Source organism: Neodiprion virginianus, chromosome 4 (genome assembly GCF_021901495.1).
Source record: "Neodiprion virginianus isolate iyNeoVirg1 chromosome 4, iyNeoVirg1.1, whole genome shotgun sequence".
Taxonomy (NCBI): Eukaryota; Metazoa; Arthropoda; class Insecta; order Hymenoptera; family Diprionidae; genus Neodiprion; species Neodiprion virginianus.
Genome location: NC_060880.1, coordinates 12,130,555 through 13,199,781, shown reverse-complemented (window position 1 = coordinate 13,199,781; position 1,069,227 = coordinate 12,130,555). Strand labels below are relative to the sequence as shown.

General features: G+C 39.0%; 16 protein-coding genes, 3 long non-coding RNA genes and 2 pseudogenes across 46 annotated transcripts; 9 read left to right on the top strand and 12 right to left on the bottom strand.

Annotated features, from left to right (window-relative positions):
- Nucleotides 1-42,835: 42,835 nt before the first annotated feature.
- On the bottom strand, nt 42,836-44,389 carry LOC124302818 (uncharacterized). Its single transcript, XR_006907788.1, has 3 exons — nt 44,294-44,389; nt 43,215-43,390; nt 42,836-42,952 (listed from the first exon to the last, which is right to left on the bottom strand). It is a non-coding gene; the product is annotated as an uncharacterized LOC124302818 (long non-coding RNA).
- A 26,957-nt stretch (nt 44,390-71,346) lies between these two features.
- Nucleotides 71,347-78,842, bottom strand: LOC124302827 (uncharacterized). The gene is made up of 5 exons (XM_046759394.1): nt 78,182-78,842; nt 76,299-76,499; nt 75,757-76,254; nt 73,739-75,655; nt 71,347-73,652 (listed from the first exon to the last, which is right to left on the bottom strand). The coding sequence occupies exons 1-5, from the start codon at nt 78,840-78,842 to the stop codon at nt 71,347-71,349; spliced, it is 5,583 nt and encodes a 1,860-aa protein (XP_046615350.1).
- A 77,374-nt stretch (nt 78,843-156,216) lies between these two features.
- On the bottom strand, nt 156,217-654,687 carry LOC124303006 (transmembrane protein 8B-like). Of its 4 annotated transcripts, XM_046759670.1 has the most exons (5): nt 654,243-654,687; nt 512,005-512,113; nt 456,795-457,033; nt 298,072-298,349; nt 156,217-161,922 (listed from the first exon to the last, which is right to left on the bottom strand). In XM_046759670.1, exons 3-5 carry the CDS (start codon nt 456,977-456,979, stop codon nt 160,250-160,252), a joined length of 2,136 nt encoding a protein of 711 aa, XP_046615626.1. In that variant the 5' UTR covers nt 456,980-457,033; nt 512,005-512,113; nt 654,243-654,687; the 3' UTR covers nt 156,217-160,249. The 4 variants fall into 4 exon arrangements, with proteins under 4 accessions (XP_046615626.1, XP_046615625.1, XP_046615627.1 ...); XM_046759669.1 differs by lacking the exon at nt 512,005-512,113; XM_046759671.1 differs by lacking the exons at nt 512,005-512,113; nt 654,243-654,687 and adding an exon at nt 654,032-654,123.
- On the bottom strand, nt 258,773-275,372 carry LOC124303011 (uncharacterized). Its single transcript, XM_046759679.1, has 2 exons — nt 274,500-275,372; nt 258,773-258,783 (listed from the first exon to the last, which is right to left on the bottom strand). Exons 1-2 carry the CDS (start codon nt 275,345-275,347, stop codon nt 258,780-258,782), a joined length of 852 nt encoding a protein of 283 aa, XP_046615635.1. The 5' UTR covers nt 275,348-275,372; the 3' UTR covers nt 258,773-258,779.
- On the top strand, nt 486,560-488,443 carry LOC124303008 (protein ANTAGONIST OF LIKE HETEROCHROMATIN PROTEIN 1-like). Of its 2 annotated transcripts, XM_046759673.1 has the most exons (4): nt 486,617-486,688; nt 486,769-486,805; nt 487,017-487,326; nt 487,427-488,443. In XM_046759673.1, exons 3-4 carry the CDS (start codon nt 487,019-487,021, stop codon nt 488,307-488,309), a joined length of 1,191 nt encoding a protein of 396 aa, XP_046615629.1. In that variant the 5' UTR covers nt 486,617-486,688; nt 486,769-486,805; nt 487,017-487,018; the 3' UTR covers nt 488,310-488,443. The 2 variants fall into 2 exon arrangements, with proteins under 2 accessions (XP_046615631.1, XP_046615629.1); XM_046759675.1 differs by lacking the exon at nt 486,769-486,805 and having other exon boundaries at nt 486,560-486,688.
- LOC124303009 (transcription factor Adf-1-like) lies at nt 488,338-490,787 on the bottom strand. 2 transcript variants are annotated; one of them, XM_046759677.1, is made up of 4 exons: nt 490,606-490,787; nt 490,099-490,365; nt 489,594-489,756; nt 488,338-489,495 (listed from the first exon to the last, which is right to left on the bottom strand). In XM_046759677.1, exons 2-4 carry the CDS (start codon nt 490,346-490,348, stop codon nt 488,847-488,849), a joined length of 1,062 nt encoding a protein of 353 aa, XP_046615633.1. In that variant the 5' UTR covers nt 490,349-490,365; nt 490,606-490,787; the 3' UTR covers nt 488,338-488,846. The 2 variants fall into 2 exon arrangements, with proteins under 2 accessions (XP_046615633.1, XP_046615632.1); XM_046759676.1 differs by having other exon boundaries at nt 490,099-490,350.
- LOC124302826 (lysine-rich arabinogalactan protein 19-like) lies at nt 518,546-519,001 on the top strand. Its single transcript, XM_046759392.1, has one exon. It carries the CDS (start codon nt 518,546-518,548, stop codon nt 518,999-519,001), a length of 456 nt encoding a protein of 151 aa, XP_046615348.1.
- Nucleotides 551,105-553,266, top strand: LOC124302825 (uncharacterized protein F54H12.2-like). The gene is made up of 4 exons (XM_046759391.1): nt 551,105-551,260; nt 551,307-551,558; nt 552,006-552,824; nt 552,922-553,266. The coding sequence occupies exons 1-4, from the start codon at nt 551,105-551,107 to the stop codon at nt 553,264-553,266; spliced, it is 1,572 nt and encodes a 523-aa protein (XP_046615347.1).
- Nucleotides 654,688-655,682: 995 nt separating the features above from the next.
- Nucleotides 655,683-674,743, bottom strand: LOC124303005 (protein O-mannosyl-transferase 2). Of its 13 annotated transcripts, XR_006907808.1 has the most exons (17): nt 674,549-674,743; nt 674,163-674,293; nt 673,638-673,721; nt 673,474-673,558; nt 670,307-670,411; nt 670,112-670,220; nt 669,211-669,479; nt 666,212-666,318; nt 665,823-666,015; nt 664,836-665,039; nt 664,216-664,367; nt 664,037-664,125; nt 663,679-663,827; nt 659,901-659,921; nt 659,069-659,478; nt 658,325-658,494; nt 655,683-657,845 (listed from the first exon to the last, which is right to left on the bottom strand). XR_006907808.1 is itself a non-coding variant. In XM_046759656.1 (16 exons), exons 1-16 carry the CDS (start codon nt 674,741-674,743, stop codon nt 657,740-657,742), a joined length of 2,427 nt encoding a protein of 808 aa, XP_046615612.1. In that variant the 3' UTR covers nt 655,683-657,739. The 13 variants fall into 13 exon arrangements, 12 of the variants coding, with proteins under 12 accessions (XP_046615612.1, XP_046615613.1, XP_046615619.1 ...); XM_046759656.1 differs by lacking the exon at nt 658,325-658,494 and having other exon boundaries at nt 655,683-657,863; XM_046759657.1 differs by lacking the exon at nt 658,325-658,494.
- Nucleotides 674,744-676,035: 1,292 nt separating this feature from the next.
- LOC124303015 (uncharacterized) lies at nt 676,036-683,378 on the top strand. 7 transcript variants are annotated; one of them, XR_006907812.1, is made up of 13 exons: nt 676,036-676,281; nt 676,594-676,680; nt 676,924-677,139; nt 677,529-677,892; nt 677,981-678,108; nt 678,220-678,423; nt 678,522-678,870; nt 679,613-679,781; nt 679,854-680,030; nt 680,475-681,430; nt 681,953-682,788; nt 682,903-683,032; nt 683,271-683,378. It is a non-coding gene; the product is annotated as an uncharacterized LOC124303015 (long non-coding RNA). The 7 variants fall into 7 exon arrangements; XR_006907815.1 differs by having other exon boundaries at nt 676,039-676,281; nt 677,529-677,757; nt 683,216-683,378; XR_006907814.1 differs by having other exon boundaries at nt 676,040-676,225; nt 677,529-677,757.
- Nucleotides 683,379-691,995: 8,617 nt separating this feature from the next.
- LOC124303012 (N-alpha-acetyltransferase 80) lies at nt 691,996-694,835 on the top strand. Of its 5 annotated transcripts, none has more exons than XM_046759681.1 (4): nt 691,996-692,138; nt 692,583-692,696; nt 693,899-694,029; nt 694,390-694,835. In XM_046759681.1, exons 1-4 carry the CDS (start codon nt 692,128-692,130, stop codon nt 694,716-694,718), a joined length of 585 nt encoding a protein of 194 aa, XP_046615637.1. In that variant the 5' UTR covers nt 691,996-692,127; the 3' UTR covers nt 694,719-694,835. The 5 variants fall into 5 exon arrangements, 3 of the variants coding, with proteins under 3 accessions (XP_046615637.1, XP_046615636.1, XP_046615638.1); XM_046759680.1 differs by having other exon boundaries at nt 692,022-692,143; XR_006907810.1 differs by lacking the exon at nt 693,899-694,029 and adding an exon at nt 693,435-693,600 and having other exon boundaries at nt 692,028-692,296; nt 694,390-694,516.
- Nucleotides 694,836-699,466: 4,631 nt separating this feature from the next.
- Nucleotides 699,467-701,105, top strand: LOC124303014 (THAP domain-containing protein 1-like). Its single transcript, XM_046759683.1, has 6 exons — nt 699,467-699,506; nt 699,626-699,707; nt 699,924-700,166; nt 700,234-700,409; nt 700,613-700,723; nt 700,949-701,105. Exons 2-5 carry the CDS (start codon nt 699,646-699,648, stop codon nt 700,708-700,710), a joined length of 579 nt encoding a protein of 192 aa, XP_046615639.1. The 5' UTR covers nt 699,467-699,506; nt 699,626-699,645; the 3' UTR covers nt 700,711-700,723; nt 700,949-701,105.
- Nucleotides 701,106-804,175: 103,070 nt separating this feature from the next.
- LOC124303016 (uncharacterized) lies at nt 804,176-805,855 on the bottom strand. Its single transcript, XR_006907818.1, has 2 exons — nt 805,817-805,855; nt 804,176-804,303 (listed from the first exon to the last, which is right to left on the bottom strand). It is a non-coding gene; the product is annotated as an uncharacterized LOC124303016 (long non-coding RNA).
- Nucleotides 805,856-857,960: 52,105 nt separating this feature from the next.
- On the bottom strand, nt 857,961-858,707 carry LOC124302824 (secreted RxLR effector protein 161-like). The gene has a single exon (XM_046759389.1). The coding sequence runs from the start codon at nt 858,705-858,707 to the stop codon at nt 857,961-857,963; it is 747 nt and encodes a 248-aa protein (XP_046615345.1).
- A 17,710-nt stretch (nt 858,708-876,417) lies between these two features.
- LOC124303010 (uncharacterized) lies at nt 876,418-878,283 on the top strand. The gene is made up of 2 exons (XM_046759678.1): nt 876,418-877,944; nt 878,230-878,283. Exon 1 carries the CDS (start codon nt 876,712-876,714, stop codon nt 877,744-877,746), a length of 1,035 nt encoding a protein of 344 aa, XP_046615634.1. The 5' UTR covers nt 876,418-876,711; the 3' UTR covers nt 877,747-877,944; nt 878,230-878,283.
- Nucleotides 878,284-976,273: 97,990 nt separating this feature from the next.
- Nucleotides 976,274-977,377, bottom strand: LOC124302823 (uncharacterized). The gene has a single exon (XM_046759388.1). It carries the CDS (start codon nt 977,375-977,377, stop codon nt 976,274-976,276), a length of 1,104 nt encoding a protein of 367 aa, XP_046615344.1.
- Nucleotides 977,378-987,696: 10,319 nt separating this feature from the next.
- Nucleotides 987,697-991,318, top strand: LOC124302822 (serine/threonine-protein kinase tousled-like 2; the record flags this gene model as incomplete). Its single annotated transcript, XM_046759387.1, is given in 9 exon segments — nt 987,697-987,863; nt 988,722-988,814; nt 989,003-989,309; nt 989,312-989,463; nt 989,655-989,858; nt 990,060-990,151; nt 990,274-990,421; nt 990,526-990,637; nt 991,263-991,318. Coding segments are annotated over 9 exon segments (1,257 nt in total), but the record flags the coding sequence as incomplete, so codon positions are not given.
- A 5,429-nt stretch (nt 991,319-996,747) lies between these two features.
- Nucleotides 996,748-1,000,968, bottom strand: LOC124302821 (uncharacterized). The gene has a single exon (XM_046759386.1). The coding sequence runs from the start codon at nt 1,000,966-1,000,968 to the stop codon at nt 996,748-996,750; it is 4,221 nt and encodes a 1,406-aa protein (XP_046615342.1).
- Nucleotides 999,491-1,024,083, bottom strand: LOC124302624 (cytochrome b-like; annotated as a pseudogene).
- LOC124302820 (uncharacterized) lies at nt 1,008,175-1,012,395 on the top strand. The gene has a single exon (XM_046759384.1). The coding sequence runs from the start codon at nt 1,008,175-1,008,177 to the stop codon at nt 1,012,393-1,012,395; it is 4,221 nt and encodes a 1,406-aa protein (XP_046615340.1).
- LOC124302819 (uncharacterized) lies at nt 1,023,918-1,024,544 on the bottom strand (annotated as a pseudogene).
- Between the last annotated feature and the right edge of the window lie 44,683 nt (nt 1,024,545-1,069,227).

Sequence of the window (1,069,227 nt, the reverse complement as noted above, 5' to 3'; positions counted from 1 at the left end):
GTTGGCGCGCGAAGCGCATATGTATTTCACCAACTTTTCCATTACGTTTTATATTATTATAAAAATAAGAAACTTTTTTTTTTTGTACTACATTCTTATAAAATAATAATGCAGCACTAACTTTTACATTGCATCTTATGTGACTAGTGATAAACTTTTGTATATATTTCTTCAAAAATAATAGTGTAGTACGATAACTTTGATTTCATCCAATATCAATATTGAATTTTTTGTGGTAATGATTTCTTGTAGAGTTATTATATGGCAGCGCGACTTTCTCATTGCATCTCATATTATTATTAATAAACTTCTTCTTGCATATATATTTCTCATAAAATAATACTGAAAGTGAAGTATTATAGAATCCAGTAATATAGTCTTTGGCAAATGACTAAGCATGCATGTTTTATCGACACAACTGATATTATAATAGGAAAATCACAGACTAGCTTTCTTAATGCCAATGATTGATAACGTAATTGGCTTCTTGAACTCCAACGGATAACAAGATTATAAAAATGATCAAACTTTCAACATGACATCAATAATCTTGCAACTAGATCTACTACAACTTCAATTACAACTATAAAACGCATCTTCGTCGTCACCGTGAAATTCGTTATTACCAAATTCGTAATCCTTTAGCTCGCTGTCAGAATTCATTTCGGCCTCCGAATCTTCCAAATTTTCAAGTCGTTTTAATACACTCATTATTTCATCAGCGCTGAGATTATTAAAATTATACTGTACTTCTCCATCGATGTATTCGTTTTCTCGTTGATAATTGGAATGTTTTTTGTTTTTTACGTTACTTTTCTTTCGTTTCAGCAACTTCTTTTGAGAATTGCGATATCTTTTTCTTATGCACCGGAGAACGTCTATCGTCTCATTTTCGAACTCATTCTTGTCTCTAGGGCCAATAAAGCAGAGACAATCTTTTGCAGCCACTGAAATAAAAGAAACTGTTAGTGTTTCAAATACTATATATATATATATCGTAATGACAAAATTAGCCGAGAATGGATTTTCGTTCAATTTGAAGAAATGTAAGTTCTTGAAAACTGAGATTGATTATCTGGGGTACACTGTGTCGCATGGAGAGCTGAGGCCCAACCTTCGAAAAATCGAAGCTCTGGTACAATCGCCCATCCCCCGAACGCAGACCCAGGTAAGGCAATTGTTAGGATTAGCATCTTATTTTCGTAGGTTTATACCAAGATTCTCGCAGGTAGCAGCTCCTCTTTATAAACTTACTGCAGGTAGCACCAAGATGATAACGTGGACAGACGAACACACCGACGCTAGAAACAAGCTCGTTGAACATTTAACATCAGAACCGTTGCTGCGAATATTCGACCCTAATCTTCCGATCGAACTGCATACTGACGCTAGCGCCCTTAGGTATGGCGCTGTATTACTCCAACGCATTGACAAAGAAAAACATCCGGTCGCTTATTATAGCAAACGTACCATAGACGCTGAAACTCGTTATCATTCGTATGAACTCGAGACCCTTGCAGTTGTAAATGCAATAAAGCACTTTAGACAGTACCTAGTTGGACGCAAATTTCTAGTTGTGACGGATTGTAACTCACTGAAGGCTGCGAGCCTTAAAAAATATTTAACGCCACGAGTTTACCGTTGGTGGGCATTTTTGCAATCGTTTGAATTTGAAATAGAATATCGCGCGGGTGAACGTATGAAGCACGCCGATTTTGTATCTAGAAATCCACTTGGAGAGAAGAATGTACTGAAAGTAGTCAAAGACGACGTGAATAAAATGATAGAATTAGCTGATGACTGGTTGATCGTAGCACAGCAGAAGGACGAGGAAATAAAAACTTTGTATCGCGAGGTAATGGAAGGGGCGGAAACCGCAAAGACATACTCAATTAAGGACAAAATCTTGATGCGAACGATAGAAAGAAAATCTAAGCAAATCACGTTACCTGTAGTGCCAAGGCTGATGGTACCCGTGTAGAAATTTGACTGGGCTTGCCCACTATTAGACTAGCCCCCGAACGGGCGGATCCAAAGATCGCCCTACTGTTGGGGCGCTAGACAATGAATATACAGTTTGTCTGTGAATAATTTTATTTGGGCGGGCTGTATAGCACCTCATGTTGAAAGTTATTAATCTTCCCTGTAATAGTTTCTACAACAAAACTGGCATGGGCCTGGACTGGGAAATCCCTGACTTATATTTTTAATCCTCATAATTATATCATTGTTTGATTCCTTGACTCAACAATCGATAAAAAAACGTTTTCACGTGTAAGTACATATTTGCAATCGGACGAATTTGTTCTTCAATTATTTCACGACTTTAAGTGGACATATTTTTACATTTTTTCTTATTGGAACACTATTATATACATGTCGCATCGCAGTCGAAGACGAAGTCCGGACGCCGCACTCGACCTTTTTTTATGACGTTTATGGAGGGTCAAATGTCGAACATCGAGTGACCAGATGTCGTCAGGATGTTGAGGAAATACTTAGCCTGTTGGGGGTGCGTGGTGCATGTACCACGAGTGGGTTGTATCGCGTAGAGGCCTAGGACAAAAAGAATAAAGAAGGGCGAAGGCTTTTGGGAAATGCATTTTGGGGACTCTCTCTCTCAGGTCATCGAGTCACAAAGAGCATATTTGAAAAGGCTCTGCGCGATACACTCCGCTAGCACCACCATCGAGAGATCTCTTTATAACGTTTATTCTGCATCTTTTAATCTATGTATCAAATCATCTAATAAATTCTGTACGCTGTGTCACTGCGGCCGTCAGCGAGATATTTATTGTGTCTTGAGAGCACACTCTTGCTCTCTCTATTTTATTTTTAACACACATTATTTGTGTATTTCTGACATACATATATGCTTCATTTGGAATTCAAACCTTATTGTTGGTATCGTTTTTAAAGTTCCTCGATTTTTAGTAATCATTCGATTTTCTTCTTCACCACGAAGACGTGTCAAATGTGATACAAATGTGTTATCATCGGATAAAGCAACTACTTCCGGTGAGTAATTATTTTCCGCAGTTGTACGTATGACAGCTAATTTTTTACACACTACCCTCCTTTTTTTCTTGCAGATTATTCAAAGTCAAAAATGAAAAAAATCCTAAATACGCAGCTTGATAAAACATTGTTGACGGATAAATCTGTACAACCAAGCAAGTTTAGCCGAAAAGGTATCAGAATCAAAATTTTTATTCCATCATTTCCTTTTCTTTTCTCGAATCTGTTTATTTAAGACTTTTTTTTTCAAGAGATATAACCAACTTCGGAAGTGAAGGAGATGATTTACTGTCTGACATTCAAGGTTAGTTAGCCGAACTAAATCAATTTTATTTATTTCGATTATTCATATCTATGTTTTTTACACAAGTTTATCAAACGATCACAGACTCGAATATAGCTCATAGATGTAGATCTGAAGGTCATTCTCCACGTATACCTAAAGAAATTGATACTGAAAGCCACCCATCAACTTCTGTGCATCATTTCACACCACGTGCAGCAAAAATACCTCTGTGTAGCTCTGACACACAGTTTTCAAAAAATTCAAAATCCGTTTATACTCGAAGTTGTATAGACGCTGCATACCAGAAAACACCAGTATCAACAAAAACTTCGTGTAAGTAGTTTAATGTTCAAATTTTTTCTTGAATAAGTATCTTGTTCTCTTGCTAGATGATTCAGGGAAAAAATGTCTTGTTCGCAAAACAAAGTTTCTTTGTATATTAACTGGCTCTTATACAAAGAAGTTGGAGTTATTCTCTTTATTTTAGTTGAATATAAGTACTTATGGGATAAAAATCAATTTTTTCAACCTGAAATTTATTTGAAAAACTTTTTTTTCACCTCTCTTAACTTTTCCATCAGATTCAAACAGTCGTACTGTTTTTGAAGATGGTGTGTCACAGACATTTCTTCATCAGAACTTTAACAGCAAAGGTACCTCCATTGTCCACTCACTCACGAGTTCTAATAATAATGTATCAGTATTTTATAGGTTTACTCATAATTCACTTTTAATCATTTTCATGTTTTCAGCTGCTTTAACAAGCTTGCAAAACAATGTTTCAATCGTGCAACAGGATGTAAAGGGAATTAAAATCGGAATGAATATTATGAAAAACGATATTGCAGAAATAAAAAATATTCTAAAAAAAGTTTTACGAAAAGCACCGGGGGGGATTCAAAATCCGAGTTTTCAAGAAACTTATAATTTAAAACTTCCATTGCCCACTATGAATGATTTCGAAGCATTCAACTCAGAATTAATAAATAATGACAGTTTTCGTTCTGATTTTGTAAGTTTAATTTGAAAAAAAAATTCAATCAATATTTGTAATCTATACCGTAATAACTGTTCATATATTTTAGGCTCTATCACTATTATTTATAATAGATTCGTCCGACAGCCTATCAAGGAACGTTACTAACATAATGAAAAAGTTCATATCCAGGGTTGTGGCAATGGAATATACAGCTTGTAAGTCCATTGCTAACAAAAAAATTTTAAAAGGAACACCTTTTTGTAACTGCTTCATAGGTAAGACTAGTACCTAAATAAAAGTATCTTAAAAATGAACTTGATTTTTGAGGTGTTCATAATAGATAAATATCCTAAAATATGATTCCAGAGGCATTTAAAACTAAATCCGAAAATGATCAGGCTATGTGCCGGATTTCCGAAAAATCTGTCCTCGATAAAGTAGGTCAAGTTCTTGCGAACGCGCGAGACTGGGATGGCTATAGAAGCCATCGCAAGGCAAAAGAACCTCAAGATAACAATTGACTTCACAACAAATGAAGATGTTACCGACTTCAAGTACAATCTTATGAATATTTTGCTGTTATAATGACGAGACTGAAGCTTCAGCTTCATGTGATAATGTACTGTCAACAGATTTATTAAATAATATGTTGAATATTAAAAAAAAGTGATTTGTTTATGTATAGTATATGAAACCCATTGAATTGAATGGGAGCGGATCGGGCGCTGCATAGCCAGCCCCATATAATGTCCAATATTAGTAGGGAATGTCAGACAGAGCCCAGCTAGTCTAACTAGATTTGGGCTATACAGCTCAGCGTTACACGCCTTGTCCGGCGCTAGAGAGTCTGCACAGATAGCCCCCGTCCAGTGTATAACCAAACTAAATATCGCCCACCTAGCGCCCGGACCGAATTTCCGCACGGGTATGGTCACTCATACACCACGTACACGCGAATATCTGCCATTTAGGCTGGGAAAACACTCTAGATAAAGTGTATGAACTTTACTGGTTTCCTCATACGTCAAAGTGGGTTAAGAAATTTGTAGAAAATTGCATTTTATGTCAAACTTGCAAATCAGGATCGAGACCAATGCAAGCGCAGTTGCATCCAATAGAAAAAGATAATGTTCCGTGGTATACGATTCACATAGATGTATCGGGTGAACTATCAGGTCCTTCGGAAAAGAAAGAATACGCTTTCGTGATCACAGATGGATTCACAAAATTTGTGACATTAAATTGGATAAACCGTCTGGATACAGAAACAGCAATTAGTCAGATAGAGAAGCACTCGTTTATTTTTGGGGTTTCAAATCGAATTATTTGTGACCAAGGTTCAGGGTTTACAAATGCGCGATTTAAGAAATTTTGTGAGGAAAAGAATATCGTGTTACATCTAATAGCTTCAGGGACGCCGAGAGCTAACGGTCAGGTTGAGAGGGTCATGTCGACCATGAGGAATATGCTATCGGTAAGCAAGGCCCAGGGAAAGAGATGGCCAAATGAGTTGGCAGAGTGCAGCTTGCGATAAATTCGACTGTTCACAAAACAACAGGGAAGAGTCCCGCTGAGATTTTATTTGGTACAAAAGTGAATGCAATTGAGATTGAACGCGTGAAGCATGGTAGCGTGGAAACCGATAACGATAATTTGAATGAACTTAGGGCAGAGGCTGCAAGTAGCATGACAGCAGAAGCCACGAAGGAGAAAGAGAGGTTCGATAGAAAGAACAAACCGATTAAGCCGTTCAAAATTGGAGATTTTGTAATGGTGAGAAACAATGACAGGATAAAGACGAAGTTGGACGCGAAATATCGCGGTCCCGTAGAAGTCGTTGCGGTGCTTCCGAACGATAGGTATCTGGTTCAAAAAATTGGCTCTGGGTTGAGAGGACGCAGTAACATTAAGGTATCTCATGATAAACTGATCGCAGCTCCAGGGGATAAGACGAGTCAGGACAGCTGTGTCGCAGAAAGTGAAGAAGACGACCACAGAATCGTGTAGCGATTCGTGGGTTTTTGTAAAATTGTGGCGGCACCAAAAGTTGTGCTCATGAGCGCAAACATGGGGTTTGCAGAGAGATTGTGCCCACGTAGATCGGTACAATAAGTGGTCGTGCATTTTTTTTGATTCTGTTGGTTTTCGAATTCTGCTGAGAATTCGGAGAGAACATGTGGTTCTGGTTGAATCGGATTTATGTGTAGAAATCCGAAAAAGAGCAGGGCACTCTGTGGGTTATCGTTGTTTCAATTCGAGAGTGCAACTTTGGCTTTTGATGCTCGCTGAACTTGATCACCCAGAATCCTCGAACCCAAAGCCTAAATGTAACTTGAGAATGATTCAGCATGTCGCAATAGTTAGAAATTGTACGGATGCACAAAGCATGCCTGCAGAGCTATTGTAAGTGAAGGCAGTAGTTGGAACATGTGAGGATGCTTAGAGCATGCCTGCAGAGCTATTGTAAGTGAAGGCAGTAGTTGGAACATGTGAGGATGCTTAGAGCATGCCTGCAAAGCTATTGTAAGTGAAGACAGTAGTTGGAACATGTGAGGATGCTTGGAGCATGCCTGCAGAGCTATTGTAAGTGTAGGGCAATGGTTGGAAATTGTACGGATGCGAACAACGCATGCCTACAGAGCCATTGGCGCCTTGGATATGGAATTTTTGGACTTCCGTTTGAGATTTGGCCAAAAAAGGATGGCAGACTTGAATGGTCAGGAAAGCCGAACGTGAACCAATGTTAGTTCGTTCGATGTCTGTTTTATTGTTTCAGAAGTAAATCGGACAAATGAATATTTGGCACTCGGGACGCGTTCTAGTCAGTAATGCCGTGTCGCATCGCCAAGGAGTTCGAGATTTTCAAGCGACGCTGCGTCCAAACAGTGTTCTCGATTCCCAGCCGATGCTTATGCAAACCCAAGTGCGAGGCGCCAAGGGATCGGGCTCTATGGCTGCAGAACAGGTTGCGCCTTATGCGTGCATTCTGGGAACAGACTCACCCCCTTACGGGTGGTGTGGAGGGTAAAAACAACGAATAGCTTGCGTGACGGAGGGACGGCGATTTTTGGAAGTGGAAACAAAGGAGGCTTTGGACACTTCTTTTGGGACCACGACCGAGAGAAGACGTTCTAGATCAGTACACCGATATCTGAATATTGTATCATTGACCTGCATATGCAATAAAACTGTATTTAACCGTGTCACTGCGGCAGTCAGTGAGTCAAATTTCGTGTGATCTGACATATATTGTAACGTGGCATTTCCGATGCGCGTTCCAAACGGCTCCCCGAATCCTAGATGAGACTCGAAATTAGGGATCACGCGGGTCAGACCGCTAATCATTTCGAAAAAGAGCGCCAGGACAAAGGTCACGCATCCGAGACTCTGAGAGGGGACCATTTTCGGTCTAGCGAATACGATTTTTTCAGGATTTTTGTTAATTTTTTTTGGTTTCGAGTAAATGCGACATCATGCACGGGATCGGCGGCAAATTCGAACAGCATTATCGGATCACAGTCGCGACGGGTCGCGACGAAAGGAGGGCCTCACACGAGGCTACGGAGAGATCGTCAACGTAGAGCTCTGCCGCGAGGGAACCCAAGGCGGACGAAATTCCCGTTGGTGGCCGGCAGGCCGTAGCCTCCCCTCACCACGCTGACATCAGGCAACCTCGCGAAGTCGTCACCACGCCACTGTCAAACTACGGGATATCGGAGACTGGACAGCCAATCAGCACCCCGCCACAGCGGGAGCCAACTATAGCGATAAGTTGGGCTACAAGAATTTCGGAAAGAAAACACCAATGAGAGCGGAAGAGTTTTTCACGACGGATAGCGCCTATGTTCAAGGCATGTTCGAAATGCGGCTCCGATTAGCGGAGCCCGACACTTGAGTCCTAGCGACAGTTCGCGGTGGTCAAAGTTTGCAAAGAAATCAAAAGTTAATTAATTGTGTGCGTCATGGCCGAGACAGGTGTAGGCGACTTCCTGGTGTGGCTACGAAGCGGTAGGCACTATTAATTCCTTGCGAACGCATTTCGAGTGCAATTTAGATCGGCGCACCGGTCAACGGTTGGCCAGTTCCTTGTTGAGTTAAAGTAGCACTCGAACTTTGTTTGCCGATCTCCTTGTTGATGGCCGTAGCCTGAGTTCTCGCGATAACGCGGAAAGTCGCTTTTGTTTTAAACTGAGTGCAGCCAAACTCTGCTGCATGGGTTCAAGTCGAGTCAGCTTAGGTAAAAGTGTCACCTCTCGTGTAGGTCACGTATCATCGTGCGTGGACGCTCGGATTAGCGGAGCGATTTGTAAACTTTCGGGAGTTGCAAGTGCGAATTGAGTTAGGATGCGTTTCGTCATAGCCATACGATTACCGTGGGTACCGGCGTACTTAAAAATAACGTCTAGAGATGCGATTAGCGTGTCGCATCAGGATTGGCTTTAGTGACTGCTTTTGTGAATGAGCATTACAGTCTGGCGATTAACGCTTCATTTAGTAGAGGACGAAAGCAGATAGCGCATCGAGTATGATTTCGGTCCTAATTTTTTTGACCTAGTGGTTTACTGTTGAGCGGCGATTACCGCTGTGAATAGGGGAGGACGGTCGCGGTTAGCGCGTCGGGTCAAATTCTGTTTTCGGTTTTTGAGTTACTGTCTATTGTTAAGGCAGCGACTAGCGCACGTCGACATTAGAAGTCATCTGGATTTAGTCATTTCTTTTTTCTTTCTGTTTTATTGATTTTATGTTGGTGAATAAGATATCACAGTTCTGAATCAAAAAATACCTATGATATTGCTACCGGCGGTTAACATACGTGACGTCACCAGTATAATCGCTCGATTTTGCCGTGTGACGAGCGGCCATTTCGATTTTTTATCATCAGACAGTTTGATAATGTGATTTTTCGCTATGACGTCACCAGTATAATCGCCCGATTTTGCCGTCTGACGAGCAGCCATTTTGATTTTTTACCGTCAGACAGTTTGATAATGTGATTTTTCGCTATGACGTCACCAGTATAATCGCCCAGTTTTGCCGTCAGACGAGCAGCCATTCAGAGAGCAGCCATTTTGATTTTTGCCTAGCCGGATGAGCAGCCATTTTGATTTTTGCTTCGCCGGATGATCAGCCATTTTGATTTTTTATCGTCGGACAGTTGGATAATGTGATTTTCGCTATAACGTCACCAGTATAATCGCTTGATTTTGCCGTCTGACGAACAGCTATTCTGATAGCAGCCATTTTGATTTTTGCTCGGTCGAATGAGCAGCCATTTTGATTTTTTATCGTCAGACAGTTTGATAATGTGATTTTTTGCTTGGCCGGTTGAGCAGACATTTTGATTTTTTTACCGTCACCCGTAAACTTTCATGCTAATATGATGAATAAGAATTCTCGACCTCGTATGTAATATATTATAGGGTCTTGGTGATCGGTCAATTAAGAAAACGTAATTTTAGTTAACGTTTCGACCCGGATATGGGCCCTCCTCAGAACGATCCTCAGATCCTCAGAACCAAATATTTATTGTTTTTTCTGTATAATGTTTATAATATGTTCACCTTCACTCTGGATTATTGTGTTTTCCCCCATCAGTCGTTATTCACCTGTTGACCTAATTGGTTTAACCAACAATATTTCGTTAGACATGTAGAATTTAATTATAAAGAGCTTACCTCCACCTAATTGACACCTGTGAATTAATTTCATTGCTAATTGACTTTTTTCAATAACCTTTTAACACTATGACATATTGACTGTGAAAAAACATAGTTCTTTAATCTTTTAAATAAATGACTACCAACCTTTAACTCCTACAAAAAAACAACTGGAAGAGTGACATTGTCTACCGTCACTAAAAAGAACACTGTTTCCGCCAATTGTTATTGTGAAATCGACTACATCTTATCACACCTACTTAACTCAAAAGGTAAATAACATCAAAAAACATCCTTATCATAATTATTCATAAGGTTCTTACTATCAACAATGTTTATTGTCTCTGAGAATGTTACATCTGCAATATTTATGTCCGATTACTATTAGTACCATTGTTAATTTTTTTAAGTCCTATTTTCCTTTTGTTTGTTTTTTTGACAGTTTTTAAATAAATCGTTCTGAGGAGGGCCCATATCCGGGTCGAAACGTTAACTAAAATTACGTTTTCTTAATTGACCGATCACCAAGACCCTATAATATATTTTCATGCTAATAGTTTTTCACCACCAGGGCGAAAAATAATATTTTCGACAGCAGCCATTTTGATTTTTTATCGTCAGACAGTCTGATACTGTGATTTTTTGCTCGGCCGGATGAGCAGACATTTTGATTTTTTCACCGTCACCCGTAAACTTTCACGCTAATAGTTTTTCACCCCCAGGGCGAAAAATAATATTTTCGACATACTTCGAATGCATTCTTTTGTGTTAATCGACCGGATGGCGAAACCGCAATCAGATAGGCTGGGGATGTTGTTGACGATCCGTAAACTTTCACGCTAATAGTCTTTCACCTCCAGGCTTATTTCCCATTCGATGGGATGAGCGGTATATAAAACGTGCGCCTATTCCGATGATCACACTGTTCGCATCGTCTCTTCGCGTCATGAACTGCTCTTATTCGTGAAACAGCAAGAAACTGATTGAAACGCGATGGATCTAACAAAAGTTAACCTCGTCAGCCGTCTGGACAATACGGCAACCAAGAAAATGTCGGAACTTGAAATTAGAGAGGTGTACAACATCACCGGGTTACGACTGATTGAAACGAAATTTGGGGTACGTGTTCTAGCGATGATCGATGGAGAATACAACGTCTTCTTACCACCGAGAATCGCAAGAGTTCTACAAGAAGATTCCAATCAGCTGGCTGAAATGTGCAACATGGCCGGGGAAAATCATCTACAAATGAAATACCTTGGTGAGGAATTCAATAAGTTTGAATTTTCATGCAGTTATGTGCCATAAATTAACTATGCAATCTCCCCCGCCGCCTCTACAAAAATTCAGCCGCGAGGGGATAAAAGCAGGTGTGCTGAAGATCGAATAGCCAGTCTTTTCTACCCGCCGCCTGTCAGTAAAATCCAGCGCAACACACCTACTCCTCAACATGGCAATGATCCTAGACGTGCAATGTTTTATTGGCCATAGCATCAAGTTTATACCCAAGGAAGTCGCAGTCATCAGCGTCGACGGGTAGGATCTGGATTATATCATTTTCAGGCCGCCCTACGATTTGGCAAGCTTGAATGCAGAGCTACTAATGTCTGGTTGACGCACAATCACCACGGAATATCATGAAATGCTGGCAAAAAATCTCACGAGGATGTGCCGAAGATTGTGAGAAAAATGGTGGGGAATGCGTGCTACGTGTACGTCAAAGGAGTCGAGAAGAAAACATGGTTGACGGAGATTCTCAACGGTACGCCGCAAGTTATTAATATGGAAGATTTGCACATCACATCCCCTGCACTAGAAAAATTGCGGTATATGGAAGCGACATCCCGGTGTGACTCGAACCATGGATACTTCCCATCGAATAACCTCCAGCAGGCAGCAGCGCCAGGCTCGATTTGGTATGATGACAGCCCTGAATACATCCCGGCATACAACTGCGCCTTTAAAAATGTGCAGCGGCTAAGGAGTGGGTATTTGAAGGAGTGTATCAGCTCCCTCGAGAAATCATTCCGTCTGTACAAAGAATTGGACGGTTTAAGGGCGATGATGTCCGAGGATATAGCTTTTTTACCAAAAGAATTTATCTACGCGTTCGCATCAAACGCCATCGATGATGCGTCGGATAAACTGTCTGAGAATATGAAAATGGATGACAAGATCGCCAGTTGCCGCAGATGCCTCCTACATTATACACCGGGACCCGATGGCGATATAGCGGATGGGCTGAATCCCTGAGTAAAAGACTGTCTGGAATGCAACAGTCTGCATAAAAAATGCTCGCAATATGCGCAAGAATATCAGTAGAATTCATTACAATTATATTATAGTTTACGCATAGAATTAAAATGGAATGTTCAATAAAATTATTTACCAATCTAGGAAATAGAATCTATTACAATACATATCCCAGCTTATAAATAGCATGTATCTTTGTAAGTTTTATCCGTTCTTTTTATATAAATTTATCTGGTGGAAAAATGTAAGGATATTACAAATTTTATTTGTTGTAAAATACACGATGAATAATTTTAAATTTTATTCTTCAATATAATCCCCATTATCATACACATTCTATAAAGTACTCACAAAAGTAGAAACTCATTGAAGTCTACGGGTTTGTGTTAATTGACCGGATTGGTACACCGCAATTAGATAGGCTGGGGATGTTGTTGATGATCCGTAAACTTTTACGCTAATCGTTTTTCACGTCCAGGACGAAAATAATATTTTCCAGATACTTCGAATACATTCTTTTGCGTTAATCGACCGGATTGCGACGCCGCAGTTAGATAGGCTCATGATGTTGTTGATGATCCGTGAACTTTCACGCTGATAGTTTTTTTCCTCCAGGGCGAAAATAATTTTTTCCACACACATCGAATACATTTTGTTGTGTTAATGGGCTGAATGGCGAGAGAGGTACAAAGTTTGGACCTGTCACTACCACGCCCCAAGATTCTTGCGATCTATCGATACATATTAACTCAGCGCATCCGATGCAGACTCATCAGTCTTACACGATACGTGCAAGTCAAAAGTTCAACAAAGTTTTGCTCATATCAATGTTAAAGTCATGGCCGCTGAAACATGATCAAATCTCGTCAAAACGATGGAGAATGCTTACAATTTATTGGACGAGCTGTATCTCGAGCATGAGAATGACGACATCTTCCAGCACTGGATTGACGTTGGAATGGAAAATCTCCAATTGCTGCGTGATATTTTCAAGCGCCCAAAAATGAGCATAGGTGCGAAACTGCAAATTCAGCACGCAATCACGCTCGTACAATCCTGGATAGCAATGATTCGGCAGCAGCTGCGGCAGCGACAGCAGCAGCGGCAGCAGCGGCAACACGCCGTGGTGATGGGTGCTAACATCGGCAGTCCTGCGAACGTGCAGTAGGACGAAATCGATAGTGCTTTCGCCAACCGGATCCGAACAGGAGTTGTCACAAATCTCGGGCATAAGAATTTTCAAGCCTTTTTCGACGATGCGCAGCGGATCATCGTTGAGTGATTGAGGGTAGTACTGCGCGAGGAGGGTAATGTGAGGGTTAACCTCACATTATCGTGCAAATTCAAAAACATAAAGCACGAGGGGAATGCGGAAGAAGTTAGAAGCTTCAACATTTCCAACATTGCAATCCTTCCCTCGAGCGATAAAGACGGTTGGTTTACGCACGCGAGAAACGATCTTTTTGTGAAGCTTCAGGATTTTGAACAACGCGATTCTGGGTGAAGCCTGATCGAGATCCTCAATACTGCCTCAATAATCAACCGGTACCAGCCTCTCGCTGCGGGGCTTTTGACATTCCTTGAGCTGCCCAAGGATATTCAGCGGAAGAGGGCGATGGTGAACGTGAAAAACAAAGATGAAAGATGTCTTCTCTCGTCCATCACTGCTGCCCGCCACCCAGTCAACACCAACACCGATAGGACTCTTAATTATCGCCGCTATATTTCCGAGTTCGACTATACAGGTATCAAATTCCCTGCTACTCTACATGATGTAAAAAAGCTTGAGAGATTAAATGATTTGCGAATGAATGTATGTGGGATAGAATCTCAAACTTTTTCAGATCATGCAAAATCGAATAACAGCGTCATCGTGCCAATTTATTTCAGCGATCATTTTAGTACCGCAAACTTTGACACAATTCATCTTCTGATGGTTGAGAGTAACCCGGAAAATGATATGGCTCGCGAATTAACACCAAGATTCCACTTTGCTTGGATTGAAGATCTTTCACGATTGGTGAGCAAACAATTGTCCGATCATAATGGTCAACTGTTTTCATGCGACAGATGTTTGTGTCACTTCAGTGTGAAACATGCCTACGACAATCATCGGCAAGATTGTATTATGCTAAATAAAGTACGCATGGAATTTACCGAGTCCAAAGATTGAGCATTTTCTAATTTTCAAAACAAGGGTACCGTGCCGTTTGTCGTTTACGCCGATCTCGGATGTATATTAGAGTCTATATCGGTTGATCAATTCCAAAACCACGTCCCAACCCGTAAAACACGTGAATTTCAAAAGCATATCCCACACAGTGTAGCGTACTATGTACATTGCGCGTACGATAAGACTTTATCGGAGTTCCACAGTAAACGCGGCGTTGATTGCATAGATTGTTTCATGCAGTAGCTTGAAGATTCATCGATTAAAGTAGAGTCACGCGTCAAAAACATAATTCCGATGGAGTCTCTTACCCAAGTGCAACGCGATCGTCACATGTGCGCCAAGAATTGGTATATTTGCGAAAAGCCGTTTACCCCCGAGGAGAAAAAGTGTCACGACCACTGTCACTTCACGGGTGAATATCGTGGTCCTGCTCATAATCGGTGTAATTTCAATTTCAGAGAGACGCATACAGTTCCAATAGTTTTCCACAATTTGTCCCGTTACGTTTCTCCCTCTTTAATAAAATCCCCCGCGTCAACTTTTCCCGGTGAAATCACCCTGCCACCCATAAATAAGGAAAACTTTTTCCCTTTGATTAACACGTGAAAAAAGTTTTCAGAAAATAAAAAAAAGTTTTCTGAAAATGAAAAAATGGTTTTCCAAAAAATAAAATGTGGTATAATCGTATGGAAAAATTGCAGATCATTATTATTTTAATTTTTTTCCGAGGAGTTGCGGAATTCAAGTAACGGATTCACGCCAGTCATACGGGCTAGCGCGGATGTGGGACTCCAGGATGGCCTACCCACTAAACCGCCACCTCCTGTGCAACGCCCCCAGCCAGGGACTATGGTGATATTACTTCTAGCTGAAGGCTCTGTCGCTGTAAGTCTTGTCAGTCTATCCGTCCGTCCGTCCAGTGCGGCCGTCCGTCAGTTACGTTGCACAGCACGGGCACAGCATCATACGGACTGTATTATTTCAAATCAGGGAATCAGGATTTGTTAGGCTATAGCAATGCTAGCTATAATCAAAGTCCGCAAGATCCAAGACCAGTCGTGGCTTATGTTTTTATTATGCAAAGAGGCGCAGTCAGCTGGCGTTCCGCAAGAAAAACTTTAACCAGTATTTCGTCGGAAGAAGCAGAATTTGTAGCAATGTCAGATGCAACCCAAGAAATCATTTGGTTGAGAGAATTGACCATTGAATTAAACATCATATCAAATAGTCCTATCCATTCAAAATCTGATTGTCGACCAGCGATTGATCATATCAAAAACGTGAATTATAGTTGTAAAACTAAACACATAAATGTAAGAATGTCTTTTGTCAGAGATCATGTACTTCAAAAAACTATCACATTAGATTTTGTCCCAACGAACGAAATGGTAGCTGATGCGATAACGAAAGCTGTAAGAATTATCAAATTACATTTTTTCACCACCCATACAGGTTTATGTTAAAAAAAAAAAAAAAAATTTTCAACTTTTCATGCGAATACATTTTTTTTTGTAATATATATAAATATATTTGTTCTTGTAAGTAGAGTTCAATTTAGGGGCAAGTCTTGAAATATAAATTGAACGTCGATATTAGTTATATATATATTCTGTTTATGTCCATAGGTAAGAGGAGGTATAGTACGTATGTGTGTGTGTGTGTGTAGGCTGAGCAGTAGCGTACCGGCAGGTAGATCGGCTCAGTGCGTATTGCGAGTTAGCTCTGAACGCAGCGTTTGCTGGATAGCCAGCATTTGTACTTAAAATAATATTAGTAAAGATCCGGGTCCTAATTAAATGAACTGCAGTATAAATAAATAAATATCCTGTGTACATTTTTCATTTTACTTCCACAACCTATATCATGGTGACACTTGACGTTAAGAACGCCTTCAACTCGGCCAGGTGGGTGGATATCCTAGGGTCGCTGAGAGGCGACTTCGGGATCCCGCCTTACTTGCTCCGGGTTGTTGAAGACTACCTTCGGAACAGACGGCTGAAGTACGAAACAACTGAAGGTCAAGTGACGTGACAGATCACTGCGGGGGTCGCCCAAGGTTCCATACTGGGATCTGACTTCTGGAACGGGATCTATGACAGCCTGCTCAGACTGGAGCTCCCGCTCGGCGTTCGCCTGGTCGCTTACGCTGACGACGTGGCAGCAGTGATAGTCGAGCGCACTCCACATCTCGCACAATACGCACTGAATCAGTTAATGAGACGAGTCGGACGGTGGATGACTGACCACGGACTGCAACTCGCGACGGAAAAGACAGAACTGGTGCTTCTCACCAGAAGACGAATACCGACCACACTACGCATGACGGTCGGGACGGACGAGATCAAGACCAAAGGTGAAGTCAAGAACCTGGGGGTGACCCTGGACACGAAGATGACCTTCTGGCCTCACACACGACGAACGGCTCAGAAGGCGGCTGAAAGGATAGCATTCCTAAGCCGCCTGATGGCAAACACAAACGGACCGAGACCGGGGAGAAGGAGACTTTTGATATCGACGGTGAACTCGATCCTCCTCTACGGTGCTGAGACCTGGGCAGACTCCCTGAAGACTGAGAAGTACTGTCACGCAATGACGACGGTACAGAAACGAAGCGCGTTGAGGATCGCTTGTTCCTATCGGACGGTCTCAGTACAGGCCGTTCTGGTGGTGGCGGGCGTAATTCCCGTATACCTTCTCGCGGTCGAGCGCAAGAGGGTCTACGGAAGAGACGCGGACGTGACCCGTCGGGACGCGGCAACGACGGAAAGAGACGCGACGATACAGACGTGGCAAGAACGGTGGACGGAAGAAACGACAGGAAATTGGACGAGACGACTCATTAAGGACCTGAGACCGTGGATCCAGAGGGGGTTTGGGGATGTGAATTTTCACGTCACCCAGCTCCTGACGGGCCACGGTTATTTTAGACGGTACTTATACAACTTGGACCGAGTACGGACGCCCAACTATACGTACTGAGGACACGAACGAGACGACGCGGAACACACGTTCTTCGAATGTGACCGCTGGACAGAACTGAGACAGAGACTGGAGACAGTCGTGGGAGGCATCACTCCCGACAACATTGTCAGGGTGATGCTCCATAGTACAGAAAGGTGGCAACAGAGACAATCCTACGACGTGAGAACGCGGACGGCTGCCTGACGTAACGTAACTGACGGACAGCCTGCACTTGACGGACGGACCGACAGAGCCCCCAGCTAGAAGTAATATCACCATAGTCCCTGGCTGGGTGCGTTGCACAGGAGGTGGCGGTTTAGTGGGTAGACCATTCTGGAATCCCACATCCGCGCTAGCCCGTATGACTGGCGTGAATCCGTAACTTGGATTCCGCAACTCCACGGAAAAAAAAAAAAAAACAATAATAATAATAATAATAATAGTCATGGTAACGGTTATGATAAGGGTAACGGTAACGGTAATAGTAATAGTAATAGTGATAGTGATAGTGATAGTGATAGTGATAGTGACAGTGGCAGTGATAGTGACAGTGACAGTGACAGTGACAGTGACAGTGACAGTGACAGTGACAGTGACAGTGACAGCGACAGTGACAGCGACAGTGACAGTGACAGTGATAGTGATAGTAATAGTAATAGTAATAGTAATAGTAACAATAATAATAATGACAATGATAATAGTCATAGTCATAATTATCTATAATTTTTCGATACGATTAATGCTCATTTTATTTTTTGGTGAACTTTTTTTCATTTTCGGAAATTTTTCTTCGTTTTCTGGAAACTTTTTCTACCTGTTAATTAAATGGAAAAAATGTTTTCGGAAAACTTTCTTTCATTTTCTGAAAACTTTTTTTCGTTTTCTGGAAACTTTTTTCCATTTTCTGAAAACTTTTCTCGTGGTAAACGAATAAATATGAATAATTGTTCAATATATTAATAATAAATGAATAAATAATTGATGAATACATGAATTTACATGGTATTCGAATTTTAAAACTTCGATCTGCTCAATATCGTATTGCTGGCGAAACGTCTCTACGTCATGAAGTATCGCCCTGGGTGTCAAACGCATATATTTACAACGGTTCTATGCCCTTAGTTCCAGTCTACGGCTAGTTTATTGCGGGGTTGCAGCACACCCTCCAAGTTCTGGTGCCTGTTTGCCCAGGTATCGGTTGCATATTACCGTCTTGTCAACTCATGATCAATTTTTCAATACATTGGGGCTAACCTCGCGTTTTTTACTACGTATTAAACACTGTGGGGTTGATCAACTCTTGGTAAGCCCCTCAGACGGTTCTTATAATCATTAAACGTGATGTTATTTATCGTTGCAGTTTTCGCATCCCTTGACACGTTTGCTCCCTTTGATAATGTTGATATGTATCGTTTCGTCTTCAACCGTGGTGGTAAATGTGTATAGTTTCGCACGGATCTATGGTATTGTTGAAGAACTATCTCTGTTTGATGATGGGGTTGTCCTTACAGCAGCTCTATGCCCTCAGTTCTATCCTATGGTCAGTTTATTGTGGGGGTGGTGGTAAACCCCTCAAGGTATTGCGTCTGTTTGTCCAGGTACCAGTTGCATATTACAGACTTGCCAACTCAACGTCAATTTTTCAGTACAATGGGACTAACTTCATGTTTTTCACTACGTTTTAGGCATTGTGGTATGGACCAACTCTTTGTAAGCCTCCCCATGTGATGCTTATAATCGTTAAACGTGACGGTTTTCAACGTTGCACTTTCGGCATCCTTGACACGTTTGCTCACTTTGATGGTAAATGTGCTCAGTTTTACGTGAATCCCCAATGAATTCGGTCATGATTTTTCCATTGTTCCCATCCTTCTTTAGAACCCGAGGTGTGAAATGCTCGAGACAGAAGAATTAAAATCCTTATGATTCTTGTGAAGCTCTATAGGATATTCGGATATCCATCGGTTCAGGATGTAACCGATCGGTGGATCGTCCGAGTGAGTTGATATGTATATCGATAAGATTATGCCACTACTCGAACGAACCGTATAGATTGTTTACGTCAAAATACATGAGATACGATTCCACGTTACTAGGATCAAAATCTTTCCCCATAAACCTGTTATTGGCCCGAGCGTGTCGATCAGAATATTGTAAATTTACTCCCCGTGTATTTGAGCATTGCATCGAAAGCAAGTCCCGGCACTGTGTAGTAGTGCAACGGATGTAAATCATATGTTCTGAGACATCTAGTCAGATCACCGTTTTGCATTTATCAATCTCTATAGTTCTCCATTGGCTCTAAATGGAATTCTTCTCAAACATTTTTAGCATGCTTGTAATCGTCGTTCGAAATATTTGCATCACATAGGTTTGAGTAGAAATGATTCTTTGCAGATAGCTGAGTTTCATCGAGCTTCTCCTAGCAATCAACGTATTCATGGGGAAAACGTCGTTGCCAGTCATCAAACTGAACTGAGTCTGCTGATTGCAGAATTTACGCGCTGCACAGTGGTCCGAAAGCCCGAATTCCTGGCCAAAACCCCCAAAACCGAAAGTTATCATCCGCGGTAAAGCTTCACATATCTGTCAATAGAAAGCATTAGAGCTTTGAAATCCAAAAGGACAGATGTTTATATTCATTCTATGGCCTGTGGTAAACCCTCGAAAGTGACCTTTGTCAAGACTCGCGCGGGACTGTGGTGTGTGCACGCTTTCGAGCGCGGGATAAAAAAGGCTATAGTTTTTTCAATTTGCATCAAAATCGAGTCAACCAAAATGGATATTATTCCTCAAGGTAAGTGAATTACATAAATTTTGTGAAAGAACCAAGTTTCGGAATTTATGGCGATGATATTAATGATGCAATACGAGTGCTGCAAAATAACCTATTTCATTGAATTGCATTACTATCTGTAGAGAATTAGTTATGATCCCCGGAGATCCTGCGGAGATCTCAACGATTCCTAGTGTGAAAAAGTATAGAGAATGTGAAACCGTTGGCATCGCCTGCTCGTTTTTGCTCCATTGGTCAAAAATAAGCATTCTTTGAAGCAGTGTTTTGTCGACTCGGTCGGAGCCTCGTGTCCCGCCTCGTGGGATTAGTGTAGCGCGGCGATGCAGACTTTTTCTTTTGTTTACATATACCTGAGGACTGTTACAAATGTATCTGATGTAATGTACATAGTGTCCAATTTGAATTTCATTGGACTCGCACTACTGAATATTATCGCGAAAGTGAATAATTCTATGATATGAAGGTCACAACTCAAAACACTTTTTATCGTGTTGACGTTTCGGCCCTGGTGGGGGGCCTCCTCAGAACAATTTTATTTAAATATCTGTCACGAACAAAATAAAAATGATATACAATGATATCCTTTTAAGAATAATCGCATTCCAACCAACAAGCTCATATCGGATTTCGAATCAAAGATCTCTTGCATCCCTTCTACTTCTCGCAATACGGCTCGGCAAGATTTCACCAATACAATAAAAAAGTTCATTAACACTCCTGCTCCCTTTGACGCCGATAAGAATGTCCTTCACAAAAAAATCAAAGAAACCAAGATCTTCCAAAACAACAATAAGGACTTGCTTTTCTTGAAAGCGGATAAGGGAAATAAGACTGTTGTTATGAACAAACTAATGTACGAGGCCAAAATGTTGCAACAACTATCTAACAATAATTCTTATAAAGTTGTTAGATATGATCTCACTTCTACTTTGCAACAAGAAGTAAAAAAACTAACAACCGATTGGGTCAATAGCAAATTCATCTCTAATCAACTAAGACGTCAAATTGCTAAAACGGACTGCCTACCACCTAGAGCTTATGGACTACCGAAAATCCATAAACCTGATACACCGGTACGAATCATTGTGTCCTTCACTGATAGTCCGACGATCAATTTGGCTCGTTTTCTTAGTAAATGGATAGGTAATAACATCATACCACCTTTGTCACGGATAAGAGATAGTTTTGCGTTGGTGAATGCTATTAGGGACCTTCGTCTTCCAGCTGATTATATTTTAGTTTCACTGGATGTTATATCCTTATTCACTAATGTACCACAAGATCTGGCAATCAACGCCATCAAACAGCGCTGGCATCAGCTGGAGGACAAAATTCCGGTCCCATGTAATGAACTCTTAAAAGCATTACAAATATGTTTTAAGGCTGCCATATTTAAATTTAACCATAACATATATGCCCAAACGTTTGGCTTACCTATGGGCTCACCGCTCTCTCCAATTTTGTCTGATTTGGTTTTGGATGACCTTGAACAACACTGTCTTAATAAACTAGACTTCAAGCCTTCATTCTTTTTCAGATATGTAGACGACATAATTACAGCTGTCCCTTCGCATAAAATCGCCGATATGCTTTCAGTTTTTAATAGTTTCCATCCGAGACTACAATTTACATCCGAATTAGAGTCTAATCGCCAAATCAGCTTTTTAGATGTACTGATTATCAATGACAATCAGCTCATTAAAACTGATTGGTTCCACAAGGCTACTTGGTCACAAAGGTATTTAAATTACCATTCTCACCATCCCAAATCATACAAAATTGGAACGATCAATTGTTTAGTTGACAGAGCGATCCGACTCTCAAGCATGGAATTTCACAATAAAAATCTGTCCTTGATTCAGCAGGTACTATTTAAGAACGACTATCCTTCTCGCCTGCTTAACAAACATATAAAGTTCAAATATGATTCCATCTTGGCATCTACCAGCCCTAACAACAATCTCGATGCAACTACTACACAGACCATTCAAAAAAACTATATTTCCATCCCTTATGTAGCGGGTCTGTTTGAGTCTCTTAATAGAACATTCTCCAAATACAAAATTCAATTTGTGGGCAAATGTGCACATGATATATCCTCGATGTTCGATTCGGGTAAAGACCCCTTACCCCTGGTCAATCGCTCGGGTGTAGTTTACAAAATACCTTGCAATCATTGCAACAAGGCTTACATAGGTCAAACTAGTAGACAACTACACACCAGGATAACCGAACATAGACGCAACATCCACGAACACGAGGATAATTATACTGCATTGACGAGACATGCCATCGATTTCGACCACTCTTTTAATTATTCTCAAGCTAGTATTATTGATGTCGAACCTTTGTATTATAATAGGCTTCTGTTGGAAATGTGCAATATAGTAGCACATCCTAATTCTGTCAACCGTAAACAAGACATAGAACACCTAAGCAATATTTACACCTCTGTGATACGACCATCGTAATTTTGTCCATTACCGACTGAGCTTGCTCTCGATTTTACCTTCTTAACATTAAAAAAAATTTTTTGTTTTTCTGTCTAACCCGTTGACTCTGCGTTGCTCGGATAACTATTGAGATCGACCTCTTCCCACTACACATTAGACGTTCCACTGTGCTTATGTGCTCTGACTCAACCATAACGGCTGTGCATTTTAATTCTTTTAACTAACCAACTATAAATATGAATTCGTGGGAGTTACGTGTCGCGAACGCAGTGTGTTTCGTTTTCTGTCGTTTTTGCCTATTTGTTCTATTTATTTTTAATTATCAACACGCATTAATTAATTGGAAGTGCTATCACATATGAGGTAATCTCTCTTTTATACTTCTTCAACACCTTGCATATCAGTTACATCAATATGTCTTACTTTGTCAAACCTATTTGTATATCATTTTTATTTTGTTCGTGACAGATATTTAAATAAAATTGTTCTGAGGAGGGCCCCCACCAGGGCCGAAACGTCAACACGATAAAAAGTGTTTTGAGTTGTGACCTTCATATCCAAGAATTACTTTAATCAACAAATCTCCAAGGTCAAGATAAATCTTCTTCGTGAATAATTCTAATTTATAAATTATTAAAAGTAAGTAAAATATTTGCATTTTCAATGATAGGATCCAAGATGGAGGTTGTGCAGTGGACACGACAGCAACTGTTTGATGCCGTGCATGAGGAATGGGACGAAAATCTCGATGACCTTATCGAAAATTTGGGCGTTAAACTGCTCAATAAAGCACCACATTTTTTTCGCATCGAAGATCGTTCGCGACAGGTGTTAAAAAAAGTTATTTGCAATTTCAAAATAAAATGGCAAAATGCTTGCCGCATTAAGGATCGTTTTCTGAAAAATAACAAAAGCTGGTTGGATCAGTCGATAAGCGTTACGGTAAATATTGATTATATACAAAGTAATGTACCTAAGTGTAACAGCATATGAAGTAACTAATTTAATTATTCACAAAAATAGGTCATCTTTCTGGATCAAGAAGCAACTGCAAATGAAAGTGGGGTTTCTACAAAACCAAGACACAGTGGTGGGCGTCCGCAAATTTCTTTTTCCGAATCGAGCGACCGTTCCAAACGGAGGAAAACGCAGAAATTGCGTGAGAGTTACAGCGCGGGCGAGCTCTCCTACGCTGCCAAAATGAGTCTTCGCGAATCTGGAGCTGTCTCAGCAGCTAGAGTCATCGACGATGTAACCTCCAAATCTCCCACGCGAGCAGTAAAGTACATATCTGCCATGCAAAAGGCCTCTAAAACGAAAAAACAAATGTCCCCAAACACTGCTTTAGCCCTCGTTCTTGATTCAAATTTAACTAAGTCGCAGTACATGAATATCAGGCATACCACACAATTATGCAATAGTAGAGTTTTTCCAAGTTACAATTCCGTTTTGGAGGTCAAAAAACTTTGTTATCCACCAGATATTTCTATTTCTGAAATCTGCGCTGAAGTTAAATTACAATCTCTTCTCCACCACACAAGCAAACGAATTTTGGAACTTGAAAACGATGTTTCGGATTTAATGAGCGGCAGGGTATTGCAAAATTTGATACTCGTTGTTAAGTGGGGGTTCGACGGAAGTTCTGGACAAAAGGAATACAAACAAAAATTTTCGGACGAAGGTAGCTCCGATTCGATTGTTCTCCTGACTTCCCTCGTTCCCTCACAACTTATTGGCCACGACGGAGATGAAAATTCAGAAATTGTAATTTGGAAAAACCCTAGGCCTTCTTCTCCATGGTATTGTCGACCGATTAGGCTTCAATTCAAACCCGAAACGGAAAAATCAATAATCGAGGAAAAGCGCGTCATTGACGATCAAATTGCAACACTTAAACCTTTGCAGACGACAATTGACGGCAAAGATTGGAAAGTGAGTTGCAAATTAACTTTTACGATGATTGATGGAAAGGTTTGCAATACTGTAACTGGTACGAAGTCCTCAATGAGATGTTACATTTGCAATGCAACGTCGAAACATTTTAACGACCTGCAGGCTATGCGACAAATAAGAGTCGATGATTCGAAATTGATACACGGAATATCAACTTTGCATTGTTGGATACGATTTTTCGAATGTTTACTGCATGTTGGATATAAACTAAAAACCGAAAAATGGCAGTCTCGTGGTAAAGAAGCTAAAAATGCTTTGAAAGAACGTAAAAATTCCATCCAGAAAGCATTCAAAGACGAACTGCACCTCCTCATAGATCAACCAAAGCAAGGCATGGGCAACTCAAATGACGGCAATACGACTCGGCGTTTTTTTGAAAACACTGAAACGTCTGCTCGCATTCTTGGGGTCGATGCTGAGTTAGTGAAAAGATTTCACGTAATTTTGCAAGTTATTTCATGCGGGTTTAACGTCAAAGTAGATTCGTTTGAAAAATATTGCAACGAGACTGCTGATCGATTCGTTGAATTATACCCATGGTATCGTATGTCCACAACTGTACATAAGGTACTTATGCATGGCCCACGGATTGTCGAATTAGCCATTTTGCCAATAGGACAGCTCTCTGAAGAAGCTCAGGAGTCGCGAAATAAAGACGTACGGAATTACCGCGAACGTTACTCACGAAAATGCTCGAGAGAAAAAAATATTGAAGATATATTTCTCCGACTTCTAGCTTCTTCAGACCCGCTTATTTCGAGTTTGCGAAAGGCACATCCCAAAATGGGAAAAAGTTTGTTTCCTGAAGCGATCACGCTTCTAAGTTATGAAAAGTCTAGTTTTGAAGAAGGCGACGCAGACAACGTCATTCATCAAAACGACGTCGATGATGAGTATTCAGATAGCGATTAGTATGTATGTTTAAAAATTATGTTATTTTGTTTTATAAGAAAAAAATCTGTAAGAATTAAAGAAATTAATTTACAAAATATCACTTTTAACAAAGTTGTATCATTTTTCACGGAATATTCCCGCCATTTTCGGTCCATCATTTTTAATTTCGCATTTTTGCATTCGTTTTCGGAATCAGCGACCCCAAAAACATTACTAGTATGAATTTCAGCGAATTGGTATCATTTTTCGCGAAAAACATCCGCCATTTTGGGGCCGCCATTTTGAATTTCGCATTTTTGCATTCATTTTCGAAACCAGCAAGCCAAAAAACTATAGGTATAGTAATACTAGCAATTTTCACTGAGAAATATTTGAGTTATTAGTTTTGGCCAAGAATTCGGGCTTTCGGACCACTGTGCGCTGTATGATTATCTGCATCATTCAAATACGTGGAAAGTTTATGGAAAGGATGCTACTAGCCATAAAAATCAAAACGAATCGATGAATCTCAAGCACATTATTGTTCCATCAACGCATTCGTGAATGAGATATATTTTTCCTTATTTATTGGCAGTAGCGTAATTTTATGGGGAAAAGTTGATGCTAGGGATTTTAATAAAAATTGCGTATCCAATAGGGTTGATGAATTGTGTAAAACTGATGGAATTGTGAATCGTGTTAATGTTTATAACGGCCAGGAATATGAATATTTTTGCATACGTTAATTCTAAATTAATCTGTCTTGAAAGACATGTCAGAAATCAAATTATTGCTTTACATAATGTCATCGTACTACAACAATGCGGATTGGAAAATGTTGTGATGCATACCGCACTCTCGACAGCTCCGCTAGAATCTACTGAATTTGTATTTTCAAACATGAATAAGCCCGGTTACATTACCTATATTGCATGAGAAGTAGTACGTGTAACAAAATGAGAACCAGTAGATGACAGAATAAGTAAAATGAGCGAATGTTACCAAGAGCTTTCCCGTGTATAGAGGAAACGGAAGTATTTTCATGTTACAGGGAAACGTGCAAAAGATTAAGTTATATTAGGTTGGCTAGGTTGTACAGTCTCGAGTTGGGATAGGTTATATTAGGTTGGGTTGTAGTGTCTTGGGTCAAGTTAGGTTATGTTAAGTTGGAGTAGCCTTGACGTAGGTCAGGTTGTAGAAACCTCGAGGCCATCGCGCCAACCGCGAATTGCTCAAGAATCATTGAACTATCGAAGCTAGCGATCAAGCTTGATCGAATAAATCATTTCAGAAAGTATTTTATCAATTTAGGTTAGGTTGGGCAGTCTTGGATTAGGATAGGTTATATTAGATTGGGTTGTAGTCTCTTGGATCAAGTTAGGTTACGTTGGGTCAAATCCTACCGTCTCAGGTCAGGTTAGCTTTCACTCCGCTGGGTTAGGACGGGTTAGAGCTATGGATGATATAGGCAGGGAGGACTGTCTCCGCGTACAGAAAGTGTGCGTAAAGCCGAGGCAAAGAAATTGAGATCGTGTCGCTGCGTGAAAAATTGTACCCATTTTTCAAACTTCACTGAGTTGACGAATTATAAAAGTACATAGTTAGAAAAGAAAAAAAAGTGCTTCTCGAATTAGAGAAGATTTCTGTAATTACCAAGTTTCATCATCTTGCTCATTATAAATGTTTTTATCGTAACATGTTTAAGAGTTTTTGAATCGTTTAATTATTTGTGTTTATATGTGCTGTAACCAATATTTTTATATATTTGAGGGTAAAAACGATATAACGATAATTGGTTACCCTACGGCGCAGTCGCTAACCTAAATAATTAGATAGAGAGAGAGATACTAAGGGAGAAAGATACGATTGTTGGGCGCCAGACGCACATGCGTCAAAAATAGATAATTAGAGAAAAAGACAAAGGTAAAGGTAAAGGTAATAGATAAAGGTAAGGTCAGGTTCTACGACGGTTTTGCACAGTTCGCTCAGAGAGACAAGATAATGGTAGAGGGGCGGAGTCGAATCCAATAGATAAAATAAGAAACAGGTGAAGCAGGAATAATATCAAATATATTAAACAAGAAGCGATAAGTTTACTGACAAGCAAGTAGCTGAAGAGTTTGCGATACAAGTACGATATATGCGATAATTAACAATAGTTACAGCCAGAGAAAGGTTAAGCGAGAGAGTTAACAATTAACGGAACGTTTTCCGAATAAGCGGGAAATATGTGCAAGCTCGCGATACTAAAAGGTAATGATTAACACGGTTTTATGGTAGATAGGCAGAACAGAAAGAGATATACTGTACTTAAATTAAGCGGTAAGCAAATAAATCATAAAATATGAGAAGCGATTATAAACACATGCGAAATACAACAATTGTAATAGTTATCACATTACCAGAATAATCAGAAATAGGCAGACAGGGAATTATGAATTACAAGGTAAATTCAAGCGACAGGTCAAATAGAAAATTAGCATAAAATATAGAGAATAAAAGATAATACGTAGTCTATAGTTTGCGGTAAGTGCGAGAGAAAGATAGATAATATTCGGTACGATAAAAGGCAATTCAAGATAAGACAAACAATATTCAAGATAATTAATAGGCAACGTACGGCAAACCAAATAGACTACGGAAAACTACGATCAGCGATATTAGCGAAGAAAATAGTGAAAAAGATGTTATGCGATACGGCACAATACTCCAATGTCAAATGAACGACGAACGGGACCGCGCAGCGATATAAGATCGCTCCCGCGGTACACTCACTAAGATACGATAATCAACGATAATAGGTAAAGAGACAGATAGAAACTAATCAGAGAAAATATAACAAAATAGCAATGCTCAATAGCTAAGATAAAAATCGATCCTTCAACGGAACGCGCTGCTAGACAGCGATATTAGACATTCAAATATTCTAAAAGAGAAAGATAATAAGATAAACAATAGTCACTACAATGCGTAAGTAGTAATCAACCAGTCGCGAAGTTACTTGCAATAAGACAGAGAAAGGGACAAGATAAGAGATAATAAGGTACGAGCCTAGGTGGCTCAAGCAGACCAACTGCAAGGTAAAGAGAAAAGATACGAGCCCAATTGGCTCAAGCAGACCAACTGCAAGGTAAAGAGAGAAAGAGATAAAGGTAAAGGTACGATATATTGCAAGTAATCTCGTGGCTTCACAAAATAGAAAAGGAACCTCACTTACGTAAAAGAAGATCTAACAGGTGCGAGAGAATGCGATACGATAGCGGTAATCAAAGCGATAGCGTGAACACTGGTACAATTAACAAAAGCTGAAGGTCGGATTAATAAAGGCGCTATTAACGAAACTGGAAGTCGAGTTACAAAAAGGCACGTCTGCTATGATTGGTAACTGAACGTAGAGTGACGAGATGAGCGATGATCCTGATTTTCGTCGAGCTGCTGTCGCGTGATTCTTCCTAAAATTTGCGGTATTCTAATTGGACCAGCAGGTCGCGTGGCCTGGTCTACGGGTAGGCGGCGATAATCCCTCGCCGCTTGTTTTTCTTTTCCCTCGACGACAGGTATCGAGGTATCGGGACGTCGGAAGGTGGTTAGATATGTTTTCCTTCAGCTATGCGGTATCGTTGGTGAGAGGGGGGGGTCGTACTGCTCAGGTATTGCGATATTGAGGTGTGCGGCAATGTTACGTCACCGGTCTCCTGGACTTGCGACAGACTGTAACTCACTCCTTGCTTTACTGGTACTCCCCGTTGTAGCTATTTCGTCGGCGCTGCATCCTGGCCCTCGCTCATCGAAGCCCTCATGCCGGAACGATCTGGTGGTGATGGCCCTCAACCCGGATCCCCACACTAGATCCACCAGATCCACGTGGTCAGCATATCATTAGCCTATTCCACGCCGCAGTCCTTCGATAAGACGGTTCGTGAAGAGAAAACCGTCTTCTATTGGATAGTCAACGACTTAGTAGATGTTAGGGTCGGTTCAGCTCCAGGCTGATAAGTATCGTCGACGGGAGGCTTCGTTGTGTTTTTGACGCACAGCCCTGTACGCCGCCTGACGATGCATCCGAGCGGTAGAAGCATTCGTTCGTGGTTCGGCTCCTGGCCGATAAGTCTCAAATAGTTGGAGGTGCTGTTGTGCATCACGCACGACCCTTTTCGACAACTAGATAGGCATCCATCGGGAGTGGTTTCAGCGGTATTCGTTCGTCTGTAGTCGGTGGTGTTGATGTTGAGCTGGTACGTGACCCCTGTCAGGCAGTGTCCTGGTGTCTTGACGTGAAGGTCTCGCGGATGGTTCTCGAAGAGCATTACAGAATTAGAAAATAGCATACAATTAGCTTAGTAAAGAGAAATCAACTTAAAGATAATTAGACGTTCATTTTTGGAGTATTGGCCTCAGACGTGCTTTTGTTATTTTTAGCGATATCTACACCTAGGGGAATGCGATAATTAAACAAAGTGACGGGGTACGAAATACCACGTCACAGTGCAAAGAAAAAGTATTCAAATTTTGGGAATTCTTCATTTTGATTTATTGTTCATTGTTCATGATAGTGTTCTGCGGCACATGGTTTTCGCTCTTGTTATTCGAAGTGTTTGTGTAACATTTTAATTCAAATTTGGTTGTTTATCCTTGTTCACAGTATCTGCTGAGGACTCTACAGTCCCTAGGGTGGGTCAGTATAAAGGATTTTAAGAAACGTCGCCAAGGTAGGGCGGAAATTCGAAGCAAAATTGCATATTTTCGAGGGCTAGCTGACGACTGCCGATGGTAGGGTGACGATTTCATAGACTTCTTCGGCATCAGATGGTTGATCGATGGGTGGTGAGGGCAACGCTGCCCCTTCGAGGATTGGGATCACCCGGTGTGGCACGCGCCGGAAGCATTGTGGGTGGTTCACCACCCGAATTACTAAACATTTCCCCCAATGTCTCTGTTTTTAAATGCTTCAAAATAAAAACAAAGGGTTATATATCGATCGTTATATATCATATTAGATTGTGTCTATGAATTAAAACTCATTTTCTCTCCAAATAACTTGTCAGTTAGTCATAGATTATTTTCAGGTTTGGCTGTGAATTTTTTTAAGTATAGCGTCGTTTATCTTGGTTACATAACGTTGGTAAAATTTGGTTCGATGTTGTGTCGTGATCTTTTTGTTTGGGGATTCTACTGAGAAATTTTTAATGGTGTTTGGATTTACTAAAACGTTGGTGCTATTCGTAATACCGTTTATTGTTTGCACTTCCACGTCTTGATTTTGATCTAGTGCTCGTCTAATATCGTTTGATTGACTCGGTATTTTTGCCAGATCGTTATCTATGCATGTACGGAGATTTAATTATTGCTGTTGTTGTTGTAGTTGTTATTGTTATTATTATTATTGTTATTATTATTATTATTGATGATGATATGTTACACCTGTATGCATAAGGGAAGAGAATGTGGAGATATTTTGTATAATTGAATATTTTATTGTAATTCTTGGACGATTCACAGTTTCCGCAGAAAAAAATGTGCATGCATCGGGTTGCAAGCCGGTGTGTTTACCGATTCAGGATTGTGAGTGGGGAGAGGTTGTGAAATTGATCAATATGGCTGTTCATGTGGCTAAGCAAAAATCAAATACCTGCACACCCCCAACCACCGTTGGGTCATGTGATGGGGAAAAAAATCAGTCAACAAAAAAGCAGGTAGTGGGCAGCGCGCAGTGGTGACTGGGTGGAGGGCTGCAGTGGTGGACTACCGCAGCCATCGAGAATAAAAAAAGTTTATGACAAACAAGTCTGAGTCTGCACACCCCAACCCTTATCAGCGTGGGGCATGTGATGGGAAAAATCGGTCAACGGAAAGCAGGTAGCGAGCAGTGTTTGACGTGAGAAAAACCTTGTCTTGTCGACTCTTGACCGGATGCTTTGTGCACATACAGTTTTGGGATTTATGACACTTTATAGCGAACAAGTCCGAGCCTGCACACCCCCAACCATATTAGCGTGGAGCATGTGATGGGAAAAATTGATCATCAAAAAAGCAGGTAGCGATCTCTTGAGAAAATTTTCCCAGCTTATACTGTTGTCGCGTTACATTTTTGCCTATATGTCACGAGGCGTACACCCCATGAACGATTGGCTGATGGGTTTTTGCTCGGTGGAGGGTGGGCGTGTCTCCTTTCATACAAATCCGAATAGCTGTATGAAACTTCTCTAGCATTTTGAAAAATCTCTCGTGCAGGTGTTTGGCAAAGTGAGTGGTGAAAAAAGGTGTTTATTCGCAAACCCGAAGACTTCAACGAGTTTATACTTTTGTGTGTACTTTATAGAATATATAGTGCTACACCAATCTTCTTACGATACTGCAAATGCCGATTGAATTTCCGTAATGATTATCACATTTGATTAGTATGTTAACGAAGTTTTTCGATTTGTTTCAATTTTTCAGTATTCAGCATCATTCCCTCCCTTCCTCTCTCTCTCTCTCTCTCTCTCTCTCTCTCTCTTTCTATCTATTCATTTATTGATTGTATTTATTTTATTCATTTCATTTATTATATTTATTTTATTTATTTTATTTATTTTATTTCATTGATTTAGGTTATTTCATTTATTTCATTCATTTCATTAATTTGATTTATTCTATTTATTTTATTGATTTGATTAATTTTATTTATTTTATTCATCTATTTTATATGTTTTATTTGTTTTATTTATTTTATTTATTTCATTTATTTTATTTATTCAATTTATTTTATTTATTTCATTTATTTTTTTTATTTTATTCATTTTATTCATTTTACTTCGAAAATCCAGCTACTCAACTACATCGCCAAGGATCCGGCCATATCCATGAGTTTTCGTTCTTGGGAAACGTACGTGTATCCCATGCTTCCATTAACAACGCGGCATATATGGTCAGTCAAGACATCGACGCAGCTTGAGAAGCCGAGATATGTCGTTATAGGATTTCAAACTGCAAGGAGAAACGAGTCGCTGAGAAATGCCAGCGTATTTGATCATTGTCGGATCAGAGATGTAAAACTCTTCCTCAACTCACAGTGCTATCCCTATGGAAATATGAATCTTGATATATACAATAATCAATACGCCATTCTCTATGATATGTATGTTCGGTTTCAAGTGACCTACTACAACAAAGAAGCTGAGCCTTTGCTATCGGAGCGTGACTTTATAAACCGAGCCCCCCTTATCGCCATCGATTGCTCCAAGCAGAACGAATCATTGAAAACTGGACCTGTGGACATTCGGCTGGAATTTGAATCCAGCATTACGTTCCCACCACACACTTCTGCCTAGTGCATGATCTTGCATGACCGCATTGTTGAATATAATCCGATTAGTGGTACTGTAGAAAAATTGGTATAAGTACATTTTGGAATAATAATATGTTTAATTAATATGGATATTGAAAATAATATGTATAATTTTACTCGTTAAAATTTAGAATAAGATAATTTAGAATAGAATAAGAAAACTAAATGTAATTGATGTTAAATAAAAAAATTGTTAAAAGCATTCAAAACGCCATTTTGAACCTTCCTTCTGGGGTCATTTCCTGGAAATATTTCAATAGATCTAGCAGGTTTTTATCCTATCCGATTTATGCGCGGCTTTCCGGCGCCAAACAAGTCTCGACAGGAATTAGGTTTTCACCCTCTCCCCCTCCCCCACTCCGCGAACCCACCGCCGCCTATGACGGATGCCCACCCGGGTATAAAAATCTGTGCAAATGCTGTGAGTAGAGTAGCGATGTATAGTTTCCCAAGCATGTAATGGAAATCCGTCAACGAAAAGCAGGTAGTGGGCGGTGCAGGTATAAAAAATCGGGGCCCAGACCCCTTGCCCCGAATATCTACGTTTATGACGTTCGGCGGAAAAAAAGTCTCGACAGGAATTATTTTGTGTGTGTGTGTGTGTGTGTGCGTGTGTGCGTGTGTGCGTGCGTGTGTGCGTACGTGCGTGCGTGTGTGAGGAGAATAAACGTAAAAATAGTCATTTCGCGGCAAACCGCCAAAATGATCAAAGAACTGTAACAGAACTGTGAATCTTTTTTTTTCTCGCGAATAGTTCAAAAAAATTTACAAATAGTCGATAGTCAACGTATTTTTTTCGATCAATAAATTATTGCTACCACTATTTTAAATTTTCGAATGATTATCAGAATTCATTTCGCGAATCTTCAATCATGTTCGATTAAATAAATGACGTGAACCTAATACTCAAATTGAAAATTCAAGTCATATTAGATTGATTAAAATGATGTCTGTATTTCATGTTCGTGCGGTTCTAAACAAAGAAAATCTAATCGGAAGCGTAGAACTCAGGAACGTAGATCACATCCTGTGACACAAGTTGAAAATCAACTTTCTCAAAATGCGCGTGAACGTCACAATTTGCTTCAAGGACAATCATGTTTTAGAGTAATGTCAGAACATTATTACGAGGATATTGACTTATCGGATTCAGGATTGTGTCCCTTGTTCCATCAAAATGAATGAATATCCAATTTTTAACGAAGTTTATGAAGATTTTTCTTCAAATAATGTAATCCGATACAATATCTTGTTCATAGTCCTCCGAACATCACCTTGTAACAAGGATATTTGGAAAGAGTCCCTTTGTTGCAGAAACCATTATGAAAATCTTGGTTTTTAATTCGTGCTACTGGATAACTCTGTGTTTCAGGTTCCATTTTCAATCTTAAAATGGGCCCTAAAATCTAATTGAGGACTTGAAAAACTATTTATCTGAATTTAATGCCAAAGAGAGTAAAAGTGAGCTTCAAAATAAGCTACCAAATTAAATGGTATAAAGCCAGCATTATTGACGTTGAACCATTGTATTACAATAGCTTACTGTTATAAATGTGCAATATTGTTGCACATCCCAATTCTGTCAATCGAAGACAAGATTCTGAACATCTGGGTTCTATTTACACCTCTGTGATACACCCATCGTAACTATCTATTACCGACTGAGCTTGGTCTCGATTTTACTTTCTTAACAAATTCTTGTTTCTATTTAACCCGTTGACTCTGTGTTTGCTCTGATACTGATTGCTATCGGTCTCCCCCCACTACACACTGGACGTTCCACATGTTCAAAAGTGCTCCAGACTCAAAACCTAAAACGGTCGCTGTGTGTCTTTATTAAATTAATAATGAGAATGAATGCTTGGGAGTTTCGTATCGCTGTCGTAGTGTTTTTTTTTGGTTTTTTTTTTTTTTTTTTTAAAATGAACTTTTGTTCTTATTCGATTAGTCCAACACGCATTCACTACATACTAGTGGTTCCTTTGCTTCGGTAATTAAAAGTGTCAGTTCATACTAGGTAATTCCGCTCATTTACAATTGCATAAACATTCCTGCTTATTACCTAAACCTTTCATATTTAATTTTGTTATAACTGAGTTGTACATTATTTTATTATTTCTGTTCGTGACAGATGTTTTAAATAAATTGTTCTGAGAAGGGCCTCCATCAGGGCTGAAACGTTAACACAAAAAAAGTGTTTTGATGTCCACGATCTTCATATCCAAGAATAATACTATTCAACAATCTACCAAGGTCAAGAAAAAATCGTCTTCATAAATGGTATAAAGTTTGAAAAACAATGCGGGTCAATAATAATGCTTGAATTACAATGGTGTATAGAATGATTCCTTGGTAGAATAAATTGGCAGCAACGGTTAAGTAACAAACTTATCGCTATTGGCTCGATCAAAGTAAAATGATGGGATATTCAGCCATTATGATCTGTAGTATATCCCGCTCTTCAATTTTGCCTCAACTGATGTTAAGAAGGTGGCGATGGCCTGATGAGATTCACTCTGGCACCTGATGTCTGACGGAACAACCAGGTTCGATGGTTATAATGATTGCACCGCTCGAGAAACCAAGATCCTTGCCACCTCAACGTTTTGACCATCAGGTGAGGCATAATTTTCCTCGTGTTAATCAAAGTTTCAGCTTCGAGCCTGCTGAAAAAAAACGAATTTTATCATTGAATCCATGTTAAAATATTGTAATAGTCAAAGATCACGTAATTCGAAATTTACCTACATGCTTCCATGCTTGACAAGTTTAGTCCCGCTTTGACAATGAATTATTTCGTACCTGAAAATATTAGAAACTATTATTATCAGACAGGACGTTTTGGTATTTTTGGATACCACTGATTTCCAATAAAATGCACAAAACATAAATCGTTAATGAGACGCATTGCCACCAGACATTACCTGGCTTAATGCTCGAAAATCACAATCACAAATCACTGATTGTTAGATATCGATTGACGTATCGCTTTTGTGAATACCATTTTTTGAATTTGTAATGTGGATTTTTTTCATAGTCCATGTTTTCCCGAAATCAAAAAAATTCTTCGAATAGCATATTCACAATATGATCGTGAATGTCACGGTATGATCGCGAGGTTACTGAAATTCGTTTACTTGAACCGCTGAATACGAGGTGAATAAACATCGCCGATCACATCGCGGAACTTTTTCCTTATTTTCCTACGTAATGGTAAAGCGGGACATCGATTTCTAGAATTGAAACTCAGAGACAGATCACCACGTGGTATTTAACCAGATAGTACGTATCCTAATTCTGTGCATACCGGCGACACTGCGAGGGTGCGAAAACCACGATTCTGGTAATACCAGAATTTGATTGGATGAGGGCAACGATCGCGACTGGTATCAGCCAATACAATCATCTTTCTCTAGAGTTTCGTAACTTTCCCACGCGTGAATATAAACGACCTCGCCCGCGTAAATTGACCACTTTGCAAAAAGATCGCGCGTCTTTAATCGCGTGTCTGGCAATTACCTAGATCCTTTTGTGAATTCTTTAATCGTGTTCATTAGATCAAAAATGCCTAATTACAAATTTTTTGTGCAGGAAAAAGTGGAGTTGGTGAAACATCATTACCAGGGCTTGTCTTATCGGGAAAATCAGGACCATTTCGCCGTCACACACTCGAATCGACCAACACCCTCGTTAGCGACCATCAGGAATCTGGTCCTTAAATTTGAAAAATCGGGTAGTGTCGACGAGAGGACCAGGAAAATCTCTCAACCAAACCATCAGCTAAACTGGGATACCAAGCCGGACATCTGCTTGACCGTCGAAGAGGATCTATTCAAGCCGATCAGCCGCATCGCCCAGGATTTAGAAATATCCAACGCGTCGGTCAGAACAGTATTGTGTGAAGCTAAGTACAGATCGTACAAATTTCAAGTCCATCAAGAACTCTTGGCTGGTGATAACGATAGTCGCCTTCGCTTCAGCCAAGAGATGATAGAACGTCTGAACGCAGACGAGGGCTTGTTGAGTCGCATTTGTTTCTCTGATGAAAGTACGGTGATACTTGTCGGGAAACCGAACAGGCAGAACACCAGAGCCTGGTGTCGAAACAACCCTCGTCTGTTCATTCAGGCGGGCACGCAGTACCCGTTGAAGCTCGACGTCTGGCTTGGCGCGATTGGCAATCGGCTCATTGGGCCATTTTTTATTGATGGAAACCTCAACGGTGAGAAATACCTCTGGCTGCTGAGAGAGAGGATCATACCGGCTCTTAGGCTGATTGAAGAAGAAATCGTGAATGTATTTTATCATGTCGAGCTGGCGTTATTATTAGCAGAGTGCGTCTGATTTTAAAATGAATAATTTTATGCTTACTACAAGTAACGTATCATTTTCTGTGTTTGGGGCGAACCTGTTTGGTTTCAGCAGGATGGAGCCCCACCGCACTTCACACGTGCGGTGAGTTATTACCTCGACCAACAATTCCCTGGACGCTGGATTGGTAGGGCAAGCTCGGAGGTCGAGTGGCCAGCCCGTTCACCTGATCTCACTCCCGTTGACTACGGCTTGTGGGGCCATTTGAAAAATGTCCTGTATGCCCAAGATAGGATTGAAGACCTTGCCGCACTGCAAGCTAGGATCTTGGACATCCTGCAGAACCTATCTCCGGATATCATATCCAACACGACAAATGCCTTCTACGCTGAGAGAAATTGAGTTCGATTTTCGGGTATTGTAAGCCCGAAATCTAGGTTTTCATTACCCAAATTTGTATGGCAGTTGAGGGACACATAAATATTCTGGTAACATATGACATACACGCGCAGCCATATTTCCATCAAGGTTTTTAGCGGATTGTCCTTATATGTATGGCAAACGATGCATTGCAAGACATCAGACATCACTTGAATGAGTATCTGAAAGTGTACAATGCGTACTTTACCGAGATGTAGAACTGTGAAGGAATGGTAACATATTTGATTAGCATCATTCACTGGTTTGATAGGATAAACTTCGCAGTAGTGTATGTCATTACACAGTATATAAGTATGTGACTTAATACGTCTCTCACTTGCAGCAATTGCCTTCCAATGGTGAACTATTCGTACCCACACCTTGTGACTATACTTTACGTTGCATGGCAATATCTACGTCAATAATATATGAGACAACACATTTCTGGTGATAGTAAGATTTGCTATATGTATGTGGAGTAGTTCCTCATATACGTAGAGTGATGATTGATATTCTTCGAATAGATATTATTAATCGGTCTAGTAATTACCATTTTTCACTATTCATATTATCCAAAATTTAGTCATCCAAGTCTAAACAAATATTCGATCGATGTATATTCCATAATTATCAGAAGTTTCAATTGAAACATATATCAGCAAATATTTAGTTAGAAAATTTATTTCTTGACGTGTTTCCAATCGCAAGCGTTATCGTTGTAGACAAAAACAAAACTTGTATTAACATATGCTTAAGAATGTTATATTTTCTCTTATATAAATTTGAGGAAGTGAAGGCAGAGATCAAAATACAATTTTTTTGGCGTAGGGTTTATTTACAAAAAAGTCCGATGCGTCCAAAATAGAACCATTATCTATTGAACAAGCTGTATATGTGTATATACTATGCAGGTACGTGTTTGCAATACTTATACTATTTTTAAAAACTAATACCAGTTCTTTATAACATAGGAACTGCTGTTATTTGTCGCAACTATATGCGATATTCGAAATGCATACCGAAACTGTGACTATGTAGTACAACACCATGAATCTTCATCTGTAGGTATAACCTTATAGGCTTGATAATGTACATCGAAAAAGCATTGTTCTAAAGTTTTAGCCACCAGAACAACTTGATTTTCTTTTTCCAGGAAAATAGTTTTAATAATAAAAAATTTCGGACCAGTTTTGGAAGCGCTCACTAATACCGAATTAGTCTTTAACCGTTGGCCTGAAAATTCTATCCATTCGGTAACATTCACATCTTGACTGATATTTAATGGCAATGCGGGACAAAAATCTGCATAGTTAGGTAACTTGGTCAAAAGGACATTCCGCGTCAGGCCATGGGCATATTCAGCGTAGGGAACATAATTCATTAACCGATGATTTAGTTGAAGTTGATGTTTAATAGCTATGGTTCTACAAACATTAACCCGACTGATCGAAACGTGAGATGTGATTTTTCCCTCTCTATGCTTACTTTCGTACCGCATTGAAGCCAGTTTCCATAATGGACCCATTTGAGCATTAATCCGAGGGTAATGAAGTAGGAAGTGGTGTTTTGGTGTCAGAGAATTCGGAAACAATTCGGAAACTAGTGTCAAATATTCAGTGATCAATGTTTCCAAATAATCATGTGTTGTCGGTTGGTGTGCTTTGCTCAAAATAATTTCAATTATGGCTTTTAATTGTATGATTATTTGCCAGTGTATATTTCCTTCCGGAACTAAATCACCGATAATAAGTGGTAAATTTCGAACAAAGATGAACATTTCTGAAGAACTCATCGACAAAGAACCGCTCTTCAAACGTGCGAGAGTGATTTCAGGTGGTTTGTTTGATTTGTCGTGAAAACTATAATGGAATCCATTAATTCTCGAATTGAGTTCTTCCAAGGTAAATAATTTGACAACACATACGAAGTAATGTAATACCTTTGAAACGTCACGTGGACATATACCTTCACCAAGATCATGCATTGGATCTACAGATCTGTTGCGAGTTGAATGAAAATTACCTAGTTCGTGAAAAACACATTCCTCCACGATTCCTGTACGACTTACATCATTTAATGTCAAACCATAGTCATAAATACAAATATCTCGCAAGGCGCAGGATCGTTCATCAAAAGTGCTGTTGATTTGATCTCTATGAACCAAACAAAACCTACACGGAAAGTTCGCTCGGAAGCACTCCACGAAGCCCAACATCCCATGCATACCAAGATTGTCACCTAATATTAATGCCAATTCAAAGTACATGTGTATATTTCCAATTGGAGTAGACACCGTTATACCCTGTGCTCTAAGAAATTTAAGTTCATCAATAGCTCGAGAAAAAATTATTTTGTTTTTGAACACTTTTCTGTCAATGGTATTGAATAGAATGAATAAGAAAATATTTTCAAGTTTCGATTGATATTCAGCTGGCAAACAAGGTATACTCAGATACACAGCACCACACTTTCCTATTCCAGCATGGCTCCCGAGAGGATTGTTATTTTCATAATCATCAAAGTATAAGAACAGAGGTAAAACAATTTTATTTTCAAATGCTGACATTTTCTCTTTCCAAAATGAGCCTTGCACAAAATTTGAAATTATGTCCGAATTTTCGTGAAGACGTTGAAGGTAATTCATCGTGTCCCGAAACACGTTTGGCATCTCAAAAAACTTTTTGAATACTTGGCGAATGGGTACGAACTTGGCAGTGACAGGAATATGTATCAATTTTTGTACACCGTTCTCTTCTCTATATTCATTTCTTTGACCAAGTAGAACTTGTTCCGGTAGAATTAAGTTTCCAGATGAAATAAAGTATTTGAAACGAAAGTACTCAGTTTCGAAATTTTTGAATGGATTTGCGAGTTTATCGAACAAAGCAGTTATTTCGGATAAATTTTCAGGATTTTCATTCAGAGCTTTCAAACGACTTAGTACATGGTCTCGTACCACACATGCAGCACTTCCATTGGCTAGGCTAGTGACTTCCTCTACTATGAACTGTACTCTCTTTCTTGGTAAATCGGACAAATTGTATAACTTGCTTACGAAATGACTTGCTTGTTCCATTAAATATTTACATAATTTCTCTGTGAGTGTGTCCGTAGATATACTAGGAGTGACAGAATTTGAAGGTACTATCAAATCGGGTTCTTCATCATCAGACGTTCTGGATGAACAGTCTGAATTGTCTAACGCATGCAATACCTCCGCAATACTATCATCATCTAATTCGTTCGACGCACACTGTGACTGGAAGTCGAAATTTTTTGAATCAATCTTTGATGTGGAATTTGAATCGTTATATTGATCGATCGTACCTTCTAGGCTACTGACTGAAGGAAAGTTATTGGGCACTGTTAAAGACGAGGAAGGCGTACTTGCCAAAAAATGTGTTCTATGTCTGTGTTTACGGAATGAATTAAATAAAGAAAAACCACGCCGACAAGAATCTTCGTTACATCTAAATACAGTGGACGCTGGATGTGAAAGTCTTATGTGCCGAAGTAGTTCGGAGTTACTAGGAAATATACACTGGCACACAAAGCACGACATTACGGTATGTTAATCTAGAGGGCTTGATTATAAGAGAGCACTTCTCCAATGAGGGTATTTATATTGGTACCAAATTTGTCACCCGTGTTTGTGATGTCATATGCTACCTTCTGAATGAAGAGCCAAATGTGAAACGCATGGATTGGATACTGGCAATCGGTAGCGTAAAATGTTTTAAAGGTAAGATCTAGTGCCCTCAGCGGAGACGTCGTCGTGTACCTGACATCATCTACCACTACGTAGCTGGCTTGAATATTATCCAGCGGTCCGACAAGCACTATGTGGGGTTGCGCCGTTAGTCCTTGCTGTAGTAGCTGTGGCTTTTTATTAGCTATTGCCGGCTCCACGGACGCAGCATTCTGTAACCCGTTATAAATGAAAATTAATAATCAAAGTAATCATTAGTTATAAATGACATGTAAAAATCAACTGCCTCAAATTTGTGAGTTACACACACATTATAGCCAAATTCATAAGAAGCACTCGTGTGTAAATTCAGTAACATTCCGTGTCCCGGTAAACGTCACAAATGCTTGTGCCATGACGTTGGAATGTACCCTTTCGTGCGCAGCAATATACTTACATAAACATGTAAAACAAATGCTTCCTGTGACTCCAAGGTTGACGGTTTTTTGTTTCGTCCTTTTCCTACGCTGTTGCAACTGCTTTCTGAATCCGCGATTTTTCGTTTCTTGGTCACTGGCTGGTATTTAATTTGTGTCGCTTTAACCAATGTTGGTAGAAGGTATAATATCAGGGCATCTTGATTCTCTGCAAATATTTCTAATAATATGCTATTTGGCGAATTCCACGCTAAATCGACCTTCCAAATTGAAAAAGAAAATTCAGACGAACACCAAAATACGTATCTAATGGTTTTATATTATATATTTCATGTAAAAAAGAGTGTGAATCGATATAAGAGACATACCAAGTCATTTCTTCGACGATTTGAAGTGAAATTCCCCGCTTATTATACCTATGTATGTGTATACACCTGCATCGTATAGTGATTCTATACAGACTTTTAATTCCACACTTGACTAATTTTACTGTCCACGTACCATTTAGATACATTACTTACCAGGACTCAACGTTTTCAGTTTATTAACCAGCAGTTCGTTATCCAAACCTTTCGGTTTGCGGGGACCCTGTAATAATTCAGAAAGCCGTGTGCGAATAGCATCCCATCTGTTGAGCAGCGAATCACTTTTTCCAGGATAAAGTTTTTCAAAATCACGATGTATCTGAAAATTCATTCGATATTTATAGTTGTTATGTGTGCAGTTCATATATATATATATATATATAGCTAAAATATAGGTGTATATATATATATAGATCTTCGCGTAATATAATAGATATAGATCGGATTAACGTTTTGGCTTTCCAATTGATCCATACCAATTCAGCTCCCAGCTCTTGCCGCAAGCAGCAGTACGTTTTTATATAATCCGCAACGGATGTATTATCTTTGATTAAATTGCGTCTTCTGATGTGATAAGTTCTGTCCCAATATTCCACCATGTGACCCCACGGTTCAATATAAGTTTTCAGCCAGCTAAGTTTATCATTATCCTCATCTACAACAATTTATAAAATACATCTAGACGTATCACTCACCCAGAAAAATTATGTCAGTAATGGTGCAAAAAATTAATCATTATTTAAATCAAAGCACCTGTAATTTCGCATGTTTCTTCGACGTTTACTTCCGGCTTGGTGTATTTATCTTTGCGCTTATTGCGTAACAGGCCACTCTTATGCAATAAAGTTTTGGTGTAGTGGAAATGTTCTCAGAGCTTTCCGGATGCACAGATACGCTGTCCTTGTACTTTTGCATAAGGGATGTAATACGTTGCTATGGATTCAGTAGGAAAAACTTCGTGGATTTCTTTTGCCCAGCTTTTAAATTCATCTGTTGTAATTCTGTCAATATAGAATTGTATTTATATGGATTTGCCCAGATCAGTCTTTTCGTACGTCATGTAGCCTGTATAAACACGTGAAAATCCCTCATCTCCGCAAAATGCCATACAAGAAATCTAGAGTAATGCACGTTTTAGACTGCTCAATCTATAGGAGAATCGGTATACAAGAATTCGTTTCAGGAGTGGTGGACTACCCCATATACCTACATTGCAATGACACCCGAATTAAAAAATATACCGTGGTTAACAATTCAATGTACCTGAACTCAGGAAGTACTTCACCAATCGAAATATCTTCAAAGGCTTCGTCTTGTTTGCATTTAATTATTTTTTGAACCAAGAGATTTCGAAGGCGTGATGTTAAATATCCTGTTTTACGGTACACCATTAAAATAGCTTTTCCATCGCTGTCCTTTTGCAATAATGTTTGTAGATCCTATAAAAATTGGTATGTAAAGCAGACTGTAACAATTCCAAAATTAAATTTAAAACCATCTATGAACGGCGTACAATTGTTGTACGAATATCGATTCCGTAGGACGTAATAATTTCGGCATATTCGAGGTAAATACCATAACGTTATATAAGGGGAATATTGATTGATAAATATAAAGCGTCCAGCGTCTCCCTTTAGAAAGGTGAACATTATTCTGCAATTGTAGATACCTAATTGGATATTTTTGATAAGGTCTGTGAAAACATACCAATCTTTTGACCGGGTCGGAATTTGACGTCGATTGTGCCGAATCAGTAGCTGCGATACTTATTGTGCCGCTTGTACAGGGTATTTGTTTTTCACGCTGTTCAACTGATTTTAGTTCCAGAAGAGTGGGAGATTTACTGGTAGTCTTTTGCGATAACTCTAGACCTTCAGAATTGGGTACTGCATTCGTTGCAATATTTTCCTGCATTACAATAGTGGGCTCTAGCCCTGTACATATTAACTCGCTTAAGTCTACATAGAAAAAAAAACAATATCAAGTATCTCGAAATCAACCCGAAAAATAATGTGGATCTGCAGCTATCTATCTCAACTAAACAGGGTGATTCCGAATTCTTGACGAATCTTTCACAGGCTCACTTGTTGTCAAAATTGAGATAAAAAAAAAACAATTCCTCTGAAAGGCGACTATTTTTTTAATTGAAAAAAAAACAATACCAATCATAATAATTTTTCTCAATTTTTTTCCAATCCTCATCAAAATTAAGATCCAAAATTCCGTTTCAATTTCTTCATTTCATCATTTTCAACTTCAAGGATTGACATTGTGAAACGTTCGTCGCGAATTCTGAATCACAGTGTATCATATATATAAAAATATGAGCATGACTCGTGTACCTGGCAGTGTATCAAAATTCTGCGGGTCTATTATTGAGTCGGTTAACGAACAATTTTCAAAATGAAAGGATGGAAGGCTTCCAGCGCTCCACTTTGCCAGCCTCTGGTTAATCTGACAATAATATGAATAACACACTCAAATAAATGCACCTTCAATTAAGTACATTATCTTATTCTGTGGAACATCAATTATTCGTACAGCATGACGTATGCAAATATTACGACGATGGATATGCCACCTCACATGCAATGAACATTCAGTGCGTTTTTATATTTTTTACAATTATACCTAAGTATATAGACGTATGAAATGATAAAATCACCTATTTATAGGATAACTCAGCAACGACAGTAAGGAGTAGCGTATAAAAGTATGAGAGGATAAGGAGGATTAGTAGTACCTGCGGTTCTGAATTAATCTTACGCCACCCTTCTAGTTTTTCGAAGAAGTATACGAAATCGTTGACATTCGTTAAAACGTGTTTGAGGTCGTCGAATTTTAGGGTCGGGAAATCGGATAGGGATATTCCCGCAGCTGAATTGGAAAATAACACAAGCAATTGAAAGTAAATAAGAAATTGACAAAATCATGCAGATAATGACTGATAAATATGAAAACAAAAGTGTAATTTCAAGACAATGTATGAAAACTATACGTCGATCAAATAGTATTCGCAAAGTATTCACATAACAAACAGAGGCAAAAGAATCAACATGCAAAGAGGCCAGCAAACTGGAAACACCAATATTCATTACATTCCGCGAATGAGCTATGTATATACAAATATACGAAAAATATACAATCAGTGAATTTTACGATTCATACAGGAAAAAATCGATAGTTAAGAAAAAATCGGACGATTATTTTGTATAATTGTATTGTACATTGTATATTTTTCGCGCAGCATACGATAATATAAATGCACATGTTTTACTATACTGAAAATGTACATATGTATACATTATTTTACAAACTTACCCGTGGAAAGCTCAATTGAATATACTAACAAAGAAATTGGCACAGCTTTGTGTTTGTACCTATAATATGTGTACAGCAAAGTGAAGAGATCTATAGATCCTACTCTAATAGAACTGCATATATACGTATACATAGGTATATGAGACTTGTATATCCTATTAGGGTGCACATATGAATAATGGTACGTCTATTAGGGATTCAAGATAGCTGCACGAATTAGTGAGTTAATATGCTTGTGGAAATATAATGAATGTTGTGTTCGAGGTGTACGGTGAATAAGAAAAAAAAAACTTTTAAACTATAAATTTTAAACTAGGAACTGCGGATCGTATTCGAAAAAGGAAATACGAAATTAAGCACTTGCGTACCTTGATAATTGATGATAAAATAATAACAGTGCTGTGCTCACCTTTGAGAAGGGATACGATGTGTTCCAAGCCCCACTCAGCTAACAAGTGATCCATTTTGATGCTCTTCTTCACACTGTTCCCACAAGAATGAGAAATACTTGTATTTCGACCGTTAGAGAATGAAATCGAACTGGCACTGCTAGCCTTTTATTTGGCACGCGATACTATTCGCTTAGCAATTAGTACCCATATGAATGGGAAGAATCGCCATAAAGCTCAGCAGCAGACGCTTTTCGTCCGGGAAAAAAGACGTCGCGCGTTAGCTTGATTCGACCAATAGCGTGGCAACGCGAGCCACATTCGATTGACAACGTTTAGTCTAGTCAACAAGCACCTTTTTTTACGACTTTCAGTTACAGTTTTTCTAAAAATATGGTTGAGGTGTCATTCGAATCGGAATCGCGTCTAGGTACTTTTTTAGAAAATTCAAGATCCGCAACAAAAAATTACAAATGGTATAAAGAATTAAGTAACAAAAAAGGGTTTTCGTTTTTCGCGAATATCACGAAAACTATTTCAGATATCGCAAATATAAAAAAAGATTCATAAAGAGCAGGAAATTTCCTACGGGAAAATCCCAACTCCCGGAATTCTACCACCAATACTTATAATTTTAATCTGGAGGTAAAAATAGGGCTGAAAACGGATGATATGACGACCGTGCGCTCGGCACGATTCGTTCATATTTACAACAAAAAATCTTTTAACCCATTAAGTATGAATATGCAGGAACGAAAAAATTCAGGTACCATTTAGACATATAAATGAACACTGATCCTTAAAAAAATAATTTTCCCCAATTTTTCAATTAATCATGCTCTTGTTAATCAAGTCGTTTCTATAATTTGTGAATCAACATAAAAACTCCTGTCATTTTCAAACTAAGAACCTGAAGGAGATCCCCATTTGTAAACTTTTTGAATACTCACTACACTTCATTTAATACTTGGTATCTGAAAGTTATGGTTAGCTTGAAAAAAATGGCTACCTCGAGGACATGAGAATATTTGAAATGATGTAAAAAATGGGAAAAAAGTATTTTCATCAAAAAGTTGTGCAGGGTTGTTTTCGTGTTTTTTGGTAGTACATGAAGAAAAATATAGTACGGATGTTCATTTGTTTATAACAGATTGTTTATTAAATGAACAATAAGGATATGGACAAGAAATCGTTTTTTGTCAGAATATGAAAGAGCACTGATAATAATGATTTTTAAAGAAATAATGGTTTCTTAGCATTAATTTTCAGCGACGAAAAAAAGGTGTTAGTTAAAAAATGCGTTTTAAAATTATAGGGAATTAGTTTTATGAAAGGATTTTTTTCCTAAAAATCATTGCTTTTATCGACTATCTATTCGTCAAAAACAAATTTTCGATAATCTCATAAACAATGCACTTGTTTATAACAATATTTTAAAGAATCAAAGTAAAAAAAAATTTTTATTATTTTTGTATATTTTTCAATGATTAGAAACTGAAATAATCGAAACATTTTGAAAAAAAGTTTTTTGGTAGCTCTGTTTGATTTTTAAAAATTTTCATTCTTTAAATTTTTGATTAAAACATGAAAAATCGAAATTGAAAAAGTTTACAAATGGGGATCTCCTTCAAACCCTTTGAAGAAAGAATTCCAAAAGTTAAAAAAATTTCTGGTCTTAGTTGGAATATGACAGGGGTTTTTATGTTGATTCACAAATTATAAAAACGACTTGATTAACAAGAGCATGATTAATTGAAAAATCACGGAAAATTGTTTTTTTACGGATTATTGTTCATTCATGTGTCTAAATGGTACCTGAATTTTTTTCGTCCCTGCATATTCATATTTAATGGGTTAAAAGATTTTTTGTTGTAAATATGAGCGAATCGTGCCGAGCGCACGGTCATCACACCGTCCGTTTTCAGCGCTATTTTTACCTCCAGATTAAAATTATAAATATTGGTGGTAGAGTTCCGGAAGTTTAGACTTTCCTGTAGGAAATTACTTGCTCCTTATGAATCTTTGTTTACATTTGCGATATCTGCAATAGTTTTCGTGATATTCACGAAAAACAAAAACCCTTTTTTGTTACTCAATTGCTTACAACCTTTGTAATTTTTTGTTGCGGATCTTAAATTTTCTCAAAAAGTTACTTGATGCGATTCTGAATCGAATGACACCTCAACCATATTTTTAGGAGAACTGTAATTGAAAATCGTAAAAAAGGTGCTTATTGACTAGACTGGTTCGCTACTTTAGTACTAATTACTACCCTGCGAACAGCAGAAATTGCCATGCAGCGTTGTAGCAGACGCCTAGTGACGATTAACAATGCTTGTATCACTTGGGCATTAAAATGGCCTTATACATGTATCACGCAATCTAAGAAGATAGTCAAGGATTGCCATACAGTATCGTAATCAGTGCTTCACACTGGCCAAATATACTATTCACTATCGGTTACCTCTCGCCATGTATACCAGAATCGTACCTATACCAGCATAGAATCTGATACGTGTCATAAAGGAGCACATAATGGGATTCCGAGTTTTGAAAATTATGATTGCTAATGGAAAATATGCCACAATCAGTAGCAAAACTAATTAATGCGTAAAACATCAGTTACTATTCGACTTGTTAGTATTTTCTACCATACTAGATTAGGTTTCAAACAGTGCAAAGAATGGTACACCTTCCGAGTGTTACATTATGTGATGCCAAACGTGACTAGCGATTTATGTCATTTATAAATATTGCCATACTAAAATCATTATTCTCTATTTTTTTTGTACGAAGTCATATGCGTAAAGGGTATGTCGATAGAATTTAGCATTAGGTACCAGAATTCTGAAATATACGACCAGCTAGGTTACTGCGCTGCAGCTGCTGGAGGGCATTTTGAACACTTTTTGAAAGGCAACCAATGGCCAGACGAGGGGCGATCAGAAGAGTGGAGATTGGTCTCCCAGTGTTATCGGACGATTGTCTTGTAAGTTATTGTTTTGTTTCCTAATTTTTCTTCAATAGCATGAGTTAGACTGTAATATTAACTGTCGTTTTTTTTTTTTCTTTTCATTCTTGGATATCTGGTGAACCCTCTTTGTCAACGGAACATTGATTGTTGTACAATGGAGCTGTAAAAACTTTGTCAACTAATTAATGATGTCGGCGAGGGTTTTTGTGAGTATTGCGTCGGGTACGTTTTCCGTTAATTGCTACTCTTTGTCCTCCTCAGCTTCTTGTTTAAGATGAATGATTTCTTTATTCCTTGTTACTCATTTCTTTTATTTATTTCATGTTCATCGGCACTGATTACTGACTTCTGAAACACTGCACCGTAACGAATCTACTCTGGAAATACCTTATACTGGGTCTCAACCATTCATCTATTTTTAATCTTATGTAAATAAAGAATTTGTTTACAATAAACATTGTTTTTACTTACCTACCTCTGTTTGTCCAGACTCCCACTTGTTAATGACATTTCACATTGAACTTCAGATTTCTTCTTTCAATAAATAACACCCGATTTCTGTATCATTTGATATTTGCTTTTTCGTTCAATTCTTTGTTACGTCAATTGAATATCTTTCCATATCGACCACGGTATTGCTGAACGATACTATTCTTCTTAGACAATTCACGCTACGTAAAAATAAACAGCAGCATAACCTCAATCCACGGCTTTACGCGCGAGAGATTTACAGCTTTTGTTTCATTTTGTGTACGTTGGCGCCCTGCTCAGCAGACGAAAACATCGCCGCGGGGCGATTTCACCGACCAATGAGATTAAATTATTTGGCGCATGCGCGTTGTATGTATAGTTTCAAGAGATTGTCCCGGAATATGTATGTATGTATATATATATACGTTTATGTATCGTTCTATATTATATAAAAATATCGCCGCCGCCGCCGCCGCTGCTGTCGTGTCAAAAATCTATGTATATATGGGCTATTCCGCGTCAACCGGATCAGTCATCTCTCAGATATTTGTTTAATTTGGCATGTGAATTGTGTAGGGGGAGTTAGATTTTTGTGCCTAAGCGCGGATCTCATAATGCAAAATTCAATTTTTTATTGACAATAACAAATTAGACTCCCATTTTTTTCAAAAATTCATAACTTTGGCAAAAAATTAGAAACAATATATTTTTTTTTTCAAATTACGCGGAAAGCTCCATAGAGTTTTAAAAAAAATACGAAATGTTAAAAAAAAGTTGTTATCAATTGTTTATTTAACAATTAATTTTTCAAAGATTTTTAAAACAGTGACTGACACGGTCAAAAAATTTTTTTTAAATTCTGACATGTTCCTTGAACTGTACTACAACCTGTGAATTACCCCAGAGGGGTGTTTTTCTTCGTTTTCGAGTAAAAAATCTTTAAAGGTGTCGATGCGCATGAAATTGCGGCGCGCCGAGTCTCTACGTAATGGCGGGCGGCCGGTTGCCGTCCACCGCTACCCGCGGTGGCGTCGCAGCGTTATTTTAGAATCATTTTCACGATGTAGGACATAATTGGAGAATATGAAAAAAATACTGTACCTTCACAAGGCCTGCTCAAAGCGATAAGTGAAGTTTCAAGAATGTGTTTTTCACCGTTTTTTTATTACAGAGATTCAAAATAACGGTTACACACCATGAGAGTGCACATAAATGATAATAATTACATAACTTGCTACTTATTTCAAAATAAAAACACATTCTTGAAACTTCACTTATCGCTTTGAGCAGGCCTTGTGAAGGTACAGTATTTTTTTCATATTCTCCAATTATGTCCTACATCGTGAAAATGATTCTAAAATAACGCTGCGACGCCACCGCGGGTAGCGGTGGACGGCAACCGGCCGCCCGCCATTACGTAGAGACTCGGCGCGCCGCAATTTCATGCGCATCGACACCTTTAAAGATTTTTTACTCGAAAACGAAGAAAAACACCCCTCTGGGGTAATTCACAGGTTGTAGTACAGTTCAAGGAACATGTCAGAATTTAAAAAAAATTTTTTGACCGTGTCAGTCACTGTTTTAAAAATCTTTGAAAAATTAATTGTTAAATAAACAATTGATAACAACTTTTTTTTAACATTTCGTATTTTTTTTTAAATTCTATGGAGCTTTTCGCTTAATTTGAAAAAAAAATATATTGTATCTAATTTTTTGCCAAAGTTATGAATTTTTGAAAAAAATGGGAGTCTAATTTGTTATTGTTAATAAAAAATTGAATTTTGCATTATGAGATTCACGCTTTCGCACAAAAATCTAACTCCCCCTACACAATCCACATGCCAAATTAAAAAAATATCTGAGAGATGACTGATCCGGTTGACGCGGGATAGCCCATATACATCAGAGTAGGCCAAAAAAATCGTTTTTTTTTTTTTTCACTACGTACTCCGAAAACTTGGTTGGTAGAGACCTCAAAAACATTCTCTCTAAGTATGAGCTCTCAATTTTAATAGGAAGGTCTTTCGCCTCGCAGTTTTCTATTTTTTCTTTGGTGACCCGGGAAAAAATGATTTTGCCTAATCATATATAAATATATATGATTATATATAATAAGTTATATGTAATTAGATCTGAAAATTGGCCAGGTCTAATTATATATAATCATATATAAGTTATATATAATCATATATAACGTATATATAAATATATATGATCAGACCTGGCCAATTTTCAGGTCTAATTATATATAAGATCATATATAAGTTATATATAATCATATATAACGTATATATAAATATATATGATCAGACCTGGCCAATTTTCAGGTCTAATTATATATAAGATCATATATATTATATATTCATGTATATCATATCCGAATATTTTGAGTGGTTTTATTTTTTTAATTGTATATACACATCTGCAAATAATTGTAGGTGATTAAACTTTTATAAAAATATGATACAAAATATAATTAACTGTTACACTACGTTTTTTCATTTGATATTTATGGAATTTTAAAAGTCAATGACACTCTAATTTTATGATAGCAGTATATATTCATAGATCTCTCAAGAAATTATACATAAGCTCATATAATAATTATTAAAAATTAACTTAATGGTCTAACAGTTAATTTTGTCTCTAAAATGTAATCAAATAATTAAACTTTCAGTACGTAAAAGCATAGATCGTTTGAGTTTTTTAAGCTTATTAAGTACAGTAATATTTGTTACTTTTATAAGTATATTTAACACTCATCGAATTTTAAAATTAAATGCCACTTCAAGAATTCGAAAAAAAAAAAAATACAAAACAGTTTCACATATTCATAGAGATCTCTTAAATAGTAAACGTAAGGTTATATAGTAATTATTGCAAATCAACTTAACGGTCTAACAATTTCGTTGCTAAAATATTCTTAAATAATAAACATTCAAGTAATATTTAAATAGAAGTAATTACTATTTTTATAAGTATATTTGGTAACATTCTTTTACGTTAATTATATGTGAGATCTTAATTATCAGATAACACGAAAGCTTTACTTAAAAAATAATATAATTTCAGAAGAATAATACGAAGAAATATTTAAGTAAAATAATATCCGTTTAAGATGTAGCTTCTTTCTTAGCTAATAATAAGTGAGTTCTCTTCAGCTCCCCAATTCGTTGAGACATCACACTTGCTAGCTGCTCTCTAGTTTGCGGTACTCCTTTCGGAATTACCCACTTTTTTGCCTTAGCTAAAGCCATAGCGAAGTCTGAAAATCAAAAAATTGTTCAATAGATTGTTCAATTGAAAATATATAAAAACACATGCAAACATTCCAACAACATATATATATTTGAATATTAATCAAAAGCTAAATATTGAAAATATAAAAAAAAAAAAATTATTCAAAACTAATATATTCCAGGAACAATACAATTATAAACTTCTAAATTTATACTTATATAACAAAAAAAAAGTTCCTCATTTTCATTACCGATAATCCCATCTTTTGCTGCAGCATTTAATGCTTTCACTCGAGCTGGTTTCCCCTCTTTAATATGAGCTCTTGGAGCTTGTCCAGTTAACGTAGCATCCAAATAACCACTTGGTTTAAAAACCCCTGTGATTAATCTCCTGACGACATGGGAAGCTTGGCTGCACAGTGTTTTGCAAATTTTATATTCGGACTCTTTACAGTAGATTTTGTTGATCAACTCTATCATCTGACATAGAAAAATAATAATTATAAATAAATATAACCAGCAACAGAAGAAAAAATGATGTTTTCTAGTTATTTTTTAATAATAATAAAGCATAGAATTAAAAATACATACGTTTTCTTCGGGCCAATCTTTTCCGTAAAGATCAGGGTCATGACAACTGTCAATAATAATATTCTCTGGGATCACCTTTTGTGGACTCGACTTATTGACTGCAGAGTTTAAAGATTTGTTTTCCTTGTCATTATCTTCGTCACCGATTAATATTTTTGATTCCTCAAGACTCTGATTCTAGCCACTACTATCTAGTGAGTCAGTAATGTCACCGGTTTTCAGTGTACTAACATTAGAGTCACTGTCAGTAGCAGAATTGTCATTGCCCTGATCAGTTTTATTTTTCTTCAAGGGAATGGTATGAGAAGTGGATGCCATTATGTCGTCCAATTGTCCTGTTGTCATATAACAATAAAAAAACTATTAATATTTTTTATAATGAAATAAAAATGCTAAAAATAATTTTATTTAAAATTTTTTTAAAATGCCAAAAAATTTTTTTCAATTAAAATCGAAATTTAAAATAAAAAAAAAGTTCACATGATGAAAAATATCTTACCAGCCGATTTTTTAACTTGCTCTTGTAATTTTGCTAATTGTTTCTTCAAATCATCTTTTGTTGGACTATGTTCATTGTCCTTAGATTTATTAAGATTCTTTTGTTTCTGAATAATTTCTTTCTCAATTTGTGACTGCCTTATTTTATCACCTTTTTTTTTTGTTGTCATCCTTATTTTCCTGTAAAATTTTACAGTTATTTTATAGTTTAGTAAATTATATATTCCACCAAATTTCTTTAATCCTTCGATAGCATTGTTTAATTATATAAAATTAGTTACATTAGATTCAGATGCTTTAACGAAACGAACTTAAAAAAATTAATTTTATCTTCATACAATATTCAATAACCTATTAGTTAATTTAAGAGAACACTAAGCATGCTTGTGTGGTATCCAAAAAATATTTATAAATATATACATACTCGTTTTTTGGCTTGCTCTACTTTAACAGGTTTATTAGATGACTTCAAAAGATTATTCAAGCTGTTCTCAAACGACACTGAATTATATTTTGAATTTAATCTTCTTGATCTTTTTGAAGGAATGGGTGAATCATTTTTTCCTTCTGGAGACGAGCTTACACGTGCTCTTTTGGTCAATATACTTTTCTTTATTGCCTCAAACTTAGTATTTATCTGTTTTTTATTGTCTAGAAAAATTACATCAAAATATATTACTTCATTAGAACTCTGATGAGTATGATTAGATTTTGGTACAAAAGATTTGAGCAAAGCACAGTAATCATACATTAATAACTTATGCATTAACGTAAAAATTACCCGATAGAAATTCTTATTAATATTTTACTAATATTTAAAGATAGTTTATTAATATATATTAATTAACGATTCTTTGACTTACCAGATATCATAATAACTTCGCCAAATTCTTCTTTGCCATTGTAGTGGAATTTCACGAATTCACTTTCCTTTGGCGGGCTATCTTTATCAAAGATAACCTCACTGTCTTTAACTTTGCAAATAGATTCATTTCTTTGACATTTTAAAATGAACATTGTATTTGTTTTTTACTTTAGCCTAATTCTGATCACTAAAGTTAATGAATTTTATTTTATTCAATTTATTATTACTAAATAGAATTTTTTTAACAGTAGAAGACGCAAACCGACGCACGCTATAACAATGGCTACGACTCGGTGTTTTGCATATGCAAGAGGCTTATTGTGTTTTATCGTTTAGCTACTAGAAGCGCCATGACGCTCTGGGGATACATGTATATATTATACTCCACACATTCTAATATACAGTACATTCGCACACTTTTTTCGCACACTTATGTACATTCTACGATACATGAAGTATAAAAATTATAACTATTGTGAGCAAAAATTTTTTTTTACTTTCTACAGAAAAAAATGTAAGTAAAAATTTTTTAATAAATTTGTGAAAATAACTATATAATCAATCGATTGTCTCGTCAATTAATTGGACAATTATAAAATCCTACCTTGTTTATGAATTGATCATCAGTATATATGCATGTTGTATAAAATTATAGAGTTTTTAGTTTTAAATTATTTTATTTTCATTATTTTATTTATAGGTTAACTCCTGAATAAATTTAAATTAAAGCTTTAAACTTAATCAATAGTTGAAACGTTTAATAAAGTTATAATTGCATTATATGACGTATTATTGTTTAATCACTTCTAATCATATTATTAAATTACAAAATAAATTTTTTTTTTTTTTTTCTTTAAATTTAAAAGTAAAGGTATGATAATAAAAATTTCTTACTACTATAAATAATATCTTTTGCTTTTTTTTCTAGATAGGACGGATTACAAAAAAATCGTCTAGTTCTTATAATCTATTTCAAAAAATTTCATCAAAAATGATGTCTGATGATGACGAATATTCATCTCACTCACCAACTCCTAGAGAAAGGTATAAACGATACAAATCAGATTCGACAGTTCCGGTAAATATTTTATAAATAATTTATATTTACGAGTAATGTACTGTAGTGATTCTTGAAAATCTATTATTTATTTTCTTTATCTCAGTGAAATTGACAGACATGATTATTATTAAAAAAAAAAAAAATAAAATAAAGAATTTTTTTTTTTCATTCTAATAAATTGTGAAAAAAATATTCATCAAAAAATTTCACTTCTATACTTATTTAGAATTTTTCATGTCAAATTTTTTAAATAATTTCTTTTGTAAATTTTGTAATTTATTCATTTGGAAAATTTTAAAATTGGAGATAGTTTGAGTATAGAGTTTTATTTTTTTTTCATATTTTAGATTCCATTGAGGACACTAAATCGATGGCGAAGCAATGGCTTTTTCTCTAGCGATGATAATAATCGAAATGACAGTCATGTTGTAGCATCAAGTATTATTGAAGATAATTGTGCTACAGATATTGGTAACCTGATAAATGATCCCAATATTTCACTAAATGATGTGTCAGATATTGATAGCGTTTCAAGCATGAGCACAGATGAAGATGAATGGAATGAAAGTCCGGAATCAACTAGCGAACGTGATGATGATGATGAAGAAACAAATGACAATGATGGTGAATATCCTGTTAATCTCGAAGATGACGATAATATCAAATGTGACTATGATAATGATAATATAGACGATATACAAGAAATCACAACAGAAAATACAGCTGAAAGTAATATGCTTTTTCCTTACAGTACGGTAACCGTAGACAAATGTGTATTAGATTTATTAAACTTATATGTTAAACATAATATTACTAAAGCTGCATTGAAAGACATTTTAGAAATGCAGCTTAAATTTTTGCCAGATGATAATGAAATGCCAAAAAAATTATATAAACTTTTTCAGTACGCTAAAGATATTGCTCCTCCATGCAAATTTATTAAGAATTATTATTGTAAAAAATGTTTATTCAACGTTGATGTGAAAATTATCGGTAAAAAGCAAGTAAAAAAATGTTCTTTGTGTAAGACAGATCGATCATCGGATATTGGATTTTTTCACGAATTCGACGTTTCAGACCAAATAAAATTTCTCTTTGAACATAATAATCTAGCTGAAAAATTAAAACGTACTCGATCACAAAATAATGGATGTATTTCAGACATAACGGATGGGACGGAATATATTAGAGTAAATACTCGGGATAATAAAGGTACATATGATTTAACACTTATACTTAATACTGATGGTTTATCTCTAGTGAAGAGTGCAAAAAGTCACTGCTGGCCTGTTATGTTTGCAATCGCAGAACTCCCTGAGAATATAAGAGACAAATTTATTATAATAATCGGATTGTGGTATGATGACAGCTGTAAGCCATCCATGAATCTTTTTCTCAAGCCAATTTTTGATCAACTGAAAAAATGCTTCGTCACTGGTGTCAACTGGGTAAATCCCAAAACAGGTGAACCAACAAACTCCAAAATTGTTGCTCCGTTAATTATAGCGGATGCACCAGCTAGAGCCCAAATTCAAAATATCTTGTCTTTCAATGGTCGTTACGGGTGTAATATTTGTGAGATTCGGACGGTAAAAGGTAAAAGTATTGCTGGGTTGAAAACTCCGCGCATTTTTCCATATAAAATTGACTGCAAAATAAGGACTGGGAAGAGAATGGAAGCTCTAGCTAAACAACTACTTAGAAAGAATACTAGAGATCAGATTCGAGGAGTAAAAGGATATTCTGCTGTATCTTGTCTTCCTTTAATTGACCTTGGAACATGTGTTCTACCCGAATTCATGCATTCAGTTTTACTTGGTGTGATCAAACAAATAATTGGTCTTTGGTTCAGTAGCAAAAAGCCTTAGAGTTTAAAAAACAGAAGCGACGAAATTGATGAATTTATGTTAAGAATACGACCGCCGCAGTCATTTTCTAGATTACCCAGAAAATTGTCACAGTATACATTATTCAAAGCATCTGAATATTACAATTTTTTGTTATTTTACTCCATTCCATTGCTTACTGCCTATTCACCAGAGATATATGTTCAGCATTGGTTGTTGCTAGTGAAAGCAATTTTCAACTTAGTCAAATCTACTGTAACACAAGCTGACCTTGAGGAGGCGGATGACTTATTAAAAATATTTGTATCTCAAATCGAAGAGTTGTATGGTGATCGACAATTGAGTTACAATGTACATCAGCTTCTTCATTTAGCGTTATGTGTAAAAAGATGGGGGCCTCTACCAGGAACTTCCGCTTTTTCATTTGAAAATTATAACGGCTACATAGCGAAATGTGCGCATGGTAGTAAACATTTTGGACAAGAAATCGTTAATAATTTACAAGTATTACAAGGAGCACAACTTATCGAAAATCGCATTAATGAATGGTCAGCTAATACGGTCACTACTAATAGGTCAAGAAATTATGAACTCTTGGGAAAAATAATTAAAGATGTAAAATTTAATGATGCGGAGCACTATTTATTGGTATCTAAACACATTGAATTAGAAAATATATCTATGTATGCACGTGTCAAAATAAACAATGAGATATATACATCGGAGATGTATAAAATGACAAAAACAAATAGTCACACCGTACAGATAGATCTTGGTGAAACTTTAATTAATGGATCGCTTAATTACTTTTTTAAATTTCAGGAGGATTTATATATCATCGTGAACCAGTTCACTGTTGAGCATACTAAAATTTTTTATCACATCAAAACTAAAACTACTATTGAGCATGTCATTCCTATAAAAGAAAATGATACTAGAATGTTGATTAAGTATTCTATTGTTAAAATGATCACACAACTCATAAGAGTTGAAAATTGTGTATGCAAAAAACCGAACACTTTAAAAACTGTTTGTTAACAACGTATTATTCACTATAAGTGAAGTTGTTTAAACGACTGAAATATATTATGTAACATTTAGTAAATGTTCTATGTAATTTGTAGTAAAAATGTATTATTTCTAGTTATACACCAAATGTATAATTAATTTAGTGTAGATTTACAAGTATAATCATAATAACAATGTCAAATAAAGTATAAAAGTATAATTTAAGATGTTATTAACTATAATGTGCATATTATAGCTGTATATCTATCGTACATAAAAATAATTCTAAAATATATATATGCTAAAATCACTAATTTTCATTTATATTCCCTTAGATCTGATTATATAAAAATCTATACATAACTATATACGAGCCTATATAAGTCAGGTATGATGAGATCTAATTATATATAGAACTATACATAACTAGATATGAGCCTATGTTAATCAGGTCTGACCAAATCTAATTATATATAGATTCATATATAACTATATATGGATCTATATAAGTCAGGTCTGATCAGATCTAATGATATATAGACCTATGCATAATGTTCACAACAACGTTGTGAACACAACTCGTTGGTCGCGCGCCTTCCAACTCACGCGAGGCAACCAGCCTCAAGTGCTTTCCAATCACGCGACCCAGAAGAAAGTGTGACGTCACGCACGCTGCTCACGCCACCCACGCAGCCGAGCGCGTTACGTAATCACCGAACGTGGTCTCCCGCTACCAAAGATCAACCGAGGCTGGAATAAGAGACGGCCGATCAGACCGATCGGTAGGACACTTCGGGTTCAACTCCTCTAAAGCACCCAACTGACTCTGACGCTTCAACGACGCCGTTCCAGCCCATCGACGCTACAACGACTGCGACTGACTCTGCGACAGCTTACTGACTCCACGACAGACCTGACTACACAACATTGTATGACGGACCCTTTTTTCTGGCTTCGGCCAGTGAACACCACAGAACAACTGCATCCAACCCACCTGTCCCTTGGACTCTACATCGCATAGACGTTCCCTCACGACCACTGACGAGACCACCAGCCGTACTTCTTTCCTTATGGGATGTACGCCGAGCACGCTTAACCTCTCCGAGTTATTACCGGCGCATCCCAGCTCCCGTATCACCGTTTCCTGAGCCGCAGCGTTCTTTTGCGACAATTGCCACCCAGACGACAGACAGCGAGTGGGAGTCTCCGGTGAAAGCAGCTGAGAACCGCCGTCCCCCAACGCCTCCCAGTTCACCAGAGAGCCGATACACTCCTCCACCCAGGACTGTAACCGAACCCCTTAGACGACCGACATCTGCACTGAAGCCTCCACCACATTGTATTATCACTAAAACTACCCCATGTATTACTTGGCAACCATTCCAATAAATGTACATATGTAAATAAAATAAATTATAAGTATAAAATAAACTCAACACCACAACTCATCTTTGATTTCAAGCGACTTCCACGCGGTTCGGTCGAACTACAAGCTCCCAAAGAGCGAACACATAACTATATATGAGCCTATGTCAATTAGTACAGATCAGATCTAATTATATATAGATCCATATAAGATTATGTATGGCTATATATATGATTATATATGGAGTCGTATTAGTCAAGTATTACTAGGTCTGGTTATATATAAATCTATATATGATTATATATACTTATATATAGGTCTATATATAACCATATATAATTATGTTTAATAGCATGTATAATTATATATACTCCATATATAATCATATATATTTATATATGATTAGGCAAAATCATTTTTTCCCGGGGAGGAAGAAAAATACATACAAGACCTTTTTTGTAGAGAATTCAATTTCCTATGAAAATGTGAGTTGCGCGTATTATAATGACTTTTTGTTGAAGAGTTATAAAATTCATAAGAAAAAAAGACATCTACCTTAAAATGATCAAACTTTAACCTTCAATAACTTCTGAACGGTGAGGTATATAAAAAAATTGTAAGAGACCTTTTTTGTAGAGAATTCAATTTCCTATGAAAATGTGAGTTGCGCGTATTATAATGACTTTTTGTTGAAGAGTTATAAAATTCATAAGAAAAAAAGACATCTACCTTAAAATGATCAAACTTTAACCTTCAATAACTTCTGAACGGTGAGGTATACAAAAAAATTGTAGGAGATCTTTTTTGTAGAGAATTCAATTTCCTACAAAAATATGATATCCTTTTTTTATATAAATAGTAGATATCGAGATATGTATTTTTCTTCCTCACCATAAGAAAAAAATAGAAAACTGCGAGGCAGAGGACCTTCCCATTAAAATTGAGAGCTCATACTTGGAGAGAAGGTTTTTGAGGTCTCTACCAACCAAGTTTTCGGAGTACAAAGTGAAAAAAAAATAGTCGATTTTTTTGGCCCACCCTAATATACATATATATATATACAGGGTGTCCCTAAATTGAGGGACACGGACCAGCCGGCATGATACCTGACTGAAATGCAACCGAGAATTTCTTTACCGGAAGGTCGTCCGACGCATAGTTTTTGAATTATAAGCGATAGTGTTAGGCCAATCAGAATGCACCATTTCATCTGGATTTGCCGCCACGGAAATTGCTGTTTTGTTCGTCTGGGTAAATTATTATTATTCGGTTACAAAGTAAATATCGGCACCTCCCCTCACTCGCTGTTGTACCCCTTCTCGAGCGCTGACCTCGGTATTGTTGCCGCGGCACACGCTGCCGGCCGCACACCCACAGACGCACACTCGTGTGTGTGAAAATAAGCGAATGCCCAGCTACACAATACTACGAAACACACATCTACGAGTGAAAATAAAAATAAATCTCGAAATTAATCAGCGGATTTAAGATTTAATGTTATAAAACACTTCCAATCATCGATGTATGCATAAAAGTAGAGATTTTAGATGATTGATATGCCGTTAGGGTTCATAATTAGTCATTCAATCAATCTGAATTATGCTTTCCGAACATTTTCTGTGTCTTTGTAGCATAACTTTTCCACTAGTTTGAAATTCATCATTGACATACGATTCTTCAATAATGCGAGGAAACAACAACTCGCTGAATTGACGTGTCAATAGGTTTGTGAATCAATTACAATTCACCTGAGTTAACACAAAATAACTGAATAAATGAGAATTCACTGAATCACTAAAAATGATAACTGAAATCCTGAGAATTATTTGAGATATAACTGAATTAGGAAGAGTTGTAATGAGTCAAGTTACTTTGAATAACTTTGGATTCGTGCCAAAATTTTATGTTTAGAGAGAAAAATAATTAAATTCAAATAAAAAAGTAATTTTAAATCAAGAAGAAAAAAATTTCCAAATACTTGAATTCAAATGAAGCAATTTGAATTCAATAAATCTATCCGAATTTGAGAAAAAATAACAATTATTATTTGGACTAGAAAAATGAAGTCGAATTACATGAATAAATTCAATTAATTCAACTCAAAAAAATATTGTGTCATTCAAATTCCCAGTTATTTCCTCGTCGATTCAATGTGGGTCTGGAGTGGAAAGTAACGTTCAAATTGTTGAGATCAATGCTAGTGATGGCCACTTATCTGAGAATAATCGATGTATCGATTAATCGATTTCAACAAAATAATCGGACACGGCTCGATTGAATTGGTAAAAATTAATCGATTTGGTGAATTTCTGCGTGTAGTCTTAATATCAGCAGAGATATTTTGATAATTCATAGTTTTATTCAAAATATTTTGGTCCAAATAAGAATTATTATTTTTCCTTAAATTCGGATAGATTTATTAAATTCAAATTGCTTCATTTGAATTCAGGTATTTGGAAATTTTCTTCTTCTTGATTTAAAATTACTTTTTTATTTGAATTTAATTATTTTTCTCTCTAAACATAAAATTTTGGCACGAATCTAATGTTTTTCAAAGTAACTTGACTTATTACAACTCTTCCCAATTCAGTTATATCTCAAATAATTCTCAGGATTTCAGTTATCATTTTTAGTGATTCAGTGAATTCTCATTTATTCAGTTATTTTGTGTCAACTCAGGTGAATTGTAATTGATTCACATACCTATTGACACGTCAATTCAGCGAGTTGTTGTTTCCTCGCATTATTGAAGAATCGTATGTCAATGATGAATTTCAAACTAGTGGAAAAGTTATGCTACAAAGACACAGAAAATGTTCGGAAAGCATAATTCAGATTGATTGAATGACTAATTATGAACCCTAACGGCATATCAACCATCTAAAATCTCTACTTTTATGCATACATCGATGATTGGAAGTGTTTTATAACATTAAATCTTAAATCCGCTGATTAATTTCGAGATTTATTTTTATTTTCACTCGTAGATGTGTGTTTCGTAGTATTGTGTAGCTGGGCATTCGCTTATTTTCACACACACGAGTGTGCGTCTGTGGGTGTGCGGCCGGCAGCGTGTGCCGCGGCAACAATACCGAGGTCAGCGCTCGAGAAGGGGTACAACAGCGAGTGAGGGGAGGTGCCGATATTTACTTTGTAACCGAATAATAATAATTCACCCAGACGAACAAAACAGCAATTTCCGTGGCGGCAAATCCAGATGAAATGGTGCACTCTGATTGGCCTAACGCTATCGCTCATAATTCAAAAACTATGCGTCGGACGTGCTTCCGGTGAAGAAATTCTCGGTTGCATTTCAGTCAGGTATCACGCTCGCTTGTCCGTGTCCCTTAATTTAGGGACACCCTGTATATGTGTGTGATATTCGGCAAATTCTGGATTATATTTAATATATATATATATATATATATATGTATATGCACACACACACTCAACACCGTGTAGTCCGAGCATGTACAGTTCGAATTCAATTATGCATATCGATAAAATTGCGGAATTCTGTCAAGAAGAAACATTTAGTGACTGAAATAAAATGACGAGGTAGCAATATGGACAAGTTTTTAATTTGCATGCTTTCGTTTCGCATAAATCGTTATGCGAGTACGGCAATTTTTCCTTTTGTAATGGAATACTCTTCGTTACGAATTACTTTTCTTTCATTTGTAATTTGTAATGGTTCATTCATCGACTACACGTTACTTTTTTTAATTTTTGATGGAACACTCATCCATTACACATTACTTTCGTAATTTATAATGGAGAACTTATCCAATACACATTTTTTAAAGTAATGAGTAATGCATTACTTTCACATCACTATTTTCACAACTCTGCATACAATAGCAGGTCTATCTATCTATCTGTCTTCCGATCGTTCATCAAATGATAGCAAATATTGAAAAGTGACAATTCGAAAATTTGGTGATTGCGAAAAATTATCGACGGAGTCAGGAACCTGGCGTCTAGAGATGCTTAACCAGAGCCCTACTCCACTGGACCACCTAGCCGCCCTGACTCTGTTGTCGTTAATTTCTCTCATCACCAGTGAGTTCGAATTTGTTTTTTCGTATGCCTGGTATGAATGTGTAAGAATTTTCGTCTCTTCAAGCACAGTGTATATATAGGAATGTAATGTGTAGATGATGTGTTTACCCTTTTGAATCCTTGCTTCTGATGAGAAACCACGCAAGACGGGCAAAGCCGTCTGATAAATTATATGCGGATCTGCAAATCATTAATTACGAGAAGAATATTGTTAAAAATTGACAATTCGAATTTAATCAACAAATTTTCGTTTTCATGAAATTAACTGACAGATATTCAAATGAAGTATTACTATTTTAGATTTACCTCAATCTATTTTTTGAGTAACATAATTTTTATCCAAAACTACTAATCTTTCTCAAAATATTTTGTGAACTGAAAAAATAAAGTTACTTTCGCAAATTCTCATATTTATGGGATTTGTGGGAAATTTCTTAACGATGGCACTTTCTTGTGGCTAGTGTATCAGGTCATATATTATACTGTTTTTCTCGTACCTATTATACCGTAAACCAAGTACCATTATTCATTATTGATTGAAATATATGTATGAATCTTATTATGCACTAATGACCTCCGCAGAAAGTATAGAATTTGACAAAAATATTACGTTAACGAGATTCCACAAGCTTTGGAAAAAATACTTTTGTTTGATTTGAAATTATCCGTACTTTTTACTTGGATTGTATAATTTTATCAGTTAAATATACGTGCGGTAAAGCTTGCGTGAAATTCACACACGTATTATATGAAATCTACTTGCTACAAAGAGATGCCGCCTTTGTCGGCACTGGCATGGGCAAAATTCAAAATTATAAACAGAGGCATCGTAGGCGCTGCTATCTCGCGGCTTTGTAACGTTTTATTAAGCAGTTCCATTTAGTGATCTGTGGCAGCAGGTATCACAAGTGATCGGCTGAGAGCTCGACTAAATATTATGTCGCCCTTTTACATTATTTATTGAATTAAATTATCATGACTCCAACGCGAGGTCCCGGTAAGCCTCGTACTGTTTGTAAAGAAAATGTGAAAAATGCAGTATTGAAACACAAAAATGACATTGATTGAATTAGGTATAAAGCCTACCAGCCTACACTCATACGTCGTTAATGATCGATACGATTTAAGAAAAGTTCTATTGGGTGACAAACTCAACGACTCCTTGCAAAATTCGACAATAAATACAACTGCATCTTCTGTCGACACAAATTCAATAGCGAACACAAGTTTAGATTGTCTCGATTGTTTTACATTTGCGATACCTAAGACAGAAATTCAGGATCTAATCACTGAAGTAGTACACAAAACTACTACAAAGAAGGGGAAAAAAATTAAACGCATTCGAACAGTACTGCGACCTAAAGTATGGGCGGAAAAGATATCGGCGCATTCATGGAATTCGTTACAACTCAAGCATGGATTCCAGTTTCCGAACCATCATTTGACCAGATCAACTAAGTCAGGAAATATGAAAGGTAAGATATTATAAGTTTCAAATTATTGATTCAAAAAATTTCATCATAATTTTCTTTTTATATTTTCAACTGAAAAAGTTGTGTGACGAAAGCTTAAGTTTTCATTTTTTAATGATATCAACATTTTCACAGTGCTTTGAAGAAGTTTTCTGGAAGTTTTCAGCTTCTTAGCTCTCATTGTTTAAGGTGCCGCTAACCTGGCATGTCCTATATATATTTCGTGACGTCGAAAGCGGGGAAATCGCCCGCACAAATCCAGAGAAAACGGGGGTACAAATCTGACTGGGAAAATTTTCAGAAGATAGCTTGAACAAAATTGTACGTCTGTATCTCAGTCACTACTATCTCAGATCACTGATAACGTCTAATAAAAATAATGATGAACTCAATAAAATCACGTCGCGTCAAACATGGCCGATCGGGCTAGCGACTTGTTGAATATTCACCGCTTGTACGATATCAGAATTTCTTTCACTTTTGCCAGGGAGATACCGACGTACAAAAACACACACGTAATCCGGGAAAACTTATAGCACCAGTCAGTTTTCTGTAAATATGACACGATTTGTGCGGGCGATTTTCAGGTGACAGGAGCCCATTCTGATGCACGAGAAGTCTGTAATTTAGTTCAACGTTGAACCTCCAGAAGCGCTGTAGTCGACCAGATGGTAAAACGACATGGTAATACGCACACGTCCTATGTTTCTGCTAAAGCAACAATCTGCAGTGCCGACGAGAGCATGGGCTTTTAGGTGGATACGAAAAAATGTACAACTCATTCAGAATAACCATTAGATTTTTAAATTCGTGCATATTATGAGGCATCGTTTGGAAATGGTAACATCAGTTCACAATCGCGGTAACTATTCGTAATCGCACGTAGCCCGACTGTACGTGAACGCGGCATTCCATGCGAAACCGACCAACCCGTGACCGCGACCAATTTTGATTCTATTGAAAATTTTACACTTTCTTGTACCTGCCAAAAGCAGTCTTTCTGAAATATTTTAGATGTTTGTCTCGACCCATCCAAAAACCATAAATTTATCAAAATATCGCACAATTTTTTATTAAATGCTCATGGCTTTTCCAAAACCCGATATTAAAATAACATACTGTTTCTTTTCTCGTTTTGAGTCGTAGTTCTGCAAAGAAAATTATTTTTTTTTATTTTATTGAAGGGTTTTGGGGCATTCTACCTCGAGTACGCACCACTTAAATCTTTTCATCGATTTGGTAGAAAATCATTAACAAAAACGAAAATACCAATCCAATACTTCCTGTTCGTCAAAAAGCCAGATACAAATGGCGAATAATTGACATAGAATACCCCATATACGCTCCGGATATCCTCATCTAATAGTAGCATCGATGTCCGCAAAATTGTCATACTTACAGATTATTGACCGAAAGATTAGATGCGGCAGTAAAATAAATACCGAAATTGCAGGAAACACGCAAGTATAGGCGTGAGGGTTTAGGGTTGAGATAAAAAATTGTGCTCTTGAACAGACCAATATTTATTTATTTATAGCAAATTTGTGGAGGGGGGGGGGTGGGGGGTGGGCCGGTTGCCAATCGTCCGAGCCTGTTTTAAAGATTACCCTAATACATACGCGAAATTGTTTCTGAACCGGATGTGTTTAACAATACTAGAAATACATCCCGCAAAAAATCTATGTCATTGTACATACATACAATTACTGCATACCACGGTTCAAGATTCGTGGCAAATATTTTACAGGGCCGATCCTTGTTAAAATTCTGATGAATATTTGCTTGCCAATTTTTTCTGTTTTTCATTCTCAACAAATAAGGATTTCATACTTTATTTGCTTCGTTTCATTTGTGAATTACGCCTAGTTCTGAATGATGCTACCAAAATTTTTTTTTACGTTAGTCGAACTACCTGAAAGTTACTCATCAAGTGGAAATCGTTATAAAACTACATACCGTGACTTCCCGTAGATGGTGTACGCTACGGATACGCTAGCGAGTTTTGGGTTGGTTTCCGCATCGTATACGACCTACGAAAAGTCAGGGTATGTGTTACTGCTGTACATCAAAGTCCGGCACAATCCTATAATATTTCACAGAAATTTGGACTCTCGAAGGAATCAACTTCTTCGGATTCCAAGTACTATCCCTCACACGCCACTGTCCCTACTATCCGCGCGGCCGTCACTTCTGCGTTTCCTCGCGTACCGTCCACATCCACTTTCCGCGGAGAACGAAGCAAACACGAGTGTTTTGGTAATTTGCCGTGTCACAAGTTCTAATCACATGCAAATTTTCACGCGGCTAGTGTGTATACATATATTTGTTACAAACAACAATAATCTTGTGAGTGCAACAATGGATGAGTTACCTCGCACGGCTGAACCGAAAAAGGTTAAATTTGACGCGCCGACGAACGAATCGTTCATTGCAATGGTAAGTGTTTTATACTGCAAATTTCTGTTATGCAATTATAGATATCATTAACAAGAATCCTGCCAATTCTGCACTTGCTATGCAGGGTGATTCGTAATTCACAGCAAGTACTTGACAGGGCGAATCCTTGTCAAAATTGGAGTCGAAAGTTCCTAAGAAATTTTTTGGGAAAACGCCTTTTTTCATTCAAAGAAATGGAAATTTAATTTTTTCGGATTTCTTTTTCGATCAACCTTTTAATTTCTTGGATCATCGTCAGAATTGATATCGAAATTCTCCGGTTAATTTGTAAATAATGTGTACGAGAAAGTTATCCCTCGCGGAAAAAAGCCTCAACTTGGTGTAAATTCGTACCCCCGACTTAGATAATCCTGAATTTTCATTAAAAAAAATTGTGGGTACGAATTTACACCCATGTTGAGGCTTTTGTCCGTGAGGGATTTCCAAGAAATATTCGAGAAATTATTCATGAAGAAATAATTTGTACTATGTATGTAATCTTTATTGTTCCCCTTGGGGTTACAGGGACTTCCCTTTTCCTCTTCCGTTACAATATTTTTTTACATGTTTTCTTAACCTATTCTTACCCTAATTCTTACTTCCTACCTTATCCTTACTTAATTTCTAATTGCCTGTGTCCTGTGCCATTGCCTTGCCATTCCCTTACTTTCCCTCTTATACTTTTCTTACTTTTTATCCTTATCTTTACTTAACCTTATCCTATTTTACCTTATTCTATTCCCTAATTCGTCCTTATCCTAATCGACTTCCATTTCCCATTCATCTCTCACTCTTTCATTCTCTTGTACATCCCTGATCCTTTCCAATTCTCTCATCCAGACTTCTCCCCCCCCCCCCCCCCCTCCTCACCTAACATCTCCCTCACCACCTCCTGCCAGCTTTCCTCCCTTCTATCCCAGCCTACGCACCTTTCCCATACGTGCTCCCATGTTTCCTCCTCCCCCACGCACACCCTACACCTTCTCTTTTCCTCTTCTTCCCAGTACCTTGCCTCCTTCATCTCGCTTCCTAACCTAAATCTTGCCACCCTTATCCACCTGCTTTCTCCCCATCCCTTTCCCAGATATCCTGGTATCCCTTCTCCTTTCACTAGCCTGTACCATCTGTTGTACCTCGATTCCCTTATTTTCTCCCACCTCTCTTTTCTCTGTTCTTCCCTCTCTCTCTCCTCTATTTCCCTAAACTCCATCTCGCCCCTCTCCCTTCTCGCGACTACCTCTCTACTCTCTGCTCCCCTTTCCGCAAATAAACTTTCCCTTTCTCTTTCCCACCTCGATCCCTGCCTCCCAGCTTCTGCCTTGTCCCTTATCTCTTCCCAGCATCTCCTAGCTAACTCGCTACCCTCCCCTCTCTCCAGCTTCCTTTCAAAATTCCATGCCCTTCTCCCTGCCCTAATCCTTAGTTTCTCCCTCTGTAGTTCCTCCCTTACTAGATATCCCGGTGTTCTCCCATCCACTCCTAATGTCCATCTCAAAAATCTATCCTGTACCGCCTCGACGGCCCTCTACTCCCTCCACCCCCATATCTCCGATGCATACTCTATTACCGTCCATACTAGCCTGTCAAATAATCAAATCCTTTTTTCCCAATCCCTCCCAAACCTTCTTTTTCCTATTCCCCATACCTGCCTCATTACTACCCCTGCCTTCCGTACTCTCTCTTTCACCTGTGCTTCCTGTCCCCCATTGCACTTTACTCTATACCCTAAATAGCTGAACTCTTTCACCTCCTCTATCCTTTTCCCTTTCCATCTCCAATCTATGTTTTTCCTTCTACCGCCTCCTTTCCTAAATCTCATAATCTTTGATTTCCCTACATTTACCGTCAGCCTTTTCCTATCCATATATCTTTCTAACTTCCTAATCATTACCTCCATTTCCTCTTCACTTTCCGCTAGTAACACTAAATCATCCGCATAAGCTAACGTGCATACCCTGCCGCCGGCTAACTCTACCCCCCCAACCCTTCTCCCTCTCCCCATTTCCTCTTCTAAGTCCGCCAGCAGCAGGTTGAACACATGCGGACTGAGCGGACATCCCTGCCTTATCCCCCTCGCCGTCCAAAACGCCTCTCCTAGCTTTCCCCCGCTCCTTACTCGACTCTTTGTTTCCTTGTAAATTTCCTCTATCCTTACCCTTAGCCCTTCCCTCACCCCTCTCCTTTCCATAGTCTCCCACAGCACCTTCTTGTTCACTGAATAAAAAGCAGCTTTCAGGTCCACAAAAAACGCCACCATCTTTCCCTTATCCTTTCCCACCTGCCTATTGATTAAATAATTAAGTGCATATATATTGTCAATGGTGCCCATGCCTTTTCTGAAACCCGTTTGGTTTTGTGGTATCAAGCCCTTTTCTTCTACCTCTCTTTCTAACCTATCCGCTAATGCCATCGCATACACCTTATATAGAGTTGGCATCAAAGTCACCCCCTTATACTCTTCTAGCCTTTTCCCCTCCCCCTTCTTAACTATCGGCGCTATCAATCCCTCCCTCCAATCCTCTGGCCAGCCCTCCCCCACCCAAACTCTGTTACATGTTTTCCATATCCACTGCTCCATTTCTTCCCCCCCATACCTCCATACCTCGCTAACTATTCCATCCCCCCCTGGTGCCTTTCCATCCCTCAGCTTTCCTATCACCTTTTAATCTCTTCCCTCTGCAGCTCCCCTTCCCCGTCCCCCTTCCTATTTACCGACTCCCCGCCTTCTGTTACCTTGCTTCTACCCCGCCTAATAATCCCATGAAATACTCCCTCCACTCCTGATCTCCTATTTCTTCATTCACCCTCTTCCACTTCTTTCTTTCCCTATTAACTATCTCCCATACCTTTCTGTCTTTGCTTCCGCTGCTTCTTTTATGAATCCCTCATTTTCTTTCTTTTTTCTCTTCTCGCATAGCCTATTATATTCCCTTCTTCCCTTTCTATACGCGTCCCCTTCCCCCTCCCCCTTTCTCCATTTCCTTAGACTCTGCCTAACTTCCGCTTTTTTTCGCCTACATTCCTCATCCCACCATCCTTTTTTCGCTTCCCTCCCCCTCCCTCCTACATCTAAGGCTCGTCTAAACTCCCTTATTCTTTTCTCTATCTCTTTCCCTACATCCACTTCTCCTATCCCCTCCCATTTGACTTCTGTTCTAAACCTCATCCTACCCTCCTCCGTCCAGTCTCCTCTACTAGTTCCCCCTACTCTTTTTCCCTTCCTTGTCCTAGCCACTGCCCCCCTCAACCACACTATTACCGGGTGATGATCCGACTCAACCCTATCCCCAATCTCTATCCTTTTGACCCTATCCCTCACCTCGATGTCTCCTATAGCGTAGTCTATCACTGTCACCCCTGCCCCTCCTACATACGTGAATTCTCCCTCCTCATCCCCCTCTATGTTCCCGTTCATTATTGCCCATTGTTTAGAGAAAAACTGCGAACTCTTAATTCGAGAATGACGCGAGAGAAAAGTGACGGGATGCTTGGGAATGTTGCAACAAATTATAACTGAATACTTGACACGTAAAATAATGCTTCATTTATTAATACATGTTCCTCGATTGAGATATAGGTTCGGACTAAACGTGGTCATCGCGACAGCTCCGTTGCTGGGCGAAGCACACGCAAACATATCGTAATAAACATGAGAATAGAAAAAGAAAAACAAAATAAGTGTGGTAGAATAGAATCGGCGAATTTTGGCGTTGAAGCGATACTTTGCCATAACATTCCGTCCGCCTTGACAAGCTTGAGGAAGATTGATAATGATGTAGAACAGGCAGAGTATCGATTAGTCCGCAGAAGTGTCCTTCGGTTTGTCAGTGTCAGGACTCTGTAGAAGGCATAGCTTGACGATTGGTCGTTTATACGTCGAATGCTGAGTACGGACACTCACAACGCGAACAAGATCATCTTTTCCAGGGTGCAGTTCGACGACTTGGCCAAGGGCCCATTTGATTGGTGGATATCGCTCGTCCTTGATGAGAACGAGAGAATTAATTTTCAATGCGTTCGTGCGGTAATGCCATTTTGCACGCAGTTGCATCTGTTGCAAATATTCCGAACTCCAACGGGACCAAAAATGCTCCAGCATTTGTCTCAACAACTGCCATCGGGATAACCGAGAGGTTGGAAGATGGCCGAGAGATGGTTCCGGAATGGCATTAAGAGCGGAACCGATCAGAAAATGTCCCGGAGTGAGCGCATAAAGGTCTGATGGGTCGTCTGAAAGTGCACATAGCGGGCGAGAGTTCAAAACTCCCTCTATCTGTGCGAGTAGCGTAGCGTACTCTTCGTACGAGAGTCGTGAGTCGCCAATGACTCTTTTGAGATGGAATTTCACGGATTTTACGGCGGCTTCCCACTTTCCCCCAAAATGAGGGGCAGAAGGGGGGTTGAATTTCCATAAAGTTCCATCGTTTGCTAGAGAGGTAGCGATAGTAGAGAATTCTTTGGACGTTGCCTGGAAGAGTCTTCGCAATTCCGCGTCTGCGCCGACGAGGTTTGTCTCGCAGTCACTCGTTAAGGTTTCGCAAATCCCTCGGCGGCTCGTAAACCTCTTATATGCTGCTATGAATCCCTCTGAGGAGTAATCTGTAGCCATTTCTAAATGAATTGCGGAAGTCGAGAAGCAAACAAAGACGACTATGTATCCTTTGTACGTTCTGGCACCGCGACCACGAAATGTCCGTAAGAAGATCGGACCGGCGTAATCAACTCCGGAGTTGATGAACGGGCGCACTTGACTGAATCGCGAGGGCGGTAATTGCCCCATCAGTTGATACCCGAGCATTGCGCGATTCCGTATACACGTAATGCATCGTCGTATGAAGCTACGGACTGGTACGCGGCCTCCAACTACCCAGTATTGGCTTCGGAGTGTGACGAGGGTAACTTGAGTACCCCCATGGAGAGTTTTTCGATGAGCTTGGTCTATGACAAGTGTAGTAAGGGAAGCTTCTTGCGGTAGTATTAATGGGTGCTTTTCGTCATAGTTGCATGGAGAGTTGTGAAGACGGCCGCCAACTCGCAGCAAACCGTTGGAGTCGACAAACGGGGCCAGTCGCAGAAGACGGTTGGATCGCGGAAGTTGTTTTTCTTCTGAGAGAAGTTGTATCTCTGCGTTAAAATACGCTGACTGGGTCGCCTTGACCCAAAAAAGACGCGCATGCTCAAGTTCGGCCGGCGTGAGAGGATTCTCTCTGCTGGGGGCGTCCTGCCTCTGTAGAAATTTTCGAAATGTTCGGAAACACCAAGCGGAAACGTGTAAGAGCTTTGTAAGGCTGGAATAGCGTTGTACGAGGTCCCATATGATGGTGCGATCGTCGGTGTTGACAATGTGTGCGTGTAATTTGCGGAGCTCAAGGGCGACGTCTGGATGGACTGGTGGATGCAATGAGGGCCACGATGATATATGCTGCGACAACCAAACGGGCCCATTCCACCAGAGGCTGTCTTCTTGTAACTGCCGCGGGCTAATGCCTCTTGACGCGCAATCGGCTGGATTTTCCTTGCCCGAGACATGGTGCCATTGAGATTGGTCAATTTCTCGAATTTCATTAACGCGGTTGCGGACATATTCCGTCCAACGAGACGGATCTCCACTGATGTAGGCCAGCGCAACGGTGGAATCCGTCCAGAGGTGAATCGTGGCGTTTTCGAGTTCGAGTACTTTTCGAAGGTGCGAGACGAGCCGAACTAGCAGCACGGCTGCAGATAGTTCCAGCCGCGGAATTGTAACTTTTTTTAACGGGGCTACCCTTGTTTTCGCCGCAACAAGTGATACTCGGATGTCGTTGCTTCCCGTAAGCAGGCGAAGAAAAACTACTGCACTCAAGGCACTTTGTGATGCGTCTGAAAAACCGTGCAGTTCGACGGACTGCGACGCTGCAAGGTTTGCTCGACTACCGAAATAACGTGGCACCGAGATAAGAGCAATATCCTTGAGTTCTTCTTCATAGATTCTCCAGCGAGTTGCAAGAATTTTGGGAAGCGGATCGTCCCAATTTAGACCAGCTGACCACAGCTCTTGAATGAAAATTTTTCCACGAACGACAACTGGGGCGATCCAACCGAGAGGGTCAAAGATCTGAGCAACTCGTGAGAGAACATTACGTTTAGTGGGTTGAGAGTGTTGTTGCTGACGAGGCGAGGAGAATTTGAAGGAATCGGAATTTGCATGCCATAGGAGCCCGAGCGCTCGCACTGGATTGTTATCTTCAATGGAAACGAGCTGCGATATGTCCCTCTTTTTTGCGGTATCTTTTCGAGTAATTCCTCGCAATTTGAGGTCCATTTTTGTAAGTTGAAGCAGCCACTGGCGAGGCACTCGTTGATTTGGCGAATTTTTTCTGTTGCTCCTTCAACGTCGTCGGCTCCTGATAGAACGTCGTCGACGTAGATTTCTCGTTCGATGATGTTCACTGCGAGGGAAAATCGGGATTTTTCGTCAGCTGCGAGCTGTCGGAGTACGCGTAAGGCCAGATACGGGGCGCTTTTAAGTCCATAAGTTACCGTGCACAGTTGATATGTTGATACAGGATCCTGTGGATTTTTTCTCCATAGAATTCGCTGCAGATCCCAGTCATCGGGATGTACTCCGATTTGACGGTACATCTTCTCGATGTCTGCTGTGAAAACATACGCGTATCGACGCCATCGAGTGATTACATCTGCGAGATCATTCTGAAGCTTGGCCCCAGCGTACTGTAAGCTGTTGATTGAGATTTTGCGTGTCGTAAGTGCAGATCCATTAAAAACGACTCGAATTTTCGTAGTTGTACTGTTGTCACGCACCACTGCATGATGCGGTAGATAAAAAACCCGTCCCGAAGCTTGGTACGGATTAGGCACTAGAGTCATGTGTCCAAGATTCTCGTACTCCGCGAGAAAGTCTGAATAGGCGGTTTTTCTTGCCGGATCTGCCTCGAATTGTTTTTCTTGACGCGATAACGCGAAGAGCGCAGATCTCCGAGAGTCCCCAGGATTGTCTGGGAGTTGTTTAAGAGGAATACGTACGATGTACCGGCCTTCCGGTGAACGAGAGTGAGTCTCGACAAAATGCTGCTCGCATTGCGAGTCTTCTTCGGAGAGTAAAGTTTCGCTATTTGAGGTTGTTTCTTCTTGCAGCCAGAAACGTTGAAGAAGGCTGAGGAGTTCATGATCTGCGGAACATTGAAATCCGTATGCTGACCCCCTTTTTTGAGGGGGGTCCTGTGACGGAATTGAACCCGATAGGATCCAGCCAAGGGCGGTTTGCTGAGCTATGGGGCTTTGTTGATCTCCTTTACGTAATCCTTCCTCGAGAATCACGCTATAGGCCTCTGCTCCAAGAAGAAGATCAATTGCTCGTGTTGAGGATGAGTCTGGATCGGCAAGTTCTAGATTTTCTAGATGAGGCCAGTTATTTTTGAGTACTCGACAAGGGGGAACGTAAGACGTCAGTTTTGCAAGTATGTATGCATTTACGGGAAGCGAAAACGTTCTGATGCGAGACTGGATATTGAGATTGACGAGTCCGCGCGCGTTGACGGTGCGCTTGCCACCGATTCCGCGTATAGGCAGCGAGGTATTCATTCTTGGCAATGCTAAGCGTTGGGCGAGTGATTCTGTGACGAATGACACCTCCGATGCTTGATCGAGTAACGCTCTAATTATGAGTTCTTCCCCGGTACGAGAGGTGACCTTCACGAGCGCGGTTGCAAGCAGTACCGGTTTGTATTGGATCGTACTTGTAAGTGCAACGTTTGTTGAGACGGAGGTGCTAGGCTGATCATCGCGACCCGGGATCGCCGCACCGTTAGTTTGTTTGCTAGGCTCAGGTGTTTCCGATGGCGACGTGGCGCTGGAACCGGGAGCTCGTTGCTCCACGGCTTTCGAACGATGTATCGTGGTGTGATGTGGGCCAGTGCACACTTGAACCGCTTTGCTGTCCGACAGTTTCTGAATTGGTGCGCCCCGAGACAATTGAAACACAGATTTCGCTGTACGAGAAGCTCGCGCCGCTGATCCGGTGTTTTGTTGCGATACTCGGGACACGTTGAAATATAATGCGACTTTGTGCATAAGGCACAATTTAGCCCTGAGGGTACGGCCGTGGACTGTTTTGATTCGTTCTCGTTCGCTCGGTTGATATTTGTTTGATGTACTTTCGCGCTGCGTTGAGGATTGGCTTTGGCGATTGGGTTAGAATGCGCCTTACGAGAGGTCGATACTCGATCGACGGCTTCCAGAGCACGTACACGGCTGAACAGGAATTGTTCGAGGTCATCGAATGACGCGGGGTCTGTTTGTGCTCCGATGTTAATTTCCCACGCCTTAAGTGACTCGAAGTCTAGTTTTCGCGCTGTCATGTACACGAGAATATGATCCCAATATTCAATTGGACTACCGAGGGATTTAAGCGCCCCGAGAGCGTCTTTCGTGTCGTTCAAAAGCTGCTTTAAGTCGACAGCTGACTCGTTATTTACACGGCGCGTCGAGAATAATATCGCGAGATAGGCGTCGATCAGAACGCGTTTATTTTGGTACCGATTAACAAGAGTTTCCCAGGCGCGCCCAAAGTTGTCCCCAGCGACGGAAATATTTTTTAAGAGCAAGGACGCGTCTCCTGTCAGGCTCATTTTTAAATACTGCAGTTTTTCCACATTGGAAATGTCCTGATTCTGACCGACCATTACTTGGAATAAATCGTGAAATTCTGTCCATTCATAAACGACCCGGAAAATTTCGGTAAATTTATACGCGGTAGTTGTCGGGAAGTAAGGGCATTCCCCGGCGCTCCGTCGTGAGCAAGGGGCTCCGGGCCTCTCCACGATTTGATAATCACGAGCATGTCTGCCTTATTAGTGAGAAATGCTTCCTCGCATGTAGCATAGAGATCATCTGAATAGTACGGAAGCTCTGCCCTTTTTTCGGGCTCGATCGTTGTCAGCTGTTCGTGAGCTGTTTGGAATTTTTTCCAATTGTTTTCAAGAGCCTCTATTCGTGTTTGACAGTGTATGGGTGTTCGCTTCTTCGATTCGAGCTTCTCGAGATTTATGACAGCTCGACTTATATACCCAAACAAATCGTGTTGTGTTGCGATTAGTGAACTCGCCGTGACGGGCATCGTTTTTGCTGGAATCTCTTTCGCGGAATGTTACCTTGACTGTAGTCTCGAGTGTTGACAGTGCCGAGAATCCGGCAGCGATGAGGTAGCACAAGTAACTATCACTAGAATATTCGTTACAGTTTTAATTTATACCACATTTTGCACTGTTCAATAGTTCAAACGTCCGATTCTGTTTCCTCTTTCCCGGTTTTCTCCGGCAGACACTGATTGGAGTATACAGACACGCGTAAAACGAAACGAACCAAAGACAAACGGGGAGGATTGAGTTCTTGGCGCTTACGATGCACTTCACTTTTCAGAACCGCGCCTTTTCCGCTGTTGCGATTTCTATGCGAGACCGAACCGAAAATGCAACCTTCCAAGACCCTTCCAATGCGCGCGCCCTCTCGAATCCGGCTCGAAGGACCAGAATATGTTTAGAGAAAAACTGCGAACTCTTAATTCGAGAATGACGCGAGGGAGAAGTGACGGGATGCTTGGGAATGTTGCAACAAATTATAACTGAATACTCGACACGTGAAATAATGCTTCATTTATTAATACATGTTCCTCGATTGAGATATAGGTTCGGACTAAACGTGGTCATCGCGACAGCTCCGTTGCTGGGCGAAGCACACGCAAACATATCGTAATAAACTTGAGGATAGAAAAAGAAAAACAAAATAAGTGTGGTAGAATAGAATCGGCGAATTTTGGCGTTGAAGCGATACTTTGCCATAACACCCATCCTGTCTCCTCTAAAAATTGCACCAGCTGCCTACCTTCCGAGTTTATTTTCCTGTCTTTTGATTTCCTACTCCTACTCTTCTCCTCTCCTTCTCCCCAGCATCCTCCCCCCTCCTGCCCTGTCCTGGCATTAAAATCACCCCCCACTAACACTTTTACCCCTCCCTCTATCTCGTCTGCCCGCTCCTTCAATTCCCCTATCTTCTCTTTTAGGTCCCCATTTACGTATATTCCTACTACTACCCATTTCCCCCCCCCCCTACACTTATTTTCCTTGCTATCATGCTCTCTTTTACCTCTTCCCTCCCTCCCTTCCCACTTACTATCTCCCTTCTTACCCCTGACAGCATTCCGCCTATTGCTCTTCCCTTCCTATTTTTTCGAACCGCATACTGCACTTCCCATTTATACCCTACTGGCAACTTATTTCTAATCCTTTCCCACCCCTTCTTTTCTATCCATTTCTCCATTAGAAATATTACATCCCACTCCCCTAGCCTCCTCCAGAAATCTTCATCCTTTCTCGCGAGCCCCGCCACATTCCAAAAAGCTACTTTCCACCCCTCCCTTCTGTCTCGCCTACTCCCCTCTCTCTCCTCCTTATCTCCCTCCCCACCTGCCTCTGTCCCCCCCACTACCCATTCCCCCGACTGCCTTTCCCTACGTACCCTTCCCTGTGCTTCTATACTTCCCTCTTGTCTTTCCTTGCTTGCTGACCTTTCCCTAACGCTTTCCCCTACTTTTCCCCTCCCCTCCCTTTGCCCCCCTTCCCACGCTCTCCCTGTACCGTCCCTAAGCAGCTCTCCTATCTCATCCCACTTCCACATTTTCCCTTCTATCCAGATCTTTGCATACCCTATTCTTACTCTGTTTCCCCTTCTCTCCTCAATAGCTGCTATCTCCCTCAACTTCCATTTCATTCTTCTCTCTGCCCAGGTGAGATCCTCGCCTATTCTCTCCTCCCTCCCTTTGAGTAGGCTTTTTCTTCCCATTACCTGCCTCTTTTGCTCCCTATTTCCTAGTCTTGCTATCCATATCCCCTTTTCTCCCCCCTTTTTCGCGCCTACCTCCCACATATCCTTTACCTCGACCTCTACCCCTATCAGCTGCAAAATCTTTTTCAACTCTTCCTTTTCTCTTCCCTTCTCAAGTCTCGCTCCTCTCACTACTATATTTCCCCTTCTTTTTTCCCTTTCTTTCCTCTCTATGGCCCACTCCATCTCTTTTAATCTATCTATTGTTACCTGCGCCACTTCCGCATTCCCCTGTACCTGCCTTTCTCCCCCTCCTTCTGCACTCTTCTTTTCTAATTCTATCAGCCTCTTCTTTACCCTTTCCATCTCCCCTCCTCTCCGCTCTTCTACCTCTTCTAGTCTTTTACCTAGATCCCTTATCATTTCCTTCATCTCCCCCCTCTCTACTTCCCAATGCTCTTCCCTTCTAGTCATTTCGCCTTTAATCTTTTACGTTTCTTCCCTGATCCCCCTTTCCTGCCCTTTGACCTCCTCTATACCTATCTTTAGCTCTTCTCTAATCAACCTTAGCATATCTTGTATACCCCCTCCCTCTGCCTTCCCTTCCTCCCCTGTCTTACCCTCCGGCGACCGGTGCACTTTCCTACTTTTCCCAAATACACTTTCTCTTTCCTGCAACTCGTCTACCTCCTCCTCCCCTTTTTCCCCTTCCTCCTCCCGCTTTCTCTTCCATAAGTCTAGCACCGTCGCCGTCGATCCCAGGCTATGCCTCCTATCCCTCCCTAACGCTGCTACTGCCCCCGGCCTACCTTTCTTTTTCTCCTCCTCTTCCCTGTTCGCCCCTTCTTTTTGGCCACCCGCATACTCTTTCTCTCCTTCACCGCTCCCTACCTTATCTATCCGCCGCCTACCTGTCTACTCTATCCCCCTTCTTACTCCCTAGGTGTCACTGCCTATTCCTATCTTATCCGAATCGTTGCCGTCCGCCTGCTCTTTCTGCCTAACCTCAAAACTCTCCCCCTTCTTTCTTTTTCACCCACCCTTCCCTTCTATCCCTGCCTCCCTATTCCCTTCACCCGACCTCCCGTCTATGTCTTCCCCGCTCCTTCTCTGCCCTATCTCCTTTTCTCCTCACCTTTGCTATCCTGCTAAATTCTCGCCTTTTCACTCGCACTCTTTCGCACACCTGTCACTCACATTCAAAACGGAAACGGAAGTCCATATAATTTGTACTACAATTTGTGAAAAAATTAACCAGCGAATTTTGTTCTCAATTCTGATAATGATGCAGAAAAATTTATGAAAATTAAAACGAAACTGATAATATTCGATTGAATTTCAATTATTTTTTATGAAGAACGTCGTTTTTTCGAATAATTAATCAGCAACTTTCGACTTTGATTTTGACAAGGAAACCCTATAATATATTCGTCCAGAATCCGGAATCAACTTGTAGTCCCGTTATGTTGTTTATTTCCGGACGTAAGCAGCGAAATTATTATTGTAATTATCTTTGTGACGACTGACGATATTTTGACACAGCACTAGTCAGATAAAGTGAAATTTGTGAATATCTTCAGCATTTCGGTATCAACAATGCAAGTACGTTTCACTCCGAACGACGTATCGTACAAGAGAATAACATATAGTTATACTACTTTGTATCAGGCAACGTTCACGGAGTAGACTTCCCACTGGCAAGCCGTTTTACTTTTCAAATACATAAACAATATGTGGCATAATAAAAAAAACAAAGTACGAAATTAATTCGTTTACGAAAAAATCAGATCCTCATACTGAATACAGATAACGTGCCAAGATAATAAAGATTCCACAAATTAAAATTGTTTCAATACAAAACGTACCGTACAGTAATTATTTTGTCTTTACAGTGAATTAAAATTGAGTCGAAGCACAATGGGAATTTGATGAATTATTCTTATGTCACAGCATAATGATGACCGCGACACGCGCTCGTAGAAAAATTAACAATGCTCCAGATAGTCCAGTCATTATAGGCATAAAACCGACCGAACCCACGAATAATTATTTAGTGAATTTTTTTTTCACAGCTGTCTCGGGGGGGTCACTGGGAGTGTAAATTCGAAATGGCGACCAAATCATGCTTATGCGTATATTCGAAAAATGGTTTTTTAGGTCAAGATGGTTTTTCTTGAATAACTCAGCCGGTTTTGATTTTAAAGAAAAACAATTACAACAAAAGCTGTATAAATTTTTATTCTCTACAAGTTTAGATTTCACAGTTTTTCTTCTAGGATTAAGATTTTTGGAATTAAACCTGAAAAAAGTAACAAATTCGAAATATTTCCATTATCTCGTTTATTTTCAACTTAATGGCATAAATGAATACCAACAAACTTGTTGAGAATCAAGTTCTGAACAATTTCGGTTCCCACCTTTTTTTCCAAAAACCAATATTTTCGGAATTTAACCCGAAAAGGAAGGATTCTTCGTCAACTCGGCTACTTTTTTTTCGACCATCTCAGATCTGCCCCATAATTGGTTGCATCAAAGTACGACTAAAAGGTACTCTGTGTGAATTTTTTTAGATTTTTTAATTAATTATTTGAGAAATTGCCGTTTTTTTCAAATGAATATACACTACCGTTCATAAGTATGGAAACACTCGCCCCAGAGTGTTCTCATTGTACTCATGATGCTCATTGTATTTCTACGAAAATGTATACCGATAAGGAGTGGGGAGGGACTTCCAGCATTTTCATAGTGTAGAAAAAAAATGTAAAAAACAAATCGTCTTGTTTACTTTTGCTTCGAAAGAGTGGCGTTCGAAAGATCGTCGATTTGTTGACATTTGTTTCGAACGTCGTTTTGTTATACATTTTTTAAAATATTGAGTAATCAAATTGTATACGTATTTCAAATTTTTTTTCTCTGTTCTCTTCATATATAATCATTTTAATTTTTCGTTAGGAGTGTAGAGAACATAAGAATTGCTGAATGCTTCGTTGCGAATACTACAATCTTATCGGAGCCTAGATTCGAATGCTCGGAGAGTTCAATTATTATAATCGTACGGTAATTTTTTTTTCCGATAATTGGAGAAATTTACACCTGTTGACATATACCCTAAGTACGATGCAAATATGCGAGAAATTTCAAATCTTGCGGAAAATAAATATTACGACTGTTATTATTTCATCATATAAACCATAAAAAGTCAGTTGGGACGAAATTTAGGTTCTTGAGTCAGAAAAATCATTCTGACAAAAAGTGACCGCGTATTTTCCAAAACAATGAAAGCTTTTTCGAAGTGATATGTGAGCATAAAAAGTCAAAACCTATTTCTACGATTTTTTTTCCGGAAGCGCCGAGTCATTCAATTTTGTTGCAAAATGAGCGCGCAGTAAACTTGAAGAATTAATATCTCATCTCCGGTTCTATTTGACGAAGAAAAATTATTCACAGCACATTCGCGAGCAGAGAGGATAAGCTTTCGTAAAAACTTTGGTTTATCCGTAAACATTGAACAGTGTAATTGTTATTAACGAACGAATTGTTTAATGGTACCATTTTTTGGCGAGACTTCTACCCTTTTATACATTAAATGAAAAATCTTTCCCATTACAAATAATCCGTCGGGTTTGACGAGGAATTTCCCATTCATATTCATTCCGAATGACCTACATTAGATATCTGCTATCGGTAGTAAAATATTGAACACGGTGAAATTTAGAGTGATTCGTAAAAAATGAATATCTTAATTTCAAAAAAATTATCTCAACTTTTCGGATTATTCAAGATGATCAAAATTTTGAATGACGCTATTCCATTTCATCAGATTCGACCATTCACTTTCAACATTTTTGGGTATAGTGAGATGGCGCCGACACATGGTTGTAAGAAAACAGAAAAGGACCCATGTACGAGTATTTGTATGAGTCTTTATATGATAGGGAAGGGAGGGCTTGAATTGTGTGCCAAAGTATATTTTTATCGACAAGTACTAATCATGTTATGGATTCTGCGTTGAAAAGGCGAAACAACCAAATGAGCACGCTTATATTGTACAGGATAATCCATCGTAACCGTTGGACGGTCGCAATGTCACATGCAGATCGACATGCCGCGAGGATATCTTCATGGAGTGGTGAACTATGTTCAAATTACATTACTTCGCAAAGGATGTTAAAAACTCCCATCAACCGGGAGAAGGAACTGTTTCGCACAACCCGCAGCTTCATAGTTACCTCGAATCTCGGATACTATTTCCTTGTATTTAATATTTCAGAGGGTATAAAAATAATCCTCAACGTCGATGTCAACAATTGTTTTATACATCCATACTAACATCAATAAAGTGTTACAATATTATAAATAATCATTTTTTGAAACCCTTTTCATTAGTAAAATAGCTTCGAACACAAAATTATTTCATTATTGTCAGTAGAGTTGTGTGTAACAAGCGATGTACAATTTCAGAATGAATCCGATACAGTAATACCCCGAAGTTATGCTATGGGTCGTTCCGGCATTAACGGCGTAAGTCGCAAAAAACGCAAGTCGGGGTGCACGTTTTATACAACTGTATAATGTATATATATATATATATGTCGGAGAAGAATAAAGAGGATGCATCATCAAGTGAATTCGGAACTTGAACTTTGAATGAGTCCGCCGTATCAAGCATCAAGCGTTATTCAACATGCTTTGAATATAGAACAAAGAAATGGTTTGTTTAGAAAAACGCTTGGATGAAATCGACAGTCACGGAAAAGCATTGCGCTTTTTACAATGAGAAATCCACAAAATGGAAATCCTACACCCTCTCCGCCTTTCCGAGGCTTCACCCCGACATATACATATATGTATAAATACTCACCATAGATAATCATGTATGTACCTCACAGAAAACCTCTGAAGAAGAGTGAGAAATACTCTTTATTTTCGAAATACAAAATGTTCGAGCACAGTCGTCTGACGACATAAAGTTTTTTTTTTGTCGCGCACAGTCACTATCCGTAGACTGAGCGAATAATCGAATACAATGTAATGCACGGACGGAAAATAAACATGTCCATTCAAGTTTGCGACAAGGAGAAGCGACGTTGGGGGGGGGGGGGGGGGGGGGGCGACCGATGGCGTAACTTCATAAAACGAAACCACAACGATTCGTACCCGTTTTGTTTCAATCCTATTTTTCAAACAGATTTCCAAATATCTACAAATGGTGAATGGTGATATTTATGAAATCATTTTGAAAATACTTCGTGCTGTGTAAAACTAATATTGCGCGATATGTTTTAATGTATACGGGACATTCTTTTACAACCGAACACCTTTGTGACCGACACATTTTTGATTCAGCTAAAATTTTTTTTGACGGGTTCTATACCGAAAAAATAGGGATACGTATTCGAGGATTTTTTTTTCACATATTTCATAAAATAGAGGGGATCGAAAATTTGATAATTTGGTGGTTTTTGGCTAGGAAGACTCACTTTCAAAATTTCGTAACGCCGGTTCTATTTGAGCTGGAAAGTTCGTTTTTTTCATCTCAAAGCTAATAAAATGAATTTTATTACAACAATTTTTTCATTCACGATTATTCCGATGTTTATACTGTTATAAACAATTATTATGTTTCAATCGATTTTTATCAATTGCCTCAACCTCGTAGCGAGTTCTTAGCACAACCATCGTATTCTACGTCAAATATTTTAACCATAACGTATTTTCAATTGATGGAGAAATCATTATTACTGGAGGAAAAGAATTTATCTAGGGCGGCACGTCACATCGGCGCGCGGGTTCCATTGCACGCCTCATAATCTTGCCTCGTATCGTTTTACTCTGTAATATAAATGATTACTCTATATTTTTAATTGAATAATATTATTTATTAGCATATAAGACTTTATAAAACATTTACCAAAAAAATAATAAAATAAAAAATATTATTGTGGCAAATAAAAAATTAATTTACCAAGATTTTGATACATTATTATTAGTTAATAAACACCTCGTTCTGCATCACGTCTCACAATGTTTACATTCAATTTTAATATGTATAGCATTTTTCGTTTAAAAATTTGTACAACCGTTTTTTTCTTTTGACACAATTAGAATTGCTTTGCTTCTAATTCTTCAGGAGAGGTTGGAATCATACAAATTTTCAAGAATAAATGTAAATATTGTACGACGTACTGCAGGACGAGGTACTTATTAACTAAAAATAATGTATTGAAATCTTAATAAATTGATTTTTTATTTAACACAATAATATTTTGTATTTGATTGTTTTTTTGTTGCATTTTTCATAAAGTTTTACTTGCTATTGAATATTATTATTCAATTGAGAATATACAGTAATCATTTATATTACAAAAGAAAACGATACGAAGCAAGATGATGAGGCGTGCAATGGAACCCGCGCGCCGATGTGATGTGCCGCGCTGGATAAATTAATTTTTTCCTCCAGTAATAATAATTTCTCCATCACATAAAAACGCGTTATTGATAGATAATTTGACGTAGAATACGATGGTCGTGCTGAGAACTCGCTACGTGGTGAAGGCAATTGCTCAAAATTGATTTAAACATATTAATTATTTATAACAACATAAATTTTGGAATAACCGAAAATGAAACAATTGTTGCATTAAAATTCATTTTATTAGCTTTGGGTTGAAAAAACGAACTTTTCAGCTTAAACAGAACCGGCGTTATGAATTTTTGAAAATGAGTTCTCCATGCCAGAAAACACGAAATTATCAAATTTTCGATCTCCTCTATGTTACGAAATATGTAAAATAGAAAAAATCCTCGAATACGTATCCCTATTTTTTCGATATAAAACCCGTGAAAAAATTTTAAGCTACATCAAAATTGTGTCGGTCGATTTTTATCTAAATCTGTCCGATTCGTCAAAGAATGTCCCATATTCAAGGGTGTTTCACGGAACAATAAATTGAATTTGCTATATTCACCGTAAAACTATCAAAATAATCAGTTCGGTCGTGATGCAATCGCTACACGCATGACGTCATCATTTGCATGCAAAATTCGAGTCAATCCTGTTGGTATGGTTACCGACTCAGATTCAGGCCTGTTACCGACCGCGTTTTGTCTAACATTGTGTTGCGCTACTCCCCGGTGGAGAGTACCACCTTCGAATGGTTTGGAACCGAGGAAACTTACGCAGAAGGCGCTTCGATCGATTACAACTTTTAGACCCAGGTCAGCGGCACCTTAGAGCCCAATTTTTCTTCGAGCGCGTGTCGCGCTCGCGTTCTGGTGCGTGCTGCTAAATGCTCAAACGGCTGAAACGTAACAAAGAAATATGTAGGATGTTTCCAATAGTAAAAATGATTGTAAATGATATTACTGTTTCAATGATATCGTAATAATAGCTTTTATCATGGTTAAATAAATTATATAAATATTCAAACTATCGACTCCAAATGCTTATTTACAAAAAATTGGAATATCTTAGAGCTTGCAATAAGTATCATTTACAAAATTTTAACGAGTGATAATAAATTGTTTATTGATGCAGCCATCTTTCTCTATGCATTAAAACGTTCCTGTTTTTTGCTAGTCGAAAAAAAAAATCGAGAAATTCAGAAAAGGTTCATTTATACACTGAGAAAAAAAAGTTGTTGGATTTAATAAAATTTGCTTAAACTAATATCAAAACCTGTCTTGTGAAACAAATTCTTGTTTCAACATATTACACATTTCTTTGATCATAGTTATCATTATGTCGAAGACTCATCACATTTATCCAAATTTGCTATCCGGCAATAACGTTAATATTTCAGCAAGCGTAGGATTATTATTCTCAATGTCTCTGTGCTTTTTCTTTAACGAATTAAATGAGGTTTGTTGATTTAAGCGAAATTTTTGTTACGAAATTTCCAGTTTAATCCTACGAAATACATATGTACGTATTTGAAATACATTAAACTCGCAGCTTATGGAATTCAAATCAATGCATCAATACTTTTGTTTCAACTAAAAAGTGGTTGTTCTGAGTGAGGAATTGTTCGAACTAAATAAACTCAAAAAAATTAGTTGTTTGGTTCGATAACTTTTTTTTCTCGGTGTATAAGAAGGCCTCATATTCGCATTTCAATACTTGAAAGCTGACACTTATGTTAGAACGTTACAAAAATGCCAGTGAAGTACATTACACACTGATAAAATTAACCATAATTAACGTTCTTCATAAGATTAGCCAATTTTAATGTATATTAAGTTGAAAAAAAAAATCATTCGATTAAACTCAAAATTTATACTATCAGTTGAATGTCGAAAATATCATTGTATCAAAAATTAACAAAATACTTGTATACTCATTTTTATAATACAATAACATATGAAAAGCGTAAACAAAACCATGTGACCGATGTTGAAAATTTTTTCTTGAGTCAAAATGCCCGATAAGTACATTGGCAGAATAATTTTTGAAAAAAACCTGAACACATAAAAATAGTACAATAGAAAAAAAGCAATTTTTGACTAATAATGTGAGCCATTCCAGAAAAGCGTCAGTGTCGAATTTAATCTTGAAATTCGTCATGTTACTTTGCTATTCCAAGGCTGTGGTGTTACTATTGTACAAGCTGAGAGAACAAATCGATGGCTCGTAGGTAGAAAATCGTTTCTGCCAGCTTTACTCTATAAAGTCTTATCTTGTAAAATCAAAATATCAAGTGGTAAAATTGCAGAACATAAAGTCATTGTACTTTCAAAAATTTAATTGTAAAACCGTATCTCCATTCAAAATCGAAATCAGTATAATGAATTTTGTCTATGTCAGACGCTTTAGAGCCAGGGTGTCTAACCCGTGCTCATCGCAAGTATACTTGTGTTCCTAAGCCTATTACCCGTCCAGTGATAAAAGATTAAATCTTGGCAACCTTGACTGCGGAGTGGACCGGGATTGCATAGAACAATAGTTTCTTCTCCTACCCACCCAATTATGTGCTACTCCCACGGGATCTTGTGCTCGAAAAATATCGAACTTGGCCGCCCCTGCTTTAGATGTAATTTATCAATGAAGCTATACTCTTTCTCATAAGTTTGTAGGAAATCCAATTTTCCAATCCAAACGTATCTGTCATGAAAAAATTTAACAAAATAGGATACGATTTCCTATCTACGAGCTACCGAATTGTGCTATATCTTTGTCATATTGTATATTACTACTTTTGGTTAAAAATATTTCAGGTATAAAATTATTATATTTTTTCGGTTGTTAATCTTTTGCTTCAAGGTTTTTGCAAGTGTGGTGCTGTAATAAAATGTACGATTGATAATGAGTCGGACAATCTGAATACAAAATTTGAGTTTCGTATAATCAAAGCAGGAGAGGGCAAAGACTCTGGCAAGCGTCAGCTTCGTGGTATAAAAAGGCGACAAATAGCTGCTGAGCTTTGTCATAAGTCGGTCGATGTATTTAGATCAGAGCAAAGCAAAAAATTACAACGACGTAGGGAGCCAGATCCAGCGCCCTTATATTCAGATTCAGTGCTCAGAACAGTCAAACACCAGTATACTGCATCCTAGTATTTACACGAAAACCCCATAAACGCCCTGAAAATAATGAAGAGAACAGCAGTTGAAAAAAATGTAATTCAGAGTATAGGAAACGATCCGTTTTTTATTCATATTTTTTTCAACCATCAATTACGATTGTGGAATCAATATTCGGAAAAAGTGCCTCTTATAATTGATGCGACCTCAGGAATAGCATCCAAGATTCTACACACTCCTGAAGAAAAGTCGCATTCACTTTTTTTACATCTAGCTGTAATAAACTGTGAGTTGGGGTAGTTTTCCATAACTGAAGCTATCACAGAGAGGCAAGACTCGGTTACGATTGAACATTGGCTAAAAAGAATTATTCAGTCAGGGGCCAATTATCCGAAACAAGTGGTGCGTAAATGCATTTTCAGCCATGTTTTTAAATACCTCAAGTAATGTACCATACGTAACATATTACTATAGGCACAATTGATCTACATTGTTTCAAAAGGTTCTGTAATTATCGTTCAAAAAGCCTGAATATCTTATTGATTCATGTTTTAGACCCTATGGAAATTTTTGAAAAATGTCATTAAACAATTTTGTACAAACAAAACTCATTTAATTGATACAAATACAAAATGTTTCAAGTGATGTTTTCGCAAAAGATCAAATTACCTACCTTATGTTTATCAAGTAGTTATATAGATTCTGTTCAAAAACTCCGAGCGTGTAAATAAATAAACAATTTAGTTTTGGATGAAGTACTACATTAAGGCAGAACTGTTATCATATTGGCACCTAAGCAAAATATCATCCTGTTTCAAATTGCGAATAAAATCTATCCTATCTCAAAATGCCTTCGGAATCTATCTTATCTCGAATCTTGATTGCAAAGTATTTTATAACAAAATACGTTTGCAAATCATTTGTTTGCTCCAAAATCAAGTTGGCAGCACTACGACGCTCTTTGCATGTAGATTAAAAAATTTGTATATTCACTGAAACTTCGATGATACAAACCTGCAATGAATAATTTTTTTCTTCTTTTGCGATTCTTTCGCTGAAATACATTTACGTCTTCTAATGTCGCAAGTATTCGATGATTCTAATGCATGGTGATTTAAAGCCCTTTTTCATCTCCTCAGATTTCGAATTGTCGAATTCTTGTTGAGCTGTCATGCGCTAAAAACCATCAAGGAAATCCGGAGGTTCTTAAAAAAAAAAAAAATATTGGAGTATCTTGATTAGAGAGTTGTATATACGGGGGGTTAATTTTTCACTATTGAAATTGATACGAATTTTGTATCCAAATTAATATGAGTATATGAATATAGAGACCGCCGCGCCGTAGTGGTATCAAATTTCAATTTCGTAGATGTTACGGGGTAGATTGCGTAGGCTCCGATGAGCGGTAATCGGAGCTTACTCCACGCCCAGCCAAGGTGTTATTTGGCTATTGTAGGGTCCGTTCACATCGACTATGCACTCGCGTGCTACTACTCCCAATGCAGGAAGGGAATGGAATAGAAAGGGATCGGTATTAATGGAAGGTAAACGATTTAAAGTATATCATTGTTTATTAGTGGTCAATGCAACGGAGTCGGTCAAGGGAAAAAGGGTATGGTCTTGGTTTAGAGGGATAAGTGTCTTGCTTGAGTGCTGGGATGGATCTGCCTGGTTTTGCGGAATGTAGCAGGCAAGCTAGCCGCGAGTTACAGGAGATCCTGCTGACTCGCGAACGATAAGAGTAGATTACAGAGCGTAGGTAACTAAGAGCGTGGGAAAGGAATATGAAGTCTGGAGGACGTAACACGCCCCCCCTTGGGGAAGAACATTCGGTGAGGGTACGAAATGGGATGTTCGGAAGAAGCGAAATGCCATGAAACGTAGTGACTCACTTACAGAATATTACAAAGAAAGGTCTTAAAATATAGCGCCTAGATGTTAGTGCGCGTTTAAGTGGGTTAGTATACATTTGAATAAAAAAGAAAAAATTTCTAAATGACATCTTATCGTACTGAATCACTTACAGAATATTACAAAGAAGAGTATTAAAATATAGTGCCTAGATGTTAGTGCGCGTTTGAGTGGGTTAGTATACATTTGAATAAAAAAAAATTTCTAAATGACATCTTATAAATGTGGCGGTATATATGATAGATATTGTGTATGTTATAAACGAAACTTATGCAACGTGCTGATGATTATATTATGGCTGCAGATTATTATGGGCAGAATAAGGCAATGAAAGAATATAATTGCTAATAGCGGAGGGCTTAGCGCCAGACTTCGAGTGGTTCGGAGCTATCGTTAAGGCTTTGCTCGGGGAGCAATTTACGCGGCTTAGGTATGCCTAGTTCCGTCATTTCAATTTCCGGTTGGGTCCGGAGCAGCGACGAAGAGCGAGTAGGCAGGTCATCGGGAAATGATATTATTTCTAGGTGCGGGTGGTGGATGGCATGGCGCGTAGGAATTTGGGGTTTTGTACGACGCGGGTGAGGGATATGTTTGAGGCTGGAAATAATTTGTTCTGGTGATAGAATTTTAGGCTGGACGATACCTTTTTGGGCTAAGGGGATAGCGTCTACTAAAGTGGACAGGTCAAGTTCGTATTCGTTCAAGCGCCGGTTAAGTGTGCCAATTTCAATTTATTGAAATGGACGATTTTAGTTTTTCAGGGGGTAATCCAAATTTCAGCGTTAATATTGTCAATTATACGTTTGATCGTATACACTCCTTTATAGTGGTCGTCGAATTTGGATCGGGTTTCATTCAGTAGATAGACCTTTTGACCTGCTTCGAAATTTTGGCTGTTGACATTACGGTCGTAATACGTCTTGGAACGATGCTTTGCTTATTGTAGGTTGGACGCGGCGTATTTTCGTATGCTGGATAGATTAGCGATTAAGTCTAGAAGGAAGGAATCGTAGGAACGAGTATACGCGCTGGCAGGGTTCGCATCTGTTGGGAGTCTGGCTTAAGAGCCAAAAATTAGTTGGTGGGGGGTGAAGTTAGTACCTTCGTGCTTCGCGGTGTTATAACAAAAAATTGCAAAGCGGATGTAATCGTCCCAGTCTTTACCAGCATCCGTGTAGTGTTTGATGTGCTCAGTGAGAACAAGGTGACTGCGTTCTAGCGATCCGTTAGACTGTGGGCGGTAAGCTGTGGTTCGTATTTGCTTAATTTTGACAAGTTTACAAAGTTGTTTGATGACTGTGCTCATAAAATTCTGTCCTTGGTCTGTAAGTATTGCTCGAGGAGTACCGTAACGTGTAATGTATTCTTTTGCGAATGCTGCGCCTATAGTTTTGGCGGTGGCATCAGGTAAAGGGATGGCGTCCAGGAATTTTGTCAAATTGCATTGTATCGTCAAAAGATATTTGTTGTTCGATTTAGTAAGGGGTAGAGGTCCAACAATATCTAATGGCACTTTGTCGAATGCATCGGCAGGCGTGTCTGTTATCATCATTGGCAATTTGGTTTTGACTCTGACCAATTTTTTCCTTTGGCAACTCTCGCAAGTTCTTATGGAATCTTGGATTTGTTCTTTCATACGGGGCCAAAAATACTTTTGTCTATTGCGGTTATGTATTTTAGTGACACCTTGATGACCGCCGATCAACGATTCGTGGCATTCTCTAATTATTTCTTTTCGTAAACATTCGTCTGGGATGACAGTCGTGTTTCGACAAAGGATGATTTGAATTTCTAAGTCTGCGAAAATATAGGATAGAAGTTTTCGGATAACGCGAGGATCGAGAGCGTCTAAACTGTCATCGGTTATCGGGAGGGCAAGAGACTTTAGGTTTGAATCGGCTAAAGCCGTTTTCAGTTTGGACAATAGCTTGAAGATATCGTATAGATTGCTTTTATCTGAGCCTTTTGTTTTCAATACTAGGGTGAAAATACGTCGACTATTGTGCTTAGATTCAATGATATCAAATTTTCGCGGACGAGGCCTCATTACTATTTTTGGGTCAACCATATTCTCGCCGGCAAGTTGGGCTGGTATACCCTTGATCCAAGCGCAGTCTGTCGATATGAAGTGCGCATAGTTGGTTTTGAGCATCAAAAGTCCATCATTGGTATCTTTGACATTGTCCGATACTGGTATGTCGTCCAAGTTGTCAATAAAATATGCGAAACCGTGAGGGTCATTAATTTGATCATCGTCAGTGTTGAGAGCACTGTCATGGTGATGGTCAGTAATTTCCATATGAGAGTCGAATTGTTGAGTGCACGTATAGTATTCAGCGTCCGTGAGCAAGCCGGAACTGTCGTCGTATTCAGAGGTGGGCGGGAGGGGCGAGGGGGGAGGGGAACAGGGGTGTAAGGAAGGGTTCGTCGGCCTGGAAGTAGCGGGGGATATCTCCTAGCGCGACGCGGCGGCCCGACAGGGGGGGGGGGGGCATGATGACGTCAGTGGGTGAGGGTGGAGGTGGAATCGGACGAGGTGCTGCAGGTTTAGTCGGACGTTCCGATTCCTTTCGCAGATGGCGGCGGGGGGGTAATCCAGATGTGGAAGGGACAGGGTCAGGGAGGTCAGTATAAACGCGTGGGGGTGTAATGCAGGGGCGCGCGGTGGCAGGAAGCGGAAAGTCGAGGCGGCAAACGGTGATTCTTATTTTAGAATTTTTAAAAACATAATGGATCATTCTGCGTACCGCGCTCCATTCTAATTTGTCGAGTCCGCAACTTATCAATGGTATCGAGACGGATGTTACGCCATCTTCTTGCAAGGTTTTCCTAAAGTTAACCAAGGTGTCAAAAAAAACGTGGGGCAAAGGTTTGTCACTGTATTTGGGCCTTGTAACTAGGTTATAGATTTTCCGGTTTCCATGTACCACAGAAACAACGTCAGTCACAGTCGGGTAGAATTCTGTAAGTTGTTCGCGATTTATGAATTTACGTTTTGTCAGTTCTGAAGCGATTCCTTTTGACATTTGGCAGTCAGCCGATATGCAATGAGCCAAGTTATCCTTTTGCTGTAATAGGTCGGCTTTTATTTCTTTGATACGTCTATTACGCATGAGAGGAAAAGTTTCGCTTTCTATGAGGAAATCGCCATAATAAGGGCCCGGTAAATCGGTGGCTGGACAAAAGTCATCGGTTCCTGATTCAGTTTCTGGGGTCTGTAAGTCATCCGAGCTAAGGGAAGAATCTGAAAAATAGCTCAGGTATGGTCTTTTATGAGGCCCAGGATTTGTTGAAGAATTTGTTTCGCGATGGCGTTTAGGTTGGCGATGTACTGGGATCGGTGCCGGGGTAACGAGGGGGGGTTTGAGCAACGGAGTTTCTTTATCGCTGAACTCATCGTCGGAGAGATCAGAGGAATCAGAGGAGTATATCATCTTACAGGGTTGTGAGATTTTAGGGTGTTTCAGCGGAGCTGGGTTGGTGGACTCGTCTGTGGTCTGTCGAGGGCGTCTGGGGTACTGATGAGTCTTTTTAGTACGTTTTTTTGGTTCATCGCTAGAAGCTTCAGTCGTTGGACGGGGGCGTTTTGCATCTATAGGAAGAATTTGAGCGGTGTCGGGCGGTGCGTTCCTGAATAGAGCATCAGCGTTGGTATTAGATTTTCCGGACTTGTATTTCGTATGGAAGTCGTACTCTGCCAGTTCTAAGCTCCATCGTAATAAACGGGAATGAGGTTTCTTGACGCTTTTTACCCATTTGAGTGGCTCGTGGTCTGTTATTAAAGTGAACTTCTGACCATAGATGTACGGGCGGAAGTGATTCATACTCCAGTAGGCGGCTAAGAATTCTTTATCAGGTACCGAGTAGTTTAATTCAGCGGGCTTGAGGGCTCGGGATGCGTATGCTACCGGTAGGTCGGCACCGTCCTTATCTTGACTTTATCGCGAATTTTGACGCGTCTGTAGTGAGCGTAAATGGTTTGTTGAAGTCCGGGTGTTGTAGAATTGGTTCTTTGCATAAACAATCGCGTAAGGTTTCAAAGGCAGACTGGTGTTCGGACGTCCAGATGAAAGGGGTATCCTTCTTCGTTAAATTGTTAAGGCATTTAGCAATTTTTCCAAAATTTGGAACAAATCTTCGCTAATAACCTAAAAGGCCAAGGAACTGTCTAACATTTTTGGGACTTTTGGGGACAGGATACTCTTCTACAGCTATTAATTTATTAGGGTCAGGTTTTACTTCTGATTCAGTTATGAGGTGTCCGAGGTAAACGACTTCCTTTCGCAAGAATTCGCACTTTTCTGGCTGTAGAGTTAAACCAGCAGCGGTTAGTTGCTTCATTAGTTTCCGAAATTTAATTTCATGTTCTTGCAAGTAAATATACGAACATCTCGTTGCCTTGTAGACCTAGGAGGACTTGGTCCATGAGCCTTTGAAACGTGGCGGGGGCGTTCTTTAGTCCGAAGGGCATACGAGAAAATTCATAATGACCTCTAGGTGTCGAAAGTGCAGTTTTAGTGCTGTGATCCGGATGCATGGGAATTTGGTGGAACCCGGAAGCAAGGTCGAATGTGGAAAAGTATTTAGCTGAGCCAAGCTGGTCAAGGATTTCCGTGATATCGGACATGGGGTATGTGTCGCCGACTGTTTTTTCGTTAAGTTTTCTGTAGTCGATTACCATACGCCATCGTTTATTGCCGTCACGATCCGGTTTTTTTGGAACGATCCACACCGGAGAATTATACGGAGATGAGGAATATTTAATAAGATTTTGCTTGAGTAGTTTATCAACTTGGGATTCGATTTCGTCTTTGTGAATTTTGGGAAAACGGTATTGTTTGGTATGAATAGGCGTATTGTCCGTCGTGGGGATAGTGTGATGAGATAAATTGGTGTGGCCTAATTTATCACCTGGGAGATAAAAGAGATGGTTAAATTCCGTTACGAGGTTAAATATAGATTGTTTTTCGGTCTCATTGAAATGATCAAGATGTAAGCTGCTCTTTAGGACGTCCAATGTTTTTGACCTACTGTCAGTCAAGAGCACTGTTGCGGCACCGGGACAGGGTGTACTGTCGTCAGGGATAGGAGGATCGGATTGCAGTTGCGCGAGGTTAGTGGACTGGATGGGGCAGGAGGGGGGATTATTAGTTGGTCGCGATGTACGCTTGGCGGCAGAAAGAATTAATGAGTTGCTGAGGAGAGGGCCTGGGTGCGAAACGAGGGTTTTGGTGCGGGCATCGCTGTGGTGGTGGTTACTCAATGCAGTGGGCGTAGCGTTGGGCATGACTGTACTCAGTGGCTCGTCGAACTCGTCTAGGGTTACTGTTGGGGGTCTTATCTCTACGGCAGATTCGTTACAATTGAACGCGTACGAGTAAACGATGCCGTTCTGGTTTTCAACTAACGCTTCACCGCATAGAACATTGTTGCCTAAATCGATGCGATTAAGGTAACCTACTTTAGTGTCTGGGTTCGCAACTATTAGTGGGATGGCTTTCACGGTACGGGCCTGTATTGTAATTACGCGCGTTTTTTCGGGTGCGGACGAGGGTTCCTCGAATTTACTAAAGTGTATTGGCAATGAGGATCCAAGCATCACCGAGTTTGAGTTGAAAGAAATGGTTGCTTTCTCTTTTCGTGAGAAGGGCTGGCCTAAGATGCCGTCGTGCGGAATCGGAAACGAGTCAGGGACCAAGTGAAAGGTGTGGGATTTATTATTAAAACGTATTTCCGTTTTTGCGATAGTTTGCGTCTTTTTGTCTGTTATACCAGTCAACGTCAAACGTTCGTCGGTTGTTCGTCGTACGAAGGGCCTAACGAAACTTTCTTTGACTAAGTTGACGTCTGCACCGGTGTCAATAATAAATGTAGATATTTTTATTAGCTCGGGGGTGTCGATCGAAATTAGTAGAGGGTCAGCTGAAGCTGTTATGAGGATATGACTTAAAGATCGGAACGCTAGTTGTTTGCATTGCCCGCGGGCGCGTTCTCCCCGCGGGCGATGTTCCCGTTTAAATGTTTATTTGAGCCTGCATTGCCTTGGTTATTACGCGGAAAGGATCTACATCGGTCTACTGTGTGGCCTCTGCGATTACAATTGTCGCAGTGTAGTTTTTGGTTTATGTTGCATTCATTGTGGAAGTGGCCCATTCTGCGACATTTGGTACAATATCTTTTACTTTGCAGACGGTGACATTCCGTGATGGAGTGACCCTGGTGGTTGCAAAATTGACAACTGCTGGGCAGAGCATTAACGTGGCCAGCAGAGCTGGTGTTCGGATGGAGCGCTTGGGGGTAGGTTCCGGGTTCGGTACGAGGCACTGGTTGATGAACGTAACCACGTGTGGGCAATGACATCAGGGGCGGGGGGGGATAGAGGAGGCCGCGGTGGGCACCTGAGACGGAGGAGCAGTATGGGGGGGTAACGGCAGACACATGGGTGTAGAGGGGGTAAAATAATGTGCAGAGAATTGCATCTGACGGTTAATTAGCTCGGCTTCTTCACCTTCGGCGATGCTGACGGCAGTTTCGAAGGTTGGTAATGGTCTGATAGTAGCGATTCTCCACTCTAATTCTGGCCGAAGCCCTCTAATAAACGATCTAGAGGTATCCTTCTTCAGATCGTTTAGTAGTAGCGTTGCTAAGTCTGGTGGGTGTTTGGCTATGATCGCTGTGCTTATTTCTTTTGATATTGCTCTTATACTGCACGAGTAATCTATGATGCGCTCATATGGTTGTTGTGTAATTCTATCTAATTGAGCGGATAACTGGCGTATGGGGATATCCGGGCGGTATGCTCGGCTAAGGGCAGTTATGAGGTCCTCGACGTCATTACAGTTAATGCCTATTAAATATTGAGAAGCGGGGCCTGTAACCTTTGATTGTGCAAATTTGGCCAAAGTCATTTCATCCGAAGCTTTTATAAGAGTCTCTACGTGACGTAATTGTTCTTCAAATGAGTCAAAGGGCATGTTGTGGCCGTCGAAAGGGGGGATTGTCGGCAAGACATCTCTTACTGACCAAAAATTTGAACCGGTTTCGTTAGTTGGTGCCATGTCGATTTAAGCAGGGTATTGCAAGTACAGGAATAAAAATATCAACTCAATACTAAGACTTAGAATAGACTTACAGGGCGAAGGTAAACGCAAAAACAGAGTACAGCATGGTTCTAGGCAGCTGGACGCAGGTGAAACTTAAAGAGGCGATACACGTCATGCGTCGGCACGAGGAGGGTATAGATGAGGTACTCCGTGGCGTGTTGATAAATAAGTGTGGTAATCCAGGTCTTAGGGCGATGTCACTTCCGGGTCCAGATTCTCGTCTTAACAGGGTTGCAGGAGTCCGAATGAGTGGGAAGGGTCCATTCAATATTTGTCGGTTCGAAGGGTGATGTGTTCAGATGCGGTGTGCGGCTTAACTTGGCTATCGCACTGTATTTCCACTCGCTACACAGTTATTCGACGTCGTACGTATCGATGAATTTCAATAGTACAAAATGTGACGGAGTTATTGAAATTGGGGACTGTTTGCAGAGCCTGTGTCCGTGGCGAGTTGAATAGGTTCTGCATGCCTGTCACAGTACTTTGTGGGCCGGAGTTCGTTCGTAACACGGCTATCACTGATTGATACGGCGTTAGAAATTTTGAGCACTGAATACTTTCGTAGAAAACATGCAGCACTGCACTGACGGGTAGGTCGACGGGCAAAACCGCTGCCACCAAAATGTTACGGGGTAGATCGCGTAGGCTCCGATGAGCGGTAATCGGAGCTTACTCCACGCCCAGTCAAGGTGTTATTTGGCTATTGTAGGGTCCGTTCACGTCGACTATGCACTCGCGTGCTACTACTCCCAATGCAGGAAGGGAATGGAATAGAAAGAGGTCGGTGTTAAGGGAAGGTAAACGATTTAAAGTATATGATTGTTTATTAGTGGTCAATGGAACGGAGTCGGTCAAGGGAAAAAGGGTATGGTCTGGGTTTAGAGGGATAGGTGTATTGCTTGAGTGCTGGGATGGATCTGCCTGGTTTTGCGGGATGTAGCAGGCAAGCTAGCCGCGAGTTACAGGAGATCCTGCTGACTCGCGAACGATAAGAGTAGATTACAGAGCGTAGGTAACTAAGAGCGTGGGAAAGGAATATGAAGTCTGGAGGACGTAACATAGAAAACAAATGTATTCTGGATATAGGATGCTTTTCAAACACGTGATAGTATAGTTCTCACTTACAATTTGAGACAGGATAATACTGTGCTGAGGCATCGATATATTGCACAAATTTATCATATCGGTTTATTGAAAAAATATAGGTTCAACTATTGGAGCATTCAAAAATTTGATGAAAATAATAGATAGATATTGCAATATGACAAGTTCATATCGTACATTAGCCCCAGAATACTGCAACGGGGTACAAACGCACCTCAACAAAACATCATAGTGTTGAACCCATTTTTGCATCTTTTTTTCCGCTACACTTTCCGTTCAAATAATTTTTTCACCAAGTTTGAGTTCAACGAAATTAAGGTTTATATACACTAAGCTCTTCCTTATTAGAACACAAAAAAAATCATCTATAAGTTTCATTCCCGGGTGTAAAGATCATTTCACGCTTGAAACAAAGAACTCGTGATCGTTTGGACCACATGACAGCGTTGGAAAGTGAAACAAAAAAATGATAAGAGCGAACTAGGGTTAATTCAGTTTATCATTTGCAGATTTGTGACTCTTCAAGGGCCTTGCTAACTGCATGCATATCTGCATTCACAAATTTTTTGACAATCGAAGAATATTGCGATGCGATTAAAACTGACCCTTTATTAATGGACAATAAAACGTTAATTTCCATGGACGTAGCTCATTATATAAAACTGAGGGCTGATTTTTTGAAAACTAAAAATTAACGGATCAAAGTTTTTTATTTAGCAAGTATCGGTCAATTAATTTTGAGTTCAAACGAAGAAGAAGCGAGAGACTTAATAACAATGCTCTTAACAGTAGCTTTGAGCGAAACAGATGGCAAATTAACTCAAGGTTACCGAGTGACATTATGTGAAAAACATAAAGAACGTTTACGAAACATTATAACTGGTCAGTTGCATGAGGACGAAAATTTATGTAATGAGGTAGAGCCTGAAGCCAAAGCGGTGAATCTGAAGCTGATGGGGATTTGGATGATGAGGATAATAATAATGAGAAACAAAAAATGGATAGACCAAAGAACTCAAAGAAAAAGAATATGTACTCAAAAGAATGGGAGCAATGGGCTACTGAAATTGAGTTAGGAGTAAGGACGAAAATAAAAAATGAAATTGGCGATCGTGATAACGCAAATTTTTATTTAAGAATAGCTCAAAGATTGCTGAGAGAAATTAGGCATTTACCAATGTGGTCGAATCTTTATAATAAGAAATTTAATGTTGAGAATATACGCCCAAGCTCCAGTGCTGCTGTCGAACGTGAAATTAAGAAAATCAAACACGGCGTATTGGCTAAAAAGGGAAAGTACTCGAGAGTAGATGGAACTGTCTGAAAAATTATCAAATATTATGATGGGAAATTGGGGATTCTATCCGCAAATGACGAGATCACATCGGATGAAATTGACAGAAGTGATACTCTTGAAGAAACCGATAAGCCTAGAATGCTTCAAACAGAAACCGAAAATGACTCCAACTCAACAATACACAATATGGAATTCGAGGGCTCTGGTTATACGGATAGCGAAAAGCCATCACTACATATTGAAGACACAGCGTCACATTATAGATTTTCTTCTATCAAAATAGGACGATACTAGCCTTGTCTCTCAGCTCTTAATGCCAACGCGCGACCCAGAAGTACATTATCTGTCGGTAAGAGCATTCAAATGGAATATTTTGTCTAATTGCCTTGAAGTAATAATTGATAATTATTTTCGAAATTCTTGTGATAATCTTGTGCTTATGACACGTTTAACATTATTCGTTACATTGAGCTGAATATAACCATAAGTATGCTTACTACTTGCTGGGTGCGTCTTTGTCGTCTCTGCGTATTCAACTTGTACTGAAACTCTTCCACCACATTCAATTTGAATATTCATTTTATTATATTCAAATGTAACGTTGCAGTATAAAGGAGAATCAGCAGTAACTGGTCAAAAATCTCTATTGAAAGAGCTGACTAACAATATGCAACAATGTGTAGCTTGCTTTCGAGGTGATCAACCTGAAGGAACGCATTCCTGCAGGATATACACATAAATACAAAATGGCCTTAACGGAAACAGAAAATCACAAAGGCTTAGCCTTAAAGGATTTGAAAAGTAGTAACGAAAGCGTTACAAGAAAAAACAGATATCTTGGCCAAAGTAAAGAAAAAATTTGTGACATGCTGTTATACCATTCAAATAATAAAGAAAATTTACCAATCTTAAAAAATGGCAATGCTTTGAAAATGAATTTTGTATCTATAAATGTTGCAAAATATTCATTTAAACATACGTGTGCAGTAGATAGCTTTTACCAAATTATTCTAGCAGCCAGTATAGATTATGCACACTTCCAACAATACGTATTAACTGCAGCCGGAAGTAATCTGTTATTTGGAATCGCTTCTGACACATTAGAAAAAGGGATTACAGCGAATACGTATAGATTAAGAGGTCGTTTAAGCGCGTTGCCTAGCTAGAAAGCGCGGGCTACTCCGCTTCCCGCGTTAACTGTGGCGAGAGAGAGAGAGTAAAGAAACAAGTGAGACGAAGCAACCGAGCTGTCGCCGGAGTGGGGCGGGTGACGCGGGCTAGCCTCCACCACCCCTCACGGGTATTCGGTTTCAAATACTTTTAAACAGCCCAGTGTGCCGCGCTCGGCACGACGCACCTGATGAATAATCTCTCTATCTAATAAAAAAGTTTCAAACAAATGAACAGGTAGAAAAAGATTATAATAACAATAGTAAAAAAAGACTATAATAACAACAGTATAAAAAAGATTATAATAACAAGAGTATATGCATGAAGTTGGCGGTGGGGTGAGATCCCGAAAACAAAACAAAAAGCATCTAGCAAACCCTTTGACAGCTGTCATCGGCTGTTTATGACAGTCTTTGACAAATATCTTTATGGGTATCTGTTTCTGACGCGCGAAAAATGAACATGCAAACGAAAATTATCAAGATGATTCCCGACGGGAATTGTCTTTTTCGCACGTTGGCGTATTGTGTATACGGCACTCAAGATCGACACGCAGAGGTGAGACTGAGTATCGTTTCAAATATAGTGGATAATTGGTCTACATTTGCGGGTTTTATTACAGGTAATAAGTCAAACGGTGCTGTGATTAGGTCACCTGGTGATTACAAATCACATATGAATAAAAATTGAATATACGGGGGAGAAGCAGAATTAGCTGCAGCTTCGGACATTTTTAAGATATGTTTAATCGTGTATCGCGAAGAACAAATTCATCCACACCGGATCGGATCACAAAATGGAACACAATTCTCGCTACTCTTCACCGGCGACGGAGACAGTGGACACTTTGATGTCTTGCAGAACCAAAATAAAATTCAAATAGTGAGTAATAAGTATGGAAAGTAACAATCAAATAATAGTAAATCTAAATATATCACCAAACAGTCAAAAGGACAGCCAGGATTTACGATGAAAATGGAGAAAGGAGGAGTTTCAATCAGCAGACAAGGCGATGAAGATGGTGGATGGTCGGAAGTATCACAAAAGAAAGAGGAAAATAAAATTGTAAGTGCGAAGAACCAAATAAGCCATAGAATAATATCCATCAAATATTCGTATAACCAGGTAAGAGGACGACCAGGATCGGTGTTGACCACAAGAGAAAGAGGTGTTTTGCGGAATGAACAGCAACGCAAATATACAGAAAAAAATAATATAAAGAAGGTGATTTTGGAGAATAACCGGCAGAGCGGTAGTAAAAATAATTCAACGAAGGGTGTCGAAGAATTAGAAGAATCGATTGTGATTATTGATTTGGAAAATAAATCAAGAGGACGACCAACCATTGTGATGGACATAGAAGAGCGAAAAATTAGACGACGAGAACAGCAGCGAAAATATAGGGAAGCGAACAAAAAATATCATACTGGCTTTTCAACCAACGAACAGAAAAGAGGAGTTTCAACCAGAAGACAAGGCGATGGAGACGGTGGATGGTCGGACGTATCACAAAAGAAAAAGGAAAATAAAATTGTAAGTGCGAATAACCAAATAAGCCAGAGAATAATAATAAACAAATATTCCTATAACCAGGCAAGAGGACGACCAGGATCTATGTTAACCACAAGAGAAAGAGGTGTTTTGCGGAGTGAACAGCAACACAAATATAGAGAAAAAAATAATATAAAGAAGGTGATTTTGGACAATAACGGGCAGAGCGGTAGCAAAAATAATTCAGCAAGTCAAGGAGATAGATTGATATCAATAGAGAAGGAACACCAATTTTCAACCAACGAATGGACGCTTAGATTGATGAAAAAAAGAAAAGTAAGCACAGAAGGAATTGAAGTGGACAGCAAGTGCAGACCTGTCATCAAATCAACATGAAGGAATTCGCCTGTCTACTAGACAATGCGTAAGGAAATAGTGAGGCGCGAAGCGCCGAACAACGAGGCGCGCGAAGTGCGCAAGGGCGAAGCCCCTAGTAGAAAAAAAAATAGACTCCGTTCAGATTCCACTTGAAAAATTTACTAGTAATACAGAATTTAATAAGGAACCCGAAACTATTTTTTTATAATTTAAAAACTTATCATTAATGAGGTAAAAATCGTCAAACATTTGAATCGTTTATAAAAATTGGGGTTTTCGATAATGTTTAACTTTACATTTTTTTTATGAAAGCTTATTCGTTCACCTTCCGAATGCACTGTAAACGATGTCTTCACGTCGAATAGAACCGGATATATGCGCGCTCTTTTTGCATCAAAATTGAATGATTGTCTTGTAACTTTCGAAAACAAACATAATTCGGACGAACACCAAAATGCGTATCGATTCTTTTTACCTTATACAATATGACTAGCAAATTTTTAGCATAGTAATACATATAACTAACTAAACATAAATCACAGAAGTATTACACGTAAGCTATATACAAAGCTATTGTATTTATGTACATATGTACTGTAACCAATATAATTGTGAGGGTAAAAACGATAGAACGATAATTGGTTACCCTACGGCGCAGTCGCTAACTTAATAATTAGATAGAGAGAGATACTAAGGGAGAAAGATACGATTGTTGGGCGCCAGACGCACCTGCGTCAAAAATAGATAATTAGAGAAAAAGACAAAGGTAAAGGTAAAGGTAATAGATAAAGGTAAGGTCAGGTTCTACGACGGTTTTGCACAGTTCGCTCAGAGAGACAAGATAATGGTAGAGGGGCGGAGTCGAATCCAATAGATAAAATAAGAAACAGGTGAAGCAGGAATAATATCAAATATATTAAACAAGAAGCGATAAGTTTACTGACAAGTAAGTAGCTGAAGAGATTGCGAAACAAGTACGATAAACGCGATAATTAACAATATTTACAGCCAGAGAAAGGTTGGGTGAGAGAGTTAACAAATAACGGAACGTTTTCCGAATAAGCGGGAAATATGCGCAAGCTCGCGATACTAAAGGTAACGATTAACACGGTTTTATGATAGATAGGCAGAACAGAAAAAGATATACTGTACTTAAATTAAGCGGTAAGCAAATAAATCATAAAATATGAGAAGCGATTATGAACACATGCGAAATACAACAATTGTAATAGTTATCACATTACCAGAATAATCAGAAATAGGCAGACAGGGAATTATGAATTACAAGGTAAATTCAAGTGACAGGTCAAATAGAAAATTATCATAAAACATAGAGAATAACGGATAATACGTAGTCTATAGTTTGCGGTAAGTGCGAGAGAAAGAGAGATAATATTCGGTACGATAAAAGGCAATTCAAGATAAGACAAACAATATTCAAGATAATTAATATGCAACGTACGGCAAACCAAATAGACTACGGACAACTACGATCAGCGATATTAGCGAAGAAAATAAGGAAAAAGATGTCATGCGATATGGCACAATACTCCAATGTCAAATGAACGACGAGCGGGACCGCGCAGCGATATAAGATCGCTCCCGCGGTACTCTCACTAAGATACGATAATCAACGGTAATAGGTAAAGAGACAGATAGAAACTAATCAGAGAAAATATAACAAAATAGCAATGCTCAGTAGCTAAGATAAAAATTGATCCTTTAACGGAACGCGCTGCTAGACAGCGATATTAGACATCCAAATATTCCAGAAGAGAAAGATAATAAAATAAAGCAATAGTCACTACAATGCGTAAGTAATAATCAACCAGTCGCGAAGTTACTTGCAATAAGACAGAGAAAGGGACAAGATAAGAGATAAGAGAGAATAAGGTACGAGCCCAGGTGGCTCAAGCAGACCAACTGCAAGATAAAGAGAGAAAGAGATAAAGGTAAATGTACGATATATTGCAAGTAATCTCGTGGCTTCACAAAATAGAAAAGGAACCTCACTTACGTAAAAGAAGATATAACAGGTGCGAGAGAATGCGATAAGGTAGCGGTAGTTAGCGATGACAAGAACACTAGTACGATTCACGAAAGCTGAATGTAAGATTAATCAAATGCAAAACTGGCAGTAGAGTTACTAAAAGGGCGGTTACTAAAAGAGCGGTCACTAAAAGCACGTCTGCTGTTATCAGTAACTGAACGTAGAGTGACGAGATGAGCGATGATCCTGATTTTCGTCGAGCTGCTGTCACGTGATTCTTCCTAAAATTTGCGGTATTTTAATTGGACCAGCAGGTCGCGTGGCCTGGTCCACGGATAGGCGGCGATACCCCCTCGCCGCTTGTTTTTCTTTTCCCTCGACGACAGGTATCGAGGTATCGGGACGTCGGAAGGTGGTTAGAGATGTTTTCCTGCAGCTATGCGGTATCGTTGGTGAGAGGGGGTGGGGGGGGGGGGGGGGTCGTACTGCTCATGTATTGCGATATTGAGGTGTGCGGCAATGTTACGTCACCGGTCTCCTGGACTTGCGACAGACTGTAACTCACTCCTTGCTTTACTGGTACTCCCCGTTGTAGCTATTTCGTCGGCGCTGCATCCCGGCCCTCGCTCATCGAAGCCCTCATGCCGGAACGATCTGGTGGTGATGGCCCTCAACCCGGATCCCCACACTAGATCCACCAGATCCACGTGGTCAGCATATCATTAGCCTATTCCACGCCGCAGTCCTTCGATAAGACGGTTTGTGAAGAGAAAACCGTCTTCTATTGGATAGTCAACGACTTAGTAGATGTTAGGGTCGGTTCAGCTCCAGGCTGATAAGTATCGTCGACGGGAGACTTTGTTGTGTTTTTACGCACAGCCCTGTACGCCGCCTGACGATGCATCCGAGCGGTAGAAGCATTCGTTCGTGGTTCGGCTCCTGGCCGATAAGTCTCAAATAGTTGGAGGTGCTGTTTGTGCATCACGCACGGCCCTTTTCGACAACTAGATAGGCATCCATCGGGAGTGGTTTCAGCGGTATTCGTTCGTCTGTAGTCGGTGGTGGTCGATGTTGAGCTGGTACGTGACCCCTGTCAGGCAGTGTCCTGGTATCCTGACGCGAAGGTCTCGCAGATGGTTCTCGAAGAGCATTACAGAATTAGAAAATAGCATACAATTAGCTTAGTAAAGAGAATTCAACTTAAAGATAATTAGTCGTTCATTTTTGGAGTATTGGCCTCAGACGTGCTTTCGTTATTTTTAGCGATATCTGCACCTAGGGGAATGCGATAATCAAACAAAGTGACGGGGTACGAAATACCACGTCACAGTACATATATTTATATTACAGTTTTTTGTCGTCTGTCAGTCGTGAATTTACTGTTTCTTACGCGCGGCCTTCTGGGCTTCGATGATTTGAGGGGGGGTTCGCGGATTGAGAGTTGTCGGGCGCGTCTAGAATCTACGATCTCGGGTAAGAAACAAAAGTGAAATAAATCTGATGATTTATTCTCCATTTTTTCGGTCCAGAATTTATCGTCACGTTTTATTTTATCAAAAATCAATCCCTTTGGCGTCCAAACTATAAAATAGCACCACTTCCTATTCGTAATGTGTAGAAGACCTTGGACCTGATACATGTAATTATGAGAAAGCTCTAACTTGGCGTTTCCACCGATTATTTCCGTCTCAAATATTCATTTTGTATCCCAAAAATCTATCGAGCGAGCGTAGCGAGTGAACAAAATTTTTAAATGTTCAAGCGAAATCCTACAAGAAGTACTGATATCCCCAAAAAGCACTTCTGGTGCAAAAACCTTTCGCCAAGTATATTAATGTGACAGCTACCCATAAAACAGCCACCTACAAAACTGTCATCAAATCATATACTACTGCCAAGTACAATTTATTTAGAAACTAATGATGATTTCGATATACTATAACTAATGATGACAAAAAAAAAAAAAATTGAAATCAAAATTGAAATTGAAAAAAACAATAAATTTCGTTGAAAAAAAAAAAAAATTGGAGGTAGTGGTACTTGGCGGGCCTTTTTAAAACAAGCACAAGAAAATACAAGTCGAGCTATATCAATGTTGCAATGGCAATATAAACATGGGCCCGCCAAGTACCACGTACTTCAATTTTTTTTTTTAATCATATTTTTTTTTTTTTTTGCATTTTCAATTGTGATTTCAATTTTTTTTTTTTTTTGTCATCATTAGTTATAGTATATCAAAATCATCATGAGTTTCTAAATAAATCATACTTGGTAGTAGTATCTGATTTGATGACAGTTTTGTAGGTGGCTGATTTGTAAGTAATGTGTGCATGTATGATTACCCCAGAATCACGTCAAGTTTATTTCTAAAAAAGCACGCGCGTATTTTAGTGGCCTAATACGTACGCGCCGTATTCACTTTGTATGGTAAATTTTGCCAGATACCTTGTAACTTTACCTTGGATACTTAGGTAGTCACAATAAGTGATAAGAATATTCCTTATGATCGACAAAGTGTAAACACTAATGCAAATTGCCGAATAGTGATTTCGATCATTTAACCTGAACACGTAACAAATTGATGACATATTTTAGCGACTAATGCAAACCGGGCTAGTACCACACGTCACAATGCATTCCAGTTTATATTTTCGTATGTATAAAAGACTTTAGAATGAATTTATACTGCTACTATGAACAGCAATATCGGCTCTTGAAAGTACCTTCTTACAATTAGATTAAAGCCCTGCGATTGTTCGTACTCAAGTGTTTGAATCTCGAAGTCGGAGAGAATGCGACATCAATCTGTTGGTAACAATGTAATAGGTGTATGTTCTTTTCATTTTTATTTTTCTATGCTGGTAACCCTGCGAGTACTGCTCTTATAAAAGTGGTGTGCGTTGCCTGTGTAGGCCTATTAAAATACTTATCTTTAATAAAAGTCTTCGTGCAATTAACCATTGTTTTTACTTATAATCCAAAAGGTTATGGGCCCAGCTTATATAAACCTAAGAAAAAGTAAAAAGCAACTGTTTCGTCAAGGAAATTTTTTTTCGCCGAGTGCGTGGCATTGAGGTTAGAAAACGAAAATACTTGCGAGCGAGTAAGCAACAAGCAAGGTCGGGACGAACAGGAAGATGGAAGACGACAATAGTTTTAGACTCCAGACGAACACAAGGCTCGAAGGAGCATCTAACTGGAATATTTGGAAGTTTCAAACCGTCGTTTTACTACGGGGTCAAGGTTTGCTAGAGGTCGCAGACGGGAGAAGTGTGAAACCAGCGGCGGCGGGTGAGAAAGCTGCATGGGAAAAGAAAGACGCGAAGGCTCAATCATGGCTTGTTACAAGGATGTCGGAAAGCGTGATGATGCATATCATAACTTGTACTACGTCAGCGGAAATGTGGCGAAAACTTGCGAGTGTGTATGAGCAAAAATCTGAAACAAGTGTCCATATAGTTCAAAACGTTTCTTTCAATAAAAGTACGAGGAGGGCACCGCGATGTCTACATTCTTATCTAAAATAGAAGAATTAAGAAACCAGCTCAAACAGATGGGAGAAGACATTTCAGAAAGGTTCGTCATAACAAAAGTGCTAATGTCACTTCCAGATGCGTATAAGCATTTTGTGTCGGCGTGGGAGTCCGCGCCGGACGAGAAACAAACGCTAGATAATCTCGTCGCGAGATTATTGATAGAAGAGGAACGAATAAACGAAAAGGAGCCTCAAAACTCATCAGCGTCGGCGTTTGTAGCGAAGAAAAACATTAAGTGTTATAAATGCAATAAGCTGGGACATTATCAAAGTGAGTGTAATCAAAACAAGGGTTCGGGACACGACAATAGACCGGTAAAAAGGTGTTATTACTGCAATAAAGTGGGACATACTAAAAGTGAGTGCTATTTCAAGAAGAATCGGGAAAAAGACAGTAAAAGTAACGCATTTATGGTGATGAATGTAAATAGACACGTCCAACAATCTCAGTGGTTAGTGGACTCGGGCGCTAGTCAACATATGTGCCGTGATCGCAACTTATTTACAATATATTCATCGTCGAACAATAAAACAGTGATCATTGGAAATGGCGAGGAAATTAGTGCACTCGGATTCGGACAGGTGGCGCTAGAGGTATTTAATGGCCGCGAATGGGTGAACACAACCATAGACAATGTACTCTTCGTTCCGGAATTAAAAACAAACCTGTTTTCTGTCAAATGCGCGACAGAAAGAGGTTATGTTGTGAAAGTGGACAATAACTTGTGTAAATTTTACAAGAAAAATACTGTGTGTGCCGTAGCGTGTCGTAACGGAGATATGTACTATATGGACGTGCGTTATAAGTGTGAGATAGCAAATGCGACTGAAGTGAAATCGGGACTTAAAGAGTGGCACGAAAAACTTGCTCATCAAAACCTGCAGTATGTGAGAACAGTGCTTAAAAACAACAACATTAAAGTAAAAGACGCGGACTTTAAGTGTGAAGATTGCTTGGAGGGCAAAATACATCGTTTGCCTTTCAGTGCCAGTGAAAATAAAACGAGTAAGCCATGTGAGTTGATACATGCAGACACTTGCGGACCCATGGAGGTACCATCCGTGGGAGGCTCCAGATATTTTGTTATCCTTAAAGATGACTACTCAAACTACAGATCAGTGTACTTTGTAAAAGGCAAAGATGAAGTGAGAAAGTGTATTGAGAATTTTTTGTACAAGGCCGAAAATGTAACCAAAAACAAAGTACTGTGCTTTAGAAGCGATAATGGATTAGAGTTTGTGAACAAAGAACTGCAAAACCTGTTCGAGAAACGCGGAATAACTCATCAAACCACAGTGCCATATACACCTGAACAAAATGGCAAGGCAGAGAGAGAGAATCGAACTCTAATAGAATCAGCACGTACAATGTTGTGTGCAGCAGGTTTGCCCAAGAAGCTGTGGGCAGAAGCTGTCCATACTGCAGCATATGTGATAAATAGAACAAGTAAAAGCAACGAAACAGGAAAAACCCCATATGAAACGTGGACAGGCAAACAATTTGATATAACGGGTCTTAAAATTTTCGGAAATCCTGTGTATGTCCATGTTCCAAAGGAGAAGAGGAGAAAATGGGACCCTAAAGGAGAGAAAGGAGTCATGGTTGGGTATGGCGAAGATGTCAAGGGCTACAGAATATTCTTCTCGGAAAAGAATAGCGTTGAAGTAAAAAGAGACATTGTATTTCTGGAAAAAGGGATGAAACAGAAGGAGCAATTAGTCATGCTGGATAATACTGTGGAGAAGAAGGAAGAGACAAGTCAAAGGCATACTAAAGAAAGAGAAGAGAAGAATGAAGATGAAGAAAAAAGGATGGAAAATGAGAATGAAGTACCGCCTGTACTGGAAGAGGAAACCTTCAACGTATCTAGTGAAGGTGACTGTGTCTATGTACCATGTTCCAGTGATGAAGAATCCAGCTATGATGATAATGAAGAAAGACCGACCCGTGAGAACAGTACTAGAATAAGGAAACAGACGTCATTTTACAAATGTCATCACGTCTATGTCGAAGGAAATGAACCAAAGACTTACCAAGATGCCATGCAACGAAGAGACGCAAATAAGTGGCAAGAAGCAGTTCAAAGAGAATTAAAAACTTTGAAAGAAAACAACACTTGGGCTGTTTGTGAAGAACCTGTTACTGAAAGGACAGTAGGTGGTAAGTGGGTATTTAAAATCAAAAACTCGAATAATAATGTAGAGTATAAAGCTAGATTAGTGGCGAGAGGTTTTGAGCAGTGTGATACAATGGACTTATGTGATATATATGCACCAGTAGCTAAATTGTCAACTTTCAGATTATTCGTTTGTATAGCAGCAAAGCTAAATTTACCGATTAGTCAAATGGATGTTACAGGAGCCTTCCTATATGGAGATATTGATGAAAAAGTGTATTTAGAATTACCAGAAGGTGCATATTGCGACAATAAAAGGATTGTTAAGTTAAATAAATCTCTGTATGGGTTAAAAAAATCACCAAAATACTGGAATGATAAATTTAATTCAGTAATTATGAAACAAGGTTTTATAAAATCAAAAAGTGATCCTTGTCTGTACACAAAATGTGAAGGTAATGCAAAAATATATGTTTTACTGTATGTAGATGATTTACTAATGTTTGGTAATAATGAAAAACAAATATGTAATCTTAAGTCACTATTGAATAATGAATTTAAAATGAAGGATTTAGGGTTAGTTTCAAACTTCTTAGGTATTCATGTAAAACAAGATTTAGATACAGGAATTACTGAATTAAATCAAAAGGAATATTTGGAAAATGTATTGCAAAAATTTGATATGCAAAATTGTAAAGAAATATGTACACCAATGGATTTGAACTTTAACACTAAAATATTAGAAGAAAGAAACGAGTCTGTAATTGATAAAAACATTGAAAAAAAATGTAGACAAATTATAGGTTGCTTGTCTTATGCAGTGTCAGGGACAAGGCCTGATTTGTGTGTTGTTATGTCAATGTTAAGCAGGTACCAAAATAATGCAAATAATGCATTATTAACTGCATTAAAGAGAGTATTAAGATATGTAAAATATACTACTAATTACAAACTTGTTTACCAATGTAATAGCGACTCATTAGTGGGATATTGTGATGCAAATTGGGGAGGAGATTTGAAGGATAGAAGGTCGACAACTGGCTATTGTTTCATGTTTGCAGATTGTCTAATTTCTTGGTCTTCAAAAAAACAGGCCAGTGTCAGTCTGTCTTCTACCGAGTCAGAATACATAGCCATCAGTATGGCTGCTAGTGAGGCGTGCTGGCTAATTAACTTGCTTAAAGATTTCAATATTGTAAAAGTGTGTCCTGTCACAATGTTTTGTGACAATCAGAGTGCGATAATGGTAGCGAACACTGAGAGTGTTAAAAGATTAAAACATATTGATATAAGATTTCATTTTGTAAAGGAGTTGATCAAAAGCGGAAAAATAATTTTAAAATATATTAAAACTGAAAATCAAACCGCAGATATGTTCACAAAAGCGTTAAATAAAAATTTACTAACAAGGTTTATTAAAAACTGTGGTCTGTATGAATAAGTTTATAAATAAATATCTATTGTAAGGGTATATTACATTGAGGGGGGGTGTTGGTAACAATGTAATAGGTGTATGTTCTTTTCATTTTTATTTTTCTATGCTGGTAACCCTGCGAGTACTGCTCTTATAAAAGTGGTGTGCGTTGCCTGTGTAGGCCTATTAAAATACTTATCTTTAATAAAAGTCTTCGTGCAATTAACCATTGTTTTTACTTATAATCCAAAACAATCATGTAAATAATTCGATTTACCTCATTTTTTCCTGAAATTTAGCCAAAATCTTTATGCCAGGTTGTTTCTTCTTCTTCAAAGACAGGTGCCTTCTCTTCTTAGCCATCGCGGGAATAAATACTAGCTCGAAAGAATAAAAAACACGATAGAAAAACACAAGCAAAAATAAAAGCGCGGAATACTATCCACGTGCCGAGCGACGAGGATTCGAACGAGGGGAATTGTAGTGGGGGGGTTTGAGTCTACGCTCCTCGCCTGTAATTCGCATGGTCGCCGGCCAACGCGGTCGTGGCGCTAGCAGCCGCCCGCCGTTGACGCGAAAAATTTGCTGTTCTATACTTCGTGATTTTCCTTCTCATTTCCTCATTTTTGAAGATAATTAGGTTCTTAGGGAATCATTTTGAAGATAAGGAATAGATCTGTGTTGCCTCCTGCGCCGAATTCCGAAAAAAAATGCACTGTCCGCTGTGTCTCACATCCAACATAACGTACTTTCAAGTTCGTTTTCGCAAATCTGAGAGCGAAATAAAAAATTCGGCAAAAGAGGCGACACAGATCTATTCTTTATCTTCAAAATGACCCCCTAAGAACCTAATTATCTTCAAAAATTGGGAAATGAGAAGGGAAATCGTGAGTCTCTGTTCGCGCGCGCTCGTCGAGGCATAGGCAACGCCCTTAATGCTCAACTTTAAGGGCATTGAAACTCAGGATAAAATGTTCAAAATTGTGGAGGGTGATTCGGCTATCAACGATCTCATCAATTATATTTTGCAAAATTAGCCGAGTATTGAACAAATAATAAAATGCATAAACGGTCGCAATGAAATTATAAATAAAGAGTATTCTGCCGTACTCCAAATAAATCATTTGAAAAATAATAAAAACTTTTCCGACATAATAAAAGAAAACATGACCAGAAAAAGACGTTGCGTAAATTGCCAAAGAAAAGTAGACATTGAAATGACTACCGGTGAGCCAGCTGCTATTCACTCGGTTATCCATAATTGTCTCTCTGGGCACTACCACTTTTCAGCACCTATCTATTTTGCTAGGTGTGCAGGGTCACCGGAAACCCGATACATATAGTGCCCATAGAGGTAAAAGACCTGACTTCATATTGTTACACAGCGGAAAACTAAGAGAGGAAAATGATTTATTTTGTGACGAAGCTCTCCTTTTAAAGTCTCGAGATAGACTGTTTTTACAATAATGTTGGTTGACGCAGCAACCTTATTCTTTTGAAAGACATAAGAGGTTTATAAACGTCTTTTATCTATGATGACTACTAGATCATTAAGAAGGGGATAAAACGGGTGATTTCACTCTTTGTAACAATATTCTTAAATAATATCAATGTATTTCAGGTAAAATGATATGCATCGAGATCTATGGGTTAATCGAAAAGGAGCTGCATATCGAGTTGAGTATGATACCAAAGAAGTTTAAAGATGGTATCGATGAGTTTAAACTAATTGGTCTGATTGATTACTACGGCTCAGAGATACAAAAAAAAAAAGATGAAATAGGCCACTACACTGGAATATCGTTCAGAGGAACGTGGCTACAGTATGACGACTGTCAATGAAAGCCGAAGGTGTTGAAAGATACACACAAAACGAAGCCGAAAATTCTCGGCTATATTAGAGACAATATAAATTAATTGGAAAAAATCATGGGGTTCCAGTTCATCGAGTGTTCGAAATGAGCACTGTACCCTGAAGAACGTGTGGCACAAACAATCATCCCATACAAATTAAAATACCTATTGTACCAAGTAGTTAAGAAATAAATGGCAGTAGTATTTCGATTTAAAATTTTCGAGTCTCCGTCACGGAGATATGGTCTTATTTTTTTCGATCACGTGCTTTTCCAAGCGTCGTTCACGTATCACGGTAGCTATATGTATATATATATATATATATATGCGGCTGCTCGATTTTGAAACCTAGTAGGAGCTCAATTTTCGAAAATGGTCTTTTTCGATTCTTCGCACTTTTGGAGTTCTACAAAGACACGGATCCTTTTCTTTTCTCAGAATTTCTTTATCTGCGGTTACCGTGTCTGCAAATCCTGCGGACATATGTTTCTGTGATTCAGAAGAAACGTCTTCTCTATAATATTCGACATTGAACTCGTATTGTTCGTTTCCAAGGTATGGGACTGGTATTGCAAAGTCAGGAACCAATTTAATTGAAAAAGACCAGAATGAATAATTTTTTAATGATTTCTATTTACCATTTTATTTATACACCTTTGATTTATTTATTCGTTACGTTAATCCTGAGAGTGAATGGATAAATGCAAATGAGTTTTTTTTTTTAAACAATTTATTTTCACATCCCTCATTTATTTATTCATTCGATACAAGAACGAATGTGTCTTATATAGTTGATCGTGCTCATGATTTGTATTGAGATTGACGATTTGCTATTGAGAATATAAAAGTCAATAGTTCATCCAACGTAGCTGTAAATTGTAATAATAAAAAAACTAATCGTCACAATATATATATTATATTCTCTTCAGTTTTTGGAGTCACGCTCGGCTTCCGGCAAGGAAAAGCAAAATATGAGTTCAATTATTATCTGTCTGGGGGTGCGCTAACTTTTCATTTTTTTTTTATAATCAAGCGGGACAAAAAAGAAAGTTTAACGATTAATTTGTGGCTTATTTACGGCAAATTATCAACCAAATCAGAATTACGCATGATGCTCGCTGTGCGTTTTTTTGATAGATGGCGCCCTAAATTTTTGAAAAGTTGGCACGCCATCCGCTTTTTTTTGAAAATTGAGTGCGAAAAAAAAGTCGCGCGACTAATTTACGGATAATTCTCGGCAAATTATGCTATAATCCGAATTCACATTCTCGACAATTGGCGAGCCAAGTTCATGTACGTGTTATTTCCATTTCAGCAATAATTTTTAAAAGTGGTAAAAAGTATTCGTTAAATATACACACAGTAATAAAATTAGCAGTTTGAATGGTGTGAGTTTCAGCATGGATATGCTTGGGTGAGAAAGTCCAAATAAGTGAATTCGAAGATTCGTTATTATTCTGTATTTCTGAGCCCAAGCTTTTATAAGCTTATTAGCAAGCTTTCTCAAGATAAACCTTCATGTATTGGCTTGGTTACACCTAAAACTTTGTAAGTTGAAGGAGGATTTTCATGTTTACAGTCATCTAAAGTACCTTCAGCCTCAGCGTTCCGCCACCTGCCCCAGTTTGATGATCCCGGTGGACAAAATTGGTGTCGTTTATTCGTATCCATAGAACTTTTATGATAGTATGTCGCCCATATCTCGTTTCTCATATCTTCAGCAAATTCAGGATTCCTCTAAATAGCTAAGCCATAACATACATTAAGTTCATCAATAAGTTTGCCAGTCAATTTTCCAGGACATTTACTACCAATGCCTGTATTGTTGTTCTTAGCTTTTCGTAAACGAAATCCCATTCGTTTCTGCACGTGATCAACACACTCTTTTTTTATCACTCACCATCACCATCATGTGGGTTCATGTCCAGGATATCTTTAAATGTTTTCGAATCATCGTCTCTAATGTATTTTGCGTACTTGAGTCTATGTTTTTCCACCGACCGATTAAACATTTCAACCACAGCACCGACTTCATTTTCCGGAACATCCTTTATGATTTCCTGTACACGAATCTTCACGCTTTTAGTACCAATCGTTATAAGCTTCAATGTCCGACTTCTTTTTAGTTTTCCATAAATTACATGCTTGGCAAAAACTATATTTTACAACAGTATCAACAACTTTTTTGCTGTATTTACCAACAAGTGTAGTTATTCTAAACAGTGAGTTGGAATCGCATTTTTTCCACGTGCCATCACCAAACATTGTAAAATGTGTGGGATCGGTGTCAGGTTCAGATGCTTGCGTTAATTCTTTCTCCTCGTCAATGAGTTTTAAAATAACATAATCATAAACTGAAGATACAACCTTATGCACATGTTTCAAACAAGTGTAATACATACTAATTGACAGTCCTTGGCAAATATCCATCATGCTGCAATAGTTATTTATGCTACATGTAGGATAAGTAGCAAATAATCGGACAGTCGTGTTGTTGCGACATGAGCGTAAGGTTTATGGGGCATTCGTATGAAGACGAGTGTGGTAGATGTCGTGTAGATGGTGACATCCACACGAGTATTCATACGAATGTCTCATAAACCTCACAGCGAATGTCGTAATCACGACTGTCATATTTGCTACTTATCCCACACGTAGAATACAATATTTTTTGAAAAAACTGATCTGGTAGTCGAATTTGAGAGGAATATAATAATTTTAAAACTTAAATTACTATAGGGGCATCAGATGGCGTTTGAGTAGTTTTTAGTAAAGTGAAAAAGATAGAGTGAATTTAATACAGACTGTACTCGTGTGGTTATATTTCTATAGTAGTATAGTTTAGGTGCAATCTGTGCAGTTAGCTGATACTTAACCGAACATGTGCGGTTATGAAACACATATAGTCAAGTATGCGATTATTGTGTATTTCGGAGATGACATACAGCGCTCGAAAAGTCAACTTCCAGAGCAGGTGTTGTGAAAAATATATTTATGCCTTCTCTTCGTACACATAAAATTCTCATGGCTACAACTATTCTACGATTAATTTCAAAACCTTTGTTGATAAAGGGTGATGAATTGATATACTGTATGTTGTCGCAACTGTACTTCAATGCAATTCTGAATCCCAACCCACGTGCAGCAGTTCGTGAAAATTTTATGCTTCACTTGCATGTAGCACACAATTATTCAAGGCAAAGTAGCAGAAACTGAAAAAAAATCTGAGATACAATATCCCTAAGCATTTTCAATTATAATATCTTCGTCTGTCGACTTATGTAGTTTAGCTGCTGAGGCACTCACAAAACTTGTATCCAACTTCTCAGAATACCGATTGCATGGAGGTTTTCTTTTTCTAGGTCTATCTGCACGAAGAGTAGTACTTCCACCATATTTGATATCTATTTTGCACGAACAAATTAAATTTTACACTGGAAACATTTTATTTCTTCACTCAACATGAGAATATTTCAACAAACTACGTTACAATGAACTTCTACGTAGTCAATTTCTAAGAAGATATTGAGTACAAAAGACCTTTTATAACATGTGTTCCCCTCAGGTAGTTGGAGTTTGTCTACTGTCTATTATTCATTCGTTCCGGCCGGATCGCCAACTGGTTTAGTCGGCGCTTCACAAAAGTAGCTGTAGATTCCAAAATAATGAGAATTTAAAAAAAATCACCTTAGGGACATATTCTCAAAGGTCAAAACTTTGAAAGTAGGCGAAAATAGCAATGATTTTTTCGAATTTCTGAACTAGAATACCTCCGAAAACAATTGCGACGTTAAGGAGCGAATGTAACGCTCGGATTACTAACATTGATTACAAACGATCATATTAGCTGTTTTTTGTGTATGCTGTTTCTGTATGTGTATGTTGCTGTTTGATCGATGTGACTGTCACGATAGCTCAGTACTTCCGAATCGTGCGAGAGTGAAGATCGGAAAAATGAGTGATTCTGAGTGTGACGATACAGTGCCAATTAAACTCCTTGAAGCGGCAAAAACTATATCTATAAACTTATTGCCGGAAAAATCGCAGAGACATTACACGGCTAGTTATAATGAGTTTAAAGTATAGCGGAAACAAAAAATACCAGGCTGAATATTCGATGATGAAAGCGTGTAAATGCATACGATGACATCTACATTTCTATTTATGCAAAATTACTTGCTTTTTTTAAAACCAGAGTGCTGGTTACGAACCAAAGAAATCTAAAGTGTTTACTGCTGCCGATGTCGCCAAATTTATTAACGAAGCATCTTACAGTGAATATTCAGTTCTCAAAGTGAATGAAATAAAACGTGTATCCCTTTTCAAAATCAATCAATTTCCAAAATGACGTTTACGTTATCATATCGTCACAGGTTATTTTCATTTTCGGAATCACAAGAGCTTTAAGACGCGAGGAACTCACAAATTTAACTGTAAAAGATATAAGAGATCATGATACAATGACTTTAATTCGCATTCCAAAAACGAGAACAAGGATTGAAAAGTCGTTCACTATCGTCGAGAACTTTTATAGCGCCTGCAAAAAATACATGGGAATTCGGTTGAATAACAAATCAAACGATCGATGTTTTTTTGAAGATGTTTAAAGGGAAGTGTACGAACCAACCAATTGGTTTAAATAAAATTGGCCGAAAAACATAGCGACATTTTTAGGATTGGCAGAGCTTAAACCATAAACCGGGCATCATTATGTGGAACCTCGGCAACACTATTGGTAGACGGTGGAGTTGATATTACGATATTAAAACGTCATGGTGGGTGGAAATCTAATAGTATTGCTGAAGGCTATATTGTAGATTTGCTTCAAATGAAATAAAAAATTTGCGACACAATAACGAGTTCGATAACTCCATCAATTTTGGCAAAAGGCCATTCGTCGATAGTATATTCAATCCAATGCCATCGACATCAACAGCCCACGCAGAACTAGTTTTTCAGAGATCTAAAAAATTAAAAATCTCTGAAGGCAATGAAAAAACAGATGTTGAGAATAACAACAACATATCTATTCAAAGAAAAAGTAATATAGTTGATTCTTCTAGTGATGATATTGTTACAAAGGGTGAAATCACCCATCTTACCCCCTTTTTAATGATCTAGTGATCATCATAGATAGAAGAAGTTTATAATCCTCTTATGTCTTTAAAAAAAATAAGGTTGCTGCGTCAACCAACATTATTATAGAAACAGTCTTGTTTCAGATTTTAAACTAGAAACACGTTCTCTGCTATTAAAGCTTTCCCGTAACATTTTAATTGCGCCTTTAATTGACTCACTAAATAAGCTCGCAAATCTATATTTATTTTGCAACGTATTAAAACGTTACACTGGTGTCAGAAGTGAGATATTGAGTTTTTCTTACGTGAGTCAATTCAGTGCGTGATCTAATTATGAGCAGTAGCCGTTCGAGACGCTCTCGTCGAAGGCAAAGTTGCGGAGATGGTCCTTTTCCCATGGAAAATCCGCAAGTCCCCGATATAATATCTACAGCTCCAACGGCCCCTGTTCCTGTACTTTCGGGGATCTCACTCACACAGAATGATCTGCTGAAGATCATCAATCAACATCAAGAAGCCGCCGAACGTCACCAACAACAGCTTCTTGAAGCGGCTAACCGGCAACAACAACAACTTCCCAGCTGCTTCAAGACCAACAAGAACACCGAAAAGGAGAACTTGGCACTTAACAAGAACAGCCAAAAAGAGAACTCGCCACTCAACAAGAACAGCGAGAAAGAGAACTTGCCGCTCAACAAGAACAGCGGAGACTAGATAGAGAGGCTCAGGAACGTTCGGAAACCAGTTTGCATGACCTATTGCGGAAAACTGTTGCGGCTCTCCAATCAGTTTATCAGAAAAGCCGCTATCGAGAACCGGCCGTCACTCCACGAATTTCTGTAGTTGCAACTTCAGTTCCTTCTCCTGTTCCTCCTCCTGCTGATCAGGAAGTCTAATACCCAGGTCTTCCCCAAGATGTTAACGACACAAGGTCTGTTCCTTTTATTAGGGAAACAGAGAATTTCCCTATTTGTAGATCAAGGGTAGCAAACGAGATTGGCTTTTCCGAGCCTCCGTCTCACATTCAGCCACGTTTCTCTCGTTTGAATCAATTGAGTAATTCGAGATTTCCCGGGATTTCCTTTTGAATATTCAAGAAAGCTGAGTAGGGTAGGGAGGCCGATTATAACTTTTAAAATGGCGGTGTACTGGCAGAGTAGCCCCGATTCCTATCTTATCGAAAGTCGGTATGTTACCACCGCGATGGTGGCCTTACCCACGACATTGTTACCGACTGTTGACACGGATGGCGCCATAAGTATCTTCTTCCGATTTTACCAACAAACAGTTTGACAATGGATTATTTGCTTATTCAGATGAGCAGACATTTCAAATTTTTTTATTGTTAGATGGTAAACATTTTACCGACGAAATTGTTATCTCCGATCTTACCGACAGTTGGTGTTACCGGGTGTTGCCGCAGGTTTGTCGCATGTGGCGCCCCCACCGCATTATCGATCAATCGATATTCCGCCGATCGACTCTGCGTGATGTTTCCAATGCTCGCCGCAAGATAGTAACTTTTTCATGTATCATGTGGTTGAGTGAACGTTTTAGAAAATAATGGTTTGATGCTTTGAATAGATCGTAAAATTTTTCTCACAAAATGCAGGTCGAGACCTGTGAAATAGGGGGTTTTTATTAGGTGAAATAAAACGTTCCAAAATAGCGGTTGAATGCTTTGATTATGTCGTAAATTTTTTTTACCCGCGAAACACCAGATGGTATTGTCAATAAATCAGTCTTGGGGCAAGGAGGGTGGGTCCATAAAAATTCTTCCAACAAAATGCGTTTCGAGACTTGTCTGATGGAAAATTGTAGTGGGGATGTGTGGTATATAAAACGTGAGCTTATTCCGATGATCACTCTGTTCTCATCACCTCTTCGCGTCGTGAACTGTTCTTACTTGTGAAAAAAACAAGAAACTGATTGAAACGCAATGGATCTAACCAAAGTTAACCACGTCAGCCGCCTGGAGAATTTGCCTACCATGAAGATCTCGGAACTCAAAATTGGTGTGGTATATGACGTCACTCGGTTACGACTGGTCAAAACGAAATTTGGGTTACGTGTTCTGGCGATGATCGATGGAAAATACAACGTCTTACCACCGAGAATCGCAAGGGTTCTACAAAAAGATGCTGATCAGCCGACTGAAATGTGTAACATGGCTGGGGAAAATCGTCTGCAAATGAAATACTATGGTGGGGAATTCAACAAGTTTGAATTTTCATGCAGCTATGTACCAATGAAAACGGATGACAAGATTGCCAGTTGCTGCAGGTGTCTTCTGCATTATACACCGGGACTCGATGTCGATATAGTGGATGGGCCGAATCCTCTAGTAAAAGACTATCTGGAATACGACCATCTGTTTAAAAAATGCTCATAATATGCGCACAAATACCAGTAAAATTCTTTACAATTATATTATAGTTCACACATAGAATTATGATGGAATATTCAATAAAATTATTTACCTCTCTAGGAAATATAATTTATTAGAATGTATATCCCAGCTTATACATAGAATTTAGTACAATTATGCGTATATCTTTATAAGTTTCATGTGTTCTTTTCATATGAATTTATTTGGTGGGAAAATTTAAAAATATTATAAATTTTATTTGCAGTAAAATAGACGATGAGTAATTGTAAATTTTATTGAATAATATTATTCTTGGATATGAAGGTCGTGGACATCAAAACACTTTTTTATTGTGTTAACGTTTCAGCTCTGATGGGAGCCCTCCTCAGAACAATTTATTTAAAACTTCTGTCACGAACAGAAATAATAAAATAATGTACAACTCAGTTATAACAAAATTAAATATGAAAGGTTTAGGTAATAAGCAGGAATGTTTATGCAAATATAAATGAGAGGAATTACCTGGTGTGGACTGACACTTTCAATTACCGAAGAAATGGAACCACTAGTATGTAGTGAATGCGTGTTCGAATAATCGAATAAGAACAAAAGTTCATTTAAAAAAAAAAAACTAAAAAACACTACGATCGCGATACGAAACTCCCAAGCATTCATCCTTATTGTTAATTCAATAAAAACACACAGCGACCGTTTTAGGTTTAGGAGCACTTTTGAACATGCGGAACGTCCAGTGTGTAGTGGGGGGAGATCGATATCAATCATTATCAGAGCAAGCACAGAGTCAACGGGTTAAATGGAAACCAGAATTTGTTAAGAAGGTAAAATCGAGAGCAAGCTCAGTCGGTAATAGATAGTTACGTTGGGTGTATGACAGAGGTGTAGATAGTACTCAGATGTTCAATATCTTGTCTTCGATTGACAGAATTGGGATGTGCAACAATATTGCACATTTCTAACAATAACCTTTTGTATTTTTATTTTTTGTACTTTCTGTAAATTTTATTCTTCAAAACAATCATGCCGCATGCTAATATGGTTGGGGGTGTGAAGGCTCAGACCTGTTCGTCATGAAGAGTCATAAACCTCAAAAACTGTATGTGCACAAGCTATCTGGTCAAGAGTTGGCAAGACAAGATTCTTCTCCTGTTAAACATTGCTCGCTACCTGCATTTTTTGTTGACCGATTTTTTTCTCATCGCATGCCCCACGCTAATATGGTTGGGGGTGTGCAGGCTCAGACCTGTTCGCTATAAAGAGTGATAAACCCCAAAAACAGTATGTGCACAAACCATCTGGTCAAGAGTTGGCAAGACAAGATTTGTCTCCCGCCAAACACTGCTCACTACCTGCTTTTCGTTGACCGATTTTTTCTATCACATGGCCCACGCTGATTAGGGATGGAGTGTGCAGGCTCAGACTTGCTTGTCATAAAATTTTTTCATTCTTTGATGGCGGCGGTGGTACAGAGCTTTGACCCCCCACCACGACACCCAAATTATTGCGATCTATCGATATATATTAACTCAACGCTTCCGATGCAGACTCGTCAGTCTTACACAATACGTGCAAGTCAGAAGTTCTATAAAGTTCTGCTTATATCAACAGTAAAGTCATGGCCGCCGAAACATACTCGAATCTCGTCAGGATGAGGGAGAATGCACACAATTTGTTGGGTGAGCTGCATCCTGAGCGGGAGAATGACGATATCTTCAAGCACTGGATTGACGTTGGAGCGGAAAATCTCCAATGGCTGCGCTGCGTGGTGTTTCCAAGCGTCCGAGAACGAGCATAGGTATGAAACTGCAAATTCAACATGCAATCCCGCTCTAACAATCCTGGGTGGCGAAGATTCAGCAACAGCTGCGACAGCGACGGTAGCAGCAGCATGCTGTGGTGATGGGCGCTAATATAGGCACTCCTGCGGGTGTAAAATGGGACGACGTCGACAGCGCGTTTACTAGCTGGATTCTCACCGGCGTTATCACTAACCTTGGTTATAAAAATGTGGACGCCTTTCTGGACGATGTGCAGCGCGTCGTCACCGAGAAGTTGGAGCTGATACTGCATCAGGAGGGAAATGTGAAGGTCAACCTCATATTATCGTGCAAATTCGAAAATGTCAAACACGAAGAGATCTCCACTGAAGTTAAGAGCTTCAATACATCCAACGTGGCGATTCTTCTCCCATCGAGCGATATAGATGGCTGGTTTACACGTGCACGAGCTGATCTGCTGTCGAAGGTTGAAGATTTCGAACAACGCGATTCTGGGTAGAGCATGACCGAGATCCTCAGTACTGCCGTAAACATCAACAGGTACCATCAGCCTCTCGCTGCGGGGCTTTTGACATTCGTTGAGCTGCCCAAGGATATTCAGCGGAAGAGAGCGATGGTGAACGTGAAAAACAATGACGAAAGATGCCTTCTCTGGTCCATCACAGCAGCCCTCTACCCAGTCAACACCAACACCGATAGGACTCGCCATTATCGTCGGTATATTTCCGAGTTGGAATGTACATCAGGTATCAATTTTCCCACTACTCTGCGCGATGTTAAAAAGTTTGAAAAATTAAATAATTTGCCAATCAATGTATACGGGATAGAATCTCAAACCTTTTCAGCCCATCCTAGAGCTAAGAAAAGTGTCATCGTGCCAATTTATTTGAGTGATCATTTGAGTACAGCGAACATTGACACGATTCATCTTCTGATAGTTGAGAGTAATCCGGAAGACGATATGACTGGCGAGTTTGCACCGAGATTTCACTTTGTTTGGATCAAGAATCTTTCGCGTTTCGTGAGTGAAAATTGTCCGTTCATGAACATAAAACGTTTTTATGTGATAGATGCTTACGCCACTTCAACAAAGAATCATCGTACAACGCTCATCGTCGAGATAGTGTTCTGTTGAATGAAGCGCGTACGACTTTTGCCGAAAATTCAAATTTAGAGTTTACGAATTTCAAGAACAACGATGCTGTTCCATTTGCTGTCTGCGCCGATCTCGAGTGTATAATAATCCCCGAACCCGTAGATGAATTTGAAACTCGTAAGACTTATGAAATTCAAAAGCCTATCCCGCACAGTGTGGCGTACTACGTACATTGTTCGTACGACGAGACTTTATCAGAGTTCCACGGTAGACGCGGTGCCGATTGTATAGATTGGTTTGTCTGACGGCTTAAAGATCTAGCTTCACAAGTACAGGACGGTTTAGATTATCCAGTTCCGGTAGAGCTTCTTACCCAAGCACAACGCGATCGTCATATGCCTGCCAAAACTTGTCATGTATGCGACAAAAAGTTTTCCAAAAATGAAAACAAAATACGCGATCACTGTCACCTCACTGGTAAATATCGCGGCCCGGCTCAAAATGGATGCAATTTAAATTTCAAAGTCAACACAACGATTCCCATAGTTTCTCACAATTAAACCGGTTACGATTCTCAGTTTTTAATGAAATCTTTCGCTTCAACTTTTAAAGGCAAGACTGATCTGCTACCTATAAATAAGAAGCAATGTATATCCTTCATGAAGCGGATCGAAGGGTCGATGATGAGCTTGAGATTTATCGATTCCTTTCGTTTCATGGCCAGCAGTCTTGATAAACTCTCGTCATGTTTGACCAATGCCGATAAGCATATAACGGGCGAATTCTACAACAATCTGACTCAGTTCAGTTTGATGACTCGCGAAGGCGTTTCTCCCTATGAATTAGGGGTGTGCGAATATCGTTCGAATCGAATCGAATCGAATATTACTATTCGATTCGAAATTCGAATCGAATAACTCGAATTTTTCGAATTATTCGAAACTTTTCGAATTATTCGAAATTTTTCGAATTATTCGGGAACTTTCGAATAATTCGAATTTTCGAATTATTCGATTCGAGTTTCGAATCGAATATTAATATTCGATTCGGAACGAATAATTCATAAGTTCGAATTATTCGCACACCCCTAGTGGCGACAAGAAAAAAATAAATATCCCCGATTATCACTTATGGCGAGAAGATATTTAGGAGTACCTTGTACTTCTGCTGAGAGTGAAAGATTATTTTCCACTGCTGGTGATATTGTATCTGATAAACGAACTTCATTATCACCAGATTCAGTATCGTATTTATTATTTTTGAACAAAAATTTGTAGCAAATTTTCATACCAATTGTTCTATTTGTGTAATTATATTTAATAGTTTAAATAAAATGTATATTAATTGTTAATTTCTTATTTGAATATTGAACATAACAAACTCCGAATTCAAAATATTCGAAAATTTGCTAATTATATAATAATTCGCGAATAATTCGGAAAAAATTCGAATTATTCGAAATTTTTCGAATTATTCGAAACTTTTCGAATTATCTGAAATTTTTTGAATTATTCGGGAACTTTCGAATAATTCGAATTTTCGAATTATTCGATTCGAGTTTCGAATCGAATATTAATATTCGATTCGGAACGAATAATTCGTAAGTTCGAATTATTCGCACACCCCTACTATGAATATGTCGATTGTTGGGAGAAGCTCGATGAAACTCGGCTACCTGCAAAGAAGCATTTCTACTCTCAACTCACCAATTCGAATATTAGGGACGCCGATTATCAGCACGCGAAAACTGTTTGGGATGAATTTAATTTACAGACATTAGTCGCGTATTCGGATTTATAATTGAAGACGGATGTTTTTTTGCTCGCAGATATTTTCGAAAATTTCCGCACTAGCTGCTTCAAAACATATGATTTAGATCCGTTGCACTACTACACAGCGCCGTGACTTGCTTTCGACGCTATGCTCAAATACACGGGAGTAAATTTGCAACTTTTAGACGACACAGAAATGATATTATTCATTGAAAGAGCCATTCGAGGCGGTGTAGCGCAGTGCTCTAACTGCTATGCTCAGGCCAATAATAGATTCATGGGTGAAGATTTTTATCCAAACAAAGAGGAGTCATACCTCATGTATTTTGACGTGAATAATCTGTACGGTGCAGCTATGAGCGTGCATTTACCAGTCGGCTCGTTCGAGTGGGAGTATCAGCATGTCGATATAACAAACCATCCAAACTCCATGAGGATCACAAAGACTTACCTCTCTGTCCCGAGCATTTCACACCACCAGGTAGTAAAATCGCCAAACTCGCGACTACCCTTCACCCCAAAACAAAATATGTCCTACATTAGAGAAATTTGAAGCAATGTTTAAGTTTAGGCATGAAATTAACGAAAGTACAAAGAGTTTTAAAGTTTGAACAAACTCCATGGCTCGAGCCGTATATCACGCTCAACACCAACATGCGAAAACAATCTAGAAACGAGTTTGAGAAAAACTTCTACAACCTCATGAACAACGCGGTGTTTGGTAAGACTATGGAGAATGTACGAAATCGCACAGATGTTAGATTGGTTACAACATACGATAAACTAGGTGGTGCGAGAACGCTCATTGCCAGACCAAACTTTCGCAGCTGGACCGTATTTGACGAAGATATAGTTATCAAAGAATTGGATCGTGTCAAAGTTCGCTTCGATAAACCTATTGACGTCGGTGCATCAATTCTAGATCCATCAAATATCATTCTCTATAATTTCCACTACAAGTATGTGAAATCCAACTTTTCAATCAGCGGGTCAAATTGTTGTATACCGACACAGACAGCCTTATTTATCAATTTAACGTATCGAACATCTACGATATCATCTAACCTGATGTGGATGCAATGTTTGATACCTCTGACTACCCGCCCGACAATGTGTATGGTATTCCTCTCAAAAACAAGAAACGAATAGGGCTAATGAAGGATGAAAATAACGGTAAAATTATGACCGAGTTTGTGGGACTACGAGCAAAGCTGTAAACATTTACTACGATGGTTGAGGATGGGAAAAAATATGACACTGGCGTTAAAGTGAGTAAGCGTGCCAAGAGTGTAAAAAATTCAACAGTAAATAGCATCACGTTTGATGATTATAAGAACTGTCTGATGGCTTACCAATAGTTGACCCTTCCCCAGTGTTTAATACGTAGTAAAAAACACGAAGTAACCAAGATCGTACTAAAAAAAAAGGACGGGTTGCACTCCGGGAGTGCCGGAGAAGTGAAAACTTAAACATCAACGTTGTGCATTTTTGAATATGTTGGAATGGTTAGGGAATAATTTGGCACGAATTGTTTTATTTATCAGTATAAAAGTACCATCATTTATATGGTAAAATAGAATATTCATTAATTGCGATATCGTAGACAAACATGACAATTTATATCACATGAATAATATGCCCTTTGGTTTTCACGATGTCTTTTTCTTTTTTCTCTTTCTTTTTCTTCCTTCGAATCTTTTTTTCCCATTTTTTCTACGCTGACGCCATGCACATTGATAGTTCCGATTTTTATTCCTTTTTTATTTTGTTTTTCTGAAAAACGAAAATTATTTATTATTATTTTGTTTCATTTATTTTCATTTGAAATTATTTGTTTGATATCGTATTTTTTTATGATTTTATACGTGATACACGTTTTTACACTTGATTAGCAAAGCACTGGATAAGCTAATGTGGTCAGTATCACAATTGATACTCCTAATATCAAGAACCAATGAGTCACGCGCGCATTGCTTTAATGTATTATTGAAAAAGAAACGATTTCCCTCAAATATGTCGCTAAAATTTGTCGCGCGTATATGTAGGTTAACGCTATAAAGTATTAACATATAACAAATATTACATCTATAATGTGTGGGTACATATGTATATTTTTATAAAGTACTCATTTATTTTCTTTCGATATTTCTTCGTCCCTTTTTTCGTTATTAAATGCACTTTCTTCCATTTCCATCTTTTAAGCACTTCATATACACGAATTTCACAAGTATACAAACGATTGACACATCAGCAGTCACCATTTGTGGATGTGCGTAGCAGGCTGTAGTACAAACACACACGTGCAGGCGCCCAGCACCACTTGAACGAGACAGACGGAGCAGGCATACATTTTCGCCGTACGGTAGAAAGAGAGGGGAATATTACCCCCTCTTCATCCATATTACGGTTTTTCGATCAGGCTACGGATCTGACGCGCTATGAATCTGACGCTAGTTTAACATTTTGTACCCATGTACAAAAGTGCTAAGCGCCGCGAAAGAAGTTTTCACTTCAAAAATTGGCTCTGAGTAGGCAGCACGACATGCGGCAGTTGATACCTGGGCAGACCGACACAGTACCTTGGGGGTTTGTCACCCCAAACCAATAAAATAGTTATAGAACTTACCGAACCTCTGTAAATATCTATGTTCAGCATCTGAGACGATCTGAGAAGTTTTTTGAAAACTTTTTTCGCATATGATTAACATGTTACGGGGTAAAATGCGTAGGCTCCGATAAGCGGTAATCGGAGCTTACTCCACGCCCAGCCAAGGTGTTATTTAGCTATTATAGGGTCCGTTTACATCGACCATGCACTCGCGTGCCACTACTCACAATGCAGGAAGTGAATGGAATAGGAAGGGATCGGTTTTTAAGGGAAGTTAAACGATTTAAAGTGTATGATTGTTTATTATCATCAAGTAGTTAACGCAAAGGAGTCGGTCAAGGGAAAAAGGTGTGGTCTTAGTTTAGAGGGATAGGTGTCTTACTTGAGCGCTAAGATGGATCTGCTGAGTTTAACGGGATGTAGGAGGCAAGCTAGCCGCGACTTACACGAGGATCTGCTGATTCGCCGATGATAAGAGTAGACTACAGAGGTGAGGTAACTAAGAGTGTGGGAAAGGAATATGAAGTCTGGAGGACGTAACAAACATGTAAAAAATGTTTTCAGGAAATTGAAAAAAGTTTTCCAAAGAATAAAATGTGTATTAATCGTATGGAAAAATTGCAGATTATCATTATCATTATCGTCATCGTCATCGTCGTCATCGTTATCGCCATCGTCATCGTCACCACTGTTACGTGGGGGTGAGAGTGTACTGAGCGGCGGTGGTTAATGATTAATTGAATAATCAAGCTTCCACGTAACGACAATGAATAAATATTAAAACTAAGAAAAGACCTACCTTTCGATAAGCCGGTAATTTGTAGGATCGTGTTACTATAGTCCTGTACGGGTCTGTGAGGTTTGTTTAAATTGTTGAGGCAATTTTATAATAATGAAAATAGGAAAAAGGTCGTTCAAAATAAATGGTTTATTATGATTTAACTGGTTAAAGATGAAGTATATTCTGTATGATTTGGTGATTGAAATGTCTGATAACAATGAATGATGATAATGACATAAAAGTCGAAAGTAACAATTTATAAAGCGTTTGAGTTTATATGTATAACGATCCACGCCGACGGACGAATTTATATTCAAATGCAGAGAAGCTGCAGAATCACTAAATTTGACCGTTTGCGGGTTTTGGCAAATTATCTGTTATTCTACTTTAAAGGATATTATTATTTGGTACCAGGAACATCTACTCTGAACGATGGTTATAACTAACTGGTCGTGATTATTCCATATTGTATCTCTTTTTTTAGATTATCTTAAATCAATGATATATCCTGTTGTTAATTCTTGTTGGTTAAATCTTGGGAACAGTAAGTATGATTTAATTGGGGGTAGTGAAGCTAGCCACCAATTCTAGACTTGCTTTCAAATGAATATTACTGAAGTAAATTTTGATTATAAAGGTGAAACAAGAATTCGTTCAATTGCGAAGATTAACACCCGGATTGACTTATCTTTAGGTGAATCGGTCGATGAGATTGAGAGCCGTGGGATCGTGTCGGTCTGCGTCAGTAGAATTCAGGACCAGGGCCTCACCTCAAGTTCGGATGAGTTGATGAATCGAACGATGTTGAACGTCGGTCATTTAGTCTTTGTAGATTTAGAATGATATCTTACTATCGAAAGCTTTAGTTGAAAGTGTCAATTTGCTGATTTTGATATATGTTAAAAATGATTCCAAAGATTATTTATTAAAAACGCTAATGTAGTTATTATTATTAGCACTTAAAATTACCTGATTCGGTTGAATCAGGGCCAACCTCAATTTAATTACGGAAAATGGAATGGCATAAAAATGTCTATTCTCGAAATGATGAGATTTAGTAAAGCACAGAAAAGATGAAAACGTAGAAGATAGTGAGTCTTTTGCAGCTAACAGAATAACTGAATGCTCGAATTTGACGAATTAGCGCGAGACTTTAGGCCGGTCACAACTAAGATTTTCCGAACGCTACTATTGCTCAAGAAGGGCTAATACGGGTTCACGTCCACGCACCTCGCGACTTGACAGACGAAAGACGCGGCTTTTTGGGCCCGAGGGTCCAAGGAGCTGCAGTTGTAATAAGTTACAACGGTAATTAACCAATGAGGTGCGAGGGTGACCTCCTGGCGCCCAAATCCACATTGTCAGCGTTACTTCACGCTCTTCGACGGTGTTCCGACGATTCTCAATCTCGTCGGTGACACATTGAAAATATGAACAAAAGATATTTACATGCAATGTTCACACATTCATTCATACATCCTAATAAGTAATCTATTTTAATTTGGTAGTTCCAAAGGTAGTGGTTTATCCTAGTTATTGGTTATAGTTTTAACTTAAAGAGAGGGATATTTCCAGACTGAGCGCTACTGATGCTAATTCAGTAGTCCCTTATCTCCGTTCTTGGTACCAGTTAAATAGAAGAAAGTCGAACCTTATACTAGGGATGATTGTTGGTCTCTACGTGACTTTTGCCGGGAGGGGTGGAACTCGCCGTTATTAGAATATGAGATTTTGATGAAATAATATCTGTGACTTGAAGAAATTAAAGAAATGAAATGAAATGGAATTTTGAAAAAGGTACGCCAAGGCGGTACGTCGGGGCGTAACACCACCACCACCACCACCACCACCACCACCATCCCCATCCTCCATTGAATTCCGACCATCCATATCCTCATCCGCCTCATCATTATTATCATCCTCGGTACTCTCATTATCCTTTTTCACTTCTTTTCAATTGTAACATCCGGTAGTTGCGTTTTAATTTCTTCTTCAATATGCTGCTGCTGCTGCTGCTTTGAGGTAATCATCAATTCTTGCAACGGTGTTCTGAAGGCTTGAATACCTCCCCCATAACCTGTTTGGTCGTTTCCTTGTCTAACTTGATCATCTTGTGCTCCTGACGTATGACATCGCATGCCTTTGATATTTCACTCAATGTATCGCTATGCCTACGAATCTTGGTACTCTCCATGTTGCCGGCTCGATTGTTGTAATGAAACTGTGCAAGTTCATGTTAGTTTATGCTTATGAAGCAGTCAAACCCCTTTCTATATATCCCCCATCGATTTCGCTATCCCTGTCAATTACGGTAAAACTGTAATTACCGTCATTCCAGCATGCCGAGCACAAGTTTTTAAATAGCTGTCGTTGGTGAGCGTGCTGGTCGGACCAGGGCCAGGAGCAGTTGCCGAAACTGAACGGCAGTGATATTATGGTTGTGATGGTAAGAATTTGTCGCACCGCGATTGTATCAATCGACCACCAGAGGGCGGGTCCTCTGTGTGTGCCCATCGCGTGAGTCCAAGAAAGTTTCAGTTGGTTTCGGAACGTCGTCAGAGTTAGTCGGAACAGCGGCAGAGTTTTCGAGCAACAATAATAACAGGGTAGGCATTGAGGAGGGCTGTCGACTGTCGCGTTGCACGAGGATCATAAACTAACGAGTCTACGGGCACGCAAATGCAAGGGAGAAAGAGCGAGCGCGTGCGGGCACGGGCGTTAGGCGAGTGCCTTTCGGTGAGAACCTCTGTTTGGGACGTTTGGGCAAACAGCAATCGAGAATAGAAGCATTATCGCAGTTTATCCGTCGTCTCGTGATCAGTGGGCGGTCAACCGAGCCGTGGGGTTTCCGAGGCTGGCCATCCCAAAGAGATGGTTTCCCCCTGGGAAGGCTTACGAGGAGCCGCGGCCAGGGTGGATGTCAGTGCTCGCGAGATAGCGGCTGAGCGTGAAGGTCGATACAAGGTCGCACCACGCTTCAGCCCACGCCTCGATTGGTCGGTGGAAATTATCGTCTGTGGCTTCCCTGAGGTCGAACGAGCCGAAAACGGCTTGTTTCAGGGCAACGGAGGGTGGGTCGGTCTCGAAATGAAGCGACGCGGATTGACGAAATGATCGATTAGTGCAATCACGTATATATTGTCGAGATTGTCAAAGAACTAGAGTTATCAACGAAATGAAATCAATCAACTCCTCTGGCCAGAAATCAATGTTTTCGATTCGATCATTTCAATATCCAGGATACCCCTTTCCCTGATTAGAGTCCCTGACGGCGTCAGCAACAGCTGATATGTCATGTCTGTGTTTACATGATCGTTGTAGATATGTTTCAGATTAATTTCATCCTGCCGAAATAGCAGCAATAAGTTTGCATTGTAAAGCACCAGGTGTTTTGGAATGCACGCATACATTTGACTCACAAGGAAACGTTTTCAGGTGTCCCCCTCCGATTTCGATAGAACTCTGGTATGTTTTAGGGGGTCAAAATCGATGACATACGTATTTTTTTTTATCGGCCCAAACTCATTTTAAACGGGTGAAACACCCCTCCAAAGTTGACCACCTTCCAAGATGATTTTTCTGTTTGGCATACAAGGAGGGGATTTTGATAACTAATAATAATAGTAATAAATACCTTGTCAAAAGTGATGAAAAACACACTTCGAATTTTCTCAAGAACTCTTTATTTCAGGGGTTAACTTGTATATACGAAGTTCATTTTTTACATTAGAAACAAGATGTTCATCAGAGCTCAATGAATCCAACAGCACTGTGAAGAGCATGCAAGAATACAGAATACGTGCTTTCGATTTTTTCCCAAAAACTGAATTCTTATCGACTTTTTTCCCAATATTGCGGATTATGTCTAGTATTTAGCCATGAATCATTGAATAACATTGTTTGAGGCTCGCATTTATTCTGGCATCGCTCTCTTATCATTTTACTGTCTTATCATTTTTTTTCAAGAAACGTCAATATTTTTCATTTCAAGCAGACTATCAACTACTCGAAAATTCGATGTGTGTCATATGTAAACAAGTCATATCTCTACTTGAATTAATTCTATGACACAGATAATCAAGGGGTAAGGGCTGGGAAAAAGATAAACAAAAAAAAAGTAGTGATTAATAGCCATTTTAGCTTGAAAAAGTGAATGAGGAATTTTTTTTTGTTACTCTGATTCATACACTAAATACACCTGTGAATAGTTTTGTAAATAAATTACGTTTTATATAATACAAAATTGTTGAATATGCACATCATTCTACTTCGTCTACCGTGGCCACACCTTTTAAACAAAAACAAGTTCCAAGTTTATCTATAAATCGCTTTATGGATGATAGTCGGTACAATAATGATATTCATCAAAAAAATGCTGTAGGCTAAGTGATTTGTTACAGCAAGAACATCTGATTACTGCGTCATTGGTGCAACCTTCGATTTCACAATTCGGATGAGATGACTGCCCAAATGCAAAATCGACGGGGTTAACAAATTCATCAGGTTTCTTTGCAATGAACCCGCTTTTATGCTACGCATAACGAAATAAATTATGATATCGCGGAGATGACAGTTGGTTGTGAACTAAAGACTGTAATTTTATTATATTATTCCTTAAATGTAAATTTAAATCATAATCAAGAAGAACTACAGTATCTGAAAAATGACGAATATAAGTTTTCCATATACGGAAGCCGAAAACATCGAGAGGTTGAATTTTTCCAGTGGTTCCTTTCGGTATCAATAAAGTCGTCAACTTTTTGTCTGGGGGTGTTGTCTCTTGCACAACTCTAGAACAATGCCCACTCCAAGAATCAATTAGAAGTAGACTCTTTAGTCCCACTTTTGGGATGAACACTTCTTCTAACCACATCTTGAAATGCTCTGTAATGCATCATTGTGATTAATACCGTTTGAATATATGCAGCGCGAAACAAGAATTATCATGCCTGAAGTAATTTTTCCTGATTTGGAAGCTCTGATGAAAACATTTGGCGGTCTGAATAAATGTTGTTCAACTATAGGTCCGAACGTTCCGGATGGTTCTTCTAAAACAATAAATGAAGGAGATAATAATTTTCCATCCGCTGGAATTGTAGGCTGTATAGTATAACTGTGCGTTGTTGAAGTTACTGATTGTACTATGCACGACACTTGTTTAGTTCCTTCTTCCGTAAACGTTCGTCCAGAATGAATCTCTATTTGGAAACCACTCTGATCAGAATTATACATATTTTGTAATCCATATTCGGAAATATAAGGTTCAACTCTTTTCAAAAATTCTTCAGCACTCTTGTGTAAATATTCACTATTTTCCACTGATTTTCGCGTGACGAATTTATTGATTTTTCTGCTAGTAATGCGATGGATCTCCTTGAAGTAAAATAACCACGTTGGCGATGCTCTAAATCGAAAATCCTTATGACTGATAAGTCCTTGGGCCTGTAAAGCCCATCTTCGCAGATCTGTATCATGAACAATCAAGCCTGCGTCAATGGCATTTTTCATATTCTGCAATGTATACTCTGATATGCGAGCCAATTTTTCCATGTATGTCCCTCCCTGGTTGATTTGGTGTGCCCAACGACGCAATTGTACTGATTTGACTTTTTTATACCTATGACGAACCGTATCAATTGAGCAATTTTTTTTTGTCTTTGCACTTTTCCAATATTCAAGAGCTCTTCTTTTATAATCGAAACTTGAAGGTTTGTCATCTTCGGAACAGCTATCTTCAGGTCCTTCGGAAGGCACCTGAAAATCTGCATCTTCCACTGCGAACGTTTCAAGATTTTTGTAGAGCTCTTCAAAGTCAAGAGAATTTTCCTCAATCATTTCCACACTATCATATTCTGTCATGCTTTGTAATAAAATGTTTTCGAAGTTCGATACTATTTAACGTTCATCATTTGTTAACGGGGACCCGGGTATATTCATTACTTTAAATGCTGCCCACAGAAGTTTGATAACGTTTATTGGATTCACTTTCATTGTAAACGTGAGAAGAAATTCAATAACTGCTCGAAGTTCTGTTATTAACGTATTAACAAGCACTGAACGGTCTCACGACTTTTCATATTGAAAATATCCGACCGATACGTGTAATCGTTAAAAAAAAACATCTGTGTCATAGAATTAATTCAAGTAGAGATATGACTTGTTTACATATGACACACATCGAATTTTCGAGTAGTTGATAGTCTGCTTGAAATGAAAAATATTGACGTTTCTTGAAAAAAAATGATAAGACAGTAAAATGATAAGAGAGCGATGCCAGAATAAATGCGAGCCTCAAACAATGTTATTCAATGATTCATGGCTAAATACTAGACATAATCCGCAATATTGGGAAAAAAGTCGATAAGAATTCAGTTTTTGGGAAAAAATCGAAAGCACGTATTCTGTATTCTTGCATGCTCTTCACAGTGCTGTTGGATTCATTGAGCTCTGATGAACATCTTGTTTCTAATGTAAAAAATGAACTTCGTATATACAAGTTAACCCCTGAAATAAAGAGTTCTTGAGAAAATTCGAAGTGTGTTTTTCATCACTTTTGACAAGGTATTTATTACTATTATTATTAGTTATCAAAATCCCCTCCTTGTATGCCAAACAGAAAAATCATCTTGGAAGGTGGTCAACTTTGGAGGGGTGTTTCACCCGTTTAAAATGAGTTTGGGCCGATAAAAAAAAATACGTATGTCATCGATTTTGACCCTCTAAAACGTACCAGAGTTTCATCGAAATCGGAGGGGGACACCTAAAAACGTTTCCTTGTAAGCATCGCTCCTACCGCATAATTTGAAGCGTCGGTTGTTGGGACGAAGGGATTTTTGGAGTCGGGATACTGCAGTATCGGTTCTCGACACAAACTATCGCGTGGAGTTTCAAATGCAAATTGATGTTCTGCTGTCCATAGAAAAGGGCTATTCTTTTGTAGCAAATTATTAATAGGTCTAGCAATTTTTGAAAGGTTAGGAATGAATCTTCGGTAGTAGCCTATCAAACCTAAAAATTGTTCAATCTGTTTAGGATTCTTCGGAACTGTGTAGTTTTTTATTGCTGATATCTTCTCCGGACTAGGTTTCGATCCATTTTGAGTGATGATGTGACCTAGGAATGCTACTTCTTTACGCAGAAATTCACATTTATCTGGCTGCAGGGTTAGTCCTGCATCAGACAATCTCTTCATGAGTTTCCGAAATTTGGTTTCGTGCTCCTCCAAGGATCGGGAGTAAATGACTATATCATCCAAATAGACAAACATATCTGTACCCTGTAATCCCGATAGAACCTGATCCATTAGACGTTGAAAGGTGAGTGGGGCATTTTTTAAGCCAAATGGCATTCTAGTATATTCGAAATGGCCGTGGGGAGTCGAAAAAGCGGTCTTTGCGCTGTGATCGGGATCCATTGGAATTTGGTGGAACCCAGAAGCCAGGTCGAACGTTGAGAAATATTTTGCGGAACCTAGCTGATCTAGGATATCGACGATATTTGGTAGCGGGTAAGCGTCGCCAATGGTTTTTTCGTTTAGTTTCCGGAAGTCAATGACCATTCGCCACTTCTTTTCGCCGCTAGCATCTGATTTCTTGGGGATGATCCAGACCGGAGAATTGTAAGGAGATGAAGAATGTGTGATAATGTTCTGATCAAGGAGTTTGGTCACTTGTTTTTGTATTTCGTCTTTGTGTACTCTTGGGTGTCTGTATTGTTTGGTATGAATTGGTGCGTCATTGGTAGTAGGGATCGTATGGCTGACTAAGTTTGTATGTCCCAGGGTGTCACCCGGGAGGAAAAATAAATGGTTGAATTCGATAGCAAGATTAACTATTAATTGTTTTTCTTCGTCGTTCAAATGATCCAATCGTAAGTTTTCTTTCAAAATCTCAAGGCGTCTCGAATCGTAATTTGGGGACGTGGGAAGAACGCGATTCTCGATCTTTTTTTGTTTTCCGTGTAAGACCTGTGCTAGTAAGACCTGTCCGCTGCTTGCAGTACTTGTATGCGTTAGGTGTGTTTTTGCACTGAGCGTGGCGGTGCTCGCGAGTTCATCGACTTCTTCTAGTGTTACGACTGGTCTTCTTATTTCCACAGCTGATTTATTGGAATTTATTGCATAAACGTAAGCAAACCCTTGTTGGTTGGTAACCAGGGCCTGTCCCAGGAATATGTTAGCGCCTACTTCCAACTGTTCTATGAATCCCGTTTTTACAGAGGGATTCGAAATTTTTAGTGCAATCACCTGGGCCGTTCGTGGTGGTATCAATATGTAGTCTTCGTTTAGGAGTTTGAATGGTTTGCTAGTATTGTTCGGTATTATTTTTTCTGTATCGAAAGATATCGTTGCATTTTCGTTCCGTAAAAATATCGATCCTAAGATTCCGTCTTCTTGTATCGGAAACAGATCGTCGACTATATGGAATATATGAAGGTTGTCACCGATTCGAATGCTAGTTGTTCCTACTACTTTTATTGGCTCATGTATAGCACTGGTAACGTGGATCTGATCTTCGAGTAATTTACACGGAACATGCGGATGTATTGCTCCGAGTTTAATTATGTTTACATCAGCACCGGTGTCAACTATAAATGTGCTGGGTTGTCGTGTGAGTTCACCGGTGGTTATTCGAACCTTCGGTGTTTGTGTGACAGATGTTATGAGGATACGCGGTGGTGTTTTTGTTTTGGTTCTATGATTGTTAAAGGGAATAACGCCGGTTTTGCGAGAGATAAGGTAGTTGTTTTTGAAACAGATAGTCGCCTTTTCCGAACGTAAAAAGTCTGCACTCAGTATACCGTCTTCGATGATAGGGAAGGAGTTATCCACAAGATGGAATTCGTGGCGTGTATTAGCTAACTCGATGTAGAGACTTCCTATTGTTCTGATGGATTCTTCCGTTATCCCTGAAATCTGCCTAATGTCCGTCTTTGTGACGTGGACTCTTGGGTCGATTTTATCGATTTTTAACAAATTAATATTAGCGCCAGTATCTATTATTAGTGTCACGTACCCATTCAAAGACTGCGGGCATTGTGTTCAAATCTGTGGAGGGCCAGATTCTAATTGTACGGAGCTGACGTTTGGTTTGGACGCTGCTCCGGTTTGAGGGAGGTCGATGCGTCCGCGCGGCCGTCCCTGAACTCGTTTAAATGTTTCGCGTTGCCTGAATATTCGCGATGTTGCTTTGCTTCGTATGAAACTTCCGGGTGGATGCCTGTATCGCAATTCTCGTTCGAGTAGTCTTGTGTTACGAAATTGACCCTGAAGTTCGATCGTGAAGGATTTGGTGTGTTATACTGTTGTGAGCGTTGACTGTCATTTCGCGTCTGGTCTAAAGGTTGGTTTGTCGGGTCTCTTGCTCGATATTGGGTGTTGGGATTGTTCTGTTGTTGACGATTAGTGTTATTTTGGAAAACTCTTGAATTTTGGTAGAATTTTGGATTCTGGGGATATTGGGAACGATTTGAGCGGCAATTATCGTTTGAGTGGCTTTTGCCACCACACTGCGTGCAAGTTGTGTTGTTGCGCTGCCTCGTTCTGCACTCTTCTATACTATGACCTGCCTTCTTGCAGTATCTACACACTACTAATAGGGAAGGTTGTTCAGGACAATATTTATCGATGTGATCGGTTAATTTACATATACTACATTTTATATGGTATTGTGTTTCGTAGTTAGTATCACGGTATGAGGCTAGTTTAAGTCTATCTGATAATAGTTTTTCAGTCTTGGTGGCCGTGTCTATAGCCATTTGTAGGGTTTGTGGATTCTCATGAGCTACTCTTATTTCTAATTCGTCTAGTAATCCTTTGATAAATCTTAGTCTTGCGGTCTCTTTGATATTTTTCTTGAGCACTTGAGCATCACTGATAGATTCTGAGGCATCTATTGATTCGCACGCTTGTCTTAACAGATGTTTTATTCTAGCACCGTAATCTAGAACACTCTCGTTTCGCCTCTGTGCCGATTGTGCCAGGTCTAGCTGGATATCTGGGAGGTGTTGTTTAGACGCGTAGGCCTGTTTTAGGCAGTATAGCAAATCTCGAAGAGAATCCGGATTATTTGACTCTATATATTTACTCGCGTCGCCTTCGATTTTCGTGCGAATGAGTGTGGAGAATAAATTCAGTTCTCTGGCTCAGACAGCTTGTTTTGCGCATTCTACTTTAGTCATGAATTCGGATACGGGCATATTAGTGCCATTGAACGTGGGAATCAGAGCTAATGCATCTTTAAGAGGCAGGTGCGGAAAAGTGCCTTCGGTAGCCATGTCGTAAATTTTAATCTAGGATTTTTCGACTTACAAAGTGAAGATGAAGAGGAGGAACGGAATAAAATGTTGCATTCTTCCGTGAGGATGTTGGTCCAGCGATTTCGTGTCTGTAGCCGGTGATGACGTCGGTGTGCGTTGTGTCGTACTAGAAGTCGTGAAGAATGAAGATGTCGTCGTAGTAGCAGCAGGAGATAGTCTTTCAGCAATATCGATTTGGAGATACGGATTTGTCTGTGACGTTCGTGTGAATCAGAGATCGTTGATTGCGTTAACGTAGAATATGGCTTTCAGAGTGTCTTCAACACTATCACACAGTGGTATTACTTTTTATTAACATCACTGAGCTTGCACACTTCAGAACCGGTCTATCAGATGGCACCTCATGCGTAGCACACACGTAAAATTGTATCACTGGATTTCCGGAAAGCGAAGGCCACCGCTGCCACCAATGTTACGTCCGTGGGTAGAGTTTACTCCTGAGCGAAAGGAGTAACCTGGTTGGCTTCGCTTTTACGTTTCAGGTCAACCCGAAATCAGGATGGGATTGAATAAACTGGAGTATGTTGATATGTCGATTATAAGTTTATTCCGTAGAACATGAGATAGCGGTAGGAATGAGTTGTGTGTTGCGAAAATATATATATGAAGGCTAGATGTGGAATTGTCGAGTGTCAGAATAGGAGTGTACCTCGAGACGTGAAACGGACGGGTGCAGAAAAGGTGTGACAGTGCTAGGAGTAGGGAATGGAATTTGAGGAGTAAGCGTGATAGTGAATAGCGTGAGACTACGTAGAGATAAGAGGACAGCACAGAGACCATGAGATTAATGTAAGAACTGTGGGAGAGTTAGCGAGTAGGAAAAATAGAGAGAAGTGGTATGCTGGACGTAACAATTTTGTCAATTTAAGATATAGCGTCTGAAGTATAAAGAAGTATGTATACAATGTATAAAACAAGTGCACTGATATAGCCCAGCATGTTTTATATTGGCATACATTTCTAAGAAAATGATTTTTAGGGGGATCGCGGAGGTAAGTTGAACTTGATGTAAACATTCAGTTTTTGTTTTTAAAAATCGTTGTGGAGTGGTTAGTACTTCGCTGAGTTTCGTCAAGTGCAGATCGTTTGTCCGCGTATTGAAATACTTGCTCTGCATTTATTTTACCTTTCTGTTCTATGATTAAAAATTGTGATGAGTGACAATATCGATTTGTATCAGCGGTTTTACAAATCGTACAAAATTGCGTTTCCAAGTATTAGCGCGCAAGTGCTACAAAAGAACGCTAATGCAGAATAGAAAGAATCGAAGTCTAGTTTTGAAGATAAAAAAGAGTTTGATAATTATATACAACAACGAATCAATGTTTATAATCTCAAAACTGCAAAGAAGAAAGTAACTTTGATGAGTTACTTTGCAAATGCTAACAAAGTAAGTATGACTCTAGTAAGATTTCATCAGTTTTATTTAGTGTCCAGCCTATTTTTACTCAATAAATAATCTAATTTGATAACGATTTATTGATTAGTTTACAAGTAATTCCGACAATAACACAAATATACTTGAAGATGACTCTGATAAAACATCAAGTAGCGGCACTTCCATATCTGTTAATCTTTCACAAACTGAAAAATCAGACGCTTCAACCAGTAGCCAGAATTCGTTTACTACATCGACAGCTTTGCAATCTTTGAAACGTTCTGCTCCTACGCCAGCTCAACAAGCAGTAAAAAATAAAATTCAAGCTTTGGAAAGTCAATTCAATACTCAGCTCCTTTTAAGAAATAGTAATTTGGGTACCATATCTAAGAAAGATGTAGACAAAACAAAAAAGGAGTTAGATACTACGAAACGTTTACTTAAATCGAAAGAGTCTAACGCCGAATACCAAAAAAAGTTTCGAGCATCTCATAAAAAAAAAGTTGAATCCATCTGCTCAGCGAATGAAGGTGCCGCGTCAATTTTACGAGTCCGCAAAATGGTTGGTAGACCGCGTATAGAAGATAAATCGGAGCTTTGTAAAGCTATAGTCGACATCGCGACTTTTGGAGGAGCTGCGCATGATCGCCGTGGCACAGAAGAAATTCGTTCTTGTAAAACTCTTGACTATCTTCACAACAGACTTCTAGAAATGGGATTCGAAATTTCGAGAAGTGCCACGTATTTACGTCTTATACCTAAAAATTCTATTTCATCAGAAGGAAAACGACACGTGTCTACCGTACCAGTGAGACTGTGTATAGCTCAAAATGATAGCCATAAAGATCATGCAGATGGTCGCTTTTGTACAGCTTCAATCCGTTATTTAGAATCCTTGGCATCATTATTAGGTCCAAAACAGGTATGTTTTTTATTTCAAGATGATAAAGCTCGAGTTCCTATTGGATTGAAAGCAGCGCAAAAGCAGTCACCAATGCTCATGCACGTTGAATATAAAGTGACTTTACCTGATCAGGATTGGGTTATAGCAGAGCGACACAAGTTAATATCTTCCGTATATGCCGGTATAGTTATCAAGCCAATGAGTTTAGGAGCTCCTGAAGCGGTGACATACTCAGGCCCTACTTATATATCAATAAGAAGCGGAAAACATGATTCTTCAACAGCTGAAACACATGCGGATGGTTTTAGACGTTTGTTAGAACTAGAAAATTTTGAAGCTTTCGTTTAAACTGGAAATCAGATTAAATCTATAATTATTATAAGCGCTGATGGTGGACCGGATGAAAATCCCAGGTGCGTATTGCTTTTCTAAAATATAAAATAAAATTTATAATTTCTGCAATAATTGAAAATTAGTATTTTTTCTGATATGATCCTATCATTATAATTTGAAGTTATTTTAGCTAGGCAAATAATTAATAAAAATAAAATATATTTCAATGCATTAATTTATTGTGTAAACATAATCCGGATATAAAATATATTGCATAATTCTGTTTTAGATATCCAAAAGTCATCGCATCTGCGATAAAACATTTTAAGGAATACGATTTAGATGCTATATTTATTGCAACAAACGCACCTGGGCGAAGTACATTTAACAGAGTTGAGAGAAGAATGGCACCTCTAAGTAGACATCTATCGGGATTAATTTTACGCTACGATACTTCTGGTACTCATCTCGATTCTAACGGCAAGACAATGGACGATGAACTTGAGCAAAAAAACTTTGCTGGCGCAGGAGAGGCACTAGCTAATATTTGGAATGAGGTGGTAATTGATGGTTATCCAGTATTTGCTGAATTCAGGCAGCCTACAAGTAAACTCGCCAATTTAACATTAGATGTTGATGAACAGTGGTATTCCATTCGTGTGCGCGAATCGCAATATTTTTTACAGGTTATTATTTGCACAGAGTTTTTAATATTTTTTCATACATAAAAAAAAATTTCTGTAAGCAGAGTTTTTATTTATCTTACAGATTTCCAAGTGTACTAACATTGACTGTTGCGGGCAGCACAGAAGCGAATTGCGCTCTATTCTACCGACAGGCTTTTTTCTACCTCCATATTTAGTGAAACAAGATGAAGAAACGGGTTTCCTAGTTGCTGCACAAGAGAAGACTGAAGATGCGAAATTTTTACCATTATTTCAACGATTGGCATTTAAAACGTCCAATAATCCTCAGTTTGAAGGTTTCGCAGAAATGCCCTACGACTTTTTTTGTCCTACTGTTCAATCTCAGCTTCATAACAGAATTTGTTCAACGTGTGGTATGAGCATCAAATATTATTGGGAAGAATAATGATAATGAGTCGGAGCCTTAGCTCCGACTGACGACGAGAGAGAGGCAATTTGACGAATGCGAGCGAAATGACGAGGGAGTTCGATGACAGGCCCCGTGCTGTAAACCTCGCCTAATAAAGTATCGATCATCTCTGACAAGAAATCTATTATTTCAAGCCCATCCTATCAACTCACAAATAAAATAAACCCCATAGTCTTAACCTTACAATCTCAGAAGTGGGATATAGTATCCAAAGTGGCCTACAACGAAAAAATACACTAAAACAGCCGGGATTCTGGAGGAAACTCGTTAGACTCGTGGCGTCGAAAATTTTGAAAAAGTCGTTTAGAATTACGTTACTGTTGAGTGTGCGCGCGTTCGCGAATATCATAACGATACAAGCCCAACGGTGTCGTATGATCGTATATGATTTCGGAGCGAACTATCGTAATTATTAAAACGTTACCTTTTAATTTTCGGGCAATCGAGTGTCGGGAAAATTCAGGGTCGACGGTAAAGTGGCCCGGAAAAAGTGAAGAAATTTTTGGAAGATACAAAACAGGGTATAATGCGAGTCCAGGGTCGACGGTAAAGTGGCCTGGTGAAAGTGAAAATTAGAAAGATTTAGCTTTCGAAAATCGGAGTCGACGGTTGAGTGCTCTGTAAGAAAAACGGGGATGAAAGTTTGAATAATACCAGATCGGGTATTGAGAACGGACGAATTCAAAATCACGTGATCTGTGGCGTGGTTAGGTGACGCCATAGTGGTGCTGTTAACGTATTTCGAAAAGGTCCAAATATTTCAGAATATTACTCCGAACGAGAAATATTGAGGTAGAATAAACAGAAATATCGGTGATGACCTCGCGAACTGTGAAAAGAGTGTTGACCGTGTATATGATCACTCAGGCTTGCGTCGAACTTGTTTTTATGTGTTGACTATAAGATATTTCCATGATAGGTATTGTTTGAACGTTAAATTATTCGTGGAGTGTTTACGTATATATATTCACGTACAAAAGTGTCTCGAGTTAATACAGAAGAGAAAAGTGAGAGACCCTAGGGCAATGATGCGAAAACCACAGCAATTCACAGTGGCCCAATTAAAAACAAAACTGCTTGAGCGGGATTTACCGGCAGCAGGTTCAAAAAGCGAACTGATTGCACGATTAGACGAAGCAGATCCGAACGGCGACTGGAGAAAAGAATCAGACATCGTTGAATTGACGCAGAGCGGTTCCTCCCGGACCACCCCCGCGGAAAATGAGATGCAGAGAGAACTAGACCTGTTAAGACGCGAACGAGATCTCACGCACCGCGAACTAGCCTTAGCACAGAGAGAACTAGAGGTAGCGCGTGCGAGCGCTTCTCCATCGAACGTCGAGGTGCAGCCCAAGGGCAACATAAGAGCTTTAACCGAACTATTAAGCGATTTCAATGGAAACCAAGATATTTTCACAGACTGGGAAAAACAATTGCATTTAATAAAATCGTCATACAATTTAGACGACGATCTATGTCGGATATTGGCTGGATCGAAACTCAAAGGAAAAGCTCTCGATTGGTTTCATTCGAAACCTGAGCACATAGAGATGAGCCTCGATCAATTCCTCCAAGAAATGCGAATTATGTTTGACCACCGTCCAAACAAAGTTACACTCCGTCGTCAGTTTGAAAACAGACAGTGGAAAAACGGAGAAACATTCAACGATTATCATAGAATAGAAGAGTAGAAAAATCTTTGAAACTGCTGGTTGTCCCAGATTATACAATGGTATCCTGCGTAATTTTGGGTCGAGGTATGATAAAACGATTCGGTCTTGGACTAAAAGAATTGGAAAACGAATACGACATGGAGATTATGAATATAGCTAACATTGTTAACATTGTAATAGAATTGTTCTTTGTAAAAATTGTGACGTACCTGTAAAATAGGCAAAAATAAAAATTTTATACATACATGTATATCGAAGCGAAACGTCCGAGACGGACTTTTGTCAGGAAAGGCCAAACTGTGAGCATGAAATATTATTGGGAAGAATAATGATGATGAGTCGGAGCCTTAGCTCTGACTGACGACAAGAGAGAGGGAATTTGACGAATGCGAGCGAAATGACGAGGGAGTTCGACGACAGGCCCCGTGCTGTAAACCTCGCCTGATAAAGTATCGATCATCTCTGACAATAAATCTATTATTTCAAACCCACCCTATCAACTCACAAATAAAATAAACCCCATAGTTTTCACCTTACAATCGTTCATATTTTGCAACAAAGAAAGCAGCATTGTCTCACATGAAAGCTTTAAAGCACAAATTAAGTGCCAAAGAAAAAAAAACAAGAAAACTTGTTTCCATTGAAGTGCAACGTCAAGAAGAAATTTCGTGCGTATTTCAAGAAGAAAATACAGGTTGCAAGCATTCTGATTGGTGTTCAGAAAGTGAGATTGGAATAGAGGACGTGCAAAATTTCGTTGATCGCCGAAATGATACTTGCAAAACAGATTCATTTACGCCAGTAATTGAATCAGTGGAAGAATGGCTAAAAAATCCATGGTCAACTGATTGATTAATATTATGTTGTATTTTTCATTTATATTTATATTTGAATAAACATATTAATAACAATCGAAAAACGTGCGATATTTTCTTCTTAATAAAAATTACGTAATATAGACGGGTGGGGAGGGGTTGTGAAAAATCTTACGATTCCTTACAGGGGGGAGGGGAGGGGTCGAAAATTGGATGAAAATGTCTTAGGTAATTTATGAATAGCCCTTATGCGTTAGGTGTGTTTATGCGCTGAGAGTGGCGGTGCTCGCAAGTTCATCGACTTCTTCTAGTGTTACGGCTGGTCTTCTTATTTCGACAGCTGATTCGTTGGAATTTATTGCATAAACGTAAGCAAACCCTTGTTGGCTGGTAGCCAGGGCCTGTACCAGAAATATATCAGCACCTACTTCCAACTGTTCTATGAATCCCGTTTTTACCGAGGGATCAGAAATTTCTAGAGCAATGACCTGAGCCGTTCGCGGTGGTAAAAATATGTCGCCTTCGTCTGGGGGTTTGACAGGTTTGATGGTATTGTTCGGTATCATTTTTCCTGTATCGAAAGATATCGTTGCATTTTCGTTCCGCAAAAACATTAATCCTGAGATTTCGTCTTCTTGTATCGAGAACAGATCGTCGACTATATGGAATATATGAAGGTGTCACCGATTCGAATGCTAGTTGTTCCTTATACTGTAATTGGCTTCTGTATAGCACTGGTAACGTGCATCTGATCTTCGAGTAATTTACACGGAACATGCGGATGTATTGCTCCGAGTTTAATTATGTTTACATCACCACTGGTGTCGACTATAAATGTGCTGGGTTGTCGTGTGAGTTCATCGGTGGTTATTCGAACCTTCGGTGTTCGTGTGACAGATGTTGTGAGGATACGCGGTGGTGTTTTTGTGTTGGTTTTATGCCTGTAACGGGAATAACGCCTGTTTCGCGAGAGATAAGGTAGTTGTTTTTGAAAATGATAGTCGCCTTTTCCGAACGTGAAGAGTCTGAACTCAGTATGCCGTCTTCGATGATAGGGAAGGAGTTATCGATAAGATGGAATTCGTGGCGTGTATTAGCTAACTCGACGTAAAGACTTCCTATTGTTCTGATGGATTCTTCCGTTATCCCTGAAATCTGCCGAACGTCTGTCTTTGTGACATGGACTCTTCGGTCGATTTTATGGATTTTTAACAAATCAATATTAGCGCTAGTATCTATCATTAGTGTCACGTACCCATTCAAAGACTGCGGGCATTGTGTTCAAATCTGTGAAGGTCCAGATTCTATTAGTTCGCGGAGTTGTACGGAGCTGACGTTTGGTTTAGACGCTGCCCCGGTTTGGAGGAGGTCGATGCGTCCGTGGGGCCGTCCTTGAACTCGTTTAAATGGCTCGCGTTACCTGAATATTCGCGATGTTGCTCTGCTTCGAATGAAACTTCCAGGTGGACGGCTGAATCGCAATCATCGTTCAAGTAATCTCGTGTTACCTAATTAACCCTGAAATTTGATTCTGAAGAATTTGGTGTGTTATACTGTTGTGAGTGTTGTTTGGTGACTGAAGGTCGTTGGATATTGCGCCATCATAGTCTCTCGAGATCGCCGCGCTTTATTGACTCGTTGTAGCACTGGTGTCTGATTTTCGCTGATAAGTGAGCAGACGCGCGCGCGAATTTGTATCAGTCGTCAGAACGACTCGCTTCGGAAAACACATTCACGATAAGGCCTCAGGCCATTACAAATCCAACCTAACGAGGTTGACGAAAAAATTTCTTGTCATAGAGATCGAGAGAACGGCAACAGCTCAAGATTTTCCGATCCTTTGACAATGAACTTCTGACCAAGGGGACGGCAACGACTCAAGATCGCCCGGTACAAGTACACGGAAATAATGCAAAACCCAACGTAACCTATATGCGAGGTTGCGATGGTGTGAGTCAAACGGGCGACGTACGTTTCATTAAGCCGATCTGATATCATGTAATGATAGGATGTACACGTAACGATAATACATATGAAATAAGATCGTTACAACGTCATGGGTTTCTATGTCTCAGGCTCTTCCGACATGAGCTAATAGATGATATTACGATTCGACAGCTCAATCATTGTGAGTTATCGTTCAAAATCATAATAGACCTAGAACTCCAATCCCAGATCATTGAAACCAATACGAAAATCCGAAGTAACTTTGAATTGAAGATGCTTCGACCATACAAAATGGTGTCAGAAGTGGGATCCAATTCTGGGGGCTCAGCCGGCTTATGAGATAGTTTCTACATCTTGCCGATATAAGCTGTTTGATTGTTTATAACATTCGCCCGACTTACTCCATCCAATTTTCGGGTCAACGTCCGCCTTGTGCACCTAGTGTGACATACGAACAAACACACACAGTCACACACACAGATCATACGCTGTCTCGCTGTGCGAGCGTTTAAAGGGAGCAGTTTACGTCACACACCGTAGGTGTCGAGAGCTAAATCAACCAAGTTTTAGTTTCGTTCTGACGCTTCGTGTTCACGCAGCCGGTTATAGTTCAAAAGTGCCATTATATTATATGAAGTACAATCTTGCTTCATTAGAAGATTTCACGAAGCTAGATCAGAACTCAGTAAGAATGAACGATCGCGTCAAAAATATAAATCAGAAGCGCATAACGTTGAAGGCGCAGTTAACCAAGATCGAAAAAACTGCGGAAGATGCGAATTTAGAACCCGCCAATGTGAAAATGCGTCTGGATGGCCTAAAAGAACAATTTCGCTTGTATGAAGAATTTCACGACGAACTCGCGTTGTTGGTTGAACCCGATAACGAGCAGCTAGGCGTATTCGACGCATTACAAGATCGATTCTACAAAATTGTAACGAAGATTGAAACAATCTTTCCTCCAGTAACGCCTGGACCTGTCAGTGGATTCAACACGACCTGTCCACTGATTGGCGGCACGCGTAATCTCAAATCACCCGTCGTTGACCTCCCAAAATTCGATGGTGATCTCGAGAAGTTGTCCTTTAAAACCACGTTTTTGACTATGATCAACTCTCGCGAAGACGTGACGAATATGCAGAAGTTTATATACTTGAAAAATTGCCTTGGAGGCGATGCATTAAATAAAACCTGTATTTATAACGTAAGTGAAGAGAATTACGAGACGGCCTGGAAGTTACTCCTGGAATCGTATGATAAGATTCTTATTTTGATGGTTAAACATCTTGACACGATTCTTGAACCACCGGTTCAAACAAAGGTCACGCACTAGGGGTTGTCGAGGCTCGTCGACGGTATGCGTCAACACATCAACATGGTCGCATACATCAACGTGAAACCGGACGAGCATTTGTTAGTTCGAATTATGGAACGCGCGTTAGCCGGCAACATTCGGACTAAATAAAAGGAAACCCTCAGTTTGGACATCTTGCTGATGCTAGAACAAATATACAAATTTATTTCAGAAACATCGTTCCGGTTTTTTACGATCGAACAAGATACGTCGCATTCGAAGCAAGAGGTTACTGACAAGCGACCGTTTTTCGCGAAGGAGTAAAAGCGGCGCGCGTACGCTAATGACTGGTGCCTCCTCGAATTGCTTGGTATGCAAAGGAGAAAAACATTTCATGAATCAGTGTCGTGAGTTTCGAAAAATGACGGTACAGCAGCGATGGAATTTTGTAAAATACTCGAACTTGTGCAAAAACTGTTTGCGTTTACACGGTGGCAGGTGCAACTCATCGCATTCCAAGCTTTGCCCAAAATTTCATAACACTCTTCTACACGGCGAGTCGTGCACAGCTGGCGCAAACCACGATTCAACAGAACCGAGTGATGTAAGGGTGAATTCTAGAATATTCGTACGTCACAAAACATAGAAAAGGGATAGCGAACTCCAACGCAGACGCACTTTCCAGAAATCCACTTGTCGACTCTTTCCAAATTCTGCCTATTACCTCAAAACGGCCACGACCTGATACAGAATGCTCATGTCCTGATGCCCACAAACGCGCCAAAGTAGCTCACCAACATCCAACACGTGCTCGCGAAACAGATACGCTACCTTCGTCTGCCAGTGCTCACAAGCGCACGAAAATAGCTTACCAACACCCAACACGTGCTCGCGAACCGGATACGCTATCATTATCTACCGGCGTTCACAAGCGAATGAAACATTTGGACCAGCACGCAATACGAGCGCGTGGATCTGCACACAAATCCACCAGCCCTTCCCCAAGACGACGAACCAAAGCATCATTAGACACCTCGGCTTGTGCCGTTACCTCTGACTCAAGTGCCAATATGACTGACAATAGCAGCGCAACGGAGTCATCGATGGTGAGCGATAAAACAATCAAGCAAACTACGGAACGAGTTCAACCACTCACCTCATCTAGATCAAACCAAAGCTCCTGTAAGCCCCACGGTTGTAGTATTTAAACATGTGAAAAATATTCCGACACACTGAATCAGCCGACATCCGAAGCCACTACCAGCAAAAGACGGAATTACGCCCCTCAATTCGACGGAATTCGTAACAGACCTTAACCATCTACTATAAACGCATGGTAAATTTATTCAAGAAATACGCGCTAATCTCCTCGACAGATAAAATAACTTAGCTCACTGGATCTTGGCAGACTGCAAGAGATCACGAGGAGTCGCGGGACGACTAGTCAATAGGAAAATAATCTCCCGAGATCAACTACAACAGCTAGACCCTGAAGTACCGAACGTATTGACACTGCCACATGGCAACCGCCTCATTTACAATCTAGTAACCAAAATACTTCTCTTTAGTACTCCACTACCAAAAAACAAATGAATGAATACTGTTCAAGGCCCTAGTAAACCTAAAGAATCGCTTAGAACAAAACAAAGACGAATTGCTCTCGATTCCAAGACTAGGCTGCGGCTTAGATAAGTTGAACTGGAACCTTGTTAATCGAATGATTCATCACATATTTAAAGACTCCGACATAACGATCACCATTTGTGATTGTCAAAACCCGAGTTATGACTCGACATGTTCTGAATCTGAAGCAGAAGCATCAATACCCAGAATCCCTCCTTTCCCTCTAAATCGTCGGCCTACGCGTCGGACCGGCACTAGGTCAGCTCCAAGACATGCTTCGGTTTCTGCTCCCTCGCGCTACCTAACTGATATCTCGGAGAGTGACTCTGTGACACATGATCCGGAGTTAGCTGTTGAAGACACGGAAAGCGATGCCTCCATTGTACCTATGGCAACGCTACCACCCTCATGCTCACAACGTCGCGACAATCCCGAAGAGCGAAATCCGGACCGCCCCCATATTGACAAGGATAACTTTTGTTGCTTAGATTACTTCATACAAAATCAAAATGACATATTACCAATACCTAACGTAACCGAAACTAATGACGGACTTTTCATCTTGTGCGACATTACTCTCATTTCGTATCAGCTAATTGTCGTTGGACAGAAGGACTATAAAAACAGTTAATAGACGGAAATCTGATAAGCATGGAATCCTTTCAAAACCAGAATCCAGAAATATCTGATGTAATTGAAACTCGGTTGAAAAACAATAAATACATCTTTACCTTCGTAGTGAAACCACGCCAATCAGACCCGGGCAGACTTGCCGACATTTTCTACACGTTAGTTAACTTGAGGATTATCTTGTCCGGACTAGACATTCCATCCATTTCTTTCCCCATGTCAGGACCAGGAGTAGATGATATTCTATGATCTATCTTCAAACAACTTATTCATGACATTTTTGCGGATTCAGACATTCGAGTAACACTTTGTAGAAATACTACAATTATACCAGACGAACGATTACGCGAAGATATGATCAAAGAGTACCACGAGTCACTGATTGTAGGACACCAAGGCGTTACAAAAACTTTCAATAAAATAAGAGAAAAATATTTTTATCCAAATATGAAAAAGCAAATTCAAAATATGATGAGATCTTGCGGCAGTTGCCAGAGGAAAAAACTAGTCAGGATCAAAAAATATGCAGGTTCTTCAAAATTAAACAACTACGAACAACCGCCGATAGACCGCAATCATACGGCTCATTTAGAAGAAGTCACCTTGTAATTACCGAATACATCAAACATTATACCAACGCAGGTAAAGATTGGGATAAATTCATACGTTTCACCATTTTCTGCTATTATACAGCGAAACACGACAGTACGCATTATTCACCTCACCAGTTAATCTACGGCTCGGAAGCTTAACTACCGACAGATACGATACTAGGCAACACATCCACGCATACATACGATACGTTTTTCCTCGATCTAATAGCAAATCTCACAGACGTTCGTAAATGCGCCGCGTTGAACCTGAAACAAGCTAAACAGACAAGTAAAGAACACTACGACACAACGATTAACCCACAACGGTTTGAAGTAGGACAAACTGTCTACCTATTGAACGAAACAAGGTCAAAATTCCGAGATCATCAGAAAGGCCAGTATGTAATCAAACGCATAATAGATGACGTTAACGCCGAAATATACCTCACGCTAAACAAAACTAAAATAGTCCATATTAATAAACTGAAAATGGCACATACATTGTAAAATCCCACACTTACCTCTTCAATAGCAAACTCAGTAGAATATGTCTATCATTACAGGGCCAGTGTAGAAAAAACCTACCACAATGAAACCACAAATTTATCCTCAATTGCAATTCCTCCACTTCCTTCAAACTCACCAGTACTTAAAACCTTACGAAAACCTCATTACAAATAGGCAACTACCATATTCCTACCAAGATATGCTGTTGCGCTACCGCACAGACATAAGTAAAATATATGCTTGTGTACACTATCGCATTAAAATGATTGTAATCACGATCTTATACCCTTAGTTTACAATTAGCCCAAAATATACTTACATTCATGTTGATGTATGTACTATACATTTATATTGTACACACATATATCTATACTGTGTATTGTAACTGACATTGACGAAACAGAATTCAACCTACACGTATGTATCCTAATACCGAGTGAGTGTGTGAGAACCAAGAGTGTTTTTCTGTACAGAGTCGAGTTCAGTCGAAAACAAGATCGCAGGCAAAGCGCCACGAATGTCTGGTATTGTCCTAAATAATCAATTATTAACTCTTAATGTATTTCTATACAATAAATGTAGCAACAGAATTATTGGAGCCTCATTTTTCCCAACCATTCTAACAATTTATAACCGATATCATTGTACGAATAGGTCAAACTCTGTATCTCAAAAAAAAAAAAAAAATTGAAATACTTACAACTCAGCGAATAAAAGAAAACATTGTTGATTAATCTTAAGCATACTGACCCGCTTCCATGCGCATCAACCCTAGGCGCTTAGCTTCAAACAATATTCTGTAACCATACTATTATAACTATATGCCTCACGCTCATACGCAATCCAGAATCTGAACCATACTATCTCAAACATAAACTTACTATCGCAAACACTTATCCTCAAATATCCAACTAATGTTGCTAAACGCATCAATTCATATTCAAACTACATTCATACTGCGACTACATACTTGCAAAGACACACCAATTATTTTTTTCATATATACCCACAACATATTATATTCAGATTATAAATACCATACACTCCCTATAATAAGTAAAATTGTAAAACTAATTTCAGGCACATACTTTGAAATCATGTTCCACTACTGTATATTAGACTGGGCCAAAAAAATTGACTATTTTTTTTTTTGAAAAATATATTGAGAATATCATTCAGTATGGCAAAAAAAAATTTCATGAAATTTTAAGCCCTTAATATTAACTTTAAGAGGTCTATCATCGCTATTTTTGATTTTTAGTAATAATTTGATGTTTTACGTCAGAACTGTCAAAATATTGAAGTGAAAAAATTTATGTTCACTTATCCCTTTATAAAATTAAATTCCCTACAAAAAAGGTCTGATTATAGATTTTTGTCAGACAAGCCGTTTCCGAGTAATTAAGCTTAATAAATTGATATAATTTATAGAGAATTAATCGAGAATTAATCGAGAATTAATCGAGAAATTATATCAATTTATTAAGCTTAATTACTCGGAAACGGCTTGTCTGACAAAAATCTATAATCAGACCTTTTTTGTAGGGAATTTAATTTTATAAAGGGATAAGTGAACATAAATTTTTTCACTTCAATATTTCGACAGTTCTGACGTAAAACATCAAATTATTACTAAAAATCAAAAATAGCGATGATAGACCTCTTAAAGTTAATATTAAGGGCTAAAAATTTCATGAAATTTTTTTTTTGCCATACTAAATGATATTCTCAATATATTTTTCAAAAAAAAAAATAGTTAATTTTTTTGGCCCAGTCTACTGTATATGACATTTCCACTTTCTTGCTTTCCATATTCGGGACCGTATCTACCGCTATGCTCCCTCCGACGGCGGGGGGTGGGGTGTTACATCCAGCATGCCACTTCTCTCTAATTTTTCCTACTCGGTAACTTTCCCACAGTTCTTACATGAATCTCATGGTCTCCGTCCTGTCCTCTTATCTCTACGTAGTCTTACGCTATTCACTATCGCGCTTACTCATCAAATTTTATTCCCAACCTTTAGCATCTTCACACCTTTTCTGCACCCGTACGTTTCAAGTCTCTAGCGACACTCCTATTCTAACTCTCGACAACTCCACATCTGGACTTCTTATATATCTTTCGCACAACACAATTCATTCCTACTGGTTCTCAACTTCTACGCAATAAACATATAATCGATTTATCAAACATACTCCAGTTTTTTTAATCCTCATCCTGATTGCGGTTGACCTGGAACGTAAAAGCGAAGCCAACCAGTTCACTCCTCCCACTCAGGAGTAAACTCTACTCACGGACATAACAATAGTTCATTTTTTCATACGACTGTCGTTCTGGCGTTTATTTGAGTTTCTTTGGTGATTTTCGAAATCGTTGAGATATGGTCGGAAAGGAATTTCGAGGGTGTCGGCGCAATCGTGTGGTATTTGCGAAACGGTGAGCGTTGTTTTATTTCTTGCAATCGAATTTCAAGAGACAATTAATAACGGCTTGCCGAAGTAACAGATGACCATTTTCGAAATACAATGAAGACGTACTCGAGATTCGTTTGCCGTTCTCTGTACTTGATTACCATACTCTGAGTTACGTGTTCGTGATTTGATCTGAATTCATTTACGAAAAATTACGATTAGAATTCTGATTTTGTATTACGTTCGTTTTGTTGTGGATTACGTACAACTAAACTTTCGTTATACGGGGTCAAGTCACGTTTGCAGATTTTGTAGTGTAATTTTCTAGATATTGTAACGGATAATCATGTGTAAGAATTTGGAATAGCGTCTGCGTTATTTCCGATAATACGTTACATTGTGAATTTCGGATATGTTGCGGATACAATTAGTTGGCGTTTAATTAAGTTAAGTTACGATGCGAATTACGATTACGATTCCGATTTGTCAGTCCGACTTTTGAATTGGATTACCCTTTGTTGGATATGGCGATTATCGCCTCTAGTACGATGATTACCATGAGATTCTGTTTCACGACCTGTGAAACTCAGTAAAATCAACTAGATTTGGTATTAGTTACATGTGGTTGTGCTGTAATTTGTGAATCGTATGACGAGTTGCGTTTAAGTTTTGTTGAGTTAGTTAGCGTTGCTTTAAAAACGCGAATTGATTAGATTAATTACGATAAGTTAGATGTCGATTCTGTTTTGCGAGCGATCACGCCCAGTTAAAACTAATTCTGTTAATTCCTTTGATGATTGCCGCAGCGTTATAAAATCTAATTTTTTTATTATTTTTCTTCTCTGTAACGCTAATACTAGAGAATATACTAATTTTGTTTGATTTTGTTGAATTAGTTGGTCAGGTCGAGTGTCTCTCTCTCTCTCTATTCTGAAATTACCCATCCCTGCTGCACAATACTGAACGAGCCTAGGCGTAGCGATACGACGGAGTAAGATAAGGTTCAAGTAAAAATCGGTGTGGTAATACACCTGATACCCAACTGAAATTGATTGCGTTCGAACATCCGATCAGGGATAATCGCGGGTGCCAAATTATTATACGTATGGATTCGAGGTTGCCGGGTTCTTCACATCAGTAATTGGGCAATAAAATCTAGATCACAACTTATGGCTGATCGCAGTGCAGTCTAGATTCAATTCACTCTAATCTGCAACCCGCTGTGGATACACTTGCGAATAATAACATGAAAGACGCAAGGGGTGGGCACCACCCCACACAGAAAATCAGATGTCATTCAGAGTCAATTGAATATATATTTTCGTATCAAGAGCGTAACGTTTCACACTCTAGTGCGATCCGTTACAGCATTTATTATTATTTATCGAATCGATATTGAAGCAAGGTTCATGGAATTTGAATTTCAGCTTATGTAATCGAATTCGTTTGTAGAAAAGGTGATAAGAAATGGTTCAGAGAAAAATGAAAAAAGTTTTTCTCTGTGTTTGTTTTGACGTCGTCAGTTATATGGACGACGGGGTTTAATTTAATATGCAATATACGAATGTCACAGCAAACAATTCTGTTGGTTCATTTTGGAACGTTGCCTGTCAAAAAATATCAGATTACAGCTTGAAAACATCCGTTCCTTATTTTTCTCACATCAGAAATTGTGGGGAAACATGTCCTAAAAATTTTTGTAACGTATTACTGATTTACAAATATAACTATGCATTCTTCTGAAATATGCTCGCAGGAACTCCTGATAAATTATTTTGGAATGTATTTGAAGTCCAGAAAAATCGATTGTTTAACATAACACACATCGGACTAACATAGATTGTAGGTGCATAGGTATATAGGTAGGAAGATAGTAAGGTTTAGAAAAATAACATATTTCAAAATAATGTAAATAACGATTATCATTTGTAAATAGCTGTATATTTACATACCTATTATACATATTAGAACGTTTAATTTTTACAATACGGTAAGATAAGGTGAGGACCATTAATCCGTTACTATATGATGTAGGGTAGTTTCGGCAAAAGATAAGGTAATGTTGGGCGCCAGACGCAACTGTGCCAATTTTTAGGAAAGAAAAAAACACAATGGAAACAATATAACAAACCCTGTGGCGGTTTTGCACAACTAACAATTAAATAGGATAATAGTCGATGGACGGGGGGGCGGGGGGCACGAGAACACGAACGAAACGTAAGTATTACATTAATAGTATCGAATATATTGATAAATTAGCAATAACTAGCGAAAAAAAAGGTGAACAATTTAACAAGGTATATTGATACGATAAACAAAAAAGCAGATATTAGTGCCGTATGTAATACAATTATTCGATAGTCAACCATCAGCAAGTTGAGAATAATCAGGAATGAATGACTAGCATCCAATAACAATCTAAGATATTATTTGCCATAGTAAAGTTAATACAATAAGCGATAATTAGCAAAGGGGCAATATTTACGGTATTCGCGTACAATAATTATGTGAACGAATTAACGGAACCTAATAACAGGTGAGATAGGTGATTGAGTCAAGCTTGAATAATATATGTTGGTATATAAGAATTCTATAATCAGCAAACGCAGTACGTATTATTGCGACAGTTTAGTCAGATATTGTTGGAGAAAGTTATCGGTATCGACGAGCATTCATGAATTTTGTGCTGCATGAATTGCGAGACTAATTGTAAGAGTTGGAAATTTATGGGAAACTTCATTATTAACAATAACTTATTTTACGTAGAAGTCTAGGTTGCGGTACGTTGGTAATAGAGATGAGTACAATTTTGAAATTTTCAGGTGAGTTGAAAAATTAACGACGGAGCCAGCAATCGGACCTGGTGTCTAGAGATGCTTTACCGGAGACTTACTCCACTAGACCACCTAGCCGCCCTGACTACAGTGTCATTAATTTCTCTCATCACCTGTATTTCGAAAATTGTTTTGTTTTCGTGTGCCGTTGAATATATTTACATTTGAAATTCGTCGCGAAGAGACACATTTTTGACTTGTGTGTGAAGCTTGTTGATATGTGCACACATGTGCTGTATGTGGCTATTAATGTGAATTACATTCACTTAGCCATTTTTGAATGGCGGGCTGTTAATTTTCGCTGATATTAAATACACATATCAAATTTTTTAGCGAGAAAAATTTGCTAGAGAAGATTACACAATGAACTATAGAGAAAGGAATTAACGATAGATTAGCAAATGAGCTATCATAAGATTATTAGCTACGATAGTATTGATGATACTACAAACTAGATTGATCTACGATCAATGTTGCGATATATAGGGTTTTCGAGGTTCCACGGATAACCAAGTCACTCATGTAGAAAAAATATTAACGATAAATCAAGGGATTTACATCAAATATGGTATGATAAAGGTAATTATAAAACACAAAAAGATGCGACGCAAGCGTAAGTGTAAGCAATGTAAGCAAGAAAATCGTAAGCGTGATACACGTTACGGGAAATTAAGGTATTAGACAGTGTGATGCGATATTAAGTAAGGAATTGAAATATTAGATAGAAAAAGATTCACAAATGAAGTATGAGAAATGCGATATAGATAACAAAATATAAATGAGGCAAGAGAAAACCACAAGACTGAGTGCTAAAAATGCGAAAGGAATATAAGAAAAATGAGGTCACAATTCTTACTTAAATTAGAGAATCAACTACACTTCAAGTCCAAATATATTAGAATTGCGTTAAAAATCAAAGAAAGCTGGCCAGTCACGGTGTAACGATCTATTTTTATGTGAGTAAATGCGAAGCCGTAAAGAAAGGAGAGAATTACAATTTAAATGGGGATATGGGTTGACGAAATGGAATTCTGAACACACGACCTTATTATATGCATCTGACTAATGAGATTCATCGATTTATTTTTAAAAAAATCTGATGATACACACTAAGGTGTGCGTTAGATAACCCTAGTAACAGGTTCTAACAAAAATTGTTACAATATATTGTTACGTGTGCGAGCTGTTCCCGGAGTCAATGCTTGTGGGAACGTAGTGTTATTGTGAATGTCTTTGTCTCAGATGCTGTAATGAGTAAGAATTAATTAAATGAATAGTACACACTTTGATAGGCTAAGCGTAGGATCAATCTCTAAGAGCTGTTGCAGACTTGGGAATAACCAGAGCTGCTTTGATTGTAGACAAGCGTTTGTCACTGTTGCTCGCTTCAGAAAACAAGGGCTTGAGGCCATTGCTCTCTCTCTCAGAGACAAGGGTTTCTAACCGTTGTTACCTAGTCGGAGACACGATCACAAGCCAGTGCTCCCTTCTATATCGTGGACTCGGGAAAATTGGAGCCACCTCCGTGCTCAGACTTTGGCACAGAAGCCAGAGCTGACAACCTCTGATTAACTAAATACGATAGCTAAACTGCAGACCAAGACGGTAGCCATGGCTGCCGGTCAGGCTGCGTTTTGCCAGGTATTGGTCCCGAACACGGTTTTCACAGTGCCGTCCAACCACCGTGATGAATGCACGCCATCTGTTAATTCTATCCAATATCAACTCTAACCGATAGTGATAACGAACTGAAGTACAGATGTGATGAAATTTTCTAAGAACGAGTCAATTAATCAAAGATTACATTCAGAGAAAATGATACAAAAAAAAAGAATCTTCAGAAGAAAAATCATACAAACATTAAAGTAAAATAAAAATAATACAGGATTCGTAGATTCTGCTCCTGTGATCTCAATGTTAAATTTTCCCTAACTCTTCTACCTTTCCATACTCTGCAATTCCAGCTCATTTAAAATTCCGTGCTGTCGTGGACTCTATCGGTTCAAGATTAAAATTTAATTAAAGAATCTAAGCGCTATGCTTGAATACTCATACGGATACTATTTGATTCTAAGTTCTTGAACATGTTCTAGATGAACAACGTCCCGTAGCAAAATAAAACAGCGCGGCGCTCTGCCTGAGATCTGCTGGCGAGTACCCCTGGTGCACCGTCGCGGTCAGTCTCGCGATTCCATGTCCGTGTCTAGCGAGTCTGCCTCTGCTTCCCGTCTGTATCTTCTAACTCCGTGTGAGTTACGTTCACTAACCTCGATTGTCCTCGGTGTCTGCCGTGCCTTCACCATGTCCGTGTTCCGCAAGTCCGCTGCATTCTGTCAGTGGCCTCTGAATTCGGGTGACGTCGGCTAATCTCGGTGGTTGTCGGTGCCCGTCGTATCTTTACTATGTAGCTAACAGTTATGGGTACTGCTCATAGCTGATCGTTACAACATACGTAGTAATATTTCGATACATGCTTGGCTATGCTCATGTTCATTACTGAGGTGTAATCTAACACTTTTGTATACGATATAAGGCGAATGTTTGGACTACTAGCCTATATTTTATACTTCAATACGTCTAAATGAATGCAACTGCCTGTAAATTGAATGGCATTTAACATTGGATCAGAATGATCCACGATTCGGTTTAAGATCAAATATCTTACCACCTTTAACAAACATTTCATCAAAACTTATTCTAAATAATGGATATCCACTGATAGTGAAGAGATATTACATTGCGTAACAACATTCCCCTCTAGTTGAGATTCTCTTCCCTGTACAATTTGTGCACATAACTTAATGTATTTGCCTCGTCAGTGACCCGAATTTTTGGTATATTTGATATTTTGAAAGTCTTCGGAACACTTTGAGTTACTTCCAAGTCTAATTCCTTGGTTACTGAAAGTTGGTTCGTTATCCTTCATCCCGATACTTTATTATTTAACCTAAATTTGTAATTCGGAAGTGTATTTATTTGTAAAACTGTTGACTTGGGGTGTAGAAAAACACCCAAGAGTTGAATTCTTTGTTTTGGTTAGACAATATATGTTGCGGTGGTATTCCTCACAGAATTGTAGGAGATACATAAAGCAAATAATGAAATTCTGAATAAAATTTCGTCTCATTTTAAGTGCTTGCGATTAGGCAGCAGTAGCATTACACCGCCAGCCACTGCCATATGCCAAAAGCTGTGCACTAGACTGTAATTCATCTGAGTTTGCAGAAAGGCGTAGCAAATAAGTCCCAAGGTGACCAAACCGATTCCTGCTGGGAAATAGTAATATTGGTAGCACTTGGCCGGATAGTGAATCGTGTTTCTTGCCCGACAGCGTTTAATCCAAAAAAAAGCCACTAAGCATGAACCTGTGATCGTGGGCGTCATGAAAACCCAAAGTGCTGTTCTATTGAGTTCCGCACATGTAGCTAGGACGACGGCACCTCCAAGGTCCAAGATGGCCGTTGACCGGGGGGTCAAACCGACCATGGCGACAAGGGTGACCCAGAAGGCAAGGAGCGCTGTGAAGAAGTCACAGAACTGGAGGACGGCAACTCGCATTATGCAGAAGTTGTAAACGCTCTCGCCGGACTCGCAGGCGTGGTAAAAGGTGGAAAAAAACATGACCGCGAAATAAATCAATGCCTCTGCATAATAGGCTCTATGAAGAGCAAAATAGATGGATCCCACGAAGACCAGGTTGCTCAAGGTAAGCATTAGCAGACCTATGAGTACTGATGAATCGTTTTGAACGTACTGATCATCAGTGCAGTCAAACCCTCTATAATCCCGTAGGCAGTGGCATCCAGAAAACACAAAACCTCCATTCATGTAGTGAATACAGCGTCCATGCATTCCGCAGTTTCCTTCTATACATGGCGAAGAGGCCACGCTCATTTCAACTGTACCGGAAGCAGGGATCAGGCAAGGACACATTGTAGAGTTTTCTTGACAGGTCTCGGGACAGGTGCAGTTCATAGAACGCAAAAAAGCTCTCAGGCTTAGGTACCATAAGCCAGGTTCCGGAAAGGGTATATGGACGTAGATAGGGCCGGGATCAGTCTTTGAGGTTACAAGGACTGGAAGCTTGGACTCCATAATATTCGAAAAACAGCGTCCAGTCTCCGGAGAGATGTCCTGTAATGTTCCAAGGTGGACACAACCGAAGACTGTAAAATTTTCTGGCTCAGACTTTCCTTTGTCCTTTAGCCTAAGAGCGACGGTTAGAGTTCCACCGGTATCACTGATCGAATTTATCTCGAAGGAGAAAACACTGGTTGAAGTCGTAGTCAGCTGCACGGATGAGGATTTCGTCTGGTTGTCTACAAGGTATTCGTAGTCAAATAGGAAAAAATCTGGGTACGATTTTCTGGTCAATCTGACCACGGTAGCATCAGAAAAACGTTGGACACTGTTGTTGAGAACGACAGAGACGTCAGTGGAAGAACCAGATAGAAGACGGACTGTGATGTAGTGAAAGGCGTTTGTCCAAACCTTGAAGGGAACTGACACCGCCGTTGATGAATTCAAAGTTGTTTGAGCGAGCTCAGTGCCTTTAGATGAAATATAGGAGTTGGCCGTTACGTTTACCTCGACTTCCGAAGATACCCCAGATGAGGAAAAAATAGTGATACTTGACTCAATTACGTTGTTTGGCATTAGAAATCGCACTCTCGATAAATCCCCGATGCTTGCTAAGCGTATATTTGGTTGCCTGGCATTCACAGCCAGCTGTAGGCTTGCTTCACGCTCCACATCGACTTCCGCGTCGAGAATAGTCTCACAGGACGCGCTGATCCCTGGAATCAAATATTGTTTACGTCAGTACACGATACATGGTTACTAAAAACTTATGTTGGGTAGACTAGGGTCAATTGTAACCGGGGTCAGTAGTGGTGATTCAGATCTAGCAGTTGGCATTACTCGCAGCCTTTCTCGTCCCCCGTCCCCCCGCACCTCCCCCCCTCCGTTCTCTCACTCTTTCTCTCTTTCTCTCTTGTGATAGCCGTAATTGTCAATCAGTTGACTGTAATGAAATAGTAATTATTCGATGTAATGAATAGAAGAAAGACTACCTCTGCAATTGAGGGAAGGAAGGTTTAGGTTTAGGTTCTGGTTAACCAAAGAAGCCCTGTGCTACTATGTTGAGCGAATTTTCACGGATTTGGTCTTACTCGGAGATTTTGAAGTACCGTCACTGCGTATACCGTGTCTCACGGCCTGAGGCAGTTTTTAATTACCGTTGCCGTCTTCGTACTATAGAGTGGGGCGTATGCTTTGCCAAGCGTGTCATGCCCGTTATTGTTTTGAATGCGATATCTCCCTATCTTCTACCAGGGGTTTCAACCATGGCTGTCCATCAAACTCGGGATCCTCAAATATCAGTAATAATACAGTGCCACACACCTAATTTGTCTCACTCTTGCTGAGATCTGTTCTAATTGAGTCGATTTGTAGCTGCGTCAGATAAGAAAACAAACACTTTACAAAAAATAAGGTGCATACCGTATATCAAATGTTTTATAACAAACAGAATAATTCATGACTTTCGACTTATAAAAATGATCAATATAAGGAAAAAGAATAAAAAACTAAGAACTATGAAGAATTAATTTCTAAGTTGAAACTCATTTCATTTTTCTTTCCATTGGATTTGGTTTAACGCTTATTCACTGCTATTAGGTAACTACGAAATCAATTTGAATAAATTCTGAGAAAAGGGTGTTTGAACACAGTTTCTTCATCTTTTGAGTTTTATCTAATTGATTAATGAATTAACATTATCGAACTTCTAATTTCTCCTTCGATTCAATATGGCATTTTGCTCAAATTGATCCTCAACTATCGCATAATTCAGGTCCGCTCTATGCCATGACACTACAGCTAATTGCAAGCCAGCCAGCCTTATATAGTCGAAATCCCGATTGAACCGGAACGTGTTGACGCGTTGCGTACCTCGTCGGACGTATGTACGGGATTATCTTATGGTCAAGTTAGATCTTCAGCCGCATCTCTGTCCGTGTACCAGGCTGTCTTCGTCGTATATGTGTGCTGATCGCACTAGTACGTTACAGTACAATCTCTAAGCAGGAGTATTTTACATGTTGCAACTGACCCCTGTCAAAGCTGACCCCGGTCCACCCTATCCATCTAAAACTTAGTAACTGCGCTAATGGGTATGGGTTCAATGACAATTTTAGACTTTGAATGTTACTTCAATCTTTATTTAATAACGCGTCGTCCAGATATGGTGAGGCTCAGCCAGTTCGACAATACACACTGGAGAGCCATGCGCACGCATGCGCCTCACTGCGTGGTCTTACAAGTAGAAACTATATCACAATTCTTCCCTTTTAGGTAAAGAAACATATTTCGCGTTTGTCATAACTCAACTGGAGAAGAAAAAATCTAAAACAGGAATCCTTTGGTGAACATAGTGTGACAGGTACATGACGACACCTGCCAGAATAAAGGCCAAGCCAAAACAAATATGACAACCACGAGAGATACTTGACCAATTTCCGGAGAGTCCCCAGAAAGGACTCCCCGAGAAGACGCCGAGGCGATGAGTCACCATAAATAAATACCTCGTGGCCACGTGCCTTGTTTAAATTTTCCAAATTCAATTTACGTACTAAGTTTCAATTATCATTGTCTATGTGACCTCGAATTAATTAACTAAGGAACAAATCTTCATATAACATCTGTGAAGTCTGTAGACACATTAAATATCAACGACGAAAAAGCCAATCTACGGAGCGTGTGGCCAATCATCGAGGATCTCTATCTGCCTTTTTTACGAACGGTAGTCGTACTGTGTCACCGTTCGTAATGATTATCAGCGTTTTGAAGTTAAGTAAACCATTGTAAAATAACTTCACACTTCATTTTGATGTACTGGAAAATTCTGTTAATTTCGCTTCACACCTTTTGTTTAATTTCGAATCACTTCAACAGAGTTTCCACCTAGTAGTTTTTTTCGAGTCACCTATTTCATACCTTCTATGTAAAACAACACAAGCGACGTAATCAACTTGGGGGCCTATTGGCGTATTTTAACGTGTCTGTATAAATGGATGAGTGAATGAGTAGTTGAAAATAGGTATCCGGCATCATTAAGAGATCATCTTCTTGGATAGTGAAACATGATCGAAATAAAAAAAAAATAAAAATTGTAACACTCAGTAAAATGTGCCTGGTATTCTTTTTGTGAAAAGAAATTTCATCTTCACTTGTAGTGTAAATTTCCAATTATTCGCCCTTCAATTATTAAAATATTAACATGGCCACTTGGCATTAAAGAAACCGTTACAATAGTTTTTTTCATAAGAAATCTTGAGCTTACTTTAAACCGTTAGGTTTGGTGGATCGAATGAAGCTCAATATCTCGGATGAATAAACTCTGTTTCATCTGCATTCGTGGCACGTTGTTAAGGTGGTCACATTTTATACGAGGAGTGAGAAAGAGAACGGGTACTGTACGTATGTAAGTACTGCGTAACGCAACACGTATCGTTTTCAACATCAACAAACTAAAAGAATTTTTGCCCTTCTTCCAGTGCTTGATAAATCTCTCGCGACTAGAAACTGTAAGATAATGATTTGAGTTTACTTCTCTGTCCCCCCTTTTTTCTTAAATCATGTTTTCATCAAACGCTTGGACCTCCGCACTGTCGAGGGCGGCTGTACGCACATAATTTGCTTTAGGTTTTTCGGAGAGTTTACAGCTACCTTAATTCGTATGATCTGATCCAGATACCTTTTCCAAATTTTTCCAGGGAAAATTTCTACTTTGACAATAAGCGTGACTGGAGACAGCTGTTTCATTATTATTGCTTGTACTCGCTTTTCGCTACGTACCTGATGATCGTTGATCCAATTGTATTGCCTGTTTCTATATCTACAGCATGTGACCCTGAATCATGTTGTTTTCGCGTCGCTTGGTTTATTTAACCATGTCTTGAATGTTGGGTCTCAGTAAATCGATTCGTATCCTCAATTTGCGTCTGAACATAAGCCAAGGTTATGGACCGTACGCTGTGGTACAATGTGGTGTTGTTCGGCGGTCGGTCAGAAACAGATGAATCGCTTGCAACAGAGTCCTACCGTGCTTCGTTATTTTCTTAACTTCCGCTTTGAAGGTGACGACAAAATTTTCAGCAGCACAATTTATTGCGAAATGATAAGCTGGTGAAAAAATGGGCTTAATTGCATTTGATTTAGTGTAAGTATACTGCAAACTCCTCACTAGCATACTGTGGACCATTGTCCGTAACGAGATATTTAGATCACATGAAACGCGCGAAATAATTTATCATTTCAGACGATTTTGTATTTGCACTGATATCCGCAGCTCCTACGCACTTCGAGTGAATGTCCATCACTGTTATGAACGTATAGCTGTCGAATGACAGAACATTGCTATTTTATCTTAATCAAGGCTGCTTAGGCCACGGCCAAGGAGTCAAAGGCATCTTTGCAAGTTTTTGCCAACCCACGAAGCATATTTAGCATGTACTTCCTGTCACTTTGATATCTCAGTCTTTTGTGGGCCAACATACGTAGGACGTAGCTGCCTTTTTCATTTTTGTCGTACCCATATGCGATGCGTGAAATTGTCGTGAAATTGATTCTCCTAACTTTTCTGGTACTACTGGTCGGCAACCTCTGAACAATCCATACTTGTCTATTGAAAGGTCGGTCTTTATTCCACAACACGCTTTTTCGAATTCGGCAGTTTTTTTTCGAATTTGGATTGAAGCTGCGGTGGCCAACCTTTCTTCACATACGGGAGTATATTGCAGATTTGCCGATCTTTCTTTGATAGTTTCACAAGGACTGGAAAATTGACCGTGTCAAGCTCGTTGTTATATGATACATCGGCGTAAGCTTGTTTTCAAACTCTCTCTCTCTCTCTCTCTCTCTCTCTCTCTCTCTCTCTCTCTCCCCCTCCCGCCCTCCATCCCTCCCACCCTCCCGCCCTCCTTCCTCCCTCTGTTTACTGTAAGTAGGAACAGACGCCTAATTAAATTGCTCCTGTCATTTGGGCTTCATTCTGCTGCGCTCTGCCTTCGGGCGTTTTTGTTTCAGTACAAAAGCACGCTAAATTTTGCTTTTTATCAACTGAGACAATAATCCAATTGGGATATAACTGATAAAAAGCAGATAATCAGTAAAAGATTCGGTGATTTTTCCCTGTCACGTTCGCGATCTTCTTTCCTCGCCGAGCCATTGCTTGTCTTCGTGAATTTTAGTTTACTGCACATGCGCACCAGATCACACAAAGGAACATAGGGGCCGCACGCACGCATTTAAAAATACATTTTTGACAATGATCGACTCTCGCGAAGACATAACGAAATTACAAAAATTCTTATATCTAAAAAATTGCCTAGAGGGTGACGCGTTAAACAAAATTCTCCTTTACAACGTGAGCGAAGAAAATTACGGGACGGCATGGAAGTTACTTCTAGATTCGTATGACAAGACTCGAATTTTGATCGTAAAACATCTCGACGCGATCCTCGAGATGCCTGCGGTAAAAAGGGCGACGCATAAAGATTTAGCGCGACTCGTCGACGACATGCGCCAACACGTGAACATGCTCGCGTCATTGGACGTGACACCAGATGAACACTTGTTAGTCCGGATAATCGAACGCGCGTTACCCAACAATATTCGAGTCAAGTGGGAAGAGACGCTTGTGACGGGTTTTGAGTCCGCACGAATAATATGGGTGGGGAAGACAATTAGAGACGGGGCGGATATAATCGGTAAAACTTGATGTGTATATTTGTGACGGGGGGGGTGTACAGGTGTTGCGATCGGGGGAATGAGTCGACTTAAACTAGGAAAGGTACAAAAGGGTTGTAGACGTTAGCTGTGGCTGATCACGCCTCAGCCCTTAGCGTTCCTTAATACTAACTTACAGATACGCGCGCGGGGGAGGAGGAGTGTGAGGTGCCGGGGAATGTGAGGTAGGGAGGGTTGATATTGCCAGGGGACGGGGAATGTCGTGTGACGGGGAGTGTGAGGTCGAAAGGGTTGGTGTTGCGAGGGGAGGAGCAGATCGGCTGTAGGATGCAGGCTAACCTGGTGTCGTCAACGTGTGTGTGTGTGTATCGAGGTGTGGTGGAGTGTAGTTGGGCCTCTCCGGTTCCCTCTCCTGGAGTCGTCGGCGTGCGTGTAGCGGGGTTGTGTCGGTGTGTGTGTATTTGTGCTTCACTCTCTTTCTTTCTCTCTCTCTCTCTCTCTCTCTCTTTCGCTCGTATCCTTGGCGTCGACGGTGTTGCTGCGTTTACGGCCGTGATCGTACTGCTTCTCGCGCTCGGCTCTGCCGAGCGTCGGGGGGCTTCGGTGATGTTCGGGTCTTTCCCGACGGGACAGGGCTCACCCGTTCGGCTCTTCCCCGCGGGTTTGGGGTTTGTTGTGACTTGCACTCTAGGTGCAACGTCACAACTCCCCCCTCCCCACGCGGGGCGAGGCCTATAGGGTGAGCCGGTTTCGGTGACGGATTTTGTGGTCCTTTCGTCTGTGTATTCTCCTTTTGTTATTTTTGTTGTCTTTGTGTTGTCTGCTCCGATCTGTCGGGGTTAAGGGATGGAGGTTGGGTTGTATTTGCGGGGTGTGTGTTTGGTGTGGGTTGTGGGTCGTCTTATATCTACTTATTCTACTTAGTCTCTTTTTTTCTTATATAAACTTATTCTATTCTTATATTATTTTGTACTTGAATTTTTGGTTTTGGTACGGTGGCTCTCGTCGGTGTGGGTCTTGGTGAGTTTTTGCGTTGTTCTTTGTACCTCGTGGCTCGTGGTTTCTTCTCCCTTCTCTTCTCTCTTTTTGGGTTGTGTTCTGTTTCTTTGGCCTCCGTCTGTCGTTGTTCGTCCGTCGGTTTGGTGTTGTTAGTGTATTTGGTGTTTTCTGTTTTGTCCCTTTTTTTTTTTTTTTTTTTTTTTTTTTTTTTTTTTTTTTTTTTTTTTTGTATCGTATTGCGTCCCGTGTTGTGTGTGCGTCGTTGTTCGTCCGTCCGTTTGGTGTTGTCAGTTTGTCTAGTGTTTCCTGTTTTGTTCGTTTTTCTGTTTCCGTATTGATTTTCGTTTTTTGTATCGTTTTGAGTCCCGTGTGGTGTGTGTGGCTGGTTGGGGTGTTTGTGTATGTTCGACTGTGTCCGTGAGTGAGGTGGTGTCGGTGTTACTGTCTGTGTCGTTGTCCGTCGTTTGTGTTTGTAGTGTGCCTGTGTGTGTGGTTTCGATGTGTATGACTGTCTCTGCGGTGGAGGTGGTGGAATCTGTGTCGCTGTCGGTGTCTGGTGTGTTGTGGGGTTGTGTTTTGTGTGGTGCTGTTTGATGTGTGGTGTGTGGTTGGTGTGTTGAGGTGCTGGCTTCTGTTTCGTCAGTGTCTGTGCGTTCGTGTGCGCGTCTAGTCAAGTATCTTTCTTTATGTGCTCGTAATTCGTCGTGTAGGGTGCTTGCTGGTACTAAACTTGCGATTATGGCTATTATCTCGGGGGGTGGTCCTGTGTATTGTTTGCATGTTTGTTTTGTCTGTGTCGATTCTGTGTGTCTGTCCATGTTAGCGAATGTCTGTAAGATCCTGTCCTCTGTCTTCTGTGGTGGTCTCGCGAATCTGGTGTGTGTCCATTGGGGGGTCGGTGTGGGGGGTGGTGTGTACCGTGGTGTTGGTGTGGGTGTGGGGCGTGTGGTTGTATGGGGTGTTTGTTTCTTGGTGGGTGGGTGTGTAGTCGTGTGTGTGGCCGTGGTTCGTGTGGTGTGGATAACTGTTGGTGGGTGTGTGATAGTTTGTGGTGGGTGTGGTGTGTCTGTGTTAGTTTGTGTGCATGTTTGTATGTGTTCTGTGTATTTGGTGCCCCGGACCAGCCCGTTGCACTTCGGGCATTGCCTTGGTCCGGAGGGTGTAATTGTGTGTGTGGTCATCGTTGTGTGTGTTTGTGAGTGTCTCTGTGCGGTTGTGGGTGCAATGGTTGTTGTGTGTGTTACTGTCGTGGCGGTCTTTGTTACCTGTGTGTGTGTAGTGGGTGTCGGTAGTAGAGTTCGTCGGGTCTCTGTCTGGTGTGTGCCGTCGCGTCCGTATCTGTGTGAGTGTGGGGCCTGTCCTGGTGTTTGTAGTAGTGGTGTTCTCTCTGTGTTTGTTGTTATTGTCGTCGGTCTCGTCAGTCGTAGTGTCATTAGGGCCGGTATTCTTGGTTGTTTATTTTCCATGTTGTGTTTCTGTGGAGTGAATACACATGTTAGTTTATTTTCGGGGTGTGTTATTTGATTATGTATATAATTTTAGGTCTTCTATATGACATTTTCCTATATTTCTACCGCTCTCTGTTGTTAATTCGTATATTGTGGGTGAGATTTTTCTAGTGATTATGTATGGGCCTATGAATTTTTTATTTAACTTAGCTGTCGTTCGTTCTGGTCCGGATGAGAGTGTGTGATTCTTTTTTAGTACCCTGTCTCCTTCCTTGAATTGAATGTCTCGTCTTCGTAGGTTGTAGTAGTGTGCTTGTTTTTCGTTTGCTTCTATCAAGTGCCTCTGTACTTCGTCTCTAAGTATTTGTAGTCGTCTTAAGTGGTCTGTCCATCTGTCTGTGTCTTGTAATTCTACTTCGTCGTGGTTCTCTAACTGATTTCTTAGACATTGTGTGGAATTTAATTCCCTTCCTAGGTTTAAAAAGGCTGGTGTGTGTTTAGTTGATGTGTGTGTACATGTATTGATTGCAAATTGTAAGTCTTGTAAGTGTATGTCCCATTCTGTGTGGTCGTTGTTTACGTAGGCTTGGATCATTGTTTTAGCGGTTCTGTTGACTCGCTCTACGGGGTTGGCTTGTGCGTGGTATGGGGGGATTGTTGCGTGTCTTATGTTGAATTTTTGTGTCAGTTCACGTATGAGTTTGTTTATGTATGGTGTGCCGTTGTCTGTCAGTAGTATGCGTGGTGTACCCCATCGTGATATTACGTGTGAGTGGAATGTCTGTTCTACTGTTTTGGCGTTTGCTTTGCGTGTGGGTATGATTTCCACCCATTTAGTGTATAGGTCTTCGAACACTATGATGTATTGGTTTCCCTTTTTTGATCGTGGGAGTGGGCCCATGATGTCGGAAGCTACTACTGTCCATGGTTCTTCAATAATTCTCATGCCCATTAGTCCTGCTGGTCGCGCTTGTATTGTTTTTGTTCTTTGGCATGTGTCACATTTTTTTATGTAGTTTACTGTGTCTCTGTACATCCCTGGCCAATAATATGTTTTTGCTACTCGTTGGTATGTTTTTTCGATCCCTAAGTGTCCTGCTTGTGTTACGTCGTGGTTTTCGTGTAGTATGTGTGTTATTTTGTCTTTGGGTATGACTAGTTTCCATGGGTTTGTGTCTGGTAGGAGGTTTGAGTGTAGGGGGTTCGGGCGGTGGAAGTATAGTTGACTGTTTCTGATTCGCCACGACTCGTTTTTCTCTGGGCGTGTTTGTACTTGTGTTTTTTTGTATGTGTACCACTTGTCTGTCGTGTCTACTATTGTGTGTATGTGTTCTTCGTCTTCGTGTCGTCTTGAAAGTGCGTCTGGCACGTCGTGCATTGTACCTTTTCTGTGTGTAATGTCAAAGTCGTATTCTAATAGTTCTAGTGCCCATCGTGCAAGTCGGCCTGTGGGGTTTTTTAATTGTCTAAGCCACTTCAGTGCGTGGTGATCTGTAATGACTTTAAAATGGTAACCTTCGACGTAGGGTCTGAATTTTTTGATGGACCAGAGTACCGCCAAACACTCTCTCTCAGTTGTTGAGTATTTGCGTTCTGCCTCGCTTAGCGCACGGCTAGCGTAGGCTATGACATGCTCTTCGTCATCGAGAGATTGTGTTAGTACGGCACCTATCCCTGTTCCGCTAGCGTCTGTTTGTAGTGTGAATGTTTGTGTGTAGTCTGGGCATGCGAGTGTGGGTGGTGATGTGAGTGCGTGTTTGATTGTGTTCATTGCGTTTTCTTGTTCTTCCCCCCAGTGCCATTTCTGGTCTTTTTTCAGTAGTCGTGTTAGTGGTTCTGTAATGTGTGCGAAGTTGGGTATGAAGCGTCTGTACCATGATGCCATGCCAATTAGTCTCCGTAATTGTTTTATTGTTTTTGGGCTTGGGTAGTTTTCTATGGGTTGTGTTTTGTCGGGGTCTATGTGTAGTCCGTGTCTGTCTACTATGTATCCGAGATATTTTACTTGTGCGCATCCGAACTCGCACTTCTCTGGGTTTATTGTCAGTCCTGCGTCTGTAATTCTTTTTAGTATTTGCTCTAGTCTTTGTAAGTGTTCGTCGAATGTTTGTGTTACTATTATGATGTCGTCTAGGTATGCGAATGCATATGGTTCGCATTCTGGGCCTATGAGTCTGTCTAGTAGTCTTTGGAATGTCGCTGGTGCGCCTGTCAGTCCGTATGGCATTCTTTTAAATTGAAATAAGCCCATTCCCGGGACTGTAAAGGCTGTTATGTGTTTGCTGTCTTTGTCGAGTGGTATTTGGAAGTATGCTTGGCTTAAGTCGATTTTTGATATGTACTGTGCTGTCCGTAGTTTGTCTAATATTGCTGTCATGTATGGTAGTGGGTATGCGTCTTTTTTTGATACTGAGTTAACCTTCCTAAAGTCTAGACAGAAGCGATATGTGTTATTTGGTTTTCTTATCATGACAATTGGGCTCGACCATTCGCTTTCTGATGGTTCTATCACGTCTTCTCTCAGCATTTTGTGTATTTCTGTGTGGATGGCTTCTCTAATTTTTGGTGATACCATATAGTATCTTTGTTTTATGGGTGCGTGTCCTTGTGTGTCTATTTTGTGTTTAATTAGGTGTGTTAGCCCGAGTTGGCCTGGTAGTGTTGAGATTTTCTGCTGTATTGTCGTCTGTAGTTGTGTGTGTTGTGATTGTGTGAGTTCTTGTATTCCTGCGCATATCTGTGGTTCGGTTTCTTTGTCGGTTTGTGTGTCGTCTGTTGTTTGTGCGTTTGTGGGTATGATTTTTTGATTTGTGATTTGTGTGTTCTGTGGGTTGTCTTTTTGGGGGGTGTTTTCCGGTGGTGTCTTTGTGTTGGGTAGTGTTGGTGTTAGTGGTTTTTGTTTTATGGTTGTTTTTTTTTTTGTGTTTTCATGTCTTTCTGTTGTTTTCGGCTTTGTTTGTTGTTTCGTTGCTTCTAATTTTTCTGCTGCTTTTGCTTGTTTTGTGTGTGTTTGTGTTGATTGGTGTCGTGATTCTCGTGTTTGATGTATTTGTGTGTATTCTTTGAGTGGTGTTGGTAGTTCTTGTGGTCTAGTTTGCATGTGGTAGTGTGTCTGTGGGTCGTCTATCAGTGACCATGTGTTTTTTCCATAATTTATTAATATTCCAAATCTTATTAAGTCGCTGTTACCAATGATACATTGCGAGCCTAAGTTTGATATTAATCCGAACTTAATTTCTTTTGTTATGTTGCCGAGGCGTATTGGGAGTGTTACTGCTCCTTCTATCGTCACCTGTGTTCCGTTTCCCATTGTGGCTGTTCTGTCGGGTGTGTTGTTTATTTGTGTGTTTGTGTTGTGTAGTATTTGTATTACTTCTGCGCCTAGGTATGAGTGTGTTGCGCCTGTGTCTATTAGTGCGTTAAATTCGTGACCGTGTATTTCGATTCTGATGTGGAATCTACTTTCCGTTATGTTGTTGTCTGTCGTAGGTGCTACTGTTTCGGGTGTGTTTGTGTTGTTTGTGGGGTTGCCCTCCACCCTTGCTGGGTCAACCCTTACTCGTTTCCCTGGTTCTGTGTCTGTGTGCCTTGCCATCTGAAGTGTCCGGGTTGGTTGCAGTTGAAGCATCTACGTGGTGTTGTGCCTGTGTTTGGGTTCGTTTGTGTTTGTTGCTGAGTGTAGTGTGGTGAGTTATACGTGATTGCGGGGTATCGAGTCTGTTGCGTGTTTTGGTTTGTTTGGTTTCGTCGTATGTTGTATGTGAGTGCCGGTGGTATATTTGGTGTTGGGAGTATTGCTGGGCGGGGTTGTGTTTGTGTGTACTTGTATGGGATGTATTGTGTGTGGTGTGTTTGGTGTGTGTAGGTTTCTCGCGGGTGTGTGTAGTTGTTTAATATTGTTTGTCTCGTGTTTTCCCATTCGATATTTGCTTCCCATTCTTTTGCGGCCATTTCCAGTTGGTCGAAATTCGCGAAATCGTATGGTTTTATGTATGCCTTGTATTCTATTTTCATGTTTCTGTATGCCAGGTCTAATTGTGTTCGTGGGTGGTATGGTGGTTTTAGTTGTGATAGTAGTGTTCTAAATTGTATTAGGAATTGTGTGATTTTTTGTGTTGGTCCTTGTACGTAGTTTCTGATTTTTTGTTCCAGTCTGTCCCTATGTTGTATGTCTTGAAATGCGTGTGTAATATCTCTCTCGAATTCTTCCAGTGTTCGCCATTTGCCTCTATTTAATCTGTACCAGTTTTTTGCGTCACCTTCGAGTATCGGGCTGAGGTTGTTGATTAATTGTGTATCGTGTATTTCATAACCCGTTTGGTAGTCGCGGAGATTTTGTAAAAATTCGTCTATGTCTTCGTTTGTGTCTCCTGAGTATTTTATGTTCCATGTTTGTATTGTTTTCATTGCCATTGCTGGCTGATTCCAGTATGTACTGTTTGGGTTTGATGTGTGGTTTGTGTTTGTGGGGTGTATTGACTGTGTGCTGTATATGTGTGGATCTTCGTATACGTTTCTGTCGCTTGGTGATGCTCCGAGGTCTATTAGGTTTTGTATAAGTCGTGTGTTACGTGTGTTGGTGGCTAAAAATGTGTCTGTTCCTGTGAAGTGTCGGTTCGTTTGATTGGTTGTTACCGTGTTAGTTTGCGTGTGTGTAGGTGTGGGGATTGTATTGTATGTTTGTGTGTGATTTGTTGGTTCTGGGCTTTCTTGGTGTTGAATTTGTGTACTGTGTAAATTGTGTGTATTCTCTATGATAGCTGCATCGATTCTATTTATTGTGTTTGGTGAATTTATCGTGCCTCGTCTATCTATTTCCTGCGGTTGGGTCGGCGTTTGTTGATCTCGTGTCGCGCGCGGCCCGCTCTGTGTCGAGTTGTTTTGGTTGCGTTCGGGTGTGTGTATGTCCATGTGTTCGCGCGCTAGGCCTTGCGGTTCCCTGTGTCCTTGGTCTGCCATTGTGTGTATCGTGTTTGGTAGTGTGTGTGTTCAACTGTCGTTATTTGAATTTTCGTGACTGTGTAGTTTTGTTTCGTGAGTCTATGTGTATTTTGTTAGCGTTTATTCCTGTGTTTTGTCTCTTAATTGTTTGGATTTGGGGTAAAAATGTGGGTAATTTACGTTGGGCGCCAATTTGTGACGGGTTTTGAGTCCGCACGAATAATATGGGTGGGGAAGACAATTAGAGACGGGGCGGATATAATCGGTAAAACTTGATGTGTATATTTGTGACGGGGGGGGTGTACAGGTGTTGCGATCGGGGGAATGAGTCGACTTAAACTAGGAAAGGTACAAAAGGGTTGTAGACGTTAGCTGTGGCTGATCACGCCTCAGCCCTTAGCGTTCCTTAATACTAACTTACAGATACGCGCGCGGGGGAGGAGGAGTGTGAGGTGCCGGGGAATGTGAGGTAGGGAGGGTTGATATTGCCAGGGGACGGGGAATGTCGTGTGACGGGGAGTGTGAGGTCGAAAGGGTTGGTGTTGCGAGGGGAGGAGCAGATCGGCTGTAGGATGCAGGCTAACCTGGTGTCGTCAACGTGTGTGTGTGTGTATCGAGGTGTGGTGGAGTGTAGTTGGGCCTCTCCGGTTCCCTCTCCTGGAGTCGTCGGCGTGCGTGTAGCGGGGTTGTGTCGGTGTGTGTGTATTTGTGCTTCACTCTCTTTCTTTCTCTCTCTCTCTCTCTCTCTCTCTTTCGCTCGTATCCTTGGCGTCGACGGTGTTGCTGCGTTTACGGCCGTGATCGTACTGCTTCTCGCGCTCGGCTCTGCCGAGCGTCGGGGGGCTTCGGTGATGTTCGGGTCTTTCCCGACGGGACAGGGCTCACCCGTTCGGCTCTTCCCCGCGGGTTTGGGGTTTGTTGTGACTTGCACTCTAGGTGCAACGTCACACGCTCAATCTCGACACCTCGCTAACGCTCGAGCAAATTTACAAATTCGTCTCCGAGACCGCGTTTCGTTTATATACGCTCGAACAAGATGTATCGCGTTCCAAAACAGGGACCAATTACAAACGACCGCTTCCGAATTATAAAGATCAGAGCGGAGTCAAGACTCGACGCGGAGAAAATGGCGCGCGTGCGTTAGCGATAGGCACGTCAGCAAAGTGCGTAGTGTGTAAACGGGAGAGTCATCCCACATACCAGTGTCGCGAATTTCAAAAAATGACGGTTCACCAACGGTGGAATTTCGTCAAGGGTTCATCGCTGTGTAAAAATTGCCTGCGCTCGCACCGCGGAAAATGCACTTCGACGCATTGCAAAAACTGCTCCAGGTTTCACCACACTCTTTTGCACAACGAATCTCCTGCTGCATCCACCCACGCGACCCAAGAAACGATACAATCGGATACACCTAAGTCGACAACAAAGGTAAATTTAACATGTAGCAAAATGATTACACACAGCTTCACGTCAAGGGCGTTACAGTCGCAGTTAATGCTGAGCGCTCAAATACGCGTCAAAGACTCACGCGGTCAATACCTAAAACGTCGCGCTTTATTAGACACTTGTGCGACAGCGCATTTTATCACGGAGGATCTTGTGAGAGAATTAAAACTACCGATACGCGCGTGCACGATCACGGTAGGAATGATCGACGACGCAAATACAATTTCTAAAGGCGCGGTCGAATGTACATTTTATTCGATACACGATAATTTCAACAAAACTCTCCCGTTTCTGGTCATACCGAAAATAGCTGATAACGTACCAAACGAAATCTTTCCTCGCGAATCAATCGGCTTACCGCGGAATGTAAAATTGGCCGATCCGCAATTCCATTTGCCTGGAAGGATCGACATCCTCATCGGGTCAGGGACAACGTTGTCATTATTATCGATCGGACAATGTGATTTGTCCCGCGACGGCTGCGATCTCGTCTTACAGAAAACTCAGCTCGGCTGGGCCGTTGCCGGCGGAAAATCAAACACCACGGTCGGGAAACGAACGTCGTGCCAACTGACCGAATTAAAGGAAACAATAGAAAAATTCTGGTTGCTCGATGATGCAAACGCTAGTCAAAGAAAATTATCGGAAAATACAAGCTGTGAAACTCATTTCATTCGAAACGTCACTCGCGAACCGTCGGGACGGTACGTCGTTCGTCTGCCGTTCCGCAGCGCCGATCGAGACCTCGGTGATTCGCGATCTATGGCTTTGCGACGATTTGCTGGCTTGCAAAAAAGGCTTAACGCGGACCCGGTCCTTAAAGCGGAATATCATCGCGTTATGAATGAGTACATAGAACTAGGCCATATGTCACTCGTTGTCGACGAATCACTACCCGGTTATTATCTCCCACACCACGCGGTCATAAAGGCGACAAGGGCTACGACGCAGACCCGAGTTGTCTTCGACGCGTCCGCCAAAACAAGCATGGGAGTGTCGCTTAACGATACGCTGATGGTCGGCCCGACTATTCAATTGAAACTAATCGAGCATCTTTTACGATTTCGCAGTTATAAATTTGTGATTACCGCAGACATCGCGAAAATGTACCGACAAATTTGGATCGCCCCTAGCGATCGTCGGTACCAACGAGTTTTTTGGCTCCAACAGGAAAGAATTCGCGTATTCGAACTAAACACCGTAACGTTCGGCGTGTCGTCAGCTCCGTTTCTTGCGATACGAACCGTACAAAAACTTGCAAGCGATGAGAGCGCGGATTATCCTAAGGGGGCCGAGGTTTTAACGCGCGACTTATACGTCGACGATTTGTTATCAGGGTCAAACACCTTTGAGGAAATCGTACAAATTCGGGACGAAGTGATCGAAATATTGAAGCGTGGTGGATTCGACATTCGACAATGGGCGTCAAATCACCCGCAGGCCCTAAATAATTTGAGCAAAAAAACCGCAGATATCGATTTTCTGACAGACGAAAGTCCTGTGCACAAAACACTCGGTATATCATGGAACGCGCGGAATGACGACTTCCTTTATACGGTGAAATGTATCGAGCCCTCCGAGAAGGTCACAAAACGATATATCTTATCAGAAATTGCGAAAATTTTCGACCCCCTCGGTTTACTCGGTCCGGTGATTCTCACCTCGAAAGTGATTATGCAACGATGCTGGAAAGCAAAAACTACATGGGACGAGTCTGTACCCAGCGCGTTAGATTCCGCGTGGCGATCGTTGGCGGAACAACTGTCATTAATCAACAATTTAAAAATTGACCGATACGTTTCGACAAATAACCCAATCGATATCCAGATTCACGGATTTTGCGACGCGAGTCAGACAGGTTACGGAGCTTGTATATACGTGCGCTCTTGCGAGCAGGACGGCGAAATTCGCGTAAGACTTTTCTGTTCAAAGGGACGGGTGGCTCCGCTAAAAGATCAAACCATCCCTCGACTCGAACTCAGCGGCGCTTTGACACTTGCTCGCTTATATCGCGAAGTCCTCGAGGCAACGAGTTTTCGCGTGTACAAGACAATTTTCTGGTCAGACTCAACAATAGTTTTACAATGGCTAAACAAACATCCGAGCGTCCTAAAGGTGTTTGAAGCACATCGCGTCGCAGAGATACAGGAAGTCAGTAAAGACGCGGAGTGGCGGCACATCCGGACTGATCAGAATCCGGCAGACGCGTTGTCGCGAGGTCAATTTCCACGGGAATTTTTAAATAACGACTCGTGGTTTCGGGGGCCTGCGTGACTAGCTCAGCCCGAATCCGTTTGGCCGCAAGTCGCGGTAACGCCTCAGAAGGATTTACCGGGGATTAAAAAATCATTGTGCATGTTCTCGCAATCGCAATCGGAAGAAATTTTCAAAAATTTCTCGTCATACACACGATTGATTCGTGTCGTCGCGTACTGCTTACGTTTCTCACCCAACAATAATGTCAAGGGCGCTTTGACAATCAAGGAAATTGAGGAGGCCGAGTATCGCGTTATTCGATTAATCCAACAAGCGCACTTTCAAGACGAAATCGATCGTCTTTTATCCGAAGAAAGGGTGAAATGCGCAAAACTCGGATCTCTGAATCCGCGGGTCGACGAGAGAGGCTTGATTCGCGTCGGTGGTCGTATAAATAAGGCCGATATCTCGCTCGATCAAAGAAATCCGATCCTTCTTCCGTCGCGACATCACGTAACCGACCTTTTGATTCGTCACATGCACGAAAAATTCTTTCACACTGGGATCCAATCGACATTATATAGTATCCGGCAAAGATTCTGGATACTAGACGGCAGAAATCAAATACGTAAAGTCGTGCGACGTTGCGTGCGATGCATCCGGTTTCGGGCTAAACCAGAGACGTACAAGATGGCCGACTTGCCAAAATCTAGAGTAGACAATGCACCACCGTTCTACCACACGGGAGTAGATTATTTCGGTCCGATACTCGCAAAAGAAAAGAAACATCGGAATCGGAGCAGCATTAAAGTCTACGGCTGCGTATTTATTTGCATGTCGACTAAAGCTATTCATATCGAGATCGCAAGCGATCTGTCAACAAACGCGTTCATAACGGCTTTACGACGATTCGTCAGTCGTCGGGGCATTCCGGGCCATATCTATTCGGACAATGGGACGAATTTCGTCGGCGCGAACAGTCAACTTCGTGAATTTTACGCTGTCAGAGAGTCCGAAGACTTCCGTTCTCAACTGTACGAATTTGCGTCGACCAGAAAAATTGAGTGGCATTTCAATCCGCCCCTCTCACCTCATTTCGGGGGTATATGGGAGGCGGCTGTAAAATCGTGTAAACACCATCTTAAACGCGTCATGTGCGATCTTTTGTTTACGTACGAAGAATTGACTACTCTAGCAATCGAGATTGAGGGCATTCTCAATTCGCGCCCAGTGTGCCCTATTTCCACAGATCCAAACGATCCAATTGCTCTAACCCCCGCGCACTTTCTTGTTGGAAGACCGCTCACAATGCTGCCGGAAAATGATCTTTCGCTTGTTCCAGACAACCGAATATCCTCGTGGCAACTGATCACTAAGACACGACAAGAATTCTGGCGCCGGTGGCAACTCGAATATTTGAGCGAGTTACAAAAGAGACAGAAATGGATAAATCCGACCGAAAATATCGCACTGGACACGGTAGTCCTATTGAGTGACAAGAACCAACCATGTATGCAGTGGCGACTGGGTCGAGTGGTGGAACTACATCCTGGAGGCGATGGCGTAGTCAGGGTGGTCACCGTAAAAACGACTCGAGGACTCTACAAACGCAACACGAGATCGATTTGCGCTTTGCCCATAAGCGCTTGAGATTATCGGGAGAATTCAACGAAAACGATAATTTTCGAACTCTTCTTAGTTGAAATTTACAATTAATTCTTTCTAATTTTCAAATTCGAGTTTTCGATTCATACTTACGCAAGATTCAGTCAATATACTATGTAGATGTAAGCCAAGGATACTTCTTCAAGGTCATATTCCAATTAATTATTTACTCTTTATGCATAAAATACCAACTTTAGACTTAAGGTAATCGCTGTAAAAGGATCAATTATAATAAGGTTAATGACATGTACTACTGTTTGCATAATTTTGTTCGTTAGCACTCCCAATGGGGGGAGGGTGTTCAGTGCCTGAGCGTCGTTTTGTGCCCGTGTCATTGCGATCTCCGTGCGAGCCGCGCTCGAACGATTCATCTCCGCAGGGATGCCAAATCTCGCGTAGATGAGGAGGCGAGCGCGCATCACGCATTTTTTAAAACAGTCAAGTTAAGTCGTCCGTCTAGTGACGATCGTGAGTGACGCCGTGCGTTCTCTTGTACCACAACCAAAAGACGAGAGGCCCAAATATACTCTCGTATACGTTCGCTCTACGGAGTAAGGTAGATGAGTACGGCCCGAGTGTCTCTCATTCTACACGGGACCGAGTGCCCATACACACATACCAAGGGTCTTGCACCCTTTCATCATACAACGAGCCCGAGCGCTCTTGGTGTACTACCAACACCAATCATACTCTCATATACGTTCGCTCCTCGGAGTAAGGCAAACGCAAATCATACGAAATTCGATCGAATCAAATAAAACAAAAATCGCAATACGAAACGCACTCGAGATCGCGGTGGCATGAGCCAAACGGGCTGTAACCGGCATATACACATTCATATACACAATCGACACATTCACGTGTGCGACACATGCTTTTATACGTTTACAAATACACGTTCATACTTCGTGGGTTTTTATGCCGCAAGGCTTTTCCCACAAGAGCCAATAAACATTCATAATTCGATGGCTCAAACGCGAGAGTTTTTTTATTCAAGAAACCTCAACCTCTATCCTTCATAATAATAAAAAAGGTTCGATTCAAAACTACGAGGCAACTTCGCCTATGAAGAAGCTTCGACTATACATGCTTCAATTGCAAAGTTCTAGCAATGCAACGACCGGACAGCTTGCGTTAATTCAAGGCACACTTACTGGTGTCGAGCATGATATTGCAGAAATTCGGGCTAACGTTTCAGATTTGACTGCCTTACACGAAACCATGTTAAGCCGCATAAATAATCTCTAAGTGAATGTTGATCTTGCAAGCGCTGAATCTGCCACGATTCGTAAAGAAAATGAAGAATTAAAGAGTCAAATCACACAGTTATCGAATTGTTTATCAGCGATTCAATCACAAAATACGACAGCAGAAATAACATTAAATGGCATTCCCTGCACTGTTATGGATTCGCCGAGGGAGATAGTACAAAAAGTATTTACAGCTCTTGGAATTCCCGAGTTAATAGGCGATGTACTAGATATTCGTAATCTTATCAAAAAGGGCAATAACGCAACAGTGAATGGACAAGATCCGTCAAATGCTAATTTACAAGATCGAAAAACACTTATAATCACTCTCAAATCACAAATGGTGAGAGAACATGTTATTAACAAGAGGCGCGAAAAAAAGAATTTAACGATTAACGAAGTCTTTTCTTTGGACACAGAGGGTAACATCTTTGTAAATGAGTTTTTACCGGCCCATGTGTACAATCTTTTCCGTCGCACCAAAGTCAAAGCCGCCGAATGTGGATACAAACACGTATGAGACACATCAGGTGTTATTAACGTTCGTAAGTCAGACGGTTCACCAATTGTGAATATCAGATCGGAATCAGATTTTTCGAAAATGATCTGACTTCCGCGTGTACAGCCTGATACTCATCATGCTTTTAACGCACTTCAAGCTATTCTACGTAACGAGCATAACATAAAAATAGCTCAATTCAACGCAAACTCTTTGTTGGGGCACATCGATCTAGTCAGAGCTCATATAAAAATGCATTTTTATCATATTATTGCTATATCCGAAACGTAGCTTCACGCAGGAAAATCGGACGACCTAGTGCGTTTAGATAATTATTTTCTCGCTCGGAAAGATAGAGAGGGAAAAATAGGAGGGGGCATTGCGTGCTATGTACACGAGTCTCTCAGAGTTAAGGTTCTAGCGTCTTCGCCAAGTCAATTTACGAATGCGCCAGAGTATTTGATTTTAGAAATATTATGTCCGAACGCGGAATCATTACTGTTTACCACACTGTACAGAAGACCGAAAGGACTTTTTTTTATGATTTTTTCAATGCTCTCGACAGCTTCTCTTTTGTCTACAAAAACATTGTAATTAGTGGAGATCTTAATTGTAACTTACTTAGTTCTAATTTTGAAGCCAAATGTCTTCGCGAAATTGTCTCATCTCGCGCACTTCATGTAATGCAGTCTGATGCAACGTATCACGTAGCCAATGCCGACTCTTGGCTCGACATATTCATTATTGATTCTCCTGAAAAAATGATTACTTACTCAAAATCGAATGCACCATTCACAGCATCTCACGGTCGCATTGAAATAACGTATGCCGTTGATATTTCACCCATTGTGGAACGAACGATTGATCGACGAAACTTCAAGCAATTCAATAATTTAGCATGTCTAGCAACGCTTTTATCCACAGCTGAGGCAAGCAACCTGCTGACATACAGCAACTATACCTCGTCTACCGACGTAGATTCATTCACAGATTGTATCATCAACATTGTTATGTCGACACTAAACCATCATTCTCCGTTGCAATCGTTTCGAGTAGGTAAACTACGAGCGCCTTGGTTTACCGAGGACCTTAAAATACGTATTAAAAAAAGAAATCGTCTTTATGAGCAAGCGAAGCGTTCGGGTACTCTGCTGGGATTTACAATATATAGACAGTTTAGAGACGAGATTGCATCGGATTTAAAACAGACCAAATATGATTATTATGCACGGAAGCTTAAGGGCGTAACCGATATGGCAAGATTGTGGAGGGAATTGGGTAATCTGGGACTAGTCAAATCAAATCAGCCGTCACCATTCAATTTTTTTACCCCAAACGAGCTAAGCTCCTTTTTCGCGAATATTTCCAACTCCGTCCCGGCATGTGAGTGGCAGGATGTCAAGAATGCCATTACTGACATACCAGTAGCACAGCTTTTTGATTTTTCATTGGTTACTCCGGAGAATGTTTCCTTACTAGTACGTACCAAGACTTTTCGGTCTCATGCAGCTGGACCAGACGGCATATCGCTCTTCTCGATTCACAAGTCTCTTCCTCAAATGAGCAGTGCATTTGCGACTCTTTTTAATCATAGTTTGAGATTAGTTCGCTTTCCCACTATATGGAAACGAGCATTTTTACGGCCATTATTAAAGAGCAGCCCTCTGCACACACCGTCTGACACCAGACCGATAGCCAATCTATGTGAACTTTCGAAGATTTTTGAAAGAATTGTTCATAATCAAATCACGCTCTTCATCGACACGAATATACTGGATCAGCGGCAGTCTGGTTTTAGGAGAGGCTTCAGCACACAAACTGCTTTATTGCGAATATGTGAGGACGTTAGACGCGGTGTAGACAAGGGGCATTTAACGATCTTAGTCTTGTTCGACTTCAGCAAAGCGTTTGACACAGTGATCCATCTTAACTTACTCATCGAACTTCGGAAAATTGGCTTCTCGATCGACGTTATCAAATGGATATTTTCTTATTTAACAGGTAGAACTCAAGCAGTAATAGATAATAAGGGTGGAAATTCCGACTGGCTATCCACGTCAATGGGAGTACCACAGGGCTCGGTGTTTGAGCCCCTTCTGTTTTCTCTATTTATAAATGACATTGGCGTGGATCTTCCTTACTCTAATTATATAATTTTTGCCGACGATACGCAAATGTATTTACAATGCCCACCCTCTGAACTAGACGCGGGTATCGCTCAAATCACACATGATGTTGCTGTCGTTGCTGAATATGCTAATAGAAACGGTCTTAAACTTAATCTCAACAAATCGAAGGTGCTCATTCAAGGTAGTAACGCACTTATTAGTCAAATAAATTTCAACAGCCTCGCGCTCATCACAGTAGATGGTACAACATTGCCGGATGTCCATGAAGTGCGTAACCTTAGAGTTATAATGACATCTAATCTCTCTTGGAGAAACCATGTTTTCTCAACCTCGAAGAAAGTTCACTTCTCACTTTTTAAATTAAAATTTCATCGAACTGCTCTGTCACAAGAACTAAGAGCTACTTTAACAGTGTCTCTCATTTTCCCGTTGGTTGATTATTGCTGTTTGGTTTATAATGACGTAACAGGAGAGCAAAATGCCATGCTTCAGAGGCTTGTAAATTGCGCTATCAGATTCATATTTAATCTACGGAGAGATGAACATATATCCCAGTATCGCAAGCAGCTTGGCTGGCTCACGTTAGACTCACGTAGGAAATATTTTCTGGGGGTCACCACCTACAATATTCTACACAGCAATGCACCGGCCTACCTCCTGGAACTCTTCACTCGTCCTCCACCGGCCCTACGACCCTTCCGCCAACAGGTTCCATTCGTTATTCATATTCCTATTCACAGAACGTCTACCTATCGTAACTCCTTTTCCTTAGCAGCCATTTATTTTTGGCATTCATTACCGCGGAGGTGACTGCGTCCTCAACCATTGGCATCCTAAAATCTCGATTGTACGAATATCTGTTCGCTAGGGATAATTCTGTCTGAGTTTGTCAGTTGCCGGCTCGGTCCTTGCTGGTCGTGCGCTTGGGGGTCGTAGTTTCTATGTGATTCAATACAATGAAACTATACCTCATATCAATTTTTGTAAGTCCATTCCGATTCATATATACTGTCGTTGCACATAATTGTCATTCATATAGTTAACTCTCAGTAAAATTACAAATTTATATGATACAAAACTTGTAACTAGTATTGACAATTCTCATATTTTAGTTTTAAAATCAATACTTATAATTAGTTTTAAGAAATCATCATCATCTCTGTTCAACTAATGTTTGCCTAAAGGTCACACCAAGGCATAAATACACGAATCAATCAATCAATCTCTCTCTCTCTCTCTCTCTTACTCTCTCTCCAGAAAATAGGCTTGCTCTTAATGTTGTGAAAACCACGGCAATGATCGTCAGTAGCGCCAGGTTCATTAACAACATCGATCTTGAACTTGTCTCTAAAATATCTTTACTTGGGCATGATATATCGTACTGTACGTCTGTAAAGTACCTAGGCGTTGTCAATAGTATAGCAAAGGGGATTCTGGATACAAACACCTACCTTACCGGCAAAGCTCTCCTCAGACGCAAACCCTTGAAGATTACCACCACCCTCGTCAGATAAAATGCGCTCTACGTCAGCATCGTTACTATCGTGTTAAATCTATAATTTTTCAATGAGTAATAGTTTGAATTCTGTTGTCGGATGTACGAGAGTGGGTTGGTTGTGGGATTTTGAATGTGGAAACTCGGAGCACTCCGATAAACGACGCTCACAGTTTTATAATAGAAATACATATCAATCAGTACTTTATTGAGACGATGACACACTTAATAACGATTAAAGAAAACGCACGGTTACGCTCGCACAATTACAGATCATGGACGATTACTTACGATATTTACGTATTTACGCGAAAGAGTACCGCTCGCGCCCAAGCGCCGGACGAGAGAGCCCGAGTCCCCGAAAGTTTTCTCTCAGCTCGTTTCACGAGCGCTTCACTCCCACTTATGTGCCTGACTATCTACGGCCTCTAACACGGCCATCCTGGGGTATATCGTCCTCGATCTACTGATTTTCGAATTTTATCCACAAAGCGAGATTCGAGAGTGATCTTTTAAAAATAGTCTCTGATAAATCACCCCAAATCGTTGGTAACTCCGAAAATCAAAAGAAACAAAAAAAAATATTTTTTTGGGCGCAGTCACTCGCGAGTTTCTTCATATAATTAACTTCTACTATTTATTGTGTTAGTACCCTTTTCTAATCTGCTTCTTTTAATGACTCGGCGGCACTATCAATCAATTGTTCGTCAAATTCGTCGTTGGGTGGTTTCCACAATTTAAGTTGTTGCGTGTGTGCCGTGGTTACGTAACGCTTTTTGCTGTTTTCTGCGCTCAGTTGTACAATTTTGTATGTATCACCGTCTAGACACTTGGTTACCAATAACGGATTTTTACTCTTATATTGTAATTTTGTTGAATCGCCTGTAGGTATTGGATTCACTTTAAAAAATACTAAATCGCCCTCACGGTATTTTACATTTTTCGCACGGTTAATATCATAACGTGATTTCATTTGCTGCTGTACCTGTAAAATTTTACCATTTATTTGTGCGTGTCGCTCTTTATGCTCGGCATTGTAATTATCTTCTAGTCCGGAAAATTGCCGCAATAAACCTTCGTCGTGACTGGGAATGTAGCCGTACAGCGCCTCAAATGGACTTTGACCTGTGGTTGCATTTTGTGCTTCGTTTAAATCGCGTTGAATTTTATGTAGGTGAACATCCCAGTCCTTACAATTTGCTTTAACAATCGCGGCTTGCGTAATAGAAACTAACGTAGCGTTAACGCGCTCTGTCTGACCATTTGCTTAAGGGTGTCCAGGGGATGTAAGAACGCGATTTATTCCATGTTTCTTACGAAATTCATCAAATAATTCAGAAGTGAAACACGTTCCTCTATCCCATATAATACGTTTCGGGGCACCGAAATCACAAATAAAATTCTCTAAGCTTTTAATTACGTTCGTCGCCTTTGTGTCACGCATGGCTGTAAGTATCACGTACTTCATAAGATTATCTATCAAAATAAACACATATTTATTCCTACGACTAGAAGTTACAAATGGACCTACGTGATCAATATTAACGGTTTTAAAAGGACGTTTACCAGGGGGTATAGGATAAAGTTCTCCCGCCTGTCTGCCCGGTCGCATTTTTGCTGCTAAACATTGAAAACATGAGTAAATATGTTGCCTTGCGTATCGGCGCATTCCGCAGAAATAATACCGACGCGACATCAATTCGGCCGTTCGTTCTAAGCCCTGATGTCCGTTACAATCATGATATCGAACTAATAATCCTTTACGCATACATTGAGGTACCACGTAACACTTTTTTCCATTGACAGGTTTATATAAAATTCCTCCGACACGTTCGAAATCTCGCACTTGTTCTTTTTCTGATTTAGTTCGCGCGCTTGCAGATTTATTTAAAATTTTACGTTTTGCATCTATATTCTCATCTTGAAATTGAAAAGCGAGAACTTCATCAGTTTCGTCGATTAGAGAAAATACCCCGTGTTCCATTTTTGCATGGTTAACATTCGTACTTACATTCAATATTTTTACAGTATTTACATACATTACATCACGAATTTCTTCAAGACTAGGCGCTATGCTTTCGGGCTCGTCGGTTGGCGCACGGCTGAGGGCGTCAACAATCAACATAGGCCAATGTTATACCGTCGCGATGAATTATTTCATAATCAAATTCGGATAGTAAATGATGCCATCTAACAATCTGTGCATTTTTTGCGCGATGCGTATTTAAGTAAACAAGGGCTTGACAATCAGTAACAATCGTGAATCGAATATTTATTAACAGTTGAGGCAATCGCGATACAGCCCAAATTATAGCCAGTAACTCGAGCTTACTAGAATTGTTTCGCCTCGTTAGTGCGTCGACTGATTGCGTATACAATGTGCATTTTACCATCGGCTGCCTGTTGTAACAACATCGCAGCTAAACCGCGCGCGCTGGCATCCGTATGCAGCTCGGTATGACGCTTCGGATTAAATGGTTGTATTACTGGGCGCTCTATGAGTGAATTTCGCAAACGTTCAAACGCGTCATTCGTACACTGATCCCATACTGGTTGATTCGCTTTTAATAGTTGATAAAGTGGAGCCGCGATCTCCGCAAACTTCGGAACAAAAGGTCTAAAGAACCCGCTCAGTCCCAAAAACCTTCGTACTTCGTGCACATTTTTCGGAGCAGGGAATTGTTTTATCGCGTTTGTTTTATATTCACCCGGTCTAATACCATCGCTTGATACTTCGAAACTCAGATAACTGACTTTACGTTTTGGAAACTGACACTTTCTTAAATTAATGGTGAGACCTGCGTTTCGCAATGCTCTCAATATTTCAATCAATTTTTCTCGCAAATCCTGCCACGACTCGCCCGCTATAAATATATCATCCAGGAAAAATAAAACCAATTGCTTACTTGACGGATAAAGAACTCGAGCCATGTATTTCGAAAAATATGCGGGACCATTGGTTAAACCGAAAACTAACCGCGTAAACTCGGCCGTCTCATCGGGCGTGATTATAGCCGTTTTATGCATAGATTTTTCCGCGATTGGAATTTGTAAGTAGCCGTAAAATAAATCAAGCGTTATAAATTCTTTATTATCACCGATTAACGCCAGATGCTCTTCGGTATCCGGCAAAAGAAAATGCAAACGCTGCGTTTGTTGATTAAGTTTCCGAAAATCCACCACCAGACGCGAATCTTCATTTTTCTTTTGTACTAACATTACCGGACTCGCGTAAGGAGATGTTGTTTCCCGGACAATTCCGGCTTCGCGCCACCCAGCTAAGATTTTGCGCATTTTCTCTCGCTCGACATTACTCGCACGGTACGGTTTGCAATTAATCGGTTTTGATTCCGCTGTTTCGACAATATCTATTTCAACGTCTCGCGCACATCCAAGTTCGGAAATGTTCATCGCTACGCAATCGCGGTATTCGTTGATCACGGTGAGAAGATCTTCACGTACGCTCGCTGGTTGGTGATCGCCGATGTCCAAATCCTCCACGGTGATGGGTGTTGGGGACTTGCCGATGTTCATAACTGGTAGTGGTTCGATGATGCCCTTGAGAACCGTAGTACCTTTTTTCCACGTGAGCGATTCTCCAGTCGGATTTAATACTGGTAAAACATGATTTTTGTGATTCATACATACCTCAATCATGTTTACGGTCATCGGAGAAACTTTTGACACAGATGTTACCTTAATACCGAAATTAGTTGCCTCCGAAGTTGAAACTAGGTCCGATTTGACGCGATTGCTGAAAACCAGCACGTCTCCCTCTCTTTTATAGATTATTGCATCATCATCGGTGAACGGTCGGCCAATCAGTACGTTCGTGGATAGCACGTCATCTGCTACTACATACAACTTGATATTTTTCACCGTCGCCTCATCAACCTTGACAGAAGCCTCGACGTATCCAGGTGATTCTATCCGATAGGAATCCGGTCCGAAACTTCAATTCGATAGATTCGTATATAATTTTCAAGCGATTACACACCACCGCACTTGCGGTTATGATGCATGCTGAACTTCCCATATCTATAAAAGAATTCATCTCGATGCCATCAATCAAAGCCGGTTTCAGGTACCTACTCACTGTCGATGAATTTTGGCCCTCGATCATCTTCACCGCCTCAGCTTGCTGGGTGCAACTACGTTGAAGGTGACCATTTTCTTTGCAGCGAACGCAATACAGTGGTTTTCGAGGTTGCGTGCAATTTCTTTAGAAATGCCCAAACGCTTAGCAGTTAAAGCACCTCGGCTCGCCTTTATCGTTACTTGTCGGTGGAGCACCACTGCGACGCTGGACCGTTGTATTCGTTACTGTACCTGCGCTTTCATGCGGCTTTTTGTTGTTGATTGGAGCTGGATTACCTTGTGTGCGTGTTCTCTCAATTCGTTAGCTAGTCATATGATCGTACTCCCAAATATCATGTAACAATGCATCGGTCGTCGCATGCACTCGCGCTGACATTGCGTTAAAGAGATCTCTTGACCATAACCCCACTATAATTTGTTCCTTTATTGAAACGACATCAAGATCCAAGTCAGTGCAAAGTTTCACTTTATTATGAAAATACTGCTGTAGATGTTTGCCTTTCTGTTGCACTCGCTCGGTCATCCTTTTCTATCTTGACGTAGCGCTGTCCTGTCGAATGTAAGTCGCTCGAAACAATTGTTGAAATGCTGGCCAAGAATTGAATAAACCTCTTTTTGCGTTAAACCAGTTGCACGCTCCCGCCTTCAAGTGCATACGAGCCGTCTCCAAGGCGAATGCATCAGGCCAGCGATGCAAAAGTATACTCGCATACGCATACTCTCTATATTTGTAATCCATTCTCGGGGTATACTTCCGTTTAGCCCATACCTCCGATCGATCTGAAACTTGGTGTCCTAATGTATTTCGATGCGCTGATTAAGAATATGGTATTCAAAATTGGCACAAGTTTTATTTTCGATGTCAAATCGATGAAAACTAGGTTTTCGATTTTTTTTTGCGTTTATTGCGATAAATATGGGAAGTGGAGGAAAATGTTTCAAATAAAAGTTGTAGATCATGACAAAATTAACATTTCATCTCTCCTACGTTTTTTATGTAGAACCGGTAATTTGGGAGAGAAATACAAAAATCATCGGAATTTTTTGTTTTTTCGCCAAAACTACTTCGATTCCAATACAATACAATACAATGCTGATGCAGATTTCCTGTATCGTGTCCCGCGCCAACCGAGCTATGTTTCACACACCATCCGAGATACCCCGCACCAACCCCACTATTTCCCACCCACCATCCGAGATGCCTCGCACCCACCCCACTATGTCCCACACGCCATCCGAGATGCCCCGCGCCCAACTTACAATTCCTCCAACCCTTTTTTTCGTGGTATATACCCGGGATGCTCTATGCCTTGAGATACATAGGACCTGCTGGAATACTTGCTTTTACTACTGCATGTCCATTTTGGGGCGAAAAAGCATTTAGGATAAATTCCATTTCGTTTGAGATTACTTTTTGTCCCACCTCAACTTCGGCGATTTCACTTGCTATTTGACACCTTTGTACTCAGTATTATTGAGGTTACGATGGATCGATACAATTTTTTTAGTTTGAGCGGTATTTTACGAAATCGCGAAACTACTCTTGAGTGGTTGCGCGATATCAGACTGATTCCGCGAGAACGATACTGCAGAAAGCACAAAAAAAATATGGCTCTGCATGAATCACGTTTGGAATGTGGAGAATTTATTTGCCAAAAAAAAGGAACATATAATCATTCCGCAACCGTGGCTGAAGACACGTGGTTCGAAAGGTGTCACCTTTCCCCTGCTGGTGTTATGCTCATGACATATTGTTTTGCCGTTGATTTAACTTTTCAACAAACCATACGTGAATGTAGCATCGTGGAGGGCCAGTAGTTGTCGCCAGAAACTGTTGCCGATCGTTTTTCCTTCTGCCGAGAGGTCTGTATGGTTGCTCTTGACCATGAATTTGAGAGCCAAGGTAAAATAGGAGGCGTCGGCGAAATTGTAGAAATCGATGAATGTAAGATCAGCTGTCGCAAGTAAGAGAGAGGGCGCGTTGTCGAAGGATCATGAATCCTAGGCATGATCCACCGGGACCATCCGGAAAGTTACCGCCTCGAAATATGTCCCGAGAACAAAAGAGACGTTGCGACGTTGCTCTCGTACATTTCGAAACACGTTGTGGTTGGGACAGAAATTCATACGGGTTGCTGGAAAGATTATAGCAGTTTAGAGAGTCATGGATATCCTCATAAAACCGTGAATCATTCCGTAGAATTTGTTGATTCCGATACCGGGGCACATACTTAAAATATTGAGTCTTCGTGGCGTTGGATGCGGAGGTCTCTCGCACGAGGGGGCGTTCGTACTGAGAATTCGGCAGACCACCTTTGCGAATTTCTGTGGCGCCGTCGTGTTAAAAAAATGAATATCGACCCTTTCACGCAATTAATTAGCGATATCAAGATCTGCTATCCCGGCAAAAATCATTGAGTTGTCAGGTATGTGTGTGCGTGTGCGCGCTCGTGATTTCTTGTGGACAAAAAAATTTGAACAAGTTTAAACTGAAAAAAAATTACATACATTTCAAAATAAAAAACATTATAAAAATTTTAAGACCAACAAAAATAAAGAAATGAAAAAAAAATAAAAAACCAAAAAAATGCACTTGCAAGACCTGAAAAAAATTACACATATTTCAAAACAAAAAACATTATAAAAATATTAAGACCAAAAAAAATGAAGAAATGAAAAAAAAATAAAAAACCAAAAAAAATGCACTTGCAAGACCTGAAAAAAATTACATACATTTCAAAACAAAAAACATTATGAAAATTTGAAGACCAAAAAAAATAAAAAAATTAAAAAAAAAATTAAAAACCAAAAAAAAATGCACTTGCAAGACCAAACTCCAACCTTCCCGTGGTAAGTGCGTGAGTAGCTTGTCATATCGAAACTAATGGAGTTTTGGCAAAAATACGAATTTCCGATGATTTTTCCATTTCTTTCCCAAATTACTGGTTCTACATGAAAAAACGTAAGAGACATAAAATTTTGATCCTTTTATGGTCTACAACTTTTACTTGAAATATTTTTCTCCACTGTCCATATTTATCGCAATAAACGCAAAAAAAACTTTAAAAAACGACTTTTCTTCGATATGACATCGAAAATAAAATTTGCACCAATTTTGAATATCATATTCTTAATCAGCGCATCGAAATATCTAAGTATACCAAGTTTCAGATCAAATGGAGGTATGGGCTGAACGGAAGTTTATCTGTCTTTTTTTCAAATTTGCTTTAATATAGCTATGAAAGTTTTGAGTACAAACACATTATTTACCGACCGAGCCGCTCCGCGCACCCCAGGCGCAAACCCTTGAAGGTTACCCCCACTCTCGTCAGATGAAACGTGCTCTGCCGTACTGACTTGAGGTCAAAAACGTGCAACCTCACCGACAACTCCTATCGATCGAGGGTCAAAATCGTGCTGTTTTACCGACAATCTTACGGACCGAAGGTCAAAGTCTGTAGTGCTCGACTGCCAACGGTGGAGGGCGCAGCGGGGACGAGAACTTTTTTACCGTCCCGCATTCCTTTCCCACGATAGGACTGCTGATGTGTAACATTAACCACTCCAAATTCCTTTCCCACGGTGGGACTGCTGATGTGTAACATCAACAATCCCTATATTCTTTTCCCACGTTATCAACCTCGTGACATTCCAAAATTAATAGTTCCGAGACTTGTTTTTTATTCACTCAACTATCGCTCATGTGTAACATCAACCGCCTCACATTCCTTTCCGGCGTTATCAATCACGCGACATTCCAAAATCAATGGTTCTGAAAATTGTTTTACACTTACTCGGATGTCGGTTTGATATCAACACCGTGACATTTTTTTGGCTTGTAACTGTCATGTGAACTCAACGATGAATTCTGAATGGGTTCAGTCAAGACCAGAGTGCAAGGTCGACTGATAGCCGTGAACCATGGATCAGCGGTGTTGGGTTACTATCGCACTGGGAATGCTAAAAGGTGCGCGCGCATACACAAACATACGTACAGCTGCCCTATAAAAAGGACGCTCGTCAATGCAAACGATCATTAGGTCACAACTTGTCAAGTATACGTGAGAAAAAGCTCAAGATGAAATCCGCGAAGTGTTTGAGATTGATCGATATTATGGAATCGGCGTACAAAATCTTGGACGAATCATCATCAACAGCAGGGATTCAGAAACGGATAAAATTTGGAAGTCAAAATATTCGGCTTCTGAACAAAATTTTGCGAAAGGCTTCATCGATTGGAGAAAAGACGAAAATTATCACAACGATCGGACTCTTGAAAGCGCTCGCGAAAAAATTCAAACGTCTTCAGAAAACGGGTGGAGGTACGCGGAAAGTAAGAAGAAGCGATCGAGTTCACCGGGAAAATTTGGAATCAGCTTTCGAGTGGTGAATTCGAACTGGATCCATCGTCAATTGAAAGCTTAAAGATGTGGAGAGATTTCTAGAAGACGCAAAGGTACTAGCTGTGACAGACTTGAAAACGCTTTGACGAAAGACAGGAGCTTGAAAGCCAACGTTATCCTGGCTTGTAAATTTGAAGTTAGAAAAGATGATCGCACGGTGAAAGAGATCAAATTTTTGATTACGAGAAAAGAAATCATCCTCCAGGCAGCGGATATCAACGGATAGTTCATCGAAAACGCGACGGAGCGTTTGTTGAAAAAGGTGGAAGATTTCCAAGAAAATGATTCAGGCTGGTCGCTGACTGAAATAATCAATTTGACTGTGAATATCAACAAGTACTTGCCACTACGAGGCGGTGTGTTCACATACACCCCGTTACCGAAGCATATCAGTGATAAGAAGGCTGTGATAAACATCAGAAACAACGACTCTTACTTCTTTCTTTGATCGTCACCGCAGCTCTGTTCCCAGCCGACAACAACAATCCCAACGCGACCAGCTCGTACCCGCATTTCAGCTCAGTGCTACGGTATGATGGTATAAAGTTTCCTATGTCTCTAGACAAAAACACCATTTCAAAATTTGAGAAGCTTAACGGTCTTTCAATAAATGTTCATAGTATAGACCAAGGTGATCGGAAAAAAAGTGAAATGGTACCGATTCACCTGAGTCGGAATGAGTCTGATAAACCTGTAATTCATCTTTTAGCGATAGAAACTGAAATCATTGACGATGACGATGATGATGTTGATATGGAAAATTATGAAAAAAATAGAATCTTTTATTTTACTTGTGTTCGAAATCTGTCTTGATTAACGAGTTCTCAAATTTCTAAACGTAATGGTCGTACTTGGTTGTGCGATAGATGTTTGACTTACTTTTATTCTGGAAGATGTTCAACAAAGCACAATGTAGATTGCATAAATTTAAACAAAACCAAAGTTATTCTACCTATAGATGAGGAAAAAATACTGAAATTCAAAAATTTCAAGCACAAAGAAACCGTTCCATTCTGCATTTACGCGGATCTCGAATGTTTACTGGAACCTACGCTCAAAAAGATGGGTACAAGGACAATTTATCAGAAGCATCTTCTGTATAGTATAGCTTACTATCCACATTGTGCGTTTGACGATTCGCTCTCAAAATTCAAAATTAATCATGGAGAGACTTGCATTCAATGGTTTGTGAATGAGTTAGCGGAATTGGCACATTCGTGAGAAGTTTATTTCAAAACTGTTGTACCGATGGAAGCGCTCAATCTCAATCAAATCAACGAATTTCATTCAACAACAGTGTGTCACATTTATGAAAAACCGTTTACACTCACAGACGTAAAACATCGTGATCACTGCCATTTCACGCGAAAGTACCGTAGTGCTGCTCATCGAGATTGCAATCTAAATTACCAAAATTCGCACACTATCCCAGTGATATTCCACAATCTGTCGGATTACGATTCACATTTTCTGATCAAAGCACTGGCTACATAGTTCGAGGGCACAATTGAGCTTCTACCCGTGAACAAAGAAAAGTACATTTCTCTTACAAAATATGTCAAGAGGACAGATATAAAGTTTAGATTCGTAGATTCGCACCGTTTCATGCACAGTAGTCTTGAGAAATTAGCAACGGATCTCGGTGATGATCAGAAATCAATCACACAAAAATTTTATCGTAGCTCGGATGAATTTCAGTTATTGACCAGAAAAGGAGTGTTCCTGTACGAATACACAGACAGTTGGGAGAAGCTCCAGGACAGACGGCTACCATCCAAACAACAATTTTACTCAAAATTAAATGGTCGGGATATATCAGACGACGACTATGCACATGCATGTAAAGTTTGGCAAACTTTTAACGTTCAAAGTTTGGGAGAGTATTCGGACTTGTATTTACAGACGGACGTGTTTTTACTAGCCGACGTTTTTCAAAACTTTCGACAGAGCTGTTGCACAACGTACAACCTGGACCCGTCACATTATTACACCGCGCCCGGTCTGTCGTTTGATGCGATGTTAAAGTGTACCGAAATCGAGCTCGAGCTTCTAACCGACATAGATATGGTTATGTTTATCGAAAAAGGTATTCGTGGTGGTGTGTCACAGTGTTCGAACAGATACGCAAAGGCTAACAACAGGTACATGGGAGTGGAATTCGATCCTGAGGTCGAAGAATCTTATCTCATGTACTTTGACATTGATAATTTGCACGGTGCTGCTATGGGCTTTGCTCTGCCATATAGTTCCTTTGAATGGTTATCAGACTTCGAAAAATGCGACGTTCTTACCATCTCGGACGATGCGGAGTTTGGTTACATACTAGAGGTGGATTTGGAATATCCTGAGGAACTGCATGAAATTCATAAGGATTTACCACTGTGTCCGGAGCACTATATACCTCCGATCTCGAATAGTAAGCAACCAAAATTGACGCCCACGCTACTTTCCAAGAAAAACTACATTGTTTACTATAGCGTTTTGAAAAAATGCTTACAATTAAGCTTAAAATTACTCAAAATTCACAGAGTTCTCAAATTCAGACAAACCCCGTGGCTCAAAAAAGACATGGATTCGATTACCGATTTGCGCAAGAAATCTCACAACGAATTCGAGAAAAATTTTTACAAACTGATGAACAACGCAGTTTTTGGCAAAATAATGGAAAATGTTAAGAAGTATAGAGATGTCAGGCTGATCACGAGATGGGATGGAAGATACGGTGCTAGGGCTACTATAGCCAAACCCAATTTTCACAACTGCACCGTTTCCGACAATGATATAATTATCGTTGAAATTAGTAAGACGGAAGTCAAATTGAATAAACCATTGTGTGCAGGTTTCTCCATCATGGATCTGGCTAAAACATATATCTACGATTTTCATCATAATTATATTAGGCAGAAATTCGGCAATCGAGCAAAATTAATGTTTACGGATACCGACAGTTTGATTTACAATTTTACCGGCCCCGACATATACGAACATATGAAGGAGGACTTGCACGAATTCGATACGTCTGATTATCCGCTTGACAACGTTTATGAAATGCCTGTAGCGAACAAAAAAGTTCTCGGCTCGATGAAAGATGAGAATAACGGAAAAATAATGCTGCAATTTGTAGGATCAAGAGCTCGATTGTACGCATTCCGAGTCTTGGGAGATGAGAAAGACAATAAATGTGCCAAAAGTCTCAAGGGATCAGCGTTGAGAAAAATAACTTTCAACGATTATTTGGAATGTGTTTTGAACCGTGAAAATTTGTCTACAAATCAGTATTTGATATTAAGTCGAAAGCACGAGGTATACACCGTGGAACAGCAGAAAGTGGCAGTGACCTGGAATGACGACAAGCGGATCGTGTTTCAAAACACAACCGACACGCTTCCGTGGGGCTACAACCCTACACCTTAGCTTTGTAATTCATAAATGTACCACGATGTATAAAATATTATTATGTAGGATAGTGAATAAAAACGCTCCGAAATATGAAAAATTGTACAGAGATGCATATGTCTGTCGATTGTCTCAAAAATAAAGAGGCACATACGTTTTTACAAAAAATTCATTTATTCAAATGTTACATGTCCGATTCGTTCATCCAACTGTTGTGTGTATTGTCAGAACCTGACCATTTAACGTATATGTTTCTTCCACGTTTCTTGAGCACGTTCTCCACCAGATAGATATCCGGATGTTCAACCTTGTGGAGCTTTCGTTCGTAGAAACCACCAGCGATGGGTTGATCTCGGTAGTCTTTGAGCTTGTACGTCACAGGATGAGTATTTTCCACTCGACTTATCGTGGATATTTCAGTCGTCCAATTGGAAGTGTAATCTTTTTTCGGAGACATTTTTGAATTTGTTGATTCGAACTTTGTCGCCGGATTTGAGTTTTTTCGGCTTGAGCCACCGTCGATGACGGACGCATTCGCGAGCAAGCCTACAGTTCTTACATTTAGTCGGAGAATTCTTATACAAGTATCTAGTGTAGTGTACCAGTGGCAGGAAAGCTCAACCTCAAGTGAAGTGATTCCAACCACCACGTAACCGCATGAGCGGAAACGATATGAGTGACGGAGACAGCGAACGCGAAATGGAATTCGATCTCGATGATAATCCTCCAGGGAATGGATTATCAAATAACCCAACGCATAACCCACGAATGAGTCGATCTCTTGGAACCGATCCCCTCCTGAATGAAACACACAATCCTCCCGGCGCAACGCTGGGAGCAAGCAACCACCACGACCTAAGAATAGTTCTATCCAGAAACTCAGATGCACCTACCGGACGCAATGCATCGCCAAAATGGCAAGTGATCCCGAGGAAAAGACGTAGGCGCTCGAGCACGGAAAACGCTGGTGGAGAGACTTCACACATACAGTGCGAAAACAGATACACCGCTCTCAGCAACGAAAACCAGCCAGAGCGTATCGATCAAAACATAAGCCAAGGCAATAACAACAATTCTGAAGCAAACGTAAGAATCCCGACACCGCCGCCGATATTCGTGTCAAACGTTGAATCCATGACTGACCTAGTGAAGTGCCTTGAAATAGCTGCCAATACTAACGAGTACACACACAAAACCCTCAACATAGACGGACAAATAAAAATAATGGCCCAAAATGCTGCAGCATTTCGGAAAATTGTACATGTTCTCGAAGCAGGAAATGCATCGTTCCATAAGTATCAGCTGAAGCAACAGCGTACATACAGGGTCGTCTTAAGGTCACTACACCCTTCAACCCTTCCAGAGGATATAAAAAGTGCCATTGAAGAACTAGGACACCAGGTACGTAACGTAATAAACATGCGAAGTAACAGAACCAAAGAACCACTGCCTCTTTTCTTCGTGGACTTGGAACCCGGCCTGAACAACAAGGACATCTACAAAATTGACCTCTTGCTAAACGCAAAAATCACGGTGGAGCCTCCACAAAAAAACTCAACAATAGTGCAGTGCACTCGGTGCCAAAGATTTGGCCATACTAAGACCTACCGCCGCCGGCAGTTCAGGTGTGTGAAATGCGGCTGCGACCACAGCACATCGTCGTGTCAAAAGACGAGAGAAACGCCTGCAAAATGTGTACACTGCGAAGGAAACCACCCAGCAAACTACAGAGGCTGTCGTGTATACCAGGAAATCTTAGAGAAAAGAAATTCTACAGTCCAAAGACCCCACTGGCACAGATCGGGCCTACGAGAAGAAAACAACGCCAGAGAAGAACAAAATATTCAGCCATGGCATAACAATAACTACAACAATCCCACTGAAACACGGACACAAAAACAGACCCACGCCCAAATGGCTGGAGCAAACACAAATACCCACCAAAATACGCACTACGAAAATCAAGAAATATCCAATATTATTGAGAAATCATTCAACGAACTCAAGATAGCACTCACACAACAGAACGAGCTCTTGAACACAATGCTAAAACTCCTAACAACGGTATTGACAAAGTTCACAGAAAAATAGTTAATTCCTATCGAATAACACTATGGAACGCCAACGGCCTGGCTCAACACCGCCAGGAATTAACTGCCTTCTTGAACACGAACAAAATCGACATCATGATAATCGCTGAAACGCATTTCACTGACAAAAACCACATTAAAATCCCTGGCTATAACTTCTTCAGCACCGAATACCCCGATGGTACTGCACATGGAGGAACGGCAATCTTCGTAAAAACATCGATAAAACACTACGTATTAAGACCTTTTGACAAAGACTACCTACAAGCAACGAGTATAGTAGTCGAAGACGTGACATCTGGGCCCATCGTGGTTGCCGCAGTGTATTGTCCCCCTAGACACACCATAAAAAAGGACAAATTCACGGACTTCTTCCAAATACTGAGACATCGATTCTTCGCCGGCGGTGATTACAACGCCAAACACCCACTCTGGGGCTCAAGACTAACAACAACCAGAGGACGCTAGCTATGGAAAACGATAACCTCTCTAAACTGTGACCAACTCTCAGTAGGGCAACCAACCTACTGGCCAACAGACAGGAACAAAGTCCCAGATGTACTGGACTTCTACGTGACAAAAGGTATAACAAAACGCTACACGAACATAAAAACCAGCCTTGATTTGTCCTCCGATCACACACCGGTAACGATAACGTACAGCAGCGTAATTTTCGAAATAAACAAACGACCGTCAATCCATAACAGACACACGAACTGGACAGTGTGATGTATTCAACTAATACGGTTAATGAGTGAAACACTTAGGTTAAATGATAAGAGATAATGGTTTATTATATTAATAGAAGTATTACAGATTCGTAGTATGTACAAAGGGTACTCGATATGTTTGCCTAAGCCGTGGCGTGCGGTAACGCAACTAGCACAAGAGTGAGTCTCTTCTATATCGGAGCACGGCGTGCTCCGACACACACATACGCACACACATACTCCATCACTCATCATACCAACTTAGCTGTGTGTGTATTATACATGACAGCTTGTTCGCTCCGCGTGCCGCTCTCATACGTACTACGATACACTACACTTTCCGTTTTTTTTTTTTTAAGATTCGTTTAGACGTGGAGACCGACGCATTGGTACATTACTTTTCTTTTGTTTAACAATTTGGTCGATGTGTCTCTTAGCTAACGCATGATCAGAGTCTCTAATAACATATGTAGACGGAGATACTTTTTTTATTACTTCTCCAGTTACTCTTTTCTCACCTCGAACGCGATGGTTATCAAACAATACGGTGTCTCCCACAATCACATCATTTTGTCTTGTACCCGGTTTCGCCATTATTTGCGCTCGCTGTTTTTTCTCTACGTGCGCTGCTACATTGGTTCTCAGAAGGTCAAAACGAGTGCGCAAGTCTCTGTTATACATGAGTTGTGCAGGGCTTTTCCCTGTAGTACAATGTGCTATGTTTCTATAATCGAATAAGAATAAGTTTACAGCCGATTCTGGCGTCTCTCCCCCCTTGATGATTTTCGTGACTTTATTTTTAAAAGTGCCAACGAAATTTTCTGCCGCGCCGTTCGTCGCTGGGTGATACGGCGGTGCAAAACTATGGTTAACTCCATTGCCCCGTAGAAAATCTAAGAATATATCTGCTCGGAATTGCGGTCCCCCGTCTGTTACCATATGCAGTGGTAACCCGTATTTAGCGAATATGCTTTTTAGTACATTTATTAGTTTAATAGCTGTGGTATTATTTTTGAAGTTTATTACTTCTGGCCACTTTGAATACGCATCGATTATAACTAGATACATGTCACCATAAAAAGGTCCTAAGAAATCTAAATGCAAACGATGCCATACGCGGTCAGGCCAGGGCCATGTAGTCAACGGTGTTTGTTGCGGTTTTTTTTGTTCAATCAAACACGTTGTGCAGTTATTTACAAAATCTTCAATATTCTTATCAATTCCTGGCCACCACACGTATGATCGCGCGAGCATTTTGATTTTTACAATTCCCATGTGAGATGCGTGTAGTTCTTTTAGTACTCGCGTGCGCATTGACTCTGGGATAATCGCTCGCAATCCCCAAAACAAGCATTCTTTATCCGTGCTTAATTCTACCCGTTTATTAAAATATAGTTTTTCATCTTCGCTTAAATCTTTGACATTTGGCCAACCGTTTATTGTAAATTTAATTATATTGTTAATTGTTTTGTCTAACTTGCTTTCGTACGCAAGCGTCTTCCCATCCATTAGGTCTATGCTATTTTCTAGGAAATAAACCGGCGAAAAGCTCTCTTCCGGAATTTCTGTGTCGTCTTTTATAGGTAACCGCGATAACGCGTCGCAATTTGCGTTTGCTTTTGATTTAATGTATTCAATTTTATAACGGAAACCCGACAAATAATACGCATAGCGTTGCAATCTGGCATTCGCGGTTGCAGGTATCCCTTTTCTCGGTCCTAGTATTAGTTGTAGCGGCTGATTATCAGTTCGCAATATGATTTCTTTACCGAATACGAATTGAAAAAATCGTTTAAATCCGAACACGATCGCCATTGCTTCTTTATCAAGGATTGTTCTGTTTAATTCTTTCTTTGCGATTTTTTTCGACGCGTATGCAATCGGTCTTTCCGTACCGTCCTTATATTTATGCGATAAAATCGCTGATAAGCCGTATGCTGACGCGTCACACGCCAACACTAATTGTTCATTAGGATCATAATTAGCTAGTACTCGCGGCGATATCAATACGTTTTTCACCCATGCGAATGCTTTGTTACAGCTTTCGTTCCATTTAAATTCACTCGCATTTGCGCAATCGTATAATGGTTTCAAGTGATTCGATCTATCCTTCAAGAACCGCGCGTAAAAATTTATTAATCCTAAGAATGAGTTTAATTCCTTGAAGTTACTTGGTTGCGGCGCGTTAACCATCGCTTCTACTTTTGATTTCGCTTTGTGTAAGCCATCTTTGTCAATGACAAAGCCAAGTACTTCAATGCTGTCTTTTAAAAATTTACATTTTTTATTTAACTTTAATCCACTTTCTATCAAACGTTCACATACATTTTTGGTTCTTTCAATGTTTTCCTCAACTGTGCGACCCATTATATAAATGTTGTCTATATACGCTATTACGCCGTCGATCCCCCTTAAACATTCGTCCATTTTTTTCTGCACGTCTGCAGGTGCCGGTGATACCCCTTCGGGAATTTTCTTATATCTAAACAAGCCTCTGTGTGTTACAATTGTAAGTAGGTCTAAACAATCTTCATGCACTGGAAATTGCATATAGCAATGAAACATACCGAGTTCCGTAAAGTAGCGACCGCCTTGCATACATGCGAAAATATCGTCTATAGAGTGTAACGGGTATTTGTCAATGATAATGTTGGGATTTAATGTAATCTTAAAATCTCCACATATTCTTAAGTTGCCGTTGCTTTTAAACGTAGGGACAATAGGCGTCGCCCACTCGCTAATCTCAACCGGCTCTAAATGTCCCAATGAAACTAATCTTTCTAATTCTTGTTCAATCAATGGTTTTAATGCATGCGCGACGGTTCTGCATTTCATTGCGATCGCCCTGCATCTTCCTTTAAATAAATCTTAGTTTTACTTTTATTATATAAACCTGGTTGCTCATCAAAAAGATTACTGTATTTTTCAAAAAAATGCTTATCTATCTCATCTATTTTTATCTTATTTATCGCGGTATTTGTATTTTCCTTTTGTATTGCTAATGGCCAGCATCCAAACGCTGCAAGCCATTGCCTGCCAATCAAAATTGGACCATTGCCTGGCAGCACATAACAATATAATGTGCATTTCTTCCCATTGAATTCAGCTTTTAAGTTTTTTATTAGGCCCGACGCGTGTAAGACTTTATTGTCGTATGTATGCAATTTGACATTTGTTTCCGTTAATACCTCGTCACGAAAATATTTTTCTTTTTCGGTTTCTGAAATCACGGTCGCGTACGTGCCCGTGTCAATTTCCATATTTATTTCTTTACCGTTGATTGTAACATTTACGTACATCGGCTCGGCGCGCGCGCTTTCATTGCCCATACTCATACTCGCATACATACTCTTGTCGTCGGTCTTGAGGCAGAAGAACTCGTTGGTGTGCGACGGCTCCTCTTCCTCCTCCTCCTCCGGTAGTTCACCGTCGTCCCCTACCAGCTTGTTTACGCCGCCCCTCGTTGTTCCGTGCTTCTTGAGGCATACCTTCTCTAAATGCCCCTTCCCTTTGCAGTAGCCGCAGCATTCATGTTTATGGTGGCATTTGGCGCGCACGTGATTGCGACCGCCGCAGCACCAACACTTGATGTCCGGCCTGTTATGATTTTGGGTATCGTCTCTTTTGTCTGCTCCAAAATGCGGCTTGCTTGGTGACCTTCTGCTGTTATATGGGTTCGCCGTCTTGCTTTCTTGCTTCAATGCAAACATATCTCGTTGTGTGTTTCTCTTTTCGAGCGCGTTTGCTACACTTGACGCGTTTTTCACCGCTGCTTCTCTTGCGATTGCTTCTTTTAATGCAGCGTCAAACGTGAGTTTACTCGTTTTAAACAGTTCAACTCGCGTTGTATCATCGCGCATTCCAACGACGAACTGATCTCGCAGTGAGGTTTGCAGGTCGCTAAATTCGCAATTTAGCGCTAATTTCTTTAGCCTTGCCGCGAATTCGGCTATTGATTCGTTCATGTTCTGCTTGGCTTGGTTGAAAGTGCATCTTTCCATCAACTCGGAAGGCTTCGGCGTAAGATGATTTGTCATCATTTCAACTAAATCCGCGTAGCTTTTATTTGCTGCTTTTTCCGGCGCGCATAAGCTCTTTATTAGTTTATATGCGTCGTCGTCGAGACGCGAGAGTAACTCTCCCGCCTTGTCTTCTTCTTTTATTTTCTTCGTACTAATTCGAATATCTAAGCGTTCTACGAATATTTCCCAGTCACTTGTATCCAAACAAAACTCTAACCTTGCCTGGTTATTCGACATGTTGCTGTCTGTATCAGAGTCGGACACCGAAAAGAAAGACGCGTCGTCACCCGATGTATCGTCTTGTTGATTGTTTTGATTCGTGGTCTTATTCGATTCTATTTCCGCGTTCGTGGTTGTAGGCTGTTTCGCGCTTGTCGCCGAAATTTCGTCTTTGACGATAGCTACCACCTTTTTTCGGAGGTTCTCGAACAATTCGGTGTCGTTGTATGGGATGCCACGTGTCTTTAACTCGTTTTTTAATTGTTCCGCGTTTAAATTATATACCCATCCAACTTTCTTTTTCTCTTCTGTATCCTTGTTATCACTCATTTAAAGGTTAAGTCCCTTATAAGTATTATCTTGTTCACTGCATTCACACTTAAACGTGATGAAAACTTTATTCTTAACCTCAAAGTTTTCGTTATATGTGTGCCTCGTAAGTCTGCACATGCATTCGGTTTTTTTTTTTTTCCTTTTGACTCTGTATTGCGCACCGTTTGTTCTTTTGTACAACCTGTTTTCGTGCACTTTCTTATCACTTGCACGCGCGTTTTCCAACATCAGACATCCTCGTCGCCAATTGTGATGTATTCAACTAATACGGTTAATGAGTGAAACACTTAGGTTAAATGATAAGAGATAATGGTTTATTATATTAATAGAAGTATTACAGATTCGTAGTATGTACAAAGGGTACTCGATAGGTTTGCCTAAGCCGTGGCGTGCGGTAACGCAACTAGCACAAGAGTGAGTCTCTTCTATATCGGAGCACGGCGTGCTCCGACACACACATACGCACACACATACTCCATCACTCATCATACCAACTTAGCTGTGTGTGTATTATACATGACAGCTTGTTCGCTCCGCGTGCCGCTCTCATACGTACTACGATACACTACAGACAGTATTTCAAGATATAATCGAGGAAAAGATAAATCCAAGTGTTACCCTGAAAAACGAGATGAATATAGACGACGCCACGGAATATTTTACTCAATTAATTCAGGATGCAGGATGGGAGGCCACACCAGAAATAACAGCTAGGCAACCCACGAACAGCTACCCCGACCAAATAAAACAACAAATCGCCGTAAAAAGACGTATCAGGAGACGATGGCAGCTGAGTAGGAGCCCACTAGACAAGACCGAATTAAACAAAGCGACCCGACAGCTTAAAAAACTTATTTCCGAACACAATAACCACAACTTTGAGCAATAGATATCAAACCTGAGCAATACGGCCAACACCGATTACTCAATCTGAAAGGCAACCAAAAGGATCAACCGGGCACAAAACTACAACGCACCTATCAGGAAAACCAATGGAGACTGGGCCCAAAGTGACAAGGAAAAATCAGAAGTCTTCGCCGAACATCTCGCGCAAGTATTCACTCCCTTCGAAACGCAACAAAACGACGAGAACATACACGAATTCCTTGAATCCCCACTGCCGATGGAATTGCCGATCAGTTACTTCTCACCAGAAGAAGTTGGGCACGCAATCCGCAAACAACTGAACCCAAAAAAATCACCCAGCTACGACCTAGTCACTGGCACAATCCTTAAACACTACGAAAAAAAGGAATTGTTTACTTGACCAACCTCTTTAACAGGATCATTCGCACAACCTGCATACCTAGCCAATGGAAAGTTGCCCAAATTATCATGATCCCAAAACCTGGCAAACCCCCAAACTCCGTCACTTCCTATAGACCCATAAGCCTACTCCCGATAATGTGCAAGCTATTCGAAAAAATCCTTCTCGTACGAATAAAAGAACCAATTAACGAGGGTAAGATCATCCCTGGACACCAATTCGGGTTCAGAACGAACCACTCAACGGTAGAACTAGTCAACAGAGTCTCCAACACCATAGCCAACGCTTTCGAAGAAAAAAAATACTGCTCTGCAGTATTCCTGGATATAAAGCAAGCCTTCGACAGAGTTTGGCACCCCGGCCTGCTATACAAAATCAAAGCACTCATACCACAATATTACTTGCTGTTGAAATCATATCTGAGCAACCGGAAATTCCAGGTCAAGCACGGATCAGAACAATCTCGATTCTTCCCAATAAAATTGGGAGTCCCACAAGGAAGTGTCCTAGGCCCTGTTCTCTACACTATCTTCACAGCTGACCTTCCCGTGTACAACAACACCACCATCGCAACATTCGCCGACGACACAGCCATTCTATCCAACCACGAGGACCCCAATACAGCATCAGAAATACTCCAAAGAGGACTAAACGAAGTACAAGGATGGCTGGAGAGATGGAGGATCAAGGCCAGCGAAACAAAATCCGTCCACATAACATTCACGATGAGGACAAAGGACTGTCCAACAGTACTTCTGAATGGCCAACCTCTCCCAGTTGTCAACGAAGTGAAATACCTGGGCATGCACCTCGACCGAAGGCTAACCTGGACCAGCCACATAAAAAACAAAAGGAGACAGCTCGACCTCCACCTACGGAAAATGTATTGGCTAATAGGCAAGAGATCGAAATTATCTCTCCACAACAAACTACTAATCTACAAAACGATACTCAAACCTATATGGACCTACGGGATACAACTTTGGGGAACTGCAAGTAATTCGAACATTGAAATACTACAACGATTCCAAGCTAAGGCTCTTCGCGCCATCACTAATACCCCGTGGTACGTCAGCAACGCCAGGCTGCACAAGGAACTTGGTATAGACACCATAAGAAAAGTGGCAAACGAACAATGCACACGCTACGAAACTCGACTCGCCAACCACCCAAACCTGCTTGCATCAAATCTCCTTGACCGGAGAACGATCTCGCGAAGACTCAGGAAGCACAAACCACTAGACCTGCGAAAAAGATTTCGGGCCGAATAAACGCAAGCGACAAGCGATAAATAAGCGAGAAGAAAATGAATCGAACAAGCAAAACTAGTGCAGTGTGCATCGCTGGATGCAACCGCTAACGACAAAACCATTGTCCACAATATACCTTTGAACATCACAACTATTCATTGTCACTTTATGTAACAGATTATAGTTCTCTAATAAACGACAAAAAAAAGGGATTTGAATTTCACCGATATGGTAGGTATCGCTCGAAGCTCTCCGTACGCCTGACGTAATGACAGCCTCTCGGTTGCAACGGTGACATCCGCCGGTTTCATTCTTATGGTTCGGTGTTTGAGGTTGTTGTAAGCCAAAACCATATCAGATAAGATATCGAGCCGCTTGTAGCTTCCTTGCATGCTGAACCGTTTCCACATTTTACCTTTCAGCGTCCGATTGAAACGTTCACGGATCGAAGCCTTCAAATTACTGTACGTGGAGTAAAGGTTGATTCCGTAACGTGTCATAAGCGATTCAAATTCCGAGTTGTAAAATTCCGTTCCTCTGTCGACGTGTAAATTTTTCGGCACCCGTCCTTGAACAAGCACAGATTCCATTGCCTTCGTAACATCATCTCTAGACTTGCTCTTTATTGGTACGGCCCACGCATACTTTGAAAAACTATCAATGACTGTGAGCATGTACTTGTAGCCTTTGTTTTGTCGAGCGTATGACGTCATATCAACAAGATCCGCCTGCCAGGTCTCTTCGATGCCGCGTACGCTTACACGTCGACGCGGGTAATTCCGGCGTGCAGGCTTATGCAATTCCGTCACCAGTGCTTGCTTTTCCTCGTTCATATTCCAACGCTCTTAGTCGGGTGTCCAATTGAGAAATGTTATCAGCGTTTAGAATCGACAGGTCTCTGCCTGTTTTAAAGTCTGTGTAAGAGGTATCCAAGGCTTTCTCCGTGGTGAACTCTTGAGCTTTGATCATTTGAGCGAGGTTGTCGATTTGTTTTTGCAGCACGTTAAATTTCCGTCTCGAGATTTTTAAAGTTACAGCATTGTTCGGCTCTGCGGGATCTGCGACTTTGGACAGTCTCTTGTTCCGTATATCGTCATGCCCATCCGCTGTTATTTAAATCCGAGCTCCGGAGGACCGCGAGTGCTCGCGGCTGTGTTTTTATCCAGATGACGTCCAAAAACGTCGACGCTCATCTCGGTAATGAGTGCAAAAACGATGGGAGCTGCTTAATAAATGATTCCTGCTTCGCATAGCTCTTCGATAATGGAGATTATTTCGTTATTGTGACTCGGATTTCCCGCTGCCTAAGATGCCAGGAGTCAACGAAGACGCTCCACTAACTCGTTTGGATCATCCCAGAAAACGTATTCCGTTTCAACACCTTGTCGAGTGATCATAGCTTGCGGAAGTAGACCTTTACCCTTTCGGTGAGGTGATGAGGAATAATCCATTAATTCGGCAATGACATTTTTGAATTTGTAACTGTTATCGTTTCGAACAGCCCCATCGGATGAGTAATAGTTTTTATGCGCGTTCGTTGTGAGGATTATGTTTTTAAAATTTTCCCGATCTCCGGCGCTCACAGAAGAACCGTCAGGCTTCTTTTTGAACAAAAGTTCCAGCAAACCCTTCGTTTTCGGGTAACGCGTATCGCCGATACGAATGTAGTCACTCTCAAAAGATATCAACGAATCACCAATCATTAGTCCGTCTGAGAGGTTGCGTACACCGTACACGTTGTCCAACTCGCCTTTTGTCTTTGCATCTCTCATCAGTGCAAAATACTCATCCTCGATTCTCTCGACCGGTGTTTCTACGATCTTTCCATCTCCTGCCGAAGCAAAGGAATCGTCCATTTCCGAGACAGTTTTATTTTTCGTTTCATTTTTCATCTGCTTTATTTCTTCTTTAATTTCTTCCACCTCTTGTTTTACAGGTTCAGTATCTTTTGTAACATTCACCAGTTCTTGCAACGGAGTCACTGCTGGTTTGAGAATGTCACTCGATTTCTGAGTCGTAGATTCCTTGCCCGACTTGAGCAATCTGTGTTTTCGACGGGTCGCAGCACTTGCTTGAGCGATCTGATGTAGGACATCTTTTTGCTTGGAAATTTCAGAGCGCTGCATGTTGACGCTACTGATTCTGCAACGCTACTGCGTCTCTCGCTCGAAAACGTTAAATTTCATTTCTTTTTCAGGCTAACAAAAGAATCGAATCCTCTCCTGTATCGTCCTTCGTTGAGCTCACTGTCTTTGTCGATCACCAGAAACCCGTACTTCTCACCGTTCCAGCACGCAGAGCACACACTTTTAAACTCTGTGTGAGACATATCGGTGTTTACATGATCGTTGTATATGTGTCTCAGGTTCATATCGTCTTGTTTGAATAACATAAGTAAGTTTAAGTTGTCGCGCACGAGATGTTTGGAAATACGCGCGTACGTTTGACAGAGATAGAAACAGTCAACGTCGTGATGTCTACCCATGCAAAAGTAGGCTCTAATATTGGCCTGCTTCTCGCACGCTACATCGTCAAATATGATTATTGAGTTGAGCCGTGCTTCTTCCGGTGTAATCACTTGCTCACGCTTAGTGAACGCAAAATACTCCGTATTCTCAACATGGTCCAAAAATTGCTTCAACAATTGGTATTCAGGTTGGTTGAGAGATTTCGAGTAGATGTAGATATTTTTTAATCTGAGTCCGTTGGGAAGGGTTATAAGTGTGAGCAACGCATTAGTTTTACCACAATTCGACGGTCCACAGAATATTGCACGTACACTATTCGGGTGTAATTCACCGTGCCATTTGTGCCTTTCGACATTTTGCTCCGAAAGTTTGTCAAAATTCATCACGGGAAAATTAGTTGGTTGTTTCTCAAACAACATCTCGGACATGACTGATCGCATTTGCTAGAAATACCCCGTTCCAAAGCACTTTTCTTCAGTCAACGCACGAACATGATCGCGTACAGAGGTGAACGAAGCAGCAGGCGGCAAGATCGTGGCAAAGGTCTAGTGAATAAGATCATCAACAGCCTTCCAGTCGAATTGCATGTACCTGGTTATCAGTACTGTGGGCCTGGTACAAAATTAACAAAGCGACTCGCACGGGGCGATCCGGGAATCAATCTTCTCGACGCAGCTTGCAAGGACCACGACATTGCTTACTCGCAGAACCGTGAAAATCTTGAAGTTAGAAACGAGGCTGATAGAGTGTTGGATGAGAAAGCTTGGAAACGGGTTCTCGCAAAGGACGCAAATTTGGGTGAGAAGGAAACCGTTTGGGCAATAGCTAATACAATGAAAGTAAAATCAAAACTCGGAATGGGAATTCGAAAGTCAAAACATGTGACCGTGAGAAAAATTATAAATGCCGCAAAACGTTCTATGGTTCCAAGCAACGATGCAAAAGTGGCTATCGAATCTGCGCTGAAGGGAGCTGAGAACGCCGTTAAAAAAGCGGGTGGTAAATGTAAAGTGCGAACACCTCGCGTCCTACCATAACCTTCAAAAGTCGGTGGTTTTCTACCGTTTCTGATTCCTATTTTCGCTGGACTTAGTGCTACACGCGCGTTAGTCGGTGGTGCGGCAAGTATAGCAAAAGCTGTGCACGATGCAAGTTCTGCTAGACAAGAACTGGGAGAGAGCAAATGACACAACAAAACTATGGAAGCTATCGCGTTGGGCAAAGGGCTTCATATAAAACCGGACAATACAGGTCTTAGTCTCCATCTTTCGAAAAACTAGATGCGATGCTACGACGTCCAGCGTTGACTGATTGGGACTTGTTGAAATATGCAAAAATCTTCAAGGTTCCGCATTTCCACGGTGTTCTCATGCGCAATAAAATGCCCGAAAACGGTCCACGAAAAAGCGAGTTAGCTATGATTCACCTTGACGACAAAGACGGTCCGGGAACACACTGGGTTGCATGCATGAAACGCGACAATAATATCGATTACTTTGACAGTTTCGGCAACCTTCAACCACCCTCAGACCTCATAAAATACCTTGGCGTGGGTAGCGTCAAATACAATCATGAAAGGTACCACGATTATGATACATTTGAATGCGGACACTTGTGTCTGAAATTTCTAAGTGGTGAGCTATATAAACATGGTGCGTGTTTCATCAAAGTCAGTCTTCCACTCGCAGTCATGGATAATTCGTTAACGTTAACGATTTCGGGAACCTCTTCGATTCTCGAGGCACAATATTTCCCACCAATTGAACTTGCTCGTGATAAAAGTTATGCCATTTGCTTGGTAGAATTGTTAACTTTTAATTCGATTCCCAACATTAATGTCGTTCACAACAAAATTGACGTAGCTGATCAAGCGATCACCATACCTACCGGCAGCTACGAGATCAAGGACATAAAGAAGTATTTTCAAAACGTGCTAAGAAAAACAGATATTAGGCTCGCCATCAAACCTAACAATAATACATTACGCAGCGACATCACATGCAACCACACGATTACCTTTGAGCCGAATGATTCCATCGCTCAACTTTTGGGATTCACACCACGTGTATTGGAGGTTAATAAAACTGACGAATCAGACGTACCTGTCACTATACTCAAGGTCAACGCGTTGCGAGTCGAGTGTAGCATTACAACGGGCGCCTACGTCAATGGACACAAAGTACACACTATTCACGAGTTTTTCCCGACTGTTCAACCAGGATATAAGTTCGTAGAAGTACCATCGCACGTCATTCATCATCCGATCACCATCAGGACCATATATCACGTTCAGCTCCGGTAAATGGATCAAGAGGGAGACCTGGTTAATTTTCGTGGAGAAGTTATTACTGTAGGACTACATATCAAATCGCAATAAACAATGGGAATAGTATACATATAACAGACTGTCAAAGAGTGGGTATATCAGTAAGTCGGTATGTCACGATCAAGTCAGTCATCGATCGATTCTCGAACCGTTAACACCTTGAAACGTGGAGTTCCTGATAGCTCTGGGTCTAAAATGGACCACTTTTGGAAGAGGAAGTTCCGACAGCGAAAAATCCGATTTTGCTGTTTCATTATCTGCTACGTACCATGCAGGAAGAAATCTTGAACATTTAAACTTCAGTCGTCTTTAACGAATCCGTTGCGCATTACAAGATTCACGCTCACAAACCTTACGCCTCGTCAACTTTCAACAACAGCGATGAAATTCGAATCACCGTTCGGCATCAGGATTCATGCATATTACCCAGCAAACGTTCCATACATATCCATTGACGATTCCTCGAACCTTATGGTACAGCTGCTGTGAACACACAGCTCGTAAACAACGCGATCTGTCATTTGTTCCGAGAAATTCGCTACGAAATTGATGCACTTGAGATTTATAGGCTTGACAAGTCTCATGAAGGGTTATGCTTCCCTGCACCCTGGTCAGACTTGGCTGATGGAGAACGCTGGATGGCTTGGTGTAGAAGAGAGGAAAAAATTAACCGATGCCGAGGGTATTTTTGATGTACTGATACCGCTCAGCATGATATTGCGTTTCGCTGAAGACTACCGCAAGATCGTTGTCAACGCTAAACATGAGTTAATTTTGACGAGATCAAAAACTGACGTCAACGCTATTATGCAGACTCAAGAGGATGAATTCAAAATCACGATCAATGCAGTAAAATGGCTAATACCGTATTTGAAACTCGCGGATCAGAAAAAAGTTGACCTACTAAATTTCATTCAGAGAGATCCGCCTATTTCGATGAGCTTTCGCAGTTGGGAAGTGTACCAATATCCCTTACTTCCCACGACATCGAAACACGTTTGGACTGTGAAAACTTCCGCTCAGCTTGAAAAACCTTGTTACGTCATTTTGGGTTTCCAAACAAGTCGAACGAACAAGACGGGCAAGAACCCAAGTCATTTCGATCATTGCAATATCACGGACGTCAAGCTATGTTTAAACTCTCAATCTTATCCGTACGGTAACCTGAACCTCAACATAAGTCGTAATATGTACGCTCTCCTGTACGAGATGTACGCAAACTTCCGAACTACCTACTACGACAAGAACCCCGAGCCGTTGCTGACAAAGAGTGAATTCCTTTGAGACATCCCCTCATCCGTTATCGAGTGTTCAAAACAAAACGAATCTTTGAAGTACGGACCTGTCGACATCCGTCTTAAATATGAACCTGAAGCCAACTCTCCCGCTGAAACATCGACGTACTGCTTGATTGTTCACGATCGTATTGTCGAATACAACCCGCTCGGTGGTGGGTTCAAAAAGTTAGTATAAAAGCTGACCCGTTCCCACCATCTCGCACAGTTCAAAGATCGAGCTTATCATTGACATACAAGGCTCTCGTAGACCTTTCAACAATACCTTCACATTGAAAGAATTGGCTATAATTTCAATCTACTCGGAAGCATCTCCATCAATGTTTATCTTCAAGCCACCTTACGAATGGGATTGTCTGGACGTCAAATGAAAAAGCCAAAATTCTTGGTTAGAACGCGATTTTCACGGTTTACCTTGGAGCTGTGGAACCATACCGTTTGAGGAAGTTAAGTGGGCTATTAAAGACAGGCTGTGCAAAGCTGAAACCGTGTACGTGAAAGGAGAAGAAAAACGAGATTGGTTGCTCAAAATTGTGCCAAAAGTTCAAATCATCGATATGCTGGACTTTGACTGTCCGTCGCTTCAAATCTTGCAAAAAATTTCAGCTGTGTCTCTAAAATGCGACGTTCATACAATTCCCAACGCAATCTGTGCAGCCCAAAACGTTTTGATACTTCAAAATTGGCTACAAAATCATCATACTGTTCGGATGGCGAGGGTGTACGATTTGTGTTACTGCGCAGAAGCGTCTACACGAACGGTCCCGCATTTCTAGCGAATATATGATCTTGGTTATGATACTGTTGAATAGAATTATTGTACTATCGTTGTGAAGTAATTGTCAACCGTACTCTAAAAATTGTACTCAATAAAACTGTATTTTAAAGAATATTCATGAAATAATTTTATACCTTTACCTTCACCTTAGCTCTTAAGAGAGAATTTTTTTCAATGCAAAGCTTATGTAAGATTCAACCTTGCTCTCCATCCTTGACCGAGCTGTACTCAAACCGAGTTATGTTTTGCATTCCTAGAGCGATAGTAACCCAACACCGCAGATCCTTGGCTCTGAATACATGCTACCGCAGCTATCGGTCGACTTTGCACTCCGGTCTTGTCTGAACCCGTCCAAAATTCATCGCAGAGTTCACATTACAGTTACAAGACGCAAACGCAGCTCGAAACCCTCTACCGTTACTTAGTGGTGTTCGAAGTAGCATTTCCTTAGATTTCAAGACTCACTTGTAGATACAATTACAGGGTACAAAACGTACGTAGGATTAAAGGTATACAAGATGGTTGGACGATAAATGAAAAAATATTCGTAATTTGAACTTTTTTTTTGTTTATTTAACGTAAGACTTCCACAGGACAATGAATATTTGAATGTGATACTCAGATTATATGTGTACGAATTCAAATTGACCATACGGTCCGCCAAGATAGCGTAGATGCAACCGTCTCTCGTTACTGGCTGTCGTCACCTTCTGGAACAAATCTTCATTTTCTGGGAGGGCCTTGGTCAGTCGGTACGGTAGAAAAATCGTAAAAGAGTCCTCCGAATCCAGAACGATTTCATCACCAAATTCCGTTTTAACCCGACGAACGCCACTGACTCGGTATTCGAAGTATAATTCGAGGTCCGAAAGCTTTTTCAAGGGCAGAAGTGTCTCCAGGCGAGCGACTTCGTTCAATTTTGAGAAGTCCATGATCGTTACTGTCGAATTGTTTGTGCTCAAAACCTCTTGTGAGTTGATTGAGGTCAGATCTGATTTTCAGCAGATGTTTTACTTCTCCAATATTCTTGATGAGCACTTCTAGTCGTTTCTTCAATTCACGTTGTTGTTTCAAAGCACTTCTCATTTGCAAGAAGAAGAACAGCTTCAGACTGACGATAAAGTTTTCACTTTTGACTTATATAACGTCCCCCCCCCCCCCCCATATAATTTGAAATTTGGTGGAGGGTAAGGAATGTCACGTGGTTGATATTAAATACGTATGTTTGTGTATGCGCGCGCATCTTTCAGCATTCTTAGAGCGATAGTAACCCAACACCGCAGATCCATGGATCTGAATGTACCGCGGCTATCGGTCGACCTTGAATATCAAACCGACATCCGAGTAAGTGAAAAACAAATCTTAGAACCATTAATTTTGGAATGTCGCGTGGTAGATAACGTGGAAAAGGAATGTGAGGTCGTTGATGTTACACATCAGCGATATCCGAGTGGATAAAAAACAATTCTCGGAACTATTAATTTTGGAATGTCACGAGGTTGATAACGTGGGAAAAGAATATAGGGATTGTTGATGTTACACATCAGCAGTCCTACCATGGGAAAGAATTTGTAGTGGTTAATCTTAAACATCAGCAGTCCTATCGTGGGAAAAGAATGCGGGATGGTAAAAAAGTTCTCGCCCCCGCTGCACCCTCCACCGTTGGCAGACGAGCACTACAGACTTTGACCTTTAATCGGTAAGATTGTCGGTAAAACAGCATGATTTTGACCCTCGATCGATAAGAATTGTCGGTAAGGTAGTGCGATTTGCCACCGTCGACCGATACAACTGTCGGTAAGGTCGCACGTTCTTGACCTCGAGTCGGTACGGCAGAGCACGTTTTATCTGACGAGAGTGGGGGTAACCTTCAAGGATTTGCGTCTGGGGTGCGTGGAGCGGCTCGGTCGGTAAAGAAGGTGTTTTTACTCTGAACTCTCATATCTATAGTACTCCCTCGCCAAACATCGTTGGGAATTTCTTTGCCATCTGAGTGCCGATTTCTATTTGGTCTACCTTGTGGCATTGAAGTGTGTCCCTCAATTCGCAAACACTTGAGGAAAGGGGTCACAGGTCAAACGTCTGCAACCATTTCCTGCCTACTAGCCGGCTTATTACCGGAGACGACCGCGCAGTCTAGTAGTTTGCTCATGTTTTGATATTGAACCTTGACCTTTCGCAAAATTCCCAATGGGTTAATTTTTGAGTTATAGCATCTGAACGCCAAACTAGCTAGACTTCAGTGGCATTTGCTTTTTCTAAGATGGAAATAATAATGCATTTGAGAACTTTTATTGTTGAAACTATCCGGTTGATTAAATCAGAGCTTTGCACGTGTATTTGTTATGTATTCAGGTAATTACAACATTTTTTTCAATTAGTTTCTTTACAGAAAGTCGCCTGCTACCCTCTCTTGAAGATAACGTCGCTCCGACGCTGTTTGACATGTTTTCTTCAGCTCAAGTGTTCTGAAACAAAAAAGATCAAACGACGTCAGACTTTGTATATATGTAGCTATAGCTATAGCTTACTATAGTCAGACCTAGCATATAAGCGATACATTGTGTACTTATTTTTTTATTGCAAATAAATTTGCCCAAATTTGTGCAAAATTGACAATTTCATTTTGAAAGTTGCTATTTCGTAAATTATTTTTCATTCTTCTCGTAGGTCATGTTATAGCTATATGTACATGACGTGAAACGCTGTCTGATTTCTTTGTTTCAGATCACTTGAACTGAAGAAAACATGCCAACGAGCGACAGAGCGACGTCATGGTCGAGGACGGGTAGCAGACGTTTTTCTGCAAAAGAATTATTGAAAGAAATTGTGAAATCATACGAATATAAATAAAATTCAAGAGCAAAGCTTTAAAGTAATCGACCGGATAGTTTCGGCAATAAAAATTCTCAAATAAAGCATTATTTTCAGCTTAGAAAAAGCAAGTCAGCCCTTAATTCGGTTTCCTTCAATTTGTTCTTCCATATTTCTTCTGATATTATCGAAATTCGTAAATTATGACATTTTGGCGTTGTGAGAAATAATTGTATGACACGGTAACGTAAGCTTGATCTGGGATCACTATACAACCGAGCAAAACTAATCCGTGTGCGAGGAAATGGCAAGGCTCGCTAGTCAAGCAGGTCAGCAGTCAGTCGGGCGCAAGCCATATTGAGAAGCAAACCACATCTCTATGCCGTTTTGCTAATTTTACACTAAATGAATGGCCGTGCAGGCACTGTCGCTTTAACCCTTATATGCGCACCCGGGTACCCGGGTGCCCACCTCGTCACATTCTTACTTGTGATTTAAAAAAAAAAAAATTTTCCGATCTGAGCCTCCGGATCTAGGAAGTTCAACTCTTCACGAAGAGATTCCCATAGCTTTATCCCGAAAAAAAAATTTTTTGCAATGAAAAAATTAACTAAAATTACGCTTAGTCCCAGGGAGCAGCCAGGGTACCCAGGTACTCACAAGAGAAAAATTTGATATTTCATTTTACATATTCATCTGTAAATCAATGTTAATGTTAATGAATATTCCTAACTGAGCAAATGCGTCACTGCTGGGCCCTTGTATAGTTGAAAAGGGATCTAACTATCCAACGGCTACTTCCACAAATATTTGTAACATCTGCTGCTCGATAAAGCCAATAGTTTATTGTGGAGCACTTGAGATCTCCTCCTTCGATCTCTCTTTGTGGCAACTACATGCTACTTCTAAATGTAAATGTAGCTTCATTACTTTTCAATTATGTTTACTCAATTAAGTAAATCGATTCATAATGATTCTGTTCACATCTGAACTCAACAAGTAATTAGAACTGGAGGTGGGTACCCGGGTACTCCGGGTGCGCATCAACGTAGAAAAAGTTGGGTGCGCACATGAGGGTAAAGGGGGTCGTCTAGTGTGAAGGCTGTTTCTTTATTGCCTTTTTGGGGAATTTTCTTAACCAACCATTAAAATAAAATAATTTATAAATTGTGTATCATTTTTATTAATATTTAAATAAACTTTACGAATTTTTTCAAGTCAATATATTGAATATAGTCGGAGATACACCGCCCAACAGGAACACATACAAAAAAAAAGGCGCTCCACTGCTGCCATGATTCCGGCCGTTCTGCTTATCTGAAATCAAGAAACCAAACGCTATTTTAATTGCGACACTTGAGGGTCTGCATGGTACCAAAACAAGGTTAGAATTCTAAGAAATATTTTCTTTTTGCGCTTTAGAAAAAAAATGCAATTCTTCGCATTTTTTTGGGGGTCTATCTAACTGGTAAAAAGTAAACTAACAAAACAATCTTAATTATTTTAGTTAAACTTGTAGTTATACGTGTACTAAAGATGCTGTATAAATTTGAGCAGAATCAATTAACCAGTTTTTGAGAAATCATGGCTGGAGTTTGAAAAGATCGTGTTTTGAGAAAAAAGCATTTGAAAATTATTATATGGTATATAATTCGTAATAAAAAAATGGTCTTACCATCAATCTGTTATGCCTGGACTATGGAGTACAGGTTCTTTTTCTTCAAATAAGTCATGCGAGGCCTTTTTCTCTTCTCTGAGAATATTCGATGCGAAAGCCAGTGCTGCCTCGCTCCGCTGAGCGGGCCCCGCGCGCTCCGTATACCTGCTCGGGTTTACGGCTGTAACTTTTCAACGGCTTTAAATTTCGAAAAATCCTTTTACCCACGTCTTCTGCTCATGTTTTAGATGTGATTTATGAAAAAAAAAATCGATTCTTTTTACCTGACACACTAGACGACCCCCTTAAACCCACGAATCCCGTTCCCATAAAGTTGCAGTGTCCCCAGATATAACAAGTGGATTTGGGCTGACTGTGAGCCAGCCTTTGAACTTCCCGTTATTTGTGCTCGAAACTAGTATATTTCAATACAAGATGTCAAACGAGCGTTTTTTCACGAATTTTGAATCTGCCATTATGCATTTCGCGAATCCGACTTCACATTCGTGATCAGCGAACCAAAGAACACGAATTGTTTAATTTTTATCAAACTCCAAATGTGTTATTTATTTTCGAGCATATTTACTACGAGAAATATTTATTTTGCAATTGTGACTTCAGATATGTGATCAGCGACCCCAAACACCTTCGGATACCAATTTTCATGCAAATCCGTTTATCCGTTGCGAAGATAACACCATTTTTATTTTATTTTTGTGAATTTGGTTTTTTAAATTATTCAAAAACTACTGAACCAATCACAGCCAAAATCTAATCAGGTCCAAGTCTGAAAGATGTACGTCGATTAAGACCAAATTCATCAAAATCTAACTACTCATTCTCGAGATATCGTCGGACAAAAAATTGATCACGCACGTACATACATACATACATACATACATACACACACGCAGACGTCCATTTGAAAATGATTTTCCGAACCTCAAAACGTGGAGATCTAGTGAGAACTCAACTTTTCATTTTCGGGTTGATTACAATAACTTCCTATTTTCTCTGAAATCAGAGAAACGGGAAGTTAAAAAGACCATCGTAACCGCTATGGAGGAAGTGGGACCAGGCCACACGAGAAACACCCCCAGTATTCCCATAGATTTATATTGTTTTGTGCTGTTCTATCGTTACTTATTTTTTGTCATTTCTTTTATCTTCACATATCGCCTTTTCACTGTAAAATTAACGGATTGTCTATTGACACTGAGCATTATTTCTATGTCTCGCTTTTTAATTTATATGTTTTTGGGCGCTGGGTTATTTTTGTAAGCTTTTTATTCATATTTCCAAACCTGTTATGTTTTACTGTCATATACAGGGTGTCCCTAAATTGAGGGACTCGGACCAGCAAGCGTGATACCTGATTGAAATGCAACCGAGAATTTCTTTACCGGAAGCTCGTCCGACGCATAGTTTTTGAATTATAAGCGATAGCGTTAGGCCAATCAGAGTGCACCACTTCATCTGGATTTGCCGCCACGGAAATTGCTGTTTTGTTCGTCTGGGTGAATTATTATTATTCGGTTACAAAGTAAATATCGGCACCTCCCCTCACTCGCTGTTGTACCCCTTCTCGAGCGCTGACCTCGGTATTGTTGCCGCGGCAAACGCTGCCGGCCGCACACCCGCGGACGCACATTCGTGTGTGTGTGAAAATAAGCGAATGCCCAGCTCCACAATACTACGAAACACACATACACGAGTGAAAATTAAAATGAATCCCCAAATAAAACAGCGGATTTAAGATTTAATGTTATAAAACACTTCCAATCATCGATGTATGCATAAAACTAGAGATTTTAGACGATTGATATGCCGTTGGGGTTCATAATTAGTCATTCAATCAATCTGAATTATGCTTTCCGAACATTTTTTTTTTCTTTGCAACATAACTTTTCCACTAGTTTGAAATTCATCATTGACATCCGATTTTTCAATAATGCGAGGGAACAACAACTCGCTGAATTGACGTGTCAATAGGTTTGTAAATCAATTACAATTCACCTGAGTTAACACAAAGTAACCGAATAAATGAGAATTCACTGAATCACTGAAAATGATAACTGAAATCATGAGAATTATTTGAGATATAACTGAATTGGAAAGAGTTGTAATTAGTCAAGTTACGTTGAATTACTTTAGATTCGTGTAAAAATTTTATGTTTAGAGAGAAAAATAATCAAATTCAAATAAAAAAGTAATTTTAAATCAAGAAGAAGAAAATTCCCAAATAACTGAATTCAAATGAAGCAATTTCAATTTAATAAATCTATCTGAATTTGAGGAAAAATGATAATTATTATTTGGAATAGAAAACTGAGGTCGAATTACATGAATAAATTTAATGAATTCAGCTCAAAAAAATATGGTGTCATTCAAATTCCCAGTTATTTCCTCGTCGGTTCAATGTGGGTCTGGAGTGGCAAGTAATGTTGAAATCGTTGAGATCAATGCTAGTGATGGCCACTTATCTGAGAATAATCGATGTATTGATTAATCGATTTCAACAAAATAATCGGACACGGCTCGATTGAATTGGTAAAGATTAATCGATTTGGTAAATTTCTGCGTGTAGTCTTAATATCAGAAGAGATATTCTGATAATTCATAGTCTTATTCAAAATATTTTTAAGTTTCATAAATTTAGAGTAATTGATACTTAAATCACATACATCGATACTGTATTGCGTCGTTCGAGTAAACAAGTAAACAAGCGGCTCCAGACACACATTGAATCGACGAGGAAATAACTGGGAATTTGAATGACACCATATTTTTTTGAGCTGAATTAATTAAATTTATTCATGTAATTCGACCTCAGTTTTCTATTCCAAATGATAATTATTATTTTTCCTCAAATTCAGATAGATTTATTAAATTGAAATTGCTTCATTTGAATTCAGTTATTTGGGAATTTTCTTCTTCTTGATTTAAAATTACTTTTTTATTTGAATTTGATTATTTTTCTCTCTAAACATAAAATTTTTACACGAATCTAAAGTAATTCAATGTAACTTGACTAATTACAACTCTTTCCAATTCAGTTATATCTCAAATAATTCTCATGATTTCAGTTATCATTTTTAGTGATTCAGTGAATTCTCATTTATTCAGTTATTTTGTGTTAACTCAGGTGAATTGTAATTGATTTACAAACCTATTGACACGTCAATTCAGCGAGTTGTTGTTCCCTCGCATTATTGAAAAATCGGATGTCAATGATGAATTTCAAACTAGTGGAAAAGTTATGTTGCAAAGAAAAAAAAAATGTTCGGAAAGCATAATTCAGATTGATTGAATGACTAATTATGAACCCTAACGGCATATCAATCGTCTAAAATCTCTAGTTTTATGCATACATCGATGATTGGAAGTGTTTTATAACATTAAATCTTAAATCCGCTGTTTTATTTGGGGATTCATTTTAATTTTCACTCGTGTATGTGTGTTTCGTAGTATTGTGGAGCTGGGCATTCGCTTATTTTCACACACACACGAGTGTGCGTCCGTGGGTGTGCGGCCGGCAGCGTGTGCCGCGGCAACAATACCGAGGTCAGCGCTCGAGAAGGGGTACAACAGCGAGTGAGGGGAGGTGCCGATATTTACTTTGTAACCGAATAATAATAATTCACCCAGACGAACAAAACAGCAATTTCCGTGGCGGCAAATCCAGATGAAGTGGTGCACTCTGATTGGCCTAACGCTATCGCTTATAATTCAAAAACTATGCGTCGGACGAGCTTCCGGTAAAGAAATTCTCGGTTGCATTTCAATCAGGTATCACGCTCGCTGGTCCGTGTCCCTCAATTTAGGGACACCCTGTATATCGTAACGCGGTTTTCCTAGAGACGATATTTCAAGAAAATTCGACGATGCAAAATCTAGTCGCCTACGGCGTAGGCATTGATCTGATCAATAACGGTAACTAACAATGAAGATAGTGCTGTTGGGCGCCATGCGAAGTACCATCGATTTTTATATAATTGAAACAAAGAAAACAAAATGAAATATATGATCAGATTCTACGATGGTTTGCACGGTTCATTCAGTATAGACAAGATAATGGTAAAGGGAAGGCACCGTATCTAATAAATAAGAGACAAGGAAGCAGGTAATAATGGAATAGTATTAAGTGTATTAACAAAATGCAAGGAACTTAAGTACAGTCATGAATTCAAGAAAACTAATTACATCTAGAGAAAAAGGTAAGAGTGAGAACTAACAAATTAGCAAGGCAGGTGCTGTGTGAGAAGCAAGAGATAGATAAGTGTGTGCTGGCGATACTATTAATCTGAGTAACAATCAGTGAGGTTTCCACTAATTGATTATTGGTAGGCTAGCATGTAACGCACAATCTAAGGTCACTTAAAGTAAACGTCGTAATTCATGTGAAAGCAATGTTACGTATCAAGATAATAGTACTATTAAAGTAAACAAAAGCAGTCAAGATAATTTGCAGGTAAAATAGTAATATATTATAAGCGGTATCGAAAAGTAAAAAATAGAACAAGTCAATCATGTAGTATCGGAATTGGAGCAAAATGTTACAGAAGCAAAGTAATCAAAGAAATAAGTAGGAAATAAATAAAAATTGCGATGTGTGCCGTTGTTCTGATTTTTGATCTTTAAGGTCGCTGATTATGTTGTTTGAATTTGTGGAAACGGTAGACAAATGATGTTCGTGGACACGCACGTGAATTAACAAAGAACAGTAAATGATCTATTCTCAAGTTACAGTTTACGTTTGTGTCATATACGGACAAAGAGAGGTTCGGAAAACGGCCAAGAGATCTCGTGTGACGAGATGAGTGCAGTCTCGTCCGAACGGGCGAGCGTGCGGTGTGTAAATTCCCCCCAAATAAAGGAGCGATTATTGTATAACGAACTCTGTGTTCTTATTTCGATATCTTACAATGGCGACGATGATTAAAAAAGAACAACGCGTGTGAGAAAAATAAATACGAAAAAAAATAACATGACTAAAAGTGTGGAAGATATCGATGATGCAATGAAGTCGGGAAAAACCTCCTGGATCTACGATCTAACGAGAAAAGTGATTGTAGACACGTGCGTGTATCTTAGGCTCGCAGTGCACGAAGAATTGAGCCTTGACGAATCACGTGCGATACTAGCGGAGTACGTAAAAACGGGCGCTATAGAGTCCACTAAAAAAAGGTAAATCGGAAAAAACAAAAAAAAGTGATTTGGGAAATTCGAGTAAGGAATTACTATTAAAAAGAATCGCGATGCCGGCGATTGGTAAATTAACTAAATTTAATCCAGAAAAACAATTCTGGGAAGATTATATTGAAGAACTGGAATTCTACTTAGATGCAAACGATATAACGGAGGAGTCGAAGAAACGATCTACGCTCCTGACAGCAATAGGTACAGCAAACTACGCCACAACAAAATCGCTCTGCTCGCCTGAGCTGCCTAAGAACGTCTCGTACAATAATATTTTGAAAAAATGTCAACAACTTTTTGTGAAGCGCGTGAACAAGTTGTTGGGAAGGACACGATTTCATAAAAGGAATCAGATGGATGACGAAACGCTGCAAGAATTTACGCGTGAAATTAGAAAATTAGCCTTGGATTGTAAGTTCGGGGGCGTTGCAGAAAAGTTGTCAATAGAGATAATGCTGCGCAATAGATTTGTAGCAGCAATAAAAAACGATGAATCACAAAGATATTTATGTGGACGGCACGAGGAAGCAGTAACTGACACGAACAAAGAAGGATTATCTTTAGAGAAAGCAATCGAAATTGCCTGTAACGCTGAGGCAGCAGAACAACAACAAAAGTGTAGAAAGGAATCCGAAACGATAGCGATTCACAACAGTGCAGAAAAGAATCGTACGGGAAAACAAAATAATCGCTACGAGGCGACAGGCCGAAAAGCATGCTATCGGTGCGGTTACACAAATCATATGGCAGATAAATGTTTTCAGAAAAATGAAACCGGCAGCTTTTGTAATAAAACCGGGCACATTAGCGAGCTTGCTTGAGTAAATAACGATCGCAACAAAAACAAACTAAAAATACAGATAGAGCACAAAACTCAAAAACACACCAAGTAAAAGAAGAGTCAAACGAAGACTCGGACGATAGCGAGGATTTATTTGCGAATCCGGGTATACAAACGCCGCGGGAAGGAAAAAGCAACTACGATTACGTCGTGGAGATAAAATAAATGCGAAATCGGTAAAATTTGAATTCGATAACGGAGCGCATCTGACATTAATAAATAAAATGACCTACCAGGTACTGTGGCCTACACAACAACCAAAATAGATCGGGAAAACACAGAGACTCTATGGCCACGGAAAAAATCCACTCGATGTTATCGGAGCGACAAACGTCTCCGTAAAGCTAAAAAATATAAAAACAGTCCCACCATTAGTTGTAGTTAATGAAAACGGACAAAACCTAATCGGACGAAAGTAGTGTATATACCCCCCCCGCGACTCGCGGCGCACCCTCCCCCCCCCTGCGACTCGCGGCGCACCCCCCGCGACTCACGGCGCACCACCCCCCCCCCGGTCATTTTCGGCGGCTATTTCCATAGGATTTGACACACACACGCACACACACCCACACACACACACACAAAATAATTCCTGTCGAGACTTGTTTGGCGCCGGAAAGCCGCACATAAATCAGATAGGGTAAGAATCCGCTAGATCTATTGAAAAATTCCATGAAATGACCCCTGAAGGAAGGTTTAAAATGGCGTTTTGAATGCTTTCAACAATTTTTTTATTTAACATCAATTACATTTAGTTTTCTTATTGTATTCTGAATTATCTTATTCTAAATTTTAACGAGTAAAATTATACATATTATTTTCAATATCCATATTAATTAAACATATCATTATTTCAAAATTGACTTATACCAATTTTTTAACAGTACCACTCATCGGATTATATTCAACAATGTGATCATGCAAGATCATGCAGTAGGCAGAAGTGTGTGGCGGGAACGTTATGCTACAGTCAAATTCCAATCGAATGTCCACAGGTTCAGTTTTCAATGTTTCGTTCTGCTTGGAGCAATCGATGACGATAAGGGGAGCTTGGTTTATAAATTCACGCCTCGATAGCAAAGGCTCAGCTTCTTTGTTATAGTAGCTCATTGAAACCGAACATACATATCATAGAGAATGGCGGGGGATGTGCAGGCTCGGACTTGTTCGCTATAAAGAGTCGTAAAACCCAAAACTGTGTGTACACATACCATCCGGTGAAGAGCAGGCAAGATAAGATTTTTCTTACACCAAACACTGTTCGCCACTCGCTTTTCGTTGACCGATTTTTCCCACCACATGGCCCACGCTGCTTAACGACTCATAAAACTCAAAAACTACATAAGGCGGCGGCGGGTTCGTGGAGAAGGGGGAGGGGGTGAGAACCTGTTCCAACACGCTTTAAGGCAAGATGCAGCTGCGGAACTGGGTGACTTCAAACTGGCAGATAAACCGCAAAAATTTAGGGATGGTGGGGGCGGGGACTGCGGACCCCAGCCGTCTTTAGCGTCATTTTTTACATGAATTTCATCATCTCTGCAGAGTCGGGAGGGCAATAAAACCCCAAAAATTTAGGGATGGCGGGTCGGATAAAGGGGGGGCCCAGTCGTCTCTGACGTCATTTTTCCCTCCGAGATGCGCAGAACGCAGTGCGCACCGCATCTCTTACGTCATTTTACCCTCCGATATGCGCAGAACGCAGCGCGCGCCGCATCTCTGACGCCATTTTACTCTCCGATATGCGCAGAACGCAGTGCGCACCGCATCTCTGACGTCATTTTACCCTCCGATATGCGCATAACGCAGTGCGCACAGTTCCCAAATTCTTGCGATCTATCGGTCTACATACATATAAGCTCAATGCATCCGATGCAGACTCGTCAGTCTTACACGATACGTGCAAGTCAAAAAAGTTATACAAAGTTCAGCTTATATCAACGTCATGGCAGTCGAAGCGTATATGGGACTTGCGGAGCAGATGGAGAGGACGTACAATTTGCTGAGAGAGCAACCACCCGGAGAAGAGCATGACACCGTCATCAATCATTGGGCTGATATTGGAATTGCGAATATCCAAGTTCTGCGCGATATTTCCATGCAACGAGGAACAACCGTTGGTGCGAAAATACGGATCCAACATACGATCGCACTCCTGCAATCTTGGGTGACGAAGATCAAGCAGTTGCAGCAGCGCACAGTGGTGACGGGTGGAAATATCGGTACTCCTGCGGGTGTACAATGGGACGACGTGGATAGCGCTTTTGCCAGCCGAATCAGAACGGGGGTTGTCACAAATCTCCGTCATAAAAATTTGGACGCCTTTCTGGACGATGTACAGCGCGTCGTCACCGAGAAGTTGGAGCTGATACTGCGCGAGGAGGGAAATGTAAAGGTTAACCTCATATTATCGTGCAAATTCGAAAATGCCAAGCACGAAGAGATCTCCACCGAAGTTAAGAGTTTCAACACCTCCAACGTGGCGATTCTCCTCCCATCGAGCGATATAAATGGTTGGTTTATACGTGCACGGGGTGATCTGCAGTCAAAGGTGGAAGATTTCGAGCTACGCGATTCCGGCTAGAGTATGATTGAGATCCTTAACGTCGCGGTAAATATCAATCGCTATCAGCCTCTCGCCGCCGGGGCTTCAACATTCGTCGACCTGCCCCAAGACATTCGACATAAAAAGGCTGTGATTAACGTGAGGAACGAGGACGAAAGATGCCTTCTCTGGTCCGTCACAGCAGCCCTCCACCCGGTCAACACCCATACCGATAGGACTAGCCGTTATCATCGATATATTTCCGAGTTGGACTGTACAGGTATCAATTTCCCTGCTACTCTACATGATGTGAAAAAGCTTAAGAGATTGAATAATTTGCGTATCAATGTATATGGTATAGAATCTCAAACTTTTTCGCATCATGCAAAATCAAATAAAAGCGTCATCGTGCCAATTTATTTGAGTAAAAATTTGCATAGCGTAAACATTGACACGATCCATCTTCTAATGGTTGAGAGTAATCTGGAAGACGATATGACTGGTGAGTTTGCACCGAGATTCCACTTTGCTTGGATTAAAGATCTTTCCCGATTGGTGAGCAAACAATTGTCTGATCATAATGGCCAGCTGTTTTTATGTGACAGATGTTTGTGCCACTTTAGCGTGAAACACGCCTACGACAATCATCGACAAGATTGTATTACGCTAAATAAAGTACGCATGGAGTTTCCCAAGTGTAAAGATTTAGTATTTTCCAATTTTCAAAACAAAGGCACCGTTCCATTTGTCGTATACGCCGATCTCGAATGTATATTAATCCCTGAACCTATAGATGAATTTGAAACTCGTAAGACTTGTGAAATTCAAAAGCATATCCCGCACAGTGTAGCGTACTATGTACATTGCGCGTACGATGAGACTTTATCGGAGTTTCACGGTAAACGCGGTGTCGATTGCATAGATTGGTTTATGAAACAGCTTACAGATTTATCAATTCAAGTAGAGTCACGCATCAAAAACATAATTCCGATGGAGTCTCTTACCCAAGAGCAACGCGATCATCACATGCGCGCAAAGAATTGTTATATTTGTGAAAAACCGTTTACCCCTGAGGAGAAAAAGTGTTACGATCACTGTCACTTCACGGGTAAATATCGTGGTCCTGCTCATAATCGGTGTAATTTGAATTTCAGAGAGTCGCACACAATTCCAATAGTTTTCCACAATTTGTCCGGTTACGATTCTCATTTTTTAATAAAATCTCTCGCGTCAACTTTTCCCGGTAAAATTACACTGCTACCCATAAATAAGGAAAAATACATATCCTTCACGAAACGCGTCGATGGAACAATGATGCACTTGAGATTCATCGATTCGTTCCGATTTATGGCTAGCAGCATCGATAAACTTTCCAAATATTTGACTGATACCGATAAACACATAACACGCAAATTTTATAATAACCCGACTCAGTTCAGTTTGATGACCCGCAAAGGCGTTTTTCCCTATGAATACGTCGATTGTTGGGGGAAACTCGATGAACCGCGATTACCTGCAAAGAAGCAGTTCTACTCGCACCTCTGCGATGCAAATATTTCAGACACCGATTACGAGCACGCGAAAACTGTTTGGAGGGAATTCCATTTAGAGTCATTGGGGGGCTACTCAGATTTATATTTAAAGACCGATGTTCTTTTGCTTGCCGATATTTTCGAAAATTTCCGCGCTAGCTGCTTCAAAACATACAATTTAGATCCGTTGCACTACTACACTGCACCGGGGCTTGCTTTTGACGCGATGCTCAAGCATACTGCTAAATAATGCTAAGTAAGTTACTGCTAAGTAAATTTGCAACTTTTAGACAACCCTGAAATGGTATTATTTATTGAAAGAGCCATTCGAGGCGGCGTAGCGCAATGTTCTAATCGACACGCTCGGGCCAATAATAGATTCATGGGAACAGATTTTGATCCAAACAAAGCGGAATCGTATCTCATGTATTTTGACGTGAATAACCTGTACGGTGCAGCTATGAGCGTGCATTTACCAATCGGTTCGTTCGAGTGGGAGTATCAGCACATCGATATAACGAACCATCCGGACGATTCGCCGATCGGTTACTTTCTGGAGGTAGATTTGGACTACCCTGTAGAACTCCACGAGGATCACAAAGACTTACCTCTTTGTCCCGAACATTTTACTCCTCCAGGTAGTAAAAATGCCAAACTCGCGACCACCCTTCACCCCAAAACAAAGTATATATTGCACTATAGAAATTTGAAACAGTGTCTGAGTTTAGGATTGAAATTAACGAAAGTGCATAGAATTTTGAAGTTTGCGCAATCTCCATGGCTCGAGCCTTACATCACGCTCAATACAGACATGCGTAAGCAATCTAGGAATGAATTTGAGAAAAACTTTTACAAACTCGTGAATAACGCTGTGTTCGGCAAGACTATGGAGAATGTGCGAAATCATAAAGATGTTAAATTGGTTACAAAATGGGAGGGAAAAGGTGGTGCGAGAACGCTTATTGCCCGAGCAAACTTTCACAGCTGCACCGTATTTGACACTGATATGGTTATCATTGAAATGAATCGTGTCAAAGTTCACTTCGCCAAACCTATTTACGTCGGCGCATCAATTCTAGATCTGTCAAAAATCTTTCTCTACGACTTCCACTATAATTATATTAAAACCAACTTTTTGAATAAACAGGCTAAATTGATGTATACCGACACAGACAGCCTTATTTATCAATTCAATGTGCCTAATACCTACGATATCATCAAACGTGATGTAGATACAATGTTTGACACCTCTGACTATCCGCCCGACAATGTGTATGGTATTCCCCTTAAAAACAAAAAACAACTAGGGCTAATAAAGGATGAAAATAATGGTAAAATTATGACAGAGTTTGTGGGACTGCGAGCAAAGCTGTACACATTTACTACGATGGGTGAGGATGGGGAAAAATATGACGGTGGCGTAAAAGTGAGTTAGCGTGCCAAGGGTGTAAGAAATTCATCGATAAATAGCATCACGTTTGATGATTATAAGCGCTGTCTGACGGCTTACCGAGAGTTGACTCTTCCACAGTGTTTAATACGCAGCAAAAAACACGAAGTAAGCACGATCGTACAAAAAAAATTGGCACTGAGTTGGCAGGATGACAAGCGGCAATTGCTACCTGGACAGACTGACACCGTACCTTGGGGGTTTGTCCCAGCCCCCCAATAGCTATAGGATAAACTGTAGACATAGAATTGATGTAAATATTTGATGTTTGACACCTCGAACGATCCACCATCGGGCGGAAACGTTCCACGATCAATACGATAATTTAATGGATTTGAAGTTTCAAAATGCGAATTCATATACTCAACAATTGTTTATTTATTTATTATTGATATATCAAGCAATTATTCATATTTATTCGTTTACCACGAGAAAATTTTTCAGAAAATGAAAAAAATTTTCAGGAAACGAATACGAAACGGATGGTTCGTTATATCGATGTGCTGATACTCCCACTCGAACGAACTGATTGGTAAATGCACGCTCATAGCTGCACCGTACAGGTTATTCACGTCAAAATACATGAGATACGATTCCGCTTTGTTTGGATCAAAATCTGTTCCCATGAATCTATTATTGGCCCGAGCGTGTCGATTACAACATTACAACGATTACAGCAAATTTACATTAGTATGCTTGAGCATCGCGTCAAAAGCAAGTCCCGGTGCAGTGTAGTAGTGCAACGGATCTAAATTGTATGTTTTGAAGCAGCTAGCGCGGAAATTTTCGAAAATATCGGCAAGCAAAAGAACATCGGTCTTTAAATATAAATCTGAGTAGCCCCCCAATGACTCTAAATGGAATTCCCTCCAAACAGTTTTCGCGTGCTCGTAATCGGTGTCTGAAATATTTGCATCGCAGAGGTGCGAGTAGAAATGCTTCTTTGCAGGTGATCGCGGTTCATCGAGTTTCCCCCAACAATCGACGTATTCATAGGGAAAAACGCCTTTGCGGGTCATCAAACTGAACTGAGTCGGGTTATTATAAAATTTGCGTGTTATGTGTTTATCGGTATCGGTCAAATATTTGGAAAGTTTATCGATACTGCTAGCCATAAATCGAAACGAATCGATGAATCTCAAGTGCATCATTGTTCCATCGACGCGTTTCGTGAAGGATATGTATTTTTCCTTATTTATGGGTAGCAGTGTAATTTTACCGGGAAAAGTTGACGCGAGAGATTTTATTAAAAAGTGAGAATCGTAACCGGACAAATTGTGGAAAACTATTGGAATTGTGTGCGACTCTCTGAAATTCAAATTACACCGATTATGAGCAGGACCACGATATTTACCCGTGAAGTGACAGTGATCGTAACACTTTTTCTCCTCAGGGGTAAACGGTTTTTCACAAATATAACAATTCTTTGCGCGCATGTGATGATCGCGTTGCACTTGGGTAAGAGACTCCATCGGAATTATGTTTTTGATGCGTGACTCTACTTGAATTGATAAATCTTTAAGCTGTTTCATAAACCAATCTATGCAATCGACACCGCGTTTACCGTGAAACTCCGATAAAGTCTCATCGTACGCGCAATGTACATAGTACGCTACACTGTGCGGGATATGCTTTTGAATTTCACAAGTCTTACGAGTTTCAAATTCATCTATAGGTTCAGGGATTAATATACATTCGAGATCGGCGTATACGACGAATGGAACGGTGCCTTTGTTTTGAAAATTGGAAAATACTAAATCTTTACACTTGGGAAATTCCATGCGTACTTTATTCAGCATGATACAATCTTGCCGATGATTGTCGTAGGCGTGTTTCACGCTTAAGTGGCACAAACATCTGTCACATAAAAACAGCTGGCCATTATGATCAGACAATTGTTTGCTCACCAATCGGGAAAGATCTTCAATCCAAGCAAAGTGGAATCTCGGTGCAAACTCACCAGTCATATCGTCTTCCGGATTACTCTCAACCATTAGAAGATGGATCGCGTCAATGTTTACGCTATGCAAATTTTTACTCAAATAAATTGGCACGATGACGCTTTTATTTGATTTTGCATGATGCGAAAAAGTTTGAGATTCTATACCATATACATTGATGCGCAAATTATTCAATCTCTCAAGCTTTTTCACATCATGTAGAGTAGCAGGGAAATTGATACCTGTACAGTCCAACTCGGAAATATATCGATGATAACGGCTAGTCCTATCGGTGTGGGTGTTGACCGGGTGGAGGGCTGCTGTGACGGACCAGAGAAGGCATCTTTCGTCCTCGTTCCTCACGTTAATCACAGCCTTTTTATGTCGAATGTCTTGGGGCAGGTCGACGAATGTTGAAGCCCCGGCGGCGAGAGGCTGATAGCGATTGATATTTACCGCGACGTTAAGGATCTCAATCATACTCTAGCCGGAATCGCGTAGCTCGAAATCTTCCACCTTTGACTGCAGATCACCCCGTGCACGTATAAACCAACCATTTATATCGCTCGATGGGAGGAGAATCGCCACGTTGGAGGTGTTGAAACTCTTAACTTCGGTGGAGATCTCTTCGTGCTTGGCATTTTCGAATTTGCACGATAATATGAGGTTAACCTTTACATTTCCCTCCTCGCGCAGTATCAGCTCCAACTTCTCGGTGACGACGCGCTGTACATCGTCCAGAAAGGCGTCCAAATTTTTATGACGGAGATTTGTGACAACCCCCGTTCTGATTCGGCTGGCAAAAGCGCTATCCACGTCGTCCCATTGTACACCCGCAGGAGTACCGATATTTCCACCCGTCACCACTGTGCGCTGCTGCAACTGCTTGATCTTCGTCACCCAAGATTGCAGGAGTGCGATCGTATGTTGGATCCGTATTTTCGCACCAACGGTTGTTCCTCGTTGCATGGAAATATCGCGCAGAACTTGGATATTCGCAATTCCAATATCAGCCCAATGATTGATGACGGTGTCATGCTCTTCTCCGGGTGGTTGCTCTCTCAGCAAATTGTACGTCCTCTCCATCTGCTCCGCAAGTCCCATATACGCTTCGACTGCCATGACGTTGATATAAGCTGAACTTTGTATAACTTTTTTGACTTGCACGTATCGTGTAAGACTGACGAGTCTGCATCGGATGCATTGAGCTTATATGTATGTAGACCGATAGATCGCTAGAATTTGGGAACTGTGCGCACTGCGTTCTGCGCATATCGGAGGGTAAAATGACGTCAGAGATGCGGTGCGCACTGCGTTCTGCGCATATCGGAGAGTAAAATGACGTCAGAGATGCGGTGCGCACTGCGTTCTGCGCATATTGGAGAGTAAAATGACGTCAGAGATGCGGTGCGCACTGCGTTCTGCGCATATCGGAGAGTAAAATGACGTCAGAGATGCGGCGCGCGCTGCGTTCTGCGCATATCGGAGGGTAAAATGACGTCAGAGATGCGGTGCGCACTGCGTTCTGCGCATCTCGGAGGGAAAAATGACGTCAGAGACGACTGGGCCCACCCTTTATCCGACCCGCCATCCCTAAACTTTTGGGTTTTATGAGTCGTTAAGCAGCGTGAGCCATGTGGTGGGGAAAATCGGTCAACGAAAAGCGAGTGGCGAACAGTGTTTGGTGTCAGAAAAATCTCATCTTGCCCGCTCTTCATCACCCTCCCGACTCTGCAGAGAAGATGAAATTCATGTAAAAAATGGCGTCAGAGGCGGCGGGGTCCGCAGTCCCCCTCCCACCATCCCTAAATTTTTGGGTTTTATGAGTCGTTAAGCAGCGTGAGCCATGTGGTGGGGAAAAATCGGTCAACGAAAAGCGAGTGGCGAACAGTGTTTGGTGTCAGAAAAATCTCATCTTGCCTGCTCTTCATCACCCTCCCGACTCTGCAGAGAAGATGAAATTCATGTAAAAAATGGCGTCAGAGGCGGCGGGGTCCGCAGTCCCCCTCCCACCATCCCTAAATTTTTGGGTTTTATGAGTCGTTAAGCAGCGTGAGCCATGTGGTGGGGAAAAATCGGTCAACGAAAAGCGAGTGGCGAACAGTGTTTGGTGTCAGAAAAATCTCATCTTGCCTGCTCTTCATCACCCTCCCGACTCTGCAGAGAAGATGAAATTCATGTAAAAAATGGCGTCAGAGGCGACGGGGTCCGCAGTCCCCCTCCCACCATCCCTAAATTTTTGGGTTTTATGAGTCGTTAAGCAGCGTGAGCCATGTGGTGGGAAAAATCGGTCAACGAAAAGCGAGTGGCGAACAGTGTTTGGTGTCAGAAAAATCTTATCGTGCCCGCTCTTCACCGGATGGTATGTGCACATGCAGTTTTGGGGTTTTACGACTCTTGATAGCGAGCAAGTCCGAGCCTGCACATCCCCAACCATATTAGCGTGGGGTATGCAATTTACGACTCTTGATAGCGAGCAAGTCCGAGCCTGCACATCCCCAACCATATTAGCGTGGGGTATGCAATGGAAAGCTGGCGAGCTCTTGAGAAAATTTTCTCCTAGCTTATACCGCCTCCCCCGCGTCACTCTTTCGTCTCTATGTCACGTGATGCGTGCTCTACGAATGATTGGCCGGCTGGGTTTTGCTCGGTGGGGGGCGGGTGCGAGTCCTTTAGTATTTATTCGAACAGTGGTTTGAAAACTTGTCTAGTAATTTTGAAAAATCCTTCGTGTCAAAACAGACGTTTTTGATAAAGTGAGCTGTGAGAAAGAAAAAAATCGGTGTTCATTGGAAAAATCTCGAGACTTCAACGAGTTTATATTTTTTGTGAGTACTTTATAGAATACACATATATATGTATATGGTGCTACGCCAATCCTCTTACGATACTGTGAATGTTGATTTGAATTCCGTAATGATTATCGCATTTGATTAGTATGTTAACAAAAGTTTTTTTCGATTTGTTTTAACTTTTCTGTATTCCGTATCATCGTATCCATAAAAATTCTGGAAAAATTTTAGAATCATATCGAAAAAATATGAACGGACAGAAAAGGGGGCCATCAGACTCCCCACCCCATTCACCACCACGATCGCCGACATATAAGCGGGTGTGCAGAGGGGCGGCTTATTATGAGGAGGATGATGAGGATGAATTGACTGATAGTGATGCTGATAGGCTAATTATCGACCCCGAGCGATGTGTTGACGATAGTGTTGGTGATGATCATCGTGAGGTTGAACATAATTTGGCTCGCGAGCATCATCTCGAATCATCATCATCATCGAGTGATGTGGAGGATGAGGAGGAGGAGGAGAGGGAGGAGGAGGAGGAGGAGGAAGCAGAGGTGGAGGGTGTTTGGAATGGTGGTGATGATAATGACGCACGCTTTCAATTCGGTTTACTTCTGGATCAGATTGATGAAATCCGTGAAATCCTGGGAGACATAGATAGGGCTAACGATGATGGTTATTTTTCGGACGAGGATTAGTGAGTAGCACTACATTAAAATAAAAATTCTAGTATCTTCCACACCTTCTCCGTATCACTCATTTTGAATAGGTGGAAACTTTTTTGAATTGGAGATTTATCATGCATATAAATGATGAGTGCAGCAGCATCAACTTTTCTATTTCGGCTTGCTCTTTTTACAGATTTTTCATTGCGAATCAATTTTGGAAAGAAAAAAATGTCATCTCATTCGAGTGATGATAACGACGAGTGGTCGAGCATTGATTGGGGCGAGGATGAGGAGGCTGAGGAAGAGATAATTATAGGCTTTTCCGAAGCAACACGCGAGTTCTCGTTGGAGGAGCTTCGGGATCTCGTTGAGGATGCGCGAGCTGCTCGAGTAAGACCAAACAGCCAATATTATATAAATTACGGTGATACATGTATGCAAATAATTGTAGAAAAATGGGCGAATGAAACTATTGTAATAATTATAGATGTTGAAAATAGCGATGATGATGATAATGTTAGCGAACAGGATAGCGATAATGATTTTATGGATTATTTCGAGGAATAAACCACGCTAAATTCATAATTATTGATTATATATTTTTCACAAGTAAAAATTCATAACATTTACATTTTGTATGAGGAGAATGGGTAAAAGTTATAAAGATATATATTTGTAATGTATCCTATTTCTAGATTATAATTTTATTGAATAGTAAATTTTTTTAATTCCATGTACAAGCTATGATATAATTGAGATTAATTCTATCGAATATTCTACATATAAACGCGAATATAATTGTATATATCGTAATAAATTCTATTGTTATTTTGGTGAATATTGTCCATATTATCTATACACGCGATTGCAAGCTAAACAGTCTTTAATTAGAGGATTCGGTTCATCCACGATATCGCCATCGGGTCCTGGTGTGTAATGTATGCTACATCTGCGGAACCTTGCGACCGCGTGGTCCATTTTCATATTCTCTGGTAGTTTACCCCACGCATCATTGATGGAGTTTGATGCGAACGTGCAGATAAATTCTTTTGGTAAAAAAGCTATATCCTCGGACATCATTCCCCTTAAACCGTCCAATTCTTTGTACAGACGGAAGGATTTCTCGAGGGAGCTGGTACACTCCTTCGAAAACCCAGTCCTTAGTCGCTGCACATTTTCAAAGGCACAATTGTATGCCGGGATGTATTCAGAGTTGTCATCATACCAAATTGAGCCTGGCGCTGCTGCTTGCTGGAGGTTATTCGCTGGAAAGTATCCATGGTTCGCGTCGTGCCACGATGCCGCTTCCATATACCTCAATTTTTCCAGTGCAGGGGGTATGATATGCAAATCTTCCATATTGATAACCCTCGTTGTAGCAGCGACGATCTCCGTCAACCATGCTTTCTTCTCCGCCCCTTTGACGTATACGTAACACGCATTTTGAACCAATTTTCTCACAATCTTCGTCACATCCTCGTGAGATTTGTCGCCTGCGTTCCATGATATTCCATGGTGATTGTGCGTCAACCATACATTGGTAGCTCTACATTCAAGTGGTAGGCTTGCTAAATCATAGGGCGGCTTGAAAGTGATGTAATCCAGACCCGACCCGTTTACATTCACGACTGCGACTTCCTTGGGTACAAACTTCATGTTATGACCGATAAAACATTGCACGTCTAGGATCATCGCCATGTTGAGGAGTGGGAATGTTGCGCTCGATTATATACTGACGGATTGTATGTGGAAGACTGACTATTCCATCTCCAGCACACCCGCTTTTACCCCCTCGTGGATGAATTTTGTGGAAGTAGAGGGGGATCGCATAGTTCATTTAAGGCGCATAACTGCATGAAAATTCGAACTTGTTGAATTCTCCACCAAGGTATTTCATTTGCAGACGATTTTCTCCGGCCATGCTACACATTTCAGTCAGCTGACTGGAATCTTCTTGTAGAACTCTTGCGATTCTCGGTGGTAAGAAGACGTTGTATTCTCCATCGATTGTCGCCAGAACACGTACCCCGAATTTTGTTTTGACCAGTCGTAACCCGATGACGTCATACACTCCCCCAATTTCGAGTTCCGACATCTTCTTGGTTGGCAGATTCTCCAGGCGGCTGACGCGGTTAACTTTTGCTAGATCCATCGCGTTTCGAGGTTATTTCACGAGCGAGAACAGTTCACAATGAGAATACGATGAGAACAGAGTGACGATCACGATAGACGTACGCTTTATATACCACCCACCCCCACTACAATTTTTCCATTGGACAAGTCTCGACACGCATATTGTGCGAGGAATTTTTATGGGGACCACTCCCCCACTATCCCAGATTGGTTTAAGTGCATTGTCGGCACTATCTCAAAGAGCAATTTCCTGGAATTTTTTCAATAGATCTAGCAAGTTTTTACCCTATCTGATTTATGTGCGGCTTTCCGACGCCAAACAAGTCTCGACAGGAATTATTTTGTGTGTGTGTGTGTGTGTGTGTGTGTGTGTGTGTGTGTGTGTGTGTGTGTGTGTGTGTGTGTGTGTGTGTGTGTGTGTGTGGGTGTGTGGGTGGGTGGGTGTGTGTGTCAGATCCTATGGAAATAGCCGCCGAAAATGGCCGGGGGGGGGGGCTGGGAGAGCGTGCGCCGTGAGTCGGGGGGGGGGGGCTAGGGGGGACCTAGGGGGGAGCTAGGGGGGTTGGTGGTCCAGAACTCTCATATACGAGTATACACTACTGACGAAATTGGTTCGAAGCCCTAGGAATCGGCATAACGGGAATTAATAACGTACATTAACAAAAACAAAAAACGGGAGAAGAGTAAAATACCGTAAGAGCAAATTACTCAGACACTTCAATGACAGACTACCAATTTTTCTATTGGCAGATGCTACACTGATGGAACCGGCGCTGTACTGGCTCATCAAATGGAAGATGGAAAAGAAAAATCAGTCGCTTTCTCATCGAAAACATTGAATAAAACCCAACGCCAGTATGCACAATTAGACCGCAAAGCTCTCGCACTCGTTCAAGCCGTTAAACATTTCCATCAATACATATCGGGGCGACGATTCACACGAATTACGGACCACAAACCACTGCTCGGTATATTCGACAACAGAAGAAAGAACCCAGACATATTATCACCAAAAATGAACCGATATTAAATCACGCTTTCGGCTTACGCGTACGAATTAATCTATTGGCTGGCGAAAACTCACAGTAACGCGGATTTCCTTACATGGTTTCCAATGAAAGAAGAAGCAACAGAAGATGAGAAAGTTGGTGATATCCTGATGCTAGAGGGAGTAACGCGAAATCCCATCAGAATAAGCGAAATAGCTAACGAAACGAATAAAAATGAGAGACTGCGACAAGTGAAAACATGTCATCAGATAGAATGGTGCAACAAAATCGAAAAATAATTTTCAGTATTCTGGCAAAAAAGAAACGAAATGTCGATCATCGATGACTGTTTAATCTGGGGAACACGCGCAGTGGTACGACCGGTTTTCCAACCAAAAATTCTTAACTATTTGCACGCAAATTATCCAGGCATCGTAGCGACAAAAGCATGTGCTCGGTCTTACGTATGGTGGCCCGGTATAAATAACGACATAGAGTTGAAAATAAAAAATTGTGATTAGTGTCAGGAAGTACGAAACAATCCACCAAGAGCACTAATTCAAAAGTGGGAAACTCCGGAGGAACCTTGGACACGACTGTACGTCGACTTTGCGGGACCTTTCCAAGGGCAAACATGTCTTATAGTCGTTGATGCTTTTACAAAGTGGACGGAAGTGCGACGCGTTCCATCGACAACGTCGAGTAACGTTATCCGAGAACTCAGAAAATTATTTGCAACCTTCGGAGTTCCGAAGATGATAGTTTCGGATAACGACACATCTTTGCGATCTAAAGAGATGGAAACTTTCTATGAGAAAAACGGCATAAAATTCGAATTTGTCGCTCCATACCACCCTTCATCGAATGGTCAAGCAGAGAGAGTTGTTCAATAAACAAAAAAGTAACTAAAAACTTTAAAAGAAAGGGACCGGGAGACAAAAATTAGTCGATACCTTCTTAAGCAACACTCGACGCCAGCCGCCGCGACGGTTCTGCCACTCGCAGAGCTAATGCTCAGACGAAAAATACGCTTACCACTGGACAAAATATTACCAAGAGGGATTAACTCAAAGCCACGTGAGAACGAAACGCCAAAGGGGGCTCGAGAATTACAATGGCATGACAAAGTGCAAATGAAGACACACAAATCAAGAGGACCCAAATGGATGAAAGCCACGGTATTACGGAAAACAGGACCATGATCATACGAAATTCAAGAAGATACAACCGGAATAAATCATAAAATGCACATCGACGAGCTACGAAAAATTCAAAACTAAAGAAATAATAATAATATTATTAATAATAAGAAAAAGAAGAAGAAGAAGAAGAATAAATAAATAAATAAATATAAATGTCAAACTAAAAATAATACAGAAATTGAGATTGCGACAACCAGAGGGGAGGGGTGTCATATACGGATGAAGAGAGATTCGGAAAACGGCCAAGAGATCTCGTGTTACGAGAAGAGGGCAGTCTCGTCCGAACGGGCGAGCGTGCGGTGTGTAAATTCCCCCCAAATAAAGGAGCGGTTATTGTATAACGAACTCTGCGTTCTTATTTCAATATCTTACAGTTTGGTTGAATGTATAGTCAATTGATGTGATCGAAAATGAGTGGAGCTGCACAGAAATGTATTATTTGCTGTGAGGTATGAGGTGGTCACCTAATGGCTGTAGGCCGTTCATACGAGGCCGGCACGCCGCGAGGAGAGAATATGTTTTTAGATGAGTATGTTCCTAAATTTAAGCAGATTGTGCTCCGATGGTACAATCGCTACTTGACTACCGTGTACTTGTTTTCCCAAAGTACCCCAAAAACAACATCAATAATTATGTCACTGATCAAAAAATCCGGGAGACCATGATTTTTAAAAAAAATAACCCTGAAATTATGATTTTAAAAGCTGACAAAGGTAATACGTCGGTTGCTATGTATAGAGACACGTATAATAAAAAAATGAGACAGCAGCTTTCTGACACCAGTACTTATAGAATTACTAGATATGATTTGTGTAACTCCCTACAAACTAGGGTGAATAAGCTCACTTTTAATTGGTTTACCTCTAAACTTATAACCAAAAATCTACATAGAAGCATTTCTACGTACAATAGTGTCCCTCCACGCGCATATGGGCTTCCAAAAATTCACAAAGAGGATGTCCCTTTAAGAATAATAGTCTCATTTGTCAATAGCCCGACCTATACCTTAGCCAAAACAATCAATTCATGGCTCACCACCAATATCACACCTCCCATCTCGAGAGTTAAGGATAGTTTTTTCTTAGTTGATAAAATTAAAACATTGATTATCCCGGACAATTACACGTTAATATCTTTAGATGTAATTTCACTCTTTACCAACGTTCCTACAGATCTCGCATTGCGTGCAATAAACAACCGGTGAGCTTCTTTGGAAAATAAGATCCCAATTCCCCTTAGTGAACTTGAAAAAGCCTTAAAAATATGTTTTGACTCCGCAATATTTAAATTTAATAACGATACTTATGCACAACAGTTTGGTTTGCCTATGGGATCACCTCTCTCCCCAATCCTGTCAGACCTCGTCATGGAAGACTTGGAAACGTCTTGCATTAACGATCTTGGTTTTTATTTACCGTTCTATTTTCGATACGTGGATGATATTCTTACTGCCGTTCCAAATGAAAAAATACATCACACTCTTAATATTTTTAACCGGTACCATCCTAGATTACAATTTACTATCGAAACAGAAGAAAATAACGCCATCAGTTTCTTAGACGTATTGTTGATACACAACAATAATAATATCAAGACAGATTGGTTTCACAAAAAAACCTGGTCACAAAGATACCTGAATTTTAACTCTCACCATCCTTTGTCCTTCGAAATAGGCACCATCTTTAACCTAGTTGACAAAGCTATCAAACTAGCTAGTACAGAGTTCCAGGAAAAAAACCTGTCGCTCATATAAAATGTACTAAGATGGAATGATTACCCTCATGGCCTATTACACCAACAAATTAATAAGAGACGCACCTACATCAACAACATACCTGACAATAATATTGACTCTGCTCCCGCTGAAGATAGCAATAGACCCGCTACTACATATATCCCCATCCCATATGTATCCGGCCTCTTTGAGTCACTTAACCGCTTATTCGCCAAATATAATGTCAAGTTTGTTGGAAAAAATTCAAAAGATTTACAACTAGTTTTTGATACAGGCAAAGACAAGATCCCCATGGGCAAACGATCTAATGTCGTGTATAAAATACCATGCAATGACTGCAATCAAGTCTACATAGGTCAAACTGGTCGACATCTCAACACTAGAATTAGGGAACACCAACGCAACATACATGAGATTGAAGAACGTCACACAGCTCTAACGAAACATAGTATCGATAAACAACACACTTTTAATTACGACAACACAAACATCCTTTGTGAAGAACACAATTATTATAGAAGACTGTTATTAGAAATGTGCAACATTGTAGGTCATACCAATTCTGTTAATCTTAGACAAGATGTTGAACATTTAAGTAATATTTACAAACCTCTAATCTCCGCCCACACAACAAATATTGTTTAACCTTAACTACATACAAACAAATTTTTTGTCCCCATTATACAGTCCTTTCTACATAACTTTTCTTACAAAATATTTATCGTTTTTCTGTACAATTGTTTATAATAGGTTCACCTTCACTCTGGATTACATTGTTTTCTCCCATCAGTCGTTATTCACCTGTTGACTCAATTGGTTCAACCAACAATATTTCGTTAGACATGTAGAACTTAATTATAAAGAGCCTACCTCCACTTCATTGACACCTGTGAATTAAATTCATTGCTAAAAAGACCTTCTTTAATAACCTTTTAACACAATGACATACTGACTGTGAAGAAACGTAGTTCTTTAATCTTTTTAATTAATGACTACCAACTATTAACTCCCACATATAAAATAACTTGAAGATTGACATTGTCTACCGTCACTCAAAAGAACACTGTTTCCACCAATTGTAATTGTGAATTCGACTACATCTTAGTCCACTTACTTAATTCAAAAGGTAAATAACACTCAAAAACATCCTTATTTCAATTAATCATAAGGTTCTTACTATCAACAACATATAATAGCTCTAAGAGTATTACATCTACAATATTTAAGTCTGATTACTTCTAGTACTATTATTTATTTTACAAAAATCTTTTTGTTATTTTTGACAGTTTAAAAAAATAAATCGTTCTGAGGAGGGCCCATATCCGGGTCGAAACGTTAACTAAAAATACGTTTTCTTAATTGACCGATCACCAAGACTCTATAATAGATAGAGTTCAAATTACTCTATGTGGGGTAAAGTTTGTTTCCATAACGTGACATAAGAGATACAAATTTCGAGTTGTTAAATTCCGTTTCTCTGTCGACGTGTGAATTTTTTGGTACCCGTCCTTGGACGAGCACAGATTCCATTGCCTTTGTAAGATCATCTCCAGACTTAACATCTATTGTTATAGCTCAGGCGTACTTTACAAAGGTATCAATAACTGTAAGAATGTACGTGTAGCCTTTGTTTTGTCCTGCGTATGGCATCATATCAACAAGATCCGCCTGCCAGGACTCGTCGATGCCGTAAACGTCGACACGTCGACGCAGGTAATTCCGGCGTGCAGGCTTATGCAGTTCCGTCACCAGTGTTTGCTTTTCTCGTTCATATTCCAAAGCTCTTAGTCTGGTGCCCAATTGAGAAATGATTTCAGCGTTTCCAATCGATAGGTCTCTGCCTGTTTTAAAGTCTGTATAGAAGGTATCCAAGGCTTTTTCCGTGGTAAGCTCCAATGCTTGGATCATTTGATCGAGGTTGTCGATTTGTTTTTGCAACTCGCTGAATTTTCGTCTTAAGATTTTTGAAGTTACAGCATTGTTCGGCTCTGCGGGATCTGCGACGTTGCACAGTCTCTTGTTCTGTATATCGTATGCCCGTCCGCTATTATATGGAATCCAACACCCGGAAAACCGAGAGTGCTCGCAGCCGTTTTTTTATCTAGATGCCGTCCAAACACGTCGACGCTCATTTCGGTAATCAATGCAAAAACGATGGGAGCTGCTTAATAGATGATTCCTGCTTGGCGTAGTTCTTCGATAATGGAGATTAATTCGTTATCGTGACTCGGATTTCCCACTGCCTGAGATGCCGGGAGTAGACGAAGACGCTCCACTAACTCGTTTGGATCATCCCAGGAAACGTATACCGTTTCAACACCCTGTCGAGTGATCATAACTTGCGGAAGTAGACTTTTACCCTCTCGCCGAGGTGATAGGGTAAAAGTCTATACATCCATTCGGCAATGACATTTTTGAATTTGTAACTGTTATCCTTTTGAACAGCCCCATCAGATGAGTGATTTTTCTTCATGCGCGTTTCTTGCAAGGATTATGTTTTTGAAATTTTCCCGATCTCCGGCGCTCACATAAGAACCGTCTGGCTTCTTTTTCAACAAAATTTCCAACAAACCCTTTGTTTTCGGGTGAGGCGTATTGACAATACGGATGTAGTCACTCTCAAAAGATATCAAAAATCACCAATCATTGGTCCGTTTGAGAGGTTGAGTACACCGTACACGTTATCCGAATCACATTTCGTCTTCGCATCTCTTATCAGTGCAAAATACTCATCCTTGATTTCCTCGACCGGGGTATGTACGATTGTTTTATCTTCTACTGAAGCAAAGGAATCGTCCATTTCCGAGACAGTTACATTTTTCGTTCCGTTTTTCATCTGCTTTATTTCTTCTTTAATTTATTTCACCTCTTGTTTTACAGGTTCAGTATCTTTTGTAACATTCACCAGTTCTTGCAGTGGAGTCACTACTGGTTTGAAAACGTCACTTAATTTCTGAGCCGTAGATTCCAATCTGTGCTTTCGACTGATCGCAGCACTTGCTTGAGTTATCTGATGTAGGACATCTTTTCGCTTGGAAATTTTAGACCGCTGCATGTTGACGCACCTGAGCCTGCAACGCTACAGCATCTCTCGCTTGAAGACGTTAGATTTTATGTTGCTTCAACGCTAAGAAAAGAATTGAATCCGTTCCAGTATCGTCCTTCGTTGAGCTCACTGTCTTTGTCGATCTCCAGAAACCCGTACTTCTCACCGTTCCAGCATACAAAGCACACACTTCCAAACTCTGTGTAAGACATATCGATGTTTACATGGTCGTTGTATACGTGTCTCATGTTTATGTCGTCTTGTTTGAATAACACGAGTAAGTTTACGTTGTCGCGCACAAGATGTTTGGAAATACGCGCGTACGTCTGACAGAAATAGATCTAATCAACGTCGGGATGTCTATACATGCAAAAGTAGGCTCTAAAATTATCCTCCTTCTCGCATGCTACATCGTCAAACAAGATTATTGAGTTGGGTCATGCTTCTTCCGGTGAAATCACTTGCTCACGCTCGGAAAATGCAGAATACTCCATTTCCTCAACATTGTCCAACAACTGCTTCAACAGTTGATATTTCGTTTGGTTGAGAGATTTTGAGTAGATATATATATTTCGAAATCAAAGTCCGTCGGGACGGGTAATAAGTGTGAGCGTCGAATTAGTTTCACCACAATTCGACGCTCCACAGACTATTGGACGTACACTGTTCGGGAGTAATTCAGCGTACCGTTTGTGCGTTTTGACATGCTGCTCTGAAAGTTCGTCAAAATTAATTACGGGAAGCTTATAAGGTTGTTTCTCAAACCGCGTCTCGGACATGACTGATTGAATTTGCTATGAATATCCCGTTTTGAAGCCCTTTCCTTCAGTAGACGCACGAACATGATCGTGTACAGAGGTCAAAGAAGCAGCAGACGGCAACATTGTGGCAAGGGTCCGGTGAATAAAATGATCAACAGCCTACCAATTGAATTGCATGTACCTGGTGATCAGTACTGTGGGCCTGGTACAAAATTGACGAAGAGACTCGCGCGGGATGATCCGGGAATCAATCTTCTCGACGCAGCTTGCAAGGACCACGACATCGCTTACTCGCAGAATCGTAAAAAATCTTAAAGTTAAAAACGAAGGTGATAGGGTGTTGGCTGAGAAAGCTTGGAAACGGGTTTTCGCAATGGACCCAAATTTGGGTGAGAAGGCAGCCGTTCGGGCAAAAGCTAATACAATGAACGTAAAATCAGAACTCGGAATGGGAATTCGAAAGTCAAAAAATGTGACCTTGAGAAAAATTATAAATGCTGCAAAACTTTCTATGGTTACAAGCAACGATGCAAAATTAGCTATCGAATCAGCGCTGAAGGGAGCTGACAACGCCGTTAAAAAAAGCGGGTGGTCAATGTAGAGTGCGAAAACCTCGCGTTTCACCAGTACCTTCAAAAGTCGGTAGTTTTCGACCGTTTCTGATTCCTATTTTCTCTGGACTCAGTGTTACAGGCGTGTCAGCTGGTGGTGCGGCCGGTACGGCAAAAGCTGTGAACGAAGCAAGTGCTGCTAAACAAGAACTGGAAGAGAGCAAACGACGCAACAAAACTATGGAAGCTATCACGTTGGGCAAAGAGCTTCATATGAAATCGTATAAAACAGGTCTTGATCTTCATATTTTAAAAAACTAGATGCGATAATACCACGTCGAGCGTTAACTGATTGTGACTTGTTGAAATATGCAAAAATCTTCACGGTTCCTCATTTCCGTGGTGTTTTCATGCCAAACGAAATGCCCAAAAACGGTCCACGAGAAAAATCGAGTCAGCTATAATCAACTTTGACGACAAAGACGGTCCGGGAACACACTGGGTTGCATACAAGCAACGCGACAATGATATTGATTACTTTGACAGTTTCGGCAACCTTCAACCACCCTTATTCCTCATAAAATATCTTGGCGTTGGTAATGTTAAATACAATCATGAAAGGTACCAGGATTATGATACATTCGAATGCGAATACTTGTGTCTGAAATTTCTGAGTGGTGAGCTATATGAACAAGGTGCATGACTCATCAAAGTCAGCCCGGCACTCGCAGTCATGGATAATTCGTTGACGTTAACGATTTCGGGAACCTCTTCGATTTTCGAAGTACAATATTTCTCACCGATCGAATTTGATTGCGATAAAAGTTATGCTCTTGGCTTGGTAGAATTGTTAACCAAACGTTAATGTTGGTCACAATAAAATTTACGTAGCTGATAAAGTGTTCACCATACCTACCGGCAGCTAGGAGATCGAGGACATAGAGAAATATCTCCAAAACATGTTAAGAAATACAGATATTAGGCTCGGCATCAAATCCAACAATAATACATTACGCAGCGAAATCACATGCATCCATTTGATCAACTTTGAGTCGAACGATTCCAGTGCTCAACTTTCGGGATTCACGCCACGTGTATTGGGGGTTGATAAAACTCACAAATCAGACGTGCCTGTAACCATACTCAAGATCCACACGTAGCGAGTTAAGTGCAGCATTACAACGGTCGTCTACGTCAATGGACGTAAAGTACACACTATTCACGAGTTTTTCCCGACTGTCTCACCAGGATATAAGTTCGTAGAAGTACCGTCGCACGTCATTCATCATCCGATCACCATTAGGACCATATATCACGTTCAGCTCCGATAAATGGATCAAGACAGAGACCTGGTTAATGTTCGTAAAGAAGTTATTACTGTGAGACTACATATCATATCGCAATAAACGATGGGAATTTTATATAACAGACTGTCAAAGAGTAGGTATATCAGTAAGTCGGTATGCCCCGATCAGGTCAGTCATTAATCGATTCTCGAACCGTTAACACCTCGAAAAGTGGAGTTCCTGATAGCTCCGGGTCTGAAACTGACAGCTTTCGAAGAGGAATTTCCGACAACTAAAAATCCGATTTTGCTGTTTTATCATCTGCTACGTACCATGGAGGAAGAAATCTTGAACATTTAAACACCAGTCGTCTTCGACAAATCCGTTGCGCATTACGAGCGATGAAATTCGAATTACCGTTCAGCATCAAGATTCATGCATATTAACCAACAAAATTTCGGCACATATCCATGAACGACTCCTTCAAACCTGATGGTACAGACACTGTGAACACACAGCTCGTAAACAACGCCATCTGTCATTTGTTCGAAGAAATTCGCTATGAAATTAATGCAGTTGAGATTGAAAGAAGCAAGAACGTTGGCCTGACAAGTCTCATGAAGGGTTACACTTCCCTGCACCCTGGTCAGACTTGGCTGATGGAGAACGCTGGATTGCTTGATGTAAAAGAAAACAAATAATTAACCGATGTCGAGGGTAATTTTGACGTATAGATACCGCTCAGCATGAGTATGGATTTCGCTGTAAACTACCGCAAGATCGTTGTCAACGCTAAACATGAGTTAATTTTGACGAAATCAAAAACTGACGTCAACGCAATCATGCAGACTCAAGAGAAGGAATTCAAAATCATGATCAATGCAGCGGAATGGCTAATACCGTATTCGAAACTCGGGGATCAGAAAAAAGTTGACCTACTAAATTTCAATTAAAAAGATCTGCCTATTTCGATGTGCTTCCGCAGTTGGGAATTGTACACGTTTGGACTGTGAAAACCTCCACTCAGCTTGAAAAACCTTGATACGTCATTTTGGGTTTCCAAACAAGTCGAAAGAACAAGACCGGCAAGAACGCAAGTCATTTCGATCATTGCAGTATCACGGACGTCAAGCTATTCCTAAACTTTCAATATTATCCGTACATTAACCTGAACCTCAACATGCGTCATAATCTGTCCGCGCTCCTGTACGAGATGTACGCAAATTTCCAAGCTACCTACTACGACAAGATCCCCGAGCCGTTGTTGACAAAGAGTGAATTCCTTCGAGACGTCCCCATATGCGTTATCGACTAATCAAAACGAAACGAATCTTTGAAGTACGGACCTGTCGACATCGGTCTTGAATTTGAAGCTAAAGCCAACTTATCCGCTGAAACATCGTCGTATTGCTTGATTGTTCACGATGGTATTGTTGGATACAACTCACTCAGTGGTAGAGTGAAAGAGTTGGTATAAAAGATGACCCGTTCCTATCATCTCGCACAATTCAAAGATGGAGCTCATCGTTGGCATACAAGCCTTACAACAATAGTTACGATACTGTTGAATAAAATTGCTGTACTATCGTTGTGAAGTGATTTTCAACTGTAGGGTGAGAATTGTACTCAATAAAACTGTTTTTTAAAGGATATTCATGAATTAATTTCACATCTTCATCTTAGCTCTTGAGAGAAAATTTTTTTCAATACGAAGCTGATGTAGCATTCAAAAAGTTTAATGCAGGAGTATATGCTTTAATGTACGTTAGCGAAAATCTTTTCAAGCAGGTTTTTTCGAAAGAAAATTTTGAATTTTGAATAACCCTAAAACCCAATAACCCAACAATCAAATTTGACAAACCTATGTTTCACGGTGCTCTGAGGACGTGAATAATATAATTTTACACAAGGCGAATGGCGAAGGATTCCACATTCCACCACTAGATGGCGAATACAAACGTGCAATTAAAATTAACTCTTGAATACTTATAACTAAAGCTATTGTCGCACAGGACTTTGTCGTTTTTTCAGTGTTTTCCATCTGAGTGGAAAAATGAGAGATCATTAAGAACAAAAAGTAAAAAAAAAGAGACAAAACAAAAAAGAAACTAGTTTTTTCTGACATCCACATAGTCAGTTCTGGGTCACGTCGAGAGGGAGAAGAAGTGCCATATTTCATTTTTTATTTAGGACTTTGAAAATAATAGTCGATATCTTGGATCTACAATCTTGAATGTTACTAATCTGATGTCAGATTCGTGATCAGCGACTCCAAAAACCCCTCAAACATCAAATTTGGCATAAATCAGATGATTTAAAACAATGTTGGTCGCCATCTTGGATCCGCCATCTCCAATTTCGCAAATCTAACCTCAGACTCATAATCAGCGGCTCCAAAAACCCCGGTATATCAAATTTGGTATAGGTTGGTTGTTTTTAAAAATTTCGTCTGCTATCCTAGATCCGCCATCTTCAATTTTGTAAATCCAACCTCAGATTCGTAACCAGTGACCGCAAAAATACCTTGAACCATTTTGACTTTGATGACTGGTTTTTTTTCAAACGTGTCCCTCAAAGGGTTAACTAGTTTTAGAAGAAATTTGTTAAAAAATCTCACAATGCAAATGGATGAAGTAGATTGTCTGGGTGGCTAAGCTGCTCACCTTATGCCTTGTCAGTGCCGAATATTTTAACCAATTTTCCATGTCCCTATACGGCCACACATTCTCTACAACTGTAAGTAAAATTTTGAATGCGAATTAAGTCAGATGTACTTACAGTACTGATAAAGTATTTAGGACATGCACAGATATATCGTGAAAAACATTTCTCGGTGAAGAATATATGTCAGCTAAAAGACAATGTATAATCTTGATGAACACATTATTTGACTTCTTTCCGATGGTACATATTGTATACCATTTGTATTTCTGTATTATAATTTTGATTGTAACTATGACCTAATTACCATTGCCTGTTTGAGTTGAAAACTATTACGTCATCTTTATCTTACTAATTTGTATTTCATATTCACTTGAAGCGGACATTTTCATTTCTGGACTACAAACGGACCAGGATTTCTGCTTTTTGCTTTTTTTTTTAAAAAGTCAGTTGTACTTTATTCATCAATGAATGAACTATTTGAAAATCCCAAGTATTGATTGTATTTATATGAAGTGATATAGAATACACATGATTGTAAATCAGATTGGCCTAAAAAATTAGTAAAACTGACTACATCACTTGTATTCTCAGCCCATGATTTATTTAAATACGTTCAATCAGAGATTTGAAGGCTTTCTCCTCCTGCGTAGTCGTATTTTGAAATATCGATCCGTCTATCGATATGTAGAGCTTTCGCGGATAGCTGCTTCGCACTACGCATGAGAGGGAAAAAGGTACCCCTCACGGTACTGTGGTATCGATATTGAAAAGGTACAGATCCTTCTCCGATTCCTTGCTATGCTAGTATTCTCTGTGCCAACTATTTATACGGTGGTGCAGCTCGGATTTGCTTTCTAACATCCTCCTACTAAGGCGTTCTGGTAGAGATGGTTCTTATCCCGGGTCCCTATGCCGAGTGCACCAGGCTGACGTAATCCACCACTTACAAACTCTGAACATGTTCTCACGCTACATCCCTTCGATAAAACGTGTGCATCGGGCAAGCACGCCCGTGGTTGATGGTTAATTGAATGGTAGGCTGGTTTATGGTTGGTTCAGCCACAGGCTGACAAGTGTCGTTGTTGGACGACCGGCACCATCGGCGACGCATCCAAGCGGCGATGGCAGTATTCCATGATTCAGATTTTAACTGAGAAGTCTACGTAATTGGAGGTTTGTCTTTCACACCACGCACGTACGACTGTGTTCGCAATTTTGGCAGGCATCCATGTAGAATCGGAGTGGCAGTATTCTATCCTCGTGATTGACGGTACGCCACTGTTGATGTGGTCCGTGAACCCTACCATACGATATCCAGTTCTCCGAAGAGATTTTCTTGTAGATAGCTCTCGTAGTGCAATAAAAAATTGAAAAATAGGCAAATATTAGCTTGATGAATTAACCTCACTCAAAATTAGCTAATCGTTTCTTCGGAGCATTGGCCTCAGACTTCGTCACATTCATCACTATTCTGTGGAGTGAAGGAGTGTTGCATTTCAACTCATGTGACACAGCATAAAATACCACGTCATAATGTATTGGCCTTTTCAAATTTTCAAATTTATTCAGTGTAACTTATCATGTGTTCTCTTTTGGGCTTTTATATTTACAAACTTGAGGTATTAGATTTAGGCAGATAATAGTTATTTCGTGTAGTCGGTATTTACAAAGTATTCTGTTTTCCTTTTTTATAAACCCACGCCAGGTGCTACAGCTTATGTGAGCATCGTAGATTTGTTGAAAGAATGAATAAGTAATGAATTTTAGAGAATAAGGAAATATTTGTTACAACAATTCTTCTGTGAGTTCCGCGTTGGCGCTTGCCCTCTCCGAAGCGCATGCTATCTTCTACGCTGAACCTTATGCAAGTGCCTTCTTCTTAAAGAGTTCAGAAATCGTATCTTCACTTCTCAATTCACAAACTAGTTGATCTCCAGAAGCTTCTTTGAGGTTGCTAAAATTCTGCGACGCTTTCTATGAAAGTTTGCTGAGGTTGTTGTATTTGTACCTCTTCATCTTTTCCGAGGGCTTAGCGTACAAGTGCTCTTTAATTAATGTTTTAAATTATGCGAAGATTTTCACCTTCGGTTCTACTGGTGTACAAAAGTTTTAAATGAGTTTATATGTTTCTGGAATTACCTTGGTGAGCAGTATGGCAACTGCTTTCTCGTTACCGACATCATTCGCTAAGTTATATAAATCCAGTTGATTGATAAATGTTTCTCCGTCGTCCTGACCGAGTTGAAAATATAAATTTGGCACATTGTCTACCATTTTCTCTCTTGTTGGTACCAGATTCAGAATTTCGTCCGTTTCTTGCCGTTGATTCACTTCTGGCTGATTTGGCTCCGTTTGCTGCGAGCTCTGTGCTTCCGTTGTATTACGCAATAAATCGACAAGATGTTTTCTCAACGCATCGCTGTTTGTATCTGGTGCCTTCGTAACCCCTCGTTTCTGTAGTTTCTCGAAGATTTATGGTTTATTTAATCCATAAACCAAACCCACCTTAACCTTTGGTTCAACATACTTCCTCGATTCTGTTACAGTAATCTGCTCCGAATCGCTATTCTCGGACATTCGACAGTCGTATGGTCAATTTGACATTATGTCTCGTTCTTTAGATTCTCATTTATCCACTTCGTTATTTTGTCCATCTTCGCAGAGATAATTTTCGTCGTGGCCAAAATTATGAATACGGGTCCGGGTTCGTTACCAATTTTACACTTTTGATGTTACTTCATTCTTTATTTGATAATGCCTCGTCCCGAAATGGTGAGGCTCAATCGGTCCAACGATACATACGGGAGAGCCACGAAGCGAGGTCTTACAAGTAGAAACTATATCACAGGAACACCAGATGAATGGCCATTAAAGAATGACTTTCAAAGCTAACTTATTTTTAAGAACAGGTTCTCCAGTGTAATTACTCTACTGTTCTGGTCAGGGTTGAGTACTGCGACGTACTGGCGATATACGCACACAGCAACGAGACAGAGCATAGGTGATACAGACGACCGGACTGACTAACTTGGTCTAAAGATTACCTCGTCTACGCGGAACAGCGACAAGTCCACATAGTCCGGTTATATCCAGATCATTGCTATAAAAAAACGCACTGCTTCAGCCAGAGCAAGAGTATATGAGCAAAGGAGCCTACCCGACTCACGTTGAACGATAGGGAGCAGTCGTGGCAAAGCGCTCGTCTGATTCGAGAGAGATGAAAACTTTATTTGGTTCTAACAAAACTGATCATTTCAAATTTAATAGAAAAAAGTAAATAGAAAATACAGAAGACAGGTAGAATTTAAGTTACAGAAGCCGTATAAATGTCGAATAATGTAGTTTTCACAGAAAAAATTAATCGATAATTTTACTCATACTTAAAACGAGCAGCAAAGTATTGAGGAGACAAACATTCTAGTAAACAAGAATAGCTTCGTGTTCATTAGGTTTTATTTTATTTTTATAAACTGTTTTTGTTATTCTCTTTTTTTTTGTGAAATACACCTTATTTAATTGTCAACTATGAAAGTGAATTTATTGTGCGCATTCATTTGTTTAGCCCCGGATTGATTCCTCATCTGACTAGGCAGGTAAGCATAGCATAGTTTTCAGCAAAGGTGAAACGAACTGGGTATAACGTATTGGACGATTGGTGAGGCCCAGGGACTAGACGATGGTTCAATCACATCGTTCTTTAGCATGTCTTCCACAAGCTTCTTTACCTCTTCTCGGGCGTTGAGAGCGAGTCTTCGAGGAGCTTGTTTAATTGGTGAACTCTCTCCGACGTCGATCTTGTGCTTGACAGAAGTACATCGGCCCTTATCACCACTATCTTTGGCGAAAGAATCTATAAACTCTAGCAAAAGAGATTTAAACGATTCTACCTGAGCTGATTTTAACGAAATCGAAGATTTCTCAACAAGGCTCCGTAAATGAAGAGGAAAATGTTGTTGCAAATCATCCTCTGAAAGTTCTATTTCTCGAATTCTAGGAGGGGTCCAATAAATTCCATTCCTATTCGTACAAAGAGTTATTTCGCGATTGTTTGAAGCTAGTGAATTTCTCTTAGTCGAGATAACACAGTTATGAGCTGTAAGAAAGTCTATTCCCAAAATACCTTCATCCTCTATATCTGCTATAAAAACCTTATGTGGAGAGTCGATACACCCAAAAAGGTTAATTTGGACAGTAGCCTGTCTCAAAACCGGGGTCGTCTCTCCAGTGGCTGTTCGCAGAGAAAAAGAGGGAACAATCTGGTCATCGGATTTAAAGAGATCCGATCGAACTACGGTTACTTCCGCGCCCGTGTCTATTACCCATAGACAATCGACGCCATTTACAGTACCGCGCGCGTAAAGACCAGACTGTCGTAGACTTCTAATTAAAAACTGTTCTCTAAGAGGGCTTTCACTACTAACAATCTGCGATGATTTTCGCCCCGACAAATCATCTGGAATTAGTTTTTTGAGTGAGTTCCTGTTGAAGAACTCGATTGAGGATCTGCTTCCCCCATTTCTATATTTTTCTTACGCCAATTATAAGAATTTGGATTCGAGCCTTGCATCGGTTTTCCACTAATTTTTTTAATTAGAAAACAATGATTGGCGTCGTGACCTGTTTTTTTACAAAATATACAAGTCAAGCTAGTTTGACTTGTCACGACCACGTTTTTATTTATACGCTGGTTTTGTTGGTTTTGAAAAGAACCTCGATTTCTTGATTTAAAATTGTTACCGTTATTTCTATTTTTATAATTTTGAGGTTTTGACTCCTCCGAGTATTCAAAACTTCGCCTTTTTGAGGCGTTTTCAGACACCTCAATCCGACGAAGCTTGTTCAGCCCAAAATATTGCTTTCTCATTGCCTCCACCTCGAGGGCTTTGGCCGTTGCCTCCCGCAGAGAAGTGAGGCCCGACGTTCCAACGGCCATTTTAATCTCTGGATCATTAATCGCATTCAAAAAAGCTTGCGTTGCTAATAAATTACGAGACGGCTCGTGATCTGGCAAAGCTATACGAGAAAGCCGTTCGATATCTTGACTAAGAGACGCGAGGTCTTCGTCTCGTCCCTGTCTTCTTGTCTGTAATTGTGCCGTATACAGTTTCGTCAAGTGGTCATTTCCATATCTTAATTTGAGTGCAGAACTAAGTTTCTCATAATCGGAAATTTCTTCCTCAGATAATGCCATTAAAACATTCAAAGCCGGCGTTCGAAGACAAGAGGCAAGACTGTGGGCCCTCATGGCGGAGTCCCACTGATTATGTTCAGCAATCGTATTAAACTGACGTTCATAATCCGCCCATGGAATCTTTCCGTCAAAAATTGGCGGTTTTAAAGGATAAAGAGGTTTCTGGTTAATCTGAGAAGCAACCTCAGGAAGTCTCGAATTATTTAATTGATTAAAATGAGAACATTGAGGCCGAACCTGAGTCAAAGACTCGGAAAAACCAGCCTCATTATTTACTCTCGTTCTACTAATTGGAGATTCATCTACTCTCCTAATAAAAGGCACAGACCTTGATTCAGGAACATCCTGGAATCGACCTGGATGTTGAATCTCTTGAACAACGGGAACAGGAACAGGCGAGGGAACAGGAGAGGGAACAGGAGTAGCGACTCTAGAACCCTGTGGTGTTACAGCCGGTTCTCCAGTGCCACTCATTTGATGAACGGACTGAAGAGCTGCCACAGTCGTCCGAAGAAGGTCTTGAAGATTATTTTCTGAACGCTCTCGAGCCTCTCCAGTCGTCCGAAGAAGGTCCTGAAGATTAGCTTCTGAACGCTCTCGAGCCTCCGCTTCTCGCCTCCGACGTTCTTGTTGTTCTTGAAGCAGCTGGATTAGTTGTTGTTGATGTTGTGTAGCAGCTTCTTGTTGTTGTCTTGCCGCTTCTTGTTGTTGTGTTAAGATCTTTAACAGATCAATTTGAGAGATTGTCGAAGGAATTGAAAGAGGGTCCACTGAAGGTGATGGAATCGTTTCAGGGACTCGCGGATTCTCCATAACGAAAGGTTCTTCTCCGCTACTTTCTCTTCGACGTGAGCGCGTCAAACGACTGCTACTCATAATTAAAGTTCCCGCACTGAATTGACTCAATTAATAAGAACTCAAGATCCCGCTTCTGACACCAATGTAACGTTTTGGGCGTTACGTTAATAAAATATGGATCCGTGAGTTTACTTATTATCGAATCAAAAGAAATCAAGAGCGTGAACAATATATATCGTGAAAAATGCTTTTAATGCAAGATACGTGTTTCTAGTTTAAAGTCTGAAACAAGACTGTTTTTACAATAATATCGGTTGGCGCAGCAACCTTATTCTTTTTAAAGACATAAGAGGTTTATAAACGTCTTTTATCTATGCCGACTACTAGATCATTAAAGAGGGGGCAAAAGGGGTGATTTCACCCTTTGTAACAGTATTATTATTTCGTCGCAATAAAAGAGGAACCCGGCATTTTTTCTCGCATTTTTTCTCGATAATAATTAATATGACTTCTTCATATAGTATTAAGAACGGCCAGGTCCGCTCTAATAAGGATAACAAGTTGTGTATTATACGCGCTTTAACATGCCATATATATTGTAACCATAAAATTTTTCGCGAGGGTTAAACGAAGTGAGATAATTGGTTACCCTACGGCGCAATCACTAACCCGAATAATTAGATATAAAGAGATAAGAAAAGGGAAAAATATGATTGTTGGGCGCAAGACGCACATACGTCAGAAAATAGATAATTAGAGAAAAAGATAAAGGTAAAGGTAAAGGTAATAGATAAAGGTAAGGTCAGGTTCTACGACGGTTTTGCACAGCTTGCTCAGTATAGACAAGATAATGGTAGAGGGGCGGGGTCGAACCCAATAGATAAAATAAGAAACAGGTGAAGCAGAAATAGTATCGAATATATTGATTGAGAAGCGATAAATTTTGATAACAAGCAAACAACTGCAGAGATTGAGATACAATTAAGATAGATGCGATAATTAATTTACAGCCAGAGAAAAGTTAAGCGAGAGATTTAATAAATAACAGAACGTTTTCTGAATAAGCGAGAGATATGTGTAGGCTCGCGATACTATGATTCGCGATAATAACTAACACGGTTTTATAATAAATAGGCAGAACAGAAAAAGATATACGGTACTTAAATTAAGCATCGATCAAGTTAACCGTAAGATATGAGAAGCGATTATAAAATACATGCGAGATACAAAAATTGTAATAGTTATCACATTACCAGAATTATCAGAAGTATACAAAGACAGGGAATTATGAATTACAAGGTAAATTCAAGGCAACAGGTCAAGTAGAAAATTATTATAAAATATAGGTACTAACAGATAATGCGTAGTCTCTAGTTTGCGGTAAGTGCGAGAAGAAAGAAAGGTAATATTCGGTACGATAAAAGATAATTTAAGATAAGGCAAATAATATTCAAGAGAATTAATATGCAACATACGACAAGCCAAAGAGCCTACGGACAGCTACGATCAGCGATATTAGCGAAGAAAATAATAAAAAAGATGTTATGCGATACGGCACAATACTCCAATGTCGAATGAACGACGAGCGGGACCCCGCGGCGATGTAAGATCGCTCACGCGGTACACTCACTAAGATAAATCAATCAAAGGTAATAGGTAAAGAAACAGATATGAACTAATCCGAGAAAATATAGCGAAATAGCAATGCTCAACAGCTAAGATAAATATTGATCATTTAACGGAACGCGCTGCTATAGAGCGATATTAGACATTTAGATATTCTAGAAGAGAAAGATGACAAAATAGAGCAATAGTCACTAACAATGAGTAAGTAACAGTTAACCAGTCGCGAAGTTACTTGCAATAAGGAATAGAAAGGGACAAGATAAGAGATAATAGAGAATAAGGTACGAGCCCAAGTGGGTCACGCAGACCAACTGCAAGATAGAGATAAAGAGAGAGAGATAAAGATAAAGATACGATATATTGCAAGTAATTTCGTGGCTTCAGAAAATAGAAAAGGAACCTCACTCACGTAAAAGAAGATAGAGAAGGCACCGAAGATGCGGTAACAAAAGCGAGAACTGAATTTACGATACGAGAGATACAAGAGATAATAATAGCGGAACGATATAGCGATAGCAGTAGTATGGCTATGAGAGTTCTGCGTAGAAACACCTTCTTTACCGACCGAGCCGACCAGTCCGCCTATACATTCTCCCCAGACTCAAACCCTTTTCCGCTCCGCGCAGCCCAGACTCAAACCCTTTTTCGCGATGACGTCACAGTCTGCCGTACCGAAGGTCAAAACCGTGCAACCTTACCGACAGTTGTATCGATCGAGGGTCAAAATCGTGCTGTTTTACCGACAATCTTACCGACCGAAGGTCTGTAGTGCTCGCCTGCCAACGGTAGAGGGCGCAGCGGGAGCGAGAACTTTTTTACCGTCTCGCATTCTTCTCCCCCGATAGGACTGCTGATGTGTAACATGAACCACTCCGAATTCCTTTCCCACGGTAGGACTGCTGATGTGTAACATCAACCACCTCACATTCCTTTCCCACCTTATCAATCACGCGACATTCCAAAATTAATAGTTCCGAGACTTGTTTTTTATCCACTCGGATATCGCTGACGTGTAACATCAACCACCTCACATTCCTTTCCCACGTTATCAACCACGTGACATTCCAAAATTAATGGTTCCGAGAATTGTTTTTCACTTACTCGGATGTCGGTTTGATATCCAAGGTCGACCGATAGTCGCGGTACATTCAAAGCCATGGATCTGCGGTGTCGGGTTACTATCGCTCTTGGAATGCCAAAAGGTGCGCGCGCATACACAAACATACGTATTTGATATCAGCCCCGTGACATTCCTTACCCTCCATCAAATTATGTGCTGGGGGAACGTTATATAAGCGAAAAGTGAAAACTTCATCGCCAGTGTGAAGCTGTTCTTCTTGCAAATGAGAAGTGCTCTGGAACAACAACGTAAATTGAAGAAACGACTAGAACTGCTCCTCAAGAATATTGGAGAAGTAAAACATCTGCTGAAAATCAGATCTGACCTCAATCAACTCACAAGAGATTTCGAGCACCTACAACTGGACCGTAACGATCATGGACTTTTCAAAATTGAACGAAGTCGCTCGCCTGGAGACATTTCTGCCGTTGAAAAAACTCTCGGACCTCAAAGTCTACTTCGAATACCGGGTCAGTGGCGTTCGTCGGGTTGAAACGAAATTTGGAGACAAAATCGTTCTGGACTTGGATGACTCTTTCACGATTTTTCTGCCCAACCGACTGACCAAGGCCCTCCACGAAAATGAAGATTTGTTCCAGAAGGTGACGACAGCCAGTAAGGAGATACGGTTGCATCTACGCTATCTTGGCGGACCGTACGGTCAACTTGAATTTGTATACGTATAATCTGAGTATCGCATTCAAATATCCAATGTTCTGTGTAAGTCTTACGTTCAATAAACAAAAAAAAGATTGAAATTATGAATATTTTTTCATTTATCCATCTTGTATACCTTTAATCCTACGTACGTTTTGTACCTTGTAATTGTATCTAGAATTAAGTCTAAAAATCTAAGAAAATGCTACTCCGAACACCACTAAGCAACGACGGAGGGTTTTGAGCTGCGTCACGTAATGTGAACTCTACGATGAGTATTTGGACGGGTTCAGACCGGAGTGCAAGGTCGGCCGATAGCTGCGGTACAGAGCCAAGGATCTGCGGTGTTGGGTTACTATCGCTCTAGGAATGCAAAACATAACTCGGTTTGAGTACAGCTCGGTCAAGGATGGAGAGCAAGGTCGAATCTTACATAAGCTTCGTATTGAAAAAAATTCTCTTCTAAGAGCTAAGGTGAAGGTATAAAATTATTTCATGAATATTCCTTAAAAAAACAGTTTTATTGAGTACAATTTTTAGAGTACGGTTGACAATTACTTCACAAAAATAGTACAATAATTCTATTCAACAGTATCATGACCAGGGTGATATATTCGCCAGGAATGCGGGACCGTTCTTGTAGACGCTTCTGCGCAGTAACACAAATCGTACAGCCTCGCCATCCGGACAGTACAATGATTTTGTAGCCAATTCTGAAGTATGCAAACGTTTCGTGCTGCACAGATTGCGTTGGGTATTGTGTGAAGGTCGCATCTCAGAGACACAGCTGAAGTTTTTTGCAGGGTTTCAAGCGACGGGCAGTCAAAGTCCAACATATCGATGATTTGAACTTTCGGAACGATTTTGAGCAACCAATCTCGTTTTTCTTCTCCTTTTACGTACACGGCTTGAGCTTTGCACAGCCTGTCTTGAATGGTCCGCTCAACTTCCTCAAAAGGTATGGTTCCACAGCTCCAACGTAAGCCGTGAAAATCGCGTTCTAACCAAGAATTTTGGCTTTTGTATTTGACGTCCAGTAAATTCCATTTGTAAGGTGGCTTGAATAAAAACACTGATGGAGATGCTTCCGAGTAGATTGAAATTATAGCCAATTCTTTTAATGTAAAGGTGTTGTTGAAAGGTCTACGAAAGCCTTGTATGTCAACGATGAGCTCCATCTTTGAACTGTGCGAGATGGTGGGAACGGGTCAGCTTTTATACCAACTTTTTCACCCCACCACTGAGCGGGTTGTATTCGACAATACGATCGTGAACGATCAAGCAGTACGCCGATGTTTCAGCGGGAAAGTTGGCTTTAGCTTCAAATTCAAGACCGATGTCGACAGGTCCGTACTTCAAAGATTCGTTGTGTTTCGAACAGTCGATAACGAATAAGGGGACGTCTCGAAGGAATTCACTCTTTGTCAGCAACGGCTCGGGGTTCTTGTCGTAGTAGGTAGCTTGGAAGTTTGCGTATATCTCGTACAGGAGCGCGTAGAGATTACGACTTATGTTGAGGTTCAGGTTACCGTACGGATAAGATTGAGAGTTTAAAAATAGCTTGACGTCCGTGATATTGCAATGATCGAAATGACTTGCGTTCTTGCCGGTCTTGTTCTTTCTACTTGTTTGGAAACTCAAAATGACGTACCGAGGTTTTTCAAGCTGAGTGGAAGTTTTCACAGTCCAAACGTGTTTCGACGTTGTGGGAAGTAAGGGATATTCGTACAATTCCCAACTGCGGAAGCTCGTCGAAATAGGCGGATCTCTCTGAATGAAATTTAGTATGTTACGTCCAACACACCACTTCTTTCTATTTTTCCTACTCGCTAACTCTCCCACAGTTCTGTCCTGTCCTCTTATCTCTACGTAGTCTCACGCTATTCACTATCATGCTTACTCTTCACATTCCATTCCCTACTCCTAGCATGTCACACCTTTTCTGCACCCGTACGTTTCACGTCTCGAGGTACACTCCTATTCTGACACTCGACAATTCCACATCTACCCTTCATATATATCTTTTCGCAACACACAACTCATTCCTACTGCTATCTCATGTTTTACGGAATAAACTTATAATCGACATATCAATATACTCCAGTTTATTCAATCCCATCCTGGGTTCCGGTTGACTTGAAACGTAAAAGCGAAGCCAACCAGGTTACTCATTCCGCTCAGGAGTAAACTCCACCCACGAACGTAACATTGGTGGCAGCGGCGGCCTTCGCTTTCCGGAAATCCAGTGATACAATTTTACGTGTGTGCTACGCATGAAGTGCCATCTGATAGACCGGTTCTGAAGTGTGCAAGCTCAGTGATGTTAATAAAAAAGTAATACCACTGTGTGATAGTGTTGAAGACACTCTGAAAGCCATATTCTACGTTAACGCAATCAACGATCTCTGATTCACACGAACGTCACAGACAAATCCGTATCTCCAAATCGATATTGCTGAAAGACTATCTCCTGCTGCTACTACGACGACATCTTCATTCTTCACGACTTCTAGTACGACACAACGCACACCGACGTCATCACCGGCTACAGACACGAAATCGCTGGACCAACATCCTTACGGAAGAATGCAACATTTTATTCCGTTCCTCCTCTTCATCTTCACTTTGTAAGTCGACAAATCCTAGATTAAAATTTACAGCATGGCTACCGAAGGCACTTTTCCGCACCTGCCTCTTAAAGATGCATTAGCTCTGATTCCCACGTTCAATGGCACTAATATGCCCGTATCCGAATTCATAACTGAAGTAGAATGCGCAAAACAAGCTGTCTGAGCCAGAGAACTGAATTTATTCTCCACACTCATTCGCACGAAAATCGAAGGCGACGCGAGTAAATATATAGGGTCAGATAATCCGGATTCTCTTCGAGATTTGCTATACTGCCTAAAACAGGCCTACGCGTCTAAACAACACCTCCCAGATATCCAGCTAGACCTGGCACAATCGGCACAGAGGCGAAACGAGAGTGTTCTAGATTACGGTGCTAGAATAAAACATCTGTTAAGACAAGCGTGCGAATCAATAGATGCCTCAGAATCTATCAGTGATGCTCAAGTGCTCAAGAAAAATATCAAAGAGACCGCAAGACTAAGATTTATCAAAGGATTACTAGACGAATTAGAAATAAGAGTAGCTCACGAGAATCCACAAACCCTACAAATGGCTATAGACACGGCCACCAAGACTGAAAAACTATTATCAGATGGACTTAAACTAGCCTCATACCGTGATACTAACTACGAAACACAAAACCATATAAAATGTAGTATATGTAAATTAACCGATCACATAGACAAATATTGTCCTGAACAACCTTCCCTATTAGTAGTGTGTAGATACTGCAAGAAGGCAGGTCATAGTATAGAAGAGTGCAGAACGAGACAGCGCAACAACACAACTTGCACGCAGTGTGGTCGCAAAGGCCACTCAAACGATAAGTGCCGCTCAAATCGGTCCCAATATCCCCATAATCCAAAATTCCAACAAGATTCAAGAGTTTTCCAAAATAACACTAATCGTCAACAACAGAACAATCCCAATACCCAATATCGAGCAAGAGACCCGACAAACCAACCTTTAGACCAGACGCGAAATGACAGTCAACGCTCACAACAGTATAACACACCAAATCCTTCACGATCGAACTTCAGGGTTAATTACGTAACACAAGACTACTCGAACGAGAATTGCGATACAGGCGTCCACCCGGAGGTTTCATACGAAGCAAAGCAACATCGCGAATATTCAGGCAACGCGAGCCATTTAAACGAGTTCAGGGACGGCCGCGCGGACGCATCGACCGCCCTCAAACCGGAGCAGCGTCCAAACCAAACGTCAGCTCCGTACAATTAGAATCTGGCCCTCCACAGATTCGAACACAATGCCCGCAGTCTTTGAATGGGTACGTGACACTAATAATAGATACTGGCGCTAATATTAATTTGTTAAAAATCGATAAAATCGACCCAAGAGTCCACGTCACAAAGACGGACATTAGGCAGATTTCAGGGATAACGGAAGAATCCATCAGAACAATAGGAAGTCTCTACATCGAGTTAGCTAATACGCGCCACGAATTCCATCTTGTCGATAACTCCTTCCCTATCATCGAAGACGGTATACTGAGTGCAGACTTTTTACGTTCGGAAAAGGCGACTATCTGTTTCAAAAACAACTACCTTATCTCTCGCGAAACCGGCGTTATTCCCTTTAACAGGCATACAACCAACACAAAAACACCACCGCGTATCCTCATAACATCTGTCACACAAACACCGAAGGTTCGAATAACCGCCGGTGAACTCATACGACAACCCAGCACATTTATAGTTGACACCGGTGCTGATGTAAACATAATTAAACTCGGAGCAATACATCCGCATGTTCCGTGTAAATTACTCAAAGGTCAGATCCACGTTACCAGTGCTATACATGAGCCAATAAAAGTAGTAGGAACAACTAGCATTCGAATTGGTGACAACCTTCATATATTCCATATAGTCGACGATCTGTTTCCGATACAAGAAGACGAAATCTTAGGATCGATATTTTTACGGAACGAAAATGCAACGATATCTTTCGATACAGAAAAAATAATACCGAGCAATACTAGCAAACCATTCAAACTCCTAAACGAAGACTACATATTGATACCACCACGAACGGCTCAGGTGATTGCACTAAAAATTTCGAATCCCTCTGTAAAAACGGGATTCATAGAACAGTTGGAAGTAGGCGCTGACATATTCCTGGGACAGGCCCTGGTTACCAACCAACAAGGGTTTGCTTACGTTTATGCAATAAATTCCAACGAATCAGCTGTGGAAATAAGAAGACCAGTCGTAACACTAGAAGAAGTCGATGAACTCGCAAGCACCGCCACGCTCAGTGCAAAAACACACCTAACGCATACAAGCACTGCAAGCAGCGGACAGGTCTTACTAGCACAGGTCTTACACGAAAAACAAAAAAGAATCGAGAATCGCGTTCTTCCCACATCCCCAAATTACGATTCGAGACGCCTTGAGATTTTGAAAAAAAACTTACGATTGGATCATTTGAACGACGAAGAAAAACAATTAATAGTTAATCTTGCTATCGAATTCAACCATTTATTTTTCCCCCCGGGTGACACCCTGGGACATACAAACTTAGTCAGCCATACGATCCCTACTACCAATGACGCACCAATTCATACCAAACAATACAGACACCCAAGAGTACACAAAGACGAAATACAAAAACAAGTGACCAAACTCCTTGATCAGAACATTATCACACATTCTTCATCTCCTTACAATTCTCCGGTCTGGATCATCCCCAAGAAATCAGATGCTAGCGGCGAAAAGAAGTGGCGAATGGTCATTGACTTCCGGAAACTAAATGAAAAAACCATTGGCGACGCTTACCCGCTACCAAATATCGTCGATATCCTAGATCAGCTAGGTTCCGCAAAATATTTCTCAACGTTCGACCTGGCTTCTGGGTTCCACCAAATTCCAATGGATCCCGATCACAGCGCAAAGACCGCTTTTTCGACTCCTCACGGCTATTTCGAATATACTAGAATGCCATTTGGCTTAAAAAATGCCCCATCCACCTTTCAACGTCTAATGGATCAGGTTCTATCGGGATTACAGGGTACAGATATGTTTGTCTATTTGGATGATATAGTCATTTACTCCCGATCCTTGGAGGAACACGAAACCAAATTTCGGAAACTCATGAAGAGATTGTCTGATGCAGGACTAACCCTGCAGCCAGATAAATGTGAATTTCTGCGTAAAGAAGTAGCATACCTAGGTCACGTCATCACTCAAAATGGATTGAAACCTAATCCGGAGAAGATATCAGCAATAAAAAACTACCCAGTTCCCAAGAATCCTAAACAGATCAAACAATTTTTAGGCTTGATAGGCTACTACCGAAGATTCATTCCTAACCTTTCAAAAATTGCTAGACCTATTAATAATTTGCTAAAGAAGAATAGCCCTTTCCTATGGACAGCAGAACATCAATTTGCGTTCGAAACACGACGCGATGGTCTGTGTCGAGAACCGATACTGCAGTATCCAGACTTCGAAAAACCCTTCGTTCTAACAACCGACGCTTCAAAGTGTGCAATAGGAGCAATACTTAGTCAAGACAAAGATGGCGAGGATTTACCAATCGCGTATGCATCTAGGGTGTTACAAAAGGCCGAAATCAATTACTCGGTGTCCGAAAAAGAATTCTTAGCAGTTGTTTACGCCGTCAAACATTTTCGTCCTTATCTTTACGGTAGAACCTTTACTCTGGTAACAGACCACGAACCACTAAAGTGGATCAAAAACGTACGGGACCCGACTTCTCGTTTAATGCACTGGAGACTAAAGTTGGAAGAATATTCGTACGTCACAAAACATAAAAAAGGAATAGCGAACTCTAACGCAGACGCGCTTTCCAGAAATCCACCTGTCAACTCTTTCCGAATTCTACCTATTACCTCAAAACGGCCACGACCCGATACAGAATGCTCATCTACTGACGCCCACAAGCGCGCCAAAGTAGCTCACCAACACCCAACGCGTGCTCGCGAACCAGATACGCTGTCTTCGTCTACCAGCGCTCACAAACGCACCAAAATAGCTCACCAACACCCAACACGTGCTCGCGAACCGGATACGCTATCTTCATCTACCGGCGCTCACAAGCGAATGAAACATGTAGACCAGCACCCAATACGAGCGCATAAATCTGCACATGAATCCACCAACCCTTCCCCACGAAGACGAAACAAAGCATTACAAGACACTTCGACTTCTACTGGTACCTCTGACTCAAATGCCAGTATGACTGACAATAGCAGCGCAACGGAGGCACCGATCGTAGTCGATAAAACGATCAAGCAAACTACGGAACGAATTCAACCACTCACCTCATCTGAATCAAACCAAAACTCCGGTAAGCCCCAAGGTCGTAGTGTTAAAATACGTGAAGAACAGTCCGACACACTGAATAAGCCGACAACCGAAGCCACTACCAGTAAAGGACGAAATTACGCCCCTCGATTCACGGAATTCGTAACAGATCTTAACCACCTACCATTAACGCATAGTAAATTTATTCAAGAGATACGCGCCAATCTCCTCGACAGACAAGATAACCTAGCCCACTGCATCTCGGCAGACTGCAAGACATCACGAGGAGTCGCGGGACAACTAATCAATTGGAAAATAATCACCCGAGATCAACTACAACAACTAGACCCTGAAGTAACGACCGTATTGACACTGCCACATGGTAACCGCCTCATTTACAATCTAGTAACCAAAAAATACCACTACCAAAAACCAACTGAACAGACACTGTTCAACACCCTAGTAAATCTAAAGAATTGCTTAGAACAAGACAAAGTCAAATCGCTTTCGATTCCAAGACTAGGCTGCGGCTTAGATAAGTTAGACTGGAACCTTGTTAATCGGATGATCCATTACATATTTAAAGACTCCGACATAACGATCACCATTTGTAATTATCAAAACCCGACTTATGACTCGACATCTTCTGAATCTGAAGCAGACGCATCAACACCCAGAATCCCTGCTCCCCCTTTAACTCGTCGGCCAATGCGTCGGACCGGCACTAGGTCAGCTCCAAGACATGCCCCGGTTTCTACTCTCTCGCGCTACCCAACTGATATCTCGGTGAGTGACTCCGTGACACATGATCCGGAGTCAGCTGTTGAAGACATGGATAGCGATGCCTCCGTTGTACCTACGGCAACGCTACCACCTTTAGGCTCACAACGTCGCGACAATCCCGAAGAGCGAAAACCTGACCGCCCCCATATTGACAATGACAACTTTTGTTGCTTAGATTACTTCATACAAAATCAAAATGACATATTACCAACACCCAACGTAACCGAAACTAATGACGGACTTCTCATGTTGTGCGACAATTACGCTCATTTCGTATCAGCTAATTGTGGTTGGACAGAAGGACTGGAAAAACAGTTGATAGACGGAAATCTAATAAGCATGGAATCCTTTCAAAACCAGAATCCAGAAATATCCGACGTCATTAAAACTCGGTTGAAAAACAACAAATACATATTTACCCTCGTAGTGAAACCACGTCAATCAGACCCGGGCAGACTTGACGACATTTTCTACACGTTAGTTAACTTGAGGATTATCTTGTCCGGACTAGACATTCGGTCCATATTATTCCCCATGTCAGGACCAGGAGTTGATGATATTCTACGATCTATCTTTAAAAAACTCATTCATCACATTTTTGCGGATTCAGACATTCGAGTAACACTTTGTAGAAATACTACAATTATACCAGACGAACGATTACGCGAAGACATGATCAAAGAGTACCACGAGTCACTGATCGGAGGACACCAAGGCGTTACAAAAATCTTCAATAAAATAAGAGAAAAATATTTTTGGCCAAATATGAAAAAGCAAATTCAAAATATGATGAGATCTTGCGGCAGTTGCCAGAGGAAAAAACTAGTCAGGATCAAAACAAAATTACCCATGGCAATCACTGACACGCCCGCAGAAGCCTTTGACAAAGTGGCATTAGATATTGTTGGACCTCTACCCCTTACTAAATCGAACAACAAATATCTCTTGACGATACAATGCAATTTGACAAAATTCCTGGACGCCATCCCTTTACCTGATGCCACCGCCAAAACTATAGGCGCAGCATTCGCAAAAGAATACATTACACGTTACGGTGCTCCTCGAGCAATACTTACAGACCAAGGACAGAATTTTATGAGCACAGTTATCAAACAGCTTTGTAAACTCTTCAAAATTAAACAACTACGAACAACCGCCTATAGACCGCAATCAAACGGCTCATTAGAAAGAAGTCACCTTGTAATTACCGAATACATCAAACATTACACCAACGAAGGTAAAGACTGGGATGAATTCATACGTTTCGCCATTTTCTGATATAATACAGCAAAACACGACAGTACACATTATTCACCTCACCAGCTGATCTTCGGCTCGGAAGCTAAACTACCGACAGACGCGATACTAAGCAACACATCCACGCATACATACGATACATTCCTCCTCGATCTAATAGCGAATCTCACAGACATCCGTAAACGCGCCGCGTTGAACCTGAAACAAGCTAAACAGAAAAGTAAAGAACACTACGACAGAACAATTAACCCACAACGATTTGAAGTAGGACAAACTGTCTACCTATTGAACGAAACAAGGTCAAAATTCCAAGATCATTATAAAGGCCCGTATGTAATCAAACGAATAATAGATGACGTTAACGCCGAAATATACCTCACGCTAAACAAAACTAAAATAGTTCATCTCAATAAACTGAAAATCGCACATACATAGTAAAATCCCACATTAACCCCTTCAATAGCTACTACAGTACAACCGACAATAGCATGCTACCATATTGCCTGCGATCGCGTTACATTACGTCTCATACTCTTGCATATCGTTGCAGGTGCAGTGCTCTCGACAGCACGACAGACGATTCGACTAACGTCGCGATTAAGCAACTGAATCAGAACCCGGGAATCTTCTTCGAACAATTGCAAGACCTACGTACATATAACAAAGAATGGACTTTGCTGAACTACATAGACCTCCAATATTTATTCGACCGACTTGACCAAGCATCAGATTTCTTAACCATAATAGAAGGTAAATGCTCTGTCGCCAAAAACTACTGTTACACCGGCGACCATATTCAAATGTTGGCTGATAGAATAAAAACCATGAAACTATACCAAAACCGAATAGAATATTTAGTTGGCCATCGCACAGGCGAATCCACTCACTCCGAACTTGCTAAATTAGCCCACCATCGCGGAAGACGAGGCGCGATTGATTTCATTGGTAGCGTATCAAAATCCTCATTCGGCACGCTAGACGTAAAAGACGGAGAATATTTTAACCAACAAATTGACAACTTGTACAACGACAGTAGACACTTAGCATCCCTGCTTAACAAACAGACAAATATCGTACAGTCAACGTTGGGCGTCTACGGGAAAGAAATCGACAGCATGATAAGCCACGACCGCGAACAACATAAATTACTCACGGCCCTCTCGACTAATGCAGCTATTTCAAAAGCCTTAATCGCCAACAATACCTTCAGAACGACTTTACTTAACCGACTAATTGACCTGGACCGACACTTGAATGAATATGAACTTGACCTGTCCAGCTTAGTAAACGCTATCCTCTTCGCTCAAAAAGGTATCGTCCACCCTAAAATTCTATCACCACAACAAATTATTTCCAGTCTTAAACATATCCAGTCACTCAGACCACAAATAGAGTTTCCTATTCCAATGGATCCAAATTACGCTGAAGAACTGATTCGAATCTCTAAAATCGACATAGCGTATTACGAACCCAGACTGCTTTATGTGATATCTATTCCGTTGCTCAACTCCGAGGCTTTTGACCTGTACCGACTGCTTCCCGTCCCCGTTAGACAGACATACGACTCTGCAAATAACAAATTCGCTTACATTTAACCTGGCAGCGACTACATAGCTATAGCACTTAACCGAGCGTCGTACTTTCAAATCTCGGAATCCAAATTTAGTAAATGCATTTTATCCTTAGGAAAATTCATATGTAAGTTGACACAACCGCTTTTCCGACCGTCGACTCACAAACTCTGCGAGGTAGACCTTTTTCTGAACCCGTCCAGAAAAATTTCAAAACAATGTGATATCAGATTGACCGCATTCGATGGAACCTACTGGACGGAATTATCAACACCTAATTCTTGGATTTTCTCAGCTTCCACTCCTGAGACTCCTCATACTCTCTGCCCAAATGACCAGACCTCTCGTGTCACACTTTCCGGTTCAGGCATTATCACCCTAGACGACCTATGTACGGCTAGTACTTCTGAGGTCACTCTCAAAACTTCGAAACGCTCACAATCTACCGAGATCCTCTCCTACGTCCCCAAAGTTACCTTGGATCTAAGTCAAGTATCCCTCAGTCTTGATTTTAATATTTCCACCGACTTATCCTTAATTGCAATCCCCCCACTCCACAAAACCTCGCACATAGATATACATGCCTTGGCCAATACCGGACTATCGCTGCAGGATATCGCAAAACAAGCTACCGATATCAGCACACACCACCGCACACAGCGCTATATGTTGCACATCAAAGACACTCTTACTTACAGCGGTGTTAGTTTGCTATCTCTCGCAACCCTATACTTATTCTACCGTCACTCATGCCTCGGCAAGGTCATTACTCTGTGCACACATTGCAAAACAAAAAAGACGAACCAGACATTTAGAGCCATACAAACAGGGTATGACAATCCAATCGAGCTGAATATTATTCACCCACCTACTTCTTCTGTCCTACCCATTCCCAACGAAGTAGAAACCCATCATGCAGTTTCTCACACACCACCTCCGCTTTCTTTAAACCCACCCACCTTACGAAAACCTTATTACAAATAGGCAATTACTATATTGCTATCAAGATCTGCTGTTGCGCTGTCAAACAGACATAAATAAAATAAATACTTGTGTACACTACTGCACTAAAATAATTGTAGTGACGATCTTATACCCTTAGTTTAAAATTAGCCCAAAATATATCTACACTCATAACCGATATCATTGTACAAATAGGTCAAACTCTGTATCTCGACATATAAAAAAAAAAAAAAAAATTGTTGTTTAGGCTTAAGTGTACTAACCCGCTTCCATGCGCATTAACCCTAGGCGCCTAGCTTTAAACAACATTATGTAACCATAGTATTATAACTATATGCCTTACGCTCATACGTAATCCAGAATATAAACCATACACTACCTATAATAAGAATAATTGTAAAACTAATTTTAAGCACATACTTTAAAATCATGTTTCACATTTCCACCTTCTTGCTTCCCATATTCGGGACCATACCTACCGCTATGCTCTTTCTGACGGGGGGGGGGGGGGGGGGGTGTTACGTCCAACACACCACTTCTTTCTATTTTTCCTACTCGCTAACTCTCCCACAGTTCTGTCCTGTCCTCTTATCTCTACGTAGTCTCACGCTATTCACTATCATGCTTACTCTTCAAATTCCATTCCCTACTCCTAGCATGTCACACCTTTTCTGCACCCGTACGTTTCACGTCTCGAGGTACACTCCTATTCTGACACTCGACAATTCCACATCTACCCTTCATATATATCTTTTCGCAACACACAACTCATTCCTACTGCTATCTCATGTTTTACGGAATAAACTTATAATCGACATATCAATATACTCCAGTTTATTCAATCCCATCCTGCTTTCCGGTTGACTTGAAACGTAAAAGCGAAGCCAACCAGGTTACTCCTTCCGCTCAGGAGTAAACTCTACCCACGGACGTAACAAGTAGGTCAACTTTTGTCTGATCCGCGAGTTTCAAATACGGTATTAGCCATTCCACTGCATTGATCGTGATTTTGAATTCCTCCTCCTGAGTCTGCATGATTGCGTTGACGTCAGTTTTTGATCTCGTCAAAATTAACTCATGTTTAGCGTTGACAACGATCTTGCGGTAGTCTTCGGCGAAACCCAATATCATGCTGAGCGGTATCAGTACGTCAAAGTTACCATCGGCATCGGTTAATTTTTTCTTCTCTTCTACATCGAGCCATCCAGCGTTCTCCATCAGCCAAGTCTGACCAGGGTGCAGGGAAGCGTAACCCTTCATGAGACTTGTCAAGCCAACGTTCTTGCTTCTATCAACCTCAACTACGTTAATTTCGTAGCGAATTTCTTCAAACAGATGACAGATGGCGTTGTTTACGAGCTGTGTGTTCACAGTAGCTGTACCATCAGGTTTGAGGAGTCGTCCGTGGATATGTACCGAACTTTTGCTGGGTAATATGCATAAATCCTGATGCTGCACGGTGATTCGAATTTCATCGCTGTTGTTGAGAGTTGACGAGGCGTAAGGTTTGTGAGCGTGAATCTCGTAATGCGCAACGGATTCGTCAAAGACGACTGGTGTTTGAATGCTCAAGATTTCCTCCTCCATGGTACGTAGCAGATGATAAAAAAGCAAAATCGGATTTTTATTTGTCGGAAATTCCTCTTCCAAAAGGTGTCAGTTTCAGACCCAGAGCTATCAGGAACTCCACGTTTCGAGGTGTTAGCGGTTTGGGAATCGATCGACGACTGACTTGATCGGGGCATGTCGACTTACTGATATACCTACTCTTTGACAGTCTGTTATATACAATTCCCATCGTTTATTGCGATTTGATGTGTAGTCTCACAGTAATAACTTCTCCACGAAAATTAACCAGGTCTCCGTCTTGATCCACTAACCGGAGCTGAACGTGATCTATGGTCTTGACGGTGATCGGAAGGTAAATGACGTGCGACGGTACTTCCACGATCTCATATCCTGGTGGGACGGTCGGGAAAAACTCGTGAATAGTGTGTACTTTGTGTCCATTGACGTAGGCGCCCGTTGTAATGCTACACTTGACTCGCAACGCGTTGACCTTGAGTATAGCTACAGGCACGTCTGATTCGTGAGTTTTATCAACCTCCAATACACGTGGTGTGAATCCCAAAAGTTGAGCAATGGAATCATTCGGCTCAAAGTTATTCGTGTGGTTGCATGTGATTTCGCTGCGTAATGTATTATTGTTGGGTTTGATGGCGAGCCTGATATCTGTATTTCTTAGCACGTTTTGAAGATACTTCTCTTTGTCCTCGATCTCGTAGCTGCCGGTAGGTATGGTGATCACTTTGTCAGCTACGTAAATTTTATTGTGACCGACATCAACGTTGGGAATCGAATTAAAGGTTACCAATTCTACCAAGCCAAGAGCATAACTTTTATCACGAGCAAGTTCTATCGGTGGGAAATATTGTGCCTCGAGTATCGAAGAGGTTCCCGAAATCGTTAACGTTAACGAATCATCCATGACTGCGAGTGGTAGACTGACTTTGACGAATCACGCACCATGTTTATATAGCTCACCACTTAGAAATTTCAGACACAAGTGTCGGCATTCAAATGTATCATAATCCTGGTACCTCTCATGATTGTATTTGACGCTGCCAACGCTGAGGTATTTTATGAGGTCTGAGGGTGGTTGAAGGTTGCCGAAACTGTCAAAGTAATCGATATTATTGTCGCGTTTCTTGTATGCAACCCAGTGTGTTCCCGGACCGTCTTTATCGTCAAGGTTGATTATAGCTGACTCGTTTTTACAACGCGTGAGTCTGGGAAATTCTATCGAATGAGAATAAAACTATGGTAACATAGAGAGTACATCTAGGGAATTTTATTTGATGAGAGTAAAACTATAGTAACGTGGAGAAGGGGGGATAATCCCCAAGAATCGAACATTCTAGAAAAAGGTTTATGTCTGGGCCGAGTACGTGTGCGAATTCTACATGCGCGGATCTCAAATTTCCCACCGTTGCGCATACGTAGAAGGTCGATTTGCGGATTTAAACATTTTTTGGTGACCCAAAACACGCTTAGCATATCTACTATCATATCTAAGATGATTAAAAAACAATTATAATTATGTTACGTTCTGGGAGAAAGTCTGCGAGATATCTTCACAAATCAGATTCACAAATCTTGCGATGTCCATACGTGTGAACTTTGTTGTTCGGTTCGGTCACGTTTTTTGTTCAGCTCTTCACGATATGTGAATTCGATCACTTTATGTCGTACCAACTATCACTATGCGTGATTGGAATAATTCTCTGTACACAGACACTTTCATTCGAAATACACATTTATAAACATATAGAAAGTTCTTTTCGATCAATTGTCAATGTTAGCTTTTAGCAATGTCTCATTAACTCGTAAGGTTGTTTAATTACAGTTGCAAGAACAATACTTGAGTTTAAAGTTCTGAATCGAAGAGTTTGTTTGATTTCAGTTCACTTGGCCTGTACCTGAATTTGGTATTGATTCTGAGTTTAATTTAATTCTGTACTTTTCGATATTAATTTATGTTCTGTTATCGAGAATGGTTCTTCACTGTCGGATGCCTAATTATGTTCTTTACTCTTTGATGTTGAATTGCGTTCTGTTTTATGATTGTTGAAATTTTTGAAAAGATGGATAAAGTGTGACGATAAAACCTGACTCTGATAGTGCGCGCCATAACACGATATGAGGTCGGTGGTAGTAGTAGTAGTAGTAATCTTTATTGTTCCCCTTGGGGTTACAAGGACTTCCCTTTTCCTCTTCCTTTACAATATTTTTTTTTTTTACATGTTTTCTTAACCTATTCTTACCCTAATTCTTACTTCCTACCTTATCCTTACTTAATTTACTTAATTTCTAATTGCCTGTGTCCTGTGCCATTGCCTTGCCATTCCCTTACTTTCCCTCTTATCCTTTTCTTACTTTTCATCCTTATCTTTACTTAACCTTATCCTATTTTACCTTATTCTATTCCCTAATTCGTCCTTATCCTAATCGACTTCCATTTCCCATTCATCTCTCACTCTTTCATTCTCTTGTACATCCCTGATCCTTTCCAATTCTCTCATCCAGACTTCTCCCACCCCCTCCTCACCTAACATCTCCCTCACCACCTCCTGCCAGCTTTCCTCCCTTCTATCCCAGCCTACGCACCTTTCCCATACGTGCTCCCATGTTTCCTCCTCCCCCCCGCACACCCTACACCTTCTCTTTTCCTCTTCTTCCCAGTACCTTGCCTCCTTCATCTCGCTTCCTAACCTAAATCTTGCCACCCTTATCCACCTGCTTTCTCCCCATCCCTTTCCCAGATATCCTGGTATCCCTTCTCCTTTCACTAGCCTGTACCATCTGTTGTACCTCGATTCCCTTATTTTCTCCCACCTCTCTTTTCTCTGTTCTTCCCTCTCTCTCTCCTCTATTTCCCTAAACTCCATCTCGCCCCTCTCCCTTCTCGCGACTACCTCTCTACTCTCTACTCCCCTTTCCGCAAAGAAACTTTCCCTTTCTCTTTCCCACCTCGATCCCTGCCTCCCAGCTTCTGCCTTGTCCCTTATCTCTTCCCAGCATCTCCTAGCTAACTCGCTACCCTCCCCTCGCTCCAGCTTCCTTTCAAAATTCCATGCCCTTCTCCCTGCCCTAATCCTTAGTTTCTCCCTCTGTAGTTCCTCCCTTACTAGATATCCCGGTGTTCTCCCATCCACTCCTAATGTCCATCTCAAAAATCTATCCTGTACCGCCTCGACCGCCCTCCACTCCCTCCACCCCCATATCTCCGATGCATACTCTATTACCGTCCATACTAGCCTGTCAAATAACCAAATCCTTTTTTCCCAATCCCTCCCAAACCTTCTTTTTCCTATTCCCCATACCTGCCTCATTACTACCCCTGCCTTCCGTACTCTCTCTTTCACCTGTGCTTCCTGTCCCCCATTGCACTTTACTCTATACCCTAAATAGCTGAACTCTTTCACCTCCTCTATCCTTTTCCCTTTCCATCTCCAATCTATGTTTTTCCTTCTACCGCCTCCTTTCCTAAATCTCATAATCTTTGATTTCCCTACATTTACCGTCAGCGTTTTCCTATCCATATACCTTTCTAACTTCCTAATCATTACCTCCATTTCCTCTTCACTTTCCGCTAGTAACACTATATCATCTGCATAGGCTAAAGTGCATACCCTGCCGCCGGCTAACTCCACCCCCCCAACCCTTCTCCCTCTCCCCATTTCCTCTTCTAAGTCCGCCAGCAGCAGGTTGAACACAAGCGGACTGAGCGGACATCCCTGCCTTACCCCCCTCGCTGTCCAAAACGCCTCTCCTAGCTTTCCCCCGCTCCTTACTCGACTCTTTGTTTCCTTGTAAATTTCCTCTATCCTTACCCTTAGCCCTTCCCTCACCCCTCTCCTTTCCATAGTCTCCCACAGCACCTTCCTGTTCACTGAATCAAAAGCAGCTTTCAGGTCCACAAAAAACGCCACCATCTTTCCCTTATCCTTTCCCACCTGCCTATTGATTAAATAATTCAGTACGTATATATTGTCAATGGTGCCCATGCCTTTTCTGAAACCCGTTTGGTTTTGTGGTATCAAGCCCTTTTCTTCTACCTCTCTTTCTAACCTATCCGCTAATGCCATCGCATACACCTTGTATAGAGTTGGCATCAAAGTCACCCCCCTATACTCTTCTACCCTTTTCCCCTCCCCCTTCTTAACTATCGGCGCTATCAATCCCTCCCTCCAATCCTCTGGCCAGCCCTCCCCCACCCAAACTCTGTTACATGTTTTCCATATCCACTGCTCCATTTCTTCCCCCCCATACCTCCATACCTCGCTAACTATTCCATCCCCCCCTGGTGCCTTTCCATCCCTCAGCTTTCCTATCACCTTTCTAATCTCTTCCCTCTGCAGCTCCCCTTCCCCGTCCCCCTTCCTATTTACCGACTCCCCGCCTTCTGTTACCTTGCTTTCTACCCCGCCTAATAATCCCATGAAATACTCCCTCCACTCCTGATCTCCTATTTCTTCATTCACCCTCTTCCACTTCTTTCTTTCCCTATTAACTATCTCCCATACCTTGCTTTCTGTCTTTGCTTCCGCTGCTTCTTTTATGAATCCCTCATTTTCTTTCTTTTTTCTCTCCTCGCATAGCCTATTATATTCCCTTCTTCCCTTTCCATACGCGTCCCCTTCTCCCTCCCCCTTTCTCCATTTCCTTAGACTCTGCCTAACTTCCGCTTTTTTTCGCCTACATTCCTCATCCCACCATCCCTTTTTCGCTTCCCTCCCCCTCCCTCCAACATCTAAGGCTCGTCTAAACTCCCTTATTCTTTTCTCCATCTCTTTCCCTACATCCACTTCTCCTATCCCCTCCCATTTGACTTCTGTTTTAAACCTCATCCTACCCTCCTCCGTCCAGTCTCCTCTACTAGTTCCCCCTACTCTTTTTCCCTTCCTTGTCCTAGCCACTGCCCCCCTCAACCACACTATTACCGGGTGATGATCCGAGTCAACCCTATCCCCAATCTCTATCCTTTTGACCCTATCCCTCACCTCGATGTCTCCTATAGCGTAGTCTATCACTGTCACCCCTGCCCCTCCTACATACGTAAATTCCCCCTCCTCATCCCCCTCTATGTTCCCGTTCATTATTGCCCATCCTGTCTCCTCTAAAAATTGCACCAGCTGCCTACCTTCCGAGTTTATTTTCCTGTCCTTTGATTTCCTACTCCTACTCTCCTCCTCTCCTTCTCCCCAGCATCCTCCCCCCTCCTGCCCTGTCCTGGCATTAAAATCACCCCCCACTAACACTTTTACCCCTCCCTCTATCTCTTCTGCCCGCTCCTTCAATTCCCCTATCTTCTCTTTTAGGTCCCCATTTATGTATATTCCTACTACTACCCATTTTTCCCCCCCTACACTTATTTTCCTTGCTATCATGCCCTCTTTTACCTCTTCCCTCCCTCCCTCCCCACTTACTATCTCCCTTCTTACCCCTGACAGCATTCCGCCTATTGCTCTTCCCTTCCTATTTTTTCGCACCGCATACTGCACTTCCCATTCATACCCTACTGGCAACTTATTTCTAATCATTTCCCACCCCTTCTTTTCTATCCATGTCTCCATTAGAAATATTACATCCCACTCCCCTAGCCCCCTCCAGAAATCTTCATCCTTTCTCGCGAGCCCCGCCACATTCCAAAAAGCTACTTTCCACCCCTCCCTTACTGTCTCGCCTACTCCCCTCTCTCTCCTCCTTATCTCCCGCCCCACCTGCCTCTGTCCCCCCCCACTACCCATTCCCCCGACTGCCTTTCACTACGTACCCTTCCCTGTGCTTCTGTACTTCCCTCTTGTCTTTCCTCGCTTGCTGACCTTTCCCTATCGCTTTCTCCTACTTTTCCCCTCCCCTCCCTTTGCCCCCCTTCCCTCGCTCTCCCTGTACCATCTCTAAGCACCTCTCCTATCTCATCCCACTTCCACATTTTCCCTTCTATCCAGATCCTTGCATACCCTATTCTTACTCTGTTTCCCCTTCTCTCCTCACTAGCTGCTATCTCCCTCAACTTCCATTTCATTCTTCTCTCTGCCCAGGTGAGATCCTCGTCTATTCTCTCCTCCCTCCCTTTGAGTAGGCTTTTTCTTCCCATTACCTGCTTCTTTTGCTCCCTATTTCCTAGTCTTGCTATCCATATCCCCTTTTCTCCCCCCTTTTTCGCGCCTACCTCCCACATATCCTTTACCTCGACCTCTACCCCTATCAGCTGCAAAATCTTTTTCAACTCTTCCTTTTCTCTTCCCTTCTCAAGTCTCGCTCCTCTCACTACTATATTTCCCCTTCTTTCTTCCCTTTCTTTCCTCTCTATGGCCCACTCCATCTCTTTTAATCTATCTATTGCTACCTGCGCCACTTCCGCATTCCCCTGTACCTGCCTTTCTCCCCCTCCTTCTGCACTCTTCTTTTCTAATCCTAACAGCCTCTCCTTTACCCTTTCCATCTCCCCCCCTCTCCGCTCTTCTACCTCTTCTAGTCTTTTACCTAGATCCCTTATCATTTCCTTCATCTCCCCCCTCTCTACTTCCCACTGCTCTTCCCTTCTAGTCATTTCGCCTTTAATCTTTTCCATTTCTTCCCTGATCCCCCTTCCCTGCCCTTTGACCTCCTCTAGACCTATCTTTAGCTCTTCCCTAATCAACCTTAGCATATCTTGTATACCCCCTCCCTCTGCCTTCCCTTCCTCCCCTGTCTTACCCTCCGGCGACCGGTGCACTTTCCTGCTTTTCCCAAATACTCTTTCTCTTTCCTGCAACCCGTCTACCTCCTCCTCCCCTTTTTCCCCTTCCTCCTCCCGCTTTCTCTTCCATAAGTCTAGCACCGTCACCGATCCCAGGCTATGCCTCCTATCCCTCCCTAACGCTGCTACTGCCCCCGGCCTACCTTTCTTTTTCTCCTCCTCTTCGCTGTTCGCCCCTTCTTTTTGGCCACCCGCGTTACTCATACTCTTTCTCTCCTTCACCGCTCCCTACCTTATCTATCCGCCGCCTACCTGTCTACTCTATCCCCCTTCTTACTCCCTAGGTGTCACTGCCTCTTCCTATCTTATCCGAATCGTTGCCGTCCGCCAGCTCTTTCTGCCTAACCTCAAAACTCTCCCCCTTCTTTCTTTTTCACCCGCCCTTCCCTTCTATCCCTGCCTCCCTATTCCCTTCACCCGACCTCCCGTCTATGTCTTTCCCGCTCCTTCTCTGCCCTATTTCCTTTTCTCCTCACCTTTGCTATCCTGCTAAATTCTCGCCTTTTCTCTCGCACTCTTTCGCACACCTGTCACTCACATTAAAACAGAAACGGAAGTCCATGAGGTCGGTGGTATAAATTGTGAATTTGACTCATTACCTCATTACCTCATAGCCACCACGATCCCGGTGAAAGGCGGAAGCGAAGACACTCTACGGAAAGATGCCAAACCTACCGATCACCCATTCCTCGTAACGTCACGTAATCTTTCTATTTTTTTTAACCTCATTTCCCGCACTTGAAATATTAATTTTACCGTAATCATTCCCCAGTTGATAATAACGTGTCATCGAATGGTAAGCCCAAAGTCATGCAGTCGACTTAATTGTAAATTTTACAATCTGTGGCATCGCTGAACCGCCACGTGCATGACATGAAATAACATGGTTGTCTTCATCCCGAATCTTCGAGAGCGATATCAAAAATCATCTGATGCATCGGAAGGCCAACAACTAGTGTATCAAATGGTGAAACTGCCACTATATTTGGAACAAAGGGATGAGATGTTTCTGATTTATTTTCAACTGTTCAACTATTACCGATGTCATAAAAGACGAGCTAATATTTCGATATGTGTTTTTCCCTGATCTACCGAATTTAGTTACCGATTACGTAATTTGTGACAAAAGTAACTTATATTTCGGCGTATTTTAACGTGTGTGTGATAAATGAATGTAAAAATATATATTTTTAACCTTAATTAATATGAACGGTTGAATTACCGTATTAATCTGGTATTACGTAATGCAACTTGTACCGAATTTTTAAAGGAAATAATTCTTACACACTCGAGACTTTTTTTTTTTGCTCGTGAAACAATATATATATATGTAAGCCAATAATTATATTGTTAGGTAGGAATGAAGATTAGGGTGATAATCCACATATGTAAGATGCAGTTAACAACTGTAATATTAAAAATATGTACAAGTTAGTGAAATACAGAGATATTACCATTTACTAATAATCTTATAGCTAACCTGAATCTATACAATTGCCGATAGCAAACCCTTGTATACATCAATATAATGACATTGATGCTAACAGCTCGGAGTCTTGTTACATACTGACTCTCACACGCGTGTCAATAAGCGACGCAGCCAAGCTTGATTACGCACAAGCTTACATATATATATATATATATATATTGTAACGTGGCAGTTCGGCTAGGCCTGCCCGTTGCAAGAGACTCCCTGAACCCTGGGCGAGATCCCGGAATCGGGGTTTAGAAAATCGAGTCGCGAAATAATCCTAGAGAGCGCCAGAACTGGAGTCACGCACCCGAGCTTCGACAGGGACGAAATAGCGCATTGCGACCAAGATATTTCAGGCTTTTGTTCTTTTTATTTTTTTTTTGAGTGCACCGGCTACCCTCCAGCGACCAACTCCGACGCCGAACATCTTTCGAGGCAAGGCGAAACCACGGAGATCTCGCGGGAAGGACACCGAGGCTGCGGAGGGGGAGGCAACGCAGAACCCTGCAGCGCGGGAATCCAAGGCGGACGCGATTCCCGCTGGCGGCCGGCGCGCCGCAGCCTCGGTGTCCTTCCCGCGAGATCTCGTCATGATGACGTCACGAAAAATTAGCGTGACGAGATCAGCGTTGCGACCAGTGCTGCCAGAAAGCGGGTAAAAAGTACCCCTTCCCTTAGCTGTGTTGTGTGTGTGCGCTCTCTTCATTGCTTGGTAGGGGAACATTTCCCCTCGATTTGTCAGCTGACTCGGCATCGTTCGGCTTCCGTCGCCATCCCGACACACCGACGTGCACCGTTGACGTTGTGTGAGATGCGCGCAAGCTGCTAGGGAAGGGGTACTTTTTACCCGCCTTCTGGCAGCACTGGTTGCGACCATCCGAGATCACTCGAGTTCTGGCGACCAACTAAGGTGAACGGGTGTTGCGAGGTAGATTCGTGTTCGAGTTTTTAAAAAAAAGAAAAGTAATCGTTGCGAGGAATAATGGCGAGCGTGAAGCACGAGGGAGTCGGGTCCTTCGTTTCTTGGATGTGGAGCGGTAAGCGCTGTTAACCTTCTTGCGAGAGAATCTCGAGAGATCATTAGTAAAGGCTTGCCGAGGACGGATAGCCAGTGAGGATTGGCGTTAGCAACTGTACTCGAGATTCTTTAGCCGATACATTTGCTTGGTGACCGTAGCCTGAGTTGCGCGTAAGGGAGTAGCGTCAATTTCGGGGGATCCAGGAAATCGAGTCGAGTCACGGGTTGAGCCGAGACATTATTGCCTCGAGTTTGAGTGTAACCGAAATCCGTTACACGGGGTCATTTTACTTCGTCCGATACACCCTCCGTTCTCGTGTAGGTCGCGAGCAGTCTCACGGGGAGCATTCGAATTCGCGACTGCGTCCCGCCGTCGCAGAGAAAGTAAAGCTCGGGTGCGCGCCAATAAAAATATGCGTTCCTAGAGGAGGGTCGTGGGTGCCGCGACGAGCCTCGCCTCAGTTTAGTTTTTTTTTTTTGGCATAATCAGTTAGTATTAAGGTGGCGATTAGCGCCGTTTTGTAGAGGACGATCGCGAGCAGCGCGTCGCGTCCGATTTTGCTTTTGGTTTCTTTTAGTGTGTAAATTAGCGGTCACGAGTAGTATAGTGACTAGCGCACGTAGGCCGTAGAGGTCTTCGGGATCCCTTCATATTTTGTTTTCTCTTTTTTTTTCTTCTTGATTGATTATTTTGTTTGCTCGTTCTTTTTTTTTGTAAGCTAAGCGCTTGCGTTTGGGATCGCGAGGACAAGCTTCCGCAGTATTGTTATTATTTTTAATTTTTTTTTGTATTATCGCTATTTTGAAATATATTGTTTAACTTTCTTGCGGCTTTGTGAAATAACTTGTCAACGTACGTGTGGCGTATCTCTCTCTACCCAAAAATTACCCCTCCCCTCTCCGCGGTACTGAGCTACCGAGCATATGGTCGCGGTATATCGTATTACCGATTTCGAGGCGTGTTGACCACGCCAGGCGCCCAACAAATTTCGCGGTCTTATTGCAGGTTCAGGGGACATCGTGGACGTCAAATTATTGTGCACGCGGTAAGTTCTCGGTCATTTTCTCCGAGTGACCGAGGTGCAGAAAAATCCACGTCACAATATATATCTATTTTATTTAGAGGGGCTTACTTTCGGAGTTGGCTAGGATAAGGGCTTGACTTTACAATGATATAAATATAAATTATATTAACGCTGAGCGTACAATACTTGATTCTCGTTGGGATATTCGCGATTTATCCACGCGACACCCAATCCATGCAGGGTCCACGGCCATGGACTTCCGCCGAACCCTGATTTTATTTTTCCCGCAATAATCGATTGCTCTCGCGACTCTCGTTCCAAACGCTCGCTTATCACTCTCACATCTCACTCTCTCCTCCTCGCTCGTTTCGCGCATATATATATAGCTCCTCCCTCGGTTTCTCGAACCTTCTGGAGACTTCTAGACTATTCTAGCTTTACACATGGCCGCTTCCGCTTCCGGCTCCCTCACGCCGTCTCTCGTACATACGTTTCACAACCTTCGCACGGCAAATTCGATTTCGATTCAATTTTTCTTCAACATTCGGCCATCCGACAGTTTGCTCGTCCTCGAGCTTCACGCTCATACATTCTCACACAACGCCAATATCAAATACTACGCTCTCACATTTCATCACGCACACTCTTAGTTTACATTTACATTTCGTAGTCTCGTAAGTGAGACGGAACACGTTTTGCACGTTTCGGTCGCGCACTCACACTCATCACTTTGTCTCGGTCGATTTCAGCTGATTTATCAGGTGGTTTCGCTTTCGTCGGTTCCACTTCTTCGCTCGGCGATGTTTCTTCCTCGTCGTCGCTTTCACCGCTGGACTCTTCGTTCGACGGTTTCCACAACTTCAGTTGACTAGCGTGCGCTGTTGACGCATAACGTTTTCCCTGTGCACTGTCGTTTAAATCTGTCACATGATACGTATCTCCAGGCCACTTTTTCACAATAACCAACGGACCACGGTATTTCGGCTGGAGTTTTGTCGATTCGCTTGTAGCATTTGGTGCCGTTTTCATGTACACGATGCTACCTTCGTTGAACTCTGTACTTTTAATTCGTGATTTATTGTGACGACACTTTATCTTTTCCTGGGCGACGCGAATGCTCTGTCGCGCTTCTTCTTGCAATTCGGTTGGATCTCGATACATTTCACCTTCCTCGTACGAACATTTCCGAACTTCTCCTTCGTCTCGACGCGGTACATAACCATAAACGAGTTCAAAGAGGCTCTTACCGGTCGTAGCATTTTTCATCTCGTTTATATCACTTTGAATCTTTCGTATGTTTTTGTCCCAAGTTCGTCCTTCATCTTCTTCCAGATTACCACGAATCGCAGGTACAAGTGTGGCATTCAAACGTTCCACTTGCCCGTTTGCTTCCGGATGTCTCGGCGAGTTCAAAGTGTGTCTAACACCATGCTGACGACAAAATTCTTCGAATGTATTCGAGGTGAAACACGTTCCTCGGTCGCTGACAATTTTCATCGGAGCACCATACTCCCGTACAAACTCTTCCAAAATTCGTATCACCGTTACTGTCTTTGTGTCTTTGACTGCCCTAATACACGAAAATTTTGTTAAATTATCCACAATCACGAACACATACTTGTTTCCTCGGAAACTCATGACAAACGGGCCCAAATGATCCATGTGTATTACCGTGAATGGTCGGTTTCCGGGGGGAATGGGATGTAGTTCGCCTTCTTATCGACCAGGTTTTGACTTCGCGACTATACACTGTAAGCATGCTCGAATGTGACGCTTCACGTACGCTCTGCTCCAAAATTCTTGACACCGTTCGCTCGACACCAGGGTGACTCTTCATATCGTGAAATCGTACAACAATACGTTTCCTCATACTTCTTGACACAACATACAACAATTTCTCTCCTTTTCGTTTGTACAAAATTCCGTTATGCAACTCATAACCATCCACACATCCTTTTTCGTAACGTGTTCTTTTTGCTAACGCTTTAGACAAAATTTCTTTCTTTAACTTCAAACTTTCATCGATACTTTGGTACAATAATACTGTATCTTCTTCGGTACTCACTGACAATACGTTCACTCGTTTTAACATCTCGGGTGATTCGACTGGCGCTCTACTCAACGCATCCACATGTGCTAACTTTTCACCAGGTCGATGGATAATACGATAGTCGTACTCGCTCAACAAATCGTTCCAACGAATAATTTGGGGATTCAACGTTTTATGAGTACTCAAATGACATAAGGCCTGACAATCCGTGACTGCCGTAAATGCAATATTCGCCAACATTGTTCTCAAACGTGTAACTGCCCCAACTATGGCTAACAATCCTAATTTCGAACTGTGGTAACGACTCTCTGTCTCACTCGTTCTTCGGCTAATTGTATAGACCAAACGTAATTTACCGGTGTTGTCTTTCTGCATTAACATTCCTGCTAAACCCGCTGAGCTCGCGTCCGCATGCAATTCTGTTTCTGCCTTCGGGTCGTACGTTTGCAAAATCGGTTGTTCAGTTAAATTGGTTTTTAATACTTCAAACGCTCGTTGCTGAGACTCTTTCCATTCAAATCGTACATCACTTTTCAAGAGATTCGTCAACGGTGCCGCAAACTGCAAAACGAGGTACAAATTTTCGGAAGTAGCTCGTCAAACCTAAGTAACGACGCACTTCATGTACATTCTTTGGTACTGGAAATTCTTTAATCGCTAGAACCTTGTGTTGACCCGGTTCAATTCCTCCGGCTGATATTTCGTGCCCCAAATACGCGACTTTCGGATACAAAAAACGACATTTCGACAATTTAATCGTGAGACCCGATTTTCTCAACGCTTCTAACACCAGTCGTATTTCGATATCAAATCTCCCCAGCTGTTTCCCGGTATCAGAATATCATCCAAATAAAATAACGCTACTTCGTCCCGTAATGGACTAAGAGCTTTGTGCATTGCCTTGCTGAAATAGGCGGGCCATTCATTAAACCAAAAATCATACGGGTAAATTCTACAGTCTCTTCTGGTGTTATTATTGCCGTTTTCTCCCTCGCGTTTTCTGTCAATGGTATTTGCAAATAACCATGGGCCAAATCTAGTACAATAAATACCGAACTATTTCGAATTTGTGCGAAATCATCATCAATATTAGACAGTGGAAAATGAACTCTTTCTGTGATGGAATTTAATTTTCGAAAATCTACACACAGTCTCGATTCGCCCGTTTTCTTTTTAACTGATAATACTGGGCTAGCATAAGACGATTCGGTTTCTGTTACAATACCTGCTTTCTTCCACTCGCTCACAAACTCACGAATTTCCTCTCGCTCACGGATCGTAGCTCGATACGGTTTACACTGTACTGGCAACGCGTTTTCTTTGACCTTAATGTCCATAAAAACTTCTTTCGCACACCCTAAATCATGCAATCCAGTCGACACACAATCTCTAAATTCGTTGAGTAACTCTTTCACTTGTCGACGCACAGCTTCCGGTTGGTCTTCTCCGATGTTGATCTCTTCCACGGAAATTTCTTCGATGTCTCGCGATGGTCGTTCCACAAACTGAACATTCGATATTTCACCGTTTACTGTCACACGTCCTTTTGGAATTTTTCGTTCACCAATTCCCCAATTTGACACTGGCACAGAATAATTTTCTGCACAATCCGCGACGTTAATTAACGAAATTGAATTTGGCGGTAGCACAATGTTCTCAACCGTCGCTAACCTCGTAAACGTTGACGGTTCACACTTGATAGGCAATTCGTGTTTTCGATACACAGTAAACTTGTTGCCACTTTTATTAAACGCGACACCCGGCGACTTGGTATAATTACGACCGATCAACACATCCACGGCTTGTGTATTATCCGGCACTACATTCATCGTCGTGTCGTTTACTTCAACTCCGTCGATAACAATCGTTGCGACGATTTTACCGAGGCTTTCCACGACGAACTCCGGCTCCAGGACCAAACGGCTTCAAATTACTTCTTACCGGTAAAATATCGAACCGTTCTTGCAATGCCCGTGTTGCCCGAATAGTACACTCCGCACTACCTGTATCTATGAATGCTGGTACTTCGCGTCCGTTCACTATTGCCATTTTCAAATACTTTTCCGCTGTACTGTCACTTTTATCGCCGATCGTTTGAACTGTCCGATTCTCACTATTCACTACGTTATCGCTGTTACTATTATTTCCTTCTCCGCTGCGACAAAATCGACTAATGTGACCTCTTTTATTACACTTGTAACACGTCGGCCCTCGCCGTTCCTCCGGACATTCTCTCATCAAATGCCCCGTCTTTTTACAATTGAAACACACACGTTCACTACTCGACCTTTCGTTTTTCGATGGGTTTGTATTCCGCGTGTCACTTGTCGCTCTGTTCTCTCGCGCTCGATTCGGTTCACTAGTGCTCCGCTGATTTCGTTGTCTCGACGTTACCGGATCGCGATTGTTACGATGAAATCCTTTTTGTTTTGTTAGCGTTTTGTCATAATACAAAATATCGTGTAGCAATTCGTCTTGCGTCCCTTGATACGCTGGCATCACTAAATTAAACAATTCACGCGACCACAACCCACTGAGTATTTCCAGTTTCTCATCTCGGAACGTCAGTCCGAGGGGCGCGCACAATTTTGCTTTTGAATGAAAATAGCTAGTTAACGACTCGTTCCGTTCTTGGCGACGCGCTTCCATGCGTACCCACTTCGATGATTTATCTTCGCGCACAATAAACGTTTCAGACAAAGCTTTGCGGAAATCGTCCCAAATCTGAAGTTCTCTCACTCGCGCTCGTGCCCAATCTCGCGCACCTGCCTTAAGATGCATTCGTACTGCTGTTAACAGGTATCCGTCGGGCCATTAATGCGGTCGTTGCATCGACTCCAAGTTGTCTATCCATTCTCGTGCACTGAGACCATCGTCCTCACCAGTGAAATCCTCGATATTCTTCGACAAATCAGGGATCACATGATAACTGGGTATTGAGCTCGCGACCTGCTGTACCGGTTGTGACTGTTGTTGCTGAGTTACCAGCAGTCCCGCTACCAATTGCGCAACTGCCTCGTGACTTTCGGTCGATAATATAGTACGCAGTGCGTTGACCAGTGCTGGCACTACCGGTTGCTCCGTTACCGACGATTGTCCTCTCGGGGGATCTCGATTTACCGACTGTTCGCTGCTTCCATGGGACTCATTTGACCCGAGCGGTGGTCGTCCCGCTCCTTGACGCTGGCTCGTCAATGTTGCTGGCAAGAAGGGATCTCGTCCCGCCTGTTCGCCATTTTGATTATTTTCCAAGACGACATGTGCCAACGATCTCGCTTCGACGCCATGTTGCTCATTTCTACCCGGGGTGACATTTTCTCTCGATGATGCACGTTGTCCTGCGTAGCCCCGTCCAAATGATCGTCCCAGCATCATTTCTTGGCCCTCCCGCTACACAAAATTTTCAAATTCTCGCTCGTCCACCATTCACACGACTCTTGCACTCGGCGCACGCGCGATTCACTTTTTTTTTATACGCGTCGTATATCTATATTTTACTAAAACACGTATGCATATATATAGCACATACAAATATATACATATATATACCGGTATCGTTTTCTTTTTGGCGCGCACTATCCCCACTTTCAGAGTTTTACTTTTTTGAAGGGTTAAAAGATAAGTATCCCACTTCTGATATTTTAAAGGAAATAATTCTTACACACTCGAGACTTTTTTTTTTTTTTGCTCGTGAAACAATGTATATATATATATTGTGACGTGGTGTTTCGTACCCCGTCACTTTGTTTAATTATCGCATTCCCCTAGGTACAAATATCGCTAATAATAACTAAAGCGCGTCTGAGGCCAATACTCCAAAAATGAACGACTAATTATCTTTAAGTTGAATTCTCTTTATTATGCTAATTTTATTTTATTTTCTAATTCTGTAATGCTCTGCGAGAACCATCTACGAGACCTTTGCGTCAAGAAACCAGAATACTGCCTGACAGGGGTCACGTACCAGCTCAACATCGACCACCACCGACTACAGACGAACGAATACCGCTGAAACCACTCCCGATGGATGCCTATCTAGTTGTCGAACAGGGTCGTGCGTGATGCACAAACAGTACCTACGACTATTTAAGACTTATCGGCCAGGAGCCGAACCACGAATGAATGCTTCTACCGCTCGGATGAATCGTCAGGCGGCGTACAGGGCTGTGCGTCAAAAACACAACAAAGCCTCCCGTCGACGATACTTGTCAGCCTGGAGCTGAACCGACCCTAACACCTACTAAGTCGTTGCCTATCAAATAGAGGACGGTTTTCTCTTCACGAACCGTCCTATCGAAGGACTGCGGCGTGGAATAGGCTAGACTATGCTGACCACGTGGATCTGGTGAATATAGTGTGGGGATCCGGGTTGAGGGCCATCACCACCAGATCGTTCCGGCATAAGGGCTTCAATGAGCAAGGGCCGGGAGTACCAGTAAAGCAAGGAATGAGTTACAGTCGGTCGCAAGTCCAAAGGACCGGTGACGTAATATTGCCGCACACCTCAATATCGCAACATATGAGCAGTACGACCTCCCCTCTCACCAACGATACCGCACAGCTGAGGGAAAACATCTCCGTCCACCTTCCGACGTCCCGATGCCTCGATACCTGTAGTCGCAGAAGAAGAAAAACTAGCGGCGAGGGATTATCGCCGCCTATCCGTAGACCAGACCTACGCGACCTGCTGACCAATTAGAATACCGCAAATTTGAGGAAAAATCACGTGACAGCAGCGCGACGAGGATCAGGATCATCGCTCGTCTCGACACTCTACGATCAGTTCTCGAATAATAAAGACGTGCTTTTGTTAAGCTCTACGATCAGTTCTCGAAAAATAAAGACGTGCTTTCCTTTTATTAACACTACGTTCAGTTATCGCTAATAGCAGACGTGCTTTTCTTTTGTTAACTCTACCTTCAGTTTTCGTTAATTGCAAACGTGTTCTTGTTATCGCTACGCAAGTCGCCGTAACGCTATCGTATCGCATTCTCTAGCACCTGTTAGATCTTCTTTTACGTAAGTGAGGTTCCTTTTCTATTTTGTGAAGCCACGAGAGTACTTGCAATATATCGTACCTTTACCTTTATCTCTCTTTCTCTTTATCTTGCAGTTGGTCTGCTTGAACCAATTGGGCTCGTACTCTTTCCCTTTATCTTGCAGTTGGTCTGCTTGAGCCAATTGGGCTCGTACCCTTTCTCTTTATCTTGCAGTTGGTCTGCTTGAGCGACCTGAGCTCGTACCTTATTCTCTCTTATCTCTTATCTTGTCCCTTTCTCTTTCTTATTGCAAGTAGCCTCGCGACTGGTTAACTATTACTTACGCATTGTTAGTGACTATTGCTTTATTTCCTTATCTTTCTCTTCTAGAATATCTAAATGTCTAATATCGCTGTATAGCAGCGCGTTCTGTTAAATGATCAATTTTTATCTTAGCTATTAAGCATTGATATTTCGCTATATTTTCTCTGATTAGTTCATATCTGGCTCTTTACCTATTACCGTTGATTATCGTATCTTAGTGAGTGTACCGCGTGAGCGATCTTACATCGCTGCGTGGTCCCGCTCGTCGTTCATTTGACATTGGAGTATTGTGCCGTATCGCATAACATCTTTTTCATTATTTTCGTCGCTAATATCGCTGATCGTAGTTGTCCGTAGTCTCTTTGGTTTGTCGTATGTTGCATATTAACTTTCTTGAATATTATTTGCCTTATCTTGAATTATCTTTTATCGTACCGCGTATTATCTTTCTTTCTTCTCGCGCTTACCGCAAACTAGAGACTACGCATTATCTGTTAGTACCTATATTTTATAATAATTTTCTACTTGACCTGTTGCCTTGAATTTATCTTGTAATTCATAAGTCCCTGTCTTTGCATATTTCTGATAATTCTGGTAATGTGATAACTATTACAATTTTTGTATCTCGCATGTGTTTTATAATCGCTTCGCATATTTTATGGTTTACCTGCTTAATGCTTAATTTAAGTACCGTATATCTTTTCTGTTCTGCATATTCATTATAAAACCGTATTAATCATTACCTTGAATCATAGTATCGCGAGCTTACGCATATTTCCCGCTTATTCGGAAAACGTTCCGTTATTTGTTAAATCTCTCGCTTAACTTTCCTCTGGCTGTACATATTGTTAATTATCGCATTTATCGTAATTGTATCTCAATCTCTTCAGCTACTTGCTGGTTATTAAATTTATCGCTTCTTAATCAATGTATTCGATACTATTTCTGCTTTACCTGTTTCTTATTTTGTCTATTGGATTCGACCCCTTCCCTCTACCATTATCTTGTCTATACTGAGCAAGCTGTGCAAAACCGTCGTAGAACCTGACCTTACCTTTACCTATTACCTATTACCTTCACCCTTACCTTATCTTTTTCTCTAAATATCTATTCTCTTTGACGCATGTGCGTCTGGCGCCCAACAATCATATCTTTCTTTTATCGTATCTCTTTCTATGTCTAATTATTCAGGTTAGTGACTGCGCCGTAGGGTGACCAATTATCTCATTTGTTCGTTCAACCCTCGCGAGAAATTTTATCGTGTTACAAAATGGCGCCCAAAGTGGGGCCACGATAGTAACGAAAATAATTGTCGGTCACAATATATATCTATTTTATTTAGAGGGGTTTACTTTCGGAGTTGGCTAGGGTAAGGGTTTGACTTTACAATGATATAAATATAAATTACATTAACGCTGGGCGTAAAATACTTGATTCTCGTAGGGATATTCGCGATTTACCCACGCGACATCCAATCCATGCAGGGTCCACGGCCATGGACTTCCGCCGAACCCTGACTTTCTCTTTCCCGCAATAATCGATTGCTCTCGCGACTCTCGTTTCAAACGCTCGCTTATCACTCTCACATCTCACTCTCTCCTCCTCGCTCGTTTCGCGCATATATATAGTATAACTCCTCCCTCGGTTTCCCGAACCTTCTAGAGACTTCTAGACTATTCTAGCTTTACACATGGCCGCTTCCGCTTCCGGCTCCCTCACGCCGTCTCTCGTACATACGTTTCACAACCTTCGCGTGGCAAATTCGGTTTCGATTCAATTTTTCTTTAACAGAATATTCCCGGTAGGTATCGCTAACCGAAAAATAATCAAATAAATATCCTGATAATGTACTCATGACTCATAAGAGATAAAGAATTGATATTCAATCGAATCACTAATTAAAAGTTTGACTTTTTCTTTATATTCAATTTCTTTAATTCATTTCCGAATTCAACATACGTATTCATTACTATTTATGTGTTTTGTCTTTCCGTTCATTACCTTGTTATATTACCGACTTAAATTCAGATCATATTCTCCTATATTCATACGTTTATGTAAAATGGAAATCTACAGTAGGGGGAGCTCTTCGTTTGTAAGCTAGGTTTCAAGGTAAGTTAACGCAAGACAATTGGTCTATGAGGGCCAATCTGTGGGTGCTGACAGGACGTTTTGTCTATTCACATTCTATGAGTGGAGGATGTTGAGGAATGCTTACAAATTTCTTGTCTCACGTTCTCCGTGTTTGGTATGCATATGAACCTTTTCAAATTATTGTCTAAAATGTGTTGCCGGAGTTCATCATTTCGAATATGACATTCAGTATCCTGTATACAAGGTAATGTGAAAATACATGCCGTTCAAATATATGTACGCTGCTTAGAATTGCGTAGCTGCGAGTTGGTTTTGCTTGTTAACTGATGGCATGATGCATGAGAATTATAAATGTAGTCATGCTGTACAGTATGATGGTAACTGCAGGGTTGATATAGATCTAAGAACTTATGGTAAACCATGTAAGACGCTGTTACGGTGATTGCACGTCGGTAATTAGTGGCGCGGAAAAGATGCAGCTGCGATTACAGGCTGAAACCTAACAAACCTACGTTCTGTGGCCAAAAAAAGGATTAAATCGAAAAAAGCAAATATATGAAAAAAGAAGAATAATGCACATCAGGAAAAAAACAAAAATTAAAAAAAGCAAAAATTTGAAAAAAAAATGTAAAAAAGTAGTTACCAAAACTTTCCACATCCATGTCGTTAGCTCTGGTTAAATCTAAAGGAAAGTCTCGAAAATTCTCATACGGGTTCAGTATTTTATATCCGCTTGAATGGGTCGAGTAGAAAGCTGCTAATTCGTCCTCTCTCTTGAAAAGAGGCACCATGTAATCTTGGCCCGGGGCGCCAGTTGTGCTAAATCCAGCACTTATCCTATTTGCGCGTTTGTTAAGTTTTATTAGAATCGGAGACAGATATCTGGGTATCTTTTTTTCTGAGTGAAGTCCCAATATTGATAATTGCTTTTTATTCAATTTGTCTACCCATTTTCATTCAATAGACCTATCGGAATTGGACTGACCATTGTTACGTGGGGGTGAGGGTGTACTGAGCGGTGGTAGTTAATGATTAATTGAATAATCAAGCTCCCACGTAACGACAATGAATAATTATTAAAACTAAGAGAAGACCTACCTTTCGATAAGCCGGTAATTTGTAGGATCGTGTTGCTACAGTCCTGTACAGGTCTGTGAGGTTTATTTAAATTGTTGAGGCAATTTTATAATAAAGAAAGTGGGAAGAAGGTCGTTCAAAATAAATGTTTAATATGATTTAACTGGTAAAAGATGAAGTATATTCTGTTTCTATTTGGTTATTGAAATGTCTGGTAACAATCAATGGTGATGATGATATATGAGCCGAAAATAACAATTTATAAAGTGTTCAAGTTCATACAAATCGTGTGTTATAATATTCTAAAGGATATTATTATTTGGTACCAGGAACATCTTCTCTGAACGATGGTTAACTAGCTGGTCGTGATTATTGGATTGTATCTCTCTTTTTAGATTATCTTGAATCAATATATATATATATATTATGGTTAAGTCTTATTCGTTAATTCTTGGAAACAATAAGTACGATTTAATTAGGGGTAGTGAAGCTAGCCACCAATTCTAGACTTGATTTTGAATGAAAATTACTGAAGTAGATTTTGATTATAAAGGTGAAACAAGAGTTCGTTTAATTTCGAAGATTAACACTCGGATTGACTTAGCTTTAGGTGAATCGGTCGACGAGATTGAGAGCCGTCGGATCGTGTCGGTCTGCGTCGGTAGAATGCTGGACCAGGGGCCTCACCTCAAGTTTGGAAGAGTTGATCAATCGAACGGTGTTGAACGTCGGTCACTTAGTCTTTTAGATTTGGAATTATATTTAAGATTACCTGATTCGATTGAATCAGGGCCGAACTCAATTTAATTATGGAAAATGGAATATCATAAAAATGTCTATTCACAGAAAAGATGTAAACGTAGAAGAAAGTGAGTCTCTTGCAGCTAATAGAATAACTGAATGCTCGAATTTGACGAATTAGCGCGAGACTTTAGGCCGGTCACAACTAAGATTTTCCGAACGCTACTATTGCTCGAGAGGGCTAATCCGGGTTTACGTCCACGCACTTCGCGACTTGACAGACGTAAGACATGGCTGCTTGGGCCAGAGGGTATTAATAGGGAAAAATCTGCAGTTGCAACAAGTTGCAACAGTAATTAGCCAATTAAGTGCGGGGGCGACCTCCCGGTGTCCAAATCTACACGGTCAGCGTTAGTTCGCGCCATTCGACGGTGTTCCGACGATTCTCAATTTCGTAACTTATACGTACAAGATGTTAACAGAAGGTATCTTAAGATAATTCTCACGCATTCATCCACACATCTTAACAAATAATCTATTTTAATTTGGTGGTTCCAAAGGTAGTGGTTTATCCTAATTATTGATGATAATTTTGACTTAAAAAGAGAGATATTCCCGGGCTGAGCGCCGCTGTTACTAGGTCAGTAATTTTATAGCGCAATTCCTGGTGTCAGCAAATAAGATACAATGTCAGCGGATGCCGAGGACTGTACGTGACCTTATTAGAATATGAGATTGTAATGAAATAATTAAAGAAATGAAATGAAATGGAATTTTGAAAAAGGTACGCCAAGGCAGTACGTCGGGGCGTAACACCATCAAGGGGTAATAGACATTGCTTAGACGAAATCAAGGGTCACTTTCTCCAATATTTTTTAAGAAAAAAATTAATATTTTGTAATTCTGTTTTTCAGACATGTTAATATAAGTCTTAAATTACAAGAATTTTTTTTCAAACATTTCAAAACAAAATAGCGCTGGAGTGGCTGACGAGAGAAGACTTTTTTTTCTTCAATCATCTCCACGGGAGAAAATCATTTTAAAGGAAGATGCCAAAATCTAGCGAAGTGTGTAGGATTTCAGAAATATTAATTTTCACAGAAACCGCGTTCGTTTTGAAAGGAAAAGTTTTTTTCTTATGAAAAATATCGGTCATAAATCAATCCTAAAATCGTTAAATTTCGAAGAATCGAAAAAAATATCCCACGTACTTCATTAAGAAATGTCATTGTGAAGCTTCAGTTGGAGTCGATCAGTCAACAATTCAAGGTGCTAGTTGGTCGCCCACCTTGAAAAACATAGTTTTGGGAAAGACAGTTTTGAAGTTTTGAGTACTAAAATGTTAAGGAAATTTATTGTTTACTTTTTAGGATGTACTGACTACACATTCTCAACCAAAAGTGAATCTAATCGACAGTATTGAATACTTTATGGTAAGATAAAAATCAGAAAAACATCAACAATCAGAAAGACGATAAAAAAATCAAATTTGAATAAGAATAATGTCCGAAAGGTATTAATAAATTATTTAAATGAAACGTTGCTCAACAAATTTTTAGAAAATGTTTTTTTTTTTCACGAATTCGTTAATTTTTCTGAGTACACACAAATTTCTAAAGAATTTTCTCATCATCTTGAATTTTTAAATTTTGAAAAATGGAGGAAAAATCGCGAATTTTGGATACGTTCCCGTAAAAACGTTGTACATTACAATCAAGAAGTTTCCAGGGCACTGAACAAATAGTTTCGTAAAAACAGCCTTTACAAATAATAATTTTTTCACCCAGTATTCAATATTGTTGACGAGACGCATTTTTGGTTGAGAATATATAACCAGTACATCCTTAATCTGCAATGTCTGGGCCATATCAATTGGCCTTCCGAACAGACATTTTTCTGTTCCTCATCCTCTCTTGATGAAATAGTTTCTCTACGGGCTTCTCTTGACTCTTCAGTGAGGGAGCGCTCAGATTGCGCAATACGCGTGGCGTCAGCTTCATAGTAAAAGTTACAACAGTGAAATCCAATTGTTGTACCAAGTTGACTCATGACTTATATTATTCCCTTATAATTATCATTGAAATGAATGACTGTAAGGCCCACAGCAATATCGATGACAGTTTTGCCACTGGAAACAGCTTTTGAAGCCATTGACTATATCATCAGTATAAAACTTTCGTTCGAGTTCTGAGTAAACTTCGTAAATTGGCTGCGTTTCCTGCTTCAAAAGCTTCATTCGGCATTGCTGGATCATCCTCGTAATTAATTTTCTCTCCTCCGATTGCCTTTCGCACTTGCCAAGCACACCATGATCTTGGGCCCTCTAGGCATAGATGGTGTTGAGGCTTCTCATTACTTGGAATTTTATGATAAAGCGTAGTGCAAATAGCTTTTTTTATCTTCATTATAATAACAGTTTCTACGTATAGCCAATCCGTACTAAATAGTCAGTTCATCAATCATCTTGCCTATTAATTTACCTCTGCCTTTCAATTTTTTATTCTTCGCTACATTTCGGAGCAGAGTGCTATTCTTTTCTGAACTTGATCAGTACACTCTTTTTTTATTTATACTTGGATTTTTCTCAACAACAGCTTTAAAGGTCCTATACCGCCACCATCCCCCACATAATTGAGATCAGTAACGCAATTTTTTTCACTTACACGAAGAAACATCTCGAATCCACTGGCAACTGCCGACTTTACAGCCGACTCCTCATGATTCGCTTCGTAAAATGTTTCATGGAATTTCTAGAATTGAATATACGTAGCTGTATCTTGCAACACGAATTGGCAAAAACGCGACAGCAAAACACGAGATCGTAATTCGGATAAATGGGTGCCTATCTACCTCACTAAATTCTAAGAATTATCATTACGTATACTCGTATTATTGGGCACCAGGAACATTATTTTCTATTTTACCACCTTACCTTGGCCACGTGACCGGATAGCTCGCGGTATATATCGGCACTGGGGCATGATGATCGTTCAAGACTTCCGGCAATTGAAGTTGAGCAAATTTCTTTGGAAGAGGATCGGGGTGGACTTGGATGAAATCACACAGAATGTAAATTGTCACCGTACCTTGTTTATTATTTTAATCTTTGGTCCTCCAAACTTCCCCACTCTCACACTCTACGCTTCTTTCCACTTTCTTTCTTTTGCACTCAGCACGTGATTTTCACTACTATACTGTAGGACGAAGACTGCCCTGCTGCCGCGCCGTGGACACAGATCGGCGCGGCGTGTCAACAGCTCAGCTACGCGAATCCTTGCCTGTCATGGCTGTTCGGCGCGCGTATTTAAAGCCAGATTGAGCTCGACTAGGTTCTTAAAACTCTATGAAGAGGCAAGTCAAGTTGACCTCGCCAAAATCTTTCACACTTTTCCGGATCATGCATGCTTTAGAGGATTCACTTTTAACCAAAACATCAACCACTTTTTCAGTGTACCACCCTATAAGAGAAACAATCTCAAAAAGTGATGAAAATCCTCTTTTGCGCCAGAACCTATCAACTGAGTGATCCCGTTGTTTTGACCTTTCTTAACAGACACTCTCTTTGCGTTCGCAGCAGCATTTTTCATCAAGAAAGGACACACAGATTCAGACGCCTTGCAAGTAGTTTTGATAATTTCATCGTAGCTTGTTTTGAAATACTGGTGATGGTAAATCCACGATTGCGCAAAATTGTTTTTATCCCAAATATGTATACCAATGCCCAACAAACGCATTAGAAAAATTGTTCGTCTGTTTATTTTATAAGCCCTGTTATTAATTTATTGACAGCTGTTTATGTATACAGGAGTAAAATCATCACAATTTGCAAAAATTTTGAAGCCTAAGCCTTGTATACTTTCTTCAGTAAATTTTACTGATTTGTGGCACACTAAAACAGCAGATAATGCGGAGCAAACTATTGAAAAGCTCAGTATGCGATAGTCAAAAGTACTATAGTAATCAACGTCATAAGTTTTTTTCGATACCTTCAATTTGTTTGACGCCGTGCTGACGCTCGACGCTCTAGCGTATATCGATTTTGAACATTGCAGCCTTGAATAGTTTTTTTAGAGACTTTATTTTTACCGTCTCTCATTCCTTTGCGTGACTGATATTGAATTCCACTCATTTCAATAACAAATTATGATACAAACACTAACGAAATCACTACACTACGATTGACTACTTTAGAAAAATAATACTCTCGGGCAGTCAATAACTCGTTATTAGCCGCCAGATAAACACAAAATTTGAAGAACGAACATTTGATGTTCGCTCTCAAGTTACCGGCAAATTGGCATCGCACCCTCATTCGAAAAATCAACTTTTTGGAAACTTAAAAAATTTCACCTCACACACAGACTTTTGGGTATCAATTTAAATAATTAATAAATCATTTAAGTCAATAATAAAAAGGTAGAAAAAGTAAATAATAATACAAGGTCGTAAGAAGAACTAAACTAGCAAATTAAACTAGTCACAATTTCTTTTTTATCCAACGAACTTTCTACAATAACTTCAAATTGACAAGTACTAATAGCCATACCCCAATACATATATAATACGTGTAGACCGCATGTGATTGCATCATGTATACATATAACAGACTTGGATTGACCGTGTAAAAAGTGGGATATACACATGGCAGGAAAATTTTTCTGATTTGACCAAAAATTGAAGTCGAAAAATCTTACCTTGTTGTTCAATCTTGCCGTCATTAGGGTCAGACCAAGAGCGAAACGCAATCGCAAACCAATCTCCGGGCACGGGTGCGGTGATGTTCTGCACCTGTTGTGTTCCATCGCTCGTAAAGAACAAGCTATGATGAGGAAATCGCGCCTCCAGGAGATTCTCCGGAACTTTGGATTTGTCAGGATTTACGAACGGAATGCTGCCAGGCTTGATGTGGACAGTAATGTTCTGGGGTGTGCATCGGAAAATGCCACCAGTCTTGACTTCATTCGCATGAAACCTGACGAGCAAACCACCGGAAACAGTTATTAGAATTGCATATACAAATTGATACAGCTTATGAGCTTATTTAACTCAGGGCCGTTGACTACAACTACACCAGCTGAAGTATTGAATTGCCAACTAGTGTTTAAGATCGTTTCGGTGGATATGTGAAATTGACACTTCAAATTAAAAATACACAAAAAATTGTAAGTGTGCTTACTCATCCCGAACGAGTTTGGAAGTGCTCCACTATTTTCAAAAATAGTCCAGTCGAATCAATACTGAAAAATCTATTCCAATAGTTTAAGGGGGGGGGGGGGGCAACCTTACTAAGCGTCTCATTTCGGAAAACAATTCACTGCTGATGTTTTAGCCGATAGTTCTGAAACTGAAGATGAAAAAAACCGCATCTTAAAAGTACGAACGCCATATTCTCCACGACACGAATTCCTTTTGTAACTACATACTTAGGACTAATAGTTCTGTGTCGATAGTTATTTAGTCGCCGAAATTTGCAGTATGTTGCACACATGATACTCCCTGGTATTTGTATTTTGTTGCCGTCACAAATGTGAAAAAATAATGTGCCGACTCCAGAATCCAGAATGCTACACCCAGAGTTTGTTACTGTAGCAATGCACCGAAGTTCGTGGGCAGGTACCATCCAATTATTGGTGAAAAAATTTAAAACTCTTGTGGGTAACCACCCCGGTATAGCTATCAGAGCGATACACACGGCTATGCGAGCCACACGAGTAACTGACCTTACTATAGTTTTCAGTTATAGGCGCAGAAACCAGCAACTTTGACCGGCGTCCAGAAATTGTCAAGTCAATTCCCGTATATTGATTGGAAAATGTGTTATTGATTGGAAATATTTCAGTGGGTGAAAGGAAAATTTTCAGAATGGATTTTAGAGAAATGGGAAGGCTTCTTTGAATGTAAGTCACGTAATTATAAATCGCCGTTGCATTAAATCGAAGTCAGTTGTCGGACCTAATCTGTAACTCTTGACACAACCGGTGTCACTCTATCCCATTGCCTTCGGCACCCCCGACTTCATCTTGTGCATGATCATCTGACCCTCGGTAGAAATTGCCTATTTCCGCCCATTGTTGCACCATGTACAATTACATATCGATGAATGTTAACACTTGCTTCAATAATGCATTCACTGAGTCGTACTGAATATGGCATAGATGCTATAGGAATCCGTCGTTCAGCTTCCATACCCATACCGCATCGTTCGTGCAAGTGGACAACGTCAAGCTCTGATATTCCGCTCTTGTAGCAGCACAACAGTACTGTTGTAAACAAAGACCCGATCATAGCTAGACGAACTAGAAATCTGGCAGTCACAAGCACTCCTTTATCTTAGTGTAATAATTTAGTTGGGAAAACCAAGCATTATTATTATTATACAATCGATAGGGTGGTTACAATTTTTATCTAATAAACTTTCCCAAAATTTATCTGACTTTTCCTGCCAAAAGATTCAGAATTACTTGACCTTTTTACAGGTAATGTGGAGCCGTTTTTACAACTTCATAAAATTTATAGAAATTATACACCTCTAATACATAAATTTGGATTCAAGAACAAATAATATTGCTTCGTTTTACAAAAATATTCATTGCCATAACATAATGTTGATTTTAATATTGCCGCAGATAATACATAAAAGTCAAAACACAACAACTTGTACTTTGTCCACTACTTTGCATATTAAACAATGAACATGTCATGCATATATATATATATATATTAAAGTAACGAAATCACAAGAAGAAACACTACAGACTAAATAAGTATAATAACTTAACACTGCCCAGCAAACACATCTTGGACCATTGTCAAAACGTGTATACGGATAATTGACAAAATGATTTTACATTGATACAACGTCACAATCTTATAATTTTTTGTACTCAGCATAGCCAAGATAAACTCATTGTATATTATAAATATATGTTTTTCACAGTAAGAGTACCTGAACTTATTATGTTAAGTATAATGTTAATATCATATTCTCAGAATATTTTCATGTCTGACGCCGCTAGGATGTACCCAGCACGACTCATCAATACGTATCCGTTACGATTTGAGTTATCAAAACTGTTATGTAAAAGTAGTTTTGGATTTTTAACTTCTTGACATGTGATGACAATGTCATGTAAAATTATTCATATTATGGATACATTATTTATTCTTTCAAAATTCGCAGACTTCGTGACATAATGGCTAGGGAAACCAAATGATATGCGATGAGTGTAATGCCAATACGAAAAAGTAATATATGGTTGTTTGAGTTTGATCTTGCCGATTTACGCAAATTTTACACGTAAATTTCACTGGACATGTAGTGAACATTCTCGCAGCCTTTCGAATACACATCGGATTATAAAATCGTTCAATCGGAATACGTTGGTACAGCTTCATTTATACTTCAGAACGATTTTAAATTATTATTAGTGAAAATTTAAATGATAAATGATCTCACACGAACTGGTAGAGTGGCGGTATTCAAGGCAGCTAACGATAATTGAAGTATTGAAGAAATAAAGGATAAAATCAAGTCAGGGAAAATTAACAGCTCAATCAGTCGATTATACCGGGACAATCTCTTGAAACTATACATATAATGCGCATGCGCGAGTTTTATCGGCTGCTCGGGCAGGCTGGCCACTCCGAGTTTCAGCTGTCAAACTCTGTTTCTGGCGGCGTTGTAGTTCATACGAATTTTTGAGGTTAGAATCTTAAACAGTCGAGGTAGTGACTCGGAAAGTTGATGCTAATGCTCTTTGAAAATTGGCTTTATTCGACTAAAATGAGAAATCTGTTTAAATGTTGGGTGCTTGGAAGAAACGCAGCAGGTAGGTGCGAACACTTTATTTCATCATTTTTATTATTTCGTACATTAGAAATAACAATGGAATTTTTATCTATCAACAGGTAATACGGCCAAAATAATTACATCTCTGATATTCACTGTTATCTGCCCATTCAATTTGTCAGACGTACAAAGATCATCGCCACTTTCAAGCAACTAGGCAACTTTCTCACTTTTTTGTGATTTCAGGCGGTAATATTGAATTTTATCACTTTCGAAAATGAGACATTAAACCGAGCGTTCAAGAAATTTGAATATCTCACTATCTGTAACGGAACTGTGAATCTTTTTTTTCCTGAAAATCATTCAACAAAATTTACGAATAGTCGATAGTCAATGTATTTTTTCCGATTAACAAATTATTGCTACTACTATTTAAAATTTCTGAATGATTATCAGAATTTATTTCGCAAATTTTCAATGATGTTCGATTAAATAAATGAAGGGAACCTAATACTCAAATTGAAAATTCAAGTAATATTAGATTTATTAAAATGATTTCTGTATTTCATGTTAGTGCGGTTCGAAACAAAGAAGATCTGATCGAAAGCGTAAAACTCAGGAATGTAGATCATATCCTGTGACACAAGTTGAAAATCAACTTTCTCAAGACGGGCGTTAACGTCACAATTAGCTTCAAGGACAATCATGTTTTAGAGTAATGTCAATTTTAAAGTAATGTAAAGATAGTGTCCCTTGTTCCATCAAAATAAATGAATATCTAATTGTAAACGAAGTTTATGAAGATTTTTTTCCAAATAATGTAATTCGATACAATATCTTGTTCATAGTTCTTCTAACATCAACTTCCAACAAGGATATTGGAAAGAGTCCCTTTGTTGCTGAAACCATTATAAAATTCTTGGTTTTCAATTCGTGCTATTGAATAACTCAGTGTTTCAGGTTCCATTTTCAATCTCAAAATGGGATTTTTTTTGCTCCAGATAATGCTAACATGAAATGCAGAAATAATTGCGGTACATGGAGATTCACAAGCTTTCAGTCTTAGCGTAGGACCCTATAAAGAGTGTAAAATTGAATTTGGTTTCAAGTTATCGTGCAACTAGCTAGCCAGATGACACCGTCAACTAGGTTAAATTTAAAGACATTTTTAACTGAACTTATTTAACAGTTCTAGATTTAGATTGATTCAGTTTCCCTAGCAAAATTCAACCCTACAATCTAATTGAGGACTTGAAAAACTATTTATCTGAATTCAATGCCAAAGAGAGTAAAAGTAAGCTTCAAAATAAGATACCAAATCAAATAGTATAAAGTTTGAAAAACAATGCTGATCAATAATAATGCTTAAATTACAATGGTGCACAGAATGATTCCTCGGTAGAATGAATTGGCAGCAACGGTTAAGTAACAAACTTATCGCTATTGGCTCGATCAAAGAAAATGATGGGATATTCAGCCATTATGATCTGTAGTATATCCCGCTCTTCAATTTTGCCTCAACTGATGTTAAGAAGGTGGCGATGGCCTGATAAAATTGACTCTGGCACCTGATGTCTGACGGAACAACCAGGTTCGATGGTTCTAATGATTGCACCGCTCGAGAAACCAGGATCCTTGCCACCTAAACATTTTGACCATCAGGTAAGGCATAATTTTCCTCGTGTTAATTAAAGTTTAAACTTCGAGCCTGCTGAAAAAAAAACAAATTTTATTATTGAATCCATGTTAAAATATTGTCATTGTCAAAGATCACGTAATTGGAAATTTACTTACATGCTTCCATGCCTGACAAATTTGGTCCCGCTTTGACAATGAATTATTTCGTACCTGAAAATATTAGAAACTATTATTATCAAACAGGATCTTCCGGTATTTTTGAAAGCAAAAAAAAGGCAGCACTTTTTGAAAGGCAACCAATGGCCAGACGAGGGGTGATCAGAAGAGTGGAGATTGGTCTCCCAGTGTTATCGGACGATTGTCTTGTAAGTTATTGTTTTGTTTCCTAATTTTTCATTAATAGCATGATTTACACTTTAATATTAACTGTTGTTCTTTTCCTCTTTTTATTCTTGGATATCTGGTGAACCCTCTTTGTTAACGGAACATTGATTGTTGTACAATGGAGCTGCAAAAACTTTGTCAACTAATCGATGATGTCGGCGAGGGTTTTTGTGAGTATTGCGTCGGGTACGTTTTCTGTTAATTGCTACTCTTTGTCCTCCTAAGATTCGTGTTTAAGATGAATAATTTCTTTATTCCTTGTTACTCATTTCTTTTATTTATTTCATGTTCATCGGCACTAATTACTGACTTCTGGAGCACTGCACCGTAACGAATCTACTCTGGAAATACCTTCTACTGGGTCTCAACCATTCATTTATTTTTAATTTTATGTAAATAAAAAATCTGTTCACAGTAAACATTGTTTTTACTTACCTACCTCCGTTTGTCCAGACTCCCACTTGTTAATGACATTTCACGTTGAATTTCAGATTTCTTCTTTCAATAAATAACACCCAATTTCTGTATCATTTGATATTTGCTTTTCCGTTAAATTCTTTATTGTGTCGGTTGAATATCTTCCGAAATCAACCACGGTATTGCTGAACGATACTATTCTTCTTAGACAATTCACGCTACGTAAAAATAAACAGCAGCATAACCTCAATCCATGGCTTTACGGGCGAGAGAATTACAGCTTTTGTTTCATTTTGTGTACGTTGGCGCCTTGCTCAGCAGATGAAAACATCACCGCGGCGCGATTTCACCGACCAATGAGATTAAATTATTTGGCGCATGCGCGTTATATGTATAGTTTCAAGAGATTGTCCCGGTATGTATTGTAACGTTGTTCGGATCGTTCGATCTATGACAAGACAGTGGACGAACGAAGACTTGGTTGACGTGACAACGATCGATAGATTGATTGAACAGTTGAGTTTGGGAGATGAAAGAGGCGTGACGTTTGAGTCTAGAATCGGATTTTTAAATAAATATTCTACCGCCCACTTTTCTCAGTCTCTTTTCTTTAAAACGTTACATTTAGTGTCAAATGTGTTACAACGAACTCTTTATTTTTTTTCATTATTAAGTGGTGTTTAAAAAATTTGGATCATTTGTGATTACTTTTAATCATGTCTTATCGTAAGACACGAGCTTCGTCCGAGAACCAGAAAGCGATGAACCTGACCGTATTCACCACTTCGAGAAGAACTCCGAAAAATGATTGAGGACAATTCTGTTCATTGGAAACGGAATTGAATCGATTCAGAGAATCAGCAATTGCGGCGGCTTTAGAAGCAGCTTCAACTACAGCTCGAGAAATTACAACTCAAGCTGCTCAAGAAATTGCAATAATTGCGTCAAGAGAAGCTGCAAAAGAAACTGCTCATCGCATCCTGGCAGAGATTAATTCATCAAGGACTCAAACTGCAGATATTGTTTCTTCTATTAATCTTAATTCTCCTATCACTCCGAATCCTTCTGCTTCTCAGGTAACTTGTCAAACTATTATTCATGATGAGAGCAATTCTGCTGCTCCTGTTTTACCTCTCTCAAACGCAGTTTCCTCTGATCAATCGAGTTCGGGCTCTCGTCAATCATCAAACTATCTTAAACCCGATACTTTTGATGGAAATAGCTTGTGGGATCAATATTTTAAACAATTCGATATGATTGCAATTTTCAATAAATTTTCTATTGAAGAAAATGCTATGGTTCTTGCATCCTCACTCAGAGGTTCCGCTCGAACTGTTCTGGACAGCCTTGATTCAAAAGAATTAAAAGATTTTCTGAAGTTGAAGAAAGCTCTCGATTTCAGTTTTGGTGCTATCCAATTTTCAAATCTGTCTTTTAACGAATTTAGCGCAAGAAAACAGAAATTTGACAAGGATCTCGAAATTTTTGCGACCGATTTGAAACGTTTAGTTCTTCTGGCTTTTCCTGAATCGAACAACGAAACTCGTGACAAAATTGCTTGCGTTCATTTCATTTCCGGGATCGCAAATTTCAGCACTCGTCGAATTCTCAAGAATTGAGAATAATTCTTCTCTTAAAGTTGCTCTGATTCGAGCATAGGAAATACAAGCGATTAATCTCCTTGAAAAAAATTCATATTTCGAATCGAAAAACAAAGAGTTTTCCCAGAATTACTTGGAAAAAAATTCTCACAAAACGAACTCTGATCTCAATGTTTCCAACACTTCGAACGAAACCAACGACGTTAATTTTTCATCTTATCGAAATGCAAGGAAACGAAATCCTCCTGAGTGTTGGTTTTGTGGCAAAATTCGCCATTTTAAACGTTGTTGTAGAAACGTTCCTTCTTCTTCCCAGATTACTAGAAATAACTCTCAAATTATTATCTCAAAAAACTAGAGAAAGGCGAGTCGAAAAACGTATCGACTCGACTAATACAAACTCAAGAAGTTTTCTCCTGTATCAACGAATCTAATTTAAATTTAAATTTGACTTTGTCCGGAAGAATTGCAAACAAATCGTGTGAGATGATAATAGATACTGGTTCGGAGATCACGATCGCTAATGTGGACATTTTTGCAAATTTGTTTCACTTATTTAGAAAAGTACCCAAGCGGTTAAAAATATTAACTGTTTCTCGGGAAAGTTTTCCTTACGAAACCATTCGCTCTACGAAAATTCAAGTCGGAAACCTTTCAGTCGAATTAGATGTTGTTTTCACTAAGATTAAAGGAGATTGTCTTCTTAGATTAGATTTTCTTCAAAAATCTGATTGGCTGGATGGATTTAAAATGTCTGTTGAAACAAAAGTTTTTTCATGGAGATTTTGAACGTATTCTGTCAGTGCAACAAACCTTCTCTAGTAATATCCTTGACAAAGATAAAATTCCCGAACATCTCTTAACAATTTTCGAAGCTTCTCTGAATTTTTTTTCCAGAGAAAAAATTGCTCAGTTTCGAGACTTTATCATTTCTTTCAAATCTAGTTGCGCAAGGGATTCAAAAGATTTAGGACGTTGCAGTATTATCAAACATAAAATTGATATCGGAGAAGCTAAACCTTTCAAATTGTCACCTCATCGTATTCCGACTCAATATCGAGAATCAGCTGTCAAACTATTGGGAGAAATGATCGAACAAGGTGTAACGGAACCCAGCAATATTCCTTTTTCTTCCCCTCCCGTATTCATCCCAAAGAAAGACAAATCTATTTGATTTTTTATCGATTATCGTTTCCTCAACAATATTACGAAGAAAGATTGTTACCCAGTACCTTGAATTGACGAAATTCTTGATACGGTAGCTGGTGCTGTCTGGTTTTCAGTCGTTGATTTAAAAAGTGGATATTGGCAGGTCGAAATTGAAGATTCAGATAAAGAAAAAACTGCTTTTACCTTTGGAAACGAATTGTGGCAATTCAGGGTTTTGCCTTTCGGTCTGTGCAACACTCCTTCTAATTTTGTCCGATTAATGAATATTGTCCTCAAAGATTTAACTTGGAAAAGACCGTAGACCGATAAGTATATCGAATCGGCCCCAGAAGGGTATAAGGTTCATTATTTCAGGGAATGTTGGTACTATCGAGGTACTTTTATTCTGCAAGTTTCGGAGCTCTATCCATTACTGTTTCTGAATAAATCGAAAAATACTGAAAATCAGGAAAAATTGTTATTCTCAGAAACTTATGAATCGATTGATCTGAATACCGGATATGTTTTGGGGGGCGATAGTAGCTTCTGGAAAAAAAAAATAAGAGCTATATCGGTTTATAGGATCCTTAAAAAAAAACTAGTTTTTTTCTTTAATTTTCATTTTTAACCATGCTACGATTACGGTACATTCATGAAACTATTTTTTCTGAATTACTCATTCAATTTTCGATGAAATTATGACTGTTTCGAGTTTTTTAGAAACGGTACGCCATATTGAAATAAATAAAAATTCGATTTTTCATTAAAAAATCGATTTTCTCAAATATTTTCACCCTCGAAATCACAAAAAACGGAGCTTATTCAATTACTGTACTAGTGCAAACAACAGGAAACATTAGAAACACTCCTGAGAAATCAACTGTTCTTTATTTAATGACTACAATATTGATATTCAATTATAAACCATAATCAAATATATTAATTATATTAGTCTGTAGATGGTAAAAGTCTATTTCTGAACCCGTGACCAGTCCTCCTCGCTATCTTCATCAATTACGGTAGTAATATTGTCTTTATTGAATAACGTATTAAGTATCGAAGCTGGTCTAGGTATTTTAGCCAAATATCGTCCGTGCGCTAAGTAAAAAATTATTGCAGCAACGTGTGAACAGCAACCGATTGTCCTTAGTCCATTAGCACATTCACAGCAATATCTTGATATTCCACTCCATCCAATTGTATTTGGTTTATATTCAACAAAACATCTGTAAACCTTTCTTCCAATATGACGTGATCATACTTGAGCCTTCAATATATTGGTTTTATCTCTGACAAACTGAATAGTTATGTTATCTGATTCATCCATCATCTCTGCTAAGTATGATATTGCTTGTTTATATTGATAAGAATCCGTAAATAAAAATTTCAAGTCTTTTTCGGTCATTTCTGGAAAATCTATTAAATCACAGGATAGAATTGTCTCAAATGGAAGTTTTTTTCGCTGCCAACCATTTTTATCTACTTCATCAGCTAATGTATTATCAGTGTGATTTCGAGATTTGATCATTTCAACAATTTCATCTGAATTCTCTACATCAGAAGTAACACGTTTGTTGAACTAATCGTGAAGAAATGATGCGATTCTATAAAAAATAACCGACTCTAGGTAATATTTTGTTGTCGAATTTTTGGTCGAGTAGATGATATTTTTGTTTCAGCTTTCCATGTGTTGCTTCGACTACCCAATGAATTTTTGTGACATATCTTGACGCATTAGATTCAGTAGTTGTTAAACGATTTCGTTTGCCTTTTAACGCCGGCATCAACACTTGATAACCTTTTTCTTCCAAGTGCGCCTGAACGTCACGAAATCCTCGATCAACAACAAAAACCTCACCAGGTTCCAATAAATTGCAAATACTATTAGAAGTATCGATAATGTCTTTCATTATAATGGCGTCACGCATGTTGGCGTGATAGGGCCCCAACATATCTACTATGTATCCATTTGTTGTACAAATAGTATATGGTTTACATAACGCTACTTTTTTCTGTCCAGAGAAAGACTTTCTTTGATATGTGTTATTTGAGCTCTTTTGATGACGCGCATATGTCCCATCGCAAATCAAAAAGAGCTTATCACTGAGATCGGCGTACAAACTTTTTAATAGTGGTGATGAATTATTTTCAATGAGATCATTTCGGGACATAGATCGATAACCAAAGTAACGAGGTAATAAATCTTTTTCGAATGATTGTTTCACTTGTTCACAATACTTTGAAACCAACTTTTCATTTTCCAATTGTAAAGTCGCTGACATCAATCAGTTTGAGTTTCCAGTACGTAGCTTAAATAAAAATACAATGAGAGCTTGAGTGACCGTACGAGAATCTGTATTCCTCATACTTATTAATAAATCACGCAACTCGATTATGTTTTCGCGTCTTAATCCAGTAAATATGGAGAGTTGTTCATCGGGTATACGAAAATCACCCATTTTATCAATCAGTGTAGAGTCACATTCAACAGCCAAGCCATTTATCATTTTTGTTAACTCTGGCGATCTTAAAATACTTCAATTAGAATAAACTTGCAATAAATGCAAATTCTCAGTATGAAAGCGTTGTTTTATAAGATGATCGCTGCAGCATCGATTTCCGTCCGGAATGAAAGTTCTTTTCTTGATAAAGCATTGAATACGAGCATTTTGAGGAACGACTACTAGATTTTTATTTGAAGCAGAACATACAAAACAATATCTGTGAGTCACAACAGTTCTTTCTAACAACTCACTCGAATCTGAAGGTAACTCATCTTCCAAAAATGTTTTCGGTTCCTCGTCGTCAAGTTTCGTTTTCTTATATTTTTTTACCCGGCAATAAAAACACAAAACATCACCAACTACAACCGGACGCTCGAACATAGTTGAAAACTCTTCAGCATCTTCATCGGATTGTACATATTTTGGAGCACCCGGTACTTTTTTTTATGAATTTTAAGCAAATGCAACACTTTGGATTATTAGTTTTAGATGTAGACGTGTTTTCACTTAAATAATAATATCGTTGAATGGATTTTATTATTAAGTACAGTAAAAAGTATAAACAATACTTGCTTAGAATGTCAATAGTAAATAATTTTGAGTTTAGATACAGATCTAGTGGATTTTCATCAAAACAAAAAACAGTGTTACCAATTGATTACAGTGCCATCTTATGAATGCTAAATGAACTGATAGATGAGCGGGAACGTTTGAATTCTTTAAAACGTAATCAAATTATATAAAGGATAGTACTTGATACTGATTTATTCATCACAGTGTAAATAAGGTTTACAATAAAGGTTAAGTTCATTAAATAAAGAACAATTGATTTCTTATGAGTGTTTCTAATGTTTCCTGTTGTTTGCACCAGTACAGTAATCGAACAAGCTCCGTTTTTTGTCATTTCAAGGGTGAAAATATTTGAGAAAATCGAATTTTTAATGAAAAATCGAATTTTTATTTATTTCAATATGGCGTACCGTTTTTAATTACCAAAGGAGAGCTCCAAACTTTCAATGTTGGTTGCCCTTTAGAACGAATTGCTATAGATATCCTTGGACCTCTTCCTAAATCAACCAATGGAAACAAATATCTTCTCGTCGTCGTGGATTATTTTACCAAATGACCTGAAGCGATTCCTTTACCCAACTTTCAAGCCACTACGGTCGCAGAAGCTCTCATCAGTCACGTTATTTCTGGTATTGGTGTTCCTCTGGAAATACATTCAGACCAGGGTAGAAATTTTGAATCAGACGTTTTTTAAGAAACATTAAAACTCTTAGGAATCAAAAAGACCAGAACAACTCCTTTACATCCGCAATTAAATGGTTTAGTTGAACGTTTGAACAGCACTATCCTTTAATATTTGTCGAAATTTGTTTCGGATAACCAAAAGGATCGGGATAGATGGATCCCTGTTTTCCTTTTGGTATATCGTTTATCTAAACACCAAACAACTGAATTCTCTCCAGCGATGATGATGTTGGGAAGAAAACTCAAACTTCCTCTAAATTTTTTTTTCGGAAATTCTCCATCGAACAATGAGACTCACAATATTCCTGGGTTCTTCGTTCAGCTTAAAAATGAAATGAATTCGGTACATGAGAAGGTTCGAAATAATTTAATTTTGAAAAGTGACAAAGCCAAAGCAAGATTCGATTGGAAATCATACATGATTTCTTTCTCTTATGGACAAAAGTTCGGCTTTATTGTCCCCGTAAAATCATAGGCAAATGCCTGAAATTACAATCGAACTGGGAAGGGCTATTCATTGTGAGAACAAAAATAAACGATTTCGTCTTTCGTATTCAGAAAGGTTCCCGAGGAAAATTTAAGAGCGTTCATATCGATCGGTTCATTCCATATGAGGAATAGTTTGAAATTTTGAATTTGAGAAGAAAGAAATACTGTGGTGCCAGTTCAGTGAGCATTGATGCCGGAAAGTGATGGAAGATTGCTTGGCTGGAGTCTTGAACACTAATTCGGAATACACTGGGGAGGTGTAGAATTAGCGTTCTGAAAGGATTTCCGGAGAATCTGAAAGTGGATGCCGTTTAGCTTATCAGGCCTGATAAGAGTTCGGTAATTGCTTGAAGGTGGCTGTCTTGGAAATGCGGGTAGTCTATTCCTTTAATCCAAAAAAAAAACATGTTTTATTATAATTAATTCTGATTGAAGGAATATTCTAAAATCCTGGAAAAGAGCCCGAAAAATTAAAAAAAAAAAATTTTTGAAAATAAAAAGAAAAAAAAATCTTTCCTTGAGGGCATCGATGTCGGATTACTTCGGGTTAACTGATTCTCGTTTTGGTGTGGTTATTTGCGTTGACTCAAAAAAAAAAAAAAAAAATTGAAAGGTTTGTGAAAGGATATTTATGAAAGGATAAAAAAAAACATTGTTTGGTTCTCAGGTTATCTGTGTGCCCTGAAAGACCCCCTTCTTTTCCTGATCCCTGCCAATAAAGGATGATCTTCATTTCTGTTTGTTAAACCAACAAGGACGATTCTTGGATGAGGAGTGGTGCTGCATCGCTTTGAAGAGGAAAAGAAGAGAACACTGATGAATTTTCATGTTTTTGAATGAAATATTTGAGCATGGACTTGAGACATAGACTGTACATTTTAGAGTAGGAATTCGTTTTGTTTTAATTAGCTTTTGAAATGTACACACTGTCCTTCCTAGGTTTTTTAGTCATGCAATGGTTTTCCCTCGGGACTTGGGTGAATGCCAGGACAGTGTAACGAGGTCGGGTTTAAACTTGGATGGACCATGACAATTACATCCCGGTGTTTCTTTAGATAGTTGCCAGGGCGGTAACTTAAAGTGGTGGGGGGTAGTGTAACGTTGTTCGGATCGTTCGATCTATGATAAGACAGTAGACGAACGAAGACTTGGTTGACGTGACAGTGATCGACAAATTGATTGAACAGTTGAGTTTGGAAGATGAAAGAGGCGTGACGTTTAAATCTAGAACCGGATTTTTAAATAAATATTCTACCGCCCACTTTTCTCAGTCTCTTTTCTTTAAAACGATACAATATATTAACTTTTTGATGAAAAAAAAAAAATATATGTATATATATATATATATATATATATTCGGATGTATACTCCGTTCAGGGGTTCTCCAATATACGTTACGATATATATTCATTAGGGTGTTTCAAAAAAAGACGATTTTTTTTTCTTATGGTGTCCAAAAATTGATAGTATACCTGACAACAAAAATTTTGGCGCCAATATGAGCTCTTAATATCAATAGTAAGGTTTGCCTCTATCCATTTCTTTATTTTCCATTTAAATGACACGGAAAAATTTTTTTTTTATTTTCGAATTTTTATCACTTTGGAACGGTTCATCGTAACAACAATCTGAAAAAAGAGATTTGTAAGAAATTTCACGCTCTACAAAAAACGTCTGAAGATCAAAGTTCCCCAGATCAACCGTTTTAAAGATATTGTAAGATTATTTAAAAATTAAAAATTAGGCTAAATCAATATTAAAAATCTTTTATCAAACTATGAGGAGTAGAGTGAAACTTTTAATTTATTTATAAATATAACCACACATGAGCCGTCATTATGTTTAAAATACATTCATTCATCCATTCATTCATTCCAGGTGTATATAGTTAAAACGGTGTATATTGTTAAAATTGGCGGATATCGTTGAAATTATAAATCATTGTCAATCACTGTTTTTCGTCGAGGCACTATATTTTCTGATATCACGTTAATGTTCTTAGTTTTATCGTCTCTTTTTAAATTTGGGCTTGGGTTTGGAGTGTTTAATTTTTGATTTTAATAGGTCCGTCCTCGTCGTTTAGATTTACTTTTTATTCTCAGTTAGTCGACTATTTCAGAGAGGAACACCTCCGCACCTCCTTCCTCCTGGAGAGACGTAGAACCAGCCTCTTAATTTCAAATTTGTGACCAGGTTCCCCACTCCCTGGGTCTAACCTAATCCACTCGTGCCGTGTTCATTGCGCGGTTATATTTGAATCATTACAATATCAGCGATCAAAAATAACACTAATCAAAAATTTCAAATATTTTCCAATGAAACTACAAAAAAATATCATATGCCATATTTATATAATTTTTTATGTAAAATTACTTTAATTCTGTTGACCTGAAGACTGTAAACTTTTTTTTCTGCTAATTAATTCAATGCTTATCTCACAAAAAGCGCTAATACATAAATATAAAGGTTAAAAATATCACATGAATGATTTTTGGGTCTGTTTTATAACAAATTATTTTTTTTTTTTTTTTTACTAAGTACTAAGAAATTTTATTGAACAATCAATTCTTTATAACAAACAACAATATAAACAACTTGTTATCAAAATTTTTTAACTTCGAAAAATAAAAAAAGAAATTTTCCGTGTTATTTAAATGGAAAATAAAGAAATGGATAGAGACAAACCTTACTATTGATATTAAGAGCTCATATTGGCGCCAAAATTTCTATTTTTAGGTATACTATCAAATTTGGACACCATAGGAGAAAAAAAAATTCGTCTTTTTTTGAAACACCCTAATATACATAAATATATATGTATATATATATTGATACGAATTTGAACAACTGCCCTTTACAATATATATATATATTATATAACACCAACAGTGCCCGTGACATATACAAAACATGTCAACAATTGACACAGACAGCTGATCGAGACGACCATCGACAGCGACTGTGACCTGCTAGCATCCAAAATAGTAAACAAAAACGACGGACGCTAACCAACGCATACCAGGACGACGACCCACAATAGGACACACGAATAGGGAAATGACGTCGACAGGATCATCCAACAACAGTTCCGGGAGAGTATGAAACTGGAGGACCACGAAGAGCAGTCACCAGTTGTCCGGCATGTAACAGTTGAATTTAGCCGCCAGAGAGACTACGGAACTCAGTGATAGGTAGGTCCGTAGGGAGGGGGGCTTTCACCTAAGCGGTGATACGACGGGGGAGAATCGATCGAGAAGTGGAAGAGAGAGGACGGTGGAGAATCCATCGAGCGGGAAGCGGGAGACGACGGATGAGGGGATCGTCAGCAGAGTGTGCTCGCAATAAAGAATCATCACGAAAGAAGAAAGACAACCGACGAAACAGTAAACGCATTCGGATTCCCGATTGAGGAAAGCCCACCAAGAATGACGGACGAGGGAATTCGAATTGGCCGGGCACGGAATTAGGGATCTGAGGATATCCCAATAACGCTGATGATAAGTTTTATCTACGTTCTGACCTGTCCTATTTTATTTGTAATTTTATGAGTATGACTTTTATGAAATTGTTGTCGTCCTAGATGTCCGCCGTCCCCATTTTATTTATACATTTATTTATTCTTTTCGTTGATATTTATTCGCTTCGCTTATTCGATTCTAATTTTATCCATACATGTCCTTGAGTCATACCAACGTCCGAAATTTCGTTTAAAATAAAACAATAAAAAACAATAAAAGAAATTTGATAACGGGAGATTTTCGTTAATTGCGAGGGGCTCCGCAATTGGAGTGAATCCTAGTCTACAAAAACCGCGAAAACGAAAAGACCGTTACAGGCAAAGCGCCGAACTGCGTCACACGGTTAGGGGACCAGTTGTCCGGCACAGCGCCGAGCTGCGTCATATTGTAATAAGGCGTTTCTCATCTAGAAAGCGTTATCGAATTTAGCTTCACGAGGTTTATAGAGGAAATTCAAGCATAGAGCTTATTCCGAATTATAGCAAAGAGTATCAAAGTTAGAGTTCACGATAGCCCGGGAGCCGCGTATTTAACGTTTGACTGTAGGGATATTTAGGAGCAGAACCGACGAATTCTGTTAGATTTATTATTCCTTTAGTTTTATTTTTTTATTTCAGTTCTCTACGGTTATATTTTGTTAAATCTTATTTTTGTCTACAGACAAAGACCATTGTACTTGGATTAATCGCTATTAAACATGTGTTATAGTTAAACATACACTCGTTTGTCTCGCTGTAAACGCATTCCTCGAATATATAACTTTATCTTGAAAAAGGGGAAATAAAACCAACAGCCAGCCAAGGATTTCCCCGGTCTGAAAGGTTAGCGGTGTTTTGGGTCAATAACCCATATCAAAATATAGGCAGGCGACTCTGTTTACTCCAAGTTCGCGATTAGAAGGGAGTACTGGGAAACCCCTATCTCCGACTAGGTGACATACGCTTCCTACACTTGTCTTTGGTTTATGCAACGGCCTATAAGCCCTTGTCTTACTGAAGGGAGCAGCGGGCCGAGGTGCTTGTTCACATATTCAAGGCGGCTTTGGTGATACCTAAGTCCGTGCAGTTCGATCATCGGATGGCTTGGGTTGATAACCCATAACAAAATATAGGCAGGCGACTCTGTTTACTCTGAGTTCGCAATTAGGAGGGAGTACTGGTTAGCCCGTATCTCCGAACAGGTGTCATATGCCTCTCTCACTTGTCTCTAGCTGAAAGCAACGGCCGAAAAAGCCCTTGTCTTTCCAGAGGGAGCAACGGCGGAGGTACTTGTTCACATTCCTAGGCGGCTTTGGTGATACCTAAGTCCGTATAGTTCGACTATCAAGGGTTTTTGGGTCTGATAAGCTGATCCGGCTTTTATCCATCGGAGGGGGTTCCTTATAAATCTATTAAATTTGACAAAGAACATACTAATAACTGGTTTATCACGTAGGCTGTGGCCCAAGATCAGCCGCACCCGTTACAATATAAGTCCGGAAATATTGATCGTGGAGTAAAAAAAGTGTGAGAACCAAAATTGAAGGAAATACAATTCCACCCATTACGATTTTTTTGATAAACTTGATAGTATAACTCTGCAAATGTTGATCCTACCGTAAAAATGATAATAACTAAACTTGTGGGAAATTAAATTTTCAATAATTTTTGGATCTAACTATTTTTGCTCTAAAGTTGTAAATTAACGAGTTATTTCAGAAAATCGAAAAAATTGAAATTTAAATCAAGATAGCGGCGAACGCAATGGCGGGATTTTGCCGAAAATCGAGATTTAGACTTCCAAAAAAAAATTGCTTCCCCTAATTATTTCCATTTGAATATCTAACTCGACTGGACTAATTCTTTTCTATTTCTTATCGCAAGTAACTTCGTGACTGGTTGGCTCTTACTTACGCAGTCGGTAGTGACTATTGTTTTATTTAACCAGGGGCTTCGCCCCTGCGCGCTTCGCGCGCCAACCTCACCGCGGCACTACGCATCTCGGACACTCGGCGCTACGCGCCTCACTATTTTCTTATACAGTGTCTGTTAGACAGGTGAATTTATTTATGCTGATTTGATGACAGGTGCAAACTGTTGATTGGTTGTTTCCGATCAACCCGACATTGCTATTGACTCCCTATGCAGATCTGCTCAGATTGTTTTCGTCAACGAATCCACTCACATGTACAAAAACCCCGATGCCATGCATCCCCAATTGCATTTGGCGACGTATTTTGCTATAGTTATTATTTTCCCCATAGTAGAAGAAATTCATAGCTTTGCTATAAGTAGAATTTCTAAGGCTTCAGACAAATTAAAAACTCGTTATGATATTCGAGCCAGGGATATAAAATTTAATCCCGGAGATTCTGTCTGGCTCTTTCAACCTCGAAGACAGAAAGGACGATGTCCGAAACTACAAAGAAACTGGCAAGGCCCTTACTTAGTGATTAACCGGATCAAGAATTTACAGGATCCGAAAAAACCTAATTCTTCTCTGATGTGACTCTCCTCGAGCTCTGTTTCATTACTTCTGCTAACATGTTTGCCAGTATGATATATTTGAAACGATACTCAGTCTCACCTCTGCGTGTCGATCTTGAGTGCCGTATACACGATACGCCAGCGCGCGAAAAAGACAATTCTCGTTGGGAATCCTCTTGATAATTTTCGTTTGCATGTTCATTTTTTGCGTGTCAGAAACAGATACCTATAAAGATATTTGTCAAAGACTGTCATAAACAGCCGATGACAGCTGTGAAAGGAAGTTTTGTTGGCTAGATGCTGTTTGTTTTGTTTTCGGCATCTCACCCCACTGCAAACTTCATGCGTATACTATTGTTATTATAATCTTTTTTATACTATTGTTATTATAATCTTTTTCAACTGTTGCTACTTCTTTTTCATTTGTTCAGAACTTTTTTTATTAGATAGAGATTATCTCTCTCTTCTAGAATACCCTAAATATCTAATATCGCTATATAGCAGCAATGTAACATTTGTCACTTATACCGAATTAAAAAAAAAAAAGACAATTGAGCGCTTGATACCGCTTAGCTTATTTTGAGAAGTAATTATTTATTTATCTTTGAAACTACCAGTACCTGGTAATTTATCAATTCTCACCTCAGCTACTGAGCATTACTATTTCTTTATACTTTTTCCGATTAACTAATAACTGTTTCTTCACTTATTATCTCTGAATAATTAATTGTAGTAAGTGTACCGCGTGAGCGATTTTATATCGCTGCGCGGCATCACGTGTCGTTCTTTTGACTTTGGGGTATTGCGCCGTATTGAATAACACCTTTTTCATTATTTTCTTCGCTAATACCGCTGATCGTAGTTGTCCGTAGTCTCTCTGGATTGTTGTATGCTGCGCATCAATTCTCTTGAGTATTACTTTTTTTAATCACGAAATTATCTTTTGCTGTTCTGAATATTATTACTCTTCGTCTCGCACTGACCGCAAACTAGAGACTACGTATTATCTGTTAATTTCTATAACAATAATTATCTACCTGCTTATTTGGCTAGTTATATCAACCGACCTCATCCCGCTGTGATTCAAATAATAATTCACCTGACCTTTTCCCTTGAAGTTACCCCGTAATCAATACAGTCCCTGCACCTGTTATATTTCTGATAACTCTGGTAATGCGATCACTATCACAATTTTTGTACTTCGCATGTGTCTTATAATTCTCGCCGTTTTCATAATTTCTCACCCTTCGAGTGCCTATTTACCGTCTCGCTTCTTATATTTTACGGCTTGCGTTATTAATGCTTAATTTAAATACCTTAGATGGTGGATTATATATTTCTCTGTTCTGCTCAATTCTTGTAAAACCGTATTAATTATTACCTATAGAATAATAGTATCGCGAGCCTACGCACATCTCTCGCTTATTCTAGAAACATCCTGTTTATTTGCTAAGTCTCTCGCTTAACTTTTCTCTGGCTGTAAATTAATTGTTTCACATAACTTAACTGTATCTAAATCTCTTCAGTTATTCGCTTGTTATTAAGGTGCCGCTGACCTGGATCTAAAAGTTGTAATCGATCGAAGCGCCCTCTGCATAGGTTTCCTCGGTTCCAAACCATTCGAAGGTGGTACTCTCCACCGGGGAGTAGCGCAACACAATATTAGACAAAACGCGGTCGGTAAAAGGCCTGAATCTGAGTCGGTAACAATACCACCAGAATTGACCCGAATTTTGCATGCAAATGATGACGTCATGTGTGTAGCGATTGCATCACGACCGAACTGATTATTTTGATAGTTTTACGGTGAATATAGCAAATTCAATTTATTGTTCCGTGAAACACCCTTGAATATGGGACATTCTTTGACGAATCGGAGAGATTTAGATAAAAATCGACCGACACAAGTTTGATGTAGCTTAAAATTGTTTCACGGGTTCTATATCGAAAAAATAGGGATACGTATTCGAGGATTTTTTTATTTTACATATTTCGTAACATAGAGGGGATCGAAAATTTGATAATTTGGTGTTTTCTGGCACGGAGAACTCATTTTCAAAAATTCATAACGCCGGCTCTGTTTGAGCTGAAAAGTTCGTTTTTTCAACCCAAAGCTAATAAAATAAATTTTAATGCAACAATTGTTTCATTTACGATTATTCCGAAATTTATATTGTTATAAATAATTAATATGTTTAAATCGATTTTTAGCAATAGCCTTCACCTCGTAGCGAGTTCTCAGCACGACCATCGTATTCTCCATCAATTCAAAATACGTTGTGGATGAAAAATTTGACGTAGAATACGATGGTTATGCTAAGAACTCGCTACGAGGTTGGGGCAATTGTTAAAGATCGGTTAAAACATATTAATTGTTTATAACAGTATAAATTTCGGAATAATCGTTAATGAAAGAATTGTTGTAATAAAATTCATTTCATTAGCTTTGAGATGAAAAAAACGAACTTTCCAGCTCAAATAAAATCGGCGTTATGAATTTTTGAAAGTGAGTCTTCCAAGCCAAAAAACACCAAATTATCAAATTTTCGATCCCCTCAATTTTACGAAATATGTGAAATAAAAAATCCTCGAATACGCATCCCTATTTTTTCGGTATAGAACTCGTCAAGAAAAATTTCAGCTGAATCAAAAATGTGTCGGTCACAAAGGTGTTTGGTTGTAAAAGAATGTCCCATATACATTAAAACATATCGCGCAATATTAATTTTACACAGCACGAAGTATTTTCAAAATGATTTCATAAATATCACCATTCACCATTTGTAAATATTTGGAAATATGTTCGAAAAATACGATTGAAAGAAAACGGGTACGAATCGTTGTGGTCTCGTTTTATGAAGTTACGCCATCGGTCCCCCCCCCCCCCCCCCCCCTCGCCCAACTCCGTCTCTCCTTGTCGGCAAACTTGAATGGTCATGTTTATTTTCCGTCCGTGCATTACATTGTATTCGATTATTCGTTCAGTCTACGGATAGTGACTGTGCGCGAGAAAAAAAAATCTTTGTGTCGGCAGACGACTGTGGTCGAACATTTTATAATTGCAAAATAAAGAGTATTTCTCATTCTTCTTCAGAGGTTTTCTATGAGGTACATACATGATTATCTCTGGTGAGTATTTATACATATATATATATATATATATATATATATGTACATTATACAGTTGTATAAAACGTGCACCCCGACTTACGTTTTTTTCGACTTACGCCGTCAATGCCGGAACGACCCATAGCGTAACTTCGGGGTATTACTGTATTGGAATCATTCTGGAATTGTACATCGCTTGTTACACACAACTCTACTGACAATAATGAAATAATTTTATGTTCGAAGCTATTTTACTAGTGAAAAGGGTTTCAAAAAATGATTATATATAATATTGTAACACTTTATTCATGTTACTATGGATATATGAAACAATTGTTGACATCGACGTTGAGGATTATTTTTATACCCTCTGAGATATTAAATGCAAGGAAATAGTATCTGAGATTCGAGGTAACTATGAAGCTGCGGGTTGTGCGAAACAGTTCCTTCTCCCGGTTGTTGGGAGTTTCTAACATCCTTTGCGAAGTAATGTAATTCGAACATAGTTCACCACTCCATGAAGATATCCTCGCGGCATGTGACATTGCGTCCGTCTAACGGTTACGACGGATTAACCTGTAAAATATAAGCGTGTTCATTTGGTTGTTTCGCTTTTTCAATGCAGAATCCATAACATGATTAGTACTTGTTGATAAAAATATACTTTGGCAGAGAATTCGTGCTCTCCCCTCCTTATCATATAAAGACACATACAAATACATGGGTCCTCTTCTGTTCTCTTACAGCCATGTGTCGGCGCCATCTCACTATACCCAAAAATGTTAAAAGTGAATGGTCGAATCTGACGAAATGGAATAGTGTGATTAAAAATTTTGATCATCTTGAATAATCCGAAAAGTTGAGATAATTCTTTTGAAATTAAGATATTCATTTTTTACGAATCACTCTAAATTTCACCGTATTCAATATTTTACTACCGATAGCAGATATCTAATGTATGGTCATTTGGAATGAATATGAATGGGAAATTCCTCGTCAAACCCGACGGATTATTTGTAATCGGAAAGATTTTTTACAGAATGTATAAAATGGTAGAAGCCTCACCAAAAAATGGTACCATTAAACAATTCGTTCGTTAATAACAATTACAATGTTCAATGTTTCCGGATAAACCAAAGTTTTTTACGAAAGCTTATCCTCTCTGCTCGCGAATGTGCTGTGAATAATTTTTCTACGTCAAGTAGAACCGGAGATAAGATATTTATTCTTCAAGTTTGCTGCGCGCTCATTTTGCAACAAAATTGAATGACTCGGTGCTTTCGGAAAAAAAAATCGTAGAAATAGGTTTTGACTTTTTATGCTCACATATCACTTCGAAAAAGCTTTCATTGTTTTGGAAAATACGCGGTCACATTTTGTCAGAATGATATTTCTGACTCAAGAACCTAAATTTCGTCCCAACTGACTTTTTATGGTTTACATGATGAAATAATAACAGTCGTAATATTTATTTTCCTTAAGATTTGAAATTTCTCGCATATTTGCATCGTACTTAGGGTATATGTCAACACGTGTAAATTTCTCCAATTATCGGAAAAGAAAATTACCGTACGATTATAATAATTGAACTCTCCGAGCATTCGAATCTAGGCTCCGATAAAATTGTGGTATTCGCAACGAAGCATTCAGCAATTCTCATGTTCTGCACACTCCTAACGAAAAATCAAAATGATTATATATGAAGAGAACAGAGAAAAGAAAATTTGAAACACGTATACAATTTGGTTACTCAATATTTTGAAAAATGTATAACAGAACGATGATCGAAACAAATGTCAACAAAACGACGATCTTTCGAACGCCACGCTTTCGAAGACAAGACGATTTGTTTTCTACATTTTTTTTTCTATACTATGAAAATGCTGGAAGTCCCTCCCCACTCCTCAACGGTGTACATTTTCGTAGAAATACAATGAGCATCATGGGTACAGTGAGAACAATCTGGGGCGAGTGTTTCCATACTTATGAACGGTAGTGTATATTCATTTGAAGAAAAAAACGGCAATTTCTCAAATAATGAATTGAAAAATCTGAAAAAATTCACGCAGAGTACCTTTTAGTAGTACTGCGATGTAACCAATTATGGGGCAGATCTGAGATGGTCGAAAAAACGTGGCCGAGTTGACGGAGAATCCTTCCTTTTCGGGTTAAATTCCGAAAATATCGATTTTTGGAAAAAAAGGTGGGAACCAAAGTTGTTCAGAATTTGATTATCAACAAGTTTGTTGCTATTCATTTATGCCATTAAGTTGAAAATAAACGAGATAATGGAAATATTTCGAATTTGTCGCTTTTTTCAGGTTGAATTCCAAAAATCTTGATCCTGGAAGAAAAACTGTAACAACTAGACTTGTAGAGAATCAAAATTGATACAACTTTTGTTCCGACGGTTTTTCTGTAAAATCAAAACCGGCCGAGTTATTCAAGAAAAACCATTTTAACCTAAAAAAAACCATTTTTCGAATAAACGCATAAGCATGATTTGGTCGCCATTCTGAATTTACACTCCCAGTGACCCCCCCGAGACAGCTGTGAAAGAAAAATTTTCGTAGAAATTATTTACAAATTAGCCGGGGAATTTCGATATCAATTCTGACGATGACCCAAGAAATTAAAAGGTTGATCGAAACAGAAATCCGAAAAAATTAAATTTCCATTTCTTTGAATGAAAAAAGACGTTTTCCCGAAAAATTTCTTAGGAACTGTCGACTCCAATTTTGACAAGGATTCGCCCTGTCAAGTATTTGCTGTGAATTACGAATCACCCTGCATAGCAAGTGCAGATTTGACAGGATTCTTGTAAATGATATGTATAATTGCATAACAGAAATTTGCAGTATAAAACACTTACCATTGCAACGAACGATTCGTTCGTCGGCGCGTCAAATTCAACCTTTTTTCGGTTCAGCCGTGCGACGTAACTCATCCATTGTTGCACTCACAAGATTATTGTTGTTTGTAACAAATATATGTATACACACTGGCCGCGTGAAAATTTGCACGTGATTAGAACTTGTGACACGGCAAATTACCAAAACACTCGCGTTTGCTTCGTTCGCCGCGAAAAGTGAATGTGGACGGTACGCGAGGAAACGCAGAAGTGACGGCCGCTCGGATAGTGGGGACAGTGGGGTGTGAGGGATAGTACTCGGAATCCGAAGAAGTTGATTCCTTCGAGAGTTCCAAATTTCTGTGAAATCTTATAGGATTGTGCCGGATTTGATGTACAACAGTAACACATACCCTGACTTTTCGTAGGTCGTATACGATGCAGAAACCAACCCAAAACTCGCTAGCGTATCCGTAGCGTATACCATCTACGAGAAGTCACGGTATGTAGTTTTATAACGATTTTCACCAAATGAGTAACATTCAGGTAGTTCGTCTAATGTAAAAAAAAATTTTGGTAGCATCATTCAGAACTAGGCGTAATTGACAAATGAAACGACGCAAATAAAGTATGAAATCCTTATTTGTTGAGAATTAAAAACAGAAAAAATTGGCAAGCAGATTCTTCATCAGAATTTTAACAAGGATCGGCCCTGTAAAATATTTGCCACGAATCTTGAACCGTTGTATGCAGTAATTGTATGTATGTACAATGACATAGATTTTTTGCGGGATGTATTTCTAGTATTGTTAAACACATCCGGTTCAGAAACAATTTCGCGTATGTATCAGGGTAATCTTTAAAACAGGCTCGGACGATTATCAACCGGCTCCCCCCCCCCCCAAATTTGCTATAAATAAATAAATGGTCTGTTCAAGAGTATAATTTTTTATCTCAACCCTAAACCCTCACGCCTATACTTGCGTGTTTCCTGCAATTTCGGTATTTATTTTACTGCCGCATCTAATCTTTCGGTCAATAATCTGTAAGTATAACAATTTTGCGGACATTGATGCTACTATTAGATGAGGATATCCGGAGCGTATATGGGGCATTCTATGTCAATTATTCGCCATTTACATCTGCCTTTTCGACGAACAGGAATTCAAGGATAGGTATTTTCGTTTTTGTTAATGATTTTCTATCAAATCGATGAAAAAAGGTAGATTTAAGTGGTGCGTACTCGATGTAGAATGCCCCAAAACCCTTCAATAAAATAAAAAAGAATAATTTTCTTTGCGGAACTACGACTCAAAACGAGAAAAGAAACAGTATGTTATTTTAATATCGGGTTTTGGAAAAGCCATGAGCATTTAAAAAAAAAATTGTGCGATATTTTGATAAATTTATGGTGTTTGGGTGGGTTGAGACAAACATCTAAAATATTTCAGAAAGACTGCTTTTGGCAGGTACAAAAAAGTGTAAAATTTTCAGTAGAATAAAAATTCGTCGAGGTCACGGGTTGGTCGGTTTCGCATGGAATGCCCCGTTCACGTATAGTCGGGCCACGTGTGATTACGAATAGTTACCGCGATTGTGAACTGATATTACCATTTCCCAACGATGCCTTATAATATGCACGAATTTCTAAATCTAACGGTTATTCTGAGTGAGTTGTACATTTTTTCGTATCCACCTAAAAGCCTATGCTCTCGTCGGCACTGCAGATTGTTGCTTTAGCAGAAACATAGGACGTGTGCGTATTACCATGTCGTTTTATCATCTGGTACCGCTTCGGTCGACTACAGCGCTTCTGGAGGTTCAACGTTGAACTAAATTACAGACTTCTCGTGCATCAGAACGGGCTCCTGTCACCTGAAAATCGCCCGCACAAATCGTGTCATATTTACAGCAAACTGACTGGTGCTATAGGTTTTCCCGGATTACGTGTGTGTTTTTGTACGTCTGTATCTCCCTGGCAAAAGTGAAAGAAATTCTGATATCGTACAAACGGTGAATATTCAACAAGTCGCTAGCCCGATCGGCCATCTTTGACGCGACGTGATTTTATTGAGTTTATCATTATTTTTATTAGACGTTATCAGTGATCTGCGATAGTAGTGACTGAGATACAGACGTACAATTTTATTCAAGCTATCTTTTAAAAAATTTCCCAGTCAGATTCATACCCCCGTTTTATCAGGATTTGTGCGGGCGATTTCCCCGCTTCTGACGTCACGAAATATATATAGGACATGCCAGGTCAGCGGGACCTTAATATTTCTCGCTTCTTGGTCAATATATCTGATACCATTTCTGCTTCACCTGTTTCTTATTTTATCTATTGGATTCAACCCCCCCTATCATTATCTTGTCTATACTGAGCAAGCTGTGCAAAACCGTCGTAGAACCTGATCTTGTCTTTAGCTATATCTTTTCTTTTGATTATCTATTTTCTGACGCACCTGCATCTGGCGCCCAACAATCATATTTTTCTCTCTAATTATATCTCAATAACTAATGTGTTCGCGCAACTTTATTATTATTACGTTAGTTTGTAAATTCATAACAGTAAATATTTTAGTTTCGTTATATTCGTATGTTGTACCTAATTACCACGTATAAGGTGAATAAAGGGTCACAACAACAGATTTACTTTCTTATTTCACATTACAATTAGTTCAGCGTTATAGTGATTCAAGTTACGTACGTTCGCTTGGCCGGTGAGGGCGCAGCGCAAGTCAGTTAGTCTCGAGCGCTCGAATAGGTAGGACGTGTTAGGTTTTCCTTTACCCGCGCGTGTCTATTATTCTGTTTCGCGTAGTTTTAAGATTTATGCGTTTAAGTTGGTCTGGGGAGATGCGGTTCACCCTCCGGTTGGACCGGAGGTGCCCGTCTCCGGGGTGACCGTCATCGCGGCGACATACATTGTCACCCGAGCACTTCAGCGTTGGTTTCCCGAAATGTCGGGACCGCTGTTTGCATGGCATGGGGCCACCCTGACGCTTCCCCTTACCCGCTTCCACGTTAGCGTTGAAGGTTGCGGTTCACGGTTTTCTCATGGAGGTTTCAGAAGTTGGCGATCATCGAATGATCATTCAATCTAGTTGACTAGGAACGCACCAGCGACTGTATCATCCTGTATTATGATAATCTGATTTGGAGTTAATAAACATTTGTGTTGCTTCGGCTTCTCCCTCTGCACCGTGAGAGTTTTTATGCGGAAGCAAGCGTCTTGTCTTTCCCGCGAAATCGTGTTATTTATTAATTCACCCTCTCACTCACTCATCCCATCCCGATCGAAGTTAGAGAAGAACTCTGGTCAAACGACCTAAACATAATGATTCAGGTCAGTAACTGCGCCGTAGGGTAACCGTCTTTAGCCCTTGCAATTATCGTCAAGATAAAGTTAAATAAATAAAAATAATTGGTTACAATATTTATATTAGGATGATTCAGAAAAAAAAATTTTTTTTCTTTTTTTCCAAACAGGTTCAAAAGTTTCATTCAGGTATACAAAGACACCAGTTAAAATTTAAGATTTTATTATTAATATTAAGGGATGGGTCATTACACTTTTCGATTTTCCATAAGAATAACATAGGATGAATGTTGTTTGCTTCTTCTAGTTTTTATAAGTAGCTAACGAAGCGTCGTACAAAAACTTTGAGGACAAAGTTTTGTATAAAATTGAATGCTCTACAAAAAAGCTTCATTGTCAAAATTTCGTAAAACTAACTGTGTCAAAGTTACAGCTTGTCAAAAGTTAAGTTACTTATAATTTGACCTTTTTTGAATATTATAGAGTAACTACCGATCTTATGAAAAAGTGTACATGAATTTTTTTTGTAAAGCATACACTCGACCTTAAATAGATGATAACTGATAATTCATTTTTACAACAATGAAAAAAACCTATCTTGTACCATTAAAAAAAATAAAATAAAACGAGGAAAACAATTTCAGAGCAAATTTCTGCTAAAAATTTTTTTAAAGAGTATAATTTTTTCATTGTTGCAAAAAGTAATTAACATATATACGCTTCGCGGGCCAACCCCCCTAGCGATTTGGGCAAGTTCGGGTCAGTTCTGAATAGGTTAGGTTAAGTTCGGGTATTTTTATTATCATTTCCACACCACTATAAAGGATTGTGGTAGATAAATCAGCGCGTTTTTTTTTCTTCACGTGGTATCCCCATTAGGCCTAATCCACTGTTATTGCTGTATTGTAAATTTGAAATAGGATTTGGAACAAATTCCAGGACCAAGTAGTACAAGAATAATAAAATAAATATGTGTGAGTATCATACTATATATCATACTCATACTATGTATCATACTCATACCGTGTAGAGTAAATATTCACAAAATGTCTTTCCAAACAATATTTTGTATATTTGTGTATTCATCGGAATCAATTTCTACAAACAATTTTTCTGGGTTTTGACATCAGTAGTGTATATATAACAATTCTGGACCACACAATGGGGCGCTCCCCCCTAGCCCCCCCCTCCCCCCTAGCTCCCTCCTCCCCCCCTGCCCCTAAATCCCCCCAGCCCTAAATTCGCGGCGGTACCCTCCTCTCCCCCCGTTGATCATTTTCGCGGTTTGCCACAAGATGGCTATTTTCATAGGATTTGACACACACACACACACACACAAAATAAGTCCTGTCGAGACTTGTTTGGCGCCGGAAAGCCGCGCATAAGTTGGATAGGATAAAAACCTGCTAGATCTATTGAAAAAATTCCAGGAAATTGCTCTTTGAGATGGTGCCGACAATGAACTTTGCTGGTGGTAATGCACTTAAATCAATCTGGGGCAGTGGGAGTGGTCCCATAAAAATTCCTCGCACAATATGCGTGTCGAGACTTGTCCAATAGAAAATTGTAGTGGGGGTGGGTGGTATATAGAACGTACATCTATCGTGATCGTCATTCTGTTCTCATCGTATTCTCATTGTGAACTGTTCTCGCTTGTGAAATAACCTCGAAACGCGATGGATCTAGCAAAAGTTAACCACGTCAGCCGCCTGGAGAATCTGCCAACCAAGAAGATGTCGGAACTCGAAATTGGGGGAGTGTATGACGTTATCGGGTTACGACTGGTCAAAACAAAATTCGGGGTGCGTGTTCTGGCGACGATCGAAGGAGAATACAACGTCTCCTTACTACCGAGAATCGTAAGAGTTCTACAAAAAGATTCCAGTCAGCTGACTGAAATGTGTAGCATGGCCAGGGAATATCATCTGCCAATGAAATACCTTGGTGAAGAATTCAACAAGTTTGAATTTTCATGCGTTTATGTGCCATAAATGAACTATGCGACCCCCCTCTACTTCCACAAAATTCATCCACGAGGGGATAAAAGCGGGTGTGCTGGATTGAATTGTCAGTCTTCCACATACCATCCGTCAGTATATAATCGGGCGCAACATTCCCACTCCTCAACATGGCGATGATCCTAGAGGTGTAATGTTTTATTGGTCATAACATGAAGTTTGTACCAAAGGAAGTCGCAGTCATGAATGTAAACGGATCGGGTCTGGATTACATCATTTTCAAGCCGCCCTATGATTTGGCAAGCTTACCACTTGAATGTACAGCTACCAATGTATGGTTGACACACAATCACCACGGAATATCATGGAATGCGGGCAACAAATCTCACGAGGATGTGACGAAGATTGTGAGTAAAATGGTTGGACATGCGCGTTACGTATACGTCAAAGGGGCGGAGAAGGAAGCATGGCTCACGGAGATCGTCGATGGTACAACGAGGGTTATTAATATGGAAGATTTGCATATCATACCCCCTGCAATGGAAAAATTGAGGTATATGGAAGCGGCACCGTGGCATGACGTGAACCATGGATACTCTCCAGCGAATAACCTCCAGCAAGCAGCAGCGCCAGGCTCAATTTGGTATGATGACAACTCTGAATACATCCCGGTATACAATCGTGCCTTTGAAAATGTGCAGCGACTAAGAAGTTGGTATTCGAAGGAGTGTACCAGCTCCCTCGAGAAATCCTTCCATCTGTACAAAGAATTGGACGGTTTAAGGGCAATGATGTCCGAGGATATAGCTTTTTTAATAAAGAACTTATTCGCACGTTCGCATCAAACTCCATCAATGATGCGTGGGATAAACTACCAGAGAATATGAAAATGGACTACGTCATCGCAAGTTTCCGCAGATGTAGCATACATTACACACCAGGACCCGATGGCGATATCGTGGATGGACCGAATCCTCTAATTAAAGACTGTCTAGGTTGCAATGGTGTGTATAAATAATATGGACAATATTTACCAAAATAACAATAGAATTTATTACAATATATACAATTATATTCGGGTTTATAGTAGAATATTCAATAGAATCAATCTCAATTATATCATAGCTTATACATAGAATTAAAAAAATTTACTATTCGATAAAATTAAAATCTAGAAATAGGATACATTACAAATATATATCTTTATAACTTTTACCCATTCTCGTGCTAAAAAATGTAAATGTTATGAATTTTTACTTGTGAAAAATATATAATCAATAATTGTGAATTTAGCGTGGTTTATTCCTTAAAATAATCCATAAAATCATTATCGTTATCCTGTTCGCTAACATTATCATCATCATCATCATCATCATCGCTATGTTCGACATCTACAATTATTACGATAGTTTCATTCGCCCATTTTTCTACAATTATTTCCATACATATATCAAACTGCATGTGCACATACCATCCGGTCAAGGGTTGGCAAGACAAGATTTTTCTCACGCCAAACACTGCGTACTACCAGCTTTTCGTTTGCCGATTTTTTTCTCGTTGCATACCCCACGCTAATATGGTTGGGGATGTGCAGGCTCCAAATTGTTCGCTATGAAGAGTGGTCAAACCCAAAACTGTGTGTACACATACCAGCCGGTCAAGAGCGGGCAAGACAAGATTTTTCTCACGCCAAACACTGTTCGCTACCTGCTTTTCGTTGACCAATTTTTCCTATATAAACTCAACGCAACCGATGCAGACTCATCAGTCTTACACGATACATGCAAGTCTGAAGTTATACAGAGTTCAGCTTATATCAACGTCAAAGTCATGGTCGTCGAAGCGTATATGGGACTTGCAGAGCAGATAGGGGGGACGTACAATTTGCTGAGAGAGCAACCACCCGGAGAAGAGAATGACGCTGTCATCAATCATTGGACTGATATTGGAATTGCGAATATCCAAGTTCTGCGCAATATTTCCATGCAACGAAGAACAAACGTTGGTGCGAAAATACGGATCCAACATACGATCACACTCCTACAATCTTGGGTGACAAAGATCAGGCAGTTGCAGCAATGCACGGTGGTGACGGGTGGAAATATCGGTACTCCTCCGGGTGTACAGTGGGACGACGTGGATAGTGCTTTTGCCAGCCGAATCAGAACGGGGGTTGTCACAAATCTCCGTCATAAAAATTTGGACGCCTTTCTGCACAATGTGCAGCGCGTCGTCACCGAGAAGTTAGAGCTGATACTGCGCGAGGAGGGAAATGTGGAGGTTGACCTCGTATTATCGTGCAAATTCGAAAATGCCAAACAACACGAGATCTCCACCGAAGTTGAGAGCTTCAACACATCCAACGTGGCGATCCTTCTCCCATCGAGCGATATAAATGGCTGGTTTACACGTAAACGGGGTGATCTGCTATCAAAGGTGGAAGATTTCGAGCAACGCGATTCCGGCTGGAGTATGATTGAGATCCTTAACATCGCTGTAAATATCAATCGCTACCAGCCTCTCGCCGCGGGGGCTTCAACATTCGTCGAGCTGCCCCAAGACATTCAACGGAAGAGAGCGGTGGTGAACGTGAGGAACGAGGACGAAAGATGCATTCTCTGGTCCGTCATAGCAGCCCTCCACCCGGTCAAGATCAACACCTAGTAGGAACACATGATAGGACTCACAACTATCGTCGCTATATTTCCGAGTTGGACTGTACAGGTATCAAATTCCCTGCTACTCTACATGATGTGAAAAAGCTTGAGAGATTGAATAATTTGCGAATCAACGTATATGGGTTAGAATCTCAAACTTTTTCACATCATGCAAAATCAAATAAAAAAGTCATCGTGCCAATTTATTTGAGTAAAAATTTGCATAACGTAAACATTGACACGATCCATCTTCTAATGGTTGAGAGTAACCCGGAAGACGATATGACTGGTGAGTTTGCACCGAGATTCCACTTTGCTTGGATTAAAGATCTTTCCCGATTGGTGAGCAACCAATTGTCTAATCATGATGGTCGACTGTTTTTATGTGACAGATGTTTGTGCCACTTTAGCGTGAAACATGCCTACGACAATCATCGACAAGATTGTATTATGCTAAATAAAGTACGCATGGATTTTGCCAAGTGGAAAGATTTAGTATTTTCCAATTTTCAAAACAAAGGCACCGTTCAGTTTGTCGTATACGCCGATCTCGAATGTATATTAATCCCCGAACCCGTAGATGAGTTTGAAACTCGTGAGACATGTAAAGTTCAAAAGCATGTCCCGCACAGTGTGGGGTACTACGTACATTGCGCGTACGATGAGACATTATCGGAGTTCCACGGTAAACGCGGTGTCGATTGCATAGATTGGTTTATGAAACAGATTAAAGATTTATCAATTCAAGTAGAGTCACGCATCAAAAACATAATTCCGATGAAGGCTCTTACCCAAGTGCAACGCGATCGTCACATGCGCGCAAAGAATTGTTATATTCGTGAAAAACCGTTTACCCCTAAGGAGAAGAAGTGTTACGATCACTGTCACTTCACGGGTAAATATCGTGGTCTTGCTCATAATCGGTGTAATTTGAATTTCAGAGAGTCGCACACAATTCCAATAGTTTTCCACAATTTGTCCGGTTACGATTGTCACTTTTTGATAAAATCCCTAGCGTCAACTTTCCCCGGTAAAATTACACTGCTACCCATAAACAAGGAAAAATATACATCCTTCACGAAACCCGTCAATGGAACAATGATGCACTTGAGATTCATCGATTCTTTTCGATTTATGGCTAGCAGCATTGATAAACTTTCCACATATTTGATCGATACCGATAAACGCATAACACGCAAATTTTATAATAACTCAGTTCAGTTTGATGACCCGCAGAGGCGTTTTTCCCTATGAATACGTCGATTGTTGGGGGAAACTCGATGAACCGCGATTACCTGCAAAGAAGCATTTCTACTCGCACCTCTGCGATGCAAATATTTCAGACACCGATTACGAGCACGCGAAAACTGTTTGGGAGGAATTCCATTTAGAGTCATTGGGAGGCTATTCAGATTTATATTTAAAGACCGATGTTCTTTTGCTTGCCGATATTTTCGAAAATTTCCGCGCTAGCTGCTTCAAAACATACGATTTAGATCCGTTGCACTACTACACTGCACCGGAACTTGCTTTTGACGCGATGCTCAAACATACTTATGTAAATTTGCAACTTTCAGACAACCCTGAAATGGTGTTATTCATTGAAAGAGACATTCCAGGCGGCGCAGCACAATCTTCTAATCGACACGCTCGGGCCAATAATAGATTCATGGAAGATTTTGATCCTAGTAACGTGGAATCATATCTCGCGTATTTTGACGTGAATAATCTGTACGATGCAGCTATGAGCGTGCATTTACCAATCGGTTCGTTTGAGTAGGAGTATCAGCACATCGATATAACAAACCATCCGGACGATTCGCCGATCGGTTACTTTCTGGAGGCAGATTTGGACTACTCTGTGGAACTCCACGACGATCACAAAGACTTACCTCTTTGGCTCGAACATTTTACCCCTCCAGGTAGTAAAAATGCCAAACTCGCGACCACCCTTCACCCCAAGACAAAGTATACATTGAACTATAGAAATTTGAAACCGTGTTTGAGTTGAGGATTGAAATTAACGAAATTGCATAGAATTTTGAAGTTTGCACAATCTCCATGACTCGAGCCGTACATCACTCTCAACACAGACATGCGTAAGCAGTCTAGGAATGAATTTGAGAAAAACTTGTATAAACTAATGAACAACGTTGTGTTCGGCAAGACTATGGAGAATGTTCAAAATCATAAAGATGTTAAATTGGTCACAAAATGGGTGGGAAGAGGTGGTGCGAGAACGCTTATTGTCCGAGCAAACTTTCAGAGCTGCACCGTATTTGGCACTGATATGGTTATTATTGAAATGAATCGTGTCAAAGTTCACTTCGCCAAACCTATCTACGTCGGCGCATCAATTCTCGATCTGTTAAAAATCTTTCTCCACGATTTCCACTATAATTATATTGAAACCAACTTCTCGAACAAACAAGCTAAATTGATGTATACCGACACAGACAGCCTTATTTATCAATTCAATGTGCCTAATACCTACGATATCATCAAACGTGATGTAGATACAATGTTTGATACCTCTCACTATCCGCCCGACAATGTGTATGGTATTCCCCTTAAAAACAAAAAACAACTAGGGCTAATGAAGGATGAAAATAATGGTAGAATTATGACAGAGTTTGTGGGACTGCGAGCAAAGCTGTACACATTTACTACTATGGGTGAGGATGGGGAAAAATATGACAGTGGCGTAAAAGTGAGTAAGCGTGCGAAGGGTGTGAAAAATTCATCGATAAATAGCTTCACGTTTGATGATTATAAGCGCTGTCTGACGGCTTACCAAGAGTCGACTCTTCCACAGTGTTTAATACGCAGCAAAGAACACGAAGTAGGCACGATCGTGAAAAAAAAATTGGCTCTGAGTTGGCCGGATGACAAGCGGCAATTGATACCTGGACAGACCGACACCGTACCTTGGGGGCTTGTCCCAGCCCCCCAATAGCTATAGGATAAAACTGTAGACGTAAAATTGATGTAAATATTTGATGTTTGACGCCTTGGACGATCCACCATCGGGCGAAAACGTTTCACCATCAATACGATATTGAATGGATTTAAAAATGTGAATTCATATACTTAACAATTATTTATTTATTATCACTAACATATCGAGAAATTATTCATATTTATTCGTTGACCACAAGCAAATTTTTCAGAAAATGAAAAAAAATTTTCGGGAAACGAAAAAAAGTTTCCAGAGAATGAAAAAAAGTTTTCGAAAAATGAAAAAAAGTTGCCAGAAAACTGTTACGTCCTCCAGACTTCATATTCCTTCCCCACGCTCTTAGTTACCTTACGCTCTGTAGTCTACCCTTATCGTTCGCGAGTCAGCAGGTTCTCCTGTAACTCGCGGCTAGCTTGCCTGCTACATCCCGCAAAACCAGGCAGATCCATCCCAGCACTCAAGCAAGACACCTATCCCTCTAAACCAAGACCATACCCTTTTTCCCTTGACCGACTCCGTTGCATTGACCACCAATGAACAATCATATACTTTGAATCGTTTACCTTCCCTTGATACCGATCCCTTTCTATTCCATTCCCTTCCTGCATTGGGAGTAGTAGCACGCGAGTGCATAGTCGACGTGAACGGACCCTACAATAGCCAAATAACACCTTGGCTGGGCGTGGAGTAAGCTCCGATTGCCGCTCATCGGAGCCTACGCAATCTACCCCGTAACATTTTGGTGGCAGTGGTTTTGCCCGTCGACCTACCCGTCAGTGCAGTGCTGCATGTTTTCTACGAAAGTGTTCAGTGCTCAAAATTTCTAACGCCATACCAATCAGTGATAGCCGTGTTACGAACGAACTCCGGCCCACAAAGTACTGTGACAGGCATGCAGAACCTATTCAACTCGCCACGGATACAGGCTCTGCAAACAGTCCCCAATTTCAATAACTCCGTCACATTTTGGTACTATTGAAATTCATCGATACGTACAACGTCGAATAACTGTGTAGCGAGTGGAAATTCAGTGCGATAGCCAAGTTAAGCCGCACACCGCATCTGAACACATCACCTTTGGAACCGACAGATATGGAATGGACCCTTCCCGCTCATTCGGACTCCTTCAACCCTGCTAAGACGAGAATCTGGACCCGAAAGTGACATCGCCCTAAGACCTGGATTACCACACTTATTTATCAACACGCCACGGAATACCTCATCTATACCCTCCTCGTGCCGACGCATGACGTGTATCGCCTCTTTAAGTTTCACCTGCGTCCAGCTGCCTAGAACCATGCTGTACTCTGTTTTTGCGTTTACCTTCGCCCTGTGAGTCTATTCTAAGTCTTAGTGTTAAGTTGATATTTTTATTCCTGTACTTGCAATACCCTGCTTAAATCAACATGGCACCAACTAACGAAACCGGTTCAAATTTTTGGTCAGTAAAAGATGTCTTGCTTACAATCCCCCCATTCGACGGCCACAACATGCCCTTTGACTCATTTGTAGAACAATTACGTCACGTAGAGACTCTTATAAAAGCTTCGGATAAAATGACTTCCGCCAAATTTGCGCAATCAAAGGTTACAGGCCCCGCTTCTCAATATTAATTAGGCATTAACTGTAATGACGTCGAGGACCTCATAACTGCCCTTAGCCGAGCATACCGCCCGGATATCCCCATACGCCAGTTATCTGCTCAATTAGATAGAATTACACAACAACCATATCAGCGCATCATAGATTACTCGTGCAGAATAAGAGCAATATCAAAAGAAATAAGCACAGCGATCATATCCAAGCACCCACCAGACTTAGCAACGCTTCTACTGAATGATCCAAAGAAGGATACCTCTAGATCGTTTATTAGAGGGCTTCGGCCAGAATTGGAGTGGAGAATCGCTACTATCAGACCATTACCGACCTTCGAAACTGCCGTCATTATCGCCGAAGGCGAAGAAGCCGAGCTAATTAACCGTCAGATGCAATTCTCTGCACAATATTTCACCCCCGCTACACCCATGTGCCTGCCGTTACCCCCCCATACTGCTCCTCCGTCTCAGGTGCCCGCCACGGCCTCCTTTATCCCCCCCCTGATGTCATTGCCAACACCTGGTTACGCTCATCAACCAGCGCCTCGTACCGAGCCCAGACCTTACGCCCAAGCGCTCGATCCGAACACCGGTTCTGCTGGCCACGTTAATGCTCTGCCCAGCAGTTGTCAATTTTGTAACCACCAGGGTCACTCCATCACGGAATGTTACCGTCTGCAAAGTAAAAGATATTGTACCAAATGTCGCAGAATGGGCCACTTCCACAATGAATGCAACATAAACCAAGAACTACACTGCGACAATTGTAATCGCAGAGGCCACACAGTAGACCGATGTAGATCCTTTCCGCGTAATAACCAAGGCAATGCAGGCTCAAATAAACATTTGAACGGGAACATCGCCCGCGGGGAGAACGCGCCCGCGAGCAATGCAAACAACTAGCGTTCCGATTTTCAAGTCATATCCTCATAACAGCTTCAGCTGACCCTCCACTAATTTCGATCGACACCCCCGAGCTAATGAAAATATCTACATTTATTATTGACACCGGTGCAGACGTCAACTTGGTCAAAGAAAGTTCCATTAGGCCCCTCGTACGACGAACAACCGACGAACGTTTGACGCTGACTGGTATAACAGACAAAAAGACGCAAACTATCGTGAAAACGGAAATACGTTTTAATAATAAATCCCACACCTTTCACTTGGTCCCTGACTCGTTTCCGATTCCGCACGACGGCATCTTAGGCCAGCCCTTCTCACGGAAAGAGAAAGCAACTATTTCTTTCAACTCAAACTCGGTGATGCTTGGATCCTCATTGCCAATACACTTTAGGCAATTCGAGGAACCCTCGTCCGCACCCGAAAAAACGCGCGTAATTACAATACAGGCCCGTACCGTGAAAGCCATCCCACTAATAGTTGCGAACCCAGACACTAAAGTAGGTTACCTTAATCGCATCGATTTAGGCAACAATGTTCTATGCGGTGAAGCGTTAGTTGAAAACCAGAACGGCATCGCTTACTCGTACGCGTTCAATTGTAACGAATCTGCCGTAGAGATAAGACCCCCAACAGTAACCCTAGACGAGTTCGACGAGCCACTGAGTACAGTCATGCCCAACGCTACGCCCACTGCATTGAGTAACCACCACAGCGATGCCCGCACCAAAACCCTCGTTTCGCACCCAGGCCCTCTCCTCAGCAACTCATTAATTCTTTCTGCCGCCAAGCGTACATCGCGACCAACTAATAATCCCCCCTCCTGCCCCATCCAGTCCACTAACCTCGCGCAACTGCAATCCGATCCTCCTATCCCTGACGACAGTACACCCTGTCCCGGTGCCGCAAAAGTGCTCTTGACTGACAGTAGGTCAAAAACATTGGACGTCCTAAAGAGCAGCTTACATCTTGATCATTTCAATGAGACCGAAAAACAATCTATATTTAACCTCGTAACAGAATTTAACCATCTCTTTTATCTCCTAGGTGATAAATTAGGCCACACCAATTTATCTCATCACACTATCTCCACGACGGACAATACGCCTATTAATACCAAACAATACCGTTTTCCCAAAATTCACAAAGACGAAATCGAATCCCAAGTTGATAAACTACTCAAGCAAAATCTTATTAAATATTCCTTATCTCCGTATAATTCCCCGGTGTGGATCGTTCCAAAAAAACCGGATCGTGACGGCAATAAACGATGGCGTATGGTAGTCGACTACAAAAAACTTAACGAAAAAACAGTCGGCGACGCATACCCCATGTCCGATATCACGGAAATCCTTGACCAGCTTGGCTCAGCTAAATAATTTTCCACATTCGACCTTGCTTCCGGGTTCCACCAAATTCCCATGCATCCGGATCACAGCACGAAAACTGCATTTTCGACACCTAAAGGCCATTATGATTTCTCTCGTATGCCCTTCGGACTAAAGAACGCCCCCGCCACGTTTCAAAGGCTCATGGACCAAGTCCTCCTAGGTCTACAAGGCAACGAAATGTTCGTATATTCAGATGACATAGTTATTTACGCTCGAAACTTGCAAGAACATGAAATTAAATTTCGGAAACTAATGAAGCGACTAACCGCTGCTGGTTTAACTCTACAGCCAGACAAGTGCGAATTCTTGCGCAAGGAAGTCGTTTACCTCGGACACCTCATAACTGAGTCAGGAGTAAAACCTGACCCTGGTAAATTAATAGCTGTAAAAGAGTATCCTGTCCCCAAAAGTCCCAAAAATGTTAGACAGTCCCTTGGCCTTTTAGGTTATTACCGCAGATTTGTTCCAAATTTTGGAAAAATTGCTAAATGCCTTAACAATTTAACGAAGAAGGACACCTTTTATCTGGACGTCCGAACACCAGTCTGCCTTTGAAACCTCACGTGATTGTTTATGCAAAGAACCAATTCTACAACACTCGGACTTCAACAAACCATTTACGCTCACTACAGACGCGTCAAAATTCGCGATAGGTGCAGTTCTCAGTCAAGATGAAGACGGTGCCGACCTACCGGTAGCATACGCATCCCGAGCCCTCAAGCCCGCTGAATTAAACTACTCGGTACCTGATAAAGAATTCTTAGCCGCCTACTGGAGTATGAATCACTTCCGCCCGTACATCTATGGTCAGAAGTTCACTTCAATAACAGACCACGAGCCACTCAAATGGGTAAAAAGCGTCAAGAAACCTAATTCCCGTTTATTACGATGGAGCTTAGAACTGGCAGAGTACGACTTCGATACGAAATACAAGTCCGGAAAATCTAATACCAACGCTAATGCTCTGTCCAGGAACGCACCGCCCGACACCGCTCAAATTCTTCCTATAGATGCAAAACGCCCCCGTCCAACGACTGAAGCCTCTAGCGATAAACCAAAAAAACGCTCTAAAAAGACTCATCAGTACCCCAGACGCCCTCGACAGACCACAGACAAGTCCACCAACCCAGCTTCGCTGAAACACCCTAAAATCTCACAACCCTGTAAGATGATATACTCCTCTGATTCCTCTGATTCCTCTGATCTCTCCGACGATGAGTTCAGCGATAAAGAAGCTCCGTTGCTCAAACCCCCCCTCGTTACCCCGGCACCGATCCCAGTACATCGCCAACCTAAACGCCATCGCCAAACAAATTCTTCAACAAATCCTGGGCCTCATAAAAGACCATACCTGAGCTATTTTTCAGATTTTTTCCTTAGCTCGGATGACTTACAGACCCCAGAAACTGAATCAGGAACCGATGACTTTTGTCTAACCACCGATTTACCGGGCCCTTCTTATAGCGATTTCCTCATAGAAAGCGAAACTTTTCCTCTCATGCGTAATAGACGTATCAAAGAAATAAAAGCTGACCTATTACAGCAAAAGGATAACTTGGCTCATTGCATATCGGCTGACTGCCAAATGTCAAAAGGAATCGCTTCAGAACTGACAAAACATAAATTCATAAATCGCGAACAACTTAGAGAATTCGACCCGACTGTAACTGACGTTATTTCTGTGGTACATGGAAACCGGAAAATCTATAACCTAGTTACAAAGCCCAAATACAGTGACAAACCTTTGCCCCACGTTTTTTTTGACACCATGGTTAACTTTAGGAAAACCTTGCAAGAAGATCGCGTAACATCCGTCTCGATACCAGTGATAGGTTGCGGACTCGACAAATTAGAATGGGGCGCGGTACGCAGAATGATCCATTATGTTTTTAAAAATTCGAAAATAAGAATCACCGTTTGCCGCCTCGACTCTCCGCTTCCTGCCACCGCGCGCCCCTGCATTACATCCCCACCCGTTTATACTAACCTCCCTGACCCTGTCCCTTTCACATCTGGATTACCCCCACGCCGCTATCTGCGAAAGGAATCGGAACGTCCGACTAAACCTGCAGCACCTCGTCCGATTCCACCTCCACCCCCACCCACTGACGTCATCATGCCCCCCCCCCCCCCTGTCGTGCCTCCGCGTCCCGCTAGGAGATACCCCCCCGCTACTTCCAGGCCGACGAACCCTTCCTTACACTCCTGTTCCCCTCCCCCCTCGCCCCTCCCGCCCACCTTTGATAACGACGACAGTTCCGACTTGCTCACGGACGCTGAATACTATACGTGCACTCAACAATGCGACTCCCATATGGAAATTACTGACCATAACCATGACAGTGCTCTCAACACTAACGATGATCAAATTAATGACCCTCACGGTTCCGCATATTTTATTGACAACTTGGATGACATACCAGTATCGGACAATGTCAAAGATACCAATGATGGACTTTTGATGCTCAAAACCAACTATGCGCACTTCATATCGACAGACTGCGCTTGGATCAAGGGTATACCAGCCCAACTTGCCGGCGAGAATATGGTTGACCCAAAAATAGTAATGAGGCCTCGTCCGCGAAAATTTGATATCATTGAATCTAAGCACAATAGTCGACGTATTTTCACCCTAGTATTGAAAACAAATGCTCAGATAAAAGCAATCTATACGATATCTTCAAGCTATTGTCCAAACTGAAAACGGCTTTAGCCGATTCAAACCTAAAGTCTCTTGCCCTCCCGATAACCGATGACAGTTTAGACGCTCTCTATCCTCGCGTTATCCGAAAACTTCTATCCTATATTTTCGCAGACTTAGAAATTCAAATCATCCTTCGTCGAAACACGACTGTCATCCCAGACGAATGTTTACGAAAAGAAATAATTAGAGAATGCCACGAATCGTTGATCGGCGGTCATCAAGGTGTCACTAAAATATATAACCGCATTAGACAAAAGTATTTTTGGCCCCGTATGAAAGAACAAATCCAAGATTCCATAAGAACTTGCGAGAGTTGCCAAAGGAAAAAATTGGTCAGAGTCAAAACCAAATTGCCAATGATGATAACGGACACGCCTGCCGATGCATTCGACAAAGTGGCATTAGATATTGTTGGACCTCTACCCCTTACTAAATCGAACAACAAATATCTTTTGACGATACAATGCAATTCGACAAAATTCCTGGATGCCATCCCTTTACCTGATGCCACCGCCAAAACTATAGGCGCAGCATTCGCAAAAGAATACATTACACGTTACGGTACTCCTCGAGCAATACTTACAGACCAAGGACAGAATTTTATGAGCACAGTCATCAAACAACTTTGTAAACTTGTCAAAATTTAGCAAATACGAACCACAGCTTACCGCCCACAGTCTAACGGATCGCTAGAACGCAGTCACCTTGTTCTCACAGAGCACATCAAACACTACACGGATGCTGGTAAAGACTGGGACGATCACATCCGCTTTGCAATTTTTTGTTATAACACCGCGAAGCACGAAGGTACTAACTTCACCCCCCACCAACTAATTCTTGGCTCTCAAGCCAGACTCCCCACAGATGCGAACCCTGCCAGCGCGTATACTCGTTCCTACGATTCCTTCCTTCTAGACTTAATCGCTAATCTATCCAGCATACGAAAACACGCCGCGTCCAACCTACAACAAGCAAAGCATCGTTCCAAGACGTATTACGACCGTAATGTCAACAGCCAAAATTTCGAAGCAGGTCAAAAGGTCTATCTACTGAATGAAACCCGATCCAAATTCGACGACCACTATAAAGGAGTGTATACGATCAAACGTATAATTGACAATATTAACGCTGAAATTTGGATTACCCCCCGAAAAACTAAAATCGTCCATTTCAATAAATTGAAATTGGCACACTTAACCGACGCTTGAACGAATACGAACTTGACCTGTCCACTTTAGTAGACGCTATCCCCTTAGCCCAAAAAGGTATCGTCCAGCCTAAAATTCTGTCACTAGAACAAATTATTTCCAGCCTTAAACATATCCCTCACCCGCGTCGTACAAACCCCAAATTCCTACGCGCCATGCCATCCACCACCCGCACCTAGAAATAATACCATTTCCCGATGACCTGCCTACTCGCTCTTCGTCGCTGCTCCGGACCCAATCGGAAATTGACATGACGGAACCGGGCATACCTAAGCCGCGTAAATTGCTCCCCGAGCAAAGCCTCAACGATAGCTCCGAACCACTCGAAGTCTGGCGCTAAGCCCTCCGCTATTAACAATTATATTCTTTCATTGCCTTATTCTGCCCATAATAATCTGCAGCCATAATATAATCATCAGCACGTTGCATAAGTTTCGTTTATAACATACACAATATCTATCATATATACAATATCTATCATATATACCACCACATTCATAAGATGTCATTTAGAAATTTTTTTTTATTCAAATGTATACTAACCCACTCAAACGCGCACTAACATCTAGGCGCTATATTTTAAGACTCTGCTTTGTAATATTCTGTAAGTGATTCAGTACGATAAGATGTCATTTAGAAATTTTTTCTTTTTTATTCAAATGTATACTTACCCACTTAAACGCGCACTTACATCCAGGCGCTCTATTTTAAGACCTTTCTTTGTAATATTCTGAAGCGATTGAGTACGATAAGATGTCATTTATAAATTTTTTTTTTTTTCATTCAAATGTACACTAACCCACTTAAACGTGCAGTAACATCTAGACGATAGATTTTAAGACCTTTCTTTGTAATATTCTGTAAGTGAGTCACTACGTCTCATGGCATTTCGCTTCCTTCCGAACATCCCATTTCGTACCCTCACCGAATGTTCTTCCCCAAGGGGGGGCGTGTTACGTCCTCCAGAATTCATATTCCTTTCCCACGCTCTTAGTTACCTACGCTCTGTAATTTACTCTTATCGTTCGCGAGTCAGCAGGATCTCCTGTAACTCGCGGCTAGCTTGCCTGCTACATCCCGCAAAACCAGGCAGATCCATCCCAGCACTCAAGCAAGACACCTATCCCTCTAAACCAAGACCATACCCTTTTTCCCTTGACCGACTCCGTTGCATTGACCACTAATAAACAATCATATACTTTAAATCGTTCACTTTCCCTTAATACCGATCCCTTTCTATTCCATTCCCTTCCTGCATTGGGAGTAGTAGCACGCGAGTGCATAGTCGACGTGAGCGGACCCTACAATAGCCAAATAACACCTTGGCTGGGCGTGGAGTAAGCTCCGATTACCGCTCATCGGAGCCTACGCAATCTACCCCGTAACAAAACGAAAAAAAGTTTTCAGAAAATGAGAAAAAAGTTTTACGAAATATAAAATGTGTAATAATCGTATGGAAAAATTGCATACTATCATTATTATTATTATTGTTGTTGTTGCTGTTGTTGTTGTTGTTGTTGTTGTTGTTGTTGTTGTTGTTGTTGTTGTTGTCGTTGTCGTTGTCGTTGTCGTTGTCGTTGTCGTTGTCGTTGTCGTTGTCGTTGTCGTTGTCGTTGTCGTTGTCGTTGTCGTTGTCGTTGTCGTTGTCGTTGTCGTTGTCGTTGTCGTTGTCGTTGTCGTTGTCGTTGTCGTTGTCGTTGTCGTTGTTGTTGTTGTTGTTGTTTTCATAGTACAGAGTATGGCACATGTGCGTACAAAGGAGATAAAATGTGGAAATATTTGTATATTCAAAATCTTTTATTGTAATTCGGAAAATACATACAAATTATGTTACATGTCTGTTTTATTTATCACATTATTGTGCGAATTATCAAAACCCAACCACTTCACATAGAACAGATTCCCCCGTTTGCGTAATACTTTCTCCACAAGGTAGCTGTCGGGATATTTCACTTTGTTGAGGTCTTCCTCGTGGAGGCCTCCCTCGATGGAATGATTTTGATAATCGGTAAGTTTGTAGGTAGGCGAATTGGTATTTTTCACCTCACTCACGGTGAATATTTCTGTCGTCCAATTGGGTGTATAGCCTTTTTCGAATACATTCTTGTACTTGCTGATTCGAACTCGATCACCTACACTGAATTTCCGCGCTCGATCACTTCGTTTGATTTGCCGAGGCTTGTACACGCTACGATACAGCTGTTTTTCATTCTCCGTGCTAACATCCACCGGTTCCATCCGAATCGTGCGATGTTTGGTGTTGTTGTAGGACTTCATTGAATCATCCAAAATATTAATCCACCCGTACGATCCTTGGAGAGTAAACCGCTTCCACATTTTATTTTTCAATGTTCGATTAAAACGTTCGCATATCGACGCCTTTAAGTTGCTAAATGTCGAAGACATGTTGACATTGTGATGCTTTACGAGGGCTTGGAATTCGCTGTTGTAAAATTCTTTGCCTCGATCAATGTCCATATGTGTAGGTATACGGCTCTGGATCAGTACAGATTTCATGGCAGCAGTAACATCTCTCCCACTCTTGGACTTTATCGGCACGGTCCACGCGTACTTGGAAAATATATCGATGATTGTTAGTAGGTATTTGTATCCCTTGCTGCACGAGCTGTGTGCGGTCATATCGAAGAGATCAGCTTGCCAGTTCTCATCCAGTCCGCGTACATCTATGAATCGGCGTGGATAGTTGCGTCGAGCCTGTCTCCGAAAATCGGCAGCTATTACAGTCTTCAATGTTTCCAACTCTTCACCTATCAATTTTTCGAATTGCCGTCCAACCACTCTGGTTCCTTAATCGATACTAATTCCCTGCTGGTCTGTCCCGGCGTCGGTGTTGCTTGCTCCCCAATATGTTTGATGCGACTTAACGTGTTTTCTATGATTTTGTTATTTATGTGCAGCTGTTTCAACTCCTCGTTGTGATTATGCGCAAAACTCTCAAAATTTGATTGAAAAGTATCCACAATATCCACAGCCATACACTGTAAAGCAGTATTTAGAACTTTTAAGGAAACGGCATCGTTTTCCATCTGCGGATCAGCGATATAACACAATAGTTTGCTGTCTATATCGTAGTGGTTATCGGCGGTGGTTTTGAATCCAACACCCAGAGGCCCTTGAATAAATTTTTTACCCCCACCACGCTCTGAGTGTCGTCCAAATATGTCTATACTCATCACTGGACGGTCACTGAACGAATGATGATTCGATGTTCATCCGCCGCTAATAAACGATTCCAGCCTCGCGCAACTCCTCAATAATGGAAACTATTTCGTTGAAATGGCTGGTATTGCCTGTAGCCTGTGACGCCATAAGCAGCCGGAGACGATCTACAATTTCATTTGGATCATCCCAGTAGACGTAATCAACATCTTGCCCCGCCTTTCGCGCAATCTTATAGTCGGGTAAGCCTTTACCTGATTTTTTCGGCGAGCCAACGTGTTGTGCAATGAAATTTCTATACTTTGCGCTTTTTAAATCATCTGGAAGGCTTCCATCGGCTTGGTAACGTTTTCGATGCGCATTTGTCGTCGTTACAATTTTTATATAATTATTCTTGTCCGCGTCATTTACAACTGATGCACCGGGTAATTTTTTAAACAGTAATTCGAGGAATTCAATTGTTCTCTCATAACTTTTATCCCCCACATTGACCAGATTATCAGTGAAATTGATCGGTGTATCACCAATCATCATACCGTTTGTCAACTTTCGAACACCGTATGTGGTATCCAAATCCCTCTTTTTGCTTGTGCTGAACATTTTCAAATATCGCGCCATGGAATCCGTTGTATTCTTCACCGGCGTACTTGTAGTAGAAATTTCACCAAACTCCAGTGTTTCATCATTTGCATCCATGAAATTCCCATCGTCCGTATCCTCATTCTCCTCATCATCATTATCATCATCATCCCCGGTACCCTAGACATCTTTTTCTTCTTCTTCTTTTTTCATTGTAACATCCGGTAGTTCCGTTTTAATTTCATGTTTAATATGCTGTTGCTGCTGCTGTCTTGAGGTATCAACCAATTCTTGCAATGGTGTTACTAAAGGCTTGAATACCTCTCCCATAACCTGTTCGGTCGTGTCCTTGTTGAACTTGAGCATGTTATGCTTCCGCCGTATGACATCGGATGCTTTCGATATTTCACTCAATGTATCGCTATGCTTACGAATCTTGGCACTCTTCATGTTGCCAGCTCGATTGTTGCAACGAAACTGTGCAACTTTATGTAAGTTTATGCTTATAAAGCAGTCAAACCCCTTCCCATATCGCCCCCATTGATTTCGCTATCCTTGTCAATTACGGTCAAACTGTAACTTTCATCATTCCAGCATGCCGAGCACAAGTCTTGAAATTGCTGATACGTCATGTCCGTCTTTACATGATCGTTATAGATATGTTTCAGATTCATATCATCCTGCCGAAATAGCACCAATAAGTTTGCATTGTCACGCACTAGGTGTTTTGCATCGCGCGCATACGTTTGACTTAGATAAAGGCTATCGATATCGCGATGCCTGCCCACGCTGAAGTATGCTCTGATATTATCCAGTTTTTCACAAGCCACATCGTCGAAAATCATAACAGAGTTGGGGCGAGCATCTTCCGGGTTTACAACCTCATCGTTCTCGCGGAACGGGAAATAACCCACTCCCTGCACGGGTTCTAGTAACTTTTGCAAAAATTGATATTTTGGCTGGAAGAGAGATTTCGAATAGACGTAGACATTTTCGAATCGCAATCCATTGCCGTGGCCGATGAGTGCGAAAAGAGCGTTAGTTTTACCGCAATTGGATGGCCGGCAAAAAATTGCTCTCGCGGTATTTGGCAGCAATTTTCCATGTCGTTTTCCTATCTTCCTCTTACCACGTCGAACCATTTTATCAAAATTTGCGATAGGTAGTTTATCGGGCTGATCTTGAAATCTCATGATGCTTCGTTAGCATGACAACGAGTACTGAGATAACGGTATATGAATTCCTCCTTTTATGGAAGTCACGTTAGTTGTTGCCCGACTATGAGGACGTGCACATGGAAGAAGCGCGGTGGTGGTTTGATAAATAAAATCATCAACCATCTCCCATTTGAATTGCATGTGCCAGGATATTAGTACTGCGGACCTGGAACGAAATTGGCCAAGAGGTTGCTCGTGGAGATTTGGGGATCAATTCGCTGAATGCCGCGTGTAAAGACCACGACATTGCATACGTGAAGAATCGCGATATCGCAGCGACAAATCTTGCCGACAAAGCGCTCGCTGAAAAGGCGTGGAATCGCGTCTTGGCCAAGGACGCTAGTGTGGGTAAAAAGGCTGTAGCCTGGGGAGTCACCAACACCATGAAAGCTAAATCTAAACTCGGAATGGGTTTAGGTGCGAAGCGGTCGAAACTTGGAGCGGCTGCGAAGAAGAAATCTAGAACTGGCGGGAAGAGTAAACAGCGGAAGAGAACTGTGAATCTTAAATACATCATCACAGCAGCAAAGGTCGCCATGCGACCGGGTTATAACGCCGTCGAGTCGGCGTTGGCGGGTGCACGCGCGGCCGCGCGTGGGACTGGGAAGAATGTTCGTACGCCTCGCGTTATACCTGTGCCTGATGGAATTGGCGGCACCCTGCCGTTTCTCATTCTAATTCTGGCCGGCCTAAGCGCTACTAGGGCTCTTGAGGGTGGTGCTGCGGGTGAAGCTAAAGCTGTCAACGAAGCTAGTGTCAACAAACATCGGTTGAACAAGGCCAAACGGCACAATACAACAATGGAGGTGATTGCTTTGGGCAAGGGATTATACCTGCGACCCTACCGCAGCCGAATGGACCTGTACTCACGTCCGGCAAAAAAATAATGAAGCTACCACACCGAGCTCTCACCAACATTGATTCACGCGTCTATGCTGAAAATATGAAAATTTCACATATTCGTGGTGTTTTCATGCGGTATGATCTGCCGAAATCAGGACCAAAAATGCTGGAATCTGCAATTATTAATCTTGACGATTAAAACGGTCCAGGGACACATTAGGTTACATACAAGAAAAATAGTGACCATGTTGTGTATTTCGATAGTTTTGGTGATTTGAAGCCGCCCAAAGACTTGATGAGGTATCTCGGTGTTGGTAGCGTTGATTACAATCGTAAGAAGTATCAGGAATATGATACTGTGATTTGCGGCCACTTGTGTCTCAAATTTCTCAGCGAACAACTATAAAAAGACAAGTGTTACATGAGCAAGCATTAGTCATGTCGGAATCGTTGACGTTACCACTGTTAGGCACATCCTCCGTGCTGGAGACTCAATATTTTCCCCCAATCGAGTTATCACCGGAAAAGAACTATGTTCTCGGTCTCGTCGCGTTCCTGACATTTAATTCAATACCCGATATTCACGAGACATGTAATAAATTTTACCTGAAACGAGTGGAGAACAGTAGAGAGAGCATCACGATACCCATTGGAAGCTATGAAATTGAGGATATTGAAAATTTTCTGCGTAAGGAGCTACCCTCCGACATCACCCTTAGTCTGAAAGCTAACAACAACGAGCTGAACAGTGAAGTCACGTGCAATCATGTGGTAGACTTTAAGCCGAAAGATTCCATCGGCCGATTGTTGGGACTAAACGCGATTGAGCTATCACGAAACGTTACTCATAAATCTGAATTACCCGTAGCCATACTAAAGGTTATTACTTAACGCGTTGAGTGTAGCATAACCACAGGGGCGTACATAAACGAGCATCGAGCTCACACGATTCACGAATTTTTCCCAACCGTTCCATCGGGATATAAGATTGTCGAGGTGCCTACCAGCGACATTCACCTGCCAATCGCCGTACAGTCAATACATCATTCACAGCTGAGAATAGTCGATCAAGACGACGAGCCGATTCATTTACGCGGCGAAACGATCACTGTACATTTACACGTGAAATCACTCAAATAATGGGAATTGTGTTTGAGACGAGAAAGTTGGGCAAAAGTTATAAAAAAGTCAAACGTCATGGTCAAAAATCATCAGTCGCCCGACACCTGTGACAACGTTCACACCGGCTACGAGACTGACACCTCTGAACGTTCGGTTTCTCCAGAGCCTGGGTCATCGATTACGTGGAAATTTTGGAAAATAAGAATTCGTGTTCGCTGCATCCTGTGAGTGTGTTACCATGGAAGAAATAATACGAATACAGAAACCTGTGGTATTAGACGAATCGATCGCGCACTCTGAGATTCATGCTCATCAGCCGTTTGCATCATCCAGCTTCCAGAACAACGATGAAATCCATATTGTTGTTCAACATCAAGATTTGTGTCTACTGCCCAGTAAAAGCTGTCTACACATTCATGGAAAAATCACAAAGGATGATGGTGTGGCTGCGGTGACGGTTACGAAATTGATCAATACGGCCGTTTGTCATTTGTTTGAGGAAGTTTGCTATGAGTTGAACGGTGTAGAGATTGATCGGAATAAAAATGTTGGCATCACCAGCACTATGAAGGGTTACATATCCGTGACTCCAGGCCAGCAATATAGTCTGGAGAATACCGGGTGGTTGAGTGGGGATAACGAACTAACCGATGCCGCTGGAAATTTCGATGTTGTTTTACCGTTAAATTATGTGCTAGGCTTCGCCGAAGATTATCGACGAGTCATCGTCAATGCTAAACATGAGTTAATTCTCACATGTTCCAACACTGATTTGAATGCCGTGATTCAGGCCTCGATCACGGAAAACTTCAGAATCACCCTAAATAAAATCGAGTGGTTGTTGCCCAACATCAAACTGGCAGATAAACCGAAAATCCAGCTACTCAACTACATCGACAAGGATCCGGTCATATCCATGAGTTTTCGTTCTTGGGAAACGTACGTGTATCCGATGCACCCATCAACAACGCGGCATATATGGTCAGTCAAGACATCGACGCAGCTTGAGAAGCCGAGATATGTCGTTCTAGGATTTCAAACTGCAAGTAGAAACGAGCCGCTGAGAAATGCTGGCGTATTTGATCATTGTCGGATCAGAGATGTAAAACTCTTCCTCAACTCACAGTGCTATCCCTATGGAAATATGAATCTTGATATATACAATAATCAATACGCCATTATCTATGATATGTATGTTCGGTTTCAAGTGACCTACTATAACAAAGAAGCTGAGCCTTTGCTATCGAAGCGTGAATTCGTAAACCAAGCTCCCCTTATCGTCATCGATTGCTCCAAGCAGAACGAAACATTGAAAACTGGACCTGTGAACATTCGATTGGAATTTGACTCTAGCATTACGTTCCCACCACACACTTCTGCCTACTGCATGATCTTGCATGACCGCATTGTTGAATATAATCCGATTAGTGATACTGTAAAAAAATTGGTATAGGTCAATTTTGGAATAATAATATGTTTAATTAATATGGATATTGAAAATAACATGTATAATTTTACTCGTTAAAATTTAGAATAAGATAATTTAGAATAGAATAAGAAAACTAAATGTAATTGATGTTAAATAAAAAAATCGTCAAGAGATTCAAAACGCCATTTTGAACCTTCCTTCAGGGGTCATTTCCTGGAATTTTTTCAATAGATCTAGCGAGTTTTTATGCTATCCGATTTATGTGCGGCATTCCGGCGCCAAACAAGTCTCGACAGGAATTATTGTGTGTGTGTGTGTGTGTGCGTGCGTGCGTGCGTGCGTGTATGTGTGTGTGTGTGTGTGTGTCAAATCCCATGAAAATAGCTATCTTGCGGCAAACCGCGAAAATGATCAACGGGGGAGGGGGGTACCGTCGCGAATTTAGGGAGGGTGGAGGGTGGGTAGGGGGTAGGGGGGATCTGGGGGGCTGGGAGGGGCTAGAGGGGAGCTAGGGGGAACTAGGGGGGAGCGCCCCATAGTGTGGTCCAGAACTGTCATGTATACACTACTGACATTGTGAAAGAGCTACGTATAATTGGCCGTGTGAAAATAATGGTTTCCGAAAATATATTCCAATACTTTCGAAACTTTGACCTTTTGATTTATTCATGGTCATAGCGAATGCTGACATAATTGGGAATTGCTTACGATATAACGTGAAAGGTAATGACGAATACTCCCCAGTGTCTAACGTGATTCTAGGAATAAATGCAGTATTGCCTTTTTGATGTCCAGTTAGAATTAATGCTTGTATATTAAATTTATAGAGTGCTAAAATTCTCAGTATAGTGCCATTGCACAATCCGTCACTAATACTCACGTTCCTAATAAGCATTATAATAGCCCCAACCTTCAGAATTAATTTGTGAACCGATAATCCAGGAAATTTCAACGAACTTAAATAACCTATCGGGTAATTCAATTGTACGTCTTCATCGGACTGATCCATACCTTTAGCCCTCGCACAGTTTATACTGGAGTAAAATTTCGTTTCAGTTTCAAGTCTACTCAGAATTTTGTCATTTAATCCAGACACATCTTCGTTGTGGCATGCCAAAATTGTTCCAGTCGAGAAATCAGTTTTTTCGTTCAACTCCGAACCAAAAATTTTAGAGCAAACATCATTCGTTTTCCAATTATCCTGGAATTTTATAACTGAATTGTTCCCTCTCCTATTTGCAATAAGAACTTCGAAAATTCTTTGTTGCAGGATCGTTTTTTTTTTTTCTAATTTTAAAATCTTTAAGTTGTGCCACAAATGGGAAGACTTTATGGTTTCGTGAACTATTGAGAACCTACAACCATTCTTTAATACTGGTAAAATTTGTCTGAAGTCTCCACCTAGTACTACTAATTTTCCCGCGAATAGTATGTTGTCAAGATTGCAACAATCTCTCAACGTTTTCTCAACTATTTCTATAGCTTTTTTTGGTATCATAGACGCCTCATCCCAAATCAAAATGTCACATTCACGTAATTTTTTCTTATCAGTTTGTAATTTCAAAAATGTCGTCTCTATATTTGATAAATCTAAAGGCAACCTGAAAGTTCGATGACTTGTCATGCCCCCTGGCAGCAATATCGAAGCAATACCCGTCCAAGCCATCAATAGAACTTTTTTTCCAATACCAAGAAAGTAATGTATTAAGGTTTTATAAAGGAATGTCTTACCGGTTCGCCGGGGTCATCAATGAAAATCAAGCCTTCTTTAATAGCAGTTATTTGATCAAAAATATAGAATTGATCTTCATTTAGTTGATTAATCGTTACCCGGAATATAGCTGTATTATTTTTTTTGATTTTCTCTTTATCGTCTGTGTCATTTTCAGTTTCTAAATCTAATGGTAAAGGTAATCCAAAATCCTTACGCGATAAATTTTTCTTCTCTAAAACGTCATTTATATAATTTAAAGCCCATGTCTCATGATTGTCCCGAAAACCTTCACAAAAATTATGTTCAAACTTTTTCCAAATTTCACAAGATCAAGGTGTGGTATCAGCCATCAGAAACCAAACAAAAAATTTTCTTTATTGTTTTGGCATCATTATAGAACAGGCTTCTTCAAAAATTTTGTAAACTTCGTCGTCACTTTCTACTAATTCCATTGCCAAAGCAGTTTATTTAAATATTTTATACTGTAGGTTTTCGTAGAATTTCAAATGATCAAAAGAAGTTACCCCTACAACTCCGTTTAAAATTAACTTCAAGTAAAATCTTTCAATGTCTTTTAGACTAATACTATTTACGCGACCAATTGTGTTTAAGAATTTTTTTCGTTTGCTCCAAATTTTTTTGAATGTGTCGAAAGAGTAGTATTTCGGTATAATACGATACTTAATTTTTGTCGCAAAATCATCAGTTTCATTTAATTTAAACCACGCCGTTAAAGTCGTCTCAGTTCCCTTTTTAGTGCCTCCTCTTCTTTGTATTCTTCAACCAAAATCTGTTGCTGGTTCTTCGTATCGATCGCTAAACGGGTAACAGGATGTGACCTGCGGGAAATCAGTAATTCTTCTACCTCCAAGCAGCTTCCGCAAGGCTTACGTATCGGGCATGAATAAATTTTGTGATTTCGTCATGCGTGTCTCCTGGCTTGGAATTTTTTTCTACTTTTGTGTCCGCTTTATTGATTTTTAAATATGCTCTATCATGGCCTTGATGTAAGTATTTGAAAAGATATTTAATGCTATGGATAGAAGCACAATAATGTACGCAAATATGACGTTCATATGTCAATAGCAGTATATCGTTGTACAGGATAACCATAGAATTGTCTACTTTAACGAATTTATTTTTTACCTTTGCATTATACACGTAGCGCTTAACCCTATTATTCGTGTGTCTGTATTTCGGAGATCCATTCGTTTCAAACTCGGTGGGATCACAAAATTCTTTTGGATATTTTTTTAAACAAATTTGTTTATCAGCCTCCCAACACCGAGAGTTTCCAGTATGGGGACCATGTCACATGTGTTTCATGACCAATGATCTCAATTTATCGTTGTTGACGGGGATTTCTGCTTTAATGTGTTCATCAATATCATCCGGATTCATTAATTTGTTGTTGCAATGCAATACAAATACTATATATGCATGAGGCAACCCTCTTTTTTGGAATTTAATTGTATACACATAAGATAAGATTTTTCCAATGATTTTTCCACTCATTATATAAGCAATAATTCCACGCAATTTTAGATAGAATAATCGCACAGTTATGTTCGGAATATCATTACATATTGTTCCCGGAGGAAATTTGTCTAATATTCTTTTGAATTCTGGCCAATTAGGGTTACAAGTAACTGTGACAAACAGATCTTGTCTACCAATTTCACGTACCATAGCCATGGCATCCTGATAATTTTGATGCATACGCCTTGGCCTTCCGATATACGTCGATGGTAAGATAAACAAATTCCCTAAACGTTCTCTATTTTGAAAATCCCTAGGATCATTCGATGCACTACATGCAACATGATCCATTAAACCCTGATAACATTATATTCGTAAATTTTTTTGGTTATATCGGAAGTAGTTTAGTCTATTACTCTCTATTATTATGAAAGCCTGAATAACATATTGTTGTGTTAAACGACCACAAATGAAATTGGGTTTAATTTATCTTTGGGTCTATATGCTAACCAATATGAGTAATACTGTAAAGCACTTAACCGTCTAGTGCTTTTTGTATTGTGTTTTATTGACGGACTCCAACCTAAATCTCCAGAAGGAAAAATAATAGGGAAGGTAATTGGATCCAAATGACATGAGAATTTGCTTAATACTTCTACACCGGTATCATTTTCTGAAATATTTTTCGGATATATACTGTGACGTGGATTTTTCCCGCTCTTCGGTCACTCGGAGAAAATGACCGAGAACTTACCGCGTGCACAATAATTTGGCGTCCACGATGTACCCTGGATCTAAAACAATATCGCAAAGTTTTTGTTGGGCGCCTGGCGTAATTAACACGCCTCGAAATCATTAATACGCTATTCCTCGGGCATATGCTCGATAGCTCAGTACCGCGGAGAGGGGAGGGGTAATTTTTGGGAGAGAGAGAGAGACACTCGAAATACACCCGCTATTTAACAAAAGTAAAATAAAATCTTATATTTCACAATAGCGGTGATACAAAACAAAAAAAAATATAATTCAAAAATCGCTCATCGCGAGTCTAAAACTAAACATAGAATTACACGTAACCTACTCTATTTCTTACTTTAAGGAGCTCGCGGCTCCCTAACTAAAACGTCACTCAACGATCACAAAATCCTCATACGCAATTCTCAAAACGTCACTCGACGATCGCAACATCCTCATACGCAATTCTCAATTCGCAAATTCGCCATTTGTTCTCCATGGCGATGATTGCTCGAAACGAAACTAAAACTAATTATTCGACGGTGCGCCGTCAGGTCTCGCAACTTAAAACACCATGCTCAAACTTCTCGTCTCAACTGCTGCGCAACGCAACGGCAATTTCGACTATACATCGCCTAACCTCGACTAAACACTATCTTAACTAAACGTAAACTTAACTAAGCGCAAGCACCACTACATTTAACTTCAACTATACACAAGCTCAAAGTAACTCAACTCAACCTACATTATCTTAACTAACGAGTACGGAACTCAATGCAGGCGCAACTAAACGTAACCTAAACTATACGCAATCGCAACGCATCCGAACGTAATTCTTTTCAAAATTCTCCAAAACGTTACCCGCTAATCCGAGCACTCCAATTCGGTGCTTCCCGACCTACTCGAGAGGTGACACAAAAAGAAAACGATAACGCGGCTCGACCCGGCACGGCGAAATTCGGCTATTCTTGATTTCACTAACGAGAAAGATTCAACTAAAACCCGTGACTCTACTCAACTTTTTCAGAAACTCAAAATTTACTTTACTCTAACTCGCGTACTCAGGCTACGGTCATCAAGCAAGAGAATCGGCAAAAGAATTTCGAGTACTTTTCTACAACGCAAATCCAAAACGGCTATCCGTTACTCGGCAAGCCTTTTCACAATTATGCTCGAAATTCAATCGCGGGGATAGAAGCAGCGCTTACCTTCTACATCCCTGCAACCCCCTTTCCATTCCCCTCGCGATTTTTGGGCGACTCCATTGCTTCGCGGAACTCCCCCCAAAACGTGACTACTAATCACGACCGCCAGAACTAGAGTGGTTTCAAAAACCTACCACCTGCCGCAACACGGATCTCGATACGCCATCCCACACGTGACGTCATACCCCCAAGAATACGCAATAATCAATCCGTCATCGATTTTATCGATCGCGCAACTCGACGCGCACCTTCGCTCGCATCGCTGCGCAGAACTTAAAGCTAGCTCGCAATCTCGTCCTCCGCGCAGCTCCATGACGTCTTGGCGGTGAGCGTGGTGCTCCCTCGTCGCTATTCGGTCCGTCGCAAGTTCGCTGGTCAATTGTTGGCGGGGTGAAGGGGAAGAGGCTGCGGCGCGCCGGCCGCCAGCGGGAATCGCGTCCACCTTGGATTCCCGCGATGCGGGGATCTGCGTCGGCTCCCCCTCCGCAGCCTCGACATCCTTCCTTCGCAATTGTTGCTAGTCCGCCATTTCGCACTTTCCTCGAATTCGGTGTCGACTTCTTGCCTGATGCCGTTGTAGCTCAAAAAATAAAAAAACAAAAAAAACTGAAATATCTTACGCTGGTCGCTAAAGTGTCCCCTCTCGTAGTTTCGGATGCATGACTCTAGTCCTGGCGCTCTTTTCCAAAAACTTCGCGACTCAATTTCGGAAATTCCTAAATTTTTAGTTCCGCCCAGGGTTCAAAGAGCCCCTTGTAACGGGCATCAAAAATGCCACGTTACAATACATAAATGAAAATTATATGGAATTTTACCGTCCTTCGATACTATCAATGCAGCACATTTTGCGGTTATTATACAAATGTTTGTTTAGAGATGGATGCCGAGTAAAATATAAGAAACACTCTGGAACCGTCTTCTCTTTAGATAATTCGTGTAAATTTTTGTACTTTATAGCATACGGATTACGATTTAGTACCGGTGTTGTAATGTCGATATGTCCTTTTATTAAATTTTCGTTACTTTTTAGTCTCTCCTGCGTCGCTCTACAGTCATCATAAATATAAATCTGTCCACAATAGGGATTATCACCTTTCCTTACACGTATCGTTGTTGGAATAGTGTGACATACTTGGCCTTGAATTTTTAAGTTGTATATACCGCGATTAGGGTTGGATATAAATTTAGCATTGAAAGTTGTAAAGGAAAATCCACTATCATAATAACGAATCAGTTCTCGGTGTTTTCTGTCATGAAGTAAAATTTTCAAATCATTGTCACAATCGTGTAATGGAGGGAGTTCGATTGATCTACCATGACAACAACTTTTCTTCGAAAATTCGTGGGTCCAAAAGTACGCTGAACAATGACTGCAAACATAATCCATTTCACCAATATCTGAATAATTTACGTTGGTTGAAATTAGCTTATTGATCCTTTGAATCATGCGTTTTTTATTTACTCGATCTTCATCCATATGATGTACTAAATCTTTTTGTGTTTTTTTGATTAAACGTTCTTGATCCATACGATCTACCAGGTTCTTTTCTCTCTTCTTCATCAGCCGTTCTACGTCCATACGATCTAACAGATCCTCCTCTCTCTTCTTCATCAGCCGTTCTTCGTCCATACGATCTACCAGATCCTCCTCTCTCTTCTTCATCAGCCGTTCTTCGTCCATACGATCTACCAGATCCTTTTTTCTTTTCTTCATCAGCCGTTCTTCGTCCATACGGTCTACCAGATCCTTTTTTCGTTTCTTCATCAGACGGTCCTCATCCATTTGACTTGCTAGATCCCCTCTCCTTTTTTTTAATAATCGTTCTTGATTTGTTTCCCACCCGATTTTTTTTCTTTCTTTTCTCCATACGTTCCTTGCTCATATTAATTGTTTTATCTGAATTTCGTTTTTTTGACAACGTCTGTACGCAAAGATTTTTTACACGTCGCCGTTCATTAATTGATTCTCCATTTCTCAAATAATATGATTGATTATATGCCTGTTGTGGATTGGCTCCTGTGAATTTAGTGTTTGAACAATCTAGTATATCGTAATGGGCTCTGTCGGTGATTCCTGATAAATAGAGTATCAATTTATCGTCACTATCGCTAGATCCAAATATTCTAGGAACATGAAATGCATTTTGATAAACTACTACTTGTACAGTATACATGTTTACAAATGAGTAAATCTCGACTTCCCCACCGTCAACACCATCTCTGGACATATGTGATGTATAACAATTTTGATCAGATATATTAACGCTGTACGATTCATCCCCGATTATGAAAGGTTCATAAAAAGACCAATTATTATACACGTTCGAGACAATTCTTAATCTGACATCCCTATGTTTCTTTTGGTCGTGAAACAAAAAATAAGCAAAAGATCTAAATAGACAATTCCCATCCCCTTTAATTCGTACTTCAATATTATGTTCAGTCATGACACGAAAAATCAAGAAAAGTTGAATTATTTGTTAGTGGAATGTTTTCCCTCGGAAACTCACCAGTTATGTGGAGAATCACCTAAATATTGATTGCAAATAGCGCTTGCACAGTTAATTGTCACAGGTTAGCGTATAGGTCTGTATTGCCTGTTGGTTCTGGTCACAAATGTTAAAATCATTCAAAGGGCATAGCCGGATAAGCAGGTCGAATCGGCCCCCGCTGAATTTTTTGTCGGTACTCCAGGGATCAATTTGGACCCAAATGAAAATAATTCAGTGAAAATTTCAGCTATTAATCTTAAACGGTTTCCGAGAAATTGAAAAAAAACCTATTTTTTAGTATTTATTTTTTTTTTAATAGTAAAATTAAAAATTTTTTTTTGCTGATTTTTTTTTAAATACTTACGAGTAAAAGCTGTGAAAAAATTTTTTTTTATGATTTCTAGACTAATAGCCGATTTTTAAACTAAAAAACAAAATTACAATTATTTTTTTTATGCCTATTTTAAAACATGCAATCACCAAATTTGGACAGAATACGTCTTTTATACCCCTCTGTACTCAGGAATTTTTTCAATTTTCTTGGTTTGGTGCAACGTCATGAAAAAAATTAAAAACCAATTTTTTGTTAATTATTTTATATTTCAACTGCTTAGAACACTACTTACAACTAATTATAGAATGTATTTATTCATAAAAATATTCATCAAAAACGTAAGTGGTCATCAAAATATTTGTTAATATTTTCGTCAATCTTCATCACTGTCTTCATTAATAACTACACAGCGCCCGGTATTATTGAAAATGCGACTTAATTGCATATTTTACTGACAGGATCATACCAGCTTTCTCAAGCAGTGTCATACTTAGCTGAGATGGTGGATGAAGATAATAATATAAGCCTTCAGTACGTAAGATCGGCTGAAAACATTTTTAGATTTCAAGTAAGATCTCGGCATATTAATGCAAAAACATATCGCTGCTTCATTGAGTATCATCGTGGCAAAAATGGAGTTGACGGAATTTCTCGATATTGCTGTGATTGTGCCAACGGTCGGCGTACAGTTGGTTGTTGTTCGCATGCAGCAGCTGTTATTTATTACCTATCACATGCTAGATATTTATCGAGAATTGTAAGACCAGCAGAAATTTTAAGTCGCATTTTCAATAATACCGGGCGCTGTGTAGTTATTAATGAAGACAGTGATGAAGATTGACGAAAATATTAACAAATATTTTGATGACCACTTACGTTTTTGATGAATATTTTTATAAATAAATACATTTTATAATTAGTTGTAAGTAGTGTTCTAAGCGGTTGAAATATAAAATAATTAACAAAAAATTGGTTTTTAATTTTTTTCATGACGTTGCACCAAACGAAAAAAATTTAAAAAATTCCTGAGTACAGAGGGGTATAAAAGACGTATTCTGTCCAAATTTGGTGATTGCATGTTTTGAAATAGGCATAAAAAAAAATAATTGTAATTTTGTTTTTTAGTTTAAAAATCGGCTATTAGTCTAGAAATCATAAAAAAAAAATTTTTTCACAGCTTTTACTCGTAAGTATTTAAAAAAAAATCAGCAAAAAAAAATTTTTAATTTTACTATTAAAAAAAAAATAAATACTAAAAAATAGGTTTTTTTTCAATTACTCGGAAACCGTTTAAGATTAATAGCTGAAATTTTTACTGAATTATTTTCATTTGGGTCCAAATTGATCCCTGAAGTACCGACAAAAAATTCAGCGGGGGCCGATTCGACCTGCTTATCCGGCTATGCCCTTTGAACCGACCGTCACAATATCACTGTGCCAACAACTAACAAATGGTACTCGAAACGATAAACATCGATGTATCGATTAAAAAAAAAAAACTAATCGTGGCATCTATACTGTCAATTTCGGCGTAGAAATTTCTGCGTGAAAAATTTCAAGTAATCTACTTACGATTATCAGTATGTCGTCCCGTAAAACTTCTCTGTCGTGTACCGAAGATTCAAGCTCTTCGAGTAATGGTGATTTAAACTATGAACCAGCGGCAAAAAAGTCTAAGATTGCCCATGAACCATCGACTACGCTTCCGAAGCCTAACATCACCCGTGAATCTTTGACTATGCTTCCGTTCACAAAAACTGATTTTTTGAACAATGAAGTTCACGTTGGAGATCACTTTGTGTGAGTCACGGATATATTGCTTATGCCATTCGTATGCAATCTTGTATCTAATTTTCTTAGTATAGAATTATTAATTAATCATTTCAGGTCAGTGACCGGTTACGTCGATGATATATTTATCCCAAAGTCCATTAATGCAAAAGAATCAAACAGAAGTTTGGAGTTGTTCAAATTTATTATCAAAAACAACGAAGGCATAAGAATATCGTGCTGTGCTTTCAATACAGATGGTGCGATCTTCTCAGCAAAAATAAAATTAAATCAAGTAAAGAGTTTTTGAGGAAATGATCATTTTACATGAGAATATCTGGAAAATTTCATTTTGCTTTGTGTTCACAACAACATTGTGAACGCAACTCGTTGGTCGCGCGCCTTCCAACCCACGCGAGGCAACAAGCCTTTCACACTTTCTAGTCACGCGACCCAGAAGAAAGTGTTACGTCACGCGCGCCGCTCACGCCACCCACGCAGCCGAGCGCGTTGCGTAATCAGTCAACGTGGTCTCCCGCTGCCAAAGACCAACCGAGGCTGCGATAAGAGACGACCGATCGGACCGATCGGCAGGACACTGCAGATTCACCTCGACTTGACCGACTCTACTGACGCTGACGCTACAACGCCACGCCTTGCCTTCACTTCAACGCCACGCTGACGTTACGCTACTACGACATTTTACTGACGCTACGACGCCACGTTCTAAGACAGACCGGACAGCAGCCTTCTTGCATGACGGATCCTGTTTATCTGGCTGCGGCCAGCCCACATCAAAACACAGCAGCTTCGAACCCTCCAGCTCCTTGGGTATTGCACCCTATAGATATCCCGTCGCGGCCTCTCACCAGACCCCCGGCTGTACTACTTTCCTTGTGGGACGTAAGGAGAGCTCGACTAACATCACCGAGCAACTGCAGACGCATCCCAGCTCCAGTTTCCCCGTTTCCTGAGCCGCAGCGCTCATTCGTTTCGACTGCCACCCAGACGACCCAGTCGGAGAGTGAGTGGGAGTCTCCAATAAAGAAGACCGAGAATCGCCGTCCCCCGACACCACCGAGCTCTCCAGAGAGCCGGTATACGCCACCACCAAGGACCGAGACCGACCCCCCTCGACGCCCAACATCCTCTCTACAGCCTCCACCACAGTTCAAGAAGACAAAGACCTCTCCTTCTCTCACGTGGCAACCATTACGCTAACTTTGCATATATGTAAATAAAATAACTAATAAATAAGATGTAAAATAAACTCAAAAAAAAAAAACAAACTCATCTTTGACTTCAGCGACCCACACCTTCCACGCGGTTCGGTCGAACTACTAGCTATCAAATAGCGAACACTTTGTTCGAATTATGGTATATTGATAATTTATGTATTACTATATGACAAGTAGATCCTATTGATTCGAAACGCCACGGCCACTGAAGGCTCATCCTATAATAAAAGAAATGTGGCTTTTGAACTACAACTGAAGTATTACACTGAAATTAATGAATTAGGCTTTTTTTATATTTTAAAAACTTATGGAAGTATAGAAAAAATTAATTTGGACCAAATCTCAGAAAAAAATGGACACATAAGTAAGTAGGAAATTTATACTTCGGAGAGAAATACCATGTAATCTGGATTATTCGTCATTACAAATAACCAATGTTTCAAAGAACCGAGGGATATGTACGTGACCAGTTTGTGTTGACCAACATGCGTAGATCCAATAAATATTCTGGAACGATCACTGATGGTAACTTCAAGCTTGAAGTGGTCATCTCAAACGTCATGGAAGCAATTAAGATCAACAAAGGTCAAAATATTCAGGTCGTAGGAGAGGTTCAAGAACACGGTAATCGATTTTTTTACAATCTTGAATAAGAAGATACGCTACATAGGCAGCTTTTTCAGCCGCCTGTTCATTTCAGAAAACGGAATTATCTACTTAAAAATTCAAAGTATAAAACAAATAAAAAGCATCCAGGCTGATGTCATTGAGTAGGCTCATTTTGGCAGGCAAAATTCTTCGTCGGAAACCAGAGGGATGACAGGTTCGTGAGTGAAATTTAGAATTATTTTTTTTTGAATATTTGGAATCTTCATTGTAATGTAATATTATTTATAGCGACCAGTGGATTAGGCCGACTGGGGATACCACCGAACAAAAACGCGCTGACTTATCTAATACACTGACATGTGTACATGCTGCACATATAGTGGTGTGAAAACGATAATAGCTTGTTAAAAATCCTGTTCTGTCTCTCAACATGTAGATACCTTAGTTGTAGATACCTTAGTATAATTCAATGGCGAGGGGCGGGGGGCGGAAAGCGGTGTGTGTGTGTGTTGGGGGGGGGGGTTGGATTCGGGTAACTTCGGGGTGGTGTGAGTGTGTGTGTGTGGAGGAGCGAAGAGGGGGGGAGGGGGGGGTATTTCCGGATAGGTTCGGGTAACTTCGAATAGATTCGGGCAAGTTCGGGATTCTTGACACGGCAGCGGCGGAGGCAAATCTTTATATAATATAGAACGATATATGTATATGTATGTCGAGGTGAAGCCTCGGAAAGGCGGAGAGGATGAAAGATTGGCATGTCCAGGATTGCTCATTGTAAAAGCACGATGATCTTAACACGTTCAGTCAATTCGCCCGATTGACCGTGACTGTCGATTTCATCCAAGCGTTGTTGTAAACAAACCATTTGTTTGTTCTATATTCATAGCATGCTGAATAACGCTTGACGCTTGATACGGCGGACTCATTCAAAGTTCAAGTTTCGAATTCACTTGATGATATATCCTCTTTATTTTTCTCCGACACGGCCATCCTGACAAATCACATGTCCCCATGTGAACTGATATACATGAAATTTAATTCTTCAGCAGTAAAAGTTCGTTTTTAATGAATTCAATTTCACTTTAATTATATATATCGAACAGAAAACTTAAATTTCAGTTCCAATCCCACATTTATTGACAAAGCAATTAATTTCGATACATGTGGGTAACTTTTGAAGACTAGATACATGTTTCTTTAACTTCTCCTTCACTTCCCCCGAGTGACCAACATTTTCTACCACTTCTCTTGAGTGGAAAATGTTCTTAACCATTTCCCTTGAGTGATTTCTCTGACACGACTTTTATATGAAGCTGCCCACCACACATTCACGGTTTCATTCAAGAAATTCCGATTTCGACCGAGTTACGGCTACAAACTTGCATGTAAACAATTTTCCAAAAGAAAATATGTATTTAGTTTATATTTCAAATATTTTAACACGTTTTAAATATTACATTTTTTTCAAAATTTTCTTTATTCATTTCCAATTCTTCCGAAATGTTACCCTCTGGCATTTTTCGCATCCGGTCATGTGCATATTCAAATATACGATTGGAATTCAAAGCTTTCAAAAGATATCTGTTGCCCTCTAACACTTCAATAATTTTATACGGGCCTTTGTATTTTGCATCCAATTTTGTTTGATTTCTCTCTTCATATTTTAAAAGAACAAATTCGTTTAACACGTTGATTGCCATGTCACCCGTATTCGGGTGACAGCAAAAGTTCTCATCAGGTCACGTCACCCGTATTCAGGTGACAGCAAGAGTTCTCATCGGACCGTTTCCCCCTTACTTCCGTAACTCCTTCCAAAGGATTTCCGAACATATTTGCATAAGTATTCAGCAGGAGATAATAATACTGTTGAATTTTTTAAAAACCGTTTATTAACAAAATTATATACAGTGCAAAATATTGAAGCATTCACTGCAAAGTTGCGGTTGACCAGGGCAGCTTGGACAAAAAGTAGTAGGTTTTCTGAGATTTGCTCGTACCTTTGATCGTTCCAGTTCTTCTCTTTTATTTGCGTAACACCGTTTGCATGCGCGTCTAAGGCTTTTCCCCAAATTATTTCTGCGAACGGTGATGCAATGCGTATTCAGTCGAACAGAAGGCACGGTTAAATCTTCACTCACAATAAGTCCTAGTAACTTTGCAGCAATCAGTTCTCTGAATCGTGTAATATTTACAGTTTTTGTTGTCGCAATATTGTAAACGACCAAAGCGTTTACAATTGACGTCCCCAGCAGAAGTTCAACACCAAGCTTTACCACTTGATTCCTTTCCTCATCATCGTGGAATAGGAAACCATTTGGTCTGAATAATCTATACCACATTTACCCTTATATTCGAGGACAGCCGGAGGTTTGAGTCTTGCGGATGGCTGCTGACTTAAAAAAGTAGCACGAATGTTTTTTGTGCTTTGTGTCATGATAGGAGCGTGTTTCGTAGATAGTATTCTCACGTCACGTATATCTCTCCATTTGAGTATCACAATCCCGTTATAATCCTCTTTGGCTACCATTTCTTCCCTTCTTAGTTTGCAATTAACATCTTTTAGGATAGATTTCTTATTATATCTAAGTGTTCCAACTACATGAGTCTTGCGTCTTAGGCATGATATAGCTAACGCATAGCTTCTATAAAAATTGTCAATTTACAATGTTCTTCCTTGATCGAAAAGTTTTTCTGCCAGTTGTAGACACACATTGTGTGCCACTCCGGTTTCTCTAATACCTTCTGCTGATTTACCAGAGTAAATTTTCATTGCCCATTTGTATCCTTCTCTTGAACATAATTTGAATAATTTGATTCCATACTTGGGTGCTTTATTTGGAATGTATTGTTTGAAGATGAGTCTTCCACGCCACGGAATCAACGTTTCATCGATAAAAATGTCTTCTCCAGGCGTGTAAGCTTCCTGATACTTTCCTTGCAATTTGTTGAAAAATGGAAGTATTTTACCAAGCCGGTCATCACGGGCAATAGACATATTATCGACAATATGAAAGTTGCACAATAATAGTTCAAATCTGTTTCGTGACATAATTCGACGAGGTAGCCGGAAATTGTACAATTCGTTTTTTACTCAATAATTAGCTATAGGGCTCACTTTTACAGATCCCATCCACAACCTGGAGTCAGCCTCGATTCATTTAGTTTTTGTTGTGCATATCTATTAGTTTCTAATACCAGCAAGTTTATGATTTCATCATCGACGAACAACGTAATCACATCATACAGATTTATATTGTCAGATAATTACTTATTCAGACCGCCTGTTTCTTGATAAGAAAATGATTTTTGCCGACCACTAAATTCACTCCATTCACTTTGTTGAATTGGAACTTCCTCAGTATCATCAACGTTGTTTCTTTCTTCCACGACCAAATCTCGTAACATCTCGTCAATAGTATCTTCATAACATTCATTATCAATAAGATTGCATTTATCCGTATCCATATCAGAATCTGACGATATTATTCGATTTACTTTTCTTCTTTTGGGCAATCTGATCACTTCCTCATCGCTGCTATCCAAATTTGAGCAACTAGCGTGACTAGTTTTCCTTTCACTGCCATGTGAATCACTGCACACTGACTTTTTCATCTTTCTCTTCGCTATTGAAAAATTATGGACAAAGATTTTAAATAGTACTATTCAGTACACGGCAAAGATTAGAAGTGCTCGTGCAGAATAATAACGTGATAAGTGAAGATCGTAGCAGATATCAGGGTGAGAGTACCGAAAGAAATGTAACCAGACATGCGGTAGCAGAGCATGCATCTTACAGTGGCACGGGTGGCCTGACGGGGATTTCGCTGTAAACACGCGTGGCAGTCAACGTGTTGAAGAAAATTTGATTTCTTTTGCCTTTGTTCGGTCAAACTTTTCCTTTTCATATTCTGCATTTTTGTTAATATTCTCGACAGCATGTGTTCTAATTTCAGATAAGTCCTCCAAATACTCTTCCTCAGAAACAAACATGAGCTCAAGAGGTCTGGCGATTTTTCCTATCATTAATTCGAGAGGACTAGATTTTGTGACTCGGTTGATCGTGCGATTTAGTGCTAATTGTACATCAGGCAATGCGTCCTGCCAAGACCGGTCGCCGGTTATTTCTACAGTAGTTAGCATGTTCTTTAGAGTGCTCATTACTCGCTCCACTTGTCCATTTGAGCGTGAGCTTCCAGTTGCAATCAAGTGCAAGTTAATATTGTGGCCCAAACAGAATTCTCGAATATCACTATTCGCGAAACAACGACCCTGGTCCGCAATTACGCGAGTAGGTAAGCCAAATAGAGAAATACAAGATTTCAATGCTTTGATGCTATTGCTAGTATTTATATGCAACGTATGACAAAGGAGAACTAATTTGGTGAATGAATAAATTAAAACGAAAACGTACTCTTCCTTATCATTTTTACCACTCAATTTTCCAGTTGCGTCGATGTGAATGGTATTCCAAGGAATTGCGACTTTAGGAATGGGATGTAATTCATCCCAGATCTTTTCCGAATTTGTTTTGGAAATTTCGCATGTCAAGCAAATTTCAACGAATTTTCGAACATTTCTTGACATTCCGTCAAACCAGAATGAATCATAAATTTTCTCAAGGGTCTTTTCCCATCCGAAATGTACCAATGCTTCGGGGGTAGCGTTGATAACTGATCATCTGTACGCGCGTGGCAAGATAGGTAGAGACCGCGTTTTCTCGTGTCTTTGTATTTTGCGATAAAGAATTCCAGGGCGTAATTCGTAAGTTTCTGCTAATTCGTCATTCAAATTTTCTTCAGTTAAATTTTTAATCAATTTTGAAATTTCTTCATCTCGTTGCTATTCAGCTAAGAGCCATGTATTTGAAAGATTCGTTAAATTGACCTCTTTGTGCTCGGGTTTATTATAATTTTCTTTTATTGAATCTGGTGACGGATTTCTCGAAAAGAAGTCCGCATGACTCATTTTCTTTCGATTTCGGTATGCTATATCGGAATCGAATGCTTGAAGAAAAACCCACAATCTATGCACTATTAGGGTAAGATCTATTTTTTTCTCGAAGATTGCAGAGAGTTGCAATCTGTGACGATAAGGAATTTGTGTTCGTATAAAAAGTGTCGAAAATTTTTAACAGCGTTAACAACAGCAAGTGTTTCCAACTCATACGAATAGTATTTCGATTCAGCTGGTAAAGTGCGTTTACTAAAGTAAGCAATCACGCGCAATATATTCTCTTTTTTTTGCATTAGTATTGCCCCATAGCCTATTGAACTTGCATCAGTATGTAATTCAGTATGACAATTCAGGTCGAATATTGTCAGTGCTGGCTCAATGGTAAGTACTGAAATTATTTGTGTTCTAATATTCTCGTGTAATTCTTCCCATTCAATGTTTCCTTTTCTTGCGAAAGTTAGCGCGTATGAAGGAGCCGCAATTTGAGAGAACCTTGGAATAAATTGACGGAAGTAAGATGCTAAACCAATGAATTGCCGTAATTGTGTTATCGTTTTAGGGGAGGGTGAAGATATTAAACTTGAAATTTTCTTCTTATTTGGTCGGATTTCTCCATTGCTAACTTCATAAACAAGATACTCTACTTTTTGTTTTAAGAAAGAGCATTTTTTGATGTTGAAAGTAAAGCCGATATCTATCAAAACTTTTAATACGAGCTTCAACCTCTCCAGGGCTTCGTCCTCATTGATTGCAACAATAAGAATATCATCCATGTAAATAATGACAAAAGTATTCGCCAATTCTCCCAAAGCCTTGCAAACGGCCCTCTGGAAAACAGATAGTGCATTTTGAAGCCCGAATGGCATGGACAGATATTCATACTGTCCATTGTGGGTGATGAAAGCTGTATATTCGATTGAATTTTCATGGATAGGCATCTGATGGAATCCGGATGCCATATCCAAGCTAGAAAAGTATTTCTCCCCATGTAACCTATTTACTTGGTCAGAAATTAGTGGCAATGGGAATCTGTCAGGTACAGTATTATCGTTTAATTATCGATAATCCACATACATTCTGTCTGATCCGTCCTTTTTTTTCACGAGCAGGATAGGGCTAGCGAATGGAGATGAGCTTGGGCGGATTACGTTTGCAGCAAGTAACTCTTTGATTTTATTTTGAACTATTTTTTTTTTATCGTGGCTCAATCTATATGGACGTCTACATACCGTCTTATTTGGATCTTTTAGGCGAATTCACATGAGTAGTATGGCAATGGGGGTTCTACACGCAGATTCCTGTTACCGACACTTACCGATATTCTCCCTAGACTCAAAGCCTTTTCCACGATGACGTCACAGTCTGCGGTACCGACTTGAGGTCAAAACCGTGCAACCTTACCGATAGTCGTATTGGTCGACGGTAAAAATCGCACTGCCTTACCAACAATTCTTATCGGTCAAAGGTCAACATCGTGCTGTTTTACCGACAATCTTACCGACCGAAGGTCAAAGTCTTTATGCAGTGCTCGTCTGCCAACGGTAGAGGGTGCAGCGGGGGTGAGAACTTTTTCACCGTCCCGCATTTTTTTCCCACGATAGGACTGCTGATGTGTAATATTAAGCACTCCAAATTCCTTTCCCACGGTAGGACTGCTGATGTGTAACATCAACCACCCCCACATTCCTTTCCCACGTTATCAACCACGTGACATTCCAAAATTAATAGTTCCGAGATTTGTTTTTTATCCACTCGGATATCGCTGATGTGTAACATCAACCACCTCACATTCCTTTCCCACGTTATCAACCACGCGAAATTCCAAAATTAATGGTTCTGAGAATTGTTTTTGCACTTACTCGGATGCCGGTTTGATATCAACCACGTGACATCCTTTTTGGCTTGTAACTGTCATGTGAACTCAACGATGAATTTTGAACGGGTTCAGTCAAGACCAGAGTGCAAGGTCGACCGATAGCCGCGGTACATTCAGAGCCATGGATCAGCGGTGTTAGGTTACTATCGCACTAAGAATGCTAAAAGGTACGCGCGCATACACAAACGTAAATCTGTAACATCTAATCAGGTCCACCGTCTGTATAAAGTAGGTTAGCACATGAAACTTGTACATCAGTCAGACTGCTATTTTTGTGAGACGAAAACCTTAAAATCGTCATAATACGTAATAACGAATTTACCGACGAAGAAGTAATTATCGGATTTAGCAACGCGACGTCAGAGTTTTCGCTACAAGATCTTCGGTGGCTCGTTGAGTGTGTCCGGAGAGCTCGTGTGCAGCCGCACAGACTACACAAGATATATTTTCAGGACAAAACGTTGATCCTGACTTTTCAAAAATGGCAAAACGAAGTAATTGCAGTATTATCGGACATCGAACCAGATGACGATGAACGCGAAGCCAATTTCATCGAGTGTCGTCAGATCAACGAGGGGTAAGAAAGAAACCGAATCGTACACATTTCTTGTGAGACGAAAACCTTAAAATCGTCAAGATACTTAATTACGAATTTACCGACGAAGAAATAATTATCGGATTCAGCAACGCTACGTCAGAGTTTTCGCTACAAGATCTTCAGTGACGCGTTGAGTGTGTCCGGAGAGCTCGTGTGCAACCGCACAGACTAAAAAAGATATATTTTCAGGACAGAACGTTAATCCTGACTTTTCAAAAATGGCAAAACGAAGAATTACTTCGAGTCTCGTCAGATCAACGAGGAGTAAGAAAAAAGCCAAACCGTACACATCTAATATTACCCACACAATCGAAGACACATCATTTCGGTAGCTTCTAGAAGTTTTTCAAGGCTTCTGTGTGGGAAGAATACGGCTATAAAAGTCTGAATTTCAGGTCAGAAAGACAGTCTTGCATCTTCAGCTCTCATGAGGAGAACTCCAAATAAAGCAGAACTAAAACAGCGTATCGATCTGTTCTTAAAAAATATTCAGGACTTGAAAACCGTTATTAACCAGAAGTCAGAACTCAACAAAATGACAAAAAAGTTAGTAAATCTAAATTTATCAAGAAACACATAACTACTGAACATTAAAGAAACAGAATGAATTTCACGAAACTCAACAGAGTTGCAAGCATGAACGAATTTCTGTCGACGAAGAAATTGACGGAGCTGGAAATTTTTCAAAATCTACAAAGTCACCAACATTCGATGAGTCCAAACGAGGTTTGGGCAGCGTGTCGTCACTGACCTGAACACCGAATTCAACGTGTTCTTACCGGCAAGGATTGTGCGACTGCTGAACGAGGACGAGACCCAATATCAGAAATTGGTGCAGACTATGGAGGAGGAGCGGTTGCTCTTGCAGTATCTGGACAGTCAGTACGGTCAAATTGAATTCAAAGATGCGTCGACTCTCGCCTCATTTGTACACCGTACCTGGACAACGTGCGCAGCGTCTCCAATTATTCTACGTTGCATAGACTTTAAGAAAATTGTATACATTTTTTGACAAAGCTTTTTATTTTATACCATTTAATAGTACGACGTTCAATATTGAATGAAAAAATTTCTGAAAAATATATGTATTAGTCACTCAGCGCTAAACCATCCTGTCCACCTTAAACTCAATAAATTGTTGGTAACAGCAATTCGAATCGACTTTTGCAATCTGAGAAAGTGCTATTTTGAACACCGATGAGCGAAGACGAAGGTTTTCTCAGCTACGTTTTGAACCTCGTAACTGTAACGTGAACTGTACGATGAGATTTCAGCGGATTCAGTCAAGGATAGAGTGCAAGGTTGACCAACATCTGAGTTAGCGTACTTTCAAAGCCGCAGGTCCTACGGAGTTAGGTTACAATCGCTCTTAGAATGCAAAACATGATGACGTTGGTGTACAAAGTAGTCCAGAATGAGATGCAGGGTTGAGGCGCAGTTAAGATTTCGTTTGACAAGTTTTTATTAATTTCATAAAAAAAAGTATTAAATATAATATATAAATATATTCGATTTCTTAACAAAATTTTGCGAAAGGTTTCAACGATTGGAGAAGAGACGAGAATTATCACAACAATCGGACTCTTGAAAGCGCTCGCGGAAAAATTCAAACGTCTTCTGAAAACGAAAAGAGGTACGCGGTCGACGAAAATAATACTTGGAATCGTCGAGTTTTGACTTGACGTTGATTTCAGTTATTGACCAGAAAAGGAGTGTTCCCGTACGAATACACAGACAGTTGGGAAAAGCTCGAGGACAGACGGCTACCATCCAAACAACAATTTTACTCAAAATTAAATGATCGAGATATATCTGACGACGACTATGTACATGCATGTGAAGTTTGGCAAACTTTTAACGTTCAAATTTTGGGAGAGTATTCGGACTAGTATTTACAGACGGACGTGTTTTTACTAGCCGACGTTTTTCAAAACTTTCGACAGAGCTGTTGGACAACGTACAACCTGAACCCGTTACATTATTACACCGCGCCCGGTCTGTCGATTGATGCGATGTTGAAGTATACCGACATCGAGCTCGAGCTTCTCACCGACATAGACATGGTTATGTTTATCGAAAAAGGTATTCGTAGTGGTGTGTCACAGAGCTCGAAAAGATACGCAAAGGCTAGCAACAGGTACATGGGAGAGGAATTTGATTCTGAGGTCGAAGAATCTTATCTCATGTACTTTGACGTTAATAATTTGTACGGTGCTGCTATGAGCTTTGCTCTGCCATACAGTTCGTTCGAATGGGTATCAGACTTCGGACAATGCAACGTTCTCACCACCTCAGACGATGCGGAGCTTGGTTACATACTGGACGTGAATTTGGAATATCCTGAGGAACTGCATGAAATACATAAGGATTTACCACTATGTCGGGAGCACTATACTATACCTCCGATCTCGAATAGTAAGCGAGCGAAATTGACGCCCACGCTACTTTCCAGGAAAAACTACGTTGTTCACTAAAGCGTTTTCAAACAATGCTTACAATTCGGCCTCAAAGTACTCAAAATTCACAGAGTTTTCAAATTCAGACAAACCCCGTGGCTCAAAAAATACATAGATTTGAATACCGATTTGCGCAAAAAATCTCGGAACGAATTCGAGAAAAATTTTTACAAACTGATGAACAACGCAGTTTTTGGCAAAACAATGGAAAATTTTAGGAAGTATAGAGATGTCAGGCTGATCACGAAATGGGATGGAAAATACTGTACTAGAGCTACTATAGCCAAACCCAATTTTCACAGCTGCACCGTTTCCGACAATGATATAATTATCGTTGAAATGAGTAAGACGGAAGTCAAATTAAATGAACCATTGTGTGCAGGTTTCTCCATCATGGATCTGGCTAAAACATACATCTACGATTTTCATCATAATTATATTAAACGGAAATTCGGCAACTGAGCAGAATCAATGTATACGGATACCGACAGTTTGATTTACAATTTTACCGTCCCCGACATATACGAACATATAAAGGAGAACTTGCATAAATTCAATACGTCTGATCATCCGCTTGACAACGTTTATGGAATTCCTCTAGCAAACAAAAAAGTTCTCGGCTTGATGAAAGATGAGAATAATGGAAAAATAATGCTGGAATTTGTAGGATTAAGAGCTAAATTGTATGCATTCCGAGTCTTGGGAGATGAGAAAGACAATAAATGTGCCAAAGGTGTCAAAGGATCAGCGTTGAGGAAAATAACTTTCAACGATTATTTGGAATGTGTTTTGGACCGTGAAAATTTGTCTACAAATCAGAATTTGATATTGAGTCGAAAGCACGAGATATACACCGTAGAACAGCAGAAAGTGGCACTGAGCTGGAATGACGACAAGCGGATCGTGTTTTAAAACACAACCAACACGCTTTCGTGGGGCTATAAGCCTACACCTAAGCTTTGTAATTCATAACTGTACCATGATGTATAAAATATTATTATGTAGGATAGTGAAGAAGAACGCTCCGAAATATAAAAAATTGTACAACGATGCATATGTTCTGAGATCGATTGTCTGAGAAATAAAGATGCATACTTGTTATGTGTCGGGTATAAAATAAAGGGGCACGTACGTTTTTACGAAGAATTCATTTATGCAAATGTTACATATCCGATTCGTTCATCCAACTGTTGTTCGTAGCTCTTGTTCGTAGAAACCACCAGCGATAGGTTGATCTCGGTAGTCTTTGAGCTTGTACGTCACAGGATGAGTATTTTCCACTCGACTTATCGTGAATATTTCAGTCGTTCAATTGGGAGTGTAACCTTTCTCGAAGACATTTTTGAATTTGCTGATTTGAACTTTATGGCCGGATTTAAATTTTGCCGATGTGGTAGGTATCGCTCGAAGCCCTCCGTACACCTGACGTGATAACAGCCTCTCTTTTGCAACGGTGACATCCGACGGTTTCATTCTTTTGGTTTGGTGTTTGACGTTGCTGTAAGCCGAAACTAAATCAGATAAGATATCGAGCCACTTGTAGCTTCCTTGCATGCTGAATCGTTTCCACATTATACCTTTCAGCGTGCGATTGAAACGTTCACATATCGAAGCCTACAAATTACGGTACGTCGAGTGAAGTTTGATTCCGTAACGTGTCATAAGCGATTCAAATTTCGAGTTGCAAAATTCCGTTCCTCTGTCGACGTGTGAATTTTTCGGGACCCGTCCTTGAACAAGCACAGATTCCATTGCCTTCGTCACATCATCTCCAGACTTGCTCTTTATCGGTACAGCCCAAGCTTACTTTGAAAAAATATCAATGACTGTGAGCATGTACTTGTAGCCTTTGTTTTGTCCAGCGTACGACGTCATATCAACAAGGTCCGCCTGCCAGGTATCGTCGATGCCGCGCACGTCTACGCGTCGACGCGGGTAATTCCGGCGTGCAGGCTTATGCAGTTCCGTCACCAGTGCTTGCTTTTTCTGGTTTCTGGTGTCCAATTGAGAAATGTTATCAGCGTTTCGAATCTACAGGTCTCTGCCTGTTTCAAAGTCTGTGTAAAAGGTATCCAAGGCTTTCTCCGTGGTGAGCTCTAAAGCTTTGATCATTTGATCGAGGTTGTCGATTTGTTTTTGCAGCATGTCGAATTTTCGTCTCAAGATTTTCAAAGTTACAGCATTGTTCGGCTCTGCGGGATCTGCGACGTTGCACAGTCTCTTGTTCCTTATGTCGTAATTCCCGTCTGCTGTCATTTGAAATCCGACACCCGGAGGAGCGCGAGTGCTCGCGACCGTGTTTTTATCCAGATGCCATCCAAACACGTCGGCGCTCATCTCGGTCATGAATGCAAAAACGATAGGAGCTGCTTAATAAATGATTCCTGCTTCGCGAAGCTCTGCGATAATGGAGATTATTTCGTTATTGTGACTCGGATTTCCCGCTGCCTGACATACCAGGAACAAACGAAGACGCTCCACTAACTCGTTTGGATTATTCCAGAAAACGTATTCCGTTTCAACAACTTGTCGAGTGATCATAGCTTGCGGAAGTAGACCTTCAGCCTCTCGGCTAGGTGATGGGAAATAATCCATCAATTCGGCAATGACATTTTTGAATTTGTAACTGTTATCGTTTCGAACAGCTCCATCGGATGAGTAATACTTTTTATGCGCGTTCGTTGCGAAGATTATGTTTTTCAAATTTTCCCGATCTCCGGCGCTCACAGAAGAACCGTCAGGCTTCTTTTTGAACAAAAGTTCCAACAAACCCTTCGTTTCTTGGTGAAGCGTATCGCCAATACGAATGTAGTCACTCTGGAAAGATATCAACGAATCACCAATCATTAGTCCGTTTGAGAGATTGCGTACACCGTACACGTTGTCCAATTCGCCTTTTGTCTTTGCATCTCTCATCAGTGCAAAATACTCATCCTCGATTCTCTCGACCGGTGTTTCTACGATCGTTCCATCTCCTGCCGAAGCAAAGGAATCGTCCATTTCCGAGACAGTTTCATTTTTCGTTTCATTTTTCATCTGCTTTATTTCTTCTTTAATTTCTTCCACCTCTTGTTTTACAGGTTCAGTATCTTTTGTAACATTCACCAGTTCTTGCAACGGAGTCACTGCTGGTTTGAAAATGTCACTCGATTTCTGAGTCGTAGATTCCTTGCCCGACTTGAGCAATCTGTGTTTTCGATGGATCGCAGCACTTCCTTGAGCGATCCGATGTAGGACATCTTTTTGCTTGAAAATTTCAGAGCTCTGCCTGTTGAGGCAATTGCGTCTGCAACGCTACTGCGTCTCTCGCTCGAAAACGTTTGTTAAATGTTTACTTATTTATAACTTTTCTCTTTTTTTTTGACAAGACGATCGTGAAGGGCCATACTCTCGCTACCTTGGCCCGGGCAGGAAAGACTGATTGAAGGGACAGGACGAATAAATGGTTCAGAGACCGATGACGTATGCTCGGGGTTATATTCACTCTATTAATGCAAAAAAAAGGATGATAGGCCTGAGGGCCTTAATAATCATAATCAAAGTAATAGCTCGAGTTCTAAACGTAACGACTTTTGACCGACTTGACTCGCCACGCGACACACACACAGGCACAGAGAATAGAGAGAGAGAGCACCACGTCTGGCCTCTTCTCGTCCTCGTGTTCAACTCATTAGCAAACGCCGGTAAGCCAAGATGGCTGAATACTCGGCGTAACGTTCTAGATCGTTCAGGTGGGCGTATCGTGGCGCCACCTAGGCCTTCTTTGTATGACCGGGAAGTTCTCTCTCTCTCTCTTCCTTTTCTGTCTCTAACTCGTTGAATTTTATTCCTTTTTCAGGCTGACAAATGAATCGAATCCCCTCCTGTATCGTCCTTCGTTGAGCTCACTGTCTTTGTCGATCACCAGAAACTCGTCCTTCTCACCGTTCCAGCATGCAGAGGCCACACTTTTAAACTCTGTGTAAGACATATCGGTGTTTACATGGTCGTTGTATACGTGTCTCAGGTTCATATCGTCTTGTTTGTATAACACGAGTAAGTTTACGTTGTCGCGCACAAGATGTTTGGGAATACGCGCGTACGTCTGACAGAGATAGAAACAGTCAACGTCATGATGTCTACCCATGCAAAAGTAGGCTTCAATATTGTCCTGCTTCTCGCACGCTACATCGTCAAATATGATTATTGAGTAGGGGCCGTGCTTCGTCCGGTGTAATCACTTGCTCACGCTCGGTTAACGCAAAATACTCCGTATTCTCAACATGGTCCAAAAATTGCTTCAACAATTGGTATTGAGGTTGGTTGAGAGATTTCGACTAGATGTAAATATTTTCTAATCTGAGTCCGTTGGGATGGGTTATAAGTGTGAGCAACGCATTAGTTTTACCACAATTCGACGGTCTACAGAATATTAAACATACACTATTCGGGAGTATTTTACCGTGCCGTTTGTACCTTTTGACATTTTGTTCCGAAAGTTTGTCAAAATTCATCAAGGGAAGCTTAGTAGGTTGTTTCTCAAACCGCATCTCGGACATGACTGATCGGATTTGTTATAAATACCCCGTTTTAAAGCACTTTTCTTCAGTCAACGCACGAACATGATCGCGTACAGAGGTAAACGAAGCAGCAGGCGGCAACATCGTGGCAAGGGTCTGGTGAATAAAATCATCAACAGCCTTTCGGTCGAATTGCATGTACCTGGTTATCAGTACTGTGGGCCTGGTACAAAATTAACAAAGAGACTCGCGAGAGATGATCCGGGAATCAATCTTCTCGACACGGCTTGCAAGGACCACGACATTGCTTGCTCGCAGAATCGTGAAAAATCTTGAAGTTAAAAACGAGGCTGATAGGGTGTTGGCTGAGAAAGCTTGAAAACGGGTTTTCGCAAAGGACGCTAATTTGGGTGAGAAGGCAGCTGCTTGAGCAAAAGCTAATGCAATGAAAGTAAAATCAAAACTCGAAATGGAAATTCGAAAGTCAAAAAATGTGACCTTGAGAAAAATTGTAAATGCTGCAAAACGTTCTATGGTTCCAAGCAACGATGCAAAAGTAGCTATCAAATCAGCGCTGAAGGGAGCTGAGAACGCCGTTAAGACAGCGGGTGGAAAATGTAAAGTGCGAACACCTCGCATCCTACCGGTACCTTCAAAAGTCGGTGGTTTTCTACCGTTTCTGATTCCTATTTTCACTAGACTCACAAGAAAACGTTTTAAGGTGTCCCCCTCCGATTTCGATGAAACTCTGGTATGTTATAGAGGGTCAAAATCGATGACATATGTATTTTTTTTATCGGCCCAAACTCATTTTAAAGGGGTGAAACACCCCTCCAAAGTTGACCACCTCCCAAGATGATTTTTCTGTTTTGCATACAAGGAGGGGATTTTGACAACTAATAATGATAGTAATAAATACCTTGTCAAAAGTGATAAAAAACACACTTCGAACATTCTCAAAAACTCTTTATTTTAGGGGTTAACTTGTATATACAAAGTTCATTTCTCACACTAGAAACAAGATGTTCATCAGAGCTCAATGAATCCAACAGCACTGTGAAGAGCATGCAAGAATACAGAATACGTGCTTTCGATTTTTTCCCAAAAACTGAATTCTTATCGACTTTTTTCCCAATCTTGCGGATTATGTCTAGTATTTAGCCATGAATCATTGAATAACATTGTTTGAGGCTCGCATTCATTCTGGCATCGCTCTCTTATCATTTTACTGTTTTATCATTTTTTTTCAAGAAACGTAAATATTTTTCATTTCAAGCAGACTATCAACTCGAAAATCCGATGTGTTTCATATGTAAACAAGTCATATCTCTACTTGGATTAATTCTATGGCACAGATATTTGAGGGGTAAGGGCTGGGAAAAAGATAAACAAAAAACAAGTAGTGATTAATAGCCATTTTGCATTGAAAAAATGAATATGGAAATTTTTTTTTGTTACTTTGATTCACACACTAAATACGCCTGTGAATAGTTTTGTAAATAAATTACGTTTTTATATAATACAAAATTGTTGAATATTCACATGATTCTACTTCGTCTACCGTGGCCAGACCCTTTAAACAAAAACAAGTTCAAAGTTTATCTATAAATCGCTTTATGGATGATAGTCGGTACAATAATGATATTCATCAAAAAATGCTGTAGGCTAAGTGATTTTTTACAGCAAGAACATCTGATTACTGCGACATGCGTGCAACCTTCGATTTCACAATTCGTAGGAGATGACTGTCCAAATGCAAAATCGACGGGGTTATCAAATTCATCAGGTTTCTTTGCAATGAACCCGCTTTTATGCCACGCATAACGAAACAAATTATGATATTTCGGCGATGACAGTTGGTTGTGAACTAAAGACTGTAATTTTATTATATTATTCCTTGAATGTAAATTTAAATCATAATCAAGAAGAACTACGGTGTCTGAAAAATGACGAATATAATTTTTTCATATACGGAAGCCGAAAACATCGAGAGGTTGAATTCTTCCAGTGGTTCCTTTCAGTATCAATAAAGTCGTCAACTTTTTTTCTGGGGGTGTTGTCTCTTGCACAACTCTAGAACAATGCCCACTCCAAGAATCAATTAGAAGTAGACTCTTCGGTCTCACTTTTGGGATGAACACTTCTTCTAACCACATCTTGAAATGCTCTGTAATGAATCATTGTGATTAATACCGTTAGAATATATGCAGCGTGAAACAAGAATTATTATACCTGAAGTAAGTTTTTCTAATTTGGAAGCTCTAATGAAAACATTTGGCGGTCTAAATGAATGTTGTTCAACTATAGGTCCGAACGTTCTGGATGGTTCTCTTGAAACAATAAATGGAGGAGATAATAATTTTCCGTCCACTGAAATTGTAGGCTGTATAGTATAACTGTGCGTTGCTGAAGTTACTGATTGTGCTATGCACGACACTTGTTTAGTTCCTTCTTCCGTTAACGTTCGTCCAGAATGAATCTCTATTTGAAAACCACTCTGATCAGAATTATATATATTTTGTAATCCATATTCGGAAATGTAAGGTTCAACTCTTTTAAAAAATTCTTCAGCACTCTTGTGTAAATATTCACTATTTTCCACTGATTTTCGCGTGACGAATTTATTGATTTTTCTGCTAGTAATGCGGTGGATCTTTTTAAAGTGAAGTAACCACGTTGGCGATGCTTTAAATCGAAAATCCTTATGACTGATAAGTCCTTGGGCCTGTAAAGCCCATCTTCGCAGATCCGTATCATGAACAATCAAACCTGCGTCAATGGCATTTTTCATATTTTGCAATGTTTACTCTGATATGCGAGCCAATTTTTCCACGTATGTCCCTCCCTGGTTGATTTCGTGTGCCCAACGACGCAATTGTACTGATTTGACTTTTTTATACCTATGACGAACCGTATCAATTAAGCAATTTTTTTTCGTCTTTGCACTTCTCCAATATTCAACAGCTCTTCTTTTATAATCAAAACTTGAAGGTTTCTCATCTTCGGAACAGCTATATTCAGGTCCTTCGGAAGGCACCGGAAAATCTGCATCTTCCACTGCGAACGTTTCAAGATTTATGTAGGGCTCTTCAAAGTCAAGAGAATTTTCCTTAATCATTCCCACACTATTATGTTCTGTCATGCTTTGTAATAAAATGTTTTCGAAGTTCGATACTATTTCACGCTCATCATTTGTTAACGGGGACCCGGGTATATTCATTACTTCAAATGCTGCCCACAGAAGTTTAATAACGTTTATTGGATTCACTTTCATTGTAAACGTGAGAAGAAATTCAATAACTGCTCGAAGTTCTGTTATTAACGTATCAACAAGCACCGAACGGTCTCACGACTTTTCATATTGAAAATATCCGAAAGATACGTGTAATCGTTGAAAAAAATATCTGTGCCATGGAATTAATTCAAGTAGAGATATGACTTGTTTACATATGACACACATCGAATTTTCGAGTTGATAGTCTGCTTGAAATGAAAAATATTTACGTTTCTTGAAAAAAAATGATAAAACAGTAAAATGATAAGAGAGCGATGCCAGAATGAATGCGAGCCTCAAACAATGTTATTCAATGATTCATGGCTAAATACTAGACATAATCCGCAAGATTGGGAAAAAAGTCGATAAGAATTCAGTTTTTGGGAAAAAATCGAAAGCACGTATTCTGTATTCTTGCATGCTCTTCACAGTGCTGTTGGATTCATTGAGCTCTGATGAACATCTTGTTTCTAGTGTGAGAAATGAACTTTGTATATACAAGTTAACCCCTAAAATAAAGAGTTTTTGAGAATGTTCGAAGTGTGTTTTTTATCACTTTTGACAAGGTATTTATTACTATCATTATTAGTTGTCAAAATTCCCTCCTTGTATGCAAAACAGAAAAATCATCTTGGGAGGTGGTCAACTTTGGAGGGGTGTTTCACCCCTTTAAAATGAGTTTGGGCCGATAAAAAAAATACTTATGTCATCGATTTTGACCCTCTATAACATACCAGAGTTTCATCGAAATCGGAGGGGGACACCTGAAAACGTTTCCTTGTTAGTGCTAGAGGCGCGTTAGCCGGTGATGCGGCAGATATAGCAAAAGCTGTGAACGATGCAAGTGACACAACAAAACTAAGGAAGCTATCGCGTTGGGCGAAGGGCTTCATATGAAACCGTACAAAACAGGTCTTGGTCTCCATCTTTCAAAAAACTAGATGCGATGCTACCACGTCCAGCGTTGACTGATTGGGACTTGTTGAAATATGCGAAAATCTTCAAGGTTTCGCATTTCCGCGGTGTTTTCTTGCGAAACGAAATGCTCGAAAACGGTCCACGAAAAAACGAGTCAGCTATGATCAACCGTGACGACAAAGACGGTCCGGGAACACACTGGGTTGCATTCTAGAAACGCGACAATAATATCGATTACTTTGACAGTTTCGGCAACCTTCAACCACCCTCGGACCTCATAAAATACCTCGGCGTTGTTAGTGTTAAATACAATCATGAAAGGTACCAGGATTATGATACATTCAAATGCGGACACTCGTGTCTGAAATTTCTAAGTGGTGAGCTATATAAACATGGTGCGTGATTTATCAAAATCAGTCTACCAGTCGCAGTAATGGATGATTCTTCGACGTTAACGATTTCGGGAATCTCTTCGATACACGAGGCACAATATTTCCCACCGATCTAACTTGCTCGTGATAAAAGTTATGCTCTTGGCTTGGCGGAATTGTTAACCTTTAATTCGATTTCCACCGTTGATGTTGGTCACAATAAAATTTACGTAGCTGATAAAGTGATCACCATACCTACCGGCAGCTACGAGATCGAGGACATAGAGAAGTATCTTCAAAACGTGCTAAGAAATAGAGACATCAGACTCGCCATCAAACCCAACAATAATACATTAAGCAGCGAAATCACATGCAACTACACGATTAACCCTTTCGCTACGGACGCATTCTACGTCGCGCCGTCCCCGCTGATCGAGCGGTCGCGTGAGGTGTCCGTACTTGCAGAACAACTGCAAGCACCCGTCAGACGCACAATACCACGCTATCTTACGCAGAGCGAGTGCAGTCGCTCGTAAAAAAAATGCTTAAAAAATTATAACATAATGTTGGGTTACCATGGTCACCGTTCGTACATAACGAGCGTCAAATGTTGGGTTACCATGGTCACCGCTCGTACAAAGGGAGCGTCAGGCGTTGGGTGACTATAGTCACCGCTCGTACAGAGCGAGCGTCGGGCGTTGGGTGACTATAGTCACCGCTCGGACAGAGCGAGCGTCGGGCGTTGGGTGACTACAGTCACCGATAGGGCCGAAAGGGTTAACTTTGAGCCGAATGATTCCATTGGTCGACTTTCAGGATTCGCACCACGTGTATTGGAGGTTGATAAAACTCACGAATCAGACGTGCCTGTAACTATACTCAAGGTCAACGCGTTGCGAGTCGAGTGCAGCATTGCAACGGGCGCCTACTTCAATAGAAACAAAGTACACACTATTCACGAGTTTTTCCCGACTGTCCCACCAGGATATAAGATCGTGAAAGTACCGTCGCACGTCATTTACCTTCCAATCACCGTCAGGACCATACATCCATTCAGCTCCGGTTAGTGGATCCAGACGGAGACCTGGTTAATTTTCGTAAAGAAGTTATTACTCTAAGACTACATAACAAATCGCAATAAACGATGAAAATTGTATGTAACAGACTGTCAAAGAGTAGGTATATCAGTAAGTCGGAATGCCCCGATCAAGTCAGTCATCGATCGATTCTCGAACCACAAACACGTCGAAACGTGGAGTTCCTGATAGCTCTGGGTCTGAACTGACACCTTTTGGAAGAGGAATTTCCGCCAACTAAGACTCCGATTTAGCTGTTTTGTCATCTGCTACGTACCATGGATGAAGAAATCTTAAACATTCAGACACCAGTCGTCTTTGACGAATCAATCGCCCACCAAGAAATACACGCTCACAAACCTTACGCCTCGTCAACTTTCAACAACAGCGATGAAATTCGAATCACCGTTCAGCATGAGGATTCATGCATGTTACCCAGCAAAAGTTCGGTACATATCCATGGACGACTCCTCAAACCGGATGGTACAGCTACTGTGAACGCAGAGCTCGTAAACAACGCGATCTGTCATCTGTTCGAAGACATTCGCTACGAAATTAATGCAGTTGAGATTGATAGAAGCAAGAACGTTGGCTTGAAAAGTCTCATGAAGGGTTACGCTTCCCTGCACCCTGGTCAGACTTGGCTGATGGAGAACGCTGGGTGGCTTGATGTAGAAGAGAAGAAAAAATCAACCGATGCCGAGGGTAATTTTGACGTACTGATATTGCTCAGCATGATATTGGGTTCCGCCGAAGACTACCGCAAGATCGTTGTCAACGCTAAACACGAGTTAATTTTGACGAGATCAACAGCTGACGTCAACGCTATCATGCAGACTCAAGAGGAGGAATTCGAAAACTCGATCAATGCAGTGGAATGGCCAATACCGTATTTGAAACTCGCGGATCAGAAAAAAGTTGACCTACTAAATTTCATTCAGAGAGATCCGCCTATTTCGATGAGCTTCCGAACTTGGGAAGTGTACGAATATCCCCTACTTACCACAACATCGAAACACGTTTGGACTGTGAAAACTTCCACTCTGCTTGAAGAACCTCGTTACGTCATTTAGGGTTTCCAAACAAGTAGAAAGAACAAGACCGGCAAGAACGCAAGTCATTTCGATCATTGCAATATCACGGACGTCAAGCTATGTTTAAACTCTCAATCTTATCCGTACGGTAACCTGAACCTCAGCATGAGTCGTTATCTGTACGCGCTCCTGTACGAGATGTACGCAAACTTCCTAGCTATCTACTACGACAAGAACCCCGAGCCGTTGCTGACAAAGAGTGAATTCCTTCGAGACGTCCCCTTATTCGCTATCGGCTGTTCAAAACAAAACGAATCTATGAAGTACGGACCTGTCGACATCCGTCTTGAATTTGAAGCTGAAGCCAACTTTCCCGCTAAAACATCGGCGTACTGCTCGATTGTTCGCAATCGTATTGTCGAATACAAACCGCTCAGTGGTTGAGTGAAAAATTTGGTATAAAAGCTGACCCGTTCCCACCATCTCGCACAGTTCAAAGATGGAGCTTATCGTTGACATACAAGGCTTTCGTAGACCTTTCAACAATACCTTTACGTTGAAAGAATTGGCCATAATTTCAATCTATTTGGAAGCATCCCCATCAATGTTTTTCTTCAAGCCATCTTACGATTGGGATTGTCTGGACGTCAAATGAAAAAGCCAAAATTCTTGGTTAGAACGCGATTTTCACGGTTTACCTTGGAGCTGTGGAACCACATCGTTTGAGGAAGTTGAGTGGACCATTGAAGACAGGCTGTGCAAAGCTGAAACCGTGTACGTGAAAGGAGAAGAAAAACGAGATGGGTTGCTGAAATTTGTCCCGAAAGTTCAAATCATCGATGTGCTGGACTTTGACTGTCTGTCGCTTCAAACCTTGCAAAAAAACTTCAGCTGCGTCTCTAAGGTGCGACGTTCATACAATACCCAACGCAATCCTACAGCACAAAACGTTTTGATACTTCAAAATTGGCTCCAAAATCATCATACTGTTCGGATGGCGAGGGTGTACGATTTGTGTTACTGCGCAGAAGCGTCTACAAGAACAGTCCCGCATTCCTGGCGAATATATCATCCTGGTTATGATACTGTAGAATAAAATTATTGTACTATCGTTGTGAAGTAATTGTCAACTGTACCCTAAAAATTGTACTCAATAAAACTGTTTTTTAAAGAATATTCATGACATTATTTCACACCTTCACCTTCACCTTAGCTCTTAAAAGGAAATTTTCTTCCAATACGAAGCTCATGTATGATTCAACCTTGCTCTCCATCCTTGACCGAGCTGTACTCAAACCAAGTTATGTTTGCATTCCTAGAGCCATAGTAACCCAACACCGCAGATCCTTGGCTCTAAATGTATACTACCGCAGTTATCGGTCGACCTTGCACTCTGGTCTTGACTGAACCTGTTTAAAATTCATCGTTGAGTTTACATGACAATGACAAGCCAAAAAGAATGTCACGTGGTTGATATCAAACCGGCATCCGAGTCAGTGCAAAACAATTCTCAGAACCATTAATTTTGGAATTTCGCGTGGTTGATAACGTGGGAAAGGAATGTGAGGTGGTTGATGTTACACATCAGCGATATCCGAGTTGATAAAAAACAATTCTCGGAACTATTAATTTTGGAATGTCACGTGGTTGATAACGTGGGAAAAGAATGTGGGGGTGGTTGATGTTACACATCAGCAGTCCTACCGTGGGAAAGGAATTTGGAGTGATTAATATTACACATCAGCAGTCCCATCGTGGGAAAAGAATGCAGGACTGTAAAAAAGTTCTCGCCCCCGCTGCACCCTCTACCGTTGGCAGACGAGTACTACATAAAGACTTTGACCTTCGGTCGGTAAGATTGTCGGTAAAATAGCACGATTTTGATCTTTGACCGATAAGAATTGTTGGTAAAGCAGTGCGATTTTTACCGTCGAACGATACAACTTTCGGTAAGGTTGCACGGTTTTGACCTCAAGTCGGTACGACAGACTGTGACGTCATCGCGGAAAAGGGTTTGAGTCTGGGGAGAATGTCGGTAAGTGTCGGTAACAGGAATCTGCGTGTGGAACCCCCATTGCTATACTACTTGCATGGGTTCCGTTTTAGCAGGTTTCTTTGGTGTGCAAGTTATAAAATACATCCCAAATCCTTGCAAAACTGAGCGCAACCGTTCTTTCGACTCGAAAGGAATGTCAGTTTCAATTTTGTCGAAATTTACTTCAATTGATTCCCCAATTTTGCAACCATCGACACGGATTTCAGGCTTTAATTTTAATTCGTTACAAAATACGAGCTCGTTCAAACCCTGGCTCAAAACTTCACGACCAATCGAAATATCACTACTCCACTAATGACTTGGCAGAACATGAAAAAAAATTTCTAGGGCAATGTTGTCAATGTTTACTGTGGTAAGAATTTGCAAAGTACTATGGACACTTGTTAGTCCAGTTCTAGGCATAGTGACGATATTATCGAGTCTTTTCGACTTTGACGACACTGATTCTTTCATTGAAGAACATTAGGCTCCGGAATCAAAATCAAATAAAAACTGCTTACCTAAATGCCTCAAAATCCCAGAAGGTGAATTCACTCCGCAAATATCCATTCGTTGTTTCATATCCGATCCGTTGGAGCATCCTGACGATGACTTCTTATTTATTCCAGGACATTGCAAAGAATAATGCCCAGGTTCCTTGCACTTGAAGCAGGTTATAGGCTTCCTCGTGTCACTGCTTGTGGATGCTTCTCTCTGTCACGCATTTGGTGCTGCATTTTTCTCGAAATTTTCTTCTTTTCTAAGATAGAACACAGATGATTTATGCCCGATCTTCCCACAAGTGAAACATTTCACATGGATGGTAGCCGATTTTTCGTTTAATCGTTTGGCTTCGGTCTGTCGTTGTTCTGTGTGAAGTTCCGAGTTTTGCCTCTTTAGGTAATATACTGCCTTAAATTGTTTTTGCAATTTATTCCTTGTCTCAATTTCTAATAAGCGGCGATACATTCTCCTTCCTTTGTCCTTCCTTGACTGAGATTCATTAAGAAAGCAGCGAGAGTTTCCGGGCATTCAAATCTTTGGAAGAATATTTCTTCGAACTCGTTCCAATTTATTCCGGCAAATACGTTTTGGGTCAGCCAAGATAATGCCTCTCCTTTCATCGTACGGCTCAAGGCGTTCATGAGCGACGCTCTTTTCAGCGGATGTTTTGACATACACATGTCAGCCGTTCGAATCCATGCTCGAGTATGGATCACCTTTTCTGGGTCGAATTCAGGTAATTCGATTTTCGTCTCAGTAGGTTTCTTCATTGCCTCGATAATAAGCATGGAATTGTTTTGCTGCTGTTGCAAAAGCAATTGCCATTTTTCGTCGTCACGCTCCTCTTCTCGGTGGGAAGCAGATTCTGATCTCACTTTTGATGTCGGGGTGAAGCCTCGGAAAGGCGGAGAGGATGAAGGATTGGCATGTCAAGGATTCCTCATTGTAAAAGCGCGATGATCTCATCAGGTTCGGTCAATTCGCCCGCTTGACCGTGACTGTTGATTTCATCCAAGCGTTGTTATAAACAAACCATTTGTTTGTTCTATATTCATAGCATGATGAATAACGCTTGACGCTCGATACAGCGAACTCATTCAAAGTTCAAGTTTCGAATTCACTAAATGATATATCCTCTTTATTCTTCTCCGACATATATGTATGGGCTATTCCGCGTCAACCGGATCAGTCATCTCTCAGATATTTTTTTTAATTTGGCATGTAGATTGTGTGGGAGAAGTTAGATTTTTGTGCCAAAGCGCGAATCTCATAATGCAAAATTCGATTTTTTATTAACAATAACAAATTAGACTCCCATTTTTTTCAAAAATTCATAACTTTGGCAAAAAATTAGATACAATATATTTTTTTTTTTTCAAATTACGCGGAAAGCTCCATAGAATTTAAAAAAAAATACGAAATGTTAAAAAAAAGTTGTTATCAATTGTTTATTTAACAATTAATTTTTCAAAGATTTTTAAAACAGTGACTGACACGATCAAAAAATTTTCTTAAAATTCTGACATGTTCCTTGAACTGTACTACAATCTGTGAATCAATTCCAGAAGGGTGTTTTTCTTCGTTTTCGAGTCAAAAATCATTAAAGGTGTCGATGCGCATGAAATTGCGGCGCGCCGAGTCTCTACGTAATGGCGGGCGGCCGGTTGCCGTCCACCGCTACACCGCGGTGGCGTCGCAGGGTTATTTCAGTCATTTTCACGACGTAGGACACGATTGGAGAATCTGAAAAAAATACTGTACCTTCACAAGGCCTGCTCAAAGCGATAAGTGAAGTTTCAAGAATGTGTTTTTATTTTAAAATAAGTAGCAAGTTATGTAATTAATATCATTTATGCGCCCTTTCATGGTGTGTAACCGTTATTTTGAATCTCTGTAATAAAAAAACGGTGAAAACACATTCCTGAAACTTCACTTATCGCTTTAAGCAGGCCTTGTGAAGGTACAGTATTTTTTTCAGATTCTTCAATCATGTCCTACATCGTGAAAATGAGACTAAAATAACGCTGCGACGCCACCGTGGGGTAGCGGTGGACGGCAACCGGCCGCCCACCATTACGTAGAGACTCGGCGCGCCGCAATTTCATGCGCATCGACACATTTAATGATTTTTAACTCGAAAACGAAGAAAAACACCCCTCTGGAATTGATTCACAGGTTGAAGTACAGTTTGATGAACATGTCAGAATTTTAAAAAAATTTTTTGATCGTGTCAGTCACTGTTTTAAAAATCTTTGAAAAATTAATTGTTAAATAAACAATTGATAACAACTTTTTTTTAACATTTCGTATTTTTTTTTTAATTCTATGAAGCTTTCCGCGTAATTTGAAGAAAAAAAATATATTGTATCAAATTTTTTGCCAAAGTTATGAATTTTTAAAAAAAAAGGGAGTCTAATTTTTTATTGTTAATAAAAAATCGAATTTTGCATTATGAGATTCACGCTTTGGCACAAAAATCTAACTCCTCCCACACAATCCACATGCCAAATTAAAAAAATATCTGAGAGATGACTGATCCGGTTGACGCGGAATAGCCCGTATACCGGGACAATCTTTTGAAACTATACATACAATGCGCATGCGCGAGTTTTATCGGCTGCTCGGGCAGGCTGGCCACTCCGAGTTTCAGCTGTCAAACTCTGTTCCCGGCGGCGATGTAGTTCATACGAATTTTTGAGGTTAGAATCTCAAACAGTCGAGGTAGTGACTCGGAAAGTTCATGCTAATGCTCTTTAAAAATTGGCTTTATTCGACTGAAAGAAGAAATATGTTCAGATGTTGGGTGCTTGGAAGAAACGCAGCAGGTAGGTGCGAACACTTTATTTGATGACTTTTATTATTAGAAATAACAACGAAATTTTTTTCTATCAACAGGTGATACGGCCGAAATAATTACATATCTAATATTCACTGTTATCTGCTTATTCAATTTATCACACGTACAAAGATCGTCGTCATTTCCGAGCAACTAAGCAACTTTCTCACTCTCTTGTCATTTCAGGCTATAATATTAAATTTCATCACTTTTGAAAATGAGACATTAAACCGAGAGATCAAGAAATTTAAATATCTCACTATCTGTAATAGAACAGTGAATCTTTTTTTTTCTCGAAAATAGTTCAACAAAATTCACAAATAGTCGATAGTCGATGTATTTTTTCCGATCAATAAATTATTGGTACTACTATTAAAAATTTTCTAATAATTATCAGAGTTCATTTCGCAAATTTTCAATGATGTTTTATTAAATAAATGAAGGGAACCTGATATCCAAATTAAAAATTCAAGTAATATCAGAGTTATCAAAATAATTGATGTATTTCATGTTAGTGTGGTTCGAAATAAAGGAAATCTAATCGGAAGCGTGGAACTCAGGAACGTAGATCACATCCTGTGATACAACTTAAAGATTAACTCTCTCAGAATGCGCCTCAACGTCACAATTAGCTTCAAGGACAATCATGTTTTGGAGTGATGTCAGAACATTATTACGAGGACATTTACTTATCGGATTCAAGATTGTGTCCCTTGTTCCATCAAAATAAATGAATATCTAATTTTCAACGAAGTTCATTAAGATTTTTTTCCAAATAATGTAATCAGATACAATATCTTGTTCATAGTCCTCTGAACATCTCCTTGTAACAAGGATATTTGGGAAGAGTCCCTTTGTTGCAGGAACCATTATAAAATTCTTGGTTTTCAATTTGTGCTACTGAATAACTTCTGCGTTTCAGGTTTCATTTCCAATCTCAAAATGAGATTTTTTTTCGCTCCAGACAATGCTAACATGAAATGCAGAAATAATTGCGGTGAATGGCGATTCACAAGCTTTCAGTCCTAGCGTAGGACCTTATAAAGAGTGTAAAATTGAACTTGGTTTTGATTTATCGTGCAACTAGCTAACCAGATGACACCATCAACTGAGATTGAATTTAAAGACATTTTCAACGGAAGTTATTTAACAATTCTAGATTTAGATTAATTCAGTTTGCCTAGCAAAATTCAAACCCACAATCCAATTAAGGACTTGAAAAACTATTCATCTGAATTCAGATGCGAAAGAGAGTGAAAGTAAGCGTCAAAATAAGATACCAAATTGAATGGTATGAAGTTTGAAAAACAATGCTGGTCAATAATAATGCTCGAATTACAATGGGGCACAGAATGATTCCTCGGTAGAATGGATTGGCAGCAACGGTTGAGTAACAAACTTATCGCTATTGGCTCGATCAAAGAAAATGATGGGATATTCAGCCATTATGATCTGTAGTATATCCCGCTCTTCAATTTTGCCTCAACTGATGTTAAGAAGGTGGCGATGGCCTGGTAAAATTGACTCTGGCACCTGATGTCTGACGGAACAACCAGGTTCGATGGATCTAATGATTGCACCGCTCGAGAAACCAGGATCCTTGCCACCTAAACATTTTGACCATCAGGTAAGGCATAATTTTCCTCGTGTTATCAAAGTTTAAACTTTGAGCCTGCTGAAAAAGAAAACGAATTTTATCATTGAATCCATGTTAAAATATTGTAATTGTCAAAGATCACGTAATTAGAAATTTACCTACATGCTTCCGTGCCTGACAAATTTAGTCCCGCTTTGACAATGAATTATTTCGTACCTGAAAATACTAAAAGCTATTATTATCAGACAGGATCTTTTGGTATTTTTGGATACAACTAATATCCAATAAAATGCATAAAACATAAATCGTTAATGAGACCCATTTTCAATTTTATGTAAATAAAGAATCTGTTCACAATAAACGTTGTTTTTACTCACCTACCTCTGTTTGTCCAGACTCCCACTTGTTAATGACATTTCACGTTGAATTTCAGATTTTTTCTTTCAATAAATAACACCCAATTTCTGTGTCATTTGATATTTGTTTTTTTCGTTGAATTCTTTATTGCGTCGGTTGAATGTCTTCCGATATCGACCACGGTATCACTGAAGGATACTATTCTTCTGAGACAATTCACGCTACTTAAAAATAAACAGCAGCATAACCTCAATCCACGGCTTTACGCGGGAGAGACTTACAGCTTTTGTTTCATTTCGTGTACGTTGGCGCCCTGCTCAGCAGACGAAAACATCGTCGAGGGGCGATTTCACTAACCAATGAAATTGACTTATTTGGCGCATGTGCATTGTATAGTTTCAAGAGATTGTCCCGGTATAAGATGTAAGTAAAGAATGTTCTACGAATATATATCTGTGGAATAAAAGATGCACATTTATTTTTTTTTCCTCAATTTTCATTTATTTCAATCCACTATATCACATATTAGATTTATCTGTCCAATTGTTGTGTGTACTGTCAAACCTAACCATTTCACATACCGGAACAATCTCTAGAAACTATACAGTCAATGCGCATGCGCCAAAGACTGCAATCTCATTGGTTGGTGAAATCGCTCCTCGACGATGTTTTCGTCTGCTGAGCAGAGTGCCAACGTACACGAAATAAAACAAAAGCTGTAAATCTCTCCCGCGTAAAGCCGTGGATTGAGGTTATGTATGTATGTATGTAATCTTTATTGTTCCCCTTGGGGTTACAAGGACTTCCCTTTTCCTCTTCCTTTACAATATTTTTTTTTATTACATGTTTTCTTAACCTATTCTTACCCTAATTCTTACTTCCTACCTTATCCTTACTCAATTTCTAATTGCCTGTGTCCTGTGCCATTGCCTTGCCATTCCCTTACTTTCCCTCTTATCCTTTTCTTACTTTTTATCCTTATCTTTACCTAACCTTATCCTATTTTACCTTATTCTATTCCCTAATTCGTCCTTATCCTAATCGACTTCCATTTCCCATTCATCTCTCACTCTTTCATTCTCTTGTACATCCCTGATCCTTTCCAATTCTCTCATCCAGACTTCTCCCCCCCCCCTCCTCACCTAACATCTCCCTCACCACCTCCAGCCAGCTTTCCTCCCTTCTATCCCAGCCTACGCACCTTTCCCATACGTGCTCCCATGTTTCCTCCTCCCCCCCGCACACCCTACACCTTCTCTTTTCCTCTTCTTCCCAGTACCTTGCCTCCTTCATCTCGCTTCCCAACCTAAATCTTGCCACCCTTATCCACCTGCTTTCTCCCCATCCCTTTCCCAGATATCCTGGTATCTCTTCTCCTTTCACTAGCCTGTACCATCTGTTGTACCTCGATTCCCTTATTTTCTCCCACCTCTCTTTTCTCTGTTCTTCCCTCTCTCTCTCCTCTATTTCCCTAAACTCCATCTCGCCCCTCTCCCTTCTCGCGACTACCTCTCTACTCTCTGCTCCCCTTTCCGCAAAGAAACTTTCCCTTTCTCTTTCCCACCTCGATCCCTGCCACCCAGCTTCTGCCTTGTCCCTTATCTCTTCCCAGCATCTCCTAGCTAACTCGCTACCCTCCCCTCTCTCCAGCTTCCTTTCAAAATTCCATGCCCTTCTCCCTGCCCTAATCCTTAGTTTCTCCCTCTGTAGTTCCTCCCTTACTAGATATCCCGGTGTTCTCCCATCCACTCCTAATGTCCATCTCAAAAATCTATCCTGTACCGCCTCGACCGCCCTCCACTCCCACCGCCCCATATCTCCGATGCATACTCTATTACAGTCCATACTAGCCTGTCAAATAACCAAATCCTTTTTTCCCAATCCCTCCCAAACCTTCTTTTTCCTATTCCCCATACCTGCCTCATTACTACCCCTGCCTTCCGTACTCTCTCTTTCACCTGTGCTTCCTGTCCCCCATTGCACTTTACTCTATACCCTAAATACCTGAACTCCTTCACCTCCTCTATCCTTTTCCCTTTCCATCTCCAATCCATGTTTTTCCTTCTACCGCCTCCTTTCCTAAATCTTATAATCTTTGATTTCCCTACATTCACCGTCAGCCTTTTCCTATCCATATACCTTTCTAACTTCCTAATCATGACCTCCATTTCCTCTTCACTTTCCGCTAGTAACACTATATCATCCGCATAAGCTAAAGTGCATACCCTGCCGCCGGCTAACTCCACCCCCCCAACCCTTCTCCCTCTCCCCATTTCCTCTTCTAAGTCCGCCAGCAGCAGGTTGAACACATGCGGACTGAGCGGACATCCCTGCCTTACCCCCCTCGCTGTCCAAAACGCCTCTCCTAGCTTTCCCCCGCTCCTTACTCGACTCTTTGTTTCCTTGTGAATTTCCTCTATCCTTACCCTTAGCCCTTCCCTCACCCCTCTCCTTTCCATAGTCTCCCAGAGCACCTTCCTGTTCACTGAATCGAAAGCCGCTTTCAGGTCCACAAAGAACGCCACCATCTTTCCCTTATCCTTTCCCACCTGCCTATTGATCAAATAATTCAGTACATATATATTGTCAATGGTGCCTATGCCTTTTCTGAAACCCGTTTGGTTTTGTGGTATCAAGCCCTTTTCTTCTACCTCTCTTTCTAACCTATCCGCTAATGCCATCGCATACACCTTATATAGAGTTGGCATCAAAGTCACCCCCCTATACTCTTCTACCCTTTTCCCCTCCCCCTTCTTAACTATCGGCGCTATCAATCCCTCCCTCCAATCCTCTGGCCAGCCCTCCCCCACCCAAACTCTGTTACATGTTTTCCATATCCACTGCTCCATTTCTTCCCCCCCATACCTCCATACCTCGCTAACTATTCCATCATCCCCTGGTGCCTTTCCATCCCTCAGCATTCCTATCACCTTTTTAATCTCTTCCCTCTGCAGCTCCCCTTCCCCGTCCCCCTTCCTATTTACCGACTCCCCGCCTTCTGTTACCTTGCTTTCTACCCCGCCTAATAATCCCATGAAATACTCCCTCCACTCCTGATCTCCTATTTCTTCATTCACCCTCTTCCACTTCTTTCTTTCCCTATTAACTATCTCCCATATCTTGCTTTCTGTCTTTGCTTCCGCTGCTTCTTTTATGAATCCCTCATTTTCTTTCTTATTTCTCTCCTCGCATAGCCTATTATATTCCCTTCTTCCCTTTCTATACGCGTCCCCTTTCCCCTCCCCCTTTCTCCATTTCCTTAGACTCTGCCTAACTTCCGCTTTTTTTCGCCTACATTCCTCATCCCACCATCCCTTTTTCGCTTCCCTCCCCCTCCCTTCTACATCTAAGGCTCGTCTAAACTCCCTTATTCTTTTCTCTATCTCTTTCCCTACATCCACTTCTCCTATCCCCTCCCATTTGACTTCTGTTCTAAACCTCATCCTACCCTCCTCCGTCCAGTCTCCTCTACTAGTTCCCCCTACTCTTTTTTCCTTCCTTGTCCTAGCCACTGCCCCCCTTAACCACACTATTACCGGGTGATGATCCGAGTCAACCCTATCCCCGATCTCCATCTTTTTGACCCTATCCCTCACCTCGATGTCTCCTATAGCGTAGTCTATCACTGTCACCCCTGCCCCTCCTACATACGTAAATTCCCCCTCCTCATCCCCCTCTATGTTCCCGTTCATTATTGCCCATCCTGTCTCCTCTAAAAATTGCACCATCTGCCTACCTTCCGAGTTTATTTTCCTGTCCTTTGATTTCCTACTCCTACTCTCCTCCTCTCCTTCTCCCCAGCATCCTCCCCCCTCCTGCCCTGTCCTGGCATTAAAATCACCCCCCACTAACACTTTTACCCCTCCCTCTATCTCTTCTGCCCGCTCCTTCCATTCCCCTATCTTCTCTTTTAGGTCCCCATTTACGTATATTCCTACTACTACCCATTTTTCCCCCCCTACACTTATTTTCCTTGCTATCATGCCCTCTTTTACCTCTTCCCTCCCTCCCTCCCCACTTACTATCTCCCTTCTTACCCCTGACAGCATTCCGCCTATTGCTCTTCCCTTCCTATTTTTTCTAACCGCATACTGCACTTCCCATTTATACCCTACTGGTAGCTTATTTCTAATCCTTTCCCACCCCTTCTTTTCTATCCATGTCTCCATTAGAAATATTACATCCCACTCCCCTAGCCCCCTCCAGAAATCTTCATCCTTTCTCGCGAGCCCCGCCACATTCCAAAAAGCTACTTTCCACCCCTCCCTTTCTGTCTCGCCTACTCCCCTTTCTCTCCTCCTTATCTCCCTCCCCACCTGCCTCTGTCCCCCCCCACTACCCATTCCCCCGACTGCCTTTCCCTACGTACCCTTTCCTGTGCTTCTATACTTTCCTCTTGTCTTTCCTCGCTTGCTGACCTTTCCCTATCGCTTTCCCCTGCTTTTCCCCTCCCCTCCCTTTGCCACCCTTCCCTCGCTCTCCCTGTACCGTCCCTAAGCACCTCTCCTATCTCATCCCACTTCCACATTTTCTCTTCTATCCAGATCTTTGCATATCCTATTCTTACTCTGTTTCCCCTCCTCTCCTCAATAGCTGCCATCTCCCTCAACTTCCATTTCATTCTTCTCTCTGCCCAGGTGAGATCCTCGTCTATTCTCTCCTCCCTCCCTTTGAGTAGGCTTTTTCTTCCCATTACCTGCCTCTTTTGCTCCCTATTTCCTAGTCTTGCTATACATATCCCCTTTTCTTCCTCCTTTTTCGCGCCTATCTCCCACATATCCTTTACCTCGACCTCTACCCCTATCAGCTGCAAAATCTTTTTTAACTCTTCCTTCTCTCTTCCCTTCTCAAGTCTCGCTCCTCTCACTACTATATTTCCCCTTCTTTCTTCCCTTTCTTTCCTCTCTATGGCCCACTCCATCTCTTTTAATCTATCTATTGTTACCTGCGCCACTTCCGCATTCCCCTGTACCTGCCTTTCTCCTTCTCCTTCTGCACTCTTCTTTTCTAATTCTAACAGCCTCTCCTTTACCCTTTCCATCTCCCCCCCTCTCCGCTCTTCTACCTCTTCTAGTCTTTGACCTAGATCCCTTATCATTTCCTTCATCTCCCCCCTCTCTACTTCCCACTGCTCTTCCCTTCTAGTCATTTCGCCTTTAATCTTTTCCATTTCTTCCCTGATCCCCCTTCCCTGCCCTTTGACCTCCTCTAGCCCTATCTTTAGCTCTTCCCCAATCAACCTTAGCATATCTTGTATACCCCCTCCCTCTGCCTTCCCTTCCTCCCCTGTCTTACCCTCCGGCGACCGGTGCACTTTCCTGCTTTTCCCAAATACTCTTTCTCTTTCCTGCAACTCGTCCACCTCCTCCCCCCCTTTTTCCCCTTCCTCCTCCCGCTTTCTCTTCCATAAGTCTAGCACCGTCGCCGATCCTAGGCTATGCCTCCTATCCCTCACTAACGCTGCTACTGCCCCCGACCTACCTTTCTTTTTCTCCTCCTCTTCCTTGTTCGCCCCTTCTTTTTGGCCACCCGCGTTACTCATACTCTTTCTCTCCTTCACCGCTCCCTGCCTTATCTATCCGCCGCCTACCTGTCTACTCTATCCCCCTTCTTACTCCCTAGGTGTCACTGCCTATTCCTATCTTACCCGAATCGTTGCCGTCCGCCTGCTCTTTCTGCCTAACCTCAAAACTCTCCCCCTTCTTTCTTTTTCACCCGCCCTTCCCTTCTATCCCTGCCTCCCTATTCCCTTCACCCGACCTCCCGTCTATGTCTTCCACGCTCCTTCTCTGCCCTATTTCCTTTTCTCCTCACCTTTGCTATCCTGCTAAATTCTCGCCTAGTCTCTCGCACTCTTTCGCACACCTGTCACTCACATTCAAAACGGAAACGGAAGTCGTGGATTGAGGTTATGTTGCTGCTTATTTTTACGTAGCGTGAATTGTCTCAGAAGAATAGTATCTTTCAGCAATACCGTGGTAGATATCGGAAGACATTCAACCCACGCAATAAAGAATTCAACGAAAAAAAAAATATCAAATGACACAGAAATTGAATGTTATTTATTGAAAGAAGAAATCTGAAATTCAACGTGAAATGTCATTAACCCTTTTGGCCCTATCGGTGACTGTAGTCACCCAACGCCTGACGCTCGCTCTGTACGAGCGGTGACCATGGTAACTCAACATTTGACGCTTGTTATGTACGAACGGTGACCTTGGTAACCCAACATTATGTAATAAATTTTTAAGCATTTTTTTCACGAGCGACTGCACTCGCTCTGCGTAAGATAGCGTGGTATTGTGCGTCTGACGGGCGCTTGCAGTTGTTCCGCAAGTACGGACGTACGAGGTAGAATGCGTTCGTACCGAAAGGGTTAACAAGTGGGAGTCTGGACAAACAGAGGTAGGTAAGTGAAAACAACGTTTATTGAGAGCAGATTCTTCATTTATATAAAATTAAAAATGCGTCTCACCAACGATTTATGTTTTGTGCATTTCATTGGAAATTAGTTGTATCCAAAAATACCAAAAGATCCTGTCTGATAATAATAGTTTTTAATATTTTCAGGTACTAAATAATTTATTGTCAAAGCGGGACTAAATTTGTCAGGCATGGAAGCATGTAGGTAAATTTCTAATTACATGATCTTTGACAATTACAATATTTTAACATGGATTCAATGATAAAATTAGTTTTTTTTTTAGCAGGTTCGAAGTTTAAACTTTGAATAACATGAGGAGGATCATGCCTCACCTGATGGTCAAAACGTTTAGGTGGCAAGGATCATGGTTTCTCGAGCGGTGCAACCATTACAACCATCAAACCTGGTTGTTCTGTCAGACATCAGGTGCCAGAGTGAATTTCATCAGGCCATCGCCACCTTCTCAACATCAGTTAAGGCAGAATTGAAGAGCGGGATACACTACAGATCATAGTGGCTGAATATCCCATCATTCTGCTTCGATTGAGCCAATAGCGATAAGTTTGTTACATAACCGTTGCTGCCAATTCATTCTACCGAGGAATCACTCTGTGCACCATTGTAATTCAAGCATTATCAGTGACCAGCATTATTTTTTCAAATTTTATACCATTTAATTTGGTACCTCATTCTGAGGCTTACTTTTACTCTCCTTGGCATTAAATATAGATAAATAGTCTTTCAAGTTCTCGATTAGATTGTAGGGTTGAATTTTGCTAGGCAAACTAAACCGATCCAAATCTAGAAATGTTCAATAACTTCAGTTAAAAATGTATTCAAAGTTAATCTTAGTTGACGGTGTCATCTGGCTAGCTTGATGCAGTTATCACCCTTGCTTCGGTCTCGTGGATACCCAGTCAAGTGTGAATAATGCATTCGCTTACTAGTACACGTTACTTTGCAAATAATCACTTGGTCTGCTATAGGATTTACTCATTCGCCAACTCTTTTATTACAATGCAATTTATCGATAGGTGACCACCAAATTCAATTTCACATATTTTACAGGGTCCTACGCTGAGACTGAAAGCTTGTGAATCTCCATTCACCGCAATTATTTCTCCATTTTATGTTAGGATTGTCTAGAACAAAAAAAATGTCATCCTAAGATTGGAAATGGATCTGAAACGCCGAAGTTATTCAGTGGCACGAATTGAAAACCAGGAATTTTATAATGGTTTCTGCAACACAGGGACTCTTTCCAAATATCCTTGTTACAAGGTGATGTTCGGAGGACTATGATCAAGATATTGTATCGGCTTACATTATTTGGAAAAAAATTTTCATGAACTTCGTTGAAAATCAGATATTTATTTATTTCGATGGAACAAGGGACACAATCTTGAATCCGATAAGTCAATATCATCGTATTAATGTTCTGACATTACTCTAAAACATGATTGTCCTTGAAGCTAATTGTGACGTTAAGGCCCGTTTTGAGAAAGTTGATTTTCAACTTGTGTCACAGGATATGATCTACGTTCCTGAGTTTTACGCATTCGATCAGATCTTCTTTGTTTCGAACCGTACTAACATGAAATACAGAAATCATTTCAATAACTCAGATATTACTTGAATTTTCAATTTGAGTATTAGGTTCCCTTTATTCATTCAATCGAATTTCATTGGACATTTGCGAAATGAACTCTGATAATCATTGGAAAACTTTTCATAGTAGTAGCAATAATTTATTGATCGGAAAAAATACATTGACTATCGACTATTGGTGAATTATGTTGAACTATTTTTGAAACAAAAAGATTCACAGGTCTATTACAGATAGTAAGATATTTAATTTTCTTGAACGCTCGGTTTAATGTCTAATTTTCAAAAGTGATAAAATTCAATATTACCACCTGAAATTACAAGAGAGTGAGAAAGTTGCTTAGTTGCTTGAAAGTGGCGATGATCTTTGTACGTGTGATAAATTGAATAGGCAGATAAAAGTGAATATCAGAGATGTGATTATTTTGACCGTATCACCTGTTGATAGAAAAACATTTCATTGTTATTTCTAATGTACGAAATAATAAAAACTATCAAATAAGGTGTTCGCACCTACCTGATGCGTTTTTTCCAAGCACCCAATATTCAAACAGTTTTTTTATTTCAGTCAACTAAAGCCAATCTTCAAAGAACATTAGCATCAAATTCCGACCGTTCTTTGAAGAATCAACTTTCCGAGTCACTACCTCGACTGTTTGACATTCTAACCTCAAAAATTCGTATGAACTACACCGCCGCCACAAACAGAGTATGACAACTGAAACTCAGATTGCCCAGCCTGCCCGATCAGCCGATGAAACTCGCGCATGCGCATTGACTGTATAGTTTCTAGAGATTGTCCTGGTATATTTTTTTTCTACACTTCTTGACCACCGTCTCCACCATATAGACGTCCGGGTATTTCACCTTGAGGAGCTCCTGTTCGTAAAAGTTGCCAGCGATTGGTTGATTTCGATAGTCTTTGAGCTTCTACGTTACCGGGGTGGTATTTTCTATTTGACTGCTTGTGAATATCTCCGTCGTCCAATTGAGAGTGTAACCTCTCACGAAGATGTTTTTGAATTGGCTGATTCGAACTTTGTCAACAGTTTTGAACTTTGGTGGATTGGTAGGTACTGCTCGATGCCCAACGTATGCTCGACGCAATAATAGCCTTTCGTTCTCAACGGTGACATCCTTTAGCTTCATTCATATGGTTCGGTGTTGGGTGTTGATGTAAGCTAATATCAAGTAAGATAAGATGTCCAACCATTTATAGCTTCCTTACAGGCTCAATTGCCTCCACGTTTTGCTTTTTAGCGTACGATTAAAGCGTTCACAGATCGAAGCCTTCAAATTACTGTACATGGAGTGAAATTCAATTTCATAGCGTTTTATCACAGAATCAAATTTTGAGTTATCAAATTCCGTTCCTCTGTCCACGTGTCATTTTTTCGGACCACGTCCTTGGACGAGCACAGAACTACATTGCCTTTGTAATATCATCTGCGGCCTTGCACTTTATCAGTACAGTCCACGCATACTTTGCAAAGATATCTATGACTGTAAGCATGTACTTACAAGCTTTATTTTGCGCTGCATATGACGTCATAGTAACAAAATAATCTTCTCAGGTCCCATCGATGCTGCTAATGTCTACACGAAGACGTTGGTAATTTCGTCGTGCTGGCTTATGTAGCTCTGTTATCAGCGCTAGCATTTCCTCGTTCATTTTGCAATGCTGTTAATCTTCTATCCAACGTGGAGATGATTTCGGTGTTGCGTATCAACCGATTCCTGTTTATTTTCAAGACAATTTGCAAGGTATCCAACGCTTTCTCCGTGGTAGTCTGCAAAACTTTGAATAATTGACCAAGGGTAACGATTTGGTTTTGCAAAAAATTCAATTTCTCTAGTAAAAATTTTAGATTCACAGCGTTGTTCTCTTCTACAGGGTCAGCTATATTGCACAGTCTTTTGTCTTGTATATCATAATGCCCCTCAAAAGTTATTTGAAATCCAACACCTGGCAGACCGCAAGTGCTTGCAGCGGTGTTTTATTCAGCTGCCGTCCAAACACGTCGACGCCATCTCGGAAATGATCGAAAAAGCCATGAGAGTTGGTTAATAAATGATTCCTGCTTCTCGTAATTCTTCGAAAATAGTCATTATTTCGTTGTTGTGACTTGTATTCTGAGCCGCTTGAGATGCTATAAACAAGCGGAGACGTTCCACCGCGGCACCGACTCGTTAGCATCGTCCCAGAAAATGGAATCTGTTTTAACACCTTGTCGAGTAATCCAAGCCTGAGGTAGCGGAACACCTTTGTCCGTACGCTTCAACGACTGTGACGATATATCTTTGCCCATCGTAGAAATGTTGAGCAGCTCTGCAATTACATACTTGAATTTTACATCGCGAGCATGTCGAATAAGCTTTTTCGCGTTATAGTATTTTCTATGAGCGTTTGTTGCAAGGGCGATATTATTGTATTTCTCCTTGTTGACAGAGATAACGTGAGCGATGTTTGGCATCTTTTTAAACAACAACTCCAACAACCCCTTAGTTTTTGGATACCGCATATCACCTATGCGAATGTATTCATGCTCGGAGCGTATTGGCAAGTCACCAACCATCAGTCCGACAGTCGAAAGGTTCCACAACCCGTGAACAGTATCCAAATCGTTCTGTTTTTGTTGATCGTCAAACATCTTAAGACGCCTCTTGGATATCATGGCGAAACGACGGCAACGCTATCTGTCAGTTAACGGCGGCAACTCGAGGACGTTGTTTTCATACCAGTAAACATATGATTCACATATAAATCGGCACGTTTTAAATTATTGTTTCATTTAGTGCAATACGAAATTAAAAGTGATATTATGAGCCACACTATCATCAAATGTGGATTTCAGAATATCCATGCAGAATTTATTTGCGGAAAATCTGTGTCGAAAGGTAAGTAAATGCACGAAACATATGAGATATTCTTTCAAATTCACTGTGATGTTTACTACGTATTTATTTTTAGGATTATCGTATTACTAACAATACGATGATCAATTAATTAAACATTTATAGGGTATAAACTATTCCAAAGCCATCATGTTCAGTAGGTCGTCGAAATTGATGATGAAGCTAGTGGAGAACGAATCGTCGGTGGAAAAGTAATACCACAGACGAGAGTACATAATCCGCCGTACGAAGTGAAATTAGAAGTATGTATTAATTATGAGATAAATGAATAGTTCAATAATAATGTAAAAAAATATATTTTCAGGAACTTTGCATCTATACATGCAAAACACAAATGGAAAATGTAGATGTATCTCCTTATGTTAGACTGCTTGCCACCAATAAAATGAGCACTGCAGATCCGAGTGTTCTTATTCGGCTGCCACGGCTTGTTATCTGGTGTACTATAAAAATAAAACATTTAAGAAAATCTGACGTTTGTATATTTTCAATACGTTAATTCTTCATATCAAATTGTTATAATATTACTTACATTCTTTTGACAGCTTTTATCCACTCATTTCTCTTGCTAATTTCCCAATTTCGTCTCGGAAACGAATAAAAAGTTAACTCTGGATTTTTCGATTGGGTATTTTTGCAATCCACGACACAACAGTACCTCGTACCACCCATTTTTTGTTTATTTCGGAGAGCACTTTTTAATTAAATTGATACGTAAACCGTACAGCTGACCGCACTCGCACGTCCACGTGTTGCCTGAATCTGCCACCGATCCGCGCCACTAGAGTTATCCAAGAGGCGTATTCATCCTCTAATTCTATGGATGACTCTACAACAGTTTCATCCTCTTCGTCTTCTCCCGCAGTTTCATGAGCGACTGCTGTAGTACAGGCAATAGGGAATTTTTTCCTGCACTAATCTTTTTTGTTCAATAACTTTTTTTGTACCACTAACTATTAACAACTTATACGACTGCCAAAATTCATTTATTGACTTTTTGATCAATATCTCCCCGAATAATTGTTTAAACAACCAAATGCTATCAATCTAACTTTCAGATCAACAAATTTCCTACAACTTATACTGGAAACTTTTTTTTTTCATATTAATATTTTCAAAGTTATAACGCTTTCTATGTTGCACTATCGGGTGGAAGGTTAATAAAAACGCGGGATGCATAGAATAATGATGAAAATTCTTCAAATATGTGCAAAAAATATTGATGAAGTGACAAATAGCAATAAATAATTTACTTTTTTATCTGCAAAAAAACAGCAACTACCTGATGGAATTTTTTTCAAATTTATATTATATTTTATGCAATTCACCCTTCGGTTCGAATTGCGAATTACTTTTGTAAAGAACGAATGCATCGTGACCTTGAGTATCAATGATGGAAACTTCTTCGCCGTGTTTTTCTCGTAAATATTTTTTGATGGTACGAATATCAAGCACGTCTTCAGAATTAATTTTCTTCACAATTTTCGGAAGCTTGCATTGGCAATCGTCACTCGCAGACATAACATCGATGAGGCCCTGGATAATGACATCAATTTTCTCATATTTCCGTCCGCGTTTTCCTTGGCAAGGTATAGAATTTTTGAAATTAACGCATTATAACTTTGAAAATATCAATATGACAAAAAAAAGTTTCCAGTATAAGTTGTAGGAAATTTGTGGATCTAAAAGTTAGATTATTAGCATTTCGTTATTTAAACAATTATTCGGGGAGATATTGATCAAAAAGTCAATAAATGAATTTTGGCAGTCGTATAAGTTGTTAATAGTTAGTGATACAAAAAAAGTTACTCAATAAAAAAGATAGGAAATATCATTATCTACAATAAAGGTTATTATTATGTTGGGCCTAGAGTGCACGGTTAAGGAGATATAGGCCAAAACGGTTTTTCTCAAAATAGTGGCACTTTCGCCCTTAAATTTTCTAAGGATTTTGTGTATTTACATTCAGTACGTCATACTGAACCTATTTATGAAGAAAAATAACTCCTGTAATTTAGTGCATTATGGACAAGAGTAACGGGTCCCCTATAGCCTGTACTACTGCTTCAGATTCGGTATCGTTCTTCTGCTCACCCTTTATTTCATCTTTCACTTCTTCTTTCATTTCTTTTTTTACTGGTTTCACACCTCGAGTAACCTTTACTAATTTCTGCAGTGGAGTTACCACAGCTTTGAAGACATCCTTAATTTTCTCCTGCATTGAGTCTTTTCCCATCTTGAGCAGTCTATGCTTATGACGAATTCCATTAATTGCTTGAGCAATCTGACGCAAGACTTTTTTTCCCTCGCGAATTTCCTGCATGTTCATACGACTAGCTCTGCAACGATACTGTTTTTTTCTCCTTGAATGACGTTGTATTTTATTCCGTTCTCATGTTCATAAAATTGTCAAATCCCTTCCTGTATCGACCACTGTCGAGCTCTCTATCCTTGTCGATGACTAAAAATCCATACTTGTCACCGTTCCAGCATGTAATGCACAAGTCTTTAAACTGTTTGTACAGCATATCAGTGTACACATGATCGTTCCGAACTTGCCTCAGATTTACCTCGTCTTGTTTGAATAACACCAGCAAGTTGGTGTTATTATGCACGAGATGCTTGGGGATTAGAGCGTATGTCTGGCAAAGATAAAAACAGTCTACGTCATGATGTCTACCCATTCAGAAATATGCACGTATGTTGTCTTGCTTCTCGCACGCTGCGTCATCGAATACCATGATGGAGTTAGATTACGCCTCGTGCAGTGCAATGACTTGCTCATGCTTATTAAAGGGGAAGTACTTTATACCATTGACACTTTCGAGCACTAATCTAAGAGACATGTATTTTGGCTGATTGAGAGATTTTGAGTAAATGTACACGTTTTCAAATCTCAAACCGTTTGGGTGGGTTATAACCATAAATAGAGCATGGGTTTTATCACAGTTTGATGGTCCGCAAAATACCGCACGTACCCTGCTCGGTAAAAGTCCACCATGACAGTTATTACGTTTTGGTTAGTTGAAATTCCTGGATATGCAGGTCGATGAAAAACGTAGAAGAAACGAAGATATTTTCCAACGATTCGGCCCTTACTGTGGCCCTCCTCAGGGTAACATTTATTCTATATGATAAACAAATTTTTGAGATGATATAGGAAATACATACAATTGGCGTATATTCGACTGGATCAAAATTTAAATACTAACCATAAAAATTGCGTGAGTCAAATATATGTAGCAGGTAAACCAGAGATCGTCTCTATATAGACTTCATAACAATCTATCTTATATACAAAGATCAATGCCATCAGAAACGTTGACAGCAAAAGTAAAACCAAAAATAAAGAAAAGGAGCAGAAACTTGGAAATTTCAGTACCGAATTTCATAAACCGTATGGCCTATTTTGGCATAGTATTTTTAAACTCGAGGAAACAGAAATAATTCAAAAATATACCTCAGTTGAGAAATACGATTTAACGCAACAATGTTATGTGGACAAGCGATAACTAACCTTGGAGAAAAAAATTCAATTTTTGTGTGGCACGTTTGCATAGTATAGATAATTTTTTTATCAAGTTATTCTGAAGTTGCTGCATCGTTGAATTCAATTTGATTTTATTGACCATCCAGATACTTCAACGGCAACCGCTTCTGTTCCATCGTCTGTATTAAGTTTTGGAATTGGCTCTCATCGTCGTTGAGTAGTCTCGCAATCCGTGTTGGTAAGAAGACGCTGAATGCGTCGTCGAGATTTGTGACCACTCGTTGACAGAACCTTGTGGATGCCTGTCACTTTGTACGTTCTGAAGATTTCTAGGTCTATTAGTTTCTTTGTTGAGAGAAATTCTTTCATATTTCCAACTTTGTTAATTTTAGTGAAATCCATTTTTGAACTTTTTGAAATCTTTTGTTATATTTCTTGAAAATTTAAACGTCCTCACTTCTTTATCACTCAGTTCAGCTTAGACTTTTGGTTGACAACTTCTTTCAATTCATGAATATTTTTCAAGAAGACGTAAATTCGCTCTCATAATTATGCTTTATTTGAGTGTCTCTTCATAAGAGGTGGAGGATCGATGCGAGACTAACATTCTAAATTGAATTTTTAATTTTGAAAGTCATATTTGTCCCCATCATGCATATGTTATGATTTTTCAACGCACATAAATTTGTTCAGTATCAAAACAGAACCTTCCAGAGTTCAACGTGTTGCTGATCGACGCGGGTAGCTCGATGTCATATTGATATTCGTCAAACGATGTCGAGAACTGTTTGTTTTCATAAATTCCGAGAATTCGTTCAGGGTTGCAGTAGGCGTGGTTCTAGAACCTTCGACGTTTTGCCGATCGACGCGAGCCGTTTGATGTCATGTCACAATTTGTGAAACGACCCGTTTGTTTTCTGCTGATCCAGCATCTATGCAGGTGTAGATCCAGAACCTACAACGTTTTGTTGATCGACGCGGGCCTCTCAACGTTGTGTCGCAACTTATCTGACGATTCCAAGAACCGTTTACCTTCCAAAATTCCGCGAATTTGTCATTGCTAACCTCCCAATGTCACTCTCCAGTCGAACTGCGTGAGTCGAGTCTACGTCTAGATTTTTCTCGATGCATGTTGGTAACTGTAGAGCGTGAGATTTTTACCGATGATGATGAAAACAACGTATGCTGATAATGGTAACTTTACGATATTAAGGGTAGAATACCTCATTTTTTACCGATAAGGGTAAAAAAGTAACTCGAATTTACATAATTTTATCATCAACAATGGTAACGCAGAGCGCTAAAGAAATGATTTTTTCCAATGATCGATATGATGGTAACGCAGAGCGCAGTACAGATGAAGGTTGATAACGTTAAACTCGGTGGGGATGACCCCCCTCCCTCAAAAAAGTTTGACGACCGGGCTGTGTCGGTAAAGTAGGGATTTCTACGCAGAATCCCTCTTGTATACCTAGTCATTACCGACCTTCGATACTGCTGTCAGCATCACCGAAGGTGAGGAGACCGAGCTGATTAACCGTCAGATGCAATTTTGTGCACAGTATTTTACTCCCCCTACACCTATGTATCCCCCAATGCCCCCCAATAACACTCCTCCACCTCAAGCACACATGGCTCGCTCCTTTATTCCCCCCCTGATGTCACTGTCCTCACCTGGCTGCGCTTATCAGTCAGCGTTCCGTACCGAACCTAAGTCCTACGCTCAAGCGCTTGATCCGAACGCTCATCCTGCTGACCATGCGAATGTTTTGCCCATTGTTTGCCAATTTTGCCACCAGCGAGGTCACTCCGTTACGGAATGCTAACGTGACCAAAATAAAACATATTGTACGAAATGTTGAAGAATGGGCCACTTTCACAAGGAGTGTAACCGAACCAATGTACCCTGCAGAAATCAACAGCTGTACTGCGATAACTGTAATCGCAGAGGCCATCCAATAGAGCAATGTGAATCCCCTCCACGCAATAATCAAGGCCACATAAGTTCAAATCAACATTTAAATGACAACACTGCTCGCGGGGAGAACGCGCCCGTGAGCAATGCAAACTACTAGCGTTCCAATCCTCAAACCACATCCTGATAACAGCTTCAACTAATCCCCCCCCTAATTTCGATCAATACCCCCGAGTTGACAAGAACTTCTACATTTATTATTGACACCGGTGTAGACGTAAATTTGATCAAAAAAAGCTCTGTTAGGCCCCTCGTACGACGCGCAACCGACGAACGTTTGACATTGACTGGTATAACAGATAGAAAGACAAAAACCATCGCAAGAACTGAAATACGTTTTAATAATAAGTCGCATACCTTTCACTTGGTCCCCGACTCGTTCCCAAATCCACATGACGGTATTTTAGGCCAGCCCTTTTCACGGAAGGAGAAAGCAACTATTTCGTTTAACTCAAATTTAGTAATGCTTGGATCCTCATTACCAATTCACTACGGCAAATTTGAACGGTCCTCCCCCGAAAATACCCGCGTAATTATAATACAAGCCCGTACCGCTCAAGCCATCTCATCAATAGTTGCAAACCCAGACACCCAAGTAGGCAACCTTAAACGCATTGACTTAAGCAACAGCGTTCTTTGTGGCGAAGCATTAGTTGAAAATCAGAACAGCATCGCTTATTCCTACGCATTTATTTCGAATAAATCTGCCGTAGAGATAACACCTCCAACGGTAACTCTAGACGACTTCGGCGATCCACTGGTACACTCATGTCCAACATCACGTTTAATTCACCGCTTCGTTGCAACGACGCTCGCCGAAAAACACCGCCTTCGCATCAACGCTCTCTCGTAACAGTTCATCAACTCTCTTCACACCGTGGCCGATTACCAATACTCCCCCCCCCTCCCCCTCTTCCCCCTCCAGTCCACTGACCTCGCGCAACGGCAATCTGAACCTCCTGTACCTGATAACAGTACACCTTGTCTTGGTGCCGCAACAGTGCTCTTAACTGATAGTAGGTCAGAAAGATTAGACGTCCTGAAAAATTGCCTGCATCTTGACTACTTGAATGACCCTGAAAAACAATCTATATCCAACCTCGTAACGGAATTTAACCATCTTTTCTATCTCCCAGGTGATAAATTAGGGCACACCCATTCAACTCATCACACTATCCCCACGACGCACAATACGCCCATTCATACCAAACAATACCGATTTCCCAAGACGCACAAAGACGAAATCGAATCCCAGGTTGATAAACAGTAGCAATGCAAGAAGAGTTCTACTTACAGATTCCTGTTACTGACTCTCACCGACATCCTCCCCAGACGCAAACCCTTCTCCGCGATGACGTCACAGTCTGCCGTACCGACTTGAGGTCAAAGAGGTGCAACCTTACCGCCATTCTTATCGGTCGAAGGTCAAAATCGTGCGGCTTTACTGATAATCTAAACGACCGACGGTGTAAGTCTCCATGTTGTGCTCGTCTGCCAACAGTAAAGGGTGCAGCGGGGGACGTGAACTTTTTTATCGACCTGGATGTCGGTTACCCGTCCCATACTCTTTTCCCACTATAGGACTGCTGATGTGTAACATCAACCACCTCGCATTCTTTTCCCATGTTACCAACCACGCGATATTCCAAAATTAATGGTTCTGAGAATTGTTTTTTACTTACTCGGATGCCAGGGTGATATTAACTACCCCACATTCTTTTTTCACGATATGAACCACGTGACATTCCAAAATTAATTCACTCACCCGGATGCCGGTTTGATATCAACCTCGTGACATTTTTTTCCCGGCCAAATTTCAAATTTATGTGGTAGGGGAACGTTATAAAAGTCAAAAGTGAAAACTTCAATGCCGGTCTGAAGCTATTCTCCCTGCAAATGAGAAGTGCGTCTGTCCCGTACTGAAGTTATACAAATTATAATTTTTCTTGTTTTAACATAAACTCTTATGGGAAACTGTTGAGGTGATGGATGTAATAACAATAATAGTATAGAAGGAGTAATGTCAGCTGACTCAAAATTTGAACGTGTTGTAATAGTACAATCAGACAGCTGTATGAAATACTTCAATGTTATTCCCTATCTCGTTCAGAAAAAATTAAAACAAAACTGCGAGTAAATGTAGCCGCTGGGTGACGGGCGCTTATTCGACACCTCAATAGCAGCAACACTGTAATTCAATAGCGGTCAACAATTTTTTGGGGCCCATGCCCTAATTTTTTGTTATTTTTTTTATCACAGATATAATCCAGGACGATCGAGGATGATTGATTCACATGACTTTTTGAAGATTTCTTGAATAATGAGTAGATGCAATGTATGTTACATACTAATATGTGGCATGCTTCAGATCGGCTGTGAAGCTCATTGTTCATAAAAGCGATTTCAGAATCAATTAAAAATGCATTGTTACCTGTCAACGATTATTGGGGTTTGAAAATGAATGACACAATTGTAAGTTTCCAGTAGACTCATACTTTTATACGTTATTTAGTGTTTTCTAAAATTGCACTTTTGAAAACAAAATTATGAAAACTCGAAAATATAATTACTTATCTCAATAAATAATATGTTTCGATAATTTTTTTGTATCAAACAAAGCTTAGGTGTAATAATTTGGCTTAATGTCTTTCGACTCGTCTTTCTCGTTTATTCGATTCTTTGTGAGCCACTCGACAATTTGCATGACCGAGGGCCTGTTAGCAGTGACTATCGCCTTGCCATTTATTTTCTGGCTGAGCAGCCGTATGATACCAGATGATCCCGACGCTTCATAGGAATCTTTGAGCTGCTCAATGGTTATTGAGGCCTGTGCCATTTTTTTTCTCTAATAACGCCACCTATCGTACCTTTCAATGGATCAAAACTTGGAAAAAAGTCTTTCATACGTTTATCATCATCCCATTTTTGAAATTGTTCTGAGTAAGTCCTTGCGTCAGATACAAGTACGTTATATGAAATTTTTGCTTTTCGTAATATCTTATACAAAATTTCTGCGTCACACATTGCATTATGTGCACCTGCACTTGAGACGTTTAACCATTCTGATAAACCTGTAATAGTATACGCCCCTTTACCCTTGCGACCATTGTGTTGCCTGATAACCTGTAAGGTGTCCAGGAAACTTCATTGAAATCACCACGCAAAGAGCAAGAGTTGATCCCATCATAAAGTCTGGGACCATCGAAACTGAAGTTGTGAGTGGCGGTGGAGAGAGATGTAACATGTTTTGTCGAAGGATTTTAACCAATGATGGAAATTTCCCAAAGCAACCCTTAGTGGAACTGACGTAACTTTTCTTCCATGGAACATTAGATCTCCATAAGAATTTGTCTGTTTTTCAATGTTTCATTATTATTTGATTCCTTAGAAATATGCTTTTATGTACAATTTTGCTTTTGAACATAGGTTCACAAGGGTTTGAGATTAGCGTGAACACAAATCAATCTCAAACCCTCATGAATCTATGTTGAGAGGCGAAATTGTAAATAATAACATATTTAGCGTGTTCTTTATTTACAGTAATTTTTCAATGTTTTCAACATTCTGCAGTGAGATCTCGTTCCAATGCAGCAGCATTTTCACAGCTTTCTTTGGCTACAGTTTCCATAGATAGTTCAACTTCTCACTCGTAGCGCTTGTACGTCTTGAAATCGATAGTGGAAATATTCAAACACGCTAATAGTTTATTGAGATGAGTCCATCCTAATCGACCATGAAGATCACTTTGAGAATAAACAATAGGAATTATGATATCTAAGATTGATAATTATGAGACTGCAGACTAACAACGGACCAAGGCAACGTGATATCGAATTTGGTTGGCTATTGAATAAACTGACTGGAATATATAGGAAAGAGTAGGAACAGAACTCACTCTTCGCTGCTTTAGAATTGACATCGAATCGAGCAATATTTCCTCGTACCAATGAATGTCGTTTGCCTGTGGTAACACTGTTGAAAATCAGACACTTGTGGCATCTCACTGTCAATATTGAGCGCAAGCCCCTGCTTTTTTCAGCTTCAATATTTTCTAGCGAAAGCAGTTCTTTGCATGCTGAGCACGATAACTGCTTTACGAGAACAGAAATTCGACGATACGACGCCCTGACATGTAGTCAATGAATTGCTCTGGTTCATTTTCGACATCGTCCTCTACGTTGATTGACGCTTCGACCTTGTTTGGATCTTTTTTCTTGGCTAAGCCAACTGCAGCTTGTGCGACTCTTTGTTTATATACAGCTTCAGACACCAACTTGCCTTTCCAACGGTATTTATTGCATTTTGGCATAACTTTAATTGTAAGTACGACGCGTCACTAACCTCCAACCGTCAAACAACTACTTCCACAGCATTACGAAAGGCACAGCAGTTCTGCCAACGTAAACAGACGCGCTTGGTACGGTGCAATGTTGCCGCGTCTTCGGGTTGAAGTTATTGGTCTGATTTATACTATTCATGCGACTCAAAATGGATAAAATTAAGAAAATATGATATCAAACCCAATATTTTCATGCACTTAATTGTTAATTAGTATATCAGGGCCATATAATAGTGATAATATTTACTATATAGTTGTAATTTGAAAGTTGGATTGAGGTAGGATTCCCAGCCAAAAGTTTTGTTCCGAGTATCAGGAATATTCGTGAATTACTTGAAAGATTCACTAAAAGTACCGGAAAACGTATTTTCAAACAATATTCAAGACTTTTACACAGTACAAATCTCTTTCTTAATCGTCTAAGTGTACATAAAGTTATGATATTTGTGAAATTCCGAATTTTCTCTGATTTTTTTGGGATTGTATAGCCAATACGTTCTTAACAGTAACGATCATGGACTTCTCAAAACTGAACAAAATCGCGTGCCTGGAGACGTTTCTGCCGTTGAAAAAAGTTTCGGACCTTGGGGCCTACTTCAAATACAGAGTCAGCGGTGTTCGTCGGGTTAAAATGAAATTTGGTGATAAAATCATTCTGGATTTGGAGGAATTGTTTAAGATTTTTCTATCAAATCGACTGACGAAAGCTCTCCAAGAAGATGAAGATATATTCCAGAAGATGGTGACAGCAAGTAACGACACTCGGTTGAGTCTACGTTATCTAGGTGAACCATATAATCAACTCGAATTTGTTTATGTGTAATCTAAGTATCACATACATATATTTTATACCATTTAATAGTACGACGTTCAATATTAAATAAAAAATATCATAAATTATATGTATTTGTCACTCAGCATCAAGCCATCCTGTCCACCTTCAACCCAACAAATTTTTATAATAGTAATTCGAATCGAGTTTTACAATCTAAGAAAGTGCTATTCTAAACACCAATAAGCAAAGACGGAGGTTTTTAAGCTGCATTTGAACCTCGTAACTGTAACGTGAACTCTACGATGAGGTTTTAGCGGACTCAAGAGGGGAGCCTGCTTTAGAGGCTTCAAAAAATCTATTTTTTTTTTTTGCATAAATGTCTTCCCAAACTATCCAAGAATGTGTGCCTAAAATTTCAGACGCAAATTCGAAATATTTTCGGAGTTACAGAAGCAATAGTGAGCAAGCGTCGAGCAGGTATACGAGCGGTTTTTTTAAGTTTTCAACCAGTTTTTTGAAGAGTCTGAACCAGTTTTTTGAAGTTTTGAACCAGTTTTTTGAAGAGTCTGAAGGGTAACTCTATGGACCAGGAATCGCTGATTAGCATATTAATGCGATAAGTTCAAGAAAATTACGATTTTTTATGTACGAAAACTTTGACGCACGATTTCTCCGTTTTTCATTTTTACGCTTTTTCCTAATTGGCCGGAAAGATAGGGAAAAAACTAAACGTCCTATCGAAACGAGACAAATTGCATTGTACTTGGGATGAAATTTTCTTGTAGTTAAACCTAAAAAACCTTTAGGAAGTTAAGATTAACCCACTTTTTAAACAATCTAAAGTGAATTCTTTTCCAAAGAAAAATGATTTTTTTTTTTTAATTTGCGAAAAATTGTTGAATTTTTCACTTTTTGTGGAATTTTCTTGGTTGAACTAGAATCTATACTATTGAGAAGTGAAAATTTTTTTGGTTTCTTTGGTTCAGATGGAAATTGCGACCTGCACCTTTCCCGCCGCACGACAAATGCATACTCGAGATGCTTCTGTGAAATGCTTGTACCAGGCATAATATGACATGTATCCTGATGAAAAAATTCGAGAAGACTGTTGAAATACATAACAATAAACCCTAAAAGTTTCGTTTTAAACGGATATTTCTTTCCATCCCAAAAAAATCCTCGAAAAAACCAATTTTTTGAAGCCTCTAAAGCAGGCTCCCCCCTTAATCAAAGATAGAGTGCTAGGTCGACCAACATCTGAGTAAGCGTACGTTTAAAGCCGCAGGTTCTACGGAGTTGGGTTACTATCACTCTTGGAATGCAAAATATGATTACGTTGCTGTACAGATTAGTCAAGGATGAGATGCAAGGTTAAGACGCTGTTGAGGTTTCATTTGACAAGTTTTTATTTATTTTATATCATGTGACTATTCCAGTGCGTGCCGCTCCACGCGCACGGACAGCTTCGCGCGCACACACACACACATGAGTACAGCTGCCCTATAAAAAGGAGGCTCATCACTGCAAACGGTCATTCAGTATCAAGTTGTCAAGTATACGTGAGGAAAAAACTGAATGGAATCCACGAAGTGTTTGAGATTAATCGATATTATAGAATCGGCGCAAAAAATCTTGGGGGAATCATCATTAACATCGAAAATTAAAAAATGGATAAAAGTCGGAAGTTAAAATATTCAGCATCTCAACAAAATTTTGTGAAAGGCTTTATCGATTGAAGGAAAGACGAGAATCATCACAACGATCCGACTCTTAAAAGCGCTCGCGGAAAAATTCAAACGTTTTCAGAAAACGGGTGGAGGTACGCGGAAAAAAAGAAGAAGCGATCGAGTTCACTGAAAAGATTTCGAATCAGCTTTCAAGGGCAGAATTCGAACTGGATCCATCGTCAGATTAAAGCATAAAGATGTGGAGAGATTTCTAGAAGACGCAAAGGTACTAGTTGTGACAAGGCGAAAAGCCGCTTTCAAGAAAGACAGGAGCTTGAAAGTAAACGTTATCCTGGCTCGTAGATTTGAAGTTGTAAAAGATTCTCACACGGTGAAAGTGTTCAAATTTTTTAATACGCAAAATGAAATGATCCTCCAGACAACGGATATCAACGAATGGTTAATCGAAAACGTGACAGAGCGTTTGTTGAAAAAGGTGAAAGATTTCCAGGAAAAGGATTCAGGCTGGTCGTTACTTAAAATTATAAATCTTGCCGTCAACATTAATAAGTATACACCACTATGAGGCAGTCTGTATACCCACACCCCGTTACCTAAGCATATCAGTGATAAGAAGGCTGTGGTAAACATCAGAAACAACGACTCTTTCTGCTTTGTTTGGTCGGTCACCGCAGCTCTATTCCCAGCCGACAACAACAATCCCAACGCGACCAGCTCGTACCGGCATTTCAGCTCAGTGCTACGGTATGATGGTATAAAGTTTCCTATGTCTCTAGATGAAAACACCATTTCAAAATTTGAGAAACTTAATGGACTTTCCATCAACGTTTATGGTATAGACCAAGGTGATCGGAAAAAAGTGAAATAGTACCGATTCACCTGAGTCAAAATGAGTCTGATGAACCTGTAATTCAACTTTTAGCGAAAGAAACTGAAATCACCGACGATAACAATGATGTTGAAATGAAAAATTATGAAAAAAATATAATCTTTCATTTTACTTGTATTCGAAATCTGTCTCGATTAATAAGTACTTAAATTTCTAACCGTAATGGTCGTACTTGGTAAATGTGATACATGTTTAACTCACTTTCAATCTGAAAGATGTTTACCAAAGCAGCAGGTTTATTGCATGAATTTGAACGAGACCAAAGTTGAATTACCCACAGAGCAGGAAAAAATACTGAAATTCAAAAAGTTCAAACACAAACAAACCGTTCCATTCTGCATTTACGCGGATCTTCGATGTTTGCTGCAACCTACCCATATTCAAGTGTCAGAAAATAGAACAATTTACCCGAATCATGTTCCATACAGCATAGTATATTACCTCCATTGCGCCTTTGACGATTCCATTTCAACGTTCAAAATTAACCGTGGAGAGACTCGCATCCAATGGCTTGTGAATGAGTTGGAGAAATTGGCACATTCGTTACAAGCATATTTCACAACTGTTGTACCCATAGAACCGCTCAATTACAATCAGCTTAACGAATTTAAGTTATCAACGGTGTGTCACCACCGCGAAAAACCGTTTACGCTTAAAGACGTCAAACATCGTTGTTCAATCCTGCATGCCCGAATGTTCTATTCTATAGTTTTATTGTCGGTCAAATAATTTCCTGACTCTTGAAATTTCCCAAACTATGAGGGGAGGCAATCCCAGGCCAGGTTAAACCCACGGGTTTTCACGTGCTGTAAAGAACGCACATCAATTGTCCAAGAAATAACCATGCCTGGAGAGGTAGCAGAGACAAGGTCAGAATACAGCCAATGAATTTGGGAACACGGACTTTCCCGTTTACCGCGTCCATGTGGTCACCATATGCGTTGCCATGGGCTGCCCGCTAAGGGTCCTACGCCTAGGGTCTCGCGAATGTGACGTAGGCGTCTCTGGGTTTTTTCCAAGGGTTCTTCCAACCTATACCGAACCACGCATGGAGGTACCTGACATTGTCTCCCACCCTTACGGATTCAGTCTTTACCGCCTAAGGCATAATTTTCATCTATAAATAAAAACTAGTTACACGCGAACCATCATTGAGTGCACTACACTTCTCCGGTTCCCTATCGTAATTCCCTCAGACGTACTTCAGTCTGCTGTAGAATATTCAGTTAGAGTCCAGTCAAATAATATTAGGCACTTTAACTGTAACCGATACGTGTAGATTGTATTTCCGAATAAATTATTTGTTTGTTTAAATGTGATTTACTATTCACGATAAGAAAATAATACGCCCCCGGGACACTTATCCTAGGGTACGAACAATCGTGATCACAATCATTTCACTGGAACGTACCGTGGTGCTGCTCACCGAGGCTGTAATCTGAATTATCAGAACTCGCATACTATCCCGGTGATATTCCATTATCTGTCAGGTTACAATTCGCATTTCCTGATTCAAGTATTGGCGACAAGTTGTAAGGGTACTATTCAACTTCTACCCATTAATAAAAATAAGTATATTTCGTTTACAAAATATTCTTTTTCGTTTTGTAAAAGGAACGGACCTACAGTTCAGATTTATAGATTCGTATCGTTTTATGCCCAGCAGCCTCGAAAAATTGCTAACGTATTTGAATGATAACCAGAAGACAATCACACGTAAATTTTACACTAGCTCCGACAAACTTGAGTTATTAACCAGGAAAGGTGTTTTCCCGTATGAGTAGATGAATGGTTGAGAGATGCTTGAGGACGTTCAGTTACCGCCCAAGGAAAAATTTTATTCAAAATTGAACAACCAAGATATTTCGGATGAAGATCACGGGCACGCATGCAAAGTTTGGCACGCTTTCAGAATTAAAACGTTATGGGAGTACTCAGACTTATATTTGCAAACTGACATTTGCTATTGGCAGACGTTTTTGAAAACTTTCGGCAGAGTTGTTGAGCCACGTATAACCTGGACCCGTTACATTATTAAACCACGCCCGGGCTGTCGTTTGACGCAATGCTAAAATGTACCGACATCGATCTTGAGTTTCTCACCGACGTAGATATGACTATGTTCTGTAACGCTAAATTCTGTTACCCTCAGATGAGGACTTACCGTTGACATTTTGGCGCGATTTCCCACTTATTCCGAATATTAAACTATAACAAAAATTATGTTGGGCGCCAGACGCGTTATCGTCGATTTTCAAACAATAATACGAATCAACAAAAATAACACGAAACCGTACGAAAAATAAATAGAGAATCCGTTGTATGGCTGGCTAGGCTCAGGTATTCACACGAACTGGTAGAGTGGCGGTATTCGAGGCAGCTAACAATAATTACAGAATTAACGAAAATAATGAAATAAAGAATAAACTCAAGTCAAGAAAAATGAACAGGTCAATCGATCATATATTGTCGAGAAGGTTACAGGGTTGAGACAGGCAAATGAAATGGTATCGACAGCGGTAGTTAATAAAGTAAGCAATAATTGTTCACAAACATTTCGGTAGAATAGAATTAAACGGTAGCTTTGAAACGAGAGACGGTAGTTAACAGAGAAAAATGAGCGTAGGTCGGGAGAAGCGATATAATGCAAGAATTTATTTAAAACTAAACGTCACTGGGTGACGTGATCGTACCCAAGTTGCAAATGATGCTACGAAAATGATTATTCTGTTGATTAAAGAACGAAAGTGAGAACTTTATTGCAATCGGTAGAAAACAAGGCAACGATAGCTCGGGAGATAATAACGGGGGAATACGACGAATTTACCATAGATTCTAACCAGTACGAAACATTGACATTCATTAACAATTTACAAAAATCGGTAGCGTGAACGGTCGACTAGATTTACGGTCAAGTACGATAGATAATTTTCGGTAGAGTTATTCATAAACGATAGAATCAATAATTTACAATAATTACGGATCCGAAGAATCAAACAATGAATTCTTAAACATAACTTTCGAGAAAATACAAAATTACCAGAGAATACAAAATTATGAGAGAGTGAGAATTCGGAGAGTTCACAAAATAAAGAAATACACTAAATACACCGCAGTACAAACGAATCAAGAACATACGAAAATTATTAATTACTGAAATCATGCAGTCATACGGCGGCTTACCGCAACTCTAAGCCGTGGACCATAATTTACACAAATACGCAGAACTTAAATTAACAAGATGCAGAGAAAAGAATAACAAGCAAAAATATTATAAAGGATTGCGAATAGCAATAGAAAAAGGTGCGGTAGTATTTAGAGGCTGATTGTACGCTCGGTTGTACTCCAAGGAACTCGATATATGATACAATAGGCAGAAAATAAATATATTAGGCAATAACAGAAATAAAATATTAGGCACACTACTATTACAATAAAGTATGGAATGAAAGGTAAAGCCAATAGGGCCCAAAATACGATAAAAACTACAGAAGCAGACTAATAGAAATTCATAAATAATCAGAAAATTCATAAATACAAGAAAATTAATTATTCGGCAGTTACGAGGTCACTCAGGCTCGAAAATTATAGTTCAGTCAAATTAGCTTTAATAATAGGTCGATCTTGTTGTTGACTTACCACACTTGGGGGCCAAGTACTTTTAATGTGAAAAAATGCGCTGATTTCGAAAATCCTAGTCCCCGTGCGCACAAAGTGGCGGAACATGGTTTTAAAAATCAAAAACTGAAAAATTACCAAAAAAAGTCGCATTTTTTTGCATTCATCGTCGAATATCTCGGAAAGTATAGCCCTGAGGGAAAAAATGTACAAAGGTAAATCTGTTGAGAATTACATTTTCCAAAAGATGCACTTGGTCTTGAATGTGAATTTTTAAAATTTAATTTTTTCAAAACAAAATACGAAAAAAAAAAATTTCAAAATTGAGTACTTATTATCCCCCCTAAAAATTCATTCAACCTCCTTGATGATCTGTAATTAGTTACCTCTTTTGGTTGCAAAACAGCGAGTGGAACCCGATAGTTATTGCATAATTGAGCAACAAAGAAAAAGTAATGCCTTCTGTAGCCTTTGCTATAACATCCACACTGGTCCTGATTTTTTTACACATATTCAACACCCCCAAAAACAATGTCCAATGGTTTTTTAATTTTTTTTTTTTTGCAATTTGACAGACTACAGAATTAAAAAAAAGAAATCACTTTTTTTTCCTAATAACAAATGGAATAACTTTCAACTTATGCTATAAAGTGTCACTTTATAGTGCACTGTTAGAAAGCTGTTTTCGAGACGCACAATTTCGAGTTATACAAGTACGTGTATAGAAGCATGGATGAATCGTTGCTCCTATGGAAGACTAGCACATTTGAAAATGTAGCGAAGAAAAACTCATTTGAAATATTGAAATGTGCTAGTCTTCCATAGGAGCAACGATTTATCCATGCTTCTATACACGTACTTGTATAACTCTTACAAATATTATCGTTTTTACTAACTGAAACAATTGCAATATACTGTACTGTACTACAGTTTCCTGTAATATCTTGTGACCTGTTATGAATTTGGGATAACGATTATGTTCATTACATTCCTTGACTCAAAACATTCAAATTATTAAGAAAAGTCATCCATTTCGGTCGAATAGAAGCCGAGATATTCGCAATGAAAGAGCGCGCCGAGAAAATTTTTTTTGCAAAGACGGCTGCGCTCTTCCCCCACTACCGCCGCGCACGCTGCACGGGAGCCGCGCACGCTGGAATTTCGCGCGACGGCGTTCACTCTCTCCTGCATTCTAAATGCAAATGCGTACTATAATATTTTCAACAACTTGCACGTGGATAGTAGTTGGTTTACCGGACCGATCGGCGTTCTGCAGATTGTGCTTGCATTTATAGTTGTGTCAAAAACGAGCTCTAAAGTTGAAGGCCATTATCTCGGGATCTACTTATTGAATTTCAACTTTTTTTTTTTAAATTGTGCGACTTGAAAACAGCTTTCTAACCGTGTACTATGAAGTAACACTTTATAGTATAGGTTAGAAGTTATTCCATTTGTTGTTAGGAAAAAAAGTGGTTTTTTTTTTAATTCTGTAGGCCGTCAAATTGCAAAAAAAAAAAATTAAAAAATTATTGGACATTGTTTTTGGGGGTGTCTAATATGTGTCAAAAAATCAGGACCAGTGTGGGTGTTATAGCAAAGGCTACAGAAGGCATTACTTTTTTTTTGTTGCTTGATTATGCAATAACTATTCAACTCACAGGAATCGAGTTCCACTCACTGTTTTGCAGCCAGAAGGGGTAACTAATTACGGATCATCAAAGAGGTTGGATGAAGTTTAAGGGGGGATAATGAGTACTCAATTTTGCAAATTTGTTTTTTCATATTTTGCATAAAAAAAATCAAATTTTGAAAATTCACATTCAAGAGCAAATGCATCTTGTGGAAAATCTAAATCTACACAGATTTACCGGGGTCGTTTTTTGCCTCAGAGCCATACTTTTCGAGATATTCGACGATGAATGCAAAAAAATGCGACTAGGGCATAACTTTTATCACGAGCAAGTTCGATCGGTGGGAAATATTGTGCCTCGAGTATCGAAGAGGTTCCCGAAATCGTTAACGTCGAAGAATCATCCATTACTCCGACTGGTAGACTGATTTTGATAAATCACGCACCATGTTTATATAGCTCACCACTTAGAAATTTCAGACACAATTGTCCGCATTCAAATGTATCATAATCCTGGTACCTTTCATGATGGTATTTGACGCGACCAACGCCGAGGTATTTTATGAGGTCTGAGGGTATTCGAAGGTTGCCGAAACTGTCGAAGTAATCAATATTATTGTCGCGTTTCTTGTATGCGACCCAGTGTGTTCCCGGACCGTCTTTGTCGTTACGGTTGATCATAGCTGACTCGTTTTTTCGTGGACCGTTTTCGAGCATTTCGTTTCGCAAGAAAACACCGAGGAAATGCGAAACCTTAAAGATTTTCGCATATTTCAACAAGTCCCAATCAGTTAACGCTGGACGTGGTAGCATCGCATCTAGTTTTTTGAAAGATGGAGACCAAGACCTGTTTTGTACGGTTTCATATGAAGCCCTTTGCCGTACACGATAGCTTCCATGGTTTTGTTGTGTCGTTTGCTCTCTCCCAGTTCTCGTCTAGCAGCACTTGCATCGTTCACAGCTTTTGCTATACCTGCCGCACCACCGGCTAACGCGCCTGTAGCACTGAGTCCGGCGAAAATAGGAATCAGAAACGGTAGAAAACCACCGACTTTTGAAGGTACCGGTAGGATGCGAGGTGTTCGCACTTTACGTTTACCACCCGCTTTTTTAACAGCGTTCTCAGCTCCCTTCAGCGCAGATTCGATAGCTACTTTTGCATCGTTGCTTGGAACCATAGAACGTTTTGCAGCATTTACAATTTTTCTCAAGGTCGCATTTTTTGACTTTCGAATTCATATCCCGAGTTTTGATTTTACTTTCATTGTATTAGCTATTGCCCAAGCTGCTGCCTTTTCACTCAAATTTGCGTCCTTTGCGAGAACCAGTTTCCAAGCTTTCTCAGCCAACACCCTATCAGCCTCGTTTCTAACTTCAAGATTTTTTACGATTCTGCGAGCAAGCAATGTCGTGGTCCTTGCAAGCCTTGTCGAGAAGATTGATTCCCGGATCACCCCGCGCGAGTCGCTTTGTTAATTTTGTACCAGGCCCACAGTACTAATAACCAGGTACATGCAATTCGACTGGAAGGCTGTTGATGATTTTATTCACCAGACCCTTGCCACGATGTTGCCGCCTGCTGCTGTTTCGTTTACCTCTGAAAGCAATCATGTTCGTGCGTTGACTGAAGAAAAGTGCTTTGAAACGGGGTATTTATAGCAAATCCGATCAGTCATGTCCGAGATGCGGTTTGAGAAACAACCTACTAAGCTTTCCTTGATGAATTTTGACAAACTTTCGGAGCAAAATGTCAAAAGGCACAAACGGCACGGTGAATTACTCCCGAATAGTGTACGAGCAATATTCTATGGACCGTCGAATTGTGGTAAAACTACTGCGTTGCTCACACTTATAACCCATCCCAACGGACTCAGATTTAAAAATATCTACATCTACTTGAAATCTCTCAACCAACCTGAATACCAATTGTTGAAGCAATTCCTGGACCATGTTGAGAATACGGAGTATTTTGCGTTGACCGAGCGTGAGCAAGTGATTACACCGGAAGAAGCACGGCCCAACTCAATGATCATATTCAACGATGTAGCGTGCGAGGAGCAGGACAATATTGGAGCCTACTTTTGCATGGGTAGACATCACGACGTTGACTGTTTCTATCTCTGTCAGACGTACGCGCGTATTCTCAAACATCTCGTGCGCGACAACGTCAACTTACTCGTGTTATTTAAACAAGACGATATGAACCTGAGACACGTATACAACGACCATGTAAACACCGATATGTCTGACACAGAGTTTGAAAGTGTGTGCTCTGCATGCTGGAACGGTGAGAAGTACAGGTTTCTGGTGATCGACAAAGACAGTGAGCTCAAAGAAGGACGATACAGGAGGGGATTCGATTCTTTTGTTAGCCTGGAAATAGAATAAAATCTAACGCTTTTGAGCGAGAGACGCAGTACCGTTGCAGACTCAGTTGCGTAAACATGCAGAGCTTTAAAATTTCCAAGCAAAAAGATGTCCCATATCAGATCGCTCAAGCAAGTGCTGCGATCCGTCGAAAACACAGATTGCTCAACTCGGGCAAGGAATCTACGACTCAGAAATCGAGTGACATTTTCAAACCAGCAGTGACTCCGTTGCAAGAACTGGTGAATGTTACAAAAGATACTGAACCTGTAAAACAAGAGGTGGAAGAAATTGAAGAAGAAATAAAGCAGATGAAAAATGAAACGAAAAATGAAACTGTCTCGGAAATGGACGATTCCTTTGCTTCGGCAGGAGATGGAACGATCGTAGTAACACCGGTCGAGAGAATCGAGGATGAGTATTTTGCACTGATGAGAGATGAAAAGACAAAAGGCGAATTGGACAACGTGTACGGTGTACGCAACCTCTCAGACGGACTAATGATTGGTGATTCGTTGATATCTTTTGAAAGTGACTACATTCGTATTGGCGATACGCGTTACCCGAAAACGAAGGGTTTGCTGGAACTTTTGTTCAAAAAGAAGCCTGACGGTTCTTCTGTGAGCGCCGGAGATCGGGAAAATTTTGAAAACATAATCCTCGCAACGAACGCGCATAAAAAGTATTACTCATCCGATGGAGCTGTTCGAAACGATAACAGTTACATATTCAAAAATGTCATCGCCGAATTGATGTATTTTTTCCCATCACCTCGCCGAAAGGGTAAAGGTCTACTTCCGCAAGCTATGATCACTCGACAAGGTGTTGAAACGGAATACAATTTCTGGGATGATCCAAACGAGTTAGTGAAGCGTCTTCGTTTACTCCTGGTATCTCAGGCAGCGGGAAATCCGAGTCACAACAACGAAATAATAACCATTATCGAAGAGCTTCGCGAAGCAGGAATCATTTATTAAGCAGCTCCCATCGTTTTTGCATTGATGACCGAGATAAGCGTCGACGTGTTTGGACGGCATCTGGATAAAAACACGGCCGCGAGCACTCGCGGTCCTCTGGGTGTCGGATTTCGAATAACAGCGGACGGGCATTACGATGTACGGAACAAGAGACTGTGCAATGTCGCAGATCCCGCGGAGCCGAACAATGCTGTAACCTTAGAAATCTTGAGACGAAAATTCAACATGCTGCAAAAACAAATCGACAACCTCGATCAAATGATCAAAGCTTCGGAGCTCACCACGGAGAAAGCCTTGGATACCTTTTACACAGACTTTAAAACAGGCAGAGACCTGTCGGTTCGAAACGCTAATGACATTTCTCAATTGGACACTGGACTAAGAGCGTTGGAATATGAACGAGGAAAATCAAGCACTGGTGACGGAACTGCATAAGCCTGCACGCCGGAATCACCCGCGTCGACGTGTAGACGTGCGCGGCATCGACGAAACCTGGCAGGCGGATCTTGTTGATATGACGTCATGCGCTGGATAAAACACAGGCTACAAGTACATGCTCAAAGTCATTGATATTTGTTCAAAGTGTGCGTGGGCTGTACCGATAAGGAGCAAGTCTGGAGATGATGTTACGAAGGCAATGGAATCTGTGCTTGTTTAAGGACGGGTGCCGAAAAAATTACACGTCGACAGAGGAACGGAATTTTACAACTCGAAATTTGAATCACTTATGACACGCTACGGAATCAAACTTTACTTCACGTACAGTAATTTAAAGGCTTCGATTTGTGAACGTTTCAATCGCACGCTAAAAGGTAAAATGTGGACACAGTGCAGCATGCAAGGAAGCTACAAGTGGCTCGATATCTTATCTGATTTGGTTTCGGCTTACAACAATGCCAAACACCGAACCATAAGAATGAAACCGTCGGATGTCACCGTAGCAAACGAAAGGCTGTTATTACGTCAGGCGTACGGAGGGCTTCGAGCGATACCTACCATATCGGCAAAATTCAAATCTGGCGACAAAGTTCGAATCAGCAAATTCAAAAATGTCTCTGACAAAGGTTACACTCCCAATTGGACGACTGAAATATTCACGATAGGTCGAGTGGAAAATACTCATTCTGTGACGTACAAGCTCAAAGACTACCGAGATCAACCCATCGCTGGTGGTTTCTACGAACAAGCGCTTCTCAAGGTTAAACATGCGGATATGTATCTGGTGGAGAAGGTGCTCAAAAAGCGTGAAAAAAAAATATGCGTTAAATGGTAAGGTTTTGACAATACACAAAACAGTCGGATAAACGAATCGGATATGTAACATTTGAACAAATTAGATTTTTGTAAAAACGTATGTGCCTATTTATTTTATACCCGACACATAACAAGTATGCATCTTTATTTTTTAGACAATCGACGGACATTTGTATCGTTGTCCAATTTCTTATATTTCGGAGCGTTCTTATCCACTATCCTACATAATAATATTTTATACATCATGGTACAGTTATGAATTACAAAGCTTAGGTGTAGGCTTAAAGCCCCACGGAAACGTGTCGGTTGTGTTTTGAAACACGATCCGCTTGTCGTCATTCCAGCTTAGTGCCACTTTCTGCTGTTCTACGGTGTATACCTCGTGCTTTCGACTCCATATCAAATGCCGATTTGTAGACAAATCTTCACGGTCCAAAACACATTCCAAATAATCGTTGAAAGTTATTTTTCTCAACGCTGATCCTTTGACACCTTTGGCACGTTTATTGTCTTTCTCATCTCCCAAGACTCGGAATGCGTACAATTTAGCTCTTAATCCTACAAATTCCAGCATTATTTTTCCGTTATTCTCATCTTTCATCAAGCCAAGAACTTTTTCGTTCGCTAGAGGGATTCCGTAAACGTTGTCAAGCGGATAATCAGACGTATCGAATTTGTGCAAGTCCGCCTCCATATGTTCGTATATGTCGTGGACGGTAAAATTGTCAATCAAACTGTCGGTATCCGTATAGAGTAATTTTGCTCGGTTGCCGAATTTCTGCTTAATATAATTATATTGAAAATCGTAGATATATGTTTCAGCCAGATCCATGATAGAGATACCTGCATACAATGGTTTATTCAACTTGACTTTCGTCTGACTCATTTCAACGATGATTATATCTTTGTCGAAACCGGTGCAGCTGTAAAAATTGGGTTTGGCTATAGTAGCTCTAGCACCGTATCTTCCATCCCATTTCGTGATCAGCCTGACATCTCTATACTTCCCAACATTTTCCATTGTTTTGCCAAAAACTGTGTTGTTCATCAGTTTGTAAAAATCTTTCTTGAATTTGTTGTAAGATTTTTTGCGTAAATCGGTATTCAAATCTATGTATTTTTTGAGCCACGGGGTTTGTCTGAATTTGAGAACTCTGTGAATTTTGAGTACTTTGAGGCCTAATTGCAAGCATTGTTTCAAAACGCTACAGTAAACAACGTAGTTTTTCTTGGAAAGTAGCGTGGGCGTTAATTTCGGTTGCTTACTATTCGAGATCGAAGGTATATAGTGCTCCGGACACAGTGGTAAATCCTTATGAATTTCATGCAGTTCCTCAGGATATTCCAAATCCACCTCCAGTATGTGACCAAACTCCGCATCGTCCGAGATGGTAAGAACGTCGCATTGTCCGAAGTCTGATAACCATTCGAAGGAACTGTATGGCGGAGCAAAGCTCATAGCAGCACCGTACAAATTATTAACGTCAAAGTACATGAGATAAGATTCTTCGACCTCAGGATCGAATTCCTCTTCCATGTACCTGTATGTTAGCCTTAGCATATCTGTTCGAGCACTGTGACACACCACCACGGATAGCTTTTTCGATAAACATGACCATACCTATGTCGGTGAGAAGCTCGAGCTCGATGTCGGTACACTTTAACATAGCATCAAACGACAGACCGGGCGCGGTGTAATAATGTAACGGGTCCAGGTTGTACGTTGTCCAACAGCTCTGTCGAATGTTTTGAAAAACGTCGGCTAGTAAAAACACGTCCGTCTGTAAATACAAGTCCGAATACTCTCCCAAAGTTTGAACGTTAAAAGTTTGCCAAACTTTACATGCATGTTCATAGTCGTCATCTGATATATCCCGATCATTCAATTCTGAGTAAAATTGTTGTTTGGATTGTAGCCGTCTGTGCTCGAGCTTCTCTCAACTGTCTATGTATTCGTACGGGAACACTTCTTTTCTGGTCAATAACTGAAATTCATCTGAGTTACGATAAAATTTTCGTGTGATTGATTTTTCATCATCACCGAGATACGTTGCTAATTTCTCAAGACTACTGGGCATGAAACGGTACGAATCTACGAATCTAAACTTTATATCTGTCCCCTCGACATATTTTGCAAAAGAAATGTAGTTTTCTTTGTTTACGGGTAGAAGCTCAATTGTGCCCTCGAACGATGTAGCCGGTGCTTTGATCAGAAAATGTAAATCGTAACCCGACAGATTGTGGAATATCACTGGGAGAGTGTGCGAATTTTGGTAATTTAGATTGCAAACTCGGTGAGCAGCACCACGGTACTTTCCCGTGAAATGGCAGTGATCACGATGTTTTACGTCTGTGAGTGTAAACGGTTTTCCACAAATGTCATTCACAAACCATTGAACGCAAGTCTCTCCACGATTAATTTTGAATTTTGAAAGCGAATCGTCAAACGCACAATGTAGATAGTAAGCTATACTATACGGAAGATGCTTTTGATAAATTGTTCTTGTACCCATCTTTTTGAGCGTAGGTTCCAGTAAACATTTGAGATCCGCGTAAATGCAGAATGGAACGGTTTCTTTGTGCTTGAAATTTTTGAATTTTAGTATCTTTTCCTCCTCTGTAGGTAGAATAACTTTGGTTTTGTTTAAATTCATGCAATCTACATTGTGCTTTGTCAAACATCTTTCAGATTGAAAGTGAGTCAAACATCTATCGCACAACCAAATACGACCATTACGTTTGAAAATTTGAGAACTTGGTAATCGAGACAGATTTTGAATACAAGTAAAATGAAAGATTCTATTTTTTCTCAGAATTAACCATATCAACATCATCGTCATCGTCAGTGATTTCAGTTTCTATCGCTAAAAGATGAATTACAGGTTTGTCAGACTTGTTTCGGCTCAAATAAATGGGTACGATTTCACTGCGCCTCTGTTTTTCCGTACTATCTATACCATAAACGTTGATTGAAAGTTTGTTAAGTTTCTCAAATTTTGGAATCTGGTCTAAAGACATTGGAAAATGCAAACCTTCGTATTGTAGCACTGAGCTGAAATGTGGATATGAAGTAATTTTACTGGGATTGTTGTTGTCGGCTGGGAACAGAGCTGCGGTGACCGACCAAAGCAAGCAATACGAGTCGCTGTTGCGGATGTTGACGACAGCCTTCTTATCTTGAATATCTTTGGGTAGTGGTGTGTATGTGAAGACACCGCCTCGTAGTGGCACGCACTTGTTGATGTTGACGGTAAGATTCATAATTTCAAGTAACGACCAGCCTAAATCCTTTTCCTGGAAATATTCCACCACCCACAAACGCTCCGTTGCGTTTTCGATGAACCATTCGTTGATATCCGTTGTCTGGAGGATGATTTCATATCTCGTATTAAAAAATTTGATCTCTTTCACCGTGCGATCATCTTTTCTAACTTTAAATTTACAAGCCAGGATAACGTTGGCTTTCAAGCTCCTGTCTTTCTTCGGAGCGTTTTTTAGTCTCGTCACAGCTAGTACCTTTGCGTCTTCTAGAAATCTCTCTACATCTTTATGCTTTAAATTGACGATGGATCCAGTTCGAATTCTCCCCTCGAAAGCTGATTCCACATCATCCCAGTGAACTCGATCGCTTCTTCTTACTTTCCGCGTACCTCCACCCGTTTTCTGAAGATGTTTGAATTTTTCCGCGAGCGCTTTCAAGAGTCTGATCGTTGTCATAATTCTCATCTTTTCTACAATCGATGAAGCCTTTCGCAAAATTTTGTTCAGAAGCCGAATATTTTGACTTCCAAATTTTAACCATTTCTGAATCTCTGCTGTTGATGATGATTTGTCCAAGATTTTGTACGCCGATTCCATAATATCGATCAATCTCAAACACTTTGCGGATTCCATCTTGAGCTTTTTCCTTACGTATACTTGACAAGTTGTGACTTAATGATCGTTCGCAGTGATGAGCGTCCTTTTTATAGGGCAACTGTACGTATGTTTGTGTATGCGCGCGCACCTTTTAGCATTCCCTGAGCGATACTAACCCAACACCGCAGATTCATGGTTTTGAATGTACCGCGGCTATCGGTCGACCTTGCACTCTGGTCTTGACTGAACCCGTTCAAAATTCATCGTTGAGTTCACGTGACAGTTACAAGCCAAAGAAATGTCACGTGGTTGATACCAAACCGACATCCGAATGAGTGAAAAACAAATTTCAGAACCATCAATTTTGGAATGTCGCGTGGTTGATAACGTGGAAAAGGAATGTGAGGTGGTTCATGTTACACTTTAGCGATATCCGAGTGGATAAAAAACAATTTTCGGAACTATTAATTTTGGAATGTTACGTGGTTGATAACGTGGGAAGAGAATGTGGGGGTTGTTGATGTTACACATCAGCAGTCCTACCGTGGGAAAGGAATTCGGAGTGGTTAATGTTACACATCAGCAGTCCTATCATGGGAAAAGAATGCGGGACGGTAAAAAAGTTCTCGCCCCTGCTGCGCCCTCTACCGTTGGCAGGCGAGCACTACAGACTTTGACCTCCGGTCGGTCAGATTGTCGGTAAAACAGCACGATTTTGACCTTCGACCGATACAACTGTCGGTAAGGTTGCACGGTTTTGACCTCAAGCCGGTACGGCAGACTGTGACGTCATCGCGGAAAAGGGTTTGAGTCTGGGGTGCGCGGAGCACCTTGGCCGGTAAAGAAGGTGTTTGTACTCAGGACCCCCCTTGCTATACTACTGACAATGTTTACGGAATGCCTTTAGTTAACAAAAAAGTCTTCTTGACTTGATGAAAGACGAGTGGACCGGAAAAATAATGACGGAACTTATTGGCTTGAGGGCGAAATTGTATTCGTTCAGAGTGATGGGAAAGGACGACGACAAAAAACGAGCTAAGGATGTGAAAAGATCTGTTATGTTTCCATGAAGTAGGGAAGATGTAGGTGAGGTTTATGAATAATAAAAGGTGCATTCACTTCATCTTCACAGGATTTATTAAGATACGTTCACTATGTACGAACGACTTGTTGGTCGTGTTGCTGCCATATTCGTTCTGCCCTCACGGCTGCGCAGCTCTAGCCCGCCGCATACGCTTCACTCCCTCACACATACACACACACTTACATACGGATATACACACGCGTGGGAGCACCGTGTAATATATATGTATATAACACTTCCCCCTGTGAAACAGAAAAGCTCCGCTTCGGTATATCGAACAGGGCTCTTAACTTCACGCTCGGGCCTCTGATTAGAATCAGAGTCGCTAGTGCCCACAGACGAGCTTACTACAGTTTTCGGAACGCTCGCGTTGGCGTTTTCAGCCAGCCCTCTCTGAATTTCAACAGACGCATCAGCGATATTTTGGGCAGGCGCATTCACTATAATAGATTCACATTTAGCAATAAAATACTCATTGTTAACTGAAATAGTTTCATTTACGTCTTTAATGGCGGATATTTGATCCGCATGCCTGCTCCAAATACTTCCGTTGTCCAGTAATATCTGGTATAGCAAATTTCCTTTGACTTTGATTATTTTACCTAACTTCCATTTTGTATCACTAGCATAGTCACGGACTAATACCCTTTGGTTCAAGGCAAACTTTTTTGGTACATTAATCTTAGGAAGAAAGTTTTTGGGGTCGACTACTTTAAGTAAGTCTGAATTTCCCCTAATCTTACGCCCAAAAAAGGTTTCCGACGGCGATTCGCCAGTCATACAGTGTGGCATATTTCTATATTGCATCAAGATTTTTTTCATCTCACAAGGCAGATTCTTTTTATCATTACATTTTTTTAGCGCAAGCTTAATAATTTGGAGGAACCTTTCAGCCTGACTACTGGGAGCTGGGTGGTAAGGAGCCGAGAATGTATGTAAAATGCCAAGTTGCGAAAGAAGAGAGTCGAATTCGCAAGAAATTAACGTTCTGCCGTTATCCGATACTAATAGTTCGGGGAAACCGAATTGCATGAAAATATCGTTGCAGATGTCAATAGTAGTATTCGCGAGCATGTTTTGCACTATTTTTATTTCTGGCTATTTTGAGTAAGCATCGACTAGAATAAAAAGAATTACACCTATAAAAGGGCCAGCAAAATCTACATGGACTCGTTCGAATGGTCTGGTCGCAGATTCCCAAGGGTGTACAATAGTTTTCGGAGGATTCTCGCGATTCAACAAACAAGATTCGCAGGTATTAACGATGTTCATAATATCCTCATCAATAGAATGCCACCAGCAATGGCTACGAGCCAGACTTTTCATTTCAACGACACCGAAATGACCAACATGCAGTTCGTTGAGAATTTTCTGTTGAAGTTTGGAAAGTACAACGATTCGATCAGATTCAAATAAAAAATTATTTTCTACAGAAACTTCTCTCGGATCTACCCAAGTGTCTTTTGGAGACAGTTTCTTTCCAGTTGACAAACTTATGATTATGAACTGCATTTTAGCATCCGTATTTACAAGTTCGCACATATTGTAAACATCGATTGACATGATATTTAGAGTATTTAAATGAAATACATCTACAACATCAAGAGTAATCGAATTTTAACCTCACAGGCCAAAGGCAGTCTCGAAAGGCAATCCGCATTACTATTAAATTCCGATCTACGATACTTAATATCATCAGTGAAAGCTCGTAGAAAGATAGCACAATGCTGCATGCGCATCGCGCTGTAAGCTGATAGAGCTTTGTTAGAATTAAAAATCTGAACTCACGGCCGATTGTCACAAATTAAGGTAAATTTGTGGCCGTATAAATATTGGTGAAATTTCATAACAGCGAAAATTATAGCAAAAGCCTCTGTATCAATTTGGCTATACTTTTGTTGGATTTTATTTGACTTTAAAGCCGCGAATTGGATAGGCTTTTCAGCACCGTCTTCGAGTGTGAAAAATTACAGCGCCAACCCCAACTGGGCTAGCGTTAGTTGCCAGTAACAAAGGCTTCTTAGGGTCGAAAAATGTCAAACACGTATTTTTAGTAGAGGCAACTTTAGCAGATTCAAACGCAGTTTCACATTCTTTGGTCCAATTGAATTTAACATTATTTTGCAGACGTTTATACAATGGACTTAATAAAGTGCTCGCATTATTAATGAAACGAGAATAATACATAACCATACCAATAAAAGTGCGATGTTCCGAGACGGTCTGAGGTTGAGGCATCTTTACAACGGCTTCAAATTTGGCCCGATCTTTGAAAATACCTAGAGCATTGATGACATGACCACAATAACAAATTTCATGTTCACAAAAAAAAAATTTCGTTAAATTGATCTTAATGTGATGGTCAACAACAATTTTCAAAACTGTGTGTATTAAAGTAATGAGTTCAGCAAAAGTTTTAGCAGCTCACCTCAAATCGTCTTGGAAGACACAAACACCTTTTATGTTGCGAAACAGAAAATGCATACGCTCCTGCCATATTGCAGGCGCAGCCGCAATACCAAACAACATTCTATCTACTTTGTACAAACCGCGAGGCGTATTAATAGTCATCAGGTTCGCAGTATTTTCATCCACTGGCATATGTATGTATGCTCACACATAATCAATACTCGCAAAACACTTACACCAGGCCAGATCTATGAAGAGTTCATCCGTTGTAGGTATAGGGAATTCATTTACCGCTAACTGCGGGTTCAGAGTGACGCTGTAATCGCCACAAATTCGCACGGAGCCATCATTTTTGAGTATTGGCACGATAGGCGTGGCGTATAGGGATGTTCCCACAGGCTCTAGGACTTTCTTGGACTCCCAGAGGTCAAGAGCGTCATCCACTGTTTTCATGAGACGAAATGGAATGGTTCTGGCCTTTTAGAACACCGGTTGCACATCCGGTTTTAACCTTAGCGAGACAAGTCCCTAATTTACCATAGGTGCGAAGTCTTGCAGCATTACGTTCTTAAATTTTTGGGATAAATTTTTAACAAACGCATCTTTGTCAAAATTCGCACGACATTCGGTTTCAACAGAGAGCATGGAATTAAATAGGTTATGCGCACCTTTACATTTAATGAATTTATGTAACCATTCGCGGCCGCATAACGGTGAACGATCAACATCAGTTTAATACAAATCAAGTGAGAACTTCGTCTTTACGAAAGTAACAATAACATTTATAACGCCGCGAATATTGATATGATTTTTACAGTACGTTACCAATTTGATTGACGACCGCTGGAGGATAGCTTTTAGATAAAGCTTTTTGGCGTCTTGAAACCACATCAGAGACACTGCAGCACCGCCGTCCAACTTGAATTCAACCTGCTTGTCGTTGACATCAAAGACCTTCAAGAATTTTTCCCGGGCTGCTAGGCTGTTGACTTCGACAATGTCCAACTTGCAGATGTCAGCAATTTCTACACCATATGTGTAATCTTCGTCCTCAGCATCGATGTCGTGGACATTTTGAGTGGATCTGCAGACTTTGATCACATGGCCTTTCTTTTGGCATAAGTTACATGTAGTGGTTTTTGGTAACTTGCAGGAATTTGCCTTGTGGTTGGAGTCACCACAGCGAAAGCAGTGTGGTTTAGAGCGATCAATTGTAGACGGTTTTGAGGCAGGCGCATTCGGGGATCTCTTTGGTTTATTGGATCTCTTCTTCAAAGAATTTAAATAATTGACTGAAGCTGTACTGTCCTGAAAATCTGAAGTTTCTTTTTCGCATGTTTCCATGCTGCCAGCTGTGTTGACAGCAGACGCGAAAGTGAGTTCTTTGGTTTCGATAAGCCTGTGCTGGATTCGCTTACTTAGACAACGTACACGAACTAATTACGAAGCACATTTTGAGTGTGTCCTCCGAAACCACAATAAGCACTTCATTTTTGTAGGGCCGTAGCGAATTCTTGATTGGTTTCGCCCGGTAATTGTTAGCGGCAGTTGAATTTGAAATTTTCAGCAATTTCCAGGATTGGCGGGTCGTATAATTCCTTTGCAGTGAGGACATCGAAATTTTTGGCTGTAATCTTCGCATCGCCAAAAGTGTCACACAGCGCATTGTAGGCTGCATCACCGACGTATTGTAGCAAATATTGTTGCTTTTCCGCATCTTTATCTTTTATCAACCTTAACGCGCCTACAAACTTGTTCACCCAGCGGGTCCAAGTCATATCCCCCGGAGAGAAACAAGTAATATTAAGTAAACCTGGAGTATTCTTCGGTGTCATGATCGTTGTTGTTTCCGTGTCGGTTGGCGCTGTGAGATCAGAAGCTTGATTCAACTCGCCAGTGTTTGGAATTTCTTCACTGGTAACAACGTTATCTTCGTCGTGTTTCTCGAGAAGGCCTTTAAAAAACTCAATTTTGAAGCAGCCACAAAAAAAAAAAAACGGAAAACTAGTAACTCGATACACGCATTATGTATGAAAGGTAAAGCGAAATGTTCAAACCGGATGTACACACACGGTGAAAACGCGAGTATATATGAGAATCTTTCGTAACTGAAATGTTTCTGTGCATGTCAGCACCACGGCAATATGTAGGAAGTCTTTGTGCGTTTAGCACGAGAACCGCACTGGGTATATAACGTATGTAATGCGCGAAAATGGCATTGAAGAAATAATCTCGTTTATTCAATGTTACATATCAGATTTATTTATGCAACTGTTGTGTGTATTGTCAAAACTAACCACTTAACGTATCATTTTTTTCCACGCTTCATGAGCACATTCCCCACGAGATAAATGTCCGGATGTTCAACCTTGAGAAGCTCCTGTTCGTGGAAACCACCAGCGATGGGTTAATCTTGATAGTCTTTGAGCTTGTACGTCAGAGGATGAATATTTTCCACTTGGCTTATTGTGAATATCTCCGTCGTCCAATTGGGAGCGTATCCTTTCTCAAAGACGTTTTTGAATTTGCTAATTCAAACTTTGTCACCAGTTTTAGACTTTGCCAGTTTGGTAGGTTTCGCTCGAAGCCCTCCGTACGCCTGACGTAATACCAAACTTCCGTTCTCAACGGTGACATCAGTTGGTTTCATTCGTATGGTTCGGTGTTGAGCGTTGTTGTAAGCCGAAACCAAATCAGATAAGATATCGAACCACTTGTAGCTCCCTCGCATACTGAACCGTTTCCACATTTGACTTTTGAGCGTGCGATTGAAGCGTTCGCAGATCGAAGCCATCGAATTACTGTATATGGAGTAAAGTACGATTCCATAGCGTGACATAAGAGATTCAAATTTCGAGTTGTGAAATTCCGTTCCCCTGTCGACGTGTAATTTTTTTGGTACCCGTCCTTAAACAAGCACAGATTCCATTGCCTTTGTAACATTATCTCCAGACTTGCTCTTTATCGGTATAGCCCACGCGTACTTTCAAGAGATATTATTAACTCTAAGCATGTACTTGTAGCCTTTGTATCGTCCAGTGTATGACATCATATCAACAAGATCTGCCTGCCAGGTCTCGTCGATGCCGCGAACGTCCACACGTCAACGCGTGTAATTCCAGCGTGCGTGCTTGTGCAGTTTCGTCACCAGTGTTTGCTTTTTCTCGTTCATATTCCAACGCTCTTAGTCTGGTGTCCAATTTGGAAATGATTTTAGCGTTTCGAATCTACAGGTCTCTGCCTGTTTTAAAGACAGTGTGAAAGGTGTCCAAGGCTTTCTCCGTGGTGATCTCCAAAGCTTTGATCATTTGATCAAGGTTGTTGATTTGTTTTTGCACCACGTTGAATTTTTGTCTCGAGATTTTTGAAGTTACATCAAAGTTCGGCTCTGCGGGATCTGCGACATTGCACAGTCTCTTGTTCTGTATATCGTGATGCCCGTCCGCTATTATTTGAAATCCGACACCCGGAGGACCACGAGTGCTCGTAGCCGTCTTTTCATCCAGATGCCGTCCAAACACGTCGACGCTCATCTCGGTAATCAATGCAAAAACGATGGGTGCTGCTTAATAGATGATTCCTGCTTCGCGTAGTTCTTCGATAATGGAGATTATTTCGTTATCGTGACTCGGATTTTCCACTGCCTGAGATGCCAGGAGTAAACAAAGACACTCTACTAACTCGTTTGGATCATCCGAGGAAACGTATTCCGTTTCAACAACTTGTCGAGTGATCATAACTTGCGGAAGTGGACCTTCACCATTTCACCGAGGTGGTGGGGAATAATCCATCAATTCGGCAATGACATTTTTGAATTTGTAACTGTTATCGTTTTGTACAACCCCATCAGATAGGTAATACTTTTCATACGCGTTCGTTGCGAGGATTATGTTTTCAAAATTTTCCTGATCTCCGACGCTCACATAAGACCCGTCAGGCTTATTTTTGAACAAAAGTTCCAGCAAACCCTTCGTTTTCGGGTGAAGCGTATCGCCAATACGGATCTCGTCACTCTCAATAGATATCAACGAATCACCAATCATTGGTCCCTTTGAGAGGTTGCGTACACCGTACACGTTGTCTAATTCAGTTTACGTCTTTGCATTTCTGATCAGTGCAAAATATTCATCCTCAATTTTCTCAACAGATGGTTCTATGATTGTTTCATCTTCTGCCGAAGCAAAGGAATCGTCCAATTCCAAGATAGTTTCATTTCTCGTTTCATTTTTCATCTGCTTTATTTCTTCTTTAATTTCTTCCACCTCTTGTTTTACAGGTTCAGTATCTTTTGTAACATTCACCAGTTCTTGTAACGGAGTCACTACCGGTTTGAAAACGTCACTCAATTTCTGAGTCGTAGATTCCCTGCCCGACTTGAGCAATCTGTGTTTTCGACGGATCGCAGCACTTGCTTGAGCGATCTGATGTAGGACATCTTTTCACTTGGAAATTTCAGAGCTCTGCATGTTGAGGCAACTTATTCTGCAACGCTACTGCGTCTCGCGCTTGAAAACGTTAGATTTTATTTTTTTTCCAGTCCAACAAAAAATCCCTTTCTGTATCGTCCTTCGTTGAGCTCACTGTCTTTGTCGATCACCAGAAACCTGTACTTCTCACCGTTCCAGCACGCAGAGCACACACTTTTAAACTCTGTGTGAGACATATCGGTGTTTACATGATCGTTGTATATGTGTCTCAGGTTCATGTCGTCTCGTTTAAATAACACGAGTAAGTTTACGTTGTTGCGCACGAGATGTCTGGGAATACGCGCGTACGTCCGACAGAGATAGAAACAGTCAACGTCACGATGACCACCCATGCAAAAGTAGGCTCTAATATGGTCCCAATTCTCGCACGCTACCTCGTCAAATACGATTATTGAGTTGGGCCGTGCTTCTTCCGGTGTAATCACTTGCTCACGCTCGGTGAACGGAAAATACTCCATATTCTCAACATTGTCCAATAATTGCTTCCACAATTGATATATCGGTTGGGTGAGAGATTTTGAGTGGATATGGATATTTTCAAATCTGAGTCCGTTCGTATGGGTTATAAGTGTGAGCAACGCATTAGTTTTACCACAATTCGACGGTCCACAGAATATTGCACGTACACTGTTCGGGAGTAATTCACCTTGCGGTTTGTGCGTTTTAACATTTTGCTCTGAAAGTTTGTCAAAATTCATAACGGGAAGCTTAGTAGGTTGTTCCTCAAACCGCATCTCGAACATGACTGATCGGATTTGCTATAAATATCCCGTTCTGAAACTTTTTTCTTCAGTCAACGCACGAACATGATCGTGTACAGAGATAAACGAAGTAGCAGGCGGCAACATGGTGGCAAGGGTCTGGTGAATAAATCATCAACAGCCTCTCACTCGAATTGCATGTACCTGGTTATCAGTACTGCGGGCCTGGTACAAAATTAACAAAGAGACTTGCGCGGGGTGATCCGGGAATCAATCTTTTCGATGCAGCTTGCAAGGACCACGGCATTGCTTACTCGCAGAATCGTGAAAATCTTGAAGTTAGAAACGAGGCTGAGAGGGTGACGGCTGAGAAGGCTTGGAAACAGGTTTTTGCGCCGGATGCCAATTTGGGTGAAAAAGCAGCGACTTGGGCAATAGCTAATACAATGAAGGTGAATTCAAAACTTCGAATGGGAATTCGAAAATCAAAAAATGTGACCTTGAGAAAGATTATGAATGCTGCTAAACGTTCTATGGTTCCAAGCAACGATGCAAAAGTAGCTATCGAATCTGCGCTGAAGGGAGCCGAAAACGCCAATAAAAAAGCGGGTGATAAATGTAAAGTGCGAACACCTCGCGTTCTACTAGTACCTTCAAAAGTCGGTGGTTTTCTACCGTTTTTGATTCCTATTTTCGCTGGTGATGCGGCAAGTATAGCAAAAGCTGTGAGCGATGCAAGTGCTGCTAAACGAGAACTGGAAGAGAGCAAACGACACAACAAAACTATGGAAGCTATCGCGTTGGACAAAGGGCTTCATATGAGATCGTTTAAAACAGATCTTGGTCTCCATCTTTTAAAAAACTAGATGCGTTACTACCATGTCGAGCGTCGACTGATTCGGACTTGTTGAAATATGCAAAAATATTCAAGGTTCCGCATTTCCGCGGTGTTTTCATGCGAAACGAAATGACCTATGGGAAGTTGGCAACCCACTAAACGGAAAGGCATTTTTTCGTATGTTGATCGATTGTACTCAATGTGTACCTGATTGTACCATTCCAAATTTCATTTGTACCTTAGGGGGAAAAAAATATAAGGGGAAGAAAAATTGGTCCGCAACTCATGTTAAGTTGAATATTTTGCGTTGATGGTATTGTAAAAAGCATCGTTTGTACTCATTTGTACCAATGTTATTTGAAAAAAAAAAAATTTCTCGATTTTTTTTTCCCTCAATTTTCCTGATTCATTTTAATTTTTTTCCCCCAATTCATTTCCTTGATATATAAATAAATCAATACGATCGTTGGTACGAATGGGTAAACCCGATTTCTTGGTGGTACAATGAGGTACAAACGATATAATCGTTAGTACAAATGGGTACAAACGATTTCTTGGTTAAACAATGAGGTACAAACAATATAATCGTTACTATAAACGGGTACAAACAATTTCTTGGTGGTACAATGAGGTACAAACAATATAATTGTTGCTACAAACGAGTACAAACGATTTCTCGGTGGTACAATGAGGTACAAATGATATAATCCTCCGTACCAATGGGTACGAACGATTTCTCGGTTGAACAATGAGGTACAAAAGATATAACCCTCGGTACAAACTAGTACATACGATTACTCGTTGGTAAAATCAGGTACAAACGATTTAATCGTGGATACAAACAGGTACAAGGGATTTCTCAGTTGTACGAACAGGTACATGTGATAAAATTGTCAGGGCAATTGACTACCAACGATATACTCATGGATAAATATGAGGACAAAAAAAGGATATATATATATATATATATATATTGTAACGGACAGCTGACAGGGGAAAAAAATTGAAATAAATTAGGGAAATTGAGGAAAAAAAATTGAAAAAAATCAAATTTTTTTTTCCAAAATAACATCGGTACATAAGACTACAAACGATGGTTTTTACAATATCATTAACGCAAAATATTCAGCCTCACATGAGTTGCGGACCAATTTTTCTTTTCCTCATATTTTTTTCCCCCTTAAAATACAAACGAAATTTAAGGTGGTACAATCAGGAATACACGGAGTGAAATCGATCAAGATATAAAAAATGCCTTTTCGTTTAGTGGGTTGCTAACTTCACATAGGTCCAAGAACCGTGAAGATACCGTGGACACTTTTAAAGAGCATATATTTATGCGCAAATCCAGCCTATTCACGAAGCGATAGCATAAGATGCAGCCGAGTAACATATAAATGAACATGAAGACGGAAAACTTACATGTTATTCAAATGTAAAAACTTTGGCCGCCGTGGGACAAGCTTTAAGATCGCAATTGAGGGCTGACAATTTTTTGTGATTTTTTTTGATCGATATGGAAGTTCGGAGCATAGAAATTCGGAAATAATCTTTTTAAGGACCACCCTAATGGGCAGCTAGTTTTTTTTCAAATATGAACGAATCAAACGCAGGATCGAACATCAGCAGCGAGGGAACATTCACTTGAGAAATTAGTTCTAAATCACTAGACATCACTGGAATTCGAGTTGTACGTTAGTATTGAACATTACATGGAAATCGGTAATATGCTGAACATCTTGAAACGTTTATGGGATTTATAGATTCTATGCCTTGTCGTAAGTAATAGAGTGTGAAATAAGTATTTCACCAGTAAGCGCCGCTCTGCCCAAGAGCGAGAGACGAAAGTTACTCGTCAGTTGTGTGGGAAATCCATGCTACTTTTCAATCTCAGTATTAAATCATTGATTTTATGCCTTGTCGTACATAATAGATTAGATGGAGAAGTTAGTTATTTCTCACCAGTAAGCACCGCTCTGCCCAAGAGCAAGAGATGAATGTTACTCGTCAGTTACATGGGTGATCTATACTACTTTTCAATCTCCGTATTGATTTATAGATTCTATGCCTTGTCATAAGTAATCGAGTGTAAATAAGTATTTCACCAGTAATCAATGCTCTATCCAAGAGTGAGAGACGGAAGTTTCGTCAGTTGTCTGGGGAACGTTTCTCCTACAAAAAAGTCGATATTTTACTAATGAAATCAAAGTTTGACTTCTCGTCAACTTAACATTCGTCGAATGCAGAATTAACGTACATTTATGAACGTAAATAATTTCCGTCATCGGATCATGATTTTATGCAATCGATTGCATACATTGCGATGCTGATGAGCATTGTTGTGAAAGATTCTCAAATTTTCACAATGCAGCGGGCGTGTTCTATGCAGGTTTTTACTATTGAACCTGGTTGGAAGATGCGCCCTGCGCCATATAGCGGTGTGCGGCGGTAATTTCATACTCTGCTCTGCATTACCGCGCTGGAAGGGGGCCGCATCGGAGTTTTGACGCGTCTTTAAAAGCACCTTAATTCGCCGTGTGGCATGGTTTCAGTAATTAATTAATTTCGTAGCTTTGAACGAACTCATAACTACCGAATAAGTATTATTTTTTTTTGCTATACTTTTCGTTGTATTTTTCTGCAGTACCGCATTTATTTGTTAATTTGAGCTCTGCGTATTATCCCTGATTTTATTATAATAAGGTGTATTCATAATGTTTCTTTATTTCGCAAACCCTTCTTTGAATATCTCACTCTCTCATAATTTTGTATTCTCTCAAAAGTTATATTTCAAGATTTCTTTGTGAAATTTCTCGGTTTTATGAATATTGTAAACCATTAATTCTATCGTCTGTGAATGTCTCTCGTACTTTACAATCATTCCTATCCTCTTGTCTAGGCTACCGATTTCGTAAATTATCAAATAATGTCGATCTTTTTTATCATTTAAAATCTGTGGTAACGTCTGTCTTATTCTTTAGTTATTATTTCCTGAGCTATTGGCATGTTGTTATCTATCGATTTGCCATGAAGTTCTCACTGTCGCTTTAAATTAATTTAATTTGATAATACATAAAAAAAGTGTCTGAACTCGACATGCAAAACATGTTTTCTTACGTACTTTTTACCGCTGAATCCGAATCTGAAGTCAGAATGGGGGGTCTTCCAGGTCGATATTCAGTAATGGCTGCTGAAAGTAAGAAAATAGTGATACACGGGCGTATGAGTTTTCAAAATGACAATCTTTATAACTAGACGTTTCCGGAGTCGCTGAATCCGAATCTGGGGAATTTAAATCGGCCTGGAAGACCCCCCATTCTGACTTGAGATTCGGATTCAGCGATAAAAAGTACGTAAGAAAACATGTTTCGCATGCCGAGTTCAGACACTTTTTTTGTGGTCCTGTGTTATTTAGCACTTACATAACTCGACATTCCTTAACACTTGCGATGTTCATTGCACGGTGTTCGAGAAGAAAGTGAATACCAATTTAACTATACTAACCGAACTGTTCTATAACTAATAATTATTAGTCTATCATTTTCATTCAACAATTTTCCTAACTATGTAATTATCAATTCAATGGAACGATCAAGTGAACATTTGAAAATATCGAACAATAACTACTTCGGAGAGTAAATCGAATGAATTCTAAATTGATAACCACCGCGTGGTTGAACACTATCATAATCAAATTCCAGTCAACTACCTATACGAATCCGAGGTGAGTCTACTCCAGAATACCATCGACAGAGACCAACGCGATTTAACGGGTCTCGATGTCGTCCAACTGTACAAGTACATCTAAAGACAAGTCAATTCGAGCAGTATTCTCCAACATTGAATAAATTGTTTTCATCATTTTGCTAGAATTTACTTTTTACCAATCTCAATTGGAATGGAAATAGAGTTATTGGCGAGCTCTTCTATCCGCCATTTTAGTATATGCAAAACAAATCACAAATTTTACATAAGAAATTTACGGTGTTTACAAATTTACTAATGCACATGAATGCCACTGCTTATTGTTTAATCTTATTATTGAAAATACTGTGAAAAATTAAATTATTCAAAACTTACATACCGGGACAATCTCTAGAAACTATACAGTCAATGCGCATGTGCGAGTTTTATCGGCTGTTCGGCCAAGCTGACCTTTCCGAGTTTCAGCAGTCAAACTCTGTTTCTGGCGACAATGTAGTTCACACGAATTTTTCAGGTAAGAATCTCAAACAGTCGAGATAGTGACTCGGTAGGCATTTGTTATTAAGTCGGGAAGTTAATTCTTCAAAGAACGGTCGAAACTTGATGCTAATGCTCTTTGAAAATTTATCACTCTCTTGTGATTTCAGGTGGTTATATTAAATTTTATTACTTTTGAAAATGAGACATTAAACCGAGCGTTCAAGAAATTTAAATATCTCATTATCTGCAAAAGAACTGAATCTTTCATTTCTCGAAAAAAGTTCAACAAAATTTACCAATAGTCGATAGTCAATGTATTTTTTCCGAACAATAAAGTATTGCGACTACTATTGAAAATTTTCCAATGATTATCAGAGTTTATTTCGCAAATTTTCAATGATGCTTGATTGAATTAATGAAGGACCTAATACTCAAATTGGAAATTCAAGTAATATTAGATTTATTGAAACGATTTCTATATTTCGTGTTAGTACAGTTCGAACCAAAGAAAATCTAATCGGAAGCGTAGAACTCAGGAACGTAAATCATATCCTGTGACACAAGTTCAAAATCAACTTTCGGAAAATGCGCCTTAACGTCACAATTAGCTTCAAGGACAATCGTGTTTTAGAGTAATGTGAAAACATCATTACGAGGATATTGACTTATCGGATTCAAAATTGTGCCCCTTATTCCATCAAAATAAATGAATATCCAATTTTTAACGAAGTTCACGAAAATTTTTTTCCAAATAATGTGATCAGATACAATATCTTGTTCATAGTCCTCCGAACATCACCTTGTAACAAAGATATTTGGAAAGAGTCCCTTTGTTGTAGGAACCATTATAAAATTCTTGGTTTTCAATTCGTGGTACTGAATAACTTCTGCGTTTCAGGTTCCATTTCCAATCTCAAAATGAGATTTTTTTTGCTCCAGACAATCCTAATATGAAGTGCAGAAAAAATTGCGCTGAATGGAGATTCACAAGCTTTCAGTCTCAGCGTAGGACCCTATAAAGAGTGTAAAATTGAATTGTTTTTCAAGTTATCGTGCAACTAGCTAGCTAGATGACACCGTCAACTAAAATTAAATTTACAGACATTTTTAACTGAAGTTATTTTACAATTCTAGATTCAGATTGATTCAGTTTGCCTAGCAAAATTCAACCCCACAATCTAATTGAGGACTTGAAAAACTATTTATCTGAATTTAATGCCAAAGAGAGTAAAAGTAAGCTTCGAAATAAGATACCAAATTAAATGGCATAAAGTTTGAAAAACAATGCTGGTCAATAATAATGCTTGAATTACAATGGTGCACAGAATGATTCCTCGGTAGAACGAATTAGCGGCAACGGTTAAGTAACAAGCTTATCGCTATTGGCTCGATCAAAGTAAAATGATGGGATATTCAGCCACCATCATCTGTAGTATATCCCGCTCTTTAATTTTTCCTCAACTAATGTTAAGAAGGTGGCGATGGCCTGATGAGATTCACTCTGGCACCTGATGTCTGACGGAACAACCAGGTTCGATGGTTATAATGATTGCACCGCTCGAGAAACCAGGATCCTTGCCACCTAAACGTTTTGACCATCAGGTAAGGCATAATTTTCCTCGTGTTAATCAAAGTTTGAACTGCAAGCCTGCTGAAAAAAAACGAATTTTATCATTGAATCCATGTTAAAATATTGTAATTGTCAAAGATCACGTAATTAGAAATTTACCTACATGCTTCCATGCCTGACGAATTTAGTCCCGCTTTGACAATGAATTATTTCGTACCTGAAAATATTAAAAGCTATCATTATCAGACTGGATCTTTTGGTATTTTTGGATACAACTAATTTCCGAGAAAATGCACAAAACATAAATCGTTAATGAGACGCATTTTTAATTTTATGTAAATAAAGAATCTGTTTACAATAAACGTTGTTTTTACTCACCTACCTCTGCTTGTCCAGACTCCCACTTGTTAATGACATTTCACATTGAATTTCAGATTTTTTCTTTCAATAAATAACATACAATTTCTGTATCATTTGATATTTGCGTCGGTTGAATATTTTCCGATATCGACCACGGTATTGCTAAACGATAGTATTCTTAGACAATTCACGCTACGTAAAAATAAACAGCAACATAACTCCAATCCGCGGTTTTATGCACGAGAGATTTACAGCTTTTGAGTCTTGTCTCATTTTGTGTACGTTGGCCCTCTGCTCAGCAGATGACAACATCGCCGCGGGGCGATTTCGCCGACCAATGAGATTGAATTATTTGGCGCATGCGCATTGTATGTATAGTTTCAAGAGATTGTCCCAGTATACCACATCAAAATCAACAACACACAATCAGCCGGAATACCCATGCGGACAATCCAAATATGGAAAATAACTTACTTTGATCGTCCAAACGAAAACACATACAAATTTATTGAAAACCTCATGGAATCACAAACAGGATACGAATTAACAGATAAATAATTAATGAAACACTTAGGCCTGATTTTAGAAGGCAACGCGAAAAACTGCTACCGCCTAAACCGCGGTAAATGGAGAACACGCGCAGAATTTGAAGCTGCTTCACTATATACGTCTCAAGAACTGCAATACAGAGACAGACACGAAAACAGAATAGGGAACATGCAGGGACATTTCCTAAAAGTCATACTATACCTCATTACACTGTGATTATTATCCAAATCTTGGTTCTCATCCATGTTAAATGTAATAAATACTAAATTTTCTTGGGAACTTGGACAGAATTGATAAGATTCAACTTATCAAAATTTGCAACGTTTCGTTGGTTCCATTTATTTTCCAACTTCATCAGGCAAGCTGTAACAGATGTACATAAACTTTAAAATTAAGTTGCATAAAACAATAGACATGATACATGTAAGCTACAAATTCAGAAATAATAAACTAAACAAAATCACAAAATATTTACTTTTGAGGTTAAATCCTCGTTAAAATCCTTTGGTCCATAACATCAAGTCAAAAATATGTTTAAATAAGACTAGACAGATATATACATTTTTTAATAAAATTATTCTGCCAATAAACTAATTTAAATAAAATAAAATGGACAAATATAAACAATGATGGACAAATACACATGTCAAACGTAGTGACTCTTAAATCACAGACTGTACTACTCTCACACAGTGTGATAGTACGTGTGGAGCTCGCATTATCTGTATTGTCAACATGACTCTGTTGTCCATGACTAGTACTATTCATATTGCGCGCGAAAGTTCAAACTCTAAGTAAAATAAAAATAATTACTATGACTTCACTATTGAATTCTTAACATCATTTATCAGGTCACTGTAAATTGTACTGAGGTTTTGCGTGTCGGATCTAAAATTGACACAATTCATCGCCTTAATAAAAATCATTTCACTTAGATTTCTCTTCATGTAATTTTTCTCCAGATCTAAAATCTCAACATCCTCGAACTGAAAGTTATGACCATCCTCAACAAAGTGATGTTCCGCTAATGCTGTTTTGTTGTTTTTTATGGACTTCTCAGGTCTGCAGTCAAGTTTATGTTGTCTCACTCTGGCTTTTAATTTTTACCTTCAGAAGGAAGGATGTGCTATGGGGAGTCCAGCAAGTCCTTCAATTGCCATCATTGCAGTAGATTATGTTGTTTCAATGGCGTTGACTCACCTTGACTTTGAAATTCCGATTATTAAGTCGTATGTTGATGATCTCTTCGCAGTGGTTCCAAAGGATAAAGTAGACAGCATCTTGGATGTGTTTAATAGTGTTGACAAGGACATCCAGTTTACCTTGGAAGTTGAGAATAACGGGAAGTTGCCTTTTTTGGACATACTAATAGAAAGATCAGAAGATGGTGATCTTATAACTTCTTGGTTCAAGAAACCGTACAGCTCAGGAAGAATTTTGAATTTTAATTGCAATCATCCATTGAGCCAGAAATTGGGGGTTGTAAAAGGGTTTTTGAACAGAGCCATGCGCTTGAGTCATGTGAACAAGACCAAGGAAAGTATTCGCATGGTTAGAAGATTACTGTCATCTAACAATTATCCAAACACGGTCATCAGCAAGTGTGAGAAAATTGTGTCCGAGAGGATTAAAAACAACATCAGGAGCAACAATGTCAACAGGAATTGGTCGTTTAGCAGATTTCCTTACATAGTAGGCTTGTCACCAAGACTGGGATCTTTATTTAAGTACACCAACTGCAAGTTGGTATTCTATAATGTATTCAAGGTTAAGGATCTATTTTCCCGGCTGAAAGACAAAGTGGAGAAAGAAGATAGATCTGGCCTGGTATACAGGATTCCGTGCTCGTGTGGGAAATGGTACGTTGGACAGACCAGGCAAAAATTAAAAGCCAGAGTGAGACAACATAAACTTGACTGCAGACCTGAGAAGTCCATAAAAAACAACAAAACAGCATTAGCGGAACATCACTTTGTTGAGGATGGTCATAACTTTCAGTTCGAGGATGTTGAGATTTTAGATCTGGAGAAAAATTACATGAAGAGAAATCTAAGTGAAATGATTTTTATTAAGGCGATGAATTGTGTCAATTTTAGATCCGACACGCAAAACCTCAGCACAATTTACAGTGACCTGATAAATGATGTTAAGAATTCAATAGTGAAGTCATAGTAATTATTTTTATTTTACTAAGAGTTTGAACTTTCGCGCGCAATATGAATAGTACTAGTCATGGACAACAGAGTCATGTTGACAATATAGATAATGCGAGCTCCACACGTACTATCACACTGTGTGAGAGTAGTACAGTCTGTGATTTAAGAGTCACTACGTTTGACATGTGTATTTGTCCATCATTGTTTATATTTGTCCATTTTATTTTATTTGAATTAATTTATTGGCAGAATAGTTTTATTAAAAAATGTATATATCTGTCTAGTCTTATTTAAACACATTTTTGACTTGATGTTATGGACCAAAGGATTTTAACGAGGATTTAACCTCAAAAGTAAATATTTTGTAATTTTGTTTAGTTCATTATTTCTGAATTTGTAACTTACATGTATCATGTCTATTGTTTTATGCAACTTAATTTTAAAGTTTATGTACATCTGTTACAGCTTGCCTGATGAAGTTGGAAAATAAATGAAACCAACGAAACGTTGCAAATTTTGATAAGTTGAATCTTATCAATTCTGTCCAAGTTCCCAAGAAAATTTAGTATTTATGTGATTATTATTCTCACAACTCACCCCACCATACCCAGTACACGAATAATTGGATATAGCATACAGAAACATTAGAATGGAATATGAAATGTTCATAAAACCATACGAATTCGCAAACTTCGAACAGTTAGAAAACATAGTGAAATCTTGGAACAAAAACATGGAATGGAAAAAAACCAGACAACGAACTATCACAACACAAACACAAACTATTACAACGCTCGTCAACAAAAAAATAACAGTACGACACCGACTATAACAGCAAACACACAAACACCAACCCGCCCGGCACTACTACCAACCTCAAATGTACCACCAACATTAACATACCGGGACAATCTCTAGGAACTATACAGTCAATGCGCCTGCGCCAAATCATTCAATCTCGTTGGTCGATGAAATCGCCCCACGACGATGTTTTCGTCTGCTGAGCAGGGGGCCAACGTACACAAAATGAGACAAGAGCTGTAAATCTCTCGCGCGTAAAACCGCAGATTGAGGTTATGTTGCTGTTTATTTTTACGTAGCGTGAATTGTCTAAGAAGAATCGTATCGTTGAGCAATACCGTGGTCGATATCGAAAGATACTCAACTGACGCAATAAAGAATTCCATGGAAAAGCTAATATCAAACGATACAGATATTGGGTGTTATTTATTGAAAGAAGAAATCTCAAATTCGATGTGAAATGTCATTAACAAGTGGGAGTCTAGACAAACAGAGGTAGGTAAGTAAAAACAACGTTAATTTCAAACAGATTCTTTATTTATATAAAATTAAAAATGCGTACCACTCACGATTTATGTTTTGTGCATTTTATTGGAAAGTAGTTGTATCGAAAATTTCGAAAGCTCCTGTCTGATAATAATAGCTTCTAATATTTTCAGGTACGTAATAATTATTCGTCAAAGCAGGACTAAAGTTGTCAGGCATGGAAGCATGTAAGTAAATTTTTTATTCCGTAGTCTTTGACTATTACAATATTTTAACATGGATTCAATGATAAAATTTATTTTTATTCAGCAGGCTCGAAGTTCAAACTTTGATTAACACGAGGAAAATTATGCCTTACCTGATGGTCAAAACGTGGCAAGGATCCTGGTTTCTCGAGCAGTGCAATCATTACAACCATCAAACCTGGTTGTTCCGTCAGACATCAAGTGCCAGAGTGAATTTCATCAGGGCATCGCCACTTTCTAAACATCAGTTGAGAAGTTTTGAAGATCGGGATTCACTACAGATCATAGCGGCTGAATATCCCATTATTTCACTTTGATCGAGCCAATAGCAATACGTTTGTTACTTAACCGTTGCTGCCAATTTATTATACCGAGGAATCACTCTGTACACCATTGTGATTTAAGCATTATTGTTGAGGAGTGGAATGATTATTGAGGAAAAATGGTAATCGGAAATATATATAGAGTGAAGAAAACGTGTTGATTATGCTTAGAGATCGTTTAATATTGACGTATAAAAGCGAGAGAAGTTACAGTAGAGAATATTCGAGATATTCCCCCTCTTGCGTGGTGATGATCACGAGTTATTCGCACGCGCTATAGATCACATACAGAGAGGTGAGACGCGCGAAAACTTAATCCGCAACACTCCCACCGTTTGAGAGCGTCGATGTTTTTCTTAATCCTATACTATCGCACAAGAATTCAAATTGTCCCTTTTGTAACGCTTTTGTGAAAATGTCTACTTTTTGCGTGTTCGTTGGTATATATATAAAGAAAATGACATCTCTCATTTACTTCAATTTGAATCTGCCGCCATTACCACCAGTGTTATAGAGGGAGTTGCCTATCGTCATCATACATTATAACATACTCTGTGATTACTGATTCTATGGGCTCTGTGATATTGAAAATTCTAACCTAATAAGTACGTGAATTTACGACTACAATAATTGTGCATTTTATTAAGGATATTATTAAAACTTGAACAAACTACTGTACATCACCTGGAGTAAAAACTTTTAATGTTGTTTTCTGTTTTTATTTCAGGTAAGTAACATTGTATTGATATCTTAGCTAACTGTAGAAGTTGTGATTGTAATACTAAAATAAACTGTTTTTATTTCAGAATCCAACTTGAGTTTTTATTTTAAAAGTGGAGTAGAAGTACAATTATTAAGATTATTACATATATTGCACTGTTATTTCGCCATTTTACCTTTTTTCTCTGACAGAACGATATTTTATGTCTATGTGTTTCGTACGGCGACGCAGTTCGGGATTTTTAACAATTTTAATTGAACTTTGATTATCTACATGTATAACCGTTGCACTTTTTTGTGGATAACCTAAATCATACAATAATCTTCACAGCCAAACTGCCTCTCTGACAGTTTCTGCTGCCGCTTTGTACTCAGACTCGGTAGTGCTGAGCGATACCGTACTTTGTCGTCACGACAACCAAGACACCGGTCCATTCGCAAAACTAAACATATATCCCAGTAGTGGACATACGCGTATCTATATCACTTGCAAGGTCAGCGTCCGAGTACCCTTCGAGAATTGCCGACCTCCCACCGCTTGCATATACAATTCCGACGTCCACTGTACCGACTAGATATATGAAAATTGTTTTTATTGCTTGCCAGTGGGTTTAATTATAATTATCGGAGTTTCGGCTTACTATATTCACTGCATATGCTAAATCCGGCCTCGACACACCAGTTAAAAATATTAGGGATCCGACGGCTTCCCTATACGGAACTTTTTCAATGTTTTTTTCGCAATTATCATTATTCGGAATTAATCTCGCACTCGGATCCGCAGGTGTTGACATTTCTTTGGCTTCACTCATGTTAAATTTATTCAGAATACGCGTGGCATACGCCTTTTGGTGTAAAAATATTAATTTATTTTTCCTATCTCTCTTGATTTGTACTCCCACAAAAATATGGGCATCCCCGAGGGTAATTTCGAAAACTTCTTTCAACGAGTTTATAATTGATTCCAGAACACGACGCGATTTGGCAGCGATCAACCCGTCATCAACGAATAGCGCTAGATACACGATTTTACCGTCAACACGCCCGAGAAACGCACATTTGTCCGCATCGGACTCACAAAAATTGAATTTTTTTAGGAAACCGCAAAATATCTCGTTCCAACATCGTGTGGCTTGCTTTGTGACGGGTTTTGAGTCCGCACTAAATATGTGGAAGGGAGGAACAATTAGAGACGGGGCGAAAAAGTCAAGACTGAGTGAATAGGTAAAACTTTGTGTATGTATTTTTGAGGAGTGTAAACGTATTGAGATCGGGGGGGGGGGGGGGGGGGGGGGTTGACTTAAAACTATAAAAGATCTGTACGAAGGGGTTGTAGACGTTAGCGGTGGCTGATCACGCCTGAACCCTTAGCGTCACTTAATTCTAACTTGAAGGTACGCGCGCGAGGGGGGGGGGGGGGGGCGGTGTAGGGCGACGGGGAGTGTGAGGTAGGAATGGTCGGTATTGCGGTGGGAGGAATGCGAGGAGGTGCAGATCGGCTGTAGATCGCAGGCTGACCTGGTGTCGTCGGTGTGGCTGGGTGGCGGTGTTGAGGGGGGCGTCCTGCTTGTCTCTTCGTGTCTCTTCGCTGTGTCTCGTCTCTCTCTCTCTCTCTCTCTCTCTCTCTCTCTCTCTCTCTCTCTCTCTCTCTCTCTCTCTCTCTCTCTCTCTCTCTCTCTCTCTCTCTCTCTCTCTCCCCCTCCCCCCCCTCCCCCCCCCTCCCTCCCTCCCTCCCTCCCTCCCTCCCACCCTCCCTCCATCCCTCCCTCCCTCTCTCCCTCCCTCCCTCCCTCCCTCCCTCCCTCCCTCCCACCCTCTCTCTCTCTCTCTCTCTCTCTCTCTCTCTCTCTCTCTCTCTCTCTCTCTCTCTCTCTCTCTCTCTCTCTCTCTCTCTCTCTCTCTCTCTCTCTCTCTCTCTCTCTCTCTCTCTCTCTCTCTCTCTCTCTCTATCTCTCTCTCTCTCTCTCTTTCTTTTTTTTGGGGCTCGGGTCGTGTTACGTCGGTCTTCGATGCGAGACGCAGTCGTGCTGCTGGCTGGCGCTCGGCTCAGCCGAGCGTCGGTGGGCTTCGGTTAGCTTCGGGTGTTTCCCGACAGGCCGGGACTCACCCGTTCGGCTCTTCCCCGCGAATTTGGGGTTTGTTGTGACTTGCACTCTAGGTGCAACGTCACAGCTTTAATCCGTATAAGGATTTCTCGAGTTTGCAAACGACATCTTGTTTTATATCTTCGTTGGTGAATCCCTGCAGTAACTCCATGTATATAATATCTTCGCGTAGCTCAGCATAGAGGAATGCCGTTTTTATATCGAATTGGATAAGTTCTAAATCTTCCTTGGCCCCGATGGCTAATATGACCCAGAGGGAGTCATATCGTATGAACGGCGAAAAAGTTTCTGTGTGGTCAACTCCTTCTCTCTGGAGAAAACCTCGCGCACAAAGCCTTGCTTTGTATCCTTGCACGCTTCCGCATGTATCCTGTATTTCCTTGAACACCCATTTTGAGTCGATGGGCTTTTGTTTTGTGGTTTTTGGAACAATTTTCCATGTTTTGTTTATTCTAAGAGCCTCAAGCTCTTCTTTTACTGCTTGTGACCATTTTTCGGAATCTGGACCGTTCATTGCATCCTGAAAGCTCGATGGAGAATTATACTGGGACAATCTCTTGAAACTATACATACTGTTACAAAGGGTGAAATCACCCGTTTTGTCCCCTTTTAAATGATCTAGTAGTCATCATAGATAAAAGACGTTTATAAACCTCTTATGTCTTTAAAAAGAATAAGGTTGCTGCGTCAACCGATATTATTGAAAAAAACAGTCAGTCTCTAGACTTTAAAAAGAGAGCTTGTGTCCAAATACATCTATTTTCTTTCTAAATATTCCTTGTTCGTGAGACTTCTTTGGCTCGGCGTTCGCTTGAATCGCACAGAGAACTCTTTGATTCTCTTAGATCTTTCGTAATTTCCCCCCGTTGTAACAATACAATGCGCATGCGCCAAATAATTCAATCTCATTGGTCGGCGAAATCGCCCCGCGGCGATGTTGTCATCTGCTGAGCAGAGGGCCAACGTACACAAAATGAGACAAGACTCAAAAGCTGTAAATCTCTCGTGCATAAAACCGCGGATTGGAGTTATGTTGCTGTTTATTTTTACGTAGCGTGAATTGTCTAAGAATACTATCGTTTAGCAATACCGTGGTCGATATCGGAAAATATTCAACCGACGCAAATATCAAATGATACAGAAATTGTATGTTATTTATTGAAAGAAAAAATCTGAAATTCAATGTGAAATGTCATTAACAAGTGGGAGTCTGGACAAGCAGAGGTAGGTGAGTAAAAACAACGTTTATTGTAAACAGATTCTTTATTTACATAAAATTAAAAATGCGTCTCATTAACGATTTATGTTTTGTGCATTTTCTCGGAAATTAGTTGTATCCAAAAATACCAAAAGATCCAGTCTGATAATGATAGCTTTTAATATTTTCAGGTACGAAATAATTCATTGTCAAAGCGGGACTAAATTCGTCAGGCATGGAAGCATGTAGGTAAATTTCTAATTACGTGATCTTTGACAATTACAATATTTTAACATGGATTCAATGATAAAATTCGTTTTTTTTCAGCAGGCTTGCAGTTCAAACTTTGATTAACACGAGGAAAATTATGCCTTACCTGATGGTCAAAACGTTTAGGTGGCAAGGATCCTGGTTTCTCGAGCGGTGCAATCATTATAACCATCGAACCTGGTTGTTCCGTCAGACATCAGGTGCCAGAGTGAATCTCATCAGGCCATCGCCACCTTCTTAACATTAGTTGAGGAAAAATTAAAGAGCGGGATATACTACAGATGATGGTGGCTGAATATCCCATCATTTTACTTTGATCGAGCCAATAGCGATAAGCTTGTTACTTAACCGTTGCCGCCAATTCGTTCTACCGAGGAATCATTCTGTGCACCATTGTAATTCAAGCATTATTATTGACCAGCATTGTTTTTCAAACTTTATGCCATTTAATTTGGTATCTTATTTCGAAGCTTACTTTTACTCACTTTGGCATTAAATTCAGATAAATAGTTTTTCAAGTCCTCAATTAGCTTGTGGGGTTGAATTTTGCTAGGCAAACTGAATCAATCTGAATCTAGAATTGTAAAATAACTTCAGTTAAAAATGTCTGTAAATTTAATTTTAGTTGACGATGTCATCTAGCTAGCTAGTTGCACGATAACTTGAAAAACAATTCAATTTTACACTCTTTATAGGGTCCTACGCTGAGACTGAAAGCTTGTGAATCTCCATTCAGCGCAATTTTTTCTACACTTCATATTAGGATTGTCAGAAGCAAAAAAAATCTCATTTTGAGATTGGAAATGGAACCTGAAACGCAGAAGTTATTCAGTACCACGAATTGAAAACCAAGAATTTTATAATGGTTCCTACAACAAAGGGACTCTTTCCAAATATCTTTGTTACAAGGTGATGTTCGGAGGACTATGAACAAGATATTGTATCGGATCACATTATTTGGAAAAAAATTTTCGTGAACTTCGTTAAAAATTGGATATTCATTTATTTTGATGGAATAAGGGGCACAATTTTGAATCCGATAAGTCAATATCCTCGTAATGATGTTTTCACATTACTCTAAAACATGATTGTCCTTGAAGCTAATTGTGACGTTAAGGCGCATTTTCCGAAAGTTGATTTTGAACTTGTGTCACAGGATATGATTTACGTTCCTGAGTTCTATGCTTCCGATTAGATTTTCTTTGTTTCGAACCGCACTAACATGAAATATTGAAATCGTTTCAATAAATCTAATATTACTCGAATTTTCAATTTGAGTATTAGGTTCCCTTCATTTATTTAATTGAACATCATTAAAAATACATTGACTATTGTTCGCTATTTGTTGTTAGCTATTCGACCGAGCCGCGTGGAAGGAGTAGATCGCTGTAGTTTCAAAGATGAGTTATTTGATTTATTGTTGTATATACACCTTATTTATCTACAGTATTTAATCCATATATACAAGGCAGTTAATTCATTGGTTGCCACGCGAGGGAAGGAGTAGTCCTACTCCTGTAGCACCGCGGTGGAGGCTGCAGCGATGAAGTGCAGCGATGCATTGGTGCGGTCCTTGATGGCGGCGTATATCGGCTTTCCGGAGAGCTAGGCCGTGTTGGAGGGCGGCGATTTTCCGGTCCGGTCGCTCGTTGTGGAGACTCCCACTCGCTGTCAGACGGTGTCGTCTGAGTGGCCGTTGACACGTAGGTGGGTTGAGACTCTGGAAACGGAGAGACCGCTGCCGGAATGCTGCGGTAGTAACTGGGAGACGTTACTCTTGCTCTTCTGACGCCCTACAGCGAAAGTAGGATCGCTGGTGGCCTAGTCAGAGGCCTGAATGGGAGGTCCACACGGTGAAGCACCCACGGAGCTGGTGGGTTTTGGGAACTCGTCCTTTTGGTTGAGCTGGCTGTTGCCAGTTGAACAGAGTCCGTCATGCAGTTGTCAAAAGTCTGCGTGCTGGTCTGTGATCGTAGCGTAGCGTGGAGTTGCGTGGCGTAGCGTGACGTAGCGTAACGTAGCGTAGCGTAGCAGTGTAGTTCGTTTGTTTGGTCAGTTTCAGCGAGTCCGAAGTGTCCTGCCGATCGGTGAGATCGGTGGTCTCTTATCGCAGCCTCGGTTGGTCTTCAGCAGCAGGAAACAACGTTGGCTGATTGCGCGACGCGCTCGGCTGCGTCGGTGGCGTAAGCGGCGCGTGTGACGCAATACTTTCTTCTGTGGCGCGTGACTAGAAAGCGTGAAACGCTTGTTGCGGTGCGTGAGTTGTAAGGCGCGCGACCGACTAGTTGACTTTACAAGGTTGTTGTGAACAACTATCAACTATTTGTAAATTTTGTTGAACTATTTTTGAGAAAAAAAAGATTCACAGTTCTGTTACAGATAGTGTGATATTTAAATTTCTTGAAAACTCGGTTTAATGTCCCATTTTCAAAAGTGATAAAATTCAATATTACCGCCTGAAATCACAAGAGAGTGAAAAAGTTGCTTAGTTGCTTGAAAGTGGCGACGATCTTTGTACGTATAATAAATTCAATAGGCATATAACAGTAAATATTAGAGACGCAATTATTTTGGCCGTATCACCTGTTGACAGAAAACAATTTCATTGTTACTTCTAGTGTACAAAATAATAAAAGTGATCAAATAAAGTGTTCCCACCTACCTGCTGCGTTTCTTTCAAGTACCCAACATTCAAACAGATTTCTCATTTCAGTCGAATAAAGCCAATTTTCAAAGAGCATTGGCATCAACTTTCCGAGTCACTATCTCGACTGTTTGAGATTCTAACCTTAAAAATTCGTGTGAACTACATCGACGCCAGAAACAGAGTTTGACAGCTGAAACTCGGAGTGGCCAGCCTGCCCGTGCAGCCGATAAAACTCGCGCATGATCATTGTATGTATAGTTTCAAGAGATTGTCCCGGTATGTTCAGTGGGAGTTCATTGTGTGCGGGGTATATTGTTTGTGTGTCGTATATACGTGGTTCTTGAATTCGTGTGTTTCTTTGCTTAGTTCCTCAGAGTCTATCAGAATTCGTATTTCTTCTAGGTTTCGATTATTCGTGCCTATGTATGTGTCTGCTTCTATTGTTGGTAAGGCTGATGTATTTTGTGAAAACATGTGTGTGTGCCTTTGTTCATGTATTGGTGTAATGTTTAGTGTGTGCGTGATCTCTACTGGTTCCATTGTCCTAGGTTGTATATGTGTGCTGTGTAATGATTCGCGATTCGGTTCTGCTATGGGTGCGTCTAATAGCCTGGGTTCGTTATTGATCATATTTCTGTCATCTCGAAATGGCTCGTGTATTCCCATCCGCCGATAGTATCCGTGTGTGTTTTATACTTAGTTTGTATTGTGTGACCCGCGCGCGTTACCAAGCGCTGTATTGTTTTGATTTTGCGCTCTATTATGTGTGCCTGTGTGTTCTGTTCACGAGCCGTGCAGCCAACTGTGTCTTCTGTCTGGCATTGTTTCGGGTCGTGTACCTGTGTCGTATGTGTATGTGATTTTAACCGAACCTGTTTTAAATTTCTAGAGTGTTTGAATTTGTATAAATTGTCTCTGTTTTATGTATTCAATTGACTCTTGTCGGGATTAATGGGGAAAAATGTGGGTTTTTACATTGGGCACCAATTTGTGGGAGGGGGGGTGAGAGACAGGGAGAGAATGTAGCCCGCGAAGTCGAAGGTAAAACTTTGTGCTTATATTTGTTTGCGATTGAAGCTTACAACTAATTGACAAAGGAGTTGGGTCCCGCGATGCAGCTGGACTCCCCCCGACTGATTGTGAGTGGAATGTACTTAATATTACCTGAGTCGAACTTATTACTAAGCGTGAGTGTGTGGGTGTGTGTGGGTATGCGTGTGTGGGTGCGTGGGTTAGCGTGTGTTGGGGTCGTGAGTGAGTGCGTGTGAGTCGGTGGGGTGGGTTGAGGGTGAATGAGGCGTCAAGATTAGGGGGCGAGGGCTCTTGAATCTCCGGCATACTTGTTATGCGCTTCTCTTTTCGGCAGCTGCGGGGCTATTTTCCATTCCCCAGGGCTCGTGGCGGACTGGCTGCGCGTGTACACGTTGCGTACGTTCAGCCTTACTCGGCCGCTCTCGGGCCTGTTCGGCTCTGGTCCGCGGGTTTGGGGTTTATTGTGACGTGCATGTGGTGGTGTAACGTCACAAGTTTTTTCGATCTTGGGTTGCAGAACTATCGGTGAAACTTGTGAAGCATTATAACACTTTGACGGAACTGTCAATCAATCTAATGAATAGTGGTTTTTTCCCGAAATGGGTTGCTTTATGAATTTGGCATCTCTGAAAGCTGAAAGTGATTTTGCAGTATTCATTCCACAGAACTATTCTCAAAAATAGTTGAAAACTCCAGGATTATTTCAAAAAGAGTCAGCACACATAATTTTCAGTGAATTTTGAATTTGGGGTGCCAATTCACGTATCCGGTTTGTTCAGTTATAATCTCACCGAATCTCAAACTTTAACATTAGAATGGAATTCCTAAAATAATCTATATTCATTCGGTTCTATCAATGTGGCACGATGCACTGCACTTGTCTTCTGAGAAATTTGTATTTTTATGCTCGCCCAAGGATTGGATAAATTAACTTCCTGCAAAACATATTAGAAAAAGTATAACAGGCAAGTAATTGCGATTTCGAAAAATGATTACCACTCTCAATATTCCGCTCTGCTCATTTCAAGTCACTTCTTACCTATTTCGTAATCTGTATACTTCAACTCCACCTTCCACACGGAATTCTTCACAATAAACATGAAGCTGATAATCTAACTATACCCACATTTAGTCAAGTTTACTCCTCGATTTTTCAGTTATATCCGTAATGTAAAAGCGGATAAACGAACCCAAGATCGTCAGCTATCACAGATGAGTAAAAAAAAAATCAATTGAATCAAATGTTTGTACTCACTTCCATCTTGCTAGTGCAATGTCCAGTGGTATTTTGAAGTAAATGATAGACACGTGCCTATACGCATAAAATTTGACTAAAGTCGTGGCTGGGAGCTGCCCAATTTTTTCGAGTTCGCTACTACTTATGTGCAAAAATGCCAGCACCATGATAACTAGCAAGCAAGTTAGCGTCTGGACCTCCATGTTAAGACTTTGTGAATATACAACAAAGTAGATCTGCAAGCGGCGATTCTTTATCTGCAAAAAAGAAATGGTTGATTACTTTATGATTTTCAACCTTTTCGTGATACATTTCAATTTTTTTTTCAAGTAGATATGGATTCAGAGTTAGCTGTGATGGTGTCTACCGCAGAAATAGTAACAGTATAACTTCGATCAGCACTCAAACTCAGACTCAGCAAACAAAAGTTTGTATCCGTGTAGTATAATTGGTTTCACCATATTTCTAGGAAAATCACTGTTCCATCATGCAAACTGCGAATGATCTCTACAGAAATTATACAGTGTCCACCATAGGCTGCTTTGACTGATATACATATATAACTCACAGATTTGAGTTACGGCATAGAGATGTGACAAATATACAAATGCATGTAAGATCAATGAATCAGATATGTTGGACTGACGTAACAACATATCATAGATTTCACTAGAATAAAATTGTATTGTTAATTATGAATAACGCACCTAGATTTGATACATCTGTACCCAAACTGACTCAAATATTTACGAAAAACGCACGCTTGCTGGGGGATTTGGATACACAACCGGTACACGACCTACCTATCCACAGTCTGGTAAGCTATCTGCGATATCACGACACCGACAGCATGATCGAGGGTTGTGAAAATATGTAGAAACGCGCTCATAATTTTGGAATTGATATACGCATTCAAGTTGAACTGAATTCATCGTGATGTCGTTACATGGGGGTGTATGTGTTCGAGCGGTGCTTGTAAATGATTGAAAATAGGGAATACTCCCACGTAACAACAATAAATAAAAATGAAGAAGAAGATCCAGCTTTCGATAAATCGGTAAGTGGGATCGTGTTGCTATAGCTCCAAACGGAACTGTGAGAGTTGTTCTCATGGTGAGGTGAAATTTACATCAATAAAGGATAGCAGATTTTTCAGAAATCAATGGTTATAATGAATTAATCTTATGAAAGATGAAATATATTGTTCAAAAATTGTAGAATGAAAGTACGCGTGTTTAAGTGATTAACAATAATAATCAAATAAACTCAGATTTTATTAATCACAATGATTAGATGAGTGAGGTGTGGACGCGTGAATTATGTTCATGTAAAACTGACTGCAAAATAGGTATTGTAACATAACATTTTTAATACACGTTACAAACGGCCTGCCAAACCCTGGGCGAAACCCAAAAGTGAGGATTTCGCGATAATAATCGTCGATAATTTCGGAAACAGCACCAAAACAAGAGACATGTATCCAAAACTCTTTATAGGCTAGCGAATGAAATATTTCAAGATTTTTGTTTATTTTTGTTTTCGAGTATATGCGACATGAAGTAGAGGATCGGCGCCGAATTGAGCGACATCATCTGGTGACAACAACGCGGGAGTTCTCAGGGAGATGATCGACGAGTGCGAGGCGCCCAACAAAATCTCGTGATATCTTTTGTCAGATAAATTTTTCTAGCTTTCATCGCGGGTCGCCAAATTATTGTAAACCCGGTGTGTTCCTGGTAAACTTCTTCGGATGAGCTAGAAGTAGCCAAAGATCGGCGTCACAGTATGAGCGATATATTCTCAGACTAAATCGTATACACATATATTTTGCTTGGAAGGTGGTGGGGGCCAACACAAAGTAATGTTTTAATATTTGCATACTGCGGCCTATGACATGAGCTCTAATGACTAGAGTGTATCGTTTTCTTAGAATATCAATTTTATAAGTAGTCCGTATACATATATTTACGTAAAGAAAGAAATTCGTGATGAGACAAAGTAACGAACGGCCACGGGAATCGAACCCGGGACGAACGGAAGCTTATCCGTGTAACAAAAAATTTACAAGAGCTCAAAATCTTTAGCAAGACTCTTTACGATGCATCTTTCTACCACAGACGAATATTGTATGGCTATCAATATCACTGCATTACGTGTTTGGAAAATTCTTACACAAGTTTTTAACTCCGTTTACAATATTGAATGTCCTACATCGTAATATTCCATGTTACATGCCTCGTATTTTTAATTTGGCCACAGCTAATATTACAAACTATATTGTATTTTCAGTGCTCTGTTGGTTAAGAACAGGTTAATACATGTACAAATATTATAATTTTCAGTAAAAAATGTATCATAACAATGCGTGATTGGGAAATTTTTCAGCTGGTTTTGATATTCACTATCACGTATGATAAATTTTGCATCAATATATGAAAATTGATTTGCGAGTATGAATTTAGCCATACAGGGGTATAAATGGTGATTTCATATGCCTAGTTTGAAAATGTCATATGACTTTGCATTGTGAATTTGTTGCAAATTTCAGATTCTTTTTAACAGTGTGGACTTATACTTACTAGCCACCAAGCGTCCTCGCCGTTGTCACGTCAATCCTTCTCATCTGGTCAATTCGTTTATGTTATTGTTTGCGTAGTTATAGTATTTAAAAAAAAATACTATCAATATGCACAACATTAACAGAGACGAATTGGCTAGATAAAAAGGATTGACATGACGATGGCGAGGCCGCTTGGTGCTCCAGTCGGTACAAGTCCACGGATAGGCTTTCGCTGGTCCCGGTGCCATGCGAATCTTTCAAAAACGTCCGTACAAAGATTTGAACACTATATACTCTTTATTTGAACCAGAAATACAAATGCGAGTTTGTTCCGAAACGAAAATATACAATTCGAGTTTACAATTAGTCAACAACATAGTCTGAAAACAAACAAATTCGCGTATGGTGATGCGAGAAATTAGAGACATGGTAGTCAGGACGGCTAGGTACTGTTATTGTTTTGTTGACGAGCGTTGTAATAGTTTGTGTTGTGATAGTTCGTTGTCTGGTTTTTTCCCATTCCATGTTTTTGTTCCAAGATTTCACTATGTTTTCTAACTGTTCGAAGTTTGCGAATTCGTATGGTTTTATGAACATTTCATATTCCATTCTCATGTTTCTGTATGCTATATCCAATTATTCGTGTACTGAGTATGGTGGGGTGAGTTGTGAGAATAATAATCACAGTGTAATGAGGTATAGTATGACTTTTTGGAAATGTCCCTGCATGTTCCCTATTCTGTTTTCGTGTCTGTCTCTGTATTGCGGTTCTTGAGACGTATATAGTGAAGCAGCTTCAAATTCTGCGCGTGTTCTCCATTTACCGCGGTTTAGGCGGTAGCAGTTTTTCGCGTTGCCTTCTAAAATCAGGCCTAAGTGTTTCATTAATTATTTATCTGGTCATTCGTATTACACAATTCGAGTTTACAATTAGTCAACAACACAGTCTGAAAACAAACAAATTGTCGTATGGTGATGCGAGAAATTAGAGACATGGTAGTCAGGACGGCTAGGTGGTCTAGTAGAGTAAGTCTCCGGCAAAGCATCTCCAAATACCAGGTTCGATTCCTGGTTCCGTCATTAATTTTTCAATTCACCAAAGACATGTTCGAATTCACTTCTCTATAGTTGGTTAATAAATTTATGGTTGCATCTCTCTTTCTAGACGAGCAATAGATGCATAGTATATGGGGCAGTCCATGACATCTCCATCAAGATTCTACGTCGATGTTTCAGATTGGCGTCGTCATTTTTTGTATGAAAGTACATTACGAAAAACGTAATCGCAATTGTTTCAGAAATTCTCGACTGAACGTATCTGAAGTAAGATTTAAGAACTCGAAAGCAAAAACCGCTTTATAAAATCTGCAAAATTCGGATAAATCTTATAAAATGTAACAAAATTTTTTTGTCACCTAGAAGAAGATGATGATTTTATAACTTCCAAAGATAAACAAAAGAAATAAAAAAATTATTATTATTGAATTGCATTTTGACATAAGAATGAATATAAAAGCTCATTACAATATCTCTAAATAGATATTTTTCGGCCCGTAATATAATGAGCTTCCGTGTTCATTTATACGGCAAAAATGCAATACAATAATAATTTTTTATTGATTTTTATTATTTACCTTTCGAAATGATGATATCTCCATCTTCAAATAAGTATCAAAAATTTTTGTATGTTTTGTAAGATTTATTTGATTTTTTTCAGATCTTACAAAGTGGGATTTTCTCAGTTTTCAAATCATACTACAGATACACTGAGTCGAAAAATTCTAACAAAAATTGCGATTAGGTTTTTCGACACGTAATTTCATATAAAAAATTATGAAGCCAATCGAAGATATCGACGTAAGATCTTGATCGGGATGTTATGGAATGCCCCATATATTTTCACGATCACTGGTGTAGTGCACAGACCCACAGCCACTAAGTATGTATATGAAGAACAATTATTATTCGGGAGCATATGTTTCCGTGTAAATAGAGGAAATATTTTTTATTCACTTTTTAACAACTATTATTTACAGCTCTTTACACTTTTATCTGTAAACAAAGAACGACCATTTAAGTTTAATATTATCACTTCTCTATTTACCCTACTAATTTTGTTCACAATATGTCTTCCTTATTATCAATTTTCTTTCTCTGTAGTTGGCACGTGTGCTCTATTGCGCATTATATTCTGTATCCGTGTTTCTCCTCAATTCGTATACTAATCGTCACTGCATCTGATGGTGATCAAATGAAGGGCGCGTGGAGCATGAGAAGCGCAGCATCTTCAAAACTAAGGAACGTATACTTTCCTCACATACGAGTACATAGAGCATTCCACGCCAAATCGACCACTTTTGAACCCGATCCTTTTTGATTTGGCTGAAAGTTTTTTATTCATTTCCACCCTATAAAAAACGATTCTCAGAAATTTTTAAAATTTGTTTATCAAACCAAAAAAAAGTTGTGAACTTTTGAAAAAATGGCTCATTTTTTTGGAAATAGCTATAACTTTTTCAACATTTGAGTTATCGGGACGTTTTTTTTATTAGAAATTTTTGTTAACTCCGGCGTATAGCCACACGTCTCCATCATCTCGTCATTCTCCCACGATTCTTACAGTAATCCTATCATCTCATTCTTCTCCTCCTATATCCGTTCTGGCTCACGCCACTCGCTCTTTGCTGACTTTGCTACTTCTATTCCCCACCATTTTGCACACCTCACGTCTGATCCTCTTTACCTCATGGCATTCCTATTCCAACGTTCGACACGAACAATTCTTTTTCCAACACTCAACAACCTTACGTATAACTTTTCTCACCAATTGTGAACTACACACTCCGTTCGAAACTACTCCACAAATTATTCAACCAAATATATATTGCATACCTCAACCACCAAATATATATTGCATACCTCAACCACCTAAACGGTTATTCAAGCCTATCATAAATTCTGGTTGTCTCCGGACGCAAAGGCGAAGGCGAACCCGTTTGTTCCTTACCGCTCGGGAATAAACGACGTCCACGGACGTAACAGTTTGATGAAAAAATTCTGAGAAACGTTTTTCATAGGGTAGAAAAGGGTAAAAAAAACTTTCAGTTAAATCAAAAGGGATCAGGTTCATATAAGTGGCCGATTTGGCGTGGAATGCCCCATATATAATACGCTCACGGATATGGACGATCAGGCAAGTAGAAGGGGGGACATCCTACCTTTCCTCACGAATGACACTAGACAGACTAACGTTGAAACGGAAGGGAGATACGCCTTACTTCCACCGATAACGAACTCGACCGAACGACAAACAACGATCGACGCGTCGCGACGCTGCGAAAATCCGGTTCGAAATGGATTCTAATTATAAATCAGGTAACGTTAGTCAGCACAGCAGCAAATTTGTTGGAAAGCGCACAGCTGACACGTTTGTTACATGGCCATTCTCGTCTCGAGGCAGACATGAACTTATTGTTAGGATTATCTAACTATATGATTAGGAGTATTGAAACTTAGAAAAGGGCATAGTCAGATAAACATGCCGCGAGCACCCTCTCTCGAGTTGGATTCTGCTAGTGACCAACGCTTTCTGTTGGTAAATGACAGACTCATACCAAACTTTAGCCTTCTAACTCCATTTTGCTGAAGGTTATCGCATAAAACGTGATTTTCAGTTTTTTGGCGATAACTCAGCCATTTCTACTTAAAAAGTTTGGAAAAAATCACAGGTCTAGAAAACATATGTGCACATTTGGAGAATATTTTTTTGACATTTCAGCGGAATACTCCATCTTCTAAGAAATGTTGAATGCTTAGATCGCTGATTTCCAGTCGATTTTGAATAGAACCACGGTTTTTTTCTTCACAGTATGAACATCTGCTTTTATATGAATTGTTAGGGGAGAGTCGGGTGACACGGGCATATGCTATTTTTGGCTAATAAAGTAGCGTCATCCATCGGACGACTCTACAGGCTTGTTTTCAAGGGCGAATGTCTGGATTATGAAGAAGAGGTAGTATACCTTTCAGTGTATGTATTTCCCTGAAAGTACAGACCATAACCTACGTATAAACGCTTGGACCTGTTGGTTCACTTCACCGCAGTATGGTGGAGTCATATTTGTTTGCAAAATTGTGCAATCGGGGAAAATGGGGAGCTTTGGTATCGTATATTTTGGCGCTATTAATGGTACGAATAAACAAAGTCAATTTATTGAACCAAAATGGATTCTTCATTGATTTCAAATGCCTAGTAATTACAAAATCAAGTCGAACCAACAGTCCTGATCGGAAGATGATATGCAAAAAGCCGTTGACGAGGTTTTGAATAAACGTTGGGAATATCCTTCAGCATCTAAATCTTTGGAAGTACCTCAGAGTAAATTAGCACCCAGAGTGAAAAAAAAACTAAGACTGGTGTTTCTATCAAAGAAACCAGTTCCAAAGGGCTTGGTCGCTATAAATCAGTATTTTCCGACGATCAAGAAAAAGAGCTGATTCATTTATTCTCGAAATGGAAAGCCGATTTTTCAGATTAACACTTGTCGAGTGTCGTCAGCTAGCTTAGGGAAAGACTAGTTGTACTCCTTTCTCCGCAGAAACCCTATCGTGACACTACGATCCCCAGAAGCTACATCAATTGCTCGCGCGATGTGTTTTAACAAAACTGCGGTGAACAAGTTTTTTGATCTTCTATCTGGGTCGTATGAAAAATATAACTTTATGCCTGAATGAATCTACAATGTGGACGAGACAGGAATCACAACTGTGCCCAAAAAGCAATCTAAAATTCTCGCCTTAAGAGGAAAGCGTCAACTAGGAGTTCTCACGTCGGCAGAAAGAGGCACGTTAGTAACAGTTGAAATATGCATGAGTGCTGCAGGATCCTACAAGCCTCCAATGTTCATTTTTCCCATCAAAGAGCGAGGCTCGAATTATTAGATGAGGCACCACCAGGAAGTTTTGCTGAATATCATCCCAGTGGTTGGATGCAGAAGGAAATTTTCATCAATTGGTTCAAACGCTTCAATGAAATCGCAAAATAAACGAAAGAAAAAACGGTTTGACTTCTTCTGGGCAAGCCCGCGACTCATACTAAGAGTATTGAACTGATCGACATGGCACGAGCTAACTTTAGTGTACTGTGTTTTCCACCTCATTGTACACATCGAATGCAACCACTTGACGTCTCTTTCATGGCTCCAGTTAGTCAATACTATACTGTACAAACCAAAGGGTGGCTAACTGCTCATGCTGGTCGATCGATCACGATTTACTAAATCGCGAAACTCTTCGGCACAGCGTTTATGAGAGCGGCAACTTATGAAACTACTGTTAACGGTTTTCGGAAGACCGGAATATTCCCACCTGATCCTTTTGTGTATACCGATTAGATGTTGAAAACATCGGAGACAATTGACAAAAACAAAAAAGCGACAAATTCGAAATATTTCCATTATCTCGTTTATTTTCAACTTAATGGCATAAATGAATAGCAACAAACTTGTTGAGAATCAAGTTCTGAACAACTTCGGTTCCCACCTTTTTTTCCAAAAACCAATATTTTCGGAATTTAACCCGAAAAGGAAGGATTCTCCGTCAACTCGGCTACTTTTTTTTCGACCATCTCAGATCTGCCCCATAATTGGTTACATCAAAGTACTACTAAAAGGTACTTTGCGTGAATTTTTTCAGATTTTTCAATTCATTATTTGAGAAATTGCCGTTTTTTTTTTTCAAATGAATATACACTACCGTTCATACGTATGGAAACACTCGCCCCAGAGTGTTCTCACTGTACCCATGATGCTCATTGTATTTCTACGAAAATGTGTACCGTTGAGGAGTGGGGAGGGACTTCCAGCATTTCCATAGTATAGAAAAAAAATGTAGAAAACAAATCGTCTTGTTTACGTTTGCTGCGAAGGAGTGGCGTTCGAAAAATCGTCGTTTTGTTGACATTTGTTTCGATCGTCGTTCTGTTATACATTTTTCAAAATATTGAGTAACCAAATTGTATGCGTGTTTTGAATTTTCTTTTCTCTGTTCTCTTCATATATAATCATTTTCATTTTTCGTTAGGAGTGTGCAGAACATAAGAATTGTTGAATGCTTCGTTGCGAATACCACAATTTTATCGGAGCCTAGATTCGAATGCTCGGAGAGTTCAATTATTATAATCGTACGGTAATTTTCTTTTCCGATAATTGGAGAAATTTACACCTGTTGACATATACGCTAAGTACGATGCAAATATGCGAGAAATTTCAAATCTTAAGGAAAATAAATATTACGACTGTTATTATTTCATCATATAAACCATAAAAAGTCAGTTGGGACGAAATTTAGGTTCTTAAGTCAGAAATATCGTTCTGACAAAAAATGACCGCGTATTTTCCAAAACAATGAAAGCTTTTTCGAAGTGATATGTGAGCATAAAAAATCAAAACCTATTTCTACGATTTTTTTTCCGGAAGTGCCGAGTCATTCAATTTTGTTGCAAAATGAGCGCGCAGTAAATTTGAAGAATCAATATCTCATCTCCGGTTCTATTTGACGTAGAAAAATTATTCACAGCACATTCGCGAGTAGAGAGGATAAGCTTTCGTAGAAAACTTTGGTTTATCCGGAAACATTGAACATTGTAATTGTTATTAACGAACGAATAGTTTATTGGCAACATTTTTTGGTGAGGCTTCTACCATTTTATACATTCTGTAAAAAATCTTTCCGATTACAAATAATCCATCGGGTTTGACGAGGAATTTCCCATTCATATTCATTCCGAATGACCATACATTAGATATCTGCTATCGGTAGTAAAATATTGAACACGAAACTTCGAATTCCTGAATGTTAGACTAAAACTCTTCACAGAGTTGTGGCTTCCATCTAATTAACTCCTCTTTTGTTTGCTCCGGGTATAGCTGACTTAGCGTTAAAACTAAAAGGAAATGATCTGATAAAGTTGGTAAAAGCAAGACTTCAAGGTCGAGAATGTACTCTAGAGCAATAACATTTCCCCAGATCAAATCATTTACCGACCGACCAACTTCACTTGCAAATGTGAATCATCCCGGATTATCACTTGCTGTCCTACCGTTAATCACGAAAAAACTAAATTCCTCCATGAAATCCAGTAAAAGCCTCCCTCTTTTATTTAATTCCCTATCTAGAGAGAGTCTCGTCCTTGATAGTGGTGAATTGACCAAGACTTCATCAAAGATGGGGTTTTCTGATCCGATTCTGGCAGTGAAATCCCCTGCAATTATAAACGCCTCTGTAGGAAATTCGCTGCGTAAATAATTAATTTTATCATACAGATCGCTCAGAACTATACCAATATCCGCATTGGGGCTGATATATACATTTGTGAAAATAAAACTAAAGTTATTTTTCATTATCCTTAGTATTATATAATACTTAGATTTGAATAGGACTGTTTTCTTCGTAGTTGTTGAATCTGTATACACGGTCAGTCCTCCTGCTGCTCTTCCCTTCACCGCTGTTCGTACTGCTGGGCTATAGGTGAGCTCTTGTTTGTACTGGATTGTTTTGAAAATTCTTACTTGCGGCTCTTCGGTACACCAGGTTTCACAAACAGCTAATACGTCGCCCGATTTCACAAGACTCCCAAGTTCGTTTACGTTCGAAATACCCGTGCTATTCCAAAAGATTATTCTCGAGTGTTTATATCTATCTGATTTTAGCTATAGGTCTTTATTACTGATTCTTTTCGGTCCCGTTAGCGCTGCTAATCTTTCGGAGCTCCTGTTTTTTGTCTTTTTTGGCGTAAAGGGCACACTTTTAACGTTCTGTTGTTGAATCTGCTTTTCAAAAGAGTTTAATTTTTTTTCCGCCTCTTGATAAGTCATAAATTGCTGATCCACTAACAATTTAAAACCTTTTTCTTTTACGGTTTTGCCATGCTTTTCCAGGTCCATCTTCAGCAAATGCAATTTTTCCTTTTTTTCCCTCTCTATTTCTGATAAGTCTTTTTCTAGGATAACTCCGGTATTTTTCAATTTTATATTCTGCTTGAGAACCGAGTACATACTTTGCTCTTTTATTAACCATCGAGATTTTCACTGAAAATGCTTCTACATCCCTCTCGGCAATGCCTATGCCCGCTGTCCTGAAGATTTCCATCACCGATTTATTTAAATCAGCATTCACTTCCAAAGTGTCAGGCACCTTGAACATCATCAAGTTTTTTTCTCTTTCCTGCTTCAGCAAAAAATCTATTTTCATCTCAATATTATCAATCCTCTCCTTATGATCTTCATACTTTTGTTCCAGAGCTCTGCATCTCCCTGTCCAATCTTTTAGTTCGTTTCTGACCTCCTTCACTGAGGTTGAGAGATCTTCAGTTGTTTTTCCAATTTCATTCACTTCACTTTTAGTTTCGTTGACCGTCTCGCTGACTTTCTTCAGTAACTCTGCCAACGAATCAATCGTATTACTCATTATACCTTAACAACCTTAACATGCACTTAGACGATATGGACAGCCTTCTTTCTAGAAATATAATCACAGCGGCCAGGGAACTGGGAATGATCTCACGACAAGGGGAAATCTCGTTAGAAAAGTGCCGAAAAAATTAAGAATGCGCTAGGATAAAGAGCCTGCTCAGAAAATCTCTAAAGATCTGTAAAAAATCAAAATTTGAAAAGCCACAGGTTGACGACTATCTAGTTCTCAAAAAGCAATACAAGGAGGTATACAAGCGCAGTGAAAAAGAATATAGGGAAAAAATTATTAACGGAGTAGTGGATGCAAAAAATCCACAAGAATTTTGGAAAGCGGTGAACAGGTACAGAAAAAAGCCGATAAAGGGGGCTGAGAGTATTAGTTTGAATGAATGGTGTAGCTTTTTTCGAGAGTTCCACGAGGTTAACAACCCGGTAACAGCTCCGACTCCTGAGCTCACCAATGGGGATGAGATGTTGGATTCTCCAATAGGTCTAGATGAAATTTACAGTAGTATTGCTCATAGTAAATCAAACAAGCCCCCTGGAATAAACTCGATTACAAACGAGTTTCTGAAAAATCTTACTCCGAATTGGGTTTTATATATGAATGTAATGTTCAATAGGAATATGGATACAGAAAAGACTCCAAACAACTGGTCCTGTATATTAACTAAAATGCTGTATAAAAACAAAGGAGCAATTAGGGATCCAAATAATTATAGGCCAATTGCGCTTGTAGGGTTGATGCCTGGTGCGACATCAATAATATTCTCCCCGAATGGCAGGCAGGATTCCGGAAAAAAAGAAGTTGCTTAGATAATATATTTACACTCAATTCAATAATCCAATTGCATATACAAAAGACAAGAGGCAAATTATATGCGGTTTTCGTTGATCTTAATAGCGCATTCCCGTCTGTAGATCACTCCATGCTCTGGTGTAAGCTGCAAAAAAAAGGGCTTAGCTCAAAAGTTATAAAAATTCTTCAAAGCTTGTACTCGTCGGCAAATATCAGAATTGGGAATTCAGACGGGATTTCAGACCCTATTTATATTACAAAAGGTGTATTGCAGGGTGAGATACTTTCCCCAATCCTCTTTTCAATTTTTATTGCTGATTTAGAAGATTTTCTGCTAAAAAAAAAGTATATTAGAGGTGTATCAATTAATAATTTAGTAGAAATTTTGTTACTAGCATATGCCGACGACATTGTCATTTTGGCCGAAAGCTATATACATATGAAGAGAATAATTGAAGCCTTATATGAGTACTGTGTAATAAATAAGTTATCTGTAAATACCAAAAAAACGAAAGTAATTATTTTTCGAAAAGGCGGTCGCAGACATAAACAGGAAGAAAAAAAATTCATGTACGGGGACAGCTCTGTTGAAATAGTCAAGGAATACGTTTATCTGGGGGTGACCTTTTCTCAAACGGGGTCATATGAATCACATACGAAAAAAATAGTTTCCAAAGCCAAAGTAGGGTGCTCTTCCACATTAGCGTTAATACATAGAATACATGCGAATTCTTGGAAAGTTTACGATGACCTATTTGGGGCGCTTGTACAATCAATATTATTATACGGTACAGAGGTGTATTCACTGAGGCATCTAGATAGTGTGGAAAAGAAACAATTAGGTTTCTTCAAAAAACTCATGTATTTACCTCAGTGCACACCGAGTTATGCGGTAAGAAGAGAATTGGGACTTAGTCAGTATTCGCTCTTAGTCTTTGAGCAAGTCATAAGATGGATTAATAAAATTTTGAGAATGGAAGATGATCGATACCCGAAAATTTGTTTCCTTAGACAACTACATTTAAGTCAGTACAAAGGTGCCCAGGATAATGTGAACTATAATCGGGTAGTATGAGTGAAGAAAATGTTCTTTGAACCAATTGACAGGCTAGACCTGTGGAATGAAGCGACGCCAGGCGAAATAACGCTGCAAGAACCTGAACTATTAGAGAAGTATGAGGAATACTTGAGCGATATGGATGGAAAAAAGTAGCACAGTCCTCCTCACTTATCATGTACAATTTGTTGCAGACTGAGAATAAGGTTCAGGAATATCTGAAAGCGTCAATACCTCTGAAAATATTAAAAGTCATCTGTCAATACAGGCTAGCGAACTCCTACTACACAAGAATAATATTCGACTCTAGGCATTACAAAATATCTGAAGGAAGATACTGTAACTATTGCAGCGAAGTTATATGTAGACTTAGGTCACCTGACTGTTTCATATAGAGAGCTATACTATAAAAGAGTCGGACTAAAACTACCTCTCTTAGAAAACGGATCGCTTGATATACATACGATTTTCTCTCTCCCAATAGATAGTAAAATATTGAGAAAGTTTTATGCTCTTATATGTTTTGCACTTGCTCATTATTCAGTGTACTATAGCCAATAAGCGAATTTTAGTATTAAAAAATAAATTGGAACTATGTTGTATATATATATTGTAAAATCTCGAAAAAATAATACAATAAACTAACTATTGAACACGGTGAAATTTAGAGTGATTCGTAAAAAATGAATATCTTAATTTCAAAAGAATTATCTCAACTTTTCGGATTATTCAAAATGATCAAAATTTTTAATCACACTATTCCATTTCATCAGATTCGACCATTCACTTTTAACATTTTTGGGTATAGTGAGATGGCGCCGACACATGGTTGTAAGAGAACAGAAGAGGACCCATGTATTTCTATGTGTATTTATATGATAAGGAGGGGAGGGCACGAATTCTCTGCCAAAGTATATTTTTATCGACAAGTACTAATCATGTTCTGGATTCTGCATTGAAAAAGCGAAACAACCAAATGAACACGCTTATATTTTACAAAATAATCCGTCGTAACCGTTGAACGGACGCAATGTCACATGCCGCGAGGATATCTTCATAGAGTGGTGAACTATGTTCAAATTACATTACTTCGCAAAGGATGTTAGAAACTCCCATCACCCGGGAGAAGGAACTGTTTCGCACAACCCGCAGCTTCATAGTTACCTCGAATCTCAGATACTATTTCCTTGCATTTAATATTTCAGAGGGTATAAAAATAATCCTCAACGTCGATGTCAACAATTGTTTCATATATCCATAGTAACATGAATAAAGTGTTCCAATATTATATATAATCATTTTTTGAAACCCTTTTCACTAGTAAAATAGCTTCGAACATAAAATTATTTCATTATTGTCAGTAGAGTTGTGTGTAACAAGCGATGTAAAATTTCAGAATGATTCCGATACAGTAATACCCCGAAGTTACGCTATGGGTCGTTCCGGCATTGACGGCGTAAGTCGAAAAAATCATAAGTCGGGGTGTACGTTTTATACAACTGTATAATGTATATTGTATATATGTATATATGTATGAATACTCACCAGAGATAATCATGTATGTACCTCATAGAAAACCTCTGAAGAAGAATGAGAAATACTCTTTATTTTCGAAATACAAAATGTTCGAGCACAGTCGTCTGACGACACAAAGACTTTTTTTTTCTCGCGCACAGTCACTATCCGTAGACTGAGCGAATAATCGAATACAATGTAATGCACGGACGGAAAATAAACATGACCATTCAAGTTGCGACAAGGAGAAGCGGAGTTGGGGGGGGGGGGGGGGGGGGTGACCGACGGCGTAACTTCATAAAACGAGACCACAACGATTCGTACCCGTTTTGTTTCAATCGTATTTTTCGAACATATTTCCAAATATCTACAAAAATGGTGAATGGTGATATTTATGAAATCATTTTGAAAATACTTCGTGCTGTGTAAAACTAATATTGCGCGAAATGTTTTAATGTATATGGGACATTCTTTTACAACCGAACACCTTTGTGACCGACACATTTTTGATTCAGCTGAAATTTTTTTTGACGGGTTCTATACCGAAAAAATAGGGATACGTATTCGAGGATTTTTTATTTCACATATTTCGTAAAATAGAGGGGATCGAAAATTTGATAATTTGGTGTTTTTTGGCTTGGAAGACTCACTTTCAAAAATTCATAACGCCGGTTCTATTTGAGCTGGAAAGTTCGTTTTTTTCATCTCAAAGCTAATAAAATGAATTTTATTACAACAATTCTTTCATTAACGATTATTCCGAAATTTATACTGTTATAAACAATTAATATGTTTTAATCGATCTTTAATAATTGCCCCAACCTCGTAGCGAGTTCTTAGCACAACCATCGCATTCTACGTCAAATTTTTTATCCATAACGTATTTTGAATTGATGGAGAAATTATTATTACTGGAGGAAAAGAATTAATTTATCTAGCGCGGCACGTCACATCGGCGCGCGAGTTCCATTGCACACCTCATAATCTTGCCTCGTATCGTTTTCCTCTGTAATATAAATGATTACTTTATATTTTTAATTGAATAATATTATTTATTAGCATATAAGACTTTATACAAAATTTAACAAAAAAATAATAAAATAAAAAATATTATTCTGGCAAATGAAAAATTAATTTACCAAGATTTCAATACATTATGATTATTTAATAAACACCTCGTTCTGCATTACGTCTCACAATGTTCACATTCACTTTTAATATGTATAGTATTTTTCGTTCAAAAATTTGTACAACCGTTTTTTTTGTTGACACAATGAGAATTACTTTGTTTCCAATTCTTCAAGAGAGGTTGGAATCACACAAATTTTCAAGAATAAATGTAAATATGATACGACGTACTGCAGGACTTGAGGTGAGGCCCTGGTCCAGAATTCTACTGACGCAAACCGACACGATCCGACGGCTCTCAATCTTGCTCGAACTACACATCTAAAGATAAGTCAATCCGAGTGCTAATCTCCAACATTGGAAGAATCCTAATGTTTTCACCTATCTAATCAAAATTTACTATCATAATATCCAGTCAAAAGTAAGATTAGAGTTGGTGGCTAGCTTCACTACCCCCAATTAGATCAAACGCATTGTTTCCAAGATTTGAGCACAATTTGATATGACAGCAGCAAGAATTGGTGCCCAGCTGTAGCCCATTCCCTTGTGAATTCAGAGAGTTATACTCCAGTCTTCAGCTCGGCCCCATTTTACATTTAATTCAAGGTAATCTAAAAAGAGAGATACAAAAATCACGACCAGCTAGTTATAACCATCGTTCAGAGTAGATGTTCTTGGTATCAAATAATAAAATCGTGTAGAATAGAATAACACACAATTTGCTCAAACACGCAAACGGTCAAATTTAGTGATTCTGTAGCTTCTCTGCATTTAAATATAAATTTGCCCGTCGGCGTGGATTGTTGTATAAACTCAAGCACTGTATAATTTGTTACTTTCGGCTTCTACGATGTTATTATCATTCATTGTTACCAACATTTCAATCACCAAATCGTTACAGAATATATCTTATCTTTTACCAGTTAAATCATTTCAAACCATTTATTTTGAACGACGACCTTTTTGTCATTTTTATTATTATAAATTAGCCTCAATCATTTGAACAAACCTCACAGACCTGTATAGGACTATAGCAACACGATCCTACAAATTACCGGCTTATCGAAAGGTAGGTCTTTCTTAGTTTTAAATTTTATTCATTGTCGTTATGTGGGAGCATCTTTGATTATTTATTAATCATTGATTACCACCGCTCAGTACACTCTCACCCCCACGTAACATAGTCCTGCTCTATGACGAATATAAAAAGCGTACTGTCCGAGCCTCTCAATCCATCTAGCTACCTGACCTTCGGAGAACTTGAACAAAAGTGACCACCTAAGGGGAGCATGATCTGTTCCTATCAAAAATCACCTGCCGTACAGATAATGATGAAAATGAATCACGGTCTTTACAACAGCTAAAAGTTCTCTACGAGTGACACAATAATTTCTCTCGGTTTTACTCAGAACTCTACTGTAATAACTAATCACTCGCTCTTGAGCTCCCTGAAACTGTGACAGAACCCCACTGTTTGAGAATCGGTATTCTCAAAGGTATCTCTCAAGAAGCAGCTGTCGCTCAACGTGGACTAGCCAAAACTATTCACTAACCCTGAGAACGCGCCTAGTTACCGCCTCTTCTAGCTGTCAATCATTATTACTTTTCATCTCATTGTGCTCGCACGTGAAGCCTGACAGTACCATCTCAACAAAAAAATTATCGTGACATAAATCATAACTGACTTCTCACGTGAATAATACAATCATAATTGGCTTCTCAAGTAATTAACATAAATCATCATTAACTTCTCAAGTGATTAATATAATCACAAGTGACTTCTCAAGTGATTCCTAAGATCTGGAAACACCATAAATCACAATCTGGCTCTCAAGGGATTAATATAATCCAGACATACTCATATCTCAAATAGCACACTGATCAAATTGTATATTAAATAAAACCTAACTTATTTGCAATGTTCTAAGTTCTTCTCATAACTTGTTTCTCAACACCCACCTATTCCTAAAAGAGAGGCGTCTGTATCCAAAATAAAAGATAGTTCGACCTGAGGATGGGCTAAAATCGGCAAAGAAGTAAGATTGTCATTCAGTTTCTTGAAAGCTTCTTCGCATTCCGGGGTCGAGTCGAAAGGAATTTTGATTCCGGTCAAGTGGTGGAGGGGTTAAGCTATGCTAGCAAAACCTTTTACAAATCTTCTGTAATATGTGCATAGACCTAAGAAGCTACTTGCTCTTCATTTTCAGATGTCGGCCAAGAAGAAACGTTCTCGACTTTAAACGGGTCGGTCGTCACACCTTGAGCTGAGACGATGTGTCCGAGCCTTCTTCTCTTTGGAATAAATGGCATTTTTCGGGCTTATTTTTAGGCTTGCTTGCTTCAGCCTGAATAATTCTTCTTAAAGATTATGAACTTCTTCCTCGAAGTTCTTGCCAAAGACGATAATTTCGTCTAAATAAACGAGACAAATTTTGCCAGTGAGCCCATGGCGAATAGCCTCCATCATTTGTTCAAAATTAGCCGGGGCATTACTTGAGCCGAAAAGCATGACCTTGAACTGCCATAATCCTCCTAAACCCGTGACAAAAGCTGTTTTTTCTTTATCTAGAGGATCCATTTCGACCTGCCGGTACCCACTCTGTAGGTCTATGGTGCTGAACCAAGTTGCTCCAGCTATCAGGTCGAGTGTCTCGTCTATTCTGGGTAGACGGTAAGAATCTTTCTTTGTTATATCATTCAGCTTCCTGTAATCTATAAAAAATCGTTTGGATCCATCTTTTTTGTTTACAAGGACGATTGGTGAGGCTCAGGGGCTAGACGTTGGTTCGATTACGTCATTCGCTAGCATGTCTTCAACAAGCTTCTTCACCTCTTCCGGTACGTTGAGAGCGAGTATTGTGGGAGCTTGTTTTATCGGTGAGTTTTTTCCAATGTCGATCCTGTGTTTGACGGAAGAACATCCGCCCTTATCACCGCTATTGACGAAAGAATCTGTAAATTTTAACATAAGAGACCTAAACGATTCTATCTCGGCTGAATTTAACGAAATCGAAGATTTATCGACGAGGATCTGTAAATGTAAAGGAAAGTGACGTTGAAAATCGTCTTCAGAAAGTTCTATTTCTTGAATTCTAGGAGGAGTCCAATAAATTCCATTCCTATTCTTACAAAGAGCGATTTCGCGATTGTTTGAAGCTAGTGAATTTCTCTTACTAGAAAACTGCCTGAGATGACCCCCCTCCCCCCCCCCCCCCCCCCTGATTTCAACCAATTGAGGATATGTTATTTTTCATCGAAATCTAAGCGACACGTATTTTTTTCTTATCGGCGAAAAACGGTTTAAAGAGGTGAAATCAGCCCCCAAAGTTGAGCATCCCGAGTGGTTGTTTCATAGTTTCTTATAATTCCAGTTGAGATATTTGAATGAAACCAATTGGAGAATAATTCCTATTACGAATAATGAAAAATGCATTTTAGCTGGTTACGACGGGGTTGAATGGTTAGAAATTATAGGGGTCGTAAGTTGAAAAATTTTTATAACAAAATAACTGTTCTTCGGATTTCAATGAAATTAATTGCATTTGAAACAGTAGAAAAAAGTAGGGGATACATATTTTTGCGTTTTTCGAAATAACGTCACTTAGGGGATGAACTACCTTTATACACGTGCAGCCGAATTTCCATTAGAATCGCACTATTTTCTACAATTCGTCTTATTTAACATTACAAAGCTCTTTCCAAGCAACAATTTAGGAGCTTCTTCATTTCAATAAATTTTGGTTGCATTTGTAACAAAAACCACTCTTCGAAATTGCCGAACGGTTTCTGGGATAGTTTCTTTTATGATCGTAAAATCTTCCCGAGCCCGGTACTTTAGTAGTTTGTGAGGTTACTGGAATCGATTCCGAGCTTCACAATTTTGGAATCAACATTGCTAATGCTGTGAACATCGAGGACTTTGGTGATTATTTTCTTCCAAAACATTGAAAGAAATCGGAAAGTTAACATGGAATGGCTTATATAACATTGAAGAAATGAAAGTTATCTTGTGACGCAGAAGCACCAAAACAATTTGTTTCGGCGAAGTTCTAATTTTATCTGCCTGTTGCGACGTATCATGCGAGACATGTGATAAAAATGAATCAGTTTTTCTGGTTGACTGGCGCGTGAAACACATTAGAGATTGAAAAATTAAAATAGCTTGTCCCTACCGCTTTCGTGACTGTTCAAATTCTCACTGAAAGTCCGGGCGGCGAGTTCAAAAGAAGCAGTTATTATGTGCAGCCAAGCATCAATTGATATTATTGATTCTAACCTTGCAGATTTGGAATCATCACCTAGTAGATGGTACAAAATTATAGAAATATGATATTGTCAGATTCACGAAACGAAAACAACGAATGAGGGAAACCGGGATATATTTTATTTTATTAATCCGAACACATCAGCTTAGCTCCAAGTCTATATTCTAATTCTCTTTCTCTTCTTCCGGTCTCATTTCTTCGCTTTCCGTCGGCCGTCAAGTGCACATTATTGTACACCTATGAATACAAATCTCGACTTATTACGAACCCTACAATATACTGAATTACAGCAATAATTAGTTATTTACTGTCACATTATTTCCGTATTCGGAAGAATATGCATTACATTACTCATTATAAGTACTGCAATAATGGTAATCGTCGAAAAAATTATAAAAACATAACGACTTTTTGCACCAGGAACCACGAATAATCGCAATATTATTGCATCCTGGAATTTCACAATATGAGGCACAAGTTTCTCCGATGCCGACGTCCACAGGATTTTCGAATCTTTCTGACTTCACTATATCAGCTGAAGGAATAGTTCTTTCTCCACTTTTCTTGGTCCTAAAAGAACCAAGTGGTATGTTCGGTCCAATTGTGCAACAGACGTTGTTTAGACCAGATAATGTGTACATAAAAGTATCGAAATCCGGTAAACTTCCTTCAGGTATAAACGGGTTTTAAATTCCATGATTATTCGCTTATGGAAATGAATAAGTAGTGTGTATAGTAGTCAATATCATATTATCATATTTTCAGAATATCTCAAAACTTGATTGCAACATATTTTTTTCCCCAACTTTGGTTCAAAAAGTGTACTATTAATTGATTCATGGAGTGGCCACTGCCCCGCAGCTGTACGTGAGGCAACACCTCCGAATAGAAACGTTACATTGAAAATTATCCCTAAAGAAACAACCGGAAAGATCCAACCCCTTGACGTTTATGGTTTTAGGGTGTGGAAAATTTTTCTCAGACATTTCTCTGACAGTGTTTTATTTATGAATTATGAACTAAATTTTCATCTGAGAAATAACATTATTAAATTGCAATCCCTGACTGACAATCAATTATCATCTCCACGATATATCAATCTTTTCAAGTATACTTGGTTTAAAAGTGGTTACACAAAAGTGAAGCCAGAAAGATTCGAAAATCCTGTGGACTGTTACGTCCCAGCCAATAATTACGGCTGCACCTTCTGTGTATCGTAACTTACCGACGTGCATTTATCATAAGAGAGCACACATGCTCATACCATAGCCTTTCATTTCCTGAATTAAAGTGTGTGTATAGAGCGAATTATTTCAAGTTACCCATAGTGATAGTTGGCACGACCCACAACAAGTTCCAGATTGAGACAGGCTGCTCTCGCTTGTTCGTCCCAGAACGTAACAGCCTGTTATAAATAAAATGGTGGTAGTGAAGTGAGATAGCCAACTAGAAATAATTCGATCAATCATCAACGTTACTGGAAACAATAAATCCGGAAAATTTTACAAAATTGAAAAACATGTCATCAATCGACGATCGACATTTAATCAAATCACCATCAATATAACCCTCTGACATCGGACATCGTAGTACCAGGATAAAACGTGGCTCCGTAGATCTTCACGCTAGAGAACGTAACACCGCAGATCAGCTGTGACCTGCACGTCCCGCCCGTGGCTGAACCGCAGTCGTCCATCCGCCCGTGCCACCCAGGACTACGAACGAAGTCAGCAAAACTCGCAAACCAAATTATACTCTCCGTAAAGTAAGTCAAACAAAAAAAAAAAAAACGATTTTCATTACCACGTAAAGGCTAATCCAACTCCTACGGATATTAGCGGCTTACAGAACACAAACGCCACAACCTCAAACCAAACATTAGGATTAAATAGTTCTGGATATGTTAATGAATTCGATTACAAAGATGCTTTCAAGGTAATACCAGAATTCGAAGTACACCTACTGGTTGTTCGCTTCAAAGATTTATAAAAGAATTTAGGAGCGTCAGACAATTCGTAGCTCAATGTGGAGAAGACTTCATAGTAAAAATGTCATGTTCGAAATGTAAAGGAGAACCACTACAACGTGTAATCAGTGCTGACATACAGACAATTGACGAACTAGTTGAATTTTTGAAAACACATTTTAAAACAGACAAAGACATATCAACTTGGATAAAAGAACTTAGCGACTTCGAACAAAGACCATACGAAAGAATTATTGACTTTAATTACAGAATAGGGTCACACTTGCAAATGACACTTGCGGAAATTGATACGAACGGAGACACAAATTACGAAATAATCAAACATTGGGCAACAATGTCCGCAATCAACGCGTTCGTTGCCGGAATTTTTCCACGATACTCTCTTTTCTTAACGAAAGACAAATAGGAAACGTTGCAAGAAGTAGTAAACGAAGCCTTACGATTAGAGAAACGCCAAAAGAATATAAAAAACGTAGAAAAAGTTTATAAAACAGTAAGGGAACCGGACAAAAAAACTTGCTATACTGCTCAAACACAGAACTCAAATATATCAACCGAGAACAAAAACTCAAAAGCTAAGACTAAAGAAAATCCAAATAAACAAATTAGCTCAGATCAAATCAAAGCAAAAAATTCTGATCAAAATGCAAATAAATATTGTAACTATTGTAAACGCAATAATCACACAATAGACGAATGCCATTTCTTGAAAAATAAGAAAGATAAAGAAAATACAAATCAAAATCGTAATCAATATGCGAATTTACAATGCAACTATTGCAAAAAATTAGGGCGCATAATTCGAGAGTGTAGAAAACTCGCTTACAATAACGGCAGACGCGGAGTAACCAATACTCAAACAACCGCCGCAACTAACGCACACGCGGGAAACGCTCAAGCTTTCTCCTTGAGTCGACGTGCCGACGGGAAACTCGGAACCTCAGCGTCAAACAATAGCTTCAACATCGCAAAATTAAAGAAACCGAATCAAAACATGACAGAAATCCGTAACGCTGAATGCAACATAGGTTCAGTATCCCCAAATCATAAATCACCGTCAATAAATGTAGAATCAGCAGATTTAAAATCTAAAAATAGCAAATTTTTAGTAAATATAGGATCGCAACTTAATTTAATAAGTATAAACGAATTGAAAAACCCAAAATTGATTGACACTTCAATTACATATGAACTTGACGGTGTTTCAAAACTCTATAAACCCCTAACGTTAGGAAAATTAAAGTAAAAATTAATAACATCACCGGAGAATTCAATGTGATCCCGGATGATTTTCCTTTAGATTATACTGGTATTATAGGATCAGAATTCATGCATGACAACAACGGAAAAATAGACTATCAAACAAAGTTCGTAACCTTAAACAACACCGCTATACCGTTCTCGGAAACAGAAAGCTTTCTGCTGCTGGCCAGACAGAAAACCGCAATGTTCATGGCGAGTCAGGAATCCAGAAATTTTAGAAGGTTACGTACTACGTTTAGATACGCAGGATGGAATATACATAGGCGAAACCGTTGTATCGAAAAATAATGGAATAGCTTATTTATACGCGATCAACACCTTGGATATAGATGTAGAAGTGGAAGTCCCCGTAATTCCCTTGTATCCCTTCGACACAAGCGTAAACGAAGATAACAATTATGCGAAAAATGACACTTTCGAGCACACGAACACTCGGACGCGAGGAAACCGTGCTAATGAGGTACTCAACTTAATGCGAATCGACCACTTAAACTCAGAAGAACGTAAAGCAGTTATTCATCTAATCAATGAATACGCCGACCCTTTTCACGTCCTCGGAGAACCCCTGCGAGCTACTGACACATGAATGCACCGTATAATAACGACGGATGAAATACCATTAAACACAAGACAGTACAGACACCCTCATTTCAGAAACCAGAAATAGAAAAACAAGTTGCAGATTTATTGAAAATAAATATAATAGAACCGTCAAATTCGGTTTATAATTCACCGCTCTAGATTGTTCCAAAAAAGAAAGACGCAAAAGGAAATAAACGATGGCGATTAGTTATTGATTACAGGAAGCTAAATGAAAAAACAATTGGAGACGCTTACCCATCACCCTTAATATCAGACATTCTCGACCAACTAGGTGAAGCGAAATACTTTTCGATATTTGATTTAGCCTTAAGATTTCACCAAATTACCATGCACCCAGACGATAAGCATAAGACAGCATTTACGAGTTCCCACGAACATTACGAATTTAACAGAATGCCTTTTGGACTAAAAGACGCACCGGCGACCTTTCAACGGCTCGTGGACTTAGTTTTACGTGATTTACAAGGAATAGATTTGTTTGTATATCTTGACGATATCGTAATTTACGCGCGATCACTTGAAGAGCACGAAACTAAATTTATAAAGCTTGCTGAACGCTTAAGAAAAGCAAACTTGACGTTACAACCGGACAAATGCGAATTTCTTAAAACAGGAGTCAAATACTTAGGGCATGTCATTTCATCAGATGGAGTTAAAGCAGATCCAAAAAAATCGAGGCTGTACAGAAATTTCCTGTTTCAAAAAATCAAAAAATGTTGAAGAATTTTTAGACAGCCGGATACTACCGCCGATTTATAGAAAATTTCGCTAAAATCGCAAAACCTTTATCAAATTTAACCAGCAAAAATTCGAAATTCGAATGGGATTCTGAATCACAGTTAGCTTTCGAAACGTTGTGTGACAAGCTTTGCAAAGCACCTATACTCCAGTACCCAGACTTCTCATCACGGTTCATTGTCACGACAGACGCATCTGGATACGCGGTAGGCGCTATTTTATCGCAAGGAGAACTCGGCAAAGATGCACCCATCGTGTGCGCTTCGAGAGTCTTAAATAATCATGAAAAAAATTATTCAACAACAGAAAAAGAGATGGTAGCAATAGTTTTCGCGACAAAAACTTTTAGACCGTATCTCCATGGTAGACAATTCACATTGATAACCAATCACAGACCGTTAGTATGAGTAAATTCAACAAATGACCCTAAATCACGCGTAATGGGATGGAGAGAACGTTTGAACGAATTCGAGTGCAAAATAAAATATAAAGCAGGTAAAATAAATGCAAACGCAAATTTAAATGGAGGCAGTCGACAGATCCTGCCGTTGATGCAATACCAGATATAGCTAGGCTACGATCGTCGTCCGACTCAGCTGAGATATTCAGAAAGAGAGGTACAAAAGCGAGAAGACGATGCCTAAGCACGTCTTTAGACGAAACTATAGCACATACGACGAACATCATTAAAAATCAAACAACTTCAACGAGCATAGTCAACGAAAACCTTTCAGGCTTCCCAAGTACGGAAATCAATGAACATATGGGAAATATGGATTTAATAAACGTAATAAACCTTAGAGGCGCACGATTAGGTTCAAACTTCGATTATTACTAAAATCAAACGATGGATAACGATAGGCCTGCGCAACCTATCGCCAGTCGGTTGAGATCAATATTAGAAAGAAACATAAAATTGCAGAAAACCGGTAAAAAAGGTAAATCAAAAGTCCTCACAAAATGAAAATCGAGCATTAAACGCCACAGTCCATTTAAACATCGCCTTGAACGCGAAGACTCATCGTCAGATGAATCGTCAGACCCTTCTGAAGACCTCATGCCACTAGTTATCAGTAAACCAAATAAAAATCAACCGTCAGCTGACATTGAAAGAGAATCAGAGTCGCAAAGTTTATCACCCAACAGTGATGCATTTCAAGATTTAAACTCAGCTGCACACCAAACAACAAGCATCATTAACGAATCGAGCATACGCAGCTCCAGACAAGGTACAGATGCAGGGACCGCGATACACAAGCGACACCGCATCTCACACCCGACACAAACTCGCACTTCCAACACCATACCACCGATAAGCGTGAGACACACATCAACAAGTCCAAGAACGTTATTGACTAATGCGAGAAATAACTTTCAAAAAACTCTGGAAAAAAAAATTACAAAATAAAAATCCTTCAAATACAAGTAGAGTCGTACCGTCAATTTCATGTAAAACAAGACAGAATTTTAACGATTATAATCGAAAAATATTAGCAACTACGAACCACAATTCAGTCTTGGGTACGAACCTTTTGAATGAAGAATGTACAGAATGACAAATAGTAACAGATTCCACTTTGGCAACGGAATCAGACCAATCTAATACAATAGAAGTTCAAGCCAACGTACACCCCTTACAAGGATCTGTACATGAAAAAGAGTCATTCGAAACCTCACGAATCATGAACGTCGATAATAAATTTGGAGTACCCGTCGCAAAATCAACAGAATCTACCTCAAGTGAAAGTGAACTTCAAGGTCAATCAACACGATGAGAAAATAAATTCGCGAAAAACCGTAAAATCAAAACAAAATGTCAAAATAACAGAAAAACCAACAGTTAGCAAAAAAAAAAAACGATATGCCGGAACCCCGTCGATCGTCAAGACAACAAAAACTACTTGACAGGTACACAGATAGCAGAAATATCAAAATTCGCGAAGAAAAATCGTCGAAATCAAAGACCGCAAAAAATAAAACAAATATCCAAATTACTAGAGAACAATCTATAAAAATATTACCGACAATAAAAAATCCAATTCCTATAATTCCAACGATTAGTGACAAAGCGATAAATACTGATAAACACGCAAAATGTCAAAATCATAAAAATTTCACACTAGTAAACACTTTAAACGCATCGCCTGATTTTAATGCAATTTTAGAACTTAATGATTCACGAATTTTACTATACGATTCAATAGAAATAAGTAATCAAAACAGCGAATCAGATATCACGATATCTGATATCTCGCAAGTATCTGTAGAATTGCTAAAAGACAAACCTACCAACCTTATAGAGACAAGAGATAATTTAGAAACGAAAATAGACAATTATTTGTGTTTCGTTTCCGCCGACGGAAGAGCACTAGGCGAAATAGGTAAATCATTGACCGAAAAAGGATACTTGAAGAATATTAAGCCCACAAAAGAATATCAAAAAGGGCACGTGATAATATTAGGAACACCAAATAAAAGAATCATTGCACTAGTTACTCATAGAAACGAAGTAGTATAGATATGACAGTTCTAACCCACACCATGGAAGCGTACCGGCAGAGTAGTCCCGATCCCTACCTTACCGACAGTCGGTAGGTTACCACCGCAGTGGCAAGCCTTACCCTCGATATTGTTATCGGCTGTTAACAAAGGTCGCGTCACCTGTAATTTTTGCCCGATTCTACCGACAAACAGTTTGACAGTGAAATTTTTGCTCAGTTAGATGAGCGACCATTTTGATTTTTTCACCGTCAGATGAGCAGACATTTCAAATTTTTCATTGTTAGATGACAGACATTGTACCCACGGAATTCTTATCTCTAATTTTACGGACAGTTGGCGTTAGTGGGTGTTGCCGCAGGTTTAACGTATGTGGCGACCCCACCGCATTATCAATCAATCGCTATTCCACCGATCGACTCTGCGTGATGTTTCCAATGCTCGCCGCAAGATAGTTGCATTTTTTCACCACTCACTTTGTCAAACGCTTGTCTCTGCACGAAGAATTTTTCAAAATGCGAGAGAAGTTTCAAACCGCCATTCGAATTTGCACGAAAGGAGATACGCCCACCCTCCACCGAACAAAAACCAACCAGCCAATCGTTTGCAGGATGTACACAACGTGATGTGCAGGCAAAAATTGTAGCATGGCAACAGTATAAGCGGGGAAAATTTTCTCAAGAGCCCGCTACCTGCTTTTTTGATAATCGATTTTTTTCTCGTCGCATGTCCCACGCTAATATGGTGAGGGGTTTGCGGATTCAGACCTGTTCGCCATAAAGAGTCGTAAACCCCAAAAACGGTATGTACAGAAACCACCAGGTCAAGAGTGGGCAAGACCAGATTTTTCTCCAGTCAAACGCCGCCCAGTACCTGCTTTTTTGATGATCGATTTATTTCTCATCGCATGTCCCACACTAATGGGGTTGGGGGTTTGCAGGCTCAGACCTGTTCGCTATAAAGAGTTATAAAACCCAAAAAATGTATGTGCACATTCTCGCGCCAAACACTGCTCGCTATCTGCTGTTCGTTGAACGGTTTATTTCCCATCACATGTTCCACGCTGATTAGGGATGGGGTGTGCAGGTTTAGACCTGTTTGCCATAAAATTTTTTTATTCTTTGATGGCGGGGGTGGTACAAAGCTTGGACCCCCATTACCACACCCAAATTCTTGCGATCTATCGGTATATATTAGCTCAACGCATCCGATGCAGACTCATCAGTCTTACACGATACGTGCAAGTCAAAAGTTCTACAAAGTTCTGCTTATATCAACACTATAGTCATGGCCGCCGGAACATACTCAAATCTCGTCAAGATAATGGAGAATGCGCACAATTTGTTGGGTGTGCTGCATCCTGAGCGGAAGGATGACGATATCTTCGGCAACAACTGCGGCAGCGACAGCAACAGCGGCAGCTGCAGCAGCACGCTGTGATGATCGGTGCTAATATCGGCAGTCCTGCAGGCGTACAGTGGGACAACGTCGATAGTGCTTTTGCCAACCGGATCCGAACGGGAGTTGTCAAAAATCTCGGGCATAAAAGTTTGGAAACCTTTTTGGACGACGCGCAGCGGATCATCGTTGAGCGATTAGGGCTGGTACTGCGGGAGGAGGGAAATGTGAAGGTTAACCTGACATTATCCTGCAAATTTGAAAACACAAAGCACGATGGGATTGCGAAAGAAGTTAAAAGCTTCAAGACCTCCAACACCGCGATCCTCCCCTCGAGCGGTATAGACGGTTAGCTTACACGCGCAAGGAACGGTCTGCTTGTGAAGGTTGAAGATTTTGAATAACGCGATTCTGCGTAGAGCATGATTGAGATCCTCAATACTGCCGTAAACATCAACCGGTACCAACCTCTCGCCGCGGGGCTTTCGACATTTGTCGAGCTGTCCAAGGATATTCAGCGGAGGAGAGCAGTAGTAAATGTGAAAAACGATGACGAAAGATGCCTTCTCTGGTCCGTCACAGCAGCCCTCGACCCGTCAACACCCACACCGATAGGACTCACCACTATCGTCGTTATATTTCAGAATTGGACTGTACAGGTATCAAATTCCCTGCTACTCTACATGATGTGAAAAAGCTTGAGAGATTGAATAATTTACGAATCAACGTATATGGGATAGAATCTGAAACTTTTTCGCATCATGCAAAATCGGATAAAAGCGTCATCGTGCCAATTTATTTGAGCGATCATTTGAGTACCGCGAACATTGACACGATTCATCTTCTGATGGTTGAGAGTAATCCAGAAAATGATATGGCTGGCGAGTTAACATCAAGATTCGACTTTGCTTGGATTGAAGATCTTTCACGATTGGTGAGCAAACAATTCTCTGATCATAATGGTCAACTGTTTTTATGTGACAAATGTTTGTGTCACTTCACCGTGAAACATGCCTATAACAATCACCGACAAGATTGCATTATGCTAAATTAAGTACGCATGGAATTTCCCGAGTCTAAAAATATCACATTTTCAAATTTTCAAAACAAAGGTACCGTCCCGCTTGTCGTTTACGCCGACCTCGAATGCATATTAAAGTCTGTACCGGTTGATCAATTCCAAAACCACGTTTCAACCCATAGAACATGTGAATTTCAAAAGCATAGTGTAGCATACTATGTACATTGCGCGTACGATGAGATTTTATCGGAATTCCACAGTAAACGCGGTGCCGATTGCATAAATTGGTTTATGCAGTAGCTTAAAGATTTATCGATCCAAATAGAGTCACGCATCAAAAACATGATTCCGATGGAGTCTCTTAAGGTCGAAGCACATAAAATTACAGAGGCCATGGGCAGAATGCAGAAGCCGTAGCGCATGCGCAATTGCGAAAGTCCAGTAGAGCCATATGGCTTCTGCATTCTGCCCATGGCTTATGGATTTTCAATCTACATAAAAATCCATAAGCCATATTCCATGGCATAACAAACACAGAAGCGTGTGTGATTGTACCACTGTTGATTACCTGCAACTCAAAAGAATAGGATATACATTTTAACAGACAGGTAGGCTCTTTTATTGTTCAATAATTAATGTAGGTAAAATTACATACTGGACATGGGTGTCAATATTTCGTCTTTTGTAGATACAACTTTGAATCCTGGGCAGTGTAACATTTTAAGGTTAGGCGGATTTACGCACATGATTTCTCCAATTCATTTTTTGGTCAATTATTAAGAACAATATCTTCGTTAATGTTTTGTTCGATATATTAATCTCAGTATTTTATCTTGGACATTCTACAGTTTAAGTGATTTTTACAATTCAAATTTTTAATATAATTATATTTTTTGTTTAGATTGAATTTCGAATCATAATGAATTTTTATTATAGGAATGGATGACTCTGATTTATTGTTAATTTCCTCGGTTTATCTGGGAGCAATTTTGGTAAATCGCCGAAGAGAGAGAATACGTCGGCGGCGCAGACGTTTGTGGGTCCGACCAATTAACATGCGCAGACGGCAGCAGGGTGCTTTCCACAATCTCTTTCAAGAGTTGAAAACTGATCCGCAGATGTTCTGGAAATATGCTCGTATGACACTTCCATCATTCCAGAACTTATTGGATATTGCAAATCCAAGTTTGTTAAAAAGAAGTCCACGTGCTATTAATCCTGAACAACGACTCGCTTTGACGCTACGGTATTAATTTGTATAAGTCAAGATGTAATTCTACGTAGATAAATAAGTATAATACAATACGTATCCATTCAATATCGTCATATGTATTTTTACCTTTCAGATTTTTAAGTGGAGACAAAGTTCCTGCCATAGCGTTTGCTTATCGTGTTGGTCTGTCAACAGTGCATAAGATAATCAAAGAGACCAGCGACGCATTGGGGAGAGTTCTTGGCCACAGATATCTTCAAGCGCCTTCGAAAGAAGAATATTTACAAATTGCTGAAGGCTTTTGGCAACTATGGAATTTTCCACATTGCTTGGGGGCGATCGATGGTAAACATGTCGATGCACAATGTCTGCCCAACTCTGGCACTCTGTACTTCAATTATCACAAGAGATACAGCGTAGTACTGATGGCTGTATGTGATCATAATTACAAATTCACACTAGTTGATATCGGCTCCGCTGGTAAGAACAGTGATGGTGGAATTTTCGCAATTAGCGACTTGAATCCTGAAAACCGGCAGCTAAATATCCCTGAAGGAGCCAGCAAATTGAGCGGAAGCGACATTCAAATGCCTTATTTTTTCATCGGAGACGAAGCATTTCCTATCGGTAAACATTTGATGAGGCCTTTCACAGGAAATTATCTTGGCGAACGTAAAAATATCTTCAATTATCGACTGTCTCGAGCACGGCGTATAATAGAAAATTCGTTTGGGATTTTAGCTAAAAAATGGGCAATTTACAATCGACCCATTGTTGCGATTCCAGAAAATATAAATAAATATATTTTAACAACTGTGTGTTTACACAATTACATCCGCCACCAAGAAGGTGACAATATTCAGTTTCAAAACAACGATGAAGTTATCGAGAATATCGAAAATGGGATTGCATATGCAGTAAACGTAAGAGAAACTTTGAGCAATTATTTCTTAACACCACCGGGAATGGTAAATTGGCAGTACGATTATGTGACTAGGGGGCAAAATCTAGACTAAAAAAATTAATCGACGTACGACTCACTTGTATATTATATTGTAATATTTATTGCTGGTCCCGTTTCACTAATAATATATACCATCAACAATAACATATTATGCGATACTTAATCTTATTAAAAGGATTATTCTTACATCAGTTTGTAAGTTATTTCCACTATTCATAAAATCACTGTTTTTTTTTAAGTTTGAACACTGCAGGTAAGTTTGGTGGTTAACTGACTTAAATAAAAATATAAAATTAAGAATAGAATCTCTTATACATATGTAGAAATTATCGTAATGAGAAATTTTCAACAGGTCTCGCCTTTATATGATAATGAATTAATGAAGAAAAATATTATATTTATATGATATGACTTAACATGATAATGCCTTTGACTAGACATGATAATTTTCAGTTTTTAATGTTTTTATAATCTAATAGTCACTCACACAGCCAATTAAACAACGTTTAATTCCACCTGACCACTTTGTAGACAAACTCATCCAAAAGTTCTTTCTCCATAGCAAAAAAATATATTGGAGAAAAACTATCTAATCTTTTTTGGGGCTACTATTGTGCCATAAAATTTTCAGGATTTCTCGTTTTTTATTGATTTTTTCATCCTCCTTCATTCTATTCAATTCTGTCACAATTAAATTGCCGAAAGAATGGTCGTGATCGTTACATGTTTGTTCAGGTTTTTTCTTATTTACCAAATGCGCTGTAACTACCTTATTAAAATTAATGAAAGATGCTTCAAATTCATCATTCTCTGCTTCTTTTTTTTTAAAGTCTTTTTTTATCGTTATATATGGATTAAATCTGCCCTTCGTATATGATGGTGGTTTCTTGAAAGTGTTGGGAGTTTCATGTATTGTGGGTGACGCTAGTGGAGACTGATATGATGATTCATTCGACGTGGACGCTGATCGATTTTCAAACTCGTTCACAGTGAAATCTGTTGAAAAAGACGATGATGATGACGCTTCCTCAAAATTCATCACTTCGGGTGTCGTGCATGGAGTCGGTCGATTTGTTGATTCCGATACATTGATGATATCTTGTTGCGATGAACTGCTGTGGATTTCCGAAGTGAAATCGCCTTGCTGCTGCACCCATTTTGAGATTGCCTGATTTCGACTCTCGCTTTGCTGATGAGTTGAACTGAATGGTTGTGTCATCTTGACATTGCTGACCGATCTGAGGAGATATTTAATTCAATTTGTAGATCCACAAGAGTACAATTTTTTACTAATATGATGTAAGAGTCTGCAAAATATAAAGTTGAGAAATCTCACGATCGAGTTTTTACGAATTTATCTATAAATCGCATGGCTTCGAAGTGTACGAATCCTCGCCGTTGAGCCGCTCCACTTCCGCTCTTATTCTCAGTATTTTTTTTTTTTTTTTCTTTCGAGTAAGATTCCCTTAATCGAGTCCAACGAGTGGAGCAAATTTGAGCTGTAATTGAATTTATGAGAAATTTGTTTAAAAACATTTATTGCACAATAGCATAGCAGTTTTTCAGTATTTGATCTATTTTTTACACATCGAGTTATTTTTGATAAAGGATCAACTTAAAAATGATGAATTGTGTGCTTTTGTGGAAGTTCATGAAGTGATGTGAGTGTAGTACACATTGATAAGAATTATATATTACAAAGAAAGTGATAGAGATGCAAATCACATTGCAAATGTCTGCAAGAGAAATCTGTCATTCGAATTCAATCATCGACCTTAATTTAGAGTGAGCAAGGTTGCTCATATAAGAATACTTCATTGGCAAACAAAAATAATACTGACGAGTCGCATTCAAAACTCCGGCTATCTCCACCCAGGAGTTCTCTTTTTTAATGGCATCGCGGTAGTCTTTGCAGCTTGTATCGTACAGATGCGGATAGCTTTTAACCGCATCTATCAAGATTTCATCAAAACCTCGCTCTTCTTGATTTTGCAGTACCACTTGAGGATCCAAATTTTCTTGCATTCCACAGTCTTCGAAATTCCTTGAATTATTGCTTCGTCGACAGTAATCCGTATGATCGTTGTCCATGTCTATAACGGCAAGATCTGAATATTCATATGGAATATAAAGAAAATCATCATACAACCGATGTATTGTAATAATTAGATAATAAATTATTCATGTGGTAAATTTGAGTTGGAGAAATCATGCACGTAAATCCGCCTAACCTCAAAATGTTACACTGCCCAGGATTCAAAGTTGTATTTACAAAAGACGAAATATTGACACCCATGTCCAGTATGTAATTTTACCTACATTAATTATTGAACAATAAAAGTGCCTACCTGTCTGTTAAAATGTATATCCTATTCTTTTGAGTTGCAGGTAATCAACAGTGGTACAATCACGCACGCTTCTGTGTTTGTTATGCCATGGAATATGGCTTATGGATTTTTATGTAGATTGAAAATCCATAAGCCATGGGCAGAATGCAGAAGCCATATGGCTCTACTGGACTTTCGCAATTGCGCATGCGCTACGGCTTCTGCATTCGGCCCATGGCCTCTGTAATTTTATGTGCTTCGACCTTTACCCAAGTGCAACGCGATAGTCACATGCGCGCAAAAAATTCTCATATTTGCGAAAAGCCGTTTACCCCTGAGGAGAAAAAGTGTCACGATCTCTGTCACTTCACGGGTAAATATCGTGGTCCTGCTCATAATTGGTGTAATTTGAATTTCAGAGAGACGCACACAATTCCAATAGTTTTCCACGATTTGTCCAGTTACGATTCGCACTTTTTAATAAAATCCCTCGCGTCAACTTTTCCCGGTAAAATTACCCTGCTACCCATAAATAAGGGGAAATATATATCTGAGTAAGAAGTTTCTTCTCTGCATGCACGATGTATCAGGTGTAGATGTTGTGTTTACCCTTTTTGAATCCTTGCTTCCGATGAGAAGCCCGTAAGACAAGCAATGCCGTCTATTGAATGATATGCGGATGTGCAAATCAATCATCTACGAGAGAATATTTGTTGAAAGAATGTAAATTCGAAAAATTGGTGATTTCGAAAAATTAACGACGGAGCCAGGAATCGAACCTGGCGTCTAGAGATGCTTGACCGGAGCCTCACTCCACTAGACCACCTAGCCGCCCTGACTCCGTTGTCGTTAATATCTCTCTTCACCAGTGAGTTCGAATTTGTTTTCCTGTGCCCGGTTTATGTGTGAGTGAGAAGTTTCTTCTCTGCATGCACGATGTATAAGGAGACTCTAGGAACTCCTTATACATTATACATGCACGATGTATGAGGAGACTCTATGAACTCCTTATACATCATGCATGCACAATATATAAGGAGACTCTAATGTGTAGATGTTGTGTTTACCCTTTTTGTATCCTTGCTTCCGATGAGAAGCCCGTAAGACAAGCAATGCCGTCTATTGAATGATATGCGGCGAATGAAATGAATCGTATCAAAGTTCACTTCGCCAAACCTATTTATGTCGGTGCATCAATTCTAGATCTGTCAAAAATCTTTCTCTACGATTTCCACTATAATTATATTGAAACCAACTTTCCGAATAAACAAGCTAAATTGATGTATACCGACACAGACAGCCTTATTTATCAATTCAACGGGCCTAATATCTACGATATTGTAACAACGGGGGAAATTAAGAAAGGTCTAAGAGAATCAAAGAGTTCTCTGTGCGATTTAAGCGAACGCCGAGCCAAAGAAGTCTTACGAATAAGGAATATTTTAGAAAGAAAATAGATGTATTTGGTCACGAAGTTCTCTTTTAAAAGTCTAGAGACTGACTGTTTTTGCAATAATGTCGGTTGACGCAGCAACCTTATTCTTTTTAAAGACATGAGAGGTTTATAAACGTATTTTATCTATGATGACTACTAGATCATTTAAAAGGGGACAAAACGGGTGATTTCACCCCTTGGAACAATATCATCAAACGTGATGTAGATACAATGTTTGATACCACTGACTGTCCGCCCGACAATGTTTATGGTATTCCCCGTAAAAACAAGAAATGACTAGGGCTAATGAAGGATGAAAATAATGGTAAAATTATGACAGAGTTTGTGGGACTGCGAGCAATGCTGTACACATTTACTACGATGGGTGAGCATAGGGAAAAATATGACAACAGTGTGAAAGCGAGTAAACCTGCCAAGGGTGTAAAAAATTCGTCGATAAATAGCATCACGTTTGATGATTATAAGCGCTGTCTGATGGCTTACCAAGAGTTGACTCTCCCACAGTGTTTAATACGTAGGAAAAAACACGAAGTGAACACGATCGTTCAAAAAAAAACTAGCTCTGAGTTGGCAAGATAACAAGCGGCAATTGATACCTAGACAGACCGACACCGTACCTTCGGGGTTCATCCAGCCCCCCAATAGCTATAGGATGAAACTGTAGACGTAGAACTGATGTAAATATTTGATTTTTGACGCCTCGGACGATCCAGCATCAGGCGAAAACGTTTCACCATCAATACGATATTTAATGGATTTGAAAATGTGAATTCACATACTTAGCAATTATTTATTTATCATTATTATTATATCGAGCAATCATTCATATCAATTCGTTTACCTCGAGAAAAGTTTTCAGAAAATGAAAAAAAGTTTTCAGTAAACGAAAAAGTTTTCAGAAAATGAAAAAAACTTTTCAGTAAACGAAAACAAGTTTTCAGAGAATGAAAAAAAGTTTTCTGTTTGAAAAACTTTAGTTACATGTTTGCTTTTCTTGTGATTGGACCGGTAACTTTCTGTATGTATGGATTTACGCTGTCGAATTCACTTTCGCCTACAATGAGTGAATGAGCACTTAAGAGTATAATTCTGCAAGGGAGCAGATAATCTATCAGTCGCTATTCCCAGAATTGTGACCTCACCGAACGACTGCTGAACGCTCCATGATACAACCAACCACCCCATATAAAAGCTCCACCGCGGAGCGGCGCTCACTTCTAGTCTGACCACCGCCGAGTTTGTTCAGCATCGAGAGTTACAAGACCCCATATTTTTCTTGACTTACAGGTTGACACTGAGTACCCTCTGTTACGTTATCGCACCGAGTTCGTGAATTGTTCGTTCTAGCCGACCTGCTTCGTGCACTGTTGTCAACGCACCGAGTTCGTGCACTGTCGTCAACGCAGCTAGTTCGTGCAACCTTCCTGAGATCCTTTCAAGCACCTAGTTCGTGCACTCATCCAAGGCACCTAGTTCGTGCAACCTTCCCAAAATCCTCTCAAGCACCTAGTTCGTGCACTCATTCAAGGCACCTAGTTCGTGCAACCTTCTTGAAATCCTTTCAGGCAACTCGTTCGTACAACCTTCTTGAGAGCATTCAATCCACACACTGTACAAGATTGCACCATTCGTGCAATGTTGTCCGCAGCGCCTAGTTTGCGCTTTTTTCTCTAGTCGACTCGTCCTATTACATTCATTATACGCATTATGTGTACTGTTTTCCTACAGACTGGATATTATCTACTTACATTGGAAAATAACCAACTTGTGTCTACATCCCTAGACGAACCTCCTCAACCAACAACGAACTAATGCTATTTCTTTACTTCACAGATTCTTCCAATACCGACCTACTCACGCTACGTGATAACACCACTCTTATTCTTCCAATTGCTTCAATTGCCTTATCTTATGTCAGTTATTATAATTCTCTTAACAATATATCTTTTATTCTCACAGACTCAGTTTGATCCTTCAACCGAACCATCCAAGCCATTTCCTTCTCTTGTTTTCAAACATTTTCAGTAAACGAAAAGAAGTTTCCAGAAAATGAAAAAAAGTTTTCAGAAAGTGAAAAAAAATTCTCTGAAAACAAAAAAAAGTTTTTCAAAAAATAAAATGTGTAATAATCGTATGGAAGAATTGCAGATTATCATAACTATTATTAATATTATTATTATGACTATCATTATTGTTATTATAATTTTCATAGAACCGAGTATGGCACATGTGCGTACAAAGGAGATAAAATGTGGAAATACATGTATATTCAAAATCTTTTATTGTACTTCGGAAAATACATACAAATTATGCTACATGTCTGCTTTATTTATCCAACTATTGTGCGAACTATCAAAACACAACCACTTCGCATAAAACTGATTCCCCCGTTTGCGTAATACTTTCTCCACAAGGTAGCCGTCGAGGTATTTCACTTTGCTGAGCTCTTCCTCGTAGAAGCCTCCTTCGATGGGATGATCCTGATAATCGGGAAGTTCGTAGGCAGGTGAATTGGTATTTTTCACCTCACTTACGGTGAATATTTCATTCGTCCAATTGGGTGTATAGCCTTTTTCGAATACATTCTTGTATTTGCTGATTTGAACTCGATCGCCCACACTGAATTTCCGCGCCCGATCAGTTCGTTTGATTTGCCGAGGTTTGTACGGGCTACGATACAGCTGTTCTTCATTCTCGGTGCTAACATCCACCGGTTTCATCGGAATCGTGGAATGTTTGGTTTTGTTGTAGGACTTCATTCAATCATCCAAAATATTAATCGTCTCGTACGATCCTTGGAGAGTAAGCCGCTTCCACATTTTATTTTTCTATGTTCGATTAAAACGTTCACATATCGACGCCTTGAAGTTGCTAAATGTCAAATACATGTTGATATTGTGATGCTTCACCAGGGCTTCAAATCAGCTGTTGTAAAATTCTTTGCCATGATCAACGTGTAGATGTGCAGGTATACGGCTCTGGGCCAGTACAGAATTCTTGGCAGCAGTAACATCTTTCCCACTCTTGGACTTTATCCGCACCGCCCACGCGTACTTGGAAAATATGTCGATGATTGTTAGTAGGTATTTGCATCCCTTGTTGCGCGAGCTGTATGCGGTCGTATCGACGAGATCAGTTCGCCAGGTCTCATTCAGTCCGCATACATCTACGAATCGGCGCGGATAGTTGCGTCGAGTCTGTCTGTGAAGTTCAGCAGCTATAACAGTCTTCATTGTTCCCAACTCTTCGCCTTCCAATTTCTCTAATTGTCGCTCAACCATTATGGTTCCTCAATCAATACTAATTCCCTGCTGGCTTGTTCCAGCGTAGGTGTTGCTTGATCCCCAATATAGTTGATGCGACTCGAAGCGTTTTCTACGATTTTGTTATTCATGTGTAGCTGTTTCAACTCCTCGTTGTGATTATGCGCGAAACTCGCAAAATTTGATTGAAAAGTATCCACAATATCCACAGCCATAGATCGTAAAGCGGTGTTGAGAACTTTTAGGGAAACGGCATCGTTTTCCATCTGCGGATCAGCGATATTACACAATCATTTGCTATCTATATCGTACTGATTGTCGTTGGTGGTTTTGAATCCAACACCCGAAGGCCCTCGAATGAATTTTTTACCACCACCACGCTCCGAGTGTCGTCTGAATATGTCTATGCTCATCACTGGACGGTCACTGAGCAAATGATGATTTTATGTTTACACGCTGCTAATGAACGATCCGGCCTCGAGCAACTCTTCAATAATGGAGACTATTTCACTTCCGTCCAAAATGCTGAACTAAGAACATCTAAGCAGGAACAGGTCGTCAAAATTTCTTCAGGATGGTCGGCAGGGTCTGGCCGAAACGTCGAAAACGTTAAACATGTTAAAATTTCTCTTTACCTGACCGGAATTTTCGACTGAACTTTCTTCTTCAAGGAGACTATTTCGTTGGAATGGCTGGTATTGCCTGCAGCCTGTGACGCCATAAGCAGCCGGAGGCGATCTACAATTTCATTTGGATCATCCCAGTAGACGTAATCAACATCTTGCCCCTCCTTTCGCGCAATCTTATAGTCGGGTAAGTCTTTACCTGATTTTTTCGGCGAGCCAACGTGTTGTGCGATGAAATTTCTATACTTTGCGCTTTTGAAATCATCTCGAAGGCTTCCATCGGCTTGGTAACGTTTCGGATGCGCATTTGTCGTCGTTACAATTTTTATATAATTATTCTTATCCACATCATTTACAATCGATGCATCGGGTGATTTTTTAAATAGTAATTCGAGTAATCCAGGTGTTCTTTCATAACTTTCATCCCCCACATTGACCAGATTATCAGTGCAATTGATCGGCGTATAACCAATCATCATACCGTTTGTCAACTTTCGAACACCGTATGTGGTATCCAAATCCCTCTTTTTGCTTGTGCTGAACATTTTCAAATATCGCGCCATGGAATCCGTTGTATTCTTCACCGGCGTACTTGTAGTAGAAATTTCACCAAACTTCAGTGTTTTATCGTTTGCATGCATGAAATTCCCATCGTCCATATCCTCATCCTCCTCATCATCATCGTCATCGTCATTCCTGGTACTCTCATCATCTTTTTCTTCTTTTCTCTTCATTGTCACATCCGGTGGTTCCGTTTTAATTTCATGTTTAATATGCTGCTGTCTTGAGGTATCAACCAATTCTTGCAACGGTGTTACTAAAGGCTTGAATACCTCGCCCATAACCTGTTCGGTCGTGTCCTTGTCCAACTCGAGCATCTTATGCTTCCGCCGTATGACATCGGATGCTTTCAATATTTCACTCAATGTATCGCTCTGCTTACGAATCTTGGCACTCTCCATGTTGCCGGCTCGATTGTTGCAACGAAACTGTGCAACTTTATGTAAGTTTATGCTTATAAAGCAGTCAAACCCCTTCCCATATCGCCCCCCATTGATTTCGCTATCCTTGTCAATTACGGTAAATCTGTAACTGTCATCATTCCAGCATGCCGAGCACAAGTCTTGAAATTGCTGATACGTCATGTCCGTGTTTACATAATCGTTGTAGATATGTTTCAGATTCATATCATCCTGCCGAAATAGCACTAATAAGTTTGCATTGTCACGCACTAGGTGTTTTGCATCGCGCGCATACGTTTGACTTAGATGAAGGCTATCGATATCGCGATGCCTGCCCACGCTGAAGTATGCTCTGATATTATCCAGCTTTTCACAAACCACATCGTCGAAAATCATAAGAGAGTTGGGGCGAGCATCTTCCGGGTTTACAACCTCATCGTTCTCGCGGAACGGGAAAAAACCCACTCCCTGCACGGGTTCTAGTAACTTTTGCAAAAATTGATACTTTGGCTGGAAGAGAGATTTCGAATAGACGTAGACATTTTCGAATCGCAATCCATTGCCGTGCGTGATAAGTGAGAGAAGAGTCTTAGTTTTACTACAATTCGATGGCCCGCAAAAAATTGCTCTCGCGGTATTTGGCAGCAATTTTCCATGTCGTTCTTTTATCTTCCTCTTTACACGCGGAACCATTTTATCGAAATTCGCGATACGTAGTTGATCGGGCTGATCTTAAAATCTCATGATGCTTCGTTAGCATGACAACGAGAACTAAGATGACGGTATATATATTCCTCCTTTTATAGAAATCATGTTAGTTGTTGCCCGACTATAAGGAGGTGCACACGGAAGAAACGCGGTGGTGGTTTGATGAATAAAATCATCAACCATCTCCCAGTTGAATTGCATGTGCCAGGATATCAGTACAGCGGACCTGGAACGAAATTAACCAAGAGGTTGGCTCGTGGAGATTTGGGGATCAATCCACTGGATGCCGCGTGTAAAGACCACGACATTGCATACGCAAAGAATCGCGATATCACAGCGAGAAATCTTGCCAACAAAGCGCTCGCTGAGAAGGCGTGGAATCGCGTCTTGGCCAAGGACGCTAGTGTGGGTAAAAAGGCTGTAGCCTGGAGAGTCACCAACACTATGAAAGCTAAATCTAAACTCAGAATGGGTTTAGCTGCGAAGCGGTCGAAACTTGGAGCGGCTGCGAAAAAGAAATCGAGAACTGGCGGAAAGAGTAAACAGCGGAAGAAAACTGTGAATCTTAAATCCATCATCACAGCAGCAAAGGTCGCCATGCAACCGGGTTATAAAGCCGTGGAGTCGGCGTTGGCGGGTGCTCGTGCAGCTGCGCGTGGAACTGGGAAGAATGTTCGTATGCCTCGCGTTATACCTGTGCCTGATAAAATTGGCGGCATCCTGCCGTTTATCATTCCAATTCTGGCTGGTCTAAGCGCTACTGGGGCTCTTGCGGGTGGTGCTGCGGGTATAGCTAACGCTGTCAACGAAGCTAGTGTCAACCAACAGCGGTTGAACGAGGCCAAACGGCACAATACAACAATGGAGGCGATTGCTTTGGGCAAGGGATTATACCCGCGACCCTACCACAGCGGAATGGGCCTGTACTTACGTCTGGCAAAAAACTGATAAAGCTACGACACCGAGCTCTCACCAACATAGATTCACGCAACTATGCTAGAAATATGAAAATTTCACATTTTCGTGGCGTTTTCATGCGGAATGATCTGCCGAAATCAAGACCAAAAATGCGAGAATCCGCAATTATCAATCTTGACGATAAAAACGGTTCCGAGACACATTGGGTTGCATACCAGAAAAATGGTGACCATGTTGTGTATTTCGATGTTTGTAGCGTTGATTACAATCGTAAGAAGTATCAGGAATATGATACTGTGATTTGCGGCCACTTGTGCCTCAAATTTCTCAGCGAACAACTATAAAAAGACAAGTTTTACACGAGCAAGCATTTGTCATGTCGGAATCGTTGACGTTAACACTGTCAGGCATATCCTCTGTGCTGGATGCTCAATATTTCCCCCCAATCGAGTTATCACCAGAGAAGAACTATGTTCTCGGACTTGTCGAGTTCCTGACATTCCATTAAATACCCAATATTGATGAGACGTGTAATAAATTTCACCTGAAACGAGCGGACAAGAGCAGAGAGAGCATTACGATACCCACGGAAGGTATGAAATTGAGGATATTGAAAATTTTCTGCGTAAGAAGCTACCCTCCGACATCACCCTTAGTCTGGAAGCAAACGACAACGAGCTGAACAGTGAAGTCACGTGCAATCATGTAGTAGACTTTAAGCCCAAGGATTCCATCGGCCGATTATTGGGATTTGAGGCGGTTGAGCTAGCACAAAACGTTACTCATAAATCTGAATTACTAGTAGCCATACTGAAGGTTAATACTTCACTCGTTGAGTGTAGCATAACCACAGGGGCGTACATAAACGAGCGTCGAGCTCACACGATTCACGAATTTTTCCCAACCGTTCCATCGGGATATAAGATTGTCGAAGTGCCTGCCAGCGTCATTTACCTGCCAATCGCCGTACAGTCGATACATCATTTACAGCTGAGAATAGCCGATCAAGATAACGAGCTGATTAATTTTCGCGGTAAAACGATCACTGTACGTTTACACGTGAAATCACTCAAATAATGTGTCTACTGCCCAGTAAAAGCTCTCTACACATTCATGGAAAAATCACAAAAGATAATGGTGTGGCTGCGGTGACGGTTACGAAATTGATCTATATGGCCGTTTGTCATTTGTTTGAGGAAGTTCGCTATGAGTTGAACGGTGTAGAGATTGATCGGAATAAAAATGTTGGCATCACCAGCACTATGAAGGGTTACGTATCCGTGATTCCAGGCCAGCAATATAGTCTAGAGAATACCGGGTGGTTGAGTGGGGATAACGAACTAACCGATACCGCTGGAAATTTCGATGTTGTTTTACCGTTAAATTATGTGCTAGGCTTCGCTGAAGATTATCGTCGAGTCATCGTCAATGCTAAACATGAGTTAATTCTCACATGTTCTAACACTGATTTGAATGCCGTGATTCAGGCCTCGATCACGGAAAACTTCAGAATCACCCTAAATAAAATCAAGTGGTTGTTGCCCTACATCAAACTGGCAGATAAACCGAAAATCCAGCTAATCAACTACATCGCCAAGAATCCGGCCATATCCATGAGTTTTCGTTCTTGGGAAACGTACGTGTATCCGATGCACCCATCAACAACGCGGCATATATGGTCAGTCAAGACATCGACGCAGCTTAAGAAGCCAAGATATGTCGTTCAAGGATTTCAAACTGCAGGGAGAAACGAGTTGCTGAGAAATGCCAGCGTATTTGATCATTGTCGGATCAGAGATGTAAAACTCTTCCTCAACTCACAGTGCTATCCCTACGGAAATATGAATCTTGATATATACAATAATCAATACGCCATTCTCTATGATATGTATGTTCGGTCACAAATGACCTACGACAACAAAGAAGCTGAGCCTTTGCTATCGAAGCGTAAATTTATAAACCGAGCCCCCCTCATCGTCATCGATTGCTCCAAGCAGAACGAAACATTGAAAACTGGACCTGTGGACATTTGATTGGAATTTGACTCTAGCATTGCATTTTCACCACACACTTCTGCCTACCGCATGATCTTGCATGACCGCATTGTTGAATATAATCCGATTAGTGGTACTGTAAAAAAAATTGGTATAAGTCAATTCTGAGATAAGATGTTCGATTATTATTATTATTATTGTGCGAATAATGAAAATATGTGTAAGGTTATTTGTTCAATTTAAAATATGATGATCTATTTCCATTATTATGTATATGCTGAAAACAGAATGTAATTGTTGATAAATAAAATAAACAAATATTCAAAACATCCGACGGTTATTTTTTGAAACGTTCACCCTCCGACCATACGATAAATAAATGAAGAAGCTGCCATCCTGCGGTGAGCATTGGAAACATCACGCAGAGTCGATCGATGGAATATCGATTGATCGATAATGCGATGGAGGGGGCGCCACATACGACAAACCTGCGGCAACACTCAGTAACACGAACTGTCGGTAAGATCGGAGATAGCAATTTTGGTGGTAAAATCATTACCATCTCACAATAAAAAAATGTGTAATGTCTGCTCATACGACGGTGAAAAAATCAATATGGCTGCTCATTTGACGAAGCAAAAAATCTCACGATCAAACTGTCTGACGATGAAAAAATCAAATCGGCTGCTCATCCGACTAAGCTTATAATCAAAAAAGCTGCTCATCCGACTAAGCAAAAATCAAAATGACTGCTCATCCAACAAAGCAAATAATTCATTGTCAAACTGTCTGTCGGTAAGATTAGGCAAAAATACTGGTGGCATCATCTGTGTTAACAGTCGGTAACAATTTCGTGGGTAAAGCTTACCATCGTGGTGGTAACATACCGACTGCTAGTAAGGTAGGAATCAAGATCGGCCGGTACGCTGCCATCTTTGGGGTTAGAACTCTCGTATATACACTACTGATATCCCTGACGAAGAGTCAGCAGCAGCAGCACTACTTCATCCGAGCGACGAATGGCATCATTTGCTCAAAACTTTTTTTCTTCATACCTCGGTCGAAAGTACGTACTTTCGGCCCTGATTTCAAAGCAGAAAGTCCAACTTTTGTGCCTTGCTAACGCTATGAATGCGCCCTCTACAACAGCGGGAGTAAACATTTCTCTCGTGCATGCCGGTACGCGAGACTGCCACAACTGCCGTCATTGCCGGCTACTACCACATAGTTAACCATAACTGTCTTATTGTTGTTCCGCAGGATCAAGAGATAACGTTAAATTTCTTCAATTTATGTTAATTAGATTCTAATAAGATACTGAAAAATAAAATACAATGAGTGAAATCATTTCGAGTGACGAATCAATGGACGAGGAAGAAGTGATCAGAGATTTTGATGCAGAGGCTGACTCAATAATACAAACCGGCACATTACCAAAGAAGTCAGCAGACAGGTACAAATTAGTCTACGATGCGTACAAAAAATGGGAGATAGACCATACAAGTTCTGTGTCAACTTCAGAAGAGACTAATTTGATTGTATATTTGAAAGAATTGAGTTAGAGGTTAAGCCACCCAACTCTATGGTCCTTTCGATCAATGTTAAAGAAGACCTTAAGTGCAAACAAAAATATTGACATGAATAAATTTCAAAATTTGAGAAGTTTTATTAAAAACAATTCTAAAGGACATAAATCTGAAAAGTCATTAGTCTTTGAGTGGAATCAAATAATGGACCTCATAAATAATGCACCAGACCTCACACATTTAGTTACAAAGGTAGGTATTGAAATTAATTTTATCAAGCTCTTCATTAAATCAAAATCTCATTCTTATAATAATAATTATCATTATTATTTCAGGTGATTCTTATATTTGGCATTTGTTGGGCCATGCAATGTAATGACCTTAGTGAAATTTAATTGGATGATATCGAAGATCCTGGTGATAAGTATCTTTTTTCTGTCAGCGAAACGAAAAATGATGTTCCTCGTAAATTTATAATTGGGGAACATTTTTATCCCAAGGTAAAGCAATACAGCTCTTTGAGAACTGAGGAACCTTTTACCAACAAATATTTTATCAAATATTATAATGGAAAATGCCTGAAGCAAGTCAGCGGCAAAAATGAAATCGGTGAAACGCCTTACTTGATAGTAGAAAAACAAGGAGAGTTCTGCGTAGGAACACCATCCTTACCGACCAAGCCAACCAGTACGCCTATACATGCATCCCTGACGCAAACCCTTGAAAGTTACCCCCACTCTCGTAAGATAAAACGTGCTCTGCCGACCGTTCGTCGGTAAGAAAATCTCCCAAATGACCATGATTGTCGGTAAAAAATCCTCCAAATGACCATGATTGTCGGTAAAAAATCCTCCAAATGACCATGATTGTTGGTGAAAAATGCCTCAAATTGCCGTGGTGTTACCCCTTGTGGGATAAGTTGTGCTCTTTGTCGGTAAAGAAAGTCATGCTCATCGAGCGGGATCGATAACTGCATTACCGAGCGCACTCCGTGAATCCTCAGGCGTTCGAGCGGTCCCCATGGATCCTCGAACGTTCGACCGGGAATCCTGGCGTGTGTCAGGTTTTGAGAGCTTCCAGAAGGTTCGAGAAGATTCTCACGGCCTTGAACGAATCTAGACAAACAACGCGTTCGAGAAGTTTCGACTTGACGGCGAGCGGCATGCGGTCAAAGGATTTCGGTGCGACGTTGAATTTTAGACAAACAATTCTCGGAATCATCCGACGAAAACAATACTCGGAATCGTCCGACGTGTTTCGACTCGACGGTGATCGGCATGCGGTCAAAGGATTTCGGTGCGACGTTGAATTTTAGACAAACAAGTCTCGGAATCATCCGACGAAAACAATACTCGGAATCGTCCGACGTGTTTCGACTCGACGGTGATCGGCATGCGGTCAAAGGATTTCGGTGCGATGTTGAATTCCGAAAGACCCGCTCTGGCCTTGAACGAATTTTAGACAAACAATTCTCGGAATCGTCCGACAAAAACAATACTCGGAATCGTCCGACGAGTTTCGACTTGACGGCGAGCGGCCTGCGGACAACGGATTGCGGTGCGACGTCGAATTCTGGAAGTTTCTAACGTACAATCGAAGAAACATCATTTCGGTAGCTTCTAGAAGTTTTTCAAGGATTCTGTGTGCCTGGTGGGAGGAATACGGCTATAAAAGGCTGAATTTCAGGTCAGAAAGACAGTCTTGCACCTTCAGCTCTCATGAAGAGAACTCCAAATAAAGCGGAAATAAATCTTCTTCTTGCAAATGAGAAGTGCTTTGGAACAACAACGTGAATTGAAGAAACGACTAGAACTGCTCATCAAGAATATTGGAGAAGTAAAACATCTGCTGAAAATCAGATCTGACCTCAATCAACTCACAAGAGATTTTGAGCACGTACAACTCGACAGTAACGACCATGGACTTTTCAAAATTGAACGAAGTCGCTCGCCTGGAGACACGTCTGCCCTTGAAAAAGCTTGCGGACCTCGAAGTATACTTCGAATACCGAGTCAGTGGCGTTCGTCGGGTTAAAACGAAATTTGGTGATAAAATCGTTCTGGACTTGGAGGACTCTTTCACGATTTTTCTACCCAATCGACTGACCAAGGCCCTCCAAGAAGATGAAGATTTGTTCCAGAAGGTGACGACAGCCAGTAAGGAGATACGGTTGCTATGATGAATAAGAATTCTCGACCTCGTATGTAATATATTATAGTATTGGTGATCGGTCAATTAAGAAAACGTAATTTTAGTTAACGTTTCGACCCGGATATGGGCCCTCCTCAGAACGATTTATTTAAAAACTGTCAAAAAAACAAACAAAAGGAAAATAGGACTTAATAAAATAACAATGGTACTAATAGTAATCGGACACAAATATTGCAGATGTAACATTCTCAGAGACAATAAACATTGTTGATAGTAAGAACCTTATGAATAATTGTGATAAGGATGTTTTTTGGTGTTATTTACCTTTTGAGTTAAGTAAGTGTAATAAGATGTAGTCGATTTCACATTACAATTGGCGGAAACAGTGTTCTTTTTAGTGACGGTAGACAATGTCACTCTTCCAGTTGTTTTTTTGTAGGAGTTAAAGGTTGGTAGTCATTTATTTAAAAAAAGATTAAAGAACTATGTTTTTTCACAGTCAATATGTCATAATGTTAAAAGGTTATTGAAGAAGGTCAATTAGCAATGAAATTAATTCACAGGTGTCAATTAGGTGGAGGTAAGCTCTTTATAATTAAATTCTACATGTCTAACGAAATATTGTTGGTTGAACCAATTGGGTCAACAGGTGAATAACGACTGATGGGGGAAAACACAATAATCCAGAGTGAAGGTGAACATATTATAAACATTATACAGAAAAAACAATAAATATTTGGTACGAAAGGTTATGTAGAATGAACTGTAAATGGAGACTAAATAATAATTTTTTTTAAAAAAATAAAAAAAATTAGTTTAGGTTAAACAATATTTGTTGTGTGGGCAGAGATTAGAGGTTTGTAAATATTGCTTAAATGTTCAACGTCTTGTCTGAGATTTACCGAATTGGTATGACCTACAATGTTGCACATTTCTAAAAGCAATCTTCTGTAATAATTTTGTTCTTCACAAAGGATGTTTGTGTTGTCAAAATTGAAAGTGTGTTGTTTATCAATCCTATGTTTCGTTAGAGCTGTGTGCCGTTCATCTGTCTCATGTATATTACGTTGGTGTTCCCTAATTCTGGTGTTGAGATGTCGACCCGTTTGACCTATGTAGACTTGATTACAGTCCTTACAAGGTATTTTATACACTACATTTGAACGTTTGCCTATGGGGATCTTATCCTTACCGGTATCAAAAACAAGTTTTAGGTCTTTTGAATTTTTACCAACAAACTTTACATTATATTTATCGAATAAACGATTGAGTGACTCGAATAGACCGGCTACATATGGAATGGGGATATATGTAGTAGCCGGTCTATTGTTATCTTCGACAGGAGCAGAGTCAATATTATGGTCAAGTATGTTGTTGATGTAGGAGCGTCTCTTATTAATTTGTTTTTGTAATAGGCCATGAGGGTAATCATTAGATCTTAGTACATTGTATATGAGCGCCAAGTTTTTTTCCTGGAACTCTGTACTAGCAAGTTTTATAGCTCTTTCAACAAGGCTAATGATGGTGCCTATTTTGAAGGACAAAGGATGGTGAGAGTTAAAATTCAAGTATCTTTGTGACCATGTTTTTTTGTGAAACCAATCTGTCTTTATATTATTATTATTATATATTATATATTATTATTATATATTATTATATATTATATATATTATTATATATTATTATTATATATTATATATTATTATTATATATTAATATATATTATAAATATGTCTTTATTTTTTGACAGTTTTTAAATAAATCGTTCTGAGGAGGGCCCATATCCGGGTCGAAACGTTAACTAAAACTACGTTTTCTTAATTGACCGATCACCAATACTATAATATAGAGATACGGTTGCATCTACGCTATCTTGGCGGACCGTACGGTCAACTTGAATTCGCATACGTATAATCTGAGTATCACATTCAAATATCCAGTGTCCTGTGGATGTCTTACGTTCAATAAACAAAAGAAAAAAAGATTGAAATTGCATCTAAAATTAAGTCTTAAAATCTAAGAAAATGCCACTTCGAACACCACTAAGCAACGATGGAGGGTTTCGAGCTGCGTTTGCGTCTTGTAACTGTAATGTGAACTCTACGATGAATTTTGGACGGGTTCAGGCAAGACTAGAGTGCGAGGTCGACCGATAGCTGCGGTAGTATACATTCAGAGCCAAGGATCTGCGGTGTTGGGTTACTATCGCTCTAGGAATTCAAAACATGATGACGTTGGTGAACAGATTAGTCTAGAATGGGATGCAAGGTTGAGGCGCAGTTGAGATTTCGTTTGAAAAGTTTCTATTAATTTTATGAGAAAAGTATTAAATATACATATACATGTATATCTTTGACCCTGAAAGATTCTCGGAATCGTCCGATGAAAACAATACTCGAAATCGTCCAAAGAGTTTCGACTTGACGGCGAGCGGCCTGCGGACAACGGATTGCGGTGCGACGTTGAATTCTGGAAGGTTCTGAAATAAACTCTTAACTAGCGGGACAGACGTTCTGAAATAACGGTTGTTATTGACGATGCAAAATATTTTATTGAAAAAAACAACTCAAGATTGCAGTTTTACATGAAATTCGTAATGCTGATATATAAGTGTTCTTACTCAACGGTATCGTACCCATGCTTTAGGCAATAAGAATGAATAACTGTTCGAGTAGATACCGATTGTCTTTTGTGTTTGAGTAAAAAATTTCGCAGTAACAATACGTTTTGAGCTGCACAGTTTGGACGGAATATAGCGTGATGCGTACACTTTGAATTCGTGTCCGACATTTTATTCAATTTCTGCAACGACAGACAACCCAAATCCATCAAATCAACGACTTCAACTTTTTCACCCAGAATTTTCTGCAGCCAACTTTTCTTCTCCAAACCTTTTACGTTAACTGTTGAAGCCTCACGCAGCGATATATATTCGATGGTGAAGTCGAGCTTCTCAAAAGGTAAATCACCACCTTCCCAGGATAGTCCATGATAATTCCGTGACAGCCACAAATTTTCGCTTTTGAACGGAGCAAGTAAATAATTCCAATCGTACGGAGGTTCGAACAGAAAAATTGACGGGTTGGTATCTTCTTTAAGTGACACAACTGCCAACTCTTTTGGTGTAAAACCGGGACCCGGTCTTCTGAATCCTTGTACGTCGACAATGAACTCCATCGTGAAAAATACTGAATTGATTGTCACAACGTTTTTTACCAATTTACAACGGTTTTTATACCAATTTCCTCACACCACCGCTCAGCGAGTTATATTCAATTATACGATCACGTAAAATCAAGCAGTAGGCAGATGTACCGGTAGGAAAGTTATTTTTAGCCTCAAATTCGATACAAATATCTACCGGTCCAGATTTCAGAGCCTTGTTTTGTTTCGAACAGTCGATGAAAATCAAAGGTTCGTGCTGTAGAAATTCGCTCTTCGTCAACAGAGGCTAGGGTTCTTTGCCGTAATAGGTGGCTTGAAAGTTTGCGTACATCTCGTACAGTAATGCAAAGCGATTGTGACTCATGTCCAAGTTCAGGTTACCGTACGGATAATACTCGGAATTCAAGAAGAGCTTGACGTCAGTAATGTTACAGTGATCAAGATGACTGGCATTTTTGCCGGCTTTGTTTTTTCGATTCGTTTGAAAACCGATAATGACAAATCGCGGTTTTTCCAAATGGGTGGACGTTTTCACAGTCCAAACGTGTTTCGTGGTTGCCGATAGCAAAGGATATTCGTACAACTCCCAACTGCGGAAGCTCATGGAGACTGGTGTATCTTTTTCAATGAAATTCAACAGTGTGATTTTTCGTTGATCCGAGAGCTTCACATAGGGTACTAACCATTCTACCTGATCGATCACGATTCTAAAGTCTTCGTCTTGATTTTGAACGATGGCATTTAAATTACTTTTTGATCTTGTGAGAATCAGCTCGTGTTTCGCGTTAACGATGATCTTGCGATAGTCTTCAGCGAAGCCCAATATCATGCTCAAAGGAATAACTACGTCAAAGTTGGCATCGGCATCAGTTAATTTTTTCGTTTCCTGAACATCGAGCCATCCAGCATTTTCCATAAGCCAACTTTGACCAGGGTTGAGCGAAGCGAAACCTTTCAGCAGGCTGGTCAGACCAACGTTTTTACATTTATCTATCTCTACGGCGTTGAGTTCGTACCGTACATCTTCGAATAAATGGCAGATGGCGTTATTGACCAAAGTTGTGATCGCCGCTGCAGTGCCGTCCGATTTGAGAAATTTTCCAGATGTATGCAGCGAACTCTTGCTCGGTAGTACGCATAAATCCTGATGCTGAACGGTGATTCGAATCTCATCGCTGTTGTTGGAAATTGACGATGAGTACGGTTTGTGTGCGTGTATTTCTTGGTGAGCGATTGATTCGTCAAAAGCGACAGGTGTTTGAATGCTCAAGATTTCCTCCTCCATGGTACGTAGCATACAACGAAACAGCAGAATCGTAGTTTCATTCGTCGGAAATTCCTTTTCCAAAAGGTGTCAGCTTTAGACCCAGAGCTATCAGAAACTCCACGTTTCGACGTGTTAGCAGTTAGGGAATCGATCGATGACTGACTTGATCGGGACATGCTGACTGACTACTATAACTCTTTTTGGACAATCTGTTATATACAATTCCCATCGTTTATCGCGATTTGATGTGCAGTCTCACAGTCATAACTTCTCCGCGAAAATTAACCAGATCTCCGTCTTGATCGACTAACCGAAGCTGTACGTGATTTATGGTATTGACGGTGATCGGAAGGTAAATGACGTGCGACGGCACTTCCACGATCTTATATCCCAGCGGAACGATAGGGAAAAATTCGTGAATAAGATGCACTTTATGTCCATTGACGTAGGCGCCCGTTGTAATGCTACATTCGACTCGCGGCGCGTTGACCTTGAGAATAGTTACAGGCATATCCGAATGGTGAGTTAGGTTAGCTGCCAATACACGCGGTGTAAATCCGAGAAGCTGACCACTAGAATCGTCAGGTTCCAAATTTACGATATGGTTACATTTGATTTCGCTGCATAACGTATTATTGTTAGGCTTTATGCTGATTTCAATATTGGTATTTTTAACGCGTCTTGAACATACTTTTCAATATCCTCAATTTCGTAGCTGCCAGTGGATATAGTGACTACCTTATCGGCTACGTATATTTTACTTTGACCGACATCAACGTTGGGAATGGAATTGAAGGTTAACAGTTCAACGAGACCGAGAACATAATTTTTGTTCAGAGGAAGTTCGATCGGAGGAAAATATTGCGCTTCGAGAATCGAAGACGTTCCAGATACCGTTAATGTAAACGAATCATCCATGACTGCAAGTGCTCGACTGACGTTATCAAATTACGTGTCATGTTTATATAGCTTATCGCTTAGAAATTTCAGACACAAGTGTCCGCAATCGAATGTACCGTAATCCTGATACCTTTCGTCGTTGTACTCAACGCTACCAACACCGAGATATTTCACGAGGTCTAACGGCGGTTGAAGATGACCGAAACAGTCGAAGTAAACTACATCGCTACCGCGTTTCTGATATGCAACCCAGTGTGTCCCAGAGCCATCTTTATCGTCGAGATTGACTACAGCTGTTTCGTTTTTACGCGGCCCGGTTTTGGGCATTTCGTTGCGCATAAAGACACCTCGGAAGTATGGAATTTTCATGATTTTTGCATACTTCAGCAAATCCCAGTTGGTCAACGCTCGGCGTGGTAGCTTGACATTTAGTTTTTTGAAAGATGAAGACCGAAACCCTTTTTATAAGGTTTGAGATGGAGACCTTTACCTAAGGCGATCGCTTCTACCGTTTTGTTATGCCGTTTGCTTTCCTCGAATTCTCGTTCAGCTGCGCTCGCATCGTTTACAGCCTTTGCTATACCCGCAGCACCTCCCGCTAACGCTCCCGTAGCGCTGAGACCGGCAAAAATAGGTATGAGACAATGTAGAAATCCGCCAACTTTTGAGGGTACCGGTAGAACGCGCGGTGATCGGACATTATGTTTACCACCTTTTTTTTTCACAGCTTCTCGAGCACCTCTGAGTGCAAACTTGATGCTCGTTTTCGCGTCGTACCTTCGAATCATAGACTGTTTTGCCGCTCGTGTGATTTTGTTCAAGGAAACGTTCTTAGGTTTTCGACACCCCATGCCTCACTTTGTTTTCACCTTCATCGTGTTAGCTACAGCCCAAGTGGCCGCCTTTTCATCCAAATTTGCGTCCTTTGCGAGAACCCGTTTCCAGGCTTTTTCGGCTAATATTTTATCCGCAACGCTTCCAGCTTCAAGGTTCTCACGATTTTTCGAGTACGCTATATCGTGTTCCTTACACGCTGCATCGAGAGCATTGATACCGGAATCGCCTCTCGTGAGTCTTTTCGTCAACTTGGTGCCAGAACCGCAGTATTGGTAACCGGGAACATGCAACTCGATCGAAAGTTTGTTGATAATACTATTTACCGAACCTTTACCACTCGATCGTTTTTTTGACGATCGCTCACGATTACGTGTGTGCAAAATCATGTCCGCTCTGCAACTGACAGAAAGTTCTTATAAACGATGCATTTATAGAAAATCCAGCCAGTCACGTTTGAGATGAGGTTCGAGACACAATCGACCAGGCTGCCCGTGATGAATTTTGACAAATTTACGCAGCAGAGTACAAAACGGAAAAAACGTCATGGCGAATTGTTGCCGAGTAGTGTACGTGCGGTATTCTGCGGACCATCTAACTGTGGCAAAACCAACGCATTATTTGCGCTTATAACGCATCCGAACGGTTTGAGGTTCGAAAACCTGTCCGTTTACTCAAAATCTCTCAATCGACCGGAATACAAGTTTCTGAGTCAAGTGCTCGAAAATGTTGACGGTGTTGAGTATTACCCCTTTAACGAGCATGAGCACGTCATTGCACCGAACGAAACGCAACCTAACTTGATCATGATATTCGATGACGTAGCGTGCGAGAAGCAGGATAAAATACGCGCGTAATTTTGTATGGGTGGACATCACGACGTAGACTGTTTCTATCTTTGTCAGACGTACGCTCAAATCCCTAAGCATCTCGTGCGCGACAACACCAACTTGCTGGTCTTATTCAAACAAGACGAGATGAATCTGAGACATGTTTACAACGATCATGTAAACACCGATATGTCGTACGTAGAGTTTAAAGACTTGTGTGCGGCATGCTGGAACGGTGACAAATATGGCTCCGTAGTGATCGACGAGGATAGAGAGCTCTGTAATGGTCGGTATAGGAGGGGATTTGACAATTTCATAAACATGACAAAAGAATAAAATACACGATCTTCGAAGACGACGAAACAGTAGCTTTCCAGAACTAGTTGTGTCAACATGCAGGAAATTCGTAAGGAAGAAGAAGTCTTGCATCGTATCGCTCAAGCGAGTAATGCGATTCGTCATAAGCACAGAATCCTCAGGACGGGAGAAAAGTCGCTGCAGAAAACAATGAAGGATGTCTTCAAACCTAAGGTAACCCCGTTGCAGGAATTAGTCAATGTTTCTCGAGGCACGAAACTTGTCAAGGAAGAGGTGAAGGAAGTACTCAAAACTGAAACAAAGGATGAGCCGAAAAACGAAATGGAAGCAGAAGATTCTTTTGCAACTGCAGAGGAAGAGGATCAAACTGTCACGGAATCGTCGGTGAGACCAGAGGATAAATATCTTCAGATGCTCAACGATAAACAAAGAAAGAACGAGTTGGATACCGTGTACGGGGTACAGAGTCTTTCTACTGCTGGGCTGATAATTGGTGACTCACCGATAAGCTTCGAGCGCGATTCCGTTCGCATAGGCGGGACGCTCTATCCGAAAACTCAAGGACTGCTGGAGCTGCTGTTTCAAAAGATGCCCAACAGCGCTCACGTTACCTGCAACGACAGGGAGAATTACAGAAATATCCTTCTCGCAACAAATGCTCACAGAAAGTACTATAGCGCCACCGAGCCTATCCGAAACGCTCAGAGCGCCAAATTCAAGCATTTGATTGCTGAGCTGCACAATATTTCTACGTCAGGCAAAGATGTATCACCATCGTCACAGTGTCGAAGCGTACGGGCAAAGGTGTACTGCTACCTCAGGCTTGGGTTACTCGACAAGGTGTTAAAACAGATTATATTTTCTGGGACGACGCTAACGAGCTGGTGGAACGTCTTCGTTTGCTTATCGCATCTCAAGCGGCTGGGAATACAAGTCACAACAACGAAATTCTGTCGATTCTGGAAGAATTGCGGGAAGCCGGAATCATTTATTAGCCAATTCTCGTCGACTCTGCAATCATTTACGAGATGAGCGTCGACGTGTTCAGACGTCAGCTGAATAAAAACACAGCGGCGAGCACTCGCGGTCCTCCGGGTGTCGGGTTTCAAATAACAGCGGACGAGCATAACGATATACGGAACAAGAGACTGTGCAATGTCGCAGATCCCGCAGAGCCGAACAATGCTGTAACTTCAACAACCTTGAGACCAAAATTCAACGTGCTGCAAAAACAAATCGACAACCTCAATCAAATGATCAAAGCTTTGGAGATCACCACGGAGAAAGCCTTGGATACCTTCTACACAGACTTTAAAACAGGCAGAAACCTGTCGATTCAAAACGCTGAAATCATTTCCAAATTGGACACCAGACTAATAGCGTTGGAATATGAAAGAGAAAAAGCAAGCACTGGTGACGGAACTGCAATAACTTGCACGCCGGAATCGCCCGAGTCGACGTGTAGACGTGCGCGGCATCGACGAGACTTGGCAGGCGGATCTTGTTGATATGACGTAGTACGCTGGACAAAACAAAGGCTACAAGTACATGCTCACAGTCATTGACATCTTTTCAAAGTATGCGTGGGCTGTACCAATAAAGAGCAAGTCTGGAGATGATATTACGAAGGCAATGGAATCTGTGCTTGTCCAAGGATGGATACCGAAAAATTCACACGTCGACAGAGGAGCGGAATTTTACAACTCGAAATTTGAATCGCTTATGACACGCTACGGAATCAAACTTTACTCCACGTACAGTAATTTGAAAGCTTCGATCTGTGAACGTTTCAATCGCACGCTGAAAGGTAAAATGTGGACACAGTTCAGCATGCAAGGAAGCTACAAGTGGCTCGACATCTTATTTGATTTGGTTTCGGTTTACAACAACACCAAACACCGAACCATAAGAATGAAACCGTCGGATGTCACCGTTGCAAACGAGAGGCTGTTATTACGTCAGGCGTACGGAAGGCTTCGAGCGATACTTACCATATCGGCAAAATTCAAATCTGGCGACAAAGTTTGAATCAGCAAATTCAAAAATGTCTCCGAGAAAGGTTACACCTCCAATTGGACGACTGAAATATTCACGATAAGTCGAGTGGAAAATACTCATCCTGTGACGTACAAGCTCAAAGACTACCGAGATCAACCCATAGCTGGTGGTTTCTACGAACAAGAGCTCCTCAAGGTTAAGCATTCGGATATCTATCTGGTGGAGAAGGTGCTCAAGAAGCGTGGAAGAAAAATATACGTTAAATGGTTAGGTTTTGACAATACACACAACAGTTGGATAAACGAATCGGACATGTAAGATTTGAATAAATGAATTTTTTTTCTGCAAAAAACGTATGTGTCTCTTTATTTTATACCCGACACATAACAAGTATGCATCTTTGTTTTTTAGACAATCGACAGACATATGCATCGTTATACAATTTTTTATACTTCGGAGTGTTCTTATTAACCATCCTACATTTAATATTCTATACATCATGGTACAGTTGTAAAAATTAAGCCTTACATAAGAATAATACTTTATACATCATGGTACAGTTATAAATTAAGTCCTACATAGATTACGATACGGTAATTATAAAGCCACGGTGCAGGCTTGTAACCCCACGGAAGCGTGTCGGTCGTGTTTTGAAACACGATCCGCTTGTCGTCATTCCATCTCAGTGCCACTTTCTGCTGTTCTACGGTGTATACCTCGTGCTTTCGACTCAATATCAAATGCTGATTTGTAGACAAATTTTCACGGTCCAAAACACATTCCAAATAATCGTTGAAAGTTATTTTCCTCAACGCTGATCCTTTGACACCTTTGGCACATTTATTGTCTTTCTCATCTCCCAAGACTCGGAATGCGTACAATTTAGCTCGTAACCCTAGAAATTCTGACGTGATTTTCCCGTTATTCTCGTCTTTCATCAAGCCGAGAACTTTTCTGTATGCTCGAGGTATTCCGTAAACGTTGTCAAGCGGATAATCCGACGTGTCGAATTTGTGCAAGTCCTCCTCCATATGTTCGTATATGTCGGGGACGGTAAAATTGTAAATCAAACTGTAGGTATCCATGTACATTAATTTTGCTCGGTCGCCAAATTTCTGCTCAATATAATTGTAATGAATATCATAGATATATGTTTTAGACAGATCCAGGATGGTGAAACCTGCATACAATGGTTTATTCAATTTGACTTTCCTATCACTCATTTCGACGATAACCATCTCTTTGTCGAAAACGGTGCAGCTGTGAAAATTAGGTTCGGTTATAGTAGCTCTAGCACCGTATCTTCCATCCCATTTCGTGATCAGCCTGACATCTCTATACTTCCTAACATTTTCCATTGTTTTGCCGAAAACTGCGTTGTTCATCAGTTTGTAAAAATTTTTCCCGAATTCGTTGTGAGATTTTTTGCGCAAATCGGTATTCAAATCTATGTATTTTTTGGGCCACGGGGTTTGTCTGAATTTGAGAACTTTGTGAATTTTGAGTAATTCCAAGCCTAATTGTAAGCATTGTTTCAAAATGCTGTAGTGAACAACGTAGTTTTTCTTGGAAAATAGCGTGGACGTCAATTTTGGCTCTTTATTGGTCGAAATCGGAGGTACATAGTGCTCCGTACACAATGGTAAATCCTTATGAGTTTCATGCAGTTTTGCAGGATATTCCAAATCTACCTCCAGCATGTAACCAAACTCCGCATCGTCCGAGATGGTAAGAACGTCGCATTGTCAGAAGTCTGATACCCATTCGAAGGAACTGTATGGCAGAGCAAAGCTCATAGCAGCACCGTACAAATTATTAACGTCAAAGTACATGAGATAAGATTCTTCGATCTCAGGATCGAATTCCTCTCCGGTGTACCTGGTGTTGGCCTTTGCGTATCTGTTCGAACACTGTGATACACCACCACGAATACCTTTTTCGATAAACATAACCATGTCTATGTCGGTGAGAAGCTCGAGTTCGATGCCTGTACATTTTAACATTGCATCAAACGGCAGACCGGGCGCTGTGTAGTAACGTAACGGGTCCAGTTTGTACGTCGTCCAACAATTTTGTCGGAAATTCTGAAAAACGTCAGCCAGTAAAAACAGTCCCGTCTGTAAATACAAGTCCAAATACTCTCCCTAAGTTTGGACGTTAAAAGTTTGCCATACGTCGCACGCGTGTTCGTTATCGTCGTCTGATATATTCCGGTCATTCAATTTTGAATAAAACCGTTCTTTGGTAAATGTTTCTCCTCGAGCTTCTCCCAACTGTCTACGTATTCGTACGGGAAGACACCTTTTCTAGTCAATCACCGAAATTTGTTCAAGCTACTGCAGAATTTACGTGTTATTGTTTTTTGACAATCGTTCAGATACGATGATAATTTATCGAGGCTGCTAGGCATGAAACGGTACGAATCTATGAAACGGAACGTTACATCCGTTCCCCTAACGAATTTCGTGAAGAAAATGTACTTTTCTTTATTAACAGGTAATAGTGTAACAGTATCTTCGAATGACGTTGCCAGGGCTTTGATCAGAAAATGCGAATTGTAACCCGAAAGATTGTGGAATATCACTGGGATTGTGTGTGAGTTTTGGTAATTTAGATTACAGCTGCGGTGAGCAGCACCACGGTACTTTCCCGTGAAATGACAGTGATCCCGATGTTTCACGTCTTTGGACGTGAACGGTTTTTCACAAATATGACAGACTGCCGATAAATCAAATGCGTTGATCTGATTGAAATTTAGTGGTTCCGTCGGTACAACTCTTGTAGTATCTCTCTAACGAAAGTGCCAATTCCGCTAACTCGTTCACAAACCATTGGATGCAAGTTTCTCCGTGATTAATTTTGAATTTTGAAAGCGAATCGTCAAACGCGCAATGCAGATAGTAAGCTATACTATACGGAAGATGCTTCTGATAATTTGTTCTATTTTCCCCAAAACTTTCATGTGTGGGTTGCAGTAAACATTGTAGATCCGCGTAAATGCAGAATAGAACGGTTTCTTTAAGCTTGAAATTTTTGAATTTGAGAATCTTGTCCTCTTCTGTTGGTAAGATGACTTTGGTTTTATTCGAATTCATGCAATCAACTCGATGCTTCAACAAACATCTTTCGAAATTAAAATGAGACAGACATCTATCGCACAACCACGTCTGATGTGAGCGTTTGGAAATTTGAGAACTTGTCAACCGCGACAAATTTCGAATCTATGCAAAATGACGTGTTACATTCTTTTCAATATTTTCCATACTATCATCGTCATCGTCGTTTTCAGACTCTATCACTAAAAGATGGATTGTAGGCATATCAGACTTGTTTCGACTCAAATAAATGGGTACAATTTCACTACGCTTTTGTTTTTCCGCATCATCTATACCGTAGACGTTAATTGAAAGTTTGTTAAGTTTCTTAAATTTTGGAATCTGCTCTAAAGACATTGGAAAATGCAAACCGTCATATTGTAGCACTGAGCTGAAATGTGGATATGAAGTAATTTCGCTAGGATTGTTGTTGGCTGGAAGGAGGGCAGCGGTGACCGACCAGAGGTAGCAATACGCGTCTCTGTTGCGGATGTTGACGACAGCCTTCTTATCTTGAATATCTTTGGGTAGTGGTGTGTATGTGAACACACCGCCTCGCAGTGGCACGTACTTGTTGATATTTACAGTCAAATTGATTATTTTAGTCAGCGACCAACCAGAGTCTCTCTCTTGAAAATCTTTCACCTTGGCCAACACTTTTTGCTTTACGTTCTCTTCGAACCACCCGTGTATGTCAGCTGGCTGGAGGATGATTTGGTTTTTGGTGTTAAAATATTTCATATCCTCAACAAGTTCAGCGTTTTTCGTTATATTGAATTTACAACCCAAGACACAGTTTGCTTTTAAACTTCCCATTTTTCGTAGCATTTTTTTCAGTCTTGCAACGACGAGGTGTTTCGCATCTTCCAAAAACCTGTTCAAATCTTTATGCCGCAGATTGATAATGGCTCCCATTCGAATTCGGCTCTCGAAAGCTGTCTCCAAATCTTCCCACCTTCCTCGATCGCTTCTTCGTCGGCTTCGTAATCCGTCACCCACTTTTTGAAATTGTTGAAATGTGACTGTCAAAGATTTCAGAATTCCAATTGTAGTCAAAATTCTTGTCTTCTACTCGATCGTTGAGGCGTTGTTGCGTAAGATTTTATTCAAAAGCCTGGTATTTTGGGTTCCGAATCGAATCCATTTTGCAATTTCTGCCAGTGACGATTTTTCAGATAAAATCTTGAACGCCGTTTCCATAATTTGTATTAATTTCAAACACCTTTCGGAATCCATGTTTCTTCTTCTTCTTTCGATCACACACTTGACAAAGATAGAGTTGCAAAGCTTGCTCTAGAATGATCGCTCCACGCTGACATGGTCCCTTATATGGGTAAATACCGACGTGACTCACACACACCGAGGCGGCGTCTTCACAGGGCTCACGAACTCAACGTCGCACCGCAATCCGTTGTCCGCAGGCCGCTCGCCGTCAAGTCGAAACTCTTTGGACGATTCCGAGTATTGGTTTCGTCGGACGATTCCGAGAATCTTTCAGGGTCAAAGATATACATCTATATATTTAATACTGTTCACAACAACATTGTGAACGCAACTCATTGGTCGCGCGCCTTCCAACCCACGCGAGGCAACCAGCCTTGCACACTTTCCAATCACGCGACCCAGAAGAAAGTGTGACGTCACGCGCGCCGCTCACGCCACCCACGCAGCCGAGCGCGTTGCGTAATCAACCAACGTGGTCTCCCGCTGCCAAAGACCAACCGAGGCTGCAATAAGAGACGGCCGATCAGACCGATCGGCAGGACACTTCGGGTTCACCTCGTCCTGAAAAACCCTACCGACGCTGACGCTTCAACGCCACGCCGTACCTGCTCTTCAACGCTACGCCGACGTTTGACTGACGCTACAACGTTTGACTAACGCTACCACGTTTGACTGACGCTACGACGACACTTTATAAGACAGACCGGACAGCAGAACAATTGCATGATGGATCCTGTTTATCTGGCTGCGGCCAGCCCACTGACAAAAACATCAGCTTCAAACCCGCCAGTTCCTTGGATACTGCATCCGATCGAGATCCCATCACGGCCTCTCACCAGACCTCCAGCCGTGTTACTTTCCTTGTGGGATGTCCGGAGAGCCCGACTGACTTCACCAAGCTACCACAGACGCATCCCAGCTCCAGTCTCCCCATTTCCCGAGCCGCAGCGCTCGTTTGTGTCGACTGCCACCCAGACGACCGACAGTGAGTGGGAGTCTCCTGTAAAGACGGCTGAGAACCGCCGTCCCCCGACACCACCAAGCTCTCCAGAGAGCCGGTACACTCCGCCACCTAGGACTGAGACTGACCCCCCTCGACGGCCGACATCCTCACTGCAGCCTCCACCGCAATTTAACAAGACAAAAACCATTCCTATTATCACTGGGCAACCTTCACTTTAACTGTACATATGTAAATAAAATAAATAAAATGTAAATATAAACTCAAAACCACAAAACTCATCTTTGACTTCAGCGACCCACACCTTCCACGCGGTTCGGTCGAACTACGAGCCATCAGATAGCGAACAAATACTTTTCTCATAAAATTAATAAAAACTTGTCAAACGAAATCTCAACTGCGCCTCAACCTTGCATCCCATTCTAGACTAATCTGTTCACCAACGTCATCATGTTTTGAATTCCTAGAGCGATAGTAACCCAACACCGCAGATCCTTGGCTCTGAATGTATACTACCGCAGCTATCGGTCGACCTCGCACTCTAGTCTTGCCTGAACCCGTCCAAAATTCATCGTAGAGTTCACATTACAGTTACAAGACGCAAACGCAGCTCGAAACCCTCCATCGTTGCTTAGTGGTGTTCGAAGTGGCATTTTCTTAGATTTTAAGACTTAATTTTAGATGCAATTTCAATCTTTTTTTCTTTTGTTTATTGAACGTAAGACATCCACAGGACACTGGATATTTGAATGTGATACTCAGATTATACGTATGCGAATTCAAGTTGACCGTACGGTCCGCCAAGATAGCGTAGATGCAACCGTATCTCCTTACTGGCTGTCGTCACCTTCTGGAACAAATCTTCATCTTCTTGGAGGGCCTTGGTCAGTCGATTGGGTAGAAAAATCGTGAAAGAGTCCTCCAAGTCCAGAACGATTTTATCACCAAATTTCGTTTTAACCCGACGAACGCCACTGACTCGGTATTCGAAGTATACTTCGAGGTCCGCAAGCTTTTTCAAGGGCAGACGTGTCTCCAGGCGAGCGACTTCGTTCAATTTTGAAAAGTCCATGGTCGTTACTGTCGAGTTGTACGTGCTCAAAATCTCTTGTGAGTTGATTGAGGTCAGATCTGATTTTCAGCAGATGTTTTACTTCTCCAATATTCTTGATGAGCAGTTCTAGTCGTTTCTTCAATTCACGTTGTTGTTCCAAAGCACTTCTCATTTGCAAGAAGAAGATTTATTTCCGCTTTATTTGGAGTTCTCTTCATGAGAGCTGAAGGTGCAAGACTGTCTTTCTGACCTGAAATTCAGCCTTTTATAGCCGTATTCCTCCCACCAGGCACACAGAATCCTTGAAAAACTTCTAGAAGCTACCGAAATGATGTTTCTTCGATTGTACGTTAGAAACTTCCAGAATTCGACGTCGCACCGCAATCCGTTGTCCGCAGGCCGCTCGCCGTCAAGTCGAAACTCGTCGGACGATTCCGAGTATTGTTTTTGTCGGACGATTCCGAGAATTGTTTGTCTAAAATTCGTTCAAGGCCAGAGCGGGTCTTTCGGAATTCAACATCGCACCGAAATCCTTTGACCGCATGCCGATCACCGTCGAGTCGAAACACGTCGGACGATTCCAAGTATTGTTTTCGTCGGATGATTCCGAGACTTGTTTGTCTAAAATTCAACGTCGCACCGAAATCCTTTGACCGCATGCCGATCACCGTCGAGTCGAAACACGTCGGACGATTCCGAGTATTGTTTTCGTCGGATGATTCCGAGAATTGTTTGTCTAAAATTCAACGTCGCACCGAAATCCTTTGACCGCATGCCGCTCGCCGTCAAGTCGAAACTTCTCGAACGCGTTGTTTGTCTAGATTCGTTCAAGGCCGTGAGAATCTTCTCGAACCTTCTGGAAGCTCTCAAAACCTGACACACGCCAGGATTCCCGGTCGAACGTTCGAGGATCCATGGGGACCGCTCGAACGCCTGAGGATTCACGGAGTGCGCTCGGTAATGCAGTTATCGATCCCGCTCGATGAGCATGACTTTCTTTACCGACAAAGAGCACAACTTATCCCACAAGGGGTAACACCACGGCAATTTGAGGCATTTTTCACCAACAATCATGGTCATTTGGAGGATTTTTTACCGACAATCATGGTCATTTGGAGGATTTTTTACCGACAATCATGGTCATTTGGGAGATTTTCTTACCGACGAACGGTCGGCAGAGCACGTTTTATCTTACGAGAGTGGGGGTAACTTTCAAGGGTTTGCGTCAGGGATGCATGTATAGGCGTACTGGTCGACTTGGTCGGTAAAGAAGGTGCTTCTACGCAGAACTCTCCTTGTTTATCTACTCTTGATAGCAACCTCTTTAAAATTGCCTAACTCTAAAAAGTATACTGGACATTGTTTTCGGAGAACTAGCGCGACATTATCATCTAACTCAGGTGCTATTATAACAATGCTGAAACAGTTAGGAGGATGGAAATCTACAAATATTGCACAAGGTTATTTTTTCAATCAGATTGTTCGTAATATTATCGTTAAAAATGAGTTTATTATATTTATATTCAGTTCTTCAATATGTACTGAAATGATACTTATTTTGTGTCTGTAAATCTTATTCAACTTCTTACAGGATATGTGGAGAATTCGATGAAAAATCGAGAAAAAACTTATGAAAGCATAACCTATGCAGCCGCATCCACCGTAACTGATCCAGAAACATCAACAAGTTCAGTGAAAAACGACTGTTCAGTTGAAATAACGAATCCAAAAAATTCTGATGAATCTTCACATGCTAAAGTAGACTTTCACACCTTTTCTGACGATTTTGAAATTGATGATGAGGATCTTGCTAGGATTGATGAACTTGATGAACCTGAAATACCGAAGTCACCACAGGTGTTTTCCAGAACCGCGAGCTACAAAAAAATTCTTGAACCTATGAATAAACAAATGATAAAACCTAGTCATTTAAAAAAAAAACCTATTTCGGTTTTTTCAAAAAACAAAGACAATAAACTACCGCAAAATCCGATCAAAATCATCGGAACCGATCATTGTACAAGCGAACAAACGTCACAATCAATCTCTTTTAATCCAACTACTGATCAAAATCCGGGTAATATTTATCAAAACTGTACATTTCATGGAAATATTATCAACAACTTTTATTTCAATTGCGATAAATAGAAAGATGACAAAAATAATAATTTATAATAGTACTATCATATAAATTCAATTATTTTATTCTTTTTTATGCTGGTACAATAAATAATATATTTGTTATTCATTTATAATTATAATTTTAATTCATCAATAAAAATATTTGTTCAAATTTGTATTTTTCTTCCATTATCATTGTATTTGATGCCCGCCCCCGACCAGCAGCACTCGCTTTGCGCGTGCAGCAAATGAAATCTCGTAGATTAATGATTTGCACACCCGCATCTCATTTATTAGACGGCATTGCTGTCTTACGGGCTTCTGATCGGAAGCAAAAGATTGAAAAGGGGTAAACATAAACATCTACACACTACAGTCTCCTTACATCGTGCATGCAGAGAAGAAATTCTTACTCATACAAATCGGGCACATGAAATTTGACAAATTTGAACTCACTGGTTATGAGAGAAATTAAAGACAACAGAGTCAGGGCGGCTAGGTGGTCTAGTGGAGTAAGTCTCCGGTAAAGCATCGCTAGATTCCAGGTTCGATTCCTGGCTCCGTCGTTAATTTTTCAAATTAACCAGCTGTTCAAATTTACATATTCTCGTAATATACTATTCTTCGGATACAGATCTTGTATCCCGTAAAATTTGAAAAAAAAATAAATAAATATGCGGAATCTCATCATTTGTACTATATTTTCATTGACTCCACAGAGTGCTCTTCATGTGCTGAAATTTTTTTTTTTCAATAAAAATTAAAAAAAAATTCATAGCTTCAAAACCAAATCTCGGCCCATTCTGAAACTTGCACACGTTTTTGAACACTGAGAGAGGGATACCCTTTGAAATTTCTAGCGAAAAAAATGATGCTGGTTTTGAGTAATCTCAAAATCCAATATTTTTTGAGTTTTTAAGAGCTTTCAGCGGCCTTGATAAATTTTTGCATGTTTTCACGTTAAAGTTCACTCAAAACTAAAACTTCTTTATTCAAACATTTTTGTTATATGATCCACAGTTTACGAGCTATAGTTAATTAAAATTGGGACATTCTCGTAGTCTGCATAATCTATATGGGCTGCTCAACTCTGAACGGCATCGAATGAAAATCTGAGAAAAATCACACATACTCTTAACGACTATTCAAAAGATTTCACGAAGTTTAGAAAGATTCTGAGGGGGTCAGGCTTTTGGTCAGGTCGATTTGACGTGGAATGCCCCATAGGTATATGCGTTCCACGTACGATATTAATACCTCCATTTGCGATTAATACTTGATGCATACTATGAATTTTATAATTTTCTAGGGGACAAACTAAATTATCTACAGTAATACGTTTTTAATATGAAATTAGAACAATTATTTATTTCGAAATGGGATTCTTTTCGACATGCGCTCGATCTATTCCCTGACATTGGTATTCGTAATTATTCGAATAACTTTGCGTGTGCTCTCTCGATCTTGACTTTTCGTAGACATAGAATCGAAATGCTGTTTCAGCTAGTCGCAATTGAAGTATTTACGTTGGATAGAGAAGCAATGTTGTTTTTCGAAAAGTGTTCGTATGGAAAAAATATTCAGAGTAACTGTAACACATCACGGATGCGCTAATTTGCGCTCCGTATATGAAATAGTATTAAACGCAGTGCCCTGATTTAGAGGCCTAGAAAGGTGATTGTCGGCGATTATTTTTTTTTTTTTTTTGATATGGAGAAAAAGAATGAAGGTTCTTAAAACTTCGAGTGTATTTTAACACACATTTTCACTATCTGTTGATAGCTTTTTCAACCGAGCCGCTTGGAAGGAGTTGATCGCTGTGGTGTCGAACATGAGAATTGAAGTTGTTTTATATACACCTTGTTTATTCATTTACTATTTACATATATACACTGTAACCAAAAATTTTTTTGATGGTGTGCGAGGGTTAATCGAACAAGTGAGATAATTGCTTACCCTACGGCGCAGTTACTAACCTGAATAATTAGATATATAGAGATAATAAAAGAGAAAGATATGATTGTTGGGCGCCAAACGCACATGCGGAAAATAGATAATTAGAGAAAAAGATATAAATAAAGACAAGGTCAGGTTCTACGACGGTTTTGCACAGCTTGCTTAGTATAGACAAGATAATGGTAGAGGGGAGGGAGTGAATCCAATAGATAAAATGAGAAACAGGTGAAGCAGAAATAGTATCGAAGATATTGGTTAAGAAGCGATAAATTTTAATAACAAGCAAACAACTGAAGAAATTGAGATACAATTAAGATAGATGCGATAACACGGGTCAACATGAAATTTGACTTTGATTGCAAAGCATTAAATTTCGGTAGTTTAGGTCGTAATAAGACGGAAAAAAAATATATGGCATGAAAAACTTTGCTTTTGTGCTTAGAAGACTGATTGAACGAAATTTTTAAAAATCTCGGATTTTAATTTTTGATTGAAAATAAAACTATTGAAATAAAAATGTTTATTATTTTTATTAAGTTTTACTATCAAATTAGCTTACAGAAAAGTGGAAAATAACTTAAAAGTGCACACTTTTACTTTTTCTTTTATGTTAATAGCTACTTTCTCTCAATAAACCCCAAATATAGTCGCCCATCATGTTTTCATTGTATTGGCCTTGATAGCGTTGTTCAAAATTCATGATGTCCTGATGGAAACGTTCTCCTTGCTCTTCGGAATAGGCTCCCATATTGTTTTTAAATTTATCCAAATGAGCATGCAGCATATGTACTTTTAATGACATCCTGCAGCCCATGGCCTTAAAATTTGTAAGCATATCCTCAACCAACTTTTCGTAGTTTTCAGCTTTATTATTTCCTAAAAATCCAGAAACTACTGCTTTAAAACTGTTCCAACTTGCTTTTTGAGTACGATTCAGCAACGTTGGAAATTTTTCATCGGCGAAAATCTGTCTTATTTGCGGACCAACAAAAACCCCAGCTTTAACCTTTGCTTCCGATAACTTCGGAAAAAATTTTTTTAAGTATCCAAAAGCTTCTGAAGTTTCATCCAGTTTTTTAACAAATTGTTTCATCAACCCTAACTTAATGTGCAAAGGCGGCATTGACGCTTTTTCCGCTTCAACAATCGGCCTTTTTAAAAATATCAAAATCAATTAAAATTTATGAAAAAATTGAAAAATGAGTATTATTATTATAACTATCACAAAAGCAAACTTTATACCGAAAAAAGGTATTTTCTTTTCGTTTTTGTGCATAACTAATTGGAAAATAATAGTATAAACTTTAGGACAAAGAACGAAAATTTTTTTGTAGAGTCGTGTAATTAATTTACAGCCAGAGAAAAGTTAGCGAGAGATTTAATAAATAACAGAACGTTTTCCGAATAAGCGAGAAATATCCGTAGGCTCGCGATACTATGATTCGAGGTAACAATTGACACGGTTTTATAATGAATAGACAGAACAGAAAAAGATATACGGTACTTAAATTAAGCATTGATCAAGTAAACCATAAAACATGAGAAGCGATTATGAGAAACATGCGAGATACAAAAATTGTAATAGTTATCACATTACCAGAATTATCAGAAATATACCGAGGCAGAAAATTATGAATTACGAGGTAAATTCAAGGAAACAGGTCAAGTAGAGAATTATTATAAAATATAGAAACTAACAGATAATACGTAGTCTCTAGTTTGCGGTAAGTGCGAGAAGAAAGAAAGATAATATTCGGTACAGTAAAAGATAATTTCGGGATTAAAACAAATAATACTCAACAGAATCAATATGCAACATACGACAAACCAAAGAGACTACGGACAACTACGATCAGCGATATTAGCGCAGAAAATAATGAAAAAGATGTTATGCGATACGACGCAATACTCCAATGTCAAATGAACGACGAGCGGGACCGCGCGGCGATGTAAGATCGCTCACGCGGTCCACTCACTAAGATAAATTATTCAAAGATAATGGGTAAAGAAACAGTTATGAATTATTCAGAGAAAGCATAGCGAAATAGTAATGCTCAATAACGAAGATAAGAATTGGTCATTTAACAGAACACGCTGTTATACAGCGATATTACACATTTAGGTACTCTAGAAGAGAGAGAAATAACAAAATAAAGCAATAGTCACTAACAATGCGCAAGTAAGAGTCAACCAGTCGTGAAGTTACTTGCAATAAGGAATAGTAAGGGACAAGATAAGAAATAGTAGAAAATAAGGTACGAGCCCAGGTGGCTCACGCAGACCAACTGCAAGATAGAGAGAAAGAGAGAGATAAAGATACGATATATTGCAAGTAATTTCGTGGCTTCACAAAATAGAAAAGGAACCTCACTTACGTAAAAAAGAAGATAGAGAAGGCACCGAAGATGCGGTCACAAAAGCGAGAAACTGAATTTACGATACGAGAAATACAAGAGATAGTAATAGCGGTACGATATATCGATAGCACGTCTTCTTAGAGTGAAAACTGAACGTAGAGTGTCAAGAGGAGCGATGATCCTGATTTTCGTCGTGCTGCTGTCACGTGATTCTTCCTCAAATTTGCGTTATTCTAATTGGGCCAGCAGGTCGCGTAGGTCTGGCCTACGGATGGCGGCGATAATCCCTCGCCGCTTGTTTTTCTTCTTCCTCGACGACAGGTATCGAGGTATCGGGACGTCGGAAGGTGGTCGGAGATGTTTACCCTCAGCCGTGCTGCATCGTTGGTGAGAGAGAAGGTCGTACCGCTCATGTGTTGCGATGTGAGGTGTGCGATAATATTACGTCACCGATCTCTTGGACTTGCGACCGACTGTACTTCACTCCTTGCTTTACTGGTACTCCCCGTTGTAGCTATTTCGTTGGCGCTGCATCCCGGCCCTCGCTCATCGGAGCCCTCATGCCGGAACGATCTGGTGGTGATGGCCCTCGACCCGGATCCCCACACTATATTCACCAGATCCACGTGGTCAGCATAGTCTAGCCTATTCCACGTCACAGCCCTTTGATAGGACGGTGCGTGAAGAGAAAACCGTCCTCTATTTGATAGACAACGACTTAGTAGATGGCATGGTCGGTTCAGCTCCAGGCTGACAAGTATCGTCGACGAGAGGCTTTGTTGTGTTTTTGACGCACAGCCCTGTACGCCGTCTGGCGATGCATCCGAGCGGTAGGAGCATTGATTCGTGATTCGGCTCCTGGCCGATAAGTCTTAAATAGTTGGAGGTGCTGTTTGTGCATCACGCACGACCCTGTTCACAACTAGATAGGCATCCATCGGGAGTGGTTTCAGCGGTATTCGTTCGTCTGTAGTCGGTGGTGGTCGGTGTTGAGCTGGTACGTGACCCCTGTCAGGCAGTGTCCTGGTACCTCGAAGCGGAAGTCTCGTAGATGGTTCTCGTAGAGCGTTACAAAATTAGAAAATAGAATAAAATTAGCTTAATAAAGAGAATTTCACTTAAAGATAATTAGTCGTTCGTTTTTGGAGTATTGGCCTCAGACGTGCTTTCGTTATTTTTAGCGATATTTGTACGTAGGGAAGTGCGATAATTAAAGAATGTGACGGGGTACGAAATACCACGTTACAACGCATCAGTCAACGTTAGATTCCATGTGATGTAAGGAGTTGTTGTGGTCCTCTGGCAACGCGGTGGAGGCTGTAGTGATGAGGAGTAGCGACGAATCGGTGTTGTGCTCGATGGCGGCGTGTAGTGGCTCTCCGGTGAGCTAGGCGGCGTGTAGTGGCTCAATGTCGGTGAGACCGAAATTGTCCTGTCGATCGGTGAGATCGGTGGTCACTTATCCCAGCCGCGGCTCCACTTTGACAGCGGGAAACCACGCGAGCTGATTGCGATACGCGCGTGGCTGCGTGGGTGGCGTCAGCGGCGCGTGTGACGTCGTGGGTGCTGTCCGCTGTGGCACGCGACTGGAAAGTGTGTGATGCGTGTTGCGGCGCGTGACTTGTGCGGCGCGCGACAGGAAAGTTGGTTTTCACAAGGTTGTTGTGAACAGAAAGGTATGAGCAAAAATTTTTATCATCCAACTGTCGCAAAATGGCAGCATCATTAGCTGACGCGTTAAGGGGAGAAATCCCTTTAGAATTTTCAAAAAATCGATTTTTTTTTTTTACATATTTCGAAAGTATAATACTCAAAGAATATACTGACCAAAGGAATACCCGAAATAATCAATATTTGGGGAGTTATTGTATATAGTGTAGAGCGGAGCGACAGCGTGCGGTCAGGTAGCGAGTCGGGCGCTCGGACCGTTAGAGGCGGAGCAACCTTCACATCACAATGCTCCCTTATCTACCTTTTTTTTTGACCAGGCAGATGTTTCGAGAAATTTTATAAAGGGGACATTATAGATATATCCATATAGTGTGAAACGATAGGTATACGGAACGATACGTTGCCCGAAAAACAGATTCAGTTTCGTTTTGAAATTTTGTCACGAACGGCCGAGTTTACCAAAGTAAAATGCCAAACTATCCAAAAGGAACGCGAGGCAATATAGCCCGAAAATGTGCTTTTCGAGGAAGAAGAAGGTCTGCTGTACGCGCCTGGCATCGCTGATTAATCGGTAAGTCACTACAATCACTATTTTTCACATGTTGAAACTTTAAGCGCGATTATCTCGAAACAACATTTTCAAAAACTGCTCGTGTTGTAGCTCCAAAAGTTATCGACCGATTTCGATGAAGTTTTGGGAGATCACACTCAGTAATATTATCGGAAGGATGTACCTAAAGTTCGAAAGATAGCGCGTAAATAAATACCTTTTTAGGGGTCAAGTATGTCGAGAAAAGGTCGAAAATTCGACCCTTAGAATAAAAGGGCTCCCAAATTTTCAATTTTGCACTTTGTCATCATTTTTTATCTTTTTCAGATCAACAGCAAAAGAGTGACAACTGCAGCACTTTTCGATGTCACGGAAAACAGGCGTCCCAAGACCCTTAATAACGCCGCCATTTTGTGTATGATCGCAACAAAAAAAATTGTTTCTCACCTTGAATGTTTCAATAAAATTATGTTAAAATTTAAAAATTATTAGATAATTTTTTCCCCTCTAGAAAAAATGATCGAAAAATACCTATTTTTCACGCTTCCAAAGGGATTTCTCCCCTTAACTGAAGAATATATCTTCAGTCAACGGCTGACCATCGAAAGGCCTCGCTGCTTGAGCCTGGATCGGCCAATTCGAGATTCGCCGTTTACGACAATTGATTATAAAAATTTTTTCTTGTACTGTCTAAGTGTGAGTTAAAATACACACAAAATTTTGAGAAGCTACGTTGGTTTTCTCCCGATCCAAAAAAAAAAACCGACAATTACCGTTTCGTATTTGATTGAATAAAAAAAAAATATATGTGTACTTTTCCCGAACTTTCATACGGCATCATTCAAAAAACCCGGTTTTCACTTTGACCCGACGTGAAAGATATTTTTCTCCATCATCTGTTTTTATTATTGACCTTTCTTCGTTGTTACTTAAATATTTAGCTACGTAATTGTTGATTGCTTTCAGTTTTTAACCATTTGTATATGATAATAGTACAGAATAAATCATTACAATCAACTATTTTCATGTAAACCAATGATAAAAAGCTATGTTAATATTTGTGCACGGTGAGTATAACATTTTTATAATATTTAATGGCAATTGTAATTATATTTTATCTAAAATTTTTTAAATTCGTCATGTTTACAATAAAATATTTTATTTCTTTTTTCGCGCAAGCCTAATTTCAGTAGCTATCAATGCGCTATTACAATTTCTATGATTTTTTATAATTTTCTCATAATCTTATTGGTAAAATGTAACAAAATAAAAATTATAATAATCCTTACACTACATTCGCGATTTGTCCTAATTTTTACTAAAAATACTTATTAGTATTTGAGGTACACCCGTCAATGTAATTTGTTAAACTTCTCTTGAACAATCAACTTTTTTGAAAATATGTTAAATACGAATTTTCTTCACGTTGAATCCATTGCAGTTGTTTACATTTACGTAACTCTCTCAATGGTGCTGGAAATAGAACTCGCTCGAATTTTTCGCCGTTTTGGCAAACAAAAACGGTCAGAGTATAAATTTTTTTTGTATTATGAGCGTAGAAAAAAAAGCTTTTAAGTGACACCAACAGAGTCGATTCATCTTTTCATGCGATACTTTGAGAGCCAATCGTAATTTTAACGGTTTCACATCGTTATGACGTAATCACTTGCAATATCGGACTCCGTTTTCGGCAACTTTTTTGGAACACAAATACATAACTTTTCTAAAATTTGCAAAAATATGCAACACTTATTTCAAAAGTTATAGCGAAACGAAAAAAGAACAGAGAGAAATGTGAAATTTAGATTTTTACGATTAAAATAAATTATATTTTGAAGTACATAATCTTGTGTAAAATTTTCCGCCGAACATACTTTGTTGAGAACTTTTATGAAGCTGACCCTGGCAGCTAAAGTTAGCAGCCAAACGTCTCAAATGTTTTGGAAGTATAAAAATGCAATCCAGATTTATCCTCATAATTCTATAATAATATTGCGGGTACTTTCCAAAATTTTCCATTTCAGTTTTCACTACCTTATTGGAATGAACATTACAAGGCTTGGCTGCTAATTCTGGCTGCTAGCTTCAGCCTTGGGGAACTTTTTTTTATACGACCTACGCGAAGCGAGATAATCGACTAAGACCAAAAAACCGAATGTCGGCTAGTTTTTGGACATTTTTCAAACATTCCGACTAGATAGATCTACCAACATCATAACATATTATCCATGGCTATACGGGGAGAAGTGAACACTGGCAACCAATGCGCGAGACACGAGCAGGCCATGTCGAAAAACGAGCGGCCCGTGTCAAGCGTTGCTCGTTCCAGCTAGACATTGCCTAATGCCTTGCACATTGGCCACCACCAGTGTTTACTTCTCTCCGTGCATGCATACAATGTATGCACAAATATTACGTGTGTGCTGCGTCGTTGATTATCGCCCGATTTCTCTCTCGTACCGTTCACGCGGATAACAATCTCGTGCCTCTCTGTCTCTCATCCATTAATTATGGCAAATAAACAAACTACCTATGGGTGAAAAAGTAATTTAACAAGGACAAATTCATATCAAATTATTTTATCACAAAACTTATCATAACAGTATAAAATAAATTTCATTTAATTGCTATAAAATGTGTATAGAATATTTTTCCCTCGCTGCCCCCCTCTGCCCACCACCACGACCGCCGCCGTACTTCTTGGGCCTTCCATTAGACCATCGGTATCTAGACAGTATGAAAATAATAGCCCATGAATAACAATACTACACAATCCCGATTAAGTAGCAAATATAATGGACTGATTTGTTTCTTTTCTTTAGCTTGCATGGCTTCAACTTTGAATAATGCTAATATATGCTTTGCCGATGGTTAATTAAATTTTATAAAATGAATTCAAAGAGGAGTCTTTCAAAAGATATTTTGATTTCTCACAATTGTTTTCAAAGACTATTTTATTCCATTTCTTCTCGCTGATTATTGACACGAACGAGGAAACAACCACGTCTACGAGATGATTTGTATAAAAATTCAAACCAGCGAGTACTCACTTTTCATCACGCTCTCGTTTTTTTATTTGGTGCTCACTCTCGGGGGTCTCTGCCGTATTACCCAGATCACCTGAACAGGTCAGAGGTGATGGCTCTTTCAACAGCAGGACCTGCCACGCTACCCCTTCATCCACATTTCTTTCCGTACTAGCCCCGGGCTGAGCTGAATCCGTCGCTGTCGCCACTTTCTCCTCCATTTCTTTTGTCCATTCTATCATAACCTTTGCTTGTTGATTCAGCTCCTTTTTTTGAATTTACCAATTTTGCCCATTCGTTGGCAATTTTTATTTTCTCCTCCTCTATACGTCTCCACTTTCGGTCATTTTTGTACGTTTCTCTTTCATCACGGTTTTATCAATCTGTATATAGTCAAAAAATAATACAAACAATCTATCAACGCAAGTTAAAAGTTACCAATGAATAATAACGCATCAATTAAAGAGCTTTAAAAGATTTCCGGAAATACTAGACCAAAATTTGTCACACATGAATTTTCGATCATCTCAGTTTTTATACTTCGACCATACTCACTTGCGTCTGCATGGAGACGAAATGAAGCTGTTATTCATTAGTAACTTTTAACTTGCGTTGATAGATTGTATTATTTTTTGACTATATACAGATTGATAAAACCGTGATGGAAGAGGAACGGAAAAAAATGATAGAAGAGTGGAGACGTATAGAGGAGGAAGCAATAAAAATTGCCAACGAATGAGCAAAATTGGAAATTCAAAAAAAGGAGCCGAATCAACAAACAAAGGTGTTGGTGGAATGAAAAAAAGAAATGGAGGAGAAGGCGGCGACAGCGACGGACTCAGCTCAGCCCGGAGAAAGTACGGAAGGAAATGTGTATGAAGGGGTGGCGTGGCAGGTCCTGCTGTTGAAAGAGTCATCACCTGTGACCTGTTCAGGTGATCTGGGTGACACGACAGAGACTCCGGAGAGTGAGCGCCAAATAAAAAAACGAGAGCGTGATGAAAAGTGAGTACTCACTGGTTTGAATTTTTGTACAAATCATCTCGTAAACGTGGTTGTGTCCTCATTCGTGTTAATAATCAGCGAGAAGAAATGGAATAAAATAGTCTTTGAAAACAATTGTGAGAAATCAAAATATGTCTTGGAAGACCCCTCTTTAAATTCATTTTATAAAATTTTATTAACTATCGGCAAAGCATACATAGCATTATTCAAAGCTGAAGCCATGCAAGCTAAAAAAAAGAAACAATTCAGTTCATTATATTTGGTACGTAATCGGGATTGTATAGTATTGTTATTCATGGGCTATTATTTTCATACTGTCTAGATACCGATGGTCTAATAGAAGACCCAAGACGTACGGCGGCGGTCGTGGTGGTGGGCAGAGCGGGGCAGCGAGGAAGAAATATTGTATACAAATTTTATAGCAATTGAATGAAATATATTTTATACCGTATTTAGGGCCTTAGGGCATGAGTTTTGTGATAAAATAATTTGATATGAATTTGTCCTTGTAAATTACTTTTTCACCCATAGGTAGTTTGATTATTTGCTATAATTGATGGGATGAGAGACAGAGAGACACGAGATTGTTATCCGCGCGAACGGTACGAGAGAGAAATTGGGCGATGATCAACGACGCAGCACACACGTAATATTCGTGCATACATTGTATGCATATGTGCCTTGCGCCTATTCGTCGCTAGACATGGTTGGGAGTCGAAGCGAGGGGCACGTGATTGTTGGCCGCTCGACTAGTGCAAGAGAAAAATTTACATAAACACATACTTATACATATATCCATTACTCCTCTCATTCGTTAACCATGGATTGGAGATGGAGGGAGGGGCATGGGATTCTCAATACATATAAGTGAACTGTAGAGGTATAACTGTAACTGTAGAGTATAATTTTTGGAACAAAAGACGTACTGTATTCTATTCAAAGCTCATATTAAGTTTCAAAATTACCCCGCATAATACATTAATATAGCGTGTATCAGTTTGAGTTTTTTTTTCATTTTCATAGTGCTACTCTTGAAGGCACTCGGTCTGATCAAGAAGAAAACATCACGCATAGTGAAAAATTTTTCCCTCCAGTTTACGTGGTGCCGAAACTTTGTTTTTCGTATTCTATTTATTTAACATACGAAAACATCTAGTTTTGCGTCAATTCACATAGTTTTGTAGTTATTCAATATTTTTCAAGGCGTTCAAGACCATCAACATCTTGAACCTTTCATCAAGAAACTCAGATATGAAGAACAGTTATAGGAACTTTTATTTTAATCGTATCAAAAGAAAAAACATGAAAGAAGATATTGACCTGTAAACAACTTTTGAAATACTGTATTTAAAAAACATTGCTGAAAATAATAAAATTTGGTAACTACTCTCACATATTTAACAGGTTTTTCTTTCGACTTTCAGAAACTTTTCACACATTTGAAAATCATTAAAAACCTACGAAATTATCAAAATCTATCTAAATTCTCGACATATAAAATTTTCGGAGTGGGGAATCTCTTTGTGTTGACTACAACCATCCGTTCGAAACGTAGCAAAAAATTATTTGGTGACGCACGTTATAATAATACACATCGAGGAACGCTTTTTCTTTGAATTTTTCAATTTAGTACATTGTATATTCTTTTCGAATAATTCGAAAATTCGAAAATTTTTGGTGATTTGAAAAATTAACGACGGAGCCAGGAATCAAAACTGTTGTTTTTATATAATGATTGTAACAAATATAATTGTTTCGATAATTACGACAATTTTTCATGTCTTAAATTATTTCGTTGTATTTAATTCTGCAAGACATATTGGTCGACTACAGAGAAATGAGGGCAAGCGATTTTAGGAAAATTATGTCACGTTGAAAAGGCATATCCATATTATTGGAATAAAATAATGTACCGTCTCAATCTCAAGCTTCCATACCAAACATACCGACACTACTTTGGCTGCTACGAATGTCGGTACAAGCCCGTTAGGTAGAGTCGATAGAGCAGAAATCTCCTACGCTCCCAGGCCCACCTGGGCCCACTTGCTCGCCGAAAACTGATACACAAAAATTTACCCAGGGGTAAATGTCTTTATAGTCTTCAGTCAACGTTCCATTGCAGGGTAACATAACCCGCGAAATTTCCAAGGAAATTCTTATGATATTCGTTGAAGTTCTATTATTCTCAATAACATCTGAAATGATCTATCTATATATTATTTATAGCAAAACCAATGATTCAAATTGAATTCAACTTTCGAGCAGCTCGCTGGAATTAGGCCATCGCCTCATATAGTATAACGATCACTATTGATATTGCATTTTACTTACCCTGAATGCCATTATGCAACGCTCCAAAAAAATACTACGTAGTTTTTTCAGTGTTAAAATTAGAAATCATAAAATACACTATATATGGTGATTCCCGCGTCAACTCGGTGAATCAAAAACATTGACCCTCTTCGATTTTCTCAGTGATTTTTTATATGACAGTTGTTAGAAATTATCTGAAAATTATCGAATCTGAATATTTTATATATTTTCATATAGTGTATGTACATTGTACATGTACGCATACATCTTCATTGTCATACAATAATGAATGGAATGCATTGGGTATAGATAATTCTTCATGGCTATATGTATTATACATACGTACATTAAATTTTATTTACGATTATTTTTCTGCGTGGGGATACATTATACCCTCCTTCTATAATCAACATGAATTCATATAGAGGATGTCCCTAAATTGGGGGACACGGACCAGCCAGCGTGATACCTGACTCAAATCCAACCGAGAATTTCTTTGCCGCAAGCTCGTCCGACGCATAGTTTTTGAATTATAAGCGATAGCGTTAGGCCAATCAGAGTGCACCATTTCATCTGGATTTGCCGCCACGGAAATTGCTGTTTTGTTCGTCTGGGTGAATTATTATTATTCGTTTACGAATTAAATATCGGCACCTCCCCTCTCTCCCTGTTGTACCTCTTCTCGAGCGCTGACCGCGGTATTGTTGCCGCGGCGCACGCTGCCGGCCGCACACCCACGGACGCACACTCGTGTGTGTGAAACATAAGCGAATGCCCAGCTACACAATACTACGAAACACACATCTACGAGTGAAAATAAAAATAAATCTCCAAATAAATCAGCGGATTTAGGATTTAATGTTATAAAACACTTTCCATCATCGATGTATGCATAAAACTAGAGATTTTAGACGGTTGATATGCCGTTAGGGTTCATAATTAGTCATTCAATCAATCTGAATTATGCTTTCCGAACATTTTTTGTGTCTTTGCAACATAATTTTTCCACTAGTTTGAAATTCATCATTGACATCCGATTTTTCAATAATGCGAGGGCAAAGTAACTCGCTGAATTGACGTGTCAATAGGTTTGTAAATCAATTACGATTCACCTGAGTTAACAAAAAATAACTGAATAAATGAGAATTCACTGCATCACTAAAAATGATAACCGAAATCCTGAGAATTATTTGAGATATAACTGAATTAGGAAGAGTTGTAATAAGTCAAGTTACTTTGAATAACTTTAGATTCGTGCCAAAATTTTAAGTTTAGAGAGAAAAATAACTGAATTCAAATAGAAAAGTAATTTCAAATCAAGAAGAAGAAAATTTCCAAATACCTGGATTCAAATGAAGCAATTTGAATTTAATAAATCTATCTGAATTTGAGGAAAAATAATAATTATTATTTGGAATAGAAAAATGAAGTCGAATTACATGAATAAATTCAATTAATTCAACTCAAAAAATATGGTGTCATTCAAATTCCCAGTTATTTCCTCATCGATTCATTGTGAGTCTGGAGCCGCCTGTTTACTCACGCGAACGATGAAATACAGTATCGATGTATGTGATTTAAGTATCAATTACTCAAAATTTATCAAACTTAAAAATATTTTGAATAAGACTACGAATTATCAAAATATCTCTTCTGATATTAAGACTACACGCAGAAATTTACCAAAATGATTAATTTTTACCAATTCAATCGAGCCGTGTCCGATTATGTTGTTAAAATCGATTAATCGATACATCGATTATTCTCAGATAAGTGGCCATCACTAGCATTGATCTCAACAATTTCAACGTTACTTGCCACTCCAGACCCACATTGAATCGACGAGGAAATAACTGGGAATTTGAATGACACCATATTTTTTTGAGTTGAATTAATTGAATTTATTCATGTAATTCGACTTCATTTTTCTATTCCAAATAATAATTATTATTTTTCCTCAAATTCAGATAGATTTATTAAATTCAAATTGCTTCATTTGAATCCAGGTATTTGGAAATTTTCTTCTTCTTGATTTGAAATTATTTTTCTATTTGAATTCAGTTATTTTTCTCTCTAAACATAAAATTTTGGCACGAATCTAAAGTTATTCAAAGTAACTTGACTTATTACAACTCTTCCTAATTCAGTTATATCTCAAATAATTCTCATGATTTCGGTTATCATTTTTAGTGATGCAGTGAATTCTCATTTATTCAGTTATTTTTTGTTAACTCAGGTGAATCGTAATTGATTTACAAACCTATTGACACGTCAATTCAGCGAGTTACTTTGCCCTCGCATTATTGAAAAATCGGATGTCAATGATGAATTTCAAACTAGTGGAAAAATTATGTTGCAAAGACACAAAAAATGTTGGGAAAGCATAATTCAGATTGATTGAATGACTAATTATGAACCCTAACGGCATATCAACGGTCTAAAATCTCTAGTTTTATGCATACATCGATGATTGGAAGTGTTTTATAACATTAAATCCTAAATCCGCTGATTTATTTGGAGATTTATTTTTATTTTCACTCGTAGATGTGTGTTTCGTAGTATTGTGTAGCTGGGCATTCGCTTATGTTTCACACACACGAGTGTGCGTCCGTGGGTGTGCGGCCGGCAGCGTGTGCCGCGGCAACAATACCGAGGTCAGCGCTCGAGAAGAGGTACAACAGGGAGAGAGGGGAGGTGCCGATATTTAATTCGTAAACGAATAATAATAATTCACCCAGACGAACAAAACAGCAATTTCCGTGGCGGCAAATCCAGATGAAATGGTGCACTCTGATTGGCCTAACGCTTTCACTTATAATTCAAAAACTATGCGTCGGACGAGCTTGCGGCATAGAAATTCTCGGTTGGATTTGAGTCAGGTATCACGCTGGCTGGTCCGTGTCCCTCAATTTAGGGACATCCTGTAGATATACAAGAATTTAATAATGTTAATTGTATAATTTTCGTGGCATTCAATGATCAAAATGAATATCCAAATGCATATATAATATATGTATATGATTGCCTCAAGATATCAAATGAGAAATAACCAGACAACTTCTTGATTAGTCAGTTTCTATTGTATGTACTAATGGTGTGTAATTCACTTTTGTAATACCGTTACATCTATAATTCCAATAAAATGACATGATAAGCTCTTGACTCGAGAATTCTTTCAAAGTGAATCCTCGATTGGAAGGTTTACCCTCAACTTGGAGATAAACCCCTGATTTGGGGATTAACCCTCACTTAAGAGGTAAGCTCTCGACTTGGGAGTAAACCCTCGACTTGGGAGTAGACCCTCGACTTGAAAGTAAACTCTCAACTTGGGATTAAACCCTCGACTTGAAAGTAAACTCTCAACTTGGGAGTAAACCCTCGACTTGGGAGTAAACCTTCGACTTCGAGGTTAACCCTGAAGTAAGGGGTACGAATTTATCCCTTAGAGGTTGAGGGTTATTTTGGGGGTTATTTGAGGGGTTATTTTGGGGGAAAATTGGGGTTTTTCTGTAAGGGCATAGACGCAATATTGAGAATCTTCTATTCCAGGAAATCTAAACATTGCTCACAGTACTTTTTACATCGCTACACATGTAAATATATCCAGAATACAAATTATCAGTACTGTGAGCATCCCGCTCAGGTCCTCCTATTCGACGTATGATGAAACATAGATCAGTGTGGACTACTAGTCGTACTTGAGCTACGAAAGACCGATGTTATGTTCATTCTAGAACACCGGAAACCCATATCTTGAATGAAAACAGTTTGGATGGGATAAAATTGCTAGATAAAAACTAATAATAAATATACTTCTGAAGAGGTCATCCTTGTGCATGCATCAAATGATGCGAGTCATGTAATGATCTCAATGTCACTTGAGAAGAGCCAGTAAGAGATATTTGGAAGAACAGATGACGAGTGAATGGACAATGGAAGCTGAATCAACGGTGGATGCTATTCGAGAGTGCAATGAAAAACCAGAAATTAGAAAAGATTCGATTTTCAGAAGAGCATGGAATTCGGCATTGTGGCATTTAATTAGCCTAAAACGAACCTAAAATTGTGATATAATTAGTTTTTCGATTTTTTGTTTTAGTGGTGCCAGCTTAGCCCATTAACGCCCGAAATAACACTTTTCATAAAGTCATATGGTCAATTACGAATCTGAAGTCAGTTTTCAGAAATTTTAAATTGTGGATATATCGCAATTAGAATCAGAGATCCCCAAACCCTAAAGAGCAAGTTTTTGTGCAAAATTATCTAATGTCTATTTTTGATCAACAGTAGCATAGGGGCACTTTGGGGCGTCACAGCAAACCCCCCTTGCACCCCCCTCTGGCGCCGACCCCTTGCAAAGGAGTGACTTTGGGGCGCCTTCCCCTTCCCCCGCCGCCCCTCGTCTAGGAGATATTTTATTCTAGAAGCTTTTCCGGGGACCACCCCTTCCCCCGCCGCCCCTCGTCAAAGAGGTATTTTATTCTAGAAGCTTCTCCGGGCGACCACCCCTTCCCCGCAACTCTTTGCCAAGGAGTGATTTTTCCGCCTAGACGCTCCTCGGCTCGTCAGCCCTTCGCCTGAATATCGTGTGGCGATCGCTTACCCCGGGTACCGTTGACCGCGAAGCAGATTCCGGACTCTACGGGATGGCCTTTGGGCCTGTGTACGCTGACCATGGGACGATCTCCTTCCCCTCACCCTGGTGCCCCTGGCCTTGAGGCTGACTCTGGGCTATCTACCCCTCTACCCCGCTACCTCCGTTCACGAAGCGAGCTCTGTGAATTGGACGTTTGGGGTTACAGACTCCTCCATCCGGCTCTCGTTCTTTCTTCATCCCTGCTCTTTGCGTCGGCTGCTCGTGTCACTGACCTTACCCAGCCGTCAGTGTTTATCCTAAGGTTTACGTGTGCTTGGAAAATATAGACCTGCTCACTCTCTCTGTCTCTCTCTCAATTTTGATGTAGGACTATAGGCATACTTAGATGTACGAGGATACGGGTAGGTGGGTGAGGAAACAGAACTCAGCGGTGGATTGCATACAAAAATTGAATTTCATCCTCACAGGTTTATTCAGTTAACGCAGGTGCAAATACATACATGTTTATTACTATTTGATTGCTTGTTGTTGGAGCAGGATGTTTGTCCTTAGTTTCGATGGCCTGCTTGATTTCAGCAGCGAGGTATGATGGAAACAGTCGCGTAATTTCATGGAAAACAATACTGAGGTGATTCTCGGCAAAGGTAGGACTCGCTGACGACGCGATGTGTTCTAGGGCAGCGCCGTATTCCTTCTCCGCTATTTGTCTGATGCGATGAAGGCTCGGTTCCTTGAGGAGCGTCAGATTCACTTTCTCGGCTATGTATGCGACGTATGATTTCTTGCACTCGATTACTGAACGGGCTAAACGTTGAAGCCTTCGTAACTGTTCGTCGACACATACAAGTATAGCTGTAAGACCGTTGAATGTCGATTTCTGCATTAGGTTTATATCTAGTTTCCGTTTCTGAGGGTAGTGCAAACAGTTGCAGTTTATCGAGGGACGTATACGTAATCATTGTAACAGAAGAAAGATGATGAGAACAGTTGTGGGTGTACACAGCATGGATCGCGTTATACTCGTAATGTTTGGGCCTTGCGTCAGATAGTAGGCTGGTCCCGCTTTTCCGACGAACACCCTTACGGTATGTTGATTGTTATGCCTCAGTGGACGAAAAAATACAAAAGGTGATCTCATCGGCTGTATCATTTTAATGTCGCAAGATGAGTCTCCATAGGTCCAGTATGCATTAGGTTTATAACTCGTTTCCTATTCTGAGGGTGGTACAAACAGTTGCAGTTTATCGATGGCGGTATACATAGACATCGCATGATAAGAATATTGAAATTATTCTCAAGTACACTTGTTTCTAACCGTCACCAATCGCCGAATCAGCTCCACGATTTGAGGTAAGAATTGCGAGTGAATCCAACGGGTCGTTTTCTATTTTGTTTCTAAATTTCATATGTCTCGACGAATACCCGTTCGCCCGATAATCAAAGTAGGCTTTAGGGTACGCAAGTTTTTCAACAGGATAAATGACGTCAGCCGTACAACTTTGTTTAATTATGAGAAAACCATGATTATCACTGTTAATAGATTTGTTTTGCCAGACGTAGTTGACAGCCTCCGCGGTGGGTTAGGGTGGCTTTGGTTTATCTTTCAGCCCGGCTGCGGGCGTCTTACCGCTAACCATCGCGGAAGGTTCACACTAACGGGCCATAGTAAAATTTCGTACACTTAGCTCAAGAAACGGCGGGGTAACTAGTATTGTAATAGCATTTGGCCTAAACAAAGCCCAAGCTGCTAAACTTATAAATAGTTGTGGGCCCGGAGATCTTCTCAGTTAGAAAATCGCGGTGTCGTTGAAAACAACGATTCTCTCTGTTTCGATTATTACCATATTTTAAAAATAATGCAATCGATTAACGATCTTCGTTACGCTGTGATGAAGGCAGCTAGCCAGGCTAGGAGGGTCAACGTGGCTCTTGTGCGTGTGTGTCCTGTTTTCCGTCGGGAGCTGTTGTTCCGTATAATACGTGCGGAATTGCTTCAGCATTTGCGGCAGCTTCTGGCAGTCTGCGGGGCACGGGCCCTGGCGCACTTCCACAGCACCGGTGCATTGCAGGGTTACGTGTGTCTTAGTGCAGCCGCGAGTGTGATTTGCCAGCGGAGTGCCACCCGCTTCGCCGTTGTTCGGACGCTGATGGCTGAATACAACGAGCAATTCGGTGAGTTGTTACTTGTGTTGTGCACAGTGTACGTTTGTGTGGAGTTTGAATTACCGGATCTTCAGAGTGGGGGTAAAAAGATAAAAAAAAATATGTAATATGGAAAAATTTAGATCAAGTTTTCCATCCGTTAGAATTCCGCGCGACACTGGATGACTCCGCGCAGAATGAGGCGGCTATTTGCGAGGTCGTCGACGTCGCCGATGAGGTAATTGCGTCGCAAAGAGTAGTGCTGGGGAGGCCCGCCGAGGAACCGATTTCTATCGCTCGTGACGGTAAGTCCTGATGATTGTCCGTTCGTTGTGTCGTAGCAGGGAGTTGCCGTGTATGAATACGTTGTGCGCGAGTGGTATATCAAAATTTCCTTCTGTAAGAATTCATGATGGTCGACACCAGCGAGAACGAGGCAACACTTCTCGAGGGCTGTGTTGCCTGCGAGGAGTTGGCGCTTGCGGAACAGACAGGGATGGATGAGGCGATGGTGAACGATAGGACCGTCGAGAAGCCGATTTCTGTCGGAGCTCGTGACGGTAAGTCCAGATGATTTGTTTGTTCGATATGCGGTATACCATAGAGTACCCGTGCGTGAATACGTTGTGCGTGAGCGTCTTCCAAGAGTTCTAAAGGCCTTCTTTCACGCGTGTACTGAAGGTTATTGTGTCCGTTGCAGAAATCGATTCATCACAGGCGTCGACCTTAGTGTTTTCACGCCCAGGTCCGTCAGGGTGTTGGAAATTCAAGGTATATAGGAAAAGTTTGAAAACAAAAATGCAGACCAGGTATTCTGATATGATCTCACGAGCAATTTCTTCTCTGGTGGGGGTGGCTAATTAGATCCGTTCGTTGCTCCTGAGCCAGTGGTAGCAGAAGAAGAAGAAGGAGACAATTAGTCTATATTGTCAATGGATGAGGCGATAATATTCTCGTGACAGCAGACGCCCGAGAGCGGGATATTCACTCAGATAAGTTATACGCCGCCGGCGATGGATGACGATATTTTTTAGGGGAACTAATCACGCGGGTACTCTAGGGTGTGCGTTTCTAGTAAAACCGTGAAATTGGACTATACTTGCGGTTGGACGACGCTTTACCAAGGAGTTTAGTCTTATTTTTGTTTTATATACACAACAGAGGGCCTTATGCAAACTGCTGGTCCGTTTCGCATAAATGAGGGCACCAGTACTTCGGGCGTACAGATCGGAGGGGGGTAGGGTCCGGAGGGCTCCGAGTTACGATTCTGACGTGGCATTTGAGTCCGACGATGACAATGAAGATGCCGATGACGATGACGAGACACAGACAGCTTTGAACGTGACATTCGAATTCGACGACGATACTGATAACGACGAGACAGAGGGTGCTTACTCTGGAAACGTGAGCAGACAATCGGAGCGGGAGAGTGAAGCTCCGAGCGAGATGAAGTCAAGTCAGGCATCCGAAGACGGGGCTGATTCACTGGGTAACTGTTTCACGGTTTCACCGTTTCACTTGAAGGAATGTAGTCTTACCAAAAAAAAATTTTTAACTCGATTTTCGTTTAAGTTATTTCATTGATAATTAACTTATTTTTCGTAGACTTGACTTTTCATAAAATCACTTGTAAAAGTTTAAAAAATGGGTCTATAAATTTTTTTTCTCTTGTGAGCTCTTTTCATATAAATAATAAACAAGATTCAGTGGTAAAAGTTTATAACAGTTTTTTCATTTGTTTATAATGATTTTTCAAAGTTATCAAAAATGGAAAAATCCGGCTAATGTTATGAAAAAATTTTTTTTTCATAAATCTTGAATTTTACTTGTTTTGAAATTGATATGTTGCGTTTAATAGCTTGGCTGAAAATTTTTTAACGTGTATTGTTTAAAAATTTATTATAAACAAATAGACAAGTTGAATATTTTTGAAAAATTTTTTTTGGTTATTTTATTGTCTTAGCGAAATAATGATTTTTAAAAAAAAAATTTTTTCCTAAAAAAATTATTTAATTGTTTATAACTGTTTTTCTCATTTATCCACCATTTAATTTATTTATTAAGAAATAATTTTTATTCTATAAATCATCATTTACAATTGTTAATATAATTACGAAAAAAAAATTTTTTTCTACCGAATTTTCATTGTTTATTTTATAAACAATTTGTTATAAACAAATTTATATTTTCATTTTATTTTTTTTCGTTGCTTTAAAAAATTACAAATACAGCCATGTGCATCAGAGTTATAAAAAAAATTTTTTGGTGTGAAGTATTTTAAAATTCAATAACAAATAGAGAAAAATTTTTTTTACAACTCTGATGCACATGGCTGTATTTGTAATTTTTTAAAGCAACGAAAAAAAAATAAAATGAAAATATAAATTTGTCTATAACAAATTGTTTATAAAATAAACAATGAAAATTCAAATAGAAAAAAAAATTTTTTTCATTATTATATTAACAATTGTAAATGATGATTTTTAGAATAAAAATTGTTTCTTAATGAATGATTAAAATGGTGGATAAATGAAAAAAACAGTTATAAACAATTAAATAATTTTTTTTTAAAAATCATTAATTCACTAAGACAATAAAATGACCAAAAAAAATTTTTCAAATATATTTAACTTGTCTATTTGTTTATAATAAATTTTTAAACAATACACGTTAAAAAATTTTCAGCCAAGCTAATAAACGCAACATATCAATTTCAAAACAACCAAAATTGAAATGAAAAAACTTTTATACACTTTTACCACTGAATCTTGTTTATTATTTATATGAGAAGAGCTCACAAAAGAAAAAAAATTTATAGACCCATTTTTTAAACTTTTACAAGTGATTTTATGAAAAGTCAAGTCTACGAAAAATGAGTTAATTAACAATGAAATAACTTGAACGAAAATCGAGTTAAAAATTTTTTTTTGCTATGACTACATTCCTTCAAGTGTCTAGATAACACTATAATTCATTCAAATTTTTAAATTAATATTGAATGTTATAAAAAAATTGTTTCGTGTTGCATGCTTCGCTAGGCGGTGACGCCTAGGCACCGAAACGGCCGCGCGGAGCCCTATTTTCAACGTTAAATTAAAATTATAAATAATAAAGCTAGAATTCCGGGAGTACGGACTTTTCCATCGGAAATTTCCTCCTCTTTTAGAATCTTTTTTCAAAATTCATTTATCTTTTATATTTTCGAAATTATAGCTATAAAACGGAGACTCCCTTTTTTTCTTTTCGTTTTTTGTTTATAACTATTGAAATTTTTAATGGCGGATTAATTAAAAAATACCGGTTTCATCATTTTAAATTCTGAATCCAATGCACCAATCGCCAAATTTTTAAGACCATTCCAACGATTTTTCTCAGTGAACTCACTTCTCGACCAGACTAAACGGGGTGCACAGTGCATGAAATCGCACAGTTCCAGAACTATCTGGCACGCGAGGGGTTGCTCATCACAGTGTACGAGTTGGGGAGGCTAGGTACCGGCGGAGCGGCATTTTACGACGGAACTGCTGTGGTGAGAGCAGACGGAACAGGCGATGTCAGGCACCGATTGAATCTGCTGTACTATCCCGAAGAACAGCATTATTGTCCAATTGTAAATTTAACCGCGGCGGCAGCAGGGGCCTTTTTCTGTCAACCCTGCAATATGAAATTTAACAACGGGTACGAACACCGATGTTCTGTAAAGTGCCTAAAGTGCTTCGCATCGCCACCGTGCAACAGCGAGTCTCGCGAAATCGAGTGTACCGATTGCAGACGCGTGTTCCGCGGTAACGGTTGTCTGGAGTATCACCGCAGAATCGGCTCCTTCAGTCCGCATCGCTCCGTTTGTGCATCGCTGCGTGTATGCCGGAATTGCGAGCGATTCGTAAATCTTTCGCGGAGGACACGCATTTGTGAAACTTGTTTTTGCGTCACGTGCCGTTGCAACAGACCGTGCAATCACTACTGCCTCATGACGCCACTGAAAGACGCGACAAGACCGAAACGTTATATCTTCATTTTTTATAATTTCGAAACGCAGCAATGCGAGACGGTAGACGTTGACGCGACGACAAACATACATGTGCATAGCGCAACAAGTGTGTACGCAATGTATCCACGATCCCGATATATCGAACGGCTGTTTCGCTTGCGGGCTCGTACGTGAGTTCGTTTTCAGGAGGGAAACGGTGAAGGAGTTGGTAGACTTTGCTACTCGGCCCGTTCAGGACTTTGCACGCATCGTATGCATTGCGCACAATGCAGGAGGTTTTGACGCACAATTCATACTGCAGCATATGGTTGAGCGGGTTGTAAATCCGCCGCAGGTCATCCTAAGCGGCAGTAAGATCGTTATGCTCGAAACGGGTCACACCCGATTTCTGGATTCCTCGGCATATATGCCTATGGCATTATCGGCGCTACCGAAGGCTTTTGGACTACCGACTACTTCCGTGAAAGGTGTATTCTCCCACCTTTTCATTACTCCTGAAAACGTGGGTTACGTGGGACCGCTCCCTGCAGCGAAGTTTTACTCTCCGGATACCATGAGTAGCGATGCACGAGCAGAGTTTTACTCATGGTACTACGAGGCTGTAGCGAACGACCATGTGTTCAACTTTGACGCAGAATTGTTGTCGTACTGTCGGCTGGACGTGGATATTCTGCGACGTGCGTGCGTAGAATTCAGAGACATATTTCTGGAGTGCGGCAGAGTGTGTCCCTTTACCGAGAGCACGACAATTGCCTCTATTGTTCGGTGCTGTTCCGTAAAAATTTTTTACAACATGAGCGAATAGGTATCCTGCCACCGGGCAGCTATCGTCTTGCCGATGCCCAGTCTTGTGAGGCTCTGGAATGATTGGTCGTGATAGAGCGCGAGCTGGGTATTGACATCAGACATGCCGGAAACGGACGTGAGTTTCGGTTTCCGGAGACGGGCCGCAAGGTGGACGGATACCATGTCGCGGGTGACGATACGCGACACGTCTACGAGTTTCATGGATGTTTCTGGCACGGCTGTCGCAAATGTTTACGAATCAACCGCGATAGCCGTAGCGTCAACGGCGAGACGTTGGATAGGCGTTACAAGGAAACTTGTGCAAAGACCGGCCGTACGCGCGAACTGGATTACCGCGTGACGGAACAGTGGGAATGCGTGTTTGATCAGTGCTTGAGGGAGAACGAAGAGATGAGGGAGTACGTGGCGACACATCCGCTAACCGCTGGCACTGCCACGAGCGAAGCGCTCAACCCGCGCAATGCGTTCTACGGTGGTCAAACGGGGAACGCTTCCCGATACTACGAGGTGAAAACAGATGCAACGGGCAACGCGTACGAGGAAATACGATACGTCGATGTTTGCTCGTTGTATCCGTTCATCTGTAAGAATGAAAGGTTCCCTGTTGGCCACCCGACGGTCTACGTTGGAGAGGAGTGTAAGCTCTTGACAGGGTCGAGCGGTTGCGACATCACGCGAGTTGAGGGGCTCATCAAGTGCCGAGTTTTACCGCCTCGCAATCTTTATCATCCTGTTTTGCTGGTGCGCATGCATGACAAACTCATGTTTGCCTTGTGCCGCTCATGATGTTAGAGTTTGAATCAGGACGAGTGTAGACATGATGACGAGGCTGCGCGAGGATTCGAGGGCATGTGGGTGTCGCTTGAATTGAAAAAAGCCGTAGAAATGGGATACAAGATCAAGAGCATACGCGAGATCTGGTCGTATACGGTGACATCGTTCGACCCGACTACTCGTCAAGGTGGGCATTTCGCCGGCTATATCGACACCTTCCTCAAGATTAAGCAAGAAGCAAGCGGCTGGCCTGCTGAATTCGAGGACGAGCCGGCTCGAATGCGCTACCTTAATGAGTACGAGCGGGTCGAGGGTATACGGCTAGATCGCGACCGTATTGCTAAGAATCCCGGCAGGCGATCAGTTTCTAAATTATGTCTAAATTCGTTTTGGGGTAAGTTCGGGCAACCCGAAAATCTGGTAAAAACAGAGGTTATAAAGACGCGTCAGCAACTGCTCGAGCTTTTGACCAACCCTGAAGTCGAAGTGTCCGGTTAGCTGTCCATTAACGACGATGTGTTGTACGTGCGTTGGTCACACGCTCAACACAGCATTGAACCGTCAGCGTTGGAAAACGTCGTGATTGCCTCGTACACCACTGCCCAAGCTCGGCTAAAGCTTTTCTCGTTTCTTGGGAAGCTCGATCAGCATCTGTCTAGCGCGCGTTTGAGAGACAGACAGACAGACAGACATACAAATAGACAGACAGACAGAGGACACCGAAAGGATTCTTACCCCAGCCGTCTGTTATTCCAACCGGCGAGATACCAGGCCAACCCATCAGATACTTTCTTGTATGTGTCCCACCAAACTGTATAAGGGTTAGTACCACGCTTACACCCTACGCATGAAAAATTGCGAAAAAATCTCGCATTGCTCGTAAAAGTTCATCTCGTCATCCGCGGCGGGGCGCACTGTTTTCAAGCTGATATCACTGCACGCACGGGTAGGAATAAGCTCATGGCGTACCCGCCTCACGCTCAATCAGCTTGACCGCGCTCGCGCCAATGAGCTTGTACCTGCGCGGTTACGCTTCCGTGTGCGCTTGAATATGCTTATGGTCAGCGCACGAAGGGAGTGCCGCCGCCGCCGCGAGCAAGCTAACGTAGTAAAAGAACGTGTTTTCAATTGTTTCAATTTTTTATAGATCCCGCATCATCCCTGGATTCTTCTTCTTCTTCTTCTTCTTCTTCTTCTTACCCGGATCACACGGCTCACTTGGTTCAAGATTCCTTTTCATCTATGACGGACACACGTTGGAAACATCCATTTTCAGCTATTGCAGCCGGACCATGAGGATGCGGTAAATCAAATTTCATCAGGAACTTTCTGCGTCATGGAACGTCAATGTGCGACACAAAATTTAGTCATGTGATATGGTACTTTGAGGAATGGCAGCCGTTGTACGACGGGGACAAGAGTATAGACTACCGTGAGGGGTTGCCGCAACACGTCGATTACGAGGGTGACAAAAAACCGAAACTTTTGGTAATCGACGATCTGATGGAGAGGCTTCAAACAACGTCGTCGTTGATGTTTTTACCAAGGTCTGTCATCATAAGAACCTCAGCGCTTTCTATATAACACAAAACGTCTTTCACAAGGGCCGCGGTCAACGAAATATTTCCCTCAACGCAAATTACATAGTCTTCTTCAAAAATTCACGGAATCCTGCCCAAATTCAACATCTTACCAGACAGGTGTATCCCGAAGGTCCGAGATTTCTTCAAGAGGCCTATCACGATGCTACCGCAGCGCCACACGCTTATCTACTTCTCGTCCTGAGGCAATCCACTCCGGAGAATTGGCGTTTCATGTGGAAATACAACTCCCACATACACCGATCCCGCTTCAAAACTCGTCAACGAGATGAAGGACGTCTTGAACCAACCGAGAAAAGACGATGCAGAAAAATGCAAACTCTATCAGCAGGTACTTCAACGACATTTGTTTTTTGCAAACGACACACGCAAACCCATGAAATTGGACGTTCTCGAGGAAAAGGAGAAGAAGACGGAAACACAGCCAAAAATCAATGACTTCTCCCACTGTAGCTGCGAGTCCTTGCAACGTTCAAGCGCACGCAAAGAAAGTCGTGTCAGCGGTACCAAAGAAGTATCGTGCAAAGGCCGAAATACTGATGCGCGAACTTGGCAGCGTACCGGAACGATTTTCGTGGGATGCTGCAGGAACCGTCTCGTTAGACGGCGTTACAGTTCCCGGCGCAAACATCGTCGACCTGGTCAATCATGCCTCGTGATCTAGGAAGACTTTTACTCCTACAGGGGCTAGTCAGTTTGCACGGTTTCTTCAGACGATCAATGTACCCCAAAAATACGATACGCTTTGGAAAGACATACGCACATTCGACGCTACGAGACTACTGACGGTCACATCGCAACAACTATTGTCACACGCCAGTAATTCCCCGACGAAGCGACGAAGCGGCGCAAACATTACATCCGTAACCAGCCGTTCTCACGACGTAGGATACGCTTTACGCAAACGCTTCACCGGGAAAAAATCCGGTTGGAAAACACTTCGGCTGAAGAAAAATGACGACTCTTCTTGAAGAAACGTATTACGACCCCTCGCATACTGCCGGTTACGCGGGAGCACGAATTCTGGAAGACGTTGCACGTGAAAACAACTCTCGCGATTCGGTGAGAAAATGGCCAGCAGCTCAGGATGCCTACATGTTACACAAGCCCGTATACAGGAAATTTCCGAGAGCAAGGTACAGCGTTTCCAACATAGACGGCGTATAGAAAGCTGACCTGGCTGACCTGAGTTCCATGAAAGGCCGCAACAACGGTTTTCGCTATCTCCTGGTGGTCATCGACGTATTGAGCAAGTACGCATGGGTGGTCCCGCTGAAACGAAAGACAGCCGCAACCGTTGCTGAAGGTTTCGAGCAAGTGTTACGCACTACGCCGCGCAGACCCGACCTACTGCAAACGGACAAAGGTAAAGAATTTGTCGGGAGTGCTTTGCAGAAGATACTTCGCGACAATGAAATACGATATCGTGTTACCCATAATCCTGACGTGAAAGCAGCTATCGTAGAACGATTCAACCGTACACTCAAAGAACGCCTGTGGCGTTACTTCACGCATAAAAAGACGCGACGCTACGTCGATGTTTTGCCACAAGTCGTGCAAGCCTACAACAATACAGTCCACTGGAGCATCGGCATGGCGCCGTCGGAAGTGACGCTTCGCAATGCTGCTACAGCACGTGCTCACATGCGAAAGCGTTATCCTCCGCGGCCAAATGGCAAATCGAAATTTCATAAGAATGGTTTTGTACGAATTACTAAAACCAAGGGGACATTTTAAAAAGGTTACGTGGCAATTGGAACGAAGAATTATTCAAGATCCGACGAGTGCTTGCACGTTCACCGATAGTCTACGTCTTGGAAGATCTCAACGGCGAAGTAAACGATGGCTTGTTCTACGACCCTGAACTACTACAGGTGGAGGGGGAAACACGGAGATGATAAAATAGCGTGCTATTGCAGCATGCCTCACAGTCGCTAAGTGCTCGCCGTTCGACTCGTGCATCAAAGAAAATCAGAATGTCCCGGGATCAGTTTTACCTAACCTCACCGAACAACAGCTCGATGCAGTTTTTTGCGGAGAATCGGACGTGCTGTTACATTAAAAAGTTACCGCGTCAGATTCAACTAACGAGAGACTGGGAAGTCGGGCTGTCCGAAATTCATTACCCACTCACGTTTAAATACCCTCAGGGGTATGCGCCAGTGAAAAATGAAACGATACCCTGTGTCACGTATTACAGTACTACTGGGGAAAGTGCAGTTGAGGCATCAGATTGCAAGGTATCCGAAACCAACAAATCATCAAGGATCCCCGGCTGCCAGATGTTTATTTATTGCGATCTGGTGGAGCCACGTATCGTTGGAGATGTTTACGCCCCACCGTTACGAGTCATTCAAACATGCGCAAAGATAACATCTCATGGGGCGAATCAGAGATGAAAACACTATCGCCACTGTACTATGTACCACTGATGCTGACGAACTTTCAAACCATCGAGATCAATATAAGAGATCAATTCGGTAGCCCAGCACCATTCGCGAGCGGGACTTTGACGGTAACGCTACATTTTAGACGCGTTCAGTAATTGGCTTGAATCACAGGAGTCGCTCGGCAAAAGAGAGGGAGAGGGAAAACATACCAGGTACGACATGACTCATTATATGCAACTTTACGAAAATCAGCTCGGCGGTGAAGGCATAGAGACGATTTACCGAGGAGCACCTCATCAACGTGGGCACGGAATCGGCAGTTTCTTGGAAGGCCTGTTTCGTCGAATACTACGTCTGCTATCCAGTGGTGCTCCCGCGGTCGGAAGAGAAGCACTACGTGCAGAGTTGAACGTCATGACAGATGTAAGAAACGACGCTCCGTTCAAACAGGTAGTCAAGAGTCGTTTCGTAGAATCAGGACACAAATTGAAAACAGCTGCTGACGAAAAGATTGATAAATGAAGGGCAGCGGTTATAAAAGGCGAACCGGCGGATTAGCGCGTCAGTCAAACATTGCCCGCGAGAACAGACTTGTCGGCGCGCACTGAGCAGGTGGTACTACGAGAAAAATTATACGGAGAAGGTCGAAAAAGAAAATATCGGCCAAGATATCCAAGCGTGCCGGAACCGTTAAGAAAACTAAACGGAAAAAGTGCTGTGAAAAACGGGACCTTGCAGACATATTCGGACCCCGGTAAGCCCACGAGCCGCTCATCTTCAAATTAAACATCAACAATTGCCTTCCTGCACGCGCACTCGGGTGAGTGTATGAAGTCGGAACTCGATTTGTTTTCTCTACCACCAACGCAGACGTCTATCGAAGCTGGTCAATGGGTACACCAAAAGCCCGTATCATCTCTAACCGATGATTCCCCGATTGAATTTGTTGTACCTGGAAACGGTGATGAATACATCGACTTGGCACACGCTATGCTTAGCGTACGAGTGAAGTTACAGCCGACTGCTCCTGGCCCACCGGCAGACGAAGGCAATGCAACTACTCCGCATGTCACTCCGGTAAACAATCTGCTTCACTCAATGTTCAATCAAGTCGATATATTCTTCAATCAAAAACTAGTCTCACCAGCCAACAACTCTTACGCCTATCGAGCATATATAGAGACTCTACTGAATTACGCACCGCCCGCCAGAAAATCCTATCTTTCTTCGGCTCTATGGTACGACAGCGAGGAAGGAGTATCGGATATATACGACGCCGACGCCGTCGGTGCTGACCGAGGTTCCATAGATCTCAAACGGGTCATGAGCAATGCACGTACCGTTGATCTGATTAGACACCTGCACTGTGACGTATTTAATGAAGATAAATTTTTACTCAACGGTGTGGAACTGTATCTTCGACTTGAGAGATCAAGAGACAGTTTTTGCATCATGGAAGCCGAAAATCGCCACAAGCTGCACATACTGGAAACTTCACTGCTCATTCGCCGAATGAAGATCAGCCCTGGAATCTTGCTGGCGCACGCACGGACGCTAACCAAAGGTACGGCAAAATATCCCGTAACCAGAGACGAGGTGAAATCTTTCACCATACACGCAGGAGTACAAGCAGAAACACTGGACAATGTCATACTCGGACAACTACCGAAACGAGTGATAATCGGTTTTGTCAGCAATAAAGCCTTCAACAGCGACAGACAGCGCAATCCGTTTAATTTTCAAAACTATTCTTTGAATTTTCTGTCACTACGTCTACGGGGTGCAGGTCCCAACGAAGCCGCTACAGATGAGTTTTGGCAAAGACGATCTCTACGTGGACGCTTATCACACCCTCTTCTCCGGCACGGGGATTCATTTTCTGAACGAAAGAAACGGTATCGACCGGCAGCAGTTCGCTAAAGGAAATTGTCTATTGGCTTTTGACCTAACCCGCGATCTCTCGGCCAACTGTACATCGCACTGGTCGCTCATCAAACATGGAACTCTCAGGGTCGAAGTGCGGTTCGACGATGCCCTCAAAGAAACTGTGAATTGCCTGGTGTACGCTGAATTTGATAATCTTATTGAAGTTGATGCTGCACGTCAGGTCATTACAGATTTTTCGGGCTAAGAGCGAAAGAGAGATTACGCCCCTCCTATCACGACCGCTTCCATGACACAGCAGGTGGTGATTTCCGTTAGAGAGAGAGAGAACGGGGTGACTACACCACGCCAACGTCTTCAAGGGGAGCAATAGACCGGCTGGAGACACCCGATAAACAAAAATTAAGACGGGAATTGTAACACAAGGCTGTATATAAACACCCGTAACTACGGTGCCGAGCCAGTCAGCATTTGAACTACGCGACTGCAGGTTCGCTCTTCCGGCTCTCTATTCATTCGACTACATTCTTTCAAGTTCAAGTATGGATTACGTAATAGATATTCAAGGGTTCCGAAACATTTATGGTCAATTTATACTGAAAGAGGTGGCAGTCGTCACTATCGATTACCGCTACTCGGCACATTGGTTAGTAGAACCGCCATATCCCTTCACGGATCTACCGCTCAAAGAACGTGGCGTGAACAATTACGTAACATGTCACCATCATGCCATCGAGTGGTTCAAAGGTGACATCTCGCTGCTTCAACTCGACGTTAACCTCCGAGGAATCGCACGTAACGCTCATCGAATCTTTGCCCATAGATACAAGAAATCTAAATATATTGAAAATGGTACCGCGCGTCAAGTGTTCAACTTGGAGGACATCGATTGCCCGGCATTCGACAAACTGGAACGGTCTTCGGTATGGTGCTTCTTCCACGGCGTTAAGAAGGAGGAATTTTTCGTATGTGCAATGAACAACACGATCAAACTGAAGAAATGGATAAACAATAACGATATTCTAACTAAATACGATTATACAGAAGCATTGTCAGCCAGTAAGCGCAACATCACCGGAGAGGACAGTTCGACTAGTAAGACACCCCAGGTACCAGAAAGAAATTCCTCGCTACAAGCAGTAATACCAGAGTCAGTCGTTTCACTGAAAATCTCTCCTGATTCGCCTGCGCCTACGTCAGACAATAAAGTTACCGTTCCCTACGACATACGTACTACTGCGATTGATTCACATACCTCTTCACAATCTTCTACGAGCGGTATGATTATCTCCAATAACGAGGGCGAAGAAGAAGAAGAAGACGAGGTACAAAATGGACATTCTACAGATATGGAGCGCGATGCCCGCGATTTCGAACGGGAAGACCGGGGTTTTTGCAGCGGACCAGATACCCCTCATCTGGATACGCCCGACAGCCTTTGTGTCAATCACCGATGATCACATACGCTCCGGTAGCCACTGGGTGGCGTTTTTCGTCTGTTCCTCGGGACACGGTACATACTTCGACAACTTCGAAATACCACCATTCGTCCCTCACCATAAGCGGACTTTACGAAGAAATTGCAGACGATACGACTGGAACGACAGACAGCTTCAAAGCCTCACTTCTGATGTATGTGGACAATTTTGTATTATGCTGATACACTTTATGGCTGCTGGTTTTTCTCTGCGGGAGTTTCTCAGTATATTTACTCCTGACCTCAAAAGAAACGATTGTATCGCAGAATTATTCTACAACCGAATAGCCCATGTCACAAAACGCAAAACTAACACCATCAATTCAAATCACATTCATCCCATAATTTGTCTTCAATGTTGTACCTCTAAGAATTGTAATGTTGCTGATTATAAGACTGATAAATAAAAAAAACCTTGCTAACATATCCTGTGTAGTAATAAGAACATTGTAATTATCATTTATTCGTTATATGTAATAACCATGTATGTATTTTCACCTGCGTAAACTGAATAAACCTGCGAGGATGAAATTTAATTTCTGTACGCAATCCACCGTTGAGTTCTGTTTCCTCACCCACCCACCCGTATCCTCGTACATCTAAGTATGCCTATAGTCTTACAATAAGAAAGAGAGAGAGAGATAGAGAGAGTGAGCAGGTCTATATTTTCCAAGCACACGTAAACCTTAGGATAAACGGTGACGGCTGGGTAAGGTCAGTGACACGAGCAGCCGACCCAAAGAGCAGGGATGGTGAAAGAACGAGAGCCGGGTGGAGGAGTCTGTAACCCCAAACGTCCAAGTCACAGAGTTCGCTTCGTGAACGGAGGTAGCGGGGTAGAGGGGCAGGTAGCCCCAGAGTCTACCTCACGGCCAGGGGCACCAGGGTAAGGGGAAGGAGATCGTCCCATGGTCAGGGTACACAGGCCCAAAGGCCATCCTGTAAAGTCCGGAATCTGCTTCGCGGTCAACGGTACCCGGGGTAAGGGGTCGCCACACGATATTCACCACTTGGCGAGGGGATTGCGGGCGAAGGGCTGACGAGCCGAGGAGCTTCTAGGCGGAAAAATTGCTCCTAGGCAAGGGGTTGTGGGGAAGGGGTGGTCCCCGGAGACGCTTCTCGAATAAAATACCTCCTAGACGAGGGGCGGCGGGGGAAGGCGCCCTAAACTCACTCCTTGGCAACGGGCTGGCGCCAGAGAGGGGTGCGTAGGGGGTTTGTTGTGACGCCCCAAAGTGCCCCTATACTACTATTAACTCTCATGTAGGGGTGTGCGAATAATCCGAACTTACGAATTATTCGTTCCGAATCGAATATTAATATTCGATTCGAAACTCGAATCGAATAATTCGAAAATTCGAATTATTCGAAAGTTCCCGAATAATTCGAAAAATTTCGAATAATTCAAAAATTCGAGTTTTCGATTCGAATTTCGAATCGAATAGTAATATTCGATTCGATTCGATTCGAACGATATTCGCACACCACTATTATCAACGTTCTGAGGTCTTGCGAAGCTGTTTCGACCATTTTTACGAACGTACCCGTATGTGTGTGTGTGTGTAAGTATGTGAACCGCTTATAACTTTTGAACGGCTTAACCGATTTGGACAAACTTGGTGGCGTTCGAAAGGGCTTCATCAAACTTCAAAAAGATTTCTTGCCAATATTAGTATCTAGATTTTTTCTGTGACTGACAGAGATGAACATATAGGAAATTGAGCAACTGTTTGCTTCGGGTAATTGATTTTTAATTGAAAAGTATATTATTTGTAAGTAGAATATTTTGATACACGATGTAATGGAATTTAAATTGGAAACAATAGAAAATCCAGTAATATTTCGATAATTCGCAAATTGTTCGAATTATTCGAAATTTTTCGAATTATTCGTCGAATTTCGAATAATTCGAAAATTCGAGTTATTCGATTCGAATTTCGAATCGAATAGTAATATTCGATTCGATTCGATTCGATTCGAACGATATTCGCACACCACTACTCTCATGAGAGTCTCATGAGTTTCCTAAACCTAAGCTCGTATTTGTAATCAGCGACCCTGAAAACCCTAGGAATAAAGTTTTTGCGCCAAATAACGTTTGTTCAATGATTTCATCTGCCATCTTGAACTACCATTTTTAATTTTCAAAATTTCCATAATTTTCGAAATTCAAACACTGAATCAAGGTTATATCCAAAGTTGAACCCAAGATATAACAATTAGCTGGAGAAATCAAGCAAGAAACCATTATTTGATTTTTACGTAAAATTTCACCCTTTTCGACCCGCTATTTTGAAAATAATTGATGAAAACAAAATTTGTAAACAATAAGTTTTTAAAGTACAGGTAAAAATTCCACGATTTTTGCAGAAAAGCGTCTGATTTGAGTATTATAAAGGTTCGATATAAATAGTTTTTCAAAAATACTACACCGAAATTTCGCTGTTTTTTTTTAATTGCAAATTTTCCATAGAAAATCTAATTTTCATGGCTTCTAACCTCGATATTCTGAAAGAGCACCTTTCAAATAGTCGGGTACCAATTTTTATTAAAATCCCATTGTCCTAGCGTTGTTGGCAATCGGTCAAACATGACTATATGAAAAGTGTCATTTCGGGCGTTCATGGGTTAACGGAGGTCGTTATGGCAGATCGTGAATCCACTGTTCAAGATATATCTACACCATATCATGTTGGTGTAAATATGCCTACATTTTTGAAGGACAAGGCACAGTTGCCGGGAGTTACGCTACTGAAAGACCGTAAACTGTCAAGTAAGCGTGTGCACGTTGAACGAATTATAGGATTGACAAAAACTTATAAAATATTGAAAATTAAACTTCCTCCTTTCTACGCAACATTAGGAAGTGAAATATTTTTTAATTGCAGTATATTATGTAATTTCAGGGAGGGCATTATCAGTAATCAAGCACGAGGAGGGGTCTTGTATAATTTTAGAAACTAATTAATTTCAGTAATCAATAAAACTTGAAAATTCAGTGACATTGATTGGAAATCGTAACTTACGTGTACATTATTTAGAATTGTAATTGTAAGAGGGTGTGGATATGATAATTGTTTCTTTCAATCTTTAAAGAATAATTTGAGTCTTGTATGAACTGTCTTGCGAATTTTTAAATACACAAAATGAACGAGGCGATTTTGCATTTATATCTGGTACACTTTCACGAATGATTTAACATCATTAGTAACAATATTAACTAAAAAATAATATTGTACTTTCTCAGAAACATCGGTTTATTAAAACTAAATTTACTTTATATCACAGTAACAGGTATCCTACATAATCGTGCATATCATTTCCGCACTTCATATTTTTTCTTAATTATGCGAGTTGCAGTTTAGTAGGTAAAAATATGAACACTGAAAAGTAAAAATAGAAACAAACTAACTATTTAATAATATCACAATAGTTTTTATGACAGTTCGTTTATCTAAGTAAGTATCATAACGACGGTTAAAGCTCTTCAATCAATGACGACAAAACCTAATATTTATTGAAGAACAACAAGATAATCACACTAATAATAATATCTGATAAAAAATGACAAGAGCACGGACAAAATCTTTTGAAAAAATTGAAGCCCGCAAAAGCATTACGAGTTTAGAAATCGAACTGATCATAGCGTCTGTAGTAGAATTTATCTAGCAGGGCAAGTAAAAAATAACAGTTATAAAATCTTCGACTTTTGTTGACAATTCCGCTATCAAACTTTCATCTTTTTTGCTTGAAATCACTTTGATATCACAGAATATAACAACGATGAAATCACAAAACGTTCTACCAGTTGCCCCTGTACTTAATGCATGTAGTCATGGTCATATTTGAGCCTTAATTCACCCTTTACATCAAAATACAAGTAAGGTACAGTGATAGGCTTTATTAATTGATGGCGAACGGCATACGGGCACTCAACTTCTATTACAGTCCGTTTAGCCAGTAGTCTATCTGGCGAAGCACCGCAGCAAAGATATGGGTACTTCTTCATAATAAAGATATGGATACTCCTTCACAATAAAGAGACCACACTCTTTATCTTTTAGGTTGCCTTCAAATTGTGGCATAAATGTTTCAAAGGCAATCCGCTCATTTACTGTGCCATGAATCAATGCTTCAGTATAGATTTTCTTTGAATTAAGCAATCGTTCGATGAGAGCTCTACTTGCATCTTCACTTTGAACAGAGCGACAGTTGAAAAAATGGCTCGCTGTAACTCTGTATCGTCTGTAGTCATGCCACCGAGGGTTTTCGGATTGCCAGCGATTATCTAACTCTATTCTAACTATATCTTCTTCAGAAATGTTCACAAGATATATTCTTTCCAGAAATTAACTTTTTCTATCGACTTTTGAATAATTATGATCCTAATCGATAGCATACTGATTAGCATGTGGAAATAAATGCTTCAGAGGCATAGTAGAGCAGTATGACGAGCACAAATTATGGACAAAATCATTGATATTTAATTTCCGATACTCTAAAGGCCTTGGATCAAATTCACAACTTGTAGACCTTGCGTTGTGCTATTACGATGCTGACTTTAGGGACGTTCCTCGGTAGATTTTTTTCGATTTGTGAAAAGTCTGCAGCTGTCGTGTAGATGCCTCTCTTGTGGCGCATTTCCCTTCACGAACCATCTCTTCTACACCAAGAAGCAGTGCCACAACATGCTCACAATGAGCTGAACCTCCGCTGTCAATTGCACAGTTACAATGAGATGCTTCTATGGAACCTTCTGTTGTTACCTTGACATGCACATTGTAGGTAACATTCTTAAACATCTTTGCATGAACCATTCCTTTGAAGTAATGGATATTGTCTTGCTCACTGAACCGGCAGAAAGCAAGAAATTTGTTTTGGTACATTGCCTCTTGCTTTTCAGTATCCGTACTATACCTAGAGTACATTAGGTACACAACTTTCAAAGTCGATGAATGGATCTGCAAACCGAGCATAATAAGAGGAAAAAACGATATATTATTACAATAAATATTAAAAAACAAAAAAACAGACTTTAAAAGCCTCGTGAAAACAGGCTTATGAATATCATCCATAAATTTATATTTTTAGAAACTGGTCGATGTACAGACGTGTAAGTTGAGGTTACCGTATTGGCATTTATGTCACGGAATGAAATATCAGGTGGCACCTCGAAGCTTTGTTGAACTGATTCGGTGGTCACATCAATTGTGAAGTTACTATATTAATTTCATAAGCTGTCTACCTGAAATCAAGCTTTATTTAGATTATAAGTGTAGTGAATACTTAATACATGAGGTGTTAAACCGTATGATGTAGGGAATTGAAGAAATTCGTGTCAAAGAAAATACGTATTATGAAGCTATAACCTAACCTCGATCTACTTTACTTACGTTTTTTCCCCGATTCATTTTTCAGTTCTTTCACTGTCATATTCATGTTTGATCTTCATGTTTATTTTTTAATGTGACATCTTTGATAAGCTGGTGCCGCGAATGACGTGAGTTGTGACCGAAAACACGGTGCTGCCCTCTACGCTTAGTTTTACGTGTCGCCTTCCCTATACCGTTCATTATCATCATCTACCGGCAAGATCTACTCCCGTATCGATACCACGATACCGTGAGGAGTACACCTGCCCCTGCCCGTCTTATCTGTTGACCCGTCTCACGTGACCTGCTGGCCCAATTAGCGATCGCACAGGACGAGGAGAGAATCAAAGAGGATGGGATAGAGTGGAAGGTCTCATAAAACACCAATGTGATTTTTCGTATAAGGCCCACTAGCGCCTCTGTTGAGTCGTAGGACAAACTATTCTTCCCCCACTCTTTATTTCAGCGGTAACTCCGAATGAAATTGATACGCTACACACTGTTACGGACCACTTTATAGACTACGTAGATTATGAATATGGGACAAAAGAATAATAGAACATCCACTATTACAAGTAATAAGTGTATTCTTTATTGAAAGTAAAGATTATTGAATAACAAAATAACATACGTAGTATATTTAACTATATTTACATTTGGTTAAACTTTAGTAGCGACAAACTTCCGCATTTTTTTAGTTGCTAAGGGTGGCTTATTTTCTGTTTGTCCGCCGGATTCACTAATCTTTCTGCGAATGAACCTGGCCTCCCAGTGACAGCGTATTCTCAAGAATAACTTTAAAAATGCTTTAAACTTTGAAAACTAGTATCGATTTTACATAATTCGAGCTTTCTGCACGACTGTAATAATATAAGAGAGAGAACCTGATTGACAGTATTCGAATGTACGATGCTTTGAATCACACTTTTAAACGTGCGTTCCCATGCAATAATGTTTTCGAAAACGTTTTCTGTTGCATAAACCAATCCATGCGTATCGGCATAACTTTTCATGATAACATATAATTTATGTTCAGCATCTAGACTATCGTTTTCATCAATTGGTAATTTCTTACAATCTTTACAATTATGATGGGATAAAAATTTTTTACATAAATATCCATTAATATAATAAACTGCATTCGACTCAGTGAATTGCTGGATATCTGATTGCGGAGCCGAGTCGACAAGGTCAGTGTTTGTAATACAAATGTCGTTATACGACGCACTGGGAGTAACATCTTCAGATCGGATATCTGTAATGCAACTCAATTTTGCTAATATATGATCTGTATCTGCTTCGCAATTGCTCAAGTTGGAAATTTTCGTCAAATGTGTTATCAAAATATGCCTTAATCCTGATTTGAATTGCATGGGAGATGGATACATCGAACAGCCGTGCTGTTGTCTTACGGTGGAAAAAAGATTTTCTAAAGGATCCTGGTTTAACCGTCGCGTACACAAATGTTTTATATTGTAATTCACTGATAAATCTTCAAAAAGCTGTAGTACAGCACTAACCGTCAATTGAAGACTTCCAAGCACGGAGGTTGTCGTCCCGTAACAAACTCAGCTGTCTCGAAATTTTTCAACATTGAATTCAGATATTCCACATGCTCTGTTTCTGATGAGATGGCGTAATTTGATTTTTGTGGAAGATTTTTTTTCAATAGTGAAGAATTGAGAGAATCGAATAATTTGTCCATGTCTGTTATAAATTGAGCAGTCATACTACAGTTAGTGCTATATTTTTCCGGAAAGATCGTTTTATAAACCAGGTGTGCTGTGTACATAGACTCGGAAAATATTTGCGCAGCTAACGAAACACGCATCTTGCTCCATTTACCTAGCTTAAAATGTTTTTCACTAATTTTTGGCAGCAAGTTCAATGGATTGCTCTTACTAAAATCGAAAACCGTACAAATTTCTTTTCAATCCACTAATCCGTTTTTGTATAGTAATACTTCATTCATCAAATCATTGCAGATTGACTTGAGTAAATGAGGTGAATCATAAAGTACATATATTTTCCTTGATTTCTTGGATCCTGATCAAATATAACACTTTTTACGATCAGGCCCTGTTCGGAAACCTTGTCAATTGAATCGAGAATTAAATGACGAATTTTGGGAGAGTTCCCTGTGCTACCTAAAAAATAATACCATATGACTTGCTTAACATTTTTATCAACCCACGTAAGCATTGCAACCACAGCAGATTTTGCAACTTGTGGATCACGTACTTCACCATCGTCAGCATATCCAATGAACTTGTCCGAATGTGGATCGTAATGCACCTCTTGTGTGAGATTGATTTCGTCGAGTATTGAAGAAACTATTTTGTCATTTTAAGGAGCTTGTCTGAACTTAGCTTTCAGTGAATTTAATACAGATTTGTTTAAGCCTGGATAAATTGGAAATTTTGATTGATAGTTTCTGAGAGTACGCTCTGACGGTAAATTCAGAAATTTTTTCAAATATTTACGTGCCTTAGGGGAGTGATATAGAATAGACAAAGCAATATCTTTCAGATTGTCGGCATACCGCTTCCCATATTTGTTAAGTCCGGCTAAACGCAGTTGCGTTTCAAATAAAATTTTAGCTTCTTTAAATAAAAATGGGGCACTATCTTGGATTATTGATTCTATTTTTTGCTCTGATAGTTTCTTCTTTTGCTTCACTGTTGGATTGCTTTGATGCCTTGATGTTCTTGGAATGATAATATATATTTACAATTTCATTTTACTGTGTATAATGCAGCTAGATTTTTATGAAATGTCATTATTGGATCCTCAATTGACGTTTCTACACTTATTTTATAACAAATATGTATAAAATGATTGTAATCGTTGATTATTTGTGAATATTACATGTGTTTTTCCATGTCGACATTAATTTGCAGATCATGTACATGGAAACAATTTTAGTGTATAAATTAAATGTAGAATTATTAGCGTAGAGTATATTATATCAGTGTAGAGTTATAGTTCAATTAATTTTTACCATTCATTTCATTTGTCTGATTTTCGTTCTCTTCTGGTTCATTCATCGCCATATCTTCATCAACAGATGCTTAAGGCTCCTTTAAGTAGTATAACAAGGAGAGTTCTGAGTACAAACACCTTCCTTACCGACCGATCCGCTCCGCGCATCTCAGACGCAAACCCCTTAAGGTTACCCCCACTCTCGTCAGATAAAACGTGCTTTGCCGTACCGACTTGAGTTCAAAAAAGTGCAACCTTAGCAACGGTTGTATCGGTCGACGGTAAGAATCGCACTACCTTACCGACAATTCTCATCGGTAGAAGGTCAAAATCGTGCTGATTTAGCGACCGTAGGTTAGAGTCTCTATGTGGTGCTTGCCTGCCAACGTAGAGGGCGCAGCAAGGGCGTGAACTTTTTTGCCGACCTGGATGTCGGTTACCCGTTCCGCATTCTTTTCCCACGATAGGACTGTTGATGTGTAATATCAACCACTTCGGATTCTTCTCCCACGGTAGGACTGCGGATGCGTAACATCAACCACCCCACATTCCTTTCCCACGTTATCAACCACGCGACATTCCAAAATTGATGGTTCTGAGAATTGTTTTTCATTGACACGGATGCCGGTTTGATATCGACCACGTTACATTCTTTTTGGCTTGTAACTGTCATGTGAACTCAACGACGTAGTTTGAACGGGTTCAGTAAAGACCAGAGTGCAAGGTCGACCGATAGCCGCGGTACATTCAGAGCCATGGATCTGGGTGCTGGGTTACTATCGCTCTAAGAATGCTGAAAGGTGCGCGCGCATACACAAACATGCAAGGTTGAATCTCACATAAGCTTTGTATTGGAAAAAATTCTCTCTCAAGAGCTAAGATGGAGGTAAGGGTGTAAAATTATTTCATGAATATTCTTTAAAAAACAGTTTTATTACGTACAATTTTTAGGGTATAGTTGACAATTACTTCACAACGATAGTACAATAATTCTATTCAACTGTATCATAACCAGGATGATATATTCGCCAGGAATGCGGGACCGTTCTTGTAGACGCTTCTGCGCAGTAATACAAATCGTACACCCTCGCCATCCGAACAATATGATGATTTTCTAGCCAATTTTGAAGTATCAAAACGTTTTGTGCTGCACAGATTGCGTTGGGTATTGTATGCACGTCACATCTTCGAGACACAGCTGAAATTTTTTGCAAGGTTCGAAGCGACGGACAGACAAAGTCCAGCATATCGATGATTTGAACTTTCGAGAAAATTTTAAGCAACCAATCTCGTTTTTCTTCTCCTTTTACGTACACGGTTTCAGCTTTGCACAGCCTGTCTTCAATGGCCCACTCAACTTCCTCAAACGGTATGGTTCCACAGCTCCAAGGTAAACCGTGAAAATCGCGTTCTAACCAAGAATTTTGGCTTTTGTATTTGACGTTCAGTAATTCCCATTCGTAAAGTGGCTTGAAGAAAAACATTAATGGAGATGCTTCAGAGCAGATTGAAATTATAGCCAAGTCTTTCAATGTGAAGGTATTGTTGAAAGGTCTACGAAAGCCTTGTATATCAACGATAAGCTCCATCTTTGAACTGTGCGAGATAGTGGGAACGGGTCAGCTTTTATACCAACTTTTTCACTCAACCACTGAGCGGTTTGTATTCGACAATACGATTGCGAACAATCGAGCAGTACGCCGATGTTTTAGCGGGAAAGTTGGCTTTAGCCTCAATTTCAAGACGGATGTCGACAGGTCGGTACTCCGAAGATTCGTTTAGTTTCGAACAGTGGATAACGAATAAGGGGACGTCTCAAAGGAATTCACTCTTTGTGAGCAACGGCTCGGGGTTCTTGTCATCGTAGGTAGCTTGGAAGTTTGCGTACATCTCGTACAGGAGCGCGTACAGATTACGACTCATGTAAAGGTTCAGGTAACCGTCCGGATAAGATTGAGAGTTTAAAAATAGCTTGACGTCCGTGATATTGCAATGATCGAAATGACTTGCCTTCTTGCCGGTCTTGTTCTTTCTACTTGTTTGGAAACCCAAAATGACGTACCGAGGTTTTTCAAGCTGAGTAGAAATTTTCACAGTCCAAACGTGTTTCGATATTGTGGGAAGTAAGGGATATTCATACAATTCCCAACTGCGAAAGCTCATCAAAATAGGCGGATCTCTCTGAATGAAATTTAGTAGGTCAACTTTTTTCTGATCCGCGAGTTTCAAATACGGTATCTGCCGATCCACTGCATTGATCGTGATTTTAAATTCCTCCTCTTGAGTCTGCATGATTGCGTTGACGTCAGTTTTTGATCTCGTCAAAATTGATTCATGTTTAGCATTGACAACGATCATGCGGTAGTCTTCAACGAAACCCAATATCATGCTGAGTGGTATCAATGCGTAAAAATTACTCTCAGCATCGGTTAATTTTTTCTTTTCTTCTACATCAAGCCATCCAGCGTTCTCCATCAGCCAAGTCTGACAGGGTGCAGGGAAGCGTAACCTTTCATGAGACTTATCAAGCCGACGTTCTTGCTTCTATCAATCTCAACTGCATTAATTTCGTAGCAAATTTCTTAGAACAGATGACAGATCGCGTTGTTTACGAGCTGTGTGTTCACAGTAGCTGTACCATCAGGTTTGAGGAGTCGTCCATGGATATGTACCGAATTTTTGCTGGGTAACATGTATAAATCCTGATTCTGAACGGTGATTCGAATTTCATTGCTGTTATTAAGAGCTGTTATTAAGATTTCTTCCTCCATGGTACATAGAAGATAATAAAACAGTAAAATCGAATTTTTAGTTGTTGGTAATTCCTCTTCCAAAAGGTGTCAGTTTCAGATCCGGAGCTATCAGGAACTCCACGTTTCAAGGTATTGACGGTTTCAGAATCGATCGATGACTAACCTAATCGTGGCATGCCGACTTACTGATATACTTACTCTTTGACAGTCTGTTATATACAATTCCCATCGTTTATTGCGATTTGTTATGTAGTATCACAGGAATAACTTCTCCACGAAAATTAACCAGGTCTCCGTCTTGATTCACTAACCGGAGCTGAACGTGATCTACGGTCCTGACGGTGATCGGAAGGTCAATGACGTGCGACGGTACTTTAACGATCTTATATCCTGGTGGGACAGTCGGGAAAAGCTCGTGAATAGTGTGTACTTTGTGTCCATTGACGTAGGCGCCCGTTGTAATGCTGCACTCGACTCGCAACGTGTTGACCTTGAGTATAGTTACACGCACGTCTGATTCATGAGTTTCATCAACCTCCAATACACGTGGTGTGAATCCCGAAAGTTGAGCAATGTAATCATTCGGCTCAAGGTTAATCGTGTTGTTGCACGTAATTTCACTGCGTAATGTATTATTGTTGGGTTTGATGGCGAGCCTGATATCTGTATTTCTTAGCACGTTTTGAAGATACTTCTCTATGTCCTCGATCTCGTAGCTGCCGGTAGATTGGTGTTTACTTTGGCAGCTACGTGAATTTTATTGTGACCAACATCAACGTTAGGAATCGACTTGAAGGTTAACAATTCTACCAAGCCAAGAGCATAACTTTTATCACGAGCAAGTTTGATCGGTGGGAAATATTGTCCCTCTAGAATCGAAGAGGTTTCCAAAATCGTTGACGTCTACGAATCATCCATGACTGCGAGTGGTAGACTGACTTTGATGAATCACGCACCATGTTTATATAGCTCACCACTTAGAAATTTCAGACACAAGTGTCCGCATTCAAATGTATCATAATCTTGGCACCTTTCATGATTGTATTCAACACTACTAACGCCGAGGTATTTTATGAGGTCTGAGGGTGGTTGAAGGTTGCCAAAACTGTCAAAGTAATCAATATTATTGTCGCGGTTCTTGTATGCAACCCAGTGTGTTCCCGGACCGTCTTTGTCGTCACGGTTAATTATGGCTGACTCGTTTTTTCGTAGACCGTTTTCGGGCATTTCGTTTCGCATGAAAACACCGCGGATATGCGGAACCTTGAAGATTTTTGCATATTTCAACAAGTCCCAATCAGTCAACGCTCGACGTGGTAGCATCGCATCTAGTTTTTCGAAAGATGGAGACCAAGACCTGTTTTGTACGGTTCATATGAAGCCCTTTGCCCAACGCGAAAGCTTCCATAGTTTTGTTGTGTCATTTGCTCTCCGCCAGTTCTCGTCTAGCAGCACTTACATCGTTCACAGCTTTTGCTATACCCGCCGCACCACCGGCCAACGCGTCTGTAGCACCAAGTCCAGCGAAAATAGGAATCAGAAACGGTAGAAAATCACCGACTTTTGAAGGTATTGGTGGGACACGAGGTGTTCGCACTTTACATTCACCACCCGCTTTCTTAACGGCGATCTCAGCTCCCTTCAGCGCAGATTCGATGGCTACTTTTGCATAGTTGCTTGGAACCACAGAACTTTTTGCAGCATTCATAATTTTTCTCGAGGTCTCATTTTTTGATTTTCGAATTCGCATTCCGAGTTTTGATTTTACTTTCATTGTATTAGCTATTGCCCAAGCGGCTGCCTTCTTACCCAAATTTGCGTCCTTTGCCAAAACCCGTTTCCAAGCTTTCTCAGCCAACAACCTCTCAGCCTCGTTTCTAACTTCAAGATTTTCACGATTCTGCGAGTAAGCAATGTTGTGGTCCTTGCAAGCTGCGTCGAGAAGATTGATTTCCGGATCACCCCGCGCGAGTCTCTTTGTTAATTTTGTACCAGGCCTACAGTACTGATAACCAGGTACATACAATTCAACCCGAAGGCTGTTGATGATTTCATTCACCAGACCCTTGCCACGATGTTGCCACCTGCTGCTTCGTTCACCTCTGTACGCGATCATGTTCGCGCGTTGACTGGAGAAAAGTGCTTTAAAACTGGATATTTATAGCAAATCCGATCAGTCATGTCCGAGATGCGGTTTGAGAACAACCGACTAAGCTGCCCGTGATGAATTTTGACAAACTTTCGAAGCAAAATGTCAAAAAGCACAAACGGCACGGTAAATTACTCGCGAATAGTGTACGTGCAATATTCTGTGGACAGTCGAATTGTGGTAAAACCAATGCGTTGCTCACACTTATAACCCGTCCCAACAGACTCAGATTTGAAAATATCTACATCTACTCAAAATCTCTCAACCAACCTGAATACCAATTGTTGAAGCAATTCCTGGACCATGTTGAGAATACGGAGTATTTTGCGTTGACCGAGCGTAAGCAAGTGATTACACAGGAAGAAGCACGGCCCAACTCAATCATCACATTTGACGATGTAGCGTGCGAGAAGCAGGACAATATTAGAGCCTACTTTTACATGGGTAGACATCACGACGTTGACTGTTTCTATCTCTGTCAGACTTACGCGCGTCTTCCCAAACATCTCGTGCGCGACAACGTAAACTTATGAACGATATGAACCTGAGACACGTTCACAACGACCATGTAAACATCGTTATGTCTTACACAGAGTTTAAAAGTGTGTGCTTCGTCTGCTGAAACGGTGAGAAGTACGGGCTTCTGGTGACCGACAAAGACAGTGAGCTCAACGAAGGACGATACGGGAGGGGATTCGATTGTTTTGTTAGCCTGAAAAAGAAATAAAATCTAACGTTTTCAAGTGAGAGACGCAGTAGCGTTGCAGACTCAGTTGCGTCAACATGCAGAGCTCTGAAGTTTCCAAGCAAGAAGATGTCCCACATCGGATCGCTCAAGCAACTGCTGCGATCCGTCGAAAACACAGATTGCTCAAGTCCGGCTAGAAATCTACGACTCAGAAATTAAGTGACGTTTTCACACCAGTTGTGACTCCGTTGCAAGAACTGGTGAATGTTACAAAAGATACTAAACCTGTAAAACAAAAGGTGGAAGAAATCAAAGGGGAAATAAAACAGATGAAAAATGAAACAAAAAATGAAACTGTCTCGGAAATGGACAATTCCTTTGCTCCGGCAGGAGATGAAACAATCGTAGAAACACCGGTCGAGAAAGTCGAGGGTGAATATTTTGCACTGATGAGAGATGCAAAGACAGAAGGTAAATTGGACAACGTGTACGGTGTACGCGATCTCTCAAACGGACTAATAATTGGTGATTCGTTCATATCTTTTGGAAGTGACTACATTTGTATTGGCGATACGCTTTACCCGAAAATAAAGGGTTTGCCGGAACTTTTGTTCAAAAAGAAGCCTGACGGTTCTTCTGTGAGCGCCGGAGATCGGGAAAATTTTGAAAATATCATCCTCGCAACGAACGCTCATAAAAACTATTACTCATCCGATGGGGCTGTTCGAAACGATAACAATTAAAAATTCAAAAATGTCATCGCCGAATTGATGGATTATTCCCCATTACCTCGCCGAATGGGTAAAGGTCTACTTCCGCAAGCTATGATCACTCGACAAGGTGTTGAAACAAAATACGTTTGCTGGGAGGATCCGAACGAGTTAGTGTGGCGTCTTCGTTTACTCCTGGCATCTCAGGCAGCGGGAAATCCGAGTCACAATAACGAAATAATCTCCATTATCGAAGAGCTACACGACGCAGGAATCATTTGTTAAGCAGCTCCCATCATTTCTGCATTCATTACCGAGATGAGCGTCGACGTGTTTGGACGGCATCTGGATAAAAACACGGCCGCGAGCACTCGCGGTCCTCCGGGTGTCGGATTTCAAATAACAGCGGACGGGCATTACGATATAGGGAACAAGAGAATGTGCAATGTCGCAGATCCCGCAGAGCCGAACAATGCTTCAACTTTAACAACCTTGAGACGAAAATTCAACGTGCTGCAAAAACAAACCGACAACCTTGATCAAATCAAAAAAAAACGTCACACAGCTGTGTTGTGTGTGTGCGCTCTCTTCATTGCTTGGTAGGGGAACATTTCCCCTCGATTTGTCAGCTGACTCGGCATCGTTCGGCTTCCGTCGCCATCCCGACACACCGACGTGCACCGTTGACGTTGTGTGAGATGCGCGCAAGCTGCTAGGGAAGGGGTACTTTTTACCCGCTTTCTGGCAGCACTGCCTGGCAAGCGGATCTTGTTGATATGACGTCATACGCTGGACAAAACAAAGGCTACAAGTACATGCTCACAGTCTTTGATATTTTTTCAAAGTATGCGTGGGCTGTACCGATAAAGAGCAAGTCTGGAGATGATGTTACGAAGGCAATGGAATCTGTGCTTGTTCTAGGACGGGTGCCGAAAAATTTACACGTCAACAGAGGAACGGAATTTTACAACTTGAAATTTAAATCGCTTACAACACGTTACGGAATCAAACTTCACTCTACGTACAGTAATTTGGAGGCATTGATCTGTGAACATTTCAATCGTACGCTGAAAGGTAAAGTGTGGACACAGTTCAGCATGCAAGGAAGCTACAAGTGGCTCGACATCTTATCTGATTTGATTTCAGCTTACAACAACGCCAAACACCGAACCGTAAGAATGAAACCGTCGGATGTCACCGTTGCAAACGAAAGGCTGTTATTACGTCAGGCGTACGGAGAGCTTCGAGCGGTACCTGACATATCGGCAAAATTCAAATCCGGCGACAAAGTTTGAATTAGCAAATTCAAAAATGTCTTCGAGAAAGGTTACTCTCCCAATTGGTCGACTGAAATTTCTCCGATAACTAGAGTGGGAAATACTCATCCTGTGACGTACAAGCTTAAAGACTACCGATATCGACCCATCGCTGCTGGTTTCTACGAACAAGAGCTCCTCAAGGTTGAACATCCGGATATCTATCTGGTGAAAAAGGTGCTCAAGAAGCGTGGAAGAAAAATGTACGTTGACTGGTAAGGGTTTGACAATACACACAACAGTTGGATAAACGAATCGGACATGTAACATTGAATAAATGAATTTTTTGTAAAAACGTGTGTGCCTCTTTATTTTATACCCGACACAGAACAAGTATGCATTGTTACTTTTCAGACAATCGACAGACATATGCATTGTTGTACAATTTTTCATATTTCGGAGCGTTCTTATTCACTATCCTACAAAATAATATTTTATACATCATGGTACAGTCATAAATTAAAAAGCTAAGGTGCAGGCTTGTAGCCCCACGGAAGCGGGTCGGTTGTGTTTTGAAACACGATCCGCTTGCCGTCTTTCCAGCTCAGTGCCACTTTCTGCTGTTTTACGGTGTATACCTCGTGCTTTCGACTTAATATCAAATGCTGATTTCTAGACAAATTTTCACGGTTCAAAACACATTCCAAATAATCGTTGAAAGTTATTTTTCTCAACGCTGATCCTTTGACACCTTTGGCACGTTTATTGTCTTTCTCATCTCCCAAGACTCGGAATACGTACAATTTAGCTCTTAATCCTACAAATTCCAGCATTATTTTTCCGTTATTCTCATCTTTGATCAAGCCGAGAACTGTTTTGTTCGCTAGAGGCATTCCATAAACGTTGTCAAGCGGATAATCAGACGCATCCTCCTTCATATGTTCGTATACGTCGGGGACGGTAAAATTGTAAATCAAACTGTCGGTATCCGTATACATTAATTTTGCTCGGTTTCTAAATTTCCGATGATTATAATTTTAATGAAAATCGTAGATGTATGTTTTAGCCAGATCCATTATGGAGAAACCTGCATACAATGGTTTATTCAACTTGACTTTCGTCTTACTCATTTCGACGATAATCATCTCTTTGTCGAAAAGGGTGCTGCTGTGAAAATTAGGTTCGGTTATAGTAGCTCTAGCACCGTATCTTCCATCCCATTTCGTGATCAGCCTGACATCTCTATACTTCCCAACATTTTCCATTGTTTTGCCAAAAACTGCGTTGTTCATCAGTTTGTCAAAATTTTTCTCGAATTCATTGTGAGAGTTCTTCCGCAAATCGGTATTCAAACCTGTACATTTTTTGAGCCACGGGGTTTGCCTGAATTTAAGAACTCTGTGAATTTTGAGTAATTTTAAGCCTAATTGTAAGCATTGTTTCAAAACGCTGTAGTGAAGAACGTAGTTTTTCTTGGAAAATAGCGTGGGCGTCAATTTTGGCTGTTTATTGGTCGAAATCGGAGGTACACAGTGCTCCGGACACAATGGTAAATCCTTATGAGTTTCATGCAGTTCCGCAGGATATTCCAAATCTACCTCCAGCATGTAACCGAACTCCGCATCATCCTAGATGGTAAGAACGTCGCATTGTCTTAAGTCTGATACCCATTCGAAGGAACTGTATGGAAGAGCAAAGCTCATAGCAGCACCGTACAAATTATTAACGTCAAAGTATATGAGATAAGATTCTTCGACCTCAGGATCGAATTCCTCTTGCATATATCTATTGTTGGCCTTTGCCTATCTGTTCGAGCACTGTGACACACCACCTCGAATACCTTTTTCGATAAACATAACCATATCTATGTCGGTGAGAAGCTCGAGCTCGATGTCGGTACACTTTAACATCGCATCAAACGACAGACCGGGCGCGGTGTAATAATGTAACGGATCCAGGTTGTACGTTGTCCAACAGCTCTGTCGAAAGTTTTGAAAAACGTCGGCTAGTAAAAACACGTCCGTCTGTAAATACAAGTCCGAATACTCTCCCAAAGTTTGAACGTTAAAAGTTTGCCAAACTTTACATGCATGTGCATAGTCGTCGTCTGATATATCCCGATCATTTAATTTTGAGTAAAATTGTTGTTTGGATGGTAGCCGTGTGTCCTCGAGCTTCTCCTAACTGTCCATGTATTCGTACGGGAACACTCCTTTTCTGGTCAATAACTGAAATTTATCTGAGCTACGATAAAATTTTCGTGTGATTGATTTTTGATCATCACCAAGATACGTTGCTAATTTCTCAAGACTACTGAGCATGAAACGGTACGAATCTATGAATCTAAACTTTATATCTGTCCCCTTGACATATTTTCTAAAAGAAATGTACTTTTCTTTATTTTCGGGTAGAAGCTCAATTAAGTCCTCGAACAATGTAGCCAGTGCTTTGATCAGAAAATGCGAATCGTAACCCGACAGATTGTGGAATATCACTGGGATAGTGTGCGAATTTTGGTAATTTAAATCGCAACCTCGATGAGCAGCACCACGGTACTTTCCCGTGAAATGGCAGTGATCACGATATTCCACGTCTGAGGGTGTGAACGGTTTTTCACAAATGTTTTACAACACTGTTGTTGAATGAAATTCGTTGATTTGATTGAAATTGAGCTGTTCCATCGGTACAATAGTTTTGAAATAAACTTTCAACGAATGTGCCAATTCTGCTAACAAATTCACAAAACATTGAATGCAAGTCTCTCCACGATTAATTTTGAATTTTGAGAGCGAATCGTCAAACGCACAATGTAGATAGTAAGCTATACGATACGGAAGATGCTTTTGATAAATTGTTCTTGTACCCATCTTTTTGAGCGTGGGTTACAGTAAACATTCTGGATCCGCATAAATGCAGAATGGAACGGTTTCTTTGTGCTTGAAATTTTTGAATTTCAGTATCTTTTCCTCCTCTGTAGGTAGAATAACTTTGGTTTCGTTTAAATTCATGCAATCTACATTGTGCTTTGTCAAACATCTTTCAGATTGAAAGTGAGTCAAACATCTATCGCACAACCAAATACGACCATTACGTTTGAAAATTTGAGAACTTGGTAATCGAGACAGATTTTGAATACAAGTAAAATGAAAGATTCTATTTTTTCTCAGAATTAACCATATCAACATCATCGTCATCGTCAGTGATTTCAGTTTCTATCGCTAAAAGATGAATTACAGGTTTGTCAGACTTGTTTCGGCTCAAATAAATGGGTACGATTTCACTGCGCCTCTGTTTTTCCGTACTATCTATACCATAAACGTTGATTGAAAGTTTGTTAAGTTTCTCAAATTTTGGAATCTGGTCTAAAGACATTGGAAAATGCAAACCTTCGTATTGTAGCACTGAGCTGAAATGTGGATATGAAGTAATTTTACTGGGATTGTTGTTGTCGGCTGGGAACAGAGCTGCGGTGACCGACCAAAGCAAGCAATACGAGTCGCTGTTGCGGATGTTGACGACAGCCTTCTTATCTTGAATATCTTTGGGTAGTGGTGTGTATGTGAAGACACCGCCTCGTAGTGGCACGCACTTGTTGATGTTGACGGTAAGATTCATAATTTCAAGTAACGACCAGCCTAAATCCTTTTCCTGGAAATATTCCACCACCCACAAACGCTCCGTTGCGTTTTCGATGAACCATTCGTTGATATCCATTGTCTGGAGGATGATTTCATTTCTCGTATTAAAAAATTTGAGCTCTTCCACCGTGCGATCATCTTTTCTAACATCAAATTTACAAGCCAGGATAACGTTGGCTTTCAAGCTCCTGTCTTTCTTCAGAGCGTTTTTCAGTCTCGTCACAGCTAGTACCTTTGCGTCTTCCAGAAATCTCTCCACATCTTTATGCTTCAGATTGACGATGGATCCAGTTCGAATTCTCCCCTCGGAAGCTGATTCTAAATCTTCCCAGTGAACTCGATCGCTTCTTCTTACTTTCCGTGTACCTCCACCCGTTTTGTAAAGCCGTTCGAATTTTTCCGCGAGCGCTTTCCGCTCCGCTTAAGAATCCGAACGTTGTGATAATCTTTTCTCCAATCGATGAAGCCTTTCGCAAAATTTTGTTCAGAAGGCGAATACTTTGACTACCGAATTTCATCCCTTTTTGAATTTCTGCTGTTGATGATGATTTGTCCAAGATCTTGTTGAACGATTCCATAATATCGATCAATCACGAACACTTCGCGGATTCCATTTTGAGCTTTTTTCTCACGTATACTCGACAAGTCGAGACTTAATGATCGTTTGCATTGATGAGCGTCCTTTTTATAGGACAGCTGTACGTATGTTTGTGTATGCGCGCGCACCTTTCAGCATTTTCAGAGCGATAGTAACCCAGCACCGCAGATCCATGGCTCTGAATGTACCGCGGCTATCGGTCGACCTTGCACTCTGGTCTTGACTGAACCCGTTCAAAATTCATCGTTGAGTTCACATGACAGTTACACACCTAAAAGAATGTCACGTGGTTGATATCCGAGTAAGTGAAAAACAATTTCCAGAACCATTAATTTTGGAATGTCGCGTGGTTGATAACGTGGGAAAGGAATGTGGGGTGGTTGATGTTACCCATCAGCAGTCCTACCATGGGAAAAGAATTCGAAGTGGTTGATATCACACATCAACAGTCCTATCGTGGGAAAAGAATGCGGGATGGGTAACCGACATCCAGGTCGGTAAAAAAGTTCACGCCCCTGCGGCGCCCTCTACCGTTAGCAGGCGAGCACCACATAGAGATTCTGACCTTCGGTCGGTAAAACATTACGATTTTGATCTCTTCCGATAAGAATTGTCGGTAAGGCAGTGCGATTTCTACCGTCAACCGACACAACTGTCGGTACGGTTGCACGTTTTTGACCTCAAGTCGGTACGGCAGAGCACGTTTCATCTGACGAGAGTGGGGGTAACCTTCAAGGGCTTACGTCTGGGATGCGCGGAGCAGCTCGGTCGGTAAAGAAGGTGTTTGTACTCAGAACTTCCCTTGCTATACTACTCCTTTGCTACAGTCTTGCCCAATCTTGGTCCATCAGCTATAAATAAGATTGCAGAATAAAAACTTCAAAAGAATTCCAGAATACCGCTATTCTCAAAACAATAATATGTTAATGTCCACTTTACCTTTCACTCTTCCAGGGGACTTTAAAGTTGGAATACTGTTTTTACCTAGTAAACGTTAAGGATGGCGTTTTCAAATATATTTCTCTTCAAAGTGATCCATACAAATATGTAAATTTTCACCACCCTTAGTCACACCTGCAAATTCCAACCATTTTTCGCGGCTGCAACAAAATCGAATATTGAAATTAGAAAATATTTATTCACCTTTATCGTTGGATTTTTCGTACGGTATGTGACAAACATCAAGGAGGTTAGGTTCTATTTTGCTAGTAATCAAATTCTACTTACACTGCAGGGGTTCCTGCTATTCGAAAAAACGTATGTTTCCGGTCGGTTCTAGCATTTCTATTGCACCGTTTCACACCGCAGTACACAACCATATTAAATTTGAACAACTTAACTTTACACTGAATATTCGAATACAGCTTTTCTGATACAACTTGTCTTGTTTGCAAATATTGCCGGTGTGTGAGTCACACACGTATGACGCGATGCACACATATGCAATTGGTTTGTCCTGCGACTCACCAGACGGCGCGCGCGACGGTGAGTACGCTTAGCTTCAACTCTATCCCATCCTCTTTAAAGAGAATCACGTGACGGCAGCACGCCGAAAATCGGCCGGGGTCGCGAGGAGCACCGCTTGACCCCGCACATTATACGGTCAGTTCACGTTCAAAACAGACGTGTAATTTTGTAATAGTTTTGTAATTTTTTATCGCACCTTGTATCAAATCTGTTTCCGCTCTATATCTGTATTCTACTTTATTTTCTATTCACGTAAGTGAGGTTTCCTTTGTTATTTTGTGCAGCTACGAAGTTATTTGCATCATATCTTGTCTATATCTTTTCTCTATTTTCTTTCTTATCTTTTCTCGCAGTTGCTCTGCGGGAGTCACGTGGGCTCGTATCTCTCCCTTTTCGTATCTGATACAGCAGATAACTTCGCGACTGGTTAGCACTTACTTGCTTACTTAATATGAATAAGTCATATAAGTCACCATCAGGTGACTATTGCCTGTTTCCCTGATTCAGCTTCCCCATAATTGACTCATTATTCCATACCGCTGAACAGAAGCATGTCACTATTTCTTTGATTACGCTTGACCAGAATATATTTCATTAGCTTACTGTATCTGAACTTGATAATTTATTGTTTTTTTGAAGTGATTGGAAAATCAGTTAGCTTATAAATTCTTTCAGTTTTCCTTTGTCTCTAATTATTTTTTATCTATCCCTTTATCTTGGCTGTATCATTCTTAATTTGATTAGGCCTTGCCTTCTTACCTAATGTCTTTGGAATAATTATTATCGTAAGCATACTGCGCGCACGATCTTCTATCACCGCTCGGTATAACACGTCGTTCTTTGACTGGAGTATTGCGCCGTACCGAGTAACACCTTTACTTTACCGTTCTTCTCCTTGCCTGATACCGCTGTAAACTGTCACGTAGTTTTTCCGTAGCATTTCTAGTTTGTAATATACCGCGCTGCTGTCGTATCTATTCTTTTTTCTCGAGACGTTAAGAATATCTGTATTATCGTTTCTATTCCTTGCCGTTACCTTTTAATTATAGCACATATCGCAAACTAGACGTTAAGTAATTTCGCTATAATATTTATCTTGATGTCCATTTATTGAATACCTCTCTGAATCTATTATTACCTTGAATCATTACCTGAATTCCATATCACCTAATCAAGTTGTATCGCTTGCTTTCCGTATCATTTTCTATACCAATCCGCTTTACTTTTAAATCACATTGACTATTCGTCTATGTTGTGATAGCAAAATTTTCTCGCTATAATATTCTGCTTTCGCTTGAATTATTATCGGCTACTTTGAGGACTCTATACTGTGCATTGCATGATAGCCTACCTTATAAGCGATTATTGTAAGTCTTACAGACTGTTAATTCGTGTGATAGTATCGCGATTACACATGCCTCCCGGGCTTATCATACCGTCTCTGTCTCGTTAATTTGTCAATTCCAAATGTAACTATGTTTCTGGGTGTATCTATTTTTCTAGCAGCATATATTTTTATGGTTGTCTCTATTGCTTTGCCTATATTAAATTCCTGACTATTTAATTGTGCCTAAATTTCTTACTTGCTTGCATGTAACTGCTTTCTTGTTTATTTGTAATATATTGGATACTATTGCCACTTTACCTATTTCCTGTATTTTATCTCCTGGATACGGACCCACCGCTCTACCAGTGTCTTACCTAATTTGAGCGAACCGTACAAACCGTCGTAGCACCTCATTTTTTATTATCGTGTCTTGTCTTTTCTCTCTCTTCCCTAATTATCTAAAAATTGATGCTAACGCGTCTGGCGCCCAACAACATTACCTTCATCTCTGAATATCTCTTTCAATTGCATCAGTATCTGCGCCGTAGGGTACCGAAATTTCCACCTTTGACTTATCTTTTAAAATATTGTACCTGAGGAAGTTTCGCACGTCACAATATATAATTTTCATTTCTCAACTTTGCATCTCCAATTTCAACCTACACATAGACCGCACGGACTGCAATTGAAATTCGCAGAACTCGGATTTATAAGCCTCACTGATCGAATACAAGAAACGCGAGAGAAGAAAATATGATTAGTTCACAAAGTATCATTCTTAGAACTCAAAAAAACATTCTTGTAACTAACTGTCTAGTAAACACTGCGCCGATTGGCCTCTTCAAGACTAATTGGGTTGCACTGACGCAGCTAAAAACCAATCAGAAGTCTTTTCCAAAACTCCTACAATTGAAGATCCTTTTTGAACCAGACTGATGCAACAGAGAATCATTCTAGACAGCAGAAAGAATAGAACTAAATTAAACGCAGAACAAATTCAGACTTCAAACCATTCAGACTACTTTAAAATTAAGAACAGTTCAGATAATTCTGAATTATAAAATGCTCACATTCGAAACTTCCGTTCAGTATAAGTAATTAAGTGAATAACAGCATTATAAAACCAAACTTCGGTTATCGATTCAAAGAACATCTCATTGGTAGTAAATGTGTATTTTTAATTACAGCGTCGTGTAAAATGAATTATTTTAAACACGCATAGTGATATTTGGCACGACCCACAACATAATTCTAGATCAAGACAGACTGAACCAAAAATCAATACGAGCAGCTCATAGAAGTTGGTGAACCTAAATACAACAAGGTTTGCAAATTAAGCTGAAGTAAAAAATAACGCGGTAAATAAAAGATTTCTCGGGACGTTCTTCTCAGAACTTAACACTCCTGCCACATCAAATCATTGATCACGTATATATTTTCTTCATTTAGGTTTTTCTGTTTCTTCATGATGTTTTCCTTATCCTTGTATACTCTCTAGCTGCGCTCCTATTCCATCTTTTCTCTCTCTCACTTTCCATATTTTCGTTATTCTTTCGGTTGTATTCAATTCTCTCTCTATCCATTCTTCTATCTTTTCTCTTGTATTCTTCTTCAACTCATGTTATTATATTATTCTTTCTTCCTTATTTCTCCATTTCTTCTACTATCCTGTTTATTTCCAGATCTCTCTTTTCTTCTTTTTTTGTTTGGTTTCCCTTTTTTTCTTTCGTGAGTTCTTGATTTTTCTCCTGTTTGCGTATCATTTTTGACGGTCGCTTAATTTTTTAATTCAGATTTTTTTCAATATCTTGCTCTATCTTCTGAATTCTTCCTGGAGTTTTGAGATATCAAAATCTTCTATCTCCGTCGCCCTTTTCCTCATTACAGATTCTGTTGCAACTAATGCAGCTACGACCAAGAGTGGAGGAGTAGGAAATTTATACATAGACTGAACAATTTGGATGTATTCAAGGTGCCATAGAAATCAGAACTATACACAGAGTTGTTGTGGTACAAGAGTAATTACTCTGGCGACACTCATATCACGACTGACCTCCTAATTCCTCAGTTCATTTCGCCTCTATGACACACTCGCAGGAATACATGCATACATTATACAAGGTATCACATTGCTTGTAACACACTCCCTTAATGTATCCATTGGTAACTTATTATAATACATATATTCGAGTATCATTTCAAGTTCATGAAATCAATTGTATATTTTCAACTGTCATTCAAAACATGAAAGCCATTATATAGTCAATTGAAAATAAATATCAGAAAAGACTGAGTCCCGACTTGAGTTACACTTCGAGCAAACTGTACAAGTTTGATATAGAAATATTAAACAATTTATTATTACAGTAAAGTCTTATCATTCACATTACATGTATAGTCCTATGTAACATCCTGATCTTTGTACATACCAATGTTTGTTAAAAAGTATTCTACTCTACTCGGGCCTACGGCCTTGGTTAACATGTCTGCTACCATTTTATTCGTTTCAACAATTCAATCTCTTCTATCAATTTTTTATTTTATAGAATAGTATTTTACGCTGACATGTTTTAGCACATGACTAAACTTAGCATTCTTTCCGATTTCAATGGTGCTCTTGTTATCACAGAAAATCAATGTATGACTTGAATCTTGCAACTTTAATTCTTTTACAATTTTCCTTAACCTGAGAGTGCCTCGTCAACACGTGTGTGAACCTAGCATCTCATGTGCTGGTATTTCATAAAAACATAGTTGTTCCTGTAGCATTCCTGAGAGTTCTATAGTTCCTATATATAGTTTTCATCAATAGTTCTAGTGAATTAATACTCAAAAACTGATTTTAGAAGAATGAAATGCTAGTGGCCGGAACCTAGCATTTTATAAGTTAAAATAACGATTTCTATACACCACAAACGATATGAAACAAATTTTATGAGAGTTCTTAATCATTTTCGAATGATTGGTAAATACGCCTTACATTTTCCACTGTTTCAAGCGATGTTTTACAACGAATAAACCAAACCAGACCCAAAAAAGTGACATACTGGCGGATATTCCAATCCAAAAGGTAAGCACGGAAGATATTATGGTGGCATTTGCTTTTTCCAACTACAAGGCGAAGAGTTCCGGTCTCACGAATTATTTATGTCAATTGTTTACAACAAATAAACCGAAGAAGACCCGAAAAAGTGAAATGCTGGTTCGTATTTCAACCCAAGAAGAAAGAACGGACGATATCATCGTAGTACTCGCTTTTTCCAACTACGAGGCGAAGAGTTCCGGCCTCCATTTCAACTTCTCGTTTCTCTGTTTACATCGAAAAAAGGAAGTTATTGTGATCACCCCGAAAATAAAAAGTTGAGTTTTCACTGAATCTTCACGTTTTGAGATCTACAAAATCATCTCCGACCATTTTCAGATGGACGCTGTGTGTGCGTGTGCGTGTGCGCGCGCGTACGTGCGCGCGCGCGTGTGTGTGTGTGTGTGTGTGTGTGTGTGTGTGTGTGTGCGTGCGTGCGTGCGTGCGTGCGTGCGTGTGTGTGTGTGTGTGTGTGTGTGTGTGTGTGTGTGTGTGTGTGTGTGTGTGTGTGTGTTTGTGTGTGTGTGTGTGCGCGCGCGCGCGCGCGTATGTATGTATATATGAATGAACGTATTTATGTATATATGTATGTATGTTTGTATGTATGTGATCAATTTTTTTTGTCCGACGATATCTCGAGAACGAGTGATTTTAATGATTTTGGTCTCAATCGACGCGGCTTCTTCAAACTTAGAACTGATTAGATTTTGGCTTTGATCAGTTTAGTACTTTTTGAATTATTTAAATAACAGAATTCAAAAAAATAGAATAAAAATGATATCTTGAGAACGGATGATCGGATTCGAATGAAAATTGGTACCGCAAGGTTTTTTGGGTCGCCGATCACAAATTCGAGGTTAGATTGCAGATAATCCAAATTGGCGGATCCAATATGGTGGATCAAAATCCAAAATAAATCGATTTGGACGAAACTCGGTACTCGGGGTTGTCGAGGTCGCTCATCACGAATATGATATTGAATTTCCAAAATTCAAGATGGCGGATCCAATATGGCGGACGAAAAACCAAAAACATGGTCTTTGGCCTTGAAATCTTATGTCTCAGGATTTTATGGGACGATAATTACGAATAATAATGAAAACCTATATAAAAAGAAATCCGATATCCAATTTTTTCACCGTAGGAATTGGCGTAACAAGGTTTCCCTGAGTCGTTATCAAGAATCCAAGATCCAATTCCCGGAATTCGATGTGATTTTTGTTCTTCCGCTATGAATACTCGTATATAAGGATTTCAGGTCACTGATTACAAATTCAGAATCCACTTCTTATAAGTTGTTGAGATTTACATGTCAAAACGATTCTTTTCACTTTTTTTTTTCAATTTTTGTGGTTATTATTATCATTTTATCGCAGCTCAAAAAGAGTTTGAAAACGGGAGGTTCAAAGGCTGGCTCACGGTCAGCCCAAACCCGCTTGTTCAGAATTGGGTTCTAATAAAAATACACAAAAAATGGTCTTTTCATTAAATCATTCTCAGAAAGCTACCTTGAAATAAGAAGATAATGACAATTTTTGGGTATCGTCTGAAAAAGTTTCATTAAAAACGTAAACGATCTGAAATGTCATGTTCTCACTTTCAGCGTTACCAGAGCCAACGACGTGGACGTAGTGAGAAATGGCTCCATCTTTTTTTGTATTTTTTTTTTGCATTTTTGTATTTTTGTGTGTTTTTTTTCGTATTTTTTTGTTGTATTTTTGTATTTTCTATATTTATTAAATATTTCGTTTTATTTTTCGTATTTTTTTGTAATGTTTTCTAATATTTTTATTATTTATAGTAGGTATTTATTTCCTCCACATTCCTTTGCTTATATAGGTAGATAATATTTCTCTCTTCTATGTTTTTGAAATCAATATATTTTCAACGTTTATCTGTTAAATAATTGGGTTATCAATAAGATGTTGCGTTTTGAAGCAAAATTTTGTTTTTAGTGCCACAATAAAATCTTTTAACACACTTTTGAAACACCATCGTCAACAATCTCCGCTTCATCTTTTTTTCGATAATACATACACGAACAAGTGGGGTTTGATAATTGTGCTCTTTTGCACGCTTTCGCGCTTACGACGCATATCATTGTACATATACCAATACAATCCGGTCTTCGTATAAGCCGTGTAGTGCTCACCTTCATAATGTGCTAATCCAGCAAGACCATATACATTACCGCCTAATGATATTGTCGGTGATATAGATTCGAGTCGGTGAGAAATGTTCTTTTTTCTTGCCTCAAAATTTTCATCAGTTATAACTGACAGATCCAGCAGTATATGCGGGCTGTATACGACTTGATCCTCCAGAATATTTTTGCACCTTATGCAGATTCTTCTTGTCACCAAAGCATCATCGATAGCTTCTTGCATCATATGAAATCCGTCGTTCAACAATATATCAACGTTAACAGAGATTGTAACGCAAGGATGACTGTTTTGATAGCCGCACGCACATGAAGAATTTTTTGTACAACTTGCTTGTTGAGCAAAAAGGTAATCGTCCAAGTGGCTAACATTGCAATGGATATCTATACGCGTTATTGTTCTAGTGAACAAGATCTTTGCATCTTCAAACAAGTTCAATTTCAACAGAATATTAGCTCTTTCCACGTAATGTTTGGGATTAATTTTCTTCTCTTTCAGCACTGTGAGAGCCAGTTGAATGAGTGGACTTGAGGATGAGGCAATTTCATCGTGGTAACTCTTGTGACACGCAATACCACTCAAAATTACTTGGAATATCGAATCGAAAGGACATGTTCTAATGACAGAAATGCTTATCTTTTTGATAGTCATGCAACCTTTCAGAAGACCATTTTGAAACATTGGTAGCTGTGGATTGCGTATGTCCTTAATGTAGTCCCATTCTGGGCATTTGTCGAGACATGTCTGCTGATATCTTTTTTTTGGGAATGGGTTCTTCATCAGTTATCTTATCTATATTAATTTTTTCGGCTTTATTTCCCCAATTTCCTTTAATATTCCACTGCTTAAATTCAATAGGCGTGCTGGTCTCGCGGTTTTCATCGATAGTGAATGTTGAAGCATTCCCTACAAGACTGTTCGTAGATTCTATTACATTTGTCTGGCATTGCATCCGACTGTCACTGAATGGTTGACAAGTTGTTGTTTCGAAATAACATGACTCCCATCAATCTCAGATAAGAAATCAGTGCCATGATCTTTATTTTTACTGAAATCAGATTCTTCGAATTCGCTCGCAGAAGAATAAATGTTAACAGGTACGTCTGATTTTTTCTTTGATTGCCCTCGGTTCTGGGCGCTAATTGTTATCCTATCGCCCTCGTTTGATGCAAGCTTTACCTTACCATCTAGATGCTCGTCAATATGTTGTGAAACGAATTTGTCGGGGCGAGTTGGTAGGATGCCTTTCAACAATCTTTTCATGTCACCAATCTCTGCTTCTACGGCAGAAGATGTAGCAATAATTTCACCCCGTTTGAAGTGAAGTCGCATTATACCGGTCCACAGCGATGCGTAGGGCATAAGTTGTTTTTTGAATTACTTGGCGAATTCAGGATCGTAGCAACCGTTTATTATACTTCCGCTTTTCGATTTTTCAGCAAGATTTTGTGCGGTGCGATAAATTGTATCCGCCCACATTTTCCAATCAGTATCGGAAGCATGATCGTTCTGTGAATCATCGTCTCTATCTTGATCGTGTTTTTCTTGGCAGCCTTCATTAGCCAGTCCATTGCAGTGATCTTCTTCGTCACTTAGAGATGTGCCGCGTATCACATCGTTTATCAATTGTATTCGTATTTCAGAATGTACTGCCACGTTATTATTCGTATAACCAATGAATTCGCTCCAAGATACTACGAGTACTGCTTCGAAGAAGTCAGCCAGGGTTCTTAGATTCGACATCTAATAGGCCTGCGCTACGCTACGCTTGTAGAAATTACGAACAGCGGGACCTCTACCATGTAAGCATTTCCACCTAGTCACCATGTGTACTAGGTGACTCACATCAAGTCGTATATAAGTTTTTGGAAGTGTACCTTGATGTAGTACTGCAACGCCATAGCATCTCTGCAAGTAGTCCTGAAGATCATGGCACATACCAAAGACTTTGGCAACTGCGATTAGAAGAGCCCATCCAAAATCTGTTACTATGATCGACGGAATAGGTGCACCTTTCGTGAGGATATACCACAAGAAATAGCCTATTTCTAGAGCAGTTTTATCTGCAGATATCATCTGAAATACCGGAACACTACCTTTATCGGTAATGACCATACACTAGTATAAGAATATTGCTGGATCGTGCTTTCCTTCTCGTTTAGCAATCCCACCAGCCGCATCAATAGTGAAAATTGCGTCAGAATTTTTTTTACAGCGTTCGGTATAAATCTGCTGTTGCTCCGGCGTCCAATAAATGCAATAGAATTGTTCAAGGCCTATTTTATGAATAGTGCCTGCATGTTTCCCATTTTTGGAATGATGGTATAAGTTCAAAGCCAGATTACCAAAACATAAGCCATGAATCTTCAGCAATTGCTGCTCTTTCGCCTTACGTAAGACTTCTCTACTTGGGAGTATTGGGGGATCTTTATCGCCAAATTCTTTTATACGCTTCGCTTCTTCGTAGCGATACGTAACCGCTGCTTTGCGTTGCTCTATCAAACGGGTAGCTATTTTTTCACGTCTGTCCCCTCGTAGTTGTCGTTTCTTCTCACCTGAATGGTGGTTTGGAGAAATATCTTTTATCTCGACTTCAAATACCACATCGACATCCTTGGCCGGTTCATTGCACAAGATACCGTGGATGGTGGGTTGGCATTCTAAAAATTTGCCATCAAACTTTGCATAAGCTTTGGCATTCGCACTAGGGTGAACGATATTATTTTTGAACGAAGTAACACAATCTATCTTGTGTTGTTGCCATATTCGTTTAGCGATTATATCGGTCCAACCCTCCCTAAATTTCCAAAATATGCGGCCAGAATACAGTTTTTGAACAGGTTTCATTAGCTGATATTTTTCAGATGACACGACGATTTTGATTTTCTTTGAATACGTCATGTCAAATGTATTTGTCAAATTGCCTAGACTCATATCAGTACTTAGTGAACTGTCGTTGGTTTTAGGGATTTCAGTGGTCTTATTTGATAATCTAAATGCTTTCTGGACAAAGCTACGAAACCCGTTGCGATCCTCTTTTAAAATACAGTAAACATGCTTTGGTGTAATCTTTGAACCGCGATCATTCATGCGTTGAGAAATAATTGCATAAACATTATGTGCAGGTTTGTATAGGAGACCGGTATCGTCGATCGCTCGATAGTCGGTTTCTAATAATATTTTATGTAGGATATCCTTGTCATACATTTTTTTCTGTAGAATCGCGATCAATATTGGATTATTTATGCAATACCTATAGATCCATCCAAAGTTGGTTTAGAAGACAATTTTTATTGACTCTATACCATGACATATCACCTACAACAACAATGGCAATACGTTGTTACGAAAGCAAAAAATAAGAAGAAATGGATTGAGAGAAGAATACACATGAAAAATGTAAAAAGAACGGCGTATAACCGATCGTGAGAAGTAGTAAGCGAAGGGTATGTTTTGTGTGCAAGCGCTCAAAACCTGCCACTACAAGAAAGTGTGCAAATTGTGACGGATGATGAGCAGTTGAATGAAATGAGTGACTGTCGCGCAGTGCGGTTCGCGCAACTTTAGCGACGGCGGCGGAGTGGGGACAGCAGCCGGAGCTCAGTGACAGAGGGACGCAGAGAGCCGATGCACACTTGAAATAAAAGAATTTAGAAATAAGAATTAGGCAGAGAGCGCGCAGAACGAAGAAACTCTCCCTTTTTTTTAGCTATTGCTCGGAGCACAACTTCTCCGTATGTGCGACGTGCGCTGTTGCTCTACTGCGACCGTTTATTTTTACTGATTGATATTTTATTTTATTTACTTCATCATTTTGAAATACTGTTGCAAAACATATTTGCGATATAAATAAGTTAATTAACTGTAGATTCTCAAAAGAAATAAAGTGAACAGAATACATAATTATAGTAGATGAATCGAAGAAAATTAAATGTATTCAATAATACATAAAGGGCGTTTCACCCGGCGTAACATTATTATCTGCAGATGAATTCGTCTGCGTAACAGGATTGATAACAACGCAAAAACAAATAAAAAGGCATAACCGAATTTTTGACACTAGAATCCCCGGCGTTGGCTATATACCCAGAAGTACCGCGTGGGTCATTTTGACCCACGGTCGTTTTTCATTGTTTCTGACTGTTTTAAGGCTGGTATTTCTGATGTTTGGTATATTCTAAATGTATTTAAGGTAAGAGTATTCCCTCGACCGTAGCTTTTCGAAGCGCCCACGCTTTTATCCGTCTTGACTGCCTCACTCAGACTGAATATCTGCGTCCACAAAATACCCATGTATGAAGAGAAAAGAGTACCAAATGCGGTACCCTTTGACCTAACCTAATCTTCATGTGAGGCCAAATAAGCTGCAAGTGACATCATGTCACTAAGTTGCCAAGTAATATACCAATCCCATCGAAAAAAGCCGTGAAAATAGGCGCCGAATACATAAAATTAGCCGTGAGTCGTTTTGACCCGTGCAGTACTTACAGGTAAAAGGAGCGTATTTCGAGCAAAAATTATCCAAAAAAAATTTTTTTACGGCTACTTGTTTGCATTGATTAATGATTAAAAGTCATGGAACGATTTTTTCCTCGGGTTATTTTCACGCCCTGGGGCCAAGAGCAAAGTAGGAAATGGGTCTAAATGACTCACCCGGATCTTCTCGTGTTAAAATAAAAAATTGAATAAATAGTAATATCTCCGAAAGTTGACGAGGAGACAAGTTTGGCATAGCCTTCATGCTACGATAATATCGTCCGTTCTTACCTCTTGGGTTGGAATATGAACGAGCATTTCACTTTTTCGGGTCTTCTTCGGTTTATTTGTTGTAAATAATTGACATAAATAATTCGGGAGGCCGGAACTCTTCGCCTCGTAGTTGAAAAAAGCGAGTACTACGATGATATCGTCCGTTCTTTCTTCTTGGGTTGAAATACGAACCAGCATTTCACTTTTTCGGGTCTTCTTCGGTTTATTTGTTGTAAACAATTGACATAAATAATTCGGGAACAACCATGTTTTTATGAAAAGCCAGCACATGAGATGCTAGGTTCACACCTGCATCTAGGTCAACAGCATCTGATAATGAATGCGGTTTAGCTTCTGTAGATGATTTTGCAATAGTAGATTGTTTTTTGGTTCGCCAGCTAATATAGCACTGCCTTGCATCAGGAAAATGTACCCTATAATTGACTTATAATCAAATTTATCTGCTGCATAACTAGCATCACAATAGCCAAATATGTCAGTTTTGCTTTCAACATTGAATGTTAGACTTATATCAGATGTACCTTTGATATATTTCATTACGTTTTTCACTGCCTGCTAATATTCTTCACTATAGCAGGTATTACATCTACTTAACAAGCTTATTCCATAGGCAATATCAGGCCGGGTAGCTTGAAATAGGTACATTAGTGATCCAATAGCATTCTGATAAGGTCTCATTCGAAGTCTTGATATTTCATCTGGCTTTTTCTGCCCTATATTCGGTCTTACAAGGAAGGTATCCCAGCCCGAACTCTCCGATTTGATTTTTTTGTAATATGTTATAGTAGATTAAAAACTAAGCGACACATATTTTTCTTTATCGGCCATGAAACACTTTAAGGGGGTGAAACCACCCGTCAAAGTGAGGCATGTCAAGAGGCGATTTGGCCGTTTCACCAACAAGACCATAATATTGTTTAACCAATCCAACTGGAAAAGTTTTCTCATGAAGAGAAATGAAAAATGTATTTTTCTCAAAAAAAAAAAAAAAATCAAGGAAGTGAGCCAGCCCTAAATATAATCACATTCAAGCAAAACATTGTCAAGTTCAAGTCTAAAATTCTGAAAAAATATATATTACGTATGAATACAAAAGAAAATTTACGTGTTTTTGGATTTTCCCGAAAAAAAATATTGGCCGGGGTAACTAACCCCGAACGCTGTTTATCTTGCGCGTATGCACAAAATCGTCAAATTTAAGTCTGAAAATCTAAAAAAATATATAAAGCGTATGAACATGATGGAAATACGACATATATTCGGATTTTTTCGAACAAAAATATTGGACGGGGTAACTACCCCTAAACTCTGTATATCTTGCGCGTACGCGAAAAATGGTCAAATTCAAGTCTAAAAATCTGAAAAAATATATATTGCGTATAAACACCAAGGTTATAAGACGTATCTTTGGATTTTCTCGAAAATAAATATTGGACGGAACTACCTCTAAAATATTTTGAATTGTTAGCGTTTTTTTGATTTTCTCACTGTATCATCAAAGGCTCAAAAATTAATCATCGGGAACGAAGACAATGTCGGGAACACAGACAGTGTCCCCCAACCAAGAAGCTGATGATAATGGATTAGACGCAATATTGTATTATGCTGCGATAAATTACTCTTGAAGTGATAATCTACACTAGAACCTCAAACCGTAAGATAATGAAAATAATAAATTCGAATTTTTAAAGGTTCTAGAGTAGAATATCACTCTAAGAGTTATCGCAGCATGACACAATATTGCGTCTTATCCATCATCAGCAGCTTCATTATCAACGCAATCATTTATACATAAGATAACATATTTGCTTCCACAGTGTGGAAATATTAACTGTATAGTGGTTGTTTCGAGAAAGTAGCTCATGTTTTAAATTTTATTTGTGAGTTCTGCAAAGTCAGCCCTACGTCAAAGTGAGCAGTTCGTTTTCAGAGAAAATTTTATATTTTATATGAGTTTATGCGTAGAAATCGTAAATTTCTCATTCAGAAAACAGTTAAACATTTTGTAAGTTTTTCAAATTTTCGACAAGATATTCTCATATAGAAATAAGTTGGATAAAGAGACGAATTGAAATAATATTTTTTGTTCATTGTTATTAATTGAAAATCATTTCCTTCTATTCTATATATATATATATATATATATATATATATATATATATATATATATATATATACAGGGTGTCCCTAAATTGAGGGACACGGACCAGCGAGCGTGATACCTGACTGAAATGCAACCGAGAATTTCTTTACCGGAAGGTCGTCCGACGCATAGTTTTTGAATTATAAGCGATAGCGTTAGGCCAATCAGAGTGCACCATTTCATCTGGATTTGCCGCCACGGAAATTGCTGTTTTGTTCGCTGAGTGAATTATTATTATTCGGTTACAAAGTAAATATCGGCACCTCCCCTCACTCGCTGTTGTACCCCTTCTCGAGCGCTGACCTCGGTATTGTTGCCGCGGCACACGCTGCCGGCCGCACACCCACGGACGCACACTCGTGTGTGTGAAAACAAGCGAATGCCCAGCTCCACAATACTACGAAACACACATACACGAGTGAAAATAAAAATAAATCTCGAAATAAATCAGCGGATTTAAGATGTAATGTTATAAAACACTTCCAATCATCGATGTATGCATAAAACTAGAGATTTTAGATGATTGATATGCCGTTAGGGTTCATAATTAGTCATTCAATCAATCTGAATTATGCTTTCCGAACATTTTTTGTGTCTTTGCAACATAACTTTTCCACTAGTTTGAAATTCATCATTGACATCCGATTTTTCAATAATGCGAGGGAACAACAACTCGCTGAATTGACGTGTCAATAGGTTTGTAAATCAATTACAATTCACCTGAGTTAACACAAAATAACTGAGTAAATGAGAATTCACTGAATCACTAAAAATGATAACTGAAATCATGAGAATTATTTGAGATATAACTGAATTAGGAAGAGTTGTAATAAGTCAAGTTACTTTGAATAACTTTAGATTCGTGCCAAAATTTTATGTTTAAAGAGAAAAATAATTAAATTCAAATAAAAAAGTAATTTTAAATCAAGAAGAAGAAAATTTTCAAATACCTGAATTCAAATGAAGCAATTTGAATTTAATAAATCTATCCGAATTTGAGGAGAAATAATAATTATTATTTGGACCAGAAAAATGAAGTCGAATTACATGAATAAATTCAATTAATTCAACTCAAAAAATATGGTGTCATTCAAATTCCAAGTTATTTCCTCGTCGATTCAATGCGGGTCTGGAGTGGCAAGTAACGTTGAAATTGTTGAGATCAATGCTAGTGATGGCCACTTATTTGAGAATAATCGATGTATTGATTAATCGATTTCAACAAAATAATCGGACACGGCTCGATTGAATTGGTAAAGATTAATCGATTTGGTAAATTTCTGCGTGTAGTCTTAATATCAGAAGAGATATTTTGATAATTCATAGTCTTATTCAAAATATTTTTAAGTTTGATAAATTTTCAGTAATTAATACTTAAACCACATACATCGATACTGTATTGCATCGTTCGTATGAGTAAACAAGCGGCTTAAGGCTGACCGTGAGCCAGCCCTCGAACTTCCCGTTTTCACACTGCAAATTCAAGGTTCATGGAACAAATAAATATTAATATCCAATTCCAATTTTCCAACTACGAATTCAGAGTCGTGATTGACGATTCAAAAGCCCTCGCATATCATATTACATAAAAAAATATTACGATTGTTTTTATTTTGAACCACTAATAATGGATCGACCATCATAAATTTTAGAAATCTGACCTTGGATCGGTCACTGATGACCGGAAAAATCTCCACTCACACATTTCTACCAAAATCCGAATATTTTAAGATTTTGTTTCACCATGTGAGTTCGCCATTTCGAATTTTTCAAATCTAACCCCAGATTCGTGATCAGCGACCCCAAAATCCTCATGGTATCAATTTTCATTCAAATCCGTGAATCCATTCTCAATAATATGTAAATTTCCTTTTTTAAAAATTACCTCAATCAAAGACCTATCCGATGAGGGGGGATGCCAACAAGATTTTTCATAAAAAAAAAAAACTTCTAAACATCGAATTTAAAATCGAAAAGCGATGAGTCTCAGTATCCTTTCGTGCTTTTGCTGCCTATTTTGCGACAAAAAATGTATTTTATAGCCAGACAAATCAATGCTCGAATTAAATGGGATTTCGTAATTTCGACAATGCTTCATTTTACCTGGAAACATCTTTTCTTATACCCGGACATTGCCAAATTTTCGAAAGAAATTTCGATTATGTAGACAGAGAGAAGCATTTTAGCGCACAATATCCTTTCACGGCAAAGAAGGAATGAATTCAAAGACACGAAAATTTAGATAAACCAACTGAGTGATAAGTGAGTCATACCATACATTATTTCACTGAATAAATTATTGATTATTCGGAAAAGGTTAATTTTGCTAAATTCATGTTACATACTAGATTTATTCGCACTGTTTTCGGCAACACTCAATTGTTCCATAAATCAGTTTACGGCGCTACAAATGTTATTGGATAAAAAAAAATTCTCATGTTCTTCCCATTCGAAGTCACAAAAAATCGATGTACTCCAATTCCAGAAACATAATTTCAATCACGTTCCATGATTCTGTGTTATTATTACTAGGAAATGAGAAACATCGTACGGCACTCTGTTTTGTTTTCGGTATTGACAACTAATCGTTCCATTCAGTGTTGATTTGCGGTTTCGAAAAATGCGGCTTTTCGCTTGTTACTGGGGCAGCGATTTCTCCTGCAACATTCGACCAGCTGACCGATAACTTTTCGACCGACGTCCGGAGTAGCCGTTGTCGTTACCTTCTAAGTCATGCTCTACACGGAAGAATTCAACGGATTCACTTCCGCTGATCGTAGTGGCCAAGCGATCGGCGTCTACGGCGTATCTTATACCTGTCCTGAAATCTGTCATTCACAAATTACCATGATCAACGAATATCTCTGCTCTACGTTTAAGCAGACGATTATTCAGCAGATCTGGAAGCTTGATTTTCAGAAACTTCAGGTAAGTTTTTTAATACCATCTTGCGCGTAAAAAGCAGAGACCAATCTGTCGTACGAATAACCCCGCATTGATTGAATTTATAATCAACCCATAATGCTCGCTGAATCATTGATTGGTCAAATATTTCATATGAATTTTTCCGAACAGTCATAAAACAGGTCTCCACTTATGAAGTTCAAAATCAAGTCAATGTGATGATAGCAATTTATGTCTGTATTGAAGAATTATTAAGCAAGCTTTCCAGCTCGTCATCCAACATGCTGCAAAAACACATTGATAAATCCATCGAACTTGATGGCTCGACTTACGAACATTGCGTGGATTTCATTTAGCCCAGTGATAAACGTTGTGGACGTTTAACATTCAAACCAGATCGAAATTCTACTTATGTGCAAACAAGATATGAAACATGAACAGCGGTTCCGCTTTATGCTGCTGTAATGCGTTGTCGCAAGAATTTATTCTCTCCGCATGGTCTGACCCATACAGTGATCGAACCTTTGCTAAGAATGGAAGACTAACTGATTAAACCCAGATTATTCAGAAATAATTCTTCGAGTACTACTTTCCGGGTAACTAAAAATCTCAAATGAAGCTGATTGACCGCGAATTCAAAGTTGCAATGCACAGAAAAAAGAAGAATGGAAAATTCACAGTTTTTTATGTAACGTAGCGCTTCGAAAGCAACTTGAAAAATCAAAGTTTCAGGTGTAAATTTTACATTTTCTGTCGAAATTACATATTAAAAATGTGAAATTACATTTGTAACTGTAAGAATTCATTTTTAAAATTGAATTCATAAAAATGTTATCTAAAACTGTAATTTTTCCAGTTTTATTTACGAAGCGCCACTTACAATTGCAATTTTTCCATTTTTTCCGTGTAGTTACTCATTATTCAGATCATAGATTAACGACTTTCAGACATTTTCAATATTATGCTGCTGAAATAAGTTCAGTCTTTCGTTTTCAATCGAATTCTATTTTACACCCGTTGTGTACGGAAAGTAATACGGTTGCATAGCAACTCGAGAGTCAATTGTTATAAACAACGCGCTTTGACTGGCAACTGGCAGATTTTGCTCATATTGTCTTCAGCATCGCTCGAGTACAATTGTCTTTGCCATGGATTTTTCAAATCGCGAGATGTACGATATGGTGCTGATGATGGGAAGGTGTGACAACGTTGCGGGGGACGCAGCTCGCGAATACGCGGACCGGTATCCGTTGAGGCGGCATCCGTCTGCGAAGGTCTTCCGCCGCTTGGAGCGAAGCCTGTGCGAAACTGGCAGCTTCGTCCCGGATCGTTCTAACGCTGGACGTCCGAGATCCAGACGGACGGTCCAGTTTGAAGAACGTATCCTCGACAATGTTGACAGGGCGCCTACTAAAAGCACTCGGGGTTTGGCCGCGGAACACGAGACTGATAAGTCAAGCGTACACCGGGTCTTGCGAACTCACGAGCTGAAACCATTTCACTCGCAAAAGGTTCAAGCACTGCACGGTCCAGACCGTGTGGCAAGAACCGCTTTTTGCGAGTGGATATTGGAGCAGCATGAAGCAGACCCGATGTTCGTATTTAACATCTTATTTACGGATGAGTCGAATTTCGATCGCGACGGGGTTTTCAACAGCCATAATATCCATCATTGGGCAGAAGAAAACCCGCACAATGTTCGGGAATCAAGCCACCAAGTTCGCTGGAGTATCAACGTGTGGTGCGGCATGCTTGGCGATGAGTTGGTAAGCTTGTTTGATAATGCATGGAAACAGATATAATTTGCTACAGTTTTATTGCTTGACTTCGAAAAATTTCTTTAAAGATGTGTTTTACTGCTTTTGATGAAAATAACTTTGTTGAATCACTACAGTCAAGATATTTTATCAATAATTATAATATTTGTGCAATCAGTGATAGAGCAAGGATTATCGTTTAATTATGCAATCACACAATACGGGGTAATTTTTGACACAGATTGGCCCCTGCGTTCTACCGGCAAGATTGAATGGAAACTCGTACCACGAGTTTCTTGAAAATCAGCTTCCGGAACTGCTGGAGGACGTTCCGCTTGATCGCCGAGCCGCCCTGACTTTTCAGCATGATGGTGCTCCAGCGCATTTCAGTGCGCGTACGCGTCAGTATCTCAACGAACGGTTTCCGGGGAGGTGGATAGGCCGTGGGGGTCCCATCGCCTGGCCACCGCGATCACCTGACCTGAACCCTCTGGATTATTGTCTATGGGGGTTGATCAAAGAATTCGTGTACAAGGACCCACCGAATTCTTTGCAAGCTCTGGAGGCTAAAATCGTGGAAGCGACAGCGACGGTGACTCCGGAAATCGTTCATGGAGCGATGGAAAATTTAGTTAGGCGCTGCAGGCTTTGCATCGAAGTAGGTGGCGGCCATTTCGAGAACCTGCAGCCCCTGTAACGAGTCGTCACACTGACCCGATCAAAAACGGCACTTTTCAGAGCCACCAAATAATTTCGCAAAGAACGATTAGTTGTCAATACCGAAAACAAAACAGAGTGCCGTACGATGTTTCTCATTTCCTAGTAATAATAACACAGAATCATGGAACGTGATTGAAATTATGTTTCTGGAATTGGAGTACATCGATTTTTTGTGACTTCGAATGGGAAGAACATGAGAATTTTTTTTTATCCAATAACATTTGTAGCGCCGTAAACTGATTTATGGAACAATTGAGTGTTGCCGAAAACAGTGCGAATAAATCTAGTATGTAACATGAATTTAGCAAAATTAACCTTTTCCGAATAATCAATAATTTATTCAGTGAAATAATGTATGGTATGACTCACTTATCACTCAGTTGGTTTATCTAAATTTTCGTGTCTTTGAATTCATTCCTTCTTTGCCGTGAAAGGATATTGTGCGCTAAAATGCTTCTCTCTGTCTACATAATCGAAATTTCTTTCGAAAATTTGGCAATGTCCGGGTATAAGAAAAGATGTTTCCAGGTAAAATGAAGCATTGTCGAAATTACGAAATCCCATTTAATTCGAGCATTGATTTGTCTGGCTATAAAATACATTTTTTGTCGCAAAATAGGCAGCAAAAGCACGAAAGGATACTGAGACTCATCGCTTTTCGATTTTAAATTCGATGTTTAGAAGTTTTTTTTTTTTATGAAAAATCTTGTTGGCATCCCCCCTCATCGGATAGGTCTTTGATTGAGGTAATTTTTAAAAAAGGAAATTTACATATTATTGAGAATGGATTCACGGATTTGAATGAAAATTGATACCATGAGGATTTTGGGGTCGCTGATCACGAATCTGGGGTTAGATTTGAAAAATTCGAAATGGCGAACTCACATGGTGAAACAAAATCTTAAAATATTCGGATTTTGGTAGAAATGTGTGAGTGGAGATTTTTCCGGTCATCAGTGACCGATCCAAGGTCAGATTTCTAAAATTTATGATGGTCGATCCATTATTAGTGGTTCAAAATAAAAACAATCGTAATATTTTTTTATGTAATATGATATGCGAGGGCTTTTGAATCGTCAATCACGACTCTGAATTCGTAGTTGGAAAATTGGAATTGGATATTAATATTTATTTGTTCCATGAACCTTGAATTTGCAGTGTGAAAACGGGAAGTTCGAGGGCTGGCTCACGGTCAGCCTTAAGCCGCTTGTTTACTCATACGAACGATGCAATACAGTATCGATGTATGTGGTTTAAGTATTAATTACTGAAAATTTATCAAACTTAAAAATATTTTGAATAAGACTATGAATTATCAAAATATCTCTTCTGATATTAAGACTACACGCAGAAATTTACCAAATCGATTAATCTTTACCAATTCAATCGAGCCGTGTCCGATTATTTTGTTGAAATCGATTAATCAATACATCGATTATTCTCAAATAAGTGGCCATCACTAGCATTGATCTCAACAATTTCAACGTTACTTGCCACTCCAGACCCGCATTGAATCGACGAGGAAATAACTTGGAATTTGAATGACACCATATTTTTTGAGTTGAATTAATTGAATTTATTCATGTAATTCGACTTCATTTTTCTGGTCCAAATAATAATTATTATTTCTCCTCAAATTCGGATAGATTTATTAAATTCAAATTGCTTCATTTGAATTCAGGTATTTGAAAATTTTCTTCTTCTTGATTTAAAATTACTTTTTTATTTGAATTTAATTATTTTTCTCTTTAAACATAAAATTTTGGCACGAATCTAAAGTTATTCAAAGTAACTTGACTTATTACAACTCTTCCTAATTCAGTTATATCTCAAATAATTCTCATGATTTCAGTTATCATTTTTAGTGATTCAGTGAATTCTCATTTACTCAGTTATTTTGTGTTAACTCAGGTGAATTGTAATTGATTTACAAACCTATTGACACGTCAATTCAGCGAGTTGTTGTTCCCTCGCATTATTGAAAAATCGGATGTCAATGATGAATTTCAAACTAGTGGAAAAGTTATGTTGCAAAGACACAAAAAATGTTCGGAAAGCATAATTCAGATTGATTGAATGACTAATTATGAACCCTAACGGCATATCAATCATCTAAAATCTCTAGTTTTATGCATACATCGATGATTGGAAGTGTTTTATAACATTACATCTTAAATCCGCTGATTTATTTCGAGATTTATTTTTATTTTCACTCGTGTATGTGTGTTTCGTAGTATTGTGGAGCTGGGCATTCGCTTGTTTTCACACACACGAGTGTGCGTCCGTGGGTGTGCGGCCGGCAGCGTGTGCCGCGGCAACAATACCGAGGTCAGCGCTCGAGAAGGGGTACAACAGCGAGTGAGGGGAGGTGCCGATATTTACTTTGTAACCGAATAATAATAATTCACTCAGCGAACAAAACAGCAATTTCCGTGGCGGCAAATCCAGATGAAATGGTGCACTCTGATTGGCCTAACGCTATCGCTTATAATTCAAAAACTATGCGTCGGACGACCTTCCGGTAAAGAAATTCTCGGTTGCATTTCAGTCAGGTATCACGCTCGCTGGTCCGTGTCCCTCAATTTAGGGACACCCTGTATATATATATATATACAGTGACGGGACGCCTGGCTGGCGTACCGACACCTGGGGTTCAGCGCGAGCCCCCTAATATTTTGCTTGGTAAACCCACGCCAAATCTAACTGTCCACTCGATAACCCCGCCACACACCGGGAACCCAATCAAATCACACGATTTACCGTACCCCTTCTTCAGGGAACGCGATCAATCTCTATCCGCGAAAACGGCGTAACTAGACAATAAGAGTATATAAGACGAGCGCAAACGCGAATCAATCAATCTATCACCAATTGAGTAACCGCCAGGATAGATCATCGCAGACTTCCACGAGAAGACCCATACTTCCCACATCCACGAGGAGCCGGACACCAAGGACCCACGATCAGGAGACGTGGAGTACCCGTGCAAGGAATCCTCAACACGACTTCCCATCAAAGGAGGGCATTCAGCGTACTAATAAATCCTAATTGTTTTCAATAAAATAAATTCCTTAGGTACCAGGGAGCCGTGTCTGAGTGAAGAACAGCATTGCGTCTGACCTCATAGCTCAGAAACGGTGATCGTCTCACAATCCCCCGACCCGTAGGTAGGACACCTGAACCCGTCGAGAGTCACGGTCATAGCGACTGAAAGTCTTCATACAGGTGAAGGTACATTTGCGTAGAATCCCCTTGCCTTTAACTACCACGCTAGTAATATCCAGTCTTGCCATACGCAAACTGAATCACTATCAAAGTCCTTCTGACTACTCTGCTATCACTCACGTAATATTCTGTTTCAGTACTATCTAAACGAATAATTACAATAATTAAATCAACCGTCAGCGACGATTCCTCATTATCAAATACCGTCCCTCTGACGACCAGGCTATCACATAAATAATGTTGAGTCTACCCATAGGTAAACCGAACTACCATCCAAGTCCTTCTGACTACCGTACTAGCACACGAATAATATTCTGTCTTAGTTCCCACTAAACGAATCATTATCCATCACCAAAACCGACTAGTCAACGATCCAGAATAATCAAATACCGTTCCTCTGACCAACACGTTATCACGCAATTAATAGTCTTGCCGCAGGCAAACTTCATTAATATCAGAGCAAATAAGGAAGAACTATCCCTTCCTAAATTATCAAAAATCTCTTAGAGATTACCAGAAGAAGTTCACAACCTTTCATCCTGTCTCTTATCCCGCCTCACGGGAGCAAGACATTGACGTATCATTGCTATATTTCCTTGCCCGAAATAAATAATTTCGCATCACGAGTCAACCGCTCAGAGCGATCTATCTGTGCGTGCTTCACACTCACAGATCAAGTTTGACCCTCAACCGTTTACACGGCCTATGATGATGGGTCTATTCCACTCGTGCCTGTGCACATGAGGGTGAGAAAACAAATTCTGAGGCTATCTCGAAAAACCAAGTTGGAGTCGTCAAACTATTGGGGCTGTTCCCGGAGTTAATCAGACAAATAACAAGCATCCTTCTCCACCTTCCTTCCGTGTCCAGAGACCGAATCCTGCAGCTCTATTCCAGAGACAGGAAACTCTCAAAACAAATACCTCTTTCGAGTATGCGCTAAATATCACACATAGCGTGTGAAGTTTTGGCGAAACAAAGCCCGCGAATAAACTGTACGTCTCATTGGCGAAAGCGTGCAAACTTGAAACGTTTCAATATATATTCAAAAATATGCGCCCAAGCAAAGGAATACATAAATCACAAAGACAAAAGTAAACAGTATTTGTGGAACGATCTTGACCAGACGTTACGGCAAACGACGGACGAATCTCTCTCTCTGCTAGAGGACGTCACGACGTGAGGTCGTCTCGGACACTCACATACTGACTCAGATTCAATTTCCAATTTCACATAACTCGGACAGAATCCGTTTCGTTCAAAAAACTTTGTTGATTGTGACGAACCATCGACTTCACCAACTTCATCTCGGAGCCTGTGGGCCATTGAAAATCAGGAGTTGCATCCCGGTGAAATTCAGTGACGACTCATTGCCGGGGACCCGCCGCCAAAATCCAGGAAATCATCTCCGGAGCCGCTGAGCCACCCACAATCAACAAAAGGACTGCGAGCTAAATTAACCCGACATCGAATCGTGGGCGTACTGTGCCACATTCGATGTTTCTGCGAAGCTTGAATAGCATCTGATAGATTTACCAAAAATTTCTTTTTATGTTACATGATTTTCATTTTGAGTTTCTTGATAGTGAATCCGAGTAAAATCAATTACCAGTTTCTCAATCATCTCTAGAACGTAACCTCCATGCAGGGGCATTTTTATTTTTTACGTGTTTGAATGAATCAGGTGTGAATGCTTGTTTTTTTTTATCTCAAGCCATTGTAAGCTCCCACAGTGCGTGTTGCACTCCGAAAGTGGTATATATATATTCCGTAATTGCAACATAAATCAGATACCTTCCGTCATAATTTTTCGAATATTCTGTTTGGCCTCCTCGACCAATCCGAATATCCACATTCATCTCAATTATTCAAATGTTAACAAATTGTGGCGAGAATCACGGAATTTAAGCCGAAGAAGAATCGTCACAGGTTAATATTAAATTAATACTTAAAAATTATGGGATATAAATGTCATTTTTCTGTTGCAATGTGAAGATGTATTCAATAAACAAAATAATACGGTGACTAACTAATTATTAAATTCATTGCATTATAAATATTGAATAACAATATCAAAATTCTAAAGCGTGGCAATAAGTTTAATTTTTATTGTCTCTCGTCTGTCTTTGAGTTATTACAACACATTTTTTCAGCAATACTGAAGATGAAAGTAAATACTATAAATGTCGTCAATCTTTTGCTTGGCGTATTTCAATCGCTAAATGCAGAAGAGACTCCGATAAATCGAAGGGAAAATGAATTAAAAGAGAACATCGAAGATATTTTATTGGTCGCGATGAATAAATTTAATGGCGTGGAAATGACAATTGAAGAATCCCTAGATTTTCAAGAACCATACATAGATACTAATACCCAAATAATAGAAGATGACATTATGCATACTTTAACTATCCAGCCCGTGCCACCTACAAATGAGAGTACGAAAGACAAAAAAGATGTATCGTATGATTACTAATCAAGAGCTGTAGATTTCTGGAGAAGTGGACGAAAAAGAATTTTACGCATTGACACTGTAAGAAAAAATTTTCGAAGCGTAAAATCTATAAATTAACTGCGACGATGGGCTCATTTATTAAAAAAAGGTGATACTTATAGAAAAAAAATCGGTAGAATTTTCGACATTACGTTTAATAATTTTAAAGCAGCTGTCGACGCCGGTTTCATCGTTCGTGATAATGATTTACGCAAATGAGCCTTACAAGCCCAGAAAGAAATTGGCCATGAAGATTTCCGATTTACAGCTTCAAAAAAATGATTGAATCAATTTAAACACGCATACAGAATAGTATCTAGGAAAATCAATGAATTTATCGCTAGAAAAACTTCAGAAGATGCTGAACGGTTAAAAGTGAAAGCAGATGAATTTGTGGCTCATGTTAAACACGATATAGCAAATTTTGGAATTCAAAATGTGTACAATTCCGATTAAAGCGGATTCCAGCTGGAGATTCATTCAGGAAGAACTTTGGCTATCGAAGGAGAAAAGCAAGTACAGTACGTACGGATAATTCCGTCCAATATTTTTTTTCGACAAAATCCAGAAACACGTAAATTTTCTTTTGTGTACACTAGGGGCTTCGCGCCTCACTATTTCCTTATATAGTGTCTGTTAAACCGGTGAATTTATTTGTGCTGATTTGATGACAGGTCTGCAACTGTTGATCGGTTGTTTCCGATCAACCTGACATTCGACATTGCTATTGGCTCCCTATGCAGGTCTGCTCAGATTGTTTTCGTAAACGAATCCACTCACATGTACAAAACCCCCGATGTCATGCATCTCCAATTGCATTTGGCGCCTTATTTTGCTACAGTTATTATTTTCCCCATAGTAGAAGGAATTCATAACTTTGCTATAAGTAGAATTTCTATGGCTTCAGACAAACTGAAAACTCGTTATGATATTCGAGCCAGGGATATAAAATTTAATCCTGGAGATTCTGTCTGGAACTTTCAACCTCGAAGACAGAAAGGACGATATCCGAAACTACAAAGAAACTGGGAAGGCCCTTACTTAGTGGTTAACCGGATCAAGGATTTACAGGATCCGAAAAAACCTATTTCTTCTCTGATATAACTCTCCTCGAGTTCTGTTTCATTACTACTACTGACATGTTTTGCCAGTATGATATATTTGAAACGATACTCAGTCTCACCTCTGCGTGTCGATCTTGAGTGCCGTATACACGATACGACGGTGCGCGAAAAAGACAATTCCCGTCGGGAATCATCTTGATAATTCTCGTTTGCATGTTTATTTTTTGCGTGTCAGAAACAGATACCTATAAAAATATTTGTCAAAGACTGTCATAAACAGCCGATGACAGCTGTCAAAGGAAGTTTTGTTTGCTAGATGCTTTTTGTTTTGTTTTCGGCATCTCACCCCACCGCCAACTTCATGCATTTACTATTGTTATTATAATCTTCTTTATACTATTGTTATTATAATCTTTTTTACCTGCTCATTTGTTCAGAACTTTTTTATTAGATAGAGAAATACGCAATATACGTTTTCTCAAATATTTAGATTTCAATTGAACCATTTTCTCGCGTCAACGCAAGATAAACAGCATTTAAGGGAAGTTACCCCTCCAATATTTTTTTTCGAGAAAATCCGAATACATGTCATATTTCCTTCGTGTTCGTACGCATTGTATATTTTTTCATATTCTTAGACTTAAATTTGACGATTTTGCGTATACGCGCAAGATAAACAGCGTTCGGGGTTAATTACGCCGGCCAATAATTTTTTTCAGAAAAATCCAAAAACACGTAAATTTTATTTAATATTCATACGTAATATATATTTTTTTCAGATTTTTAGACTTGAATTTGACAATTTTTTGCAAAAATGTGATTATATTTAAGGCTGGCTCACTCCCTTAATTTTGTTTTTTTTTTTTTGAGAAAAATTCATTTTTCATTTCTCTTCATGAGAAAACTTTTCCAGTTGGATTGGTTAAAAAATATTATGTTCTTGTACGTGAAACGGCCAAATCGCCCCTTGACATGCCTCACTTTGAAGGATGGTTTCACCCACTTAAAGTGCTTGATGGCCGATAAAAAAATATGTGTTGCTTAGTTTTTAGTCTACTATAACATATTACAAAAGAGAACAAATCGGAAAATTCGGGCTGGCATACCTTCCTTGTTAGAAAGAATTCCATTGGGTTGATTTTGGGCCTTGATCCACCTGTCTTTTTCTTTAATGTTTTCCTTTTTTTTTTATTCTTTCATTGAAATCTTCATCACTTGAACTTCCGTTTCACCCATAATATTTTTGTTCGATCTTTCTAAAAGTCTACCACGTGTTTTCCCTATTTTTTCTAACCTATGATTACTGAGTTTTACTTTTCACTCATCTTGTTTTTCCCTACTTTATTATTTTATTTTTCTCTATTCTATTATTTTACTTTCGTGTTCTACTTCTCAAAACTTTTCTATCTTTCATTGGTTCAATATTGAACTATTTTTTCATATAATTATAAACTTTTAATAATATTCAAGTTCTCAGACTAATAAAATGATCACGCATTGGCGAAAATAATATAATGATGTTTAGAACAAAAATGCTTTCATTCGTTTATTTAAAATGCTTGCTGTCTTATGCACGATATTTATTATCTCATTTATAATTTATAAAATGTTTATATTTAGATTTCCAGTAGGCTGTCTTTGTACTCAAATAATGACAACTTCAACTCATACAATTTGAACTTCTCAAAGTACTCAACAAATTCATAAAATTTTGATGGATGAAGTTTCAAGACGACGTTTTCAATTTCAAACATATTAGATTCTATAAGATTTGATTAAACAAGAATTTAATTACAAGAATTGATATTGACGTTACATGAATGTGGAATATTCTCTGACACATTCTTTTTTATCTCGTTTGATTTCTAACAGTTTTAATTTTAAAGAGGGGACTACCCCACTTGATGAAAGTGCACTTTGACCGGCTTATCCGGTTATGCTCTTATCTTGCGGTCAAGCCCGTAAAATAGTAGGAAATTTCAGTTTATGATTTTTGAAACAATAACGCAACATTGAGAACAATTTGAAAATATTATAAAAGATCACATGATATCAGATGAATACTACAAAGAAAAGACGGTGGTGCCTGGTCAAAACTCATTGGAAATACCAGCGCTCTGAGCGTAGTAGTATAGGAAGGCCGGTTCTGAGTACAAACACCTTCTTTACCGACCGAGCCGCTCCGCGCAGCCCACCGAGTCGCTCCGCGCAGCCCAGACTCAAACCCTTTTCCGCTCCGCGTAGCCCAGACTCAAACCCTTTTTCGCAATGACATCACAGTCTGCCGTACCGGCTTGAGGTCAAAACCGTGCATCCTTACCGACAGTTGTATCGGTCGAAGGTCAAATTCATGCTGTTTCACCAACAATCTTACCGACCGAAGGTCTATAGTGCTCGCCTGCCAACGGTGGAGGGCGCAGCGGGAGGCGAGACTTTTTGACCGTCCGCATTCTTTTCCTACGATATGACTGCTGATGTGTAACATTAACCACTCCGAATTCCTTTCCCAATATCACTGATGTGTAACATCAACCACCCTCACATTCCTTTCCCACGTTATCAACCACGTGACATTCCAAAATTAATGGTTCCGAGAATCGTGTTTCACTTATTCGGATGTCGGTTTGATATCAACCACGTGACATTTTTTGGCTTGTAACTGCCGTGTGAACTCAACGATGAATTTTGAACGGGTTCAGTCAAGACCAGCGTGCAAGGTCGACCGATAGCCGCGGTACATTCAAAGCCATGGATCTGCGGTATTGGGTTACTATCGCCCTGGGAATGCTAAAAGGTGCGCGCGGATACACAAACATACGTACAGCTGCCCTATAAAAAGGACGCTCATCACTGCAAACGATCATTACGTCACAACTTGTCAAGTATACGTGAGGAAAAAGCTCAAGATGGAATCCGCGAAGTGTTTGAGATTGATCGATATTATTGAAACGGCGTTCAAGATTTTGAACAAATCATCATCAACAGCAGAGATTCAGAAATGGTTAAAATTTGGAAGTCAAAATATTCGGCTTCTGAACAAAATTTTGCGAAAGGCTTCATCGATTGGAGAAAAGATGAGAATTATCACAACGATCGGACTCTTGAAAGCGCTCACGGAAAAATTCAAACGTCTTCAGAAAACGGGTGGAGGTACGCGGAAAGTAAGAAGAAGCGATCGAGTTCACTGGGAATATTTGGAATCAGCTTTCGAGGAGAGAATTCGAACTGGATCCATCGTCAATTTAAAGCATAAAGATGTGGAGAGATTTCTAGAAGACGCAAAGGTACTAGCTGTGACGAGACTGAAAAACGCTCTGAAGAAAGACAGGAGCTTGAAAGTCAACATTATCCTGGCTTGTAAATTTGAAGTTAGAAAAGATGATCGCACGGTGGAAGAGATCAAATTTTTTAATACGAGAAATGAAATCATCCTCCAGACAACGGATATCAACGAATGGTTCATCGAAAACGCGACGGAGCGTTTGTTGAAAAAGGTGGAAGATTTCCAGGAAAAGGATTCAGGCTGGTCGCTGACCGAAATAATCAATTTGACTGTGAATATCAACAAGTACGTGCCACTACGAGGCGGTGTCTTCACATACACACCACTACCCAAAGATATTCAAGATAAGAAGGCTGTCGTCAACATCCGTAACAGCGACTCGTACTGCTTCCTCTGGTCGGTCACCGCAGCTCTGTTCCCAGCCGACAACAACAATCCCAGTAAAATTACTTCGTATCCACATTTCAGCTCAGTGCTACAATACGACGGTTTGCATTTTCCAATGTCTTTAGACCAGATTCCAAAATTTGAGAAACTTAACAAACTTTTAATTAACGTTTATGGTATAGATAGTGCGGAAAAACAAAAGCGCAGTGAAATCGTACCCATTTATTTGAGTCGAAACAAGTCTGATAAACCTGTAATTCATCTTTTGGTGATAGAAACTGAAATCACTGACGATGACGATCACGATGATAGTATGGAAAATATTGAAAAGAATGTAACACATCATTTTGTATGGATTCGAAATCTGTCTCGATTAACGAGTTCTCAAATTTCCAAACGCTCACATCAGACGTGGTTGTGCGATAGGTGTCTGTCTCATTTTAATTTCGAAAGATGTTTGTCGAAGCACCGAGTTGATTGCATGAATTTAAACAAAACCAAAGTTATTCTACCTACAGATGAGGAAAAAATACTCAAATTCAAAAATTTCAAGCACAAAGAAACCGTTCCATTCTGCATTTACGCGGATCTCGAATGTTTACTGCAACCCACACATAAAAGTTTTGGGGAAAATAGAACAATTTATCAGAAGCATCTTCCGTATAGTATAGCTTACTATCTGCATTGCGCGTTTGACGATTCGCTTTCAAAATTCAAAATTAATCGCGGAGAGACTTGCGTTCAATGGTTTGTGAACGAGTTAGCGGAATTGGCACATTCGTTGGAAGTTTATTTCAAAACTGTTGTACCGATGGAACCGCTCAATTTCAATCAAATCAACGAATTTCACTGAACAACAGTGTGTCACATTTGTGAAAAACCGTTTACACTCACAGACGGGAAACATCGTGATCACTGCCATTTCACGGGAAAGTACCGTGGTGCTGCTCACCGGATTGCAATCTAAATTACCAAAATTCGCACACTATCCCAGTGATATTCCACAATCTGTCGGGTTGCGATCTATCGGCCTATATATATATAAGCCCAACGCATCCGATGCAGACTCGTCAGTCTTACACGATACGTGCAAGTCAAAAAAGTTATACAAAGTTCAGCTTATATCAACGTCAAAGTCATGGCAGTCGAAGCGTAATATACGGAACAAGAGACTGTGCAATGTCGCAGATCCCGCAGAGCAGAACAATGCTGTAACTTTAAAAATCTTGAGACGAAAATTCAGCGTGTTGCAAAAACAAATCGACAACCTCGATCAAATGATCAAAGCTTTAGAGCTTACCACGGAGAAAGCCTTGGATACCTTTTACACAGACTTTAAAACAGACAGAGACTTGTCGATTCGAAACGCTGATAACATTTCCAAATTGGACACCCGACTAAGAGCGTTGGAATATGAACGAGGAAAAGCAAGCACTGGTGACGGAACTGCATAAGCCTGCACGCCGGAATTACCCGCGTCGACGTGTAGACGTGCGCGGCATCGACGAGACCAGGCAGGCGGATCTTGTTGATATGACGTCATACGCTAGGCAAAACAAAAGTTACAAGTACATGCTCACAGTCATTGATATCTTTTCAAAGTATGCGTGGGCTGTACCGATAAAGAGCAAGTCTGGAGATGATGTTACGAAGGCAATGAAATCTGTGCTTGTTCAAGGACGGGTACCGAAAAATTTACACGTTGACAGAGGAACGGAATTTTACAACTCAAAATTTGAATCGCTTATGACACGTTACGGAATCAAACTTTACTTCACGTACAGTAATTTGAAGGCTTCGATCTGTGAACGTTTCAATCGCACGCTGAAAGGTAAAATGTGGACACGGTTCAGCATGCAAGGAAGCTACAAGTGGCTCGATATCTTATCTGAATTGGTTTCGGCTTACAACAACACCAAACACCGAACCATAAGAATGAAACCGTCGGATGTCACCGTTGCAAACGAGAGGCTGTTATTACGTCAGGCGTACGGAGGGCTTCGAGCGATACCTACCGTGTCGGCAAAGTTCAAATCCGACGGCAAAGTTCGAATCAGCAAATTCAAAAATGTCTTCGAGATAGGTTACACTCCCAATTGGACGACTGAAATATTCACGATAAGTCGAGTGGAAAATACTCATCCTGTGACGTACAAGCTCAAAGGCTACCGAGATCAACCCATCGCTGGTGGTTTCTACAAACAAGAGCTCCTTAAGGTTAAACATCCGGATATCTATCTGGTGGAGAAGGTGCTCAAGAAACGCGGAAGAAAAATATACGTTAAATGGTTGGGTTTTGACAATACACACAACAGTTGGATAAACGAATCGGATATGTAACATTTGAATAAATGAATTTTTTTGTAAAAACGTATGTCCCTCTTTATTTTATATCCGACACACAACAAGTATGCATCTTTATTTTTTAGACAATCGACAGACATATGCATCGTTGTACAATTTCTTATATTTCGGAGCGTTCTTATTCACTATCCTACATAATAATAATATTTTATACATCATGGTACAGTTATAAATTACAAAGCTAAGGTGTAGGCTTGTAGCCCCACGGAAGCGTGTCGGTTGTATTTTGAAACACGATCCGCTTGTCGTCATTCCAGCTCAGTGCTACTTTCTGATGTTCTACGGTGTATACCTCGTGCTTTCGACTCAATATCAAATGCTGATTTGAGGATAGATTTTCACGGTTCAAAACACATTCCAAATATTCGTTGAAAGTTATTTTTCTCAACGCTGATCTTTTGACACCTTTGGCACGTTTATTGTCTTTCTCATCTCCCAAAACTCGGAATGCGTACAGTTTAGCTCTTAATCCTACAAATTCCAGCATGATTTTACCATTATTCTCATCTTTCATCAAGCCGAGAACTTTTTTGTTCGCTAGAGGCATTCCATAAACGTTGTCAAGCGGATAATCAGACGTATCGAATTTGTGCAAGTCCTCCTTTATGTGTTCGTATATGTCGGGGACGGTAAAATTGTAAATCAAACTGTCGGTATCCGTATACATTAATTTTGCTCAATTGCCGAATTTCTGCCTAATGTAATTGTAATGAAAATCGTAGATATATGTTTTAGCCAGATCCATGATGAAGAAACCTGCATACAACGGTTTATTCAACTTGACTTTCGTCTTACTCATTTCAACGATAATTATATCTTTGTCGAAAACGGTGCAGCTGTGAAAATTGGGTTTGGCTATAGTAGCTCTAGCATCGTATCTTCCATCCCATTTCGTGATCAGCCTGACATCTCTATACTTCCTAACATTTTCCATTGTTTTGCCAAAAATTGCGTTGTTCATCGGTTTGTAAAAATTTTGCTCGAATCCGTTGTGAGATTTTTTACGCAAATCGGTATTCAAATCTATGTATTTTTGAGCCACGGGGTTTGTCTGAATTTGAGAACTCTGTGAATTTTGAGTAATTTTAAGCCTCATTGTAAGCATTGTTTCAAAACCCTATGGTGAAGAACGTAGTTTTTCTTGGAAAATAGCGTGGGCGTCAATTTCGGTTGCTTACTATTCGAGATCGGAGGTATATAGTGCTCCGGACACAGTGGTAAATCCTTATGAATTTCATGCAGTTCCTCAGGATATTCCAAATCCACCTCCAGTATGTAACCAAACTCCGCATCGTCCGAGATGGTAAGAACGTCGCATTGTCCGAAGTCTGATAACTATTCTAAGGAACTGTATGGCAGAGCAAAGCTCATAGCAGCACCGTACAAATTATTAACGTCAAAGTACATGAGATAAGATTCTTCGACCTCAGGATCGAATTCCTCTCCCATATATCTATTGTTGGCCTTTGCGTATCTATTCGAACACTGTGACACACCACCTCGAATACCCTTTTCGATAAACATAACCATGTCTATGTCGGTGAGAAGCTCGAGTTCGATGCCTGTACATTTTAACATTGCATCAAACGACAGACCAGGCGCTGTGTAGTAATGTAACGGGTCCAGTTTGTACGTCGTCCAACAGCTCTGTCGAAAATTTTGAAAAACGTCAGCCAGTAAAAACACGTCCGTCTGTAAATACAAGTCCGAATACTCTCCCAAAGTTTGAACGTTAAAAGTTTGCGAAACTTTACATGCATGTGCATAGTCGTCGTCTGATATATCCCGATCATTTAATTTGAGTAAAATTGTTGTTTGGATGGTAGCCGTGTGTCCTCGAGCTTCTCCCAACTGTCTATGTATTCGTACGGGAACACTCCTTTTCTGGTCAATAACTGAAATTTATCTGAGCTATGATAAAATTTTCGTGTGATTGATTTCTGATCATCACCGAGATACGCTGCTAATTTCTCAAGACTACTGGGCATGGAACGGTACGAATCTACGAATCTAAACTTTATATCCGTTCCCTTAACGAATTTTGTGAATGAAATGTACTTTTCTTTGTTTACGGGTAGAAGCTCAGTTGTGCCCTCGAACGATGTAGCCAGTGCTGTGATCAGAAAATGTGAATCGTAACCCGACAGATTGTGGAATATCACTGGGATAGTGTGCGAATTTTGGTAATTTAGATTGCAATCCGGTGAGCAGCACCACGGTACTTTCCCGTGAAATGGCAGTGATCACGATGTTTCACGTCTGTGAGTGTAAACGGTTTTTCACAAATGTGACACACTGTTGTTCAGTGAAATTCGTTGATTTGATTGAAATTGAGCGGTTCCATCGGTACAACAGTTTTGAAATAAACTTCCAACGAATGTGCCAATTCCGCTAACTCGTTCACAAACCATTGAACGCAAGTCTCTCCGCGATTAATTTTGAATTTTGAAAGCGAATCGTCAAACGCGCAATGCAGATAGTAAGCTATACTATACGGAAGATGCTTCTGATAAATTGTTCTATTTTCCCCAAAACTTTTATGTGTGGGTTGCAGTAAACATTCGAGATCCGCGTAAATGCAGAATGGAACGGTTTCTTTGTGCTTGAAATTTTTGAATTTGAGTATTTTTTCCTCATCTGTAGGTAGAATAACTTTGGTTTTGTTTAAATTCATGCAATCAACTCGGTGCTTCGACAAACATCTTTCGAAATTAAAATGAGACAGACACCTATCGCACAACCACGTCTGATGTGAGCGTTTGGAAATTTGAGAACTCGTTAATCGAGACAGATTTCGAATCCATACAAAATGATGTGTTACATTCTTTTCAATATTTTCCATACTATCATCGTGATCGTCATCGTCAGTGATTTCAGTTTCTATCACCAAAAGATGAATTACAGGTTTATCAGACTTGTTTCGACTCAAATAAATGGGTACGATTTCACTGCGCTTTTGTTTTTCCGCACTATCTATACCATAAACGTTAATTAAAAGTTTGTTAAGTTTCTCAAATTTTGGAATCTGGTCTAAAGACATTGGAAAATGCAAACCGTCGTATTGTAGCACTGAGCTGAAATGTGGATACGAAGTAATTTTACTGGGATTGTTGTTGTCGGCTGGGAACAGAGCTGCGGTGACCGACCAGAGGAAGCAGTACGAGTCGCTGTTACGGATGTTGACGACAGCCTTCTTATCTTGAATATCTTTGGGTAGTGGTGTGTATGTGAAGACACCGCCTCGTAGTGGCACGTACTTGTTGATATTCACAGTCAAATTGATTATTTCGGTCAGCGACCAGCCTGAATCCTTTTCCTGGAAATCTTCCACCTTTTTCAACAAACGCTCCGTCGCGTTTTCGATGAACCATTCGTTGATATCCGTTGTCTGGAGGATGATTTCATTTCTCGTATTAAAAAATTTGATCTCTTCCACCGTGCGATCATCTTTTCTAACTTCAAATTTACAAGCCAGGATAATGTTGACTTTCAAGCTCCTGTCTTTCTTCAGAGCGTTTTTCAGTCTCGTCACAGCTAGTACCTTTGCGTCTTCTAGAAATCTCTCCACATCTTTATGCTTTAAATTGACGATGGATCCAGTTCGAATTCTCTCCTCGAAAGCTGATTCCAAATATTCCCAGTGAACTCGATCGCTTCTTCTTACTTTCCGCGTACCTCCACCCGTTTTCTGAAGACGTTTGAATTTTTCCGTGAGCGCTTTCAAGAGTCCGATCGTTGTGATAATTCTCATCTTTTCTCCAATCGATGAAGCCTTTCGCAAAATTTTGTTCAGAAGCCGAATATTTTGACTTCCAAATTTTAACCATTTCTGAATCTCTGCTGTTGATGATGATTTGTTCAAAATCTTGAACGCCGTTTCAATAATATCGATCAATCTCAAACACTTCGCGGATTCCATCTTGAGCTTTTTCCTCACGTATACTTGACAAGTTGTGACGTAATGATCGTTTGCAGTGATGAGCGTCCTTTTTATAGGGCAGCTGTACGTATGTTTGTGTATCCGCGCGCACCTTTTAGCATTCCCAGGGCGATAGTAACCCAATACCGCAGATCCATGGCTTTGAATGTACCGCGGCTATCGGTCGACCTTGCACGCTGGTCTTGACTGAACCCGTTCAAAATTCATCGTTGAGTTCACACGGCAGTTACAAGCCAAAAAATGTCACGTGGTTGATATCAAACCGACATCCGAATAAGTGAAACACGATTCTCGGAACCATTAATTTTGGAATGTCACGTGGTTGATAACGTGGGAAAGGAATGTGAGGGTGGTTGATGTTACACATCAGTGATATTGGGAAAGGAATTCGGAGTGGTTAATGTTACACATCAGCAGTCATATCGTAGGAAAAGAATGCGGACGGTCAAAAAGTCTCGCCTCCCGCTGCGCCCTCCACCGTTGGCAGGCGAGCACTATAGACCTTCGGTCGGTAAGATTGTTGGTGAAACAGCATGAATTTGACCTTCGACCGATACAACTGTCGGTAAGGATGCACGGTTTTGACCTCAAGCCGGTACGGCAGACTGTGATGTCATTGCGAAAAAGGGTTTGAGTCTGGGCTACGCGGAGCGGAAAAGGGTTTGAGTCTGGGCTGCGCGGAGCGACTCGGTGGGCTGCGCGGAGCGGCTCGGTCGGTAAAGAAGGTGTTTGTACTCAGAACCGGCCTTCCTATACTACTGAGCGTTTACAAATTTTATAAGGTGGAGTTTTCCAGCGAAAAACCTGAAAAAATCCTCGATCTGTACACATATGCCTGCTGAATGATTATATTTTCCAAAAATTCTAATTATAAATAACGGAGTCATCGCGAAAAAACTGTAAATTATTTTTTATGCGACAACTTCGAGCAAAAGGGTCACATAAAAATTTTTACTTCGAGAACGAACATAAATATCTGTTCTGTGCATGCCAATTATTTTGAGGATATAATCTCTATCAATCGAATATCAAACGAATTACCACCAAACACATTTACATGAAGTCAACTCAATAAAACTGTCCACCCTGTCGAATAAACAATAAAAAAGTGACACCTGACCAATTGCGAATTGCGCACGAATAAAATCGACAACACATGCGAGCTTTGACTTGAAAAGAAGCTTTTAAGATTGGATTAGATTAATCAAGTGATTTACATTCCCTCTGGCATCAATTTTTTCGCCAATACTGATTTCTCATTAACAAGACTTCACGTTTTCCCCCTCCCCTGACATCCGCTCTAAACCTTGTGATAGCAAAAAGGTACAAAAAATGAGTGTCACAACAACTTATTTCCAGAAGATTGTAAGTAAAAAATAGTTTCATACAAAATTAATGGTGACAAAATTCTCTACGAATAAGACACTATACATAATCTCGGTACGACCTTCACCTTTGTAACAATTGTCGCACAAAGTTGACCAAATTTTGAGAACGGCAGAAAATATCGATTACACAGACTCACCAAATTCCACGTTTCACTTACTTTAATAAAAGTAAATTCGCAATTGCGTTAAAACACAATATGATAAAAATCATCTCTTATCTTTGATGTTTAAAATTCATCTCATTTCATTGTTGATAGCACTTATGACCGGCACATTCACATTTATTCAGCTAAATTTCAAAAATTTATTGCGCTATCGGAATAGTTGTTAATGGTGGCGAGAATGTGGGAAGAGGATAGCCAGATATCAAATAACCTTTTTTCTTTCAAGAAACCCATCTGCCGTAAAGAGGAGTGCCCTTTGTGTACCGTGTATGCGACGGTATGCCGCAGTCAGGCGGTGCCGTTCCAATCCAGTACTGTACCGCAATTAGTCTAAGATCCGGCCCTAAATCGACCTTCACCGAGGTGATAATTGAACAAAACATGTTTTAAATTAAATTTAATATACTAAACAATGAATGAAAAATGGGTTGACAGAAAAAATCTTGGCCGGGCTATATTAAACTGTTAATTAAAAAATGATTTTCAATTAAAAATTGTGCCGGTAAGATTAATAAAAAAATCTTATACCAACAGATAGTATGAAACCTATAGAATGTGCAATTGATAGGTTAACGATTTTTTACCTGGACAGACTACTAGGTTGACAGGTATAAACAAGTATATTGACGTTAGGTTCTTACACTTTTCATGATTAATGAATAAATTTTATATTAACATGAGCGCTGTTTTATTGCGAACACGTTGATATAGGGTTGACTGGAAGAATATTGGCCATAATAGCGGTTGACGATTTTTAAAAACTAAAATTTCAGCCAAACTGGGAATAGAGTGACTAAGAGATCTAATCTAAGTATCCGATGCAACAGAAAAGGATGCAACTAAGTGTTGACTAATATATCGCTCTCCTTCTCTTCATCTTGTTTGTAAAGAGTTTCGTCACCTTCAATTTTGCATTGAATTATTTTGCCCTATAATGTTCAGGGAACGAGATATTTTTGTAAAACTAATTTTTTGTACATCTTCGCCATCACAAAATTTAGAGCGGATCTCGGACCAGGGAGAAAACGCGAGCTCTTGTTAATGATATCTATATGAAGCATTTGAAACAATAAAATCTTTACTAACAGTTTCTTCTACTTTTGGTGATTTTATCACCCTCTCGCATAGCTTATAAGGGATTAGGCTGAAGCTAGCAGCCAAACGTTCTAATGTTCATTCGCATAAGGTAATGAAGTCCCAAAATCTAAATTTTGTGAAACACCTTGAACCCCCAATACTTTTATAGAATTACACAGATAAAACTGAACTGTATTATTCTATTTCCAAAAAGTTTAACAAATTTAGCTGATATCCTGGTGGAAATAATTCCTCCGCAAAACTACGAATTTCATTTTACGATTTTCTATGAAAATTTCTACAATTAAGTAGAGAAATTCATACACGTACGTAGTTTTGGCATAGAATTTTTCCACAGATTATCGTACTTTTTCATGGATGTTCGTTCAGTTTTCGTAGAAATGCATATTTTTTCGTAGATTATTGTACATTTTTGTACACAATTCAACTTTTTTGTAAATTGTCGTAGATTGGCATAATTTCATTGTCTGTTTAGTCTTGATATTCGTACGAACTCACAGCTTTCCATACGTTATTGTACTTTTGTGTAATTTATCGCAGTTTTTTTTTACCTCTCTGTAATCTTGTGGTCACAATTCCTGTGAAAGTTCATAATTTTTCGTAGATCATCGTATTTTCGGCTAAATTTTTTTTTTTCACGAGACTTATCTAATTGAAATAAGATGAGTTCAAAAATATACGACAGATTCTATAATTCCGTCTAGATCGTACTCGGAAGATAAGAAGATCAGTCTTCGGATATTGAACCAAATTTTGCTCGGTATTTAACCATGTCTGCGATAAGTTTTCTTTATGAGAGAATTGCGACATTCAGCGGATGGTTTGGGTCCGAAATTGTAATTAATTTTCTCTGAAAATTGTAGATTTGTATAATTTTTCATAGAATTTTCTACTTTTCTACAAAATTCAACGCGGTTCTACGCAGAAGAAATTCGTAATATTTGGGTGCAAAAATGAAATCATCTTCTATAAAAAGTCGAAGATATTCATAATTTTTGTTTAACCTCGTCGTTTTCTACAAAATTCTACGAACAAAAATAAATCTACTTCCCGTATGTAATTTTCATTATTTTTCGTAGAAAATCGTAGATTTTCATAATTTTTCATAGAAATTTGAAATTTTCTACGAAAAATAGAACGATTTTTTACGATATCTATAATCTTTTACGCTTTTATGATTTTCTACCACCGGCAATTTTTCATAGTTTGACGTAGAAATTATTTTCGCCAGGGTAACTCTATGAACACAACTTCGTTAAAATACTATGTATAAATTGCGGTACGACGTTATTTCAACTTGATTAAAAAAATTGTATCAACAATTCCAAACGACCGATTGTTGCAAAGGCTTTAACGATAATTTTGAAAACTATTTGTATTCAGACTCACAAAAGTATTGCTGCAGCAAACTTTTTTCCAATATGAAGAAATTTTTCATTAATGTTACGTTTTTACAATTCGTTATATTCCAATCTGTACATTTTTCTAGGACATCAGAAAAGTATTTCCTACAATCACACTCGCTTAATAGTTTCGACCTAAATTATTTTGGTGCATTTCGACGGTTGCGTAGAATAACCGGCTATCTCGAGTTCGGCTTCAAAAACCGGCCATTTCGAGGTTCGCTTGGAAAACCGGCTATCTCGAGATTCGCTTGCAAAACCGGCTATCTCGAGTTTCGCTTGAGAAACCGGCTATTTCGAATTAGGCTTGAATAACCGGCTATTTGCCGTTTGAAATTTTTTAGGCCGCAAATTAAGTTGGTAGCACTGCCCGGCAGAATAAGAAATTCGTAAGCGCCTCACAAAATTCATATAAGCTCCGTTTTGTGAATATAGATATTATATGCTTATCTACATAATTATAATGCAGAAATGAAAGTATAAAGCATCAGGCATATGTTGAAATGAAATTAAAGATTATCATTTCGGCATAATGGCATGAAATTGGTAATGACACCAAATTGGTAATGACATTAAATGTCATGAAATGAAAGTGTAAAGCATCAAGCATATGTTGAGATTAAATTGAAGATTACCATTTCGGCATAATGACATTAAATTGCTACTGACATTAAATGTCATTATGCCGAAATGATAATCTTTAATTTCATATCAACATACGCCTGATGCTTCATACTTTAATTGCTGCGTTATAATTATGTAGTGTAACGTGGCGTTTTGGAGTCGCCCGTCACAAGGGCACACAACCGTTGTTAATTTCCAGTTTACGCGTCCTCAGCGGGGTACTCCAACCGAACTCGATACAAAATAGGCAATACTTACTTGTAACTAATTCTTTCTTTGTAAATTCTGTATTTCGCGCTTCGGCGCACGCTAATAAGGTACTTGAACAACAGCAATCCCGGTCACCGAGGGATCAACAGCTACCTATATCTACCGTTTCCAGCTCTCGATGACTTCACCTACGCGCAGTACAAAAGAATCAAGAATATACGAAAATTATTAATTACTGAAATCATGCAGTCATACGGCGGCTTACCGCAACTCTAAGCCGTGGACCATTATTCACACAAAATCGGCATCGCACGATGCAACCAAGAAACGATAAATACTATATTAATGACTGTTATATTCTGGGATCGAGTCGGTGGGGAGTTTGTTAGGGAATATAGAAAACGACACACGATGTGGTAGGTTGCGTTTCTTCATTTGCACTGACTCGAGAGCTTAACTCGACGAGCCAATGCCTTATACTCCCTGACAACATCGCCTTTCACTATCTCGGCTTCTACATCTCTCTCCAACTTAAATTAAACGCACCCCCTTTTTATTTTTTGTCTTTATTTTGTTCTACACACTAACGCTCTTATCGTTATAGTAGGGGAGCCCAAGAGGCTAAATGGGATGTTATTTAGGCGTTGCGGGAACCTATTTGATTGTGAAGATTAGATACTAAAAAAGAAAAAAAGTTTATATGATATATGCCCTTTCACTGCTGGGGGAAGTGTGTACTAATTTTCAAAAATGTAAAAAAAATTTATTACAAAGAAATACTAGAGCGCGTCAGACATTAATATCGTATACACCCTATATGCTTCTGGTAACAGAGAAATATCAATCTTCCGGCTTACAAGTCGGGGGTGGCAGCATGAAGGGGTAGAAAATGAGAAAAAACAAATTTTTATTGAAGCTTATCAGATATTCAGGAGGATTGTTAAGTGACCTCTAAAAGGTATTATATTCAAAAGACTGACGATTTGGATGCAGTCAGAACTCACGGTCGATTTTTGAAAATGTAACAAAAAATCGTGACCTTGAAATACTCAAGCTCATCAGATTTATATACAGATGGTTCAGCTTGATGTCCTTGTTGTGCTGACCTAGAATCTGACAATTATGTAGAGGAATTTCGTTGTTCTGACAGTTTGAAAGAAAATTTTTATTCTTTTTTTTTTGTTATTAAATGGAATAATTACAATGAACAGAACATAATATATAAGGTAAAAAAAATATACATACATATATATGGTGGGGACGATGCGAGAGAGTGGGAAATAGAGAAAGAGTGAGAAGGGGAGAGAGGCGCGGAGTGGGAAATACATAGTTCTCAGCACCTGCACGTACCTCACTTTATTAATAATTTTAGCTTTTTCACATTTTAGAAACCGGCAGATTATATTATATCCGTAATCCTTACATGATTTCCTTCAAAATAAAAACAAATTTATCCGCGCTCGAATACTTCCAGGTGACGTTTTTTTTTTTGCAAATTAGTGACTCGCTTATTTTCTTATGTCATGGTCAAATCGTTAGAATATTGAAATTTACACTTTTCTGCATGTAATTAACTTACCTTCTGTCAATCTGACGAGCTCGAATTAATTCAAGGGTCGATTTTTTTTGCTAATCTGATTGGCTGCCCTAGACGCACCCTTGTATATTAAGGGTTCATATATGGTGGTCGTTCATAACAGGGTGCAAGGTTTCTTCCCTTATGTTTTTCTGCCGCGTTTAAATAAAACCCAAAATCCCCGCTTGGGCTCCCCTACTATTACTTCTTCTTCGCCGCTAGCCGCTCCGACCTCCGCGGCTGTATCTCATGGTTGTTTTGCGGCGGATCAGTCTCGCTGACTCCCTCACTCAATGCTTGATTACAACCGATCATTTGGTTTACGTGGCGCTTCCAGTTCATACCTTCTACTTCTACCTCGTACGGCGTGTCTGACATCGTTTTTCAAATAATAATGGCCGGCACCTATTTTCTTCTACCGGCGCGATAATCGCGTACCAAGCATTTCTCGCCGATTTGAAAATTAACCTATCGCTTTCCACCGTAGTTTTCAATTTTTTTCTCCTGTTCGCGCTCGATTCTCTCCTCTAGCAGACTCGGCCTCAATAATGAGAAACGATTTCTCATTTCCCTGCTTAGCAGTAGTTTAGCGGGTGACACTCCCGTTGTTTCATGCGGCGTCGTACGATAGTCTATTAGAAACAAATTCACCGCATAGTCGAGCGAGTGTCCACTTTCCACGATGCGCTTAATGTGTGATTTGAAAGTATCAACGAATCGCTCGGCCGCCCCATTAGTCGCCGGAAAATGCGGTGGAGTGAAGCTCTGTCTCGCACCGATTGTAGCGCAGAAATCTTTGAATTTATCGCTCGTGAAAGCCGTGCCGTTATCAGTCACGATGTGAAACGGGTACCCGAAAATTGAGAACAAAAGTCGCATTTTCGCCACTGTCGTCTCGGATGACAGATTGTTTACTACATATGCCTCCGGCCACTTTGAAAACGCGTCGACAATTATCAATACTATTTTGCCATAGAGTCGCCCTAGAAAATCCGCGTGAAAGCGGTGCCAAGCCGTTGGCGGCCACTTCCACTGTGACAGGCTAACCTTCGGCGGATCTTTCCTATTTTGCAGACATTGCAGACAGTTTTTTGTGATCCCATCAATTTGTTTGTCTAAGTTTGGCCACCAGACAAAAAATTTGGCTAGTTGTTTCATACGTTCCGTTCCAAAGTGACTCGCGTGTAGTTCGGAAAGAACTATTTTTGTTAATGAATCTGGTATAATCAGTCGGTGTCCCCATAAGAGACATCCCCGATCCTCCGACATTTCATTTCTCCGACGAAAGAACGGCTTCATTTCAGCTTTAATTAATTTTTCAGATTGCCAACCGTCTACCATGTGCCGCAAAACGGATGGTAATGTATGTCCTTGGCCGTGTCCTTGCGCACTCGTTTCTAGTCGAGCGAGGCGAAGTTGGATTCCTCGATACTATTCAAATAACTATTCTCTGAACCGTCGAATATGGCGTGTTTTCTTCCTACTTCTATCTTATCTTCAATAGGTGCTCTCGATAGAAAATCCGCGCTATTCTTTTCTCCCGGGACGTGCTTTAAATCGAAGTTAAACGCTTTGAGGAACATTGCCCAGTGCTGCATCCTTTTTGCTGCCATTTTTGGTATAGCTGTTTTTGGGCCGAAGATTCTGACTAAAGCTTGACTATCGGTTCTCAATTCCAAATTTTTAGCGAATACGTACTCGTAGAACTTCGTAACTCCGAAAACTATACCTAACCTCTCTCTGTTTAGTTGGTGATAGTTTTTTTTTCCATCCGTCAGCTTTTTGCTCGCAAATGCTATCGGGCGTTCGACGCCATTGCTCCCTCTCTGAGATAATATCGCTGCCACCCCCACTGGGCTAGCGTCGCACGTTAATATGGGCGGCCTTTCCGGGTTATAATGCGTTAGCACTTCCGCCGATGCTAGTCTTTTCTTTATTTCGATTAATGCTTCCTCGCATTCCTTTGTCCAGGCGAAAACACCTTTTTTTAAATTTTCGTTCAGCGGGCTTAAGGTCCGTATCATATCTTTCAGAAATCGCTAGTAGTAATTGATTTTGCCCAGGAAAGATCTTAACATGGTTATGTTCTCCGGTCTCGGTGCTTTTAATGATGCTTCTACCCGTTTTTGTAACGGATAGACTCCCTGCTCATCGATGCTAAACCCAAAAATTTCTATCGATGTTTTGAACCACTTGCACTTTCCGAGATTTAACTTCAAACCTTCTTCTTGCAATCGACTCAAAACTGTCATTAAGGTCTCTGACATTTCTTCGTTATTTTTAACTTTGATTGCGATGTTATCGATGAATACTTGTACCCCTGGTATTCCCGCGAGTTTCAAAGTCATCGGCCTCTGAAAAGAGCCAGGTCCTGTGCTTACACCGTACGGCAGCACATTATACCCGAAAAGACCGCGTTTCGTGGATATCGCTACAATTTTTTTTGAATTTTCTTCGAGCGGTGCTTGGTGGTATGCCTCGGTTAAATCAAGTTCGCAAAATACTTTTCCGCCTTGGAATGTCGTTATGATTTCGTCGATTCGTGGTAACGGAAAATGGTCGATTTCCAACCACGGATTGACTGTGACCGAATAATTGCCGCAAAGTCTCACCGAGCCGCTTGATTTCATTACTGGGACAATCGGCGTTCCCCATTCGCTGTACTCAATGGGGAAGATACGCTTTCCTTCCAGAAGCCGGTCTATTTCGCGATTTACTTTCTCTTCCAACGCATACGGGACTGGCCGTGGCGGGCAGAATTTTGGCACCGCTTGTGGTTTTAATTTTAGCATTATTTCCCCACTTTTGAAATTTCCCCAGCCCGGTGAAAATAGGTCGGGAAATCGTTGTGTTATCTGTTGTATTTTTTTTTCCGTATTCTAGACTCCGATTGCATTGATCGATATTTTCGGCGGCCACAAGCCAAAGCTGGCTAACCAGTCTCTGCCGCCCACCGCCGTTCCCTTATTCACAACATACATTTGTAATTCATCTCGACTTATGTTTCCAAGTGACGCCTCAATGTTATTTATTTTGCCTAATGGCGCGAACTCTGATGAGTCGAAATTTCTCAACGAACGATCTGTTTTCTCTAACTCGTGCTCCGGGAATAATGACTTATGTAGATCTACTGGTATTGCTGTTACGCTGGCTCCAGTGTCCATGATTTAGCGAGTAACAGTAGAGGAGACTCGGGATCTGGTTTGGTACAGGTCGTCACAATAAAAAACTGCGCGCACTGAATTTAGCAAAAAAAATTATAATTTGATTTATTGGACACACTATATACAGTTAGCGAATTACCCGATATATACGATGCCAAGAGCAACACGTGGTAGCGAATGCACCCAAATTCACAATTAGTTCAATAACTGCTTTAAAGCGAATTCTCACACATTAATTATTGTTATCAAAAGCTAAATAATTAGTAGAATTAGCGACAAGAAAAGAACACGAGGTGAACTAGAGGTAGCCGAAAGTACAAATGGCGGAAACCGTTAGAAATCGCGTCTTCTTCCCCGTGAGGAAGACTCAACATGTCCCAAAGCTAAGAGCCAATAAGAAAATTCATAGCGAATGACGTCAGAGAATAGCGAAATGCGCAAGAGACAATGAATTTGAACTAAAAATTCATTGATTGGCTATCGATTGGCGGGTGATCTATGCTCTGCTTAGTACTGCCTTCTTGCTGCGAGTAAGCCGAACTTCGCTTCGCCCGGGCAATTTGGGTGTTGACTGAACAGTCCATTAGCAGCGATATTTCTTGTTTACCAACTTTGAAACGGAGACGATACGGTCGTACTTCGATTCGCTTCTTTATTTGTCTTTCGAACTCGCCATTGTCGTCTCTAGTACGTAATCGTCGTTACCCGGATTATCAAAAAAAATATTGCCCTCGTTTAACGTTAAATTCTCTAATCCTTGCTCCGAATTCTCGTGTCCCGTCTCTATGATCTGTATTGCTCGCGAGGTGCTCGGTTTGTTAGTGCACATTCTCGGAATGTGTCCTTGTGTCCCACATTCCGAACAGAATTTTGCGCGTAAGAAGCAGTCTTTTACCACATGATTATTTTCACCATGACAGAAACACCCGTCCTTCGTTCTGGTCCTCGTCGTCATTGTTGACGCTGTTGACCCGTCAAGCTGTTTTGCTGTGCACGACGGTGTATCGTACCCGTGTTGTTGCCGTAGTTCCTTCTCGCTGTCTGTGGGCCGGTTCGCCGAGGTTGCCACAAAGCAAACATCGAGCTGGACTCGTTGCTATCATCAGACGCCTTCCCCGGTCGCTCGGCCGCATGTTTCTCGGCGATTTCTGCCTGCGCTGCCGTCTTGATGATTTCTTCGAGACTACCGTCTGCCGTTTTGAGCAACTGAAAGCAAATCACCTTCGAATGCACTCCTTCTGTTAACTGTTCTTTTATGCGATCGTCACTATCCGGAAAATCGCACTTTTTAGCTAACGTTCGTAACGCGACCACGTACTCTCGAATCGTTTCTTTCAGTGCTTTCTTGCGTTTTTTGAATTCAAAACGAGCGGTGTATTTAGTCTTCGGGTGTAAATGGCCGGTTTGCTTATCTACTAAGTCTTTGTATGCGAACTTCGCGTCTGTCGATGAATCTGGTGCACATAATGTGCATAGGATTTCGAAAACCTCCATACTCAATTTGGTTATGAGTAGCGACACGCGTTTTGCTTCGGGTATGTCATTGAGTGTAATGAAGCACTGCAATTGTTGTTGATATGCGCTCCAATTATCTCCTTTTTTGAAAGGTGATAAATCGCCTATAGTCGACATTTTCTTAATAGCCGGTGGTCGTTGCTGTGTTTGCTCGGGTTGTCTTTTTGTAGCCTGCATCTCTGCTTCCTTCTGGTCTGTCACGTATTTCGATATAACGTGGCGTAACTCGTCTATCGGCATTGCTGCGTCGCCGGGAAGCGCGTACTCCGTTACGATTTCTAACAGACACTCTTTCTTCTGTTGGTATCAGCTCTTCTATTTCTTTCCAATCAGTCATTACCGCACAACTCGTTACTATTATTTCGTATCTCGCATACTGTGGATATCCCTTTTTCCGCTCCACCGCTTAAAAGCGCACGGATAAAAGGGATCCTCGTCGCCAGATGTTATATTCTGGGATCAAGTCGGTGGGGAGTTTGTAAGGGAATATAGAAAACGACACACGATGTGGTAGGTTGCGTTCCTTTATTTGCACTGACTCGAGAGCTTAACTCGACGAGCCAATGCTTTGCTTTCGATACCATTCGACAAAATCGCCTTATACTCCTTGACAACATCGCCTTTCCCTATCTCAGCTGCTACAATGACTGAAATCATGTACTTACACGGCGGCTTACCGCAACTCTAAGCCGTGGACCATGATTCACAAAAAGTCGATAAATGCAATAAGAAAAAGAATAGAAATTATGAGCAACTTCGTAACGATACAATACAAAGGCAGAAGCCTTACCTTAACAGACGATCTCAGACGCACAACACTGAGTCTAATTTAAATTAAACTTGAAGAAAAACGAGAGAAAGCTAGAAGGACGGGAGGTAATTTACGGGGAAAGGATGAAGCTAACGATAGTGAAACGATAGAGGATGTGAACAAACGGTAGACAAGGTAACGGTAGAACGAGAGGAAAAGGATCGGTAGCTTAAAACGGGAGAGTAAGGACTATGGTAGCTGTCACTCAGCGGGTCAAGCGTAGAATAGACGGAGGTCGGAGTTCGGTTCACCGATTTCGCCGTTGTCGTGAGATGAATCTTCTTCCTTCTGATTGGTTGGTTGACCCCCATCGCAAATAGGCCATCCCCCTGTGGCGAATACCGGTTACAGCGTCGTCATGCATTTTCGAAGATTACCGCTAGATGTGGCGTAATGTGCTGCTCGTGATTTCGTCGTTGACACCAACTCGTACGATTTATTACCTTATTTTGACTTAATATCGAAAAAGCATCTTAATTTTCAATCGAAAATTCTCACGTCAAAATGTGTGCTTTTTCGAGAAAGTCGGTGGGCTTTTTGTTCGTTCAAATCTCTACTTTCTGATGGTGTAAAAAAAAATATACCCTACTATGTTAAATGTTCTCAGAAGATGCAAAGAAACGGAAAACACTCGAATCCGAAATTTTCTTTTTAACCATTATGTACAATTTTGAGCTTTTATTTATTAAAATTTTTTTAATTTAATTAAAAATTAAAATTTACACTTCAATTACTCGAAAAACGTAAGATTCCATGTTACATTGATAAACAAAAAAAATTACAAATCCATAAAACACAAAGATTGCAAAAAACATGCGAAAATAGTTGTTCCAAGTATTAAAGATAGGATTTAAAGAGGATTTCATCTAAAATCTCACGCCTTGTGCGCATGCGCATCACAGTTTCTAAAGTATTTTTTTCATAAGAATCGTAATGCATTTCAATTATTTATAACAATGAAACAAGTTTTAAAGAACAAAAAAAAATTATTCATTTTTAAATAACAAATTAAATTTTTTTTCGAAGAAATAGTGTTTTTAAATAAATAACACAACTGATCACATTCCTTTACACTGATAGGTAGATTTGTGTGAATATGTAAACTAACATGGGCGCTACCGTCCAGCGGAATCATCTGAACGACACCGAGATCAGATGAACGGGGAAATTTTTCATCCATTAATACTCTCGCCATGAGAAAAAATCTCATGTCCTCCAAAACAAAATTTCCGTAGGTCACTCAGGTATGTAAGTTATCTTAATAAAACAATAAATAGGCATCTACGCATATAATTTAGAGAAGATTCTACAACTGTGTTACGCCCCGACGTACTGCCTTGGCGTACCTTTTTAAAATTCCATTTCATTTCATTTCTTTGATTACTTCTATACGCATATATCATTTCATCAAATCTCATATTCGAATAACAGCGAGTTCCACCCCTCCTGGCAAAAGTCACGTAGAGACCAACAACGATCCCTAGTATAAGGTTCAACTTTCGTTTATTTAGCTGGTACCAAGAACTGAAATGAGGAACTGCTGAGCTAGCATCAGTAGCGCTCAGCCTGGAAGTATCCCTCTTTTTGAATTAAAATTATAATCAACAACTAGGATAAACCACTACCTTTAGAATTATCAAATTTAAATGGATCACTCATTGGAATGTATGAATGAATGTGTGAACATTGCATGCGAATATCTTTCGTTCATATTTTTAATGTGTTACCGAGGAGATTGAGAATCGTCGGAACACCGTTGGAGAGCGTGAGGTGATGCTGACCATGTGGACTTGGGCGCCAGAAGGTCGCCTCGCTCCTCATTGGCTAATTACCGTTGTGACCAACTACAATTGCAGCCTCTTGGACCCTCGGGCCCAAGAAGCAGCGTCTTTCGTCTGTCAAGTCGCGAAGTGCGTGGACGTAAACCCGGATTAGCCCTCTCGAGCAAGAGTAGCGTTTGGAAAATCTTAATTGTGACCGGCCTAAAGTCTCGCGCTAATTCGTTAAATTCGAGCTTCAGTTATCCTGTTAGCTGCAAAAGACTCACTATCTTCTACATTTCCATCTTTGCTGTTCTTTACTAAATCTCGTTATTTCGCGAATAGACATTTTTATGCAGTTCCATTTTCCTCAATTAAACCAAGTTCGGCCCTGATTCAAACCGAATCAGGTAATCTTAAGCAATAATAATAATAATTACACTTTCATTTTCAATAAATTAATCGTTCCAATTAATTGATCATACGTTAAAAATCAGAAAAACGGACACTTTCGATTATAACTCTCGGTAACAAAATATCAATCTAAATTCACAAAGACTAAGTGACCAACGTGCAACATCATTCGATTCATCAACTATTCCAAATTTGAGGTGAGGCCCCTGGTCCAACATTCTACTGACGCAGACCGACACGATCCGACGGCTCTCAATCTCGCCGACTGATTCACCCAAAAGCTAAGTCAATCCGAGTGTAAATCTTCTAAATTAGACGAATTCTTGTTCACCTTGATAATCAAAATTTCTTCAGTAAATTCACAAAAACCAAGCATAGAATTGGTGGCTAGCTTCACTACCCCCAATTAAATTCCATTTATTGTTTCCAAGAATTTACAAATAAGACTAAATGATTAAATATATATATTAAATATATATATATATTATATTAAACGATTTAAGATAATCTAAAAAGAGAGATACAATACAATACAATATTCACGACCAGCTAGTTATAACCATCGTTCAGAATAGATGTTCCTGGTACCAAATAATAATATCCATTAGAATCAAACAACACACGATTTGTATAAACTTGAATATTTCATAAATTGTTATTTTTGGCTCATATATATTTTTATCACCATCGATTGTTACCAGATATTTCGATAACTAAATTGAACCAGAATATACTACATCTTTTACCAGTTAAATCTTTTTAAACATTTATTTTGAGCGACCTTCTTCCCATTTTCTTTATTATAAAATAGCCTCAACTATTTAAACAAACCTCACAGACCTGTACAGGTCTATAGCAACACGATCCTACAAATTACCGGCGTACCGAAAGGTAGGTCTTTCTCTTAGTTTTAATTATTATTCATTGTCGTTGCGTGGGAGCTAGATTATTGATTTAATCATCAACTACCACCGCTCAGTACACCCTCACCCCCACGTAACACAAGAATTGGTGGCAGCGGTGGGATGTTGTTGCTAAAAGTGAGATTTGTTTAAATAAAAAAAAAAAAAAAAAAAAATAATAAAAAAAAAAAATATTTAGTTTTTGTGTTAAAATTGAAAAACTGGTCAAACGCATGAAAAAACAAAGTATCTTTCTTTCTAGATAATAATTATATAATTAACGACAAATTGTGCATGAAACTCTGCGAATTATTATTTGTGTATTTGTATGTATATGTCATAATATCCTGATATCGTATATTGCCGAATTTTCCACTGGTCATTTGTGTATTAGCTGTGTTCCCAATATTTGCCTAAAATTGGCCTGAATTATTTTGTGTGCATAAACGATCTTTTTCGATATTGAAATGCCTAACGAAACGGGAAACCAGAGCGCGGACCGAACTAATGTATCCGCTCTAGACGCAAGTAATGCGATGATGACGTCGATGGCGGAATGCTTCGCGCTGCAGCATAGTACATTAAATATTCCATATTTTGACGGGAAAAATATTCGTTTAAAAGATTTCTTACAAGACGTGCAAAATGGTTCAGTGTATGTTCCGCCAAATTCGGAAGGCGCATATGTGAAGTGCGTTCTAGGAAAATTGCAAGGAGCAGCTCGCGATAGTACATATGGCGAGACTTTCAATACGGTTAACGAATTGATAAAACATCTAAAAAGTAGATTTGCAGCTGAAAAGACTTATCCGTATTATCAACAAGAGATCGCGAATATACGGATGAAACGTGATGAAAGCGTGAGCGATTTCTACGATCGATTAAAAATTTTGGTCAGTGCAGCTCGCGTAGCTTTAGAAGACGAGTACGGAAAAACCGAAGTCGACGCGGTAATGAAAGTGCTACAAGTGAACGCGTTAGATGCTTATATTCGAGGACTACCTGAAGCTATCGAAAGATATGTTGAAGGACGTGTAAAGACATTGGAAGAAGCGTTTAAGTTAGCGCGACAAACAGAAAATCGTATGCGCCAGGGAATAATATCTTCCGGAGAAACGCAGAGAGTACAAATTCCGCGACCGAACTCTCCAATGATCTATAATCAAAATAACGCGCCGCGATCGTATTCGAGTTACGGCATCTTAGACGGAGCGGAGACGCGCGCGAGAAGCCCGTCGCCGAACGCGGCCATGTACAGACACCCGACGGCAAACGTCGCCGATCGACGATCACCCGAACCGAGGGGTTATTACCCATACGGCATGCCCGCTCACTCACAGCTCCAGTACCAGCAACCGCGTGGTTATCAATATCCGCCTTATTTTCCACAACACCCGTATTATTATCCGCCGATGACATATCCGTATCTACCACCTTATGGATATCCGCCCACAATAAATCCAGCATCGATTCCACAGAGATCGGGATCGCCGGGAGCAAATTTAAATACGAGCAGGCCGAATTCGCCAAATTCGAACACCCGTTCATACGATCCGAATCAGCAGTCCGGTTTTAATCAAGCGAGGTTTGATAATTCGAACGTCAGAACACGGTCACCATCTCCGCGTAGAACGTCCGAAACAGCTGAATCTTTAAACTTGAACGCGACTCGTCGTCCGGACGCAACGGCGAGGTACGCGACGCCCGAGCGTCAACCGACGGTCCGTTTCGCGGAACCGCCGGCCGGTGCATCGATATGCGCGGACCAGATCGAGAATCGCCACTGATCAGGATGACAGCTCCTGAATTAAAAGAACATTCAGCTATTTTTCTAATAGACACCGGCGCAGATATCAGTCTCATTAAAGCAAATGTTTTACATCCCGACGTTTTAATCAGTGTAGACGAAATTTCTATGATGACGGGAATAACAACTGAAAAAAGTGAAAACTTTGGGAATAACGAATTTAACTTTACAAAACGAACCAAGTAAATTTCACGTCGTACGATCAACCTTTTTGCTAAATTGCGACGGTATATTAGGTAAAGATTATTTGCGCGAGCGTAAGGCTGAGATCTCCTTCACACATAACACCTTGGTAACGAAAACTGACCCGATTAGACCGCTACGATTTATCGGATACGAAGAACATTCCGATACCGAAACAAAACCGCGAAAACGTTTGTTTAAAATTCGTGCGCGCACAAAGCAAGCCATTGGCATCGACGTAATCAGTTGTGGCACAAAAGAAGCATATTTGCCACGCGTAAAAACCATAGATGGCGTATACATTGGTGAGGCTGCAGTCTCGGTACAAGATGGCTTATGTCATGTTCTTGCAATTAATACCTTGGATAAAGATATTGAGATAGAGATTCCACCACAGGAAGTGATACCTTTTGAATATCACAACTTTCCGGAAGAGCATGAATATCACGATTCAAGTTCAGAAGACTTAAATTTAGAACCTGTAGTGACTGATCGGTTTACAGAAATTCAATCAAAATTGCATTTAGATCATTTGAATTTAGTGGAACGCGACCACGTATTAGATATCATTGAGGAATATCCAGAATTATTTCATTTACCTGGAGATAGATTAAAATCTACACCCGGAATTCAGCATCGTATACCAACCGAAGATGATATACCGATTAATACGCGACAATACCGGTTCCCTCCAATTCACAAAACCGAGATTGAAAACCAAATCAAAATTAAAATTGACAATGGAATAATAGTTCCTTCAAATTCACCGTATAATTCACCCGTGTGGATTGTACCCAAAAAACCAGATTCTGCGGGTAGAAAACGATGGCGCATGGTAATTGATTTTCGGAAATTGAATGAAAAGACAATTGGGGACGCGTATCCATTATCTAACATTACAGACATTCTTGATCATCTCGGTGAAGCGCGATATTTTTCAACTTTCGATCTTGCTAGCGGTTTCCAACAAATTGAAATGGACCCCCAAGATAGAGCAAAAACCGCATTCACAACACCAAACGGTCATTACGAATATCTCAGAATGCCTGAAGGGCTTAAGAACGCGCCTGCTACATTTCAAAGGTTAATGGATCAAACATTACGCGGACTACAAGGTGTCGAAGTTTTCGTTTATTTAGACGACATCGTAGTTTATGCAAAGAATTTAGAAGAACACGGCAAGAAAATCCGCCGGTTATTTAACAAATTAAAGGACGCTAGATTAACGTTACAACCAGATAAATGTGAATTCCTAAAAACAGAAGTGGCTTATTTAGGCCATATTATTGGCAGATCAGGAGTTAGACCGGACCCGAAGAAAATTACCGCGGTTCGACATTTTCCACAACCTAAAAATCCTAAGAACATTAGACAATTTCTGGGACTAGCCGGTTACTACAGGCGTTTTATTAAAGATTTTGCGGGAAAGGCTAGGCCTCTTACAGACCTATTAAAGAAAGAATCACCATTTATTTGGGGAAAAGATCAAAAGAAAAGTTTCAAAATTTTAAGGAAATATCTATGCCAATATCCTATCTTGCAGTACCCAAATTTCAAAAAGCAATTCACGTTAACTACCGACGCATCCGACTATGCAATCGGAGCCGTTTTGAGCCAGGAAGTGGACGGTTATGATATGCCCGTCGCCTACCTGTCTCGTGCTCTGAGCAAAGCGGAACAAAATTATTTTACAACTGAGAAAGAGTGTTTAGCAGCTCTATATGCCGTACTACATTTTCGACCTTACCTTTATGGCCGAAAATTCACACTGGTTAGTGATCATGAGCCATTGCGCTGGATCGACTCGATTAAAGATCCCGGGCAGCGACTGATACGATGGAGGCTCAAGTTACGAGATTACGAGTATGAATTCAAACACAAGGCTGGACGACTTAACAGTAACGCAGATGCATTGTCGCGCAATCCAGTCCCTGTTACCGACGATATTACCCAATCGTCGGAGTCATCTGATAGCGGAAACGATAGTGACAACCTAATAATTAAATCTGTAGATTCATTTCCAAAGTATTCAGACTATTTGAAAATAATTAGAACAGCTGATATTGAAAACCCAAACATTATTGAAGTACATGAAAGCGTTTTCGATAAACTTGACAATTATGCGCATACCGTTTCTGTAGATCTTGAAATGAGTTCCGGTATAGCAAGCGATTTTAGGAAAAAATATGGGGTACCGGAACACCTTCGCAGTCAAGCCGATATGCATTCAGTAGCTAAATTAGAACTGCCAGATCAGAAAATTTATTACATTATGACAAAATTAAACTTTTGGGACAAACCAGAATATGAAGACATGTACCTCAGTCTGATCAATTTTCGGAAAATTTTAGAGGATGACTCTGTTAAAACAGTTAGAATACCTAGAATGGGATGCGGTCTAGATAAACTAGCATGGAACAAGGTAAGAACCATGTTACGATTTATTTTTGGAGGAACGGGAATCAAAATTTTTGCTTGTACAAATTTAAAATTAATAGAAAATCAAAAACTCCAAACGATATTTGCTATTATGAACCCTAGGTCAAACTTGAAGGTCAGGAGTAAACCGAACCAATGGAAGATATTACCCATCGATTCGAAAATTTCAAAATTACCTGCTCCAAAAATAAAGCGACCATTAGCTAAATCAGACTCAGTCCCAAAGAAAAAATCAGCTGACGAAACATTCTGTCCAAAAACAAAGACTACCATAGAGCCTGATGAGAACGCGATCTCAACAAGAACTCGATCAAGAGCTAGGACAACAGCAGGAAGTAGGCAAGCTGTTTCTGGAGACTCATCCGACGATGAATCTTCCGAACCGCCGGCCTACCGGAGGCAAAGAAGTGTATTACCGAATTTAGGTCTTGAACAACCTACTACATCCCAGGGAGCACAACAACCTGAACAAACAGACATTGAGACTGACGACGACAACGTTGAATCTGATTCTGAGCCTGAAAATATAACGGTAAAATTAAAATCACCGCGTGATAGAGATAGCGATTCGGATGATGATGTATTTTTGCAAACAGAAGCGAGTCGTAAAGCTAAATTATCTATAGATCCTAAAGAACTAAGGAAATCATTTGACCTTTTTAATAAATCTTTGCGCGAAAGAAGTAATCTGAATCCGAAGGAGTTGCAAGATTCATTTGAACTCTTTGACAAGACCTTGCACGAGAGGAGTCTTCTAGACAACTCCCGTAACTCGGATGCAGATGAAATAGAATTACCAGGCCATATATCAGAGGGTGAAGAATTAGACACAACCATACGTGAGGTACTCGACGAAAAAGACGAGACGGATGACGACGAACTGAATAACAAAATTGAGAGATTTTTAGAAAAAGTTAAGAGAAATCAAGGAAATAATAGCGTGGCTGGACAGACTAATACCAATCAAAGTAATTTGAATGAGACAGTAGTTAGTCGACCTTTGCAGAAATCGGCATTACCAACACCTATAGTCGCACCCAGACCAATAGCACTCTCAACCCCGTATCCTTTGAATATGATACCTGAGGTGAATGAGAGAGGGGACATTTCAGTGAAAAGCAAGGTCAGCAAAACGCCAAGGCGTTTACAGCCGCAACTAGAATTCCGAGATTTACCAACACAAATTGAAATTACGGAAAGCATACCCCCAGATTTAGAAACAGTGTCGCCATTAAGATTTCCAAAAGCAGGTTACCATTCAGGGAATAGAATTTCATTCAGTCGTGAAAATTTGACGTACCGAAAAGACAATTATGTACATTTCATATCAACTGATTCAGAATTTTCTACACCAGTCAGCAGACTGTTAAACGATTTGGAATTAATAAATGCAGACGATCATCGCGATGCAAAACCAAAATTAGGCCAAGTCATTATAACAAAAACGGGAAAATATAGCATATTTAGCCTCGTGGTTAAAAGAAAACATTTTGACAAAATTGAATTACACAACGTCAAGGTAGCTTTGGGAAATTTGAAAACGACTTTACTAGATCTGAAAATAAAAACATTTAGAATTTCAAAATTGGGGGATATGACTGACGAATTATCAATAGACATCGCGAATTTATTAATAGATAATTTTGAGAACGTAGACATAGACATTACCATTTGTTCAGGTATAACCGAGATACCACCATCGGAAATAAGACCAGGCATAATTTCGGAAATGCATAGTGGACTAATGGGAGGACACAAAGGCGTGACCAAAACTTATCGAAGAATCCGCGAAAGATTTTATTGGCCACGAATGAGAGAGGATATTAGTAATTTCATTCGAAGATGCGAAAGCTGTCAAGAACAAAAGCTAGTTCGCGTTAAGACTAAAGAGCCAATGCTAATAACGGACACTCCATCTGAGCCGTTTCAGAAAATTTCACTAGATACAGTAGGTCCACTTCCGCAGACCCCTAGTGGCAACAAGCATATCTTAACTATGCAGGATAATTTAACTAAATTTTGTATCGCCGTGCCTATTCCCGATATAAGAGCTGAGACAGTGGCTCATGCAATGGTAAAACATCTAATTTTGCAATTTGGATCACCTAAAATTATTCTGACAGATCGAGGAACAAGCTTCGTAAATAAATTATTACAAGAATTAGCTAGACTTTTCAAAATCAAACATATTACTACTTCCAGCTATCGACCACAATCAAACGGCGCATTAGAACGTAGCCATATTGTTTTGACAGAGTACATCAAACATTATATTAATGAGTTTGACGATTGGGATGAACTAGTTCAATTTGCCATGTTTTCATACAATACGGCAGTTCACGAAGCCACAAACTTCACACCGTATGAGCTAGTTTTCGGAAGAATAGCGCGCTGTCCAACTTCGTTTGATACTGATGAAAACCGTTTAACGTACAACTCGTATCTTGAAGACCTAATGATCAGATTAAACGAAATGCAGGCCTTGGCTGCGACCAACTTAGTGCAGGCAAAGGAAAGGTCGAAAATGTATTACGATCGAACAGTACATCCGTTCAAGGGCAAAGCGGGAGACATGGTACGTGTACAGATAGAAGCTAGAAAAGGAAAGTTTAGCAAGCGATACCAGGGTCCATATAAAATTATTAGAGTCTTGGAAAACAATAACGTGGTATTAGAAGGTAACGACGGTGAAAGATTCGTTAAACATGTAGACAAACTCGAATTGGCTTACTGACAGAACGGGACGTGGACTGACCGACAAGATTACGAATGTAAAAGGGGAGTAATGAACATTGATTTTTGAGGGAATAGACATGAAGAATATCATGGAGACGTGGTGGAAAATTGTCGTGTTAATTATCGGATTCTGGACATTGAGGGAAACAAACTCGCAGGATTACGTGGTCACGTCACTTACCAACAATCCCGGGATATATTATGAAAAACTACATAACATCAGACTGAAAGAAGCAGAATGGAAACTATTACTTTCCGTTGACGTGGATTATCTCAGGGACTTGATAGGAAAAGTACCTAACTTAGGCATGCTATACTATCCGGGGATTAAGACGAATTCACCAGCAATTATGAAAGAATACAAGAACATTGTCGACCAATCTCTAATAGGGAGAAAATATGACGAATTATGGGCATTACGGGACAGTTTAGGCGAACTGACAGAGGACATCACAAGGACAGATTCGAACCAGCTACCCCGCTCTATAAAGCGACGGGAGGCACCGCCATTGGGAATAATTGGGTCCGCCAGTCGTTATTTATTCGGGACGCTAACTACGAAAGATCTAGAATACTTCAATTCGGAAATCAGTAAATTACATCGTAACCAGAACAAACTGACCGGATTCTTGAAGAATCAGACACATATTGTAGCTAGCCAATTGCATGAACTCTACGCCGACTCAGAAAGGCACCTAGCTAGGATAAATCTAAATACTGGTAAAATAAACGAAATGATTTCATCAGTAAGAAATTTGGGAAAAATTGTAGACAATGCAACAAACACTTTAGAACTATGGGAATATGTGTTGCGGGTGGACGCTTCCCTTACTAATTGCATCAAAAATGTAGAATTAGCCATAACCGCGATTGAAATGGCGGGAGAAGGAAAATTACATAAGTCCATGCTTAATTCAGAACAGCTGAAAAGTATATCTATAGAAATAGCTACTCTAGATGGGAAGTACGAACTCCCGATACCACATCACCAACTATCGCCTAGGGAGTTGAATAGAATAGCAATTACGGAGATTGATTACCATCAAGGAAGGGCAATAATTGTAGTAAGGATGCCCCTGGTAAACAAAGAACCTTACCACCTCTATCAAATGCTACCATGGCCAGCGCCACAGATATTAGGGAATACAAGTATGTCAGCGCAAATAACTCCACGTGCTAAATATATTGGATTAAGCTATAACCACGGAACGTACTTCCTTACAGAAGAGACTTACATACGCGAATGCAGTAAAACACCTTATTGCTATTTATGCTCCTCCCAACTACCATTGATAGAAACTACATCATCTGAAAGATGTGAAATCGCATTACTTCTAAATCCAGACGAAAAATCCTTACGTAATTGTAATATATATTTGACCCGAAATTTCGATCCCTTCTGGGTACGATTAGATTCAATAGGAGCCTGGCTATATTCATTAGCGGGGCCCCAAATTCTCCAAATTATTTGCAGAAGCGAGGTAGATAAGTTGACTACTATATCAGGAACTGGAATATTGTGGTTAAGAGGAGGATGCATGGCTAAAACAGATAGTATAACACTGCCAGGTATAGACACGTACTTATCTAAACAACAGTATTTGTATCAACCAAATCTCTCGCTGTCTATAAGGAATATATCACCCGTAATACATACAAGCACTAAATTAATTAAGTACTTAGAAAAAGAACCGATTTTTAATGGCAAACCTGAACAAGGAAAACCGCTATTCGATATTGAAAGGGATTTAGAAGCAATGGAACTACAAGAACAAATATCAAACCATCATGAGAACCTAGTTTACGGCTCATACATGGCGCAAATGGGAATAGTACTTACCATCATAGGGATCTATTATAGGAAACAAGTGTTGAGTCTGGCTAGATCATGTTCAGGGCTGACCACTAACAACCGACGGAACGTAGCACGGAGGCCCATTCGCGAAGACATCATGTTAACTGAGACTTGCTCTCCCTCTATGATTGAGACAAATCGCGACCTACCTCAGCAGGAGGCACTAGTCAACTAGACCCAACTTATACTCCCCCTCTATCCCATATAATAATTAAACACAACGACCATTGGAAACGGCAATCCCTCTTTCGTTATGTACTGTGTTAGTGCTTTTTGCAAAATTATCGACAGGAATCATGGCCAGCACCAGCCAGCCAGACCCCACCCCGACAAGAAGATTATTCATAATCGGGCTGGCTACATACACTAAAAGGCGGGATTTGGCGAGGATATTCGGAAAATACAACCCACGTTCGATAGTCATACGGAAGGGGAGAGGCTACCAAAACACAGCGTTTGTAGACTTCAGAACACCAGAGGAGGCGGCAGAGGCGATGAAGGGAGTAGGAACAGTTAAATTAAAGAAAAGAACACTCACCATCAAGTTCGCGGATGCGTGGGAGGAGCTGCGAACGCTACCTTCATGCAAAAAGCGCAGGCCACTCAGAATAGAAGAGGACCCTCTGCCTGGATATGTGCCGAAGGAGGCAAAACAACTGCCAATCGAGAGTATCTGCGAAATTGCACGTTACCTACCTTACAAGGAACGTGCACGAATGGAACAAGTGTGCAAACGATGGAGAACCGGAAGCAGAAGCTCCCATATTTACACCAGGGCCATAACACCAACCAGCTGGGAATGGAAGAGCGGATGGCACCAAATTTTCAACTCAGATGGTTTAGTATGGATTATCAAGAGGGGCGGAGATTATATAAGATCCTTAGACCTAGAGGGGGTTGCAGAGATAAAGTCGACCGCGATTACCATGGCGGCGAAGGGGTGTCATAGATTGGAGGTTTTGAAGTTAACAACCGTCGACATCAGGGGAGGAGCATTAAGATCCGTGAGTGATCACCTGTTAAGCCTCAGAGAGCTGGAAATCGGACAATGTGCGGGACCAATTGACTGTGAAATAAAAAAAATAATTATGAAAAATTTAAACCTACAAAAACTGATCCTCCAAAGCAATGAAATAACAGGAAAGGGACTAGGACATAAGACATCAATCAAGGAATTCCAGATAAAGAACTGTGATATGGCAAAGGCGCAAGGAATCGGCGAATTCATCCAACTACAAGAATACTTGGAAACACTGGTGATTGTGAACTGCCTACGACTAAGGCGTGCGGAACTGCTAACGGCACTGGTTGAAAACAGCCACACTCAACATACGCTAAAGTCACTTAAAATCCACGGCGACGGACCCAGCGATGCGCCTCAAGAAGACCCACAGCTGGCGGAAGGAGAAGAAAGAGGGGACTTCGTCGAACTAGACCTTCTAGTAGCAGAACCGCACTTGGCATCAGCACTCCAGTCACTAAGGGAATTATCTTTGACAGCATGTGGTTGGGTGAATGCAGACTTCATCCAAGACATAGGCCAAACTTTGACCATTCTGAGCACTCTGGACATCAGCATGTGCACAAATATACGCGGGCAATTTTCGCTAGAGCCTCTTGCACGACTAAACCAGCTGAGGATCCTAAGAATGAACAACATGCATCCGACAGTGGGGGGAAGCTGCCTACGAGAACTGGAACTACTGAACAGCTTAGAGACCAGAGAGAACCCAGGGATCCTCGATGAGGATATTTGCGGGTTGCTGCGGAACAACCACGACATCGAACACCTCGACATTGAAGGCTGTTGGAACGTAACGCAACAGACCATCATCGTTGCACGGGAGGTTGTACGATTGGGACATCGACGGCAGCCACTCCACCTATATGCCGGAGGTACACAAGCAACACCGTCCCGGCGGGACAGAAGAAACAACTACTTACGTATAAGCTTCCAACGACATGCGATGCCACTGCTCCAGCGTTCGGGATAGATCCCGTAGACCCAAAAACACCCCGGTCGGCTGACCAGTTTTACTGATCACAGAGAGTTATTCTCCCGCCAACCGTGGGCCCAAAACAACATCTATACTTCAGGGCCACCCGAGGTGAAACCTCGCGCGCTGGTGCAGTTGCAGTCGTTATAAGCGGACGGTTGTTCATAAAATTTATCTAATAATTGTAATTATCAGTCCTTCTTCTTGGGAAGCTGTATCAGTTCTGTCATATTATATACATTGAAATGTAAACTAGTCCATATAGGTAATATTTAAATTCGATTTCACATAATTTCTGACTCCAATAATCGCCATCTTAATACTTTAATAACGATAACGCTCGTCGATCCGATACAGTGTCTCATGAAAATATTCATGCTATAGATCGATCCTCTTGGATGTGAGGCTCGGCTGACCAGTTTTACTGATCACAGAGAGTTATTCTCCCGCCGATCTCACATCTGAGGTTACTGTCGGAACAATTGTTACCTTCGAACGTCCCGGATGCGATCACTCACCCCAGACGTAACTCCTCGCGCTAAACTATGCTACAGCCGTCAGTAGTGTAAAGGCTCGGCTGACCAGTTTTACTGATCACAGAGAGTTATTCTCCCGCCAGCCTTGCATCCTAGACTGCAGTAGCGATGATTGCAAACATAGTAAATAAAAGAATTTCCAGTGCATAAACTCGGAACATGTCTGCTGTCTGGGGAGGAGTTTTAGGCATTCGATTCGATGGTGCAGACGCAGTTTCCATTACACCTCTTGTTGTGTAAAGTGGTAGTAATTCATTCCCAACTATTCCAAGTTCCAATTGTCACGATGTCGTTAAATACACCACCTTTAACCATATTATTATCCCTTTATGTTAACATAAGTTATAGTTATCCCTAATGTAAGGCCGGCTGACCAGTTTACTGATCACAGAGAGTTATTCTCCCGCCGACCTTACATCCTAAATTGCGATGGCAACGATTGTCGCCTTGTTATAGCATACACCACGTTTAGTCATACTGTTATCCTCTTATGTTAACATGAGTTATAGTTATCCCTAATGTAAGGCCGGCTGACCAGTTTACTGATCACAGAGAGTTATTCTCCCGCCGACCTTACATCCTAGATTGTGATAGCAATGATCGTCACTGTACTCTGAGATATTCCACCTCTAATAATGATATCACTCCCTTACGTTAGCCCGAGTTAGAGTTGTCCTTAATGCAAGGCCGGCTGACCAGTTTACTGATCACAGAGAGTTATTCTCCCGCCGACCTTGCATCCTAGATTGCGGTAGCAATGTTTGTCACCATGTTATAAAATATTCCACCCTTAGTCACGTTATTGTTCCCTTACGTTAACCTGAATTATAGTTATCCTTAATGTAAGGCCGGCTGACCAGTTTACTGATCACAGAGAGTTATTCTCCCGCCGACCTTACATCCTAAATTACGGTAGCAATGTTTGTCACCATGTTATAAAATATTCCACCCTTAGTCACGTTATTGTTCCCTTACGTTAACCTGAATTATAGTTATCCTTAATGTAAGGCCGGCTGACCAGTTTACTGATCACAGAGAGTTATTCTCCCGCCGACCTTACATCCTAAATTACGGTAGCAACGTTTGTCACTATGTTATAGATTATAACACCATTAATCTTGTTATTACTCCATTATGTTAACCTTACACATATAATGTTCTTAATGTAAAGGCCGGCTGACCAGGTTACTGATCACAGAGAGTTATTCTCCCGCCGACCTTAAATTTGCTTTTATAAGCTACGTTATGCTGAATGCTTCATCATCAGTTAGAATTGTGACAATGTCACATGTACACATACATTATCTTTTAATCACTCTTATTCTCATATACTTACTAGCTTTTAATTGTTCATCAACGGGGACGTTGATGGTTTCTAAGTGGGGAGGGATGTTACGCCCCGACGTACTGCCTTGGCGTACCTTTTTAAAATTCCATTTCATTTCATTTCTTTGATTACTTCTATACGCATATATCATTTCATCAAATCTCATATTCGAATAACAGCGAGTTCCACCCCTCCTGGCAAAAGTCACGTAGAGACCAACAACGATCCCTAGTATAAGGTTCAACTTTCGTTTATTTAGCTGGTACCAAGAACTGAAATGAGGAACTGCTGAGCTAGCATCAGTAGCGCTCAGCCTGGAAGTATCCCTCTTTTTGAATTAAAATTATAATCAACAACTAGGATAAACCACTACCTTTAGAATTATCAAATTTAAATGGATCACTCATTGGAATGTATGAATGAATGTGTGAACATTGCATGCGAATATCTTTCGTTCATATTTTTAATGTGTTACCGAGGAGATTGAGAATCGTCGGAACACCGTTGGAGAGCGTGAGGTGATGCTGACCATGTGGACTTGGGCGCCAGAAGGTCGCCTCGCTCCTCATTGGCTAATTACCGTTGTGACCAACTACAATTGCAGCCTCTTGGACCCTCGGGCCCAAGAAGCAGCGTCTTTCGTCTGTCAAGTCGCGAAGTGCGTGGACGTAAACCCGGATTAGCCCTCTCGAGCAAGAGTAGCGTTTGGAAAATCTTAATTGTGACCGGCCTAAAGTCTCGCGCTAATTCGTTAAATTCGAGCTTCAGTTATCCTGTTAGCTGCAAAAGACTCACTATCTTCTACATTTCCATCTTTGCTGTTCTTTACTAAATCTCGTTATTTCGCGAATAGACATTTTTATGCAGTTCCATTTTCCTCAATTAAACCAAGTTCGGCCCTGATTCAAACCGACTCAGGTAATCTTAAGCAATAATAATAATAATTACACTTTCATTTTCAATAAATTAATCGTTCCAATTAATTGATCATACGTTAAAAATCAGAAAAACGGACACTTTCGATTATAACTCTCGGTAACAAAATATCAATCTAAATTCACAAAGACTAAGTGACCAACGTGCAACATCATTCGATTCATCAACTATTCCAAATTTGAGGTGAGGCCCCTGGTCCAACATTCTACTGACGCAGACCGACACGATCCGACGGCTCTCAATCTCGCCGACTGATTCACCCAAAAGCTAAGTCAATCCGAGTGTAAATCTTCTAAATTAGACGAATTCTTGTTCACCTTGATAATCAAAATTTCTTCAGTAAATTCACAAAAACCAAGCATAGAATTGGTGGCTAGCTTCACTACCCCCAATTAAATTCCATTTATTGTTTCCAAGAATTTACAAATAAGACTAAATGATTAAATATATATATTAAATATATATATATATTATATTAAACGATTTAAGATAATCTAAAAAGAGAGATACAATACAATACAATATTCACGACCAGCTAGTTATAACCATCGTTCAGAATAGATGTTCCTGGTACCAAATAATAATATCCATTAGAATCAAACAACACACGATTTGTATAAACTTGAATATTTCATAAATTGTTATTTTTGGCTCATATATATTTTTATCACCATCGATTGTTACCAGATATTTCGATAACTAAATTGAACCAGAATATACTACATCTTTTACCAGTTAAATCTTTTTAAACATTTATTTTGAGCGACCTTCTTCCCATTTTCTTTATTATAAAATAGCCTCAACTATTTAAACAAACCTCACAGACCTGTACAGGTCTATAGCAACACGATCCTACAAATTACCGGCGTACCGAAAGGTAGGTCTTTCTCTTAGTTTTAATTATTATTCATTGTCGTTGCGTGGGAGCTAGATTATTGATTTAATCATCAACTACCACCGCTCAGTACACCCTCACCCCCACGTAACAACTGTCTCAAAATATTGTAGATGTCTTATTAAATATTAACTTTATTAACTTATTTGGTTGTTAATTATAGTAATATATTTCGATTTGCATTTTTTTTGTTTGTCAATGTAACATGGAATCTTACGTTTTTCGAGTGATTGAAGTGTAAATTTTAATAAATAGCTCAAAATTGTACATAATGGTTGAAAAGAAAATTTCGGATTCGAGTGTTTTTCGTTTCTTTGCATTTTCTGAGAACATTTAACATAGTGGGGTATATTTTTTTTTACACCATCAGAAAGTAGAGATTTGAACGAACAAAAAGCCCACCGACTTTTTAAAAAAAACAGATATTTTGACGTGAGAATTTTCGATTGAAAATTAAGATGCTTTTTCGATGTTACGTCCTCCAGACTTCATATTCCTTTCCCACGCTCTTAGTTACCTTACGCTCTGTAGTCTACTCTTATCGTTCGCGAGTCAGCAGGTTCTCCTGTAACTCGCGCACGGTGAGTCTTAATATTTTTAAATGAAAAGTTCGAGGACCCCAAAGCTACGATTGGGAATTTGTTATAAATCGTCTCTTTAATACATTTTTCATTAACTTGAAATAATCCCCTGGGCCGTTTTTTTTATTTCTTAAAAATTCGTCAAAATTGCTATGTATAATAACTTAAACGCTAAATAACCTGGTTCATCCTTATTATACGAGTTTGAATAAGTAACTTTTTTCAAATAAAAATTTCTTTTTCAAAAAAAAAAATTATTTTATTAATTTTATAAATATGGCTAGTTTTTAGTGATTGTTGAAAAATACTTGAATAAAATATTCATGTTACTATTACAATAATGATTTGCAAGTACTTTAACTTACTTAAATATTTATTCAAACTCGTATCATAAGAATGAACCAGCTTATTTAGCGTTTAAGTTATTATACATAGCAATTTTGACGAATTTTTAAGAAATAAAAAAAACGGCCCAGGGGATTATTTCAAGTTGATGAAAAATGTATTATAGAGACGATTTATAACAAATTCCCAATCGTAGTTTTGGGGTCCTCGAACTTTTCATTTAAAAATATTAAGACTCACCGTGCGCGGCTAGCTTGCCTGCTACATCCCGCAAAACCAGGCAGATCCATCCCAGCGCTCAAGCAAGACAACTATCCCTCTAAACCAAGACCATACCCTTTTTCCCTTGACCGACTCCGTTGCATTGACCACTAATAAACAATCATATACTTTGAATCGTTTACCTACCCTTGATACCGATCCCTTTCTATTCCATTCCCTTCCTGCATTGGGAGTAGTAGCACGCGAGTGCATAGTCGACGTGAACGGACCCTACAATAGCCAAATAACACCTTGGCTGGGCTTGGAGTGAGCTCCGATTACCGCTCATCGGAGCCTACGCAATCTACCCCGTAACATTTTGGTGGCAGCGGTTTTGCCCGTCGACCTACCCGTCAGTGCAGTGCTGCATGTTTTCTACGAAAGTGTTCAGTGCTCAAAATTTCTAACGCCTTACCAATCAGTGATAGCCGTGTTACGAACGAACTCCGGCCCACAAAGTACTGTGACAGGCATGCAGAACCTATTCAACTCGTCACGGACACAGGCTCTGCAAACAGTCCCCAATTTCAATAACTCCGTCACATTGTGGTACTATTGAAATTCATCGATACGTACGACGTCGAATAACTGTGTAGCGAGTGGAAATTCAGTGCGATAGCCAAGTTAAGCCGCACACCGCATCTGAACACATCACCTTTGGAACCGACAAATATTGAATGGACCCTTCCCGCTCATTCAGACTCCTGCAACCCTGTTAAGACGAGAATCTGGACCCGAAAGTGACATCGCCCTAAGACCTGGATTACCACACTTATTTATCAACACGCCACGGAGTACCTCATCTATACCCTCCTCGTGCCGACGCATGACGTGTATCGCCTCTTCAAGTTTCACCTGCGTCCAGCTGCCTAGAACCATGCTGTACTCTGTTTTTGCGTTTACCTTCGCCATGTGAGTCTATTCTAAGTCTTAGTGTTGAGTTGATATTCTTATTCCTGTACTTGCAATACCCTGCTTGAATCAACATGGCACCAACTAACGAAACCGGTTCAAATTTTTGGTCAGTAAAAGATGTCTTGCCGACAATCCCCCCATTCGACGGCCACAACATGCCCTTTGACTCATTTGTAGAACAATTACGTCACGTAGAGACTCTTATAAAAGCTTCGGATGAAATGACTTTCGCCAAATTCGCGCAATCAAAGGTTACAGGCCCCGCTTCTCAATATTTAATAGGCATTAACTGTAATGACGTCGAGGACCTCATAACTGCCCTTAGCCGAGCATACCGCCCGGATATCCCCATACGCCAGTTATCTGCTCAATTAGATAGAATTACACAACAACCATATGAGCGCATCATAGATTACTCGTGCATAATAAGAGCAATATCAAAAGAAATAAGCACAGCGATCACATCCAAGCACCCACCAGACTTAGCAACGCTTCTACTGAATGATCTAAAGAAAGATACCTCTAGATCGTTTATTAAAGGGCTTCGGCCAGAATTGGAGTGGAGAATCGCTACTATCAGACCATTACCGACCTTCGAAACTGCCGTCACCATCGCCGAAGGCGAAGAAGCCGAGCTAATTAACCGTCAAATGCAATTCTCTGCACAATATTTCACCCCCGCTACACCCATGTGCCTGCCGTTACCCCCCCATACTGCTCCTCCGTCTCAGGTGCCCGCCACGGCCACCTTTATCCCCCCCCCCCCCCCCCCCCCCCTGATGTCATTGCCAACGCCTGGTTACGCTCATCAACCAGCGCCTCGTACCGAGCCCAAACCTTACGCCCAAGCGCTCGATCCGAACACCGGTTCTGCTGGCCACGTTAATGCTCTGCCCAGCAGTTGTCAATTTTGTAACCACCAGGGTCACTCCATCACGGAATGTTACCGTCTGCAAAGTAAAAGATGTTGTACCAAATGTCGCAGAATGGGCCACTTCCACAATGAATGCAACATAAACCAAGAACTACACTGCGACAATTGTAATCGCAGAGGCCTCACAGTAGACCGATGTAGATCCTTTCGCACCCAGGCCCTCTCCTCAGCAACTCATTAATTCTTTCTGCCGCCAAGCGTACATCGCGACCGACTAATAATCCCCCCTCCTGCCCTATCCAGTCCACTGACCTCGCGCAACTGCAATCCGATCCTCCTATCCCTGACGACAGTACACCCTGTCCCGGTGCCGCAAAGGTGCTCTTGACTGACAGTAGGTCAGAAAAATTGGACGTCCTAAAGAGCAGCTTACATCTTGATCATTTTAATGACACCGAAAAACAATCTATATCCAACCTCGTAAGAGAATTTAACCATCTCTTTTATCTCCCAGGTGATAAATTAGGCCACACCAATTTATCTGATCACACTATCCCCACGACGGACAATACGCCTATTCATACCAAACAATACCGTTTTCCCAATATTCACAAAGACGGAATCGAATCCCAAGTTGATAAACTACTCAAGCAAAATCTTATTAAACATTCCTCATCTCCGTATAATTCCCCGGTGTGGATCGTTCCAAAAAAACCGGATAGTGACGGCAATAAACGATGGCGTATGGTAATCGACTACAGAAAACTTGACGAAAAAACAGTCGGCGACGCATACCCCATGCCCGATATCACGGAAATCCTTGACCAGCTTGGCTCAGCTAAATACTTTTTCACATTCGACCTTGCTTCCGGGTTCCACCAAATTCCCATGCATCCAGATCACAGCACGAAAACTGCATTTTCGACACCTAGAGGCCATTATGAATTCTCTCGTATGCCCTTCGGACTGAAGAACGCCCCCGCCACGTTTCAAAGGCTCATGGACCAAGTCCTCCTAGGCCTACAAGGCAACGAGATGTTCGTATATTTAGATGACATAGTTATTTACGCTCGAAACTTGCAGGAACATGAAATTAAACTTCGGAAATCAATGAAGCGACTAACCGCTGCTGGTTCAACTCTACAGCCAGACAAGTGCGAATTCTTGCGCAAGGAAGTCGTTGACCTCGGACACCTCATGACTGAGTCAGGAGTAAAACCTGACCCTGGTAAATTAATAGCTGTAAAAGAGTATTCTGTCCCCAGAAGTCCCAAAAATTTTAGACAGTTCCTTGGCCTTTTAGGTTACTAACGAAGATTTGTTCCAAATTTTGGAAAAATTGCTAAATGCCTTAACAATTTAACGAAGGAGGATACCCCTTTCATCTGGACGTCCGAACACCAGTCTGCCTTTGAAACCTTACGCGATTGTTTATGCAAAGAACCAATTCTACAACACCCGGACTTCAACAAACCATTTACGCTCACTACAGACGCGTCAAAATTCGCGATAGGTGCAGTTCTCAGTCAAGATAAAGACGGTGCCGACCTACCGGTAGCATACGCATCCCGAGCCCTTAAGCCCGCTGAATTAAACTACTCGGTACCTGATAAAGAATTCTTAGCCGCCTACTGGAGTATGAATCACTTCCGCCCGTACATCTGTGTTCAGAAGTTCACTTTAATAACAGACCACGAGCCACTCAAATGGGTACAAAGTGTCAAGAAACCTAATTCCCGTTTATTACGATGGAGCTTAGAACTGGCAGAGTACGACTTCGATACGAAATACAAGTCCGGAAAATCTAATACCAACGCTGATGCTCTGTCCAGGAACGCACCGCCCGACACCGCTCAAATTCTTCCTATAGATGCAAAACGCCCCCGTCCAACGACTGAAGCCTCTAGCGATAAACCAAAAAAACGCACTAAAAAGACTCATCAGTACCCCAGACGCCCTCGACAGACCACAGACGAGTCCACCAACCCAGCTCCGCTGAAACACCCCAAAATCTCACAACCCTGTAAGATGATATACTCCTCTGATTCCTCTGATTCCTCTGATGTCTCCGACGATGAGTTCAGCGATAAAGAAACTCCGTTGCTCAAACCCCCCCTCGTTACCCCGGCACCGATCCCAGTACATCGCCAACCTAAACGCCACTGCGAAACAAATTCTTTAACAAACCCTGGGTCTCATGAAAGACCATACCTGAGCTATTTTTCAGATTCTTCCCTTAGCTCGGATGACTTACAGACCCCAGAAACTGAATCAGGAACCGATGACTTTTGTCCAGCCACCGATTTACCGGGCCCTTCTTATAGCGATTTCCTCATAGAAAGCGAAACTTTTCCTCTCATGCGTAATAGACGTATCAAAGAAATAAAAGCTGACCTATTACAGCAAAAGGATAACTTGGCTCATTGCATATCGGCTGACTGCCAAATGTCAAAAGAAATCGCTTCAGAACTGACAGAACGTAAATTCATAAATCGCGAACAACTTAGAGAATTCGACCCGACTGTGACTGACGTTATTTCTATGGTACATGGAAACCGGAAAATCTATAACCTAGTTACAAAGCCCAAATACAGTGACAAACCTTTGCCCCACGTTTTTTTTGACACCTTGGTTAACTTTAGGAAAACCTTGCAAGAAGATGGCGTAACATCCGTCTCGATACCATTGATAGGTTGCGGACTCGACAAATTAGAATGGAGCGCGGTACGCAGAATGATCCATTATGTTTTTAAAAATTCGAAAATGAGAATCACTGTTTGCCGCCTCGACTCTCCGCTTCCCGCCACCGCGCGCCCCTGCATTACACCCCCACCCGTTTATACTAACCTCCCTGACCCTGTCCCTTCTACATCTGGATTACCCCCCCCCCCCCCCCGCCGCCATCTGCGAAAGGAATCGGAACGTCCGACTAAACCTGCAGCACCTCATCCGATTCCACCTCCACCCCCACCCTCTAAAGTCATCATGCCCCCCCCCCGTCGGGCCTCCGCGTCCCGCTAGGAGATACCCCCCCGCTACTTCCAGGCCGACGAACCGCTCCTTACACTCCTGTTCCCTTCCCCCCTCGCCCCTCCCGCCCACCTCTGATAACGACGACAGTTCCGACTTGCTCACGGACGCTGAATACTATACGTGCACTCAACAATTCGACTCCCATATGGAAATTACTGACCATAACCATGACAGTGCTCACAACACTAACGATGATCAAATTAATGACCCTCACGGTTTCGCATATTTTATTGACAACTTGGACGACATACCAGTATCGGACAATGTCAAAGATACCAATGATGGACTTTTGATGCTCAAAACCAACTATGCGCACTTCATATCGACAGACTGCGCTTGGATCAAGGGTATACCAGCCCAACTTGCCGGCGAGAATATGGTTGACCCAAAAATAGTAATGAGGCCTCGTCCGCGAAAATTTGATATCATTGAATCTAAGCACTATAGTCGACGTATTTTCACCCTAGTATTGAAAACAAAAGGCTCAGATAAAAGCAATCTATACGATATCTCCAAGCTATTGTCCAAACTGAAAACGGCTTTAGCCGATTCAAACCTAAAGTCTCTTGCCCTCCCGATAACCGATGACAGTTTAGACGCTCTTGATCCTCGCGTTATCCGAAAACTACTATCCTTCATTTTCGCAGACTTAGAAATTCAAATCATCCTTTGTCGAAACACGACTGTCATCCCAGACGAATGTTTACGAAAAGAAATAATTAGAGAATGCCACGAATCGTTGATCGGCGATCATCAAGGTGTAACTAAAATATATAACCGCATTAAACAAAAGTATTTTTGGCCCCGTATGAAAGAACAAATCCAAGATTCCATAAGAACTTGCGAGAGTTGCCAAAGAAAAAAATTGGTCAGAGTAAAAACCAAATTGCCAATGATGATAACGGACACGCCTGCCGATGCATTCGACAAAGTGGCATTAGATATTGTTGGACCTCTACCCCTTACTAAATCAAACAACAAATATCTTTTGACGATACAATGCAATTTGACAAAATTCCTGGACGCCATCCCTTTACCTGATGCCACCGCCAAAACTATAGGCGTAGCATTCGCAAAAGAATACATTACACGTTACGGTGCTCCTCGAGCAATACTTACAGACCAAGGACAGAATTTTATGAGCACAGTCATCAAACAACTTTGTAAACTTTTCAAAATTAAGCAAATACGAACCACAGCTTACCGCCCACAGTCTAACAGATCGCTAAAACGCAGTCACCTTGTTCTCACTGAGCACATCAAACACTACACGGATGCTGGTAAAGACTGGGACGATTACATCCGCTTTGCAATTTTTTGTTATAACACCGCGAAGCACGAAGGTACTAACTTCACCCCCCACCAACTAATTTTTGGCTCTCAAGCCAGATTCCCAACAGATGAGAACCCTGCCAGCGCGTATACTCGTTCCTACGATTCCTTCCTTCTAGACTTAATCGCTAATCTATCCAGCATACGAAAACACGCCGCGTCCAACCTACAACAAGCAAAGCATCGTTCCAAGACGTATTACGACCGTAACGTCAACAGCCAAACTTTCGAAGCAGGCCAAAAGGTCTATCTACTGAATGAAACCCGATCCAAATTCGACGACCACTATAAAGGAGTGTATACGATTAAACGTATTATTGACAGTATTAACGCTGAAATTTGGATTACCCCCCGAAAAACTAAAATCGTCCATTTCAATAAATTGAAATTGGCACACTTAACCGACTAATTGACCTGGACCGACGCTTGAACGAATACGAACTTGACCTGTCCAGTTTAGTAGACGCTATCCCCTAAGCCCAAAAAGGTATCGTCCAGCCTAAAATTCTATCACCAGAACAAATTATTTCCAGCCTTAAACATATCCCTCACCCGCGTCGTACAAAACCCCAAATTCGGAAATTGAAATGACGGAACTAGGCATACCTAAGCCGCGTAAATTGCTCCCCGAGCAAAGCCTTAACGATAGCTCCGAACCACTCGAAGTCTGGCGCTAAGCCCTCCGCTATTAGCAATTATATTCTTTCATTGCCTTATTCTGCCCATAATAATCTGCAGCCATAATATAATCATCAGCACGTTGCATAAGTTTCGTTTATAACATACACAATATCTATCATATATACCACAACATTTATAAGATTTCATTTATAAATTTTTTTTTTTATTCAAATGTACACTAACCCACTTAAACGCGCACTAACATCTAGGCGCTAGATTTTAAGACCTTTCTTTGTAATATTCTGTAAGTGAGTCACTACGTTTCATGGCATTCCGCTTCCTTCCGAACATCCTATTTCGTACCCTCACCGAATGTTCTTCCCGAAGGGGGGGCGTGTTACGTCCTTCAGACTTCATATTCCTTTCCCACGCTCTTAGTTACCTTACGCTCTGTAGTCTACTCTTATCGTTCGCGAGTCAGCAGGTTCTCCTGTAACTCGCGGCTAGCTTGCCTGCTACATCCCGCAAAACCAGGCAGATCCATCCCAGCACTCAAGCAAGACACCTATCCCTCTAAACCAAGACCATACCCTTTTTCCCTTGACCGACTCCGTTGCATTGACCACTAATAAACAATCATATACTTTAAATCGTTTGCCTTCCCTTAATACCGATCCCTTTCGATTCCATTCCCTTCCTGCATTGGGAGTAGCAGCACGCGAGTGCATAGTCGACGTGAACGGACCCTACAATAGCCAAATAACACCTTGGCTGGGCGTGGAGTAAGCTCCGATTACCGCTTATCGGAGCCTACGCAATCTACCCCGTAACATCGATATTAAGTCAAAATAAGGTGAAAAAATAGATATTTTAAATCAAAAAAATTACACTGTGTTTGGGACATAAAAAGGTAAGTTTTCTCCAAATTTTGTGTGAAAAAAATTTTTTTTAAAAGATAAAAATAAAAAACCAAAAACTTGGTTATTTGAATTTTTCACATAAATTTTGAGGTTATGTGAAAAAAGTGTAGGTACAAGAGTTGTAGATCTTTTTATTACCTGCAACTTCGCCATTTAACTTTTTTTCATAGGACTTGTAGTTTTGTCGGCAATCGAGATAAATCGTTTTTTACCCTCAAAAACTCACCCCCTACCACTTCCCGACCTCAGATTACCCGTAATTTATTTTTCCTTTCATTTTTGGTATATATTCTCTTCCTTTTCCAATGGGTTTCATCCTACTATTATTTTTTTTTCACCTTTTACCATTTTCAAAGGCTTCAGCCCTGGTCTAGAAGTTGAAGTCGGACAAAAAAATGTTCGCACAAAAAAATTTCGTTTTCCCATGACCTATTTAATGCAATATATATCATATTTTTGATGGCACAAAAAGGCTATTTTCAGCGGAAAAAAATAATGTTTTTTTTCTTCCAACGCGACACCTTGAATCTTGCTGTCAATTTTACACGGTATTTGGCATTGTATTGCGAACATATAAAAAAGTTGGCATCTTGGAACTCGACATTCTTGCCGGGTAATAAATATGTTTTACCGAAAAAGGTGCATTGAGGTACATCTGAGTTCGTCTTTTCCATGAATTATTTAATGCGATATATATTGCGATATATATAGGGGGATGTATCGCATTAAATAGTTCATGGAAAAGAGGCACTCAGATGTACCTTAATGCAACTTTCTCGGTAAAATATTTTTATTACCCGGCAAAAATTCCAACTGAAAAAGTGTTGAGCCGATTTTCAGAAAAAAATAGAAAACTGAGACTTATTTAATTGTATACCTACTGAAAGTAAAGACTGTTCACTAGATTAAATAACAATGGAAGATTAATTGATTATTTTTTAAGGTATTGCCAAAGTTTACTATTAATGTCAACATTAACGTGTGATTAAAGCAAAGCAAGTTTCATGTTTTGTGTATTACGTGATTATTGATTATTATATAAATTTTATTTGAAAAGAGCATGATTATGGACAAAACCAATTTTTTTGTGAAGCCGGCCCCTCCTAGGCCCCCCCACCCCAGGAAAAAATGCTGGCTACACCCCTACGCCCAACGTAATTGATTTTATTATAGTTTAATGTTCAGAAAAAGTGGAGAATCGCGCCAAAGTGTCAACGGTAAGTCCAAAGAGGATGGGATAGAGTGGAAGCTAAGCGTACCCACCGTCGCGCGCACCGTCTGGTGAGTCGCAGGACAAACCAATTGCATATGTGTGCATCGCGTCATACGTGTGTGAGTCAACACCGGCAATATTTGCAAACAAGACAAGTTGTATCAGAAAAGCTGAAATCGAATATTCATTGTAAAGTTAAGTTCTTTGGTTAAGTTGTTCTAATTGAATATGGTTGTGTACTGCGGTGTGAAAGGGTGCAATAGAAATGCTAGAACCGACCGGGAACATACATTTTTTCGAATAGCAGTGTAAGTAGAATTTGATTACTAGCAAAATAGAACCTAACCTCCTTGATATTTGCCACATACCGTACGAAAAATCCAAAGATAAACATAAATAAATATTTTCCAATTTCAATATTCGATTTTGTTGCCGGCCCGAAAAATGGTTAGAATTTGCAGTTTTTTATATTTGTGGATATTTATGTAAAAAATTTTTATCCCCTCATAATTGTATAGATTGTAAGAAATTACTAATTGATGAAAACGATAGTTTAGATGCTGAACATAAATTATATGTTATCATGATTAATTATGCCGATACGCATGGATTGGTCTATGCAACAAAAAACGTTTTCGAAAACATTATTGCATGGGAACGCACGTTCAAAAGTGTGATTCAAAGCATCGTACATTCGAATACTGTCACTCAGGTTCTCTCTCATATATTATTATAGTCGTGCAGAAAGCTCGAATTATGTACAATCGATACTAGTGAAGCATTTTTAAAGTTATTCTTGAGAATACGCTGTCACTGGGAGGCCAGGTTCATTCGCAGAAAGATTAGTGAATCCGGCGGAAAAACAGAAAATAAGCCACCCTTAGCAACTAAAAAAATGCGGAAGTTTGTCGCTACTAAAGTTTAACCAAATGTAAATATAGTTAAATATACTACGTATGTTATTGTGTTATTCAATAATCTTTACTTTCAATAAAGAATACACTTATTACTTGTAATAGTGGATGTTCTATTATTCTTTTGTCCCATATTCATAATCTACGTAGTCTATAAAGTGGTCCGTAACAGTGAGTAGCCTGTCAATTTCATTCGGATTTCCCGCTGAAATAAAGGGTGGGGGAAGAATAGTTTGTCCTACGACTCAACAGAGGTGCTAGTGGGCCTTATACGAAAAATCACATTGGTGTTTTATGAGACCTTCCGCTCTATCCCATCCTCTTTGGGTAAGTCCTCATCTGAGGGTAACAGAATTTAACGTTACAGTAGATAAGCATATAATACCTATATTCACATAACGGAGCTTGTACAGAGAGAAACCTGCTTGTATGAATTTTGTGAGGCGCTTACGAATTTCGTATTCAGCCGGACAGTGCTACCAACTTAATTTGCGGCCGAAACAATTTCAACCGGCGAAATAACCGGTTTTTGAACTTTACCCAAAATAGCCGGTTATTCAAGCCTAATTCGAGATGGCGGGTTTTGCAAGCGAAACTCGAGATAGCCGATTTTCCAAGCGAACCTCGAAATATCCGGTTTTTGAAGCCGAACTCGAGATAGCCGGTTTTTCAAGCCTGACTCGAGATAGCCGGTTATTCTACGCAACCGTCGATTTGTAGAATGAAATACGTGTTCTTGACTTTAAGCGTGTAATCCAACGTTAAAACTGAATTAGCCAAGTAACAAATAAACGAATCAGTTCCCTAGACACTGTGTATAACCCAGCATATATGCAATCCAGGTTTCCTCATTGTCGGACACAGCAGCTCAACTTTTTGGTTGCAATATATGAATGATCCAAGATGTGGATCAAAAATAAACTATACGAAGTCATTGAACTTGGGACGTATCATATAAAGATAGAGTCGGGGATAGGGCATAGTGGGGTATCAGTTAGCGATAACGATAGGACTACAGCTTATAATATGTTTCACTGATTAGTAATTTACGCACATTGCAATTTGCCTACTTAAATGACGCTGATTTACCACTAACCTAACCATATATTAAAAACACGTATACATCAAGTACCAGTACGGTTAGTGTTAATTGGACACCTATTTCAAAGTATCTGATCGATGCTGGTAGTGTTCACCTTGGTGACACACGTGACAACCGCGGCAGCACAACTGAGGCCAGTGTTTACAAGTTTGCGTTCTACCCTGTGTTTTATCCATAGTTCCGTATTTTCTTTCTCCGCAGCGGAAGAAATTCGGTTATCAGTACGGTTAAACGTATGCAAGTGCCCTATTCAAAATAACTTTATGCGTATGACTGTATCTATCTAGAATACTATACACACTGTTATAGCTTTATATCTTATGAAATAAAATGCATTGTACTACAAAGGTCATGATTTGATCGTGAACGATTTAACATAAACGTGCATCTCACGTTAATAATGAACGTATCACTGCCAAAAATTTAAGAATTGCAGGCTGCTAACTTACTGTAATCGATGTGAAAAGTTCGTGAGGTCTTTGGGAATACGGTTAATATTCAAACGGCAGTTTTGCCTACTATAATCGAAGCTTTGGGCCGAATTAGACACTCTTTCAATTTGACAAATAAAACCAATGAAAAAAAAAACAAAATTTCACGACAGATCGAACAGATTAAGAATATTTCGGGATCTGGGACACTACCCGGAACTTTACTGACCTTCCCCGGAATTTATTGATCCACTAGCCTCCAACGACCCATTGTGAACCCGTCGGTTTAGAAACAAACTCCAGTATGAAACGCATCGACAATAAACTAGATACTGCTACTGCCTCGTCCTACAGCGTTGCTGGACTGCCTTTCCTAGTACATCAGCCAACCGGCATGAGCGGATATACTAATTTCAGCCTACAGTCGGCTTATTATACGCGAGCAAATGCCATGGTGCGTTGGCATCAATTGTATTCAATTCTTCTCGTACTTTAACTATTATACACTGGCCGAATTACGCTGGACAATGGGCAATGGTGCACTGCCAGTGTAACTAGTAAGCTTGTGTTTTACCTAGCCTTATAAACCTGATAGTCGGTTGGCTTAACTCCACAGTGCAGGGACCTCAAGTGCGACATTTGTCTGAACCAGAAATGTTTTCGACGAAACGAGAATGAAGTATGAATTTTTAGTGAAATTGTGATGGTGAGTGTTACGCGTTCAATATATAATGAATTATTGTGTATAATTCACTATCGGTCGTCAATCCGATTCACCATGCGATAAACCTTGTACGTAATTTTTTACCATACGACAAGGTCGTTATTTATATTTTTCGGCTACATTACAGTATAAAAAAAATTAGCACTTTAAGACATTGTCATAAAATTTGAATTTCTTAATTACGCGACTTTTTCAGACTCTCTGTGATTAAAAATGTGTATGCAGTACAGAAATGTATAAATATTTTTTCGTTCGATATAACACCTTTTCGAATGTTTCAAAATAATACATAGAAACTGTCTTAAGGTTTAACTGAAATATTCAATGATATTGTAATATGATTAAATTTGAAGTAACGCGATTTATTAAATGCTTTAACTTTCAAAAACCAGTTATACCTATATTTTTGTGAAGAAATCATTGTTTTACAGTTGAATTTCCGGTAAAATATACTTCGTATGAAAATTCTGTGCAAATGAAGAAGGAAATTATGAGGTTTAACGAAACAAATCGATAGTAATAAATATTTTGCACAGCTGCAGTTAAAACTTAAATATGATGAATTTTGCATTTTCTAGTTCAGTTGCCGTACGTAATGGCTATTCTAACAGTTTCCAAATACTGCAGCATGTTCTAATCTTCAAAGTTCATAAGCTTATTTCCAACAATATCTAGAACAAGATTTACGACTTCTACTGTAGATTGCAGGTCTTGTAGTAAGGAAAAACGGCATTTGGTGAAAATTCAAACATCTGTGTATAAGCTGATTGTAAGTCTTAATCATAATACTGAACCAAGCTACATACTGAAGGCCAGAACTATTACGTCTTATAAGTTTTGGTAAATGAAAATGGGTCACGTGACAGTTACTCCCAATGTTTTGATAACCCCTGAGAATTGACTCTTTCACAAATTATGGGAGGGATGGGCGCATAAGACAACATATGAGAATCCGCAGAAATATTTATGATACAATTTTAAAATTTTTATGCAGTAATTTAATATTCCCAGGGTATCTGCGCTTATAGCTAGCGGTAAGTAGAATACACAGCGTTGAGTTCAGAGACATGTGCTCGAAAATTTCGAATTTCGTATAATGGTAAACCTATGCAAACGAATAGGTATTGTAAATCGTGGTTATTCTTAACTTTTTATACATGAACAAGTCTATGAATTCTAGACGTCGGATCTGGCCTCACCCGCTTAGATCTCGCAACCCAACAGTCAGAAAAGAATAGAAACGGATTGAGAATTTCAATACGATCTATTCCGATTTCTTTATCCAAACGGATGTTTCGTATTCTTTGAAAAGAATTAATTCAGATAGAAAGAATTGAATCGGATTGATAATTGCCATCCCTTATTGTAAATAAATAATTGAAACGAACAAGCTATTAGAGGTGGCATTGACGCGAATATGACGGGATAGGAAAGAACAGATAAAATCGAATAGAAACGAATAAACAGATTAAAACGAACAGTGTCTGATTGGAATAACTCATGCTTAATTCGGAAACTTAAAGAAATGGGATTCATAATTCTGCTAATCGTTCCGTTTCTATTCTTTTCCGATTGTTGGGAAGATTTTGAGCTCAAAGTCCTCGTAGAAAAACAGCATCCCAAATTTTTTCAGATTTCTTTCTCTTTTATTTTCGAAGTTATTGTATGGGATATTGTATTTAGTTTTATAATTTTTGTTTCAATTTTTTTTTTTTTTTTTTGCTGTCTTTTGCCACTATAAATTTTTTTTCAGAAAATGGCTTTTTCGTGTAAAATAATCTTATCTCTTCAAAAAATATTTTTTTTTTCGTTGATGCTTATAAAAAGCTCTCAAAATTGAGCTTCAAAATTAAAAGGTTGTTTTTTACGGTTGCCCAAATTTTGAAAAACATTCTTTTCCAAAAACTGAGAAAATTTTACAGGATGCACGTAATTTTCAAGGAGGGATTCCGATAAACAACGAGAAATGAACTACTGAACAAAAATTGAAGAAAATTTTCAATTCAATTTATCCTATTTATAATGATGTTTTTGTAATCTTTTCTTTCTTTTCCGTTTCCCACTCTCTTTTTTTCCTCACTTCCTTCACTCATTCTATGGGTGCGTTCCAAAACTAACTCCCAGTGCTGTCAATTATCTTTTGTCTGTTTTACACTGCAGAGTTCGGAAGTAGCTATGCCTCTGTCCTAGGGATTTTTGTTGCGTTACCAGCTAGTTTTGGAACGTACCCATAGTAAGATGGTAAGTAGATAGAGAAGGTAGTAAGAAAAAAAAAGGGGGAAACAAATAATTGAATGCATAAGATGATTTAGATTTTCAATTTTCGTTAATTCATTCATTTCTCGTGTGTTTATCGAGATCCCACCTTGAAAATTACGTGTATTATGTAGAATTTTCTCAGCTTTTTGAAAGAAATACTTTTAAGAAATTCCAAATTTGGGCAACAGCAAGAAACAGCTTTTTAGATTTTAAGCTCAATGTTAAGAGCTTTTGACAAGCATAAACAATAAAAAATTTCTTTTTTTTTTATAAGCTGAGATTTTTATGTACGGAAAATTTGTTTTCGGATTTTTTTTTTAATATGGCAAAAAAATGCAAAAAAAAAGTAATAAAACAAAAACTATAAAATTATATGGAATACCCCATAAAATAACTTCGAAAAATATGAGTAAAAAAAATCTGAAAAAATTTGATAAACTGTTTTTTGATGATGACTTTTAGCTCAAAAAATTGCGAAAAGATTTGAGCGGGTGAAGCCGGATCCGAGGTCTAGAATTGGCAGACTTGTTCAGAGAAATTCTACAACTTATTTTGCAATATTAATAATATTACATTTCTTCATTTCTTCAACATATTATACGTACATATAAAAATGATAAAATATTTAGTAAGAAAGATTCGTACATAAAAAATATAATGATCTTAACACTGTATAATATCAGCCTTTACGAGACCTCGACTGAGTGAAAGTCTGGTTGCTATGTGAATACTTATAGCATAAACTAAAACTCCCAGGAATCCATCCAGCGGAGTGGATGTAATGGACTTTCAGGATGGGAGGCTGATGGTCCGTCCATGCCGTAAGCCAATGGAGAAAACAAGTAAAAGCTGAAAAAGAATAGAAAACTAATATTGATTTACCAAACCTGTTAATGCTCTATATCAACGGAAGACTAAATATGAAAACATGCTTCCCAAATTCAATATAATCTCAATAAAGTAAAATACCAATGTGTGAACCACTTTGTAAAGCAACTGAGAAAGTACACTAAGTGTGACGTTTATTTAGGGCTGGTTTTACGATCGACTTGAGTTGCATCTACTTTTATCAATTAGGTGTTTGATGATTATTAGTTGGCAACCAATCCAAATAATTCTTGTAAACTTGTGATTTGTGTATGGGACATTTTTAAACTGAGGTATTTGATCAATTTTTCCCAAATCAAATAATTTAGATTATTTCATTAAAAACATAAAACTCCCGAATAAATTGTTTCATTCAAGCTAACTGTTGCAATCAAAATATAATAATAATAATAATAAATAACAATGACGTATTTTTCATTATAATAGACCTACGAACTTACATAAGTACATTACCAATGTGTGTGTGTGCGTGCTTTTCTATACACACAGTTTCAACACATCAATCCTCGCTCAAGTAAGAATAAGCATGGTGCACATCACACATACACAAATCGAGGTAGATGCTGACCGATTCAAGGCTACCGGTATGGTCTGCTACCATCTATTGAACCTGCATTGCAGATGATTCGAGCAGCTTCGAATTAGTCAAAGTCCACTTCTGTTTGTGTACATGCATGCCAAGAAATGATTGATTTTTATAATTGTGTTATAATGTAGTCTTCACAAGTTGTAAGTCATTGTTATTTTCTACTAATCGTTTGTAAGAATTACAAGCGTTAGCTGTAAAGTACAGTGAAAACCATTTTTCAAGATACCAAAAAGTGAATGTATTCAAAAATTCAGTTCCAATCAGTAGTGACCAACAACTGTAAAGACCCTTAATAGTATGAGGTTTATTTTCATGACTTACTAGGCCATATTTTTAGTTGTTAAGAAAAAGTAATTGAATGTATCTTCACAATACTTTATAGATATCAAATACGAAATTGACAAAACTCAATAAATCGTATGAGTCAGATTAAACATGTATAAAAAAAAATAATTTATTTTGTGAATTTTCAACAATTCAACTAATGAATTAACTTAAAAATGATTAGAAATGGTATAAACATACTCTCAGTGATTGAATTTGGTTATACCTATAGGTTTGATATTTTGAAGAATGGTTAAGGAGTCTTTCGTACCTATATACTGTTCCAGACAATACTAGCCCCACTGTGGAATGATAAATAGTATGCCCAATCATGCCAGGAACGAACATGGGTATAGTTTCCAAAATGTAGTTCAATGTTATTCCGGTCAGCATGCAGCTGAACAATAAAGCAGGGAAGTAATGATGGAAGTAGAGTATACGTCCCATAGCCCAAAATGGAACGTAATGTAAGAGCCATCCAGTAAACATCCACATGCCAGCCTCGAGTGTTCTCCTTCTTCGATATAAAATATCAGGATCCTGCAGATATCCTCGCTGTTCTTGCACAGAGGCGAATAGATATGCGAGAGAGAAGAAAATTAAAAATACTATGTTTCCCCACCATATAATCGGATTTCCGAGTAGATAAATACGATTTTTACTCCCCGAAAAGAATTGACCCTGCAAAAAATGAAAAAGAGGAATTCAGTAATTACTACTCAACACTTATCAAACTAGATAAAATTCGTTGTGTGATATGAGTATTACAGGCACTCCAATCATTTGGAACTAAAAATAGAAAATTAGGTAGCCTGATAACAGTAAAGCATGTCACTTTTCTAATGGCCTCAATAACTATAGAAGTGTGGACGAGATTATAGTCATCGAATTCAAGTTCATTAAAAAACACAAATTTGTAATTATATAACTGTATTTGTAGTATTCCACTTCAATTCCATCGGGTCCTGACCCTATTATTCAAGATTGAGTTGACAATCTTTATAATGTTTCAGACACTCTAATTTTTTTAGTTGTTTACAATTTAAATCAATGTAATCTGGAAATTCTCAGGTAAGAAAGAACAAAATCCACGCAAAACTCACCTTTTTCTCTGTAGCGTGTGTCTAAATTGAAAAAAACATTCTTCAAATAGACAATCTAAGAGTTTTACGGGAAATAATGCGAAAATTTTAATAAGATACTAGGGGATTTGCACGTTACTTTTGATGGTGTGTTAACTCTGCAGAAAGACGACAGTGATAGCATAAAGCTTACTTCCAGCCACTTAAAAAAGTTAACTTCATGCGCCTTAAAAAGGCTCACTTGATGGATTTACCAAGATGTTTTAAATGTATACATCAAAATTTTTGCATAAAATTCAGTAAAAAAAGGTCCAAACTTTGAGATTCTGTTTAAGATAGTTTGACCATCGGTTTAGGAGATACTAACAGCTATTAAGGAGGGGGTCTCATCCACCAAAGCAGCTACATTAACCATAGGTCACAAATAGCGATCGATTTGTTTCTAAGTGTATTTTTGTGCTCCAAAAAACATACCGTGGAGTTCAAAACGATAAAAAAATATTTGAACCCCAGCGAGTATCTATATTTGACATATAGCAAGATATCAAAAATCTGAACAACGATTGTTCGTTCGGAATAGTAAACTGAACGAACATCCCAAATTACAGCCAAAAATGTTTTAAAGATCGGAAATTCCGTTTTTTAATATATTTTAATGTTACTTCTTTGAACTGTAGCCAATTTCATGTAAATTGATAAAGCTCCTACAATGTTAGCACTTGCAATATATTATACATCTATAGTAAACACTGTTTACTTACACAAGTCTCACTAAGTAGTTAAAAATTAAAAATCTAGGCAGTCTACCAAAACTTTCGTATCACTTTGGATATTTTCAAATTATATTATTGATGACAAAAATGTTCAAATTAAAAGTTGAATTTTCAAGTACCATAATTATTCATTATATCATATCATAAACGTGTTCAAATGACCCAAATACCGAGAAATAAATAAATACATTTGAAATAAATAAAAATTTTAGTAAATAAATTTATAACTCGTAACTGAAAATTCATTTTTTTTAATTTATACCTCTGAAACTATTCGCGGTAAGTACTAATATTGCAGGACTTTTTTTTACATGAAATTGATTGAAGTTCACGAAAAAAAGTAACTATAAAAAATCTTCACAAAACGAAATTTTTTGGATTCTTTAAAAAGTATCTTCTCCTAAAGTTTTCAATATTTTAGGCTGAGATTAGGGGTGCTCATTCAGTTCACTATTCCAAACAAACAATCGTTTCAGATTTGTGATATCTTGCTATATGTCGAATATAGAAAATCGGCGGGATTGAAATATTTGCTAATCGTTTCGAACTCCATGGCATGTTCTTCGGAACACCAACGTATACTTGGGAAAAAATCAACAGGTATGTAAGACCTATGTTTCATGCAGCTGCTTTGGTCGAAGGAGCACCACCTTGAAGAAGGTATGACGTGCAAAAGATAAATTAATATAATAGATTGGAAAATTCATTACCCAGCACATTTGGCACTTACTCCTATCATAAAAATTTAAATCTAGCTCAGTCCGTTTTTTCAATCACCATATCAAAAATTATAAATATTTTAGATCGAGATATATACATATATATATATATATATACCGACTATTTTTTTTTTTAGAAGAACATTGAAAAATCTTCCGAGTGTCCCTCAAAAATGACCTCGGGAAATATGAGCTCTTAATATTGATATTTAGAGGTGGCGATTCTCAATTTTCTATTTTCCATTTAAATAACATGGGAAAAAATTTTACAAAAATTTCAAATCTTATTGCTCGAAAACGAATCAGTGTGAAGATATAAACAAAACATATTCTTGTAGGAAATTTTACGCTCTACAAAAAAGATCTGAATAAAGATTTGCGTAAGGTAAGTCGTTTCGGAGTTATCAGGCCTCAAACATCGAACCGTTTGAAATAATGATGTTATTAATTTATAAATGCTACAAAACTGACTCATATCGTTGATTAATGAAATTTATTAATTAACATTTCACTGGAAGTCTTTAGTTTTAATTTTAAAATCAGAAGTATTGTGTATTTAAGTGATATGAGTCAGTTTTGTAGCATTTATAAATTAATAACATCATTATTTCAAACGGTTCGATGTTTGAGGACTGATAACTCCGAAACGACTTACCTTACGCAAATCTTTATTCAGATCTTTTTTGTAGAGCGTAAAATTTCCTACAAGAATATGTTTTGTTTATATCTTCACACTGATTCGTTTTCGAGCAATAAAATTCTAAATTTTTAAAAAATTTTTTCCCATGGTATTTAAATGTGAAATAGAAAATTGAGAATCGCCACCTCTAAATATCAATATTAAGGGCTCATATTTTACCGAGATCATTTTTGAGGGACACTCGGAAGATTTTTCAATGTTCTTCTAAAAAAAAAAAATAGTCGGTTTTTTTGTTATATATACATATATAAGTTGCTGAAAAGAAATTGAATTCTTTAGCGTATATTAAATTTATGGTAAATTTAAAAATATACAACGGAGCAAATAGTAATGGATAAAAACGAAATTGTGTATTACAGGCTAGTCGAATTTGAATTGCGTTACAATTCAAATATTAGAATATGGAAAGAACCGAATTCGTAGAAAGAAACACATTGAAAACAATAGAAAGATTAATTTCGATTGATTTTCACACCGCCTCTTATAGTTTTGTGAAATTTTCCAATTAGTAAACATCAAAATGAATATGTTGTGATACATTCAAAAAATTTTTCGTTTATTTGGAAGGTTTCAAAATCTAAAATTATTCTCAAAATATTTTACGTGAAAATGTGCAAACTTGAATATCTTGGGTTCCAATTATCGGAAGAACTTTTACAAAAATCCAATGCAAACAAAAAAGAGTAATTTTCAAAACTGTGTTGCATAAAATCTTTGAATACTTAGTTCTTGTAAAGAGTAACTGAATTTATTTTCACATTTCGATTTCCAGACAGAAGGACAATACAAAATTACGTAAATGAATGTTATTGGAATATTGGTAATGAATGAAGGGTCTAGATAACCATTTACTTCAGAAACAACTTTTTGGAGAACTGCGAACGTTGACTTGGATGGCTTTTAGTGAAAGCCAACAACTCTCGAAAGCTAACAAAAAATTACAACCTTGATGTGGTCATTTTTTTTCAGTTACTTCAAGTTTCCGAGATATATTCATTTGAAAAAAAACGGCAATTTCTCAAATAATGAATTAAAAAATCTGAAAAAATTCACGCAAAGTACCTTTTAGTAGTACTTTGATATAACCAATTATGGGGCAAATCTGAGATGGTCCAAAAAAGTGGCCGAGTTGACGGAGAATTCCTCATACGTGTCACAACATCTCGTTAAAAGAAATGTGCATGCAAAGATAACCTAATTTCTGTGAATAAGTTATAATATTCTAGGTAAAATATAATAATCTACTATCTAAGGCTCTTTAAGGAAGCGCCTTAATGGATTTCGACGTTGTCGTATGTATCTGCAAATATAGATGTTCAAATATTTCAAATGCAAAACAGGACTCAACACCACCATTCTAAACACAATTCTGAGCAAAACGCTACAGCAAATTCGTGTATTTCATTCCATTTCTTTATTTCTGCGTCAAATGAAAATGTATTGGAGTGTTTTTATTCAGAACCGCGTGAAAAATGTGGCTGTCAAGAGCCCTGTTTCACGTTCGGGATACGCGGACTTCGATATTTGGATATAGACAACGTCGAAATCGACCAGGATACCCCTTTAACAATCACGTGTTCTGTTGTAGAACACTGGTACATTCTTACCCTATAGTTGATAGGCCATTGCCATGGTCTTGAGGTAACTTCTCCCTCCTTGGGCTTCAAATCCGAATTACCTTGCAACATAACTGCGTGTGATTCAAGAAATCTTTCCAGAAAACCAGGTGCGTATACTTGGAAACTGACATTTGGCACTGTTAAAAGTGAAGAAAAACTCCGTTGTATTTTTAGATATCAAATCCAGTACTATAATTATCTATCTGAATCAAATTTAACTATTCTGCGCTGGTACTGTTTATTATATGGATGTGTGTTCAAAGAGCTCCCATTTATTGGAAAGAAATGCAAAACACAGGTCTGGCGATTCTACCATAAAGTATTACAATTGAAAATGTTGGCTTACATTTGGCAAAAATGTTATCCTCAATATTCCACATAGAGTTTTTATCTCGCATGTTCGGATTGCAAGAAACTTCCTGTTGACTATATGCCCTGTGAAAGTGTTACAAACTTGATAAATAAATATTTATAATTTTCTATAATTAGATTTATGTTTAGTCGGCAAATGTGATCAAAACTTACCATTTGGGTAATGTTTTTCCACTACTCGTAAGTGCGCAGTGATGAAGATAATGAACGAATTTCAGCTTGCTTGTTACTGTTTCTACAATATCATCTTCTTTTCCATTTACGATCAATACTTTCCAAACGTCATTTGCATCTCCAGTACCATTCTAAAAAATGTGCATTGATGTTTGACTACTTTTGGGTAAATACTGATACTTAGCATTTACAATTAGAATTGCCAATTGCAGCTAGTGAAAATTTTCAGAAATTTTGGCATAGGTGTATTCATAAAAAATGAACGTGGGTTTCAAACTGTACGCATACTGTCAATACATCAATTATGCATAGTAAGAACCAATGAGATTCAGTTAGTAATACGTGCCTATCATGTTGCTGAAATTTCATACTTTATGGGAAATGATAAGAGCTTTTAACCATGAAACGATCTTGGAAAACGAAATAAGTGATAAACAAGAAATGTTTTCTTGAAAATTCTTTCTCAATCACTTTGAATCAAACACGTGAAATTCCATGAAGATTAGCTGAAAGTACAGTAGTCTCGAGCTAAAAAAATGCCAAGTCCAAATTTATTGTACAGGTATAAACGAATGTGACGCAATGGATTTTTTTCATACCTCTCCATATCCAGTAACCTGGTAATGTTTTTTTGAAATGGGGGCTACTTCTTTGTGTGAGTGTAAATTTCGGCGAGTCACTATATGCTCTAGTCGGATTAAGTCACCGTGTTTTACTAGTACATTATCTGGTGGTAAGACATTCGTATCGAATTTCTTCACCAACCAACGGTTATTGTCGTCTTTGTGTGAATACGTAGTTATCTAAAACGTAAAAACGTAATACTGATGAAAATGGAGCAAAATTACAAGCGATTTAAAAGAAGTCCGAAAAATATTGTTTTTTTAGAGACTTGTCATCACCATGAAAAGGAGGGAAGAGCCTGATGGTTCGTCCGGCAAACCTCCGCGATGACCCGAAAACGGCTAGTTCGAAAATCTGAAAGTGACAGGACTTGGCAACTAAATGAGAACTAGGAAAAACAAAATTGATGCATTTTTTTCAATAAATGAATAAACTCCAAATACATATTCATTTAGAAAAAGTACTAAAAAAGATAAAGTATAGATTTCTTGGTAAAACATTGAAAATCGATTCGTTTCCGGTAGAACCGGAAGTTCAAACTAAACATGACATTGCAATTTTTCATGCCCGTCATTTGATTGTAAAACCCTGTAAATTTCAGATTTTTTCATTGAACCATTTCCCAACTCATTGCAGGCGTTTGTTGGACAGACCGACAAACCGACATCCTGACCAACATTTCTCTATAAACCTGTTTTTCGGATTCTAGAGATCTGAAAATGTAAAGATTCGTTGAAATTAGAAAAAGTGATTTTCGGCCGAAGCCAAATCCTTTCTTACATCACCAAAGGTGATGAAAAGTAAAAAAAAACAATAGCATCATAACTATAAAACAGTTTAAAAGTGGATTGAAGTGATGAATGGGTTTTGTATAATGAAATAATGTTTTCACATCAACAATTAGTATAGTTGGAAAACAAAAATTTTTTTTTACTCATCGAAAGATTATTATGCATATAGACCTGTTGTTGACGAGCTCCCATTCCTTCTGGATACAAATGCCAATGTGAATGCAAATAACCTCCTCCGGTGCGATGGTTTTTAAGTGTTATGATAGCACCGTATGCCAAATGCCGAGGCATTGTTGCATTGTGCAAAGAATTTCCTTCCAGCTGTGACTGAAATCCTGAACTATAGAAACCATCTCCATTGCCACTACAGTAAGATGGGAGCAAAATAGTATCAAGGTATTCTATATTTGATGTAAAGAAATATCATATGGGTGAGCGACAATAATGACTGGGGCATAAAGCATTACTATTTCATGTAAGTAATATTAAATAATATGTCTGTTTTTAATGTAGGTATTACTAGTAAAAAATCATGGTATTACGAATTATAGCAGTCTCACCTTTTATTTAAAACAACCAGGTGGATGTAAAAAAACAGCACGTACACAATTACTGGTAACACTATGAGACAAAGGGTTCTAGCTAACAGATGTTTAACTGCATTCATCTGAAAAGAAGCAATAAACAGATTTTACGGGCATATAATGTATACGTGGACATTATTCGATGTTAGTTGACCTAACATTTCAAATAGGTAATTATCATACTAAAATAACGAAATTTCTACTGGACTATGTCAACTTAGTCGCGTGCGATATGTTTTCGTGCAAAGTGGTCTCAGGTGAATTGAAATAAGGCAAATAGAGCATGTCCCTACTGAGTATTTAAGTCGAAACTTCATTACTTTCAGATGCAAGCTAACAATAAATTTAATGCAGAATTGCGATTTAAGAGTACACCAGTATACATAAAAATGAACATGTACATTTCTCTGGAAAATATTTGTCATTGAAGGTATGTTGATGTCAATATTCCAAAATGTCAGCATCATTTACAATAATTCAAGTTCTTATTTGGTACTTTTGACTAGAAACTGAAACTGACATCTCATTATTGCGTTTTCTCTGAGATGATGAAAATTAACAAAAAAAACTCCGTGAAAATCTGTCTAGTTATAATGCTATTTTACAACTGAAAGTACATATGGGCTAGTCCGTTAGTTATTGTTCAATGAATTAAGACCAAAAAATTTAATTTTGCTGTAATTTTGATATGTTATTTGGTGTACCAACATATGGAAATCCTCCAATTCTTAGACGTTTGAGCCACCATTCACGAGAAAACATGTTAGTCAGTCTTATCACTTTTGTGAATCGCACATTTTTCTTTCAATTTCTTGGACTTCTTGATGTTGGAATAAAAATTTGATCGAATATATTTTTATTGAAAAGTGTTTTTTTTTTTTTCAAATATTAAATCCATTAAAAAATGCGTAGTCTTTTTTGGTGGAAAAATAGATCTTTTTTGGGTTTCACAAACAGAAAAATTATTCTGATAATTCCATCAGAAAGCTGAACATTTTTTCGCAAGGTCACTGGATTTTCCAAGTGGGATGAAAATGGGATTCGGATTAAATTGATCAACCACGTCAAACCTTGCATACTCTTCTTATCATCACCTGACTGCCTCGGTTCCCATATCAAGTCAGCTGATTGCTCCCTACACTGTCAGTTGCACACGGTATATAGTAAACTGCAATCAATCTGCAACCAATCTTTTACATCCTTCCTCTCATAAACTTTCTCTTCAAAGTTATCTTTAATTCGACCAAAATCTGAATTAACCTCTCGTTTCGAAACCAAACTAAACAAAACTCCCCCCTCTTACCTCCTACAATCAATTTCTGCCTCACATTTTCTCATTGTACTCTTTATATATTTTTAAACTAAATCAAACATTCAACTTCCTCAATACCAATTTCCATTCACCCTTCACCTTTCGTATGCGCGCATAATTGATTGGTTTAACTCTTAAGAGTTAAAAGTGGTCTTTTCTATATTGTGCGCATGCGCTGTCACAAACAAATGTGATATGACGCGACCCTAATCATGAGATTATTTATTTATTATTATATATTAATTTCGCGCTTCGTGCAAATCGCGTAACATACTCTTGTTATGTAAAGAATCATTTAAATTCGTCTTCGGTTATTATGCATGTTCACCTACGACTCATATTGCAAACTTACACTCGGCCTAAAAGGATCGAGTTTGCGTTCTAAATTTTAACTTTCTAACTCCGTTTTGTTCAGCGTTATCACAAAAAAAACCCAGTTTTGTTTTTGTATGATAACACCGCTATTTTCACTTTAAAAATTATTTAAAAAAAAAATGTAGATTATGCAAGCATCTGAGCACTTGTTGAGGTTTTTTTCAGATTTTTCGGTAGTAAGGTTCTCTCTAAACACTCTTGAACATTCGGATTGCTGATTTCCAGTGGATTTTAGGGAGTCACCATCTTCTTTTTTTACAGTATAAACATCTAGTTTTGTTGAACGTGGTTTCGAATTTCACAGTGGAATAGACGGAGCCACTTTTGATGGGACCAGAAAATAGCCGTATTGGATCTTCTATTCTTCTCTTTGCGCATAGCTACCTATTCATTGTGACTGATGCACACCTTCACACTGCTATAACCCAGCAAGTGAGGCTTCGGATTTATTTGGGAAATAACATACCAGAATTAGAGATATTTTCTAGTCATTGATGTAAGATGGCATATGAATTTGAAAACGGAAGTAGCTTCTGGCGACATACAATACACAAGTTAAACTTGTGAAGAACACGTTACAGAGTTATATGGTCAAAAACTTCAAAATTAACGTTCAATGGGTAAACACCTCTCAAACTAATTATACATTTCGGTTTTCTGTGTTACTTCTGTACGTGGTAAAAATTACAGAAGATCACCCAAACCTAGATATTCGTACTGTAAAAAAAAAAAGGTGATCACTCATTAAAATCTATCAGAAATCAGCAAAGCGAACGTTCAAGAATAATTAGAAAATAGTGCTCACTACTGAAAAATCTGAGAAAAATCTTTGACATGTGTTCAGATGTCTACCGGATCTGCAATTTTTTAAATAATTTTTAACTTAGAAATAGTGATGTTATCGTAAAAAAAAACGACTGAAAATTGCGTTTTTTTGTGATAACACCGAGCAAAATGGAGTTAGAAGATTAAGATTGCAAGAAATTCGGAAAAATCTTTAGATTCGCAAAAGTGTTAAAGGAGATCAATATATTTCTCATGAATGGTAAAGCCTAAAGATCTAAGCATGGGAGAATTTTCACATCCCAGGACACCGAAAACATATCAAAATTGTAACAAAATCTCATCTTTGGACTCTGATCATTGATTGATAATCGGCAGACTCGCCCATACAGATTTGATTTACAAAGTTACAATTTTTTAATCCGATTACCTGTTGGTGATGGACAATATAAATACATTGCCTTAGTAAATTTGTATGATCTTACTTACAAGAAGCATAACTTACGACAGGCTTTGAAAGGTCGCCTAATTCTCTCCACAATTCATGCAACGTGTAGAGTCCAACCAACAGGACAATAAAGAGACCAACAAATTTAACACTTATGGAACATGCAAGCGCCATGCCAGTAAATGACATCCAACCCCACCAAGAGAATGTAAATGGTTGATGCTGCAATGAGCCGATACGGGACATTCCCCATAATGCACACATCATAAAACACAATAGGATTGGATCCAGAAGAATGTATTGATTCAGTGTAAGCAGACCAACATCTGAAAAAACATAGAAGATTGTACACAATTTAAAATAAGTATAATTTCCTTCATTTTTGCGATTCTTAAGATATGACAAAAGTGAAATAGAAGTATTTCTCTACAAAACACAAATGTTACAAGTAATTTTCTTGTACTAAAAGTAATTCTCATGTAATGAAAAATTTCAACCAACCAAGAATTACAAAAGGTCTCAATAAAAATTTGATTCAATTATAAATGACAAGAGCGAAAACGGACATTACTTACTGCTTAAGATGATACCTCAAATCTGTTTCAGTGGTAAAAATTAAGCATTATGCTTCACCATAATATAACTCGATTTTTATTTGACTAAATAATAATTTACCACTTACACATCTAGGACATATGCAGTTCTTATAAGTCTAAAAATTTCAACATCTCTTTTCATTAATTGTAATTTGAAATTAGGTACATGCTAGTTGATAATTACTTGGGTAATTCTTGCAAGTGTAAAGTGATACATTCAATGTTGTATAAATGTGTCAAGTATGTTATTATGATTGAAATATTAAAATCAATTATTGTATGCCTATACCTTGGAGTGAATATGACTACACAAACAAATTAAACATTTACTTAAAAACCATGATAAATTTATCAAACCATACCACATAGAATAAAAGTAGCAGCATAAACAGATGAAGGCAAAGACTGCGTCAATTCCCAAACAGTAAGGAATGCTAATGGGACGATAGTTGCACCCAACATTGTGCAGAACTGTAAATGCAAGATTACATTGAAATCTAGCAATAAATTTAATAGAAAGTACTTTGATTATATTATCATTAATCTGTATTACTTACTACTCTCATTCCTATATATTTTGTATCTTCATACTTGTCACCAGGTTTCTCAAATGGAAATGAACCATTGTAGCCAGTTAGATACCCGGATAAACCAATAAGCATCTAGAATTCATCAATTTCAATTAAGACTAACATAATATGAAAATAGGAAAATGAAAAATATCGATAAAAATAACTGTAACTGCTACGAATGAATTAACATTTATTTTTTGAATTAGGCTGTATGTTAAGATCTGGCAATTTATAATAAGTATAGATTTGATTAGCTTCCGAAGTCACTGTGTAATAAAATTTTTCACTGTTAAAAAATGACATGTCACATTGAATTTTGAAATATCGCTGGCTCGAAGTCGCTTCGTCACGGCTATGATTGATTGAATTTGCTCCAGTTTGAAGTACCAAAAATCAAATTTGATCGATCGAAAATGTTGTTTTTATTGTTTTATAATAACTAACAGGTATGTAAATGATCACGGTTCACGAAATTGGAATTAATCTTAGAAGAGATGTTTTTAATTACTGACAGTTATACATAGCATTTTCAAAAGCATGCTGCTGGGGTGCGTTACGAGTCTATTTAGGGGCTCAGTGTCATAATGCTATTGCTAAAAATCTCACATGCAAAGAATTATACGCAAAATAAAATCTTACGACACATCTGGTAAAATCACATAATAAAAAGAGAGCTAATAAACTGAAATAGATAAAATCAAAAATTTGAATTTCTAAATTCTAAACATAGTATGAAATAAAAAAAAAATCATAAGTAACACATATTTCATCAATTCCATCAAAAATGATTTGAGTTGCAAAGCTAATATTTTACAAACAATCACCTGTAATTAGGTCAAATTAGGTTTGAGAACAGAAGACAAATCAATTTCTGAATGCCAAAAATAGTTCGTGCGAATTCATTGTAAGTTCGTTACCGTATTAAAAGCTTATATGATCGTATTCATTGTTTATTAGTGAAAGTGAAAAATGAAAACCAGAAAGCATTTGGGTACCATGCACATTGATACTGGTATGTAACATTTAAAACAGTAAACAAAACACTACCCGAATAGCCTAAATATGCACCTACAAAAATTATCGTGTTGTGATAGTAATTTCAACTATTGTAAAAAAAAAAAACAACTTGACTTATGGTTGCATATAAGCTCAATCTCAAAATTAATTGTAAAAGGTTGTATGTAAAAATACTGCATAATCTTGATTAAGAAGATGCTATAGTCAGTCTTTACTACCTAGATTAAATGTGACCACTTATTTTGACTATTATCACCTCATACGAATCACTGATGTGAAAAGAACACAGTCAGCGCCATTCTACATGCAATGCAGAACAAAATTATCTAAAAACTTTTTAGTTTTATGTGAGAATAACCGCAGGAAATGATTTTAGCAATGAGTGAATTACAGAAATACATTTCTTGGCATTATTTTGGCACAAGATATTTTTGTTGTTGAACCTTTGTCTTACACATTACATGTAGACTGGCACTGACTGCATTATTTTTAATTCAGTGACGTGTAGAAGCTAACAATGGTCAGTGACATTTAACATGGATGGTGAAGACTGACCACAGCATTCTAGTAACCAGGGGAAACGGGGACAAGAGTGACCTGAATAAATAAAATTCACGGTTAATGCGAAAATCATATGTATGTTTGTTCAATTTGAAATACAGTTAATAATTGACTCTGCAAGTATCCATAACATTTTTATCTCCAGGTTGGTATAAAAAAGTTTTTAAGTATCACTCAGAATCCACCTGTTATTATGTATGACAGACTGTTTTAGTATACATATAGTCAATGTATTGATAGTAAAATTAAGTTTCAGAAGTAAAAACAACAATAAAATATTTCACAGTAGATCCGGTGAACTGAGATTTTACTGCAACATCATTTGTGAAAAGTATTCACTTGACATATGATAGATATTATTTACGCTAATTTTGCTGGTAAACTAGTGTAACTAAATGCACTGCAGATACTTTATGCTTGCTTTTTGTAGGTATCATACCTCAGTTATTACTACATTTAGTAGTTTTTTATTGTTAATATGAGTTCTTTTCTATCGACATTCTATCTGTATTCTTTTGCAGCATAGTTGCTGTAATGTAATGTGTGCAGAAGTATAGACTCGGTAACCCTGTTGGAAAAGTTTGATAGTACATGAAAGATTGTGAATGATAGAATAGGAGATTCAGAAACACGACAGCCTTATATGTTTGTGTCAATTCAGAAACACGATAGACTTATATTTTTGTGTCGTGTTTCTGAATCCTATTCTCTGATTTTCTTTAATACCAAACCGTGATCACTCAAATCCTATCGGAATTTCTTGAACTGAGAAAGCAAAAAACGATTGAAAACATATTACAAGGGATTTATTTTGATACCCAACAATCCGAATTCCTCAAGTGATTGCAAGATTCAACGAACCGAATTGTGCATTTTATTTTTACCTATATGTGTCTACGCAGTTGAATAGTTTCAATTTTAATTTTATGTCTAAATTGTAGCGCAGCTACAATTCAAACCAATATGTAATAATTAATTTCTCCCGTATCCATGAACAGTTAATTCTTTCTTACAAATTTTGTATAACCAAGTCGATTTGTTACAATTTGGCAAAAAAAAAGAAACTGTATACACATTTTAAAAATAAAAAAAAAAATTGATTTGGATTGATTTTCGTAACATAGATTCAGTTCTCTTATAAAATTCGGATCTGTGAATCATCAGGACAAACTTGTGTCAATACGGTTTCATTGGTTTTAATTCAATCCTGTGCTAACCATGTGGTTTTTTGACTACGCCGCTGGCCATCAATCAGGATATCCTGCTTGGCAATTTTCAACCCGTCTAGGAGTGTCCGAAAATTCAAAAGAAATTCATCGAATCACTTCAACATTTCTACTTGATGCTCCAATAGTTTGCATTACTACATTTTTAGTACTTTAACAAGTAGAAATTTTTAAACATTGGAAAACTCCTGAGATAGTGAGAAACCCAAAAATCAGACGTAGCGATATCATTACAGATGACTGACGCAAGGTTGCTGATAACACTTATAGAAAAATACAGTTGCCGCAATTATTTATAAATCAATTTAGCTATCTTCTACACAATGTAAAACAAAAGTTTATTCATACTTTTCCTAGTGGTGGATGCACATCAAAGAAGAAAGTCCTGTTTATGTACCAACTGCCCATTTTACCAAAATGAGTTTCATCCCAGCTAAAAAACAAATTGTTGACAACCTTGCGTATAAAATACAAGGATTGATCCCAGAAGTTTTCTAGGTCTTAAAACTCACCATACATGATCAGGCTCTGTTACTTTGTAAAATCGAGTAGTAACAGTTGCAATCAATATTAATATAAAAATCAGCCACCAGATACTGAAACATCAAAACCATCGCATACTAATCATGAATCATGAACAGAGAAAAAAAAAATCATAACAGGGAATTTAAGTTCAATTTCTGAATCAGTCGAAAATCTATATGAATAATTTCAAAGACAAAGTTAAAGTTAATAACGTTAACGTAATGGAACATCGAGAAAAATCATTATGTTAAACTTTAAAGTAACTTTGGAAGAGTTGATTGCTTGCAAAATATGATTAAGCTTTTGCTGTATCATAGTTGAATAAATTTCGAGCAATCATGTCATGAAATAACGATTCTATACAAAAATGCATAATTACATTAACATTACTAAATACAACCTTATTTCAACAAAGGATTTTGAATAATTTTCTAAACGAATGATACCTGGTAATGTGCAATAACAAACTTATCGTTGTCAGAGATGATTTGCATAAATAAGATTGCACTTACAGGGGTTTGTCTTCGACCGTCTTCATGATGTTAGTTTCACCTGTTTGTTTGAATTTTGGCACTATTTTAGCGGTTTTTACAGATTTGCTACTTATCTCTTCAACCATCTCCAAGCTCAATCGGTGTTCGTACTATGCCGGTAGTCATGAAAATTTTACAAGTGTATATTGCAAATCGTACACAAGCCATGAAATCATGTATCATCTACAATTAGGTTCACTATATTTTTGCTGTATAGTTTTCGTGAACTATGTCCAACTCAGCATTTATGTCTAAATTGTAAGAGAATTACAAATTTATGAGTGGATGCCAGGAAGTAATTTCTTAAAAGAAGTAAATAGAAAAACAACAAAATAAATTCTAACAATAGCTGCGCATGTACTTACGTACGTACGTAACACCAGTAGGTTACAACACTTGCGACGCAAAACTAACTGAAACTGGTATTCTGAGGTGTTTTGCCGATGCAAATATCTAAGAACCACTTCTCCCACCTTCAGGCTGGCTGCACCCGTTGCGGCCGTTACATGCACCGTTGACTGAAGAATATAGACACCAAGGTCGCCAGATGGCCAGCGCATGAGGATCGTACCAACCCAAGAAGATTTACGGTACCATTACAGAGAGAAATCTCCTACCAAAGAGGATGGGATAGACAGGGATAGAGTAGAAGCTAAGCGTACCCTCCGTCGCGCGCACCGTCTGGTGAGTCGCAGGACAAACCAATTGCATATGTGTGCATCGCGTCATACGTGTGTGAGTCAACACCGGCAATATTTGCAAACAAGACAAGTTGTATCAGAAAAGCTGAAATCGGATATTCATTGTAAAGTTAAGTTCTTTGGTTAAGTTGTTCTAATTGAATATGGTTGTGTACTGCGGTGTGAAAGGGTGCAATAGAAATGCTAGAACCGACCGGGAACATACATTTTTTCGAATAGCAGTGTAAGTAGAATTTGATTACTAGCAAAACAGAACCTAACCTCCTTGATATTTGCCACATACCGTACGAAAAATCCAAAGATAAACATAAATAAATATTTTCTAATTTCAATATTCGATTTTGTTGCCGGCCCGAAAAATGGTTAGAATTTGCAGTTTATTATATTTGTGGATATTTATGTAAAAAATTTTTATCCCCTCATAATTGTATAGATTGTAAGAAATTACTAATTGATGAAAACGATAGTTTAGATGCTGAACATAAATTATATGTTATCATGAAAAATTATGCCGATACGCATGGATTGGTCTATGCAACAAACAACGTTTTCGAAAACATTATTGCATGGGAACGCACGTTCAAAAGTGTGATTCAAAGCATCGTACATTCGAATACTGTCACTCAGGTTCTCTCTCATATATTATTATAGTCGTGCAGAAAGCTCGAATTATGTACAATCGATACTAGTGAAGCATTTTTAAAGTTATTCTTGAGAATACGCTGTCACTGGGAGGCCAGGTTCATTCGCAGAAAGATTAGTGAATCCGGCGGAAAAACAGAAAATAAGCCACCCTTAGCAACTAAAAAAATGCGGAAGTTTGTCGTTACTAAAGTTTAACCAAATGTAAATATAGTTAAATATACTACGTATGTTATTGTGTTATTCAATAATCTTTACTTTCAATAAAGAATACACTTATTACTTGTAATAGTGGATGTTCTATTATTCTTTTGTCCCATATTCATAATCTACGTAGTCTATAAAGTGGTCCGTAACAGTGAGTAGCCTATCAATTTCATTCGGATTTCCCGCTGAAATAAAGGGTGGGGGAAGAATAGTTCGTCCTACGACTCAACAGAGGCGCTAGTGGGCCTTATACGAAAAATCACATTGGTGTTTTATGAGACCTTCCGCTCTATCCCATCCTCTTTGGTGGTCCTCAAAAACCCGTCCTTTAATTAGTTCTCCGCTCTGCCACTAGCATCGCATGGGTCAAAAAGATCGTAAATATATATTAAGTGACCGATGGCATCGGTCACCCATCCCACCCATCCGTGCTTGCGCAGTAGAATGAAAAGTGACTATTTTTGTTTTATCAGTGCTTGCATGGAGACTAGGGTAAGTTTAATTTCGATTTTTCATCGTACGATTCAACGTTTTCTTCTCTGAGTAAGGTAATTTCAATCATTTATTTATACATTTTTTTCTGTAAGAGGTAAGTAAACGGACCATTCAGTAGCCCGGAAAATACCTGTTGAATGTATGTGCGCATAAGGGCTATTTGAAATGGATTTAACAAAAATCCCCTAATTGTTTCTTCGTTGTTCAAAGCGGCGTGCAATAAGCATAAAAAATACGAAAGAAAAATAAGAGGACCCATATATGGCTGTCCATAATTTTCGTTTTTTTACCTTATTATCTAAATGTATGTAATCCTCGCCAAAATGATGAAAGGTTTTTTTTTAATTTGTTTTTGGTGTTTCTAGAATGCCGAAGACTTGTGGTGTACCAGGATGCGACAGCGGGAAATATCAAGATCGCTGCGGCCCATTTCTCTGTTTGCCGTACCTAAGGTGAAAAAATCAATTTTAAACCTCTATTTAGTTGCAACTATTTCAATTTTCATATGAAATTGTAATAGCTGCAACTATTACAAAAGGGACAAATTTATTTGAATTTTAGATAAAAGAATGTTACGATATAACCTAAACTATGAAAAAATTGCAATAAAAATGAAAAAAGATAAGAATTGTTGGGTATAACTACAAATAAGTTGTACTGAGCAAGTAAAATGAAGATTACCTTTGTAAATGTAGAGTGACCATCGACTCGAAGTATGGAAAAATGCTTTGAAATACGATCTTATAAAAACGCAGCACATTTGTCAGCTGCACTTTGCAGACAAATACATTCGGAAGAGCGAGACGATTAAATTGTTCGATGATACAATCAGCTGTGTATCTCGCGACCATTGGTCTTTAGAAACTAAAGCTGTACGAATGCTGCTCGTTCAACCTACGGAACGAAGCGAAGTAAGTACCAGACAATTTTATTTGCATGGACCGAAGTGAATTAAAAAAAGTACAAATGAAGTTAAATAATTCATAAATTTGGTAGAGTCGCAGGATAAGTACAATTGATACTGTGTTCCAAACACATACAGTCATATTTCCTCCTATTTTATTATTCCACAAACATATATGTGAGTATTGTTTTTTTTTATACGAGGGACTTTTCTGAAGATTATTTTACTGTTTGTGGTATTAAATCATCTAAGTATGATATAAAGGATGTATGGTCATAAAATTTCCAACCAAATAGTTTTGGTGAGAATTTCAAGCATAATAGAAAATTACAAACATCATAGCAGATTATGTAACCGAAGAATATTATAAACATCTGCATAATCTTGATTACATAGCATTTTAGAACAACAACGTTCCTGTCGCGGATAGTGTCATGGAGCACGACGGCATGGTCGAATCAATCGATCGAGTTGGTGAGGAGGAGAGCATTTTAAATGACAGTTCTGCCAATAACAGCCTGGGGATGGAATCTAGTGAGATTCTAGAAGGAATGGTCCATGAAAAGATCACACGAGAATGTAACTGCAAACGGCAATCCAACATTCTCAATTCATGATTTGAAAGGTGAATTGTGTTTGGCCTTATCACCGGAGTCATGGGCTTGGAGTCAGCAAGGCTCAGACGTTTTATTTACGTATTTCGATCGATTAGACTTTTCTGTCCAGCTGCACTTTCTTGTTCATCAACATCTCTATACACGTAATCATACCACTCCTCCAGACTCGATTTTAGATTTCATGTTTATAATCGCAGAGTATTTTGCCCATAACGACATTTATTTTCACAGAATCAGAGTATTTCGAACAAAATTATCGATTTCAAGGACACCATAAAGTCTACGGCCGACATTCTCAGCTACATGAACACAGTGAAAAACTTGTCTGTTTGCAGGGGGACGGACATTGGAAATGAAAAGTATTGTTACTTACAATTAACAAATTAGTAGCAGTCGAACTAGTAAAAATAAATCGACCAACTTTGTTATGCTTATTGATTTTTATTATTTTAATACTTTCTTATGTTTAGGTGCAATCCTGAATGCATGGGAATTCTCGATGATACTGAATCGTACAAACATACGGTGCAGCGTCTATGGTGTATCCGTTGTCAGCGGCTTCGCAAAAAGTTATTGCAAATAGAGAAAAAAATTGTTCTTCAGAAGAAATATGAGGAGTCAAAATATACACTGCACAGTTGCAGCGACGAAAGTATCTCTGTTCGCAATGGAAGGTAATGCGAACATAGACATTTCTATATCTAAGGGATAAAATTAACAATGTGTGCATACGTCTTTGAAATACTCTAATGCGATTTTGATTTATTTACAGATTAAGGTGATGAAGGCAAATATAGATTCCAGTGTGTTGGAAAATAATATTTCCGGTTTTCCGGATGCGCAACAAGAAGCGATTAAATCGTGCTTGGAGGCCTCCAAAGTTAAATCTCCCAACAGGCAGAGATACTCAACCAACTGGATATACGAATGTTTGTTGATGCGGATAAAAAACGCAGCCCTGTACGAACATCTAAGGGATCGACAAATTTTACCAGTTCCCTGCCGCAAAACGTTGAACAGATATATTCAAAAGATTAGCTCGTCGACGTACGGATTTCAGGAAGCTATCTTCGAAGACTTACGGAAAAAAGGATCGCAGATGGAAAAATCTTTTAAAAGAGGTATCCTTAATGTCTAACAAAAAATATTTAGAATGAATAAGAATGTATTTCCCCTGAACATTTATCCAGTTTTTAAATATCTTTCGAATGAAATTTCATCGTACATTTTTAACATTACAGACTAGCTCGTCAATCAGTTCATTACCTGAAGTAAAAAAAAAAAATTGAATACTTGAAAAATAATTTTACAAGCAAAGAAAAATATTAAATAAATCGTTCCCTTTGCCGCATTGCTGTGTAGTATGGAAAGTTTTTCTGGCGAGACGCTGAAATACTCCAAATGCCAACGTTTCAGTTATTTCTTGTTGCAGTATATTGGTATAAATTTGATTCTTATGAATCAAGCTTAGGACGAACACAGATTAGAAAAATAAAAATCAAAGAAAAACAATGTACTGATGAACCCTGACGTTGAGATTCCAACGATAAATGCGTAGTATACCTGAAAATATTGAAAAATGTATTTAGTAACGGAAACAAAAATAGATTAAACATGTGACGAAAAAAAGAATCAGAAAAAGGGCGTGAAAAATGAAAACTGTAATGCTTGATACTCACCTGCAAGATACTTACCTCTTCCAGTGACCAGTGAGATTCCTTTCCTTTGCCCTTAATACTTCCTCTTCAACAATATCTTGACGCGCACCTTCGATTTTATTGTATCTCAACCGAATCTTGCAGTATGAACAAACACATAAGAACATTATGTCAGTGTTATTAACATGGACTAATTAATATTTAGGTACCCTCCTAGTCGACGAGATGAAGTTGAGTGAGGCAATTTCATTTGGCCAGAAGACAATGGAGTTTGGAGGTTTCGTCGATTTAGGGAAATATACTCCGGAAAACAAAAAGCAACAAGAGCAGACCACGCGCTCGTCTTTATGTTTCAACCATTTCGAGGCATCTGGGTACAAGCTCTTGGCTGTTTCCTGAGCAATTTAATTGAAGTTAAGTAATAATTGTTTATCAAATTATTTCAGTTGTTCTCGCAACAAATTCGTGCCGCTATGGAAGTTTACGAACAGACATGCCCGCAATTGAAAGATTCCAAACCAACGAGGGCTTTTTCTGAGCGCGTTCACAATGTAATCATGGCGATGATGTTCAGAACGCCTCTCAATGCGCTTCCTCTATCCGAATCCTGTCCACAAAAGAAGGTACATAACATATAATGCATTATCGTTATTTTCCAAATATATCGTTGAAAAATCGCGTAACAATTTACGTCAATCAGTTTTTAATGATAATTTCGAATACAATTTTGATGATCTATTGAAAATCATTCGGGTGTTGCAACGAACGATCTGCAAAGAGTTACTGTGCTGAGTGCATTAAATTTAAGAAAATGCACAAAGAGCATCAAAGAGTTGCCAATCTTTTTGAACATCGTGTCAAAAATTTTATGCTGAAACACCGCTGTTATTATCGCTGTACCATAGGGCTCGAATTCGTTATTCGTCTGTTTGAAACGATTTTTTTCAAGCATTTATCTCTCGCAAATTCAAAAATTATATCACAATACGTAAATATTCGCGAAATATACTCTTTTGTTAGAAGATCAGTATTATTAAAACCAAGTAACATTTAACTATTTCTTCTAGCAATCTTTAACTGCCAGCTTCTAAGAGGTTCCCCAAGACGAATTTGGACATTCAACGTTGGATTTCCAATCATCGTCATTTATACGTTCTCGTACCATGGTGGAGACTGTGCTGAGATTGTTTTCTATGTTGTTCAATTCAATAAACTGTCGTTCGGATAAACTCGTTCATTTATTAGAGGATTGCTGCTCACTATCTAATGATCTTTCAGATCGGTAATACTTCCTTCGGACGATCGATGTGGACTGTCTTGACATGACATTATCCATGATCCTGAATTGATGGCTTGACCTTTTTGTTTTCCTTGCATGAATGTCTGCTCACTCTGGAACCCTGGTTGAAGTAATCCTACCTGGTGGTGCTGATTTTTTTTTATGTGCTCCGGGCGTATAATATTCATTTATACATTGCGTTTCTTCGTCCATCTGTGTGTTCGTATGTTCTTTTCGTTTCTTGTCTGGGAGCATTACATCGATGTTTATTTTGTCTCTTTTATCCAGCTGTGTGTCCATGTGATTTTTTGCGCTCCGGGAGCGTAACATCGATTTTTATTTTATGCTGTTTTTATGTATTTCTGTACAATAATCTCCCATTCCAATTTGTATAACACTCACCTCATCACATTATTATATTTTTTTCGATATTTACTGGGTCTGTTATTTTAACACTTGCAGTAGTAATTACTTTGTTAATTATGCTGCTTCCTAATGCTTCCTCACAATAATCATTTTTCCATTCATTCCTGCTATACTAAATAGGCCATTTCAAGCTTCCTCGCGTACTTGAAGGAATGGGAGTCATCAGTTTCTTCGCTAAAAGAACTGCCAATATCGTCAAGTACCTTGAAAGGTTTGAAAGTGATCCTGGGAGCTACCCTCGAAATCTTGGATGCCTTGCCATCACGATCCACTTTTGAGTACCTTATGACCGCACGACTAAACCAAGACGCTTTGGAAGTAGGTTATACATTTTATTTTTTCATCTTTTTTGAAATCCCATATATTTATTTGAATGAACTCTTTATTTTATTTCTGCAATTGAAGCCTACAGCCCTACGAACTACTTCTCCGAACGTAAACCCTACATACAACGAAGTGGAAAACGACCCCGATCATCTCTTTAAAATAACATGCTCCTCGTATGCGATACCGATGTTTAGTTGTGCTCCACTCTCTTTGTTACCAACGCAAAGAATAGCGTATATCAAAGTCAGATTTGGTAAACATTTTATAATGGAACTTCGACAAAATGGAACAAACTTTTGGAGAAAAGCCGGAAACAACTGTTTTACTACAAAAATTGGGATCGTTTTTGACCTCGTTGTATAAGTCTAGAGTTAAATATTGTATGATTTATGCACTTGTTACTGTGTTCATTTGTATTTTTGTCATTCGTAAAGGATATTTTGCGATTCGCTAGTGCATTTCACCCTGTTGAACTTCATTCTATACGATTCATAACTGTACTATTGTTTTTAGAGGATTTTTAGTATGACGCGCAAAGCCTGTGGTAGAAATGACCATCCTGATCCGCAGTTCTTCGCTCAAATGTTTTGATTGTTGTGCAGCCACTCGTTAGTAAAGCCTCGAAGAGGGAGTAACGTCGAAGGACATGAGCTGCTCGAAACACTAATGCAGACGACAGGTTCGTTGGCTGCTGCATCAAAACCACGCACTGAATGGTTGCAAACCATTGACGACATGCTGGAACAACAAGTACGTGCCGACGAAGCACCCATGGAAACTTACCAGCGGGATCATGATTACTAGGTTCCATTGTCGATGGATTTTAGCACGTGGAAGGACAGCACGCACGACCATACGTACGTCACACGTACAAGTGCAGAAGTACAATGTTACATAGCTGGTTACGTTGCCCCAACAATGATGACGAAGCTGAAATGCTGCGACTGCATAAATTCCTTAAAATCTCGTGAACCAGGAGTTACTGATCCGACTCATGCAGCCATAAATCTTCTGGAGAAATTTGGAGGGTTGATCCGGCCTAGTGAGCCCTTGTTTCGGTTGACCGAATGCATGGAATCAACTGTATTGGACGTTACTGGTAAATTCGGTATACACGTCGATATGATCCACACCATTCTCCAGAGAGCATCGGAAATTCAAAATCTACAATGGTTGGTTATGCTGATCACTACATGAGTTGCACAAGAAAGATCATTGACTTTTATATAATTATGAGAGCTTGTTTCCTTGTCAAATCGTACAACGCCAACCAGAATGAGAGTCGTATAAAAACGAAACGACTCCGCAAGAACGCGAAGCTTTAGATGCTACGTTGTGAATACTCGAAGGTGAACCGACTTTTTTCTTGACCTAATTAATTGATTTTATTAGCAAAGCTCATAATTGTATATACCTCTTCACAAAATCGTTACATCTTGTTTTCTGTTTTTTATTTTCATCAGATACCGTTGAAACTCAATTCTAACCTTCAATACGCGATGCTCATCAAACCGGTCATGTCGATTGACGATTTGGATGGGATATTTACTGATTACCGTTGAATATAAAATCGATTACGTCCTGGGAGTTAAGGTATTTATCAGGTTTTGCCATAACCGCGGAAGATATAATTTTTATACAAATGTAAGCTTTTTTAAAGCTAATTTGGAGGGAACAAGGGAACTTTGTTTTAAATCTACATTTTTCATTCGATTGCGTTATTTATTTGTTATTTTTAGTGTACATAGAAAATATTTCTTTGATTTTACTGTTCAGTCAAGGATTACACGTATTTCCCATCCAAAAACTGATTTATTGGGATTTTCAAAAGGATTAGGTTGTTGGTGAGAGCCTTTTCCAAAATCTCGACGATTTGGATCTTGATGATAAGGATGACAAAGATGATCTGGATAATGCTTTGAATAAAGAAACTAGACTTTATACGAGCAAAAATTCCTCTTTGGCTTTTGCTCCTTCTGTCCAGTTGGATAAAATGGTGTGGAAATCGTGCATGGAGAGAACAGATTATATCGAAACCGTTCTACGGGTAATAGTGCAGAATAAGTCTGTATGCAGCCGTACATAACTCAGTTTTCGATCCTATAAATAAAACTTTGTTTGCGAAAAAAAAAATTGCATTTGTTATTTTATTTACGAGTTTTCTTCGCAAATTTCTTGCAATCGTTGATTTTTTTTTTTATTTTTGCAGAACGAGTTGTGAATCGTGTAGGATTACACTATTCCGAATTTCACGATTTGTATTGTTCCTTTCAATTAAAATTATTCATATCAAGTCAATTAGTTTAAAAAAAAGTAGTATTGATGGATCTGGTAGAATAAAACAATGTGAAATTTCTACATTTCATTTTTCAAGCACGATTTTGCAATTTAGCATAATAAAGTTTTTTTTTCATTTGCGGCTGAACAAAATTAAATTAAACTAACCAAATAACAATTTTCAAGAATTGTCAAAACTTTTTTCACAAAATAAGGGGACAAAATTGTCCTGAGCTTCTCTCGATTCATTACGCGAAAATGAAAGATTACAGATTCCTAATGTTTCAGCTTATTTTTATTCAACGAAATTTGATACACCCATTTTAATAAATATAATAAATTAATTAACACTGTACATCAATAACAAAAAGTCTTACACATGTAAACATAAACACTGCACGAATTTTGCCACATTGAGGTTAGGAAATAAGTAGTAACAGCATGGAGACTAGAGTACAGGATTCCAATTTCTGAGGCGGAGAGGCAGAAAAGGCGTCCGCGAAACTCCGAGATTTAATAGTGCACGGTTTTATCGCCAGCGTCGCTCCGGACGATCAGAGATGAGTAGGGAGATCTCCAACGCTCGGCTTTTTGTGATACCAGCCAAAGAGGATGGGATAGAGCGGAAGGTCTCATAAAACACCAATGTGATTTTTCGTATAAGGCCCACTAGCGCCTCTGTTGAGTCGTAGGACAAACTATTCTTCTCCCACCCTTTATTTCAGCGGGAAATCCGAATGAAATTGATAGGCTAATCACTGTTACGGACCACTTTATAGACTACGTAGATTATGAATATGGGACAAAAGAATAATAGAACATCCACTATTACAAGTAATAAGTGTATTCTTTATTGAAAGTAAAGATTATTGAATAACACAATAACATACGTAGTATATTTAACTATATTTACATTTGGTTAAACTTTAGTAACGACAAACTTCCGCATTTTTTTAGTTGCTAAGGGTGGCTTATTTTCTGTTTTTCCGCCGGATTCACTAATCTTTCTGCGAATGAACCTGGCCTCCCAGTGACAGCGTATTCTCAAGAATAACTTTAAAAATGCTTCACTAGTATCGATTGTACATAATTCGAGCTTTCTGCACGACTATAATAATATATGAGAGAGAACCTGAGTGACAGTATTCGAATGTACGATGCTTTGAATCACACTTTTGAACGTGCGTTCCCATGCAATAATGTTTTCGAAAACGTTGTTTGTTGCATAGACCAATCCATGCGTATCGGCATAATTTTTCATGATAACATATAATTTATGTTCAGCATCTAAACTATCGTTTTCATCAATTAGTAATTTCTTACAATCTATACAATTATGAGGGGATAAAAATTTTTTACATAAATATCCACAAATATAATAAACTGCAAATTCTAACCATTTTTCGGGCCGGCAACAAAATCGAATATTGAAATTAGAAAATATTTATTTATGTTTATCTTTGGATTTTTCGTACGGTATGTGGCAAATATCAAGGAGGTTAGGTTCTGTTTTGCTAGTAATCAAATTCTACTTACACTGCTATTCGAAAAAATGTATGTTCCCGGTCGGTTCTAGCATTTCTATTGCACCCTTTCACACCGCAGTACACAACCATATTCAATTAGAACAACTTAACCAAAGAACTTAACTTTACAATGAATATCCGATTTCAGCTTTTCTGATACAACTTGTCTTGTTTGCAAATATTGCCGGTGTTGACTCACACACGTATGACGCGATGCACACATATGCAATTGGTTTGTCCTGCGACTCACCAGACGGTGCGCGCGACGGTGGGTACGCTTAGCTTCCACTCTATCCCATCCTCTTTGATACCAGCTAGGTTCACTGCTAGGTTAGAGCGTCGACGTGACACCTAGGCTGCCACGCACCGAAGGTGGCCCATTTCCGACCTGACACCTAGGCGGCCATGCATCGAAGGTGGCCCACAATCGTGTGCCAGGCATGAAGTTAGTCGCGCTGTCAGAGTATATATGTATAGATATACTCTGTCGATCGAGCAAGTGGTTGCCAATCGCATCCTTGTCCCCGCTCGCACAGATGTTTCCAGGAATGCAAGAAGTGGGATTTTTTTTTGTTTCAATTATGAAGGTCAGCAAATAAAAGTATGTCCAGATTTCATGAATTTAGGATTCAATTAGCGGGCGCTGAACCAAAATAATTAACCATTCCCAGCCCGAATACTTTCTTTTTTGAAGTTATACTTCTTTGGGCGCGTTATGAAAAACTGATGAGAGTGAAATTTCAAGATGTGCGCGCATCACTGTAACACAAAATTAACAGGATGAAGTTGCCCACTCAACCGAATTCATTCAGTCTCGAAACAAGATGCGCGCGCATCACTGTAACACAAAATTAACAGGATGAAGTTGCCCACTTAACCGAATTCATCAAGTCTCGAAAAAAAGCTAACGTTGGTACGCTTGTCGCCTCTGATCACTGTTTTCATATTTATTTATAATATTTATCCACATGGTTTTAGTTTTTACAGTCACAACACGTGTTTTATTTTCATACAAGTGCGAATTATATATGTGGCAATAAAATATATTCAGTAGTGATTTAAATTGAATATTTGGATTAATATTATTTACTATTTGTGAATATTAGTGAAAAAATTGTGCTAAAATACTTTTTCAAGTGCTCCAATATAATTGAGGTTAGTTATCCGTATGTATTATTTATTGATATAAATTAAAATATCATTATTGAAGTTATACTTCTTTATTTAATATAATTATTACTAAATATTATTAAATTATCAATGTTGAATATTTATTATTTAATGATGCCAAAGAAGTATAACTTCTCACGCGCGTACATAAGTACACGCACCCATTTTTTTTTTTTACTAAATATTATTTTTTTATTGATATGAAAATATGTGACGCCTGGTGTTCTCGAATATTTGTACACGCAGTCTATGGAAAAATATACGAAGCCAGCTCGATAACAATTATGCAAAATGTGCAATGGGCAAGTGGTTGGGGGAATTTTTTTTTTCTCGAAACTACTCGGGTACCACATGAGGATGGAGTGATGTGGAACAACGGGTTCGATCGCAGTTCACTTTTTTTTTTTTTTTTTTTTAAATTCAAACCCGGCTTTTTTTTGTGTTATCGGAGAGAAAAAACAAATGAAAGGAGGAAAATTTCGAGTGCCGGTCGATTTTTTCCTTCTTTCCTTTTGCTTTTTTTTTACTGAACCCACCTTTTTTGTAGTGGGGGTAACTCAGAAGAGAACAAATAATTGAAACAATAAAATTCCGAGAGTGAATCGATTTGTTCCCCGTTTTTGGCGCCTCTTTTTTTTCCTTACATTTTTTTTATTTCATATTTTTACTTGATCCCGCTTTCTTTTTTGTATTTTTGATAACCGAGAAGAGAAAAAAGGAATGAAAAAAAACAATTCCAAGAGTGTGTAGATTTTTTCCATATTTGTATATGGAATACGTTTCGAGTTTCCACGCTTTTGCCACTGAGATGTACAGTTTATTCGCGGGCTTTGTTTCGCCAAAACTTCACACGCTATGTGTGATATTTAGCGCATACTCGAATGATATATTTATTTTGAGAATTTCCTGTCCCTTGGATAGAGCTGCAGGATTCGGTCTCTGGACTCGGAAGGAAGGTGGAGAAGGATAACTCATTAATTGTGTAATTAACTCCTGGGAAAGCCTGAATAATTTGACCACTTCAACTTGGTTTTTCGAGATAGCCTCAGAATTTGTTTTCTCACCCTCATGTGCCAAGGCACGAGTGGAATAGACCCATCATCATAGGCCGTGTAAACGGTTGAGGGTCAAACTTGGTCTGTGAGTGTGAAGCACGCACAGATAGATCGCTTTGAGAGGTTGACTCGTGATGCGAAATATTTATTTCCGGAAAGGAAATATTGCAATGATACGTCAATGTTTTGTTCCCGTGAGGCGGGATAAGAGACAGGATGAAAGGTTGTGAACTTATTCTTCTGGTAATCTCTGAGAGATTTTTGATAATTTAGGAAGGGATAGTTCTTCTTCATTTGCTCTGATATTAATGAAGTTTGCCGGCGGCAAGACTGACTATTAATTGCGTGATAGCATGTTGGTCAGAGGGACGGTATTTGATTATTCTGGATCGTTGACTAGTCGGTTTTGTGATGGATAATGATTTGTTTAGTGGGAACTAAGACAGAATATTATTCGTGTGCTAGTATGGTAGTCGGAAGGACTTAGATAATAGTTCGGTTTACCTATGGGTAGACTCAATATTATTTATGTGATAGCCTGGTCATCAGAGGGACGGTATTCGATAATGAGGAATCGTCGCTGACAGTTGATTTTGATATTATAATTATTCGTTTAGATAGTACTGAAACAGAATATTACGTGTGTGATAGCATAGTAGTCAGAAGGACTTTGATAGTGATTCGGTTTGCGTATGGCAAGACTGAATATTACTAGCGTGGTAGTTAAAGGCAAGGGGATTCTACGCAAACGTACCTTCACCTGTATTAAGACATTCAGTCGCAATGACCGTGACCACCGTGACTCTCTACGGGTTCAGGTGTCCTACCTATGGGTCAGGGGATTGTGAGACGATCACCGTATCTGAGCTATGAGGTCAGACGCAATGCTGTTCTTCACTCAGACACGGCTCCCTAGTACCTAAGGAGTTTTTTATTGAAATCAAATAAAAAATTATTAGTACGCTGAATGCTCTCCTTTGATGGGAAGTGGTGTTGAGGATTCCTTGGACGGGTACTCCACGTCTCCTGATTGTGGGTCCTTGGTGTCCGGCTCCTCGTGGATGTGGGAAGTATGGGTCTTCTCGTGGAAGTCTTCGATGATCTATCCTGGCGGTTGCTCAATAAGTGATAGATAGATAGATTTGCATTTGCGCTCGTCTTATATACTCTTATTGTCTAGTTACGCCGTTTTCGGGGATAGAGATTGGTCGCATTCCCTGAAGAAGGGGTACGGTAAATCGTGCGATTTGATTGGGTTCCCGGTATGTGGCGGGGTTATCGAGTAGACAGTGAGATTTGGGCTTGGGTTTACCAAGCAAAATATTAGGGGGCACGCGTCGAACCCCAGGTGTCGGTACGCCAGCCAGGCGTCCCGTCACAATATATATTAGGGTGGGCCAAAAAAATCGACTATTTTTTTTTCACTTTGTACTCCGAAAACTTGGTTGGTAGAGACGTCAAAAACATTCTCTCCAAGTATAAGCTCTTAATTTTAATAGGAAGGTCCTGCGCCTAACAGATTTCTATTTTTTTCTTATGGTGAGGAAGAAAAATACATATCTCGGTATCTGCTATTTATAAAAAAAATGTGTATCACATTTTCGTAGCAAAATGAATTCTCTACAAAAAAGGTCTCCCACAATTTTTTTGTATACCTCACTGTTCAGAAGATATTCACCTTCAAACTGTAATGCACACGATTTTTAACAGTTTTTTGTTAATAATTCAAACAATTTCAATTAAATTCATGAGTTTCGGGAAAATTTGTACAAATTTCACTTTCTATACATATCCTTACTGATATTAGTAAGGATTATATATATATATATATATATATATATATATATATATATATATATATATATATATATATATATATATATATATAGGTATATCTCGAAATATATCCCGAAACGACGAAGTTTACAATGTATCACTTTGTATGCGATCACGGATGCCCCCAAATTTATCTACCAATTGTTTGATCGTCAGTCGCAACTCGCGTTACGAATACGTAATCGTAATCTCGTAATAAGGGAGTGACTTCTGTATGTGCTTTGTTGCATCGAAAAACATACAACAATGGATAAAAACAAACCGCAACGTGCGCGCGATCTCTGCGCTTACCGTGGTTGTAACAATTCGAAATTTACGGGAACAAAACTATAAAGGTTTCCTGTGGCAGGAGGTTGCCGCCGTGATATATTTCGAGATATACATGCAAAATTTCTCATAAGTATTTGAATCGAGAGTCGACTGGCGAAATCGAAGTATAATGCAAAAAACAAGAAACCGGGTCGATTGTGATAAAACAAAAATCAATGAGCTTTAAATTTTTGGATCCAACATTTTGGGTGGGTAAACGACCAAATGGGGGTATGACACCGCCTAAAGGGAGGAAAATGTTTAATATTCCATATGATCATTTGTGTATATATATATATATATTGGGGTGCTTTTTTTTCGACTATTTTTTTTTCGGTCCCATTGTGAAATTTTGTTGGAAATACAACAAAAAAAAATTCCCTGAAAATTTGAGCCCTTAATATTAATATTAAGTGCTCGCCCAAGGCATGTAAAGATTTCCCGCTTAAAATACACGTAAACTTTAATTTTTTTCTACAAAACATCTACAGTTCAGAGGCATTGTATGGTACAGTCTAGGACATCAGTAGGTTTTCTTCAGAATGAAATACTCTACAAAAGTGCTCATTGCGGTGAAGTCGTAACTCACACCGGCGAGGTCGCCCGGGCCACCCAAACCCAATTTTTTCATGAAATTCTTGTTTTTTTGCATATATACTCTGCAAGCGCGACTAACTTCATGCCTGGCACACGATTGTGGGCCACCTTCGGTGCATGGCCGCCTAGGTGTCAGGTCGGAAATGGGCCACCTTCGGTGCGTGGCCGCCTAGGTATCACGTCGACGATCCAACCTAGCTGGTATCACTGTTACGTACCAGCCGGTATCCACGGCGGCACGCTCTCTGCGCCCTACCTCACCAGCGTGCAGTTACCATAAGAGAGCCTTACGTGCTCTTACCAATAGTCGTAAATTAATGCAACCACACATAGTTACCATCGTAACGTCCAAAATATTATGTCGATAGTTCTCATACGCTAGATGAACCGTTATTTCATCAGTCAAATTCATAACATATATGGTATATATATTTTTTCCCATTCAACCGTTATACCTTTCAACATTAGCTTTCACATAAAACCTTTGATTTACGATCTCAACCGCAATAACCCGAAGTAATAAACACCTGCAGTAGTTGAGATAATCGAGTAGACTAAACACCGGAAACGTGGGAAGAGAAATCATGGATAGCTCACAGAGACAGAAACCCTTATTCTCAGAATTCAGGATAGCGGCTTCACTTGAATGACGATAAGACCAATTAGCGCTTCGCCGCTTGCTTCCCCAAACCAACCACCTTGCGCTAATCCCCCACCGAGATCTCATGTACTAATCAAAAACCTTACCCCCAATTATTTCATCATCCTTAACCAATCATCCGAGACCCGCGGGAAACCGCGACTCTTTTTGAACTCTTCCTACTTTCCCTCCAATTCAACCCTTTCACAGAACAGAATAGTACAAAGAAGAACTTCAGACATCATAGATAACAGATCAGAACCTTACCGAAATCCTAGAATCAAATCACATTATAAGTAATTCAGAACCTCCGAGACTTGTCAACAGTTTGTAACTGCGACAGTGATCAACATCAGTTTGTACCACAATTGTAAACCTACCATTGAGAACTAGAAGGAGATTGTTAATAAATGTGTAGTTAACCCAAGTGTTGTTATAAATAATTATTTCAATCACGCGTAGTGATAGTTGGCACGAGCCTTACCTAACAAACTCTCAGAATTGTAGGCGATTTGAACGAGAAGATCTGAGGAGCTGATCAGCGGATTCCCGAGATTCACATATACCAACTACGTAAGTCAGGAGAATAATTAAATCACGCAGCGAATCAGAATCGACTCGAAACGTTCCTTTCAGAACGTAACATCACGAAAAGCCGAGCGTTGGAGATCTCCCTACTCATCTCTGGTAATACAGTGATATAGTGACCAAAATTATAATAATTATAATAAACGTAAATATGTGCGGCATCATGGAGACTATTATATTTAACACTTTACCGACCGCTAGCGTTTCAACAGTATACGCACGTCCGGTCGGTAAGCGTTGGCGACGAAAAGCCTATTAATAGGCTACCGGTCGTTAATGTGTTAATATACATATAGCTATCGGTCCAGAGTGACGACAGCGCTGCTGTAGCGGAACCTTTATTTCTCATAGTTCCGTATAGTTAGCAGATAAATATAGCAACAATAAAAAATAATAATTGTTATATTTATCTGCCAACTATACGGAACTATTTCTCATGATTTCGCAGAGACTGGACTCCTGTACTCTAGTCTCCATGAGTAACAGTGTGTCTGATCTAAATATATGTATATGTATATATATGATTACGATCTTTTTGATCGCAGCGCCGCCGTCTAAGCCGGGATTTCGTGTACATTTCTGAAGCACGCTTTGTCTACTCCTTTACTCTAGTCTTCATGGCAAGAAGCCTCGAACGAAAGTGTCAACATTATTTGAGAGATAATGCTTTGAACTTATCTGTCAGCTGCAATGTTGCGAAAGTAGGGTAAAATGATAATAACAAATTATAATGCCTGTCAGAAGATTCATTCTCTGTTTACAAAGGGCTGCGTAGTGCGTCACAATACTCATAATATTCATAACTTACATACTGTTATTACATTTTATTTCATTCCTAAAAAACGAACATCTGGTCAAGGTAATTTGTACGGTTTTGTAGCTGATTCTAATTATAGAATCGTTTAATTTAATTACATTTATGAAAATGCTCAGCAATCACATTTAGTATTTTTCTGAAACTTCAAAATCAAATTCTAAAAATTTTGACCTCCATTTTTTGAACCCGAGTTGTCACTTCATTTTGAGTAAAATGTATTTAATTGGATATACGATTGATCATAATATTTCTGTAGTCAATTAATTAAAATAGAAATAGTAAACTAACTGATTGCAACACATGTGTTAAACACTCAATATTATTACAGGAACATTATGAAAGACACATCCTACACAGTGGTACCGCTGCATGAGAGAATAGAGCTCACACCTCAGTGCTGTAAATTAGTAAATTCTGAATGGCCGAGAAGCGAAGTTGCACGGTAAGTTAAGATGAAGTTTCTATTAAATTTTCATAGCACGATTGGAATAATAGAGATATTACAGGACAAGAAAACATTATTTTGATTTTGGTATTTTTGGATTATGAGTAAACTCTGATCTATCATGTTATAAACAGTTTCAAAATGACTAATTTTATCTAAACGCTTGGAAGTATAAGATTCGCACTACATGGATAAAGTGCTTAAAGCTCCAAGCCGATCAGCTGTAGAAACTTCCCATCAAAGATCTTTATATTATTATAAGTCCACATCTTTTGTTGAGGTGTAAAACATTGATAGGGGCTTGTGTGGCAGAATTTAGGGCAAGAGCATTATTTTTTGATCTTACGACACAGATGAATCAACAGAAGAGTTTTTATATTCACTATTCATGTTTCTCCTCCACTGCTTGCAAGCATACAGGCTAGAAAAGTATAAGAGATGTGTTAAATGAAGGCCGGTATACATGGCGCATAGTTTGACGAGCTTGGCTCGCCTCATTGAGGCTTGTTCTATTGTGAGAATCTAAATCTCGACTGTTCTCACACTGTTTAGATTGATGAGCAGGCGCGACTTTTGTAGGCTTGTCCGCATCTTGTCCAAAAATCCCTTGCGGTCAAAAATGTCTAAATGCTGAGAACGTATTGCTACTCGTGCAGCAACATGTGTGAACACATTCACGAGCGAAGCCTCAACATGCGGCGCTTGTCGTTTGACTTGTGTTAAATTTACTTACAGTTAACAGGTAAAGTCGCGTCTTATCATGCTGTGCCGAGCCTTAGCGTGCTCGTCCTTTCATATGATGCACTGCATGCCGAATCATGAAGAAAGTTTGCTGAACCATGCGCTGTGTATCCCGGCCTTAACAGCTTTGGACAATTATGTGGTATTCTTATGTCACTAGGTAAGCATGATAGTTATGTTCCGAATTTTAATAATGGCTTGCCTCCAAAAAACGAATGGCAAGTGCATTCCTAAAAGAATTTAGCTGAATTACCTGTAAGATATTTCTTATATCTCTAGCGGTTTAGAAGCTAATCGAATGGAAACAAAATTTCGAGTTATCCAAAGTATGTTCTTTTGAAAAACTGTTTGTTGAAAAAATTCAGCAAGGTTTGATTAAGTAAAGTAGAAGTTTTAGTCGTAAATCTACTTAATATCATTTCCATTTTTGAAATTATTTAGATATTTTTTTTTTACAGGTTGAGAAGCTTGAATTCTTCATGTGATAAATTTCCTACGTGTCTTCTTCTTTTGGATGATACATATGTCATAGGACATTGTAAAATATCCTTAGTACCTAATATTTCGGACAGTTGTTTTATAGAATCTGGTGAATATATCTTGTAATCAAAATTATACAATTAGATGATGGATTAATTATAAAAGATTCATCTCGTTTTATCAACACTTTGGAGATAAGAAAGAAAACAATTGTTCTGTGATTAAAAAAAAATGCATATGTATTAATTTCCCAGCTTTTTTTCGTTTCACCCTTCATTGAGATACCTACATGTTCATGGAGGCGTCAACAGTTATTTATAGTGGAATAATTCACATTTCTCAATTTTCCGAATTAAATTAATACTTTCCAATCATGGATAATTAGAAAAAAATCGATGTGTGATGAATTCCAAACGTTTTGACGTATGCCAAAAAATCATAAATTATTTATATAAATATGTGATTTCAGTTATAATTGACCAAAGATACAGAGCACGTGGGTTTGGAACTATGCTAATGCAAGGAGCAGAGGAATATGTAGCAAAGCGAGGTATCGTTAATGTTTTTCTATCAACAAAGGGGCAAGAATACTTCTACAAAAAAATGGGATACAAAATTTGTGACCCAGTGAGCTTGTATGGAAACTCGTATATTACTGGGGACGGATTGCCTCCTATTCCAAAACAGGTGCTGAAGGACTTTAGATCAAACGGACGATCTCCGCCTCCTATGCCTGTTATACGAAATTCTGGGTTTCCATTTTCAACCGTGAAAACGTACATGGTAAAAAATATGTGAATTATGATAATTGTTACAATACCGACGCTTATTATTATTAATACTGTCTGTATGCCTTGTAAATGAAATATATTTTTGAGATATTTTTATTTAATGAATAAACACCGTGACAACGTACCCATAAAAGTATATTATAAAATGTAACTTAGTAGATCTGGGATTCGTTAAAATTTTTCGGTGGTATACTGGTATACTATTATACTTTAAAGGAAATCAATTTGAAAGTTGGAGTTTTATTGAATATTATTAGCATTACGAATATGCAAATGAATAACTATTAATATTCAGGATAACTTTAACTTTGAAATGTCTTTTCTTATGAAAATTTTTCTAACAAGAGTAATTTTCCTAATGACATTGTTTCTTCTGCTATAATTTTGATCTGTTTAATATCCGGAACTCGAATTTTATTCGTGTATCTTCTGTAACAACAAATGAAATATAATGCAGATGTTTTATCATAATGTAATCTGAGATTCCATAGCAAATATTGCCGTATTCTTGGATTTCACCGAATACTTCGATTTTTTGCCCTTGTTGGAATGGAATTTGATCACTTACATTTGTGAATAAGACTTCACCTCTGAATTTTCCGTCTGTTGCTGTTCCTAAACAATTATGATCTGTGTTTTGTTCAGAATGCAAAATTCATCTCGAAGGAATCCTTGGATTTCTAAATATTATTCGAAATATATATTTTAGCTATTGTAAATTTATCATCAATTCTAGATCCATATAGAGATCGAGTTAGTTCATATCATATCTCACTTAACCAGTCAGATTCCTCTCCGATATTTTCGAAATCATGAAGTTGTTTGATTTTCGCGTGGCCAATGTGATCAAGGACGCCTAATCGTGATGATTTTGAATTATTGTTCAAAAGTATTTCATTTAGCTTTCCACGATTAAGATTTGATTTTTTCTTGGCCCATCCAGTCTGAATTAGGAGAATCTGATGGAAAAATATATGATATCTGCTAATTTGCGGATATCCATTAATTATAGTAGGTAATTATACGGTTTGGATATGTGCATAAAAACATGCATCGTTTATTTTTATTATATCTGAAAATTTTATGGCGTCTTTGTTCCAAGCGAATCATGAATTTTTGAGTCTATTAATTCGCATTTATCACTGTAATGTGTAATTCCAAATGGCCAAAGTTGACTGGAATATTGACTGTGCATGCACATATGCTATTAGTATTAGATTATACAAATAAATTGATAACTCCAGAAGCCATCAATAAATACATCAGTGCCAAGATATGTTTCAATGATCGCGAGTTACAGGAACTAACTATAAAACATATATTACATGGTTCTCATACAGAATATTCTCTATGTTATAACGTAAAAACAAATGCTTGTTTAAAGAAATTCCCTAAAAAAATGTGTGATTTTGCACAGTTTGAAAAAAATGGATTCTCTACATATCGACGGACAGATAATCGAGACGAAGGTCATGTGTATAATCAAAAGGTAGAAATTTCGTTAAGGTTGACAACTCCATGGTAGTTCCTTATAATCCATATTTACTCCAAAAATATAAATGTCATATAAATGTAGAGTACTGCGCGTCGATTATTAGTACGAAATATACATATATCAATATTCACAAAAAGGACATGACAGAGCATATTTAAAATTAAACAGGGGGAGAGTGAGAGAGAGGGAGGGAGTGAGGAAGGGAGGGAGGAAGAGAGGGCGGGAGAGAGAGAGAGAGAGAGAGAGAGAGATGTTTATTTCGTGCTCTGGGACTGAGGTCCCCTAAGAGCACCGTGCAAAAATCAATACATAAAATATTATAATAGGTTACAGGCGATCGTGGAAGCTTAAAATTAAAGTAAACAATGAACAGTAAATAGTGAGTAGTTAAAAGTGAAGAAAATGAATTTTAACATATAGGTATAAAGTTTTACGAGAGAGCGCGCAAGGCGCGCTTACTCTCGAAAAAAATAAAGTTGTACATACAAAAAGTTTTACATTAATAAATAATAAATTATAAATTATGCTGATTCTACAAGCATACATTGGGGACTAAGCATTACCATCTGCAAGCAATAACGCACGAAAGGCCGTCTTAAAACCTTGCAAGGAGGCGCTCCTCCTGAGGTCTATTGGTAAAGAGTTCCAAAGTGTACAGGCGGAAATCGCGAACGACTTGCGGAAACACTCCGTGCGGAAAGGTGAGACCACACAGTCTACATCGAAGCGCACACGTCGAGTGCCATGCAAAGCGACGGGAACAGGACGTGCAATAAGGTCGAGCAAATAACGCGGTGCCCCAAAAAGCCGAATTGCAAATACAAAGGACCCCAGGAAGTAGCGACGACGTTCCGCCACCTTTAACTAACTCAAGGCCCGGAAATAAGGCGTCATATGCTCATCGCGGCGCACATCAAATATAAACCGCACGGCGCAATTTAAGGTGCCGCTGACCTGGCATGTCCTATATATATTTCGTGACGTCAGAAGCGGGGAAATCGCCCGCACAAATCCTGATAAAACGGGGGTATGAATCTGACTGGGAAAATTTTTAAAAGATAGCTTGAATAAAATTGTACGTCTGTATCTCAGTCACTACTATCGCAGATCATTGATAACGTCTAATAAAAATAATGATGAACTCAATAAAATCACGTCTCATCAAACATGGCCGATCGGGCTAGCGACTTGTTGAATATTCACCGTTTGTACGATATCAGAATTTCTTTCACTTTTGCCAGGGAGATACCGACGTACAAAAACACACACGTAATCCGGGAAAACCTATAGCACCAGTCAGTTTTCTGTAAATATGGCACGATTTGTGCGGGCGATTTTCAGGTGACAGGCGCCCGTTCTGATGCACGAGAAGTCTGTAATTTAGTTCAACGTTGAACCTCCAGAAGCGCTGTAGTCGACCGAAGCGGTACCAGATGGTAAAATGACATGGTAATACGCACACGTCCTATGTTTCTGCTAAAGCAACAATCTGCAGTGCCGACGAGAGCATAGGCTTTTAGGTGGATACGAAAAAATGTACAACTCACTCAGAATAACCGTTAGATTTTGAAATTCGTGCATATTATAAGGCATCGTTGGGAAATGGTAACATCAGTTCACAATCGCGGTAACTATTCGTAATCGCACGTAGCCCGACTATACGTGAACGGGGCATTCCATGCGAAACCGACCAACCCGTGACCTCGACCAATTTTTATTCTATTGAAAATTTTACACTTTCTTGTACCTGCCAAAAGCAGTCTTTCTGAAATATTTTAGATGTTTGTCTCAACCCATCCAAACACCATAAATTTATCAAAATATCGCACAATTTTTTTTTAAATGCTCATGGCTTTTCCAAAACCCGATATTAAAATAACATACTGTTTCTTTTCTCGTTTTGAGTCGTAGTTCCGCAAAGAAAATTATTCTTTTTTATTTTATTGAAGGGTTTTGGGGCATTCTACATCGAGTACGCACCACTTAAATCTACCTTTTTTCATCGATTTGATAGAAAATCATTAACAAAAACGAAAATACCTATCCTTTAATTTCTGTTCGTCGAAAAGGCAGATATAAATGGCGAATAATTGACATAGAATGCCCCATATACGCTCCGGATATCCTCATCTAATAGTAGCATCAATGTCCGCAAAATTGTCATACTTACACATTATTGACCGAAAGATTAGATGCGGCAGTAAAATAAATACCGAAATTGCAGGAAACACGCAAGTATAGGCGTGAGGGTTTAGGGTTGAGATGAAAAATTGTGCTCTTGAACAGACCATTATTTATTTATTTATAGCAAATATGGAGGGGGGGGGGGGGGCCGGTTGATAATCGTCCGAGCCTGTTTTAAAGATTACCCTAATACATACGCGAAATTGTTTCTGAACCGGATGTGTTTAACAATACTAGAAATACATCCCGCAAAAAATCTATGTCATTGTACATACATACAATTACTGCATACAACGGTTCAAGATTCGTGGCAAATATTTTACAGGGCCGATCCTTGTTAAAATTCTGATGAAGAATTTGCTTGCCATTTTTTTCTGTTTTTAATTCTCAACAAATAAGGATTTCATACTTTATTTGCTTCGTTTCATTTGTCAATTACGCCTAGTTCTGAATGATGCTACCAAAATTTTTTTTTACATTAGACGAACTACCTGAAAGTTACTCATTAGGTGGAAATCGTTATAAAACTACGTACCGTGACTTCTCGTAGATGGTATACGCTACGGATACGCTAGCGAGTTTTGGGTTGGTTTCTGCATCGTATACGACCTACGAAAAGTCAGGGTATATGTTACTGTTGTACATCAAATCCGGCACAATCCTATAAGATTTCACAGAAATTTGGAACTCTCGAAGGAATCAACTTCTTCGGATTCCGAGTACTATCCCTCACACCCCACTGTCCCCACTATCCGCGCGGCCGTCACTTCTGCGTTTCCTCGCGTACCGTCCACATTCACTTTTCGCGGCGAACGAAGCAAACGCGAGTGTTTTGGTAATTTGCCGTGTCACAAGTTCTAATCACGTGCAAATTTTCACGCGGCCAGTGTGTATACAGATATTTGTTACAAGCAACAATAATCTTGTGAGTGCAACAATGGATGAGTTACGTCGCACGGCTGAACCGAAAAAAGGTTAAATTTGACGCACCGACGAACGAATCGTTCGTTGCAATGATAAGTGTTTTATACTGCAAATTTCTGTTATGCAATTATACCACTGATATATATATACACTGGATTGGATTACGCGTGGTGCCGTCACGCCAATTGAACGGTAGCCATTTTGTACAGATTCTTGTCACTTCAGATTTATATATATATATATATATATATATATATATATATACGTGATATATGTATGTGTATATAATCGATTGCGATGGAAAATTACAGTAACAATTATTGAGGTAACAATGAGTACCTGCGTTTTTTGCAAAACAAAGCAATCAAAATATTGTGGGCGATTATGTCACAAGTGAGTATACAACGCTGAAGCGTTCTGCAAATGATAACTTGCAGAGGTTATGTCAGCATACGAAGTATTTACTAATTATATTTAACGAGTATTATAACGTACGAATCGTGTCAGTAAAAATTCACAATATTTGAATTATGAACCGATCTTATTATAATTGAAATTGAAAACTCGGGTAATATTGACTCAGGGATTAAATTATAATTCGATATGTAGATTTCCCGTGAAAGATGTGTTGCGCCTTCAGCAGTGGTTAAAAGAAATGAAGAGGAAGGACTGGAAGCCAAACCGAAATAGCACATTGTGTTCGGCTCATTTTACAAATGACTGCTTTGATAGGACAGGATTCCTAATTACATTGAAAAAGAACAGTGTACCAACTATATTTGACAACCCAAAATCAGAGTGTTCATCTTGTCACCGATTAAGGGAATATGGACGTGGCTATTCATTCTTCAAGTAAGTACCGTTACTCAATGCAACATAACGTGTGAATTAATAAATTTAAACTTTGCTTGTTATGTAGGTTCCCATTGGATGAACCTGATATTATGAAGCAGTGGATCGCAAATATAAACATTGGTCCGTGGTCTCCATCAAGTGATAGCTTTCTGTGTTCCGACCACTTTGAACTCTCTTGCTTTCAGAAGAAAAGTAAAAATTATATAACTTTACGAAAAGGCAGTATCCCAACGTTATTTGGTAAGATCTGAAACTATTAATCCCTTTTAGGTCAGAGAAAACTCAGTGTGCATAAAGACACGTTGATGTGATGCACTATTGCGTCAATGTCGTCGAAGCGGTTAATTACCTACAGATTATAAAGTGCTCTGTTACAGAAAAATCGTGTGTGACACATTTCTGTGTATTTCCATTGTCGTTATTTATTAGTAACTTATCTGTAGGTGAAAACTTGCAGCAGACCGAATTTCAGGATGAATCCGATCGGCCCACCACAGTGAATGTAACCAAATTACATGAGCACCTACACATTTGTACCTGATTTGCATGCTCAGATATGTACATCTTTTTTATTTTCTTTTGATTGTGCTTGTAACTTTTTCTTCATGTGAATGGATTGTGGATTGATACTACTAATTATATTGTTGTGGTTTATCGCACGCAACTCTATAAAAATTCCTTAACGTTTGCAAGGAATGTTTTATTCTCCATATTTTTGAATAATTTTACTCACCCAATTCGATATAATTTAATTCAAAACTTTTTTTACATGTCTTAAGCTCCACTTTGATGATCAATGGATGGTAAATGGATTCCCTAACGGTTGAATTAGTGTTATACAAATTTTTGAATAATCCGTATGAAATTCAGCCCACCATAGGATAAAGGATAATGGACGGAAACTTCTTAGAATTGAGGACTTCTTTTGAACATAAAGAAAAATCACGCTTAAATACAAGTTTTTCGTCATATTATTTAATGATCTTTTACATCATATAATTGTAAATAATAATATACCTTCGAAAAAATGATTTGTTCTTCATTTAATGTATCAAACATTATTTTACTCGTCAAAAACTTTTTTGTGTGACGAATATATCGTTAGATCTAAATAGCATATATTACGCAGTTCAAATCTAGCGCGCATTTTGTGACAACTTTCTGTACAAGATGGCGGAAATTAAATTGTTCAATTGGACGCACGAGCTTACACGTAGAGTATACGGTAATAGCCAATCCAGTGTATATATATATCAGTGAATTATACATATCATTTACAAGAATCCTGCCAAATCTGCACTTGCTATGCAGGGTGATTCGTAATTCACAGCAAATACTTGACAGGGCGAATCCTTGTCAAAATTGGAGTCAAAAGTTCCTAAGAAATTTTTCGGGAAAACGCCTTTTTTCATTCAAAGAAATGGAAATTTAATTTTTTCGGATTTCTGTTTCGATCAACCTTTTAATTTCTTGGGTCATCGTCAGAATTGATATCGAAATTCCCCGGTTAATTTGTAAATAATTTGTACGAAAATTTTTTTTTCACAGCTGTCTCGGGGGGGTCACTGGGAGTTTAAATTCAAAATGGCGACCAAATCATGCTTATGCGTATATTCGAAAAATGGTTTTTTTAGGTTAAAATGGTTTTTCTTGAATAACTTGGCTGGTTTTGATTTTACAGAAAAACCGTCAGAACAAAAGTTGTATTAATTTTAATTCTCTACAAGTTTAGTTCCTACAGTTTTTCTTCCAGGATCAAGATTTTTGGAATTAAACCTGAAAAAAGCGACGAATTCGAAATATTTCCATTATCTCGTTTATTTTCAACTTAATGGCATAAATGAATAGCAACAAACTTGTTGATAATCAAATTCTGAACAACTTCGGTCCTCACCTTTTTTTCCAAAAATCGATATTTTCGGAATTTAACCCGAAAAGGAAGGATTCTCCGTCAACTCGGCCACTTTTTTTTCGACCCATAATTGGTTAAATCAAAGTACTACTAAAAGGTGCTCTGCGTGAATTTTTTCAGATTTTGCAATTCATTATTTGAGAAATTGCCGTTTTTTTCTTCAAATGAATATACACTACCGTTCATAAGTATGGAAACACTCGCCCCAGATTGTTCTCACTGTACCCATGATGCTCATTGTATTTCTACGAAAATGTACACCGTTGAGGAATGGGGAGGGACTTCCAGCATTTTCATAGTATAGAAAAAAAATGTAGAAAACAAATCGTCTTGTTTACGTTTACTTCGAAAGAGTGGCGTTCGAAAGATCGTCGTTTTTTTGACATTTGTTTCGATCGTCGTTCTGTTACACATTTTTCAAAATATTGAGTAACCAAATTGTATACGTGTTTCAAATTTTCTTTTCTCTGTTCTCTTCATATATAATCATTTTGATTTTTCGTTAGGAGTGTGCAGAACATAAGAATTGCTGAATGCTTCGTTGCGAATACCACAATTTTATCGGAGCCTAGATTCGAATGCTCGGAGAGTTCAATTATTATAATCGTACGGTAATTTTCTTTTCCGATAATAGGAGAAATTTACACGTGTTGACATATACCCTAAGTACGATGCAAATATGCGAGAAATTTCAAATCTTGCGGAAAATAAATATTACGACTGTTATTATTTCATCATATAAACCATAAAAAGTCAGTTGGAACGAAATTTAGGTTCTTGAATCAGAAATATCATTGTGACAAAAAATGACCGCGTATTTTCCAAAACAATGAAAGCTTTTTCGAAGTGATATGTGAGCATAAAAAGTCAAAACCTATTTCTACGATTTTTTTTTCCGAAAGCGCCGAGTCATTCAATTTTGTTGCAAAATGGGCGCGCAGTAAACTTGAAGAATCAATATCTCATCTCCGGTTCTATTTGACGTAGAAAAATGATTCACAGCACATTCGCGAGCAGGGAGGATAAGCTTTCGTAGAAAACTTTGGTTTATCCGGAAACATTGAACATTGTAATTGTTATTAACGAACGAATTGTTTAATGGTACCATTTTTTGGCGAGGCTTCTACCATTTTATACATTCTGTAAAAAATCTTTCCGATTACAAATAATCCGTCGGGTTTGACGAGGAATTTCCCATTCATATTCATTCCGAACGACCATACGTTAGATATCTGCTATCGGTAGTAAAATATTGAACACGGTGAAATTTAGAGTGATTCGTAAAAAATGAATATCTTAATTTCAAAAGAATTATCTCGACTTTTCGGATTATTCAAGATGATCAAAATTTTTAATCACACTATTCCATTTCATCAGATTCGACCATTCACTTTTAACATTTTTGGGTATAGTGAGATGGCGCGGACACATGGTTATAAGAGAACAGAAGAGGACCCATGTATTTGTATGTGTCTTTATATGATAAGGAGGGGAGAGCATGAATTCTCTGCCAAAGTATATTTTTATCGACAAGTACTAATCATGTTATGGATTCTGCATTGAAAAAGCGAAACAACCAAATGAACACGCTTATATTTTACAGGATAATCCGTCGTAACCGTTGGACGGACGCAATGTCACATGCCGCGAGGAGATCTTCGTGGAGTGGTGAACTATGTTCGAATTACATTACTTCGCAAAGGATGTTAGAAACTCCCATCAACCGGGAGAAGGAACTGTTTCGTACAACCCGCAGCTTCATAGTTACCTCGAATCTCAGATACTATTTCCTTGCATTTAATATCCCAGAGGGTATAAAAATAATCCTCAACGTCGATGTCAACAATTGTTTCATATATCCATAGTAACATGAATAAAGTGTTACAATATTATATATAATCATTTTTTGAAACCCTTTTCACTAGTAAAATAGCTTCGAACATAAAATTATTTCATTATTGTCAGTAGAGTTGTGTGTAACAAGCAATGCACAATTCCAGAATGATTCCAATACAGTAATACCCCGAAGTTACGCTATGGGTCGTTCCGGCATTGACGGCGTATGTCGAAAAAAACGTAAGTCGGGGTGCACGTTTTATACAACTGTATAATGTACATATATATATATATATATATATGTATAAATACTCACCAGAGATAATCATGTATGTACCTCATAGAAAACCTCTGAAGAAGAATGAGAAATACTCTTTATTTTGGAAATAGAAAATGTTCGAGCACAGTCGTCTGCCGACACAAAGATTTTTTTTTCTCGCGCACAGTCACTATCCGTAGACTGAACGAATAATCGAATACAATGTAATGCACGGACGGAAAATAAACATGACCATTCAAGTTTTTCGACAAGGAGAAGCGGAGTTGGGCGGGGGGGTGGGGGGGGGGGGGGTGACCGATGGCGTAACTTCATAAAACGAGACCACAACGATTCGTACCCGTTTTCTTTCAATCGTATTTCTCGAACATATTTCCAAATATTTACAAATGGTGAATGGTGATATTTATGAATTCATTTTGAAAATACTTCGTGCTGTGTAAAATTAATATTGCGCGATATGTTTTAATGTATATGGGACATTCTTTTACAACCAAACACCTTTGAGACCGACACATTTTCGATTCAGCTGAAATTTTTTTTGACGAGTTCTATACCGAAAAAATAGGGATACGTATTCGAGGATTTTTTATTTCACATATTTCGTAAAATAGAGGGGATCGAAAATTTTATAATTTGGTGTTTTTTGGCTTGGAAGACTCACTTTCAAAAATTCATAACGCCGATTCTATTTGAGCTGGAAAGTTCGTTTTTTTCATCTCAAAGCTAATGAAATGAATTTTATTACAACAATTCTTACATTAACGATTATTCCGAAATTTATACTGTTATAAACAAATAATATGTTTTAATCGATCTTTAACAATTGCCCCAACCTCGTAGCGAGTTCTTAGCATAACCATCGTATTCTACGTCAAATTTTTCATCCACAACGTATTTTGAATTGATGGAGAATACGATGGTCGTGCTGAGAACTCGCTACGAGGTGAAGGCTATTGCTAAAAATCGATTTAAACATATTAATTATTTATAACAATATAAATTTCGGAATAATCGTAAATGAAACAACTGTTGCATTAAAATTTATTTTATTAGCTTTGGGTTGAAAAAACGAACTTTTCAGCTCAAACAGAGCCGGCGTTATGAATTTTTGAAAATGAGTTCTCCGTGCCAGAAAACACCAAATTATCAAATTTTCGATCCCCTCTATGTTACGAAATATGTAAAATAAAAAAATCCTCGAATACGTATGCCTATTTTTTCGATATAGAACCCGTGAAACAATTTTAAGCTACATCAAACTTGTGTCGGTCGATTTTTATCTAAATCTCTCCGATTCGTCAAAGAATGTCCCATATTCAAGGGTGTTTCACGGAACAATAAATTGAATTTGCTATATTCACCGTAAAACTATCAAAATAATCAGTTCGGTCGTGATGCAATCGCTACACACATGACGTCATCATTTGCATGCAAAATTCGGGTCAACCTGGTGGTATGGTTACCGACTCAGATTCAGGCCTTTTACCGACCGCGTTTTGTCTAATATTGTGTTGCGCTACTCCCCGGTGGAGAGTACCACCTTCGAATGGTTTGGAACCGAGAAAGCTTACGCAGAGGGCGCTTCGATCGATTACAACTTTTAGATCCAGGTCAGCGGCACCTTAATGCCCTCTGCAGAAGGTCCAACTCAAGCGTTATATCCGTAAATAGCAGACAACAATAATCAATGTGAGGTAGCACAAGCGACCTCACAAGCGCTTTGCGCATGGAGAGTCTTTGAGAAATCTGATACGAGAAAATTGTAAGAATGTGACCATTTGGGATAAGGCCTCTATAATACCGAAAAAAGCCTCAGATATTGTAGATGAATCCCTACGGGACTGCTGTATTGTTGACAACATTACATTTGCCGGAAAACTAATTGATTAGAAGGCGATTTTCTTTAATTTGTTAAATTTATGGAAACACTTTCGAATTTTAAATTAACTAGAAATATGCATTCATCTAATAACAACTGCTCTTCATTTCCATCAAAAATTGGATCAGGCTCCATAGGGTCCTTTAAGATTCCAGATAATTGGTTAACAGATGACATCTGTACGTTGCGTATTAATTTATGCATTATTTTATGTTCAATTTGTAATAATATGTTTGTTTATGTAACGATCATTTATTGATTTATACCTTTCAGTGTAAATATATGTAACTACGATCAAGAGTCGCGGTAGCGACTCGAGACAAGAAGATTTTCTCGACAGCCCGCGACACTCTTACTCCGCACAACTTGCTTATACACAGGACTATATCTAAATACAAAAATTTATTCTCCTCATAACCAACGAAATATAGAGTCTCGAAAAAAATCCACCAGTGTATATTTTTTCTTTTTTTTTTCTTTCGATTGAGACTATAACGAAGGCTGTGGCTATAAGAATATCGCCGATATAGCTTTAAAACATGATCGACTTCGTTTCATTCATTATTATAGAATTTCGTCGTCATCGCACACTTTTCATTATTATGATTATTTACGCATGGAAGTCGCCATGACACCCGGCAACGAGACTGAAGTCAGCCGCACTCCGTCGATGCTGCAGAGTTCCTTTAAGGCTACACTAACATGATGATCATAAATATGATCTTGGTGGATAATACAGATCGCACGTTCTCTGTTGTTTGCGTGTGTGCGGTGCTCGTAGGTGAGTTAGAACGTAGTTGCGCGGGCATACCCACACGGCAAAACGCTCGCTCACGGACGCACCCACACCACACACCGTCGGCCATGAGCGGCTAACCCCAACGTTCCAACACACACTGGGTGGATCAGGTGTATATATGGGGCATTCTATACAAATTCAACATATCCATTCGTTATCGTATGATATAATAATTTATATGAAACATTATATCAATACGATAACGAATGAATATGAAATGTTTGGGCCTCCGGATTTTGTACGTAGGCTCGTAGTGAGTAAAATAATGAGCGAAATGAAAAGAAATATATGAATGAAGATTTGATGGAAAAAATTTAACAGAGCCTCATTCTATATAATACAAACCAACTTTGTTGTTTTTTTTAATTGGTATTCATTCCTTTCCATTATCCAAGTAATAAATTGTTTAAGCAAAAATTTGTTCAACTGATCTCTAGTATGTATGTATGTAATATTTATTGCTCCCCTTGGGGTTACAAGGACTTCCCTTTTCCTCTTCCTTTACAATATTTTACATGTTTTCTTAACCTATTCTTACCCTATTCTTACTTCCTACCTTATCCTTACTTGATTTCTAATTGCCTGTGCCTTGTGCCATTGCCTTGCCATTTCCTTACTTTCCCTCTTATCCTTTTCTTATTTTTTATCCTTATCTTTACTTAACCTTATCCTATTTTACCTTATTCTATTCCCTAAATCGTCCCTATCCTAATCGACTTCCATTTCCCATTCATCTCTCAATCTTTCATTCTCTTGTACATCCCTGATCCTTTCTAATTCTCTCATCCAGACTTCTCCCACCCCCTCCTCACCAAACATCTCCCTCACCACCTCCTGCTAGCTTTCCTCCCTTCTATCCCAGCCTACGCACCTTTCCCATACGTGCTCCCATGTTTCCTCCTCCCCCCCGCACACCCTACACCTTCTCTCTTCCTCTTCTTCCCAGTACCTTGCCTCCTTCATCTCGCTTCCTGATCTAAATCTTGCCACCCTTATCCACCTGCTTTCTCCCCATCCCTTTCCCAGATATTCTGGTATCCCTTCTCCTTTCACTAGCCTGTACCATCTGTTGTACCTCGATTCCCTTATTTTCTCCCACCTCTCTTTTCTCTGTTCTTCCCTCTCTCTTTCCTCTAATTCTCTAAACTCCATCTCGCCCCTCTCCCTTCTCGCGACTACCTCTCTACTCTCTGCTCCCCTTTCCGCAAAGAAACTTTCCCTTTCTCTTTCCCACCTCGATCCCTGCCTCCCAGCTTCTGCCTTGTCCCTTATCTCTTCCCAGCATCTCCTAGCTAACTCGCTACCCTCCCCTCTCTCCAACTTCCTTTCAAAATTCCATGCCCTTCTCCCTGCCCTAATCCTTAGCTTCTCCCTCTGCAGTTCCTCCCTTACTAGATATCCCGGTGTTCTCCCATCCACTCCTAATGTCCATCTCAAAAATCTATCCTGTACCGCCTCAACCGCCCTCCACTCCCTCCACCCCCATATCTCCGATGCATACTCTATTACCGTCCATACTAGCCTGTCAAATAGCCAAATCCTTTTTTCCCAATCCCTCCCAAACCTTCTTTTTCCTATTCCCCATACCTGCCTCATTACTACCCCTGCCTTCCGTACTCTCTCTTTCACCTGTGATTCCTGTCCCCCATTGCACTTTACTCTATACCCTAAATAGCTGAACTCTTTCACCTCCTCTATCCTTTTCCCTTTCCATCTCCAATCTATGTTTTTCCTTCTACCGCCTCCTTTCCTAAATCTTATAATCTTTGATTTCCCTACATTTACCGTCAGCCTTTTCCTATCCATATACCTTTCTAACTTCCTAATCATTACCTCCATTTCCTCTTCACTTTCCGCTAGTAATACTATATCATCCGCATAAGCTAATGTGCATACCCTGCCGCCGGCTAACTCCACCCCCCAACCCTCCTCCCTCTCCCCATTTCCTCTTCTAAGTCCGCCAGCAGCAGGTTGAACACATGCGGACTGAGCGGACATCCCTGCCTTACCCCCCTCGCTGTCCAGAACGCCTCTCCTACCTTTCCCCCGCTCCTCACTCGACGCTTTGTTTCCTTGTAAATTTCCTCTATCCTTACCCTTAGCCCTTCCCTCACCCCTCTCATTTCCATAGTCTCCCACAGCACCTTCCTGTTCACTGAATCGAAAGCCGCTTTCAGGTCCACAAAGAACGCCACCATCTTTCCCTTATCCTTTCCCACCTGCCTATTGATTAAATAATTTAGTACATATTGTAACGATTTAGGCGTTACGTTAATAAAATATGGATCCGCGAGTTTACTTATTATCAAATCAAAGGCGTGAACAAAAATATCGTGATAAATGCTTTCAATGCAATATACGTGTTTCTTGTTTAAAGTCTGAAACAAGACTGTTTTTACAATAATATCGGTTGGCGCAGCAACCTTATTCTTTTTCAAGACATAAGAGGTTTATAAACGTCTTTTATCTATGCCAACTACTAGATCATTAAAGAGGGGCAAAGGGGTGATTTCACCCTTTGTAACACTACTCCCCCCCGAGGAAAAGAGTCGTCCCGACTCGGGAAAGATAAAACAATTATAAAAGTATTCTAGTAGTCAGTGCTCAAAGGTGAGTTGGAGCTGTGGCTCTAAAAATTTAAGAACTCCCTTTTTTACTATCTGGCATTTGCCCACAGTCTCAAGGTAAACCACAGAAAACCTTGAGCAGATAGTTGAGCGTTAAATAATCTCAAAAATTTATGTGCCTTGTTTTATAAAGGTAAGTGTTATTAAGTGTTATGTATCTTCATGAAAGATTGTCCGAACGAAACAGGTTCAGGTGGAATCATCGAGGCAGGAACCGAAAATTCCGGGATCAAACAGGATAAAGGCAGATTCCTTTTTGAAAATTCACACAGGAAACAGGGAAAAAGATGGGTGACTGGTCCTAGTCTTCTTTAGAAACAGCACACCCTAGAGTTTTGGAAGGACAAACGTGAGTGATGGTATAACAATTCAAATTCACTAAGTGAATTTGGGAGAATACTTGAATAAAATAAATTGAATATGTATTCAAAAAGAAAAGAAACGATCTTATCTGAATTATTTCCATGTTCTTCTTCAAAATAAGACCACCAGTCATCCTCAGGAATCGGGGAAGATTGGAAGGAAAAGGCTGTGTCAAATAACCTGAAAAAGTGCTCACAAAAACTGACACTTAAGGTTAATAAAATGTGAAAATCAAGCAATCGCTCATCGACCTCGAAAAATAATCGTGGCTCTTTTCACATTATTCCTTAAACCAAAGCCTATCCGACACAAAACTCGATTCTGAAGAAAACGGTTTTAGAAAAACTTGGTCGGCTGTAGTTTCTACAATTACAACCAAAACGGCAGCCGATAAAGAAGAAAAGGTTTGATTTACTAGCCAATCCTCATGAACCTCATGAATAGTTCTGAGTAGCTCTAAAGAAATGCTCGATTCCTCCTCACGAGAACGGAAGAAGTTTCTGGGGAAACTCGCAAATGAACAATCAAATCTACTCTGAGCTCAGACGAGCGAATGAGAAGATCGAAATTTTTCATCAATAAATGAGATTTGTAGTCACGAAAATTACCTAACCTTCGACGAGCTTCATTTCCCTGACAGGCAATAAAATAGGTTGGGAATGCCTGTCACGCATAACCAAAATAATTCAAAGAAAGAGGTTAACTCCAATGATAATTTTATATAAAAACATCTGAAACTAGTTCCTCAAACCAGCCTCAGAAGAAGAGTTAGTTTGAGGATTGAGGATTTTCTTCCCCAACCTCTATATCTCTTCTTCGCCAATTATAGGAATCTGAATGCGAGTTTTGTATCATTTCTCTACTATTCTTTTTAAGTAAAAAGCAATGATTAGCATCATGTCCTATTTTATGACAAAATAAACACGTTACTACATTTTGATCTGTCATAACTGCGCCTCTAATTTCGTGTTTGTTACTCTGATTCTGAAGAGAACCACGATTAACACGATTATAATACTTGTTATTATTTTTATTTCTGTAATTTTGAGGCTTTGACTCCTCCGAGTGTTCAAAACCTCGTCTTTCTGAGGTGCTTTTGGACACCTCAACCCGACGAAACCGGTCCATGCCAAAATATTGTTTTCTCATTGCCTCCACCTCGAGGGCTTTGGCCGTTGCCTCCCGCAGAGAAGTGAGGCCCGACGTTCCAACGGCCATTTTAATCTCCGGATCATTGATTGCATTTAAGAAAGCTTGCGTTGCTAATAAATTTCGAGACGGTTCGTGGTCTGGCAAAGCTATACGAGAAAGCCGTTCAATGTCCTGACTAAGAGACGCGAGGTCTTCGTCTCGTCCTTGTCTTCTTGTCTGTAACTGTGCCGTGTACAGTTTCGTTAAGTGGTCATTTCCATACCTCAACTTTAATGCAGAACTAAGTTTTTCATAATGAGAGATTTCTTCCTCAGACAACGCCGTTAAAACATTCAAAGCCGGCGTTCGAAGACAGGAGGCAAGACTGTGGGCCCTCATGGCGGAGTCCCACTGATTATGTTTAGCAATTGTATTAAACTGGCGTTCATAATCTGCCCATGGAATTTTTCCGTCAAAAATTGGCGGTTTTAAAGGATAAAGAGGTTTCTGGTTAATCTGAGAAGCAACCTCAGGAAGTCTCGAATTATTTAATTGATTAAAATGAGAACATTGAGGCCAAACCTGAGTCAAAGACTCGGAAAAACCAGCCTCATTATTTACTCTCGTTCTACTAATTGGAGATTCATCTACTCTCCTAATAAAAGGCACAGACCTTGATTCAGGAACATCCTGGAATCGACCTGGATGTTGAACCTCCTGAACAGTAGGAACGGGAACAGGAGAGGGAAGCGGAGTAACAACTCTGGAACCTCGTGGGGTGACAGCCGGTTCTCCTGAGCCATTCACCTGATGAACAGCCTGAAGAGCTGCCACAGTCGTCCGGAACAGTTCGTGTAGACTAGTTTCGGATCGTTCTTGTGCCTCTCTATCAAGCCTGCGCTGTTCCAACTGTTGTTCATGTTCTTTTCTTCGCTGTTCTTGTTGATCAAGAAGCAGCTGAAGAAGTTGCTGTTGTTGGCGCTCAGCAGCCTCTTGCTGTTGAGACATGATCTTCGGCAGATCAATTTGAGAGATTGTCGAAGGAATTGGAAGAGGGTCCACTGAAGGTGATGGAATTGTTTCAGGGACCCGCGGATTCTCCATAACGAAAGGTTCTTCTCCGCTTCTTTCTCTTCGTCGTGAGCGCGTCAAACGACTGCTGCTCATAATTAAAGTTCGTGCACTGAATTGACTCAATTAATAAGAACTCAAGATCCCGCTTCTGACACCAATTGTAACGATTTAGGCGTTACGTTAATAAAATATGGATCCGCGAGTTTACTTATTATCAAATCAAAGGCGTGAACAAAAATATCGTGATAAATGCTTTTAATGCAATATACGTGTTTCTTGTTTAAAGTCTGAAACAAGACTGTTTTTACAATAATATCGGTTGGCGCAGCAACCTTATTCTTTTTAAAGACATAAGAGGTTTATAAACGTCTTTTATCTATGCTGACTACTAGATCATTAAAGAGGGGCAAAGGGGTGATTTCACCCTTTGTAACAATATATATTGTCAATTGTACCTATGCCTTTTCTGAAACCCGTTTGGTTTTGCGGTATCAAGCCCTTTTCCTCTACCTCTCTTTCTAACCTATCCGCTAATGCCATCGCATACACCTTATATAGAGTTGGCATCAAAGTCACCCCCGTATACTCTTCTACCCTTTTCCCCTCCCCCTTCTTAACTATCGGCGCTATCAATCCCTCCCTCCAATCCTCTGGCCAGTCCTCCCCCACCCAAACTCTGTTACATGTTTTCCATATCCACTGCTCCATTTCTTCCCCCCCATACCTCCATACCTCGCTAACTATTCCATCCCCCCCTGGTGCCTTTCCATCCCTCAGCTTTCCTATCACCTTTTAATCTCTTCCTTCTGCAGCTCCCCTTCCCCGTCCCCCTTCCTATTTACCGTCTCCCCGCCTTCTGTTACCTTGCTTTCTACCCCGCCTAATAATCCCATGAAATACTCCCTCCACTCCTGATCTCCTATTTCCTCATTCACCCTCTTCCACTTCTTTCTTTCCCTATTAACTATCTCCCATACCTTGCTTTCTGTCCTTGCATCCGCTGCTTCTTTCATGAATCCCTCATTTTCTTTCTTTTTCCTCTCCTCGCATAGCCTATTATACTCCCTTCTTTCCTTTCTATACGCTTCCCCTTCCCCCTCCCCCTTTCTCCATTTCCTTAGACTCTGCCTAACTTCCGCTTTTTTTCGCTTACATTCCTCATCCCACCATCCCTTTTTCGCTTCCCTCCCCCTCCCTCCTACATCTAAGGCTCGTCTAAACTCCCTTATTCTTTTCTCTATCTCTTTACCTACATCCACTTCTCCTATCCCCTCCCATTTGACTTCTGTTCTAAACCTCATCCTACCCTCCTCCGTCCAGTCTCCTCTACTAGTTCCCCCTACTCTTTTTCCCTTCCTTGTCCTAGCCACTGCCCCCCTCAACCACACTATTACCGGGTGATGATCCGAGTCAACCCTATCCCCAATCTCTATCCTTTTGACCCTATCCCTTACCTCGATGTCTCCTATAGCGTAGTCTATCACCGTCACCCCCGCCCCTCCTACATACGTAAATTCCCCCTCCTCATCCCCCTCTATGTTCCCGTTCATTTTTGCCCATCCTGTCTCATCTAAAAATTGCACCAGCTGCCTACCTTCCAAGTTTATTTTCCTGTCCTTTGATTTCCTACTCCTACTCTCCTCCTCTCCTTCTCCCCAGCATCCTCCTCCCTCCTGCCCTGTCCTGGCATTAAAATCACCCCCCACTAGCACTTTTACCCCTCCCTCTATCTCTTCTGCCCGCTCCTTCAATTCCCCTATCTTCTCTTTTAGATCCCCATTTATGTATATTCCTACTACTACCCATTTTTCCCCCCCTACACTTATTTTCCTTGTTATCATGCCCTCTTTTACCTCTTCCCTTCCTTCCTCCCCACTTACCATCTCCCTTCTTACCCCTGACAGCATTCCGCCTATTGCTCTTCCCTTCCTATTTTTTCGAACCGCATACTGCACTTCCCATTTATACCCTACTGGCAACTTATTTCTAATCCTTTCCCACCCCTTCTTTTCTATCCATGTCTCCATTAGAAATATTACATCCCACTCCCCTAGCCCCCTCCAGAAATCTTCATCCTTTCTCGCGAGCCCCGCCACATTCCAAAAAGCTACTTTCCACCCCTCCCTTTCTGTCTCGCCTACTCTCCTCTCTCTCCTCCTTATTCCCCTCCCCACCTGCCTCTGTCCCCCCCCACTACCCATTCCCCCGACTGCCTTTCCCTATGTACCCTTCCCTGTGCCTCTATACTTCCCTCTTGTCTTTCCTCGCTTGCTGACCTTTCCCTATCGCTTTCCCCTACTTTTCCCCTCCCCTCCCTTTGCCCCCCTTCCCTCGCTCTCCCTGTACCGTCCCTAAGCACCGCTCCTATCTCATCCCACTTTCACATTTTCCCTTCTATCCAGATCTTTGCATACCCTATTCTTACTCTGTTTCCCCTTCTCTCCTCAATAGCTGCTATCTCCCTCAACTTCCATTTCAGTCTCCTCTCTGCCCAGGTGAGGTCCTCGTCTATTCTCTCCTCCCTCCCTTTGAGTAGGCTTTTTCCCCCCATTACCTGCCTCTTTTGCTCCCTATTTCTTAGTCTTGCTATCCATATCCCCTTTTCTCCCCCCTTTTTCGCGCCTACCTCCCACATATCCTTTACCTTGACCTCTACCCCTATCAACTGCAAAATCTTTTTCAACCCTTCCTTTTCTCTTCTCTTCTCTAGTCTCGCTCCTCTCACTACTATATTTCCCCTTCTTTCTTCCCTTTCTTTCCTCTCTATGGCCCACTCCATCTCCTTTAACCTATCTACTGTTACCTGCGCCACTTCCGCATTCCCCTGTACCTGCCTTCCCCCCCCTCCTTCTGCACTCTTCTTTTCTAATTCTATCAGCCTCTCCTTTACCCTTTCCATCTCCCCCCCTCTCCTCTCTTCTACCTCTTCTAGTCTTTTACCTAGATCCCTTATCATTTTCTTCATCTCCCCTCTCTCTACTTCCCACTGCTCTTCCCTTCTAGTCATTTCGCCTTCAATCTTTTCCATTTCTTCCCTGATCCCCCTTCCCTGCCCTTTGACCTCCTCTAGACCTATCTTTAGCTCTTCCCTAATCAACCTTAGCATATCTTGTATACCCCCTCCCTCTGCCTTCCCTTCCTCCCCTGTCTTACCCTCCGGCGACCGGTGCACTTTCCTGCTTTTCCCAAATACTCTTTCTCTTTCCTGCATCTCGTCTACATCCTCCTCCCCCTTTTCCCCTTCCTCCGCCCGCTTTCTCTTCCATAAGTCTAGCACCGTCACCGTCGATCCCAGGCTATGCCTCCTATCCCTCCCTAACGCTGCTACTGCCCCCGGCCTACCTTTCTTTTTCTCCTCCTCTTCCCTGTTCGCCCCTTCTTTTTGGCCACCCGCGTTACTCATATTCTTTCTCTCCGTCACCGCTCCCTACTTTATCTATCCGCAGCCTACCTGTCTCTACTCCATCCCCCTTCTTACTTCCTAGATGTCACCGCCTCTTCTTATCTTATCCGAATCGTTGCCGTCCGCCTGCTCTTTCTGCCTAACGTCAAAACTCTCCCCTTCTTTCTTTTTCAACTGCCCTTCCCTCCTATTCCTGCCTCCTATTCCCTTCACCCGACCTCCCATCTATGTCTTCCCCGCTCCTTCTCTGTCCTATTTCCTTTTCTCCTCACCTTTGCTATCCTGCTAAATTCTCGCCTTTTCACTCACACTCTTTCGCACACCTACCACTCACATTCAAAACGGAAACGGAAGTCCAACTGATCTCTAGTAATTTCTTTTATTTCATATGAAATGAATTCAATGATTTTTCAGAATACATATAAATTTTTTTTTTACAATTTCCGGCGATTTTGAATATTAAAAATAGCATTACTTTGCAAAAAGTCGTGAAATAAACCCCAAAAACACCAAAAATGGTGTAAAAAAACTGGAGACAAGTACATTTAAGTAGGTAGCTTTATGAAACTCCGAAAATACACAAAAAAATTATGTACAAAAATTTGAAACAAGTCCGCTCTCATATAATAATGTATATTGAAACGTTTCGAGTTTGCACGTTTTCTCCAATGAGACGTACAGTTTATTCGCGGGCTTTGTTTCGCCAAAACTTCACACGCTATGTGTGATATTTAGCGCATACTCGAATGATGTATTTGTTTTTAGAGTTTCCTGTCTCTGGAATAGAGCTGCAGGATTCGGTCTCTGGACACGGAAGGGAGGTGGAGAAGGATGCTCATTGTTAATTGTCTGATTAACTCCGGGAACAGCCCGAATAGTTTGACCACTCCAACTTGGTTTTTCGAGATAGCCTCAGAATTTGTTTTCTCACCCTCATGTGCACAGGCACGACTGGAATAGACCCATCATCATAGGCCGTGTAAACGGTTGAGGGTCAAACTTGATCTGTGAGTGTGAAGCACGCACAGATGGATCGCTCTGAGAGGTTGACTCGTGATGCGAAATTATTTATTTCGGGAAAGGAAATATAGCAATTATACGTCAATGTTTTGTTCCCGTGAGGCGGGATAAGAGACAGGATGAAAGGTTGTGAACTTATTCTTCTGGTAATCTCTAAGAGATTTTTGATAATTTAGGAAGGGATAGTTCTTCCTTATTTGCTCTGATATTAATGAAGTTTGCCTGCGGCAAGACTGACTATTAATTGCGTGATAGCGTGTTGGTCACAAGGACGGTATTTGATTATTCTGGATCGTTGACTAGTCGGTTTTGGTGATGGATAATGATTCGTTTAGTGGGAACTAAGACGGAATATTATTCGTGTGCTAGTGAGGTAGTCGGAAGGACTCGGATGGTAGTTAGGTTTACCCATGGGTAGACTCAATATCATTTATGTTATAGCCTGGTCGTCAGATGGACGGTATTTGATAATGAGGAATCGTCGCTGACGGTTGATTTTAATATTGTAATTATTCGTTCAGATAGTACTGAAACAGAATATTACGTGTGTGATAGCATAGTAGTCAGAAGGACTTTGATAGTGAATCAGTTTGCGTATGGAAAGACTGGATATCACTAGCGTGGTAGTTAAAGGCAAGGGGATTCTACGCAAATGCACCTTCGCCTGTATTAAGGCTTTCAGTCGCTATGACCGTGACTCTCTACGGGTTCAGGTGTCCTACCTACGGGTCGGGGGATTGTGAGACGATCACCGTATCTGAGCTATGAGGTCAGACGCAATGCTGTTCTTCACTCAGACACGGCTCCCTGGTACCTAAGGAATTTATTTTATTGAAAACAAATAGGATTTAATAATACGCTGAATGCCCTTCTTTGATGGGAAGTGGTGTCGAGGATTCCTTGCACGGGTACCCCACGTCTCCTGATCGTGGGTCCTTGGTGTCCAGCTCCTCGTGTACGTGGGATGCTCCGTGAATGTAACCACGGATGGGTCCTCGCGTCCAATCGTTCGTAGATCTACCTGGGCGTGTGGCTCAATAGATGATAGATTCTGATTGATTCGCGTTTGCGCTCGTCTTATATACTCTTATTTTCTAGTTACGCCGTTTTCGCGGATAGAGATTGGTCGCGTTCCCTGAAGAAGGGGTACGGTAAAATCGTGTGATTTGATTGGGTTCCCGGTGTGTGGCGGGGTTATCGAGTGGACAGTTAGATTTTGCTTGGGTTTACCAAGCAAAATATTAGGGGGCACGCGCTGAACCCCAGGTGTCGGTACGCCAGCCAGGCGTCCCGTTATAATATATAGTCTTCTACATATCCTTTGCAAAAAGTTGTGAAATGAATTGATACGTCTGAAGCATGTGTCGCCAAGCACATGTGGTTATCTGATTGAACGTCATTCATTTTTTTAATCATATAGTAATTATTGAGCTGAGATGCTTCAATTCAAAAACGCAAACATCTTATTCGATGTAAAAAATGTTAAAAATGTAATCAAAAAAATAAAAGTATCAAGAGAGTTCAGCTTTTTCAGTAGTATAACAAGGAGAGTTCTGCGTAGAAACACCTTCTTCATCGACCGAGCCGACCAATCCGCCTATACGTGCATCCCAGACGCAAACCCTTGAAGGTTACCCCCACTCTCGTAAGATAAAACGTGCTTTGCCGACCGCTCGTCGGTAAGAAAATCTCCCAAATGACCATCATCGTCGGTAAAAAATCCTCCGAATGACGATGATTGTTGGTAAAAAATCTTCCAAATGACCATGATCGTCGGTAAAAAATACCTGAAAGTGCCGTGGTATTACCCCTTGTAGGATAAATTGTGCTCTTTGTCGGTGAAGAAAATAATGCCATCGAGCGGGATCGATAACTGCATTACCGAGCGCACTCCGTGAGTCCTCAGGCGTTCGAGCGGACCCCGTGGATCCTCGAACGTTCGACCGAGAATCCTGGCGTGTGTCAGGTTTTCAGAGCTTCGAGAAGGTTCGAGAAGATTCTCACCGCCTTGAACGAATCTAGACTGACAAACAATTCGTCCGACGTGTTTCGACTCGACGGTGAGCGGCATGCGGTCAAAGGATTTCGGTGTGACATTGAATTTTAGACAAACAATTCTCGGAATCGTCCGACGAAAACAATACTCGGAATCGTCCAACGTGTTTCGACTCGACGGCGAGCGGCCTGCCGACAACGGATTGCGGTGCGACGTCGAATTCTGGAAGGTTCTGACGTACAATCGAAGACACATCATTTCGGTAGCTTTTAGAAGTTTTTCAAGGATTCTGTGTGCCTGGTGGGCGGAATATGGCTATAAAAGGCTGAATTTCAGGTCAGAAAGACAGTTTTGCATCTTCTGCTCTAATGAGGAGAACTCCAAATAAAGCAGAACTAAAACAGCGAATCAATCTGTTCTTAAAAAATACTCACGACTTGAAAACCGTTATTAACCAGAAGTCAGAACGCAACAAAGTGACAAAAAAGTTAGCCAATCTAAATTTATCAAGAAACACGTAACTGCTAAACATTTAAAAAAATGGATTTCACAAAACTGAACAAAGTTGCAAGCATGAACGAATTTCTACCGACGAAGAAATTGACGAAGCTGGAAATTTTCGAAATCTACAAAGTCACCAACATTCGACGAGACCAAACGAGGTTTGAACAGCGTGTCGTCACAGATCTGAACGACGAATTCAGCGTTTTCTCACCGGCACGGATTGTGCGACTGCTGAACGAGGACGAGACCCAATACCAGAAATTGGCGCAGACAATGGAGGAGGAGCGGTTGCTCTTGCAGTATCTGGCGGCCAGTATGGTCAAATTGAATTCAGAGATGCGTTGACTCTCGCTTAATTTGTACACTGTACCTGGATAACGTGTGCAGCGTCTCCTTCTTACCAGCATGGAGCATGCGACTACTGAACGTGATCAAGAACCAATTGCAAAAACTTAACAGAAAAAAAAAATGTTTTGAAGAAGTTTCCAAGTATTCTACGTTTCATAACGTTTAAGAAAATTGTATAGACATTTTCACAAAGCTTTGATTTTATTTTTTTTGCTGTACATTAACTAGATATACTACTACTACTACCACTACGTTGCATGCTGTTGTTTACAGCTCTCTGAAACATACAATAATTTTGGATATTCAAGATATGATGTATCACTCACGCACACTAAAGTATTTATCAAATTTGTTCCAAAAGTTGTGAAATGATATTTTGGAAACGTAAGACATGTATGTATCACAAAAGTTTCAAGGTTTTTATTGTTAAAAGAAAAAAAAGGAAAATAAATTTGTTCTAAAAGTTGTGAAATTAAATAAAAAATTTTCTTACATTTTTTGAAACAGAAAATCCCCCTCTTCATCACGTACCAGGCGGGCCGCGACACCCGCCTGGTAAATGATAACGCCAATTCGAGGGTTGTTATCGTCATTACGGTCACCGTTCGCCATATGCACGCTCATTGCCAACCTTACTGATTGTTTCAGAAAATCGTATGGTATTTCGAATATCCACTCTATAGGCACCCGCACATGTTGTAAAATGTTTACGAACCCCATTTTTTTCTTGAGAATAATTTGAAAAAAAACGCACACACGTTAAATTATTTCTATTCACTCAAGTAAAATCGAAAATTGTTGTACACTCAAGGTAAAAAAACTGTATAAGTGCACTGATTTCAATCACCCACCTCGATGGTTTGCAAGCTCAACTGCTAATGAATTCATCAGACGGACGGAGCACCCCACTCTTCGTACAGCTTCTTCATTTGTTTTAGGTTCACGATTAAACTAATACCAAATCATAAAGTGGTTGACACTTGTCGGTTACGTTTGCAGGATATATTCTTCTCATTCTGTTCTACTGCACTAGTGCGTGGGCCTCGAAATCGTGACACTGACACCGTGGGGCAAAGTAAAACACCCCCATAACGCTCCTGGAGAACGATATCTACTAAGCCTATCACAGTTCCATGTATAACTCTAGCGATTAGTTCACTCTCACAGCTCTCTCTCGTACATGAGGCGTGCGAAACTTCTTCACCAAGTTCCAAGAACTGTCTTACTATCTTCCACGCGCTGCAGGTTCGTTCGAGTAATATCTTAAAATTTTTTTCGCTGAAGAATATTGCATACGGTTGTTCACGAATTTTCGGCAATGTGTGAGTCACGTCGGTGTTTACCCATAAAAGAGACTGTGTCAGCGTAGAGCGGTCATTCTAGACCAAGCTTTGTAACTCTATCTTTGTCAAGTGCGTGATCGAAAGAAGAAGAAACATGGATTCCGAAAAGTGTTTGAAATTAATACAAATTATGGAAACGGCGTACAAGATTTCATCTGAAAAATCGTCACCGGCAGAGATTTCCAAATGGATTCGATTCGGAACCCAAAATACCAGGCTTTTGAATAAAATCTTAAGCAACAACGCCTCAACGATCGGGGAGAAGACAAGAATTTTGACTACAATTGGAATTCTGAAATCTTTGACAGTCAAATTTCAACAAATTCAAAAAGTGGGTGACGGATTACGAAGCCGACGAAGAAGCGATCGAGTACGGTGGGAAGATTTGGAGACAGCTTTCGAGAGCCGAATTCGAATGGGAGCCATTATCAATCTGCGGCATAAAGATTTGAACAGGTTTTTGGGAGATGCGAAACACCTCGTCGTTGCAAGACTGAAGAAAATGCTACGAAAAGTGGGAAGTTTAAAAGCAAACTGTGTCTTGTGTTGTAAATTCAATATAACGAAAAACGCTGAACTTGTTGAAGAAATGAAATATTTTAACACCAGAAACCAGATCATCGTCCAGCCAGCTGACATACACGGGTGGTTCGAAGAGAACGTAAAGCAAAAAGTGTTGGCCAAGGTGGAAGATTTTCAAGAGAGAGACTCTGGTTGGTCGCTGACCGAAATAATCAGTTTGACTGTAAATATCAACAAGTACGTGCAACTGCGAGGCGGTGTGTTCACATACACACCACTACCCAAAGACAGTCAAGATAAGACGGCTGTCGTCAACATCCGCAACAGAGACGCGTATTGCTTCCTCTGGTCGGTCACCGCAGCCCTCTTTCCAGCCAACAACAATCCCAGCGAATCACTTCATATCCACATTTCAGCTCAGTGCTACAATACGACGGTTTGCATTTTCCAATGTCTTTAGACCAGATTCCAAAATTTGAGAAACTTAAGAAACCTTCAATTAACGTTTATGGTATAGACAGTACGAAAAAACAAAAGCGTAGTGAAATTGTACTCATTTATTTAAGTCGAAACAAGTCTGATAAACCTACAATCCATCTTTTAGTAATAGAGTCTAAAAACGACGATGACGATGATGGTATGGAAAATATTGAAAAGAATGTAACACATCATTTTGCATGGATTCGGAATTTATCGCGGTTGACAAGTTCCCAAATTTCTAAACGTAATGGTCGTACTTGGTTGTGCGATAGGTGTCTATCACACTTTCAATCTGAAAGGTGTTTATTCAAACACAATGTAGATTGCATGAATTTGAACAAAACCAAAGTTATCTTACCAGCAGAAGAGGACAAGATTCTCAAATTTAAAAATTTTCAACACAAAGAAATCGTTCTGTTCTGCGTTGACGCAGATCTAGAATGTTTACAGCAGCCCACACATGAAAGTTTTGGGGAAAATAGAACAATTTATCAGAAGCATTTTCCGTATAGTATAGCTTACTATCTGCATTGTGCGTTTGACGATTCGCTTTCAAAATTCAAAATTAATCGCGGAGAAACGTGCATCCAATGGTTTGTGAATGAGTTACAGGAATTGGCGCATTCGTTAGAGGGATATTACAAGACTGTTGTACCGATGGAACCACTAAATTTCAATCAGATCAACGAATTTGATTTATCGGCGGTCTGTCATATTTGTGAAAAACCGTTTACGCCCACAGACGTGAAACATCGGGATCACTGTCATTTCACGGGAAAGTACCGTGGTGCTGCTCACCGCAGCTGTAATCTAAATTACCAAAATTCGCACACTATCCCAGTGATATTCCACAATCTGTCGGGTTACGATTCGCATTTTTTGATCAAAGCCCTGGCAACGTCATTCGAAGGTACTGTTAAACTATCACCCGTTAATAAAGAAAAGTACATTTCCTTTACTGAATTCGTTAAGGGAACGGATGTAACGTTCCGTTTCATAGATTCGTACCGTTTCATGCCTAGCAGCCTCGATAAATTATCATCGTATCTGGACGATTGTCAAAAAACAATAACACGTAAATTCTGCAGTAGCTTGAACAAATTTCGGTTATTGACCCGGATCTGTCTAAAACATATATCTATGATTTTCGTTATAATTATATTAAGCAGAAATTTGGCAACCGAGCGAAATTAATGTATACGGATACCGACAGTTTGATTTACAAGTTTACCGTCCCCGACATATACGAACATATTGTTACAAAGGGTGAAATCACCCGTTTTGCCCCCTCTTTAATGATCTAGTAGTCATCATAGATAAAAGACGTTTATAAACCTCTTATGTCTTTCAAAAGAATAAGGTTGCTGCGTCAACCAACATTATTGTAAAAACAGTCTTGTTTCAGACTTTAAACAAGAAACACATATTACGCAATTAAAGCTTTTTCACAACATTTTACTCACGCTCTTGATTTTGACTTGATAGTTAAACTCGCGGATCCATATTTATTTCCGTAACGTCAACGAACGTGACAATATGAAGGAGGACTTGCATAAATTCGACACGACTGATTATCCGCTTGACGTTTACGGAATGCCTCTATCAAACAAAAAAGTTCTCGGCTTGATGAAAGACGGGAATAACGGGAAAATAATGCTGGAATTTTTAGGATTGAGAGCTAAATTGTACGCATTCCGGGTCTTGGGTGATGAGAAAGACAATAAACGTGCCAAAGGTGTTAGAGGATCAGCGTTGAGAAAAATAACTTTCAACGATTATTTGGAATGTGCTTTGAAACGTGAAAATTTGTCTAGAAATCAGCATTTGATATTGAGTCGAAAGCATGAGGTATACACTGTAGAACAGCAGAAAGTGGCACTGAGCTGGAATGACGACAAGAGGATCGTGTTTTAAAACACAACCGACACGCTTTCGTGGGGCTACAAGCCTGCACCTTAGCTTTGTAATTACCGTATCGTATTCTATGTAGGATCTAATTTATAACTATACCATGATGTATGAAATATTATTATGTAGGACTTGATTTTTATAACTGTACCATGATGTATAAAATATTATTATGTAGGATAGTGAATAAGAACGCTCCGAAATATAAAAAATTGTACAACGATGCATATGTCTGTCGATTGTCTAGAAAATAAAGATGCATACTTATGATGTGTCGGGTATGAAATAAAGAGACACACACGTTTTTTACAAAAAAATTCGTTTATTCAAATGTGACATGTTCGATTCGTTTATCCAACTGTTGTGTGTATTGTCAAAACCTACCATTTAACGTATATTTTTCTTCCACGCTTCTTGAGCAGCTTCTCCACCAGATAGATATCCGGATGTTTAACCTTGAGGAGCTCTTGTTCGTAGAAACCACCAGCGATGGGTTGATCTCGGTAGTCTTTGAGCTTGTACGTCACAGGACGAGTATTTTCCACTCGACTTATCGTGAATATTTCAGTCGTCCAATTGGAAGTGTAACCTTTCTCGAAGACATATCCGACTTTGCTGATATGGTAGGTATCGCTCGAAGCCCTCCGTACGCCTGACGTAATAACAACCTTTCGTTTGCAACGGTGACATCCGACGGTTTCATTCTGATGGTTTGGTGTTTGACGTTGTTGTAAGCCGAAACCAAATCAGAAAAGATGTCGAGCCACTTGTAGCTTCCTTTCATGCTGAACCGTGTCCACATTTTACCTTTCAGCGTCCGATTGAACCGTTTACGGATCGAAGCCTTCAAATCACTGTACGTGGAGTAAAGTTTGATTCCGTAACGTGTCATAAGTGATTCAAATTTCGAGTTGTGAAATTCCGTTCCTCTGTCGACGTGTAAATTTTTCGGTACCCGTCCTTGGACAAGCACAGACTCCATTGCCTTCGTAACATCATCTCCAGACTTGCTCTTTATCGGTATAGCCGACGCATACTTTGAAAAGATATCAATGACTGTGAGCATGTACTTGTGGCCTTTGTTTTGTCCAGCGTACGACGTCATATCAACAAGATCCGCCTGCCAGGTCTCATCGATGCCGCGCACGTCTACACGTCGACGCGGGTAATTTCGGTGTGCAGGCTTATGCGATTCCGTCACCAGTGCTTGCTTTTTCTCGTTCATATTCCAACGCTCTTAGTCTGGTGGCCAATTTGTAAATGATTTTAGCGTTTCGAATCGACAGGTCTCTGCCTGTTTTGAAGTCTGTGTAGAAGGTATCCAAGGCTTTCTCCGTGGTGATCTCCAAAGCTTTGATCATCTGATCAAGGTTGTCGATTTGTTTTTGCAGTACGTTGAATTTTCGTCTCAAGGTTGTTAAAGTTACAGCATAGTTCGGCTCTGCGGGATCTGCGACATTGCACAGTCTCTTGTTCCGTATATCGTTATGCTCGTCCGCTGTTATTTGAAACCCGACACCCGGAGGACCGCGAGTGCTCGCAGCTGTGTTTTTATTCAGCTGACGTCCAAACACGTCGACGCTCATCTCGTAAATGATTGCAGAGTCGACGAGAATTGGCTAATAAATGATTCGGGCTTCCCGCAATTCTTCCAGAATCGACATAATTTCATTGTTGTGACTTGTATTCCCAGCCGCTTGAGACGCTATAAGCAAACGAAGACGTTCCACCAGCTCGTTAGCATCGTCCCAGAAAATATAATCTGTTTTAACACCTTGTCGAGTGATCCAAGCCTGAGGTAGCAGAACACCTTTGCCCGTACGCTTCGACATCTGTGACGATGGTGATACACCTTTGCCTGATGTAGAAATATTAAGCAGCTCAGCAATTACATGCTTGAATTTGGCGCTCTGAGCGTTTCGGATAGGCTCGGTGGCGCTATAGTACTTTCTGTGAGCATTTGTTGCGAGAAGAATATTTCTGTAATTCTCCTTGTCGTTGCGGGTAACGTGAGTGCTGTTGAGCATCTTTTTAAACAGCAGCTCCAGCAGTCCCTGAGTTTTCGGATAGAGCGTGCCGCCTATGCGAACGGAATCGCGCTCGAAGCTTATGGGTGAGTCACCAACCATCAGCCCGGCAGCAGAAAGACTCCGTGCCCCGTACACGGTATCCAACTCGTGCTGTCTTTGTTTATCGTTGAGCATCTCAAAATATTCATCCTCTGATCTCACCGACGATTCCGTGACAGTTTGATCCTCTTCCTCTGCAGTTGCAAAAGAATCTTCTGCTTCCATTTCGTTCTTCGGCTCATCCTTCGTTTCAGTTTTGAGTTCTTCCTTCACCTCTTCCTTGACAAGTTTCGTGCCTCGAGAAACATTGACTAATTCCTGCAGCGGGGTTACCACAGGTCTGAAGACATCCTTCATTGTTTCCTGCAGCGACTCTCTTTCCGTCTTGAGGTATTTGTGCTTACGACGAATCGCATTACTCGCTTGAGCGATACGATGCAAGATTTCTTTTTCCTTACGAATTTCCTGCATGTTCACACAACTAGTTCTGGAAAGCTACTGTTTCGTCGTCTTCGAAGATCGTGTATTTTATTCTTTTATCATGTTTATAAAATTGTCAAATCCCCTCCTATACCGACCATCACCGAGCTCTCTATCCTTGTCGATCACTACGAATCCATATATGTCACCGTTCCAGCATGCCGCACACAAGTCTTTAAACTCTACGTACGACATATCGGTGTTTACATGATCGTTGTACACATGTCTCAGATTCATCTCATCTTGTTTGAATAAGACCAGCAAGTTGGTGTTGTCGCGCACGAGATGCTTAAGGATTCGAGCGTACTTCTGACAAAGATAGAAACAGTCTACATCGTGATCTGTACCCATACAAAAGTACGCGCGTATGTTATCCTGTTTCTCACACGCTACGTCATCGAATATCATGATCGAGTTAGGTTGCGTTTCGTTCGGTGCAATGACGTGCTCATGCTCGTTAAAGGGGTAATACTCAACACAGCTTACATTTTCGAGCACTTGACTCGGAAACTTGTATTTCGGCTGATTGAGAGATTTTGAGTAAACGTTGTGACGTGGTATTTCGTACCCCGTCACTTTGTTTAATTATCGCATTCCCCTAGGTGCAGATATCGCTAAAAGTAACAAAAGCACGTCTGAGGCCAATACTCCAAAAATGAACGACTAATTGTCTTTAAGTTGATTCCTCTTTACTAAGCTAATTGTATGCTATTTTCTAATTCTGTAATGCTCTTCGAGAACCATCCGCGAGACCTTCACGTCAAGATACCAGGACACTGCCTGACAGGGGTCACGTACCAGCTCAACATCAACACCACCGACTACAGACGAACGAATACCGCTGAAACCACTCCCGATGGATGCCTATCTAGTTGTCGAAAAGGGTCGTGCGTGATGCACAAACAGCACCTCCAACTATTTGAGACTTATCGGCCAGGAGCCGAACCACGAACGAATGCTTCTACCGCTCGGATGCATCGTCAGGCGGAGTACAGGGCTGTGCGTCAAAAACACAACGAAGCCTCCCGTCGACGATACTTATCAGCCTGGAGCTGAACCGACCCTAACATCTACTAAGTCGTTGACTATCCAATAGAAGACGGTTTTCTCTTCACGAACCGTCTTATCGAAGGACTGCGGCGTGGAATAGGCTAATGATATGCTGACCACGTGGATCTGGTGGATCTAGTGTGGGGATCCGGGTTGAGGGCCATCACCACCAGATCGTTCCGGCATGAGGGCTTCGATGAGCGAGGGCCGGGATGCAGCGCCGACGAAATAGCTACAACGGGGAGTACCAGTAAAGCAAGGAGTGAGTTACAGTCGGTCGCAAGTCCAAAGGACCGGTGACGTACTATTGCCGCACACCTCATTATCGCAACACACGAGCAGTACGACCCCACCCTCTCACCAACGATACCGCACAGCTGAAGGAAAACATCTCTAACCACCTTCCGACGTCCCGATACCTCGATACCTGTCGTCGAGGGAGAAGAAAAACAAGCGGCGAGGGATTATCGCAGCCTATCCGTGGACCAGGCCACGCGACCTGCTGGTCCAATTAAAATACCGCAAATTTTGGGAAGAATCACGTGACAGCAGCTCGACGAAAATCAGGATCATCGCTCATCTCGTCACTCTACGTTCAGTTACCAATCATAGCAGACGTGCCTTTTTGTAACTCGACTTCCAGTTTCGTTAATAGCGCCTTTATTAATCCGACCTTCAGCTTTTGTTAATTGTACCAGTGTTCCCATTATCGCTTTGATTACCGCTATCGTATCGCATTCTCTCGCACCTGTTAGATCTTCTTTTACGTAAGTGAGGTTCCTTTTCTATTTTGTGAAGCCACGAGATTACTTGTAATATATCGTACCTTTACCTTTATCTCTTTCTCTCTTTACCTTGCAGTTGGTCTGCTTGAGCCAATTGGGCTCGTATCTTTTATCTTTACCTTGCAGTTGGTCTGCTTGAGCCACCTGGGCTCGTACCTTATTCTCTCTTATCTCTTATCTTGTCCCTTTTTCTGCCTTATTGCAAGTAACTTCGCGACTGGTTGATTATTACTTACGCATTGTAGTGACTATCGCTTTATCTTATCATCTTTCTCTTTTAGAATATTTGAATGTCTAATATCGCTGTCTAGCAGCGCGTTCCGTTGAAGGATCAATTTTTATCTTAGCTACTGAGCATTGCTATTTTGTTATATTTTCTCTGATTAGTTTCTATCTGTCTCTTTACCTATTATCGTTGATTATCGTATCTTAGTGAGAGTACCGCGGGAGCGATCTTATATCGCTGCGCGGTCCCGCTCGTCGTTCATTTGACATTGGAGTATTGTGCCGTATCGCATAACATCTTTTTCACTATTTTCTTCGCTAATATCGCTGATCGTAGTTGTCCGTAGTCTAGTTGATTTGCCGTACGTTGCATATTAATTATCTTGAATATTGTTTGTCTTATCTTGAATTGCCTTTGATCGTATCGAATATTATCTATCTTTCTCTCGCACTTACCGCAAACTATCGACTACGTATTATCTGTTATTCTCTATATTTTATGCTAATTTTCTATTTGACCTGTCGCTTGAATTTACCTTGTAATTCATAATTCCTTGTCTGCCTATTTCTGATTATTCTGGTAATGTGATAACTATTACAATTGTTGTATTTCGCATGTGTTTATAATTGCTTCTCATATTTTATGATTTATTTGCTTACCGCTTAATTTAAGTACAGTATATCTTTTTCTGTTCTGTCTATCTACCATAAAACCGTGTTAATCATTACCTTTTAGTATCGCGAGCTTGCGCATATTTCCCGCTTATTCGGAAAACGTTCCGTTATTTGTTAACTCTCTCGCTCAACCTTTCTCTGGCTGTAAATAGTGTTAATTATCGCATCTATCGTAATTGTAACTCAATCTCTTCAGCTACTTGCTTGTCATTAAACTTATCGCTTCTTGTTTAATATATTTGATATTATTCCTGCTTCACCTGGTTCTTATTTTATCTATTGGATTCGACTCCGCCCCTCTACCATTATCTTGTCTCTCTGAGCGAACTGTGCAAAACCGTCGTAGAACCTGACCTTACCTTTATCTATTACCTTTACCTTTACCTTTGTCTTCTTCTCTAATTATCTATTTTTGACGCATGTGCGTCTGGCGCCCAACAATCGTACCTTTCTCCCTTAGTATCTCTCTCTATCTACTTATTTAGGTTAGCGACTGCGCCGTAGGGTAACCAATTATCGTTATATCGTTCTTACCCTCAAATATATAAAAATATTGGTTACAACGTACAGGTTTTCGAACCTTCAACCGTTCGGATGCGTTATAAGCGCAAATAATGCGTTGGTTTTGCCACAGTTAGATGGTTCGCAGAATACCGCACGTACACTGCTCGACAACAATTTGCCATGACGTTTTTTCCGTTTTGTACTCTGCTGCGTAAATTTGTCAAAATTCATGACGGGCAGCTTGGTTGATTATGTTTCGAACCTCATCTCAAACGTGACTGGCTGGATTTTCTATGAATGCATCGTTCATAACAACTTTCTCTCAGTCGCAGAGCGGACATGATTATGCACACACGTGATCGTGAGCGATCGTCAAAAAAGCGATCAAGTGAGAAAGGTTTGGTAAATAGCATTATCAACAAACTTCCGACCGAGTTGCATATTCCCGGTTAACAATACTGCGGTCCTGGTACCAAGTTGACGAAAAGATTCGCGAGAGACGATTCCGGTATCAATCCTCTCGATGCAGCGTGTAAGGAATACGATATAGCGTATTCGAAAAATTGTGAGAATCTTGAAGCTAGAAGCGTTGCGGATAAAATATTAGCCGAAAAAGCCTGGAAACGGGTTTTCGCAAAAGACGCAAATTTGGGTGAGAAGGCAGCCGCTTGGGCTGTAGCTAACACGATGAAGGTGAAAACAAAGTTAGGCATGGGGTGTCGAAAACCTAAGAACGTTTCCTTGAACAAAATCATACGAGCGGCAAAACAGTCTATGATTCAGAGCTACGACGCAAAAACGAGCATTAGGTCTGCACTCAGAGGTGCTCGAGAAGCTGTGAGAGAAGAAGGTGGTAAACATAATGTCCGATCACCACGCGTTCTACCGGTACCTTCAAAAGTTGGCGGATTTCTACATTTTCTCATACCTATTTTTGACGGTCTCAGCGCTACGGGTGCGTTAGCGGGAGGTGCTGCGGGTATAGCAAAGGCTGCGAACGATGCGAGCGCAGCTAAACGAGAATTGGAGGAAAGCAAACGGCATAACAAAACGATGGAAGCGATCGCCTTAGGTGAAGGTCTCCATCTCAAACCTTATAAAAAGGGTTCCAGTCTTCATCTTCCAAAAAACTAAATGTGAAGCTATCACGCCGAGCGTTGACCAACTGGGATTTGCTGAAGTATGCAAAAATCATGAAAATTCCATACTTCCGAGGTGTCTTTATGCGCACCGAAATGCCCAAAACCGGGCCGCGTAAAAACGAAACAGCTGTAGTCAATCTCGACGATAAAGATGGCTCTGGGACACACTGGGTTGCATATAAAAAACGCGGCAGCGATGTAGTTTACTTCAACTGTTTCGGTCATCTTCAACCGCCGTTAGACCTCGTGAAATATCTCGGTGTTGGTAGCGTTAAGTACAACGACGAAAGGTATCAGGATTACGGTACATTCTATTGCGGACACTTGTGTCTGAAATTTCTAAGCGATGAGCTATATAAACATGACACGTAATTTAATAACGTCAGTTGAGCACTTGCAGTCATGGATGATTCGTTTACATTAACGATATCGGGAACGTCTTCGATTCTCGAAGCGCAATATTTTCCCCCGATCGAACTTGCTCTGAACTAAAATTATGTTCTCGGTCTCGTTGAACTGTTAACCTTCAATTCCATTCCCAACGTTGATGTCGGTCACAATAAAATATACGTAGCCGTTAAGGTAGTCACTATATCCACTGTCAGCTACGAAATTGAGGATATTAAAAGTATGTTCAAGACGCGTTCAAAAATACCAACATTGAAATCAGCATAAAGCCTAACAATAATACGTTATGCAGCGAAATCAAATGTAACCATATCCTGAATTTGGAACCTGACGATTCTATTGGTCAGCTTCTCGAATTTACACCGCGCGTATTGGCAGCTAACCAAACTCACCATTCGGATATGCCTGTAACTATTCTCAAGGTCAACGCGTTGCGAATCGAATGCAGCGTTACAACGGGCGCCTACGTCAATGGACATAAAGTGCATCTTATTTACGAATTTTTCCCTATCGTTCCACCGGGATATAAGATCGTAGAAGTGCCGTCGCACATCATTTACCTTCCGATCACCGTCAATACCATAGATCACGTACAGCTTCGGTTAGTCGATCAAGACGGAGATCTGGTTAATTTTCGCGGAGAAGTTATGACTGTGAGACTGCACATCAAATCGCAATAAAAGATGGGTATTTTATACAACAGATTGTCCAAAAAGAGTTATATTAGTCAGTCAGCATGTCCCTATCAAGTCAGTCATCGATCGATTCCCGAACCGCTAACACGTCGAAACGTGGAGTTCCTGATAGCTGTGGGTCTAAGGCTGACACCTTTTGGAAAAGGAATTTCCGACAAATAAAACTGCGATTCTGCTGTTTCATTGTATGCTACGTACCATGGAGGAGGAAATCTTGAGCATTCAAATACCTGTCGTCTTTGACGAATCAATCGCCCACCAAGAAATACACGCACACAAACCGTACGCATCGTCAACTTTCAACAACAGCGATGAGATTCAAATCACCGTTCAGCATCAGGATTCATGCGTATTACCGAGCAAGAGTTTGCTGCATATCTCTGGAAAATTGCTCAAATCGGACGGCACCGCAGCAGCGATTACAACTTCAGTCAATAACGCCATCTGTCATTTGTTCGAAGATGTACGGTACGAACTAAACGCTGTAGAGATAGATAAATGTAAAAACGTTGGTCTGACCAGCCTGCTGAAAGGTTTTGCTTCGCTCCACCCTGGTCAAAGTTGGCTTATGGAAAATGCTGGATGGCTCGATGTTCAGGAAACGAAAAAATTAACTGATGCCGATGGCAACTTTGACGTAGTTATTCCCTTGAGCATGATATTGGGCTTCGCTGAAGACTATCGCAAGATAATCGTTAACGCGAAACACGAGCTGATTCTTACAAGATCAAAAAGTGATTTGAATGCCATCGTTCAAAATCAAGACGAAGACTTTAGAATCGTGATCGATCAGGTGGAATGGTTAGTACCCTTTGTGAAGCTCTCGGATCAACGAAAAATCGCACTGTTGAATTTCATTGAGAAAGATACACCAGTCTCCATGAGCTTTCGCAGTTGGGAGTTGTACGAATATCCTTTGCTACCGGCAACTACGAAACACGTTCGGACTGTGAAAACGTCCACCCATTCGGCAAAACCGCGATTTGTCATGCTCGGTTTTCAAACGAATCGAAAAAACAAAGCCGGCAAAAACGCCAGTCATCTTGATCACTGTAACATTACTGACGTCAAGCTCTTCTTGAATTCCGAGTATTATCCGTACGGTAACCTGAACTTGGACATGAGTCACAATCGCTTTGCATTACTGTACGAGATGTACGCAAACTCTCAAGCCACCTATTACGGCAAAGAACCCGAGCCTCTGTTGACGAAGAGCGAATTTCTACAGTACGAACCTCTGATTTTCATCGACTGTTCGAAACAAAACGAGGCTCTGAAATCTGGACCGGTAGATATTCGTATCGAATTTGAGGCTAAGAATAACTTTCCTACTGGTACATATGCCTACTGCTTGATTTTACATGATGGTATAATTGAATATAACTCACTGAGTGGTGGGGTGAGAAAATTGGTATAAAAACCTTGAACGTTGTGACAATCGATTCAGTATTTTTCACGATGGAGTTCATAGTCGACGTACAAGGATTCAGAAGACCGGGTCCCGGTTTTACACCAAAAGAGTTGGCAGTTGTGTCACTCGACGAAGATACCAACCCGTCAATTTTTCTCTTCGAACCTCCGTACGATTGGAATTATTTACTCACTCCGTTCAAAAGCGAAAATTTGCGGCTGTCACGGAATTCTCATGGACTATCCTGTGAAGTTGGTGATTTACCTTTCGAGAAACTCGACTTCACCATCGAATGTATGTCGCTGCGTGATGCTTCAACAGTTTACGTAAAAGGTTTGGAGAAGAAAAGTTGGCTGCAGAAAATTCTGGGTGAAAAAGTTGAAGTCGTTGATTTGATGGATTTGGGTTGTCCGTCGTTGCAGAAATTGAATAAAATGTCAGACACGAATTCAAACTTTACGCATCAGGCTATATTACGTCTAAACTGTGCAGCTCAAAACGTATTGTTACTGCGACATTTTTTACTCAAACACAAAAGACAATCGGTATCTACTCGAACAGTTATTCATTCTCATTGCCTAAAGCATGGTTACGATACCGTTGAGTAAGAACACCCATATATCAGCATTATGAATTTCATGTAAAACTGTAATCTTGAGTTGTTTTTTTCAATAAAATATTTTGCATCGTCAATATCAACCGTTTATTCAGAACCTCTGTCCCGCTAGTTAAGAGTTTATTTCAGAACCGTCCAGAATTCAACGTCGCACCGCAATCCGTTGTCCGCAGGCCGCTCGCCGTCGAGTCGAAACTCGTCGGACGATTCCGAGTATTGTTTTTCGTCGGACTATTCCGAGAATCTTTCAGGGTCAAGGAAGCTCTTTTTCACGGTCCCGGACCGCTCGCTGTCAAGTCGAAACTTGTCGAACGCATTGTTTGTTAGCCTATATTCGTTCAGGGTCGAAGCAGCCGCATACAAATTTCAGAACCTTCCAGAATTCGACGTCGCACTGCAGTCCGTTGTCGGCAGGCCGCTCACCGTCGAGTCGAAACTCGTCGGACGATTCCGAGTATTGTTTTCGACGGACGATTCCGAGAATTTTTTGTCTAAAATCTGTTCAAGGCCAGAGTGCGTCTTTCAGAACTCAACGTCGCACCGAAATCCTTTGACCGCATGCCGCTCACCGTCGAGTCAAGACACGTCGGACGATTCCGAGTATTGTTTTCGTCGGACGATTCCGAGAATTGTTTGTCTGAAATTCGTTCAAGGCCAGAGCGGGTCTTTCAGAATTCAACGTCGCACCGAAATCCTTTGACCGCATGCCGCTCACCGTCGAGTCGAAACACGTCGGACGATTCCGAGTATTGTTTTCGTCGGACGATTCCGAGTATTGTTTTCGTCGGACGATTCCGAGAATTGTTTATCAGTCTAGATTCGTTCAAGGCCGTGAGAATCTTCTCGAACCTTCTGGAAGCTCTCAAAACCTGACACATGCCAGGATTCTAGGTCGAACGTTCGAGGATCCACGGGGTCTGCTCGAACGCCTGAGGATTTACGGAGTGCGCTCGGTAATGCAGTTATCGATCGCGCTCGATGAGCATGATTTTCTTTACCGACAAAGAGCACAATTTATTCCATAAGGGGTAACACCACGGCAATTTCAGGCATTCTTTACCGACGATCATGGTCATTTAGAGGATTTTTTACCTACAATCATGGTCATTTGGGAGATTTTCTTACCGACGAACGGTCGGCAGAGCACGTTTTATCTCATGAGAGTGGGGGTAACTTTCAAAGGTTTGCGTCTGGGATGCACGTATAGGCGGATTGGTTGACTTGGTCGGTAAAGAAGGTGTTTCTACGCAGAACTCTCCTCGTTATACTACTATTTTCTCTAAACCATAAAATAATATATATACAATGTATTATAGAAAATAAAATGAAATAAAAATAAAAATTGTAAAATTAAAATTAATTCAAAAAAAAGAAATTATAACAAAACAAAACAAAAACAAAAAAAAGTACTTGGAAGAAAGTGTACTCTTCTATTTCAGTAAGAATTTGACAAATCCAACCCATGAGGTGATTCACTTACTTGACTTGAGTGTAGTGATGATGACGAGGAGATGGATATTGGTGATATTGATTTGAACAATTGTTGATGTGAACACACCGTGATTCCACTTTGCTTGGATTAAAAACCTGTCACGTTTGGTTGGCAGCCAACTGTCACTCTGTGTTCATCAATAATTTTTGTGCGACAGATGCTTGTATCATTTCAGGGTACAGAGCAGCTATGATAGAGACGATTGAATGCGATTGAACAAGGTGCAAATGCTCTTCTCGGATAAAAAAAAAAAAAATTTGGAATTTATAAGTTTTCGAAATAAGGGTCGGGTACCGTTCGTCGTCAATGCTGAATTCGAATGTGTATTGAAACCTGGTGTACACAAATCCCAAGAGCATATCCCGCATAGTGCGGCATTGCTCATACGATGCTACATTATCGGGCCTGATTGTATCGAATGGTTCGAATTAGCTTCGTGACTTGGCCGTTAACGTATAATCGCGAATCAAAAATATCATCCGTATGAAACCACTGACTCAAGTGCAACGGGATTGGCACGCGCGCGCTAAAAATTGTTACATCTGTGAGAAACCGTTTTCGCCAGATGATAAAAAGTGTCACGATCATTGCCATATCACTGGCAAATATCGTGGCCCCGCGCATAACTGGTGCAATTTGAATTACAAGAAAACACGCACGATTCCCGTGGTGTTTTACAATTTTTCCGGACACGATTTCCATTTTATACTCACATATCTAGCCACATCTTTTTCAGGTGAAATCACCCTGCTGCCTATCAATAAAGAAAGGTATATTTCGTTCATAAAGCGGTTGATGGCACCTTCATGCACTTGAGATTCTTAGATTCGCTTCAGTTTATGGCAAGCAGTCTGGACAAACTGTCATCGTATCTAGATAATGGGGGTAAAACGATAACTCGTGCGTTTTACAGCGATCTCGAGAAATTCGAATTAATGATCCGAAAAGGTGGTTTCCCCTACGAGTGTATCGATACCTGGGAAAAACTTGGCGAGTTGAACCTGCCTGCTAGAGCAAACTTCTATTCGAAACTCAGTCGCTCGGGCGTCACCAAAAAGGATTACCGGCATGCACGGAATGTCTGGAGCAAATTTAAATTGAATACCCTGGGCGAGTATTCAGATTTATGATGAATAACGTATTTTTCTTGACCTCGAAGTTAAAATAAATGTTGATCGTGGTTATGGAGGTCGTTGAAACCAAAGAATCGGATAATTGTCAACTATGTTGTTACTATAAAAACTATGTGTGTATTCCATATGTGGCCGGTCTGTTTGAAACTCTTAATAGAACGTCTTCTAAATGTAACCTTCAATTTGTCGGCAAAAGCACGCATGACTTAGCTTATTTATTCAACTCAGATAAAGGCCTGTTACCTTTAGATAAATGTTCTTGTGTTTTTTACAAAATCCCTTGTAAACAATATAATAGTGTATACATAGGCTAAACCAGCAGACAACTGCACACTAGAATAAAGGAACACAAACGGAATATTTTTGAGCATCAGGATAACCACACAGCCCTTACGAGACATACTATTGAATCTGATCATGTTTTTAATCATGATCAAGTGATCATGTTAGAAGTGGAGCCACAATACTATAAACAACTACTGCTAGAAATGTGCAATATTGTTTCCAAGTTTTGAATAATAATTGACCAACAGTTATTACTTTGAAAATGATCTTGTTATATTTCCACTGTTTAATGGTTGGCGGATCATCCTGTTTTCCTTTTTATTCTGTGATGATCGTCTGTTCTTGGCTCCTTTTTCATCCAACACACATCTTCAGATAAGGTATTTACCGTAGATTATTTCTTTTTCTATTTCTAAGTGTCATTGTTTTGTTCTTTTTGACACCTATTGCCTGGATACCTTTACAATTATTCTTAAAATAATTTTAATTTTAAATCTATGTTTATATTCATCACACTACTTGTGGTGCTTTTATTTCAATTTATCTTGTAATTTTTATTTATTTAGGCTTATTTTAATTTTATATTGCTATAATAAATTTCTGTATTCTCAATAATTTGTTACTCTGGCACCTTGTATCTTATTCATTTCGTAGATGTGGGCAATAAACTAAATTAATTTTCGTTCTGAAGAGGGCCCCCACTTGGGTCGAAATGTTAACAATTATCCGATTGTTTTGATTGCAACGACCTCCATAACCACGATCAACATTCATTCAGATTTATGGTTAAAAACCGATGTTCGCTTGTTGGCCGATGTTTTTCAAAATTTCTGTGAGAGTTGTTTCCAAACATACGATTTAGATCCCCTACATTAATACACCGCCCCTGGTTTGGCTTTCGATGCAATGTTGAAACATACGGGTGTTAATCCGCAACTGCTAGATAACCCCAAAATGGTTTTATTTGTTGAAAAAAGCATCCGAGGTGGTGTAGCACAATGTTCAGATCGCTATGCAGATGCGAACAATCGATATATGCGTGATTTCGATCTAAGCAAGGAGGAATCCTACCTAATATATTTAGGTGTCAATAATCTGTATGGTGTAGCTATGAGTGAGCATTTACCATGTGGTTCATTCGAGTGGGAGCTTAATGCAATCGATGTAATGAGTGTGCGAGATGATTCGTCGGTGGGATACATTCTCGAGGTCGATATTGACTACCCGGTAAAGCTACGCGAACAACATAAAGATTTGCCGCTCTGCCCCGAGCATTTTATCCCGCGAGGTAGTAAAATGGCCAAGCTATGCACAACGCTTCTGCCCAAAAATAAATACATACTGCACTACTGGAATTTGAAGCAGTGTTTAGATTTGGGCATGAAGTTGCGCAAGACGCATAGAATTCTCGAGTTTGCTCAATCTCTGTGGTTAAAATCATACATCGACTTGAATACCGACAAGCGAAAGTAATAGAAAAATGATATCGAAAAAAACTTTCACAAATTGATGAACAATGCGGTGTTTGGCAAAACTATGGACGATGTGCGAAAACACAAAAGTGTCAAGCTAGTTACGGAATGGGGTGGTCGAGGTGGTGCAAAGGCTCTGATTGCCAGACCTAATTTTCACAGCTGCCAAGTATTCGATCGAGAAATGGTGATAATCGAAATGAATCGGTTGAATATATTTTAATAAACCAATATACACCGGTGCGGCCATTCTGGATTTGTCTAAAATAATTTTGAACAGGTTTCACTATGATTATGTTCAGCGTAATTTTACGAATAAGCAGGCAAAGTTGTAGTATACAGATATGTATAGTTTAATTCACCAATTTAACGTGCCAAACATATACGAAATCATTAAGCGTGATGTTGAAACGACCTGTGATACCTCAGATTATCCTCCTAATAATGTCTACGGTATCCCTCTTCAAAATAAAAAGTGGTTGGGTCTTATGAAAGATGAAAACAATGGTAAAATCATGACGCACCACACAGGGGTACGTTCAAAACTCTATGTGATGAAAAAAGAGGAGAAGGAGGAGGAGGAGGAGAAGGAAGAAGGGGGTGAGGTAGTAGTAGAGCGAGGTGTCAAAAAACGCGCAAAAGGTATCAAAGGTTCGACGCTACGAACCATCACGCTAGATGAATACGCAGTGCTCATTGAATTATAAAAATTTGCATAGGGAGCAGAGCCTCATTATGAGTAAGAAGCACGGGGTTTGTACCATTGTGCAAAAAAAACTTGCACTGAGTTGGCATGACGGTAAAAGAATTTTATTACCAGGGCAAACAGACACTCTTCTCTGGGGCTACCAGAAGGTGTAATAATAATATTCCATGGATTCACATAATAGGATAATTCAGCCCCTGTTGAGGATTTTAGTTATTTTCAATAATTTTCAAGTTTTTTCAAGTTATTTTCAGTTTTAAATGATGAATCGCAGCATACGTATTTACATTTATAATGCATGGATAATTTTTAAAAAGTCGAAAAACGCCGAATAAGTTGATAAAAGTGCAAAATTCAATTGTATACCCTCGATGGGTTGCTGTAGGTAGCAGACGAGTTTGTAGGTAGGCGGATTGGTATACTTCACCTAATTCACGGTGAATAACTTCGTCGTTTAGTTTGGGGTATACCTCTTCTCGAAAACATTCTTATATTTGCTGATTAGAACCTTGTCGTTAACTTCGAATTTCCGTCTCCGACTTCTTCTCTTGATCTGCCGCGGTTTGTACACGTTCAATGCAATTGTTTGTCGTTGGTTGCCGTAAAGGTTTTTGGCTTCATTCTGATTGTTCGGTGTTTGGTGTTGTTGTACGATTCAATTAATTTGGGCAGAATATCGAGCCATTTGTAGGAGCCACGTAGAGTAAATTGCTTGCACATTTTATTTTTTAGCATTCGATAAAAGTGTTCGCATATCGATGCCTTCAAATTGCTGAATGTCGAATACCTATTTATACCATACCATTTATACGCGTCATGAGAGCCTTGAATTCTTTGTTGTAAAACTCTTTATCCTGATCGACGTGTAGATGTTTCGGTACATGCCCCTATACCAGCACAGACTTCATAGCGTTTGTTACATCAGTGGTATTTTTATTCTTAATCGACCCGCCCCAGGCAAATTTGGAAAATATATCAATAACTGTGACCAGAAATTTATGGCCGTTGTTGCTGGTTGAGTATGTCGACATAACGACGAGATCGGTTTCCCAAGTCTCATTCAACCCCCGAGTATCTACAAAACACCTTGGGTAACTACGCCGGGCTGGTCTGTGAAGTTCGTCCGCTAGTAGTGTACGAGTATACATATAATCAATAATTGTGAATTTAGCGTGGTTTATTCCTCAAAATAATCCATAAAATCATTATCATCATCCTGTTTGCTAACATTATCATCATCATCATCATCATCATCGCTATTTTCGACATCTATAATTATTACGATAGTTTCATTCGCCCATTTTTCCACAATTATTTTCATACATATATCACGGTAATTTATATAATGTTGGCTGTTTGGCCTCACTCGAACAGCTCGCGCATCCTCAACGAGATCCCGAAGCTCCTCCAACGAAAACTCACGTGTTGCTTCGGAAAAGCCTATAATTATCTCTTCCTCAACCTCCTCATCCTCGTCCCAATCAACGATCGACCACTCATCGTCATCATCACTTGAATGAGATGGCATTTTTTTTCATTCTAAAATTGATTCGCGATCAAAAATCTGTAAAAAGAGCAAGCCGAAATAGAAAAGTTGATGCTGCTGCACTCATCATTTATATGCGTGATAAATCTCTAACTCAAAAAAGTTTCCACCTATTCAAAATGAGTGATACGGAGAAGGTGTGGAAGATACTAGAATTTTATTTTAATGTAGTGCTACACACCAATCCTCGTCCGAATAATAACCATCATCGTCAGCTCTATCGATGTCTCCCAGCATTTGACGGATTCGATCAATCTCATCCAGAAGTAATCCGAATCTGACGTGTACATCTTCGTAAGCGTCGAAATCATAAGCAAAATCCATCCGCTCCTCATCAACATCGTCATCATTCCATACACCCTCCACCTCCGCTTCCTCCTTCTCCGCCCCCCCTCATCCTCCTCTTCATCCTCCTCATCCTCCTCATCCTCCACATTAGTCGGTGATGGTGATGATTCTAGATGATGATGATGCTCGCCAGCCAAATTTTGCTCAAACTCGCGATCATCATCATCAGCACTGTTGTCATTACATGGCTCGGTGTCGATAATCAGCGTATCGGCATCACTATCGATCATTTCATCATCATCCTCCTCCTCATCGTAAGCCACCTCTCTGCACACCCGCTTATAAGTTGGCGATCGTGGTGGTGAATTGGGTGGGGAGTCTGACGGTCCTCTTTTCTATCCAATAATTTTTTTTTTTTTTTTTTTGATACAATTCTAAAATATTTCCAGAATTTTTATGGATACGATGATAGGGAATACAGAAAAGTTGAAACAAATCGAAAAACTCTGTTAACATACTAATCAAATGCGATAATCATTACGGAATTCAAATCAACATTCTCAGTATCGTAAGAGGATTGATGTAGCATCATAAACATATATATGTGTATTCTATAAAGTACTCACAAAAAATATAAACTCGTTGAAGTCTTGAGATTTTTCAAATGAACACCGATTTTTTTTTTCTTTCTCACAACTCACTTTTATCAAAAACGCCTGTTTTCGCACCAAAGATTTTCAAAATTACTAGAGAAGTTTCAAACCGCTGTTCGAATTTATACTAAAGGAGCCGCATCCACCCTCCACCGAGTAAAAACCAGCCAGCCAATCATTCGTAGAGCATGCACCACGTGACATACAGACAAAAAAGTGACGCGGGGGCAGTATAAGCTAGGAGAAAATTTTCTCAAGAGCTCACCTGCTTTTCGTTGACCGATTTTTCCCATCACATGCCCCACGCTGATTAACGACTCATAAAACTTAAAAACTGTATGTGCACAAAGCATCCGGTCAAGAGTCGACGAGACCAGATTTTTCTCGCGTCAAACACTGCTCGCTACCTGCTTTTAGTTGACCGATTTTTCCCATCACATGCTCCACGCTGATTCACGAGTCATAAAACCGAAAAACTGCACGTGCACATACCATCCGGTCAAGAGTTGGCAAGATAAGATTTTTCTCACGCCAAACACTGCGTACTACCAGCTTTTCGTTGGCCGATTTTTTTTTCTCGTTGCCTATCCCACGCTAATATGGTTGGGGATGTGCAGGCTCGGACTTGTTCGCTCGTAAAGAGTCATAAAACCCAAAATTGTATTAAAAAATCACCCGATGCATCGGTTGTAAATGACGCAGACAAGAATAATTATATAAAAATTGTAACGACGATAAACGCGCATCGAAATCGTGACCAAGCCGATGGAAGCCTTCGCGATGATTTAAAAAGCGCAAGGTATAGAAATTTCATTGCAAAACACGTAGGCTCACCGAAAAAATCGGGTAAAAGCTTACCCGACTATAAGATTGCGCGAAAGGAGGGGCAAGATGTTGATTAGGTCTACTGGGATGATCCAAATGAAATTGTAGATCGTCTCCGACTGCTTATGGCGTCACAGGCTGCAGGCAATACCAGCCATTACAACGAAATAGTCTCCATTATTGAGGAGTTGCGCGAGGCTGGAATCGTTTATCAGCGGCGGATGAACATAGAATCATCATTTGTTCAGTGACCGTCCAGTGATGAGTATAGACATATTTGGACGACACTCCGAGCGTGGTAAGGGTAAAAAATTCATTCGAGGGCCTCCGGGTGTTGGATTCAAAACCACCGCCGATAACCAATACGATACAGACAGTAAACGATTGTATAATATCGCCGATCCGCAGATGGAAAACGATGCCGTTTCTATGAGAGTACTCAACCAAAGTGTACAGCGAGCGAATGATGGGCTCCAGAACGATATCGAGGGGGCAATTCATATCATTGAGGTGAAGATTGCAAATGATGCCGAAGAAATTCACGAGGTTATAAGATCCATGCTTGAAAGTATCAAAAGTTTAAGGTGCCGCTGACCTGGATCTAAAAGTTGTAATCGATCGAAGCGCCCTCTGCGTAAGTTTCCTCGGTTCCAAACCATTCGAAGGTGGTACTCTCCACCGGGGAGTAGCGCAACACAATATTAGACAAAACGCGGTCGGTAAAAGACCTGAATCTGAGTCGGTAACCATACCAACAAGATTGACCCGAATTTTGCATGCAAATGATGACGTCATGTGTATAGCGATTGCATCACGACCGAACTGATTATTTTGATAGTTTTACGGTAAATATAGCAAATTCAATTTATTGTTCCGTGAAACACCCTTGAATATGGGACATTCTTTGACGAATCGGAGAGATTTAGATAAAAATCGACCGACACAATTTTGATGTAGTTTAAAATTTTTTCACGGGTTCTATATCGAAAAAATAATACGTATTCGAGGATTTTTTTAATTTACATATTTCGTAACATAGAGGGGATCGAAAATTTGATAATTTGGTGTTTTCTGGCACAGAGAACTCATTTTCAAAAATTCATAACGCCGGTTCTGTTTGAGCGGAAAAAATCGTTTTTTCAACCCAAAGCTAATAAAATGAATTTTAATGCAACAATTGTTTCATTTACGATTATTCCGAAATTTATATTGTTATAAATAATTAATACGTTTAAATCGATTTTTAGCAATTGCCTTCAACTCGTAGCGAGTTCTCAGCACGATCATCGTATTCTACGTCAAATTATCTATCAATAACGCATTTTTATTTGATGGATAAATTATTATTACTGTAGGAAAAAATTAATTTATCCAGCGCGGTACATCACATCGGCGCGCGGGTTCCATTGCACGCCTCATCATCTTGCCTCGTATCGTTTTCTTCTGTAATATAAATGATTACTGTATATTCTCAATTGAATAATAATATTCAATAGCAAGTAAGACCTTATGAAAAATAGTAACAAAAAAATAATCAAATACAAAATATTATTGTGTCAAATAAAAAATCAATTTATTAAGATTTCAATACATTATTCATAGTTAATATCTTGAAAATTTGTATGATTCCAAACTCTCCTGAAGAATTGGAAGCAAAGCAATTCTAATTGTGTCAAAAAAAAAAACGGTTGTACAAATTTTTAAACGAACAATACTATACATATTAAAATTGAATGTAAATATTGTGAGACATAATGCAGGACGAGGTGTTTATCAACTAATAATGATGTATTAAAATCTTGGTAAATTAATTTTTTAATTGCCACAATAATATTTTTTATTTTATTATTTTTTTGTTAAATTTTTTATAAAGTCTCATATGCTGATAAATAATATTATTCAATCAAAAATATAGAGTAATCATTTATATTACACAGTAAAACGATACGAGGCAAGATTATGAGGCGTGAAATGGAACCCGCGCGCCGATGTGACGTGCCGCGCTAGATAAATTCTTTTCCTCCAGTAATAATAATTTCTCCACCAATTAAAAATACGTTATGTTTAAAATATTTGACGTAGAATACGATGGTTGTGCTAGGAACTCGCTACGAGGTTGGGGCAATTGTTAAAAATCGATCGAAAGATATTAATTGTTTATAACAGTATAAACTTCGAAATAATCGTTAATGAAAGAATTGTTGTAATAAAATTCATTTTATTAGCTTTAAGATGAAAAAAACGAACTTACCAGCTCAAATTGAACTGGCGTTATGAATTTTTGAAAGTGAGTCTTCCATGCCAAAAAATACCAAATTATCAAACTTTCGATCCCCTCTATTTTACGAAATATGTGAAATAAAAAATCCTCGAATACGTATCCCTATTTTTTCGGTATAGAACCCGTCAAATAAAATTCCAGCTGAATCAAAAATGTGTCGGTCTCAAAGGTGTTTGGTTGTAAAAGAATGTCCCATATACATTAAAACATATCGCGCAATATTAATTTTACACAGCACGAAGTATTTTCAAAATGATTTCATAAATATCACCATTCACCATTTGTAAATATTTGGAAATATGTTCGAAAAATACGATTGAAAGAAAACGGGTACGAATCGTTGTGGTCTCGTTTTATGAAGTTACGCCATCGGTCGCCCCCCCCCCCCCCCGCCCCCCCGCCCAACTCCGCTTCTCCTTGTCGGCAAACTTGAATGGTCATGTTTATTTTCCGTCCGTGCATTACATTGTATTCGATTATTCGTTCAGTCTACGGATAGTGACTGTGCGCGAGAAAAAAAATCTTTCTGTCGTCGGACGACTGTGCTCGAACATTTTGTATTTCGAAAATAAAGAGTATTTCTCATTCTTCTTCAGAGGTTTTCTATGAGGTACATACATGATTATCTCTGGTGAGTATTCATACATATATATATATACAATATACATTATACAGTTGTATAAAACGTGCACCCCGACTTACGATTTTTTCAACTTACGCCGTCACTGCCGGAACGATCCATAGCGTAACTTCGGGGTATTTCTGTATCGGAATCATTCTGAAATTGTACATCGCTTGTTACACACAACTCTACTGTCAATAATGAGATAATTTTATGTTCGAAGCTATTTTACTAGTGAAAAGGGTTTCAAAAAATGATTATATATAATATTGGAACACTTTATTCATGTTACTATGGATATATGAAACAATTGTTGACATCGACGTTGAGGATTATTTTTATACCATCTGAAATATTTAATGCAAGGAAATAGTATCTGAGATTCGAGGTAACTATGAAGCTGCGGGTTGTGCGAAACAGTTCCTTCTCCCGGTTGATGGGAGTTTCTAACATCCTTTGCGAAGTAATGTAATTTTAACATAGTTGACCACTCCATGAAGATATCCTCGCGGCATGTGACATTGCGTCCGTCCAACGGTTACGACGGATTATCCTGTAAAATGTAAGCGTGTTCATTTGGTTGTTTCGCTTTTTCAATGCAGAATCCATAACATGATTAGTACTTGTCAATAAAAATATACTTTGGCAGAGAATTCGTGCCCTCCCCTCCTCATCATATAAAGACACATAGAAATACATGGCTCCTCTTCTGTTCTCTTACAACCTTGTGTCGGCGCCATCTCACTATACCCAAAAAATGTTAAAAGTGAATGGTCGAATCTGATGAAATGGAATAGTGTGATTAAAAATTTTGATCATCTTGAATAATCCGAAAAGTTGAGATAATTCTTTTGAAATTAAGATATTTATTTTTTACGAATCACTCTAAATTTCACCGTGTTCAATATTTTACTACCGATAGCAGATATCTAACGTATGGTCATTCGGAATGAATATGAATGGGAAATTCCTCGTCAAACCCGACCGATTATTTGTATGTATGTATGTAATCTTTATTGTTCCCCTTGGGGTTACAAGGACTTCCCTTTTCCTCTTCCTTTACGATATTTTTTTACATGTTTTCTTAACCTATTCTTACCCTAATTCTTACTTCCTACCTTATCCTTACTTAATTTCTAATTGCCTGTGTCCTGTGCCATTGCCTTGCCATTCCCTTACTTTCCCTCTTATCCTTTTCTTATTTTTTATCCTTATCTTTACTTAACCTTATCCTATTTTACCTTATTCTATTCCCTAATTCGTCCTTATCCTAATCGACTTCCATTTCCCATTCATCTCTCACTCTTTCATTCTCTTGTACATCCCTGATCCTTTCCAATTCTCTCATCCAGACTTCTCCCACCCCCTCCTCACCAAACATCTCCCTCACCACCTCCTGCTAGCTTTCCTCCCTTCTATCCCAGCCTACGCACCTTTCCCATACGTGCTCCCATGTTTCCTCCTCCCCCCCGCACACCCTACACCTTCTCTCTTCCTCTTCTTCCCAGTACCTTGCCTCCTTCATCTCGCTTCCTGATCTAAATCTTGCCACCCTTATCCACCTGCTTTCTCCCCATCCCTTTCCCAGATATCCTGGTATCCCTTCTCCTTTCACTAGCCTGTACCATCTGTTGTACCTCGATTCCCTTATTTTCTCCCACCTCTCTTTTCTCTGTTCTTCCCTCTCTCTTTCCTCTAATTCTCTAAACTCCATCTCGCCCCTCTCCCTTCTCGCGACTACCTCTCTACTCTCTGCTCCCCTTTCCGCAAAGAAACTTTCGCTTTCTCTTTCCCACCTCGATCCCTGCCTCCCAGCTTCTGCCTTGTCCCTTATCTCTTCCCAGCATCTCCTAGCTAACTCGCTACCCTCCCCTCTCTCCAACTTCCTTTCAAAATTCCATGCCCTTCTCCCTGCCCTAATCCTTAGCTTCTCCCTCTGCAGTTCCTCCCTTACTAGATATCCCGGTGTTCTCCCATCCACTCCTAATGTCCATCTCAAAAATCTATCCTGTACCGCCTCAACCGCCCTCCACTCCCTCCACCCCCATATCTCCGATGCATACTCTATTACCGTCCATACTAGCCTGTCAAATAGCCAAATCCTTTTTTCCCAATCCCTCCCAAACCTTCTTTTTCCTATTCCCCATACCTGCCTCATTACTACCCCTGCCTTCCGTACTCTCTCTTTCACCTGTGATTCCTGTCCCCCATTGCACTTTACTCTATACCCTAAATAGCTGAACTCTTTCACCTCCTCTATCCTTTTCCCTTTCCATCTCCAATCTATGTTTTTCCTTCTACCGCCTCCTTTCCTAAATCTTATAATCTTTGATTTCCCTACATTTACCGTCAGCCTTTTCCTATCTATATACCTTTCTAACTTCCTAATCATTACCTCCATTTCCTCTTCACTTTCCGCTAGTAACACTATATCATCCGCATAAGCTAAAGTGCATACCCTGCCGCCGGCTAACTCCACCCCCCCTTCCTTTTCCCTCTCCCCATTTCCTCTTCTAAGTCCGCCAGCAGCAGGTTGAACACATGCGGACTGAGCGGACATCCCTGCCTTACCCCCCTCGCTGTCCAAAACGCCTCTCCTAGCTTTCCCCCGCTCCTTACTCGACTCTTTGTTTCCTTGTAAATTTCCTCTATCCTTACCCTTAGCCCTTCCCTCACCCCTCTCATTTCCATAGTCTCCCACAGCACCTTCCTGTTCACTGAATCGAAAGCCGCTTTCAGGTCCACAAAGAACGCCACCATCTTTCCCTTATCCTTTCCCACCTGCCTATTGATTAAATAATTCAGTACATATACATTGTCAATGGTGCCCATGCCTTTTCTGAAACCCGTTTGGTTTTGTGGTATCAAGCCCTTTTCTTCTACCTCTCTTTCTAACCTATCCGCTAATGCCATCGCATACACCTCATATAGAGTTGGCATCAAAGTCACCCCCCTATACTCTTCTACCCTTTTCCCCTCCCCCTTCTTAACTATCGGCGCTATCAATCCCTCCCTCCAATCCTCTGGCCAGCCCTCCCCCACCCAAACTCTGTTACATGTTTTCCATATCCACTGCTCCATTTCTTCCCCCCCCATACCTCCATACCTCGCTAACTATTCCATCCCCCCCTGGTGCCTTTCCATCCCTCAGCTTTTCTATCACCTTTTTAATCTCTTCCCTCTGCAGCTCCCCTTCCCCGTCCCCCTTCCTATTTACCGACTCCCCGCCTTCTGTTACCTTGCTTTCTACCCCGCCTAATAATCCCATGAAATACTCCCTCCACTCCTGATCTCCTATTTCTTCATTCACCCTCTTCCACTTCTTTCTTTCCCTATTAACTATCTCCCATACCTTGCTTTCTGTCTTTGCTTCCGCTGCTTCTTTTATGAATCCCTCATTTTCTTTCTTTTTTCTCTCCTCGCATAGCCTATTATATTCCCTTCTTCCCTTTCTATACGCGTCCCCTTCCCCCTGCCCCTTTCTCCATTTCCTTAGACTCTGCCTAACTTCCGCTTTTTTTCGCCTACATTCCTCATCCCACCATCCCTCTTTCGCTTCCCTCCCCCTCCCTCCTACATCAAAGGCTCGTCTAAACTCCCTTATTCTTTTCTCTATCCCTTCCCCTACATCCACTTCTCCTATCCCCTCTCATTTGACTTCTGTTCTAAACCTCATCCTACCCTCCTCCGTCCAGTCTCCTCCACTAGTTCCCCCCACTCTTTTTCCCTTCCTTGTCCTAGCCACTGCCGCCCTCAACCACACTGTTACCGGGTGATGATCCGAGTCAATCCTATCCCCAATCTCTATCCTTTTGACCCTATCCCTCACCTCGATGTCTCCTATAGCGTAGTCTATCACTGTCACCCCTGCCCCTCCTACATACGTAAATTCCCTCTCCTCATCCCCCTCTATGTTCCTGTTCATTATTGCCCATCCTGTCTTCTCTAAAAATTGCACCAGCTGCCTACCTTCCGAGTTTATTTTCCTGTCCTTTGATTTCCTACTCCTACTCTCCTCCTCTCCTTCTCTCCAGCATCCTCCCCCCTCCTGCCCTGTCCTGGCATTAAAATCACCCCCCACTAACACTTTTACCCCTCCCTCTATCTCTTCTGCCCGCTTCTTCAATTCCCCTATCTTCTCTTTTAGGTCCCCATTTACGTATATTCTTACTACTACCCATTTTTCCCCCCTTACACTTATTTTCCTTGCTATCATGCCCTCTTTTACCTCTTCCCTCCCTCCCTTCCCACTTACTATCTCCCTTCTTACCCCTGACAGTATTCCGCCTATTGCTCTTCCCTTCTTATTTTTTCGAACCGCATACTGCACTTCCCATTTATACCCTACTGGCAACTTATTTCTAATCCTTTCCCACCTCTTCTTTTCTATCCATGTCTCCATTAGAAATATTACATCCCACTCCCCTAGCCCCCTCCAGAAATCTTCATCCTTTCTCGCGAGCCCCGCCACATTCCAAAAAGCTACTTTCCACCCCTCCCTTTCTGTCTCGCCTACTCTCCTCTCTCTCCTCCTTATTCCCCTCCCCACCTGCCTCTGTCCCCCCCCACTACCCATTCCCCCGACTGCCTTTCCCCACGTACCCTTCCCTGTGCTCTTATACTTCCCTCTTGTCTTTCCTCGCTTGCCGACCTTTCCCTATCGCTTTCCCCTACTTTTCCCCTCCCCTCCCTTTGCCCCTTTTCCCTCGCTTTCCCTGTACCGTCCCTAAGCACCGCTCCTATCTCATCCCACTTCCACATTTTCCCTTCTATCCAGATCTTTGCATACCCTATTCTTACTCTGTTTCCCCTTTTCTCCTCAATAGCTGCTATCTCCCTTAACTTCCATTTCATTCTTCTCTCTGCCCAGGTGAGATCCTCGTCTATTCTCTCCTCCCTTCCTTTGAGTAGGCTTTTTCTTCCCATTACCTGCCTCTTTTGCTCCATATTTCCTAGTCTTGCTATCCATATCCCCTTTTCTCCCCCTTTTTTCGCGCCTACCTCCCACATATCCTTTACCTCGACCTCCACCCCTATCAGCTGCAAAATCTTTTTCAACTTTTCCTTTTTTCTTCCCTTCTCAAGTCTCGCTCCTTTCACTACTATACTTCCCCTTCTTTCTTCCCTTTCTTTCCTCTCTATGGCCCACTCCATCTCTTTTAATCTATCTAGTGTTACCTGCGCCACTTCCGCATTCCCCTGTACCTGCCTTTCCCCCCCTCCTTCTGCACTCTTCTTTTCTAATTCTATCAGCCTCTTCTTCACCCTTTCCATCTCCCCCCCTCTCCTCTCTTCTACCTCTTCTAGTCTTTTACCTAGATCCCTTATCATTTCCTTCATATCCCCCCTCTCTACTTTCCACTGCTCTTCCCTTCTAGTCATTTCGCCTTTAATCTTTTCCATTTCTTCCCTGATCCCCCTTCCCTGCCCTTTGACCTCCTCTAGACCTATCTTTAGCTCTTCCCTAATCAACCTTAGCATATCTTGTATACCCCCTCCCTCTGCCTTCCCTTCCTCCCCTGTCTTACCCTCCGGCGACCGGTGCACTTTCCTGCTTTTTCCAAATACTCTTTCTCTTTCCTGCAACTCGTCTACCTCCTCCTCCCCTTCTTCCCCTTCCTCCTCCCGCTTTCTCTTCCATAATTCTAGCACCGTCGCCGTCGATCCCAGGTTATGCCTCCTGTCCCTCCCTAACGCTGCTACTGCCCCCAGCCTACCTTTCTTTTTCTCCTCCTCTTCCCTGTTCGCCCCTTCTTTTTGGCCACCCGCGTTACTCACACTCTCTCTCTCCTTCACCGCTCCTTACCTTATCTATCCGCCGCCTACCTGTCTACTCTATCCCCCTTCTTACTCCCTAGGTGTCACTGCCTATTCCTATCTTATCCGTATCGTTGCCGTCCGCCTGCTCTTTCTGCCTAACCTCAAAACTCTCCCCCTTCTTTCTTTTTCACCCGCCCTTCCCTTCTATCCCTGCCTCCCTATTCCCTTCACCCGACCTCCCGTCTATGTCTTCCCCGCTCCTTCTCTGCCCTATTTCCTTTTCTCCTCACCTTTGCTATCCTGCTAAATTCTCGCCTCTTCTCTCGCACTCTTTCGCACACCTGTCACTCACATTCAAAACGGAAATGGAAGTCCGACTGATTATTTGTAATCGGAAAGATTTTTCACAGAATGTATAAAATGGTAGAAGCCTCGCCCAAAAATGGTACCATTAAACAATTCGTTCGTTGATAACAATTACAATGTTTCCGGATAAACCAAAGTTTTCTGCGAAAGCTTATCCTCTATGCTCGCGAATGTGCTGTGAATAATTTCTCTACGTCAAATAGAACCAGAGATGAGATATTGATTCTTCAAGTTTACTGCGCGCTCATTTTGCAACAAAATCGAATGACTCGGCGCTTCCGGAAAAAAAATCGTAGAAATAGGTTTTGATTTTTTATGCTCACATATCACTTCGAAAAAGCTTTCATTGTTTTGAAAAATACTCTCCTTGATTTTGTCAGTACTATTCATCCCACAACTTCCCATAATCCTCCTATTTACGAATCACGTTAAAGAAAACCCTACCGTGCAGCCCGAGGGGGAAATAACTCGGTGAATTGTCGTGTCGATAGGTTTGTGAATTCATTATAATGCACCTGAATTAATGAAAATTAATTGAATCAATACGAAATAACTGAATTAATAAGCATTAACTGAACTACCAAAAGTTCTAACTGAAATAATGAGAATCAACTGAAAAATAAATGAATTCTGGAAAATTAAGTCAAGCTGATTTGAATTAGTTTGGATTCATGCTTGAATTATCTGTTTACTGCGAAATAGAATTAAGGTATTACTACGGTAAGCTCTATGGTGTGTAATCGAGCTCGATTTTTTAAGAATTTTTAATTTGGAGAACGATTAATCTCTTTACAAATTTTTAACACAATTGTTTCATGCATTTACTAGAAAATCAGGGTTGAAGTCAGCACTCGTAACACGTATTCCCCATACCGATACAATGAAACAGGAATGTTTTTTTTATATTGTACTTTACTCGTCCGCGTCAATCTGATGGAAAATAAATATCTGGCAGAGGAGAAAAGCAGGTAATAATGTTTAAAATATTAGGAATGTTTCATTCATAGCACTTATTGATAAACACGTAAAAAGTCCTATATTTATAACAAAATCTCTCGTGCGATGGTTGAGGGAATCAATTTTACTTATTGATAAATGTTTTATTTTTGTATTGTTTGGCAATTTCGCCAGACATCATAGATGTTACATAAGTTATTTCGTCATTAGAAAAATTGCTTAATGAAAGTTCCTCATTTGATAGAAATTCACGGAAAACTGTTATTGTTTCACATTCAATAAACTAGAGGGAGGATTATAATATAAACGAGTGGTATTGAATTTCAAAAAAGGAGGGATAGTACTTGGAATCCGAAGAAGTTGCTCCTTCGAGAGTTCCAAATTTCTGTAAACTCTTATAGGATTGCAGTGAATCCGTAGAAAATTGTAACGTCTTCGAATGATGTTTATGGTTTTTCGTAGCAATTTTCAGTTGGGCGCATAATTGACCGTGCCGGACTTTGATGTACAGCAGTAACAGATACCCTGACTTTTCGTAGGTCGTATATGATGCGGAAACCAACCCAAAACTCACTAGCGTATCCGTAGCGTATACCATCTACGAGAAGTCACGGTATGTAGTTTTATAACGACTTCTACCAAATGAGTAACTTTCAGGTAATTCGTCTAATGTAAAAAAAAAATGTTAGTAGCATCATTCAGAACTAGGCGTAATTGACAAATGAAACGAAGCAAATTTTAGTATGAAATCCTTATTTGTTGAGAATTAAAAACAGAAAAAATTGGCAAGCAAATTTTTCATCAGAATTTTAACAAGGATCGGCCCTGTAAAATATTTGCAACGAATCTTGAACCGTTGTATGCTGTAATTGTATGTATGTACAGTGACATAGATTTTTTGCGGGATGTATTTCTACTATTGTTAAACACATCCGGTTCAGAAACAATTTCGCGTATATATTAGGGTAATCTTAAAAACAGGCTCGGAAGATTTTCAACCGCCCCCCCCCCCCCCCCCAAATTTGCTATAAATAAATAAATAAATAATGGTCTGTTCAAGAGCACAATTTTTTATCTCAACCCTAAACCCTCACGCCTATATTTGCGTGTTTCCTGCAATTTCGGTATTTATTTTACTACCACATCTAATCTTTCGGTCAATAATCTGTAAGTATGACAATTTTGCGGACATCGATGCTACTATTAGATGAGGATATCCGGAGCGTATATGGGGCATTCTATGTCAATCATTCGCCATTTATATCTGCCTTTTCGACGAACAGGAATTAATGGATAGGTATTTTCGTTTTTGGTAATGATTTTCTATCAAATCAATAAAAATAGGCAGATTTAAGTGGTGCGTACTCGATGTAGAATGCCCCAAAACCCTTCAATAAAATGAAAAAGAATAATTTTCTTTGCGGAACTTCGACTCAAAACGAGAAAAGTAACAGTATGTTATTTTAATATCGGGTTTTGGAAAAGCCATGAGCATTTAAAAAAAAATTGTGCGATATTTTGATAAATTTATGGTGTTTGGTTGGGTTGAGACAAACATCCAAAATATTTCAGAAAGACTGCTTTTGGCAAGTACAAGAAAGTGTAAAATTTTCGATAGGATCAAAATTGATCGGGGTCACGGGTTGGTCGGTTTCGCATGGAATGCCTCGTTCACGGACAGTCGGGCTACGTGCGATTACGAATAGTTACCGCGGTTGTGAACTGATGTTACCATTTCCAAACGATGCCTTATAATATGCACAAATTTCAAAATCTAACGGTCATTCTGAGTGAGTTGTACATTTCTTCGTATTCACCTAAAAGCCTATGCTCTCGTCGGCACTGCAGATTGTTGCTTTAGCAGAAACATAGGACGTGTGCGTATTACCATGTCGTTTTACCATCTGGTACCGCTTCGGTCGACTACAGCGCTTCTGGAGGTTCAACGTTGAACTAAATTACAGACTTCTCGTGCATCAGAACGGGCTCCTGTCACCTGAAAATCGCCCGCACAAATCGTGCCATATTTACAGAAAACTGACTGGTGCTATAGGTTTTCCCGGATAACGTGTGTGTTTTTGTACGTCGGTATCTCCCTGGCAAAAGTGAAAGAAATTCTGATATCGTACAAACGGTGAATATTCAACAAGTCGCTAGCCCGATCGGCCATGTTTGACGCGACGTGATTTTATCGAGTTCATCATTATTTTTATTAGACGTTATCAGTAATCTGCGATAGTAGTGACTGAGATACAGACGTACAATTTTATTCAAGCTATCTTTTAAAAATTTTCCCAGTCAGATTCGTACCCCCGTTTTATCAGGATTTGTGCGGGCGATTCCCCTGCTTCTGACGTCACGAAATGTATATAGGACATGCCAGTTCAGCGGCACCTTAAGGAGCGATTTGAATTTGTTGCGAAAAACCGTTGAAGACATAGCATGGTCGATAATTAAACTAAACGAAAAAGTCCCAGCTATTCCAAAAAAATAGTCGCCATCGTTGAAGAGTTGCGCGAAGCTGAAATCGTTTATTAGCAGCGTGTAAACATAGAATCATCATTTGATCAGTGACTGCCCAGTGATGAACATAGACATATTCGGGCGACACTCGGAGCATGGTGGGGGTAAAAAATTTATTCGTGGGCCTCCGGGTGTTAGATTCAAAACCACCAACGACAATCAGTATGATTCGGACGGTAAACGATTGTGTAACATAGCTGATCCGCAGCACTCCACCGATGCTGTTTCCTTAAAAGCTCTCAATACTGCTTTACAGTCTATGGCTGTGAATATTGTGGATACTTTTCAATCAAATTTTGAGAGTTTCGCGCATAATCACAACGAGGAGTTGAAACAGCTACGCATAAATAACAAAATCATTGAAAACACGTAGAGTCGCATCAAACATATTGGGGAGCAAGCAACACCGACGCCGGGACAGACCAGCAAGGAATAAGTATTGATTGAGGAACCAGAGTGGTTGGACGGCAATTCGAAAAATTGATAGGTGAAGAGTTGGGAACAATGAAGACTGCAATAGCTGCCAAACTTCACAGACGGGCTTGACGCAACTATCCGCGACGATTCGTAGATGTACGCGGACTGGATGAGATCTGACAAGCTGATCTCGTCGATATGATTGCATACAGCTCGCGCAACAAGGGATGCAAATACCTACAAACAATCATCGATATATTTTCTATGTACGCGTGGGTGGTGCCGATAAAGTTCAAGAGTGGGAAAGATGTGGCTGCTGCCATGAAATCTGTACTGATCCAGAGCCGTATACCTACACATCTGCACATTGATCGAGGCAAAGAATTCACAACAGCGAATTCAAAGCCCTCGTGAAGCATCACAATATCAACATGTATTCGACATTTAGCAACTTGAAGGCGTCGATATGCGAACGTTTCAATCGAACATTGACGAATGAAATGTGGAAGCGGTTTACTCTCCAAGGATCGTACGAGTGGATTAATATTTTAGATGATTTAATGAAGTCCTACAACAACACCAAACATCCCACGATTCGGATGAAACCGGTGGATGTTAGCACGGAGAATGAAAAACAGCTGTATCGTAGCGTGTACAAGCCTCGGCAAATCAAACAAAGTGATCGAGCGCGGAAATTCAGTGTAGGCGATTGAGTTCGAATCAGCAAGTACAAGAATGCATTCGAAAAAGGCTATACACCCAATTGGACGACAGAAATATTCACTGTAAGTGAGGTGAAAAATACCAATCCACCCACCTACAAACTTACCGATTATCAAGATCATCCCATCGAGGGGGGCTTCTACAAGGAAGAGCTCACCAAAGTGAGATATCCCGACGGCTACCTTGTGGAGAAAGTATTACGCAAACGGGGGAATCTGTTCTATGTGAAGTGGTTGGGTTTTGATAATTCGCACAATAGTTGAATAAATAAAACAGACAAGTAACATAATTTGTATGTATTTTCCGGATTACAATAGAAGATTTTGAATATACGAATATTTCCACATTTCATCTCCTTTGTACGCACGTGTGCCATACTCTGTACTACGAAAATAATAATAATAATAATAATAATGATAATAATAATGATGATATGCAATTTCGCCATACGATTATTACACATTTTATTTTTTGAAAAACTTTCTATCATTTTCTGGAAACTTTTTTTTGTTTACTGAAAACTTTTTTTCATTTTCTTGTTACGTCCTCCAGACTTCATATTCCTTTCCCACGCTCTTAGTTACTTTACGCTCTGTAGTCTACTCTTATCGTTCGCGAGTCAACAGATTCTTCTGTAACTAGCGGCTAGCATTCCTTCTACATCCCGCTAAACTCCGCAGATCCATCCTAGCGCTCAAGCAAGACACCTATCCCTCTAAACCAAGACCATACCTTTTTCCCTCCACCGACTCCGTTGCATTGACTACTAATAAACAATCATATACTTTAAATCGTTTACCTTCCCTTAATACCGATCCCTTTCTATTCCATTCATTTCCTGCATTGGGAGTAGTAGCACGCGAGTGCATAGTCGACGTGAACGGACCCGACAATAGCCAAATAACACCTTGGCTGGGCGTGGGGTAAGCTCCGATTACCGCTCATCGGAGCCTATGCAATCTACCCCGTAACATTTTGGTGGCAGCGGTTTTTCCCGTCGACCTACCCGTCAGTGCAGTGCTGCGCGTTTTCTACGAAAGTGTTCAGTGCTCAAAATTTCTAACGCCGTACCAATCAGTGATAGCCGTGTTACGAACAAACTCCGGCCCACAAAGTACTGTGACAGGCACGCAGAAACTATTCAACTCGCCACGGACATAGGCTCTGCAAAGAGTCCCCAATTTCAATAACTCCGTCACATTTTGGTACAATTGAAATTCATCGATACGTACGACGTCGAATAACTGTGTAGCGAGTGGAAATTCAGTGCGATAGCCAAGTTAAGCCGCACACCGCTTCTGAACACATCACCTTTCGAACCGACAAATATTGAATGGACCCTTCCCGCTCATTCGGACTCCTGCAACCCTGTTAAGACGAGAATCTGGACCCGAAAGTGGCATCGCCCTAAGACCTTAATTACCACACTTATTTATCAACACGCCACGGACTACCTCATCTATACCCTTCTCGTGCCGACGAATGACGTGTATCGCCTCTTCAAGTTTCACCTGCGTCCAGCCGCCTAGAACCATGCTGTACTCTGTTTTTGCGTTAACCTTTGCCCTGTAAGTCTATTCTAAGTCTTAGTGTTAAGTTGATATTTCTATTCCTGTACTTGCAATACCCTGCTTAAATCAACATAGCACCAACTAACGAAACCGGTTAAAATTTTTGGTCAGTAAAAGATGTCTTGCCGACAATCCCCCCTTTCGACGGCCACAACATGCCCTTTGACTCATTTGTAGAACAATTACGTCACGTAGAGACTCTTATAAAAGCTTCGGATAAAATGACTTTCGCCAAATTTGCGCAATCAAAGGTTACAGGCCCCGCTTCTCAATATTTAATAGGCATTAACTGTAATGACGTCGAGGACCTCATAACTGCCCTTAGCCGAGCATACCGCCCGGATATCCCCATACGCCAGTTATCTGCTCAATTAGATAGAATTAAACAACAACCATATGAGCGCATCATAGATTACTCGTGCAGAATACGAGCAATATCAAAAGATATAAGCACAGCGATCATAGCCAAGCACCCACCAGACTTAGCAACGCTTCTACTGAATGATCTAAAGAAGGATACCTCTAGATCGTTTATTAGAGGGCTTCGGCCAGAATTGAAGTGGAGAATCGCTACTATCAGACCATTACCGACCTTCGAAACTACCGTCACTATCGCCGAAGGTGAAGAAACCGAGCTAATTAACCGTCAGATGCAATTCTCCGCAGAATATTTTACCCCCGCTACACCCATGTGCCTGCCGTTACCCCCCGATACTGCTCCTCCGTCTCAGGTGCCCGCCGCGGCCTCCTTCATCCCCCCCCTGATGTCATTGCCCACACCTGGTTACATTCATCAACCAGCGCCTCGTACCGAGCCCAGACCTTACGCCCAAGCGCTCGATCCGACCACCTGTTCTGCTGGCCACGTCAATGCTCTGCCCAGCAGTTGTCAATTTCGTAACCACCAGGGTCACTCCATCAGGGAATGTCACCGTCTGCAAAGTAAAAGATATTGTACCAAATGTCGCAGAATGGGCCACTTCCACCATAAATGCAATATAAACCAAGAACTACACTGCGACAATTGTAATCGCAGAGGCCACACAGTAGACCGATGTAGATCCTTTCCGCGTAATAACCAAGGCAATGCAGGCTCTAATAAACATTCAAACAAGAACATCGCCCGCGGGGAGAACGCGCCCGCGCGCAATGGAAACAACTAGCGTTCCGATCTTCAAATCATATTCTCATAACAGCTTCAGCTGACCCTCCACTAATTTCGATCGACACCCCCGAGCTAATAAAAATATCTACATTTATTATTGACAACGGTGCAGACGTCAACTTGGTCAAAGAAAGTTCCGTCAGGCCCCTCGTACGACGAACAACCGACGAACGTTCGACGCTGACTGGTATAACAGACAAAAAGACGCAAACTATCGCAAAAACGAAAATACGTTTTAATAATAAATCCCATACCTTCCACTTGGTCCCTGACTCGTTTCCGATTCCGCACGACGGCAACTTAGGCCAGCCCTTCTTACGAAAAGAGAAAGCAACTATTTCTTTCAACTTAAACTAGGTGATGCTTGGATCCTCATTGCCAATCTACTTTAAAAAATTCGATGAACCCTCGTCCGCACCCGAAAAAACGCGCGTAATTACAATACAGGCCCGTACCGTGAAAGCCATCCCACTAATAGTTGCGAACCCAGACACTGAAGTAGGTTACCTTAAACGCATCGATTTAGGCAACAATGTTCTATGTGGTGAAGCGTTAGTTGAAAACCAGAACGGCATCGCTTACTCGTACGCGTTCAATTGTAACGAATCTGCCGTAGAGATAAGACCCCCAACAGTAACCCTAGACGAGTTCGACGAGCCACTGAGTACAGTCATGCCCAACGCTACGCCCACTGCATCGAGTAACCACCACAGCGATGCCCGCGCCAAAACCCTCGTTTCGCACCCAGGCCCTCTCCTCAGCAACTCATTAATTCTTTCTGCCGCCAAGCGTACATCGCGACCGACTAATAATCCCCCCTCCTGCCCCGTCCAGTCAACTGACCTCGCGCAACTGCAATCCGATCCTCCCATCCCTGATGACAGTACACCCTGTCCCGGTGCCGCAACAGTGCTCTTGACTGACAGTAGGTCAGAAAAATTGGACGTCCTAAAGAGCAGCTTACATCTTGATCATTTGAATAAGACCGAAAAACAATCTATAGTTAACCTCGTAACAGAATTTAACCATCTCTTTTATCTCCCAGGTGATAAATTAGGCCACAACAATTTATCTCATCACACTATCCCCACGACGGACAATACGCCTATTCATACCAAACAATACCGTTTTCCCAAAATTCACAAAGACGAAATCGAATCCCAAGTTGATAAACTACTGAAGCAAAATCTTATTAAACATTCCTCATCTCCGTATAATTCCCCGGTGTGGATCGTTCCAAAAAAACCGGATAGTGACGGCAATAAACGATGGCGTATGGTAATCGACTACAGAAAACTTAACGAAAAAACAGTCGGCGACGCATACCCCATGCCCGATATCACGGAAATCCTTGACCAGCTTGGCTCAGCTAAATACTTTTCCACATTCGACCTTGCTTCCGGGTTCCACCAAATTCCCATGCATTTGGATCACAGCACGAAAACTGTATTTTCGACACCGAGAGGCCATTATGAATTCTCTCTTATCTCCCGCCACGTTTCAAAGGCTCATGGACCAAGTCCTCCTAGGCCTACAAGGCAACGAGATGTTCGTATATTTAGATGACATAGTTATTTACGCTCGGAACTTGCAAGAACATGAAATTAAATTTCGGAAATCAATGAAGCGACTAACCGCTGCTCGTTCAACTCTACAGCCAGACAAGTGCGAATTCTTGCGCAAGAAAGTCGTTTACCTCGGACACCTCATGACTGAGTCAGGAGTAAAACCTGACCCTGGTAAATTGATAGCTGTAAAAGAGTATTCTGTCCCCAAAAGTCCCAAAAATGTCAGACAGTTCCTTGGCCTTTTAGGTTACTAACGAAGATTTGTTCCAAATTTTGGAAATATTGCTCAATGCCTTAACAATTTACCGAAGAAGGATACCCCTTCATCTGGACGTCCGAATACCAGTCTGCCTTCGAAACCTTACGCGATTGTTCATGCAAAGAACCAATTTTACAATACCCGGACTTCAGCAAACCATTTGCGCTCACTACAGACGCGTCAAAACTCGCTATAAGTGCAGTTCTTAGTCAAGATAAAGACGGTGCCGACCTACCGGTAGCATACGCGTCCCGAGCCCTCAAGCCCGCTGAATTAAACTACTCGGTACCTGATGAAGAATTCTTAGCCGCCTACTGGAGTATAAATCACTTCCGCCCCTACATCTATGGTCAGAAGTTTACTTTGATAACAGACCACGAGCCACTCAAATGGGTAGAAAGCGTCAAAAAACATAATTCCCGTTAATTACGGTGGAGCTTAGAACTGGCAGAGTACGACTTCGATACGAAATACAAGTCCAGAAAATCTGATATCAACGCTGATGCTCTGTCCAGGAACGCACCGCCCGACACCGCTCAAATTCTTCCTATAGATACAAAACGCCCCCGTCCAACGACTGAAGCCTCTAGCGATAGATCAAAAAAACGCAGTTAAAAGACTCATCAGTACCCCAGACGCCCTAGACAGACCACAGACGAGTCCACGAACCCAACTCCGCTGAAACACCCTAAAATCTCACAACCCTGTGCGATGATATACTCCTCTGATTCCTCTGATTTCTCTGATCTCTCCGAAGATGAGTTCAGCGATAAAGAAACCCCGTTGCTCCTGAAATCCCCCCGCTTTACCCCGGCGCCGATCTTAGTACATCGCGAACCTAAACGCCACTGCGAAACAAATTCTTTAACAAACCCTGGGTCTCATGAAAGACCATACCTGAGCTATTTTTCAGATTCTTCCCTTAGCTCGGATGACTTACAGACCCCAGAAACTGAATCAGGAACTGATGACTTTGGTCCACCCACCGATTTACCGGGCCCTTCTTATAGCGACTTCCTTATAGAAAGCGAAACTTTTCTTCTCATGCGTAATAGACGTATCAAAGAAATAAAAGCTGACCTATTACAGCAAAAGGATAACTTGGCTCATTGCATATCCGCTGACTGCCAAATGTCAAAGGAATCGCTTGAGAACTGACAGAACGTAAATTCATAAACCGCGAACAACTTAGAGAATTCGACCCGACTGTGACTGACGTTATTTCTGTAGTCCATGGAAACCGAAAAATCTATAACCTAGTTACAAAGCCAAAATACAGTGACAGACCTTTTCCACACGTTTTTTTTGACACCTTGGTTAACTTTAGGAAAACCTTGCAAGAAGATGGCGTAACATCTGTCTCGATACCATTGATAGGTTGCGGACTCGACAAATTAGAATGGAGCGCGGTACGCAAAATGATCCATTATGTTTTCGAAAATTCGAAAATAAGAATCACCGTTTGCCGCCTCGACTCTTCGCTTCCTGCCACCGCGCGCCCCTGCATTACACCCCCACCCGTTTATACTAACCTCCCTGACCCTGTCCCTTCCACATCTGGATTACCGCCCCACCGCCATCTGCGAAAGAAATCGGAACGTCCGCCTAAACCTGCAGCATCTCGTTCGATTCCACCTCCACCCCCACCCTCTAAAGTCATCATGCCCCCCCCCCCGTCGGGCCTCCGCGTCCCGCTAGGAGATACCCCCCCCCGCTACTTCCAGGCCGACGAACCATTCCTTGCACTCCTGTCCCCCCCCCCCCCTCCCTCGCCTCTCCCGCCCACCTCTGATAACGACGACAGTTCCGACTTGCTCACGGACACTGAATACTATACGTGCCTTCAACAATTCGACTCCCACATGGAAATTACTGACCATAACCATGACAGTGCTCTCAACACTAACGATGATCAAATTAATGACCCTTACGGTTTCGCATATTTTATTGACAACTTGGACGACATACCAGTATCGGACAATGTCAAAGATACCAATGATGGACTTTTGTTGCTCAAAACCAACTATGCGCACTTCATATCGACAGACTGCGCTTGGATTAAGGGTATACCAGCCCAACTTGCCGACAAGAATATCGTTGACCCAAAAATAGTAGTGAGGCCTCGTCCGCGACAATTTGATATCATTGAATCTAAGCACAATAGTCGACGTATTTTCACCCTAGTATTGAAAACAAAAAGCTCAGATAAAAGCAACCTATACGATATCTTCAAGCTATTGTCCAAACTCAAAACGGCTTCAGCCGATTCAAACCTAAAGTCTCTTGCACTTCCGATAACCGATGATAGTTTAGACGCTCTCGATCCCCGCGTTTTTTCGAAAACTTCTATCCCATATTTTCGCAGACTTAGAAATTCAAATCATGCTTTGTCGAAACACGACTGTCATCCCAGACGAATGTTTACGAAAAGAAATAATCAGAGAATGCCACAAATCGTTAGTCGGCGGTCATCAAGGTGTCACTAAAATATATAACCGCATCAGACAAAAGTATTTTTGGCCCCGTATGAAAGAACAAATCCAAGATTCCATAAGAACTTGCGAGAGTTGCCAAAGAAAAAAATTGGTCAGAGTAAAAACCAAATTGCCAATGATGATAACGGACACGCCTGCCGATGCATTCGACAAAGTGGCATTAGATATTGTTGGACCTTAACCCCTTACACTAATTCGATCAACAAATATCTCTTGACGATACAATGCAATTTGACAAAATTCCTGGACGCCATCCCTTTACCTGATGCCACCGCCAAAACTATAGGCGCAGCATTCGCAAAAGAATACATCATACGTTACGATGCTCCTCGAGCAATACTTACAGACCAAGGACAGAATTTTATGAGTACAGTCATCAAACAACTTTGTAAACTTTTCAAAATCAAGCAAATACGAACCACAGCTTACCGCCCACAGTCTAACGGATCGCTAGAACGCAGTCACCTTGTTCTTACTGAGCACATCAAACACTACACGGATGCTGGTAAAGACTGGGACGATCACATCCGCTTTGCAATTTTTTGTTACAACACCGCGAAGCACAAGGTACTAACTTCACCCCCCACCTACTAATTTTTGACTCTCAAGCCAGACTCCTAACAGATGCGAACCCTGCCAGGGCGTATACTCGTTTCCACGATTCCTTCCTTCTAGACTCAATCGCTAATCTATCCAGCATACGAAAACACACCGCGTCCAATCTACAACAAGCAAAGCATCGTTCCAAGACTTATTACCACCGTAATGTCAACAGCCAAAATTTCGAAGCAGGTCAAAAGGTCTATCTACTAAATGAAACCCGATCCAAATTCGACGACCACTATAAAGGAGGGTATACGATTAAACGTATAATTGACAATATCAACGCTGAAATTTGGATTACCCCCCGACAAACTGAAATCGTCCAGCCCAATAAATTGAAATTGGCACACTCAACCGACTAATTGACCTGGACCGACGCTTGAACGAATACGAACTTGACCTGTCCAGCTTAGTAGACGCTATCCCCTTCGCCCAAAAAGGTATCGTCCAGCCTAAAATTCTATCACCAGAACAAATTCTTTCCAGCCTCAAACATATCCCTCACCCGCGACGTACAAGACCCCAAATTCCTACGCGCCATTCCATCCACCACCCGCACCTAGAAATAATACCATTTCCCGATGACCTGCCTCCTCGCTCTTCTTCGCTGCTCCGGACCCAATGGGAAATTAAAATGACGGAACTAGGCATACCTAAGCCGCGTAAATTGCTTCCCGAGCAAAGCCTTAACGTTAGCTCCGAACCACTCGAAGTCTGGCGCTAAGCCCTCTGCTATTAGCAATCATATTGTTCCATTGCCTTATGGGGCCGTCCATTAATCACGTGATCTTTTTTTAAGCATTTTTCAACCCCCCCCCCTCCCCTTGGTGATACGTGGTGGGGTTTAACACTACCCCACCACCCCCCACCCAACATCACGTGTATTTATAGTATCTAAAAAAAATCTCAAATTCTTTAGAATATTTTAGAGTATTATCTTAAATACAGATATGAAATATAATCTTATTTCATTCTGAAATTAAGGACCATGATAAAAATGTCCAGATAGAAAGGTTGCAGGTTGTTTTTGATTGGCATAAAAATAATAATAAACGAATGATCTATTACGGCGAGTCAAGGTCACACTACACGCCGCTTTTCGATTTAAAAATCGCGCGTTTGAAAAAATAATGAAAAAATAAATACACGTGATATCTTATTACACCCCCCTCCCCCCTTGTGACATTTCGTGATTTTTGTCACCCCCCCCCCCCTTCCCCCCCTTTCAAGCCTCACGTGATTCATGGACGGCCCTTATTCTGCCCGTAATAATCTGCAGCCATAATATAATCATCAGCATGTTGCATAAGTTTCGTTTATAATATACACAATATCTATCATATATACCACCACATTTATAAGATGTCATTCAGAGAAACTTTGTTTAAATGTATACTAACCCACTTAAGGACGTTGTATGTGAAATCCGAGCAAAAAGTTTGTGACGTCGTCTTTTATAAGAAATAGTGAATGCAATATTTTTTTATTGAAAATTGAATTGAGACGCCGTTAGAATTGCGAAACATTCACGATAAGAATAGTAAAAAATAAATTTTTGATCCGAAAAGCGAAAAAAATATTCGAAATCGTTCATGTTTTTGGCATCAAGAACGATATTTATTTGCCGCGTCTGTATCCACTACAGCTATAGAGCCCTGTCACGGATAGGGAACGCGGGTACAATACTAACGCACGACACGAAAATTCGGTCGTGGCAGCGTCGCATGAACCTAACCTGCCACCCGAGCTTGAAACGAGTGACAAGTGATTTATCAATAGTGTTGAATTTTCGAAAGTTGTTGGACGAATAAAAAAAAATGAAAAATGGAAAGAACCCGCTATAAATGCCGATTTGTGCGAAAAAAAAGCTGGATCGGAATTTGAAAGCAATAGTCACATTGCGTTAAGGCAAAAAGAAAAAATCAACCATAACCTCCGAGGAAACCATTCCCGAAGGAATTAATTACGAGATAACGACGTGGTGGAAAAATATTAAAAAATTCTAATGGATCTAAAATTCATTGAATAAGATGATACTAGTTTTTCAAGCATTTCTATCCACCCGTTCTCCAATTACATATGCAAACGTGAATTTTGTCAGGTATTTTGCGGATTTTTCCATAAGCCCTGTGTTAATTTTCGGATTTTCAAATTCGATTTATTCTCAAACGACGTGGTCAGTCGTATTGAAATTTGGCAAGAAATTTCGAAATATTACAATTAAAACTGGAGAAAAATTTTAACAAAATCTGTCGAAAAGGGTGTTTTGCATACAACGTCCTTAAACGCGCACTAACATCTAGGCGCTATATTTAAGACTCTTCTTCGTAATATTCTGTAAGTGAGTCAGTACGATAAGATGTCATTTAGAAATTTTTTTTATTCAAATGTATACTAACCCACTTAAATGCGCACTAATATCTAGGCGCTAGATATTAAGACTTTTCTTTGTAATATTCTGTAAGTGAGTCAGTAGTATAGATATGAGAGTTCTAAATCAAATTACGTAACCATGTGACGTAACCGGTTGACGTGCCCACGGCGGCCATTTTGAGAATGGCGGCCATTTCGATGGCAGCCATTTTGACGGCGGCCATTTTGTTTTTTTTTCATGGCGGCTATTTTGATTTTATTGATGGCGGCCATTTTTAATTTTTTGATGGCGGCCATTTTGACGGGGCCATTTTGACGGCGGCCATTTTTGATTTTTTTGATGGCGGCCATTTTTGATTTCTCGATGGCGGCCATTTTGATTTTTGCTTAGTCAGACGAGCGGCTATTCAGACAGCGGCCATTTTGATTTTTGCTCAGCTGGATGAGCAGCCATTTTGACTTTTCATCGTCCGACAGTTTGATAATATGATTTTCGCTATGACGTCACCATTATAATCGACTGATTTTGCCGTCTGACGAGCAGCCATTTAGACAGCGGCCATTTTGATTTTTGCTTAGCCGGATGAGCAGCCATTTTGATTTTTGCTCAGCCGGATGAGTAGCTATTTTGATTTTTCATCGTCGGACAGTTTGATAATGTGATTTTCGCTATGACGTCACCATTATAATCGACCGATTTTGCCGTCTGACGAGCAGCCATTCAGACAGCGGCCATTTTGATTTTTGCTTAGCCGGATGAGTAGCCATTTTGATTTTTCATCGTCGGACAGCTTGATAATGTGATTTTCGCTATGACGTCACCAGTATAATCGACCGATTTTACCGTCTGACGGCGGCCATTTTGAATTTTGCTCAGTCGGATCAGCAGCCATTTTGATTTCTTGATAATGTGATTTATTTCTTGGTCGGATGAATAGCCATTTTGATTTTTCGCCGTTACCCGTAAACTTTCGCGTTAATAGTGTGCCCTAGGCGAAAAATAATATTTTCCACGTACTTCGAATATATTCTTTTGCGTTAATCGACCGAATGGTGACATCGTAATTAGATAGGCTGGGGATGTTGTTGACGATCACTAAACTTTCACGCTAACAGTTTGCCCCCAGGGCAAAAATTTTACATTCGAAAAATATTAATAGAATTTATTGTGGTTATATATATATATATTTCGAATTACAGTTGTACTTAATTTTAAGTAAAGCTGGGGATGCTCGCCACAATTAGATAGGTCGGGAATGTTGATGGCGATTCGTAAACTTTCACGCTAATAGTTTTACTCCCCAGAGCGAAAAATAATATTTTCCACGTACTTCGAATACACTCTTTTGTGTTAATTGACCGGATGGTGATGCCGCAATTAGATAGGCTGGGGATGTTGATGATGATTCGTAAACTTTCGCTTTCAAGAATTTATTAGGGGGGAGAGTGTAGTTAGTTGGTATATAAATCGCGAGCTCATTCAACACGTTATATTGTTCTCAAAGTTTTCCCATTGTGAACTTCAGTATCCATACTACGTCAAATTTATAAAATCTACATTGAACGTGATGGATCTAAATAAAATCAACCTCATCTGTCGCCTGGAAACGCTACCCACCAAGAGAATGTCAGATCTAGAGGTTGGGGGGGAGTACAGCGTGACGGGGGTAAGACGCGTAAATACTAAGTACGGCACGAGTATTCTTCTCGCGCTCGATGAACAATTCGAAATATTTTTACCCCCGCGAATTGTAAGCCTCATGGAAAATGATGTGGTGCAATTCAACGCCATGCAAAAGACGATAATCGAGGGCATTCTACGAATGAAATATCAAGGAGGCGAATACAACAAATTTGAAAGATGAGCAATTTGAGCGTAACAAAACAGCACTGTTCCAACTTGCAATATGGAGATGATCATGGACATTCAAAGTTTCATTGGCCCCAACGATAAATTTATACCCAAGGAACTTTGCATCATAAACATAAACTCATCGCGTTTGAGCCGCATTATCTTCAAACCGCCGTACGCTTGGGCGGATCTACCAGCTGAACACAAAGCTACTAACGCTTGGCTAACATGCAATTTTCATGGAATACCCTGGAATGCGGGAATCGAACCTTATGCTGAGGTGCAGAAAATTGTAAAAAAGGCTGTTAAATATGCATGCTATGTATATGTCAAAGGTGAGGAGGAGAAACGGTGGCTGACAGAGATCCTTGGTGGGACAAAACAAGTAATAAACATGGAAGATTTACACATTCCACCACCATCACTGGAAAAACTGAAACATATGGAAGAGGCGGGCTGGTGCTGTGATTATCATGGAAACGATTCAACGGGGTACAACTGCGCCTTCGAAAATGTTCGGCGTTTGAAGAAGTGGTATGTCAAGGAGTGCACGGGGTCTCTCACGAAATCGCTCTGTCTGTTCGAAAAACAGAGAAAAATATTAATAGAATTTATTGTCGTTATATATATTGTAACCAATTTTTATGAGTTGAGGGTAAACGATAGAAACGAGATAATTGGTTACCCTACGGCGCAGTCACTAACCTGAATAATTAGATAGAGAGAAAGGTAATAAGAGAGAGAGATACGAGTGTTGGGCGCCAGACGCACATGCGTCAAAAATAGATAATTAGACAAAGAGATAAAGGTAAAGGTAAAGGTAATAGATAAAGATAAGGTCAGGTTCTACGACGGTTTTGCACAGTTTGCTCAGATAGACAAGATAATGGTAGAGGGGCGGGGTCGAATCCAATAGATAAAATAAGAAACAGGTGAAGCAGGAATAGTATCAAATATATTAAGTAAGAAGCGGTAAGTTTAATGAGAAGCAAGTAGCTGAAGAGATTGAGATACAATTACGATAAATGCGATAATTAACAATATTTACCGCCAGAGAAAAGTTAACCGAGAGATTTAACAACTAACGGAACGTTTTCCGAATAAGCGGGAAATATGCGCAAGCTCGCGATACTAAAGGTAATGATTAATACGGTTTTATGATAAATAGGCAGAACAGGAAAAGATATACTGTACTTAAATTAAGCAGTAAGAACATAAACCATAAAATATGAGAAGCGATTATAAACACATGCGAAATACAACAATTGTAATAGTTATCACATTACCAGAATGATCAGAAATAGGCAGACAGGGAATTATGAATTACAAAGTAAATTCAAGCAACAGGTCAAGTAGAAAATTATCATAAAATATAGGTACTAAAAGATAATACGTAGTCTCTAGTTTGCGGTAAGTGCGAGAGAAAGAGAGATAATATTCGGTCCGATAAAAGGTAATTCAAGATAAGGCAAACAATATTCAAGATAATTAATATGCAACGTACGGCAAACCAAATAGACTACGGACAACTACGATCAGCGATATTAGCGAAGAAAATAATGAAAAAGATGTCATGCGATACGGCACAATACTCCAATGTCAAATGAACGACGAGCGGGACCGCGCAGCGATGTAAGATCGCTCCCGCGGTACACTCACTAAGATACGATAATCAACGGTAATAGGTAAAGAGACAGATATGAACTAATCAGAGACAATATAACGAAATAGCAATGCTCAATAGCTAAGATAAAAATTGATCCTTTAACGGAACGCGCTGCTAGACAGCGATATTAGACATTCAAATATTCCAGAAGAAAAAGATAATAAAATAAAGCAATAGTCACTACAATGCGTAAGTAATAGTCAACCAGTCGCGAAGTTACTTGCAATAAGACAGAGAAAGGGACAAGATAAGAGATAAGAGAGAATAAGGTACGAGCCCAGGTGGCTCAAGCAGACCAACTGCAAGATAAAGAGAGAAGATACGAGCCCAATTGGCTCAAGCAGACCAACTGCAAGATAAAGAGAGAAAGAGATAAAGGTAAAGGTACGATATATTGCAAGTTATCTCGTGGCTTTACAAAATAGAAAAGGAACCTCACTTACGTAAAAGAAGATCTAACAGGTGCTAGAGAATGCGATACGATAGCGGTAATTAAAGCGATAAGTAGCGATAAGGCACTGAAGACTACGATAGCACGTCGGTATGATACAAGAACTGAACGCAGAGTGACGAAATGAGCGATGATCCTGATTTTCGTCGAGCTGCTGTCACGTGATTCTTCCTCAAATTTGCGGTATTCTAATTGGACCAGCAGGTCGCGTAGGTCTGGTCTACGGGTAGGCGGCGATAATCCCTCGCCGCTTGTTTTTCTTCTCCCTCGACGACAGGTATCGAGGTATCGGGACGTCGGAAGGTGGTTAGAGATGTCTTCCTTCAGCTGTGCGGTATTGTTGGTGAGAGGGGAGGTCGTACTGCTCATGTGTTGCGATATTGAGGTGTGCGGCAATAGTACGTCACCGGTCCTTCGGACTTGCGACCGACTGTAACTCACTCCTTGCTTTACTGGTACTCCCCGTTGTAGCTATTTCGTCAGTGCTGCATCCCGGCCCTCGCTCATTGAAGCCCTTATACCGGAACGATCTGGCGGTGATGGCCCTCAACCCGGATCCCCACACTAGATCCACCAGATCCACGTGGTCAGCATACCATTAGCCTATTCCACGCCGCAGTCCTTCGATAGGACGGTTCGTGAAGAGAAAACCGTCCTCCATTTGATAGTCGACGACTTAGTAGATGTTAGGGTCGGTTCAGCTCCAGGCTGATAAGTACCGTCGACGGGAGGCTTTGTTGTGTTTTTGACGCACAGCCCTGTACGCCGCCTGACGATGCATCCGAGCGGTAGAAGCATTCATTCGTGGTTCGGCTCCTGGCCGATAAGTCTTAAATAGTCGGAGGTACTGTTTGTGCATTACGCACGACCCTGTTCGACAACTAGATAGGCATCCATCGGGAGTGGTTTCAGCGGTATTCGTTCGTCTGTAGTCGGTGGTGGTCGATGTTGAGCTGGTATGTGACCCCTGTCAGGCAGTGTCTTGGTATCTTGACGCGAAGGTCTCGCAGATGGTTCTCGTAGAGCGTTACAGAATTAGAAAATAGCATACAATTAGCTTAGTAAAGAGAATTCAACTTAAAGATAATTAGTCGTTCATTTTTGGAGTATTGGCCTCAGACGTGCTTTCGTTATTTTTAGCGATATCTGCACCTAGGGGAATGCGATAATTAAACAAAGTGACGGGGTACGAAATATCACGTCACAATATATATATTTCGAATTACAGTTGCACCTAATTTTAAGTAATATAATTTATTCAAATAAATGTAAAATAAATATATATGTATATATATATATATATATATATATATATATATATATATATATATATATCCTAATATATATAAAATTCACGTGTCACAGTGTTTGTCACCAAACTCCTCCGAAACGGCTGAACCGATTTCAATGAAATTTTGCATACACATTCGGTAGGTCTGAGAATAGGTTTATAACTTTTTTCATACTTCTTAGTGCTATTGTTTAATAAATATTCTTCATTTAATAATTTTTGGCATCGGTCGATAACTGCACAAGTGATAATTGCTCATCACCGGCTGATACCAGTTTAGCCCGCCAGGTGTCGCTGCTTAATTTAATAATTTTTGGCATCGGTCGATAATTAGCCCGCCAGGTGTCGCTGCTAGGAGACTCATACACATTCGGTAGGTAATTTGTAAATGGTAAATAAGTAATAAACGAAAATACACAAATAATCAATTAATATACTGCTTTTCATCATTAACTAATTGGATTTCTTCGATTTAAGTGTTTAGTACAATGCCAGCAAGACGCAGAGGAGCTTCTATAGCCCGTCACACACCTAGATCTGCAAGCAGGCGAAATACAAGAGCCCTAAGAACAGAAGACCAAATCCAGCAAGATAACACTCATGTGCGTGAGAACATGGCGCGATTGCGTCAAGCTGAATCAGAAGATGTACGAGCTGAACGAAATGAACGAAGAAGATTAGAACAAAGGCAATCGCGTCGTCTTATAGTTGGCAGATGCAGAGCGAATGAACAACAGCGCCAACAGGTGCATCGATTATTTACATCTAATTCATTCCTGCGTCTAGCATTCGAGTATGAGCACGATATTCAATATTATGCTCATTCAAAAGTGGTAATTGGTGCTATGGACAAGGAATGTCCGCATTGTCATGCTCTTAAGTTTAAAACTGAGCCACCTGGAATGTGTTATTCGTCAGGAAAGGTGCAATTACCTGCAATTGAGACACCACCTGAACCATTGAACGGTTTACTTATCGGCACGGATCCAGATTCTAATCTATTCCTAAAGTCAATCCGAACATTTAATTCATGTTTTCAAATGACATCGTTCGGAGCAACAGAAATAATTAGAAATAATGCTATCAATGGTCAGCAATTTAATTCAACATTCAAAATCAAAGGCCAAATTTATCATAAAGTGGGCTCATTGCTGCCAATGCCAAACGGATCACCTAAATTTTTACAAATTTACTTTATGGGCGGTGAGGATGCACGTGTAGATGCACGTTGTGGCTATAATAACCTCGATTCATTTTTTGCCAGACGCATCGTCAGTGACCTGGATTCCCTATTGAATGAGCACAATGAATTGTTGAAAATATTCAAATCACACATGCACAAATTACAAAGTGATAATCACGCTATTGTCATCAATCCGGATAAAACACCTGCTGGAGAGCATATTCGTAGATTTAATGCACCTGTTCTTGACGATGTCGCTGGAATCATGGTTGGCGATCGTACAGCTAAACGAGAAATAGTGATTCGTAGAAGAAATAATAATCTACAGTTCATTGCTGATACACACCGTTCATATGACGCTCTCCAATATCCGCTAATGTTCTGGAAGGGACAAGACGGGTATTGCATAAGTATTAAACAACGAAATCCCGCAACAGGTGCCGAAACGAACAAGAATGTTAGTTCGAAGGACTATTATGCGTATCGGTTGATGATTAGACGTGATCAGGACAACGTTATTCTACGATGTCGTGAGCTTTGTCAACAATTCATGGTCGACATGTATGTAAAGATAGAGAGCGAACGATTAAGATACTTGCGATTTAATCAAGAAAAGCTGCGTGCGGAAGAATACATTCACCTGCGAGACGCTATTGTCAACAACGCCGATGCCGCTCAAATCGGTAATTCTGTCATTCTACCATCATCATACATCGGCAGCCCACGTCATATGCAAGAATACATACAGGATGCTCTGACTTACGTGCGCGAATATGGGCGGCCGTGTTTATTTATCACGTTCACATGTAATCCAAAATGGCCGGAGATTACATCTTTACTATTGCCTGGCCAAAATGCAGTACATCGTCATGACATTACAGCACGTGTGTTCAGACAAAAATTGAAGTCTTTGATAAATTTCATTACAAAACTACATGTATTCGGTCCCACACGTTGCTGGATGTATTCCGTTGAATGGCAAAAGCGGGGATTACCTCATGCCCACATTTTGGTTTGGTTAATCGATAAAATACGACCTGAAGAAATCGACAGTATAATTTCTGCGGAAATTCCAGATCCGTCTACTGATCAAATGCTGTTTGATATTGTTACAGCAAACATGATTCATGGCCCATGCGGCAATCTGAATCGTACATCGCCTTGCATGGTAGATGGAAAATGTACCAAAAGTTATCCGAAAAATTTCACGAACGATACGATCACAAATGTTGACGGATACCCCATATATCGTCGAAGAAGTTCCGATAATGGCGGGCAATCATTTGTTAAAAATATAAACAGAGTAGAAATTGACATTGATAACCGTTGGGTGGTCCCATATTCGCCTCTGCTGAGCAAAACATTCAATGTTCATATTAATGTTGAGTTCTGCAGTTCAGTAAAGAGCATCAAATACATTTGCAAGTATGTCAATGAAGGCAGCGATATGGTTGTATTTCGAGTTGACAAAATCAATGCGAATGCTCCTCCGGTGAATACTGACGATGAAATAACGCTTTACCAAATTGGTCGGTACGTCAGCTCCAATGAAGCCGGTTGGCGTATCTTTGGTTTCCCAATTCATGAACGGGATCCAGCAGTTATTCATTTGGCCGTCCATCTTGAAAACGGCCAGCGCGTATATTTCACGACCGAGACAGCGATCGATCGTGCTATAAATCCACCAAAAACAACACTCACTGAATTTTTTGAATTGTGCAATCGTGCGGATGTTTTTGGTGCGTTTGCACGGACATTGCTGTATTCAGAAATACCACGCTATTTCACATGGGCTCCAACAAAAAAATGGATGCCCCGCAAGCAAGGCACGCCGATTGATGGATATCCCGGTTTATTCAAATCAAACACCTTGGGGCGAGTATTTACAGTCAATCCAAGGCAGACTGAGTGCTTTTATCTTCGCCTGTTATTGGTTAATGTCATCGGGCCATTGTCATTTCAAGATATACGGAAAGTGGATGGACAACAGTATCCAACGTATAAAGATGCATGCCATGCACTCGGCTTGCTGGAAGACGACAACCAGTGGGAATGTATGCTTGCTGAAGCGGGATTGAACTGTGCAGCAAAACAAATTCGTCTACTATTCGCTATAGTGTTGACTACATGTTTCCCGACCCGAGCAGAGACATTATGGGACAATCACAAAGATTCAATGACTGATGATATATTGCATCAACATCGTACACGGTGCAACGATCTAACGATAGTTTTCAGTGACGCTATGTACAATGAAGCATTGATTGCTATTGAGGATCTTTGCATTACCATTGCCAACTTACCACTCAGTCATTTCGGTATGCATTCACCAAATCGAAATGCATCTGATTTAATGAACACTGAATTGAATCGTGAACTACAATCCTACCTTACCGACTCTACCAATAATATGTCCATGAGTGTGTGTGTCACCCGCTTCCATGCGTAACCATATAATCAGTCCCGCTTTGATTATCCACGATACAACACGTGCTCAATCTTTCCGTATAATCGTTAGTATAAAATGAGTGATAGTGACTCTATTCCGGACGGTATTTTGGCAGCAGCTGAAGATGCGGTGAGCCAATTGCTTCCAGATAAATCAAAGATTATTTACCGCGCGTGTTACGATGATTTTCGAAAGTGGATGAAAAATAACAAAACAAACTCTTTCGATGAAAAAGTGTTTTTGGCATACTTTCACGGACTTTCACAAAACTTTGTATCTTCGACTCTATGGTCGAAATATTCAATGTTGAAAACAATGTTGAACATTGAACATACCATAGACATCAGTAGCTACAATACCTGAAAAAATTACTTGAAAAAATTGCACACCAAATACACACCGAAAAAAGCCAAAGTTTTTTCACCAGCTGAAATAAAAACATTTCTAGAAGAAGCTCCTGACAAAGAATTTTTGGCTACAAAGGTAAGTTTTCAAATTTTCGTGTAAAAAAGAAAAGAAAAGAAAAGAAAACATTCAATTACGGTGAATGAATATTTACATTATCCGTAGGCTGCTCTTATTCTTGGCATACATGGGGCATGCAGAGGTCAAGAGCTTCATGGTTTGACTATGGATAATATTAAACTACACGACGCCTATCTCGTTGCGACAATACCCGATACGAAAACACATTCACCAAGAACCTTCGTGCTTGAAGGTAAATACCACAAGATCGTGACCGACTACATGCTATTAAGACCGAAACATACACCAATAACAAAACTTTTCATCGGTTACCGCAACGGCAAGTGCTGTAATCAACCAATGGAGAAGAATTTAATCGGTGGTATGCCGAAAAAAATTGCCACATGGTTAGAGTTAGAAAATCCTGAATTGTATACAGGACACAGTTTTAGGCATTCTTCGGCCACTCTGCTTGTAGATTCGGGAGCTGACATCACGACGTTGAAAAGACATGGTGGATGGAAATCCACGCAAGTAGCCGAAGGGTACATCGAAAATTCTGTGAATAACAAAAGAAAAATTAGAAAACAACTAACAGATGCGATTGATGAAGACTCTGATGAAAGTTCCAAGAAAAAATCAAAAAAACAAACTACCGTTATGACAGTTAACAAAAAAACGGTCCAAATAAAAGATTAATACAAGCATCGAATTATGTTTTAGCGTTTATGTAATTATGTTCGACTATAAGTCAAATAAATTTGTTAATTTTTATAATTTTTATAATTTGATTGTTAATCGACAAAAGATTATTAAACATAAATTTAATAATTTTGTAAACCATCCGATTTATAAACAAAAGTTCTGAAAACAGTATTATGATAAGATTCATTAATGTATCGATGTGATAAATGTTCAGAATAAAAAATGAATTACGTTTTTTGAACTAAAAAACTTGAACTAAAATATTTTACTTGAGAGGGACTTCGCCCCCCTCGACCCCCCGGCGGGGGCTTCGCCCCTAGACCCCACCGCGCAGCACAGTGGTCTGTCAAAGGTCGGCTTTTCCAAGATCTTTGGACACGGGGACTACATTACTGATATTTGACTGAATTTTCCGCACACTGTTGTAAAAAATATCGTATGCACCACGGGCGTACGATTTACCCCCTCGTGTGATCGGCGCAGTCCTCGGGCCGGCTTTGCCGGCCCTCGCGCGCGGCGATCAGCACTCAGGTGTAAAACCGTCATTTACGCCCTAGGCACATAATATACTATTACACTTCATTTCTGAGCGAAGGCCAATAAAAACGTTCACGGATTTTACGATAGGTCTTGGTTACCCCTCGATGGCCTCCGACAAGACTCGCATAAAATTCCTCAATTATTTGCGAGTGTTGTTCGTCCAATGGTCGTCGAATGGTACCGTAGCATATTGTGGTGACTATGTTTGTTTTACCGAGTATCTTGTTTAACCAATCGAGCAGTTTTGTGCGCGGTAGTTCGTCCGAATAGTCTCCCGAGCGTGAAATACGAACCGACTTCACGGCCGCTTGTTGAAGGCCGAATTTAAGATTCTCGAGTCCCTTGAATATGTGCTCGGCGTTTGTTTCGTCGTAGTACCGTTTTTTAATAACAATACTATAAATTTTTTTGGACCCATACGGAGTCACCGCTATTTGTCCGATCGATAAATTTCTGTCTTTAATTGTTTGTCCATCTAACCTACCTAGGTCAGCGAGTAGTTTTCCCACTGAGGTTGATAGTTCTCCATCCGCAGAGATGAAATGGACTAAGTTATCTGGTTTGTACGTTAGACATTCTCGCGAGCTAATTACCGTACTTGTTTTTGCTATAGGTTTTTCTTGGTCAGGTTCCTCTTTACTGGACAAGTCCAGTGAGGACGACGTGATCGAGGACGAATTCGTGTCTTTCGATCCTGTTATGATGGAGTCATCAGGAATAATTATGAATTCGCTTTTATTACCGGTGGACTTTTCGGGAGGTGTAGCACGTGGTAACGCACGTGGTTGGTATGGTGTAGACTTTGCAGCCGGGGCCGCATCGTTGCTGGGAATGACCATCTCACCGCGGGGCGGGGAGCGGGCAGTAGAGAGGTCCGAGCGGGCTGCGAGGTGTCGGGTTCGCGCTCGAGTCCCGCGGCCATACTTGTCTTGGGTCTCACTCTCGCGCTTACTCACGGCATACTTTCTCTCTCAGCTGGTTGCTCATCGGTCTCGTCGTCCGCCTCCGTTCCTTCTTCTACCGTGCGTGATGATATCTTCTCCCTCGCACTCAGCCACCGTACTAGTTCCTGGTCCGATGGTGACTTGAACCTACCTTCTAACGCTTTCAAGCGGCTGGCAAGCTCATCATCTCCGGCGATGTCATCGAAAGGGTCCCGTTCTTGGAGAATCATCCGGGCCTCCTCTTCTACCTCACCCCCCTCCGACAGATGATCAGGCCAGTCAAAATCTGTTTTATCAGGCCCTTTTTTGGGGTCACGGGAGGATTTGGTGTGATGCCGCTCTTCCAAACGCCTTAATGACTCGTTGAATTTGTTAATTGAATCTTCAAGAGTTGCCGTTACCGTCTTTGTACTTTCTGCTTCCGATTCCTCCGTGCTTCCATCTGAATCGTTACTGGGGGCAGTGAGCGCGACCGTGATAGTGGCAGGCCTCTGGTCAGACGTCGCGCTTGCGGATTCCGATGAAAACACCGTCTCTTGGGTACCTCCGAGGGGCTTGACCTCTACGGGGAGTGGAGACTTCGGTCTTTTCGAAGGAAGTAACTGTGAGGGCAACATACTGCGGTGCAAGCGCTGTATGGGTGGCCCTGAGCTCTCGGGTTCAGATTCGGAGGGTTTCGCGTCGGCGGGAGGTGGGCGCCTCGCGGGTCTTGTAACGACCTTCCCGCGCGTGCGTCTCGCCACCGGGCCTGAGCTCTCCGAGCTCCCCTCTCTTCTTTCGGGTACTGTTGGCACCGTGGGCACGCTGCGTAGGCGCGAACGTGTGCGCGACGCTACGACTGATGCGTCGGCCTTGGACGGGCCAGCTGATGTCTCAGGTGTCGACACTTCTGTGCTGGGCGTCGTGTCTTTACGTTTACCGAGAGGTTTCGAAGATAAAGGCAAAACCTGAGCCTTCTGAGGGACGTTCGTCTCTACGTCCGAATCACTTGTAGACGAGAGTTTCTTTAGGTCTACGGGATTACGGGAGAGTGCATCGGCATTTACATTTTCACGCCCTGGCTTATGTTGGAATTCATAATCGTATTTACATAACCTAATTTTCCATCTGTTGAGCCTCTTGCCTGGATCGAGCGTAGAACGCATCCATTTGAGAGGCTCGTGATCGCTTACGAGCTTAAATTTTCTTTCATAGAGATACGTGGAAAAATGTTCAATTGAATCGATTATGGCCAGACACTCTTGTTCCGTAGTTCCGTAGTTCTTTTCAGCGTTAGTGAAGATTCTAGAGTGGTACGCGACCGGTAGATCGTGGCCATCGTGAATTTGCGACAATACTGCTCCGAGTGCAAATTCCGAGGCGTCGGTCGTCAAGATAAATTGTTTAGATAGATCGGGGTATTGTAAGATCGGTTCTCGACAGAGGGCCTTGCGAAGCCTGCGAAAGCTGTTTTTCTGCTCTCGCTCCCATAGGAATGGTTTTCCCTTTTTGAGTAAGTCTGATAAGGGCTTGGATATGGCAGCGAAATCCGGAATAAACCGACGGTAATAACCGGCGAGTCCCAGAAATTGCCGCACGTTTTTCTGCGTCCTTGGGTGCGGGAATTTACACACTGCCTCTAGCTTCTTCGGGTCCATTCGCAACCCGTCGCGGCTAACGATATGCCCGAGATAAGCGACTTCGCTACGCAAGAACTCACATTTATCCGGTTCGAGGACGAGGTTAGCTTCCTCGAGACGTTGCATGAGACGCCGGATTTTAGTCTTATGCTCCTCGAGAGTTTCCGCAAATACTACAATATCGTCGAGATACACGAACAGTTCTGTCCCTTGGAACCCAATCAGCACCCGATCCATCAGGCGCTGAAAGGTCGCGAGCGCGTTTTTGAGACCTTCGGGCATGCGAGCGTACCTGTAGTGCCCGTTTATCGTGGAAAACGCTGTCTTTGGACCGTCTCTCCGATCCATCGGGATCTGCTGGACGCCGCTCGCTAGATCGAATGTCGAAAAGTACGTAGCTTTTCCCAGCTGTTCGAGTATTTCTATCATATTCGGGAGGGGGTACGCGTCGGAAATCGTCTTCTCGTTCAATTTACGGAAATCGATGACCATGCGCATCCGCGGATTCCCTTGAGAGTCGGGTTTTTTGGGAACTATCCAGACCGGCGAGTTATACGGGGAGCGTGAATGAACAATTATTCCCTCGCTTAGCTTTTTCTCAACTTGCCGCTCCAGTTCCGACCGATACACCACAGGAAATCTGTATTGTTTTGCGTTTACCGGGAGCTCGTCCACCGTCGGGATCCGATGGCGAACTTGATCCGTGCATCGCAATCTATCGCCTGGTAGCTTATACATGTGAGGGTATTCCTCGATAAGACTTATAACATGTGCACGCTCTACCTCATTGAGCCTATCTAACCGCAATGATTTAATCATGGCTTCTACTCGATCCGTCGGCGGAGTAGTCTCTACACCGCTACCGTCGGAGCTTTCGCCGCTCCAATAGCCGTTCTCCCGATATGGCTCGAAATCTTCGAGTTCCTGAGGCTCGATTTCTAATTCGATGTCGTCGAATAGCGTGTTTATTGCTAAGACGTAGCACGATCCTCCCGTAGGAGCAACGATACTTTCTCCGATAAACACACCCGGTTGAGTTTCGATTCGCGGTAAGTATCCCTCCTTTAGATTCGCGTTCTTTAAAGGGATGCTTATTTGCTCACTCGTACGCGCGCGCAGTTTATAACTTCGTTTCTCTGAAGCGATTTTCGCCGCAAACACGCGCTTTGTAGGTTCTGCGTCGGAAGGAGGTAGGCCTATGAAAGGCTTAGGTCGGATGGGATCGCTTGAGGTAACTAGAGTATTATGGTGAAATGAAATTTCGGCTTTTTCCGCGAAAAAATAAGGTTTACCGATTAACGCGTCGCTTCTCAGCGGCAGGTTTCGTAACACATAAAACTTGGCTGGTTTTTCAGAGATGTGGAGGACAACTGAGCCGAGTGTCGGAATATCCGATTCCTCTAATCCTGTTACCCATATTTTATCGTCAGTGTTTACAATTAAGTCTGGATCGAGGGCATTTAGTTTAATTAAGCTGGCTGATGAACCCGTGTCAAGAAAGAATTTTCCCTTCCCGTCACGAAGTTCGGGAGCACTTAGTTCGACTACTGGGCTCTCCTGGTCGGTGGGGGTCCAGAGAACGAGACATCGTTCTCCAGGAACCTCACTGACTGTTGGTGTTCTCGGGGTCTACTCGACTCGCTCACTCCGGTCGGGCCCGCAGGGGAATTTGCCCGGTGAGCCCCAGGACAGTTTAAAGGCTCCCTTTGCGGGGAACGTCCCGGAGGTGACCGCTGCATTAACGGGCAGCACGGGCAACCCCTGTTTTGTTTACAGCAATATATATATCCGCAAGGTGTTAACGGACTAGTATATGACTTTCCCGTGGCAGTCTCGCGGTTATCAGAAGTTTGCGCGGGTTAAAAAAAAAATCCGGTAGCCGGTTGTGGTGACTGGCTTCGATAAGTAGACGTCGGTTTACCTTCCCAAGCCGTCGGCGACGGAGTTCGGGAGTTATAGCGAGCGTAAAGAACACGCGCCATTTCGTCCTGGCTCGACTCAATTCCTTTCCATTGTCTACTTCGAAGCGCTAGCTTTTCGGCGATTTGGAAGGCTGCTTCGAGACTTTCCGGCTCTCGCAAATCTATCGCGGCTCCGATATGGGTAGGCAACCCTTTTATGAACGAACCTAGCGCGATTCGATGTAGCGGGTCCCGGTTCAATTCTGGCGGATCGACGCCAAAATATGACCTGAACGCGCTTCTTCCCCCGCTTAGCAAAATTCGGACTTTGTCGTAAAATTGCCCGACGGTTTGATCGCGTTTCATCCGGTAGTAATCGTAGATATGTCCGCGGGCGAGTCGATTCTTTAACAGTTTCACCAACCGGCCATGGTCTCGATCTTCTCGCCGTAGATGCAGTTTCGCGCGTCCCCGCGTAATCGTGATATTACTGCGCCGAGGTACTGCGATTCTGCCGCGGCTGGCACGAACATGGACGCGTTTTGGATGTCTTGCAAAAAATCCCGTAACGGCATGTTCTTCCCGTCAAATTCGGGAATGTTCGCGAAATTATTTTGAATAGTCAAATTTTCCACCATAGTGGAGACACTGGCGACCAGGTCGGCCGTCATATCGGCGGCGTCTCTGGCCTGAGCGTGATTCGGCATGTTGGTAAGTCCGGGGGTAGGGAAGGATATCGAAAGGATAAGCGATTCTATTACGTATAGTTCGACTCCCTCGTTTGTTAAAAATAAGAAAAATTCGAAAAATTTTGTGGTTGTGAATTCCAACAAAAAAAAATTGAATCCTCGATTCCAATTCCCAAGGAAAATCACCTCTTATCCCACTTCTGCCACCAGTTTAGTCTGTCACGTGCGGAACGGTCTCGCACGCGACGGCTTCAACCCTCTAAGATCTCACAGAGGTTTATATTTAATTTTTAGGTGGGTTGGGAGGTGAACGTCCTCTACAGGGCGTTCTCTGGGAATAGGTTTGGAAGATTTCAATTTATCGTACCAATGTTTTGATGGAAAGCCAAGTAAAAATGTTTAATGGATTAAAAACTAAAAAGCAGAAAAGGTTCTAAACAAGGAAGCTTACAATTATTTTGGTCTTATACTACTCACGTTCTCTCCCTCTCTCGCTTGCAGCTTCGGCCTCGAAGGTGCCGAAGTATACACGCCTTTACACACTCACTTACAGGCTACACAGCTCAATAGAGTTCGTGGCTTAACGCTTGCACTTATTTCAGCTTCGTAAGACTGACACCGCGACGCGAGTAACCTTTTACGGCCGTGGGTAGATTAGACAATTACGCTCTAATCTTCGGTTTTGGAAAAAGGATTTATATCTCTATACGTGGTCGCTTCGAAGGAGCCGGGTTCCGTTGATGTCGTTATTCAGACGGTCTCAAGACGGGACTGCCTTCGCTCGCTCGTCCGACACCCCTTGGAACGTCGGGCGGCGAGCGAGTTTCCGCTGAATTTACAATTCGGCGTTTTCGCTAAATACACAATTCCGGAACAAAGGATCGCCTCGCGACAGTCATCCTTGAAGCGCGTGATTTCGCGCTCGCCTCATCCCGGTGTTGATTACACCCGGGATCTGGCGGGCGCGAAGACGCTGACGTTGCTGGCCGTCCAACTACGCCGTTGCGCTTGGTTACTCCACGAACTGGTTATAATAAAATATTTTATATAGACTAACTAAAACTATGCTTCCTTGTTTCTATAGAGATAATAATAATTGATATAATCGGTAATATAGTCTTGAGTAAATATGCGGCGCTCGTGACAGGGAAAAACGCCTTTGCGGGTCATCAAACTGATTTGAGTCGGGTTATTATAAAATTTACGTGATATGCGTTTATCGTTATCGGTCAAATGTGTGGAAAGTTTATCGATGCTGCTAGTCATAAATCGAAACGAATCGATGAATCTCAAGTGCATCATTGTTCCATCGACGCGTTTCGTGAAGGATATATATGATTCCTTATTTATGGGTAGCAGTGTAATTTTACCGGGGAAAGTTGACGCGAGGGATTTTATTAAAAAGTGAGAATCGTAACCGGACAAATTGTGAAAGACTATTGGAATTTAGTGCGAATCTCTGAAATTCAAATTACACCGATTATGAGCAGGACCACGATATTTACCCGTGAAGTGACAGTGATCGTCACACTTTTTCTCCTCAGGGGTAAACGGTTATTTGCATATATAACAATTCTTCACCCGCATGTGACGATCGCGTTGCACTTGGGTGAGAGACTTTATCGGAATTATGTTTTTGATGCGTGACTCTACTTGAATTGATAAATCTTCAAGCTGTTGCATAAACCAATCTATGCAATCGACACCGCATTTACCGTGGAACTCCGATAAAGTCTCATCGTATGCGCAATGTACGTAGTACCCCACACTGTGCGGGATATGCTTTTGAATTTCACAAGTCTTACGAGTTTCAAATTCATCTACAGGTTCGGGGATTGATATACATTCGAGATCGGCGTATACGACAAACGGAACGGTGCCTTTGTTCCGAAAATTCGAAAATCTTGTGTTGCCAACTCTTGACCGGATGGTATGTGCACATGCAGTTTTTGGGTTCTATGAGTCGTTAATCAGCGTGTGACATCTGGTGGGAAAAATCGTTCAACGAAAAGCAGGTAGCGAACAGTGTTTGGTGTGAGAAAAATCTTGTCTTGCCCGCTCTTGACCGGCTGGTATGTGACACACAGTTTTGGGTTTTACGACTCTTTATAGCGAACAAGTCCGAGCCTGCACATCCCCAACCATATCAGCGTGGGTCATGCAACGAGAAAAAAATCAGCAAACGAAAAGCTGGCGAGCTCTTGAGAAAATTTTCTCCCAGCCTATACTGCCTCCCCCGCGTCACTCTTTTGTCTGTATGTCACGTGGTGCATGCTCTACGAATGATTGGCCGGCTGGTTTTTGCTCGGTGGAGGGTGGGTGCGACTCCTTTAGTATAAATTCGAACATCGGTTTGAAACTTCTCTAGTAATTTTTAAAATCCTTCGTGTGAAAACAAGCGTTTTTGATAAAGTGAGTTGTGAGAAAAAAAAAAAAAAAACGGTGTTCATTTAAAAAATCTTAAGACTTCAACGAGTTTATATTTTTTGTGAGTACTTTATAGAATACACATATATATGTATATGGTGCTTCGCCAATCCTCTCACGATACTGTGAATGTTGAATTGAATTCCGCAATGATTATCGCATTTGATTAGTATGTTAACAAAGTTTTTCGATTTGTTTCAACTTTTCTGTATTCCCTATCATCATATCCATAAAAATTCTGGAAAAATTATAGAATCATATCAAAAAAATATGAACGGATGGAAAATCATCAAACTCCCCACCCCCATTTACCACCACGATCGCCGACATATAAGCGGGTGTGCAAAGGGGCGGCTTATGATGAGGAGGATGATGAGGATGAATTGACTGATACTGATGCTGATACGCTAATTATCGACCCCGAGCGATGTATTGACGATAGTGTTGGTGATAATGATCGCGAGTTTGAACATAATTTGGCTGGCGAGCATCATCTAGAATCACCATCATCATCGAGTGATGCGGCGGATGAGGAGGAGGAGGAGGAGGCGGAGGAGGAGGAAGCGGAGACGGAGGGTGTTTGGAATGGCGGTGATGGTGATGACGAGTGGGTGGAGGTCAATGTATGGGAAGTGGGCATTGAGTTTGATAATGATTTTGACGGTTGCGAAGACGTACGCATTAGATTCGGTTTGCCTCTGGATGAGATTGATCAAATCCATCAAATGCTGGGAGATATCGATAGATCTGACGATGATGGTTATTATTCGGACGACGATTGGTGTGTAGCACTACATTAAAATAAAATTCTAGTATCTTCCACACCTTCTCCGTATCACTCATTTTGAATAGGTGGAAACTTTTTTGAATTAGAGATTTATCATGCATATAAATGATGAGCGCAGCAGCATCAACTTTTTTATTTCGGCTTGCTCTTTTCACAGATTTTTCATCGCGAATCAATTTTGGAAAGAAAAAAAAATGCCATCTCATGCAAGTGATAATGACGATGAGTGGTCGATCGTTGATTGGGGCGAGGATGAGGAGGCTGAGGAAGAGATAATTATAGGCTTTTCCGAAGCAACACGCGAGTTCTCGTTGAAGGAGCTTCGGGATCTCGTTGAGGACGCGCGAGCTAGTCGAGTGAGACCAAACAGCCAACATTATATAAATTACGGTGATATATGTATGGAAATAATTGTAGAAAAATGGGCGAATGAAACTATCGTAATAATTATAGATGTCGAAAATAGCGATGATGATGATGACGGTGATAATATTAGCGAACAGGATAACGATAATGATTTTATGGATTATTTTGAGGAATAAACCACTCTAAATTCACAATTATTGATTATATATTTTTCACAAGTAAAAATTCATAACATTTACATTTTGTATGACGAGAATGGGTGAAAGTTATGAAGATATATATTTGGAATGTATCCTATTTCTAGATTATAATTTTATCGAATAGTACATTTTTTCAATTCTATGTATAAGCTATGATATAATTGAGATTAATTCTATTGAATATTCTACATATGAACCCGAATATAATTGTATGAATCGTAATGAATTCTATTGTTATTTTGGTAAATACTGTCCATATTATCTATACACACGATTGCAACCTAAACAGTCTTTAATTAGAGGATTCGGTCCATCCACGATATCGCCATCGGGTCCTGGTGTGTAATGTATGCTACATCTGCGGAAACTTGCGATGACGTAGTCCATTTTCATATTCTCTGGTAGTTTATCCCACGCATCATTGATGGAGTTTGATGCGAACGTGCAGATAAATTCTTTTGGTAAAAAAGCTATATCCTCGGACATCATTCCCCTTAATCCGTCCAATTCTTTGTACAGACGGAAGGATTTCTCGAGGGAGCTGGTACACTCCTTCGAATACCAAATCCTTAGTCGCTGCACATTTTCAAAGGCGCAATTGTATGCCGGGATGTATTCAGAGTTGTCATCATACCAAATTGAGCCTGGCGCTGCTGCTTGCTGGAGGTTATTCGCTGGAGAGTATCCATGGTTCGCGTCGTGCCACGATGCCGCTTCCATATACCTCAATTTTTCCAGTGCAGGGGGTATGATATGCAAATCTTCCATATTAATAACCCTCGTTGTACCATCGACGATCTCCGTCAGCCATGCTTTCTTCTCCGCCCCTTTGACGTATACGTAACACGCATTTTCAACCATTTTTCTCACAATCTTCGTCACATCCTCGTGAGATTTGTTGCCTGCGTTCCATGATATTCCATGGTGATTGTGCGTCAACCATACATTGGTAGCTCTACATTCAAGTGGTAGGCTTGCCAAATCATAGGGCGGCTTGAAAATGATGTAATCCAGACCCGACCCGTTTACATTCACGACTGCGACTTCCTTGGGTACAAACTTCATGTTATGACCGATAAAACATTGCACGTCTAGGATCATCGCCATGTTGAGGAGTGGGAATGTTGCGCTCGATTATATACTGACGGATGGTATGTGGAAGACTGACTATTCAAGGTATTTCATTTGCAGACGATTTTCCCCGGCCATGCTACACATTTCAGTCAGCTGACTGGAATCTTCTTGTAGAACTCTTGCGATTCTCGGTGGTAAGAAGACGTTGTATTCTCTATCGATCGTCGCCAGAACACGTACCCCGAATTTTGTTTTGACCAGTCGTAACCCGATGACGTCATACACTCCCCTAATTTCGAGTTCCGACATCTTCTTGGTTGGCAGATTCTCCAGGCGGCTGACGTGGTTAACTTTTGCTAGATCCATCGCATTTCGAGGTTAATTCACGAGCGAGAACAGTTCACAATGAGAATACGATGAGAACAGAGTGACGATCACGATAGACGTACGCTTTATATACCACCCACCCCCACTACAATTTTTCCAATGGACAAGTCTCGACACGCATATTGAGCGAGGAATTTTTTATGGGACCACTCCCACTGCCCCAGATTGGTTTAAGTGCATCATCACCAACAAAGTTCATTGTCGGCACCATCTCAAAGAGCAATTTCCTGGAATTTTTTTAATAGATCTAGCGGGTTTTTACCCTATCCGATTTATGTGCGGCTTTCCAGCGCCAAACAAGTCTCGACAGGAATTATTGTGTGTGTGTGTGTGTGTGTGTGTGTGTGTGTGTGTGTCAAATCCTATGAAAATAGCCATCTTGCGGCAAACCCTGAAAAATGATCAAGGGGGTGGGGGCTAGGGGGAGCTAGGGGGGGAGCTGGGGGAGAGCTAGGGGGGAGCTAGGGGGGAGCGCCGCCATCTTTGATGTAGAACTGTCATATATACACTACTCCTACACAATTTGTTTTTTTTTTTTTTGTTCTTGTATGAAAGGGAGCACATGTGCCCGCCGGGTCGCAGATTAATCAAATTTTGAATTTTTTATTTCATAACCCATAAAAAGAAATGAGCTGACTTCAAACATTTTTTCATTTCCGACGCAACGATAATGTAAACTTATTTGATCCGGAAAGCGGGACGAGAGTGATATATTTTTCCCGCATTTGCGAGAAATTTTGATTTGCATCAAATATGATAGAATATGATAAAACCTGATACGTTACAAGTTGAGTCGGAAATATAGTACTATATGCAACGCAGGAATAAAAGTCGACTATTTGGTAATTACCTACCGCCCGAGCGAAACGAAAATAACTTACCGGCGGAAATAATCTCCGACTTCATTCCCTTGTTATATAATGTACTATTTGCTTACACAATATACATATTTTTCGAGCGTGTGAAGAGAGATCCAAAAATTTTGAAAGCAAAAAAGGACACGCTCGCCGGACGAAGAAGTCAGTGGATACTCTTACGGGGAAATGATTAATCTGAAACAAAAAAAACGTTACGAAACGAGTTGTTCAAATCAATATATTTAATAATTCATCGAGGATCGCCATTTATTTTCCTTCAATTTTTATTTATAAATGGCGACTAAATGTACAAAGAATTCGTGTGAAATTCCGCCGTCTTGGGAAAATTTTGGAAAAATTAAGGTCAGTTTTAAAAAGTAGAATCGTCAACTACCTCCAAGTGTGTCTCCGCCTATTTTGTGTACATTTGAAAAGAATCTATCCAGCGTTTCTCGAAATATCGTATCCATCGGTTTCGAAAATATTGCTCCGAGAAAAATGCGTTTAAAATGCGGTTATGCTATTGTTGTGAGAATGGCAGCTTCATGAAAGGGTCGGTTCGGTCGTTGTCTGCGAGTGATTCTTCCCGCGAGCTCGAGCGCTCGAACAGTCAAACACGTGTCATACAAAATGAGATAATTATGCCAATTTTGTACATATGAATGTGAAATTTACAGAGAACATTCTTAAGACATGGTACTTTCAGAAGGTGCAAAATAAATCGATTGTTTCAAACTCTCCAGGTACATGTACCCCCTTAATCAAATATTCAGGGTTGAACTTACACCTCTCACGTAACTCATTCTGCCACCGTTTCGAACTGTTACTTATTACCAGAGTTTTCATGTAATCATAATATACAAAAAAGTGAGAAACATGGTTTTTATTTGAAAGAACGATAATACTATACAAGCCTCTGTTCAATTGTGTGAAGATAACTCAGAGTTAACTTTAATGTATCTTATGGGGGTGCCTTTGTCGATTTAGACTTTGATATACATACCTCTGAATATCGACGTCTACGTATCTCAAGAGCAAAAAAGGGCTCAACAGCCCCATTCTATACACGATTCTGAACAAAAATACTCCAACATATTGCCATTTGACACCGAAATAAAGAAATGGCACGGATTCTACTAAATCGCAATAGTAAATTCGTAGAATTCAATAGACAGATGAGAACAACATTTTTATGGCAAAAGCACACTCAACAGATCATCCACCGGTCTGTATGTGTAAGGCATTCTCTATCAAAACGAGACCGTCTGAACCTATCCGTTACTGATTTTTTTAACAGATGATTTCTCATTGTCCTTTAGGACCAAAACGCATACGCAAAAGCGGTTTTGAATGATATCATTTTTAAATTACGAGTTTTTGCATATTCGTTTATTTTACTGCAAACATAAAAATATCGCTATCGTTGATAAAAGAAAACACACAACTCACACCTTTATAGAAGAAGCATATTAGAAATCTGTCATTAAGAAATTCCAGCTTTAATTGAAAACTATAGCACCTTCGGGTATGTATGGTGTTTGTCCTTGAACACAACGACCAAAAAACATTTGCAACAAATTCGAGGCAATCAGAAAGTTATATGCTCGAACGTTCTCGCGTATTACGTGAAAATTGAGTGCAGGCCGCACTCATTATTTGTCAGCCTAGCTGAGAAATCATGCCATTTGAAGAATCCTTATCCGAATGAATTTTAATTTGGCGATTATCTGATTGTGGTGAACAAATATTGGTTGAACCATAAACTCGCATAAAACTTATCTCTTTTTTAATTTTGGCATTGAAGATACCAGTTAGTTGAAATCTTTCTCAAAAGAACCCTAAAATGAATGTTTTTTCATACAAATGTTCTTTATACGGCGTGATTTTTTATATTAATCAGAAAATGCGACTGGGCCGGGCCTCAGCCGACAATTCGAATATTTTACCATGTACACAAACATTTACTCAAAATAAACCGGCCCGTTTCAATACGTTAACAAAATCGCAACGCGTACGTCGCCGGATCTTTTGAAATATTTTCTCGGCGGAAAGTTGAAAAATAAACCATTGACTTCGCGTTTGCCAATATAAAAAATGGGATGGTAAGAGGAGAAAACAATTAATATCAGTAAACGATTATCTTACGTCCCGTGCGTTATTCGCATGTCTTTCAGCAATTCTTTTGAATTGTGGACTTCATTTTCAGTCGAAAAACAAATTCTCTGACAATGAGTTTAAAAATTCTCTACAAAATAATAACAGATTTGTGTTTGGTAATTTCGAGTTGCAAATGTTTTGAAACGTTAATAATATTTTTTAATATCTTTAAAATTTAGTTCTATAAGTTGTAGTGGTGAAAACCGAGGCACGGTGGACGCCCAAACAAAACTTTTTTTGAAATGTCAACATATTATTACAGGTTTGTTTAATATACATTAAATTGAAGTATGCAACATTCTTTTGGGACAGAAATAAATTTCCTTAAAAATTCTTGAAAAATGATATTGTAAATAACGGCTATGTGCTCCGGAATATTAAATAATTTTTTTTTGTTACACATCGGTAGTCATAGATAACGTAGAATTAACACGGGGATATTTTATTTCTTTTTTCTTCATTTTCCTAAATTTTTGGAGGGGGTCCGTCGTGCCTCGGCATTTTTTTAATTTTGGGCAAGTAATTACAAATTTATTCGAGATATATTAAAACAACCTGTATATACCCGGTGCTAAAACAACAAAAAATAATTAGCGGCTATAGAGGATCTATCGTGGCCCGGTCTGTCCTATCATTGTTATTCAGCCTGTATCTGAATTTCGGAAAACTCATTTTTCAAGAGTTTATATCTCTGTGTGAGGTCTTTTTGATATTTTAAACGCAAAACGAAAGATTCATTATTCCAATTTGCACCGAAAATATGTTTCGAACATTGATCAATGCATTCAGATTTTCTCAACATTTAAAAATTATCCACTATATTGCCTTGCAGCCATCCTGCATTTATTAGTTTATTTATTACATTTTTATAGAATGCTTACAATCATAAAGAAAGTTCTGAGGAACACGAACGAGCCGAAAGAATCCAAATACACGAAAACATTGATATTGACATGCAAAACCTGGATGAACGTGCCGCAACTATAAGGCTGCCAAAAAGAATTGTTAACGGTACAGAAGAACGTGGACTATACACTAAAATTCAAGCAACTCGAAACGTCAATGAAAATGACGTACAGAATGAAATTGACAATGAAAATGATATGCGTCGTGCATTGGATGAGCTGCTCATTAATGCAGTGAAAAAGCATTCTGTGCTCTACGATTTCAAGGAACCAGGAAATTGTCGCAAATTAGTTGAGAAAGCTCAGGCGTGGAGTCATGTGGTTGAGGATTGACGAGGTACAACGTACAACGATCATTTATACATTTTTTTCTCTGCGTGACGTTTATGTGATGTATTAATTTCGACGACAATGCAATTTTTTTCAAAATTGAACAACTTTCATCATACAATTACATAGTTGTTTGTAGGAAAAATGGTGTTAGTAGATGCCAAAAAGCGATGGAAGTCGCTACGAGATCGCTACATTAAGATACAAAGAGAAATAAAAAAAGACCGATTTCGAAGTGGTGCAGCAGCCCCTCCAAAAAAATCACCTTGGGTGTATTTCAAAATGCTGTCATTTCATGAAGATTCCTTACATACACCTCCGTAATAATATTATTAATATTACATACTTGTCGTGGTATACCTGAATATTTTCAATCTAAGGGTTCAGCAGAGTCACGGAAAAAATGGTAATTCGGTTGGCATTAAGAGAATTAATAGGTTTGTTAAGAAATACTCCGCAACCAACGTCTCAGCGACCAACCGGACCTCACGATCTGACAAAAATAGATGGTTTCAGTATTATGATTGTCAACAAATTAAAAAAGCTTCCGGATCATCTAGTAACCGATGCCATGCTGGATGTTATGACCAGGATAAGTGAAGCAGAGAGAACGGCACGAAGTTTGAGTACCTCCAATATTAATTTATTGATCTTGAAAACATTCGTGTATTAAAATTGTATTTCTCGCATTCTTATCTTCAGACTCATATTCTAAAATATGTGGTGTTGTTCGAAAATCAACATTACCTAACGTTTGATCGATATTTTTAGGCCCTTCAAGTAGGATCGACTTATATAATGCGTTAAAGTATTGGATTTACTGTACGATAGACTTCTTGAAGGTTTTTAAAGTGAAATATTGAATAAAACAGTTCTTAACAACCTAATCAGTACAAAATTTCGGATCTAAACTTTATGACTACATCTCGAAGTCATCTAGCTGCTTTCGGATATATTATCCCCTGCAGCAAAGAATATGGGATTTACTTGTTACCCATATATCCGTTGTACGTACTAATTATATCACGTGCAAAATATACGAAGAAATAATGTGAAGATTTTACAAGACATGCCTAAATATTTTAAGGTCTTTACTCAAAACGTTGGACTTTTACTAGTCTGTTTGTAAAAACAATTCGTATTGGAGTTTCCAAAATTACGAATATCCTCTATCATGCCACTATAGATGGATACCTTGCATGTACTTACAAAATGAGACAAACACAAAAGTATTATAATTTTAACATATTATTATACATCAGTATATTACACTCACGTCAATAAATGTATATAATCCGTCATTAGTACTGACTTACATTATTTCACTTGGCTTCCGGTTTCCGGTTTGGATGTGAGTGGCAGGTGTGAGTGGAAAGGCGAGAATTAGCAGGACAGAAAACGTGAGGAGGAAAGGAAATAGGGCAGAGAAGGAGCGGGGAAGATCAGGACGGGCTGATGGGTGAAGGGAATAGGGAGGCAGGAACAGAAGGGACGGACAGGTGAGGAAAGGGTGAGAGTTTTGAGGTTGGGTAGCGAGATCTGGCGGACGGCAGGGGGGAAAGATAATACAGAAGAATAGACGGTGACATCTAGGGAGTAGGAAGGGGGATAGAGCAGAGACAGATAGGCGGCAGGCAGTTAAGGTAGGGAGCGGTGGCAGAGCGAAAGAGTATGAGTAACGCGGTTGGCCCGAAAGAAGGGGCAAAGAGAGTAGAGGAGAAGAAAAGGAAAGGTTGGCCGGGTGCAGTAGCATTGATAGGGAGGGATAGGAGTCATAGCCTGGGATCGGGGACGACGGTGATAGATTTATGGAAGAGAAAGCGGGAGGAGGTAGGGGAAAAAGGGGAGGAGAAGGCAGGTGAGATAGAGGAAAGAGAAAGAGGATTTGGGAAAAACAGGAAAGTTCACCGGTCGCCGGAAGGCAAGGTAGGGGTGGAAGGGAGGGAAGAGGGAGGGAGTATACTAAGGCTGATTACGGAGGAGTTGAAGATAGGGTTAGAGGAAGTCAAAGGGCAGGGAAGGGGGCTCAGGGAAGAAATGGAAAAAATTAAAGGGGAAATGACTAGAAGGGAAGAGCAATGGAAAGCAGAGAGGGTGGAGATGAAGGAAATAATAAGGGACCTAGGTAAACGATTAGAAGAGGTAAAAGAGAGGAGAGGGGGGGGGGATGGAAAGGGTAAAGGAAAGGCTGTCAGAATTAGAAAAGAAGCGTGTAGAAGGTGGGGGGAGAGGCAGGAAAAGGGGAATGCAGAAGTGGCGCAGGGAGCAATAGATAGGTGAAAAGAGATGGAGTGGGCCATAGAGAGGAAATACAGGGAAAAAAGAAGGGGAAATATACTATTGAGAGGAGCGAGAATAGAGAAGGGAAGGGAAAAGGAAGGGTTGAAAAAGATTATGCAGGTGATAGGGGTAGAGGTCGAGGTAAGGGATATGTGGGAGGTAGGCGCGAAAAAGGGGAAAGAAACGGGGATATGGATAGCAAGGCTAAGGAACAGGGAGCAAAAGAGGCAGGTAATGGAAAGAAAAAGCCTCTTCAGAGGGAGGGAGGAGAGAATAGAAGAGGATCTCACCTGGGCAGAGAGGAGAATGAAGTGGAATTTTAGGGAGATAGTAGCTATTGAGGAGGCAAGGGGAAACAGAGTAAGAATAGGGTATGCAAAGATTTGGATAGAAGGGAAAATGTGGAAGTGGGATGAGATAGGAGAGGTGCTTACGGACGGCGCAGAGAGAGAGAGAGAGAGAGAGAGAAGAGGGGCAAAGGGAGGGGAGGGGAAAAGTAGGGGAAGGTGATAGGGATAGGACAACAAGCGAGGAAAGGCAAGAGGGAGGTATAGAGGCACAGGTCGGGGAAAGTAGGGAAAGGCAGTCGGGGGAATGGGTAGTGGGGAGGGGCGGAAGCAGGGGGTGCGGGAGAAAAAGTGGCGAGAGAGGGGCGTAGGTGAGACGGAAAGGGAGGGTTGGAAAGTAGTAGTCTAGAATGTGGAGGGGCTTGCGAGAAAGGACGAGGATTTTTGGAGGGGTCTGAGGAAGTGGGATGTGATGTTCTTAATGGGGACATGGATATCGAAGAAGGAGTGGGAAAGGATTAGGAATAAGTTGCGGGCAGGGTATTAATGGGAAGTGCAGTATGCGGTGAAAAGAAATAGAAAGGGAAGAGCAATAGGCGGAATGCTGTCAGGGGTAAGAAAGGAGAAAGTAAGCGGGTACGGTAGGAGGGAAGAGGTAAAAAAGGGAATGATAATAAGGAAAATAAGTGTAATGGGGGAAAAATGGCTAGTAATATATATATACGTAAATGGGGATCTAAAAGAGAAGTTAGGGGTATTGAAGGAGCGGGCAGAAGAGGCAGATGGAGGAACAAAAGTGCTAGTGGGGGGCAATTTCAATGCCAGGACAGGACAGGAGGGGGGAGGATGCTGGGGAGAAGGAGAGGAGGAGAGTAGGAGTAGGAAATCAAAGGACAAGAAAATAAACGCACAAGGTAAGCTGGTGCAATTCTTGGAAGAGACACGATAGGCAATAATGAATGGGAAAATAGAGGGTGATGTGGAGGGAGAATTTATGTATGTAGGAGGGGCGGCGGTGACGGTGATAGATTATGCTATATGAGACAGCGAGGTAAGGGATAGGGTCAAAAGAATAGAGATTGGGGATAGGGTTGACTTGGACCATCACCCCGTAATAGTGTGAATGAGGGGGGCAGTGCCTAGGACAAGAAAGAGAAAAAGGGTAGGGGGAGCTAGTAAAGGGGACTGGACAGAGGAGGGTAGGATGAGGTTTAGAATGGAGGTCAAATGGGAGGGGGTAGGAGAAACGGATTTAGGTAAAGAGATAGAGAAAAGAATAAGGGAGTTTAGACAAAGAATCTAGAAAAAGGGTTAGTGGAATGAGGAATGTAGGCGAAAGAAAGCGGAAGTTAGGCAAAGTCTGAGGAACTGGAGAAAGCGGAAGAGGGAAGGTGAAGCGTATAGAAAGGAAAGACGGGAATGTCATAAGATATGCGAGGAGAGGAAAAGAAAAGAGAACGCGGGCTTTCATGAAAGAAGCAGCGGAAGCAAGGACAGAAAGCAACGTATGGGAGATAGTTAGGAGGGAAAGAAAGAAGTGGAAGAGGGTGAATGAGGAAATAGGCGATCAGGAGTGGAGGGAGTATTTCCTGGGATTATTGGGTGGAGTAGAGAGCAAGGTTACAGGAGGCGGGGGGACAGCAAATAGGAAGGGGGGCGGTGAAGGGGGGCGGTGAAGGGCGGCTGCAGAGGGAAGAGATGAGAAAGGTGATAGGAAAGCTGAGGGATGAAAAGGCACCAGGGGGGATGGAATAGTTAGCGAGGTATGGTGGTATGGGGGAGGGGGGGAGAGATGGAGCAGTGGGTATGGAAAACATGTAATAGAGTTTTGGTGGTGGAGAGCTGGCCGGAGGAATGGAGAGAGGGATTGATACCGCCGGTAGTAAGGAAGGGGGAGAGGAAAAGGGTAGAAGAGTATAGGGTGGTGACGTTGATGCCAACTTTGTATAAGGTGTATGCGATGGCGCTAGCGGATAGGCTAGAACGAGAGGTAGAGGAGAAAGGGATGATACCGCATAATCAAACTGGCTTCAGGAAAGGAATGGGTACAATTGATAACGTGTATGTGCTCAACTATTTAATCAATAGACAGGTGGGAAGGGATAAGGGAAAGATAGTGGCGTTCTTTGTGGACTTGAAAGCGGCGTTCGATTCGGTGGACAGGAAGGTGCTGTGGGAGGCTATGGAAAGGACAGGGGTGAGGGAAGGGCTAAGGGTAAGGGTAGAGGAGATTTACAAGGAAACAAAGAGTCGGGTGAGGAGCGGGGGAAAGGTAGGAGAGGCGTTCTGGACGGTGAGGGGGGTAAGGCAGGGGTGTCCGCTCAGTCCACACGTATTCAACCTGCTGCTGGCGGATTTAGAAGAGAAAATGGGGAGAGGGAGAAGGGTTGGGGGGAGTTGGCTGGCGGTAGGGTATAGACGTCAGCGTATGCTGATGACGTAGTGCTACTAGCGAAGCGTGAAGAGGAGATAGGGGCAACGATTAGGAAGTTAGAAAGGTATATGGATGGGAAAAGGTTGACGGTAAATGTAGGGAAATCAAGGATTATGAGATTTAGGCAAGGAGGTGGCAGAAAGAAGAAAAACGGATTGGAGATGAAAAGGAAAAAAGATAGAGGAGGTTAAAGTGTTTAGCTACCTAGGGTATACAGTAAAGTGCAATGGGGGACAGGAAGCACATGTGAAAGAGAGAGTACGGAAGGCAGGGGTAGTAATGAGGCAGGTATAAGGGATAGGAAAAAGAAGGTTTGGGAGGGGTTGCGAAAAAAGTATTTGGTTATTTGACAGGCTGGTATGTACAGTAATAGAGTACGTATCGGAGATATGGGGGTGGAGGGAGTGGAGGGCGGTCGAGGCGGTACAGGATAGATTTTTGAGATGTACATTAGGAGTGGATGGGCGAACACCGGGATATTTAGTAAGGGAGGAGCTACAGAGGGAGGAGATAGGGATTAGAGCAGGAAGAAGGGCATAGAATTTTGAAAGGAAGCTGGAGATAGGGGAGGGTAGCGAGTAAGCTAGGAGATGCTGGGAAGAGATAAGGGAAAAGGTAGAAGTTGGGAGGCAGGGATCGAGATGGGAAAGAGAAAAGGAAGGTTTCGTTGCGGAAAGGGGAGTAGAGAGTAGAGATGTAGTCGCGGGAGGGGAGAAGGGAGAGGTGGACTTTAGGGAAATGGAGGAGAGAGAGAGGGAAGAACAGAGAAAAGAAAGGTGGTAGAAAATAGGGGAATCGAGGTACAACAGTTGGTACAGGTTAGTGAAAGGAGAAGGGATACCAGGCTATCTGGGAAAGGGCTAGGGGGAAAGCAGGTCGGCAAGGGTGACAAGATTCAGGCTAGGAAGCGTGATGAGAGAGACAAGGTACTGGGAAGAAGAGGAAAAGAGAAGGTGTAGGTTGTGCGGGGGGGAGGTGCAAACATGGAAGCACGTCTGGGAAAGGTGCGTGGGCTGGGATGGAAGGGGGGAAAGCTGGCAAGAGGTGGTGAGCGAGATGTTAGATGAGGAGGGGGCGGGAGAAGACTGGATGAGAGAACTGGAAAGGAACAGGGATTCACGAGAGAATGAAAGAGTGAGAGATGAATGGGAAACGGAAGTCGAGTCGGGTAAGGATGAATAGGGAATAGACTAAGGTAAAATAGGATACGGTTAAGTAAATATAAGGATAAAGAATAAGGAAAGGATAAGAGGGAAAGTAAGGGAATGGAAAGGCAACAGCACATGGCACAGGCAGTCAGAAAATAAGTAAAGATAAGGTAGTATGTAAGAACAGGATAAGAATAGGTGAAGAAAACATGTAGAAGGATTGTAGAGGTAGAGGAAAACGGGCGTCTTTGTAACCCCAAGGGGAACAATAATTATGACATACTTACATACATTATTTTACTTTTTGATGTGACCAGCTTCCATAAATATAATACCAGTAAACCAAGCCCTATGCATATCTATGCTGCCAAGGTAAGGACCCCACGCCATCAAAATAGTCACAAAAAGCCTGTCTTATTCGCACATCAGCTAAGAATACTCTTCTCGATGTTCGTTCCAATGGTAACATGTTAGCAGAATTGCTATGAATTTTTCGCCGCGTACCGAGCATCGTTTTATTCTCTGTCCGTCTGTCTACACAGCTGGGTGTTATGTACATTTATTTTCCACTTTGCAAATCACTCAATCGTAGCTGGTTGTGAACGCAAACTGTACTTTTCACGATTTTAACCTCTGTGTCCATACTACAATTGATGGGCCTCCTGTAAACACGCCACTTCGCAGCCAAATTACCAAATGTATTTTCTATTTTTGCCCTAGCATATCCGTGCCGGTAATTACAAATGCGTTTTTGAATAGAAGTATTCCATGCAGGTAGAAATGGCGTCCGTAATTAGTCTGATAATTGGAACGCAGAATCTCATACATACACGTACGGTAATTCAGAATTACCCAGTTTTTCTTCCCGAGGTATGTTGGCCTTGGAACTTCACAATAATTTCCATAAATTGGATTTCGTAAAGACTCCCCCATCACTTTGACGTCCAGGTGCCCCAATATCAACCAATCGAAATATATAATTCGCATCACATACTGCTAATAAAACTATGCTGTAATGGCCCTGATAATTATAGTACTCGGACCCTGAATTCGCTAGTGCCTACAAAAAATTTTACCCCGAGTATCACTTTGATTAAAGTTATAATTTCTTTAGTACACATCGGGGAATGTGGGGCACAACGGACCTCCTAAAGGCCGCTAATTATTTTTTGTGGCTTTAAAGCTCTGGGTACAAGTTGTTTTGGTCTATCTCGAATGAATTCAGCACTATTTTGCCATAATTTGACAGAAAAAAAACTACGGGGCACCACGAACCTCTCCAAAAATAATTTTTTTTATTTTCTCATTCTAAATCACTCTGCATCCGTTATTTATCTTATTTAATGTTTGTGGGGGGTCTCTCGTGGCCCACATTCCCCCATATGGATTGTTATATTTGTCTTACCTCTATTGTTATGTGTTTTCCATCAATTGCCCCAATGCAATGACAAAAATGGCAGTCCTTAGCAAAATCCGCTGAAATATTGAGTCAATCTTCTTCAGACTGTCCGGGCAAGACTATCGGACTCAAACATTGCCAGATAGCCTCGCAAACTTCTCGCACGATATTTGATATCGCTGTAGGCGATATTTTGAATGGAAAGCTAAGAGATATCTGACTGTCTCCACTGGCAAGATACCTGATATGAAAAGGAAGGTGTGTATACGTATATATAGTATATATTGGTAAAAAGGGTGAAATCACCCGTTTTGCTCCCTTTCAATGATCTAGTAGTCATTATAGATGAAAGACGTTTAGAAAACCTCTTATGTCTTGTAACGTGGCATTTTTACTGCGCGTTTCACACGGCTCCCCGAACCCTAGACGGAACCCAAAATTAGGGAGCCGGCGGAGCAGACCGCGGCTCATTTCGAAAAAGAGCGCCAGGACAACGGTCACGCATCCGAGACTCTGAGAGGGGACTATAGTCGGTCTAGCGAATACGACTTTTCAGCATTTTTGTTTATTTTTTTTTTGGGTGGCGAGTAAATGCGGCCCTAGACAGGGGATCGGCAGCAAATTCGAACGACGTTACCGGATGGCAATCGCGGCGGATCGCGACGAAAGGAGGGCCTCACACGAGGCTACGGAGAGAGCGTCAACGGATAGCTCTGCTGCCGCGAGGGAACCCAAGGCGGACGAGATTCCCGTTGGTGGCCGGCGAGCCGTAGCTCCCCCCCCCCCCCCCCCCGTCGCCCAACTGACGACAGGTACCCTCGCGAAGTCGTCACCACGCCACTGTCGAGCTACGGGGTACCAGAGACTGGCCAGCCAATCAACACCCCGCGACAGCGGAATTCATCGATAGCGATACGCTAGGCTGCAAGAATTTCGTAACGAGAACCCCAATTAGATCGGGAGAATTTTGACTACGGATAGCGCCGATGTTCGAGGCATGTACGAATTGCGGCTCCGATTTGCAGGGCTCCTCACTTGAGTCCTGGCGACGTTTCGCGGTGGTTGAGATAGTAGCAAACTAAAGTTAACAAAAAAGGAAATTGTGTACGAGATGGCAGAGACCGGGGTCGGGGAAGTCCTCGTGTGGCTGAGGAGCGGTAAGCGCTTGTAATTCTTTGCGAGCATGTTTCGAGGCCAAGTTAAATTGGCACACTGGTAAACGGTCGGCCCACTTAATTATTGAGTTAGAGTAGCGCTCAAAATTTGCTTGCCGATCTCCTTGATGATGACCGTAGCCTGAGTTTTCGCGATAACACGTAGAGTCAAGTTGATCCCTGTAAAGTCTCGCGTAGAGTCACGGTTTTGAGTGGGGGACAATCTCGGTTCGAAATTGAGTGTGGCCAAATTCCGCCGCACGGGGTCTCGTCGAGTCAGCGTATGTAAAAAAGTGTCACCTCTCGTGTGGGTCGCGTGTTGCTGTGCGTGGATGCTCGGTTTAGCGGGACGGGTTGCGAACTTTTTGGAAATAGTGACTACGACTGGAGCTCGGATGCGCCATAATACGCTACACACCAGCACGAAAAGAAAAGCTTCCTAGATTTATTAATTCGGTCGCGATTAGCGCGTCGAGTCACGCCTTTTTGGTTTACTTTATGAATTATTGTGTACCAGTAAGGTGGCGACTAGCGCACGTAGAAGTAAGACATCACCTAGATTTAATAACGATCGCGGTTAGCGCGTCGATTATGATCTCGATTACGTTTTTGTCTAGCGGTTTATGATTAAGTGACGATTAGCGTCGTAGTAGAGGATGACCGCGGGCAGCGCATCGAGTCAAAATTTTGCTTTTGGTTTTTGGGAGTTAGGGTATTATTAAGACAGCGACTAGTGCAAGTAGGCCGTAGAGGTCTTCTAGATTTATTCGTTTTTTTTTCTTTATTATTTTGTTTGTTCCTTCTATTTTTTTTTCTTTTCATTAAATCTAAGCATTTGTATTTGGAATCGCGAAGAACGACTTTCGCAGTATTATTATTATTTTTATTTTTTTTTTTGTATTATCGCTGACTAGAAATGTATTATTGGAATTTTATAATGATTTGGCCACACCACGCGTTGGCTTACGTGTATTGTATCTCTCTCTACCCAAAAATCACCCCTCCCCTTTTCGCGGTACTGAGCTATCGAGTACATGGTCGCGGTATTTCGCATTACCGCTTTCGAGGCGTGTTGATCACGCCAGGCGCCCAACAAATTTCGCGATATTGTTTACGGTCCAAGGTACATCGTGGACGCCGATTTATTGTGCGCGAGGTAAGTTCTCGGTCATTTTCTCCGAGTGACCCAAGAGCGGGAAAATTCCACGTCACAGTCTTCAAAAAGAATAAAGCTGCTGCGTCAACCAACATTATTGTAAAAACAGTCCTGTTTCAGACTTGAAACCAGAAACACGTACCCTGCAATTAAAGCTTTTCTCAGCATTTTATTGACGCCTTTGATTTTGGCTTAATAATCAAACTCACGAATCCATATTTATTTCCGTAACGTCCAAGAACGTTACACTGGTGTCAGAAGTGGGATTAAGAGTTTCAATCGAGTCAATTCAGTGCGTGAAATTTTAATAACTATGAGCGTTAGTCGTATGACACGTTCTGGGCGACAGGAAAGTGGCGGAGAAAAAATTACAGAAAATCCACGAGTCCCTAAAGCAGGATCGCCACCTCCAGTGGACCCTCTTCCCGTGCCTTGGGTAGCGTCATTCTCTCAAATTGATCTGCTGAGATTAATGTAACAACAACACGAAACCGCCGAACGTCATCAACAGCAATATGTCCAGCTGCTTCAAGAACAGCAAAAATGAGAACAGGAACAGCAGAGATTAGATCGTGAGGCACAGGAACTTTCGGAGACCAGACTACACGACCTGTTCCGGACAACTGTAGCGGCTCTTCAGGCTGTCCATCAGGTCAACGGCTCTGGAGAACGGGCCGTCATTCCTCAGGGATCCAGAGTTGTTACTCCGCTTCCCTCTCCTAATCCCTCTCCCACTGTTCGGGAGGTCCAACATCCAGGACGACCCAGGCTGTTCACGACTGAAGGTCTGTGCCTTTTAATAGGGAAGTAGACAATTTCCCAATTTGTACAGCAAGAGTAGGTAACGAGGTTGGTTTTTCTGAGCCTCTGTCTCATGTTCAGCCTCGATATTCTCGTCTTAGTCAATTGAATGATCCAAGGTTACCAGGGGTTATTTCTTAATTTTATAAGAAACCCATTTGCTCTTTAAAACCACCTATGTTCGATGGAAAAATTCTATGGGCCAAGTACAAGAGGCAATTTGATACAATAACAAAACATAATCAGTGGGACTCCGCCATAAAGGCCCACAGCCTTGCATCTTGCTTACGAACTCCCGCGTTGAACGTTCTAACAGCATTATCTGAGTAAGAAATTTCAAACTATGACAAGCTTAGCTCTGCAATAAAATTAAGATATGGCAATGACCATTTAACAAAACTTTATACAGCTCAATTACAAACAAGGAGACAAGAACGTGACGAAGACTTCGCGTCTCTTAGTCAGGATATAGAACTACTATCTAGATTAGCGTTACCAGACCATGAACGGACAAGGAATTTATTAGCAACACAGGCTTCTCTGAATGCTATTACTGACCCCGAAATTAAATTGGCCGTTGGGACATCAGGTCTCACTTCCCTGCGAGAGGTAACGGCCAAAGCCCTCGAGGTGGAGGCCATGCGTAAGCAATATTTTGGGTCAAACAGACTTCGCCGAATTGAGGTGTCCAAAAACACCTCAGAAAGACGGGATTTTGAGCGTTCATAAAAGACCAAGCCTCAGAATTATAGAAATAAAAATAGTAATGATAATTTCAAACAAAGAAATCGTGGTTCTTTTGAAAACCAGAATAACAAACGCGAAATCAAAGCGCGGTCACGACAGATCAAACTGTCTTATCATGTTTATTTTATGAGAAAGTTGTACATGACGCCAACCATTGTTTCTTGCTGGAGAAAATTACTGGAGAACCGATGCAAAATTCGAATCCGAACTCCTGTAACTGGCGGGAAAAAGATATAGAAATTAGGGAAGGAAATCCTCAATCGAGCTCTTCAGCAGAAACTCGTGCAAAAAACTAATCTCATATGATTTGTTAGGGCAAAAATCATCGCGGATTGTTGAAAGTGAAAGCCCTCTTAAAGAACAGTTTTTAGTTAGAAGTCTACGGCAGTCGGGTCTTTACGCGCGCGGTACTGTAAATGGCGTCGATTGTCTTTGGGTAATAGACACCGGCGCGGAAGTGACCGTAGTTCGATTGGACCCTCTAAATCCGATGACCGGATTATTCCCTCTTTTTCCCTGCGAACAGCCACTGGAGAGACCCCGGTTTTAAGACAGGTTACTGTCCAAATTAACCTTTTTCGGTATATCGACTCTCCAGATAAGGTTTTTATAGCAGATATAGAGGATGAAGGTATTTTGGGGATAGACTTCCTTACAACTCATAATTGTGTTATCTCGACCACGAGAAATTCACTAGCTTCAAACAATCGCGAAATAGCTCTTTGTACGAAAAGGAATGGAATTTATTGGACTCCTTCTAGAATTCGGGAAATAGAACTTTCTAAGCATGATTTTTAACACCACTTTCCTCTGCATTCACAGAGCCTTGTTGAGAAATCTTCGATCTCGTTAAAACCAGCTCAGTTAGAATACTTTAGATCTCTTTTGCTTGAGTTTATAGATTCTTCCGCCAAAGATAGTGGTGATAAGGGCCGATGTTCTTCCGTCAAGCACAAGATCGACGTCGGAGAGAGTTCACCAATAAAACAGGCTCTTCGAAGACTCGATCTCAACGCCCGAGAAGAGGTGAAGAAGCTCGTGGAAGACATGCTAACGAACGACGTAATCGAACCATCGTCTAGCCCCTGGGCCTCACCAATCGTCCTTGTCAACAAGAAGGATGGATACAAACGATTTTGTATAGATTACAGGAAGCTGAACGACACGACGAAGAAAGATTCTTACCCTCTACCCAGAATCGACGAGACAGTGGATCTGATAGCTGGTGCAACCTGTTTCAGCACCATAGATCTTCAGATTGGATACTGGCAGGTTGAAATGGATCCTCTGGACAAAGAAAAAACAGCTTTTGTCACGGGTTTAGGAGGCTTATGGCAGTTCAAGGTCATGCCTTTTGGCTTGAGTAATGCCTTGGCTACCGTTGAACGAATGATGGAGGCTGTTCTCCATGGGCTCACTGGCAAAATATGCCTTGTTTATTTAGACGACATAATCGTCTTTGGTAAGAACTTTGAAGAAGAATTTCGAAATCTCAAACAAGTTTTCGCCAGGCTGAAGCGAGCAGGCCTAAAAATGAGCCCGAAAAAATGCCATTTGTTCGAGAAAGAAGTAGGCTTCGTCGGACATATCGTCTCAGCACAAGGTGTGAAGACCGACCCATCCAAAATTGAGAAGGTTTCTCCTTGGCCGACAGCTAAGAATAAAGAACAAATTCAAAGCTTTTTTCGGCCTTTGTACGTATTACAGAAGATTTGTAAAAGGTTTCGCTAGTATAGCTAAACCTCTTCATCATTTGACCGGAATCAAGATTCCTTTTGACTGGACCCCGGAATGCGAAGAAGCTTTCAAGCATTTGAAGGAAAATCTTATTTGTTCGCCGATTTGAGCTTATCCAGAGATCGAACTTCCCTTTATTTTGAATACAGATGTCTCTCTTTCAGGAATAGGTGGGGTTCTGTCACAAATTCAAGGAGGTCAAGAGAGAGTGATTAGCCCCTTGAGTGCCAAGTCAGTTTTATGAAATGGGCCCAAAGTGCTAAAACTCAAACGTAGAGCAATTCACCTGAAATTGACCACCCGGGGGTTTTTGAGGCCGCTGATCACGAATCCGATATCAGATTTGCAAAATTTTGAGATGGCGATCCGCTACTGCGCATGCGCATTAGTATGACTGATCTATACTTGAGGAATAGATCTGGAATTGGTTACCCGGGAGTTTTCAGGAGCGCTGATCATGAATCCCAAACCAGATCTGAAAAATTCCAAGATGGCGACCCACTAACGCGCATGCGCATTAGTATGCCTGGCGTATAAACAAGAAATCGATCTGTAATTGGTCACTCGGGGTTCTCGAGAGCGCTGGTCGCGATTCCGATATCGGATTTACAGAATTCCAAGATAGGGACCGACTACTGCGCATACGCATTGGTATGGCTCATGTATGATTCAGGATTCGCTCTGGAATTGTACACTCTGTGTGCCCGCAAACTTCTGAATCATCAATTCAGGTATACTAGTCACATTCATACGGAATATTCTATCGCATATGTCCATTACTGGGTCAGAATATTGAAATTTTGTGAACTCGATTACATTCCCGCGATCAGCACTCCCAAAAACTTCCAAGTTCGAAGTCAGTTAAAGTCCTCGATTATAAAGGTCTTTTTCTAATGCGCATGCGCAGTGGTGGGTCTCCGTTTGAGAATTTTAAAAATGTGGTATCATATTCATGATCAGTGCCCCCGAAAACCCCCGAATGACTAGTTTCGGAGCAATTCCTTAATTATACGCCAGTCATACTGATGCGCATGGGCAGTAGTAGGTCTCTATCTTGGAATTTGTCAAATCTGATTTCGGATTCATGATCAGCGTCCCTGAAAACTCCCGGGTGACCAGTTTCGGAGCAATTTCTCAATTATATACCAGTCATACTAATGCGCATGCGCAGTAGTAGGTCGCCATTTTGGAATTGGTCAAATCTGATTTCGGATTCATGATAAGCGCCCCCGAAAATCCCCGGGTGCCCAATATCTGATCATTTGGTGATCATTTTTCCCGTCTACTCGACTACTATGTCAGGACAAAGATTTCTTGGAAATGATAAAAACTATAACTTTGTAACCGCGAAATTAGTTTTCTAGCATGGGCTATCAGGAAATGAATGATGTGATCCTTTTCAGCATGGCCCCAAATATAGAAAAATACGCTTCAGTTACGGGTGAAATATTATCAGGCGTTGCTAGGGCACTTATTCATAGAACAAAGATTCGTGATTTCTCGGCACTTTGGGCCAAGTCGAGAAAAACAAAGATCTTTGTCCGCGGCACTCAGGTGGTTAGTTATTTCAGCAGAGTTCTAAGTAAAACCGAGGGAAATTACTGTGTCACTTATAAAGAACTTTTGGCTGTTGTTAAGACCGTGGTACATTTTCATCATTATCTGTACTGTAGGAGATTTTTGATACGAACAGATCATGCTTCCCTTAGGTGGTTACTTTCATTCAAATCCCCCGAAGGTCAGGTAGCTAGATGGTTAGAAAGGCTCGGACAGTACGATTTTGACATTCCTCATCAAGCAGGAATTCATCATGGAAACGCCGATGCTCTCTCTCGAAGACCCGGCGAAGAAATGCCAGTGTGTAAACAGTGTGCAGGATTGTAGAAAAACCAAAACCCCCCTCCTTTATTACGGAAGGTTTCTCTCGAAAATAACCTGTAGGAATGGAGAAAATCTCAACAGGAGGACATCACTTCAACTCAAGTTGAGTCCTGGAAGGAAGCAGAGACTCGCCCAGACTGGCAGGATATATCTTCAGCCGGGCCAGATTTGAAAATTTATTGGGCTCAATATGACTCTATCCTTTTAATTGACGGAATTTCGTACTGTCTATGGGAATCTGTAGACTTGAAGGAAATCAGGTGGCAACTTTTGGTTCCTAGGACTCGAGTTCCAGAGATTCTTGCTCTTCATCATGATTCTCCTACAGGCGGAAACTTCGCCTCGAATAAAACTCTGCGCAGAATACGCAACTTCTATTTTTGGCCTTGTTGCCGGTCGAACCTTGAAGATTGGTGCCGAAGACGTCGAATCTGCACGGCGAAGAAAGGACCTCGAGCTAAAGGACATAGTTCTCTTCAAATTTATAAAGTGGGAGCTCCTTTTGAGAGGATAGCAATGGACATTCTCGGACCTCTCCCGACAACCTATCCTGGAAATAAATATGCTCTGGTTATTGCCGATTATTTCACCAAGTAGCCTGAAGTAGTCCCTCTGGCTAATCAAGAAGCCTCCACTGTAGCTCAGGCGTTCGTTAAAGAGTTTATTTGTGGACACGGAGTTCCTCTAGAACTTCATACTGATCGAGGCCGAAATTTTGAGTCAACCTTAATGAAGGAGGGTACTGAGATTTTAGGGGTTAGAAAGACTCGTACGACTCCTTTGCATCCGCAATCTGACGGCTAATAGAGCGCCTGAATCGAACCCTACTATAATATTTGTCGTTCTTCGTAGAGCAAACTCGAAGAGACTGGGACTCCTGGATGCCTTTCTTCCTCTTATCTTACAGATCTGCGATTCATGAGACGACAAAACAGATGCTAGCCCTAATGCTTACTGGAAGAAATCTCCGACTTCCGTCAGAATTAGAAAAAGGTCCTGTTCCTGTGCAAAAACAGCATCAAACAGATTATGCTTCTCTTTTGCATATATACAATTTTTTCATCAATCACTTGATGATTTGTTTAATAGGACATAAAAATACACGTATCAATGCATAGAAGTACAAGAAAACTTTAAAATCAAAATATTGAAAGTGATGGTTAGGTTGCTGATTGTGTACGTTGTATGGATACAATAAATGCTACTAGTATATGTATTCATTATACAGCATGCATACCCTGCACTCGGCAGCAGTATACAAGTTGCGGCAGAACTTCGTAATACGCAGGTACACAACACACACGTACAAACATACGCACACATTCAACTCTCGGACCAGAGGTAGTGAACTATACAGTGAGACTACGAAGCATCGCACAAAGAGGAGGCCCCGAGTATAAGATACGGTGTGTAACGTATTCCATCTCATTCTTTTGCATGTTCAATCCTACAGACATACATGTTTGTCTCTTTCTACATAACGCCTCAAGCTTCCGTGGGCCTTATAACTCAAATCGTTTCTTAAAGAAAAAATTCCAAATATCTAAATAATTTTTTTAGTCACTATTCAAAAATAACAATTTAGCAGAAAATCCAAACACTATTTTGACTCTGAAGTTTCGATAATACCTTCTCAATAAAATAACCAGGTAAAGTTTCTTATTCATACAGCTGTGTGCAATAACAACGAATTCAGACGTTACATACAAGCGCAGTTCTTATGGTTTTCGTGTTCTGGGGTACTTAGTTAGTTCGGGACCCCAGTAGCTCAGGCGCTGGCGTCACCATATCGTTGTTGAACATGCATACTCACCGACGCCACGCATACTACTCTGCACACGGTCGAAGCATCCGCTCTACACGAAGCTCCGCCTCTCGCTCTGTCTCTCCTACTCCTACAGGCGTAATGCAATTGGCTACGTGTGCGGTCTCTCTCTCGCCTTGTCTCTCCTGCGGCCATAGCTTTAATACAGTGGGGTACTACTGCTGTCTCTCTCTCGGCCTCCGTCTCTCTTGCGCCTACAGCCGTAGTACAGTGGGGTACTCGCGCGGTCTCTCTCTCGCCGTGTCGGTTAGCCGTTGCGGCCGGTCTCTTTCTTTCACTACTGCACGACCATATAACACTGTCGCACACGTATCCCCTCCAGTAGAAGTACATGTTTATAGGGCTCATTCTCTGCCGGAATCGGAACTGTATTGATCGTTTTGTTTTGGTTACATAGATCTCAAAGGTATTGAAATAAAAATTAGAGTAGTATTAAAATGTCGTCTAAAAATATGTGCGTCTACGAAGGATGTACGAACACCAAAAGGAAGGATCCTAATCTCGCATTCCATCGTTTTGCACAAGATGAACAGACGTGAGTCTTGTTTATTTTGATTGAAAGACAATGTATGTCCCTTTAAATGCCGGATAGAAAACAATGAAATCAATGAAAAGTAGGGTGAAATATTTGTAATAAGACGAAATGATGAAATGGTCTATAATTTTGGGATTGCTCAAATTACTTTTGCACTTGACAGTCGTATTACATGGATTTCTAGATCCGGAAACATCAATTTGGCGCTGCTATCAAGGAAACAGTTTGAGAATGCAAGAATGTGTTGTAAGCAGTTTTCAGACGCTGAGTTTGTCGCGTACGGTACTAATGGTAAGCGAATAATACGAGCTGGTCCACTACTCATTGATGAAGTAGCCATCGTGAATTCCGTGACCGTGAATCCCCCGCTCGCGAATTCTGCAGCCTCGAATACCCTTTTTGCGAACGACGATATCGCGAACTCCGAAGACGCAACCTTGGCTAAGGCAGGGGTGGTGCAGGATATCATCGCTAATTTGGAAGCTCTAAATCGCACAGTCACCTTCGATAAAGACATTGCCAACGATGATCTCGAGCCCATCACTGCGGCCACCACTATTGGTGCGCCTGAGAATTTAATTTCGTTAGATAACGCGTCTTTAAATCCTGTGTTAATAAATTCAACTAGCACCCCTCGCGCGAACGGTGAAACTCTAGTATCAGATTTAACGGTTCCTAGCTTAGCACATAAAATTCTCCCGAACAACACGTGCGGTTCGGTTGCACCACGTAAGGAAATCGTGAAAGAAGATATCCCTAAAATGAAACGTTTAATTAAATTCTTGCGCGCCGAGATCAAGAAAAAAAAACCAAATTATTGAACGACAGAACATAAAAATAAAAAAAGACGCGGAGGCCTTGGAATTTGCTGAAGCTGCGTTTGAATTGAACGACGATCAGCTCGCTTTCTGAAAGATGCAGATGAATCATGTTAAAAACGGCAGTGGACCGAAGACGAAAAACAATGGGCGCTGTCACTGTATTATAAATCTCCAAATGCTTATAACCATTTGAGAGATACGAAGCATTTGGCCTTACCTTGCGTGATCTTAATTCGATCGTGGGTAAACGATCTGGACTTAGGTCCGGGGATAAACTGTGGAGTTATCTCTCAACTGGCGACAAAAGTAGAGAAAATGACCGAAAACGATGAGCAATGCGTTCTCATGTGGGATGAAATGTCGATCAAGCGACTTCCCGAATATAATTCAAAAGCCGATTTGGTCGAAGGATTTCAAGACTTGGGCGAACTCGGCAGGACGGATAAATGTGCGAATTATGCGCTCGTTTTCATGTTGCGAGGTCTGAAATGAAGGTGGAAACAACCGGTAGCTTACGTCATCTCACATGGAAATGTATGCAACGTTGACTTGACGAATAGTCCAAGAGCTAGCGACACTTTTGTCGGGCTGATTTCATAACGGCTGGAAAAATTACAGAAAAAAGCCCTGTCGGTGTACAATATGAAATCGCGTGCCTGCCAGCTCGGATCGGTTGCGTTTGTTTATAAAAAAATTTTAAGATGCATTTTTAAAACGGTTTCTGAGCTCATCGCGATCGGGATGAAATTTTACACACAGGTGCTAAAAACATTACTGAAAATGAATTCGAGTGCCTGCCACTCGAAATCGATTGTAAAATACCGCCTGTCAATCAAAAACCGGCAAAAAAAAGTGCTTCACCCACCTCATCGCAAACCGCACGAAAAAAATTTAGAATATAGTTTAAAGTGTTAGAAATTCATTGGCGAGTGCCTGTCTCCTCAAAGGCGTTGCCATATGTGCCTGCCAGCCTAATGAAAGTCGCGCGCTTTCGCGCTCTGCGCCTTAGGCAATGAGAGCGTTCTCATTCCGATCCGCACCAAAATTTAATACAAGGTAGAAAAAATGCTTCCAAACTCGATTGCAGGTGCTTGCCTTTACCAATATGTTGTTTCATACCTCCTGCCAGTTTCCCAAAGCAGTGCTCATCGTAAGGCCCTGATGACTTGCTATCTTCTGTTAAATTATCTTGTTGTCATTTCAATTCTATAATACATTACAATGAAAAATGGGGTATTTGCATAAATAAATCAAACTATTTATACATAACAATCTAGTATAGGTTTTTAATTCATAATTTTATTTGTATTTCATTTTTTATCAAACTGCTTCTACATTATTATGCAGTACACGTTTTTATTTGTATCAAAAAAAGTAATACATTTCATCGCTTGAGGAATCATTGTCCGATAGATCCTCGCTAGTGTCGCTGTCACTCTCGTTGTTTTCAATGCTTTCGGTATTATCTATGGTAACATTCTCTGGTTGTATAATTATATCCTCCGCGAGTCGCGGGATTTGCTCTCCCTCGAACCAAAGGAACGTGTATATACCATTTTTTTCGAGCCATCCGCAATTGGTGGGGCAAAGAGCCGTTGGTTTCTTCAAGTACGCATTACACCAAATAGTTGCTATATGTATACCCAGCTCGCAAAACTTGCTGTTTGAGCTCTGATGGACACGGAGGAATGGTAGACGCATCGAAAGTGGACGCTGTTCTCATGAAATTCTCACGAACATTTTTCACCTTAAAATTTAAAAAAAAAAATGGACAAACGTGCCGCGTTGACATTGCGCACCTCTCTAACGCTATACATTTCACATATGAACTCTTCGATTTTTTTGAGAGTAGTGTCGTCTATGTTTCCATGGCAATCCCCGAGCCTTGCAAAAGCTATCTTGTATTCTGTTGAATTCTGCAAAATTTTCAGAGGTATTTTTTTTCCCTTTCTGAAAAACGATGGATTGAACTCGTATCCGGTCAAGGCATGGAATTCAGGTAGCGACTTGCACAGATCGGGACTCAACTGCAAGTATAGTTCGCAACATCGACGTATTGCAGAGAATTGGAGACGCCAACATTCATCCAAACTTTTTTTTTGCCGGTTTTTGATTAACAGGCGGTATTTTACAACCGATTTCAGGTGACAGGCACTCGAATTCATCTTCAGTAATGTTTTTAGCACCTTTGTGTGAAATATCATCTAGATCGCGATGAGCCCAGAAACCGTTTTAAAAATGCAACTTAAAATTTTTTTATAAACAAATGCAACCGATCCGAGCTGGCAGGCACGCGATTTCATATTGTACATCGACAGGGCTATTTTCTGTAATTTTTCCAGCCGTTATGAAATCAGTCCGATAAAAGTGTCGCTAGCTGTCGACCTAGAAACTAGAACTGAAACTTTTAAATGCATCACTAACGATTGGTCTTAAAGTCCGTTTTATGGTTTGCGATCAAGGATCTAACAATCGCGCAGCGATCTCTTCATTGGGCGTAACCGAGTTGTTACCGTTCATCGAAAGAGGCGGCCGCAAGATTTATTTCGGTTTCGACATTCCGCATTTAATTGAAAGCATTAGAAACAATTTGATTCCTACAGATTTCCTCATTGGCAAGGATCGCGTTTCGTGGGGTGTATTTCGCGAACTCCAAAACGTTGAGCGTGGTCTTATGTGCAAAACGGCTCCTAAATTAACCGATCAACACATTATAAATCCGAATAACTTTCATAAAATGACGGTAAGCCTCGCGACTCAGATATTCAGCCACTCCATTCCGGCTGCGATTAACGCTGGTAAGTTAACAGGTGATCTGAAGCATCCTAACTTCGTTGCAGCCGCGGACTTTGCAAAAAAAATCAATAACTTATTCGATTGCTTGAATAGTCGCTCTCTAAACGATTCGAACTCTTTGCGATGCGCACTATCGACCGCGCAACCACAAGTTGAGAAATTCCTTCAAGATTGCCTCCCGTGGTTCGAAAATTGGACCGTTGACGTTGGTAACAACCCAGTATGCTTCGAGAGCTTAAGATTGACCGTCCGAAGCGCTTTGCAGCTGGGTGAAGACATGAAAAGTGAAAATACGCTCTATTTAATCACGTCGAGATTGAATCAGGATCCGATTGAAAATCTTTTCGCCGTTATACGAAACCGCGCCGGGCACGGCAATCCATCAGCAATGTCCTTCCGTCGAAACCTGCAGTACGCCATGACGGCCAATGTTATAAAACCACCGTCAGGGACAAATTGTGAAGTCGATGGCACCACAGAACTGCTCGCGGACGGCACTAACGCGCAACGCCAAGCTGCAAGCGCAGACGAGACGCGAAACGTCAACAGAAACTCCGATATTTACTTGAAGATCGGTCAATCGTCGACGAGTTCAACGAACTATCTGAGATAGAGGAAGCTATAGATTATAATATATATGAGAAGTACGCTTCAGTGAAAATCCTCGAGGAGTGTTTACTGAAGTACGTTGCCGGTTATCTTACACACAAGTGCTTGCTCCAATTCGATTGTGAAGCGTGCGAGCACAGTTTGACCAGAGCAAATCAAAATTTCGAAGAAATAAAAGATCTCTTGATCTTTTGGAGAGCATTTCAAAATCGCGAAAATCAAGATCTCGGTTCTTTGCGAGTTCCAACCGATCTATTTCACGAAGTTATCATTACCGCATATAAAGTTTTCAATTCACGTTTTTCTAAAGTCTGGCACATGAAGGATCTTTCACAGCACCTTGTGACTTGCATCAGCAATGCTGTGGTCAAGAACCACCTCGATTTTTGGCCCGTTGACGGCGATTGCTCATTTCACCGCGAACACATTATTAAACTCTTTGTGCGCGTGAATTTATGTAATTATCTTAAGTGGATTTCCCGGGACATGCGAGACGCCGCGAATCGCAAACGATCGATGCTTCCAGCCGCGGAGAAACTGAAGCGAAAACTCCTAAAGGTCTCTCATCAATGATTGGTGCACTAGAATAGGGACTATTAAACTTTTGGCCTTCAACCACGAACGTAATATGGTCGGAAACAGTTTATGTTTGAAATGCGTATCGCGTTAGTAATGGAAAAAGTCGTAAGTGACAAGTTGACGACCCTTTGCAACTTCAAAAGACGAATAAGGGTGCACATTTCTTTTCGCCGTTTCACTAGAGAAACCGTTTCAATCGGAAATAATGTTGCTATTGAAAAATTAAAAATATAATAGCATTAACGCCGAAAAAATGTCCTCATCTGTTTACAACAATTACATCACCTCTCCATTCAGTGTAATAACCATCTGTTCTTAATACAAATTTTGGCGGATTCATTCTTTTGGCATTAGTTTTCATGATTTTTTCATACAGTTTGTTTGGAAATTGTGCCGAGGAAAATCTGGGGAAGGGTGAATTAGTTGGGAGAGATGCTTTCAAAGAAAACGAAACCTGAATTGTAGGTACGCTGACTAGAGTTTTAGTCAGTGTAGAAGAGTTTCCGGAAAGCAACGAAGATGTGAATCGCAGACGAGGCGTATCTATCGCGCGGAAGATGGCCGAAGAGCTGACCGCTCACAGCGCGTTGCCGCGTGTTTTACACGCAATCGAGACTTATTGATTGCGCGGTAGATGACCAAAAGAGCTGACCGCTCACAGCGCGTTGCCGCGTGTTTTACACGCAATCGAGATTTATCGATTGCGCGGAAGATGACCGAAGAGCTGACCGCTCAGAAGAAAGCCGAACGAAAGAAGAAGTTGCCGATTCGAAGCCAAACAGAAAGTTAACACGAGTAATACCGAAGCAGAGAACAATCACAGGAGGAAAACAGACCGAAATGGTCGAAGGCTATTCGACGACTGAATTGGCAAGGGCGACGCAGGCAGGGACAATAGGAAAAAAAAGGAGGGGGGAGAAGCACGCCGGCCGACGAGTCTGGTCGAACGTCCGAGTTGACGAGCGATCGAGCACGCCGGTTAAATTCCCCCCATCCACGGTAATTTCACTTGAGACTTTCCTGAACGCAGTTCATGCCAAAATTAACGCTTAACAAAGAATAGCATGTGCCTGGTGGATATACCATTTCAGCAAGACACTGAGGAAAGGATTTCTTTGATTCAAATACATTTTTCAATTTGATCAAATTTCTTTAAATATAATTATATAATTATAAGTATTCAAATAAACCAAGCAAATTTATTTGAATGGAATACATTTTTTTTCTGGATGGAGTTGGTCCCATTTTTCCCATACAGTTAATGCTAACAAGGCGTGTCCGTCAAACATGACGTTTCACCGACAATCCAATACTTTTGGTGGATACGTCCTTTTAATATTTATCCAATGAATAATTACTGCTGGACGGCCATATAAACAATGATTCAAAAAAGAGCATTTTACGTTTCCCCCATTTTCCTATCAAAGAGTATAAAAAAAAAAATTGGCATTCTGCCATTTAAACCGCATTCTCCTGTCACGTGCGGAGCGGTCTCGCACGCGACGACTTCAACCCTCTAAGTACTCGCAGAGGTTTATATTTATTTCCTTCGTGGGTTGGGAGGTGAACGTCCTCTACAGGGCGTTCCCCGGGAATAGGATTGGAGGATTTCAATTATCGTACCAATGTTTATGATGGAAAAGCCAAATTAAAAATGTTTAATAAGTCAAGTGAACCAAAAGCAGAGAATTCTTGAAACAAGGGAGCTTACAATTTGTTCTAAATCTAGTTGGTTCCACTCATTCAATTACTCACTTTTCGGTGGTTACAGTTCGAATGGCTCACACTCTCACACGATTATACTCTATAGCAACACTCACACACGCTTATCACTACACTTCTCTATGGAGTTCGTGGCTTAACGTTTTGCACTTATTACTAACTTCGGAGACTGACGCCGCGACGCGAGATGCTTCGGAATACCGCTTGTAGAATCAGAGGGGTTCCCGCTCTGATCGTCGGTGATTCCAAGTCTGATACTCTTCACGCAGCAGCTCTGAAGGAGCCCGGGTTCCGTAGATGTCGTTCTTAGCTGTCTCTAACGGGGACTGACTTCGCTCGCTCGTCCGACACCCCTTGGAACGTCGGGCGGCGAGCGAGGTTTTCGCTGAATTTACAATTCGAGGTTTTCGCTAAATACACAATTTTGGAACAAAGGCTCGCCTCGCGACAGTCATCCTCGAAGCGCGTGATTTCGCGCTCGGCTCATCCCGGTGTTGATTACACCCGGGATCCGGCGGGCGGGAAGACGCTGACGTTGCTGGCCGTCCAACTACGCCGTTGCGCTCGGTTACTCCATGAACTAATGATGAAATATTTTATATAGACTAACTAATATATTTATGCTATGCTTCCTTGTTTCTAAGATAATAATTGACATAATCGGTGATGTATTCTGGGTAAATATGCGGCGCTCGTGACACTCCCACCGCTCACATCCCTTTTCAATTACTCACGCGATATTATTCTTGAATTTTGTTGTGCCTCATTATCTAACATCTCTGTGCTATAACCGTGATCTGTTGAAACGCGTGGTGAACCAAGAGCATATCTCTTACAATATTTAACGTGTAATCGAGGCAGTGACGAGCCACGGTTCCTTATCTATGCGTGTACTATGTGTGTGCACACACAAACAGACACGCACACACAGGTATTTAGAAACGTTATTTTTTTTCATTATGCGTGAAGTTAAAAAAAAAAAAAAGAAGTCACAACTATTACTGACCACGTTTCAAAGCGACTGCGATTTTTGCTTATAGTTTAACTTATTCGGCCCCTGCTGTACACATTGAGAGGTGGATGCACGATTAACTTTAATCATATTAATTCTAGCATGAATATATTGGTTCTCCATTTTCAAAGAAATATCGCTTTTGGCCGTTAATTGGTACATGGTCAATAATAGGTATATTAAACTTAAGTTCGGTACACTCGATAGGCATTTCAAAATTAATCTGCTTTAACTCATATGCTACAATCCCAATCCCACCCGCCCTCTTCAGTACGTCCTTTCACCCTCGATGGAAGAGACCCACCAACTTCCCGTGGTATCCATTGAGTAATTTTAGCTCACGCACGTTTTTGTTTTTATTTGACATTTTCCATTACGCATTCCTAATTGCGCATTTTGCATTATTTGTACGAGGTCATGCCTATTTTACTATATTTTTTTCCTCTTCCACTTTCATAGGCCTTGAAACTAATATTATTGTGGTAAGCGTGAACTAAAATTAGCCAAAGTGGGTACAAACGATAATACACTGCGAAAAATGACTATTTGCAACTGTACATAGGCAAGCTGCGTTCATTCATTTTTCTTCGGTTCAATAAAAATTCAGAGAAAATAGAAAAATAGCTATAATAATGTCAGTATGAAATGCCTCGTTAATAGCAATTACCGAGAAAGTGAATTATCATTTTGTCAATTGGAACATCAAAAACAATTATTGTTACAGTTGACAAAATAATAATTGTCACATACTTTGATGGATTAACTGAGATATATTGCACAATGTTTGGGCCCTTTTATTCCCTCAAAATTATCTCAATTCTGAAATAAAATTGCATATTAAAAGATGCAAATTATATGGAAAAAAAAAGAAACTGGGATCGAATCCGCGACCACATGCGCTCGGTCCACAGCGTTATCCTTTCGGCTACTTCGTGTATTTTTGAATTCAACATAAAAGTTATTATACTAACGGTGTTGACCTTTCGCTTAAGATTTGGATGGGTATTTTGGGTTTACTTATTATGTCATTTGGATTTATTTATACATATTAACCGTTTATTTACGTCTCTCATTGATGAATTTAGCTTCCCTTTCATTTCTTGTGCCATGTGTAAAACGGCGATAGACGCCATATACCATATACGGCTCTCTCGAGCGAGCGAGCGAGCGAGCAAGCGAGAGAGAGTGACAGGAGGGAGAGAGAGTGAGTGAGCCGACTGGGCCCACGGTCTTCCGTGGGCATGCCTAACCAAGAGTGACGTCACGATATGACTGCGACGCTGCGAAGCGGCTGCTAGCGTCGGAAAAAACTTGTCCTCACGCGAAGCATAAGAACTGCGCTTCTATGTAACGTCGGAATTCGTTGGCAACAACTTGTTTCTAACCTATCTTCTAAGCAGTGGTCTGTATCAGAACACGTGGTTTTTTCAGAGAACATAAATGATGGCCAAAAATAAGACATATGCGGTCGTTATATTGATTAACGTTGGATCAACAAAAATAGAATCGGCTTCAGGTACCGTCAAATTGGTTGAAAGATAATGCTACCAAATGTTGGTGGCCAACCTCGAAAAATGTTGGGCCGCATAGCTTAAAAAGAACAACACCAGATAAAAACGATCCTACAAAGTGGCAATTACATAACGTACAGTGTTTGGGATTTTATGGTGAGAATGTTGGATAATTATATTTAATATTTTAGTTCAACAAATTATTTATTATAGTTGGTTTCTTTTTCCACGACAGACAGCGTCTCATATGCTCGGCAAAAGGCCAAGGGTATTTCTAGCGGTGACGAATCTTCCCTACCAGTTGCAATGCAGAAAGTTGGTTGTTTAAGTACAATGAAGGAAGAAAAACAGATTGAGAAAAAAAAACATCTTGAACGAAAAAGTGAATTTTCTGCGGACAAGAAACCAGGTAAAGAATCTAGTCGTTAATCACAATGTTTTCTGACTTTTCACCTGCTAACCGATTTTTGCATCAGTCTGTAAACTTCAAAACCGAAGAATATTCTCATATGCTCAGTCTAATTGCCACAATAATTACTTTGCAGTCTGCGAAGATTTGATGGTCACATTGACAGCTTCGCAGTAAGTGAAATTTTGCCACAGCAAAAGTTTCGCAGCCTGTGAGAATGTGCCAGAGCAAACACTTTGCAACCTGTGAAAAATTGCCACAGCGAAAGCTTCGCAGCCTGTGAAAATTTACTACATCGACAGCTTTGCAGTGTGTGAAAGCAATAACAGTTTCTTCTACCTTCACCCAACAGCAAGTTTTTCATTTGTAATCTTGAAGAAATCGAAGACTAAAGAATATTTTTTACGCTCAGTTATTTATGTTCATATGCGAAGCTGTCAATACAGCAAATTTTCACATGCTGCGAAGCTTTCGCTGTGGCTAATTTTTACAGGCTGCGATGCTTTCGCTGTGGTGAAGTTTCGAAGGCTGTGAAACTTTCGCTGTAGCAATCAAATCTTCGAAGACTGCAAAGTTGAAAATAATATTCTTTAGTCTCAAAATTTACTAATGCAAAATTTGCTAGCGAATAGTAAGCCACAAAATATGCTCATTTCAGTTTCATAGACAATATAGTTTCATTATTATTTATTGTAGACAATTATTCGGCTCCAGGTGAGTCGGACAGGGAGGTTGTGACCGATAAAATCCAGAGTCCGCCAAAGTTGGAAAAAAACTTTTGGACTCCTTCTCAGGTTAATACGAACCCAATCGAGGAAAAAACAAGTGGCGTTAAAGTAATCAGCCACGTTACACTTCCAGAACATTATGATTTCAAAAAGATTTCATCACATTCAACCCAACTCCAAGGTTCGTAATGATTATTTTATTGTATGACACATTTTTTTCATGATGTAAAAATATAAAACAATTTCATAAAAAAATGATGAAATTTGATTTTAAGAACGATCAAAAGAAAGGAATTATTGTTCTAAAAATTAGAAAATTATCAAGATTATTTAATGTAATTAAGTTGCAGTAATAATTTGTAATTTCTTCAATTTCAGAAAATGCCGAACATCCTACCACCAACTTTTCGGACGACATCAATGGCAATTTATTGTCGTTTTTGTTTTTGGCAAGTCCATGAACGAAGGATTTTTTAAACAGTATGTATGGGAAATTAGAATTATATTAATGGCGTTGCCTATGCCTAGAAGAGCGCGCACGAACAGACTCACGATTTTCCTTTTCATTTCCTCATTTTTGAAGACAATTGGGTTCTTAGGGGGTCATTTTGAAGATAAAAAATAGATCTGTGTCGTCTCTTTTGCCAAATTTTCAATTTCGTTTTCAGATTTGCGAAAAACGTACTTGAAAGTACGTTATTTTTGAAGTGAGCCACAGCGGACACTGAACTTTTTTTCAAAATTCGGTACAACATGCGACACAGATCTATTTTTTATCTTTAAAATGACTCCCTAAGAACATAATTATCTTCAAAAATGAGGAAATGAGAAGAAAAATCACGAAGCATAAAACAGCAAATTTCTCGCGCAAAAGGCGGGCGCCTGCTAGCGCCACGACCGCGTTGGCCGGCGACCATGCGAATTACAGGCGAGGAGAGTAGACTCAAACCCCACGCTACTGTGGCGTTCGAGCCACCTTCCTCGCTAGGGAATGCTCCCCAGCGCGACGACAGCGACAAGCGGCAGAGACGAAAACAAGAATTGCGACCACGGAGAATTTTCTCGCTGCTTCGAGAGGTCGAAAAATAACGAGCGGAACTCTCCCCTCTCGATCACGGCAATGGCTGTTTCTCTTGCTTTAATATTAACAAAACTTATGATGTCAAAATAATAAATAAACACTGGTTAGTTGGTAGCGTCATTATAAAGTGCAGCGTTTGTCTACAATCATTTCTAGCTATAGAAGCACGAACCCGTACAATTGGTGACCCTGACGTGATCAATATAACCTTATAAGAAAGACGTGCAGCGAAAACGCAAAAATGATGCAACACTCTCCAAAGAAAGGTGCCATTGGCGGCAATGAACCAGGCGACGAGGGCGGACAATCAAGTGAATCCCAAGATTGCCAGGACGGGCAAATCATGCCCCCGCAAAGTGGGCAAACCACGAGGCAATCGACCGACGACGGAAGACGAAATCCGCCGAATCGGGCGCCAGTACACTTCGACGAGAACGTCATCTCGGTAGTGAACAAAATCCAGCTCACTCCGTTCCGGGCCGAGAGACCGGACGTGTGGTTTTTCATCGTGGAATCCGACTTCGATACGTCGAGGATTATGAAGGACGAGCACAAGTATATCGCGGTCCTCAAGGCGTTGGACTCTCGCACGCTCGACGAGATTTCTGACGTCATCCCACAACCGCCGGCAACAGACAAATATAAACACCTAAAAAAGGTAATCATTCAACGATTCTCGAAGTCCAAGGAGCAACAGCTTTCCAAACTGCTGAACAATCTGCCGCTCGACAACAAAAAACCGTCTCAACTCCTCCGCGAGATAAAAGATCTCGCCGCAGGAGGCCTGAGTGACTAGATCCTGCATTCCATGTGGATCATGCGGATGCCTCCGAACCTCCAACCGATGCTAATGATGTCCGGAAACATAGACCTCGACGGCCTGGCCGAAATGGCTGACAAGGTGATCGACTCACTACGCTACTCACAGGTGATGGCCACGAGCACCACTTCTCCGGAAATGAATCGGAGCTGCACTGCCTGCGAAAAATTCACCGATGAGATGAAAGAGTTGCGACAGATGTTCGCGCAATTTTTGAGGGTTTCACAGTCAGGTGAGCGAAACAACAATTATAACAATAAAGCAGGAAATCGAAGACGCTCGCGATCCAGATCAGGGTCCCGCACGCGCGCTCCTGGAATCTGTTTTTTCCACACAAAATTTGGTGACGCTGCATACAAGTGCACCCCGCCATGCACCTATCAGTACAAACAGAACCAGGGAAAATAGACGCGCTGTCGCCAGTCCAGGCTCTCGGTGACAGCAACGACGACGCCAGCCGTGGTCCACAGCCTGAAATGCGTCTAACTATCCACGATAAACTCACTAACTTTGCTTTTCTCATAGACTCAGGATCCTCGGTCTCGGTTATTCCAACTAGGGTCTTGAAACAAAAACAAAATCCACGCGGAAATGACCTTTACGCCGCAAACAATACGGTCATCAAGACATACGGAGAGAAAGTGATGGTCGTCAACCTCGGACTTCGCAGGGAATTTCGGTGGCCATTTATAATCGCAGATACGCAATCGGCAATCATCGAAGCGGACTTTATCGCACGTTTCGGAATTCTCATCGACCTAAAAAATCGAAGGTTGTTGGACCTCGAGACTTCCTTAACCTCACGGGGGAAGGTCGTCGCAACATCAATTTACGACATCTTCACGGTCAACAAAGAGGGTGAGTACACCGACTTGCTGAACACATACTTTGACAAAAGCAGACCAAAAAAAAAATCCCGTGCAGAAACAAACAAAGTTGAGCATTACATTCAAACAACGGGACCACCAATAGCACAGCGGCCAAGAAGAGTAGTCGGGGAGAAACTAAAAGTCCTCAAAGAAGAGACAATATATCTTCTCGAGCAAAATATGATCCGGCCATCCAGCAGTCCATGGGCCAGCCCTGTGCACTTGCAACCAAAATCGTCTGGAGGCTGGAGACTATGTGGCGATTTTAGAGGATTGAACGCAGTTACCACCCCTGATCGTTACCCAACGGGCCACAGCCATGATTTATTCCAGGCGTTACACGGAAAAACAATAATCTCTAAGCTTGATCTGTCTAGAGCTTATCACCAGATACCCACGGCCAACGAGGACGTCGAGAAGACCGCGGTCACAACACCAATCGGCTCCTTCGAATTTTTGGTCATGCCGTTCGGCTTGCGTAACGCGTCACAAACCTTTCAGCGCTTCATGGATAATATCTTCAGGGACATCGAGTTCGTGATCGTCTACATCGACGACATCCTGGTATTTTCCACGAGCCCAGAGGAACATCGACGGTACCTAAAAACAGTATTCAAAAAACTTCGAGATAACGGACTATCGCTGAACTGTGACAAGTGTGTTCTAGGCAAGGCGGAACTGACATTCCTAGGATACGAAATCAACAAGGAGGGATACAAACCACCAGTCGACAGAGTCAAGGCAATCGTCGAATTCCCAAAACCTGAAACGATTAAGGACCTGAGAAGATGTTTAGGCCTGATCAACTACTTTCGACGATGCATTCCGAACGCAGCAAAAGTCCAGGCTCCTCTCAACGAATTCTTCACGGATTGAAGAAAAAACGACAAACGAAAAGTACCTTGGACCCACGAGATGGAAGGAGCATTCAAGAAGTGCAAACAAAGCATAGTCGACGCAACTCTCACTCGATTTCTGTGTCCGGAATCTCCACTGTCGTTAACAACCGACGCTTCTGACAATGCCATCGGAGCCACGGTAGAACAAAAGGAAAATAACGAATGGAAACCTGTGGGATTCTTCTCAAAAAAACTTACCTCGGCGCAAAAGAACTACAGTACCTACGACAGGGAACTGTTGGCGATTTACGAGGAAATTCGATTCTTCCATCACATTTTGGATGGCAGGAACTTCGTAGTTCGCACCAATCACAAACCACTGACATACGCCTTCAAACAAAAGGGAGAAAAAACATCTCAACGATTACTTCGGCAACTCGATTATATTTCGCAATTTACGACGGAAATAATTTATGTCAAAAGCGACGAAAACGTGGTCGCGGACGCTCTGTCGCGAATCGAACAGATGAACCAAATCGACATGCCCAAAATACTATCAGCTCAGACCATCCTCGAAGCGCAGCAACAGGACGACGAACTGCAAGAGCTTTTGGGAAAACCAACAGCATTAAACTTGCAACTCCTGTCGGTCGAGCCGGATGTCGAGATCTTCTGCAACGTGTTCGAAGGACTCGTTCGCCCGTACATCCCGAGGTCACTGCGAAAAAAAGCGTTCGACTTAATACACGGACTGTCGCATCCAAGCGGTCGCAACACTGCGCGAATCATAAAACAAAAATACGTCTGGCCAGGCATAAAAAAAGACGCTCTCGACTGGACGAGAAGCTGCGATGCCTGCCAAAAGTCAAAAATTCATCGCCACAACCGCTTCGAGCCAAACCACATCGACGTGCCAGCTGGACGCTTCTCGCACATCAACATGGACATAATCGAGCTTCCCACGGTCAACGGATACCGGTACTGCCTCACCATAATCGACCGGTTCACACCATGGCCAGAGGCGATCCCGCTAAAAAACATAACAGCCGATACCGTCGCCAGCGCGTTCTTTAACCACTGGATCAGCCAGTTCGGCACTCCACTCTCCATCACAACTGATCAAGGCAAGCAGTTTGAATGCTCGCTGTTTGCTTCCCTAGCCAAACTCATCGGGGCGACGAAAATTCGCACAACAGCGTACCACCCAGCATCCAATGGCATGGTGGAGAGATGGCATCGAACGTTAAAAGCAGCGCTCATGTGCAATCGACAAGTTCCCTGGACGGAGCTACTTCCGACGGTGCTCTTGGGCCTACGCACAGCCTTCAAAGAGGATCTCGGTGCATCTTGTGCCGAGATGCTTTACGGCACCACACTACGAGTACCTGGAGAATTTTTCATCAACCACGATCTTCCGGCCGACCCCTAAATCTTCATCGAGAGATATCGGGAATTGATACGAGGGATTCGACCTACGTCTACGGCTCACCACAACAAAGCACGATTATTCGTTCTGAAGGACCTGTATCGATGCTCACACGTGTACCTACGAGTCGACGCCGTCAAACCACCTCTGGAACCGCTCTACGCGGGCCCCTACAAAGTCATACGACGATTCGACGATCGAAGATTTGTCATCAACGTCGATGGCCAAGAAAAAACAGTTTCGGTGGAACGATTAAAGCCGGCGTACACGGCGAAGGAAGAAACAGCAACACAACCCGAAGAAGACGACATCCAACCGCACCAGTGGAGATCGATGATGGACAAACCTATAAAAACATATAAAAAAAAGGTTTCGTTCTCCGACACTACAGTCTCGCTCACTGAAGGGGGAGTAGATGTGGCGGTCGAGCCACCTTTCTCGCTAGGGAATGCTCCCCAGCGCGACGACAGCGACAAGCGGCAGAGACGAAAACAAGAATTGCGACCACGGAGAATTTTCTCGATGCTTCGAGAGGTCGAAAAGTAACGAGCAGAACTCTCCCCTCTCGATCACGGCAATGGCTGTTTCTCTTGCTTTAATATTAACAAAACTTGTGATATCAAAATAATAAATAAACATTGATCAGTTGATAGCGTCATTATAAAGTGCAGCCTTTATCTACAATCATTTCTAGCTACAGAAGCACGAACCCGTACACTACAATTCCCCTCGTTCGAATCCCCGTCGCTCGGCACGTGGATAGTGTTCCGCGCTTTTATTTTTCTACCGTGTTTTTTATTATTTCGAGTCAGTATTTATTCCCGCGATGACTAAGAAAAGAAGGAAGCTGTCTTTGAAGAAGAAGAAACGACCCGGCATAAAGATTTTGGCTAAATTTCAAGAAAAAATGAGGTAATAATAATATAATAATAATAATAAAGTTTATTGCTTCAAAGGAATACATGTTCCCATCGCAAGTGAGAATTACATTTACATAAAAATTAGAAGTGCTTATAAATTAGATTAATTCAACATTAATAAAAGAAAAAATAAATTATTCATATAAAATAAAAGCTCTTATTGCACATGCGCTTTGCGCAAAATAGAAGAGAGGTTTAATGAGCTTGTTTGTGGGTTTGAGGATGTCCTGGAGGGAAGAGGAAGGTCCAATATTAGTTGCTAGGAATTGTTTACGAGGTTCCATGAGTACCGGGCATTTCAGCAGAAAGTGTGCGAGAGTGTCCTTGTCGTCGCAGTTGCAGATGGGGCATTTTTTACTACAATCGAAGACATACTTGTAGTTATTCACTTTAATTGAACAGTAGTAGCAGCTGGCCAGTCTGAGCTGGGTGAACAGTCTAGTCGCATAGAAGTGAGTTCTGAGGCATAAGTAGCCGTTGTCTGCTCTCACTAGGGTGTACGGCGTCTGTAGGTGGTGCGAGTTCTTTGCTATTCTCAGATCTTGCTGGCGCAGGGAGATTTTGTAGTGATTTAAGAAGACTTCCTCCTTTGAGTACCTACCATGGATGTTCAGGTTGGGGAGGCCAAGAGCTATCATCGGCGAGGCTTCGGTGATGAGCGAGAGAAATTTTTTAAACCAGTTTGTTTTGGCTGAGCAGGCATCATCTTTGGCAAGATGTGCAAGTCTGTACAGACAGATTTTTGGTAGGCGAGTGTCATCCATTTTGAGAATTTTGATAATATACCTCCAGGTGGCTTTGACCGCAAAAAAGGCCAGGGGAGGTCTGTTGAATTCGGCTCTGAGCAGCGCATCAGCTGTAGTCCTAGGCAGACCGAATACTTGCTTTATAAAGTCGCACTGACCTTTTTCTATGAGGTCCAGGTGTGACAGAGCCCAAATAGGTGATGAATATAGGAGAGTCGCTGCGACGACGCTGTCAAACAGTTTAAACATACTATCCACTGAATCGACTTTGGACGCGTAGATAATCGAGGCAACCATGCTCAACGCAGCTTGAGCTTTTTGATGGCGTTCAAGGCTGTTGTTCGGCTGAAACCACTGGGAGAGAAGGTCAATCCAAGGTATTCATAGCTATCAACAATGTCTAGCTCTTGATCCGCGAAGTGAAATCTCAAGTTATCAGAGATCCGACCGGCTTTTCGGCAACATGCTATTTTTGTTTTGAAAGTATTTACTACTAATTTATTGGCTTGGCAGTATTTGTGAAGGAGGTCTATCTTTCTCCTCAGGTCAACCTCCGAGCTGCCCAATAAAGCTAAATCGTCTGCGTAGAATAATAAGAGAATGTCCGAGAAGCCATCCAAATTCACTCCTTCACAGCCATTCTCCCTCAGGAAGTCTTCCAGATCAGCAATAAATAGTATGAAGAGCATTGGGCTTAAAATCTCGCCCTGCAATACACCTTCTGATGAGAGGGATTCGCGTGTGAATTCGTTGTTGTTTCTAACAGTGAAAGCGGCAGTGTTATAAATATTTTTTAGTATCCTAACAATTTTAGCGCTGATGCCTACTGTGTATAATTTGAGCCAAAGTAAGTCGTGGTTTAGCGAGTCAAAGTCTCTTATAAACTCAACAAATAAGATGTATAGCTTAGCTTTTCTCTGTCGTAGGCGAAGTTGTGTAACGGTCATCAGATTGAACAGATTATCTGAGCAGCCTTTTTCCTTTTGGAACCCAGCTTGCGATTCAGGAATCACATTTGTGGCCTTGGCCCAGTCTCAAGTCTTTTGTTGATCATGAATGTGAACAGTTTAGTAAAGTGGTTAATTAGCGCAATTCCTCGGTAGTTCGACGGGTCAAGTTTGTTACCTTTCTTGTGTAGCAGCGTAATTGTGGAGGTAAACCAGCCTTCCAGGATCACTTCATGCTCAAGCACCTTGTTGAAAAGACAGAAGACATAATATTTCCAGTTCAGAGGCAGGGCTTTGTGGGCTTTATTTTTTATGTTGTCGGGGCCTGTTGCCTTGTTCAGCTTGCTTAGCTTGATCGCCTGGTTCAATTCTTCTAGGGTAAAATCGGTGTCCAGCGATGGGTCGGAGACTCCATAAAATGTGTAATTGCTCCGGTTTTTGGGTGGGGTGTGCTCGGCGAAAAATTTTTCCCACGTAGTAATGTCAATTGGGTTGGTATACTGCGTAGGTAACCTCCTAAAGAGTCTGGCTGCCTTCCAAAATTCGGCGGAGTTTTTTACATTAGCTAATTTATCGAGTGTGACCTTGCTAAGCTGTGATTTCTTTGCTTTGATGAGGGCTTTGTGTTTTTTCTTTGTCGCTAAATATTGGTATTCAGCACTGCCGAGGAAGGTTTCATCTTAAGCCAGCTTAAATAGTCGTTTAAGCTCGTTTTTTGAGGCTCTGCATTCTGCGTTGAATCAAGGTTGCGTTTTCTTTGCATGACTTGAGAGACGGATTTCACGGGTGAGCCCTGCGCGGTTTGCTGCACCTTTTATGGCTTCCTGCAGGTTTAAGTTGAGCTCATCTACTGAGAGACAGGAAAAATCAGCACAAATTTGAGACGAGTTGCACATATCCTTCTTGAAGGCGTCTCTTGTACGTTGATTCCAGATATATTGAGTTTTGTTGACACAGTAGCCCTTGTTGGGTGACGTTGTCGCAGTATAAGTTTTGGATGAGTAGAATTGCAGCCAAAGTGGGAAGTGGTCGGAGCCACTTTCTATTTGAAGTACCTCAAGATTCTGAACTAATTCTAGAAACTTGATATTTGTAATTACGAAGTCAATGATACTATTGCTTTTGCCTAGAAAGGTGTATTTGCCTGGAGAGTCGCTTGGGGTTCTACCGTTGATGAAGTGCATTAGATTATTCTGGGTGAAGGAGAGCAATTTCTGCCCCCTTGCATCAATTTTTGTATCAGCAGATGCTCTGGTTACAGTTAGGTTTGTGCCTAATACAAGATCACCAGGGATGTCATCCAAAGTCCCAATGTGAGCGTTGAAGTCACCCGTGAGGACCGAAGGCAAGTGCCCATGTATCTCATTCACCTCGTCAATTGATTGTTGAAGTAAATCTAGGGAGGCCTCCATATTGCGCAGCGGTCTGATGTAGATACATGCTAAAATAAAAGGAAATAAACCAGCAGAGACAAGAGCGAAATTCCAATTATCAGATTGATCAATTACCCTTATGTCTAGGTCGCTTCTAGCAATTATAGCTATCCCGCCGCTTGCTCGTCCCATATTCTTTTCTTTGATTGCTGGTGAGGTTAGGGTGGTGTATTCATGCCGCTCAGAGGGAAGATTGAAATTGCCAGTTGCCCAGGTTTCGCAGATACAGTAAATGTCGACATTCTAGAGAGGTTGAAGTTTTATCAGATTTTGTAGACCTCTAGCATTCCAGGACAGAATATTTAGCTATTTTTGGCGTTTTGAGGCACCTTGCGGTGGTGCTCTCACAGGATTATTCTTGTGAATTAATTGTAGTGTTTCAGAGTCGGTGTCCCAGTGGTACCAGTCATTCTCCACAAGCAGCCGAGTCCCTATGACTTTGGCCGGTTTTCCAGAGCTGCGGAAATCTGTTGCATCTTTTTTGAGCTACTGCAATACAAGGCTCGCTTGGTCAGATTATGGTTCAATGAAACACTCGAATTGTTTTAGACGCGTGCCTTAGAGGACATTACTGCTTCTTTGGCACTTGCATTGTTAAATTTGACTCTGGCAATTTTGCGCTCTCGATTGATAGATGTTACACTTTCAACAGCGCTAGTGAGGTTGAAGTTTCTTCTCAAATATTCATTAGCATCGGGCAGGAGGCTAAATTCGAACCAGTTATGATTTTTTATTACCACGTTCAGCTGCTTCGTGAGTTTTTCCTGCTGCTCAATTAGGTCCTCCAGCCTTTTTATCTTCAACTTGGTTTCAACATCAGTAGCCGGAGCGGCAGCCTGACTCTTGTCCCTGCCTTGGTTATTGGCCTTCATAGCTTTCACCTCATCCTCCAACTTGTCCTGCTTTTCTGAGATTTTAGCAAATTGACCAGTTAGTTCTAGTCTTATCATATCAATTGCATGTTCACTCTTCAGTTGGCTTTGCATGATTTGTGTTTCAAGCTTTGCGTTGTTGCAGTTCATATGTTCAGTTAGTCTCTCAAACATTTTGGCAATGGACAGGGCCTCAGGGGACATATTCTCAGTGGTATATACTACTGAAGTTGTCTGGCTGCTTGTAACCTCAGTAGGCTGGGCAGTGTGTGGGGACGTTTCCGTGTCCATGTTACTTAGTGAATGATGAAGACCTGTATGCATTTTTTTCATTTGTTGCGAGCATTCAGTAAAATCAGGCATCGACGACTCTGACCCGTCTTCTTCCGATCTTTTCCTTTTGAAAAAGTCTTCAATTTGTCCGCAGGAACTAGCTCTCTCACGAGTAAATGTGAGAGGTTTAGGTAGTCTACCTTTCGATTTGTTTTGATCGGTGCAGGGTATGACTTGCTGTTGACGTATCTTCGGAGTAAATTTCATGCAGTCAGGTACCCTTTTGCGAGTACAGCTGGCAGCACTTTCTCCCGGAGTTGGATTTTCAGGCCCGCGATTTTCCACAGCCGACATAACCTCCAAAATGACTTGGGTTGATTTTATGACTGATTAAATAAAAGTTGTCGCACGGATATCACTTGTTTATTTATGCAAATCGTAGAATAAATCGAGATTCAAGTATATTCAGACAACACAGCACTTCGGTAAGCACTGCGAAAGCAGCAAGAATTCAGGAAATTAAAACAGAGCACTTTGGACCAGCGTCCGTACACAATCAAGCGTCTCGATGTCTCTCTCGGAAAAAATTAGGTAAATCGAATTATTTATATGATTGATGTCGCACCCTCTCTGACTTCGAGATTCAATCACATGAGTACGAACAATCGCAGGGCTTTAATCTAAGGAGGTACTTTCAAGAGCCGATATTGCTGTTCATAATAGCAGTATAAATTCATTCTCAAGTTTTTTATACATACGAAAATATAAACTAGAATGCATTGTGACGTGTGGTACTAGTCCGGTTTGCATCAGTCGCTAAAATATGTCATCAATTTGTTACGTGTTCAGGTTGAATGATCGCAATCACTATTCGGGAATTTGCATTAGTGTTTACACTTTGTCGATCATAAGGAATATTCTTATCACTTATTGTGACTACCTAAGTATCCAAGGTTATATTACAAGTTATCCGGCAAAATTTTCCATACAAAGTGAATACGGCGCGAACGTATTAGGCCACTGAAATACGCGCGTTTTGTTTTTAGAAATAAACTTGACGTAATTCTGGGGTAATCATACATGCATACATTACCTACAAAACAGCCACCTACAAAACTGTCATCAAATCAGATACTACTGCCAAGTACAATTTATTTGGTAACTAATGATGATTTTGATATACAATAACTAATGATGACAAAAGAAAAAAAAAAAAAATTGGAGGTAGTGGTACTTGGTGGGCCTTTTCAGAACAAGCACACGAAAATAAAAGTACGAGCTATATCAATGTTGTAATCGCAATATAAACCTGCCAAGTACCACGACCTCCAACTTTTTTTTTCCCAATTTCAATTTTGATTTCAATTTTTTTTTTTGTCATCATTAGTTAAAGTATATCAAAATCATCATTAGTTTCTAAATAAATTATACTTGGCAGTGGTATCTGATTTGATAACAGTCTTGTAGGTGGCTGTTTAGTAGGTGGCTGTTTTGTAGGTGGCTGTTTTGTGGGTGGCTGTTACATTACTATACTTGGCGAAAGGTTTTCGCATCAGAGGTGCTTTTTGGGGATATCAGTACTTTTAGTGGGATTTCGGTTGAACATTCGAAAATTTTGCTCGCTCGCTACGCTCCACAGTGCGGCCAAAGGCCCCTTTATGCGGCCAAAAGTCGAAAAATGTAGAGAATGATCCACAAATTGGTATATGGGGGTTTTTGGGGTCGCTGATTATGAATTCATCATCAGAATTAGCAAATTCAAGATGGCCGACCTAGTATGGCGTCATATCATACGAAAAAACTTATAAAAAATTAAATGAATTGGGCGATTGATTAAAAGTCTTTGTTTTGAGATTGTTAGGGTATGTAATTGAGAACGAACAAATTAAAAATGGCGGGGTGCAATATGGCGATGTTATACAAGAAAAAAATTCTGAAAAAATTATTATATTTTTATTGACATTCACCATGGTAACTGACATTACATATGAAGAGTTCAGAAACATAATGGATAAAATATTTAAAAGTTAGGTGTAGAAAATAATATTACATGAAAAAATTTGCATTGACAATCTCGTCACAATTGCAATTTTCTATATCTGTATCGGTTTCTGAGGCCGAAGAACTGTCATAATATTGTAGTTCCGTTTGATTATTCACAGTTGGAGGAGCTAACGAATTAATATAGTCTTCAGATAAAGATTTTAGTGGTTTCATGGGTAATCTCCGACAGCTGGAGATTTGTGGATCAGATGCAATCAAAAATCGTTTGAAAACATCCTTCAACGTTTTTTGACGATGATGTTTTCTTGAGAAATTCATGCGGTAGATCTTAAAAAATTTATTACAAGCTTCCTGCGCATCTTCGGACATTTGACCGATCGGTAAAACCGAATGTTTTATTATTTCGGGGCCATGAATCGAAAGTTTGTGAACCAAAGTGGGCATATAATACCGGGGATATTGTTGTACAATGTCTTTAGCTAATTTTACTGCATACTGCCGAAAATTGTTATCATCAATAGCATGACGCAGCTGCGTATAACCCTGTCTCTCTTTCTCATATTCTTTTGATTTACAGTATGGATGTGTTTTCCTTCGAAGGCTCACTTTTATCTTTGTTTTTCACTTTGGTTTTTGAATTCTATGCTTTATTTCATTTTGTTTTTCATGTATTACTGTGATCGTTGAAACGAATATCTGACTTTTTTTTTGTAATACAGTGCACAAAAACTGAACGGGCAGCAACGGGCAGTTAAAATTGATTTTATTTAGTACATGATACTTTTATCTGAAACCTCAAATGACTTAGAGAGCAAGATGTAGTAAGATAAAAAAGTATTCACTCAATCAAATCCATTCAATTCGAGAAAAATAACCAAAAAATAGTCCTTACATATCCCCTTCTAACAATGTACTATTCAGGAGTTTATATTCAGAATTTTTTTTACCATTCTACTCACCTTCAGCTGTAGAATCCATTTTGTTTCGTTCAAATCGCTTTAAAAACAAAAATTTGACGCTTGTTTATCCGACGCGTCGCCAGTCGCACTTTCCTTACCGTCGTGTAGCGTTCGGGCGAAGGCCATATTCAGACTGAGATTATGGGGGGGATTTGAGGCAAGGGACATTACTATGAACGTTTTCCGTCTCCGAGGGGACTCCTTTAGCCAACCCAATGACAAAATATCCACAACTGAAAACTTTTTTTTTCGACTTTTGGCCGCATAAAGGGGCCTTTGGCCGCACTGTGCGCTCGCTCGATAAATTTTTGGAATACACAATAAATATTTAAGACGAACATAATCGGTGGAAGAGCCAAATTAGAGCTTTCTCATAATTACATGTATCAGGTCCAAGGTCTTCTACACATTACGAATAGGAAGTGGTGCTACTTTATAGTTTGGACGCCAAAGGGATTGATTTTTGATAAAATAAAACGTGGCGATAAATTCTGGACCCAAAAAATGGAGAATAAATTAGCAGATTTGTTTCACTTTTGTTTGTTACCCGAGATCGTAGATTCTAGACGCGCCCGACAACTCTCAATCCGCGAACCTCCTCAAATCATCAAAGCCTAGAAGGCCATGCGTAAGCAACAGTAAATTCACGACCGACAGACGAAAAAAAACTGTAATATAAATATATGTATTGTAACGTGGCATTTCGGCCAGACATGCCCGTTACAAGGTGCTCCCTGAACCTCGGGCGGAATCCCGGGATAAGGGTTTCGGGGATCGAGTCGCGATAATAGTAAAGAGGGCCAGAACTGGCGTCACGTATCCGAGCTTCGACAGGGACGTAATAGAGGATTATGAATAAGATATTCCAGGTTTTTGTTTTATTTTTTTTTTTTTTTGAGTGCACCGGCCACGAGTCAGCAACCAACTCCGACGCCGAGGATATGTCGAGGCAAGGCGACATCGCGGAGATCGTGCGGGAAGGATACCGAGGCTGCAGAGGGGGAGACAACGCAGATCCCTGCAGCGAGGGAATCCAAGGCGGACACGATTTCCGCTGGCGGCCGGCACGCCGCAGCCTCCGCGCTCACCTCGCCCACACCTGACCAAGGCAACCACAAGAGACCAGCTAGCGACGAGGGACCACCACCCCGCCCAACCCCAGGACACCGTAGAGCTGCGCGGAAGACGACATCGCGATCTAGCGTCAAGTTCTGCGCCGTATAGTGACGACAGGTGCGCGTCAAGTTGCGCAATCTCCGAATTCGATGACAGATCGATTGTTGCGCATTCTTAGGGTGATGACGTCACGAAGGATTAGCGTATTGAGATCGGCGTTGCGTCCGATCGGCCATCTGACATCACTCTAGTTCTGGCGGCTAACGAAGGCACTGTTTAAAAGTAGCGTCTTGGTTTTTTTGTTTCATTGCGGGAAAAGAGTGTAGTTGCGAGTGACGATGAGCTGCAGAAGTCACGAGGGAGTTGGCAGTTTTGTCCACTGGATGTGGAGCAGTAAGCGCGGCTAATATTCTTGCGAGAGAATTTCGCGACATAGAGACGAAAGGCTTGCCGAGGAACGGATAGCCATATTTGCGCTAGCGAACGTACTCGAAATTCTTTAGCTGATAAATCTGCTTGGTGACCGTAGCCTGAGTTGCGCGTGCTAAGGTAGAGCCACCATTTGTCTTTAATTTTGAGTTATTGTTCATTTTTCAGACAGCGACTAGCGCGAGAAGGCATAACAGGCCGTTTAGATTTAGTCACGTGTTCTTTCTTCTTTTCTGGTATATTATTCTTATTTGTTTTTGTTTGTTAACTCCAAGTAAGTGAGTAGGACTCGCGAATAGCGAATTACGATTCATTATTTCTATTGCTGAGTATTTCGAATCGCGAAGAGTGACTGTGGCCTTGTTATTTTCCGTCTTGTAGTGTGCGTCGCGGTGGGCGACGTTGGAAGAATTCATTTTTTTCGTCATTGTGATTAGTCTTTTTTTTGTATTATTATTGGAAGAAAATATAGTAATTGATTTTATTATTTCTTCGTACGATAACGTGTTGGCGTACTTCTTTCGTGTCTCTCTCTGCCCGAATTTTACCCCTCCCCTCTTCACGGTACTGAGCTGCCGAGTGTATCGTCGCGACATAGCGCATCAACGATTTCGAGGCGTGTTTATTACGCCAGGTGCCCACCAAATTTGGCGATATTGTTTTTAAGTCCAGGATACCTCGTGGACGCCGATTCATTGTGCACGTCGTAAGTTCTCGACCATTTTCTCCGAGTGGCCGAGGTGCAGGCCGAGGTCCACGTCACAGTATATATGTACATAAATGTAATAGCTTTGTATATAGCTTACGTGCAATATTTGTGTGATTTATGTTCAATTAGTTATGTGTATTACTATGCCAAAAATTTGCTAGTCATATCGTTATAATTATATATTTGATTATTCATTCCAGGAATACTTTCTGCAGTCTGACCAAACTGCGTGTATACCTATATATTATGTAAATATTCTATAGCCTATTTTTCCATTACTATCTGTGACCTGCACTCGTGACGTACTACTTTCCATAGTTTGCGCTTTCTATAGAATTTATTTAGCCATATGATGTATACAATGCTCGATGCCTTGTTATGATATGAATTTTCTCTATCAAGATTACTGTCACGTTTCACTTAAATTGTTTCAATTTAATTTCTATGAGATCCTTTTCATACAGATTTCGTGATTATGTTTATTAAGTTTAAACGAATTTAATTTCAATTTCACCATTTTATATTATTTTTTATCATTTTGTATTTGTTTGGTGCAAACCCGATCATGGTTGGGAGGTAGGGACGGGTTAGGTGGGTCTCTGTTTGATAGCGACCTCCACGTGGTGAGACCTGGGAGATTGATGATATTTTCTTTGTTATAAAATGAATTTGCTAACAGTTATTCGTTGCAATTTTCAATTTAAAATGACCTGTGACGACGTCTGGTCAGTATTCATAGTTACGTATTACTTTCGAGACTGTATTCGGAACAGCTCTCAGGCGATCAAGCTATGCTTTGAGCTGACTCAAAACAGTCCTGCAAATAGAACCTGACTATGAATACCGGTTATTACACTATTACCAGTCACGTGATTGCATTACGTAGAAATACGGACGCCGATGAATATAATTTTCGTTGAAATATTAAAAATGTATATCTATATCAACATTCGTACGGGGAATTCTACGTCATATAAATCAAAGAATGACCTCGTATTTTTTCAATCTATTCATACTTTTTTTCACATGTCAATCATTCAATTTTGAAGAAAAAGGAGCGTGCATATATCCGGTTCTATTCGACCTGAAGATATCGTTTACAGTGCATTCTGGAGGTAAACGAATAAGCTTTCATAAAAAAAATGTCATGTTGGACATTATTGAAAATCCCAATTTTCATAAACAATTCAAATGTTTCACGATTGTTACCTCATTAATGACAAGTTTTTAAATTACAAAAAAAAATAGTTTCGGGTTCATTATTGAATTCTGTATTACTTGTGAATTTTTCAAGTGGAATCTGAAAGGAGTCTATTTTTTTTCTATTATCCATCAGGTGCTGCGTCGTGCCGAGCGCGGCACACTGGGCTGTTTAAAAGTATTTTAAAAGCGAACACCGGTGAGGGGTGGTGGAGGCTAGCCCGCGTCAACAGCTCTACTCCGGCGACAGCTCGGCTGCTCCGTCTCACTTGTTTCTTTACTCTCTCTCTCTCTCGCCACGGTAAGCGTGGGAAGCGGAGTAGCCCACGCTTTCTAGCTAGGCAACGCCCTTAAAATATTTATATCAGTTTGTCTCATGAAAATATCTATATTTATGTTATGCATTGTATCCTTCCTGTACATATCGCATTGTTGACTATACCGATATCAATAACTTGATGAATTATTTATAACATATTGTGACGGGACACCTTGCCGGCGTACCGGCACCTGACGGTCAGCCCGAGCTCCCCAAATATTATGCTTATCGAGACAAGCCCAAATCTTGCGACACACCCGGTGACCCCACCACGTACTAACAAACCAACCAAATCACGCAATTTACCGTTCCCTCTTCAAGGGACACGGCCAATCACTATTCCCAAAATCTGCGAAATTAGACGACTAACAGGTATAAAAATCGAGCACAAATGTAGCTCGACATCTATTCATCATCTATAGTATATCGTACGCAGAGTAGATCAGTTATTCGTCCGACTCAGGACACATCCGCACATTTGCTTGGCGGATTGTAGAATCCTCTGACCCATAGGTAGGGCCCCTGAACCTATAAAGACCCTCCTGCATTGCGACAGGTCGTCTTGATATGGGCGACGGTATATTTGCATAGAATTCCCGTCCTTCTGACCACCACGCTATCACATAAATAATATTCTGTCTTGCCATCTGCAAAACAAATCATTGTCAACACCGAATAATAACTCATCAATGACGATTTTCTAGCGTCAAACACCGTCCTTCTGTCCAACACGCTATCACATAAATAATATTCTATCTTGCCATACGCAGAACAGATCATTATCAATACCAAATAATAACTCGTCAACGACGATTTTCTATCGTCAGACACCGTCCTTCTGACCACCGTGTTATTACGTCAATAATATTCTGTCTTGCCGTTTGCGAAACGAATCATTATCAAACCAAATAAGAGAAACCAATTACTTCTTCTCTTTCAACAATATTTCTTAACATTATAAGAAAAGTAAATTCACGACATTCCTTCCTGTCATAGATCCCACTTCTTGGGGACATAACATAATCATTATTCAAAGATTTCCTCTTGAAAAACAAATTTCTCGCCTCACGAGTAAATCACTCATTGCGATTATTCTGTGTCTTGCTTCACAAGCACAAAACAAGTTTGACCCTCAACTGTTCACACGGCCTGTGATAATAGGTTTATTCCACTCGTGCCATTGCACATGAGAGTGATGAAAGAACTTCTGAGACTATCTCGACAACCAATTTAAAACGGTTAAACTCTAGCAACCTTTTCCAGGAGCTCATCAAAGAATTAATAAGTAACTATTTTCCACCTTCTCTCCGAGTCCAGGGACCGAATCCTGCCGTTCTACTTACGAGACAGGAAATTCTTAAAATTAATACGATATTCGAGCTTGTGCGAAACCACCGCGTTACTTTTCATATTACGTATGAAACTCTCGCGATATTCGGCGGATAAATACACTCGAATCGTTTCAATATATTTCATAGATTTGTCAGATAAAATCTGTACAAAAATCGGGGAACTGACATTCGCCGTAAGATCTATAACCGACCGTTTGGACGTGATCGAACTGATCCTAAACGCAAGCAATCTGCCAACACCCACCACCAACGATGACGATGTTGCAGCTGTTCTACCTCTATGAACAATAGAGGAAATAAAAGAATTTGAAATGCATTCAACAATTGCAGATCTCAAGCAACTTCTGGTATGTCTACTTAACATTATAAAACAAGAATGCTTATAAATAAAATATTTGAGATTATTCGAAAAATTTGCCTTACAAGGCATACAAGTTAATTTTTTTTTTTTTTTTTTTTTTCTAGTCGTCCTATCTTACTCAGGCAGGAGGGAGCTCGGCAAAAGATTGTCTTGTGCGCATCCTAAAAAGTTTTTGGGCCAGAAGCCGCGAAACAGTCGTCATGGCGCGGGCAGCGCGGAAACTTCAAAATATGTGATTTAGGAATCGTTGGCGTTATTAAAAGTGAACACGTACTCAACAAGTGTAATTTAAAAAATGATTTGTATATATTCATTACACTTTTTAATCTGATAAAATGGTGATATTATAAAATGACTGTTCTGTTTTAGTTTGTTGTTTTCAGAAGCTGTCAAACGACCGTTCGCCTGCACAGATAAATATTTCGAAAACGAGGCTAAGGAATGGCTCCACCAGGGCCGCAGAGTACGTTTAGAATACTACTTTCGTTATTTTCGTTTCATTGTTTATCATTTATCTAAAAAATTATCACTTTTTTATTTCTGTTTTTTCTTTTTTAATTTCCTAAAAAAAACTTTGGCTGAGTAAAAAATAAACTTAAGGCGTACGATTCATAGAAATGAAAAAAAATTGTCATTCACACTATCGTATAGTAATTAAAAGTGTACAACTCTTATGATTGTAATATATCGAAAGATTCGTGCGGAAGTTTCGCAATACAATTGGAAGTGTGAACAAATAAAAAGAATATTGCTTGATTGTGATTTTCTTAATTTCCATTACATCTTGTTCGAAAATATAATTTTGTTTTTTTTTTCAAAAGTTTATGCTCTCTCTAATAAGGAATAAAGAAGCAATGACTGAATAATAATTTGAAGACTGAACAGATAATATATACTAGATTAAGAAAATTCATGTAACATGCTCTGCAAATAAAATGGAGAATATATCTTCACAACTTTATTGTCATTTAAATTTATCCCAAATATGAAGAAAGTATGAATAATAATTATGTAACATAACCAGCGCATTAATGTAAATTCTACGGGATAAAACTTTGTAATAGTTACATGTACAAACCGTATATGTTATGAGATTATAACTCGTAGCATTTTCGACTCTTATACGTAACTGATATGAAACCAAAGTTATGTTAGTTACATCTATGAGCTGAGTATGTTATGTAACGGTAACTCGTAGTTTATTCATAACTTCGATTTAATAAAAGGACGACAAATTTGAGAACAAACTCCGCTTCATTTATGAAGTTAAGGATGTAAATGTTACATCTAAGAGAACACGCGTTACGTGATATTTCCATATTTTTTTCGAAACTGTGTTTGCTGGGTAGTTATCCGGACCGATCGCCACCCGATCGCCCTTCTTACCGATTGCTGACTTTTGCCATATAGATGAGAAGATTTCCTCGAATCTCAGAAATCGATCGTAAATTATAGTGACCGGTCGACCTTACCGATCGCCAGCCGATCAACCATGCGGTAGTTAACCGATAACTTGTTCGGCCGCAAGAGGAGCCACCGCTCGCCTATAGTTAGCCCCGAGCGAGTCGCCAATCAGTAATAGGTAGCCGGGGGAAGTAACTCGTTTCACCGATTGCCCGCCAGAGCGAGTCACCGAATTTCCCGTTCATGTAACTAATCGCGTGAGAAAATCGACCGCTAGAATGAATGTTCGCTAAATGATGTTCTTTTCCCACATGCTTCGGCAGGTACGGGTGAATCATCTGCGTGTTTGAGTAGGCAGCACTCCCTCCACAGTGACATCTGTGGCTTATACACCCTCAAGGTCTCTTCAGCAGGTACTTTATACGTTTTTCGACTTCTTGCTGAGTCAAGTCGTGCGTGTGTACTATACTACTAACATACTACTCTGAACTATACTCATTCAAAAAAGAACCGTTCGTGCGATTTTTCTTTTCTCGAATTCACCACTTCTTGTGCGCCGTCATAGTAAAAAAGTGTTAACATTCTTTTTTTCGTTATTGAGTGTGTGCGCGTCTGTGCGCCGAGAGACCGATCCGGAGGGAGACTTACGAATCAAGGAACAGCGATTCGAACATCCTCTGCGGCAAGCTTCCTGCAGAACTTTTATTCAACAAGGTAATTAGATGAAAAAAAAGTCTCATTTCTTAATTTCAAACTTTTCATTTTCCAGTCAAAAAAATGAATTCGCGGCGTGAGACTGATCCGGAAAGAGAGAGAGAGAGAGACTCACGATTCAAGGAACAGCGATTCGAAAATCATGGAGATCATTGCCGATCTTCAAGGATTCACCTACGCCGGTAATCAATTCGTGGTGAAGGAGTTCACAGCGATCGCTATTGAATGGAACGAAGATGGCATACAACACACGGCTTGTATGCTGTATCAACCATCCTGCAAATGGATTGGATTGTCTTCGAAGCATAGAATCTCGAATGCATGGTTAACTAGAAATTATCATGGGTTCGAATGGGACAATGGAGAATTCCCATACGAAGATGCTCAAAAGCTGATCAAAAAAGTCCTCCGCGAAGCAAGTTACGTGTACGTAAAGGGTGAAAAAAAAAAGGCTTCAAAGTATCATCGATAAAGTAAAATTCATTATTAATCCTGAAGATTTGGAGTTCCTTGAATGGTAAGATCCTCTGGTTGCTTATTGGACATTACGTAAGCATCATGACAAAGTAGCGAGTTACCACTGCGCCTTCGAAAACGTGCTAACGTATAAAATGTGGTACTTCCAGCAGTGTCATAGTTCCCCCAAAAAATCTTTGGAGCTTTATGTGCAACTCAATGGGAATTTATGCATCATGCAGAAGGAGGACATGACCTGCTTTACTACGGACTTCCTTCTCACTCACGCACCTCATGCCATTGATGATTTGTGGACCTGGGGCAAACTCTTTAATACTATGAGAACAAACAAAGAAATCGCAGGTAACCTCAAGTGTAGACAGCATTACACACATTCATCTTTCCATGTTTGTGGGCCGTATTATGAACCAGACTTTGTGCAGGTTAAGGACTGCACCGAATGCAAAGTATCTCAAAAGTACAGCGGGAAGGGGGGGGGGGGGGGGGGGTGAAAACTAAGACGAGGATGTTTTTTTATGAGAGGAATGAAATTGTGTAAAATATATAGTTTTTATTTTTATAAAAATTATTATACGTACAATAATGTGAAAAATAAACTTAGAAGTAAGGTGGGGGGAAAAAATCGTTGATAATTACTACTATATATACTATAATTATAACTACTTATAGCTAAACCGACAGCTAATCTTATACTTAATATTTTTACAATTAAACTATATATGAGGTATTCCATGCCAACTGAGTGAACATTTTCCTTGACCCCGACCAATTTTCTTCGTTATTTTTGTATGATTCTACAACCTAAAAAAGCACTCACCATTTTTTTCAGATTTTTCGATCCATCATACTTTTTTAAAAAATGTTAGAAACCCTTTTATGGTCCTGAAAAAAACGCCATTTTTTATTTTTTCACAAAAATTAACATAATTTGTAGGTCCCAAAACAAATATTTTGAGCCATGGTCCAGAGTGGAGAATTGATTTTTTGTATTTTTCAAATATTTTTTTAGAGGAATAATTTTTCTTATTTTGTACATATACAATACATATGTTATGTTTGTAACATTCAAAAAAAAAAAATGGTTGCGACGAAATATCTGAAAAAAATGGTGAGTGCTTTTTTTTAGGTTGTAGAATCATAAAAAAAATAATTTAGCAAATTTACAATTTGTATACATACAAAATAAGGAAAATTATTCCTTAGTATTCTTATGATTAGTATTCTGAATTACTTTTTTCATCACTCTTTGTTATTGTGGTGTATGTGCGTAGCGATGGGAGCGGGCCCGTGTGCGTGCGTGTGCGCGGGTGCGAGGGTGCGAGTGAGAGCGCGACGGACGAATGTGTGGCGAGACGGGCAGAGCGTCTGGACGAGAGGGCCAGAGAAGACGGGAAAATAAAGAGTGTTCATACCGTGAAGTCGTGTTCATTAACCCACTTGCTCTTGAATCCCACATCCGCAAGACAGTAGTATACACTGCAGTTATCAACATACCAAAATTAAAAATACCCCTCATCACTCTCAATACTTTCTTCATCGCTCTTGGCTGGGAGCCGCAGCCTCGCCCGGTCGTTGGGGAGCAGCTTGATCCACCGAGCCACCCGATGATACCAGTCCATCGGGTTGAGAATCACGGGGAGAACAAAATCCTCCGGCTTGGCGACTATTTCGACGTTTTTGTCGGCTCTCCAATCCCTGTTGGCCTCCTCAGCCTACCTCTCCGCAACGGCCACCAGCTGAGTGTTGTTTAAATCCTCATCATCATCGTCCGTGGCGATATCGTCTTCAAACCCTCCGTGGCTGCGGATATATCTCCTTAGTTTCGACCTGAGCCCTATAGCGAGCCTCCGCGAGCTCCCGTGTTTCGGCAATTTCTTCGTCGTTTAGATTTATAGTAGAGAAACCTGATGAATGAGGTGGGCTGGATGGGCACGCTAAAGCTTACAGCCCCTCATATATGTAATTTTCGGCGTTAGGTAGAGGGGCCTGCTCACTTTGTTTTTGAACCACCAGTAGAAATACCGGTGGCTAATCAATAGGTATGCGGTTCCCCCGTTAAGGGTCACCAGCTCCCCTCAACACCAACGTCCAGATTTGTCGTCAGATGTGCGGCATCCAGCTCTTCAATAAAAGCGAAGGTTGTTTTTTTTTTACAAATTATCCTGAGAATCAAAAAGGGTGGTCAACCCTATATGCAATCAACCTGGTCGTCAACACAGCTAAGGATGCGATTGCTGGAAAGAGATGGAATCGCGGCACAAAAAAGTATTGTTTGGTGGCTGCATTAGACATCAAAAATGCTTTCAACTCTGCTAACTGGGACTGCGTAATGCGCGCCCTTGAAGACAAACGAGTTCCAGGGTATTTGCGTAGAATGGTAGCAAGCTACTTCACAAACAGAGTCCTCAAATATAACACAAAAAGTGGTCCTAAGGAGTATGATATTACTGGTGGTGTACCACAGGGCTCAGTTCTAGGTCCTCTGCTATGGAATATCATGTATGATGGTCTCCTGAAAATAGCATTGCCAGCAGAAGTGTAACTGGTAGCGTATGCAGATGATGTTGCCGTGCTGATTGTCGCGAAGCATCTTGAAGAGATAAATCTGGCCTTCGACATTACATTTAGACGGATAAACTTATGGATGGATACGGTGAACTTGCAACTAGCTAAGCATAAAACCGAAGCAGTGCTCATTACCAGCAGGAAAGCGATGGAAACCATCAAGTTACAAGTTGGGGAACTTGAGATCACATCACAACCGTACATTCGGTACCTGGGAGTGATACTTGATGCTCGACTCAATTTCAAGCAACAAGTCGAACATGTGACTGCCAAAGCATCAGTAGTTAGAGCGAGCCTAGCACGACTCATGCCTAACGTTGGTGGACCAAAGCAGAGCAGAAGACTACTGCTGTCATCAGTAGTAACATCCGTGCTCACATATGGTATATCCATTTGGGCTGATACATTAGAGATGCAAGAATCATGGAGAAAAGCGGGTCCAATTTATAGACAGAGCGCTCTGAGAGTTGCCAGTGCCTTCCGCACAATATCAGAAGAAGCGGTGTGCGTCATTGCTGGAACCCTACCGCTCAGAGTACTAGCAGAGAAAAGACGGGCCCTTTACCAACGACAAAAGTCAACTGCACTGAGCCCTGAAGAACTTGGAACAGAAGAACGGCAGCACAGCATCTCGCGATGGCAACTTGAGTGGGACGCCGCAGCAAAAGGAAGATGGACACACCGCCTCATACCAAAGATCGATGTTTGGCTGAGCCGAAACCATGGCGAAGTCAACTATTACCTAACTCAGATGTTGTCAGGACATGGGTACTTTCGAGAGTACCTGCACCGCTTTAAGCACGACGATTCTCCGGAGTGCCCGTCTTGTCCAAGGGTTATTGAGGACGCAGGGCACGTTTTCTTTGAGTGTCCACGATTTGATCCTCAGCGAAATGAGTTAGAAAGGATCCTGAACCGGAGAATCCAACCAGAGATAACAGTAGAGGCAATGTTGTCAAGTCAAACTGCTTGGAACGCTACAAGCACTTTTGCCACAGAAGTCCTTACAGAACTGCGTTCCATTGAAAGAAAAAGAGCGAATGATAGAAACTAGAAGGAAAGAAAAATGACACCTTAGCCACCAGAAGGAAGAGCAGTAGCTAGATCCTCCCTTCACCAAGTAATGCCTGACGGCGGTTTCCATGAGGGATTAGAGGAAAAAAGGAAGAAGGGGTTTAGGGTTTAGTGGGTAGGAGCGTTAGCGTCGAGTCGCCACATATCCAGGCCAAACAGCTATGCCTGGAATCCGTAAAAAGGATTCCCCCCCCAAGGAAAAAACACACGCACGCACGCACGCACACACACACACACGCACGCACGCGCGCACACACGCACTCACACGTGCACGCACGCACACACACACACACACACACACACACACACACACTCACGCGCACGCACGCACGCACGCACGCACGCACGCACTACGACTGATTACGAGAAAGAAACTGGGACATCCAGTTATGTGTAGGGTTTCTCTTTCTCTCTTATTATCTCTATCTAAAGTTTGCGTTTGGAAAATGTTGTGTGGTACGTGCCATTATGCGAGGGTCCTCTCTTCTTCCCTCTGAATAGTATTATTTTTGTACCGTTACTACGTTTGTAATTGATTCTCATTGAATATTTTTTCCCAATGAAATAGATAGAATAAATGAAATAAATAGAATAAATGGAATAAATTGAATTAATGGAATAAATAAAAGGAATAAAATAAATAGAATAAATGAAATGAATACAATAAATAAAATTAATAAAATAAATCAAACAAATGAAATTAATAAAATGAACTGAATAAATCGAATGAATGATATAAATAAAATAAATGAAATAAATAAAATGAATATAATGAATGAAATGAATAAAATCAAAAAAACAAGTGAATAAATAGATAGAAAGAGAGAGAGAGAGGGAGAGAGAGAGAGGGAGAGAGAGTGAGAGAGAGAGAGAGGGAGAGAGAGAGAGCGAGAGAGAGAGAGAGAGAGAGAAAAAGAGGAAGGGAGGGAATGATGCTGAATACTGAAAAATTGAAACAAATCGAAAAACTTCGTTAACATACTAACCAAATGTGATAATCATTACGGAAATTAAATCGGCATTCGCAGTATCGTAAGAGGATTAGTGCAGCGCTATATATATTCTATAAAGTACACACAAAAGTAGAAACTCGTTGAAGTGTTCGGGTTTTCGAATGAACACCTTTTTTCACCACTCACTTTGTCAAACACCTGTTTCTGCACGAGAGATTTTTCAAAATGCTAGAGAAGTTTCAAACAGCTATTCGGATTTGTATGAAAGGATACACGCTCACCCTCCACCGAGCAAAAATCAAACAGGCAATCGTTCATGGGATGTACGCCTCGTGACATACAGGCAAAAATGTAACGCAACAACAGTATAAGCTGGGAAAATTTTCTCAAGAGATAGCTACCTGCTTTTTTGATGATCAATTTTTCCCATCACGTGCTCCACGCTGGTTGGGGGTATGCAGGCTCGGACTTGTTCGCTATAAAGAGTCATAAACTCCAAAACTGTATGTGCACAAAGCATCCGGTCAAGAGTCGACAAGACAAGATTTTTCTCACGCCAAACACTGCTCGCTACCTGCTTTTCGTTGAACGATTTTTCCCATCACATGCCCCACGCTGATAAGGGTTGGGGTGTGCAGGTTTAGACTTGTTTGTCATAAAATTTTTTTATTCTTTGATGGCTGCGGTGGTCCATCACTGGAGCCCTCCACCCAGCCACTACTGCGCGCTGCCCAGTACCTGCTTTTTCGTTGACCGATTTTTTTCCCTATCACATGACCCAACGGTGGTTGGGGGTGTGCAGGTTTTTGATTTTTGCTTAGCCACATGAACAGCCATATTGATCAATTTCATAACCTCTCCCCACTCACAATCCTGGATTGGTAAACATACCGGCTTGCAACCCGATGCATGCACATTTTTTACACAGAAACTGTGAATCGTCTAAGAATTACAATAAAATATTCAATTATACAAAATATCTCCACATTCTCTTCCATTATGCATACAGGTGTAGCATATCATCATCAATAATAATAATAATAACAATAATAATAATAATAACAATAACAACAACAACAACAACAGCAATAATCGAATCTCCGTACATGCATAGATAACGATCTGGCAAAAATACCGAGTCAATTGAACGATACTGGACGAGCACAAGATCACAATCAAGACGTGGAAATGCCAACAATAAACGGTATTACGAATAGCACAAATGTTTAAGTAAATCAAAATACCATTAAAAATTTCTCAGAAGAATCCCCAAACAAAAAGATCACGACACAACATCGAACCAAAATTTACCAACGTTATGTAAACAAGATAAACGACGCTATACTTAAAAAAATTCACAGCTAAACCTGAAAATAATCTATAACTAACTTACAAGTTATTTGGAGAGGAAATGAGTTTTAATTCATAGACACAATCAAATATGATATATAGCGGGTTGATACATAACCCTTGTTTTCATTTGAAAACATTTAAAAAAAGAGGCATGAGGGGAGATGTTTAGTAATTCGGGTGGTCAACCGTCCACAATGACTCCGGCGCGTGCCACGCCGGGTGATCAAAATCCTCGAAGGGGAAGCGTTGCCCCCACCAACCATCGATCAGCCATCTGATGCCGAAGAAGTCTATGAAATCGTCACCTTGCCATCGGCAGTTGTCAGCTAGCCCTCGAAAATATGCAATTTTGCTTCGAATTTCCGCCCCACCTTGGCGGCGTTTCTTAAAATCCTTTATACTGACCCACCCTAGGGATTCTAGAGTCCTCAGCAGATACTGTAAACATGGATAAACAACCAAATTTGAATTAAAATGCTTCACAAACACTTCGAATAAAAAGAGCGAAAACCATGTGCCGCAGAACACTATCATGAACAATGAACAATAAATCAAAATGAAGAATTCCCAAAACTTGAATACTTTTTCTCTGCACATATAAACACAAATAATTGAACGATTCAAGAACTCTTAAACATGTTACGATAAAAACATTTATAATGAGCAAGATGATGAAACTTGGTACTTACAGAAATCTTCTCTAATTCGAGAACCATTTTTTTTTCTTTTCTAACTATGTACTTTTATAACTCGTCAACTCAGTGAAGTTTGAAAAATGGATACAATTTTTCACGCAGCGACGCGATCTCAATTTCTTTGCCTCGGCTTTACGGACACTTTCTGTACGCGGAGATAGTCCTCCCTGCCTACATCGTCCATAGCTCTAACCCGACCTAACCCAGCGGAGTAAAAGCTAACCTGACCTGAGACGGTAGGACTTGACCTGACGTAACCTAACTTGACTCAAGACACTACAGCCCAACCTAATATAACCTATCCTAATCCAAGACTGCTCAACCTAACCTAAATTGATAAAATACCTTCTGAAATGATTTATTCGATCAAGCTTGATCGCTAGCTTCGATAGTTCAATGATTCTTGAGCAATTCGCGGTTGGCGCGACGGCGTCGAGGATTCTAGAACCTGACCTACATCAAGGCTACATCAACTTAACATAACCTAACTTGACCCAAGACACTACAACCCAACCTAATATAACCTATCCCAACTCGCGACTGTACAACCTAGCCAACCTAATATAACTTAATCTTTTGCAGGTTTCCCGGTAACATGAAAAGACTTCCGTTTCCTCTATAGACGGGGAAGCTCTTGGTAACATTCGCTCATTTTACTTGTTCTGCCGTCTACTGGTTCTCATTTTGTTACACGTACTACTTCTCATGCAATATAGGTAATGTAACCGGGCTTCTTCATGTTTGAAAATACAAATTCAGTAGATTCTAGCGAAGCTGTCGAGAGTGCGGTATGCGTCACAACATTTTCCAATCCGCATTGTTGTAGTACGATGACATTATGTAAAGCAATAATTCGATTTCTGACATGTCTTTCAAGACAGATTAATTTAGAATTAAAGTATGTAAAAATATTCATATTCCTAGCCGTTATAAACATTAACACGATTCACAATTCCATCATTTTTACACAATTCGTCAACCCTATTGGATACGCAATTTTTATTAAAATCCCTAGCATCAACTTTTCCCCATAAAATGACGCTGCTGCCAATAAATAAGGAAAAATATATCTCATTCGCGAATGCGTTGATGGAACAATAATGTGCTCGAGATTCAACGATTCGTTTTGATTTTTATGGCTAGCAGCATCCTTTCCATAAACCTTCCACATATTTGAATGATGCAGATAAACACACAACGCGTAAATTCTGCAATAACCAGACTCAGTTCAGTTTGATGACTGGCAACAACGTTTACCCCATGAATACGTTTATTGCTGGGAGAAGCTCGATGAAACTCAGCTACCTGCAAATATGCATTTCTACTTACACTTATGTAATGCAAATATTTCAAACGACGATTACAAGCATGCTAAAAATGTTTGGGAAGAATTCCATTTAGAGCCAATGGAGAACTATAGAGATTGATAAATGCAAAACGGTGATCTGACCAGATGTCTCAAAACATATGATTTTGATCCGTTGCACTACTACACAGTGCCGGGACTTGCTTTCGACGCTATGCTCAAATACACGGGAGTAAATTTACAATATTCTGATCGACACGCTCGGGCCAATAACAGGTTTATGGGGAAAGATTTTGATCCTTGTAACGTGGAATCGTATCTCATGTATTTTGACGTAAACAATCTATACGGTTTGTTCAAGTGGTGGCATAATCCTATCGATATATCAACTCACTCGGACGATCCACCGATCGGTTACATCCTGAACCGATGGATATTCGAATATCCTATAGAGCTTCACAAGAATCATAAACATTTTAATTCTTTAGTCTCGAGCATTTCACACCTCGGGTTCTGATGAAGGATGGGAACAATAGAAAAATTATGACCGATTTCATCGGGGATTCAAGTAAAACTGCGCACATTTACCGTCAAAGTGAGCAAACGTGTCAAGGATGCCGAAAGTGCAACGTTGAAAACCGTCACGTTTAACGATTATAAGCATCGCATGGGGAGACTTACAAAGAGTTGGTCCATACCACAATGCCTAATACGTAGTAAAAAACATGAAGTTAGTCCCATTGTACTGAAAAATTGACGTTGAGTTGGCAAGACTGTAATATGCAACTGGTACCTGGACAAACAGACGCAATACCTTGAGGGGTTTACCACCACCCCCACAATAAACTGACCATAGGATAGAACTGAGGGCATAGAACTGCTGTAAGGACAACCCATCATCAAACAGAGATAGTTCTTCAACAATATGATAAATCCGTGCGAAACTATACACATTTACCACCACGGTTGAAAACGAAACGATACATATCAACATTATCAAAGTGAGCAAACGTGTCAAGGGATACGAAAACTGCAACGATAAATAACATCACGTTTAATGATTATAAGAACCGTCGGAAGGGCTTACCAAGAGTTGATCAACCCCACAGTGTTGAATACGTAGTAAAAAACGCGAGGTTAGCCCCAATGTACTGAAAAATTGATCATGAGTTGACAAGACGGTAATATGCAACCGATACCTGGGCAAACAGGCCCCCAGAACTTGGAGGGTGTGCTGCAACCCCGCAATAAACTAGCCGTAGGCTGGCATTGAGGGCATAGAACCGTTGTAAATATATGCGTTTGACACCCAGGGCGATCCTTCATGAAGCAGAGACGTTTCGCCAGCATTACGATATTGAGCAGATCGAAGTTTCAAAATTCGAATACCATGTGAATTCATGTATTCATCAATTATTTATTCATTTATTATTAATATATTGAGCAATTATTCATATTTATTTGTTTACCACGAGAAAATTTTTCAGAAAATGGAAAAAAGTTTCCAGAAAAGGAAAAAAAGTTTTCAGAAAATGAAAAAAAGTTTCAGAAAATGAAAAAAAGTTCACCAAAAAATAAAACGAACATTAATCGTATCGAAAAATTATAGATTATTATGTCTATCACTATTATTATCATCATTATTATTATTATTATTGTCATTGTCATTGTCATTGTCATTGCCATTGTCATTGTCATTGTCATTGTCATTGTCATTGTCATTGTCATTGCCATTGTCATTGTCATTGTCATTGCCATTGTCATTGTCATTGTTATTGTTATTGTTATTGTTATTGTTATTATTATTGTTATTGTTATTAATAGAATTTTTTTATTTTTATTATTATTAATATTATTATTATATTATTATTATTATTATTTGAAGGCCTTCGGACACGGCAGGCGATGGTGGAGGTGCCCCCTGCTACCAGGGTCTAGCGTTATCGACGACGAGGCCGCCTGCAGCCCCGGAGCTTTGGTCGGTTCTACGGGCGGCTGTGTCGCCCCCGAAGCTGCCAGCGGAAGCCGTCGATCGCGTACCACAATCATGCGGACTCTAAATCCAGGGGTAATTACTACCCGAGCAAGGACAGCTCCTGCGACGACCTTGGAAGAGGCGAGGATCGTGGTCCTCCTCGACTGCGGCAGAGAGGGGCTGCAGGCGGCCTCGTCGTCGATAACGCTAGACCCTGGTAGCAGGGGGCACCTCCACCATCGCCTGCCGTGTCCGAAGGCCTTCAAATAATAATAATAATAATATAATAATAATATTAATAATAATAAAAATAAAAAAATTCTATTAATAACAATAACAATAATAATAACAATAACAATAACAATAACAATAACAATGACAATGGCAATGACAATGACAATGACAATGACAATGACAATGACAATGGCAATGACAATGACAATGACAATGACAATAATAATAATAATAATGATGATAATAATAGTGATAGACATAATAATCTATAATTTTTCGATACGATTAATGTTCGTTTTATTTTTTGGTGAACTTTTTTTCATTTTCTGAAACTTTTTTTCATTTTCTGAAAACTTTTTTTCCTTTTCTGGAAACTTTTTTCCATTTTCTGAAAATTTTTCTCGTGGTAAACAAATAAATATGAATAATTGCTCAATATATTAATAATAAATGAATAAATAATTGATGAATACATGAATTCACATGGTATTCGAATTTTGAAACTTCGATCTGCTCAATATCGTAATGCTGGCGAAACGTCTCTGCTTCATGAAGGATCGCCCTGGGTGTCAAACGCATATATTTACAACGGTTCTATGCCCTCAATGCCAGCCTACGGCTAGTTTATTGCGGGGTTGCAGCACACCCTCCAAGTTCTGGGGGCCTGTTTGCCCAGGTATCGGTTGCATATTACCGTCTTGTCAACTCATGATCAATTTTTCAGTACATTGGGGCTAACCTCGCGTTTTTTACTACGTATTCAACACTGTGGGGTTGATCAACTCTTGGTAAGCCCTTCCGACGGTTCTTATAATCATTAAACGTGATGTTATTTATCGTTGCAGTTTTCGTATCCCTTGACACGTTTGCTCACTTTGATAATGTTGATATGTATCGTTTCGTTTTCAACCGTGGTGGTAAATGTGTATAGTTTCGCACGGATTTATCATATTGTTGAAGAACTATCTCTGTTTGATGATGGGTTGTCCTTACAGCAGTTCTATGCCCTCAGTTCTATCCTATGGTCAGTTTATTGTGGGGGTGGTGGTAAACCCTTCAAGGTATTGCGTCTGTTTGTCCAGGTACCAGTTGCATATTACAGTCTTGCCAACTCAACGTCAATTTTTCAGTACAATGGGACTAACTTCATGTTTTTTACTACGTATTAGGCATTGTGGTATGGACCAACTCTTTGTAAGTCTCCCCATGCGATGCTTATAATCGTTAAACGTGACGGTTTTCAACGTTGCACTTTCGGCATCCTTGACACGTTTGCTCACTTTGACGGTAAATGTGCGCAGTTTTACTTGAATCCCCGATGAAATCGGTCATAATTTTTCTATTGTTCCCATCCTTCATCAGAACCCGAGGTGTGAAATGCTCGAGACTAAAGAATTAAAATGTTTATGATTCTTGTGAAGCTCTATAGGATATTCGAATATCCATCGGTTCAGGATGTAACCGATCGGTGGATCGTCCGAGTGAGTTGATATATCGATAGGATTATGCCACCACTTGAACAAACCGTATAGATTGTTTACGTCAAAATACATGAGATACGATTCCACGTTACAAGGATCAAAATCTTTCCCCATAAACCTGTTATTGGCCCGAGCGTGTCGATCAGAATATTGTAAATTTACTCCCGTGTATTTGAGCATAGCGTCGAAAGCAAGTCCCGGCACTGTGTAGTAGTGCAACGGATCAAAATCATATGTTTTGAGACATCTGGTCAGATCACCGTTTTGCATTTATCAATCTCTATAGTTCTCCATTGGCTCTAAATGGAATTCTTCCCAAACATTTTTAGCATGCTTGTAATCGTCGTTTGAAATATTTGCATTACATAAGTGTAAGTAGAAATGCATATTTGCAGGTAGCTGAGTTTCATCGAGCTTCTCCCAGCAATAAACGTATTCATGGGGTAAACGTTGTTGCCAGTCATCAAACTGAACTGAGTCTGGTTATTGCAGAATTTACGCGTTGTGTGTTTATCTGCATCATTCAAATATGTGGAAGGTTTATGGAAAGGATGCTGCTAGCCATAAAAATCAAAACGAATCGTTGAATCTCGAGCACATTATTGTTCCATCAACGCATTCGCGAATGAGATATATTTTTCCTTATTTATTGGCAGCAGCGTCATTTTATGGGGAAAAGTTGATGCTAGGGATTTTAATAAAAATTGCGTATCCAATAGGGTTGACGAATTGTGTAAAAATGATGGAATTGTGAATCGTGTTAATGTTTATAACGGCTAGGAATATGAATATTTTTACATACTTTAATTCTAAATTAATCTGTCTTGAAAGACATGTCAGAAATCGAATTATTGCTTTACATAATGTCATCGTACTACAACAATGCGGATTGGAAAATGTTGTGACGCATACCGCACTCTCGACAGCTTCGCTAGAATCTACTGAATTTGTATTTTCAAACATGAAGAAGCCCGGTTACATTACCTATATTGCATGAGAAGTAGTACGTGTAACAAAATGAGAACCAGTAGACGGCAGAACAAGTAAAATGAGCGAATGTTACCAAGAGCTTCCCCGTCTATAGAGGAAACGGAAGTCTTTTCATGTTACCGGGAAACCTGCAAAAGATTAAGTTATATTAGGTTGGCTAGGTTGTACAGTCGCGAGTTGGGATAGGTTATATTAGGTTGGGTTGTAGTGTCTTGGGTCAAGTTAGGTTATGTTAAGTTGATGTAGCCTTGATGTAGGTCAGGTTCTAGAATCCTCGACGCCGTCGCGCCAACCGCGAATTGCTCAAGAATCATTGAACTATCGAAGCTAGCGATCAAGCTTGATCGAATAAATCATTTCAGAAGGTATTTTATCAATTTAGGTTAGGTTGAGCAGTCTTGGATTAGGATAGGTTATATTAGGTTGGGCTGTAGTGTCTTGAGTCAAGTTAGGTTACGTCAGGTCAAGTCCTACCGTCTCAGGTCAGGTTAGCTTTTACTCCGCTGGGTTAGGTCGGGTTAGAGCTATGGACGATGTAGGCAGGGAGGACTATCTCCGCGTACAGAAAGTGTCCGTAAAGCCGAGGCAAAGAAATTGAGATCGCGTCGCTGCGTGAAAAATTGTATCCATTTTTCAAACTTCACTGAGTTGACGAGTTATAAAAGTACATAGTTAGAAAAGAAAAAAAAATGGTTCTCGAATTAGAGAAGATTTCTGTAAGTACCAAGTTTCATCATCTTGCTCATTATAAATGTTTTTATCGTAACATGTTTAAGAGTTCTTGAATCGTTCAATTATTTGTGTTTATATGTGCAGAGAAAAAGTATTCAAGTTTTGGGAATTCTTCATTTTGATTTATTGTTCATTGTTCATGATAGTGTTCTGCGGCACATGGTTTTCGCTCTTTTTATTCGAAGTGTTTGTGAAGCATTTTAATTCAAATTTGGTTGTTTATCCATGTTTACAGTATCTGCTGAGGACTCTAGAATCCCTAGGGTGGGTCAGTATAAAGGATTTTAAGAAACGCCGCCAAGGTGGGGCGGAAATTCGAAGCAAAATTGCATATTTTCGAGGGCTAGCTGACAACTGCCGATGGCAGGGTGACGATTTCATAGACTTCTTCGGCATCAGATGGCTGATCGATGGTTGGTGGGGGCAACGCTTCCCCTTCGAGGATTTTGATCACCCGGCGTGGCACGCGCCGGAGTCATTGTGGACGGTTGACCACCCGAATTACTAAACATCTCCCCTCATGCCTCTTTTTTTAAATGTTTTCAAATGAAAACAAGGGTTATGTATCAACCCGCTATATATCATATTTGATTGTGTCTATGAATTAAAACTCATTTCCTCTCCAAATAACTTGTAAGTTAGTTATAGATTATTTTCAGGTTTAGCTGTGAATTTTTTTAAGTATAGCGTCGTTTATCTTGTTTACATAACGTTGGTAAATTTTGGTTCGATGTTGTGTCGTGATCTTTTTGTTTGGGGATTCTTCTGAGAAATTTTTAATGGTATTTTGATTTACTTAAACATTTGTGCTATTCGTAATACCGTTTATTGTTGGCATTTCCACGTCTTGATTGTGATCTTGTGCTCGTCCAGTATCGTTCAATTGACTCGGTATTTTTGCCAGATCGTTATCTATGCATGTACGGAGATTCGATTATTGCTGTTGTTGTTGTTGTTGTTATTGTTATTATTATTATTATTGTTATTATTATTATTATTGATGATGATATGCTACACCTGTATGCATAATGGAAGAGAATGTGGAGATATTTTGTATAATTGAATATTTTATTGTAATTCTTAGACGATTCACAGTTTCTGTGTAAAAAATGTGCATGCATCGGGTTGCAAGCCGGTATGTTTACCAATCCAGGATTGTGAGTGGGGAGAGGTTATGAAATTGATCAATATGGCTGTTCATGTGGCTAAGCAAAAATCAAAAACCTGCACACCCCCAACCACCGTTGGGTCATGTGATAGGGAAAAAAATCGGTCAACGAAAAAGCAGGTACTGGGCAGCGCGCAGTAGTGGCTGGGTGGAGGGCTCCAGTGATGGACCACCGCAGCCATCAAAGAATAAAAAAATTTTATGACAAACAAGTCTAAACCTGCACACCCCAACCCTTATCAGCGTGGGGCATGTGATGGGAAAAATCGTTCAACGAAAAGCAGGTAGCGAGCAGTGTTTGGCGTGAGAAAAATCTTGTCTTGTCGACTCTTGACCGGATGCTTTGTGCACATACAGTTTTGGAGTTTATGACTCTTTATAGCGAACAAGTCCGAGCCTGCATACCCCCAACCAGCGTGGAGCACGTGATGGGAAAAATTGATCATCAAAAAAGCAGGTAGCTATCTCTTGAGAAAATTTTCCCAGCTTATACTGTTGTTGCGTTACATTTTTGCCTGTATGTCACGAGGCGTACATCCCATGAACGATTGCCTGTTTGATTTTTGCTCGGTGGAGGGTGAGCGTGTATCCTTTCATACAAATCCGAATAGCTGTTTGAAACTTCTCTAGCATTTTGAAAAATCTCTCGTGCAGAAACAGGTGTTTGACAAAGTGAGTGGTGAAAAAAGGTGTTCATTCGAAAACCCGAACACTTCAACGAGTTTCTACTTTTGTGTGTACTTTATAGAATATATATAGCGCTGCACCAATCCTCTTACGATACTGCGAATGCCGATTTAATTTCCGTAATGATTATCACATTCGATTAGTATGTTAACGAAGTTTTTCGATTTGTTCAATTTTTCAGTATTCAGCATCATTCCCTCCCTTCCTCTTTTTCTCTCTTTCTCTCTCTCTCTCTCTCTCTCTCTTCTTTCACTCTCTTCCTATTTATTCATGTGCTTATTTCATTGATTTTATTCATTTCATTAATTCTATTTATTTTATTTATTTTATTTATTTTATTTATTTTATTTATTTTATTTATTTTATTTATTTTATTTATTTTATTTATTTTATTTATTTTATTTATTTTTATCATTCTATTTATATTATTCATCCTATTTATTTCATTTTGTTCATTCATTCTATTTGTTTCATCTATTTCGTTCATTCCATTTATATTATTTATTTCGTTTATTCAGTTCATTTTATTAATTTTATTTATTTTATTCATTTTATTTATTTTATTTATGTTATTTATTTTATATATGTTGGTCATTTGATTTATTTCATTGATTTCATCCATTTTATTTATTTTATTCATTCCATTTATTTTGTTTATTTCATTTATTTCATTAATTTTATTCATTCTATTCATTCTATCTATTTCATTCATTCATTTCATATACGTTGGTCATTCGATTCATTTCATTTGTTTTATTTTTTTTATTTGTTTCATTCATTACATTTATTCCATTTATTTTATTTATTTTAACGGTCCAGAACTGTCATATATATATATGTCGCATCACCATATTGTGTCTTTGTTATATTTTGATCACCGGTTGTATGACGTTGATGGAACTTGTTTTGGTTGAATTTGTTTTGTTCTTGTTTAACTTGGTTACTTCTTTTTAAATAATTTTCAAACGATTTGAATAAAGTTGTGTTGTTCCCTTTCTCTGCGGTTCACAATTAAATAAATTGTGTCAAACTCTTCATTTTACTCTGTATATCTGACATCAGAAGTGGGATAAAGAACGTTCAAGCGTGTAGAAGTATAAAAAAACTCAGTAAATTTTCGAGATAGAGATGGAACGAAACGAGGAAGATTTTAGTGTGGCAGAAGATGTAGAAGAAAGTGTGAGGAGAAGTGCAAAGAGTGACACAGGCATAGTAGAAACTTCTCGAAAACAAAAAAGAAATCACCGATCCCCGACGATATCAGAATCTGAACATTCCGATGATTTGCGAAGAATGAAGCACGGAAGACGTAGGCACAGAAAACGTCAGGCAAGATTGGAGGAGGAAAATCTGCGACTGCTTGCACTGCTTTCCAGACGAGAACGTGTTCCGATGGATCTCATCAAATTTGATCCGAAAACGACTGACGCGACTGGTTGGGTGAAAATGGTTGACGAGTGGATTCGCCGTTATAATCCTGATGATTATGAAATTGTCCAGCACTTGGCGAAAGCATTCAAAGACGAAGCGGCACAGTGGTTCACAGGTATGGATCCCTCAGGAAAAAGCTGGGTAGAAATACGTTCCGAGTTTTTAAGTGCGTATGCAAAAAATAAGAACGTTGCGTCGGAGCTGCACACGATTTGGATGGAAGACGCAGAGTTTACACTTGAAAATTTTATGAAGAAAGGGAGAAAATTAAAAGCGTGGCTCAACGAGAGACAAACGGTAGACGAGACTGCAGCTCAACTTACGGGATTATCCTATTCGGCGCAAAATAGATTCGTTCGCAACATTTTTGTGCGAGAATCTCCTAAAAGCCTACAAGAAGCGATGGCGTACCTTGATGGACGAACGACCGACTTTCATCAACCGCGTGCATCCTCCAGAGCCCCTGGTCCACATACTAAGACTTTGGCGCCGCGAGATGGTAAGTCGCACCGTTTTGACATCGAGTGCTACAATTGTGGAAGAAAAGGACATCGGAAGGCCGAATGTCGATCAGCTCTGCAGACACAGCGTGGCAGTTACTCACGGGTCATCAAGGAACTGGACGGTAGAGGTTTGGGGTCAAAGAAGCCGATAACCTGCTACAACTGTAAGGAAGAGGGAGACATTGCCCCGAGTTGCCCTAAGAAGAACGAGAAGGTAGTGAGGCTTTGTCATTCTACCTCCACTGAGAATACTCTGAAGCTTGCTGACGGTAAGGTGTTGACGTTTATCTTTGACTCTGGTTCGGACTGTTCTCTTGTAACAGAGAGTTTGGCGGAGAGGTTGCCTGGTAAAAGACAAGTCGTTTGTATGCGTTTGAGGGGCTTAGGAAATGGGTATGTGGATTGCCGTGAGATGATCTCAGTGTGTGCAGAGTTGAATAGCATCAATGTTGAAATTGATTCATATGTAGTACCGGACGAAAGTTTGTCCACAAAAATAATTCTGGGTAAAGAATTGTTAGCAAATGGTATCTCAGTCACATTAGATGGAACTGAAGGTAATTAATAGGTTTAGGTAGATAGGTAAGCAGGTAAGTGAAAGCACACAAGGTTAGCGTACGACTAGGTTTAATAAGGTATAGTAAGTGTGCGCGTTAAGTTACATAGTGTATGTATATATATATGTGCATGAGTATCAAGTGTAGTACTATTAAATGTATGATACTATATTTTATCCCAACACTCCCTCTAAAATATAAGTTCAATTCTTAATCAACATTTTAACTTTTATATGTAACAATAAAATGAACTTTTATGAAACTTAACAATAACGAATTAGTAATAATATTAACAAAGTTTAACCAGTCTGATTTTAAGTATTTAGCGTCTTTTCAAGTAAACTAAAATCAAAAAATAAACTTTCAAGTAATTAATGTGTAATAATAAACACTTTTAAAGTCACTATTTCTTCTTTGTATTTCTTCTTGTTTATTATCCTAGAATTTCTCCTTCCAACCCAGAATTGATGACGCAGAACTGATGTTTAGGTAATTCTAATGACTTGGTCAGGTAATCAGCGACCATGTCTTCAGAATTTACATGCTGGATCTCAACAATTTTATCCTCGACCTGTTCTCTTATAAAATGATGTTTTACATCAATGTGCTTTGCGTTTTTTTTGTATGATGCTGTCATGGATAAATCGATAGCACTTCTGTTATCTACCTTCATCTGAACTGGTTTGGCTGCTACTTCAGGGTCAAATTCATTAATCAACTGCTTAATCCAAATAGCTTCGCTGCACGCTGCTGACAAGGCTTGGTACTCTGCTTGGCATGTTGATGTGGCCACTGTTTTCTGTTTGCTCGTTGACCAAGAAATAGCTGAGCCGTTATAAAAGAATATGTATCCTGTGATAGACTTTCTGTCTCTTACATCATTTGCCCAATCTGCATCACAGTATCCAATTATTGAGTCACTCTTGTCGTTTTTAATTACCAATCCTACTTTCTTAGTAGCGTGTAAATATCTTAGTAAGTGTTTTAAGCTTTCTACATGTATGCGTTTTGGATTTTTATTAAACGAGCTTAAATAACTTGATGCATAGCATATATCTGGTCTTGATGTTTGTCCTAGATATAAAACTGAACCAACTCCCTCAGAATATGGAAAATTTGGCACTTCTGGACTGTTTTCAATTTGTTCTAACTTTAAACTTGTTTCTAAAGGTGTTTTCATTGTACCGCATCCTTCTAAATTAAAGTTAATTATCAAATTCTGAATGTAATTTTCTTGAGTCAATTTGTATCCTTTTTCTTCTTCTAAGTATTCAAATTTGATGTTCAAAAAATGTTTCAATTTTCCCATATCCTTGTTCTTCATATTCTTGGTTAATTGATTTACAAAATTGTTCTTTAATTCTTCTGATGAAACTAAGACCATTTGGTCATCCACGTAAATTGCTACGATCAGCCACTCCTTCTTTTCTTCATTTTTATATTGATAAACACACGGATCCACCTCACTCTGCTTCAGTCCCATCTTGACTAATATATTTGTGAGTGTTTCGTGCCATGCCATTGACCCTTGTTTTAAACCGTAGATAGCCTTGTTTAGTTTTAACACTTTATCTTCTTCGCCTGTTTTAACGAATGGTTCAGGCTGCACAGCATAAATTTCTTCTTGTAGTAAGCTTCTTAGAAAAGCTGTTTCTACATCCAGATGATATATAGTGAGATCATATTTTGTAGCTAGCGCTATTAAAAATCTTATTGTTACGTATCTAACTATTGGTGCAAAAGTGTTGAAGTAATCAACGTTGAGCTTTTGCATGAATCCCTTTGCTACTAGCTTTGGCCTGAGTCTAGTTATTTTTCCATTTTCATCTCTTTTCCAGGTGGCAAGTTGACCAAAGAAAAAGCTTCATTTTCTTCAAAGCATTTCATTTCATTTTCCATTGACTTGTACCATTCTTCTTTTAGTTCTGAGTCCATTGCTTCTTCCCAACTTTTTGGTTCTACAATGTTTTCTTCACTAAACTGATTTTTCTTCTTCCTTTTTGTGCTTGTAACTACGTAGTCCTTCAATTTCTCTGGTAACTTCTTCTCTCTCACTGGCCTTGCCTTGGATGTTGCTTGCAATTCTGAGACTGTTGCTCCCTCATTGCCATCATCATTTATATTTAAATTTGAAATAGATTCGTCAATTGACATGTTTTCTTCCAGTACCTCTCTATCTCTTCCAGACTCATTGGTGTTGTTCTCGTGCTCTTCATCTGTAGGTAAGTACACTGTTTCTTGCTCCTTGTTTTCTTGTTTTTCACTTTGATCAGTTTGTTCATTCTCTCCTTTGAAATATATCTTATTTTCATCGAATACAACTTCTCTGCTAATAGTCATCTTTTTAGTAGTTGGATCTATCAACCTATAACCCTTTTGGTGTTCAGCGTAACCAACGAACATTTTCTTTGTTGACTTTACATCCCATTTCTTTCTTTTTTCTTTAGGAACTAGAGTCATTGCAACACACCCAAGCACTTTCAAGTGTCTCAAGTCTGGTTTTCTGCCAGTCCAGTCTTCGAATGGTGTTTTGTCATCCAATGACTTCGATGGTGATCTATTGATCAAATAATTCGCTGTGTTCGATGCTTCAGTCCACAACCACTTTGGAGCATTTGCTTCGTGTAAAATTGTTCTTCCTTTTTCAATGATGGTTCTGTTCTTCCTTTCCGCTATACCGTTTTGCTGAGGTGTGTATGGACATGATGATTCCCAGATGATGCCTTTTGTTTTGAGATATGCTTGAACTTTGTCATCCTTGTACTCTAAGGCGTTGTCTGTTCTTAATTTCTTGATTCTTCTGTTTAACTGATTTTTTACTTTTTCAATGTATTCTTGTAAGAACTTGAAATAATCTGACTTGGCCTTGAGTAAATAAACACTTGTAAACCTGCTATGATCATCTGTAAAAGTAAGCATGTATCTCGCACCACCTAGTGAATTTACCTCCATGGGTCCACACATATCTGAGTGAATCAAGTCCAACAGCTCGCCTGCACGTTCACTCTCCTTAGGAAATGGTAATCTTGCGTGTTTGCCTTTTAAACAGCTTTCACATGGTGAGTCGTCTGTGCTGTTTACTTCATAGCCTGTAGCTTGCTTGCTAAGTTTTACCATATCTTGCCTATTGAGATGTGCCAGCCTTCTGTGCCATAGTTTTACAACGTGTACTGGAGTTTTCTTTTCTGCTCTTGCAATGTTAGCACTTTCAGTGTCACTTCTTATGATCTTCCACATGGATCTTACTTTTATAGCTGTAGCTATTACTTTCTTTGTTTTCTTGTTGATGATATCACACTTGTCTTCATCAAACAACGACAAAAATCCAGCAGTGGTGAGTATGTGAACTGAGACTATATTTGATTTTACCGCTGGGACATATAAAACAGTCTGGAGTACTACTCGCTTTTGAACTCCTTTGAATGTGAATGTTATCTCTGCTGTACCTTTACCTGTAGCTTCTATCGAGTCATCATTCGCCATTCTTACTTTTACTGGTTTTATATCTTGGTAATTTTGAAGAATGTTTTTGTTTGCAGTCATGTGTTGTGTTGCTCCAGAGTCTAAGTACCAGTCATCATCATTGTGCTTTATGTTTGAATCATGTGCTATCCAAGCTATCGCTTCTTCTTCTGCTTGAGCCAAATTGCTCTTTTCTTCTTTCTTATTCCTGCATTCTTTGGCGTAATGACCATACACGTTACAGTTGAAGCATCTGACTCCTTTCTTTTTGTTCTTGTTAAATTTATTCTTTGGATTGAATTGCTTCTTATATTTTGCGATGAATACTGACTCTGTGTCTTTGCTTGCACTATTAGTTTTCTTTACATCTTGTAAAATCTTGGCTTCTACTACTTCACCTGTTAGCTTTACTCCTGAGCTTTCTAATCCCATAATCATGGGTTCGTATTTTTCTGGTAGACCTGCTAGTCAGAGTGCTCCGATCCACTCGCTGTCTACTTTGAAGCCTAATTTCTCTAATCTTTGCGCTGTAGAGAATATTTTATGTGTGTAGTCCTCTGTTGTTGAGCAGTTATCTAACTTAATGCTTAACAATTCTCTCAGGAGACCTATTTTCCTGGTCATACCTGCACCTTCATACACACTCTTCAACTTTTCCCACACTGCTTTTGGAGTTTTTAACATATTTATATGTGTGTATGCTTTTGTATCTATTGATCTGACTATCCTAGACATAGCCCTATCCATTTTTAGGGTGTCTCTTGTATATTTTTCATCTTCTAGCACACAGCCCCAAAGATCTTGGTCTTTCAGATACAACTCCATGGCAAAAGACCAGTTTTGATAGTCATCGGAGCTCTTCAACTTTTCGATACCGATCACACTTGACAATTGATCTGTCATCTTTACTTTGGTTTTGTGTGATTTTCCTGCCTGTTCAGTATTATTTTACGCTGTACTACAGCACTCCTCGGTATACCGAAACGGTAAAAAAAAAACGCTACCTCTTTGCTGTTGTGCGCCACGCCACGTGTCACTTTGAGGTTAGCTTTTTGCTTGCTTTGTATGCCGGAGCAAAAAACTTTAACTGAACCTCTTTGACTTTAAATATTACTTTTACCTGTACCTTCCGCAACTGATTAAAAACATACTGACCTTCGTGTCAAGCCCATAACCTGAAGGTAATTACTAGGTTTAGGTAGAGAGGTAAGCAGGTAAGTGAAAGCACACAAGGTTAGCGTACGACTAGGTTTAATAAGGTATAGTAAGTGTGCGCGTTAAGTTACATAGTGTATGTATATATATATGTGCATGAGTATCAAGTGTAGTACTATTAAATGTATGATACTATATTTTATCCCAACAGGAACCATAGTTAAATTCACAAAATTAATTTTGATACTGTAGATTGCGATGTGGAAGAGATGAGAGAATCACTTTTGAAATTGTTAAGACTGCACGCGGAACATATGAGTGTTGATACTCCTAGGATTCGTGTAACATCTGGCAGCTTTGAGATTAGACTGAAAGATGAAAATAAAATTGTTCAGCGAAGACCTTATAAGCTAGGAATTTTAGAGCGTGAGAGTGTTAGACATATGGTAAATAAAATGCTTGAGGCAGGAATCGTTCGAGAAAGCAGGAGTCCGTTTTCTAGTCCAATTATCTTAGTTAAGAAAAAGGATGGATCAGATAGATTGTGTGTGGATTTTCGGGAGTTAAACGCCAATACAGTAGCAGATCGTTATCCGCTACCGTTGATTCAAGATCAATTAGATCGACTGTGCGGTGCGTACTATTTCTCGTCATTAGATATGACGGCAGGCTTTCATCAGATACCTGTAAAAGAAAATTCAATAGAAAAGCTTGCTTTTATTACACCGGACGGATAGTTTGAATATTTAACAATGCCATTCGGGCTAATGAATGCACCTGCCGTATATCAGAGAGCAATCAATAACGCTTTGGGTGAATTGAGATATTCTTTTGCGATTGTTTATTTGGATGATGTTCTTATACCCGGTAGAACTGCACAGGAAGCTTTGGATAGGTTGGCAGTCGTGATGACAAAACTTGCGGAGAAAGGACTTTCATTCAATTTAAAAAAATGTAAATTTTTGAAAACAAAAATTGATTATCTGGGGTACACTGTGTCACATGGAGAGTTGAGGCCCAACCTTCGAAAAATCGAAGCCCTGGTGCAATCACCTATTCCTAGGACACGGACCCAGGACCCTATTTTCGTAGATTTATACCGAGATTTTCACAAGTGGCTGCTCCTTTATACAAACTTACAGCAGGTAGTTCCAAAACGATTACATGGACAGACGAACACACTGACGCCAGGGCCAAGCTTGTCAGTTATTTAACATCAGAACCGTTACTGAGTATTTTCGACCCTAATCTTCCAATCGATCTACATACCGATGCTAGTGCTCTCGGGTATGGTGCCGTATTGTTACAATGTGTTGAAAAAGAAAAACATCCCGTCGCTTATTATAGCAAACGTACCATAGACGCTGAAACTCGTTACCATTCTTACGAACTTGAGACTCTTGCAGTTGTTAACGCAATAAAACATTTTAGACAATATTTAGTAGGACGTAAATTTTTAGTTGTGACTGACTGTAATTCGCTTAAAGCCGCAAGCCTTAAAAAAGATCTTACTCCACGAGTTTATCGCTGGTGGGCATATTTGCAGTCATTTGAATTCGAAATAGAATATCGCGCGGGTGAACGAATTAAGCATGCGGACTTTTTGTCAAGAAATCCAGTTACAAAAAAAAAGTGTACTCAAAATAGTTAAGAAAGATTTGAATAAAATAATTGAATTAGCTGATGACTGGTTGATGGTAGCTCAGCAGAAAGATGACGAAATAAAAACTTTGAACCGTGAGGTAATAGAAGGATCAGAGAGAGCAAAAACATATTCAATTAGAGACAAAATTTTGATGCGGACGATAAACAGAAAATCGAAACAGATAACGTTACCTGTAGTGCCGAGACTGATGGTGTGGTCACTGATACATCACGTACATGAGAATATCTGCCATTTGGGCTGGGAAAAAACTTTAGATAAGTTGTACGAGCTGTATTGGTTTCCTCAAATGTCAAAGCGTGTTAAGAGATTCGTTGAAAATTGTATTTTGTGCCAAACTTGTAAATCAGTGTCAAGACCGACACAAGCTCAGCTGCATCCTATAGAAGAACAAGATATTCCGTGGTATACGATCCACATAGATATATCCGGAAAATTATCAGGTCCTTCTGACAAGAAAGAGTATGTTTTTGTAATTATAGATGGATTTACGAAATTTGTAACGCTAAATTTGATAAGTTGTTTGGATACAGAAACAACAATCAATCAGTTGGAAAAACATTCGTTTATTTTTGGAGCTCCGAGACGAATCATTTGTGACCAAGGTTCAGGATTTACAAATGCACGGTTTAAGAAATATTGCGATGAAAAGAATATTCTGGTTCACTTCATAACTTCAGGAACGCCTAGAGCTAACGGTCAAGTTGAAAGAGTTATGTCAACCATCAGGAATATGTTATCAGTATGCAAAGCTCAGGGGAAACAATGGCAGTCCGAGTTAGGTAAAGTACAGCTTGCAATAAATTCAACTGTTCAGAAAACGTTAGGAAAAAGTCCCGCTGAAATTTTGTTTGACACAAAAATAAATTCAATAGATATAGGACGTGTGAAGCATAGGTGTGTAAAGACTGACAATGTAAATTTAACACAGCTCAGGTCAGAGGCTACAAGTAGCATTACAGCAAAAGCCATAAAAGACAAAGAACGGTTTGATAAAAAGAATAAGCCAGTTAAACCATTTAAAATTGGGGATTTTGTTATGGTTAGAAACAACGATAGAATTGAGACAAAGTTAGATGCAAAATATCGCGGTCCTTTGGAAGTTGTCATGGAGCTTCCGAATGATATGTATTTAGTTAAAAAAAATGGGCTCTTCTGGATTTAGAGGTCGTAATAGCGTTAAGGTGTCTCACGATAAACTGATCGCAGCTCCTGGATATGGCGCGAGTCAGGACAGCTGTGTCGCAGAAAGTGAAGAAGGTAAGAACAAAGTTCCGAAGTGACTTGTTTGTTTTAAAGAGAAAAAAAAAAAATGTTGTAGTGCACAAAGTCATGAGTGCAAACATGTTTTGCTGAGATGAACCATGAACCCTTGTCGGTTAATGCAATCGGTTGTTGAAAACAAATGTAGCGATAATTTGCAGAAACATGATTCTGGTTGAGCCGGATTTGGAAGTAGAAATCCGAAGAGAGCAGGGGACTCTGTTAATTGGTTTAGCCGGATTTACTTAAAGAAATCCGAAGAGAACATGAGACTCTGTTGGCTATCGCTGTTTCATTTCGAGAGTGCGACTTTGGCTTTCAAGGCTCGCTGGACTTGATCACCCAGAATCCTTGAACCCAAAGCCTTGATGTAACTTGAGAATGATTCGGCAAGTCACAATAGTTAGAACATGTACGGATGCGTAAGGCATGCCTGCAGAGCTATTGTGAATGAAAACAATAGTTAGAACATGTACGGATGCGTAAGGCATGCCTGCAGAGCTATTTTGGATGAAGACAATAGTTAGAACATGTACGGATGCGTGACGCATGCCTGCAGAGCTATTGTGGATGAAGGCAATAGTTAGAACGTGTACGGATGCATAAGGCATGCCTGCAGAGCTATTGGTGCCTTGGATAAGGAATTTGAGAGAAGTCATGAAACAAATAAAGCAAAGCACATGGTTGCACACATGATGTAGAGATAACAAGGGATTTGACTGAGCAAGGATGCCAGGCTTGTATGATCGGGAAAGCCGAACGAGATTTAATGAAGGTTTCTTCGATGTTTTTCGTTTCAGAAATGAATTAGAAGCATGAAAAACTGGCACTCGAGACGCGTGCTAATCAGTATGGCCGTGTCGCATCACCATATTGTTTCTTTGTTATATTTTGATCACCGGTTGTATGACGTTGATGGAACTTGTTTTGGTTGAATTTGTGTTGTTCTTGTTTAACTTGGTTACTTCTTTTTAAATAATTTTCAAACGATTTGAATAAAGTTGTGTTGTTCCCTGCCTCTGCGGTTTACAATTAAATAAATTGTGTTAAACTCTTCATTTTACTCTGTATATCTGACATATATACTACTAGTGATACAACATCTAGAGAAACCAAAATGTAATCAGAAGGCAGTTTGAAACCACTGATGGCGGTAAGTAAATACAAACCATCTTTAACATATGAAGCTGGTCACGTCAAACCCAATTTAATCCATGAATTTAAGATTTTGGCTAATTTATTTGGGTGCTTCGAATTTCGACTGGTTTACCGTTTTAATTTAACAACACTTCAATGGAGCGATGGGAAATAAGGAAAAGGTGACAACTAATATAATAAGGCACTGTTTCATGGATTGACGTTTTTTTACTTAGTTTATTAATTGATTATGCAATATAAGGTTAGTTTTCCTAATTCGATATCCGTACTTTCATTATATATCATTAAGACCCGTTCTATTTCTGTTTTGTAGCACGTAATGGGCACGTCCATCCCGTTTCTCTTTTTTCTGTTTTTTTAATGTAAAGCCACTCTACGTATTATGGATAAGACTAAATTGAAATTCGCTCAGGTTAATTTTTTTATCATACATTCTTGCCATCATCAGCAAAATACTTGTACAATTTTGTTTTATGATAGATGTATTAGAAATTCGTCCTGAGGATGACTCCAATCCGGGAGTTGACATCAAATATTTGTTATTAATACAAGACCTACATATCCAAGATCCTTCTATAGCATTCAAACCACGAGGTCAAGATCACTTTCACGAGATATCTTTATAATATAGAGAGATATGTATAATGTAAACTTATCACTAGCGATTCGAGTATGATTTATTGATAGCTTTGTGTTTGTCCAGTTTCGTCCGTTAATTTATCCGATTGCCCTTACTGCCTTTTCGTCGTATATATATGTATATAATTTATTTTCTTGTGTGTCATTTAGTTGGTTATCCGACTGAACATCCAACAAAAACTTAGTTTTTCAAAAAGCTCAGTCCATTTTCAGATATATGTATATTATGTTATGACACGTGTCACCGGTTCGGTTATCGCCGAGGGAGTGAGAGCTAGCAGGAAATGGTGAGGACGGAACTCATGGGCATAACAACGGAGGTCAAGCCTTTACATTCACTGAATTAGTCACATTATGTTTTAATTTTAGGCGGACTTATTCGAGTGTTACAGCTTTATGTTTCAGTTTCCATTTTTTTTTTTTTTTATGTATTTAGCATGTCTACTTACGGAGATATAAACATTTAAACATCATGTGCGCGTATCGGAAGATCTTCGGCCATTGTGCAATGGTATTTAAATAAAAAGCAAAGGACAAAACTCGCAGTAGCAAAGTCATAAGGCGCGGCGTCTGGCGCGGCATGTTGCCCGAATGCACTGTATCATGCATCGTATGTTACCTCGTCGCTCACTGACGTATACTCTCTCTTTCGCTCGCTCTGTATGATCTCATTCATGTCAGCGCCAGATCTAGAGGGGAGCAAGCCTGGGCACTTGCCCCGGGTGGCAATTTTATGGGGCGGCAAAAGGGTAGAAAGCAAGCTGGCGAATTGCGAACACATTTGCCCCAGATATTTTACCTGATGACCAAATATTCAAAAAAATTAAAAATACTGACTGCAAATGTTCCTGGACGTTCTTTTGTGAAATTCTTCATCTTCTACCATTCATGTTCGCTGAACAGAAGGCCCGAAAAGTGAAGCTCTAGTATTTCATCTTACAAGAAAACTGCCTGAGGTATCCCCGCCCGAATTCGTCTATTCAATGATATGTTATTTTTCATCGAAATCTGAGCGACACGTGTTTCTTTTTATCGGTGAACAAAAATGGTTTAAAGAGATAGATTCAACCCTCAAAGTTGGGCATCCCCAGTGGTAGTTTCAGAGTTTCGCATACTTTGAATTAAGATATTTGAATGGAACCAATTGGAGAATAATTCTTATGGCGAATAATGAAAAATACATTTTGCTCGGTTACGACGGAGTTGAATAGTCGAAAATTATAGGGTTTGAAAGTATAACAGGAAGATAGAATCCTACTCATTTAACTCAACGTAAGAGTCAAATACTATCATAAGATTAGTCATAGTCAAATTGTAGATTCTTGCGTCAACCTTTATACGTATTACACACGCTTATCGTCAATTTTGTATTCTGTATATCTAGTAAATCGTTCACTGTCTAATCATAAATAATTCTCTTGCTATTGTACCAATATCAAGTGCTATCGTGAATAATCTTCAACAACCAGCGTCGTTACACGTAAGACAAATATCTGAGAGTTATAGAGAGAGAGAGGGTCTAAGCTCTGTCCAATTCTTCTTTCCGTACTCTTGGAAATTTATATTGTACCGCCTCTGGGTCCCAAAATGTAACCCCCCCCCTGTGAGTAGAGTCTGACTGTTATTTATTATTATTATTCATTAGCCGACTGAGCCTAGTCGTTATTTCATTTTGTTAATTTCGATAATTAACTGGCGCCCTTTGAAATAAATTATTCTGAGCCTCGACATCACCTGACCCAGGTCGCGTCGAGTAACAGCGAATCAGAACTAAATGACGATTAAAATAAAATTTCTCAGACGATATTCGATAGTTGAAGCAAAACTAAAGCGAAAAAATCACTTCTGTTTCAATGGTAAGAAATATTTTGTAACTAAAAAACTATTTCTTGGATATCGGTGAAATTGATTGTATTTGAGACAGCAGAAAAAAGTAGAGAATACGTGTTTTTACATTTTTCGAAATAACGTCACTTAGGAGGTGAATTACCCTTATTTACGTGCAGAAAAATTCCGAATTTTGCTTCAATTCGACTTATTTAACATTACGAAGCTCTTTCTAAGAAACAATTTAGAAGCTTCTTCGTTTCAATAAATTTCGGTTGCATTTATAACAGAAACCACCCCCTCAAATTTCCGAACCGTTGCTGGCAGAGTTTTTTCTACGACCGTCATATCTTCTGGAGCTCGATATTTTAGTAGTTTGTGAAGTTACTGGAATCGATTCTGAGCTTAAAATTTTGGAATTTAACTTGGCTAATGCTGTAAATATTGAGGATTTTTGTCATTATTTTTTTCCAAAAGATTGAAAGAAATTGGAAAATTAACATGGACTGGCTTGTATACCATTAAAGAAATAAAAATCTTCTTGTATCGCAGGAGCACCAAAACAATCACATTTTATTTCGACGAAGTTCTAATTTTATCTGTTTGTTACGACGTATCATGCTAGATATACGATAAAAATAAATCAGTTTTTCTGGTTAACTGGCGCGTAAAAAACATTGAAGCTCAAAAAATTAAAGTAGCTTATCCCCGCCACTCTTGCGACTGTTTAAATTCTCACTAAAAGTTCTGATGGCCGGTTCAATAACTGCAGATACTGTGTACTGCTAACTTTCAATTTATATTCTTAAATTGGCAGTGGTGTGTTTGCAAAAGTTGTTTGGCCTTATATGTCATTAAGAATTTGAAAGTACATCATTGCTTTTCCATAAAAAGGATGAAGATCAATCCTTTGAACGTCATACAGTTACTTGTGACAACATTTCAAGCAATGTATATTGCTCAAACGCCCATAAGTAATGAGGAAAAAACACTTTGAAACTTTATTGTTGATGGAATGGAAGAATACACTGGCGTTGAGATAGAGGAAGAAAGTTCCCTGTACTTTGCAGAACCGTAAAAAAATTTAGAAATGAAAATAGTAGAGCATAAAGAATAGACATTTGCAATTTATGCACCAAAAAACAATTAAAAATGACGAAAGTTTGAGAGAACAAGCTGAACAATTTATACAAGTTGTGAAAAAAAAAATATAATAATATACGTTTTATCGAATGTGTATAATTCAGATCAAAGTGGTTTCCGATTGGAGATGCATTCTGAAAGAACTTGAGCAGTCGAAGGAGAATAGAAGGTGGAATGTCTAGTGCAGTTAGTTACTTCTAGTACACACAGTTACACAATTCAGCTAACTATATCATTTCAAGGAATACTTCTTTCCCCACTTTTTTGGTCTTAAAAGAACCAAGTGGTATGTTCGATCCAATTGTGCAACGGACATTGTTTAGACCAGATAATGTGTACATAGAAGTACTGAAGTCCGGTAAACTTACTTCAGGTATGAACGGGTTATAAATTCCATGATTATTCACTTATGGAAATGAAAAAGTAGTGTGTACAGTAGTATTATATTATTATATTTACAGAACATTTTAAAACTTGATTGCAAGAAGTTTTTTTTCCCCAACGTTGGTTCAAAAACTGTACTGTTGATAGATTCATGGAGTGGCCACTGCCCTGCAGCTGTAGGTGAGGCAACGCTTTCGAATAGAGACGTTACATTGAAAATTATCCCTAAAGGAACAACCGCAAAGATTCAACCCCTACGTTTTAGGGTGTGGAAAAATGTCGTCAGACATTTCTCTGACAGTGTTTTATTGATGAATTATGATATAAATTTGCATTCAACAAATAATATTATAAAATTGAAATCCCTGACTCACAATTAATTATAATCTTCACGATATGTCAACTTTTTTAAATGTTCTTTTTACAGTGAATATTTTATGCATAAAAGGTACTTTAAATCATGCGGGTGAATGGATGAATGAATGAATGATTTTTAATAATTTATGTTTACAATTTTATTTATACAATTATGCACCCCTAATTTATTTATTTATTTGGTAATAAAACAAATGTGTCTTTTTTTTCATTTACACGTACTCATGATTTATAATAAACGACTGGGGGGCCTCGCCCCTGCGTGCTTCGCGCGTCAACCCCATCTCGGCGCTACGCGCCTCGGGCACTCGGCGCTGCGCGCCTCACTATTTCCTCACGCATTGTCTAGTAAACAGGCGAATTCCTTCATGTTGATTTGATGACAGGTCTGCACTTGCTGTCCACTTCAATTCCTTCTGTGCTTACTTTTCTTTTTTTCATCAATCTAAGCTTCCATTCGTTGGTTGAAAATTGGTGTTCCTTCTCTATTGATATCGATCTATCTCCTTGACTTGCTGAATTATTTTTGCTACCGCTCTGCCGGTTATTCTCCAAAATCACCTTCTTTATATTATTTTTTTCTCTATATTTGCGTTGCTGTTCATTCTGAAAAACACCTCTTTTTATTGTGGTCAACATCGATCCTGTTCGTCCTCTTACCTGGTTATACGAATATTTGATGGATATTATTCTATGGCTTATTTGGTTCTTCGCACTTACAATTTTATTTTCCTCTTTCTTTTGTGATACTTCCAACCATCCACCATCTTCATCGCCTTGTCTGCTGCTCGAAACTCCTCCTTTCTCCATTGTCATCGTAAATCCTGGCTGTCCTTTTGACTGTTTGGTGATATATTTAGATTTACTATTATTTGATTGTTACTTTTCATACTTATTACTCACTATCTGAATTTTATTTTGGTTCTGCAAGACATCAAAGTGTCCACTGTCTCCGTCACCGGTGAAGAGTAGCGAGAATTGTGTTTCATTTTGTGATCCGATCCGGTGTGGATGAATTTGTTCTTCGCGATACACGATTAAACATATCTTAAAAATGTCCGCAGCTGCAGCTAATTCTGCTTCTCCCCCGTATATTCCATTTTTATTCATATGTGATTTGTAATCACCAGATGACCTAATCACAGCACCGTTTGACTCATTACCTGTAATAAAACCCGCAAATGTAGACCAATTATCCACTATATTTGAAACGATTTTTAGTCTCACCTCTGCGTGTCGATCTTGAGTGCGGTATACACAATACGCCAACGCGCGAAAAAGACAATTCCCGTCGGGAATCATCTTGATAATTTTCGTTCGCATGTTCATTTTTTGTGTGTCAGAAACAGATACCTATAAAGATATTTGTCAAAGACTGTCATAAACAGCCGATGACAGCTGTCAAAGGGTTTGCTAGATGCTTTTTGTTTTGTTTTCGGGATCTCACCCCACCGCCAACTACTATTGTTATTATAATCTTTTTTATACTATTGTTATTATAGTCTTTTTTACTATTGTTATTATAATCTTTTTCTATCTGTTCATTTGTTTGAAACTTTTTTATTAGAAACCGACGTATTCGTATTAATAAAATAAAATACGTCCCGATTTTCCTTATTCGTTGTATTCATTTCATAAATCTAACAATATCATATTTCTGTAATTTTGTGCCATCTACTATGTGATGATTTCAAAATTGCAAGGTCAGAATGAATAATATCATATGAAACTCGGCTGCACATAATGACTGCATCTATTGGACTGACCGCTGGAAATTCAAATCCAAGTTTAAGGCACGTTCCCAAACAGCAGTCGTGCTCAACTTACAGAAAGATCCCCTTCCCCTTCCCCCACTCTAGTACCGTGCGTACAATAGGAAATAGGTGAGCAGTAATGCGCTCCCTGGTCCCTTCTGATATGCGTAAAACTAAGAAAATGATCCTACTGCGCTACGTCTCAAAAATGGCAACCGTGCATTCTCAAGAGTGACAGAGACATCGTTTACGTTGGTTAGAGTTCTCTTTAAACAACCTCTAAAATGGCTCCGAGATTAAGAAACGGAAAATTAGTTAACAGAAAAATTGATGAGAAAATAAATCGGGCCTTGGCAAGTATGCCGGACACAAAGAAGAAGGAAAATCGCGCGACACGTGATGAATTAATTCAATCCGAAATTTCTGATGAGCATAGTATATTCTCTTTGAGAGAGTTGGCTAAAAATCTGAAATGTACTAACTGCTGAAGTCTTTTAGATATGGAAAAATTAAGTGATTTCCAAACAGAAGGGCTTCACTCAAAGTTTCGAATGAAATGTGATAACTCTACGGAATGTAGTTCAGTAAATACAGGAGTGATAAAAAACCAAGCGTCTGACATTAACGCAGCTGTGATTCTGGGTAAGTGCTTGAAGTTTATTCAGATTAATGTGTAGACAACTTATTAAAACGAAATCATTAATTCTGTACTCAATTATATCGGGAGTTAATTGTTTTATTGTATGAAATCACTGAAGCCCGCCAAGCTTTATAGGTTATGTTATTTGTTATGTTCCAGGTGCGATACATGCAGGCGTCGGAAATACTAGTCTGAATAAAATTCTCGCATGTGCGAATTTACCTCGTATAAATGTTCATTTATATAAGAAGTATGAGAGCATTATTGGAAAAGCAATAGAAGCCGAAGCCAGGGATAGTTGTAAACGAGCTACGTCAGAAGAGAAAGAATTGGTCATCAACAATGTTAAAAAGTTGTGTAATACACGGTAAGCATTATCATTAGTTTATTGAAAACACATGTAACAACCAATTAATGAATTGAATTGTAAATAATATATACCGAACTTTTTTCTTTCAATATTTTTATATTTCTATTTCTTTTGTATTCCGTTACACATAATCAGGCTATTTATAATTATTATTTCGCAAAATTCTACGATATTGAATTGTACATGCTGTATAATTTGTCCGCAAAGTTTTTTTTCCTCTTACAGGCCTGTGGATATTGTTCGAGATATTTTCCCTCAGTTAGATATTATTAACGTATGTATCTTCAAATACTGTCGATTCGTCATTCGATCAAGCTTTAGGCGAAATTATTGATTTATTTATTATTTATTATTATAGTTTCATTTGATATGGGCTGGTCGAAACGTGGGAATGGGCGTAGCTACGACGGCTTGAATGGCTATAGCACAGTGATTGGTTTTTTGCCTGGAAAAATTTTAGATTACGCCAAAAGAAACAGAAAATGCAAGAAGTGTGATTTGGGATATAAAAAAGATCATGATTGTCGATTGAATTTCTACGGTAGTGCTAAGGCCATGGAATCCAGTGCAGGAGTTCAACTTATCAATCACAGCAGTATTTTGAAAGAAGTTGGGCTGCAAGTGAGCGTAATTATAGGAGATGAGGATAGTTCTATGATCGCTGCTGTACGAGCGTACGAACCGGGTAAAATATTCCATAAACTAGCCGATAAAAATCATCTCACGAAAAAATTTGCTGGTGAACTGTACAAAATGCGTGATACATTCAAAGAATTGAAGAGGAAAGATGTTATTCCTCATATAAAATAATGTTTCACGTACGCTGTATCACTAAATAGGGGTAAACCTCAGAATCTGTCAGATCATTTAAAACAAATACCTGATCATATCTTCGACAGACATGAAAATTGCGGTATTTTGTGCGATGCAAACAAAAAACATACCCTTCACTCATCTGATGAAACTTTGCATCACGAATTGGTGGAATTGTTTAAAAAATATGCATTAAACTCCCATAAATTGTCTATCGCAGCTTCGAGCCAAGGCAATGAGAGCTTCAATAATATAGTGGCAAATGAAGCACCCAAAAATAAATGTTTAAGTACAAGTGCTGCTTGTGATATTAGAGTAGCAGAAGCAGTTTGCGTTAAAAATGACGGTGAAAAAAGTATTTTAAATATAAAACAGGAACTAAATATTCCTAGTGGATCTCGTACTATCGAGTTTGTTAATCGAGGTTATTGGAAGCGAGAAAAAAGATCAAAACTGAGCCAATCAAAGGAAAAAAAATTAAGGCGCATTGAATTAAACAAAAAGAGAGAACTTTTAAGAAAAACTACTGAAAGAGTCGATTACTTATCAAAGTAACTGCGGAATTAATGAATTGAAAATTAGCTCGGATAAACGCTCTGATAATAATGTAACGTTCTTTGACGTTACGGAAAATAAATATGGATCCGCGAGTTCAATTATCAAGTCAAAAATCAAGAGCGTGAATAAAATGTTGTGAAAATGCTTTAATTGCGTAATATGTGTTTCTCGTTTAAAGTCTGAAACAAAACTGTTTTTACAATAATGTTGGTTGACGCAGCAACCTTATTCTTTTGAAAAACATAAGAGGCTTATAAACGTCTTTTATCTATGATGACTACTAGATCATTAAGGAGGGGGCAGAACGGGTGATTTCACCCTTTGTAACAATAATAATAATATATCGGAAGATGATGCAAACATTGTTTATTTTGATATCGAAACTACTGGATTTGCTGCAGACGCTCATATTTTGCAAATTGCTGCTGTGTGTGATGATCAAACTTTCAATGTTTATATACATACAACGGAAAATATTTCTGCGTCAGCAAGTGCAGTTACTCAACTTCGTCATAAACATACGGATTTATTTCATCGCGAAGAAAAAGTTGAGACTGTTAAAATTCTTTATGCATTGAAATCTTTTGAAAAATTTCAATTTGATTTACTTGACCGAAAACAAAAATGTTTGTTAGTTGCGCATAATGCCCCGTTCAATGCTCCTCGGCTTTTACAAGCTTTAGGAAATGCTAATGTACTTGAAATATTGGATTTGATTTCAGGCTTTACAGATACTTTGGCGTTATTCAGAAAAACATTCGTTGACAGAAAAGGTCCCAGTCATTTTAAACTAGAAACTTTAAGTAAAGATTTCTTTCAAACGTGTGATGATCAGCAGTCGTTTCACAATGCTGCTTATGACGTCTCAGTAGGTATTACAAACATTGATCAAAACGTTAAACTTAGAAAGTAATTTACTTTTTTCCTACAAAACCAGTGACTTTTATTTACAGGAAATATCTAAGTCAGATAAAACTAAGTGCAACTTGCGACTGTTGACTGAATTATTCAATATTATTTCCATGAATATGTGCGAGAAAGTAGCTGCAAATGATATTTCGTGTGACAGCTTAATGAAAATATATAAAGATGGAGGCGAAAAAGCTATTGGGCAATTTTTTACAGCAGAATTAGATTATAATGAGGTACAAATAACAAAAAAAAAAGATATTATTACAAAAGTAATAGGCTCCCTCAAAAATAAAACCTCTAGCTAAATTTGAAAGGTGCAAACTAAAATAAATAAATAAGAGAATGACGTTGAATACTACTACCAAATCTCACGTTCAAATAACTTCCAAAGTAAAACAAACCAAAGAATTTTTAAAACAAAATAACCACCTAGTAGTCACCGATGCCGACAAAGGCAACATTACAGTCGTCATGGATAAGATGGAGTTTGAACAAAAATGCCAAGATATTCTTAATGACTCTAGTACTTATACTCTTATCTCTCGTGATCCCACCATGAAAATACAAAAACAAGTCAATGATATGATAAGCCTATGGGAACAGAAAAAATTTATAGATTCCAATTCTGCTAAAAACCTCAAAACTTACAACTCTCTTCCTCCCAAAATATATTTTCTACCTAAAATTTATAAGGAAAATGTACCTCTCAGACCAATTGTTTGTAACATCAATTCTCCCCCCTACAAAATTTCAAGATTTTGCTCTTGTGTTCTATCTAACATAACAGGTACATCCAACTATCACATCAAGGACACTTGGTCTTTTGTAAACAAAATCAGGAAAACACCAATCCCTCCTGAACACCTGTTAGTATCCTTAGATGTCAAATCACTGTTTACCAACATTCCAACCAATTTAGCAATATCTATAATCAGTAAAAACTGGCCCAACTTGAAATCTCACACCAACATAAATAAAAAAGAATTCCTCGCAGCCACTAAACTTTGTTTAGATTCATGCTATTTCGCTTACAAAGATAAATTCTACCAACAAATTTTTGGCGTAGCAATGGGCTCACCAATTAGCCCAGTAGTAGCGAATTTAGTACTTGAACATTTTGAAAAAAAAATCATTTCACATCTTCCTTTTAGCCTCCCTTTTTACTATCGATACGTAGACGATATTATAACGTGTGTCAAGAAGGAAAACCTACAACTCCTTCTGACTAAGTTTAACAATTTTCACCCACGTATACAGTTCACCTTTGAGTTGGAAAAAGATGGTAAAATCAGTTTTCTTGACACTATGGTTATTAACCATAATGACACTATAATTTTAGATTGGCATCACAAACCAACCTGGTCTGGGAGATACATTCACTTTAATTCATATCGTCCCATTAAACATAAAAAATCTGTCGCCATATCCTTATTCGATCGCTGCCTTAGAATCTCAAACCCTCAATTTCTTAAAAAAAATTTAAAACTTGTCGAAACAACTCTCATATCTAATGGCTACCCTTTAAAATTCATTAATGATATCAAAAAGTATAGAGTGGATAAAATGTACAACTCGATTGATTGGAATTTAGACTCCAACAATCAAACTAATGTTAAGGACAAATTTAAAAACTCTATCTCTATACCGTACATTGAAAATCTGTCTAGCCAAATCAAAAGAATTCTGAATGACGAGGGTATTGAAATTACTTTTAGAATATCTAATACTACCAAACTTTCTCTGTTTTCTCATCTTAAATCTGTAACTCCTAATTTAGAGAAAATTAACTGTGTATACAAAATACCATGTCGAGACTGTAGCAAGAGTTATATTGGACAAACGTCACAACATCTAAAAAATAGAATTTCTGGCCATCGCTCTAATATTAAATGCCATGTCACTGATAGATGCGCTTTAGCAGAACACTCCTTAAGTCTGGGGCACAATTTCGATTTCAACAACTCTATAACCCTAGCTACAGAACCGAACTGGTATAAACGTATCATTAAGGAAATGATTCATATCTTTAAGAACAAAAGGAACTCTGTTAACAAACGTACTGATATTGAACATCTTAGCCACTTACACTCTAACATTCTCTAGTTTTCATAATCTAGTTTTCAAATTTTGGCGTCATTTGCTCCGATTGGTCATCTGCCTTTAATATCCATGACATTCGAACATAGATCAATATCACACGTGATCAACATAGATTTACGGATCGATTCCCGCTAACCTTCACTTCCGTCCGAAATGCTGAACTATTAGCAACACCTAAGCATGTACTGGTCGTCAATTTTTGTGAGTAATCTGTTCAAATTTAACTGATCTCTTTCTCAATTCTAATTCCACATTCTTATTAAGTACTCTTTCCACCATAATTCATTTCTTATTAACGTATTTTTTTCCTCTCTTTAACCATCCGTTAAAACTTTGACGCTTAACCTAAAACTGTCACTCAAACATGTTCGTGTAACTGTTTAATTTTTCACCTATTTTTACAACAACAAGTATTCGTTTGAACGCATCTCCATGCTTTCAATCCAGAATTGTGTTTTGAAGCATCCTTTTTGTTAATTATTATAGAAATTTTTCCTGAGGATGGTCGGCAGGGCCCGGCCGAAACGTCGATTATTATGTTCACGTTTTACAAATTATTAAACGTCTTCTCCTGACCGGAATTTCGACTAATTTCATCTTCAGTTGAATACTAATAAATATTTAATTTGTTATAATTATCGAGATTTCATTTACCATAACGCATACTTTTCCAACATCCGAAAGCTACACGCACTTCTTGAAATCAGCTATGCGGCGACAGTATTTCAAACTCCTCGCCTACTCTGACGCGCGACGTTGTCAAGTCGCGTATATGTTATGCGAAAAAAATTGGAAACGGTCACAAGTAGCTCAATTCAAACATATTTTACGAAGAAACGAATACCGCTTGCTGTACTTTTCTTTACAGGGAAATATTTGTCATATTTTCAGTTATTAATTCACAGTTTTTCACGACAATCGTAAGAGAAATACCAATGCTATATCGTAAAACATGCGTGTTCACATACGTCGGTGTAGGGCTCATATGTTGAAAGTTCAATTTTTAACAGCTAATATCTACAAATTTAGTGCCGCAAGAGGTATTGAAACTTTTTGTACGTATAAAGGACATCAATGAATATAAATATTTAAATTTTCAAGAAGATAGTAAGAAAATGTGTTTCCTTGGGAATGTCTTTAAGGGAGCTTTTCAGTGTGACAGCCCGAAAAATCGCTGTTTTTCGCGATTTTTTTTTTTAAAGAAAAAATAATCTCATCGGTTTGGTTTTTTTTTTGTATATTAATTGGGTATTGAAGAATACAAAACAATTTTTTAAAGATCGATTTATTAATTAATTAATATCTATAAAAATGATGAAACAATTGTTGCAGAAAATGCACTTGGATGTGGTGTCCACGTTGGGGGTCACAATTTTGATCTGAAACAAAAAACCCAAAAAGATTATTGATCGGTATATAATTGGCTTTCGTGCTATGGAGGCTTTTTTCTTTTTTTTTTTTTTTTGCAAAAATGGCGCCGGTTTCAACAAAAAGTATCGATTTTAGCATTTTTTTTTGCCGTTTTTTTTACAAAAAAATAGGAAGATGTCAAAAAAAAAAAAAAGCTTCCATAGCACGGTAAACAATGACGTTAAGTATATTGTGTAAAAAATTCAACTCGATAGCTTTAAAACTCTGCCCTCCAAGTTGGACACCGTTTTGAAAAATGCTGTTTCGAGAAAAACGCGTTCAAAGTTTCAAGTGAGGAAATTTTAGGTAAATCGTTTACTTACGGTCAATCAGCGATGCCAGGTCCATACAATATCCCTACTGCTTCTTCGAAAAGATCGTGCTCAATGGATTGTTCAGTCCGACGAGCTGTCCTCGCCTCTTTGCTATCCAGGGACGCCCGGCGGTTTGCTTGGGTGATGCGCGCATTCTTGTACTTAGCGGCGAAATCTGCGGCGCTCGGCCCTATCGTGCATCCCATCGTCTCCAAAATTTTTAAAATTGGGTCGTAACCTTCATTGAAGGTGCACACAGCACACTGCGTAGCGATTTCTACTATCTGCTTGCCGCAGAATACGTGCTTTGGGGCTAGTTGCCACACACAGTGATTGAAGCTCTCGTTATTGTTTTGAGTGTTCGCGCCCGTACACCGCTTTTTTTTTGAAAATCGAGTACGACAAAAAAATAAGTCGCGCGACTAATTTACGGCTAATTAACGGCAAATTATGCAATAGTCCGAATTCACATTTTCGACAATTGGCGAGCCAAGTTCATGTACGTGCAGGTAGGAACGAGACAACAGAAATAACAGTCGCACGGGCAGACGGCCGACGCGGCAGCTGTAGCGCTCCGTTGCCTTCTTCCAAAAAATGCTGTACAGTAACCGAAATAATCTGAATTTCGGCATGAAAATTTCAGGGAATATTCGGAAGAGTGTATACTATTCGATAAAGCAAAAAAAAAAAATCGATTTTTTGAAAATTTCACACTGGAAAGCTCCCTTAAACCGCCGCGAGAGCGGTGGGGACCATTTTTAATTTTTTGAGCCCCAAATTTTTTCACGCGCCAGTCGACCAAAAAAACTGATTTATTTTCATCGTATGTCCAGCATGATACGTCGCAACAGGCAGATGAAATCAGAACTTCGCCGCAATAAAATGTAATTGCTTTGGTGTTTCTGCGTCACAAGATAACTTTTATTCCTTCAATGGTATATAAGCCATTCCACGTTACTTTTCCGATTTCTTTCAATCTTTTGGAAAAAAATGATAACCGAAGTCCTAAATATTTACATCATTAGCCATATTGAATTCCAAAATTGTAAGGTCAGAATCGATTACAGTAACCTCACAAATTCCTAACATATCAGGCTCCGGAAGATTTCACTATCCTGAAAGAAACTCTAGCAGAAATCGTTCGGCATTTTAAGGGGGTAGTTTTTGTTATAAATGCGACTGAAATTTATTGAAACGCAGAGGTGCCTATATCGTTGCTTAGAAAGAGCTATGTAATGTTGAATGAGATGAATTCAAGCAAAATAGTACAATTTTGATGGGAATTGGGCTGCACGTGTATAAGCGTAATTCACCCCATGAGTGACGTTATTTGGAAAAACGTAAAAACACGTATCGCCTACTTTGTTCTGTTGTTTTAAATACAATCAATTTTATCGAAATCCGGAGAATAAATTTTTAGTTGTTACGTCCGGCCTACAACCTCTCTGTTTTCCTACTCGCTAACTCTCCTACAGTACTTACATTAATATCATGGTCTCTGTTCTGTCCTCTCATCTCTACCCAGCCTCACGCTACTCACTATTGCTCTCACACATCTCATTTCATTCCCTTCTGTCTGCAGCCTTACACCTTTTCTGCAACTGTACGTTTTGTCTCTGGAGACACTCCTGTTCTAACTCTCAACTATGTCACATCTAGATCTCTCATAACGTGTGTCCGCGAGGGAAGTGCGCACCTAATGCGCGTGCGTCAAGTCGTTCGAATTTTATTGGCCGACTGTTACCGCCTGACTGAGCCGCGAACGCAATATCAATCTCGACTGTCAGAAAATGTCCCTAGGAGCCCACCGTTAGCTGTGGGCAACTGCTGTCGGTGTTGTTACGAAAAACAGATCGTCATTTCGGAACTGATCCGAAGTAAAATAAATCAGATACACGTTAATCGTGTCGATCAGGTCGTCGTATTCCTTCGACGGTCAATTTATTGCTGTAATCCGAAAATCGTTATTAACAAAATACTTTACCAAAACTTCGCGCTTCCCTTGCGAACTTGGAAGAGGTTATGTCCGCCACTCGCGAATTGATGCTACACGAGTGTAAACGAAAATTACGTGAACCAAATACTTAACGGTGAAGACTCATTCATGATTATCTGAAAAAGTCTAAATTGGAATTCGACGAGATACACCGGCTCACGGCATCGGTTTCATGAAGTAAGAAAGGTGGAGGGCCATCTCTGCAACAAGCGAATTCAGTGAAAAAAAAACAGCAAATCGTACTTTTCGCTTAGAACTCGATCTGAATTCCGTCAGGTAAGTGAAAATAGGTCTGCTTTGATACGCAAATATTTTATTCGAGGGATTTTAATAAATGGACGCTGCAGAGTTACAGTTTATTAATCGTTGTAGCGAAACGTAGCGACAGATTATTGTCTGATGTTGAATTCGACCAATATGATGTTATTGCCGTCTTTTTAGGTACGTTGAACAGTGATTGTTTGCTTCTCCCGGAAGTCGAAGAGCTGTGTCTCGATAGTGCTTTACCTCCGAGTTCTCCATCCGACATTTGTCAAGTTTTTCCTGCTTACAGGTTAAGAAGACACCCCGGAAAAACAGCAATAAAGTTATCTTGTTCTAAGGGAGTTTAAAAGAACAAAGTTGCAATAAAAAGAGCACTGGTTCTGGTTCTTTGAAGATGCTGAATTCAGGTATCCGAGAACAAAGGATTTCCTATTATTATTAGAAGATGATTCGTGCAATGCCTTCATACCATTATTCCTGTAAAAAAATAGTACTGTAACTTGTATTTATGGTACTGAGAAATATTAACATTGCATAAAATACAGTGATAATTCATAAATAAATGGCGCCGTTGAAATATTATTTAAATGTAGTATTTCTGAAGTCAGTCGAGTCTGTTCTATGGTTACTAAATTCTACTGTCAGTATTTGCGGAAAATTCCAAACGAATTTCTCGTAAACTTTACAATTAGAAATAATTTAAAAAATTAAACTTCCTGTTTTCAATTGTCTGACTAATTTTTAGGGTCCGACGAAGCTTGCAATGGTTCCAAATAGGCTTTTAGTAATTCTGGTCAGACCCTATTGTACATGGATCAGTTCCATCATTGCCTACGTAGAGGAGATTAACGGTTCCCCATCTTAAGGTACTTTTAAAGACGCGTGAAAACTCCGATGCGGCCACCTTCCAGCGCGGTAATGCAGAGCAAAGTACCAAGGTGCCTCCGCACACCGCTAGGTCAATAGTAGAAACCTGCATAGAAGGCGCCCGCTGCATTGTGAAAATTCGTGAATCTTTCACAACAATGCTCATCAGCATCGCAATATATGCAATCGATTGCATAAAATCATGATCCGAATACGGAAATTATTTACGTACATAAATGTACGTTAATTCTGCATTCGGTGAATGTCAAGTTGACGAGAAACAAAACTTTGATTTCATTAGTAAAATATCAACTTTTTTGTAGAAGAAACGTTCCTCACACAACTGACGAAACTTCCGTCCCTCACTCTTGGACAGAACGGTGATTACTGATGAAAAACTTATTTCACACTCTATTACTTATGACGAGGCATAGAATCTATGCATCAATACAAAAACTGAAAAGTATGTAACGGAATTTTCTTATCACAGTTTGTTCCGACAAAGATTCAAATGTAACTGAAGAGCCTCTCGCAAATAACAAAATTATCCATTATCATTTTTTGTTTCTTATCTTTTTGCCTTACAGGACACAGATAAAACGAGACTTTCTTGATGTTTGAAATGATTGGTACTGAATTTAGGACATTCGGTATGAACCAATTACATGGCTATATAACCGTAAACCGAATACTAGAAACATATAAATATGAAGAAAACCGGTATAAAGAAATTGTATAACTAAAATTGGTACGACGGAAATCTATGCCGATAATAATTCAATCAAATGTATATCAAGAAAATTACTGAAATAACATGTCAAATTATAACTTATCGTAAACGTTTCTTTCTGCATGTTTTTCATATTCCGGTTTCCCTTTCCTCTGTTGAACTCGCTAATTCTTGGCTTGGCCAATAGAACTCCCATCGTCCGTCATGTTCTGGAGCGGTTTCTTTGTCGCTGATCCTTCAAAATTTGGTCGCTGATAGTTTCTTTGTAATCACAAGTTCAATCAATAAGCGTGAACTTTATTTTGTTAAATTGTTGTTCATTTGAGGATTTTTGTTATTGAAGAGCGCGCTCGAATAACTCTTGATCGTTCAATCGTCGTCCAAGGAATCCCTGGAGGTCTGGGGCATCTATCATCCCAATAACCGCCCAGGTCAAGGCTTCCCCTACGGGCTTACCTATTAATGAGTCAAGTTGTCTTTGTTTTTGGCGGGCGTATTCAAACTGTTACAAGTAGTACGGATTACCCATACAACTGTTACGTCCAGCATACCACTTCTCTCTATTTTTCCTAGTCGCTAACTCTCCCACAGTTCTTACATTAATCTCATGGTCTCTGTCCTGTCCTCTTATCTCTACGTAGTCTCACGCTATTCACTATCGCGCTTACTCATCAAATTCCATTCCCTACTCCTAGCATTGTCACACCTTTTCTGCACCCGTAGGTTTCACGTCTCGAGGGACACTTCTATTCTAACTCTCAACAACGTCACATCTAGACTTCTTACATAGCTTCATACAGCACACTTCGTTTTTACCGTCATCTGAACTTCCTCGAAATAAATATATTAGTAATATCTCAAACAAACCCTACGTTATTCGATCCTCATCCTGATTTCCGGTTGTCCTGGAACTTAAAAGCGAAGCCAACCAGTTTACTCTTACCGCTCAGGAGTAACTCCACTCACGGACGTAACATTGGTGGCAGCGGTGGCCTTCGCTTTCCGGAAATCCAGTGATACAATTTTACGTGTGTGCTACGCATGAAGTGCCATCTGATAGACCGGTTCTGAAGTGTGCAAGCTCAGTGATGTTAATACAAAAGTAATACCACTGTGTGATAGTGTTGAATACACTCTGAAAGCCATATTCTACGTTAACGCAATCAACGATCTCTGATTCACACGAACGTCACAGACAAATCCGTATCTCCAAATCGATATTGCTGAAAGACTATCTCCTGCTGCTACTACGACGACATCTTCATTCTTCACGACTTCTAGTACGACACAACGCACACCGACGTCATCACCGGCTACAGGCACGAAATCGCTGGACCAACATCCTCACGGAAGAATGCAACATTTTATTCCGTTCCTCCTCTTCATCTTCACTTTGTCAGTCGACAAATCCTAGATTAAAATTTACAACATGGCTACCGAAAGCACTTTTCCGCACCTGCCTCTTAAAGATGCATTAGCTCTGATTCCCACGTTCAATGGCACTAATATGCCCGTATCCGAATTCATAACTAAAGTAGAATGCCCAAAACAAGCTGTCTTAGCCAGAGAACTGAATTTATTCTCCACACTCATTCGCACGAAAATCGAGGGCTACGCGAGTAAATATTTAGAGTCAGATAATCCGGATTCTCTTCGAGATTTGCTATACTGCCTAAAACAGGCCTACGCGTCTAAACAACACCTCCCAGATATCCAGCTAGACCTCGCACAATCGGCACAGAGGCGAAACGAGAGTGTTCTAGATTACGGTGCTAGAATAAAACATCTGTTAAGACAAGCGTGCGAATCAATAGATGCCTCAGAATCTATCAGTGATGCTCAAGTGCTAAAGAAAAATATCAAAGAGACCGCAAGACTAAGATTTATCAAAGGATTACTAGACAATTTAGAAATAAGAGTAGCTCATGAGAATCCACAAACCCTACAAATGGCTATAGACACGGCCACCAAGACTGAAAAACTATTATCAGATAGACTTAAACTAGCCTCATACCGTGATACTAACTACGAAACGCAAAACCATATAAAATGTAGTATATGTAAATTAACCAATCACATCGATAAATATTGTCCTGAACAACCTTCCCTATTAGTAGTGTGTAGATACTGCAAGAAGGCAGGTCATAGTATAGAAGAGTGCAGAACGAGGCAGCGCAACAACACAACTTGCACGCAGTGTGGTCGCAAAGGCCACTTAAACGATAAGTGCCGCTCAAATCGGTCCCAATATCCCCAGAATCCAAAATTCCGACAAAATTCAAGAGTTTTCCAAAATAACACTAATCGTCAACAACAGAACAATCCCAATACCCAATATCGAGCAAGAGACCCGACAAACCAACCTTTAGACCAGACGCGAAATGACAGTCAACGCTCACAACAGTATAACACACCAAATCCTTCACGATCGAACTTCAGGGTTAATTACGTAACACAAGACTACTCGAACGAGAATTGCGATACAGGCGTCCACCCGGAAGTTTCATACGAAGCAAAGCAACATCGCGAATATTCAGGCAACGCGAGCCATTTAAACGAGTTCAGGGACGGCCGCGCGGACGCATCGACCTCCCTCAAACCGGAGCAGCGTCCAAACCAAACGTCAGCTCCGTACAATTAGAATCTGGCCCTCCACAGATTCGAACACAATGCCCGCAGTCTTTGAATGGGTACGTGACACTAATAATAGATACTGGCGCTAATATTAATTTGTTAAAAATCGATAAAATCGACCCAAGAGTCCACGTCACAAAGACGGACATTAGGCAGATTTCAGGGATAACGGAAGAATCCATCAGAACAATAGGAAGTCTCTACATCGAGTTAGCTAATACACGCCACGAATTCCATCTTGTCGATAACTCCTTCCCTATCATCGAAGACGGTATACTGAGTGCAGACTTTTTACGTTCGGAAAAGGCGACTATCTGTTTCAAAAATAACTACCTTATCTCTCGCGAAACCGGCGTTATTCCCTTTAACAGGCATAGAACCAACACAAAAACACCACCGCGTATCCTCATAACATCTGTCACACAAACACCGAAGGTTCGAATAACCACCGGTGAACTCATACGACAACCCAGTACATTTATAGTTGACACCGGTGTTGATGTAAACATAATTAAACTCGGAGCAATACATCCGCATGTTCCGTTTAAATTACTCGAAGGTCAGATCCACGTTACCAGTGCTATACATGAGCCAATAAAAGTAGTAGGAACAACTAGCATTCGAATCGGTGACAACCTTCATATATTCCATATAGTCGACGATCTGTTTCCGATACAAGAAGACGGAATCTTAGGATCGATATTCTTACGGAACGAAAATGCAACGATATCTTTCGATACAGAAAAAATAATACCGAACAATACTAGCAAACCATTCAAACTCCTAAACGAAGACTACATATTGATACCACCACGAACGGCTCAGGTGATTGCATTAAAAATTTCGAATCCCTCTGTAAAAACGGGATTCATAGAACAGTTGGAAGTAGGCGCTAACATATTTCTGGGACAAGCCCTGGTTACCAACCAACAAGGGTTTGCTTACGTTTATGCAATAAATTCCAACGAATCAGCTGTGGAAATAAGAAGACCAGTCGTAACACTAGAAGAAGTCGATGAACTCGCGAGCACCGCCACGCTCAGTGCAAAAACACACCCAACGCATACAAGTACTGCAAGCAGCGGACAGGTCTTACTAGCACAGGTCTTACACGAAAAAAAAAAGGATCGAGAATCGCGTTCTTCCCATATCCCCAAATTACGATTCGAGACGCCTTGAGATTTTGAAAGAAAAGTTACGATTGGATCATTTGAACGACGAAGAAAAACAATTAATAGTTAATCTTGCTATCGAATTCAACCATTTATTTTTCCTCCCGGGTGACACCCTGGGACATACAAACTTAGTCAGCCATACGATCCCTACTATCAATGACGCACCAATTCATACCAAACAATACAGACACCCAAGAGTACACAAAGACGAAATACAAAAATAAGTGACCAAACTCCTTGATCAGAACATTATCACACATTCTTCATCTCCTTATAATTCTCCGGTCTGGATCATCCCCAAGAAATCAGATGCTAGCGGCGAAAAGAAGTGGCGAATGGTCATTGACTTCCGGAAACTGAACGAAAAAACCATTGGCGACGCTTATCCGCTACCAAATATCGTCGATATCCTAGATCAGCTAGGTTCCGCAAAATATTTCTCAACGTTCGACCTGGCTTCCGGGTTCCACCAAATTCCAATGGATCTCGATCACAGCGCAAAGACCGCTTTTTCGACTCCTCACGGCCATTTCGAATATACTAGAATGCCATTTGGCTTAAAAAATGCCCCATCCACCTTTCAACGTCTAATAGATCAGGTTCTATCGGGATTACAGGGTACAGATATGTTTGTCTATTTGGATGATATAGTCATTTACTCCCGATCCTTGGAGGAGCACGAAACCAAATTTCGGAAACTCATGAAGAGATTGTCTGATGCAGGACTAACCCTGCAGCCAGATAAATGTGAATTTCTGCGTAAAGAAGTAGCATACCTAGGTCACGTCATCACTCAAAATGGATTGAAACCTAATCCGGAGAAGATATCAGCAAAAAAAAACTACCCAGTTCCCAAGAATCCTAAACAGATCAAACAATTCTTAGGCTTGATAGGCTACCAGCGAAGATTCATTCCTAACCTTTCAAAAATTGCTAGACCTATTAATAATTTGCTAAAGAAGAATAGCCCTTTTCTATGGACAGCAGAACATCAATTTGCGTTCGAAACACTACGCGATAGTCTGTGTCGAGAACCGATACTGCAGTATCCAGACTTCGAAAAACCCTTCGTCCTAACAACCGACGCTTCAAAGTATGCAATAGGAGCAATACTTAGTCAAGACAAAGATGGCGAGGATTTACCAATCGCGTATGCATCGAGGGTGTTACAAAAGGCCGAAATCAATTACTCGGTGTCCGAAAAAGAATTCTTAGCAGTCGTTTATGCCGTCAAACATTTTCGTCCTTATCTTTACGGTAGAACCTTTACTCTGGTAACAGACCACAAACCACTAAAGTGGATCAAAAACGTAAGGGACCCGACTTCTCGTTTAATGCACTGGAGACTGAAGTTGGAAGAATATTCGTACGTCACAAAACATAAAAAAGGAATAGCGAACTCTAACGCAGACGCGCTTTCCAGAAATCCACCTGTCGACTCTTGCCGAATTCTACCTATTACCTCAAAACGGCCACGACCCGATACAGAATGCTCATCTACTGACGCCCACAAGCGCGCCAAAGTAGCTCACCAACACCCAACGCGTGCTCGCGAACCAGATACGCTATCTTCGTCTACCAGCGCTCACAAACGCACCAAAATAGCTCACCAACACCTAACACGTGCTCGCGAACCGGATACGCTATCTTCATCTACCGGCGCTCACAAGCGAATGAAACATGTAGACCAGCACGCAATACAAGCGCATGGATCTGCACATGAATCCACCAGCCCTTCCCCACGAAGACAAAACAAAGCATTACAAGACACTTCGACTTCTACTGTTACCTCTGACTCAAGTGCCAGTATGACTGACAATAGCAGCGCAACGGAGGCACCGATCGTAGTCGATAAAACGATCAAGCAAACTACGGAAAGAATTCAACCACTCACCTCATCTGAATCAAACCAAAACTCCGGTAAGCCCCAGGGTCGTAGTGTTAAAATACGTGAAGAACAGTCCGACACACTGAATAAGCCGACACCCGAAGCCACTACCAGTAAAGGACGAAATTACGCCCCTCGATTCACGGAATTCGTAACAGATCTTAACCACCTACCATTAACGCATAGCAAATTTATTCAAGAGATACGCGCCAATCTCCTCGACAGACAAGATAACCTAGCCCACTGCATCTCGGCAGACTGCAAGACATCTCGAGGAGTCGCGGGACAACTAATCAATAGGAAAATAATCACCCGAGATCAACTACAACAACTAGACCCTGAAGTAACGAGCGTATTGACACTGCCGCATGGTAACCGCCTCATTTACAATCTAGTAACAAAAAAATACCACTACCAGAAACCAACTGAAGAAACACTGTTCAACGCCCTAATAAATCTAAAGAATTGCTTAGAACAAGACAAAGTCAAATCGCTCTCTATTCCAAGACTAGGCTGCGGCTTAGATAAGTTAGACTGGAACCTTGTTAATCGGATGATCCATTACATATTTAAAGACTCCGACATAACGATCACCATTTGTAATTATCAAAACCCGACTTATGACTCGACATCTTCTGAATCTGAAGCAGACGCATCAACACCCAGAATCCCTGCTCCCCCTTTAACTCGTCGGCCAATGCGTCGGACCGGCACTAGGTCAGCTCCAAGATATGCTCCGGTTTCTACTCCCTCGCGCTACCCAACTGATATCTCGGAGAGTGACCCCGTGACACATGATCCGGAGTCAGCTGTTGAAGATACGGATAGCGATGCCTCCGTTGTACCTACGGCAACGCTACCACCTTTAGGCTCACAACGTCGCGACAATCCCGAAGAGCGAAAACCGGACCGCCCCTATATTGACAATGACAACTTTTGTTGCTTAGATTACTTCATACAAAATCAAAATGACATATTACCAACACCCAACGTAACCGAAACTAATGACGGACTTCTCATGTTGTGCGACAATTACGCTCATTTCGTATCAGCTAATTGTGGTTGGACAGAAGGACTAGAAAAACAGTTGATAGACGGAAATCTAATAAGCATGGAATCGTTTCAAAACCAGAATCCAGAAATATCCGACGTAATTAAAACTCGGTTGAAAAACAACAAATACATATTTACCCTCGTAGTGAAACCACGTCAATCAGACCCGGGCAGACTTGACGACATTTTCTACACGTTAGTTAACTTGAGGATTATCTTGTCCGGACTAGACATTCGGTCCATATCATTCCCCATGTCAGGACCAGGAGTTGATGATATTCTACGATCTATCTTTAAAAAACTCATTTATCACATTTTTGCGGATTTAGACATTCGAGTAACACTTTGTAGAAATACTACAATTATACCAGACGAACGATTACGCGAAGACATGATCAAAAAGTACCACGAGTCACTGATCGGAGGACACCAAGGTGTTACAAAAATTTTCAATAAAATAAGAGAAAAATATTTTTGGCCAAATACGAAAAAGTAAATTCAAAATATCATCAGATCTTGCGGCAGTTGCCAGAGGAAAAAACTAGTCAGGATCAAAACAAAATTACCCATGGCAATCACTGACACGCCCGCAGAGGCCTTTGACAAAGTGGCATTAGATATTGTTGGACCTCTACCCCTTACTAAATCGAACAACAAATATCTCTTGACGATACAATGCAATTTGACAAAATTCCTGGACGCCATCCCTTTACCTGATGCCACCGCCAAAACTATAGGCGCAGCATTCGCAAAAGAATACATTACACGTTACGGTGCTCCTCGAGCAATACTTACAGACCAAGGACAGAATTTTATGAGCACAGTCATCAAACAACTTTGTAAACTCTTCAAAATTAATCAACTACGAACAACCGCCTATAGACCGCAATCAAACTGCTCATTAGAAAGAAGTCACCTCGTAATTACCGAATACATCAAACATTACACCAACGAAGGTAAAGATTGGGATGAAATGAATTCGTATGAACGAACGAACGTATGAACGTTTCGCCATTTTCTGCTATAATACAGCAAAACACGACAGTACACATTATTCACCTCACCAGCTGATCTTCGGCTCGGAAGCTAAACTACCGACAGATGCGATACTAAGCAACACATCCACGCATACATACGATACATTCCTCCTCGATCTAATAGCGAATCTCACAGACATCCGTAAACGCGCCGCGTTGAACCTGAAACAAGCTAAACAGAAAAGTAAAGAACACTACGACAGAACGATTAACCCACAACGATTTGAAGTAGGACAAACTGTCTACCTATTGAACGAAACAAGGTCAGAATTCCAAGATCATTATAAAGGCCCGTATGTAATCAAACGAATAATAGATGACGTTAACGCCGAAATATACCTCACGCTAAACAAAACGAAAATAGTTCATCTCAATAAACTGAAAATCGCACATACTCGTACATAGTAAAATCCCACATTAAGCCCTTCAATAGCTACTACAGTACAACCGACAATAGCATGCTACCAAATTGCCTGCGATCGCGTTACATTACGTCTCATACTCTTGCATACCGTTGCAGGTGCAGTGCTCTCGACAGCAAGACAGACGATTCGACTAACGTCGCGATTAAGCAACTGAATCAGAACCCGGGAATCTTCTTCGAACAATTGCAAGACCTACGTACATATAACAAAGAATGGACTTTGCTGAACTACATAGACCTCCAATATTTATTCGACCGACTTGACCAAGCATCAGATTTCTTAACCATAATAGAAGGTAAATGCTCTGTCGCCAAAAACTACTGTTACACCGGCGACCATATTCAAATGTTGGCTGATAGAATAAAAACCATGAAACTATACCAAAACCGAATAGAATATTTAGTTGGCCATCGCACAGGCGAATCCACTCACTCCGAACTTGCTAAATTAGCCCACCATCGCGGAACACGAGGCGCGATTAATTTCATTGGTAGCGTATCAAAATCCTTATTCGGCGCCCTAGACGTAAAAGACGGAGAATATTTTAACCAACAAATTGACAACTTGTACAACGACAGTAGACACTTAGCATCCCTGCTTAACAAACAGACAAATATCGTACAGTCAACGTTGGGCGTCTACGGGAAAGAAATCAACAGCATGATAAGCCACGACCGCGAACAACATAAATTACTCACGGCCCTCTTGACTGATGCAGCTATTTCAAAAGCCTTAATCGCCAACAATACCTTTAGAACGACTTTACTTAACCGACTAATTGACCTGGACCGACACCTGAACGAATACGAACTTGACTTGTCCAGCTTAGTAAACGCTATCCTCTTCGCTCAAAAAGGTATCGTCCACCCTAAAATTCTATCACCAGAACAAATTATTTCCAGTCTTAAACATATCCAGTCACTCAGACCACAAATAGAGTTTCCTATTCCAATGGATCCAAATTACGCTGAAGAACTGATTCGAATCTCTAAAATCGACATAGCGTATTACGAACCCAGACTGCTTTATGTGATATCTATTCCGTTGCTCAACTCCGAGGCTTTTGACCTGTACCGACTGCTTCCCGTCCCCGTTAGACAGACATACGACTCTGCAAATAACAAATTCGCTTACATTCAACCTGGCAGCGACTACATAGCTATAGCACTTAACCGAGCGTCGTACTTTCAAATCTCGGAATCCAAATTTAGTAAATGCATTTTATCCTTAGGAAAATTCATATGTAAGTTGACACAACCGCTTTTCCGACCGTCGACTCACAAACTCTGCGAGGTAGACCTTTTTCTGAACCCGTCCAGAAAAATTTCAAAACAATGTGATATCAGATTGACCGCATTCGATGGAACCTACTGGACGGAATTATCAACATCTAATTCTTGGATTTTCTCAGCTTCCACTCCTGAGACTCTTCATACTCTCTGCCCAAATGACCAGACCTCTCATGTCACACTTTCCGGTTCAGGCATTATCACCCTAGACGACCTGTGTACGGCTAGTACTTCTGAGGTCACTCTCAAAACTTCGAAACGCTCACAATCTACCGAGACCCTCTCCTACGTCCCCAAAGTTACCTTGGATCTAAGTCAGGTATCCCTCAGTCTTGATTTTAATATTTCCACCGACTTATCCTTAATTGCAATCCCCCCACTCCACAAAACCTCGCACATAGATGTACATGCCTTGGCCAATACCGGACTATCGCTGCAGGATATCGCAAAACAAGCTACTGATATCAGCACACACCACCGCACACAGCGCTATATGTTGCACATCAAAGACACTCTTACTCACAGCGGTGTTGGTTTGCTATCTCTCGCAACCCTATACTTATTCTACCGTCACTCATGCCTCGGCAAGGTCATTACTCTGTGCACACATTGCAAAACAAAAAAAACGAACCAGACATTTAGAGCCATACAAACAGGGTATGACAATCCAATCGAGCTAAATATTATTCACCCACCTACTTCTCCTGTCCTACCCATTCCCAACGAAGTAGAAACCCATCATGCAGTTCCTCACACACCACCTCCGCTTCCTTTAAACCCACCAGTACTTAAAACCTTACGAAAACCTTATTAAAAATAGGCGACTACTATATTGCTATCAAGATCTGCTGTTGCGCTGTCAAACAGACATAAGTAAAATAAATACTTGTGTACACTACTGCACTAAAATGATTGTGATGACGATTTTATACCCTTAGTTTACAATTAGCCCAAAATATATCTACACTCATAACCGATATCTTTGTACGAATAGGTCAAACTCTGTATCTCGATATATCAAAAAAAAAAAAAAAAATATAGTATTACTTAGTACCCAGCTAATCAAAGAAATCATTGTTGTTTAGTCTTAAGTGTACTAACCCGCTTCCATGCGCATTAACCCTAGGCGCCTAGCTTTAAACAACATTATGTAACCATAGTATTATAACTATATGCCTTACGCTCATACGTAATCCAGAATATAAACCATACACTACCTATAATAAGATAAATTGTAAAACTAATTTTAAGCACATACTTTAAAATCATGTTTCACATTTCCACCTTCTTGCTTCCCATATTCGGGACCATACCTACCGCTATGCTCCCTCTGACGGGGGGGGGGGGGTGTTACGTCCAGCATACCACTTCTCTCTATTTTTCCCACTCGCTAACTCTCCCACAGTTCTTACATTAATCTCGTGGTCTCTGTCCTGTCCTCTTATCTCTACGTAGTCTCACGCTATTCACTATCGCGCTTACTCATCAAATTCCATTCCCTACTCCTAGCATTGTCACACCTTTTCTGCACCCGTAGGTTTCACGTCTCGAGGGACACTTCTGTTCTAACTCTCAACAACGTCACATCTAGACTTCTTACATAGCTTCATACAGCACACTTCGTTTTTACCGTCATCTGAACTTCCTCGAAATAAATATATTAGTAATATCTCAAACAAACCCTACGTTATTCGATCCTCATCCTGATTTCCGGTTGTCCTGGAACTTAAAAGCGAAGCCAACCAGTTTACTCTTACGGCTCAGGAGTAACTCTACTCACGGACGTAACACAACTGACCAAACTTTCGTCTCTCTCTCTTAGACAGAACGGTGATGACTGGTGAAAAACTCATTTCACACTCTATTACTCAAGACAAGGCATAGAATCTATAAATCAATACTGAGATTGAAAAGTGGTATGGATCCCCTACACAACCGACGAGTAACTTTCGTCTCTCGCTCTTGGGTAGAGCGGTGCTTACTAGTGGAAAAGTTATTTCACCCTCTAATCTATTATCTACGACTAAGCATAAAATCAATGAATCAATACTGAGATTGAAAAGTGGTATGGATCTCCCACAGAACTGACGAGTAATTTTCGTCTTTTGCTCTTGGGCAGAGCGGTGCTTACTGGTGAAAAACTTATTTCATACACTATTACTTATGACAAGGCATAGAATGTATAAATCAGTACAGAAATTGAAATGTAGTATGGATTTCCCATAAACGTTTCAAGATGTTCGGCATATTACCGATTTCCACGTGAAGTTCAATATTAAAGTACAACTCGAATTCGAGTGATATCCAGTGATTTAGAACTAATTTCTCAAGTGAATAGTCCCTCGCTGCTGACGTTCGATCTTGCGTTTGGTTCTTCCATATTTGAAAAACTAGCCGCCCATGCACATGTCACACCAATTCTGCTTTAGTCAAAGCTTTCTGTGTCTAAAATGTAGAAAGAATGTGTCAATAATCAGGATGAATAAAAAAATAGATCACGTAAAACAGAGTACTATACATTTCATACATGCTTTCACTCAAAGTTATGTCTCGAAGAATAGTGTTCGAGGGATTGTCTGTGGACCCTATAACTTGCATTGTGTAGCACAAAAATATCCAACCTCTCTAATGATAAGTGATTGAACAGAAACCGAACCAGCATAGACCTGGTACTAGCTAGCTCAAATTACAATACAATCAACTTTCTGGGGTAACAAAGCTCAAAAAGGAAATACTAAGGCCAGCAAATGCTTGTACAGCAACTTATTTGTTGTACAGAATGGCGAACATACTTTGCATTATGTGCCACGCAGCTGATGGATTGTTTTCGAACTGCGTTGTTTAATGAAAGCTCAGTTTCTTGCATATTCCAACCCTTGTCCATTGCTTTTTGCCAGTATCAGTTCATTTCTGTAGATGCCAGATCTACGCTTCGTTGATAAACCCACGTGAGAGAGGCAATAGTATACTTGCATCCACCTGTCAACCAAGATACTTAATTAAAGATACTTTACATATATTTTATGTCAAAACGTATTGCTTCGTATATAAATACGAGCTCATACCGCACACTCGTGACATTCTGCGGATTTTATTGAATCTTGCCCTTTGTTCGCCATCGATGTTACGACTTACGACTTGTTACGCACTTTGTGCCCTGGACTGATGTTTGTTTCACAGTGCATTCTCAGCTCAGTGACTTTCTCGTGCAAACCTAATTATATAGAAGGTATAATAATGTCAGGTTGTGTATTGTAATGTGGCGTTTTAGAGCCGCCCGTCACAAGGGCACACATCCTAAGGAAATCTCTAGGAAACGTGTCCTCAGCGGGATACTCCAACCGAACTCGATACAAAATAGGCAATATATACTCTTAACTAATTCTTTCTTTGTAAATTCTGTATTTCGCGCTCCGGCGCACGCTGATAAGGTACTTGGACGACAACGATCTCGGTCACCGAGAGATCAACAGCTACCGATATCTACCGTTTCCAGCTCTCGATGACTTCGCCTACCGACGGTCCAATAAGACCACACTGGCTACCTTGGTGCACTTCTAAACACCTCGGGTGGCGTTCACCCGAACCTCTCGTATCGCCTCGACTGCCAGTGAACAGGGAGATAAAAGTCCTCCCGACAGCTGAGGGCACTACTCCTCAAGGAGAAACCAGCCGCCCGCCTTATCGGATGCCGTAAGGATGGCATACAGGGCAGACGGTAGCTTGCAATCTTCCGACTTACCGGCCTGGTGCCGGACCGACCCGGTGCCGGACCGACCCCAAACCACTACGTCCAAATTGATAAAGCCCTCGTTCTGAGGATCGACACAGCCTTCCTATCAGCAAGGACTAATCATGTGAGTCATGGTCCACGGTTTAGAGTTGCGATGAGCCACAGTGTGCCTGTATGATCTCCTCGATATTATGGGTAGCCGGCCACTGCCTATACAACGAAACCGGTGGATGTGAACAATGAGGCGTCACTCTCCACTCGGTAACTTTGACTGAGAGGCACCCTGATATGCCTCCGTCAAAAAAGTCCCCAATGATACGCAACCTGGAGAGTAAACTCAAGCAACTAATAAATCGTACGAGTTGGTGTCAGCGACGAAATCACGAGCAGCACATTATGCCACATCTAGCGGTAATCTTCGACAACGCATGACCACGCCGTAACCGATATTCGCCACAGGGGGATGGCCTATTTGCGGCGGGGGTCAACCAACCAATCAAAGGGAAGAAGAATCACCTCACGACAGCGGCGAGATCGGCGAGCCGAACTCCGACCTCCGTCTGTTCTACTTATTATATTTTTATTCATTTCCTGCCTATTGTATCGTATATCGAGTTCTTTGGAGTATAACCGAACGTAGAATCAGCCTCTAAATAATACCGCACCTTTTTCTGTTGCTATTGGCATCCTATATTATTTTTGCTTATTATTCTTTTCTCTGTATCTTTCTGCAGTATTGCATTTCCGTGTTAATTTTAGTTCTGCGTAGTATTCTTGATTCTTTTGTACTGAGGTGTATTTAGTGTATTTCTTTATTTTGCGAATTCTCCGAATTTCTCACTCTCTCATGATTTTGTATTCTCTCGTAATTTTGTATTCTCTCGGAAGTTATGTTTGAGAATTCATTGTATAATTCTTCGGGTCCGTAACTATTGTAAATTACTGATTCTATCGTTTATGAATAACTCTCCCGAAAGTTATTTATCGTACTTGACCGTAAATCTAGTCGATCGTTTACGCTAACGATTTTTGTAAATTAATCATGAATGTCAATCTTTCTTACTGGTTGGAATCTGTGGTAAATTCGTCGTATTCTCCCGTTAATATCTCCCGAGCTATCGTCACTTTATTTTCTACCGATTGCAATAAGGTTCTCACTCTCGTTTTATTAATTAACAGAATAATGATTTGCGTAGCGTCATTTGCAACTTAGGTAAGATCACGTCGCCCGATCAGTGACGTGTAGTTTTACGTAAATTCTTGCATTATATCGCTCCTCCCGACCTACGCTCATTTTTCACTGTTAACTACTGTCTCTCGTTTCAAAGCTACCGTTTAATTCTATTCTACCGAAATTTCTGTGAACAACTATTGCCTGTTTTATTAACTACCGGTATCGATACCATTTCATTTGTCTGTCTTAACCCTGTAACCTACTCGACAATATTTGATGGATTGACCTGTTCATTTTTCCTAACTTAAGTTTATTCTTTATTTCATTATTTTCTCTAATTCTTCAATTATCGTTAGCTGTGCCTTGAATACCGCCACTCTACCAGTTCGAGTGAGTACCTGAGCCTAGCAAGCCATACAAGGGGTTCTCTAATTATTTTCCGTACGGTTTCGTATTATTTTTGATTCGTACTATTGTTTGAAAATCGACGATAATGCGTCTGGCGCCCAACGTAATTGATTTTGTTATAGTTTAGGATTCAGAATAAGTGGAGAATCGCGCCAAAGTGTCAATGGTAAGTCCTCATCTTTAGGGTAACAGAATTTAGCGTTACAGTATATAGTGGAAAATGTGGATGCTCATCGATATTGATAACTAAATAATTTCTGTAGACTCTTCTGGGTATAAAAAAATGTGTAAAAAACACAATCAATGAAGCAGACTACGGTTGACGTTTATTGTGGCGTTAGAAGGCATTTTCTAGAATCACATGTAAAATAATGAAAATTTTAATGAATCACATATATATGAAAAAGAATCAACAATTTCTCGAACAAATTTCATAAATTTAGACCAATATGATGTACTAACTCAACCAACACGATATGAATTACCTACTAGCTTTACTCCACGTGTTTCAGCTCTAGTGGAATTTTAGTTTACATTGAAAAACTTTGCCACCATACCTACACCAATTTTTGGTACACTGTTTGTGGTTGCCTTTTCGTGAATCGTGGGTCTTAAGTTCACGTTTATGGGAAATTATTCCAGTTACACATTCACAAAAGTATCAAGAACTATAAATCAATAGTGTCAACCTACCACAGGAACCACCCTCTTTACAAGTGGTTGATGTATCAAGCAATCACAGCTCAGCCCAAAGTTCAGCAATCATTGTTTGAATAGAAATAACGATAATTGGTTACGAAAACAGTTACGAAAAAAAAGATTACGAAATAACACTAAATTCTGTCACTGTTAAATGAAAATCCACCACTTATGCAAAGCGTTGATTCCACTCTCTGCTTCGTTGCATGTTCCGGCACGTTTGATTATTATTACTTGATTTTATGTTGAAGACAGCTACAATCGCGGTCGTAAATAATCCCAACGAACCGAATAGAAATAGTAGCGAGGTCAACTTATAAATCCGTACTTCGTAAAAACTTATTGTTCCATAATTTTCCAATAATTATATTACCCGCGTTGCACTAATAACAAACTCTGACAGTTGATCGCACCACGCGGCACGCGTTTCCACAGGCTATACAGCTTCTGTCACGACGTTCTCGTTGAAAGCGCTGGAAATATTGTACCGCGTGGTGTATTACCGTTTCTTGTAACTAAGTAGTTATAGTCCCAGTGATTAAACATGTACTTAGCCAACAGTGGCTTCCACCCATACCTCAGACAATCCACAAACAGTGGCATAGGTTCTGGGCCTAAAAATTTCGGTCTCAAATTTTTTTTTATATCTTGTTAAACACATTAAAATGAATAAACTGCGAAAATTTCAGAACTTTTGCTACCTACGTAACAGAGAAAAACCACCCATTCTTGCGTTTTTCTAATTTTTGTCGTTTTTTAAAGTTTTCATCTGACTGAATAATAAAATAAATACTTTCTGAATATTTCAAAAAGACTTACTTCCAAAATTTTAAATTCGTATTTTCACTATGAATCATGAGTCAAGTTAAAAAGTGAAAAATAACAGGATTCCGAAATATTTTTTTGATATTTCTTCTCCAAATCCGAGACAATATTACATAAAACCACGCGTAAAAATGCGAACACTGTGGGTTTAACAACAAAAAAAAAGTCAAATAGTCAGTTTATTGAAAGTTCACGCTCACGCTATTTTACATTTTGTTTTTTCAGTCGTTAAAACCACAGTGACTTGTAATAGTGTATATATATGTACACTAATTCTACGCATGCAATTTACAACTAGATATACTGAAAATAAAAGAGTGAATTTGAAAAGTTTTTGAAAAGTTAAAATGATCAACGACAATCGCGAAACACTCAAAAAATACTTGCATAACACACTACACAAGACACTCAACGCAGCAGAGTTCAATGAACACGTGCGCCGCCAGCCACGAACTCATGCCGCTGGAACTTCGTAGTTGCGGTGCTGCCATAGTCGTGAAGCTAAACATGACAACAGTCAAACCAATTGGCTTCTCATGACGAGTAAAAAATATATTTAGTTCGGGATGAAAAAATCAAAAATTTACTGACGTGAAATGAGACGATCGTAATAAAATATAATTAGGATATTTGACCAAACATCAAAGGTGAGGTGTGGTAGCAGTCGCGACAATTGTCGGGTGGGTAAGCAGGGTGATTCAAATCGTCCCAGGCTAATATCTCCGAAACTAAGCAAAGTAAGCGGGCTGAGTTGCAGTGAAGGTCAACTTGGTTTTTCATAAACTGAATGGTATTGCGTTTGTTGCAGAATCTGAAAGAACATCAGATTCTGTATTATAAATATCTGGATATATATAGTATAAAAATAACTACGAGATAAGAGCAGAGCGGTTTGGATCATAAAAGGGAGGTCAAATTAATATAAAATACTCAAAGTATAAAAATGTATCACTGAATTGAAAATAAGAACCACACGTATATTTGTACATACGTATAGCATTGGCAACATTTCATGCAGATTTCGAAATTGATGTATAATTTGCGGCAATTTCCAAATGATTCATAGCCTAGGAAAGAATAAACAGGTGAATTCTGCACTGAAATCTTAGACCATATACAATATCTGGAAATAATCCTTTGAGAAAAATGCAAAGTCACGATAGTGTTCAGTTTGGCACAAAATTTATCTGACCAATCGGGACTAGATAGAGTGCCGTAAGTGGTGCCCCGTAGAGATGTAAGAATCATAAAGATACGAAGATATTGGCGGCGAGGCATAGGTGGGCCCTTCTGTAAGTGGAAACGTCCGCTGAATAGAGAAGGAAGAAAGATCAGACAGCCGTTCCTATCTCTCTTTAACGACAATAGCGCAACAGGGACAGACCCGGCTGTGGGACTTGTCATCTCTTTCTCTTTCCTGGACGTTTTGACCGCTGCCTCACCGCCTCTATCTTGATATCTTTATGGTAAGAATCAGCCGAAAGTGTCATATAGAAATGGATGAAGATAAAAGAAGTAGTGTATGAATGTTACCCTTGTTTAATAACGCGTGTTAAACAAAGGTAACTGGGACTCACTCAGTTCCCCTTTCTCGTTGGCCCACAAACATTACTTATATCTTGAGTGCCCCAAACCAGCTCTTACTTTCTTCATCTGCCACCCATGATTCAAATCAATTTTTTCTTTTTTTGAAAAATCAGAAACAATGAATGAGACGAGTATGATTAACGAGCTTGGCGATATTTCATGTCGAAGAAGATTTTATTCGTTCCACTCGTATTCAAATCTGGGGTTGAGTCGGAGAGGTCAGGTTATGCCGCCCGCGACGCGATATTTATGTTTCGCTAGCTATCAGCCAAGTCAGGTTATACATCCTTTCTGCTAGCTAACAGTCGAAAGGGGCTGAATGGACTACGATTCCTTGTCGATTGTTCGAATCCATTTCAGAAAAGTTTAAATTCACAAATAAAATGAGTAGAAATATAAGCTAGTCGGAATTTATATCCCAAAAATGAATCGGTCGCTCCTATGAACATTTATATTTCAGGTTGTCGATGTGGCGAGGTTATGGCGTCTTGAGACCTGCGAGTAATTATTCGTATTATTTCTTTTCCCGTTTTCATGGAATGAATAAGAGCAACGCAAGGCAAATGACTCCTTTTCATATCAATTACGATTCTCGTTTAGTTCGGGTATTTTCCAAGTTTTATAAAACTACAGGCAATCGGTATGAGCTACAGAACGCGACACAGCAACAATGAGATGGCGGTTTTTTCGTAATCGCTAACCAAATCAGCTCCCATTTTTTCATTCCACCATCAAATCCTACGGGACTGGGCTCAAAATGTGTGTTACATCAGCGCCGAGTGGCATCATACCGAATAGTTCGATCCATTCAGTGCAACTGTGAAAATATTCTCAATTTGTGTGAATGGTAACCGATCTGTCAATTTTTTTTTCAAAATTTTGAAGGAATTTCTGCCAAAATAAGCTATTAGTTTCCCAAGTTTTGTTGTGATCTTTTCAGCGGTGTAAGAGTTTTGCCTGTCCGCGTTTTCGAGGTGTACGGTGCTTCTTTAATAGCCCCTTAAAAGAGCATTTCCATTTGAGGCAATCACGACCTAAGATCTACGGGGCAGGTGGCTGGTGATGACGATGGTTGTGTTCGAAATGCACACAGCCAGCTGCAACGCATTCATGCAGGCGGTTTGCCAAACCGCCGATGATGTTCGATATCATCACTCGACTCATATTATTAATGATCTCGAGTACTCTAGCGCGCAGCGTGGGGAGGTTTTCAATCCTGTCTCCAATGTACAAGTTGTTCTTCAAATAAGACCATAGTCCGTAGTCCAGCGGTGCCAGGTCGAGTGAGCGTGGAGGCCATGGAATCGGACCACCTCTATCGATCCAACGACCAGGAAACTGTTGATCAAGGTATTGCCGGACAGCGAGATTGAAATGCGCTGGTGCTCCATCTTATTGGAAAAAGAACAGGTACCCTAGATCGGCATGAAGTACAATAAATACTAAATACTTATTCAATCAATCAATAATGAAAGTCATAAGTACTATTTTGATGAGAATAAATAGCCGTGTTACACTAAATACAAATAGGAAATAAATCGTTTCAAATTAATGATTCCTATTTACATCCCTTTCGATAGCTCTCAGGGCTGGAACAATCTGTTTTTGCAGCACGCGCAAGTACTTTTTTGCATTTAAATTGCCGTGGATAAAGACGAGTCCAATCCTTTGGTCTCCAATCCCGCCAAGCCATACATGCGGCTTCTGCTAATATTGGGTTGCTGAGTCTGCAAGCAGATGAGGATTATCCCTAGACCAGAATCGAAGGTTCTGCCGATTTGGCGCACTAACGAGCACAACCGTGCACTCATCTTACTAACAGATCCTACGGAACAGTCCCTCATCTGCGTTCAGTCGTTCTATCATCCCATTACTGAAATTCAAACGCGCTTCAATATCTAATGGCAGAAGCTGTTGGTGTTCTTCAAATTTATAAGGGCGGTACTTAGTTGATCAAGGAACTTTCTTTATCGAGGACTTGCAGATCTCCATTTCTTGCGCTATCTCAAGAACACATTTTTTCTATCTTCAACCGCTTTCAAGCCAACATCTAGTTTGACCTCTTAACTGAGTTGCCGTGACGGATAGGACATTTTCTTTAAATTTGGGTCAAGGTTTCCCGTTTCCTTAAGGGCCATAGAGGTATAAGCATACTGAATTTGCCCCCGAAAGATAACTTGATAATACTTGGGGGATGTTTAGTACTAAAAAAATAATGAGATCCAGAAAGTTTCAGATCTCTAACTCAATTGGTTTTCGAGAAAAAGCCAAAGTCTAAAAAACAGAAAAATTGTTCTTTCTCAAAACTGACTAAACCGATTGATCTAAATTTTTAATGTTTTGGGGATCGGTAACAGCTTTTAGGAAAAAAATTATAAGTTATATAGGTTCATAAGATCTTTGAAAAAATTAATGTTTTTGTTTTGATTTCACTTTTCAACCGTGATACAATTTTTGTACAATGACAAAACCTTTTTAATTGTTTTTGTTTATTGTTTAAATTATCGCTCAATCTCGGATTACAGGTGCAGCGATCGATTAACGGGGTTAGGTTTTCCGATAAATCGCGGGTGATCATTTTTGGCGGTTATGACGGTCAACGCGGCTGTTATCACATTTCCGGTCACAAAAAAAAAAAAAAAGAACTGTTGGTGACATGTGCATGGGCGGCTAGTTTTTCAAATATGGACGAACCAAACGCAAGATCGAACATCAGCAGCGAGGGACTATTCACTTTAGAAATTAGTTCTAAATTACTGGACATCACTCGAATTCGAGTTGTACTTTAATATTGAACTTCACGTGGAAATCGGTAATATGCCGAACATCTTGAAACGTTTATGGGAAATCCATACTACATTTCAATTTTTGTACTGATTTATACATTCTATGCCTTGTCATAAGTAATAGTGTATGAAATAAGTTTTTCACCAGTAAGCACCGCTCTGCCCAAGAGCAAAGGACGAAAATTACTCGTCAGTTCTGTGGGAGATCCATACCACTTTTCAATCTCAGTATTGATTCATTGATTTTATGCTTAGTCGTAGATAATAGATTAGAGGGTGAAATAACTTTTCCACTAGTAAGCACCGCTCTACCCAAGAGCGAGAGACGAAAGTTACTCGTCGGTTGTGTGGGGGATCCATACCACTTTTCAATCTCAGTATTGATTTATAGATTCTATGCCTTGTCTTGAGTAATAGAGTGTGAAATGAGTTTTTCACCAGTAATCACCGTTCTGTCTAAGAGAGAGAGACGAAAGTTTGGTCAGTTGTATGGGTAATCCGTACTACTTGTAACAGTTTGAATACGCCCGCCAAAAACAAAGACAACTTGACTCATTAATAGGTAAGCCCGTAGGGGAAGCCTTGACCTGGGCGGTTATTGGGATGATAGATGCCCCAGACCTCCAGGGATTCCTTGGACGACGATTGAACGATCAAGAGTTATTCGAGCGCGCTCTTCAATAACAAGAATCCTCAAATGAACAACAATTTAACAAAATAAAGTTCACGCTTATTGATTGAACTTGTGATTACAAAGAAACTATCAGCGACCAAATTTTGAAGGATCAGCGACAAAGAAACCGCTCCAGAACATGACGGACGATGGGAGTTCTATTGGCCAAGCCAAGAATTAGCGAGTTCAACAGAGGAAAGGGAAACCGGAATATGAAAAACATGCAGAAAGAAACGTTTACGATAAGTTATAATTTGACATGTTATTTCAGTAATTTTCTTGATATACATTTGATTGAATTATTATCGGCATAGATTTCCGTCGTACCAATTTTAGTTATACAATTTCTTTATACCGGTTTTCTTCATATTTATATGTTTCTAGTATTCGGTTTACGGTTATATAGCCATGTAATTGGTTCATACCGAATGTCCTAAATTCAGTACCAATCATTTCAAACATCAAGAAAGTCTCGTTTTATCTGTGTCCTGTAAGGCAAAAAGATAAGAAACAAAAAATGATAATGGATAATTTTGTTATTTGCGAGAGGCTCTTCAGTTACATTTGAATCTTTGTCGGAACAAACTGTGATAAGAAAATTCCGTTACATACTTTTCAGTTTTTGTATTGATGCATAGATTCTATGCCTCGTCATAAGTAATAGAGTGTGAAATAAGTTTTTCATCAGTAATCACCGTTCTGTCCAAGAGTGAGGGACGGAAGTTTCGTCAGTTGTGTGAGGAACGTTTCTTCTACAAAAAAGTTGATATTTTACTAATGAAATCAAAGTTTTGTTTCTCGTCAACTTGACATTCACCGAATGCAGAATTAACGTACATTTATGTACGTAAATAATTTCCGTATTCGGATCATGATTTTATGCAATCGATTGCATATATTGCGATGCTGATGAGCATTGTTGTGAAAGATTCACGAATTTTCACAATGCAGCGGGCGCCTTCTATGCAGGTTTCTACTATTGACCTAGCGGTGTGCGGAGGCACCTTGGTACTTTGCTCTGCATTACCGCGCTGGAAGGTGGCCGCATCGGAGTTTTCACGCGTCTTTAAAAGTACCTTAAGATGGGGAACCGTTAATCTCCTCTACGTAGGCAATGATGGAACTGATCCATGTACAATAGGGTCTGACCAGAATTACTAAAAGCCTATTTGGAACCATTGCAAGCTTCGTCGGACCCTAAAAATTAGTCAGACAATTGAAAACAGGAAGTTTAATTTTTTAAATTATTTCTAATTGTAAAGTTTACGAGAAATTCGTTTGGAATTTTCCGCAAATACTGACAGTAGAATTTAGTAACCATAGAACAGACTCGACTGACTTCAGAAATACTACATTTAAATAATATTTCAACGGCGCCATTTATTTATGAATTATCACTGTATTTTATGCAATGTTAATATTTCTCAGTACCATAAATACAAGTTACAGTACTATTTTTTTACAGGAATAATGGTATGAAGGCATTGCACGAATCATCTTCTAATAATAATAGGAAATCCTTTGTTCTCGGATACCTGAATTCAGCATCTTCAAAGAACCAGAACCAGTGCTCTTTTTATTGCAACTTTGTTCTTTTAAACTCCCTTAGAACAAGATAACTTTATTGCTGTTTTTCCGGGGTGTCTTCTTAACCTGTAAGCAGGAAAAACTTGACAAATGTCGGATGGAGAACTCGGAGGTAAAGCACTATCGAGACACAGCTCTTCGACTTCCGGGAGAAGCAAACAATCACTGTTCAACGTACCTAAAAAGACGGCAATAACATCATATTGGTCGAATTCAACATCAGACAATAATCTGTCGCTACGTTTCGCTACAACGATTAATAAACTGTAACTCTGCAGCGTCCATTTATTAAAATCCCTCGAATAAAATATTTGCGTATCAAAGCAGACCTATTTTCACTTACCTGACGGAATTCAGATCGAGTTCTAAGCGAAAAGTACGATTTGCTGTTTTTTTTTCACTGAATTCGCTTGTTGCAGAGATGGCCCTCCACCTTTCTTACTTCATGAAACCGATGCCGTGAGCCGGTGTATCTCGTCGAATTCCAATTTAGACTTTTTCAGATAATCATGAATGAGTCTTCACCGTTAAGTATTTGGTTCACGTAATTTTCGTTTACACTCGTGTAGCATCAATTCGCGAGTGGCGGACATAACCTCTTCCAAGTTCGCAAGGGAAGCGCGAAGTTTTGGTAAAGTATTTTGTTAATAACGATTTTCGGATTACAGCAATAAATTGACCGTCGAAGGAATACGACGACCTGATCGACACGATTAACGTGTATCTGATTTATTTTACTTCGGATCAGTTCCGAAATGACGATCTGTTTTTCGTAACAACACCGACAGCAGTTGCCCACAGCTAACGGTGGGCTCCTAGGGACATTTTCTGACAGTCGAGATTGATATTGCGTTCGCGGCTCAGTCAGGCGGTAACAGTCGGCCAATAAAATTCGAACGACTTGACGCACGCGCATTAGGTGCGCACTTCCCTCGTGGACACACCGTATATCTTTCGCACAGCCCACTCCATTCCTACCGCTATCTCAATTCCTACGTAGTAAACACGTAACTGATATATCAAACTACCAAAGTTTATTCAACACTCATCTCAACTTCAGGTTGTCCTGTTACGTAAAAGTGAAGCCGAACCTGTTTATTCCTACTGCTCGGAAGTAAATTCCTTTCACGGGCGTAACATAGTTATTTAATTTTTTCAAATTTAAACCCCCATAAATTTTGACTATTTAACCCTATCGTAATCGGGAAAAATGAATTCTTCGTTGTTTACCAGAAGAATTATTTTCCATTTGGTTGCATTCAAATATCTGAATTAGAAGTATGCGAAATTCCGAAACTACCACTGGGGATGCCTAACTTTGGGAGTTGATTTCACCCCTTTAAACCGTTTATCCTCCAACAAAAACTAAATACGTGTCACTCAGATTTCGATGAAAAACAACATATCCTCAAATGGACGAAATAGGGCGGGGACACATCAAGCAGTTTCCTTGTTTGTTCCATTACAGGTCGTCGGTCTTTTTGATTTCCTAAACATATTATCATGTGATTTATCTGTGCAATAAATGATTTGTTTCTTTCTTCAACTTTACACGGCCATTGCTTTCTTCAAATACCTTAATGAATTTCCCGTTTCTCAAAGAAGAAAATTCAATTCACAATTAGGTTAAGTCAGTGGTAGGGGGCGGCAGCTTCAGGTATTGCCCTTCCGCCCCTGAAAACTTTCCAAATTTGGCGCTGGTTGATGTTGCTTCGCGTAGCAAATTTACTAATATCTCGGCAACTATTCGTCATAAAGAAACAGTTCAAAAAACCGATTTCGCTTAGAATTGTATAATTCTTTTAACCAAAGAAACCATTTTTCTCAATCAACTCAAAATAATGTTACCTTTAAATCATTATATTCTCAACTAGTCCAGTCATTTGGTAGTTTAAGCAAGAAAGTTTAGAAAAAGTTTGAAAATTGGTAGTCTTACAGATTTCTAGACATTCTTTCCGAATTTCACTTGGCTCCTCATATCGGCATGGGCAACAGCACTATTTTGGTGAAACCGGTACCAAAAATGGTATTCTCACAGAAATAATTATTTTTAAACTCATTCCATTGAAAATTTGTAACAGGATATATCTGATTTTTTCTTCAGACAAATAGTTTTGACGTACGAGCAGCGTGGATTCAACCGTGACACGTACACCAAATGACTAGAGCTATATCGCTGTACTCATGAACGTGTCTATATTCTCGATGTTCGTATATGAGAAAGATATAATACGGTGTAAACATAAGGCAGAAGAACTCCGAAGTCGATCTGTCTCATTTTAGAGCCGACTTCAGTTGACGCTTCTGAATGCTTCATCTATGTTTCAACCGGTTCACAGTAGTAATAAAAAATGCATCGACAAAGCCATATTTGTAATACAACAGACTTTTTAGAATCGACATTAGTGAACTAATCCAAAATATTTTGGTATCAGCTTAACACAATTATTCAAAACTGAAGAGAGTAAAAATTCAACTGCTGAAAGTCATCACAGAAAACAATATTTTGAGCACGGGTTGCAGGTCGAGACCTTGTGGAGGGACCAGATATTCGCAATACATGAACTTGGAATGGAGAACCAATTGACGCCCAAATGGAGACACAGTAATGCCGGTAGTTCCAGTGCCGCTGAAATTTACTTCACCCAACTCACATCTAATTTGGTACGGCAGCTTTATGAAAAATTCAAGCTGGATTTCGAACTCTTTGACGACTCACCCATGGATTATTACGAATACGCTACAGGCGATGCACCCTAACCTGGCTGTGTGCAACACAAAGAATACATTTGCGTCCTACTTTTCCCGTGAGTGCAAGCCAACTTCTCAATGCATCTTTAATGATATTTACAATATTCGACATTTGGATATAATAACTGATCTTAAGTAATGATTTTAGAAAAGATCAGAGTAATTTAAATACGTCGTAGGCGCACGAAGTCGATATAATACGAGAGTACTGGAATACAATGACGGCGCACCGACAGGGTCAGCTCCGATTCCTGCTTTGCCGACAGTCAGTATGTTACCCCGCGATTGTGAGCCTTCAATAAGGTAGTGTTACCAACAAGAGCGTTATCATGGATGGCGCCACCTGTATTTTTGCTCGATTTTGCCGACAGACAGTTCGATAATGAGATTTTTGTGACATCAGATAAGCAACAATTTTTGAATTTTTGCTGTCGGATGAGACATTTTACCGACGGAAGTTTTAAAATATAAGTACATTATATACTGTACACTAAGTGTAGAAAATCATACAATACATATAATATATTCATGATAGACACGTGAACATTCGCATGTATGCATCCCTACTCCAACTATAGATTTGTAAGTGTAGAATGTGTAATGAGCAAAGAGAGCCAGCGAGTTATTTCAGCAACAGAACGAAAAGAACCGTCAAACGAAGCGCCTCGCGTACTAAAGATTTTGCCTCGAGTTTTATGAATAAATACATTATTGTTAAGTCTAACAACTGATTTATTGACCTATCAAGTGAGATTTTCCCTCGTTTCTTTTCAGGACATGTTACTGATAAAAGCATTAACATGGCACCACCAGTCGCTGTTTTAACGATAAGATCTGTTGTGTGTCCAATATTTACAGCACGATGGTGTTAGTGAGTAACACCTGGCTGGAAGAGCCTTACCGATAGTCTAATCTATGTCATCAAGATTCGCGGCAGCGAATCGCCGCCAAGTGCCCGCAAGTCAACGAGCGCTAGCCGAGAATCTTTACCCGGACCAACTAAGGCCCAAAATCAGGGTGTCATATCTCCGGAACATGTGAATGATTTCTAACAAAACTCACAGGTCCTAAAGATCTTATCCATCTGACCTTGCACTATAAATTTTATTGAAACCTGCCCACCAGTTTTAAAGTTATTAACAGTCAAAGTTGATGTGAAATGAAAAATCTTCTTTTTCTTCTTCTTCTTCTTCTTCACCGCCCCTAGGCTTGGGTCCTCAATAAGTGACGAACGACTAAACAGATTGAGTCCAAATTTGAACGAGGAGTCACTGCTATTGAAATCTCGCCCCCTATTGACTTAGAAGTAAATCTGAACATGCACTCGTACGCGAAAAATTGTTGAAATATTGGGCACGGAATGCTGCTTGGGACACCATTATGTATCGAACCGCTATGCATATTGAACTTTGAATTTGAAAAAATAGTGAAAGCCATTAAAATCTTAAAGCCTATTGATTTTTTTGTGAATCAGAACACGTAATCAGACGTTATTACCGTCCTTCAGAAGACTTATTAGGAGTGAACCATCGTGGCCGCCATCTTTGTAGCCGACAGCCGAGTTGATTGGTGAACAACGTAGGATCTTCCGCGATCAGAAGCGTACACATATGCAAAATCATTTATGGTGCCTTCGGGGTCTCAAATTTCTGAAATAAAAATTATTTGACGAGAACATGTGCAGATCATTAATTCTTGGGTATCAAAGACTGATTCAATTGTAACGATGTATAGTCTTTTTGCTTTTATTTCTGTATTGTGTTCCGGAACAGAAAACTACTTCATTTCTAATCAACCCATGTAACAGCTTGTTCAATTCAAAAGAATAAATCAATAACAAACTTGTTTATGATACATAGTAATAATTACTTATAGTCCGGTCAATCTACACATTGCAAGATACAATAATTACCATCTAGCTGAATCTGAGTAAACTTGTTCAAAACACAATTAAAAACGACTCTTCAAAATTCCCCATTGTTACGACCAATGTAAAAAAATTGACTCAAGGTCAAAGGTAAAAAAAATGGGTTTTTCGCGATTTTCTCCAAAACAGTGAGTTTTATCGTAAAATTACCTCAGACAAAAGTTGTAGATCGTAAAATTATCTATAAAAAAGGTATGAATAATTTTTTTCCTAAAAGATACCGCTTCTGAGATAAAACGATTTAAAAAGTTGTAAGCGTCATTGTATGCATAAGCGCGCCACGTATACCAGGACAATTTCTTGAAACTATACATATAACGCGCATGCGCCAAATAATTTAATCTCATTGGTCGGTGAAATCGCGCCGCGGTGATGTTTTCATCTGCTGAGCAAGGCGCCAACGTACACAAAATGAAACAAAAGCTGTAATTCTATCGCGCGTAAAGCCGTGGATTGAGGTTATGCTGCTGTTTATTTTTACGTAGCGTGAATTGTCTAAGAAGAATAGTATCGTTCAGCAATACCGTGGTTGATTTCGGAAGATATTCAACCGACGCGATAAAGAATTTAACGGAAAAGCAAATATCAAATGATACAGAAATTGGGTGTTATTTATTGAAAGAAGAAATCTGAAATTCAACGTGAAATGTCATTAACAAGTGGGAGTCTGGACAAACAGAAGTAGGTAAGTAAAAACAATGTTTATTGTGAACAGATTCTTTATTTACATAAAATTAAAAATAAATGAATGGTTGAGACCCAGTAGATATTTCCAGAGTAGATTCGTTACGGTGCAGTGCTCCAGAAGTCAGTAACTAGTGCTGATGAACATGAAATAAATAAGAGAAATGAGTAACAAGGAATAAACAAATTATTCATCTTAAACACGAAGCTTAGGAGGACAAAGAGTAGCAATTAACAGAAAACGTACCCGACGCAATACTCACAAAAACCCTCGCCGTCATCATTGATTAGTTGACAAAGTTTTTGCAGCTCCATTGTACAACAATCAATGTTCCGTTAACAAAGAGGGTTCACCAGATATCCAAGAATAAAAAGAGAAAAAGAACAACAGTTAATATTACAGTGTAAATCATGCTATTAATGAAAAATTAGGAAACAAAACAATAACTTACAAGACAATCGTCCGATAACACTGGGAGACCAATCTCCACTCTTCTGATCACCCCTCGTCTGGCCATTGGTTGCCTTTCAAAAAGTGCTGCCTTTTTTTTTGCCTTCAAAAATACCGAAAGATCCTGTTTGATAATAATAGCTTCTAATATTTTCAGGTACGAAATAATTCATTGTCAAAGCGGGACTAAATTTGTCAGGCATGGAAGCATGTAAGTAAATTTCCAATTACGTGATCTTTGACAATGACAATATTTTAACATGGATTCAATGATAAAATTCGTTTTTTTTTCAGTAGGCTCGAAGTTTAAACTTTAATTAACACGAGGAAAATTATGCCTTACCTGATGGTCAAAACGTTTAGGTGGCAAGGATCCTGGTTTCTCGAGCGGTGCAATCATTAGAACCATCGAACCTGGTTGTTTCTTCAGACATCAGGTGCCAGAGTGAATTTTATCAGGCCATCGCCACCTTCTTAACATCAGTTGAGGCAAAATTGAAGAGCGGGATATACTACAGATCATAATGGCTGAATATCCCATCATTTTACTTTGATCGAGCCAATAGCGATAAGTTTGTTACTTAACCGTTGCTGCCAATTCATTCTACCGAGGAATCATTCTGTGCACCATTGTAATTTGAGCATTATTATTGACCAGCATTGTTTTTCAAACTTTATACCATTTGATTAGATATCTTATTTTGAAGCTTACTTTTACTCTCTTTGGCATTGAATTCAGATGAATAGTTTTTCAAGTCCTCAATTAGATTGTAGGGTTGAATTTTGCTAGGCAAACTGAATCAATACAAATCTAGAACTGTTAAATAAGTTCAGTTGAAAATGTCTTTAAATTCAATCTTAGTTCGCGGTGTCATCTGGCTAGCTAGTTGCACGATAACTTAAAACCAAATTCAATTTCACACTCTTTATAGGGTCCTCCGCTAAGACTGAAAGCTTGTGAATCTCCATGTACCGCAATTATTTCTGCATTTCATGTTAGCATTATCTGGAGCAAAAAAAATCCCATTTTGAGATTGAAAATGGAACCTGAAACACAGAGTTATTCAATAGCTCGAATTGAAAACCAAGAATTTTATAATGGTTTCTGCAACAAAGGGACTCTTTCCAAATATCCTTGTTAGAAGGTGATGTTCGGAGGACTATGAACAAGATATTGTATCGGATAACATTATTGGGAAAAAAATCTTCGTAAACTTCGTTAAAAACTAGATATTCATTTATTTTGATGGAACAAGGGACACTATCTTTACATTACTTTAAAATTGACATTACTCTAAAACATGATTGTCCTTGAAGCTAATTGTGACATTGAGGCGCATTTTGAGAAACTTGATTTTCAACTTGTGTCACAGGATGTGATTTACATTCCTGAGTTCTACGCTTTCGATTAGATTTTCTTTGTTTCGAACTGCACTAACATGAAATACAGAAATCATTTTAATAAATCTAATATTACTTGAATTTTCAATTTGAGTATTAGGTTCCCTTCATTTATTTAATCGAACATCATTGAAAATTTCCGAAATAAATTCTGATAATCATTCGGAAATTTTAAATAGTAGTAGCAATAATTTGTTAATCGGAAAAAATACATTGACTATCGACTATTCGTAAATTTTGTTGAACTATTTTCAAGAAAAAAAAGATTCACAGTTCCGTTACAGATAGTGAGATATTTAAATTTCTTGAACGCTCGGTTCAATGTCTCATTTTCGAAAGTGATAAAATTCAATATTACCGCCTGAAATCACAAAAGAGTGAGAAAGTTGCTTAGTTGCTTGAAAGTGGCGATGATCTTTGTACGTCTGACAAATTGAATGGGCAGATAACAGTGAATATCAGAGATGTAATTATTTCAGCCGTATCACCTGTTGATAGATAAAAATTCCATTGTTATTTCTAATGTACGAAATAATAAAAATGATTAAATAAAGTGTTCGCACCTACCTGCTGCCTTTCTTCCAAGCACCCAAAATTTAAACAGATTTCTCATTTTAGTCGAATAAAGCCAATTTTCAAAGAGCATTAGCATCAACTTTCCGAGTCACTACCTCGACTGTTTAAGATTCTAACCTCAAAAATTCGTATGAACTACAACGCCGCCAGAAACAGAGTTTGACAGCTGAAACTCGGAGTGGTCAACCTGCCCGAGCAGCCGATAAAACTCGCGCATGCGCATTATATGTATAGTTTCAAGAGATTGTCCCAGTATACCTCTGTAGCTGTAATATAAGTGAGAATATGTTTTTATGGGTGGTTCTAACTTATTTTTAAAATATAAAATATACATAAGTATCACTATGAGAATATCAGGTAACAAGTAACCCAGTCCCTTAATTCATACGCTAGTGTAACCTTGAACAAACATCTGTCCCTCTGTTTAATAGTGTGCGTGGCGAGGGTCGTATACCTGATTCATGTTCGAATGCACCATAGATGAAATTCCGTTAGTCTTGAGCGCCGCTCTGTAGTGAAAACACGTGTTTATTTTAACCTATTTCGGGCTGTTTTAATTTTTAATATAAAAATGTCAGAGTATTGTTTTATTTGTACTCAACTTTTAAGTGAAGATGAAACTGTTACTGTTGAACGTGGTATGAAGACATTGATAAATGCAAGTACCGAACGAGGTGCAAAATAAACATAATTTTTTAAAACAAAAATCTGATTCACTCATACGTGATCTAGTACGAGGAGGGCTTACTGTAGATGTACTGGCTTCATGTTTGTCACATTTTCTTTTTTTAGCTGATACAATAGACGACTTTCGAGTGTAATTTTTACGACAGCTTTCGTGTATTGTCACAGATTTCTGATTTTCAAGATAGCCTGAAAATTCATCACCTCGTTCGATACTTGTATTTATCAATGTCTTCATACCACGTTCAACAGTAACAGTTTCATCTTCACTTAAAAGTTTAGTACAAATAAAACAATACTCTGACATTTTTATATTAAAAATTAAAACAGCCCGAAATAGGTTAAAATAAACACGTGTTTTTACTACAGAGCGGCGCTCAAGACTAACGGAATTTCATCTATGGTGCATTCGAACATGAAGCAGGTATACGACCCTAGCCACGCACACTATTAAACAGAGGGACAAATGTTTGTTCAAGGTTACACTAGCGTATGAATTAAGGGACTGGGTTACTTGTTACCTGATATTCTCATAGTGATACTTATGTATATTTTATATTTTAAAAATAAGTTAGAACCACCCATAAAAACATATTCTCACTTATATTACAGCTACAGAGGTATATACGTGGCGCGCTTATGCATACAATGACGCTTACAACTTTTTAAATCGTTTTATCTCAGAAGCGGTATCTTTTAGGAAAAAAATTATTGATATTTTTTTTATAGATAATTTTACGATCTACAACTTTTGTCTAAGGTAATTTTACGATAAAACTTACCGTTTTGGAGAAAATCGCGAAAAACCCATTTTTTTGACCTTTGACCTTGAGTCAATTTTTTTACATTGGTCGTAACAATGGGGAATTTTGAAGAGTCGTTTTTAATTGTGTTTTGAACAAGTTTACTCAGATTCAGCTGGATGGTAATTCTTGTACCTTTGATCTTGTTTTTCAACCTAATTTGACCGGACTGTTACACTGAGATATGTTATTATTTGACATGGTAACGTAGCCTTACATTGGTCTTTAAAAAGAATAGGATTACCAAATAAATCCATCAATATTTTGAAATAGAACAGAAGTACGCAATTATGTTAGTATCGAAGTATACAGGATAATTAATTGTAAATTTTTTATTCCACTTACTATTACTTACAAAAATTTGCAAGAAATGTTTACAAAAATAGTTCAACACAAATATCATATATCGTCAGAGTGGTCCTTAGAAAGCTTGTCTGAAAAACATTTGGAGATTGGCTACAAAAAAAAAAAAATTAGAAAATTCTTCGAATATTGGAGATGAACAGAAACACTCGATGACGATGATCGATCGCTAACTTCAAGTAAAGAATAATGAGTGCGAATTGGGAATAATGACTGATTGATTTGCGGTTAAATTATAAATGATTCATCTTTTTTTATCTTCAATATTCCAAGAATTTTTTTGCCATGGTTTGAATTGTTTCAGGAGTGTCAACGTACACAGCCATGATTTTTTCCTAATTTCCCCGCTACAATGGAAATACTAATCAATCATCCATGATTACCTTCTTTCGCCTATCAGCAAGTTGTAAAAATAAGGTTTCTGTTTGTCAATAGAAAAAATTCAATTAAACCGTCCTGAGGGTGACCCGAAATTAGGGTCAAAACGTTCATGCAAACCATATCGTTGTTTCGATGACCTACATATTCAAGATCCTTCTTACATAAAATTTTCAGATCAAGACTACTTCTACATTATACAGAAAACCTTCAGCATGCCAACTAAGTTGTGAAGTCGCTTTGAAAATCCTGTTGTACAATCCTAGCTCCATCACAACCGACATAATTTCTTCTGTCGCATTTCGGAATACTACTTCGCAAATATCGATTTGATCAATAATATTCATAAAATTAAAGTTTCTGATTAGATTTATAAACTATGACTGCAGTAACCTTAACCAGTGTTTCTTCCACTAGGTAACATATTTCACGATTCAAACTTTGTTTTCGTAATATTGGAGTTAAAATATGTAACATTCCATCTCAAGTCGAAAGCAGAATAAGGAATAATGTACCCGCCACTCGCGTCGGTTGTAACGATTGTTACCGGCTGGATCGTATTAGTCGATAAGAAGGGAGCCTAGTATACGTAAACGTTGAGAAGAGGCGCTTATGTTGCGAAAAAGATAAGATGGCGATACCGCGTCAAGAGAGTGCACGTTGTATTGTAACTCTTCGTAAAAATGTATAAATAAACAGTATTAAAAAACGGCTCAAGTGGTTTTACTTCTGTTCAACCGGACTAAACAAATGGTCCTTCGAGGTGGATACATGAAATCAAGTAGAGTTAAATGAACGTTTCAAAAAGGCAGAAAATTTATTAGCGGAATTCGACGCAGTTCAAGAAAAAAAACTTCATATTCTGCTTCTAATTCTTCAGTATGTGTTTCGTTTACATCGAGAACGCGTATTTTTTCTTGAACTGCGTCGAATTCCGCTAGTAAATTTTCTGCTTTTTTGAAACGTTCCTTTAACTCTACTTGATTTCCTGTATCCGGATTGAAGGCAGTTAGAAATGTTTTGAATCTCATCAATTTTGTTTTTACGCTTGCTCGACTGCGTTTCAACGATGCAATGTCCGTCATTTTTTACTATTCTTTGTTACTTAAGCCTACTAAATGAAATGGAACGTGTCTGAATTCCAAAAGGCGAACGAAAATGTGTGAGAAAAGGATGGACTTACAAATAAATATTCGTCGATTTATTTGTCTCGAATATCCTCGAAGAAACGTAGCGTTGATTTTCGGACGTCAAAAATATGCTGCCGCCGAGAATCCTTACTGCTGCTGAGACTCTGCGCTGCCGTTGAAAACTCCGTCGAGCTTGTTTACATTTTCCGTTAGAGAACGCCGAGGATCCAAGTCGTTGGGAAACGTCGATTCGATGCTTCGAGAGCGTCTGATGCCGTTCTACGTTGTAGCTATAGCAATGCTACGCCGTGAGTCGAGCCGCCGAATATTAATCCGGTCAATTTAGACATAAAAATAGTGATCGAAACACAATAATTCTGACAGAGCTGAATTTTGGTACAGACCTTGGGTTTACCATTATAAAGAAAAAGAAAAAAGTCCCCATCGATACCATGTGTGCTAAAAAAGTTGTTCAAGGTCAAAGGTCAAAATTTTCGGTTTTTTCGATTTTTCTCGTTAACCGTTGATTTTATCATAAAAATAGCTCAGACCAAAATTGTAGACCATAAAATTATCCACAAGAATGGTCTCGATACTTTTTTTCCTAAGAATTATCATTTCTGAGATATCACGATTCTAAAAGTCGAACGAGTTACATTCTATATAATATGCACGCATATTATATATGTCACGGATATACATAGTATATGTGTAGTATATATAGATAGTGTATATATAGTATATATTATAGTATATATTATAGTATATATTATAGCATATATTACAGTATATATACATATACTGTGACGGGACGCCTGGCTGGCGTACCGACACCCGGGGTTCAGCGCATGCCCCCTAATATTTTGCTTGGTAAACCCAAGCCAAATCTAACTGTCCACTCGATAACCCCGCCACACACCGGGAACCCAATCAAATCACACGATTTACCGTACCCCTTCTTCAGGGAACGCGACCAATCTCTATCCGCGAAAACGGCGTAACTAGACCATAAGAGTATATAAGACGAGCGCAAACGCGAATCAATCAGAATCTATCATCTATTGAGCAACCGCCAGGATAGATCATCGAAGACTTCCACGAGAAGACCCATACTTCCACATCCACGAGGAGCCGGACACCAAGGACCCACGATCAGGAGACGTGGAGTACCCGTGCAAGGAATCCTCAACACGACTTCCCATCAAGCATTCAGCGTACTAATAAATCCTATTTGTTTTCAATAAAATAAATTCCGTAGGTACCAGGGAGCCGTGTCTGAGTGAAGAACAGCATTGCGTCTGACCTCATAGCTCAGATACGGTGATAGTCTCACAATCCCCCGACCCGTAGGTAGGACACCTGAACCCGTAGAGAGTCACGGTCATAGCGACTGAAAGTCTTAATACAGGTGAAGGTACATTCGCGTAGAATCCCCTTGCCTTTAACTACCACGCTAGTAATATCCAGTCTTGCCATACGCAAACTGAATCACTATCAAAGTCCTTCTGACTACTATGCTATCACTCACGTAATATTCTGTTTCAGTACTATCTGAACGAATAATTACAATATTAAAATCAACCGTCAGCGACGATTCCTCATTATCAAATACCGTCCCTCTGACGATCAGGCTATAACAAATAATATTGAGTCTACCCATAGGTAAACCGAACTACCATCCAAGTCCTTCCGACTACCGTACTAGCACACCAATAATATTCTGTCTTAGTTCCCACTAAACGAATCATTATCCATCACCAAAACCGACTAGTCAACGATCCAGAATAATCAAATACCGTCCCTCTGACCAACACGCTATCACGCAATTAATAGTCAGTCTTGCCGCAGGCAAACTTCATTAATATCAGAGCAAATAAGGAAGAACTATCCCTTCCTAAATTATCGAAAATCTCTTCGAGATTACCAGAAGAATAAGTTCACAACCTTTCATCCTGTCTCTTATCCCGCCTCACGGGAACAAAACATTGACGTATAATTGCTATATTTTCTTTCCCGAAATAAATAATTTCGCATCACGAGTCAACCTCTCAGAGCGATCTATCTGTGAATGCTTCACACTCACAGATCCAGTTTGACCCTCAACCGTTTACACGGCCTATGATGATGGGTCTATTCCACTCGTGCCTGTGCACATGAGGATGAGAAAACAAATTCTGAGGCTAACTCGAAAAACCAAGTTGGAGTGGTCAAACTATTCCGGCTGTTCCCGGAGTTAATCAGACAATTGACAAGCATCCTTCTCCACCTTCCTTCCGTGTCCAGAGACCGAATCCTGCAGCTCTATTCCAGAGACAGGAAACTCTCAAAACAAAAATATCATTCGAGTATGCGCTAAATATCACACATAGCGTGTGTAGTTTTGGCGAAACAAAGCCCGCGAATAAACTGTACGTCTCATTGGCGAAAGCGTGCAAACTCGAATCGTTTCATTGGCGACCGTAACAGGACGCGAAACGTTTCAATACAAACTTTACATTGAGATAATTCAATATAAATGGTGGCAATTAAATAGAATAATTTAATGATATAAAAAATAATGAATTTAAATATATCATATTTCTCACATTAAAAAATAATTTGTGTTCCAAAATTAAAAATATGAAATTAAGTTACTAGTCATTCATCTATCTGTACGTTTTCTTCAGACTTTTCGGTAAGTTCTAATGCATTGTATGAATGTTCCAAACTACAATCCATGAAGTACATCAAATGGCATTTTTTTAATGAATCGTATTTTCATTTTAATTGATATGTGATCAAATAATCAAAAACTACATAGAATTTTTTCAATAACTATATTACCTTTAAAAAATTTATTTGTTGTAAGAATTTTTTTTTTAAAAAATTATTTTTTTTTCAGAAAAGAATTCAAAATTATAATATATATAAGTAAAATATGAATAATAAATTTATTCATCATTTGTTCTATTCAATTGATTATATAATTAAACGAATTATAGATTATTATAGTTGAATATAAATGGAGGCAATTAAATTTAATAATTTGATGATATAAAAAATAATAAAGTTAAATTAATCATTTTTCGTGAATTAATGAATAATCAATTTCAAAAAATTAAAAATATGAAATTAAATAACTAATCATTCACGTATCTGTATGTTTTTGTTAAAAACTTTAATAAGTTATCATACGTTGTATTAATGTTACAAATAACAATCCGTAAAGTACATTGATAGGCATTTTTTGATTAAATAATATTTTCATCATAATTAATGTGTGAGCGAATAATGAAAAAATATATAGGATTTTTTTATTAATTATAGTTATTTGTGAGAAATTTGATCTATCTGAAATTTTTTTTTTTAACATTTTCCTTATTTTAGAAGTGAACTAAAAATTATGAAATATATAAATAAAATATAAATAATGAATTTATCAATAATTTTTTTTATTTAATTAATTATATATACATACAAATGATACATTAATATAATTCAATATAAAAAAGAATTGAAAATTATAATATATATGAATAAAATATGAATAATAAATTTATTCATCATTTTTTCCATTTAATTAATTATATATATGCAGATTATACATTATTATGATTGAATATGAATGGAGGCAAGTAAGTTGAATAATTTGGCCATATGAAAAATAATCATTTTGAATTAATTATTTGCCTTGAATTGAAGAATAATTAATTTTGAAAAATTGAAAATATGAAATTGCATAACTAATCATATATCTATGTGTGAGTCTTCTTTAAACTTTTTAATAAGTTCAAATCCATTGAATGAATGTTCAAAATTATAATCCATAAGGGACAACGAATGGCATTTTTTTAATGAATGATACCGTTATTTTGATTATTATGTGAGCGAATAATGAAAAAATGTGACGGATTTTTTTTAACAATTATAGTCATTTTTGAGAAATTTGATTACTGTGAAAATTTTTTTTTCAACATTTTCCTTTTTTCAGAGGTACAATCAAAACTATAATATATATGAATGTAATATAAATAATAAATGTATTTGTCATTTTTTTATTAAATTAATTATATATTTATACGAATGATACATTAATATAATTAAATATAAATGGAGGCAACTAAATTAAATAATTTAATGGTATGAAAAATAATTTACCTCAATAATTAATTTTCCTGAAATTGAAGAATAATCAGCTTTGAAAAATCAAAAATATGAAATTAAATATTTAATTACATATCTATCTCTGTGTTTTCTTAAAACATTTCAATAAGTTCTGATCCATTCCATAATTGTTCCAAATTACAATCCATAAGCGACATTGAATGGCATTTTTTTAATGAATATCACTTTTATTCTGATTAATATGTGAGCAAACAATTGAAAAATATATAGAATTTTTTCAACAATGATATTTATTTTTGAAAATTTAATTAATGGTTGTTGTTTTTTTCCCAAAATTATTTTTTCAAAAGTAAATTAAAAATTATAATATACTTAAATGAAATATACATAATAAATTTATTTATCATTTTTTTTTCTTTCAATTAATTATATATATATATATATACAAATTATACATTATTGTAATTGAGTATAAATGAAGGCAATTGAATTAAATAATATGATGGTATAAAAAATAATTAATCTGCATTAATCATTTTTCTTGTATTCAAGAATAATTAATTTTGAAAAATTAAAAATCTGAAATCAAATAACTAATCATGAATCTATCTGTGTGTTTTCTTTAAACTTTTTAATAAGTTGTGTTCCATTGTATAAATGTTTCAAAGTACAATCCATGAAGTACATCAAATGGCATTTTTTTAATGATTTATATTTTCATTTCAATTAATGTGTGAACAAATAATCAAAAAATATATAGGATTCTTTTCATAATTATATTTTTTTCTAAAAAATTTAATTATTGTGAAGACTTTTTTTGATAAAAATTCTTCTTTTTTCAAAAGTGAATTGAAAATTATAATATATTTAGATAAAATAGATAAAATAAATTTATTCATCATTTTTTCCATTTAAATAATTATATATATCTACAAATTATACATTATCATAATTGAATATAAATGGGGGCAATTGAATTGAATAATTTAATGATATTGACAATAATTAATCCAAATTGATCTTTTTTCGTGAATTGAAGAATAATTCATTTTCAACAATTAAAAATATGAAATTGAACAACTAATCATTCGTCTATCTGTATGTTTTCATCAAACTTTTCAATAAGTTATAATCCATTGTGGAAATGTTCCAAATTACAATCCATAAACTAGATTAAATGTCATTTTTCGATTCGATACTATCTTCATTATCATTAATATGTGAGCGAAAAATTGAAAAATATATAGAAATTTTCTAATGATTATATTCATTTTCAAAAAATTTCATTCATGTGAAAATTTTTTTTTCAATTCCTTTTTTTTAAAAGTTAATTGGAAATTATAATATATACAAATGTGATATTCATAATGAATTTATTTATTATTTTACTTACCTAATCAATTATATATATACAAATTATACATTATTATAATCTATTATGAATGTAGGCGAATAAATTAGATAATTTAATGATATAGAAAAAATAATCCATATGAATCATATTTCTTAAATTATAAAATAATTAGTTTTTGAAAATTAAAAATATGAAACTAAACAACTGATCATTTATCTGTGTGTATGTTTCCTTTACACTTTCCAATCAGTTCTAATCAATTGTATGAATGTTCTGAATTACAATGCATAAAGAACATTGAATGGCATTTTTTGACTGAATAATGTTTATTATAATTATTATGTGAGTGAATAATTAAAAAATATATAGAATTTTTCGCATAATCATATTTATTTTTGAAAAATTGATTTCGTGTAAAAATTTTATTTTTCCTAATTCTTCTTTTCTTGAAAGTTAATTGAAAATTATGATATATAGAAATAAGATATAAATCGGAAATTCATTTATCATTTTCTTTATTCAATCAATCATATATACATACAAATTATACATTATTATAATTAATTATAAATGTAGGCAAATGAATTGGATAATTTAATGATAGAAAAAAAAAATACTTCAAATGAATCATATTTCTTAAATTAAAAAATTATTAGTTTTTCTAAATCAAAAATATGAAATGAGGTAACTAATCATTCATCGATCTGTATGTTCTCTTTAGACTTTTTAATGAGTTCTAATCCATTGTATGAATGTTCCAAATTACAATTCATAAGGGACAACGAATGGCATTTTTTCAATGAATGATACTCTTATTTTGATTAATATGTGAGCAAACAATTGAAAAATATGTAAAATCTTTCTAATAATGATATTTATTTTGGAGAAATTTAATTATAGGGAATTTTTTTTTTTTTCAAAATCTTTTTCTTAGAGTTTAATCAAAAATTATGATACACATACATAAAATATACATAATAAATTTATTTATCATTTTTTTATCATTTAATTATTTATATACATGTATAAAGATACAAATCATACATTAATGTAAAATAATATTAGGCGGCAATTCAATGAAATAATCTAATGATATGAAAAATGGTAATTTGAATAGATCATTGTTCTCAAATTAAATAATACCTAATTTCTGAAGACTAAAAATATGAAATTCAATAACTAATCATTTATCTATCTGTATGTTTTCTATGAACTTTTCAATAAGTTCTAATCCATTGTATAAATGTTCCAAATTGCAATCCATAAAGGACATTAAATGGCATTTTTTAAATGGATGACATTTCATTTCAATAAATATGTGAGCAAATAATTAAAAAATATATAGAAATCTTTCGATGATCATATGTATTTTTAGAAATTTCAGTTAATGTAAGAAATTTTTGATTTTTAGAAATTCTTCTTTTTTCAAAAGTAAATCACAAATTATAATATATATAAATAAAACATGGATACTAACTTTATTTTCTCATTTTTTTCATTTAATAATTTTGTATATATACAAGTTATACATTAATATAATTGAATGTAAATGGGGAAATTGAATTAAATGAATTAATGATACTAAAAATAATTAATTTAACTTCATCATTTTTCTTAAATTGAAGAATAATTAATGTTGAAGAATTAAAAATATGAAATTAAACAACTAATCATATAGCTGTATGTTTTCTTTAAACTTCCCAATAAGTTAAAATCTATTGTATAAATGTTCTAAATTACAATCCACAAAGTACAATAAATGGCATTACTCTAATGAATAATGTTTTTACTTTGATTAATATGTGAGCGAATAATTAGAAAATATAAACGTTTTTTTCAATAATTATATTTATTTTCAAAAAATATGTATAATGTGAAACTTTTTCTTTTTTTTAAATCATTCTTTTTTTAGAAGTAAATCAAAAATTAAAATGTATATAAATAAAATATATATAATAAATTCATTCATCATTGTTTCCATTCAATTAATTGTACATATATACAAATTATACATTATTACAGTTGAATATGAATGGAGGCAATTAAATTAAATAATTTGATGATATGAAAAATAATAACTTAAACTAATCATTTTCCTTGAATTAAAGGATAATTAGTTTTTAAGAATTGAAAATATGAAATTAAATAACTAATCATTCATCTATCTGTATGTTTTCTTTAAACTTTTCAATAAGTTATAATCCGTTGTCTAAATGTTTCAAATTACTATACATAAAGTACATTAGTTAGCATTTTTTAATTTAATACTATTTTTATTATAATTAATATGTAAGCGAATAATTAAAAAATACATAGAATTTTTCTGATGATTATATTCATTTTTAAAAAATTTGATTCAAGTGAAAATTTTTTTTTTCAATTCTTTTTTCTTTAAAAGTTGATTAAAAATTATAATATATATAAATAAAATATAAATAATAAATTTGATCATCATTTTATTTATTTATTCAATTACATATCTAACTTTCTTGGACGTTACGGAAATAAATATGGATCCGCGAGTTTAATTATCAAGTCAAAATCAGAAGCGTGAATAAAATGTTGTGAAAAAGCATTAATTGCGTAATATGTGTTTCGCGTTTAAAGTCTAAAACAAGGCTGTTTTTACAATAATGTTGGTTGATGCAGCAACCTTATTTTTTTGAAAGACATAAGAGGTTTATAAACGTCTTTCATCTATGATGACTACTAGATCATTAAAAAGGGGGCGAAACGGGCGATTTTACCCTTTGTAACACTACTTCCCCCCGAGGAAAAGAGTCGTCCCGACTCGGGAAAGATAAAACAATTATGAAAGTGATCTAGCAGTCAGTGCTCTAAGGTGAGTTGGAGCTGTGGCTCTATAAATTTAAAGACTCCCTTTTTCACTAACTGGCATTTGCCCACAGTCCCAAGGTAAACCACAGAAAACCTTGAGCAGATAGTTGAGCGTTAAATAATTTCGAAAATTTAGGTGCCTTGTTTTATAAAGGTAAGTGTTATTGAGTGTTGTGTGGCTTCATGAATTCGAAGTTATCAGCATCGGTCCAGATCGATGTCGAAAAGAAATCCAATCCTCTTCATGAAGGATTGCCCAAACGAAACAGGTTCGGGTGAAAACATCGAGGCGGGAACCGAAAATTCCGGGACCAAACAGGACAAAAAAAACAGACTCCTTTTCACAGGAAATAGGGAAATAGATGGGTGACTGATCCTAATCTTCTTTAGAAATAACTCACCCTAGAGTTTTGGAACGCAAATGTGAGTAATGGTATAACAATTCAAATTCGATAAGTGAATTTGGGAGAATACACGTATAAAACAAATAAATACGTATTCAAAAGAAAAGAAACGATCTCATCTAAATCATATCTGCGTCCTTCTTCAAAACAAGGCCACCAGTCATCCTCAGGAATCGGGGAAGGATTGGATGGGAAAAGGCTGTGTCAAGTCACCCGAAAAAGTGCTCACAAAAACTGACACTTAAGGTTAATAAAATGTGAAAATCAAGCAATCGCTCATCAACCTTGAAAAATAATCGTGGCTCTAATTCACATTAATAAACCAAAGCCTATCTGACAAAAACTCGATTCCAGAGAAGACGTTTCTAGAAGGAAACAAAACTCTTAGGAAAACAAAAGATCATTCGAAAACAAACAACTTCCTATATTGAAAACATCAGTTCGTTGTTGTTCTCCGGCCGGCACGGAAGCCGGCAGGGGCTTTTTTCCAAAAAATATTCCCTCCCAAAGAAAATTCCACCAAAACTCCCGTCAGAAGCCTCACCGTTGCCTGGCACTTTGTCGACAAAGTGCCAGCCAACTCCAACGACCGGCACGGCCGCTCCGTGCGAAGAGCGGCAGCCAACCGCGAGCCCGAAGAAGGTATTTGACCAAGACTCGACACTGATTTGCACAATGGGATCTCAACGGTCCTTGGAGCCGCGCTGAAATCCGGCTCCTTCTCAATAGCAACAAATGTAAGCTCTTTGAAAAGTTTATTAATCAAAGAAATTAATTCAATTCTAATTTGCAGGATCCGAGAAAGAGCAAACCATTCTGAAATCATTCTCTCTTATTCATAGACCAACGCTTGAAGCAACATTAGGTTCGACGCAGTAAAATCGAGCCGACCAAAACCCGACTTCGTCTCAGCGTCATCTCGCCTCGAACCTACAAAATGGAGACCAGCTACGCAAAATGTTGATTGCAAGAAAATAAATTTTTTTAAAAAAACATTACCTCGAATAATCTTTATGTTTTTTCAATAAAGAAAATCTATTTTACTACTTATTTTTTCTATGTCTTTTACTCAATTAAGTGTATCCCTTAATAAAGCAAGTATAGGTTAACTATATGCTATCCGCATGTCAAGGAAGTACAAAAATCTTCAAAAACTTGATCGGCCGTAGCTTCTGCATTTATAACCAAGACAGGAGCCGATAAAGAAGAAAAGGTTTGTTTTACTAGCCAATCTTCGTGAATCTCATGAATAGTTCTGAGTAGCTCTAAAGAAATGCTCAATTCCTCCTCACGAGAACGGGAACTAACTCGACCAAACAAGTTTCTGGGGAAACTCGCAAATGAACAATCAAATCTACTCTGAGCTCAGACGGGCGAATGAGAAGATCGAAATTTTTCATCAATAAATGAGATTCGAAGTCGCGAAAATTAACTAACCTTCGACGAGCTTCTACGAAACAATTGCTACTAAATATCGATCTTTCCATCACCTTTACAGGCAATGGAGTCGTCTCAAGATGTCTATCTAACATAACCATTTGAGTGAAATGCTGAAAATAATAGCAATAACGATCTGGGTCCTGATACATCAAATCTAAGAGATTACTTCCAGCTACGTCTCGATATTCCTCAACAGGTTCTAAAAGTGTACAGACCTGGCGATCTGCTAAAAACCTCTTGGTGAAAGTTGTTTTTCCGCATCCGATATTTCCTTCAATAATGATCGTAAGCGGTCGAGTTTTACTCAAATGAATTCCAAAAGGCAGATTTTTCTCCCAATCGATGACCGACTGTAAAGAAGGTCAAGTCGATCACAGTCGTCAAGGGTGTTCGTATAAAGATCTAACCTCGAAGGATGTTCCTGGTCTTGAAGAGACTGTTCCAGGTTGATCTTCTTCAAATGGAGCAAGACGATCCAAGTGAACCACTTTTTGACGCGAATGAGATCTTCGGATTCTATAAACAACATCATTTATCCGGTTAACCAATAAGTAAGGGCCTTCCCAATTTCTTTGTAGCTTTGGACATCGTCCTTTCTGTCTTCGGGGTTGAAAGAACCAGACAGAATCTCCAGGATTAAATTTTGAATCTCTGGCTCGAATATCATAACGAGGTTTTAATTTAACTGAAGCCATAGAAATTCTACTTCTAGCAAAGTGATGAATTTCATCTAAACGTTGTTGTAATAAAAAGGCATAATCTGTTTGATGCTGTCTTTGCACAGGAACAGGGCGTTTCTCTAAATCTTATGAAAGTCGAAGATTTCTTCCAGTAAGCATGAGGGCTGGCGTCTGCTTCGTCGTCTCATGAATCGCAGATCTGTAAGATAAGAGGAAGAAAGGGATCCAGGAGTCCCAGTCTCTCTGATTCTGCTCTACGAAGGACGACAAATACTGTAGCAAGGTTCGATTCAGACGCTCTATCATGCCGTCAAATTGCGGATGCAAAGGAGTCGTACGAGTTTTCCTAACGCCTAAAATCTGAGTAACCTCTTTCATTAAGGTTGACTCAAAATTTCGGCCTTGATCAGTATGAAGTTCCAGAGGAACTCCGTGTCTACGAATGAACTCTTTAACGAATGCCGGTGCTACAGTGGAGGCTTCTTGATTAGCAAGTGGGACCACTTCAGGCGACTTAGTAAAATAATCGGCAATAACCAAAGCATATTTACTTCCAGAATGGTTTATCGGGAGAGGTCGGAAAATGTCCTTCGCTATCCTTTCAAATGGAGCTTTCACGTTGTAAATTTGAAGAGAGCTTTGTCCTTTCGCTCGAGGTCCTTTCTTTGCCGTGCAGATTCGACATCTTCGACACCAATCTTCAACGTCCATCCGGCAGGGGGCCAAAAGTCGAAGTTGCGAATTCTGCCCAGAGTTTTATTTGAAGCGAAGTGTCCGCCTGCAGGAGAATCATGATAAAGAGCAAGAATCTCCGGAACTCGTGTCCTGGGAACCAAAAGTTGCCACCTGATTTCTTTCAAGTCTGCAGATTCTCCTTTTCGGTATAAAATTCCATCAATTAAAAGTATAGAGTCCCATTGAGCCCAATAAATTTTCAAATCTGGCTCGGCTAAAGATATATCCTGCCAGTCCGGGCGAGTTTCCGCTTCTTTCCAAGACTTCACTTGAGTAAAAGTGTCGTCCTCTTGTTGCGATTTTCTCCATTCCTCCTGGTTATTTTCGAGAGAAATCTTCCGTATTGTAAGAGAGGGGTCTCGGTTTTTCTCTAGTCGTACACACTGTTTACACTCTGGCATTTCCTCGCAGGGTCTTCGAGAGAGAGCATCGGCGTTTCCATGATGAATTCCTGCTCGATGCCGAATGTCCAAATCGTTCTGACCAAGCCTCTATAACCATCTAGCTACCTGACCTTCAGCAGATTTGAACGAAAGTAGCCACCTAAGAGAAGCATGATCTTTACGTATCAAAAATCTCCTACTGTACAGATAATGGTGAAAGTGTACTACGGTCTTGACAACAGCTAAAAGTTCTCTACGAGTGACACAATAATTTCTCTCAGTTTTACTCAAAACTCCGCTGAAATAGCTTATCACTCTCTCCCAACCTCCCTGAATTTGTAACAGAACCCCGCCTATTCCTGAAAGAGAGGCATCCGTATCTAAAATAAAAGGAAGTTCGACCTCTGGATAAGCTAAAATCGGCGAAGAAATAAGATTTTCTTTTAATTTCTTGAAAGCCTTTTCGCATTCCGGGGTCCAGTCAAAAGAAATCTTGATTCCGGTCAAGTGATGGAGAGGTTTAGCTATACTAGCGAAACCTTTTAAAAATCTTCTGTAATACGTACAAAGGCCTAAAGAGCTTTGAATTTGTTCTTTATTCTTAGGTGTCGGCCAAGAAGAAACCTTCTCGATTTTGGTTGGGTCGGTCTTCACACCTTGTGCTGAGACGATATGTCCGAGGAAGCCTACTTCTTTCTGGAACAGATGGCATTTTTTTCGGGCTCATTTTCAGGCCTGCTTGCTTCAGCCTAGTTAAAACTTGTCTGAGATTTTGAACTTCTTCTTCAAAGTTCTTGCCAAAAACGATTATATCGTCTAAATGAACGAGGCATATTTGGCCAGTGAGCCCATGGAGAACAGCCTCCATCATTCGTTCAAAGGTAGCCGGGGCATTACTTAAACCAAACGGCATAACCTTGAACTGCCATAATCCTCCTAAACCCGTAACAAAAGCTGTTTTTTCGTTATCTAGAGGATCCATTTCGACCTGCCAGTATCCGCTCTGAAGATCCATGGTGCTGAACCAAGTTGCACCAGCTATCAGGTCGAGTGTCTCGTCGACCCTGGGTAGAGGGTAAGAATCTTCGATGACGACGATTTATCTTGACCTTGATGACTTGTTGATTAATGTATTCTTGGATATGAAGGTCACGACTCAAAACGCTTTTTTATAGTGTTAACGTTTCAGCCTTGATGGGGCCCCTCCTCAGAACCAATTTATTTAAACATCTGTCACGGACAAAAATAATAAAATAATGTACAACTCGGTTATAACAATATTAAACATAGTGGTTTAGATAATAAGAAAGGATGTTTATGCAGATATAAATGAGAGGAATTACCTAGTGTGGGATGACACTTTCAATTACATCGAATAATTGGTAATTAAAGAATGAATAGAAACAATAAAAAACAAAAACCGAAACACACTGCGATCGCGATACGTAGTTCCCAAGACTTCATACTTGTTGTTAATTTGATAAAATAAAATCAAACACACAGCCGTTATAGGTTTAAATCAAGAGCAGATTTGCATATGTGGAACGTCCAGTGTGTAGTGGGGGGAGATCGATATTGATAGTTATCAGAGCAAATACAGAGTCAACGGGTTAAAAGGAAACCAAAATTTTGTTAAGAAGGTAAAATCGAGAGCAAGCTCAGTCGGTAATAGATAATTACAATGGTCGTATCACAGAGGTGTGAATATTACTCAGATGTTCGATGTCTTGTCTTCGGTTGAGAAAATTGGGATGTGCAACAATATTGCACATTTCTAACAATAGCCTATTATAATACAATGGTTCAACGTCAATAATGCTGACTTGAGAATAATTGAAAGAGTGGTCGAAATCGATGGCATGTCTCGTCAGTGCAGTATAATTATCCTCGTGTTCATGGATGTTGCGTTTTTGCTCGGTTTTCCTGGTGTGTAGTTGCCTACTTGATTGGCCTATGTAGGACATGTTGCATTGGATGCAGGGAATTTTGAAAACTACACCAGAGCGCATACCCGGGGTTAAGGGGTCCTGATCCGAATCAAACATCGAGGATAGATCATGTGCACATTTACCCACAAATTGAATTTTGTACTTAAAGAATGTTCTGTTGAGTGACTCAAACAACCCCACGACGTATGGAATGAAAATATAGTTTTTTTGATTAGCTTGTGCAGTAGATGCATCGATATTATTGTTGGAGCTAGTCGATGACAAGATGGAATCGTATTTGAACTGTATATGCTTGTTGAGCAGACGAGGTGGATAGTCGTTTTTACTTAGTACCTGCTGAATCAAGGACATATTTTTGTTATAAAATTCCATACTTGAGAGTCGGATCGCTCTGTCAACCAAGCAATGAATCGTTCCAATTTTGTAAGATCTGGGATGGTCAGAATGAAAATTTAAATACCTTTGTGACAAAGTAGCCTTATGAAACCAATCTGTTTTGATGAGCTGGTTATTATTGATGATCAAGACATCTAAAAAGGTAATTCGATGATTAAACTCTATTTCAGAGGTAAAATGTAATCTCGGATGGAATTGGTTGACGACAGATAGCATTTCTGCAACTTTATCCGAAGGGTCAGCTGTGATTATGTCATCTACATATCTGAAATAGAATAAAGGCTTGAAGTCCAGTTTGTTGAGACAATATTGTTCAAGATCATCCAAAACCAAATCCGACAAAATTGGAGAGAGCGTCGAGCCCATCGGTAAACCATAAGTTTGAGCATATATGTTCTGATAAAATTTGAATATCGCAGCCTCAAAACATATGTGTAATGCTTTTATGAGTTCATTAAGTGGGACAGGAATTTTGTCCACCAACTGATGCCAACGCTGTTTCACCGCGTTGATTGCAAGATCTTGTGGAACATTTGTAAACAATGCCACAACATCCAGCGAAACTAATACATGGTGAGGTGGGAGACTTTCGATCGATAACTATCGATATCGATCTCCCCCCACTACACACTGGACGTTCCATATGTGCAAATGTGCTCTTGATTTAAACCTATAACGGCTGTGTGTTTGATTTTATTTTATCAAATTAACAACAAGTATGAAGTCTTGGGAACTACGTATCGCGATCGCAGTGTGTTTCGGTTTTTGTTTTTTATTGTTTCTATTTATTCTTTAATTACCAATTATTCGATGTGATTGAAAGTGTCATCCCACACTAGGTAATTCCTCTCATTTATATCTGCATAAACATCCTTGCTTATTATCTAAACCACTATGTTTAATTTTGATATAACCGAGTTGTACATTATTTTATTATTTTTGTCCGTGACAGACGTTTAAATAAATTGGTTCTGAGGAGGGCCCCCATCAGGGCTGAAACGTTAAGGGATCATCTCAGTGTGAAATTTTCAAAAAATTGTTTTTTTTTTTTTGCATTATCGTATAGTATACACTATTCTAAACATTGTCTCAAATTTTTAAATCGAAATTCAAATTATTACGGTCGCTACAGCGTTTCTTGTAGAAAGGGAACGGTTTTTCTACCTGCGCGTGTACTAAGGTGCTTAGGTTCTATAACCTTGCAGAATAAACTGTCCAAGCATTTCAGTTCGTTTTTGACATCCACCACGGATAGACGTACGAGAGAAACCCCCAAGAAAAAAATCAAGACCTGGCATCGCCGATTGATCGTAAGTAAACGATTTATCTAAACTTTTCCAACTTCAATCTTTAAACGCGTTTTTCTCAGAATGGTGTTTTTCAAAACGGTTTCCACTCTCAAAGGAAGAGTTTTAAAGATATCTAGTTCCAATTTCGGGAGAACATTTTAAACGTCATTCTTTATCGCGCTATGGAAGCTTTTTTTTTTTTTTTGAAAACTCCCTATTTTTTTTTACGAAAATGTTACGTCCAGCATACCACTTCTCTCTATTTTTCCTACTCGCTAACTCTCCCGCAGTTCTTACATTAATCTCATGGTCTCTGTCCTGTCCTCTCATCTCTACATAGTCTCACGCTATTCACTATCGCGCTTACTCATCAAATTCCATTCCCTACTCCTAGCATTGTCACACCTTTTCTGCACCCGTACATTTCACGTCTCGAGGAACACTTCTATTCTAACTCTCAACAACGTCACATCTAGACTTCTTACATAGCTTCATACAGCACACTTCGTTTTTACCGTCATCTGAACTTCCTCGAAATAAATATATTAGTAATATCTCAAACAAACCCTACGTTATTCGATCCTCATCCTGATTTCCGGTTGTCCTGGAACTTAAAAGCGAAGCCAACCAGTTTACTCTTACCGCTCAGGAGTAACTCTACTCACGGACGTAACAAAAAACTGTCGAAAAAAAGGGCCACATTCGACACTTTTTGTTCAAACCGCCGCCATTTTGTCAAGTTTGAAAAAAAAAACCCCTCCATAGCGCGATAGCGACTTTCCTACAGATCAATAATCTTTTTGAAATTTTTTTTTCAGATCAAAATTGCGGCCGTCATCGTGGAAACCGTGCAGCACCTTTTTTTTCACGTGAAATTACAACAATTTATACAACAATGATGCACTCAATAAATAAACTTTAAAAAAATCATTTTGTATTCTTCATAAACGTATTTATTTATAAAAAAAAAAAAACCGGACCGATTAGTTTATTTGAACATGAAAAAAAAAATTTGCGAAAATCAGTGATTTTTCGGAGGGTCACACTGAGACGATCCCTTAACACTATAAAAAAGTGTTTTGAGTTGTGACCTTCATATCCAAGAATAACATTAATCGGTAAGAATCTTTCTTTGTTATATCGTTCAGCTTCTTGTAATCGATACAAAATCGTTTGGATCCATCCTTTTCGTTAACAAGGATGATTGGTGAGGCCCTGGGACTAGACGATGGTTCAATCACATCGTTCATTAGCATGTCCTCCACAAGCTTCTTCACCTCTTCTCGGGCGTTGAGAGCGAGGCTTCGAGGAGCTTGAAAAATTTTTTTTTTTTTGATTTTTCTTTTTTTAGAAGTTAATTGAAAATTATGATACACTAAGGGCTTCGCCCCTGCGCGCTTCGCGCGCCAACCCCATCTCGGCGCTGCGCGCCTCACTATTTCCTCATGCATTGTCTAGTAGACAGGCGAATTCCTTCATGTTGATTTGATGACAGGTCTGCACTTGCTGTCCACTTCAATTCCTTCTGTGCTTACTTTTCTTTTTTTCATCAATCTAAGCTTCCATTCGTTGGTTGAAAATTGGTGTTCCTGCTCTATTGATATCGATCTATCTCCTTGACTTGCTGAATTATTTTTTCTACCGCTCTGCCCGTTATTCTCCAAAATCACATTCTTTATATTATTTTTTTCTCTATATTCGCGTTGCTGTTCATTCCGCAAAACACCCCTTTCTCTTGTGGTCAACATCGATCCTGGTCGTCCTCTTACCTGGTTATACGAATATTTGATGGATATTATTCTATGGCTTATTTGGTTCTGCGCACTTGCAATTTTATTTTCCTCTTTTTTTTTGTGATACTTCCGACCATCCACCATCTTCATCGCCTTGTCTGCTGCTTGAAACTCCTTCTTTCTCCATTGTCATCGTAAATCCTGGCTGTCCTTTTGACTGTTTGGTGATATATTTAGATTTACTATTATTTGATTGTTACTATTCATACTTATTACTCACTATCTGAATTTTATTTTGGTTCTGCAAGACATCAAAGTATCCACTGTCTCCGTCGCCGGTGAAGAGTATCGAGGATTGTGTTTCATTTTGTGATCCGATCCGGTGTGGATGAATTTCTTCTTCGCGATACACGATTAAACATATCTTGAAAATGTCCGCAGCTGCAGCTAATTCTGCTTCTCCCCCATGTATTCCATTTTTATTCATATGTGATTTGTAATCACCAGGTGACCTAATCACAGCAACGTTTGACTCATTACCTGTAATAAAACCCGCAAATGTAGACCAATTATCCACTACATTTGAGACGATACTCTGTCTCACCTCTGCGTGTCGATCTTGAGTGCCGTATACACAATACGCCAACGTGCGAAAAAGACAATTCCCGACGGAAATCATCTTGATAATTTTCGTTTGCATGTTCATTTTTTGCGTGTCAGAAACAGATACCTATAAAGATATTTGTCAAAGACTGTCATAAACAGCCAATGACAGCTGTCAAAGGGTTTGCTAGATGCTTTTTGTTTTGTTTTCGGGATCTCACCCCACCGCCAACTTCATGCGTATAATATTGTTATTATAATCTTTTTTTTTTACTATTGTTATTATAATCTTTTTCTACGTTCATTTGTTTAAAACTTTTTTATTAGATAGAGAGATATGAATGAAATATAAATAAGAAATTCATTTGTCATTTTATTTATTTAATAAATTATATATACATATAAATTATACATCAATATAATTGATTATAAATGTAGGCAAATAAATTGTATAATTCAAAGATATGGAAAAAAAACTTTAAATGAATCATGTTTCTTATATTAAGAAATGATTGACTTTTTTTGGGATTAAAAATATGAAATGAAGTCACTAATCATTCACCTATCTGTATGTTTTTTTTTTTGACTTTTCAATAAATTCTAATTCATTGTATAAATGTTTCAAATTACAATCCATATGGTACATCAAATGGCATTTTTTTAATGAATCATATTTTCATTTCAATTAATGTGTGAACAAATGATCAAAAAATATATAGGATTTTTTTTATAATTATATTTTCCTTTAATAAATTAAATTATTGTGAAAATTTTTTTTTTTCAAAAAATTCTTCTTCCAAAAGTGAATCATAGATTATAATATACATAAATAAAATACATATAATGAATTTATTCATTATTTTTTCCATTTAAATAATTATATATACATACAAATTATACATTATTATAATTGAATATAAACGGGGGCAATTAAATTAAATAATTTGATGATATAAAAAATAATTAATCCAAATTAATCATTTTTCTTGAATTGAAGCATAATTAGTTTTCACAAATTGAAAATATAAAATTAAATAACTAATCATTCATCTATTTGTATGTTTCCTTTAAACTTTTCAACGAGTTGTAATCCATTGTATAAATGTTTCAAATTACAATCCATAATGTACATTATCTGGCATTTTTTGATTGAATACTATTTTCATTATAATCAATATGTGAGCAAATAATTAAACAACATATAGAATTTTTCCAATGATTATATTCATTTTTAAGAAATTCAATTCAGGTGAAAATTTTGTGTTTTTTCAATTCTTTTTCTTTCAAAAGTTAATTGAAAATTATAATATATGTAAATAAAATATGAATAATAAATTTATTCGTCATTTTTTCCATTTGATCAATTATATATGTATACAAATTATACAATAATATAATTGATTATAAATGTAGGCCAGTAAATTAAATAATTCAATGATATAAAAAAAATAGTTCAGAAGGATTATATTTCCTAAATTGAAAAATGATCAGTTTTCAAAAATCAAAAATACGAAATTGAATAACTGATCATTTATCCGTCTGTATGTTTTCTTTAGACTTCTCAATAAGTTCTCATTCATTGTATAAATGTTTCAAATTACAATCCATAAAGGACATCGAGTGGCATTTCTTTAATGGATAATGTCATTATTATAATTAATATGTGAGCTAATAATTAAAAATGTATAGAATTTTTCTAATGTTTACGTTCATTTCTAAAAAATTTGATTCATGTAAAAATTTTTTTTCTCTCCATTCTTCTTTTTTCAAAAGTAAATTAAAATTATAATACATATAAATAAAATATAACTAATAAATTTATTCATAATTTTTTCTATTCAATTAATTATATATATATATGTACAAATTATACATTATTATGATTGAATATAAATAGAGGCAATTGAATTAAATAATTTGATGATATAGAAAACAATTAATTTAAATTGATCATTTTTCTTGAATTGAAGAATTATTGATTTTCAAAAATTAAAAATATGATATTAAACAACTGATCATTCATCTATCTGTATGCTCTCTTTAAACTTTTCAATAAGTTATAATCCATTGTATAAATGTTCCCAATTACAATCTATGAAGTACATTGAATGGCATTTTTTTAACGAATCTTATTTTCATTTTAATTAATATGTGTACGAATCATGAAGAAATATATAGAATTTTTGTAATGACTTTATTCATTTTTGAAAAATTTAATTCATGTGCAAATTTTTTTTTTTCAATTCTTCTTTTTTTAAAAGTTAATTGGAAATTATGATATATACAAATGTGATATAAATAATAAATTTATCTATCATTTTACTTACCTAATCAATTATATATATACAAATAATACATTAATATAATCTATTATAAATGTAGGCGAATAAATTAAATAATTCAATGATATAGAAAAAAATAATCCATATGAATCATATTTCTTAAATTATAAAATAATTAGTTTTCGAAAATTGAAAATATTAAATTAAATAACTGATCATTCATCTGTCTGTATGTTTTCTTTAGACTTTTCAATAAGTTCTAATTCATAGTATAAATGTTCCAAATTACAATCTCTAAAAAATATTGGATAGCATCTTTTTAATGAATAATATTTTGATTTTAATTAATATGTGAGCAAATAATCAAAATATATATAGGATTTCTTTCATATTTGTATACATTTTTAAAAAATTCAATAATTTGAGAATTTTTTTTTTTATGAAATTCTTTTTTTAAAAGTAAATTGAAAATTATGATATATATGAATACAATATGAATGATGAATTTATTTATCATTTTTTTTTATTCAATTAGTTGAATATATATGTACACAATTTACATTAATATAATTTAATATGAATGGTGGCAATTAAATTGAATAATTGATTGATGTGAAAAAAAAAAAAAATTTTAATAAATCATTTTTTTTAAATTAAAGAATGATTAATTTTTAGAAATTGAAAACATGAAATTGAATAACTAATCATTCATCTATCTGTATGTCTTTCTCAAACTTTTCAATGAGTTCTAATCAATTTCATAAATGTTCCAAATTACATTTCATAAAATTCATCAATTGGCATGTCTTCGATGAACGATATTTCGATTTTAATTAATACGTGAGCGAAAAATGAATAAATATATAGGATTTTTTTCATAATTATATTCATTTTTGAAGAATTTAATGATGGCAAAAATTATTTTCACTTCGAAAATTCTCCTTTTTTCAAAAGTAAATCAGAAATTATAATATGTATAAATAAAATGAATATGATAAATTTATTTTCGCATTTTTTTATTTGAATCAATCATATATACATACAAATGATACATCAATATAATTCAATATGAATGCATATATGAGGCAATTGATTTGAGTAATCGAGAGATATGAAAAATAGTTAACTTGAATAATTCAATTTTCTTGAATTGAAGGATAATTAATTTTGAAAAATTAGAAATATGAAATTAAATAACTAATCATATATATATCTGTGTGTTTTTTTAATCTTTTTAATAAGTTATAATCCGTTGTATAAATGATTCAAATTACAATCCATGAAGTACATCAAACGGCACTTTTTTGATGAATCATATTTTCGTTTCAATTAATATATGAACAAATCATCAAAAAATGCATAGGATTTTTTTAAAAATTATATTTTTCTCTAAAAAATTTAGTTATTGTAAGAATTTTTTTCAGAGAAATTCTTCTTTTTTCAAATACAAATTATACATTATCATGATTGAATATAAATAATTTGATGATACAGAAAATAATTAATTTAAATTGATCATTTTTCTTAAATTGAAGAATTATTAATTTTCAAAAATTAAAAATATGATATGAAACAACTAATCATTCATCTATCTGTATGTTTTCTTTGAACTTTTCATTAAGTTATAATCCATTGTATAAATGTTCCGAATTACGATCTATGAAGTACATTGAATGGCATTTTTCGATTGAATACTATTTTTCTTATAATTAATATTTGAGCGAATAATAAAGAAATATATAGAATTTTAGTAATGATTATATTCATTTTTAAAAAATTTAATTCAAGTGAAAATTTTTTTTTTCAATTCTTTTTTTAAAAGTTAATTGGAAATTATAACGTATACGAATGTGATAAAAATAATAAATTTATCTATCATTTTACTTACCTAATCAATTATACATATATATAATTAATTGAACAGAAAAAATTATGAATAAATTTAATACATATATTTTATTGATGTATATAATAATTCTCAATTCACTTTTGGAAAAAGAAGAATTTTTCTAAAAAAAAAATTTTCACAATAATTACATTTTTTAGATAAAAATATAATCATGAAAAAAATCCTATATATTTTTTGACTATTTTTTCACATATTCATTAAAACGAAAATAAGATTCGTTAAAAAAATGCCATTTGATGTACTTCATGGATTGTAATTTGAGACATTCATACTATGGATTATAACTCATTGAGAAGTTCTAAGAAAACACGCAGATAGATATATGATTAGTTATTCAATTACGTATTTTTAATTTTTCAAAACTAATTATTCTTTGATTCGAGAAAAATGAATTATTCAGGTTAAATATTTTTCATATCATTGAATTATTAATTCAGTTGCGTACATATATATTGAATTATATTGATGTATCATTTGTATATGTGTATAATTAATTAAACGAAAAAATTGAATAATAAATTTATTATTCATATTTCATTCATATACATTATAATTTTTGATTTACTTCTGAAAAAAGAATGATTTAAAAAAAAAAAAAAGTTTTACATTGAACATATTTTTTGAGAATAAATATAATTATTGGAAAAAAAAGTTTGTATTTTCTAATTATTCGCTCACATATTAATCAAAGTGAAAACATTATTTATTAGAGTAATGCCATTTATTGTACTTTGTGGATTGTAATTTAGAACATTTATGCAATAGATTATAACTTATTGAACAGTTCAAAGGAAACATACAGATAGCTATATGATTAGTTGTTTCATTTCATATTCTCAATTTTTCAAAATTAATTATTCTTCAATCTAAGAAAAATGAGTAAGTTAAATTAATTATTTTTGGTATCATTAATTCATTTGATTTAATTTCACCCATTTACATTCAATTATATTAATGTATAATTTGTACATATACAAAATTATTGAATGAAAAAATTAGAGAATAAAGTTATTATTCACGTTTTATTTATATATATTATGATTTGTAATTTACTTTTTAAAAAAAGTAGAATTTCTAAAAATCAAAAATTTTTTACATTAACTAAAATTTCTAGAAATAAATATGATCATCGAAAGATTTCTATATATTTTTTAATTATTTGCTCACATATTCATTGAAATAAAAATATCATCCATTGAAAAAATGCCATTCAATGTCCTTTATGGATTGCATTTGGAACATTTATACAACGAATTAGAACTTATTGACAAGTTCAAAGAAAACATACAGATAAATAAATGATAAGTTATTTAATTTCATATTTTTAGTCTTTAGAAATTAAGTATTATTTAATTTGAGAAAAATGATTTATTTAAATTATCATTTTTCATATCATTAGATTATTTCATTGAATTGCCGCCTAATATTATTTTACATTAATGTATGATTTGTATCTTTATATAGGTATATGATTAATTGAATGATAAAAAAATGATAAATAAATTTATCATGTATATTTGATCTATGCGTACTATAATTTTCAATTTAAATCTAAGAAAAAGATTTTGAAAAAAAAAAATTTCCAATAATCAAATTTTTCCAAAATAAATGTCATTATTAGAAAAATTTTACATATTGTTTAATTGTTCGCTCACATAATAATCAAAATAAGGGTATCATTCATTAAAAAAATGCCATTCGTTGTCCCTTATGGATTGTAATTTGGAATATTCATACAATGGATTAGAACTCATTAAAAAGTCTGAAGAGAACATACAGATCGATAAATGAATAGTTACCTAATTTCATATTTTGGATTTAGAAAAACTAATAATTTTTTAATTTAAGAAATATGATTCATTTGAAGTATTTTTTTTTTCTATCATTAAATTATCCAATTCATTTGCCTACATTTATAATCAATTATATCCATGTATAATTTGTATGTATATATGATTGATTAAATGAAGAAAATGATAAATGAATTTCCGATTTATATCTTATTTCTATATATCATAATTTTTAATTAACTTTCAAAAAAAGAAAAATTAGGAAAAATGAAATTTTGACACGAAATCTATTAGTTAAAAATGAATATGATCATCCAAAAAATTCTATATATTTTTTAATTATTCGCTCACATAATAATTACGATAAACATTATTCAATCAAAAAATGCCATTTAATGTTCTTCATGCATTGTAATTTAGAACATTTATACAATAGATTAGAACTGATTGGAAAGTGTAAAGAAAACATACACACAGATAAATGATCGGTTGTTTAGTTTCATATTTTTAATTTTCAAAAACTAATTATTTTTTAATTCAAGAAATATGATTCATATGGATTATTTTTTTCTATATCATTGAATTATTCAATCTATTTGCCCACATTTATAATAGATTATATTAATGTATAATTTGTATATATATATAATTGATTGGGTAAGTAAAATGATAGATAAATTTATTATTTATATCACATTTGTATACATTATAATTTCCAATTAACTTTCAAAAAAAGAAGAATTGAAATAAAAAATTTTCGCATGACTTACATTTCTCAAAAATGAATATAATCATTACAAAAATTCTATATATTTCTTCATTATTCGCTCACATATTAATTATAATAAAAATAGTATTCAATCGAAAAATGCCATTCAATGTACTTCATAGATCGTAATTCGGAACATTTATACAATGGATTATAACTTATTGAAAAGTTCAAAGAAAACATACTGATAGATGAATGATTAGTTGTTTAATATCATATTTTTAATTTTTGAAAATTAATAATTCTTCAATTCAAGAAAAGTGATCAATTTAAATTAATCATTTTCTATATCATCAAATTATTTAATTCAATTGCCTCTATTTATATTCAATCATAATAATGTATAATTTGTACATATAATATATAATTAATTGAATAGAAAAAATTATGAATAAATTTATTATATATATTTTATTGATGTATATAATAACTTTCAATTCACTTTTGGAAAAAGAAGAATTTTTCTAAAAAAAAATTTTCACAATAATTAAATTTTTCAGATAAAAATATAATCATGAAAAAAATCCTATATATTTTTGATTATTTGTTCACATATTCATTAAAATGAAAATAAGATTCGTTAAAAAAATGCCATTTGATGTACTTCATGGATTGTAATTTGAAACATTCATACTATGGATTATAACTCATTGAGAAGTTCAAAGAAAACACGCAGATGGACATATGATTAGTTATTCTATTACGTATTTTTAATTTTTCAAAACTAATTATTCTTTGATTCAAGAAAAATGAATTATTTAGGTTAAATATTTTTCATATCATTGAATTATTCAGTTCAGCTGCGTCCATATATATTGAATTATATTGATGTATAATTTGTATATATATATATATAATTAATTAAATGAAAAAATTGAATAATAAAAATATTATTTATATTTCATTCATATACATTATAATTTTTGATTTACTTCTAAAAAAAGAATGATTTAAAAAAAAAACAAAGTTTTACATTGAACATATTTTTTGAGAATAAATATAATTATAGAAAAAAAAAGTTTGTATTTTCTAATTATTCGCTCACATATTAATCAAAGTAATAACATTATTCATTAGAGTAATGCCATTTATTGTACTTTGTGGATTGTAATTTAGAACATTTATGCAATAGGTTATAACTTATTGAAAAGTTTAAAGGAAACATACAGATAGCTATATGATTAGTTGTTTAATTTCATATTCTCAATTTTTCAAAATTAATTATTCTTCAATTTAAGAAAAATGATTAAGTTAAATTAATTATTTTTAGTATCATTAATTCATTCAATTTAATTTCCCCCATTTACATTCAATTATAATAATGTATAATTTGTATATATACAAAATTATTGAATGAAAAAAATTAGAAAATAAAGTTATCATTCATGTTTTATTTATATATATTATAATTCGTAATTTACTTTTAAAAAAAGAAGAATTACTGAAATTCAAAAATTTTTCACATCATTTAAAATTTCTAAATATAAATATGATCATCGAAAGATTTCTATATATTTTTTAATTATTTGCTCACATATTCATTGAAATAAAAATATCATCCATTGCAAAAAAGCCATTCAATGTCCTTTATGGATTGCAATTTGGAACATTTATACAATGGATTATAACTTATTGAAAAGTTTAAAGAAAACGTACAGGTAGATGATTGATTAGTTGTTTAATATCATATTTTTAATTTTTGAAAATTCATAATTCTTTAATTCAAGAAAAATGATCAATCCAAATTAATTATTTTCTACACCATAAAATTATTTAATCCAAATGCCTCTATTTATATTCAATCATAATAATGTATAATTTGTACATATATATATATAAATAATTGAATGGAAAAAATGATGAATAAATTTATTATACATATTTTATTTATGTATATAATAATTTTTAATTCACTTTTGGAAAAAGAAGAATTTTTCTAAAAAAAAATTTTCACAATAATTGAATTTTTTAGATAAAAATGTTATCATGAAAAAAATCCTATATATTTTTTGATTATTTGTTCACATATTAATTGAAATAAAAATATGATTCGTTAAAAAATTGCCATTCGATGTACATCATGGATTGTAAATTGAAACATTCATGCAACGGATTATAACTCATTAAAAAGTTTAAAGAAAACACACAGATAGATACATGATTAGTTATTGATTTCCTATTTCCAATTTTTCAAAACTAATTATTTTCTTATTTAAGAAAAATTATTCTTTCGAATGAATTATTTTTTGTATCATTAATTTATCCAATTTAATTGCCTCTATTTATATTCAATTATCTTATTGTATAATTTGTCTATATATATATATATATATATAATTGATTAAATCAAAAAAATTACAAATAAATTTATTATCTATATCTTATTTGTATATATTGTAACGTTCGTTGACGTTGCGGAAATCAATATGGATCCGCGAGTTCAATTATCAAGTCAAAATCAAGAGCGTGAATAAAATGTTGTGAAAATGTTTTAATTGCGTAATATGTGTTTCTCGTTTAAAGTCTGAAACAAGACTGTTTTTACAATAATGTTGGTTGACGCAGCAACCTCATTTTGAAAGATATAAGAGGTTTATAAACGTCTTTTATCTACGATGACTACTAGATCATTGAAGAGGGGGCAAAACGGGTGATTTCACCCTTTGTAACAATATTATGATTTTTCATTTACTTCCAAGAAATGAAGAATTTTGAAAATATGAAAATTTTCACAATAATTAAATTCATCAAAAATAAACATAATTATTGAAAAACTCCCATGTATTTTTTAATTAATTGCTCACATATGAATCGGAATAAAAATATCATTCATGGAACAAATGCTATTCAAAGTACTTTATGGATCGTAATTTGGAACATTTATGCAATGGTTTAGAACTTATTGAAACGTTTAAAGAAAACATACAGATAGATAAATAAGTAGTTATTCAATTTCATATTTCCAAAATTTAAGAATCAATTATTTTTGATTTTGAGAAAAATAATTTAATTGAATTAATTATTTTCTATATCATTGAATCATTTTATTGTATTGCCTTCATTTACATTTAATTATATTACATTGTAATTTGGAACATTTATACAATGGATTAGAACTCATTCAAAAGGTTAACGAAAATATACGGATAGATAAATGATTAGTTATTTAATTTCGTATTTTTAACTTTTGGAAATCAAAAGTTCTCCAATTGAAGAAATATGATCCATTCAAATTATTTTTTTTTATATTATTGAATTATTTAATTTATTCGCCTACATTTATAACCAATCATATTATTGTATAATTTGTATATATATATATATAATTGATTAAATAAATAAAATGATAAATAAATTTATTATTTATATTTTATTTATATATATTATAATTTTCAATTAACTTCTGAAGAAAGAAGAATGAAAAAGAAAAAAAAATTTCACATGAATTAAATTTTTCAAAAATGAATATAATTATTAGAAAAATTCTATATATTTTTTAGTTATTCGCTCGCATATTAATTATAATGAAAATAGTATTCAAACGAAAAATGCCATTTAATGTACTTTATGGACTGTAATTTGGAACATTTATACAATGAATTATAACTTATTGAAAAGTTTAAAGAAAACATACGGATAGATGAATGATTGGTTATTTAATTTCATATTTTTAATTCTTAAAAACTAATTATTCTTCAACTCAAGAAAAATGATTAGTTTAAATTATTATTTTTTATATCATCAAATTATTTAATTTAATTGCCTCCATTTATATTCAACTATAATAATGTATAATTTGTACATATTGTAACGCGAAATTCGGTTACCCTCGGATGAGGACTTACCGTTGACACTTTGGCGCGATTCTCTACTTATTCAAAATATCAAACTATAACAAAATCAATTATGTTGGGCGCCAGACGCGTTAGCGTCGATTTTCAAACAATAATACAAATCAATGAAAATAACACAAAACCGTACAAAAGAATAAATAGAGAACCCGTTGTATGGCTGGCTAGGCTCAGGTAAGCACACGTACAACGCGGTAGAGTGGCGGTATTCAAGGCAGCTAACAGTAATTACAGAATTAAAGAAAATAACAAAATAAAGAATAAACTCAAGTCAAAAGGAAAATGAACAGGTCAATCGATCATATATTGTCGAGAAGTTTACATGGTTGAGACAGGCAAATAAAATGGTATCGACAGCGGTAGTTAATAAAATAAGCGATCATTGTTCACAATAATTTCGGTAGAACAGCAGTAAACGGTAGTGTTACGTCCGTGAGTAGAGTTACTCCTGAGCGGTAAGAGTAAACTGGTTGGCTTCGCTTTTAAGTTCCAGGACAACCGGAAATCAGGATGAGGATCGAATAACGTAGGGTTTGTTTGAGATATTACTTATATATTTATTTCGAGGAAGCTCAGATGGCGGTAAAAACGAAGTGTGCTGTATGAAGCTGTGTAAGAAGTCTAGATGTGACGTTGTTGAGAGTTAGAATAGGAGTGTGCCTCGAGACGTGAAACGTATGGGTGCAGAAAAGGTGTGACAATGCTGGGAGTAGGGACTGGAATTTGATGAGTAAGCGCGATAGTGAATAGCGTGAGACTACGTAGAGATAAGAGGACAGGACAGAGACAATGAGATTAATATAAGAACCGTGGGAGAGTTAGCGAGTAGGAAAAATAGAGAGAAGTGGTATGCTGGACGTAACAGTAGCTTTAAAACGAGAGACGGTAGTTAACAGAGAAAAATGAACGTAGGTCGGGAGATGCGATATAATGCAAGAATTTACTTGAAACTACACGTCACTGGGCGACGTGATCTTACCCAAGATGGAAATGACGCTACGAAAATTATTATTCTGTCAATTAGAAACGAGAGAACTTTACTGCAATCGGTGGAAAACAACGTAACGATAGTTCGGTAGATAATACGACGAATTTACCATAGATTATAACCAGTACGAGAGATTGACATTCATTAACAATTTACAGAGTCGGCAAACGATCGACTAGATAGCTTTCGGTAGAATTATTCATAAACGATAGAATCAATAATTTATAATTATTATGGACTTGACGAATTAAACAATGAATTCCTAAACATAACTTTTGAGAGAATACAAAATACAAAATTACGAGGGAGTGAGAATTTCGGAGAGTTTACAAAATAAAGAAATACACTAAATACACCGCAGTACAAAAAAATAATTCGCAGAACTTAATTCAACAAAATACAGAGAAAAGAATAACAGGCAAAAATAATATAAAATTGCCAATAGCAATAAGAAAAGGTGCGGTAATATCTAGGGGCTGATTCTACGCTCGGTTGTACTCCAAGGAACTCGATATATGATACAATAGGCACAAAAATAAATAAAAATATAATAAGCAATAACAGAAATAAAATATAAAGCACACTACTATTACAAAAGAGTATGAAATGAAATGTAAAAGCCAATAGAGCTCAAAATACGATAGAAAGTACAGAAGCAGGCTAATAGTAATTCACAAATAATCAGAAAAATCATAAATACAGAAGAAATAATTATTCGGCAGTTACGAGGTCGCTCACACAATAAAATAATAAATTACTGAAATCATGCAGTCACACGGCGGCTTACTGCAACTCTGAGCCGTGGACCATGATTCACACAAAACTGGCATCACACGATGCAACCAAGAAACAATAAATATAATATTAATGACCGAAATCATGCAGCCACACGGCGGCTTACTGCAACTTTAAGCCGTGGACCATGATTCACACAAAGTCGATGAATACCATAAAAAGAATAGAAATTATGAGCAACTTCGTAACGATACAATACAGAGGCAGAAGTCTTACCTTGGTTGGTAACTTCAGGCACACAACACTGAATCTGGTTTGAATCAAACTTTGAATAATCAAATGAAAGTAGAAAGGGAGGAAAGGACTGGAATTTACAGGTAGAAGTTAACGATAGTGCAACGATAGAGGGTATGGAAAAACGATAGATAAAATAACGGTAGAATGAGAGGAAGAAGGATCGGTAGCTTAAGACGAGAGAATAATCGGGAGGGTACGGAAAACACAGCTGTCGCTCAGCAGGTCAAGCGTAGAATAGAAGGAGGTCGGAGTTCGGCTCGCCGATCTCGCGGTTGTTGCCAGGTGATTCTTCTTCCCTTTGATTGGTTGGGTTGACCCCCACCGCAAATAGGCCATCCCCCTGTGGCCAATATTGGTTACGGCGTGGTCAGGCATTTTCCAAAATTGCCGCTGGATGATGTGTAATGTGCTGCTCGTGATTTCGTCATTGACACCAACTCGTACGATTTTGTAGCTGCTTCGGTTTACGGTCCAGGTTGCCTATCATCAGGGACTTCTTCGACAGAGGCATACACAGGGTGCCTCTCGGCCAAAGTTACCGGGTGGAGAGTAACGCCTCATTGTTCACCTCCACCGGCTTTTGCACAGACAGTAACTAGCTGCCTGTACTCGAGGTCGTGCAGTCAGACGGTTGGCCAAACCGTGGACCACGACCCACACAATTAGTCCTTGCCTATAGGAAGGCAGCGTCGATCCTGGGAACGATGGCTTTATCAACCTGGACGTAGTGGTTTGGGGTCGGTCCGGCACCAGGCCGGTAACTCCGAAGATGGCAGGCTACGGTCTGCCCTTCACGCCATCCTTACGGCATCCGATAGAGCGGGCGGCTGGTTCCTCTTCGAGGAACGGTGCCCTCGGCCGCCGGGAGGATTTTTATCTCCCTGTTCACCGGCAGTCGAGGCGATACGGAAGGTTCGGGTGAATGCTACCCCAGGTGTATATAAAGGTGCACCAAGGTAGCCAGTATAGTCTGATTAGACCGTCGGTAGGCGAAGTCGTCGAGAGCTGAAAACGGTAGCTAGTGGTCCCTCGTTGGTCGAGATCGTTGTCGTCCAAGTACCTTATTAGCTTGCGCGAAAGCGCGAAATGAAGAATTTACAAAAAAGAATTAGTTAAGAGTGGTTATTGCCTATTTTGTATCGGGTTCGGTTGGAGTACCCTAGTAGTATAGATATGACAGTTCTAGACCAAAAAAAATGGCGGCGTGCCGGCTCCCTCCCACCACCCTCCCGGGCAGCCGGTATGTTGCCCCCACTATAGCAAGCCTTTCCCAATGACGTCAGCAGTATAATCGCCATTTTGATTTTTGCCGGATGTGACGTAACCGGCTGACGTGCCCACGGCGGCCATTTTGACAGCGGCCATATTTGATTTTTTGATGGCAGCCATTTTGATTTTTGCTCAGCCGGATGAGCAGCCATTTTGATTTTCATCGTCCGACAGTTTGATAATATGATTTTCGCTATGACATCACCAGTATAATCGACCGATTTTACCGTCTGACGGCAGCCATTTTGAATTTTGCTCAGTCGGATCAGCAGCCATTTTGATTTTTATCGTCAGACAGTTTGATAATGTGATTTATTTCTTGGTCGGACGAATAGCCATTTTGATTTTTCACCGTTATCCGTAAACTTTCGCGCTAATAGTTTGCCCCGGGCGAAAAATAATATTTTCCACGTACTTCGAATACATTCTTGTGTGTTAATCGACCGGTTGGCGACATCGCAATTAGATAGGCCGGGAATGTTCACTACAATTAGATAGGTCGGGGAATGTTGACGACAATCCGTAAACTTTCACTCGCGCTAATAGTTTGCTTTGACTATCACTCTCCCAAATTCTTACCTTACCCAAGTGCAACACGATTGTCATATGCGCGCAAAGAATTGCCACATTTGCGAAAAACCGTTTACCCCTGAGGAGAAAAAGTGCCACGACCACTGTCACTTCACGGGTAAATATCGTGCTCCTGCTCATAATCGGTGTAATTTGAGTTTCAGAGAGACGCACACAATCCCAATAGTTTTCCACAATTTGTCCGGTTACGATTCTCACTTTTAATAAAAACCCTCGCGTCAACTTTTCCTTGTGAAATTACCCTTCTATAATTCTTGTGAGAAGAAAGCGCTAAAATCATCATGATACGTAATAACCAGTTTACCGGCGAAGAAATAATTATAGGATTCAGCGATGCGACTTCGGAGTTTTCGCTCCAAGATCTTCGGTGACTCGTTGAATGTGTCCGGAGAGCTCGTGCGCAACCGCGCAGACAGCACAGGGTATATGTTCAGGACATAACATTAATCCTGCATTTTCAAAAATGGGGGAAATGAGGTGATCGCGATCTTTTCGGACATCGAACCAGATGACGATGAACGCGAAGCCAATTGGATCGAGCGTCGTCAGATCAGCGAGGAATAAGATACGTCCCGACGTATGATTGTGCGCCTGAAAACGTTCAACGACTGCAGCAGTGTTCGCCCTCAGAGCGAAAATAATATTTTCACCATACTTCGAATACATTCGTTGTGTTCGCGTCGTGAACTGCTCTTACTAGTGAAAAACAAGAAACCGATTGAAACGCGATGGATCTAACAAAAGTTAACCACGTCGGCCGTCTGGAGAATCCACCAACCAAGAGGATGTCGGAACTTGAAATTGGAGCGGCGTACAACATCACGGGCTTACGGCTGGTCAAAACGAAATTTGGGGCACGTGTTCTGGCGACGATCGATGAGGATTACAACGTCTTCTTACCACCGAGAATCGCAAGGTCCCCGCAAGAAGATTCAAATCAGCTGGCTGAAATGTGCAACATGGCTGGGAAAAATCGCCTGCAAATGAAATATCTTGGTGGGGAATTCAACAAGCTCGAATTTTCATCCAGTTATGTGCCATAAATAAACTATGCGATCCCAAACCACCACCTCTACAAAAATTCATCCGCGAGAGGATGAAAGCAGGCGTGCTGGAGATCGAACTTTCGCCAACCGGATCCGGACGGGAGTTGTAACGAATCTCGGAAATATCAACCGGTACCAGCCTCTCGCTGCGGGGCCTTCGACATTCGTTGAGCTGCCCAAGGACATGCAGCGGAAGAGGGTGGTGAACGTGAAAAACAAAGATGAAAGATGTCTTCTCAAGCCCATCACTGCAGCCTGCCACCCGGCCAACACCCCCCACCGATAGAACTAGCCATTATCGCTGCTTTATCTCAGAGTTGGACTGTACAGGTATCAAATTCCCTGCCACTGTACATGATGTGAAAAAGCTTGAGATTCCATATTGATACCTGGACAGACCGACACCCTACCTTGGGGGTTTGTCCCAGCCCCCTGATAGCTATAGGATAAAACTGTACACGTTTAAGTATTGTGAATATTTACGTTTGACGCCTCGGGCGATCCGCCATCATGCGGAAACGATTTAGACTGGATTTGAAAATGTGAATTCATATACTTAACATTTATTTATTTTTTTATTTATTTATTCATTTATTTATTTATTTATTTATTATCAATATATTGAGAAATTATTCATTTTTATTCGTTTACCACGTGAAAAGTTTACAGAAAACGAAAAAAAGTTTTCAGAAAATGAAAAAAAGTTTTCCGAAAACTTTTTTCCCATTTGATTAACACGTAAAAAAAGTTTTCAGAAAATGAAAATAAGTTTTCTGAAAACGAAAAAAAGTTTTCTGAAAATGAAAATGAGTTTTCTGAAAATGAAAAAAAGTTTTCTGAAGATGAAAATAATAAAATGTGTAATAATCGTATGGAAAAATTGCAGATTATGATTATTATTATTATTATTATTATTATCATGGCATCGAGTACGGCACATGTGCATGCAAAGGAGATAAGTGTGGAAATATTTGTATATTCAAATCTTTTATTGTAATTCGGAAAATACATAAAAATTATGTTACATGGCTGTTTTATTTATCCAGCTATTGTGCGAACTATCAAAATCAAACCACTTCACATAGACCCGATTCCACCGTTTGCGTAATACTTTCTCCACAAGATAGCCGTCAGGGTATTTTACTTTGCCTAGCTCCTGCTCGTAGAAGCCCCCCTCGATGGGATGATCTTGATAATCTGTAGGTGTGTACGTCAGTGGATTGGTATCTTTCACCTCACTCACGGTGAATATTTCAGTCGTCCAATTGGGCGTATAGCCTTTTCGAATACATTCTTGTACTTGCTGATTCGAACTCGATCGCCCGCACTGAAGGATGTCCCTAAATTGGGGGCCACGGACCAGTCAGCGTGATACCTGACTCAAATCCAACCGAGAATTTCTTCGCCGCAAGCTCGTTCGACGCATAGTTTTTGAATTATAAGCGATAGCGTTAGGCCAATCAGAGTGCACCATTTCATCTGGATTTGCCGCCGCGGAAATTGCTGTTTTGTTCGTCTGGGTGAATTATTATTATTCGTTTACGAATTGAATATCGGCACCTCCCCTCTCTCCCTGTTGTACCCCTTCTCGAGCGCTGACCTCGGTATTGTTACCGCGGCACACGCTGCCGGCCGCACACCCACGGACGCACACTCGTGTGTGTGAAACATAAGCGAATGCCCAGCTACACAATACTACGAAACACACATCTACGAGTGAAAATAAAAATAAATCCCCAAATAAATCAGCGGATTTAAGATTTAATGTTATAAAACACTTCCAATCATCGATGTATGCATCAAACTAGAAATTTTAGATGGTTGATATGCCGTTAGGGTTCATAATTAGTCATTCAATCAATCTGAATTATGCTTTCCGAACATTTTTTGTGTCTTTGCAACATAATTCTTCCACTAGTTTGAAATTCATCATTGACATCCGATTTTTCAATAATGCGAGGGAAAAAAAACTTGCTGAATTGACGTGTCAATGGGTTTGTAAATCAATTACGATTCACCTGAGTTAACACAAAATAACTGAATAAATGAGAATTCACTGAATCACTAACAATGATGACCGAAATCATGAGAATTATTTGAGATATAACTGAATTAGGAAGAGTTGTAATAAGTCAAGTTACTTTGAATAACTTTAGATTCGTGCCAAAATTTTATGTTTAGAGAGAAAAATAATTAAATTCAAATAAAAAAGTAATTTTAAATCAAGAAGAAGGAAATTCCCAAATACCTGAATTCAAATGAAGCAATTTCAATTTAATAAATCGATCTTAATTTGAGGAAAAATAATTATTATTATTTGGAATAGAAAAATGAAGTCGAATTACATGAATAAAACTTTTTTTTTTTTTAAATCATTCTTTTTTTAGAAGTAAATCAAAAATTATAATGTATATGAATGAAATATAAATAATAAATTTATTATTCAATTTTTTCGTTCAATTAATTATATATATATACAAATGATACATCAATATAATTCAATATATGTACGCAACTGAACCAAATAATTCAATGATATGAAAAATATTTAACCTGAATAATTCATTATTCTCGAATCAAAGAATAATTAGTTTTGAAAAATTAAAAATACGTAATTGAATAACTAATCATATATCTATCTGCGTGTTTTCTTTGAACTTCTCAATGAGTTATAATCCATAGTATGAATGTTTCAAATTACAATCCATGAAGTACATCAAATGGCATTTTTTTAACGAATCTTATTTTCATTTTAATGAATATGTGAACAAATAATCAAAAAATATATAGGATTTTTTTCATGATTATATTTTTATCTGAAAAATTTAATTATTCTGAAAATTTTTTTTTTTTAAAATTCTTTTTTTTTCAAAAGTGAATTGAAAGTTATCATATACATCAATAAAATATATATAATAAATTTATTCATAATTTTTACTATTCAATTAATTATATATATATGTACAATTTATACATTATTATGATTGAATATAAATAGAGGCAATTAAATTAAATAATTTGATGATACAGAAAATAATTAATTTAAATTGATCACTTTTCTTGAATTGAAGAATTATTAATTTTCAAAAATTAAAAATATGATATTAAACAACTAATCATTCATCTATCTGTATGTTTTCTTTGAACTTTTCAATAAGTTATAATCCATTGTATAAATGTTCCGAATTACGATCTATGAAGTACATTGAATGGCATTTTTCGATTGAATACTATTTTTATTATAATTAATATGTGAGCGAATAATGAAGAAATATATAGAATTTTTGTAATGATTATATTCATTTTTGAGAAATGTAAGTCATGCGAAAATTTTTTATTTCAATTCTTCTTTTTTTGAAAGTTAATTGGAAATTATAATGTATACAAATGTGATATAAATAATAAATTTACTATCATTTTACTTACCTAATCAATTATATATATATACAAATTATACAATAATATAATCTATTATAAATGTGGGCGAATAAATTAAATAATTCCATGATATAGAAAAAAACAATCCATATAAATCATATTTCTTAAATTACAAAATAATTAGTTTTCGAAAATTAAAAATATGAAACTGTTACGCGCCGACGTACCTTCTTGGCGTACCTCTTTCAAAATTCCATTTCATTTCATTTCTTCAATTTCTTCAATGCACAGATATCATTTCATCAAAATCTCATATTCTAATAACGGCGAGTTCCACCCCTCCTGGCAAAAGTCACGCATAGACCAACGATGATCCCTAGTATAAGGTTCAACTGTCTTCTATTTAACTGGTACCAAGAACTGAGATAGGAGACTGCTGAATCAGCATCAGTAGCGCTCAGCCTGGAAATATCCCTCTTTTTAAGTCAAACTATAATCAATAATTAGGATAAACCACTACCTTTCGAACCACCAAATTAAAATAGATTACTCATTAGGATGTATGAATGAATGTATGAACATTGCATGTAAATATCTTTTGTTCATATCTTCAATATGTCACCGACGAGATTGAGAATCGTCGGAACACCGTCGAAGAGCGAGAAGTAACGCTGACCATGTGGATTTGGGCGCCAGGAGGTCGCCCTCGCACCTCATTGGCTAATTACCGTTGTAACTTATTACAACTGAAACTCCTTGGACCCTCGGGCCCAAGAAGCCGCGTCTTTCGTCTGTCAAGTCGCTAAGTGCGTGGACGTCAACCCGTATTATCCCTTCTTGAGCAAGAGTAGCGTTTGGAAAATCTTAGTTGTGACCGGCCTAAAGTCTCGCGCTAATTCGTCAAATTCGAGCATTCAGTTATTCTGTTAGCTGCAAGAGACTCACTATCTTCTACGTTTCCATCTTTTCTGTGCTTTGCTGAATCTTATCATTTCGAGAATAGACATTTTTATGCCATTTCATTTTTCATAATTAAATTGAGTTCGGCCCTGATTCAACCGAATTAGGTAATTTTAAGTGATAATAATAATAATTACACTATCGTTTTTAATAAATAATCGTTGCAATCATTTTTAACTTACATCAAAATCAGAAAATAGACACTTTCAAGCTTTCGATAATAAGATATCATTCCAAATCTACAAAGACTAAGTGACCGACGTTCAACATCGTTCGATTGATCAACTCTTCCAAACTTGAGGTGAGGCCCTGGTCCAGAATTCTACAGACGCAGACCGACACGATTCGACGGCTCTCAATCTCGTCGACCGATTCACCTAAAGCTAAGTCAATCCGAGTGTTAATCTTCGAAATTGAACGAATTCTTGTTTCACCTTTATAATCAAAATTTACTTCAGTAATATTCATTCAAAAGCAAGTCTAGAATTGGTAGCTAGCTTCACTACCCCTAATTAAATCACACTTATTGTATTCCAAGAATTAATCAACAAGACTTAACAATAGGATATATAATTGATTCAAGATAATCTAAAAAGAGAGATACAATACAATAATCGCGACCAGCTAGTTATAACCATCGTTCAGAGTAGATGTTCCTGGTACCAAACAATAATATCCTTCAGAATAGAATAACACAGGATTTGTATAAACTCGAACACTTTATAAATTGTTACTTTCGGCTCTTATATCATTATCACCATTGATTGTTACTAGACATTTCAATCACCAAATCGAAACAGAATATACTTCATCTTTTACCAGTTAAATTATATTAAACATTTATTTTGAACGACCTTTTCCCAATTTTTATTATTATAAAATTGCCTCAACAATTCAAACAAACCTCACAGACCTGTACAGGACTATAGCAACACGATCCTACAAATTACCGGCTTATCGAAAGGTAGGTCTTTTCTTAGTTTTAATAATTATGCATTGTCGTTACGTGGGAGCTTGATTATTCAATTAATCATTAACTACCACCGCTCAGTACACCCTCACCCCCACGTAACAAAACTAAACAAATGATCATTTATCTGTGTGTACGTTTTCTTCACGCTTTCCAATCAGTTTTCTAATCCATTGTATAAATGTTCTAAATTACAATGCATAAAGAACATTAAACGTCATTTTTTGATTGAATAATGTTTAGTATAATTATTATGTGAGCGAATAATTAAAAAATATATAGAATTTTTCGGATAATTATATTCATTTTTAAAAAATTGATTTCGTGTGAATATTTTATTTTTCCTAATTCTTCTTTTTTTAAAAGTTAATCGAAAATTATGATATATAGAAATAAGATATAAATCGGAAATTCATTTATCATTTTCTTTATTTAATCAATCATATATACATACAAATTATACATGGATATAATTGATTATAAATGTAGGCAAATGAATTGGATAATTTAATGATATAAAAAAAAAATACTTCAAATGAATCATATTTCTTAAATTAAAAAATTATTAGTTTTTCTAAATCAAAAATATGGAATTGAGTAACTAATCATTTATCGATCTGTATGTTCTCTTTAGACTTTTTAATGAGTTCTAATCCATTGTATGAATGTTCCAAATTACAATCCATAAGGGACAACGAATGGCATTTTTTTAATGACTGATACTCTTATTTTGATTATTATGTGAGCAAACAATTAAAAAACATGTAAAATTTTTCTAATAGTGATATTTATTTTGGAAAAATTCAATTATTGGAAATTTTTTTTTTTCAAAATCTTTTTCTTAGAGTTAAATTAAAAATTGTAATACACATAGATAAAATATACATGATAAATTTATTTATTATTTCTTTATCATTTAATTAATTATATACATATATAAAGATACAAATCATACATTAATGTTTTTTTTTTTTTTGATTTTTTTTTTTTAATTTATTGCAATAAACAGTTACAGAACTGTTTTTAGCATGGGAGAAATACAATATAAGTTCATACAAAATAGTTAATCAGTTGTTGTGTAGAGTAAGACAGCAAAATGTAAAATAAGATAAAATAGAGTGAAAAATAACATAACAAACTGTCAATTCTCTCCTTTTGAGGAGTTGATCAGTGCGGCAAAAACAGCCTGAATATATAATTAACTAATTAATGACTTGGACAGTTTTTTTTTTTTTTTATAATTAACTAATAAAACTTATCACTTAGATAACAGCTTGTTCAACCAGAATTAACAGTAGAGTATACGTGTAGTGATTTAAATTTTATGATCTATGGTGTCACAGGTTCAGAGCCTAGGCTCTCAGTTTCATGCACGATTCCACGTAGTTAGAAATCGCAAATATTTCCGTGACATTTGTAGTTGCTAGTAGCATGTCGATGGTTCCTGTTTTTCGAAGGGTGTCTTGGAGATAAGATGCTCTTAAGGCCGTGAACATTGGGCACATACTCAGGAAGTGGCGGAGGCTGTCAGCTTCGTGTAGGTTACATAATGGGCATTGATTGTTTGGCGAGAATTTAATAGCCAGCATGCTTAGATTTAGAAAGCAATTATAGATGTTGGCAAGTCTTAGTTGTGCAAGGGCGCGCTTAGTTGAAAGAGGCAGTTTTATCAGCAGGTATTTGGCTGGTGTGTATCGGTCTGGTCTGGCTAGCTGGAATTCGAGTGAACTGGAGCTTCTTGAGTTCTTGCTTCCCAGATAAGCGGATCAAGCGTATCAAAGAGGTCAGTAGCTTCACATTCCGTTAAAAATTCTCTTATTTGAGTAGCCCAGTTGTAAGGAGAAGTAGTCGTAGTATTTTTGGCTAATTCGAACAGGTGAACCACGCAAATTTTGTGCAGGCAGGTGTCTTTTGATTTGAGCGTTTTGATTAGCCATCTCCACAGACGGAGCATCGCTTTCTATGCAACTGGGACAAGACCAAACTCTAACCGTACAGCCCAGTCGGCCGAGTTTCGTGGAAGGTTAAAAAGTTTTTTATAAAAAAAGGTTTCAACGGGCTCCGGTGAATTGCGGTACCAAAGACCCCATGCTGGGAAAGCATACAGGAAAACAGACTCCACCATGCTTTCGAAGATTTTATTGTAGGCTTCCCACGAGTCACATTTAGCTTTAGCCAGTATGGTCATAGCAGCTCCAGAGGCACATTTAGCCTTGTTGATAGCTGTTTGTAATGATCTAAGGCCCTTCGTCGACGAGGATATGTTGACACCCAAGTATGAGTAACTTTTGACTACCTCTAAGCATGAGCCCTTGTACATTCTGTATTGCGACAAGCAATCACGTGTCCTCCCAGCAGCTTTGAAGGTGACAATCTTGGTTTTCGGTTTGTTGACGGTGAGACCATTTGCGTCGCAGTATTCTTCCAGCACTCGGAGCTTTCGTAGCAAATCTATTGGTGAGTGAGCAAAGATGACCGTGTCGTCGGCGTAAAGAAGCATCAGGATGTCAGTTAGTCCGTTAATACTGAGGTCAAAGTAACCTTTGGATTGCTCAGCGACATTCGGTGGAGTTTCTCCTAGAGAAGTGTGTGAGGAACTGAATCAAACGCTCTTTGGAAGTCTGCAAAGATGCCGAATATCTCTCTCCCATCTTTGTGGTGGAATTGAAGTTGTATGGAGCTGATAAGGGAGAATATGGCTTCGGTGCAACCTCGGTTTTTGCGGAATCTCAGCTGGCACTCGGGAAGCTGATTTTCTTGCTCTGCCCACGTGACGAGTCTTTTTTTTAGAAGAGTTGTAAAAATCTTAGTGATTGTGTTGATAAGGGCTATGCCTCGGTAGTTAGATGGTTCAGATTTATCACCGTTTTTGTGTATCATAGTCATCTGTGTGATTGCCCAGGATCTGGGGACTTGCTCCTCCTCGAGTACCTTGTTGAATAGGCTTCTGAGGATTTCTTTGTGTTGACTAGTTAGTGCTTTTAAAATCTCGTTTATTACAGGGTCAGGGCGAGGGGCCTTGCCTGATTTGAGAGATGCGAGTGTAGCGTCCAGCTCGGTAAGAGAAATTTCGGCGTCTAAAGTGTTGTTGAGAATCTTCGGCAGAAGAGATGGAATGACAATTCGTGGTTTGTATATTGTGGCGTAAAAGGCATTCCACGTGTTCACCGGAATTTCGCATTGCGCTCCTTTTCTGAAGCTAAATTTTTTCAGAAATTGGAAGGGACGGACAGGTTGGCAAAAGCATTCTTAATGTTCAAAATGTAGGCTTTCTTTTTTTCCTGGCAAAGGTTTCTGTAGATATTCTTGCAATTTGACACTTCTTGGCGCGCCCTAATATTGAATTGACCTTTCTTGCAGTTTCGAAGTGATTTCCGGAAATTTCTTTTAGCGTCTTTGCAGCTTTTGTCAAACCATGGGGTACGGGACGCTTTTTGACTGCTGGTTGAATTTGAAACTTTTATTAGTCCTGCCTTCTGAGCAGCAGAGTGTATAGAGCTTAGCAGCCAGTTGTAGGTGGTATCAGCTGGATCGTTCTGGGCATCCGGGAGGTCTTGTGAACTAAGTAAGTGGTTCTGGTATGTCAGTTTGGCTTCTTCGGAGCAGACGATTTTTTTCTTTATGTGTAGAGTGGCCTGTGGAGCGCAGGCATGATGTTGATCAAGTGTCTCGGTATGAAGGGTTAGACGGACAGGTCGATGGTCCGAAAGAGATGGTTCAAGAATGACTTCTAGATCCACTATCAGGTGAAGCGCAGAGATGTCAACCCAAACCAGGTCAATTATTGAAGTGCCACGATTATCGAAAGTGGGCTGAGCCGGGGAATCACCAATTGTTCTGCCATTTAAAAGGATGAAGTCGCTGTCGAGCATAAAGTCCATGAATGCTCATGTCCTCTATCACATATTGTTTCATCTGTGTAGTAATTAGCGGGTTCAGAGGAAGTCCTGTGAAGAGTTCCTCTGGCCAGGGGTTCAGAGAGCCTACTTTGGCGTTCAGATCTCCACCAATAATGAATATATCGTACGTTTGGGAGGATTTGATGCCATCAATTACCTCTTGTAGTATATCGAGTAGGTATCGAAGGTCGAGACATTTTCTTAGGTAGACTGAGCCAAGGATCAGTACTGTGGAACCTATTAATACTTTGTTGAAGATCCAGCATGGAGCGTCTTCTAGTAACGATGCGTTGAGGTTAGCGTTAATTGCAGTGATTAGGCCTCCACTGGCTCTTCCGATGGCATGGTTCCTGATGGCATTAGACCAGTATGTGTTGTAGTTAGCGAGGAAAGGTGGTGAAAACGGCTGCGTGTTCCAGGTTTCGCAGGCTGCTATGATGGTAGAGTGGTTTATTAACGAGCTGTGTTGGAGGTTTGAGAAGCCGTGGAGATTCCAGAATGTTATTTCAGTCAATTCTGGCGAGCTGTTATCTAGTTTTGCGAAAATTTTTTTGGGACAGCATTCAGTTCTGGAATAAAGGAGCTTACGGTTTTTGGCTGAGGAACAAGAGCGTTTTTTGCCTCATCCCACGAATAAACCAAGTCCTTCGTTGCGATCTTGTTTCCTTTTCTGCTGAACTTTGTGCCTTCACTCACTAGTTGCTTAATCTTTGTTCTTACATGCCAATCTATTGTCCTCTCTTTCGCAGTACGGTCCGGGTTGATGTAGATTTTTGTGCCTGCTAGAATATTTTTTTTGTTCTTGAGAATATGCGCTTTCTGATCAAGATCAAAGAGATTCACAATAATCCGTTTCGTGAATTCTTTTAGCGAAATGTTAAGGCACGATATTCCGAATTTCGTACTGAGGAAATTTTTAATCTCGGATACGTGGTCGCTGGAGGTAAAAGAGTACCCTGTAATAGAGATGTTTGTCTTTTTACTTTCTTTTTCGATAGAATCTAGCTTATTAGTGAGATAAGAGATCTGATCATTGCTAGGATTATTAACACGTGCAGTGAAGTTGAGATTAGAGGAAGACGGGTCCGCCAGAATGTTACTCAGTTGATCCATCGTAACAGCATTTTTTTCAAGTTCTGCAATACGGTTAGTCAGGTCAGTCTTGGTTGCTTTATGTTCCTCTTCTAGCAACATTAGGCTGGCTTTTATCTCAGTGAAGGAGGCCTGGTCTTTCAAAAAGTTCTCTTGAAGTTTGTCCGTTAGTTCCTTGTGTTTTTCTTCTTGGCTGGTTCTAAGCGCAGCAATTTCATTGAAAATTCGTGCCATGTCTGCGGGTTGATCGAAAAAGTTGGGCTTGACGGGACTTGACTCCTTGTTGAGTTTTTTAGGTGTTCTGAAGTCCAGAGTAGAGTCTTCTGACTGCCGGGAATCGTCCAAAGTTCTTTTTCTCTTCGTATCAACTGTTTAGTTCGTGATAGGAGTACAAGATTGGCTGGCCGCAACCAGTAGTTGCTGGTTAGACGGTCTGCCTGGCTTTGGAGTGGCAATTACAGGGGTTTTTACTTGAGAGTTACCGACGGCTGTAGCTGTGTGCTCAAAAGCGATGGAGAGCTACCCGTGGCGAGACCAGAGATGGCGTTGGTATTCATAAATCGCGTGGGCAGTATTAGCCGAAAAATATCCAGCTCCTAACCTAGATGCTCTTAGTCGGGCCAAAAACAGGCTGACAAGAAAGAAAACCCGCAGATCTCACCAGATTCATTAATTTAGAATGATAGAGTTCTATTTTGCGCGTTAAGAGAGATCAAACACTTGAGGTAGAAAAGTGAATCACTATAGTTATATGATAAAACTTAGAGAGCACACAGAAAAAGCGTCTTGACACAACAACGGTTCAGTGGCCCCCCCTTATTTAAATATATTATGATTTTCAATTCACTTTTGAAAAAAGAAGAATTTTTATGGAAAACTATCTTGACAATAATTGAATTTTTTAGAGAAAAATATAATTATGAAAAGAATCCTATATATTTTTTGATTATTTGTTCACATATTAATTGAAATGAAAATATAATTCATTAATAAAATGCCATTTGATGTACTTCATGGATTGTACTTTGAAACATTCATACAATGGATCACAACTTATTAAAAAGTTCAAAGAAAACACATAGATAGATATATGATTAGTTATTTGATTTCCGATTTTCAATTTTTGAGAATTAATTATTCTTGAATACAAGGAAAATAATTAATTTAAAATGATTATTTTTTGTATCACCAAATTATTTAATATACTTGCCTCCATTTATATTCGATTATAATAATGTATAATCTGCATATATCTAATTAATTAAATGGAAGAAATAATGAATAAATTTATTATTCATATTTTATTCATATATATTATAATTTTCAATTCTTTTTTGGAGAAAAAAAAATTTTCTAGGAAAAAATTCTTACAACAATTGAAATTTTTAGAGAAATATATAATTATTGGAAAAATCCTATGTATTTTTTAATTATCCGTTCACATATTAATTGAAACAAAAATATAATTCATTAAAAAAATTCCATTTGATGTACTTTATGGATTGTAATTTGGAAAATTTATACAGTGGATTGGAACTTATTGAAAAGTTTAAAGAAGACATACAGATAGATGAATGATTAGTTATTTAATTTCATAATTTCAATTTTTCAAAATTAATTAATTTTTAATTTAAGAAAAATGAATTATGTAGGTTATTTATTTTCCGTAACATTGAATTATTTAATTCAGTTGCCTTCATGTGTATTTAATTATATCAACGTATCATTTGTATATATATATAATTATTTAAATAAAAAAAATTATCAATAAATTTATTATTCATATTTTATTTATATATATCATAATTTTTAGTTTACTTTTAAAATAAGGAAAATGTGGAAGAAAAAATTTTCAGATCAATCAAATTTCTCACAAATAACTACAATTATTAAAAAAATCCTGTATATTTCTTCATTATTCGCTCACACATTAATTATGATGAAAATATTATTCAATCAAAAAATGCCAATTAATGTACCTTATGGATTGTGATTTGTAACATTAATACAACGTTTTATAACTTATTAAAATGTTAAACGGAAACATACAGATAGGTGAATGATTAGTTACTTAATTTCATATTTTTGATATTTGGAAATTGACTATTTATTAATTCAAGAAAAATGATTAATTTAAATTTATTATTTTTTATATCATCAAATCATTGAATTCAATTGCCTCCATTTATATTCAATTATAATAATCTATAATTCGTTTATATATATAATTAATTGAAACTAATTGAAAATAAATTTATTATTCAAATTTCACTTATATGTATTATAATTTTGAATTCATTTTCGAAAAAAAAATAATTTTTCTAAAAAAAAATTCTTACAATAAATAAATTTTTTAGAGGTAACATAGTTATTAAAAGAATTCTATGTAGTTTTTGATTATTTGATCACATATCAATTGAAATGAAAATATGATCCATTAAAGAATTGCCATTTGATGTACTTCATGGATTGTAGTTTGGAACATTTATACAATGGATTAGAACTTATTATAAGGTTTAAAGAAAACATACAGATAGATAAATGATTATTTATTTAATTTCATATTTTTAATTTTAAGAAACAAATTATTTGTTGATTTGAGAAATATGATTTATTTAAATTCATTATTTTTTATATCATTAAAGTATTCAATTCAATTGCCACCATTCACATTGAATTATCTTAATGTAAAATTTGTATATATATATAATTGATGAAATAAAAGAAAATGATAAATAAATTTATTATTTATATTTTATTTATATATATTATAATTTCCAATTTAATTTCAAAAAAAGAAAATTTCATGAAATAAAAAAATTATCAAATTAATCGAATTGTTTGATAATAAATACAAATATGAAAAAAATCCTATATATTTTTTGATTACTTGCTTACATATTAATTAAAATAAAAATATTATTCATTGAAAAAATGCCATGCAATGCCCTTTATGGATTGCAATTTGGAACATTCATACAATGGATTAGAACTTACTGAAACGTCTAAAGAAAACACACAGACAGATGAATAATCAGTTATTCTATTCGATATTTTTAATTTTCAAAATCTGATTATTTTTTAATTTAGGAAATATGATTCATTTTAATCATTTCTTTTCATATCATTGAATCATTTAATTTATTCGCCTACATTTCTAATCAATAATATTATTCTGTAATTTGTATATATATATATAATTGATCAAATAAATTGAATGATAAATAAATTCATTATTCATATTTTATTTATATATAATATAATTTTCAAACAACTTTTAGAAGGAGGGAAATTAAAGAAGAAAAATATTTCCACATGAAATCAATTTTTTGAAAATGAATATAATAATTAGAAAAATTCTTTGTATTTTTCAATTATTCGCTCACAAATGAATTTGATTAAAAATAGTATTCATTAAAATAATGCCATTCAATGTCCCTTATGGATTGTAATTTGGAACATTAGTACAATAGATTAGAACTTATTGAAAAGTCTGAAGAAAACTCACGGATAGATATATGATTAGTTATTTAATCTCATATTTTCAATTTTTCAAAATTAATTCTTCTTGAATTTGAGAAAAATGATTTATTGAGATGAATTATTTTCAATATCACTGAATTATTTGATTCAATTGCCCCCATCTATATACAATTATATCAGTGGATAATTTATATACATATATACAAAATTGTTGAATGAAAAAAATTAGAAAATAAATTCATCATTCATATTCTATCCACTATATTATAATTTTTAATTCACTTCTGAAAAAAAAAGAATTTCTGAAAGAAAAAAATTTTTACACTAATCAAATTTTTTAGAAATAAATACGATTATTGGAAAATTTCTATATATTGTTGGATTATTCGCTCACATATTATTTGAAATAGAAATATTATCCATCAAAAAAATGCTATTCAATGTCCTTTATGGATTGTAATTTAGAACATTTATGCAATGGATCGGAACTTGTTGAAAAGTGTAAAGAAAACATACAGACAGATAAATGATCATTTATTTAATTTCATATTTTTAATTTTCGAAAACTTATTATTTTTTAATTCAAGAAATATGATTCATTTGGATAATTTTTTTTTATATCATTGAATTATTTAATTCATCCGCCTACATTTATAATCAATTGTATTCATGTATAATTTGTGAATATATATGATTGATTGAGTGAATGAAATGATAGATAAATTTATCATTTATACTATATTTCATTTTTTTTTTTTTATTTATTTATTTATTCCCAAGAAAATATAAATATACATAATATACAGAAGTAATATACAAAAGTACATTTATAGTCCTATAGAGGTAACTTAAAATTTCCTGTGCATAGGCTCGGGAAGAGTGAAAAGGCATATAATCTAACATATATGCCAGTTCAACGATTTTAAATTTAATTTTAAAATTAAGAAAAATCATACAGTTTGTACATTTAATTGAGCGAAAAGCATGGAAATGCCATTAGTTCATGTTTCATAAGATTTTTAAATAATTAGAGGATTAAATTTTACAAATAAAGTGAAAGACGGATATATTCTACTAAAGCGGTGATAGATGCTCAGGGTGGCCGATCAACCATTTTTTCAATTTATATGTAATTGACTTTGTCAATATAGGTAAATTCTTAATTTCGTTTGGTAACAGATTGAAAAATTTAATTGCAGTGTGTAAAGGACTGCTGCAGAACTTAGTTTTAGTGACTTTGGGTCCTTGTATTAACTTATGTCTGGATCTACCGTCGTAGTTATTGTATTTTTGCCTACAAAAATTAAAGTATTTTGTTAAACTATTTAAGACGAAATGTTGTTTGATGTTCAGTATTATTTTATCATCTACTCTTATTTTCTTTAATATTCTTTTTTGTAAGCTAAAAAGTGGCTTAATTGAATTATTATATGCTCCACCCCACGCTATGATACCATAGTTAATTGTACTTTCGAAAAGTGTATGGTAGAGAATTCTCAGAACATTTTTTGCCATGAAATAACTTAATTTATACACGAGAAATTGGAAGTATCTGACTTCTTTAATTAACTCCTGTATATGTATATCCCACTTCAAACATCTGTCAATGTAAATACCAAGATACTTACAGCTATTTACTGCCTTAATTGTTTTATTATTTATACTAACTAGGGGCTTCGCCCCTGCGCGCTTCGCGCGCCAACCCCATCTCGGCGCTACGCGCCTCGGGCACTCGGCGCTGCCCGCCTCGTTGTTCGGCGCTTCGCGCCTCACTATTTCCTTACGCATTGTCTAGTAGACAGGCGAATTCCTTCATGTTGATTTGATGACAGGTCCTGCACTTGCTGTCCACTTCAATTCCTTCTGTGCTTACTTTTCTTTTTTCCATCAATCTAAGCTTCCATTCGTTGGTTGAAAATTGGTGTTCCTTCTCTATTGATATCGATCTATCTCCTTGACTTGCTGAATTATTTTTGCTACTGCTCTGCCCGTTATTCTCCAAAATCACCTTCTTTATATTATTTTTTTCTCTATATTTATGTTGCTGTTCACTCCGTAAAACACCTCTTTCTCTTGTGGTCAACATCGATCATGGTCGTCCTCTTGCCTGGTTATAGGAATATTTGTTTATTATTATTCTCTGGCTTATTTGGTTCTTCGCACTTAAAATTTTATTTTCCTTTTTCCTTTGTGATACTTCCGACCATCCACCATCTTCATCGCCTTGTCTGCTGCTTGAAACTCCTCCTTTCTCCATTGTCATCGTAAATCCTGGCTGTCCTTTTGACTGTTTGGTGATATATTTAGATTTACTATTATTTGATTGTTACTTTTCATACTTATTACTCACCATCTGAATTTTATTTTGGTTCTGCAAGACATCAAAGTGTCCACTGTCTCCGTCGCTGGTGAAGAGTAGCGAGAATTGTGTTCCATTTTGTTATCCGATCCGGTGTGGATGAATTTGTTCTTCGCGATACACGATTAAACATATCTTAAAAATATCCGCAGCTGCATATATTGCATTTTTATTCATATGTGATTTGTAATCACCAGGTCACCTAATCACAGCACCGTTTGACTCATTACCTGTAATAAAACCCGCAAATGTAGACCAATTATCCACTATATTTGGAACGATACTCAGTCTCACCTCTGCGTGTCGATCTTGAGTGCCGTATACACAATACGCCAACGCGCGAAAAAGACAATTCCTGTCGGGAATCATCTTGATAATTTTCGTTTGCATGTTCATTTTTTGCGCGTCAGAAACAGATACCTATAAAGATATTTGTCAAAGACTGTCATAAACAGCCGATGACAGCTGTCAAAGGGTTTGCTAGATGCTTTTTGTTTTGTTTTCGGGATCTCACCCCACCGCCAACTTCATGCGTATACTATTGTTATTATAATCTTTTTTTACTATTGTTATTATAATCTTTTTCTACGTTCATTTGTTTGAAACTTTTTTATTAGATAGAGAGATTATAGTCTTTGGAGTAGAATCACTATAACAGGAAAAAGTTAGATAAACAGTTTTATCAACATTTAGTGTCAACTGGTTATTATTTCACCAGTCGCTGATTATTTTTAACATGTTATTCATGTCCTTTTGCACTTCGTCCCATTTGTCTCCTGAACACCGAACAGCAGTGTCGTCTGCATATGATAATAAGTATTTTTTGTCTACAACTCTAAAAATGTCATTAATGAACATTAAGAATAATAGTGGGCCCAGTATAGTTCCTTGTGGAACACCAATTTTTACATTCTCAGATTTACTATAAGACCCTTTGTATTTCACTGTTTTCACTCCATTATTTAAGCAGTCTTTAATCAAGTTATTAGCAACACCTCTTATACCATATCTTTCAAGCTTATTTAATAATATGACGTGATTAACAGTGTCAAATGCCTTGGCTAGATCCAGAAACGTAATAATTGTTCGTTTATCAGAGTTTAGGTTGTCATATATATACTGAACAAGGTCTGCATGAGCATCACTTGCGCTTCTATTTTTCAAAAAACCAAATTGTCTCTCAGAAATTATGTTACATTCAGTTATAAAGTCCGATAAACGATGATGTATTAGTTTCTCGAAAACTTTTGCTAAGTTAGATATTAATGATATCGGTCGATAGTTACAGTGTTCTCCACTTTTGTAAAAGGGTACAACGACTGCAGATTTTAAAGCGCGTGGCTAGATACCTTTGCTTATGCTTAAGTTGAAAATATGTTCTAGAGGTTTGCTAATAGCGTGTACTTATAGTCTTCAAAACTTTACTGTTAATATCATCTAGACCACCTGGTTTATCTTTTAAATTTTTAATCGTATTAAATATTTCACCAGGATCTGTAGGCCGTATGAATATAGACTTACAATTGTTTTCTACTAAATCAGATGCCCTACCTTCGCTCTTTTTATCTAGATTTATTTTACTAGCTAAGTTTAGCCCTATACTGCTGAAAAAATCAACAAAAGCATCGGCCATCTCTCTATTATCAGTTATTTCTTTATTCTGATAAATTAAATATTTAACATCATAGTCTGCTTTATTGTTTCTTCCCAGTTTATTATTTAAGTATTGCCATAATTTTTTGCTGTCGCCGCTGCTTTTATTGACTTGTTCTGTGTCATAGTTTCTTTTAGCACGAGTCATTACACTAGTTAGGATTTTACAATAGGTTTTATAATCGTTTTTAAGTTTAGTATTATTCTTATCAAGCTTCCAGACGTTATACAACATTTCTTTAGTGTTACATGACTTAACTATACCCTTAGTTATCCATTTTTTCCTATGGACACTAATTTTACTTTTATTTATATGTTTATTTGATTTTATTTTACGTGTTGAGTCTCTTATTAAAGTTTGAATTTCATTTATTAACGCCTCTATTGCTGTGTTTGGGTCTTGTATATCAAATATGTAATTAAAATCAATTTTATCAACTATAATTTTGAGTTTGTTATAGTTTATGATAGTTTTTGGAGCTTTAGTTTTATTTTCTCTTTGAAAGTTTATTGTTAAAAAAATTGGATAGTGATCTGTAAAAGCATTAGTGTATGTAAAAGAATTTGTTTTTGCTATTTTGGATTTAATAAACATATTATCAATACATGAACCCTCAAGACTGTTAGGTCTAGTAATGTCACTGAAACAGTTAACATAACCAGATCCTAACATAGTCTCAAGAAACTGTTCAGCAATAAAGTCTGCTTTGAGCAGGTTAATGTTAAAATCGCCAACGATGCAATGATGTTTAACATTTTTGTTTATAATTAGATATTCTTTCATTTCAACATTAAAATTATCTACATTAATATCATGACATCTATATATACCTGTTATCTTAAAAGACATATTATTTCTAATTCTCAACATAACCGACAATACATTACATGGACCTATATTTTCATTTGTTGTTGTGTGAGATATTGTAGATTTGACGTATATCACTACACCGTCCGCCTTGTTGATATTCCCGTGGCTATAGTATATAGTATAGTCGTCGAGCTTATAATACTTGTAATATTCTAGCTTCCATGTCTCGGTACAAACAATAACGTCCGGCTTCGTGTGTAAATTGTTTATTAAAATTTCTAAATTCTGATGGTTAGCATTTAGGCTTCTCACGTTAACATGTAAGATTATTACATTTTTGGACACTGAGGCCTGGTTTAATTTGCTTAGGCAGTTACATTGTTTTTCTATACTTGTAATGTAAGTATCGTTGTTAGCCATTGATATGTGTAATTATTACGCGTTGGTCGATGTCGAGGCTTCTTTTTTTCTGGTCAGGCAACCTACCTAATAATTTTGGTATTCTAGGTGAGGTTGGATAATCAGTCGTGTTCATTAGTTTTTGTAGTTTAAATTTAATGTATTCACACTTAGCGGTGTCGTTTGGACGATGATTTGTACATTTCTTTTGCTTATATTTATCATTATAGAATTCGCAATTTACAGACTTAATAATGTCAGATTTACAGTCAATAGTTTCATGGTCACCGGAGCACTTTAAACACTTTATCACGTTTTTACAGTTTTTACCACTGTGATTAAGGACGCCCGCACTTAAAACACAAGTTTAAATTAATGTCATCAACAATTTTACAACATTGGTATCCAATGTACAGTTTGTATTCATTCTTGACAATAATACCGTATATTTCAGGCGCGGCCTCAAGTATAACCGTGCGTTGTTTTGATGCATTTTTAAATTCACCTATTAATGAGAAATTACCATTTAGCATCTCTGAGTTCCTATTTTTGATGTCCTCAGTAAGGTCCTCGAGATTCATGTCATTTTGCACATCCAAGATTTTGATTCTTGGTGCCTTTAGTGATTGCACTTCAACTTGGTTGTTGTTTTTCAGCTTATTATTTAGTACAGCGGTAGTTCTGTCTACATCCTCTTTGTTCTTACACTTGATGGTGACTTCACCAGACTTGTTAGTAAGTAGTTTTTTAATCGGCACAGCAATATCCCCCAGCAATTGGTTCTTGACTTGGTTGACAGTGTCGTTGTTGTTATTATCTTTTGCTTTAACTATTATATTAGGTATAATATTCCTTGTGTTGACTTTGTTAGTCTTTGTTACATCCGCGTAACTAACCACATTACTATGGTTATTATTATTTTTGATATTTACCATTTCTTTTGACAGATCATTTTTTTCTTTTAGTTCCTGATTTATTTCTTTTAGTAGGTCGTTTTCAACTCTGAGGATGGCCAGCTCGTCTTCGATAACCGTCTCGTCTAACAGTATACTCTCCCTAGTCTTGTTTAAGGAAATATTTTGACTTAGCTCATCTTTTACTTTATCCTTTTCAAACAGTTCGGCATGTGCGATTATTTTGCGCGCATCTTCACATAACTCAATGTTGTCAAACTGACTTTTAGAAGTAATGTCCACATGATGTGCCGCGCATATAACAAATATATCACTAATAAACTTGCCCGGACCATTTTTATTTAATCGATTGAAGTCATTAGTATGAAAAACACTTTCACATAGTATGCAGATCACGATTTTAGGGACCGGCATATTCGAGTGGCACTTAAATGTTTTCGCATTACTCGGCACGATGTGCGTATCGCCCGCCACCTTGGCATACGTCTGATTCTATTTGTATATATTATAATTTTTAATTAACTTTTAGAAAAAAAAGAATTGAAAAAAAAATTTTCACATGAATGAAATTTTTTGAAAATGAATATAACCATTAGAAAAATTCTATATATTTTTCAATTTTTCGCTCACATATTAATTATAATAAAGATAGTATCCAATCGAAAAATGCCATTTAATGTACTTTATGGATTGCAATTTGGAACATCTCCACAATGAATTATAACTTATTGAAAAGTTTGATAAAAACGTACAGATAGATGAATGATTAGTTATTCAAGTTCATATTTTTAATTGTTGAAAATGAATTATTCTTCAATTCAAGAAAAAAGATTTATTCGGATTAGTCATTTTCAATGTCATCAAATTATTCAATTTAATTGCCCCCATTTATATTCAATTATGATAATGTATAATTTGTAGATATGTTACGTGGGGGTGAGGGTGGAACTGAGCGGTGGTAGTTGATGATTAATTGAATAATCTAGCTCCCACGTAACGACAATGAATAATAATTATAACTAAGAAAAGACCTACCTTTCGATAAGCCGGTATTTTGTAGGATCGTGCTGCTATAGACCTGTACAGGTCTGTGAGGTTTGTTTAAATTGTTGAGGCAATTACAATAATAAAAATAGGAAGAAGGTCGTTCAAAATAAATGATTAATATAATTTGACTGGTAAAAGATGAAATATATTCTATTTTGATTTGGTAATTGAAATGTTTGGTAACAATCAATGGTGATGATGATATATGTATGAGCCGAAAATAACAATTTATAAAGTCTTCAAGTTTATAAAAATCATGTGGTATACTATTCTAGAGGATATTATTATTTGATACCAAGAACATCTACTCTGAACGATGGTTATAACTAGCTGGTCGTGATTATTGTATTGTATCTCTCTTTTTAGATTATCTTGAATCGATTATATATATATAATTGTTAAGTCTTATTCGTTGATTCTTGGAAACAATAAGTACGAATAAATTGGGGGTAGTGAAGCTAGCCACCAATTCTAGACTTGGTTTTTGTGAATTTACTGAAGTAGTTTTGATTATCAAGTGGAAACAAGAATTCGTCTAATTTCGAAGATTAACACTCGGATTGACTTAGCTTTTTGGTGAATCGGTCGACGAGATTGAGAGCCGTCGGATCGTGTCGGTCTGCGTCGGTAGAATGCTGGACCAGGGGCCTCACCTCAAATTTGGACGAGTTGATCAATCGAATGACGTTGAACGTTGGTCACTTAGTCTTTGTGAATTTAGAATAATATCTTGTTATCGAAAGTTTGAAAGTGTCTGTTTTCTGATTTTGATGATAAGTTAAAATTGATTGGAACGATTATTTATTAAAAATGATAGTGTAATTATTATTATTTTTACTTAAGATTACCTGATTCGCTTGAATCAGGGCCGAACTCAATTTTAACTAAGGAAAATGGAATATCATAAAAATGTCTATTCGCGAAATGACGAGATTTAGTAAAGAACAGAAAAGAGGGAAATGTAGAAGATAGTGAGTCCTTTGCAATTAACAGATTAACTGAATGCTCGAATTTGACGAATTAGCGCGAGACTTTAGGCCGGTCACAATTAAGATTTTCCAAACACTACTCTTGCTCGAGAGGGCTAATCCGGGTTTACGTCCACGCACTTCGCGACTTGACAGACGAAAGACGCGGCTTCTTGGGCCCGAGGGTCCAAGGAGCTGCGGTTGTAATTAGTTACAACGGTAATTAGCCAATGAGGTGCGAGGGCGACCTCCTGGTGCCCAAATCCACATGGTCAGCGTTACTTCTCGCTCTTCGACGGTGTTCCGACGATTCTCAATCTCGTCGGTGACACATTGAAAATATGAACAAAAGATATTTGCATGCAATGTTCACACATTCATTCATACATTCCAATGAGTAATCTATTTTAATTTGGTGGTTCTAAAGGTAGTGGTTTATCCTAGTTATTGATTATAGTTTTAACTTAAAAAGAGGGATATTTCCAGTCTGAGCGCTACTGATGCTAATTCAGCAGTCTCCTATCTCAGTTCTTGGTACCAGTTATAAGAAACAATTTTGAACCTTATACTAGGGATCATTGTTGGTCTCTACGTGACTTTTGCCAGGAGGGGTGGAACTCGCCGTTATTAGAATATGAGATTTTGATGAAATGATATCTGTGCATTGAAGAAATTAAAGCAATGAAATGAAATGGAATTTTGAAAAAGTTACGCCAAGGCGGTACGTCGGGGCGTAACAGATATATATAATTATTTGAATGGAAAAAATGATGAATAAATTTATTGTATCTATTTTATTTAAATATATTATAATTTTCAATTCACTTTTGAAAAAAGAAGAATTTTCATCGAAAAATTTCATTACAATAATTGAATTTTTTATAGAAAAATATAATTACGAAAAGAATCCCATATATTTTTTGATTATTTGTTCACATATTAATTGAAATGAAAATATAAATCATTAAAAAAATGCCATTTGATGTACTTCATGGATTGTACTTTGAAACATTCATACAATGGAACACAACTTATTAAAAAGTTTAAAGAAAACACACAGATAGATTTATGATTAGTTATTTGATTTCAGATTTTTAATTTTTCAAAATTAATTATTCTTGAATACAAGAAAAATGATTAATGCAGATTAATTATTTTTTATACCATCATATTATTTAATTCAATTGCCTCCATTTATACTCAATTACAATAATGTATAATTTGTATATATATATATAATTAATTGAAAGAAAAAAAAATGATAAATAAATTTATTATGTATATTTCATTTAAGTATATTATAATTTTTAATTTACTTTTGAAAAAATAATTTTGGGAAAAAAACAACAACCATTAATTAAATTTTCAAAAATAAATATCATTGTTGAAAAAATTCTATATATTTTTCAATTGTTTGCTCACATATTAATCAGAATAAAAGTGATATTCATTAAAAAAATGCCATTCAATGTCGCTTATGGATTGTAATTTGGAACAATTATGGAATGGATCAGAACTTATTGAAATGTTTTAAGAAAACACAGAGATAGATATATAATTAAATATTTAATTTCATATTTTTGATTTTTCAAAGCTAATTATTCTTCAATTTCAGAAAAATTAATTATTGAGGTAAATTATTTTTCATATTATTAAATTATTTAATTCAGTTGCCCCCATTTATATTCAATTATATTAATGTATCATTCGCGTAAATATATAATTAATTTAATAAAATAATCACAAATAAATTTATTATCTATATCACATTCATATATATTATATATTTGAATTCACCTCCTAAAAAAGAAAAATGTTGAAAAAAAAATTTTCACAGTCGATAAATTTCTCAAAAATGACTATAATTGTTAAAAAAATCCGTCGCATTTCTTCATTATTCGCTCACACAATAATTATGATAATAATATCATTCAATCAAAAAATGCCATTTAATGTACTTCATGGATTATAATTAAACGATCAAACGAACTTACCTGTTGTGAAGTTCGATCGTAATTATATGTAGAGTCTCGTTTGAGATGATTACATCGTAGTACCGTCTACTTCACGTTAGTGTCACGAATATTCAGAGCTTATAAAAAAAAAAGAGAGCGCCTGGCCCCCTGGCGCTGCGGTTGTTCCTTCTCCAAGTCATATTGTTTAAAGTACTCCATAAGGATTGAAAATAATAAAACAAACACATTTTAATAAATAAAGGGGGAGGGAATGATAGAAACGAACGGAAATAAAACGTTCAATGGGTGGGATGTAATCATCTCAAACGAGACTCTACATATAATTACGATCGAACTTCACAACAGGTAAGTTCGTTTGATCGTTTAATTATATTACGAGTCTCGTTTTCGAGATTACATCGTAGATGTTCAGAAAAAAAATTATTTTATTATTTTCTAAACAGCCTCAGGCAACAAAAACGTAACTTTTATCGAGACCAGTGGTCTCTCGAGAACAAGAATCAGCGGTTTTTTATTCGCTTACTTCGATTCTAACAAAATGTAATTAATGATATCTTATGCAATAACTTATAAATATTATGAGAACACGGTTGCTGCAAAGTCTTTTCTGCCCGATTTAATCGGCCGATTATAATACTTTGCAAATACCTGCGAGTCCTTTGACCAGCCCGCGGTATTTCTTATCGCGCTAATATCCAACCCCTTTGCCAAGGCAGCCGACGTAGACGCGTGCCTTGTACTGTGCGCCGTGAACTCAGGTCCTATGCCGCTCTTTGCCAACACTGACCGGATCCAACGACTTATTGTCTGGGTACTCGCCGATTTGAAGGGTTTTCTCGAAGTGATCAGTACGTTACTGCAATCACCTCTGAGTGGTTTTGTTATTTCCAAATATCTCTTCAACGTGCTCGCTATGCACAGTCTAGGCTGTTCGCGAAAGTACGGCAATAACAAAAGTGGCTGGAAAGCCCCTGGTCTCGACGTTTTAATGATGTCCGAGATCCTTATCTCGAAGCCCTGTGCCGAGTGAGAAATATTGTCAAGTCTCATAAGCGAGAAAGTTTGCACTCGATGAGCCGTACCTAAAGCTAACAGCGTAACTAATCTCTCTGACAATTGTTGATTGTTTAATGATTCGAGAGGATATAAGTTCGCAATGTACGTAAGTACGATGCCGACGTCCCATGTTTCGTCGTATCGAGGTTTCGTTGGTCTAAGCCGAAAAATCCCTTTAAAAAATCTACTGATAATCCGATCGTTAGTCATGTCGTTCGTCGATATTAACGAGATCGCCGATCGCGTCGCGTTTAATGTGCCATAGGAGGCTCCTGAACCGTATCTCATTTGCAGAAATTCGAGAATGCGGTTCGCGCTCGCTTTGTAAATGTCTGTTTCCGTCTCTCAACAGAAATTCGCCCATAGCTTAATAGGTCCTGAGTACTGCTTCCATGTACTCTGGGCGAGAGAAGCCAACAACGTCTCGATCACTGAGTCCGAGAATTTCTTGCGGCGGTAAGATTCGCCGACAATTTCCTGGCAATCAAAGCCAGTGATTTCTGTAATGGATGCTGGAGAGACCTACAAGGAGACAATAAAAGCCATTTAGCGGGAGCGAAGATCATCGGTTTCTCTACGAGAAGGTCCATAAATATAGGGAACCATGGTTGCGAAGGCCAATTCGGCACTATCGCAATCCCACAGGCGCGATCTGCGATAACTTTTCGAAGGAACCTGAGTACCAATGCGAACGGTGGAAATGCATAAAAATACTCCGATTTCCAGTTGATCGTGAACGCGTCAATAGCTAAGGCATCAGGATCTCTGTGCCACGAACAATAAGCTTGACATTTCGCGTTAATCCTGGATGCAAACAGGTCCAATTTTGGTTTGCCAAATTCCGAAATTACTTTCTCGTATGCCCAGCTCGACAGTTCCCATTCCGTGTCTATATTCTTTATCCTCGACTCCCTATCGGCCTCGACGTTTCCCTTGGACGCTATGTAAGATGCGAAAATCCAAATTTTCCTACACTCGCACCATTGCCAAATCTCTTTTGCTATCCCGTGAAGTGCGGCATATTGAACTCCTCCCATTCGATTCACATATGCAATAGCTGTCGTATTATCGATTCTTAGTAAAATTTCGCAATCGTACAATTCGCTTGCAAAACATTTAAGGGCCATAAAGACGGCAATTAGTTCGAGTTGGTTAATGTGCAGCCCCCTTTCGGTGTCACTCCAAAAACCGTGTGTGCCTTCATTACAACAATACGCGCCCCAGCCCGCTTTTGACGCGTCCGAGTAAATCTCCTTAATAAATCGAAAACTTCTTATCGGACCAAATGACGTTGTAATATTTTGTTTCCACCAATCGAATTCGATCTGCAAATCTGCGGATAATTCGAGCTGTGCATCGTAATCCCCCCCGCTGACTAACAAGGCGAAGAACTTTTCTCGTTCGAATCTCTTGGTGTATAACCATCCATACTCAATTGCGCGACAACAGTCGACTAACTTCCCGATGAGGTGAGCGAATTCCCGAATTGTACAAAACTTGCGATGGCTAAAGTCGTCGATCACGGCTACCATTTTCTTTCTCTTGACTTCCGGTAGCTCCAATCTTATTTTTCGAGAGTTAATAACGAATCCTAAAAAAGTGCAATCTTTCTTGGGAATCAAGCTACTTTTTTGATAATTCACTATAAACCCTAGTGACTGCAGTTCTTTAATAGTGACTTCTACGTTTGTGCGACACGCGTTAAGATTCGAGCCGATGCAGAGGATATCGTCTAAGTAAATTGTCGAGATGAATCCTTTCCCTCGTAAATAATTCACTACCGGTTTTAGGATTTTTGTAAAAATATACGGCGCTGTGCATAGACCGAACGGGAGGCATACAAATTCGTACATTATATCCCCGAAAATGAATCTCAAATATTTCCGGCTTTCCACGTGCATAGATACCAAAAAATACGCATCTTGTAAATCTATGTTACACATAAAATCACCTCGCGAGATTAGTTTCGTCGCAGTTCTAATGTCCTCTAACTTGAAATGCTGCGTGACTATAAAGTTATTGAGCTTTTTCAAGTTTAACACGAATCTCATTTTTCCGTTTGATTTTGGTACTAAGAAATACGACGAAATAAATTGTCCCGGGCATGGCAAGCAGGGTCTGACTGCGCCCAGATCTAACAATTTGGCGATCGCCAGTTTCATATGTTCAAGATCAATCCCAGAATTGAATTTTTGCTGAGGAGGCGTAAGAGATTGGTGTACTGACTGGTCAAATTCAATTTTGTACCCTCTTACACAGTTTAAAATGAATCGATCCCGCGTGATCTTTTCCCATTGGGGGAGAAACTTTTGCAGCCGCCCCGCTGCTTTATTTACCTTTAAGGCCTGTCCCGCGAGCGTTGGTACGAGCTCTGCTTGCGACTCTGGCTCCAAGCTCGTTGTTGATCTCGCTGTTGATACGACTGATTCGACTTCGGGACAAATTTGACAGTCTTCCTCGATCCTCTCTGGTTCGCGCCCGCCCGAGATCCCCCTCGATACGAGTTGGACGACGGGCCTTTCCAGTTTCCCGAATTCGAGTTACGAAGAGGCGCCTTGGGCACCGATGGTTGAGCCTTCAACTCCAAGCCCACCTTTTCGATCGACTTTGCCGTTTTTATTTTTCCGGGCGAATCCTCGCCGAATAAAAAAGCGTCGGGCATAGTTTCGTCCAGAATTCCCTTGATCTTCTTGTCGAGAGACGGCGTAATGCACGATCTTCGTGTAATCGAGTCCAGACGAGAAGCGTGTGCCAGCAGTCGACCCGCCTCGGCAAGATACTCCAACAATTGATACTCGTCAATGCCGTCTTCCTTGGGGGTCAACAGCAACGAAATTCCAGCACCCAATGCGGCCATAGCTGAACCGCGAATATTTTGCGCATTTCTCAAGTATTTGTCTCGTTTCGTGGCCGACTCGAAGAGCGATGACGCTACTTCTGCGTTTAACACTGGCGCTTCCAAGCGACAATTGCCTGTTCGCGCATACTTTGACAACAACTCCTCTAGGTCGTCTTTCTTGAGTCCTTCGGCTATCCATTTTTCCCAATTTTGTGCCAAAGTTGAGTTTAGCTGTAATTCTGGCGCACCAGATTTTTCAAGGGCACCCAGGATACGCAGGGTCTCTTCGTCGAAAGCCTGTGCTGCGTCCTCTGTAGCCTGACTCTCAGCATCCGCTGGAGTTTATCCTTCGGTATCTCGCGATGGATCAACCGATGCGACGGGGAGAATATTTCCCCCATTGTTGTCGTTCGTTGGTGACAAGCCTGCAATGGATTAACCTGCGATAAAGACAGCCTCTCGTATTTGTTACGCAAACGAGTCTCATTTCGCAACAGCCTCGTGATTGACAAAATTACTCTATCTTTGTTCGGCTAATGCCGTCGAATTACGCGACCGTAACCTTGGGCCATCTGCCGATTCCTCCATACAGGGGAATCGTACAGTTCGACTCTAAGAAAATACTCTGAGAGATTTCCTTCGTACGGCCTGGGCCGCCGAGTCATGTGGCCATGATAAATGCGGAATATGCAATAATCATTCATTTTTGCGAATTACATTCACAATCGACTGAAGGCAGAACTCTGAGAGTCTGCCTTCGTACGGACAAAACCGCCGAGTCTGTGGCCCGCTATTTCCGCGAGCGACACCCGCTCAAACCTTTTTAAGTTTTGTTCGACCCGAGACAATTTCTGTGAACTTGTCTCCGCACGGCAAAGCCGCCCGGTCTACGGAAATAACGAAAGAAAAACAGAAGAAAATACTTTGACGACTTGTCGATGCCTCCTGATTGCCAGCAATTGTTTTCTTTGCAGCTCTACCCGAGGTGGGCACGCTCGTGTGCATAACCTCGCGTCTCGGGCTACTCGAGGTCGTATCTGAAGAGCTATCAGGCATCGCATCAACTATCTTCTTCAACTTTTTAAAGAACTTCTCGCTCTTATTCTCCTTATTCTTCTTCCTCTTGTGTGATTTGCCCATGATTTTTCTTGATTAATAAACTGGAACAATGCTCTAAACGTGCTACACTTTTACGCACGAAAAACGTTATGGCTTGGAGAAGGAACAACCGCAGCGCCAGGGGGCCAGGCGCTCATTTTTTTTTTTATAAGCTTTGAATATTCGTGATACTAACGTGAAGTAGACGGTACTACGATGTAATCTCGAAAACGAGACTCGTAATATAATTTGGAACATTTATACAATGGATTGTAACTTATTGAAATGTTTATAGAAAACACAGAGATGGATATATAATTAAATATTTAATTTCATATTCTTCATTCTACAAGGCTAATCATTCTTTAATTTCAGAAAAATTAATTATAGAGGTAAATTATTTTTCATATCATTATATTATTTAATTCAGTTGCCTCCATTTATATTCAATTATATTAATGTATCATTCGTGTAAATATATAATTAATTTTATAAAATAATCTCAATTAAATTTATTATCTATATTACATTCATATATATTATATATTTGAATTTACCTCCTAAAAAAGGAAAATGTTGAAAAAAAAATTTTCACAGTCATTAAATTTCTCAAAAATGACCATAATTGTTAAAAAAATCCGTCGCATTTTTTCATTATTCGCTCACACAATTAATATGATAATAATATCATTCAATCAAAAAATGCCATTTGATGTACTTCATGGATTATAATTTGGAACATTTATACAATGGATTGTAACTTTTTAAAAAGTTTGAAGAAAACATACAGATGGATCTATGATTAGTTATTTGATTTCATATTTCTAATTTTTGAACATGAATTATAATAATGTAACATCTGTTTATATATATAATTAATTAAAACAAAAAAATGATGAATAAATTTATGATTCATATTTTATTTATACATTCCAAAATTTTCGGTTTGCTTCTGAAAAAAAAAAATATGTTGAAAAAATTTTTACAATAATCAGAATTCTTAAAAATAACTGTAATTATTAAGAAAATCCTATACATTTTTTCATTATTTGCTAACATTAATGATAATGGAAATATTTTTCCCTCAAAAAATGCCATTCGATGTACTTTATGGATTGTATTTCGGAACATGTATACAATGGATCGGAACTTATTCGGAAGTTTTAAGGAACCACACAGATCGATAAAAACTTAATCGTTTGATTTCATATTTTTCATACTCGAAAATTAATCACCCATGAATTTAGAAAACCGGGATCGACTTCCGGGCGACACGCATTACCTCGTGCGCATCTTTGACCGTGCTTCTCACACGTCCTCACGGCCTAAAATCGACTGCCGGACGCCCTGCATTGCCTCCTGCTCCACTCTGACGCTGCTCGTGTCAAGTCCCCACTGCCACGGATCGACTCTGGAACGACGCGCATTGCCTTTTGCTCGACCTCGACCGTTCTTGTGTCATGTACCCTCTTCCGCCGATCGACTCCGGGACGACGCGCATTGCCTTTTGCTCGACCTCGACCGTGCTCGTGTCAATTCCCCTTTGCCACTGATCGTACCAGGGACGACGCGTATTGCGTTTTGCTCGACCTCGACCGTTCTTGTGTCATGTACCCTCTTCCACCGATCGACTCAGGAACGACGCGAATTGCCTTTTGCACGACTTTGACCGTGATAGACCCATGTCTTCGCGGCCTGTGATCGACTGCCGGACGCAATGCGGGGCGTCCCCGCGCATTTTTATATAATTATTCAAAATAATTATTTTCTTATTTCATTAAATTATTTAACTTAATTACCTCCATTTATATTCAATTATAATAATGTATAATATATGTATGAATGTATAAATAAATGTATTCATATTTGATTATATTGATGTATAATATACTCATATATATATATATATATATATATATATATATATATATATATATATATATATTAGGGTGGGTCAAAAAAATCAAGTATTTTTTTTTTTGGATTCGACACACGAAAACTAGTTCCTAGCTACCTCTAGAAAGTACTTACCAAATCTAAGCTCTTAATATTAACGGGAAGATTATGCTCATCATAGTTTTCCATTTTCAATTTAGTCTTATATAAAAATGGCCATATCTTATCACCAATAGATTGTTAAATTAGTTGCATCGTCAATATTTATAGGAAATTGAACGCTCTACAAAAATGGTCTCTTATACTTTTTTCATTAATCTAACCATTTAAAAGATATTCAAGGTGAAAGGTTGAAGTATTTTAAGGAAAATAACTTTTTGTTTTGAATTTTGTAACTTACTAAAAAATAATTATTGTCAAATGAGTTTCAGATATTTTCATAGGAAATTGAACGCTCTACAAAAAAGGTTTCTTGTGGTTAATCGATTACTGTAACCATTTAGAAGATATTCGCAGTAGAATCCCAATGCCTGTTGATTTTAATAGTTTTTAAATAATTATTTCCAATTTATCCATTTATTTGATGGATTTTGAGATAATTTATGATCTATTCCAGAAAGAGAAGGTTTTTATTTAAGAAATATCATCAAATATATCAGCAGAAAAAAAAAATTCTATTTTACCATATGAAATTTTATAATTCAATACAGTATTGATACTAAAATATATTTTTTCTTTTTGTTTAAGTTATAAAAATTGACTTTTATTGCAATTCGGAAATTTTGCTCGATGTTCCTTGACAACTTGCAATAAATATTGAAACTGGTCTTCGTTTTTTGTCAAGCATTGGTTGTATTCAGATACCAGCGCTACTCCACGCTCTGCTGCGTCATTTACAACTTTTAATTGCCTAAAATAGTCTTCATTTTCTTTATAACTGTCATCGGAAGTCCACAATTCAATGTCAAGATCAAGAAAATCATATGGTAGGTCGAATATTTTAAATAAATTCAATGATCTCTGAGAAATAAAGTCAGATTCTCATGAATATTGTAAAAATTCATAAATTGAATGGATAAATTGGAAATAATTATTTAAAAACTATTAAAATCAACAGGCATTGGGATTCTACTGCGAATATCTTCTAAATGGTTACAGTAATCGATTAACCACAAGAAACCTTTTTTGTAGAGCGTTCAATTTCCTATGAAAATATCTGAAACTCATTTGACAATAATTATTTTTTAGTAAGTTACAAAATTCAAAACAAAAAGTTATTTTCCTTAAAATACTTCAACCTTTCACCTTGAATATCTTTTAAATGGTTAGATTAATGAAAAAAGTATAAGAGACCATTTTTGTAGAGCGTTCAATTTCCTATAAATATTGACGATGCAACTAATTTAACAATCTATTGGTGATAAGATATGGCCATTTTTATATAAGACTAAATTGAAAATGGAAAACTATGATGAGCATAATCTTCCCGTTAATATTAAGAGCTTAGATTTGGTAAGTACTTTCTAGAGGTAGCTAGGAACTAGTTTTCGTGTGTCGAATCCAAAAAAAAAAATACTTGATTTTTTTGACCCACCCTAATATATATATATATATATTATAATTTTCAATTTACTTTCAAAAAAAGGGAAATATGAAAAAAAAAATTTTTTTTACAATAATTAAATTCATTGAAAATAAATATAATTATCAGAAAAATCCTATATATCATCCAATTATTTGCTCACATATCAATAAAAATAGAAATATCATTCATTAAGAAAATGACATTTAATTTACTTTATGAATTGTAATTTGGAACATTCACACAATGGATTAGAACCTATTATAAGGCTTAGAGAAAATATACAGATAGATCAATGATTATTTATTTGATTTCAAATTTTCAATTTTTAAAAATTAATTATTCTTCAATTTAAGAAAAATAATTTATTTCAATTAATTATTTTCTTATTTCATTGAATTATTCAACTTAATTACCTTCATTTATATTCAATTATATTAATGTATAATATATATACATATATTATAATTTTCAATTTACTTTTAAAAAAAGAGAAATTTAAAAAAAAAATTTTCTTTACATTTATTAAATTCATTAAAAATGAATATCATTATTAAAAAAATCCTAAATATTTTTCAACTATTTGCTCACATATTAATTAGAATAAAAATATTATTCATTAAGAAAATGACATTTAATTTACTTTATGAATTGTAATTTGGAACATTTATACAATCGATTAGAACTTATTATATGGTTTGAAGGAAACATACAGATGAATAAATGATCATTTATTGAATTTCATATTTTTAATTTTTAAAAATTAATTATTCTTCAATTTAGGAAAAATAATTTATTTAAATTAATTATTTTCTTATTTTGTTAAATTAATTAACTTAATTACCTCGATTTATATTCAATTATATTAATGTATAATAAATATATATATATAAATAAATGTGTTTATATTCAATTATAATATATATATATGTATATTATAATTTTTAATTCACTTTCAAAAAAAGAGAAATTTAAGAAAAAAAAATTTTTTTTACAATAATTAAATTCATTAAAAATAAATATGTTACGTGGGGTTGAGGGTGTACTGAGCGGTGGTAGTTAATGATTAATTGAATAATCAAGCTCCCACGTAACGACAATGAATAATTATTAAATCTAAGAAAAGACCTACCTTTCGATAAGCCGGTAATTTGTAGGATCGTGTTGCTATAGTCCTGTACAGGTCTGTGAGGTTTGTTTAAATTGTTGAGGCAATTTTATAATGATGAAAATGGGAAAAAGGTCGTTCAAAATAAATGGTTCAATATGATTTAACCGGTAAAAGATGAAGTATATTCTGTTTCGATTTGGTGATTGAAATGTCTGGTAACAATCAATGGTGATAATGACATAAGAGCCGAAAGTAACAATTTATAAAGTGTTCGAGTTTATACAAATCCTGTGTTATTCTATTCTAAAGGATATTATTATTTGGTACCAGGAACATCTACTCTGAACGATGGTTATAACTAGTTGGTCGTGATTATTCGATATAGTATCTCTCTTTTTAGATTATCTTAAATCAATTATATATACTATTGTTAAGTCTTATTGGTTAATTCTTGGAAACAATAAGTACGATTTAATTGGGGGTAGTGAAGCTAGCCACCAATTCTAGACTTGCTTTTGAATGAATATTACTGAAGTAAATTTTGATTATAAAGGTGAAACAAGAATTCGTTCAATTTCGAAGATTAACACTCGGATTGACTTAGCTTTAGGTGATTCGGTCGACGAGATTGAGAGCCGTCGGATCGTGTCGGTCTGCGTCGGTAGAATTCTGGACCAGGGGCCTCACCTCAAGTTTGCAAGAGTTGATCAATCGAACGATGTTGAACGTCGGTCACTTAGTCTTTGTGAATTTAGAATGATATCTTATTATCGCAAGCTTGAAAGTGTCAATTTCCTGATTTTGATGTATGTTAAAAATGATTCCAACGATTATTTATTCAAAACGATAGTGTAGTTATTATTATTATCACTTAAAATTACCTGATTCGGTTGAATCAGGGCCGAACTCAATTTAATTGTGGAAAATGGAATGGCATAAAAATGTCTATTCGCGAAATGATGAGATTTAGTAAAGCACAGAAAAGATGGAAACGTAGAAGATAGTGAGTCTCTTGCAGCTAACAGAATAACTGAATGCTCGAATTTGACGAATTAGCGCGAGACTTTAGGTCGGTCACAACTAAGATTTTCCAAACGCTACTCTTGCTCGAGAGGGCTAATCCGGGTTGATGTCCACGCACTTCGCGACTTGATAGACGAAAGACGCAGCTTCTTGGGCCCGGGGGTCCAAGGAGCTGCAGTTGTAATGAGTTACAACGGTAATTAGCCAATGAGGTGCGAGGGCGACCTCCTGGTGCCCAAATCCACATGGTCAGCGTTACTTCTCGCTCTTCGACGGTGTTCCGACGATTCTCAATCTCGTCGGTGACACATTGAAGATATGAACAAAAGATATTTAGATGCAATGTTCACACATTCATTCATACATTCCAATGAGTAATCTATTTTAATTTGGTGGTTCTAAAGGTAGTGGTTTATCCTAGTTATTGATTGTAGTTTTAACATAAAAAGAGGGATATTTCCAGGCTGAGCGCTACTGATGCTAATTCAGCAATCTCCTATCTCAGTTCTTGGTACCAGTTGAATAGAAGAAAGTTGAACCTTATACTAGGGATCATCGTTGGTCTCTACGTGACTTTTGCCAGGAGGGGTGGAACTCGCCGTTATTAGAATATGAGATTTTGATGAAATGATATCTGTGCATTGAAGAAATTAAAGAAATGAAATGAAATGGAATTTTGAAAAAGGTACGCCAAGGCGGTACGTCGGGGCGTAACAAATATAATCATTAAAAAAATCCTATATATTTTTTGATTATTTGCTCACATATTAATTAAAATAAAAATATTATTCATTAAGAAATGCCATTTAATTTACTTTATGAATTGTAATCTGGAACATTCATACAATGGATTAGAACTTATTATAAGGTTTGAAGAAAACATACGGATAGATGAATAATCAGTTATTCTATTCGAAATTTTCAATTTTCAAAATCTGATTATTTTTTAATTTAGGAAATATGATTCATTTTAATTATTTTTTTTCATATCACTGAATCATTTAATTTATTCGCCTACATTTCTAATCAATAATATTATTGTATAATTTGTATGTATATATAATTGATGAAATGAATTGAATGATAAATAAATTCATTATTCATGTTTTATTTATATCTATATTATAATTTTTAATTAACTTCCAGAAGGAGGGAAATTAAAGAAGAAGAAAATTTTCACAGGAATTAAATTTTTTGAAAATGAATATAATAATTAGAAAAATTCTTTGTATTTTTCAATTATTCGCTCACATATGAATTTTGATAAAAATGGCATTCATTAAAAAAATGCCATTCATTGTCCCTTATGGATTGTAATTTGGAACAATTATGCAATGGATTAAAACTTATTGAAATGTTTAAAGAAAACACAGAGATAGATATATAATTAGTTTATAAAGTTAATAAAGTTTGCACGTTTAGGATACTGAAAAATGTAATCTACTTTTTTGCAACTTATGTAAGTCGACTGGTGCAATTATTCCTTAAATTATCCCTGACAATCTGATTTACCGAGGTTCAGTCTGGGGCTTACATGTCGTAATGTGGGTTGGGAGGTGAAAAATCAAGTGAATTTTATTGTCAAGTACAACTTTCCAATGTACACGGATCTTTTTATAAGTATGATAAGAAATGTAAGAAAATCACTTGTTTTTGGGGAAAAAAAGTCAAAAAGTGCAAAATCTTGAGACCTTCAACATGCTTCTTCACAAGGGCGATAAACTCATTTGACGAAAATCGAATGTCGCAATGGCGAAACTACACGAATTAAAGTTCCAGTTGCTGCCCCATCCACCGTAATCTCTATATTTGACTTCTTCTGACTTTTTCCTATACCTAAACCTAAAATTCTAGCTCTGGGGAAAACAAATTTCGTCAAATGAGGAGATCATTACTGTTGTAAACGAGTTGGACCCAGTGTGCGGAGCTCAAAGTAGCCTACATTGAGAAATAAAGACGATTTTTCTTGAAAGAAAGTGATTTTCTTGCTTACGCTTCGCCATACTTGTAAAACGATTTATGTGCATATTCCTTACCGGTGCTGCAAAACCAGTAGAAAATTATCAGATCGTTGTTCTTTCATTATTGAGCATGTTAATTTACCTTTCTCGTTCATCCATCAAATTAGTATTTGAATATCCTGGCTGCGTAATTTGTTAAATTTCGGGTCCGCGGTTTTTTTTTTATCAGCTTCTTTCTGTTCAGATTTTTTATTCAGTTTTAAAGATCATCCGTTATGCCAGCGATTGAGAAATAATTCTGTGGCTAATGCTCTGACCTGATCTTTTTATCATTCTGTACCCGCTGTCGCCGCAGCAATTGTTGTCGCCTCAAGTAACGACACCGAATTCTTCGGTGGCGGAATTTTCGTCGTTGATGCAGCCACCGCGACCCCATCCACAGCCTCCACCTCCCCCTCCGCCAGCCTCTACACAACCTGCAAGCTCGATGGGCAGCAAGCAGGTGCAGGTAAGGCCTACCAACCTTCCTAGGACAAGCCAGGTCAGGCAAGCGAAGACTAACACCTCAAATGTAAGCACCATTCGGTTGTTCCTGCAAGCACTTAACGAGAAAGGTCTGGTCTGTCTCTGTTGAGTGCAACGAGTATCCTTCTTCACTCATACGTCTAGTTGAGGAAAAAAATTTCCCCTCCATAATGATTAAAAATATTGTGGGTTTTGAGAAGAACAAATTTTTCTCGGAAGAAGCACTAGCTAAGTGTGTTAGCTAGACCTTCACCTTGTTGGGTGTCTGCAGAGACTTGAGCTAGCTTATTGCTGGCAAAAATCGCAACGTTGTTACAATTTGTTATCATAGAAATATGGGGGCTACCTTGTGATGGTATTAAACGCATCCATTTAATTGTCTTCATCTTTACAGTTAATGTTTTATTTTCTTTTTCTTTTCTCGGCCAACAGGTAACAATAAATTCTAAGTTTCATGTCGTTTTCTCCCTCTGCCTACATTTTTGGTGTTTTCTTTGCTGCCTGTGAGATATATTTCTACATCTTGTTTGAACTATATTTCACAAAGTAACAATTATTCTATCTTAATTCTGTAATATTCTATGAAATCAACATTTTGTCGAAAAGTACCACAAATCACACTTCCGACTTTCACCACTTTCTCGAAAACTAATTTCTGAGCCTGTTAAAAAGATTCGGAGTAATTATTTTCAAACATCGTTTCTCTGTTTTAATGTAATATGATTTTTTCGTAATGCAACAAGGTAGTAACTGCTATTTATGAAACTGTGCTGACAAATGTATCAAACGTTACATTGGTAAGAGGTCACGAATCTCTAAGGACTGTTTGCGTTATTTTCAGACGGAGCTCACTTGCCAGAGGATACAGGAATTTGAAACACAAGCGTCTTCAGATCTGGAGTTACGTAATAATAAAATTGACGAATTGAACCGAGTAAGTACAGTATCAAAGTTTTGTCGAACTATGAAGTCAATTGCTGAACACTTTATTTAACCTACAATTTTTTTACGTGTCAATTTATTCGCATAAAAAACAAGTAACTTTTACAGTTTACAACTAAATAACCATTCCTGTCTAGGATAACTTGATTGAGGTATTAACGGATTTTACACGTTTTCCAGACAACAGAGGAACTTAGGCATCAAATGGCTAATCAGCAGAAAGTGATTGAGCAGCACAAATCGCATATAAATAAGTGTATAGACGTTGTAAAGAAGTTATTAAAAGAAAAATCAAACATAGAAAAAAAAGAAGCTAGACAAAAGTGCATGCAAAATAGACTGAGGCTAGGTCAGTTTGTGACTCAGAGGGTAGGAGCAACTTTTCAAGAAAATTGGACGGACGGATACGCTTTTCAAGAATTGGCGCGACGGCAAGAAGAAATAACGTTGGAAAGAGAAGAAATTGATAAGCAGAAGAAATTGCTTCTGAAAAAAGGCCATCTAATAGTGAGACGGGACGGAAACGGAGCCAACCTCAACCTTCTTTGCATAATGGTACCGAAGCTACGTTTCTAAAGCCGGACGCTGTGCCAGGATCGTATACGTGGCAGGAATACTACGAGGCTGATGAAATACTCAAGGTAAGATAATTTACTGATGCTTTAAATGTGCCCCATCTTTTTCTTACGCTCTTTAAAATAAGGAGAATATTTTTAATCGTAAATAATAGTAAAAGCGTAACTCTCCAAGAACCTTCGTAAAATGTTAGAACTTTGTATTCATTCTTGTTTACTAATTGCTTGTTTTCCGCTTTCTCTGTTCTCTTTTGAAGCTGAGGCAAAGTGCACTGAAGAAAGAAGACGCAGATCTGCAACTCGAGATGGAGAAGCTTGAACGAGAACGTAACTTGCATATTAGAGAACTGAAACGTATACACAACGAGGACCAATCGCGCTTCAACTCTCATCCTGTACTCAACGAGCGATACCTTTTACTCATGCTATTAGGCAAAGGCGGCTTTAGCGAAGTCCATAAGGCAATAATTTGGACAGATTATATGAAAACGTGAAATACTATGTGTGAATGCACGCGTGCGTGGTATTCTAAATTGGAATTTTTTTTCTTTTCCATTATATCAGAAGTGTTGTTATCACTCACCACTTATTACGAACAATATTTACAGGAATTCAAGCTCCAATTATTAGACTTGTACCTGATCTGCTTATATCATTTACAGGCATTTGATCTGAAGGAACAACGCTACGTAGCGTGCAAGGTACATCAACTTAATAAAGACTGGAAAGAAGACAAAAAAGCTAACTATATAAAGTGAGTACAATAATGGATGATCTGTTTTTCAAGATGAATGATATAATGTGACTCGGGAGTTTGTTCTAGAGAAAGGCTGTAATTAAACCAACCCACGCCACAAATATTTATTATTCTTTCAGGCACGCGCTGCGGGAATACAATATACACAAGGCACTAGATCATCCACGTGTTGTTAAATTGTACGACGTGTTTGAGATTGATGCCAACTCGTTCTGTACAGTGTTAGAGTACTGTGATGGTCATGATTTAGGCTTCTGCCTCAAACAGGTGAGTTGATCAGTCTTTGAGAAATACATCCGAATGTTTAAAAACACGTCTTGGATCTTCCATGTGCTGTATATTAAATTCATTTAAATCTATGTATTTATTAGCATAAAACTATACCGGAGAGGGAAGCGAAATCAATTGTCATGCAGGTTGTTTCTGCACTGAAGTACCTCAACGAAATAAAACCACCTGTCATTCACTACGACTTGAAACCAGGTAACAACTTGAAATTTTTTGACCACACAACAAATAAATAAGGAATGAAAATAAAAACCAAACGTTTAGTTCAAATTGCGAAATGCTGTACAATTTTTTGAATCATATAAGGAAAAAGTTCCCACCTCCATACTGAATTGTAACATGTGTATATTTGATCAGTAATCATTGGATTATCTCATTCGGATATAGTATACCTATATAGAGTTGACGTGAGATTCGACAAATCAAGGTTATCTGTGAGGCGAACGTTTTTTAATATTAAAAAATATTGAAATCTTATGGTAGCAGTTTATGGTCTTGATTGGAAAGTTTTTTCCTGTTTAGATTTGCGTTATTCTTTGGACTGATAAACATATATATTGCCATGTCCACTCATTGCTTTTTTTTTCTTTTTTTTTTTATATATCATTTTTACTCGCCATTCAGATACAGAAATCTAACTCTCTACTCGCAGGTAATCACCCAAGTTGATGTAATTTGAGCTTTACATCTAGAAACAGAAAACGTGGAAACTTTGACCTGACGGTTATTGATTCCACACATCGCAGTCCCATCTTTTCAAATGCGTTTCTTCAATTTATTAGTTGTGATAATAATTTTGTATTCTGTCTTTTTATTATAGAAAATATTTTATTGACCGAAGGAAACGTGTGTGGCGAAATTGAAATAAACACAGAGATAAATATATAATTGAATATTTAATTTCATATTCTTGATTCTTCAAAGCTAATTATTCTTTAATTTCAGAAAAATTAATTATAGAGGTAAATTATTTTTCATATCATTGAATTATTTAATTCAGTTGCCTCCATTTATATTCGATTATATTAATGTATCATTCGTGTAAATATATAATTAATTTAATAAAATAATCACAAATAAATTTATTATCTATATTACATTCATATATATTATATATTTGAATTTACCTCCTAAAGAAGGAAAATGTTGGAAAAAAAATTTTTACAGTCATTAAATTTCTCAAAAATGACCATAATTATTAAAAAAATCCGTCGCATTTTTTCATTATTCGCTCACACAATAATTATGATAATAATATCATTCAATCAAAAAATGCCATTTAATGTACTTCATGGATTATAATTTGGAACATTTACACAATGGATTGTAACTTATTGAAAAGTTTGAAGGAAACATACAGATGGATATATGATTAGTTATTTGATTTCATATTTCTAATTTTTGAACATGAATTATAATAATGTAACATCTGTTTATATATATATAATTAATTAAAATAAAAAAATTATAAATAAATTTATGATTCATATTTTATTTATACATTTCAAAATTTTCGGTTTACTTCTGGAAAAAAAAAATGTTGAAAAAATTTTTACAATAATCAGAATTCTTAAAAATAAGTGTAATTATTGAAAAAATCCTATACATTTTCTCATTATTCGCTCACTTTAATGATAATGGAAATATTATTCCCTCAAAAAATGCCATTCGATGTACTTTATGGATTGTATTTCGGAACATTTAAACAATGGATTGGAACTTGTTGGGAAGTTTTAAGGAAACACACAGATCGATAAAAAATTAATCATTTGATTTCATATTTTTCATACTCGAAAATTAATCACCCACGAATTTAGAAAAACGGGATCGACTTCCGGGCGATACGCATTACCACGTGCGCATCTTTGACCGTAATCGTCACACGTCCTCACGGCCTGAAATCAACTGCCGGACGCCCTGCATTGCCTCCTGCTCCACTCTGACGCTGCTCGTGTCAAGTCCCCACTGCCACGGATCGACTCTGGGACGACGCGCATTGCCTTTTGCTCGACCTCGATCGTTCTTATGTCATGTCCCTCTTCCGCCGATCGACTCCGGGACGACGCGCATTGCCTTTTGCTCGACCTCGACCGTGCTCGTGTCAATTCCCCTTTGCCACTGATCGTACCAGGGACGACGCGTATTGCCTTTTGCTCGACCTCGACCGTTCTTGTGTCATGTACCCTCTTCCACCGATCGACTCAGGGACGACGCGAATTGCCTTTCGCACGACTTTGACCGTGATAGTCCCATGTCCTCGCGGCCTGTGATCGACTGCCGGACGCAATGCGGGGCGTCCCCGCGCATTTTTATATAATTATTCAAAATAATTATTTTCTTATTTTATTAAATTATTTAACTTAATTACCTCCATTTATATTCAATTATATTGATGTATAATATATATATATAAAAAAATGTATTCATATTTGATTATATTAATGTACTAGGGGCTTCGCCCCTGCGCGCTTCGCGCGCCAACCCCATCTCGGCGCTACGCGCCTCGTTGTTCGGCGCTTCGCGCCTCACCATTTCCTTACGCATTGTCTAGTCGGTTGTTTCCGATCAACCCGACACTGCTATTGGCTCCCAATGTAGGTCTGCTCAGATTATTTTCGTAAACGAATCCACTCACATGTACAAAACTCCCGATGCCATGCAACCCCAATTGCATCCGGCGACTTATTTTGCTATAGTTATTATTTTCAGATTTTTTTACGTATATCTACGTATAGAGATATAGAGTCTACTGCGTCTGATTTATAAGTACAAATAATTCATATCAATCCTTTGTTTTTTCAAATAAATTTATTCAACATTTTTCATTCTAAGTTTAGTTCGAAGTTGACTTCGAATTTCATTGATTGATGAAAAATTTCGATATTCGCTTTCGCTCGTCTGAGCTCAGAGTAGATTCAATTGTCTATTTGCGAGTTTCCCCAGAAACTATTTCAGCCCGAGTCAGTTCCCGTTCTCGTGAGGAAGAATCGAACATTTCTTTAGAGCTCCTCAGAACTATTCAGGAGGTTCATGAGGATTGGTTGATAAAACAAACCTTTTTTTCTTTATCAGCTCCGATCTTGGTTATTAATGCAGAAGCTACGGCTGATCAAGTTTTTAAAGATTTTTGTACTTTCTTGACATGCGTAGGTTAACCTATACTTACTTTATGAAGGAATAAAGCTAATTAAATGAAAGACAAAAAAAAAGTAAAATAGATTTTCTATATTGGAATAACACAAAGATTACATGAAATTGTGTTTCAAAAATTGCTTTCTTGCAATCATTATTTTGTACAGCTGGTCTCCATTTTGTAGGTTCGATGCGGGGTAACGCTTTATTAGTCGAAATCGGGTTTCAGTCAGTTTGATTTTCTGCGTTGTACCTAATGCTTAGTTGGAATCGGGTTTCGGTCAACTTGATCTTCTGCGTTGTACCTAACAATCGCCCCGAGCGTTGCCCTATAATCAAAAGAGAATGATTTTTAAGATAGGCTTGATTTTTCACGGAATTATAATTGAATTATTTTTCAATAATTAACAAACTTTTCAAAGAGCTTACATTCGTTGTCATCAAGGCGAACCAAGATGCGGGCACAGTTCCTTGAACCGTTAAGATCCCATTGCGCGGACCGATGTTGAGCCGTGAATACGTACTTTCTTCGGTCCGCGCAATGGGATCTTAACGGTCCAAGGAGCTTCGCCTATCTTGCTTCGCCTTCATGGTAACGAATGTAAGCTCTGAAAAGTTTATTAATTATTGAGAAATAATTCAATTCTATTTCGAAAGACCCGTAAAAGAACAAGCCTATCTTAAAAATCATTCTCTTTTAATTATAGGGCAACACTCGGGGCGATTGTTAGGTACAACGCAGAAGATCAAACTGACAAAATGGAGACCAGTAGCACAAAATAATAATTGTAGGAAAGCAAATTTTGAAACACAATCTCTTCTTCTTTTACGGGTCTTTCAAAATAGAATTGAATTATTTCTCAATAGTTAATAAACTTTTTAAAGAGCTTACATTCGTTGCCATCAAGGCGGAGCAAGATGAGCGCAGCTCCTTGGAACGTTGAGATCCCATTGTGCGGACCGATGTTGAGCCGTGAATGTGGAGCCCTGGTCACATATCTTCTTCGGGCTCTCGGTCGGTTACCGTTTTTCTTCAAACGGCGTAGGCTTGTTGGCTTGTCTTTTATGGATCTTTCAAAATAGAATTGAATTATTTTTCATTAATTAACAAACTTCTCAAAGAGCTTACATTCGTTGCCATCAAGGTGGAGCAAGATGCGGGCGCAGCTCCTTGGACCGTTGAGATCCCATTGTGCGGACTGATGTTGAGCTGTGAATACGGAGTCCTGGTCACGTACCTCCTTCGGGCTCTCAGTCGATTATCATTTTTCTTTGAACGATGTCGAGTTGTTGCACACATTATTGACCAATATTTAGAAGGGCTCTTGAGGGAATTGAAGAGTTGTGCAATTGTGTAATTGATTAGTCGAGGATTTGAGGAGTTGGGGAGTATAGGATAGGCCCCGGCCGGCGTGCGTGCCGGCCGGAGAACAACAACGAACTGATGTCTTCAATAATCGAAGTTGTTTGTTTTGTATTGGTCTTTTGTTTTTCCATGAGTTTTGTTTCTTTCTAGAAACTTCTTCTCTTGAATCGAGTTTTGTGTTGGATAGGCTTTACATATAGATATACTGTGTCTGGTTTATAATGTACAAATAATTGATATCAATCCTTTTTTCTTTTCAAATAAATTTATTTTACATTTTTTACTTGAAATTTAGTTCGAAGTTGACCTCTTTCGTTTTTGGGACTTCGGGATGTTTTTGCTGTGGAATGATGAATTTTTTATCATTTTCTTTACATTTCCTTGTATAATTTTCATTTACCATACATAGACGGACCACTCTTCGTCGTTCGTCTCAAGCAACAGCTCCTCCTCTGCTGCTTCTGCTGCTGCGCACAGCAGATCATCTAATCCGTCATCTTGTTTTGGTAAAATAGGCGTTAAATTATTTGCTTAGGGATTCATACGTGTTTGACTGTATTTTCAAATGTCGATATTTTTTTCTTTCTTTGACAAATGATTGTATATAAGTAATTATTTTTCCATTTTTAATGGCCAGCTGTAGAATTCACTGGTAATGATTCTCAAAAAGCGTCCGGCTCTTTGGTCTGCCGAGTTGAATTTGGATTTACATACTATTATATTATATCGATATGCTTCACCTGGTATTTTCTCGCTCGACCGCTGCAAAACATCGTCGCTGTCCTGTTTCGAGAAATTTTCATTAATTTTATCATACTGCTTACTTTGCTATTTATTCATTCATATTTCCAATGATATACTTACTTTGTTCGGCATGTTTGATTTAATTTATCTGTTTACAAAACAAAATATCACTAAACTGGGTAGCGCTCACCTATTCTTATTTTTTTGCTTCTTTTTATTAGCTACGGTGTTTCATTTGAACTGTCAAATGTCGGAATATAATTATTTGTAATTAATTTTGTTGTTGCATGTATAGGTATAATAGATATGTACTTATATATTTCTTTTATTTATCTAGAAATTTAATATGGTATGAATATCGTAGAAATATTTGCAATTTTACATCAACAAATTTGTACTTTTATCATTTTTTTATTTCTGATAATTTACATTTTTTTCTCACCTTCAACTCAGTCAATACATCCTTATATCTTTTTTCTAATCTTACTATTTGTTTCCTAATTTCATAGGCTAACTTTTATTTTTTCACAAGTTTCTATTTCATTGTATGCGTTGCGGCTTTTTCACCAAATGACCGACACGTGTGAATTTACATCTGAATAATCACAAAATAAGAAAATACTTAGTGGAAATGATTTATGTATTTGAACATCCAATTACAAATCGCGATTGTTTAAATTTCCATACGTTGTGCTTTATTTCCTCTTTATCGTTTTATGCTGCTACCTATTTTTGCATCTTCTTGCTCCTCTTGGCTTTTCTTTCTCTTTTCTCTGTTGTTCATTTTTTCAGTGATTTTTATATTCTTGCTGGTTTTCCTTTCGTTGCTGATTTTGTATTCCTTTCATTTGTATTCTCTCCTCCTTTTTCTTTCACTTTCGCTTCTTTTCTCCTCTATACAGTACTTTTTTTTCCTTCTTCGTATGAGGTCCCGGTGGAGTTAGTAGAGGGGGTCAACCCCTCGGCCTCTCGAACTCCTATCACCTCCTGTGCATTCTTCTTTTAAGTTCATCCATGTTTATTTGTTCGTTTGTGACCTTGATGAATATACATTATGCAGTATTTATTCAATAATTTCCTTGTACACAATGTTCTTTATTGCATTTTCATTTTTTTTCAGTTGAATTTTTATACCTTTCTTCGACCTGCATCGTGACAATGCAACGTAGAGTTGACCATGTCCAAAGATTGGTCGGTCAATGAATATTCCCACGTGGTCAAAACTTTGTCCTTGTGATTTATTTATAGTTATTGCAAATGCCAACCTGACTGGAAACTGTCGCCTATGGAGGATAAATGGCATATCTGTGTCTCCCCGCGTATCTAATTTCATTCTTGGTATTTCTACTATTTGCCCTTTTCGCTCTCCGATTAGAAGTTCACCAATCAAAATTCTAGAGTGAATTTCTCTTACAACTAACCGTGTTCCATTGCATAAACCATCTGATATTGATAAATTTCGCAATGACATTACAATTGCTCCGACTTTCAGCTGTAGATTGTGTGGTGGTAAACTTGATGGCGTTAATCCATTTAAATACTCCATCGGATATCGCAGAATAGCTTCTTCGTCAAGTGCTGCATCTGCAGTATCAATTCCTTGTAATGTTGCGTAATCTATGTTTTTTGATTCGAATATATTGCCATCCATTCTGCGTAGTATCTCTGTATTTAACTGATTAACTTCGACATTCAATGGAGCTAAGATGGCTCTGTTTGTTAATTCATCAAGTGGCAAATTTCTTGGATATAAATCGTCTATTAAATTGTTGCTTTGTATTTCTTTCTCTGGTACAAACAACTCCACTTCTCCATTACCTATATTAAGTAACCACTCTGAAAACTTTGCTGCATCCTCCTTTGCTCGCATATTTTTTTTCAAGCTTAATTTTTCAAATATACTCCAAAGTGTAGAGTATTTAATTGTTTCCTCTATTATTTGTTGTTTACCTCCTCGTTTCACAATGGGTAAAACTTGTCTGAAGTCTCCACCTAGTATTATAGTCTTCCCACCAAACGGTGATGCGTCTTCCATTATATCTTTTAACGTTCTGTCGATCAATTCTAAAGCAATTTTCGGTATCATCGAACATTCGTCCCATATAAATACATCTATACTTTGTATTTTTTTCTTCATCGTTGCATTTGTGAAAATTGTTCCTTCCTTTTGCAGTGTCAATGGTAATCCAAATGTTTTGTGCGCGGTTGTGCCATATGGTAGTAAGATGGCTGCTATACCTGTCCAAGCAACACATGCAACATTTTTTTTTTCAGATTTCAACATGTAGTACAATGCGTTGTATAAAAATGTTTTTCCTGTTCCTCCTGATCCATCGATGTAAAAGCATTTTTCTCGCTTTCTATCAGTACTTTTGTCATCCATAATATTATCAACAATTTGCGTATAAATTATTTTCTGATCGTTGTTTAATTGCTTCACCAGTTCATTGCCTTTCTTTGCAAAGGTTTCTATATTTTCCACTGTTATTTCGTCCGCTTCATTTTCGAAAATTATCTCCGGTATTGGTAAGTAAAAATCTGCACATGATCTTGCCTCAGCTCTGAGAAGATGCTCAATTGCACATAGTGCTCTATTTTCATGCTGATCCACGAAGTCTTCAGATAGTGCTTTCTTGTAAGTATTCCATAAATCTATCACGTTCGATGGCATTTCACCGATTAAATACCACACAAAAAAATGACGTAACCGTTTCGGCATAAGTATTGAAACAGCTTCGTCGAATATTTTGAAAGCTTCGTCATTTGTCGCAGTTAAACCCATATCCACTGCAGCCTCTCTAAATGTATTCCATTCTTTCCCGTTTACAGTGCGTAAATCTATAAAACTCCTTGCATTTGTCGCATGTCCAAGGATTAGTTTGAGGTGAAATCTTTCGGAATCCCTTGGTGAAACATTTGTCATTCTACTAACTACTTTACATGCATATTTTCTTTTTTTCCACGTTTTTGTTGCTTCTTGAAACGAATAGTAATCTGGCGTGTTCGCGTAAGTTATATTTCTTGCCATTTCATCTATGCTGTTCAATTCAAACCATGCAATAAGATGGGTTCTCCACTTTTTTTCATTTGTAGCGGCTTCGACTTCTCTACCTTCCTCAAACGTTGCGTATTGCTGCCCCGGTAGGTGTACAGGTAAGCGTGTGACGGCATGACTTCGTCCATGCATTGGCAGTTCTAGTATACGCCAAGCTGCTTCCATCGGTCCTACGTAACGCGAATCTACATAATCCTGTATTTCGTTGATTATTGGCTGACCATCACTCTCGCTGTTTGAATCAGTTATCTGTACTCTTGCACGATCATGTCCCTTGTGGATGTACTTGAAGACATACTTAATAGCCATTATTGACGCACAATATTCTACGTTCATGTGGCAGTCGTACTTTGCAAGTAGGTATGGATTGTGAGGCACAACCATGCTGTTGTCTACTTGGATATTTCTTCCTTCCACGCGGTTGCGGTAATAGTTTATGTCTGTATTTTTTCGTCCGCGATACTTTGGAAAACCGCCACCGCTTATATCAGTATTTTCCACTAAGTCTTTCGGAAATTTCTTTGAGCATGACTTTGTTACCGAATTCCAGCATGGTATTTTGGATGTGTGAGGGCCGTGTAGCATGTGTGATGTGACAGATTGATATAGTTGTTGATGTATTCGTTTGTATGGTATTTCTGCAGATATAAAACTGTCAATTGCTTCTGGAGTCAAAAGTTTGTCATTGTTATTTAAGATAAATAGTATGTGAGCATGCGGTAAGCCTCTTTTCTGAAATTCAACTGTGTATACGTATCCTTCAATCTTTCCAAATACTGAACCGCTTTCGATTTCCTTTAGTGCCTGTTGTAGCCGCATGTTGAATATTCGACAAGCTATTGTTGGAATGTCGTTTACAGTGGTACCTGTAGGAAAATCTTTTAATACCGTACATATTTCCGGCCACTTAGGATTACATGTCATTGTAATGAATAAATCCGGTCGTCCAACTTTCCTTGTTATTGCCATTGCATCTTGGTACTGCTGTTGCATATGTCGCATGCTGCCGGAAAATGATGATGGTAAAATCATTTGGTTCCCAAGTCTTGTTCGGTCCGACGTATTCGCTTCACTATTTGATATGTGATCAGTGATTCCTTTGTAACATTCTACACGCAATTGCTTCTGATTATTTCTTAAAAACAATAAACGCTGCGATTCAATTTTGAGATATGCGTGAATCACATAGTGTTGTGTCAATCGTCCGCTCCGCAAAAACTGATTCTGTGCTTCGCCTCGACGTAAGGCCAATCGATGTCCATAGTATTGAACAGGAGAGATTTTCTTGTTTGTTCCTACGTGTTTCATATTATAGCTCCATCCTAAATCACCGCTCGGAAATAGTAATGGAAAAGTCATTGGATCAACGTGATGCGAATATCTCGGCACATATCCAACTGCACGGTCTTGTTTTGGAAATACTTGTACTTCTATATTTTCAGATACTGCCCCGTCATCTGAAACGATCAGAGCTGCTGGCTCACCACAAGTTGGCGCATTGTACCGCCCTCTATCGTCTTCCTTGAGTGCTATAAAGTTTAATCTCACCAGGCTTTCTCCCTTAACAAATCGCTCGTACGTTGTTTTAAAATTTGCTGCATAAGGATTGATATCTATTATCAGTCTACCAATAATTTCTAACAGATTTGCTCTTCTTGCATCATTTTCTCTCAGCGCTAGCTGAGTTTGTACGTCGTAGATGTAAATTTGTCCATATCTTGGTCGGTTATTGTTTGCGGTCTCTAAACTTGTAGATATTTTGTAACTCACATCCCCGATTATTTTCATCACATATGGTCCTGAATTCCCCAGATCTGCCACGGTACAATTAAATGATGCAAACGCAAACGCGTCATTATATGATCGTATATGTTGTCTGAAGTGTCTTGATACTTCGTCATTCCCTTCTCGCAGACGTTGAAGTACATCAGGATATTCCGTTAATGGTGGTAATGTTATTTTTCCTCCATGACAGCAATTATTTGCCACCCTTCCTGTTTCATATTTGAACCTTTCTGCATTGCAATGTTTACATTTTACGTTCATTTCACCCATGTGTAGTTGTTCTGCAGTTTTAAAAGTGCCTTTTTCAATATCCCCGTTGTAACGATGCTCAGCAATGATTGATTCACTGTTCATTGCTTCTACTCGTTCTCTGTTTCTGTCTAATTCCAACCTGTCTCTGCTATCTTCTATTGTTTGGCCGAATACACACAGTTCCTTCTCCATCGATTTCAACGTATCACTGTCACTTAATATTTCATCACAAACATGAATTTCCGACACGTTATTCTTGCTTATAAGTCGTCGACACACGTTTTCGTCTGTCGTTTCATCTCGTTGTCTCTTGCTATCCACTTCAATTCCTTCTATGCTTGCTTTTCTTTTTTTCATCAATCTAAGCTTCCATTCGTTGGTTGAAAATTGGTGTTCCTTCTCTATTGATATCGATCTATCTCCTTGACTTGCTGAATTATTTTTGCTACCGCTCTGCCCGTTATTCTCCAAAATCACCTTCTTTATATTATTTTTTTCTCTATATTTGCGTTGCTGTTCACTCCGCAAAACACGTCTTTCTTTTGTGGTTAATATAGATCCTGGTCGTCCTCTTGCCTGGTTATAGGAATATTTGTTTATTATTATTCTCTGGCTTATTTGGTTATTCGCACTTACAATTTTATTTTCCTTTTTCTTTTGTGATACGTCTGACCATCCACCGTCTCCATCGCCTTGTCTGCTGGTTGAAACTCCTCCTTTCTGTTCGTTGGTTGAAAAGCCAGTATGATATTTTTTGTTCGCTTCCCTATATTTTCGCCGCTGTTCCCGTCGTCTAATTTTTCGCTCTTCTATGTCCATCACATTGGTTGGTCGTCCTCTTGATTTATTTTCCAAATCAATCATCACAATCGATTCTTCCAATTCTTCTACACCCTTCGTTGAATTATTTTTACTACCGCTCTGCCGGTTATTCTCCAAAATCACCTTCTTTATATTAATTTTTTCTCCACCTCTTTCTCTTGTCGTCAACATCGATCCTGGTCGTCCTCTCACCTAGTTATACGAATATTTGATGGATATTATTTTATGGCTTATTTCGTTCTTCTCACTTACAATTTTATTTTCCTCTTTCTTTTGTGATACTTCCGACCATCCACCATCTTCATCGCCTTGTCTGCTGCTTGAAACTCCTTCTTTCTCCATTGTCATCGTAAATCCTGGCTGTCCTTTTGACTGTTTGGTGATATATTTAGATTTACTTATTATTTGATTGTTACTTTTCATACTTATTACTCACTTTCTGAATTTTATTTTGGATCTGCAAGACATCAAAGTGTCCACTGTCTCCGTCGCCGGTGAAGAGTAGCGAGAATTGTATTTCATTTTGTGATCCGATCCGGTGCGGATGAATTTGTTCTTCGCGATACACGATTAAACATATTTTAAAAATGTCCGCAGCTGCAGCTAATTCTGCTTCTCCCCCGTATATCCCATTTTTATTCATACGTGATTTGTAATCACCAGGTGACCTAATCACAGCACCGTTTGACTCATTACCTGTAATAAAACCCGAAAATGTAGACCAATTATCCACTACATTTGAAACGATACTCAGTCTCACCTCTGCATGTCGATCTTGAGTGCCGTATACACAATACGCCAACGCGCGAAAAAGACAATTCCCGTCGGGAATCATCTTGATAATTTTCACTTGCATGGTCATTTTTTGCGCGTCAGAAACAGATACCTAGGAAGGTATTTGTCATAAACAGCCGATGATAGCTGTCAAAGGGTTTCCTAGATGCTTTTTGTTTTGTTTTCGGGATCTCACCCCACCGCCAACTTCATGCGTATACTATTGTTATTATAATCTTTTTTTTACCATTGCTATTATAATCTTTTTCTACGTTCATTTGTTTGAAACTTTTTTATTAGATAGAGAGATTTGTTTATATATATATATATTATACATTAATATAATTGAATATAAATGGAAGTAATTAAGTTAAATAATTTTATGAAATAAGAAAATAATTATTTTAAATCATTATATAAAAATGCGCGGGGACGCCCCGCATTGCGTCCGGCAGTCGATCACAGGCCGCAAGGACATGGGTCTATCACGGTCAAAGTCGTGCAAAAGGCAATTCGCGTCGTCCCTGAGTCGATCGGTGGAAGAGGGTACATGACACAAGAACGGTCGAGGTCGAGCAAAAGGCAATACGCGTCGTCCCTGGTACGATCAGTGGCAAAGGGGAATTGACACGAGCACGGTCGAGGTCAAGCAAAAGGCAATGCGCGTCGTCCCGGAGTCGATCGGCGGAAGAGGGACATGACACAAGAACGGTCGAGGTCGAGCAAAAGGCAATGCGCGTCGTCCCAGAGTCGATCCGTGGCAGTGGGGACTTGACACGAGCAGCGTCAGAGTGGAGCAGGAGGCAATGCAGGGCGTCCGGCAGTCGATTTCAGGCCGCGAGGACGTGTGACAAGCACGGTCGAAGATGCGCACGAGGTAATGCGTGTCGCCCGGAAGTCGATCCCGTTTTTCTAAATTCATGGGTGATTAATTTTCGAGTATGAAAAATATGAAATCAAATGATTAATTTTTTATCGATCTGTGTGTTTCCTTAAAACTTCCTAATAAGTTCCAATCCATTGTGTATATGTTCCGAAGTACAATCCATAAAGTACATCGAATGGCATTTTTTGAGGAAATAATATTTCCATTATCATTAATGTGAGCGAATAATGAAAAAATGTATAGGATTTTCTTAATAATTACAGTTATTTTTAAGAATTCTGATTATTGTAAAAATTTTTTCAACATTTTTTTTTTCAGAAGTAAACCGAAAATTTTGAAATGTATAAATAAAATATGAATCATATATTTATTTATCATTTTTTCATTTCAATTATTTATATATATAAACAGATGTTACATCAATATAATTCATGTTCAAAAATTAAAAATATGAAATCAAATAACTAATCATATATCCATCTGTATGTTTTCTTCAAACTTTTTAATGAGTTACAATCCATTGTGTAAATGTTCCAAATTATAATCCATAAAGCACACTAAATGGCATTGTTTGATTGAATGATATTATTATCATAATTATTGTGTGAGCGAATGATGAAAAAATGCGACTGATTTTTTTAACAATTATAGTCATTTTTGTGAAATTTATTGACTGTGAAAATTTTTTTTTTAAGATTTTCCTTTTTTTGGAGGTAAATTCAAATATATAATATACATGAATGTCATATAAATAAAAAATTTATTTGTGATTATTTTATTAAATCAATTATATATTTGTACGAATGATACATTAATATAATTGAATATAAATGGAGGCAACTGAATTAAATAATTTAATGATATGAAAAATAATTTACCTCACTAATTAATTTTTCCGAAATTAAAGAATAATTAGCTTTGAAAAATCAAAAATATGAAATTAAATATTTAATTATATATCTATGGCTGTGTTTCCTTTAAACATTTCGATAAGTTCTAATCCATTGCATAATTGTTCCAAATTACAATCCATAAAAGACATTAAATGGCATTTTTTCAATGTATACTATTTTCATCGAAATTCATATGTGAGCGTATAATTGAAAAATACAAATAATTTTTCTAATTATTATATTCATTTTCAAAAAATTTAATTGATGTAAAAATTTTTTTCTTCTTTAATTTCCCTCCTTTTAGAAGTTAATTAAAAATTATAATATACATATATAAAATATGAATGATGAATTTATTTATCATTTAATTCATTTGATCAATTATATATATATACAATTTATACAATAATATTATTGATTAGAAATAGAGGCGAATAAATTAAATGATTCAATGATTTGAAAAGAAATAATTAAAATGAATCATATTTTTTGAATTAAAAAATGATGAGATTTTGAAAATTGAAAATATCGAATAGAATAACTGATTATTCATCTATATGTATGTTTTCTTCAAACCTTATAATAAGTTATAATCCATTGTATAAATGTTCCAAATTACAATTCATAAAGTAAATCAAATGGCATTTTCTTAATAAATAATATTTTTATTTTAATTGATATGTGAGCAACTAATTAAAAAATATATAGGATTTTTTTAATAATTATATTTATTTTGAATGAATTCAATTAATGTAAAAAAATTTTTTTTGTAAATTTCCCTTTTTTGAAAAGTAAATTGAAAATTATAATAAACATACATATATATATATATATATATTATACAATAATATATTATACATCAATATAATTGAATACAAATGGAGGTAATCATGTTAAATAATTTAATAAAATGAGAAAATAATTGATTTGAATGAATTATTTTTCTTAAATTGAAGAATAATTAATTTTTGAAAATTAAAAATATGAAATTGAATAAATAATCATTTATCTATCTGTATGTTTTCGTCAAACCTTAAAATAAGTTCTCATCCATTGTAATAATGTTCCAAATTACAATTCATGAAGTAAATTAAATGGCATTTTCTTAATGAATAATATTTTTATTGCAATTGATATGTCAGTAAATGATTGAAAAATATATAGGATTTTTTTGATAATTATATTTTCTTTTAATGAATTTAATTATTGTGAAAAAAAAATTTTTTTGCCAATTTCTCTTTTTTTAAAAGTAAATTAGAAATTATAATATATATACATATATATAAATATATATATATATATATTAGGCTGATTCAAAAAAAAATGGCTAATTTTTTTTTTCAAAATCCTTACATAAAAACTTCCGAGAAGGTGTGAAAAGACGCCCGTAAAAAGCAGAGCCCTTAATATTATTATTAACCCTTCGTACCAGGTGTCTTTCGTATGACAGTCGTGATCCTTGCGATGAGAGAAAATCTCACGCTATTGCGCAAACGCGAAGAGCGAAATTTTGAATTTGCGCAGGCGCAAAGAGCGAAATTTTAAATTTGATAAACTAATGTGAAGTTATAATTCTAGTATATTTCATTGTAGTATTTTATTTTTCTTAAAGAAGATATTGTCACTCAAAATCAATTTGTAACAATACTTAGTTATCACATTTTTTTAATTTTAAAATAATAAAACAATAACTACAACAGCATAGAAACACGGAGTGACATGGAATATTTATATATCTATATATAATTTCAAATATGGCGACTGGAAACTACGGAAATAACCGAAGTATAACGAAGCCATCCGAATTGAGGTTTTTCTTATCAACGACTTGACTGAAGTGATGAGAGAAATTCTCACAGCTGTCAATAAATATTTTTTTTTGCTTTATACTTTTGAGTTTTTAAAAAAATTTTATTGACCATCATGTAAAGCATAAAATTTAGTGAAGGTAAAAAAATTTTCAATGGTCATTCCATTCGAAATTATAAAGAAAAAAAAGTTTTAAAATAAGCGTGAGAGATTCTGTCTACGCGACGGGTACGAAGGGTTAAGAGGTCGCGCATCGGGAATTTCTATTTCCCGTTTCCCGACTCAGGGACGACGCAAATTGCCTTTTGCACGACTTTGACCGTGATAGACCCATGTCCTTGCGGCCTGTGATCGACTGCCGGACGCAATGCGGGGCGTCCCCGCGCATTTTTATATAATGATTTAAAATAATTATTTTCTTATTTCATAAAATTATTTAACTTAATTACTTCCATTTATATTCAATTATATTAATGTATAATATATATATATATAAACAAATCTCTCTATCTAATAAAAAAGTTTCAAACAAATGAACGTAGAAAAAGATTATAATAGCAATGGTAAAAAAAAGATTATAATAACAATAGTATACGCATGAAGTTGGCGGTGGGGTGAGATCCCGAAAACAAAACAAAAAGCATCTAGGAAACCCTTTGACAGCTATCATCGGCTGTTTATGACAAATACCTTCCTAGGTATCTGTTTCTGACGCGCAAAAAATGACCATGCAAGTGAAAATTATCAAGATGATTCCCGACGGGAATTGTCTTTTTCGCGCGTTGGCGTATTGTGTATACGGCACTCAAGATCGACATGCAGAGGTGAGACTGAGTATCGTTTCAAATGTAGTGGATAATTGGTCTACATTTTCGGGTTTTATTACAGGTAATGAGTCAAACGGTGCTGTGATTAGGTCACCTGGTGATTACAAATCACGTATGAATAAAAATGGGATATACGGGGGAGAAGCAGAATTAGCTGCAGCTGCGGACATTTTTAAAATATGTTTAATCGTGTATCGCGAAGAACAAATTCATCCGCACCGGATCGGATCACAAAATGAAATACAATTCTCGCTACTCTTCACCGGCGACGGAGACAGTGGACACTTTGATGTCTTGCAGATCCAAAATAAAATTCAGAAAGTGAGTAATAAGTATGAAAAGTAACAATCAAATAATAAGTAAATCTAAATATATCACCAAACAGTCAAAAGGACAGCCAGGATTTACGATGACAATGGAGAAAGAAGGAGTTTCAAGCAGCAGACAAGGCGATGAAGATGGTGGATGGTCGGAAGTATCACAAAAGAAAGAGGAAAATAAAATTGTAAGTGAGAAGAACGAAATAAGCCATAAAATAATATCCATCAAATATTCGTATAACTAGGTGAGAGGACGACCAGGATCGATGTTGACGACAAGAGAAAGAGGTGGAGAAAAAATTAATATAAAGAAGGTGATTTTGGAGAATAACCGGCAGAGCGGTAGTAAAAATAATTCAACGAAGGGTGTAGAAGAATTGGAAGAATCGATTGTGATGATTGATTTGGAAAATAAATCAAGAGGACGACCAACCAATGTGATGGACATAGAAGAGCGAAAAATTAGACGACGGGAACAGCGGCGAAAATATAGGGAAGCGAACAAAAAATATCATACTGGCTTTTCAACCAACGAACAGAAAGGAGGAGTTTCAACCAGCAGACAAGGCGATGGAGACGGTGGATGGTCAGACGTATCACAAAAGAAAAAGGAAAATAAAATTGTAAGTGCGAATAACCAAATAAGCCAGAGAATAATAATAAACAAATATTCCTATAACCAGGCAAGAGGACGACCAGGATCTATATTAACCACAAAAGAAAGACGTGTTTTGCGGAGTGAACAGCAACGCAAATATAGAGAAAAAAATAATATAAAGAAGGTGATTTTGGAGAATAACGGGCAGAGCGGTAGCAAAAATAATTCAGCAAGTCAAGGAGATAGATCGATATCAATAGAGAAGGAACACCAATTTTCAACCAACGAATGGAAGCTTAGATTGATGAAAAAAAGAAAAGCAAGCATAGAAGGAATTGAAGTGGATAGCAAGAGACAACGAGATGAAACGACAGACGAAAACGTGTGTCGACGACTTATAAGCAAGAATAACGTGTCGGAAATTCATGTTTGTGATGAAATATTAAGTGACAGTGATACGTTGAAATCGATGGAGAAGGAACTGTGTGTATTCGGCCAAACAATAGAAGATAGCAGAGACAGGTTGGAATTAGACAGAAACAGAGAACGAGTAGAAGCAATGAACAGTGAATCAATCATTGCTGAGCATCGTTACAACGGGGATATTGAAAAAGGCACTTTTAAAACTGCAGAACAACTACACATGGGTGAAATGAACGTAAAATGTAAACATTGCAATGCAGAAAGGTTCAAATATGAAACAGGAAGGGTGGCAAATAATTGCTGTCATGGAGGAAAAATAACATTACCACCATTAACGGAATATCCTGATGTACTTCAACGTCTGCGAGAAGGGAATGACGAAGTATCAAGACACTTCAGACAACATATACGATCATATAATGACGCGTTTGCGTTTGCATCATTTAATTGTACCGTGGCAGATCTGGGGAATTCAGGACCATATGTGATGAAAATAATCGGGGATGTGAGTTACAAAATATCTACAAGTTTAGAGACCGCAAACAATAACCGACCAAGATATGGACAAATTTACATCTACGACGTACAAACTCAGCTAGCGCTGAGAGAAAATGATGCAAGAAGAGCAAATCTGTTAGAAATTATTGGTAGACTGATAATAGATATCAATCCTTATGCAGCAAATTTTAAAACAACGTACGAGCGATTTGTTAAGGGAGAAAGCCTGGTGAGATTAAACTTTATAGCACTCAAGGAAGACGATAGAGGGCGGTACAATGCGCCAACTTGTGGTGAGCCAGCAGCTCTGATCGTTTCAGATGACGGGGCAGTATCTGAAAATATAGAAGTACAAGTATTTCCAAAACAAGACCGTGCAGTTGGATATGTGCCGAGATATTCGCATCACGTTGATCCAATGACTTTTCCATTACTATTTCCGAGCGGTGATTTAGGATGGAGCTATAATATGAAACACGTAGGAACAAACAAGAAAATCTCTCCTGTTCAATACTATGGACATCGATTGGCCTTACGTCGAGGCGAAGCACAGAATCAGTTTTTGCGGAGCGGACGATTGACACAACACTATGTGATTCACGCATATCTCAAAATTGAATCGCAGCGTTTATTGTTTTTAAGAAATAATCAGAAGCAATTGCGTGTAGAATGTTACAAAGGAATCACTGATCACATATCAAATAGTGAAGCGAATACGTCGGACCGAACAAGACTTGGGAACCAAATGATTTTACCATCATCATTTTCCGGCAGCATGCGACATATGCAACAGCAGTACCAAGATGCAATGGCAATAACAAGGAAAGTTGGACGACCGGATTTATTCATTACAATGACATGTAATCCTAAGTGGCCGGAAATATGTACGGTATTAAAAGATTTTCCTACAGGTACCACTGTAAACGACATTCCAACAATAGCTTGTCGAATATTCAACATGCGGCTACAACAGGCACTAAAGGAAATCGAAAGCGGTTCAGTATTTGGAAAGATTGAAGGATACGTATACACAGTTGAATTTCAGAAAAGAGGCTTACCGCATGCTCACATACTATTTATCTTAAATAACAATGACAAACTTTTGACTCCAGAAGCAATTGACAGTTTTATATCTGCAGAAATACCATACAAACGAATACATCAACAACTATATCAATCTGTCACATCACACATGCTACACGGCCCTCACACATCCAAAATACCATGCTGGAATTCGGTAACAAAGTCATGCTCAAAGAAATTTCCGAAAGACTTAGTGGAAAATACTGATATAAGCGGTGGCGGTTTTCCAAAGTATCGCGGACGAAAAAATACAGACATAAACTATTACCGCAACCGCGTGGAAGGAAGAAATATCCAAGTAGACAACAGCATGGTTGTGCCTCACAATCCATACCTACTTGCAAAGTACGACTGCCACATGAACGTAGAATATTGTGCGTCAATAATGGCTATTAAGTATGTCTTCAAGTACATCCACAAGGGACATGATCGTGCAAGAGTACAGATAACTGATTCAAACAGCGAGAGTGATGGTCAGCCAATAATCAACGAAATACAGGATTATGTAGATTCGCGTTACGTAGGACCGATGGAAGCAGCTTGGCGTATACTAGAACTGCCAATGCATGGACGAAGTCATGCCGTCACACGCTTACCTGTACACCTACCGGGGCAGCAATACGCAACGTTTGAGGAAGGTAGAGAAGTCGAAGCCGCTACAAATGAAAAAAAGTGGAGAACCCATCTTATTGCATGGTTTGAATTGAACAGCATAGATGAAATGGCAAGAAATATAACTTACGCGAACACGCCAGATTACTATTCGTTTCAAGAAGCAACAAAAACGTGGAAAAAAAGAAAATATGCATGTAAAGTAGTTAGTAGAATGACAAATGTTTCACCAAGGGATTCCGAAAGATTTCACCTCAAACTAATCCTTGGACATGCGACAAATGCAAGGAGTTTTATAGATTTACGCACTGTAAACGGGAAAGAATGGAATACATTTAGAGAGGCTGCAGTGGATATGGGTTTAACTGCGACAAATGACGAAGCTTTCAAAATATTCGACGAAGCTGTTTCAATACTTATGCCGAAACGGTTACGTCATTTTTTTGTGTGGTATTTAATCGGTGAAATGCCATCGAACGTGATAGATTTATGGAATACTTACAAGAAAGCACTATCTGAAGACTTCGTGGATCAGCATGAAAATAGAGCACTATGTGCAATTGAGCATCTTCTCAGAGCTGAGGCAAGATCATGTGCAGATTTTTACTTACCAATACCGGAGATAATTTTCGAAAATGAAGCGGACGAAATAACAGTGGAAAATATAGAAACCTTTGCAAAGAAAGGCAATGAACTGGTGAAGCAATTAAACAACGATCAGAAAATAATTTATACGCAAATTGTTGATAATATTATGGATGACAAAAGTACTGATAGAAAGCGAGAAAAATGCTTTTACATCGATGGATCAGGAGGAACAGGAAAAACATTTTTATACAACGCATTGTACTACATGTTGAAATCTGAAAAAAAAAATGTTGCATGTGTTGCTTGGACAGGTATAGCAGCCATCTTACTACCATATGGCACAACCGCGCACAAAACATTTGGATTACCATTGACACTGCAAAAGGAAGGAACAATTTTCACAAATGTAACGATGAAGAAAAAAATACAAAGTATAGATGTATTTATATGGGACGAATGTTCGATGATACCGAAAATTGCTTTAGAATTGATCGACAGAACGTTAAAAGATATAATGGAAGACGCATCACCGTTTGGTGGGAAGACTATAATACTAGGTGGAGACTTCAGACAAGTTTTACCCATTGTGAAACGAGGAGGTAAACAACAAATAATAGAGGAAACAATTAAATACTCTACACTTTGGAGTATATTTGAAAAATTAAGCTTGAAAAAAAATATGCGAGCAAAGGAGGATGCAGCAAAGTTTTCAGAGTGGTTACTTAATATAGGTAATGGAGAAGTGGAGTTGTTTGTACCAGAGAAAGAAATACAAAGCAACAATTTAATAGACGATTTATATCCAAGAAATTTGCCACTTGATGAATTAACAAACAGAGCCATCTTAGCTCCATTGAATGTCGAAGTTAATCAGTTAAATACAGAGATACTACGCAGAATGGATGGCAATATATTCGAATCAAAAAACATAGATTACGCAACATTACAAGGAATTGATACTGCAGATGCAGCACTTGACGAAGAAGCTATTCTGCGATATCCGATGGAGTATTTAAATGGATTAACGCCATCAAGTTTACCACCACACAATCTACAGCTGAAAGTCGGAGCAATTGTAATGTCATTGCGAAATTTATCAATATCAGATGGTTTATGCAATGGAACACGGTTAGTTGTAAGAGAAATTCACTCTAGAATTTTGATTGGTGAACTTCTAATCGGAGAGCGAAAAGGGCAAATAGTAGAAATACCAAGAATGAAATTAGATACGCGGGGAGACACAGATATGCCATTTATCCTCCATAGGCGACAGTTTCCAGTCAGGTTGGCATTTGCAATAACTATAAATAAATCACAAGGACAAAGTTTTGACCACGTGGGAATATTCATTGACCGACCAATCTTTGGACATGGTCAACTCTACGTTGCATTGTCACGATGCAGGTCGAAGAAAGGTATAAAAATTCAACTGAAAAAAAATGAAAATGCAATAAAGAACATTGTGTACAAGGAAATTATTGAATAAATACTGCATAATGTATATTCATCAAGGTCACAAACGAACAAATAAACATGGATGAACTTAAAAGAAGAATGCACAGGAGGTGATAGGAGTTCGAGAGGCCGAGGGGTTGACCCCCTCTACTAACTCCACCGGGACCTCATACGAAGAAGGAAAAAAAAGTACTGTATAGAGGAGAAAAGAAGCGAAAGTGAAAGAAAAAGGAGGAGAGAATACAAATGAAAGGAATACAAAATCAGCAACGAAAGGAAAACCAGCAAGAATATAAAAATCACTGAAAAAATGAACAACAGAGAAAAGAGAAAGAAAAGCCAAGAGGAGCAAGAAGATGCAAAAATAGGTAGCAGCATAAAACGATAAAGAGGAAATAAAGCACAACGTATGGAAATTTAAACAATCGCGATTTGTAATTGGATGTTCAAATACATAAATCATTTCCACTAAGTATTTTCTTATTTTGTGATTATTCAGATGTAAATTCACACGTGTCGGTCATTTGGTGAAAAAGCCGCAACGCATACAATGAAATAGAAACTTGTGAAAAAATAAAAGTTAGCCTATGAAATTAGGAAACAAATAGTAAGATTAGAAAAAAGATATAAGGATGTATTGACTGAGTTGAAGGTGAGAAAAAAATGTAAATTATCAGAAATAAAAAAATGATAAAAGTACAAATTTGTTGATGTAAAATTGCAAATATTTCTACGATATTCATACCATATTAAATTTCTAGATAAATAAAAGAAATATATAAGTACATATCTATTATACCTATACATGCAACAACAAAATTAATTACAAATAATTATATTCCGACATTTGACAGTTCAAATGAAACACCGTAGCTAATAAAAAGAAGCAAAAAAATAAGAATAGGTGAGCGCTACCCAGTTTAGTGATATTTTGTTTTGTAAACAGATAAATTAAATCAAACATGCCGAACAAAGTAAGTATATCATTGGAAATATGAATGAATAAATAGCAAAGTAAGCAGTATGATAAAATTAATGAAAATTTCTCGAAACAGGACAGCGACGATGTTTTGCAGCGGTCGAGCGAGAAAATACCAGGTGAAGCATATCGATATAATATAATAGTATGTAAATCCAAATTCAACTCGGCAGACCAAAGAGCCGGACGCTTTTTGAGAATCATTACCAGTGAATTCTACAGCTGGCCATTAAAAATGGAAAAATAATTACTTATATACAATCATTTGTCAAAGAAAGAAAAAAATATCGACATTTGAAAATACAGTCAAACACGTATGAATCCCTAAGCAAATAATTTAACGCCTATTTTACCAAAACAAGATGACGGATTAGATGATCTGCTGTGCGCAGCAGCAGAAGCAGCAGAGGAGGAGCTGTTGCTTGAGACGAACGACGAAGAGTGGTCCGTCTATGTATGGTAAATGAAAATTATACAAGGAAATGTAAAGAAAATGATAAAAAATTCATCATTCCACAGCAAAAACATCCCGAAGTCCCAAAAACGAAAGAGGTCAACTTCGAACTAAATTTCAAGTAAAAAATGTAAAATAAATTTATTTGAAAAGAAAAAAGGATTGATATCAATTATTTGTACATTATAAACCAGACACAGTATATCTATATGTAAAGCCTATCCAACACAAAACTCGATTCAAGAGAAGAAGTTTCTAGAAAGAAACAAAACTCATGGAAAAACAAAAGACCAATACAAAACAAACAACTTCGATTATTGAAGACATCAGTTCGTTGTTGTTCTCCGGCCGGCACGCACGCCGGCCGGGGCCTATCCTATACTCCCCAACTCCTCAAATCCTCGACTAATCAATTACACAATTGCACAACTCTTCAATTCCCTCAAGAGCCCTTCTAAATATTGGTCAATAATGTGTGCAACAACTCGACATCGTTCAAAGAAAAATGATAATCGACTGAGAGCCCGAAGGAGGTACGTGACCAGGACTCCGTATTCACAGCTCAACATCAGTCCGCACAATGGGATCTCAACGGTCCAAGGAGCTGCGCCCGCATCTTGCTCCACCTTGATGGCAACGAATGTAAGCTCTTTGAGAAGTTTGTTAATTAATGAAAAATAATTCAATTCTATTTTGAAAGATCCATAAAAGACAAGCCAACAAGCCTACGCCGTTTGAAGAAAAACGGTAACCGACCGAGAGCCCGAAGAAGATATGTGACCAGGGCTCCACATTCACGGCTCAACATCGGTCCGCACAATGGGATCTCAACGTTCCAAGGAGCTGCGCTCATCTTGCTCCGCCTTGATGGCAACGAATGTAAGCTCTTTAAAAAGTTTATTAACTATTGAGAAATAATTCAATTCTATTTTGAAAGACCCGTAAAAGAAGAAGAGATTGTGTTTCAAAATTTGCTTTCCTACAATTATTATTTTGTGCTACTGGTCTCCATTTTGTCAGTTTGATCTTCTGCGTTGTACCTAACAATCGCCCCGAGTGTTGCCCTATAATTAAAAGAGAATGATTTTTAAGATAGGCTTGTTCTTTTACGGGTCTTTCGAAATAGAATTGAATTATTTCTCAATAATTAATAAACTTTTCAGAGCTTACATTCGTTACCATGAAGGCGAAGCAAGATAGGCGAAGCTCCTTGGACCGTTAAGATCCCATTGCGCGGACCGAAGAAAGTACGTATTCACGGCTCAACATCGGTCCGCGCAATGGGATCTTAACGGTTCAAGGAACTGTGCCCGCATCTTGGTTCGCCTTGATGACAACGAATGTAAGCTCTTTGAAAAGTTTGTTAATTAATGAAAAATAATTCAATTATAATTCCGTAAAAAATCAAGCCTATCTTAAAAATCATTCTCTTTTGATTATAGGGCAACGCTCGGGGCGATTGTTAGGTACAACGCAGAAGATCAAGTTGACCGAAACCCGATTCCAACTAAGCATTAGGTACAACGCAGAAAATCAAACTGACTGAAACCCGATTTCGACTAATAAAGCGTTACCCCGCATCGAACCTACAAAATGGAGACCAGCTGTACAAAATAATGATTGCAAGAAAGCAATTTTTGAAACACAATTTCATGTAATCTTTGTGTTATTCCAATATAGAAAATCTATTTTACTTTTTTTTTGTCTTTCATTTAATTAGCTTTATTCCTTCATAAAGTAAGTATAGGTTAACCTACGCATGTCAAGAAAGTACAAAAATCTTTAAAAACTTGATCAGCCGTAGCTTCTGCATTAATAACCAAGATCGGAGCTGATAAAGAAAAAAAGGTTTGTTTTATCAACCAATCCTCATGAACCTCCTGAATAGTTCTGAGGAGCTCTAAAGAAATGTTCGATTCTTCCTCACGAGAACGGGAACTGACTCGGGCTAAAATAGTTTCTGGGGAAACTCGCAAATAGACAATTGAATCTACTCTGAGCTCAGACGAGCGAAAGCGAATATCGAAATTTTTCATCAATCAATGAAATTCGAAGTCAACTTCGAACTAAATTTAGAATGAAAAATGTTGAATAAATTTATTTGAAAAAACAAAGGATTGATATGAATTATTTGTACTTATAAATCAGACGCAGTAGACTCTATATCTCTATACGTAGATATACGTAAAAAAATCTGAAAATAATAACTATAGCAAAATAAGTCGCCGGATGCAATTGGGGTTGCATGGCATCGGGAGTTTTGTACATGTGAGTGGATTCGTTTACGAAAATAATCTGAGCAGACCTACATTGGGAGCCAATAGCAGTGTCGGGTTGATCGGAAACAACCGACTAGACAATGCGTAAGGAAATGGTGAGGCGCGAAGCGCGCAGGGGCGAAGCCCCTAGTACAATAATATAATCAAATAAAAATACATTTTTTTATATACATATATTATACATCATTGTTATTATAATCTTTTTCTACGTTCATTTGTTTGAAACTTTTTTATTAGATAGAGAGATTTGTTTATATATATATATTATACATTAATATAATTGGATATAAATGGAAGTAATTAAGTTAAATAATTTTATGAAATAAGAAAATAATTATTTTAAATCATTACATAAAAATGCCCGGGGACGCCCCGCATTGCGTCCGGCAGTCGATCACAGGCCGCAAGGACATGGGTCTATCACGGTCAAAGTCGTGCAAAAGGCAATTCGCGTCGTCCCTGAGTCGATCGGTGGAAGAGGGTACATGACACAAGAACGGTCGAGGTCGAGCAAAAGGCAATACGCGTCGTCCCTGGTACGATCAGTGGCAAAGGGGAATTGACACGAGCACGGTCGAGGTCGAGCAAAAGGCAAAGCGCGTCGTCCCGGAGTCGATCCGTGGCAGTGGGGACTTGACACGAGCAGCGTCAGAGTGGAGCAGGAGGCAATGCAGGGCGTCCGGCAGTCGATTTCAGGCCGCGAGGACGTGTGACAAGCACGGTCGAAGATGCGCACGAGGTAATGCGTGTCGCCCGGAAGTCGATCCCGTTTTTCTAAATTCATGGGTGATTAATTTTCGAGTAAGAAAAATATGAAATCAAATGATTAATTTTTTATCGATCTGTGTGTTTCCTTAAAACTTCCTAATAAGTTCCAATCCATTGTGTATATGTTCCGAAATACAATCCATAAATTACATCGAATGGCATTTTTTGAGGAAATAATATTTCCATTATCGTTAATGTGAGCGAATAATGAAAAAATGTATAGGATTTTCTTAATAATTACAGTTATTTTTAAGAATTCTGATTATTGTAAAAATTTTTTCAACATTTTTTTTTTTCAGAAGTAAACCGAAAATTTTGAAATGTATAAATAAAATATGAATCATAAATTTATTTATCATTTTTTCATTTTAATTAATTATATATATAAACAGATGTTACATCAATATAATTCATGTTCAAAAATTAAAAATATGAAATCAAATAACTAATCATATATCCATCTGTATGTTTTCTTCAAACTTTTTAATGAGTTACAATCCATTGTGTAAATGTTCCAAATTATAATCCATAAAGTACACTAAATGGCATTGTTTGATTGAATGATATTATTATCATAATTATTGTTCGAGCGAATAATGAAAAAATGCGACTGATTTTTTTAACAATTATAGTCATTTTTGTGAAATTTATTGACTGTGAAAATTTTTTTTTTAAGATTTTCCTTTTTTTGGAGGTAAATTCAAATATATAATATACATGAATGTCATATAAATAAAAAATTTATTTGTGATTATTTTATTAAATCAATTATATATTTGTACGAATGATACATTAATATAATTGAATATAAATGGAGGCAACTGAATTAAATAATTTAATGATATGAAAAATAATTTACCTCACTTATTGATTTTTCCGAAATTAAAGAATAATTAGCTTTGAAAAATCAAAAATATGAAATTAAATATTTAATTATATATCTATGTCTGTGTTTCCTTTAAACATTTCAATAAGTTCTAATCCACTGCATAATTGTTCTAAATTACAATCCATAAAAGACATTAAACGGCATTTTTTCAATGTATACTATTTTCATCGAAATTCATATGTGAGCGAATAATTGAAAAATACAAATAATTTTTCTAATTATTATATTCATTTTCAAAAAATTTAATTGATGTGAAAATTTTTTTCTCCTTTAATTTCCCTCCTTTTAGAAGTTAATTAAAAATTATAATATACATATATAAAATATGAATAATGAATTTATTTATCATTTAATTCATTTGATCAATTATATATATATACAATTTATACAATAATATTATTGATTAAAAATGTAGGCGAATAAATTAAATGATTCAATGATTTGAAGAGAAATAATCAAAATGAATCATATTTTCTGAATTAAAAAATGATAAGATTTTGAAAATTGAAAATATCGAATAGAATAACTGATTATTCATCTATATGTATGTTTTCTTCAAACCTTATAATAAGTTATAATCCATTGTATAAATGTTCCAAATTACAATTCACAAAGTAAATTAAATGGCATTTTCTTAATGAATAATATTTTTATTTCAATTGATATGTGAGCAAATAATTAAAAAATATGTAGGATTTTTTAAATGATTATATTTATTTTTAATGAATTCAATTAATGTAAAAAAATTTTTTTTGTAAATTTCCCTTTTTTGAAAAGTAAATCAAAAATTATAATATACATACATATATATATATATTAGGGTGCTTTTTTTCTGGACTATATTTTTTTTTTTTCGGTCCCATCGTGAAATTTTGTTGGAAATACAACAAAAAAAATTCCCTGAAAGATTGAGCCCTTAATATTAATATTAAGTGCTCGCCCAAGGCATGTAAAGATTTCCCGCTTAAAATACACGTAAACTTCAATTTTTTTCTTTAAAACATCTACAGTTCAGAGGCATTCTATGGTGTAGTCTAGAACGTCAGCAGGTTTTCTTCGGAGTGAAATGCTCTACAAAGTGCTCATTGCGGTGAAGTCGTACGGGCCACCCAAACCCAATTTTTTCATGAAATTCTTGTCTTTTTGCCCGTATCTCGTAAATAACAGGAGCTACAAAAAAAAAATATTCAACAAATTTGTAGGTAATTTTTGTAGAGCATTTCATTCCGAAGAAAACCTACTGACGTCCTAGACTACACCATAGAATGCCTCTGAACTGTAGATGTTTCAAAGAAAAAAATTGAAGTTTACGTGTATTTCAAGCGGGAAATCTTTACATGCCTTGGGCGAGCACTTAATATTAATATTAAGGGCTCAATCTTTCAGGGATTTTTTTTTGTTGTATTTCCAACAAAATTTCACGATAGGACCGAAAAAAAAAAAATATAGTCAAAAAAAAAGCACCCTAATATATATATATATATTATACAATAATATATTATACATCAATATAATTGAATACAAATGGAGGTAATTAAGTTAAATAATTCAACAAAATGAGAAAATAATTAATTTAAATAAATTATTTTTCTTAAATTGAAGAATAATTTATTTTTACAAATTAAAAATATGAAATCAAATAAATAATCCTTTATCTGTCTGTATGTTTTCTTTGAACCTTATAATAAGTTCTAATCCATTGTATAAATTGATATTTAATACTGGTGTTTGGTGAGAGTATGTATGGATAAACTGTTCGTTGTTACAATTAACGTTTATTACATATATACATACTAGCAACCCATCCCGGCTTCGCACGGGCATATAATAATATAATAAAAGAAAATACACAATGTTTACAGTGAGTTTCCAGAAAAATAACATTTATATTATTACTTAATATTATTATATGCCCGTGCGAAGCCGGGATGGGCTGCTAGTTAAATTATAAAGTTTTGATCAATGAAGCACAAATAAGTAAAAAACAGGATTAATTTCACTGTATTATCTTCATTATAATATGAATGCAATTTACACTTCAGTCTAAGTAACACGTGGCCGGCTATGCTAACACCAAAAATTTAAAAAGTGGAAAGAATTGAATTGTACGGTATTTCGTTCACTACAAAATGAATTTAATTAATTTTATAGCGTCAACAACACGTGGTAATTATGCTGTTAAAATGTAGCTTATATGACACGTTCGTAGATTTACCATAGCAGCGCCATCTACTGATTACTTACTAAACCCAGTCGAAAGGTATCGACATCTATTAGAATCATTTGGAGTTAACAGATAATTGTGACTGTCAAATAATAACAGACAAATAATTAGCAATAAATTAAAATTGCGACTATAATTTGAGATTTAAACTATCCTATCTCTCAAGTTGGATCGAACTGCACATGGTGTGCGTATTTTATTATAATCGGTTAAGTGTTTTAGGAGTCCATTGAGGACAAACATTGTGACACGAGATTTATATATATTAAGATATTATAATCGTTAATTTACTTTCAAAAAAAGAGAAATTTGAAAACAAAAAATTGTTTCTCACAATAATTCAATTCATTAAAAATAAATAAAATTATTGAAAAAATTCTATATATTCTTTAATTATTTGCTCACATATTGATTAAAATAAAAATATTATTCATCAAGAAAATGCCATTTAATTTACTTTCGGAACTGTAATTTGAAACATTTATACAATGGGTTAGAACTTATTATAAGGTTTAAAGAAAACATACAGATAGATAAATGATTATTTATTTAATTTCATATTTTTAATTTTTGAAAATAAATTATTCTTCAATTTAAGAAAAATAATTTATTTAAATTAATTATTTTCTCATTTTATTGAATTATTTAACTTAATTACCTCCATTTGTATTCAATTATATTATTGTGTAATATATATATGTGTATAAAAAATGTATTTTCTATTTAATTATATTAATGTATAATATATATATATATATATATATATATATATATATATATATATATATACATATATTGTAACGTGGCATTTTTGATGCCCGTTACAAGGGGCTCTTTGAACCCTGGGCGGAACCAAAATTTAGGAATTTTCGCAATTGAGTCGCGAAGTTTTTGAAAAAGAGCGCCAGGACTAGAGTCACGCATCCGAAACTACGAGAGGGGACACTTTAGCGACCAGTGTAAGATATTTCAGTTTTTTTTGTTTTTTTTATTTTTTGAGCTACAACGGCATCAGGCAAGAAGTCGACACCGATTTCGAGGAAAGTGCGGAATGGCGGACTAGCAACAACTGCGAAGGAAGGATGTCGAGGCTGCGGAGGGGGAGCCGACGCAGATCCCCGCATCGCGGGAATCCAAGGTGGACGCGATTCCCGCTGGCGGCCGGCGCGCCGCAGCCTCTTCCCCTTCACCCCGCCAACAATTGACCAGCGAACTTGCGACGGACCGACTAGCGACGAGGGAGCACCGTGCTCACCGCCAAGACATCATGGAGCTGCGCGGAGGACAAGATTGCGAGCTAGCTTTAAGTTCTGCGCAGCGATGCTATCGAAGGTGCGCGTCGAGTTGCGCGATCGACGAAATCGATGACGGATCGATTATTGCGTATGCTTGGGGGTATGACGTCACGTATGGGATAGCGTATCGAGATCCGTGTTGCGGCAGATCGTAGGTTTTTGAAATCACTCTAGTTCTGGCGGTCGTGATTAGTAGTCGCGTTTTGGGGGAGTTCCGCGAAGCAATGGAGTCGCCCAAAAATCGCGAAGGGAATGGAAAGGGGGTTGCAAGGATGTAGAAGGTAAGCGCTGCTTCTATCCCCGCGATTGAATTTCGAGCATAATTGTGAAAAGGCTTGCCGAGTAACGGATAGCCGTTTTGGATTTGCGTTGTAGAAAAGTACTCGAAATTCTTTTGCCGATTCTCTTGCTTGATGACCGTAGCCTGAGTCCGCGAGTTAGAGTAAAGTAAATTTTCAGTTTCTGAAAAAGTTGAGTAGCGTCACGGGTTTTAGTTGAATCTTTCTCGTTAGTGAAATCAAGTATAGCCGAATTTCGCTGTATCGGGTCGAGCCGCGTTATCGTTTTCTTTTTGTGTCACCTCTCGAGTAGGTCGGGAAGCACCGAATTGGAGTGCTCGGATTAGCGGGTAACGTTTTGAAGGATTTTGAAAAGAATTACGTTCGGATGCGTTGCGATTGCGTATAGTTTAGGTTACGTTTAGTTGCGCCTGCATTGAGTTCCGTACCCGTTATTTAAGATAATGTAGTTTGAGTTGTGTTACTTTGAGCTTGTGTTTAGTTGAAGTTAAATATAGTGGTGCTTACACTTAGTTAAGTTTACGTTTAGTTAAGATAGTGTTTAGTCGAGGTTAGGCGATGTATAGTCGAAATTGCCGTTGCGTTGCGCAGCAGTTGAGACGAGAAGTTTGAGCATGGTGTTTTAAGTTGCGAGACCTGACGGTGCACCGTTGAATGGCGATTTTGTGATCGTTGAGTGACGTTTTGAGAATTGCGTATGAGGACGTTGCAATCGTCGAGTGACGTTTTAGTTAGGGAGCCGCGAGCTCATTAAAGTAAGAAATAGAGTAGGGTACGTGTAATTCTATGTTTAGTTTTAGACTCGCGATGAGCGATTTTTGAATTATATTTTTTTTTGTTTTGTATCACCGCTATTGTGAAATATAAGATTTTATTTTACTTTTGTTAAATAGCGGGTGTATTTCGAGTGTCTCTCTCTCTCTCCAAAAATTACCCCTCCCCTCTCCGCGGTACTGAACTATCGAGCATATGCCCGAGGAATAGCGTATTAATGATTTCGAGGCGTGTTAATCACGCCAGGCGCCCAACAAAAACTTTGCGATATTGTTTTAGATCCAGGGTACATCGTGGACGCCAAATTATTGTGCACGCGGTAAGTTCTCGGTCATTTTCTCCGAGTGACCGAGGTGCAGAAAAATCCACGTCACAATATATATATATATATATTATAATGTTTAATTTACTTTCAAAAAAAGAGAAATTTGTAAAAAAATTTTACCTGTTTCATTAAATTATTTAATTTTATTTATGGGTTTGAAATTTATATTTTATTGTTTTTTATTATAAATTATATTAAAAATTTAATTATTTAAGTTTAAATCAATAAAAGATTTAAAACTTTTATATTATGTTTTCAAGACATAAACTTATTCAAGTTCATTGATTTGTAGGGTTAATTTAATTTAATAAATAGTCTCATATTTTTGTTAATATAGGATATATTAAAAAATAAAAGAAGTACACTAATGTTAAAATTTGTCTAACAATAATAAATGGATTCTCTACAGGTCTTATTCCAATTCGTGTTAGTATTAATACAATTCTAATAAATATTCAAAATAGAAATTGTCTGAATGGATAAAAATTTAATCCTTTAAAATTTATTATTTTATAAAAAGGTATAATTAATAAGACTCAAATAGATATTAAAAGAAGAATTACTCCTCCTAATTTATTAGGGATAGATCGTAGGATTGCATATGCAAATAAAAAATATCATTCAGGTTTAATATGAGGTGGGGTAGTTATAGGATTAGCAGGGGCAAAATTGTCTGGGTCTCCTAATATATTGGGATTTATTAAAATAATATAAATTAAAATAAAGTATATTAAAATGAATCCTACAATGTCTTTTAATGAAAAGTATGGTTGAAATGGTATTTTGTCAATATCACTATTAGTTCCTAAAGGATTTCTTGATCCTGTACAATGGAGAAATATTAAATGAATAATTGTTATTATAATAATAATGAAAGGAATAATAAAATGAAGAGTAAAATATCGTGTTAGTGTAGCATTATTAATAGAAAATCTTCCTCATAATCATTGTACTAAGAATTCTCCTAAATACGGAATAGCTGAAAGGAGGTTTGTGATTACAGTGGCTCCTCAAAAAGATATTTGCCCTCAAGGTAAGACGTATCCTAAAAATGCAGCTGCTATAGTTAATAATAACATTATTGTTCCTGTCATTCAAGTTGGTTTAAAGTTGAATGATCCAAAAAATATTCCGCGTCCGATATGTAAATATATACAGATGAAAAATATAGAAGCACCATTTGCATGTAAATTTTTGATTATTCAACCATTATTAATATCTCGGTAAATATGAATAATTCTATTAAATGCTATTTGAATATTAGGTGTATAATGTATAGCTAAAAAAATACCTGTAATTAGTTGGGTTACTAAACATAATCCTAACAATGAACCAAAATTTCATATTGAATTAATATTCGATGGTGTTGGTAAATCTACTAAAGATCTATTTATAATTTTTAATAAACTGTTTTTTAAACGTAAAGGTAACATTAGAAAGTTTTTCGTAAAGGTCCTAAACTGATATTAGAAATTTTTAGAACAATAATTAGTGTAATAAATAAATAGTTTATTATTATAAATGAAATAATGAAATATGGTTTATTAAATAATTTATTTAATGATATTTTAATTGATATACTTTTATTCAGTTCAATATAAGGGAATTTTATTGTATCTTCAAATATAAAATTTATTTTATTATAATTAATTATTAATATAAATATTAAAACAATTATGATAATATTTATTATTATTCATTTGTTAAAAAGAAATTTTACAGTTGAGATTAATCTTGATACATAAATAAAAATAATTGATAATCTTCTTAAAAAAACTGAAAAAATTATATATGAGTATCAAAATCTTATATTTAACATTCCTGATGTTACAGAAATTAAAGATGTTTGGATTAGTAAGATTAATCCTATTGTAAATGGAGTTTTTGTTGAATATATTATTATAGTGTTGATTAATATAAATAGTATGAAAATTTTTATAATGAATTAATTTAAATAAATTTATATTAATTAGTTTGAAAAAAAATTTTTTTCTCTGATTTACAAAATCAATATTTTTAATAAACCATCAAAACTTATATTTAATATTAAAATTTCAAAAAATAGTTTATTAAAATATTAATTTTGGAGATTAATGATAAGAATTTTTTTTCTTTTTTTTGAAATTAATATATATACTTATTATATATATATATATAATTTATAGTAATATATATATAGTAGTATAGTAATATATATATATATATAGTATTATATATATATATATAGTAATGTATATATATAATTTATTATTTTAATAGATTTTTGTTATTCAGTTTATTTTGTATTTTTAATTAGATTTTTAAGTTTAAGATTAAATCGGTTTCATTTATTGATAGTTTTATTAAGAATTGAATTTATTATTTTAATATTATATTCAATATTAATTTTATTTTTAAATATGTATATATTAGAGATGTATTTTATTATAATTTTTTTAATTTTCAGAGTTTGTGAGGGGGTTTTGGGTTTATCTATTTTGATTTATATAATTCGATCACATGGTAATGATTATTTTCAAGTTTTAAATATTTTTTAATGATAAAGTTTTATTTTCATTTATTATTTTTAATTATAGTTTCTAAGGATAATTTTTGATTTTTTCAGTTTAATTTTTTTTTTTTTATAAATTCTTTTTATATTTTCTGGAAATTATAGATTTGAATTTGAGAGCATAAATATTTTTTTGGAATGTGATAATTTATCGTTTGGGTTAGTTTTATTAACTTTATGAATTGGAGCATTAATAATTATATCAAGGTATTTTATTTATGAATTAAAGATTTATTTGAAATATTTTATTTTATTAATATTTTTTGCAATTTTATTTTTATTTTTGACATTTACTGTAAATAATTTGTTTTTATTTTATCTTTTTTTTGAATGTAGTTTGATTCCTACTTTTTGTTCAATTTGAGGATGAGGTAATCAATTGGATCGGGTTCAAGCAGGTATTCATTTATTATTTTACACTTTATTTGCTTCTTTACCTTTATTATTAAGAATTATTTATTTATTTTTTGAATTTGAAAATTTAAATCATATTTTTTCTGTAGAAAATTTATTTCAAGTTTATTCGTTTTATTTATTTTTATTTTTAATTTTTGCTTTTTTAGTAAAGTTACCTATTTTTTTTATACATTTATGGTTGCCTAAAGCTCATGTAGAAGCTCCTGTTTGTGGTTCAATGGTTTTAGCTGCTATTATATTGAAGTTAGGGGGGTATGGTTTATTGCGAGTTTATTTATATTTAATTAATATGGGGATTTTTTTGAATGTTCATTTAATTGTTTTGAGAATAATAGGAGGAATTTATATTAGTTTAATTAGAATATTTCAAGTTGATTTGAAATCTTTAATTGCTTATTATTCAATTGCTCATATTAATAATATTATCTGGTATATTAACTTTAATAAGATGAGGAATTTATGGTTCTTATTTATTGATAATTTCTCATGGTTTATGTTCTTCAGGTTTATTTTGTTTAGTGAATATTATTTATGAGCGTTTGAGAAGTCGAAGATTATTTATTAATAAAGGTTCAATAAATTATATGCCTAGAATATGTTTATGATGATTTTTATTATGTTCTTCAGATATAGCAGCTCCTCCGTCTTTGAATTTGAGCCAATAATTAAAAACTATATAGGATTTTTTTAATAATTACATTTATTTTTAATGAATTCAATTGATGTAAGGAAAATTTTTTTTTCAAATTTCTCTTTATTTGAAAGTAAATTAAACATTATAATATATATATATATATATATATATATATGGGCTATTCCGCGTCAACCGGATCAGTCATCTCTCAGATATTTTTTTAATTTGGCATGTGGATTGTGTAGGGGGAGTTGGATTTTTATGCCGAAGCGCGAATCTCATGATGCAAAATTCGATTTTTTATTAACAATAACAAATTAGACTCCCATTTTTTTCAAAAATTCATAACTTCGGCAAAAAATTAGATACAATATTTTTTTTTTTTCCAAATTACGCGGAAAGCTCCATAGAATTCAAAAAAAAATACGAAATGTTGAAAAAAAGTTGTTATCAATTGTTTATTTAACAATTAATTTTTCAAAGATTTTTAAAACTGTGATTGACACCATCAAAAATTTTTTTTTAAATTCTGACATGTTCCTTGAACTGTACTACAATCTGTGAATTGATTCCAGAGGGGTGTTTTTCTTCGTTTTCAAGTAAAAAATCATAACGGTGTCGATGCGCATGAAATTGCGGCGCGCCGAGTCTCTACGTAATGGCGGGCGGCCGGTTGCCGTCCACCGCTACACCGCGGTGGCGTCGCAGCGTTATTTTAGTCATTTTCACGATGTAGGACATGATTGAAGAATCTGAAAAAAATACTGTACCTTCACAAGGCCTGCTCAAAGCGATAAGTGAAGTTTCAAGAATGTGTTTTTATTTTAAAATAAATAGCAAGTTATGTAATTATTATCATTTATGTGCACTCTCATGGTGTGTAACCGTTATTTTGAATCTCTGTAATAAAAAAACGGTGAAAAACACATTCTTGAAACTTCACTTATCGCTTTGAGCAGGCCTTGTGAAGGTACAGTATTTTTTTCAGATTCTTCAATCATGTCCTACATCGTGAAAATGACTCTAAAATAACGCTGCGACGCCACCGCGGGGTAGCGGTGGACGACAACCGGCCGCCCGCCGTTACGTAGAGACTCGGCGCGCCGCAATTTCATGCGCATCGACACCTTTAATGATTTTTTACTCAAAAACGAAGAAAAACGCCCCTCTGGAATTAATTCACAGATTGTAGTACAGTTCAAAGAACATGTCAGAAATTAAAAAAAATTTTTTGATGTTGTCAGTCACTGTTTTAAAAATCGTTGAAAAATTAATTGTTAAATAAACAATTGATAACAACTTTTTTTTAACATTTCGTATTTTTTTTTGAATTCTATGGAGCTTTCCGCGTAATTTGAAATAAAAAAAAAAATATTGTATCTAATTTTTTGCCGAAGTTATGAATTTTTGAAAAAAATGGGAGTCTAATTTGTTATTGTTAATAAAAAATCGAATTTTGCGTTATGAGATTCGCGCTTTGGCACAAAAATCTAACTCCCCCTACACAATCCACATGCCAAATTAAAAAAATATCTGAGAGATGATTGATCCGGTTGACGCGGAATAGCCCATATATGTGTATATTTAAATATTAAACATTCATATAATTGAATATAGATGAAGGTAATCTTGTCAAATAATTTAATAAAAAAAGGAAATAATTGATTAAATAAATTATTTTTCTTAATGAATAATATTTTTATTTCTATTAATATGTGAGCAAATAATTAAAAAATATTCAGGATCTTCTGAATAACTATATTTATTTTTAATGAATTTCATTATTGTTAAAAAAATTTTTCTTTGAAAAATTTCTTTTTTTTCAAAAGTAAATTTGAAATTATAATATATATATATATATATATATATATATATATATATATATATATATATATATATATATATATATGTATATTATTATACATGTATATATGTATACATATGTATATTATACATTGATATAATTGAATATAAATGGAGGTGATTGAGTTAAATAATTGATTGAAATGAGGAAATAATTGATTACGCTGAATCATTTTTCTCAACTGATAATATTTATATTTTAATTAATATGTGAGCAAATAAATAAAAAATACTGAGACGTTTTTGAATCATTATATTTATTTTTAATGAATTTAATTACTGTAAAAAAAATTTTTTTTTTTCAAATTACTCTTTCTTTAAAAGTAAATTAAAAATCATAATATATATATCTATATATATATATATATGTATATATTTGAATTTTATACATTAATATAATTAAATATAAATACATTTATTTATATATATATTATACATCAATATAATTGAATATAAGTGAAGATAATCAAGTCAAATGAATTAATAAAAGAAGGAAATAGTTGATTGAAATAAATTGTTTTTCCTAATAAATAAAATTTTCATTTCAATTAATATGCGAGCGAATAATTAAAGAATACGTAGGATTTTTTGAATAATTATATTTATATTTACTGAATTTAATTATTGTAAAAATATTTTTTTTTTTCAAATTTCTCTTTTTCTAAAAGTAAATTGAAAATCATAATATATAAATATATATATTTGTTCATTATACATTATTATAATTAAATATGAATACATTTATTTATATATATATTATACCTTGATATAATTGAATATAAGTGGAGATAATCGAGTCAAATAATCCAATAAAAAAAGGAAATAGTTGATTGAAATTGATTGTTTTTCCTGATAAATAATATTTTTATTTCAAATAATATGCGAGTAAATAATTAAAAAACTAACAGGATCTTTTCAATAATTATATTTATTTTCAATGAATTGAATTATCGAAAACAAAATTTTTTTTTCAAAAATTTCTTTTCTTCTTAGAAGTAAATTCAAAATTATAATATATACATTTATGTATATTATTATATATGTATATATTTATATATATGTATATTATACATTAATATAATTGAATATAAATGGAGGTAAATTATTTTTACTAACGGATAATATTCATATCCTCATAATATGTGAGCAAATAATTAAAAAATAGGTAGGATTTTTTGAATAATTATATTTATTTTAATGAATTTAATGATTGTGAAGAAATTTTTTTTTTTTTAAATTTCTCTTTTTTTGAAAGTAAATGAAAAATCATAATATATATACATGTCTATATTTGAATTTTATACAATAATATAATTGAATATAAATGAAGGTCATTAAGTTAAATAATTTGATAGAATAAGGTAATAATTGATTCAAATAAATTATTTTTCCCAACAGATAATATTTATATCTTAATCAATATGTAAGCAAATGATAAAAAAATACATAGGATTTCTCGAATAATTATATTTATTTTCAATTAATTTACTCATAGTAAAAAAATTTTTTTTTTCAGATTTCTCTTTTTTTAAAAGTAAATTGAAAATCATAATATATATATGTATATATTTGAATATTATACACTAATATAAATAAATATCAATACATTCATTTATATATATATTATACATTAATATGATTGAATATGAATGGAGGTAATTAAGTCAAATGTTCTAATAAAAAAGGAAATAGTTGATTGGAATAAATTATTATTCCTGATGACTAATATTTTCATTTCAATTATTTTGTGAGCAAATAAATAAAGAATATATAGGATCTTTTCATCAATAATATTTATTTTCGATGAATTTAATTATCAAAAAAAAAATTTTTTTCAAAAATTTCTTTTTTTTTTAGAAGTAAATTCGAAATTATAATATATATGTATATATGTATATTATTATATATGTATCTATGTATATATATGTATATTATACATTGATATAATTGAATATAAATGGAGGTAATTAGGTTAAATAATTTAATAAAATAACGAAATGATTGATTCAAATAAATTATTTTTCCTAACGGATGATATTTATATCTTAATTAATATGTGAGCAAATAATTGAAGGATACGTAGGATTTTTTGAATAATAATATTCATTTTTAATGAATTCAATGATTGTAAAAAAATTTTTTTTCCCCAAATTTCTCTTTTTTTAAAAGTAGATGAAAAATCATAATATATGAATATGTATATATTTGAATATTATACATTAATATAATTGAATATAAATACATTTATTTATATGTATATTATACATTAATATAATTGAATATAGATGGAGGTAATTATGTCAAATAATTTGATAAAAAAAGGAAATAATTGATTATATAAATTATTTTTCCTAATGAATAATATTTTTATTTCAATTTATATGTGAGTAAATAATCAAAAAATACGTAGGATTTTTTGAATAATTATATTTATTTAAATGAATTTATTGATTGTGAAAAAAAAATTTTTTTTCAAATTTCTCTTTCTTTAAAAGTAAATTAAAAATCATAATATATATACATATATGTATATATTTCAATATTATACAATAATATAATTGAATATAAATGGAGGTAATTAAGTCAAATAATTTAATAGAATAAGGTAATAATTGATTCAAATAAATTTTTTTTCCTAACGGATAATATTTATATCCTTATAATACGTGAGCAAATAATTAAAAAATACGTAGGATTTTTCGAATAATTATATTTATTTTCAATGAATTCAATGATTGTAAAAAAATTTTTTTTTTTCCAAATTTCTCTTTTTTTAAAAGTAAATGAAAAATCGTAATATATATATATGTATATATTTGACTATTATACATTAATATAATTGAATATAAATACATTTATTTATATATATATTATACATTATTATAATTAAACATAGATGGAGGTAATTATGTCAAATGATTTAATAAAAAAAGGAAATAATTGATTAAATAAATTATTTTTTCTAATGAATATCATTTTTATTTCAAATAATATGTGAGCAAATAATTAAAAAATACGGAGGATTTTTTGAATAATTATATTTATTTTAATGAATTTATTGATTGTGAAAAAACTTTTATTTTTCAAATTTCTCTTTTTTTAAAAGTAAATTAAAAATCATAATATATATATATGTATGTATTTGAATATTATACATTAATATAATTGAATATAAACACATTTATTTATATATACATTATACATTAATATAATTGAATATAGATGGAGGTAATTATGTCAAATAATTTAATAAAAAAAGGAAATAATTCATTCAATAAATTATTATTTCTCACGGATAATATTTATATCTTAATTAATATGTGAGCAAATAATTAAAAAATGCGTAGGATTTTTTGAATAATTATATTCATTTTTAATGAATTTAATGATTGTAAAAAAACTTTTTTTTTCCAAATTTCTCTTTTTTTAAAAGTGAATGAAAAATCATGACATATATATATGTATATATTTGAATATTATACATTAATATAATTGAATATAAATACATTTATTTATATATATATTATACGTTAATATAATTGAACATAAATGAAGATAATCAAGTCAAATAATTTAATAAAAAGAGGAAATAGTTGATTGAAATAAATTGTTTTTCCTAATAAATAATATTCTCATCTCAATTATTATGTGAGTAAATAATTAAAAAACACACAGGATCTTTTCAATAATTATATTCATTTTCAATGAATTTAATTGTTGTAAAAAAAATTTTTTTTTTCAAAAATTTCTTTTTTTTAGAAGTAAATTCAAAATTATAATATATATATATATATATATATTAGGGTGGGTCAAAAAAATCAAGTATTTTTTTTTTTGGATTCGACACACGAAAACTAGTTCCTAGCTACCTCTAGAAAGTACTTACCAAATCTAAGCTCTTAATATTAACGGGAAGATCATGCTCATCATAGTTTTCCATTTTCAATTTAGTCTTATATAAAAATGACCATATCTTATCACCAATAGATTGTTAAATTAGTTGCATCGTCAATATTTATAGGAAATTGAACGCTCTACAAAAATGGTCTCTTATACTTTTTTCATTAATCTAACCATTTAAAAGATATTCAAGGTGAAAGGTTGAAGTATTTTAAGGAAAATAACTTTTTGTTTTGAATTTTGTAACTTACTAAAAAATAATTATTGTCAAATGAGTTTCAGATATTTTCATAGGAAATTGAACGCTCTACAAAAAAGGTTTCTTGTGGTTAATCGATTACTGTAACCATTTAGAAGATATCCGCAGTAGAATCCCAATGCCTGTTGATTTTAATAGTTTTTAAATAATTATTTCCAATTTATCCATTTATTTGATGGATTTTGAGATAATTTATGATCTATTCCAGAAAGAGAAGGTTTTTATTTAAGAAATATCATCAAATATATCAGCAGAAAAAAAAATTCTATTTTACCATATGAAATTTTATAATTCAATACAGTATTGATTCAAATATCATCAAATATATCAGCAGAAAAAAAAAATTCTATTTTACCGTAATTTTACAGTATTGAATCAATACTGTATTGAATTATAAAATTTCATATGGTAAAATAGAATTTTTTTTTTCTGCTGATATATTTGATGATATTTGAATCAATACTGTATTGAATTATAAAATTTCATATGGTAAAATAGAATTTTTTTTTTCTGCTGATATATTTGATGATATTTCTTAAATAAAAACCTTCTCTTTCTGGAATAGATCATAAATTATCTCAAAATCCATCAAATAAATGGATAAATTGGAAATAATTATTTAAAAACTATTAAAATCAACAGGCATTGGGATTCTACTGCGGATATCTTCTAAATGGTTACAGTAATCGATTAACCACAAGAAACCTTTTTTGTAGAGCGTTCAATTTCCTATGAAAATATCTGAAACTCATTTGACAATAATTATTTTTTAGTAAGTTACAAAATTCAAAACAAAAAGTTATTTTCCTTAAAATACTTCAACCTTTCACCTTGAATATCTTTTAAATGGTTAGATTAATGAAAAAAGTATAAGAGACCATTTTTGTAGAGCGTTCAATTTCCTATAAATATTGACGATGCAACTAATTTAACAATCTATTGGTGATAAGATATGGCCATTTTTATATAAGACTAAATTGAAAATGGAAAACTATGATGAGCATGATCTTCCCGTTAATATTAAGAGCTTAGATTTGGTAAGTACTTTCTAGAGGTAGCTAGGAACTAGTTTTCGTGTGTCGAATCCAAAAAAAAAAATACTTGATTTTTTTGACCCACCCTAATATATATATGTATATTATTATATATGTATATATGTTTACATATGTATATCATATATTGATATAATTGAATATGAAGGGAGGTAATTAAGTTAAATAATTTGATAAAATAAGAAAATAATTGATTTAAATAAATTATTTTTCCCAATGAATAATATTTTTATTTCAATTAATACGTGAGCAAATAATTAAAAAATACGTAGGATTTTTTCAATAATTATATTTATTTTAATGAATTTATTGATTGTGAAAAAAAATTTTTTTTTTCAAATTTCCCTTTTTTTAAAGGTGAATTAAAAATCATATTATATATATATGTATATATTTGAATATTATACAATAGTATAATTGAATATAAATGGAGGTAATTAAGTTAAATAATTTAATAGAATAAGGTAATAATTGATTCAAATAAATTATTTTTCCTAACGGATAATATTTATATCTTAATTAATATGTAAGCAAATGATAAAAAAATACATAGGATTTCTCGAATAATTATATTTATTTTCAATTAATTTACTCATAGTAAAAAAATTTTTTTTTTTCAGATTTCTCTTTTTTTAAAAGTAAATTAAAAATCATAATATATATATATGTATATATTTGAATATTATACACTAATATAAATAAATATCAATACATTCATTTATATATATTGTTACAAAGGGTGAAATCACCCGTTTTGCCCCCTCTTTAATGATCTAGTAGTCAGCATAGATAAAAGACGTTTATAAACCTCTTATGTCTTTAAAAAGAATAAGGTTGCTGCGCCAACCAACATTATTGTAAAAACAGTCTTGTTTCAGACTTCAAACGAGAAACACATATTACGCATTAAAAGCATTTTCACAATATTATTCATTCACGCTCTTGATTTCTTTGACTTAATAAGTAAACTCGCGGATCCATATTTTATTAACGTAACGTCAAGAACGTTACATTTGGTGTCAGAAGCGGGATCTTGAGTTTCTTTTTAATTAAGTCGATTCAGTGCGTGTAATAAACAATGAGCAGTAGTCGTATGACGCGCTCACGTCGAAGGGAAAGTGGAGAAGAATCTTCTCTCATGGAAAACCCGAGGATTCCAGAAGAAATTTTATCACCTTCAGTGGACCCTCTTTTAACTCCTTCGACGGTCTCTCAGCTTGATCTACTGAAGATCTTGACACAACAACAAGAAACTGCTGCTCAACAACAGCAACAGCTAATCCAGCTGCTTCAAGAGCAACAAGAGGCTCGAGAGCGTTCAGAAACTAATCTTCAGGACCTTCTTCGGACGACTGTGGCGGTCCTTCAATCCGTTCATCAAATGAGTGGCGCTGGAGGACCTGCTTGTCAACACTGCGGTTCTAGAGTCGCTACTCCTGTTCCCTCTCCTGTTCCCTCGCCTGTTTCTATTCCCGTTGTTCAAGAGATCCGACATCCAGGACAAATCCAGGATGTTCGAGACTCAAGGTCTGTGCCTTTTATTAGGAGAGTAGTTGAATCCCCAGTTTGTAGAAACAGAGTAAATAATGGGGTTGATTTTTCCGAGCCTCTGTCTCAGGTTCGTCCTCAATACTCTCATTTGAGTCAATTGAATAATTCGAGACTTCCTGGGGTTACTTCTCAGATTAATGAGAAACCCTTTTGTCCTTTGAAACCGCCAATTTTTGATGGAAAGATTCCATGGGCAGAGTATGAACGTCAATTTAATACTATTGCAAAGCATAATCAGTGGGACTCCGCCATGAGGGCCCACAGCCTTGCCTCTTGTCTTCGGACGCCGGCTCTGAATGTTTTAACGGCATTGTCTGAAGAAGAAATTTCCGATTATGAGAAACTTAGCTCTGCACTAAAGTTGAGATACGGAAATGACCACTTGACGAAACTGTACACGGCTCAATTACAGACTAGGAGACAAGGACGAGACGAAGACCTCGCGTCTCTAGTCAGGATATAGAACGGCTTTCACGTGTAGCATTGCCAGATCACGAGCCGTCTCATAATTTATTAGCGACTCAAGCCTTTTTAAACGCAATTAGTGATCCAGAAATCAAAATGGCCGTTGGAACATCGGGCCTCACTTCTCTGCGGGAGGCAACGGCCAAAGCCCTTGAGGTGGAGGCAATGAGGAAACAATATTTTGGGCTGAACAAGCTTCGTCGGATTGAGGTGTCCGAAAACTCCTCAGAAAGACGAAGTTTTGAACACTCGGAGGAGTCAAAACCTCAAAATTATAGAAATAAAAATAACAATAGTAATTTTAAACCAAGAAATCGAGGTTCTTTTCAAAACCAACAAAACAAGCGTGTAAATAAGAACGCGGTCATGACGAGTCAAACCAGCTTGGCCTGTTTATTTTGTCATAAAATAGGACATGATGCTAATCATTGCTTTTTACTTAAAAAGAATAGTAGAGAAATGATACAAAACTCGCATTCAGATTTCTATAATTGGCGAAGAAGAGGTATAGAGGTTGGGGAAGAAAATCCTCAATCCTCAAACTAACTCTTCTTCTGAGGCTGGTTTGAGGAACTAGTTTCAGACGTTTTTATATAAAATCATCATTGGAGTTAACCTCTTTCTTTGAAATATTTTGGTTATGCGTGACAGGCATTCCCAACCTATTTTATTGCCTGTCAGGGAAATGAAGCTCGACGAAGGTTAGGTAATTTTCGCGACTTCGAATCTCATTTATTGATGAAAATTTTCGATCTTCTCAATCGCTCGTCTGAGCTCAGAGTAGATTTAATTGTTTATTTGCGAGTTTCCCCAGAAACTTCTTTTGCTCGAGTAAGTTCCCGTTCTCGTGAGGAGGAATCGAGCATTTCTTTAGAGCTACTTAGAACTATTCATGAGGTTCATGAGGATTGGCTAGTAAATCAAACCTTTTCTTCTTTATCGGCTACTGTTTTGGTTATAAATGCAGAAGCTACAGCCGACCAAGTTTTTCTAAAACCTTCTTCTTTTGAATCGGATTTTGTATCGGATAGGCTTTGGTTTATTAATGTGAAAAGAGCCACGATTATTTTTCGAGGTCGATGAGCGATTGCTTGATTTTCATATTTTATTAACCTTAAGTGTCAGTTTTTGTGAGTACTTTTTCAGGTTACTTGACACAGCCTTTTCCCATCCAATCTTTCCCCGATTCCTGAAGATGACTGGTGGTTTTATTTTGAAGAAGGACGCAGAAATGATTCAGATAAGATCGTTTCTTTTCTTTTGAATACATATTTAATTTATTTTATTCGTGTATTCTTCCAAATTCACTAACTCCCAAATTCACTTAGTGAATTTGAATTGTTATACCACCACTCACATTTGTCCTCCAAACTCTAGGGTGTGCTGTCTCTGGAGAAGCCTTGAATTCAGTCACCAATTCCTTTTCCCTGTTTACTGTGCCGGTTCTCAGAGGGAATCAGCTTTTATGTTCCCTCGGACCCAGAGTTCTTCCATGTATGGTTTCCCCCCTCGTCGTACTCCTCTGTGTTTGGTTTACCGCACTATTTTCCCTGAAGAGGAATGGATTTTCTTTTCGACGGCGATCCGAATGATTTTATTGTCTTCAAATTCATGAAGCCACATGACACTAGATAACACTTACCTTTGTAAAAACAAGGCACATAAATTTTTGAAATTATTTAACGCTCAACTATCTGCTCAAGGTTTTCTGTGATTTACCTTGAGACTGTGGGCAAATGCCAGATAGTAAAAAAGAGAGTTCTTAAATTTTTAGAGTCACAGCTCCAACTCACCTTTGAGCACTGGCTACTAGATCACCTTAATAATTGTTTTACCTTTCTCCAGTCGGGACGACTCTTTTCCTCGGGGGGGAGTAGTGTTACAAAGGGTGAAATCACCCGTTTTGCCCCCTCTTTAATGATCTAGTAGTCAGCATAGATGAAAGACGTTTATAAACCTCTTATGTCTTTAAAAAGAATAAGGTTGCTGCGCCAACCAACATTATTGTAAAAACAGTCTTGTTTCAGACTTTAAACGAGAAACACATATTACGCATTAAAAGCATTTTCACAATATTATTTATTCACGCTCTTGATTTCTTTGACTTAATAAGTAAACTCGCGGATCCATATTTTATTAACGTAACGTCAAGAACGTTACAATATATTATACATTAATATGATTAAATATAAATGGAGGTAATTAAGTCAAATGTTTTAATAAAAAAGGAAATAGTTGATTGGAATAAATTATTTTTCCTGATGAATAATATTTTTATTTCAATTATTATGTGAGCAAATGAATAAAAAATATATAGGATCTTTTCATCAATTATATTTATTTTCGATGAATTTAATTATCAAAAAAAAATTTTTTTCAAAAATTTCTTTTTTTTTTTGAAGTAAATTCAAAATTATAATATATATGTATATATGTATATTATTATATATGTATCTATGTATGTATATGTATATTATACATTAATATGATTAAATATAAATGGAGGTAATTAAGTTAAATAATTTAATAAAATAACGAAATGATTGATTCAAATAAATTATTTTTCCTAACGGATAATATTTACATCTTAATTAATATGTGAGCAAATAATTAAAAAATACGTAGGATTTTTTGAATAATTATATTTATTTTAATGAATTTAATGATTGTGAAGAAATTTTTTTTTTTTCAAATTTCTCTTTTTTTTTAAAGTAAATGAAAAATCATAATATATATACATGTATATATTTGAATTGTATACATTAATATAATTGAATATAAATACATTTATTCATATATATAATCAACATTAATATAATTGAATATAAATGGAGGTAATTCAGTCAAATAATTTGGTGAAGAAAGGAAATAGTTGATTGAAATGAATTATTTTTCCTAATGAATAATATTTTTATTTCAATTAATATGTGAGCAAATAATTAAAAAATATACAGCATCTTTTCAATAACCATATTTATTTTCAATGAATTTAATTATCGAAAAAAAAAATTTTCTTTCAAAAATTTCTTTTTTTTTTAGAAGTAAATTCAAAATTATAATATATTTATATATATGTATATTATTATATATGTATATATATATATATGTATATTATTATATATGTATATATATATATATGTATATTATTATATTTGTATATATGTATATATGTGGGATCTGGGGGTCACTGGGATCCTACGTATTAAAGCGTGCGATGGGTGAAATATAAATGGATGTTTATTAGGTTTTACAGGTGCGTGGATACGGAGATCCGGTTATAGCGCGGTTACAATATCGGTACTCTAGCGTGTGTTGATTTTGACTATCTGCCAGGTGAGGCGAAGGATCTTCGAAAGTGCGCTGAGGATTATTCCCGAAATTGGGCGATAAACGCCGAGCATTGCCTCGCTCTAATACTAGACCGAGTGCGTGTATGTGGCAGGCGCCACATGTCTCCCCTTCTTGGAGAAATACTGTGTAGTGTGTGAGCGATGTGCAGTATTTCAAGCTGGAAACAGAAAGAAAAAAAAAAACTGGCAAAATAAAAATTTGGGTTATTTCTCATTTCTTTGTCTTTTGCGTGCAGGTTTGTTGAATGCGTGGATGGAGCGTAAGACGAAATTACAGCGCGAGTCGGACTTGTTTTTTCTTTTTTGAAGTCGTGGTCGTTGGGGCGTCGTTGTTTGCGACGGGCTGGTGTACGCTCAATGCTGACGGTCCGGCCGTGTCGTGTTGGCTTTGGAGTTCGTCGAGCAGCAGATACGCGGGTTTCAATCTGTCGATCGAAACTGGCGTGTTTCTTCCACGTAGTTTGACGGTGAAGTATTTCTCGTGCTTGTCGACGACTGGGTATGGGCCGTCGTACGGGGCGGAGAATGACGGTCGCACTTGGTCGTTTCGGATAAAGACGTGTGACGCGTTTGCGAGGTCTTGGTGCACAAAGATACGCTGGTGTGCGTGGCGCGATGCGGGTTCTGGTGCCAGATCTTGGAAGTTCTTCCTCAGCATCCGTACCAGTTCGGGGGCGGTCGTGTCTTGCCTTGAGGGCGCAAGGAATTCGCCTGGCAGTCGTATCGGTTCGCCGAGGACGAGTTCAGCGGGAGTCGCTTCGATGTCCTCTTTGTACGCGGCTCGGAGTCCGAGTAGCACGGCGGGAAGCGCGTCGTACCACGTGTCCTCGTGACAGAGTAGCGCTGCTTTTAAGGGAGCTTTCCTGTGTGAAATTTTGAAAAAATCGATTTTTTTTTTTTGCTTTCTCGAATAGTATACACTAGTAGTGTATATATGAGAGTTCTAATCCAAAGATGGCGGCGCTCCCCCCTAGTTCCCCCCTAGCTCCCCCCTAGCTCCCCCCTAGCTCCCCCCTAGCTCCCCCCTAGCCCCCCCCCCCGCGACTCACGGCGCACCCCCCCCCCCCCCGGTCATTTTCGGCGGCTATTTCCATAGGATTTGACACACACACGCACACACACACACACACGCACGCACGCAAAATAATTCCTGTCGAGACTTGTTTGGCGCCGGAAAGCCGCACATAAATCAGATAGGGTAAAAACTTGCTAGATCTATTGAAAAAATTCCAGGAAATTGCTCTTTGAGATAGTGCCGACAATGCACTTAAACCAATCTGGGATAGTGGGGGAGTGGTCCCCATAAAAATTCCTCGCACAATATGAGTGTCGAGACTTGTCCAATGGAAAAATTGTAGTGGGGGTGGGTGGTATATAAAGCGTACGTCTATCGTGATCGTCACTCTGTTCTCATCGTATTCTCATTGTGAACTGTTCTCGCTCGTGAAATAACCTCGAAACGCGATGGATCTAGCAAAAGTTAACCACGTCAGCCGCCTGGAGAATCTGCCAACCAAGAAGATGTCGGAACTCGAAATTGGGGGAGTGTATGACGTCATCGGGTTACGACTGGTCAAAACAAAATTCGGGGTACGTGTTCTGGCGACAATCGATGGAGAATACAACGTCTTCTTACCACCGAGAATCGCAAGAGTTCTACAAGAAGATTCCAGTCAGCTGACTGAAATGTGTAGCATGGCCGGAGAAAATCGTCTGCAAATGAAATACCTTGGTGGAGAATTCAACAAGTTCGAATTTTCATGCAGTTATGCGCCTTAAATGAACTATGCGATCCCCCTCTACTTCCACAAAATTCATCCACGAGGGGGTAAAAGCGGGTGTGCTGGAGATGGAATAGTCAGCCTTCCACATACAATCCGTTAGTATATAATCGAGCGCAACATTCCCACTCCTCAACATGGCGATGATCCTAGACGTGCAATGTTTTATCGGTCATAACATGAAGTTTGTACCCAAGGAAGTCGCAGTCGTGAATGTAAACGGGTCGGGTCTGGATTACATCATTTTCAAGCCGCCCTATGATTTGGCAAGCCTACCACTTGAATGTGGAGCTACCAATGTATGGTTGACGCACAATCACCATGGAATATCATGGAACGCAGGCAACAAATCTCACGAGGATGTGACGAAGATTGTGAGAAAAATGGTTGAAAATGCGTGTTACGTATACGTCAAAGGGGCGGAGAAGAAAGCATGGCTGACGGAGATCGTCGATGGTACAACGAGGGTTATTAATATGGAAGATTTGCATATCATACCCCCTGCACTGGAAAAATTGAGGTATATGGAAGCGGCATCGTGGCACGACGCGAACCATGGATACTCTCCAGCGAATAACCTCCAGCAAGCAGCAGCGCCAGGCTCAATTTGGTATGATGACAACTCTGAATACATCCCGGCATACAATTGCGCCTTTGAAAATGTGCAGCGACTAAGGAGTTGGTATTCGAAGGAGTGTACCAGCTCCCTCGAGAAATCCTTCCGTCTGTACAAAGAATTGGACGGTTTAAGGGGAATGATGTCCGAGGATATAGCTTTTTTACCAAAAGAATTTATCTGCACGTTCGCATCAAACTCCATCAATGATGCGTGGGATAAACTACCAGAGAATATGAAAATGGACCACGCGGTCGCAAGGTTCCGCAGATGTAGCATACATTACACACCAGGACCCGATGGCGATATCGTGGATGGACCGAATCCTCTAATTAAAGACTGTTTAGCTTGCAATCGCGTGTATAGATAATATGGACAATATTTACCAAAATAACAATAGAATTTATTACGATATATACAATTATATTCGCGTTTATATGTAGAATATTCGATAGAATTAATCTCAATTATATCATAGCTTATACATGGAATTGAAAAAATTTACTATTCAATAAAATTATAATCTAGAAATAGGATACATTACAAATATATATCTTTATAACTTTTACCCATTCTCGTCATACAAAATGTAAATGTTATGAATTTTTACTGGTGAAAAATATATAATCAATAATTATGAATTTAGCGTGATTTATTCCTCGAAATAATCCATAAAATCATTATCGCTATCCTGTTCGTTAACATTATCATCATCATCGCTATTTTCGACATCAATAATTATTACGATAGTTTCATTCGCCCATTTTTCTACAATTATTTGCATACATATATCACCGTAATTTATATAATATTGGCTGTTTGGTCTCACTCGAGCAGCTCGCGCATCCTCAACGAGATCCCGAAGCTCCTCCAACGAGAACTCGCGTGTTGCTTCGGAAAAGCCTATAATTATCTCTTCCTCAGCCTCCTCATCCTCGCCCCAATCAATGCTCGACCACTCGTCGTTATCATCACTCGAATGAGATGACATTTTTTTTCTTTCCAAAATTGATTCGCGATGAAAAATCTGTAAAAAGAGCAAGCCGAAATAGAAAAGTTGATGCTGCTGCACTCATCATTTATATGCATGATAAATCTCCAATTCAAAAAAGTTTCCACCTATTCAAAATGAGTGATACGGAGAAGGTGTGGAAGATACTAGAATTTTATTTTAATGTAGTGCTGCTCACCAATCCTCGTCCGAAAAATAACCATCATCGTCAGCCCTATCTATGTCTCCCAGGATTTCACGGATTTCATCAATCTGATCCAGAAGTAAACCGAATTCAAAGCGTGCGTCATTACCGCCATTCCAAACACCCTCCACCTCTGCTTCCTCCTCCTCCGCCTCCTCCTCCTCCTCCTCCTCCTCCTCATCCTCCACATCACTCGATGATGATGATGATTCGAGATGATGCTCGCGAGCCAAATTATGTTCAAACTCGCGATGATCATCACCAACACTATCGTCAATACATCGCTCGGGGTCGATAATTAGCCTATCAGCATCACTATCAGTCAATTCATCCTCATCATCCTCCTCATAATAAGCCGCCCCTCTGCACACCCGCTTATATGTCGGCGATCGTGGTGGTGAATGGGGTGGGGAGTCTGATGACCCCCTTTTCTGTCCGTTCATATTTTTTCGATATGATTCTAAAATTTTTCCAGAATTTTTATGGATACGATGATAGGGAATACAGAAAAGTTAAAACAAATCGAAAAAAACTTTTGTTAACATACTAATCAAATGCGATAATCATTACGGAATTCAAATCAACATTCACAGTATCGTAAGAGGATTGGCGTAGCACCATATACATATATATATGTGTATTCTATAAAGTACTCACAAAAAATATAAACTCGTTGAAGTCTTGAGATTTTTCCAATGAACACCGATTTTTTTTTCTTTCTCACAGCTCACTTTATCAAAAACGTCTGTTTTGACACGAAGGATTTTTCAAAATTACCAGAAAAGTTTTCAAACCACTGTTCGAATAAATACTAAAGGACTCGCATCCCCCCTCCACCGAGCAAAACCCAGCCGGCCAATCATTCGTAGAGCACGCATCACGTGACATAGAGACGAAAGAGTGACGCGGGGGAGGCGGTATAAGCTAGGAGAAAATTTTCTCAAGAGCTCGCCAGCTTTCCATTGCATACCCCACGCTCATATGGTTGGGGATGTGCAGGCTCGGACTTGCTCGCTATCAAGAGTCGTAAAACCCCAAAACTGCATGTGCACATACCATCCGGTGAAGAGCGGGCAAGATGAGATTTTTCTGACACCAAACACTGTTCGCCACTCGCTTTTCGTTGACCGATTTTTCCCACCACATGGCTCACGCTGCTTAACGACTCATAAAACCCAAAAATTTAGGGATGGTGGGAGGGGGACTGCGGACCCCGTCGCCTCTGACGTCATTTTTTACATGAATTTCATCTTCTCTGCAGAGTCGGGAGGGTGATGAAGAGCGGGCAAGATAAGATTCTTCTGACACCAAACACTGTTCGCCACTCGCTTTTCGTTGACCGATTTTTCCCACCACATGGCTCACGCTGCTTAACGACTCATAAAACCCAAAAATTTAGGGATGGTGGGAGGGGGACTGTGGACCCCGTCGCCTCTGACGTCATTTTTCACATGAATTTCATCATCTCTGCAGAGCCGGGAGAGCAATAAAACCCAAAAATTTAGGGATGGCGGGTCGGATAAAGGGTGGGCCCAGTCGTCTCTGACGTCATTTTTCCCTCCGAGATGCGGAGAACGCAGTGCGCACCGCATCTCTGACGTCATTTTACCCTCCGATATGCGCAGAACGCAGTGCGCACCGCATCTCTGACGTCATTTTTCCCTCCGAGATGCGGAGAACGCAGTGCGCACCGCATCTCTGACGTCATTTTACCCTCCGATATGCGCAGAACGCAGTGCGCACCGCATCTCTGACGTCATTTCACTCTCCGATATGCGCAGAACGCAGTGCGCACCGCATCTCTGACGTCATTTTACCCTCCGATATGCGCAGAACGCAGTGCGCACAGTTCCCAAATTCTTGCGTTCTATCGGTCTATACAGGGTGTCCCTAAATTGCCTCCCACGGACTAGCCATCATGATACCTTGTTAAAATCCAACCGAGAATTTCTTTTCCGGAAGCTCGTCCGACGCATAGTTTTTGAATTATAAGCGATAGCGCTAGGCCAATCAGAGTGCACCATTTCATCTAGATTTGCCGCCACGGAAATTGCTGTTTTGTTCGTCTGGGTGAATTATTATTATTCGTTTACGAATTAAATATCGGCACCTCCCCTCTCTCGCTGCTGTACCCCTTCTCGGGCGCTGACCTCGGTATTGTTGCCGCGGCACACGCTGCCGGCCGCACATCCATGGGCGCACACTTGTGTGTGTAAACAGAAGCGCATCCTCAAGAATAAGGGATACAGCAGCGAGAGAGGGGAGGTGCCGATATTTAATTCGTAAGCGAATAATAATAATTCACCCAGTCGAACAAAACAGCAATTTCCGTGGCGGCAAATCTAGATGAAATGGTGCACTCTGATTGGCCTAGCGCTATCGCTTATAATTAAAAAACTATGCGTCGGACGAGCTTCCGGAAAAGAAATTCTCGGTTGGATTTTAACGAGGTATTATGCTGGCTAGTCCGTGGGAGGCAATTTAGGGACACCCTGTATACATATAAGCTCAACGCATCCGATGCAGACTCGTCAGTCTTACACGATACGTGCAAGTCAAAAAAGTTATACAAAGTTCAGCTTATATCAACGTCAAAGTCATGGCAGTCGAAGCGTATATGGGACTTGCGGAGCAGATGGAGAGGAGGTACAATTTGCTGAGAGAGCAACCACCCGGAGAAGAGAATGACGCCGTCATCAATCATTGGGCTGATATTGGAATTGCGAATATCCAAGTTCTGCGCGATATTTCCATGCAACGAGGGACAACCGTTGGTGCGAAAATACGGATCCAACATACGATCGCACTCCTGCAATCTTGGGTGACGAAGATCAAGCAGTTGCAACAGCGCACAGTGGTGACGGGTGTAAATATCGGTACTCCTGCGGGTGTACAATGGGACGACGTGGATAGCGCTTTTGCCAGCCGAATCAGAACGGGGGTTGTCACAAATCTCCGTCATAAAAATTTGGACACCTTTCTGGACGATGTGCAGCGCGTCGTCACCGAGAAGTTGGAGCTGATACTGCGCGAGGAGGGAAATGTGAAGGTCAACCTCATATTATCGTGCAAATTCGAAAATGTCAAGCACGAAGAGATCTCGACCGAAGTTAAGAGTTTCAACACCTCCAACAAGGCGATTCTCCTCCCATCGAGCGATATAAATGGTTGGTTTACACGTGCACGAGGTGATCTGCAGTCAAAGGTGGAAGATTTCGAGCAACGCGATTCCGGCTGGAGTATGATTGAGATCCTTAACCTCGCTGTAAATATCAATCGCTATCAGCCTCTCGCCGCGGGGGCTTCAACATTCGTCGAGCTGCCCCAAGACATTCAACGGAAGAGAGCGGTGGTGAACGTGAGGAACGAGGACGAAAGATGTCTTCTCTGGTCCGTCACAGCAGCCCTCCACCCGGTCAACACCCACACCGATAGGACTAGCCGTTATCATCGATATATTTCCGAGTTGGACTGTACAGGTATCAAATTCCCTGCTACTCTACATGATGTGAAAAAGCTTGAGAGATTAAATAATTTGCGCATCAATGTATATGGAATAGAATCTCAAACTTTTTCGCATCATGCAAAATCAAATAAAAGCGTCATCGTGCCAATTTATTTGAGTAAAAATTTGCATAGCGTAAACACTGACACGATCCATCTTCTAATGGTTGAGAGTAATCCGGAAGACGATATGACTGGTGAGTTTGCACCGAGATTCCACTTTGCTTGGATTAAAGATCTTTCCCGATTGGTGAGCAAACAATTGTCTGATCATAATGGTCAGCTGTTTTTATGTGACAATTGTTTGTGCCACTTTAGCGTGAAACATGCCTACGACAATCATCGACAAGATTGTATTACGCTAAATAAAGTACGCATGGAATTCCCAAGTCTAAAGATTTAGTATTTTCCAATTTTCAAAACAAAGGCACCGTTCCGTTTGTCGTATACGCCGATCTCGAATGTATATTAATCCCTGAACCTGTGGATGAATTTGAAACTCATAAGACTTGTGAAATTCAAAAGCATATCCCGCACGGTGTAGCGTACTATGTACATTGTGCGTACGATGAGACTTTATCGGAGTTCCACGGTAAACGCGGTGTCGATTGCATAGATTGGTTTATGCAACAGCTTAAAGATTTATCAATTCAAGTAGAGTCACGCATCAAAAACATAATTCCGATGGAGTCTCTTACCCAAGTGCAACGCGATCGTCACATGCGCGCAAAGAATTGTTACATTTGTGAAAAACCGTTTACCCCTGAGGAGAAAAAGTGTTACGATCACTGTCACTTCACGGGTAAATATCGTGGTCCTGCTCATAATCGGTGTAATTTGAATTTCAGAGAGTCGCACACAATTCCAATAGTTTTCCACAATTTGTCCGGTTACGATTCTCACTTTTTAATAAAATCCCTCGCGTCAACTTTTCCCGGTAAAATTACACTGCTACCCATAAATAAGGAAAAATACATATCCTTCACGAAACGCGTCGATGGAACAATGATGCACTTGAGATTCATCGATTCGTTTCGATTTATGGCTAGCAGCATCGATAAACTTTCCAAATATTTGACCGATACCGATAAACGCATAACACGTAAATTTTATAATAACCCGACTCAGTTCAGTTTGATGACCCGCAAAGGCGTTTTTCCCTATGTATACGTCGATTGTTGGGGGAAACTCGATGAACCGCGATTACCTGCAAAGAAGCATTTCTACTCGCACCTCTGCGATGCAAATATTTCAGACACCGATTACGAGCACGCGAAAACTGTTTGGAGGGAATTCCATTTAGAGTGATTGGGGGGCTATTCAGATTTATATTTAAAGACCGATGTTCTTTTGCTTGCCGATACTTTCGAAAATTTCCGCGCTAGCTGCTTCAAAACATACGATTTAGATCCGTTGCATTACTACACTGCACCGGGACTTGCTTTTGACGCGATGCTCAAGCATACTAATGTAAATTTGCAACTTTTAGACAACCCTGAAATGGTGTTATTTATTGAAAGAGCCATTCGAGGCGGCGTAGCGCAATGTTCTAATCGACACGCTCGGGCCAATAATAGATTCATGGGAACAGATTTTGATCCAAACAAAGCGGAATCGTATCTCATGTATTTTGACGTGAATAACCTGTACGGTGCAGCTATGAGCGTGCATTTACCAATCGGTTCGTTCGAGTGGGAGTATTAGCACATCGATATAACGAACCATCCGGACGATTCGCCGATCGGTTACTTTCTGGAGGTAGATTTGGACTACCCTGTAGAACTCCACGAGGATCACAAAGACTTACCTCTTTGTCCCGAACATTTTACTCCTCCAGGTAGTAAAATGCCAAACTCGCGACCACCCTTCACCCCAAAACAAAGTATATATTGCACTATAGAAATTTGAAACAGTGTTTGAGTTTAGGATTGAAATTAACGAAAGTGCATAGAATTTTGAAGTTTGCGCAATCTCCATGGCTCGAGCCTTACATCACGCTCAATACAGACATGCGTAAGCAATCTAGGAATGAATTTGAGAAAAACTTTTACAAACTCATGAATAACGCTGTGTTCGGCAAGACTATGGAGAATGTGCGAAATCATAAAGATGTTAAATTGGTTACAAAATGGGAGGGAAAAGGTGGTGCGAGAACGCTTATTGCCCGAGCAAACTTTCACAGCTGCACCGTATTTGACACTGATATGGTTATCATTGAAATGAATCGTGTCAAAGTTCACTTCGCCAAACCTATTTACGTCGGCGCATCAATTCTAGATCTGTCAAAAATCTTTCTCTACGATTTCCACTATAATTATATTAAAACCAACTTTTCGAATAAACAGGCTAAATTGATGTATACCGACACAGACAGCCTTATTTATCAATTCAATGTGCCTAATATCTACGATATCATCAAACGTGATGTAGATACAATGTTTGACACCTCTGACTATCCGCCCGACAATGTGTATGGTATTCCCCTTAAAAACAAAAAACAACTAGGGCTAATGAAGGATGAAAATAATGGTAAAATTATGACAGAGTTTGTGGGACTGCGAGCAAAGCTGTACACATTTACTACAATGGGTGAGGATGGGGAAAAATATGACAGTGGCGTAAAAGTGAGTAAGCATGCCAAGGGAGTAAGAAATTCATCGATAAATAGCATCACGTTTGATGATTATAAGCGCTGTCTGACGGCTTACCGAGAGTTGACTCTTCCACAGTGTTTAATACGCAGCAAAAAACACGAAGTAAGCACGATCGTACAAAAAAAATTGGCTCTGAGTTGGCAGGATGACAAGCGGCAATTGATACCTGGACAGACCGACACCGTACCTTGGGGGTTTGTCCCATCCCCCCAATAGCTATAGGATAAACTGTGGACATAGAATTGATGTAAATATTTGATGTTTGACGCCTCGAACGATCCACCATCAGGCAGAAACGTTTCATGATCAATACGATATTTAATGGATTTGAAGTTTCAAAATGCGAATTCATATACTCAACAATTGTTTATTTATTTATTATTGATATATCAAGCAATTATTCATATTTATTCGTTTACCACGAGAAAAGTTTTCAGAAAATGAAAAAAAATTTTCAGGAAACGAAAAAAACTTTTCAGAAAATGAAAAAAACATTTCAGAAAACGAAAAAAAGTTTTCAGAAAATGAAAAAAAGTTTTCAGAAAACTTTTTTCCCATTTGATTAACACGTAAAAAAAGTTTTCAGAAAATGAAAAAAAGTTTTCAGGAAACGAAAAAAACTTTTCAGAAAATGAAAAAAACTTTTCAGAAAACGAAAAAAAGTTTTCAGAAAATGAAAAAAAGTTTTCCAAAAAATAAAATGTGTAATAATCGTATGGCAAAATTGCATATTATCATTATTATTATCACTATTATTATTATCACTATTATTATTATCATTATTATTATTATTATTATTATTATTATTATTATTTTCGTAGTACAGAGTATGGCACATGTGCGCACAAAGGAGATAAAATGTGGAAATATTTGTATATTCAAAATCTTTTATTGTAATTCGGAAAATACATACAAATTATGTTACATGTCTGTTTTATTTATCCAACTATTGTGCGAACTATCAAAACCCAACCACTTCACATAGAACAGATTCCCCCGCTTGCGTAATACTTTCTCCACAAGGTAGCCGTTGGGATATTTCACTTTGGCGAGCTCTTCCTCGTAGAAGCCCCCCTCGATGGGATGATCTTGATAATCGGTAAGTTTGTAGGTGGGTGGATTGGTATTTTTCACCTCACTCACGGTGAATATTTCTGTCGTCCAATTGGGTGTATAGCCTTTTTCGAATACATTCTTGTACTTGCTGATTCGAACTCGATCGCCTACACTGAATTTCCGCGCTCGATCGCTTCGTTTGATTTGCCGAGGCTTGTACACGCTACGATACAGCTGTTTTTCATTCTCCGTGCTAACATCCACCGGTTTCATCCGAATCGTGCGATGTTTGGTGTTGTTGTAGGACTTCATTAAATCATCCAAAATATTAATCCACTCGTACGATCCTTGGAGAGTAAACCGCTTCCACATTTTATTCTTCAATGTTCGATTGAAACGTTCGCATATCGACGCCTTTAAGTTGCTAAATGTCGAATACATGTTGATATTGTGATGCTTCACGAGGGCTTTGAATTCGCTGTTGTAAAATTCTTTGCCTCGATCAACGTGCAGATGTGTAGGTATACGACTCTGGATCAGTACAGATTTCATGGCAGCGGCAACATCTTTCCCACTCTTGGACTTTATCGGCACCGCCCACGCGTACTTGGAAAATATATCGATGATTGTTAGTAGGTATTTGTATCCCTTGTTGCACGAGCTGTATGCGGTCATATCGACGAGATCAGCTTGCCAGGTCTCATCCAGTCCGCGTACAACTACGAATCGGCGCGGATAGTTGCGTCGAGCCTGTCTGTGAAGTTCGGCAGCTATTGCAGTCTTCATTGTTCCCAACTCTTCACCTATCAATTTTTCGAATTGCTGTCCAACCACTCTGGTTCCTCAATCGATACTAATTCCCTGCTGGTCTGTCCCAACGTTGGTGTTACCTGCTCCCCAATATGTTTGATGCGATTCAACGTATTTTCAATGATTTTGTTATTTATGCGTAGCTGTTTCAACTCCTCGTTGTGATTATGCGCGAAACTCTCAAAATTTGATTGAAAAGTATCCACAATATCCACAGCCATAGACTGTAAAGCAGTATTGAGAACTTTTAGGGAAACGGCGTCGGTGGAGTGCTGCGGATCAGCTATGTTACACAATCGTTTACCGTCCAAATCATACTGATTGTCGCTGGTGATTTTGAATCCAACACCCGGAGGCCCTCGAATAAATTTTTTACCCCCACCACGCTCCGAGTGTCGCCCGAATATGTCTATGCTCATCACTGGACGGTCACTGAACAAATGATGATTTTATGTTTACACGCCGCTAATAAACGATTCCAGCCTCACACAACTCCTCAATAATGGAGACTATTTCGTTGGAATGGCTGGTATTGCCTGCAGCCTGTGACGCCATAAGCAGCCGGAGACGATCTACAATTTCATTTGGATCATCCCAGTAGACGTAATCGACATCTTGCCCCTCCTTTCGCGCAATCTTATAGTCGGGTAAGCCTTTACCTGATTTTTTCGGCGAGCTAACGTGTTGTGCAATGAAATTTCTATACTTTGCACTTTTTAAATCATCTCGAAGGCTTCCATCGGCTTGGTAACGTTTTCGATGCGCATTTGTCGTCGTTACAATTTTTATATAATTATTCTTGTCCGCGTCATTTACAACCGATGCATCGGGTGATTTTTTAAACAGTAATTCGAGTAATCCAGGTGTTCTCTTATAACTTTTATTCCCCACATTGACCAGATTATCAGTGAAATTGATCGGTGTATCGCCAATCATCATACCGCTTGTCAACTTTCGAACGCCGTATGTAGTATCCAAATCCCTCTTTTTACTTAAGCTGAACATTTTCAAATATTGTGCTGTGGAATCCGTTGTTTTCTTCACCGGTGTACTTGTAGTAGAAATTTCACCAAACTTCAGTGTTTTATCATTTGCATCCATGCAGTGTTTGGCTTCAGAAAAATCTTATCTTGCCCGCTCTTCATCACCCTCCCGACTCTGCAGAGAAGATGAAATTCATGTAAAAAATGACGTCAGAGGCGACGGGGTCCGCAGTCCCCCTCCCACCATCCCTAAATTTTTGGGTTTTATGAGTCGTTAAGCAGCGTGAGCCATGTGGTGGGAAAAATCGGTCAACGAAAAGCGAGTGGCGAACAGTGTTTGGTGTCAGAAAAATCTCATCTTGCCCGCTCTTCACCGGATGGTATGTGCACATGCAGTTTTGGGGTTTTACGACTCTTGATAGCGAGCAAGTCCGAGCCTGCACATCCCCAACCATATGAGCGTGGGGTATGCAATGGAAAGCTGGCGAGCTCTTGAGAAAATTTTCTCCTAGCTTATACCGCCTCCCCCGCGTCACTCTTTCGTCTCTATGTCACGTGATGCGTGCTCTACGAATGATTGGCCGGCTGGGTTTTGCTCGGTGGAGGGGGGATGCGAGTCCTTTAGTATTTATTCGAACAGTGGTTTGAAAACTTTTCTGGTAATTTTGAAAAATCCTTCGTGTCAAAACAGACGTTTTTGATAAAGTGAGCTGTGAGAAAGAAAAAAAAATCGGTGTTCATTGGAAAAATCTCAAGACTTCAACGAGTTTATATTTTTTGTGAGTACTTTATAGAATACACATATATATATGTATATGGTGCTACGCCAATCCTCTTACGATACTGTGAATGTTGATTTGAATTCCGTAATGATTATCGCATTTGATTAGTATGTTAACAAAAGTTTTTTTCGATTTGTTTTAACTTTTCTGTATTCCCTATCATCGTATCCATAAAAATTCTGGAAAAATTTTAGAATCATATCGAAAAAATATGAACGGACAGAAAAGGGGGTCATCAGACTCCCCACCCCATTCACCACCACGATCGCCGACATATAAGCGGGTGTGCAGAGGGGCGGCTTATTATGAGGAGGATGATGAGGATGAATTGACTGATAGTGATGCTGATAGGCTAATTATCGACCCCGAGCGATGTATTGACGATAGTGTTGGTGATGATCATCGCGAGTTTGAACATAATTTGGCTCGCGAGCATCATCTCGAATCATCATCATCATCGAGTGATGTGGAGGATGAGGAGGAGGAGGAGGAGGAGGAGGAGGCGGAGGAGGAGGAAGCAGAGGTGGAGGGTGTTTGGAATGGCGGTAATGACGCACGCTTTGAATTCGGTTTACTTCTGGATCAGATTGATGAAATCCGTGAAATCCTGGGAGACATAGATAGGGCTGACGATGATGGTTATTTTTCGGACGAGGATTGGTGAGCAGCACTACATTAAAATAAAATTCTAGTATCTTCCACACCTTCTCCGTATCACTCATTTTGAATAGGTGGAAACTTTTTTGAATTGGAGATTTATCATGCATATAAATGATGAGTGCAGCAGCATCAACTTTTCTATTTCGGCTTGCTCTTTTTACAGATTTTTCATCGCGAATCAATTTTGGAAAGAAAAAAAATGTCATCTCATTCGAGTGATGATAACGACGAGTGGTCGAGCATTGATTGGGGCGAGGATGAGGAGGCTGAGGAAGAGATAATTATAGGCTTTTCCGAAGCAACACGCGAGTTCTCGTTGGAGGAGCTTCGGGATCTCGTTGAGGATGCGCGAGCTGCTCGAGTGAGACCAAACAGCCAATATTATATAAATTACGGTGATATATGTATGCAAATAATTGTAGAAAAATGGGCGAATGAAACTATCGTAATAATTATTGATGTCGAAAATAGCGATGATGATGATAATGTTAACGAACAGGATAGCGATAATGATTTTATGGATTATTTCGAGGAATAAATCACGCTAAATTCATAATTATTGATTATATATTTTTCACCAGTAAAAATTCATAACATTTACATTTTGTATGACGAGAATGGGTAAAAGTTATAAAGATATATATTTGTAATGTATCCTATTTCTAGATTATAATTTTATTGAATAGTAAATTTTTTCAATTCCATGTATAAGCTATGATATAATTGAGATTAATTCTATCGAATATTCTACATATAAACGCGAATATAATTGTATATATCGTAATAAATTCTATTGTTATTTTGGTAAATATTGTCCATATTATCTATACACGCGATTGCAAGCTAAACAGTCTTTAATTAGAGGATTCGGTCCATCCACGATATCGCCATCGGGTCCTGGTGTGTAATGTATGCTACATCTGCGGAACCTTGCGACCGCGTGGTCCATTTTCATATTCTCTGGTAGTTTATCCCACGCATCATTGATGGAGTTTGATGCGAACGTGCAGATAAATTCTTTTGGTAAAAAAGCTATATCCTCGGACATCATTCCCCTTAAACCGTCCAATTCTTTGTACAGACGGAAGGATTTCTCGAGGGAGCTGGTACACTCCTTCGAATACCAACTCCTTAGTCGCTGCACATTTTCAAAGGCGCAATTGTATGCCGGGATGTATTCAGAGTTGTCATCATACCAAATTGAGCCTGGCGCTGCTGCTTGCTGGAGGTTATTCGCTGGAGAGTATCCATGGTTCGCGTCGTGCCACGATGCCGCTTCCATATACCTCAATTTTTCCAGTGCAGGGGGTATGATATGCAAATCTTCCATATTAATAACCCTCGTTGTACCATCGACGATCTCCGTCAGCCATGCTTTCTTCTCCGCCCCTTTGACGTATACGTAACACGCATTTTCAACCATTTTTCTCACAATCTTCGTCACATCCTCGTGAGATTTGTTGCCTGCGTTCCATGATATTCCATGGTGATTGTGCGTCAACCATACATTGGTAGCTCCACATTCAAGTGGTAGGCTTGCCAAATCATAGGGCGGCTTGAAAATGATGTAATCCAGACCCGACCCGTTTACATTCACGACTGCGACTTCCTTGGGTACAAACTTCATGTTATGACCGATAAAACATTGCACGTCTAGGATCATCGCCATGTTGAGGAGTGGGAATGTTGCGCTCGATTATATACTAACGGATTGTATGTGGAAGGCTGACTATTCCATCTCCAGCACACCCGCTTTTACCCCCTCGTGGATGAATTTTGTGGAAGTAGAGGGGGATCGCATAGTTCATTTAAGGCGCATAACTGCATGAAAATTCGAACTTGTTGAATTCTCCACCAAGGTATTTCATTTGCAGACGATTTTCTCCGGCCATGCTACACATTTCAGTCAGCTGACTGGAATCTTCTTGTAGAACTCTTGCGATTCTCGGTGGTAAGAAGACGTTGTATTCTCCATCGATTGTCGCCAGAACACGTACCCCGAATTTTGTTTTGACCAGTCGTAACCCGATGACGTCATACACTCCCCCAATTTCGAGTTCCGACATCTTCTTGGTTGGCAGATTCTCCAGGCGGCTGACGTGGTTAACTTTTGCTAGATCCATCGCGTTTCGAGGTTATTTCACGAGCGAGAACAGTTCACAATGAGAATACGATGAGAACAGAGTGACGATCACGATAGACGTACGCTTTATATACCACCCACCCCCACTACAATTTTTCCATTGGACAAGTCTCGACACGCATATTGTGCGAGGAATTTTTATGGGGACCACTCCCCCACTATCCCAGATTGGTTTAAGTGCATTGTCGGCACTATCTCAAAGAGCAATTTCCTGGAATTTTTTCAATAGATCTAGCAAGTTTTTACCCTATCTGATTTATGTGCGGCTTTCCGGCGCCAAACAAGTCTCGACAGGAATTATTTTGCGTGCGTGCGTGTGTGTGTGTGTGCGCGCGCGCGCGCGCGTGTGTGTGTGTGTGTGCGTGTGTGTGTCAAATCCTATGGAAATAGCCGCCGAAAATGACCGGGGGGGGGGGGGTGCGCCGTGAGTCGCGGGGGGGGGGGCTAGGGGTGAGCTAGGGGGGAGCTAGGGGGGAGCTAGGGGGGAACTAGGGGGGAGCGCCGCCATCTTTGGATTAGAACTCTAATATATACACTACTTACACTCTTCCGAATATTCCCTGAAATTTTCATGCCGAAATTCAGATTATTTCGGTTACTGTACAGCATTTCTTGGAAGAAGGCAACGGAGCGCTACAGCTGCCGCGTCGGCCGTCTGCCCGTGCAATCGTTATTTCTATTGTCTCGTTCCTACCTGCACGTACATGAACTTGGCTCGCCAATTGTCGAAAATGTGAATTCGGACTATTGCATAATTTGCCGTTAATTAGCCGTAAATTAGTCGCGCGACTCATTTTTTTGTCGCACTCAATTTTCAAAAAAAAAGCGGATAGCCTGCTAAATTCTTGAAAACTAATCAATCACTGTGTATGGCAACTAGCCCCAAAGCACGTATTCTGCGGCAAGCAGATAGTAGAAATCGCTAAGCAGTATGCTGTGTGCACCTTCAATGAAGGTTACGACCCAATTTCAAAAATTTTGGAGACGATGGGATGCACGATAGGGCCGAGCGCCGCAGATTTCGCCGCTAAGTACAAGAATGCGCGCATCACCCAAGCAAACCGCCGGGCGTCCCTGGATAGCAAAGAGGCGAGGACAGCTCTTCGGACTGAACAATCCATTGAGCACGATCTTTTCGAAGAAGCAGAAGGGATATTGTATGGACCTGGCATCGCTGATTGACCGTAAGTAAACGATTTACCTAAAATTTCCTCACTTGAAACTTTGAACGCGTTTTCCTCGAAACAGCATTTTTCAAAACGGTGTCCAACTTGGAGGGCAGAGTTTCAAAGCTATCGAGTTGAATTTTTCACACAATATTCTTAACGTCATTGTTTATCGTGCTATGGAAGCTTTTTTTTTTTTTTGACATCCTCCTATTTTTTTGTAAAAAAAAACTGCCAAAAAAATGCTAAAATCGATACTTTTTGTTCAAACCGGCGCCATTTTTGCAAAAAAAAAAAAAAAAAGAAAAAAGCCTTCATAGCACGAAAGCCAATTATATACCGATCAATAATCTTTTTGTGTTTTTTGTTTCAGATCAAAATTGTGACCCCCAACGTGGACACCACATCCAAGTGTATTTTCTGCAACAATTGTTTCATCATTTTTATAGATATTAATTAATAAATAAATCGATCTTTAAAAAATTGTTTTGTATTCTTCAATACCCAATTAATATACAAAAAAAAAACCAGACCGATTAGATTATTTTTTCTTTAAAAAAAAAAATCGCGAAAAACAGCGATTTTTCGGGCTGTCACACTGGAAAGCTCCCTTAACTGACGGTGGAGGCGTTCTACGAGTCCGTTGGCTTGCGGGTGGTAAGCCGTTGTGCGTTTGTGTTTGAAACCTAGGAGTTCCGAGAGTTTTTTGAATAAGTTTGACTCAAATTGTCCTCCCAGGTCTGAAGTAATGCGCAAGGGAATGCCGAAGTGTGCAATCCACGATAGCATTAGCGCGTGAGCGACTTTTTCTGTTGAGCCGTCTTCGAGCGGCACGGCTGCTGGATAGCGCGTGAAACGGTCCACGATCGTGAGGCATTTTGTGCGGCCTTTCGACGGCGGCAGCGTGACCAGATCGATGTGAATGTGTTCGAAGCGTCGAGACGGTGGTTCGAAATTGGCGATGGGCGAGACTGTGTGTCGCGATATCTTGCTGCGTTGGCAAGGCACGCAGCATCGAGCCCACTCGTTGCAATCTTTGTTGATCGACGGCCATACGTAGCGTTGAGCAATGAGGCGTCGAGACGCGCGTTGTCCGGGGTGTGCCGCTGAGTGTAAGGAATGGAACACTCGCTTCCTGAGGGGAGCGGGCACGTACGGGCGCACTGTACCTGACGAAGTATCACAGTACAGAGTCACATCTGGGTCCTGGTAACGGAGGCGTCTGAGGTCGAGCGCGTGGTTGTTGTTTTCTAGCAGTTGGCGTAGCTCGTCGTCTTCGCGTTGAGACTGCGCGAGCTCCTGTGGCGAAACTGCTGCTGCGATCGCGTCGACGCGCGACAGCATGTCTGCTACGACGTTTTCTGAGCCGGATACGTGTCGGATGTCGGAGGTGAATTGGCCGACGAGGTCGAGTCGCCTAAATTACCACGGAGTTGCGCGCTCGGGACGTTGGTTGAACGCGTGAGTTAGCGGCTTGTGGTCCGTGTAGATGGCGATGTGCCGACCTTCGAAAAGGTGTCGGAAGCGTCTGACGGCTTCGTAGATTGCCTCGAGTTCGCGATCGTACGTCGACATCTTTTGCGCGGAGGGTGATAGTTTCTTGCTGAAGAACGCGAGCGGCTCCCATTGACTTTGGCGGTGCTGTTGGAGGGCGGCTCCGATGGCTCGTTCCGATGCATCTGCGAAGATTGCCCACTCGGCGTTCGTGTCTGGATGTACGAGGAGTGTTGCGTCGGCGAGGGCTCGTTTCGATTTTTCGAAAGCGTCCTCGAGCTCGGCGTTCCACGCGATTTTTGTCTTGCCCTTGACCTCGGATCCTTCCAGGAGGCGGTTGAGAGGCGCGAGTGTTTCCGCCGCGTGTTTGATGAATTTTCGGTAGAAATTTATCGTACCGAGAAAATTGCGCAAGCCCTTAATGTTTTCAGGCTTCTTGAGGTTGGTGATCGCGTCGACGCGTTCAGGTAGCGGTTTAATGCCTTGCGCGTTGACTGCGTGACCGAGGAATTTTACTTCCGTTTGACCGAGACACGATTTCGCGGCGTTTATGACGAGTCCGTACCGTCGGAGGCGTTCGAACACGATGCGGAGATGTTCTCGGTGTTGTTGCGCGTCTCGCGAGGCGACGAAAATGTCGTCGATGTACACGAACACGAATGGGAGATGGCGGGTGACGTCGTCCATGAACCGTTGGAAGGTTTGCGCGGCGTTTCGAAGTCCGAATGTCATGAACGGGAATTCGAAGAGACCAAACGGAGTGATGATCGCGATTTTCGGGACGTCTTCGGGCGCGACGGGTATTTGGTTGAATGCGCGCACGAGATCGATGACGGAAAATATTTGGCAACCGTGACAGTTCGCGCAAAAATCTTCCAGATAACGTACGGGGTAGCTATCGGGCGTCGTGCGAGCGTTGAGACGACGGTAGTCACCGCACGGGCGCCATTCGCCGGATTTCTTGGTCACGAGGTGGAGAGGAGACGACCAGGGGCTGTCGGAGCGGCGCGCGATGCCCAGCTTAATTAATCTCTCGAACTCCTCTTTCGCGATTTTTAAACGATCCGACGCGAGACGGCGTGCTTTACTCGAGACTGGAGGTCCGTCCGTCGTTTTTATGTGATGATACGTGTTGTGTTTAACGTCACGGACGGCTCCGTCTGGTTTAACGATATCGGGGAACTCGGCGATTATTTTTTCGAATTGCGGCGAGTTGTCGCAAGCGATGACCTTGACCGAGGCGTGATCGATGTGCGCGATCGAGCCTAGCGATGTGAGCGTTGTCGTGGTGTCGATAAGGCGGCGGCCTTTTAAATCTACCGCAATCCCGAAGTGGCTCAGGAAATCTGCGCCGATTAAGGGACGCGTGACGTCTGCCACGACGAAACGCCATGACAGGTCTCTGCGTAAACTGAGGTCGAGTGTCATTGTGGCCCAGCCGAAGGTGTCAATAGGCGAGCCGTTTGCGGCGCGTAATTGATAACCTGTCCTTGCTTTCCGCGCGGGGGCTCCTCCGGGGGGAATTACCGAGAGATCAGATCCCGTGTCCACCAAAAATTGTGTTCCAGTGGGTCTGTCTTTTACGAAAAGGCGGCTGGGTTGCGCGAGGGAATCGGTTTCAGCCATTAACGACTCCCGCTGGCGTTTCCCGGAAATTTACATCCCGCTGGGAAGCACTTCTTCGCGGAATTGCCGAATTTCTTGTGGTACCAACATATGTTCGATGTTGGTGAGAGTCCGCGTGTACTCGACTTGCTACGTGAACGGCTACGCGAGCGTTCTTTTTTCTTGCTCGTTTTGTTTTGATTGCGGCGGCCTTGGTTTGATAGCTGTTCGACTTGACGTGTGAGTGCGGCTATTTGAGCTTCGAGGCTTGATACCTGTCCCGTCTCCTCGCGACGTTGGTACGATACCTGACGAGGGTGTAAGTCTCGTCACCCCTTTGGTGGAGAAAAGGGGATGCCACGCCAAACGGGAACCCGCGCGCCAACTTAATATTGCGCGGTGCTTTACTTTGAAAAACTTAACGCTTTATTCACGTGTATGGTTGTTACACCGAAGTTTAGAAGGATGAAGAAGTTAATAAGTCAAATAGTCGATGTGACGTTAAAGAAGTTACTAAGTCAAATCTTGGATGTGATGTTACTCGTTCTGTGGTTGTTGCAAGACTGCCTTCCGTGATTGACAATTTCGAGATCCTTAGAGAAGAAGGCGTTGACGCTCACTTCATGATTCGAATAGTATGAGACCGATGATTGGTCAAGCGGACCGGAAACCCCAAGAAGGAAGTCCAGAGATCGCCAATCACGGAAGAGTGGTAATTTAAATTGCCAGATGGCAAATCTGGCGAACATGCCAAGAACATAAAAAATGTGCGTAGATGCACTCTATAATAAAACTATATTGCTGACAGCTGGCACGCAGACTAAAAAGTGGAAGTTGTTGGATAGAGGGTGCCAGCTTATCAGACGAAAGTTTTATGGCCTTCGTTTATGGCGGTCAGGTACGAAAGCATGTTTCGCATCTGACCGTCCATCGGGTGAACATTTGGATATAAACAGAAATCATTGAAAGACCTTACAAACTATATTATGCTAACTATAGTCTATTTAGCCTAAATGCTGCTTGGTACGCAACAATACCGCCGAAACATTATTGCCTTTGTTACTTGCTCGTGTACGCGATCGGCTGTCTCGCTTAGCTCGGTGAGCGTTAATTTGTTTTGTGCCACGAGGCAAATTCTAATATTTTCGGGGAGATGTGATAGCCAACGCGCTTTAAAAATTTCCTCGTCTATGTCAGGGACGAGGCTACGCAGATGGCGTAAATGCGCTGATGGTGTGCGGTCACCAAGGCTTTCGCGATCGAGGAGCTGTAAAATTTTTGCTTCTCTCGATTGAGAAAAACGCGCGATCAATGCTATTTTTAGCGCTTGGTACGGAAGGGTTACCGGGGGCGTGACGATAAGATTTTCTACCTCCGCGGCGTAACGCGTTGGTATGTTCGATATCGTGTGGTAGTATCGGCCGATTTTCGTTACAATACCTTGCGTTCGAAATTGCGCTTCCTGTTGCGCGAACCTGCATTTCGTCTAGCGTTGATTCTCCTTGGCTCGGTTCTTGGTCTTCTCCCGGTCCTGTTCCTGAGTCTTCCAGAGCGTCCTGGTATATCATTCGCGTGTGCTTCGCACTGCAGCACGAGAGGGGTTTCACTCACTGATTAAGCACTCAAGGTGTCTATGAATTCACTCACGCAGCACAACGTCTCTGGGTGCTCAGCCATGCGCGAGCGGTGAGGAAAACACACGGGCACTCGTGAAAAGCAGCAAAAATAAATTTTATGCGCGCACTACCGCTTGGAGTCTCCGCCTTTGCGGTGGGAGCAAATAATAAGCGCGGCGAAAAGTTTTGGAGTCGATTTCTCAGCGCGCTAAGGGCACACTCGGCGTGGCACGTGGGCGCGGGAAAAGAATCGCGAAAAACCGGCGGAAATATTTACGCGAGTGCAAAACGTTTTTAGATCACGTCGGGGTCACCAATGTGGGATCTGGGGGTCACTGGGATCCTACGTATTAAAGCGTGCGATGGGTGAAATATAAATGGATGTTTATTAGGTTTTACAGGTGCGTGGATACGGAGATCCGGTTATAGCGCGGTTACAATATCGGTACTCTAGCGTGTGTTGATTTTGACTATCTGCCAGGTGAGGCGAAGGATCTTCGCTCTCGTTTTTGCCCGCTGGAGTGGGGAAAGCGCGCTGAGGATTATTCCCGAAATTGGGCGATAAACGCCGAGCATTGCCTCGCTCTAATACTAGACCGAGTGCGTGTATGTGGCAGGCGCCACATATATATGGGCTATTCCGCGTCAACCGGATCAGTCATCTCTCAGATATTTTTTTAATTTGGCATGTGGATTGTGTAGGGGGAGTTAGATTTTTGTGCCAAAGCGCGAATCTCATAATGCAAAATTCGATTTTTTATTAACAATAACAAATTAGACTCCCATTTTTTTCAAAAATTCATAACTTCGGCAAAAAATTAGGTACAATATTTTTTTTTTTCCAAGTTACGCGGAAAGCTCCATAGAATTTAAAAAAAAATACAAAATGTTAAAAAAAAGTTGTTATCAATTGTTTATTTAACAATTAATTTTTCAAAGATTTTTAAAACAGTGACCGACACCATCAAAAAATTTTTTTAAAATTCTGACATGTTCCTTGAACTGTACTACAATGTGTAAATCAATTCCAGAGGGGTGTTTTTCTTCGTTTTCGAGTAAAAAATCATTAAAGGTGTCGATGCGCATGAAATTGCGGCGCGCCGAGTCTCTACGTAATGGCGGGCGGCCGGTTGCCGTCCACCGCTACCACGCGGTGGCGTCGCAGCGTTATTTTAGAGTCATTTTCACGATGTAGGACATGATTGAAGAATCTGAAAAAAATACTGTACCTTCACAAGGCCTGCTCAAAGCGATAAGTGAAGGTTCAAGAATGTGTTTTTATTTTAAAATAAGTAGCAAGTTATGTAATTATTATCATTTATGTGCACTCTCATGGTGTGTAACCGTTATTTTGAATCTCTGTAATAAAAAAACGGTGAAAAACAAATTCTTGAAACTTCACTTATCGCTTTGAGCAGGCCTTGTAAAGGTACAGTATTTTTTTCAGATTCTTCAATCATGTCCTACATCGTGAAAATGACTCTAAAATAACGCTGCGACGCCACCGTGGGGTAGCGGTGGACGACAACCGGCCGCCCGCCGTTACGTAGAGACTCGGCGCGCCGCAATTTCATGCGCATCGACACCTTTAATGATTTTTTACTCGAAAACGAAAAAAAACACCCCTCTGGAATTATTTCACAGATTGTAGTACAGTTCAAGAAACATATCAGAATTGTAAAAAAATTTTTTGATGGTGTCAGTCACTGTTTTAAAAATCTTTGAAAAATTAATTGTTAAATAAACAATTGACAACAACTTTTTTTTAACATTTCGTATTTTTTTTCAAATTCTATGGAGCTTTCCGCGTAATTTGAAAAAAAAAAAAAAAATATTGTACCTAATTTTTTGCCGAAGTTATGAATTTTTGAAAAAAATGGGAGTCTAATTTGTTACTGTTAATAAAAAATCGAATTTTGCATTATGAGATTCGCGCTTTGGCACAAAAATCTAACTCCCCCTACACAATCCACATGCCGAATTAAAAAAATATCTGAGCGATGACTGATCCGGTTGACGCGGAATAGCCCATATGTATATTATCCATTCTTATAATTGAATATAAATGAAGGTAATTCAGTCAAATAATTTAATGAAGAAAGGAAATAGTTGATTGAAATGAATTATTTTTCCTAATGAATAATATTTTTATTTCAATTAATATGTGAGCAAATAATTAAAAAATATACGGGATCTTTTCAATAACCATATTTATTTTTAATCATTTCAATATTTTTTTCAAAAATTTCTCTTTTTTGAAAAGTAAATTCAAAATTATAATATATATATATATATATATATATTATATATATTATATATAATAATATATGTATATTATTATATTTGTATATATGTATATATATGTATGTTATCCATTATTATAATTCAATATAAATGGAGGTAATTAAGTTCAATAATTCAATAAAATAAGCAAATAATTGATTCAAATAAATTATTCTTCTTATCGGATAATATTTATATTTTGATTAATATGTGAGCAAATGATTAAAAAATACATAGGATTTCTTAAATAATTATATTCATTTTTAATGAATTTAATTATGGTGGAAAAATTTTTTTTTTTTTCAAATTTCTCTTTTTTTAAAAGTAAATTAAAAAACATAATATATATATATGTATAAATTTGAATGTTATACATCAATATATTTAAATACAAATACATTTATTAACATATATATTATACATTAATATAATCGAATATAAATGGAGGTAATTAAGTCAAATGATTTAATAAAAGAAGGAAACAGTTGATTGAAATAAATTATTTTTCCTGATGAATAACATTTTTATTCCAATTATCATGTGAGCAAATAATTCAAAAATATATAGGATTTTTTTAATCATTATATTTATTTTTGATGAATTTGATTATTGTAAAAATATTGTTTTTTTTCAAATTTCTCTTTTTGTAATAGTAAATTGAAAATCATAATATATATATGTATATATATATATATATATATATATATATATATATTTGTATATTATACTTTATTATAATTGAATATAAATACATTCATCAACATATATATTATACATTAATATAATTAAATATTAATGGAGGTAATTAAGTTGAATAATTTAATAGAATAAGGAAATAATTCATTTAAATAAATTATTATTCCTAACGGATAATATTCATATTTTAATTAATATGTGAGCGAATAATTAAAGAATACGTAGGATTTTTTGAATATTTATATTAATTTATAATGAATTTAATGATTGTAAAAAAATTTTTTATTATTCAAATTTCTCTTTTTTTGAGAGTAAATGAAAAATCATATTATACATTTATGTATATATTTGAATATTATACATTGATATAATTGAATATAAATACATTTATTTATGTATATATTATACAATCATATAATTGAATATAGATGGAGGTAATTATGTCAAATAATTTAATAAAGAAAGGAAATAATTGATTGAATAAATTATTTTTCTTAACGGATAATATTTATATTTTAATTAATATGTGAGCAAATGATTAAAAAATACATAGGATTTCTTAAATAATTATATTCATTTTTAATGAATTGATTTATAGTGAAAAAATTTTTTTTTTCTTCAAATTTCTCTTTTTTTTAGAAGTAAATTCAAAATTATAATATATATATGTATATTATTATATATGTATATATGTATATATATTAGGCTGATTAAAAAAAAACGGCTAATTTTTTTCTTTCAAAATCCTCACATAAAAACTTCCGAGAAGGTGTGAAAAGACGCCTGTAAAAAGCAGAGCCCTTAATATTATTATTAAGAGGTCGCGCATCGGGAATTTCTATTTCCCGTTTAAATAACACGGGAATAAATTTTTTTAAATTTTGCAATTTCGTATTTTTGCAACGGCTTATTGAATTAGCGGACCGAAGCATGTTCTTGTAGGAAATTTGACGCTCTACAAAAAAAGTCCTTACAAAGTTTTCGATAGTCACACTCCTTCAAAAGTTATTCGAGGTCAAAGTTGAACTTACAAAAAAATTCAATGTTTTTTTTTTCGATGATACTATGAATCTTTTCTCATTAATTTGTTATAAAGATATATTCAATAAATATATCTTACTCTAATTGGGCTTTTTCAATCATTAATTTTCCCATCGGATCAATATAAAGTTACCTTACAAAAATGCGATGTTAAATAATAAACATGTTATCATGGAGAATCCATAACTGATGCACTTGACTATTCAAAAATGTAATTGTTCCGAAATCCATCCTCTTCATAACAAAATAATGAGAAAAGATTCATAGTATCATCGAAAAAAAAAAACATTGAATTTTTTTGTAAGTTCAACTTTGACCTCGAATAACTTTTGAAGGAGTGTGACTATCAAAAACTTTGTAGGGACTTTTTTTGTAGAGCGTCAAATTTCCTACAAAAACATGCTTTGGTCCGCTAATTCAATAAGCCGTTGCAAAAATACGAAATTGCAAAATTTAAAAAAATTTATTCCTGTGTTATTTGAACGGGAAATAGAAATTCCCGATGCGCGACGTCTTAATAATAATATGAAGGGCTCTGCTTTTTACAGGCGTCTTTTCACACCTTCTCGGAAGGTTTCATGTGAGGATTTTGAAAAAAAAAATTAGCCGTTTTTTTTGAATCAGCCTAATATATATGTATATTATACATTGATATAATTGAATATAAATGGAGGTAATTGAGTCAAATAATTTAATAAAATAAGGAAATAATTGATTTAAATGAATTATTTTTCCTAACGGATGATATTTATATCTTAATTAATATGTGAGTGAATAATTAAAAAATACGTAGGATTTTTTGAATAATCATATTTATTTCAATGATTTTAATGATGGTAAAAAAAATTTTTTTTTTCAAATTTCTCGTTTTTCAAAAGTAAATGAAAAATCATAATATATATATATGTATATATTTGAATATTATACATTAATATATTTGAATATAAAAACATTTATTTATATCTATTATACATTAATATGATTGAATATTGATGGAGGTAATCATGTCGAATAATTTAATGAAAAAAGGAAATAATTGATTGAATAAATTATTTGTTTCAATGTATAATATTTTTATTTTAATTAATGTGTGAGCAAATAATTGGAAAATATACTGGATCTTTTCAATAACCATATTTATTTTCAATGAATTTAATTATTGTAAAAAAAATTTTTTTTTCAAAAATTTCTTTTTTTTTGAAAGTAAATTCAAAATTATAAAATATATACATATGTTCATCATTATATATGTATATATGTATATATATGTATATTATACAATAATTTTATTGAATATCAATGAAGGTAATCAAGTTAAATAATTCAATTATATAAGCAAATAATTGATTCAAATAAATTATTTTTTTCGACCGATAATATTTGTATTTTAAATAATATGTGAGCAAATAATTAAAAAATACGTAGGATTTTTTGAATAATTATATTTATTTTTAATGAATTTAATTATTGTAAAAAAATTTTTTTTTCAAAAATTTCTCTTTTTTTAAAAGTAAATTCAAAATTGTAATATATATATATATATATGTATATTATTATATATGTACATATGCATATATATGTATATTATCCATTAATATAATTGAATATAAATGGAGGTAATTAAGTTGAATAATTCAATGAAATGAGCATGTAATTGATTCAAATAAATCATTTTTCGTAACGGATAATATTTATATTTCAATTAATATGTGAGCAAATAATTGAAAACCACATAGGATTTCTCGAATGATTATAGTTATTCCTAATGAATTGATTTATAGTGAAAAAAAATTTTTTTTTTCAAATTTCTCTTTTCTTAAAAGTAGATTAAAAATCATAATATATATACATGTATATATTTGAATATTATACAATAATACGAATAAATATAAATGCATTCATTCATATATATATTATACATTAATATAATTGAATATAAATGAGGGTAATTCAGTCAAATAATTTAATAAAGAAAGGAAATAGTTGATTGAAATGAATTATTTTTCCTAATGAATAATATTTTTATTTCAATTAATATGTGAGCAAATAATTGAAAAATATGCAGGATCTTTTCAATAACCATATTTATTTTTAATAAATTTAATTATCGAAAAAAAAATTTGTTCCTCAAAAATTTCTTTTTTTTTCAGAAGTAAATTTAAAATTATAATATATATATATATATATATATATATATGTATATTATACATTGATATAATTGAATATAAATGGAGGTAATTGAGTTAAATCTCTCTATCTAATAAAAAAGTTTCAAACAAGTGAACGTAGAAAAAGATTATAATAACAATAGTAAAAAAAAGATTATAATAACAATAGTATACGCATGAAATTGGCGGTGGGGTGAGATCCCGAAAACAAAACAAAAAGCATCTAGCAAACCCTTTGACAGCTGTCATCGGCTGTTTATGACAGTCTTTGACAAATATATTTATAGGTATCTGTTTCTGACGCGCAAAAAATGAACATGCAAACGAAAATTATCAAGATGATTCCCGACGGGAATTGTCTTTTTCGTGCGTTGGCGTATTGTGTATACGGCACTCAAGATCGACACGCAGAGGTGAGACTGAGTATCGATATTCTATATTAATTGGATAATTGGTCTACATTTGCGGGTTTTATTACAGGTAATGAGTCAAACGGTGCTGTGATTAGGTCACCTGGTGATTACAAATCACATATGAATAAAAATGCAATATATGCAACTGCGGAAATTTTTAAGATATGTTTAATCGTGTATCGCGAAGAACAAATTCATCCACACCGGATCGGATCACAAAATGAAACACAATTCTCGCTACTCTTCACCGGCGACGGAGACAGTGGACACTTAGATGTCTTGCAGAACCAAAATAAAATTCAGATAGTGAGTAATAAGTATGAAAAGTAACAATCAAATAATAGTAAATCTAAATATATCACCAAACAGTCAAAAGGACAGCCAGGATTTACGATGACAATGGAGAAAGGAGGAGTTTCAAGCAGCAGACAAGGCGATGAAGATGGTGGATGGTCGGAAGTATCACAAAAGAAAGAGGAAAATAAAATTGTAAGTGCGAAGAACCAAATAAGCCATAGAATAATATCCATCAAATATTCGTATAACCAGGTAAGAGGACGACCAGGATCGATGTTGACCACAAGAGAAAGAGGTGTTTTGCGGAATGAACAGCAACGCAAATATAGAGAAAAAAATATTATGAAGAAGGTGATTTTGGAGAATAACGGGCAGAGCGGTAGCAAAAATAATTCAGCAAGTCAAGGAGATAGATCGATATCAATAGAGAAGGAACACCAATTTTCAACCAACGAATGGAAGCTTAGATTGATGAAAAAAAGAAAAGTAAGCACAGAAGGAATTGAAGTGGACAGCAAGTGCAGACCTGTCATCAAATCAACATGAAGGAATTCGCCTGTCTACTAGACAATGCGTAAGGAAATAGTGGGGCGCGAAGCGCCGAACAACGAGGCGCGCAGCGCCGAGATGGGGTTGGCGCGCGAAGCGCGCAGGGGCGAAGCCCCTAGTAATTTAATAAGATAAGGAAATAATTGATTTAAATGAATTATTTTTCCTGACGGATAATATTTATATCTTAATTATTATGTGAGCAAATAATTAAAAAATATATAGGATTTTTTCAATAATTATATTTATTTTTAATGAATTTGATTATTGTAAAAAAATTGTTTTTTTTTCAAATTTCTCTTTTTGTAATAGTAAATTAAAAATCATAATATATATATATATATATATATATTTGTATATTATACATTATTATAATCGAATATAAATACATTTATTAATATATATATGATACATTAATATAATTAATCGATCAAACGAGCCCACCGAAGGCGGGCGAAGTTCGATCGCAATCATATGAAGCGTCTCGTTCGAAGATGATTTTACTTGTAGTAACGTCAGTTGCGGCAAATTTCACAGGTTTCAGAGTTTTTTTTTTTTTTTTTTTGTGTGTGTGTGTGGTCACCCCTGACTACCCTCATATGTTTTAGAGATGAAATAAAAAAGTTTTTAAGGTATAGCTTTCATGACGATGATCCGGGGTATATGAGAATTTTGGTGTCTCTTGCGGGGTAAGGTGGGAGGATCATCTTCGAACGAGACGCTTCATATAATTGCGATCGAACTTCGCCCGCCTTCGGCGGGCTCGTTTGATCGATTAATTATATTACGCGTCTCGTTCTCGATGATTTTACTTGTAGACATTTAGCGCTGTCGTGATAGCTATTCTTTATTTTTTATTTTTGTAAGATGGTCGATACAAAGTGATTTGTTTCAGTTTGAATTGGCTTATTGTAGAATCTCGCGAAAACTTGCGAGCGTTCCGACCATCCTGCCGTTCTTCTGATTGTCCCTACATCCACGCCCTTACGTAGAGCCGCTGAAACGGCCGCGTGTCGTGTACT

What these genes read in the sequence shown, in the direction of transcription:
- LOC124302825 (XM_046759391.1), top strand. Translation starts at nt 551,105, where the DNA reads ATGCGCAAAGATAACATCTCATGGGGCGAATCAGAGATGAAAACACTA. An exon ending in AGTTGAACGTCATGACAGAT is followed by an intron (nt 551,559 to 552,005) that starts GTAAGAAACGAC and finishes CCACCAACGCAG; the next exon opens with ACGTCTATCGAAGCTGGTCA. An exon ending in AACGAGTGATAATCGGTTTT is followed by an intron (nt 552,825 to 552,921) that starts GTCAGCAATAAA and finishes TACGGGGTGCAG; the next exon opens with GTCCCAACGAAGCCGCTACA.
- LOC124303009 (XM_046759677.1), bottom strand. Translation starts at nt 490,348, where the DNA reads ATGGACAACGATCATACGGATTACTGTCGACGAAGCAATAATTCAAGG. An exon ending in CGGAGTTTTGAATGCGACTC is followed by an intron (nt 489,757 to 490,098) that starts GTCAGTATTATT and finishes ATTCAATTACAG; the next exon opens with CTCAAATTTGCTCCACTCGT. An exon ending in AAATTCGTAAAAACTCGATC is followed by an intron (nt 489,496 to 489,593) that starts GTGAGATTTCTC and finishes ATATCTCCTCAG; the next exon opens with ATCGGTCAGCAATGTCAAGA.
- LOC124303006 (XM_046759670.1), bottom strand. Translation starts at nt 456,979, where the DNA reads ATGGAGGTCCAGACGCTAACTTGCTTGCTAGTTATCATGGTGCTGGCA. An exon ending in ATTGCACTAGCAAGATGGAA is followed by an intron (nt 298,350 to 456,794) that starts GTGAGTACAAAC and finishes TTTGCTCGTCAG; the next exon opens with GTTTCATGCGAATGAAGTCA. An exon ending in CGGCAAGATTGAACAACAAG is followed by an intron (nt 161,923 to 298,071) that starts GTAAGATTTTTC and finishes ATTTGATTCCAG; the next exon opens with GGATCAGCGCGTCCTGTGAG.
- LOC124303014 (XM_046759683.1), top strand. Translation starts at nt 699,646, where the DNA reads ATGAGTACCTGCGTTTTTTGCAAAACAAAGCAATCAAAATATTGTGGG. An exon ending in CGTGGCTATTCATTCTTCAA is followed by an intron (nt 700,167 to 700,233) that starts GTAAGTACCGTT and finishes CTTGTTATGTAG; the next exon opens with GTTCCCATTGGATGAACCTG. An exon ending in CAGTATCCCAACGTTATTTG is followed by an intron (nt 700,410 to 700,612) that starts GTAAGATCTGAA and finishes ACTTATCTGTAG; the next exon opens with GTGAAAACTTGCAGCAGACC.
- LOC124303011 (XM_046759679.1), bottom strand. Translation starts at nt 275,347, where the DNA reads ATGAGATTTAGGAAAGGAGGCGGTAGAAGGAAAAACATAGATTGGAGA.
- LOC124302821 (XM_046759386.1), bottom strand. Translation starts at nt 1,000,968, where the DNA reads ATGGAGAAGGAACTGTGTGTATTCGGCCAAACAATAGAAGATAGCAGA.
- LOC124303008 (XM_046759675.1), top strand. Translation starts at nt 487,019, where the DNA reads ATGGATGACTCTGATTTATTGTTAATTTCCTCGGTTTATCTGGGAGCA. An exon ending in CGACTCGCTTTGACGCTACG is followed by an intron (nt 487,327 to 487,426) that starts GTATTAATTTGT and finishes TTTACCTTTCAG; the next exon opens with ATTTTTAAGTGGAGACAAAG.
- LOC124302826 (XM_046759392.1), top strand. Translation starts at nt 518,546, where the DNA reads ATGGATCCTGTTTATCTGGCTGCGGCCAGCCCACTGACAAAAACATCA.
- LOC124302820 (XM_046759384.1), top strand. Translation starts at nt 1,008,175, where the DNA reads ATGGAGAAGGAACTGTGTGTATTCGGCCAAACAATAGAAGATAGCAGA.
- LOC124303012 (XM_046759680.1), top strand. Translation starts at nt 692,055, where the DNA reads ATGGCAAGAAGCCTCGAACGAAAGTGTCAACATTATTTGAGAGATAAT. An exon ending in TGCAATGTTGCGAAAGTAGG is followed by an intron (nt 692,144 to 692,582) that starts GTAAAATGATAA and finishes ATATTATTACAG; the next exon opens with GAACATTATGAAAGACACAT. An exon ending in CAGTTGTTTTATAGAATCTG is followed by an intron (nt 694,030 to 694,389) that starts GTGAATATATCT and finishes ATGTGATTTCAG; the next exon opens with TTATAATTGACCAAAGATAC.
- LOC124303010 (XM_046759678.1), top strand. Translation starts at nt 876,712, where the DNA reads ATGGGCTCACCAATTAGCCCAGTAGTAGCGAATTTAGTACTTGAACAT.
- LOC124302827 (XM_046759394.1), bottom strand. Translation starts at nt 78,842, where the DNA reads ATGACTAGAAGGGAAGAGCATTGGGAAGTAGAGAGGGGGGAGATGAAG. An exon ending in TACTTCCCGACAACTACCGC is followed by an intron (nt 76,255 to 76,298) that starts GTATAAATTTAC and finishes ATGAATGGACAG; the next exon opens with AATTTCACGATTTATTCCAA. An exon ending in CGAGCGCTCGGGCTCCTATG is followed by an intron (nt 73,653 to 73,738) that starts GCATGCAAATTC and finishes TTCTCTCACGAG; the next exon opens with TTGCTCAGATCTTTGACCCT.
- LOC124303005 (XM_046759656.1), bottom strand. Translation starts at nt 674,743, where the DNA reads ATGCGCTGGCCATCTGGCGACCTTGGTGTCTATATTCTTCAGTCAACG. An exon ending in TGCATCCACCACTAGGAAAA is followed by an intron (nt 670,412 to 673,473) that starts GTATGAATAAAC and finishes GATGAATTCTAG; the next exon opens with ATGCTTATTGGTTTATCCGG. An exon ending in GGAAAAACATTACCCAAATG is followed by an intron (nt 664,126 to 664,215) that starts GTAAGTTTTGAT and finishes ACACTTTCACAG; the next exon opens with GGCATATAGTCAACAGGAAG.
- LOC124302823 (XM_046759388.1), bottom strand. Translation starts at nt 977,377, where the DNA reads ATGGTAGCCGTGATCGACGACTTTAGCCATCGCAAGTTTTGTACAATT.
- LOC124302824 (XM_046759389.1), bottom strand. Translation starts at nt 858,707, where the DNA reads ATGAAAACACCTTTAGAAACAAGTTTAAAGTTAGAACAAATTGAAAAC.